The 1153433-nt window shown below is 41.5% G+C and overlaps 6 protein-coding genes across 21 annotated transcripts; 3 read left to right on the top strand and 3 right to left on the bottom strand.

Moving 5' to 3' along the window:
* Positions 1-234314: 234314 nt before the first annotated feature.
* Positions 234315-308453, bottom strand: GABRG1 (gamma-aminobutyric acid type A receptor subunit gamma1). 5 transcript variants are annotated; one of them, XM_074951477.1, is made up of 9 exons: positions 307919-308453; positions 282307-282455; positions 274462-274529; positions 260794-261014; positions 257824-257906; positions 251028-251165; positions 250560-250712; positions 247407-247618; positions 234315-238733 (listed from the first exon to the last, which is right to left on the bottom strand). In XM_074951477.1, the coding sequence occupies exons 1-9, from the start codon at positions 308017-308019 to the stop codon at positions 238455-238457; spliced, it is 1404 nt and encodes a 467-aa protein (XP_074807578.1). In that variant the 5' UTR covers positions 308020-308453; the 3' UTR covers positions 234315-238454. The 5 variants fall into 5 exon arrangements, with proteins under 5 accessions (XP_074807578.1, XP_074807579.1, XP_074807581.1 ...); XM_074951478.1 differs by having other exon boundaries at positions 247407-247519; XM_074951479.1 differs by lacking the exon at positions 234315-238733 and adding an exon at positions 245512-246132.
* A 51295-nt stretch (positions 308454-359748) lies between these two features.
* On the bottom strand, positions 359749-709360 carry GABRA2 (gamma-aminobutyric acid type A receptor subunit alpha2). Of its 9 annotated transcripts, none has more exons than XM_074951469.1 (17): positions 709142-709360; positions 707918-708105; positions 696260-696327; positions 691309-691529; positions 691124-691206; positions 688106-688249; positions 683429-683581; positions 674758-675017; positions 438890-438978; positions 436028-436143; positions 405760-405827; positions 388069-388289; positions 385255-385337; positions 380437-380580; positions 379415-379567; positions 371303-371505; positions 359749-362332 (listed from the first exon to the last, which is right to left on the bottom strand). In XM_074951469.1, the coding sequence occupies exons 2-17, from the start codon at positions 707982-707984 to the stop codon at positions 362024-362026; spliced, it is 2382 nt and encodes a 793-aa protein (XP_074807570.1). In that variant the 5' UTR covers positions 707985-708105; positions 709142-709360; the 3' UTR covers positions 359749-362023. The 9 variants fall into 9 exon arrangements, with proteins under 9 accessions (XP_074807570.1, XP_074807568.1, XP_074807569.1 ...); XM_074951467.1 differs by lacking the exon at positions 709142-709360 and adding an exon at positions 708314-708530; XM_074951468.1 differs by lacking the exon at positions 709142-709360 and adding an exon at positions 708314-708529 and having other exon boundaries at positions 707987-708105.
* LOC141985921 (histone H2A.J-like) lies at positions 530709-531098 on the top strand. Its single transcript, XM_074950093.1, has one exon. The coding sequence runs from the start codon at positions 530709-530711 to the stop codon at positions 531096-531098; it is 390 nt and encodes a 129-aa protein (XP_074806194.1).
* Positions 709361-745308: 35948 nt separating the features above from the next.
* Positions 745309-1008265, top strand: GABRB1 (gamma-aminobutyric acid type A receptor subunit beta1). 2 transcript variants are annotated; one of them, XM_074951464.1, is made up of 10 exons: positions 745309-745423; positions 746032-746140; positions 746298-746389; positions 746681-746748; positions 896209-896429; positions 953721-953803; positions 987759-987896; positions 987985-988137; positions 989429-989670; positions 1007521-1008265. In XM_074951464.1, the coding sequence occupies exons 2-10, from the start codon at positions 746061-746063 to the stop codon at positions 1007866-1007868; spliced, it is 1425 nt and encodes a 474-aa protein (XP_074807565.1). In that variant the 5' UTR covers positions 745309-745423; positions 746032-746060; the 3' UTR covers positions 1007869-1008265. The 2 variants fall into 2 exon arrangements, with proteins under 2 accessions (XP_074807565.1, XP_074807564.1); XM_074951463.1 differs by having other exon boundaries at positions 745337-745423; positions 745931-746140.
* COMMD8 (COMM domain containing 8) lies at positions 994035-1037872 on the bottom strand. 2 transcript variants are annotated; one of them, XM_074951465.1, is made up of 6 exons: positions 1037705-1037872; positions 1034058-1034213; positions 1032034-1032186; positions 1028541-1028696; positions 995467-995682; positions 994035-994537 (listed from the first exon to the last, which is right to left on the bottom strand). In XM_074951465.1, the coding sequence occupies exons 1-6, from the start codon at positions 1037747-1037749 to the stop codon at positions 994496-994498; spliced, it is 768 nt and encodes a 255-aa protein (XP_074807566.1). In that variant the 5' UTR covers positions 1037750-1037872; the 3' UTR covers positions 994035-994495. The 2 variants fall into 2 exon arrangements, with proteins under 2 accessions (XP_074807566.1, XP_074807567.1); XM_074951466.1 differs by lacking the exons at positions 994035-994537; positions 995467-995682 and adding an exon at positions 1023064-1025146 and having other exon boundaries at positions 1037705-1037869.
* Positions 1037873-1039050: 1178 nt separating this feature from the next.
* Positions 1039051-1152482, top strand: ATP10D (ATPase phospholipid transporting 10D (putative)). Of its 2 annotated transcripts, none has more exons than XM_074951462.1 (23): positions 1039051-1039063; positions 1097569-1097877; positions 1102470-1102664; positions 1106432-1106636; positions 1111522-1111607; positions 1113255-1113361; positions 1114151-1114282; positions 1116315-1116442; positions 1116624-1116876; positions 1122435-1122670; positions 1125343-1125531; positions 1128663-1129281; positions 1130513-1130619; positions 1131277-1131403; positions 1138530-1138714; positions 1140563-1140872; positions 1141582-1141658; positions 1142199-1142324; positions 1142874-1143074; positions 1147837-1147917; positions 1148181-1148285; positions 1149719-1149906; positions 1151303-1152482. In XM_074951462.1, the coding sequence occupies exons 2-23, from the start codon at positions 1097609-1097611 to the stop codon at positions 1151829-1151831; spliced, it is 4455 nt and encodes a 1484-aa protein (XP_074807563.1). In that variant the 5' UTR covers positions 1039051-1039063; positions 1097569-1097608; the 3' UTR covers positions 1151832-1152482. The 2 variants fall into 2 exon arrangements, with proteins under 2 accessions (XP_074807563.1, XP_074807561.1); XM_074951460.1 differs by lacking the exon at positions 1039051-1039063 and adding an exon at positions 1071206-1071721 and having other exon boundaries at positions 1151303-1152481.
* Positions 1152483-1153433: the final 951 nt, after the last annotated feature.

Raw genomic sequence — 1153433 nt, 5'->3', positions numbered from 1 at the left:
GTGCATTACTTGAGATTAGGTGAAATCTTCATTTCACTTTCAGTGAATTTGCTGTAGTCACTTACATGCTCAGCATGGTAAAGAACTGCTTCAGACCACGAAGTCCATCATGTCACTATTGGTTCTGGACACAAAGGCACTTGGTCAGGATTAAGCTGGGTTTTTTTTCTCTGCCAAGAAAGCCTTGAAATGCAGTTTTCAAGCTGGGCAGTGATTAAATATTTTGTTCATTGCAGCAGTGAATTTATCAACTTTAGAAAAATGAACATGCCACTGATTGCTAGCTAGACTTACAATTGCACATTGCATGGTACATGGATCAAATTAGGAAGTAGCCCCTTTAGAAACTGATTATATGCTCAAATACAGTGTGTTACATTTTCTGTCACTATCCCGGACACCTTATTAAAGTCTATTTCAAAATTGGCGAGGCACTTGATGACAGCTCATGACATAGTTGAACAATTTACCAGGTTAAGAACAGGACTGTCCAAAAGAAATTATTGTAGATTTTCTGAGCCACTCATTTAAGGCACAGCAACGATATGCAATACATAATTATCTTTGTCATTTGTTGACTCATCAAACGTCAGCTTTTTTCATATGCTCTTTCAGCTCCTTTCTGTGTACTTCAAATACTTTGCGTAAATTCTCTTGGTGGAGCTTCTAGCAGAAGGAAGAGCTCCTGTGTTTCAAATTTGTTTCTGAATGTATTCCCTTAATACTGGGTTATCCAGTTTATCCATCAGTATATTTGCATTTGAGAATACCTCAACAAGTTCAAAATATGCCATACTTTGAGCATCATGACTCTCGGTACTGCAATTAAATATAGAAACGACAATTGTCTGACATTTTACTTTTGATGTCAGATCTGTCTCTGCTTTGCGTTTGGCATTATGGAGCTGATCAGAATGTATAGGAACATCAACACTCGATGTATGTGTCTAACGTGACTAAAATGTGTCTAACATGATATTGCAGGTTGTACAGAACAACTCTCCACCACCAGCATGCAATTGCTTGGAATACTGCTATGCATGATTTAAAACAATGATATTTTTTGCAGTTTTTGAGTCTTTAACAGGATTTGCCATTTGCTTAAACCCATGGAAGTACTGTATTGTATGTAAACAACCACTTGTCTCCTAGCAACATATAAGTATTGCGACATCGGATGAATTTATTCAAATTTGAATGCACATGACAAATTGAACAAATATTGCCAAAGCTATGATAGTTAAGGAGGGAAGTCCTAATTGGGAAAAAAAGTGTGTGTTGCAAACCTCAAAATGTATGCAAAATTGTGGTGGAAGTCTAATATTGCAGGATCCACAATTTCTGCAATATTGCAAATGAATTAGGTCCTTAATGATAAAGCAAAACATATATATTACCCTATAGCAGGGGATAGAGACATTACAAGTAAGATTAATGCATTCAGCAACCTACAAGCATTTATAAGTCTAATCACTAAATACATTCAATACCTATCTCTGACCATGAGCCCTATGGATGGCTGCAATATCAGGCATCCCAGAGTGCCCCAAGGCTACCTCCCTAGGCCATTTCCTATCACTTATTTTCCCAGTCCAGGGCATGGTCACAGTCTCACAAACAATCAGAGCAAAGCATTCCTTAATCCTTAAGGACAAGTGTGTCCCTCCTTCAAAGCCTGGGGTAGCTGCTGTTTGGACAGCCCCTTCCCTGTAGCAAGGATTCTGCCCTCACTCAGGAGCTCTTGGGATAGGTCCACCATCCTATTGTATTTGGTGTCCCCCCATTTCTGTGCTGCTTGGCTCTCTTTTAAACTTGTCCTCCAGCTGGAGCAGGCCCTGCGAGTGTGGTGGGACCACTTGGTCCCAGAACTGCTCAACTCCTATCCCAATGTGGGTTTATATATCCCATCACAGGGCCCTAGAAGTATAAAGAATTCTGTGGGTGTTATTTAGAAACATAAGAATGACCATACTGGGTCAAACCAAAGGTCCGTCTAGCCCATTATCCTGTCTTAAAACAGTGGCCAATGCCAGGTGCCCCAGAGGGAATGAACAGAACAGGTAATCCCCAAGTAATCCATCCCCAGCTTCTGGCAAACAGACACCATCCCCGTCCATCCTGGCTAATAGCCATTAATGGACCTATCCTCCATGAACTTATCTAGTTATTTTTTGAACCTGTTTCAGCTCAGATTTAATTATTTAGCCAATTAAAGATCTTAAATGCAGCATTTCTCACTATACTGCTCTGGTTTTTGCCATCCTCCTAGCTTAAACCAGCATTTCAGTAAAACTTATGGAGCCAAAGAGCCTTGCACTTTGAGAAGAGCTAAATCCCATCATTAAAATCTGAAACCCACAAAGACTTTTCATGTTTTTTTAATAGATTTTTTTTAAAAGTGAGAACTTTCACTGTCATGCTAATAATAAGATATACACACTTAATGATAGCTTGAGGGGTAGATGGGGCTAGCTGGCACTCTATCTCTACAATTATCAAATAAAATTGCAAGTATATATATATTTATATAAAGAATGTATATATTTGATTGTATCCCTTTTTCCCCACTCTTGGTATGCCACTTGCCCTGATTCTGCAGACAATTAAGCTTGTGCTTAAAACTTTCTTCATGTGAAAAATTCCATTGACTTCTATTAAACTAGCCATGTGAGTAAAGGTACATTATAGATTAAGTATTTTCAGGATCAGGGCCTATGAAGGCAAGTGACAAGGCAGGAACCCTGTTGTCACGTAAGCACCTGGCACAATGTGGCCACAATGCTGATCAGGGCCTCTGGGTGTCACATTAACATAATTGCTAAATAATAACAATAACAAAGGTATTAAGCTATCATACAGTGTGCTAAATTATATAGTTATATACCTTTCAAACAATAAGAATACCATCAGAAAAACTAGTGGAAATGGACAATGTACTAGAGCAATATGTTGCTTTTAATATAATAATCATAGTGGGGAGTTCCAGGACAGGGTTTGATTTTTAGATTTTTTTAATTGCAATTGAAATAAAACAAGCAGATGCTGAGCGACTGCTAGAGATAGATATTTTTTAATTTGTGTTTAGAAGCACTTATGACATTTAAGCTGTGGGTTTGCAGAGAGGGGATTCCACAGCAAATGTCTCATAATTTGAATCTCTGTTCCTTGAAGGCAAAACTAATTAAAAAAAAAAAAGCTTTGTGGGCTGAAGGTTGGTAAACAAGGGGCAGCAGAGGATTATCATTACTCACGACTTCCGCTGGTGGCTTTTACTTTGTTCATCATGAAATGGCTGAACACCAACTTTCAGGAAGCATTATTTATTTTGTTACATACATGCAACATTTAACTTGAACTGCCCATGTTCATGGCCGGGCAGCAAGGTTCACACAGTCCTTGTAAATCATCTCACTTGTCTATTATTGCCCTTCTGGGTAAATTAAATGTTTAGTGGTAGAAAGCAGCAACTAAAAGAGAGAAAAGGCCAAGGGCAAGGAGGAAGACGGGAGGGAGGGAGGGGGAGAACCACTATAGAAAAACATCGAAAAGAACTTTCAAGCAAAATGTCATCAAGAGTTCACTTGTTACATAAAAAAATAAAGCCACTGCATACAGTGTATGATCAGAATTTAACACAAAGGAAGGCATTTCCACAACAAAGAGTTCATCTCAGTACACCTGGCCAGCATACTGGACCCTATGCTGGATTTTTTACTTTTTTGGAGATATGGGGATAAATAATACTCATGGGTACGCTAAAGAATTCCCCAGGAAGTGAAATTCTCTTTCTTCCAATCACTGTAGTATTTTCATAAAAGATGGAAAAGACCTATTAGGCTGGCTTATATGTTTTACTGCAAATGGAAAATTGTGCTTTGCTGTTTATTATTTTGTGCTTAAGTTTTAAATGACTATAATGGCACTGACAGAAGGGATTCACCCTACCTAGAGAGGGCAGGCAACGTTTCTACTAGGGCCTTCAATTCAGAATTACTCCGGAAGAGAGCAGTTCTGAGTTCTTTGAGGAGATCTTTGGCTGGAGGACACTGACCAGTAGACACACTCTGACTCTAGCCAATGCTGTCCACTTCTGAGACCTCAATAACCTTCCCATTGTTCCTTCTGTGGACTGAGAGGTTTTGTTTGCTTTCCACTGCCAGAAACTCCCCATGGCAGATTTCCTGAGATAATGAATTCTGTGTTCTGGTTTATGCCAGTAGCACCCAGTGTTAACCAAGTGTGAATGAAACCCTCAGTTACTTAGTTTGTTTTAACCCTTTAATCCTCTAATAACTACCAGTGCCGCATCAGCACTAACCCATTACTTTACTGTAAAACTTTCACTGGAAGCCAATACTTGGAATCTATTAGTACAACTTCCTCATTAATCTGTTCCTTGGCAAGCCTCTGAGTGAAGGTAGGTGTCTTAAAGCATCCGTCTTCCTATACTTTTCACAAGCTCAGTATAGCAAACCATGTTCAAAAACTCTTACATGTATAGTTTTCCTCAAAATCTTAAAGCAACAGCACATAAATTGCAAACTTCAGTAAGCTCATCTTATTTAATAATAAGAGCACAGACCTGAAATCTGTTTAGATAAACATATATGTGCCATCTCAATACTCTAAGAGTGAACATATTCCTAATCCAACTGTGAATAACTTCTTTATATAGAAATGAACTGTAAAGAGAAAAAACCTTTAGGATGAGCAATCTGTTTCAGTCAGTGATCAAAAATGATTCCTCAGAGGAAGAGATTCGTGTTGTTCTTAGGTTTCAGAGTAGCAGCCATGTTAGTCTGTATGCACAAAAAGAAAAGGAGTACTTGTGGTACCTTAGAGACTAACAAATTTATCTGAGCATAAGCTTTCGTGAACTACAGCTCACTTCATCGGATGCATCACTTTAATTCCATTAAAAAAATAATAAATAACCTATGTTAAAATGCATCACTAGCAGTTACTCTGTACAGCTTCTAGGCACACTTCCTAGCCACTGTGTTGAAATCAATCAATTATATATGTGAAATCCAAGTAGGGCTTGACACAAATAGTTTTTTGATTAGTAGAAACAAACAAGTTAAAGCTGAAGGTAGCTTCTTGTTATAAGCCTGACTTTCAACCCTCAAAATACCTTCCCCCAAAAAACAATCAATCCCCCTTAGATGTGACAAAAGCAGGGTAAATTTTCCTGGAAAGTTAAAAAAATAATTAGAAAGGGTGTGTTAAAGCTACAGGGACAGCTCCTCAACCGGAGGAAGTCAGCATAGCTTCATTGAATTCAGTGGAACTTTGCCAATTTATTGTGTCAGCTGAGGATCTGACATATGGTGCTTAAAGTTTCCCTATCATTGATGTTGCAATAGATATAGCTGCTTAGTGCTCAGGTACACCAAACCTATGAAGGTACTCAGAAGCACACCAGATGTACCACAACTCAAACTATGCCTACACTCTGAGCTAGGGGTATGACTCCCCTGCTCATCAAGCTAGCGTGAGCATAATCACAATAACAGTGGCGGTGGCAGAACAGGCATGGCTAAGCCGTGCTGAGTAGAAATCTTTGCTATTATATTCATGTGAGCTCGATGAAAGCAAGCATGACTATGTGTACACGAAGAGGAGAATCACACCCTTAGCTCAAATTGCAGAGGTAAGCACTGAAGGTGCTAGGCCTTTTGGGGTACATCAACACTTCAAAGAAAAACCTCATGGGAGTGATACTCAGAGCCTGTGTCAGCTGACTCAGGCTCATGCTATGGGGCTCAAAGTAGCAGCGTAGATGTTCCTGCTTGGGCTGACGCACAGGCTCTGAGACCCACCCCTCTTGCCAGGTTTCAGAGCCCAGGCTCCAGCCTGAGCAGAAAGGTCTACACTGATATTTTGAGTCCCACAGCATGAGCCAAAGACAGTTGACCAAGGCTCTGCGACTCACTGCTTCAGGGTGGGAGTGGGGATTGGCAGTGTAAATAGGTACTAGCCCTGGTGAGACCAGACAGCATGGCTAAAGTGCAGGGCTATTTTACTATGGCTGGCAGAAAAATGAAAAGTTGAAGATACCCAGATAAAGTGATTTAAGCAGTGATGTTTCAAGGTGCAACATAGTGATTCCTAACTTGGCCCCAGGAGCAGTTGAATAGAGATTAGGGCTCTTCAAGCCCTGTACGTGGGTTGCCCCCTACAGCCCATTCTACTTCTAAAGGCAAGTAGGTAAGCTGCAGATTACCTAGCTAAGATCAATAAATGGTATGTCTCAGTGGGTGCCCCTCTGCATTATCCCCCTATAGCTCTGGCCGTACTTCCTGTACAGCTCCTGATAGCACCGTGTCAGCTCAGCTAAAAATCTCATCATGGTTCCTGACTGCACGATTGTCCTTTATGAGGATAGTTGTCCCTTTTCCTGGGGCAACCCCCAGTCAGAGCACACTGCCCATTTCTAATTCCCAGGGCCAAGGGCACTTTGCTTACAACAGTGTTCTTCAGGCTCCTGTCCCTTTAAGAGCCTGAGTTAGCCGCTGGTTCTATGTACCTGCTGCAGACCTGTATTGAAGTCCTGAATGCAATCCTGGCCATTCACAGTCTGCTCCACCTGTGGCTCTTCAGCTTCTGCTCCCTTCATCAGCTTCCTGCTGTAGACATTGCTCCTCAGGTTCCCTGATCTGCTCCTGGCTCTCCATGCAGCCAAGCCCAGGCTGCTCCCAACTCATCATGCAGTTCCTCCAGCAGCTCTCCACCTCCAACTTCTCATACTCTACTTCCCACCTCTACTCATAGACTGTAACCAAGTCACCTCCTTAATCTTCTCTTTGTTAAACTAAAGAAATTGAGTTCCTTGACTGTCGCTGTAAGGCATTTTTTATTTTCTGATTTTCAGATGTTTACATTTAACCAAGCACCACATTTTGGTGCACAAGGCAGGTTTGATCACCTTAAGTCTGCATTAATGAAATTTTGGGATTGTTAATATTAAATATAGTTTAAAATACAGATTTGCAAGGTCTACATATACTTAAATCTACAAGTCTGTGTAATCAACACAAATCATAACACCAAAGAGAGCCGTAATTCATTAAAATAGTCTTCTGCTTGACCAACTTAGTACTTTATGAGAAAAATCATAGAAAAGTCTCTAAGTAGACAGTCCCATTTCTGATGTCCCAAGTTTCCCCACACAAAACAGGCCCTCTGAACAGGTCCCCATTGAAGATGCCTAATACCCCAACAGGGGGCCCCTGCAAGTGGGATCTCCGCCCTCTATCCAGATACCTCCGGGCTCTGACTTTGCACCCATGGTCCTTGTGCCCCCTCTATGGTTGGACACATTCTACATAAGCAGCCTACTTCCACACATTTAAAAACAAATAATCCACAGCATAACGTTCCAGATCCCTTCTCCATCAGGGTCCCCCATCCAACCATCAGACATCCTGAATGTCTGGGATCCAGAACCCTAACAGAGATGCAGCTCTAGGGCCCAGCAAGTCTCTACGTATGATCTAGCAAATTATGGATTGCAGCTGCCTCTGTTGATTTGCTGCTGCCTTCTGCTGTTCCTGCATAAGCAGATGAAGACCCCCTCTATCTCAATTTCCTTCTTCACAGACCCTTGCAGTTCCCTTCTCTGAGGGGTGAATTTCCTGTCCACTCTTTCCTGCATTATGAAGCCCAGGAACCTTCCTTTCCAATCAATCAGGAGCAGACAATCGGTCCCAGGTGCCTTCCCGTTCAGTCAATTGGGCCTTTTGACATAGCCATAAGCTGTTCTCTTGCAACCCCCCTTGCAAGCCCTGGAGTAGGGATTGTGTCTGGGGGTGGGAAGGGCAAGTCAAGGACAGGGTCAGGGCCACAGTACACAGTAAGATAAAGATTTCCATAGGGCAGCCCAAGGACACTGTCATAAGTTAGACAACCACTGAGGGCTGTCTAAATTCTACCCTTGGAGACCACTTTGGCCCCCAGAACAGTCCAGAATCAGGCAGGTATTAAGATGACTTAAAGCCACCTCAGACCCCCTACTCCGAGGCTATGAGTTCTGTGCTGTGTCTCTTAAGCATCACTTTAAATGTCGACCTATCCCTCTCTTAAGAGGACAGAGTCAAACTGTCTAGGTTATCTACACTAACTATATAAAGTATCACATATTTGCTCATAGTTAGTAGATTTAATATCCACTATTACCTGGGTCACAGAGAGCTCTCAGAATGTTGCAGAGATGATCTTATTTATACCATAAATAAACCCAATAACATTTTTACAGTGCATATGTAAAATTAACACACTTTGACAGCCATGATCACTTATACAGTGACTAGATAACTATGGGCAGAAAGTCTTTGAGCCTTTTGAACAGAGGTGTGCTGCAAAGAAGAGACAAAACTAAGGGCTAACCTTTAAATCTACTGTGCTAACAGCTAAGGGTTAGGTCGTTAGCCCCTAATGCAATCATGTCGAGATCAAGGAAATGAAGCTGTATTTCTGAATGTACTATAATAAATACTATGGAAGCAATATTTGCATAAGTTTAAGTTTGAAAATTAGCCTTTTTGGTGTGTCCCTTTAACTTCTGAAAAAGTATCAGAGTTTCCTTCCATTTCGAGCCCACATGAATGATGCTCCTCCCAAGTACCAGATTTTTTTAAAAAACCAAAAAACCTCCTAGCATAGGATTTATTTTACAATTTAAAAACTATAGGATATATACATCCACATATATGACCTAGGAATATGAACCGTGCAATTGCATTCTTAAAATGTTTATTGTACAAACCTGAAATGTAATTTTATTTACATAGAATAGAAATATACCCAGGCAGATGCAGGTGTTAAAAACTACTGATGTGTAGTACAAATAAAAATAGAAGTGAGCATGTGAATAAAGTAGGAATAGAACATGAATACAATAATTTCTAATGCTCTTTCACCATAGCTGCAGTAATAGCGGTTTTCTTATTCACATTCTTGAGTGTAATGAGATTTCCATTTTGCCCGCCATATATTTTTTTAATATACAGCCTCTCTCTATGTTTATTTGACATTTACTTGGTTTTCTCAATATGACTTTCCAGTTGTGCAAGAGAGCTGCAAATTTTCTGTGTAATAAGTCTCTTAAAGATTTTAGAATGACTGCTAGAAAATTTGGAAATTAGGAAAATTACCTAGTTCTACCTTGTATTTAGCTGTGACACTCTAATTAGTTTTCCCAGACCTGAACGAGAGCTCTGTGCAGCTCAAAAGCTTGTCTTTCTTTCACCAACAGAAGTTGATCCAATAAAAGATATTTCCTCACCCACCTTGTCTCTGTTTGGAAATTTGAAATTAGTCCTGATTCTCTATTGCACAGCATTTTGTGAAGTCATTTACACTGGTGCAAATTGCATGTAAAAGACACTTCCATTCTGATTTGGTAGCATTGTACACCAACTTGCCATTATGTGAATGACTATATGGAGTGCAATGGAGAATCTGGCCCATCATCTTTGATACACTCATCTCAGACTATTTGATATATCTATGTCTTTTTTTCCGCCACACTCCCTCGCCCACCCTCAGGTTAGTCTTACAGTCTGCTTTTTTAGGACACCTTTTTGGGTAGTCATTCTTGATACTGCCTACATTTTCTCAGATAGTTAAAATAAAAACTCATGTTATCTATGTGAAAATTAATGGAATTTTAGAAGTTTCTGCATATATGTTCATTAGGAGTGGGTGCCACTCATGAATATATGCATATTAATGCAAATCTGATAGGTATTAAACCAGTTGACCTCTAGCAGAACAAGATTTACGCAGAATAGCATGCCTTTGTTTGGTGACATGAAATGTACTGAATTCTCTTTCACTCTCTTCATGGCAATTCTTCCTCCAAAGAGATTTCCCACTCTAATCCTCACTCTTTTGTAACAGCTCACTCTAAAAAGAATGCACCCTGGAAGAAATGCACTTGGGACAGCCATGCTCCTTTGTAACCACTGCTCTTCAGACAAATGAGAGGTGGAAAATACTTGTTAGGTCATGGAGTCCCCCACTTTGCCAGTGCAGGCTTCTGCCTTTATATTTTCTAGTGCTTTATCCAATATAGGTTCAACTATCCCATGCAAAGCTATGGGACACAAGGAAACTACTTCACAATTCAGACTCTGCTCTTGCAAAGAGAGCCACATGGGTGGGCACTGTGCCCATTCAGTTCCCTGTGCAGGACTGGGGCCTTAATTGACTCTCAGGAAACATCTTGATTCTGTGCCTACATTATTCCTTCACTTAATTTTCAGTCTCCTACCCATGTTGTGCCCCTTGGTACTAGTTTAAGTATTTCCTGTTCTTCCTTGGTGCTTACATTTTTCAAATATGATTTGCAGTCTTCCCTACCCCAAGACACAATCAATATTTAGCCGTGCAATGCATATGATAGCTTCTCCTCTTTTCATCTTCCTAAGTAAGGGAAATTCTCCAGCCTCCCTCTGATTTTTGTTGCTTTCCTCTGAATTCTCTCCAGTTTGCCTCCATCTGTCTTGTAATAAATGGCTTAGCACATTCACTCATCCCATGTTCAGGGTTAATGATGCCAGAAAAGCTCAAGATGGCATTAGTCTCAAATTGTGCAGTTTCCACAACTTCAATAAGTCTATGGCTTTTATAGGACCTTCAGGATTAAGTTCACATTAAATATGCTTAATCATTAAACCAGTTTCCATTGACTTCTTATGGAGACGCGCTTGCTGTCAACTTACATTAACTTCAATATGGATGGACTATAGGACTAAATTTTCAAAAGTTGCATTCAGAGTGATGATTATGACTGTGGTAGCACACAAAGGTGTCAGTCAGGTTTGGGCCCCGCAGTGCTAGGCATTGTACAAACACATATTGTATTCAGACATGGTCCCTGTGCTGACATGCATATAATTAGAGGTGTGTGAATAACCGACCTTTCAGTTTGCTGGCATATTAAAAAAAATGTTTTTATTTTGGGTCAAACTGAAAATAAAATGCAAAGAATTTGTTGGCAAATGGAAGAGTTGAAAAAAATTCAGTTTGGGTTGAAGAGTTTCATTTTGGTTTTGAGCTTTTATTATATTTTAAATTTTTGGAAAACAAAAAATGAGAGAAATTTCAAAACAAAAATATTTAGAATTTAAAAACTAGAACATTTTTGAATCAAAAATGTCAAAACAAAGTGTTTCAACTTAAAAATAAATAGGTTGGAGGCAGTGTTTGTTTTGTTTGTTTGTTTTTGACCAAAACAAGTTCAACAAAATTGACATGAATTCACTAAATGTTTTGGTGTCACCAAATATGCATTTTTTGCTGAAAAACTTCAGCCAATTCTATTTACAGTCATGTGCACAGAGGCCCTATTGTTCATATGCTTTAATGTCATCAAACATTTTTTTAAACGCACAGAATGCATAATGGTGAGGTATTGTCCCCACCTGAGTGTGTGGCTGTAGATGTAATAGGCAGCTGCAAAAGTAAGTGTGCCAAGAACCATGCGATTGTCTGTACCTTGGATACATCCTTCTGTCCATCCAAATTTGCAGCTATCCCACTCACAACAGAAGGGGTCAAAAAGCAGGGGAGGATAAAGAGCTCAGGCACAGAGCACTAATGGGAGGGGAGACCACTCCATTAGTCTATTGATGAACCAGAGATCCTTAGGCATACATGTGGCAACCAGGGAATACCTCCTCCTGAGAATGGACTGAAGGAGGGAACGGAGAAAGGCAAACACCAAAGAGAGTTCAGTAGGTGGAGGTGACAATGTATTTTGAGTCTCTTGTGAAGACTAGTGCTTTCCTTTTTTTTTATTTTTTTTTATTTTAAATGTTTATATTTTCCCTGAAGACAGGGTTGGATAATTGAAAATACTGAAAGTACCTCAGTATTGCCAACCCCAAATGTTCAAAGATCATGAGTAAACCCCCTACCCCCAAGAAAAATCATGACGCTGGATTAAAAATCATGAGATTAAAAAAATAATAAACTTGGGGTTCTTTTTATTTGCCTTGTGGTGTCTGAGCCTGTAGGGTTCACATTTTCAAGCTTCTCCTGCCCATCGGAGCTATCAACATACTTTTGTACAAAAATAAATAAATAAATAAATTGAGATTCTCACATAATCTAATGACTTCAGGAGCTGGAGCTTTAAGCAACACACCAAATATCATGAGCCTAATGGAAAAATATCCTGAGATTTGGCAACACAGATACTAGCAGCAGAATTGTGTACCCAGTTTATAGCTACTGTAATGGGAGTGGCACTGAAAAGTTAACTCTGCAATTTTATTCTTGCTTTTAGCTCACATAACTTTATTTGTTCAGCTGTTTGGGGTTTTCAGCCACAGAGATTTAACATTTCAAATGATAATGAAATTCTGTAGCTACATATTAATTTGTATTTGAAAAAATTAAATTTATCACACTGCCAATTGGTGTGTCTCAAAGTTGAATGAGAAGGGTACCGTGTTTCGTTTAAATTATATGAGTAACATAGAAAGCAGTTCTGGAACATTATTATTATTAAGTGGTTTTATAGAAGCCTAGGATGTTCACCAGGAGAAGTACATGAGTCCCTTCACCCATTGTTCCCCAATTCCCCTTCCCATCCATTTGTAATTAGAGACTGCAATTGTACACCTCAACCTCCCCTAATCCATCACTTCCCTCCACAGATCACAGTTAGCTCCTCTTCCATGTTTTACCAAATATACAGCCAGATCCTCTTCCGCTGTCCCCAACCCCATGCTTCTGATATGCCCTTCCCATCACTCCATTAGGAGTGCAGACCTGGAGTAATGGGAAAGAAGTACAATGATGTATGTTTTCTCTTCTTGTTTCCCTCCTTCACTTTCTTCCATCTCCCACGTCCATTCTTTTCTTTTATATAAGAGAAGAGCAGAGTACTGGTTAGGAGAGTAGGGAAGAGTCATATCACTCCAGGAGTAGTGCAGACACTCCAATCCCTCTGATGCAAATGGCATGTCTGTTGGTGGATGGGTGGGGACTTTCACCATTAGAGAGGTGCATCCTGCTCCCCCTGCTGTGCCCAGATCACTTCACAGACCACTGCATGTTGAAGGTCCAATGACCAGCTTGCCTAGTGGTCAGCTCATATCCTTACAGTTTTTGGCTGCCTGGTTGTTCCAGAGTTGGCCCCAGCTTCAGTCTCAGCTTCAGCATGTTCCAGTTGCTCCACTCTTCACTTAGAGCTACATTCTGCCTTCAGCTGTTCATCAGCTGCTCTCAAAAAGCAGATGGGAATCATGTTGCAACTGCATCCAAAGTATGTTTTGTCCTGGGTCACTTGCTACCAGTCTGGAGCTCTTCAGTTTGGGGCATGGTCAGAGGCTTAGCAGTCTCTTACTGTGCTGTTCAGTTAATCTCTCTTAGGGGTTTCTGCACGGCAATGTTTACAATTTACCCTAAGAGAGACTAAGTGGCTGGTTTAGCCCAGGAATGGAGTACTGTGTTGCATTTTCAGTGCTTTGAGGAATTGTTGTTTTCTCCATGTCAAAGAAGTAATCAGCGAGCAGGAAAATGGTGTCTTTCATTGTAGTTGCTTTCAGCAGCTTTATCGTTTAAAATTTCAGTGTACTAGGGAAACTCAACAAAATGTATAAAGCCAGATTTTCTGTTTCCTTTGCACTGTTCTGTTCCACTAATCCTCTACTGATATAAGACCCAGTAAGTCCCTCACACGAGTGGCATAAGTTAGAGAAGTTGAGAGGCGATTCAAAACGGGGAGCATAACCCTCTCTGACAATCCCCACCTCAATTTCTCTGCACTGAGCAGAGCATGGCTTTAGTGGAAGACCCTAGTCCATCATGTTTTAATGAGGTGGTGCATTCCAATTCTGCTACCACATTCTGGTGTCCTATTAAGTGAAATTCAACATTTCACAGACTTTTCATTCATGGATATGCTAGTACAATAATGCAAAGTTAAAAGATTTTTCTCATTACTTCATTCTTCCTCATCTGACTTGTAAGCCCAGCCTCTGTAAGTACGTATTTAAATGCATACATCTTTCTTTGTGTGTATCTGTGTGTGTGTTAACAAATTTTCTGCCTCCCACTTTTTGGAATACTAATGACATGAAGATGTCAGAGCTACCAGCATCTCAGCTTGCTAATGAATTCTTAGACCTGCATTCAGAAGAAACGGATAATCAGATGAGCTGAAAATCCAGTTTCCAAGGAGACAGCCCTAGAAACATGTAAGAAATATTTAACTAGGCACTCTATGTCCCCATGAATTGGAGTTTCAATGTTTCTTTTTCTTTTCTTTTTAGAGTGATAAATACAAACAATAATGGAAAGACAGTTATGACCTTAGGCCTCAGCCCTGATCCTTAGGACTTGTGTGCTTATCTTGGATTTTGCACACAATTACGGTGAGGGGAGTGCCTAGTATTATAGAGTAGCTTTTCATACGGCGGATGTATGCATGTGGCGTAGCAGAGGCTTTGTGCTTGCATATTTAGTTATATATTTTGTTAGCAATTTTTATTTATGGTAATAGGAAACCATTTCTTTTTGCCTTATTCAGTCTAGATGAAAATCCCCAGGTGTGCTGTAGAGAGCTCTGAATTCTCTGCATTACAACAACTCCCGACTAGCGGGGATTGGGAAAACATCATATGATGCTTGTGGAAGACAGCAGTAGTCACTTAGGATTATTTCCCCCTAACTCAGGGTGCTTCTGATGAGAAGGATGTTACAATACCTGATGCTGCTTTTCTATCCATGCACCATGGTTGATACTGCAAGCCACATAGTCTGTAATGAAAAGATCTTGAGCTGTTTCAGCCATTGCAACAGATGCTTTCAAAACTGCTCCCCTGCATTCAGGGAAGTGCACAGATGCTCCAGATCACCCACTGATAGTGATGATAATTCCTGGCTTTTTTTACCCCTTCTCATCAGTAGACCTCAAAGTGCTTTACAAAGGATTTAAACATAATTATCCCTATTTTACAAACGGGGAAACTGAGGCACAGGGAATCTGAGATGTGACTTGCCCAAAGTCACCCGGCACTCCAGTGGCCAAGTTGAGACTAGAACATAGGTCTCTGGACTCCCACTAATCAGTTTCACCTACTCAGTTTCCCTGTTGCATTAGAAAAGTGTTTCAGAAAGCAATTGAGTGAGGCTGTCACTACCACAGCTCTTCCAGATAGTTCTAATTTTGGGGACTCACGCAAAAGAACTAAAAGATTCTAGATGCAAACCAGAAAATGCCACCTAATGTGGAAAAGAAAGTCAGTAAGAGAGATGCAGAGAAATGAGTGAGTATTGGTTTATGCCTGTTTGCTCCACAGAACAAAGATCTCAGTGAAAATACCTACTTCTCATTACACCTGGGCCTGTGTCTTCCCTGTCCAACAGACCATCTCTCTAAAAGATTAATTCCAGCAACTGGAATACAGTGTGTTAGTGCTAGAAAGATGTAGGCAAATGGGAGGGAATTTAAAGAGCAGCAACAACAACCAGTAGACCAGAAAGAATGAATCATGATAAATGCGTACAATAGTTAAATATGTCTAGCTTGGCTCCTCTGGTTGGGTATGTTAAACAGAGCTGGCCAGGCCAGAATTTTAATTCCATGAATATTTTTGAGTTTTTGGAAATAGTTTCATCTCAAATTGGGACAAAAAGCCAAAGCTGAAATCCCAGAATATTTTCTGCATTCATGGCTAAATTGTTCTTCTCCTCCCACCATGTGTATGTGTGCAAGAAGGAGAAGAGGGCACAGGAAGGTCTTTCCCACCTCATGTAGGGCACACTTGCAGTGGGCAGGCATAATCTGAGTCATAACACCGGACAGCATAAAGACAGTGAAGGTGGCTAGAACTGTGCACAGGACTAGAACTCCCAGAAAGGCTGTGGGACACACCCCCACAAGCCACCTTGATTCCTGTGCTGGGAGAAGCACTGACTGTTTCCTTGCAAATGTGTAGCAGAGGGTGGTTTCCATCACAGAGCAGGGATTATGCCTTCAGCAACATCCACTTGAGGAGGCCCTCTTTATCCCTCAAGCTCACAGGAGGCATAAGAGATCAGAAGTGTTAACTTGAGTGTTGTAGCCCATTGAGGAGGGACAGGTGATACAGCTAGAGCTGAAAGCAGGATTTGGCCTAGGCTCAAAATGAATCTGCATGGTTTGAAAACCAATTATTGCCCTTTTAAAAGTTAGGTTTTATGTTTGGAAGGAGGCGAAATTGTGGAAGGGCCAGATGAATCAGGACTAGAGTATGATGAAAGCTGAAAAAAGCATTTGCAAATGTTTTCTTGAATATAAAGAGCAGATGTGCTCCACAAGGCATTTATAACCCTTTCTTTGCATTCTCCAATTGTGTGATCAATTGTATAAGTGCAAGAGTGTTCAGCGGGTGAAATTCACTCCTCTGCAGTGAGCCAGCCCGAGGCCTTTGCAACTATCCCCTATTATGAGGATTTAACTAGGACTTAAATGATGCCTAAGCTTTGTGCTGGCCCTCAGCAGAGCAGAGGCACGGTGAGGTTGAAGGGAACAGGATGTGAGGCAGGGGTTGAAAGGGAGCTGAAGCAAATGTCATATGAGACATAGCTCTGCCAACTAGCCCTGAGTGTAGACACCACTAGGTTGACCGAAGAATTCTTCTGTCAACCTAGCTGCTCAGGGAGGTGGATTACCTATGCTGATGGGAGAGCCCCTCCTGTCAGTGTAGGTAATATCTACACTGAAGCACTACAGCAGAGCAGTTGCAGCCCTGCAGGTGTGCTGTTTAGTGGTTTAAGTGTAGACATGCCCTCAAGTAGGATAAGTCTCAAGGCTGGGATACTGGTACAGAGGGATATACCTTGTTCAAGAAGGATAGGTAGGGAAAAACGGAGGAAGTGTTGTTGTGTACATCAAGAATATATACACTTGTTCTGAGGGCCAGAAGCAGGTGGGAGGCAGACCAGTTGAAAGTCTCTCGGTAAAGATAAACGGGGAGAAAATACGAGTGACATCATATAGACCACAAAATCAGGATGAAGAGGTGGATGAGGCATTTCTAGAACAAATAACAGAAATATCCAAAACACAAGACCTGGTAGTAATGTTTTTTTTTAACTACCCAGACAGTTGTTTGAAAAGTAATACAGTAAAACAAAATTTCCAATAGGTTCTTGGAATGTATTGGGGACAACTTTTTGATTTAGGAAGTAACAAGTTGAACAGCATTTTAGACATGATTCTGACGAGCAGGGAGGAATTGGTAGCAAATCTGAAGGGGGAAGGCAATGTCAGTGAAAGCGATCATGAAATGATAGATGTTATGATTCTAAGGAAGGGGTAGAGTGAGAGCAGCAGAATAAGGACAATGGACTTCAAAACAAGCAGAATTTAACAAACTCTGAACGGAGAGGTAAGGTCCCATTGGAAGAAAATCTAAGGGAAAAAGGAATTCAGGAGAGCTGGCAGTTTTTCAAGGAAATAATATTAAAGACATGCAAACTATTCTGATGTGAACCAAAGTTAGGAAGAATAGGAATAAGCCCATATGGCTCCATTAGGACCTGAAAATCAAAAAGGAATCATGCAAAAAGAGGAAATATAGACAAATTGCTAAGGAGGAGTACAAAAGAATAGCACAGACGGGTAGGGACAAAACCAGAAAGGCCAAGGCACAAAATGAGATACACTAGCAAGGAACATATGAGACAATAAGAAGAGGTTTTTTAAATACATTGTGCGCAAAAGAAATATGAAGGAAAGTGTAGGTCCTCTACTTAGTGGAGGAGAGCTAATAACTGATGACATCAAGAAATCTGAGAAGGTTAATACTTTTTTTGCTTCAGTCTTCACTAAAATGATTAATGGTGATCAGATACTCAACACAATTAATATTAACAACAAGGAGAAAGGGATTCAGGCCAAAATAGGGAAAGAACTGATTAAAGGATATTTAGATAAGTGAGATGTATTCAATTCTGCAAGGCCTATTAAATTCGTCCTATCGTATTTAAGGAACTAGCAGAAGTAATCTCAGAACCATTAGCAAGTATGTTTGAGAACTCCTGGAGGACACGTGAGATCCCAGAGGACTGGAGAAGAGCAACCATAGTACCTAATATTTTAAAAAGGGAACCCAGAGGACCCAGGAAATAATAGACCTCATCAGCCTAACTTTCATATCTGGAAAGACACTGGAACAAATTATTAAACAATTAATTTGTAAGCGCATATACGATAATAGGGTTATAAGGAATAGCCTGCAGGGATTTGTCAAGAACCAATCATGCCAAACCAACCCAATTTCCTTCTTAGACAGGGTTACTGACCTAGTGGGAAGGAACCAGTAGACATGATATATCTTGATTTTAGTAAGGCTTTTGACACAGTCCCACAGGACATTCTTATAACTAGGGAAATGGGGTCTAGATGAAATTATTATTAGGTGTGTGTACAACTGGTTGAAAGACTGTTCTCAAAACTAGTTATCAATGGTTCTCTATCAAACTGGGGATGGGGGGTATGTGCTAGTGGGGTGCCACAGAGGCAGTCCTGTGTCCAGTACTATTCAATATTTTCATTAATGGCTTGGGTAATGGAGTGGAGAATATGTTTATAACATTTTGCTGATGACACCAAGCTGGGAGAGATTGCACGTATTTTGTAAAACAGGATGAGAATTCAAAATGACCTTGACAAATTGGAGAATTGTTCTGAAACCAACAATATGAAATCAATAAAGACAAGTACAAAGTACTTTACTTAGGAAGGAAAAATCAAATGTACAACTACAAAATAGGGAATAACTGCCTAGGTGGTAGTACTGCTGAAAAGGATGTGGGGATTATAATGGATGATAAATTGAATGAGAGTAAAAAATGTGAAGCAGTTGCAAAAAAGGCTAATGTTATGGGTTATATTAACAGGAATGTTGTAAGACAGACACAGGAGGTAATTGTCCCTCTCTTGTCAGCACTATTGAGGCTTCAGCTGGAGTGTTTTGTCCAGTTCTGGGTGCCAAACTTTAGGAAAGATGTGGACAAATTGGAGAGAGTTCAGAGGAGAGCAACAAAAATGATAAAAGGTTTAGAAAAGGTTTGACCTATGAGGAATGTTAAAAAAACGTGGCATGTTTAGTGTTGAGAAAAGAAGATAGGTGACCTGATTAATACCCCTTAACATATTTAAAGGCTGTTATTAGGAGGACAGCGATCAATTGTTCTCCGTGTCCACTGAAGGTAGAACAAGAAGTAATTGGCTTAATCTGCAGCAAGGAAAATTTAAGTTACGTATATGAAAAAGTTTAACTATAAAAGGCTAATTAAGTTGTGGAATAGACTTCCAAGGAGACTGTGGAGTCCCCATCAGTGGCGGTTTTTGAGAACAGGTTGGACTTTACCTGTCAGAGATGGTCTATGTTTACCTGGTCCTGCCTCAGTGTAGGGGGCTGGACTTGATGAATTCTTGAGGTCACTTCCAGCCCTACATTTCTATGATTCTATGACTGTCTGATGAAACTATTCGTTAAGGTGATATATTACCTTGAACTCTCCTAGGGCAGTTTTAAGATGTGAAAAGTGGGGACAGTTCAGGTTTCTGGCAGCAATATCATTCAGCCATTCCTAAAAACAATATTAATAATTGAACTTTCCCCAGTTGAAATTGTAACCCTACAGGTTTAAGGTAGAGACAGTTTCTCAACAAGTACAATTTTTTCTATGATGTAGTTTCACAAATGCAATGCTTCTTCAGAGTTTGTTCACTGCCAAATTAACCTAACTGACAAAGATATACTTTATGGTCCAGATTCTTGGACATGTTGTGGCGGCTTTGTATTTGTCCTTTGGCACAAAGCAGCTGTAAACCTGCCAATGGAGGAATTCTTCTGCATTGGGAAACCTCTGGGTATTTAGAGCAGCTGTTACAGTTCCATTACATGACCAAGGGAGCTTTGCATCCTGGTAATCTCTGTCTGCCAAAATGGCCGCTGGGGCATGGGACTGCTCTGCTTCTCAATCAAGGAAAAAATCAGTGGTTGTCTGGCCACAGGATCAAGCAAATTGCAAAAAGGGGGTTAAAATACATTTGCCTGTTCCCCCACATACACTTTCCCAAGCTGCAGTGACTGCAACTTGGATATAACTTATCATCTAACCCCTTACCTTACAAATAAAGCTGATATCAGGATACAAAATTCAGAGTCAGATTCGGAGCCAAACTTCTCCCAAATTCCTGTATGTTCAATTTCAGGTTTTCGGGCCGGGCCAGTATACAAATATAGGCTTGGCTACAAATTATGGATTCACATCCAAGATTCCCAGGTTCAAGAATATTTGATTCAAGATCATCTAGTATTATTTTTTAATTATTTATGAACCAACCTCATTTTTAGCTATGGTATGAATCCCTGTGCTTCAGTTTATTGGAAAAATGTAGACATTTTGCCATCAGAGTATTTTCCTTTATTGTGGGAAAGTTATAGAGCTTGGTGCTAGGGTTTAACTCATAATGGAACAAGCGGAGCTCTGGCATAACTAAGTGTAATTCCCATTGAGGTCAAGACTGAATTTAACACAATGAATTGCCTATATTCTACAGCATCATAATAAATTAACTTTTAATGTGGGAAAACAGCTCAAGAAAACAGGAAATAAAGGAACTAAACTCTTTATTATATCGGGAAATTATAAGCCAAGAACAAAACTGTATCAAATCACAGGTAATAAGTGAAAAAGCATAGTCTTGTTCAGTGAAAAACTGAGGTAGTGCTGTAATTGGTCAGATACTGGGCCAAATTTAGAGGTACCATAAGATGCCACAACTTCACTGACGTCAATGGAATTGTCTACTTATGCCAGCAATGCATCTGGTCCCCTGACTTAAATTTTCATAAGAGACCTGCCTTCTTTTGATTAATAATTCAGTTCAATAAACAAATACTGCATTTAAAATTGCTTTTGTTCATTTATTCAGTTTTATCTCTTGCTTTTTGTCTTTCTGAGATAAGAATTTCAACTTTCCTCACTTGAGGGGAAAATATGAGCTTACAATGTAAAGGCACTGGGGAAACTCTAATAGAAAATACTTTAAGGCAACAGCAATACCTTCCGAGTCGAAATAGCTGGTAGTACATTACTCTATTATACGGCAAAGGTAATTTTGGCAATGGTCCCAGCACTCCTCCTCCCTAGGCTGCCAGTTTGAGTCACTGCATTACTTAGCTACTATGTGAAATGACAGGAATGTAAACAAGAAAACCATGTGGTCTCACAATGACTGGAAAGATGAGAGACATTCACAAGCAGTTTATACCCCCTCCAAAGGCCAAAAAGGATTGTACAAAACGGGTACAAAGATAGCCTAAATACTGAGGCTTCCCTGGCTTGAGAAAGGCAGATAACAGACATTTTTAAACTTCTCTCAAAAATATTACAATAAATATTTAAGAGCAGTAAAAAAAAGTTTCTGAAAACAAACCCAGAAGGAAAGAGAGAATTCATAATTCATCACGGTACTGTATCTTTCACAACAAAACACCACGTAGATAGTCAGCCTGTTAAAAATGTGCATTGAATATGAATTGACACTAGTATCTTGCCAGATATAATGCACAGTAATACAGGGACAATTCGAGAAAACATATTGCAGTAGACATAAGAAGAAAGGCTTTGTTTATTTTAATGTGTAGTCAAGTTCACTTTGTTTTTTTACACTTCTGTTTTCTCAAGAGATCACTTGCAGGATAGACAGCTTTATTTTTCCCTCTTTAGTTAGAGACATCAGGCTAATTCTTCAGATAACCTGAGTATTCTATCCAGCATAAAAGCACAAAGAAAAGGCCACAGTAAGGTTTATTAAGCTATGCAGCTTTCAATTAAAACTAGACCAAATCAAATCAACTCACAGGATGTTTTCTCCTCTTTTTTCCCCCAGACACTTGTTTCCTCTCTAGAGTGTATTCTGTTGACAGATATTGGGGAAATGGGATTTCATTTTTGTATACATTATGTGAGAGAACAAAGAGCTGGTCTGTTGTTCTATGGCGGACACGGAATCTGCATTGTTCCACTGAGTTGAGGAGTTCCTCAAAGTGCTCCTTCCACCTCTCAATGATCTCCTCAGTTGAGGTCAGCATTTCACCACCCTTGCTGAGTACAGCCTGGGTAATGTCCCACCGACCCCTCCTAAGGCAACAAATGTTTGCCAGAACACCTTTGAGGCTGTCCAGTAGGCATTCTCCATGGTCTCTCCATGGGACAAACCCAGCCCAGCTTCACAGGAACAAAGGACACTGCCCTAGACAGCAACAAAAGAATCTGTTGAACTCTCGAGGGAGTCACTCCCCTTCCTTTGGTCAGTTTGGAACTGCAATGAGGTAATGCTCACCTGACTCTGAAGGGGTGGGGGGGAAAGCCAAGAGGGAAGAAAGCACATGATAAAAGTGAGAGACACTTGCCAAGCTCTCTCTCTCTTCGACCTACATCTACAGACACCACACCAAGCGACTGAAGCACTGATCAAAGGGGAGAGCCTGGATGAAGAGCAACCAGCCAGCCTGTGGTGAGAAGCATCTAAGTTTGTAAGGGCATTGAAAGTGTTAAGATCAACTTAGAATGTGTTTTGCTTTTATTACATTTGACCAAATCTGATTTGTTATGCTTGGACTTATAATCACTTAAAATCTATCCTTATAGTTAATAAATCAGTTTGTTTATTCTACCTGAAGCAGTGCATTTGGTTTGAAGCGTGTCAGAGACTCCCCTTGGGAGAACAAGCCTGGTACATATCAATTTCTTTGTTAAATTGACAAACTCATGTAAGCTTGCAGCATCCAGCAGGCATAACTGGACACTGCAAGACAGAGGTTCCTAGGGTTGTTTCTGGGACTGGAGATATTGGCTAGTGTCATTCGGTTCACAATCCAAGGAGCAGCTTACATGCAGAGGCTGTGCATGAACAGCCCAGGAGTGGGGGTCACAGCAGAGCAGGGTAATGCGGGCTCCCAGAGTCAAGGATTGGAGTGACCTAGCAGATCACCTAGCAGACCTACCAGATAACACCAGAGAGGAACATCATAATTGGACTCTGCCAAAGGTGTGTCTTGTCCCCACTCCTGTTCATGATTTTCATGTACAGAATATCAAGGTGGAGATGAGCTGTGGAGTGCATCCATTATGGGGAGGTGCACTCTTCTCCCATCCCAGCCAGGATGAGTAGTTGAGCCAGGCACAGGGTAGGAGCCGCCAGCCAGGATACCCGAAGCCCTGGGTGGAGGGGGGAGAGGGCTTCTACTTCACTTTTCTTTCTATTTAACTTAGTCTTCCCTAAGTAACACCCGCCACCCTCCACACACACACACAAAATCATGGAACTAACACAACGTTTGCTTCCTTTCTATTCTTCACTCAGCTTGTGTGTTATAACCCATCTGCCACTCCGTGTCTGGCTTGTCTGTTTAGATTGTAAGCTTTTTGGGGCACGGCATGCCTACTTCTGTGTTTGTGCAGTGTCTAACTCAATGGAGCCCCATTTTGGCTGTCCCTTAATCACTACTGTAATAAACGTGACTAATAAGCACTGATTTTGATAGCAGCAACAACAGCCTCACACTGCAATTATAAATCTAGTAGTACATCTAGGTTTTTCCTCATTTCTTAAAGTAGTTTCTCATATTTATTTCCATTTATCTTTATCTACCTGACTGATGGGAAACAATTATAATTGATTGTATAAATTACCTAGTTTCCTCAACCCTCTGTATTATGTAGCTTCGTGGCTATATTTTACACATACATTAAGTCATGACATGACTATTCAGCCCCATTCTTTAAAGGCATAATTATATTTAAGTATATAATTTGGAAGTAGTTACATGTACAATAGAGCTTAACTTCAAAGAAAAAAGAGAAGTCCTACTCAAATGTGGTCATGCTGTTACGTTAAAAATGCAGATATGTATAATTAATTTTATCAGAGAACTGCATTTCTATACCCTTCTTACAATTAGTGTAATGCCAAGTGGGAACAATATGCCAGACAGTCAAGTAATAACCATAGCTCCATTGAAGTAAAAGAGACAATGAAACTGCAAAAAGAGACAATTGACAGTCCTTGATTAGCATCGAGTATGCTGAACTGCTGTGCTGAATGTATATATAGCTCAGGAAAAAAGTTTCTACTGAATAATGAGCTTCCATTCCATTATTTTATATAAAAAATTTACTCAAACTATAAACTAAGGCCCTGATTCAGAAAAAGCACTTAAGCATGGGCTTAAATCCCACTGAAGTCAACTTTTTAATCTTTAAATAAGTGAATAAAGTGCTTTGTGGAATCAGGGCCTAAGATTTTATTGTCAAAAGACAGCTTGGGCTGAGACTCCAGTCTCATCATTCTCACTCATTTTAGCACACAAGAATAAAGCATGTTCTCTTTTACAGTATGCTCATTCATATTGGAACATTCAGGCTGCTGTAGCTAAAGCATCTGTTATCTCTTCCATTCCATAATAAAACTCTGTTTTGAGGGTTTGCAATTCATATTTAAAGCTTCACTTCAGCCTAAGGCTTGACACCCAACAGTTTAGCACACAATGGAATGCTTCACAAATTTAGTTTGTTAGTTTATTTATATTTAAGGTCTAAGTGTAGTAGCAGGCCAACATCCTTGGTTACAGTAACATTAGGAGTGCATGGGTGCTTACACTGAAGTAGAGTTGAATTGCTCAAGTATATTTCAATGGACTTTTCATGCCTCTTTTAGTGAAGCTTCTCTCCACTTAAGGCTGTATTTCATAGACATTTTGGGGATTTCTCCCACCATTGCAATACCACCCTTACAGCTCAATCAGTGGTAGCACTACAAGAGACAGGACTTTACTGTTTTTACCACTGTGTTCTGTAACCCTATTTGGAGCAGGTCTAGACCACACACCAGCTTCCTGAACTCTGTCTAGGCTATGGCTCCCACTGCTGCTACCACAATAGAACTCATCATTATCGCTGGTCACTGCAAAACTGCAGCTAGGAGTCACGTATGTCCAACAGTTCTGTGGGAGTACAAGATGTTGACAGGATGTTCAGGTGTTTGTCTAGGCTCTCCACATTCACATTTGTGGTCATTCCTCAGCTTCCATTTGGCGATATTGTCATCAATCTTTGTCATCCCATCTGCCGTTCATTCTAAAGTACATCTAAAGTACACCAGTATTTCTATTTGAGGTCATTTCTCACCATTTTGTTACTCAGTAGTCTTCCACAATTGTATTCTGGGATAAGGGATTTCCAGAAGCAAAGCTCTTTCTGGACTTTAGCCTCTTGGGTTGTGAAATGTTTTGGTGCCATGGGTGTCTAAGATCATGCACCTGTTTTTGTCTCTCCTTTTTCCTGAAGTATCCTGCCTCACTGATGGTGATGGTGCAATCCCTTCAAGTATATAGCAATAGCATGGGGTTTTAAAGTCCCTCTGATGATCCTACAAGATTGATTAATTTCAGTATCAATGGCTTGTGCATGGGTTGAGCATGACCGTACTGGAGGACAGTACTCCACGACTGAGTAACACAAGGTGAGACTGATGGCTGAGTATTTTGGGATCAGCTCCCCATTTTGAATTGGCCAGTTTCTGGAGTACACAGTTCTCAGAGTTCACTTTCTTCTTCACCTTCTTGTTGTGCTCTTTGTATGTCAATGTTCAGTCTAACTTGATCCCCAAGATTCAGTGGATGTTCATAGTGCTCCAGGATTGGTATCATCCCACGCATATAGTTTGTAGGTTGGGCAGAGTAAGAATATTGAGTGGTAGCTCATTGCAGACTTATTGTCTTTATGTGGTTTGAGCAGTGCAGCCACTTTGGCCTGTTTCCTCTACCTGGGCATCTACATTGTCTCCATGCAAAAACTGAAGAGCTCAAGTAGCCACTTCTATGCTCTCATCCCAAAATATAAAAATTAGGGCTGTCAATTAATTGCAGTTAACTCATGCAATTAACTCCAAAAAATTAATTGTGATTAATCAGACTGTTAATAGAATATCAATTGAAATGTATTAAATATTTTGGATGTTTTTCTACATTTTCAAATATATTGATTTCTATTACAACACAGAATACAAAGTATACAGTACTCACATTATACTGTTTTTATTACAAATATTTGCACTAGAAACATGATAAACAAAAGAAATAGTATTCTTCAATTCCCCTCATATAAGTACTGTAGTGCAATATCTTTATCGTGAAAGTGTAACTTACACAGGTCGATGTTTTTGTTACATAACTGCACTCAAAAACAAAACAATGTAAAACTTTAGAGCCTACAAGTCCACTAAGTCCTACTTCTTGTTCAGCCAATCGCTAAGACAAACAAGTTTGTTTACATTTATGGGAGATACTGCTGCCTACTTCTTATTTACAATGTCACCTGAAAGTGAGAATAAGTGTTCGCATGGCACTTTTGCAGCCAGTGTTGCAAGGTATTTATGTACCAGATATGCTAAACATTCATATGCCCTTCATGCTTCGGCCACCATTCCTGAGGACATGCTTCCATGCTGATGATGCCTGTTAAAAAATAATGTGTTAATTAAATTTGTGACTGAAGTCCTGGGGGGAGAATTGTATGTCTCCTGTTCTGTTTTACCTGCATTCATGTTATAGTAGTCTCGGATGATGACCCAGCACATGTTTGTTTTAAGAACACTTTCACAGCAGATTTGACAAAACTCAAAGAAGGTACTAATGTGAGATTTCTAAAAATATCTACAGCACTTGACCCAAGGTTTAAGAATCTGAAGTGCTATCCAAAATCTGAGAGGGATGAGGTGTGGAGTATGCTTTCAGAAGCCTTAAAAGAGCAACACTCTGATGTGGAAACTACAGAACCCGAACCACCAAAAAAAGAAAATCAACCTTCTGCTGGTGGCATTTGACTCAGATGATGAAAATGAACATGCGTTGGTATGCTCTGCTTTGGACTGTTATCAAGCAGAACCCGTCAGAAGTATGGACGCATGTCCTCTGGAATGGTGGTTGAAGCATGGTGGGACATAGGAATCTTTAGCGCATCTGGCAAGTAAATATCTTGCGACACCTGCTACAACAGTGCAGTGCAAACTCCTGCTCACTTTCAGGTGACACTGTAAACAAGAAACGAACAGCATTATCTCCTGCAAATTGTAACCAAACTTGTTTGTGTGAGCGATTGGCTGAAGTAGGACTGAGTGGACTTGTAGGCTCTAAAGCTTTACATTGTTTTATTTTTAATGCAGTTTTTTGTACATAATTGTACATTTGTAAGTTCAACTGTCATGATAAAGAGATTGCACTACAGTACTTGTATGAGGTGAATTGAAAAATACTATTTCTTTTGTTTTTTACAGTGCTGCAAATATTTGTAATAAAAATAAATATAAAGTGAGCACTGTACACTTTGTATTCTATTTCATAACTGAAATCAATATATTTGAAAATGTAGAAAACATCCAAAAATATTTAAATAAATGATATTCTATTATTAACAGCACAATTAATCACAATTTAATTTTTTTAATCGCTTGACAGCCCTAGAATAGCTCATTAGTTATACCATCGAGTCTAGCTGCCTTTCAACTTTTTCATAGCCACTGTCAGTTTCTCACTGTTAACAAAGTCATTGTGGACTTTGCTGTCTCTGAGGAGTGATTGAAGTTCCTGCTTGATTTGTTTCATTTTGCACTTTACATTGTGGGCTGGTACCCATCATCTTACCGTTTAGGATGATTTGTTGTGCAACTTAGTTGTCAGAGCACTTTGGTTGTTCTCCATCAGGATTCAGCTTGTGAATGGCGGCTCATGCTTTTCTGTGCTCATAGCACAGATTTGTTTCAAGCACTGCTCCCTCCAGCCATCATGCTGCTCCTTTCCAATCTCTCTCATAAGCATTTCTCTGAGCCCAATGGTTTCATCATCAAAGGAATCCGAGTCAACCAATTCTGAATATCTATTATATTGTTGGCTTGTTTGTTCCAAAAGTCCTGCTACAAATGGTGTCTGACATTCCCCTAGGGATGTTCCTTTGGGCAGTTTTCCTCTCCATGAAGAAAAATTCTCCATAGTGCTTGTTTGTCAGAGTAATAGTATACATGGATTCATCCAGTTCAGAGGTGAAGCCTTTCTAGACAACCTTTCTGAAGCTGAATCTTGACAGGTACATTTTCCTGGGTTGTACTTCAGCATCTGTTCTCACTTGCACTTGTCCATGCTGAACCATGGAATGCAAGGCTAGATTTGTTTCCCCCTAAACAAGGACATAGTGAAGTTTTACTGTCCTGCAATTAGGCTTCACTATGCTAATTCATTTGCAATACAGCAATTAATACCTACCAGTGGGTATTAACCATTTGGTAATGCCAGACTTATTTCCTTCACAGGTGGAAGAGAAGACAAGTTGTTGTTGCTCTGAAGGCGAGGAATAAAAGGACCCTTTCTGGAACCTGCTCTCAATACAATTGTTTCCAGATAAGGGTGACCAGACAGCAAGTGTGAAAAATCGGGAGGGGGGTAATAGGAGCCTATATAAGAAAAAGACCCCAAAATTGGGGCTGTCCCTATAAAATCGGGACATCTGGTCACCCTATTCCAGATGGAAGTGAACAGGAGCTGGTCATGTCACAACTGTTCATCAGTGGAGTGAAAATACGACTTTCAAAAGGCTACCTCCAAAAATGGAGGAGGTTTTCTGTCTTGAGCTCAGTATATGGCTCCTCTTGAAGGAGGAATCACAAATGCACAAGATTAGAGTTGGCTAAACTTTTTAAAATGGAAATGGCTATCATTTAAAAATTGAAATGCAATTTGTTTTATTTTAATGAAAAATGTCAAATACAAATATTCTGTGGAAAAAACCCTGACAAAAAAATTTTGACCAGCTTTAGTCCTGAGAAGTTAACAATCCTCCAATTTACTCCAAGATATGAAATACAAAAGGTTTTACATAATCTGCCCAAACCCACACAACAAATCAGACAGGAGGATTGGTATCTTAATTTGTTCATTTTCTGCCAAAAAAATGACATGTTCTCTAGCTTTGTTTACACATGACAAGAAAGACAATGCCTGGGCTCAAAGGGTTACAAAAAGAACTGAGCCCAACAATAGATTTTCACATTTCAATTCCACGTGAATTTTCTTGACTGTGGATTTTCAGGCACTTAGCATTAGATGCTTGAATAGCATTTTACGAGATACTAGCACAGAAAGCAGATACCAGCACACATTTTTGTAGTTAAATAACTGAAAACAATTAAGAAGAACATCTAGTGAAAAAATTCAGTAATTCTAGCCATTTATGTAAGACTTAATTCTGAATATTTATATGAGCAACATCAAATGCAGCTTGGGAGACAATAAGTCCCAAAGAAGCATAGCTTACAATGAAGGCCTACAAGATGCTGCTCTGTTGAGCAGACACATGCTGCCTTAAAAGAAGTCAACAACAAAGCCTAACGCATGGAAAATCCATGTGACTCAACATTTATTCAGAAAAGAAAAGATCTGCACATGGCAGCCGGTTTCCCAGGCAACTGGGAATCGCTGTGAATCTAGGTGAAATAATAAAGCATGTTTCTGTGTTTCTGGAGCCAGATAATTGTTATGAAATGGTAAGATACAGTATGCACTACTGTGTTATCATTCTTAGGGTTTTCTACGGTGCCTATCCAAGTGCTTCCTAGGGGATGTGGGGGGAGAGGTCCCTAATGGATGTCATGGAGCTTTCTACTCGTCTCCCTTTCCTCATAGAAGGTAGTTCTGGCTTGGGATGTGAATGTATGAACATTTGGTTAATTTTGGTGGGGGAAGGTTTCCCTCTCCCTACCTACTTTCCCTATTGTTTTGGTTATAGTGGGAAAGCTTTGTCAGAAAGTAGGGTCTTGCTCAATGCTCTGACAGTGCTCAAACACCAGGTTAGTCTAACTTCCTTTAGAAGCTTTTTACAACCAGACCCTTTTGAATATGAAGAGTGGGTGCCCCTGAACAAAGACCAAAACCAAATTTGAAGAATGCTCTCTATAACGATGCTGAGAACAATTATGTTCTGTCTGTAATGCTTGCAGTTAAGCCATTCTAAAGCAAGGGTTAATGAGAGATGTTGCCATCTATCCAGAAATAGAAATGTCTGGGCAGGATGTTTTATAAACTATTAATGGACAGAAAGCCTGCTTATGTGAGGAGTTGACATGTCAGCTATCTCACGGCTAGGATAGCTGTTCCTATAAGGTAGCTAGCACTGTTCTCAATATGAATGCTATTGGGAACTGATCATTTTGCTCCCCACTGAAAGCTCATAAAGATACACCATTATTTTTAAATGGGTTTGTCTAAGTTGTGCTTGCATTTCTTTTGCCTTGGCTTTTTGCAAAATATTCTGCCTGATAAAGCTGACTGGTAAGAACGCTCATAGAAAAATGAATAAAGTTAATTTTAAAATATGCAAAAGCACTTTATTTTTCTATGACTGGAGACTGTTTCTAAGATTTAAGGTCTTCCAGTGAGGAACAGGGCAACCTATGTGTTTAATCAAAATAGCTCAGGTGTTGAATATTCAAAATGAGCTTATTGCAGACCAAGAATTATTCACACAGATTATTTGGAAGAACAATACATTTGAGGAAACCATAATCTTATTGCTGTCAATTTGTAAACCAAAAGTGGTGAAATTCATTGAATGAATTATTTGTTATGAATTGTTTGCAGTTCAGTTTAGGAAACAGTGATGCTATTTTGGGTTGGTTGCTTTCTGTGAAACTGGTGTAAATGTAATTTTCCTCTTATTTGAGGCAACATTTTTCATACAAGTCTAATTTTAATCAAGGTTATTACTTAACAGTATTTAGCAACTTAAAACACAATGGCAGCTGCCTTCTTTTCAATTAAGAAATTGAATTCAATTAAGAAATAAAGAATCTTTTGTTTTACACTTTAATGCTCTCTATTATCTTGCCAAAGCCGATTACTCCATAGATATCATGTCAGCAAAGACTGAGTCATTCTGCCATGGACATTTACTCTCCAGCAGATATTACCTGATAGCACACTCAGACAATCATTTCTTCCAGACTAAATGATGAATGGCTTAGCTTTTGGTGGGTTCACAAGGTCATGTCCGTTAGAGTGGGTGTACTCTCATGCACTGGGTTTGTGAAGCATAACTATAAATTATACAGTGCTTCTTATATATATGCACTGTCTTTTAGACAATGTGCAACAGTGTTCTTGTCATTGAAAAAGATTCCTGAAATCCTTTTGCTGATATCTGCAGCTAGTGATACCTACAATCTCTGGCTCTTTTACAATATTCTATTACTTGGGGCTACAGCATCTTTACAACTTACTAAAGTACACAGACATGTCCCCCCTTATATCTCTGACCATTCAGTTAAAGACATTAAAATTGCACCTCCAACCATGGTGGGGGAAAGAGGGAAGCAGGGGCAGAAAGTACATATTCACCAGCCAGAACACTGACTGAGCACGTGTAGGGCGATTAAGGCCTGGTCAACACTACAAAATTTTGCTCGCATAACTACCTTGGTCAGGTATGTGGAAAAAAACCCAAACACTCCCTAATCAACATAGCTGTGACACAGATAAAAACCCTGTGTAACTGCAGCACTGCCAACAGCTGAGTACCTCTGTTGACATAGATAATGCTCTTCGGGGAGGTGGTGTAATGATGCCAGTAGAAAAACTCCATCTCTCAGCATAATCTGCATCTATACTAGGGGGCTCAGCTGGTTTAGTTATACCAGCACAACATCTGTAGTGTGCACAAGATCTAAACTACATCCTGACAAGGGTTGAAACAATTTACTCACTCCTCCACCTCCTTCCCAAAGGAAGAGAGAGAGGGGAGGAATTGTGCATCTTTGAACACAGTAGGGTACGTCTATATTTTAATAAAAGTATGGCTGGCCCAGGTTAGCTGATTCAGGGTCATAGGGCTTGGGTTGCAGGGCTAAAACTTGCAGTGTAGGCATTCAGGATCAGGGTATGTCTACACTGCAATGTAAGCCCAGGGTTAGTAGAAGCTGAGTTAGCAGACCCTGGGTTTGTTAGCCTAGGTCTTGAACATCATTCATTTGTAACCACAGGTTAGGAATTGTTAAACCCTGATTTCCAACCTGAGGCTCCAGCATCTACCCTGCATTATGCAGGCCCAAGCCCAACCACCCACATCCCAGACTTTCTAGCGCTCTCCCAAAATGTGACCGCTCTAGCCCTTTGGTCCTGGTGCAGTGTGGGAAAACTTGACTATCTGCCAAACTTGACTGTCCAGAGGATAAAAAGCTGGCCAATGGGATTATGAGATACTTTTGGCAGATGCCCAGAGCACAAGTCCATGGGGCTGCGTCTACACTGCAAAGCAATAGGACTTGAATCCTGTGGTCCAGCATGACTCAGGATTAGACCCTCCACCCCCATGGGCTCCTTGGACCTGGGGTATGAGCCCTGGATTAGCACAATTTGTGTGTAGCAACAGCAGGAATAAAGAGGAAGTCTGCATGTTTGCAGAGTCAAGGATGAAATACATCTTAGAATACTCAGGGAGCTAAATGAGGAGATATCTGAACCATTAGTGATTAGCTTCAAAACTCATGGAAGATGGGAGAGATTCCAGAGGACTGGAAGAGGACAAATAAAGTGTCAATCTATAAAGAGGAGAATAAGGACAACTTGGGAAATTACAGACCAGTCAGCTTTAGTACTTGGAAAGATATTAGAGCAAATAATCAAGCAATCAATTTGCAAATACTTAGAAGATAATAAGGTGATAAGTAACAGGCAGCATGGATTTGACAAGAATTAATCATGTCAAACCAACCTAACAATTTTCTTTGACAGGTAACAAGTCTAGTGGATAGACGGGAAGCAGTAGATGTGGTATATCTTGACTTTAGTAAGGCGTTTGATACTGTCTTGCATGACCTTCTCATAAACAAACTAGGGAAAATACAACCTAGATGGAACTACTATAAAGTAGGTGCAAAACTGGTTGCAAAACCATTCCCAGAGAGTAATCAGTGGTTCACAGTCAAGCTGGAAGGGCATATCAAGTGGGGTCACTCAGGGATCAGTCTTGGGTCCAGTTCTGTTCAATATCTTCATCAATGATTTTGATAATAGCATAGAGAGTACATTTCTCAAATTTATGGATGATACCAAGCTGGGAGGGATTCCAAGTGCTTTGGAAGATACAATTAAAATTTAAAATTATCTGGACTAACTGGAGAAATGGTCTGATGTAAATAGGTTGGAATTCAGTGTGGACAAATGCAAAGTACTCCACCTAGGAAGGAACAATCAGTTGCACACATACAAAATGGGAAATGACTGCCTAAGAAGGAGTACTGTGGAAAGGGATCTGTGTGTTATAGTGGATTAAAAGCTAAATATGAGTCAAAAGTGTAATACTGTTGCAAGACAAGCAAACATCATTCTGCGATATATCAGCAGGAGTGTTGTAAGCAAGACATGAGAAGTAATTCTTCCGCTCTACTCTGTGCTGATAAAGCCTCAACTGAAGTATGGTGTCCAGTTCTAGGCACCACATTTCAGGAGAAATGTGGACAAATTGGAGGAAGTCCAGAGGTGAGCAACAAAAATTATTAAAGGTCTAGAAAACATGACCTACGAGGAAAGATTGAAAAAATTGCATTTGTTTAGTTTAGAGAAGAGAAGACAGAGGGGACATAACAACAGTTTTCAAGTACATAAAAGGTTGTTACAAGGATGAGGGGGAAAAATGTTCTCTTTAACCTCTCAGTATAGGACAAGAAGCAATGGGCTTAAATTGCAGCAAGGGCAGTTTAGGTTGTACATTAGGAAAAACTTCCTAACTGTCAGGGTAGTTAAGTACTGGAATAAATTGCCCACAGAGGTTGTGAAATATCCGTCATTGAAGATTTTTAAGAGCAGGTTAGATAAACACCTGTCAGGGATGGTCTAGATAATACTTAGTCCTTTCATGAGTGCAGCGGACTGGACTAGAAGACCTCTCAAGGTCCCTTCCAGTCCTATACTTCTATGATGTATGATTAATACTTGCCTGAATTACTAAGAAAAAAAATGGTTTAAAATGCAAGAGTTTCAGCTTAAAACTCTTCTGGATTTCAAAGCAGAAGAATTTATATTTTCTCTCTTATGGAGAATGAAACACATTTATATTCCTAAATATTGTGCTTGAAATTTTTACTTCAGATTGACCTTTAGTGCCAGTTCTTCAAAACATAAATGATGGGAATTACCTTTACAGCTAACTGTGATTCATTTAACGATGTTTGCATTAAGTCTGTACGTTCATCTTAACAATATTTTGTTCTATGTGTTTATGTTGCACTCGCTATGTCCACTGTCAGGGTCTTTCAGAATTTCCATTATAAATATTCTCACATATAATTTAATATATATATATATATATTTGAAATGTTACATTTCTGAGAAGAGTGAAGGTAGCAATCAAAGCAAATGTTTCATACCCTGCAGTATACATGATCTATGAGCCTCTTCATATAAAAAGCTGGTTTCATTTCCAGTGATACCTACTCAAACTGAGAATAGGAGTCACTTATTAGAACAGACAGCATTCTAGTGAGACGCCAGATATGCCAGCTCTTCACGTAAACAAGCTTTCTGTCAAATCCAGAATCCATTAATAATCCATCAGACATTTTGATCTGACACTGTCTTCCCAAATGGATAGTCTTCTGTACCATCATTTTGTCACAGGTATAAAAATCAGGGCTTCTATTATAGAATGCTTTGGAATAATGTTCTGCATTAATAATTGCTATGTAAAAAATTGGAAATCAATTATTACTGAGAAAAACAAAGGAGCATATACTTTTACACTTGACTTGCTAGCATTTAATTAGGCAGGGGAAAAATTGAAAATCAACTAGCAAAAGACACAAAAACTAACAACAAATGTTTTTTAAAGTACATTAGAAGCAGGAAGCTTGCCAAACAATCAGTGAGACCACTGAACAACTGATGTGCTAAAAGAGTAATTAAGGAAGACAAAGCCACTGTGGAGAAACTAAATGAATTCTTTGCATCGGTCTTCACTGCAGAGGATGTGAGGGAGATTCCTGCTCCTGAGACATTAGGTTTAGGTGACAAATTTGAGGAACTGTCCCAGATTGAGGTGTTCATAGAGAAGGTTTTTGAATGAACTGATACCTTAAACACTAATAAGTCACCAGGACCAGATGGTATTCACGCAAGAGTTCTGAAGGCATTCAAATATGAAATTGGAGAACTACTAATTGTGGTATACAAGCTATTGCTTAAATCAGTTTCTGTACCAGATTACTGGAGGGTAGCTAATTTTTTTAAAAGGTTCCTGAGGCAGTCCTAGCAATTACATGCCAGTAAGCCTAAATTCAGTACGGGACAAATTGGTTGAAACCATAGTAAGGAATAGAATTACCAGACACATAGATGAACACAATATGTTGGGGAAGAGTTAACACGGCTTTTGTAAAGCAAAATCATGCCTCACCAATCTATTAGAATTCTTTAAAGGGGTCAACAAACATGTGGATCAGGGTGATCTGGTGGATATAGTGTACTTGGACTTCAGAAAGCCTTTGACAAGGTCCTCACCAAAGACTCTTAAGCAAAGTAAGGAGTAATGGAATAAAAGGGAAGGTCCTCTCAAGGATCAGTAACTGGTTGCAAAATGGGAAACAAAGGATAGGAATAAATGGTCAGTTTTCACAATGGATCTAGGTAAATAGCAGGGTCTCCCAAGGAGCTGCACTGGGACCAGTGCTGTTCAACATAAATGATTTAGAGAAAGAGGTAAACAGGTGGCAAAGTTTGCAGGATATATAAAATTATTTGAGATAGTTAAGTCCAAAGTCAACTGCAAAGAGTTACAAAAGGATCTCACAGAACTGGGTGACAGGGCAACAAAATGACAGATGAAATTCAATATTGATAAATGTAAAGTCATGCACATTGGAAAAAATCCTAACTATACATCCAAAATGATGGGGTCTAAATTAGCTGTTACCACTCAAGAAAGAGATCTTGGAGTCATTGTGGCTAGTTCTCTGAAAATAACTCCTCAATGTGCAGTGGCAATCAAGAAAGCTAAGAGTATGTTAGAAGCCAATAGAAAAGGAATAGATAATAAGACAGTATAGATCATAAAGCCGCTATATAAACCCATTGTATACTCACACCTTAAATACTGCGTGCAGTTCTGGTCACCCCTTCTCAAAAATACATTGGAATTGGAAAAGGTACAGAGAAGGGCAACAAAAATGATTCAGAGTATGGAACAGATTCTGTCTGAGGAGAAATTAAAAAAGATTAGGATTATTCAGCTTGAAAAAAAGATGACTAAAGGGGAATATGATAGAGGTCTATAATATTATGAATGGTGTGGAGAAAGTGAATAAGGAAAAGTTATGTATTCCTTTCCATCACATAAGAACCATGGGTCACCCAATGGAATTAATCTGCAGCAGGTTTAAAACAAACACAAGGAAGCACTCCACACAACACAGAGTCAACCTGTAGACTTCATTGCTAGGGGATGTTGTGAAGGCCACAAGTATAACGATGCAAAAAAGAATTAGATAAATTCATGGAGGATCAATGGCTATAGCCAAGATGGCTAAGCCTCTGACTGCCAAATGCTGGGACTAGATGACAGGGGATGGATTGCTTGATAATTACCTTAATCTGTTTGTTCCCTCTGAAGCATCTGGCATTGGCCACTGTCAGAAGACAGGATACCAGGCTAGATGGATGAGTGGGCTGACCCAATATGGCCATTCTTATGTTCTTATTTAAAAAAAGAAGTTTTCTAGGATCCTAAAAAATCCAGAAAGTTACTCTCAAGTAGATCATTTGTGAGATTTGTCACATATCCTTCAGAATTGATCCCATTGTGACATTCAGTAATGTGCAGTAAGTGTTGAATATTATAGGAATGATCCCATAATTAATCTTATATAGTCAGAATTCATTTTATCTCATTTTGTTCTTGATATCTCTTAATTATTCCAGAAGCATATTCAGATGCCTCCCATGGCATGAAACAGGATAAATAGTGCAGAGGAACTTTCCTAATAGCCTCCTACTCTGATTGTTATCATTCATTCAATATCTAGAGTCTCTATATTTATTTTAATGCAGTTAAGTAACAAGAGGCAAAAACTCCATTTGGTGAAATGTCTGTTTTGGGAGATGCTGCTCTGTTTACTGCAGCGATGTACATGTGCAAGAGACCAGCAATATTGGATTCTGAACACAGACAGAGTGCAATGTACATGAGAGATTTTTAATGTCAGTTATTAGAAAGGACTGCCAGCCCTCATAGGTACATTGGCTTCTCACTCGATTGTCCAACGAAATGTTATGATTGTAAAAGAAAAAATGATGAAATGAAAGGGTTATATCATAGATGTGCTTATTAGAGCCTAATCTGTCACCCTTATTCATATCAAGTAATACCTGACTGATTTCCCTAAGAAACCTACAGCAGCATCCCAGAATATATAAAAAAAGGACAGAACAAAAGTTAAGGAATGTACAATTTTGATCCCAAAAGTTGCAATAAGAGAAAGGTATTATTTACTTTGATTAAATTAGTATTAAGTGACTGACCTGTATGTTAATAGGAGAATACACCACATTTCTTTGGTGAGGTCTGGTTTTGTTAACTGCAATCCATACTGTGTTATAGGAGGACCCTCCAGAACACCTGCATGATTTATACTAGCTGCGAGTCTGGCCCTTATAATTAAGGGTTATTTGACTTATTGTGTGTATGCATGCGCACACACACCACCCATCCCCACCCACCCCACACACAAATACATTATATAAAATATATAATACTCTCAGTTATATAGATTTTAAATACTTTTATATGCCCTGAAACTGAATGTGGGTGGGTGGGCAATTAAGAACAGATTAGAATGAGAGGGAGGTAGCATGGTATCCTTTTATTTTTTTAATGACACATATTATGTTATCTGAGCAACATCATATAAATTGGTTAGTCTATAAGGTGCCACAAGAACTCCTTTTCTTTTTGCGAATACAGACTAACATGGCTGCTACTCTGAAACCTATCATATTTTTTGTGTGTCTCCCACCCTCGTTATCCAGTTTTATTCCTGCCACTTCTGTGGTGTTATCTTTATGCTTAAGGCTAGATTCTGAGGCACCAATCTGCCCCCGGTAAGGGGCAGCTCATTGGTGCACTCCACCTGAAGCAGCCTGGAAGGGAAGTTGTATCTGAATCACAATCTGCCTCCTGGTCTATTTGCTGCTCCAGGAAGGGAGGGATCTGTATGACAGTTTCCATGTCGGCTGACAGAGCAGGGATTGAAGGGGGGCATCCAGAGATAAGAGCATGAGTTGCTAAATGTAGGGCTGTAACAGACTTATATCCTCTGCGGATTAGACACCAAACTCACACCAACCAGTGGGTTATATACAAACCCATGTATATGTGGCACAACATGGCTGCCTGATGTGCCAGCCTAATTATACCACTAAGCACACTGTAGTAGTCCCAAGGTTCCTCTCCTCCCATTCATCTGCACCAATGAGGAAGCAGCAGCTCTGAGCCTGCTTCCATGGTTACCTGTGTGCTGCCTTGCTAGCCAAGCCACAGTTTGGCCCTAAGTGTTTGCAGGATAAGGGCCTTAGAATGTGGGCTCCTCAAGGCAGGGCACATCCTTTCCCCGGTGTTACTAACCAGGTGCAGCATTGTCTTTGATCTTTGAAGCATCCCTGCATTGCTGAGTATACAATCTAGCAGGGCTGCCATGTGTCACACATCTTACTTTACATTGACATGTTTGGCAACCTTATTGCCTTTTCCTGCATCAATGTTGAGCTGCAGAGAGGCTTCAGGCATTTTGCTGGAGTTGAGTCTTTTGGCTACTAGAGGACCCTGATATCTGCTGCACCTCATCCATTGCTACTCCACCTGTTGGACGAGAGCCTTTAAAAGAGCAGCTGAAAGGTAATGGCTGAAGGAGAAAGTGGTGACAGTGTGACAGATTTCTTTTACCAATCTACCTGAGGTGTCAGGTGATCAGGCTGAGGCCACATGATCGTTGAGGGGGCGGGGGGGGGGATGACAGAGCACACCAGGTAACTGAGTTTTAAAGCTTTATTGATAAAATAATAAAATAACAGCAGAGAGTGCTGGGGCAGGGAGGGGGGAGTCCCCATGTCACTCAGAGGAAAAAAGAAAGTGTTAGTGCCCCAAGCCCTAACCCACTTTCATACTCACACATGCACTGCCTGAGGCTGGTCAGGCTTGGGTGTAACCTAAGCAGAAGAGAGGGAGGGGTGGACGGGAGTTCTGTCCTGTGCGCACAGGTTGTCCAGGGTCCGCTGTTGATCTCCAATTTGCCTCGGCTCTCAGAAGGGTTTTTAAGTTCTGGGTTCTTTTGGGGGCGTTTTGTTCAGCGACCTCTGTTCCCCATGCTCTTTGTAGCAGTCTCTGTGGCCTCCTCAGCTTTCCCAAAACAAATCGGCTCCAGGGACACGGAACTTTGTTTTCCTCCCATTCTGTTGGCCTTCGCCATCTTGTTCATTTTTGCAATCTCTGCAGTCCTGCTCAGCTCAGTTCTCCTTTTCTTACGGCTGGCTGGGGTTGGCTAAGATATGAATACAGCTGCAGACTTCTTGTCGGGCTCCGTGACCTTGGACTGGGGCCAGCGTCTTATCTTCGGACTGAGCTAGCTGAAGTATTGAGTTAACCCATTCTCTGCTCTCTTCCTCCCTCCCCCTTTGGCCTCTCGCAGCCTGCAAAGGAATTTTCCACTCCACACTCACACCTTTGACCCTTCTCAAAAATGCCTTGCGAAGCTTGTAACAGCATTAGCAATATACAGTGCTGATCTGCCTCTCCCAGGGGACCCTGTGTGACAACAGCCGGGAACAGAAGCAGAAGATGAGGGACTAATATAAGCCCAGATTCCCCCCTCCAACCCCACCTTGCAGCCAGCTGTACCAGTATCTCTCCAGCACTCACTAACCTCCCAGCAACCCCAGGACCCTATACCCAACAATGCCCCAAGTGCCATCAGTACCAATAGCCACCTCCTGCCAGCTACCCAGCAGCCCCCTCAGATTCCCCTTCCCTGACATCCTCCAACATTCTTTCTGCTGGACCAGGCAGAGTTTCCAAGTGCTGGGCAGCTCCATGTCCTGAACGCCCTTCCCTAACTGGGACTATGCACTTAAATGTATATGCAAATTAGCTCATTGCATAATTTGCATAAAATGTCACATCTGGAGCAGAACAAAACTTGGTAGCTGTGTCTAAGGACCTGACCTTGAAAACTCTTATGCATGAGTAACTTTATGCATGACTAACGTAACTCACTTGTGTAAACGTTTGCAGGACCAGGGCGCTAAACCAAGCATGATAAAGACAATATAACCAGAATAGGGGAAACAACATCAGGCAGCAGAGGAGGAAGGGAGGGACAGACAGAGGCATATGTTCTCCTTCAGATCCAGCCACAACAGGCCATTTATGATGATTTAGTTGCAGGATCAGGGCCCATTTGCAATATACAGTAGTAAGAATGCATGGCTTTAAAATAAATGAAAGAAAAGGTAAGAATTATAAAATAGCTAACATAAATGGAATAAAATGGAAATAGAGCAAGGCCAAAATACCAAGCAAGGGACAAGCTAGGATTAATAAAAATAAATGAGATAATGGCAGCTAGACAGAAAGTCTACAAAACTGGGAATTCAGCATGAGATCAAACCCTTTCCCCTTCCCTTCCATTTTTTAAAATTAGACTTTAGTTCCACGAGTCAGAGACCCTTTTTTGCACATCTTCAAGAAGCTTAACATATTGTTAGATGCTATTAAACAATATAATAAATCATTTTAAAATAAAAACAATGGTGATAGAGCTATAATGAACAGATGAAAGAAAACAACCAACTTTGAACTTGAATGACTGAAGGAGTAGAGCATTTTTATCTACAAATTAGCCCATACCCAATTGGCCAGACTTCCTAGGTCACCCTAACTGTCACTAAAGCCAAAGTGACAGTTTAGAATTATACTGTGCCATTGTGTGGTGGGTTGGTAAGCCACACTTGAGTTTGTAGTCTATGTATTTTGTTTTCTAAATTCTGAGCTTCAGGGAAATGGAACTATTCATATAATAGGCTCATGAGATGTAGGGGAGTTAGGAAATAAGTTACAATGTGAATCACTGGTGGACTGTGTATCTCTAAGAAGTTTTAAGAGATAGTAGCAACTTTTCAAAGCTCAGTTTTGTGAAGAATGTAGGTGTGACGTTGCACCCCATAATGCATTATAGAAATATGCTTATGAATGTAAATATGACATAACTGGAATATATTTTATGCTACGTATGCCATGTAGCATATCTCTGCAAAGATTATGATCTACTGAATATATTCATCCTATTTGTATGCATGTATCATTTTTGTATTTGAAGTTATGAATATTAACTGTGTACTTGTTTGATTTTAAGTAGCCTCAGTGAAGCATTTGGTCAGCTTCTTGGGAAAAGACTATTCTAAGTGCCCAATCAAGAAACACTTAGTCTGACAATAGACTTAGATAGACGCCAATCCACATCTGAGCTTTCTTGGGAACTTTCCTGTAGAGAAATAAGTCATGCATGGACATGTGACTTGCCCAGGTGACTCCAAAACTCCATCTTGTAGAGGGGATTCTTAACAGGGGGAGGGAGTGGTTTCCACCCACAAGAGAGAAACTATATAAAGTCCTGTGAGACCCTTCCATTTTGCTTTCAGCTGGCTCAAGAGATAGCCTCTCTACCCCAAAGGATACCTGAAAGAAACTGGAACAAAGGACAGTAGCTGCAGGGGTGTGAGTGATTGTTGGACCCAGACCAGAAGGAGACTAGTCTGTAAAAGAAGCTTATTGGAACATTTCTGAGGGTGAAATTTCATCTGTAATCACTTTCTTACTGTACTAGGCTTAGACTTGCATGTTTTATTTTATTTTGCTTGGTAATTCACTTTGTTCTGTCTGTTATTACTTGGAACCACTTAAATCCTACTTTTTGTATTTAATAAAATCATTTTTCCTTATTAATTAATCCAGAGTATGTATTAATACTGGGGTGGGGGGCAACAGCTGTGCAGATCTCTCCATCAGTGTTATAGAGGGCGAACAATTTATGAGTTTACCCTGAATAAGCTTTATACAGGCTAAAACGGATTTATTTGGACCCCATTGGAAGCTGGGTATCTGAGTGCTGGAGACAGGAGCACTTCTGAAGCTCTTTTCAGTTAAGCCTGCAGCTTTGGGGGGATGTGGTTCAGACCTGGGTCTGTGTTTGTAGCAGGCTAGCATGTCTGGCTCAACAAGACAGGGCACTGAAGTCCCAAGCTGGCAGGGAAAACAGGCTTAGAGGTAGTCTCAGCACATCAGGTGGCAGTCCCGAAGGGGTTTCTGTGATCCAACCCATCACAGTAGTCATTTTGAAAATTTATTTTTAGTGACATACAGTTTTCAATATGGAATGTCTTTTCTTCTGAACAAAACATGCACCTTACACAAAAGAAGCTGTGATATACAGCCTGTTTTACAAACAATATAATTGCTGGCATTTTTATGTGAACAATAGTTAGTGAGACACAAACATTTCCTAAGTATTAGTGACCAGCTGGAAGGATTGTCTGAATTTTGGTGCACAGTGTGCATGAGATGTAATCGACCAAACATATAGCTGTTACACTGTTGATAGTTTGAATACAATTTAGAGTTTTGCTATCCTCTCTCAAGCCCACTAGAACCATAAAATGTGCTGGCAGCATGGGAAGATAAGCAATACTCCTCTGTGAAACTGAACAGTGCCTCTGGAAAGGAAGGTCAGCAGGATGACGCACACCAGAACCAAGTTTTCTGCAGCCTACTCACCTGTTTCAAGAGCTTTCCTAAGGAAGCCAGTGACAGCCTGTGCCTTTCTATGTACGAACATTTTTATGAAGAGACAAGGAGTAGAGCTAGTCAAAATATTTCATATTTTTGATTTTTGGGGGGAAAAAATAACAGAAGCCAAAGCAAAATAGGGGCAACATTTTTCACAATTTCCCCCCATTTTTCATTCAGGTCTATCACCAACATAAAGGTGTGTGACTTTTTCATAAGAGATTCTGGTTCAAGTGGTAAGGGCAGACCGCTTGTAGAGAAGTAATGTTCTATACATTACCCAATCAAACTGTCTCAATCACTTCGCATAGTTCATCCTATAAAATGCATTGTAGAAAAGGGAATTGCACAGAAGGCACTTGCTTAGCCAAAGACAATTCTGACTCTAGGTTCCAACGTAACCACATAGGTCAGGATTTGTTAACCAGCGCACACCTCCCAAAACATATTTTGGCCATTCAAAGAAAGTAAATAAAAAAATTTAAAAAACCCACACCCTTATCCTTACTTTGTGTCTCCTTAATCCCATTTCAGTAGGGCTGCTAAAATCTGCACTGTTTACAAACTGTAGGGAAAACAAAGATCTTTATGTTTTAAGGTTTTTAAACCATTACCTTCTGCTCACATCTGTATCCATGTAAGTGGAACTACTCTTGGAAGCAGTCACTAGCAGATGAGTCAATTTCAGCGGCTGGTTTCTGGTTCTCACTTCAGTTTCCATGGAAACTGATGTTGGCTCAGTGAAAGTAAGGTAAAATTTTTAAAATGTTACAGTACTGATCTAATAAAAATGTTTTTATCATATTAGCACCATTCTGACCTCTCTCTCTCTTTCTCTCTCTCTCTCTCTCTCTCTCACACACACACACACACACACACACACCAGCCAAGAGTAGCTGGTTTCAAAAACCAAGTACTGATTTCTAGAAGCCTGTTGTCTCCTAATGTCTGGATAGAAGGAGTAGCTACAGTGCCAGATGGTATACAAGACCATGGACAGCCAAACACTGCTAATGTCCCTGGCCTTAGTGCCAATGGTGGTTTGAGCCCTCTCTCTCTCCTTGTGCACCTGTACTACAGCCAGATAGAATCCAAAAATATGACTGAAGGCCCACATGAGAAATCCTTTCTGTTTGAACGGGACTACTTGTCTGAATAACGTGAGCAAGATTTGTGCTTGTAAACCATGCTATGAAAGCAATAACATAACAAGTGATGAGGGTGTACCAGGTATCTGTGCCTCAGGTGAAAGAGCACAAAAGGCACATATTGTCACTGGTGCGACTCCTGAGAGGAGACAGCCAGAAAAGCAAGCAGGCAGATTTGTTGCAGATTTCGTGATGTTATTGCAGAGGCTTCCCTTTGTGTGCTCTGTACCTCCTCCAAACCATCTCTGTGATGCACCAAAAGTTAGTCAATTACAAAGCAGAATAGAAACTAAGAGCCCAGAGTTCACAGGAAAGGAAGATTTCTACCTACTTCTCTGTACCCACCAGAAGTGCCTAAATGTCACACTGGCTATTCAATAAAGTACACAATGGCTAGTCAAATTAGTCCATTTTATAGGAAAAGTTTATCCATGATCTCAGTTGAGTTAAAAGCTTCCTCTTCAGATGAACACTATCTAAAAAAACAAGCCAATTAGTCACCGGTGATGCGAACTCAACAGGCAACTCCTCACCCCAACTGAATACACACAAGCAATTATTAAATCACAGTCAGTAATTTAACCTATTATAGACAGGAGCAAAATGGCCAGACTCTTAAGCAGGGCTGGTCAAAACATTTCCTTCAAAACTGTTTTTCAGTGGAAAATCTGGCTTTTCACCAAATCAAGTTTTGTTGTGAAAAGTGCCTGCTATCCACAGAAAATTTTAATATTTTGTCCAAACAAAACAAAACCCCCAAAGTTTTCATTTTTCAGTCAAAATGCTTTGTTTTTTGGATAAAATATGTTGCCAAGAAGTTGCCATATTTCGGCATTGAAAAAAATTGATAAAAATGAAAAATCAAATAATTTTCATTGACATTATTTTAGGGGGGAAAACCCCCTATTTTCTGACCAGATGTATTCACAAGTTTAATGTCAGGGGGTGAAACCCTGGCCCCATAAAAGTCAATAGCAAAACTCCCTTTGACTTGAATGGTGCCAAATTACAAGGAGAATATGCCAGGCAGACGAAAGCCAGGCTTCTACCTCTTCCCTACCTTCATTGTTACTCTTTGCCCGCCTGCTCTGGAGCATAGTGGGAGAGGAAGGCAGACAGATGCACAGCATCCACTTACTTCTACATACATACTTCTGTGCCAGAGTATAAGGGGTTCCTATTTCCCTTCCAGGGTGTTTAGTCCGTGTCATACAGTAGCTCTTAACAGATAATTGGCAGTAGACTTGGGCATTCATTTCAAAGACCCTGGGAGACCTTTTCAAGCATTCTGGGCACCCATTCCTATAAAATGCTTCAGAACATCCACAAAGCCTGCAGGGTACACAAAGAAAAGAGAACTGGTAATCATATATCCTCATTTGAAAAAGGTTAGTTATGGATATAAATATGATATGTACTGAACTGGACATGCCTATTGTAAAATAAAGAGACAAGGTGATTGAGGTAATATCTTGTATTGGACTAATAAAAAAAATATTTCATTATTACACTCAGAGTGTCACAGCTAAATACAAGGTGGAACAGATTGGAATTGGTTATGCTAAACAATCTGTTCTATTTGTATTTAGCTGTGACACTGAGTATGTTTCTCAGACCTGATGAAGAGCTGCTCTATGTAAACTCAAAAGCTTGTCTCTCTCACAACAGAAGTTGGTCCAATAAAAGATATTACCTCACCCACCTTGTCTGTCTAATATTCTTGAACCGAGACTGTAACGATCTTGGTGTTCATTACATAACAAACCAGTGAATGAGAAAGATATAAAAAGCTTTAATAAAACAAACTAGAGAGCATCTCTGGTGAACTGCTACACACAGTCATGCGGTGTTCCCAACCCCCACCTCCACTGTATATGCACATTCCTATGTTCATAATACTGTCCCATAGGAGGGAGCATCTCTAAATTATAATCTTCTACAAACATATCTCTACCCCTTCCTTTTTAAAGAAAAACTAATTAATTCCTATATACATATATATAAAACAGGTAACAGCCATCTAATCACACATGCATTAGATTCTCAACCCATGAAGTATATTTCCATAAACCCAATGTGTCAGCTACCTAGAAAGGAGAAGTTACCAGCACATCACTCTTGAGTGAGTCTTTACCACTCACTTCCCTCAAATACCCCTTCTCCAGGCAGGTTAGCAAGGCTCTGAGTCTTTCAGGACGTTTAATCTCCTGCTCTGATCTTCTCAGTATCAGTCTTTCATTACAGTCTGAGCTGTTCTCTTGTTCTGTGACAGTTTCTTCTTTGTGCGTTGATAAAGGAATAGTCAGATGGGAAATGCCAGTGTTCACATCTATTGTCAATGTGTTAGAACTTTTTTGAATTACTCATAAATCTCTTCAGTTACATTGAAAAGTGTCCCCCTAGTCTGTCTGGACTCCATAAAACCGTAGGTGCAGCTGTTTGTTAATGGTACCCCTTTGGCCCCAAGTATTAGAGGTGTGATTCCTCAGGCACATGATTACCTGGGTTAAGAGATGGGAGATCATGGGCCTTTTTGTCAGAGTAATATTGTTACCCCCACTTCTGATGTTATTTAATGTTCCATATGGTTTCATTGCCATGTGATTGCAGCAAGTTATCAGTAATGGGTAAATTAGACCTCATCCTTCTTCCCATTAACAGCTGAGTTGGAGAAAAGCCATTCTCCAGCCATCATTGGTGTGCTTCAGTAAACCAGTGATGCTTTATACATAGGTGCAGAAACTAGGGGTGTAGAGGATGCTGTAGCACCCCCAGATTTTGTGCGGGGTCCCAGCCACTGACCCCATGCCCAGGGTCCTGATGCTCCCAGCCCTGTGCCCGGGGTCCTGGCTGCAGGACTTGAGCCCAGGATCCCAGCTGCAGACCCGCACTCACTATTAGTACCGTGCAGTCTGCACATTTCTGAACACAGAGAATAATAATCTGTGACTATTAAATAATCCTTTGATTGCCAGATAAATAAGTCAGGTGCCTTCCTTCTCATAAGGCCTTTGTGGAACTGGATGAGGTATCAGTTGCTCTGCCTGTTGGCATGGCTTGTACTTGAAGTATGAAATGCAGTTTCCTACAATGCAGCCAACACACCACTTCTTGTGCTCATTGTTCACACTTCTCAATTCCTAAATGACCCTCGTGGATCTTCTGTAGCATTTATTTTTGGAGGCTCATTGGAATTACAACTTTACTGCCCTTGAAAATCACCCCATCTATCACAGTAAGTTCATGTCTTTAGTTCCAATAGTCCATAAACTTGGACAGCAACTGCTTATTTCTTCAGGCCACCCTTCAATCATCAGTTCTTTAAGGATTCCTAGTGATTTATCTTTCTCCATTTCCTCTCTTATTCATTGAAGTTTCCTGTTAGAGATGCAAGCCTACATAGATCTGATTGTAAAGACAATTCCCATTGCTGTCTCTAAAGTCTTCTCTGGTTTTGTGGGAGCTACTGCTCTGGAAAGTGCATCAGCAGTGAACATGAATTCACTGGGTGTGTAAGTAACAACCAAATCATGCCTTTACAGCTTTATCATCATTCTTTGAATCCTTAAGGTACAGTCATTTAGCGGTTTTCTAAATAACACTATCCGGGGCTTGTGGTCCATTTCAACTTCCACTGTCTGTCTAAAATATATTGATTGAATCTCTCACAGGCAAACAATATTCCTAAAAGCTCCTTCTCAATCTATGCATATCTGGTTTCTGCCTCAGTCAGTGATTTGGATGCATATGTCACTGGTTGTCAACAATCCTCTTGTGTCTGTAAAATCACTGTATCTAATGACTGTGAAGCATCTGCTGAAATTTTAATAGGCCTTCCTGGTGCATAGAACTTCAGCAATGGTTTTTGTATCAGTTGTTCTTTTAAACTTTTCCATGATTCCTACTGTTCGGCACTCCAATATCATTCATTTTTATTCTCTAGGAGTTTACTCAACAATGCTGCTTTTGTAGATAGATTAGGTATGAATTTTCCAGAGTAATTAACCATTAGACATCTTTCTCTGACTGGGGATGAGGCATCATTTCAATGGCTGAAATCTTTCTCTTATCAGCAAAAAGAAAAGGAGTACTTGTGGCACCTTAGAGACTAACCAATTTATTTGAGCATAAGCTTTCGTGAGCTACAGCTCACTTCATCGGGAGAGCTTATGCTCAAATAAATTGGTTAGTCTCTAAGGTGCCACAAGTACTCCTTTTCTTTTTGCGAATACAGACTAACACGGCTGTTACTCTGAAACTTCTCTTATCAGGTTTTACACCTTCACTGGAAATAACGTCCCCACAAAAATCAGTTCTGTAACTCCTAAAATATATTTTTCCTTCTCTAGTTTGAGATTTGCAGCTTTAGTTGCATCCAGGGCCTCCTGAAGTCTACTATCATGCTCCTGTTTCGTAGAGCCCCAGATAATTATGTCATCCATTGAGGTGTCAACACCATCAATAGGTTCATAATCATATGTATGGTTTTGTGGTGCACTTTTCATGCTGAAGTTGTGATGAAGGGTAAGCATGAGAATATGTGTCTTCCAAATGGGATATTAAATGTGCATAGCTTTGGCTTTCTTCGGGTAGTTTTAGCTGCCAAAAGCCTGAGGATGCATCCAAATATTGAGGATTTGTAAATTGAGCCATAATCTCTTCTCTGGTTGGTGGTTTAAAAAGTTCTCTTTTTATAGCCTTGTTGAGGTCTCTGGGATCTAAGCATATGTGTAGCTGGCCATTACTTTTCTCCACAATGATGAGGGAGCTCACCCATTCTGTTGGCTCCTCAATTTTTTGTATTACTTGCATTGCTTCCATCCTTGCAAGCTTAGCCTTGAGTTTATCACAGAGCGCAAATGTCACTTTACTATGTGGATGGATAACTGGAGGGACTTGCTTGTTTATCCATATTGTATGTTCATGCTGCAAGCAATCCAACCCTTGACACAGATCGTGATATTCCCAAAACAATGCCTCATAGCCAAGTTCAATATGATCTTGCAGTGAAAGCACCTGTTTTACCAGATTGAGTTTCTCACATGCAATCAGGCCTATAATTGGTGTCCCATCCTTTGGCACTACAATGAACAGGAGCCTGTACATGGTGATTTTTACGGTTGATGCACCTCCCCTTCACTAGTATATTTTTTTTCCAGCATAACCTGTTACTTTTATTTTTGTTGGTCCCAGTTTTGATCATTTTTAGTCTCTCACATTCTTGTTTAGACAGAATATTAACCTGAGTTCCTGTGTCTAGTTTCAGTGACATAATTGTTCCATTCACTGTGATAGGCAGTATCCAGGCCCTTTCATCAGGCTTGGTAGATCCCAGTACGTCTATGAATAACACTTCATCCAGATTGTCTTTAACTGAATACATTTGACTTTTCTGCATTTGGGATTTGCAGCATTTTTCAAAATGATTATTTTCCTCACATTTATGACAGAGTTTCCCAAAGGAAACACATTCTTTGGGGCCATGCTATGAACCATACCTTCCACATAACTGTCTGTACCCAGTCAGAAAATCTTCCTAGCAGTGGTTTTCATAGCGAGTAGTTCCACTTTCTGATTTGAAATATTCTGGCTGTATGCTTCAGTATTTAGTACCTGGATAACCCCTTCTGGTGAATTCAGCTCTTTGGCTTGTGCTTTCACAGTTTCTGCTCCCTGCCTATTTGGAGAGCTTTTTCTAAAGTTAAATCTCCTTCATGGGGCAGTCTCTTCCTTAACACATTGTCTTTAATGCCACAAATGATTCTATCTCTGACCAGAGACTCTGTAAGCTCACCAAAGTCACAGGTTTTACTGAGTATCCTTAATTCTGTGACATATTGCTCTATGGTGTCATGAGTTTTTTGCATGCATGTAAAAAATGTGTGCCTCTCAAAGGTTTCATTCCTTTTTAGCATGGAACGTCCCTTAAATGTAGTCAGTATTTTACTTAACTTCATGCTTTCCCCTCCTTCAAACTTAAAGTTGTTATAAATAGCCAATACTTCCTCCCCAACAACATGCAAAAAGATTGATGATTTCACTCAATCATTTTTCTTCTCTGGCCCTGTGGCTGCTAAATACAATTCAAATCTCTGTATGACACTTTTTGAGTTCTCTGCAACATTTCTTGAAAATTGCAGACTAGATTGGAACATATCCATTTTTGGCTTTCCCCGCACACCTTTTAAGATAGTCAAGCTACTATTCTGCTCACCAAATACCGGCAAAAGCCTCTGAGCCTAGTGATCCTCATACTTCTCAGTGTCTCCCTTTGCCTCTACTTTCAGTTGCAAACACAGGAGTTAACTTCAAAATGACCACAGTCTCCTTCTCATTCAGCACTTCTGACACCATGTAATGATCTTGGGGTTCACTAAATAACATACCAGTGAATGAGAAAGGATTAAAACGTTTATAAAATAAACTGGAGAGCATCTCTGGTGAACTGCTGCACACAGCCATGCAGTGTTCCCAACCCCCGCCTCCACAGTATATCCCCAAATTCCTATGTTCATAATACTATCCCTTATGAGGGAGCATTTCTAAATTATAATCTTCTACAAACATATCTCTACAGACACGACTACAACAACACTAGTATTTTTGAAAGTGTTCAGCTCCCATTTAAGCCCCTCCATAAGTGACAGATCTTTCAAAAGAGCTCAGCCTGTTGGGTGCTGATCTTTCATGACAGTCCACCTGAGATTGTGGGTGCTGAGCACTAGAAATCTGGCCCTCTAGTCCTACTTTATTTTACTTTTATTTTATTTAATTTCATTATGCTTCATTGAATATCAGTGAAGAAGGAATTTGTATATTTTATTAGTACATGTAGTTAAATCAATGTTATAGCAACATGCATGGAACTTGGAAAGAGGACCACACACTGCAGGAGGAAGCTTGAGGAATTTGATCTGTATGCACATGGCTAGAATGCAACCTGAAGTTGCAGAATCTCTTTAAATAGTTCTCTTAGTAAAGAGACAATTTAGCTTTGCAAGCATGGAGTGCTTTCACGTTATTACCCAGCACGGGGTACATGAAACAATAGTAACATGTAGAAGTCTCTGTAGATGGCTTTAAGAAACAATAAATGTTTTGTTAAATAGCACACCTCACTACATGCTTAACAGCCAGATGGTTGTGTATAAAAACCTCTTTGAAAATCCAGCCCATTCTGTCAGTAAACACCCAGTGTTATTGTCCCATTAAAGGCAAAACTAAACCATGAAAAAGATAGTATTACATTCCCAGGGGAAAAAAAGCATTCAGAAAACCTGTACTAAAGGAAACACCAACTTTGTAGATTTAAGATGTGCATGTCCATTATGAACATTAAAGTAAAAATGACTGTAGATTTTTTCCACATTTATCTATACTATTTATACATCAGAAATATAGCTTATCTTCAGCAAACTGTGCCTACCTCAACACAGCCAAGCAAGAAGATAACAGGAGTGAAGATTCTCCCTTTTCCCTAGTGCAGCTGCATTAAAGCTACCTGGATCAAAGCTCATGTAGCTCAGAGGTGTGCAGGGGCTATGCCCAAGATGCTCCCCTGTCCCAGGAGCAAGTTGCTAGGAGAAGTAGATGGAGCCATATTTCTCTCCCTCTGCCTTGGCCAGATAACAGCCAGAAGAGCACCCAGGAAGGGGTACCCCAAATTACTTCCTCCCAGGTAGACAGGGGATCCCAGGAGGTATCTCTGAGGAACAATACCAATGCCTCCTAATGCTCCTCCTTTCCCTTGTGCTGTGACCCAATTTATTCATTAATAATTCAATTCCCTAAACCACGTTTATATTATATAAACTGGACTCTTTGGGCCTGACTCTTCACCACTTTGAACTTCATTTTCACTAAATGTAAATGCATGTGAGTGGAAATTCCAGATTGGTAACATTTTATACCCATGTTGCATTCATTTTGTGCACAGACATCTGACTACACAAGGTGCAAGGCAGTAGAAACTCAGTCCCTATATCCCATAAAATGGGTAAGATATGTAACATAAGGCAGAAAGGGGAAAATAAGGCAGTTTTATGCCACTCTTGGAGATGTTTGTCATTCACAGAGGAATTGATAGTGCTAGAATTCAGCCCTGAGAGCCAAGATCAGCAAAGATGGAATTAACTATCTGTAACAATAGTAAATACTATGGGACTGTAATGGGGTTTACAAATCCTATACTGAGCAAAGGCAGAAAGGAGAGGAGAGTCTATGATTCTTTTAATTTAAAGTACTTTTTAAATCTTTACTCCAAACCTTGTTCCTTCCCCAACCCACCAATCATAATAAAGTTAAGAGGAATGGCATGCTGGAACCATAATCCTTCCCAAAAAGGTGAGAAAGGGTTTTCTTCTCTTGTTATGACATGAGAGCATATGATCAGCTTTCATCATCTCAGACAACAAGAATCCTTTCATCAAGTTTGTGACATTCCCCTGGTGTTATCTGGACCAGTGATCTACTAGGTCACACCAACCCTCGACTCTGGGAGAGTCAGCCTTACCCTGCTCTGCTGTGAGAACCCCCACTCCTGGGCTGTTCAAGCACAGCCTCTGGCATGTAAGCTGCTCCCAGCTACGTGAGTGAGCACTTTTGGCCAGCCGCTGCTTGGATTGTGCAACCAAATGACACTAGCCAATATCTCCGGTCCCAGACACAACCCTAGGACCCTCTCTCTTGCAATGTCCAGTTATGCCCACTGGACGCTGAAAGGTTATATGTGTTTGTCAGTTTAACAAAGACATTGATATGTACTAGGCTTGTTATCCCAAGAGAAGTCTCTGACATGCTTCAAACCAAACACTGCTTCAGGTAGAATAAACAAATAAATGTATTAACTACAAAAGATAGATTTTAAGCGATTCTAAGTCAAAGCACAACAAGTGAATTTGATCAAATGAAAGAAAAGCAAAACACATTCTAACCTGATCTTAACACATTCAGTGCCCTTACAAACTTAGATGCTTCTCACCACAGGCTGGTTGATTGCCCTTCAGCCAGGTTTTCCCCTTTGATCAGCGCTTCAGTCGCTTGGTGGTGGTGTCTGTAAATGGAGGTGGAAGAGAGAGAAAGAGCATGGCAAATGTCTCTCCCTTTTATCATGTTCTTTCTTCCCTCTTGGCTTTGCCCCCCCTTCAGAGTCAGGTGAGCATTGCCTCATCATAGTCCCAAACTGACCAAGGGAAAGGGGGTAACTCACTCGAGAGTCCAACAGATCCTTTGTTGCTGCCTAGGCCAGTGTCCTTATTCCTGTGAGGCTTGCCTGGGTTTGTCCTATACATGCCCTGATGAGGTGGGAACTGGCCCTCTGCTCCTGGAGGGTTTTGCCTGGGCTTGTTTTAAGCCATGAGGACACATTTTCAGCCTCATAACTATATACATGAAATTTCAACCTATAACATTACTATAACATCACAAGCCTTCTGAAGACACCCGACATGACAAACTTTGCATTGGATATCACACAATCGTATTAGAAGGATGAACAGGGGGGTGCAGGGTGTTCCCCTGAGATACAGAGTGTCACAATGTTGCACAGGAGGAATTTTAAAATATAAAATCAAGGAATTAATTCACGTGAGAAAGTCCGTCCCTTCCTCTTGTAGTCTCTTGACAGTGCCTAGCAACCAAATTGCCTGGGAAGGTACAATTTTGCAATGCCTCAACTTTACTTTTACAGAAAGTCCTATTTCAGGCTTTCAGCTTGTCAAAGAAATTGTTAGGTTCTCATGCTGAAAGGATTACTGAATGTTAGTCTTTCGCACAAGGCTTTAGGCCACTTTACTACACTGAAATGACTAAAAATAAAAGCTCACTTGTGTCCTCTTGTAAGAGCATGAAATACTGCAACTTAAAGTGAACATCTAAGAATTGAATAGGTTTAGTGGCTCCTTTGTTAGGAGAAACAGTGGGTTTGGTGATGTTTTATGCCCTATGTAAATGAAAGCCAATTGGATTCACAAAGGAACTCGGGCATGGTAAAGCTGAGTGATGCCATGTCTAACTTTTAGGTGCCTAGAAAAATCACAGGGATTTGCAAAGCCTGAGTTTGCTGCCTTGGCTCCCTATACAATTAATGGGAAGAGCTAGGTGGCTCAGAGTGTGATTCACAAAAGCCAGCATGCTAGGCAGCTCCTCATCTAAGCAAGCCCATGGGAGGTGCCAAGCCCAGAAGTGCATACTAAGTCCTACCCCATCTCAGAGATAGGAGCGTAAGCTTGGGCTGTAGAAGGGTGCCTCTTTATGCTTGGGATTCTCAGCTGCAAACCCTCTCTTGGGTAAGGTGCCTATGCTGGAGAGCTGGACCTCCCTCATAACATTTAGCCTAGAGGTTAGGGTACTCACCTGGGATGAGATGGGAGAGAGATTCAGGTGGGATGGAAGGGGGAGACAGGATTTGAACTAGAATCCACCACTTCTCAGGTGGGTGCTCTCATCACTGAGCTATACAAGTGTTGGCACTGTGTGGAAAATACCAATCTCTTGCTAGCTACAGGTGTATCTCCACCTCTTTCTGCTGTTTGGCTTTCAGCTGCTCCCCTTGATTGCTACCTACCTTTGGCCTTTTGCACTTCACTAGGAGAGGGCTCTTCTTTCCAGGCCTTTGGACTTAGACTAGAGTGAAGTACCCCAGGTTTCAGAACTGCTTCCCTCAACTGGTGCCTTTTGGGGGTTTCTTGCATGGTAGTGCCTTCAGAGACAGAACTGTGTGAGCATCCCACTCAGACACATTCTTTATACAACAAAATTCGTTGAAAAGTATAGAGAACAAATATTTAAAACAAAAGACAGCTGCTTTAACATACTTAAAGTTAAACTGACCCAAAATAACCCAGAAAAGAATGTCTTAGTTTATGTTATAGAAAACCAATTACCAATTTACATCTTGCTTACTGACTTACTTATTAGCCACCAAATAACCAGCCCTTTGATGAAGAGCGTATCATCTCATGTCTCACTTTCTGCCCGTTCCTGGGCCACTCTCTCTTTATGGAACCCATTCTCCCAGCTACCCAGTGGCTATCAGATTGATAAATATATTAACTTATTTACAAAGGCTTTTGCTGGCTGCTGACCATTTTCTCAGTCTCCTTCCCACAGACTGGTTCTGAAACTACTGAACTAGCATATTTGCTCTGAAATGCATGGCTAGTGAGACCCTGACTCCATCACTGTGTTTTGATGATTCCCACTCCTTCCCCCCCCCCTTTAAAATGAAATTGAAAACCACAGTGCAGAGGGTGACACCTGGTCAGCTTTCTACAGTATAATTGATAATGTTTATATCTACTGATGCCTGTGAAATCCATTCAACCCCAAAGTCATTACAACAAACAAGAGAGATGAAATCCTAGCAACCTTATTATATACAATTAAATCTTTGGAGATTAACATTGACTCTTGCTCTAAACTTGCATGGGTTACAAGAGCAAAGAATAGAATAGAATAGAATAGAATAGAATAGAATAGAATAGAATAGAAAGAACCCCACTGATCCTATGACAAAGTGAAAAAACAAAGGGAAACAAAGGGAAATGTAGAATTTTTTTATCTTTTATATTATATACAGAGAGAAAGAGAGAGAGACAGAAATATGAGTGTTTGGGCTACTGACCTGGATATAGGAGAACTCCGCAAAAGAAGAAATAGAGAAAATGCTACAGGGATTGGCTATGAGAGAGTTTGACCTGGCTTTAGATTTATTCTTCAAATTAAGCAGCCATAACTATCATAATTATTTAGCATTTGATCCAAAGCCCATTGAAGGAAGACTCAATGTAAATCAATGGGCTTTGAATCAAATCTTTGATCAGGTTATGCTGCCAATTGATACAATAGGGAACACTTGTATGGTTGTAAAGTTAGACTCAGAACCTATTTCAGGCAACACATTAATTATCATTGTATAGTATTATAGTTCTAGAGAAGTATCAATTCATGGAAGCAGCTAGCAGAAAGAAAGATTTATCTTTAGGGTCAGCAGATTTATCTTTTTCTCAGACATCAACAGCACTTACTAAGAACAGAATAAAGATTGTTTCTCTCAGGAATTGTTTGAAGAATATAGAAGCATATCACGTAAGAAGAGTCTGTTCTTTAACCTGAGAATCATATATAATCAGATAAATATTTGATTTCAGTGGTGAGGGCTTCACAGGGTCAGTCCTGTGAAATGCCAAGTACCTCAACTCCTATTGAACACAGTGGAAACTGAAGGAGTTCAGCTCCTTGCTGATTAAGCCTATAGGCACATAAATTATAGCACAAAGCTACAATGTAGAGTCCAATTTTGATAAACACAGTAATGGTACCAATATCAATATATTAATTACAAATGGGACTTTCAGAAGTACTCAGTGTTATTCAGCTCACATTGTTCTCAATGGACATTTCATCATTGACTACAGCTGCTTAGGGAATTATATTTCCTCTACAAAATTTTTCAATGAAAGCAGAAATTTTATTGTGAAAGTTTCCATTTTATCAGAAAGCCATTTTCCAATGGGAAAACAAAACCATTTTAACAGAAAAATTATGACCAGCTCTGCCACAGACTTCAACAGGAATAGAGCTAGGCTGATGCTGGGCACTATTTTACATGTTCAACTTGGTCCCATATGCCTTGTTTTGTTTTATGAAGGGGTGTATCTGACTATAGACAAGAAATGTACTGTGTAGGTGAAATAGATCTGGAATGCACTAATGTAGTCACCATCCATTCCAGGATTGCTTAATCCAAGCCAGAATTTAGATAGATGCTGGATGGTAAAATGTGCAGCATAAACTGTATTCCCCATTCTGTAAGCTAGAGAGCCAAGAAGAGCTAGTATCTTGGTATGTGTCCAACATCACAAATGCAGAATCTACTCTGAGTTTACTACACCCAAGTTTTCTCTATGATAAGGAATACTACATTCCTTCCCCATTGATATACTGTTGTATCTGTGTATAATTTGTCCAAGGGTCAAATAATATTGGCCAGAGAGGGGCAGACATGCCCCAATCCCAGGGGGAGTCAGGGAGGGATTTTGCCACAGGGACAGAAAGCTTCCTGAGCAGCTCAGTATGCATGGGAATGGTCCAGGCCGCTCCCCCAGGCAAGGTACCCTCCACCTCCTTTTGCAGAGTATCATACACTCTCAGGGGGTGCATCAAATTGTCATTCCTTGTGCTTTCCCACAGAGAACATGGACTGCAGCTCTGGGTTCTGGCCAGGCAGTGAAGCAAAATTCTTGTTCAGTTAAGGGTCAGTCTCCCTCTAGGCTTAAGTCAGAAAGGAGGGAGGAGTCATAGGGAAAAAAAACAATTCAATCTCTTTGTTATTCCCAAAGAAATCCCTAACTTCTCAGAGAAAAACATCATAAATTACTAGTTACTGGGCTATCAGTGCTTTGCACAACACAGCCACGCATCTGATTATCTATGTAGCTTAAGTGCTTGACTCTATATGTTGCTTAAGATGCACGCACAGGTCTGTCAGCTGCTCATGAACATATGCATAATGATAGAGTAAGTATGTAGTGAGGGGCTCATGATTCTTCTCTTCAAAACCAAACACCTGTGCCATACTGGTCTACTTGTACTAACAGTGACCCAGCCTGCTCTAGCTCATACCACAGGGTTTCTCCAAATATTGTCTCTGAAAATGAGCTCTTAACCCACACGCACTTCCTATGACTACAGGTTGGGCATGTATCAGAGGGTATCACAATTTGCAACTGTGTCTAACTTTTTACATCTTGTTATGGGTTTAAGTTCTCCCAATGCACATTTCCAAAGCAAGGTATCATATGGCCCTCAATTAATTACATTTTTTCTTCTTTTCTTGAGTGTTTCTGTGCAAAGTAAGTAGCAAATGAGCTATAAATATGGAGTAGTGCATTATCTTCAAAAAGTGTACTTAAATAAATGTTCTAATCTGAGAGGTACTAACAATTCTCCTACTCCCTCACCACAAATTCACTTTGTTTTAATTATTAAACTTTAATGGAAGACTGCTTCAATATGCTGCTTTTTTCTATTTTGTGTATAGAGTTTTTTAAAGCACTCTTTTGTTCTTCCTTGTAAAATGGTGACAGTATACGTTTGTGTAAGCCAAAGAACAACTGGAAAAAATGCATTAATTCTTGCCATTTGTTTTAAATATCATACAATTCTACAAGTTTCAGAGCTAAATTTTGAATGCTATTAAACTTATATAATTTCACTGATGTCAGAAAGATGATGAACACAATCTTTATAAAAATCCTTTAAAACCATGGACCTTTTCCTCAGAATGATCGCTACCAAGCACCCTTTCTGTGTAAAAAGTAGCCTACCTTTAGAGTATGTCTCCTGAAACCATACTTCAAATAGAGTCAAGTAGAGGGTTACATTGTGTCTTAAGCCACAGCCTTCATTGCTGGGAAAGTGGGGAGCAGAGGAGGTGCTGTCCAGAAAAGCAAGTCTTCACAGATACTCTGGTTGAACTAGCTACAATACCTGCAATGGTTTAGGAGGAATACAAGCCTGAGGTGGAGCCCCATTGCCTTTTAGTAGGCTGCTATGTGAATTCTTCACATACTGGATTATCTCCTCCGGCAAGCATGGATCACGTCCCCTTTAAGGAGTCTATCCCTGGTTCTAATCCCATGTAGCCCTTGCACTCCCTACTGGAATTTCAGCTGAGGACTATACAAGCAGCAAAGCAGGGTCTGCCCTTTGTGTCCTCTCCTGCATTCCTCACAGCCTGGCCCTTAGAATTGAAGTGCCATCTCAGTCTTAATGAAAGCCTTGTAACTACTAGTTTACAGTGCATATGCTACATCGTTTTTTTACTCCACTTTCCTTCTATGCCTGTAATTGAAGGGGACAAAGTGGGTATGGTGATATCTTTTATTGGACTAACTTCTGTTGGTCAAAGAGACAAGCTTTCAAGCTTTGCAAAGTTCTTTTTCAGATTGAAGGTGCAGGCAATTAACCCCAGAAACATCTCTGAAATGCTTGTTCTTTAACCTGAAGAGTTCTTTGTCTCTCTCACCAACAGAAGTTGGTCCAATAAAAGATATTGCCTCACCCACTTTGTCTCACTCTGTTCGACTTTTTTGTTTTAGTTTCAATTTAATTATTATAAATTCTGTAATTGCAGCCTTGCAAGAGCTAGTCGATTATCCAATTTTCCATTTTGATTGTCCAACCCTTTTAAACATAATACAAACTGGGCAAGAAGTAGGCAGTTTTAATATAAGCACTAATTCCAGAAAGTAATTTTTACTAGATGTAAATGAGTTTTAAAAAGACTTCAGAAACAGAGCAAGTCCCAAGATTTTCTTTCCTCATCATTACCAATGCGCTTAAAATGACTTAGTACACAATAGTTTATGCTATGTCATATTTGTTACTGCTTTATGACAGACAAATTCTATGAACAGAGGGAAGGAACAGATTGGTTTTGCTGCATGGAGTCCTATAGCCTATAGGGCTAGCCTGCTTGCTTGCCTAAATATATTTTCTGATGGGGTTCTTATTGTCTTATGGGTTTGATTATTTGCTTATTATAATAGGTTTATATTAAAGGTTTTTTGGCTGTAACGCAAGGGACTACAGGCTACATCCTGCATGTTGAGCTAAGGCAAAGTTAGTATACATATGTTTGGGGCCTTTCACCCAGATAGGTGGTGATGAGCTAAAGCATAAGATCATGGTTGGCGGGTATAATAGGAGCCTCCCCTGCTGCTGCCAGACACCCGGTTGAGGGTTTGGCAGGGGACGGTTTTGTTTTATTATGTCCCATGTAGGTTTCGGGGTGGCTGAGGACCTGGTATGTGCTATTCTGCTTCCTGGGTTCACCAGTAATCTCCCTGGACTCCAGAGCCCTTATTGATGAACGCAGGAAGCTGAGCAGCACATACTGCCTCCTCAGCCACCCCAGAACCTGCATGGGGCATATCAAAAGCTCAGGTTCCTCTTTGGTAAGAGATCCTGTGGCTTTTCCTGGGTGGCTTGGGGTCTGGAGAGGGGAGGGGGTGGTGTGGAAGTGGCTGGCCTGGGGCTCCTCTGGCCGAGGCGGGGCAGGCACACAGGGCTCCTCCGGGCAGGGGTGGGGAGGGCTCGTTAGGCTCCGGCCCTGGGAGGGGGCCATGGGTGGAGCCATGAGCTAGCCTCCCCAAAGGGGGTTTCCACCTGCTGCCCATGCATAAAGCTCCATATATGGTTGTGATCTTTAACATAGATAGATAAAGGATGTGTTGAAGCAGGTTGGTATAGGGGGCTACCTAAGTTAATACCCCCTTTAAACTTAGCAGGTACACCATAAAGAACTTGAAAATAACCAAAATAACTGGTTAGGACAGAAGTAACCACACATGAGAATGAGCAAATGTCTTTAATATAAGTCATCAATACATACAAACATACCAGCCTATGGAATAACGTTTTGTGGGTGAGAAAACTAAGTTTGGACATAGAAGGAGGGCTTAAGCGTTCAAGGTCTATGAGAGGGGTGACCATGCCAAGGAGGCTTCTTACTTCTTTTGTTTATTAGACTGTTAATTCTTAACTACTGGCATCATTACACACCTTCCCGAACAGCATTATCTATGTCGACAGAGGCACTCTTCTGTTGGCAGTACTGCAGTTACACAGGGTTTTGGTTGGTTAGGGAGTGTTTGGGGTTTTTTCCACACCCCTGACCAAGATAGTTATGACAGCAAAATTTTGTAGTGTTGACCAGGCCTTAATCTCCCTACATATGCGTAGTCAGTGGCTGGTGAATATGTACTTTCTGCCCCTGCTTCTCTCTTTCCCCAACCATGGTTGGAGATGCAATTGTAGTGTCTTTAACTGAATGTTCAGAGATATGAGAGGAGACACTTTTGTGTCCTTTAGTAGGTGGTAAAGATGAGATAGCCCCAAGTAATAGTGATACCTACAATCTCTGGCTCTTTTACAATATTCTATCTGCAGATATCAGTAAAAGGAATTCAGGAATTTTTTTCAATGACAAGAACACTGTTGCACACTGTCTAAAAGACAGTGTATATATATAAGAAACACTGTATAATTTATAAAAAGAAAAGGCGTACTTGTGGCACCTTAGAGACTAACCAATTTATTTGAGCATAAGCTTTTGTGAGCTACAGCTCACTTCATCGGATGCATACTGTGGAAAATAGAGAAGATGTTTTTATACACACAGACCATGAAAAAATGGGTGTTTATCACTACAAAAGGTTTTCTCTCCCCCCACCCCACTCTCCTGCTGGTAATAGCTTATCTAAAGTGATCACTCTCCTTACAATGTGTATGATAATCAAGGTGAGCCATTTCCAGCACAAATCCAGGGTTTAACAAGAACGTCTGAGGAACAATCGGGGGAGGGAGGAAGGAATAAACAAGGGGAAACAGGCTTGAATAGAAACTGGGAATGGTTGATTCATTATAAAAAGTAACCTAAGTTAATTGTATCCAGTTTGCAAATTAATTCCAATTCAGCAGTCTCTCGTTGGAGTCTGTTTTCAAAGTTTTTTTGTTGATGGATAGTCACTTTGAGATCAGAAATCGAGTGACCAGAGAGTTTGAAGTGTTCTCCGACTGATTTATGAATGTTATAATTGACATCTGATTTGTGTCCATTTATTCTTTTACGTAGAGACTGTCCGGTTTGCCCAATGTACATGGCAGAGGGGCATTGCTGGCACATGATGGCGTATATCACATTGGTAGATATGCAGGTGAACGAGCCTCTGATAGTGTGGCTGATGTTATTAGGCCCTGTGATGGTGTCCCCTGAATAGATATGTGGGCACAATTGGCAACGGGCTTTGTTGCAAGGATAGGTTCCTGGGTTAGTGGTTCTGTTGTGTGGTATGTGGTTGCTGGTGAGTATTCGCTTCAGGTTGGGGGGCTGTCTGTAGGCAAGGACTGGCCTGTCTCCCAAGATTTGTGAGAGTGTTGGGTCGTCCTTCAGGATAGGTTGTAGATCCTTAATAATGTGTTGGAGGGGTTTTAGTTGGGGGCTGAAGGTGACGGCTAGTGGCATTCTGTTATTTTCTTTGTTAGGCCTGTCCTGTAGTAGGTGACTTCTGGGAACTCTTCCGGCTCTATCAATCTGTTTCTTCACTTCCGCAGGTGGGTATTGTAGTTGTAAGAATGCTTGATAGAGATCTTGTAGGTGTTTGTCTCTGTCTGAGGGGTTGGAGCAAATGTGGTTGTATCGCAGAGCTTGGCTGTAGACAATGGATTGTGTGGTGTGGTCAGGGTGAAAGCTGGAGGCATGTAGGTAGGAATAGCGGTCAGTAGGTTTCCGGTATAGGGTGGTGTTTATGTGACCATCGTTTCTTAGCACTGTAGTGTCCAGGAAGTGGATCTCTTGTGTGGACTGGACCAGGCTGAGGTTGATGGTGGGATGGAAATTGTTGAAATCATGGTGGAATTCCTCAAGGGCTTCTTTTCCATGGGTCCAGATGATGAAGATGTCATCAATATAGCGCAAGTAGAGTAGGGGCGTTAGGGGACGAGAGCTGAGGAAGTGTTGTTCTAAGTCAGCCATAAAAATGTTGGCATACTATGGGGCCATGCGGGTATCCATAGCAGTGCCTCTGATTTGAAGGTATACATTGTCCCCAAATGTAAAATAGTTATGGGTAAGGACAAAGTCACAAAGTTCAGCCACCAGGTTAGCCATGACATTATCGGGGATAGTGTTCCTGACAGCTTGTAGTCCATCTTTGTGTGGAATGTTGGTGTAGAGAGCTTCTACATCCATAGTGGCCAGGATGGTGTTATCAGGAAGATCACCGATGGATTGTAGTTTCCTCAGGAAGTCAGTGGTGTCTCGAAGGTAGCTGGGAGTGCTGGTAGCGTAGGGCCTGAGGAGGGAGTCTACATAGCCAGACAATCCTGCTGTCAGGGTTCCAATGCCTGAGATGATGGGGCGCCCAGGATTTCCAGGTTTACGGAAATGGTTTATGGTTCTTGTTAAACACTGGATTTGTGCTGGAAATGGCCCACCTTGATTATCATACACACTGTAAGGAGAGTGATCACTTTAGATAAGCTATTACCAGCAGGAGAGTGGGGTGGGAGGAGAGAAAACCTTTGGTAGTGATAAACACCCATTTTTTCATGGTCTGTGTGTATAAAAACATCTTCTCTATTTTCCACAGTATGCATTCGATGAAGTGAGCTGTAGCTCACGAAAGCTTATGCTCAAATAAATTGGTTAGTCTAAGGTGCCACAAGTACTCCTTTTCTTTTTGCGAATAAGGACTAACATGGCTGTTACTCTGAAACCTGTATAATTTATAGTTATGCTTCACAAACCCAGTGCATGAGAGTACACCCACTCAAACAGACATGACCTTGTGAACCCACCAAAAGCTAAGCCATTCATCATTTAGTCTGGAAGAAATGATTGTCTGAGTGTGCTATCAGGTAATATCTGCTGGAGAGTAAATGTCCATGGCAGAATGATTCAGTCTTTGCTGACATGATATTTACGGAGTAATCAGCTTTGGCAAGATGATAGAGAGCATTAAAGTGTAAAACAAAAGATTCTTTGTAATTTCTTAATTGAAAAGAAGGCAGCTGCCATTGTGTTTTAAGTTGCTAAATACTGTTAAGTAATAACCTTGATTAAAATTAGACTTGTATGAAAAATGTTGCCTCAAATAAGAGGAAAATTACATTTATACCAGTTTCACAGAAAGCAACCAACCCAAAATAGCATCACTGTTTCCTAAACTGAACTGCAAACAATTCATAACAAATAATTCATTCAATGAATTTCACCACTTTTGGTTTACAAATTGACAGCAATAAGATTGTGGTTTCCTCAAATGTATTGTTCTTCCAAATAATCTGTGTGAATAATTCTTGGTCTGCAATAAGCTCATTTTGAATATTCAACAGTTGAGCTATTTTGATTAAACACATAGGTTGCAAATGTCTTTAATATGTATGTGTAAGTCATCAATACATACAAACATACCAACCTATGGAGTAAGTGTACCCTGACATGTTGTGGGTGAGAAAACTAAGTTTGGACATAGGAGGGCTTAAGTGGGCCATGGGTTCAAGCTCTATGAGAGGGGTGACCATGCCAGGGAGGCTTCTTACTTCTTTGTTTATTAGTCTGTTAGTTCTTAACTGTAAGTTTAAAGTCAATTAGTTAAGTAAACCTCTAAGTTAGCTTATTTAGTCTTCGATAGCTCTTAGCTCCTCCTAAACTCTGTACCTCCCACTCCAGAATTGAGGATCCTGGACCTGAACTCTCTTGGCATGCCAGAGGCGAGGCTGGTCCTTTGTCTCTTGCACCCTTCCCTGATAACCCAGTGGCAAGTACATTAATCAAAAGCGTTATAGAGCATAATATCACACGTATCTCTAGAACAATATTATTGCCTTTGTAACTCTAATTATTTTACCATTTGATTATTATTCCATTTATCTTAATAGAAGTCTTTAAGGCTACATGTATCTCAGTTTTATAGTCCTTGTCATACATCCCAAAGGTCCTTGCAAACTCTGTGTAGCCTGATTCTGGGACAAGAACCTTATTATTGTCTAATCAGATTAATATAACCAATATTATATAAAATAATAATATTAATCTCCTTAAATCAGGCAACACCTCTGCACCCATCTCTACCCAGCCTGCTTATATACATGTTCCCAGCTGTTACCATTTCTGATTACTCAACATCCTCAACTGAATTGGGCATCAAGGTTAAGTGGTAAGGTCCAAGATGATGTTCTGGATGCCTTCTTCAATTGGCCATAAATTCCTGTGAGCTATTACTGGGTATGTCAACTTACCATTTTAATGAATTCTATTTTTGAATAGATGCAAAAGAAGCACATTTTTCTATTTTGTGTAACTTATGAACAATTGAGAAAAAAGACATAAGGAGACTAGTCCACAAAACAATGAGAATAAAATTAGCACAGGGATATATTTTAAGCACTGACCTGTTTAATAAAAATGTATAGCAGCAATTGCTCTGCTCATCTAACTGTTCATGTGAATTGTAACAGGCCAAATTTATCCCTAGGGTAACTCATTAAGCCATAGAATAATTTTGCCTAGTATCTCCAGAGACACAGGTGAATGTCTATGTATATCAGTTTCACAGTCTGTCAACAGTCAAAGGGACAAATATGAACTGTGTCACATACATTGCTGAATTTGACTTTGTATTTGTTGTATTTGACTTTGCAACCCAAACCTTTAGAAAAGAGATACCCTGAAGACTGGGTACCAAATGGGTTAGTACAGCATACTAACTCTGGAGACCTGCAATCAAATTTGAATATAGATCATAAGTGAAATGAAAGGTAGTCTAGTCCCTTGTGAAGAGCTATCCAAATCAGAAAAGCCACCGCATTATTCTTGGTGAAGGGTAAAGGTCTCTTGATTAAAGATAATGTAAACTAAAAAAATACAACAAAAGCAGAGGTGTTGCAGTTTTGGATGGACGCAGGGGGAAACTTTCACAGACCCTTCCATACCATGACAGCTTTATGTCTTTGCAAGGAGTCATTTCATGAACATACATCCTCTCAAAAACACTAGTTTTAAAATGACTGTAAATCCACCGCAGAAATGCTTTCCCTTACATGCCACAGCCATGAGGCTAAATTCTAGCTTTTCTTTTCCAACTCTTGTTGAAGATGGGTAGAGTGCTCTGCAGTGGACCAGCAGAGATTCCCTGAGCCATCCGTTAACACAAGGTAGAGGCAACCTGAAGGCTCAGTGTGGACTGGAGTAGCACACTCACCATTAGTACTTCTTATGGCTAGCACAGAATGAAACATCACATTACAACCAGCATGTCTATACACCAATATCTGTATATATGCAATTATTGTCAGGGGGCTTTCTAAAGCCCCCAAGCTTTCTTGGGCCAGAAGAGAGCTGCCAGTCCTTTAGCACCTCCCTTTCATAGCACTCGATCGAGCAATGTCAGCATTTTGCTTGGCTCTTGCAGAAGCCAGTTCACCCTAATTATACCAGCTCCCTACACTCACTTGTTTTGCAGCACATGCCCACAAGATTTGGCAGAATTTACATGTGCCAAAGCAAGGATGTTTCACAAGGTTCATAGAATATGAGCGAGTAGGTAAGGTTTATGAGCCTGACCCCAAAGCCATTGAAGTAAGTGGAACATTATATTGACCCTTGGATCAGACCCCATGAGCAGAGATATGTAAATAGAAGATTACACTAAATTAAGAGTCAGGACCAAAAAATAACACTGGAATTTATCACTTGTATGGATGGTGCTCACGAAAATTTGCTTTTCTACCAAAACCCTTTAACATTAATTAGCTAAAATAAAATCCATTGCTGTCCATACCATAAGAGTTTTCAAAATCCTCTATTTTTGATACTATCAGTTTTGTCTCTTCTGAGCAATTTAACAGCAAAAGATGGAACTATGTCTACCGCATGCTAACTTTATATAAGCTACTTGTTGTTTTAGACATTTTATTACATACTTTGTCTCCACACTATCCTGTCTTTTCAAGTCCATTGAATTTCTAGGTAAAACCATTAATAAAGAAATTAATGAATGTTCTCACCTCACAGGCAAAATAGTTTCTCTCTCCACTAAAGGGTACTAACGTGTCTTCCACAATTACACGTCTCACAGATTTTATAGGAAGCTATTAATAAAGTCTGTTTAACCTGCAGACAGATATTTTTAGCTTTAAATCACACCAAAAATTAGTGTGATGATGATCACTATATTAATACAGGTAAACATTTTCTTGTATTAAGACTCTTCTCTTTTCTGTTCGTCCAGGGAGGAAATAATTACATATTCTCTCACTTTGAAGTTTTAAATTTAGAATACCCCAAAATTTAAAGGAATTTGTGTTTTAGTCTTCCACAACATACGTTTCCAACTCAGGTGATTAGAGGTAATTTCAAACTAGAACATACTAATCTATATGTTGCAGACTGAATTAGACACTTGAAAACAATTCAGTTCTACAAAAGGTGTCATGTACCTATGTCATGAAAGTTGCTGAGCACCCTAAAATCCCACTGATTTCACTGAAGGTGCTCAGAACTTTACAGGACTGGGACCTTTGAAACAGAAGAATTGTGAGAGTTTTGATTGTAAAGAATCTTACAGAACACAGTAATATTTTGCTATTCAGCTTCAGTACATGACCTACTATGTCAAAAACTCCATTGGGTTCCACTTGAGCTAAAGGAAAGTCTCCATCCATTTTCTGTAGCGGGGTAATAGCCTCTTTCAGCTTGTCTTCAGTAGACCTTTTTACCTTGTTAATTGATTGCTGATGAACTCAAGGTCATCAACATCTATGAAAAGGCTATTTTGGACATTCTTCAAATATTTGTTCCTGGCTACAATCATTTTTAATTTATCCTATGGCTCAACCTCTTCTGTGGTCCCAACAGATTTCAAGAGTTGTTTCAGTTATTTCTGGGTCTGGCTCATTAACCCTTGTTTTTCCACATATAATTCCAGCCTAGAATCCTGAGCCTTCCTTTTCCTGTTGGCTCCACATGGGTGTCATATCTTGACATGCAGCTTTTAGTTTTCGTAAAAAAAATATATCTCAGAAGTAGTTTGAACTATTTACTATAATATTTTAAAGCACAATTTTACACCTTCAGTAGTGATTATATATTAAAACAGATCTAATCTATGGATCAATATTTACTAATAAAAGGATCCATACATTCCTTGACATAATCTTTGTCCATGTTGGAGAAAGATTTTCATCACTGTGCACATCATTTATGCATGTATTTATCACAATTGAGTGTATAAGCACAGTAATTCCATCCACACATTTACAATTAGGCATATTGCATGGTCTGATGGATAGGACACTGGACTGGACTCAGGAAACCTGGATTCTATTTCCAGATCCAGCACTGAGCTGGTGTCACTGTACCTCTCTGTGCTTCTATTGCCCCTCGGTCTTGTCTGTGTAGACTATAAACTCTTTTGGACAGGGACTGTTTCCTATTAAATACTTGAATAGTGAGGCTCGGATTTGGACTGGTGTCTCCAACAGCTACTGTAATACAAATAATAATAACTATAATAAATTCAGTTGTATGTGCAGTTACCAAAATGTCACACCTGTGCATCCAGTTATGTTAATTGCATGCACAGATTAAACACGCACATTTTCAAACCCCAAATACAAAAATCTGGAGCAATAATCTTAAAAGGAATATCATTTTTAAATCTAGCATTTTCCAGTGAGTAAAATCTACGTGATCACTGTTTAAAAATTTAGCATTTTCCTTAATTCAGAGATTCTCTAAATGGGTTTATTGGATCTGATCCAGTTCCCATGGAAGTCTATGGGATTCTTTTCACTTGCTTAAATGGGCATTGAATCACACCAGTACACTCTAGGATGAGTGATCAAAGAACTGTATCTTCATTAATTTGACTATTTCAATTGATGGTCCCTTTTTAAAATTAGATATTAGTAACTGATTTATGTATGGTTGAAATATTGTTCTTTTATCTGTGTGTGTGTGACATTTTGGATCCAAGAACAAATAGCATATATATATACAGTAAGGTAAAAATAATATAGGTATTAGTGCAAAAATACATTTTTCCAACATTTTATTTTCTAACTCAGTGAAATCACAAGAAAAATAGGACATGATTATCATCCTGGAGCATAACAGAGGCACCATATGGATTGAGCAAACAAAAGATAGCATGAAACCAGTGTGACTGAAATAGTTTTCTAAACCAAAGCATAGTTGCTTTAACTACTTTATTTTAGTGAACAATCTTTTTGAAGTTTTCAGTTGAATCAGTCATATTTTGTTATGCCACCTGACTTTTAACATGAAGTGACAGAGAAAAATAAATGACTCAAGGTGTCTGCAGCCGATCAGTCAGAGAATCAAAACCTTTCGGAAAAGCAGCAATAATAAAATAATGCTTTAGTAGTAGGATACAAAGTTTATAGATTGGATGGGTTGTTTATTTTTTAGCCTGGATTTTAAATGGCATCTAACAGATATAAATACAAAACTAGGAGAAGGATTTTTTTCTTAACTATTATACTATGTATACAGTTGCTATAAGAAACATTAATTTCTAACTGCTGTTTATAGACATGTTTTATATGAACTTTGGCCCTGATTCAGGAAAGCACTTATGCATATGCTTATGTCTATCCCCATTCAGGACACTACTTAAAAACATGCTTAAAGTTAATCCTATGCTTAAATTCTATTGACTATATGTTATGCTCTTGAAACAGATCTAGAATATATGAGAAGGAGATGACATATTCACTTTAAAAATACTTTAAACTGAATTTTTAGTGCATGACAGGTACAAATTTAAATATTTTCTTTCTCCACAGAATAAGTACAGCCTGAGCAATGACTGTGCATTCTGCATCAATAACCCTCAATCTTGAGCTGGAGGGACCATCTTTAGGTGAGAGTCTGTGTCTGTGGAAGCTAGTGCTATTGCAGTCAATGGGGCTGTGCATAGGCACAGGTCTGTCTACATGGAGCATCATGCAGAAGGCCTGAGTCTGCCTCCATGGCTATTCAAGACTTGGCCTTTCTTTTGAGACTACCAATAATTATACCATATTTCCCAGTACTAACTGGATAGAACTCAGCACCTCATGCGTACAAAACATTGAACAGCCATCAAATGCCTGAAATGACCAGTTTCACTACTTTTACCTCTTGCTGGGTGGAATCACGCAATCCTATCACTTTTGGACTCAAATCTCTGGGATGCAGCACCCTGTTTTCCAGCTGTGTTAAACTAACTGTTCCAATTGTATTTGGCTCCTATATACCCTTTGTCTCCAGGGACCTGTGACAGGAGCTCATTAAAGTGAGTCACAAGCAACATCTTCAAAACAAAGTAGAATTGAATTGCCAAAGGGAATGAATCATTTAGCAAAATGGATTAACAAAACAAAAAGCTCTATTCGCGTATTTCCTCACCTAAATTTAACCTCTCTATCCATAGCTTAAGTTGGTCCAGCGTAGTCTACTTCTCCTAGCTGGAGATAGGAATATCCTGAAGCTCAGCTCTCACTGACATCTTACCAAGGCCAGCATCTTTAAGATTTAGGATCTCCTTTGATCCTAAGCTTTCATCCTTCGTAAGAGTACCTCTTGGCAGGGCCAAGCAGACAGTGTCTTCTGAATTGATGGCCCTGCCATTGGTAACTCCTTGGAAGCTGTTTGCCCTATATGTCTTACCTTTTTCATTGTTTTGGTTACTGTTTCCTTCCCTCTTAACAGCATCTTTGATTTAACACCTAGCAGTCAGATAAGGTAATATCAGGTTAACATTTCTGGAGTGAAATATTTTAGTTTGGTTTTGAAGCAAACTTTTCATTTCATTTGTTTATTTTGTATTATAAAATTTAAAAACAGTTTCAGCAACACAAAATGTTCTGAAAGATCCAAAATGATTTTTGGGGAGGTATTTGAGGATTTTGAAACTTTCAGATTTTGTGCCAGCCAAATTTGGAAATCTCAAAATCCTTCATGAAAGAGAATTTGTATAGGAGTTGTTTCCAAACCGAAATGGCAGCACTGCATACTATTTGATGTAGAATACCCAAAACAGGCTGAAAAGGGGGCATGATCAAACTCATTGTGCAAGGAGTTGAAATAATTGCATAGTTTGAAACCACCCAAACATTGCATATGGTACAGTCAAGCAAGGATTACAAGTCACTGCTGGCCTGAATAGCGGTAACTTACTATACAATGTGTCATAATAAAGGATGCCCTAAGCACACAAACATTTTTTTCAGGGATTGCCACTCTGCAAGCAGGTTGCTAGCCAATGTGCTAGTGTAGAGGAGACAAGCTGAGCAGGTGAGTCCTCCTTCAGACTTTGTAAATTATTTTGGGCAGGGACGGTCTCTTTGTTGTGTCTGTACTCGGTCTAGGACAATGGACCCATGGCTCTGGGGCCCACAATTCAAATGCATAATCATGAAACATTTAGGAGCTTATATGACATCAAATTCTTAATAAAAATAATGTAATTATTATAGAATACCAGTGTGCTTGTTGATAAACAAAAACTGGAAGAGAGTCCCTGCCACCAAGAGCTTCCAGTCCTGTACCCAACACAACTAACACAATTCAAACATGGTTACATGACATATCTTAGCAAGATCTAAATCTAAAACCAAGACAGATAATTAATAATATTTAGTGAATTTTAATAGTATAATAATCCAAAGCTTTTTTCTAGCAGACTGGTGAAGGGAGGTGCTAAGACTGCATTATTTAGCTATCTAAAAGTACATGTATTCATTTGTCAAATATCACTATCAAAATATTTATTACTACATTATTCTCATCAAGCTACTTTTTAAAGAGAGGGTTTTGTGATGCCATGCTCTTGATTTCCCTGTCTCATAACTGTTTGCTTACCCAGTTATCAGAGTGAATTTGTGAGATTCTATTATATTCCACATGGTTAATTTGCTCATGTGCACTAGAATAAGTCACTTCCTTTCCAAAACATCTTCTAGTCTTCTTGCCTTTCTATAGTGTAGAGCTGTCTATTCACTGTACTCTGAGTCAGGTTCAAGAGCAAAATCATTACACTGAATAGATCAGCACACACTTGAAAAAATGTCCAGGTAAAGAAAAATACAGCATGAAATCAAGACAATTGCAGACAATCTTGTTCCAGGGCTGTACAGATAACCTTTTATTTTTCCACATGATTATATTTATTCCATGGTTAAGCCTTGAATGCTACACTCCTAAAACGACAAATTAAAATGAATGTGAAACCACACCATTGATTGTATCGCCAGAGCATCTTGCAGTTGGGCCTCTGCTGGATTCTGAGACTATTTCACAGGATACTGTGGGGTTAAATATGTGCAGAAATCTTAAAACTGCAGTGGGATCTTCCTCTGCATCTAGGAAGCTCTAGTGACAATTTCCCCCCCTAGACACTGAGAGGATTATATCAAATATATTAATGTGAATTACTGTATATTTTACCATCAACTACTGTCCCTATGTAATTTCTCCTTCCTCCCCCTTCACACATGCACAGACTTTGACCTCCTATAATACGCTTGGAGTGCTGTTGACATCTGGGCTGAAAAGGGTTTGAAATGGAAATGACCAAAATTGATAATATGTGCAGGCCAATCCATTTCTAAGCTCCTTCTCTACACTGCCTTTTATGTTTGTAGATCTACTCAGGGCTTGTGTACACTTAAAATGCTACAGCAGTACAGCTGCACCACTGTAGCACTTCAAATGTAGACACTACCCATGCCGATGGGAGAATCCTCCCATTGGCATAGATAATCCAGCTCCCAGAGAGCCAGTAGCTAGGTTGATGGAAGAATTCTTCTGTTAGCCTAGCATTGTCTACATGGGGACTTGGGTTGGCTTGACTATGCTACTCCAGGGTGTGGATTTTTCACACCTCTGAACAATATAGATATGCTGACCTAATGTTTTAGTGTAGCCCTTACTCTGCCTCTCTCAAAACACACAAACACAGCTCCTTTGTTTGCTTCCATTTTGTGTCTGCAGTCAACATGCACAGTGTTTTTCTGAGGGAGTTTCCTCTCATGCTGGATGGGATTCCACAATGCAGCAAGTATAAGTGTAGGAAATTTTACTTCAGCTAATAAATCCAAACTTTTCCCTCTAGCAGGAAAGCTATTGAAGAGGCAGATAAAAAGGTTTTTGTTTAAGATTTTGCCATTGAACTTTATTCTCAGTTTTGAGTTAAGTGAATGAGTCTTGCGCAAAAGCTTAACAAGTATCTCAAAGTGTATGTTGTATCTTATTGAGTCATTTTATGTTAGAACATGAGGGTCTACACTTAAGGGTGGTTTTAATAACAAGGACCTGGATTTTCAAAGTCTGTAGGGACTTTGGTACCGAACAGGTACAACTGGTATTCTGCCCCTTAAACTTATTTGAAAACCCCAGGACTTAGTTGTGCTGGGTGTTGATATTTTATTTGTTTGTTTTGTCATTTAAATACAGAAATTTGATTCTTAACATTAAGGGGCTTCATTCTCCTCTCACTGGTGTAAATCAGGAGTGGTTTGATTGAAGTTAATGAAGTTGCACCCCGTAAAACTGGCAAATCAGGACATGACAATCTACCTGAAGGTGTCAGTTTAACCAGGTTTTGGAGACTCCGGTAGTTCTGTATACCGGTTATTGGCCCAAGATTTTGTTATTGGCATCTTCATTGGCACTCTGGGGCTGTTATCTTACCAGACACCCTTGAAAATAGTGGGCTTGATTGTCCATTTACTTACAATGGTGTCAATCGAGTCAATCAGGAGTAATTCCATTGAAGTCAATGGAGTGATGCTACTGTAGAACTGGACTGAGTGATGAATCAGACCTAACATTTTATATTTCTAAGTTGTCTTTCTGCTATAATGTATAAATGCACACAAAATTATATGTATTTTAAAGCAAAAATTAAAAAGTGACTAAAACTTTTACATCTAGTCTGTATCATATATGTTTAAAAGCCAGAGGAAAATACACCTGCATACTTTTTATTTATTTTTATTCTTCTTACAAGTATAGTCAAAGTGTCTCTTCTGAAATCTCTTCTCATATCACTTTAACACACTGTCATTACAGGTATCCAAGTGGATGCAACAGGTAAAAGAGAATGGAGAAGGGAGAGCTATAAAAAGTCTGCTAAAAAAAGCAGAGGACAAAACTAAGTTATCTGGGCTGCCACATTCTTAAAGTAAAATCTCATCACTCTAAGTTTAATGGTTCTTATTAAGTGTGGTTAACAGCTAAAAATGGTGAACTATGTTCATCTCTCCAGTTTTGGCAGCAGTCACTGCACATAGTAATAAAAATAGAAAGAATTATGACTGGGTTTTTTCCCGCTGAATGGAGTTATTTGTCACCCATTAACTTAAAGTTTAAAGCACTGTTCATTAATAGACTGTCATTGATGTGTGACTCCATTACCAAGGTTCGTCAAGATGTATATTTTCCATTTAAAGCTGCCAATCTGTTTGATATGGAGACATTTACTTCATGTCCATTCAGTATTCAACTCTGTTATGCTGTCAAGTTAGGTATGTTTTGTTTTGTTTGTGTCTCTTCTGCTTAGTTTTCAGGTTCCCGTAGATGTACAGAGATGTCCTCAGACTGCACATTTGACTTATAAAGTGGAAAAATATCAACAGCCTAAGGGTCAAATTATGGTAACTTGGTATTCTCTTATCTGGATTATCTCTTGCAACTCGCGTCACATCTCATTTATGCATGTGGGAAGAGGAAGGAGAAGAAGAGGGGGAACACATTCCAGAAAGTATAGACGGATGATGCTAAATACATCTGACAATCACTCAAGCTAGCAACCTCCTTGCACTGTCCTCGTCTAAAAAATGAGCAACCCAAAGAGCAAGAGCTCTGAGGCATAAGTGGTTCTCTCAATTACAGAAAAAACATTCCTTCTCATGCAGATTTGAAGTAATCCTGTCATGATCTGGTGCTGAGCATCATAACTCCTTGAGTTCTAGGCTGCCCAGAAGACTGGAATGGTAAAGCCCACTGTTTTATTTGTTCTATGAAATTGCCTAAATTTAGTTATTTCACAGATATCCTGAGCCTTGTATATATGGGGAGATGAGTGATTTGGAAATGGAGTTCTGTGATGTGTTGTTATACACAGGTACCATTAGCTGAAACACTATGGCCAAAATCATGGAACCTGATTCACCCCTGTGTTAATCCTGTTGAATACCAGTGGTGGCTCAGGCCCACAAATGACAGGGATTCCCCCCTCTGAAACCTACAACATACACTAGCTCAGAAGTGTTTGAGAATACTGAGAAATTCCTTCAAAGGATATGGTATGACTCTAAAGATCCCTCAAGGAAACTACGAGAATTCAAAACATTATCAAATGGCACTCAGTGGTAATTTTCAAAAGCGTCACATAAATTATTGGCTGAATGGATTTTATCCCAAAATTAGCAATAGTGGCCAGAAGCACACCTGAAACAGATATGAAATATGACATACAAGAAATCATTCCTTACAAACTGCTAAGTACTGATCTGCAACGGTCTTTCAGAATTTAGTTTGCTGCATCTAAGTGCAAAATACATGTAGCAATAATCAAGTGGCAGGATACTGTATTTTAGCGTTTTGTTAACTTTTTTAAAAAATGATTTCCCTGTACTTTTACATCAGTATACTGACATTTTATAATTCATAGAATCATAGAATATCAGGGTTGGAAGGGACCTCAGGAGGTCATCTAGTCCAACCCCCTGCTCAAAGTAGGATCAATCCCCAATTAAATCATCCCAGCCAGGGCTTTGTCAAGCCTGACCTTAAAAACTTCTAAGGAAGGAGATTCTACCACCTCCCTAGGTAACACATTCCAGTGTTTCACCACCCTCTTGGTGAAAAAGTTTTTCCTAGTATCCAACCTAAACCTCCCCCACTGCAACTTGCAATATTATTTTATAATATTTTATTTTATATATTTTATATATATACATATATATATTTTAATTATTTTATATATTTTATAACTTTCCTTTAGCTAAGCCCCCTCCCTAATTAGAACACTTAAAAATGAGATAAAGCTGAAGTATGACTGATACTCTTAGTCATGTTTATGCTGTCTGCAGCTTTCTTCAATACTTTTGTGATGTGCTTATAGTTTAAAAATCAACCTTTACTGATTACTTAATAGCACCAAGATTTTAGCAATGGTAGCTGCACTTACAATGGGTAGAGTGCATCTGGTATTCCTTCTTCTCAATACACGAGAATCTACAAATTTGCAAAATGTATCAATAAACAGATATAACCAATGCTTTGTAAGAATGTGAGAACAAAACTGATTGCCATTGTTCTAGAGTTGGTGACAATCCATGGCATTGTATGCACTGTACAAATAGAGTAATATGTTGATATTAATATACAGTATGCACTGTACAAATATATAATATGCTGATAAAAAAGTGCTTTTTACCATGTCTCCATTGACTATACTATCCAGGAGGGTAAAGAAGTCCAGCAAAGCAGGAGAGCTGGATACAAAAGGCCCCGTCCAGTTTCTGATGATGTCAGTGAAAAGACTTCTATTGACTTGAGTTGGAGCTGGATCAGGCCCAAAGAAAGAGACAGGGGTTTGAAAGAAATGGAAGAGAATAAGCTGGAAAGTGGGTAGGATAGAAAAGATACAATAAAGTACGCTATGCATTTGGAAGATTCATTCTCTCACAGTAAGGCTTCAGAGAGGAATGTGGGACTGGCAGCAATCCTGAGGAAGCCCCAGGCTCCCAGGAAATTTGAACATAGTTGGAACAGTAGGTCTGTACAGCATACAACAGTAGAATGTAAAAACAAGAGACTTTACCAAGGGCTTCTTCTGGGAGCTGGAATATAACTGACGTCAAGTAAATATACATTTATAAATCAAGAGGATTCAGTGAAGGTGAGTAGGGTAGTATGTCCTACTTCCAGTGAATCTTGACCACTACAGGCCGATGCAAGGGCCAGAGAAATCCCCTGAGATCTGCAGCCTAAGGAGAACAAATGTCAACAGGACTTAACTGATTAGTTACTGGATTCTACCATCCAACTGCTGTCATGAGGGGAGGAAATGAAAGACAGGTGAAGAGACTTCCTCCTAACAGCTTATCGTCAAGGGAGTAGATATATGGTTTCCACCAGACAAGCACCTGTCTCCTCAACAAAGATGTCTCACCCTTGAAGGCGAGTGACATGGTCAGGAAGTCATGCAATGTGAAGGGTGGGAAATTTACCAAAATACTATAAACTTTAAAAAGCGTTTGAGGGTTGTGTGAAAGTCTGACGTAGTTTAGATGTTGTGAAGATAAACACGACTACAAGAACAGCTATTTTTTCTGTCAGTAAGATTCTTAGGATACATTCTACATTCATTGTGCATATGGAATTCCAGTTGGCATCAATGGGGGTTTTGCACCAAGACGAAAGGGACACCGTGACAAGAAAATATCTTCTTCCACTAACGTCAAGACAGCAAAAGGATTTAAAAATATGTTTAGAACACATCATGCCTCTGAATGAAAATACTCTTGATCCTGTAGTTGTAATGATTTACTATATTAATTGAAAGAAAAATGGAGGGTCATCTGCTTTCTGGTGTCCTGCTATTTAATTTCTATTCTTACAAAGGTAATTCAGGAAGAAGCTGGAGGCGATTAGCTTCAATATGACTTAGCAAAGAGGGAATCTTTATAAGAATGATTCTTAGCAATGACTGCAAATGAAATTTAGCTATCCATTATCCAGAATAGGTGACTAATTTTGTTTAATTAAGAATGCAGTAATTCCCTTTGAAGTCAATGGGAATCTTTTAATTCACCTCAATGGGCATTGAATTGAGCCCTTATGTCCCATAGATTTTAATTAGGTTGCATTTCTGTAACTGACTGCAGAATCTGGCTCATTATGGCATCTGGTTCTGCTATCCTTACTCATTTTGAGTAGTACCTTTCAGTGGGACTATTTCTATAGTAAGTTACTTCTCAGCATGGGAAACCAGAAACTGGTGCTAACTTTGGTTTTCTGAAGCTGAGGAGGCCTGATAAAGGTGAAGATAATTGAAACTAATGTAGGTGGATTGGCAGGCTGATTTACATAATTTACCTAAAATGTTTTTTTCATCCCCTTCCAATGTACACTTACTCTCAGACAACAGGATAAGAAGATCTGCTCTCAGTTTAAATCTGGGATAGTTCTTCTGACACCAATAGTAATTCAGATTTACACCATCATATCTTAGAGCAGAGTTTAACCTGTTCTCAGGTCATTTAAATAAATTAATTGTTATCCATGAAATTTACAATAACCAGCTGCTAGTGTTGCTGTTAACACAAAATCACGACTGAGAAGTGAGAGCAAAGGTGCATCTAAAGGTTCAAGATACACAAGAAAAACTACAGCAAAAACAATGACTGTTCTATTTTATGAATAATAATTTTACCGTGGCCAAAAGTACACACAGCATTTTTCAGACAGACAAAGAAAAAGGCATGGTCCCTGTCCTGAGGAACAATCTTGCAATCTACAGTTAGAAATGATGCAATGAGTGGGGACAAACCCTAAAGGAAGCCTTGGCAGGAGCATGGAACTGGAAGAGACCTCACAGAGCATCAAGTCCAACCCCCTACTATTAAAGTCCAGTCCCCATCATATAATCTAGATCATACATTTATCAAGCTCCATCTTCAAAACTGATGAATCCCAAGATGCACAATTCACACGGCAGCCCTCCAAAACTTAAGCATAAACGTTTTTCTTTCTAAACCAGGTCCTTAATGATAGAAGAGGGTGCAATGAACTTCTCCTGTCCTTGATCCCTGTATAGTATATGGGTAAAAGTCACACTACTTGGGCTCAGAGACCATACAGACTATGCAAGTATAGCACTACCCATGCCAATAGACTCCTTAAGGTGGCCAGGAAGAGGCAGGGAGAGGACTGGGCTATGTCCACCTCCTTCTACAGGCCATTCGCATTACCTCCTTTATGTGAGAAAGCACACTTCACCCTTTCAAATGGTGTCACAGGAGCTATGCTCCAAGAGTCATTGTACTTTTCTGGTGCTCAATGCCACCAATACTTCAGATAGAGCAATAAGCCTCAGTACCAACTCCCTCATAAGCCGTGTAAGACCACCCACCATCCATCTGGTCCTTGCTCCGTTGCAAGAGGTCTCAGGATGCAGCTGCATAACTCAGTATAAACAATGGACTTGAAAAAACAAAAGTAAAAAACAGACAAACTTCTCCCAAGTCCGGTTGCACCCTCCTCCACAGCGAATGCTGAGAAATTAAGTTAAAATACCAATAGGCTGACACTGGCGTATGTAAATATATTATGTTTTGGAGAGAGATTATTGCATAAGGGAATTCTTCATAAAAGGCAACCTACAAAGCTAAAATATAAAAGAGAAGTATTTCTGCTGGCATACTTGTTTCTTCCAGGACCCCCTTGGAAATGACACACTATCTCAATAGGAGATTCTCCTGATAAAACAATACAAGAGTGAAATTCACAATAGTACCTAAATCACTAAGGAATTCAAGTCTAATTAATTTTCATTGGTACTTTTGCTCCAAAGTGACTTAGATGCTTTCAAAATCCCACCCAAAATGAGCATTTTAATAAATGGCCTAGGGTGGATAACAATTTAGAAATTTAGAACTAAATTTTAATATTTACTTCAAATGGGAGTTGTCAGGGTGTCCCCCCACTCTGAACTCTGGGGTACAGATGTGGAGACCCACATGAAAGCCCCCTTAAGCTTATACTCTACCAGCTTATGTTAAAACTTCCCCAAGGCACAAATTCCTTTCCTTGTCCTTAGATGGTATTGCTGCCACCACCAAGTGATTTACACTAAAATTCAGGGAAGGGTCATTTGGAATCCTATCCCCCCTCAAATATCCCCCCAAGCTCTTTCACCCCCATTCCTGGGGAGGCTTGAGAATAATATACCAACCAATTGCCTTAGCAATGTGAGCACAGACCAGATCCTTTGTCTTCAGGATACTGAAAATCAATCAGGTTCTTAAAAGAACAACTTTATTTATAAAGAAAAAAAAAAGAATCACACCTGCAAAATCAGGATGGAAGGTAACTTTACAGGGTAATAAAAAGATTTAAAAACACAGAGGATTCCCCTCTGGGCTCAGCTTCACAGTTACAAAAAAAGAGGAATAAAACTACCTCTGTAGCACAGGAAAATTCACAAGCCAAAACAAAAGATAACCTAATGCATTTCTTTGCCATACTTACAATTTCTGTAGTTTTAGATGGATTATTCCAGATATATTTTCAGGAGATATCATACCTGCTTGGCTTCTCCCTCCGTCCCGAGAAGGAACAACAAACAATCCTTCCTGCCCAGATTTGAAAGTATCTTCTTTTCTCATTGGTCCTTCTGGTCAGGTGCCAACTAGGTTATTTGAACTGCTTAACCCCTTACAGGTCAGGCAATCCAGGACAGTTGCCAAGGTTACATAAAGGTTGCTACCCTTCCCCCTATTCATGACAGGTGTTTTGCCTGCACATGGACAACAGAACTTTGTCAAAATTCCCCACATAATGGGTCTGATTCTCACTTACACCAAGGCCTCTTTATACCACTCTGACAGCATAAAGGGGTCATAGAGTATTTGCAAGTGGTGTAATTTAACAGAATAGTGTAAAAGAGCCTTCTCGTGTAAACAAGAAGCAGGCCTTTAAAAAAATCAGTGGGTGATTTGGCTAGAAGAGGTCTGCAGAATTGGTCCCTCTATCCCTCAGCACTGGTTTTTGGATAAAGCGGATAACTGTTTTTCTATGTTCACATCTCTGGTGTTTTATGCTTTCAGAAAACATTAAACATAATCAATGGAATAAAGAAAATAGGCTTGCAGGAAATTTGGAAAGTCTAGAGAGTACTTCATGGAGTACAATGAAGCTTGAGAGAAATTCATTAACCTTAGGAGCCTGTATAAAGCACAATAATATTTAGAAGGTCATTAACTGAGCCAAAAGCTAATTAAGTATTAACATGATCTTTTAAGTTAGAAATTACCAGCTTCCTTTGCATTCTGAATCTTTATCCCATCTACTCCTGTATTTGGCTGAACTAGGTTACGAGCCCTCCTCAGCAGTGTATCTGCTAAGCAGCAACTGTTCTTGTATGTATGTGCTTTTTTTTTTTAAAGTGCCACTCTCATAATTACAGTGCTCTATAAAAGTTTCAAATCTATGCTAATAGGTCATTAAAATATATGGAACACTGTTTATAATTCAATTGCTGTTGAGTTTATTCCACTACGTGCATGTAAAGGGGCTTCAGTCAGGGCCCACATTCAGCAACCATGTCTGTGGTTGCTGCTATTTATTCTCACACTCCCCCATTTTATGGCTGTGCTTGTCAAACCACAGCCATCATAGCTACCAAAGGTAGATCTCGGACACATGATTTGCAGTCAGTCCTGCGCTTGGAGGTCTAAAATTACATGAACTGCACTTGCAAATAACTGGGGGACAAAACTGACTGAACTGAGAAGAAGTGCCTTAAAAATCAGACCCAAGGGTCCATAGAGAATATTGTAACTGGTAATTAAAAGAAAAGAAAAATAAATAGTTCTTTATAATTTGTCCCTGGCTTATATTTAAATAAATAAACAGGCCCTACATCAAATCAGAATTTGGCTCCCTGAACTTTTAGTTTAGAAGGTTAATATGAAACATGCTTTATTGCGCCAAAATGTTTTTTGAGTCATGTTTGGAGGTATCTGGACCAGGGGTCTCCAAAGTGGGGTGCGTAGCAGGAGGAGCACCACCAGCACGGCAGCAGCAGCGCTCCTGGACCTTTGAGTCTTCCCTAGAGCTGGCCCTGGGGGTGCGTGATCCAAAAAGTTTGGAAGGAACTGATCTAGACTATCAACTGAATTAGCAATTAGAGGTTTTGCAGTATTCATCCTTTTGTCTGTAATGTAAAAATGGCCCCTAAAATATAATATTCATTTCTGCCATTACTTTTTATAACAGACTGATAGTTTCCTACTGGTCAGTTGTTCTACTGAAGCATACAATATATACTGCTGGAGGAACTGTCTGCATTAAAGTGCAAGTGGAAACACTTTCTGGTTATTTTTTCATATTAATTCATAATAGCTACAGAATCCCAGTGTCTGTAATATCGTTCTATGTCAAACTTCACGTATACTTTGAGATCACAAAGTTGTTATATAGATAACAAAGGTTAGAAGTCAGAGAGGTAAAAAGTCTTTTTAATTTGCTGAACCAGCTAGCTGAAATCAATTACCAGATAATGATAATGAGATAATTGCATCTTTAGCTGCAGAAAAAGCTTTTGATTCCATGGAATTAAATTACATATCCACCTTACTCAGAGAATTTAATTTTGGCACGACAGTTATTCTGTGAATTGAGCTACAATATACTAAGCTGAGAATCTGAAACTGTCCAACTTTTTAACCTTTTCCCGATTTTCATTGATTACAAAAAGCAAGCACAAAATAAACAAACCTGGCAACATGGCTGCTACCAATTTTCTACCTTATCCACACCAAGTTTCATGTGGTGCATGTTTTTGATGGTTTCCCTCTAAAGCTACAGCAATGTTTATTAGTCTGACTGCTAGAATGAGATGAAACTGCATGTCCTCTTGAACTCAAGCAGGAGTAATGGCATGTTTAAAGTTAAGTGCAAGTGTAAATCTTTGCATGATTGAAATCCAAGAGAATTTGTTTCCCATCCAGAGTACATTCAATAATACTTTCAAGGTGACTGACACTTTTTGTTCTCTGAGAGAAGGTAAAACAAGAACTCTCGACTATTCTTTAGTTTTCCAAAATGAACAAAGTCAACCACCGAGCTCCCAGGCTGCCTTGGTTGCTTTCCTGAAATTTGGAACCAGACAAATATTCATGTGCTTCAATGGGGGGGGGGAAGGGGAGGAGAGTTGCTTTTAAAAGAGCATCTACTGTCCTGCTACCTTTGATTTTCCAATTCAGAAGTTAAACAGAGCTGTGTTGTGCTTTTGATCTATCCTTTTTAACAGAAAAATCAAACCTGAAAGTATTCTAGTGATGAAAGCCTGCTAAAAATGACTCCAACAGAAGCAAGGTTAGGGCTGCTAAATAGACAGGAAGGTTTATACCCCAAATAAAACTCTGTGTTCAGTAATTTTTAAAAGAATTCACTTCCAAATACTAGGCAAAAACATTTGATAATTTTTCATTTCTATCTTAATATCCTTCCACTTAAGCACAATTATATAACTACAAATGTTTTAAATATTTTTTCAATCCATATTATATTTTCAGGTTGCAGGTTTTTGCACTGTAGGCCAGTGCTGTCAGATCTCATTGCAGCTACCCTGGAACTTTGTACATGCAGAGAGATGCCTGTGATGGTAGATTCTATCGATTAAATGCTCTTCAGGGCAAAGACAATCTCCTGTCTGTGTTTGTACATCTCCCAGCACAATGGGGCCCCATTCCCAACTGGGACCTTTGGGCGCTACCATAAATATAAATATTACTATTAAGAACAGGAGATCTGTTAGTATTGCCAATTGACTTTCCAACCCTCCAATTCTCTACAGGCTCTTCGAGGAGGAGGGGAACAATACCCATCTAGGGCTCTCAGGTACCAGGAGGCTAGTGTGTCACCTTATTCCTCTATTCCACTCTCTCACAACAACTTCTGTTGTGTAAATAAAATTAAAATGTCTAAGCGAGTTTCAAACCTGCAGAATGTGCAGCTCCAGCTTTGAGACGGAGGGACAGGAAACCAGGTTGCCTTCAGACAGGGCAAGAGCGTGGGAGAAGCAACCCTAGAAGTGGCTTCCTGGGCATGAAAGTAGATGAAGCAATGAGAGCTGTTAGCATGACACTCCCAGGAGATAGACGCTTCAGGGTGTGTTTTAAAGAGCCATCACTCCACACCTATTTTAAACACAAATCTACCTCCCCCATTTTAAACACCTGGCCTATACAATTAAAATGTTCATTTGATGTAATTTTATTTGGATATTTGTATCAGTATATTTAGTACTGGTGGGGGGAGGTTATATTTTATACCATTGGCCATAATGTATTAACTACGGTAGCTTATTGACTTCTGAAAACCTCTGACAGGTGAGTGGGAGAAAATATCAGTATAGAGATAATAAGTTATAAATAAATAACACTATTATTAGTACTTGTAGAAGAAATTTTCAAACCTAAGCATAAGTCGTGAGTTAATGGAACTTGCTTAGGTGGTGCCCAAGACCATTGGCTTGAGAAATGACTTATGATGCCATTTTTATTTTGCCAGTGCTGCTTAAATGCATAGTGGGTGTAACAGCTAAGGGCTCAGAATGGGAGTGGGGTGAGCTACACAATTTTCTTGTTTCCTAATGAAGGATTCCTGAACTGACTTTGATAGCTGTTATGGCAAAGGTGGTAATGAAATGCTGACTAACTGTATGAAAACTAGCTGTAAAAGCTATTCATAAATGGGTAAAAACTTGAGAGCTTTTTCACAAGTACCTCTCCGTATCTGACACATATGTCCAGATGGGCTGGCTATTGCATTCACTAAAGATGGTTGGGAAAGAACATTCTGTCTGATGGAGAATACCTGAGAAACAGACTACACATTGCAGAGCAGTTTGAGTTACAAAGTGGCGGGATACAGGGACAAACATGTTAACACACAGGTCCATCTGAACCGAGCCCAGGATGAAGCTTTATGGAGAGAGGCTTTGTGGATTCAAAATTAAGGCCATAATAATTCTGAATGACACTGTCTATACAGGGGTTTAATGTGATTTAACAAATCCAAATTCACACCTCTAGTTAATTCAGATTAATTTTCCTGAGTGTTCCCATGTAGACAAGCCCAGTGAAGATGCTCACTAAAAGTATTAAGAACTGTGGTCTTAATTCTCTATTGACTTGCGCTATGTAGAGTCACACAAGAGCATGAGGAATGCAAAGTGGTTGTAAAATGCTACAAGTCAAAATGGTAGCATTTTATATCCATGTTGCACTGGTGTAAATGATTATTATATTGGATCCAGTGTGAGGGTGAGACCTCAATATTGATGAAAAAATGATATATTAATCTATCAACTTTTAATGTTGGTAATTACAAACATGTTAGCATCTTTACTGAACATTAAGATATAGCTGCACGTAAGTTATAGTCCACATGATTAAAAAATGTAACTAGCTAAATATAATATTTTGTTATGTAAATGTTCAAGCTCATCAACATAATTCTGCTTCGGTTATCCAAGGATGAGAAAATATCAGGAAGATAACTCCTCCTTCGCCATAAAACCATTAGATTAGACTGCATCCTGGCACAGAAAGCATTTTACCATTTACTTAGCAATGATATTAGGAAATTACATTAGACCCCTTTGAGTTTAGTTAAAATACTTGCAAATAAATGATCAGTCCTTCAACATTTAAAGAAGGAAACAAAGTCATAAAAATTTCCAGCTACACAATTTTTTCCTAGAGGCTTTTAAGGACAGAAGCTGAAGTTTTTCTTTGGGAGAGGAGAGGAAGTTGGGTTGGTATAATTCACTTTACACCTAGATTTATCGCTCGATAGCACAGCCTTACATATCTTTTCACAATTAGGTCATTTCCTAAAATATGAATATTTCATATTGTTTCCTTTCTTGAAACAAGGATACATTTGTACCAAACTGGTATTTTATACAAAATGGGGGAATTCATTCTAGGCAGGATTCATACTACCCTGAACTGTTATGGTTAGATAAGGATCTTCAGCGTTAATTCTCTTTGATGTCTTTTAGACCAAATTGTGGTTACCAGTTACAGTCTTTGCAATTAAAATGTCTGTCAGACAAAGCACCAATCACAACAACCAAGCTTACATTCATTTTCCAAAACAGAGGGGCTACAAAAATCAGAAAATACAATAATTTCAATTATCCTCAATTAATTAATTCAATTAATTTGACTGGGCAAATGTCACCTCAGGATATGATGCAGAGATAAAATTTCTAGACACTTCCTGGAGCAGCTATTCCTGGCACCCACAAGGGGAGAGGCAATTCTTGATTTAGTCCTAAGTGGAGCACAGAATCTGGCCCAAGAGGTCACTATAGCTGAACCGCTTGGTAGTAGTGACTATAATGTAATTCAATTTAACATTCTTGAGGGGGATATAATACAAATCCCCTCCCCCACCACAGTAATGTTTAACTTTAATAATGGGAACTATACAAAAAATGAGGATGTTTATTAGATGGGAATTAAAGAGATCTATCACAAGGGTTACTTACCTACAAGCAGGTAAATGGTGACTATTTAAAAATACCATAACAGAGGCTCAGACTGAATGCATACCACACATCAGAAGACACAATAAGAGGATCAAAGGAGTATCATGATGACTAAACATCAGAGTAATAAAGGTGATTAGAATCCTTTAAAATTTGGAAGTGAAGTCCTCGTGAGGATAATAGGAAGGAGCACAAACTCTGGCAGGTTAAGCATAAAAATATAATATGGTAGGACTAGAATTTAAGAAGCAACTTGCTAAAGATGCAAGAACTGAGGAGATATTTTTTCTTTTAAGTACATCAGAAGCAGAAAAACTGCCAAGAATCAGTGGGGCCAATAGATCACAAACGTGCTAAAAGGAGCGCTCAAGGAAGACAAGGCCACTGTGGAGAAGCTACATACATTCTGTGCATCAGTCTTCACTGCAGAGGATGTGATGGAGATACCCAAAAATAATAGCTCGGATGTCGGTGACAAATCTGAAGTACTGTCCCACATGAGGTGTCAATAGAAGAGCATTTAGAACAAATGGATAAATTAAACAGTAATAAGTCACCGGACCAGATGGTATTCACCTAAGAGTTCTGAGGGAACTCAAATATGAAATTGCCAAACTACTAACTGTAAGTATGTAACCTGTCAGTGAAATCAGCTTCCGTACCAGATGACTGGAAGGTAACTAATATAATACAGATTTTTTAAAATGTCTCCAGAGGCAATCCTAGCAATTACAAACCAGTGAGCCTAACTTCAGTATCAGACAAATCGGTTAAAACTATAGTAAAGAACAGAATTATCAGACACATAGATAAACATGATATGTTGACAAAGAGTCAGCCCAGCTTTTTTAAAGGGAAATCATGCCTATTCTTTGAGTGTGTCAACAAGCTTGTTAATAAGGGTGATTCTCTAACCTCAAATACTCTATATCTACTGAGTTTTTGACAAGGTGTCACACTGAAGGCTCTTAAGCAAGGTAAGCAGTCATGGGATAAGAGGGAAGGTCCTCTCATGGCTCAGTAGATAGGAAAGTGTAGGAATAAATGGCCAGATTTCACAGAAGAGAGTTGGGTTCCCCAAAGGTCTGTGCTGGGACTGGTGCTGTTCAACATATTCATAAATGATTTTTAAAAAGGGGTGAACAGCGAGGTGACAAAGTTTGCAGACTATACACAATTACTCAAGATAATTAAAATCCAAAGTAGATTGCGAAGAGTTACAAAAGGATCTCACAAAACTTGGTGACTTGGCAACAAAGTGACAGATGAAATTCAATGTCAATAAATGCAAAGTAATGCACATTGGAAAACATAATCCCAACTCTACATCCAAAATGATGGAGATCTAAATTAGCTGTTATCATTCAAGAAAGATCTTGAAGTCACCATAGATAGTTCTCTGAAAACTTCAGCTCAATATGCGGCAACAATCAAAAAGGGATAGAAAATGAGACAGAAGATATGCTAGCACTGTATAAATCCCTGGTTCACCCACATTGAATAGTGTGTCCAGCTCTGGTCTTCCAGTCTCAAAAAGGAACAGTGGAACTGGAACAGGTTCAGAGAAGGGCAACAAAGATGATCAAGGGTTTGGAATGGCTTCCATATGAGGAGAGACTAAAAAGATTAGGGCTGTTCAGCTTAGAAAAGAGACACCTAAGAGGGGCTATGATAGAAGTTTATGAATTATGTGAAAAAATAAATAGAGGGATGTTATTTACCCTTTCACAGTATATAAAAACTGGGGTCACCTGATTACATCAATAGGTAGTAGGCTTAATCCAAATGAGTGAAAGTATCCTCTCCCCCCACAATGCACAATAAATCTGTGGAACTCGTTGCTTTGGGCTGTTGCGAAGGCCAAAGTATAACTGGGTTCAAAAAAGAGCTGGATAAGTTTATGAAGGACAGGTCCATCAATGTGAGTTAGTCAAGATGGTCAGGGATGTAACCCCATACTCAGGGCAACTTTAAATCTCTGCCTGCCAGAAGGTGGGAGTGGACGACAGACATTGATCACTCCAGAATTGCCCTTTTCTCTACACTCTCCCTCACGTTCTGATACTGGCCATGGTAAGAAACAGGATACTGGACTAGATGGACCACTGGTCTGACCCAGTATGGCAGCTCTTATGTAAGTCATGGGAGGTAATTGTCCCACTTTACTCAGCACTGCTGAGGCCTCAGGTGAAGGAGTACTGTATCTAGTTCTGGTCACCATACTTTAAGAAAGATGTGGACAAATTAGATGAAGTACAGAGCAACAGAACAAAAATGGAACAAGGTTTAGAAAACCTCACCTATGAGGAAAGGTTAAAAAACTGGTCATATTAAGTCTTGAGAAAAGATAAATGAAGGGGGGGGGGAATCTAGTAACAGTCTTCAAATATGTTAAGGGCTGTTATAAAGAGGATGGTGATCAATTGTTCTCCCTGTCCAGTGGAGGTAGGACAAGAAGTAATGGAGTTAAATTGTAGCAAGAGAGATCTAGGTTAGAAAGGTTTTCCTAATATCAAATAAGGACAGTTAAGTACTGGAATAGGCTTCCAAGGAAGGGTGTGGAATCTCCATTACTGGAAGTTTTTTTAAGAACAGGTTAGTCAGACACCTGTCAGGGATAGACTGAGTTTACTCTGTCCTGCCTCAGCATGAGGGTCTGGAGTTGATGACCTCTTGAGGTCCTTTCTAGCACTAAACTTCTGTGAATGTATAGCGTGACCTAAGGTATGTAAAAGAACCCGCACGACTAAAAGAGGAGTCACACCCTTGAGTTGGCAGCAAGAGAAACTGTAAGAGCTGGTCTACCATTTCTTATTTCTCTAATCTAAGTACTTGTAGCATTTTTAAAAAATAAAGTTACCTGGTGTCCAACAATTTTAAAATGACCCCTTTCTACCTCACACCAGTGTAATAGAGAGTCAAGCCCTGTGTCTCTCTGCTGAATTTCTGAAGTGCAATGGTCTTTGAGAAGCTTTGCTGTTGTATTTGCCACCTTTGCTCAAGGTAAAGTGAATTTGTGTGCGGACTGGGTAAAAATCACCTCTGTTCAGATGATCCTCATAGATCTTTGCACAATTTTAGTCATCGAAAGGCCTCAAAATGGGATTTATATTGGAGATAGGACTTGTATGCATCCTCTACCAAAGAGTGGATTAAATAGACTAGGAGTAAGTATCCGGAAGCCTTGCCACTAACTTCTGTCCCAGTGAGGAATCGGCCCAATCTTAAATCCCCAAATCTACCTACTTGTTGGCAGAAGAGACAATACTATTCTCTAGAGAATATTCTCAAGTGTAGAAGAACCACTCTTCTGCTTTTGACCAATGAATAACTATTTTGATCAATTGCTGAAATAAAAGAAAGCAGCTATGGATGTCCAGTGATGATGGGGAGGAAAACAAAGTGTCAAACAGAATGAGGAACATCTTTTATGTTGTGGTTCAATGAAGGAGTGCACTTGCTTGGATAAATAGTACAGAGCAGAAATAATATAATACCCAACTGAGGACACAGAATGTATATTCCTTAAAAATATATTGGACTTGTCATTGTTATTTATTGTCATAAGACAAAAACAAAGAACATTGCAGTTTATGCTGATGCTGAAACATTTTGACTGCGTAAATTATATAACAATTTCAAGTTAGATTTTGGACACTGATCAGATGGAATTGAGAAGTTGTGTCAATAGGCTACAGCTTTCAAAAAGAGTGAAAGGCAGAGAAATTGCTAAATTAAGTCTTAGAAAATAAGGAAAAACATTTGTGAAATTGTGGCAGGAAGCACAGAGACAAAATGAATGTATATCATACTTTATCTAGAGTAAGCTCACTGGTGGCTCTAGCTGGGGTCTATGGATGAAATTTCACCCACAGAAATCAAGCCCAGATGTGCACTACGGGGAATGGCTCTCATCTGGCTGAGAGCGCAGCTGGCATTTGGGTCCCACTCTGCTTGCTGTTGATTCCACAATAGCGCCTCTCAGCACCAGAGAATGAAAGGAAGCCTTGAGCAAGCAGGGAGAGTTAAAGAATGGGGTGGGGGAGAGAGAAAGGGGACTGAAGCCAAACTGTTCTCCTTCTCTGGCCTGGCAGGGAGTTCTGGTGTGGGGCCAGGGACAGCAGGAGTGGGAGCCTGTGCCACTGCGACTGGAGCAGGGATGCCCACTCATTGTGCTCCTGCCTGCTCCAGGCTGTGATGGCAACTCCCTCCTGGGGACCCTGGGGGGTGAGTGGAGCTGTGTGTGGCCTTGCACTCATTGAATTGGGAAGCTACATCTTCCCCTGATAAGCTACGATTTAAGTTCAATTCAGATCCTAAAAATTAATCCCTGGCATTTTCTTTGGATCAAGGAGACTTTTCTCTACAGATAAGGAAATCAGAAAAAAAAAAGTTTCAAAAGCATATAATGTTAACAGAATAACCTAAAACTGATCAACAAACCTCTTCAAATAATCAGGTTGGTTTAATTGAACTGAAGAGAAGTCGATGTGCTCTGATAAGCTCACTGAAGAAATCCTATAAAATCCTACATCACATATTGAAAAGAAGCACTATTTAAATTGAATTCCCCACAAAACAAAGAGAAACTGCTTGCTAACTATAAAGGCAGAGAAGACGAAAATTGAAAAAGGAAGCGATTGTTACATTAGATTTCAGAGGTCACGAAAAAGTACTATTTTAATTAAAAGTAAGATGAGGGAGAAAGTGCAAAGAGCTGAATTTTCTGGATGAACTGATAGCTTTATGGTGATTGCCATCTGAACCACCTATCTATGAAGAGAAAAGCGGATTATGAAACACATTAATAAGCAATGCTTCAAACTCTTCAGTAATAAAAGGTATCTTAAGTCAGCATGAATCAGTTATTATATATCAGTTCTTCTCTTCATCAAACATTAAGGTCTGATGAGGTACTCGGCAAGCTACTGTATATTCCTAAGTCATCTGATTTGTTGTGATGACATTGGGGCTAAATTCTCTTCTGATGTAAATGGCTGAGATGCTTTCAAGAATCAATAGTATTTGCCCATTTACATCAGCAGAAGATTTGGCCTAATGGGTCCAATTCAGACCTGGCATAAGTAGGCGCAGCTCCTTTGCCTTCAGAGTTTAAGACATTGAATCATTTTGGTGGTTAGAAATGGAGGTTAATGTATATGATTGAGGAAGAAAGTAACTATACCTAACTTAAACAGAATATAGTTAGGCTCGTAGAAGAGTGGTTTCCAAACTGTGGGGCGTGACCATTGCAGAGGAACATTCAGGGGGCATGGTGGGGCAGAACATCAGAAAAGAAACAAGGTGGGTGATGTTATATCTTTTATTGGGTCAACTTCTGTTGGTGAGAGAGACAAACTCTGGAGCTTACACAGAGCTCTTCTTCCTGTCTGGGAAATGTACTCAGCATCTCACAGCTAAATACAAGAACAGATGTTGATCCAATACAAGATATTACCTCACGCACCTTGTCTCATTAATATCGTGGGACTGACACAGCTACAATACTGCCTATATATATATCAAGAAAGAACGAACAAGAGATTTTAATTTATAGGACCCCTCTCCCAACTTTTTTTCCTAAGGAATGAAAAGTTCCCCTACCATGAAGTCCTAAAAGTTGGCAACTGAAACCAAACAGCATGGTTCTAACTAAATGTGCTGTGCTGTGCATGTGTTCTGCTATGTATGTCTCTTGCTACCCACAGCAAACTTACCTAGCTCAAATTTTGTGCTTTCTAAGTAACTTGAACTTTTCTTTATATCAGTTGCCATCACAAAAGAAAGCTCTAATGCTATTTTCAGAGATTTTCTGAAAAAATCTTTCTGCGAAAGAAAATAATTTGTTTTACACCACCATAATTTGAGTTGCATTTTATCTGAATTGCACATGTCTCAAAAGCATTTTATAGACAATGGCAAAGTAGTCCTCATCTTCTTTCACTGCAAAATGTATCTTTGGATGCTGTGGAAGTTCAATGTATCTGTATCTACATATTGATATGTAAAATATACACTCCGTGATAAGCACACAATTTGACCAACATCAGCAAATGATAGTGTCCTAGGGGCTAAGGCTAGATAGGTACTGTTCAAATAACAATAGAGCTCAAAAAATTATAAATAAAACAAGTGAAATTGTAATATTTGGAAACATGCAAGATGGCAAATACTCTCTTTAGTCCAGACATCACCCTGTTTGTTCATGTCTTTGTGACTTCCAGACTGCATTTGTGCAATATATTCTACAGTTGCCTGAGGATGTTGTGAAGTCCAAGACTATAACAGGATTTAAAAAAAGAACTAGATACATTCATGTAGGATAGGTCCATTACTGGCTATTAGATAGAATGGGAAGAGCTGGTGTCCCTAGCCTCTGTTTTCCAGAAGCTGGGGATGGGTGACAGAGAATGGATCACTTGCTGATTACCTGTTCTGTTCATTCCCTCTGGGGCACCTGGCAATAGCCACTGTTTTAAGACAGGATACTGTGCTAGATGGATATTTGGTCTGACCTACTCTTGAATACTAGTTCTGCAAGGTGCACTCAGCATGCATCTGCTTGCCTGCTTGGTAATGTTATCCTCAGAAAACATTATACTAGTTTAAAACAACTTTTTACTTCTATCTGTAAAGCCCTGTAAGGCTCAGCTCCTATCTCTCTCTTTTACTATAACACTAAAGTAAATGTAGCCATACATTTAATAATACATGAAATGTGTGATATGGAATTATATGCCTAATAATAACCATATACTTTCTCAGTTTTCCAAAAAAAGTTTTTTATATCTATTCATTATACTAATCTGTGAACACACTAGACCAAATATACTTCCACTGTAAGTTTGTTTACTTCAATGGAGTTGTACCCATTTATGTCAGTTGTGAATCTAGATCATTAAATGTGATCATGACAGCCACAAGAGGACCAGATGGCAATCTATATGGGACATTAGGAAAAACTTCCTAACTGTCAGGGTGGTTAAGCACTGGAATAAATTGCCTCAGGAGGTTGTGGAATCTCCATCATTGAAGATTTTTAAGAACAGGTTAGACAAACACCTGTCAGGGATGGTCTAGATCAGTGCTACTCAAAGTGGTGGTCCGCAGACCGGTGCCGGTCCGCGAGCCATCGGCTGCTGGTCTGCGCACATATTGGAAAAAAAATTGCCGGTCCCCCACATCAGATAGTATTATCTAGACCAGCGCTTCTCAAGCTTAGTCCTGCCACAAGTGCAGGGGACTGGACTAGATGACCTCTCGAGGTCCTTTCCAGTTCTATGATTCTACGTCCTATTATTTTTTGCTTCCCAATACAAGACAATTAAATAAAAAAATTCTCATAAATCTGTATTAGTCATTTTGCACAAGAGGCATACAAAATAAATAACTCCACTGCTCCCAATATTTTTGAAAAATGGCTATATTGATAATAGCCTTGAAATTCACTCCATAGTCACAGCTCACCAAATCACTATTGGCAACCATATGCAATAATGCAAACCTGTAATGTCCATATCAAAATAAGTTATACACTTATGAGAATTCCTCCAAGAAGAATTCCAGTTCTAAAAGCTCCATATGATGCCTTGACACTTATCTGAGCACAAGTCTCATTAATTCCAGAACTTTCACCTCCACCCAAACAGTTCTAACTAATTTCCTCCTCGCCATAAATGAAAATGTTAACTCAGAAATCCTCATTCTCTTTCCTCCAGCTACAATTCATGTCAGTTTGCTTTGCACAAGAATAATACATAATTTGAGACATACAGCACCTTCCGGCAAAATAAAATAGTCATGCAGCCTTCCAGTGAGAGCAGGTAACAACAAATTTTAAAGACAATACTAAGTGATACAACATCATATGAAGTTTAAACCCAACTGAACTAACTCTTTAGTTGAATCTCTTCAGAAAAAACAAACAAAAACAAAAATAGATGAATCCTAGTTGTTTATTTTAGAAACAGAAGTTCCTTTATGCACCAGTCTTCCAATGTCACTTCATCATTTGAGTGCAGTCCAGCTCTTCTTACACTGGAATGCTCCAGGAGTTAAGAAAAAACACCTACTGAGTCAGTCGCATGTGTGCTCTGCTGGACAAAGTCTTTTGTAGCAAGGCACTCTGATTTCTGCAGCATGCTGGCGCTGAATTTTGTAGCAGACTAAATTTTGTGTCAGTGTAAGATGTAAAGAAAGCATTCAGAAAATGAGAGGGTTTTTTTTAATGTCCTATAATGTTAATTCTTCCCTCAGCTATTGTGCCCTCTCTACAGGCCTTTTTGCAGTCAGAGCAGAGTAAAGGGGTCAGGGGATAGAATCTAGCCCAAGGTGTCTCAAGTTGGTGACACCGAAACTGAGGTGCACAAAAATTAGTAAACGCATCCCAAAATGCTGGTATAAGGTAGAAAACAGACTTACCTGATAACATGCACTGCGTCTACAAATAGCTTTCCCTCAAGCTAATAAAAAGCCTGTCTCTGACATCTAACTTAACATACAGTCAGTAGTAATACAGAATCTGTAAGGCTATCAGTAATAACCCCTTCTGATGAAGCCCAGAGTTACACACAGCACCTCACAGGTCAGCAGAGTTGGCATGTGCCCAGTACCTTGTCAAAGAATGACAATGTTTTGTTCCCCATGCTCTTGTGGAGCCATTGTGCCTGCTTCAGGCAAAGTGCACAACACCTTTTCCATTAAAGGCACTGCTGAGACCTTAATATTTACAATAATTTACTAAAATAATTTCTCAATATGTTGGGGGGATCCTTTTTTCTATGAAATTTCAATTACTGTGTTCTAGATTCATAGATTTTAAGACCAGAAGGGACCACTATGATCATCTAGTCTGGCTTCCTGTGCAATATAGTTTGTCCAAGAGTGGCAAAAAATGAGGGGGCTTCGCTTCAGAACTTGAGCTCAGCACTCCACACCCTCTTTGTCCAGCTGTTGGGAGATTCTCCTCCCTTCTTCTGGATGTTGGGAAGGAGTGGGAAACAGGAGGGAAACGGCAGCATGCAGAAGTTGAAGCACAAGGATTTCCTGCCAACAACGGCTGCAGGGGGAAAAAACGTTTATGGAGCCATGAGAAGTATTTCTCCGATAGCTGCATAAAAAGGTTCATTCTGTTACCTATTCCACTGCCACGGAGTCATAGAATTCACAGGACGTTGCAAATATGTCTGAAAAGCAAAGTTTCTGCTGGAAAAAAAAATGTTTGATTATTTAATAAATTCTGGCAGCTCTTCTTTAACACAATCTTGTCTATAATTTGTGTCCCTCTGTTGACCCCATATAATCATCAATATAAATATTTCTAAATTGGGGGTACAGTACTATTAGTCCAAGCTCTGCTCTATTACTGAGGTAGAAATCTCCTTCTGCATCAGTATGTTTATTCAATCAGCTTGTGAAAGCAATATGGTAGTTGCAGCACACTGCATACTCAGCACTCCCCTCTTGTTCTCCCATCTTTATTTATAAGCTTTGTTTATTATATTATTGTTTTGCTTTTGTGTATTATTTCAAATCTCAAATGCTATCTTGCTTTGCCAAAGGAAAGTACGGTGCCTGGGAAAAGAAGGAAAAGCTGTTTGAACCTGTGGGAGTCCACTGTGTTAAGAAACAGTGCTGCAGGGTAGGTTGTGATAGGGCTCTGCTCTTTCAGTAGTATGGATGCACTCTCATAATTTCAGCTCTTGAAGTTAAAACTAGGTTCTGCAGCAATTCAGTCAGGAAAACCTGCATTACCACTAAATTCTGTGGAACCCTGAATATCTGCTGACTACAGCCTTACAGGTTTATATATATATATATAAGTGTGGATGTGGAGGGAATATTACTAATCTAAATGAAAATTGAAATTTATTCTTAAACTACTTAAGTCTATAAATACTGCTGAAGCTTGCATTACTGCTTTTAAATGTGAAAGTCACTGCTCTCAAATAAGCACCAGGTAACTATACTCTCGACATTGGATCCAATATCTCAATTAAAAATGTTTAATAGCATTAAATCAACATTGATCATGTAAACCAAATGCCATTTAAATGCAATAAATTGGACTGACAAATGATTTTTATAGTTGGAATATAATCCTAGTTACTGAACTCAGTCACATAAAGCTTCTTCCCATATTTAGAAGTAACACCCTTTCCAAATTAGTTTAAATTAAGATACAGGAAATTGAATAATAACGTAACTACAAAAAGAAAAGGAGTACTTGTGGCCGCTTAGAGACTAACCAATTTATTTGAGCATAAGCTTTCGTGAGCTACAGCTCACTTCATCGGATGCACGTAACTACAGAACATCAGCAGAACAATAACCAGAGTAATAGAAAGCATTTTTGTATGTTTTTATAGTAGTATGATTAAAATTTGGTTCTACTCTGAAAAAATGACTATTAAAACAGTATTGTTAGGTTCCATGTTTGTAGTGACACAATTACTTCAAGATCAAATTTGCAAAGATGACAGTAAGTGGATTTTTTTTTCTTCTAAATGTCAGGGCTAAAAATTCAGGCCTTGGTTCAGGAAGCCATCCCTACTTAGGAAACCACTTCAGCATGTGGTTAGATCTAACCACATGCTGAAGTCCCACTGAAATCAATAGCACTTAACCACTTTTGTGCTAGGACGCTTAGCCCAGGATCTAAAAGTCAAGCTCAGTTGTTTCTTTCTTATAAATCTATACAAATAAAAATTCCAGTAAGACAAATGCTCCACTCTGTTTTACCTGTGCATCCCCATTGTCATTAAATTACACCATCAGCTACATCTGCACAACCTTGTGGTTTCCACAGGTGTAACTAATTTTCTTCAGTGTGATTGTATATTAAGACTGAATTTGTCTTTTAAACAAATTCCAATTGCAAGGCTTTTAAGAATGCACCAGCTTGCTCTCTCATGCCAGAGCTGCGTCTGCAGTACTAGCAGGAGTATAAATATTTAATCAATAAATCTATTTACATATATTCCTGTCAATTAAAGAAGCAGATCTTTCTGAATACACACAAGAGGCAGACCTGCTGTCCAAGAGCATGACATTTTTGCATAATCTCTTTTAGTGGGTTATTTTAATTATTAATGAGATTACAAGGTTGGTTGCAAAAAGTAATAGTGTTGATGATGTAATATGCTTAGACTTCTGTAAGGTGTTTGACTGGGAACCACACAACCTTTTGATTTTAAAAACTAGAATGATATAAAATTAACATGACACTTATTAAATGGATTAAAATTTAGCTAGCTGATAGGTTTCAAAATGTAATTGTAGATGGGAATTATCATTGAGCCTATGTATTTCTAGTCAGGTCCCGTAGGTGTTCCTGGCCCTCTGTTATTTAAATATTTTTATCAATGATCTGGAAGAAAACAAACTCATCACTGGTAAAGGTTACAGATGACACAAAAATGGGGGAGTGGAAAATAATAAAAGGACAAGTCAGTAATATCGAGCAATCTGGATCAGTTGGTAAACTGGGAACAAACAAACTATGTGTTTCAATATGGATAAATGTAAAAGTATACATCTAGGAACAAAGAACATACTTAGGCCATGCATAATGAGAGACTCTATATCCTGGGAAGCAGTGACTCAAAGAAATTTGGGGGTCATGAAGGATAATCAGCTGAATAAGAGTTCCAGTATTACGCTTTGGCCAAAAGGACTAATGCAATCCTTGGATGCATAAAGAAAGGAATATAATATAAACAAAAATAGGAGTAGAGAGGTTATTTCACCTCTGTACTCAGCACTGGTGTGACCACTGCTGGAACACTGTGTCCACAATTCAAAAAGGGTTTTGAAAAACTGGAGAGGGTTCAGAGAAGAGCCATGAGGATGACTAACAGATTAGAAAACTTGCCTAGACCTAAAGAGCTTAATTAACAAAGAGAAGGTTAAGGGGTGACTTGATTACAGTCTATAATACAGTCTATTGGGGAACAATATTTAATAATGGGCTCTTCAGTCTAGCAGAGAAAGATCTAACACCATCCAAGAGCTGGAAGTTGAAGCTAATTAGGCATTCATTTTTAATGGTGAGAGTAATTAACTATTAGAACAATTTACAAAGGGTTGTGATGGATTCTCCATTCTCTACTCACAGTTTTTAAAATCAAGATTGGATGTTTTCTAAAAGATATGCTCTAGGAATTTTGGGGAAGTTCAACGGCTTGTCAGGAAGTCAGACTAGATAATCACACTGGTCCCTTCTAGCCTTGGAATCAATTAATCTGTTATTAAGTATTATTATCACAATATAAGCTGGAGGCCCAAATTAGAGTCAGAATCCCTTTGTACAAATAGATTTCAGAGTAGCAGCTGTGTTAGTCTGTTTTTGAAGTTTACAGACCTAAAATTACAGACCTAAAAGTGGCAATTCTTCAACAAAAAAAACTTCAAAAACAGACTCCAACGAGAGACTGCTGAATTGGAATTAATTTGCAAACTGGATACAATTAACTTAGGCTTGAATAAAGACTGGGAGTGGATGTGTCATTACACAAAGTAAAACTATTTCCCCATGTTTATATTCCCTCCCCCCTGTACTGTTCTTGTCAACTGCTTGATCCCTGCTCTGCCACAGATTTCTTATGTGACCTCAGGAAAGCCACTTAGCTTCTCCATGCCTCAGTTCTACGTCTGTAAAATGGGGATAATAATTCTTCCCTAGCACAGAGGGGTGTTGTGAGGGTAAGTACTTTCAAGGATTGTGAAGTGTTCAGGTGCTACAGTAATGGGGACCACATAAGTATCTTAGATAGCAGAGCAGCATGTGGGATGTTGATTTTGGGGGGGACTGGACAGAAGGGTAGCAGAACTAGAGATAGTGGAACTTCAGATAGGGGAGTATGACAGGGAAGTGAAACCAGAACAAAAGTGAGGAAAGAAGGAGTATGGCAAGAGCTATAGGTGAGTGGTGAATGGCCACAATTATGAATCAATTTTTCTAATAAACAATTTTACAGTAGGCCAAAACTTTAAGCGGAAAAACAGTTATATTGAGAAATTATACAGCAAATCACATATTCAGATCATAAATTATGAGCAAGTCAATTACGCAGCTAGTTATAAAAGTTAATTATGCTAATAAATTATAGCTCAAATCAATTATGCCACCAAAATTGAGGAATTCATCAATAAACAGGGACTCAATAGTGTGGATCATATAAGAAGACAGCAGCAAAGGAAATGAGGCAACAAGTAGCAAGAAAGCTGAGATTTACCTTGTTCCAATTTAGGAGAATAGGGACTGAGGTCCAGCTTTTTTAAAGGTGTTTAGGTGTTGTTAGGCCTTGCATTGCTGAGTGTAAGTGATTTAGATGGTGAAGTCCCATTTTCAAAAGTGATTTCGATTTAGTGCTGTGGCAGGTAGGGTATGGATAGCTACACACCACAGTGAAAGGCAGGCTGTGTCGACACTGCAGTGTGTAGCTACACATACCAATGAAAGGTTTCAGAGTAGCAGGCTCTGGCCAGGTGGGAGGCAGCAGGGAAAGGTTTCAGCAGCTCCCCACTGCCAGAGCCTATCAGACTTCTGGGCAAAGGGGCAGGAGCTTGGGAGCCAGGAACTCAAACCTGGGGTCAGAACTGGTGTCTGAGTCAAGAGTCAAGCCAAGGGTCAATAGCAGGTATCAGGGTCAGTGTTGGGGTTCCAGTGGTCAAGCAGAAATCAGGATTCAAATCAGAGCTGACCTCAATATCAGAAGTTCAGAAGCAGGACAGTCATGGCAGCTAGCTAGCAATTCACATTGTTGCCCAGACACTTCCTGGTATGCCTCATGGGCTTATATAGGATCAAGGAGCTAATCAGATATTGCTAAAACAACTGTCAGTCAGATCTCTCGAGGTGGAACTTCCTGTGGCATGCAACCTCTGTACACTGTGAATGACAGGGAGTAGCCAGCTTACAACTACTACTGGGTGGCAGCATGAGGACGTTGGTGTCCTGGTAGTCCTGGGGTCAAGTCCCACTAATCCTTACAGAGCCCTTCATTGCTACTTCTCCCCTGCCCAGAGCGTGTACCTGCTATGGGAATCTTTCACTTTTGCAGGGAAAGGCTCTGGCAGTGGGACACTGCACTGCAAAAAAAAAAAAAAAAAAAAAATAGAAGTGTAGACAGGGGAGGTGCTGCTTGGGTGAATAGAGAGCTGTGGAGGATATATATCTTGAGGGTTCAGGGGTGTAGGGCACTCTACTCATCGAAACTGTGCCCCACTGTCTATGCTATTTATACCCACGGTAGCTGGACATTCAGTGTCTGTACCCTACATGCTGCCATAAGCGTAGATCCACCCTTAGACACTTAAGGGTGGGATTCATAACAGCCCTAACTACCTTTGTGAATCTCACCCTTGAGGAGCTCGTGTCTCATTTGAAATTCAATGAAGTGTAAGTGACTCAGCTAAAGTCATCAGGAGAGTCTGTGGTAGAGCAAGGAAGTGAACCTGGTCTCTTGAGCCTCCGCCCAGTGCCTCAAGTACCAGATCATCTCTTCATATCTGCCATTATCTTCAGGTGCAGAGAAGCTAGCAAATTTTAACTTGGGGGTGGGGAGGGGAATGCATATGAAGAAAGGAATAGAAGGGATTGAAGAATGGAAAATGCTGGAACAGATGGTGCACCTTCTCCCCAGCCTGCTCTTTCTCAAATTAGGAAAGCAGGAAGGGGACAAGAAAGGAAGAAAGAAGAGGAAAATTATTAGATTTCTCTAAGCCCCACTAATCTGTCTCAGACATGATGGACCACAGCATGCATATACTCAAGCAAGCAATGAAATATGAGTAAGCAACTTTAAATCTGTCACAAGGCCATGGGCTTTTATTATTTTGTAACCATGCTTGAATCCTAAATCAAGAAAGGTCAATTTCTCCCAAATCTAAATGGTGTCCAACTATTTTTGGCTGGAAGACTGTTGTAATGTGATTCATATACTGCAGTGGCTGTTCTGGCAGAAATAATGAGACTTACTGGCACTTACTAAATGTTAGGAATAGGTCAACTTCCTCCTTGAAAAGCAATAACATTGACCTCGGCAGCATTGCCAATATCTTGGTATTGACAGACAGACTAGAAATCATGACTTGCTTTTTATATATCTTCCTGCCCTAACAGAAGTGGCTGTTTTATGTCAGACTGATTTATATGGGCACTTAGAGCACAATACTTGCATTTATTTTGGCCTGGAAATCACTTCCGGAGAGCATGATCCTTAAAGCTTGCAGACTAGCCATATTGAATTATCCTGATCTCAGCAGTTCTTACTGAGTAAAAATGGTGAACAGCAGAAGAGAGTTAACATTTTTAAAGAGTAGTTTTATTGGGCAATTATCCCTGCTAAATTTTCTAGCACTGACAAGTGTTAAAAGCCAAATAAAATATCGTGGCTTACACCAAAAGTAATTTGATTAATTTTTTTCAACACTACTTACAAATAAATACACAAATAAGCCTATAAAATTAGATTTACAAAATTAGGTCTATATTTTAAAAAGGATAAGAAAATAGGTCTTCTTCCATTGATGTCAGTGGAAGCTTTGCCATTGGCTTCCATAGTGCTAGAGCAAAAAAAAAAAAAAAAAAAAAAATCACACTGTCCTGGAGTCTTAAATTCCACCTGTCCTGCAGGAAATTTTCTGTCCTGCAGAGTGAATTCCTAAAAACCAGACATTTCTTTCCTGCAGGACAAGGGGAATTTTAATGGGCCAGAACAGCATATGCGTTGGAGTCAAATAAGAATCTAGAAACGTTGATACTAGCTATTAATTACCCAGACCTGATTAATAACTAGAAAAAGGACTAATATAGTTCCTGTGTGGGCTGCCTGGTGATCAAGAGAAGTCTACGTGAACCACCTACAGCCAGATCTTGCTCCTATTGAAGTCAAATAACAAAGATCCCAACCAAGCCAACAGTGGCAATATATATATCATGAATGCTACCAGAGACGAGGGCCAGAGAGCAATGAGGAGAAGCTGTCTCTTTGTGCATGGATTTTCCCACAGTTCTCAGGGCATCCGTTTCCATCTACAAGCCTCTCTTCCTGAGTATTAAAAAGTGATCAAGAACCAACACCACACCCCAAAGTCCCTTCCAGTGAGAGGTGATAACAGGATCCCATGATTCTGTGATACTGATACGAACCCTATTGATTAGGGCTGTCGATTAATCACAGTTGACTCATGCAATTAACTAAAAAAAATTAATCGTGATTAAAAAAAATAATTGTGATTAATCGCAGTTTTAATCACACTATTAAACAATAGAATACCAATTGAAATGTATTAAATATTTTGGATGTTTTTCTACCTTTTCATATATATTGTATTCTGTATTGAAATTGAAATCAAAGTGTATATTATTTTTATTACAAATATTTGCACTGTAAAAATGATAAACCAATAGTATTTTTCAATTCATCTCGTACAAGTACAGTAGTTCAATCTCTATGTCGTGAACGTGCAACTTACAAATGCAGATTTTTTTTTTGTTATACAAATGCACTCAAAAACAAAACAATGTAAAACTTCAGCACTTACAATTCCACTTAGCTCTACTTGTTCAGCCAATTGCTAAGACAAACAAGTCTTAAAAGAGCAACACTCTGATCCGGAAACTACAGAACCCAAAAGATCAAAAAGGAAAATCAACCTTCTGCTGGTGGCATCTGACTCAGATAGTGAAAATGAACATGCGTCGGTCCGCACTGCTCTGGATTGTTATCGAGCAGACTTGTTATTGTTTGAATTTTTTGAATTGTTATTGAGCAGAATTGTTATTGAGCATGTACGCATGCCCCCTGGAATGCTGGTTGAAGCATGAAGGGACATATGAATCTTTAGCGCATCTGGCACATAAATATCTTGTGACACCAGCTACCACAGTGCCATGAGAACACCTGTTCTCACTTTCAGGTGACATTGTAAACAAGAAGTGGGCAGCACTATCTCCTGAAAATGTAAACAAACATATTTGTCTGAGTGATTGACTGAACAAGAAGCAGGACTAAGTGGACTTGCAGGCTCTAAAATTTGACATTGTTTTATTTTTAAATGCAGGTTTTTTTGGACATAATTTTAAATTTTAAGTTCAACTTTCATGATAAAAAGATTGCACTACAGTACTTGTATTAGATGAAATGAAAAATACTATTTCTTTTGTTTTTTTACAGTTCAAAGAAATATAATAAATATAAAGTGAGCACTGTAGACTTTGTATTCTGTTGTAACTGAAATCAATATATCTGAAAAGTAGAAAATGTCCAAAATATTTAAATAAATGGTAATCTATTATTGTTTAACAGTGCGATTAATCATGTGATTAATCGCGATTAATTTTTTTAATTGCCTGACAGCCGTACTATTGATACTAACACTGTACTTCAATCACATCTTTTGTAAGACCTATTTATCGCTTATGTTTCCTCCCTCTTTACAATACTTTCTTCCTCAGAAGAGTTACAAACTTCTAAAATACAGCTGTTAAATGTCCACTGCTTCACCATTGTCTACATATTCACTAAGGCATCCTTGAATGCCATCAAGGATAATCTCATTTTATGGTCATTCTAATCCTCCAAAGATGTGAAATGTGATTAAATAGTGTCCAATATCTTCTTCACATATCAGACCACATGATTAACTCCCCAGCTTTTCTAACTGTTCACATATCTGCTTTCTCCTGATACTTTTGCCTCATGTCACTTTGTTCATCAGAAAAATCTATATAGTATCTGGACTGTGATCTTTAGATTTTTTCATGAAGACAGAAGGGAAAAAAAAGCAGACGCCCAGGGATACCAATCCATCTGTCATTTTAAACTCTACTTCTGTGTCTGAATCACCCCACTGACTCCTTGGCTGACTATTTGCCTTGCATGTAGCTGGAGAAAGATAGATGTGTAATTTATCTTTATTTGCTTTGCTGTATATGTTTCATTTACAGCTCTAGATATCCTTACTGATTTTTGTTACCCCTTTAAGTTTGCAATCATCCTGCCAGGCTACCTTGGGGTCCAAATTCTGCAGTTTATAATTCATGAGTGGAAGGCTGTGACCACTCAGAGCCCAACTGACTTCAAATGTGACTGTGCACGAATGCAGCAGTCCATCCACTCATTGTAAATTGTAGGATCAGGTCATAGGGCGTGTGTATTGTAGAAAGTGCCACCAGTGTACTTACAATGGAACGCCTCCTCCACTGTACGCACAGTTACATCAGAATAAAAGTGTTTATAGTAGAATAGTTAATATGGTTCAGGAAGTGAAATAAACTATACCAGTATAATGCATCTTTATACTGGTATAACTGCATCCACTCTCGAGCTTATGCCAGTTTAATCATATCAATAATAATAATAATAAAATCACACTCCCACTGTTTATTCTGTTCTATAGTTATATAAGTATGACTTTCTGAGTCTAGACCACGTCTTTGACTCTAGTAAAACATTTTACTAATCTTGTGAGAAATCTAGTAATCATGACAAAAATGTTTGTTTTGTTTCCCCTTCCCCCTTCCTAGTTTAATACAAATTTTATTGAAACTTACCCATACTGGGTTTTGTTTTTAATTTTCCAGGTCTTCTCCATCCCCTACTTATCAATAACAAGAAGTGCCGGTATGACAGCGTTTGCCGCCTGTGATGTGGCTCCACTCACCATGTTGGCACCTCCTGCAGGTCATCTTGGGGATTAGCTCTGCAGGTCAGTATGCCCTCTCCCGGTGGTGCCTTGTCCACTAACACATCTGCACCCATGTTACTCCAAGGACCATGGCATCTTCTTCATGACACAGCTGTCTGGCTGTGTCACGATCTGCGCTTCCCCACTTCCAGGAGTCCTGTAATCAATTGTCCAGCCACTTCTTCCAGTGGCAAGTGAGGGGGAGCTGGGCCTGCCCACTACTCCAAGTCCTGGCCCAAGGACCGAGTAGATGGCAACCACATACTGTGTCCCCTCCAACTCCTCAGTATATTTCCCAGGGCCAGTTCCCCACAGTCACAGCAGCTTCTTTGCCCTCACCTCAGGGTCTCAGCATGTCAGTCCTAGTAGCCAGCCAGGAGCTCCCTTTTGTTTTCCTGTTCCTGTGCAGCACTGCTCTGTCCAGGGTGCTAGCTTCCATCCACTGCAAGGCACCCAGGTCTCCCTCCTTGAGCTCAGGGAGTAACTGCCTCTGCTCTGCAGCTCTTTGTATATGGGCCTGCTGGGCCTGGATTGGCTGCTCCTCACAGCCGCTCTCCTATTGGCCACTTCCCTTGCAGCCTCTCTAGGGCTCTATTAGCCCCTTATATGCAAGTGTGGGGCAGATGCCTCATCACACCTTCATTACTGGAAAATATGGTGGCCTAGATTCTTCTCTTTATTTTCTCTTCAATATCTTTATCTCCCATCCAAAATCACATCTACCGAACTCCATTCATCCTACAATATTTTGGTTTTTTTTCTTTCTGCTATATAACATATGGATGCATTTTATGTAACACTGTCATCTAACTTTCTCTAAAATAATTTCGTGTCTGTCTTTTTTTGCTGTGTTTTCTTTGCTCAACATTTTTTGTCTTTCTGTGTCCACCTGTCTCTTTTCTCTCAGCAGTTTCACTCTTGAACTAAGAAATCCACCAACATCCCTAAAAGAGAAGCACTATCTCACCACTAATCCTGACTTTGAGGAGCATGCCTTTATTGTCTTAGCTGCTGTCCTTCAACTGATAGCAGAATACTTATTACCATTTCAGTCTCCTACCATCTATTTGAAACTACTTCTGTCAGGATCAGAGTTGTCCAAAGATAGTGGAATACCCCTTGGAAACTCCTTGCAGAATCCTCTTCTGAGCTCTGGGTACTATTGTCATTTGTTTCTGAGATTTGCATGGTCCTACTGAAAAAATATAGAATTTTTGCAGTTTAATGACCACACACTGGCTTCCTCACTGTATGACACTTTAATTAAAGATGAACCTAGACACTTTCATTAGAAAAATATATCTGTGTGTTTTGGGGAAATCCAGATATAGCCTCCGCTAACAAAATAAAGATACCCTTTTCTATTGTTTCACAGCACTGTCGATGCTGCACTGGACAAGATGTGGGCAGATAAAAGGAAATGCCACTGCTGGCTTTTAGAAAGGCCACAGGGCACGAAACCCTTTTGTTGTCCAGGGTTGAACAAGAATCACACCTACCCAATCTAGATACCCGCTGGATTGCATTGTTCTCACCCTTCTCCATCATCTCTTCCTCTCTCTACTATTTGTCTTCTTCACTCATATTACGTCTGAACTTTAGAGTATAAGCATCTTAGGGTGGAGAACATGTCTTGTGATGCTTTGTAAAGCCCCAACACACTTTTGGATTGCTATAAAATAGTAATGAGAACTGTGTGGAATTATTTATGGAAATCGGTTAACATTAAAGTAAAGAGAACTTGCATAAATGAAGCATTCAAATTTCTATTTAAAACTCTCAGAAGCCAAGACATGACTAACTTGGAGACATACATTCCTGTATATTTCATTATATAGATTTGATATTAGCAATATTATTATTTTAGTAGTTTATATTTATATTCTGGTAGTACTCTTGGTTCCTAAATAGCACCACACATTCTCCCCGCAAATCACCCTTTTGCCACTTTGTGAGTTCAGTTACTACTCTGACCATGTCTTCACTTGCAAAAAGTGTTATTTACCATGTGTTAGCTAACAAGCGGTAACATCCTAATGTGGAACAGTTTAGGCTCTCCCTAGGGTTTACCTCACCCTGCTAACGTGTGAAAACTATCTTGTCTAGAAATATGAGATATCTCCATTAAAACACAGGTGCTAACTGTAAAGTAATTCACAAGGAAACCTTGTCTCAATTTCCTAATGCTCATGAAACAAATTAATAAGAAAATGCTCAAGTTGCAAACGTGTTATATTCTAAATGATCTGGTTAGATATAGGATACAGCACCAATAGCGTGATAAAATATACTTCTATATTAGTTAGCTAGCCTAACAAATGCAAATTAATTGCTTGAGGATAGCAAAATTAACTACAATAGCTGATGCTTAAAATGAGTAATTCTCCACAGCTGCCATTTGCTCAATATTATAAAAGCCGTGTTAATAAAACTGTGAAGTGACTCCATTCTATAAATTTACTATCTATACTTACATTTTCTTGGGCTTACCATAGGGGAGGAGGTGAAAGCCTATTTCCCTTAGAAATTTCACTTTATTAAGCTATTCCGTAAATCTTTTATACAGCACTTTGTGATCCAAGTATAAGCAACATCAGTGAGTAGGGCTAGAAAGGTAATTTGCAATTAATAAATCGGTGTGGTAAATAAGTATAAGAATTTTTTCATCACATGCCCCTAGTTACTATTCTAGTAGTGATTTGGGAAACTTAGTCAGGTATACAGTCTTGTACAGTATCTTAGTGGTATTGGAGAGGGACCCTCAAGCAGGGCTGCTTTGATTCAATGATTTTAGAGCATCTGTTAGTTTGGGTGTAAACATTAGATGCAGTTAACACAGTGAACAAGTTATCCATGATCATCTTTGCACATATAATGGGCCAGATCTGTAAACTTCAATGAAGCTATACTGATTTAGACCAGCTAAGGATCTGGCTTAGTATGTACAAGTAGACCTGTAATATGCATATGAACCGAATGGCCAATATGAATATAATTTTGTTCAAAATAGCTTAATTCCTTAATTAATGAAATCACAAAAATTATAAACAGAAGAAACTGCACACAAATGGGTAATTTCTCTTTAAACATCCAGTATGAAGTTGTGTCAATGCCACATTCACAAAGAACTATTGAACCTGTAAGCACATGACTGATGTCTGACAGACAGACTCTAACTGGCCTCAGTATTCTTTCAGATGCTTGAAAAGCACTAGCCAGAAGTATGGAAAACTTTAAGATGCAATGCTGAAAACAAACTGTAGAAAAATACTGGAGGACTTTTAGGAACTCTTCATGAATGTATGAATTATTCATGAGTAAACTAATGGGGAGAAAAAATCCAGAAATATTAATTTGAAATTGAAATTTGATTTGAACATGTCCATGACCATTTCATGGTTGTTTTCTGTGAACACTTGAGCAGCAGAACTTTATTAACACAAATGCTGGCAAAAAAACTATTTTAAGCTCAGATTCTTGAATATTCACAGAAAAAAAATTCAAATTGTATATTGTCAAGGTTCCTTCCCCACTCTGAACTCTAGGGTACAGATGTGGAGACCTGCATGACAAACCCCCTAAGCTTATTTTTACCAGCTTAGGTTAAAACTTCCCCAAGGTACAAACTATTTTACCTTTTGCCCTTGGACTTTATTGCTGCCACCACCAAGCGTCTAACAAATATATAACAGGGAAAGAGCCCGCTTGGAAACGTCTTTCACCCCAAAATCCTCCCAAACCCTACACCCCCTTTCCTGGGGAAGGCTTGATAAAAATCCTCACCAATTTGAATAGGTGAACACAGACCCAAACCCTTGAATCTTAAGAACAATGAAAAAGCAATCAGGTTCTTAAAGGAAGAATTTTAATTGAAGAAAAAGTAGAAGAATCACCTCTGTAAAATCAGGATGGTAAACACCTTACAGGGTAATCAGATTCAAAACATAGAGAATCCCTCTAGGCAAAACCTTAAGTTACAAAAAGACACAAAACCCGGAATATACATTCCATTCAGCACAACTTATTTTATCAGCCATTTAAACAAAACAGAATCTAACGCATATGTAACTAGATTGCTTATTAACCCTTTACAGGAGTTCTGACCTGCATTCCTGCTCTGGTCCCGGCAAAAGCAACACACAGACAGAGAGAACCCTTTGTTCCCTCCCCTCCTTCCAGCTTTGAAAGTATCTTGTCTCCTCATTGGTCATTTTGGTCAGGTGCCAGCGAGGTTATCTTTAGCTTCTTAACCCTTTACAGGTGAAAGGATTTTTCCTCTGGCCAGGAGGGATTTAAAGGTGTTTACCCTTCCCTTTATATTTGTGACATATATATATAGTTGTAATTCCTGGAATTCATTCTGTGCTCATTAATTACATTAGTCACTGAATCAGAAAACAAACACTGGCACTTGATTTATGTGAAAAATAGTAAATAAATCCATGAATAATGTCAAATAACTGTGAAATTCTCATAATTATAAATCTACCAGATTATCTGAGGGAAAGCAAATGGTCTCTTTATATGCAGAATAAAGATTTTGTAATATTTTAAGAGTGGTAGAGAGAGGAAAAGAACTGGTTTTTGCAGAAATCCACATTTTTTAAAATTAGGTTTTGTCTGGCTTAATCAGAGTTTTGCTAAGTAATGGTCATTCTAGAAACTGGATCATAATATTATTTTATTGTCCAGTTCATTATTACTGCTAAATAAACTGAACATGCGGGCTTTAGTTTAACTCAGCATACATAGCCTAGCTGAGTGAATAATGCACAATGAATAATTTATATGAAGAAATTGGCTGTTTCTGCATATCTACAAGCACATGATGATGTTTGTTGTTTGAATTTTGTCAGTAATTTTTCTTTACTTTTTGTGTTTGTACCCTCAGATGATGGTGAATATTTAAAATGTGAAAGGTTTTTTTTGTTTGATTGTTTTGTTTATAGTTCTGATTTTTTGTTGACCAACCATGCATATCATTTGTACTTCCTGATCTGAAATACATGGATGCATTCTGCTGCAAATACTTGAGATGTGAGAATTTAAAATTTAGTTTCCACATGTTTACTTTGATTTCTGTAAACATTTTTGTTGGCAAAATGCTACTGCTCCGATATTCACAAGAAAACTTGTTCAAAGCAAATTCATCCATAAATGTGCACATATGTGTTTTTTCTCTTTCTAAGTAGAGGTAAAATTTTCAAAAGCACCTAAATAACTCAGGAGCCTAAGTCCAATTTTCAAAAGTGTCTTAGGCTACGTCTACACTACAGCCCACTTCCAGCTGTGTGTAGGGTTTCACCATAGCGAAAAGCAACCTGTGCCCAAACTGTGGTGTATAGCTACACATGTCCATGAAAGGCTCTGGCAGGGGAAAGCAGTGAGGAAAAGCTGAGTGAAGCCTTTCCCTGCTGCTAGAGCCTTTCCCCACTACCAGAGTCTTTTTCTGCTGTGGGGAAAGGTGTCATCAACTAGGACACTACATGGCTAAAAATAGCATTGCAGGCAGGAAGGCACAGCTTGGGTGAGTAGGGAGCCATGTGGGATATGTACTCAGGTATACACCCACACCCTTCATGTGCGCCTGTACCCTACTCACCTAAACCATGCCTCACCATCAACACTGCTACTTAAACCATGCTACGGAGGCTACCCAAGTACACTGCCAAAAGAAGTGTGTGGTATAGATGTAACCTTAGGCACTTTAGGTGCTAAATACTTCTACAAATCTGGCCCTAAAATGCAGATATGCTTCTAGTCTAAATCAATGAGAATAAGACACTTAGGTACCTGGCTGCATCTTTACACACCACAATACCTTTACAAATTGGACCCTTATAAGACAAAATCCCACTGATTTTCAATGAGATTTAGGGGCCAGATTTTCAAAGCTGTTTAGGCACCAAAAGCATCTAACCAAGGAAGGTGCTTAACTCCTATTGACTGATTGCAAGTAAGAATTCTACCACTTAATCTGGAAGTGGAGGTTAACCTCAATGGAATTCCACAGATAGCAGTAAAAGTGTCATTGTCTGGTCTTATGTGATGACTTGGGACTGGCCTTGTGGACTCAGTGTTTCCAAGCCCACACTTGAGCATCCACACTGCATTGTAAACCTGGGCTTACAATTGCTGTACCCAGGTCTCACAGCCATGCTAACTCATCCCTACTGCACTATGAAGACCTTCTGCCTCAGGTCTGACTCCTGAGCTGCATCCACATGGCAAAACAGCAGGGCTTGGACCGATGCCCAGAGATACTTGGGCTCTGACCAACCCCCCGATCAGGGCCTAGGATCCGGGAACTGTCAACTTGCTGACCCAAGTCAAACAGAGGGCTTGTGCTCAAACCTGAGTCAGAACCTGGATTTAATAGACATACCCTTAGATGTATACATACCCTTAGAGGCTAACACTAAACTGAAAGAAAACCCAAAGCTTAAAACTGGAAAAAACAAAGCAAAATTGGAAGCCAACAAGAACATTTAAAAAGAAATGCAAGAGAGAGCTTTGTGAAAATCAGGGTCAGACTCCCCCAGGGTAGAACAGAAGGTTTAAATCCCCAAAATGAGTTGCTAAACTGATTGCATTCTGTCTTATTGTGCTATAAAGGTAGATCAAGGAAGGTCTTTTATGAAAGCGTGTAATGTCCTGAACATGCTGGTCATAATGAGATACGTATAAAGACTATGATTACAAAACTGTGAGCACAGGTTTCTATATATACAATACATAATCTGAGCTGCAACTTCAACTACACCTCACAGCAGAGCAGTGAGCAGTCAAGCAGGGAGGGGCACCTCCCAAGCCAGGGGTTTACAGGAAACCAGATTCAGGTAACTATCCATTGCCCAGCCCAGGAAGAGAGAATTAATGGACCATAGAGTTAATGGATAGCCAAGAAGTCTCAGTGTCTTGCAAGTCAAGAGGGAATTTCCCCACTCTGAATAAACATAAATCACCATGGACTGAGGGGGGGGGGGAGAAAGTCTTTTAAAAAACAGGGTGGGGACTGAGATTTTTTATCCTGAACTTGAGGGACCATCTTGGGTTGGGAGGCTGTTTGTCAACTCTGGATCCCTCCTATAGCTAGAGAGTATGCTAGGAAACTTGTGTTAGAAAAGGGGCATTATCTGATATTAAGTGTAAAACCTGATGTGGAGCCTATGCTTAGTTCCTGTGTAACTTGTATATTATTGCTTTCGCTTACTATTTCACCTTTGGATCATTGGGGGTTTTTTCCTATTAAAATTTTTTTTGTTTGTTTCTTTTCAGCCCAAGAAGGCCCCTGCTGTGCAAACTTTGTGGAACATGTATGCCATAGTAGCCAAGTGGCTGGTTTCACATCTTTGGGGTGATGAACTGAAAAGAAACGGTACTTAAGAACTCAAGGAGGATGTAGTTGGAGAGACACAGGACTGGAAGGGCAGGTGGTGTCACCCTGCAAGGAGTACCTGTGCTGCTCCAGAGTTAGACCTTATGCTTCAGGGATCTGTGTCAGGGATCTGAACCATAACTGTACACCACAGAGACTCCAAGGTTACAAGACAAGCAGTGACAAAACCCCTTACTGGTCTGGTTGGTCACCAAAACGTCACATGCTTAGAGAACAGCTGCACATATTTGGTTAAGTAGTCATGTGTGTCAAGTTTCCTATTGTAGCTTTTGGGACAGAAGGTGGGAAATTAAAATATTTTCCGTGGTCACTCTCAAACATTTGTATTTGCAAGTAATTAAAGCTACTACATAATTAGTAGCCTACCTTATACTATTGCCGACGCCATGGCAATATTAATTAGGCAAAAGCTAAATGTGAAGGTATTAATCACATCCTCTCAACTTAGGGAGCTGACCAATATTATATCATTGTTTCCTTTGGTATGATGAGATAACATGATTTTGGTAATTAATCGATCTTTAAATATTCATAGTAAATAGGCCCAATGGCCTGTGATGGGATGTTAGATGGGGTAGGATCTGAGTTACTACAAGAAATTCTTTCCTGGGTATCTGGCTGGTGAATCTTGCCCATATGCTGAGGGTTTAGCTGATCTCCATATTTGGGGTCAGGAAGGAATTTTCCTCCAGGGCAGATTGGAAGAGGCCCTGGAGGTTTTTCACCTTCCTCTGTAGCATGGGGCATGGGTCACTTGCTGGAGGATTCTCTGCTCCTTGAAGTCTTTAAACCACGATTTGAAGACTTCAATGGCTCAGACATAGGTGAGAGGTTTTTCGCAGGAGTGGGTGGGTGAGATTCTGTGGCCTGCGTTGTGCAGGAGGTCAGACTAGATCATAATGGTTCCTTCTGACCTTGGTATCTATGAATCTATGACTCCCCAGTCTGTCTGTACCACCAGATGTCCCCCGTCTTATTCTCAGTTAGATCATAAGTTCTTTGTGGCAGGTACCCTTTTTTCCTCAAGTGTTTGTACAGCACCGAGGAGCCGTGGTCCTGGACAAGGAGTCCCGCTGCTATTGGAATACAAATAAGTGATATCAAATTTAAGTTGATATTTATAGAAAACTCACATATTCAAATTGAATCATTAAGAGCTGGCATTTGTTTAGTGGAGCTATGGATTTCTTCTCTATAATCGCTTATCCTACTGGAATATGGATGATAAAATGTACTCCATTACTAACCTCTGTATAGTATTACATACACAGAGAGTTCATATACATAGAGAGACAAAAAAAGAGTAAACAGCTGATTGGGGAAATAGAGCTGTGCCATGTAGACCATCACCTTCATTCAGAGACAAACAGATGAATATTCTCCAGAAGAGCTATAAACTATTATGTTCCAAAAGAAATGCTTCAGTGAAAGAGATTTATTGTTGCTTTCTTAATTTTAAATCATTTCCCATGCAGTGAGTTGCTGCATAATAAGCAAGGATGACATTTGTTAATGCTGTTGGAATATTTCTCTGCATGATGAACAAGATCCTTTTACAGTCTGAAAACAGTGATAATTATATTTTGTACACTCTGCACTGAATCTATAATTCCCATTAGACCTAAAAGCTCTTCCAGAGCATTTCAGGTAACAGAGAACAATCAGAGCACTGCTGCCTGACGAGGTGCATTTTTCAATGGAGCAATAAGCCGTGCAACCTATATGTTAGTGACTCGAACTATAAACAGTAGACACATAATATCAAGGACGACCATCTGTCTTAGAAGTCCAGGCAACACCAGTCAGTGTCATTCCTAAGTAACGTGAACATAAAAAAGCACTCAACCTCACAAAGCAATGGGACGCATATCTAGGCCTGAAACAATCAATCATTCATATATATTTCTTCTGGTTGCTGAAAAAAAATACTGAGGGAGCACAAAGTATGTTTGCCTTTAAGAGGAAATTTGATACAGCTGAATAGCTGATATAAAGAAGCTGTAAAAGTTTAGAACTGTTGGGCCAGATTCAGACTTAGGCCAAATGGGTAAAACTCCACTGAACTGGATGGAGATGCTACCACTTACAACGGTTCTGAATGTGACCCATTGTGTCTTTAAAAGTTGGTGCAAGTTTGCCTAATCTAGTTTCAGACTGAAGTATCTTCTTTTCAGGGACTGTGGGCAAAATCAAAGTTAAATCCACGTAAATCGGAGTCTGTGATGGTATAAATGTACATCTTCTTCTAGCCCCCTCATGGTTTAATTTACACTTGCCTGGACTCCCTAGACTTCCTTACACTCTCACCCACTTACTGATGATGCAGGACTTACATATCACCACTGCCTCAGTCCTACTGGGTCTAGCTGAGTTTAAGGGAGTATAGGTTGATCACATCCCAAAGGGCCAGAAGAGAGGAGTGTAGCAGGAAAAATAACTGGAAAGCAGGTGTAAAAAAAGACTAAATAGGCAATCCCCGACCTTAACCTACACTTTCTTACTGACAGTGATCAGGAACAGAGGCTTTTGCAGGAAAAGCAATTAACTTAGACTACTTTAGACTTAGGGACTAAATTCAGAAGTGAAGTGTAAGTATATGAGCATATTGGGAGTCTAACTGAGTGTAAGATGATGTAACTTACACACTAATGGGGACAGTAAATGATTTGTTATACCATTTTTTACATCTGAATTTTGCTGTTTATTTGGATAACAACTCTTCCCTTATTATCTGTCATGTAAGAGCTGCACCTATATTTATGGAATTTATCCACAAGTTTGTAATCATATTGCCTTGGGAAATATTTTGAAACTAACCTTTTAGGTAAGCTAAACTGGCCATGCATATTTGGAATTTTATCTTTTGTAATGGTAAATGCCTATGTATGGCCATGACTACAGTAGCTTGGTCATGTTAAAATGTTTTATCTTACTACACAGTATATAGAAGTCAAGGCCAAATTAGTCCAGCCTTTAAAAACATAGCTTCAATCTTTCACTTATGTAACAGACAGTTTTGAGTAGCTTGATTTCATAGCCTTTTAGTCAAATACAAGGCAAGAGACCAAAATATGATTAACTAGTATCATCAGTTCTCATTAGATTGCATGTACATCCTCAGTGTCTATACATCTCCAGTGTCTGAAGAATGTTTTATTGTGTCACATACACACACAGTTAATATTTTATCTTTCCAGTTAGCTGGTAACTGCAGAGGTTCAGCAAAGGTCGGTCATTTTTATTTGGTATGGTTGTTTCTCCATAACTTCACTTCATGTTTTAAGGGCAAAGTTCACTCTGGGCCCAATTCTTATTTACACTTCTATACATCCAGCACAACTTTTCAAGGTAGACTAGACCCAAGGCTACTTTACAGCAGTCTGGCAGTATGCACAGGCCTGAAAGTGAGTGTCAATACAATTTATGTCCACCTTAAGGTCCCTTGATGCGGTCAGAGTAATGCAATGTGCCCTTTGTGTAAATGATAATCAGGCCCCCCATCTCCATAAAGCTTGTTTTTTTTTAATGGCTACTAACTCAGATGCCAAGGATGATAGTTAACAAAATTGTTATTAAAATATGTCACTGCTTCTCAAAGCACTTAAAGAAGTAGTATCATACTATGGAAATCTACAGTCTACACTGATTAGCACCCAACTCATTCTGGATAGGCCTTTAACAACATATGGTGGAGGTAAAAGGGGCTGCTATTGGTTTCATTTTTCTACCAGCAGTTTAGCTATCAAAAGTTTGGAACATTGCTAAATCAAGATGCTCTACATATTTAACCAGCATATGTCTGTAAGAACCGCCTTTGCATTAGAGATTTAAGGTTAAATATTTTACTTCTATCCTACTACAGAAAACAGGTATTTCACTGCCTATTAATGGGTTCACACAAGTAATTTCTTTAAGAGCTATCTATGCCACATACAGCTGGGGAAGCTGACAACGTTTCTTTTTGTGTCCAACTCAGTTAGAGCTATTTAGCAAAGTGTCCAATTTTCACAGCTTCAGCTTCTGAGACATTCCATTGTGGCTCTGCCAAAAGTTTCCCTGCACTACTTCTGTGGTGCTCCGTGCTTCAGTGGAGCATAAAGTTATCCTCCCACATCCATGGTTGGAAGGCGGCCCATATGGATGGCATCTTTAGAGAGAGCACTGATGCTTACCATGGCAAGAGTTCTCAGAGACAGACTGATAATAGCCCTGCAGCCCATTGGCTTTAAAGGAATACACTCACCCCACTGCCTTGGATTCTCTGTGCTCTATTTACAAGCTCGTTTTCAGCCTCTGGCCAATCAATCAATCATTTCAGCCCTCAGTGTTATTTTACCTCTGGCTAGTAACAGATGGATGATTCATTTTCAGTGATGTTACACAGGTGACTCATTTCTCAGATCCTTGAAGCACCATGTGTAATTCTCTATGCAGTGTAGCACTGGGTCCATTATAAAAAATAGAGGGGAAGAAATGACACACACAAAAAATTCTAGAACAGCTGCAACATGATTGCATTGAACAAAATACAGTCTGATGGGATAGCGGAGCTAAAAATATTTCCAGAGTAATAATAATATAAAGCAGGGGAAAGGATTATACACATTACACGCTAACAGTAAAACAAGGATCAACGTTCTAAGTTAAATCTGGATATTAATAAAACTCACAGAAAGTGAGTATGATATAAATATTTAATGAAGCAAGTTGTATCATACTCACTCACTGCATTCAAACTGTGATTAGTTACATCTCTAGAAAATGTTATATAGTCTTTCCTTCTTGGTAAAAGAGGTTGCACTAGATTACACAAGAAACAGACCCTAAAATCTATGCTCCTTCAAAGGAATCCAACTACTTTATTCTCTGCACCAACGCTCATTGAATGAGCAAAATACCAGGAATAATTTTGTATTAATAAAATATACATGCCGGATAATACATTATGTAAAACATTTAGTAGTTACTGAGAAAATGAATTATGTTTTCCAAACGTAAGCATAGAGTTTGGGGATTTTTTAAAGGTAATCTGTGTGGGCCCATGAAAGTGACAGATATGGTAAAACTTGAAAGAAGATCACAAATCAGATACAATGCTTCCACCTCAGATGAACATGCCTATGATTTTAGTCCTCACTGGATCACCTCTGCAAGGAAAAGAAGCAATTTAGTCTCTAGATTAAGTCTGCTTTACTGAACAGGTGGTTGCTAATTAGGTCAAACTGTGCTAAATAACATTAGCTAGTTGTTTTCATGATGTGCATTAATATCCACTGAAAATAAAACTGAAACCAATCAACACATTTCATTCTGGAACTAAGTTAAGATTCAAACTGCAGTCATAGAATTTAAATGATAAGTCAGTTCATTTACGAAAGCACCTCATTCCTCAAAAGTTAAATAAAGTGTTCAGTTTCACATTTTGAAATGTATGCTTTGCCTTAATAATCAAGAGTATAATTTTATCATTTGTAAAGAACCAACAGTCTTAGCAGAAGAAATGAACCACTTTATAAAGTTCAGGTACCATACCTTTGAATATGGAACTACTAGATGACATTCTGAACACTGTGCAACTCACTGCTGATGATTCGGTTGGTTTGGAATGGAATGTCTGTTCAAACTCCACATCAACAAAGGCCTCACTAAATGGAATTAGTAAGAGAAAAAAAGTACTTTGATGGAGTTTAAAGAGCTCTCCGTCCAATCATATGTCCTACAGTATTCGTCTCTTTTACAAGGTAGCACAGTCATACGATAAAGTTAGACATCAAAAGAATGTCAACTAGTCACTCGTCCATTTGTCTCTTTTTCTCTTTCTAAATTTAAGCACCATTTCTCATCTATATGTATTTGCCAGAAGCAAAAGGCAATAGCCTTTTACAATAGTATTAGTAAAATCCACACGTTGCATCAGTTTTGCATTAGATTTACCTTCCTCCAAATCCTGAGTTTCACAAAGTTTTCGTAAGTTCACCTTACCCACCCTATTATGTCACTTCAGATCCCATCACCTTTCCTCCCTTTTATAAGTTTAAGTGTAGTTATTCAATGGCTCGGTCCAATGCTCAGTGAAGTCAGTGAGAGTCTTTTGATTGACTTAAATGGGCATTGGCTCATTTCCCTAGTGCCTAGGCATCTAGAGTTATTGGGAACATCAGAAGAGCTGGTTTCAGATTCTTCTTTTAACAGTTACAATCCACTATACTTGAGAAGTCACTATAGTAGGAGGAAAACTTTCCCCTTGGACTGTGCACTAGACAAGTAATAACAGATGGAAACTGTATTGTGTAGAGAGTGGACACACGCATTTAAGTCATTACATGATTTTTTATGCAATGTAGATTTTTTTTTAAACGTAGTTGCCAATTCCACTTTTTTTTTACATTATAACTAGGACAGACCAGATGGTGACAGCTTAGCATAAATGCATCCATTAAAATAATGTACAGAACAAAAAGTGATTAATTCATTGCAGTGGCAGGCATACATTAATTGTTATGGGGCAACGTATTCACTATAAAGTGATTGGTTTCCAAAGTAAATAGTGTTCAGATGCAAACAGAATTTATTACTATTTCCCTACATCAACTCTGTTCTTTCCTAATGACTTCATCCCATCTGAAATCTGCTTCTCTATTCAAATAAAGAAAATAAAAACAATAAAATTAGGATTGAAGCTTGCAGAAATTATTCCCACCCTTCCATTTGTCCCATCTTCAGCTTGATGGAAAAATAATCAACCTCCCTTGGTTTTGTAGCCATTTCATCCTGAAGCCATGTTTCACTAAGGGAAATTTTGGTAGTTCTTATTCCTCTGGCTAGCTAAACAAGATCAGGTTTTGTTAGTATTTAGATGGGAGACCTCCGAAGCTGCCATAGTTTACAGTATCTATGGGAAGACACATGACTGACTCAGGTGTAGTAAGCACAAATTCTTCATTCAGAATGTGGACAGACACAGATCCTGTAGTGCTCTGGCTCAGGCTGCAAATAGAGCCTTTGTGTTCTTACTTTGTACCATCTTTGGGTGACATACAGAACCAAGATTCTTATTACTCTCCATTATTAAAGAGCCTTTGGCTTTTTCCCTCAAGAATAAGTGTATTAGCTCTGCCAGTTTCCTCAGATTTCAACTCACCACTTGCAGAAATCAATAGAAGTTTACCTGAGTAGAATCTGATTACAAACAGAGTTTGAATGGGACCCATTCCATCTACTTAAATTCATTCCCCTTGAAGATTTAGTTGGATAAGTTATTCTTCATTTCCGTGTAAATACTTGATTATGAAGGCTTGCTGGCAAAGAACGGTTACAAGCCATCACATCAGTAGCTACATTTTAGTGGTTAGTGAAGAGATCCTTGCAAACACTGGACAAGAATTTCAAAATTATTCTATTTATTCTTTAAAAAATAATACCTTCCAACCTTCTGTTTCAGACTTCACTGCCGGTCCTGAGACCTCACATCTCTTGTTTATGTTAAGGTGTTCTTCTCAGCATAGAAGAGGCACTTGGAACATTTACTAATGAAATCACCAGTCCTTCCCCTCCTGTATTGCAGAGATTAGGTTGAATTAGGAAAAGTACCTGAAGTGCTCCTCTGAGCATCAGATTCTTTGACAGCAACAGCAAAGATATTTTTAACAAAATGTTTTTGAATGAGGATTTTAAAACAGTATTTAAGCAGGGCAAATTACTGTATGTGATACACAGTAAAAACAGGAAATAAGTTCAATCACATCTATGAGACTCAGATGGCCTTCTCCTCAGCTGGGCTAAGTCATTGATGATCTATTTTGACATCAAGGACACCATGCAGATTTACACCAGCTGAGGATCTGACCCAAAGAGTATGCTTCAAAGACATGAAACAGCTTTCCTTCTTGCAAATACTGTATATAGGATATTGATAGTGGGGTTTAGGTAAATATGTCTAAGTAGAAAGTATTACAAGAAACCAGTTAGGAAATATAGTCCAGTTTCCTTAAATATTACATTACTAGGCTCTACAGTCTCAGCAGACTCTTTATTGAATATAAATTGCATGACCATTTGTATGCATTGTGAATTACAGCATATGCCCCAATACTTGTCATGTTTGCAAAATTAGAGGGCTACAAGACGGGAGCAGGTGAAAGACGACATCTTCTTCCACAATCGAAGCAGAAGAAAGGGAAAGTTCCTTTTCTGAACCAATCCAAATTTAGGCTTAAGTTTGCTTGGGGAATTGTAGCAGCTGGTATGAAACTTGAAGGGAAGAATTTGGAGGAGGCACCAAGATAATCTGTATTCACATGGCTAGACTGCTAGCTACTGTTGCAGCATCTCTGTAAACAGTTTTCTTAATACAGAGCCCACTTAGTTTTAACACAGGATCCTTTCCTGTTATTACCCAGCATGCAGTGCATGAGATAGGGATGACCACATTTGCAGACTAGTTTTTGTTTTCCAAATCAGTTCATCCAGACCTAAAGAAAACCCTGAAATATGGGAATCTCCTGCAGTTTGCTTGATGATCTAGTGGAATGCTGAACTCAAAACAGTTGTTATGGGCTTGATTCAGAAGCTATTGGATAAGGTTCTATGTCCTGAATTATGCAGGATGTCATCTTAGACGATGATAATCGTCCCTTCTGGCCTTACAATCTATAATAAAAAGTCTGAAAATCTCTCCACTGAATTCAATAGACAAATGGTAAATTATATACCAGATTCAACTTCCCTTAAAGTGAATGGGAGTCTTTCCATTGACTGTTATGGGAGTTGGACCAGACCCCATAACACCTTACAGAATATGAAATATTTTATGCACCAGATTTCTAACATTCTAATTTATAACAGATAGCATTTGAGTTTTTTCCAGTGTAAAAAGTAGTAGAGGTAAAGTTACCCATTAATGAACAGATACTAGATTTTGTTAACAGTAATGGAGAACCTAGTGTTTTTATTCCCATTCACTTATAAATGTACTTTTTCCTGTTTCCCCCCTTCCTTTTGCTTTGTTTTAGGCAGTTGTAATTTATGGGTTTTTTTTAATGTTCATAAATGCTTTTGGGAAATTATTGATCTTGTCTGTAAACCCCCAAAAATCTACAACTTGCTTATTTGTCTTCCCTATCAAAAAATACACCATTTTTGTTGAAATATTTGCTCATTAGTGAAAGCAAACATTTCTAGGGATGCAGTGCAACTAGTATCACTAGAAAAGCAACATGCTCAATGTTCATTATCTCTGTGGTGGGTTTTGCAAGATCAAAGAGACAGCAGCAACATCAACACAGTGTTTACAAGAGGTACAGGCATAGAAGGCTACAGCAAACTTATTAAGCTCTTCAGAGAGCATGCTGGTGAGTCAGGCAGTTCTCTGCAGTGTTGTGTGACTTTTTTGTACAGATCCTTGATAGAAGTTTTGATCTAGCTGAATTCCAAACCCTATGTCCCTCCGTGTGCACAGTGTTTTAAAGATTTGACTTTTTTCCATTTGCTTTATTTGTTTAATTTATGGCAATACTTTGTTTTTAATGACATCATTAAGGTCAGGCTAATTATTAGGGGTCTGAATCTGCACCCATTAAAGATGATGACTGAAAACTCCCATGCAGCTTATCATAATTATATATAATATAATTATATAAAATACAAGTAAGGATGCATTCAACAGTAGATAACAAAAGGAAGGAGCCAGGATAGATTAAAAAAAAAGAAATAAGTCTAGGAATCTTAAAGAAGGGGGAGTGTTAGAATGTTAAGAAACAGCAATAAAACTGTACTTCTAGAAAAGGAGAAAAAATACCCAAGAGTTTAGACTACAGATTCTTTTGCTTTTTCTCTATCTTTTCAGGATGTTTTCTAAGGGCCAGATTGTATCAAATTGAGCAATATCTTACTCGTTGAATAGTCCCATTGTAATCAGTGGACTATATAAAAGTCTGATACTACTCCATGTGAGTAAGGGCAAAGCAATGTGAGCCAAAAAGAGAACACAAACACATTAGCAACCTTTCCTCCGAAAGTTCCTCACCTACTACACCTTGCTCTATGAAAATGTCACATAAAAAGGCTTTCCTTTCAACCAAGTCAGAATTCAGCCCTTGGAATTTGACCATGCTGCAGGATAGATTTTCATACCATGTTGAGAAGAACATATTTGAGTGAGAGGAAGATCTTCAGTAAGCAGAAAAATCTCACAGGAATTCAAAGAAGCAAAATGTAGTACAATTCAGAGGAACCTTTCTAGGTTCATTGTGAGCCTGAGGAGGCCACTGGGTGAAGAGCAAGGTGGTCCAAAGCTACCATTCAAAAGTGTGTTCGAGGGCAAAAGAAAAGAAGGCATTGTTTAACTGAAGGAGTTTTCCAGAGACTATAACAGTTTGCTTGTATTATCATAATGTAATAAAAAACTATGAAATAACTTTGTCAACCTTGTCATTTCAATTTTTTATGACTGGTCTTTCTTTTCCTGGTTATGTCAGTGAACTCTTATCTCCTCCGCATATTGCCATGGGCCCAAAGTTTGTTTAAAAAAAAAAGAGTCCTGTCACACAAGTGTCACATGTAATAGCATTACACCATAGCAAACATTGGCTTTAGATACTCTTAAAGATCTAACATCACAGGTTTTGCAGGATCTTTTGGTTCATCTGCATTTGCAAGAGCATGCACCTTTTGCTGCTCTAGTTCTGCCCACCATTACAAGCCATCTTTAGATTTCAGGGCTTCACTTTTTCATTTGCACCCAATATAAATCATTCAAGAGCTCCATTATGGTCAGTTACACTGCTACAAAACTGTTATAAATAAGAAAAGAATCAGGCCTCGTAACTTGCAAAAGCACAGCATATTGTCAGTGCTGGCTGACAGCCAAAGAAAATATATTGTTCTAAAGACCACCACTGACAAATAGCCCACTCTGTTATTTCATTCTTCCCAACTAAAGAAAATTTAGAAACAATCAAACCTGTTATCAGGATAACAAAGGTATACTTTAGATATAACACAACTGAGCCTTTCACTCCTTGGGCTCATATATTTCTAGATAAAAAAAGTCCATGGAGAAGGATGGAGTCACTGAAAGCAACTTCAAGTGTGGAAGGGAAAGTTAATTATACAATAATCTCAGAAATGCAGAGCTGAAAGGGATCTCAAGAAGTCAACAAGTGCAGTTGTAACACTGACAGACCCCAGTCATCGGTGGGCGGGATCCAACCTGGGACCTCTGGAGCTAAATGCATGAGCCTCTACTGCATGAGCTAAAAGCCACATGCCTGTTAGCTAAGGCTGTAGCAGATTCATTAATCTCTAAGTGGTCTCAGTGCCACTAGAGGGGACAGAACACCATGCCCAGGAGGTGTGTGGGTTACACAGTGCCCTGTGCTGAGCCTGGACCAAATAAACCTAGAACATTCTTAATGTTGGTCTACTAAATAAAGTAAAGTGAGACCACCTTATGTGTAACTATCTTCTGACCTGCTGTACATACAGTAGTCCCAACTCTTGCCTGCCTGGGGATTTTGGTAACTAAATAAACTAAAAATTGTCACCAAGTTTGACTATACTTGGGATTTTTTCCTATAGGACTTCTTCTGTTGTAAACCCTAGTTCCCTCTGCCAGATGGATAGTCCAACTCCCCTTATATCCTGTTTAAAAACAAGGCTTACCTGCTAGAACAGATGGAAGCCAGTCACCCAGGCCCACACTACCCAATGGCATCAGATATCAGTGTAACAAGCCTCAGACCCAAACCCTGATGTAGAGTATGACCTCCACCCTCCACCTCCACCCTCCCAGTCATCCAGCACAAGGCAGCAATGGTGAAAAAAAGAGAGTGGGGGTGATAGTGAGTGAAGCAGCAGCTCCCAGATGTTGGAGATGAAGAGGGAGAGGAAAAGAATGGGGGGCATGAGGAACACATCCTCGGGTGCTTCAGGTCAAGATCTCCCCCATTCCTGTGTATTGTCCCTGATGGTGTCTCCACTCCACCACTCCATTCACCAAAGCCACCAGCTCCACCAAAATCTCATGCTGGCCTGTAGGGTAAGTAACCTTACATGTGTAGCAAACAGTAGCATGTTTCACTTAAAAGTGATTCCTATGTCCAGGGTATATTGGATGTGAAGTGCTCTAGGCTTGTATCACCACTTGGATGAACCATTTTGGAGAAAAATGTAGCAGTTATTTAGAAGTACACAGCAATATTACATAGAGGCTCAAAAGGCATTTCAGAGGTACAGGAAGAGTGAATGACAGTAATCCATACTGGAAGAGAATATCCACATCTGAGTGAGATGGCTACATTGTCCTAGTCAGCCGCGGATAGGAAAAGTACTACATGCCACTGCTGCTATCTGCTTCATCTTGAGACTATGAGCCATACCGGAGGAAGAAAAAAAACCCCACAGAACAACAACTTTTCTTCCTCTATTCCTCAAGGTCAATTTCCCCCACCAACCTACAACCATCACTTATGTGTTGTCTAGGCTAAGTATCAGCCAGTTTGCTCCCACCTGGGTCCAAATTTCAAGGTTTGAGGAAGCATGCAAATGACAGAATTTGAGTTTGATTAAAAGTGAGTGTTGAGATGAAGGTCATCCACATACTGGTACATTGTCTTCTAGTAATGCTATCTGTTGCAAGAGTATTCCATACAAATTGAACAGAAAGAAAAAGAGTGGTGACAACATTGAGCCCTCTGGCATCCTGCATACCACCACTCTCAGAGAAGCAGAGGAATTGCTCAACATCAAATTGCAGAATTTTCTAATGAGTCAACAAAAACCTTGTGGTCAATGGTAAAGTCTGCTTATACTATGGTAGTTGATACTATGGGGTTGGGTGATGTACAAAACCCTAAGGATAATAGGGATGCAGATTCCATGCTCTTGCATGCACATCCATTCTTAACACTTTTGCTACTAGTCTTGTGGATGTTACGGTAATTGTTACAGAGTCCATAGGGACCTTCCAGATGATCTTTCTGTAGTTTTTATAAGGATGGTTCTCCAACAATTGCAGAGCTTATAAACATCATCAATATAGACAACAACAAAAAGTTAAATCATAACTCCAAAAAGAAGCAAGGGGAATGGCAGAATATATACATGTGAATTATGGGCATGGAGGCTTTAGCCTCCCCCACAAAATAGAGATTTAATTAATAAAGGAAACACTGAATTTGGACCAGAAGCACATTTATCTCACTTCATTAAAAATAGACAAATTTAGTCATGGTACAAAACATCTCATTAAAGCATTACTTACAATTCTGAAACGGTTTCAAGCAATGTTCTTCATTCTGGGTTTCCTAAAATGAATTCTGCTGTACCAGATGCAAGCTGAAAGTCATTCTTTTTGCCCTTGTGTGCATGTACAATCATACACCAGTTAAACTTGACTGTCCCATTGTGGGTGGAAGCCATGTTTTAATACAAAATAGAACACTAAAACTGCATCACTTACAAACATTAATTTTGGTGTAATCAGCAACCATTTTTAAACAATCAACTTCACCCCTTCAGAAAACAGGGGATATCTGATTTGCCTGAGTGAACTGAGATTTCTGAAGTGAATTCAGTGACCTTGCTTAAGTTGACAGAAGGCCTGCAACAGTGAAACTGAGAAATCTGTTAGTCATGGCTGAAAATTGGAACCATACATCTGAAGTAAGTCTTAAGTTTGAATTATTTTTGCATTCGGAGTTAAGAGCTTGAAGATTTACAATAATTGTGTAGCCTCTTTGCTCAAGTATGGAATATTTGACACTGTAAAAGCACTTACCTCAATGTAGATTACTTATAAAATTCCTTGCTGAATTTGGGTAGCTGGGTTCACCTGTCCCTATTTGCATTTTCTTGGGAACTTCTCTTCCTTGGAAACTCAGGCATTCTGACTATCTTTAACTTTAAAACTTTTCTGGTGGATTTGCTCCCAGAGTAAGTTGGAGCTTTCATTTGATCAGGTGGACTGAAATGTTACATTTTGTTTATGTAACCTCCTTGATGCCTCTCATTCCCAGAGGCTTTGGCAAGGGAAAGCCACAGGGGAACAATGATGGGCCTGCAGAAGTCATGGAATGCCAACATGTTCCGTCTTTCGAAACCCTTCACAGGAAACATCCCCACATGTCACTATCCCCCATTGCTCACCCCTTCTGATGAGGGCAAAGACATTAAAGTGTATGCAGTCTTGTCCTCAGTTCTCATCACAAAAATTTTTAAAATATGGTGTTGTACTTTCAAAGTTGTATTTGAAAAATATTCTAAGAACATTTCATTTTTCATAGATTCTAAGGCCAGTCAGGACAACTACAATTATCTAGTCCCACTTCCTGCATACACAGGCCATAGACCTTCCCCAGAATATTTCCTAGAGCAGATCTTTTAGGAAAACATCCAATCTTGATTTAAAAATTGTCAATAATGGAGAATCCATCACGACCCTTGGTAAATTGTTCTAATGGTTAATTACTCTCATTGCTAAATATGTACACCTTATTTCCAGTCTGAATTTGTCTAGCTTCAACTTCCAGTCATTGGATTGTGTTCTACCTTTCTCTACTAGACTAAAGAGCCATTTAATGTGTTTTATGCCTTAATTGTTCTTTTTACATTTTTCTAGAAAGTAAATCTTCTGCCTTAGAGTTAGTAAAATGTAATCATTTGTTTAACTGTGCTTCTCCTTCTGAGTATGGTGAACTTAGGGTGTGTTTTTTGATTCGGGAACTGGCCCTAAGCCTACAAGTAATGTAAATGTATTGCTTTCAACATTTTGGTGCCATTACAATTGAAATATTTTTGAGTCTCACCCAGCTCATCCCCAAGCTTCACAAATATCTGAAGTCCTAGGGATGCACACAAGGAAAAAAGTGTACTGTAATAATCTCTACTAATTTTCAATGTAACAGATGTTTTACACACAGGCAGTAAAGGTGTGATGCCTTTCTTAATACCTTTGTTGAACATTTTGAAATTCAAAAATAGGAAAGAAATTACTGGCAATTTATCTGCCAGTAGCCTGTACTCCCCCGACCCCCAAACACACACCCAACCTTAAGCTCTTTCAAGTAAATGTTGAATTAGGATTCTCTAACACTTGCCAGAATTCTTAGTCAATAAGTTAACACAGTGGGTGCATTTCTCCTCCCTACCTGCCCAAGAGACAATACATTAAAAATGTTTAACTACTCCCAATAACAGAGGTTTCAAACAAGCTGTGCACTGTGGCACATCCAAAAAGTTATGTAAGCACACAATGATAACCTTGTCCAGTTGATGGAAACCAATCCCACACTTTAAACTGTTCTCAAAGGCTGAAAATTAGGGGTTGTATTTCTCAGAGAATAGTGTTACTCATTAAAGTACCTGGAAACACAGTATTTCACAGAAATAGTGCAAACGGACATTCACCCATTCAAAGCAAAACCAGAAACTATTGTGTACAGTTATAGATGCAGTTAGGGAGATGCAAAATAAAAAGAGTAATATGTACAAATGACTGAAGCTGTGTAATGTTGCTATCAAACATTACACCCCATTACTTTTAAAGTGAGTCACAAATGATTAAGTGGGTTACATTCAGGTGTGAATAGGGAGGACAAAAACACATTTAACAATGAGCGCATAACAACAGCAAAATCAAACTTCCATAGCAAAAATCTACCCCAATCTTCTAACACAAGGAGGTGCCCTGTAATAATTGGGTTTGTAAACATTGGCTATATGATATGCAGTAACAGATAACAAACTTCAGCACCTTTACTAGGAGCAACCGCCCTAAAAATCTGTGTAGCTCCATAACTATGTTTCCTCATGTACAGTTAAAGCTGCTTCACCAAAAGGAGCTGAAGAGGTCCCTTAGCAAAAGCACAAAGCAGATGTCATCCTCTGCCTCCCTGTTGTGATAGGATATGTGCACATATGGCATCCTTGATTTCTCTTGCTCACTGGGACCCAGGAACAGTATGCATGTGCCGGGGGGGGGGGGGGGGAGGGAATCCGGCTGCCTATATAGACTTTGCAAACCAGATGCGTCCTGACCCCACTCAGGACCAAAACAACAAAAAATTCACACACCACTCTCTTGCCCTCACAAATGTTGTGAGGTGCACAGCAGGTAATGATCATATTAACATTATTTGCTACACTGGCATCCAGATGGGTCTGGAAGCAGTGTCAATGAGCCTTAAGCCTACCAAACACATATTCCATGACTATTCTGCAGCTACTTAGTGTGAATTCTCTTTTTCTAGGGCCATTGACATCAAGGTACAGTTTCACAAGTATGGAATTGACACAGATACACCATATAAAACACTATAGTTTCTGGGGAATAAAGTCTTGCTTCCCCCTTCAAGTACAATCCCGATCTCCTCAGCACCCTGGTATCCATGAACCTTTCCAGTGCTCTCCACGATACTATTCATGAATCTGTCTCCGCGATCCACTAACCTTTGTAAAACCTTGGAACAATAGCCTTTTCTATTCACTTACTCACTTGACCCTTGTGATGGGCAAACTATTGGGATGTGTGTGTCATCAATAGCCCCAGCACAGTTCAGAAACTCCAGCCTCTGAAAACCAGCTATTATTTCTGAAAAGTTTCTTATTGCAACCACCCATGGGTAAACCACAGTATTAATTGCCTCACAAACCTCCATAACCATGATCCCAACAGTGGACCTTCCAATCCCAAAGTGGTTAGCAAGGAACATATCACGGTCTGAGGTAAAAAATGCCCACAGGACAATAGCTGCCCATTTGTGAACTGATATGGAGTCCCTGAAACACGTGTTCTGGCACTGATGGATTGGTGCAAGCTTTTCACACAGCTCCATGAAGGTCAGTTTGCTCATGCAAAAGTCCTGCTAGTTATCCCAGATTTTCAAAATGTGATTCCACCACTCCATGCTATTTCTCCTGCACCAGGAGCGATGGTGAACGGCGAAGGAAACAATGGCAATAACAATATACATATCTGAATTTTTATCAACCCACACAGCCTACCATCTTCAATGAGGAATTGCTTTGTAAACAGCATCTCCAGGAGAGCCTCCTACCCAATTTTTCAAGTAAATAAGTGAGAGGCTATGTGAATCTGCAAGAGCCATCAGCACATGTGTGAAGGTGGGGAACATTCACCACCCCCTCCACACACACATACAGGTTCTAGAGTCTCCCTCTGATGCAAAGACCTATGGGTTATTACCCCTGAAGTGATGTTGATAATTCATGTACCTAGATTGGCAGCGTGGATGCAGGTAGATGTGTGTACAGAGTGTTATGCCCACATCCAGCACTGCATTGGTGGTACAGGTATAGGAGCATGCATGAGCATGAACATGATCCAGTACTCAGTGTAAATATAGCCAATGAGTTATCAGGAGACTGTCCTGGCTACAATAATTAGCTTATTTAACTCTATCCCTTCCCTCCCCCACAAAAAATTGTCTATGCCCTGGTATACTTGCTCCATTTGTATATAGTTGCATAAATTGTAGAGGGGAGGTTGTAAGTGCTGATGGCTGAATCACTTTTGTATATTGCTGCAGTAGCTCCCAAGAGATCCATTTGGCATCCTGGGATAGCCAGAGCTCACAGGTATGCCTCTTTTCCCTGACCACACCCCCTATCCCAGGGGAGAGGGCCAGAAGGAAATGCAAAGAGCAATATGCCAGCGTTGTCCAACTGTGGGATTACCTGAGAGAATCTGCCAGTAAGTGGCAAAGTACAATTCACAACTGCTTTGTGCTGGCAGACTGGCACAGAACAGCCACAGCAGGGGCCAGGATCGGGCCCTGCACCAGGGAGCTTCTTATTGAAATATGAGGCAAGACACAGGTGATAGCTAGAAGACCACAGTTAGGTAATATAGGTAAAAGGGGGAACAAGGTTTACAAAAATAAGGTTTTGCTACTAGGCTTGTTCATGTCTTGGTAGGTGATCTCCATGTACATGTGAATGTATGTACACATACATGCAACTTGAGTGTACGTGTTATTGTTTTAACAATTATAGACCACAGGATTGCATGTTTAATCTGTGATGATTGTACTAATATTGTTCATTGTCTCAAACTGAGCACAGATCTTTGTCTCAGCACCACTTCTTGAGGTCTGCTTGGTACACAGTCCAGCTACTTTATCTGTGTGCTGTACCAGCTGCAGACTGAACACAGTGACTGCGTATAAATGTTGCCAGAAGTGCTGGTTGAAGTCTGGCGTGTGATGTTATTGGCATTCCCCTGGCAACCAGGCCACATTGAAGGCCCCCTTATGGGGCACACTGAGGACACAATTAATCAGCCTATGTCATTAGCATCCTTAGACATTATAAATGATTTGTCTGAGTCTGGTGCACTGACACCTCTCAGTGGATTGCAGCATTTTTTCTTAACAGAATGTATCCCTATATCCAGGCAAGTAAGAACTTACACAAGTACCATCCCTCCTTCTCAAGATGAAGAGCCTGGAGGAGGCAACACTTTACTCATGCTGCTCACAGCTGGTTATCATTTCTACAGCATCTGCAAACTATACCATATCTTTACTCAGTCAGCAACTACACTCAAATGTATGCATGGGCAAGAAAGATCCTAGACCATTAGACCTGACAATCAAGTGACCACTCGGCTGTTGCCTTGGTTGCAGGAATTGTATTGGGATTTGCTAATTGAGTGCTCTCAGCTGATGTATAGATTTGGCTACCTGCTCCAGTGACTTGGTGATATCAGCTGAGTGTCCTGTCCTGTAACTAACACGGAGTGAGTAATCAATTTTTTAGTTTGGTGGGCAAACTAAAACAAAACAAAACAAAACAAAACAAAAACCCCACAAAATGTTTTGTTCAACCTGAAACAAAAAATGTCATGACCCTGAAACAAAGTTTTTTTGGGTTTTGTGGGTGCTTACTCTTTTTTAAAGAACACATCTAAAATGTCTAAACAAACAAAAATCAAAACATTTCATTCAGAAAGTGTCAGTGAAGAATTCTGACTTTGAGGGTTTTTTGGCTAAAACTACTCACCAAATTCAACCCGAATTTGTAAATAGTTTCAGTTAACCCAAAACTACATTTTCAAGTGAGTAAGTTGTTCACATGAAAAATTTAATCGAACTCTAGTTGTAACACTTGTCCTTCTCACAGCCACCTAGCTGCACGAAAAGCCATGCGACAACTGTAAGTTCTCTGTATTGCACACTTCTTTATGCTGTGTACTGGGTGCAATTGTGGAAATTATGTTTATACAGCACCTAGGGCATTGTGGGTGCCATGGAAACTAATTAGTAATTATATTGGATGATATTTTCAAATGTTCCTGGACATGTCCAATGGGAAGCATTGGAAATCCCACCCAATGTCTAGGTTTCTCATGTTCATTCTATCTCCCTCATACTGTTTATATGTGTTCTTAAGAGAATGTTATGTTTTATACACACACAAACTCCTTACTGTATGTCTAGCTGATGCATGTTCTAAATATTTTTTGTAGTATATACAAAAGTCAAAATAGCCCCGTTTGGCCTAATGTTCCATTCCTGGCATTATTTTCGAAGCAAAGACAATATTCTTCAGCTTCCCCTGTGAAGTTCTATCCTATCATCCCTATTAGTTATCATTTATTGCTGTAACAGAAGTGCCTAGCAACCCTACACAGGGATCCATTGTACTAGGTGCTGTACAAAAGTACCACAACAGCAGCCCCCATCTGTGATTGAGACAATACATAGGAGGTCAATTATCAGATAAATGAGGAAGTGGGGGAGGGAAGGGGAGAGGGAGACCAGGTAACTGCAGACAGGTGTTATTGTGTAGGTTCATAGTGATCTCACTAGTTATAGGTCATCACCATCCTAATAAGTCCTAGCAATTCTTGATGTCTACCATTGTCCTGTTGTTGCTAATGTTGAGGTTGCTGTTCATTGACCTCGTTATGACATTTTTGTTTTCAGGCACCCTGTGGGCAATGGATCACTGTGGTGGTTATATTTCATTCTGTGCCTTCTTGAGGCCCTTCAGTCACTATTCCTCTTTGCTAATCACTGCCATTTTTTTTTCTTTCCTTGTTCCTGGCAGTGCAATATACTTTTTCCAAGCTTGCCGTGCTGTCTCCACCCTCCTGAGAGCACAATCTTTGACTGAGCCTGCAATACTTTATCCAAGTGGGGAAAAGTGAGCAGAATCTCTGCCTTTGGGTGAATCAGCACATAGTGATTTTAGGTATAGTAGTCCCTCAATTATATGAGCCACAGCCCCTCTGGCAAGATGCAGCAAACACAAGTGTATAGATAGCCCTTTCTGGCCATTAGTTTGGCATTTAAAACAAAACAAAACCATGACATAGCTGGCTACCTTTACTTTGGATTTTTATTTTCTCTCTCATCAGTACATGCACAAGGGTAGCCAGAATTTACTGTTTTGCTATAAATGCTTCTTGGTATTTTAATGTGTGTTTTTTCCTTGTTTGTTTCTTAGTGCTTTTGTTCTCCTGCTCACATTTCATTTCCTGATCCTTGGTGTCCATAGGGCCATTTTCCATACATTAAGTTTATTTGTTCTCTTGGTTCATAGTGTAGCCACTAACAACAGTAAACTCCTATTTGTTTTTCCTCTAGTGCATAAAATCCCGGCTTCCTTTCTATTGTCATTGGATTTCAAAACTAAACATGCTGTAGTCCCTTGAGTAAGCCACAATATATAGATGAACTGAATAGTATATTGTTACATACATGCTCTTAAATTCACATTTTGAAAAATTAATGTGAGCATTTGGGGTTGGCAGCCCTTTTTCGAATAGGATGAAATCAATTTTTAATCCTGAAACATTGTCAGAACAAGACATGCACTTACCAATGAGTATGCTTGTTTCTAGAACACTGCATTTGTACATGCTCAGAATAATTTTATATTCATTGTGATTAGAGCAAACTGCTTACTCTCAAGGAGTTGACAAATATTAAAGATTTCCACTTTAGGGCTTTACCATGACATCAAAGTGGCATTACATCTTTGCAAAGATCTGTTTCCTTGGCAACATGAAGCAAACTATTCAGTTCACAGGTGCCTATAGAGAGTAACTGAGATTCTATTTTCATGTTAAATACCAAAACTTAATGTGGATAATGCCATTGTACAAAATATACCACTGAGTTAAAAACAAGATGTTATACCTTCAACAAACAGTGGAAACAGATGCTTTGGAATATCAATAACTTCAAATTACCTGTAGACAAAATGTATTTGAAATCAAAAGTATGAGATGTTTTCATGTGTACACGTATGATTAGTTTAAAAAAAAAACATTGGACACACAGAATATTGGCTGATAAAATGAGTATATGAACTACAGACCGGTCGGCCTCACCTCAGTCCCTGGAAAGATCATGGAGCAGGTCCTCAAGGAATCCATTTTGAAGCACTTGGAGGAGAGGAAGGTGATCAGGAACAGTCAACATGGATTCACCAAGGGCAAGTCATACCTGACCAACCTGATTGCCTTCTATGGTGAGATAACTGGCTCAATGGATATGGGAAAAGCAGTGGATGTGATATACCTTGACTTTAGCAAAGCTTTTGTATTCTTGCCAGCAAGTTAAAGAAGTATGGATTGGATGAATGGATCATAAGGCGGATAGAAAGCTGGCTAGATCACCGGGCTCAATGGGTAGTGATCAACAGCTCAATGTCTAGTTGGCAGCCAGTATCAAGCAGAGTGCCTGAAGGGTCGGTCCGAGGCCCGGTGTTACCGATATGCCCGTTACTCTGGGGTATGCTCATTTATTAGTGTTACTCTTCGGGGGCAGGGGGGTCATTTCTGTAATTATGTTAATGTACTGCTTATGTCACTTGTGTGTTCATATGGAGCTCTACTCCTTCCTTCTGCAAGGCCCCTCCCAGTGGAGCTATCCTGCAGGACCTAGGTTCCCCAGGGCTGGGTTTCTCCAATCCTAGAAAAAAACACACACACACACACACACACAAGTCTGAGCGGACCGGGTCAATCAACACTCTCAAGCTGATCCCCTTATATGTTCCTGTACTCAAATGGGCTGGGTTAAGCAGCACCTTCAAGCTGTCACGCTTATGTGCCCCTGGTCTCAATAGGCTGGGCTGAGCAGCATTTTCAGCTGCTCCCCCGCGCCCCCCTTATGTGCAACAGGTTTAAGACGTCCCTATCCCACTTTCACGTCACAATTGTTCTGGTAGTAACCCACTTGATGAGCAAACCCCACAGTATTTTTGGGCGCTACAGGGATCTTTAGCTTAGGTAAAAGAAGCATTGCTGCAGAGTAAATGGGGGAAGCTAAAACCCAAAAGAGTAAGTGCACAGAGAGAGAGAGAGAGAGTAGCAACTGGCTTAACCATAAACATTATTTATTGAATAATAGTGATAACTACACAAGGAAGATTAAACCAACATAACATACATTATTAAAGGTTAATACCTAAGATAGAAAGAGAGAGAGAGAGAGAAAGAGGGGGATCTCACCCACTCCACGAGGCTTGAACTGGTCGGGGTTCCCAGGTGACAGTGGTAGCTCAGGATCCTTGGTGCTGGAGACAGGCAGAGCCTCCAGCACGATCAGTCAGGAGAAGGTGGAGTCCCAGTGGAACTGATGCATAGTTTGGATCTAAGCATCAGTGCACTGACTGGAGGTGGAGTAGGGATTTTTGTAGAGAAAATACAATGGTTCAAGGGAGAACACTAGATTTGTTTAAACTGATGACTTAAGGGTTTTCTTTACGATAGACAATAGGAGCTGATCACTCTTGGCTCTGGGTGGTGTTTTCTTCCAGGGAGCTCACAATGCAACTAGGCTGCTTCAGTATTTTGGATATCAATCAAGCATTTATTACTAGAATTGGTCTGATAATTGCTGAGCTGGGTGTGTGCAGGTGTAGGTTCATTAACATCTGGAGCAGAGATTCCCATGATGCAGTTTTCAGAGTAGCAGCCATGTTAGTCTGTATCCGCAAAAAGAACAGGAACACTTGTGGCACCTTGGAGACTAACAAATTTATTTGAGCATAAGCTTTCGTGGGCTACAGCCCACTTCATTGGATGCATGCAGTGGAAAATACAGTAGGATGATTTTATATACACAGATAACATGAAGCAATGGGTGTTACCATACACACTATAACGATAGTGAGTGATCAGTTAAGGTGAGCTATTACCAGCAGGAGAGAAAAAAAACTTTTTGTAGTGATAATCAAGATGGGCCATTTCCAGCAGTTGACAAGAGCATGTGAGGAACAGTTTATTTTTGCCCCCTACTGTTGCCGGCTGGGATGACAAGAACGTGTGAGGAACAGTTTAATTTTGCCCCCTTCAAGTTGCAGGCTGGGATGTCTAGGTTGGATATTAGGAAAAACTATTTCACTAGGAGGGTGGTGAAGCACTGGAATGGGTTACCTCGGGAAGTGGTGGAATCTCCATCCACATAGGTTTTTAAGGGCCGGCTTGACAAAGCCCTTGCTGGGATGATTTAGTTAGGGTTAGTCCTGCTGTGAGCAGGGGTTTGTACTAGATGGCCTCCTGTGGTCTCTTTCAATCCTAATCTTCTATGATTCTATATGAAAGTGTGTTGGTTAAAAGAACCAGTTTTAAAGAGGTTAATAAGTAATATTTTAGCTAGTGTCTAATGATATCTGAAATTTGCATTTTTCTGTTGGAGACAAACTTTATGTATTCTGCACAGTGATGAAAAATTAAACAGAATGTGTGCCATTCTTGTATGTAAGCTACTAACAAACCCTCATCCACTCTCCATTTGTTCATTACGCCCTTTTGTTATGCCTTAAGTAGTGATCCAGAAAGACAAAGAAGAGCTTACCTTCAAGTACAAGCTTAGCTTTATGGTGCAACCTTTATAATGTAGTTGTTTCTGTAGTTATAAGGAGAACAAGCAGCTGAAAGGGGTTAGTGTGGGACAAAAGGATAAGCAAGATGAAACAGGGTTGTCCACCTCCCAAGCATCCCCTTGTAGCCAGGAGTGGCTGTGCAGCACCCTATCTCAGTTTCCTTTCTTCAGCTCCTCAGTAACTCACCACAGTCTTTCAAGAGTTCAGCAACAGTCCTTCTTGGAACCTGGTTTATTAACATGAAGTTCAAACTTAAATCAAGCCATCCTCAAAGTCCCAAGGTAATCCAAACAGGCACTTCTAGTCCTGTCTTATCTGCAGCCTTTCCCTGTGACACAACACAAACAGAAATAGAGTTATAAACACGCAGACATGACAGATTAGGGACCCTGGCTAGAAGTGTATATTAACTGCAAAGTTACCTGGGATTTGGGGAGACCTTAGGGCTAGAACAGTCTAAGAGGAAGGACCTGTATCATGATCAGTGAAACTGAAGTCAGACTGCCCAGGGTCTCTAGGGGGACTGTTACTGATGGAACACCAGCAGAACAGGGAATGCAGGGCGTTATGCTGGAAGCAGCATAGACAGAGTGGTGCACAGGGTTTAATAAAGTTCTACTTGTTCAACTTAAGCTGCTTTCAGCTTCACTCTGTGCTAATGAAATACCTAGGACTGCTTTAAGGCTTGAAGTAGTGATGAGCTCACCCCTGCCTCAAGCCTCACAGTGTCCTTGGAGCCCTGGAGACCTATTGTTCTCCAAAGCAGAATGAAATTATGCAGTGGCACAAGAGTGTACTAATATACACTTAGTATACAATATATACAATATTGTACTAATATACACTTAATATATACAAGTGTACTAATATACACTTTTTACTAGAGACCAATCCAAAAGGGTGGGGATAGATCCTGTTACTTCTGTACACACACCAGTCTGCAGCATTAGAAGTCCCCATTTGAAGGAGAAGCTGCCCCAGGAAGGCAATCTCACCTTAGACAGATAGTATACAATATATACAATATTGTACTAATATACACTTAATATATACAAGTGTACTAATATACACTTTTTACTAGAGACCAATCCAAAAGGGTGGGGATAGATCCTGTTACTTCTGTACACACACCAGTCTGCAGCATTAGAAGTCCCCATTTGAAGGAGAAGCTGCCCCAGGAAGGCAATCTCACCTTAGACAGATACTTCAGACATGGCGTGTGCAGCAGAAATCTCAAGAGAAAGAATGAAAACCCCAGGAGGCACAACGCCCCCAGAAGAATATGCGGTGAGCCAACAGCAAAGGAAAACAGGTGGCCAGCGTTCCATACCCATAGTGAGAAGCATTTATTGTTTGAGACAGTGTGAGAGGGTAAAAGGAGAGAAGTGCCCTGCCCTAGGACAGCAGTACAAGGAATGTGGCAAATTGAACCATTTTAGCAGCATGTGCAAGAGCAGAGAACGGTCTCAGAAATATTCAGTCAGACTTGTACAAGAAGGGATGGCACGTCAGACAGTGGGGATGACATTATGACGGTCTCCTTGAGAATTAGAGCATATAAGGTTCAGGCTGTTGGGACAGGAAAGCAACAAGGGCCAATCCCTACCTCTGTACAGGCAACAATGTTAATAAGGAAATGCTCTGGGCAATTTCAGTTGGATAGTGAGGCATCCTGCAATGTGATTCCTCATGGTGAATTGGACTGGAACACACTCATTACAAAGAGAAGGCACACTCTAATAGCGTACAATGAATGAATGATGCAGCCCATATGAAGTTATAGCACAGCATACTAGTATGTGCTGTAATTTACACCCCCGTAGTCCAAACTGCAGAGCCATGTAGATGTTGCCTAAGGATCCTTTACATTGAGGGAGCTGTGTCAATTTGACCACAGCTATTCAGCAGGCAGATGGCCCTTGCAGAAGTGATTAACAATATTTATTTTTTAAAAGTTTGTATTTTTTACGGTTTTCTTTTTCTGCTGTTAGGAAGAGAGTGGTACATACTGGTGCAAGACAACTTGCAAGCTACAGAAACAGGACTAAAGTAGACTGTACCTGACCCAGAACCTTCAGAGTTTTCTGGGAAAGTGATACCTCTTTCAATGATCAAGATAGCATTCACATTTGTTATCTGTGTTATGTATTTGTTATCTCCAGCACAGAGACCAGGAGAGGTCTGGGGATCCACTTGTGTACCACACCCTGACTGTATCAAAGAAGTTGGCCATCAGTTGTTCATGAGAAACATTCTTTCGCTGACTTTTGTTGGGGATCTGACAATTCATTATTATATTTCTCTTCCTGAGTAAGTAATGAACTGTAGGTTTTGTTAATTTTATATATGTTAAGCTGCCCGAGAAGGTGAGATACAATAATAAAAATGAACTTGCAATCCTGGAGCCTTAAAATTCCACATGTCCTGAAGAAAGAAACTGTGGGGGAGGGGAAAGACAGGTGGAACATTAGTGCTGCAGAACTGTACCTGTCCGTATGATTGCCTCATCTTAGACTTTTCATTGCAAGTTGGGTGAATGTCAAATTACTGCAATGATTTTTCCCTCCAGTGGGTAAACATAATTTTGGCATATAAATGGGTTGCTTTTCACTGACAGCCCAACAGAGGAATGCCAGCAATTTCAAGAACATTTGACAAGTGAGTTTGGAGGGGGTTGTTCAATAGGGCCCAGGATCATGCAAATATTTATACACGTGCCTAAGGTAAACAAGTACACTGGTATTTGTAGGACTGGGGCCTGGAGTTCCTATTGTTCTGTAGTCTAAACAAGAGCTATATCATTTTGGCATGAACTGAATAATCTTTACATCCAGAAAAGAAAAAATTCCATTAATAATGCAGGTATTTTACCTGACCATTGGAGAAAAAATAATTTAGTCCAAAGGAGGTAACCAAACTAAATAATTAAATTTAAGAGAGCATGAAAAAGATAGAGAACTACTGAATTAGGAAATAACAGATGGAGATTCACAAGCTCTCCATAAACAGAACAAAGTGTTTCAGAACTGTGACTCATTAATTCTTGTTTTTGTTTTTTAATCTGACAGTCACAGATAAACAGAATTCAATGAAAAGGTTTAATTGTGTGATTTATGCAAATTCATTGAATGTAGAGGTAGTTTAACAAAATGAACTTTAGCAATTACAGTTGGTAATAAGTTAATTTGATTCAGCTTTAAATATTTAATTTTAAATTGAATTAGTATGTAGTCTGTCCACCACTTTTATGCAATAGGAAAGTTTAGTGTCTAATAGTTTCTTAGGGATTGCAATTTTTTCTTAAGTCAAATGCGTGGTGCAGTAGTTTTTGTTATTCTACAGGTCAAGCACATAAAATATTACTGACTAACCTTTGATCCTTGAACCTCAATTAGACGTTACCACATTGATTTTTATCTGCCATTTTGTTGCCCAGTCACTCAGTTTAGTCAGATTCATTTGTAGCTCTTCACAGTCAGCTTTGAACATACTGTGCAGATAAGCAATGGTCACATAAACATCACCCTATACCCAAAACCTACTGACCACTATACTTACCTACATGTCTCCCGCTGTCATCCAGACCACATCACATGATCCATTGTCTATAGCCAAGCCCTAAGATACAACCACATTTGCTCCAATCCTTCAGACAGAGACAAACACCTACAGGATCTCTCTCAAACTTTCTTAAAACTACAATACCCACCTGGTGAAGTGAAGAAACAGATGGACAGAGCCAGAAGGGTACCCAGAAGTCACCTACTACAGAAAAGGCCCAACAAAGAAAGTAACAGAATGCCACTATGAGCCATCACCTACAGCCCCCCAACTAAAACCTCTCCAGTGCACCAGCAAGGATCTACAACCTATCCTGAAGGATGATTCCTCACTCTCACAGACCTTGGGAGACAGGCCAGTCCTCACTTACAGACAGCTCCCCAACCTGAAGCAAATACTCACCAGCAACTACACACCACACAACAGAACCACTAACCCAGGAACCTATCCTTGCAACAAAGCCCGTTGCCAACTGTGCCCACATATCTATTCAGGGGACACCATCACAGGGCCTAATAACATCAGCCACACGATCAGAGGCTCGTTCACCTGCACATCTACCAATGTGATATATGCCATCGTGTGCCAGCAATGCCCTCTGCAATTGACCTTGGCCAAACTGGACAGTCTCTATGCAAAAGAATAAATGGACACAAATCAGATGTCAAGAATTGTAACCTTCTAAAACCAGTAGGAGAGCACTTCAATCTCCCTGGACACTCAATAACAGACTTAAAAGTGGCCATTCTTTGACAAAAAAAACTTCAAAAACAGATTTCAGTGAGAAACTGCAGAACTGGAATTAATTTGCAAACTGGACACCATCAAATTAGGCCTGAATAAAGACTAGGAGTGGCTGGGTCACTACAAGAAGTAATTTTCCCTCTGTTGATACTAACAATCTTCTTGTCAACTGTTGGGAATGGGTGACATCCACCCTGATTACATTGGCCTTGTTAGCACTACAAAAAGTAATTTCCTTCTGTTGATATTCACCCCTTCTTGTCAACTGTTGGGAATAGGCCACTTCCACCTTGATTGAATTGGCCTTCTTAGCACTGACCCCCCAGTTGGTAAGGCAACTCCCATCTTTTCATGTACTGTAATATATATACTGCCTACTGTATTTTTCACTCCATGCATCTGATGAAGTGGGTTTTAACCCACAAAAGCTTATGCCCAAATAAATGTATTAGTCTCTAAGGACTCCTCGTTGTTCTTGCTGATACAGACTAACACGGCTACCCCTCTGAAACTTGTCCACATAGTTGTTGGCACCCTTAAAGAATTTTAATAGATTGGTGAGGCATGACTTCTCTTTACAAAAGCCACATTGTCCCTTCCCCAACATGTTGTGTTCATCTATATGTCTGATAGTTTCAACCAGTTTTCTGGGTACTAAAGTAAGACTTCCTGGCTTGTAATTACCAGGATTGCCTCTGGAGCCTTTTTTTAAAGATCAGTGTTACATTAGTTATCTTCCATTCATCTGGTGATAGATGCTGATTTAAGCAATAGGTTACACAGCATAGTTTGGAGTTTTGCCATTTCATATCTAAGTTCCATCACAACTCTTGTGTGAACAGCATCTGGTCTTGGTGCTTTATTACCATTTAATGTATTCATTGGTTCAAAACCTCCTCAACTGACACCTCAATCTGGGACAGTGCCTCAAATTTGTCACCTAAAAAAGAATGGCTTAGGTGTGGATAGCTCCCTCACATCCTCTGCAGTGGCTTTGTCTTCTTTGAATGCTTCTTTAGCACTTTGATCATCCAGTGGCCCCACCGACTGTTTGGCAGGCTTCCTGCTTCTGATGTACCTAAAAAAAATTGCTATTAGTTTTTGTGTCTTTTGCTAGTTATCCTTCAAATTCTTTTCTGGCCTGTCAAATTATATTTTTACACTTGACTTGCCAGAGTTTCTGCTCCTTTCTATTTTCCTCAGTAGGATTTGACTTTCGTTTTTTAAGAGGATGCCTTTTTGCTTCTAACTATCTCTTTTAATCTGTTGTTTAGCCATGGTGGCATTTTTGTTTGGTCCTCTTACTTTTTTTTAATTTGGGGTATGCATTTAGTTTGAGCCTCTATTATGGTGTTTTTAAGGGTATGTCTACATTTAAAGCACTGCAGTGGTACAGGTGCAACTGCACCACCATAGCACTTTACTGTGGACACTACCTATGCTACAGGAAGGGGTTCTCCCACCGGCATAGGTAATCCACCTCCCTAAAAGGCATTAGCTAGGATTATGGGAATATTGTCTACAGCGAGGATTAGGTTGGTAATATCTCCATCCTTCAGGGGTGTGAATGCAAATTCCTAGTGTAGACCAGCCCTAAGTAGTCACCATCCAGCTTGCAGGTATTTCACTCTGGTAACTTCTGCTTTTCAAAATTTCCAATTAACTAGCTTCCTCATTGTTGTGTAGTTCCTCTTTTTGCTTCTTTAGTGCATGTTTTCCCCCAGGGTCCCCTCCCAAGGAAACACACCTACACACCATACCTAACTCTGGGCTAGAAGTGAAAGAGCAAGACAGGCCTGAATGATTAATGAGTCACTTTACCTGGTGTAAAAAATTCTTTGGAGAATTTAAAGCTTTCACTATTAAAGATGAGCTTTGTCAACAAATGAAATCAAGATGGATGCAAATTCACAAATGTTAGTGCCTATAAAGGAAAAGGTATGAAAATTAGCTAATTGTACATATTTCTTTACAGAAACAATGTTCTCTGTTTTCTACAGTCAGCATGAATTTGAGATCATCCATGGTTTTATGTTACAGATCACAATGTCTTAAAAAATACAAACAGCTGCATTTAGGCCAGATATGGGGTGGTGCTAACTATCCCCTTCCAAGTGAGATTCCTACTGAAGTGGGTGGGAGCCAGTACCATGCAGAATCAGGAGCATCTGTTGTTCCATTTAAAGAAACTTCAGCCAACACTTGATGAACATGGAATAGAAAGAGACAGGCAAGTAAAAGTAACTGTTAATTTCTGCATTTTGAGATGCTGAAATCCAAAATAGGTAAGCTAATGCTATAAGAATACTACAAAATAATATAACAGAGTAAGGTGAGCAGCTTCAATCTTTTTCTGTACCAAGTTTCAAGAACAAAACCAACAGAAAATAGAAGTATTTTCCCATCAGTCATAAGAACGGCCCTACTGGGTCAGACCAAAGGTCCATCTAGCCCAGTGTCCTGTCTTCTGACAGTGGCCAGAGCCAGGTGTACTAAAATAAAAGACTAGGCCTCAGTGAGATTTGAGCTCACAACCACCAATTTACGAGACCAGTACATTCACCCCTGAACTATGGAGCCAATCAATGAATAACATTGAAACAGAAATTTTCAGAGCACAGTTGATGAAATAAAAGTAATTAATGAATGACCTGATTCTATGCTCCAGAAAGAGAGAAAACCACCAACACCACAGGAGGTACCAGTTGTTGCGTTCGGCCCCACTGGGTCCCAGTAATACTGGGACGAGCTATATCCTACCTTTCTAAAATCCTCTGTGAGTAATGCAAATGTTGAATGATAAATCACCCCTTTATTAATCAAATAAAATAACGTGTAAGAAAACAAACCTTGTCATGCGTTCCAATAATTAGTTAATGGAACCTCATAAAAACAGAATGAAAGAGACACAGCTGCACTACCCCAGGCACAGAGTAGATAACTCACAGGTCACAATTTCTCTCCCAGTCCCCTTTGTTCAGTAATAAGCTACTTCACCCATTTTTGTAAAGCAGATGACTCCCCATTTCAAACCCAGCTATTATGAGCAGTGATTGTCTGTATGGGAGGTAAGGGACAGAACAAAGGCTTCTCACCCCTTGTCTGTTCCCTCCAGGTGACCTGCTCACAAGAGGTAAGGGCTGGTGACTAATTCCTTTTCTCTGGTCCTGACAGCTGTAGTTGCAATCTGAGCAAGGCCAAGCTCAGGAGGCCAGCTAAGGTCCATGGCACTCTGGTTGTTAGGGACTTAAAAGGCCGAAACCAATTGTTTGAATTCCACCCAAAAGCCCCTAGGCAGCCAAACTCAAGTTCTGATTCAAAGAGCACTGATTGTCTGTGCTTAATTTAAAAAAAAAACAAAAAAACAAAAAAAGTTGCTTAACTGGCTGCAGCATTTTGGGCTAAATTCATTTTCTGAATGGTCTGATGGTGCAGCCACAAGTACAGTGCTTTACCATAGTCATGAAATACTGAAGTATAGCTGAAAAAGTTTTCTAAGTGACCATGTTGAGCTCCAAATAAGTTGCTTCACAGATGAATCCAAATGAAAAATAGATACATTTTTACTGAAGATAATGGTGCAAAACACACAACCGTCCTGTTCAGTTATTGGCATCAGAGGCATGCCCTTTTCACTCTGCCTAACTTCTGCTGTGATTTGCAGAAGTAAAATAATCTGCCAGGGGAAGTTCTCCTCTGAGGACCTCTCCCTGTACGCCACTTCTTAATTATAAAATATGGAACATTCTCAAAGTGAACTAATTCTGACTGGGTAGCAGTTCTAGATACATGATCATTAGTAGAGTTTGACCTAATTCTGTGGAAATTTTTCTGTGGAAAACAGAGATAAAAGCTAATGGAGGAAAGAGGCAGAAGTAACTCTTCATAGAAGCAGTAATTCAAACCAAAAATGTTTCAGAACTCATATGATAATATAACTATTACATAATAATACTGATAAGGCAGACACAGCTAACTGTATAATTCTGTTAACAAAATATACAATGTCTGAAGTTTAACCTAAAACTCCTGTCCAGGAGATTTTTTTCCAAATAAAGTAAATGGGATAAGAAACATTTTGTTTTAAAAAAATGGCTTTTTACAATAAGAACATTTTGGTTTAAATTATCCTTAAAGTACTTTGTGTCTTTTGCCTTCAGGAAGCATGCGCGCTTTGACATTCATGCATTTGTTGTGTATTTTAATTAATCATTGTGATACTCAAAAGACTCAGGGTCTTGTTCACCTCTAAACCATTGATTTCACTTGAGTATCACTAATTTACACCACTATCATATGAGAATGAGGTCGGTGTTTGGGTTTCATTTGGATTTGAGCACAGTTGTTTGGATGTTCATTTGCAGTCAAATTGTTTAGCACCATTCAGAGAACATCTAATAGGTCAGATCCTGAGAGATGCTGAGCCCTTGTTGAGCTCCTAGGGCTCCTGGGAGTTTTGAGTGCTCAGTATCCCTCAGGACTGATTTTAATTGGAGTTTTGCCTGAGCAGGGACCACACAACTTTGCCTAGAGACTTATAAGAAGTTTAATTTGGGTATCTGAAAATTTGAGCCATAAATCTGATTTGATGAGAACAAATTGTCTTGTGAGAGTTCCAGTTAAACAGGAAATTAGTGCCAGAACAGTTTCTCAGCATTTCCATTTATGGTCTCACCTGCAATCAGGAAGAGCAGAAGCACACAAAAATCAATACTAATCTAAAGGCTAAGATTAAAAAATTGGGTTCAGTTCAAGTTTTGGATAAAGTTTTAGAGAGAAAATGGAGACAGAGTCCACAGACATGAAGGGAGAGAACAGGATTTCTTTTTTTATCTCAATTTAGGGCTAGATTCCAAATGTGTTGCCGCTGCTTTGCATCTAACCCATCATTTTTATATTTTAAAAAATCTGTAATTGCAGGTCAAATTTCATCTGCCATTATAAGATTAAACATTAGAGCAAACCAGAGTTTTATTTATTTTTTAATATTTATGTTGCAGTTGCACCTAAAGGCCACAGCCAGGTTGGGCCCCATTGTACAAACATATAATAAGTGAAAGATATTTTATAAATATATTTCTTGGGTCGGAGTTTACAGATCGCTCAGCACTGGCTTAACTCTGCTCTCACTGAAATCAAGATGTTTTACTTTGACTTCATTGAAAGCAAAGTTAGGCCATCATGGAGTGCTTTTTCGAGATGACATACTAATGTACAAATAGAGGGCAGATTTGGAAACACTTCTTTAGTCCTTTTTTAAAGTTACTAAAATGTACATTCCACTCTATTAACTTATTAACATGCAATGTTAATTGCAACATTACTTTAGCAACTTAGTAATATGCAATGTGCCAGTCATCCCTGCAAAATACTTATCAGAGGAGAATAGATGTCTATTCCCAGGTGACTAAAAAAGTAGTCTACACTGAATTTTGCTCTCTACCACCATGCTCCCTATGAATATTTAGGACTGTCCCATCACCAGAACTTCTCTGGTTGGAAAGCCATCAGCCTTCAGGAAACTAGCTCGTGCGCAGGAGAAAGAGCTTTGGGGAGCAAGGGAGGAAAGGTGTGGGGACTATCCAAGACTGTGGAACAAACTCCCACCAGAACTAAGAACTACCACAAACTTCACCATCTTTCACTCCAAGTTCAAGGTGTGCTTCTTTGACCTTGCCTTCGCTAATATAAATATATGACACAGCGCTCATATAATTTATCATAGTTAATAAAAAAAACTACCAGAACAAAACCCCACACTGCAGAAAAACAGTTTCCCCCAGGAGAGAGTGTGACAGAGAGAGTGAGCACACGTGCTCGAGGGAGGGAGACAGAGAGAAAAAACACCATGTGACAGACATGAGTCATGTTGACTAATGCAGTGTTGAAAGATACTCAGCTGTTATAGTGATGTGAAGAAGCTGTATAGAATAAACACTTAATTTTTCCAATAAACTATTTAAGTATTTTTTAATGGCCAGAAAGTTAAGAGCTCCTTAAGATCTGATCCTGACAAAACTTCCGACGACTTCCATGACAATCTGATTGGTCTCTACTAAAAAATATGGACCCAAATTGTCCTCTAACTTAACATGAAATTTGAATGGGCTTCTTCCATTGAAGTTAATGATGCCAAACTCCTGCTTACTTCAGTGAGTGCAGGATCAAGCCTATTGGGAGTTGCCAGGGCTCTTTGCCCCTGAGCTTTGGCCCATTTGTAGTGCAATTTCCAGAGAAGTCAATTGCACCCATGTAAGTGAGACTAGAATCAGGCTAGTCTATCTTTAAGCAGATCTCAAATTTCACTCTATTTAGTGTGATTTTTTCCTCCCTCTTCCTGTCTTTTCCCTACAACACAAGTACGTACACCCATGTGGTACTTTAATGCAGGATTACAACTGGGAGTTGGAAGACTGGGATTCTATCCCTCCACCACTATTATGTGACAACTTGCTTCTTTGCTTCATATTTACCAGTCTGTAAAATAGGGATAACACCTACCCAGTTTTGGAGACAGGTTTGAGTGCCTCAGATGAAAGATGCTTTAAAAATACTTTGCATTAGCTTCCGCAAAAACACTAATTGCTTTTAAGTGCAGAGTAAATGGTCTGGCAAATAGCAACAGGTAATTGATGAATATGAGCCAAAAAATGACTTACCTTTCTTCTCCACTGGGTAAGAAGTCTTTATTGGAGGAAATTAATTGTGGTGATTCATGCAGAAATCTTCCTCCTTATTAACAGAAGAGACTCTTTATGAGGACACCATTCTCTATCATTTAGTTTAGAAGCCTTTTACATTTATGAAACCTCCCTTGCCCATAACATAATGTGAATGTTAAAAGGGGGTGAGGTATTCCCAAAGAGAACTTCAAATGGGAAATCCTCACACGAAATAGCAACAAAAAGAGATGTAGTCTAAATACTAGTTATACACAAAGGCATTTTTTCCCAACAGTATTTTACAAAGGACGCCATAGTAGCCCCCATTCACCGACACAATGCAAACTGAAGGGTCACAATGAGGGGGCTAGAGAATACCTATACATGTGATAGTGTCTTGGAAGAATGAATGTCCTTTCCTTTGTGGTCATCCATCTGAATAAGAACCTCTCTCAGATACTGTATATAAAGTCCCTGGAATAGCAGCAGTATATGTCATCTTAATGCCACTTAAAGTCTCCATGAAATCCCTTCTGAATATACAGTTGTGTTTTTTGACAGATGAGAAACTGGTGGCAGAAAAGGACACTAAATAGGCCCATGCCAGGGAAAGACATGTTGGGAGAGGAAATAGGGGATTGAGATGGAGGAGCTTAACAGAATATACTGGGGGAGGGGGTACCCTCCGCCTTCAGCATAAGGGAGTCTCACTTGTGCTTAGCTAGGTGTCAGCTCCCTGACACCATCCACCCGTTATCCACTCAAGCACTCTTCTCTGGGCTATGCCAGCCATTACTTTGCCTTGCAGTTTAACAATAGGTGTGCACTAGTCCCCGAGTCCCTTTGAAGTGTTCCATATGATAGCCAGCCTCTGACACTGGCTACTCTCAGAATTACCAGGCTTCCTGTTCCCAAACGAAAAGTATAGGCACCAGCTTGTAAGATTCAGTTCAGGACCAGCACTTTGCTTAACACCACAACACAGGTATAGTTAAAACAAGAATACATTTATTATCAAAGACTAGGGAGATTCAAGAGATAGTGAGGAGGGATATTGGAAACAAATTGTTACATATAAAACAAAATCATAACACACTTTCTAGAGACAAAATTTAACTTAATCTCCTGTCTCAATAAGTTTTTCTCACCCAGAATTCTTTTCAGTGTTTTCAGCCCCGGCTGGCTGAGATCCCATTTTCATTAATGGGAACACACAGTTTGTTTATGTCCTACGTGGGTGGGGCGGGTCTTCTCTGCCTTCTATATATACCCCCAAAGTTAGTTGTCCATACTGAGACACTGGATAATCACCTATGGCTTGATTTTCCTATGTGCTGCTTCCCTGTTGACTTTACATCTCATTGTAAACATTTACTTTGTATGTAAATGGACATCCATTCTGTTACTTTATAACAGACAGATACATTTCTTACCTCCCGTATGGAGGAAAACCCATTTTTCACCTGTGCTAGTGACTAATACCTTGATAGAGACTTTTAAAATATATTTTCAGTATACACACACACACACACACACACACGTATAGTATTCATATATATATATATAGCCCCATGATGTTAATGACCACTGTGACCCAACTTTCACTTAAGGCCTCAGGTGATATTCTTTGGTGAAGCAAAGTGTACATACCAGAATGAGGATAGTCCTGTAATCCCCTTGCTATTGGCATTAAGGGGTTCCTGGGTCACAGTGTGTGTATGTATGTGCAGGCGCACGTGCACTCATGCACGGTCACTGGCTTGAGAACAGACACAGAATTTCTGGGGTCATTAAATACCTGCCCTGGGAACCCTTGATAGATAATACTTCCCCACTCACAAGTACTGAGTCCATGTATGAAAAAAGGACACTTCATTTATGGAAAAGGGAGCTCAGCATTGATATAGCTAAACGAAGGATAAGCAAAAACACTCCTGCATGGAACTTTGGCCACAATCCACTAACTTGGTTCCCCACTCACCAGTGAGCATGTCCAATAGGCAAATGTCCCTTTATGACATCACTTCACCTCTACCCATCCACTAAAACACATTCTAATTTAGTGTCATGGAATCATAGAAATGTAGAGCCCAAATGGACTTTGATAAGTCATCCAATCCATGCCCCTGCACTGAGGGAGAACTAAGTAAACCTAGCCTATCCCTGACAGGTGTTTCTCCAACCTGTTCTTAAACACCTCCAATGATGGGGATTGCACAACCTCTCTTGGAAGCCTATTCCAGAGCTTAAATACCCTTTTAGTTAGAAAAGGTTAGATATCAGGAAAAAATAAATCTCCCTTGCTGCAGATTAAGACCATTACTTCTTGTTCAGTGGACATGGAAAACAATTGATCAGTATCCTCTTTAAAACAGCCCTTAACATATCTGAAGACTTATCAGGACCCCCTTCAATCTTCTTTTCTCAAGACTAAACATGCCCAATTTTTTTAAGCTTTCCTCATATATGTCAGGCTGTCTAAACTTATCATTTTTGTTGCTCTCCTCTGGACTATCTCCAATTTGTCCACATCTTTCCTAAAGTGATTGGACACCAGGACCAGGCAGAATGGGACAATTACCTCTCTTGTCTTACATACAAGATTCCTGTTAATACACCGCAGAATATAAGCCTTTTTTCCAACCGCATCACATTGTTGACTCATTTAATTTGTGATCCACTATATCTTCCAGATCCTTTTCAGCAGTCCAACCACCTTGTCAGTTATTCCCCATTTTGTAGTTGTACATTTGGGTTTTCCTTCCTAACTGAAGCACTTTGTACTTGTCTTTATTGAATTCATCTTCTTTATTTCAGACCAATTCTCCAATTTCTCAAACTCATTTTGAATTGTAATCCTGTCCTCCAAAATGATTAAAATCCCTCCCAGCTTGTTGAAATCCACAAATTTTATAAGTATACTCTCCATAACATTATCCAAACCACTAATAAAATATCAAATAGTACTAGACCCAGGACTGACCCCTGTGCAACCCCACTAGATGTGCCCAGCCAATTTGACAGAAAACCATTGATAACTACTCTTTGAGTATGGTTTTTCAACCAGTTGTGCACACACCTTATATCAATTTTATCTAGACCACATTTCTCTAGTTTGTTTATAAGAATGTCATTTGAGACAAATCCTTATTAAAATCAAGATATATCACTTCTACTGCTTCCCTTTGTTTACCAGGCCAATAACCCTGTCAAAGAAAAATTAGGTTGGTTCGGTATGATTGGATCTTGACAAATCCATGCTGCCTGTTTCTTATAAGCCTTTTATCATCTAGATGCTTACAGATTGATTGTTTATCAAAGTAAGGCTGACTGGTCTATAATTCCTTGGATCATTTTTTTCCCCCTGATATTTGGCTTGCCCTTCTCCAGTCCTCTGGGACTTTACCTGTCCTCCAGGAGTTCTTAAAAATAAAATTGCTGATCATTCCAAGATTGCTTTTGCTAGTTCCTTAAGTACCCTAGGATGAATTTCATCAGGTCCTGCAGAATTGAATACATCTAACTTATCAAAATAGTCTTTAGCCTGTTCTTTCCCTATTTTAGCTTGCTTTCCTTCCCTCTTGTTGTTGATATTAATTGTGAGACTCTGTTCACCATTAACCTTTTTTAGTGGAGACTGAATCAAAATAGACAAACACTTCAGCCTTCTAGATGTCATTAGTTCTCCATCATCACTAAGAAGAATTCACTGTTTTCTTGATCTATCTTTTGCTAATAATATAAATATTTTGCCCCTAATAAAAGAACCTCTTTTTTGTTGTCTTTTATAGCCCTTACTAGTTTAACTCATTTTGTGCCTTAGCCTTTCCATTTTTATCCCACATCCCCCAGCTTGTGGTATTCTTTTATACTCCTTAGCAATTCATCCATATTTCCACTTTTTGTAAGATTCTTTCTGATTTTCAGTTCTTTAAAGAGGGCCTGATGGAACCATACTGACTCTTACTGTTCCTCCTATCTTTCCTTCACATCAGCATAGTTGGTAGTTATGCATTTAATAATGTTTCCTGAGAAACTGCCAGCTCCCCTAAATCCCTTAGAGAACTGGTGGGTAAGTTCTCATGGAAAAGAAAATCTAATTTTGTTGAAGTTTGCTTTTTTGAAGTCCATTTTCCTTATTCTGCTGCTTTCACTCCTGCCTTTCATTAGAATAATGAAATCTGTCATTTCATGATCATTGCCACAAAAGTTGCCTTTCACTTTCAGATTCTTAAACAATTCCTCCCTGTTGTTCAGAATCAAGTCTAAAATGGCTGTCTCCCTGGTTACTTCCTCCATTTTCTGTCAGTGGGTAACAATCCCTGAATCCAAAGGTGCATGTGCATAGGCCTGCCTTCAGCCCATTGGGAAATGCTGCCTGGTCCAATCCTGAGGCTCCACCAGCTAACCCAGCTATAGTGATTTTAGCTTTATTTAGTACTTGGGTAGGATGGTTCTCATCAGAGTTCACTCTGCTCTGCTGCTGTCCTCTGTGCTTCAGCTGAGACCTGCCTTTGAGTTGCACTCCAGCATTGTCTCCCATTGAAGAGTGCTCCCACCGCACAGAATAAGTGAAGGGGAACTATTAATGTATGACAGACAGACTTTGCCACATGGGTAAAGCTATTGTGATTTCTCTCAGTTCAGTTTCTGCTTCCCAACCAATCCTGAGTTGATATACGATTATAGCGACCCCCACAGGTCACTGGAGAAATTCTGGGTAGACAGTTTATGGAAATGATGTTCCTTCTGTGCCACACTTTCCCCATTTAGCCTCTGGAGCTTCTGTCCATCTGTATTCCTGGGTAAATAGCTCATGCAGATGAAGTCATTCTGTGAAATTTCTTCCAGCTAGGAGCAGAGAGCTGCTTTTCCTCAAGAGCTTCAGGCCACAGGGCTCACGCTTAGATGGCGCCCTTTTATATGCAACAGATCCTGAAAAAAACTTGATCTTCTCCTAAGAATATTTTTACCCTCTAGTTATTAGGGGAATAACAATCACTTTGAGATTTCAAATGTGGCCATGTAGTGAGAATGCAGTATTTCAAATTACTTCTTCTATGGGGTTTTTAATTAATGAAAGTACACATTCTTTGGGAATCAACAGCTCTAGAACTATCATGGATCTCTATTTGAACTGCCTTAAAATAATCATCAGATGCTTGCTAATCCTTTTATCTCTGGCAAGATTTCCATTTTAAAGAAATACAGAATTACTGAGCAATTGTAAGGGGAGAAATAAGTAACTCCAGAGATAGCTTGACTGCCGAGAGCTATGGTTATCAAGGTGTGCAGCAGCTATGCAGACTCTAATGAACCAGCCCCTTGAAGCTTCCAAACCAAATACTGGTGCTGGTTGGATGAACAAGGTTTCAATTTCTGCCTCATTTTAAGATTTGAGCCTGTTGCTTGGATCTGAGCCTGTTGCTTGTTGCCTTACAATCTAAACTAGACCTGTATTTACCTGCATTTGTGTGTGTGTGTGTGTTTTCATTGTTAGTTCAACTTTGAGTTATGTTTGGCAACCTCATTTTCCCCTACCCATTGCCAAGCCAGACCATCACTATTCACAGGGACCAAAACATGAATGTGTACCTCTGACAAGGAAAAACAAGGGCTCGGTATTGGACATTTAATCCCTTTAGAGTGTATTGTTACCCCTTCTGGCCTGAGCAGTTAGCCAATATTTGAGGCCTTGTTTCAGTTAGGAGACAACACTGATATTGTGTAAGGTCAGTGATGAGCTGGAGCCAGTTCGCACCGGTTCGCTAGAACCGGTTGTTAAATTTAGAAGCCCTTTTAGAACCGGTTGTTCCATGAGTGACAACCGGTTCTAAAAGGGCTTCTAACTTTAACCAGCCAAAAGTGGCGCCTTAAGTGCCGACTCCACGGGTGCTCCAGCCCTGGAGCACCCAAGGGGAAAATTTGGTGGGTGCACCACCGGCAGCTCCCTGCCCCACCCCTGGCCCCAGCTCACCTCCACTCCGCCTCCGCCTCCTCCCCTGAACGTGCCGCCCTGCTCTGCTTCTCCGCCCCCCACCCCCCGGCTTCCCGCGAATCAACTGTTCGCGCGGGAAGCCAGGGAGGGCTGAGAAGCAAGCCGCGGCTTCCTGCTCAGGCCCAGGGAGGCAGAGTGGAGGTGAGCTCGGGCGGGAGGGAGGGAGATGCGAGGAGGTCTGCCCGCGCCACAGCAGGTAACCCTGGGTGGGGACACAGAGGGAAACCGCTCCCCGCCCCAGCTTACCTCCACCACCCTCGGCCTGAGCAGGAAGCCGCAGCCTGCTTCTCAGTCCTCCCCAGCTTCCCGTGGGTGGGGGTGGGCAATGACGCCCTCGTGAGGTGCGGAGGGAACCCGTTGTTAAGATTTTGGCAGCTCATCACTGGCCTTAGGCGCTGACTCCATGGGTGCTCCAGCCCTGGAGCACCCACGGGGAAAATTTGGTGGGTGCAGAGCACACACTGGCAGCTCCCCGCCCCGCGCCTGGCCCCAGCTCACCTCCACTCCACCTCCGCCTCCTCCCCTGAACGCGCCGCCCCACTCTGCTTCTCCGCGCCCCTCTGGCTTCCCGCGAATCAGCTGTTCGGCAGGCAGCCGGGGAGGACTGAGAAGCAGGCCGCGGCTTCCTGCTCAGTCCGAGGGTGGCAGAGGTGAGCTGGGGTGGGGAGTGGTTCCCCTGCATGCCCTCCCCCCCTCCCGGGTTACCTGCTGCGGCGCGGGCAGCCCTCCTCGCACCCCCCCCCGAGCTCACCTCTGCTCTGCCTCCCTGGGCCTGAGCGGGAAGCCGCGGCTTGCTTCTCAGCCCTCCCCAGCTTCCCGCGCGAACAGCTGATTCGCGGGAAGCCAGGGGGTAGGGGGGTGGAGAAGCAGAGCAGGGCGGCACGTTCAGGGGAGGAGGTGGAGGCGGAGTGGAGGTGAACTGGGGCCAGGCGCGGGGCGGGGAGCTACCAGTGGGTGCTCTGTACCCACCAAATTTTCCCCGTGGGTGCTCCAGGGCTGGAGCACCCATGGAGTCAGCACCTAAGGCGCCACTTTTGGCCGGTTAAATTTAAAAGCCCTTTTAGAACTGGTTGTCCCTCACAGAACAACTGGTTCTAAAAGGGCTTCTAAATTTAACAACCGGTTCTAGTGAACCGGTGCAAACCGGCTCCAGCTCACCGCTGCCTAAGGCGCCACTTTTCATGTGATCAGTTGGGGGAGCAGCTGCTCCCCCTGCTCCCCCCCAGCTAAGCTCCCCGGCCTCTAGGAGCCAGAGGGACCTGCTAGATGCTTCCTGGGAGCTGCCCCAGGTAAGCACCGCCGGGACTCCCCACCTCGCCACCCGGCAGGTGCCTCTGGCTCTTAGGGGTGGGGTGGGCACCCACTACGGTGGCCCACGAGACCCTCCTGCCTGGTTCTGAGGGCAGTCAGGGGACACGGGAGGGGGGTGGGTGGGGCAGGGGTCCTGGGGGGGCATCAAGGAACGCGGGGGGGTTGGATGGGGCAGGAGACCCAGGGGGCGGGGGTGGGCAACGACCCCCTCGTGGGGTGAGGAGGGAACCCATTGTTATGATTTTGGCAGCTCATCACTGTGTAAGGTATTTCTTGTGTGCAAACCTGATTGTTTACAGAGAGCATGGAAAGCATTGTTTCCTTGAACACAGTAGGAATCAAACAGCAGGAGACAGTTTCCTTGCTTACACTTTTAAGCCTGCCTTTCCAGCCAGCACTCTGCCCCAAAATCACTCTCTCTGTTTTCTAAGAAAGCCTGGCTACCAGTGCTTTTCTGTCTCTTAGCTGGCTAGCACAGACAGATGATTCCATCGATTAATCCCCAGCCTCTGCATTTGTTATCAGTCCCCAGGGCAGCCTCTTGGTCCACATGAGTCATCCTATGCCCAGGCCTTGCATGTGGTCTAGTCCTTGGGAGGTAGTTTCCGCTTTTCCAGTTATCACTGTACAAAGGGGCAATTCATTGTTCCCTTACTGAATGGAAGGTGGCTAGCACACCAGTCAGTTTCAAAAAGGTCTGTGATTGACATAGATCCGAGATTCTTACCCTCTACTAGGACTGTGTTTTGGAGTATGTCTATACTGAAAAAAAATAACCCCATGGCAGCAAGTCTCAGAGACCAGGGCTACAGATTCAGGCTCGTGCTACAGTACTTAAAAATAGCCATGTAGACATTGCTGCTTGGGCTCCGAGACCCACTTCCCCCCACTGAGTGTCAGAGCCTGAGCTCCAACCCAAGTGGTACAGTGTATATGCTGTTTTTAGTACCACAGCACAAGTGTGCGTCTACAGACCAAGGCTCTGAGACTTGCTGTTTTGAAGGGTGGAGAGGGGATTGCAGCCTAGACATACCCTTAGAGACCATCCCTCTTATTCAGCCTGGTCCTGCTATAGTCACATCAAGGGGAGTCCTTCCATTGCAATCAGTGAAAGCTGGATCAGTTACATGGAGTTGTACCCTATTAGGTGAGAGCATCTGGGATGCTTAAGCCCACAGACTCTGATTATGGCTGGAGGAGATAGAGGCTGAGTATTTTCAGTGGAAGGCCTTTGACTGTTTAGTAGAGCTTGGTTTAGCAGAACACAAATGTGTTGACTTTTAGGGCATGCTGCAAGGCCTATCCATTTTGGCAGGCTTTTTCCAAGAGAGAGGGGGTTGGGTACCTGTAAACTAATGTTAGAGAGGAGGGATTTGATTTGTATTTATGTAGGGCTGAAAGTGCTTGAAAAGCCAACACTGGGTTTAATTTTTATATGTACATTTAGATAACTGGCATGTATAGGCACCAAGGGACTGGGATGGGAGCATATTATATATCCAAATAACTAATACTACCCACATTGCTCTTCAAAGGAGAATATTGTCATACTGAATATTGTTGGCAACAAAAATAATTAAGTGCTCCAGACACATGGTTCTTCTTACTTGGTTGAAGAGTCCAAACAAGCACACACATTTCTGCCACTGCTATTTGAATGATGTGTTTGTTAATTCAATAAACTCTAAACAAGTCCCTGGTATCCTGGGTTAAGGACAAAGCAAATACACATGGAAGGAAAATGGTATTTTGACTAGAGTATCACATGAAGAACACAGAGGGAAAGAAAGACATTCTGCAGCAGCTCCCTAATTCTCTGGCAGCAGAAAAATCATATGGAAATTTCTGCAGCCTCAGAATCACAAAAAAATGGGACCTTTGGTATCCAGTACAGGCCTGATTTGTTTTCCTAAAGAAATAGACCATATAAACAAAGAATGTATAGTGAAATTGTATACTCATAACGCTACCTAGATAATGGCATTCTATTACCAATTTAAAAGCCACAATTTACTGTAAAGAATTTTTTAAAAGAACATATCAAAACCAGGTTTCAGAGTAGCAGCCATGTTAGTCTGTATTCGCAAAAAGAAAAGGAGTACTTGTGGCACCTTAGAGACTAACAAATTTATTTGAGCATAAGCTTTCGTGAGCTACAGCTCGAGCTCACGAAAGCTTATGCTCAAATAAATTTGTTAGTCTCTAAGGTGCCACAAGTACTCTATATCAAAACTAGTTACCAGTTTCAGACCCTATGACACACAGGCCCATTTGTGATTCACCACCGTGCCAGCAACTCTTGCGAAGCCTGACACAGTCACTACACCTCACACACTGGTGTCATTTATTTAAAAGGTGATACGTAAAATATCATCTGTAATCTAACACCACACTGGTCATTAATGTCACTTTGAAATATTTGTAACAACTCGATAGAAGTTATGGGTACTCTGATATGTCCTGGAGACCATGAACAGTCAAAGGTGACAAAATAGGTTTCTTTGATATAAAGGGGAAAGTTGGCGGATACCCTGTTCAGGAAAGAGGGCTCTGACCTGGTTCCACAAGTTAGCCAGTGGCTAACCCTCCTGCAACTTTATAAGGTTGGGGAGGTATGAGACTAAGAGCATCCCAGTGCTCTCAGAAGAGCAAAGAGCTCACTGGTATCAGGTAATATGTCTCAGCTGGCCTGACCAATTCAGTGTATGCCATCTAAATAGGTGTCATGTAAGATATCATTGGAAAACTAAACTCACTAATAATTAATATTATTGTATTAAGTATACACAAGACATGGACAAAGTTACACATATGCACTATAATTATATTCTTAAAATGTGTTTGGCAAGATATGCATAAGCAGTCTGCTTTAGAAAAAGGAATGTGTATTTGTTCTCTGACCAGCCCAGTCTTCAGGCAGAGACAATCAAGCTAACAAGTGAGGGAGTAGACAGTATGGCATCTGTACCCAGCAGGTGAGAGAAGTTTGGTCTGCATCAGGGATAGTCAAGAGGCAGACTGCAGGCCAAGTCCATACTGCCAGACACTTTTGAATGGACCCCAAAATCTTTTTATTTACTTATCATTTATTATTATTTTCTCTGGAATCTGGGCCTTGACTATACCTCGACCAAGACATTTGGACTTTGATAAAAAATAATTGACTCCCCGGTCTGGGTTTTACTTTACAACAAATACCTTGCAAACATTTAGGTAGACACAAGAGTCCAGATCTCTTGCAAGCTGAAAAAGATGGGTTCTTCAACCAAGGGGTGAGAGTTGAAGTCTCTGGAAACTGAATGTAGATGAGAAAACAGCTTAAGCAAAGATCTTTCACTCAGGAAGACAAGGGAAGCCAGCCCCTTGTGCTTCTTTGGGAAGTCCTGACAGAAGGAGAGTCAGCCATTACTTAAAAGAAGGAAGACTGGTGAGAAGAACCATCTTGAACAAAGCCTGTACCTTGCTAGATTAAGTTTTCACTTTTATTTGCTTGTAACCCTTTCTAATTATTGCTTTTTTACTTGGCATCACTTAACCTATGTTCTATTATTAATAAATTTGTTTTATTTTTACTATAAACCAGGTCAGTGCTGTGTTTGACGGGCAGGGTATATTTACCCCAGTTAAATTAATAAGCTGTGATGTGCTTGTGTGTCTTTAGAGGAATAAATGCACCTTATTATCTCACTGAATTGTCCAGGAGAGGGCTGGACATTCTAAAGCACATGATTTGGGGGAAACTTTGGACTGGGAGTATGTTAGGGTCACCTTGCTAAGTTGTAACCAAGTCTGGTGGAAGCCAGTGTGGGGCTATGGGGCTGTAGACAGACTGCTGCAGTTCAGCTGCTGAACCAGGACTGACTGCATAGCACACAGACACTCAGGTGCCCTGCATGCTTGTTGCTGTCTGGGAATGTTCCAGGCAGGGAGTTACAGTACCAAGGCATTTGCAGCACACTGGGTTGCAGGGCAGGTGGTGACTCAACCCCTCAGTGGTCTGGATTGCCTACTGAACCCTGTGACAGGACCAAAAAATACAAACTCTTAGGGAGAAACTAAGTTTTGGAAATCTAATTAGCCATGGAGTTATTCTGAGCATAGAAAATCTGAAACCTTATAAGTAGTTACACCTGGGTTATTTGGAATACAATATGAATAATCCTAATAAACTGCATTTCACTTTAACTCATGTAATTGAGTTATCTACTTCAGCTAGTTCCATTAAGAGCAAAAACCCTTGACTCTTAATTTGAACGTAACTAGGTTTATTTTTCACTATTCAACAAGTTGGAAGCACCAACATTACTGGCTATTTTGACATTTTATCCTAAAACATTGAAGGAAACATGTACAATCAATCACTGAGGAATTTTTCCATTTCCAGGAGAAGTTAACTGCCAAAATTGTCTTGCACAATTGGAGAGCACTACTATTACACACTATTCTCTTATCTTCATGAAACCACATTATTTGCAAGCCTGTGCCCATCTGCCTTCTTTCCAAAGTCAGTTTTAAATTGCTAGCCAGCTGTTTAACTATAGTGCTCTGCATGGCTCAGGGAATTAGCAATGGGATATAGAGCTCGTTTGCTCTTGGTCAGTGGCACAAATCCAGCTCCTGAATAAAACTAAAGTTGGTAGCATCTGAAAATTGTGATATCTATTCTACACCATACATTAAATGAGTCAGCAGATTTAGCCAAGTCCCTAGGGGGTGGATGTCATTACCTATTGCATCACAGGAACCACATTTGTGATTAGCTGCAATTGAAAGAAGTTCAAGATTAAATATTAATGGAAAGTGAAGTACTTATTCTTCTCCTTCCTGGGCTGCTGTTATTAAAGATGGCATTTTATGGTGCAGTATATTGATGTGCATATTCTCCTGCCAGTTCCCCAGGGGTTCTATAGATATATAGAAGATTCCCAGGCTGGGGAACTCACTTTTCACAGGCACTACATTAACTTTTAAATAAAGTGTAAAAGGTTTGCAGTACCTCTGAGCAGAGATCTTCACGGCAGATGAATACTTGTCTTCTTTGTAAAGTGCTGTGAGATCTGTGGCTGAAAAGTTCCATAAGAGCTATGTATTATTTTAATTTATTATGATTATTTTGGAAACTTCACAGTGCATGCACTGGGATTATATTAAAACCTGAAGTCACAAGAACCACACATGCCACATAAGTGATGGCAGAATAGAGGCATAATGTTATAAGTGAAGCCAATAAAATTCCAAATTAAGACTGTAGGTTGACTCTTACCAAGTGGAGTTCTTGCTGCAATGGAATACCATGATATGAACACAGTTTAATAGATTATTATTCGTATTTGGTAGTACCTACAGGTCCCAATCAGAGCCCAGTGCCCCACTTTGCTAGAGACAATACATCCATATAGTGAAAAGATATTTCCTCCTAAGAGCAGGGAGTGTGTGGATACAGTAAATAAACACAAAGTAAGAGTGAGAGAATTATGCCCAGCATAATAGGCACCAGGCACAGAATGCCTGCTCCCTCCCAGCTGGCTATTATCAGATGTTTTAAACACACCACAGCAAAGGTGAGTTTTAAGCAGAAATTTGAAATCTGAGAGTGTTGTGGCTCTGTGGATTTTACAATGAGCTCCTCACTTGTGTCATGGGAGAAATGGGAAAAATTCATGTGGGAAAATCTGACTAATGATCAGTCAAGGCTGGCATCATTCACAAAGAAGATGCTGACATCTCTACACCTTTTATCTGCTAATAGGTAGGTCAGGGAACTGGGGCTAAAACTCAAAAGGCCTTAAAATGAAGACAAGTAGTCAGCTCTTAATGCAACTGAAAAAAAAGGAAGCCAGTGAAGTGATACAAGAAAGGAGGTGATGGGGTGTGGTCAAAGCAAGAAACCAAGATGATGATTTTTGCAGCAGCATTTTGAATGGATTTAAGAGGCAAGATGACATTTTCCAAGACCAGAAAGGAGGAGATTGCAGTAGTCAATGTGAGAGGAGAGCCTGGGCCAGAATTTTAGTTATGTAGATAGAGAGAAAAGGTGGGATCTTAGAACATGAATACTTCAAAATGTATCCTAGGACTTCTATGTAACTGCTGTGAATATTTAGCCTTGTGAAAGCATTTGACTTGGTACCACACAACATTCTGATTAAAAAATAGCTCTATATAGTACCAATGGAACACGTTAAATGGATTAAGAACTGGCTGACTGACAGATCTCACAAAAGTTGTGTCAGATGAGGACCCACCATTGAATTAGGATGTTTCTAGTGGGGTTCCATCCACTAAGACAGAAGTCTTCAATTTGTGGGGCATAACCCCCTTAAGGAAGTGCAGAGTAACATTCAGGGAGGTGTAGCAGGGCCCCAGACTAGCCCCCGCTCCTGGCCTCGGCTGCTGGCCCCACACCCAAGTCCTGGCTGTGGCCCCAGCCTAGAACCCCTTACTCCTGTTCATGATCCCCCCTCTTGGAGCTGTGGCCCTGCTCCTGGCTCTGTGGTGGAGGTCATGGACAGAGGTAAGGGGGGGCACAAAGTAAAAAGTTTGGGGAGCACTGCACTAAGGTGACCAGATGTCCCAATTTTATAGGAACAGTCCTGATATTCAGGGCTGTGTCTTTTATAGGCTTGTATTACCTCCCACCCCAATTTTTCACACTTGGTATCTGGTCATCCTAGGTTCCAAAAAGATTGGTATCAAGCTGGAGTCTATTCAACATTTTCATCATTAATCTTGAAGTAAAGATAAAATAACTCTTGGTAATGTGTGCAGATGAGGCAAATTAATATTAAAGATGAGAGGACAGGCATACAAAGTGATCCGGATTGCTTGGTAACCTGGGCCCATTAAAAAATGTATAACTTTGCATTTGACTGTATCAAAATATACAACTACGAACAAGAAATGTGGGCTACAACTACAGGGTCGGGGACTGGATCCTGAAAGGCAGTGACTCTGAAGAGGATTTAGGGGTCATAGTGGCCAAACAATTCCCCGTGAGCTCCCCGTTCAATGCTGTGGTAAAAAGCCTAATGAGATCCTTGGATTTATAAACAGGGAAGTACCTAGCAGGAAGGTGATTTTACTTCTGTATACAACATTAGTGCAGCTTATACTAGAAAACTGTGTACAGTGTTGACATATTTTTTTTAAAGAGGGTGAAAAATTGGAGAAGGTTCAGAAAAGAGCCAAACAATTATTTGAAGGCTGGAGAAAATGTCTGTTTAGTTTATCAAAAAGAAGACACAGATGAGTGTATAAGTACATTCACAGGGAGAAAATACCAGGTATTAAAAGGTTCTTTAAATCTAGCACAGAAAGGCATAACAAGAACAAGCTGAAGCCAGGCAAGTTAGAAATTAGGCACAATTTTTTTGAAAGCAGTGTGGGCAATTAAACACTGGAACAAACTACCAAGGTAAGTGGTGGATTCTCCATCTCTTGCTCTTCAAATCAGTAGTGGATGCCTTTCTGCATGGTATGCTTTAGTCAAAATGTAAAGTCTAGTCTGTCCTCCTGTACATCACAAATGATCTAATGGTCCCTCCTAACCTTAAACTCTATTAATACATCTGGAGTTCAGTGAAGTTAGCAACGAGCTGCTGAAGAGCTGATCTCCAGTCCTTGGCCTGCTGGACTACTTCTGCTTCAGTTTAATTAATTCAAAACAGTGCTGAAAAGGAATCACAGATTCTGACTTGCTGAACTTCTGATGCTCAACTAGAACATTTTAAATTGAGGTAAATTGAGATGTTCTTCTACCCTAGAAGCCAGAGGTCTGATAAGACAAGGTTGGTTTTGAAATTACTGACAGTTATTGGGGATTTTACTAGCATAAGTGAGACAACCACTACTTTTGGATGCAAAGGACTCCATGTGACATCACATGTACAAAGTGCACATAGCCCATAGACTGAAAAAGCACTTAGCAGTTTTAAATGGGTCTCTTGAATCTGATATGTATGCTCTAAAAGGAACTCACAAATACCTTTGTGAAAGCTGTTGGTATGTTGGGTGACTTGGTAATGCACTTACAGTGACATCTGCACAATGCTGGATAAGCAATCAACATTTGTGACTTCTAGATTTGCAGTCTCCTTTTAGTTTCACTAACACATTTGGAGTTTACTTAGCATTATTAATCTAGTTTGCAAAAAGGCTGACTATAGGCCAAATCCTACTTGCCTTGCTCACCTGAATGTTCCTACTGAAGCTAAAGGAAATGCTCTTGTAAGCAGGAGTTAGCCTGGCATGCTCTTCCTCATTTGGAACTAGTCCAATCTGGGACATTCTTTGGGCTACATAAGGTCAAGTGTGGAGATTGCTTTTGAGTTTGTGTGTTACGTCAGTAGATATTTCTTTTGGGGTGAATTTATTGAGCATATCTGTAATAAGGAGGAAGAGGTTATGGATGGGGGGATTGAATAATTTAGTATATATGCTGTCATGTCTAGACAAAAGAGATCAATTAATGTCACAGTAGCAGCTTTAATTTTGAATTTCTTTCCTTTTGTCAGTTTTTAAAATGCAACTGTAACTCACTGGTGAGTGTTTCTAACAAGTCCCACTCGGTGTCGATATACTCAGGATACGAGTTGTTACAGCCTTTCTACAAAGCCTTTGCTTTGTAACTCAGAAGGTAGCAACTCCTGCTTTTAGGGTGGGAAGTCCCTTCAGTCCCTGCTGTGTCATCCAAGAGGCTAGCTGTCACACAACCTCAATGAGACAAGGTGGGTGAGGTAATATCTTTTACTGGACCAACTTCAGTTGATGGAAGTTTCAAGCTTCAGGTTCTGAAAAAGAGCTCTGTATAGCTCAAAAGTTTGTCTCTCCCACTAACAGAAGTTGTCTCTCTAATATCCTGGGAATGACACATCTATAACAACACTGCATACACCACCTTAAACAGTACTTAAAAAAAAAATAAAGGAACTTTAATACAAAAATAATTCAGTCACATAGAAAGTTTAAAAAAAAAACCCCACCTCTTCAATTTACACTGTGATTTCTAGAGCTTTGGACCTGAATGAAACGACATGAATTAAACCATTATAGTCCTTGAGGTAAAATATTCAGACCCAGCAGCCTACTGGAGACTTATGTCCCTATTTAGCCAGCTACATGCTAGCAACCTGATTTTCAGTGCTGCTGAACTTCAGAACTCTTATTGTACCTATTACCTTGAGCAGGTAATTTATTTAGGTGCCTAACTCTGGGTACTCAAATATGTAAAGATTCAAAGCTCTAAAATGCCTGTTCCCATCACATTTTTTCATAAAAACTAAAGCATTAATAATGCCAATGATAATAATCAAAGTTCAAGAGCAATCAGTAGTATTTTGTTTAGTGCTACAGAATGGTAAAGACCACTGACTGGTTTTTTTTAAAAGGAACAAAAAATGGAGTTATTGTTCATGCACCGGGCAGTTTCAGTGTTTCTTTTTTATAAAAATAATAAAAGACGTCAGCCCACTGGATTGGCGTTGCAGTGTCTGCCAGGGGTCGTTTATGACAAATATTGAATCAACATGATCTTGGCATGATAACCAAGTTCAGGATCTATTTGAGCTGTATTCTCTCCATACTGCTGTATGGTTGCAAAATATGGACACTATGCCGCTCAGACTGGGCAAAACTGGAGGCTTTCTATACAAAAGGCCAACATTGAATATCAGGCATAAAGTAGAATCACTTCATTCATAATGCTGATGTTTACAGTCATTCCAGTCTACAGACCACTGGGGCCATTGTCCGCAACTGGCGTCTTACGCATTTCAGACATGTAGCCAGAATGCCACAAGATGTTCTGGTAAATGTCATTCTCTGGGTGGCTTGTAACAACTGTTATAAAATTCCACCAACCAAAGGATGGAGACTGCCCAAAGGTGGACACCCGATTACGTGGGTGCATCAAGTCTGTTCTGGTGTTGGATTTTGGCCTGTCAAACCCTTGCAGATGCACAGGAATAGGCCAAATGGTGAACGATCGCTATGGGCAACTGTTTGGCTAAGCATAGAAGAAGAAGAAGAAGAAGCAGGAGCCCATTTTTTGGTGACTAAACTAGACATCTGGAAGATTTTGCCTAATTCTATTTGCAATATAAGCTTTGTATTCCAGCCCCCATGTTTTTATATCCTATTTAACATGGGTGCTGATGTTTTAAAAAAAGATTATTCACAGGAAATTAAGTGTCCAATTGAATGACTTATCAGAACAATGACAAATGGCAATGGACTAACTCCAACATTTTGTTACTGAAATGCAACCATCAAAAAGACTTTCCCACTCACTCTATTGGGGACTAACTAGTTTAATCTTTCTTTCCGTTCATAATCATATAGTCATATCAATGACTTCAATGGTGATGGATGAAGCATACACAACTAATTCCTGCAAGGCCCTGAGCACTCCCGTGAAGTGCTGAGCATCTTCAATTCCCATTGACTTCAGTCAGTTGGTATATGAGTCAGTTTTTCCCTTGCTGAAAGAGCTATATAAATAGGGAGCAGACAAATCATATTTTATTATATAATATTTAAGGTGTGTTTGAAAGGGCCAATCTGAAACTTTATTTTTTTAAATTCACTCAATTTTTTAAAAAATTATATAATTTATATATACACATATACACACATTTATATATATAAGTATTCATATATATAAGTAAAGGTGAACTACACTACAAATAACCTGGAATTTTTAAAAATTCAGTGAATTTTAAAAAAATATAAAGTTTCAGATTGGCCCTTTCAAATTGAATACACTGGGCACTACAGTAAGAGCATCTTAATATCTAGCACTGAAGAGGTCAATGAACAGGATGTACAAGACAATACAATATCCCTTGGTTTAAAATGACAGTTGAAGAGGGGAAAAATTGTTAAATATCATTTCACTGAAGTATATTACAAGCAGCGAAACCTCTTGTATATGATTCTCTCAGTAAGGCAGTGTAAATGGGTTTAAAGAGCTGTAATTTGAATTATAATATAGCAGCCTTCTATCAGCAATAATATTACAATTATGCAAGTCAAATGATTTCTTAATAACATTATTAGCATTTCTTTGCAATACTAGGCTATAGCAAATGTGGCTTCTAATACTACAAATGTAAGGCTTCTGTTCTAAATATAGAATTCCACAGAGGACAACATAGATACTTTATTTATATTATTTAGTTGGTATTGAGGCTAATCCACATTAGAACCATCATATAATAAATCTACAAGTACACTGGTCCAATAAAAACCTTTGCATAAAGTCAGTTTTGTTTGAGGGAGGAAGACTGCAGAGACAAAGGAGATTCACCACCCAACTTTGGGATGTAGTATGGACATTGACACTGCTGCACCCCTCGCAGCTCCTGTTCTGATGCTTTTAAAAACAATCATAAGCCGAGAGATGCCCTATTGAATTGTGAGTTAGTATGTGCAAAATAAAAGGAAACCCAATGCCTAACTCATTACTACAGTGAAACCATTAATGTTATGATAGTTACGACTGCAACAACGTTCCTATTTTACAAAGCAACTCCCACAATCTCCTTATGAATATGTAATTGTGTAGCACATAAGATGGAAAAACTATAGAAACACTTGTATCATATCAGTCTTACACAGACATTTTCATCCTAGAGAGTTAACATTTCTTCCCCGCTAACATAAAAAAACATAGGTGACTGATGCACTGTATTAAAAATGTAACATCCTAACAGGTTAATAATTCAATAGCAATTGATCTGCAAACAATATCAACAATCCCAAAGAGTAAAATAGTTACCTACCTGTAACTGTTCTTCTTCGAGGTGTGATGCAGATGTGTATTACACTTAGGTGTGTGCATGCATAGTGCATGGGAGCTGGAGAACTTTGCCTAGCAGTCTCAGTAGCGGCAGGGCTTACGGCCTGCAGCCATACGCCCTCCTCTGGCCATATGTGGGTGGCAGTGGCAATGCCGCCACCCGCTCAGTTCTTTTGCGCTGAATGTCAGAAGTACAAACTCTGATGCAGAGGGTATGAGTGGGTCATGGGATATATATCTGTATTACATCTGGGAAAACAACAGTTACAGAAAGGTAACCAGTTTTTCTTCTTTGAGTAAATGTGGCCATGTAGTCTGTTTAAATGACTGACAAGCAGTACTTGTGGGAGGTAGGGCGTGGAGTCATTTTAAATAAAGGCTACAGGATTGCCTTCCCAAAGTTTGCATGTGATCCGGACACAGCAGTAACAGAATAGTGGTTTGTAAAATTATGCACAGAGGACCAAGTGGCAGCCCTGCAAATGTTCAGTGTAGGAATGTCCCTTAGAAATGCCATCAATGTGGCCTGGGCTCTCATAGAATGAGCTTTCACCTTCTGAGTAGGTGTAGCCTGGGCTATTTCATAAGCTGCCATGATACAGGAAGTTGTCTACTTGGAGATCATCTGTGAAGAGAACACTTGACCCTTCATTCAGGCTGCATATGAAACAAACAAGATGAGGAGTGGAAAGGTTTGGCACTAGCCAGATAAAAAGCTAAGCATTGCCTGACATCCAATGTTTGCAGTTGTTCCTCTAGGGGGAGCGTAGCACAGGGAAGAACACTGATAAATATATAGCTTGGTTTAAGTGAAACTGAGAAACCACTTTGGAAAAATCTTAGGGTGCGACCGCAGGGTTACTTTGTCTTTAGAAAATTGAATGTAAGTTGGCTGCATCAAAGCCTGCAACTTCCCCACCCTCCTTGCAGATAGTATCACCATGAGGAAGGCAGTTTTCTGACACAGAAGGGAGAAAGAAGTTACCAGAGTCTCAAACAGACGTCCCATAAAAAGCCGCTAAGACATTATTAATGTGCCACAAAGGAATCGACTCTTTAACTGGAGGGTGGGGACAAGCAAAGCAGGTATGCTACCTGGTATGCTGCCGGTGTGGAATCAGTCAGTGCTGGTGCCAATGTAATTGGTACTACACCTAACGGACACCCCATGTCTGGAACCAGAGTCAATGATACAGGCTCTCACTGATCTTGGCGTGGTACCAGGGAGCATTTGGATGGACCTGTTCCATTCCATGTGCTGGAGGGAGTATAGTACCAGTCAGCACTCCTCTTAGAAGATGAGAAAGAGTTGCCTTGAACCCTGGAATGGCCCCAATTCATTTTATGGGACCTCTTCCTAACTGTACCAGAGGAGGATGAATAACCCCTCTTCCTCCTGGGGGAAACTCCAGACCCCAAACATGGAGTGGATTCCCTTGCTGGATCTAAAGGCAACCACCATCAACAGGCTTCATGGCCTGCTCTAAGTAGGTGCTGTTTCAGCTACAAGTCTCTTGCCACCTGAGTCCTCTTTGTGAACGACTTGCAGATGGAGCACTGCTCTTTAATGAGTCCTTCACTGAGACTCAGTAACCACCTTGTGTGGGGATCACTCTTGGGAATGCCTCTCCACACGACAGACAATGCTTGAACCCTGGTGAGGACATTACACAGGGTGGCCAACTACAAGCTCTCAGAAACAGAGAATGAAAATGTGAGGTGAAAACACCAAACGGAGCTCTGGCTGTAGCCAGGGCGGGGAAGAGGGGTGGGGAAGAAGGAACTGAGGGTGTTGGGAGCTGCTGCTCTTACATTGCCAGGGAAGGGGCTAAAATTACGGGTACTGCTAGGCAAAGTTCTCTGGCTCCAGTGCACTGGACATACACACACCTAAGTTGAATATACAGCTAAATCTACTCAAAGAAGAACTTTTCATCTGGTCAATAAAACTGATACTTTTCCTCTCTTCTGGTCACCTCCCTCCACATACAAATGTTGAATGTTATATGCAGCATTTTCACCATCAATTCCAACAAAACATTGATATGTATGTGTGACGGTGCCCCCCATAAGGCTTTATGGAAATATACTTATTAATGTATATATGACATAACTAGAATGTGTTTTATGCTACATATGCTATGTAACATAGCTCTGTAAAGGTTGTGATCTACTGAATAGATTAATCATATTTGTATGCATGTATCATTTTTGTATTTGAAGTTATGAATATTGGCTGCATACTTGTTTGATTCTGAGTAGGTTTTAGTGAAGCAGTTGGTCAGCTTCCCGAGAAAAGACTATTCTCAGTAGGTGTCCAGTCAAGAAGCCCTTAAGCCAACAGTGAACTTGGAGATGCCAATCCACATCTGGGCTTTCCCAGGAATGTGGCTTGGCTGGTAAGGAACTCAGTCATGTATGTCAGTCCAACACTCAATTTTGTAGCTGGACTTTGCATAGGAGAGAGGAGGGGGTCTCCACCCCCAAGAGAAAGTCTATTTAACCCCCTGGAAGACCCCCTCCATTTTGTCTTCAGCTGGCTAAAGAGAGAGCCTCTCCACCCCCAAAGATACCTGGAAGAAACTGGAACAAAGGACAGTAACTACAGGGGGTGTGAGTGATTGTTGGACCCAGACTAGAAGGGGACTAGTCTGTAAAAGAAAGCTTACTGGGTGAGGATTTTATCTGTATTCAGTTTTATTACTGTACTAGACTTAGACTTGCGTGTTTTATTTTATTTTGCTCGGTAATTCACTTTGTTCTGTCTGTTACTACTTGGAACCACTGAAATCCTACTTTCTGTATTTAATAAAATCACTTTTTACTTATTAATTAACCCAGAGTATGTATTAATACCTGGGACGAGGGGACGATGACAAACAGTTGTGCATCTCTCTCTATCAGTGTTATAGAGGGTGAACAATTTATGAGTTTACCCTGTATAAGATTTATACAGGGTTAAATGGATTTATTTGGGGTTTGGACCCCATTGGGAGTTGGGCATCTGCGTGTCAAGGACAGGAACACTTCCTCAGTTGCTTTCAATTAAGCCTACAGCTATTAGGGGATGTGGTTCAGACCGGGGTCTGGGTTTTCAGCAGTCTAGCGGGACTGGCTCAAACCAGGCAGGGCACTGCAGTCCTAAGCTGACAGGGCAGGAAAGCAGAAGTAGTCTTGGCACATCAGGTGGCAGTCCCAAGGAGGTTTCTGTGATCCAACCCATCACAGTATGTTTTTAGGTAAATCAGTAATAGACATTATCTACTACCTTTCATGCCAATAAATCTTAGGTAATATTTTTTTTAAATGAAGGTTATGGTTATTCAGTTTATAGTCCTAGGGTTACACTACACTACACAAGAAATTAATGCAAGCCTTACTTTGTCAGATCTGAGAGTTTTACATGGTTCGAGTAGCTGCAGCTGAATACTCATATCTGATTCAGGTTCCTGAAAGACCCCAAAGTTGTAAATAAGTAAATAGCAAGATGGGGAAGTGTTCAACAGAGCATTTTTTAATCTTATGCCCTATCAAATATTAGATAAACATTTTAATAGGTTAAAGTATTTTACACTGGAGTAATAAACCAAAGGGTATCACAGCTAAAAACCTAAATGGCTACTTTGCACGCAAAGTTTGCAAAGTGAGCTAGATCCCCAGTTGTTGACTGCTGCGTGGATACACACTGCACATAGGTGGCTTTATGCTACCTTTCCAGTGGCTAGCTGTTTCCAAGAAGTCCCTGTGCTGCCCAGAATATCACTGTAGCGCACTGCACCCTGGTTTTTCCCTGATATACCCCCAGCTCACCCTGGACCACCCCTGTGCTGTGAGGGAGCAGATGTAGCCCTTTATAAAAAGAATCCTCAGCTGTTGCCTTAAAACAGCTTTAAATCCCCTCGTGCTGCTGTAGTGCTGCAAAGGGGACTTAAGAAAGGCCAAGCACCTGCCCATTGTCTTTAAAAATATGAAAATAAAAAAGGAGAGGCAGCTTCCATTCCTGCCAGAAATAGCTATCCCATTCTGAAGCACCCTGTAACTAATCTATACTGGATAGCTTTCTATCACTGCAGAAGTCTTCAGAGCATGTACAGTACCAATTCAGACTTCTGAAGGATCGATCTTTCTGCTATAAACAAGGAAAAGGAAGTGCTGATCTGCAATAAATTTTTGATTTGTCACTAGCTTTAAAAACTATCAAAAAGTCTCAGTCTGAAATTCATAAATTGGGATAGTACCCATGGATAATTATTGTGTTGCTTATTATAAGACAACCAGATGTCAAACTGAAAAGGGTCACAACATCAGGCATATGGCATCTACAAATGCAAGACACCAGCAGGGAGGAGTGGTGAACTGTAGCGGCAAGGGTGCAATTCATCATTAAGCAGCAAGGTGCTGCCTAATTGAAATTTTTGAGGCATAAAATGAGTCATGCATCATGTCTTGGAATTCTGTGAAATCTTCAAAGGAAAAATCCTCTTTCAGAATGGGCATGCGAGCTAGCAGGCCATCTCTGAGTCAGAGAGCATTCAGTATGCAATGACCTCAATATGTGAAGGATGTCAAGAAGCCGAGTTCTCTCTTAAGCTCTCCACAGCTGCAACTGGAAAAAAGGCAACACGAGTTTGACTGAAACAAGGGACTTAGTTTATTTTTGCACCATCTAGACAGCTCATCTTTTTTAAACACTATTAAGTATTATGGCTATACCCAGCCTATGCAAGGGTATTCCAATGTGCTGACAGAGCAACCAAACTCCTCCTAATTTGTCCGTAGAACTTTCTCATGGGGATACTACTTCTCAACCTACACTGCTGTGTGGCATTGGTGTATGCTGGCAGGTAGATGGTGATTTCCACCCAAGTGGTTAATGGCTATACTTCAGTGACAAGTCATGTTTTTCTGAATATAAAGGCCCTGATCCGACAAACACTTATGTTTAAATTTATTCACTTGGCTATAATATAACGACTTACATTGGAGTAAAATTACACAAGTGGACATATGAATATTTGTAGGAACAGAGGTCCAGTTCATTTGTAGAGGGCTTTGAGATTCTTACAGGTGTAAGGGACTTTAAAACAATTAATTTTATTTCTATACTAGCAATAAAATAGACAGTTTTGTCACCTATTTTCTTTCTAATGTTGTTCCTAAACATACACAGTGTGGAGGACAGTATTGTACTTTGAGGAATGACAAAACCTTGCCTTAAACATTTGGCTGTAACATCAGGATCCTGGACATATGGGAGGATGTAGTTTAATCAGTTTGCAACATTATTACTTAACTCATCTGGGAATTATCTGGCAATAACTCGTACAGTCCATGTCACAATTCCTCTCTCATTCATTTCCACCTATTTGGGAGAACTGCTGCTAGCCCGCCACCCCTCCAAACCTCATCCCAGCCCATTGCTGGAACCCCCCCACGCTCCCCATATCTAAGGGCTAAAGGGCTGGGGGGAAAGGGGCGGGGGGTGTCTCTTTATTGTACCAGATGTTAGGAGCTTCAATCCCATTCCCCAGCTTCTTTAGGGGATGCCTTCCCATAAGTCCGCTTCCAACTCTGTTTTATCAGGCAATCAGATTCCCTATGTAATGAGTATCTACAATGGACAACTGCCAACAGGAGATGCCAGCATTTACCTGGGCAGCCTCCCCCTCCCCCCCATCCAGGTTCCCAGATAATTAACAGTGGTTTACATGAGCCCCTCGGGCCAGCCCCAGCTCAGGTGATGGCACCTCTCTCAACATGAAGGAGGGAAGGACCCCTTAAAGGAGCCACAACCCCTTTATTCCTGCTTGATCAAAGTCCTTCCCACCCCCTGACTTTGAGGTCATGAGTTCTGCAGAACCACCACCAGCAGAGGGCAGATTGCCAGAAATGTCATGGAACTGGAGATCAGAGGTCAGTCCTCCAATTTATATGGAGAAGCAAATATTTCAGTACTAGCTCCCCATTTGTAAGAAGAAGTTTAAAACAGATGCTATATTAGCTATTATAACTGGAAGATGTAGTCTTGTATATCCCCATTGTGCAATAACTGAAAACAAGTACAAACTTCTCTATCAGTAGCCAATGAAAATGTAAAATGGCTAATATCCTTCCTCACATTCTTTTTTTATTATTTTAATGTCTATCGAGTGCAGTTCCCTTAGGTCCCAGTTATTCAGAATGCTTTCTACTCCTCTGCTTTCCAAAGAGTTCTTCAATCTCATGATGTTTCCCTCTCCCCTCCCCCCAAAACACAGCAGTTATTACTGAGATGTTTTAAGCTTGCAGACCTTTCCCTTGATGGTGAACTATGAAATCTGTTTCAGCGTACGAAATCTGTTTCCATATTGCAGAGACACTACTAGAATAAACCCCCCTCTTGCATGGCCAACATAAAATTGTGTTGACTTTGTTTCTTCAGAAGGTGTGTACAAGCTTTGTGGTGGATAGTTGTCACTTCTGCAGAGGGATCATCTTCCCCATGGGTCTATAAAATACCATGGGGCAACTATGTCATGGCACTGAAATCAATGGCAGCATACCACAGATAAAGCTGGCCCCTTTAGCTACTAACTTGAAACAAGACAAAAAGCAAAACAAGTTGTATTTAAAAAGGCACCTGCCTATTTCTTCAGAGAAAACTGAAACTTCTGGTCAGAAACTGAAAGCTTCGGGGTTATTTCAGCCTTATTTCATTTTTTACAGAGTACATGGCCTCTGATTATCAGCTGTTTTTTTCTGCTTAATTTAATGTGTTCTTATCATCTAGCCAGTCATGTTGGCCTAAAAATTTTAAGTTCTGAAACTACATGGTCCTAACAGTTAACTATTCACTTACCATAATTACAAGTCACTGTATTAAAATTTAAAAAGTGACAATATTTAGATTTTTTACATTCCTGCCTGAAATATTAAACCACCAGTAGCCAAGCTCAAGTACTGTCCCATTAACCCACACTGCCTCACCATCATTCCTAACAGTATTCCCTGTACATGACAGTGAAAGAATTGCTGAGGCTGGTGACATCACCAAAGGGGGGTGGAGCCTCTGTCGGGCAGGTCAATAAAGGAGACAGTTGGAGAGTGGATCTTGAGAGAGGGAGCTCGGGGAATGGTGGCAGGGTAGTCACAGGGAACAGCGAGCTGGAGGAGCAGACAGAAAGTCTGGCTAGATTTGCTTGGAGAGGGGGGCTAATTGAAGGAGAGTTAGTGGAGCTCCGAGGAGGGGACCTGAAGAGAACTTAACATGGTGTGCCGAGCCCCAGAAGCTTCCCACAAGGGTTGATCCTGGTGAGCTTTGGAGGAGAGAGATTCCTCAGAGAAAGTGAGGGCCTCTCAAAGCCATCCCAGTCACCCAGCAGCAAGGATTAGTGCTAAGAAGTGACATGGAACACAGACAGGTCACAGCACACTAGGTGTGTATATTTGCACATAATTAAGAAGTTCAAGATTGACTGACATGGGCAGGGTAAGAAGTGGGTTTTCTGTGTATAAAACTATTTCTTTACTGCTTCTGGTTCCTTGTTAGATTATACTTGTTCTTGATATAAGAAGATTGTTTTCAGTAACCTAAAACCAAGTAAGCCTGATATGTGCACTGTTATTTAGACACCTCACTGCTGCATCTCAAAGTGATGCTACATTATAATTACCACAAAAGTATATCTCTGGGTTTTCCAGTTCCTGGTGAGAAAGGATTTTAACCCTTTAAGGCTAAAAGAGACAAGGAGTGAATACTGGGTGAAGGCAGCAATGGTACCATACACAGAGTCACCCAGCAAAAGAGAGAGAGAGAGAGTACACATATATGTGTCAGCTGTTCATCAGAAGGGGAGCAGGTCATCTCAATGACTCATCGAGTTCCCCACATCAACCATCAGGCAACTGACATGTATAGATTGTATGCTCTGGCAGGGACTGCCATTTTGTTTATACAGCACTGTGCACAATGGGATCCTGGTCCATGACTGGGGCTCCTAGGCAGTACACTAAGACAAGTAATGCAGAAGTGGAGCCTAAGGCCACCACCATAAATGAAGCTCCACAATTATTTGAGCAAGCTAGCCACCTGGATTAAGTTGCACCATTCTGGGGCCTGTAGACTCATGGTCTACTTTTCTGTATTAAGCAGGGGATGGCTCTAACATGTTCAATTTATTGCAAATTAATTAAGTCTCCTTAAAAGGACACAGCATAGCCCTTACATGGGCAAGTTTAGCATCTTTTTGTTTGCTTTTATTGGGGTTATATTTTGGAAAGTGACTCTCTTAAAATAGTATTGTAGGGCTCCAGATTTATTGCTTCATAATGACTTCTGGATCACATTTTCTCAATAGGAACACATTTTCCCCCTTACTGGCAACCATGTAAATTCACCCTAAAGAAATAGGTCACTGCATCACAGGGGACATGGGAAGGTCCCCAGGGGGACATCAAGAAGATACTGGAGTGGATAGATTGCTGGTATGGTAATTCTTGTGTTCCCATTTCCCCATCATCTGGATGAGGAAACTGAGACAGAAATAATGAGAATTACAGACCAACACTACACTGGAAGTTGTGGACAGTCACAGCAACAGCACTCAGATCTCCTGTCACACAGTCTTGTTCCATTAGACACAAAATCATCATTCCATCCTTGTGACAAAGTCACCTCATGTGCTATGCATGTGTGGGTCCAATTTCCTTTTTAACAATGTTTAGAAATACTCAGCTGAAAATAATTGTAGGCTTATTATCGATAATTAACCTGCAAATACAGTTTTTCTATGAAAGAAGGTGTCAAATATAAAGGGAAGGGTAACCACCTTTCTGTATACAGTGCCATAAAATCCCTCCTGGCCAGAGGCAAAATCCTTTTAAAATCCTGCTGTGCTTCTGGTTCAAAATGATCTCAAAATGATCCCACTGCTCTGCCACCATGTCAAGGTTCCTTCCCCACTCCGAACTCTAGGGTACAGATGTGGGGACCTGCATGAAAGACCCCCTAGGTTTATTCTTACCAGCTTAGGTTAAAAACTTCCCCAAGGTACAAACTTTGTCTTGTCCTTGAACCATATGCTGCCACCACCAAGCGTTTTAAACAAAGAACAGGGAAAGAGACCACTTGGAGACATCTTCCCCCAAAATATGCCACGCAAGCCCTACACCCCCTTTCCTGGGGAGGGCTTGATAATAATCCACACCAATTGGTACAGGTGAACACAAACCCAAACCCTTGGATATTAAGAACAATGAAAAAGCAATCAGGTTCTTAAAAGAAGAATTTTAATTAAAGAAAAGGTAAAAGAATCACCTCTGTAATATCAGCATGGTAAATACCTTACAGGGTAATCAGATTCAAAACATAGAAAATCCCTCTAGGCAAAACCTTAAATTACAAAAAGACACAAAAACAGGAATATACATTCCATCCAGCACAGCTTATTTTACCAGCCATTAAACAAAACAAAATCCAACGCATTTTCTAGCTAGATTACTTACTAACTTTACCGGAGTTGTAAGGCTGCATTCCTGATCTGTTCCTGGCAAAAGCATCACACAGACAGACAGAACCCTTTGTTCCCCTCCCCCTCCAGATCTGAAAGAATCGTGTCCCCTCATTGGCCATTTTGGGTCAGGTGCCATCGTGGTTACCTTAGCTTCTTAACTCTTTACAGGTGAAAGGATTTTGCCTCTGGCCAGGAGGGATTTTATAGCACTGTATACAGAAAGGTGGTTACCCTTCCCTTTATATTTATGACAGAAGGGTTGTTCCATTGTCTTACAAGTACTCTGAAAATTTTCTCAAATAAGAAACAATGCCTAGATACTGTGGTGATGGGTACATGAAAAATGCGATAGCTCAGAAATCATGTCAAGATTAATTATGAAAATTAAATGTTTATTCTGTTTGAGCAACGACTCACATGATATATGTAGAACCAGAATATGGGTAAGGAAGACATTTTGAATACAATTAATGCCTGCTGGTCTTTTGGAAATGCCTCTTTAGAAAACCCCAGTCCATACAATGGTGACTTAATACATAAATGATGTATTTCAGCCTAAGATTTTGGTTGAGGTCAGAGACAATTAGAATCCCACAGAATAAAAGATAGATAAGTAATACTGTAACTCATGGCAATAAGTTTCCATTAGGCTAAATAAATGGAAGACTCATCTCGACAAAGTGCTCACTCTTATGTCATTAGCCTCAGTCTGATCCACAAGCCAGGTGAAGATTGGGCAGGGGTTGGGGAGGGAAAGTCTTTCTTGCAAGGCCCACTCCAGCAGCCTCCCTTACAGTCCATAGTCCAGTGGTTAAGGTACTCACCCATTCTCACTTTGTATAAAAAATTTAAATGTTTATTGGGTCAGAAACTAAGTAGAACTGTTTCAAGCAGAGAGAATGAAAGAGACCCAAACCAGAGTATCTCGTAGCCCAGTAGTTACCTCAGAATTAGTTTATTTAGTGGTTGGGTAGGAGTTCACTCAGCTCTATTGCTGTCCTCTGAAGCACTCTCTCTCCAGCCAAAGAGCTACCTCTGCATCATTTCCCATTGCAAACTCCTCCCAGTAATGAAAGATCCTCTGTGGAAGGGAACCAGTAGAAGACAAGATGCTTGCACAGGCTCCTTACCCCTGGGGGCACACTTCTTGCCAAAAGGTACAAGCTCTTTTCCCCTTCTCTCAACTCAGTTCCATTACCCACCATAAATATACTAAAACTTAGAAGCGGTTGGCTCCCAATATAAAACTGGAAAAATTCTCGGTAAATCACTTATGCAGATGAAGCAGCTCTGTGGTCATTCTTCCCTCTGTTCACCAACAATGAGCTCTTTATTTTCTAGAGCTTCAGCCCGCTGCTTATGTTGTATAAACTTTTAGGACAGTAGTCCAGTGTATTTATAGCATTAAATGAGTTTTAGGATCACACTTAGTGGAAGTGAAAGAGATTGTGGAGGTGACAGCAATTCAAGAGGTTCAGGTTCTTCCTGGTTGCTGAGTGCAAACAATGTGCAGCATACAATATTCCTAAATGTGAACTTGGAAACTAAGCAGCTCTTTCAGTGCTTTGAAATTCGCTTTGTATGATAAGGATAACCAATCTACAGTATGCATGAACTTGTCTGTATTTCCAACAGGATGAGAAAGAGAGCAGCAGATCCCATAAGACTTATCCCATAAGAGGAATGGGCCTATCAAATGGCCCTGAAACAAATTAGTAAAGGAGGAAAGTTGACTGACTCTAGAAGAAGCAGAGAGGGAATAGAAGCTCAGCGGGCCAGCCCTTGAAGGTGAAGGAGGGAGGGAGGTTGTTGGGCTCCATTCATCTCCTCTTCAGTCTTCCACTCAACTCAGGAAAAGGTGCAAAGAGGGAAATACCTGGGTCTGTTGGGGAGTGAGTCACAACCCACAGGGCCTGTTGAGAGGAGGGTGAAAGTCAAGGATGATGAAAGGCAAATAATTTTCTTCTGGCATTATATATCCCCTGGATTCATATATCAGAGATTACATCATATGTCTTATATAGGACTTTCAACTCAGTTGACAAACAATGAACGTTCAAATTTAATGGTATGTCCACCAAAGAGTAAAATGTGACATTTTATGTTCTGTGCTAAAAGACGCGTGCATTTTGCAAAAAGGGCGCGAAGTGACCCTCCTAAAATGCCTGAAATGTCGAGAGAGACTATCCAGTTTCTCCAAGGTTGAATTAATTCTGAGTGGTCCTGCAGTTCTAACAAACAGCAAAGATGTACTGTAGCAGAGGTTAATCTGACTAATGTGCTTCTTTCCTGGGCATTGCTCAGCCTTGGGGAGAAATGATAAGGTCAAAGTACATGTTTTAAAATACTTTCCCCCCCTCCCCCCGGCCAAGAAGCCAGAATAGTTCATCTTAATTAAGGATAATAAAAAAAGTCACTTCCCCCCCCCCCAATTGTTGACATGCTTTGGGAATACGTGATAAAATATTCATTACAGAAAGATAACGAGAAAAGCCTTATGCAACAGTATCAGATGCATCCCTCTTAGGTAAGCAAAAGTCAAGAACTTTAACAGTTCTAATAAATAGTGGCTTTGCCCAGCTGCAGATTGTCAATAAGGCTGGCAATAATTATACTCTCCCCCTTAGAAATACACTACTGCTGCCTTGCCAGAAACCTGTAAATTAATGAAGCCCAGGGCTTGGAACATCCACCAAAGTTAATGACAGTGATAGTTGTCCTGTGATACCCTCAAAAGAATTAGGCCTGCACCCTGCAAACAGTCCCCCAAAAGTAGAGCTTTGCACCTCAGTGGAACCCTGTTGACTTCAATGGGACTTTGTGAGAGTGAAAACAGTTGCAGGAGTGTAGCCATAAATTGGAAAAGCCCCCTGTGAGAAGGTGGTAGATAAGTTATCTGCCCTCACAATCCTGATCTGTTATGAGTTACAGCTGATTATTTAATGCTCGTGAATTGATATAGTTGCAAGAGCATCTAGAGTTTAGTTAACTGGTTCTCTGTTTAAAGAAAGCATCAATTGTCTTTTGTTTGTGCATTTGAATTAATCTCTCAATAAGAACCATTTTTCTAATTTGCCTCAGCTTTTTTAGCTTTCCCCCCAAATACAACAAAAAGTGACCTTCAATACATTCTTTTTTAAAAATCATTAATACTCTTGTCAGATTTCTTGGAAAATAGTTTCATGAAATCACAAATTATGGGCCCTATCCTGTATGCATTGTGTGCAAATTCCCAGCATTGAATGAGCAAAGAGGAAAGCAAAACTGTGCCCAAACTAATTAAGGAACGCAACATGACTGAAATACACTAGAAAACAAACTAGATTTTATGGCTTGCCCTGTGAAGGGGAGTAGCCCGTTTTACCCAGAAAAGAAAAACCATTAAGAGTAATCTATTTCCCAGGGTCAATACCTGACATTACTCCTGGATTTTTTTAAACACATAAAGAGATCCCATAATCTCACAACAATAAGCACCAAGTCTTATTATCTACATAAGAAAGAGCATAAAACACACACACACACACACACACACACACATCAGTGCAGTGCTTTATTTCAATTCAATATTCAGCACTTAAATTTGTTGGTTCAGCAAATCTTGCTTGTATAGTCTCAGAAACAATATTTATATGTAGTGAACCCTTAGCCTACAGACCACTTTTCAATTCCAGTATCATGGGACTGTGTAAATCACACCTCTCTGTATCAGCAATGGCCATTAGATTCCAGGAAGAGGATTTACCCTCTCAGTCTTTGGAGAAGACAGACAGCATTTGCACTGACACCTTACTCCATGGATTCCCCCAAGGGAAGGCGTTACAATAGAAGAAGTATCAGAGAAGGCTGAACTGGGAATAGTGAAAGGTTGGGGAGCTGTTTTGTTTTTACCGCCATTATTGATATTTCTTTTGGAGATCATAGCAGACAGAAATCTTAGAGGATTTGAATGATGGATCGTGGCATGCCAGATGAACATTGGGAGGGAATTCAAGTCTAAGAAGTTGATATGGGATAAATGGAGGGAAAAGGATACAAATGGGACATGAAAGCTTGTATCACTGCTGATGCAGAGAGGAGAGATGGGGGGAGGTGACCCTCATATATTTGTTCACATTATTAGTTCCATTGACTTAAATTAGACTGCTTACAACAGTAATGGCTGAAGGATCAGATCCTTCATCTAATTTCACTTCAACCAGGGGGGACAAGAGGGTGCCCGGGGTGGAAAAATTACGAATGTTCATCCTTAATAGTTCTTCTATTCTAAGTATATATATTTGAGGCATGCATGCCAACTCTTCTGTTCTGCTGTATTCCAAAACTTTAATTTGATCATATATGAACCTTACCAAAATTTGAAGGTGTTTTAGAACTACACATCTAATTGAATTGATTTTGGTGGTGGTGGTGGGGAGTGGCATTTATTCTGCGCTACTTTCTATTGGTCAAGACTAAAATAATCCAATGTCTAAAAATATATCTTAACTATCCACCTTCAAGTAGTACAGAAACCAACAAACAATTTGGGAATAAACTCTTTTCCTCTTGGCTGAAAACACCTATTGTCAGTAAAATGAGATTTTATTCTACTGATGCTCCCTTTTCTTTCCACAAGAGTTGAAATTTGACCAACCTTTTGTAAAATTATTTTGGAAGAGTAAAAAGCTAATTACATTGAAATGCCCAGAAATAGATTTATTGCTAGATTTAACACCACCAGGATTTAGGTGTGCAAAATAATATTTTTGATAAAACACCCTGTAAAGTTACAGTATGAAATGAACCAAGGTCAAGCAATGTGACACTTAATATTGAGACGGCACCCTTCATACCACTGTTAGAACCCTAGGTGGCACAAAAGATTTAATACTGCTGCAGTAGGAATTGGCAGATACACAGATAAAATCTGATGTACATCTTAAATGAATACTTCATTCATTTAAGGACAATATATTCTCCCAGAGAAAAAGTAAGTTTGTTCATAGAGCAGGTAGATCTGGCAGTACTAAAGAAGGGGGCGGGGGGGGGGAAGACCCCTACAACAGAGGATCTGATGCAGAAACATATAGGTATGCTTTTTAGAAGTATCATTTCATTTTCTGAGCATGCAATGCAATTGATGCAAAAGTACTGTACATAGTACAGTAACATGTTGACCATAAAGGGATTTGAATGTACAGATAAGTAAACTGACACCATCTCAGGTTCCATCAGATATTTGAGATCCCACTGACAAGATTATAAACTCTATTGCATCATATGCATGCAAAGAATATGCAACCCTTGACCAGTCATATGGAATCTCCTGTGTAGACTTTGTTCAGAAACAAATCAGACTTACACAAAAGTATTTTCAGAGGATGTATGTATAACAATTTCCTCAGACTGGATTGTTCAAAAGGCACTTAACATTAAACTCAGGAAAAAAGACAAGCATTGATTGTGCCTCATAACGTCAAGTAAATTCATTATTCTGAATTGCAAGGGAATAGGTTTCCTTCTTACAATCAATGTTTGAGTTAATGGTATGAATGCTGTATTATGAAAAGTAGCTTTAAAGTCACAAATAGCTAAGTGTCATTTTATACACCATAAACTACTCTTCCAAAAACTGCCAAGATACTCACCAGAGTACTACTAAATTGGCTAGATGGTGAAACTACTACTATTCAACAGGCACACCATACTGTACCTCACAGGGGAGCTCCCGCCTATTTTTAGGATTCAGAGAAAGAATTGTATTTTTTGTGCATGGAGGTCTTACTTTGCCTCAGGCAAAGAAGTGTATAGAAAGCAAAATTTCTGAACTAAATTCAGTGTGCACATATCTGAAGGCAGCTTCCATTGACTTCACATACACCTGAAGGCAGAAGTTAAGCATACTAACATTAGTGAGGTAAGTGTTTGGTTGTATGTCCCTCACTGCAAAATTATTATAGGACTGTATTACTATTTCATTTGAGTTATGCAGATTTTTATAAATTTTAAATAAAAGTTCCAAGTTTTAAACATGGTTGTCTAAAGCTAGCACCTAAGTCTACATTTTAGGTAATTAAATGCAGGTTTTTAAATTTAAAATTGGCATATGGATGTGTTAATATGGATTTAGGGGACTGACTTTAGACACTCAAGTTTGGAGATTAGATTTACAGGGTTTCTTAAATTAATTGACTTTTCACTTCAGGTGTATAAACACATTGTGCCAGATCTTTATCTAGTGCAAACAGGCCCAGCTCCCCTGAGGTTAATGGAGCCAGGCCATTCAGACCAGCTACAGGTCTGGCCTGTTACAGTATTCTTGAAGTGAACCATACAAGGAACTGATTGAGTGACATTCACTTCTGTGCTAAAACCTCAGTTTGTATAGGTGGCACGGATGGAATTCGCTGCCAGATCATCTGCTGGCTGGGGGTGGGGCTCAAGGGATGACACAACTCAGCCCCTCCCTCCACATCCACTGCTTCAGAATATGGGCTAACATAGCCTCTGCTATCCCTCTGCATCTTTTCCATAGAGGAGGCTAATGCTGATTATGCAAAAATAAAGTTTGCACTCAGACAGACATAGAAGCTAGTACGTCAAATATTAACAGGTTTATGTGTACTGTCTTCATTGTTGTCCATAACAGGGAGGATTAAAAATAGTTGTTGATTTCATGCCTGAGATAATTATACTCTGATAGGGTTTTTTCTCCTCCATTACTGGTGACAAAGGGGAAGGCTGGTCATGATGAAACTTCTAAATGTTTTCACAAATTTCTTCAAATATTGAATTTCAATGAAAGAAAGGGGAAACAAAAAACCCTATAAAAATTATTCAATTCCCTTCCCCCATTTTTCTGCCAGCAGTACTTAAATCACTGGACAGTAAAATATAATTTATTGCACTAAGCAGTGAATGAGGAAATGGCAGATGCTATTAGTGTGGCTGTTACACGTATAACTTAAAGAACTATAAAGAAACTATACGTACAACTTAAAGAACCAGAACAAAAAAACAAGGACGTGTTAGGAGTACAGCATGCTCTGATTTTTTCCACAGATCAGTGAGTAACAGATGAGCAAGTTATGTCTGTTTTGTTCCTCAAAAGCAACAATCCGTGGAGAGTGAGTTCTTGAACGTTGTAATCTTGTAAATGGTGTCAGTCTTCCAGATGTGAAGAGGATAGGCTCACTCTTCACTGCTCTGATGGATTTCTGCCTCCTTACTCTTGCTAATCTCACTGGTGTCAGTGGATTCCACAGCTGATGGCATTTGAAGAGTGCCATAAAACACCTGCAAGATGGCCCTCACAACATCACTCAGCTCTAGGCTCTGGATTGTGGGTTCGTTTTGGACGTTGTAAGTTGTTACAGTGCAGCTGTCATTCAGCTGTTTACAGTTGAAAATTAAGCTTTCCTCTTCTAAATTGATGTCTTCTTGGGCATCAGACTTGACTTGGATATTGGCCTTGGCATTCCAAGTGTTGTCATTGGGATCCACTTTCACCAAGATGCCAGTCCAAGTCTTGTTTTTCACAGAGATCTGCATGTTCTTTGTTAAAAAAAAGCACTTGAGTTAAGAACCATGGCTCCAGATGCCAGAATATTGATTGCAGTGGTCTGGGAGAAGACCATGTACACTAGTTGTTGAAAAGTCAGTATTTACTTACACTTTGCAGGAGTATCAGATACTACAGCTCTTTTCTATTCTAAGCAAAAAGTAAAAAGTATCGATTCTATGAATCCCAGATTCTATTGTGTAGTAACTATGGGTAATGATAGTTATAGCAACTATTCTTCAATGCAATTAATCCCATAAAAAGTATCAGAATAGTCAACATCTTATTTTTCTTCTATTTATTTTTACCAGGCACCCCATTCAGGATCAGGACTCCCTTGTACTAGGTATGGTGCAAACAAATAAATGCCAGAAAGAGTTGCATAGACAGTCTAACCTAAGACAAAACATGCTAAACAAACTTTGTAGACTTGTGCCTACTTCTCTGTGCTACATGATGTCATCTTCTTTCCATTCTACCCTAGGGGGTCTACATTTAGTGACTGGTTTTAGATGGTTTTAGTCCTGTTAGCCTATAAAATATAAATCACCTACCAATTCAGAACTATTCCTTATTTTCCTAGTGTATTGTGTAGTTTTAAATGTCTCAGGAACAAGTGCTTCCACTACTTCCTTAGGAGACATATTTCACAGATTAATAGTTCTCATTATGAAGATTTTTTCTCTGATATTTATCCCAATTGCTCCCTTCTAAAATAAATTATATTAATTGTTGATACATGTAAGAAATACCAGTTGAGCCCAACATATTATAAGGCTTTGGGACATAGTACATGTTTTTGTTGTGTGTGTTCATTATGTATAGATATAGATCTTAGCACAAAGGGGCCCTGATTCCCAAATGTGGGGTCTAGATGGGACCACAATACAAATAAGAAACAATAATAAATACAGCTAAATTATAAAACCCAACTACAATTAAATTACATGCCACAGAGGAAGGTGAAACCCTCCCTAAAATCAGTATCAATTGGACCTCAAGAAAAATTCCTTCTTAACCCAACATATGGTAGTTAGACCCTGAGCATGTGAGCAAGAACCACCCAACCAATCACTGAGACAAAATGCTCAGTGACACCTCTGAACCGTGGCTCACCCTGCACATCTCCCGCCCTGGCCATCTCTGTTGCTTTAGAGGAAGGAGATAAAAAACAACCAACAACGAAAAGACACCACACAATACACTGAGGGGGCACAAATCCCTTCCTCACACCTGTGGGTGGCCAGCTGAAAGAGCGATGCATGAGCTCTGAGGAACATAAAACAAACTTGAAGTGAGCCCAGGGCTACTGACCTCTCTCCCGCAATCACAAGCAACCCAATCATACAATCACTCAGAGTTTGTCCAGGTCTCTCGTAAAACTAATTAAGTTGTTTGCCCTCCACAACTTCTTTTGGGGGGTTGTTACAAAACCTTATCCCTTTGGTAGCTAGAAACAGTCTTCTACTTTCCAGCCTGAATTTGTACATGGCCAGTTTATATCCATTTGTTCTTGTGCCAGCATTGTCCTTTCACTTAAACAGCTTTTCATCCTCCCTGATATTTAGCCCTTGGTGTATTTATAGAGAGCAACCATATAAGCCAAGCTCTTCCCGTCTCCTCTTGCATGATTGGCCCTCCATTCCCCTGATCATCCTGCTCCAATTTGAATTTGTCTTTCTTGAACATGGGTGACAAAAATTGTCTTCCAAGTGAGGTCTTACCAATGCCTGGTACAACGGCACTAATACTTTTCTCTCCCCCCTACTGAAATGCCCATTTGCCTTGTTCACAGTCACATCACATTGCTGGCTCAGTCATCCTGAGATTGACCCACACATCCAGGTAGAACTATTAATGAACTATTTCCTCACAGGACCTGAGACAGCATGGAAGACACCATTTTGTAGAGCAAAATTGACATCAGTGGAGCTATGCCAGCCACTTTACACAACTTGTGCAATCACTGGGTCTATTTGTTTATTAAAAACTTAGAAAAATATAGAGGACCAGAGTCTCAGCTTATTATTTAATGTAAATATTAAGATAGAGGATCACTAGTACAAAAGGAAAGAGAATATGGTCAAGATGTGTAAATAAAATTAACTATTTAAAAGTAGGTAAATACAGGAGGTCAGACTAGATGATCACAATGGTCCCTTCTGGCCTTGAATTCTATGAATGAATGAGGCTGAAATAAAGCCATTACAAAGAACACATGACATGGGACTAGTATATAGCAAGTTGACTAGCAAACAAAAAAAACTCGGAGGCCCACAACAGTATCATTTTAAGTATGTGAACTAGCTTCACAGGGTCAGAGCCTCCTCCTTATTGAGAGACATCGTAATACCAAAGTGAACTGAATCACCTTCCAGCTGAGGCACCCAATTCTATGAGGTTACCTCTTACAAGGTCTGGGCACCCTCATCTTCCACTGACTACAAAAGGAGTGGGTGAGGCTCAGTAGCACCTCAGTGTCAGACCACAGACGAAGCAGCATCAGCCTGTTTTCATTTCTTCTTTCAGAAATGTCACCTTGAAAAGATGTATTAACATAGGAATTCGGCCTTCAGTGTGTTTAGCCAATTTGCAGTTCTACTCTTATGAAATAGCTCTGCATAATACAGAGGATCTCCTATTTCTTTGTGATTAGAGGTAGTGGGTTAGAGTCTCATTTACACTAAAGATGCTTTACACCACTCTGGCAGTGCAAAAAGGCCGTAAGGTGGAGTAATTTATATCATCATTCCATTTATTCCTACTTTAACCCCCCTTTGCACTGTCTGAGTGGCATGAAGTGGCCTTAGTGTAGTAGTGTAGCAGGCCTACTACTGCTCTATTGAGGTACATTAACTGTTTGAATTCTCTGCCTTCTTTACAGATTTGTTCACTGTTTGTTACTTGATCAATACATAAAATTCTAAACTACTCCATCTTCTTCCAGAGCTTAGTTCATAGTCACTAAAGGCTAGACTCTGCCACCCTCTCTGACATTAAGTAACATCTTACTTCTCAAAAAGTCCCATTGATTTCTCACGAAATATGGTATTGTGGAACATGAGTAAGAGTGGCAGAATCTTGCCCTGTAGTAATAGCATCCTCTATGTTAATACAAGTAATAGATTCTTTCAGCATTATTCTTTTCTCTAATAAAACTGAAGGGAACTCTAAAGCATCAGTTAAATTGTTCCTACCCACTACCTCCTTAACACACTCCAAACAGAGATGGCTGTAATATTAACTAAGTTCTCCTAAAATGACTTTAGCCTCAAATTGCCTTGATCTCTGCATTCATGAAGTTAGGAATAACCCCTTTTCCCACCCTCATCGCTGGTAAGGTTTAAGGTGATTCTTACTGCAGTCCAGTCCATCAATGGTATATTTTAAACAGGCAGTAGCAGAAGAGAAAATGGAGCCTGGAGTCATAAAGTAGTAGTATTTCTAAACTAACATGGTCACCCATTCACACATTAACTCATTCTGCCAGACAGAACAGACAAACTGAGAAGTCTCACACTCTAAGTTGTGCCTGGAATAAGAAAATGCCAATACCCACCACACTGTAGTTGGGAGTGATCTCCTTGGCCAGTTTGGCAAGTAGCTCAGCTTTGTCAAATTCGATTACTAGGTGGGTTGCTTCTGGTTTGCTGACTGGACTGGGTTTGACAAATTCAGTCACCACTGCTGCTTTTTCAAATATGGTGACCATCTTAGTTTCACCAAATGTAACAGTTAGCCTTGTGCTGAAAAGCAGGATGCAAAACATTACAATCAAGCCAAAAACTAGGATCAGCCCAGCCAAAATGCCAAACAGCAGAGACAGGAGAGTATTTATGATGTTCATGATTGTCGAGTGTTCTGATGTAGTGAAAATAGCTGTATGCCCTTCAAAGAACACTGGAATCGAGTGCCATCATTGCAGTGACCTCTCTAAGTTGTAGCCAGATCCATCTGTGCTCAGACTAGGCCTGGTCTAGTATCAGCGAAATTCTGCTACATCACAATGGATAACATGTGAGCAGCTGCAATACACAAAGGGTCCTTCAGCAGCATTGCCACCTCCCTGAAGAGTCTTTGCATTTGAAACTGCATTTTTAGGTCCTTCCTCTTTTTAACGTAAAGGAGCCATTAAAGCCTTCTCACAAATCCCTCTTAAGGCTGCAAAAATATTGAATAACTCCTCCATCATAGAATCATAGAATAACAGAGTTGGAAGGGACCTCTGGAGGCCATCTAGTCCAACCCCCTGCCCAGAGCAGGACCAATCCCAACTAAATCATCCCAGCCAGGGCTTTTCAAGCCTGACCTTAAAAACTTCTAAGGAAGGGGATTCCACCACCTCCCTAGGTAGCACATTCCAGTGTTTCACCACCCTCCTAGTGAAAAAGTTTTTCCTAATATCCAACCTAAACCTCCCCCACTGCAACTTGAGACCATTACTCCTTGTCCTGTCATCTGCTATCACTGAGAATAGTCTAGATCCATCCTCTTTGGATCCACCTTTCAGGTAGTTGAAAGCAGCTATCAAATCCCCCCTCATTCTTCTCTTCCGCAGACTAAACAATCCCAGTTCCCTCAGCCTCTCCTCATAGGTCATGTGTTCCAGTCCCCTAATCATTTTTGTTGCCCTTCGCTGGACTCTCTCCAATTTTTCCACATCCTTCTTGTAATGTGGGGCCCCAAACTGGACACATTACTCCAGATGAGGCCTCACCAATGTCGAATAGAGGGGAACGATCACATCCCTCGATCTGCTGGCAATGCCCCTACTTATAACCCCAAAATGCCATTGGCCTTCTTGGCAACAAGGGCACACTGTTGACTCATATCCAGCTTCTCGTCCACTGTCACCCCTAGGTCCTTTTCTGCAGAACTGCTGCCTAGCCATTCGGTCCCTAGTCTGTAGCGGTGCATTAGATTCTTCCGTCCTAAGTGCAGGACTCTGCACTTGCCCTTGTTGAACCTCATCAGATTTCTTTTGGCCCAATCCTCCAATTTGTCTAGGTCCCTCTGTATCCTAGCCCTACCCTCCAGCGTATCTACCACTCCTCCCAGTTTAGTGTCATCCGCAAACTTGCTGAGGGTGCAATCCACACCATCCTCCAGATCATTAATGAAGATATTGAACAAAACCGGCCCCAGGACCGACCCTTGGGGCAGTCCGCTAGATACCGGCTGCCAACTAGACATGGAGCCATTGATCACTACCCGTTGAGCCCGACAATCTAGCCAACTTTCTACTCACCTTGTAGTGCATCCATCCAGCCCATACTTCTTTAACTTGCTGACAAGAATACTGTGGGAGACCGTTTCAAAAGCTTCTCTAAAGTCGAGGAATAACACGTCCACTGCTTTCCCTTCATCCACAGAACCAGTTACCTCATCATAGAAGGCAATTAGATTAGTCAGGCATGACTTGCCCTTGGTGAATCCATGCTGACTGTTCCTGATCACTTTCCTCTCCTCTAAGTGCTTCAGAATTGATTCCTTGAGGACATGATTTTTCCGGGGACTGAGGTGAGGCTGACCGGCCTGTAGTTCCCAGGATCATCCTTCTTCCCTTTTTTAAAGATGGGCACTACATTAGCCTTTTTCCAATCTTCTGGGACTTCCCCCGATCGCCATGAGTTTTCAAAGATAATGGCCAATGGCTCTGCAATCACATCCGCCAATTCTTTTAGCACTCTCGGATGCAACGCATCCGGCCCCATGGACTTGTGTACGTCCACTTTTTCTAAATAGTCCTGAACCACTTCTTCCTTCACAGAGGGCTGGCCACCTCCTCCCCATGCTGTGCTGCCCAGTGCAGTAGTCTGGGAGCTGACCTTGTTCGTGAAGACAGAGGCAAAAAAAGCATTGAGTACATTAGCTTTTTCCACATCCTCTGTCACTAGGTTGCCTCCCTCATTTAGTAAGGAGCCCACACTTTCCTTGGCTTTCTTCTTGTTGCCAACATACCTGAAGAAACCCTTCTTGTTACTCTTAACATCCCTCGCTAGCTGCAACTCCAGGTGTGATTTAGCCTTCCTGATTCCATTCCTACATGCCCGAGCAATATTTATATACTTATCCCTGGTCATTTGTCCAATCTTCCATTTCTTGTAAGCCTCTTTTTTGTGTTTAAGATCAGCAAGGATTTCACTGTTAAGCCAAGCTGGTCGCCTGCCATATTTACTATTCTTTCTACACATCGGGATGTTTTGTCCCTGTAACCTCAATAAGGATTCTTTAAAATACAGCCAGCTCTCCTGGACTCCTTTCCCCCTCATGCTAGCTGACTTCCTGATAACAAACAGAGTTCTTCACTGTAGACACCTATTCAACAGCTAGTTCAGTTGGCCAAAACATTAGAGGCAAAAATAGGCATGCACCCTTCTTTTGCTTCTTGACAATGCTTTTTAAAAAAACCAAATAGTTTTAAAAACTGGTTAAAGTTACTCAGGTACGTACCTATCCCATCATATACAAAGCCAGGCATTTAAAAATCAGGGAAACGAAAAGATAAGGACACCATATATCTTACGCTTCCCAAATAACAAACAAACACAGTGAGCCAAATGTAAATCAGAGTAGCGCCACTGCCGATTTGCACCAGCTAAGGATCTGGCCTGTTATTCTTATAAGGAAATACCTATTTCATTAACAACAACTTCTAAGTCTTCAGCTTTTACTGTTTTTGTTGTCTTGATTTCAGTAACCAATTTTCTTTTAAGGGGCACCCTTAAATGGGATATATTTTTAAATATTCTTATCATTTGTATTACAGTACTGTCTAGAGATCCCAATCAAGATCAAAGCAAGTTGCTGATAGAATGTGTTAGTACTTATTTGCTGTTTCTTGAGAATAATGTTGTATTTATAGTCTGACAGGAGTTTTGTCTAACATCATTGCTTTATGATAAAATTATGTACATCTGTGGACTTGCCTTCAAAGCTGATTAATACAGGTAATCAATGTGAACTTCAGAGAGTATTGGTAGCTGGTAGAGAGTTAGATTAAAGTTAACTTACCATTGTTCTTATGAAAAGAGAGTGAGTTTATATGGCACTTTTCATATCCAGGTACCACAATGTGCCATATATTGTATTTTTTCATTTCATTTAGAATTGTAGATTGACTTTTGCAGGTATAAAAGAGCTATGCCTTCAAAGGCACCAAAGTAAATGAGACGGGTGTTAGCTCAAACAAAATTGAGTCCCAGGACTATTTGAAGTTTATGTACCAAGGCAAGTTTTTTGAGAGATGCCCTTCCAAAAGAGACATCTCCCAAAGTGAAAAATGGCTCCCTTGTTCCAAGTCCCATATCTTAAAACCAACTTGTCTTATTCGCCTTAGACTTTTCAAAAAAACACTTTTCATTTGTCTGGAGACTAGACACGAAAAATTCAAGCAGAAAGGAAGTTTTTGAGGGTTGAATCAAAATCTGGTTTTAAAAGGAAGCGAGTCACAACTTTAACTCTACAATATCTACCATGACTCTATAGTACTTTGTGAGTCTGAAGCATAGGCATATATTTGAAAACAACATTTTTCCTAAATTCCTAGGGAAGGAAAAGGTCATATTCATGGAGGGAGATTTCAGTGACAGGCTAGATCACATCACCTATATTTGCAAATAGAGGGGACTCTGGGCATGGATCTCCCACTTTTGTATAGACAGGAACTTGGCCACTTCCACAGCCCGATCTGCCCTTGCCCCCAACTCCAGGCCATGCACAGACCTCTGGAGTCTAGTGAAGCATTCTGCTAATGAGAGCACCGTGGCCACCACCAGGGGCATTTCTTGCAGCTGCAGCCACAAACTCCTGGGTGGTGATTCGGGGGGGGGGGGACAGGAAGCAGAGGCTCCTCCCTTGGGGCCACCAGCAAAGGTTGGTCATTGCCCCCTTCTGGAGCCACAAACACTGTAGGAGCAGGTGACCAGTGTGAGTCCCCCACCTTCCCAGGGGTGGTGGGGCTTGGGCTTTAGGCTTCAGCCCTGGGGCGGTGGGCGTCAGGCTCTGGCCATGAGGTGGTGGGCTTCATCCCCCAGCCACAGGGCTTCAGGCTCTGGCCCCAGGCTCATTCCCCGCATGTCACCTCTGCCCCTGCTGCCTCCTTCAGTCCCCAGCCATGCAGCAGGACCCCAGGATGTAACCCTGGACTCCCCCACCTCCCCATCGCCCTGACCTCCCACTACCTCTTCCAGCCCCCCATCCAGTCCCCCATCACCCAAGGCCCTCCTTACCCACCTCCCCATCTAGGGTTTAGTTTGTCCCCCCAGCTTGCCGGGGATGAGTAAGTCTGCTGTGAAAAGTGATATTTACAAATATACAAATATCACTTTTCACAGTAGCAGACTTACAAGCTAGCAAATTTAAAAAAAAAAAATCAACCAAAAAGAGCAAAACACGCAAAGCACCTTATTTGTATTTCTATTCTGTTTAAGCCCAGTAAAGATTAGAGACAACTGTACATTATTTATTATTGAGTCTGCAAAAAACCCTACATAAATTACAATATTTGGACATGTATGTGTGCATACTTATTTGTTTTTCTTAAAGTATTTTAGGAAAAATTGTCAGAGCGGCCACCAGCAAGAGTTGGTGCCGTAGTCTGAGGCCACCAAAAAATTTGTTGTGAGAACCCCCATACGGGAGGGAAACTAGGCAGGTCATGGGAGGAAGAATGCATTTCCCCTGCCCTCTGGTTCCACAGAAATTCGACGCAGAAACCTAACATTTCACCAGGGAACCAGGGTTGCTACAGAGGCATAAAGACTTAGAGTGGATGACTCTGGTCTCCCACTGATTCCTGGGACCTGCTAGGTTTGGGAATGGGCCATATGGTCATTTCGACAAGGAGAAAATAGCCCACCCCTCCAAAAGAATGGTGTGCATGGAGGTGGAGAGGGAACTCTGGAGATTCCCATCCAGAGCCCACTCCCATAGGAATTTCCCCACAACAAGAGACAATATGGGTGTATGTGTTTAGCCCCAAAAGTCCTAGTTCTCTCTTCCTCCTAAAATAAACAATTGGAAAGAAATAGTTCTCAGCTGTCTGGACTGGAGGCATTTAAATACAAAAGTGAAGCTTGCCTTATCACCTACCAAAATCCAGGCATATAACTAGAGCGAGTGGAATAGTAAAAAAAAATCCTGATTTATGGATGTGTGAATTAAAACACTGGTTTGGTTCACTATGGTACATGAGCTCATAATACTTGTTATTCATGGCTATTTATGCAGTCACTAGGCATTTTATGAAAAAGTGTTCACCAAGCCAGAAAATGCCATGTATTTTAGAACAATGTGCATTTGTCTCAGAATTCACACTGGAAGTGCCCTGTATTTTATGGTGTTCTCCTGTTTAAAATGTTTCATTGATGTCAGTGGGTTTTGGATCAGGCCCCATGTCCTGAGCTATGGATTTTTGGAGGGGAAGGCCTCTCCACTTACTGTTGGTCTGTACTTAGCTGTTCCCACTATCTAGTAGGCGTATTAAACATGTTTGCTGAGCAAAGACTGATCTGAACCACAATATTGCTGGCTTATTTATATGAATGCACAGATGTATTTGTAATAAGTAGAGCTGGTCAGAAAATGACATTTCCCATCCCCACCAAAACTTTTGATTTTTTCATTGAAAAGCTGAATGCCCCCAAACGAAAATATACTGATGTGGAACTACCACTAGTGCCTCATAGGAGTTGTGCTTTGCATGCCTCATGCTCCTTTTCTCTGCTATAGGCCAGGCCTTCTAGTTGGAGTGTGCCTCTCATAAAACACCATGTCTCTTTTTGGAAAGAGGAGACCATGTACCAAAGGAGTCTCTGGCTGTAGTGCATCATAAAAATGGGGAAATGAACAACTAAACTACAATCCACAAGGCATTGTAACAGCATCCAAATCCAAATATTTTAGTTTTTCAGTCACATTTTCAGTTTCAGTTTCTCCATGAAAAATTGAAGTTGTATGTGGAATGCAGACACTTTCTGAGAAATTACATTCTGTCAAAAAACCCAATTTTCCTTTGAAGAAAACTGTTTACATGGAAAATTTTTAGTCATCCCTAGCAAGGAACGATAACTTCAATAAAATAATTTTTAAAAATCCTTGTGGAGGCATTACAATCAAACAGGTCACATGCAAGGGCTGAATCTACAAGATTTGCCATGTTCTTCCAGCAAGTTACTTTTCACTTTGCAAAAACTTCTCCAAAACAAATCATGTAAAAGGGAAACTATGTCGTTGAAGCTTTTAGATTTAGGAGGTTTGATGCATGGAAAGCAGTGAGGAGGGGCTATTAGAATAGGTGAATAACCAATTTTTGGTTCATTGGCAATTCTGAAGAGTATTTCTAAGTTATTTCTGGTCAGATAAAAATGAAAAAAGAAAACAAAACTAAACAAAAAAAAACTTGGGTGAATTGAAACAAAGTTAAAAAAAATCAGGTTGATCAAATTGCTGGTTTGTTTTTTACCATTTTAAAATATTTAGGGCTTTAAAAATAAAATTAAGGGAACTTAGAAGTAAAAAAAGGCACCTCAAGCCAAAAATTGAAACATTTGACATTTAAAAAAAAATAAGATTTCAGTTTCAGAATTATTTTTTCCAATTGAACAATTTTTCCACAATTATGAATTCTCAACTATGTCAGCATCACTAAATCTACTTTTTTTTTTAACCAAAAAAAGCTTGGGTGAAAATTTTTTAACCCAATTCTAGTGGCTACTACCTAGGATTTCCTCCCTCCCACCACCCACCAGTAAATGTAATACTTCTATTGGGGGGCGGGGGGAACCATCCTCACAAAAGTCTGTGTTAATTCAGAAATCTGATGGAAAAGGCCACATTTAATCTGTAGAATTTTTTTTGTTGGGGGGGGGAGGAAGAGCATGAAAAAAAGAGAAAATTTCAAACTTTCAATTTAAAAAAAAAAACCTAAAAATCACATTAAGTTTTCATCCAAGTTTCAAATATGAAAAAAAAATGACCATCTCTGCTAATTTAGTTAGATCTTCCAGGATTGGAAATATATTTTGACTGTTCTAGATTTATAGGGTGAAATCCTGGTTCCACTCAAGTCAGTTGCACAACTCCCTGTGTCTTTAGTAGGGCCAGGATTTCACCCAGAAATCCTGCACAAGTCAGAGTTTTGCATGTTGTTGTGCACCTTACTACTATAACAATCGCCATGATCCGGTGGTAATCAGATCCGTACAAATCGACCCTTGGAGCTTTGCATGGATACACTGGTCTGCACATGTGGATCTGACTGCAGGATTGGACCCTAAACAACTCTGCTCAAGATCAAAACTAAATTTACAAAAATCAAGATGCATATTGAAGTTACTGAGGCTATGTCTGCACTACCACGGTAAGTTGACCTACGCTATGCAACTCCAGCTACGTGAATAGCGTATCTGGAGTCAACATACCTTAGGTCGAGTTACTGCAGGGTCTCCACTATGGGGGCGGGGGGGGTCGATGGGAGAAAATCTCCCGTCAGCTTACCTTACTCTTCTCCCTCAGGGGTAGAGTACAGGGGTCGACGAGAGCGATCTGCTGTCGATTTTGTGGGTCTTTACTAGACCTGCTAAATCGCTCTCTGGTGGCTCGATCTCAGAATGTCAATCCTGGCTGTAGTGTAGGCCTGCCTTGAGAATCATTCCTTTTGAAACAGTTCATTTCCTTAGCTCATTTTACATATTTGTCTGCCACTTACCAGCATCACCTCTGTTGCTGTTGCTTTTCAGTCTATCAGGTATACTGCACCCTCTCTCATATTTTGTAGGATTTTCTTTGTCTTTTCTATATAGTTCTCAGTAGGTCATAAAGGATTATTCGTTTCTTTCATTCACTTTTAGCTCCCCTGCCCCCTGTCTTTCAGGGCATCAATAAGCTGATCTGGCCAGTCAATTTTGCAGAGCTGAACAAGTTATGACATACAGTAAATGAATCTCCTCTGTATATACTCTTTCAGCTTAGGCAGAGATCTTTTATTCTTGTCTTTCAGTTGGACCTTGGTAAGCTCTGCTTGATATTCAGACCTAATGCAGATACTAAGGGACTTGTCAAATTCTAGTAATGTTGTGCTTAATTTTAACTCCTGCAGATAAGAACCTTAGTAACTGGCTGCCAAAGGCTGTGTTGCTCCATAGATCAGTTATTCATTTGATGGATAATTGCAAACTGAAGTTGTAGAAAGCAGTAGGTAAGGTTTTGGTTTTGCTTTTTGTTTGGAAAAATTCCTACACTGTAGTCCTTACTGTAGTAAAGGCACCACTCATTTGCTGTTTAAGTTTAAAGAAAAAATACCACCACGTAGAGTGGCAGTGAACAAGTGGATTTGGATGAAGTTAACTCACAGAACCTTCACCTGGAACACAAGCCAAGCATGAATCAAACATTTTCTGAGATTAAAAGATTAATATTTTTAAACATTATTTTCATTTCTGCTTCTGACTGAAAAATGGAAGTTCCAGGTTTCCATATGGTTCAGAGAAGTATCTGACCTTTTAGAGGTTTAGTGAAACAGATGGGAAGATTACCTTTCACTAAATCAGTTGTGATTGTCATTAATTGCACAGAGTGGTATAGTGCCAGTTTTTGTATCATTCTGCACAGTATATAAAATGCACAAGAGCTTTTCAGAGATTCAAGTCACTGGACCCACAATCCCAATGCCAGCTACTGGATTGATGGAACTGATTATAGGATACCACCATGGGTTCTGTGCTAATCTTCACTGGCTGTCCAGAGTTCCTTGGAAAAGGCTAAAGTTTAAGTTCCATACTTGTGAACTTTAGGTGGTCTTATTAATTAACACAAGCACTGGCTTCTGCTATGGCAGCTCTTAGGATAACTGTATAGATGCTCACATGTACTGTACTGAGCTGATGTGACCATCACTAACACAGTTCTCAGTTATTGGTTGGCAAAACTAACAGGTTAAAAAAATGAAATTGTTTTCTTCCCAGTATAGCTGGCCTTCTGCCAGTGTGAGAGGTATAATTTAATTGGGCAATCCTTCTCTTCACCCCTTATGTCATTTTGAATTCTCAGCCCAATTAATTACACCTGCTGGGAGTACAGTGTAAAGAAGCTGTAAAGTTAACGACAGACAAATTGAAGTAACTCCTACTCAGAATGTGCTACCAGAAGTGCAAGGGACGTACACAGCAGACTCTCTCACTGACAGAAGGCTTTGAGGTGACAGAGAATGGGACCTGCTACAGGTGTGAGTAGCTGACTGATCAAGCACAGGAATCACTGGTAGCCAATCAAACGTACTGCAGCGGGTACTAGCATAAAGCCACAAAAATGGTCTTTGCACAACACAAGCTGTGCAGAAAACAAATACAAAGTATGGGGAAGATGTGATATGTTGTAACTGGTTATACAGTAGGGATAGCAACTCATCTTGCTGCCTCTTTCTTTTATGAAATAGCAGGTGCATTACCAATCTACCCCATAACAGCCTAATGGTTTCATTTCAAGTCAGGGTGTCTATCAACTGGCGTTGTTTGTAGCTGTTCTCACATATTCATGGAAGATGGCCATTAAAATGGCCTACCTGATGTGTGTTGTGCTCTTGATATTAGACTTGAACACATTTTCCAACCCACCCCACCCATCCACTGGGATAGTACTGATGGCAGAATAGTGTGCCAGGAGCTTTGATGCTCCCACTTTGCCCCTTTACAGGAATGTGCATTTAGAATCACACTGGGGGGAAAACACACCTAGGTCTGGCAGGGCTGTATTGAATGAGGTCAGGATTTCACCCCAATTGAAAGTGTAAAACAAGCCACAAGTGCAGATATCCAAGAGAGCACTACTATTCTCTCCCACAGAGTACAGAGAGACTGTGGAAGTCTACTTCTGTGTCATTTTTAAAATGTTAAATTCCGTTAGCTTTGTTTGTACCAGATTCTTTTACTCCTGGGGGAATTCTGCACCACTGTGCAGAATTCATGTCCCCCACAGATTTATTTGCTTCCCTGCAGAAAAATGACTTTCTGACAGGCAAGCAAAGGGAAGCTGCAAGAGCAGTCATGCACCACTCCCTAGTAGTGCAGGTACATCATTTCAGGTACCCAGAGCAGCTGTTGGAGAGGTAAATCACCACAGGACTGGAGACACCTGAGCCAGTGGCTCCTACCTTGAGCCGGGGTCAGCTGCTAGTCCTGGTTGGGCTGGAGGCAGAAGAGGAGGGGACTTCCTCGTCCCTTGAAAGGAGAGGCTGGGGCTGTGTCAGACCCACCACCAGAAACTTCCCCCCACAGCAGGAAGCTCAGCATCCTCCCCTGCTTCCTCTCACCATTGCTCCTCAGTTATGGGCGGAGGAGTCACTGTACAGGGACCTGCTCCCCATCCACCCAACCCCTGCATCTGGTCCTCCCATACCCAGACACCGCTGCCAAGCCTCACCTGGTACATCCAGAACCCCCTTAGTTCTCCATACCCAAACCCCACACCATTGAACCTCAACCCCTGCCTCCAGACCCCCACCCCTGCACCTAGACCCCCCCCACTGAGTTCCCTGCACTCAAACCCCCACCATGATGCCCTACCCCCTGCACCAACTTGAGCCCCCACATCCAGACCCCCATACTACTGACCTCCAACTAGCTGCACCCATACCCCCACTCTCCCAGCACCCAGACCCCTCCACTGTGCCCCAACCATCTTCACCTGGAAGTCCCTGCAGAGTTCCATTTCCCCTGCACCTGGAACCCCACCCACAATGAGCCTCTGTGTATCCAGAACCCCCCCTCATCTAGACCTCCCAGTGAGCTGCCTGCACCCAGATTGTCCCACACAGAATCCTCTCACCCCACACCTGGATCTCTCCACACTGAGCCCCTCCATACTTGGATCCTGCCTGGTTGAGCCTGCCTGCCCCACACCTGGTGCACCTGACACAGAGAGGGGAGGCCCAGGCCTTGTGCTGTGTCAGGGTCGGGTACAGCCTCCCCACTGAATCTGTGTTCTGGGGGTGGAGGGGCTTCAGGGTGATCTCCCACCTTCCTGCAGCAGTGGCCTAAGCTCCCCACTGCCACGCTGGAGCCTCTGCATTTATTTATTGACAAATAAAACTTGCAGAATTTTAAAATACCGTGTGCATAATTTTTAATTTTTTGGTGCAGAATGCCCTCAGGAGTATTTTTTTCCCTCTCTCATTGTAAATTCCTTCTGAAAATACTCACAGAACTATCAAGTGTTTTTACATACGTTGAGTAGTTCCTTTTTTTTTTTTTTTGGTAAAATATTTCAGTTTCCTTCACTTCTGGACTTTCAGTTTCAAAACCAGGTAAAGATTGACGAGCTTGGAGGCCTAATCATCTCCCGTCCAGACATGGAACTGTCTGCAGAGGACAACTATAGTCTGCTTCATGCCATGCTTTCTGTTCATCTTATCTAGTATACTATCTTACCACCCTCCAGCATAGACTACAGAACAAGGAGTTGAAATGTCATCTCTAGGTCCGCTGAGGGCTGTGAAGTTATTTGTGAAATACAGTGAAAGTTTTAGGAAACCCCATACTACTGTCTGCCACCAGATTAGTCTTTTTAATTCCTTGTTAGAGAATAATTGCCACCACCCACAAGTATGCTTAGGAGTAAGGAGATGTTGCCTGATCTATTGATTATGTATTCATTATATTTATTACTTACAAATTCCCACTTAACACTGAGGTTTGGTAGGTTCTTGTCCCAAGATCAGGCTCAATACTATTAGAATTCCTGTTTAACTGGGAACCTCTTCATGCACGGTTCCAACACTCACACTTAGGAAAATCATTCTGTATTGGTGATAGTTTTATTAACACAGTTAGCAAAGTTACAAACACTCCAACCCAGCAAGGTAGGTAGAGATCATACAGAATGAGCTGAGCAGCCATATACTCTTCCCATGTCTTGCAGAACAACCTGAAGTGTTAGTTATCCTCTTCCTCATCTTCCCTTTCACTTTCACCAGTGGTCGTCATCCTGGCATCTCCTAAGGCACACAGGCTGGGACACAGCTTGTGTGTGTTATACTGATGCCACCATGCCTAATGCATATTCAGTATGGGTTTCAGCCCCTTTGCCTTAGTTGTAGCTCCTCACCCTACTAATGTTGAGGTGTCCTTCTCTCCTAGGTCATTAATCCTAAAGAGTGAACAGGGGGTCTGCAAAATATTACAGGGAAAAAACCAAACAAAAACCCCATACCTCACCACATCCGCATTGCCTAACAATTAAAACCAACAAAGCTACTATTTCTGTTTACACAACGTTCCATGGTGCATGAACACCATAATACTCACATTGCACAAGCATCAATGTGTAAAAAAAAAAAATCTCACTGCTGATTTGCTGTTGCAAAGAAGTGACATCCATTTTTTTGATGACTGAGAGGTCTTTGGCGGGTGGAAGTGAAATATATTTTTGCAGTGAGAGAGCAAATTAGATTGAAAATGGATAAGTTTTTAAAAATGTCCTCATACTGGTACTGCTAGTTGTGCTGAAGCCATGGGCAATGCAAGTAGTAAGAAACTAATGAAGAACAGAGTTTGACAAAAATTAGATTGATTTTGGTTTTATGGAATTTAGTGATGGATGACTGCACTGCATTGTATGCTTATAAATCCTATCAAACAAAGCAATTAAACTTGCCAAGTTGAAACAACACCTCACAACAAGGTACCTGGAGTAGAAGAGATAAATCCAGAGACTTTTTTAAAAGAAAGAAAAAAGAATACAGTTGACAGAAAACTCAAATGACAACCATATAAGTTCCAGAAAAGGCTCCAAAAGCATCTTTAACAGCACTTCAGACTGCAAAGAGCAGAAAATCCCATACCATCAGAGAAGAACAGATTCTTCCACCTGCTATAGGTTAGTGATGATACAGTGAAGAAACTTAAGTCCATACCACTTTCTAATGCCACAGTTAGTAGGAGAATTGAAGAGCTTCCAAATGATGTAAAATGCCAACTAACTGAAAGGCTACATACATGTAAACAGTTTGCAATTCAGCTTGATCCCATAAATTCAGATGACACAAAAATTGATGGAGTGGTAAACAAAGGGGACAAGTCACTGAGCGAATTGGTAAGCTGGCCACAAGCAAACAATATGCATTTTAATATTGTTAAATGTAAACATACATCTAGGAACAAAGAATGTAGGCCGTACTTACAGCACAGGAGGACGCTATACTAAAAACCAAAGATTTGCGGGGTCATGGTAGATCGTTAGCTGAACATGAGTTCCCAGGGGAACATTCTGGCTAAAAAACCTATTCCGAACCTTGGAGGCATAAACAGCGGAATCTTGACAGATAGACAGGTTATTTACCCCTGTATCTGGCACTGGTCCAACTTCTGCTGGAATACTGTGTCCAGTTCTGGTGTCCACAATTCAAGAGGATGTTGATAAAGTACAGAGAAGAGCTATGAGAACAATTAAAGGCATAGAAGGCATGCCTTATAGTGTACACTCAAGGAGCTCACTCTATTTAGCTTAACAAAGAGAAAGTTAAGGGGTGACTTAACTGCACTGTATAAGTACCTTCAAGGAGAACAAATATTTAATAATGGGCTGTTCAATCTAGCAGAGAAAGTATAACATGATCCAATGGCTGGAAGCTGAAGCTAGACAAAGTCAGAGTGGAAAGAAGGCATACATTTTTAACAGTGGGAAGAATTCACCATTGTGACAAAGCTCTGTCCTTGCCTCTGTGGGCGCCGCATTTCCTGGTGGATTTCGCTAGCCTCAGAGGCTCACTGTGACCCTCCATGTAACCCTTCTCTCTCTAGAGACAAGGGTCACGGTCTACTGAGCCATTTTCATCATAAGCCAGCGAGGGAGGTGAGGAGAAGTTATCCTTCCTTGCACAGTCTCTGCTGTCTCCCAGTCTCAGTGATTAATCAGGGGGCAAAGGTGGTGGGGAGCCCGGGCCCACCCTCTACTCCGGGCTCCAGCCAAGCGACCCTAATAGTATCAGCTATGGTAGCTGACCTTTTAGAAACATGACATGTACAATTCCCTGGGCCACTTCCCCCACAGCAGCCCTCACTTCCTCAAGCTCCACTTCACCCTTACCTCAGGGCCTCCTTCCTTGTGCCTGATATGGTGTGTACTACTCAGCCTCTCCAATAGCGCAACTTCCTCCTACAGCTCCTGACATGCACACCCACCTGACTAACTGGGAGGCTTTTAACTAGTTTCAGCCAGCCCCTGATTGGCTTCAGGTGTCCCAATCAACCTAGCATTCTCCCTGCCTTCTGGAAAGTTCTTAATTGGCTCCAGGTGTCTTAATTGACCTGGCGCCCCTTCCATTTCACTTATCCTGGTACCAGGGATCTGTTTAGCCTGGAGCTAATATATCTGTCTCCCACTACTTTTCTATAGGCATCTGGCCTTGCCCAGCCACACCATGGAACAATTTACTGAGGGTCACGGCAGAGTTTCCATTACTGGCAATTTTTAAATCACAATTGAATGTTTTTCCCTCAAAGATCTGCTCTAGGAATTTAGGGGATGTTCTATGGATTATGTATACACAGGAAGTAAGACTAGATGATCACAATGGTCCCTTCTGGCCTGGTAATCTATGAATCTGCCCCTCCTGCTGTGTGATTGCACACATCAGGTTTTAGGGGTACTCAGAGCATGCCTATGGGATTGGGCCCCACTGGAAAGATAGGCATCCCCCGCCTACTTTGAGAATCCAGCTTTGGTTTATGCTAGGGCTCAGAGTAGCTCTTTAGCAGTAGGGAGGCATCAACATTAGATGGGTTTGTGGACGTTGCCTGGTGGAAAGTCTTATAGTGCCTAAGTTAAGTGCTTACAGGATTAGAAAGCAGCACAGTGGTTGTTTAGAAAATGCCAGTAGTTTCCTGAATGGTAGACTTAGGCATCCAAGTACCTTTAAAGATCTGGGCCAGAGAGATAAAGTGATTTACCAAGGCCACACATGAAGTGACAGATCAGGGAAGTGAAACCAGGTCTTCATGTCGCAGGCTAATGCCCTAACCACTGGACATCCTTTCCCTGTAAAACACTCTGACATACAGAATAAGATGGCTTTCAAATAAATTAACCTGTATTGTAATAAAGTGCCAGCAGCTTTTATATAAGGCAGGATATTATAACGGAGGTTCTGAGCAAGTATACAATTGAATGTATAAGCTATAGGAATGAAGGAGTGTAAATCACATACACAGAGCAAGAGAAACATTAAAAATACAGGGGTTTCAACAAATGTTTTAAATTCATACTAAATCCTATATTTTAAGTATTCCAGACTTTGGTTTCTTCCTCTCTGAATTCCTGATAGGCTGGTTTAATAAAAACTGAATCAGAGGTGAATGTTTCAGTTTCCCATGGCCTTTATCTAGAAACTGGCACACCTCTAGTGTGAGCTGTAAGGAAGCAGAAGTCTGGCTACCATTTCTAAATAAAACTAATTTGACATTTCATGCTGTCAAGGTTCCTTCCCCACTCTGAACTCTAGGGTACAGATGTGGTGACCCGCACGAAAGACCCCCTAAGCTTTTTCTTAGCAGCTAAGGTTAAAACTTCCCCAAGGCACAGATTTCTTTCTTGCCTTGGGAACCAGCTTAGGTAAAAAACCTGGTATGTTGCCACCACCAAGCGATTTAATAAAGAATCTGGGAAGAGCCCACTTGGAGACGTCTTCCCCCAAAATATCCCCCTCAAACCCTTACACCCCCTTTCCTGGGGAGGCTTGAGAATAAACAAGATGAGCACAAACCAGCTTGGGTTTCTTAGGACCCTAAAAATCCAATCAGATTCTTAAAAATCAGAACTTTATTAGAAGAACAAAAAAAAGATAAGAGAACAACTCTGTAAGATCAGAATGGAAGATAATCTCACAGGCAGGCAGGCAGATTCAAAACAGAGAATCCCTCTAGGCAAAACCTTAAGTTACAAAAAGACACAAAAACAGGAATACACATTTCCTCCAGCACAGCAAATTTACAAGCCAAAACAAAGAAAACCTAAAGCATTTTCTAGCTAGATTACTTACTAACTTTACAGGAGTTAAAGGGCTTGCATCCTTGATCTGTTTCCGGCAAAGGTATCACACACACACACACAGACAGACAAAAGCCTTTTTCCCCCCTCCCGATTTGAAAGTATCTTGTCCCCTCATTGGTCTTTCTGGGTCAGGTGCCACCGAGGTTACCTTAGCTTCTTAACCCTTTACAGGTGAAAGGATTTTGCCTCTGGCCAGGAGGGATTTTATAGCACTGTATACAAAACGGTGGTTACCCTTCCTTTTATATTTTGACACATGCAATGGAGAGCATGCAACTGGCATGAATATACCTCCCACTAAGGAGCCTCTTCCCTGTTTAATGATACATAAGCAGTGCCGTATTGCTGAGGGTTCTAATGGTTTCAAGGTTTGACTGAACAGATTATGGAGACACTGTTCTCTTAATTAGCTGGAGCTGTCAAGACAGTGGTGGAAGGGCTTGCATAGCAGAGTTATAATCCTACCATTTTAGGTTAATCTGTCTGTGCCCATTAACTAAGAGGTAATATTATGCAGCTGATTTTTAACAATGCATTCACAAATTATACAAACAATATGCACACATCTAATTGGCATTTCACAATTACCCAGTTTTCTGTCAAATCACAGCTGTGCCTGTACATACAAATCAGATCTCCACCACTGTCATGAAGAAAAGCGGTGTTCATTTCAGCTTTCCAACTGGCTATATATTCATGTTATCACCTGAGAGTCAGCCAATTAGGTACCAAGTGCTTTTCCTCAGTCTGTGGGGGGAAGAGATGTTTTTCACACTGTATAATTATGAAGAGCAGGGTAGAGTTGTAATCGGCTGATTTGATAAAGAGGACTAAATGTACAGCTTTGCCTTTGGCAAGTTGACATTTTATTTTTCCACAAAGTACATTGCTATAGACTACAGCATGACTGAAATGTGCAAGGGCTTCTGAATAACGGGGTACCCATTCTAGTGGTAAAAGGTAACAGTCAAATGCATCTCTAAGATTTAAAGACTCTTTGGGACTGTGACTAATAAATACCCTCTGACCAGGAAGGAGGGTCATTCTGGGTGCAATTCAATATAAGAAGAATGAAAAGTTCTCTCACAAAGGTTGTATGAGGTTTACTTGGGAAAATGAGATGAAACAAGAAGAGGCCATGAGTTATTGAGCTACGTGAGTTTTAAAGAGAGAGACAGACTAACAAAATGGGACTGCAGCTGCACACAGCTTGTGCTAGATTCATTTGCAATGATTCCTGGAGGGGAAAAAAATGAATATGTGCCCTTTTTACTTGTGTAGATCTGAGCCACTGTCGGTAAAACTGATCTGCCAGGCTGAGAATTTCTTCTACTATGATTTTTTTATTTAAAAAATAGATTAGTATATTTAATACTATTTTAACTCTAGGTCCTGACAAGCCAATTTCGATCAGCTGGTTTTGGGCTAAGAAATCCCTTCTTCCTGCTACAAAGGTTCATTTTTATTTAAGTCTCTTTTTGGGAAATACATTAATGGGAAAGATCATTTCATAGCAGAAATCTGGATCCTTAGAGCTGTACAATATATTCACAACAGAACCACAACCCATAGCCAGACAAGTTTCACTTGGGTTTTGTTTTGAACCCAAAACACAACCTGGGTTCTAAGCTCTGGGGTTTTGTACTCCCTCCAGCCCCACAATTGCCCTTTCAGCTCACTGACCCTGGACTTAAAGGGCCAGTAACAGTGCATTCCTTTGCTCTTCTCTTCTGTTGCTCTGAGAAGAGTATCCAAATTTTTGAATTTGTTAGACATGCTCTAGTGTGGCGGCCTGGAACAAGTTACTGAATACCTGGTATCCCTTTCCATGTGTAAGGCTTTAGAGACCCTGCCCTGATGAATTAAGCTGGTTAGAGATGCATGGTCAAGTCCCAAGACTGCTGAAACAAACCACACCACTGGATGCAAGTAATCAGCATTGACCATGAGTTCAGCTGGTTTATTTTCAGGTGGGGTGAGTAAAAGTCAGTGGAGGGGCGGGGGGAGAAGCATACATTCTCTCTCTCTGATATCACCTTGGGGTGAGGGGGCACCTTTTGTCTTGGACCTCCTTCTCTCAGTGATATGACTCATCTAAGTTCTAGACTTGGGTTGTAGTCCTCCAGCTCTACTTCTTAGGGCCTATGCCCCCGTTCTGGGGTGTGGGATTTAAAGTAGTCCAGAAGAAAATACAAAAACAACTCCACAGCCCATGAAAAGGGCCAGGCTTTTGCAGTCGCACACCAGGTAAAGACCAATTGTTAGAGGTCCCCCCCCCTTTTTTTTTTTCAAAATAGCATGAAATAAAATGAATAAGAAAGCATAAGACAAGAGGGGGCAGGCAGGCCAAACTTCCATGAGTTGCACCTAGCACACGAGGTCACAACAACATCCCAAATTTGGTCTGCCTATTTCTCCACTAGGACCAGGGTGAGAGAGAGGGTGGCCAAGCCAAACCTGAATGGTTCTGTGACCCCATGTGCCAGGTCACAATGCTCAGAGAGGGGAGCCAGGCCTAGCCCTGTGGGACAGGAGCTACCACTGCATGGGGAGTGCAGGGTGGGCTCAGTCCCCAGCCCTCCCACCAACCTCAGGCCATCCCTCCTCACGGGAAATTTTGTTTTATTTCCTACATATACATACCCCAGGGACACCCTGCCCCCTCCAGGGGAATAAAATTAAATTCCCCCACATAAAATATTATATAAAAATATAAAGATTTTACTGGGCTCTACCACTAGCCCTTGGGAGGAAGATCAGGGCTGCTTATCCCTTGGGTGTCCAAACCACCACGGCTGACTCTCAGGACTCTGAAAAGAAAAGCGAAGAAGAGCTGGTCCCTCTGTTTTCTCAAAGCACTCAGGCAGCTGATGCTGTGATGCAGTTTGCCAAGCCTCCATTCCCTGGAGCCCAGGAGCTCTGTGCACTACTTCTGTTTGCTCCTGAAGGCCATCCAGCATGAGATGGAGTCATCCCTTTGAAAGAGCTGCCATTCTCCAGGACTGACCAGAGGTACAGGTCAGCAGGATGGGGCTGATTGAACACAGAGGAGCTCGTTTACCCCTTCTTGACTGGGCCAGGGAGGTGCCCTGCCACAGGGGAAATTTGTGAAAAAACATAACCTCCAATTTTGTCAAAGTTTTGAAAAAATTCTACCACCTCTAATTATGAGTACGTTCACAGGCAAATGAGACATTGTACAGTGGCCACTAGCATTTTGGAAAGAGCAAAATATCATATCCCAAGGATCCATCCCACTTTACTTCTAAACTCTGACTAGGACCACTCTACTCAGCTGGCAAACCCTCCCCATTGCTCACAGGCTCTTCAGGTGGCACTGGGCAGCCACAGCACCCCATTTGATTTGTATCTTTAGAGGACAGTGATTTTGTCATCACTTCTGATGAAGGTTTCCTCAGTTGGGAAGATGGCATCAGGCTGTTTGAGCCCCACAGAGCAGCAGCAGGGCAGGGAACCAAGTATTACGTTTGGAATAGTTTTGGGGATTTCAATGGATTTTCTGTGTAATAGATACAGATTTAAATGCATCCTAACCAGTAGCATTTCTGAGGAGAGTGGATTCCCTTTAGATTTCTCATTGTTACTCAGATATTCAATAGGTAGCCTGTTATTGAGGAGCCTAATAGTCTAGTGGAGTGCCTGAATCTCAAGTAAGAATATGTAGGAAAGTAGGAGTCTGGTTTTATTTCACATCATATGTCCCACAACATAATACCTGGCACATACTGTGTGTATTTGATCATTTATTGTTGATACCGCTATATTTCTTCAGTAGCATATTCAAAAGCTTACCTAGCACTGTAAGCTTTACCAGATTTTCTTAGTGCAGGATGTTAAATCAATTGTGAATTATTAGCTCCCCTTACTATGTTTTTCACATGCTCTTCGCAAATGTCAGAGAAAGAAATTAAGATACTGTACTTAGGTTCACTTCCAGACAGATTCTACCATAGTAGAACGCAAAGTCCATCTCTGATCAGAGCATATACATATTATAAGCAATATATTTTAAATAGAAGTGCATTGAGTTTGTACACTACAGTAGCCAGGCAAAAACCATGAGCTTATCTGCCCTTATTTTTATTTCTTAAAGTCATTCTGCAAATAAAAATATAGGCACATAATTTCAGGAACATTTCTTTGCACTTGCATCTTTTAGATGCCTTATTACTTGGTGTGAAAGTACTCTGACAGACAGACTTCTAAAGAAACACTAGCGGAGGAGCATTTTAAAAAAAAAAATCTTACTCTAAACAGAAAATTCTATGCATTGCTGATGAAGATGCTCCAAATGTAACTGCCAATGTTCACCTTGAATAGTGATAAATCATGGCATTCACTGAGCCATGGACTCAATTGGCCAAATCCAGTTTAACTTACAATACAAACAGGCCCAACAGTATTGGGCACACAATGTTTACATCCCACATCAATAAAACTGGATATTCACCTCATCAGGAGTCAGTATTGACTTCTTGCCTGTTTCTTTAAGATTCCATAATGCTAGCCTGTATGGTACAAAAGTAAACTTTCTTCAGATGGCCAGTCCACTCAAAGAATGAATTTCTTTCTAGAAAATGGTAGTCGATTTCAAAATATTTAATTCATTATTTTCTTTACTCTGATTTTTTTCTACTTTTGCAGCCCAGGATTTAAAGTTCTCTGTTATTTCCAATGAACTGCCAGCAATATTTGTGTGAGATTATCTGCGTTCAAGATTTGATTGTGTGCCTCTGTCTCTCATCTTAATGATGATTAGCTTTCCTTCTGTCTTTTCATATACCAAAAGAAATTTGCTTTTTCTCTTAGAGTCCGATACTCATTTCTTTGAGCTGGCCAAGTCCAACAGAGATTATTTTGCTCATTTGCTGTTGCTGAATTTCCTTCCCTTCAATATTTCCAGAATCCGATATTAATTTTGATACCAATCAGAACACTAGGAGTCTTATTTAGAAGTCTAACTGCCATTCCATCAGTTATCTGTATAATAAAGCCCTCTGAAAGAGAGAGAGTGAGAGAGAGCGCAGTTAGAAAGCCCATGATAGTGCTGGTGTTCCTACTGGGTACCTCTGCTGTCGCTTCACAGGCTGACACTCCCAGTGGGTACCTCATTGATGCCTAAATGCATACTGGCCATCAGCATCAGGGCTGTGGAGGCCACAGCAGGGAATGAGCTGTGTGGACCTCCATAGCAACAGGTTAGAGAACATGTCCTTATAGGAAGAAAATAAAACCCTGATAGAGAGGAAGGAATGTTTGGCATGAAGGACCCTTTACCACATTATTTTTCTGTTTGGGTTGTTTACTTACAGCTTTTAAGAGCAATTAGGTGAGGGCTATTTAGTCCAAATGTAAATTTGGTACAAAAATACCAAAATGTTTAAATGCAAAATTTGGATCCATCTTTGGTTCAGATTTCAAATAACCCCAACGCTTGAAGGGAAGGGTTTGATGTAGGATGCCTCAGATCTGATGCTGTGGTTCAGACCCAACTTCAGTACACACATCATCAGTAATGCTGGTGAGCAAACAAGGCTTCTGCTAACTTTGTACTCCTTGGTTACTAGGGCGGGGATAATGGTTAATAAAAAAAGGACAAAATATGAGGAAGAAAAAGTGTTTTCAGCATCTACTAGGATATTAGAAATAATGGAAACCAAAACTTTAAGAAATCTTGGCAGTGTCCCTTTAACTTTACTCTTTAAAACTTCAGTTCATGTTACTGACTGGAAAGCAGGTAGTGAACCTTCAGAATGGTCCTGGTTATTTTAAGATGCTTTTTCACCATTCTAGCCACTGATTTTATTAAGTGACCATTTTGAATGCAGGCAAATCACTTTCAGGTGGATTTAATCAGCCTGAGCCTCAGGAACATGCTTTGGGCCCTGACTGAGTTGAAGAGGCCACTGCTCTTTCTGAAGTAGTGTGTTTGAGCCTTTACAGTCTGAATTTCCTTCATCCCTCCTGCAGCAGCTGTACTAGACCTCAAAAGTCCTTTTGCAAAGCACATCCCTGACTAGGAGCTCCTATTTTAAGTTGTCTAGCCTGCTTATATACAACACACACCCCTTCGTATTCCTCCAGGTCATATACAGCCTAATGTAATGCACATCAAGTTGTATCACTGCTTTAAACAAGTGGCACTTTTTGGAGCAGCCTAGTAAGTAGAAATGGTAAACAAATATTCCGCAGTCAACATGTCGCTGCAATCAGGTTGATCTACAATCTGTCCTTTCCTTTCCAATGTTTTCTAAACTGCAGCAATTCTGCTCTTCATGTTTTAGTAATACTAACAAACCTTATCCAGGATGGCTGTGACTTTGAAATGGTAAATAATCAGTCTCATGAAAAAAGGCATCCTGGATTCAAAAGATGACAACTTAACAGGTTCTTGCAATGACAAGTGCAAACAAAGCCATCTGAAAGAATACCAAAACAGCATAGATATTTTTCCTTGCCAAGGGCAAATGGAAGTGGTAATTGGGTTGTATTACAACAACTAACTAACAATAGGTCTGCTTTCCTTAACATTGCTGATTCATACTACTACTGTGTACAACGCCCTGAGCTGGGAGTAATATAGCAAAGTACGCTGCATCAGGAGTTGCCTCTAGAATCTGAGAGTTTTACGAGTAGTATCTACAATTTATTGCTGATTGAGATATCAGATTGAGGCCCATGAAGATGAAACATACAGTAATCAAGGGGATTGTGGGCTCAAGTGAGATAAGTCTGCAGAACAGAACCTTTGGACTGCGAGTCTTGCTCGTGAAGAAAGATAACCTGGTTATTGTAGTACTTTTAAATTAGACATTTATTCTCTAAGGAGATTTGTATATATATTTTATTAAAAGGTTTTGTAAGATTGCCTTCAAAGTGAAAAGGGCCAATTGTAGCATACAAGTTCTCTCCTGACCAGTATGCTCTTAATGAACTAGTGCCCACCTGCCCCCGCCACCCAAAGTTTGAACCTTCAAAGACGTTTAAAGTTTGAATATTTACCCAAAGCTTAATTGTAACCACATTGTTCTGCAAGCCTTATGTGAGCAGGATGTCTTGGGAGATTTCCCATACTCCTCGGTTACAGCTGAGGAGGAAGTATTATAGGAATAGTTTAGAAAAAAAACCCACCTTTGGTACTTCCACTTTTGTTCTTAACCCAGGAACTGCACATTCGGACAAAGGTTAGAAGAAAGATTTGGAACCCCCAAATGGATAGTCATTAGTTCAACTTCTGGGCAAAGATTTGGAGCAGTTTATTGAATATGAACCAGGTTTTCCCAACCCCAGTACTACCTGGCTTTCACCCAAGTCAGTGGACTATCCTAATTTACACCAGTTGAGGATCTGGCACATATCCTGCCCAATGCGTCTATGCTAAGGCTAAATTGGTGCCTGTAGGCCCAGCCCTGAGCAGGGGTAGTTGCAGCACCACAGTGCCCCAGGGGTTGCTCAGTAAGGTCTTTCATAAAAGCTAGAGACACACTGGTTATTAATACCATTGTGAAATGTATGTGCAAATACCATGGAAGTGTGAATCAAGGCATACATAAGAACCTAAGTATGGCCATACTGGGTTAGACCAAAGGTCCATTTAGCCCAGTATCCTATCTTCTGACAGTAGCCAATGCCAGGTGCCCCAGAGGGAATGAACAGACCAGGTAATCATCAATTCATCCATGCCCTGTCACCCATTCCCAGCTTCTAGCAAATAGAGGCTAGGGACACCATCCCTGCCCATCCTGGCTAATAGCCATTGATTGACCCATCCTCCATGAACTGTTATTGGGTTGATTAAAACAGGTTTTTGCCAGATAAAGGATGTATAGTGAACTGAGGCAAGCAGGTAACATGTAAATTTATCATTGTAAGCCAACACAATGGAAGCCCCATGTATGTATGAAGTTAGCACACTGCAGTATAAGCTTTGGTGGGGAAGAGGGTGCATCCTGACTCTGGAGATGAACAATGAACTTTGTGGGATCCAAGGAAAAGGCAAAAAGCCACCCCTCATTCCTGCATCTGAGGAAATAGGTAGCAGGTTTACATTCATGAAAGTGGGATCCCAACCAGCCTTGGTTGGAAGTGCTACAAAGGACATTTGGGTGAGATGAGACTGCTTCAGACAGATTGTTAGCCTGTTAAAGTTAAGTTTAATTTCTACAATGCCTATTATAATTGTTTATATATGATATATTTCTGTTTTCCTTAATGATCACAGACTCTTGATCTGTGGTAATAGGCTTAGGATTGTTTTTGCTATACCACAACACTGAGTTATATTTATTGTACAAGGAGCTGAACCTAAGCTGAATCAGTCCAGCTGGTGCATATGCTGTTCCCTTGGGGACAGCAAACCTGGTATTTCTGTGAATAGCCAGTGACAGGGGCTGGAAATCACACGGGAATGCTTCAAAAGGGACTCAGAAACTGAGGTGCACCTATTGTTAGCATACAAGGCAAAGAAAGACTATCTCCTTTGGGCTAACAGGCTGATGGCATCAGAGATGACAGCAAGTATCTCCGTCACTGGAGACAGGCAGTTTGCAAGGTGACTCAGCCTGGGTACCCAAAGAAAGTGTCATGCCAAAAACAGATCCCCAGGACAAAAATTAAATAAAATTTCCTGTGGCGATGCATTCATTGTGACTTGTGCGGCTAAACAAATATGGCTGCTGCATTTTGTATCAGGGCTTTTTCCAGATGTGTGGCTTCATTCCTATTATTGTAAGCCATTCTGCATAAGTTCTCCTGAAACACCTATGCTGCATTCCTCAATGTAGCCTAGAATCATAGAATATCAGGGTTGGAAGGGACCTCAGGAGGTCATCTAGTCCAACCCCCTGCTCAAAGCAAGACCAATCCCCAATTTTTGCCCCAGATCCCTAAATGGCCCCCTCAAGGATTGAACTCACAAACCTGGGTTTAGCAGGCCAATGCTCAAACCACTGAGCCTGTCTGGGTACCAACAGCTTCTTCAGAAAACACAGCATGGGGAAAATAGGGTTTACCCTCTGAAACTTCAGTTATTCAGGTAATTTCATACTACTCATTTCTCTTTCTGAACCAAGAATCATACCTCTCAGCCTGCCAACCCAACTCAGAAACAGGATGAGAGAGAAAGGCCCCAGGTGAGGGACTCAAGTTATTTGTGCAGAAACAGCAAATGCTGTCTAATTTTTTTAGGGTAGGGCATTCAAAAGCACCTAAAGTAATTGGAAACCAAACTTTAGTGGGTGCTGGGAATGCAACTCCCTTAGCAGAGTTAGAAAATCCCACTTGTTCTGTAAGTAGCTATATCTGTTTATCTCCCAGCATAGACGTGTTGAACACATTCCAACAGATAACCGTTTCAGTACCAGAAACCCTTACAAGACTGCTCTTAAAAATAAAAGGGGCAGGAGCTCCCATGCTCCTTCACCAATCACTAAACATGGAGGGAGCTGCAGCTGAGAGGGAGCAGACAGGATGAACATTTCTGTATTAACACCAGTTTCACAGCAGGTTGGAACACAATGTACAGTGAAACCGTTGAGCATGACTAATAACTACAACCATTCTTCTCGTGTCTCCAGGCCTTCAAGCAGAGAAACCCTCTGCTCTTGGACAGAGACATGACTCAAGCAAGTCTCCTCCTCCTCCCCGCTGCTTTCTTTTGGTTTTAAATCAACTGTTGTCATATATGACATTTGAGTTACACATGTCATTCCATCAGACTTCTTTGGGGCTATTTAAGTATTACAGAACTGGATCCTAGGTATTTTTTTCTGGAGACTGATGAATTCCAAATCTACTATTCATGCCAATAATAGCTTTGTGTGCTTTATCCTAAGCTATTAATCTAATATCCAAAAACATGGAGTAAGTTCACATTTGGCCCTTTAAGTTAGCCTGTATGGGGCATACATTAAAGTTGTTTAGCTGTAGGCTTCTATGTTTTCCTTGTCTGCCCCACTCTCACCAGCATTATTTTGGGGCTAGATTGTGACTAGGAGGGCTATGTACCTTCCCCCCCGTTACTCGCCTAATGTCCCTGCATAGGCTACCCAGAGAATGGGTCCAGGCATGATGGATAGCAAGCAGTTCCCGCACCCACTCACTGCCCATCTGCTCCAGTGGGAAGAGCAGAGTCTTGGCTTTGTCCCCTCTACTCATGAGGGGAAATTAGATGTCCAGGCATGAGGAAGTAAAATGCACCCTTTTAAAGGCTGCAGTAACTCACTTCCTCATGGAGCAAGAGAGGGTCAGGAGATGAATTTTACCTTAGAGGAGCATGTCCATGACACAATTCCTCCCGGGCCACTCCTGAGGTGGTGCAGTTTATACTGTGATTTTAGGCACAACCCAAAGTAATCGAGCCCTTAATTTGATTGCTCTTTTTTATTTTTAATTTGAGGTGTCATTTAACTATTCTGAAGAAAACATTTTAATCTAAAAGTGCCTTGCGGCTTTTATGGTGCACATCTACAAAATCCTTAAAATGAACATTTTAATTGATTAAAGTGTGCATGTTTTAGTAGAGAATAAGTTATCATATTTTAGAAAATGTAGTCAACTTTCTCAGGCAGTGTATCTGATTGGTATAACACTGTTGTGTTCATTCATATTCATGTGGAATATTTGTATTTCTTTAAATTCAGAATCAAAAGTGGCCACATGAAAGACTCACACTCACATTGCTTCCCTGATAAGGGCTCAATAGCAACATTACTCATCATACAACATAGCCAACTGTGAAACCACTGTTATGCAAGCCATTTTTTACAACAATTGGCAGAATGATCATCCCTTCCCCCACTTCTTCCACCATTGAAGTTATTACAGAACTACCTTTTGTTCTTGTATATAAAGTATTGAGTCATTTTCTCAGACCAAAGTGGTTTTCAGTTTAAAGATTCATAGTGAAGTTTATAGCAGTTTAGGTCTAAAATTTCAGAAATGGAACAAACAAGTGTGAAACCTGTTTTGAGAGCAGATGAAATGCCACGGTTTCATGAGAGACTCTTAAATATAGCTAATTTTCTTCAATATTAGAAAATTTAGTATTATAATGAGGACCTTACCTCTCTGGCATGGAGATGCAACTATGCTTTTGTTTCCCTCTTTGGTGGGTAGTTAGCCCTCTTGGCCAAACCAAGAATTTAAAACGATTCTATCAGGCAGTCTTCATCCGCCTTCTCTCCCTCTATGGGCCACACCCTCTTTGATGAAGGCCGTATCAACCTTCCCACTACTACCACCACCACACACAGGGTTATAAATCCAGTTTGAAAGGCCTTCCTCTCATGCAGGAATGCAACAGGGGCTTCCACCTGCCCCCATCTAGGCTTGGAGGACCACTACCTTCCCTCAAAGGTCTATCAAGGTTCTCCTTTCTTTCAGTGTCTGACAGCACCCCTTGGTATTTCCTTTGGGGCACAGGAGAGCTCATGCTTTTCCTCTTCTGTGAGCTCCACCCATGAGGCCCTGAATGAAGTAGAAGCCATCCATTCTTCTCCCATTTTACTTCCAATATGACTTCCTATGCTCTTCCCCCTCCTTGGGATAATCCTAGCCTCCTTTACACCCTTGGGTCTCTACTTCTCCTTCCCAGGCTCTTGTGATGTTTCCCCACTGCCCTGGCACAATCCAGGGTCTTTTAGTAGAGAAAGCAGGAACCAGTCTCTCTGTGCTCTGTTGAACGGGCTGCTTCCTATATTCCTGGCATTCCTTGCTGTGTCTTTAACAGTCATTACTGTGGGAATGTTAGCCAATATTATATATTTTTAGAAGACTTTGTATTTTATACACTTATGCTAACCATGAACCAGGCTCCCAGTATGCTTTGTTACTCATGCCATGCAGGTGAACTATACGTAACCCATTTGTGTATGCAGAACCTTTCAGAAGTAAGGCCAAATATAACCAACATGATTTGTTTATCATCTAGGGATAATTGGTGCAGGCACTAGAAATAATTGGGGTAGGTATCTCTGTACCCTGAAAAAACAGGAGGTACAAACTAGGTAAGAGAAGAAAGGTCTGTATTAACTGTGAACTTTCCATCTGCTGTAATCAAGTGTGATACAAAAGAAGGGTAGGATTAAGATCATACTTTGAAAACAAACTAACAGCTGCATGCTGTTTCCCAGATTGGTATAATGTATGTATTTGCCTGACTAGTGCTAATTTATCTTAGTTTTATTGGCATCTATTAGTCAAAGCTACCTGACATCTGATCAACTATCTAACTCAAACCATAACAGGAACCACAAGTTCCAGAATGCCCCTGTGCTTGGCTGAACTGGGAACAGGACCATGCCAGTCCTGTAGACTGTTTTAGAGGACCATATGACCTGCCCCTTCCTGAACATACACATCCTATTCAACACTTGTGTTTCTGGGTCACTAGTACCACCCTTTTAATCCCTCTTTTCTTTTCAGGACACTTGTCTGTAAATATCAGGCAATCTTGGCTGCTTTTCTTAACTCCATTTTAAGGGCCCGGCAGAACTCTGCAAACCCCACTGATTGTCAAACCCCGATATTGGAGGTGTAGTCAAAAACCACTGATGTTTTACTTAACCCAACAGCAGCGTTCAATAATCTTTCTACTTCTAGGGACAGCCTGTTTTGTTCAGGCTCACATACAAAGAAGTTAGATAAACATGAAATACACTTGCTGGAAGAAAAGGAGTACTTGTGGCACCTTAGAGACTAACAAATTTATTTGAGCATAAGCTTTCGTGAGCTGCAGCTCACTTCATCGGATGCATCCACTGAGTGCATCTGATGAAGTGAGCTGAAGCTCACGAAAGCTTATGTACTCCTTTTCTTTTTGCGAATACAGACTAACACAGCTGCTACTCTGAAACTTGCTGGAAGGCTGACATAACCCTACCTTATATCTTAAAATTCAGAATGATAACACACACAGCAGGCTTCTTCCTAAATAGAATGGCACAACTCATCCCAACTTTTTCTAGGCTGGCTCTGATCCCATACTTTCCTCCAGGGCCATCTAGCCTGTAAGCAACCTAAATTAAGTTTAAGTGTTAGCTTGTAATTTTAACACTGTTTTCAATACTCTAAATAGCCTAATCTAATAAGAGACCAGCAGTGCTTCCCCTCAGGGACACATTCTAGCTTTGGTCCTGCTCCTCACAGGAGCCAATCGATGATTCCTCTCCTCAGAGGCCAGTAGACAATCCTTCAAATTAGTCTCGCAAAGTTCCAAATGAGTAGGAGTCCAAAGCCCGGTGTCTGGGCACCCAGGGGCTTGCTTTTTGTTTCTGGGTGGGGGAAGAGAAGTGTCTATATCTCGCTTCATTCACTTTTTTGCTCAACACTTATCCTATGACAGCATCCCATAGGAAACATTTTCCCAATCTACATAGTTCCTTCTCCACAGGCCAGCTTGCCCTGTTACACATATATTGGGAATGGAGCTAGCCAAAACCTTAGAATTTCCATCCCACAGGAAATTTAAGATTTCAAAGTCTGTCCCTATTCAGGCTTAAACCAGAGTCAAAAACCTTGGAACTTTTTATAAAATTAAACATTTGATCTTCTCAAAGTGTTTCCTTTCAGTAAAGTCAGAACCTTTCATACCAATAGGGTAATTTAGCAGTGGTGGTAGAAGCGTATAAACCCCAACCTCATGTACACATGTTGGATTAACTGATGAGGAATCCAACTTCTCAGTTTTACTCAGTTTGGGTCTAAAATGTGTCTGTAGCTGCATTGTTCTGGGAGAGCATTAGGAGGAACAGTGTCTGTTGACACAACCTGGATTTGTGCTGAGGGGAAGGAGAAAATTTGCCACAACCCTGCCCTTTAAAGCTCCCTCACTGCTTAGCACCATGGATCCTCCTGCTTTGCACACTCACCTTATCCAGCGAATTGCTCCCATGGGGAGCAACCATACAGGGGCTATTCTTGGCAGCCTCTATGTGGCCAGCACAAAAGCACAAGGAGAGTGATGGATTGGACCCTGCTTCCAGAGTGCCACCTGATGTACTGGGATTTCACTGAGCCTCTCCTGCTCTACTGGTGTGGGTTCCCACTCCCTGTTTTGCTGAATTAGGCTCTGGCCTCTTGCAGCACACACACACACACACACACACACACACACGGCCACACCCAGCTGCAGCCACAGACTGAAGTTAGCTCTATGTGAGAGGACTTCTCCAGCACTGATGTGCACACCCCTTTTGGGAGTTAAGCCCCAAATAATACTGTCTTGTATTGTATAGAAAAATCTGCACAGTGCAAGCTCATAAAAATCTGCCCTCTTCCTCAATGTGAAGAGAGATGTGCATGAGTTCTTGCCCCCCCCACCCCAGTTAGAAAGTACATAAACTTTGTTTAATAAACAAAATGTTTATTAACTACAAAAGGTAGATTAAGTGGTTAAAGGGATAGCAAACAGAACAAAGCAGATTACTATAGTAAATAAACAAAAGCCGCAAACTGAGTTTAACACACTAGATAGGTAGGACACAAAGTAACAAATTCTCACCCTGAGTGATAAACAGGCTGGAAGATTCTTAAGGTAAGAGTTGCCTGGGCTTTCCCAGATTCTCTTACACAGGCTAAAAATCCTTCCAGCCTGGGACCATCACTTCCCAGAGTTCAGTCTTTTTTCCTCAGGTGTTTTCAGGTGTGTTGTAGTAGGAAGAGTGAGGATCCCCCCCATGTTGTAATTGTCCCTCTTTTATATCTCCTCCCCATCCCCCCTCCCTTGCTGGAAAGCTTTTTTGTTGTGACCCGGGTCAAAAGTTCCCAATGTATAGAGCTATCTGACCTGGGTCAAACAGTTCCCATCGTGCAGAGCTATCTTTGTGATGTTTCTATTGCACACAGTTCCTGGGCTAATCTTTATGCTTGTGTGCATTTCTTCAATATGCCATTAACATTGTTTGGCCTCATCCAGTGTAGAACATTTGAAATACAGAGACATGGTCAATATTCCCAGCTTCAGATAAAAAAAAAAGATACATGCATACAAATTGGATAAACATTCAGTAAATCATAACCTTTCCAATGATACCTTACATGAGCCATCTTCCATAAAGTACATCTCAGTTATATCATATCCATATCATAAGCATATTTCCATAAAGAATATGGAGTGTAATATCAGAGAGGAAGGCTCGTTCCTCCCTGTTCATCTCTCCTTTAACCCCCGCCCCCCAAACAACCCCACACCGAGTAGCCATAGAAGGGCCAGCCCCAATTTGGACTTTTACAACTAGGTAATGGCTATTACAGCTTATTGTCTGTATGTATGTTAAAAAATGCAAAAAAACCACTATCATTTCTCTGCTGTGCTGTAAGCCAAAAAGGTTATTTTGACCTAAAGCAGTTTATTGTTATAGTAGCTTATTCTGACAATAATCCCTTTAGTGAATGTGAGCCCTCACAGCTAATATTTTCAATTGGGAGCACAGGGAGCTCAGACAGTGTAAAACAGAAGTTAAATTACACCAAGCCCAGATTCTCTTCCCCTGAGCAGTCCAGAGGAGTACATGCCAGGGAAAACCCAGAAAAAGAGATATTCACTTGAGTTTGTGCTATGATCCATTTAAGAGGTGGATTTAAAAACCTGACTGATTTATACTAACAGAGAAAACAAAAGACAGGTCAAATGTCCATTAAAGTTGCTAGCAAAATTGAGGTAAAGTCATCTTCAGGTACTAGTTCATAAGAGAACCTTGTATGGCGGGAGCAGGGAGTACAGAAAAACACAGGTGAGAAGTTGTCAGATAATAAACTTTAGTTTAGCTGCTGGTGCTGAGAGTCAGGAGCCATGAGTCTATTTAAAAAACAACCACCAATAACAACCATACCCACCCACCAACACACACACACCCTAATTTTAAACTTCCTTGAAGTGAACTGTAGGGATGTTGGCCCATTTTACCAATCAAGGAAGAATTAAACACACATTCAGATCTTTCTGGCTCTTCTCTCAGGAGAGTTTTATTTTATTTTGTTTATTAACAGAAAAACCACCACACTATTTTCCCCTAACAAACCCAAGCTGAATGGGTCCAGAGGTCTTTCACTCTGTCTCCCTCTTTCTGCTCCAGGGTGACTCACAGGAACAAGGCTCCCTCCTACAGTTTTCCTCCACCTGAGCTCTCTCCACTTTTATAGAGACCACTTGACCCCTTCCCAACTGGAACAGATAATCAGACAAGGCTGGCTAGCCCCAGGCTCCCTGGACCTTCAAGAAGATGACCACTCCTATATATGAACATGGATGTTGATTTACAAAGTGAAAGGGTTTCTGTATGGCCTAAGAGATTCATTTTCAGTTCCCCTTCAAAGTGTTGGTCCATCTTGCTCTGAAAACTGCTAATATGGCTATTTATAAAGTTGCTTTTTGTGGGGAGGCAGTGGAGGAAAGGGGAATGTATAGCATCCCTCTCCTTCCAAAGTCCCTGCAGCTAGTCAGTGAGAGCAGAAGACACCTCTTGAAGGCAAGAGGCTGGGATGGGGCCAAGCAATCAGCCTGTTGGTCTCTCAAATCTGTACTTCATGCCACTATGCAGAGCAGAGAAGCTGAGATGAGCTGCCAGGAGCAAGGGGTCAGAGCCTCTTTCACTTTCACTGCAACTGCCCTTTGGTTGTCCTGGTCACTGTATTAATACTATACTTGCTGTTGTGTCAAGGGAGGAGTGTCTCTCCTCAGATGTTGCAGCATTCCTAGTTTGGGCTGGGTGCTCCTGGGAGCCCTAAGCCACTGTTCCTCCTCCTACCCCCCCCCCATGTTCATTTTAACACCCTCCCTTTTTTTGGCCAAGTGAGCATTAGGGAAAAATCTAATATATCTACCCTTTGCAGCAGATAACACCATCAGAACTATTTTCATTTTACTTCAGGGAAGACATGCTGCAATAGGTCATAACCTCTCAGTCTGTATCTACAAGCTTTCATTTTGTACTTGTAATATTAGAATAGTTACACTGCCTTGCTACCGTTAGTGGATAACTCAAACACTCTGTGCAAGCACCACAGTGAAGTTTTAGAATGGTTGATCTTTTAAAAAAAAAAGGAATTGAAGAGACTGGGTAGGAGAAGTGTCTTTAACGGAGGTGAGAGATAGATAAACAAAGTCATCAGATGTCAGGCCTTCCCAGCATAGGAAAAGAAGGAATTTAGAGGTGTCTGAGGGAAAAGCATTTGCCAGGTTAGAATATGATATATTGGAAATACTCCCAAAACAAGAGGAAACATGCTAGAGATGCAATTCCATGCTCATGGGGACATTTTCTAAATCAGTAAACTTACACCAGTTTTCAAGCCCATTAGAACTGTAGAATGGCTTGAAATGGTTTAAGGTGGCCGTACCTTTGATGGTCTTGAAATTGGTTTGCAAAATAAAAAGCCAAAAGAGGACAACCCAGGCTGGGTCTACACCCTGGTTCTAATAGGTTTTAGAATAGCTTTAGCTCAGGGTTCCCAAACTTGGTTTGCAGCTTGTTCAGGATAAGCCCCTGGCGGGCCACGAGACACTTTGTTTACTTGAGCGTCTGCAGGTACGGCTGCTTGCAGCTCCCAGTGGCTGCTGTTTGCTATTCCCGGCCAATGGGAGCTGCAAGAAGCAGCATGGGCCGGGCCACCACTTCCTGCAGCTCCCATTGGCCAAGAATGGCGAACCAGGGCCACTGGGAGCAGTGAGCAACCGTACCTGCAGATGCTCAAGCATCTTGCGGCCCACCAGGGGCTTATCCTGAACAAGCCGCAAACCAAGTTTGGGAACCCCTGCTTTAGCTGAACCAGTTTTAAAACCAGCTTCTCCACTGCAAACAGGCCTCGACCAAATAGCCATACAACACTGCCAGTCCTCTCTAGTAACTTAAGTTCCGTTAAGTATATTTTATTTCCATTCCAGCTTTGTTTATAACTAGTCCACTTTGTTTTGCTCAAACAAGGCTGCTGAATCAAATCTGGTTTTAGAATACTGTGCCATCTGGGAAAGCACGGTGGCTATTCTCTTTTTCTAGAGGAAGGTAAAAAATTTCAGTGACAGTGTGGTCACTGATCTTGTGCTAGGGAAGGCACTGATGACTCTGCTCCTAAGAGGCCACTGAGGATCTTGAGGACGCAATGTACAAAATAACCACGGAGTTACAATGCTATCACACAGAGACCTTAATTATTTCCACTGATTAAATGTAGTAGATGGTAGAAATACGTAGAAGTACTTCTACATAGTGTTTACTTCTACTGAACTTAGTAGCCACTTCAAAACTTTTTGCAAGCATCTGATATTTTCCCCACACTCCATGTAACATCGAGCACATTGTTAATGGCTGTCTGCACATATCGAAAAATTACTATCTCAAGTGGCTTCAAGGACCATGTGGCTTCGATGTATAACTTCATTTAGTGTCATTTTAGAATGGTGCCAGGGCATCACATTCAATTGTGGCTGCTGGGAAGTGTGAAGGTTGTTTGTAATGCAATTTTCCCATTTAGCCAAGTCATCATTTAGAATTTTAAGGCACTGTGTCACCTAAAGGCATCCACAAATCTGTAAGTTAACATCACATGTTACTTGGACTGAAGAGAACTATAGCAAATTGCAATGCAGTGTTCGTGTAATTCAATCCTTACATTATTCACATACATCTACCTATAATTCAAAAACAAAACCAACCTGCTTTGTAACTGGAGATCTAGAAAAGCAATTCATGTTTAGTGGGAAGGGAGACCCCACAGACCATGCCCCACCCATGCCCTAAAAAACTTCACCATTCTGAAGTATAGATTCCTTGCCACGTTTCTTTTTGGTTTGGGACCCCATCTTTAGTGAGAGAGTCAAGCCACCTCCTCTCCAAACTTTGGTGGGGGAACATCTGACCAAGATCCTAAACTTTATTTGAATCTCTCTAGGAAAGATGGATTTGGAACACCACCCCCAATCTGTCCTAATTTTGAAGAAGATTGAATATAAACTGTCAGGGTTCCCTCCCCACTCTGAATTCTAGGATACAGGTGTGGGGACCCACATGAAAGACCCCCTAAGCTTATTTCTACCTGCTTAGGTTAAAAGCTTCCCCAAGGCACAAGTCTCTATTTGTCCTTGGACTAAGGTATGCTGCCACCACCAAGTGATTTAGACAAAGAATCAGGGAAAGGACCACTTGGAGTTCCTATTCCCACAAAATATCCCCCCCCAAGCCTACACCCCCTTTCCTGAGGAGGCTTGAAAAATAAACAAGGTGAGCATGAACCAGACCCTTGGGTTTGTAGGTCACTAAAAACCCAATCAGATTTTTTTAAAAACTGAACTTTATTATAAAGAAAAAGTAAAAAAAGCACCTCTGTAAAATCAGGATGGAAGGTAATTTTGAAGGACAATCAGATTCAGAACAGAGGATTTCCCTCTGGGCAAAAACTTCAAAGTTACAAAAAGAAAACCTGGAATACACCTTCCTCTCAGCACAGAGAAAAATCACAAGCCAAATCAAAAATAAGCTAATGCATTCCCTTGCTCGTACTTACTGATTCTAATGGAGTTGGATTGCTTGCTTCCTTGATCTGTGTCCAGCAAGCACTCAGAACAGACAGACCAAAACCTTCCCCCCCTGCCCCGATTTGAAAATATCTTGTCCCCGTATTGGTCCAGTGCCAGCCAGGTTACCTGAGCTTCTTAACCCTTTACAGGTAAAAGGATTTTGTGCCTCTGGCCAGGAGGGATTTTATAGTACTGTATACCGGAAGGTTGTTGCCCTTCCCTTTATATTTATGACAAACATTATGACTGAGATTTAACTTCAGTTGCATCTTTGATTCTTTTATCACTAGTCCAAACAGACCACTTAGCTAGGTTTAGGTCAGTGGCAGCAACATTAATGAATATCAGCTGCACTCTGTGTCTTAGACAGGATGTTTTAGCGCTTAAAAAAAAAAAAGCCAGTCTTGCACATTGCCAAGTGAATGTGAAATGCTGCCAGGTCTGTATTCTCCAGTCATGCCAGTGATAACATTTTACACCAGGTCAACATCCTGGCACAGGGGGCATTCCAGGGTGTGTCAGAAATGGTAGGGGGAGTGGCCAGGGCATTTTGCTCCTATAATAAGCTGCCTCCCTTTGGTCCCTATGCCAGACCTAGAGTCTGTGTAAGGAAGAATCTGAGCCTATAAATTCAGCACGAGAGATGAATTTTGGTCAGGACAACAGAACAAAGCAAAGCTTTTTCTGTATCTGTTTTTCTGTACAATAAATTAAAGATCAACCCCATCTCTAGAGCAACACCTTCCTTATAGAAATACTCATTAAATGACACAAATTGGAACATGCACATGCTCACTGACAAGATCAGAACTGCAAGTATATTGGCAGTACAAACAGTCATCATGTGACCTCCAAGTTGGTTTCCCATCATAAGTGCTGACTCTGTGGGTGCTTGGGGGCTGCAGCTCCCCATGCGAAAAAATGGTGGGGGTAGAGCACCCACCAGCAGTCCCCCACCAGCTCCCCACCAGCACCTCCCACACTGATCAACTCCTCCCTGTCCCACCCAACACCTCCCACCTGCCAGTGAGCCCCAGTGATCAGCACTTCCTCCTCTGTCCCCATGCCTCCTGGCCACTGCAATCAGTTGTTTTGCTGCATGCAGGAGGTGCTGGGTGAGGAAGGAGGAGTGAGGGCTGGGTGTCATCGGGGCAGGAGGCTGAATGAGCCGGGGGCAGGACGTAGGGCAGAGTCAGGGGTCGAGCTCTCCCTGGCACATTGGAAAGTCGGTGCCTGTGTTTCCCATTCACTGAAGCCAAAAAGGCAGTTCTTAGCTACACTAAAACAGCCCTGGAATTTAATGCCAAAAACTACTGACTACTGTATCAAGTTTCTAGTCCATGGCTCTCAATTTTCTTTTCATTCCATAGGTCATATCTCCATTGGCTCCAATGGAGTTTATACCAATAGACTCTGACCCACACACTTTTTAAATAATCTAGGCTAATCAGTTGGGGCCCAGCTCCACACCACTGAATTAGATTTTTGTCACTGACTTCATTTAGACTACAAGTGGGACCTTGTATCCTCACAGAACTTCTTTAGCTTGGTGCATTGTTGTAATAACTGGGTCTACAAGTTCACTCTAATTGTAAGCTCAACTGTGGGAAAGTGCATCAACTTTTATAAAGTGTTGCAATAACCTAGAACAGTGATTCTCAATCAGGGGTCTGGGGCCCCTTGGGGGGCCACAAGCAGGTTTCAGGGGGCCACCAAGCGGAGCTGGTGTTAGATTTCCTGGGGCACAGGGCAGAAATCTGAAGCCCCACCGCATGGAGCTGAAGTCTAGTGTCCTGAGCCCTGCCACCGGGGGCTGAAGCTGAAGCCTGAGCAATGTAGCTTTGTGGGGGGCCCTGTGGTATGGGGGTGCAGGCAATTTCTCTGCTTGCTACAGCCTAACACCGGCCCTGGCTTTTATACGTAGAAAACCAGTTATTGTGGCACAGGTGGACCGTGGACCTTTTAATAGCATGTTGGGGGTAGGTGGGGAGAGGGAGAGGCTCAGAAAGGAAAAGGTTGAGAACCGCTGACCTAGAACAATAAAGGTTAATGGGGAAAGGTTGCAAAATGAAGACACAGACTAAGTAAGTCTAAACAACAAGGCCTACTGATATAACTCAAGAACTGTTAAGAGCATACCAGGTAAACAAAAGAAGTCGGGGAAATCAAATTCGGTGTGTCTGAAGTTAGGCCTAATTGGTGAACAAAATAATCAAGGGGATGGGCTAGTCTACCCATCACTCCCTTTTGGGATCCTTAAAAAATGCTGGCTGACTGGAAGATGGGAAAATAGAAAGGAGTGAGCATCACCATCATAGGTGCCACTTCCACATCTCTTGGACCCACCTTCACACCACTGTGTGAAAGATGGCCTGACCAGATTGTGCTAGAGAGAGGACCCAGATGACACTGCCATCTCTACTAGCTCTGACTAAATCCCAAATGCCGTTAGAATACAGGACTTGAGTCTCCCCGCCCCTCACCTTGTTTCTTCTCTTTCCTATCCCTCTTCTTTTGCCTTCTGTTTTATAAAAGCCTGGCTTAGTCAGACAAGATGGCATATTTTGCAACACTGCTGTAAGTTTGTGACTAGAGAGCCAGCTAAAAGCAATACCCTAAACAGCCTAATGGTGGTACAAGTTTGTCAGGTCTCAGAGTGGCTAATAAGACCATGTACCAAGCCCTTGTTTTTCCAGTAGTGAGGTTGAAATTGAGTCAACACCAGAGCTATAGAAAATGCATTTTCTATATTTGCGGTTCTCTTCTCTTTTGAGAGAGTTTGTCTTGTTTTGTAGTCTAAAAATTGGATCAGATTTTAACAGCAGCAGCCTGAGCCCATAACCAATTTCCTCTCTTTTCCCTAAGACAGTTATTACCATATTTACTACCATTTAAAAGGCTGTCAAATAAGATTTTTTTCCCTTCTAACAGTTCTCCCCAGCTAAAGGAAAAGGGACCAAGGAATTGTGATGGGTAGATTAGGAGTGAAGAGAAGGGTAGATGATAGCTATACGCAAGGAGAGAAAGAAAAGTCTGAAGCAATGTTGCTTGAAGGAGAGAATGAGTGGGAAGAGGACAGAGAGCCAGGCTGCAGTTAATTGTGGACTATATGGCTCAGGGGATACGTAATGGGCTATAGAGCCTGTAATTTCTCAGTTACCAATTCAAATCTAGCTCAGGCTGGTAGTTACTAAAAGTCATTACCAAATAACTGCTGTTCTGGCCTGTGTGAAATGAGTTTGATGGTTGCAGCCCAGTTCCCAATAGACAGGTGATCACAAAAAATCGCCATTGCAAATGGCAACTCAGCTAGCACTCCCAGAGAAGCCAAGGACTGAATGCACCTGTACAGTTAACAACTGTCTCATAACTAGCAATGGTTCTTCTACGTTACGGTTGAGACACATTGCCAGAGTAGCGTGAAATACCTTGTGACACTGATGTACTTGCTGTGTGGCTAGAGGGTGTCTGTCTCCAGATATTTCACTTCAGGAATTGAGCATAAATTCTAAGTTCACACACTTGATTTTAAAAGGTAAATTAAAAAAATTAAAAAAGACATCAATTCTGACTCTAGACATTAAAAGAAAACCTCAATTCAGCTCTGGGATCACACCTCCATTTGTACTTAGATGATGCTCTAGGCATCTGAACTGCTTTGCTTGTCTAAATTAGATGTATATGGGAAGGACTGTATGTTCCTGTGTGTTACTGCACACTGCATCCAGTGCACTAATGTTTAATAAATAACTTTTATTATTAGTCAGAGCATATCAGTCCAGGGAATGATCTCGATCTGCTCTCTCCTTCCAAGTCTCAGCACCCTGAGTTTGCAGAAAGGAATATTATACATAGAATCATAGAAGATTAGGGCTGGAAAAGACCTCAGGAGATCATCTAGTCCAACTCCCTCCTCAAGCAGGACCAGCCCCATTGTTCTTTGGGCTGCTCCAAGGATTTAAATGCATTTCAATCTCTACCAGGCACCTGTTGCTGAAAACTCATTCTAAAAAATATAGGTGACAGAATTTGCTTTTGAGGCCTGTACATAAAGATTGCCCATATTACCCCATCCATCAACTACTTCAAAAGAACCAAACTGTAGAAGCTAGTTTGGGAAGTAAAAGGCTATTTAAACAACACCGTGCTCTCAGGGACATGGTATTGTGTAGCAGCAGTACATTACTGAAATGTACATCTAACAGAGCACATTGGCAATCTTGGGAAGGTAAAATTGAGCCCTAGCATTGCTAGATACTTCAAGTAAAACAAAAGGAATACACAGATTCTGTCCCCCAAACCAGCACCTCTACGTACTCTAGCTCCCTGCAAGCCTAGGGTAGTGGGACGCATAGCAGTGGGAGCTACAGCCCAGGAGGCTACAGGGGATTTTGGGATGCTCTGGATTGAGAAGCAGCCCATAGACAACCCTCAGGAGGTTAATATAATTTGTGCCAGAGCCCGAACAAGTCCCCCGAGCAGTCAGATAGGCAGGATGGCCTTTTTAAGAAGTGTTTAAAAAATAACTAAAACTTGTCTGAATTGTTGGTTTTAAGATCTCACCGTGTACTGAAGCACTGCTTGCTATAACTAAAGTAGTAAAACAGTTTGCATCATCACATCTTGTTTTCACAACTTTTGGAACCATTCATTTTTAAGCTAAATATTTTTAGTGTTCTGGGCTTTACCTCTGCTTGAAGGAGATTTAACATTTTGAGATATGTCATCCATTTGACTAAAAAAATTCTGCGTTGTTCAAATAAAACTACACACTTTTTTAGCAGTGTTACAGCAAAAACTTCTAAAATTCCATACTGGCATAGATCTCATCCTCACCAATGACTGGAATCTGTTCTGTTTGGGGAAAAATAAAATAAAACATTGAAAAATATCTGATTATGCCTAGGGGGCACCTGCTGAGATGTCAATAGAGGCTAATGTTGCTCCATCCAATACTAAACCATGTTCTCTTTCTAGGGGCTGCTGTTTTCCCCCTGAGACACACAAGCAGCAGCAGCCTGCTGCTTTCAGGTAATTGGTGGTCCAATATGCATGAGCGATACTGTGTCAGTAAGAGAGGACAAAACCCTCCTTCCTCCTCTGTCCCGTTTCTCAGACAAAAGAATATGATAGGCATGAAAACAACAACAAAAATTTTAAAGCTAGGGTTTCTGGGTTTTAAGCTTTGTTGGCAGCTTCTGCTGTATTCTGAAGTAATCTGGTCTTTCCATTTATTTTAAAAAAAGAGGACTAAATTTTTCAGAACTGACCAATTATTTTGCCTCCATTTTTGGGTGCCCAACTTGAGAAAGCTTAACGGACCTGGCTTTCAGCAAGTGCCGAATACCTCACTCTCTGAAAACCAGGCCCCTTTAAAGTATATTAGATTGGACACCAAACAATATAGGCAGCTAAAAAAAAAAAAAAAATCAGTAATCATGCTTGAAAATTTAGGCTTAAATATCAAACTTTTCCCACTGTGGACAGAGCTATCCCTGTGTAAAGCAGTGTGCACTTTTGCTCTGGAAGCACAAGCTTGCAAAAACACATCTGTCTTCATCCACATAATGGCTGCATTAAGGGTGGGAATTCACCAGTCGTACCCCTCACTGAGATCTGAATTTCAAAGATGATGTGAAGCCATTGAAGTGCTAACCTTCAAACAGGCACTTTCTTTTATAATAAAAAAAGAAAATTAAATGCAATATTCTTCCCCCCCCCCGCCAAAAAAACAACCTTAACCCCCCCTCCCTGCAACTGTAAGCCATTATGCGCCATCTATAGTTTACTGTGCAGCCCTAAATGTTGCATTAACACCTGTCATAAATATAAATGGAAGGGTAACCATCTTTCTGTATACAGTGCTATAAAATCCCTCCTGGCCAGAGGAAAAACCCTTTCACCTGTAAAGGGTTAAGAAACTAAGGTAACCATGCTTGCACCTGACCCAAAATGACCAATGAGGGGACAAGATTCTTTCAAAACTGGAGTGTGGGGGGGAACAAAGGGTTTTGTCTGTCTCTGTGATGCTTTTGCTGGGAACAGATCAGGAATGCAGCCTTACAACTCCAGTAAGGTCAGTAAGTAATCTAGGTAGAAATGTGTTAGATTTCCTTTTGTTTAAAGGCTGGTAAAATAAGCTGTGCTGGATGGAATGTATATTCCTGTTTGTGTCTTTTTGTAATTTAAGGTTTTGCCTAGAGGGATTCTCTATGTTTTGAATCTGATTACCCTGTAAGGTATTTACCATCCTGATTTTACAGAGGTGATTCTTGTACTTTTTCTTTAATTAAAATTCTTCTTTTAAGAACCTGATTGCTTTTTCATTGTTCTTAAGATCCAAGGGTTTGGGTCTATGTTCACCTGTACAAATTGGTGAGGATTCTTATCAAGCCTTCCCCAGGAAAGGGGGTGTAGGGCTTGGAGGGATATTTTGGGGGAAGACGTCTCCAAGTGGGCTCTTTCCATGTTCTTTGTTTAACACTTGGTGGTGGCAGCATACGGTTCAAGGACAAGGCAAAGTTTGTACCTTGGGGAAGTTTTTAACATAAGCTGGTAAGAATAAGCTTAGGGGGTCTTTCATGCAGGTCCCCACATTTGTACCCTAGAGTTCAGAGTGGGGAAGGAACCTTGACAACACCTTTTGTTGTATTTTCTAGAGTCTTCTTACTTGAACTGCCACATAAGTAGAGTGGATCTTTCTCCCAAAAGTTATTCCAGTGCACAGTAGTATAAGAAAATATGCCCCCAAAACATATCAGAATGTTAGTTCAGAGATTGATCTATATGTAAAAGTTGTAAACTCTCCCATCCATCCTAAAGAAAAGTGTCTCTCAATTTCTCATTTTCCTTTATACTATAGTCACTATGGTTCAAATAGGCCTGGTTTGGCCACAATTTTATTTTGTTTACTGGCTCTGAATTCCAATAGCTTAGTCACTACCTTTAATAATGTTGTCAAATATTAAAAGAGAGTGATGCTTGGACAGGATTCTTACTTGGCAAAAATACTTTATCACAACGGAGAATCACATAACATTCCATTTAATACTTGCAAGTGGTTTAGTTTTGGCACTGAGAGACCATGATCTTTTAAGAGAGATGAAACAAGTCATGGCCTAATCATATTAAAAGCTTGCTGAGATACTCTGAAGCTTTGTGTAGCTGAATATAATAGTGGCTGAATGAACACCAAAGTTATTGTTGGAATTGTACTCAACAACCCAACAGAAATGGACGTCTTAGTACAATCATAGGGAGACCAGCAAAACTGAAGCAATAGTAGGGCTGTTGGAATAGATTTTGGTATGAGTACAGGTTTACATTTACAATAGAATTATGTGTCTATACATAGACACACACACAGTACACAGGACCAGATCCTCAGCAGGTGTAAATAGACATCTCTCTATATTAGAGAGGTAACCATGTAAATTCTTGTAATTAGCAGTAAGTTACATTGTCGTTTGTTCCAACATTAAGTGCTCCACAAGAACTACCCACTTATTGTTCTACAGGAAAATCTGATGGACAGTAATGTCCAGCTGTACATCTATATATATGTTCAATAGGTACCACCAAGATATATGGGGGTAGAAAAAACCCAGCGTAAATCAACACCCTGAGTCAGACTGCATCAATATTTGTTGAGACTCCCTTTAGTTTGCTAGCTCCTGCAACACTGAACTGAGCCTCTAGGGGGCCTACCCTCTGGGACTACAGCAACAATGGCTCCAGAGCCTCTGGATAGCAGTTTCCAGCCTGCCTGGGGTCTGGGATGGGCACAGAATAGAGTAGAAACTCCTACAAAGCATACAACCAATGACAGGCTAAGATCGCTCAGTCCCTCATGGGAGGGGGCAGGCTGCCACAGAGACAAAAGGAATGGGGGGATTCATTTTGGTTTCACTTTGGGGCTGTTTGAGTTTGGAGCTGGGAGAGGAACAGTGCAACTTGGGAAGTCTATTCAATTCCCACTTCCCCCCAAAAAGGGGAACTTAACTATTGTGAGATTTAACCTGCTATCTGGGAGCACCAAGCCCTACTGAGACTAGCAAGCAAGGAGGTAGAGAATAAACCCAGTGCCAGCTAAAACCTCCACAGGGCTCCAGACCAGGAAGCCGGGAGAACACCTCACCCTATCCAGGGCAAAAGACACCATAAAAGAGAGCCCTTTCTTTTTGTGTAAGCTGGCAAATATTCACAGCGCTGCAGTACTCATCGCAGGACTTATCCTCAGCGTCCCATCTACCTGGAATAATGCTAGGGAGGGAGCTGGGCTCTGTGTACAGTTGCAAATGTAGGGAGGTGAGGAATGTGTTATATGGTTGATGTTTTAGTTAGTACTGATCCTTTGTTTTCAGCCCCAATGCAGTTCTCTCTGTTATATTGTTCTGAGTGTGGCATTTCATTGGTTGGGGCTGGTATTAGTGTACTGTGTTGGTCATGTACTGGATTATATTCCTTGTGAAGAGAGTCACAGTATTAATTATTTTCCACAGGGACAGCGCTCGCTGTGTCTCAGGCACAGAAAGGAGTTACCCCATGAGCGGAGACAGGCACTGAAAAAGAATCCAAGGCCCGCAACCCATGGGAGGAGAAAAGAGAAGCCATTCCAATTTGCAAACACCAGGAAGGAGGCCTATGCAATGCTTTGGGGAGGGAATAGTTGTTTTTTTTAAAAAAAAAACGAAAAATGAATGAAAGAAAGGACTTGTCAATTTGAAAATTAAATTGAAGTGCAGCCAGGGCACCAATGAAATACTACTTACATTATAACTCTGGGCAGGGACCTCATATGCATGTGTGCACATGCTAGCATAGTGCAGTCTCATTTCCTGATTGGGGCTTTTCGGAGTCCCCCACCCCTCAATAAAATAATGACAATGCTGAGTCTTGTCATTGCTAGGCTGCTACGGAGGTGGTTTCTTTTGTTTGCTTATTTTTTAAAATAAGTCTAAAATCAACTTAAAATTGATTAACACAACTTCAGGGACAGGGAAAACAAAGACTTCAAAGGTCAGCCTTATGAAAAAATTAAGACCTAAGAATTGGAAGATCAGTAAACACTGTAAATTTTTCAGGGCAGGAATCCTGATTTCCATTGGGCCTGATTCTGAAGCCCTTCCTCGCACTGAATAGTTTTGTTGATTCTAAAGGGACTATTTGTGGATTCAACACAAACAAGAGTATCCCAATCTAGCCCTTTATGCACAAAAGGTCTTAGCACACAATGGGCAATGTTGCAAAAAAGCCTTAAAGACTAATGTGAGACGATAAAGCCCAATTTTCAAAGTTAGGCATATGCAGACAATTGTGATTGACTTAAATATGTGAATGCCCAATATGTGAGCACAGATCAGGTATTTGCCTCTTCTCAGGGCCAGTACAAGTTTCTGCACATACCTGACTTTGAAGATCAGGGCCATAACAGGACAGCCCCAATACCTCTGTTGCCATCACATGATGGACAGAAAAAACACACCTTTACCTTCTTAGGTTCAAAGAGATCATGGCCCACAGGAGATTTGGTCTCACAACAAGGATCCCCTAATCAGTCTTCTCAAGGCAAGGGGAAGGTGGCGATGGCGGCAGCAGCAAGCATCATATTTCTGAACAGATATAAAGACTCATTCTACCATTTCCCATGCCTGAACCAACCACAAACATGAATTTTGTATATTTTAGCATAAAAATGACTAGTACTTCCACTGGTCAACATTGCAACAATCAGTTTTTCCAGCCATAATCCATAAAGCACTCTGCAACCCAAAGTGCTATCCTGACTCCTCACAACTGGAAGAATCTAAGAGTCACCTCCCAGATGTGCTGTAGAATGGCAAACCACCACACACAAGCCCTGGCCAACCAGCCTCAAGGAAAAACATTCTTCCTTGACCCCATACATGGCTGTCAACAAAAATCCAGCCCACTGACCAAGATCAGTCTGTGAAGCCAGGAAACACGTAAAAAAAAAGTAGACTTACCACTGACAGCCCTCACATTTTGGGTCCCACCTGAGTTCTCCCTCTCAGGCATATCTTCATCAATTCCTCCTTCAGCAGCTCCCTCATCTATTCTAGGCTTCCTCTCTTTATAGTACCCAGTTCTCCCCAGCTGGGCTTCATCCTTAATTAGGCCTGGCCCACCCTCCAGGTTCAAACAGGTGGGTAACTTGGCCTCTCCAGCCCACATTAACCATTTTACTATCCTTGTAGTGTAGACATACAACACAACACAATACAATGATCTCCACTCCCAATCATCTCTGAGTTTTGGCTAAACACTAATAGAAAACAATTAAGAGGTGAATGGGAGAGCAACTACTACAGAGATTGTATGAGAGGGAAACCTTACTACTGCAAGCTGACTCCTCTCCGTCTTGAGGAGAGAGTGAATAGACCTATGGATTGGTGGAAACTGTAACCCTAGTCACAGAGCAAAATTTTCCATGCCCACCAGCCATCTGCTCTGGCCACCAGATTGAAATTTCTGCCTCTCCTATTCGGCCACAGAAGAACTTGGTTTCCAAATGCTATGTTAGTTGCCCACCTAAACAATTCTGAGATCAGAGGGTTCTGGAGCGATGCTACTTTTAGATAATGGATAGAGAGCAACCCTTCTCCTCAATGTCCCTTCATCTACTGACAAGCATACCATTAGATCTAGCCAGCTAGCAGGCCTGCTACTACCCCACCTTCTCTCTCTAGTGGTTCACGTCTGGAGTGCTTTGCAGAGAGTCAGCATGGCTCACTCTCATATAGTCCAAGTTTTGTCAATCCAGCGTTACCAGACATTTGGAGATGGAACCCTAATCTGCCTCTGCAGTGGGCACTCCAAAAGCTTAGGGATTCTGTTAGTCATTTTTCCTTAAAAATGCCATGAGACTTTAAACACAGTTCACCTGGATTTTGTTATGAAACAAGTTGCTATCGATTTTATTAATAAAACCTCTCTGTGAAAACAAGGCCTAGAGCCATTTATCCATTTTATTTTTATCTACACTTTTGCTTTGATTTGACACCTAATAGTCTCTCTATAACTCTATTACACAGTGAACTGATTTTCTCTAGTGAGTCATTGAAAAATTGCATGGGCAATTTCCATGTGGTAAATTATACACTATTTTCAAAAATACATGTAACAATTTATTTACTTAGTCTGATTTTTTGTGCAGATACAGTGAATATTTTTTATGAGACAATGAGACGTGATTCATGCAATCTTCTTGGCTTAATGTAGATGGCATTAATTCTCAAGAAAGGCCCTGTAAATACCAATTGAAACAATCAGCCATAAAACAAAAATGTTTTCCACCTTAGTTTAAAATCATAATAACAATAGTATCCCTATAACAGGATATTTCACAGAAATTCACGACCAGTGGGGTTAATGCCGTTAACTCCTTCCAGCCAGTCATTAATCTCTAGAAAAAAAACCCGGGTGTTGTTTAATTATTTCTTATTTTAAATCTGGTTGGTTACAATTTTTTTTCTGATGCTATTTTAAAAACAGACAGTCAATTAACCTGCAGGGAGACTAATAGTGTCACACTGAGCACCTCTGAAAGATACTCTAAAGCTAAAAGAAGCCAAGATGATACAGTGGCCAGGAGGTTAGGGTGAAGTTTTTCAAAAGTGACCTAATTCTGTCCCATTGAAGTCAGTGGTACAGTTCCCACTGACCTCACTAAGAACAAAATTAGTCGAACGCTGAATGCTTTTGAAAATCTCAAGTTTATTAAAAGCCAGGACAGAGACCTTCCATAGCTTACAGTGCATGTACTCTGCCATGTTGATGCTTTACGTGTGCAGACCTGCCAATGTGGAACTTCTACACCTCGGTGGATTGCTTCCTTGCTATGTTTTTCAAGGTGTGTTGGAGATTTAAGCTTCTATAGAAATGAAAGCAAAGTAATACTGTCAAGTTCTGTTCTTGTATTTTAGTAACTTGTTTAATTAGCTCGTGGACAATGATTTTGCTTTCCATTGGCTGTATGCATAATCATTAGAAGCTGCATTTTTAGATGGATATCATAAAAACAGATAAAAGATTATTTTGAAAATATGACTATGCAAAGAAGAATTACAACAGTGTGCAATTTAACTTTAAACACCGATAAGGATTTTAAAAAAACACAAATTAGGCTTATTTGCAGTAAATCTGAAAATATGAATTGTGATGGTGAAGGATACAAACAAAATATCTGGTTTTATACAAATATTTAAAAAATAAATATAATCTTTTTCTGTGAGCTTTTGATACGAAAGACAGGCTAAGGGTTCACATGATGATCAAATTACAAAGCATCTTTCAAATATCAAACAAACCGTACATTAACATAACAAGTAAGCAACAGGTAATTACAGTGGCAAAACAACATTGTCGGAAGTGATTTTTTTCTTAAAAATGTTGCAACATTCCATGTCATCAGACAAGGGACTAGGCCTGTGAAGCATATTGAAAGAAATTGTGTGAAGCACAGTAATCAGAGTTCACTTTTTTTTGCTTGGTCCTGTCACTACATAAAATAAAACATTCAAACACTGAGGGTAATGAGTGAAATACAATCAAATACACAAAACCTTGCTGCAAAATAACACATTTAGCTGCATTAACTACACAATGGAGAGATGATAACTTGACTATAAAAGTATCACTTAAGGTCTTTCACAAGAAACATTTCAGAAATTTCCCAAGCCTATGAAGCACAGTTTCATGCAGTTTTCTCTATTTCCATTTTCCCACCCGTCTTCATTTATATGGCAGCTGCTCCAAAGCCCTTTGCAATCAATGAGAAAACCTCCCATCAACTTAAATATGCTTTGGATCATGTTGTTAGGGCTCAGTCATTTAAGTGCTGCCTATTGAAATCACATGTTTAAGGCCTCATTTTAGGAAAACGTCTCTATTCTTGAGACCACTTAAACACATGCATAAGTGCTTTCCTGAATCCAGGCCAAGTATTGTTCTGAACAGGGATGGACTTAAGCATGCACTTAAGTGCTATGCTGAATTGGGGCCAGAGTGCACTACTCCAAACCTCCAGATCTCACAATGGCATACTTCAGCAAATAAGCCACTCTCCATTTTATAGCTATGTGTATTTGAAAAATGATCACATCTAATCTCTGTCATTTTTCATTAAGTTCAGTTAGATGTCTTGGTATCTAGGGAGTGTTTCCATGCAGACTAGAAAGGAAACATGTAGGGCTAAACCAACACATTTATTCCATGCCAAGTTAGAGTTCACTGCATTCTCATTTCTGTTTGCACACACAGTACTATGAAAACCTGAAATGATTTCACCAGAAACAAATGAGGTACACACAAAAGTTGGTTAACAGACAGAAGCAAGTGTATTTATAAACCAAACAGCCCTAACATTCAATAGCTTTAATACTCCATTACATTGTTTCATACAAATTAGAGATGACAGACTTCTTGTCAATCCCCTGCCAATTCAGGATGTTCTCTCTTTGCTAATTCATTCACTGGAGCTGATTGGCAACTGACAACTAAATGAAATAGAAATAACTAACCGGATGTGCCAAGAGAGAGTTCCCTCTGCAACAGTGAAGTACTGATTTCCTCCTGCAAAGGGCTGAGCTTCCTAAGCTCCGAAAAGGTCTGAGCTCTGAAAAGGTCACCCAGTAAAAGAAATCTGACAATGTCAGTGGCAGTCTTTCAGATTCTCCTGATCATTTCTACATTCTATCAGCTAGATATTGAAATAAAGTTTGCATTAAACTGTGTCCATCAATACATTTTCCCCCCAGAAACACTGGGGTTTTTTTTTTTTGCCTTTGATTCTTCATTGAACTCAGAGGTCAAATGAAGTTTTCAAATTTCACATGAGTAGTTCCTCTGGCCCAGATCCTCAAAAGATGTTTAGGCTCCTAAATCCCATTGATTTCAATGGGAGTTAGGCACCTACATATTTTTGAGGATCTGGACCTCTGAATTCAGTGTCGAATATATATCAAGCCATATTGTTTCTTGTACCAGCGACTATAAGGATACAGTATGTTTCTGAGACACATCCAGAGAAGGTATGCTATTCAATAGAACTCTCGGGTCTTCCCCTTTAAAATGATAAATCTTTGTCTACTTCAAGCTATCAGTTATTTTCTTTATGCTTTGTGGAGGTATCCTCTGACACAGTGAAGTTTTCACTAAGCCCCATCTATAGTAGACAACTCCTTGTCCCATAAATCCCCTTTAAAGTATCCTCAAGGACTCTCTTGTTTGACTTTTAGTTAAGGAATTCTTCAATTACACAGCTGACTTTTGTGGGTTAGCTTACGACCAGTTTCATTGTCTATGAAAGGTCAGAAAGCAGAAAGGATTGTACTTTTCTGCAGTGAAGGCAAAATTATTGATGATGTAAAAGTGCTAATTAATTTAGCCAGCAAACAAGCAGTGAGCTCAGTCTGGAAAGTCCACCACTTGCACAATATCCACTAATGTCAATGGGACATCTGAGTGAGGAGGGGGTGTATGACAGGGTCCTATGCTTTTTAGGGATGTGTCGCACCATGGAGAATTACTTGAAATGCATAATTATTTTTCTTTCTCAACACCACACATTTCCAATTAAACATACAATTGTTACAATAGCCATTATGAAACAATTCATATTACAAGTGTACTAAAACTGCTGCTTTTTAGTGTTGGCTCCGAAGGAGACACACAGAGACAAACAGAATCAATAGAAGCACTACCATTTTGGATTAACCAGTAAACAATATGGGTTTCTGATGAAATGAAGGCGGCCATGCCCTTTGCTCTGAGGGCTGGAGTTGGAAAGTAATGCCTCTGAATGTCATGTGGCAGTGGCAGAATTTGGGAGAACAATAGCTGGCCCCAAGTCCTACAAACTCTACTGAGCACAATGGTTTTTACAACTATGGGTAGTCCATTTAAATGAATGAGACTAGTTGGGGGAAGGGAGCAGGAAAGAGGAAGGAGAAGCACCATGTTCAGGGCCAGATCCTGATCTGGTTTAAAGTGGAATAGTTCTGGTGAAATCAGTAGAGCTGCACCAATTTACACTAGTTAAGAATCTCTGCAGGATTTTGCCCTTTTTTCGGAACCCTAGGAAACTACCAATAGCTAAGTAATGATGGGAAAAGTACAAGCATAAACTTAAGCACAAAACTTATGTGATGGTCAGGATCACACCAGTTCAGAATTACTATTACCTTCGTATAACCTGTCAGTTTCATGCTGCTTTCATTAAGTGCTAATTAAGTGCATTCAGGTTTACACATACTTGTAACCAGTATTATGCAGAGGACAAATGGTTAAATGGACCAGAGGAATATTCCATGCCAACCTCTTTAAAATAGGAATTTATAAAAGTTCAGGTGTATTTTATTTTTAAAAGTCACTCTGTGGTAGAAAAGGTAGATATGAGAATGATTCAGTAACAGTGGCGCTAAACCTGTTTTATTAAGGCTTTGTTAACTTTGGTGTAAGAGATGCTACAATGTTTAGCTGTTATTCCATTTAAAAACAAAACTTAAAAGTTATGAAGAGGTGCCTGATTCAGCCATTTAACCACTGGTTTCTCTGCATTTTTGTTAGAGCTGGAAAAAAGAAAGAATTTCAGAAAAAGTATTTTGAAAGTTTCGCCCCTAATTTCAAAAGTTAAAAATTATCTATATAATTGATTAATTAGAGATGGAAAAGTGTGAAAATGTCATTCTATTTCCTTTCATTTTTTCAAGAATTTCAATTTTCATGCGAATTTCAGAAATTTTGAGCAGCTCTAATTCTATATTGTTCACTGAGGTACATTAAACAGTATCGGTGTTAACTTATCCCTTTTCTGAGTTTGTCAAACCTCTGGAATTTATAGGTAAAGGTAGCCAATCCAGTAAACGAGATTGAACAAGGCAAAGGCTGTTGGAAAGAAGATTCGAGAATAGGAGTCGATTTTGGCAACACGGATGTGTATTCTTCCTTCTCTCCAGGAACCTGTGCGGCAGTCTTCAAAACAACAAAAAAAGCTGGTGCAGTCTTTGCCTTCGAGGCACTCATATCCATAATCCTGGTCACGCTGTTGGAGGTGATTAATGTTGTTAATTGCTATTAATGTTGATCCAGGACGGACAGCAATTGCAGACGATTTCTAAAGAACAATATGTTGGTTATAGTCAGAGAGAAAAAAATAACCCTTATGTTTCCCTGGGCGATGTCCAACTACAAATATTTTACAGTACAATACACAGAATTTCATGTTTGAAGAAATCAATTTTGGAAACTTTTCCAGTTATGAAACATTTTATATAATTAACTGATGAGGCCGAAGGATCATGAATATTTTCCACATGGTGCAATGCACAGTGGATTGTTCTGTGAGGCAGGAATAAATAGGTTACACAGACAGAGTTAGGTGACCCATCTATAAAGCGCAAAGAACATTTTGGAACACAGTTGCAGCCTGAAACTTGGGTCACAAACTTGTTCACAAGCAGGATAAGAACACTACTACCATAGAAAATAGTGGATTCTCCATCTATTAATGTCTTCAGATCAAGCCTGGATGCCTTTCCGGAAGATATACTTTAGCCAAATAAGTTATTAGGCTCAATACAGTGGTACCTGTATGAAAGTTTAATGGCCTTTATACACAGGAGGTCAGACTAAATGATCTAATGGTCTCTTCTGGAATTAAAGTTGGTGAATGGTAGACCCAGGCAGTTAGGAACCAAGAGCCAAATTCTTCCCCAGCAGAACTCTATTCAAGTCAGTGAAATTGAACCAGTGATTAATATGGCACCATGTGTTAACTGTGTTGAATGGACATGTGCCGCACAGAAAGGCAACCTTGCTACAACCTGGTAAAATATGTTATGTAGATAATCTCATCAGCTAAGTGATGGAAGCCCTATCACCTGATATTATATAATAATAAAGTAAATAATAAATAATGGACTACACAAAGGATGTTCTGTTCTACTGTCCTGAATTTTCTTCTTCTTACTCACACTATTTACTTACTCTTTCCTCCTTCTACTAGTCTCCTTTTTTTCATGTTATTTCTCACCTTCAGTCCCCTGGTTCCTTTCCCCATCATTCCTCTATCACGTGTTTTCCCACTCTTCTTCATTCCCTAGTCTGTCCTCTTTCCAACCTCAACCCCACACTCCTCATTTGTCCTCTTGTTCACTCTCCTTGTTTCTTCCAACCTCAGATTTGGTGTCTCCTTCCGCATTTTTAGGCAGAAAAAAAATGGTGATCCTTCATATTATCCCTATATAATGCTCATATGTGTTCCCTTTCCTCTTCCAGCACTTTGATTTAGCACCTTGGTATACTGAACAGGAATGAGGCAGAAAGCAATGGAAAGAAATACATTTAGAAGATAGACCAAGAGAGCACAAATTTGCAATGAAAGCATTTATATCCCTAGTACCTGAAAATATGGAAGGGAACCTCTCTGAAAGATTTGTGGGTGCACGTGGTGGGGGCAAGCAAACAAACATACAAGATGGCCAATAACAGACATGGGAAGCAAAGTCATTTGGGACCTTGCACTTTTGGGGTGCTGTTTCACCACTTACAAGGCTCTACCTTGAACATTGTGTAGGTCTCCGATTCCTTGCTAAGAGAGTGATTTGTGCCAGTGCATCCTTGCAGCCAGTAATCTCCTAGAGTTGGTACTGAAGTGGTACAATGGCCAGCAGTCACTGGCACTGTCCAAAGCCTCCAGAAACATTATTTAAATAATGTATTTTAATATTTTATATCAACTTTATCATAAGCACCGGCCATTTTGCAGATACTGCTATTTCTCATTTCTGGACAGGAGCTAATTATTATCCTGAAGAAATTAATTGTCTCCAATTTTGTGAAAATACAATAATAACTATATTAGCAATCAACATTTAGAGGTTTCTCCCCGCATTTCAATTATACAAATAAGGTTTGTTTTTAAATGAGAAATAAAAGCTGCAGTTCAACTTTAATGTTTATTACTACTGTGATACAAGAGGGCCAGGGAGCAGTGGGAGAGTGCTAGAGGGGAAATATATAAGCTCAAGGCTAATTAAGGCGTGGTTCCCTGTAGACTACGGAAGGTGGCTGCAGGTTAATTGGAGCACCTGCAGTCAATTAAGGTCCTGTTAGGAACCTAATAAAACCCCCTGCTTCAGGCAGACAGGGGAGGAGGAAGGTGAGAGGACTGGAGCTTGCAGGTGTGCTGTGAGACTTGGAAAATCAGAGAAGTGAAGTAAAGGGGACCCTGCCCCAATAGGGGAGGGAGACTCCCTTCCCCAGCATCTAAGGACTGCAGGTACCCCACCCAAGGGGGAAGAGGGTAAGAATGCACAGGAGTTGAGAGGGGGCTGGGGCTCAGAATAAGGAGCAAACCCAGACCCCCCCACTGCTTCCCTCCTTTACCACCTTCCTGGGCCACTAGTGGGGCTATTGATGCCCCAAGAACAGGGGAAAGGGGTGGCATCTTAGCTCCCTGCCAAGAAAAGTGCAGGACCCACCAGACTAACATTGGCCATCTTATCACACTATTTTAAACCAATAAGTAGAAAGATACAGGGCCTGATTCATTATAGGGCTACCCTGGTTTTGCACCAACCTGACTCCATTGGTTTCAGTGGTGTAAAATTTGAGGAACAGTGGTGAGGGCTGCATAAAGGGTGCAGTGGGGGGTGAGGTCTCTAAACTTTGTCATGAGGAAAATAACCAAAACCACTTCTTTCAGCTTTTACTTCTATGGAATGTACAGAAATAAAATGCTTTTTTCAGAAGCTTTTTTCTTTTAACTGACTACTCATTCTTGCCAGCAAATTAAAGATGTATGGGCTGGATGAATGGACTATAAAGTGACTAGAAAGCTGGCTAGATCGTTGGGCTCAACAGGTAATGATCAATGGCTCCATATCTAGTTGGCAGCTGGTATAAAGCAGAGTGCCCCAAGGGTCAGTCCTGGGGCTGGTTTTGTTCAATATCTTTATTAATAATCTGGAGGATGGTGTGGATTGCACCCTTAGCAAGTTTACAGATGACACTAAACTAGGAGTGGTAGATATACTGGAGGGTAGGGATAGGATACAGAGGGACCCAGACAAATTAGAGGATTGGGCCAAAAGAAATCTGAGGTTCAACAAGGCCAAGTGCAGAGTCCTGCACTTAAGAAGGAAGAATCCCATGCACTGCTACAGACTAGGGACCGAGTGGCTAGGCAGCAGTTCTGCAGAAAAGGACCTAGGGGTTACAGCGGACGAGCAGCTGGATATGAGTCAACAGTGTGCCCTTGTTGCCAAGAAGGCCAATGGCATTTTGGGATGTATAAGTAGGAGCATTGCCAGCAGATCGAGGGACGAGATCATTCCCCTCTATTCGGCATTGGTGAGGCCTCATCTGGAGTACTGTGTCCCGTTTTGGGCCCCACACTACAAGAAGGATGTGGAAAAATTGGAAAGAGTCCAGCGGAGGGCAACAAAAATGATTAGGGGTCTGGAGCACATGATTTATGAGGAGAAGCTGAGGGAACTGGGATTATTTAGTCTGCAGAAGAGAAGAATGAGGGGGGATTTGATAGCTGCTTTCAACTACCTGAAAGGGGGTTCCAAAGAGGATGGATCTAGACTGTTCTCAGTGGTACCAGATGACAGAATGATGAGTAATGGTCTCAAGTTGCAGTGGGGAAGGTTTAAGTTGGATATTAGGAAAAACATTTTCATTAGGAGGGTGGTGAAGCACTGGAATGGGTTACCTAGGGAGGTGGTGGAATCTCCTTCCTTAGAGGTTTTTAAGGTCAGGCTTGACAAAGCCCTGACTGGGATGATTTAGTTGGGGATTAGGTCCTGCTTTGAGCAGGGGGTTGGACTAGATGACCTCCTGAGGTCCCTTCCAACCCTGATATTCTATGAAATAATTCAAAAATGTATTAAAGTGTTAAGCAGCAGAAGCACAAAACTGTCAGAACAGTAGAACTAAAATTCATTTGCAAATTTAACACCATTAATTTGGGCTTGAATAGAGACCAGGAGTTGCTGGCTCATTACAGAAGCAGCTTTGCCTCTCCTGGAATTGACACCTCATTTATTCTTGGGAGTGGGCTACATCCACCCTGATCGAATTGGCCCTGTCAGCACTGGTTCTCCACTTGTGAGGTAACTTCCTTCTCTTCATGTGTCAGTATATTTATGTCTGCATCTGTAACTTTCACTCCATGCATCTGAAGAAGTGAGGTTTTTATCCACGAAAGCTTATGCTCAAACAAATCTGTTAGTCTTTAAAGTGCCACCGGACTCCTTGTTTTGTGGTCAGAACAGTGTATACCTTTCCACATTCAATAATCTTGTTAATTAATTATGGCCTCACAGCACCTCTGTAAGACAGTTAAGTATTATTATACCCACATTATAAAAGGGAAAATTTAGGCCCAGAGCTGTCAAGTCATTTATCCAAGATGGCACAGCTATTCAGTGCCAGAGGTGTCCTGACTATTTGTGTAAAAAGATACCCAAGAATCTTGAAACTACCCAAAGCAAGGGTTTCAGATGCTCTGTTGAGCAGTTCTAATTCTATCCAGTAAAGGAACACACACATAACTTACCCAAACAGTTACAATATGTAATGGCTTGATACTTTTATTTTTAGGCAAGAATAAAAGGGTATCTGAAGCATGTCTAGGTCCCTTGCTCCGAGATTTTCTTGCTCATAAAGTTCAAATTTTGTAGGAGAAGAGGTTATGGTTTAAGCATGTCAATAAGTGAAAGATGGAACAGCAGAAGAAGCACATGGATTTAAGAGAGTGGAAGAGGTATGTCCCACCGTTAGGAGCAAGATACAGTTTAATCTGTGTCTAGCCTGGAAGATATAATGGCAGCACATGTCCACCAGGGTAAGTGCCATTTACAAAAAATAGTGTGCACAACCTAAAACGCTCCTTTTGCTCCAGTATATGACTGAGACAGCCACAGCAAAGAACACAACATATGGAAGAATCAGGCTGTACAACCACTACTGGTCTTTCTCTCCTTAGGCCAGCAAAGCATTGAGAATGCTGGAGATGCGATGTCCTCAAACTCATTCAGGAGATGGAGAAGGAATGAGAGACCTGAGTCACACAACCGTGATCAGTCTGGTCGTGAGAATGTTCCACCAATGGACTCAAAGAAGTGAATGACAATAATTGGAATGTTGCATAGCACAGAGTTTCAAAGGAGGGAGAATCACTGGGGACAACAGAAAAGAAAACATAGCATAAGGGAAAAAAGAAATAGCTTGAGAATGAGAAAGGGGAGAGAAAAGAGCAGAAAAGCTCAGAATAAAAGAAAACCGTAAAAAGAAAAAAGTAAACATTAAAATCTAGAGCTAAGGAAAGGCCAGATCCTTAGCTGGTGTAAATCAGCACGTACGTTTCCCAGACCTGAAGAAGAACTCAGTGTAAGCTGGAAAGCTTGTCTCTCTCATCAGCAGAAATTAGTCTAATAAAAGATATTCTCACCACCTTGTCTCACTAATCCTGGGACCGACACAGTAAGAACAACACTGCATACACGTTGCTGCTTGAAATTTCCCTACTGTGTCTTTTGTGTAATATGCATCCATCTGATACATAACAAGGAATTTTTTAAATATGGAACTTTGTTACTCAGCCTATTTACCACATCCTGGGAAATTTTTAACTTCATGAATATTATACTTTCAGAAAGCCATTTACCAATTCACTGTTGCTAAGACAATAACTCTTCATTCAAACTCCTTTATTCAGGGAAATATGTTTTCAGCTCCATATATTGTAGTAATCTTGCTGTTGTGAGAATATACAGACAAGATGTATACATCTTAACTAAAGATTATTTATTTTTGCTTATTTATATGCCATGGTTATATATTTATATATTGCATAATGATATCTTGCATATTAATATTTTATTATGTTTACCCTTTTGGGATTATTAAATGTGTATTATGTTCACTGAAGGGAAAAAGTAACCTCTTTTTTATAATGACTCAGATAACTTTTCTCTGGGCATGAAAATTAACTTAGCCCTACAACCATCACTGAAAGGGCTATGTGAATACTAACCAATGAAGTAAAATGCTGTTGATGGACTCACCTCCTGCCCCTGCATGTTAGTAAGTATTCTGTAGAATAAACACAGTTCTAATCAGCTGCAAAATCTTGCCCTTTGATAAAATGCTATATTATCAGCATCTTCTTGGAGTAAACTCCAGGAGTAGTAATCTCTTACTAAATACCCACCTGGAAATAGACTCCTATAAGCCATCTTTCTAGAACAAGTATGAATGAAAACTTTTCATAAAGAATTAAACTGATTTTTTTTTAATTAAATTGGTTTTAAAATAGTACACCCATAATCAGAAGGAAAAAAAGGAATTAATAGAGAACTTGAAGAAAGGCAGTTGGAGAAACATCAGGGTTTGTAACTGTATGGCTTCTCTGTAATTAAATAGATTGCTAGTTTAATTGTTCTATTTGGAATTAGAAAACTCACTGCATTTAAACAATGTCACTGAGAAAAAACTATATTTTTCATTAGATTGGTATTTTATAACTAATACATGAAATTAAAAAATTATTCCTCTATTTTCAGATTAATCACTTAGCAAATATGAGCTCTCAGATATTTTTAGTTTGCTATAAACAGGTTTGAAGAAATCTGGATGAACAGATGTATGCATTTCTCAGACCATAAGAAACAAAGCACATTTATAAAGGAAAACACATAACTAAATAGTGTTCTAGATATTGTATCATTGGTTCTCATCTTAGATAAATCTCTAGCTACACATTCAGTAATTGATTCTATGTATGCCTCACCAATACTGTATATTTTATATTGCTTTAGGTGCTGTAAGTCTTGTATCATTTGGCAGAATATCACAGAAATGCTTAGTTTATAAAAGCAAATTCAGTAAAGTCTGGGTAAAGTAAAGGGAATTCTATATCAATGCACCTCCGTTACTTTAATGGATATTGGTCAGCCGCTATTTCAAAAGAGATGTTTAGATATTTTGACTCTGATATTAGAAGACATTTAATACTAATAAAAGGTTGTTATGGAAAAAATATATAAAATTAACCAACTCTTTTTCCCATAGGCTGGGAAAGAAGAGATTCTTATTACTTCTATTATTAAAATACATGGGATGCATTCAGCCCCACTGGTGACGGAGGCAGATTAGCTAGGTTAAAGTGAAGGGCAGTTTCTCTTCCTTAGGTAGGCAGCATTCCCCCAGAGCTCCCTTTCCTCCTCGGTACGTTGAGAGCTTCCCTTTCTGTTTCAGTCTACTGTGACCAGTAGACACATATTGCAGTGACCGCCCTGGAGTCATGCCCTAAAAGTGAAGCTCAGACACACCATCACCTGCAGCCTCTATCTTTGTCACCATCCATCAATTAAGCTTAGGCTCACCTTCCATCTGTGACTGCATGTCCTCCTACCAGTTCGGTCGAAGAGATCCCAAGCCTTCCTTTCCCCTGCTGCTCCCATGGCTCCCTGATTGGGCTGGACTGCCCTAGAATCATGGGGCTGCAAAGGTGACTTAAAATTACATTCCCCCTCACTCCATCCTAAACCTATCCCAAACACAGTTCAGCCACATTAGAGAACCTGATCTTAACAGCAATGTTCACCTACAATACCTAGAAACTTTTTTTCTTTGATCTGGTCACGAAAGGATGCTCTGTCATTCTCTGATTTCCTCAAGCTGGAGGAAAAAAGCAGGAGGTGTCAGTCACCTGTGCAGTGGTATTGCCACCACGCTGTACCTTCTTCTAATTCAATGATTTGGAAGGGGGCTTTGCAGCAAGGTAGCTTTGGGGCATTTTCCTGCCTCTTCCTTGTCCTCCTGCCAGGTTTCCCAAAGAAAGTGGTGATCAAGCTTCAATTATTATGAAATAAGGCTATTTCAGTTTGTGTTTCAATGCACAAGATATTCAATGCCTTTATCTCAATGTTTTGTAAATGTAAAGTTTAGTTTGAAGTATTTTTCCTCTTTGCTAGTATTAGATTCTTTGAAAAGTATACTGAACAGCTTTTATATATTAGAAGACACGCTTCATTAATATTTGTTCCTGTACTTCTGCTGTGTGGAGCTTCACACTCAACAAATCTCAGACTTTAATACCAGGGTGTTGATTCAATTAAAAAAAATCCTTGAATGAGGCTATGGAATTTGCTTTTCACAAAAGCAAGGAATAAAGAATTCTGGCTGAAGTTGAATATAATGTTTTCTATGCAAGTGTCCTCATAACCTCAATCCATCTACAACACCTCTGCTTCTGCAGTATTGTGCCCTGATCCTGGGACTAGATGTGTTAGCATGGACCCTGCACACATGCTGAATCTTCAGTGGGATTCATCACTCAGTGGGTTACTGGGTCTGCAGTAGTGGATCCTGATGAAGCACTGGGTTTCTCCACTGAAGCCATGAAAAATTATGTTCAATGCTTTTTGGCTTAACTTATATCCACTAGAGAGTAGGATGAGCCTACATTCATGTTCATTTGTGCCATTATCAGGAAATGAATCCAAGGGTGAAAGGCTGTCATGTTAACTACCTTTGACTGTTAGCCTCGCAGTTTGCCAGCTAGCCTCTTAAACGTTCCCTTTAGATTGCAAGCTTCTTGGGGCAGGGACTATCTTTTTGTTCAGTGTTTATACAGCACCTAGCACAATGGGTTCCTGGTCCATGACTAGACTCCCAGGTGTTATGATAATACAAATAAAAAAATAACTTTTTGTAAAAAATAAAATACAGACATTACAACTGAGCAGGCTTTTCCCAAATTGCTTAAACTTACAGCTGGCTTGTGTTTTGATGACTTCTCTTTCTCTTTGTTCCCTTTTTTGTTGCTGGTGAAGTAATGCAAGGTGCCATATTCCATCAAGGCAGCAAACACAAAAATGAAGCAAACTGAAACAAAAAGGTCCATTGCTGTCACATATGAAACCTTGGGGAGAGATTTCCTAGCAATTGTACTTAGTGTTGTCATAGTCAATACTGTAGTAATACCTGTTCAAAAACAGAAACAAAGGGAGGTATTTCAATAAGTGATCCTACAGACAGATTTAGTTGTGAAGCATTTAATTTATTCCCTTTAGTACCAAAGCAATCAAACTGGCCCAGTGTTCCCCAATACTACAATCGGATCTGAGCAAACTGACTCTTCCACCTACACACAGCCTACTGACTTTCATAAGGCTCCACGTGAGCACAAATATATGTGCCAGCACAAGAGTCCATCCCCATGGATCCAATGGCAAGACCGGGGCTATAGAGAGCGAGATGATTTTAGCCTCGGTTCAAATCCTCTCTGTTCTCCCACACACTGCAGAGTTAAATAAATTGTAAAGGACTGTTAAATTTTCAACATTTTATACAGCGTAACGTTATTCAGATTTTAAATATTTTTAAAATGTGAATAAGGAACAAATGTTACTATCTAGGAAAAAGGTGCACTACTTAACCATCGATTCTTCAGAAGAAAGGGTTAACTGGGTGAAATGTAGTGGCCCTTGATATACAGGAGGTCAGACTGGATGATCTAATGATCCCTTCTGGCCTTCATCTCTATGAAAGTTCTAATTCCTAGAAGAGGCATTCCACTTAAGACTTGCTGCTCAGCCTTTGACATATGAACCAATCACACAGAAGAGCTGGCTTTAGTAACTATATATTCAAAATCTGCACCAAATCACACTTCATTAATGTAATACAACAATTTTGTATTATATTTTCTGCTTCATGATTAACTTTAGAATGCAAGGGCTACTCCAATTTCACATTGGCACACCTGACAATGCAGATAAGTATCTAGTGGGATTTTCAAAAATGCCTACCTCCCAGTAGGTGTTTTTTAAAAAACCCATTAGGCGCCTATGTGCATCTTTAGGTGCCTTCAAAAATCTGAATCACTGTGCTTTGGAAAGGCACAATTTCTGCCAAGGTTCTGCCATACGTGTGGGTGGGGTGAGCAGTCAGCTCCATCCATTAGCAAGTCCCCCTCTTCAGTGCACCATTCCTACTGCAACGGGCAGTGGGTAAGGGATGGGCATGGTCTTGTACCCTCCCACTGTTCTAGTTTCAGAGTCCTGTTCCATAGGGGAGGACGGAACAGTAGCAAACGTTCCCAGTGTTCCTCACAATGAAAGCAGTAGAGACGTTGCTATTGTGAAGCTATGGAATGGCTGCTCACAAGTGGAGATGGGGTAGGGACAAGAGGTGTCTGGATTGCTCCTCTGTCCCCAAGGATGCAACACAGTTTCCTCATAGTTCAGCCCTTTAATGATCGAAATAAACTTTAGCACAGGAGCTTTGTTTGTCAAATAGAGTTAAAGTGCGGTTATACTCAGAAGAGTAACTCTAAAAAAACAGCATGGTGGGGTATTCTGGTTTGTGTCTCTCCCCCGCCCCAATGATTTCATATCAAATTAGCTCCATTTACAAGTAAAATCTTTGACCACCACCACCACACCACTCCATCTGCCAGTCACCAAAATCATCCTGGGATCTGACAGTCAACCAGGGTTCTTTACTGCTTACACATCAGTCAACAGTAACTAACCCAACTGGCATGAGTTATAGTGCAGTACTATAAACCTCTATGACATACCTGAAACACATTTTAGTTGGAACAGCATTACTGTTGCTGATATGAGAGCTGGAAAAATACTAGCTTGATTGTCATATCCTAGGGTAAGTTTTCAGGGCTGGCAGTTTAGAAGAAACACCTTGTAAAGTGAACAAATTGAATATGCAGTTGGCAAGAGACAATGAATCGGGAACATAGGATGCCATATTTACATTCTCTTTTCAGACTGTGCCCACGCTGAGGTTTAAATACTATACTTTAGAGGTAATTTATATAGATTCTAAATATCATGAGACATGTCAAATCATTAGGTTTTAAACTCTATTCACTAACATTTTATGGAACTTTTTGTTAATTAAATAGCATAGAACTAAGTGAAAAAATTCATCACTTTTTAAAAAAATCTAGATCTTCTGTGTTCTTCCTGTACATTAATGCTGTCAGTAAACTCCTGTTACTCATACTTCAGTAGGTAAATAGTAGTATATTGAATAATGATATTTCTTTGTAACCAAATTTGCAAGTGTTCTCCTACAGAGTGAAAGTATTTATTCTGATAAACCAGTACTTCTGAAGAGAGCATAAATAACTGCAACATGTTAACAAGAGTAAATATGGTTTCTTTAGTACCACTAAAATTAGAAACTGTTTTGGCTACTACTATTCTTAAACTGATTTAATTAAATGAGCTCGGATGAGTGCCTTAACCAAATGTTAAAACAGAGCCAATATTGAAAGGCTATAATATATTTAGACTAGTAGTCTCAAATCTGCTCCGTGACATGGAGCACAGCAAAACCATGGAAATAACAGAAATGGGGCTTAATTCTGCTCTCACAAAAGTTTAACTCCGTCATTAATTTCAGTTGAGTTACTCCCAATTTGTCCAGGCGTGAGAGGAGAATCAGGCATATGTAGACAGGAATAACTGTTATGTTTAAGGGTCCTTCCCCTTCTGCATACAGAAAAGGGTGACTTGCTCTCTGAGAAAGAAGCCAGAGAACAGAAAACTTGTGGTCCCAGGCCAATAAAGACACAGATACATTAAAAACTAGTATTAGTTAATCTTCCTGGATTAACTGCCCCTGTGTTCTGCAACTCTCACTGCAGCAAAATCATGCCTCTCAGCCTAATCATTGACCACGCTGCCCTCATGCTGGATGATAAGAAGAGAATATATAGAAAACTCCTCTATGTGCACAGCTACAGATGCAGGGGGGTTGGATCAAGATTCCCTGAGGATTTTCAGTCTCTGCTGTGGTGTCCCCTGGTGCAAGCCCAGAATCATAATTTTAAAGCCATGGATATTTTTGATTATTTTATTTCTCTCTGAAGATTTTTATGCATGGGGAACATACATACCTAATGATGTCCTTGCAGGCACAGCGTCTTTATTAATCCAAAATGAGACCCATGAAAGAACAACTGTTAGTATACAAGGAATGTATGTCTGAATAGTAAAGTATCCCATACGTCTGCTCAGATCAAAGAAGATTGTCATGATAATATAGTCCCCTACGAGGAAAAAGCCCACAATTCTAATTAGACATTGCAAGTGGTTTTCTATCCCATAATTTTTGGTATTCTTGTTCCAAATACATACCATGTTGTAAAATTTACAATGGGAAACATAATGTACTTTCCTTTTAAACAAAGCTGCCAAAGGACTTTTATCCATTAAAACAGGTCAGCTGCAATTCTGTTTTGCCCTAGACATTAGTAGCACACACAACAACTAAATGGTTCCTTGCACAATTTAGGCAAAGAATGAAAGTGCGTAGGCTGCTAATCCTCTAAATGCATGCAAGAAAACATCAGATTTTTCCGTACCAGACAGAGTATGAGAAATTTCAGTTGTATTTCGTAACCCTACAAATGCAAACTGGTACAATCTCCAGTATTTGGGATCTGCGACTGCAACAGAGGTTTTCTTCCATTTGTATTCAATTTCATTTCTGGGGTATCCATCTAGAACAAAGTAGACCAAACCAAGTATTCATTCACAGTATACAGCAAAGAATGCTTTCACTTGTGATCTCTGAAATTAGATACAACCCAAATAACTGGGTCAGAAAACAACTGCTCCATAACATACCTGATGTACTATTAAGCTTTAGCCTGCAAATGTCTCAGTTTTAAGTGTGGCTAAATGTACTACCGACCAAAATGATAGAGAATACAGACATTTAAGGAAAATGTATGTCTCAAATTAATAATGCAATATTCAAATATGAAAAAGTTTAGCTTGTACTGATTCTGTTTCTTTAGAATGATAGTTTAATGTAATACAACAGAGGGGCATAATTTGAGAAGCATATTTAAAGCTTAAATGTGGTAGCTACTTTTATTTATTTCATACTTAATTTGCTTTAAAAGGTATAAATGCTTTTGGAAACTTATTTGCCTTTCCATGCTGGATATTTGGGACCTGATTCAGAACTGCGTTAATCCAGTTTTAGGTGCACTAGGCCAATTCAATCTTTCAGAAGACAGAGGTTATGTCTACACTACAAATGCTACAGTGGCACAGCTGCAGCTGCGTAGATATTTGCTACAACAGAAGGGTTTTTCGACTGCTATAATAAATCTACCCATCCTCCCTCAAGTGGCAGTAGCTAGGTCCATGGAAGTTTAGGTCACCTTAACTACATCTCTCAGCGGTGTGACTTTTTCACACCCCCGTGCAGCATAGCTAGGTCAACCTAAGTTTTAGATGTAGAACAGGCCTGAGCTGTGAAAGCATGTTTAGTTGAAGTATTTAAGAAGCAAACATTAAGCAATAATATTCATTTAAGAAGTTTCATTGTAGTTACATTCATCTCCTATTACACTGTACATTAAGGAATAAATTGTTTAGATGTGTTCAGTGTTTTATTTTACCAATGGTAGCACAATGTCCTTGGGAACAAATTAATTTTATATGCTTAACAGAGTTTATACTAAAGGGGATAATCCTGTAAGTTAGTAATTCTTACTCATAAAAACTAGTCCCACTGAAAGCAATATGCAAACGTATAAAAGATACCATTCCTCTGGAATCAGAGGCCTGCAGCTGGCTGGCTGATTTGCTCCACCTGCTGCACCTAATAAAGTACTGGAACTTAATTCTCTGACCCTTATAAAAGAAGGCAGCAGGAAATGGAGAGGTGGGACTGCAGCACCCACCAGAAAGCTGAGTGGCTGGGGTGGTGCTCCCAATGGACTGTTACTGGAGCTACTATGGAGAAAAATTGCTCCAAATGGACAGAAGGGAGGGTCTGAGGTAAGAGCAAGGAAACTTTAGTTACTGAAGTTACTGGCAGGAAGGACTGGCATGAAGGGACTCCTCAGCCTGCACAGACTTTTGAGGGAAGAGTCTGCAAGGTTTTGCTTTTGTTTGTTAAGAAGGCTTAGATAAAATGACTAACTGTACTAGAAACTGCTTCCCAGGATTCCCTGAGAGAGCTCAGACAGAATTAACCCAGGGAGTGAGTGAGTGAGTGACTCAGCAAGAACAATGCTGGTAGGAGGAGGGTGCTTTAAGACAGGCCCCAATTCGTTTACAAGTAGAGCCCAAACAGGGGCCTGACCTGAACCCCTTCCATCAAGAAGGGCTATGGAGAAGATACTCCAAATAATGGTGAATCAACAGCATGCAGAGAATGAAAGGAAGTTCCAGATGGCACTTCTGGCCACCCAGTGATGCCTGCAGGAAGCCCAGCTGGCGGAGCATGAGTGGAACAGACTTATCAAAATCCAGAGGCTTATCAAAAGAAATTTCAGCCAGAGCCATTTCTTAAAGGAGCATGCCCCCAGGCAAGTAGCTCCACAGCTTTAGGACTCCGCTACCTGATCGCTAACCCCAGAGACAAAGACTGTGGCGGAGCTTATGGACAATGCTGTCCTACAACAATACCTGGGTTTGACAGTTTTACCCGACATCCATTCAGAAATCACTAGAGACAACTGAAAGGTTTTTGGAGGCCAAATTGCCTAGGAGTAGGAAATCCAGTCCCCCTGAGGGCCGGCCACTCTTTAGAACAGTTTCAAGGGACAATAACCTGCCAAACCACCGAGGCTCATAGTACTAGTCTGCCCTGAGCGAATGAAACTTTATGCTCATCACAGGCACACCAGGAATAGGGGCTCCAAAGTCCCAGACTTTCAAGGGACCACCACAAGAAGGGCCTGATATGTTATCATTCTGGGCAACCTAGGCAGAGCCAAAGGGAATTCCCTGTGATGGAATATGACTTTTTAGGATGCCTCTTTGGCCAAGCAGGTGAGACTCCAAACCAACCATTACGACTGACCCCAAGGCTTTTCATGGTCCCTATAAAAATAGGGACAAACAGAGTGGAGGGATTTATAGACTTGTGGTGTGGACAAACTCTACTTCAAAGGGACTTAGTCTCACCCAAAGCCCTGGATCCAGAGTGATCCATCTGAATTTCCTGCATTCATGGAGAAATCTGTACATACCCAATGGCCTCATTTGTTTTGCAGTTAGCAGATCAGTCAGGGCACTTCCAGGTAGAGTGGTGATCCACTACCCTGGATAGTGATCCTGGGATGTGACTGGAAATGTCTTCTGACTCTCCTGGAAGGAGAATCAGTTCCCTCCAACCCAGACCCCCTACCTCAAGAAAAGACCCCTTCTGAGGATGCTAGGATCTATTGCTCATTGCTCAATCCAATCTTTTTGAAGTCTTGTGAAGGGCCCAGAGCTCACAAAGACATTCAGGGAAGACTCAGGATCAAGCACAAGCCTAAGCCTGTCCTGGAGCTGATTCCATGGAGCCTGGAGAAGGACCTTCCCAAAGGGTAAACTCTGTGAAGGGAACATCCCAACAGTCTGTATGTTATCACTTACCCATGGACACTGCAGATACCCTTCCCATCTTAGACTACAGTGTCTTGAGTGACACCTTTAATATTGTGGCAGCTCAGGATGATGACCAAACACTTCAGGAAGGTTTCAGCCAAGTCATTGCTGCCAACAGGACAGTTACTTTTGAACACACATCTCACCAGTTTCCCTGCTTTGAATTATGGGATGAAATTCTGAACTGGGTAGAGAGACACCTATAAATTAAAGAACCCAGAGATCCACTCCTAGTCCCCAAATCTGCCAAGCAGGAGTTCCTATGGCTAGTCCATACTCTTCCCATGGCTGGACATCTGGGTAAGGTGAAAACCCAAGAAAGATTGTTAGCTCAATTCTGTTAACTGGAGATATGTAGAGAAGCAGCTGATTTCTGCTTGCCATGCCCTGATTACCAAAAGGAGCCCCAAAGGGTCAGGGCCAGGCCAATCTCATCCCCCTACCCTCATCACAACCCACTGTGAGCAGGTAGGGATTGATATAATAGGCCCTCTGTAAAAGAGTGATTGACGTCACAAGTTCATTTTGGTTCTTGTGGACTATCACCCAACATTCAGGGGCAATTCCCTTATGAAACACCTTTGCCTCCATCCTGGAGCGAGAGCTACACCAACTGGTTTCCTAAGCTGGCCTTCCATTGGAAGTAGTCACTGATCAAGTGACAGGTTTGGGCACTGTTGAAAGTGTGACTACTCCAGCAGTTTATCTTCCTCAGGCTGATGGTCAGGTGGAGAGGTTCAATAAGGTCCTCAAGAATACGTTAAACAAGCCTGTGGGAACCGAGGCCAAACACTGGCACTAGCTGCTCCCCCTAATATTTGTTGTTTGCGATACAAGAAGTACCACAAGCCTCCATGGGCTTCTTTCCTTTTGAGCTTCTTTAAGGGAGACAGCCTCAAGGAATGTTGAACTTAGTTAGGGAGTCTTAGGAAGCTCAACCTACCAGTGTCCTCCAATATGTCAGTTAAATGAGGGAAAGATAAGAACTCTTGTGCCTTTTTGCCCAAACTAACCTCTCTTAGGCCCAACAGACCCAGATGCAGCAATATCATAAAGGGGCTAGAGCTAAGGAATTCCAACCGGGAGACCAAGTGCCCCTGCTCCTTGCCAGCTGGGAATACGAGCTCTTGGCCAAAAGGCAGGACCCATATGAAGTACTCCATCAGGTGAGACCCGCAGATTATGAAATTTACAGCCCAGACCAGAAAAAACAAGGCATATTTATCATGTAAACCTGTTAAAACCCTGGAAGGTACAGGAAAGCCTTGTATCCACCTGGAGGAGGGAGAAGAGGATCTGGTGCCTCAGCCAAAATTGGGATAAAGGAGGTATCACTTGGGAAGGGACTGTCTAATGGGCAGAGAAGGCAAATAAACAACCCCCTAAGATCTTAAAAGGAGGTGTTCTCCCTATTACTGGGACAAACCTCCATGGTGCCTCACTACATCCACATAGGGCTAGGGGCCAAGCCCATTCAGTAATCATATCAAATCCCAGAAGGTGAAAAACCCATTCATTCTGAAAGTACAGGAAATGTTAAGATTGGGAGTCATCAAGGATTCCTGTATCTCCTGGTGTACTTTGGTAGTTCTAGTACTAAAGCTGAATGGGACCATTCAATTTGATATAGATTTCTATCAGAAAAATGCCATTTCTGAATTTGATACCTAGCCGATGCCCCGAGTCAATGATCTGCTAGATTGTCTCGGTGAAGCTTGTTTTATAACAACATTAGATCTAACAAAAGGGCTATTGGCACATTCCCCTTGCTCTCGATTCCCAAGGAAAACAACAAACAACCTTTTCTACGCCAGTGGGCCTATTCCAATTTGTTACCATGCCCTTTAGGTTGCATGAGGCTCCATCTACTTGTCATAAGCTAATGGATCAGGTTTTATGGTCCCATCATCACTATGCCATGGCCTGCCTAGATGAGAGGCTCGTATACAGTTGGGACTGGCCCACCCACCTCCAGAACCTAGCAGCTGTCTTTCAAGCCCTACAGGAAGCCCATTTAACAGCAAACCCAAAGAACTGCAAAGTGGGGAAAGGAAAAAAAAAATTTTTTTATCTAGTAGGGAACAAGAAGATACGATGCCTACTTGACAAAGTTGAGGCCCTAACATACACCCCCAAACAAAGAATCAAAAAGCAGGTCTGGGCCTTCCTAAACCTAACAGAGTATTATAGAAGATTTGTGCCCAACTTTGCCCTATTAACTGCATCGCTTACAAACCTGGTTTTAAAAAAGTCAGCCCCTGGACAAGTCACGGGGTCCCCCCAGCGTGATCAAGCATTTCAGAAAATTCTCGGCAGATTCTCTGCAACCAGCCAGTGTTCCATAGCCCCGATTTCACTTGAGAATGCATCCTACAAACAAACGCCTTGCATTACACTGTAGGTGCAGTGCTACCCCAAAGTTTCCATGCAGAAGAGCACCCTGCCCTTTACATAAGTAGAAAACTCTTAGCCCAGGAAACCCAGTACTCTGTCCTTTGAGAAGGAATGCCTGGCCATACACTAGGCTGTAAAGGCACTGAGATATTATCTGTTTGTAACACCCTTTCCATGTGGCATTAAGATGGCTCCAAATCATAAAAGACTCAAATGCCCATGTGACAAGTTGGTACTTAGACTTTCAACCCTTTCAATTTAGAATAGAGTATTGGCCTAGGAAGGACCATTGGAATACAGGCTTGCTTTCAAGAACTGAAGAACACAGTAGGCCCTGTGGTAAGTGCCATGACAGGCCCACTCAAGGCAGGTGGGTATGTGAAGCTATCAGGGATAGTATTCCTCTGGGGGCAGAGGCCTGCAGCTGGATGATTAGCCCCACTCTCTGCATCTGAGAAAGGTCTGGAACTTAGTTAGCTGACCCTTATAAAAGAGGGCAGCAGGAAATGGAGGCAGGGATTGCAATACCCTCCAGAAAGCTGAGACCAGGGACAGTGCTTCCAGTGGACTGCTACTGGAGCTACTGCAGATATGATTGGCTCCAAATGGGCAGAAGGGATACTATGTGAAGTCATTTATGGCTGAGGCTCTGAGCTTAGAGCAAGGAAACTTTGGTCACTGGAGTTACCGGTGCAAAGAACAGACTTAGGGAAGGGATGACTCAGCCTGCACAGACATTTGAGGGAAGAGTCTGCAAGGTTTTGTTTTTGTTTGTTAAGAAAGCTTAGATCAAACAACTAACCCTGCTGGAAACTGCTTCCATGAATTCCTTGAGAGTTTAGTTAGAATTAACCCAGGAAGTGAGTGACTCAGCAAGAGCCAAACTAGGTCTGGTAGGAGGAGGGCACTGTAAAACAGGCCTTAATCCTTTTATACAGTGGGCCTAGTTGTGGTGATTAAGTGTTACTTTGTTGTGACCTGATCCTGTAATTTTATACTGTTAAATATACTACATGTAGTCACTTAAACGCTGATAAATTTTGCAGATTATATATATTTCTTCCTCTCCTAAGATCTGATCCAAAGCCCCAAGAAGTGAATGAGCAGATGGCTGTTGACTCCAGTGGGCTTTGTATCAGGCCCCTGAGTGGTAGGATTATTTTTAACCTTTTAAAGTTGCAGTGAAATGAAGTGTAACATCATTCATTCAATTCAAGAGAAGACTAAGCAAACTATAAACGGCTAATTGTTTTCTGTTCTGCAAGAATTTAATGTGCAATCACGGACCTGCTGCTTTGCAGCCTAGCAATCAACAGTGTCTGAATTTAAATAATAGAAAATAAAATTATGAAGTATTTTACCACCTACAGCTTGAAAACTCCAGAGGACAGGAATGCTCATCCATAGGAAAGTTATGAAGCTGAAGATAACATTCAGCATTAATTGTCAACCTAATTAGAAGAAAAAGTTTTATGAGTGAGGTTATGTTCAAGCACCTAGACCCTTTGTACTACATATTAGAGTACATGCAAGTCGTTTTGGCCAGTGAATGTGTATTAGGGATAGGCAACTGACCATGTACAAAAAGTATTCAATATCATTTCTAAAGAATGGTATCCATCACCAAATACTACTTGAAGACCCGTGTGTCTGGTCATGCTAGTTTGCATGACCAGTTATGCTACCCACAAGGTATATCGAGTATGCCATTCTATTTTTGTGTCCTTTCAGCTCTTCACTAGTATGAGCTGATTAAAATAGGAGGAGCAGTTCTCCCCTCACTAACCAAAGAGGAGGGGGAGTTGTAGAAAAGTGCCACTTACCCAAGACTGGGAGAGCTCTCCACCAGCATAGCAGAGGAGCAGGAGCTGTGCTCCCTCCACTGCACGCTCTGGAAGTCTTAAACCACATGTTCTTTATGTGAAAGCCATTGATAGATGGTTATATATTAGACCACCTAATAACCTACTCTAATGGCTTCTCTTAAGGTGGGATTCAGAATCATTATGCCTGACGTCTAGATGTGCAATAGTGGAATTGTGTACATAGGGCCCCATCCTGCAGATCTTACTCATGTAGGTAGTTTCAATGAAACTAGTGGTACTAATAGAAACATAGAATATCAGGGTTGGAAGGGACCTCAGGAGGTCATCTAGTCCAACCCCCTGCTCAGAGCAGGACCAATCCCCAATTTTTGCCCTGATCCCTAAATGGCCCCCTCAAGGATTGAACTCACAATCCTGGGTTTAGCAGGCCAATGCTCAAACCACTGAGCTATCCCTCCCCCCAATATAAGTAGGAAGATCAGGCTCTTAAAGAGAAGATGCCCAGGAGTAATATTGTCAAGAAGATAAGTGCCCTAAATAACTCCAGAAAATAAGAGTTAGGCTGCTGAGTCATTTAGGGGCTTTTGAAAATTATACCTTACATCTATGCAGAAAACTTTCAAAGGCACAAGTTAGGCACGCAGCTCCCATTAACTTCCACTGGGAATTAGGCACCTAACTGCTATTTGTGCAATTAAATCTCCCCTTCTTTTTGATAGGAGTCAGGTAAACTGATTTCTGAGAGTAATACCATGCTTAAATATCCCTGTGTTTTTGGAGGGGTGCTGGGGGAGAAGTTGGCAAGCAAAATAGGACTATGAAGTAAGTTGCTATTTTATATACACACTTCTTCGGGGCCTTTCTGGAAATCTGACCTGACCAGTTGAGACAGATGGATAGACTTCAGGATGCAAGAAGGAAAGGACTTCTACCATGCTGCAGAAAACATACTATATTTCAATTTGAAAGTTTTGTATCCACCAGGTGATGGGGGTTTTTTTTTTTGTTTGTTTGCTTTTTTTTAAGTAGCCAACTACAGTACATGCATTTATTCCCTGTGTTTTCTTTTCTGTTATTTGTTCTTTTTGGATAGTTAACCAATAAAATCAGCTTTTATTTAAGACAACTCAAATTAGGTTTGGGATCACAGATGGGTGTCTTGAAGAGATCAGCTGACCAATTTCAGGGAGGCAGAAAATCAGCCTGCCTATGAAGTTGAGGGTGAAGAAGTGCCAATCCTGCTCCATAAAGTGCCAAAAGGGAAGTGGTGAAGGCCAATAGGGGTACTGTAGCCAAATGGCGTGATGTGTTGTCAGATCCTGTTGTTGCTCCATCATTCGCTATCATATGAACTTTGCTTTTCTCCATTTACTTCCACTTTAGGCCAAATTCAGGCCATCTTTTTCCCTGATACAAATGTGTACATTGGACAGCACTGGGTTTTGCTGAAGGTTGATTACAGTTCCTGTCTCATACTCTAGCTTGGTGACATCACTCTCATCCACTGCTCGTGGACAGCTTACATGAGTGCTCTTCCCTAGGCCTTCTAAAAGAATATTAACCAGAAACAGCAGCAGCAAACCTGGAACTGCAATTGGACAGGCAGCAAGCTGGCTGGAAGACAGTAGAAGACATGGGTCTGAGCAGGTTTGGTGGTGGTGCTCAAAAAAGCTAACAAACATTTTAAACATTAGCAGATGAACATAAAACTCTATACAGGAAATTCTGCAAAAGAGGATATACTCTTTAAAGAGGGCTCCATCAGAAGGCTCTATCAGAAAACTGCACTCTTCAAAATAAGACATTTTAAAAAATCAAGTTAACAGTGTCCTTTTAAATCATGTTAGATTATTTTTCCTTCTAAAGGATTATTACAGGATACTTTCCTATACTGGCAAACAACTGTTTCCCGTAATGGGCACTCCTACCCCATATATATAAATAAAGTATTTTTGACTAATATTTTAACTGAGTGCTTTCTTTTATTCAAATATAATTTTGTGCAAAATAGCTATAGGGGACAGTTAAGAGTTCAATTCAGTCCAGTAAGTCTGCTGTCCAGTGTACAGCTGGAATTGTGACACTTGAAGAGTTAAACACAAATTACGGTATTGGCTTGTTGCATTACATTAATCTTATTTATCTTTACTGTCTTCTTGTACCTAACTAAAACAAATCTGCCCCCTGCTCCTATTTAATTTCTTGTTGAGCAGTACATTACAACAGCATATATTTTATGTTCCACTTGACTAAGCCACAACTTATTCATCTCCACGTCTGTTTCTGAGCCTCTGAACTTTGAAACCGAAAGGGACCTGGAAGTTACTTCTTACTATAATTCTTTCAAAGTCCCATTCACAATATTAGTAATGATGATTCATTTATTTCTGCCAGTTGCAATTGTTATTAAAGTTGTAAAATCAATAGGTTTAATTGTAATGGATTGCAGAATATAACAATGAGTGAAAATATTAATGAAGAGCTCCTTTGCATCCAGTTCATGAGCCCTTACCTCAGAGTATACAATACTCGTCCATCACTCCAGATTCGAAGCAAACGATTTGGAGTTGTGATCCAATGAGCATCAGATTTTCTTGAGTTCCGGAAGAAAGTGTCTGGAATCCAAATTTTTCCAACCATATTGCTATTAAGCATAAGCACTTTCATTGAGCTGTTAAACTTTAGGCGACTATCATACCAAGTCTGGGCAAAAATTATATCTATGGTGTATTCCTAGAAAAAGAGAAACCATATTTTTTTTTATATTTACACATACACAAACAACCAAAGCCAATATGCCAAATATACTTTTTTAAAAGTTAAACTTAAGGTGAGCTCCTTCATTCTGCTATGGACTCCTTTGCACTGCTTGAGGAGTGTACAGCACTTCTAGCCTCTGATATAAAAGGAGTAACCGAGGAATGGGGGACATGACTGGAGCATCCCTAAATCAGTTGCCAGAACAGCCACTTGGGACCATAGGTACCTAAATGTGAGATAGAGCAGACCCAAGGTTCAAAATGCAGATAGAACTACTCTTTCACCAAGCATAACTTGGTTAGACCAGAGTTTGTAGGCCTGGTTGTTGTTGTTTTTTAAATTATCTTGACCATTTTGTGAAAAGTTTTCCCATGGGTAAAATGTGGTCATTTTTCAACATTTCCATGAATGTCTCATGACAAAAAATATGGAATTTGTCTACCAGTCAAGTTAAATACATTTTGAAAAATTCATGAACATGCAGCAAAGGAAACCTCACCATTTGCCATGTAAATTTTGATCATGAACTGCATAAGGAGTCGGGAGGAACAACTCCAGAAGTCCACAGTAGGAAGGAAACGTTGTTAAAGAAAACCACATATCCATTTTAGGCTGTAGGTAACATCTTATCTTGATGGAAAGCTAATTTCCCTAGTAGATATTTTATGTCCAGAACAGAAGAATGGTAATAAGAAACTAGGATTCTCATTAGACAATTCAGTCTGCATCTACATATGACAGTAATAACTGTACAGCATGGGAGGGGAGAAATTTTATGGCTGTGTTAGACTTGTTCTTCAGAAATCCCTCAGGGCGGCTCTGCACTTAAGACAAAGGAGCAACTTGACACCATCTCCTCTGAAGAGAGTTCTGTTACTGACACAGGGCCATATTAGGCCCTTGAGACCCACGGGGAAGGGACCATCCATGCATGGAAGTGTCTGCAACAATGTTTCTTTCCCCAGAGAGACCTTGCACAGGCTTTCAGTGCATTCAGGGTCTGCTCTGGGGAACAAGATGACTTGGAAGGCCAGGGTGGAGGTGTACCTTTCCACACAGCTCTCTATCCTTGTCCCAGGGACAGCTGTAGCCACGGGGAGTGTGACCGGAGAGGCTGACCCTGTGTAAGGGCACAGGGTCTTCATGCAGCTGGCTTTGGTCTCTTGTAGAGGTGCTAGTTTTGACATGGAGGGGAACAACACACCATTTCCTGGGGTGGGGGAATCACCACAGCTTTAACTTGGAGGGGCAATCTGCCCTATTATATAATATAAATTGTCTTGCATAGAATTCAATGCCATGAAAAAGGAAGGTATTATCAATTACAGTGGACTCCACTTATGTGTAGTGCTCAATTATTTGACCTGGGTCACTCAAATACCGCCTCTAAATGTTGGTCTCTTCAGAAAACAAGATACAATGTCAGTCATATAAAAGTAAAACTGACTGCAGAGGTACTAATGTCTTTGTTTTCTAAGCAATTAATATACCCAAAATATGTTCAGTTCAATGTGTTTCCAGCAACATAAAAATCAGCCAGATTTTACAAAAAAGAAAGAAAGGAAAGAAGGAAGAAGGAAACAATACTTGTTAAATAAAAACCTTGGGCCAGATCTTCAGTGGGTGTAAACTAGCCATAGTTTCACTGAAGTCAATAGAGCCATTGCCAATTGACACCAGCTAGAGATCTGCCCCCTCCTGTATCTAATAACATAAAACGAAAGATCAATAAGAGATGCTGCTGATTCACTGCCTCAGGAAAGTCACTGTCTTAGTTTTAGTTTCCCCCTCTGCAAAATGGGGATACTAATACTTGTTTCCCGGAAGGTTGTTACGATTAAATTTAATGTTTGTGAAACACTCAGAGACAAAAGCAATGAGTGCCATAGAAAAGACTACAAGGAAATGAATGATTCAGTATTCAGTGCAGGTTTTGGATGGGGTACAGTAAATACGGCAGGGATCACTAATTGAATGATGATGATAAAAATATGGAGCAGCTGTCTCATTCCCTGAGCACTGTCCATCCTGTGCATTGAATGAAGCAGGGGGACAGGTGGAAAAATAGTATGTGACCATATAATTAAAGATTGTATCAGAATGCATGCAGGGAACAGAATTAACGTTGCATAGGCAGTCTTAATTCTGGCACTTCCTAATTTTCAAACGTTGCTTTTGCAACCTAGGGTGGAGGAAAAAGGCATATGATTGAATCATGACGTTTGGCACATATTGCTAATCCTACTCTTCAACTGCTGGCTGTTTTCTTTGTTTAGCTGCCTATATAAAAAAGAAAAAGGTCACACTTCATTGACGGGAGAACTAGGGTTTGAAGGTCGTTTTGATTAAGTATGTTGTGGCAGATATGCCAATTTTCTAAAAAAACCCTTACTGAGTTAAATTTAAGTATCTTTGGAGTCCATTGTACCATATGCAAAGGTTATGTATGCCTGTGGACTGGGATTGTATGTAACCTCTCTGGGGTGAAGATGCTATGCAAACAGTTGGAAGTGATATGAACTTCAAAAGACTGTGTTTAATAATGGCGCAGTGGCTTTCTGAGCTAAGGCTGTTGTAATCACAGAAAAACTCCTTTGTGGAGTTTGCAGGACTGACTGTGACCAGAGCCCTTGTTGGAGTCTGGGTGTGATCTTTGGTAAGTTCAGTTGCATGTGTGTAGGTTCTTTTATTGTTTTTAATAGGATTTCTGTACAATGCTTTCACCTTAAGAATAAATTTGCTTGCTTATAAAGGACTTTGGGGCAACTTATAACTGCTGGCAATTATGCTGTTCATAGCCTTGAAAAGAAAGCAAAGTGCAGATGCTGGCTTGCTGTGGACATCACAACACAGTCAGGGAACTGTGCAGCCTGGAAAAAACCTTGTTGAGGAGGGAATGAAATGTGGGTCACTGCCCAAGAGAGGTGACTGCTGAGGAACCAGGAGCCTAGAGTCAGTGCTCTTGAGGGACCATGGAGGGGAATAAAAGTGCAGTTGCCCTGAACTTTGATATATGTTTTCAGAAGTGCCTTGTTGGGGGAGAGATGACAAGGCAGGCAAACCAAGGAGAAGATTCCAGGGCGAGTGGGATGAATGGAAGAAAACACAGAAAAGAGAGGTAGGAAAAGAGCCCAGGGGGAAAACAAAATATCAGCTGAATAATTGTAATATAACACACTTGGAACAAGTTAGGTCTATAACAGTTTAAAGATGTTATGTAACTGATACAGGGCAAGATAGTGACTTGCCCTTTTATGTCATGAATGGGAAAAAGGGAATAGAAGGACAGACCCACTCCCTCACCCTGTGAAGGGTTCTATGGGTCTACATGTGTGGAGAATGCCCTGCCCCTACTCTCTTCCCTCCATCTTGCCCCATATGCCAACCTGCACAGCTGAGCTAGCATGAGGATGGCATAGCGGTAAAACTTACTGACCTTCTGAATCAAGGTGGGGGAGACCAGGGAAGGAATTATTATCATCTGTATCACTGTTCTTTTCCTGGGTTGCTCCTGGGTGGAGTAGCTATATGGCCCCTTACACGGGGTGAAACAAGTCTCAGTCATATCCACAATCTTGTCAGAAATTGCAAAGACTTTAAACACAATTACAATTTGAAGTGTCTCTGTTTTCTGAAAAATCACTCTGCCAATAAGGCACTGTGGGGCTTTGCTTATTGTCCTTGAGTGATTTCCAGTTCAAAAATCATCAGTGTATAAGGAAAAGGTGGGAGGGAGGAGACTGGGGGGCCTGTAACTGCTAATCATGCAGACTGACCTGGGATCATCTGGATCTAAGAGTCTAATTTATTTCCTGACAGCTACTATCACCAGCAGTTGTGGTTCCACAGGTCAAATTAGGCCATCGGTTATATTTGTGCAACCCCTTTGTCTTTAAATGTTGCCTTCAAAACAAAGCCTGACTCTCCATTTGCCTGTGCTTTGTGTAGTCAGCTACAGCAATTCAAAGTGGATGCAAAATGCTACAAAGTCAGAATGACAGGCAGCCTTTGGCACTCACTCTGCACTTGTGTAAATGATCACACAAAACACAGTGCAATGGAGAACTTCCCCACCGCCCTCAAGTGACTTCGGTGGGCTGCACAAGTTTAATTGAAACTGAGTAAGTAATTCTTTTGAAGACACATAAGAAAAGAACAGGCACCAGCTCCCTCTCCTAGAGCTACCTCTGCAGCATTAACAGGAGTAAAAAGTAGTCACTAGGTGAGTGAAGTCAACAGATGATGTTTTCAATATACAACAGGAGCAGATCAGGAGAGTGAGAAGGTGGCATTTTAAATATTCACTTTTCACAGTAGAACTGCAAACAAGAAATATATCAAAGTAACATTACTGTCAAACCCACCAGAGCAGGAAAATTTCACACAGCCACAGAACACTTACCACCCCAACAAATTTAGGTTAAAAAGGAAGAAAAACTACTAGAAGATTTTGAAGGAAAACAGGGTTTCCAGCAAGGGAACCAAGCCAGCTACTTATATTATCTTACATTTTAGCTCTGAATACGAGTTCTAGACATAGTCGTATATTTGCTAACACCTTGCATGCAGCATTTATCACCGTTCAAATACAACTTAATGCATAAAATATAATACAACAAAATTAATAATCTGTTGCTGAATAGTTCACTGCTGTGCAACATTGGACCCAATTCTATGGATCTGTGAGAAAAGATGTCAGAGGGGGGCCCTCCACATGCAACTCACTCCCTTTCTCTTCCACCTCCAAAGCATTCTTATCTTTCCTCATCTGCACGGAAAGACTGCTATTCGTGAGGATCCATAATACATTCTCTGGCTGCATTACTTTCCTACAGAGCCCCTCTGCACAGCTGACTGACACTTTCAAGAGGTTTTTGAGTTCAACAGCCAGTACTGAAGGCTGTGCTAAAGAGAGGTAGGAAGAGAAAGACCAGAGAAAGATCCTGCCTCTGGTGTTGGCTTTATATCTGCACTGATCTTAGTGGAGTCATGAATTCTAGAAGATGAAACCGCTATCGATTTCATTCCCTGTTTCCTGAAGGACCTGTAATTTCTCTACAAGAGGGAGAAGTGTGGCTCCTAAAATTTGATGAATAAGTGTGGCAGTTCCTACGATCTAAATCAGACCCAACATCCTTCTAGCCCAGTATCCTGTCCGCAGTGCTGGCCACAACCAGATGATTGAAGGTCATAGTGTGTGTAGAAACTAATAGTTTACTTCTATACCACCCAGCAGAACAGTATTTTAGATTTATAATACAGTATACTCCTGTACTGCAGCATCTCTCTCCAGATGATTATTTAATCTCTCTTGTTTTGGTACAGAAAGTTAAATGTAACAATTCTATCACTTCTTCCATTAGTCTTTTATCAAACCTTTTGCCTTTCAGTGCCACAATGTTAAAATAAAAATGGTTTACTGCTTTCTCTTTGAAATGAAACGAGTGATAAAATAGCCATGCAAACTAAAACTGATTTAATCTATGGCCACAGCAAAATGTTTGTTCATTCATACTTAGCCTCAAATTATACCTAGAGTTCAATGACCATGACATATGTTAGCCATTTGATTAGACACTGAACTCTTTAGAACTCTGCTCTCCCATAACTTGAATAAAGAGCTAGCCTGCCTAATTATTTAAAGCTTACCTCAATTTTTCTCCATCTCTTTTCAACTGTGGCACAAATATTATTCTCCAGCACTGTGACATAATTCAAAATGGAGAGAATAATGAATAGTGATGGATGACCATCAGACAGCCAGATTGTGAATGGTTGAGCAATTACTCAGCTGAGTAGTGCCAATGAAAAAAATCAATCAATAATAAAAAGTAACTGCACTAAGAAAATCAGGAACAGTCACTACATGCTATTTAAATAAGACAACTCCTGAGATCTGTCACAATTTCAAACAGCAAATGAAAAAACATGCATAGTCAGCATTCAAGTACAGCTAGACACTTGACTTTTTGTTGGAAGGCCCTGAGAAAAGGAAACAGACCATGCTCTCTGACGTTCTACGTGGATGTAACTAATTCTGCAAAAGTTATTGCACAGGTTGTAAACCAGCTGTTGCATCTGGAACAACAACATCGATTCTAAGGCCTAACTACAATCATTGTGATGGAAACCATGTGTCATTCCAGCATGCTGAGGAGTACAGTGACTTCAAAGAGTAAGTAAAATCCAACAAAAAAGGAAACTGTTTGTTTCTTAATGTTTTTCTAGTAGTCTTATAACTGATTTTCTATTCCACAATACAAGGGTGTATTAAAGAGTAATGTGCAGCAAAGTGGGTCTGACATGCTAGAGGGGATGTGCTAACTGGAGCGTATTTTATATGGAAAACAGGAAATTAAGAGTAAAAATGCCCTGATTCTTTATGGGACAAATACAAATGCAACCATATTTCCCTAAACCAAAAGTCCAAGAAATAGCATAAGACTTGCTTCAGCCAAAGTCTGAGATGAAGATTCAGCAAAGGTCTGCAGTGCAACTTGCTTCAAACAAGTTGCAGAGATGAAGAAGAAAACCCATTTGATTCATATCAGCTCAGTTCTGTCTAGAGGTCATTGCCCTCTTGGGTTGATTCTGGCTGAAGACTTAAACAGAAAGAAAGCGTTTTCAGCAAGAGATTTCCAGAAAAATAGAGGATTTTTTTTTATTCTTCTTCAGGAAAGTTAAAGAAAATATACTGGCATTCTGTCCTTATCAATAAAGAGAGATATTACTAAATTCCAGACACAGTTTGGTGTGGGGATAAAAGGGTTAGGCGATCAAGGCAGTCAAATACAAAATAGTGAAAATATGATCTAAGAGGCAGGAATGCATGGAATAAAGCTGTCAGCATTAGCTGTTTTATCACCAGCATACTGCCCCTGAGCTCTTATTTTCTCTCTCTCTCTCTCTCACACACACACACACACACACCCTCTACCTGCATGTCAGACAAGGGCTTTTAAGCAAGATCTCCAGTATTAAAATATTTAGCAGACTTTCATTTATAGATACTCTAACAAAAGTTCTAAAATGTGGCTGCTCTCTTTGGTGGGTTATTTTAAAGCCCCCTGTTTTTAAAACTATGGGAACTGTTTCAGGCTCAGCAATGGATTCATCAACAGCAGATACCCATGCCTGGGACTGAAGCTGAAATTAAATTATTTGTTTCAGCAAACGCTTTTGGTTATTTCCTTAGGACCCTAAGGGCACATCTGGGAAGCCCAATGAGTTGCAATAGATTTTGACCTATAAATCTGACATTTTTGATATTGTGTTGATGGGGAGGAGAGGCAGCCGGGGCTTATAGGATCTTTATTGAACAGAACACAGTTTCATCAACGGCTGGAAACTTTAAACCAATCAGATCATTCCCATTAACAGATCTTACTATAGGCTGTCATGTGAACATATGCCAGACTAATGGAAATAATACTGCAATGACATGTTTACAAGAGGTGTATAGGAAAAAGTCTGTGTGACTCCCTAAATTGTAATAATACAACAGATAAATTCATATTCTTTGTTGTTACATCTGGTGTACATACTAATCTGGGTTATTACGAATGTGAAAAATAGACAAGTGGTTGTATAAATAAATAATAAGAGTTATTTTGACTCTTCTGTATAATTAGAGACTACTAATAAGTATCATGCCAGTTAATTATTTGTCTACCTGAAATATTTATTAGGGTACTTACTGCAGTTATGGCACGTGAGAGTTTGGATTTTATTTATTTGTTTTAAAACACACAGGAGTTCCCTTGCTGAACCTCTGACTTCTTGAGTTATACCCACTATAATGTAACTAGAGACACTCAAGCAGCCCAATCATCCATAATTGAGCAGAAGGCCCAAAGATGTGGGTGCAAATTTTAAGGGAACAAATTGCACAAATTCAATTATGCTGTAAAATCTCAAAAATGCTTCAAAATTCATTCTGAACTAACCTCTATTAAAATGAGATTTGATCTATGATGTACAGAGATATTTATTGATACTTCAAAAAAATGAAACCTCAATAAATTATTTTATGCCAAACCAACAAAAAAGCAAAAAAGCCAAAACTGTTTGAACTAAAATGTCACTGATGCACTTTCCACAGCATCTAAAACAAAACATGGTAATAAGAACGTATAAGACTCAACCAAAAGTAATAAGCAAAGAAAAAGAAATCAAAATATAGTGTACTCACTGTAAGCATCTATGGTGCACAAATGCAACTGCAAAGAGAAATCACTACTTCTTGACCAGTGTAGTACGTGTACATGATGGCATAAACACAGGCTTTCTTCTAAGGATCTCAAAGTGTATGTTAAATGTTAGTTAGGCAAGATGAACTGTAAAGTAACTATTGCATGATAGTGTGAAAACTTAATAGAGAGAAATTAAGTTTGGTACAATGATTCTCACAGTTGGAACACAACATCACAAGGCAATATTTGCACAGGAAGCCTAGGGAGTAGTCATAATGCACAGGGGTATTTTTGATATATTTCTGTCTAATTGACAATGTAGGGGATAGCTCAGAAAGTATTACAAATGGTACAAGAAATTAAAAATAGTGAGTCTGTCCTACAGATCACCAGAGAGAGGGGCTGATCTGAAATCACACAAAAAATTACCACAGTGCAGCCAAGTAGCCCGTCTGTGTGGGGAGCAAGTTGGATAGAAGAAGGAGAGAGGAGTGAAGGCTATGAAGAGGGCCATATGGTATTGTATAGCATTAGCAGAATTTGATACTTATGTGCAACAGCAGATATTAGAACATGGTTAAGAAAAGGCAGAAGGATGAGAATTGGAAACTCATCGTGTGATCTGGGCCTAAGTTCTATGCTGCTAGAACCTGTGCCTCAGCAGAATTTACTGCTGTAACCAGGGCATTGGTCATTCAAAATGCTCTTAGCCATATCTTGTGTGGCTACTGTATGATGCCAAAGACTAGACAGCATTGTACCAGTACTGTACATGGAAAATATTTACTCACGCACTTGGTGTCTGTAGATACTCACAGCCCATATGGTGTCTGAAAACACCTTTTAGGTACAAGAGAATGATTATCATGTCCACACCATTTAAAATTTATGTAGAACTTTAGTAAATTAAATCCTGGAAGCCAACATCTACAAAATGGTGCAATCAAAGACAAATTCTACCAAATATCTCACATACACTTAAGCCTCTTTTTTCATGCAAGTATAAGTGTGCTCATCAGGTAGCACTGGGGGACGAAGGCTAAAATCAGAAAGGTAATTGGTTTCCTCTTCATAATTCTTCTTTCAAACTAGTTCAGAAACAGAGGATCATGTGACATAACACTTCAGTGTTATATTCTGTTACAAAGAAGCTGTTTCTGACTATATTGTGTTGTACGAGCAGACTAAATAATAGAAGGACACCACAAGTTTCTAAAATAAGTTAATTATAAATATTGTCATGAATTATGCCATCCAATTTTGGTGGTTTTACAATAATGTTTTTAAAATATTACAACCCCGCACCCCTGCATCCCCCTTTTGCTTTGCAGAGTAGACTAATTGCTTATACAGTGGAAACAATGAAACTGATGATATACAAACTGTTGTGAAAATGTACAGACTAGAAAAGAGACAAAAGTTAGTTTGCTTTAATCTCTTTAGGGTAGTAATATAATGTGTTACATGTAACAATACGTGTAGATATGGGAGAGGTGCAATTTCTTCATTTGTGTGATCTTTACATCTGTGTACCACTAAGTTACTGAAGGTTTTGAAAAATTGTCCAATTTTATGGAATTCACACATTTTACACCACTGAGCACAACCGGCATGCTACATGCTGCGCAGCTTGGTGTTTCTTGTGGTCAATGATCAGCCCATTTTCCTGGGCACTAAATACCAAAAGCACTTTAATAGGCTTTAGAAGATAAGGTACTACCATCCTTTTTCAGCAGCTGTAACAACATCTTATCAATTCAAATATGGATTGTACACTTCAAAGCTACAAAGTATTTTTTTTAGAAAGCATCCTCCAAACATCGATCTAACTGCAGCATATTAGCCCCAAAACCTGGAGATTTACTGGCTGAAAAAGCTGTAGAATTTTGGGTGTTTAACTTGAAATAAGTAATTGAAAGAGAAATCTGCCTCCCCGGTAAGTCCTTCCTAACAGAAGTGAAGTCTGCCACTCACTGCATAGCAGAGGCTGACAAAAAAGCCAACAGATGCCCTGAGAGTACAGAGTGGAGCCTTGTCTTCAACCCAGCACCTTAGAGTCTTCCTTCACATTGAAATCAACCTAGCCCAGGAGCAGAGATATCCTCTTTATCTAATCATGGCCTGGTGTATGGAATGACGATGAATGAGATGTTTGAGTAAGGAGATGGAGAATGAAGAAACTGAGAGAGGGAAACTAAGCATTTTATTGGTTTTAGGATAGAAGGAAAGAGAGAAAAGGGGGCATGAAAGAAGAACAGTGGCAGATAAAGAGAGAGAAAAGGTAGTAACAGCTAAAAAAAATCAAGATCGTTATATTTTGTTTTATTTACGCCAGATAAAACATTATGGGAGACATTACAGCAACTCAGATAAAGGTGTGTAAATATACTTGCAATGTAATGTCCCTGGGTGGGTCATTGGCAGCGGGGATCAAACCTGTGACCTTTGGACCTGAAACAATGAGCCTCTGTTGTCTGCACTGAAAGAGCCACCTCTCTTAGGTAAAGTTATAGCAGGCTTATCAACCTCAGCCACCAATGGAGGGAGACAAAGCACCACAGAATAGATGTGGGTTACATACTTGTGAAACAGAGTTGCCCGCTGTCAGGTTGCTAACACAGTCCTCTGCATTTTCCCAGTTTTATACTTTTTATTATAACAACGTATGTTCCCCCTCCCCCCCCCTTTTTTTTTTTTTACAACTGCACATTTTTAGATGTATATTTCTCTATTTCACTGAGGATGTAAAAGTTTGATTGAATTATATATTTATGTAAAGTTATGCAAGAAACCCAAAAGACAAAGGCTTATGGATGATCAATAAACCAGGCCTCATGAGAGAAAATAAAGCCAGTAATAAACTTCCACACTGTACTTATTTGCTCATATTTGAAGCTCTTAATGTAATTTTCAAAGTAATATATCTTTAGCACCCAATGTTCCACTTATGACTAAGTGATATGTAAAGAAAGTGAAATATTTTATTGAAAAAGATTCTTACCTGTAAAATATCACCAGTTTGGAAAATGAAAGGTTTTGAAATTAAATGACCTTTATTTGGCATAAGTATCTGAATTCTAGCAAAATCACCTTCCCTAATAAATGTGCAACACTTGATAGGAAAGAGAATTCTATGAATATTTCCAGGAACTAATTGAATATGAAACACTGGTGTTAAGAACAGGATGTGGAATTTGATGCCTTACGGATGTCTTTCTAAACTTCTGGTTACAGTTCTTCCATATCTGTGATATTTAGTTCTCTCTTGATTTTAAAAATGTATGGGGAACAAAAGGGCTTTGATTTTTTTTTGGTGGGGTGAGGGGTGGATTTGTCTGTCTCCAGCATCAGTAGTTTTTCCTTTCATAATAAGCTTTATTTTTTATGAAATGCATGATAACTGACTCAAAGCCATACACCATTAGTATATTTCAGAAACCAAAGAGGATGGTGATTTTAATGTATTTCATATAAATAAGTGACGCTATAGTTGACATGGGCCAAATTGCAACACTCTCTCCACCTGTCTTTACACTGGTCAGCAGTTACTCACATGAACAGTTGCACTGACTTCAGTGGGAGTACTCTAGTTAGTAACTGCTCAACAGTACGAGTAAGAAGATCACAATCTGGGCCCAAAGTAGAAAAGGTACAACGTTAACACAGGCGATTTCTTCAGGGCCAGACTGTGATACCCTTACTCCACTAACTAGCACCTTACTCCACTAAGTAGCCCTACTGACTGCAGTGGGACTGCTCATGGTGTGAAATAGTATTGAACTGGTAGCAAGCATCTATCACAATCTGGCCCAATACGAGCACTGAAAGATGAACAAATACAGAATGGGGAGGAAGAGACATTAAAGACATGCAGTCTGAGGCTAGAAGGGACACCAGGCCATCTATTCTGACCTCCTGTATATTACAGGCCACCAACACTACACCCAGCATCTGCACACTAAACCCAACAACTGAAATTAGATTGCTGTCCACTGATGCTGGTGTCTGATGGAAGAGGCTACTATTTGCTACACCCTTGGACAGGTGGCTGCTTAGCCACATATGCCGTTGCCACAGTGAACTGCTTCAGGGACTGCCAAGGGAAACTAGGTGTCAGGAGAGGAGATGAAAGGAGGCCACAATAGGCAGACAGATGGGGTTGCAGAAGCTTGCTACAGGGAGGGTGGAGATCTGATAGCTTTCCACTACCCCATTGCTCCTCTGCTCTCCCCTCTCAGAGGCTTTTCACTTATTCTTTCCCATATAGCCCAGTCAGAGACAGTGACTCCCTGACAGTATCTACAGTTCATGCCAGAGGCCTTGGGCTTGTAAGGCTGTTAGGGTAGAATGTATATCCTTGGCCATAGGTCATACCATCTACTTTAGGTTTTTCTAAGACACCTATTACCTTGGTATGTAAGCAACGCATACATTTCCTGCTTTTTGAGAGCTTGTGTTTAGATAAAAAGAACAGGAGTACTTGTGGCACCTTCGAGACTAACAAATTTATTAGAGCATAAGCTTTCGTGGGCTACAGCCCACTTCATCGAATGCATAGAATGGAACATATAGTAAGAAATATATATATATATATACGGATAAGTTGGAAGTTGCCATACAAACTGTAAGAGGCTAATTAATTAAGGTGAGCTATTATCAGCAGGAGAAAAAAACTTTTGTAGTGATAATCAAGTTGGCCCATTTAGACAGTTGACAAGAAGGTGTGAGGATACTTAACTTAGGGAAATAGATTCAATATGTGTAATGACCCAGCCACTCCCAGTCTCTATTCAAACCCAAGTTAATGGTATCTAGTTTGCATATTAATTCAAGCTCAGCAGTTTCTCCTTGGAGTCTATTTTTGAAGCTTTTCTGTTGCAAAATTGCCACCCTTAAATATTTTACTGAGTGGCCAGAGAAGTTGAAGTGTTCTCCTACTAGTTTTTGAATGTTATGGTTCCTGATGTCAGATTTGTGTCCATTTATTTGCATATAGACTGTCCATTTTGGCCAATGTACATGGCAATTGCTGGCAAGTACAGAGAATCTTCAGCTTCTGTCATAATGGTATCATAATTCAATTTAAAAACATAATACAAATGTTCTTTAACCCTACAGGGGCACACTATAATTGGATGAAAGTTAGAGGAGTTAAAGGCAATAATTTGAATAAAAGTGGTGGCATTTCTTATTTATCCAAACATATTTTTCAGTCAATCAGGACTTACCATATTGATTGGATCAACTGGGCCAATGCTGTTAACATAGACATCTGTTTCAATTACCGTAGTTCTCACTAAACAAAAGAGCAACCATAATAATTACATATGTAATCAACTCTATATACTGTATGCTGTTAATGTAACTTATTTATTAAAATAAGAATAAAAGTGATCCCTTTATCAAATACAGAAGGAGTAGTCATTGCATAAGATTGGCTTTTGATCACTGTGCACAGAATCACATGGAACATAAATCCCTTTTTTCATTGTCATTAAATTACAGTCATCAACATGAATCTTTGTTTCACACTGGAAAACGTACCTTTGTCTGATACGTTTCGTGACTATATGAAGCAGTGATGGGAAAAGGTCAGGTAGAGGAAGAAATTAAAAAGATTCATCCTCCAAAATAAAATTTGAATCATAAACAGAAAGAAGAAAATGTTTGGAAAAATCATGTGTAATTTGTCAATTCTTATTGAAGATGTGTAGGAAAAATAAACTGGCTTTTAGCCAGGTTTCTTCAACCTATGTAATTATATTCCAATGAAAGCATACCTGAAGATGCATTAATAATCCTTATCAACTAGATCAATATGTCACTTCACAGACAAAATTTAGAACTCTTAAAGTATTTAACATTTAAATGACTTTCATTTCTTAATACAAAGAAGACAGTCTAAAGTGTTCAGCAAAAACTAGCTTCTTTCAAGAGATCATCTTCTAACAGAGGAAGGATAGAATTGCATTCAGTTTATTTGGATAGTTTCTTAAAATACCTGGCTACCTTATAAAAGTCTGCTCTTATATAGGTGTCACAGGATATGCAGTAACTTCCCCCGGCTAATTTATAGGATGGGAATTTGAGAGTGAGAGAGGCCAGGACTCAGCAATAGAAATATTTGTTTTTAAAAACATTGTTACTATGAATTTTTGCTTTTTCCACCTCATATTGCAGAGTAGGTGAAGATATACATGAAGGGAAAAGGACATGTCATGCAGCACCTCACAACAGGGCAGTTAAGTGTTAAGAATTAAGGTCCTGTGGTCTCATTGTCCCTAGCCAAGAGGACTGGGCAGTATAAAAATGTGGTGGGAGTGGGCTGGAAGATTTTTAAAATGAAGCCCCTTTGTCCCTCTGCTGATTTATGGAGGAAAAGGAGGAAGAGCCACAAGGAAAGTATTTAATATAGAATTCATTTTTCCACTTTCTCATTGATCCAAGTGGAGTTCTATTTTCTCAGTTCCAAAGAACATTTGAGGTCATGTGACATGGCTGTATGGAGGTGATGAAGGGTTGCTGAGATACTGCGGGCACACTTGTGGTCTCTAGAATGGGCCTCTCCTAGTTTGAGAGAGATCCATGAGATCACTAATTGTTCCTCAGCCTCAAGGGCCTCGTGTGAGGTGCCACATGGTTCCATCTGCCTACCTCCTCCAGTTCAACGTGTTCAGGATGCTGTTAAATGGGCCAGGAGACATGAGGTGAAATCCTGGCTCCACTGAAATAATTGGCAAAGATCCCATTTCAGCGGATCCAGCAAAATAGATAACCTAATCTCAGAATGAGATCAGAGTTTAGATGACATCAGGATGCAGGGTGCCCAATTCAGACAAGACAGAAGTAAAGTTGGCAGGCTAGGGAAAACATCTACAAAGAATCTAAATCATCTAAGAATTAGTGAACACTGTAATAGCTTCTGACTGGGGGAGTATGGCCCCCTTTCATACTGGAGGTTTGCATTTTGAGGGTCCTTGTGAATCTCATGTTGCTCATGCATGGCCATTTAGTAGCTGGACCCTGTGTCTATGAGTGACTTTTTCTTTTGGATCTAGGCAGTGCCTGTATAGAACAGGTGAAAAATAGGGGTGGAGGGAACAGGGACAGGGGCAGGGGGGATGAAAACAGTGAACATTTTTACTTTTTCTCTTGTATTTCACATTGGAAATTCTGAAAATATCAACCATCTCAATCCATGTTTTTGTCACTTTGAGAACGGACCATGCAGGGTGTGATGTTGCACTCCATATGTTTTATGGAAATATGCTTATGGTTGCGAATATGAGGTAACTGCAATTTGCTTTATGCAAAAGGTCTCTTGTAATGTACCATAACAAAGGTTATAACCTACTGAATATATTCCTCCTATTTGTATGCATGTATCATTCTTGTATCTGAAGCTAGAAATACAAAGTATAACACTGAGGTCCTATTGTAATTATGCAACATGTGGGCCATTAGTGGTGGCTCAGAATCTTGATGGCTCCCATTGACTAGGACAATTCATTGTAAATGGTTTATTTACCTGCAAACCTTCCTGTGTTCATGTGAGCCAACCCAGGAAGAATGGAGACTAGGGATCTTACAGTGACATGTGACCATGTCACAAGATACTGGAATCCATCTTAATTCTTGTATTTTTCCATTGATGAGACAGGGTTGGGGACAAGCACAGACAAAAGATTCCCGCCTTGTGCCAAAGCTATAAAAGGAGGTGGAGCAGGACAAAGGGGGCTGCCAGTTATGAGAAAACCCCTGGTTACCAAGGACTGTACCAGGGTGAAGGATTGGGCCCAGACTAGGAAGGAGTCTAATCTGTGAAAAAAGCTTACTAGAACATCTCTGAGGGTGAGATATTACTTGTAATCAGTTTCTTAATGTATTAGGCTTAGACTTGCGTGTTTTGTTTTACTTTGCTTTGTGACTTACTTTGTTATGGATGTTATTACTTGAAATCACTTAAATCCTACTTTTTATACTTAATAAAATCACTTTTGTTTATTAATAAACCCAGAGTAAGTGATTAATACCACGGGGAGCAAACAGCTGTGCATCTCTCTCTATCAGTGTTATAAACGGTGGACAATTTATGAGTTTACCTTGTGTAAGCTTTATACAAAGTAAAATGGATGTATTTGGGGTTTGGATCCCATTGGGAACTAGATGACTTGCTGTGCAGTTTTCAGTTAAGTCTGAAACTTTGGGGGCTTAGACCAGACCCTAGGTCTGTGTTGCAGCAGGCTAGTGTGTCTGGCTCAACAAGACAGGATTCTGGAAGTCCCAAGTTGGCAGGGAAAATGGGCTCAGAGGTAATTCCAGCACATCAGGTGACAGTCACAAGGGGGTCTCTGTGACCAAACCCATCACACATGGGACTAAGGATGGAACAACATGGATCACTGTAAAATCAGGAGGGCCAAATGAACCTAAAAACCCCCTGAAACAAGCAAACAAAAAGCGAGGCAAGGCATTACCACACTTGCATTTTATTGATTTCCTAATTTATACAGATTAATAATAAAAACCTTCCACAAAGTAATGTCTGTATGTAATTTGGATTTATACAACCTTGTTTCCATCTAGAAGCCAGCAGTATTATGTTAAGAACAAAATACGGTTTTAGAATGGCATCTTTATGCTCTAGGCATTTCAAAGTACAAACAACAAAGTTAGTAATAATGAACGTATAAATAAAGTGGTTATTAAGCAGTCAGCACAGCTCATGAATATTGGAATGAGAGGGACAGAGAAAGACTGGCTACACAATGGTGTTTTCTCTTATTAAATTTCAAAATTATCATAGGATTCTCAACTTTCATCCGGACAGTCACCAGAAACAGGCAGAAAAGGGAATCCAGTGTCTCCTTGAAAGGATTCTGCTTTTAACAGTACAGCACTCCCCCTTGTTCTCAAATGCTGAAATGCTGTGTCAACATCAGGAAGAGACCAAATCCTGCTCTGGTATTTGAACCCCTGAGCTTCAGGCTCAGAGACAAAAATGTTGCTACTATAAATAAGTCAAATTAATTCAACAGCAAACATTCTTCTGTGGGATATTATTACCTTGAAAGTTAAGGATAATCCCAGTCAAGTAACTTTGTTCTGCAAGTCTTGAGACGTTGAAACCAACACCAGATTTTATCAACATAACTGAAGTGGAATATCGGATGAGTGCATTAATGACTGATTTTGTTTCTTTCTCTGTTAAATGTCTACTGCATTTCAATAAGCAGCAGGATAGGAGTTGAAGGTGTAGTCTGTATTTCTTTGTATGGGTCAAATTTTGAGGCCAATGAAGCACAGGGCTACAAGTTTTCCTGGTTCTGGAGAGAAGTAACAGAGGAAACAGTATGATAACCTATGCTTTATTCAGGGACAAAAGTCTGTGGAGAAAAAAGATTCTCAGAAACAGAAAGGCAATGTGGCTAATGAATAAGGCACACTGGCATGGGAGTCTGGAAACCTAGATTCCAATTCTGGCCCTACTAGTGACCTTGGACAAGTCATTTCACCTTTTTGTGCCTCTGTCTTCCTTCTTGGACTTTGTCTCATCTATTTAGACCAGTAGTTTTCAACCTGTGATCCACAGACCTCTGGGGGGGGCCGCAGACTATAGCTAAGATTTCCAAAGGGTTCTGCACCCCCCATTTGAAATATTTTAGGGGTCCACAAATGAAAAAAGGTTGAAAACCACTGATTTGGAGTGTAAACTCTTCAGAGCAAGGTCACCTCTTTCTGTGTGTTTGTACAAAGTCAGGAACAAAGAAGCCTTGATCCATAAGAACAAAAGAATGGCCATACTGGGTCAGACCAAAGGTCCATCTAGCCCAGTATCCTGTCTTCCAACAGTGGCCAGTGAGATGTGCCCCAGAGGGAATGAACAGAACAGGTAGTCATCAAGTGATCCATCCCCTGTCACCCGGCTTCTGACAAACAGAGGCTAGGGACACAATCCCTGTCCATCCTGGCTAATCGCCATTGATGGACCTATCCTTCATGAATTTACCTAGTTCTTTTGTGAACCCTTTTATAGTCTTGGCCTTCACAACATCCTCTGGTAAAGAGTTCCATAGGCTGCGATGTGCTGCTATTAATTTCATTTGGTGACCCCTAGTTCTTGTGTTACGAGAAGCAGTAAATAACACTTCCCTATTACTTTCTACATTTCTGATTTTATAGACCTCTATCATATCCCCTTTTAGTAATCTCTTTTGCAAGCTGAAAAGTCACAATCTTATTAATCTTTCCTCATACAGAAGCTGTTCCATACCCCTAATCATTTTGTTGTCTTTTTCTGAACCTTTTCCAATCCCAATATCTCTTTTTTTTTTTGAGATGGGGTGACCATATCTGCATACAGTAGTCAAAATTTATATAGAAGCAATATGATATTTTCTGTATAATTATCTATCCCTTTCTTAATGATTCCCAACATTCTGTTTGCTTTTTTGACTGCCGCTGCAGCATTGAGTGGATGTTTTCAGAGAACTATCCACAAAGACTCCAAGATCTCCTCCTTGAGTGGCAACAGTTAATTTAGACCCCATCATTTTATATGTATAATTGGGATTATGTTTTCCAATGTGCATTACTTTGCATTTATCAACATTGAATTTCATCTGCCATTTTGTTGCCCAGTCACTCAGTTTTGTGAGATCATTTTGTAGCTCTTCGCAGTCTGCCTAGGACTTAATTATCTAGAGTAGTTTTGTATCATCTGTAAATTTTGCCATCTCACTTTTCCCCCCTTTTTCCAGATCATTTATGAATATGTTGAATAGGACTGGTCCCAGTACAGACGTTTGGGGGACACCACTATTTACCTCTCTCCATTGTGAAAACTGACCATTTATTCCTACCCTTTGTTCCCTGTCTTTTAACCAGTTACCAATCCATGAGAGCACCTTCCCTCGTATCCCATGACAGCTTACTTTGCTTAAGAGCCTTTGATGAGGGACCTTGTCAAAGGCTTTCTGAAAATCTAAGTACACTATATCCATTAGATTCCCCTTGTCCACATGCTTGTTGACCCCCTCAAAGAATTCTAGTAGATTGGTGAGGCATGATTTCCCTTTACAAAAACCATGTTGACTCTTCCCCAACAAATTATGTTCACCTATATGTCTGACAATTTTGTTCTTTACTATAGTTTCAGCCAGTTTGCCCGATACTGAAGTCAGGCTTACCGACCTGTAATTGCTGGGATCATCTCTGGAGCTCTTTTTAAAAATTGGCATCACATTAGCTATCCTCCAGACATTTGGCACAGAAGCTGATTTAAAAGATGTTTATCCCCCCCCGGCTGTTCTTCAGACGTTCTTGTCAACTGCTGGAAATGGCCCACCTTGATTATCACTACAAAAGGTTCCCCCCCACCCCCGCTCTCCTGCTGGTAATAGCTCACCTTACCTGATCACTCTCCTTACAGTGTGTATGATAACACCCATTGTTTCATGTTCTCTGTGTATATAAATCTTCCCACTGTATTTTCCACTGAATGCATCCGATGAAGTGAGCTGTAGCTCACGAAAGCTTATGCTCAAATAAATTTGTTAGTCTCTAAGATGCCATAAGTCCTCCTTTTCTTTTTGCAGACTACAGTTAGTAGTTCTGCAATTTCACATTTGAGTTCCTTCAGAACTCTTGGGTGAATACCATCTGGACCTGATGACTTATTACTGTTTATCAATTGGTTCCCAAACCTCCTCTAATGACACCTCAATCTGAGACATTTTCTCAGATTTGTATTTAAGAAGAATGGCTCACATCCTCATCCATTAAGACTGATGCAAAGAATTCATTTATTTTCTCTGCAATGGCCTTATCGTCCCTGAGTGCTCCTTTAGCATATCGATGATCCAGTGGCCCCACTGGTTGTTTAGCACACTTCTTGCTTCTGATGTACTTTAAAAAAATGTTGTTACTTTTTGAGTCTTTGGCTAGCTGTTCTTCAAATTCTTTTTTGGCCTTTCTAATTATGTTTTTACACTTCACTTGCCAGAGTTTATGCTCCTTTCTATTTTCCTCACTAGGATTTTACTTTCACATTTTAAAAGATGCTTTTTGCCTCTCACTGCTTCTTTTACTTTGTTGTTTAGCCATGGTGGCACTTTTTTGGTTCTCTTACTATGTTTTTTAATTTGGGGTATACATGTAAGTTAAGCCTCTATTAGGTTGTCTTTAAAAAGTTTCCATGCAGCTTGCAAGGATTTCACTTTTGGCACTGTACCCTTTAATTTCTATTTAACTAACTTCCTTATTTTTGTGTAGTTCCCCTTTCTGAAATTAAAGCTACTGTGTTGGACTTCTGTGGTTTTTTTCCCGCCACAGGGATATTAAATTTACTTATACTATGGTCACTATTACCAAGATGTCCAGCTATATTCACCTTTTGGACCAGATCCTGTACTCCATTTAGGACTAAATCTAGAATTGCTTCTCCTTTTGTGGGTTCCGGGATTAGCTGCTCCAAGAAGCAGTCATTTAAGGTGTCAAGAAACTTTATCTCTGCATCTCATCCATGTACATGAGGTGACATGTACCCAGTCACTATGGGGATAGTTGAAATTCCCCATTGTTATTGAGTTTTTTATTTTTATAGTCTCTCTAATCTCCCTGATCATTTCACAGTCACTATCACCATCCTGGTCAGGTAGTCGGTAGTATATCGCTACTGCTATATTCTTATTATTTGAGCATGAAGTTACTATCCATACAGATTCTATGGTACAGTTTGGTTCATTTAAAATTTTTACTTCATTTGCTTCTACACTTTCTGCCACATATAGTGACACTCCCCAACCAGCATGACCTATTTTGTCCTTCTGATATATTTTGTACCCTGGTATTACTGTGTTCCATGATTAGATACAAATAAGTAGTAACAGTGAGTTGAGTTAAACCTGTTCCTGAAACAGATTGCATTGTGTTATCTCCAACAGGACTAAAAATACTGGGTAGAAACATTTGAATAAATATTTGCAGATTTCAGGGTAGATTTTTGACACTCAATGTGGAATACCTTCTTCTCAAAGGTATCACATTTAAAATAGCAAAATGAAAAAACTTACCTCCAATATCTGGCCGAAGTTTACTGTCATAGCCTTGAAGTAAGGAGTCCAGTATGTGAGTGACATCTCCACCATGTATCTTTGGTGCAAGTACCCATGTTTTGTTCACTGTTAGATCTTCATCATCCTCATCATCTGCTTTATCAGCACTAAGGGTGGTTCAATGAAACATGAGGGAAGAAAAATAGTGAAACAAAATACACCCTGCAGGAAGAATGAAATGACAAAAAGAGTAAACATGGTAACCTAATTATTATGTAGAATAAAGATTTGAACATATTCTGATGCCAGCACATAGTTACACCTAACTGATATATTTTATTGCTTATTTTTTTCGGCAGCAGAGAGCACCTAGTATCTCATCCACCTGAGAAATGCGTCAAGAAGAGAGTTTGCCATTCAGATACAATAACTCAGATCACAAATAGAGTGAAGTTGAATGAAATCTTGACAGCAATTTTACCTTTATTTTGAGCTTTTTCTTAAGCTTTTCCCAATTCAACAGCTGTATTTAAATCACTATGTTAATGTTTCTAAGGGATGGTGAATCATGAGAGTAGGTGTCCCTCAGAAATCAAAACCATCACCTTAATGTCTCCAACTCTCCTAGTGCCCAGTGACGACATTCCCAAACCAAGATTTCCCATACGGTAATACTTTGTTCTAGCCTCAGAATGTTCTAAAACAGAACACATTTATTTTATTTAGTCCAAACAATGAGCAAGGATTCCTAATGTATGCATTCTTTTATGACTAAATGTTCATAGTTCGGAGCTAAAAGTTGTGTGTCATTAGTTTATTTGCATTTAAACAGACAGCAGTAAGAGTGCTATATTATTCCTTTTAGTTCAAATTATTTGTTATCAGGACATTTTATTAAGATGGAAGAAATACACAAGGAAAACAATTACATGCCCATTTATTATCTACCTTTCAATTAGATAAGAAGCCATTTATAATTTATCACTGAGTCAGAAGAAAAATGGTAGTGGCTTAGATGTGTCTATAGATCCACTCAGATGATCTCCAAAACACCAACGAATGCCTGGAAGTAGTTTTCTCTCCATTTGAATCAAATGAGTGTGGACTTAAATATTTCTCCATTGCTAATGTTTGCAATCTATGTTACTCATCCCCAAGGAAATTGCTGTGGGCTTCTAATCAAACAAAGTGCATCAAAGTGATAGTAGTAACTATGCAGTATTGTTGTAGCCATGTTGATCCTAAGATATTAGAGAGACAAGGTGGGTGAAGTAATACCTTTTATTGGAAGAGCTCTGTGTAAGCTTGAAAGTTTGTCTCGCTTACCAAGAGAAATTGGTCCAATAAAACATATTACCGCACCCACCTTGTCTCAGCAGTAACTATGGGAGTCATACAATGTATCTTGACAAAGAGACAATGGCTAGCATTAATTATAATACAGCATATGGAACCCATAAAAGTCATAGTTTCAATGCTAAGATAAGCAAAGGTATTTAGGCAACAAAAAGGAGTTATATAATTATCCTTGGAAGAAGTTGCACATCAATACTGTTTAAAAAAATTACTACCTTCCATTGTACTCTGAGGGTAAGATTTTTCAGAAGTGCCTAAGAGTACATCTACATTGCATTTAAAACCCATGGAAGCAAGTCTCAGAGACCAGGCCTTCAGACATGGGTTCATGGGGTTTTTGTCAACAGGGTTGACCTTACAGTTTGGGCTGGAGCACAGTCTCTGAAACCCACCATGCTGCCTGAGCTTCCAAGCCAGAGCTCCAGCCCAAGCCTGAAATCTACATAGCTGTTTTTAATATTGAGGCAGGGGCCTTTACACCGAAGCTCTGAGAGTCATTGCTGCAGGTTTTAAAAGGTAGCGTAGATATATCCTAGTGACTAATGATCACAAGTGTCACTGAAAGTCACTTAGGTGATTTGGAAAATCCCATATTTAGTTTTAAAATGTTTTACTTTTCTATAGTGAATTAATGCCATTAAAATGTGTTATTATAAATGATGACCAACAGATTACAAAAGTCAATGCATATTTTTAATCGTTAAAGGGAATTTTCAAAGTTCATAAGTCCTAAATGTCTAAACTAACTTAAAAGTATTCTGCACATATAAATCAAGTCCTCTTGATTATATTCCATCAAAATAAAATCAAAAAGAAAAAGTTCTATGTGGAGAGAACATTAAGCCTATAGAGTCAAGTATCCAAACAAGTCAGGAAATGACACTGCAAGAATATGAATGCTCAGACTTAACTCTGCACCTTTGTATAGATATCCCAAATTAGTCTTTAATCAGACGATCTCCTACCATTTCTCAAAATACATAATTAGGGCTGGTTGAAAAAATTCTATCAAAACTGGTTTTTTCCAGTTGAAAATTGGGATTAAAACTAAACTATTTTTTTCACAGAAAGTGTTGGCTTTCAGACGATGATTAATGTTAGCTTGGTTCCGTGTCTCACTTTGGGAGGCGGAAAGACCTTTTTGCTCATTTAGTGCCCCTAGAGGGAAGACTGGGCTGCTAGGGCGATGTGCTGGATGTCCAGGTGGTCAGGGGGGAGCCCCGCACTGCTCTCTTCTCCTCCCTCTCCCTGCTACAACTACTGTGGCTGCTCAGTCTGTTCCTGGGAGGTCCCACTGCAGTACATGTTGATGCTGCGGTTGTGAGGACAAGGCCATAGAATGTTCATGGTGTTTGGCTTGCTGCCAAAATTAAGCAGGCACAAGAGGGAAATTGCTATTTTCAGTGGTTTAGGATTGAGCCACAGCTGAATCGATTTTCATGGAATGAGCAAAAGGCACCTCTCTGATCTCAAGGCTTGCCTCCTGGGAAAAATCAAAAAGTCTACAGCAAACAACGGAGGTGTTAATAACTATTCAAAAAGTTGTAAGAATCTTTTATAATAGAAAGTGTTAGGCAACCTAGATACAGGGGTCACTGCCAGCCCCCCCTGTAATAATGTGGAAATCACTTAAGTGTTATGCAATGCCTTTCAAGTCTAAGGAACTAAACATCTCTATAGTACTGTACAGACATCATACAATATCAGCTATTAATTATTTAAAGATTCCCATTAGTGGAATTCCATACCAAACACTAAAATGAATAATAACAGAAGTCTCACAACTGTACATTCATCTTTTCAGAACTACCAATTGCTATTATTTTATGTTTTGTCCCTGTTTTTACCTGCTTGGTTACTCTAATCACTGCTTAAATTTAGTAAACGTATAGGGGCTCTGTACTCTCTTTGCTTTTCCCCTTGAGGATAATGAGTAGTTAGACTGAATTTACAACAAATGTACATTGGATGGAGATACCACTGCTGTGGAGCAGGCCTTTTCTTCTTTTTTTATTTAAAGGTTCCAGCCCCGCCAATGTGACTCCATGCAGACAGAACTTGCACCTACCAATGACTCAAAACCAGCAGGGCTCCATGCAGGTGCAGGGATCTGCTCGAGTGGAGTCACTTTAAGCATCAGGGCTTTTTCATTAAATTCTGAAGGAAGAGATGACGTGAATGGGATCATGTCCCCTTTAAGTGACCTTCCCACACCAATGTTAAGAGCCACCGACTCATAGCTAAAGGAGTTATGTCTTTAGCTCAAGTGGTAAGGGTATAACCAAAAGGTCTGACTGATTCTAGCACTTTCTAAATTATAGTACTTTGATGTACTCTGCCATAGACTCACCTCTTTTATACATTAAACACAGGATAGAATATTTTTTTTTTAATTTCACTATCCCCCCAACCAATGGGAACATTCCCTCCCCTCAACTTTCAAAACTCTATATTACAAATACAAATATAACTTTTTATAAGCTACTAACGTCAACATCCATCAGTAATATGGTACTAGGAAAACAGATGGAAGAATTCCATCCTGGCACCCTTCAGTTTTTTCAAATTCACTTAAATAAGTCCAATGAGTATGATTCTTATTAGATGTCACATTTCTTATTTTGATTATTTGTCCAGGGTCTATATTTTAAAAACGCTCAATACTCGCCCTACCCAATGGCAAGGAAGGGGTATTTTTGTTCATTTTCTTGGGTGGCTATATTTTTTCTATGGCATAGAGGTGAAACTGTTGAATTAAAGGCTGTAGCTTGAATATCTGGCAAGGGCAGACTTGGGAGAGAAACCTCTTTATTACTGTGCCATAATAAAAATAAATTATTGAATACTCATGTATATTAAAGCCACCCTTCACTCCCATCTTCTGCCACAATCCTTACTACTAGAATTCTACCCATTCCTAAACCAATGGAGGGAGGACAATTTTACTTTTTTATGTATATTTATTTTCTTCCAGTTTTAGTCACAGAACATTTCAGTACTTCCACTGCATGACATCTCTTTCCTCCTATGTATTACTGGAAGTGTAAAGTAATGGAAAAGAAATATGATTTGTCTCAACAAGATCCACTCTCTATGAAGCCTTTGGAGAATGTTTGTAGGCACTAAGATTAAGAATGAATTTGATAGACTGTCAAACATTAAAAATTTACTGTTCCATGGCACTACACTAATTATCACCCATTATACTTCAGATGCTGAGTTTGACTTAACTATGAATTCTTTTAAAATAAAAATAAATTTGAAGAAGCATAAATAAGTCTTGCCATAAATAAAAAGAAATTTCATTTCTAAACAGAGGTTTTTATTACAGTGGCTATGATGATAAACTGAATAGTAACTACATATATATGGTAACTACATATATATATATATAACTGTAATTAGATAAAAAGTGCCCTAATTATGCTTATACCCTCCAACTAATTAGAGACATTACCATGACTAATAAATCCCTGAGCATAAGTGACTAATGACTGAGTAAGTCTTTTCAGCATCAGGCAGCATGTTCATCTTTAGACTTTAATATCATAGGTCTTTGTTCTACTTTTAATATGAGGGGAAATAATCAGATGAGCTTTAAGTTGTAATTAACATTTGTCAGGTTATGCAATGAATTATAAAAAATAGAGCAGTGATATTGCTCCTTCTGCCAGATGCAGCATATGTAAGGTTAGGTACCATACCAGGGATTATATGCACACTATAAATGTAAGTGCCTAAACGCAATCAATGACCATAAAGATTAAACATTTTAGATAAAGTGACCTTAGAGTTTTCATAAATGAATTACATGATTAATTGTGGTTGATAAGACATTTTATTTCTGGATAATGGGAATTAATAGTACACAAGCCACAGGGAAGTGTACAGTGTTCCCTATGACTTTATGAACTTGGAGACTTTGCTTTCCTTCCTAATACAGAATAATACTTATAATAAAAAGTTATGATGAGATGTCAGTAAGGTGGTCAGAACTGGATCAACATTTCAGGTCAATGCTCTTCTAAAAGAGCTGAAATTTGCACCTACCTTCACTATTGCTTTGAACAGAACTACTAGCATTGCACTTACCTTTAGTCAAAGCCCATTGTTAACCCCTTCATTGCACTGAGTAGAACCTCAGAGTCACGAACACCTTGGGAATGGAGGTTGTTCGTAACTCTGAACAAAATGGTATGGTTGTTCTTTCAAAAGTTTACAGCTGAACACTAACTTAATACAGCTTTGAAACCTTACTATGCAGAAGAAAAATGCTGCTTTTAACCCTCTTAATTTAAATTAAACAAGCACAGAAACTGATTCCTTATCTTGTCACAAAAGTTTTTTTTTTAAAATTTCCCTTTTTTTGGGTAGTAGTTTACATTTAACACAGTACTGTACAGTACTTGGGGGGCTTTTTGGGTTTTTGTTTGGTTTTTTTGCTCTGCTGCCTGATTGGATACTTCTGGTTCCAAATGAGGTGTGTGGTAGACTGGTCAGTTTGTAACTCTGGGGTTCTACTGTACTTCAGTATCTATTAACAGTCTACTGAAGTCACTACGTTGGTATTCATAACACATCCCCCATTCCACCTCCATATACCTGGGACATTTGATACTGGTTAGATATGAATGAACCAAGGAGAACGTTGAAGACAAAAGGAACAGTTTGTGTGATCAGCAGACACCAGAGTACAACTACATTAAGAACACCCAGTCTTGGTTCTGTTCCTTTGCTCGATAGGCTGGCAGAGGCTGCAGTGCCAGTGCAGTCAGATTGGGCAGACCGGAAAGGGGAAAGCCAGTGCTTCACAATGCATAATCATTTAGAGATAACTAAAGATATGGCCAGAGCCCAAATATATTTAACAGAACCTGGAAGTAAGTAACAGCAAGACCTGCCTCCTGTGTGCTCTATCCTTCAAGGCCTTGTGGTTATAAAGCAGAAAAAGAGTGTGAATGTAGCCACTAAATAAAAATCATTACAAGAACAAGATTCACAGGAGTAACAAATTAAGTTAACAAAATTAACAGCTCCAGTGTTCAACACACACACACTTTGTTACTCATTTATAGTCCCACTAGGTAAAACCCTTCTTCCATGCTGCACACAAGTGAGCCAATCACATAACACAACACTAGTTATTCCTTTTTGGGCTTCCCCCTGTGTTCTCTCTCAGCCTCCTGTGTAATCTAGACTGTATTAATTAGAATTTTGTCTTCCATTACTTTTTTTCTTTTTAATTAAAAATGTGATTTTGCCTTTTTGCCTTGACAAAGTTATGATTTCTTCATCTTTTCATTATGGCAAATAACCATCCTGACTAATGATACAGTTTGGGATATTTTACATATATACAATAAGGCTCTATTGATAAGCCTTCCAGATAAGGCTTCCAGCTGGTCAGACACCTGAACAGCCACTATCCTACTCCAGAGCATTGTAAATGGTCCTATACTATAAAGAAGTTCTTTTTCATGGCCTGGTAATGAGGCTTCAGAAATTGGATGAATTGGCCAAAGGTCACATCATCAACAGGACCTGATCCGAAGCCCATTAAGGGCAAATACGAAACCAAAATGGACCAACTGTACCTTCCAGGGGTTAGAGAAAGGCTGGGAGTCCTGGATATACAAAAATATTACTCATCAGTAAATATGTATTATTTCATTGCAATGAGTACTTAATCCAGAGAACTTCCCACCTCTGTGGCTGCAATTGGAGAACTAACCTTATTGGGGGTAGGGGGGAAGAGAGAGAGGCATTCTTAGAAAGTATGTTAGAGTAGATCAATCAAAGACGATAGTTTGATTCAAAAGATGGAGCATATATATGAGGTAATCTCTATGTTGCTTTTGATGCATTACCTGTATTACCTTCTCTAGTGTTCAAAAGACACGAGGCAGACCTCCATGTTTACTACTCAGAAGGAACCCTATGCACTCTCTCCCATCCCTTGGGATGTGGGGTGGCTCTTCCTGTTCTCTACATTCCGCAACAGCTCTCTTTAGTCAACCTCATGCCCCTACATTCCACTCAATTTGCCTCCAGCTTCCTCTATTCCCTGATCCCCACATTATCCTGCATCCCCCTCATTCTGCTTCCTGTGCACCACATTTCTTTGACTCCTCATAACCTCCTGTCCTATCCCCTAAAACATTCCCTTTCACCTGCTCCCACAGTCTCATTTTCCAGTGGCAGCCTGGCTTTGGAAACAATGGAAGCTGGCAGCCTCACTTTCACCTGCAAAGAATAAAAGGACATGGAGGTCATTTTGCTGAGGGCAAATGCAATCTCCCATTATTGTCAATGTGATGACAACAATTCTGTTTAAAGCCAAAACTTCATGAGCTTGAAGTTAGACATTCATGGAAACCCATTTAAAAGGAACCCCAAATATCACAAGTGTCACAATAAAGTCACAAGAGCTGACAATAATGGCTACATATTTTATGTTATGGAGGAATATAATGAAAAGCTAGGGTTAGATTTAAATACTAATCAGTGTGTCCTTGTATATGAATAAATAAAGGCCTTAGAAATGCTCTGAATATAACTAGCCTTTTTCTGCTCAAAACATGTAACTTCTAACAATCAGTTCTGCCACCCTTTTTCACATTGCCTCCCCAAGCGGATCCAATAATTTCAAACAAGACTGCTTGCAGATTTGCAGACAGTACTTTACAATGTAAGAATCTGGCCCTAAGGCAGTAGAAAAATTTAAAGGAAGAGGAAGTCTGAATATACTGTTAAAATATATTGTACACAGAAATCAGAAGCACTTTTATTGAGCAGGAGGAATGGTTGAGGTTTTAGAGGATATACTAGATACAAAAAATTGTTTAACATTAAATATTAAAAACTTTGTTTCAAAATCAAAAACACTCAGCTCCCTAATAGAAACCCTTTCAGTTCTCTTTCAATCATTCTGTGTAATGAAATCCTTTGCCAATTTTTTTAAGTGCCCAGGCAATCAAGCTTGTGGTATCTTAGTGGGTATGCCAAGGTGATCAAGCCTCTTCTGATTCATCACAGATTAGCAATATATCTCCAAGGGACATTAAAAAAATTCTCCCACAAATAATAAGCTCAGCAATTTAAGTTTTAGTCACAGCAAGATCTTCACTTGAAACAGTTTTCTTATATTTCTGACTAAATGACCTTCAACATCTGTGATGCTTGCATAACAAAGTCTATCTGAACATAGGTAACTGAACTTTCAGTACAACCAAACTTATCTCTGGGTACTTAACAAGGACATTGTCCATCATCTCTTCGAGTAAATATTCACTGTTCCAGTTTCACTAGTTCTTTCATAAAATCTTGGTTGCATCTGTGAACAAAGTCACGCACGGAAGAATAGATTCTAAAAGATATTCCATTGAAATGATGTTCTGAGGAAGTTATACATTGCTCTCTCCTGCTTTACATATATTTTTAGGTGGATACTATCTGTAATAAATTTTAAATTGACCTCTGATGGTTATTATTGCTATTGGTTTAAGCAGCTTTAAAACTTTAAACTGAAATTATCATTGGACTAAATGTAGCAGAGCCATTCCGTAATGACCACTTCTTTTTTACCATGTATGTTCTGATTTCTCTTGAAAAGCTTTGTTCAGGAGCTGAAGTACCCAAATCAATTTAAAAGTGATTTGAAGCCTTAACAATGTTGCCCATTTTACATAAGTGTCCAGAAGTCAGTTGAGTTTTTCATTTAACTAACTCTATTCAGAACCATGAGAATTTCTTTGTGCTGATTTCAAAACTGCTCAATTTTGTGATCCCAAAACAATTTACCTTGATTGACAGAGGGATTTCAGATAGGCTGCTTTTGCATACAGGGCTTTAAGCAAGCATTTGCAAAACCTTATTTCCAGTATTTTGGATTTACAAAGGACAACATCTAGCTGTTCATGCATCCCCTTCTATCATAATTTGAGATAAGGAATACGATTCTTGTGTGACTAAAATAACATATGCTGAAAAGTGAACAAAGAGATAACAGCTGCCTTCTCCTCCCACACACACACACAAACCTGAACATTGTTTGGCCAATTACGTTATCAGGGTCAGCTTAGGTTACTCTCTCAGAGTCCCAGGAAGACATCCAAAAATGTAAGAAATATCTTCTCATATGGTTTCTGTGGCTTGGTTTAAAAAAAAAATCTTCCTGGAAAAAGTTTCATTGGGAAAGACTGTGCAAATGCTATCTTACTGAAGACCACACATATCTTTTGTTCCATCACAGATGACAGCAGCGATGGTTTCTCACTCTATTCCATATTCACATGTCAATTCCCTCCACTGTAATCTTGTTGAAGATGTTTCAAGTAGTTTATTTTGGATGTCAAAACTTGTGCAGCTTGATAATTGTGACATCCACTTTTGCATTCTAGGCACACATCTGCACCCATTGTGAGAAACTCACTGAAGTTGCCTGTCTCATTACCATGGCCGTACTTGAGAGTGCTCATTATTTTCAACAAGGAAGCTCTTCCTTTTTCCTATTCAGATAGTTTTAATACCTGAACATCAGTAGAATTCTTATTCTGACTGTGCCAAAGAACAGCTGGATAGTGTAAATGTGATTGGGATTTTCAATTGCAAAATCCTCTTGTAGTAAAAATCATCTCAACTTTTTCCACAAAGTAGCTTCTGAAGTCAGCGTTCAATATATATCATGCAAACAGAAAAAAAATATCTATCCTAGCATGATGAATAAAGTAGTCATCAAAAGTATTTAATTGACAATGAGGAGTGTGCCCACTCAAATCCTGCTTAGGAAAACTTATGTCAAGTGAATATAAGAAAAACAGAGAAATATGGATTGGCAAGTCTTCTAATGCTTTGATATCCTTCTGAAGTTTCTGATATCAACTACACATGAGTCAGGTTGAAAGGTCCTTCTGATTTTTGCAGTAATTCATTTTTCTCTTTTTTTGGGCAGATCCTGCAATTAATTGAGTAATTAAATGTAAACAAACTCTACACTCTATATGGAACTACCCACCCAAGCCAAACAGGGATAAATAAGTGGAGAATCATCAGAGGACCCAAGATAAAAGGATAGCCCTAGGTAATTACATAGTCTAAGTAATTACAATTGTGAAGGGGAAAAAGGTATAGAGAAAGGATGTAATATTCCATGAATGCTGAAGACATGAAGTTGGAAGTATAGTAAATCCTTGTGTATCTGAAATTTATGTTGTCCAGAACAGGATCACATCTTCTGGGGGTTTCATATAAGCAAGATAAAAGTACTTGTTAATGGAGAATCTTCATCCAATGAGAATGGTTCTAGTGAGGACCACTAAGGATCTGTTCTTGGCCCAATGCTGTTCAATAGCCTTATCAGTGATTTGAAAAATAATATAAAATCATTGCTTGTAAAATTTGCATATGACACAAAAATTGGTGGACTGGCAAATAAGGATAGGGGCAGATGAGTTATTAGTGATTAGCCCGGATCACTTGGTAAAGTGAGGCCATTTCAGCAACATGCATTTTAATATAGCCAAATGCAACATCATACATCTAAGAACAAAGAATGTAGGGCACACAAGAAAACAACACTGAAAATTACTTAAGGGGTCATGGTAGATAACCACTGGACATGAGCTCCCAAGGCAATGCTGTAGCTAAAAGGGTGAATGAAAGCATTGGATGCATGATCAGAGAAATACCAAGTGAGAACAGGGAGGTGGTTTTACTTCTATGTGTCCAGTTCTAGTGTGCCCACTTCAAGAAGGATGTTGACAAATTGGAAAGGGTCCAGAAAAGAGCTATGAGAATGATTTGGCGTCTGGAAAGTATGCCTTATAGTGAGATACTTAAGAAGCTCAGTTTATTTAGTTTATCCAAAAAAAGTAAGGAGTTACGTCATCATAGTTTACAACTATCTATTATTGGAAAAGATTTCAAACAGTACACAGTGTGACAAAGTGGGATGTGTCTGTATCAAATTGTGAACTCTGTTTTGTATTGCAACCTCCATCTTGGTTTGTAACCTTCACTGTGATCTTTATTTTGTAGTGTATCCTTCTATTTTAGATTATAACATCCATTTATTATTTGGGGTGTGACACCTAGTTGAATGTCTATGACTGAGAAACCATCATAGAGCAATCTAGGACCACCAACTTTGATGGTCTTTCAAGTACTGGCCCATCATCATGGGAAAATGGACTCTCTACACAGAAACAAGACTGGAAGAAGAGGTTGGAATTTCCCAGATGAAGCACATGGGCAAAAAGGAGCAGACTGTACTTAAGGAGGGGGCTTTTTGAGCAAGAGGGGCCATAAATGTCCTTATGCCAGAAGACCTGGCTGTAGAGAGGGAGAAGGCAAGAGGGACAGTTGGCCTGAAATGCTGACCAGACCTCAGACTCTCAGAAGTGATGTGACACTAACGAGGATGTGTTTCAGTATGTTATTTTGCATAAATCTGTAACTCTCTAGTACTTTCTTGAGAATAAAAGTGAAGGTGGTTAAGAAATTCCTTTGCTTAGCCTGTATTCCTTGCTTGCCTGCCATGTTGTTCCTGAAATAGTTAATTAAGAACTTGGGAGTGCCTGCAGTGAGGTGGATCTGAGAGAGTGTATATGAGCAACTAAGGGCTCAGGTGGGTTGAAACTTTGCCTTTAAGGTTTAAGGCAGATGGGCTCTGGAGCCCCTGACCATATCCCAAGGAAGTGTGTCAGATGTGGAGTCTACACCTGACACTGTGTCTGAGACCCAGAGTTAGAAACAGTGAATAGTCACTACCCAGAGTCGGGGGAGGGGAAGGTGAGAAGCATGTGGGATCCAGTGGTCAGGTCTACTCAGAACAGACTGAAGACCATCCAGAGATGAGGACTGGGACCGGCTGTAACATATAGTTCTTTAATCTAGAATAAAAAGCATAACAAGATCCAATGGCTGGAAGCTGAAGCTAGACAAGGTCAAACTAGAAATACAGCAAAATAAAGTAATTAACCTTGGAACAACTTACTTAGGGACACAGTAGATTTGCTATACTTTACAGTCTTTAACTGAAGACTGGATATATTTCTGATATGCTACAGCTCAAACAGAAGTCATGGGCTTGATACAGAAACTATTGGGTGAAATTATGTGGCCCATGTTATCCAGGATGTCAAAGTACATAAAGCTTTCTTACTTTAGAAATCTATGAATAAAACATATTTTAAAGAACCTCTTGAATTTTAAAAAATACTTGAATTCATCTCTGCCATTGCACTGATGTGAGGAATCCAAAATACAGTGCTAGATATGCTTCCCCTCTCCTTTTAGATATATTACCTGGCATTTTTGCCATTTAAATTTCATCTTGCTATTTCCTGACAACACTTCTAGTCTCCCAAGGTCCTTTAGTATTATTTCAGTGTCCTCACAGCTACTATCAATTTAGTCCCTGGTCCTTCAAGCACTTACACAAATCTAACTTTGCACGGGCAAGTAGATTAATTGAATTCATTGGAACTACTTACATGCATAAAAGTACTCATGTGCGTAAAACTTTGCAGGACCAATACTTTAGTTTTATCTTCTGACTGACGCAATGCATTGTTTACTCCAACCTATGGTCATTAATGTTAAATAAAACTAAGTTTCTGTATCTCCTCTACACCATCCTACACTGGAAGCTTCCCTTCAGCATTATAAACATCGCTATTTATTATCACCACTCCTCTTTGCCACTGGGAACTGACATGACAACATGGCTATTCCGTTAAGGCATACTCACAACTCAATGGCTTAAGTGCAGTTAGATCATAGAATCATAGAATATTAGGGTTGGAAGAGACCTCAGGCTTTGTCAAGCCGGGCCTTAAACACTTCAAAGGATGGAGATTCCACCACCTTCCTAGGTAACCCATTCCAGTGCTTCACCACCCTCCTAGTGACATAGCATTTCCTAATATCCAACCTAGACCTCTCCCACTGCAACTTGAGATCATTCCTTCTTGTTCTGTCATCTGCCACCAGTGAGAACAGCCAAGCTCCATCCTCTTTGGAACCCCCCTTCAGGTAGTTGAAGACTGCTATCAAATCCCCCCTCACTCTTCTCTTCTGCAGACTAAATAACCCCAGCTCCCTCAGCCTCTTCTTGTAAGTCATGTGTCCCAGCCCCCTAATCATTTTCATTGCCCTCCACTGGACTCTCCAATTTCTACACATCCCTTTTGTAGTGGAGGGACCAAAAGTGGACATAATACTCCAGGTGTGGCCTCACCAGTGCCGAATAGAGGGAAATAATCACTTCCCTTCATCTTCTGCCCAATGTACCGTTGGCCTTCTTGGCAACAAGGGCACACTGCTGACTCACATTCAGATTCTCGTCCACTATAATCGCCAGATCCTTTTCTGAAGAACTGCTGATTAGCCAGTCGGTCCCCAGCCTGTAGTGGTGCATGGGATTCTTCCTTCCTAAGTGCAGAACTATGCACTTTTCTTTTGGCCCAATCCTCCAATTTGTCTAGGTCACTCTGGACCCTATCCCTACCCTCCAGCATATCTACTTCTCCCCCAGCTTAGTGTCATCTGCGAACTTGCTGAGGGTGCAATTCATCCCATCATCATTAATAAAGATGTTGAACAAAACCAGCCCCAGGACCGAGCCCCTTGATACTGGCTGCCAACTAGACATCGAGCCATTGATCACTACCTGTTGAGCCTGACAATCTAGCCAGCTTTCTATACACCTTATAGTCCATTCATCCAATCCATGCTTCTTTAACTTGCTGGCAAGAATACTGTGGGAGACCGTATCACAAGCTTTGCTAAAGTCAAGATGGTTGTTTATACTTTGTAATTAAAAAAAACAAACAATGATTTTTGTAGGTGATGCTACAGAAATGGGGAGGAGTTAGATGTGATTTAAGTTCAATTGACATTGCTTTGCCAAGTTTGTGCTGAGATCATACATCTGTACATAATGCTGTTGAGTCCTCGTGACTGGTCACCCAGATGGTAGTGCAGTGTCAAAGTACCCCAACTCTTCAGGTTTGAATAGCATTTCCTATACTTTAGTTTCTGGAATTCACAGAAACCAGATATTCTGTTATACACAAGAAATTATAACTTCATTGTGGGTTCAAGCAGAAACTGGGGTGCCAATTCTGCAAGATACACTGCAGAGATAGGCCCCTGTATCCCTATGGAGACTGACTAAAGACAATGGGAGTCTGCCTGGATGGTTCTTTTTGCAGGATTTCTGCCTGAATGGATAGAACCTCTTATTCAAATACAGGTATATGTCACAAGACCCTCATATTAAAAGTGACTAGCAAAGTTTTAATAACCTCTTTCCTCTAGTTTGCCAAAGTTTGAAAGTTTCCTTTTAAGTCACTTGAAAGAAAAGTACGATTATTTTAAGAACAGTTTCTTCTCAGTACTTAACTATGACCTGATACACTGTATATTAAATCAAGAAAATGTTAAAATGAGGTTAAATGTTAATAAAACAACCTTCACTTAAAAAAAAAAAAGTTACAGTTGCTAATGGACAACAGTGTCTTTTCTCATCACATCATATACCAAGCACATAAATGGAAATTAACTGTTACGAACATCATAAATATTTTATTGTCAATACAAATACATTATTCTTATAAATTATTAAGAAATGCATACTTTATCATTGTCATATCATCATTTTATCATTATCAGACTGAACACTTTCGTTGGTGGACTGTTGTGAGAAAAAAGGGAAATTGTTGCTATCTGTAATTCAGTATATAAATATTTTCCATAAAGGATACATCAAGATGGAAAAGTTTTATTAGTTAAATATATTTATCTACTAAATTACATTTTTGATAAAGTATAATTGCTATTTCTTGAGAAGAAGGTATATTGGTAGGAGAGTATCATTACTGATTTATGTTTCAGTTGTCTATTGTGATAGACCCAGACCAGTTGGGTACAACAAAGTAGTCCTATTGGGATCCAGGAAGTGCTAAAGGATCGCACCCCAAGCCTAAGAGGGGGATCCACAGGATCTGGAAACCAAATAAATACGGGGGACAACTAATGAAATAACAGGGACAGGAGTACAGTCAAAGGGTCAAACGAAGGGAACCAGACAGGGTACACCAAGCAGAGAACCCCGGACAGCGCCCACTGCTCCTCAAAGGCGTCAAGGGAGTCAGTGGACACCGCCCAGAGGAACTCTGCCCGGAGGCGTGAACGGACAGAGGATCGGAAATAGGCCCCACAGTCACAGGAGACTCCATCGGCAAACCTCCTCACCCTGGTTTTATAGATGGCCACTTTAGCCAGGGCCAGGAGGAGGTTGACCAGGAGGTCCCGTGACTTAGTGGGGCCACGGACAGGGAGTGCATAGATAAGGAGGTGAGGGGAAAAGTGCAACCAAAATATTAACAAACTATTCGTGAGGAGCCGGAATACGGGCTGCAGCCTGGCGCACTCCAGGTAGACGTGCGCCAGAGTTTTCCTCACGCCGCAAAAGGGGCAGGTGTCCGAGATTGGGGTGAACCGCACCAAGTACACGCCCGTGCTCACGGCCCCGTGAAGGAGCCGTCAACTGATATCCCCGGCGGGCCTTGGGACCAAGGTGGAATATAGGCTGGCCCACCGGGGCTCCTCACCCTCTAGAGGTGGCAGGAGGTCCCGCCACTTTGTGTCGGGGCGGGACGCGAGGGTGAGGACGTGAAGGGTGTGGAGTACGAGCGTGTATAGATGTTTCCTTGGCGCGGTCTGGAAACGGACTGGCTGCAGCTCGTGTAGCCGGCTCACAGTGAAGGGGCGGGGGGGTCGGTCGGGTCCACGGGGCAGGGGCCCGATGAAAAGGTCCGGAGGGCCTGGCGTGGAAGGTGGGCGGGGTACGCCCTCCCTTAGGACCCGGTCGAGGTAGACCCGAGCAGCGGGCAGCAAAGCGGCCCTCACCTCCTGAAGTACGCACAGGGGAGTACGAGGTCTGGAGAGCCCCATGCGCTGAGCGAGCGTCAGGGGATCCAGCCAGTCTCCCCGGTCGTAGTCCAGGAGGTCTCCGACTCTGGTGACTTCTGCCAGGACCAACCTCTGGCGCACCGAGGGGGACTCCGCCACCTGCACACGGAGCTGGGGGTTGTGTAGCAGGGGCTCCGCGAGGAGATCTTCCCCCACGGAGGGTGCCACGGACCGGGTTGTTGTGAACAGTTTCCAGGTGCGGAGGAGGTCCTGGTAGAAGACCGGCAGCCCGGAGAGGTCTCATAGAAGACCTCTCGGATGGAGGTAAAGGAGCTGCCAGGCATATCGGAGCCCTCGGAAGCAGCGCAGAAAGGCGTGTGCCAGTACGCTCCACGCCGGACTACCTGCACCATAAAGGAGCCTCTGCAGGGCCTGGAGGCGGAAGACATGGACCTGAGTGCGGAGACACTTCATAGAATATCAGGGTTGGAAGGGACCTCAGGAGGTCATCTAGTCCAACCCCCTGCTCAAAGCAGGACCAATCTCCAAGTAAATCACCCCAGCCAGGGCTTTGTCAAGCCTGACCTTAAAAATATCTAAGGAAGGAGATTCCACCACCTCCCTAGGTAACGCATTCCAGTGTTTCACCAACCTCCTAGTGAAAAAGTTTTTCCTAATATCCAACCTAAACCTCCCCCACTGCAACTTGAGACCATTACTCCTTGTTCTGTCATCAGCTACCACTGAGAACAGTCTAGATCCATCCTCTTTGGAACCCCCTTTCAGGTAGTTGAAAGCAGCTATCAAATCCCCCCTCATTCTTCTCTTCCGCAGACTAAACAATCCCAGTTCCCTCAGCCTCTCCTCATAACTCATGTGTTCCAGTCCCCCAATAATTTTTGTTGCCCTCCACTGGACGTTTTCCAATTTTTCCACTTCCTTCTTGTAGTGTGGGGCCCAAAACTGGACACAGTACTCCAGATGAGGCCTCACCAATGTTGAATAGAGGGGAACGATCACGTCCCTCGATCTGCTGGCAATGCCCCTACGTATACATCCCAAAATGCCATTGGCCTTCTTGGCATCAAGGGCACACTGTTGACTCATATCCAGCTTCTCGTCCACTGTAACCCCTAGGTCCTTTTCTGCAGAACTGCCCGGGAAGGAGGTCGGTTGCCCCACGCCCACGAGGGACAGCCCGTGGGGCTCGGGTCCCAGCCGCATGGCACCGGTCATCGCCTCGGTGGGCTCGGCGGCCAACAGCAGGGTGCCACCCGCAGCCGGGCAGATGGAGGAGCCCAGGGAACCCTCGGAGGCAGGAGCAGAAGCAGCGGTTGGGGAGGGAGCATGGAGAAGGCGGGGCCGGGGTGACGTCGCTCAGATCGAGGTCCGCTGGCAGAGGGTCGTCCTCCCCCTGGGTGACCGGGGTCAGACCTAGGGCCTCGATCTCCTCGTAGATGGAAGGGAGCTCTCCTTCCACCACCCCGGAGGCCTCCCCGCCAGTGCCCGAAGCAACGCTCGCCCCGGGGCTCACAGGGGCTCCGGATGCTAACGGGGCAGGAGGGGCTCCATCGGGGGTCTTGGAAGGAAGGGACTCCAATGGAGGGACGGTACTGCCCTCCCGTGCTGCCACGTCTTCCCCAGCCGGTACCGGGGGATGGTACGCGCCTGCAGGCAAGGCAGAGGGCTCGGCATCGGTGCCCCCCTTTCCGGTCTTTCGGGGGGGCTTCCGCATCGATGGAAAGGAGCGGAGCTCGAGCCTTCTGTTTGCCCCGCGTCCCCTGGACTAAAGCCCAGCCCTCCATGGCATCATCGGGGGTCCGGCTAACAGGGGTTGGGTCGGGGGGCAGGGACAATGGCTCGGGGACCATGGGAGGCAGCGGTGGGGTGGCATGAGGGAGGGAAGATTCCCTCTGGGGCGGGCCCTTTCCCATGCTCAGCGGTATCCTTGCCGCACCCCCCACTAGCGGCCCCGCCGGAATGCAGGCAGCAAAGGCGGGGCTCTCCCTTGGGCACGATCGGGAGCAGTGGTGGACTGAGGAGGAGGGGCGGCTTCAGGTGCCGGGCAGCCAGGGGCGCCGGCGATGACAGGGTCGGCGCCCCGCCGGGGCTCAGGGGTCCCGGATGCCCCTCCTTGCCGGGCCAAGGGGCAGTCCCTCCGGATGTGCCCCATCACCCGGCAGAGGTAGCACCGAGCCTCCCCCATGGAATAGTGCACCCGGTAATGGGCCCCCTGGTAGGGGACTAAGAATGACCCCTCGAGCACCTCTCCATCACACATTGCCGGCGGCAGTTGAAGCTGCCCCTGCCAGCGGAACAAGAGGACGTGACGGCGGGCGGGGTCCTTGCAGCCCAGTGGGAGAGGGCTGACAACGGAAATGGGTTTCCCCAGGGTAGAGAGGGCAGGTAACAGGGCGACATTGGGAAGAAAGGGAGGGACAGAGGTCAGGACCAGGCGGACGCCCAAGTCCTCTAGAGGCTCTAGGGGGACAAACACGCCCCCCACCACCAGGCCCTTCTCCACCGCCTCCTGGGCGGCAGCCTCCGATGCTAAAAAGAAGAAGACCTTTCCGTACATTTTGGAGGCTGCCACAACGGCTGTGGACCCCACCACCCTCGCCAATGCCTGCACGTAGGTCTCCACGTGGGGTGAGGCGGGCACCAGGAGGCAACGGACACTGTGCTTCCTGGTCAAGGTCGGGAAGGGGCCCCGGCCGCTATTGATGGTAGCGGAGGCGGTGGGTGGGAAAGATGATGTAGCGGCAGGCGGGGGGGGGGGGGGCTGCCGCCACCTGGGCGTACACCCTGGGGGCCGGGGCACCTGCAGACATGGTGGAGGGAACAGCGGGGAGGGATGCCGCGGCCAGTGGTGGGGCCACGGTAGTGGGGGCAGCCCCTGCCATGGAGGGCTTAGTCTTTTTTGCGGGGCCCTTACCCTTCTTTTTACCCTGGTCCTTCCTGCCGGCATGGAGGGCTTCCCCAGGGTCGGAGGATGGACTAGGGGGCAGGCTCCAAGCCACACCCCCTGTGTCCCCACAAACATAGTCAAAACTCCCTCCACAAGAGCACAGTTCAAAAGTTACTTGGTCTTAAAAGCCCCCTCCACAGTGGTCTGTAGAGTCCCTGTGCACTCCCCCAGCAGCAGATGGCCTCTTCTTCTCCTCCTCGGGGCTCCAGCAGCTCCAAGCAGCAAATGCAGCAGCTCCAGGCCACAGTCCAGTGGACAGGCAGGCAGAAATGACCCCTCACAGGTGGTGGTGGTAGTACTGTCCACAGCAGCAACGGCCAGGCCTGGAGTCCCTCATTCCCCTCCTCTGGGGAGCGGGCCAGCAGCCACACCCCACCCACCAAGGGGCTGGAGTAGAAGCAACCAAGGGTGGGGGTGGTGGTCCAGCGGCTAGCCAGCAACCAGGTAGCAGAGAAGTGGGGGTGGGGGGGGTGGTGTCTGGCCCAGCCAGGGGAGCAGCTGCAGTAGCAGCAAAAGCCCAAGGCCTAGCAGCAGTCTCTCTCCTCCCTCTAGACCAATTGGGCTCAGTAGAGTAGTCGATTGGGATCCAGGAAGTGGGCGGGCAAAGCCCCCCCCAGCCTAAGGGGGGGAGTCCACAGGACCTGGAAAACCAAATAATTACAGGGGACAACTAATGAACAACAGGGCCAGGAGTGCGGTCAAAGGGTCAAACGAAGGGAACCGGACGGGGATGGGGTAGTCCTATTGGGATCCAGGAAGTGGGCGGGCAAAGCTCGCCCACTGCTAAAGGATCCCCCCCGAGCCTAAGGGGGGGATCCACAGGACCTGGAAGCCAAATGATTACGTGGGACAACTAATGAAGAACAGGGACGGGAGTGCGGTCAAAGGGTCAAACGAAGGGAACCGGACGGGGATGGGGTAGTCCTATTGGGATCCAGGAAGTGGGCGGGCAAAGCTCGCCCACTGCTAAAGGATCCCCCCCCGGCCTAAGGGGGGGATCCACAGGACCTGGAAACCAAATGATTACGTGGGACAACTAATGAAGAACAGGAACGGGAGTGCGGTCAAAGGGTCAAAAAAAGGGAACCGGACGGGGACACCGAGCAGAGGACCCCGGACAGCGCCCACCGCTCCTCAAAGGCGTCAAGGGAGTCGGTGGACGCCGCCCAGAGGAACTCTGCCTGGAGGCGTGAACAGACGGAGGATCGGAAATAGGCCCCGCAGTCGCAGGAGACTCCATCGGCCAACCTCCTCACCCTGGTTTTAGGGAATGGGGTAGTCCTATTGGGATCCAGAAAGTGGGCGGGCAAAGCTCGCCCACTGCTAAAGGATCCCCCCCCAGCCTAAGGGGGGGATCCACAGGACCTGGAAACCAAATGATTACGTGGGACAACTAATGAAGAACAGGAACGGGAGTGCGGTCAAAGGGTCAAAAAAAGGGAACCGGACGGGGACACTGAGCAGAGGACCCCGGACAGCGCCCACCGCTCCTCAAAGGCGTCAAGGGAGTCGGTGGACGCCGCCCAGAGGAACTCTGCCCGGAGGCGTGAACGGACGGAGGATCGGAAATAGGCCCCGCAGTCGCAGGAGGCTCCATTGGCCAACCTCCTCGCCCTGGTTTTAGGGAATGGGGTAGTCCTATTGGGATCCAGGAAGTGGGCGGGCAAAGCTCGCCCACTGCTAAAGGATCCCCCCCCAGCCTAAGGGGGGGATCCACAGGACCTAGAAACCAAATGATTACGTGGGACAACTAATGAAGAACAGGAACGGGAGTGTGGTCAAAGGGTCAAAAAAAGGGAACCGGACGGGGACACCGAGCAGAGGACCCCGGACAGCGCCCACCGCTCCTCAAAGGCGTCAAGGGAGTCGGTGGACGCCGCCCAGAGGAACTCTGCCCGGAGGCGTGAACGGACTGAGGATCGGAAATAGGCCCCGCAGTCGCAGGAGACTCCATTGGCCAACCTCCTCGCCCTGGTTTTAGGGAATGGGGTAGTCAACGGCAGATATACTGGCCACTGGATGAACAGGTTTCTATTCCCTGACTGACTAGAGCAGGGACTGCTCCAGGCTAATGAGAACACCCGACTCCAATTAACCTGCAAAGAGTCAGGTGAGGCTATTAAGGTAATGTGAACACCTGACTCTAATTAAGGCCCCTCTGATACTATAAAAGGGCTCACTCCAGTTGGGCTGAGGAGAGCCAGGGGAGAGGAAGTGTGGCTGAAGGCCTGGTTAATGAAGGCACCCTCAATCCATCAGTAAGGGAGCCCTAAGGTATGGGTGAAGAAGAGAGAAGCGGGAGAGCTGTGGGGAACTAGCCCAGGGAAATGTAGCAACTCTGGCAGTGAATGGTCAGCAACCAACAGCTGCCACCATTAGGGTCCCTGGACCGGAACCTGGGGTAGAGGGTGGGCCTGAGTTCCCCACAACCTGCCACTTCAGAAACACCTCCTGGGAGGGGAAGACAGGCCCCTGTCAGGACAGGAGTCTAAACTGTTCTGAAATAAGCCCCTAGGGACAACAGAGACTGTGGGACTTCTCTCACCAACCTCCTTGCTGGCTTTTGACAAAAAGGGCTCAGTAGACTGTAACCCTGGCCCTAGAGAGAGAAGGGCTATGTGGAGGGTCACAGTGAGCCACTGAGGCTAGCATAAACCGCCTAGAAGTGCGGGACCCATGGGGACAAGGTCGGAGCTCTGCCACACTAACTATGTGCATTGGAGGCTGATCAACATATATTGTTTATGTGTAGTAAAAACTTATGTTTCTTTTCCATAAGGGTTTCATATTGTGTGTGTATTCAGAGATTACTAATAAAAGAAAATTAGTTTTATTGGGTTATAGTCAAGGTTTTTGTGTCATGGTGATATGCATTAATTTATAATTACTGTGTTTTTATATTTAGACAGCATAATAATTTTGATCTTATTACAAAACACAAGCATTTAAAAGTAAGTGACTGATAGGTAACTACAGTAGAGCCTCAGAGTTACGAACACCTTGGCAGAGGTTGTTCATAACTCTGAAATGTTTGTAACCCTGAAAAAAATGTTATGGCTGTTTCAAAAGTTTACAACTGAGCACTGACTTAAAACAGCTTTGAAACTTTACTATGCAGAAGAAAAATGCTGATTTCCCTTATTTTTTTAGTAGCTTACATTTACAGTACTGTACTGTATTTCCTTCTTTTTTGGGGGGGTGGGGGCATCTCTGCTGCTTAATTGTGTATTTCTGGTTCCAAATGAGGTGTGTGATTGACTGGTTAGTTCATAACTCTCTGGTGCTTGTAACTCTGAGGTTCTACTGTACATTGTTCCAGCACAACCACCATACAGCATAGAAAAAGCACCACAACGTTATCTTCACCCCAGTAAAGGTACCAACCATTCAACACCCCTTTCTTCAAACCTGCGCATGTGTAATTTCAGAGAACTGTGCAGAAAGGACAGTAGGGGAGGGAGGTCTGGTCTGTTTGGGTATATATATGCTGCAGTTAAACACAGTGGCTGGAGCTGCGTAAGATTTGGGAATTGGATGTTGGAAGGCTGGTATCTGTAGGCAGAGTTAAGGTTGTGATGCATGTGCATTTCATAGAATCATAGAATCATAGAATATCAGGGTTGGAAGGGACCCCAGAAGGTCATCTAGTCCAACCCCCTGCTCGAAGCAGGACCAATTCCCAGTTAAATCATCCCAGCCAGGGCTTTGTCAAGCCTGACCTTAAAAACCTCTAAGGAAGGAGATTCTACCACCTCCCTAGGTAACGCATTCCAGTGTTTCACCACCCTCTTAGTGAAAAAGTTTTTCCTAATATCCAATCTAAACCTCCCCCATTGCAACTTGAGACCATTACTCCTCGTTCTGTCATCTGCTAGGTGTTTGTCTAGATTAAAAGGTATGTTCTACTGGTACTCAACTTTTCATTTCCTTGCTTTTAGCTTTGCATTAAGTATGTTACTTAGAGCAGCCTTTACTAAGAGTGGGGGTTGTGGGTGTTTACACATAAGAGCATACACATATAACAGAGAATGTCCAATTTAGGTCCTTTGAAGTCTGAGTGGTGTGAGAGGTGGGGACCTTGTATTGGAGTTTGGGGATCTCCCATCTTGAGCAATTTTTGGAAAGTGTCTGCAGTTTGGGGCATTGTGGTCTATTCTGGAGGCAAATGTTGCATTTTAGAATGTTTTTTACTTAAAGGAAAAGCCATTTCTGACAGAGATTAGAACAGAATGCAGAGAAGCAGAAAATTTCCTCCCAACTTCCTTTCAACTGAGTGGCAGAATGTTAAGAAGGGGCTCTGGAAAGTCCCACAGAGCTCCCTGTAGAACATCAGTGAGCTGTAACAAACTACGCATCATAGATTCAGTCTCTGGAAAACATATCCATTTGTGGTCACTTGAAAAAGCTCTCAACAACAAATGTTACCAATTAGTCTCTGAATGAAAAGCAAGCCTGAAAACAGCTGATATCATACATATTTATATTGAAGGTTCCATTTTATCTGGGAAGAGATTGTGCAGTCCAGAATAAAATAATTCATCCAAGTGCATTTCTTCCTCTCATTGGAGGGTTCTTCATGAACTTATTTATAAATCTACTGCTAATTACATATGATTAAAATCCATACCTACTCCTCTAAAACAATCATACTTTATTTTTAATAAGTGAAAAATGAAATAACATCTGCAACTATTTTTAAGATAGCTCTTCCTGTCTTTGAAACTTAGTCTTTGAACAGATAAAATGAGCATACGTATTCCTTTCTCTCAAACCACTTGGTAATTTCCTTCATACCTGAGGCGTAATGTGTTCATTAAAAAACATTCTGAAGATGCACAGCTGTGCTGGTATCATTTCCATCAATGCCTTTGAAAAATGTTACCTTAATCTGACAAGAATTTTAAAAGAAACAGACACTAATACATGCCTAAGAAAAGGGTAATCAGTGGTGTTTCTAACTGGGATCACACAGCAGTCCTCTGAAGATGAGAGATAAGCTAAAGATCTTCACACAGACTAAACTGTTCAGCGTCAGGGGGTCTAACTTTTAATGGATTTCTTTAAACATGCTAATGGATTTCTTACCATCCTAGATACTGCACATCTGCTACATCTATGAATGATCATTTGATGCATATAGTTAAAGATAGGCACACAGGGCAATATTCTATTGTACTATTATAGCTACTTAATATTTTTATTAATGCATAAAGTAAGGAATAAAAAATGTTACCTCTGAATTACTAAAGGAGTTGAAAGATAAAAAGAAAACAAAATCATTGTTACATCTTTCATGGACATTTATAAATGGCATATTGACAAGGTAGAAAATAATGTCTTCTTCAGAGCCTGTATGATCAGTCTTGTAAATTCCTGTTAAAGCTTGCATTTTCAGCTTCATAACTTCAACAGCACCTCAGAACCTACCCAGCTGTTCCACATGTGCACAATGGACCTGATCCTGATCCCATTACAGACAAAGGCAAAACTCCCATTGACTTCAATTGTGCAGGATCAGGACCTATGTCCTAAAGCCACGCAGACAGTACCAGAGTTTGGTGGAAAACTAAAATATGAAATGCAGTTGACAATTTTTTGTACAAATATATTGGTTTATTTCTTTTGCAAATAAATGATCAAACTAAGTTACTTGCCAAATTATTTGTATTATTTATTTACATCAGAGTACTTTTCAGGTACAGGAACAGCAACCTGCCACTTGTCAGATGACAAAGATTTATTTTTTATAAACTAAACCAAATAAAAAAATGCATAAAACTAATTGCCTAAGATGAAACTCTGATAACTTGCAGCCTGCAGGGAACAATTTTTATTGTTGAGTATTAAGGTCCTCTTGGGAAACAGATGCTGGCAAATATGTACAAGCTCTGATAAATTCCCAGCTGTACTGACTTCCACAGCCCCCATACAGTGAATATCGGGTGGTAAGAAAAATGCATTATTTTAAAGGACGGGTAAGTTGAAGATCACTTACTGCAGCTAAACTGAAGCAGGGGCTCCACAAACGCTTCTTACTCAAATGACAAACAAATCAAGTTTTACTTTATCAATGTCAGATTCACTAGAGGTGGTTGCAGAGAGTCATTTGCAAAAGAGCTACAATTTAGGTTAAGGTTTGTAACAACAATAGGGCACTCCTCTTCCTAGAGAACACAGTGCTCTGGGGCAGGTGAAAGTGATGCAAGTCCAAGCAGAAAGTGATCCGACAACAAACGTAAAGGAGGAGTTGGGTGATGGGGGCGCAGGGGAGTTGGACAGACCTACAATGGGCTGCTACTATGCAACGTCCCCAACCCAAAGCGATCAATAAAGGAGGGAGAAAGGCTGCTAAGCAGAGCCACTTCAGGTCCCCTCGTCACTTGTACTTACCAGTTCCCCAACCGCACGGTCAATAGCAGGAGCAGAAGCCTCATCCTGCTGCGGGGACTGCACAGAGGCCACGGGAAGGAGGGACGCCTCCATGAATCCATTGGCTTTAAGTCTCTCTTCTCTGGTTTTCTTACAAGTCACTCTCTAGTATTTACCCTGCAATCTCGGCATCCCCCCAGCGCGTAGGAGCGAGAGGGAGACAACCCCCGAGCCAGGTAGGATCCGACCCTAAAAGGACCATGCAACTTGGCCAATAAGCTCCTCAGGTTGCTCCATAAATTATCTTAAAAAGTGTTAGACGAATCAAGTCCTCGCAGAGGTGGAGCTTCCTTACTAGAAGGGAAACATGCTCGGCGGACAGGTTGGCGTCTTTTTAAACGGGAGGCGAAATAAAAAGAAGCCACCCACAGAGGGCCTCGCACGAGGAGAAGGGTCCCTTCGGCGCTGCTTGATTGAGAGCCGCAGGCGGGGGGAGCTAGGAGCTCCTCGCAGAGCTCGGCACCGCTGTAGAGGGAGAAAGTTGCAACTGCTTAATGATAAGGATTTAAAGCAAAACGGGACGGGGGCGGCACGGGGCTGTCCATTGCCGAGGGCAGCGCTCCCGGGGGCAGCGTGCCAGCTCGTGCCCACCCGCGGCGCGGGGGCTGAATGTGCTCCCCCAGAGGCAGAGCGCAAGGAAGCCAGTTGCTTTCAGCGCCCGGCTAGCGCAGCGAGCCGCCTCCGGCTGCGCCCTGTGTGGCTCCCCCTGCGGCCACCTGGCGCCCCTGGTCGCTGCATCCAGCCCCCCGCGCGTGCCCTTTGCAGGCCCCTTGCGGCGACGAGGCTGCTCCCCCCTCCCCCGGCCCGCCGTGCTAGCCGAGGAGCGCGGAGCTCGAGCGCCTGTTGCCCGGGCGGTTGCTATGGGGATGGGGAAAGCCGGGCCGCAGCGGCGGCGGAGCGCGCGGGTTGCCGCCGCTCTGGCTCTGCCCTGCGCGCTCAGTCCCTGCAGCCGGCCGGGGCGGGGGTTGCGCTGCTGGCTGCTACCGCCGCACAACGCGGACACCTGCAGTTCCTCATCCGCCCCGCCTCTGGGGGCGCGACTCAGGGCAGGTCCGGCTGCGTGATGGGGATGTGGCTGGCACGGCACTTCCTGCAGGAGTTTGGAAGATGCAGGACTGTCCCCGCTCAGGCTGCCCACCCCTCCCACCACCACCACCACTACCAAGTGAGTGATCCCCCGCCCAGGAGGCTCCATCGCCTTTGATCTCATCTGCAAACGTCTCTCTTCATCTCTCCTGCTGCTGCTATTGATTCGAGCTGTATGATTTAGAGGAAGAAGCCTGGCCAAGTTGCTGAAGAGAGGGGAGTGCTGGCTTCTCGACATCACCCTCTCTTTGCTTCCCTTTCCCCAACACCTCTCCACCCCCTTTAATGAAGGGGGACCATATTATTTACCTGGCTGGAATATTGTGGGCCTTTACAAATATGAATCAGTGAAGAGCTTTTGGGATGGAAAGTATTAAAGTATTCCAGGATGCAGGTGTATGAAAGTGACTAGGGATATTCAATGTGTTGAATATAGCACAAAGAAAATGTAAGGCGGGGGGGGGGGGGGGTTGCTTATTTAAAAAAAAAAAAAACAAGTAGGGTGGGCTATGAGTGATTAAACAGATTGGAGATGAAGGCTCAATCTTGCAAAGATTTACACATTGGCTTCACTTTATACAGTGATTAGTCCCCCTGACTTTAATGAGATGGGTAAATATTTGCAGGAAAAGTCTAAATAAAAAATAAATTATGTTACAGCAAGTGTTGGTGTACTTTATTATTTATTTGCATTGTGTTCATGTTCAGAAGCTCCAATCTAGATTAGTTTTGCACAGTACAGCGCTTTACACGGTAGAGCTTACATTTTAAACAGCTTTGAAATCAGTGTAGTTGCACCAGCTTCCAGGTCAACATAGGGTTATTTTATTTTATTTTTTTTAAAAGCTGCCCTACTTCATTAGAGTGACCCATTTTACTCTTGTTAAATATTACTCAAAGATGGAAAATATATTGAAGTGTAGTTCAATCTCCTTGCTACTGCTTATTTCGATATTGGCTAGTAGTGGGTTCTTCATTCTTGTCTCCTTCTATAGGGTGGTGTTATTGTATTTTGAGAACTATATCTTCTTGAAAGGATAAGAATTTTTACAATACACTTCAGACAGATACAGTATATCAAGTGAAAAATTCAAAGACTTGAAGATAAGTAGCTGGACAGGCAGGTGATGGCAGAAAGTAGAGCCTCCAGGGAATGATGACACTGACTAGCATGAGCTCAGTCACCACAAAACATATATATGTTAATGAAAATGGATACAGAGAAGCTCCCCTCTTGGTTGTGTTGACTTCAAAGACAATTTTGCCCTGTGCAGCATGTACAGTACATCCGCCCTCATTTCCCATCTAGGCTTGTCTATGGATGGCACTGATGCACGCGCACACACACACACTGTTTTCCAAGGGGCCTACAATCAATCATTTTATTTGGACCATTAAGGCTCTTGCTAATCCATAAAAATGTAATCCTACCCCCATGCTGTCATAATAGGAAACGGAGACACATTGTTAGTGGAGAAAATTGTATGAAGTGTAAATAGATGAATATGAAGAGACTGCTGTGCCTGTGCTGAGGCCCATGGACTTCAGTGCAGCTCCCTGAAGGCATAGCAGTCTGTGCATACTCAAGAAATGCCAAGCTCAGGTAAAGATTAGGACTACACTACTGTAGTATGTACCTACAACAAACAACTAAAGTTGACAGTAAAAAAAATGTACTTAGCACAGGTTTCATTTTCATCTGATTTGTAATTTTAAAATGGTATCTAAGGGAAGAAAAAGTTGAAACCAAAACCAATGAGATCACGCCAAAAAGGCAAGCAAGCAAAGTTGATATGTGCTCTGTTTGTCACAGAGATAAATGTAGATCAAGGTAGCTCCAAGCCTTAGCCTTCCTTCCTTCTACTGTCTTTGAAAAAGTAGAAACTAATCCTTCACGGAAACACCAGAAAGGAGGACAATCTATGGTAAATTAAGTGAAAAGTGAAAGATTAAGAGGGCAAAGAGGGGTTTTGAAGAGTAAGTAGCTAAAGACATTTTAAAAAAATCCTAAAAATGTCTTGCTGCTTATCAGAAACAGGAATCCTGAGAGACTGACAAAATGTACTGGAGTACAAGTGAGCAAAAGAAACCATAGAGAAGAATAAGGAAATAAGAGAGGATGTTGGGAAAATACTTATTCCAGAACTAAAAAAATATGGAGGTTTTAGGGGTGATCCTTAGAATTTTAGGCCAAAGAGCATTGCCTCAGAAACAGGAAAACTGATTATGTCAACTGAAACCTAGAAGTCTAAGACCCCCAGATGGTGTAAGGGGGTCAAACCAGCATGGCTTCTAATCTGTTAGAATTCTTCAGTCATATCAATAAAGTAATGGATAAAGAAGAAGTCTTTCAAAAAGTCCATCACAAAAGTCTATTAAGGAAATTACACAGTCATAGGATGAAAGGTAAAATATTGTTATGAATTAGAAAGTGGCTAAGACACAAAGGATAGGAATAAATGGTCAAAGGTTAGCATAGCTAAAGTTAACAGTGCGGTGTCCCAAGGTTCTGTACTAGGATGGATGTCAGTTAATCTATTTCTCACTGGCAAGGAAAACGGCGATTAGCAGTGAGGTGGCAAAATTAGTGGGAGACACAAAGTTATATAGGTCAGTCAAAACTGAGAAGAAAGTGAGGAATTTCAGAGAGGGCTAACAAAAATGAGGTAAAGGGACAGCAAAATGGCAGATGAAGTTCCATGTTGGCCAGTGTAAGATGTCAAACGTCTTTTACTAAAACAAAAACAGAAAGTCAAGTCCAAAATATTATGGATGTGACGGGTTCGGTCACAGAGATCCCCTTGGGACTGTCGCCTGCTGTGCTGAAATTACCTCTGAGCCTGTTTTCCCTGCCAGCTTGGGACTCCAGAACCCTGCTTGGTTGAGCCAGACATGCTAGCCTGCTGCAACACAGACCCAGGATCTGGGCCACACCCGCAAAGCTGCAGACTAACTAAGAATAGCTCAGCAGTTTACCTGTCTCCAGCACCCAGACACCCAGCTCCCAATGGGAGCCAAACCCCAAATAAATCCGTTTTACTCTTGTCAAGGTTCCTTCCCCACTCTGAACTGTAGGGTACAGATCTGGGGACCTGCATGAAAACCTCCTAAGCTTACTTTCACCAGCTTAGGTTAAAACTTCCCCAAGGTACAAATTAATTTTATCCTTTGCCCCTGGATCCACTGCCACCACCAAACTCTAACTGGGTTTACTGGGAAACGTAGTTTGGACACGTCTTTCCCCCCAAAATCCTCCCGACCCTTGCACCCCACTTCCTGGGGAAGGTTTGGTAAAAATCCTCACCCATTTGCATAGGTGACCACAGACCCAAACCCTTGGATCTTAGAACAATGAAAAAACATTCAGTTTTCTTACAAGAAGACTTTTAATAGAAGTAAAGGAATCCCCTCTGTAAAATCAGGATGGTAGATACCTTACAGGGTAATTAGATTCAAAACATAGAGAATCCCTCTAGGCAAAACCTTAAGTTACAAAAAAGACACACAGACAGGAATAGTCATTCTATTCAGCACAGTTCTTTTCTCAGCCATTTAAAGAAATCATAATCTAACACATACCTAGCTAGATTACTTACTAAAAGTTCTAAGACTCCATTCCTGTTCTATCCCCGGCAAAAGCAGCATACAGACAAACAAAGACCCTTTGTTTCTCTCCCTCCTCCCAGCTTTTGAAAGTATCTTGTCTCCTCATTGGTCATTTTGGTCAGATGCCAGCGAGGTTAACCCTTTACAGGTGAGAGGATTTTTCCTCTGGCCAGGAGGGATTTTAAAGGGGTTTACCCTTCCCTTTATATTTATGACAACTCTGTATAAAACGTATACAGGGTAAATTTGTAAATTGTTCGCCCTCTATATCACTGATAGCTGTGCATCTGTCTCTGTTCACTCTCCCAGGTATTAATCACTTACTATGAGTTTATTAATAAACAAAAGTGATTTTATTAAATATAAAAAGTAGGATTTAAGTAGTTTCAAGTAATAACAGCCAAGACAAAGTAAGTCACAAAGTAAAATAAAACAAAACATGCAAATCTAAGGCTAATACATTAAGAAACTGATTACAGGTCATCTCACCCTCAAAGATGTTCCAATAAGCTTCTTTCACAGACTAGACCCCTTCCTAGTCTGGGCCCAATCCTTTACCCTGGTACAGTCTTCATTAGATCCAGCAGACATCTCAGGTGGTAAGCAGGAGTTTTCTCATGACTGGCAGCCCCTTTTGTCCTGATCCACCCCCTTTTATAGCTTTCGCACAAGGGGGAATCTTGTCTCTGCTTGTCCCCACCCTCGCCTCATCAATGGAAAAAGTACAAGGATTAAGATGGATTCCAGCATCATATGACACGGCCACATGTCAGTGTAAGCCCACACGTATACAGGAAGGTGTGCAGATAAATAAACCATTTTCAACGAATTGTCCAAGTCAATGGGAGCCATCAAGATTCTAAATCACCATTAATGGCCCACACTTTGCATAATTATAATAGGACCTCAGAGTTATACTTCGTATTTCTAGCTTCAGATAAAAGAATGATACATGCATACAAATAGGACGAATATATTAAGTAGGTTATGACCTTTGTTATAATACCTGACAAGAGACCTTTTGCATAAAGCATATTCCAGTTACATCATATTCACACTCATGAGCATATTTCCATAAAACATGGAATGCAATGTCACAGCGGGCAAGTTGGCAGTTCCAAGCAAGAACCCAAGGAGGTTGAGAGGAAACTCGGTTCACACCAGATAGCTCTGTTGCTGGGAGATGTTTGCATCCTCATACCATAGAATGGGCAAGTGTTTTGGGTGCCCAAAATCAGATTCCCCAAGATATGTGGAGTCCAGGGCCACCCACCGGATGGCCTAATTCCTCTGCAGTGTAACCTGATTTTTCCACAATCCATAGCAGCATTGATCCATAAACCATTGCTCCTGAAACCTGTTTACATCAGAGGGAGATAAATAAATCCATATTTAGGCTCAGCATTATTTTACATAGTGCCTCCCCACAGGCTTCCAGGGAAATGGTACTATGGACACTGTCCACTCCTCCTAGTTTAGGTAATTATTTCGTCTTGTCTCTCATGTCACCCTTATGTCTGCCTTCTCATACTGCATATGATTCACTTTTTATCCTAGCTACTCTTGAAAGGGATCGTCTCTTAAGTGCTTTTTAAAAGTCAGGGATCATGAGGGCTGTTTTGTTTCATTTCCCCTACATGCACACATGCCTCTCTCCTTGGTATTGCTTCTCTCATTTAAAATTAGTAAGTGTTGCTATAATCATACTGTTGGTAATCATTTTAATGATTAACGTGAGTGAAGCAATTAATGTATCAGATGGAACCTTAATTAAAAAGGGTATTTAGCTCTGGGAAATGAAAGTTTTATATAAATTATTTTCTATTAAAATGTTGACTATTTGGCTGAACGTAATTGTTCCATGTTTTGATCATAATATGAATGCTGCATCAAAGTGATGTGGTTTTTACAATCTCTTCTATGCCCTTCATACCCAAATTCTGCCCACCTCATTTTTACAATTACACTTCAAAATGTCAGTGCCATATTTTAATAAGAAAGGTCAATATTCTTCAGAGTTTTTTTTTTTTACAGCTATTAAAGCAGTATTAGGGCCACCACATTGCATTAATTCTTTAATATTTCATATACAATAAATGTTCATGTAGGTTTGAACATGAATTATATATTTAATGCCACTTTGCTGGATCCATCCAACAGCTTATTTGTGCACGACGTTTTCAAAAGACACACTACTGCACATGCATTTGTGCCTGCCCAACTTATGAGCACAATACACATGTATGTTAGGTTACACATGTATGTTAGGTAAATGTATGTGAGTTACACATGTATGTTAGGTTCCTGCAGACACATTTTGCCAGCTAGCGGGGTAGGGATATGAAAATACTTGCTATGTACATTCACACTGGAAATCTGTGTGTGTCACTTCACCAGGATATGTTTACAGAATGGCACAGACGTAACTTTTGAAAATATGGCTGTAACAGTTGTCAAACATATGAAACCCTCTTAGATGCATCACCATGCCTCATTCTCCTCTTCCCCATGCCCATTCTGAAAATGGCAATGGATCATAGAGGCCTTTGGGTCTGCACCTAATGCCAGAGTATTGCACTATGCACCTGCTGCCATTTTGCTAGTTCATGCTGAAAATACTACTGTTTGCAAAGCTGAAACGGAATCGGAATAGTCATAGGCCAAGTAATGGCAGTCGCACCTCCTGTGCATTGAAAAATGCCATTGTTGCCTAAGCACTGCCTCCTGGTTGTGGAAAACATTGTGCATCTAGTGTGTTTGTATGGGATATAACTGGCCTTCTGAAAATGCCATGCACCTGGACTGTGAGCTATGTGCTGCTTTTGGTGCAGATAGCTTTGAAAAAAATCTAACTCTGGGGCAACATAGCACTAGTAGGTTGGAGTCTCAGTACTGGGACCCGTTTTTATTTAATGGCTTTGAGAGCCATTGGCAGTCTGTGTTCCCCACCCCCTCTTCAATCCTGCAGTATCACGGTAAGGAACATATAACTTGGTGAGGGCTGAGACAGCGTGAGGGAGGGTTGTCTGTAGGTGGCAGAGAGAACAGGGATCAACCAGAGAGCAAGGAGATATGTTCAACAATTTAGTCATACAGCAGCTGGCAGAGAGAGGAGAGATATATAGGTGTGTATGTCAGGCACAAGCAAGGAGGCAACCCTCTCCCCCTCACATGCATCAGCCCCTTCAGAATTTCCTTGGCCTTGTCAAGCAGGTCTGTATCCAGAAGCATATCTCAATTGGGTTTCCATTATTTCTCACCATGACAAAGGAATCAGTGTCTGTCACAGTCACCAGATCCTGAGACCAGGATCCTTTCGGTGGGCCATTACCCAAACCACAGGTGTCAGTCAATCCTTGGACTTTGTTGATTTCCCCATGAGACTCTGTGAGATCACTAGTTTCCTCATCAGTATCTGGAGCAATGGATGAGACTCACATTAACCCTAGGACCCCCAGCTGACAGGCTTCTACAGAAACAGAAAAAGGACCTGTTCTGTGATCAGGATGGCCGTGTACAATGCTTGCCTGGTATTCGTGGAAGTGGTGACCAGCTATCCAGGCTGTCTCCACAACATATATAACCGGTCCAGCTCAGGTCTGTCTTCAATGGAGAATTTTTGGAGGGCTAGTTGTTACATAAGAAGTGATGCACGGGGTTTTTCCCTGCCTTCCCACCACCTGCCACTGGACTACTATCCCACTATCAGCAGCTCCCATTCTGCCCCCAGCCCCTATTCCTACACTGTCTATTTCACATACTAAAGCATGGGCTTCATTATCCTGACAGCTGATCTCATATGATTTCTTACTCTCACAAGAGACAGAGGATACCCTGTCTGACCACAACTCCTGATCGCCATTATCTGTCTGCGAAAGATGGTTTATCTATGACCACAAATCAAAAATGGTCACCAAGAGAGCCTCCGATATCCTAAAAATATGTTTCAGTTCCCTTTTTCCACATGTGGGACATCACAGCATTGACCCACTAGGTTTGGGAAAGATATTCCTTGCACACTCTATATTCCACAACACAGCCGCACAAAAAGGAATATCTTCACCTTCAGGGTCAAATAGCAGAAGCACAAAGGAGAGTGGTGGTGATGAACCCAGGAGGAGGTGGTGCAGAAGCTCAGCCAAAGTAGCACTGAAACAAGTTGCAACAGACAGACTGCTGCAGGAGGCATTAAGAACTACTCCTAGCTCCAGAAAAAAAAAATGAGTAAAACTACAAGCCTCATAAGACCCATAATTGCCAAATTAAGTGCTCTTTATATGCATTTAGCTCATTCAAGCTCATGTGGGCCACTTCCCTGGTATCAGTGATGCATCTCAACACATTAGAGATTGCCATTGCATGCGCCCCCCTATATTATTTCCCATGAGTTATATCCACAGAGGCATATATCCATGGCCAGAAGGGACCATTGTGATCAATCAAGTCTGACCTCTTATATAACATAAGCAGTAGAACTTTCCCAAAATAATTCCTAGAGCATATCTTTTAGGAAAACATCCAACCCTGATTTAAAAATTGTCAGTGATGGAAAATCCACCACAGTCCTTGGTGAGTTGTTCCAATATTTACTCACTCTCACCATTAAAAATTATGCCTTATCTTCAACTTCCAGCCATTGGATCATGTTATACCTTTCTCTGCTAGACTGAACAGCCTGTTGTTAGATATCTGTTCACCATGTAGGTCCTTACAGACTGTAAGGATGTTGTAGGGTCTGTAACTGTTCCTCCCAGTCAGCCTTGGTGGGAAGCCAGGCCCCCTTGCTACCACATATCTATAAAGGCAAGGCTCAATGGGGAATTAGCAATCCCGGGATGCCTGGCCCTCTGGCCAGGGCCAAGCAACTGGCAACCCCGGGGGGGCCAGGCCCCCCGGCTCAGGCAGGTAGCAGACAAACAAATGGTAGTAAAGTGGGTAGCCTGCCACAGAGGTAGGAGGACCCAGGCCCACCCTACCCACTGGATCCCAGCCCAGGGCTCTAACAGCAGTGGATGGTTCCTTGACTTGGTCAGCTGGGATCCTGTCAAAACACGTTGACCTGAATTCTGGCAATTCAACTGGACTATTGTCTGGTGTCCCTGGCTATTTCCTACTACCCCTTTGGAGTGTACCTCTGTCTCCTGGGATTCCTCTGTTTCCCCGGGGTACATGTTCAGCAATAGTCCTAGTAGCTCCTCCAGGTACTGGTCCAACAGGAGTCCCAGCACCTCCTCTGGGTCCTCGGTGCAGCAGAGCTCCATCTCAAGAGCAGGGCTTGGCAGCAGGAGAGAGATATCTGCTTCCTTCTCTGACTCTCACACAACTGAGCAGCAGGGCCCACCTTTTAAACTTCCATTCCCACCCCTTTGCTTCTGGTCAGGTGGGTGTGGGCTTGCCTGGCTCTGCCCACTGGGGGGGGTGGGGACAATGGCTCCTTCCTGTCAATCTCAGAGGGAGGCCACACCCCTCAGTACACATGTCAACCCTTAACCTTCTCTTTGTTAAGCTACATAGATTGAGCTTGTTGAGTCTGTCACTATAAGGCATGTTTTTGAATCCTTCCATCATTCTCATGGCTCTTCTCTAAATCCTCTCCAATCAATCACCAGCCTCCTTGAATCATGGACACCACAAGTGGACACGGTATTCCAGCAGTAATCACACTATTGCCAAATACAGAGGTAAAATAACCTCTCTACTTGTACTAATGATTCCCCTCTGTATGCACCCAAGGATTGTATTTGTTTTTTTGGCCACAGCATCACACTGGTAGCTCATATTCAGCTGATTCTCCACCACAAACCCCAAATCTTTTTCAGAGTCACTGCTTCTTAGGATAGAGTCCCTCATCCTGTAACTATAACCTACATTCTTTGTTCTTAGATGGCACATTTACATTTAGCTATATTAAAAAAAAAACCCAAAACATTGTTTGCTTGTGCCTAGTTTACCAACCAATCCAGATTGCTCTGTATCATTGACCAGTCCTTATTTACCACTCCCCCAATTTTTGTGTCACCTGCAAACTTTATCAGTGATGATTTTATGTTTTCTTCTAGGTTATTAATAAAGATCTTAAATAGCATAGGGCCAAGAACAGCTCCCTGTGGGACACCACTAGAAACACACACATTTGATGATTCTCTGTTCTGAGCCAAAGCTGTTATGATCTTGTAAGAACAGAAAAACCCCTTGATGATCACCTGCCAGATCCCTTGTTGGAGGTGAGGTGATCTCTGGTAAGCTTATTAGCATCGGTAGGCTCTTTTATCGTTTTAAAATATTTTTGTAATGCTTTTACCTTAAGAATAAATGTGCTTGCTTAGACAGAGCTGGATGGTAACTTAATTATGGCAATTACAACAGTTCATAGCCTCTAAGAAAGGAAGGCAAAGCAGGGCTGATTAGGCTCACAATCTGCAGCCTGGAAATATCCTAGTCAGAAGGAGGAGAGATATGGATCTCTGCCCAAAAGTGGTGACAGCTGGGGAGCTAGAAGCCTGAGAGTGGATGCCCTTGTTGGACTGTAGAGGGAGAATACAGGTGCAGTTGCCCCAAACAGTGAAACTCTCCTCTGAGGATCAAGCTGCTGCTCTCCAGGGAGCCTTTGTGCCTGAGAATTAAGGGGATGGATTTAGTCTGCATATGGTCGACTATGTCAGTTTCTCCCACAACCAGTTCTTGTCCACTCCCCCTGCCCTTGCCAACTACTGGTCAGCCTTAACTGAAAGGGAAAGACTGACTCACTATTATGTGAGTTGGATGTTGCCTCAGCTATCTGGGACCAGGGATGCACAGTGCATACAATCCAGCGGCCTGGGGGAAATCCGTGGTAAAGGTGATTTTCAAAGGGAAGCTGTTTAACAAGCTTATTTTGCCCCATCATTCTGTCTAATGAGACTAGCCTTGTGCATGTCACAGCTGCAATATTTGTAGATGATGCCAAAGTGTAAGAAATTTGTTTGAGATGGACGCAGGTGTATAAGGTAGTCTTGTTTTCCCTGGCTTCTTCCCTTGCCCTTTGGAGCTGGCTCACTGGGCACTTAGGCTACTCACCATTCATGTGTGCCTAGTATACAGTCAAAAGGCACTGACAAGTATCTCCATTCACTACATGTGGCATAGGTGTGTAAGGAACAGATAGAGTCAGCTATGACAATGCCATGAGGCCCTAGGTACATTCATCTGAGTACATTAAACAAGGCAAGAATGAGCACCTTTGAAAATCTAGGCCCCTGGCACTTTTTCCTTCTTGTGGCCATTCAATTTCCTACCTCCTCTTGGCCTTCTCCCACAGCCCCTTTCCCACACTTTTCCTCTGTGTGTCTCTAAGCTTCACCTTGAGGAAGTCTTTTCTTCCAACTGAGCCACAGTCTTCCCTTTATATAGCCTAGAAATCATGTGCTGCCTCTTGTTTAGCTGATTTCTGGGCTTTCTTGGAGAATTACACTGTCCAGATTTTCTCTTTCTAAATAGCCAATACCAGAAAAAAAAAAAAAAAAAAAAAGAGGGCTAGTGGTGCCTGCTCTTAAAGTGGCTAGTACACTCTTCTACAATGGTTTTATATTTCAATTAGGAATGAGATATCTACAGATACTAATAATTTAGATGTTTGATATTACAGTAATTCTGATTTGCAGTGGGAAAGTCATATTATGGACCTGACTAACCATTGCCTTGCATCACATGAAGGCATTTACGCTTATGCAAAGTGGGTGTAAAACCCTGCCAAATCAAAATGGTTGTGTTTTACTTCCACTTGTACAAGTGCAAAAGGCTATACAAGGTATGAAGCAGTTGAATAGCAGACTGTATAGAGTTAGTTTAATATATTTAGGAGGCCTGTAGTGAACGACATTTTTTTAGTTCAGCCAGCAAACAAATCAGAAAAAATATTCAGTTCATTTCTGATTTTTAATTTTTAGAATTTGTCATCAAGTTGGAGAAGACCATTTTGAGTCACACAAAAGTCTATTTCACTTCCCTCCTTTGAATCAGCCCTAGATAAGATTTGAATCCACATCTACCTCCTAGGTGAGTGCTTTAATCATCAGGCTATAAAGTCTCTCTCTTTGTATAAATGCATAATCAATCATTGGGCCAAAGTGGAACAGCTTCAACAGGAAAGACTGAGCACAGCACTCATACTCCTGCATAGCCTACTGATTAGGATGCTCACCCTGGAGTGGGGATTTATTAGTTTAAGTCCCTGCTCCAGAGTGGGGATACAAACTTAGGTCTCCCATCTCCAAGGCAAATGTCATAACCACTAAACTAAGACATGCACGTGGTTTCCGGAAGCTGGCCCTAAAAAGCTTTCTCCCCAATCAGACCTAATTGGGTCAAATTCACAAATAGTTTCTGGTCAAGCAAAACTGCATTTTTCAGCAAATAACCTATTTGTCCAAAAAAATTAGTGATCACCTGTGAAAAGTTTGGTTTAAGTGACTTGCCCAGCATCACATAGGAACTCTGTGGCTGAGACAGGGATAGAATTCAACTTTCCAGGACAGCATTGCATTGTGGGGGGGAAAAAAAAAACCCACAACAGTATACAATAGGTAATTAAAGTCTGCACCATAATGCATACACACAAGAGGGCTGAATTAAGGTGGCCCAAGCAAACTTAATTTTGGTGTTTTCTAACTTTTGAGTGCTTGACTTTATAATTTTAACATTTTTTAGATGCAGGGTTTTGTAGAATACAATTTCCTAGGTTTTGAGAAAAGGAAACGCAGCACTCCCCATCAAATTCCAATGTGCGGACCCGTGTTGGTTCTCCCTGGTTCATTAGCAGAGTTAAAATGTTTAGATCCACAGCACAGACCTCTGTCACTGAGCTACTATTAGAGTAACTGGTACCAGTAGTAGATTGCCATCTTCTCTGTGGACCAGCCGCTAATGAGAGATAAGGCACACATTTTGCCCACTGGTTGTTACACCTATTTGCTGACAGTAAAGAAAAGTTGAGACTCATGAATTCCAACTTTTAATCCAGGTTATGAGGAGAGTGTACTCTAGTAGTTACAGACCCTGCTGCCCCTGTCTGCCTCAAGTCTGACGCTTTCTACCCCCACCCATTCAACCTATTCATGTCTTAATCTAGTCTCCCTCCCCACCATCTATACCCCCATGGTCCAGATTCGCATCCCCACCTTTTCTCACTCCCACATCCTAGTCTCCTTCCCTGACACATCATGCCTTTATATGCCAGTCAGGTTGTTTTCTCCTTCTCAACCACAATGCCTGGGTGCTAGAGGGAGAATTGACAGCATAGATGACACAGTCTCCCTGCTCTCAATTTCTGTGCCAGCACCACAACAGCCCTCGCAGCCAGAAGGAGCAAATCAGATGGAATTGTTGGAGAATTCAGTTACCAAACTGTATCAAATCTCTACTGAGCATGTATGAATTGACATTTTTCAGAGGCTCTTGGCCACATTTGGACACCGTTTCATGGGAACCGAAAAAGGCACATCCCTGACACCAGGGAGACACAGCCCTGCCAAATTTCAAGTAAATTCTCCAAAATGTGGAGACGCTAGAGCTTCTCAATTAAGAGAATTTAAGGGGTCAAAACAAGACATTTTTCCCCCAACCTCATTCTGAGAAGTGGCTGACCCATTATTGCTGAAATTTTCTAAACAATTCAGCCTGAGACACACAGTGAAGGGAAATTTTCAGCCCAAATGTTTAAAATCTGGCAAAGGTATAAACAACTGAGAAAATAGTCTTGTAATGGAACATGTCAGGCAACCTGAAATATGAGCATTCTTACCAACACTGCCTATAGCAGAGGCAACATCTATTCAAAGATTTGTATTTTCAAATAAGAAAAGGTAGAGACTAGAATGGAGCAAACCACACGAGATTCAAAGATTTTGCCTGACTAAGCACATAAAAGTTCAGATAGTTTGGATCAGTTTTGGAAAAGCACCTCAGAATCTTGAGTCTGCAAAACAGGGCTAAAAGTGTCATGAGAACAGACTCCTAAGGAGATTTATAATTAATAATTGTAGCACATAGAGGCCTCTGTAAGGCCTCTGGCTCCATTTGTTATGTGCTGTAAAAACCATCTCTCTGTGTAAGCTTGTCTCTCTCACCAACAGAAATTGGTCTAGTAAAAGATATTATCTCATCCACTTTGTGTCTTTAATATCCTGAGACTAACAAGGCTACAAAAACACTGCATATATCTCGTAAAGAGACAGTGCTTGCCCTAAAGAGATTACCACCTTGGTTGATGTTTCCTGCTTCCATTCTTGATGGAAAATGTCATGAGAGGATAGAAGTAAAAATTGTTTCATGGTTTAAAGATGCTCTCAAGAGGCTAATATTTGATTAGCTTTCTGGCCTTATTTCATTAGGGGCTAACAGAGCAGTTGTTCTGTCTGAATACTATGGGCACTTACTGTTCCAGCCAGAATCAGTAAGGATAGAGACATGAGAAAAAGAAAAATAATGGTGCAGGGAAAGATTGTGAGCTGAACTTTTTTCAACATCAAAAAAGATTCAGTTCATACTTGGTTCAAGCTTTGAATGGAAGTTTAATTGCTTTTTAAATTTTATCCCAACCTATTTAGCCTTCCTTATCATGTAAATAGACTGCATTATCACAGACTTCTAAAAAAGATTAACTTACTAGTATCTTGATAAGAATGAAGTCTGCCTGATGAATGACAATATACTCTCTCGAGAATTGCTGTTCTGATTAAACCAGAGAGTCAGTTAGTGACCTGACACACTAAGCAAGTGTAAACGAAGGATGTTATTGTTGCTATCCAACACATGTCCACCACCCCATCTGGTGCTTCACTATTTTTGAAGTGAGGGCCACTTTGGCAAAAAAACCTTCAATATGAGAGCCACTTGGGGTGGGGCCAAGGAGTTTGGAGTGTGAGAGGTGGCCCAGGATAGGGTAGAGGGTGGGGTGCAGGGGTGAGAGCTCTGGCTGGGGGTGAGGGCTCTAGGGTGGAGCTGGGGATGAGGGGGCTCAGAGCTGTGGAGAGGGTGAGGGCTCTGGCTGGGTGTGTGGGCTCTGGATGAGGAGTTTGGAGTGCAGGCAGGCTGCCCCAGGGCTGGGGCCAGAGGACTCCCTGCAGCTTGCTCCCTGCTGGCAGGCAGCACAGGAGTTCCAGGGAAAGGGGCCCTCTCTGCCCCCTGCTGGCAGCAGGGAGCTCCAGGGCCGGGGGAGAGGCCCACAGCAGCCCTGCAAGTCCCAGCTTGCTCCCCTCCCCAGTTCCCACCCACCCCCTACCTCTCTTCTCTCCAGGTCCCTGCTGCGTGGCCCTTCAGAGCTAACACACAGCTATTTATAGCCTGCTGTGTGGCTGTGCAGCTTAGAGGGAACTTAAGGAGCCGCACTTAGGATCGATGGGAGCCACCACTGGCTCGCGGGCTTTGCAATGAAGAACACTGTGGTACACAATGTCATTTGCTGAATCCACTGCCATTCCACCAATTATTTTGTGTTATATCTCCTGAGGGCGTTAAAAAAATCCCCCAAACATTATTTGTAGGTCATTCACAAATGGACATAATGAAGGCTGGAACATACGTTTAGAATCATCTAAAGCTCAGCTCATAGCACGACGTATGTAGCAAATCCAGAAAACTATACATTTGTAAATTAACTGCATCTGCAGGTACCCAAACAGCCGCTGTTTCTAGAGGGTTGAAAAGGTATTTACAGTCTCTGTTTATGGTAGCTCTGTCTTCCGTTTGCAGTGTGAAAAGGTCTTTGCCTATTTCTTTGGTGCTGGTATGAAATTAAGTATCGGGCGCTAGATTTCTGTGTCGCTCTTACAAATGCAAACTGGGTTATTGCATATTGTGATTATAGTATTATAGCCACATTTGTTGACTCTCTCATATTTGGCTGTTTTAAGGAACGTTAGGGAAGATGGAAGCTTAAAGAATACAAAAAATTAAATTAGGAATGTTCCCTTTTCCCCCTATTTCATTGTATATGAAGCAGTAATACTGTTCACTTTTTAAAAGCTAATTGTACTTTATAGCCCCCTTACTTTCTAATTCCTCACAATTGCCAGTGCTTTGAATTTTTATATATGCTCTCAAGGCAATACAAATAAAAACATTTTGGTCTTTCAAGTACTATTAGTTTTGTAGCTTCTTAAAGCTGGGAACAGAAGACCCTACGGCTATGCCTATACTTGCCGTTAGAGGTGTGATTCCAACTCACAGACTTACTCAAGCTAACTAACATTGAGCTAGCATGCTAAAAATAGTAGCTGAAAGTAATGGTGTTGCGGGTGCTGCTGCACGCCCTGGCTTGAAGTGGTTTCCATTATGTATAGGATTTACAGTTTGGTTCAATGGCTCTCAGAACCCCAACTATAAAAATTGTTCCAGCACCCAAATAGTCGCGTAGCCCTGATAGCCTAGGCAGCAATAAGCAGTGGCATGGGCTAGCTGTCCTGAGTATGTACCCATGGGGTCGGGGGTGGGTTTGTACTTGGGGCTGCTAACCCATGCCACTGCTCAATATTGTATATCAACAACAGCTGAGAATCACACCCATAGCTCCAAGTGTAGACAACCTAAGTCTTAGTTCATCTGATCTTACCACCAGGCACACTGCAGTTCTCTTTAATCATTGGCTTTGGAAGTCAAGCATCTATGCATGATGAAAATTCATCGTGCTAGAATGCTGAAAGTTGTTGCTCTGCATAGGCCAGAGTGTTGTAAAAATGCAACTATTCAGTCACATATCTGGACTGACACATGTCTGATAGTTTATGGTATGCTCTCAAGAGGGCCAGATTTCATTATCATTGTCTCATTTAATTTGGGGCCAACAAACCAACCATTCTATTTTATCATGGAATACAACCATTCCCCAGGAGTTATTTGTCCATTGTCTTGAGAGCATCTCCTTAAATTATCTTGTTGACAAGATTGGTGATACTCACACTATCCTACCTTTCAGCAGTCTTGCTAATCCTACACTGGATGCTATAATATGAAAAAAATCAAGAGTAATAACTGTTAAAAGTGCTGTGTATTTTCATGAAGCTTCACCCACAATATTGGCCTATGTGAACCCTGATTTACTGGGTTGTAGATAAACTTTACAAAGGAGTTTATCAGTGTAGTAATGACTGAAGTAAGGTTTAAGAATTCTGTTTTCTTCATGTTTGAAGACAGCTGATGTGAGTGTTTTTGGGGGAAAACTACTGGACTTTCTCTGACCAATTAAGCATATATCTCTTATCAAATCCTGTTAGTTTTCTTTTTAGATCTTTGGGTAGATGGTTGTAGATCAATTGCCAAGCACAAGTTAACTAGCAATGTGTATACTCAGTTTCAGTTGAATTTTTATCTAGCCCATAATAACCAGTCACTATATGGATGTGCATTGATCTGTGTGTCTGTTAAAGCGTAATACATTTATTGTCATGATGTGTGACAATGCTAAAATATTCTTCTGTCAATAGTTATACTAAAAATTAACTTTCCAGATAAGGTTATGTGTGTGCTGATCTTAAAATTCACAATTTGTGCTATTTACATTGGTTGCCTAAGTCATCACTCAGTATCACACAACTTACGAGAACAACAGTACAAATTGCAAATATTTTCAATAAACTCTATGCAAATGATCTGCAGATCAATAATTATTTGCTGAAGAAATGTGCAATTCCACATAATGAACTCACTTGAGAATTTTATGAACTGTTCATGAACCATTTATAAAGAGGGAAAAGGTAACATTTGTGAATAATTTTTCTTTGTAAATTATTCCCTGAACTTTACCATCACCCCTGTGTAAGTCTCAAGTATCGGTTTTTATTTTCACACATGTCAATTCATGGTACCAGAGGTGGATTAAGCTTTTGTGGGGCCTGGGCCAGAGCAAGTGGGGGCCCCTCCCGACCCCTTCTGCCTGCAGGAGTGCCGGGGATCAGGGTCAAGGCATGGGGGCTTGTCCTACTCCATCTCTCCAGAACTTCTGCTGGGAAACAGGGTTGGGGCGCCCATTTTTCTGGAGCCCTCTAATTGGCTGGGGCCCCATGGGCATGGGCCACATCAGCCCAGTGCCTAATCCCCCACTGCATGATACAGAACAACTAGCAAAATCTAGTCTTTGCATACTATAGTTGGTGTGCTGTACTAACTGTGTACTAACTACACTAACTGTGTAATACAGATTCTCTCCCTGGGATAAAAATATAACTATCATTTTCTGTTAAATAAAATAGAATTTTAAAATGGATACTGATTTTCTAATATTTCACAGTACGTGGTCACCAGGGCATTTACACTCCAACTTTTCAACAGAAGACAGAAGTTAATCATAACTTGTTATGATTTATGAAAGACATGCTATTAAGTCAATGAAGTACAAATCATGGAAACACCTACTGCCATGGTTGAAGGACACCTGTCACAGCTAGACAATAAATACTTTGCAAGAAGTAATGATTTATGTAACACTTCAGAGCTCCTTTAATTGCTTCCATATATTTGTTCTAAATGGTTCTCTCTTTGGTTTCTTGCACTAGTCAGCGTTCATTAGGTGTTGGCATCAAACAACAAACAAGGACAATGAACTGCCCCGAAAAAAGCAGTGCGAAGACTGGAGTGTATTAACATCAACCTTTCTGATGGTGTCACTCCATTATTGGCTTATGATGGGGTGGACACAGAGAGGCTCATGCATAATGCAGGAGCACATACCCTAGCTGGAGATATCTCTCACACCTGTACTCCACATCCCTGGCTCCTCATCCTGTTACAGATGCAAATCAAGGTCCTGGTGTTGATTTACAAAGCAATACAAATTCTTTCTATATTACACTCTCTGCCTCAAAGTAGTTTACTTAACATTGACACCGCACCTTCACAGCTCCATTCTCCAACTTCCCTCTCCCTCTAATTACATTTTCTCTGTATCCCTATCTATAACAGAACCACTAATTTTGACATAAGGTCATAGGAAATTCCACAAAGGAGCTCAGCACTCTGTAGGATGCTATTACTGAAAGGGTATTGGATGAATAAAAATCTGTGAGAAACAAAGAGGTGCCAATACTCTGAAGGCTCATCTTCTGGGAAGGCCAGTGCACAGACATGTCTGTCCTGAACATTGCTTGGGTTAGGCTCAGGTTGTTCTCTTCTCATAATTCGTTCCATAGTCTACGGGGCCTTATGGTGAGAATTCTGTGCCTCCAGTTCTTGATAGCGTCACTCTGGATCTTGTTATTTGCATCAGCCCCAACGTATTCTCAGTGAGTCGTGGATGTGAATACAGTTCTTGCGTTAGTCTGGCCCCAGTCAGCTTCAAGCCTTGTCAATCAACGCCGACACCATGACTTGGACCCAGAATAGAATGAGGATGAAACGGGGGGAGAGCAGAGCACAGGTTTAAAGGAAGCATTCAGACTGTCTCTCAGCAAGGAATGCTGGCACATTATGCATGAACTATAGTCTCTTTGTAGCCTAAGTCATAAATCCCAGGAAGAGTGAATCACAGAAGTCAAGCTAAAGGTGATAAACGCATATAGTACAGTTCCCATATAGTTGTCAAGAAAGAATGGGTGTGGTCCCTTGGCCAAATAGAGATTATCAAAAGCCTTCCTTATGACTTTTGTGTGTGTATGTGTATGTGTGAGAGAGACTAATAATGGGTCTATTATTTTGGGTTCAAGTCCAGTTCTTCATCCTTATGCTTATCTCCTTTGGGGGACAGTAACATCCTTATAACATTTGCTGTATCTGCTGAGGAGTCATAAAATTGGTGCCATAAGCACCATCTTAGTTGAGCCCATGACAGTATTTATATATTAAAAAAGAGTTTACAGACTAAAATGCAACAAAGTCCAAGGCTATAAAATAATACGGCTTTTACTATCAAATTCTTACCGAATTCATGTTGTTTTCATTGAGTTTTACATTTGTTTATAGGATTTCAAGGAAGCTCAGTATACTTTTACCTTGTTAGAATGGTTGCCCTTAAAACTTGCCAATTGTTCCTTAGAGAATTACTCTAAATAAAGTTGTTTTATTTCCATATACTCCAAGGAACAATTGACAAGTTTTTAAGAGCAATCCCTGTGCTCTGCTAGAATGTATTGCTAAAAAGCAAAGTTGACTTTGTTCAAGGCATAACTCATCTTCAGTAAGACAACTCAATTTCATTAAACACCACTGCCTGCAAGTGAAAGGATACTACTGAATGGGTAAAATTACAAAAATAACCAAATGCTGAGTTAAAACCAACCTGATTTATTTGGCTAAATTATTTAAGCTTCTACACTCCTACATTAACACATCTGCCTTAATAGTACTATGCTGCATTGGTCCTGTCTTCTTAACTATAACTATGGCATTCCTACTGCAGTTTTAAAATAGGTCAGGAATCCACAGGTCAAACAAAAGGCAACTCCTATAAACATAAGCACTTATCAGTACATTTTTTAAAAAAATGTACCAGTGGTTTTTAGTAGTGAATCTCCCATTAGAACCAGTAAAAATCTTGTGGGCTGGCTTCATGTAGTTTCCTAAAGATGTAGCAGTTAATCTAATCCCTTTTAATGTTTTTAAAATGCTTTAAGAAAGCAAGGTAAGAAACTCAGGTGCTCTAGCATAGCTGCAAAACCTTTGTTTTCGGTGTGAATGTAGCGTTCACGATAGATGCCTAGCTGACAGCCCAGGGGACTGAATTCTTCTATTTATCCACAGAATTGGTGAAGCACAAGCAACAGTTCTACACATTGTCCCATATAGGTGCTTAACCCAGAAGTGAAGAGACTACCTGTACAGGTGAAAGAGTAGTTCATTCCTTAGGCCTAATCAATCTTGCTTTCTTTTCTCAAGCTGACAAAGCTATGCTAAATGTGATGTTGGTTCCTCTGTTGCAGACTTTAGGAAGTGGTCTGAGAACCACCTTCTCATTTCATGACAATAGTGATGCCTTTTAGTCATGGCCAGCCTGATGACCCAGAGGTAAAAGGTTTAATATTTCATCAAAAGTCCTCTGAGCCTTCCTCTCATGCAATGGTATTTTGACCCATCACCTATAAAATTATTTTTAAACTTTCCCTTTATTTTTTCACCAAAGCAGATGTAATTCAAGTGCTCTGGATATTTTAATGGTTCAGCACTCGGGTATTGAATAATCTGAGGGCAAATTTGGCAGGTGACTGGTTGAATGTGATATGTAATTGATTTTTGGTGGGGCTCTGATGAGTTTATTTTTCTGCAGATGGCAGCCCTATTAACTTTCCCTCCCCCCCCCCCCCCCCCCGTGTACCTAAAAATGAAATAAAATCAGGAGAATACCTCAGTTCCTGGCAATTTCACAGTCAGACCTTCCTACCCATATCCTCATCCTCTGTCCCATATCTCATTAAGAGATCACACCTGGAGATCTGTACAGTGTGTTACTGAGTTCCCCAGTCAGTGGGATGTTTAGTGTTCTGAGATGCTGATGGCAAAAGATATTTCCTTTCATGGTTTTTCAAATTTATAAATATATCTATCTTGAGTGAACATGTAGTATAGCAGCCCCTTATCCTGCAGGCACTGTAGGCAAGGCAATTAAAAATGAAGAGAGGAATTGCCAACATTCATCTGAGCACTTTTGTCATCATCTTGCAGGGCTCCTGGATCTCTGTGGGTTCTGCCTATAACCCAGCATTCATCACATAGATTCAGCATGGCTTCCTGTTGAGTCCTTAGTACTGCCTGTCCTAAACTTTGAAAATTCCTCTGATTCCCAAAAGCAGCCAAAAGAGAGCCCACCACTTTATTGCTTCATGCTCCAGGCCGCTCTCTGAAAATCTTTCATCACATAGATGAAACGCTGCTAGTCCTGCCATGGGGTGAAGTGACATTGTCCGCACCATTGGTGCTTTATCTTGATTAGTGTTAGGGGGTAGGCGTTACTCACTGCCATCACCAGTTGCATGCCTACGTCTCAGTTTTCCACACTGGTAGGGCGATTTGGTGTGCTGGACCTCCAGCCAAAACCAAAGTTCTCTCCTTCTGAGTTAAAGTTCAAATAGCACACCAATATCTGTCACCCTCTTTGGGTCACAGCTCTCTGCCTAGTCTGTCTGACTGTTAGGTCCTTCCCCTGTAGTTGCAGAGACCTCGGGATCCCCTTATTACAGGGGCTCAATAGTATTTTGCTCTCCTTAAGCTGAAAAATCCCTCACCCTTCAATATAAAGGCTTCCCTTTCCCCTATGTATCTGTCCATGCAGCAGGGCTCAGTGGACCATGGCCCTCCCTGAGCTAACCAGTCCTGTAGTGTCTCTAGGGCTTTCACTGTTCTTCCTGCCCTCCCCAGGTTAAGTCCTTGTCCCACAGTCACAGCTGTTTTTACACTCCCTTTACCCCTACATAATGGAGAATAAGTCCTTCATTCTCATCTCTGGGGATTTTATCACTGCCTCTAGGTGGCACAAAATAGGAGCCCAGACCTCTACTCTCGGCTCAGCTCCCATCCTCAACTCTAATCTACCTTGCTTCACAGCTTTCTAGGATCATTTTATTTAGAGCATTTTTCTCAGCAGTCCTCCACTATACTTGGATTCCTCTTCCAATTACCCCTCCTCAGGGAACCCCACTGCTGGTCCCAGAGCTCCCACCAGTAAGCTACTACTTCTGCTCCTGTCCACTTTCCCTGCCAGGAATCAAAACCTGGCATGGGTTTGTCCAGTCTCTCCCCTACTGAGATGGAGGCTACTTCTTCTAATCCTGGCCCCTTTCCCAGAAGGCCCAGCTTCCAGTCTGCCAACATGTGATCCCTATTGCACTTACAACTCCCAGGATGCCTGAACCTTGAAGCGGAGGTCCAGTAAGAGGCATACTGGGCCATTCCTGCTTTACTGCACTTGTGAACTCTGTTACAAGCCTGCAGAGTGATCAGAAAATGTTTTAACTGTTGGCATTATTTTCTGTGAGGAATTTTGCAAATCCAGTGGACTTAGACATAATTGCTCCATCGTTATTTCAATATAACTTTTGACGCCATGTAACATTTAAGAAGCACTTGGGAGTTGGGTTTGTCAGGAGAGAACGCAAAATGCTGTTAATTAACTGCACAAACATTCAGCTCTCTCTGAATCTGCTATGACATTGGGAAAGAGTTAATTCGCACTAGACATACTCAGAGGCTAGAAACAGGCATTAGCATAGTTTCTCACAACCTAACATGCCATAAAGTTGTTTTTGTATAGGTACTCCCATCCTAGCAACTTGATATCCTTCCATACAGATATGGCATATCTCCATGCTCAGGTGTTTTCCAGTTTTTTAGCTCATAATACAGATATCCTATTGAACCATATATTTTCTTGAGAGGAAAAAGGCATGTACTGAGACAGATTTTTTTTTTAAATTGAATAATCATCATGCATATCAGAGGGCTTAAGTGCATAGTTGTGTGTCTTTACAAAGGGAGCCCTGTTTGCAAACATCCACAATTTACGTACAGTGAAGGTGAAAATAAGTTGTGGAAGAGCATGTGTGATGGCTGATATCTTGACTGACACGGTAGGGACCTCAAGAACTAAGAGTATTAGTAGCTGCACTTGGAGCTGTACCAGATCAGATCCTCAGTGGATCAGGTATGTATACACACACACAAATTGAAGTCTGTGTAACTTTTCTGAAAGGTTCATGTGCACTCTGCTGGGTGTGCCATTGTTGCTGTGGGCCAGTACCTCAAATTGCAACAGCATGGCTGAGGGACGCAGGCATCCAACTTCCTACCAGCCAAAGTATGCTTCCAGGTGATATTGGTAATCCCCCATAAGGTCAAATTCTTCTCTTTGCACAAGAGGATCATCTCCTTCCCAACCAGAGAATGATTTGAATGGAGATCAAGAATAAGTTTATTATCCCAAAGATGGAGAATCTGAGACAAATGGAAGGGCCTGATGGACAAAGCCCCATACCTTGTACATATATTTTGGGATAAATCACAATGTAGCACTATTGGAGATAGTTTGTGGATAACTAATGTTCACAAAAAGCATTAAACACCTTTAGAAGACGTTGTTAGATTCCTTCATAAAAATTAGCAGTCAGGCCAATGAACGATTACTGGGAGGGCACTTTGATCTGTTCTTTACACACCACAGCACTTTTTTTTTTAAACAAAGCATCCCTAAATATACAGCACCACAAAGCATGTTGCTGGGTGTTAGTGCATCCTCCACCTTACCCAGAGTGTATGATGTCTCTTGTCTACAAGAGTTCTCAAATATTGAGTTAGGCTGGAATGGGAGATTAATTCTTGAGCTGAATGTCTTCAGAGAATTCTCCTTTAAAGAACTATACTGTAGCTTTTGATTAGATCTAGCAAATACTTATCTGATGTATTTACTTTATTCCTGCATCTGTTCTAAATTGCCAGAGCATAGTTATTTTCTTTTTGCCCTTTAGTTCCTTTGCACACATTCTGCCCACTTTAAAGTATCTATATTAGTCATAAAGCACAGGAGAGCTATAAAAGAGGACTTTATGTGGTTCCTAAAATCCCTTAGGGACCATTCAAATATGACAGTTTAAAGTAGTAGGTTAAGCAAAGTTCTTTGTGACTGAATTGGCTTCTGAGTGTGCAGGTGCAAATCCACCTCAGAGGAGAGGGGAGGAGAAATCCCTGCTGGATACCATAGTAGCCCTCCAAGCACTTAAAGGCTTATAGACCACAACTATCTGGTAGAACACAGTATATGGCTTCAGAACAGAAATTCTTTTGGCAGAATTATCTTCAAGCTATAGCAGCTGACAAGGTCTATTTGGCTTGTGCCTCACTTGGCTTCAAGACTGAGCTTGATAAGTTTATGGAGGGGATGGTATGATGGGACTGCCTACAATGGCATATGGCCCATCAGTGATTGCCAGTAGCCAAAAACCCCAACAGCTGGAGACAGGATGCTAGTTGGGGAAGGTTCTGAGCTACTACAGAGAATTCTTTCCCAGGTGTCTGGCTGCAGGGGAGGTCTTGCCCATATGCTCAGGGTCTAACTGATCGCCATATTTGGGGTCAGGAAGGAATTTTCCCTTGGGTCAGACTGTCCGAGACCTTGGGAGTTTTTGCCTTCCTTTGCAGCATGGGGCACGGGTAACTTGCAGGTTGAAACTAGTGTAAAAGGTGAATTCTCTGTAAATCTTTAAACCGTGATTTGAGGATTTCAGTAACTCAACCAGAGGTTCCGGGTCTATTACAGGAGTGGGTGGATGAGATTCTGTGGCCTGCAATGTGCCAGAGGTCAGACTAGGTTATTATGATGGTCCCTTCTGACCTTAACGTTTGTGAGGCCTGGTCTACACTGGGGCTGGGGGCGGGGGGGAATATCGATCTAAGATATGCAACTTCAGCTATGAGAATAGCGTAGCTGAAGTCAACGTATCTCAGATTGACTTAGAATCACTTACTTCGCGTCCTTGCGGCGCGGGATCGATGGCCGCCGCTCCCCCATCGACTCCACTTCCACCTCTTGCCATGGTGGAGTTCCGGAGTCAACGGCAGAGCGATCAGGGATCAATTTATCGCATCTACACTAGACGTGATAAATCGATCCCCGATAGATCGATCACTACCCGCCGATCAGGTGGGTAGCGTAGACATGGCCTGAGTTATTCAAATAGTTGTAAATACTGCTTTAGCAGCAAACAAGCTATCCCTCTTTCACTTAAAATTGAATGCAAATTCACAAAGTATGATTCTTCAATATTCTGAAGATGTGGTGGCCGCTGGAGGGACTTAGCAACTGTGGACAAACAATTATTACTTATAAAGCACCAGAAGGGTTCATGTCACTTTACAAACAATTCAAACACATTGTCTCTGCCAAATAGCATGACATTAAAGTGGAGACAAAAATTTTACTGGTAACATTAAAGAGAGGGACTTTGATTTGTTATATGCTTATCTCAATGAGTCCTTTTTAAAAGTCATTTTCTTTGCTGCTTATTTATTCCTTTTTTAACTGAACTGAGGAAAAGGAAGGACGGAGGGAAGGAGACATAGGGTGATGGTGACTAGGGGTGAAGATGAGGAAAACATAAGTGAAAGAATGGAGAGGAGGAAATAAACAGTGGCAAACCGAAGGGAAATACAGCCAATTAACGTTGATGACGCTACAGACAATCAGTGAGCAGCAATGAAGACAGCTCTTAATTCCCAAGGAGAGAGTAAAGTCAAAGCAGTTATAGAGCATTAACTGTCTGGAATCCTTGCACTCCTGGTGAGAAGAGTGGGAGGCAGATGTGGGGAAGGGAGGTGAACAAAACTGGAGATATGGGCAAGATGCTCCTATAAGCGGTGCAGATGTGCCCTTGCTGCTGGAAGTTCCTTCCAAGGGAGCAGGGGCTTTTTATAGGCTGCCAAGACAGGGCTTGTACAGGAGGCAGGGATAAGTGCTGTAGAATTTAATAAAAAGTATATCCCTTCTATAGAACAGTACAAGATAGTCATTCATGTTTTGAACTCTCTCAAATTCTATAGTTTTTTTTTTAAGTAATTTCTATAGAGTTCTACTCATTTTCTGTATACCTATTAGTTTTATCCCCATGAAAGGCTCAGGCAAGGACAGGTCAAGACAGCAGACAAGCTATTTCTGTTTTTTAATGGTGCTGGTGTGGAGGGAAGCAGCTGAAAGGATGCTCTGTGTTGCTTATCCATTCCACCAGGGCATGGAGGATTTTAACAAGGATTATGAGTAATGGTCAGGATCAGCGGCATGCTGCTAGGGGAGCATGAGCCCTGCAGAGTTATCTATGGGTCTTATATTTGTTATGGGTCTTGCCTATGTTTGACTAGGTGGGAATGGGACACAGGGGAAAATGAAATTTCACCATATTTCTGCTGTAACATTTTGGCTTAGTGTAAGTTGGTCAATTTCAGCAAAATATCATACATTTGTTTAGGGTGATGATTTCCCATTTTCGTTATGAATCCATGAGTTTGATGAAAACCAATTATGAAAACATGGATTTGGACACACAAAATTTGTAAAATATGATCATTTTCCCACAGCTCTATATACAACCTCAGGAGGTAAATATTCATTCTAGATCACTTCTGCTAGGCGTGCATGGCTATGGACTAGATCTTGGACTTCCAGAGTTAAAACTCCTAGGAGAGGGCCCAGGGAAGGAAAAAACAAAAAAAAAACAAACAAACAAACAAACTTTGTGGGGTTCCTTTTAGCTGAGTTTTCTCCAAAACCTTCTATTAGAGGTAATGATTGAAACAGAGGAATCATGAATAAAAGGCTATGGGAGCCCCTCAAATCCTACAGATTGGATTGTATGTGCCTTGAGTACATTTTAGAAAAAAAATAATAAAATAAAATGGAATTGAGAATGTGCTATCTCCAAGCATTCTTCAGCACTGCTGAAATCAGAATGTAATTTGAGGAAACTAGGATATAAGGTGAGGAAATTGTCTCCTCTTCAAATAAAATAATTTGAAGTGTTAGTCTCACTAGAAGAATAACTTGAATTATTTTGAAACTGGCAAAACTCAGTATAGTAACTTTATGTATTCTGAGTGGGAGATAAAGATATTAGAGGAGATTTTTATTGACTTATTTTACAGTTGTATTGGTTAAACTACAGATTAATACTTTGATATAAAGGTAAACATTTATTAGAAATTATTTTTAAAAAGAATCCTTGCTCTACTGTAATTTCCCAAAGAGAAGTCAGGGGAACACTTAACTTTTTCTCATGATGCTTTATGACAAGTATAGGTATTTTGTGCAAGCAAATAAAGTGAGAAGAATTCCTTGGAGACAAGTTAAGGGGAAAGAAGAATACAATTATGTTCCAGCGACTCAGAACAGTTTAGGGAATAGATATACTAAAGTAAAGGAAATGGTAAAAGTATGAGCTATAGTTTATCAAAAATTACAAATATGTTCTTCTTAAGGAGAATTCCCTGAACACCAGTTCAAGGCATTCAAGTGCAAGAATTAATATTCTAGTCATTACTCAAGATTTCAGAAATGATTTGAGGCACTAGGCAATCTGGGGGAGGTGGAGAATGTCTTAAATTAAAGTAAGTTAAATATCCCATGGTAGATGTTTTGAGGCCTGAATATCATAACTTTATGACCCAAGAAGCTCCTTTAGGGCTGTTTAATTCTTGTTACAATCACTGGTGGTCTCCCATGTTATCTCAATATTTCAACAATCATTTGCTTCTGAATGGAAAAAAAGCAACATGCTAAATCTCTAAATACAGAGAGCAAGAGGACTGCAAATGTCTGATTAGAGGGTATTTTACATTTATAGGCATTTCTAAGGCACCTATCATTTTGGCATCTAAACTGTACCAAATCATGTTTATGCTAGGATGCTCACACGGGGTTTACTGGGGATGAATATTGGTCTGGATCTGCTCCCATCCCACCCACTCCTTCCAGACTGATTCTGATTCCATAGCTAGTTCAGGGTAAAAGTGCTGTATGAAAAAGGCCTGAAAGGGTTTTTTTGTTGTTGTTTTTCCAAAAACCTTCTTTTCTTTCTGCTGTTCTTCACCTTAGGAATGTCAAGTCTCTTTGCTTGGAGGATGTTTGAATGCCTCAAATGTTTGTTGTGAGCTCTCACACTTTCCCTGAAGGAGTAAAGGGGTTGACAGTGGAAACTTTAACAAATACTTCCTGTCTCCTAAATGTACTTTAGACATTTGAATTAAATAAATCGTAACAAAACAAATAGAGCTTAAATACATTAATTCAAAATCCTTTTCCCTCTCAGTTACTCAACTTTTATTCTTTGAGATACCATAAGTTCTCCAATCACTATGGTGTTTTCTAGAGTAGTTGATATCTGAATTTCTAGTGTAAAATAAGCTGAATATTTCTCTTTCCAGAAATCCCTCTATGCTTTCTTTATACATCACAGAGAAGCGGGGGTGAAGAGAGAAACTTAGTTACATTTCCTATGCAGGTCACAATCTATGAATTTGTGGATCTTAGCCACCCTGTCCTCAGTTACTAGGTGCCTAATATGACAAAGATATACTATACTGAAGTCTTAGTGTATGCACAACATGCCTCAGGTGGTACATGATGAGGAGTCATCACCGAATTTGATCCACTGGTGGAGCATCGGTACCAGACTTGGGCCAGGGAAGCTAATGGGGAGTGCGATGTGAATGCTGAACTAACATGAAATACATTTTGGTTGAAACAACAAAATTGTTAGCTAACCTTCCATTTACTTTAGCACTCATGATACTATGAGAGCTATTGCACTCTTGCAAGCCCTGAAAGTGAGACGAGTTATATGTGAGAGTGAGGTCTTCTAAACAGCAAGTGCATCACAAGGTCAGTACTAGCTATAACGTCTGACCAACTTCTCCAGCATTTCAGCATTGTAGCTTCCAGTTAAAATGGTACAAATAAAGGGCTGGGTTTTGATCTTCGGAAAAAAAAAACCAAACTCATTATTAGGGAACTATTTACACCTTTGTAACCCTGCTGACATCAGTGAGTTTGCACCCTTCCCCATTCACTATATCCGAGCACAGCATAGAACATTCAGCCTCACAACACAGAGAAACCTGGGGAGGGCTAACACTGCTAGTAGCAATACCAGCCTCCCCCCTCTCACCCCTGCAGCTGGCTAGGCTGACTGCACTGAGAGAACAGACTACCCCACTGTGGAGGTATAGCAAGTTTTCAGGAAACTTAGCCAGTGCCTTTTTGAGCAGGGCTGTCATTTCACAGAGCCATGACATGATACCTTTCCTAGGATATTTCGTTTCATAACACACGGCAGGTCAGACTCTACTTCACTGATGAAACATCACTTCAGAAAGGGGTCTCTGCCCTATCCACATACTGGTATCTCCCTCTCTCTCTGTGCAGTAGAAGGGTAGCCACATTTCTGTGCTTTAGCTCAAGGTAAGATGTCCATGTCCCTCAACTCAAAGTCCCCTTTTTTCAGTACAAGGTCATATAATCAAAAAACAGTATTTGCCCAGCTTCTCATCTTACTGATAACTCCTGAAATGACAGACAGCTGCCTTAACCGCTGGAGTGTTACACACAGTGCACATCTGGGGGCCACTTGTGTTCCACTGATTGACTTGAAGTGACTAGGAGAATGCACAATGAACATCTATATGGGCGTCTCTGTGTTGGATACTTGACAGCTATAAGAATCCAAAGGGGTTTAATATTACAGTTTAGCAGATTGGCATTGCCACGGAGACCAGACGACAAAGAGCTAGCTAGTCTGTGATTTGGACAACCAGCCAGTACAAAGTAAGCCAGCACATCCTTGGCTTTACATCCTGGCAAAGATGCTGGAACAATTTATATAGAGGGGGTGCTAAGAGCCATTGAACCAAACTGTAAACCCTGTATATGATGGAAAACACTTCAAGCCAGGGGGTGCAGCAGTTCCAGCACCTATGCACCTTAGTGAGCACTTCCCAGACCTTGGGTCATCATGCAGTATAAGTAAGCAGCTGGTGTGCGCCTGTCTGTCTACTGCCCACCTTGGGAAAAGTAGAGCCAACATACCACCCATTCCCCATCCCCTCAGTTTGATGGCTAAGCACAGCTGAGCTGGGGAAGCGTTGTTATCATTGGCTGCTGGTATAGGCCAGCAGGGGAGTACCTATGACTATGAGGTGTGTCTCTGAATCACAGTGCTCAGTGGTGAGCCTTAAGTCACAATTTAGCCCAAAGATATTAGAGTATGTGAGACAGACTTTGTGCTGACTTCAGACTTCCAGCAAACGTCAATGGGGTGTAAATCAACACAGAATTTAGCCACGTGTTTTTTAATTATTAAATCATTGGTTCTTGAAACTATTCCCAAAGAAGACAAATATAGATATTAACATTGTTCTAGCTATAGCATCAAGGATACTTTAAGATCACCTACTAATTACCAGTCTAATGAAAACTCACTAGTTAGCAATAGGTTGAACACATGTCATTCTGAATGAGCAGCATGCATCATGAAATGCAATTACATTTATTGAACATTTATTTAATATTTAAATGCTTTGAACGTTTGTTTGAGTTGGTCAGATTATCAAGAAGAAATGCAGGATTGTTTTCATATATTCTGTAACATTAAGCATACATGACAGAAAGATCCTCAAAGCATCAGTAATCTATTTCATTGAGGCTTTTCTATATTTCACTTATAGGTGCTTCTCATAAATGCAGATCTTTTCTTTCATGGGTGTGTACTGAACATGGTTTCAAAAAACTCCATTTTAACATTTCATTAAATTGGTCATCCTCTTGGGTCAGTTGTTTAAAAGAGTAAGAGAAATATCTGTTGTGACTATTACTGAGGTTTAAAAAAAAAACATTTCTTTCAGTTAGTCATCATTTCTGAAATTCAAAGGAACAGGAACACCATTGGTATATTTAAATGTAGGTCATGGGTGGGGGAGGGAGTTTAGGATGAAAGAGACTTTCTAAATTATGTTCAATATTTTTGAGTGGATTTTAAATGCTGAATTCACTTCAAGGGTTTCCAAACAACTTATTTAGAAACTGCTATTAAATTAAAAGGGAAGGGAGTTCTTTTGAGTTTCTGCTTCAAGATAATTTTTCCGCATTAATTCAGGTTTTGAATGATTTTTTTCTAATTTTCTGTCCCTAGGCAGGGCTACTCCCTAGCTTCAAAACATACACTGCCACGCCCAGTCCCTGGCAAGGAGATTCATTCTCTTAATAGAAGCAAGCAAACAAACAAACAGAAAAAGTTTTTTTACTCAGTCCTTACCTTCAGGTTTCAGCTCTACCCCTCTCAGAGACTTGTGGCTGGTTCCCAGTTCTGACCAGCTCTGCTTCCTCTCTGGGGCAGCACCTAACCTCCTTGCTCCAGGTGACCCACCACAGTAGTTAGCTCCCCTCCCCTCTGGCTTTCCCTCCCCAGACACAGCCTGTCCCAATCAATCCCCCACACCAAACCAAAAGCAGCCCTTTATGTTGGCTAGATTGAACTCACCTGCCCTGGTCCAGAGATACTGAGTTTCATCTATCCTCAGGGACCAGCTACTCTGATACTCTTTCTTGTGCTACGGGTCAAAAACAAACTAGGGAAATACAACCTAGATAGAGCTACTATAAAGTGGGTGCATAACCGGTTGCAAAACTGTTCTCAGAGAGTTTTTATTAGTGATTCACAGTCAAGCTGGCATATCAAGTGGGGTCCTGCAGGAATCAGTTCTGGGTCTGGTTCTGTTCTATTCCATATCTTCATCAGTGATTTAGATAATGGCATACAGAGTATACTTAAAAACTTTGCAGACGATACTAAGCTGGGAGAGGTTGCAAGTGCTTTGGAGGCTCGGCTTAAAATTCAAAATGATCTGGACAAACTGGAGGAAGGGCCTGAAGTAAAAAGGAGGAAATTCAAGAAGGACAAATACAAAGTACTCCACTTAGAAAGGCACAATCAGTTGCACACATACAAAAGGGGAAATGACTGCCTAGGAAGGAGAACTGCGGAAAGAGATCTGGGGGTCATAGTGGATCACAAGCTAAATATGAGTCAACAGTGTAACACTGGTTGCAAAAAAAGCAAACATCATTCTGGGATGTATTAGCAGGAGGGTGTAAGTAGGACACAAGAAGTAATTCTTCCGCTCTACTCTGCGCTGATTAGGCCTCAACTGGAGTATTGTGTTCAGTTCTGGAAAGATGTGGACAAATTGGAGTAAGTAAAAGAGAAGAGCAACAAAAATGATTGATGGTCTAGAAAACATGACCTATGAGGGAAGACTGAAAAAAAATGGTTTGTTTAGTCTGGAGAAGAGAAGACCTAGGGGGGACATGATACCAGTTTTCAAGTACCTAAAAGGTTTTTAAAAAATGTTCTCATTAACCTCTGAGGATAGGACAAGAAGCAATGGGCTTAAATTGCAGCAAGGGCAGTTTAGGTTGGACATAAGGGTTGGACTAGAAGACCTGGTGGTTCCTTCTGGCCTTAAAAGCTAAGATTCGTGATCTGCTACTGCAACCTTAGGGATCGATTCTGTCTCTCTTACTCACATTGAATAGTACCTTACTCTGTGAGTCGTCCTGTTAATGTTAACCACAGGAACAGAAGGAGAGTTGCAAAAACTAAGTTTAGAAAAAAATACAGGTTCCAATTCTGCCCTCGTTATTCATTCCGGACAGTATGTTGCTCTGTGAGAAGTTCCACTGATTTCATTGGAGTTCCTTGCACAATAAGGTACAGCTCAACAAGAATAAGGGTGACAAAATCTGACCCCAACTGAATAAAGAAAAATTTCTTGGAACAGTACCTCAAAAACATATAGGGGCAGCTAACAGTGAACCCCTATTTTCGCTCACCTAACAGTTTCCATTATAAAGGATTCTTGCTACATTCTTCTGAGAAGCTCTAAGAACTCCATTGCTTGCAGGCCTTTGAAGTTCGGCAAGGAGAAGGCAGCTCCCCTTGATCATCCTCTGTCACAGTACACAGTACCAGCAGCTCATACCCATTTCTCCTGCTAGCTAATGCTGCTAGTCATGTAAGTAAGTAAGGGGTAGACGTCTGTGCTGAAGGGTTAGGGTTAAAGCCCCCCTGATGATGCATGTTGTTGGGGTTTGCTACAGTTCCACATAATATAATTTGTTTTTACCTTTTTCCTTTAAAAAATAACCTTAGGAAATTATATAAAAAAATTATGTTAAAAGAATATTATTTAGGTTGCAAAGTTAAGCATTCAAGAGTTAGGAAATGCTTATGTATGGCAACCTGAATTTGGCCTTTGTGTGTGTGCGTGCGTGCATTAGAATGCAGTCTAACTCCATGGTTATATGCTATTGTAACCTACACACCTCGGGGTGTCGTGTTCTGTCCCATCTAGTGGCACCAAGACCACATAGAGAGAGAGATAAAATGAGTCTGCTCTACAGCCTTAGCTAACAAGTAGTTGGCTTTTAGCTCATGCAGTAGAGGCTCATGCACTAAGCTCCAGAGATCCCTGGTTCAATCCTGTCCGCCGATGACTGGGGTCCTGTTGGCGTTACACTATCTTTTTGCACAGCACTGTACTTTCAACTGTAAACAATTTTAGACAGTTTTTGTCTATAATTCTGACATATAATAATAAAGTAGTCCATTGGGATATGGTTAGAAGAATTCAGCATTAGATTTTTTATTTTGATTGGGTTTTAAAACTTTTCAATCAATGGCACAACTTGCAGAATAAGATACTTCTTAACATGAGTAAATGTTGGAAAATCTAGCTATTAAAGACTAAAACTGACTCTCTTCAACACTAGTCAAAAAAGAAACTCTGATGGAGGAGACTGGTGTAAGTCTTAGACAGCAGTTGCGGGGTTGTCAGTACTTTGGAGGATAGAGCTAAAATTCAGAGGGATCATGGCAATTTGGAGAATTGGACTACAGACAGCAAAATACAATTCAGCAAAGACATATGTAAGGTGCTACACTTAGGGAAGAAAAAACAAATGCACAAATACAGAATGGGGAAAAACTGGCTTCACAGCAACACTGCTGAGAAGGATCTGGGAGTTGTGATGGATCACAACCACAACATGAGTCAGCAATGTGATGCTGTTGCAAAAAAGAGCAAATGCAATTTTAGGTTGCATTAACAGAAGCATAGCATGCAAGTCACGGGAGGAGATAGTACTACTCTATTTGGCACTGGTTAGACCTCAGCTGGAGTACTGTGCCCAGTTTTGATCACCAATGTGTAGAAAGGATATGGAGAAACTGGAAAGGATCCAGAAGCAAGCGACAAAGATGATCAAAAGCGTGGAATGCAAGCCATACGAGCAAAGGACGAAGGAACTGGATATGTTTGGAAAAGAGGAGATTAAGGGGGGATATGAAAGATATTTCAAAGGCTGCCATAAAAAAGATGGAAAAAAGTTGTTCTCTTTCGCCACAGAGGGCAGAACAAGAGGCAATGGGTTCAAGCTACAGCATAGCAAATTTAGATTAAATCTCAGGAAAAAAATTCCTACCTGTAAGAGCAGTAAGACAATGGAACAGACTGCCTAGGGAGGTTGTGGAAGCTTCTTCACTGGAGGTTGTCAAAAGGAGTCTGAATAGCCATCTGTCTTGGATGGTTTGGACACAACAAATTCTGCCTGTTGACAGGGGGTTAGACTAGATTACCCTTGTGGTCCCTTCTAGCCCTATGGTTCTATGTGTTGATAACTGAATCACAGAACAGCAATTACCTATCAAAAGCAATTTATTAGCAATGGCAAGCATTACTTGGAAAACCTAATTAGGTGCATGAATGTTAGAATAATTGGTGCCCCTGAATATAAAAAGGAGGTAGATCTGATTGCCTTCATAGGAAACCAAGCACCAACAACCTTAACATTAAATGAAAATGGTAATTTTGTGTATGTGGAAAAGGGTTAACTGAGCCCCTTAGAAAACAAATCAATGAAAACAAGCATGTGGAAAGCTTGATTTTAGAATCAAGGGTTGAAATAGAAAAAAATATGGGTAAAAAAGTAGTGGTACTTTTCCAGGCTTTGCTCACTCACCAGCCTCAGGTACTTGAGACCCCAAAATGAGATGTTGCTCACAGCAGACTTCACGGACCTTTAATAGGCCTTCCCCTCTTCTTTCTTGTATGAGGTTGTCAGCCATTAAATAATTAATGTTGACATGTGCATTGTCATCCTTAGGCTTAAGCGTTCCCGTTTACACAAAGTGGGGTAGCTAATACTTCTCAGAGTTGAACTATTAGGTCAGACACTCTTCAGGCTCAGCCAGACACTACTGCATCTTTTTACACTCCATTTACAATGTGAAAGTTTTCTTTGCAAAAATAAGGGCTGCTAGAGACTTTTCTTTTTAAATAAAAATACATTTTGGAGTACAAAATGGCAAGATACAAATAAAGTACCGCTCACTTAAAAAAAGTGAGCTGGTCCAGTTCAGTCACTGGTAACTAATACAGCCAATGGAAATGTGAAAAATCAAACACATTTCCCCAAAATTATATGCAGTTTATGAGGGAAACATCTTCAGAATTTTTTTTTAAAATCCATTTGTTTTAATTATAGCTTTTAATAAGGGGGATCAAAATAGGCTCTTGCATATGGCTCACACTGTTAAAAGTGAAGAGCCAAATTCTGCAAACACTTACACAAGTGAGTAACTATATTCACATGAATCATTCCAATGGTTCAATACAAATACTCATCTGCATGTTTGCAGGAGCTGGTCCATAGAGTTAGCTGGGCTTGAATTACTCTCTAACCACATAGGCTAGGAGAAAAGATTTTGTTATACTTAAAAACAACTCAGTGGACCAAAAAGCCATTGTTGGAACTCACAACTTACTTACTGTGAGAAATCACTAGTGTTCTAATGTCATTCTTTATCATTCAAACACAATAGAAAGGTTATAGATCAATGTATATGGCAGCAATCAAGATAAGGGTTAAATCCCAGCCCCACTGAAGTCAATGGGAATGTTGCCATTGAATAAAATGGGGCCAGGATTTCACCCATGGACTCCAACAGAGAGGAAAATACCAAAGACTTAGATTAAGGCTACTGAACATGTTAGAAAAGACCTTTGGTATTTGTTTGGATATTTTAGACTTCTTTATTCTTCTAGATGAGAGAATCATTTGATTTATGTAATATACTTTGGATTCAGAGACTCAAAACAAACATTTTTAAAGTTTTACTAAGCTTTCACCAATAGGAACAAACCTGCTGCTGTTAGTAATTTACAATTTACCGCTCAAGCATAACTCCTATAGAATTGTGGGTTAAAAGCATATTTCATGAAGTACATTTATGTGTTAGTAGCAAGATGCACTGTAGTAGGTTATTCTTTGTGTGTTTTTGCTTTATCTCTTTCTTTGGATTTGTTGGGATTCAGTCTGCCTTGATTTTACACTGACTGCAACCGCTTACTTAAGTGCCATGGCATGGGTTGTAAATCAAAGCAAAATATGTCCCATTTTATTTATAAAATGGCAGCGCATTGCCTTGAAAATGCACAGCTCATACTCCCAGATTAGAATGAGATGAGCAAGATGTTATATTTTGAACTGGAGAAGTACATAAGAACAGCCATACTGGGTCAGACCGGTGGTCCATCTAGCCCAGTATCCTGTCTCTGACAGTGGTCAGAGCTAGATTCTTTAGGGGGAATGAACAGAACAGGGCATCATTCAGCCCCAGCTTCTGCCAGTTGGAGGTTTCGGGACATCCTGAGCATGGGCTTGAATCCCTGACCATTTTGGCTAATAATTTTTGGCCATTGATGGACGTCTCCTCCATGAAATTACCTAATTCTGTTTTGAACCCTGTCATAAATATAAAGGGAAGGGTAAACACCTTTCAATCCCTCCTGGCTAGAGGAAAAACCGTTTCACCTGTAAAGGGTTAAGAAGCTAAGATAACCTCACTGGCACCTGACCAAAATGATCAATGAGGAGACAAGATACTTTCAGAGCTGGAGGGGAGGAAACAAAGGCTCTGTCTGTGTGATGCTTTTGCAGGGACCAGAGCAGGAATGCAGGTCAGAACTCCTGTAAAGGGTTAGTAAGCAATCTAGTTAGATATGTGTTAGATTCTGTTTTGTTTAAATGGCTGATAAAATAAGTTGTGCTGAATGGAATGTATATTCCTGGTTTTTTGTCTTTTTGTAACTTAAGGTTTTGCCTAGAGGGATTCTCTATGTTTTGAATCTGATTACCCTGTAAGGTATTTACCATCCTGATTTTACAGAGGTGATTCTTGTACTTTTTCTTTAATTAAAATTCTCTTTTAAGAACCTGATTGCTTTTTTCATTGTTCTTAAGATCCAAGGGTTTGAGTCTGTGTTCACCTATGCAAGTTGGTGAGGATTTTTATCAAGCCTTCCCCAGGAAAGGGGGTGTAGTGCTTGGGGGGATATTTTGGGGGGAGACGTTTCCAAGTGGGCACGTCCCCTGTTATTTTTCTTAGACACTTTGGTGGTGGCAGCATAAAGGTTCAAGGACAAAAGGTAAAACAGTTTGTACCTTGGGGAAGTTTTAACCTAAGCTGGTAAGAATAAGCTTAGGGGGTCTTTCATGCAGGTCCCCACATCTGTACCCTAGAGTTCAGAGTGGGGAAGGAAGCTTGATAAACCCCATCATACTTTTGACCTTCACAACAATCCCTGGCAAAGGAGTCCCACGGGTTATGCATTGTGTGAAGAAATACTTCCTTTTGTTTTAAACCTGCTGCCTATTAATTTCATTTGGTGACCCCTAGTTCTTGCATTTTGACAAGGGGTAAAATACCATTTCCCTAGTCATTTTTTTCACACCATTCATGACTCTGTAGACCCTTATCATAACCCCACTTAGTCGTCTCTTTCCATACCCTTTATTTTTGTTGCCCTTCTATGCACCTTTTCCAGTTCCAATATATCTTTTTTTGAGCTGAGACAGCCAGAACTTCATGCAGTATTCAAGGTGTAGGTGTACACTTTGACTCAGATGATGGTGTGAAAAGTGAGAGTGCATGTCCATCTTTACTGGCTAACAGTTGTATTGGAAAGCATGAACTGCTGCTATGTAATGGGTGGAAGTGAAATCATACACCTGCAGTAAATTTAATTGGGAAGCAGGTGCACAGAAAGTGAATCTGAAAAGGAACATGGCGAGGGTTAGTGCAGGTAAAACAGCCAAGAGAACTTTATGGTGAAGATTGTGTTGAGATTTTCTTTTTTAAGATATTCCCTCAACACACACACCAACTTATCTGACAGGCTCATAATTTTTTGAAGGGAAAACAAATCTGATATTGGGCTAAAATTGCCCGTGTCCCTGGATTGGTTGTGTGTGGAAGTGCAGACCAATTTTCAGTTCTGTGCCTGGAGTGTCACACTCCCTGCTACTGTTGGTGTTAAGGCCATCACAAAGTCCATCCCAGCTTGCTGCCTGCAGCTGAGGAAGCAATTATCTTGAGCAGGTAACGTGACCACTTGTGGCCAGCAATAGATTGATCTGCAGAACGGTCCCTCTCTGGGAAGGAATGCAGAGACCTACAAAATTTGGATCCAATGATAATGTGGTCTGTCACCAGGACTAAGGAGCAGGAGGTAGCTTTTCAGGGCAGGAAGCCAGGAGACCCATGTGCACTTTTGCAGGGAGTAGGATGGGATCCAGGCCCCATTTAGTTTTAACTAGAATGGGACTGAGGACAAGTGAATCCTACCTTCTGCTGACAACTAGAGAGGTGCAAATGACTGATTTTCAGCTCACTGGCCATGACAAAAAAAAAAAAAAAAAAGTCAAGTGCCCTCACCCCTCAAAATGTTAAATTTTTTATTTCAAAATTTGTTTTCAAGCAAAACAACTTGAGAAATTCAATACAAATTTGAGAAATATTTCAGTAAACCTAAATCTGCATTTTTTACTTAATAAAGATTCAGCTAGAAAGATTCACCTAGCTCTAATGTGGGCTCTGACCATTCACTCAACTGTTCTTCCTTTGTTTACCCATCTGTAAATTAGGGATAATTTTTATCTCTGCCATGTGGCAGGGTTATGATTGGTTAATTAGTGTTTGGTTAAGATTTTCCAGAATTCTCACAATATCCTCCAGTGGCTGATGGATGAGGGGCTTCTAGACCTCTATCTTATTAGCATATTTGTCCCTAGCGTATTTGTTTGTAAGTGTTGGCCACTATGCACAGACCCCAGCAAAAGCACAGTTGGATTCTGGTTCTCCTGCAGCTGGAGACTAGGCGTGACCTCTCCCCTGCCCCCTCACAAAATCATGTTGTTGGCATAACTCAAAACTGTAAAGCCAGGCCTGTGTACAGTGGTGTGGTCACAGTGGACTGGAGGAAGAGAAGTGGGGTATAAAATTGTTCCATCCAAAAATGAAACTCTGGCTCTGGCAATGTGCCAGGCAAAGTGATAAAAAACAGAGCTGGTTGAAAAATGGTAGCTTTTAATTAAAATTGTGGACATTTTGGAATGTTGAAACTAGAATTTTTTTGACCAGCTGATAAATATTCTGTAGCGCAATACAAAAGAATGGTCCTTAATAAAACTCAGTAGCATCCTTTTTCACTTACTACTACTCTACAGTGTTAGCAAGAGGTTGTGTTAGCCTATGCAAAGTGGGAGAGATACTAAACTCTATCCTCTTTAATAATTTATATCAGGGACTCTCAAGATCTGCAAAGAAATTGAAGTTAGAGTTGCTTTTAATATTTCAAACATTATGAATATTCATTTTCCACTTTAGTGGTCTCGCACATCCACAAGTGACAAGCACAACTGTTCAAAATGTTTTAAATGCTTTGCTGGGTAAAATGTTGTTCTCTCTTTTGCCATATTTCCCCTTGATTCTAAAAACGTTACATGGTCCTTCATTTAATTACTACCTGTACGTAACCCCCACCTCCCAAAAACACTACCACCACCACCACCCACAAAATGAAAAACACAAAAAACCCCAAAGCCACAAAACCTTCCCTCCCACAAAATCTGATTTTGGATTCAAAGCAAAAATGTCATGAGAAATGCACTGTGCTGAAGATAAACTAGCACAGAAATGCTAATCTTTGTGCATTCTGTAACTGCACAGCAACTCTCTATTGGGGCAGGTGAATCTTAGAGAGAACAACAATCAGATCAATAGCCAGATTTTCAGTCAAATGCTATTCCACTTGTTCGAACCAGCTGCCCTTGGGTAGTTGCCGCTGACAAAAATATGTGCCAGTATTTTAACAAGGCTCTACCACAAAATTATTCTGCCTGCATCTGTGGGCTTGCAGAGAGTAGGGAAGAGGGCCCCCTTTCCTCATGTCTTCTAGGCATAATGAAGGCAAGAAAACGTGTCAAGCAAACTTATATGAAGTACTCTTATTGGACATGTTTATATGCTATACCAGAGAAATGTTTCCACATTTGAAGAGGGGTGAGGGGTAGGGCTGTCCACCCCAGCAACAGTTGTGGGAAAACTTCCCATTTGGTGCAATCAAAGGCAGAAAAAGTTGCTCTTCAGAAGTGGTGTTAAAAGCCCAAGGGATCATTCATCTCTAGCAGGGATGATTTAACAGTGTACAGAGATGGACGAGAAGTCACCTCAACTATCCATCAATATTTTGACATAACAAGGGGCTGTGGAGCGGGGGTGGGTGGTCACTGGAGGCTCATGGGGCTAAGTCACACTACTAGAGCCACAGCTATGTAGTGTGCCTGATATACTTCAGAGTGCTATATGTCTTGCTGGCACTGGGGACTTCTGGCAGGGCTGTCGTACTCCTGACCTCTGGATTCTGCAGTCTACCTGGCAGCCATTGAGGTACTGCAGGCAGAAGAGGGAGGAAGCACAGAGCAGGGAATTACCAGCTTCGGGTGGGCTAGCCTGACAGAAGCAACATATAAATCTGTCTGCACATGTGCCCCACTGTAGCTACCCCTAATTTTCCAGACCCAGCAACAAATGGTGGTTATGGTGGGTCCTGTTCTGAAGGAGCTTCTGTTTCTGGTGGTGGAGGGTGCCAATAGGAGGGGGAGGCATTCTGAGCTTGAGTATGTTTGCATTTTTAGCCTGGAGGGTGTTGTATTGTAAGCCTAGGGGGAGCAGATTGCTACCTACAATCCCATCACTGTTTCTGGCGCCAGCTATCCCTGCTCCAGCAGCTTCTAATAACTACCTGCAGCTCAGTGAAGGCTACACCATGTTCACTCACTTTACCTCCTGAGCATTGTCAATAGTTATTTAATACATTTTCACATGTGACAGGAGGAGACTGGCATCTAGATGAAGGAATCAAGATACATTAAAAAAAAAAGACCCAATTCAAACCTCCAAGCGAAACTTGAACAAAAACCATTTTAGAGAATTGGAAGAGTTTGAATAACATTTTCCCCCTTATTCTTTTTCTTTTCTGGGTACCTATCCAATCTTCTTCTGGTTCTACATCAGGAACTGAGCATGGTAACAAAGTTCCTGAATGCAACCAAAGTTATACAATGCAGTCAGTCAGATTGTAGGCCTTACCTCTGGATCAATGAGAGTCTATGTAGACAAGGACGATTTTTCTCCTCTTCCACCCTGCCTTCTTTTCTTCTGTCTTCAGAGGAGTTACTGCGGGAAGGCTAAAGTAAAATCATGGTGTGTCAACATAGCACGTGCTAGGGTCCCAGTGTGAGAATGCAAGGTTGTTTTGTTGAGTCACCCTAAACTCAGTTGCTAGAAGCCTTCATAAAAATGCACGGTAATTTCTGTGATTCATGCTGACAGGTGGAGTTTGTCACTCCATCCAATATTTCTTTGAGGCTCAGGAAACAAGGGACTGGGGCAGAGGAGGTGTCACAGAGAAAACTCTAACAGCCAAACTTGAAGTTGAGTTTATGTTTAGGTATTATATTATGTAAGTTACCTGTAAAGTCAAACCTCAGGGAATAAGTTTGGACTACATACAGCATGTATATATTCTGTTCAGAGCAGGGTGTTTACAAATGGCTCTTATATATTCTTCTGAAGGTAGTGTAATCTGTGGTCATGCTAATATATTGGAGAAGAAGGTTCCATAGCTCTGGTCCAAGTACTGAGAAAGTCCAGTTCCCTGCATTTGTGGGTTTCACCTTGAGCAAAGTCCCTTGGAGGAGGAGGAGAAGTCACTCACCTTGTGCAGTAGCGATGGTTCTTCAAGATGTGTCCCCCTATGGGTGCGCCACTCTAGGTGTGTTTGCGTCCCTGTGCTGCTCATCAGAGAACTTCGGTAGCAGGGTCTGTTAGGCCTACATGTGCACTCTCTCTCCTTGTGCTGCACCATGAGGCTAGTCAGTGCACACGGGCTAACCCCCCTCTGTTCCTTCTGTACCACAGAGTCATTGACAGGAACTCCAAAGTAAAGGGGCAGATGATGGGTTGTGGAGCACCCATAGGGACACACATCTCCAAGAACCATCATTCCTGCACAAGGTGAGTAACTGCTTCTTCTAGTAGTGTCCCTGTGGGTGCTCCACTGCAGGTGACTCCCAAGCAGTATCCCTTCTGGAGGGCTGTATAGAATTGCTATATGCTTGGGTAATCATAACTTTAATAGTAACTTTACTAAAACTTGTAAAACAGATAGACCTTGTACTTGTGAATGTATGTGTGGTCACTACCCTTGGTCTTTATGTGTTCCTAGAAACTCTAAATCTGAAGCAAGTAGCAGAGGTGACTTTCACTCTGTTAAGCTTGAAACTGTAGCCGCCAGAGCCGAACCCATGGAGGTGTAATACCACATTATCAAATTCATTTTAAATAAAATAAAAGGTTACATGTGCCTCCTGAATGATGGCATTAATTGGTCACTATGCGACTTGGGCAGTTGTTCAATAAAATCATTCCATTTTGAATAATTTATGTAATCATATTTCACTGTGAGGGTTTGGTAAGTGGTAATTTGAAACTGAAGTGTGGCCTTCCTCCCAAAAAGGTCCAAATGCTTCCCTGTCATAGGGAGTGGACCTCATCTGGTGTGGATGGCCATGGGAGTTAACAGTTTCCACCACGATGGAGTTGGGTGGAGGGTGGGAGAAAAGGAATTCAGACTGCCTTGCTGGGACATAATATTTTTGTCTGCCGCTTGCAGGTAGGTGCCACTGACACTGGGATCTGTCAGGTCCAGAATGGCCTCGTTAATGGGTAGGGGGATCTTTGAGAAAGAGGATGAGTGGAATATGTCAAGGAGATGATGGTGGGTGTCCTTGACTTCCTTCAGTGGTATTTGGAGAGTGTCTGCTATTCTCTTTGCCTGGAAAAGGCAAATGTCATCCACCAGGGATGGCGGAGGAGGCATGATGGCCTCATCCGGGGAAGAGAAGAATATGGTCCTTGGGGTCACTGCTTCCTCAACTGCACCCTCATGTTCCTCCACAATTTCTTCCAGAGGTTCCGAAGCTCTGGAAGCCGTGGCCAAAGGGGTGTGCCTTGAGAGTTCTTGGGTGGGGCTAGAATCTTGAGAGGTATGGTGCCAATATGTAGTCCATGGGTCTCAGTATGGCCACTGGGGAGGTGGTAGTGCCCATGGGTGACCGTAGCAAGATGGTGGTGATGGGGCTATCTGAGGGTATGCTCGAGGACCCTGTTGATACTGGGCACCATAAGGAGCCTGGGAGGAGTACTGTGATGCCACCTCCTCAGGTTCACTATCTGAATCTTCACTAAAGAGGGGGAGCATGACAGGGCAGCAGGGGAGATGCCTGTGCCAATCAAAGACTTGGTATGGAGCAGCACAAAGAGACACCACGCCTGCGCGGACCTAATGGACACTGCCACTGAAGTTCTCTGATCAGCAGTGCAGGGACACAGCCACGCTCCTACAGTAGAGCACCCATAGGGACACTACTCGAAGAAGCAGCACTACTTGCCTTGATAGGTTGCAGTTGCAGATGTGGGGTGACCATTTCTGAAATATTTAAGGTCTATCCCAGGGGTAGGCAACCTGCGGCACGCGAGTTGATTTTCAGTGGCACTCACAATGCCCATGTCCTTGGCACTGGTCCGGGGGACTCTGCATTTTAATTTAATTTTAAATGAAGTTTTTAAAACATTTTTAAAACCCTATTTACTTTACATACAACAATAGTTTAGTTACAGAATATAGACTTATAGGGAGAGACCTTCTAAAAATGTTAAAATGTATTATTGGCACGCGAAACCTTAAATTAGCGTGAATAAATGAAGACTTGACACACCACTTCTGAAAGGTTGCCGACCCCTGGTCTATCCCACTGAGATCCTTTAAGCTCAAAAGCAGATACTGTACTTACTTTTTTTGTCCTCTGCTCTTCCTGCATCGCTGAATGTGACCTGGACACACGAAAAGCTTCCTGGTCCAAATAACAAACAGGATTAAAGGTTCTGATAATTTTACTTCCCACATCTGGTTACAGTAATGGTGAGACAAGAATGGACATGGGCAGATAGAGGGTGGCAGAGTACACAGGAATTACCACACTAGATCATAATAGTGGGCCATGTCATCTGGTATCCAGTCTCTGACAGTAGCCAAAATGCTTCTGAAGAAGGTTCATTAAGTCTACACTTCCCCCACATCAATTTATGGAATAAACTGACTATTGAGAGCTTTCTTCCCTTATATTAAAAAAAACAAAGACATCTAATATAAATGCCAATGTTCTCATTATCCATGTATATGGATAATGAGAACATTGGCAAAACCTTTTGAATCCTAGCATGGCTGGGGACACTGATTGTTCAAAGCCTCATTCCCATTGGGTCTTTTTCATGATGTCACTCACCTACACCAACTAGCAAAGTGGTACAGCTGGTGCCCCAAGGCTGCCTGTTTATCTTTGTCACCTGCCCCGCTCATTTATCCCCTGCCCATGCTTCTAACTGAACGAGTATAGGATTTTTTTGGTTTTCAGTGAGGAGATTCCAGCTGCAAACCTTTCTTAGTTGGGATATGTGTCAACTCCTTCTGCATCCTATCTTGCAATACTCAGTGCAGGACCCAGTCCTAAAAATCACAGCACTATTTATTCACATATGGATTTGCAAGATAATGTCCTTCCAGTAAAAGCTCCTCAGGGCAGACTGCATCTTATTATTTCTATGTAAAGTATCATGAACAACTATGTGACTATATATACAAATGTTAAATAATATTAACTAATATAAATAAATGTGATATAAATGCAATTTCTTATAGTGTTACATCCATAATGTGCTGAACTACTGTGTAATATAATCTGTATATATATAATCTGACTTTCTATATAATCTGATATGATGCAACAAATTAAGAGATGATAAATACAGTATTAGATTGTTATAGAATCTAAGCGTTGGTCCAGTTGTTGCATTGATGTTTCGCTGTTTTGTCTGTTCTGAAATAGTGAATTAGATTGGGAATAAACCAGAAGCTGCAAAATATTCTGCAATATGGGTTTGCTGGTGGTTTTAAGACTGCGAGTGCTAAAAAGTTAGGAACCCCTGCTCCCATTAGAGTCTTACTAATTTTAATATACCCTCATTAATGAAAGCTTTGAGTCAATGTGTTGGCGTACAACAACCAGCTTAATGTTTGAAATGAAAAAAAAAATTCCGTAATGAAATAGCAAATATCAGAAAACCGCAAAGAATGTTTTTCTTCCAAAATATTATTTTTTTGCTATAAACTCCATCTATAACTAAAAAACACCCTTGCAGAGGCTAAAATTCTTTCACTTGTAGAGAAAAGTCTTGAGCAGTGTCAAACAGTTATGCTGTTCAATTAAAAACAAACAAAACAAAATGTAGTATATTTAAATTGACTTTTAATAAGTACAAAAAGATAATGTTAAGCAATATTTTGCATGTGGTTAATAAATATTCTTTAACAGCAAGCAAAGTGACACATTCAAACATAAGTCAAGTTATTTCCTTTAGACTTTTAAAAAAGTAACAACTCTGTCCAGTTAAAACAAGGTCACAAATTACAGAATATTATCATCCCCTTTACTTATTTATAACTATGAAACCTACTAGCTAAGTGAACTGTCACCCAGAAGTTTTTATAGGATGTTGATGTTCAAGGTTAAGTATACTTACATTTAACATGCAGTTTCTTTATTGTGCATGTGCTTTATATTTAAAATTGTGACTATTTTTTTATATGCATCAACTCCATTCTTATTATTTCCTGTTACTTAGCAATGTATACTAAGCAGCTTTTTTCAAGCTCCTATACATTTTCAAGCCCTGGTGACACACTGAAATACACTTACCATCAAGTGTTTAGGTATGTTCTGATTCCTGTTTAGTTGAGAAATTACTACCAATGATTTCTCTCTGAATCAAACTTGAATTTGTAAATGCACGTGCATTAATATTTAGTGTGATCACTTTCGATAAGTAAATGTAAAGTGCCCTCAAACAATTCTGAGTAAAGTGACTATGTGTGGAAGTTTTTTGTTTAGCAGCTGGATATTATTTATTCAATAATTTATACTGTGCGAACTGTACATCTGTATTCTAATATATAGCTGTAAAGTACTAAGTTGCATTCTGTTCTAAAGCTAATCTACAGGAGCCTGTTAACTGATTAATACAGCCAACATGAACATCTAAATTCAAAACCACCGGATCAAAGCAATATCTTGTTCCATTCTGTAGTTGAATCCATCCCCAAAAGCCTAAAACCATAAGATGGAAAACAAAGATGATGACCCTTGAAGCTTACTTCCTTTAACAGTTTACAAAATCAGTTAGTGAAATCTTTGAGCACCTTTAATGCATATACATGAGCCCCAGGCCAGCTGACAGAGTGAAGAATTCACAAAGTTATGTAAAATAAGCAATTAACATTTCAAAGTACAGCTTAATTTAAATAATTAATCATCAAGTTACAGAATAAAAATATTTGTGAGTGTGTGTATGTAGACACCAGCACTAAGAGAAGGGTATGAACCATCTTGCATATTTTAAAACACATTTCAAATTATTTTTCACAAGTGTTGTTCCCCACTTGTAATCCACAGTATTTTCACAATATTCCTAAACCAACATCAATACACTACTGGGAGTAAAACAGGCATGATCAAGGCCCAATTTTAAATGTATTTGCTTCCTTTATTTAAAAGTTCATCTTCTCAGTGTGAAAAGGTAAATAATCGAGGAATTCTCAGGGAGGGCTGGATCAGACTTTCATTAGTCAATGGAAAGACTTCTATTGACTTTTGTAGTGCATGGACAGGTCCTTAAAATCTAATCAAAGTCCTCTAAAATCAATGGGAGTTTAGACCCTGATCTCAGTGGGAGCAAGATCAGGCCCTCAAAGTGAATAGTTCTCAAGTAAGGCCCCAATCCTGCATTGAGAACCACGTGGGCACAAGGATCCACCAAGTGGCTCTGATCACAGAAGCATGAACTAAGTTTAAAAATAAAGGGGGTTTAGTTGAAAATAAAGTGAAAGATAAATACTTAAACAATAGAAGCAGAGCAAAACAAGCTATCAATGCAATTAGCATGGGCCATTCCCAAAATTAAGTCTCAAAGTGTTTGCCTTTTGCACCCCTATTTGTGAAGGGGGAATCTATCAGCTCACTCATGGATTCCTGAAAATCCTTATGAAGCTGTAATTTAGAAATCTAAATTCAGGATAATAAAACCATATTTTCCAATTGTTAGGGATTTGGATTTATTTACAATAACGAGGAAAAAAGTCTCCCGCCATATATAATACAATTAGCATAACAGAAAGCATTTTAAAGCATAAAATTATGTTGAGAATTAGTTATCCAATGGAAGACACATTATACAGTTTCTGAGGAAAAATGTTTGATATTTTAAAATTAATAGGTTCCCTTATTTGGAACCCTAACTAGTAATAGTTTTTCAGGTAAACATAATTTGATTAATGATTCTAGGTTTTGCAAAAGACTTATTTTTAACCAAAATTTAGAGTTCCTTATTTCTGTGATATCAAATGATAAAGCCCTGATCGGTGAACTCTATTTAGACTTGTTCCTATGTTTGCACACTTATCCTTCTACTTGTTGTTTTTGAAGGAAGAATTAAATAATTTTCCTGGTTCTGCTGATAACACTCACTTTATCATCTTTTTTTGCTCTGCTCCATGGCTCTGTTCTGCTGATCTGAATTTTGGCAGTATGGGCCATGTGTTAACTCAAAGTGGGATTGGGACTGATCATAATTTCATATCCAGATATGGACTTATTTTTCACATAAACACTTAAGTTAGGAGTGCAGATTTCTTAAAAGTGCAAATAATGGTATTTGTGATTGTGCAGAGGGCCAATGCACCTCTGAGGCTCCACTTAGGCCCTCAAAATAAGGCATTACATACAACCTGAGGAAAATGTATTGGGAACTAACAGGATTTACTTTATTCCTGACATATCTGTTTTCTTTTCAGGAATTGCAGAGAGATGGAAGAGCACAAAATTAAGCACATTATATTTATGAAGTGGTTAGCGGCATTGCCAATCCAAAGGATTCAAGATTATGAGTCAGATCACCAAAAAATCATGATTACAAAAATCCATTGGGGTCTGATCTGCCTTTTAGCCTTTAGTGCAAAGCTGTCTGCCCACAATTGGTGTGTGATAACTGCAAGTTCAAAATCCAACCTCAAATGCACACACAAAGGTACGTAAGCTTTCCCAAGGGCTCTTTAGAAAGGGATTCCACTTACCATCTCTTCTGGAGAAGTGGAGTTGCTATGCTATCCCTCGCTGCCCCATTTCTTCACAATTGCTCCCCACACGTCTCAACCACTCTGCTGTCCCTTTCACATTCTCACTTCAAGTACCCACAGTTTCCTGAGCCCATATCCTGCCTCTGTTTCCCTTCAGTCCCCTTCTCTTCACATTCTCCCTCAGCCTTCTCTTTCTTCTCTTGCACTCCCTTCAGAATTCTGCTTACCTCCCCCAACTGCACGTAGTTTCTCCTCTAGTTTCCAAATTACAACAGAGCCTTCATGGCAGACATTTTCCCTGAGAGCATCATGGCTCAGATCCTCAAAGATATTTAGACTCTTAACTTCCATTGATTTCAATGGAAGTTAGGAGACTAAATACCTGTGAATATCTGGGCCCATGTAACTTCACACCAATTGAAATAATAGGACATGGTGGCCATTTTGAATAAGGCCAAAAATTTGCACTAAAGTGCTGGGAGAACATGAGGACATAAATAAAACATCGCAATAGCACAGGAGTTCGCAGCTGCATTAAATATAAATGAAAGGTGAAGTTACTTTGTCTGTTTAAAAATATCAACAAAAATGTTTGGAAGCCAGTGCGTTACAACAGACACACTAAAACAAGAGACTACCACAGAGGGTGCCAAGACTGATATACCCTGGGCTCTCTATCTTTTCTCACCCCCAATTCCAAATTACTATTAATATTTGGGTACTATTCTCTAGCCTTATGCATCAAGGAGTAAATGTTGCAGTCCCTACATCGAAAAGCTATTCTTTAACCCTAGCTTGGAACCATGTTGAGCCCAGTACAAGTCACCACAGTGTTAGGCCATTTTATTTATTTTTTTATAGTTTTAAATTATTAGTGTATTTACTTGTGGGGTCACGTAAGAAATGCAATACCAGAAGGCTTGGGAGGATGGCCTGGGAGGGCAGAGGGGGTGGGAATAAACTAGAAAGGGACAGAAGTTAGGCCAAACATTCAAATTTAGGTTCCTACATCTATAAATAAATCTCTTAAATAAAGCTATACAGTTGTCACTCTTAAGAACTCACCAGTTTTATTTTTAGTCATTTTCATCATCATAAATGATTTAACATTGGAATCATAAGGACAACTGATAGAAATTGCTTAAAATGCAATAAACAAAAGAAGCCAACATTAAATTTAGACCAACTGTACAAGGCTTCAAGCTGAAACTGCTTTCAGATATGCCCTTGCAAATCCCACTGACTGCATGTAGCTCTCTGAAAGCATATTTATGCACATAGATTGCATTGACATGGTGTTTGTTTCTCTACGTCGTAAGTATGCGATAAAGGTCTGGTGGTTATGCAATTTACTCTAGGTGTTGCACAAGTCTAGAGGGACTGTTCAGTGAATTAAATAGTTGCTCCTAAGGCATTATTTTTGACTCTGCTCCCAAAACTCCCATTGATTCAGGTGGGAACAGGAGCAGCCCCTCTGTGAAGTTGAGGGTGCACAATTTACCGCAGTCCCGGTGCAGCTATAAATTAAACACGTTATTTTTCTCAAGCAAAGACAGGACTTGCTTGATTCTGTAAGTCAGATACCTTTGTGTGTGTACCTGTAAAAAAAACTATACAGCCCTCTCCCGTCACACAGTCAAATGCACCTCTGGACACACTCCATATACAGTGCTTAATTTGCAATGAAAGAGGTGCCAGTGCTCAAGCCATTTTTTTTTTTTTTACATTCATGACTGATACAGCAAGCACAGAGGTGCCGGGGCTATGAAATGCCAAGCCTAGAGGTGCTGGGGCTCAGCCCTGGCACAAATTAAGCACCGCTCATGTATCTAGAGGGCAGAGTTCTGACTTCCCATTATTTGAGACAGCAAACCTAACGTTGCTGAGCTATCTGGGATGTAACTGGGGTAGAATACAGACCTTACTCTTTATAAGCCCAAACCTGTGAGGTGCTGAGAGTCCTCAACTCCTGTTGAGGTTAATGGGAGTTGAGAGCCCCCATCAGATTGCAGGATGGTGCCCAAAGGTACATGAAAACAGCAATCAACCTGCTATCTGAGAGCAGATAAGCCTGGGCCTCCACTATACTACACAGTCACAGCCCTTTACCAGAAACAGACAGAAACATGAAAGGATTTTTCTACTGGACCAATATTTACAAATATTCTACATATGTACATATGTATATATGTTATACCTGGACACTATGACATTAAAGGGATCTTTTATAATTTACAAATAAAACATTTTTAAAATGTATAATTATACCATGAAAAAACTTTTTATTGCTTGCCTTCAACCCTTTTACACTTTATCACCCTATTGCACACATCTCTGTATTACATGGAAGATCTACATTTATATATAAATATATATATGAAAATAAGGATATTTCTATTTTAATGTTTTGAGTAAAGTGCTTGTTTTTCAACTACCGTTGATGAATAAAGATGGTTTTATTAGAGGGGATGAAGGGAATACACATTTCACCAGTGGTTCTCCCTTCTGTTTTACTGATGTTGTATGGAATATCTTGCTTGACTAAAGTCAAGTCTGTCTTCATTGTAAAGTCTACTAATAAAATGCATTTGTGACCTTGGCATCTATACTGTCATGCAAAGCACAAAACAGAATCACATTAAAAACAAAGAAAAAGACAAGAAAAATTAAACAGCAAAAAAAGCAATGTTAGATTCTTCTTCTTTGTTTTTGCTAGTTTCCATGTCTTAAGATAATTGATTTATTCATTTTAGAAATATTTGTACAAGTTTGTCAAACTCTGAACATACCTATTTTATGCACTATACTCAAGTACTGTACAAAACTGCAATAAATGACACTATACGATGACATATGTTTCTACTGTAAACACACCATCATAAAGGTGTATCTATTTTAAAAGGCCAACTAATAACTGCTAATGTATATGTGAATCAAAATATTTTTGATTGGCCAAGTATATTAAAATCTAAATACAGTGCACAATTATTAGTTATGCAATGATTTACCAGGCCTTTCAGGGCATAAGGAATATTTGCAAAGGTTCAGATGAAAATTAATTTTACTAACATTAAATATTCATATAAAATTGCAAATGGCAGCTCCAATTTTGTTATATTTTGTGGATGAAATAATTGACAATTACTGATGATGCACTGAAGTTTATTAAAAATAACACTCAAATCTTAGCAAAACCCTTTCTAGTATACAAAGTTGTTAAGTGATGTCAGTGAAATGTAAAGTTGCAATTTACAAAAGCAGCAATAAATCTTATCCATGAGGACAACTTCCTGGATTGCAATCACAAACTGCAGTTTCCTTTGAAAACAGTGGCTTCTATGGGCAGATGTGAGGAAGCCTTTTTAAGGCAGATTTTCCTGTAAATACGAAGCAGGAAAAAGAGCATTTTATATTTCTGATATACCTGACCCTGAAAAATTTCTGAGTGCCAATTACCAATAGTTATGAGCCTGATGTCAATCTAATTTAAAAAAAAAAAAAAAAAAAAAAAACCTTTTCTGACCTTGCTGAAAAGGAGAACTTGGTTCAGCAACCTCAGAGAAACAAACACTGAGGAATAAAAAAAAGTTTTTCTAGTGGAAGTTGATTGATGCTCACCACTGCTCACTTAAATAAGTTGGAATACTTCATTAACAAGTTCAAAGCAGGTCTTGAAGTAAGGAACTAATGGCTTTGGCATTCCAATAGTCTTTACTAAGTTTTAAACATAACTACTTTCCAAGATGGTTGTGAACAACAGAAGAGTTTGAGCTCATCACTCTATAATATGTACATGGGCACTCCCATTGTATGAAATAAGTTTTTTTTAAAAAAAATCATTTTTAATGACAGCTTCTCCCATTAAAGTAGAATCAGTTATTTTATAGAAAAATATTTTAACTTTAAATTAAAAAAATACTGTTCCTAAATAGTTATGCAGGACCATATCGTCCTCTAATTGTATGGAGAAGATATAATTCTGTGCATTTGAATCCCAGTTTAAAGGAAATCCCCTGGGTAGAACTTCTAAAGAGCTGGCTATATTAGCCATGGATGTTATCTGTTTACAGATCCATGAATAAACACTGTGTGTCTCCTTTGGAGATACACGGATAAGATATATATACACACTCTGTACATATTGGTTCACAGATTAGCAGTTATTAGTCGTACTGTACATAGCAAAACAACCTAACTGATATAATGATGCTATACATTCCCAGTGTAATTCAGCTTTTAGGTTGAGGGAGCAAACCCAAGTAAGACAGGTTCCCTGTTTAAATATGTAGCCCAGTACACTAAGTTAAAAGTACCAAATAAGACTGGAAACACTATTCTAGACATTCTGTCAATTTTGCTAACACTGTTGAATGTTTTCTTTGCTTCTTGCGGCTTGGCTTCTGGCTTTGCCTTGTTGGGCTCTGTGGTTGTAGCACTCTTGGAGATTGTTGGTAGCACTGAGTCCTTGGTAATATTTGGAGCATAATTGGCAACAGCCACTGCATAGGCATTGTTTTTCTTAATGACAGATGCTTTTTCTTTTTTCTATTGGAAGACAGCATGGAGTTAAATATTTACTGCATGGGACATTTGCCAAATCAGATTCAATAAAACAGCATTTCAAATGTTTTTAAAAAAAGTGAAGATGGGAAAATAAATATCGGTGATTACTATAATGACAAAGCATATGTAGACGATGCCCTCAGTCTCTCAGATGGAAGCTACAGAATAGTGTCTCAATCTAGTAAAGAAATCTGCACGCATAGGCCCTTATGCCCACATGGAGTCCCACTGAAGTCAACAGGAGTCTCCAGGGGAGAAAGGGTCCATGCTTGTGGATATCTTGGAAGGACTGGCTTCTCCCTAGATTGACTGAGTAGGAGCCAGCTTCAGAAAAGGATTACAGTCTCTAGTCTTGTCTTGAGGCCCAGTGTTCTGACAGAGCTAACGGTAAACAGGAAACAGAGAATGGATCAGGAAAAGGGCCACCACCAGAATAAAATGTAGGTGAGAATGATACAATCCACTCTCATTGATCTAATGCCCAGTTCCTATCACAGTGAAGTGAAAGGAGGATTACAATGACTGCTGAAGGGGATAATTAAAGACTGATTGCACAGCCAGATGACTAAGGTTACCTGTCAGTATATTTATATAAAAATTAGGAAGTGGGACATCTCTCCCCCCCCAAATCTAATGTTTGCATTACTCATAAACCCCATAATTCCACACCAATAAAAATACAAACTCTTACTATAATTCAATTATTTAAGATACTCCAGTTATTCGCATATATTTTTAATTATATTTATATTGCTTGCTTGGGTGGCTAAGGATATTTTAAAATCCTGCAATGGCTAAAACCTGGGGAAGAGACAACAGCCCTACTTCCCATTATCATCACTACGTGAGGTATTTATCTACTTACCCCTGCCCCAGATCATCCCCTTAACACACTAGAGTACAAACCTGTAGTCTGTACAAGGTAGGTTGGCTGTCTATGTACCATAACATAGATACCTGAACAAGATGTGAACTAACAGAGCTATGTCTTTTCAACAGCTGTGGCCCAAAAAACCTTTCCACTCTCTTTCCTGCACTATGCAGGATCAGCTCCTAGGTTATACAAAAAAACCCACATTTTTAAAATCTAATCGCCATCTTTCCTGTTTGCTTACTTTTTGTATTTCATTCTGCTTGTCACATGATTTTGAAAACATAATTTCCATTTTTTTCTTGTGTGCTAATACAATGCTGCAATGTTTGCTATTCAAATGCTGTAGTGGAATGTTAAAATCAAAAACAAAAAATTGTCTTTATTGGCTTCTTTTTTTTTTTAAATCCAACCACCTGAAAAATATTTCTGTTAATATTACATTTTGTAAGACTTAAGTTACACAAACCCTATATTTTGGCCTATATTCCTTGATGGTGACTCATCTTTTTGACTATGCAAAAAGCAACTGTAATAGTAGACCCTGATAATCTACCTTTTCTAAAATGGTGTCAATCAGATATATGAATGAGTGAGCAAATGTAGGTAAACACATACAAGTCTGAGCCATGTCTTGGGTCATTTTTTCCCCTGGAAAACAAGCCCACACCCTGCAACGTGTTCTGTCTGAACAGAGAAAGGTTGACTTCACTGGCCCGGCTTCAAGAGTCTGACCACATGCAAGGAGGTTCAAGATCTGGACTTCAGAGGCTAAATTTTCCAAGAGACCATCACCCTTTAGGCAGCTACACATGGCAGTGTGGACATAGCCTGCCTTTCACTTCGGTGTGTAGCTACACATACCCTCACACACCACAATAGTGGTGTGAACTGTAGATGTAGCCTATGTTCCATGGAAAAAAAACTGCTGGAGGTGGTCGAGGGGAGGGCTGAGTTTCATTCCAGTTCTCACCTCATGTGAGGCATGGTGTGAATTGGTGTACTGACTGGAGTGTGAATGCGGACTGCTATGTACTATGGAAATTCCTATGATCCCCATCTCAGTTCCCCAATGAAATACAAGTTCCAAGCCTACTCCAGAGTTAGAAAAGAACCTCAGTGGAATGTAAACACAGTCATTTCTCCTTGACCCTGACACATTGCTTATTAGCTGAAAGTGGCTGAGCTTTGTGTTGTGTTCAGGGTCAGGGTGTGTAAAACCAGAGAGAAAAAGAACAGAGAGATAGGTGCACATGAGCTAATCTGCAAAATCCCTTCTTTCATACCCAAGAACTGTGATTTTTAAAAAATCTGTTACAGTATTTGTAGTCCCATTAATGGGATTTTTCATATTATGGTAAATTGTGGGTTTTGTATTAGAAACAATTGAAATATTGAAAGCTTAACTTTTAGTCATTAGATGATTTCAGGGAAGTAGATACTGCAGTACTGTAGAAAACCCCAACATGATTTTGTTCTGAATGCAATTTCTAATTTTCAAATATTTAGACAATTGGATATGGGAAGACTGTAATATTGAATAGGTTCTTAGAAGATAGAATATTTTCAATTGACAATCGGTAGGTAGCCTTTACAGAACTAATCTTGTCATATATGAACAAGATGAATTTCAGAATGGACAGTTCATGAGCAGTAGAATTAAGGTAGCAATACTGAAAGAAAGGCTGGAATGACTTCCTACAGTAGTCACTTACATAGGAACAGAGCTAGATTCCTCATCACTACATTTGAGAGTTGTAAGAAATAAAATAGATAAATAAAATAAATAAAATAGGGAACAGGTCAACTACCCTATTTACACATTCAAACCACTGTGCAAACATTAACTGTTAATCTTAGCTTCACTCCTATTAGGGAAATACATAATATTGTACCCAGGTTTGGGTCAGGAGCAACCACAATTTGGAGTTTTCCTTAGCTGACATTCTCTCTCATTTACTGAATGAGGGTATGGTAGAGAGAGTAATTACATAATATAAAGTCAAGAGACAGCAATAACATTTGTTCTGTGTTATTTACAATAACAATGTACAGGACTTGACACCAAATCTTGCAATAACGCCAGTATATTCAGGTGATTAAAACAATCTTACATTAAGTTAAAAGTTTCCACACACATTGTCCCTTCTATACCAATATCAAAAGTACTTTATGTTTTCAATTGATTCAAACTTCTGTTGATCTAAGGAGTCCCTGAGGGTATGTCTACACTGCTTTTGGCTAACTGAGCTGTTTTCAAATCCCCCGGAATCCATTACAATTAGCAGTAGGTGTCTGGTATCATCCCCTTGTGTTTCTGGTCCTCAGACATCACTCATTTTAATATACATTATTTCTCATATTCTGTGATCTCTTTGCTACCTTCAGTCCAATTGGATTATATTAAACTGCACTGGACTTGAAAAATGACAAAAATCAAATTAACTTACTGGTATATTGTTTCTCAAATAAATTATAAAGTGAGTAATGTCTGATGAGCTAGAAACACAACTGACAATAACCCATACCTACTTCATTTTAAAAGGATGTTTAATAATGGAGTATAAGCGATTTGAAAACAGGTGCAACAAGCCAAAGTGTCATCAATATGAGTATGTTTTTGTTCAGAATTTAAAATAAATGAGCTAAATCTTGAACTTCTAATTCAGGCAAAATTTCTGTTGACTTCAGCAGGAATTTTGTCTTAAACTAAGTATGTTTAGGATTTGATAATATATAAATTGAGAGCACACAACATTTTGGTGTGTGGAGACTTCTTAAATGAAATATTATAATGAGAGTTATTGCAAGATATTGTAAGTCTCATAGTGTCTCAGCTACTGCTATTACAGCGTAATGACTGTGTGTTATAACTATATGCTTTCAATAAAACCAAGTGTGTGACTGAAGATTCAATCTTGCATTGATTCATTCAGATGTCATTTGTTGGCACTAAGAATAGAACATATACTAATTTCAGCTTGTTTGTGAAGGCAGGCAGTCACATTGTGGAAACTAAAGATTCAATTTAGTGCCCACTGAAATCAGTGTGAGTCTTTCCACTAACTTATATGGGTGTTGGATTTGGGCCTAGAAGCTATCAATAGGCAAGGAGTCTGCAGGGTAAAATATACAGGACCAGATTTTTAATAACAAGTGCCGAAGTTGTGCCTGTAGAATATGCAGATCCTGTAAGCACAAAAAAGGTGATTACATGTGCAAAATATGCAGTTATTTATGCAAGCCAAGTTTCTGTGCATGCAACTACTTATTTAATGCATGAAGATAACTGTTTAATTATGGCGTTCTTATTTTGAAAGTGCTGCTTAGACTCCTACTTTGAAATTTGTCCTATAGTATAAAAAAGGAATTTGAGATTGAGCTTTTCAACCAACAAGAGGTTACAATTAACCGAATGGATAAAGTGTATGTTAGAGGCTAGAGCACAGGATTGGAGGGTCAGGAATGGCAAGTCCTTGTTTCTGGTTGGCCACAGTCTCACCGTGTGACCTTGAACAAGTTACTTCACTAAAGTCTTTTTTCCTGATCTGTAAAATGAGAATACTTCGGAGCTCACACAGGCTTAATTACATTATGAAGGTTTGTAAAGTGCTCTGTGGTATTTGAAGAATGCTAAAGAACAGCAAACCATTAACACCTACTCTCTATATCTCAGAAAGCCTAATATTCAACTGAACATTAAGCAAATTGAATCAGAGTCAAAGTAACGATTGTAGTGAAGTCTCGCTTTCCTTAGCAAACCACATGGCCTCAGGGACCCAAATGACATTTTCTTGACTCTCTTGCAGATTGATGAGAGCTGCCAGTAGAAGCACAAAAAGAGCTGTTACTGAGAACTTGAGCAAAGAGGGTTCCGCATAGTGCAGACAAATGTGCACAAGGATCAGCACCATGAACAAACCGGAACTGCACTAAACTCAGCACTGATGGCTTAGGGAGAAAGTGGCTGTGACCACGGGCAACAGAACCTGAGACACCATGTGGTCAGAGCACAGCTGTTTAGATGCAATCCAAATCAGTAAAATCCATGAGTACGGTGCTGGCATTTTAATGATTTTCCAGTACTCCTACAGCTTGTCTGGAGCGTGTTTACGAGCTGCACTTGAAAAAAACTCAGAGGGAGAGCAGCCACATGGGCCAGCCACTGAAAAATGTGTCCTGAGTTCTAAGGAAAATATTTCTCTCATTCCTAGCTGCATAATGCCTTATGACCTAGTCTGAACAGGCTATTCTTGCCAGCCTACCCAGCTGTCTTGCCTCCTACTCTCAGCTTCCTCCACCATGCTTAGAAGTCCTACTAATAGGTCAGCACTTACTTGCACCCTTGCCAGACCAAGCCACTGATCAGGGTAATGATAAGATGGACAAGAAGAAATTTCAGGTAGTGTACGAGATTCATAAAAACTAAACAGGCCTTATCTTCTGAAATTAAACTGGTCAGAAGACCATTATGTGCTTGCATTTTTCCATGCTTTCTGGGATTTAGATACCAGGCCCATATTCAATTTTAATTATTTTTTGCAAAGTTCCTCACAACCAGTGATACAAGTGGAATCCATTTCTTACTGGTACGCCCCTCCCCTCCATGGGGGGGCACATGACCTCCTCATGTGACTCAACACCCTGCCCCCAGCCCAGGGCCCCCACGTTCTCCCCATCCCTGCCCCATGATCCACCCCCCTTATCTTGGGGCTGGGAGGGATGGTCTCTGTTCTCCTTCCACTGTGCTGGAGACTCCCCTCTGTACAGCAGCCAGCCCTGCAGGAGGACAGGGCTGGGGGCAGTACAGCAGCCACACCAGAGGAGCTGCTGGCATGGGGCCGCCCGGGAGCCCCATGTTTGGCTCCTTTCCCCGCTGGGGTTCCAGGGAGAGCCCTGCGGTTCAGGGCTCTCCCGGGAACCACAGCAGGGAAAGGAGCAGAACACCGGCAGCATCGCCAGCAGCTGTACCTCCCCCAGCCCTGTCCTCCAGTGGGGCTGGCTGCTGGACAGAGGGAAGAGATCCTGCATGGAAGGGCTGGGGCAGTACAGCTGCACCGGAGGAGATGCCAGCGTGGGGCCGCCCAGCAGCCCCACAATCTGCTCCTCTTTCCGGTGCGCCGTACCAGCTATAAATATCTTGCTGGTACGGTGTACTGGAGCAGACCGCCCTACTTGCACTGCTGCTCACAACACTCTGGTCCACCTAGAATTTGCCGATATTGCACGTCCCATGGTTAGGGACAGGCTCTCTTGAGTGCACGCCTCAGGTGACAGAGCTAGCTTCCTGCACCTTGTTCTGAGTGGAATCACACTATCCAGCCACTCTGAGACTGGGTCTCTGGGCTGCAGGCCCCTTCCCCGACCCCAGATTTCTCAACCTGCTAGCTAAACAGCCCCAGTTGAGTTTGGCACCTGTAAACCTTTTCCCTTTAGGTGTCCACGATAATATAAGTTTGAAGTGACCCAGAAACAGCGTCTTCAAAACAAAGCATTATTCATTCACCCAAAGGTAGAAAGCACACAGAGCAAAGGGCTAAAGAGCAAAGAGTCCCACAAGTATATTGTCCCTTACCTACACTTTAATCTTTCCTTGAACATTTTTGTAAATTCCCCTTAACCCAGCTAACTCCCATCTCTAGCTGGGAGGAGCAGACTCTCCTGCCTGCAGCATGCGGTCTTTGCCTACGTGTCTCTCCTTGTCTGACTGTTAGCTCTCCCTGACACTCCCTGGGCAGCCCCCTCTCATTCCCATGGGAAGCATCTTTAAGATTCTGGGACCCCCTTTGATCCTAGGCCTTCAGCCTTAGGATGAGTAAACTATGCAGCCTGGTGGGAGCCAAGCAGGGCCGTTCCCTAATTAAAAGTTTACCCCCCTTAATCCGTTAAGGAGCCACTATTTTGGTTCCTGTTTGCTTCCTCTTAACACCCTCTTTGATTTAACTCCTGGCATTTGGGCAGGTTAATATCAGACATAACCTGAGGGGCAAATTATATTTATAAATAAAACCCTACATATAACTCCCTCATTCTTCACAGTAATGCAGATAAAGCACAAGAGGGAAATGGATAACTATAAAACAAATAAGGAAATAAAGAAGTTGGGTGACTGTGACAGTATCTCCAATGTTCTGAAATGTAATGGATTCAAGTGTAGGACGCTGATGTAAGCAGAGTCAGGATGAGCTCTACCCTGACATCTGGTGGTGAGTTGTGGCAAGCTGTGGAAAAGAACTTCAGGGGCTGATCTCATTTGCATAGGCACACCCACCCAGCCTAGCATGAGCCCATAGCTGCCCAAATGGTCACTTTGGCTGCTGTGGGATCCCAAATTTCTCTGTTATTGGGGCAGGAAGAATAAATTATTATCCTGATTATGTGAATCAAAGACAGTGGAACTGTACTTGGCCTTTTGTTATGACGGAGGGACTTGCCATCAACTAAGTAGCACTCGCTAGGCAAGGAACATGGGTTCCAAAACTCAGTGAATTGAGAGAGGCTGAGGACAGGTATTAATACCTGGTGGTATGGGCCCCTTACACTAATTGCACATCCTCCTCTCTCCACTGTGGAATATCAGAGCTAATTTTGATTCCATTAGGAGTCTAGTTACAGGCTGCTGAGCTGAATTAACTTTGGGCCAATGGTGCACCAGCTCTGAGGCTCCCCTACTACAAGCTGAAATCACAAAAGAGCTAAACTTACTAAGAGCTGAAATCACGGAGTGTTGTGTTAAGTAGTGGGGGAGCCTGAAGATATATTGTGGAGCAGTTTGCGGGACAGCTGGCAGAGCAGAGCGGCTCTTGGAGCAGAGCAGTTTGCGGAACAGCTGGAGCGGCTCATGGGATGGCTGGCAGAGCAGAGTGGCTGGTGAAGCGGAGCAGTTTGTGGGATGACTGGAGTGTGGAGCGGAGTGTGGAGTGGAGCAGAGCCCCATGGAGGGGTCGGGCAATTGGCTTTGGACCCCTTAACTCCCCCCTCCCATCTCCACCCAGATTGGGGGTAAAACTCTGCAGATAAACTTTCGAACTCTGGTGCTGCACTGACCAGGGACAAAAAGAAAAGGAGTACTTGTGGCACCTTAGAGACTAACAAATTTATTTGAGCATAAGCTTTCGTGAGCTACAGCTCACTTCATCGGATGCATCTGATGAAGTGAGCTGTAGCTCACGAAAGCTTATGCTCAAATAAATTTGTTAGTCTCTAAGGTGCCACAAGTACTCCTTTTCTTTTTGCAAATACAGACTAACACGGCTGCTACTCTGAAACCTGACCAGGGACAGAGACTTTTGGTTTGTTGGACTTTTGTGACTTTGGGTTGCTGGACTCAAGAACCAAAGGGAAAGGACATGCCCCAATTTGCTTGGGGTGGGTTTTTTGCTCATGGGTTGTGTTATGAATCCTGTTGGTGGTGTTTCCACAACATAATGCCACATTGTTTCTCTATGTTATTAAAAGGCTTTTGCAACACTCAGACTCTGTGCTTGCGAGAGGGGAAATATTGCCTCTTGGAGGCGCCCAGCGGGGGTGGTATATATTTGTCCCAGGTCACTGTGTGGGGGCTCGAGCCGGTTTTGCATTGTGTTATTGGAATGGAACCCCTAGATACTGAACCCGGCCCTTCTTGCTGGCAACTCTGATGGGCAGAAGGGTTACAGTTATTTTCAATATAGCTGAATAAAGATTTTTTACAGAAATATTACTCTGATTTTATTCATTTCCACATGAAGGACTCAGGAGCATAATGTGGTGTAACCTCAGGTTTTATATTTTTGACATTTAACGAGACTCAAATAGGCTATTGATTAATGTGGCGAGAGCCTTGACACAATAATCATTTCTCCAAGGACAGCCTGCTAGAGAAAGTTCTTGTATGCAGTTCAATTTCTGCGAGAGGTTGGCAATTTGAGCACACACTTTACAATATCTTTCTATCCACACCTACTTTCATCTCACAAGACATAATCTTTCTATTGGTTTGAAATTTCAAGTATTTTTCAGTAGTAAGCAACTACCAAAATATCTGTTAAATGTTTTCTTAGAATTGACTGGAAATATAAATGTGTTTCATTATCATTTACCTTATCATTGACTACGCTTTTTCCATCCCATGCCCATCCTCGTTTTGTGAAGTAATTTACAGTGGCAAATTCTATCAATGCAGAGAATACAAATGCATAACAAACAGCAATAAACCAATCCATGGCTGTTGCATAAGCTACTTTGGGGAGGGAATTTCGTGCACTGATGCTCAACGTTGTCATTGTCAACACAGTTGTTACTCCTGTAGAGGGTGGAAAAAAAGAAAATGTCGGCAATTTTAACTGAATTTTGAAATTGAATAAGGTTGAGAACAGGAACATCTTACAGTACATTTCTAAGAATTATAAAAATGTTTACATAATGTTCATATAGTACGGTGGCATACTAGATGCACCATATGGAAGGTGGCAGCAGACTTTTCCTTTGTAACCTAGTTTTGAGTCACTTTTTTTTTTTAAATAAAATTTTGGTGAAAAATGTCTGAAGATACAGTCTTGAAAATACATACAGATTTTTTTTTTCATTTTTTGATCAATCAGACTTTTGGGAGAAAACCCCACAGCGAGGCAACTAAATTAACTAGTTTGCTTTATGGAGTGTGTCAAATCACTTTGCAGCAGTACAGCAAAAAGGACATGTTGATGAGCATTTGCAGTGCCAATAATCCCTGCCTCCTCACAGTTTCCTGCCCAGTTTCCCAACCAGAGAACCCAAGGGATGGTCAACTTTTCTGAGGTCAGCCTGGCTTCAACTGCATTGCAAACAATGGAAAAGAATTAATGGCTATCTTTCCAAGGAGTAGTCTTTTGTGTCCACTGTCAAAGACTATACATGTTTGGCAGCCATTCTGACTAAGTACAGCCTGTGGTTTCACTCCCATGGGGGACAATAGGAGATTGCAGGTATCTTTGCTAGTGGCTGTCTCACTTCCACGTACAATTATTAAGTGAGGTAAGCTGGTCAATTTCTCATTGAGGTAAAACGGATAATATTATAGTACGACAAATTAATTGAAACTTTCAGATCTACTATTTGTATTTAAACACCGAACAAAACAGGGAAAACAAAGAAAAATACTTTGCGCTTCATGAAACCCCAATAGTGGATGATAAAGCCATACTCAAAACAATACAAAAAACAGGATATATAGAAAAAAGCCATATGCCAATATAAATCCACCCATTGACACAAATACACCAACAATTCCCCTAGTAAATCAACCCTACCCAACCAGAGTCACCAAAGTTACACTCAGGCACCCTTAACTCTTCCATCTCTGGAATGACATTAAAAATGTGTCTCTCTCCTGGATAAGAAACAATACAAAGTTGTATACATACCAGAGATAAATATATCCACACTAATATTGACATGTAGTCAAAAGAGCCTCAGTGACAAAAAAAGAATTACTAATAGCATTTCATAGCTCACAATTCAAATATTACAAACAAAAAATATTTGTTATAACTGGTTACAGTTGCTAAGAGGAAATAAAACCAGATCCCTAAAAGAGCAGCAATAAATATTAACTTCACAGGATTACAGGAAGGAATATCAGCATCAAACAAAGAATGGAGAATTCTGACGGAAACTCAGCAAGATCCTCCATCACTGGAAATCAGTAGTCCAGGCTTTGCAGAATGGGGCTCCACCATGTATGTTTCCTCTACTGGCAAGGTACTTTTAAGCACCATTGGGAAAGGAAAGGAAGCAGAGAGTGGGTCTGTTCAGTCCCCTTCTGCCTTCGCTGTCTCTGTCCCCCTTCAGACCCTAAGCAAGGAATCTCATTCTCTGAGAGGATTGTGAAGGGAAAAGGAGGCTAGGCAGACAACCTCCATTCTTCTCTTCCCCGCAGTGATTAAGAGGACTTCTCTAGAAGTTTATTGCTTATTGCACATAGTTTCCAGGCATCAGGCCACACATCAGAAATTTCTATTTTTAGAATCCACCTATTAGGGAGGTAGCAATAGTTACAAAATCAACAGCAATACTGTTGTGTCAGGTGGGAGCTCTCCCATTGTACACCGTGGCAATGCAGAATAAATACTTTATGAAAACATGCTGATATGTATTAAATGCTTGTTCAAGCATTTATTTCCCTTCTTAGATTTCTACTATCTGGCTCAAAGAACTTTGCTGATTACTTTTGATTCCTTCCCCAAAAGAGAGAAGGGGACACCACACCTTAAACTTAGAAGTAATACATACAAACTGTACTACTATTCAGGTAATTCAGATAAATCAATTTCATTATACACAGGTGTCTATGAAGTAATTGCTTCTCAAAGATAAGATGACAAGAACTCCTCTATAAATATATACAGCAGCCAACAATGTTCTGTTTAATTCATAATGTTTGGAGAAGACTAATTTTCTTGAAGCCACATTGGCTTCTTCAGAATTCTAATTCAAGATTTGTTGGTGACCTTTTCTAGTCTTGTTTTAAATGTCATTAGTTTACATCCGATAAACTGCTACTGGTTGCCAATTCCTCTAAAATGTTCAGCTGCACACTTTGCATCCCAAACCCTATTCAAATTTGCAAAATCACCAAACAGCTGTTAATGAAGATTTCTGGACTTTTATTTATCTATTCAATAAATTGAATGATGTCCAAGTGATCACATTTGTATAACCTGGACTGAATGAAGAAAAAAATAAAGAGAATTTATATTGCAATGCCAGACTTCCAACGTGGAAATCTGTGGCATTCTGTTCTTCAGTCAACAGACAACAGATTTTGAATTATTAGGATTAATGAAAATGTAAAAACCTTCTGCATTATAAGGTCTCCCTTAGGGCAAAGCACTGTATAAAGATAATTTACCTATTTCTCACTGTTAGACCTACTATGACTGAAAAAATCAGTAATGCTGAGGAATCAGGCCTAACTAGTGTAAAAGGAAGCACATATATTTCATGTACTATACAAAGATGGAAGAAAATTCACATCTGTACATTAGCAAGCACATAGAATGCAGGTTGCTCTAAACAGTATATTAAGGGTCTGATTTTCCATTCCATTACCCAAGTTTTAATTTAAGAGAAGAAACACTGGTGTAACACTGGTGTGAGAGTCATGAGTGGATGGGCCCTCTGGTAAGTAACACAGACAACACCTCTTTTGAGGAAAGCAGTCTCCTGCCTTCAATCATGCAACAGTCTGAACAATGCTACCAACTCAACAGGCCTCATAAACATTGCCCAATGACTAATCACTCTTTCATAAGAGAGAAGGTTGATAAGGAGATGAACAGTCTCCAACTACACCTGACCTCAGACAATAATATCCTAACCCTTTCCCAGTCATGTTGCAGATATGGCACCAAATCAGTGGCAAGAAATGCTTCTTTTCTTTTATGTCAGACAGTAAGATGGCCACAAACAGTGATAGACAAAACCTTAATTTTGGCATTTTCTAATTTTACTGTTTAAAATATGGTTCTAGTCTATAAAAATGACATTGTGGGATTTCATGTTTAATGTTTCAATGATTTTATGTCAAATATACTTAGTTTATAAGTATGAAGATGTCTTTTCTAACTGTCAGCCCTGCAAACCAAATCTGTGATCCGAAAACCAAGCTGGTTTTTTCCTTTCTTGTGCCTCACAACCAGTAATAAAGGTTTTCCAGGCCAAATACTTCCCTCATTTATACTTGTGCAGCAGCCCCATCTCCTATCCATTCCTGCACTTGGGCAGTGATTCTTTTAAAGAAGTGTATCTGCAATAGGGATATTATATGATTGCAATGGGAGTGGAATGTGGTTTACACTACTGCATATAGGACAGGAGACGGTTTAGGAGAAAATCTTGCTATTAAAAAGTATTCCACCTTGTAAACATTCTGAGAAGCTCTGTATTAGTCTGAACCCTATCTATATCTTAGCACTACATGCATGAACTAACAGATGTAGCTCCAAATCAGAAATCAAATAAAAATAAAAATTAGTAGTGATGCATAGAAATGAGCATCAAATGGTCCTTGGCCCCAAAAGACAGACTGGATGGTCTTTCTTCCCTCTCCTATTCAGTGTACAGGAGACGGACTCACAAGGTCCTAGAATTCAATATCAACTCATTTCAGTTTAATTTCTAGTACAAATATGAATACTCGAGAGTGCCCTCAATACACTGGACATGTGCATAACTGCTACAGTAAATAAAGCTAGCTGAAGTGCAAAAACATTATATGCAACTTCCTTTTGATGCTCCTCACTTTGCCTTTTTGAAGGTGATTGGAATAGTGCTAGAGGAGCTCGCAGGAGCATTACCACCCCCAAATTTGCCTTAGCCTTCCCGTAGCCACTCCTCCCAGAGCAATGGGTACAGCACTGGATTAGCCACTGGGCCCAGGCCCAGGGGCCTTGGCCAACTGGGAGGCCACTGGCTTCTGTTGCCCACCGGGTGGGGCGGTGGGAGCCCCTGTGTCCCCCAATCCTATAGCCGACAGAAGCTGCGGGATGGGGGAAGACCCCTGCAGCATCCACTCCACCTGTCCCCAGCAGAAGCCATGGGATGAGGGAAGTCCCCCAGCAACCCCCAGTCCTGCCTCCAGCAGAGAAAGCCCGCTGTACTCCGACCCCGTTCCTGGCAGAAGCTCCGGGGTGGCAGGGGAAGCCCCTGTGCCTTACCCAGCTCTCTGGCAGAAGCGCCAGGCAGGCGGGGAGGGAGGAGCCCCAGAGCCCTGACCCTGGTCCCCTGCAGAACCGTGGCGGGTGGCAGTAGAAGCCCCAGCACCCGGACCCCCCACTGCGTCCCTGGGACTAGAGGATCTCTGACTCCCCACTATGGCCCCATGGCCATGGTGTAGGGACAAAGCTTCTCTAGTCTTGGGGCTCGGGGGGCAGAAAGGAGCAAACAGGTTGTAGGGTGGGCAGAATTGGAGGCCCCTGGGTGGAACAGGGGCAGGGTCCTTGGGAAGGGGCAGAAAGGGGTGGGGCTGTGGGCAGCGCCACAGGCAGAAGGGGCAGAACAGGGGAGGGCACCGCAGACAGAAGGGGTGGGGAGGGGCCCCTCACTTGCTCTGGCCCAGGGCCCCAGGAAACCTTAATCTGCCTCTGAACCATGCCACCCTTACTTCTGTTCTGTTGCTGATGCTGGCACTGCCTTCAGAGCTGGGCGCCCAGCCAGCAGCTGCTGCTCTCCAGCCACTCGGCTGCGAAGGCAGAGCGAACAGAACAGCAGCTGCTGCCTTCAAAGCTCAGTGGCCGGAGAGCAGTGGCTGCTGGCCAGGCATCCAGCTCTGACGGCAGTGCTGCCGCTATCAGCGGCGCAGAAGTAAGGGTGGCAATGCCATGCTAGGCTAGTAGAAAATATTATTATAAAGATACTCGATTATATCTATGGAATAGCAAAGAAGAAATATTCTTACAGAAACATAAAATACCTTGGCTAACATTTTCAAATGTAGGCATCTAACTCCATATTAGACAAATAAGTGATCTCATTTTCAAAGGGTAATAATATTTTCCCTTTTATTCATAAGCAGAGTTTACTTCTAAATCAATAGATCACACTAGCAGGACATAAATGGAACTCTGAACGCTAAGGTACTTAAGAAACTATCTGAAGCAATCTCAGAAACATTAGTGATTGATCAATTTAGAGAACTCACGGAGGATGGGTGAGGTCTCAAAGGACTGAAAAATGGAAAACACAGTGCCTGTCTTTAAAATGGGAAAAAAAGAGGACTCAAGGAATTATAGATCAGTCAGTCTAACTTTGATACATGGAAAGATAGTGAAACCAAATATTTTAAAAATCCATTTGTAAACACCTAGACAGGGTAATAAGGAATAGCCAACATGAACTTGTCATAAACAAATCATGCCAAACCAGCCTAATTCCTTTCTTTGACCAGATTAATGACCTTGTGGATGGGAGGGAGGGGGGAATTGTAGGAATTGTCATACATCTTGATTTTAGTAAGGCTTTTGTCACAGCCTCGTGACTAGATAAAATTACTCTAAGGTGGGTGCACAACTGCTTGAAGAATTATACTAAAAGAGTAGTTATCAATGGTTCGCTATCAAACTGGTAGGACACATCTAACAAGGTCTCACAGGGGTCTGTCCTTAGTCTGGTGCTATTTAATGTTTTCATTAATGACTTGGATAATGAAGTGGAGAATATGCTTACAAATTTGTGTATGGAACCAAGGTAGCACTTTGGAGGACAGGATTAGAGTTGAAAATGATGTTGACAAATTGGAGAATTGGAATGAAATCAGCAAGATGAAATTCAACAAAGATGGAAAGTACTTCACTTAGAAAGGAACTACAAAATGGGGAATAACTGGCTAGGCAATAGTACTTCTGAAAAAGATCTGGGAGTTACAGTGGATCACAAATTGAATATTAATCAACAAGGGGATGCAGTTGCAAAAACAGCTAATATTCTGAGGCGTATTAACTGGAGTGTCATATGTAATACACAGGAAGTAATGGTCTTTACTTGGCACTGGTGAGGCCTCAGCTGGAGTACAATGACCAATTCTGGGTGCCACACTTAAGGAACAATGTGGAGAGTCCAGAGAACAGCAACAAAAATGATAAAAGGGTTAGAAAACCTGACCTATGAGGAAAGATTTAAAAAAACTGAGTATGTTTAGTTTTGAGAGGGAAAAAGACTGAGGGGGGACCTAACAACAGTCTTCAAATCTGTTAAAGGTGGTTATGAAGAGGACAGTAATCAGTTGTTCTCCACGTCCATTGAAGGTAGGACAAGTAGTAATGGGCTTAATCTGCAGTAAGAAAGATTTAGGTTAGATATTAGGAAAACCTTTCTAGCTATAAGAATAGATAAGTACTGGAATAGGCTTCCAAGGGAAATAATGGAATACTCATCACTGGAAGTTTTTTAAGAACAGGTTAGACAAACATCATTCTGGGATGGAGTAGGTATGCTCGGTCTTGTCTCAGCACAGGGGGCTGGACTAGATGACCTCAAGATCCCTTCCAGCCCCACATTTCTATGACTCTAAGACATGTAGTCTCTCTGCGCCTTAGTTCCCTATCTGTAAAATGGAGATAATAGTCCTCCTCTACCTTATCGGGGTGCAGATAAATACGTTCGAAATTGTGAGGCACTTAGATACTTCAGTAACAGAGGGCATGTAAGTGTATTAGATAGACAGAACTCCTTGATCTCAGCTGCTGAACTCATTCACTACCTCCCTCCTTGCATCACATTCTGGTTTGGCTGAAGGAGAAGGATTTGGCCTAGAAGCACATGTTCACTAGAAAAAGAACTGTAGTTTGCACACTGCAATATTTTGAAATGAAGTGGGACTTCCATTCTGCTTAGTTTATAAATAGAGCTAGAAGTATATATACACCAACACCACACTAACACTCGTTGAGAGTATAGATGAAATCTTTCAGAACCAAACCTCAATATAAATACAATATTTAACTTGAAAACATTCAAGATTAGAATCTTATTACTTTATATGCAAACTGAACCCTTAAAAAAAAAAAGTCAAGGAAATATCTGTATGCCACTTTCATATGCTAATTCTCCTGAAAGGGCTGTCAGGAGACCTGTAGCCTGCACCTGAAGGGTCTATGGACTACAAACAACAGCACTTTGTCACTTTCTATAATGAACTTGAATCAGAAAGGATCTTTGTAACAAGTTCCTCTGACTCCTGAGCACCCCTCATAGCCAGAGGTCAATCTGTGGAACCCCACCTCTGCTCCCTCCTTTTCAGGGCCCCTTACACAGACTTCTTCTGTGGTCAAAAGAACCCTCCTTGGGCTGTGGGTTTATGCACAGAAAGTAAACTCAGAATAAAACAAAGTCCAACAAACATGTTTTCTCAGGGTCTCCCCAGCCTCAGCAGGCCACCCCCAGCCCTTCCTAGCTAGAGTCTTAGTCCCAAATCCCAAGACTCTGCTTGCTCCTGAAAGTCTCTGCTCTCCCTAAGCACACACACATGCTTGCCACTTCTGAGTGCTTTTAATAGGGGAATCATCTGATTCCACTCTTTCAGTCAGCAGGGTTGGCTAGCCCCAGGCCCTCCAGCCCATACAGGGCAAGCCACCCTATAAAAAGAACTAAATGGGCTTCAGCTGGTTTCAGAAATGCTTACTGACCGCTGCAGAAGTTGCCTAATGCACATGCCATGTGTTCCTCAGAATACTCACCAAAGACTGTTCTTGCAGGTACAGATTCTCTGTTCAGCCAGAACGACACTTGGGAGAGAATGACTGTCATGATGCAGGGGAGGTAAGTCTGAATCACAAAATAACCAATTTTTCTCTTTAAGTGAAAATGAGCGGTCATTACTGTATATTCACCTAGTATGTGAAAGAGAAAAACAAAAAATCCTATAAAATGAACTATTAGCCTCTATAGACAATTCATTTTCCTGGCAATTAAAGGTAGCATGGTAAATCTATGTGAAAGAAATGTGCTGTAGATGCAGTCTACACAACTATTTAGGCAGAAAAATCCTACTGAATGTAAATGAACTTTTTGACTTTGACTCTGTGGGCTGTATCCTACTGTCACTGAATTCAAGGAAAGTGTTGTCATGGGGTTCAATGAGAGCAAACTTGGATCCAATATTTGTCCTGCACAATATATTCTAGAAGTGAATTTTTATACTGTATTTACAAAGAAAAAACTGTGTGCCATGACAAAGACCTTTGGCGATCTTGCACATTCATACACATGGGCAGATACTGGTGGACATGCAAAGCCCCACTGAAGTCAATAGGGCTCTATGCAGATGCAAGGGTCAACTACATGTATGAGCCTGTGGGACATACCAATAGGCAATGCTAATAATCCAGTGTCCAGGAGGAAAAAAAAATCAAATCATACCATGAAGGTAGTAGACTGAAAATGACACTTCCCATCTTTCACCTTAACCAAGGTTTGAGTTATAAAGATTCATACAAACCCTTGATATTAGGTTTCACGGGAGCCCTATGGAAACCGCGATAGGGAGCGGTTTACCTCCACTGCCAGTTGTAATTTCATTAAGCTTCAAGGAATTAGCAAATTGTTTTTACAGGCTGCTCATAACATACAATATTACTGAAATGGAGGAATCTTATTACTGCCAATACTGGTTTTGGCAGTCTAATGACATAATACCACCCGCATCTTATGCTTATTATTATAAAGCAACTATCCTTTTCTTCCAATGCATTTTACTAACCTGTACTCGATTTAACTGTCTCCTTTCCAACTGTTTGGCCTAGCAAATCATACTGATTCAATCTAGAGCCATCCGGTGCAACCTGTACGGAATCAGATGCATTGTAAGTCCAAATGTAGGTCACTTCTGAAGTTGTGTATGCATCTATGGGAAATATTAAGAAAATATTTTGTCAGCATTTTAGAACAAAAAGTGTCCATGATTTGCAACTTCAGGGCATAAATAATTAGGAGAACTACTTAATTATTTTCCTAAAACTGCCATCATAGTCTAAGACTGATAGGGAAAAATAATATTTAAATTGCTTGAGAATATATAAGTATGCTGGCCTCACAGTATACATGCAGCGCAGGACTATATATTGTTAATTTTCATTGATATAACCAACTGAACATTATTGCTGTTAAGTTACATGCAAAATCTATTTATAAACTGTAAAAATATTCATTGGAGATCATTTATTAAATGTGCCCTAAAACCTGAATTGGAGTGGGTGCCTGTGTCAATGATTTGTTATGTGTAGGACAGATTAACTTTCTGGAAATTTGTTTCTGCTTATCTATGGAGTCTGAAATGAGCTACAAGCTTTTCCTGCTTGTTTGACGTTCATATCTAAATATGGTGGGTCTGCCTAACACTGCAACAAGAGTCACTGCGCCCTGCTGTTTCTGGGCCTGGTTTTTCTCCCTTAAATTTCACTCCATAACCGGGCCCCTCTGAAAGGAGTGGGACATGCAGACTGTTGGGGCTGCTCACACAGTCCACTTCAGAGGATAGCAAAAGGGAAAATACCCACTTTGCCAAGGAGCACTATGACGGGGCCCACTCTTACTCCTGTACAGAGGAGACTAGCAAGCTATTCTGAGCTCATTCAGCACTAATGAGGCACACTTGTAAGACTTACTCTGCCTGGAGCATGGAAGCTTAAAAATGGACCACCACCATAGGAAGGGGTTGTGAACAGGAAGAAGATTGCTACATCTCAAAGACTGCTGACCACAGAGACAGAATAACCAAGAGGGAGACAGTCTCAGGCCTCACTGCCCTTAAAACCACCTGGACAAGTTCAAAAGTAGGGTACCCTAAGAGAAGAAGCTGTATGTAGACCCTAATTAAAGACACAATACCAGCTGATAAGCCAAGCCCCAAAGGGGTGACCCCAAAAGACTGCCTAAGAGACAGTCCACCTTTGCCTTTCTTTTCTTTTACTCTGATTCCCCTCTCGCTCAAGGGAAAGAGAGAGAAAAGGACCTTTCTTTCGTTTGTTTGATTTTATTTGGAGAACCCCTCATGAGCTGCAAACGGGGAAGGACATTATTAACAACTTAAATTGGGGTCTGCTGGGGGCTCAGGGGAGCCCCAACCCTCCCACAGGAACTTTATTGCAAAATAATAGCACTGCCAACATAAACTAAAAATAAAAGGAACTAAAACTGCCAGCATTAATGCATCTTCAACGACTGGGAGACAGGAAAAGATGAGTATGTTCAGCAATTCTAGCTTCCCTTAAAGGTGGATGCGGTCATACAGTGTGAATGTGTTATTCTATGTGTTGTTAGGACCCTGGCTTAACACTTGCTGCATGGGATGCTTGGGGCTGTTTATTATACAAGAAGTTGGTGAGTGTTTCAAGCCTGGGGTGCAGCATTGAGCAAGACATGAAGAGCAGAGTGGGAGAAAGTACAAAGGAAACAGTAGGAGGGAGATTTGTGCAGAACAAAGGCCATGAGACGGGAAAGATATTTCCATTGCAATAACAGAAGCTGTACACAACACTTAGCAAGTGATTCAGAAAAATTGTCCATGTAATCCAAATAAAACCACCAAGGGGAATAAAATTCAAGAAATAATATAATCCTGTCCCTTACATTTATTTTGTCAAAGAAAGGAACACACTTTTCCAGTTTGATATCCCCAATCGGCAAATGGGGCGTGAAGAGAGGAGGCTAAAGCATTGATGGAAGAAATCATGTTCAGAGTCTGATAGTGATAAGTAAATTTAAATCCTATGCTGTGGCTATAGTGCAGGTGGAGAAAGAAATACAACATATCACCTAGCTGAGTTTCAGTCATTTTCATTTGAGAAAGCTCTAGAGGTCATGGAGGAGCTAATGGCTAATAAAATCTAGCAGAGACCAAAATTGCAGAGACTGTTAACACTTCCCTGAAGGATAGTGTGTTGCCAGCTTCCTACATATATGCAGCTGGAAGTCTCTTGCCTGACAAATCACCATTACAGTCTTGTCCCTAACCTTCCCATTTAGGGTTAGGTTATTGAGAAACAAGAAGTAAGGCAATTCTGGTATCATCTGTTATCCTATGATTTCTCTGATTCTTTCACTTTGGTTTTTGTTCTGGGTATGGCAGAGAGATTGCAACAGTCTTGCTGGTTGATGATCCTCCTAGTGATAGACAGAGGATGCATGTTTACACTGCAATAAAAGACCCGCAGCACAGCTGCAGCTAGCCCAGGTCAGCTAACTTGGGCTCACAGGGCTTGGGCTGAGGGACTATAAAATTGTAGAGTAGCCATTTGGGCTTACGCTGGAGACGAGACTCCGAGACCCTGCAAGAGGGACGGATACCAGAGCCCAGTTCCAGCCTAAGCCAAATTCTACACTACAATTTTATAGTCCGGCAGCCCAAGTCAGCTGACCCATGCCAGTCACTGGTCTTCTATTGTAGTGTAGACATACCCTAAGTCTCCATTCTGATTTTTTTAGGCTCGTCGGTACCCTTTGATAATAATGCTGATCATGATAAGAACCCAAGAACCCTAGTTGGCATAGCCAGACTCTCTTGAGCTTTCCTCATACAGAAATTCCAGACAGTAATGTTCGACATTGAGTTCAATGGAGCTATGCTGATTTACACCAACTGAAGATTTGTCCTCATATGTGTAAACCACAGGCCCTCAAGCACTCAGCTTTGTTTTTATAATTATTCAGTAGTTTTTTCTTTGTTTTCTCTCCCTCATTAAAAACGGAAATATACATGGCACTCTAGAAATGATTTTAATGTAGAGAAATTAAACAATGAAAAAAGTAAGAGTAAGAACAGAGAGAGAGACGGAAAGTGGGCATACGCAAAGACGTGTGAGAACTTCAGCAGTTCTGTAGCACTGGGAGCTGCCATCTGCAGGAAAAGAGAGTCAGCTTTTCAAAAGAGAAAATATTGTGAACAGGTTTCAATTCTTTCTCTTCCTACAGAACCTGAAGCTTGGGAGGATGCCAAATAAACAAAATAAGCACTACCACTGTCAGACACAGAACAATTCAATTACCAAAAAGCAGAAGAAACTCACTCAGTCTAACATATTCAGTTCCAGACAGACACGTTTCAAACCGCTGTGTACAAATGAAGTACAGCTATACAGTGATAGCCTTGTCCAAGTATATATTTCAGTGGGTTTGTTTCATGTTTTGGGATTACCTCTAGTTTTATACTTTCCCTTTGGAATTCAGCCTTTCATAATACTTTGTCTTCAGACCAGTTCACTGCTATATAAAACTTGTTATTTTACTACTACACCTGGCAAATATGCATTTATTTGTACCCCAGATCCTGGGCGCTCTCTCTGCACACAGACAGCACTGGCTGCAAGACCCATATGCTATTATTTCTTAGTTGATTTTATGTAAGACTTCTGGGGTTATGTTGTTATGTTACGTAGTTTGGGTAACACATAGCTAAATTAGAATATAAAGCAAAAGATTACTTCCACAAGAAAGAAATTTGATATGTATTCAAAGTAGGCTTGTAAGAGTCGACCCTACTCAGTCCTCACCAGGCACAATAAAAACTCCCTGTATCTCTCCAACCGGGGATTCTCCCGCATGGAGATGATCCCAGAGGGCATGGACATAGTGCAGCCTATTCCTATGTCTTTTCCCCATACACACCTGGGGAAGGGGACACATCAGAGGCATGTACAGGGCTTTGACACTGCCTAGCTTATGAACCAAATTACCCCTTTAGTTACCACCTGGTGGAATGTGGGGGTTGCTTTGTACTCTATTAGGCCAGTGTGAAATCAGCCAGAGAATCAAACAGCAGTAACCAACCCCTTGAAATTCACCTTCTGTTTTGTGCCCAGCTGTGAATCTGCTGCTATCTCTTAAAGGAAAATAAATGCAAGAAACCAAGGAGAGAGATACAATATTTAAAAAGCCCCAGCTACTATAAAATATGGGCCTGATTCTGATCTTACTTATAGCAGGAGTAATGCCACTGAAGTTCATAAAGTTATGCTGGTATAAAAGTGGTGTGAGATCAGGATCAGACCCTACATATTAAACTACAAAATGTATACTGTAACTTTAATCTCAATAAGTCATTTGCTGCAGCCTTCACTGACTAAGAATGAAACAACACATACCATTAAGAGAGAAAATGCACTGCATTCTAAAGTATGCCAGTTAGAATCTTTAGAAACTTCACAGATATATTTTTGAATATGTATCTTTGTTTAGAAGGCTTTAGTTTACTTTGTATAAATACAATATTTTTATATCATACACATAGGTCTTGATTCACCACTGTGTGACTGAAAATAACAGAGTTACACTAACATAAAACTGGAACAGTGCAGTGGTAAATTAGCCCTATAATATTTTTAGTTAAAGCAGAGTCCAGGAATTATTCAAATGCCTTACTGGATAGATCACTGAAAAAGATCTCAGCATGTCAAAATACATGATACAGTATAACCTTCTGTGCCTACATAAACCTGGGCAATGACAATTTGTGAAACAAAGTGATGTTGAACCACACAAGATATTCATTAGCCAACAGCTATACTTCTAGCTATGTACTTACAGCTGCCAAATTTCAATGGGCATGAATGAGCATCCATAGGAAAGTCCTCCAAGTGCATTGGACATTCAGCTTGGACTGTAAGCCTAAAAGGCAACACACCACTATATGTTTAAGTCAGTTAACAAGACAAGAAAATCAATTCCACAAAAAATGAACAGAGTTCATGCTGATTAAGGAGATGAAGCTGATTAAGGAGATGAAGTTGCAGTGTTATATTAAACTAATTAAAATTTAAATCACCTCTTGCTTCTTCACTTTTTTGTGGTCCTTCAGAAGACATTGATTTATCACATCAAAAACTTGCAGCTGACCTCAAAACTATGAGGAAAGGCCATTTAAATGAAAACATAAATTATATAACAGCAGGTTGTTCTGCATAGTCATTTTCTTCTCCTAATATTCAGAGGCACATGCTGTATGGCTCCCAATAATGTGTTACAAAAGCACATAAAGCATAGCTGGATTTGCCCAAGGAATGTGCTCCACTAGCCTCTGAACATTTGGCTTTTTTTGACTTCTTAAATGGAAAGTGAAAAAATGGCTCTCCCCATTCCTCAGCTGACTACAGTGCACACACTAATGCCAAAACGTTAACAATAAATACATGGAATGTCCTGAGCACCACGCTTACATCAAACTCAAGGATAAACGTAATTTGAAAAATGTGAAAGAAAGTATTCCAAATGTTTTAATCTGGATTAGTTTTGATTCAACACTAAACTGCATGAATGGACAGGTCCCCAATACAGATCATCTCTAGCTATAGTAAGTCATGAAAAGAATAAATACTAGTAATCACAGACTGAAAACCAAAATTGTCTGTTTAAAGCATGCACCTTAATTTCCATCACATAGGTTTAGTGCTTCCTTTAGCTTTATTTTCTCAAAATTCATAGTTAGAAGTTAAGCAGAAGGCTTGTATTAATCATACGGTAATTTGAGACATGTACATGTACAATGGCCAGTTCTGAATTTATAAAATTACAGTAGTTGAAGACATGAATTTCACAGCTTCAGCAACGTATCTCTAACTAGTTGATTTATAATTGTACACAACTGCATGATTAATTTTATCTGGCATAATCTATCGGTTTACATTAGCTGCCTCTTTTTCTAATCTCTTCAAATTGGGTGGAAACGGCATTTTCTTTGATTTGCCGCACAGGATTAAAGACAAGTTTCTGGTCGGTTGACATTTCAGTCAGTTAATACAAACATGGATTCAAATATTGATTTGATCACAAGTGAAAATACTATAAATGGTGGTAGCCTCAATTTAGTTCCTAGTAAACTTTTCTATGCATCTTCAAACCATCACATAATTCAATATGATTAGCAGTCTATTTATGAAGACTCAGAAGTGTAACTGCTTGGCAGCTGTACAGCAAATCAGGATTAAGGTGCTCTGGCAGAGCTGTATGGGGAAGACTGCAATGTACCTGATTGCTTTATGGCTCATGATTTATGCCTTATTGTACCTGGGGAGATGGAGTCCACTTTCACAATCAGTGCAATTCATTAAATTTGTTCAAAGAAAATCATTTAAAAATAAGTCAGAGATTTTTGGAAATTGTTATACAATGGTTTTAAACTAGGATTGCCAGCTTTCTAATTGCACAAAATTTAACACCCTAGCCCTGCCCCTTCTTTGAGGCCCCGCCCCCTACCCGCCCCCTTCCCCAAGGTCCTGCCCCCCACTCACTACATTCCCTCTCCCCTGGTGGCTTGCTCTCCCCTACCCTCACTCACTTTCACTGGGCTGGGGCAGGGGGTTAGGGCTCTAACTGGGGGTGCGAGCTCCAGGGTGGGGCCAGGAATGAAGGGTTAGGGTGCAGAAGGGGGCTCCAAGCTGGGGCCAAGGGATTCGGAGTGTGGGAGGAGGCTGCAGGTTGAGGCAGGGGGTTGGGGTGCAGGAGGGAGTATGGGCTCTGGGCTGGGGCTGAGGGATTTGGTGCAGAAGGGGGCTCCGTGTCTGGGGGGGGCTCAGGGCTGCGGCAGGGGGTTGGGGCTCGGGATTGGGGCCTGGGCGGCTCCTGGTCAGCAGTGTAGCGGGGCTCAGGCAGGCTCCTTGCCTGTCCTGGCTCCGCATTGCGCCCTGGAAGCAGCCAGCAGGTCCGGCTCCTAGGTCGGGGCAGGCGGGTGGGGGAAGTGGGGGGCAGGAGGCTCCACGCGCTGCTCTTGCCTGCAGGCACCGCCTTCCCAGCTCCCATTGGCTGCAGTTCCTGGCCAATGGGAGTGCAGAGCTGGTGCTTGGGCAGTGTGTGGAGCCCTGTGGACTGGCTCCTAGGCGGTGGGGAGACCTGCTGGCTGCTTCCGGGGCGCAGCACGGTGCCAAGTAGGAACTAGCCTGCCTTAGACCCGCAGCACCACTGACCGGATTTAACATCCCAGTTGGCGGTGCTGACCGGAGCAACCAGGATCCCTTTTCGGGTCACCCAGCAGGGCAGTGATAGAGATGAGAATAAGACCCAGGTCTCCTGAGTTCCAGTCCAGAGTTGTATCCATGAGGCCACAAGTGAAGCAAAAGAGTAGCTTGGAGACTGAAAATGATGTGTAATTTCCTATTTCCATATTCTATTGCAATACTGTTACTTGTCCTGGCCAGTTTAAAACGACTGTATAACAATTTCCAGAAACTTCTGACTTACTCTTAAATGATTTTCTTTGAACATATTTAATGAATTGTACTGACTGTGAAAGTGGACTCCATCTCTCCAGTTGGACTAAGGCATAAAGCATGAGCCATAAAGCATTCATTCCTTAGAAAAGCCATGTAAATAAATACTGTGAATACAAACAGATAAAAAGACATACCTCATGGTATACAAGAGAGTTCCATCATCCTGGATTCGTAGTAGTTTGTTTGGCATTGTCATGTTATGAGCTACTGACTTCTTCCCATTGTGAAAGAATGTGTCTGGGGTCCAGATCTTGCTAGCCATTAAGTTGTTCAGTCGAAGGATGTTCATTGGGCCTTTAAACTTTAACCTCTCATCTTTCCATTTTTGACGGAAGAAAACATCTATTGTGTACTCCTATAATGGAAAAAGACATTATTTTTGTCATAATGAACATCAGTCTGTTTTCCAAGCACAGAACACTAAAATGCTGGTTTTATAAAATCTGTTAATAAAAGTATTTGAAGGGGAAGAGTGGTCAACAACTATAATTGTATGATATCGAGATTAATGAAGAGGAACTGAGAGAAAGCATTTAGGGTCTATGTGCCTTACCAAGGGGAGTACAGATAATGCTCATTAACCTTAATAGACATGCTACATTAGTATATATAAGCCCTAATGATTAGATGACTGTAGTGCAAATTAGTTTTCATAAACAGTTTTGCATTTTGTTCTGAAGAAATGAAGATCAATACAGACCAAATTAGAATGCATTACTGCAGCAAACATGCCTGTAGAAGGAGGCCAGTACTTCAGTAGCACTGAGAATGGCCATGTTTTGAGCCAAGAAAACAAGCATGTTCAGAAAGGGCAGGATGTATTCAGGAACATTAATATAAGAAAGATTCTTCCCAAGGGAAAACACAGTCAGTAACAAGGCTGTTGAATAATTATGGGCTTGATTAGCATAAATACGTAGAGAGGGAACAGTGAGCTATATTACTTCACTGACATCTGATGAACAAAAGGGGGAAGACTGTCTGCTGAAATCCATGCCTATGAAGGGGCTCATAGAAGTATGCCCTGGTGTTTAATCTTGGGAGGAATTTGTGCTCAGAGAAGGAGATTGATGTTCTACTTCCAGGTGCATGAGTCACTAACTGCTATCCCACTATTCTATAGATATTCTGTACACATCTTTAGGATTGTTGTTTGTTCTAGCTAAGAAAAATATTGATTAAAAGTATGAGTATATCAAGTGCGCTAAAATTGTATGTGCAAATTATCGAGTGGTTTGTAACTATCAGTACTGCAGATAAGCTGGAATTTTAAGGACATGAAAATTTTATAGGCATAAAACTATAAATCATGCAGTTGCAATATTACATCTTCTGGTGCAGCAGCAGTTTTGTTGTATCACTGCAAAATGTAGCTGTACGTTTAAAATAATCAGTATGTTCCAATAATCTGTTCTATTGTAATTACTTTGCAAATACTACACTTTACGGAGATAGTCTTTTGTGCACATTATGCTTGAATGACAATTAAATGTCCTCTTATAATCCAATCAGTATAAAAAATGAGTTAAAAGTAGTTTGTTACTACACCTGCCTCTGCCACTTTCAGTTGTTATAGAGGTGTGTGTGTGTGTGTGTCCCTCCAACCCCTCTGCAAAGCCCCATGCAAACAGAGGAAACTCACACAGGCCCTGATCCTACAAGCAGCTCTGTGCCCACATGGACCTTCAATGGGGCTCTCTTTCAGGGGTCCATCTGCAAAGAGCTGCTTGTAAAAATCGGGACCCACCTGACTGTATAGAGCAAACAACAAAACTAGTTCTACAAATATGCAAAAAGTAAATGAACTGAAAAAAAGAGAGAATTTCCATTTACAGATATTGTAAAATTAGCAATTAAATATTTTTTCAGGCAGATGTGCGAGTTTTAATTTAATGGTATCCCTTTAAAATTTCCTCCCAAATCCTTACAAGAAATTTTGCTAAATGCAGCTACTGAATGAACCAAACTGCTGGTGAGTGATTTGATTACATAGTTTCAGTATCAAAATAAAATTCATTTCTGTACAAGTTGCAAAGTTTCTGTTGACTGAATCCTAGTAACATTTATACAAGCCAATGACTGAAGAAGTGGATCTTTGAAGTTGACAGAACTTCCCTACAACAGGGAGAGGTAGAGATGGGAGATCAGGCCTTTGACAAAACTCTCACACTGGCCTTCTATGTTTGTTTACAAATACTTGTGAAGATGGGGGTACCTTGTGGATTTCAGCCAGGGCAGAACCATGTTGATTTAAGATCACGGGTAGGAACTACACACCTGGGGTGAAATCCTGGCCCCATTGAAGTGCCACTGATTTCAACAGGACCAGGATTTCACTCGGATGATCTGCATACAGAAGAGGAGCTATGGGAAATACTGTCCCAAGCACATAAACATAAAAACATTCCTAGGACATCATCCTTCATAAAAAACAACAACAACTATGTGGTGCCTGCAATGTACCCACATAGCACTCTCGGCAACATTAGCACTCAATAAAGTGAGGAGCTGAAGGCACTGAGCTGAGCCAGGCACAGTAAGAACAAGCACTGGGAAACTTCCTCAGTTTTGCCAATGCAATCCAACCCTGACCTGCTATTCTGAACCAGTAAACATCCTTATCTGAACAGCCACAACTCATACAGAATATTCTAAAACTACAAGAAGAGTTGTGGGGAGTCTGATGTGTAAATCATAAATCCAAATCTAAAGATATTCCCTTATTTTTCCGGAAAAAAGGAAATAAAAAGACACAGGCATGTGTAGGCAAAAGAAATATTGTTAATTAGTAACCTTATGAAATTAGCAAGTGTTCTTGGGCAGAGAAAGCACACATAACATGACAATTCCCACTTGCAATATCCCTACTTTCTGCAGAGGTAGAAGCAACCACCTAGTTCAGTGGAACTAGTGTGAGAAACTCTCAACCAGTCTCAATCATATCTATTACAAATATTGGGCTTGTGATTTAACAAAAAGTGGACTAGTAAGATGCACACAACATGAAATACAAAAGGAAGCAAAATCAGAACTTCAAAATCAATTTGACTTTGAATTACTAAAATGCTTTATTATTCCTGGAATCATATAGCTGAAACCTTTATGGCTACCATGTCACTGCATTCATGCAGGGCCGGAGAGAGGAAGACACAAAGGTAACTATCCCAGAGCTACACTGAATATACCCCAGATAATGGTTTACCTTTCACTTATTAGTTCTATTTCCTCTGATGCTACCTTCTATTTGTAATCATAAAAAGAAAAAGCTGGCTTAAATCCACAAGTAACTCCATCTTCCTTAGTATTTATAAACATATTAAAACCTGGAAAATTGTGTCAAATCATACTGCCATATTTTCTCCCTTAATATGCATACCTTATATAACTTTATTTTACCGGCCAATGTGTTTCTCCTCCAGTAGCTGCTACATGTTTCAGAGTTTGCTGTAAGTACATTTATATCTTTTGGTATGGTACTGCCTCTGACTTTTTGCTGAATAGGAGACTAGTCTCAAATATGGTGGGACTTCTTTTAAAATACCCTATTTAAACATTATTTATTAATGAGTGCTCCCATGAAATTAAGATGTGCCATAGTTTCCAAGATACTATTATGTTTTAGCTTACGAACACCTGGCCTTTGTAGCAGTGAGGAAAGGACATATTTCTCAAATATTTAATGTATGACAAGAATGAGGTAAAAGGCCTCTGTTCTTTTCTGTAGACACTCCCTCATTACCCCCTTTCCCCTATGGCAGGCCAGGGTGAATTGTCCTGAATGTTTGGCTGCTAAATTTCTTGTGGCTCAGGAGCCTATTTAGAAATCCCAGGTTGCCTAATACCCCTCAGTTATCAGATATCTGAAAGTCAGAGGAGATCAAGAGCAGGAACTATTCAATGATGAGAGGAATATGTGAAACCTAGCTAGACATGCCAGGTAATTCAGAAATGACAATTGTCCAAAAAGCTTCAAGATGATTTTCAACTGAGGTTCTGCCCAGTTCCAAATTGAGAAGCTGTACTAAGTATTCAAGAGAAGAAATCACTGCTGTGCATTAGAAGATTAGTCCTTGAGCCATACAGATGTGATTTCAGGCTGGTATTTTCAAAGGAGCCTAAGGGAGTTACACATTAAAATCCCATGCAAATCAGGTGCCTAATTTCACTAGGTTCCTTTAAAAATATCTGTCTGCATATACACAAATCGAAATGTCTGCCTCCACTATCTCTAGTGTGTCCATAAACAAAATATATTAAGGGTCCTATTCATCACTGCATTGCACCTTGCGTACACAACTATATATGTGCAAATCAGAATAGCAGCATTTTATACACACTTCACACAGATGGAAACAGTCTACGGAAGATGCAAAGTAGGGGAAAATCAGAGCCTTAAAAACATTCCTCTGGCAAATTTGTCAAGCTCTATAGCTAATTCTAACCTCTCTGAGGTTAAAGGGCAAGTTTCCCCTCTTCCATCCATACAGTTGCATGGTGTTCTGTGCAGAACATGGAATAGAGCAGGGATTGAGCCACATCATCATGAGTGTCTCTCGTGGTCAACCTCCCTGCCCATTTGCAATCACCTGACCAATTCCTACCCTATCCACAATCATATAATGTCCCCATGGCAACTTCAGCACTTAGATTGGAAAAATAATATTAGGAAAGTATTTTGGCGATCTTTAGTGTGATAAATGCTTTGTCCTTTTTGACTAAAGTTAATCCATTTGTTTATTCATTTCATTGCCCTTTTCCATCTTTTCTGTTTCTGAACTTGAGCCAAAAAAAAAAAAAAAAAAAAAAAGGAGAGTCAGCACATTGAGACCAGCCAGCTCTTGGTGGACCCCCAGTAAGTATTCTACCTACCACAGCATAGGAACCACTGCAACAGAAGATCAAAAAGGATAACTTTCCCCCCAAAACGTGCAGCCTGAGGGGAATGGATGGTATGTAACGTGATATTCCTTGTGTTGCTCTTTCCTACAAATCTGGTCCTCTATATTGTTATACAGAGGACTGAAATATTTGGTCACATATGCAAGTCTGCAATTATTGAAACACAGTGGTCTCCAGCAAAAAAAGTCAGCATTTGCCAAAAGACACCACACATTTACAGAATGCTTTCCTCGTCTAAATAGAAGGGGAAACTGTGTTCTTAGATACCACTATATGGTAGCGAATGGTAAACACTTCCTAATGCAGACTACTGCTTTGTATAAATGCAAAGATGGACTCTACAAAAAAAGAGCCTTAAACTGATACCTTGAATTTGTATTGTACATTTAACAGGTACTCGTTCATCAAGAAAGATGTATTGTCTATATACTCGGTATTAGTCAAAATATTATTCAGCACAGTACCTCCATTAAAGTAGAAGAGCATACTTTCAGTATTACAGAAATCTTCTGGTGCTGATTTCTGATCTAATGAATACTCCCTGTTGATTTGTATTTGAGATCATGGTCTCACAGCTGGATTCTAATACTGTACATTTATACATGTTGCATTAGCTATCAAATTTGTATCCTGCCAATTGCTGTAATATTTTATATTACATGGTTAGAATTGTTGGGCCTGTTTTCTCAGTGACTGGACACTGGGGTAAAATCATGATAGGGATTTCATTCTTTTTCTAGTAAAAAGTTGTTGTACTTAACGCCTGTGTGAGTGAAGACATTAGATGTAAGTCAGTATCCCTGGAGCAAAGTTTCGAATTGAGTCGAGTCTGAGCAACTCTCTCCCCTTACTTGACAATCTTTATTATAAAGGCTAGACTTGGAAAGAAAGAGTTTGGGGAAGGATGGGGGAATAAATTATGTCTCATCTGTCCATGGCTGACAGATTGTGGCAGCCTTTGCATCTGGAGGAGAGATGGAAACATTCCAAACACTTCAAATATTGTGAGTGCCCATCCGCATGCAGCACTGACACTCAGCAGGTTGAACATTTATTAATCACGTCCTGTAACCCAGCTTTTTTGTGACTAGATCAAGCCAAAATTCCTCATTTACTGACTTGTTCAGATTTGTCCCAGTTGGTCCTTTATATTCAGATTGGCCTTTTATTATATAGTATTAACTCTCTGAAGTAATACACAAACATAATCTATGTAAACTGATTTAAAATAAGGTAAGTTGGGAGCAATGAGAAGTTAAACTACCTTTTTACTGAATCTTCAAGAGCAGCCAAAAGTATGTGTGGAGAGAAAGTCCCTCACCCTCCCTTTAATTTATATGTGGTTGATAATCTCTTGAGAATAACAAAAGACCTTTACAAACCTCCTTTTCGAAGCAGGGGCCTCACTGGGAGTTGCATCCATGTAGATGAGGGAAGAACTGGGTCCTGGATATTTATTTACAAACTGTCAGTTGTTTTGTTTTGTTGTTTAAAGTACCAATGCTCCTGGTGTCACATCTTAATTTTTCTTACTGAGTCTTAAGGCAATTCAGCCTACTAAATTAGTCCTGCTTCAGTTTAGTTTCAAAGCTATTAATAATGTTACTCTGCAGCTAACTGTCAAACACTTCTGTGAAACCAAAGGAACAGTTTTAGGCAAGACCCATAAGAAAAAGCAATTATTCAAAGCAGACTCATCTGAGCCTTGGGAACACATCTGCCTCCTTGTTATAATGTGATATTTGCTGGAGTGATGAGAAAGTAGTGTAAGTCCTGTAACTTATTTTACTGATGAATAATTCATCACAGCTCCCTTTGAATAAATGCTAAACATTTGGGCCCAGCTTCCAAACTCAAGCTGAGGTAAGTTCTGCAGGGGTAGAAATAAGCCAACTTTTATTTGGCTTCATCATTTAATTCTCTGTGGGAAGACTTTACTCACAGTGCAGAGGACCAGTTGAAGGCTTTATGCACTGCCAATGTCACACACAGGGATGTGCATAGAACGGCAGGCAGATGGTTACCTGAACACTCACCATATTGTGTGGAGAGCCCACCCCACCCCATGTTGGCACTTCACAAATCAGCATGCTATGTTGCAATGGGAATATTTGTGCTAATCCAATGATCACCAAAAATTTGTGCAACTTGAATAGCAGGAGTGGAATCGCAGCCAAAACTGAGGCCACAGCACTGAAGAGCAGACAAGGCTTGGGGATGGATTTCTCCACTTCCAACTCTTCTGCCCTCTACCACCTGAAGACCAAACACTTTATGTTGCATACCATTAGCTATTAGCCTGACAGTAAGTCCTGATTCCATACAAGTAAAAAAAAAAAAAAAAAAGTCAATTTCTCTTTCCCCAAAGCCTGACAAGCTTCTAATCTTCACAAGCCAAAGACTGTAGAGGACAAGTAGCTGGAAGTCAGATGTTTTCATTCAACCTCCAGGAGATTTGAGGCAATTCTACCAATTGTTTAGTGGAGTTACTGTAAATATTGAAGTACTGTTTCCCAGTACTTTTTCTCATAACACAGGACACTGGACTAAATGTTCCCTGAGCCTGGAAAAATATGGGGGAGAAGACGGTGGGACAATTTGTGAAACTAAAATTGTAGTCATCAAAAAAGACCTCTCTCATGGCAAAATGTTTGGCCAGAAACTGCATAGCTTCACCAGATCCACAGAGAACTCAAATCTAATCCCATGGGTCCAGGAATGCAGGAGAGCTCCATGTAACTCACAGCCTCAGTAATATAGTACACTGGCTTTGATCCCTATGCCTGCTCTCTACAACCCAGTTCTGAGGAAGCTAGAGCTGGCCAAGATTATCTCTTACATGTATTTCCACGGGGTTTCCATAGGCGCACGTAGCGTAGCGTGGCTATCCTGACCTTTGTTTCTCTGTCCAAAGATTATCCCCACATCCATGGATTCCCATCCCTGCGGCATCCATGCTGAGGGACTTACATGGGCTCCTGTGGGTCACAGAAAGGTGGGGGAAATGTGGTCTGTAACCATCTCCCCCTCCACTACTTTTCCCTCCCTTTAGGCCAACTTCCACCTCTTTGCTCCCCTCCATGACTTGGAAGACAGGGGGATAGGGGCCCATTGCTTTTTGCCTAAAACCAGGCTAACAACTTTTTGCTGTACACACATTTTTTAGGCATTAATAACCAACACACCCTCACAGATTCTAGAGGAAAAAAGAATTCTTACTAGTGAAGTAAAAACTAACATACATCTGTAGGCAACAAACTCACTTCAGTTTCATAAAGGGTGAGATTCATCCCTGTTTGAAGGGCCAGCACAAGGAACTTATTTTGAGGCCTAAATGAAACTTGAGTGGTGCAAAGGCTTTGTGCTAGACCACAGCAGCATACAGCTGGATGGAAAAAATAAGGTTTTTTCCTTTGTGGAAAATGTTCTTCTGCAGCAAATGTTGATTTTTCAATAAAATATAAAATAAACCTACATATTTTGGCCACAAACTTTTTGGGTTTTGGGGCATTTTTGAAAAAATATCTAAATTTAACATAGAAAACAGACACCATTTAAAAAAAATCATTTTGTCAAAAAAATGGGAAATTTTCAACCAGCCCCACTATGCAGGGGTAAATCCCATTCAAAATGATCAGTTCACTTTCAGGGAATTTGTATTCAACTTTTTATTTGAGAAGTAGTTTCTGCTATGTTAGAAGTATGAAAAGAGGGTAATATTACTCTATTGAGTTATAGCAAAACCTTCCTATATTTGAAAAGATCCATTCCGTTACGAGCCTTAATTTTTCCATCCAGCTGTATGGTCTTGTACAAAGTCTCTGCACCAATGACGTCCCATTTGGGCCTCAAAACAGGGTCCTTGTGCAGGCTCTTGATGCAAAGTTAAGCGTAAAAAATAAAATACAAAAATGTCAGGAAGTCTATCTGTTATAATATTCAGACCAAGCTTAACCCAGTTTTTGCACATGCATATCCAGATTCTGTTACCTTACACACGTAATATCTCACTCTGTGAGTACTGCCACTGAAGACTAGAAATAGAGAGGAACTTGGTTGCGGTTTCCTCTCAGTGGCACTCTACAAGTTTTATAATCTGGCTGTGTATTTTGTGCTCCATATGACAACTATTGCTCAGAAGGTAAAAAATAATATTTTCCATTTAAAATTTACAGGCCCTTCTCTTGAGGAGATCAACACTTTTTGCTTCTTGAGAAGCTTTAGATGGGTGAATGACAGGGAGGCTTTGTCAGACAATAACTCAATTCTGAGGAAAAACTGTAAAAACACTGAGAATTGAGAAGGAAATATACAATGAAAAAATAAAGATCTCCTTAATTACAGTATTACTTTTGAAAAGGGCATACAGAAAGAGCCAATTTTAACTGCCTGAATTCACAAACCCACTTCAGATTTTGTCGTCTTCTCAGCCATGTTCCATCCAAAGTTCAATTACCTTCTATCTCAGAATTTTCAAATGTTAAAGTTTTTGCAAGCTTAATTACAGATGCTGTAATTAACTGCTTTAATTACCATTTAGTCCTATAACTTTCCTTGGACAATTATGGTAATTAACAATTTAGAGATACTGCTTTGTTTTTCAGTTGCTCTGTTTTTGTTTTTAAGTATTCAGCTTTTTCCTCTCAGGCTAGTGTCACAATAAATTTACATCACTGACCTGGGTGGAAGCCTTTAGGGCTTTACATCACAATACTGAACGTATACATTTCATAGAAATAACAATGCAACAACTGAAGCTCTAAAGGTGCAATCTGCTTTATTCTGCACTTTTGCTTCTCTGGATTAGTCCCCATTACTTGGTATAATGAAGTTGAAAAACAGCTCCAGCATATTCCCATTTTTTCCCTTTGACACTAAACTCTGTGGCCAATATACTTCCATATCTTTATTAAGCAGCTAGTACAGGTGGATCTGGATTTCAGATTATATAGAAAATTTATAGCAATTCTCCCACAACTGGTCTAACCCCAATGCATCAGTGGGAGAAATGCTAAAAATTCTCATTGTAGACAGAAAAAAGAAAAGGAGTACTTGTGGCACCTTAGAGACTAACCAGTTTATTTGAGCATGAGCTTTCGTGAGCTACAGCTCACTTCATCGGATGCATCCGATGAAGTGAGCTGTAGCTTACGAAAGCTCATGCTCAAATAAACTGGTTAGTCTCTAAGGTGCCACAAGTACTCCTTTTCTTTTTTCTTTTTACGAATACAGACTAACACGGCTGTTACTCTGAAACCTGTCATTGTAGACAGGACATGAGGTTAGGCTGCTAAAATAGTAACTTTAAATAACACTGTTTACCTTCAAGCAAGGCTTGATGAAAAGGTATAGTATTTGTAAGAAAGCAATTCTAAGGTCTTGAATTCAGATACACGTGCTGGAGTTTCAGTGTGGCAGAGGAGAGCACAAGAAAAGGAATTCATAATTTGAAAGTAACAAAATGTAGTTTAAAGAAAACTTGCACTAATACACTAAATGATGTCAGGTAACATGCAGCTGTTAAAGTCTTTTTTTTTAAAAAAAATTCAGGACTAAAAAGATGTTTTGACAACGAATGTACAGTTTCTTCTAATCACGTATCCACATTCAAAATGGTAACCGATTTTGGTTTTTAATGTTAGTTATCCAATTTATTTTTTGCTGGACTCAAATCTATTCAAAAGCAGAGTACTCTGACTAAAAATAAAAAAAGCTGAACTGTGTTACAAAGCAGTAGCATTTACGGTACTTTATTTCTCCAAAAATATTCAAAAAGTAATAGGCCCAATTCACCACAGAATTATTCCAGTCATATTCAAGTGTAACTATCAGAATTGATGGAGTTATGCCAACATAAAAGTGGAGTAAGGCAGTAGTGAATTTTGCAGTGTATCTTTTGTCCATAAGCACTCTGTGTGACAGTGAAAAAAAGACTAAACCTTACATATCTTCAACACTACAGCCACCTGAAAATTTAAGCTTCTTTACTTTGAACTTTGAAGCTTCTTTACTAGTAAAGAATACTACCAGGTGAAATTTAAACCAAGATCATTTAGATACAGAGGTAGCTGTTGCTACAGAGCTGATGAATAATTTCCATTAGCTCTCAGTATAGAAATACAAACAACTTTTTCTAAGTACTATAGAAGAGAGTCATCCCATTTCACTTTCCCATAATCCTGAACTGCATGAGCCTCATCTCACAAAGTTTATCCATCCCAGAATTAAACCAGGCATTTATTTTGGTTTGGTTGGCTATTAAATATATAAAGCAATGATCATGTGAAAGAAATGAAAATGAAAACGAAAATTGGGCTAAATGGAGAAAGGACACAAGACTCAGGCATTAAAGCTTACCCAGATAGTCTACCAATAATGTAATGAAGATGGTGATATAGCCCATAACTGGTTGAATAATCCTGATATTCTTTGTGGGTTTTTCCCCGAGGCTTCTATCATAACATATAAGTGCAACAGCTAACAAGCTAATGAAGGGACAACTGGGCAAGAGTGACTATGACTTCAATTTCCAAGTTCTGTAGTGGGTATATATATGAACTACATTCATGATTTCAGGGTTCTCTCAGCCCCTGTGTGCCTGTCAAATTCCTAAGAAAAACATTTCAAATAATTAAGAAAAAAAAGTGTCAACTCACAAGAATCACTGAAACCTGACATCTATAAAGACGCCACAGAAAATAAAATGGAAATGATTAAAGCTGTTTTACAATGGATGATTTTTTTTGAGGGGGGTGCAAAAAAAGAAAAACAAAATCACAAGCGAGTTATGGCAAGTTCTGATTAAATTGTAGATGTATAGCCTAGCTGTGGATTTTTGTTTTGAAGAATGTTGTTTTGTAACTTCTGTCTTTTGTAGTTGGAAGGGAGAAACAAGTATCTGCACCTCCACAAGGAGGCAGAGCAACAGGAAGAAGTCACACAGACTCCCCAACGTAAATAAAAGCAGAAATGGAGGCTATGACCTACCATGACAAAAAACATGAGTTCCCATGATGTGGAATTTGTGACCCACCATGACAAAACATCAGCACTAATGACATTTCCTTCTATTGACACACCGTAAATAGTTTTGAACGTCAGAGAAAAAACAGTTACCATAAATGCACACATTCATGCAGTAGTTCTTTTGAAATTCAGTTCGTGCAACAATTCTGAAGCCAACAACTGGGACATTAGGTAACTCAGTTTATGTACAGGAGATAAGATTTTTTTTCAAACTGGTCAAATTAATTAAATCTTGACGAGGACTAAAGCAATGCCCTATTAAAGGATTTAGCACAACTTAGTAGTACAAAAAGTCTTCACTTTTTTAAAATTCTTCCAATGTTAAACAGTTGAACCACATTTTGTCACATTTACTCATAATATTTGCTTGACAGCCTGATACCAAGTTTTGAAAGCTTCACAGTGAAATGTTTATTTCTGCCAAAATTATAATTGGTTGAAAAAAATTGGAATTTCAATGGAAACCTGTATTATGGCATTGGCTTCAGGTGGCAGATTAGATACAAAATAAATTAGCGCTAATGGAAATTGAGCAATAACTGATTCCTATTAATTTGACAGCAAACTGTAATAATGATCATGAACTGTTTTGTTAGCAATGTGAATAACCAATGCTATTCCACCACAATTCCATTTGCCCCATTCCTATCATTTCCAGTGTGGATCTCCCCCTCTGTATGGGCTCGTGGTGCCCATGCTCCAGGAATATTCAGACCCGGGGGCCCTGCTCCACCAATATTTGGAGCTTGGTCTCTCCCCCGGCCCTGCCTGGAGCAGGCCCCGGCCCCCATCTGCCTCCTGACCCCCCATCTGCCCCCCGGCCCGGAGCGTCCCTGCCGGAATGAAAGCGGCGGGCCCCTCTCCCTTGCCTGCCTGCCTGCACGTGCTGCCGGCTGCTGCCGCCTGTGGCAAGAAGAGACGCTGGCAGCAGGCTGAGCACTCAGGAGGGGGAGGAGGTGGCACACACGTGCTTGGCAGCCCTCCCATCCCCTCCCCCGGCACCCACCAGGAGGAGACGCCGAGGGGACTTCCAGCGGGAGACCTGATCATCTACAGTGGACCTCACTCACCTGAGCAGCTTCTGGGGCTTTGGTGAGTGTTTGACCTATAATCTGACCCCCCCACCCCTGCAGCCACCACTCCTGCCCCACGCTGGGCAAGGAGCAGCCCCATCCGCCACCCCCAGTGAGGCTACGGTGAGGGACAGCAAGGGAGGAAGGAAGCCACATGTGATGGCAGTCCCCTCCCCCGCCCAGCATCCACCCACTGCAGGGGAGACGGGGTGGGGGGCTTCCTGGACCTGAGCAGCTGGGGCTTGAGTGAATTTTGTGACACCCTGCCCTCCCCTCTACCCCGCAGCCATCACTCCTGCCCCACGCTGACCAAAGCGCAGCCCCATCCCCCACCCCAAGTGAGGCTACAGTGAGGGGCAGCAGCAAGGGAGGCCACACATGATGACAGCCCCCCCCCATCCCCAGTACCCACCATAAGGGACACCACAGGGGAGGCGAGGGGGCTTCCTGGACCTGAGAGGAGCCCTAGGACCATGTGCAGTGACAGTGGTGCAGAGTGACTGTGCTGCGGGGGGGGGAAGGGGGGGGAAGAGGAGGGGTCCCCCACCCGGAGCTCGTTGCTGCCGGCAGGGAGCGGAGTGGTGGAGTTCTCTCTTACCCTAACCCTGGGGCAGCCTGTCTGCACCCCAAGCTCCTTATCCCTGGCCCTGCCCCACCCCAGAGCCTGTGCCCCCAACACTCCAGCCCCGACTCCCAGACCTGAGCCCCCTCCTGCACTGTGAACCCCTCATCTCCAGCCTCACCCCACAGCCTTCACCCCTGCACCCCTTCATCCACACCCCCTCCCATCCCTAAACTCCTCCCAGAACCTGCACCCCCTACCTCTGCACCCCCTCCCGTCCCCAAAGTCCCTCCCAGAGCCTGCACCCCAGACCCCGCCTGCACCCCAGTCCCCTTCCCCAGCCCAGGGCCTGCACCCCATACCACCTCCTCCCCCACCCAAACTCCCTCCCAGAGCCTTGGGCAGGTGGGGGTCAGAGTTTGGGCAGGGGCAGGTTCTGGGCACCACCAAAATTTCTACAACCCTGCCACCCCAGAAGGCCAGGGGGGATCAAACCCATCCTCCCGGTGAAACAATTTGGGAAAAACTCTGAAAGGGAACAGTCAGTTTCAGAGCAACTGAACCCGTCTTCCCACTCTGCAGTCAACCAAGGGCACCCACTTAAGGCTTCCGGCTCCCCAGCCATCACCTCTCTTGGCCGGAGAAAAGCATCTCACTCCCTCCTAATTAGGAATCTTAAGGCTGCCCAACTCCCTGCCTTCCATTGTGATATCCCCAACAAGCCAGACACCCTAAAAGGCCAGCACCTGCAATTTGCTTTCTCTTTGAGGGCTCTGACCAGTGTATTGTCTGCAGATGTAAGTCACCATACAGCTCCTTTGAAGCAAGCATATTTATTCTTAAGGTAAAAAGCATTACAGAGAAGCATATTAAAACAATAAAAGAACCTACATCCATGCTAAAAAGTTTACCAGAGGTCACCCCCAGCTCCAACCTAGGGCTCTGGTAGGTTTTAGTCCTTCAAAACTCACAACTGGGTTTTCCCCATGATTACACATTCATTCATCTTAGCTCTAGGACCAGAATGAAGTCTGAGCAGATCAGTCATTTATACAGCTTGGGTCTTTGATCTTGACTTTCTGAACCAGGTAATCAGCAAACAACGGCCCTCTCCTCAGGGCATAGATTCAAAAGGCTGGGTTTTTGCATAACGGGAGATGTGGAATTTGCATTAGCTACTCTCTAGGAATTCTCCAGGGAATCCACTTAACTCTTATTGTCCCCACAAGTCCATGTTTATCTGGCACAATTCAATATAGTCTTTTGAACCCCTTTAAACTTCCCAGATTTCACATCTGTCATCTCTCCCCCCAAGGGAAGTTACATATACTCTTTGCCCAACTTAATACATAAACTTAATAAAATAAGGTCTTCCAAAGATATTGAAGGAAATTGCCATATCAGTCACGGGAATATCAAAGAGTTTTCCTCCCTTCAGAGCCTCCTCATACGGATATTCTGTGGACCCATGTATAGTGTTTTAAATTTACACAGAGTCCAGCTGAACGTAATATTTGCTTAAAAGATAATTTATGGCATTTACACAAATATCATTTTCATGTTTGACAGATCTGTGATTACTTGGAAATCAATAATTATTTTAAACTCAGTTTTTGAAGCTGACTCCTGGTAGGCATTAAACGTAATTTTGTAAGAGTCAACTGCACATGTTATTTAAGCCTGAAACTTTGGTGTTAGTGAACACTTAAACCACTTTTATTTATCTATCTACATATCTGCAAACAGATCTACAGCCAATGGTAACAACTGTCATTTTGATTCACTGTAGTTCATTTCCACAAGTATTCCCCTGAAAACTGCATTAATAGGACTGATATCATATGACCTGATTCTCCATTGCTGCACACCTTGTGTGGTCATTTACTGCAAAGTCAAACTTCTCCACGTATACCAGTGACAATATTTTGGAGAGGAATGATGATCAAATGGTTAGCAGCCAGGACTTGGGAGACCTGGGTTTAAGTCCCTACTTAGCCACAGACTTCTTATGTGACCTTGAGGAAGTCACTAAGACCCAAACCCACAAAGGGACTTGGATATTGCCCTTTTAGGCACCTAGAAAATCACTTGAACAACAAGGGGATCCACAAACCCTAAGCTAGTTGCCTAGCTCCCTATACAATGAATGGGGAGAAACAGTTGCTTTAAAACACAATCCACAAAAGCCAGCAAGCTAGGCAGCAAACTGCCTAAGCTAGCCAATGGGAGATGCCCGGGAGAGGAGCGTGTTCTAAGCCCAGTCCCTCTCACAGAGTTCAGTGTCTATCTCCAGGCTGCAAGGAGGCAATATTTCAGCTTCCGAGCCACAACTGGGAACCCCTCTGCTGGAGTCAAGCAGTTTGGTGCCTAAGGTGTTTCTTGTGATTAAGAGTTAGGCAGCTGCCTTGCTCCATACAAAATGGCAGGTGGTAGCAATGGCAGTAGCAGAGGAGGAACCGTTAGCCCTGTGATTAGGATACTCATCTGCGATGTGGGATCCTAACGTCAGCCCATCTTTTCCTGCTTCATAGATCACTCTGGGGCTTAGGTGGATATAGGTCTCCAAGTGCCCAGAGTGAGGCAGCAATGAGCATGCCCTGAGGCAGAAACATAGGTGCCTAGGGAACTTTTTCAGACAGAACTTATGTGCCATGTTAGTTTAGGCACCTACAGGTTTAGGTGGCAGCTACACAGGAGTTTTGTGGATCACACCTGAAAGTGGGATTTAGGTGCCTAAGCCCTTTGTGGATCCAGGTCTAAGTCTCTCTGTGCCTCAATAACCCATCTGTAAAATGGGGGGATAACAGCACTTCCTTTTCCCACAGAGGTGTTGTGAAGATAAATACATTAAAGACTGTAAGGTGCTCAGATATTACGGTAATGGGGGCCATATAAGTACCTAAGATAGACAGAATTTTACACTTGTTTTGCCCTGCTGTATATTGTGTGGAGAATCAAACCTATAGTGCTAGCTAACAAAATACAAATGATTTTAGAAGCTTCATTTCATATCCTTAGGGGGAAAAAACATTTCCTGCTATTCACAAGAATCAAGGCCATCTATAATGCTGCCCAAGAAAACAAACATACTTTTTTTTTCTAAAATCAGCTTTTTATTTGAAATATCTAATAAAATCCAGTATATAGTGTGTCAGTTGCAACTGGCAAATATTTATTCAAAAACAGTGCTTCTTTCAAGAAAAAAAATTTGGTATTTCTTTGCAAAATTGCACCCATTTCATGAATCAAAAACCCCTCCAAAACCTCATGTTATGAATTTCTCAAATTCCTTGTATCTTTCACAGCCCTATTACCAACTAACCTGTTAATAGTTGTCAATTACAGAATGATCCATATCATAACATGATGATTCAGAGACAGAAAGAGTCTAGAACAGGGAGAGGCCAGACTTCGGGGAAGGAGCTCAGGGCATCTGTTGTGGATGCCAACCTCTGGGGGTGGCAAATTGACATCACTATGGGAGACAAATGGGGGAAGGAGATTGGTGGGGGGTTTTCGCAGCCATTGGGGGAAAACATTTTCCACTCTGGGTGACAGCACACCTAGGACTGGCCCTGTAGGCCAATATTGTTAGCTTCTTTCTTTTAATAGCCATTGGTCCTGATCCTGCTGGTCCTTCCTGACCTGAGTAGTTCCAATGACTTTCAGGAGACTACCTAAAAATAATTTACACAAGTGTTTGCTGGACTGGAGCCATTGTTCAAAATTGCCTGTCATAAACTCAAAAATACAAGGGCCCCCTCCCTTCCAGTAAATCTTCTCAGATCATTTCATTGTGGGGGCGGAGTTTGAGGCCCACCCAGAACAAACCTCACAGCCCACTTTCTATCTCTTTGTCCCAAGCCATCCACCCAAAGTCCTTGAAAGCTCCTCAACTTGTCCAGTGATTAGGGATCTATGCTCTTCTTTATAAAGAGTGGATATAAACAGAGCCGTTCAACAAAACATTTATAACAACTTGGGGACTGTTACTGATAGACTTTCCCTGCCTTGACTTCACTCCGGGTGAAATCCACCCAAGTGCAGAGGACCAAAAGAAAACCTATGACCACCTAAGTCACACACTACATCTTTTGACATGTATATCAAGTTTATAGTGCCATAATTCTATTGATTTCAGTGACACTCCTGATTTGCTCCAGTGTAAATGGGAGCAGAATGTAAACATTCTTTAAGGTCAACAGTAGCTCTCCTCAGCCTTTCTGTGCTATGCAAGCAAAAGATTAGCTCACTCAGGAACTCACCATGTCTGTGTCTGAAACAGGTCCAAAGCTGGTTACGTAGATGTTAGTGAAGACTTCCGTTATACTGTCTGATAAGAGAAGAGAGAAACAAACACATTTTTAGCATATACATTTTCTGTATTCTGCACACAGAATGATGTGGAACATTCTGAACCAGATTCTGCTCTCAGTCATACTGTTGCAAATATGGAGTAACTCCACTGACTTCATTAGAATTCCTCTGCTGTTACACTGGTGTTACTAGAAGAAAACTTGCGCCCCCCGCCTCCCCGAGTGCTTCACTTACAGCAAATACAAACATCTTTCCCATTTTCACAGCCCGTAAAAATAAATTACATTGCCTGGTATTTAATAAGGTGCCACAATTCTAAACATAAAACACCTTTGTTGCAGAGCTACTATGCCCAGTATTGTAGATCACTGCTGTTAAAAGCTTTCTAATTCAAGGCTATTTTTTTCAGACTGAACAGCTTTTTTCAAAGCCGAAGAAACTGCTTACAATACAATTACTAATGGTGCTAAAAATAATTGTGCAACCGCATCCTATATTTCAACTGTTTTTAAGTGACAGATGTTTAAGCACAATAGTCCCTTCCCTGTGTTCACCATGCTGCTGAACTGTTGTTATAGCTGCAGAAAAAAATGTCCTCCTAATGATTATAGCTGGACAGCCATGATACCAGCATATTATCTGTTGTGCTGTAGGCAAAAATAATTGCTCAGTTTTCTATCTTCAGTTTTCAATGAGGCTCAAAACTAAATAACATGAGCTAATTGGGATGGGCCACACCAGCAGAAAATTTCCCACAGCAGTTTCCAACTACCACGTAGGTATCAGGCACCTAGAATGTTGAATATTCTGCCTTACAACAAATTTTTAGATGAAAAAGGAAGAAGAAAAAAAAGGGATACTTAAACACAGCTAAGTGCAATTTGACAATGAAAGTACCATGCCTTTTCCTAAAAAGAGCATTGCACCTCGTAACTGCTCTTTGCTTTATCTTGACCTCCATATTTGATCAAAACACAGGAACAGACATTTAGTCCTTTCTATTCCTGGTTAAAAGCTGTTATAAAAAAAAATCTTTTGATCAAGACGTTGTATGATAAGATTTAAATTTTTCATTCCACTGATGAACACAATAATGGAGGCTTTGCATTAGAAGCACAAAATGGAGACCTGCATAGATTAGTTTCTTATATAACCAATGTTTTCCTGACAAAGAGCAGTGCAGTTGAACATGCTAGTGTGCGTGTGCGCCACTGCCCTCTACTGAATAAAATCAGAAGTGCTCAATTGTTTATATAGGCTCTATAGGCTAACAGTCCCTTTTATTTTTATTAACAGCTAAGGGGCATTATATATTGCTGTGCTTTGGGAATGGTGTAGAGATGCACCCCCACCCAAGAGGGAACACCAGGAGGAACTGTGCTGGTACAATCCCTTCTGGAGCTTCTTGGAGCATAGAGGAAATGCATCCCTGCGTTGTCGCTTATGATGAAACATGCACTCCCCTTCACAGCCAACCAGCTGTGCCCAGTGGGTCCTAAAAGAAGCTTTTGAAGGAGAGCACGGAGCTTGTAATTATGCCTTGCTGCTACACAGGGGGATGTGAAGTGCAAGAAAAGTGGGAAAAGGCTTTTTTCACCTTCCTGCCTGTACACCTTAAAGGGGCCACTCAATCTAGTGGTGAGGGCCTGTGCTTTTGGAATAGGGCAATCTAAATTCTGTCCCCACAGCTACCATGAAGTTCCAAATGGCCATATTCAGTAGCAAAAGTTCCTAGGTAGCTATACGTTTGTTATAGTATAGTATTCAATATATTCTTTGCTCCTCACAATACTTTTACTTTGGGATTACTTATATTTTATCTGCCTTTTTAGAAAACAAAAAGAAAAGAAAAAAAAGATCCTTCCTCAGTGTGTCCAAATGAAGATTATTATATATTTGTATTATGTATTAACACTTAGGCCCTCAGTTGTAGATCAGGCGTCCATTGTGCTAGGTACTGTACAAACACATAGCAAGGAGACCGTCCCTGCCCCAAAGAGCTTGCAATCCAAGTATAAGACAAGGGACAACATAAGATGTTGGGGTGCATTAATGTTCTCAGTATTTGGCTAGGAGTAAGCATAGGTTTCGCTGAAATAACATATGGAAACCACAAGTATGGTTCAAAAATACAGAGACTGAATATTGTCTGTCAGGAAATCTCAAAACAAGGATAGTCATCTCCAAATGGGCACCTGTTACAGGCTGAGAGGAAATTAAAAGTGACAAGACAGAATCTCTCTCTCTCCAGGGCATCAAACAGTGCTATAGAGATTAACTGTGAAAGTTGGCTTGCACTATTCCAAAAACTCACAACCCTAATTATAATTCTATGCAAAAAAGGTGTTAATGCATTACTGACAATCAAGCTTTCAAAAGGCAGGAAGCCAGATCTAATCTCAGTTATCCTGGTGTAATTTGGAGTAACACCACTGCAGGCAAAGGAGTCACTCGGGAGTTACTCCAATATAACAGATTTGAAACTGATCCAAAAAAAGTAGAGCTATGATAGGGACCTCAACATAGTCCTGTTATATCTTACAATAGATTTTTATATTGTTATACATTATTTGTCAAATAATACAATATATAATATAAACTGGAATTTCATTACCAATTTTACATACAGTAAACTATAATGCACACAATCCTTGAACTTGGCTTCAGTTTTACGTCTCAATGCAAGCAAATCAGTCCCAAATTCTAAGACTATAAACACACTAGTAGGGTTAAACGCCTGGTCCCCCTTTGAAAAACAGAAAGTGAACGCGCAATATTGAGGGAGATCAAAGAGGCATCACTGAACAGCTGAAAAGCTGTTGTAACTATCTGGAGATTCCTTTAGCTGTCCCTAAATTACCTCCTTTAGAGGCCCCAATCTCAGAGCAGGTCAAAGATGTGGCTGGGAGAAAAAGACAAAACAGTACAGTGATTCTCAGCTGCTAGAACTTTATGTCAGCCAGATGCAATGTAGAGCACCACTTAGGCTGATCTAAACTGTACCAGGGCCAAGTTTGAAAATGTTGACCTGTGTGCGTGTAACAGGACAAAGGTCACAGAGGGAGTCTGTGTCAGCATTGGGATTAGGCCCTTGCTTAGTCAGCTTGACCATGCCACCTCTCATGTTCCTGAGCTGGCCCTCCTTGTGGCCTCCAGTCATGCAGTCTGGCTGGTAGGCAGAAGAGCTGACTCAGCTGAAGGCAGTTGGCAGGAAATCTGCAGTGGCCTTAGTGCCATCAATGACAGCCTGAATAGCACTGCCCCCTTCAGCTATAAATTGATCTGGTATCTTCCCCCCGAAAATGAAAGAACCTATGCCATGGTTTTACATGGACCCCAAAGCCAAGCTCAGACTGGCTGTGTTGGGAGGATCTATGAATAACCTGTGGCCTTTAGGAAAATATATTGTTTTAACAAAGCTAAACACCCCATTTTTTCTTAATAGGACAGGGCATCTAAAATATGCAAACACACAATTCTAACGCACAGCATGCAACAATTTCTCTTTATCGTATAAAGATTATTTTGTACGTGCAATAAATAGTATCCTGGAGAATGCTACAATGTTGTAATTGGATTGAAGAGCTGTTATGGCATAAAAAAAAGTGAAAATGAAGCATTGTTTATTAATTATGTCAATATAAAATTAAAAAGAGGGTCAAGTTTAAAGTGCTATGGGAGCCTTAAGCCAGGATTTCCAAGCTTGGGTGGAAAAGCTGTCAAAACCCTGATGTTATTTTAATTATTTTTGATTAAAATATATTATTTAACTAGAATTGACATTGTTCTGACATTGTAATATGGTCTCCACAGACATGCTTGGCAATTTTGCCCAAAGACACTGAAATTGTGATTCATAATACAATCCAGGAGCTGGACAAGTAAAACAGCCAGAGCCTTAATCCATCAGTGTTCCAACTCAACATTCTCTCCTTAGCTGACAAGCTTGTTAGTATAGCTGAAAGTGCCAGCTGAAGACACTTTAGGGCTGGGGCGTAGATAACTGGGAGCTCCAGGAGTGGAGGAAGGAAAGGGAATGTAAATATTTCAGTGTATATTTTGCTTCAGTGATTTAAGGACAGCTGTACCTGTCCAATTATTCAGCTTTTTCTACTGTTACCCACTGTCATCAGTTATAATAGAACACTTTTGAACCACGTATGGGTACTAAAGTAAGGATGTACATAGGGATTTCAGCTTGTAAACTGAAGCTGGGTTTTGGGAGAAAAGGAAACAGATTAATTTTCCCCACTCCAGACTGCAATACCTCATCTGCCCTCTCCTCAGCCTTCCCTTGATCTGTTTTCAAGAAGATTTCTTAATGCTATCTATATGTGAAAGTACCCGTACATATTCTGTCTACTTGACTAGACTCTATTTAACCACTCCTGTCCACTCCAGCAATAGGAGTGCTTAACAAAAGATATTTAATGGTATTGCCAGTCACAAAAAGGTAGCCACAGAACAAAGCTACTTGATAGCAATATTATAGCTTCAAAACTGATGCCATGATAAAGCAACTATCGTGCCTGATTCTAATCTCACACCAGAGTAAATTAGGAGATATTCTTATTGAAGTCAATGAAGTTACACTGGTATACACCTGGTAAAAGTGTGAGGAAAATCAATTTCACTGTTTCTTTGGAACAGAAGTAGGAAGGGTCTGATCCCACTTCCAATGGGAATAAGATTGAGACAAAAAATTGTAAGTTGTTCTTTATACCTCCTGAAGTGTAAGCATATCAAGTTATGCAATCAAAAGGATGACTCTGAAGGAATGGATAGTTTTTATTATGTCATATCCTATTAGTGAATGGCAATACCATATTGCAATTTCAGTCTTATGTAAAAACCCAAAGAAAGAAGCTAGGTTAGATATTTGAACAGAAGATGGCACCTATCACCAACGAGATAAAGACAGAGATACCTATGTCACAAGTAACCAGCCAAGATGAAGATTCCTTAAGATCAGCTGCTGAAGCATATATTTGTGTGTGTGTGTGTGCACACGCATACACACACACACACACTCACACAGAGTGAGGAGTGAATGAGAAGAAGAACAGGAAGATGAGAAAAGACTGATGAAATGACATACGTAGAACTAGTCCTAGACCACAAATTTCCAGTGATGCAAACCAGAAAGGTGTTGGAGTCCAGAAAACCAATGAATCTGCATTGTATTATTATTATCTATTTCTATACAGTAGCACCTACAGTTTTATAGATTCCAGAAGGGATCATTGTGATCATCTAGTCTGACCTCCTTTATAATACAGGTCATAGAACTTTCCCAAAATAATTCCTCAAGCATAAATTTGAGAAAAACATCCAATCTTGATTGTGGAGTGTGTTATACTTTAGCCTGCTAGACTGAAGACCCCATTATCAAATATTTGTTCCCCTTGTAGGTACTTAAATGGTGATCTAGTCACCCCTTAACCTTATCATGATCCATTTTCACCAAGTTTTCCCTTGGGGAATTCCAAACAACACTCCCCAATCACCAAGGAGGGAAGAGACCCAGGCTGGCACAGCAGCATGAAGTCATTTTTTAAACAGGCTTCCCTTTGCATGATGCTGAAATATGATTGTTCTGTAAGGGCTTCCATGTCAAAATATCAATGAAGAGCCTCAGGTCACATCCCAAGGCAACTCACGCAGTTTATGGACAGTCTTTAAGGATAAATGAGTTGTGCCACCGCTTACAGAGCTGGAGACCTAGACTGACGCATCTGAGGGAACAACACACTACTAACAAGAGCTAGATAGCCTGACCTGGGTCTACTCCTGGTTTTGCATGGGTTAGATAATGCTGTTGTTCTATTGTTCAGTGTGGTACTTGTTCCAGGGGGTTACTCTGACCCTCCTCGTGGCAGGGTTGGTGTTCGTGCAGAGATACGTGGCGGGGATGTGGGATCCTTGTCCAAACCCTGGGAATCCCCCATATGACAATTTATCTTAACAAAGAGAAGATCAAAGAGTGGCTTGATCACTGTGTGTAAATACCTACCTGGGGAATAAATATTTGATAATGGGCTCTTCAGTCTAGGAGACAATGGTGTGTAACACAAGCCAATGGCTGGAAGTTGAAGCCAAACAAATTCTAAGTGGAAATAAGGCATAAATTGTTATCAATGAGGGTAATTAACCATTGGAACATTTAACTAAGGGTCATGGCAGATTCTCCATCACTGATAATTTTTAAATTTAAGATTGGATGTTTTTTTCTAAAAGATCTTCTCTAGAAATTATTTAGGGGAAGTTCTACAGCCTGTGTTATACAGGAGGTCAGCTTAGTTGGTGCCTGCTGGCCTTGGTATCTATGGATCGATGAATCTATGACAAACGTTGACATAATAGAGACCCTTCACTTAAACTTTTCTATTTTGCTCTTGTTTACCATAACAGAGATATACTTTGGAATCCTATTTACTGTAATGAAATAAACTTAACTTATGGATGGTCCAGTGGTTAGGGCACTAGGTTGAGACTCAGGAGATGTGTGCGCAATTCTTCGCTCTGCCACAGACTTCTTGAGTCACCTTGGGAAAGTCACTTAGTCTCTCTGTGCCTCTGTTCCCAGCTGTAACAGCACTTGCCAACCCCACATGGATGTGAGGATAAATACATTGAATACTCAGTTGCCCAGACAATGGGGTCCATAAAAGTACTTAAGATAGTGTACTTCATTGTGCATGATTTTTTGTATTAACTAATAGGGAAACAGATAAGAGATGCATAATAAACAAGTGAATAAGTTACTTGGGAGGTAAACATGGGAAGGATATAGGATAGCTTGCTCTTTTGCCATTATTAAGGGCACAAGAGTAAACTATCCCACTGCATAGGAAAGATAGGAAGCATGAAAGAGACCACCCTGGCTTAACTAGGAGATCTTCAATAATTTGAAATTCAAATAATTTGAAATTCACTACACAAAAGTGGAAACTAGGTCAAATTACAAAGGATTAACATAAACCAACACCACAAGGATGTAGGACAAAATTAGAAAGACCAAGGCACAAAATGAGATTAAACTAGCTAGAGACATAAAGCTAACAATAAAATACTCTACAAACACATTAGAAGAAAGAGGAAGACCAAATGACAGGGTGGACCTGTTACTCAATTTGTGTGTGTGTGGGGGGGGGGGGACACAAGACAATAACAGAAAATGTGGAAATGGCAGAAGTGCTAAACAACTTTTTTTGTTTCAGTTTTCACCAAAGTTTGATAGCAACTGGACATCTAATATAGTGAACACCAGTGAAAATGAGGTCGGATCTAAGGCTAAAATAGGGAAAGAACAAGTAAAAAATTACTTAGACAAGTTAGATGTCTTCAGGTGGCCAGGGCCTGATGAAATACATCCTAGAATACTCACAGAGCTGACTGAGGAGATATCTGAGCCATTAGTGATTATCTTCAAAAAGTCATGGAAGACGATAAAGATTCCAGCGGACTGGAAAAGGGCAAATATAGTGGCAATGTATAAAAAGTGGAATAAGGACAACCTGGGGAATTACAGACCAAACAGCTAAACTTCAGTAACCAGAAAGATAATGGAGTAAATAATTAAGCAATCAATTTGCAAACACCTAGATGATAATAAGGTGATAAGTTACAGTCAGCATAAATTTGCCAAGAATAAATCATGTCAAACCAACCTAATAGGTCTCTTTGACAGGGTAACAAACCTTGTGGATGGGGGTTGGGAGGGTAAGTGGTAGATGTGGTATATTTTTACTTTAGTAAGGCTTTTTATACTGTCTTGCATGACCTTCTCATAAATATAAAGAAATACAGCTACGAGCAGCCCTTTATGTTGGCTCGATTGGACTCACTTGCACTAATCCAGGGGTGCTGAGCCTCATGTATCCACAGGGAAAGACCCTTGTGCTGCAGGTCATAAACAAAGTAGGGAAATACAACCTAGATGGAGCTACAGTAAGGTGGGTGCATAACGGGCTGGGAAACCCTTCCCAGAGTAGTTATCAGTGATTCATAGTCAAGCTGGAAGAGCATACTGAGTGGGGTCCTGCAGGGATCAGTTCTGGGTCTGGTTCTATACAATATCTTCATCAATGATTTAGATAATGGCATACAGAGTACACTTATAAAGTTTGTGGACGATACCAAGCTGGGAGGGATGGCAACTGCTTTGGAGGATAGGATTAAAATTCAAAGTGATCTGAAGAAATAGTTGTAGCCAGACAGCCAGCCCCCCCTCTCAGACCAGCATTGCTGGAAACACACGGGAGCCAAAAACCACAGGGCACTTAACATGAATTCCAGCACAGCCTTTGAAGCTGAGAGAAGCACAGGTGTGCTGCGACAATGTGCCTCTGGGAACGTATACAACAATTGGGCTCACAGCAGGCAGAGGCGCTGTGACAGACATGGCTCTTAGCCCCTACTAAAACAGCATGATGCACACACACCAACATCCTAGGTGGGAAAATATTTACCCTGATAAAAGAAGTGTCCAGTAGTCGAAACTTATTGTTTCTCCCTTGCAAGTGTGAACTACTCTTGCGAGAGCTGGCGTCACCCCGACAGACCAGCCCCAATTTAGCATAGAAAGGAGAAAGAGAATAAAGGAGTACAGAGGTATAAGTAGGGGACCTACAGCACCATGATTTTTGAGTGCTTTTCACTATCTATCTGCTGGTCAGATAAGTGACAGCCTCCCAAGGCTTCTGCAGCTAAGAGGGTCCCTAAGCCTTGTCCCTTATTCGTCTTTCCGCGGAATTGAGTGACCGATCCTGGCTTGACACCGCTGGAATCGAGAGATGCAAGGAGGGTAAGAAGCACCCACACCTGATCTCCTATCTTTAGTGTACACATATTTTGAAATAGAGCTCTATACTTTGTTTTCTTTCTTTGGGATTGTAGCTTCAGTTTTGTAACTTGTTTGTGTGTGTAACATCTCTACACTTAAATAAGTAGGCACTAGCAATTTTGTAACCACATGATTAGAATCTAGTTTAATAAATTTTGGTAACCATTTATGCATAAGCCTGACTTGTTTCTCTGGTTTACTGTGAAGCAGCCAACACAATTAAAGAACCTCAGCCGTTTTGGCTATAAAGCCTGGCCATTAGGTGAGAGTACTAAGAGCCTAGCGTTGAGTTGTGCCGCCTCCACGGGGCAAACTCTTGGGGCACCTGTCAGTCAATCCTGACTGCCCGCTGCGAAGGAGCTCTGAGCTCTAGCAGTTAAAGTCACGGGTGTGGAGAGGCTCTTAGTGCTGCCATTGGGGCACCTGTCAGTCAGTGTTGACTGCCCGCTGCGAAGGAGCTCTGAGCTCTAGCAGTTAAAGTCACGGGTGGTTAGGACCTTGGGGCATCCGTCAGCCTAGCCCGGGCTGCCCGCCGCGAAGGGACAGTGCGTCCTAGCGGTTAAAGTCACGGATGGTATAAACGGGCATAGCTGGCACCTCACCAAACATCCCTGGCCATCGGCTAACAATAGTCTGAAGTAAATAGGATGAAATTCAGTAAGGACAAAAGCAAGTATTCCATGTAGAAAGTAACCATCAGTTACACACATATAAAATGGGAAATGATACCTAGGAAGGAGTGCTGAGGAAAGGGATTTGGAGGACATAGTGGATCACAAGCTAAATATGAGTCAACAGTGTAACACTGTTGCAAAAAAAAGCAAACAAATTTCACTCTGGAATTAATTTGAAGTAGTGTTGTAAACAAGACACCAGAAGTAATTCTTCTGCTCTACTCAGTGCTGACAAGGTATCAGCTGGAGTATTTTGTCCAATTCCAGGTGCCACATTTCAAGAAAGATGAGGATAAACTGGAGAAAGTCTAGAGAAGAGCAACAAAAATGATTCAAGGTCTAGAAAACATGACCTATGACAGAAGATTGAAAAGAATGGGTTTATTTAGCCTGCAGAAGAGAAGACTGATGGGGGACAGGATAACCATTTTCAAGTACATAAAACTTTACAAGGAGGAGAGAGAAAAACTGTTCTGCTAACCTCTGAGGATAGGACAAGAAGCATTGGGCTTACATTGCAACAAGGTAGGTTTAGATCAGACATTAGGAAAAACTTCCTAATTGTCAGGGTAGTTAAGCACCGGAATAAATTGCCTAGGGAGGTTGTGGAATCTGGGTCATAGGAGGTTTTTAAGACCAGGTTAGACAAACACCTGTCAAGCATTGTACAGGTAACACTCGTCCAGTCCCCTGCATTCAAGGCAGGACTAAGATGACCTTTCGAGGTCCCTTCCAGTCCTACACTTCTGTGATTCTGTGACCTGAAGATAAAACTAATTATCTTTCCATAAAGCTAGCTTTTGACTAAAACAGAAATGGATTTGTTAAAAGGAACATAAAACACTCCTCACAAATTCATAATAAAATCCAGGCATCTTACCCATCCACGTGCTGCAAAAACCAAAGGAAAAAAACCCCAACAGGGAATATCCCGTTACATATAAAAATCTTGCTCTAAAATGATAATTAAAGAGCATAAAGCTTAACTGTTGAGTTGGGTCCTGTTCTGCTTGTTTCTTTTCAGTCAGAGTGCACTGGAGATTTAAAATTGGAAGCTGAAAGGAGATTAGAGTTTGGCTCTAAAATGTCTGATTGTATTGAGATAGTCCAACCGTCACAAGACTGAGGTAAAGCTTAGTTATCTGGTGTGAAAAAAAAGGTGTTTGGCAGTGAGCCAAAACTATGTCAACCAAAGTAAAAAGCAAACCTTTTGGCATTCAGCCTCATCCATTGAGCCATTACAGCTTTCCCCAGGATCCAAATAGCTTGCATATAATAACCAGGTCTGAGTTATTAATGGGGCTATTACCATGTTTAGATCAATAGGGTGGGCATGATGTAAAGCTAAAAAGGGCTGGAAAGCCCAAGGGCTTGCATCACTGTTCAAAATATGAGAGAGAGTTCTGGGGTAAGTCTAGGGGTGGGAGGATGGAAGTCTCTGGTGAGGTAGAGATGAGGAGGAATTGATATGGGCCCATTTGAATCAATGCTGTTTGACTGGCAAAAAAGGGAAACAAAATATCCATTCCCATCCTGGTATGCAATAGTCTGTCCCAGAATATTAGAGACACAAGGTGGGTGAAGTAATATCTTTTGTTGGACCAACTTCTGTCGGTGAGACAGACAAGTTTTCGAGCTTACCCAGGACTCTTCTTCAGGTGTGGGAAACATACTCCGTGTCACAGCTAAATACATGGTGGAACAGATTGTATTTAGCTGTGACACTCTGAGTATGGTTCCCAGATCTGAAGAAGAGCTCTGGGTAAGCTCTAAAGCTCGTCCTCCTCACCAACAGAAGTTGGTCCAATAAAAAATTTTACCTCACCCACCTTGCTTGTCATTGCCATCCTAGGGTGTCTTCCTCTAAGGTTCCTACTCTTTTCAGGGCTACTTGGAATGGTATCATAATACACATGCAGGACAAAGTGGTTTAAACACTGGAAACACATCAGGTCAGCATTTCAGGTTAGAAATTAACATGCAAAAGGCTTATCTGATTTTTTTAAATGTTTGAGTTTGGCAAACTTAATTTGTTTGCCAGTCAGGAGCACCCTTGTCAGTCTCTGCAGCAGTATCTCTTTGAGCACATTCCTGGTTTAACATCTCAGGGGCCTGTGCAAGGATGTATTGTTCCCTGATCAGCAAATTTGGATCTTTGCACCTCAGGACCCAGTCTGCTTCTGTTGTTTCCACCAATCATTTCCCCCTCCCTCCAAAGAAGCAATATCATATTAAAAAGGTATTTAAATAAGCTATGCCTACCATAACATTTTGCTAAAAAGTAATGAAATTGTCCCATCAGACATTGCTTTCCTTATCTTTCTGAAGGGCAGTGGGTGCCTGTTTCTTCCCCTGACTGTGGATTATATCTCAGGGAAAGAGTGCTATGTTTGCATGTTCCTCCTTAATTATTACTGGATTTAAGGGGTGTCTGATGCAGTTTCAGAATTCTTCTGGACTGATCAGTAAAGGTAGCCCTCCAAACAGAAGCAGTACCCAGAAATATGTTTTCCCCATCTTCATAAGCCTAATGCCCCTTCCTTTCAGGTGCAGACCTAATCTTCTTCACCTCCAAGCAATATGATCTGACTTAATTTGACTGAGAATTTCAGACAGATGCTTCGACCAGTCCAATATGCAGTGGGCTGCCTACAAGATAACAGACTGACAAACGCACATCACACCAGCATTGGTACTCTGCACTTGCTCCCTATCCAATTCCAGATAGGCTTCAAGCTCCTGATATTTCTCTTTAAAGTCCATCAATAGGTTGAGGCCCAGCTATCTTAAGGTATGTTTTCCCTGTAGACTTAACCTGGTCTCTCACTCAGCTGTTGCACATAATCTCCCTCCCGTCCCCACACAAAACCCTCTCACCCAAATTTAGTGGTACTTTCAACCAGGCTAGCTGGCACAACTGGGGGCATGTGCTAGAGCCCAGGTGCTACTCTCACTCAGACAGGTAAGCCACCTACTTTGTAGTGAAGACACAGGCTAAATCACCCAAGTGCTGACAGTCCTTCCAACATTTCGCCCCACATGCCCAGTCAAGGTCTCCCACAATTCACTGGGAAAGAATCAGGGTGGCTCATTTTACTGTAGCACAAAGAACCATAGGTTATGCCCCCAGAAGTCCTAGCGACACACATGGTGAGTACACCACCAGGTAGAACACAGTAACTTGGGTATGGCTTTGCAGTGTGGCTGTTCACACCTGGACTAGGCCAACCCAGGTGATCAGACCTAAGTTAACTGTGCAGTGAAGGGCAATCCAGAGACTATTGCTATCAGTGGAAAAGACTCCATCAATGGGCTTTGGATGAGGCCCTTAGAGAACAACCTTTTCCCTCTTCTCTCCCCCCCGCCCCCTTTCTGTGATCCACTATGACACATACAATCAACTGGGCTGTTGCAGTTGATGGAGCCCAGAATGAAACTCTGGGAAGCCAAAGGCCATGCTTGTTCTGTAACAAGCCCTCATGTGTCACCAGAGGTCAGCATGAGCCCAAGTCTTTCTGCCTGTATGTTTCTGCACAAGCCTTCCATGAATAAAACATCTTCAGAGCGGCTGACACAGTTTCTCCTGGAGACAAAGCAAGAACATTCACTTATGGAAGTACTGCAAATGATGGAGACTATGGTCCTTTCAGACAGACTATTTTATTATAGTGATGGGTGGATTAAAAATGCTCACACACCTTTATTTTTCCTTCTTAGCTCAGTATTTTAAATACAGAAGCTACTGATACCAGGGTAGAAAAGCTAAGTGTCTTCCTTAAGTATAGCTTTTGTGTCAGTGGAGCACTGATAATGTACTGCTGCAATAAGAGGCTCAAAAATATTTGTTTTATTTTAATCAGAAATGTTGTAAGAAATTACAAAAGAGAATTTCGGCAGAGGATGCTGAGGCCGAGCAATTAGAGAAGCCCAAACAAGACTAGAAATCCTTTAAATCTAAACTAGAGATCCTTTAAATCTATCAACCTGACAGCAGTTCCTATTTCACTGTAGGTGAAAGAACTATTAAGCACAGGAAGTTAATCTTGAGCCAGAGTATTCTAATAAATACACTTACAAAAAAAGTTAGCATAGACCATCTGTAGCGAGCCAACTGTTGTTGATATGTTAGTAATTATATTTCTGGGTCTGGAATCTATTTAATATTCTCTCTCCTACAAGAATTAGAAGTTTTACTATTAGGGCTGTCAATTAATCACAGTTAAAGCAAGCGATTAACACAAGAGGTGAGCATACTATGGCCCGCAAGCCACATCTGGCCCGCAGGACCGTCCTGCCGTTGAACTCCCGGCCGGGGAGGCTAACTCCCTGCCCCTCCCGTGCTGTCCCCCCCCTCCTTCCCCGCAGCCTCAGCGCCCCACGCAGCCCATGCTCTGGGCGGTGTGGCTGCAAGCTCCTGCCGGGCAGCATGGCTGGCTCCAGCCAGTAAGGGGGTGGGAGGGGTTGGATAAGGGGCAGGGGGTCCTGAGGGGCAGTCAGGGGACAGGGAGCAGGGGAGGTTGGATAGGGAGTGGGGTCCTGGGGGGCGGTTAGGGGACAAGGAGCAGGGGGGATTGGATGGGTCCGTGGTTCTGAGGGGGGCAGTCAGGGGGAAGTGGGAGGGGGCGGATAGGCACCGGGGGGGGCAGGCTGTTTGGGGAGGCACAGCCTTCCCTACCTGGTCCTCCATACAGTTTGGCAACCCCGATGTGGCCCTCGGGCCAAAAAGTTTGCCCACCCCTGGATTAACACAAAACAAATTACTGCATTTTTTTAACGAGAGTTAATCACACACCTCTGTTTTGACCCTCTTCACTTACTGTACTTCATCGCTTGGCGGACATTGGCACAGTTCTACTGATTTTTCTCATGATCTGGAGTGATTAAATATCAGGAAAAAGTTAATGGAGGAAAGACGCAAAAATTCAGGTCTTTTGAATGGGAAGTTTCTTTTTAAAAAACTTCCAGATGGTTCTCTAGATAAAAAAGTGGTTATTGGTAGCTATTGCAAGGCTGAGTTCCAATACCATCAAAGTGCTTCAAGTCTGTGGTGCCACCTACACACTAAACATGCTTTTGCCTCAAGTTCTTGTGCTACAGATAACCCACGGGCAGCAAATGAATGCCGGCAACTACAACAGAGTACACTTACAGAGTTTCAGGATCGCTATAAGCCCGTGAATCAAAGTACTTGTATGAGGTGAATTGAAAAATACTATTTCTTTTGTTTATCCTTTTTACAATGCAAATATTTGTAATTAAAAAAATAAATAAAGTGAGCACTGTACACTTTGTATTGTGTTGCAACTGAAATCAATGTATTTTCAATACAGAAAAATTCCAAAAATATTTATAATACATTTAAATTGGTATTCTATTGTTTAACAGGGTGATTAAAACGATGATTAATCATGACTATTTTTTTAATCTCATGAGTAATTGTGATTTTTTTAAAAATCATTTGACAGCCCTACTTACTACTCATTTTTTGTATGTATTGTGGGAGAAATCCTGACTCTGCTAAAGTCAACAGTAAAGCTCCTATTTATTTCAATGGGGCCAAGATTTCACCTTGTATCTCCTTGTTTATCTATAGTTCACTGTCTAGCTAAGCCTTAACTGGGAGCTACTCCAATGCAGGGAGCTTTGCAGTGTCCTTGCTGAATTTTGTATAGATTTCGGTTTGGTTTATATTATTTACATGTTTTACAGTAGCTTTTTTTAGGGCCAAATCCTGAACTCTTCGCTCCAGCAAAACTCCCATTAAAGTTAACAGCTCAGATCCTCAGATGGACCAGAGCAATTAAGTAACTTTTACACTTCCCTGATCCCCGGGGCTGTATCCTAGCACAGGTCAGAGCAGCCTCAGGCCTGCCTTCTCTTGACCCTAACACACCTCATTCATCAGGATTTCCCCAGAAATCAAAGGGGTGGGAGAAGGGAATCGAGCTTCTTGCCAAATAAGAGATTTGACAAAGCAAGGGGTTCAGGACTGGGTCCATATTAAAATTTAAACAAATGTTAAGAATGTTTAGTTTCTGACTTAATTCAAATGGAAAAAAGTCATTATCAAGAAGCCAGAAATCAGAATTTGGACATTTGGGTAACTGTACATCTTTTTTGTAACCAAAAGTTGAACACGTCATCCATATGTAAGTTACCATTTTCAGTTAGTTTTCCATTAACACACGTTCATATTTAAAACTTAAAAATAAAAAGAACAGCAAAGACTTAGGGAGAGATTCTGTGCTGCCCCTGTAAGCATCACAGCACAGACCTCACAGCCCTGCGTCCAAGTTACAGCACCCTCCCCAGGCTGTCTTATGGGCCGCCTGGAATCCTGGCCCTTGACACTTCTCCCACCTTCAGCATGCTCCCCCGTGATGGGGATTGCAAGGTGGGCCCTCGGGAGGCAGCCTTATGGCTGTCTTCCACCGTTTCTACAGCATAGGAATCCTCCCATGGCCAGATATGAGGCTTTGGGGGCTCCTTTATACTGTTTCAGCACTTTTAGGTGGTGTAAACAGGCTGGAATGAGGAGGGAGGTGAAGATCTCACCCTTAACATTTAACCATGAAGCTTTTGCACAGAGAAAGCACAAAGTTTAATTGTTCTTCAAAATGTTGTCTAACAAATGTGTAATATGAGTCCATCACTTTGAATTAATATGATCCAGTTTCTTAGCTTGGTTTCAGAGTAACAGCCGTGTTAGTTTGTATTCGCAAAAAGAAAAGGAGTACTTGTGGCACCTTAGAGACTAACCAATTTATTTGAGCATAAGCTTTCGTGAGCTACAGCTCACTTCATCGGATGCATATCTAATAAGATCAAGCACGGTCATGGAATTCCCTGCAGCCAGTCTGGATGTACACATTTGCATAGGTGATCTGACTGGATAATTTTGTTCCAGATCTTGGTATGACTGATTGGAGCTGGAAATCAGTCATACCAAGATCTGGAACAAAATTATCCAGTCAGATCACCTATGCAAATGTGTACATCCAGACTGGCTGCAGGGAATTCCATGACCGTGCTTGATCTTATTAGATATGCATCCGATGAAGTGAGCTGTAGCTCACGAAAGCTTATGCTCAAATAAACTGGTTAGTCTCTAAGGTGCCACAAGTACTCCTTTTCTTTTTTCTTAGCTTGGGAGCTCTTTGGTGCATGGATCATACCTTCATGTGTACATGGACAGCACCTAGCACATTGTGTGCACTACCAGAGAACACAATATCTTGTTTTTATAAGTACAGGGTAACCAGTTATTTAGTAACCAGCAAGGTTTTCTCTTTGATTGTCCTATGATCAACAAAGTAATGAATGAGTGGGAATAAAGCATTCTATACTCGGTGAAGAGCTTTAAAACCTTACACAGAACAGAAGAGATAGTTAATGATGTGATGCTCCGTAGTCCAGTATCACAGGCTATTATATTTTCCCCCTTTCCTTCTTTAAAAACTTTTCCAGTAGTAATACTTTCCCTTTCGCCCACAAAAGGTAGCTGGTGACACAGAACCAAGCCCAAAAGAAAGACCCAGCAGCAAGAAGCTCATCATTCTGCCCTTTATCAACCATGTGGACACTGGTAAAGACATCAGTGAAAATAGCATGGTATGTCCTCAGCCTGATACAGAGCTGTTATCAAGACAATATTGAATCCAAAACTCTCCCCTCTCCTTTTTCACTGTCATTTACTCCCCATTATAGCCACTTACTTGTGTTTCACCCAGAGATGTCTAATCCTTCAATCAGTGACCCTATAAATTGTGAAGGGGGTGGAAATGGATGGAGGTCTAACCACTCTCTATCTCCTGGCAAAAAGTGGTCTAAAAGAATCTATCATCTCAGGGCACCAGAGGATGGGTGCAAGAGCAATGGATGTGTTGAGAGACAATTGCCTCTGTTGGATGAGAGACTCAGCAACATGAGAATGACCAATTCAAATAATTCAGGATATGCAGCTCATTCATAAATATAATTATCTATTTCTGAGAAGTCATTCTGTAAAACAGTGATGTTCCCAGACTGCAATTATGCAGCTGAAGGGAAGAGCATTCTACAGGTCAAAAACAGCATGAAATATTAACCGAAGTCCTACGTAGACCTGACAAGTTAACAGAGTAGGGTCACCTTTTTAAAAATTTTGTGATAGGCTAATTATATAATATATAAATAAATATCCTATCACAAAATTTCTACAACTTCTCCTATTTTACAGTTTACCTTGCTTTTCCTCTACAGAGAGACCCAGGAAGGAGATTAGGAATTTCTATATGACAAGGCAGTCATTTGATCACAAGATATATTGTTTTTCTCCCACATCTTTGTGGAAGAAAACTGAACTAGGTGGGTGCAATTTTTTTTTTAAATTCAAACTAAAATCAAAAACATCTTTGGGACACACATTGTTCTACTCATGACAGTAGTCCCATGGAAACCACACAACTACCTGTGTGAATGAGCCCTTTGTGTGTACACTGCCTTTGTATATTTCAATGAGAAAAGTAATCTGTATAAAAAAAGAGAACATATGTAGAAATAATATATTCAATTAAAATGTATTATGTTTACATTCCTATGCTATTTGGTATTTTAGATCTACATCTGATATTTCTAATTTTAGTTACGGGTCTGAGACACGCTATGATGTGATTTGTTATATTTTATATACACAAAATATGCTTTTTTATGCTTTTTTAAACTAATTATGCTTAGATAACTATGTATGAAAGTTTTTGAATATACATACAAGAATATAATGATTTTCAAAGGTCAAGTATCTGAAATTTTGTATGCAATGATTTTTTCCACTAGCTCATATATTTATGAGATTACTAAATATGTAACACTTTTACTTACCACTTTTACATATCACAGATTCACTTGAGTGACTATAAGGCACGCATTAGTTTGCCTAAAGAAGTGCCAAATTCAGACCTCTGACATATGCACATAACTCCCTTTAACTTCAACAGAAATTGCACATGTGTAGCCAACGACAGAATTTGGTCCAGAGAATAACTTTCCTAAAATATTTTGTGGCCCAAATTGCACATAATAATCCAAACAACAGAATGCTGATTTGGGGCATATTTTACTAAAATACCTGCTTTAAGTATGTATTCTGAAACATACGGCATGCAAGAGCAGAATTTATATCCAAGAGCTCTCTTCTGCAAAGCATTAATGGAACCACATGCATGAGTAAAGGTTAGCAGGATCAGGCCCTACCAACAAATCCAAATGTTTAGAAACCTGGCTCCCATAGATTTTGAAATATAAAAGCAAATATTTTGGGGAGTAAATAAAACTTTCCTTTCCCTGGTGATTAACTTCATTTGTGTATCAGCCTGAAAAGATGACATTTAAAAAAAAAATACACGTGAGGATTTATCTTTGCAGTTTTGCTATAGCCATGTTTGTCCCAGGAAATTAGAAGACAAGGTGGGTGAAGCAATATCTTTTACTGCATCAGCTTCTACTGGTGAAAGAGACAACCTTTTGAGCTTGCCGCAGAGATCTTCTTCAGAAACCCGAAGCACGCTAAGTAAGCTTCAAAAGTTTGTCTCTTTCACCAACAGAAGTTGGTCCAATAAAATATATTACCTCACACATCCAGTTGCTGCAGGATTTATCTTGACATATTAAAGCTCTCCGATTCTTATAGTTAAAAACAATTAGATGATTTACTATCTTAATTCAGATTCGTTGTCTGTTGTTCTGATTTAATAGTTTAGTGAATTACAAAACAACACAGCAGCTTAACTAATATATCTGCTTTTGAGACTGACTCAACATTCGAATCCATTAATGCCAGAAATGAAAAAAAATGGATGAACCATCATGATCCAACTGATTATGTTAAGTGTTTCATTCTGAAGTTTTGAGCTGGGTTTTTGAAAATACTATCATCCTTATTTTGTCACCTGTTTAATCCACGGACCAATGTATGGTATCCCCTTTTCAGTCCCTGTGTTGTGCCTAATCACTTAGCATCATTTACAGACCTAAATGAACGATTTAACAAACCACCTGTATGGGTATGCTAATAATATGACAAACTGTCTCTTCATCTATGCTCCTGATTGGGATCTTTGAGTGTTACCATAGTATATATAATCAACTACAATAACTAACACACACAATATGTTGTTGCGAAACGTTTGACGTTACTACACACAACATAACTGACACAAACTGGCCTTCTGCACACACCCTATTATCAAACTACATCCTCCCCACACCCTAGTAGCTGTAAATATTGAGTGCAGTAGTTCAGTGTGTTGGGAGGGGATAGTTTGGTAAAGAGAGTGATGAAATGATGGCATCCCTCTTAGACAGCATCACTGCTATGCAATCAGGAGCTTTACTAGAAGCAGCAGATCTGCCATAGACCATCACTAGTACCAACAGCATTATACTGGCATGAACAGAAAATAAGAGCCTAGGCTACGCTGGGCATGGGGTGGAACCTGTCCTCTCATGTCCAGCCAGAAAGCCTCCCTGAGATTTTTCTGCTTACCCAATCCCACGACAGATTGATTTCATTAGACAAATCAATCAAAACAAACAAACACCCTAAAACCTACCACAACAAGGAACTCCACTGCTTATGCTTCTTCCCGTAGGGGGAAGGATGAGAGAACGAACACATGACAGATGTTAGTCACATTGCTTAGTGCATTACTGGAAGGCACTCATACACTAGAGTAATTAGTGTAGTATAAGAAAATACATAGAACAGAACAGAATAGAAAGCTGTGTATGAGAGGTGGTATAGGAGAAGAGGCAAAGGCAACAATGGAATTGGTGTTCGGGACAGTGAGAGATTACAGTGAGATGTAATTGGGGTCAAAACCAAAGACGGAGTTGGGGTCGGGGGGCTGACCAGCACTGGGAAACTATGGGCGTTTTCATATGAAGTGGAGCGAATGCTGGAATTTTGGATGAGGGTAAAAGGGGGATATTTTCTGGAAGGATAACAGATGATGTGGAGTTTTGGGGAAAGATTGATTTTTGTTAAGAGGGGAGAGAGGAAACTTTACAAAGGGGAAGAGAGAAAGAATTTGCCTCAAAGATACTTGCGAAGGGGAAGGTTTGAGAGTGTTTGTTTTTGGCCTGTGGGATGTGCAGAAGGGCAGGGTTTGTTGGTGGTGGGTTTTTTTTGTTTTTATTCTTCAAGGAGGATACCAAAGACCTTCTTCCAAGGTGTTAATATTCCCTTCTTCAAATGCCACCCGACCCCCAGAGCCGCTACTGACTTGTTACACCTACCTTTAGTATCGCATATTAGTCCCTTACTGGAATGATTCTGTGAAGTATTGTGCATCCCCTGAAAGATGCTGAGCACTCTCATTGACTTCACTGGAAACTAAGGGCACCCAACACTTCGTAGGATCCCATGGTATTGTGGGAGCTGAACAAAATACATTGCTTGGTCCACTTTTCACCTGCCAGTGCAGCCCTGGCTTTTTCACAATACCACCAAGTCTTAGGCAAAGACTATCCAAGAGAGCAAAGTTATCTGTTCTCTAGACTTTCCCAGACCTCTCAAATTCTCTCCAGTTCTTCTGCCTTGTCATCGATATACTAACTATGAATGATTTTCTACTTCCTTCAGATAGTTTCATCTTTTCACTTAAATATATATTCTTGGTTAACATTGTAGTTAAGGACTGAAGTTGTCAAATTTATTATACTTTCACCTGTCACCGATTAAAATTAAAATCTGCAGCAATCTTCTGCTCCCCCCACTTGTAAATCAGCACTAATTATGCTGAAAGTCAATAGAACTGTCCCAGAATAAAATTAGTCCAAGTGAGAAAATAAATAGATCCCGCTGTGATGTTGCACTCCGTATGTTTTATGGAAATATGCTTATGAGTATGAATATGATGTGAACTGGAATATGCTTTAGGCAAAAGGTCTCTTGTAAGGTATCATTACAAAGCTTATAATCTACTGAGGGTGTTCATCTTATTTGTATGCATGTATCATTCTTGTATCTGAAGCTAGAAATATGAAGTATGTTAGGATATAGATATTCAGGCCTGTCTGTAAAGGCCTATACTCTAAGAATGTACGTATATGTTTATCATTTAGCTATTAATTGAAGTATACAAGAAAGAATCTGTGTAAGGGCCTTCTCTCACTGTGACAGTCTGAGGCCCTGTTCTTAGGCCAATGCCTTTGGCTAAGCAGTACTTGTGGCACCTTAGAGACTAACCAATTTATTTGAGCATAAGCTTTCGTGAGCTCTACAGCTCACTTCATCGGATGCATACAGACTAACACGGCTGTTACTCTGAAATTTGGCTAAGCAGTAGAGGCAGCCATAAGCTGGGAAGCGACCAGTCACCTCCTCACATTCCAAACTAGTCAATATGGGGCTGTTAGGAAGGTGATCTGATCTATCACCTCCAGAGAAAGGGAAGAGCCTACAAGATGTAAAAGGAAATTTAGGTTGATAGTTTTCTGTCTGGTAAGAACTCACTTATCAATAGACACAGCTGGGAAACCCTTATGTCTTTATAGATGTACTTGTGAAATCCTCACTTCTGTATTGTTTTGTCATTATAGTTCCCACTTTGCTATTGTTTATTGGCATGGTCTCTGTCTGGTTCTGTGATTGTTTCTGTCTGCTGTATAATTAATTTTGCTGGGTGTAAATTAATTAAGGTGGTGGGATATAATTGGTAACATGATTAGCTAACAATATGTTAGGACTGGTTAGTTAAATTTCAGTAGAATGATTGGTTAAGGTATAGCTAAGAATATTACTATATAAATTAGGGGCAAACAGGAAGTAAGTTGGGATTCAAAAATAAGGAAAAAAGGAACTTGGATTTAAGCTTGCTGGAAGTTCACCCCAATAAACATTGAATTGTTTGCACCTTCGGACTTTGGGTATTGTTGCTCTCTGTTCACATGAGAAGGACCAGGGAAGTGGGAGAGTGAAGGAATAAGCTCTCTAACATGAAAAGGAGTACTTGTGGCACCTTAGATACTAACCAATTTATTTGAGCATAAGCTTTCGTGTAGCTCACGAAAGCTTATGCTCAAATAAATTGGTTAGTCTCTAAGGTGCCACAAGTACTCCTTTTCTTTTTGCGAATACAGACTAACACGGCTGCTACTCTGAAACCTCTCTAACATATAACTCTGAGGTCCTACTGTTATTATGCAAAAGTATGGGCCACTAATGGTGGTTTAGAATCTTGATGACTCCCATTGACTAGGACAATTGGTTGTAAATGGCACTGTTTACTTGCAAACCTTCCTGTGTATGTGTGGGCAGCCCAGGAAGAATGGAGGCTAGAGTCTCACAGGACGTGTGATCCTGTCACCTGAAACTGGAATCCGTCCTAAATCTGGTACTTTTCCATTTAGAAGAGGGGTGGGAACCCAGAGAGACAAAAGATTCCCGCCTTGTGCCAAAGCTATTAAAAGAGATGGAGCAGGACAGAGGGGGCTTCCAGTCATGTGAAAACCCCTAGTTAACACCTAAGATGTCTGCTGGAACTAACAAGGACTGTACCAGGGAAAAGGATCGGGCCCAGACTAGGAAGGCATCTAGTCTGTGAAAGAAGATTATTGGAACATCTCTAAAAAGAAAAGGAGTACTTGTGGCACCTTAGAGACTAACCGATTTATTTGAGCATATACTTTCGTGAGCTACAGCTCACTTCATTGGATGCATACTGTGGAAAGTGTAGAAGATCTTTTATACACACAAAGCATGAAAAAATACCTCCCCCCACCCCACTCTCCTGCTGGGAATAGCTTATCTAAAGTGATCACTCTCCTTACAATGTGTATGATAATCAAGGTGGGCCATTTCCAGCACAAATCCAGGGTTTAACAAGAACGTCTGGGGGGGGGGGGCCTTAGGAAAAAACAAGGGGAAATAGGCTTGAATAGAGACTGGGAGTGGCTAAGTCATTATGCAAGGTAACCTAAGTTAATTGTATCCAATTTGCAAATGAATTCCAATTCAACAGTTTCTCGCTGGAGTCTGGATTTGAAGTTTTTTTGTTGAAGAATTGCAACTTTCATGTCTGTAATCGCATGACCAGAGAGATTGAAGTGTTCTCCGACTGGTTTATGAATGTTATAATTCTTGACATCTGATTTGTGTCCATTTATTCTTTTACGCAGAGACTGTCCAGTTTGACCAATGTACATGGCAGAGGGGCATTGCTGGTACATGATGGCATATATCACATTGGTGGATGTGCAGGTGAACGAGCCTCTGATGGTGTGGCGGATGTTATTAGGCCCTGTGATGGTGTCCCCTGAATAGATATGTGGGCACGGTTGGCAACGGGCTCTGTTGCAAGGATAGGTTCCTGGGTTAGTGGTTCTGTTGTGTGGTATGTGGTTGCTGGTGAGTATTTGCTTCAGGTTGGGCGTCAAGAACACTATCCCCGATAATGTCACGGCTAACCTGGTGGCTGAACTTTGTGACTTTGTCCTTACCCATAACTATTTTACATTTGGGGACAATGTATGCCTTCAGATCAGCGGCACTGCTATGGGTACCCGCATGGCCCCACAGTATGCCAACATTTTTATGGCTGACTTAGAACAACGCTTCCTCAGCTCTCGTCCCCTAATGCTCCTACTCTACTTGCGCTATATTGATGACATCTTCATCATCTGGACCCATGGAAAAGAAGCCTTTGAGGAATTCCACCATGATTTCAACAATTTCCATCCCACCATCAACCTCAGCCTGGTCCAGTCCACACAAGAGATCCACTTCCTGGACACTACAGTGCTAAGAAACGATGGTCACATAAACACCACCCTATACCGGAAACCTACTGACCGCTATTCCTACCTACATGCCTCCAGCTTTCACCCTGACCACACCACACGATCCATCGTCTACAGCCAAGCTCTGCGATACAACCGCATTTGCTCCAACCCCTCAGACAGAGACAAACACCTACAAGATCTCTATCAAGCATTCTTACAACTACAATACCCACCTGCGGAAGTGAAGAAACAGATTGATAGAGCCAGAAGAGTTCCCAGAAGTCACCTACTACAGGACAGGCCTAACAAAAAAAATAACAGAACGCCACTAGCTGTCACCTTCAGCCCCCAACTAAAACCCCTCCAACGCATTATTAAGGATCTACAACCTATCCTGAAGGATGACCCAACACTCTCACAAATCCTGTGAGACAGGCCAGTCCTTGCCTACAGACAGCCCCCCAGCCTGAAGCAAATACTCACCAGCAACCACATACCACACAACAGAACCACTAACCCAGGAACCTATCCTTGCAACAAAGCCCGTTGCCAACCGTGCCCACATATCTATTCAGGGGACACCATCACAGGGCCTAATAACATCCGCCACACCATCAGAGGCTCGTTCACCTGCACATCCACCAATGTGATATATGCCATCATGTACCAGCAATGCCCCTCTGCCATGTACATTGGTCAAACTGGACAGTCTCTGCGTAAAAGAATAAATGGACACAAATCAGACGTCAAGAATTATAACATTCATAAACCAGTCGGAGAACACTTCAATCTCTCTGGTCACGCGATTACAGACATGAAAGTTGCAATTCTTCAACAAAAAAACTTCAAATCCAGACTCCAGCGAGAAACTGTTGAATTGGAATTCATTTGCAAATTGGATACAATTAACTTAGGCTTGAATAGAGACTGGGAGTGGCTAAGTCATTATGCAAGGTAACCTATTTCCCCTTGTTTTTTCCTAAGCCCCCCCCCCCCCCAGACGTTCTTGTTAAACCCTGGATTTGTGCTGGAAATGGCCCAACTTGATTATCATACACATTGTAAGGAGAGTGATCACTTTAGATAAGCTATTGCCAGCAGGAGAGTGGGGTGGGGGGAGGTATTTTTTCATGCTTTGTGTGTATAAAAGATCTTCTACACTTTCCACAGTATGCATCCAATGAAGTGAGCTGTAGCTCACGAAAGCTTATGCTCAAATAAATTGGTTAGTCTCTAAGGTGCTACAAGTACTCCTTTTCTTTTTGCGAATACAGACTAACATGGCTGTTACTCTGAAACCTGGAACATCTCTGAGGGTGAGATTTTACCTGTAATCAGTTTCTTAATGTATTAGGCTTAGACTTGCATGTTTTTGATTTATTTTGCTTGGTGACTTGCTTTGTTCTGTATGTTATTACTTGAAACCACTTAAATCCTACTTTTTATATGTAATAAAATCACTTTTGTTTATTAATTAATCCAGAGTAAGTGATTAATACCTGTGCATATCAGCTCTACCAGTGTTATAGAGGTAAACTCAATTTATGAGTTTACCATGTATAAGCTTTATACAGAGTAAAATGGATTTATTTGGGGTTTGGATCCCATTGGGAGCTGGGTGTTGGAGACAGACGACCTGCTGAGCAGTTTTTGGTTAAAGTCTGCAGCTCTGGGGGCGTGGACCAGACCTGGGACTTTATTGCAGCAAGCTAGCGTGTCTGGCTCAACAAGGCAAGCTTCTGGAGTCCCAAGCTGGCAGGGAAAATAGGCTCAGAGGTAATCTCAGCATGTCAGGTGACAGTTCCAAGGGGGTCTCTGTGACTGAACCCGTCACACCTGTATTTGTTCTTCTAAAACTACATTTAGAAAGCAAAGCTGGTACTATCTTTGTTGTTTGTAATATGTGTTGTGGTAGTGCTAGGAGCCTCAGTAATAGATCAGGGCCCCATTGTGCTAGGTACTGTGCAAACAGAACAAAAAAGCATGGAGGCACTTTATATTTATGGGAAGCTATATTAAAATAAACTGATGTCTTTACATTTTTCATAGAAAAAAAGGAAGGACAAAGATCCACAAATGTCTGTTCTCTGCAAGCACACAAAATTGAACATGTGTGATGTGCCCACCTTATCCTAAAGCATACTCCCAACTAGCTGCTCCCATAAAAGAATAAAAACCCCAGGATCCAATGCAATAAATTATCTTGGAGAAAAATGTCCATATCTGACTATTGGTCCCCATCCACATCAGCAGAAATCAACTTAAAGTATGTAAACCTTGAGATGTCACTAGTGCCCATGTAACTGTCCATTTTTTCCTTAAGTCCTATTAAGGAAGATTCTGGAAATACTTTCAAGGACAGAGAATTCCAAATACCATCTGTGGAATACAAATTAAAAAAAAAAAATCCAGATGTATCCATATTTTCCTACTGTGGCTTAGTTTGAATAGAACTTCACCAAAATCTCCTTAATCCCTTTTAGATGATTATAACAAACGTACAGAAGAAAACTTCTTCATGGAATAATGGGCTTTACCCATAAATATAATCATAAGGTAGACACTCCTTCTAAAATATTTGCATGAAAATAGGATAATAAATTTGGATCTAAACCATATAAAATATTACCAATGATACATATATTTATGTATTTATTGTGTTAAAGCAACATTTGCAGTAAGTCTGATGTCCCAACAGAAGATTGCAAGGAACTGTTAAGTTTAAGCGAACAACATACTTTAGAAGAGGTACTCTGGCCCACTTCTGCAGCTGCAACCAAGGAGTGTCAGGCAAAACTGGAGAGGGGTATGAAGCGGCTTTAATCCACCAATCTGCAGGCTCAGTCCTAGGGCTACTCCATGACAGCTTGGTCCATAGAAACGAGTTTAGAATAGCCTGAGAGCTGCTTTAACGTCTGCCTGCTGCCTATGGCCCCAGGGAACACTGCATTGTCCCCTTGCCCCTGACTGCACCCTCTTTGTTGGCTGAAGGGAGGTGCTGTATAAGTCTCCACAGTGGTTGTGCACCCAACTTGAGGACTCCTGCTGTTAGGATGGGCCTCCAGTGATCAATACTATTAGTTTTACACCAGCTTTGCACCAACAATACAACACAAAGCTGCCTTAACACTCTGGAGAGTATAAAGTTCAGAACTGAAACGTATGCACCCATAATTTAAAAAATCAAGTCATGTAGCATACACACACACCTAATTTCTCAATAGGCTTGATATTAGGAGTTTCTGAATTTATTCCAAAATTTAGGAATGGGATACAAACAGACTCCCACTTAGCTAGAGATTACACAATCCCTTTGACAGAATGTGCAGTTATTAGAAAAGTTTCCTTGTATTGCATTTTATTTTTCAATAATCAGCTAAAACATTTAGTGCTAAACTAACACTATCTGTTTCGATATTAAGCACGAAGGTATTAGGGAATTGTGGAGTTCAATAAAAATTAAGTATAGGGGAGAAAATTCAGCTAAGTGACACTTTTGGAAATGTGTCAGATAAACAATTAACTGGTGCATTGGATTTTCCTTTCAAAAGGCTTCAAAGGAATCCATGCTAGGCGTTTGATAGTTATGTCTTAGTATAAATTAAGACAGGTTCTGATGTGCCAGGTTCTGATCTGAGTTATACTAATGTAAATACTGTAATAGTATAATCTAATCTGTTATGCCCAAGTAAATGCTCTAATGACTTCAGTTGAGTTCCTTCAGATTCAGCAAGTTTATCTGAGATCAGAATCTAGTCCAAGTAACTCAAAATAATGACATATATACCAAGATTAACATCAAGGCAAGATTAAAATGCAGTAGTCTACATGAAGACACAGTTAGAACCTACCAACATCTACCAAGATTGCAATTTAAAAGAAAACTTCAGTAACCAATGTTTTCAAATTCTTACCATAGGTAGCCATTATAAGAAAGAAAAAGAAAGAGAGAAGTCTATACAATTTTTGTAATATTCTGTAGAAATAACATACTCTCTCTAAAAAGGCTATGCAGGATATATAATATCCAGGACCAGGCCTTTGATGTGTAACTGATTTAAACTGATGTTCTGTTAAATTACCAATATTCTTGCAGACTAACATTATCACATATCATGAATCATTATTGGTTCAAAATGCATGACTCACACATGTTCTGCATTGGTTGATGGCATGTATGTCAATACTGAACAGATGTTAATTCCTTTATTTTCATGCTCACCAAACATGTATTAATTACCTGGGAGGTTTGGGGATTTTCTTCTTAAAGATATTTATATAGACTTATTTTCAAAATTTGAAAATCCATCAGAAAAAGATAAAAATATAGTTTACATTCCTTAAATTCACGCTTTCGACATTTAATTCCAATTTTCTCAATTTAAAGATCCATATGCAAAGCAACTGCAGACTGTTTTCATTAATTAGCATGTTCCTCTTTGTAAACAGGCAGAGAATTTTTCCATTACTTTTGCAATAAAAAGGTTTTTTAAATAATTACAAATTAAATTCAAATTTCTGACAAGTTATTTCTGCACATCATCTGTATGGCAGTCTGTTCTTACTACATCAAAATGGTTAAGAAAGGACGAATAATTCTGCAAAGAAATAGTATCTCCTTGTAATCAATCACTATACAATATGCATAAATCCAATTATTGTACTGTACTTCTCATTTTATGAATTATCTACATATAAAGCCCTTTAAAATATAAAATATTGTATTTGCAAATATCTACTGAAGGGAGGCCAGGACGGGAAATTAAAAGGGATTCCATGTCAGGATTAAAGCGTAATGAGAGAGCTATAGGTAGCTCGTGCCACTTTATGCTGGTCATACGCTAGCCAAGGCTTTCCAAACTGGAACAGCAGGGGAGCTACCGGCCCACTGATTTCAAGGAGAGCTGAAGCAGGCCCTTGCTTAGTTAGGGCCTGATTCCAAAGAAATGAATGGGAACAGAAGTGGGCTCTCAGGAAATTTGCCCTTGCCCACACTATGCATGGCTTTAGCCAGTTGTAACAGTTTCACACTTAAGCACTGTACCTACCAAAATTTCAAACAAAATAAAAATAGACACAACCACAAAATATCAAGAGCAAGATATTTGATCGTTCTTTATACGCCATGGAGCGTATGTCATCACTTGTAGCCAAAGCAAATTCTTTAAATTTGCGACTTGGATAATTTTCTTCATTGGAATAAAGTTTTTAAATTAAAATGCAAATACGACAAACAAAGATTTTAAAAAATCACGTACAACCAGGACACAACAGACCCCTGACTCCTCCCTCTAATCTTTCTATTATTTGGGCACTTTCAAAATAAGAAATAGGGGTAAGATGCCTAGCATCATGTTCTTTAAAGGCCAAATCCTGGCCCAATGAAGTCAATGACAATATTCCCACTGACTTCAACAGGGCAAGAATTTAGCCTGAAACAAGTGTTATTGACACCAATATTCTGTGAATACATGTATCTATTGATATACTCATTCAATTCCAAGGGATCTTTGTTCACTCAAATTTCCCATGGACATTCATGAGGGTTTGGGATGTGCAAAGGAATGATCAGACTTATATGCACCTTCGAGATCTCACAGTAAAAGCGACTGATGCCGAAGGAGTTCTATCTATATGGAAGAAGACTTTGTTCACATCCTATTTCAGTTTTCTAACCACCAGACTTTTTTTCTTTTTAAAAAAGATAAATGGTAGCTACTAGTTAAGAGATTTTATTTCCATTATACCTTTATTGTTCCATTAATTTTTGTCAAACAGGTAAATATGGATTCATAAATGATTTAGCAGCAATATGTAATCAAATCATTGGAAAAAAGTTCCTAAGGGAAAATATATATTTATTTAAACAACAAATTATGCAATATAGAATCTGATTTTATATTTTAAAAAAAAAAACAAGTTTTAATGTTTTGTTACCTCCTAATCCAGGTCTAAGACGATTATCATAACCATCCAGAAGTCTGTCTAGTATTCTTGTAAAGATGGTGATGTTATTCTTAGCTTCATCTTCTAGGGAGTCAGCCAGCACTGATCTAAAACAACATTTTACAAACTAAAATATTTGTTTATGTACATTCAATATGCAACTAATGTTATCATTTAGCTTTGAATGCGTCAGTTGTTGCCTTCTAATCATCTACATTATCCTAATCATACCACCTTTTTCTTATAAAAATGTACATTCAGGAGTATTCTGAAACATGAAAAATATGTGATGTGTACTGTAAGTGTATACACATACACTAATTATATATTAAACAATGGTTTGGAAACATGATACTAAGAAAAACAGTTTTAATTTTCAAGCACTTCATTTTCTAACAGCCTCTATTTTCAGCACATATTAAAATACAGTAAATACTGCTTCCTAAGAGCTCAATTAAAAATATGGCTGTTCGAGTACAGAACCCCACAAAAATGCCATATGCTTCCACGGGTCATTACTCATGGATCGGTGTCCTTAGTTCCAACACAAAACTATCTCCTTGGAGCTGCTGGCCTACTCCCTCACCCCCTGCACACACTCTCTCTCGAACAGATACTTTGGTTATGCCTCCACCCAATGGCCATATAACGTACATGAGCAGAAGTACTGACATAAGGGAAAACTCCACTGATCATGCTCAGGGAGTCCTCTGATGTCAGTACATAGTAGGTGGGCACAAGGAAGCTGACGGCAGCAAGCAAGCTGGGCGAGAGCTGTGAACAGCCCAAGAGCTGTAGTGGATTTAAATGGTATTTAGAAACAATTCTTGTCTTTCAAAAGACAACAGTATTTCCCTATGTTCTACCAGATCCAATCACATCTTGTAAATGTTGGGGTGAAACCATAAATTAATCTATCAAGGAGAGTATATAGATCATCTAAATTTATCAGACTTCCTTGGTGAAGAAAGAGACCCAATTCTCTTCACTGATCATTTCTTCTTGGAAAACAGCAATAAATCCAATGAAATATGATTCTGCTGTCCAGTCAAGAATGGTGCTGAACATATCATCTGGGTGTGGAAACCCAAACCATGGCTTTATATACCTTTAATTGTTTCTCCTATATAGAGCCTTCATATTGAAATGTTCTTGTGTAACCAAATTTTAAGCATCATTTATGTGAAATAAATTATATCAGAACACCATCTTTATTTAATACCTGTGTAGAGCATTAGGGCAGTAAAACAACATGTTAGATGCATTACCAGTTTATACTATTTTTCAAAAATCTGCAAGTATTTTTATCTTTCAGATTTTTTCTTTTTTCTGTGTGCTTATCTTCTGCAACTGCAGTGTTGATCAAGGAATTTTGATTGAACAATTTGTACTATGTAAAATTAACACATTTTGTCTGATCTACAGCAAAAGTAATCAGGTGACATCTTTAAATTTATGCCAAAACAACCTAAAAATTAACAAAGAAAGGATTTTCCTTTCACCCTACAATTAAACATCATGGAGGAAGTATTTAAATTTAAATTATTGCAGTCCGTGGTTTCCAAGATACTACCCTTATAATCAAGGATAATCAGTTAATTTACAAACCAAACACCTAGATGTCACATGTAAAATAAGATTAAAAGCTCTGTGTGGAAATCAAAACTATTGCTGTTTTTTCTTCACCTATACTTCGATAGTATGAATATCTGCCTTTCATATTACTCTTGTAAAAACAGAATAGTTTTTTAAGTCAAGATGTGATTGAAAACCCCAGTTTAGATAGTTATATCACCTTACGATGTAATCCTACAAGTCTTATTCACATGAAAGCCCTTAATTAAGCAAACTGTCTCTTTGATATCAATGGGATTATTCATGTGAGTAAGGACTACAGGATTCAGCTCATTGTGATTTAACTAATACTGCACCATGTTTGGGTGCAAAGTAAGATAGATGACCTATTTTTAAAAATTAGGTAATTCTAGTCACTGAGAGATAACCACCAGGTAATTGTACCAGACCAAAGTAAATGAAGGGATTTTCAGCCATATGAGGCCCCTATAATTTTGAAAATCATATTACCCAGAAAACATACTGGCATCACAGTTGAAACAAGTAAAATGAAGTTACAAATTACAATTAATTGCATGTTTAGGGAGCGTAGGCAACACTAAACTAATTATGTTTAAAATTACTTTCTGGTATGTTGTCACTTTAGAAATGAAGATCTCTAAACAACATGAAAAATTGATTAATCAACCAGGCTATTCTTTTATTTTATGGGGTCTGTGAAGTTGTATGCTATCTCCACCTAGAGGTTGAAAGCTTAAATATCATTTCTGGGGTCTGTTGTGTTGACCAAAGAAAAAAAAAAAAAAAAAAAAGGACAAGCCCATACTCAAAAATGCCAACATTATTTTAGAAATTGTAGTTTGCTATTTGACTTCACAACAATTACTTTGCCTACACTGTTGTTCTATGTGATTAACTTATGGTGTAAATTGGCAGTGGCATACTGATTCCAATACATCTCTTACAACTCAGAATATTACAAAGAAAATATTTAAGGGTGTATTTTTTGTCTTTCAAATGGTTGAATTAAAAATGTGAAGTCACCGGTGTAGCAAATTGTTTAAGGTAAGTAATTAACTTGACATTGTCCCCAGAACTCTTTCGGTCACTGCACTTGATCTAGAATCTGCCAAATATTGTATTAAAACAACTAACCAAGACTTTTTATGAAATATTATCCCCTGCTAGCTTTTATCACCCCTTACAGGAAACGACTAGGAGCAGATCAAAACACAATATGCGTTTCTGTTGAACAGCAATAAGAAACGTTGTGCTCACCTTGTTGGCACCCCCACCAATAAAACGAGAAGACCCAACTGCATCTTGTAGAGTGTCAGTTTCCCCTTCATAGCTGCTCTTTGCAAAACCTAACCATGCAAGAAAAATACAAACCCACTCAGAGCTACAGCGAGTCTCCACCAAGCAAGGCTTTCAACTTAACCAAAGGAAAAATACATGCCACTTCAATGGAGATGAGAAAACACTGAATTCCTGAAGCACTTTCCCTTACTAGCAACTTATAGCTCCATCTTTTGCAAGGATCCTGCTTTGTACAAGTATGTAATTCATAATCAAAAGTGGCATGTAAGCAAATGCATCAGATGCTTGTTTTTTTCTGTAATATGAACGCCCCGACAAGACCAAACAAATAATCAGTTCTTAATCATTCCTCGGTTCACTACAATACTCCGCAACCCACTCACCCCAAAAATAATCATCATGCCCATTTGCAGAGGTTCAATGGCATGACTGTGAACCAACCGGTGCAGCCGCTGTCAAACGCGGAACATGCTGGACAGCCGTTCAAAAAATAATAATAATGGCCATAGACTCACATCAAAAAGCAAAAAGGGACAACCACAGTGCAGGTCAAAGTTGCAGAATACAAGGAGCTTAGCTAATGCAACGCCGGGTGCTTGTCTTGTCTGAGGTTAAGGGAGGGGGCCACTGTCGGAGCCCCCCCTCCCTTCTCCATCTCCCCTCGAAGACACTCAGACTTTCCGGGGGTGGGGGCATGCCCAGCAGCGCAAGAAGAGAGGCGACGGGGTCCCTACCTGAGAGCAGCAGCAGGAGGCGCTCCAAGAAGGGGTGGGCGAGGGGGAGTCCCCCCGTGCGCTAGTCACCAGAGAGGAGGATGTTGAAGATGGGGAAACTTGGAGCCAAGCAGCCAGACTGCAGCGGCGCTGCGAAGAGGAGCCGCTCCGGAGTGCTATGTGCGCGAGGAGGAGCAGCGCGAGGCTGCTGGAACGGGGGGGCGGCAGGAGGAGGAGAGTGTGCGCGCGCGCACACACAGCTGGCGCGCGCTCCCCCTCCCCCCAGAGGCGGGGGAGGCGGAATCGCAGAGCTTGCCTCTCCGCCGGCCGGCCGGCGCGAGGGCTGGGAGTCCGCGCGCTGCCGCAGCGGCGGCTCCCGCGCGCTCGTCAGCCAGCCCCGGGCAAGGGAGGCGCTTGCCCAGGGTTCCCCCGCCGCAGAGAATGCTTTGGTCCGCTGCCCTGCAGCGCCAGGCACCCCACCCCGCGCGGGGCACTTCCGAGGAGTGGCAGGGAGCGCCCAGGAGCAAAGCCCAACCTCCTTGCCCCTCATCTCCTTCGCAGCAGCCGCAGACCTCGCCGGGGGCACAGCACGGGCCCCCTGTGCGGCCCCCTGCCCCCAGCGAGCCTCTCGGGGCAGCAGCAGCCCCCTGGGGGTCCGATTGTCCCTTGCAGCTGCTCCCCTCCGGGCATCCCTCTCGCTGGTCTGTCCGGACAGGCCACCGCAATCGTCCCTGCCACCAGTTCGCACCCCTGCCCAACGTGTTCAAAGAAGTTTGCACTGAAAAGGGGAGGAGGGAGAGAGGAGCTGAAATGTGACTTGTGCGGCCGCTGCACCAGCCGAGCAGCAGCTAGAACGACTGAAGCAAGATAGAGTGGGGAGGAGGGTGGGGTTGTTTCCTTATTTAGCCTTTCACTTGTCAGCTCCATGTGCATTGAAGAGCCTGTTATGTAGAGCTCAGCTGCAAAGCCCTATCCACCCTCTTCTATGGGGTTGTGTTTGATCTTCCTTGTTAGTAGTCTGTTTTATCTCAGGTGATGAAATGCAAACAGGGCAATTGCACGAAAGTGGTACCTTCTTCGGTTGATGCATCTAATTTGAGATGAAACTGGCAGACGACTAAAGGAAAAGAGAGACACAGCCTCTTATTGGGTGTGTTTAGAGTGCTAACCTTGTGAAAATGCAAAGCGGGAAAGAGAGGAGCTGCGTGGTTAATTTCTTTCTTCACGACTGATGAATCATAAGTTAGGATGATATGAGCATATTAAACATACACGAGACACGACCTCCCCTAGTGACAATGCATGAGTAAACGTGCACACATAAATGTGGTAAGATACTGATAAGACACACAAAAAAACATTAGCTTTGTCTGTGCAAGAATAAGTAGGGAAGAAAGAAATCCCTTAAATGCTAAATAATATTTGCAGTGGCCTTTTTAACCTCTTAATCTCCACTTTCAAAGTAAGTGTTTAATGTGCTATAACCTAAACAAACAATTACTGAGTTTTGTCGGCTTATCTAATTCCCACCATGGGTCTCATCTGTACCATTAATATTCTCTTCCCCACTTGTCCATTGGCACAGTCTAATTGAAATCCAGAGACATGAAAATTCTGTCATTTAAACGGAGCTCAGGCTTCAGACAGCTGAGGAAACAAACCTCAACTTTCTACCCAGCTTGCAGACTTGCTGTTGCCCTTTTATATCATGTTGTCTTCGTTCTAGTATACGGTCTGTCTTTGATATTGACTGAACTACTGTTACTTGTTCTGTTTATTATCTTGGATTTTGTACTCTGAATAGATCATGCTTTGTTTGATAATTGAAGAACTAGATTTATTTTCAACCTAGCCTTATTTTCATTCTTAAGAAAACATGACAATAGGAGGAAGAGCTAAACAGCACCATGCCCAACATTTGTGCCTTTTCTTGGCTTATCTCACCTCACGCTATCTGCTTTTTCGCCGTGCCCTTCAAACTGCTAAGGCAAGACTCAACTGCTTCAACTGTATTCCAACATCACTACTCTAGCTATTTGTTACCTTTTGCAGGAAGTATTTGTACCCAGGTTTCATATTTACTCCTAGCTTCCTAAGTAAAAGGTCAAATTTTTGGGAGGGAACTGGGATTATTTAGTCTGCAGAAGAGAAGAATGAGGGGGGATTTGATAGCTGCTTTCAACTACCTGAAAGGGGGTTCCAAAGAGGATGGATCTAGACTGTTCTCAATGGTAGCTGATGACAGAACAAGGAGTAATGGTCTCAAGTTGCAGTGGGGGAGGTTTAGGTTGGATATTAGGAAAAACTTTTTCACTAGGAGGTTGGTGAAACACTGGAATGCATTACCTAGGGAGGTGGTGGAATCTCCTTCCTTAGATATTTTTAAGGTCAGGCTTGACAAAGCCCTGGCTGGGATGATTTAGTTGGGTATTGGTTCTGCTTTGAGCAGGGGGTTGGACTAGATGACCTCCTGAGGTCCCTTCCAACCCTGATATTCTATGATTCTATGAAATTTTACATAAAATTTGCAAAGAAAAATTCAGTATATTTCTGACTACCAGAGAACTAGTTGAAAATTTCCATTTTTTTCTACAAACTCGATTCCTAATACTTCAGACATGTTTTTAAGTTTTAAGCCTTTTTACCAGTGTAGAAAAAGATCTTTGACTAGTTATTTTTCCAGACTATTTCTATGGGCCTGATACAGGGATCAAATAAAAGCAAGAGTTACTAACAACCAGTACCAATTATTTAAGGCCAGCAATTGTATTACAAATGTAAAAGAGAGACTTCTTATTATGGTCATTGTTACTCTCCTCTGTACACATTTTTAAATATTGACACTTCTTCAGTTATATAGGGGGGCTACAATCAAGGAAACTACAAGGGAACTTCTAGCACAGAATTGTTAACTTAGTTAATAGGTTAGTTTCCTCTATCTGTTTGTAAATGCCAATCTAGACACACCACAAAAGTTTGTTCTAGGACAGACACATTTGCAGCAGTGTCACACTGATCAACTGAGTGTTTAGCATATGGAACAACTGCAAGATCAAGCCATTAATTTACTGGTGACTCTTGTTACGTCTCCTCCTCTCATGCCTTGGCACAGTTACCATCACCTTTACATTGCTCTGTCTATTTTTTCTCTCTTGTATTTGTTTGTTTCTTTTTCATCTTTATCTTGGTTTTCTTTTTTGTGTGTTTTTCTCTTTTTTTTCCTCTTTCCTTTTATTTTTGCTGTTTTACATTGGGTGTATCTGTTTTCTTTGTTGTCTGCTGCTCCCAAGAGGTGGAACCTGTACTTTCTCCCTCTAGCCCTCAGGAATAGCATCCCCGATACCATCACGGCAAACCTGGTGGCTTTGTGACTTTGTCCTCACCCACAACTATTTCAGATTTGGAGACAATTTATACCTTCAAGTCAGCAGGACTGCTATGGGTACCCGCATGGCCCCACAGTATGCCAACATTTTTATGGCTGACTTAGAACAACGCTTCCTCAGCTCTTATCCCCTTAAACCCCTACTCTACTTGCGCTACATTGATGACATCTTCATCATCTGGACCCATGGGAAGGAGGCCCTTGAGGAATTCCATCAAGATTTCAACAATTTCTACCCCACCATCAACCTCAGCCTGGACCAGTCCTGGACCAGTCCACTTCCTAGACACTACATTGATAACCAGCGATGGTCACATAAACACCACCTTATACCGGAAACCTACTGACTGCTATACTTACCTACATGTCTCTAGCTTTCATCCAGACCACATCACACGATCCATTGTCTACAGCCAAACTCTAAGATACAACCGCATTTGCTCTGATCCCTCAGACAGAGACAAACACCTACAGGATCTCTATCAAGCATTCTTAAAACTACAGTACCCACCTGGTGAAGTGAAGAAACAGATTGACAGACCCAGAAGTCACCTACTACAAGACAGGCCCAACAAAGAAAGTTACAGAATGCCACTAGCCATCACCTACAGCCCCCAACTAAAACCTCTCCAGCGCATCATCAAGGATCTACAACCTATCCTGAAGGACGATCCCTCACTCTCACAGACCCTGGGGGACAGGCCAGTCCTTGCTTACAGACAGCCCCCCAACCTGAAGCAAATACTCACCAGTAACTACACACCACACAACAAAAACACCAACCCTGGAACCAAACCTTGCAACAAACCCCGGTGCCAACTCTGTCCACATATCTATTCAAGGGACACCATCATAGGACCTAAACACAGCCACACCATCAGGGGCTCATTCACCTGCACATCTACCAATGTGATGTTTGCCATCATGTGCCAGCAATGCCCCTCTGCCATGTACATTGGCCAAATTGGACAGTCTCTATGCAAAAGAATAAATGGACACAAATCTGACATCAGGAATCATAACATTCAAAAACCAGTAGGAGAACACTTCAAATCTCCCTGGTCACTCAATAACAGACCTAAAAGTGGCAATTTTTCAACAAAAACACTTCAAAACCAGACTCCAACGTGAAACTGCAGAACTAGAATGAATTTGCAAACTGGACACCATCAGATTAGGCCTGAATAAAGACTGGGAGTGCTTGCGTCATTACAAAACCTAAACCTAATTTCCCCAATACTAATTTCCCCATACTGTTACTCACACCTTCTTGTCAACTGTCTGAAATGGGCCACTCTCATTACCACTTCAAAAGTTATTTTTCCTCCCTTGGTATCCTGCTGTTAATTGATTTGTCTTGTTAGACTGACCTCACACTTGGTAAGGCAACTCACATCTTTTCATGTATTTATACCTGCTCCTGTATTTTCCACTCCATGCATCTGATGAAGTGGTTTCTAGCCCTCAAAAGCTTATGCCCAAATAAATTTGTTAGTCTCTAAGGTGCCACAAGGACTCCTAGTAGTTTGTGCTGATACAGACTAACACAGCTACCACTTTGAAACCTTTTCACATATTGCTGTTCCTCTTCTTTACCCTATGCCTTCCCAGATTAGTTTACTGGGAAACACTGCCTTACTCTGTTTATTAGCCTTTGTGCCAATGAGTGGCTGAAACAAAAGAATATTAATACATTTCAGTCAGGCTGATGTATTAACTTTTATCTTTACTCCATATTGACTTAAATAGAATTTAGTTAGCTGATCCTCACTGTATTCTGATCTCAACTGGTCATTTTAGAATGTCTTGACCCAGAACTGTAAGGAATGACAATCATACCCAAGAATAAGGAAACAGAGTGAATTGGAAAATTTGTAGTCAATATTTCATTAAGTGGAAATGCAGGTTTGGGTGCATTATTTATTTAATAATTTGTTGTTTTGAAGAGCCAAATTATTATACCTTTTATTCATGTCAAGTAGTACCCTGCTTAACAAATAATTCTATTCACCTTAATGGAACAACTTGTGGAATCATTGGGAACCAGTGTATCAGAATCTGACCCTAAATGATTTTGCAGAAACAAGTACTGACTTCTGTTGAGACCAATTATCAAGATTTCTTAAGGTGAATGTTCCAATGACTCATGTATGAGGAGGGAAACTAATCCTAAACATTTATCTTGGGAAGAAAATCATGGAAGTGTTCACAAACGAGAGTCTTTGCAATGTATTCTTATGTGGAAGGTATGGGTCTCTGAAGATAGGAGTGGAATAAAGACTTTTCACAGTTATATGCACTTTCCCTCCAAACACCTTCCTCATTTAATCAAAACACTTAAAACTAGAGTCCCCTCTAAGGTTTACATGTGGGTTGCATCAAGAAGTGGGAAAATACTTGTGAAAATTCTACAGTTTGCTAATAGAATTGTATTACATCCTACAGAATCTATCATTCACCATTAGATTCTCCTGGGATGCTGCCTAGCCTGTATTATGCCTTGGTGTTAACCCCCTCCCCCCAAATCACTAACCTCTAACCAAATCACCCACCTCTGACTTGTAGGGATTTAGATAATTCCTCCAGCTAAGGGTGATCACCTTTAAGTGCACTGCAGAGTAACTGGAATTAAATTCAACAGTTGGATGTTAATATCAAAAGTTTCATGACTCTTTCATGCAAACAACAACAATCTTATGTACTCATATGGTCCCCAGTGCTGAAGTATTTGAGCTTCTCACAAACTAATGTATTTTTCCTCACCACTCTCCAGTGGATAGGGAAGTATTATTATCCTCATTTTACTGCTTACATGACTTGCCTGAAGTCAAGCAGGAAGGTGTGGCAGAGAAGGGAATTGAACATCTCTCTTAAATCCCAAATTAGCACCCTAATCACCGGACTACTCTTCCTGAGCTCACCCTGACCTAACCTCATACTCTATATGCAGCGTTAGGATTCTCAGTCTTTTTGTCAAACAAGCAGGCCTGTACAATGTGAGCTAATGGAGAATCACCTTTAGCTATCAGTAGAAATGAGGCTTATATAACCTTTTTAGACTACACTAGCTTCTCCTGGCAAGACAATCATAAAACAATGAACACTTCATCCAGTAGAGGGCAACGCAACATACATACTAGCCAGGATATTGCTGTGAAGATGATCACCACAAACATTTATGACTCCCATTCAGGAAAACTAAGTGCTGGTTCTGTAATGGAGGAGAGGGAATAGGTGGCCTTGTAGTTTTCTCCATCTACATATTTATTTTTTTACACCTGTATAGATTATGGACAGAGGGAGGCAGTTAGGCAACTCACACAAAACATGTTTAAGTTAGAATACTAAGCAATGCTAGACTTTTGCCCTGTATAAATATTCCAGAAAGCAAAAAATGTGAATATGTTCTAGCTTTTAGAACTATTTTGAGGCTTTTAAGTTATTTTAATTTTCCAAATGCAGTATTTTGGCTTCAGTTGTTTAATTTTCCTTTGGCCTAGAGAAAAGTTTTTGCTGCTTCAAAGATGCCCACTAATTTTGGATCTCAAATGTTGAGTTTCCAGTCTAGGACATTTACGGCCTCATTATCACAGGTACTGAGATATTCAGCAGTTCTAAAAATCAGGCCTACAACATTAAGCTAGACATTTACTTTCAGGGGGATAGTTATCTCTTTGAAAATATGAAAACATTCAATTATGACTATGGAGTGAGTTCTAGAGAAGAGTTTGTAGCTTTAGATCTACCTGTGCTCTGTCCCTGTTCAGGAATACAAGAAAGGCAAAATAAGCTTCTGCTGCTTTGTGCTGTCCACAAGGCGACCAGACACTAGGGAAGTCTTTGCCTTCAGGGAATGCAAGGAGTACTTAGGACCATCAGTGACAGCCTCTGCAAAAGGTCCATGTCCACTTTGAGCATGGCTGGCCAGCCATTGAGGGGAATACACCCTACATCCTTCCCCACAGATGTTCCCCGCATGCCAGGTTGCTCTGAAGTCACTGTGCCTGCTTAAAAGTCCCAATGCCTTAGAGAGCTCCTGCCGGAGTGCACCACTCCCTTCATTGCTACAACTTGTGTTGTGGCTAAATGCCACAACTGAACCCTAGCTGTTTATCACACAGACATTATTTGAAGTTAAATTCTACTTTCTGAGAGTTCAATGGGTTACTAGACAAAAATGGAGAAATTAAAATGAATCCCTCACTTACGTACAGTCTGCATCTTGCTGAGGCATGGGTTTCCAGTAGAGCTGGTCAGAAAGTGTTAATTTATTCCATAGGAACTTTAGACTGTCAAAAAAAGCAAACTGAAATTGTGAATATTTTTCAATTTTAGTCGATAATATTTTGGTTCCCTAACAAAATTTGAAGACAATTTTGTGAAGTTCTGACAGAAAACTTTCAACCAGCCCTAGTTTCTAGTTCTGTGCTGCTTAAACACATAATGGGAGTTCATCTAATAGAATAAGCTATATCTGTTCTAGATTCAAGCATATGCTTACAGAGGCAGAATTGTTTTGGGCACTAAAGACTGTGCCTCTTACTTACTGTTCTCTACCTTGGATTTTCACAGAAAGTAATCCTCACTGGGACTAATATTAGCTGAAGCATGTTAGTGCTAGAAGAACATAGTCACAACAAATAATGCAAAAGATAGTGTCACCATGGAGTATTCTGGCCAAGATTTACCAAAGATCTCACTGAAAGGACAAAAATTATGTAGCTCATGTGCTGGACCCCATGTTACATTAAGTCTATATGTAATTAAGGAGGTGTTGGGTGTTGAACAATTTTATGACATGTTCCATGTTTGTCAAAGCACAACAAAGCCACACACCTGCTTTTTGGCTGCCACAGTCCCCTTCTGTGTGATCACTGTATTTGCAAAAAGTGAACATTGTTACGTTCTGGGGTGCAATCCCAACTAGTGAGGGGTTGAGTCACTGCCTGCTCTGTAACCTTGGGTGCCTCACAATGCTTTGCGGTTGTAGATCCCAACCTGGGATGCTCACAACCCATCTACCAGCATGAGGAGCTGACAGCGCTGGCTCCCAGCCACTCCATTCCCAGCCCCTTCACAGAGGGGTTGCGTTTGTGAGGCATGGGTGTCACCAGAGTGCGCTATGCTCTGGCAAAGCCCAGCCACTGTAACAGCCTGTTGGTACAAACTGGAAGAATTTAAAGCAGTCCTGAAGCACCACCAGAGACTGAAAGAGCTAAGAGGTGGCTTAAAGCGAACTTTGCTTTACCTCTCTTCAGCTGTGCTGAGCAGAGCTCTGTTACAGCTGAGGATCTGCTCCATTCTTTCCTTTTTCCTCTCACAGGGATAGGTGCTTATCTTCTAATGTCTGTGTTTGCTAATGTCCTGGTTCAGCTGCTCTAAACTCAGCAGGCTGTTCACCGCCCCACTCTGCTTTCACCAGTCTTGGTTCAGAGAAATAATATGGTTCATTTGTTTCTCTAATGACACAAAACCACATTACATCATATTAAGTTACTTGGAGGTAACTACACACTTCCTTTTAAACATAGCACTGACTTGGTTTATAAAATGAAATACATTTATAACAAAATATACATAGGATTAAGTGAGTTCAAGTTCTTCAAAGAATTAAGATATAAAGAGTTACAAATAAAACAAAACAAAATATGCTTCTAAAATTTAATCTACCAAGATACAGGCTTTGTTCAAGATGGTTTTTCTCACCAGTCATTCTTTTTTCCAGCCCTGGCTGACTTTCCCTCAGTCAGCGCCTTCCACAAAAGTACAAGGTGCTGATTTCCCTCATTGTCTTAGGTGAAAGATCTTGGCCTACAGAGGTTTCTCATCTATATACAGTTCCAGAGACCCCACCGCTCCCTTGGTTGATGGACCCATCTATCTCAGCTTGCAAGGGCTCTGTTCCCTTGTGTCTGTCAAGTGATGGATGCCAAAGATGGCTTCTTTCCTTGCTTATATCATACAAAGTTCAATGAACTTGTTTCAAGAGGCAGGATGACCTCATGCTGTTCTTCCCATTTTGTGGGCTTTCCATCCCCCTTTATGATTTCTGTGTAAATAAGGCTTCCATTGTTTCTGATTCCACCAGGCTTAATTTACATAGGAGACAGGTAGAGAGCTGTGACGTTCACTCCTGTCTGAGCAGACTGTACAGCCATTGTTTAAGACATAATATGAGTATGCATAATTCCTCCAGTAGTGTTAATGCATACAATTCACAATGATATTAATCACCAGCGTGCAATTAGCTTTCAGAACAGACCTCACTCTATGCTTTTATACTACAGTAATATTGTATACAATCAGTTGATTGTCACTTGAGGTTCAGCCCCATCCTTATAGACCAGTAAATGAATTCTTCTGAAAAGTAAAACCCAGACCAAGCCTCTTTTTCCTGCTTGGTGTAAGATACCATGCTGTCTTCTCCCCTACTTGTTAGTGTGAGGCTTGCTTTCCCACTTGTTAGCTTGATGGGTCTGTTTACTACTTAAATGTAAGTTCCTTTGTTTAGGATAGGCTTGTTTAACAACTTTTGCCTCAGTGGGGCTGTCTGGTTTTGAACAAGTAACATCACATGGGGGGATTCATAACTTTACAATAATGTTGCTACATACATTTCACCATGATATTATTGACCAGCAAATTATTGGTTTTCAAATGATACCTCACAAGGCTTATTTTGTACAAAGATTACTACAATAGCATGTAGAGTGTGAATATGGGGTGCTTCGGGTCACACACGTACACACATCTTGGATAAATAATCTTCATTCCATTATTTCATACATTACTGCACAGCTAAAAGCGTAACTGTTTCTCTCATCACAGAAGTCTGATGTGTAAAAGCTGATACCAAACACATTTTCATAAATATTCAGAGCTAGATTCTGACCCCTGTTCCACACACGCCACTATCCGCACCTGCTGTGCCAGTGGACAAAAAGGACCAGAAAGCTGCCGTAATGGAGCAGATGAGGATTTCCCCAGGACGAGTGTATTCCCAGCTAGTGAGGAGCTGACAGTGCTGGCTCTCAGCCACTCCACTCCCAGCCCCTTGCCAGAGGGGTCGGGTTTGTGAGGGATGGGTGTCACCAGAGTGCGCTATGCTCTGGCAAAGCCCAGCCACCGTAACAGCCTGTTGGTACAAACTGGAAGAATTTAAAGCAGTCCTGAAGCACCACCAGAGACTGAAAGAGCTAAGAGGTGGCTTAAAGCGAACTTTGCTTTACCTCTCTTCAGCTGTGCTGAGCAGAGCTCTGTTACAGCTGAGGATTTGCTCTGTTCTTTCCTTTTTCCCCTCACATGGATAGGTGCGCACCTTCTGATGTCACAGATGACTGGTAGGAGAGAGAGAATGAAAGATATGAAAGTAGGATTAAAACTATTCCAAAATGCCATAGGGATTTGAGGTGTAAGACACTCCTCTCTTTCTGGAAATCTTCCAAAGAATGTCTCAAGCCCATGTAATCATAATCACCATATAAGTACTGGAAGCTTCACACTTAAGAACGTATATCTATCCTCAGGTATTCCTTTGCAATACATACATATAGATCACTTGTCTTTGCATAAGCAATCTGTTATATGTCAATTATTCCACCTAATGTAAGAACAAGTTTAATAGACTGACATCTGGGAATCTACTGGGGAGTAAAAATTGACAATTATACATTGGACTAAAAATGCCTCCCATGTGCCAATATGTACTGCCTTTTGGAGTTATAGTTGCCCCCAGGCGAAGGTGGTGCAGATACAATGTAAAGTTATTTGTTGTTGGCAAGGTTTCTGAGGATCTCTATTAAAAAGATGCAGCCAAAATAATCCTCAGATTAAGATGATAATCTGAGATCAACATAGCTGATCATATAAAAGAATAAACTCTTATGGTTTGCTCATTTTCCTTAATAATCACATTTTCATAAATTGAAGACTAAGGATTAAATGTCATGTATTTTTCACTTCTGGCAGCATTATGAAACCATAAGCAGCTAAACTGTGTATGCTAGACTTCTAAGGAATATTACACTGATGCAAAGTCTCCTGATAAAAATTAAAGTGTAAAAAACCGCTAGCAGAGGGACTGGGGGATACAACAGTAATAGAACTGTGATGAAACATCAGTGCTCTAAGAAATAGTAGTACTTGTGGCACCTTAGAGACTAACATAAATATGTCATATACATTTAAACATTCTAAGTCTTGGAGCTTCTCCAGCTACTTCTAGACTATTAGGATCCGAAGGTCATTCAATAGCGCACTGAAAAAGTAATTTCTCCATGATCTTCAGAAAGATCTTTTATTTGTTCTATGGGCTTGATCTCATAAGGTATTAGTGATCTCCATACAGATAAATAGAGGCAAAATATATTTTGTAGATTTCCTAGATTTGGACTATATGGGATAAAAAGGAGTTTTCAGTTCTTGAGCCTCAAGTAATTCCCTGGCCCCAAAATTACAAAAAAATGATAGTCTAGAGAAACAAGAAATAGCAGGCCAAATCTTAACAATCATAGAATTGTAGGACTGGAAGGGACCTCGAGATGTCTTCTAGTCAAGTACCCTGCACTCATGACAGGACTAAGTATTATCTACCATCCCTGACAGGTGTTTGTCTGACCTGCTCTTAAAAAATCTCCAGTGATGGAGATTCCACAAGCTCCCTAGGCACTTTATTCCACTGCTTAACTATCCTAACAGTTAGGAAGTTTTTCCTAATGTCCAACCCAAATCACCCTGGCTGCAATTTAAGCCCATTGCTTCTTGTCCTATCCTTAGAGGTCAAAGAGAACAATTTTTCTCTCTCCTCCTTGTAAGAACCTTTCATGTACTTGAAAACTGTTATGTCCCCTCTCAGTTTTCTCCTCTCCAGACGAAACAAACCCAATGGTCTCTCAATGCCAATTGAGGGGTGTTTCTTTGCTATGCCTTAGGGGATCTCTCAGTTAGAGAAGAGCAAAATAATCACAACTCTTAATTATAATTATTTTATTATTAAAGAAGGGGTGAACCCAACAAAACAGAAAAACTATAGTTACACTGTCTCTCTGTGGAGAGTTTTGATAGATATTACACATTCGAGAGTGGGTCTACCTTTGCAGGAGACCAGCATATCTTATTTCCAAAATTAATGGCAAGTCCTGTTTTAGTGTATCATAACTAAGACAATTTATACATGGATAAATAATTTAATTTAAGGGTTGACGAAACCTATTCAGTACATCATGGATAAACTCAACAGTTTATAAATGGCCAAAGACCTATGGAACCAAAAATGTATTTAAATCAGTTACTCAAAAAAGACACCATTCAAGGAGCTGTCTTGACACAAGCAAACCCATGAATATAAAAAAAATCTTATATTCCAGAATAAATCCTGTTATTTTTCAGTTTACCAAAGTTGCTTTCCAGGAATATAACGCATACCATCTTATGTTTGAGGAGAAGCTGTAAGGATTTTAATTTACAATAGCATTTCAATATCCTATTAAAATCATTACAAAAAACATTTAAATCTAATTCCTTGGCCATGTTTGCAAACTCTATCTCACACATGATGCTGAAGAAACAATGATTAACTGGCAAGTTGCTTCTTCTTGATGCAGTTCTTTGCTCTCTTTTGAGCAACTTCAGAGCTGTTGTAACTTGTAGAATCTGGCAACTGCTCCCAAGAGATGGTTCTGCCAGCTGGGAGTCTCCAGGATGTGGCTATTTTTGATGGTACCCCTTTTCCACCATATACTTCTGACATGCCCTCTAGACTGGCACCAGAAGGGAGGATGTAGGGACTGCTATTCTACCTGGGAATTCCCTCACACCAAGGGAATCTCCAAGCAGATGGTTAAGGTGGCTTTGCACTTTCTTTGCATTGCAGATGAAACAGGGAGCCAGAAATTGGCCTATGGGTAGAGCAAGATAAACTCCACTGCTGAATCTCTAAAAGCCAGAATCTGTTCCCATAAAAGCCAATGGGTGTTTTGCCATTGACTTCAATGACAGCAGGATAAGGCTGTGACACAGGGTGTAAAAGAATGAAGTAGTACAGAGAAAAAAGTTCAGTTTGTCTTTTGTCAGGTCACAATTCAGACTTTCAACTCTACACGTCAAAGCCTCACACAGCTTCTCTGCTTTGCATTTATTGGCTCTCAGCATTTAGCAAATACCAGTCTAATTAATCGTATAATGTATTTGCTGTATCATGTAATATATTTTCGCAGTAGGATTTCATCAACTACAGAGCCATGCAGGGTGTTATTTGTAAAATGTTGCATGTTTTCATCTCCTTACATCCCAAGTGAGTGCCAAGCCACTAGGCTATTGTTGGGGTGGGGGAGGAGGGGGAGGGCTCTCCCTCTCACTCACTCATATTTTTGCCAATAAAATTGGCAAGGCCTCATTTCCAATGCAGAATGAAACCAAAATGTTGAAACCTCAGAATTTTTGAGAGAAGGGAATTCTCCCCCTGCCCCTCAACAGCTCTCGCAGTGGTCAAATGACAAATATATTCCAGTCAGTGGCAAGCAAAGAATAGATAGTAAATCTTTGAGGTACGGGAAAGGTTAATGGAGACCAAAATAAGGAAATAAAATGTTCTCAATTATTTAGTTAGGGACATTGATATTGAAGGTTAAAAAGGGAAAAGAGAAGTTCAAAGACACCTGGGTATAGAACTGTATCTCACTGATAGAAAAATGTGAAGCACAAATGCTTTTTAGTAGATAGGTTTACAAAATAAGGCAGCTGTGTGGAAGCAGAAGAGATGAATTTTTATTCCACCATTTGTTGGCAGGTTTTTTGTTTAACCTGGTTAACCTCCAGTGCTCATTCAAGCAAAGCAATTGTGTTCGGTGATTCCCCCACTTTTTAAGACTTACAAATGAGTTGAATAAAGATAAAGACAACACAACAGTTTTGGAAACTGAATTCCTCACGTTTTCTACAGGGACAGTCCAGGAAAGTGCAAGCCTTGCCAACGTGCCACAACCTTGCGTCAAAGGAGTCACCATCTTCAGTATTCAGTGCATGGCCTCTGGGACTGCGACTATGGGTGTTGATTAGATAAGGGTTTTTTGTATTTATTTATTATTTTATTGTGATCAGAAAAAGTTTAGACGACCAGGCAGCAATCAGATTACAATAGCTTTTCAGTGCCATTGAGCTGGGATGGGTTTGCACTAGTGGCCTTATAGTTTATAATTCATTACCAATCTCATCCAGCCTCATATGAGATTCAATTAATACCAACAATATAGGCCATTTTATGAAAAATATTACCCTGACAGTGTACAGACACAATGGTAACAGAATATATGCATGCAGCATTGGGTTACCACTCAAGTTTTTCCACTTCAGAAACATCCTCCATTGACCTAAGGAGCAGCTGTACTCACTCAACCAGAAGAAGGAGGTGGCAAGTGCTTGAATAGGCCTGATATATTCTATCCAGCAGAGGGCAGTAGTAAACATGCGAAAAGACAGCTCATTGCAGAGTTCTATTGTGTAGTTATATATGTAGTTAGATATAGTTTTTATACTGCATTTAATATCAATAAGCAATACTATTACCTTTTCACTGAGATTTGTTGCATAGATGCATCCTAATTTGCAGTAATATTCACTTGGAGATTTAGGTAACTGAAGGGATTCTCAAAAGAACACATGAAAATAGAAGCTCAAGTTTTCTTCTGATTTGGAAAATACTGATATAGGTATTTTAATTTATTTAGATTAATAGAGATGCCTGCCCAAAGCTGGCATCCTAACATGGTGATACAGGAATTACAATTTCAGTTACATCCCAGCAGCAGCCATCAGTTCCATGGAAACTCAGGCACCCAACAACCTCTCACTTTAATCACAAAAAGCATACCATAGGCCCTCAAAAAAACCTCTCAAAGAGCTGTATTTTGCAGCATGCCTGGGAAGTCCCCAATTTGGGCTATTTAGTGGGAGCAAGTTCCAGAGTCTGAGCATTCTCACAGAGAATGCCCTGCTGCTCCCTCCATCCTGTTTTATGCTGAAAAGGATGCAGCTGCAGCACCTCTGCCACTCGCAGCCATGGCAATATGGCCCAGGGAGAGAGATGACCCCTCAGGTAGACAAATCCCTCCTCAAAAATTCACCACTGTTGGAATGCATAGAGGAGAATTGCATCATCATGGCTAGGCAAGTTGTGTTCACTGCTACTGACATGCTAAGAATTGCACACATTCTGTTTGACACATTACCCTCTCTACCTGTCTCCCACTACAGACTGTGCGTTGGTCGTGTCCTCTCCTGTTATGTCTTGTCTTTAGACTGTACGCTATTTGGGCAGCGACGGTTACATATTATGGCCCAGATCCACAAAGGGATTTAGGTGCCCATGTGACTCACAACCCCCACACTCAGTTGCTGCCCAACCCTGTAACCACCTAAGCTCATTTGGCGCCTACATTTTCACGTAAAAGTTATTAGGCACCTAAACTTCTGCCTCATGAAAGACCGCAGATAAGCCGAGCTCCAAAGGGGTGCCTGAGAGACTGCCTAAGAGATTAAACACTCTTAAAAAAAAACAAAAAAACAATGGATTCTGCCGGTCCTCAAGGAAGGAGACGGAAAGAACCATTTTTCTTTGTTTGGAGAAACTCTTATATACCACAAGCAGGGGAAGGACTCTACGGGTGCCAAAGAGAAGCAACCCCAAATTGTTTGGTTGGTGTGGATAGGTATCTATCTCCCTCCTGCCCAAATTTGGGTACCTAACTCCCATAGACAAGTGGGGTTCAGACACACCCCTTTCCTCAGATCTCCCCATTGGCTAGTTTATGTAAGCTCCTTGCCTGGCTGGGTGGCTTCCCACCTCATGTACTGGCAACTGAGGATCTCATTCTTAGGTTCCTGTCTTTCCCCATGCATTGTATAAAGAGCTGAGGCATCTAACCCAGACTTTGTGGATCCCAATGGCTAGCTAAGCATCTAGAAGTTACGCAATTCCTAAGTGGTTAAGATCAGATTCACATGTGGATTTCTGTTTTCAGCACAAGGTACAATTCATACAATTTCTAACATCTGGAAATTCATAATTCATCCAAATGTTCCTACTAGCCCTTGCCTCCTCCCTCTCCCTTTCTTCCCTCCCCTTCCCCACCTGTTTCCCATAGGATGCTGGCTTCTTGCACCACACCCAAACTGCTTTTTAAAATCAGTGGTGAAGAGTGTAAGTGTTTTTCAGATGCCTGAGTTATTCCACACCCGAATGAAGAAGTCACTCGCTCGGCACATCCTCCTCTGGCAGACAGTGGAGCCCTACTTGGAGTAAAACAGCCAACTGAGCTACAGGGGTTCCACAAGCTTCAGGGTTTTCTATCCAAGGTGACTACTTCAGATTCAGTGGTGGAATTTTCCCCACAGAGTGGTACTAAGCATGAGTAAGGTGTCACAATTTGGCCCAAAGGAAGCTGCCGTGAATTAATTTGCGTGCCTGGGACTGCCTAAGCCCGTCTTTGTTCCTGGGAGGGGTAATTAGGTTTATGCAAATGAAGGAGGAGGACCGGCTTTTCTCTGGCTGAGTGAGGGAACATTTTTAAATGGCTGGATCCCTGAAGAAATGTATAAACTTGTGAGACAATGTAACCCTGCTCCCACACATTTCATGCTGCTTAAAGGGGAAGCATACCCATTCACCTCAAAGCAGCACTGTGAACTGTGTAGTAACAGACATGTAGCATTTGATTAAAATAAACACATTGCCTGGGTACTATGCTGATTGGCAGGCTATACAAATACATAGTTTAGATATAAAAATATAATTTTCAATTTATTTTTGGGAACCTGGAGTTTTAGCAGAAACAAAGCTGTGCACTACCATTACAGATGAGGAAGACGATCATCGATTTTTATTTTTTCTTGGTAATGAAAGCGTAGGGAGTCAACTTTATTTATAAACTAGAACATGTCACTTTCAACAAACAAAACCTGCATAAGTCAAGCCTCTAATATGGGGCTAATTATTGGTTGAACTGTAACTGTGTCCCTGATTCTGTAAACAAATAAGCACGTAATCCTCTCCCAGAGCTAAATACACTTTTACAGGAGCTAAGCATGACAATCTCCATGACAAAAGCATGCCACCTTTTAAAACACAGGGGTGTTTGCTTTTTATGCATCTTATCAGCATCCAATTGCCCTAATAATGAAAACTGGATTGAACTTCAGTGCCAAATGCTCAGGGATTGTCTACACAGCCCTGGCAAAGCACTCCAGAGAGGTCCTCAGCCAAGATACCTAGAAAAAAATACCAGGTGATCAACCAACAGGTATGATAAAAGCACATTGGCCTGGTGACATTTTACACTATCTTTGTTAAAAATGGTGGCAGTATTTTGTGCACTACTTATTGATAAGGGTACACTTGCTGAGGGTGAGTAATTATCCATCCCCACAAGTCATGTTGCATTATTTCTCTAGTAAAATAATGCTGCTTTTTATTAGTTTTTTGAAGCTTTCTGTAAAATAATATTTGAATGTTTTATTTCACTTTATAATACAGATTAGATAATTTTGCTTCTTGGAAAACAGCATTTCTAAATTATATGTTCTATTTTTAAAAATCATTTGTGCTCTCTCAAATCTTTTGAGAAGTAATTTTGGGGTAAGACTATTATTAGAAGTATTAGTATTACATGTTTATATTATAGTAGCGCCTAAAAGCCACAATCTGATTTGAGCCTCCTTGTGTGGGCTGCTGAACAAACATATGAGCCTAGACCAACAAAGAGACATAAGTCTCTAACTCTTATGCATCTAACCACCCAGGGGAATTCACAGACCCTCAGTTAGGTGCACAAGCTCTCTATACAGTGCATGAGGGGAGAGAGGCCCCTAAGAAGTCAGTGAGGTGGCAGCAGTTGCAGTCTGCTTCCACTACTCCACAGGTTAAAAGGGAGAGACCAAAAGAGTGAAATCGAACAAAATATTTTTTTATCCAGACAACCGCCATGCAGCTCCAGAAACAGTCGCAGCAGACGCCCCAACCCAGTAGTATCATGCACCCTCTTCAACTAATAGGAAGCAGAAAGTGTTTTGAAAACAAAAAGACTACAACTCTCAGCATGCAATTCTGGATCTAGCAACACCACATGTTCCCCCATCTCAGAATAATAATAATTAATAGTAGCAAGTTAGTGTATTAACACGAGTTTAGTTTTTATTTATTTGCTAATTACTTAAGAGAAATGGTAATGTAACTATAATTTGAACACTAGTTGTAAGAGACTTAACCCTCTTTTCCTTTATTACATAACAGTCTCTAGTACATAGAGGTGGCTGGCTGACAGCATGTCTGTCAGGCCTAATAGACTGTCGATTATCCTGTATTGTCAGTGGCAAAGTAAAATCATCAGGATCATCAAAGATCTGAAACACCTTTGCCTCACTATTGGTAAGCAGGTACAAAATGAGTAGCTGTACACAGCTGACCATCTGATAGCTTTTAATCATGTAGTCCTTCCCCGCTGCCACCAACAATTTTCAGTGGAGATGTGAACCTGTGTTTGTAAGATTCTAGGTTTTTGTACTCTTGGTTCACAATTGAATTTCTGTTCCTTGGCCCCCCAACATTTTACATTTTTTGCCTTTTCTGTTAAATTGTTTGTCTTATGCCTGGCTGCATGGATATGTCAGAGGTAAGTCCCTGTAATCCAGCAACATTTAAATTTAGTATGCATCTCTCTGCTATGCAATAATTCAGAAGGTGACCTTTACATTGTAGGATGGTGCCTAGCTCTATAGATTTGTAAAAAACTATAGTGAAAGTTGTCCCTACTTTTCTTTCCAATGTATCTATCCTTCAGACTGTCTTTCAAACTTCTACTGTGCCATTCAATTGCAACCTTAGGGCTGAAGGTACTACACAGATGAACTTCTATGTCTAATGCTCCTCTCTATCAGAAAAATTTCTAATTCCAGAGAGGTAAATTGTGTTTTGTTATCAAATACTAATTGTTTTTGGTACCCTTCCCTGCTAAAGACCATCAAGAAGAACTTGATCATCATAGTAGAGGTGACCTGTGATGTAAACACCACTTCCAGCCATTTACTGAAGTATGCGTTCAGGATGCATAGCATTCAGGATGTGTCGCCTGACACATTGTCAAATGGACCTATAATGTCAGTGGCAAGTCTTACCCATGCTGCATCTGGAAAAGGAACAGGCTGTAATGTTAGCCCAGACAGGACAAGATGGCAATGGTGCAACTGTCAAGTAATGCATGTCTATATAGCTGCTTCAACTTCAGCATTCCTTCCTTCCACCAAGACAGGTTCTGTAGATGCTATTTCATTCTGACAATTGCTTGATGTGTCATGCACCCGGTGTATGAAATTTGGCTGCAGTTCATCTGGCACTCAACGTTTAAAGTATCTCATGTTGTGTACTGTACAGCAAGAGAGTAAAGCTGAATCAAAGCATTTGGAATTGTGTGGCCATACTGTCAGCAGTTCCTACAATCTTTTTCTAAAGCAGGCATGCTAAGCAAGCACACTTGAATTGTTCTAGTTTAACAGCTGTGAAAAAGTCAAACTACGTTTTAGTCATCATCTGTCTGTATGTCGGTAGAAGATAAGGGCAGGTGGGCTCAAGCAATCAGCAGTCACATTTTAATTCTCACATATGACAGAGTATAGGCTGCAAGATGGTCTTGCTGACCATCTAGAAAATCATTTTGCTGTGTGGAGATTTTTTTATGTTCCTCAGAGGTTTTCCCGAACACAGTAATATCATCCAAACACACTGGACTCCAGGCTGATTCTTTAGAATCACAGGCATCATTCTTTGCAAAGCGTTGGGTGCTGATGTAAGTCCATATAGTACACATTTAAAACAGAATAGTCCACCATGCACAAAACACAGATCTTTGCAGTCCTCCCGTAGCATAAGTTGGTGAAACACACACACACTGTAGATCAAGAGGAGAAAAATATCTTTGTGCCACAAAGTTCCATAAACACATCTATAGATAGGAATGGATAGCTGTCAATCACAATGGCTTTATTAGGCTCTTTTAAGTCTATGCAAAGACAAATACCTCCAGTCGTCATCTTTGTCATCATCAGAGAGACCCAGTCAGATAATTCAATCTCTTCTATAATACCATTCTGTACTAGTTTTAAGATCGTATGATACAGATTCCTTGACTGAGAATGGGAGCTCCTTCTGTACCATCCTCATTAAGTGCAGAATTGGAGTTGGTGCTTAATGGTGCCAGAGGGAGTAGAAGCAATGCACCCATTGACTACCTGCACGTTTAGGTAGGATAGGAATACCCCTATGCACAATATAGAATTCTGCTAGTATGTATCAAAAGTCAGTTACACGGAAGCAACCAAGCATAGGAATGCAGTTAATCAAGTAGAACTGTAGGCATAAGCTTTTCGGTAAGTGGCACACATCCAAAGTACTGCAAGTAAAAGTGATTCAGGTAGCATAGAAACTGCTGAGCCAGTGTCCAACATTAATTCTACCACCTGGGGCTCCTCTTCTGCTGCAGCAGAAACATGAAAAGTACACATTATTTTATCCACAACATGTGTGGAACTGCTTCTGTTAACACTCAAAACAGTAACATCAGGCACAATTAGGGCATGTACTTGTTGATTAGGCTGATTGCTTCAGCATACTTTAGAAAAATATCCAGTCTGTTTGCAGTGATTGCACTGAGCTGTCTTTGCAGGACATACTATGTAGTTTGTGGTGTGTTTAAATCCACAGAGGTAAAATACTTTTCTCTTGTGTGTTTTGAAGTCGCTGGGCCTGTGACTTCTAATTTGTAGTACTCCTATAATGTTTTGACTGCCTTGTTGTAGTCCACATCTTTAATGGCTGTATGTGTTGGATCGCAGCTGCTGTACCTGGACTCTTTATTTTCACCTCCACCATAGAAGACTCAATATGATTAGCAATGGTTATGAGTTTCTATAATGTCATGTCTGATTCAAGTAGTAGGGGTTCGCTAGTATGGGGCACAACCAATTTCTCCACAAGCTGATCTCAAATCATTTTGTCTGCCACATTGTCAATGTGATTTTTGGCAATCAATTTCCTTAAGGCAGCAATATACTGATCTATCGACTCCCATATGTTTTCTTTACACTGGCAGAATTTCTAGCTTCCACTACCACACATACTTTAGGCACCAAAAAAAAAAAACTCTTTAATGCATTGAGTGCAGTCTCATTTTTCATTCAGAAGGGGAAGAGTCTAGAATATATGCGCTGCCTTGTGCTCCAAGGCAGTAAATAAGCAGAGCATATTTTCTTGGTTTGGAAAGTTTTTTGTCATTAATGGCAAGGACATAGCCCTCAGACATGCTAAATCCAAGCCTTAAAATCAAATTGGAGGCTCACCCAGTCTTTAAAGAAAGGGTAGAGGTGGATTCAGGGGCAGGAGAGCCATCCTTGTTGCCAATTTGTGGAATAGCGGAGGCAGAGGCTGAAAAAGTGAAATAAAACAAGGTTCTCTTTTTTAATAATAAATAATAATAATAACACAACAACCATGCAGCTCCAGAAGCTTCCCTGACTCAGCTCTGTCACATACCTACTTATACTTCCTGACAGAGTTTAAAAAAAAAAGCTCCTAGTATGCAATACTGGATGTAGCACCACCACATAACCCCATTTCTCTCACCCCCACCCCCTGCCTGATGAGGAGAAGGGATTTGAACATGGGCTTCCCACCTCTCAGGTGGATGCCCTAATCACTGGATGACAGAATCACTCCATCACTCTCTGGCCCAATGCATATTTAGTTTATATCAATTAGAACAGCTTCAGCAGGAAAGATTGAGAGAGTCCCACTTCAAAATATCCCAGAGGTCAGGTCACTTTCCTGAGAGATGGGGAACCCATGTTCAAATCCCTTCTCATCAGGCAGAGGGCTAAAGTGATCTGGATCCCCACATCCAGAGTAAGTACCGTAACTACTGGGCTAAAGCTTAGAAGGGAGGCATCCTTGCTCTGTCCCCCCAATCCCCCAAGTTGTTTTGTGTGGAGTTAGGCATGCTCAGAGCATGAAGAATGGGGGGGGGGGAGGGGGAGAGGAAGAGAACTAGTTTCACCTCGTTTGAGAATCCCACTGGGGTTTAGTGCGATAGGTGCCCAGATGCCTACACTGATATGTTGTACACATGCCCAACAATGGAAACTTGGGGCTTAGGTGACTTTTACAGTAACAATTTAGGTGTCCCTAGAGTTCAGCAGCAGTTGAGCAGGGTTTTGAGGATCTAAGTGGCACCTAAATTTTGGACTTTGGCGCCTAAAGTGGGAATTTGGTGCCTAAGTCAGTTTGTGGATCTAGACCTAGATGCCCAATCAGCATTTGAACCTCAACTTCTCACAAGATAAGGGGAGTTTGAGGAGCTGGGCCTTAAACATTTCAGCCCAAGAGACCTCACTTAAGTCATTTTCCTTAGATAAGTCTAAGACGACCTGTAGGATTTAACCCTTAATGATCAGCTAGTGGTTTCAGCTAAGTTCATACAGTGTAATTGCCTGAAAGCCTGTTCAAATAACCCAGTATATGCTTAGTAAAATACATATAGTTTAATTTAGGTTTGATTTTGTGCCTTGATGTATTTGAAGATCTTGTAGAAACCATGAGCTTTAATTCTATCCCCTGATATTGCTTAGTCAATATTATCCATTACAGTCCTTCAGAATATTTTTATTCCAGCTAATGGCAAGTACTGCGTGTTCAAAATGGTGTCATTCAATTTAAATAATTATTCTTATAAAGTGATCATGATCCTTGTAAGTTTCATTGTAGATTACTTAATGCACAACATGTTCATCGTCATTACTACTACTTTTCCCCCCTGTTTCAAATTACAACACCAAGAAGGGCAAATCAACGCATTATAACAACAAAAGGGAAGATGAACAGATTTTCAATAAGGAACCTGTTGTTCAGTAAGAAGGAATATTTCATACCATAAGGCCTGCCTGGAGATTTTACTGACCTGCCTCCCACAAAATATTATAATCAATTTGAAGAGATATGCGAGCACACTGAAAAATAACCCTCTGAAATAGCTGCATGCTGACTACAGTCTAACTTCAGGTGTTACTCTGGGGAAACTTGTCTATATCAAATATTACAAACAAAACTGGCATCACAAATGATCCTCTTGCTTTTACTCTGGGCAGAAAGGATGAGGAGAACCAAACAACCCTCTCACCACTAGTGTAGGTCTCACAAAGTTGAGTCAAAACACATTGGAGAAACTTATACTGCCCTGTAGCACCCCATGGCTCTGCCGAGTCCTGCCTCAGTTTCCCCTTCTCTTGGGGCCACTAAAGAACTCCACACAGTCCAAAAGCAACAGGACAAAATTCTCCTTCTAAAGTTCTACATTTTTAAGTCCATATAAACTTTAGTTCAAGTCTCTTCCACACAGTCTCAAAATAAAGCCTTCCTGGCCGGTCTGTTACTCCTCTTGGGTTCAGGGGGTTGCACATCCCTCCTTTCCTGTGTTTCTGGGCTCTCAGACGCTCCTCCAGCAGCTCCCCCCACTGCTTCCTTCAGGAACCGTTGCAACCATTCTCTGTGTAGTTTCCTCTTACCTCCATGGTGTAGGGGAGATCAATGGGTAGCCCTTCCTCTGCTGCTATCTCTCCTTTCATAAGGCCCAGCTTCCTGCCTTTAAGGAAGTTGGGCAATAGGTAATCAGTCACAGCTGCAGTGGATCACACTCTTAAAGGGTCCAGTTACCCTGTGTCATGTTCCTGTCTGTGATGTATTTGTTTAGGAGGAGGAGAACAAAACAACAAAAACCCTTCCTCCCTTCATCTCTTGTCCACATTCTCCCCCCCTCCCCCCCGTGTTTCATCCAAACCTTTCAGGATTAGAAGAGTTAGTTAACCTTTTTTCACATGCCTCTCAAATCACCTGAGTGGGACCAGAAGCAGAAATGCCCAAATACCATGACTGTGGCTACTCCTGTTTTTCCAGGACAACCACTCCAAATCTCATGTAAGAGCTAGTTCCTGATTTCCATCCCACCCATTTTTTGCAGCCCCAAAAGGTGTAGAACAGCTTTGACAGCTCAAGAGAAATGTCTGAATTTCTGGGTGCTTAACTGAACTTAACCTCCAATCCTTTGCCTACAAATAGATTTCATTCTCCTTTGCTGCTAATCTGGCACCCTCCATGGTCACTACATTTGCTTAGAAATAATTAAAGAGAACAAACCAACTAAGGGCATTCTGCTTGAATTCTAGCTGTTCCTGGGTTGTGTCACACTCTCCCCAGTACCCCTCCTAGGTGTAATACCCAGATATTTTGGAAAAACAAACAAAAAACAGAATACACCATATACCAGGACAATATAGTGTACTGCATGAAAACACAAGCTGTGCCTTGCAGAAATAATTGCACAGTAAGCCCTAGTTCTTAAAACTAGTTCACCATAGTAATTAAAAGAGCTGTTAACCTGACTTAATTCCCAGTTAGGACTTTCTAAAAGACTCATTTTAAAGATACAAAGTCAATGTCTCCCTGGCCATTTTAAATATGAGCTTGAGCCCCTGTTAATTTAATATATTAAATTAACGGGGGCTCCTGCATATACAATTTTTATGTAATGTTTGAATATTTCATCCATGGTTTAATAGTCTTAAAATAATCAGTCTTTAAAATCAATCTGAGAAGTGAAACACATTAAGAAATTGCTGTGTTCAGAGTGCTGTGACCTTATGTATATGGTCCTGTTACTAACTCTACTATTTTTATTATATGTCCATGATTATAGCATTCTGGGGGGGGAGATAAAGACTTACTCATAACACCTCCTTTGGGACAGAATATCTAATAAATAAAATGCAACGCATTGAACTTGTAGACTTGTTTTTCTACACTTGATCTACAGAGTGTGCATCACTAAGACATAGCTAGAAAAAGCAAAAATCCCTCAAAGTTTAACAATATGTATAAAAATATCAGGTATTACAGGCCCCTTATGAAACCAACTAGATTACTAAATTACATTCATTTTAGGCTTCTTTTGATATTTAAAGTTCACTTTGCTCCTCATTCTTTAAAGCAGAATGAAAAAAGTCATTTAGTCAATTCAACCGTAGTGACCCAGCAGGAATTTACCTCTCTGGCTTCAAGAGACATGACTGTTATTCCCTTTCATGGGCAGCTTTGCTACTGGGGTCTAGTGAAATTGACTAAAATGTCCCTTGTAGGTATTCTACAGAATATCATCTACCTCCAGCTCATTGATACCCTTTTCTTAAAGAAAGTCATTGCATTTTGTATAGAGATTACACACTTGATATGGGTTGGAGAAATTAAATTAATTTTAACACTGAAAGCAAAGACAGCTGGAAGTTTACCCTTTCATCTTTCCAAATAGTATTTTGGAAAGAATAGCCTATTCCCAAATTAACATTCTGATTTACCCTTCATATGTGCTTCAACTGAGCCTTTAAATGTAAATGGTAGGGGTCAGCAACAGAGGTAGAGGAGGGGAATTCACTCAGGTGAGCAGAGAGGGCAAAAAAAGAACTAGATAAGACGATAACAGGGTTTTAAAAAGAACTAGATAAATTCATGGAAGATAGGTCCATCAACGTGGCTCTGGGAAGAAGGATAAAGGAGTTTGAGGCGCAAGTGGTGTTCTCGTCCATCCTCCCCGTGGAAGGAAAAGGCCACGGCAGGGACCGTCGAATCGTGGAAGTCAACGAATGGCTACGCAGGTGGTGTCGGAGAGAAGGCTTTGGATTCTTTGACCATGGGATGGTGTTCCATGAAGGAGGAGTGCTGGGCAGAGATGGGCTCCATCTTACGAAGAGAGGGAAGAGCATCTTTGCGAGCAGGCTGGCTAACCTAGTGAGGAGGGCTTTAAACTAGGTTCACCGGGGGAAGGAGACCAAAGCCCTGAGGTAAGTGGGAAAACGGGATACCAGAAGGAAGGACAGGCAGGAACGTCTGTCAGGGGAGGGCTCCTGCCTCATACTGAGAATGAGGGGCAATCAGCAGCTTATCTCAAGTGCTTATATACGAATGCACAAAGCCTTGGAAACAAGCAGGGAGAACTGGAGGTCCTGGTGATGTCAAGGAATTATGACATGATTGGAATAACAGAGACTTGGTGGGTTAACTCACATGACTGGAGTACTGTCATGGATGGTTATAAACTGTTCAGGAAGGACAGGCAGGGCAGAAAAGGTGGGGGAGTAGCACTGTATGTAAGGGAGCAGTATGACTGCTCAGAGCTCCGGTACGAAACTGCAGAAAAACCTGAGTGTCTCTGGATTAAGTTTAGAAGTGTGAGCAACAAGAGTGATGTAGTGGTGGGAGTCTGCTATAGACCACCGGACCAGGGGGATGAGGTGGATGAGGCTTTCTTCCGGCAACTCGCAGAAACTACTAGATCGCACGCCCTGGTTCTCATGGGTGACTTTAATTTTCCTGATATTTGCTGGGAGAGCAATACAGCGGTGCATAGACAATCCAGGAAGTTTTTGGAAAGCGTAGGGGACAATTTCCTGGTGCAAGTGCTAGACGAGCCAACTAGGGGGGCAGCTTTTCTTGACCTGCTGCTCACAAACAGGGAAGAATTAGTGGGGGAAGCAAAAGTGGACGGAAATCTGGGAGGCAGTGACCATGAGTTGGTTGAGTTCAGGATCCTGACACAGGGAAGAAAGGTAAGCAGCAGGATACGGACCCTGGACTTCAGGAAAGCAGACTTCGACTCCCTCAGGGAGCGGATGGGTAGGATCCCCTGGGGGACTAACTTGAAGGGGAAAGGAGTCCAGGAGAGCTGGCTGTATTTCAAGGAATCCCTGTTGAGGTTACAGGGACAAACCATCCCGATGAGTCGAAAGAATAGTAAATATGGCAGGCGACCAGCTTGGCTTAACAGTGAAATCCTAGCGGATCTTAAACATAAAAAAGAAGCTTACAAGAAGTGGAAGGTTGGACATATGACCAGGGAAGAGTATAAAAATATTGCTCGGGCATGTAGGAATGAAATCAGGAGGGCCAAATCTCACCTGGAGCTGCAGCTAGCAAGAGATGTCAAGAGTAACAAGAAGGGTTTCTTCAGGTATGTTGGCAACAAGAAGAAAGCCAAGGAAAGTGTGGGCCCCTTACTGAATGAGGGAGGCAACCTAGTGACAGAGGATGTGGAAAAAGCTAATGTGCTCAATGCTTTTTTTGCCTCTGTCTTCACTAACAAGGACAGCTCCCAGACTGCTGCGCTGGGCATCACAACATGGGGAGTAGATGGCCAGCCCTCTGTGGAGAAAGAGGTGGTTAGGGACTATTTAGAAAAGCTGGACGTGCACAAGTCCATGGGGCCGGACGAGTTGCATCCGAGAGTGCTAAAGGAATTGGCGGATGTGATTGCAGAGCCATTGGCCATTATCTTTGAAAACTCGTGGCGAACGGGGGAAGTCCCAGATGACTGGACAAAGGCTAATGTAGTGCCAATCTTTAAAAAAGGGAAGAAGGAGGATCCTGGGAACTACAGGCCAGTCAGCCTCACCTCAGTCCCCGGAAAAATCATGGAGCAGGTCCTCAAGGAATCAATCCTGAAGCACTTACACGAGAGGAAAGTGATCAGGAACAGTCAGCATGGATTCACCAAGGGTAGATCATGCCTGACTAATCTAATCGCCTTCTATGATGAGATTACTGGTTCTGTGGATGAAGGGAAAGCAGTGGATGTATTGTTTCTTGACTTTAGCAAAGCTTTTGACACGGTCTCCCACAGTATTCTTGTCAGCAAGTTAAAGAAGTATGGGCTGGATGAATACACTATAAGGTGAGTAGAAAGTTGGCTAGATTGTCAGGCTCAACGGGTAGTGATCAATGGCTCCATGTCTAGTTGGCAGCCGGTGTCAAGTGGAGTGCCCCAGGGGTCGGTCTTGGGGCCGGTTTTGTTCAATATCTTCATAAATGATCTGGAGGATGGTGTGGATTGCACTCTCAGCAAATTTGCGGATGATACTAAACTGGGAGGAGTGGTAGATATGCTGGAGGGCAGGGATAGGATACAGAGGGACCTAGACAAATTGGAGGATTGGGCCAAAAGAAATCTGATGAGGTTCAATAAGGATAAGTGCAGAGTCCTGCACTTAGGACGGAAGAACCCAATGCACAGCTACAGACTAGGGACCGAATGGCTAGGCAGCAGTTCTGCGGAAAAGGACCTAGGGGTTACAGTGGATGAGAAGCTGGATATGAGTCAGCAGTGTGCCCTTGTTGCCAAAAGGCCAATGGCATTTTGGGATGTATAAGTAGGGGCATAGCGAGCAGATCGAGGGACGTGATCGTTCCCCTCTATTCAACATTGGTGAGGCCTCATCTGGAGTACTGTGTCCAGTTTTGGGCCCCACACTACAAGAAGGATGTGGATAAATTGGAGAGAGTCCAGCGAAGGGCAACAAAAATGATTAGGGGTCTGGAACACATGACTTATGAGGAGAGGCTGAGGGAACTGGGATTGTTTAGTCTGCAGAAGAGAAGAATGAGGGGGGATTTGATAGCTGCTTTCAACTACCTGAGAGGTGGTTCCAGAGAGGATGGTTCTAGACTATTCTCAGTGGTAGAAGAGGACAGGACAAGGAGTAATGGTCTCAAGTTGCAGTGGGGGAGGTTTAGGTTGGATATTAGGAAAAACTTTTTCACTAGGAGGGTGGTGAAACACTGGAATGCGTTACCTAGGGAGGTGGTAGAATCTCCGTCCTTAGAAGTTTTTAAGGTCAGGCTTGACAAAGCCCTGGCTGGGATGATTTGATTGGGGATTGGTCCTGCTTTGAGCAGGGGGTTGGACTAGATGACCTCCTGAGGTCCCTTCCAACCCTGATATTCTATGATTCTATGATTCTAACTGCTATTAGCCAGGATGGGCAGGGATGGTGTCCCTAGCCTCTGTTTGACAGAAGCTGGGAATGGGCGACAGGGGATGGATCACTTGACAATTACCTGTTCTGTTCATTCCCTCTGGGGCACCTGGCATTGGCCACTGTCGGAAGACAGGATACTAGGCTAGATGGATCTTTGGTCTGACCCAGTATGGCTGTTCTTATGTAAAAAACCATTCACGAGCATATTTGTAAAATGCTAAAAGAGGAGATTTGATCCAACCACATCCATACCCCATTTGGTTTCGTTTGGTTGACTCTTGCATAAGTATTTGCTTTGTGTCTATGTTAGATGGAGGGTTCTTATTTATGCACATAGGAAATTCATCTATCCATGAATGGACATTGGCCAAGCTTCATTGGGTCCCCTCCACATGACTATCACAACAGCTTGTGTACCTCATCCAGTGCATTAAATGTCCCAACAACTATGTGGGTGAAAAGCAGACAATCACTATGCTCTCTAATGAACTCACACATGAAAAATGATAAGACAAAAACACCATATCACCTGTGGGTGAAAACTTTCCACAAAGCAATCACTCTATATCTCACCTATCTGTCCTGATCCTCAAAGAAAACCTGCACAACACTTTCAAAAGACAAGCCTGAGAAGTTAAATTCGCAATGTTGCTAGACACTAAAAATCATGGACTGAACAGACACTGTATGACTTATTACAACAATCTGTAACACACTAACAACCCCCCACCCCCTGCTTCCCTCTTATGCCTAGAGGGATGTTAATTGGCTACTTCATCTTGAATGGTCCCTTGAAATGTGTTAACTACTTATGCTAAACAATGTGTTCAAATCTTGTATTTAGCAGTGACGCTGAGTTAGTTTCCTCGACCTGAAGAAGAGCTGTGTGTAAGCGCAAAAGCTTGTCTTTCTCACCAACAGAAGGTGTCCAAGAAAAGATATTATCTCACCCACCTTATGTCTCTAATTAGCCAGGATGGTCAGGGACATAACCCAATGCTCTGGGTGTCCCTAAACCTCTAACTGCCAGAAGCCAGGAAACAACAGGGGATGGGATCACTCAATAATTGCCCTGTTCTGTTCATTCCCTCTGAAGCATCTGGCACCAGACACTGTCGGAAGACAGGATACTGGTCTAGATGGATCATTGGTCTGATCCAATATGGCCATTCTGCATGCAAATCTATGTCTTAAGATGACCATATTCTGCTCAAATACTCATTCATATTAAAAGTGTCATCCAGTTACTAGAGGCATACCAGCTTCACATGTTTGGCAATGAGGGTAGGTGGTCAACACATTTGAAAGTCAAGCAAATAATATAATTATGGCTTAGGTGGCATTTTCATTGTACAGTTTTCCCCCAAATTTACTATGGGGGCCAACGTTTCTCACACTTCTCTTCAACACAGAAATGATTTGTTTTTCTAAGAACATTTGAAATAAGTTTGGTTATTTTAACTATTAGAACATGAAAAAATGAAATTTAGATGTTATAATTTGTGTTTTGGCACTTTAAAAATTGATAGCCTGCTGTAAGATATTTTGGGCAAGATTCCTTGTTTCACTTAGTTATTTTTAGTTAAAGCACATTAGAGACCGTTGGGACTAGACATTCATTAACTAAAGTTCAAATTTGGCATATACTCTGTTGTCCTGAGTTAGAGAAATGTATTTTACCAACATGGAAGTGTAAAGGATAAATTAAAGAAGTTATAAACAAGTGAAAGTTTTACACTATCCAAATCACATATCCAGTTAGTCATTCTTTTCTTGTGTCCATTTTAAATGAATAACCTCACTCCACTAACCTGGGACAGTCCCTTACCCGCAGATCCCTCCTTAGTTCCCGCTTTTCCACCTTTCAAGTGTGCACTGGAATAGACACAACAAGTATTGTAGCTTTCCTGCTGACCTCTGTGAACATTAGAATGCTTGAACATGGCTGGGGCTGTGCACCCCAAAAATTCATTGTGCCTTGCAGAGAATTAACACTGACCCTGGTGGTGACAGCTCCTGTCAGATTAACCTATCATATCACCTGCTGTCCAATTCCATTTTAAAATGAATGGGGTACAGAGTACATCAGAAAATACCTACTTAAGTGGAAGTCAGCTTCTTTCTGTAGCCCTGTCTATGTGGTTAACAGAAGGGAGACGGGAGGCAGTAGATTAACCCCGATACTTTTCCAATACCCTTGTGTAGCAATGCCTCTATTTCTGAGGGAGCAGCATTTCTAAAGGCTCACAAGAACCAGTGTTTGTAAGTGCCCTGGGGTCACATTTTCACTATTAAGGACAAGATTCTGACAGCAAGTTATACCTTACTCCTCAATTCATGCCACTGAAATTAACAGGACTGATCAAGGAGTAAGATACTACTCACTCTGAGTAAGAGTATCAGAATCTGGCCTTACGTTTTTATTCAGTCTTAACTCAGGTTAAATTCCTTTTTATTTCAATGGGAGCTTTGCCTGAAGACTATGGCTTGAGCATGAACTTCAGGTTTGTCCTCAATCTCCAGCCGAACTCATATAGCTGGTAGGACACATGATGTTAGTGTCCAGATCAGGAAGAATAACCATGAATTGCTATGCCACAGGAGTCTCTATACATAGGATATCCATGGGTCAGATAGTGGGACTTGAATTATGTGTGCTCATGCAAAGGATTAAGAACACGCTTTGTTCCTTTGTATGAGCTAGCCAGGCCTTTGGTCTAAATGCATAGAAGTGGGCTACTCACCTGCTTGCTTGCTCACTCCCAAGGCAGGTAGGCAAGTAATGGGCTGAGCCTTGACTTCACCCCCTACTCCAAGCAGTTGAACCAGCCCGGGAACGGAAAAGGGATCGTAATTCACTGTTGATGGAGGCCAGGATTAAATTACTAACCCCTGGGACTATGGAGGAAGCAGGGGAAAGGTTGTGTCTCGGCGATGTCTGAGTCAAAAGCCTCTATAGGGCTATTCTTGCAGCGGGGCAGTTTACATACCACTGGCTGCTAAAGCAACCACCAAATCCTATACATCTGCATGTCTATTGTGTGGCTGACTTCCTCACTAGGATCCCCCAAGAGGCGTCTGTAACCCCCTTGCCATACATGCCACAAGACCACCATCGTTCAACGAGCTGTTCAAGGGTTAATTGATTTTAGCCATCACCCTATTTTGACGTACAGTTACATCACACACCTGCGTGCTGTTCTTGGGATAGAAGAGGAGGAAAAAGGTGAGAGGGCTGACATATGTAAAGGAGGAATCTAAGAGTAGAACAGAGGAAGAAGAGCTACAACTGTCTGTTTCACCAACCTAGGTAACATGATCTGATTTTCCCAAATCTTACAGCAAAATACATACCTAATAAAGGAGTGTCTTATTTAGAACTGGACTGCAGAATTTACATTATACACAGCATAACCAGGTAGATAGCCAGGAACAGGTCCATGTTGTCCTGAAGGGATTATTACCCATTCCCTAGTTAAATAAAGGAAAGTCATGAAATTATAGTTAGTAAAGAAACTGGTACCTATGATACTGAGGAACCTATGTTCACTATCAGGCCAACAGTTTGACCTATCATATTAACAGAAAGTCTAGTCAAATAAGACAACTTTGACTTCTCCAGAATCTGCAGTCATAAATACAGCACTGTACCTCATTTAACTTCAGTGGCATTTCACAGAACATGTTTTTTTGTGCAGATCAAACAATGTCCAATATTCCCACACTGATTATATTTGGCCTCTGTGCAGGACACCTTGCAGCATTTGTTCAGTGGCTTTAGGAGCACAGTGGAGACATTCAAAGGAACACTGGGATTTTTGGCTTCAGCAAACATGTCTTTAGGAGGAGTGTGAAGCTTTTGCCTATCCTTTCAGGATGTTGCTTTCGGGGTCCACTAGAGTAAGTCACAGCTACGGGATGAATCTCTCGGCAAGCCACTTTGAATAATCTATTAATAATGCAATTTGGCTGGTTAGAGTAAGAGCTCTCTCGAATGTAAGATTAGGTTGAAGTCTTTCATGAATTCACATATTATTACCTTTTTCCATATTGGTCTCTACGCATTTCATTTCTCATATCACTTCAGAACTTCCCCACACTGAAATACACCCTCTTTCCAGAACTCCACTTCAAGGTGTGAGCCTCTTCATTTACAATTTAACTCTCAGGAGACACATGGCATTTGTAAAAACAAACACACACACACACACACACACACACACACACTTACTTTAAGGGAGAGATTTTCACAGGTGCGCAATTTCCATTAAAGGTCAGTGGGAATTGCTTTCATAACTCTGCTTTGTAAAAATCTCCCCCTACATTTAGTAATGGCTGAAGTATATATTTTAGCCATTTCTGATAGGTACATTTTCCTTTTGTGGCCAAGCAGTATGCAGTAATATTTTTCAATAACACCCCGGCTTTCTTTTTGTGGATACAGACTAACACGGCTGCTACTCTGAAAACTGTTATACCAACTAACCCCACCTGGTCCTGAGCACTGACCTATTCACTTAATATTTGTATTACTCATTTAAAACAAGCATGAATTTAATGTCAGAGGCTAGAAAATTTCTGCTCTGAGGCTTCTTGGGACTAGCTGTTGCATTCATTAATCATTACTACATAATTATACATTCAAATAACAAAGCTTGTACAAAGGATGTAATAGCACTTCAAAATTAATATTTACAATTGATTTAACAAACAATTAATAGCATTCTGTTCTTCTAACAAGTTTCTTTTAACATGTGCTATAAATCATAGCAGAGAAAACAAAATAGTCAAAGTCCTAAAGGATCACTAAAACTGAAAATGATATTGTGGGAGACAGGGAACTGATTCTGAGAGGGGGCAGTGGTAATATAGTCAGAATTACCCAAGAAGATGATCTTAGCAGCTGTGTTTTGGGTGTATGAGAGAGAGGGAGGTGGGGAATGAAAGTCCTGGATGGATGTTTTTGTTCTCTGGACAGAAGGAAAAAAAGGTGAGATTTTAGAAATGTAATGGACAAAAACATCAAGATGTGAAGACAATATGGATGAGGGAGGGGGTGAGAGGGGCTGAAGATGGCTCCCAAATTACAGACCTGCTTGACAGAACATGTTTTGTCATTATCACTGGTGACATGTGAGCTTACTTTGAGAGCCATGAGTGCTATCATTTTTTAAAGGGGTGTAGGGTTTGTTCCACTCAGCATGGGAACACCCAGCCCCTAGCCAGCTAGTGGAATTTTCAGCCCAATGTTAGGTGGCTCCATGCTGACTAGGATCCCTAGTGCATGGGGATAGTTACGTGATTCAGCAAGGGATTTTCAGAAGCCAGCCAGCTGAGCAGGGAGCCACTTACACTAGCCAGGAGAACAACGCTGAGGAGAGGGTCTTTGGCACCTAAGCGGCTGGCCTGGTGAGCCTGGCAGACAGTCTGGAGATAGGCTTCTTGCTCTCCTAGAGTTAGGGTAGATCTACACTGCAGTTAGACAATTGCGGCTGGCCAGAGCCAGCTGACATAGGCTAAGGGACTGTTTCATTGCAGTGTAGATGTTTGGGCTCAAGCTGCAGCCCAACCTCTGGGACCCTCCCACCTCACAGGGTCCTACAGCCTGAACGTCTACACCGCAATTAAACAGCCCCTTAGCCTTAGCTTGAGTGAACTGCCATGGGTTTTTAATTGCAGGGTAGACAAACCCTTAGGAACCCAAGCCAGGTCAGCAGTTTAGGTGTCCCATGCCCTAGCCCCCAAAACCATCTGTCACCCTCAGTTCCACTCTTACACTAGTCCTACTATTCTCCCTGTGCCCAGGCCCAGCCCACAACATTTTGGCACCTGAGGCGGGGAGCTCAAATGACGCCCCCATGTCCCCTTGCTTGGGCCAAAACTATGAAAGGTCTCAGTTCTGCCTTCTTCCTGTTCTAGTCCTCTCATGGTCCTGCTCTGCTACCTACCCTAATAAAGGAGAACTAACAACTTAAAATACCTTGTTCAAAAATTTTAAGTAACACTTAACTTTCAAATGCCTGAACAGCAAATGTAACTTTTCTTGTCTGCATAGTAAACGCTGGCATTTTTATCTGGTAAATAAGCAAAATGGTGCTTTCTGTGCCTTCTTGGTTGCAAAGATTTGAACTGCTTCCTCGTGAAGGTCCACAGTCTGGGCCAGCTCATGCTCTATTTAGACGGTTGCAAGGCCAACCACCTCTCCTGTGTCATTGTGGAGCGTAGATGTGTTTTTATTAACTTCAGTTCGGAGAAGCTGCGTTCTCCACTGGCAACTGTTACAGGAAGTGTTAGAAGTATGCGCAGAGCAACAAAAGCATTTGGAAAGAGAGTGGTCATCTTATTTGTGCACATATATTCCAGAACAGCCTTCGGAGTTGATCCTGCTGCAATGTATCTTGAAAGGGCTTTCAGTTCATCACCTAAATCACTCGCATCAATATCGTGCATGTCATCATGTGTCAACAGTGTCTCTAGTGCCCTGCATTGCTGGTGTAGGTCTTCTTCAGGTATAGTGAGGCGTTTGGGAATATCATACAACATCCTAAATACTCCTGTGCTCCTTGAGCTGCATGAAACGTTCAACTGACTGTATTGCACAATCTAGCACCTGGATAACGAATTCACCTTTGACTTGTTTGGGGGTCTCTTATGGGATTATCCCATGCCTTGTAATCAAAACATCGTCTTCTTCGGTGACTCTTGTATTCTTGAATGGGTGGGAAAATAGCTTCAGTGTGAAGTTCCTCTGCCAACTTCTGTGCACTCTTCAGAACATTTTGAAATCCCTCATCTGACCAGTAAGCTGTAGGTATGACTTTGCTTTGTCCAGTTTTTCCATTGCTCCAGATATATCAAGGTCAACACCTTGGAGTCTCTTGCTTAGAACATTTATTTCAAACAGTATGTCATGCCATAACACTAAACCACACGGAAATTTGAAGTTATGTGTGTTTCTGGTGATTCCATTTCCCTCTGCCACTGTTCTCCCCTGAACAGTTCCTGTCATAGCATTATCCTCCATAATGGCAACTATGGCATCATCTATCTTCCCAATTTGGTGTTTGATAGGCTTTATCGCCTCCACTCGACTTTCCCATCGTGTGGCACTCAGTGGTTTCGGTGTCAGAGAGGATGTTCCCAGATGTGGCTTCAAAATTTGCCATCAATGAGTTGATGCAGAGAAAAATACATAGATGCTTTGAATTACATTAAAAAATTCGGCAGCCTCACTAGAACTTGATGCTGCATCACTGACCACCAAGTTCAATGAATGAGAACTGCATGGGACAAAAAAAAAAAAAAAAAAGCTTGATGGTTTAACTCTCGGATCCGTGTCTGCACTCCTCTGTTCTTTCCTCTCATGTTGGCACCATTATCGTAGCCCTGACCTCTCATGTCAGCTATCTCAATTCCCGTATCTTCCAGCTTTTTAAGAAGCACATTTGTCATACTAGCTCCTGTAGGATCACCAATGTCAGTAAATTCTAGAAAATGCTCTCTGACAGTCACCATGGCAGGGACATTTTCACTAGGTTCTGTTGTTGTTACAAAACGCACATTAAAGGCATTTGTTCCGTATGGCTGATGTCAGGTGTGCAGTCCAGAACAACAGAGTAATATCTTGCTGACTTCAGATCTGCCACAATCTTCTGTTTGACTTTTGTTGCCAGTAACTGTATGATCTCATTTTGAATGGTTTTTCCAAGGTAGTGGTGTGTGTACATTTCTTGGGTAGGGATTCTTCTTAGATGCTCCTGGAGTACAGCATCAAACTCAGCCATCAGCTCCACAGTTTTAAGGAAGTTTCCATTGTTTGGCACATACAGCTGACCTGAAGTGCCACGCAGTGCTAGGTTTTGGGTAGCAAGCACTCTCACAATGGCAATGAGCCTTTTCAGAACACTTTGCCAGTAAAGAGACTCTGATGCAATCTTCTCTTGATGCTGATCATCTATGGTGGCCTTTAACCTTAGTCTCATCTCAAGCTCTTTCCACCTATGGAATGCTCTCTGGTAATTTGCTGCCTTCTCATGGCATGCCAGATTTCTAGCCAGATTTTTCCAATCCTTTGTTCCTGTAGAACCCAATGTGGCTGGAACATTAAACTGGAAGAGTCTGCAACAAAAACAGTATGCAGCATTCTGGGTTTTTGAGTACATAAGCCCAAGGTCTCTCCACTTTCTCACCATTGTGGATTTCAAGCCGGTAATGTGTTGGATGGAAACTTCTATTTTCATTGGGGAACATGAAGTTTCTCACTTGCTGTGGCCCATGCAGTACAAGGAAGTCCCTCAGGCTACTGCTCAAGTGGGTCCACAGTCCTGGATCATCTAGACTTAAGGAACTAAACTCATCAGCAGCTGTTTCTTGCGCCTCTACCACACTCTTCTCTGATCTACACTTTTCTTCAGGAATGTGCACGGTTACATCCATCTGAGATGGAGATATGGATGTTGCAGTAGCTGCCAGGTCACCTGCACTCTGACTAACTGGAAGATCAGGCATTTCCTCACCACTCATCCTCACTGGGGCCAGAAGGCTCACCGTGAACATTTGTGTCTTTGTATCTCAGGAGAGCTCCTTCCTGCTTGGATAGAAAAGCTTCCTTTGCTTGCTTTTTTTTTCTGAATGCTGCCCCAGAGGGGCATTTTCTTCTTTCACTCATAACTGCTGTTCTGTGCAAGCTATAGTGGCTCTAAACACTCAGTTGAAGGGGACAAATAAGCAGGCAGGTAGCAGGGCCTGAGTGAGGGAAGATATCAGCATCTTAAGGGCCTAACTGGCTCCTACTACTTCAGTTGACTGCCTGTTCTCCTCAAGTGGGTTCAGGGAAGCAGCAGGAAACAGGAAGCTCCCTGAGAAGCTGGGGTTAATCAGTCCAGGCTTCTGGGGGTGCTAGAGAGGTACATAAGAGGCTCCTCCTCCTCTCTCTCTCTCCCTGTAGCTCCTGCTGCTTTCTGTTATTCCCTCTTACCCTTTCTCCTGCCTGGCTGTTATGTCTCTAGATGCATACAGATGGTGGAGTGCTGTGCTGGAGGAAGGAGGGCACAAGAATGGAAAGAATACATATGCACCAGCAGCAGACAATTTTCTACACTCTTGGTCCTAGTGGTGCCCCCCCACCCCCCACAGTCCAGCACCTGAGGCGGCCACCTCAGTTTACCTCATGGTAAGGCCAGCCCTGCCTGTGCCCCGTGTCTTAGGTGCAGGGACAGCACAGCACCTGCACAATCAGTGACCTGCATCTGCCTCTCTTGCTGTGGGGTCCGACAGGTTTTAAGTGTGCTAAGATCACGTCTGAAGGATTGGGCCTCCCATCCCAGGCAAGTGTACTAACTAATGGGCTAAAAGTTATGAGATGGGTGCTGACACGACTAACACTTCCTCTGTCTGTTTTATGTGGAGTGAAGCAGGTGCCTAGGCCACCTGATTCTTGGCACGTGCCCATTCATGGGTCCCAAGCAGAAATATGGACCTCCCTGCAGCCTAGATTTAGGCACCTAATTCAGAGGGGAGGGGGTTTAGCACAACCCACTCTTATCAGCATTCCCCATTGACTAGCTTAGGCAGATCCACCGCTAGAACTTGAGCTACAAAAGCCAGCATTCTAAGGCTCCCGTCTCTCCTTATTCATTTTATAGGGAGCCTCGGTACTTAACTTGACTTTGTGGATGATAGGAAATCACAGGAAAAGCACTAGGTGCTTAAAATCCAATCCTTAGATTATAAACTCATAACCAACGCAGCAATTCCAACTCACAAGGCTGAAAACTTTGTATTACAGCTTGCCATCAGGTAGTGCTCCCTATTTATAGGCTCTGTCCTTCTGGAATATATGGAGAATTCCAAGTGCAGGACCTAACTTAGTTAGAGAGCCCTTTTATCTACAGTCCTGAATCCTTAACTTTATATATAGTCTTCAATCAAATCTATAGTCTTCTTTGACCTCAGCCCTGGCCTGCTGCAAAAGACCCACTCACATACACAGCGTGAAATGATGTGATGGGACAATTTCAAAATGAAAAATGAAAATATAGCGTATTTTGAAAGGCCCAGCTATGGGTCTTACGCGCTTCAGCCATTCTGGGGAGGGGTGAAAGGCAGACCACTCGAGAGAGTTATGGAAAGCAGTATTCTCTGCAGGTATCAAGGAACGCTGAGATAGTTACCTCTTGCTACACCTGTAGCCAGTGTTGCTCTTGGCACAGCCATCCTGGCACATAGGAAATGAGTCACGATTCCATTACCCCCCAGCCCTGAAGTTTCCCCACTATAAGGCTGCTAGAATGCACTGTGCTATCCAGCCATCTACTTTGTGCTTCCCAGTGCTGGGAGCCAGATTATGGCAGAGCCTTGCACAGGCATTCTAGGACAAGGAGAGCCTCTCCAGAATATAGATGAAAAAACAGTGCTAGACGTCAGGTAGGGCACAGAACACATTGATAGACGTCTCAGGTTACGTTCCTTCCTTTGAACGCATGCTCTACCTGAATTGTTTCTTCATTTCATTATGTATGTTTAGAATGTAGGGTCTGATCCTATGAAGTACTGAGCACCCACAGTTCCCACTGATTTCTTGGTAGCTACAGGTGCTCAGCAGTTTGCAGACTCCAGCCCTTAAATAGGTTGATTCAGGGCATGCAGGGTAGTTTAAATGCCCATACAAGATCCTCATTTAAAGCAACCCATGATAAGGGCCTTTGAAAAAAAATCTAAGATTTATGTTCCTCTAAAATATATGTCCTTGGTAAGGACATACAGCAACCATAGAAGAACATTTTACAATTTATTACACATCCTAGGCTACAGACCAAGATAAGTCAAAGGTACAATTCAAGCTTAAAAATAATAAATCCTGAAAATCAATTTGGTACCTGGTAAGTGTAAGTTTTCTACCACCAAGAAGTTTGATGTATATTCTTTTGTTTAATGAAAATTAGATTTATTTTCTGTTTATAATATTAAAATAATGATTTAGGCTGTAACTCAGCAAGGTATTCATGTAGGGGTCTAATTTTAAGGCATGTGAATTCAATGGAACGACTCATGTGCTTAAAGGTAAGCACATGGTCAAGCACCTTGCTGCATCAGACTTTAATTATTAATAGTAGATACATTTTATGAATAGGAAGACATTAACACACTCTAGAAACTATAGACTTTTGAGACATAATATCAGTACAGAAAAAACAGGTTACTCTTGACTTAGCCATATATATCCTAGGTGACAAACAGGAGGCAGGTCAATATATGTCTCATTTATTTAAGACTCCTATACAAGTCTCTGCATACCCTAACACAATTAATATTACAACAGAACCCCACAGGCATTAGAACAAATCAGTCACTCCAACAAAAAACAACTAAAAAGTTCCTTCCTCACCCCCTCATCATTTTGACATAACTATTGTTGAGCAACTTAGTAATTAAAGTTCAATATCATTATCCATGTCTAAACTAGGATTTAAAGTGTGATTTTAACACATGCTAACTAACATGTTTTTAAAAAGTTTAGGGTAGATAAGACTTAAAGTGTCAGTACATTAGTTAACACGTACTAATATCACATCTTTAAATCCAAGCCTAGAAAAAAGACCATTGTGAGAGGACTCATACTAAAAAGAGGCTCTGACAAACTCAACTTTAGAGTGGGGGATTTTATTTTAAATGAAAGTTTTTTTTTAAGAGAGACCCTAAAGTCCAAAGTGGTGAAAAATATTTTTTTAGCTTGAGCATATAGGCTACTGAAGCTAACATAATGGTATGTATTCCCCTGAAGGAAAAAGCAAGCAAGATAGAAACCCATACACCAAAAATCCTGCAAAGATTAAGATTGCTCAGAGGTTACAGGCCTGATCTAAAGCCTAATGAAAACTATGGCAGTTTTTCTAAAGGACTTTGGATCAGACCCTAAGAATCAAACTGCAAAAATATAAACAAAGAAAAAAGCATCTCCAAATGTGTATAGAAATTAGAAATAGGTCCAAACCAAACCTTCTAGAGCTATAGGAATTTGAGAAGTCTCCTCTTTCCTTGGGTTCTGTCTAACAAAAACCCTAACATCCTGCATGCCTTCACCATGAAAGTGGCTGGAAATAAATGGATTGCTATTTTTTATTTTTCTACAAAATAATGTGGAGCACTTTATATTAAATTCATAATTGCATAGTGGAATTGATTCAGATTGTGCACTGCAAAGATGTAGAATTGTTTTAAAGGACCTCTTATTAATTAGGCATTCACTAATAGTATAAATCACTTAAAAGGACATATTACAACCTTGCGTTTTCCCAGCTAATTACTGCCTGTTTAAAGAGATTTTTTTAAAGGGGCAAATGAATCAACATGATGTGCTCTCTGATAGGGCAGCTAACATCAGAGCTCCAAGAACAGCAGCACTAAATACCCCACAGCACTAACATCTGCTTTTGTGACTTTGCTACTGTTTTTGTTGCCAGAACAAGAAGCAGAAGTGAGGCTCTGCTCTGAGTACATGGTTGTGCACTCTGTTAAGGGGAAGGACATCTCATTCTTCCACTCTACTTTAAAATACTTACCACCACCACCCCACACACATTATTGTTTATGTGGCTTGCATTATATAACCTAACTAAAATTAGTGGGTGGACTACTGCAGACTTTCGAGTTGCACAGGATTATTCCGCCCGAAGAATAGCAGCTCACTAGCTAAATAAGCTTATGAATTCAGGTGCACCACTAATTTCCACACACTCTTTTGTGATGATGGTGGCACAGCATTGTCCTATGCAACAGGAACAGTTGGTGGTAAGGAATCACTGGATCTGGACCCAAAGTTTCTTCCAACATGTCGAAATTATGAGTTGGAACAGGAGGAGATTCAATCAGAGGAACATCCCTGGACTCTGGTACTTTCTGAGGCTGCAACTGGTCCATCTATCATTTCCATAAAATACTATTGGATAGTTTTACCATGAACCACAGCTCCCGAGTATTTTATAAGTTCCCCGGGTATCCAACCATAGTTGGGAGTCCACACAAAATCTCCTACTTAATAAGGATGACGAGTCTCACAGATTAGTTTGTTAAATTTGGGATTTGACAACACATGAGGCAACTTCAGGACATAGCAGGTCCCAACAGGTACACAAAGACCACTTTAAAAAAAAAAGTTGAAGGTGACTTCTGGGTAAGTGCATGTGGTGAGTTCCCATAGACAAGAAGTTGTCAAATTTCTGTTGATGCAAAACAGACTCGTTTTGAGGCATGCTTAAGTATCTGTACAAAGCATTCCACTAGTCCATTTGTCGCCGGTTGGTATTGAGCAGAATGTACATGCTGAATTACATTTGAAGCTAGGAACCTCTTGAATTCTTCTAAGCAGAACTGAGGTCCATTGTCACTTATCAACTGTAATAGTCGACCAAATTGGCTAACCAAGGTAAGAAGATGCCCAATGACCTTAGGAGCTATAGTAGAAGTCGTACTTTGGCCACTTTGAATGGGTGTTGATTAGAAACACACATATAATCTTCTGAAGTCTGGCAAAAGTCCACATGAATGCATATCCATGTAGTCTGTGGTCATAATTAAGGGTGTAGATGAGTTGGGCCAGGATCATGCTGAATTTGTTGACATGTAATACAGCACTTTGCTTTCCATTTGAAAATGGCCTTCATGAAGAACTTCCAGAACCTGAGAATGAAGTGATTTTGGAATGATCACTCACATTCCCCATAAAATGCAACCTTGAGTCTCAGATAATTCACATTGACATGACACAAATTGTGTTAATGGGGGAATTCTTATGATCTAACACTGTACCTTGCAGTACTATTCTCTTCACAAAAGAACGCACATCATCCTTAATAGTTTCTCAGTCTATGTCTCTGCTAGTGATGGGTGACCTATCCAAAATGAGAAAACACTTTGTCTGAATTTTCTTTGGGATGGCAGGAGCTCAGGCATGGCAGAAGTGACAGCCCACCCGCATTGCCATGCTGGGCCCTTTAAGAAATTGAATAGTATGGAAGTGAGCTGAAAGTAGCAATGTCTGTAGCTGCTGCTTGTATGCAAATGATAGAACCCAATGTTTAAGTCCAAACATTGAAATTAATGGGCAATGATCTAACAGCTACACATGAGGCAGGATCTGTGTGGCTAGTGACACAGTATTCTCAACAGAGTTTTTTCAGTCCTGGAATAAACTTCCTTTTTGGTCTGTCAATGTTTGTTGACTTTCAAACCATGCCAAAAGGCCTATTTGTTTTCCAGAGTAAGCTGTTGGAGTAGGTTAAATTTTATTTACGTACTGCAAGGAGCAGTTGTGGCAACTTTGTGTGGATTATGGTGTGGGAGCCGCTATCGGCCGAACCTGCGGACGCGGTGGGTAAACAAACCAGTCCGGCCCACCAGGGGCTTTCCCTGAACAACCAGCAGTCCTAGTTTGAGAACCACTGGTGTAGATGGAAGGCTGAGATCATAAAAAAATTGATACAAAGTTATTAGTGATGGGCTCTTAATTGTAAATGCACCCGAAGATCATGGTGGCTGTACATTTAGAAAGACTATGAAATAAAAAATAAATAAAAAAATGGAAAGCTAATGACATGGAGAAATACAGGAAAAATCACTTCCAGCAGATACTTCAGAGAAGAGACCTTTCAAATCAGCATTTATAACTGAGAAAGGACTAGAACTCAGGAGTGTCTGGATTTTAGTCCTGTATTCTCCTTGGCATAAGACTAATGGAATAAACATTTCCGAGTAAATTTCTATTTTATAGCTTGTAAGGGTTTCGTTGGTGCTTTTTAATTGCACAGTATCTAGATTCTACTTAGTAAATGTGCTAATAATAGTATTGGTATAATAATATATCTGGACTTCAGCAAGGCTTTTGACACAGTCCCACAAGACATTCTGATAAGGAAGCTGGAAAAATGCAGGTTTGGCGGAACTACCATTAAGTGGATACAAAATTGGTTAAACAGCCGCAAACAAAGAGTTACTCTTAATGGGATGATGTCAAATTGGAGGGAGGTCTCCAGTGGGGTTCCAGAGGGATGTGTTCTGGTTCTGGTGTTGTTTAACATCCTTATTAATGGCCTGGAGGTAGGAATAGAGAGCATACTCATCAAATTGGCAGACAAAGCCAGTGGGTGTTGCCAACATTTTGGAAGATAGAGCTAAAATTCAGAGGGATCTTAATAAATTGGAGAATTGGCTATCAACAACTAAATGACATTCAAAAACAAATGTAAGGTGCTACACTGAGGGAAGAAAAACCAAATGCACAAATACAGAATGGGGGATAACTGGCTTGGCAGCAGCACTGCTGAGAAGGATCTGGGAGTTGTGGTGGATCACAACCTCAACATGAGTCAGCAATATGACGCTATTGCCAAAAAAAAAAAAGCAATATTAAGTTGTATTAACAGAAGCATAGCATTCAAGTCATGAGAGGTGATAACACCACTCTACTCAGCACTGATTAGGCCTCGGCTGGAGTATTCTGTCCAATTTTGGTCACCAGTGTATAGAAAGGCTGCAGAGAAACTGGAAAAGATCCAGAGGTGAGCAACAAAGATGATCAAAGGATGGAATGCAAGCCATATGAGCAAAGGCTGAAAGAACTGGTTATGTTTTGTTTGGAAAAGAGGAGATTAAGGGGAGACATGATGACAGCTTTTCAAGTATTTGAAAGGCTGTCATCAAAAAAGATTGAAAAAAAAAAGAGTTGTTCTCTTGCCACAGAGGGCAGGAGAAGAGGCAATGGGTTAAAACTACAGCATAGCTGATTCAGATTAAATCTCAGGAAAAAGCTTCCTAACTGTAAGAACAGTAGGACAATGGAACAGACTGCCTAGGGAGGTTGTGGAAGCTTCTTCACTGTAGGTGTTCAAAAGGAGGTTGGATAGCCATCAGTCTTGGATGGTTTAGATACAGCAAATCCTGCATCTTGGCAGTGGGTTAGACTAGATGACTCTTGTGGTCCCTTCTAACCCTATGATTCTTCTAGTCTGTACTAGCAATTGGCTCACATAAGTACCTGAAAATTCTTATGTATAACAGTTTGGGCCTAATCCAAGGTCCATTGAAGTCAGTGTGAAGACTCCTGATTTACTTGAAGCGTGTTATTTGAGTTATCTGGCTGGAAATTTCACAAAAAGATTATGATTTTCAGCACTTCCGGCAGAAGCCAAAAAAATTCAAACTTGTTTCCAAAATAATTAACCACTTCTTTGAACTTCAGAAATAGACTCTTTGAAGAGGAGAGGGAGTTGATCTTTATGAAGGAGGGAGAGAAAAAATGTATATAGTTTTGACTTTGTAGTGGGGGCATCTTGCTTGTGGGGAGCCACTCAAATTATTTCTCCTCCAAATGGTTCACTTCAGCAAGGGAGGAAGACACTTAAAAAAAAAAAAGTGTGTGTGTGTGTGTGTGTGTGTGTGTGTGTGTGTGTGTGTGTGTGTGTGTGTGTGTGTGTGTGTGTGTGTGTGTGTGTGTGTGTGTGTGGGGAAACGAGACAGAAAAGGGCCAGAAACAGAAGTGAGGGAGTTATCAATGCACAGGCAAATTTTATGTCAACTTTATGCTGGTAAGCTATCCAGTTTTTAGATAGGCCAATGTAGGCAGGTCTGCATGTACTGTAGACATGCAAAGTAATTTCATATACTGTCATCTACTAGTTGTTTACTATACATTCCAATTATAGGTGATTATGTTTATTATTTTGGTGGGAATGGGACTCCAATCCTGGAACAGGACCCTATTGTGCTAGGCACTATACAAATACAGGACAAAGAGATAGTCCCTGCTCCAAAGAGCTCCTCTCGCTTGTATGCATGCTAGTAACATTCTCATGATGAGAACTATTCTGAGTTGCTGTGTTTTTCCTGATAGAACATGTAAAGGTGGATGTTTATATCTGATCTCTGCATCGGAAATTCTGAATATTTTAAAGAGACAATGTGGGTTAGATAAAATCTTTTCGTGGACCAACTTCTGTTGCTGAAAGACAAGCTTTCAAGCTCTACAGAGCTCTTTTTCAGGTAACCTTGGGAGAGACCCACCTGGTCTCTAATATTCTGGGACTAATATAACCATGTTAAAGCAAGTCTGATAGTGTCCATTGGGTACAAGTTTATCTACTCTATACTAACTAAGAGTTTTACTTAGTGATGGGGTAGGAGGGAGAGAAGATTTCTTTCTTAAACATACGAATTTTACATAGAAGAAATTGCTCATAAATAAGTGATTTTAAAGTTGTAAGTAATGCTAGTTGTGCACAGACCTAAACCAAAAAGATGTGGTAAAATGGGTTGAATATTAGACATGACATTCTGGTGTCATTGAAGTCAAATGGCAAAACTCCTATGTACTTCAATAGGGGCACAATTTTGCTGTAGGAGTTCAGGAAGGATGCAGTCAGTCACTCTCCCCCATCCCTGCAAAGGATAACAATTCAACAATTAACAAAAATTATTCTCTCAGATATGCTCATGTCAGTTCTCACCTTTAATATTCTACTTTCCCAGTGGACAATCCATTCATGCACGAAGGGCAGAATACCAGAATAGTGACCCACTCACTGTACTGAGCTGAGAGAAATCGTTCTCTGAACCTCATTAGGGAATTAAAGATAAGTGATTTCTTTCCCTATTCTTCCCCCACCCCATTATGTTTCAAAGGAATAGAAAAGAGAAGCATGCAATTCCTGTGTGCTTGTGCACACAACTTTTGACAGGAACCTATGTTTCTGGTTTTGAAACTCCCATGCTTTAAGTTCTCAAGTGGCTAGAGGTCCCTCTTTCCCTTTCTTCGACATGCTGCTCAATGCTGGAGGATTTTTGTTGCTTATTAATCCTCTCTTTAAAATTTTAGCAGTGTTCTGTGTATTGGATACTAGGTTCTCTTTAATACACCTTTAAAAATACTCATAATCAGGGAGCAATCTATAGTAGCTAGCTTAAGGGAAAGACAGCCAAAACGTAGGGTACTATACCAAGGAAGAAAAAAAAATAGTTATGGGCTGTTCATGAGAGAATTAAATGAGGAGGAATACACAGGTATCCCATTTTACATTTAGATGAATGTATTACAATGTAGGATTACAATAAACAAGTCACACTATTGGTAAGAGAAAGAGCTCTCCCAAGCCTGCACATTTAAACTGGCTCATTGTCCAGTGGCTGACGTCTCGCATTTCAAAAGCTCAAGTTGTCAAGGGCAAGACTTCTCTCAGGAAGAAGGAATCCTAGGAATTGTATGCCCAGGAGCTGCTGGACTTGTAGGCCTCCACAGTACAATATACTGCAGAGAGAGGCAGGATATAAGGAGTTGTTTCCTTCTTGACAGGAGAGACTGTGGAGGGATCTGGAGCTGCAGACAGAGCTTTACCACCTCTTCTGTTTTGGACTATGAATGCCAGATTTCTGAGGACATAGCAGCAACTCCAGAGATGAAGAAATCCTCTGGGGAGGTGCCATTTTGTTAGTAAGTGTGCCACAAGTTGGGGCCCTTTTGCAGACATGAGCTTGCAACATGGAACATTATTTCTACTGGATCCATTTATAGAGTCTACAATAGAGGTCACCTTTCCTTCAGCTGAAATGATATCACTTTTCAGTGGATCCAATACAAATGACACTTCTTGAATAGTCTGGGTAGGACTGAAGTTAGTATTGCAGGTCTGATCTATTTCTCATTTAACCCATCGGTAAAACCATCAAGTTAAGTGGGAGCAGGACCTGAGGGGAAGCTTGCTAGACCTCCTCTCTAACACACAGGTGTATCATTTCACATTTATGATCACATGTTGATACAGTACTGTGAAAATACATATTTCCATATCCTTCAAGTGTCTTCGTTATTATTACCCTGTAGGCAATGACTCTGCCATCAGGTTAGGAACATGTCACACACTATGACAACTTCTTGCTTCATTTTCATCACTGAAAGGGCAGATGACAATTATACAGTGTTTAAGTTACCATAACAACTTAAGGAAACTTCATCATATGTTTCTTAGTAGAGACGTTTTTAAATTAAGGGCTGAGGGAAAGCAGACAAGTGCTGAGGACCAGATGGTTCAAACATGTCCCTTAGAAAAGGATTTATTAAAGGGGATACTCTATATCCAAGTAACAAGAGGAGAGGAGAGAATTTGATAAAGTACAGGTAGGAGCTGAAGAGAAACAGTAAAAAAAAAAAAAAGATTCCCATTCAATTACATCACTTGAAGGCAGACAACTAAATATTAACTTGACTAAGGAGAGGGGTTTGTGTGAATGTGAGAACCGACACCCAAATATACTGATACCTCCTAAGCACCTAAGACCACCCACTGGACCTGGTATGTTATGCGAAAACTACAAACTGCCTTGTTTTCATGAGGATTTTACCTCGTATTAGTTAACTTGTGTTAGCTATCTTGGGTTGAAAACCTACCTTTTTCCCCCAGTAAGGAAAAGGCCTCAGAGGCAATGGGTGCAGGGGTGAGGGAGAAGACTGGCACCTGCAAGTTAGACAAACACCTGTCAGGAGTGGTCTAGATAATACTTAGTCCTGCCATGCGTGCAGGGGACTGGACTAGATGACCTCTCGAGGTCCCTTCCAGGCCTATGATCATATGACAAATTCTATAAGTGCTTATATACAAATGCTAGAAGTCTAAATACTAAGATGCTTGAACTTGAGTGCCTGGTATGAAATGAGGATATTGATATAATAGGCATCACAGAAGCTTGGTGGAATAATGATATCAATAGGACCCAGTAATGCCAGGGTACAAAAAAAAAATACACAAGTGACAGGGTAGGTTGTGCTGATGGATGAGTGGCAATGTGTAAAAAAAAGCATAGAGTCAAATTTAGTAAAAATCTTAAATGAATCAAACTGTACCATCGAATCTCTATGGATAGAAATTCCATGCTTGAATAATAAGAATATAGCAGTAGGAATATACTACCGACCACCTGACCAGTATGGTGATTGTGAAATGCTTTGAGATTAGAGATGCTACTTACTCAATATTGATGGGGGATTTCAACTATCTCCATATTAGCTGGGAACACGTCATCTCAGGACAGGATGCAGAGATAAAGTTTCTAGATACCATTCATGACAGCTTCTTGGAACAGCTAGTCCCGTAACCCATAAGGGGAGAGGCAATTTTTGATTTAGTCTTAAGTGGTACATAGGATCTGATCCAAGAGGTGAGCTGAACTGCTCAGTAATAGCTACCAGAATGTAACTACACAAAAATGGGGATGCTAGTTAAATGCAAATTTTAAATAAAAAAGTTACAAGATAAATGCCTGCAAGCTGCATGGAAACTTAAAACAAAAACACAATAGTGACTCAAATTATGTGTGTACCTCATCAAATAATATCAATAAAAGGTCCAAAAAATACCACCATGGCTAAACAGAGTAAAAGAGGGTGTTAGAGACAAAATTACATCCTTTTGCGGTTTGAAGTCAAATCCTACTGAGGAAAATAGAAAGAAGCACAAACTGTGGCAAGTGTAAAAGAATTATTAAGCATGCCAAAACATATTTTGAAGAGCAACAGCCAAAAAAGAAAAAAAAAAAAAAAAGGAGAGTATGTACATCAGAAGCAAGAAGCCTGCCAAACAATCAGTGGGGCCACTGGACAACCAAGGTGCTAAAGAAGCACTTAAGAAAGATAAGGCTGTTGCAGAGATGCTAAATTAACTCTTTGCATCAGTCTTCACTGGAGATATGAGCCAGATTCCAAGTCTTTTTATGTGACAATTTAAAGAACTGGTCCAGATTGAGGTGTCAATACAGGAGGTACTGGAACAATTTGGTTAATTTAACAGTAATAAGTTGTTTTAGTTAAATAAAACAATTTAAATATCTGTCTGGTGATGTTCTCCTCCTAATACAGCATGGCAAGAAAATCCTCCAAATATTAATGATTAACCTGTTGAATTGGAGATAGTTCACCTCCCAATGACTTCAAAAATATCTGCTTCAATTACCTTTGGTAAGTGAATTAACCAAACAATCATTCATTTTCTGATATAGCTGTAAAACTAATCTGAAAAGTTTTCAAAATAAATTAAATTACTTTAAAAATGTAGAGTGTACCTTCTAAAAACCTAAAAAACCCTACATCTCTGAGTTGTGAAGAATATGTATTAAGGTTATAACAACCAACAAGAATGCACTTTTATGTAGAAATCCATGATTAAATCAAGTCTTCCTCACTAGTGATTTAAATCAATTTGATTTAAATCAAATCCACCCTGCCAAAAAGAACTATTATTTCCTATAACTGTGGGACAAAGTAATGTTTATGTATCAAAACTTTAAAATATAGACATTTCCACAAAGAAATGTATTCAGGTTTTCCTTAATGTCCTCTCAGAAATTGAGTACCATGGTAGCTAATATACAAACAATATTTTTTAAATGGCCTACCTATGAAAGTCTTTTAGAGAGACAGAATCCATGGCCAACAATATAATAGAAATGCAGTAAATTCTGTAGGAAATTAGCAATAAAAGTCACCACAGAATCACTTATTCCAAACAATCGTCTGAACAGCTAATGAGCAAGAATCATAAAGCTAAGCCCAGTGAAAAGAAGCAGCCGGGGGAAAGAGAGGCAACAGAAGGAGATACTTGATGTTTTCAGGAAGTCCACTGACATGCCAGCTCAAGCAACAAGCCGAGAGCTGTAAAACGAGAACACTAAACAAGAAGCAGCAGCTCAATCATTGAGAAGCAAAGCCAGTTAATGGGAAGAGACATCGAAATATCATGAAGCCGACTGTCTGGAACAAACCCACCTTCAAGGAAAGATGGCAATATAAGACCACTTGAAAGAAAGTGGCCAGCTGTACCCAAGGAGAATGAGAAGAATTACTGAGTTGAAAACCAGTGAGAGAGGAAGATTGAAGGCAGATACAATATAAGATCTTGGTCACATAGCAACCATTATTTGAAATTAAATTTTAATTCTCACCACATCTTAACTGTAACACAGCATCCACACTATAGAGGCCTTCTTTCCAGAAGTGCTGGGTAACTTGAGCTCCCACTAATTAAAATAAAGTATCATGATAGGAGTTGGGATGAGTCATTGCCTCTGAAACAGTGGCCATAGGTATCTAAAATTTAGTGTTTAGCTGAATTTTTTGTAGAAGTTCTCATTCACAAGAAAGGATTCCATTCACTCAATGTCAGAGTGTCCTGTTATGCCAAGCACAAAAACAAAAATTGTATGCCATGGAGAAAGAGCATCCTAGTGATTATGGCTGTAGTCTGGGACTTGGGAAGCCAGGATTCAATTCCCTGCTCTGTAACAAACTTCTTGTGTCACCTTAGGCAAGCCACTCAGGACTCTCTGTTCCACATCTGACAAGTGGAGATGATAGTACTGCCCCATTCAACAGGGGTATTGAGCAAATATCATACTAAACTCCTCTTCCTTTCTCTTTTAAATGTTGGTGGACTGTTATCACAACTCACCACAGCCGTAGTCCTCTTGAGATATATTTATGTTTCCGTATAAGTCATTCCCCCTAGCCCTTGATCATATCTGTTGCTGTTCTCTGCCCTCCATGCAATTTATCTGCATCTTTCTGGCAATGTAGTTTTCAGAAGCAGAAACAGTATTTTAATTGTGGCCCCTCAAGTACAGTATAAGGCTAGATCACCCTTCCGCATGGTAACAATCAACAGGAGGGAAATTAAGGCAGGGGGAGGGGACAGAACCTTCACAAGTTTCCCCTCATGGAAAACTATTCGAAGTGTGAGGCAATGCATGGGGGGGCGGGGGGGGGGATTGTGGGGCTCCAGCCTGGTCGGACCCTGTCCCCAGCAGCTGGGCCTGGGTGTGGAGCAGAGGGGGTGGGACATTTCCAAGTCATAGTTTAATCATCCTCCTCATTTACTAATTTCTTTAGACTCTTGCTGATGTTAGAGTTTCTATTGCAGGCAAAAGTTGGATCATTTTCAATGAGTTGTTGCACAAGAGGACCTGCAGCAACTCTAAGGAAGCAGACTTTGGTGCCCTGATGTCTGAGAGGAGCCATAGAGCATAGCAGGTAACAGCAGCATCTGGAAGCTTAGAGAAGACAAAACCTGACACTTCTGGGGCTTTGTGATTGTGTCTACTGGCCCAAATTGGTATTACAGTGTACTTCAGAGCATGGTCATTCTTCACCATGTTAAGAGTATCTTAGTTTTAGAGAATGATTTTCAACAGCGCTGACTGAATATTTTTCATTGGAATGATTTTCTGATGAAATATGCCCTTTTTTGCAAAACTTGAATTTTTAATGGGAAAATGTGTTTTACTGAAGAATTTCTATTTATTTTTGTAAGGAGAGAAGGCTGTCTCTCCACCTGGAAGGATCCAATTTCACTTTTGACAGTGAAATTTACTAAAGTTTTATTGGAGAGCTGCAAAGATGGAGAGCTCTGGTTCTCTGCCTCCCCTCCACCACAGGCTCTGGAAGATGGGCAGGCTGAGTTCCCAGCCTCTTTGCTTCTCCAGTGCCAGAGTTCTGGGGAGGTAGGGAGGCTGAGCACTGGGCTGACATGCTCCTCGATTTTGTGAACAGTGGTCAACTGAAAGATTGTTCCAGAACAGAATTATGTTTGAAAATCCTTCCCATGGTCACATTTGACAGTTCATCCCAGCTGGGATGATGCAAAGTTTTTGGTGGGAAGGCATTTCCATTTTCCAGCCAACTCAGGCCTTCAATTTATTAGTATGTGGCATACGCAACGTTATAAGCAGAAAATAGAGTCACTCAAGGTACCAATTACTGCCAGATCCTACTCTAAAATTAAGTATCCCCAGATGTTATTTTAATCAAATTTATGACAAGTGTACAAGTACTTAAACTGACACATTAATATCTGAGGGAGACTAGGTGAAGATGTAATCTGAATGACAATGGAAGCCAGCTGCAAAAGAGCAAACTGCTGCTATATTCAGAGCAGAGAATGATTCAAGCTGCCTATTCACAGTTTAATTTCTTTATCACTGTTACTGAAGGATTTTGCTGTATTGCCACATTTAGATAGTCCTGGAGAGAGCACAGGTGGTCACGAGCAGCAGGGAAATAAGTTAGCCACTACAAGTAAAAGTTACATTAAAGTTATAGTAAGGACCATTTTATTAACAAAGAAAAAGCAAGGAACTTCGGAGTTATGCCTGCCTCTGAAACTTTAATTGTGTCTAAGGGAACTCAGAATTTGAGTTAGATTAAGAGATTTGGAAAACTTGGTTCTCCCATCGGTTATGATGCTTGAGAGAGGATATAAAGAACAGATCTCATTTTTCACTGAAAGCGACTGGAAAATGAAATAACTACATGAAGGAATCTGTGCATGGGTTTTTGTAGGGGAAAGAAATGTAGAAGAGTGACTCACCAGACGGCATATGTACTCATGGCTGGGTGTGGCATAGCAGGATCTCCTTGTCTGGCATCCCCTACTGACAGCAACTCCAGTCCTGCCATGGTCAGCTTCTTCTTGTGACTGAGCTCAGTCTGCCCAGGTCACTTTCCCAGGTGACAAAGTGCTGCCAACAATAGCTCAGTGAACTTGTGTCAGGTCTTTGTCCGATTCTGGGCCCAGTGGTTCTTACATTCCTTGTCTCAGGAGCTCACAGCCTCTCCATCTTCCCAGGCTCTATGCCTCTCAAGGTTCACCCTTCTTCCAGGGAAGGATCTTGTAGGGCTCCTCCTTGGAATTCTTCAATGTTTTCTAAATGAAGATACAAATAAGCCACTTCTGCCGAGTTGAACTTTCACACCTCTTTAGTTTCTCCTTTGGGCCATTCCTCTGTTGAGTGCTGACTCCCAGGATTTCATCCCCTGGGTCTTGCCCCTCTTTTGATGTCTACCACATGAGCTACCCCCTTTCTCCCCCCACAGCTTTCTCCAGTTCTCCTTTCACCAGGAGAGGGAACTCCCAACCTCCTTTCTCCTGAGTTCTTTCATCTTAAGTCCCCCTGACTTTCCCTTACCCTTACCCTGCAAGCCTCTCTACCACCCAGAGAGGAATTGTAGAGTTTTCCCTCTCTCTCCATGCAGCAGAATAGTAGAGGGCATTTACTGTCTTTATAGAAACCACCCAAGCTCTGCCCCCAACTGGGATTAATCTTTAATTGGGCCTTGGCCACCTTCCAGGTGCAACTAGGTACATTGAGTGAGCTCTCCAGTTCCCCTTTCAATGCCAGGATATACACGCCATCACATCAAACACAGTGTACAATGTGGTTTCCTGCAGCTCTTGAGGAACATGCAGAACTTCACAATTCAAAGGCATGTTTCAGCAGCTGCCACGCCACTACCACAAACCTTCAGCAAACATTTTAAAGAAAGCAAATTTCAGGTGCGTGTCAGTCAGTCAGTCTCAGGTTGCATCAACCTTATACAAAAAGTCATAAGACTGGCTCTGCTACATCAGACCAATGGTCCATTTAGCCCAGTATCCATCTTCTGACAATAGCATGTGCCAGATGCTTCATGGGAGTGAACAGAAAAGGGTATTTATTGGGTGATCCATCCCCTGTTGTTCAGTCCCAGTTTCTAGCTGTTAGAGGTTTAGGGACACCCAGAGCCTGGGGTTGCATCCCTGACCATCTTGACTAATAGCCTTTGGTGGACTTATCCTCCAGGAAATTATCTAATTTTTTAAAGCCAGTTATACTTTTGGCCTTCAACATTCCCTGGCAAGGAATTCCCCTGGTTAAGTGTGCATTGTGTGAAGTAGTAGTACTTCCTTACGTTTGTTTTAAGCCTGCTGTCTATTAAATTTCATTGGGAGACCCTGCTCAGTATGTTATATGAAGAGGTAAACAACACTTCCTTATTCACTTTCTCAACACCATTCATGATTTTAATGGATCTTTATGCATATTAAGTAACCATTTGCAACAACCATAATCACCATGAATCATCAGCAGAAATGGGGCCCAGAACCGTCTCCAGTAAAAGCACAAGCCTCTACGATTTGATATAAAGGAATATCTCTATATAGCAACTACTAGAAGGGGACATGATGGAGTTCTACATATTACCCCCGCCCCCCCAGAGGGAGCTTATATAAATAATCTAGAGTTCACTGGAGCTAAAATTCCCAGAGATGCAACTATTTTGTTACAACCTATCTACTATGGGTCCTCAGTAAGAACAGAACCCAGTACTTTTAGCTATAAAAAACACATGCCGCTTGAACTAAACTAATTAACTAATTTACTCTTGGGATGGAAGGCCTCAATTCAGAACAGCACTTAAGCACATCCTGAATTTTAAGTATGCAAGGAGCCCCATTGAAGTAAATGTAATTACTCACATGCTTAAAGTTCAGCATGTGTTTAAGTGAATTAGGGCTGGAGGATGTCTACAATGGGGGAAAAGTGTTCTTAGCTTTGGTTAGCAAATTGGATTCGCTAACTCAGGTTAAAATAGAAATGAAGAGATGGCAATTCAGCTTTTAACCAAGTTAGCAGCTCGATTTCAAGCCTATAGGATTAACCCAAGTTAAGTCACCATGCTTTCACTGCTATTTTAACCCAAGTTAGCTAACAAGTTAAAAAACACACTTTCTTTTTTGGGGCAGTATAGCTATACCCTGACTGTCTTTGGTATCCTACAAAAACAAACACACAAAACCACCATCCCAGATTCATCATGAGTTATTTCATTTTACAGTGGTGTCCACTTCAGAGAAAGCAAATGCTACACAAATAGAAACTTCATGTGCTCTTCCAGTAATGGGATTAATATCAGAAGATATTATCTGTGCTATACAAGGTGCACAACTTCAGCCTTCTTTTTGAGAGGAGTAACTTCAAGAAGATCAAGGAATCTCATGTCTTTCATCTCATGACCTTTGTAAATAGCATTGAATTTTACTGAATTTCTGCTTACATGATGTGAAATGTCAGTTTATTAGGCAGTAAAATAACCTAAAGGCCCCATTCTCCACTGCATTCTCCCTTGCCGTGTAGTCTGTGGGTGCAAAACTTGTTGAAAGACCATACTCAGAGTATCAGTGGTGCGCTGTCAAACTGGAGGAACATATCTACTGGGGTTCTGCAGAAATCTGTTCTGGGTCTGGTAATTTTTGATATTTTCATTAGTGATTTAGATAATAGAGTGGAGACTATGCTTATAACATTTGTGGATGACACCAATCTGGAAGGGGTCTTTAGAACTTTGAATTCTAATCCTGTCCTCCAAAGTGACTGACAAATTGGAGATTGAATTTCATCTTGTTGACTTCAAATCAATGAAGACAAGTGCAAAGTACTAGACTTAGGAGGGGAATCAAATCTCCGTTTTGTAGTTGTATAATAGGTAGGCAGTAGTAGTGCTGAAAAGGATCTGTGGGTTATAGAGGATCACAAATTGAATATAAGTCAGTGTGATGCAGTTGCAAAAACAGGCGAATATCATTCTGGGATATATTAATATGAGTGTTGTATGAAAGAAGGTAATTGTGCTGCTTTACTCAGCACTCATGATGCCTCAGCTGGAGTACTGTGTCTAGTACTAGGAACTCTCCCCCCCCCCCTTTTTAAAAAAAGTGGACAAGATAGAGAGGGTTCAGAGGAGAGCAACAAAACTGATAAAAGGTTTAAAAAACCTGACCTATGAGGAAAGGTTTAATAAACTGATCATGTTTAATCTTGAGGAAAAGATGACTGGAGACGTATCAAGTCTCTCCTCAAGTATGTTAAGGGCTGTTATAAAGAGGATGGTGATCAATTATTCTCCATGTCCACTGAAGGCAGGACAAGTAGTAAAGGGCTTGATCTGCAGTAAGCGAGATTTAAACCAGCTGTAGGATCTAAGCTATAAGGATAGTTAAGTAGTGGAATAGGCTTCCAAGGGAGGTAATAGGATACCTGTCATTGGAGGTTTGTAAGAACAGGTTGGATAAACATCTGTCAGGGATGGTGTAGGTTTTTCTTGATCCTACCTCAGCACAGGGGGCTGGACTAGATGACCTCTTGTGCTCCCTTCTAGCCCTACATTTCTATGATTTTACAAGGACAAAGACTGTACCTCTCACCAAGACTATCTGGACAGGTCTCAGAGTTCATTTCTTCCACTGAAGAGCAGAATACTTTCACTCCTTTCTTCAAACTTAGCTCATGTTTCTTCCTTTTAAGGTTTTCACTCACAGCTCAAGTTCTGTGGGTTACACTCTGCTTTCACTATACCAGGGTAAGTTTGGAGTAATTCAACTGAGTTCAAACACTTTATGTTTGGTATAATGGAGAGCAGAATTGCCCCCCTGCTTCTAACCCAGCAAAATCCATTAAAACTTTTGTTCTTATTCTTGGTCACATGATGTCCAGTACCATTCAGGTGGGGGCAGTCTCCCTATGGAGCCATTGTGATTAATACATTTTAAAAGCTATACATGTGTTTGTTTCATCCACCTGTTGCAATCATGTCATAAACCTGTATTGTAAGCTTATGGGGACAGGGACAATTTTTTCCTGTATATTTGTAGGGCTAAGCAGAATGGGACCTCAATCTCTCCAGAAATAATAATTAATTGAATAATTCTATTTAAGGCTTCCATTAACCTCCCCAAAACCTCCCCTTTTCTCTTCATGTGTAATGCAAAAATGGTCTTTTATTAAAAACTGTAATGCTATTTCTTAGTATTATAGTATCTCTTTTTAAGAATGGGTGGACTGGGATGGGGCCTGGAAATGACCACAAGGCCCTCTTCTGCAGAGGATGCTGGAATAGCAGCCATAACAAGTCTGAAAAACAGCCACAGAATGTATTGCTGCCCCACAGCCTGACTGTATATTGGGAGTGATTTCTGTGCCAATCACTGCCTAGCCCCAACACAAAGCCCATTTACTCAGCTGTTAGATGAATTTCACCCATTAGGAGCAATAAATATGCATCTGAGTCCAAGAGGGATTGGTTTAGCAAATTCTACTGACTGAATGTTTTTGTTTTATACTCCTTTGGGAATTTTCCATAACACAATACTTAAGCAGCTTTGTAGGGATGTCTTACCATTGAAAATATTAGCCATTTAGGAGTAAATATGAAGTGTGAAACGTGAGTTTGGGTAATTCTAGTAACAAACAGATCAAAAGCAAGTAATCTGAATTTTTTATGGATAATTCTTTTTGGTGGGTAATTCAGTTCTCTATACATTAAAACATTAGTTTTTCCACTGTGACTGCCAGGAAACCGTTAGCATTTTTAAAGCTGAGGAAACTACAATTTATCTCTCAACCACTTCACATAATAAGATCGTACATATGCACTTTATAAGGAGAATACATTTATGTTTTGTTAAATGGGATTTATACCCATGACCTGCTAATTCCAAGACAAACTCGTTACCTGCAGAACTTAGCACTTCCATATAAAATACTGCAAATAGTTTGCTGTAGTCATCTATTAACATTTTCAACAGACATAAAGCAAAAGTTGTCTTATTTAAATCAGAGATTCCCTTTGTTTCTTCTCAGCAAATATCAGGCTAGAAACAGAAAGTTATTTAAATTTTAGTGCTTAATGCTATCTTGCCAATTTAACTAAAAAACAGCATTTGAACAAAGAATCTGCAGCTTTTGTTAACAGTGAGACCCTCACATTCCTATGTTTAAATTATATGAGGAAAAAAGTGGGGGCACTCTTGGTATTTTTCCTCCAAAACAAATGCTCCTTAAAAACTTTAAACTACAGGAGCTTCTGCCTTCCTCTGTTTAATAAAAGTACCCTGTGAAATAATGTCATAAGAAAAAAGAAACAATTGTGTAAGTTAAATTAATTACATCTAATGGAAGATGCATTTAAATTCCTGAGTCTGTTTAGAATATTTCAACCAATGACTTAAGTGTTTGGGCTATCTTGCTATGTAAGGCCTTATTTCATGTGTGATGCAGGAACCTCATTTATTTTATGGAAGTTTGTCATGGCTAAAGTTACGAACAAATGAAATATGGACTTCCTCAGAAAAGAATGAAAAGTTAGAGGCTTATAACTTCTAGAGACAGTTTTTCCTCTGCTCTTACAGGGGCTGATAAGAGTATCAAGAGAAGATGGAAGAGTCTGGGGATTTTCCTGTACATTGGCAAATGACTGTTTTTCCTTTCAGCAAAAGAAAAGAGAGGAAAATGCACATTACTTGCTTTATTTCTTAACTGTAAATATCAAAATAAATCCTACAACTTTTCAAGTGCCTTGTCTGTCATCTCCCCTTGGTATTAGTACATTAGGTTGCTACACTTATTTTAGTCAACACACACATTTCTTAGATCAGTCTATAGAAACTGAAGAATGGATGCTTTCTTACTTCAATATTTAGGAATTCTCTCCTCGTCAAAACAATCCAGGTTCTAAGTAATCATTGATTATGTTTCCCGCAAAACTAGACTAATGAACATTGATGAGTAGGGTAACCAGACATCCTGTTTTTAAAGGGACAGTACCATATTTAAGCCCTCCTGCAGGTGTCCCTACTTATTCTTATAAGCTGGCAAATTGTCCTGCGTTTTCTGTCTTCCCCCTATCAGTACTGGTGGGTCCTGCTGCTGGTCGGATCCCGGCTTGCCAACCGCACACCCACCGGTGGTGAGTGGGGGTGTCCAGTGGCCAACGATGCGGGTGGGGGTGCAAGGCTGGTGGCGGGGCAAAGATGCAGCACACCAGGCCGGCCGCTCCCTCTGCTGGTCCATTAGCACAGCCCCCGCTGCATGCTGGCTCTCGGCCAGCAGGGCCCCGCCCCCCTGTCCCATTTCCGGCTGGCACTGGCTGTGCGCTGCGGTGGCTGGTGAGTGCGGGCAGGCGCCAGGCAGCAGCAGGTTACATGTCTCCTCTGCTGCCCATCCATCGGCCCTTTACGTGCTCCCCCTCTCACTGTCCTCTCCCTGCTTTGCCCTTTGCCCCCCCTCCCAGCTCTGTTACTCCTCCATATCCCCCCCGGCAGGGCACGTCCCCCTCCCAGCACTGTGCAGAGAACCAGGTTGGCAGCCTCCTTCCTTCCCCCCCTGCCTCCAGGTGGGCCGGCACCCCAGGAAAGCCCAAGGGGGGCTGGCCGGGAGGAGCTGAGACCTACCTGTGCCAAAGCCCTGCAAGGTGCTGGCACGGGGAAGCCTCTCCATCCCCCAGCTAAGCTCTGGAGTGGCAGGAGAGCAATTTCCAGTCTGTTCACAACCCAACCCTGGAGGCTCCACAGCAGTCCCCAGGGCAGGGGCTTATCACCCTCTTTACACACCCCACCACCTTGGTTCCTGTCTCCAGGGGGTGCTGGGCTGCTCCATCCCCTAGACACCTCCCCTGCTGAGCCACTTCTCTGGTCAGGTTGCAGTCAGGTTCCCTGGGCCCTGGTGCACAATGCATCCTTAGGGCTTAACCCCTTCCTGCCCGTGCTGTAACCAGGGGACAGGAGGTGGCCGGGTTATGTCAGTGGCCAGCAGCAGCCTGGAGGTGTTAGCTGCTTTTTGACACTGTGTGGAAAGGAGGGACAAGCTGCTTCTAGCCACACAAACTTTCAAATTAACATCAAGTTGACTGAGCCCTGTTAAAAAGAAACACTGCGTAGTTGGATTCTTTTTATTTACCTTCTTGTCTTTAAGGCTTTAGGGTTCACACGGGGCTTGGTCACACACACACACCTCTCTCTCTCCCACGGGGGGGGCGGGGGGGGCGGCGGGGGGGGGTGTCAGACCAACCGAACCCTCCCTGCCCAGCACTCTCCATCCTCCATGCCTGGCTAGGCCCCCAGGACAGACCCTTCCTCTCCTGGTACCTGGCGCTGCATCTTCCCAAGGCAACACGTGGGAGGCACACAGGGTGGCATGACATGCCGCCCCCCCCCCAATATTTCTGCCAGGGTTCACACCAGAATGTGGCCGACAGCAGCTTTTGGGCACTGTGTGGGAGGGAAGGGATGGAGGCTGCTCTGCTCTTCACACCACAAAAAACTGGTTCAGACTCTACTGGTGTGTATTCACTGTGCCTTTTATTTGAGTTCCCTCCACCAACACCTCCACAGTAACATGCAACAATAGGATTTACAGCATGCCCTGTACTTTCCATCCTCTCCTCTGAGCCTAAGAGCAGAGATCTCCCTTCCATGAGGCCTCCGAGACTGGGCTTAGTTAGTCCTGTTCCTCTCTCTCCCCTGGTGCTGCCTTCCTGTGCCTGTTTATCAGTGGTGAGCTGATGGATTAACTGGCTCATAAGATAGCCAAGTCCATCTTGTTAGCTAGCTACCTTTAATTACTCCAATCAGCTTTTTCCAGGGGAACTAACAGGTGTCAGAGTTATCAGAGTGCAGGCTCACCTGTTAATGACCTGCACCGGCTCACAAAGCATGCTATGGAATGGCACTTCCACTGCTTTTTTTTTAAATGCACTCCCAGCATGAGTTTAGAAAATCTTATCCAGTCACTTCCCACCCTGAGGCATGCGCTGCATGGGCATGTTGCTCCTCTGAGGGCACTATGCTCAAAGGACCCAATTCTGCAAAATGCAGAAGACTCTCAGCACCCATGGAAATAATTGGTGCCATCAAGAGGAGTTGTGATATAACATAATTTGTACTTATAGGGCATCTTCCATCTCAGGATCTCAATGTGCATGAAGCATCATTGCACTAAGCTTAATCCCCGAGTTAGATAATGGAGGCACACAGAGGTCAAGTGAATTGACCAAGGTTTCATATTGGAAGTCTGTAGCAGAGCCAAGAACACAGCTCTCCTGACTCCCTTTCCTCTGCATTAGCCACAAAAGCGATGTTAGTCCTGGTGACAGCATCTGATATTAATGAGAATAACTACCCGAGGAATTATTACATATTGTTCACATCTTCTGCGCTGCCAGTTATTCAGACAAGCCCTCTGTCAACACTTGTATTTCTTTGTGACTAGGTTACAAAAGCAGACATTAGAAAGTGGGTGGGTAATGAACTCTGCTATCCAGAGGGTAGAAAAGAGGCAAGCTGGCAATTGCCCACCACACATGTATTTGAGGGCAGTAACTTAGTCAAAGACTGCCAAATTAGACACATATAGACATATCTTTAATTTTCACTATAGTGAATGACTAGACACATCTTTAATTAAATCCTTGTCACTGATGTAGAGTCCTAATCATCCAACCGTCTAAAAAGGATGTATAATAAGAGTGGTTGCCTTAACACATCACACAAGAAGCTCATCAGACAAGCCACAAGAAGAGTTAAATAATTTAAAATACATATTTAGGGCTAGATTAAGAATTCCTCAGTCATAATTATCAGCATTTCCTCAAACAAGTAGTCCCATTGACATTGGTTTACTCACATGAGTTAGGGGCTCACAATATAGTCTTTATTGGGGAGAATATATTTTAGGGCCCAACCCTGTTCCTATTGAAGTCAGTGAGCTTCTGATCTCAGTTATAGCGGCATGAGTCAGCAACAATTCAGCATAACTCCATAGACTTTAGCTGGTGTAAAACTAGTGTGAGATCAGAATCAGACCCATAGACTCTTTAGAGGGGGAATTAAGTCAAAGCTAATTGCGTTCTTGGTTGGTTGTGTTTCTAATGGGGATAAGAAGGTTATTCCAAAAATATTAGGAATGTTTTTTTCATTAAATGCAGAAGCCAACATTTTCAGATGTACTGATATAGTATTTTGGGCACCCAAATGGTGTACTGCAAATTGTGTCGGGACTGTGGCTCATCAGGAAGAAGGAACTTTAGCAAAAAAGCAAGTCATGGTGATACTTAGATGCACAAGGGTCCATGAATTTATCTTTCATGTTGAACTTCCTTCCATTGCCCTATCACTCCAAAAGGATAGGAAATGGGGCAGATTTGGGGCTAAGTGAACATGGTGTGAGGTCACGGGAGGGGCCTAGAGTACAAAAGAAAAAGTGGAACATCCTCTGCCTCAAGCAAAAAAGTAAGGTGGCTGACCAGACAGGGACTAGATAGGGAAGTGATAAACAGAAAGAGGACACCGGGGTTGATTTAAAATAGAAGCCATCCTTGCTGATACCCTGACCCCAGCAGCATATGGGATCTTGACATGGTATTAATGAGAAGCCAGGAGCCAAAGGAGCCCAAAGGGAGTGTTTATTTGAATAACCAAGTGTGCCATAGCAAAAGGCTGTTCCTCTTCCACTTCTACCTTTTTCCCTCCCCCATTCCAATGTCCAGCACCATCCCTGCCCAAATGGCATTGTTGTAGGAGCCAGCTAGCTGTTTTATTGCTACAGTGTGTAAGGCTGGGGGTTGCTGTCATTGTAAAGGATCTATAAATCGCTGTATGGGCCTCACTTTTCCCCTTACACTGATGTAGCGGACAGAGAAAAATGTGGTTACACAGTTGTAATTGAGAGTAGAGTTTGGTCTTATATCTTCAGTCTCATTTCATGTCTCAATTTATTGCTGTTAGGTTTTACAACACCGCAACCCTTGAATTAATGCAATGTGAGTTCCAAGTCTTGCACATTCCAGCACCTGTGCATGGAAACCCACAATAGCATATGCATATTGTTAACAGACGAACAATGCACATGTAATTACCTGCCTGTGCGCCAATTTAACCCATTGGTGCATTAATATGTAGGTGCATATATCCATGCTCATTTTTTCTGCTGATCTCCACCTCTTTGGCCTAAATCCCAGTTTAAGAGGAGGGCATATTTCTACAAAGAAGCTAGAGAAGCCAAAAATTAGCTTTATATTGAAAACCTTTGCTGACTCAGAGTGCCATCACTGGGAACTTTTATAATTTGAGCTGCAGCAAACAGCTTAACAGAGATTCAAACTCAGACCAGTGATCCCCTTTGAACTCACTGGTAAGCCTAGAAGCTTATTGGTGTTCACCTCAAGCTGTCATACCTCTCTAGAAGCTTAATACAATTAATTTACCCACAGCCTTGGCCCTTCTCATATTTAAGGAAGATTTTATTTTCTCAGCAGTCATTTGCTGCATTTTAATTTACTTTTTCTGCACACGAGTGGTATGTTCTGAGAGCATGCAGCTCTCAAAGCTCAATTATCAAACTTCCTGCACATCCATTCTTCCTTGCTTCTTCGTAGGCTCAAATTTTACCATCACTTACAGTTATTTAGCCCCACTGAAATCCATGAATCAGATTCTCATCTTAGTTGCATGCATCAGTGTGAATCTAGAGGAAACCCCGTTGATTCCATGGAGTTATGGGACAACATTTGTCTCCTGTTCCGATTCTGGTTCTGACACTACTCAGCTGTGACCTTCAGCAAACCAGTGAGCATGGGCACGGGCACCTAGATTGAGGTGGCTATCTTATGCCTAAACCCCAGTAGGATCTTCACTCTAGTTGTTCCCCCACCTATGAGGCCTGATCCAGTGGGTGTTCTCAGAGCACATAAACCCACAAGATAAGGAGACCCTCATCTGACTTTTAGCTCAGCTGTTATGACAGCTATGCAGGATGTAGGTTCAGTTCCCCCTCTGCCTGATACAGAGAAGGGATTGAACTTGGAACGCTTCCCTCTCAGGAAGGCACCATAACTACCAGACTATGGGTATTCTGGGGCAGGATTTGCTCAGTCTCTCCTGAGAAAGCTGTCCCACTGTATGTAAATAACTAATATGCATTGGAACAAAGGGATTGGAAGCCAGGTCTCCCACCTCCCAGATGACTGCTCTAACCACTGGGCAATGGTCTCATTCTCATGCTCTCACTAGCGTAATAAATATTTAAGTATTTATACATAGTGGAGCAGCTTTAACAGGAGAAATGTAGCAATCCCTGCACCAGCACACCCCATAGCCCAGCAGTGAGTCTACTCTCATTGGAGGAAGACAATTTATATTCAAATTCTTGCTCCATATCAGATGTGCAGGGGCGGGGGGAGGATGAGACAGATTTAGGTTACCAATCTGCTTGGGGTGTCAGGTGGTCATGCTGAGGCCACAGGATCTTTAGGGAGGAGAGGACAGAGCACAACACGTAACTGAGTTTTAAAGCTTTATTGATAAAATAAAAAACAGCAAAGAGTGCTGTGGGTGGGGCTTCCCCACATCACTCAAAAGAAGGAAGAAAGCATTAGTGCCCCAAGGCCTAACCCACTTTCATACTCACACACGCATTACCCGAGGCTGGCCAGGCCTGGGTGTAACATAAGAAGAAGAGGAGGAGGGGTGGATGGGAGTTCTGTCCTGTGCGCACAGGTCATCCAGGGTCCACTGTTGATCTCCAATTTGCCTCAGCTCTCAGAAGGGTTTTTAAGTCCTGGGTTCTTTTGGGGGCATTTCATTCAGCGACCTCTGTTCCCCGTGCTCTTTGTACCAGTCCAAACCGGGTCTCTGGCCTCCTCAGCTTTCCCAAAACAAATCAGCTCCAGGGACATGAAACTTTGTTTCCCCCACTTCTGCTGGCCTTCACCATCTTGTTCATTTCTGCAATCTCTGCAGTCCTGCTCAGCTTAGTTCTCCTTTTCTTATGGCTGGCTGGGGTTGGCTAAGATATGAATACAGTTGCAGACTTTTCATCGGGCTCCATGACCTTGGACTGGGGCCAGAGTCTTATCTTTAGACTGAGCCTGCTAGCTGCAGTGTTGAGTTAACCCATTCTCTGCTCTCTTCCCCTTTGGCCTCTCGCAGCCTGCAAAGGAATCTTCCACTACACACTCGCACCTTTGACCCTTCCCAAAATGCCTTCCGGAAGCTTGCAACAGCATTAGCAATATACAATGCTGATCTGCCTCTCCCAGGGGACCCCCTAAGGGAGGGGGCCATTGGGGTGTCACAAGGACACTGAACCTGGGTCTTCCATATCCTGGGTGCTCTAACTATTGGGCTAAAAGCAGGGAGGGGGGGGAACCACTCCTCCTCTGGCAATTTTTGTAATGAGTGGCTTAGGCACCTAACTCCAGGAGAAGGTTCACAGCTGTGAGTCCCAAGTGGAGACAGGCACCTTCCTATGAAGGAGACTTAAGTGCCTTGGTCCCATGGACGGGCATGGCTTAGGCCACATGTCTCTTCTCAGACTTCGCTGCTGCCTAGCTTAGGCAGCTTTCCTGCTCAGGCATGTGTGTGTGTGTGTGTGTGTGTCCCTCTCTCCCCTCTGTGGTTTTCACTGCGTGGCAAGGAACCTAGAAGTCGGGCACTGCAATTCTCAAGTGCTCTTGTTTCTGAAGGATGGTTTTGAAACGGCAGTGGAGGTTCTTGACATTTGAAATTCTGGATCTATTTTAAAGACATTCCCCATTATCACTGTTTTGTGGGGATGTTTAGCCACTTTAACAGCCCAGGATTATTCCTTGGAGTTAGACAGCATGAATTTAATAAGGTAAGCGTATCCAAGGATGCATTAAAGTCATCAAGACCACAGAATGAGTCAATAAGAGTATCAGATTAAATGCTTTATTAAAAGTACTGCTGTTATGTATCCATTTTAGAAAATAATAAACCTAGTCAATTTACTTGAAACAAGAACAAAGCTGCATAGACACCATGAAATATCATATTCAAACAGTAAATTCACAATAAGGAAAGTGAGGCTGAAATTCCATCCTTATCCCAGGCTGTTTTGTCAAGGTGTTTCATGGCATGTAAGTGGCCTAGGGCTTAATCCTACCCTCTGCTGCATGTGTTGATCCCAATGAGAAGTAATATGCAGGCATCCTAGGGTAGATTTGGCTCTTAATGCCAGCAATACTCAGAAAGGGGGATAGTCTAGAACTGTCCTTCATGCATCCTAACTCTGAATTTGCTGGTATTGGTGACTTTAAGCAACATCCTCCAAATTTGATTGCATGTCCATATTCACAGGTTTAGTTTTTACAGCTGTGCCATAAACTCCTGAAGGTTGGGTTTTATAAAGATAATACTGCTTTGCTATAGCAATGGTAGTAGGCTCTTCTTTAATTAAACCCATTGGAGCAGGTTTTCCAATCTATCACAAACTAGACAACCTCAAGAATAAGTGTTTTTGCATGACTTCACCACAGCTGTGCTGCAGCTACATTACATCTCAAAATACAGCAAGCCAGCTGTGCTATTACTCAGCAGCCGTTTCTTTTAAACTGAAAACATTAAAATTACCAATGAAAGATGTGTCAGACTATTCCATAGTGATTTGAGCAATCACTGGCTGTGACTGTATGCTGATTAATGATGGGTAAGGCACATCATTTGCTACCTATGAAAAAGATTTGTTGGTCAGAATGTGGGTTGTCATGTTATCTGTGACTTTCTTGCATGCTGCACGGCATTAAACAAAGTAATATAAGTGGCCGAAATTCTGTGGTCTTCAATCAAAACAAAATATCCATCACACTCTTGTTCAGTAAAGGACTGCAGGATTTGGCACAGAGTTAGGAAGTGTTTGTTTCATATACTAAGATGAACAGTAGTTTGTTTTTTTAAAGGAAATTTGTAACTTACGGATTTTTCCCCCTCCCCATTTTGTACAGCAAGACAAAGCATGAGGGTTTATATCCCTTCTAGCAATTTTTTTTGTCCTATATAACTAGACATTCTGATTACCTACAGAAATGCCTACTCCTTTTTGCATTCCCACTTTCCTTTCAGCCTCAGTGTTACCTGATGATTAGAAAAAGGCAAATATAGTGCCCATCTTTTAAAAAAAAAAGTGGGGGGGGGGGAGAAGGAGCATCTGGGGGAAACTACAGACTGGTCAGCCTCACCTCAGTCCCTGGAAAAATCACGGAGCAGGTCCTCAAGGAGTCCATTTTGATGCACTTAGAGGAAAGGAAGGTGATCAAGAACAGCCAACATGGATTCACCAAGGGCAAGTCATGCCTGACCAACCTGACTGCCTTCTATGATGATATAAGTGGCTCTGTGGATATGGGGAAAGCGATGGACATGATATATCTTGACTTTAGCAAAGCTTTTGAGATGGTCTCCCACAGTATTCTTGCCAGTAAGTTAAAAGAGTATGGATTAGATGAATGGACTATAAGCTGGAAGAAAGCTGGCTTGATCATTGGGCTCAACAGGTACTGATCGATGGCTTAATGTCTAGTTGGCAGCTGGTATCACGTGGAGTGCCCCAGGGGTAGTCCTGGGGCTGTTTTTGTTCAATATCTTCATTAATGATCTGGATGATGGGATGGTTTGCACCCTCAGCAAGTCCAACTGTGGGGGGATGGGGTAGAGGAGAGGTAGATATGCAGGAGGGTAGGTATAAGGTCCAGAGCTTCAACGAGGACAAGTGCAGAGCTCTGCACTTAGGATGGAAGAATCCCATGCACTGCTACAAGTTAAGTGACTATTCTGCAGAAAAGGGCCTGGGGATTACAGTGGATGAGAAGCTGGATAGGAGTCAGTGTGCCCTTGTTGCCAAGAAGGCTAACGGCATATTGGGCTGCATTAGTAGGAGCACTACCAGCAGATCGAGGGAAGTGATTATTCCCCTCTATTTGGCACTGGTGAGGCCACACCTGGAGTGTTGTATCCAGTTTTGTGCCCCCCACTACAGAAAGAATGTGCACAAATTGGAGAGTCCAGCAGAGGGCAACAAAACTGATTTGGGGGCATGGGACACATGACTTATGAGGAGAGGCTCAGGGAACTGGGCTTATTGAAGAGAAGAGTGAGGGGGGGATTTGATAGCAGCCTTCAGCTACCTGAAGGGGGGTTCCAAAGGGGATGGAGCTAGGCTGTTCTCAATGATGACAGAACAAGAAGCAATTATCTCAAGTTGCAGAGGGAGAGATCTAGGTTGTATATTAAGAAAAAATATTTCACTAGGAGGGTGGTGAAGCACTGGAATGGGTTACCTAGGGAGGTGGTGGAATCTCCATCCTTGGAGGTTTACACGGCCCACCTTGACAAAGCCCTGGCTGGGATGATTTAGTTGGGGGTGGTCCTGCTTTGAGCAGGGGGTTGGACTAGATGACCTCCTGAGGTCTCTTCCAACCCTAATCTATGATTCTATTTTGTGGCAATAAGTTTCACTGGTTAATTATGCACTATATATAAAAAAAGTTTCCTTTATTTAGTCTAACATTAATTTCCTTTCAATTTAATTGAATGCCCCTTTGTTCTTGAATATGAGAAAGGGTAAATAGGAACACCTGATTTACCTTATGTCCCTTGTAAACTAAGCAGCTCCAATCTCTTCTCATACAGAAATCTTTTTATGCCTCTGATCATTTTCATCAGCTACAAGTGAACACTTTCCACTCATTATTGATCTGGGTCACCAGAACTGACCACTGTATTCCAGATGAGTGAGTGCCATTGTTTTATACAATAGCATAATATTTGGATTATTTTCCATCCAGATCTTTAATCAAACCAAAAAAAGTTTTTTTTAATTGATGCTACATTTGGTCAGATTCTGAGCTCTCTACAATGAGAATATCCTGTAGGTGCTATTCAGAATGAGTACAGACAAACTCTTAATGGCTCCCATATTTCAATGCATTCCCAACATGACTGAAAAAGAGTTTGGTTCAGATCCCTTCACCAAGCACACTGCTTTGCTCGAAGGTGTAGAATGTGGTAGCCTTGTCTGCTGTAAATGGCTGCTTTTAGCCATCTGAAGAATAAAAAGCACATTGTTCAAACTGCATGCAAGGTTGGAGTCTTCTTAGCAAGAGTATAATCCATTCACACTTTCTCCCTTTCTTACACACAAACATAGTGAAACTGAGGGAGAGAGCAAATATGATCATGAAAAGAAATGTAGGAAAGATGGGTTAAAAAAAGTGAGAGAGAGAGAGCGTATGAGAGGTGATTGTAAATGGGTGGGTATGAAGGGAATGAGGAGGAAGAGCAGGTCAATGCAAACATAAGGTAGAGGGACTGAGTTAATGAAGGGGCAGAATGAATGGGGGACATAATAGTTTAAGATGGGAGGGAATGGAAGTGGGAGAGCCTGCCTGAGGGTTTTAAGATTCAGTTCTAGCAGTCATTCATTCTGCTGACAGAAAGGAATAGGGGATTAATCAGTATTTTCTCCATATGGCCACTACAGTGCCCCACTGTAGGGCTATGAGCCCTGCCATGGGGCTATATACCTTTTTAAGCAGTGGCTGCCACTTGGGGCACATACATATATCCAGAGCACTACATTCTAGAAGCGTAGTACTCCCTGTAATCTTACAAAGCTTTCATGGGTAGTATGTGACTTACGGTGTTGCTGTCTGGAAGCAATACCTTTAGAATATCAAAGTTACTATGGTAAACAACAGAGCTAGTTAAAAAAACCCCACAAACACACACACAACATTTGTTCAGAATTATGTTATTAAAAATGGTAAGATAGGTCATGTTTGTAAAAAAGCTGGTCATTGAAAGAATTTCAAGTAGTTCTCATAAATAACCTATTCTCCTTATCTTTACAGAAACTACAGTGATGTTTCCTAATTCCTGGCAGTCTCTAGCTTCATGTAAGTGTGGGAGCTGATGCAATCTTGTAAGTCATAGCAAAAAAAAATTACTTACCTTACAGTAAACTGGACTTCTTATAGATGTTTTTGTCTACACAGATCCCACTCTGCGTGGGTGTGTTTCATGATAGAAACCTGGAAGGCTACTAGTCTGTTTCTCCAGCCTAGGAAGGACTAATGCCATACCTGGAGTCTTTTTAGACCATTACTTTAAGCATAATGTATTCTTCAAATGCAATGAAACAGTTGAACATAATTAGTACATATGAACTTGGTCCTTTCTCCTGAACCAGGATCTTCTGGAGGAACCCAGTGGCCTTTCCCTTTGCATCTCTTCCTACCAGCAAGATCTACCACAAAATCCACTCTGTTTCTTGCAGCTTCTCCTTCAGCTGAGCTTTTAGCCCTTTATAGGAATCAGCTGACCCCTTGCCAGCTGAATTTGATTATCCCCGGCCCAAATACCTGTTCTGTCTCTGGACAGGCCTGGCTGGCCCCAGACCCCCAGCCCTTATATAAGGGGAAACCCTGCTGTTACAGAACCCCTCTAAGATATGCTACAGATATTGTTTAAGCTCTAATAGAGTGTACCTTAACTGAATAGGGATAGGGGAGCAGCATGTTCAAAGAATAAAAGATCTTAATACAATTTGAAACCCACATTGATATTCTCTGCGTGGATGCTGTCCAGTCCTTAGATTTACTGCCAAAAACTACAAAAGGTCTGAGACTTTTAAAAGGGCTTTATTCTAGCCAGCAAGAATCACATGGCCACAAGTACATTGAATCATAAAGCTCAGGAAAACAGAGAGAGGTAAGTGAACAGGGTGGCTTAAATGAAAATCCAAAACAATATTTGGTAAAAAATGTGGGTGTGGTCCTTATGGAAAGCTCTGCCATCAAAGTTTGCAAACTTCACTCGCTGTGCGAGCTGAAGTGATAGCCACTAAAAATACTGTCTTTATAGAACAGTGGTTTTCAACCTGTGGCCTGCAGACTGTCTAAGATTTCCAAAGGGGTCTGCACCTCCATTTGAAATATTTTAGGGGTCTGCAAATAAAGGTTGAAAACCACTGTTATAGAAAGATCATACATAGAACAGGATAATAAAGGTTTCAAAGGAGGATCTGTTAGTAATTAATACCACATTCATGTCTCAGATAGGAAGGGAATTTCGAAGTGGTAGAAACAAATGAGATCATCCCTTTGGAAACTGGGGGGGACGGAATGACCTTTGATCTGAGGGTGGAATGCACAAAAAGCTGCCAAATGCACCTTAATGGAGTGACTGACAGACCAGAATGTTTCAAGGATAACAAGTTATCCAGAATAGCTGAGAAGAGTCCTCTTGTTGGTTAAGTTTCTGGTTAGACCATATTGAAAAACGCCTCCACTTAGCCATATGATTGTCTTATAGAGACTTTCCTATTATTGATAAAGACTTCTGGAACAGCCGAACAGAGTTCTTGAACAGTTTCAGGGTTAACTGTATCTTTGACCCCCTTTTTGATCTTCCTCAAGGGCACCCACTTAAGGTTTTCAGGCTTCCCAGCCATCACTTCTCTTGGGTGAAGGCCCAAGTCTCCCTCATGAGGGGGATTTAGGCTTGCAGTCTCTCTGCACCTCACTGTGACTTCCCCAACAGCTCTGAATGGGGTCCAGCAACTGTGGTTCACCTTTCTTCAGGGACTACAACAGTGTACACCAGTTACCGACCAGCCTTCATAAAGCAAAGTGCTTTTTCTTCTTAGGGCAAAAGCATTGCAGAGAAAAATAATAAATAAATGAAACCTTACCAGAAGTCACATCTAACTTCAACACAGGGCTCTAGTAGGTATTAGTTTCTCACATACCTCTACTGAATTACATGTTCAGGTCTGGTTTCATTTCAAGACCAAGAACAACCTCGGGGTATTTGGGGCTTCTGTAACAGGTGATCATCATCTTCTCTGTGTGAAGTTTTAAAAGGCTTTTGGGGTTTTTGTTTTGTTTTGTTTTTTTGGCATAACCAGTGTTGGAGAATTTGCTTTAACCACACCTCAGGGATTCCCTAGGAAACCCACTTAACATTTAGTATGACAGAAGTCCATGCCTGCATGGCACATTTCAGTATAGGCTTTGGAACTATTTACATTTCCCAGTACTCACATCTGACACACTAATGAGCAGTTCTTTTCAAGAACAGTCAACCAGACAGCTTCTGTACTGTCAAGTGTAGATTTTTTGGGGGGTCTGGGTACAGTACTAGACCCTGGTTTTGAGAAATTATATTGAAAGGCTTGGAAGCCAACAAGATGGGTGGGTTGAAAGGTGTTTTAGATAAGAAACTCAGAACAGATGAGGCCAAACAGGAGATATTAACCCTAGCCCCCCAAAAAATCATCAACTCTAGAATGAGGACCCTGCTCAACTTCCTGTGTGATTGGCTGGTCAGATCTCAGTGGTTCCTTATGAGGCAATCTGTTCTTTGGTCTGAATCTGAAAAAGCAAAGAGCTGGAAATTATTGGGGGGTTCATCCTTACCTGGAAACCATAAGCCTAAGACCTATGCTGCCACATGGCAAAACCATGGGGCTTGAAATCTAGCAGAAGCCTAGGACCTATGGTGAGGAGTCGCTTCACCTCCCTTTCTGAAACTAAACTCAGAACAAGGTAAAAACCTAGGAGAAAGGTCCCTGCTATCATGAGAAGATGAAGATTTAGAAGAATAAAACTTCTCTGTAAGAGATACACATCTTGGTGTGACAGCAGAACTAGGAGACCCTTGTATCTCCTGAGAGACAATCATCCGTACCAAAGAGATTTTAATGACCAGAACCCTTGGTTTGGCACTGGATTTTAATTACAACAGAAGCAGGAAGCCTGCCAAACAATCATTGGGGCCACTGGATTCTCAAGGTGCTAAAGGAGCACTCAAGAAAGACAAGGCCATTGCAAAGAAGCTAAATGAATTCTTTGTATCAGTCCTTACTGCAGAGGATGTGAGAGAAATTTCCATACCTAGGCCATTTTTTTAGGTGACAAATCTGAGGATGTGTCTCCAATTGAGGTGTGAATAGAGGAGGTTTGGGAAGAAATTAATAAATTAAACAGCAATAAATCACCAAGACCAGATTGTATTCACCCAAGTGTTCTGAAGGAGCTCAAGTATGAAATTGTAGCACTACTACTGTGGTATTTAATCTATCACTTAAATCACCTTCTGTACCAGATGACTGGAGGACAGCTAATGTGACACCAATTTTTAAAAAAGACTCAAGAGGCAATCCTGGTAATTATAGTTCAGCAAGCCTAACTTCAATACCAATCAAATTGGTTGAAACTATAGTGAAGAACAGAATTATCAGATACATAGATGAATACAACATGCTGAACAAGAATCAACATGGCTTTTGTAAAGGCAAATCATGTCTCACCAATCTATTAGAATTCCTTGATGGGGGGTCAACAAACATGTGGATGAGGGTGAACCAGTGGATTATAGCATACTTTGACTTTCAGAAAGCCTTTGATAAGGTCCCTCACCAAAGGCTCTTAAGCAAACTAAGCAGTCATAAGATAAGAGGTAAGGTCCTCTCATGGATCAGTAACTTGTTAAAAGGCCAGAAACAAAAGGAAGGAATAAATGGTCAGTTTTCAGAATGGAGAGAGGCAAATAGTGGTGTTCCCCAGGGATCTGTACTGGGACAGAGCCATTCCACATAATCCTATTGATCTGGAAAAAGGAGTAAAGAATAAGGTGGCAAAGTTTGGAGATGATACAAAATTACTCAAGATAGTTAAGTCTAACCCTGACTGAAGAGTTACAAAGCAATCTCATAAAACTGGGTGACTGGGTAACAAAATGGCAGATGAATAATGCATATTAGAAAATAAAATCTCAACTATACATACAAAATGGTGGGGTCTAAATTAGCTGTTACCACTCAAGAAAGAGATCTTGGAGTCATTGTGGATAGTTCCCTGAAAACATCTGCTCAATGTACAGTGGCAGTCAAAAATGCTAACAATGTTAGGAACCATTATGAAAGGGACAGATAATAAGATAGTAAATATCCTAATGCCATTATATAAATCAGTAGTAAGCCCACATCTTGAATACTGTGTGTAGTTCTGGTCAGCATCTCTAAAACATTAAAATTGGAAAAAATGCACAGAAGGGCAACAAAAATGATCAAGGGTATGGAACAACTTCCATACGAGGAGAGAGTAAAAAGACTGGGACTGTTCATCCTGGCAAAGAGACAACTAAGAGGGAATATGACAGAGGTCTACAAAGTCATGAATGGTGTAGAGAAAGTGAATAAGGAAGTGTTATTTGCCCCTTTACATAAAAACAAGAACCAGTAGTCACCCAGTGAAATTAATAGGCATCAGGTTGAACACAAACGAAAGGAGGTACTTTTTCACACAACGCACAATCAACCTGTGGAACCAGGGGCTGTTGTGAGGACCAAAACTATAAATGGGTTAAAAAAAGAATTAGATAATTTCATGGAGGATAGGTCCATCAATGGCTATAAGCCAAGATGGTCAGAGATGCAACCCCCCGCACTGGGTGTCCCTAGTCATCTGACTGCCAGATGCTGGGACTAGACGACAGGGGATGGATCACATGATAATTGCCCTGGTCTTTTCATTCCCTTTGAAGCATCTGGTACTGTCCAGTGTCAGAAGACAGGATACTGGGCTATAAGGGCCATTGCTTTGACCCAGTATGGCCATTCTTATGTTCTTATTCTGGAAGGACTTGGAGTCTTTGGAAAGTGGAGTACCAAGGTTCAAGAATTGTTTCCAGCAGTCTCTGAAGATACATAGCACCAGTCTGATTTAGATGAAGCTCACTTGGAAACATCACGGTGAGGCAATTTAGACTTTTTAGATGGTACCAGAGGATAGTGCATGGTGCTGGGCAATCTCCACTGATATTTCAACCTTCATACCAGAGGGAGTATCTAACTGACCTATGGAGGACAGTGGGGTTGGCTCAGACTGTTCTTCAGCAGCATGAAGTCTCTTAAAGGCAGCAGATGTGCTAGAACCTGGAGTAGCATCTCTGGTACCCAGGGCACTGGTAAATACCAGTTTTAGCAGAACAGGTTTCTCTCAAGGTGGAACTTCAGAATCAGATACACTCCTCATTGATTTCAAAGCTTTCAGTCAGGCATCAAGAGCTCTTTGCGTCAATGGAATTGCCTGAAATAACAAAGGACTGGACTCAACGACCCAGTCCTATGTTTAGAAAAAGGCTCTGAAATCTCACATTTGTCTGCTATGTGTGACTCACTTAAGCAAAATAAACATTTTGCATGAGCATTGCTTCCACGTATAGGTGATTCGCAAGTAGGGGAGATTTTAAAGCTTGGGAACTGAGACCCAGCCATTAGCAAAACTCAGTCACAAGGGCAGAGTGGAATAAAAGGATGTTTGTTTGGAGTTTTTGCGGGGAGGCTGGGTGGTTGCTGTCGGTATGTAGATTTTTGTTGGTGGTGGTATGTGGGGAGGTGATTGCCAATGGGTTCCAACTAATTAAATTGACGAAAAACTATTAAGAATAACACCAACCAACTGTGCATTTATACAACCTAAGAAACTATGGGGAAACAGTTGGCCACAGTGTAGCTCCATCACACTGCCACGTGAGAACGAGCTGAATGGTGGTTGGTACTGCTCTGACCATGTCCTTAAGGGGGTGGGGGCATGCTGGGTGCATGCACGGCCTCCTACTGACACCACTTGCAAAAAGATTTCACGCTCTCACACACACCAAATTGGGATTTGTGTGGACAAATGCTTGAACAGCAGCATGTACCAGTAGGAAGCAAATCCTACTGTTTCAAGAAGCACCCAGACCAAAACACATTGACTTTTCTGTAAAAGAACACCCAACAGACTTAAGGATAGCTTCAAGAGGGGCTCAACGTTCCCAGCAAGTTCACTGAAGGAAACCAGCACCAGGCCTACAGCAGGTAACAAACAGCAAAAAAGCAGAGGAAGAACCAAAAGCACAGCCCACTGTATTGGCTCCAGAAGCTACTGTTCCTTGAATTCGCAAAAAGAAAAGGAGTACTTGTGGCACCTTAGAGACTAACCAATTTATTTGAGCATAAGCTTTCGTGAGCTACAGCTCACTTCATCGGATGCATACTGTGGAAACTGCAGAAGACATTATATACACAGAGACCATGAAACAGTACCTCCTCCCATCCCACTCTCCTGCTGGTAATAGCTTATCTAAAGTGATCATCAAGTTGGGCCATTTCCAGCACAAATCCAGGTTTTCTCACCCTCCGCCCTCCCACCCCCCCCCACACACACACAAACTCACTCTCCTGCTGGTAATAGCCCATCCAAAGTGACCACTCTCTTTACAATGTGTATGAAAATCAAGGTGGGCCATTTCCAGCACAAATCCAGGTTTTCTCACCCCCCCACACACACAAACTCACTCTCCTGCTGGTAATAGCTCATCCAAACTGACCACTCTCCTTACAATGTGTATGATAATCAAGGTGGGCCATTTCCAGCATAAATCCAAGTTTAACCAGAACGTCTGGGGGGGGGGGGAGTAGGAAAAAACAAGGGAAATAGGCTACCTTGCATAATGACTTAGCCACTCCCAGTCTCTATTTAAGCCTAAATTAATAGTATCCAATTTGCAAATGAATTCCAATTCAGCAGTTTCTCGCTGGAGTCTGGATTTGAAGTTTTTTTGTTGTAAGATAGCAACCTTCATGTCTGTAATTACGTGACCAGAGAGATTGAAGTGTTCTCCGACTGGTTTATGAATGTTATAATTCTTGACATCTGATTTGTGTCCATTTATTCTTTTACGTAGAGACTGTCCAGTTTGACCAATGTACATGGCAGAGGGGCATTGCTGGCACATGATGGCATATATCACATTGGTGGATGTGCAGGTGAACGAGCCTCTGATAGTGTGGCTGATGTTATTAGGCCCTGTGATGGTGTCCCCTGAATAGATATGTGGGCACAGTTGGCAACGGGCTTTGTTGCAAGGATAGGTTCCTGGGTTAGTGGTTCCGTTGTGTGGTATGTGGTTGCTGGTGAGTATTCGTTTCAGGTTGGGGAGCTGTCCGTAGGCAAGGACTGGCCTGTCTCCCAAGATTTGTGAGAGTGTTGGGTCATCCTTCAGGATAGGTTGTAGATCCTTAATAATGCGTTGGAAGGGTTTTAGTTGGGGGCTGAAGGTGACGGCTAGTGGCGTTCTGTTATTTTCTTTGTTAGGCCTGTCCTGTAGTAGGTGACTTCTGGGAACTCTTCTGGCTCTATCAATCTGTTTCTTCACTTCCGCAGGTGGGTATTGTAGTTGTAAGAATGCTTGATAGAGACCTTATAGGTGTTTGTCTCTGTCTGAGGGGTTGGAGCAAATGCGGTTGTATCGCAGAGCTTGGCTGTAGACGATGGATCGTGTGGTGTGGTCAGGGTGAAAGCTGGAGGTAAGTAGGTAGGAATAGCAGTCAGTAGGTTTCCGGTATAGGGTGGTGTTTATGTGACCATTGTTTATTAGCACTGTAGTGTCCAGGAAGTGGATCTCTTGTGTGGACTGGACCAGGCTGAGGTTGATGGTGGGATGGAAATTGTTGAAATCATGGTGGAATTCCTCAAGGGCTTCTTTTCCATGGGTCCAGATGATGATGATGTCATCAATATAGCGCAAGTAGAGTAGGGGCGTTAGGGGACGAGAGCTGAGGAAGCGTTGTTCTAAATCAGCCATAAAAATGTTGGCATACTGTGGGGCCATGCGGGTACCCATAGCAGTGCCGCTGATCTGAAGGTAAGCTATTACCAGCAAGAGAGTGAGTTTGTGTGTGTGTGTTTTGCGGGGGGGGGGGGGGTGAGAAAACCTGGATTTGTGCTGGAAATGGCCCACCTTGATTATCATACACATTGTAAAGAGAGTGGTCACTTTGGATGGGCTATTACCAGCAGGAGAGTGAGTTTGTGGGGGTGGGGGTGGGGCGGAGGGTGAGAAAACCTGGATTTGTGCTGGAAATGGCCCAACTTGATTATCATACACATTGTAAGGAGAGTGATCACTTTAGATAAGCTATTACCAGCAGGAGAGTGTGGTGGGAGGAGGTATTGTTTCATGGTCTCTGTGTATATAATGTCTTCTGCAGTTTCCACAGTATGCATCCGATGAAGTGAGCTGTAGCTCACGAAAGCTTATGCTCAAATAAATTGGTTAGTCTCTAAGGTGCCACAAGTACTCCTTTTCTTTTTGCGAATACAGACTAACACGGCTGTTACTCTGAAACCTGTTCCTTGAATTGTGAGTAAAGCATTTTAAGTTGCTAAAGCAACCAATCAAATTACCTTGTGTTCCCGGCTGATTAGGTGTTTATACCATCTCTATCACTGTGGCATCAGAGCTTAGAGAAGTAAACAAAAAACCCTCTGCATTTCAAAAATGCACCCCAAGAGGAAAGGATATGTGCAGTGTTTGGGGGTGCCTTTCTTTTGTTTTCTTATATATTAGGTGTTCTTAGGGAAGACAAAGTTAAAGAACTGCACCATGCATTTGGACTGGCTTATAGTGGTGTTTGTGGTAGTTCTTAGTTCCCGCAGAAGAGAGCTCCACAATCTGAGGCCATCCCCCAAGTAACCTCTATCTGCTGCACAGATGAACTTCACCCCTGTGGTAGGTGGTCCCATTGCCCCTGAGAATGACTGTTCCTCTGCATTACTTCCAATACAGGCCTTTACTAAGTGACAGAATCTGGTCCTGAGTGAGGACCTCACATGATGCACAATCCCTTGTGTTCAGAAGTGAATTTCGTCCTAAGGGAATATAGTCTTTTCCTTATTGGATCAATAAATCTGCTTGTAACTAAACTTTCAAGCTCATATGGTATCTTGCAATAATGGGGCTGTATAATAGAATTTGGGTTCATTATACAAAGATTTCACAGAACACTTTGTACCTGATGACAGTGTTTAAAGCCAAGTAAAAGTTCTTTGTACATTAATTAGAGATGATCAGAAAATGTTGGGTGGGAGGGAGCTGTAAGTGAAAATAAAAAATGGAAATATTTTGTTTGGAAAGTGAAATATTTCAATTTAGAAATTGAGAGTTTTGCTTCTGTTTCTTCTTTATAGGCCAGGCTCCCTGGTAAGGCTGCATCTCCCATGATGCCCCATGGTCCCCCCTCTTGGTGAAAAGTAGAAAACATTTGCAAAAACAAGGTTGCTTCATTGACATCCCAATTTTCCATCAAAAAAGTTGCCGTGGAAAATTTTCATCCAGTGCTAATATTAATATAATCGTATAGGTTAAACAAGCTAGAGTTCTATGAGTATATCTCCTTGGTCCTTTTGTATTTTTCTGCTTTCTAAATTACTTTTAAATGAGATGCTGCATCTCAAGGATACAGATGACAAAGATGAGTCTAAAATGAATAAGTACAATCTAAAACGGTGGTTCTCAAACTTTTTTTTCTGCGGAGCACTTGAAAATTGCTCAGGGTCTTGGTGGAACACTTAACGATCTTTCCAAATGTTGTTTGTACCATTAGCTAACTATTGTAAAGTGCATTGGATAAAAGTGCTATATAAAAAAAACTAAATAATAATTAATGTGTTTTTGTTATACAAATAAAAGCACACAACTCGTATTTTAATATCGGTAGTCTCTCCCCCAGCTGTGGCAGCCACCAAGCCGGGCTGGGATGGAGGAGGTTCTCTCCCTGGCAGCCGCAGCCCCAGAAAAAGCCACAGTAGAGTGAATTCATTGTTTCATTTACTGTGGTACTATATATTCATACTTATACAGTATGATGGGGAAATAGAGAGAGAGAGAGAGTACACACACACATTATTCTCACAGAAAATAAGTTAACTTAATTGATTAACAACATAGTAAAAGCATCCTGACTGGTTAATAACTTTGGTTAATAATTCAGTCACCCAGTGTTTTAATGTCATGTACTGCAAAGAGTCACAGGAAACACATTAAAGAGCCTCAGTCTGAGTATCACTGCTTTAGGTCCTTGTATTGAAATCTGATACTACATTAGTTTTAATAATTAGCTAAGCTATTCTTTAGTTACAAGTACAGAAATATAAATACCATACATCAGTCAACTATAGGTTATTCAGTTAAAAAGTTGCTCTCAGGTATACCAAATTTGAAATATATTTGATCCTAATGTACATGGTAAAATGAATTGTATACAGCTGGGAGGCTTATTTTTTTAATATAGCTGGTACTGTGAATATTTAATCACATCCTCTGATGTGTTGCATAATTTAGTACATCAGTTAGCACTTTCAGCAGAAAGGTATTCAGTCATATTTTTATCATATGTTAATCCAGACAGAACTAAAATGAATGAAAAGGATTGATGTTTTGGTTATAGCATGACAAGTTCCATTCTTAACTTGCCCTGTTTTCAGTCACTTTCTTGTATTAGGTAGTAACTGGTTTTTAGCCATTTTGGGATAAAAATGGGGGGAGGGATAGCTCAGTGGTTTGAGCATTGGCCTGCTAAACCCAGGGTTGTGAGTTCAATCCTTGAGGAGGCCATTTAGGGATCTGGGGCAAAAATTGGGGATTGGTCCTGCTTTGAGCAGGGGGTTGGACTAGATGACCTCCTGAGGTCCCTTCCAACCTTGATATTCTATGATTCTATGATAAGCATGCATTCAGGTTTAATTGTAATTTGCACCTGTGTGCTTTTACAAATTCCTCAAGGGGATAACGATTGTTTAAAAGACTGCTTATAAACCCTGACTCCATTACAAGTTCATTAGAAGGTGTTGCTGGGGATATGTCTGCTCTTTCTATTGCATGTCTGACTGTGGAGGTGATTCATGTCCTCCAAGCCCTTAACTAGATTCATGTCTTCTCCTGGATTCTCTCCTTTCCCAGGCAGTAGATGTTTCCTGAATGCCTTTTTTCCAGCTTCAGCTGACCTGAAGTTTGGGAACTTCAATGTGTGATCAGCGCTGTGTCAATACTTGGGTTTTTTTCCCTTCCACAAATATTTGTTCAAATTTTAAAATGGATTTGCTTCAGCCAGGTTCACATGCCTTTGGTGTTTGCTTTCCATGAACATTTGGGCAAGTGCATTTCATTGTACTTCCCTGGAATGGGGCCAGGAGGTGGAATGTCTGGTCAGAGACAACCCACTCTCGACCAGCCTCTACAAGTGAGATTTACGGGACCATGTGACTGAATAATCTCCTGCTTTTCCCATCTGCAAGGGTGGCAGGAAAAATCAGCCCCACAGGCAACGGTGTCACCAAGCAAAGGCTGGGAGCCAAGCAGAGACAAGACAGAAACGTGTTACCATTGGCAACAGGAAGATAGAAGAGAATGTGGCTGCTTCATTGGATCTCAGTGTGAATGAGGTGAGAACTTCAGCTTGCTATTGGGTGGCTGTTCCCACTCTGAGTGAACTGGTGCTGGACTTGAGGGACCAGGCCCTGTAGGGGGACCAGCATGCCTTGGATGACAACCCTTTGGCAGGCTCTGGCTCAGAAGCAGGGGTTGACTCTACCCTTTGAACCTATTGCTTTCTTTGATGCAACAAGGCCATGTCCTGCTAGCATGACTGCGTGCTGCATCATGCCTTCACCAGTGAAGCAACACTGGCAGCCCTGACACAATGTTTCACGTTTCTCTTTATAATCTGGGCTTCTCTCTTTGCTCTCATGGCTTTTTATCATTCTAGAGAACTCCTCACCAGCTGGTGGTCCTCAAATTCATTCAGGATAAAAAGCTGTATTTTTACAGTTTTATAATGTTACATTTTTCTACACCTGTGCATCTTCTTACCCCCATCGTTCCTTTGAAGGAAGATCATCACAACTGGGTCTTCCAGGCCACCTTTGTACACACCCCGTCCAGGTGAAGTACCATCAATCTTTGCCCACTGGCCTTGTTAACATTGCTTTGTCATGTTAATTGTCTTGACTGAAAGATCACAATGAATTCAGCTACCTCTGCTTTTAGATATGCAGGCTTCTGTAATTCATTGCTAATGTTTATTCTACCCCCATCACATTAGGACTCATTGACAGTTTAATTGACTAACTTACAAACCAGGTATAGTGCTTACTACTAGGACCAGTCCTGGAGCACACACAGGGTCCTGAGGCACGTGTTGAATGACCAGAGGTCTTTCCTCATCTTTTGCTCAGGCAGACACCCATTAACTTCATTTGGAATTTGCTTGAGTAAAAACTGTGATGATGCCAGGACTTGACACAATACGTTTTTCTCCCTGCTGAATATCTGTTTATATAGTAGACAATTCGTACCCTATCACCAGGAAGTATTAGGAAAACAAATATTTTCTCATGTTCTTTTGTAAGCTTGCTGTCATTCTGGGAAGAACTTGTCGTCCAAAAAAAAGTATCAGCAAACTGTCCTAAGTTTACAGAACTAGCCCTTTCTTATGAGCTAAAGCTGGTGTTCATTCAGGAAAGACACTGATGGCAAAGAGCACAGCACACCTATTGCTTTAAGAGTCAGTTACAAAGCACAGTTCCTCGGAGGCTATGTGATGTTTTGCTAGTCCATACAACACACATCAATGATGTGTGACTTTGTGAGATAAAGGAAAGGAGACATACTGCTAATCCTTGTAATCAGAAAGAATACACAGGGGATTTCTCTTACTTTGCCGTCAGATGTTTGGAAACGTACAACAGCAGCTTTCTGGCAGACACATTCAATTTGAAATTACTAAAGTACCTACCACTCATATCTAAGAAACAGAGTTATATGCATGCAATCCTACTGGCAGAATTTGATGCTATATTTGGTGGCTGTATTTCTTGGCTGGCCTGAGATTGTTGTGCATGATCTTGCATATCACCTCACATCAGCGCATGCTGAGGAAGTAACAATGAACTGGAGTTTTAACCGGTAGATATGCTCGTAACTTCTTTTGGGACAATTGCTGGAACAGGTTGTGGCACTTGTTTACTGCAAAACTTCTGCCTCATGTATTGCCTATATCTGAGAGAGTATTCTCAAAAAAAAATATCTCCTGGTTAGAGAGCATGGAAGGCCTGTAATACTTAGCACTGGTGTGTTGTGAAAACAAAAAGGTAAATATTCAAACTTTCTTTGAGTTGAAAATCAAATTAGAGAAGGTAAGAGGGACTACAGAAATAAAATAGTTTTAGCATGAATCTTGTTCAGGTGAAACTTTATCACCTATTATAATAGCTGAATATTATACAAAGAGATTAATTACCATGGATATTGAGTATAAGTAATACACTTATCACACACAATTTGCAACAGCCAGAATTTGAAATTGGGATCCCAGTGAGATGAGTTATTTACTTCATAAATCACACTCACTGGCTCTTTTGTCTTACCCTTAAAGGCAGTTTGAATTCATAGACACAGACGTTGATTTTTTTTCTGTTCAATCTTGCTAAACCTTGTATGGCTTTTATGATTTTTTTAAAAAAAATATCCATAAGAGCATTTAAGATTTTGTCTGTTTGTTGCTTATTGTAATTGACACTTGCAACAGGTGCAGCTGTGACTGATCAGGTCTGCTACTGCCAAAAGCTATTTTAAACTAAGCCTTGAAATATTATATAATGGGCTTGATTATTCTCCCCTCAGACCACTCCGTGATGTAGTCATATGCTTAGGGATTATAATCCCTATCAGTCAATGTGAACTTTTAGAACTTTAGAACATGGATTGCTGAATCTTTGCAAATATATTAGTATGGTAAATTGTGCTCCCAAAAAACAAACAAGGGATATTGCTTTTATGCCCAGACAGTCAACTACCCACCCAACTCTCTTTGTAGTTTTTTAAGGCCAAAAGGGTCCACTAGGTTAATCTAGTCTGACCTGCTCTATAATCTATGCCATAAAGACTCACTAAATAATTACGGCATCAAGCCCATAATTTCAGTTTGAGCGAGTGTCTCTCTTTTAGAAAGATATTCATGTTGATTAAAAGACTTCAAGTAATGGATGATCTACCACAGACCTAGGTAAATTATTCCAATTGTAAATTATCCTCACTGTTAAAAATATTCACCTTATTTCTAGTCTGAATTTATCTCTCTTCAGATTCAAACCTTAGGGGAAAAAGTAGAGATAACTAAACCTGCTAGATTTAAGAGCCATCTATGATCAGAATTCTCTTCCCTGCGTCGGTAGTTGTAGACTGATCAAGTCATGTTTTAACCTTATCTTGGATAAACTAAATAGATTGGACTTCTGTCGTCTCACTATAAGGCATGTTTTGCAGATCTTTACTGAACATTCCAATTTCTCAACATCTTTTCTGAAGTGTTGGCACTGGAAATGGATACCAATTTAATAACGTACAAAGTGCAGGAAAAAAACAAAGCAAAGCAAAAGACCACCACAGGTAGGATCCCTCACTTCTTTTCCTCATATTCACCTATGAGGCAATCATGGGAGTGTTGGAGGCAAACAAGTCTCCCAGTGTCAGCTATTCCATTTCTCCCTCACTGCAGACATATTAGGAGTTAGTTCCACCACTGCCATTCCTCTATTCATTTTAGACCTTTCAGGAGCTACAAGGAGAAGGGTCACCCATGCTCCTTTCCAGACTCCCCTCCCTTTGGGAATCACAAGTGAAGTTATTCTGCCCCTGTGCATCCTCCCCTACTTGTTTATCCATCTCAAGCTGTCCTCCCCAACTCCACCATCAGCTTACTACCAGCCTTTGGTTTTAGCCCCCTTAAGTGGAACTGGAATACTGAGCCTTGTCTGCCTATGCCAGGCAGACTAGAGAATAGCTAATGTAACTCATTTTTTTAAAAAAAAGCTCCAGAGGTGATCCTGGCAGTTACAGGCCAGTAAGCCTAACTTCAGTACCAGGTAAATTGGTTGAAACAATAGCAAAGACAGAATCAGATGCATAGATGAACATATGTCGGGGAAGAGTCAACAAGCCATTTTTAAAGGGAAATCATGCTTCACCAATCTATTAGAATTCCCTGCAAGGGGGTCAACAAACATGTGGACAAGTGAGATCCAGCGGATATAGTGTACTTGGATTTTCAGAAAGCCATTGACATGGTCCCACAGCAAAGGCTCTTAAGCAAAGTAAGGAGTCATGGGATAAAAGGAAATCTCCTCTCATGGATCAGTAACTGATTAAAAGATAGGAAACAAAGGATAGGAATAAATTGACAGAGGTGAATAGCGGGGGTCCCCCAAGAATCTGTACTGGGACCTGTAAAGTTAAATATTTTCATAAATGATTTGGAAAAGGGGTTGAACAGCAAGGTGGCAAAGTTTGCAGACAATACAAAATTATTCAAGAGAGATAAGCCCAAAGCTTACTGAAGAGATACAAAGGCATCTCACTAAACTGAGACTGGGAAGCCGAATTGGCACACGAAATTAATTGTTGATAAGTGCAAAGTAATTCACATTGGAGAAAAAAATAATCCCAACTATACATAAAAAATGATGGGGTCTAAATTAGCTGTTACCACTCAAGAAAGATCTTGAAGTCATCATGGATGGTTCTCTGAAAACATCTTCTCAACATGCAGTGGCAGTCAAAAAAGCTAACAATGTTAGTAACCATTAGGAAAGGGAGAGATAATACTACAGAAAATATCATAATGCCACTGTATAAATCCATGGTATGCCCACATGCAGTTATGGTCACCCCATCTCATAAAAGATATTCTAATTGGAAAAGGTACAGAGAAGGGCAACAAAAATGATTAGGGGATATGGAACAGCTTCCATATGAGGAGAGATTAAAAAGACTGGGACTGTTCAGCTGGGAAAAGAAATGACTAAAGGGGGATATGATCGAGGTCTATAAAATCATGACGGGTGTGGAGAAAGTGAACAGGCAAATGTTATTTACCCCTTCACATAACATAAGAACTAGGGGTCACCCAATGAAACAAATAGGCAGCAGGTTTAAAACAAACAAAGGACAGTTCTTCACACAACACACAGAAAACCTATGGAAATTGTTGCCAGGGGATGTTGTGAAACTAAAAATATAACTGGGTTAAAAATATAATTAGATAAGTTCATGGAGAATAGGTCCATCAATGGCTATTAGCCAAGATGACCAGGGGCACAACCCCATGCTCTGGGTGTCCCTAAACCTATGAGTGCCAGAAATGGGGACTGGATGGCAAGGGATGGACCACTCGATAATTGCCCTGTTCTTTTCATTCCTTATGAAGAACCTGGCACTGGCTGCTGTCAGAAGACAAGATACTAGAGGGACCATTAGTGTGCCCAGCATGGCCATTCTTGTGTTCTTATGCAGTAGCCTTTGGCACCTTGAAGAGGCTCTGATGCAGGGAAGCCTTGTCTCTGTTTACTTCCTCCTGCTTATACTGTTGCAGAGGCATTGCAGCCAGGCTCAGGGTAGACTCCAAATTCACTGGTCCCTACTCCTCTCCTTGCCCACACACTGTGTATACGATGGAATTCCATGCTCAGTGGTACATCACACACAGCACAAGGGACCTACAACTGCAGGAGACCTATAGCAGCCATTTTAGGTTGGGGTGGGCGGAGGAGGAACAGGAAACCTGGTGGAAAAAAGGAGTGACAATTCATAGGGCTAGAGTAGCAGGCCAAAAGCCAGAGAGAAGGTAGGTGCACTTTACAGCCCCATTTCCCAATACCGGCTAAGTCCCAAGAAAGAACTCTTTAGTTCATGTTAATCTTCCTATCCTGACTACTTCTCCAGTCCCTAGTGTTGCTGTGATGGAGGTTGGGCCAAATTCATTGCGATTGTCCTCCAGTGCCACCATGGCAGTAGAGAGACACCTTGAAAATGGATATACAGAGGCAGTGCTAGCCCATTGGGGGCCCCCCATACACAACACTACAATTGCAGGCTGCTCAGGACCCTAAGCAACTGCTTATGTCTACCACAAGCTCTGTGGATATAGGACTTTTGGGAGAGGCCTCTAGGAAAGTTGCTTCCAGCTCTTCATGCCACATTTTACAAGAATCACAGACACCGAGTGAGTAAGCAAGGATGGAAGACACCTGACAGCTATGTAGATTTTTCCTCATTGATATGTAAGGAAGGTCACGTGACTCTGAATTTTAGATCAACATCCATGCCTTCAAATAGCTGCTATGTGATTTTTTTTTTGTACTGATTGTCTCAAAGTTACTACATTTTTGTTCGTGTTGCAGTTGATTATATGTGATCAGTGAAAGTTGAAACTGCTGCTTGCCATGGATGTCCATTCAGAAAGCATTCTCTGTAATACAGCAAAGTCCAGAGGCTTGAATTTTTGTATCAGGGAAGTGTGTGTCAATCCTGACCTGAGGCCTGTGGTATTCTCCCCAGAGAATGTGGTTCTCAGACATCCCTTGCAACAGTGCCTGAGCCTCATGTGGTAAAGACCACCCTGGCAGTTCAGCTCAGTTCATTTTATAGAAGGGAATTACCCATAATCCTTCACTGATAAAGATTGAAAAAAAATTCAATAGAATGGCCACCCACTCCTAGACTACATTTCCCAGAATACCACAAAGGGCATAATGCTTCTCTATCTCACAGCATGTAATAAGGAGGAAATCATTAATGTGTGAGGTGCTCAGATAATGTAGTAACAAGTATCAAAAGAAGAGTCAATAAATAGGGTGCCAAATGGTGGTTTTATAATCTAAAAGATGACTAATTATTTAATGGCATCTATTACGGTAGCTTCCAGAGGTCCCACGATTGGGGATTTTATGGTACTGGGCACTGTATAAACATAGAGGGAGACATGGTCCCTGATCAGAAGAGTTTACAATTTAAGACCAATAAAATCTGTAGATATTCACCTAAAACCACCAGTTATTTTCACACAGATCACCAAATATCAATAGTACAATAACCAGCGATCTGAAGAAAGGCTCTATTTTCCATTGCCAGGACCTTCACACATCCAGTCCCCATAACTGAGGTTTATCATTAATCATTTAGCATTAACCCTCAGTTAGTATGTGTACTGACATTAATATGAGAAGGGTTCCAAATACAGGCCAAGGGAAAAGTTATTGTTTAACCTAATGCATAACCTCTTTGAAGCTCCTCGTGTAACAGCCACCTTTCATTCATGAAGAGTGCTAGAGCAATGAAACAGATAATGGAAACAGGAGAGGCCTTTGCCCAAAACAAAGCCATGTGCAAGGCTGGAGTAGGAGTTAGGCCATGCAGCCCATGAATGTTCTGTGATCTGATAAACTCAGGGGTGGGAGATTGATTGGATTGGAGCAGTGTGAGAGAAGCAGCAAGAAACACCACAGAAGCCAAAAGAAAGCCAAGACCTAACACAACAAACACTGTGAGCACGGCTCTGAGAAGAATCCAAGAGAGAGCAAACAGTTTGGGCCAAGTACTGTCTGAAAGAGGCTTGGAACGGTAGGCACAGAAATGCTCTTGTTCGATTTCTGCTGTGGTCATTTATACATTTTTTGTAAACAAACAGGATTGAATCAAAGAAATACCTGCCTCCATCATCAGTTTCTCCTCCTAATGCGAACAACTCGCAGGATCCCACATGCTGACTACCACTAAGGTCAAAAGGAGCAACAATAGCCAAAGGCAGCCTGCCAGACCAGATGTCACTGAACAGTGAACTGTGCAATACAAAATAATTAGATATTTTCCAACTCCAGTTATTGCCCTTACTTTACAAATTATTTCTCCTAGGTTTAGGGTTTTTTCTCACTGCAAATATTTCCTTTGCTATTCTATTCTGTTGTATTTGGGTTCTTATACTGTATCCATCACCCTGGTATCAAGTTACCTTCCACTGGTACTTCAAGTGATGTGACTGGCATTGTTCATATCTGCTCTTCCCCTCTCTGTTCTTCATCCCAAGGGCAAAATTAGGAAGTAGGAGAGTGCTACATTGCAGAGCTGAGTTAATAGCTGAAGATATAAAAAAGTTGCCAGTAAAAAGAAAAAAAAAGTCAGTTAAGATTAGAGTTCCACATCATTCTCTTTTACCTTTGTACACACCATCAAGTTGATCCCTCTGGTTGAATTAAACGAGAGCTGACTATGTTTTTTACTGACTCTCTTGAATTGGGCCTGGGTTGTCAGACAGGAATTGCTGATGTGGTGTAGGGGGGCCGAACAGAGAGAAGAAGGCAGTCTACAGCAGACAGACTTCTGCTGGCTTGACAGGGAATGTTGTGCTGAGAAAACTGGCAGAAGAAGAGAGGGTTTATCGGCACCACACGCACTTCCCCTCCAGACTAGGTGCACTGCCATGGATTTAGAAGGTGGTTCCTAGAAGAAGAGGCAGGGCCATGCCTCCATCCTACCCTCCTTATGCTATATCAGCAGGGCTACCCTATGAGGGCAGAATCAGCTGGCATTGGCACAAGATTGCAGCTGGAGACATTGAATGCAGCCAGCAGATGACTCTGCTGTGCAGCACTCTTTCAACCTGAATGCAGCAACCTGAGGTAGTGGCTGAAGTCTCTATCAGCCCACTGAGAAAATACCTGGCTGTCCATTGGCTGTGTTGGGCCTGACCAACAGTAAAAGCAGGTCTCTTATATGCATATCATACAAACCCATAGAACATTCAGGCTTCATGATTAAGCAGAAAAATTAAGAAACCCAGGGTTGCATTTGTAGCCTTAACTCTGCCCCCTTGTGCATAGACACTATAAGGTCAGATTTAATTATACTGTTCCTCAGATAAAGAAAATATAAGGAACTATACTGTATTGTCTACAGGATTAGACACACACTTTAGGTCCATAGCACCTTAGGAAGCCCAAAGGAGGGAGCCTTTCTCATGTGCACTCCACAGCTGGCAATGCTCTCTTTTCTACAGCTGGCATTTTAGTATTTTAAATCTACTAGTGATGCAGCTCCGAGTCAAACTATTCCCTCTTATATTCACAAAGGGAATATATTCAAATCCTGTTTTTCTCTCTGTTCTGGTGACAATAAGCACTTTTGTACTTGCTTCAGACTTAATGAAATATCAAAAAGTATAGCCACTCTGACTAAAAAGGCTAATCCAATACATCAAGGCTATGGCTCATGAGCAGCAGCTGTTAAATTCTTGACAAACAGCTCCTTCAGCATTTGCATCGCTAGCACAGCTTCTTGCACAATTCCTAGTTTTTCTCTGATTTGAAAAGGTCATATATCAAGCTATAAGTACTTATGCTTTTGTTCTCTCATCTGTGGATGGTTAGAGGAATCCTGAATTATTTGAGAGGTTTTTTTAAATGAATACATGCTATTTAGAAAAGGATAGAAATATTACATGGACACGGCTCTTCTTCTCTCATGCAACCCTACTGAGTCCATTGGGGCTGCATAGGTATATTGGACAGCAGAATTTGACTCTGTTTTCAGATGCTTTTTCTGTTTGTTTCTGTTTCTGTGAACAGTGGTGGCTGTGGTGAAGAAGCGTTGCAATGTTGGGCCAAGGGAAACAAGGCAGCAAAGTGAGGGCTAAGGCAAAGTCTTCTTCATCTCGGGCTGACTTGCAGTTCCCAGTGGGACGTGTTTATCGGCTTCTCTGGAAGGGTAATTATGCTGAGCAAGTTGGAGCTGGAGCCCCTGTTTATATGGCTGCCATCTTAGAATATCTGACTGCTGAGATTCTCGAGTTGGCTGGCAACGCTGGTCGGGATAACAAAAAAACCAGGATCATCCCCCGCCATCTGCAGCTCGCCATCCGTAATGATGAGGAGCTCAACAAGCTACTGGAGAAAGTCACTATTGCTCAAGGGGGTGTTTGGCCCAACATCCAGGCTGTGCCGCTGCCGAAGAAAACTGAAAGTCATAAAGCCAAGAGCAAGTAAAAGTGACCTAGAGGAAACGAAAGATCAGAATCTGTGCTTAAAATAATTTTAAAAAAATAAATAAATAGAGCATTGTTGGCACAGAGCTTCAGTTCTGGTAATGCTATCTTCTTGTAGTTAGTGCTATGTTTTCCCAAACACAGAAAGCCAAAGAAGTATCTCTCACACTAGATCTCTCTATCTAGGTGTAACATAGCACCTATTCCCAAGGCATAAGAGCATGCCCAAGAATTCTGCAGGGTATGTGTGAGATATAGCTTGCTCATGCCTCACTCTTTCTTCCATCTACCAGCAACTGGGTTTTTTGTTGTTTGCTATAGGGGAAGGCTCAGCTGAAGAGCTTTGAAGGAACTCTGGTTCCTGGACGTCCTCATCTCTTCCAGATGTATATGCCAGTGTGACATTATCTAATAAAATATAACCTGTAGAACATTGTTGCTACCACTGTTATATAATTGCAGTAAATCTTGTACAAAATGTGGCATGTAAGATGTCTGTGGAAAAGTTATGATTCGCTGAAAATGGATTATGCTATTTGTATGAATGTATCATTTTTGTATCTGAAGTTATGAGTATTGGTTCTATACCTGAATTTCTAATGTGTGTGTTTGCTTCTGGGAAACACCAACAAGGTGTTTAGCCAGCACATTGTGAAGGAACTATTCAAATACAACAGCTCATCAAGGAACACCCTCTTTCAGTATTGTTATCACTAGTAATATTTTAAGGTACCTTTGTGCTGTGTCCCACACTTCCTACTCATCCTTCAAAAACTATTGATCTTAAGGGGTTTCTATGTGTAGCCCTTCTGCCAGGTGGAGTATCTTGAGGTTCCATCCAGCTCTCAGTGATTTCAGCTCTTAGTGATTTCAGTAGCTAGCGAGGGAACCTCACTGCTAGTGCAGGCTGGGCAGTCTCTTTCTCAGAAACACTGTTGGGCAGCAGGTATAAGGCTTAGTACTTAGACCTGGTTATCAGTGATTTCAGCTCTAGTGATCATTTAACTAACAAAAGATTCCATTGAGCCTAATCAGCTCTGTCTTTAAACAGTAGAGAGGGGCAGATCAAATGGTGCCTATAACTCACACAATTATGAACCAGAAGTTCAGGATTACAAGCCTTAGACTGGCTGTAAGAGATAAAGGACAGAGCCTCAGCAGGTTAACCTGGCCTCTCCCCATGTTTAATTAAGCTTCTGTTACAAATCTGCCTTCTTGCAGCATCACTTATTGATAATGAAACAGTAAAGGATTGCTTATGGGGACAAAGAGCAGCATAGAAGGAAAAGTCAGTCCCAAGGATAGCCGGCATTTTGTGTTCTCCTTTGCCAATAGATGCAAAGGATCTGCTGGGTTTGTAGGCAACAATTTTTGCCCCTCTGCATGGCCATAAATGCCTCCCTTTATGGGAACTATGAGGTAACAGCTTCACAAATCTATTTTTCCTTTGTAGTTCAAAGGGACACTTACTGGAAGGCAGTGTGGGGCAGAAAGGGGTATTTTAAGTGGTTAAACACCAAGTAATTTTATCCCCCAAATTACTAAAAATTTACGAACTAGAGCAACAAAAAATGGCAAGCCAGACCTTTGTAGTTCTCTCTCTCTCAAAGACGATTCAGGAATATAACTCCCACTATTTTAGTCACATGGAGTTTTTTTCATACCATAGGGAACACCACCATTAGAGGCTGGGAAGAGAGTCAGTTATTAACTATGACTATTTTCTTATTGAGAAAAGAAAACTGAGACGAACAACAGTCTGCAAACTATTGTTACTTCAATTCTAATCTTTTCTCTACATTTCACTCTGGAGAGTTTGCAACAGAGATTATATCTTTGAGATTGGGTCTGACCTGGTGGAGACACTCTTCCCTAAGTGAGTTAAGACCTAAGTATATAATTACCAAAATCAGTAGTGAGTTCTGTTTCAGTGTATCATAGAAAAGTATGACAGCTTGTAGATAGGAAAGGGATTTTTTAAAATGAGAGTTGAATCCTGATTATTTTCATGGATAACAAAGTTTAAGAAAATCTTTTAATTGCTTAAAAGAAGCCACTCAACAAGTAGTTTTAAAAATTTTCAATCCAATTTAAATCCCACTGTTTTTCTGTTTACCAAATGTAGCTGTTGGCTACTCCCTGGGAAAGCATACCATGGTAGCTACTCTGTGTCCCCCCTTCCCATGAGGGGATGCACAACTTTGCAGGCACTCTGCCCCTGTTATTCCCTTCTTGTGTGCCCCTTAAGCACTCCACAGCCTCTCTCATGACTAACAGCATCCCCCACCACTCCCGCCCTGCAGGACTGGTTAACAGCAAAGAAGTTCAAGCATTGCACAGATAGTCCCCAAAATAAGGTCCATAACAACAGACATTCACACTCAGCCCTGGTTCTTCTGCCACACACAAAGCTCTTTCATTGTCTCAGTTTGCTCCATCCAAAGCCACCAGCCCTTTCTGCCAGAAGCTCTAGCCCTGACTTCCTTCTCCTTTAGCATTCTGAGGGAGAGGGTTGCCTATATACCGCCCTCCTCCAGCGCTCACCCCACAATTGGCTGGAAGAGGGGAGCCCTGCCCCACCCTAAATTAAAGGGCTCCTGATCCCAGCCCTTAAAGGAAGGGTGTCCTGCAAGTTACTCCACATCCAACTCATAATTCCCCAGGGAATGCTTCCTCTCTTCCAGGACCAAGCCATTTCCTGAACCTTTGATTATTCCAATTCCCCGGACAGGGATCTGTTTCTTTCCTAGTTTCACTGGAGGAGGAAGACACTTCTTTTGGGTATAGCTAGATTTTAATATCAGCTGCTGTCACCCTTTTATTGGCTCAGCACCTTCATGGGATGATCCTGGTAACAGCTTCATCTCATGAATATGTGATCTGCAAATGCATATACAAGAGAGTTGCAACTGGCTTTGTCTCTTGGCAGGAAATTCTCAGCGCATCTTCAAAGGGTAGAGGTTTTACTTTTATTTAGTCCATTTTCTGAACTATCACTTTAGTTCCATCAGGGTTTAATAAGAGTTGAAATTCCATTTCAAAGAAATACATACACTCATATTTCCTATGTAAAGGTCTTTCGTCTCTCAAAATAGTCTAACAAATAATTCTTTAAAAGAGTCCCTTAAATTTAAACAACCAAAGAAAGCATAATCTCTTCTCAATCTTTGGAGAGGTTCTTTTAATCTTTCAGTTTGGTAAAAAGTTGCTTAATCATTGTCAGATTAATATCAGTTGGAGAATTAATTAGTTATTTGTTGTTCCTCAAATGGGCTCATACATTACTAACCAGTTATTAGCAACCAGTTAAGTGACCTTTCTATATGAAACATCTCACTATTCACATAACAAAGGCATCAGGAAATTGAGGTTACATGAGGCTTATATTTAGATACAAAATATTTGAAAATATACACCTTCAAAAGAAACCTATGTCATTTTAGGCATTTAAGGAGGTTTTCAGCTTTAAGTGGAAACATTGATTAGAACAACAAAGGCCTTCTACAAAGCGTTTCCCAACTATAAGTTATTTACTTAAGAGCGGAAGACTGAAGGCTTTAGAGTGTCTATAAAAGAAAATTTTCAATAACAATTTTTTCGTAGAATCTTTTTGTGAGTTTCAAACCAAGAGATTTTTCTTTGCAAATGGGAGAGAGTAAAAGGCCCATTTTTATAAATTAATTTACTGCTTCTGATTCCACATAATAAGGATTACTTCTCTTTACGTTCTTTTATACAGTGTACCACTTATAGCTTTTACAACTTGTAATTAAAAACTCCTATCAAATGTTCTGTACATTCACAACAACAAACACTTGTATACACCTTTCAAAACATAGCATAAGAACAGAGTATAGAATATTAATGCAAAACAGAAGTTTCAAGACTGCATGTCAGAGACACTGAAAAAACACCAAGTGTAATCTCCCTTGATGCTGTGGCGCCTGTCTCATTGACAGAAAGCAGAGTACCTCCAGGAGTTTCCTTAACTAGCTTGACACGTTATATAATTAAACAAACAGCTAGTATATTCTCCAAGCACCATGGGTATGAAAATTATTTTAAGTAAAGACAAAGGTAAGTTTGTAATAACCCAAACCCAAAGAATAAATAATATTAATAGCTATTTTACATCTGTAATGATGTTTACTCCCTACTTTACCCAATGAAGCAAGCAATTGTATGCATAATGTATACCTGAGGTTCTATGAGAAAATGATATAAAAGGGGCATGTAGGACGTGTAAATTATATAAACCAAAGTAATTTAGGGCATAAAATCTCATGTTACAATGGTAGTTAGAAATTAAGACAGTCTTTTGTACAATAAATCAATGTAATCAGGAGGCAGGGAGAAATATAAGTGAATCAGAGCTTAGTAGAGTTTTGTTATATATTACTGTAGATAAGACACACAAGCAGACAGGCAAGATATTTGGTACAATTGTCATATTTCTCTGAAAGATTCATTTTGTGTTGGTATTTTAGTCTGGGTCCAAGGCTGTTTTGAAGCCCATCTTTCCTCTAACTGTCCCCTGCTTTGATACTATATTCCCAAGGAAGCACATCCTCATATGATAAGATCTGCCTTCTACTTGTTTATTTTGGAACCAGAGATTAATTTGATAATTTCTGCTCTCTTCACTTCTGCCACCCCTATGTAGCAGTGAAAATTGTGTAATGTACTGTAGTAATATTATCGTTACTTCCTATAGCTTACTATATTTGCATTGTTAGGACCTCATTTCAATCTCATACCAATGAGTTCTGACTCAGTTTTCAACTTCCATGAATTTTCATTACGGGGAGAGCAGGAGTCTGAAAATATTTGTTTGGCAGTTTCATACATACAGAATAATCATAAAATGCTTCACTGGTGATTAAAATCTATGGGTTTGACCTTCATCTTATTGAAACTGGTTTTATACTCATGTAAATCCACAGCACTCTCTCCGAGTTTACCCTGCTGTAAGTGACAGCTAAATCAGGCCCAATACCTACAAGTGCAAGTAAACAACACGGGTTATATCAATATATCACACAATTGCCTTCAGTAGACGTGAAAACTAGTACGATGGCTAAATTATGGGGGAAATGACTGGCCAGAAGGGTGACTGGGAAGATGGGTGAGATTTTCAAAAGTGCTTACAATAATTCAGAGCACAAATATTATTGACTTTTAACAGGACTTGTGCTTCTTAGTCACTTTTGAAAATCTCCCTTCTCTTTCACATACTATTTTAGAGAGGAGATTTAACTAAATGCCTATACCTAGGAAAGGCGATAGATAAGAGATCCTGGAGTTAAGTTGTACAGCTGACACTGGAAGTAAATGTTAGATGCAATTTGAAGAGGATTTGATGAAGTTTTGGTGAATTCAGGAGCGAAATAGCCAGTTAAATAAAATATTTGGGATGGGAGAGGGCGATAGGTCCTGGGACACAGAGGGAAAGCTCTTGGGCAACAATACTATCAAAAAACCTAATATACAGATTGGTCCCATCATCTTGGACCCACAAAGATACTTAAGTCCTATTTTTATGCTCCTCTGTGATCCACAAAATTCCCACTCAGCTGCTGCCGAACTCTGAAGGTACCTAAACTCGCTCAGCATCTACATTTCCACTGTAAAAGTTCTCTAGACTCATAAGTTTCTGTCTCTGGACACACACGCTGCAGTCTCACACTCGGTGTCCAAGCACCCATCTCCTGCCTAAGCCCCAGAGCAACCAACAAACAGGCACTCCTCCACCTATCTCATCTGTGGGCTAGATCCAGTAGGCACACTCAGAGACCAGCTACCAGATTAGGTCCCATTCAAACTCCAACCAGTAGCAGTGACCTTGTAATTTTTATCCCAATGGTTAGAACACTCACCCAGGATGTGGGAGACCAGGTTCAATGTCCCCCTCTACCTTGGATGGAAGAAGGTATTTAATTAGGGGTCTCCCATTTCTCAGTAGAATGCACTAACTACTCAGCTATGGGATATCCTGATGTGAGGGTCGCTCTATCAGAGACAGGGACATGGGTAATCAGACCTAGTGATTAGAGCAGGAGCCCAGCCTAGCAGTTAGAGCAGGAGTTAGGCAGCTAGGAATAGGAGTCCAGAGTCAGACACCAGAGCTAGAGTGAGAAGTCAGGAATCAGAGCCAATGGTCAGATGCCATAGACAAGGGTCAGAGCCAAAGTAAGAAGTCAGGAATCAGAGCCGAGGTTCAGAGACGGGTTATCTGGAGTGAGGCAGGGCAGGGAACAAGGGGAGAATGGGAACTAACACAATTATGAGCAAATGCCTTGAGCAACCTTCGTCCCATTGCTGATGCCGGTCTTAAGAGCAGGTCTGCTGATCCCTCGGCCAATCAGGCGGCCTGATCAGTCAAGTGATTCTGCTGCAAGCCAATAGTGATTCAGCTGTGAGTCCTCTCTCTCTTACTGGGGAGGTGGAGCTAGCTGTCCCAGGCTCAGTTGCAAGCCCTAATTCCTGAAACCCCATAATCTCTCCTGTTCAAGCTATTCCTCTTTGGACAAATAATTAGAGAGTCACTGGAGCCAGGGGACTGGACCCTGAGTCTCCCACCAACTAGGTTAGTGCCCTACCCACCTGACTTTACAGTCACTCACTCAATAGGGTAAGTTTCAGAGTAACAGCCGTGTTAGTCTGTATTCGCAAAAAGAAAAGGAGTACTTGTGGCACCTTAGAGACTAACAAATAAATTGGTTAGTCTCTAAGGTGCCACAAGTACTCCTTTTCAATAGGGTAAGACACATAACTTGGAAGGCCTTGGAAGGGCAGATAAGTCGTGTGCTTTCGTTGCAGTGTTGAAGGAAGAACCAGTGAGGGAAGCAAAGAGAGAGCTGATGTGGTCCAACCAAAGAGCCACGAAAGATGATCTTTGCAGCAGTATTCTGAATCACTGTAGGGATCCAAATCACACTAGGGAACAGGATGACTCCTCCCGTATGCAACTAACTACGATAGATAAGAAAAAAAAAGCCGCATGATCACTTCAGTTTGAGTGACACATGCGGAGGTCTCATGCTGCCAATATTAAATCATCTTTGGAATGTCTAAACATAATAGATGACAATTTCCTAACTCAAAATCTGTTGCAGCCAACATGGGGGAATTCTGTATTAGACCCTGTCCTAACAGATAAGGAGGAACTGATCAGAGAACTAAGAGTTAACGATAACTTAGGTACCAGTGATCATGACTTGATCACATTTATAACGTGCAAGCAGAATAAAGTCAAAACCAGTAATATATATATATATACATACACACAACTGCTGCTTTAATAGAGCCAATTTCACAAAGCTGAAAACAACTATGAGCCAAAGCAGATGAGAGGAAGAATTTAATCAGACAAATCTGAATGTTAATTAAGATAACCTTACTAGATGCCCAAAAAGCCACACTCAAGGAAGAAGGCTGTGCTGGTTAAAAAGCCAACCTAATTGAGAGGGGAAGTGAAGACAGCTGTAAAACAAACAAAATACAACCAATGGAATAAAGGGGGAGTTGATAGTAATGAATATAAATTAGAAGTTAGGAATTATAGAAAATTCATAAGGGATACCAAGGGACAAAAGGAGAAATGTATGGCCATCAGAGATAAGGACAATAAGGAGTTTTTTAAAAATATGTTAGGAAAAAAAAGAATCCGAACAAGGGTATTTGTCCATCACTAGATGGAAATGGTAGAATTATCAATAATAATATAGAAACAGCAGAAGTGTTCAGACAGAATCGTAGAACTCTGCACTGAGAAAGGACTAAATACTATCTAGAATATCCCTGACAGGCGTTTGTCTAACCTGTTCTTAAAAACCTCCAATGAGGAAAATTCCACAACCTTGCTAGGTAATTTGTTCCAATGTTTAACTACCCTGAGAGTGGAGAAGTTTTTCCTTAATGTCTAACCTAACTCTTCCTTGCTGCAATTTAAGCCCATTACTTCTTGTTCTGTCCTCAGTGGATAAGGAGAACAATTTATCACCTTCCTCTTTATAACTACCTTTTACATACTTGAAGTCTGTTATGTCCTGGGGCCCTCAGTCTTCTCTTCTCCAGAACAAACAAATCTTTCCTCATAGGTCACGTGTTCTAGACCTTTAATCCATTTTTGTTCTCCTCTGGACTTCCTCCAGTTTGTCCACATCTTTCCCAAAGTGTGGTGCCCAGAAATGGAGTACTCCAGTTGAGGCCTTATCATTGCTGATTGGAAGAATTACTTCTCATGCTTGCTTACAACACTCCTACTTATACACCCCAGGAATGACGTTTGCTTTTTTTTTTTTTTTGCAACAATATTACATTATTGACTCATATTTAGTTTGTGATCCACTATAACCCCCAAATCCTTTTCTGCTGTACTCCTTCCTAGGCAGAAATTTCTCACTTTGTATTTGTACAATTGATTATTTCTTCCTAAGTTTAGAACTTTGCATTTGTCCATATTGAATTTCATCCTATCTATTTCAGACCATTTCTCTAGTTTGCCAAGATCATTTTGAATTCTAATCCTGCTCTCCAAAATGCATGCAACCCCTCCCAGCTTGGTATCATTCACAGACTTTGTAAGTTTTCTCTTTATGCCATTATGCAAATCATTTATGAAGATATTGAATAGACCCAGAACCGATCCAGCAGGGCCCCACTCAATATGCCTTTCCAGCTTGATTGTGAACAATTGATAACTACTTTTTGAGTATAGTTTTCCAACCAGTTGTGCACCCACCTTTCAAGTAGATTCATCTAGGTTATATTTCCCTAGTTTACTTCTGAGAAGGTCATGGAAGACAATGTGAAAAGCCTTAATAAAGTCAAGATATATCACATCTATTGCTGCCCCACTATCCACAATGCTTGTTACCCCATCAAAGAAGGATATTATGTTGATTTGACATGATGTGTTCTTGTCAAATTCATGTTGATGGTCACTTATCACCTTATCTTCTATGTGTTTACAAATTGATTGTTTGATTATTTGCTCCATTATCTTTCTGAGTACTGAAATTAATCTTTCTGGTCTATAATTTTCTACATTGCCCTTAGTCCCCTTTTTATAGATAGGTACTTAATTTGCCCTATTCCACTCCTCTATTATCTCTCCTGTCCTATATAATTTCTCTAAGGTAAACGCTAATGGCTCAGAGATCTCTTCAGCCAGTTCCTTAAATATTCTAGGATGTATTTTGTCAGGTTCTGCTGACTTGAAGACATCTAACATGCCTGTCTTTCCCTCGTCATTCAGTAATGGGCTTATTCTTTCGTTGGTATTTCTCTTGCTTCCAATATATTTGTAAAATGTTTTATTTTTACCTTTTATGTCCCTGTTCTGCATTTGGGGGGGAAAGATGATATAGTCACATCAAATGGTGATAACAACACTCTTTCCATCCACTAGTACCTCTGGAGGATGTTAAACAGATGCTACTAAAGTTAAACATTTTAAAATCAGCAGGACAAGGGTTTGGCTGAGGAGCTGGCTGCACCGTTAATGTTGATTCTCAAAAAGTCTTGGAACACTGAGGCAGTTCCAGAAGACTGGAAGAAAACTAATTTTGTGCTATTTTTTTAAAACGGGTAAATGGGATGAGCTAAGTAATTATAGGTCTATCAGTCTCACATTGATCCCGGGCAAGATAATGCAGCAGCTGATACAGGACTTGATTAATAAAGAACTCCAAGTGAGTGTGTCAGGGGGCCGGCTGGATGCTCCGGGCTGATAATACCACCTAATGGTGATGCTCTGGGATATAACACCCAACAGTGGGAGACCCAAGGGCCGCTTCACCTAGTGGCAATAGAATCATAGAATATTAGGGTTGGAAGAGACCTCAAGAGGTAATCTAGTCCAACCCCCTGCTCAAAGAAGGACCAACCCCAACTAAATCATCCCAGCCAGGGCTTTGTCAAGCCGGGCCTTAAAAACCTCTAAGGATGGAGATTCCACCACCTCCCTAGGTAACCCATTCCAGTGCTTCACCACCCTCCTAGTGAAATAGTTTTTCCATACCTAGACTTCCCCCACTGCAACTTGAGACCATTGTTCCTTGTTCTGTCATCTGCCACCACTGAGAACAGCCTAGGTCCATCCCCTTTGGAACCCCCCTTCAGGTAGTTGAAGGTTGTTATCAAATCACCCTCACCCTTCTCTTCTGCAGACTAAATAAGCGAAGTTTCCTCACCCTCTTCTTGTAAGTCATGTGCCCTAGTCCCCTAGCACAGGGGTAGTATCGTCCAGTGGCAAGAATGAGGAGGGTGGGGAACCTAGGCCCAGGTTAGAATGTGGAGTAGAATGTGATGGAGTATCCATCACATTCTAACCCAACCAGGGCCCTTCAAAACAAGGTACCTTGACACAGGATTCAGGTCCCAATGCCCCCCAAATGTATTCCCTGGGTCACTTTCTACCCTCATCCCAGTCCCTGCAGCGTTGTCTCTGGTGTGGGACATGGGGTCGCTCTAATGTTCCCTCTGCTCAGTCTCCTGCAACTCCTCCACTGGCAACAAGAAGTCATCCCCTTTGGTCTCTGCAGTCAACTGATCTCCCATGATGCAGCTAAGAGGCTCAACTCTGGCAGCATGGAGTTCCACCAGTTTCCTGGCAGGAGGCTGCTGCACTCAACTGCGCTCCTTTTCAGTCAGCCTAGACTGAGCTGAGTTGTTCCCTTTTGAACGCTTCCTCAACAGGGAGTGTGCCCGACAAGGGTGAGGGGGTGTGGTCTCTTGGACCCAGAGCAGTTTGTCCATCCTCATCTCTCCAGTGCAGGGTTGGTACACTCCTGCATGTAATTAATGCAAATCAACATATGTTTATGAAAAACAGATCCTGTCAAATTAACTTGCTTTTTTTTTTATAAGGTTACAAGTTTGGATGATAAAAGTAATAGTGTTGATGTAATAGACTTATCTAGAATTTTATATTATTCTAGTTTTTTAAATCAAAATGTGCTGCAACCATTTTGATTAAAAAAGTAGAATATAAAATTAACATGGATTAAATGTATTAAAACTGGCTAACTGATAGGTCTCAAAATGTAATTATAAAGAGGGAATTGTCATTGAGCAGGCTGGTTTTTAGTGGGGTCCCACTGGGAACAGTTCTTGGCCCTATTTAACTTTTTAAACAAAATAATCACTGACAAAGTTTGCAGACACAAAAATTGGTGGAGCAGTAAATAATGAAGGGAACAGGTCACTGATTCAGAGCAATTTGGACCACTCATTCAACTGGGTGCAAGCAAACAATATGTATTTTAATAGGTCTAAATGTAAATGTATATATCTAGGAACAAAGAATGTATCTACCTAGAATATATCTAGGAACAAAGGCCATACTTACAGGATGGGAGACTCTATCCTCAGAAGTAGTAACTCTGAAAAAGATCTGGGGGTTGTGGTGGATAATCCGCTGAATGGGAGCTCCCAAGGGGATGCTGTGACCAAAAGAGCTAACATGACCCTGGGATGCATAACCAGGGGGATATTGAGAATTAGAGTGATTATTTTACCTCTGTTTTTGGCACTGGTTCAACTGCTGCTGGAATACTGTGTCCAGTTCTGGAGTCCACAATTCAAGATAAATTGGAAACGGTTCAGAAAAGAGCCATGAGAACAATTAAAGGATTGGAAAACATGCGGTATAGTGACAGACTCAAGGAGCTCAATCTATTTAGCTTTAACAAATAGAAGGTTAAGTGTTGACTTAATTACAGTTAATGAGTACCTACACAGGGAACAAATATTTAATAATGGGCTCTGTGATCTGGTAGAGAAAGGTATATGATCCAATGGCTGGAAGTTGAAGCTAGACAAATTCACACTGGAAATAAGGCATACATTTTCAACAGTGAGAGTAATTAACCATTGGAACAATTTACCAAGAATTGTGGTGGCTTCTCCATCACTGACAATTTTAAAATCAAGATTGAATGTTTTTCTGTAAGATCTGCTCTATAAATTGGTTTGGGGAAGTCCTATGATTCATGTTGAGGTCAGACTATGTGATCATAATGGTCCCTTCTGAACTTAGAATGTGTGAGTCTATGAATGGATAAGTGGGACAAGATGGAATTTTTCAATGTCAGAGAAGAGTATGTTGCAGAAGTAGAAAAGTGAGATGCTGAGAGCCTGGACAAGAATTTTAGCTGTGTGGATGGAGAGGAAACACTGTATCTTAGAGGTGTTGACTTAACTATTGCATTTCACTTGTCACCATGCAAAGACCCAAGGAGAACAAAATTGCCATGCTGTCACAGACATCAGAGCCAGAGTCCACAGACACGAGAGAGGAATCAAGAGTCAGCTGGGTCAGGATACTGGGAGATCAGAACCACAAGTTAGGAGTCAGTCAGACTGGGTCAGGATGCCAGGGAGTCAGAGGCAAGAGACAAACTGGAGGTCAGGAACCACAAGTCAGACACCAGGAGTCAAGCTCCAGGAGCAGGAAGTGCAAGGCCCACAGTTGACAGCAGGGTGGATCCCAGTTGTTCACACAGCTTCCTGTTCCTGCTGCTGGCTTAAGTAGGGCCAACGGACCAATCACCTCTGTGACTCTGCCAATAGGCCCTCAAGGGCAGAGCCTCAAACTGGGGCTGAACTTTGTGGGTCCTAGGTAAGCAGTTGTCAGCAGGCAGCCAGGTGGAGGGTTGGAGTATGGCTGTTCCCTGATGGACCCACACTGGAGACCTGTGGGTCATGACACCTGCTCACTATTGAAAAATCTATATCCCAAATTCACTAACTACCAAGGTTAGTCCTATAAGTAAGGGCTGCAATATTGCTTTTCTTCTAACTGCCTTCAGATCACTACTGTCACTCTCAGTATAATGTGATATTGCATTACCAGATTTTACATCCACATTTTAATGGAACTCAGATTTGTGCAACATCAATATTTCAGAGAGCAACAGGAAGCTAAAATTGTAGCTACCCAGCTGCTGCTAATCACTATTAACATTAGTATTTCCAAACTCAGATTCCTATTTGTAATTCTGAAGTAGTGTTACTGCTTTGTAGGAAATAACTGATATTTCCCCTAGAATAAGTGAGGAAAGCTATAAGGCTGTACAACATGCCTTATACAAATCTCTTCACTGACTGAGGAGATTACTTTTGCTGGTAGAGTGACACCAGTTCGGTCTTTTGGTTTGCATTAACCTTTTACATTTTACAAAAAATCAGCAACTTCGTTTTCCCCCTCTGTCTGGAAACCATAGAAACCAAAGCGAATGCAGAGGGAAGCAGTTCGTCATTTGGCTACCTCTGGCCAATCTCCATGGAAACATTTCAGGGTTTTTTTAAGTGAAAGATTTCCACATCAGACACATGACCGTAGCTTGATGGGGCTGTGACATCTTTGGAAACAATTTTAAATGGAGAAAATAATGTAAAGAATTTCTGGTTTATATATTCTTGTCACATTTCTAGCTAGCATTATTCATGCCAGGTTTGCTTCAACAATTATAATTATAGATTTACTTTTGAAGTAAGCTTATCAAAAAAGGCTTTGAACTGGGGGTAAAAAGTAGTGATACTGGAAGTTCCACCCACTATCCAAGCTCTGCTCACTTGAGGCACCAAAATGAGATGCCATTCATTGTAGAACATACGAGCATAAGAAACGCCATACTGGGTGAGACCAATGGTCCATCTAGCCCAGTATCCTGTCTTCTGAACCGTGGCCAATGCTAGGTGCCAGAGAGGGAATGAACAGAACAGGTAATCATCAAGTGATCCATTCCTTGTTGCTCATTCCCAGCTTCTGGCAAACAGAGGCTAGAGACACTTCAGACCATGGTTTTGCATCCCTGCCCATCCTGGCTAATAACCACTGATGGACCTATCCTCCATGAATATATTCAGTTCTTTTTTGTTCTTTGTTCAAGTCTTGGCCTTCATTTGTAGGGTACACCAATCTTCTAATATCTTTCTTGTGTGTTTTGTTCAGCAGTGAAATAGTTAATATTAACTAAATTGTAATAATTAAGGTTATAACAACTAGGATTCAGAGCTAAAATTACATGTAATGACATGCAAGGTGAATGGAGCAATTCACACCTCCTATAGCAATTATTCAAGACTCTCTGAAGACTCAGGCAGGCATTATTGTATTAGTTCTATTATGTTTACATTTTGGAGATTATTAGATTTGTCATTGTAAGTGCTAGTTACTTAATTTTTAAAAATAAAAGCTGAGATTCCAGAGACAAGATGGCAGCCACCATAATAAAAAGGATTACTTCACACAGCTGTCAACAGAGATAGCCCCAATTGACCCTTGTATCAAACTATGTAGCTATGCTACAAACGTGACTGAAATACTGAATGCATCTGTTCTGTTTCTGAGCCATTATTGTAAGTGTTCTCTTTACACATCTAGCCAGTAGGATATACCAGCTATACTGGCATAAATGGTTTCACTGTATCCACCTGGGGGCACCGATACTCTAACTATCCACCCTGAGAGCGGGGCAGCCATCCTGAAGCCACCTGAAGCCATCCCTAAAAAGGTTATTTGGTGGGGAGGGAAAGAGGAATAAAGAGCTGTGGGTGGTTCAGACAACAGAAGCAGCAAAGCAGAAGATAAGGAGCAGGTCCTGGAATTGTGCCCAGCTTCAACTGCACGAACTAGCTGCAGCTGGGAGCAAGAGGGAGGAACGCAATTGGTAGCAGAGACCCTTCTCCCCAGCCAGGCTACTCAGCTCTCGCCTTATTTCTGAAGAGGACACAGGTGGAATGGGGCAAAGAGGGAGATGAGCAAAATATTTGGAGAAAGGGGTATACAATGGCCCAATGCCCTTGGGGGTCAAAATTTTCAAGGGTGAAGTTGTATTTGGGGTTAAAGGGGAAATCTCAGAGGTGAGGAAATATGAGGATGGGAGAGATTAAGGGGTTAGACACAACTGGAGGGCACATTGTGAGAAGGATGCACAGACAGAGAGATTTCTGGGGAACTGGAGAAGGAAGGCAAGAGAGAGATGGACGGGACTGAGAGAATGTGATCTTGCATTATCAGATTTTACATCTTATGTTTAATGGAACCCAAATGTGTGCAACAGGCAGGTTAACAATGTTCTACTTCAGCATGGCAATTCCTAAAAAGTTAGAAAGAAACTTTATTTCTACTCCATGAAGATGGCGCTTGATCAGGGGTCAGATAGAGATCCAGCAGTATTTGTAAAAATGATTTGCTGTGAACTTTTTGACATGTTGTTTCTTCTCATAGCAGTAAAGTTAATCACCTTCCATTTTTTTCCCCATTCTGCCTTTTCTTCCACTTTTCTGTTTACAGAGTCTTCTTTCAAATTATGGAAAATAATTTTTAAAAAGTCTTTCTAAGAGAGAAAAATGACACCCAGATTTAATGTTAAATACATTACACGTGTGCTGTCAAAGCCTAATAGACTAAATTATTAAATTTGTCTATCAGTTTCTGAGGCCAAATAATTGCAAGATTTGTGATATGTAACTGTCTTTTTTTAAAAAATAAGAAACTATTCTTACTGTAAGAATGGGGGAATAAAATGTGCTACTGACCCAGTAAACACTAAGTCACAAAAATAAATGTTGGAAGGTGCTACTTCAGCTAATAGCTCTTTTATTTTGATGTGATAGTTATTATCCTTTGAGAATGGCTTACAGCTCACATTAGATACAGACAGTCTTGCAAAATGTGCTCTAAATCATGTCTTTTGGGGTTTTTCCCCTTTACACAATGTACAGACATCTAAATATACTTGATTAATTCCTCTAATGGCTAGTCATATCAAGTTTTATTTCTCATTTTTTGGTGAAAAAAGGAAAACACTGAACAAGAAAATTAAAATTGAATAAAATAATCAGTTAATTTTTAATTAAAGGTATAACAATTTCCTGATGAGTCACTTCCACTTGGAAGCCTGCAAAAAACTGTCTGTCTAATAATGACAAGGCTGCAGGGTATTTGAAGCTTATGGCCCAGGTCCTGGTACAGCAGTTCCATCTCTGCAGAATCTGGGCACGTAGACAACTGGCCATGGGATGATCACCGGAACATAGGGGGCTTCTTCAGTGGCATGGAAGAGGCATTGCAGATTCTACTCCACCCTCCTTCTCTCTGCTAGTGTAAGGAGTATGGCCAAGAGGATATGGCTAGAGTTTCTGTATGACCCACTGAACCTTTGGCTGTTCTCAGTTACAACAGGGATACAAAGCATTGCACCTATTGTAAAAGGATTTGGGCTTGCATATATCCCACCAAAATACAAAACCAAAACCTATGGTATTACCAAGACATAACCAACTGCCACCTTCCATACTCTGTTTGAACGCTGGGTGCTTTCCCGCTATTCTTTGTCTTTCTGGGCTGCTGTCCTTTTACAGCCTGCTCCAGCAGACACGTACACATGTAAATGTAATCTTCTGGATTGTCTCAGTGAGGCATTGCCCTCCAGTGGTGGTGTTGTGTGAAGTTGAATCCCTGCTGTGCATGGGGAAGTGTGGTCATTGCTACACCCACAGAGAGAATGCAGTGAGCATTTCTCCTTGGAGCCATCCTCCTCCAGCCCCACCTTCTCCTTGCTCCTTTGAGGCTTGCTAGTGTGAAGCGGGTGAGGACAGCCTGGTAGTGGTGATAGCAGCCAAAAAGGGGCAAGGAGAAGGTGGGTTGGATGGCCCCAATCAGAGGTGCACACTGCTCCTTCCCATCCTCTTTGGGATGTCTTGCATCATGTACTGGAATGGGACAGTCACTGCACTCAGAGGAATGTATGGACAGCAACTACATTCAGTTGTTCCTAAGAAAAGGAAAAACTTCTTGTGCCCTTCTCTGCCCTTATGGACCCCTGGAGCAGCCAGATGCTATCTGACTCTTTGTTGGGGCAAAAGGAACTAAGATGATGCAGACTATGCCAGACTATGACAAAGACCTGGAAAAACATTAAATTGAGAGCTCAGCATGGGAAACATGCTTTTTAAAATAGTGTAGTCTCTCTGTGCTGGGGTGTTGCATAGAGTATATCCTAGCAGCTGCATATGTTTATTTTATTAATTCCTTCCTTTATTCTTCCCTTCTTTTTGGTTGAAGTCATATTTTTCTTCATCTTGTCTTGCTTCAGTTACCTTCAGGCCTAATGTTGCAAATACTACTGAATGTAGTCCCTATGGTGCACTTCACTGACCTCCTACCTTGACCTCAGTCACTTGAGTTAATGGGACTACTTGCAGTAATAAGCACCGAGTTCAGCAGACCGAGTTTGCAGACTCAGGCTTTGATAGTAAGCTTCTTGGCACAGGCTTATTTTTTTTGTGTGCATCATTTATGTAAAGCACCAAGCACAGGCTAGGTGATTTGTGAGGCCAGTAGGTTGTGAAGTGGCTTTGGATGGTAAAGGACGAGAACCTGAAGAGCCACCTTTGGCTACCTCTTTGCTACAAGCTAGGAGGGTGGTTCCCCTGCATGCATACATATACTCATGCTAGCTCTCATCAAGCTAGTACAAGTATAAATAACATTGTAGTCATGGTAGCATGGGTAGCGGCTGGGCAGGCCTGGCTTAGCCATGCCATGTACATACCTACCGTGCCTCAGCTGCCACTACAGGTGATACCATGGCTACGCTGCTAGAAATGGTCTGAAGTAACTAGGAGGAAGTTCAATAAGGACAAGTGCAAATTACTCCCCTTAGGAAGGAACAATCAGTTGCGCACATACAAAATGGGAAACGACTGCCTAGGAAGAAGTACTGAGGAAAGGGATCTGGGGTTCATAGTGGATCACAACATAAAAATGAGTCAACAGTGTAACACGGTTGCAGAAAAAGGGGAACATCATTCTGGGATGTATTATCAGGAGTGTTGTAAGCAAGACACGAGAAGAATTCTTTAGCTCTGCCCCACCCTGATACGGCCTCAACTGGAGAATTGTGTCCACGTTTCAGGAAAGACGTGGGCAAATTGGGTTTGTTTAGTCTGGAGAAGAGAAGACAGAAGTGATATAGCAGTTTTCAAGTCCTAAAAGGTTGTTACAAGGATGAGGGAGAAAAATTGTTGTCGTTAACCTCTGAGGATAGGACAAGAAGCAATGGGTTAAATTGCAGCCAGTTTTGGTTGGACATAAGGAAAAACTTCCTAACTGTCAGGGTGGTTAAGCACTGCAATAAATTGCCTGGGGAGGTTGTGGAATCTCCAATATTTTAAGAGCTGGTTAGACAAACACCTGTCAGGGATGATCTAGATAATACTTAGTCCTGCAGTGAGTGCAGGAGACAGACTAGATGACAGAAACCCTCTGTTTCTTGTCCTATTCCAGGCCTTTTAACCTCTACTGGCTGCTGTACATCCAGAACTTGACCCCTGTCCCAATGTACCTTCATGGAGCATTACAAGATAAAGTGTTTCCATGATGCAGTTATGGTCAAAGTTCTTAAGAGGGTTGACAAGCCATTACAGTACCAGAAGCAGAGGGAGAAATGGGATGCCAAGAGGCAGGAGGAAAGGCTGAGGCGCCGTGCAGCTGGAGGAGAAGGGTCTCATCAAGGGAGCAGGCACTTGCAGTGCAGTTCCTGAAACAGGAACGGAGGTTAACATAGGAGGACAGAGCTCAACAGAGAGAACTGTTTGAACGACTCATCTATATCATGGCTGGAAGAGTACCAGCTCCTGCTGCCTCTTCCACACCACAGCCTGGTCTCCCAGCAACATACCCGCAGTCCAGTGGTAGTTTAGACAACTCCATATCAGGGTGGCCCATGCAGTCAGGCCCCATAAGCAGCCGGCAGGGCAGCTAAACCTCATGCAGCCTTCCTTCTTGAACCTCTCTCTTGTGGATACCTCCACCTCCCTCCCCTGGCACCAAGTGCATGGAAAATGGGGAAAGAAGGGAAACACGAGCCAGGGGACATGCAGCAGTAGGGAGTTTGTGTCGCGTTTCCACTGTTTCCTGCACTTTTTTTTGTTTTGTTTTGAAAATATTCTTCTGTTACTTGTTTTGGGGTGTAGTAATAGCTGGCCTGCCTAGCAACGGGTGACTGTTGTACTGTATTAACATATGCTTACAAATAAAGCCTTTTCTGTCATCCAGAACATATATTGGTATCACTGCATCCCATCATAAAATCACGATCAGAAGCAATTATACATTATTAAGCAAACATTATTCCTCCATACCATTAGGTACAGCAATTTATGCTTCAATAATTACTTATATTAACCCATACTGTGATTCATTCCCCTTTTCCCCACCAATTCATTATTCATCATGTCATTCATAAGTATATTGCAAGGCAATCAAGCATCCACCCCTCCCAAGCACTGAACATCCCACCCCCAATTAATTAGTCCTTCCCTTTCCCCCAAGAACATTCTTACAGGTACTATTTCTTCAGGCCATGCAACTCCAAATGTGGGAGCACAAAGCATCCCTGACTTCTGTTGCCCGGGTGCATCCAGCTCCAGCTGTGGTAGCTGCACTTTCTGGCTGAGGGTACCGATTCAGTGGCCCCTTGCTGACATAGGTCCATTCAGGGGGAAATGGCTCACCTCTGGCTTCACAGAGATTGTGAAGAGCACAGCAAGCCCTAGTAATGTGGACAGCATTGATGGCACTGGCATCCAAACAGATCTATAAACGTCTCCAACAGGCTTTCAGTCTGCCAAAAGCACATTCAACAACTCTGAGAGAGTGTAATTAAACTCTCTTTTGCCAGGGCCTCTGAAATCAGGTACATTTTCATAAGCCAAAGCAAAAGAGGGTACGTGAGGTCCCCCAGAATAATGGTGGGGACAGTAACTTTGTTCATGACAATGTTGTTTGGTGGGACTACTGTTCCAGCCCGTCCATGAATATAGACTCCCAACTGGTGAAAAATCCTGGCATCATGGACTTTTCCAGTGTAGCTCACGCTGACATACATAAATCTGTCTCTGTGGTCCACAAAGGCTTGCATAACAATGGAATAGTACCCTTTGTGGTTTATGTACTCATGTGTTCCTTGAGGATGGGCACATGAATCCCATCAGTAGCCCCAGCACAGTTAGGAAACCCCATTCTCTCAAGTCCAGCAGTTACTTCAGGAATATCTTTTATGCCTGCCACTTTGAGGTAAACCATACGCCTGGTTGCCACAGAAACCTCTGCCACCATTTTACCCACAGTTGACTTTTCAACACCAAACAGACCTGTACCAGTCTGGGGTAGCCAGCTATCACAGCCTGCTTCTGGACCATCAAGGGTGACCTCATTCATGCGTTTTTACATCAAAGGTTTAGGTCAAACTGCTCACAAAGCTCCAGAAATGTAGCTTTCTTCATGCAAAAGTTCTGGACTCACTGCTGGCCATCCCAAATCTGCATGATGATGTGATCCCACCAGTCTACGTCAGTAGCCCTGCACTGGAAGTGCCATGTAAGGGGCAGCCACAGCTATGCTAGTGTACTGAGCAGTATCAGCCAATATGAGTTTGCCATGCATGAGTTTCCTCCTCCTCCTCCTCCTCCATCATAGAATCCGTCAGGTGCCTTTGGTGGGTCAGAAAACAGTGTTGAAATGTCCACCAGCATCTCATGGAAGCTCTGCCCATTTCCTGACACAAAAGTGAAAATGCAAGCAAGAGAACTTCTTCGAAAGGCACCTCCTCCCTGTTTCTGGCTTCAATAGATGGGAGCGCACAGACCAAAAAGACCACTTGTCAGACTGTTCAAAGTTCCTGTAACATGCAGGGTGGACAGTCTCCCACAGTTCATCACAGTCAAAGGGCTAGAGCAGCCTCATTTTGGGATGGCACTAGAAAACCTGGGTTACAGTTGGGTTTGGCTTGGGTCTGTGTACTCCAGTGCGAATGCCAAAGCCCCAGGTTTGAGCTTGGGTTAGAAAATTGTTAACATAGGGCTAAGAATTAGTATAGACATTCAAGCCCTTGGTTCTCTAAAATTGGTCAGCTGACTCAGGGCCCATTAACCCTGGGCTTACACTGCAGTGTAGACACACCTCTAGCAACTAAAACTTAACAGCAATACAGTCTTGATTCAAGGCAAGATTTTTACCACAGTACCTTCCAGCAAGGTGGCTGACCACCCCTCTGGTCAGGATCTCTCACAAAGTCCATCCTTTGTCTTCTTAGGTGAAAGATAGAGGGACAACAAACCCAAGTTCTTTTGTAGTTCAGGGAACCTTTGAAATGGATTCTCCTGAAGGTAACTCTCCAAAGTAAAGTTCATTCAAGTTGTGCGGAGGGAGACATGGAGTCCGCTGCTGAAGGAAATTCTGTGCTGATTCTTCCCCCACTGGTGTTTGCTAACTGTTCCTACAGTCTCCTCCCCCTGCCATGATGCTGAGTGGTTATCTCCACCCCTTGTTAACTTGATGGCTTTTAGGTAAGTGCATTCCCATTGTCTTTCAATGTATTCTGGAAGTATCATCAAGGTGGCAGAATGACATTCCTTTTCTCTCGGGTAGGGTAACTTCAGCCTGTCCAGTCTGGCAGACACACATTAAGAACAGAATTCTCAATATGTTTGTAATTTTGAATTTGTCCTCCGTACAAATTACACCCAGCAGTAATATTAGTGATTAGTATGATACTAGCTTTCCACTGATATCTCACATGACACCTTTTAGATAGAGGTTATAATATTAATGAGTTGCACTGGTCAGGCCCGCTGAAACTTGCCACCAGATACCAGAGAGCCTGCTGTACTAGGATGCAGTTAAGAGTCTCAGTATATTATAGACATTACTCACTACAGTAGTATATACTGTAATGAGTAATTTCATAATGTTCCCTAGTGGGCTTTAACATGGTACTGTTTCAAACAGCACCGTGTTAAAGTGCACTAAGGAACCTTTGGTGCACACCAGCAAGGTCTACACGGATTCATTAATGCACAACTTATTAGTGCAATTTAGAAATCACAGCATAGAATATCAGGGTTGGAAGGGACCTCAGGAGGTCATCTAGTCCAACCCCCTGCTCAAAGCAGGGCCTCATCCCCAACTAAATCTGCCTTGTAGTCTACATTAGTGCTCCACGTATACAAGCCCTTAAATACAAATAATCATTTCTGGTGTTTTTCCTGTGCTTTTTGGATAAACACTGTTTTTTTTATTTGTTGTACTGGGGGTGTTTATTGGTTAAAACCTAAAATCAGAAGCCCTATCTATAGCAGAGTCATTAGTGATTAAAATGCACAAATACTTTACTGGGCTACAGGAAGTTACATAGCATAATATTTAAATGAATAGTTCTTGTTGCAAAATCAGCTGATGCAACTCAGGTTTTTGTTAACTTCAGGAAAAGTGTTCTTAGTTGTGAGTTGATGCGTGACTAAAGAAAAAACCCACCAGACACAGCTGTGAAATAAACTTCCTACTTTAAGCAAACCAGCTGTCCCTCACTACTTCTCCTGGACAAGGGACTGGAATGGTGTTTTGGATGTCAAGACTACAGAATTTGAGGGAGATGCACAAAGGGCAGTTGGGCACCTAACTCCTATTGACATTCTGTGCTATTTCAGTCCCATTAACTTTAAGTCTGACTCTTCACATGAAAGCAAAAGCTAACAGGTAAAAGAAGCCTGGGGTAAAACATGCCTACGTGACTTAAGAGCTAAAGTTCCATTTGAAAAGTGACTTAGGCAAAGAAAAGGCTAATAAGGACAGACACTGAAGTTATTTAACTATAAGCTCAGGAAAAGAGATCTTAGAAAGAATATGGATTATGCTTTAGATTTTCTTTAATTAAGTAAAGCAAAAGAAACTGGATTGAATGTAGAGTGGATATAGGAGTTATTTGCTTTATTACTACAAATTAATCTGTCAGAACTACCATGAGTTATAGTGTAATCTTTCCAATGTCATAGCTACTTCATTATAGTAAAATAATATCTGGTAGTGGCAGCTTATTGAATTACTCCTGTCAAAAGTGTATCTGTGAAGAAATAGTGCCAATGCATAGAATAATCTAATCGATATGGGGTCATCCAGACATCATCCAAATTCAACCACAGACAACTGTCATTGACTAGGAGAGTGAAATCCTTATGACACTGACATTTGAAAGAATATTGGAAAGATTGTAGTGAATTATCCAGAGCCAGCGATAGAAATCAGCAGAAGTAGCAACTCAACGAAAGCATGAAAATATATTCACAAAGAGGAAGTGAAAGGTGAGTTATGACACAGCTGATAGTTTCAACAAGTATCCAAAAGAAGACGATAGTCTTGAGCAGAGAAGAAGAAAAAGCTCATATCACCATCATTTGGGATGGTTGCATTAGAAACGCATGAGTAAGGACTCAGTTAGTAAAGGCTGCACGGTTTGGCCCAGATACAGATATGGTTGTCTAAGTGTATCCATTCAGAGTACTTAGGCCTGATCTATACACAGGTTTTGAACTGGTATAACTATGTCAGTTAGGTGTGAGGTATTTCCTGATATAGTTTAACTAATACAACCTCCACTCCTTCTTGTCAACTGTTGAGAATTGCCTACTTCCAACTTAAATTGAATTGGCTCATTAGCACTGACCCCCCACTTGGTAAGGCAACTCCCACCTTTTCATGTGCTGTGTATTTATACCCCCCTATTGTATGTTCCACTCCATGCATCTGATGAAGTGGGTTTTAGCCCACAAAAGCTTATGCCCAAATAAATGTGTTAGTCTCTTAAGTGCCACAAGGACTCCTTGTTGTTTTTAGTATAGACACAGTTATACTTGTATAAAGGTGCTTTATACCAGTATAGCTTATTCGTCCTGTATAGGAATAAACTACATTTATAGTAGTATAACTTTCATAGTGCTAAAACTGTGTCTGCACTAGGGAAGTTATACTGATTTAACTAGTTCAGTGTAGTTAAAACAGGACAAGTTTTCTGTTTAGACAGGGCCTTATTTTCCAAATATTTTACATCTAGGCTGTCTTTTTCCAGGCACAGTCTGCCTGAAGGTTAATTTTTATTATTTATTTTAGTGTTTCAGGGAAATGGTTTCTCCATTTCTGAGTAAGGAAAGTATGTGGGGGGGAAGGATACACTTTCTAAAATATTAAAAAATTGCTAACAGCTTTAGCACTGAATCACCACAGATTAATTTCTTAGCTGCTGCAGAGAAACCATCCTCACTGAGGAGAAGTGGCTTTCAGGAATCCAATGAAAGTTTATTTTGATTCAACCAAGTTGTATTTCAAAATTCTAATTTGTGCAGTAAATTGTTAATGGTGGCAACGGAATTTTTATCAATATCTGTAATTTTCTGAGGAAAAATAAGATTTTTGCACATACACATACATGCCTGGTTTCCTCAGAATATCACCTCATCCCAGCTTTTAGGTAAGGCCTTTATGAATTAGCAGGGCATGAATAGGGAGCATTTCTAATGTGACCTGCTAGATGGCATCTGGCTGTGTTGGAGGTAAGTTCATGAGGTGGATACTTTTAGACAGCGTGATGCCAGTTCCAACACAACACCTCTCACACTCTCCCTAGACCTCCACACCACAGCACTGAATCAAACATACCCGTATGGACTGTACTGAGACAGCAACATGACTAATATTACCTCAATATGACCAACTGCAAGAGTTCAAAAATTGTGAGACAAAACCTTAAAAACTATGAGTTTTATTTCAAACAAAAAATCATGGTGATGGGTCTGTCTTCTGGTCTCTGAGCTCTCCTGCCCATCAGTGTGCATATATAAGGACGGCATGTAGAAAATTTGACCTTAAATGCATAAAACTGTAAACACAAAAATGCAGCTCCCAGCTCCACTGTGCACCCCCCTCTGCAACTCTCACCAGACGCCCCACTCTCTGCCTCCCCACTGAGAGGCTCATGTAGTCCCACATCTGCCAGTACCCCACTCCTCCTACAGACTCCTGCAGCACCTCAGTGCCCCAGAGACGACACTGCCCTAGCTGGCTTCCAGAGTCCCTCACTCAACCCAGGCAGTGTCCTGCAGCACTCACTCCCCTGCTTCTTTTCCCAGCTACATCGATTAGGAAACACAGAGCAGAAGCTTCTAGGCAGAGCTAGTCCTTGGGGGCAATAGGACTTCCCCAACAATGAATAGCCAGGAGCCACAAAGAGGCAGGGCAATGTTAATATCTGTGCTGTGCTTATGTAAGTGGGGGATGCTCAGGGACTATTCTGTGTAAGTATTCATTCCCCTCCTTCCGGCTCCTCAGCTAGAGTTCAACCTCATGGCTATTGTTTGTAAAACCCTGATAAATGCATGGTAATCGTTACCAGTCAGTTTCAAAGAGTGAGCATCATTCACTGTCTTAGCAAACATTTAATGCATACAAAACCACATTGTAAATAGTATAAAATATTGCAAACATACTATGTATAACTTTTAAACAAAAGCTGTTAGAGAGTAAATCTACTGGTGTGCTTTATACAGACTTTTCCCCTTTTGTTTTTGTTACAAACATTCAAATATAAAGGTTTTTCTGTAACATTTTCTATACTTTAGCACACACATTTAAAACATATTCCAGTTTGATCTTATCTCAGATATGATTTCTCAGTCTTTATAATGTGCCCGTACTATGTAACGTGTATCACCTGGACTCTTCAAAGTTCAAGAAATGGCAGCATCTCAGCTCTTTCAAACACGCCAGAACCTGTCAGCAAACAAGCAGGCTAGGGAATCTCCACAGCTAGCAGCCTTCCAACCTTTAGGTTAATAGCTGACCAGTTAATTTCCCCCTCAGTTTTTCTTGAAGCCTGCTGGTGGACTGTAATAAAACTGCAGGTGGAAACACTAACATATTCCCTTATTACTTTTACAGAAGGAACCAGTAAGTACATTTGGCTCTCTTTCAAAATTCTTTAATTTACTTAAAATGTAATTGCTTTGTGATTCATGCATTTGCTAAATCTATGCAAGTTGTGGGCCATGTTTATTATCATATTAAACCCTAGTACTAAAAAGATTAGTTAACAGAATTTCTTGCCTGGACAGTGACACTTAGCAGATAAATTACATTATTTAAATGTTTAATGAAAACAAAGAGAAATTATGACAGCAATGGTTTTATATTACACAGTTGCTCCACTTTTTAAAGAGTTTAGCAGTTGTTCTATGTTGAATTTGTTTACCGGTTGAGGGACACAAGCTATGTACAATAGAAAATGAAGTTTTTGAGTAGTAAATTCATGAGATCAGAGTCATTACCTGATGTAATTCTTCTGACTTCAGTGGAGGTTCAGAGTTTTTTTAAACCAAAGGGACCGTTGTGATAATGTAGTCTGCATAAGACAGGCTATAGAATTTCACTTATAATTTGCTGCATCAAGCCCTTGATTTCTTTTGAGCCATTTATCCTTTTGAAAGACACCCAATTTTAATGTAAATAGTTCACATGACACAGAAAACACCATGTCCCTAGGTAAGTTATTTCAGTGTTTAATTATGTTCACTTTCTAGACTGAATTTGTCTAGCTTCAGATTCAAACTACTGGATTTTGTTGTGCCTTTGTTTGCTAGATTAAAGAGCCATCTTCTATCAGAAATCTACTCCCCATAAAGGTACATTTAGACCATGATCCAGTCAGATCCACCTTTTCTTGGGGAAACTAAATAGATTGAGCTCCTTTAGTCTTCCACTATAAAGCAGATTTCCCAAGACCCTGAGATGTAGGTGACCCATAATATGTTTTTCTGGAATACCATGGGAATTCTTATGGGGTGGGGGGGAAGGTAGAATTGGGGGATGGGCACATTAGTGATGACATATGGCAAATGGTGCTTTGACAACGGCAAGCTACAAAATTGCAACAACAAGCAGAAGTATTTACAATAATGATATGTGGCTATAGATGGGCCCTCTAGGGAGCAATTTCAAAAGATTAGGTCTGGAATAGCATGTGATCCTAACAACTAATAGCAGCCCTAACACTGACAGCGGCCAATTGGATGATGAGGCCACCTTCCCTAAGTCAGTGGAATAGGACAGTGACCCCTCCTTATGCATATTTTAAGTTAATTATCCACAGCTTTGAGACCCTTCTCACTAAGGGCTTGTCTACACTGACAATGTTAAAGCACTGCCATATCGCGGCACAGCGCTGGGAGAGAGCTCTCCCAGCGCTCTAAAAAAACGACCTGCACGAGGGGAGTAGCTTTACAGAACTGAAACTTGCTGCACTGGGGGAGGGGTGTTTTTTCACACCCCGAGCGAGAAAGTTGCAGTGCTGCAAAGTGCCAGTGTAGACAAGCCCCAAGTGTTATGGAGAGCAGTTCTGCTGAAGGAAATGAGGTCATAGAAAGCATGACACAACATAAGTCATTGATCAATAAAGCTCTAAGACATTACAACAATACGTGAGCAATTTGGCATAAAATGAATGGATTAATCAAAGCAGCAGGATTTCTATTTTTATTACCATGAGTATAAGACAACTAGGGGAAAGTGACATTTGTCTAAAAGCTAATAACAAACCTATTCCATTAATAGTGTCATGAGGTTTGAGACAAATGCGGTGTGTCACACTTACGCCTTTTAGCAGTATTTTATATTCTTTGCAAAATGAGGGATTAAAATTGCCAATGCTTAACATCATTAATCACTCATATCTCCCAACCTTCCTTTCTTATGACAATTGATTCTCTGGATAATTACACATTAGGATATTTTCAGTTAGAATGTTATAAATGCTTTTGCAGAAGAATGAAAGGGGCTGTACATAACTTTTTTAGATTCAAAATCTACAACATCGAGACTCCATGGATTTTGTTTTCTCAGGTTTAAACTTTAGATTGCTAAGCTATTCCTTTCTTAAAACAAAAACTACACTGAACACATGTCAGATGGCTGCCTCTTGTTTTTTCCCCCAGATTCTGGAAATCTGTCATTCACCTATAACACTAAAGTGTAAAGTTAACTCAAAACTATGTTACGCAGCCACCCAATACTTTGTGGGAAAAGGAAACAGTCATGGTATGCTCAGCTGATACTCTTCTAAGAAGACCAATGTTGAAATTAGAGCTGTCGATTAATCGTGATTACTCAAAAAAATTAATTGTGATTAAAAAAAATGTATCATGATTAATGGCAGTTTTAATCACACTGCTAAACAATAGAATACCAATTTATTAAATATTTTGGATGTTTTTCTACATTTTCAAATATATTGATTTGAATACAAAGTGTACTGTGCTCACTTTATATTATTTTTTATTCTAAATATTTGCATTGTGAAAGTTGTAAACAAAAGAAATAGTATTTTTCAGTTCACCTCAAGCAAGTACTGTAGTGCAATCTCTTTTTTGTGAAAGTGCAATTTACAAATGTAGTTTTGTTACATAACTGCACTCAAAAACAAAACAATGTAGGTTCTAAAGTTTTACAAGTCCACTCAGTCCCACTTTTTTTTCAGCCAAATGCTAAGAAAAGTTTGTTTCCATTTATGGGAGATAATGCTGCTCACTTCTTAATTACAAGGTCACCTGAAAGTGAGAACAGGCGTTCGCATGGCACTTTTGTAGCAGGTATTGCAAGGTACTTATGTGCCAGATACGCTAAACATTTGTATGCCCCTTTCTTCTTTGGCCACCATTCCACAGGACATGCTTCCATGCTGATGATGCTCGTTAAAAAAATCATGCATTAATGAAATTTGTGAATGAACTCCTTGAGGGAGAATTGTATGTCTTCTCCTCTGTTTAACCTGCATTCTGCCATATATTTCATGTTATAGCTGTCTCAGATAGTGACCTAGCACATGTTGCTCATTTCAAGAATACTTGTACCAATTTGAGATTTCTAAAGATAGCTACAGCACTCGACCCAAGGTTTATGAATCTGAAGTACCTTCCAAAATCTGATTGGGATGAAGTGTGGAACATGCTTTCAGAAGTCTTAAAAGAGCAACACTCCGATGTGGAAACTACAGAAAGTGAACCACCACCACACACAAAATAATCAACCTTCTGTTGGTGGCATCTGACTCAAATGATGAAAAAGAACATGTGTTGGGTTTTGAACACACAGTTTTGAATCATTATCTAACAGAACCCGTCATCAGCATGGATGCAAGTTCTCTGGAATGATGGTTGAAGCATGAAGGGACATATGAATCTTTAGTGCATCTGGCTCGTAAATATCCTGCAACACCTGCTACAACAATGCCATGTGCATGCCTATTCTCACTTTTAGGTGACATTGTAAAAAAGAAGTGGGCAGTATTATCTCCCGTAAATGTAAACAAACTTGTTTGTCTGAGCAATTGGCTGAACAAGAAATAGGACTGAGTGGACTTGTAGGCTCTAAAGTTTTACATTGTTTTATTTTTGAGTGCAGTTATTTTTTGTACATAATTCTACATTTGTAATTTCAACTTTCATGACAAAGAGACTGCACTACAGTACTTGTATTAGGTGAACTGAAAAATACTATTTCTTCTGTTTTTTACTGTGCAAATATTTGTAGTTAAAAATAAATATAAAGTGAGCACTGTACATTTTGTATTCTATGTTCTAATTGTAATCAATATATTTGAAAATGTAGAAAACATCCCAAGTATTTAAATAAATGGTACTCTCTTTGTTTAACAATGTGATTAATCGCGTGATTAACCGTGATTAATTTTTTTAATCGCTTGACAGCCCTAGTTGAAACTGACTACAGCTTGTAGGAAAGTTTCTGTCAAAATGATTGTCTCTTATTGTTGTTGAAAAAGCCGTTTGTCATAGAACATTCTCATTCAAAAAAATTACCCATTTTTGTCTCAACATTTCAGGTTTTCATTGAAAACCCAACAAATTTCAAAGAAGTTTTGACTTTTGTTTTTTGAGGGGAAAAAAATCATTTCCCAACCGGCTCTCAACCTGATCGTTAAGGTTGGATCTTATAGGTCATTTCAAAGTTACTGTTTTGTGAAGATTAAAAAAACCCACCACATACATGCATAACCACTTCCAGAGCATTTCACAGGAGTTTTGAATTAGCTCTCAGTTATGTGGAGTTATAACATGGACCAAATCAGAGGAAAAAGGCATACATGGGCACGCAGACCTGAAAATGTAGGGTAGAGTATGGACAGGAAGAGTGCCTCTTCCTATATGCTGTAGTGACTATAACTTCAGTGAGCATCTGATGAAGTGTGCTGTAGCTCACAAAAGCTTATGCTCAAATAAATGTGTTAGTCTCTAAGGTGCCACAAGTACTCCTTTTCTTTTTGCGAATACAGACTATACTTTGTAAAAATTGTAGTCAGCATTCCTGCAGTACCGGCACCATCATCATGGTGTACAGGGAGGTGTGGGCAATAGCTTCACTCTTGTCCTACCTATGCGCACTCCCTTTTGGCCTACCAATCTTGGAAGTGGTGGTTCAGCAAACATAACCCTTGCATTCCAAAGGCAAATCATGGCTGAGCCTCCTGTAGGCGCACTAGAAACAGGAAAGGACTTCTTGTGTCCTCTTTGTCCATAACATGCTGGAGTGGTCATAGTTTGTCCCTGCACATTTTTACCATAATATTTTTAACTTTTTTGCCTTCATGTAATGCATCATTACATAGGAATTTATTTACAGTGTGAACAATAACTATTTAAAGTGACACCAGAAGATAAGGTTATTCATATACTAGTATTTCCCTAGTACACATCTACCTCAGAGGGCTGTTTGGAGGCTTAGTTTGCTGTCTGTGCAGACTAGAGCTCATAGGAAAATGATGAACACATATCATGAAAAAATTTCAACAGTCTCTAGTAAAGAGCTTTAAGATTGTTAGATGGAAGGTGCCACAAGAGTGTAACTTATCACTCTGCAGTAGTGACAATATTTTTCAGTTACCAAGTGAGATCTTGTGAATTTTACTCCAGTTACTATGTGTGAATATATTGGATTTTATTCCAACAGTTGATTTAAATGAAGCAACTTGCCAAATATCCGTACATCTGCAGTAACTGCACAGTTACTTGATATGCACTTGTATTTTGTGTATCCTCATTCTTCCACCCGAATATCAGATTTATTGTCCATTTTAGTTTGGTTTAGAGTACCAAATAATGAGGTATGACAGGAATAAAGATTATTTTAGTAGTAAAGAAATTAACGTATTGGCGATTTACTTTCATTTCGTGATGCAAACACCCTACTCAAACTAATTAATTGAAAGAAACAACATAGCAGTTAAAAGGCATTTGCTCCTTTTGTTGTGACAAGTTGTATATCACATCCCTCTCTATGAGCACCAGTGTTTAGATTGCCTTAAGAAGAGAAACTAGAAAGCAGTGGTAATTATCGCTTTTGCTCATAGAAATTACCTAGTATTGAAACCATCATGAGTGCAGAGAGAGATATATTTGCTAATTAACATCTTAATGAGATATGGTCTCAGAAAGTTAATTAGGTCAGTCCCTGGGGTTGCTGTCATTATGATTTTTAAAAACCTTGACAAATCCCTTTCTTGGTGTTTCTTACAGTAGAGGTTAGCAGATGGTGTCAGGTTCAATGGGATGCACTTTGGTAATGATAGCATTGGATTAAGGAAGAAATCAACAATTAGAAACACTTATCAGAGTCAAGAAATCTGATGTCCCAATACATACAACTTTAATTAATAGCCACAATGTTTGGTTTGAGAGAATTGTGATGAATGAAGCAAGAAATTGCTGGTTGTTTGTTGTGTCCTCTTATTTTTGACATTAATATTTGAAGAAGTGTGAGGTCATGAGAAATGATTTGGTCACGTTCATGATTGCACCAGGTTATTTATGCACATCATCATAATGTTCAGTGTTGAAATTAGGGATAGTCAAATTGGCTTGGAAAAACTAAGCCCTGGTAGAAATCTTCACCCATCTCCAAACACACTGAATTGATTGAATTAAAGAGCACTCCCTGTACTCCTAATCATCGCTATCACTCCCTACCCTACCCCCCCCTCCCCAACCTTCAGAACAGGTTCTGGCTCCCTCCCTTGTCTTGGAACGCTTTTATTTTTTAATTATTTTTAGAGTGTTATTAGGCCAGTGTCATACAAAACCTGGATCTCTGTATAACAACATGATTTAATGGTAAGCTTGATTTAATGAGTGCAGGCTAAGAGTACTGGGCCTGGTTCTGCTCCTATCGACACTGATTTCACAGTATACTTCCACTGATTTTGATGGAGTCACTTTTTATTGACTCCCAGTGAGAGATCAAAATCAGGTCTGTCGTGCTTGCTTCCTCTACTATTCTTTTGATCCAGAACATTCTCCATGTTATATACCCTATGATAGATAGCACAGGCACAATACCTAACAACCTGAATAAGTTTGGTAATTATTTATAGTCCATTACAGACTGACGCATAAGCCTATTAATACATACGATTATATGTTGGTATTGCCCTCTATCTTACATGAGGATCTGATGCACGATACAGACTAACATGGAGACATTGACCAAATTCTGCTCTCATCTATACTGATGTAGAGCCTCCAGTAAGTCAGTGGAGCTACTCCAGCTATGCACCTGGGCATTATTTGCCTTCTAATTAATCTAAAATGACAAAGAATAATCAGTGGATATTTTTAACCAACTCACTTTTCATGAGATAATATACTGCTCTAATAATTTCTCAGTGTTCCTCTTGTATTTTAGTTTTAACGTTTTGTTTAATATTGCATTCATTCTCCAAGTTTGCTTTTATTCATACTTTTAGAATACCTTAACTTCAGTATTCAGTCTTCTTGAGGCACACGATGCTTCATAAATGGTCTACACCTCTTTGTGGTTATTTTTCAAATGTTTGTTCTTTTTTAGCCCATTAGATTTCTAGGCTGGGCATTGCAAGAGAACACACATAATTCTCAGGCACCCAGCATATTAATTTACCATTGAATGCTGTTAGTTTTGTTTTGCCCTTCTGAAGCTTGCTCTCACCTCTCTCAATTTTAGAAAGAAGAAGGGCCCAGAACATCTCACTTCTCAGTTAAGCCAACCTTGCTTCTTACTGCAAATGATGCTAGTAGCAGAGTTGTTCAGTGAAAGGCTTTACATTATGAGGCAAATCTGGTTTTCTTTTGTGGGTCACAGTATGTCAATCTGAAAATGGTTCTTGGGGCTTCTGTGAGAGAGGCATGAAGGGTAAGGTAACTTGGATAGAAATTATTCTCCACTACTTGAATGTGCAAACTGAAGTAATTTTTTAAAATATAAACAATTAAAGAGGCTGAAGGGCATACAATAAAGGTGAGTGGAATAGAGGGAAGATAACATAGTATTACAGAGTAATCTGTCAAAAAAACCAAAGAGATGGATTCCAGAGCAGAGGAGCCTGGCAAGCAGCAGAGAATGAATCATAAGTGAACTAGGGCTAACTTTTGCCCAGTCCTAACTAAACCCCAGTGCAATTATATGATGAGAACTGGACTGCACAGCCTTTTCTTAAGTTGGTGAGCATTAACCCCATGTTTTGATTTCAACAGAGCCTCTGTGTAAGTATGCATGCACTAGCTGAGGGAAGGTTGTGCAACCAAACCAGAAATATTTAACAATTAATGGGATTCTTCCCCATTTCACAGAATCCACCATATGTGAATCCAAGTTAGATTCCAGACACAGGTGGTGTTAATGACGGCTTAGAAAGGAGTACCACAGAGAAAGATCTGGGCATTATAGTGGATCACAAACTAAATGACTCTACAATGGAATACTATTGCAACACAACAAAAGAAGCAACAAACATCAGTTTGGGATGTATTAGCAGGAATGTGGCGAGCAAGACATGAAAAATAATTCCTCATTCTGCTTAGCACTTATCAGGATGATTAAAGGTCTAGAAAACATGACCTATGGAGGAAAGATTGAAAAAAACTGGGTTTGTTTAGTCCAGAGAAGACAAGACTGAGGGGGAACATAAGTACATAAAAGGTTGTTATAAAGAGGAGGGTGACAAATTGTTCTCTTTATCCACTGAGAATAGAACAAGACATAATGGTCTTAAAGTCAGCAAGGGAGATTTAAGTTAAGGGTAGTCAAGCACTGGAACAAATTACCCAGTGAGGTTGTGGCATCTCCATCATTGGAGATTTTTAAGAACAGATGAGACAAATTCTTGTCATGGATGGTCTAGATAATATTAGCCTTTCTGCAGTGCAGGGGACTGGACTGGATGACCTATCAAGTTTCCTTCCAGTCCTAGATTTCTTTGATTCTATAATCCAGTGACCAAGGAGTGGAAGCCTCTATATCCATCACCAATCCCCTACAAAAATGAGCCATATTTTAGATTATCCCAAAGAATGTAAGGGCCAGTTCTTCCCTGATGATGAACAAGTTTGGGACTTAAGTGTTGAGAGTAGTTAATAAGTTTATAGTGTGTAAGAGAGGATTTATTATTCTGGTGTTCTCCCAGAAGAAGCCAAAAGGAAAGTTTATTCTGAAGTCTTATAATGTCAGCAAAGTATTAAAAAATCTGTGCCCAGGGTATCAGTACTAGGTTGTCTTCCGCTAGCAGGCTTGTGCTCTGCAGAAGCCCTATGGTATACAACCCAACCACTCCATATTGCACTTTTTTAAGAGCTATCAAGGTCTGTCCTCCTCCTCCCCCCACCCATATACAGAAATCATATGTAAGGGAGCATGTCCATCCCCAGTTAAATAGCTCTTGAACCCTAATAAAGAAGCACCACCACAAGGCCTGTTATTTCCAGTCAATAATATTCTGTTGGCCCTTTGTCACAATCTGTAATGGAGCTCTGTATTGCTCATGGTCACCACTACCTCACTAACGCTCTGGTGAAATTCTGGCCTCACCAAAGTCAATGGCAGACCTTCTAATGACTTCTACAGGAGCCTGGATTTCATCCGTCTGCCTCCTCATCAACTTTATCATATTTATCAGGACATACCAGTCACTATCATCAGCATCTATTTTGAACAGTGAATCAGTGATTGATCCCTGTTTCCTAACAGCTTGGCCTGTGCTGTGGATTTTAAGGTCCACTTTAATTTCACAAAGCAGCTTTTGACATTTGGAGGAAGAACTGCCTTGACGACAAAAGTGAAAATAATGCCCGTTCAAGTCCAGCTGTAACCGACTCGCTTGATTCTGAAACAGGATGTGCCCTGGCTCTTGGGAACTTGGACCTGCAAAATACAGTCATGGGGTGGAAATTTGAGAGGTGTTTATTGAAATCAATGGTAAAATTCCTATTGACTTCAGTGGGAACAGAGTTAGTTGTTGAAAATCTACCCATAATATTTTTCATTTTGAGAAGATGTAACAATTTGGAAATCTCTCTTATGAATTCTGATTGATATAATGAAGTGTTTATGAAAACTGCTGTCTCATAATGCCTCTCTCTATGTCTCTTTACCAAACTGCAAACTTAATTTTGAATGTGCAGTCCTTTGCCTTCTCTATTGCCCATTTGACTCCATGTTGGACTGAAATTCTAAAGGCTGGAGATGGCAAAAGAAAAGAGAGTTGTTAAACTTTGATGTTCAGCCATCCAGGTGATTAAGAGATGGTTGCTGCCAGTTTTTCAAGTCTGACTTCAGGGGAGAGGTCATCAGGAAGGATTTGTGATCACCTGCTTAAGCCATCAATAGGATCACTTGGCGAAGAGAACTAAGAATTATAAAGATGGAGGCAGTCAGATCTTTGGCCATTTTGTCTCCAGATCAAGAGGATAAAAAAAAGCATCCCAGCACAAAGAAACCTTCATAAGTCAGGGTGCCCTGTAATGGAATGCTAAACTGTATCATACTGTTTTGACTGAATGCCACTGTGTGTAACACACCTTATTCAAGCTAACCTCAGCCAGCCTTGCCAGGCAAAGCATTAAAGAATCTTATAGAAGACACATATGGTGCATCTCTCTCAGATGGAAGCGCTGTAGTCAATCCCTTTCTGATTCAGAAGTGTGACCTGCTAATTGCAGCCCTGCAACCTACCATGTACAAGAAAATACATGACAAGTCCTGCCTGCTTTCCTGAGCCCAGAGTGTTTCTCAGGGAAGGGAAGGATGAACAAGTAAGGGGCATTTTGGTTAGGATGTTTTCTACACGATATGTTCTCTCTTGTGCTTTATATGATGATGTAAGAGATCAGTTGTGTTAGACTCTGGGCAAAGCATCTGTGTGTTTTATGTTTCAGAACTACAACGTGCCTCCTGAGAGAGAGTTAGGCAGTAAACCAGAAAACTCACACTTTGGGAGAAGGTGCATTTAAGTATGGGGGAGTCTGAAGGGTCAGCACTGCACCTAGAAAGGATAGGCAGCTGGACAGCAAATTCCAGCTCTTAGAAGGCAGTGTTGGAGTGCAGGTGTGATACTGATAGACTAGTCAACTTGTGTGTGACCCATAACCACTTAACTTGAGGCACTGAAATTTAGTCAAGACAATCTTCGTGTGTGTGAATTTCAGAGAAATGTACTAGACCAGGAACCATTAACCCATTTATCTGTAGTAATAGAGATCAAGGGTAGATGCTAAGTGTATTTGTCTGTGTTTATATGCATCTTGTTAGAAGTTTAACTGTGTGATCTAATTAGCTAGTAGATGTTCCTGTCTTATGCCTCATTACAGTATTCGATTGAGTCAAAAATCAAAGATGTAAGATACTACAGGAACTAATAATAATATTTATGTTTTCTTCAGCTTAATTATCTATGCTATAATGAACTGCCTTGATAGTTTGAATGGCTAATTATCTTATCAAAATGGATGTAGCTAGTTTACCTGTGTATGCATAGGAACTAGATTAGCTTCAAAGCAACAATCTACACTGCCCATTCTTCATCTGTGGAATGTCCTGATGTGACAATTGCTATCATAGGCTTATCAGCTTGCTAAAGGACTATAAAAAAAGAAAAAGCCCTGAGCCACATCCTGCCATCTCAGGTCTGCTAAAACTGCTTAAGGTCTAAGCCATAGGACTGAGGTTTCGTGGTTTACTCTGGAATTCTCATGGAAGAACTGGAACAGACTCCACACCTGGACTGCTTATTGGACTATAACTTTTTGAATTGATTCCAGAAAGACTTTTACCAATCAGCTGCCTCACCATCTCTGCTATGAAACTGACCTAAGGACTTTACACATATCTGTATGTATATTGATCTTTTAATCACAACTCCTCTTTCTTTTTCTTATTAAAACTTTAGTCTTTTAGTTACAAAAGGACTTACATCTGTGTGATTATTGGGCAAGATCTGAGACTCGTATTAACCTGGGGATCAGTGTCCAGTCCTGGGACTGGTGGACCTAACCTTATGGTGAATCTGGTTTTCAGTAACCACCCACTATAGTAGACTTGGCTATCTAGATGGGGACCAAGAGCTGGAATGCTTAAAGGGACTGTATTTGACTTCTTAATAACCAATGTGGTGTTACAGAAGCTGTTTTGTTATGGGCTTGGTGAATCTAATTATAGAATAAACCACCAGCTTTGGGGATTTTCTGCCCTATTCCTTGCAGTTTGCCCTGAGTACAGCATTCTCAGTGTGGCCCCTCCAGGCACCTTACTCCAAGAGTGTGCCTAGAGACCCCAAGTTTGGAGTAGTGGCTGGACCCTGTTCAGGCCCCAGATACTTAAAAACACCCTTAGATTCCACCCACAGTAATCTGGAGGGTAGCCATCAGGAGGTGCTCTACTGGATCGGTGAGAGATAACGGCCTGATTCTTTTTTCAGTTACTCTTGCTTTAAACAGATGTAACTCATCTGAACATAGTATAACACCAATCAGCTTGGGAGGTGGAGAAGAGAGCAATGGTCTCTGAGTTAGCTAGGGCCAAATCCGTCAGGGTTTTGAAAATCCAGACACTGTAAAAAGGACTCTGGGGAGCAACCACAGAGTAGTGTCAGGGTTATATATTCCCAGCAACTTCTGTTGCTGAGCAGATGGGCTGGTGCATTCTGAACCAGTGGAATATCCTTAGGGCATCAGGCTTCTTTCCTAATTACAGGAAATTACAATAATTTTTTAAAGACGTGTTGATCACAGCATCTAAATATGAGTCCAATGGGATCAAGCACAATCTTCTTGTCAGACACAGGTGGAAACTGATGCATTTGGCTCTGAGTGCTTAAATACAGTGTGGAATCTAAAAAGACCAAGGCTACAGACTAATTAATACAATAAGATTAGATTAGTATGGTAGAGTAGAGATCAAAACATTGCCCTCTTCTCACTAGCATAACCTCAGTTTGTCCAAGTTCATCTTCAATCAGCTGGTCTTCAACCAGGTGCTGATCTCTCCACAACTTACCTACTCTCCCTTCCCCTTCATCATGCTCACCTGCACTCACCTGGCTAGACTGTGTTTCAAACAGGTCTCATGACATGGCTGGAGCCCGCCCCCCTCCCCATGCTGCATTTCCCTTCCCACCCCCCAAGTTCCTCATCCTCATTGTTCACAGCAGAGGTTTCTGTATCTGACTCCTGCAAGGTATCCACAGTGCTTTCCAGGATGCTGGTGGGGTTTCTACCAAGTGTGGCATGCACGCATTGTAAAAACAGCAGCTCTGCGGGGCACCAGCAGATCTATTGTCGGCTTCAATGGCCTTGTGGTATCCTGACAAAGTTCCTTCACTTTCACACACCACTGCTGCTGATCCCCAGTTTACTCTTTTGCCGACATCCCCCATGCAATCTGTTCATAGATGTCCACGTTTCTACAGGTAGTCCATAACTATGCTTGCTTGCACAGCCTCTTCCCCCATGAGTTCCAGGAGATCCAATACCTTCTGTCTACTCCAGGCAGGAGTGCATCTAGTGCCTGGAGTCAGCATGGTTGGCTGGGCAGCTACACACAACACGGGAGAGCTGCTAGGTGTGCTCATTAAGGTGAGCAAACAGGAAACGGCATTTCAAAAACGTGGGGGGTGGGGTTAGTGAGGGGTATGTGGTCTCCAGTTTCTATGACCCCCATGGAGTTTACAGTTGTGACCAGAGGCTCACAGGGAATTGGCCATTGTTGGACAGCTGCTGGAGGACAACAAAGGTCACACGATGTCTACACTCATACTGCATTGACCTCAGGAGGTTGACGAGGGTTCCATACTGTTTGAGGTGGTTGTTTTACTAGGTTGACGTAACGGGGCACTTACATTGGCTGGAGACAAATTTGAGTATAGAACCATGCACAAGTCAGTTGACACAAGGTGACTTTACTTTGTAGTGCAGACTAGGCCCCAGTAAGTAGAGCTCTACTGACTGCAACTTACAACAGCAGAGGATTTTGAACAATACCTCTGAAGACTGATTGCTATGACCCTAATGTGACCTCCTTTGAGAAGAGTTCATTGCAGTAAATTGTCTTTCAAATTTATGCTCGATCATATCAACTTGTCAATCTTTAGGTTATTTCATGTCAGATAGCTGCATGACATCATTCATTAGTTGTAGTTACCCGAGTGTGATGTCATTGCAGTGGAACCAGTTAATGGAGTTCGTGACCTGAAAAAGATCTGAGACCTTGATTCTTCTTTAGGTGCCATCATTTCTAAGGCATTGTATTTCATTTATTCAAGTTTTAAACTGTTATTGATATATTTTACAATAAAACAATTTACTCACAAAAATAAAGAGGCAGCTACAAATTAAAATAAAGGCAGATTAATAGCATTAAATATTTATAAGGTGATGGACTAGGAATATTATATACATATATAAATACAAGAATTCTAATATGAATTTGAACACCTTTAATAATTCTTAAGGTATGCTATGGTTAAGTTCGTTTGATTTCTCTCTTGTTGCTCCGGAGAAAAAGAGAAATATTTTGTTCATTTAAATGTATTGAAAAGATGTTTAAAAAAAAAAAAAAAAAAAGACAAGTGGGACTTTCAGAAGTATCTGAGTTAGTTAGGAGCACTTGTGTGACATTTAGATTAATAGATTCCAAGGCCAGAAAGCATCACCATGCTTATCTACAGATAAACTACAAATCATAGACCTTTCCCAAAATAATTCCTGTTTGAATTTGAGCCTATCTGGATTTTAAAATGGTCAGTGAAAATCCACCACAACTGTTGTACAATTGTTCCGACAGCTAATTACCCTCACTGTTATAAAAAACTACACTTTATTTCCAGTCTGAATTTGTCTAGCTTTAGCTTCCAGCCATTGGATCATGTTATGCCTTTCTCTGCCAGACTGAAGATCCCATCATCATGTGTTTGTTCCCCATGAAAATACTTATAGATAAAGCTAAGATTTTGTCACGCTTATTTTCAGTAAAAGGTCACAGACTGGTCACAGGCAAGAGACAAAAATTCATGGAACCCCGTGACCTGTCTCTAACTTACTAAAAATAACAGACAAAATGGGGAAGAAAGGGGGTTCAGCACCAACTGCTGCCTAGGCTCCAGGGTCCCCCAGGTACCCTTGCCACCTGTGAGCAGAGGCAAACAGCTACAGGGGGCCCCGTGGTGGCTGACAGCTCCAGCCCAACCGCCCCGGGGCTGAAGCAGAAAGTGTCACAGTCGTCTCTAGAAGTCATGGATTCCATGACTTCTGTGACCTCCATGACATAATCTTAGCCTTATTACAGACTTGTCAAGACACCCTTTAATCTTCTCATTTTTAAACTAAATAGATTGAGCTCTTTGAGTCTATCACTATAAGGCATGTTTTCTAAACCTTTAATTATTCTCATTGATCTTCTCTGAACCCTCTCCAATTTATCAACATATTTCTTGAACAGCGGACACCAGAACTGGACGCATTATTCCATCAGTGGCTGCACCAGTGTCAAAGGTAAAATAACCTCTCTACTCCTACTTGAGATTCCCCTATTTATGCGCCCACTGGACGTGCACTTAGGGACTTATGAAAAGCCCTCTCAAAATGCCTCCACTTCAGCACCTCCACGCTCCGAAATTACAAATAAAAATCCCTTGCACTTCCATAGCATTGTTAATCTGAGGATCTCAAAGCACTTTAGAACATTTAATTAATGGTCGCAAGACCTTTGTGAGGCAGGACACTAGGTCAGTGGCAGAGCCAGGAACAGATTTTCGCATAGTCTAAGCCACTAAACTCTTAAATGTGCTGCTACCTACAATCTTCAATACACTCTCCTTCTCCTCACTTTTCATCAGAAAGGGCTGAATGTTGTAAAGGCCAAGATTATAACAGGGTTCAAAAAAGAACTAGAGAAGTTCATGGAGGATAGGTCCATCAATGGCTATTAGCCAGGATGGGCAGGAATGGTGTCCCTAGCCTCTGTTTGCCAGAAGCTGGGAATGGGTGACAGGGGACGGATCACTTGATGATTACCTGTTCTGTTCATTCCCTCTGGGGCACCTGGCATTGGCCACTATTGGAGGACAGAATACTGGGCTAGATGGACCTTTAGTCTGACCCAGTATGGTCATTCTTATGTTCTGACATTGCAATGTGAATTGAGTCATACTCTGCTAACAGGGAAAAGAAAGGCTTGGGAGGCTGCAGAAGGAAAAAGTAGGAGAGGAGCACTATGCCACCAAAATAACCAAACTAATTTATATTAAAACACTTTGCCTGTTGTCTATTTCTAATGAATTGGATACAATACAGCATAAGCCAAAGATACAGTAATAGATTTGCTAGTGTTTCAGACACTTCCCAAATGAACTCAAGTTTACCATATCTATCTATAAATATTAACAGATGAGTATTTACAAAGATTAGCTATTTAAAGGAAAATTACATACAGATTGCCAAAAGTTCAGGGAAATTGACGCTTTTCAGTAACAAAGCATAAAATAAATAAATGTCAAATATGCCTTCAATATATTGGTAATAAGTTACTGAAGCTTTCTCTCTGCTCTGTTCATCAGGAAGCAATCACTCTATTTCCCTCCCCCGACAACCAAGATTACAGTAATCACCTCTTCCAGACTCCAGTTCCTCGTAAAGGGACTAATGAACAACGGGAGCTCAATATACACCTTCCAAGATGTGAGGTTCATTGTCTAAGATACCTCAAAAATCACAAGAATAAGAAATCGGATGCTCAAATTCAGACGATTGTTATTCAGACAAGAGCTTCCCACGATCTGCATGTGGATAAAGCCTCCCATCCCTGTCTGGCTCTAGGGAACCCCAAGAGGTTGACAAAGAAAGGGCGATACCTTGCTTTCCCATTGTGTCCTGTGGTGCCAAGAGATGGAGGAGGAGAGACCATGAGTCAAAAAAAGTGTTTAAGGAATAGCTCACTGGGAGGCTCAGAAAACTAAAGGTGCCAGATGTCAAATTTCCTGATACTCCCAAGAAATCCAATTTTGTCTTCTTTATGAATCAAAGGTATCAAGGTAGATAGCCTGTCTTCTTCCTTCAAAATGATCTCTTGTTTTATTGTAGATCCCAAAAGACTGGAGATAAAAGGTATTTTTATTTTAGATATAATTACAGAATGTATGAACCACATCCACAAAATTTAGAGAAACTATAAAGGATTTTATTTGTTTTCTTTCTAAATGATTGTTGCACTGTAGAAGTGATATGAATTGTATGGCACATATTGAAAGATGTAAGTCTCTAACCAGTGCAGAACTTTGATATACAAAAGAAATTGCTTAAAAAGAAGGGAATTCCAATTACTAGTAAGGGTTAATAGAAATTCAGTTCTTGAAAGGATCAAAGAAATGTGTTATATGCCATCCCGTCTACTGGATAGCAACAAAAACAGGTGAGAAATAGGAAGAGCAAAAACTGAGAGCCCACTTGGCAAGCATCCAATAGAAATCACAGCCTTGACCTCCTCCAACAACCCCAAAAACAGGGTATATAAACTGTCCACCATAGTTACTTCAGAGTTTGCTGAACCCTCAAAAGAAGCTGCAGAACTGAGAAGCGCTACTGGACACTTGACAAGCCCCATGAACAGACTCTCCTCTCCCAGGGCTACCAGGACAAAGAAGTCTCATTCCAGAGACTGTTCCTTTCACATAACAAACTGAGGCATTACCTTGATGAGTCTGCACTCTCTCTAGTGGGACTTGAGGGAACCATAATTTGGATTTTAACTATAGAATTGTTATAATGTGTATAATCAACTACCAAATAGAAGAAGTGGGCAGACTACTAAAACTAGACACATTTCCTGGTTTAAATTTTGTTCATTGTTGGCACTGGCGGAAAGTAGGGTGCCTACAGAACCATTGCAGACATGTGTGTGCTGGCTGAATAAAAAGACTTAATACCTAAAAGAAGCTGCCACATGTGTGGTTCACAATACAACATATGGGAATGAGGTAGAGCTGAAATTACAAGAACAGAAGAAAAAAAAAAAAGAGAGAGAGAGAGAGAAATAGGTTTGGGACGCCATCTGTACATAAGACCTACAAACCCTTACAAACACAGAGGAAATGGCTGCAACCTGTGGGACTATTTCAACATTTAATCTGCAACTCCAAACTTGGGAAGAATACTGTGAAATATGATCTTGTTTTTTTCACTGCTAACGATATTACAGAAGAAAGTGATCATATTCAGCATCATAGGAGCCAAGACTAACGAGAAAAACCTCTTAACCCCTGAAAAGCCTGGAGAGTAAAACTTCTGATGAGCTAGTAAATCTGTTAAAAACCCATTTCAACCCAACACCCAGTGAAAAAATAGAATGATTTAAGTTTCTCTCTTGGTCAAGGAAAGCAGAGGAGACAGTAGGGGAATTTGTGGCAGAACTGAGGAAGCTCTCTCAAGATTGCAATTTTGGTGTGACCCTGACAAATGCTAAGAGACTGATTAGTTTGTGGCGCTGATCATGACAAAATGCAAAGGAGATAACTGTGCTTCAGACAGTAAACATTTGAAACAACTCTGAAATTGGCCCAGGCAGTGGCATCTGCAACCACAACCCCCCAGGAGCCTGGGAAGATGAAAATAGCACACAGGAAACACAAAACTGCAGGGCAATCTGGGAAACAGATCCAATAAGCTAGCAGGGAGTGCTACTGTTGTGGAGGCAAACACACTCCAAGGAATAGCAGATTTAAAAATGAGAAATGTCACATTTTCTGGTTGACAGGGCACATTCAAAGGGTGTGTTGCAACAAAACCAGGAAAGCAGATACACAAAACCACAATAAAAAGCAGACTCATAGCCATGGTACTTTTCATGTACCTAAGAAGGAAAGTAGTGAAAAAGATGATGAGGAAGTAGCTTATACTACCTATAGTATAAGTGAAACAAATACTCATAAAGTAAGGTCCCATTCATATGGGGCTGTTTGTAAATGAAAAAAAAAAATGTACAACTTGAGTTCAAACACAGGATGTAGTGTAACTGTTATGAGTCAAGACACATGTGAGACCTTGTAGAAAGAGAGTGAACATTTCCATAGCAGAAATGCAAGATAAAATTAAAAACATACACTGGAAAAGCAGTAAAGATATTGGGAGCCACTAACGTGAAGGTTTGCCACCAGAGCCAAGTAAGACATCTGCTACTGGTCGCAGGCACTGACCCTAACTTGCTCAGCAGAGGGTGGCTGGCTGACCTTTCATTAGATGGGAAAGGAAAAATGCATCACTTGAAATGAGAAGATTATCTAGTCCTGGAAACTACATATTAGGAAGTATTTAAACGATTAAGTGTGCACTTTAAAAGTGTCACGCCTTGTTATTTCAAACCCAGACGTGTACCCTTTGCCATGAAACAAAAAGTTTAAACTGAGTTTAAAAGATTACAGGCCACTGGTATTATTGAACCTGTGAAGTTTTCTGAATGGGCTGCAACAATAGTACCAGTGTTGAAGCCGGATGGCTCCATAGGCATATGTGGTAAGGATAAATTGACTGTACATAGGGCCTCACATAGCAGGCAATTCCAAAAACTGAGTCTCTGATTGCAGTTTTAGAAGGGCAGTTATTCACCCAGTTAGACATGAGCCATGCCTATCAACAGATCATCCTGGAAGAAGATTCCAAGCGGTATGTCGCAGGAAATACTCACAAAGGACTGCTTAAATATTATCAGTTACCTTTTGATGTGTCCTCCACATCTGCTATTTTCCAAGAAACCATGGAGAGATTGATTTTGGGAATTCCACATGTGGCATTATCCCCGAGTGATATACTAATTACAGGTACCACAGAACATTAACACTCCTGCTAAATGTTGTAAAACACGCTAAAGGAAGCAGGTCTGTGCCTAAAACAAAAATAAGTGTTCCTTTCTGACACTTGAAGTGATATACTTGGGATATAAAGTGGATGCCCAGGGACTGCACCCAGTGAGAGAGAAAGTCAAAGTAATGTGGGATGCCCGTGGCACCTAGGAATATTTCAAAGCTGAAGGCTTACTTAGGCTTGCTGAATTACTAAGGTACGTTTTTGCTAAACTTATCAACACTTCTAATGCCTGTTACTTAAAAAGGGGGGGTGCAGAAGTTCCACAAATATGGTCAGAGGTTTACCGTTTACACTGACCACAACCCCCTGATCTCACTGTTTAATGAGATGAAAGCTATACCACAGATGATATCACCCAGAATCCAGAGATGGGCAGTGACTTTAAGAGCCTATGAACATACAATTGTATACAAAGCTTGTAAGAAGTTGGGAAATGCAGATACTTTATGCAGTTACCTTTACTGGAGACACACGAAAGAGACAAATGTGAAGAGAGAGTGTTTAATGGACTATCTCAATATACATCCAGTAACAGTGTTACAGGTAAAATCATGGACAGGTAAAGATTTGGTTAGAGATCTTTGTTAGAGAAGTTGGAGAATCTGTGCTAAGAGGATGGCCCCAGACCAAAGCTGATCAGGATCTCACACCTTATTATAAGCGACTGTAGCAGAGCGTGGCAGGGCCCCCTTGGCTCCTGCCTCTGCTAGGTCCACAAAGTCACTCTGAGACCTTGGGGTTAGTAACCATAGCTGCAGTTTATTTAAAGGTTTGTTCCCACCAACATTTCACCATGGATGGTTGACCCTTCGCTGTCTGAAGGCAGGAGGGAGGGAAGAGCTAACTCCCTGCTTCTACTCTCTGCCTTTTCCCTTTCTTTCTGCTCTTCCCCTCCCCCTGCCAGCTTCCCTTTCCCTGAGGCTATTATACAGCCCGAGGCTACTTAGGCAGCGGCTGGCTCTGCTTCTCCAATTAGGGCCAGGTTATCATCAGCCAGCTCTAATGTATTCTTCTAAATGGGAGCTGGCATAACAGAGAGCTGAATCAATAACCCTTTGCCCAGCACCCTGTAACAGTGAACTTAGTGTGCAAGGTGGATGTGTATTATGGGGTGCACAGGTCATCATTCCAAAGCAAGGCCCTGAAGTAATAATGGATGAACTCCCTCAGGTACGCCAAGATACTAAAATGAAAAGATGGCCAAAGATGGATACGGATATTGAGAGTAAGGTACAGTCCTGTTCTATCTGTCAAGAGAGTTGAAATCTCCTACTGTGGGTCCACTCTTATATATGAATCTATACTTAATAGGAAAAATACAGCAAAAACAACAGAAGCAAAAGTGGCAACATGACAATCATGGTCAAGAGCATAGTTTTACTGTTGGAGAACTGTCTATACTGTCCCAATCCCAACTGGATGCCAGCTATCATGCAAGATGTTTCACAGCTAGTCTCGTACAGGGTAATTGAGGGGGATGGCAGGTTTGTGGGCCAACATGTGGATGAGCTGAGAATAAGGATTGTGGTAAACTCTGGAGATGTTAGTACAGCAACAATGGAATTGCCCCTGGAGAATGCCCCGTTTGGTTCAGCACCAGTTTCTGGAATTCTGGCCCAAGATCAGCTACTATGGATAGACCTCATGGACATACTGTTCTCAAGTTCCCACATCTCAAAATGACAGGTTTGAACCAAAAGTGGTTTCTGAAAATGCAGCAGTGATGGCAGAATTACCTTTTGCAGTGGTTCAACTGAGGTGTTCCACATGTGAGAAACGTCCACCTACATACATGAAAGATTAAGTGTAATAGTGATTGACTGCCTATTTGTTTATTATTTGCAATTTGCAATGCATTTCTAATTATTATTGATAGTTTTGTAAGTTGTGTAGTAAATACTTAAAATGTAGGGAAATGCTATAATGTGTATAATAGACCAGCCACTAGGGGGAGTGGACAGATAGTTAAACAAGGAAATATGTGGCTGTCTAGGTTTGGTTTTATTCATTGTTGGCACCTGCAGAAAGTGGGGGGAACCGCAGAATCACCTCAGTTGGCTGAATAAAGACCGTTAATACCTCAAGAAGGTGCCGTACATGTGGTTCATGATCCTACTGTAATGCTAAATGTTGTTCTCTTTTGTAAGTCCAAGTAAATGGGCCTAATAGAATCTCAAACAATAATTTTAAGCAATTGCTTTTAATGTTTTAAACCAAACGCTAGAAATAACAGGTTCCTGAGATTGCCTTACAAGAAAATTACATCCTTACTCCTTGGAGAATTACTTGAAGTGTGATAACTATTAGACATACTAAATAAATGATGATTGTAAGCAAGTGTCATAAGAAATCTTGGTGATTTGTATCATTCTATGACAGTGGTTTTCAAACTTTTTTTCTGGAGAGACCCAGTTAAAGAAAATTGTTGATGCCTGCAACTCAGAGCTGGGGATGAGGGATTTGGGGTGTGGGAGGGGGTCAGAACTCTGGGCTGGGGGGGCAGGAAGGGGCTCCAGGCTAGGGCAGGGGATTGGGGTGCAGGTTCACCTCCGGCGGCTCCCGGTCAGCGGCACAACCAGGGCACAGAGGCAGGCTTCCTGCCTGTCCTGGCACCGCAGACCGTGCAGTGCTCCGGAAGTGGCCAGCAGCTCTTTCCGCAGGCACCGCCCCCCAGCTCCCATTGGCCTGGAACTGGTCAATGGGAGTGTGGAGCTGGTGCTCAGTGCAGGGGCAGTGAGCAGAGCCCCATGGCCCCCTTGCCTATGAGCCAGACCTGCTGCTGGCTTCTTCTGGGGCGGAGCACGGTGTCAGAATAGGTAGGGACTACTAGTTTTTACTGGCCAGCCGACAGGGTCTCTGGGTGCTGAGCAAGGTGACCCAGTGCCTGCATTCCACAACTCAGTACTGGGTCACGACCCGAACTTTGAAAGCCACTGTTCTATGATATAATAATTGACCTCAATGCTGTTTATGTCAGTTGCTTACAACACAGCACGTTGTATTTAGTACTTCCCTAAAATCTTTGATATCCTAACAATCTATAAAAACTATTAGTTATATAACTGTGATTCTTGGTGAACTGGTAAACTTGTTGATAGTTATTCTAAAGCTAAGTGTCTTGATCTGGAATTTACTACCCAAGGTAAAAGCAGAACCCAGTGTGAAAAGAACCCATCATTAAAATTAGTAAGCTAACGCTCCCTGGACTCTAAATTAGGATGACCCCTTTTTTTAAATTCCATTCAGCTATTGCTATAACACTTATTAAATTGGCAAATCCAGATTGTTATATTTCAGCTTTAAAATTTAACTGGCACCTTGGCAAATTCATAAAATTGACCCATTCATTCTTACAAGAGCACCAGTCTATTGTCTACCCTTTGGATATAACCATCACTTCAAGTGGTCAGTCCATAACTCCTTGATTACATGCATCCTTTTCCGATCCATGCAGGAGCATAGTTTAGCCTCAAGGACCGTGACGTGTTTGTGCTCTTACACAAAAACAGCCTGACTAGGGAAATGGAGTGTGCAACAACTGCCAGATTGGGCCCTCAGTATATTTCTCCAGAAAGCGTTAGTTTGGATAACACAGATCAAACAGGAGAAATACTTTCAAAAACATTTAGTATTGAGTAACAAGTGACAGGAAATTCCTATGGTGGGAGGAGTTTAGCAGACACACTATTACAATGGATTTTTATCCACAATGTGAACCTGAGGCACAAAAATTACAGACGTAGTTTCTGAAACAGTTGAAATCAGGCTGCACCAGTGAGTGAAAAGCTTGCAGGCTCCTTACGGAGGTCTCTATTTAACTCCGAGATAACCCTATTTTATACCTGTTTTTTCAAAAACAGGATGCTCTTTGTCTCTTTGGCAGGGGAGGAGAGAGGAGTGCTTTTTCTACACATTTGGCCTTTATGATAACAGCTACATGCAATGATAATGTATATATAAATATAAGTCTCATTTTGAGATTTGTAGTCAAAATTATTGCTCCACAAGTTAAAATCATAGACAAGAGGGAATATACAATTTAATGTCTGAATCCACCATATGCAGATATTCTTTGTATAATTTAAGGTTCCAGTGTTTATTATAGCAGGTATTGATAGCAACTCCTACTATTAAGTTTATTATACCCCCCTTCTCAATTGTTTATAAATTTGCCAGATTAACTGTTAAGGCTGACATTTCCATGCTTGGTCTGTGTATCTGGTTGAACTTTTAAGTTCCAGCAGCAACAGTTTCCCTGTTTGAGAATTAAGTTAGGAAGAAGTAGGCTTGGCAATTTTAGCCAAGTTTTCTGACCTTTCTTTGAAGATCTTTAGCACCTTCAACATTTGGAGCAGGGACTTGACATTTGGCATAAGTTAGTCTTTAAGAAAAAAACAGTACCCTTTTTTCTAACCCCCATGAAAATCCACCCAGGATTGTCTTAACTATAGCTATAGAAAGTCACCAGGCCTCACTAAACCTGTCTTCACTCTGAAGCAGGCCTATGGACCACAACCTCAGGACCTGACAGAAAGTGGCTCCTCTTCTGACCCAACTATGAGGTCAAACTTCCCTGTGAGAAACCACCACATTATACAGTTCACCTGTAAATGTATGCCTACCAGAGATGTACATTGCTATTGGTGAGAATAGAGTTAAAGTTTTACATTATAGAGTAACTGTGAGGAATGAGGCAGAATCTGTCAGTGAAAGTGATCTGCCACGTGCATTTGGGTAGGGATGAAGGTATATTAAAGAAGGATACCTTAATAAGCATTTTCTTGTTTTTAAGGGTCATGGGTGGGGAGCTATTCCTGTTCAGCAACTATAACTGTTTTGTAACCAATTTTTTTCTTTGTAAATTAAAGGCCCATTTATTATACAGCAATAGCAGGTGTCAATAAGTATTAGGAGAGTTGGAGGAACAGGATGAATCTTAAGGCTGGACTCCACTCAGCATAGAACCAGTGTCTTAGAGATCAGCTTTTCTTGTTAACGGAGCTTTTCATATTTTTTCCACTCTGTCTGTTTGCCAAACATACGATAATTCAGATCTTACTGTGTTACAGGTGCATTTGACAAAGTACACCAGACCTTTGGAAAAGTACCAATATAAAATATGTTAAGAAAATTTTGCACCTTTAATTCCTGAAAAAGTTTATTGTCTTTAATATACTCTCCCTTCTTCCCAGCTCCCTACTGATTGTTGCTTGGAATTATCTGAAATGATTAGAATTAAGCTCTGTACAGAACAATGTTGCTAGAGCACATGCTGGCAAGAGTAGGTGGCATTGTCCTGGTGGGTTTCTTATTTCCTACTAGTGCATTAGAAATGCATTTGTTTCCATAGCAAAAATCTAAAATTACTTTATTGCTGTACCTGTTTCTCTGCATTTCAATTATACAAGAATCTGAAGCATAAACTATGGTAATGTGGTGATCTTGCTAGGCCCTGCATGTAAAGAGAGGCAATGATTTTTTCTGTTAGGAACAAGCTATTCTGAAGAGTATTATTAACAAACAGCAAATGTGCTCCTCTATAAACTCTATACATCAGTGCAGAAAGTCCATGGCTTTTATGGTTTGTTTTTAAATTAAGGGTCAGATAACTGTAAAAATAGTATGCAGATGATCAGGTTTTATCACTGTTAGATAAAAATTTATAAATAATTTGCCATTCAATACAGATTTTCTGAACATAATGTACAGAGTATAACTATTTCCTCCTGCCACAGGTTCTTATGTAGAGTATGAACAAATGGTATTTGATAAAAGCCTCCTGTTTATTTAAAGTTTAACATCAATTACTGGGTTTGCAGAATATTTGTCTAATTCTCCAATGCCCTGCAGCTTTTGCTGTCATTTACATCTGTGCAAAGTGGATGCTAATGCTGAAGAGTGACTCACTGATGCGAGCACTCCCTTGTGGCTAGGTGTGGGATATCAGGCTTTCCTCCTTTGGTACCTCCTGCTGATAGCTGCGCCAGTCCTCCAGTGGTCCATTTCTTGTGACTCAGATTTCATAGTTTCCCCCCACTCCCATGCCCTTCCGGAGTGACAAAATCATGCCAACAAATAGTTAGATTACCACCTTCTGTCAGGTCTTTGTCTCTAGGCCCAGTGGTCCTTACAGCTCTTGTTGCAGGGCTTCTATTAGCCCTTACCCCTTGTATCAGAGGGCTTTCCAACGCCTTCTTTCATGATCAGTAGGGGGAATCTAGGTTCCCTCTCTCCTGTTTTCCAGCCCAGGGATCCTACAGTGAGCAACCAATGTCTTCTCCTCCATCCCCTTGCTGCTCCCCTGGACTTCTTCCTACCTTGGTCTATCTCTAGGCCCTTTTCCCCAGCCCCTTTCTAGTCCCTGCAGGGTCCTTTCTAGTTCATGTAATGAGCAACGCTTCCCAGCAATTTCTCCCTGGCGATTGGGTTCCTGCCCTTTTAGCAAGGTTCATTACATGGGGTCACTCCACCCTTGTGGTTTTTCAGCATCTATCCTAGCCTATTGCCAGAATTCCTCAGAACCTATTCTCCCCCTGCACTCCCCTCCCTTCTTTTCTGCCCTGAAACTCTTCCTTAATATTAGGCACCCAGCTCCTTCTCAGCTGGGTCTCCTTCTTAATTGAGCCTGACATGCCCTAACATGGTCTAGTTGTCAGCTGGTATCAAGAGGAGTAACCCAAGGCTCAGTCCTGGGGTCGGTTTTGTTCAACATCTTTATTGATGATCTAGATGATGGGATGGATTGCGCCCTCAGCAAGTTCACAGATGACACTAAGCTGGGGTGGGGGAGGTAGATATGCTGGAGAGTAGGGTTAGGGTCCAGAGTGATCGAGACATATTGGGAGGATTGGGCCAAAGAAATCTGATGAGCTTGAACAAGTGCAGAGTCCTGCACTTGGACAGAAGAATCCCATGCACTGCTACAGGCTGGAGACCAACTGGCTAATCAGCACTTCTGCAGAAAAGGACCTGGGGATTACAATGGATGAGAAGCTGAATATGAGTCAGCAGTGTGCCCCTGTTGCCAAGAAGGTTAATGGCATATTGGGCTGCATTAGTAGGAGCATTGCCAGCAAATCAAAGGAAGTCATTATTCCCCTCTGTTCGGCACTGGTGAGGCCACATCTGGAGTATTGCGTCCAGTTTTGGGTCTCCCCCCCCACTACAGAAAGGATGTGGACAAATTGGAGAGAGTCCAGCAGTGGGCAATGAAAACAATCAGGGGGCTGGGGCACATGACTTATGAGGAGAGGCTGAGGGAACTGGGCTTGTTTGGTCCGCAGAAGAAAAGAGTGAGGGGGGATTTGATAGCAGCCTTCAACTACCTGAAGGCGGGGTCCAAAGAGGATGGAGCTCGGCTATTCTTAGTGGTGGCAGATGACAGAACAAGGAGCAATGGTCTCAAGTTGCAGTGGGGAAGGTCTAGGTTGGATATTAGGAAACACTATTTCACTAGGAGGGTGGTGAAGCACTGGAATGGGTTACCTAGGGAGGTGGTGGAATCTCCCTCCTTAGAGGTTTTTAAGGCGCAGCTTGACAAAGCCCTGGCTGGGATAATTTAGTTGGTGTTGGCCCTACCTTGAGCAGGGGTTGGACTAGATGACCTCCTGAGGTCTCTTCCAATCCTAATCTTCTATGATTCTTCTATAAGCACCTACATGGTGAACAGAAATTTTATAATAAAATATCAAGCAGCGGAAGGAGTTATTTAAGTTAAGTGCCAATGTTCACACAAGGACAAATGGATGTAAACTGGCCATCAAGAAGTTTAGGCTTGAAATTAGGTTAAGGTTTTTTACCATTGGAGGAGTGAAGTTCTGGAACAGCCTCCTGGGTGAGCAGTGGGGGCCAAAAATTTAAGTGGATTCAAGACTGAGCTTGTTAAGTTTATGGAGGGGGATGGCATGATTAGATTGCATACAATGGCACATAGCCGATCTGTGACTGCTAGTAGCAAATATCTCCAACAGCCGGTGATGGGTCACTAGATGGGGAGGGCTGAGTTACTACAGAGAATTCTTTCCCATTGTCTGGCAGCTGGGTCTTGCCCAAATGCTCAGGGTCTAACTGATTGCTATATTTGGGGTCAGGAAGGAATTTCCCCCCAGGTCAGATTGTCAGAGACAGTGGAGGTTTTCGCCTTCCTCTGCAGCATGGGGCATGGGTCACTTGCAGGTTTAAGCTAGTGTAAATGGTGGATTCACTGCAACTTAAAGTTTTTAAATCTTTATTTGAGGACCTCAGTAACTCAGCCAGAGATTAGGGATCTATTATAGGAGCGGGTGGGCAAGGTTCTGTGGCCTGTAATGTGCAGGAGGTCAGATTAAGTAATCATGATGGTCCCTTCTGGCCTTAAAGTCCATTAGACTATAACAGAAGCCTTTTCACTAGACAATCACAATGGTCCCTTCTGGTCTTAAAAAAAAAAAAAATCTATGAATTCTCTCTTCAGGGATGGTGAATACCATTGCTAATTTCCCACGGTAGGACAACTTTATATTGGAAAAAAAGTTAAAGCAGAGTGTAATAATGCTCCTAGTTTATCTTTTTAAATTAAACCAATGGGCCATGACAGACACTAAGGCCCAGATCCACAAAGGGATTTAGACATTGTGACTGAGTGTCACAATACCTAACTTTTAGGCACCTCGAAAAAAAAAAAAAAAAACCACAGAAACAGCACCGAGATCCCCAAAGCCAGAGTTAGGCACCTGGGCTGCATATATAACAGCTGGGGAGAGATAGATGCCTTAGAATACGAACCACCAAACCAGCATGCTAGGTGAGGAGCTGCCTAAGATAGCCAATAGGATGATCAGAAGGGTGTGTGCTAAGCCCCATCCCTCTCATGGAGATAGTCATCTGAGTCTCCCCTTCCCTGCAGGGAAGTGCCTATCTCTGCTTGTGATTGATGAACTGGGAGATGATAGGTGTTCACCCGCCTAGGTTGCATACGGGGCCTGGTAAGTACGCTTAGAGGCCACCTACTGAATCTGTCCTTTCAGGTGAGTTCACACAAAACGGGGGCGGGGGGGGAAAAAGAGGGGAAAAGAGAAAAAGAAGGGGATTCTTTATAAAGCTTTAGCCTAATGGATCAGTTACTCACTCAGGATGTGGAAGACCCCCAGGTCAAGTCCCCCCTCAGCTTTTTAAAGTGAAGGGATTTGAACATGGATCTACCAGCTTGCGGGTGAGTGCCCTAACTGCTAGGTATGGGATAGTCTGATGTGGGTGTCCCTCAATCTCTCTTAAGTTGTTGCGCTTTATTCAATTATTTAATTAAATATTAATTGGGCCAGCAAAAGAAAATGAATCTATAGCCTAGTGATTAGGATACTCATCCAAAAGGTGGCAGATCCCCTGTTCAAATCCCTTCTTGTAGAACCATAGGACTGGAAGGGACCTCAAGAGGTCATCTAGTCCCGTCCCCTGCACTCATGACAGGGCAAGTATTACCTAGACCATTCCTGACAGGTGTTTGTCTAACCTGGTCTTAAAAATCTCCAGTTATGGAGATTCCACAGTCTTCCTACACAATTTATTCTGGTGCTTAACCACCCTGATAGTTAGGAATTTTTTTCCTAACGTCCAACCTAAACCTCCCTTGCTGCAATTTAAGCCTACTGCTTCTTGTCCTATCCTCAGAGGTTAAGAAAAACAATTTTTCTTCCTCCTCCTTCTAACAACCTTTTGTGTCCCTTCTCAGTCTTCTCTTCTCCAGACTGAAAAAGCTGGGTTTGTTCAATCTTCCCTCATAGGTCATGTTCTCTAGACCATCAATCATTTTTGTTGCTCTTCTCTGGACTTTCTCCAGTTTGTCCACATCTTTGCTCAAATGTGGCACCCAGAACTGGACACAATACTCCAGTTGAGGCCTAATCAGTGAGGAGTACAGCAGAAGAACTACTTCTCATGTCTTGCTTACAACACTCCTGCTAATACATCCCAGAATGATGGCTGGTTTTTTTGCAACAGTGTTACACTGTTGACTCATATTTAGCTTGTAGTGCACTATGACCCCCAGATCTCTTTTCACAGTACTCCTTCCTAAACAGTCATTTCCCATTTTCTATTTGTGCAATTGATTGTTCCTTCCTAAGTGGAGTACTTTACATTTGTCCTTATTGAATTGCATCCTATTTACTTCAGGCCATTTCTCCAGTTTGACCTGATCATTTTGAATTATAATCCTATCCTGCAAAGCACTTGCAACCTGTCCCAGCTTCGTATCATCTGCAAACTTTGTAAGTAAGTGTACTCTCTATGCCATTATCTAAATCACTGATGAAGTTATTGAACAGAACTGGACCCAGAACTGATCCCTGCAGGACCCCATTCATTATGCCCTTCCAGTATGACTGTGAACCACTGATAACTACTTTCTGGGAATGGTTATCCAAACAGTTATGCACCCACCTTATAATAGCTCCATCTAGGTTGTATTTCCATAGTTTGTTTATGAGACGGTCATGCAAGACAGTATCAAAAGCTTTACTGAAGTCAAGATATACCATGTCTACCACTTTCCCCCTATCCAGAAGGCTTGTTACTCTGTCAAAGAAATCTATCAGGTTGGTTTGACATGGTTTGTTCTTGACAAATCCATGCTGACTGTTATATATCACGTTTTTATCTTCTAGATGTTTGCAAATGTATTGCTTAATTATTTGTTCCATTATCTTTCTGGGTACAAAAGTTAAGGTGAATGGACTGTAATTCCCCGGGTTGTCCTTATTTCCCTTTTTATAGATTGGCACTATATTTACACTTTTCCAGTCTTCTGGAATCTCTCCCTTCTTCCATGACTTTTCAAAGATAATCACTAATGGCTCAGATATCTCCTCAGTCAGCTCCCTGAGTATTCTAAGATGCATTTGATCAGGCCCTGGTGACTTGAAAACATCTAACTTGTGTAAGTAATTTTTAAACTTCTTCTTTCCCTATTTTAGCCTCTGATCCTACCTCATTTTCATTGGCATTCACTATGTTAGCCAACCAATCACCACCAACCTCCTTGGTGAAAACCGAAACAAAGAAGTCATTAAGCACCTCTGCCATTTCCACATTTTGTTATTGTTTTTCTTGTCAGGAGGAGACACCTACCCACTAGGCTACAGGTCATAAGGGAGTTCCTCCTTACACCCCACTTCCCTCATTTTTTGTGAACCTGCCTGAGGAGCCTGATCTGGTAAGCAGCCTCTGAGCACATCTACCATATTGGGCCCTGCACATAACTTTGGCAGCTGAATGCCTATCTTTCCTGGTTTGTGAATCACTCTGTGGATTGGCGGGAGAGAGGCGCCTTGTGCCTGGGTGCCTAGAGGGAAGTAGCAATGCACATGCCCAGAGGCAAAACTTTAGGTACTTACAGGGTTAGGCGGCATCCAAGTAGGAGTTTTGTTGATCACAATGGTACCTAAAAATGGGATTTAGGCAACTAAGTACCTTCATGCATTGCACCCTACAGTTCCTGAATGGCTATTGCACGCTGTTGGGGTGTTCAAAGGCATAAGACAGAAGGCTAAATGGCTTTTAACCACTCAAGCATAGAGATAATCAACCTGAAATGGATTACCTGGAGTGTGTTATTGCATTGTAATTTATAATTCATGCATCCAAATAAAGAAAAACAAATTACGATATAATTTTAAGAAAAACAATTTTCAAGAAACATTAAAATAGGAAGAATTGATGCAATGAAAAATTAGGAGGAAGCCATGAAATATTATCTTAGACCGGTTTGCTAGTTCATCCATAGTCTTAAGATCCATGAAAACTGACATTATTTCTATTAAGCAGACTGGTTAAAGATATACTGTGTACTATATAAGGCGGTATTGATGAGTATTGACAGAATAAGAGACTATTTCACCACATGTGAAAAAATTGTCAAGTATAATTAATTTGACCAGAATTAGACAAACACATAAAAGTAGTAATAACAGGGGAAGCATTACTACTGGGTACCCCAGTAATACAACTGGGCTCATTTATCTATTATTAATAGTTATTATTGCCTGTTATAGGTAATACTTCCATTAATGTCAACACTTCAATAGATGCAGGATTAAGCCCTAAATTGACAGATGAGTTAGGGAAAGTAGTGCATTACAAGCTCTTATGGGTCTTAACCATTTTAGGAGGAAATCCCATTTATCAGCAGCTCTCTATACTGGGTCCCATTATATGATCTGTTATGGTCTAAAAGGAAGAAAGAAAATTTAAAAACCTCTACATTTGAGATTAACACCACTGATAACTAATTAGAGGGCTCTCATTATTTCTAGAGCAATACCATAATCAATGGCACTGGACACTAATTAAATATGTTTTGAAGGGCCAGTTAGGTAATTCCACAGTTAGGTAATTCCACAGTTCTGTTTAAAGCCTCATTACCCAGTTATTTTATTGAGATAAAAGGCCAAAATTTCAAAGGGACTTTAACTCAGCCGCTAACTTTACACCTTCTGTCAGTTCTGGGTACAAGTGACTGCAAGTGAAAATGACAGAAGTGGCATATCTAAATAGAATTGTAGCACAGTCAGACACTGAAACATCTAAACGGTCACAAAATCAGAGATTTTTGAAAATGTGGTCCTCTAAATGTGACTTCTCTCATTATGTACATGAGATGGGGAAAGGAGGAACAACTGGTTTTTTTTTCCTCCCATAATACATTTTAAAGCATATAGTGTTTAGTAGAAAAGGCATTATTCTTCCCCCGTGTATCCATCCTGTCTCCTCCCGCTCAGCCACTGGACTCAGCAGTGCTGGAGAAGCCATTAGACTCATTGTACACTTAATTGGGAACTAAGTCAAGCCCGGTTGAAACTGTTGAAATTTCATCTTATGTGAAAGTTCAACTGAAAAATATCTTCTTCTGGAGCAGTAATGAGCCAGGTGGGAAGAGACAGTTGATGGATCTCTTTGGAAACCTGATGAGGTAGGTGGTCCCCTTCAGAAGCTCCTAGGTGACCAGGAATCAAGGCATCTCAGAGAGACACTGTCTGTCTCTGTGAGTGCAGCAGCTGCTGCACTCACAGTGCTTCAGAAGTGTCCTGGCTACTTTTGCATTTTACTTAAAAACCTAAACTGGGAGCATTTAAAACAGCTCCAATTTTCATTTCTTAAGTAGAAGTTAAACTTCAAATCAACCCATCCATCTCTGAAGTACTGATGATGGAATGGATGTGGCAATTTTCCTTTGAAGAGGACAACTGAACTTCAAGGAGAAACACTGCAGCCATCAACTGCCTGGCTTATCAGTGCTTTGCAGATGACCAGGCTGTCTTTAAGTTGAGCGTTTCATTCGCACAGCCCGATTCAGCTGTGAAATATACATTTAAACTTGAAAGTGACTCAGCAACTGCACAGCATGAGCAGCTGGGAGAACAAGTGCCTGCCTCCGAGAGGCTAAAAAATCCATTTAGAACACGAATGGATACAATTTGGAGTAGTTTGAGGATTCGTGGACCTCTCAAACTCTTTGGTGGCTTTCAAGCTATGGAAATCTAACTAGAAGTTGAAACCCCTTTTGTTTATATCTTAAATCCCTGGGGAAGGAGGAGTTGGGGAAATGGAGTTTTGTTTAACTAACTTTGGGAAAGTCACATTAGCGATATAAGAACAACCCCCTTAAACTAGTCTGCCGCAAGGAGGAGTCTTATCTACTGTATTCATTTTCTTCATTTTTCCCCCCACACTCTCTTCTAAGTGGAGAGCAAACGTAATCATTTTTCAAATTCAGACACATGATGCTTCTCACAAACCTCATTCTCAACTGCTGTGACTTCAGAGCTTTGAATGATGACCCACTGCTATGTCTTAAAGGCAGCACTTCTGTAAGAACTGTATCGTTCACTCACAGTCGCATGGCTATGTCAATTAGAGACTTTTGGAAGTCCAGAGTAAATTAATATTTGGCTTAAGAATGTACAAGAAGCATTAACTAAACAAAATAGTGATTTGTATGCAATGTAAACCAAACTATATTCCATTCTCCTTTTTATAAACATAATGAGTGAAGGGAGATGGGAGTACTGTGATAAGTAGTGGTTGCCCTTGTGGTCCCTGAGGGTCTAAAGTCTCAGGTATGGGGGTCCCTTCATGCTAATTGCATCTGACAACCAGTATACCCATCTATAGCAACAGGGAGGTGAACTGTAGTCTGGTAGGCCCCATGGCTCTTTGGGAGTACCTATGCATTATATTATATTCTAGCTCATGTATATAAGCCTCACATTACATGGATTCCTTCCTGACTCAAAGGCAGAAATAATCCATTGAAAGCAATTTCATCTGTGGTATACAGCAGACTTTATACGTAATTTTTTCATCACACTCACACCAAGTAATAGGTCCACAATCAAGCTACACCAGTTTACACCAGCTGAGCCTCTGGGGTATGTATGTACAGTCTTAATTGCAAAGAGTCTGGCTAGATCCTTGTCTGTCTCATTTAACTCCTCATGAGCCAGGGGTGTGGCCATGGATAAACTGTAGGGTGTATTCACAAACCCTTGTAAACCCATTTGTTTAACTACATTAATTCTACCCTCACTACCAAAGCCACAAAGATTATGGCCCAGATTCTCAACTGCTTTGCACTTTGTTTATTCAGGCACACCTCTACAAACAGAGTACAAAGCAGGCATGAAAAATCAGAATGGGAGCACTTTATGCCTACTTTGCACACATGTAAATAAAGTGCCAGGCATTGGCAAATCAAGTCCAGGGTCTGAGAATGGCCAGCTGAACACCCTTCATGCATATATGCATGATCACACACAAATGTACGTTTGTGTTGCACAAGAAAATTGGTGTGAATGAGTACACACTCTTCCCTAAACACTACTGAAAACAAATGTGTATGCAGAAGAGGGGAAAAAATGATGTGATTTTTGCTGAATCAAAATGCAATAGAAAATTTATGAAATGTTTGAATACTAGTTCCTACATTTCATCAATCTATAATTAATGATGCAACATATACTGTAACAAGCCCCCATCTTTCTCTTACAGGGAAACAAAGGTCATCTAGATAAATTCTTACCATTCTTGGTCTGTTACAGAAATTCTTGGGTTAGTCATAACATACAAAAATGATAGATCAGACTAAGAAAAAACAATACCTTGTTTTTGTTCATCATGCACTTTTCAAAAGAGTCAGAACTTTATTTATGTCCTGAATTGAAATACCTTGAAACTATGTCCAGCTTTAACAATGCTTGGAAAATGTGGGTGTGTACACACACATGTACAGGAGGAATCCTCTCACATTCTTCAACAGTGCCATTCCTGCCATGCAGTAACAACTGCAGTAGATCAACTGCTTGTGTGCATTGCTAGTGACACAGTGGACCTCTGCTACATGGGTATGATTTTTTTTCCTGTTCGGTCTTTTGATTATTTTCACTCTCGCCTGTTAGGCTCCTTATGAAAAATTAGATCACGATAAATTCCCTTATTTTGTATTGAAGTGTTGCTGAAAATCCTCTCCCTACCCCACCCTTCATGACAGAAAGTAATTGACATGTCAGGAAGATAGATGCAATGGCCAGCAGCAGGGAAAGCAGAAACTCCACCATAGATCCTAATAACAAATGCTCTATGTCCAAAGGCTAGTGCCATGGTGCCTGATTGTCTAACCTATAAATGAATTCTGAGGTTGCTCACTGACAGGGCTTTGTGACTTTCAAAGAGATTTCACTTCCAAGGCTCAAGACATTTTCAAAACTTGAAATGCGTTAAGAAAAACAGATGAGTAATTGCACCATGCCAAATGCAGGAACTTAGAAAGCCAACCCAAACTGCTCCTTTTGAAAAGAGGGACTGTAATTTTGGCTGAATACATCTCCAGGAACACACATTACATCTTTCAGAGTAGCAGCTGTGTTAGTCTGTATTCACAAAAAGAAAAGGAGTACTTGTGGCACCTTTTGTGGCTACAGCTCACGAAAGCTTATGCTCAAATAAATTGGTTAGTCTCTAAGGTGCCACTAGTACTCCTTTTCTTTTTACACATTACATCATAAATCAACTTTGCTGCTGAATCTAATGTGTTCATTGTTTACAAATAGCATTATTAGAGTAATTAATAGGGGGCAAAGATGTCTTGGGCGAATGAAAGTCTGGGATGATTTTTTTCCCCTAAACCAGTTTCCTCCATCTGGAATTTATTATTGATATCAGCAATTCTGCCCATGCACACTAAAATGGAGCTACTCGAATTATTCACTATTTCTGTTCACAGAAATAAGGATGGGTTTGAAAAGAATTTGTGAACATACTTAATTGTTCATAAATATTCCATAAGTAGTTTCAATATCATCATATGGGTTACTGGCAAACTCTTTACTTTGATTGTTTGATAGTCTTTATTTGTGATGTTTCAGAGTAACAGCCGTGTTAGTCTGTATTCGCAAAAAGAAAAAGGAGTACTTGTGGCACCTTACAGACTAACCAATTTATTTGAGCATAAGCTTTCGTGAGCTACAGCTCACTTCATCGGATGCATATGCTGTAGCTCACGAAAGCTTATGCTCAAATAAATTGGTTAGTCTGTAAGGTGCCACAAGTACTCCTTTTTCTTTTTATTTGTGATTTGTGGTTGATTACCTATGTAACATGGCATTGTCTTTTCCTCTCCATGATTGGATGACTGAAACTTTTCAAAATCAGGGAAATGACTGATGACTAGAGCTGGATGAAAAAAGAAAAATATTTTACATGGAAAAGCTTCATTCATTTTCCCCCCTGCTTTTTCCTCAACATTCTTTAGATAGTTGTCATTCATGTTTAGTAAAGCAGAGTAAATAAGCACTAAGACCCTAATTCTGCAAACCCTTATCCGTATGAATAGTTTTTCACATTCAGGACTACTCACACATGTTAAATTATTCACTTGCATACATACGTGTAGGATCAATGCTTTAGTGATAATTTGACAGCTACCTAGAGGTCATCCAAATACTCACTGCCCATGTTTGCAAAGGCCTTATGCTCAACTTGATGGCATTTCTCGGTTTGTATTTATGTTTGTAATGTGTTATGAACACAGCATCCAATCACATCTCAGCAATTCTACTGTTTCAGAGAGTATTCTAGGCAGCAGTCTTCAGGATCATATTGATTTGGCGGATAATTGGATAACTGAAAGGGAAACATGGGGGGGGCAAAGGGGGGCACGCAAATTGAGCCCCGGCCATCAGCTTAGCATGGCCACAGCTTCAAGCACCTCTGCAATTGTCTGTAGAACAAGCATCTAGTTATAGTACCCATTAATTCCATCCAGCATAACTACTCCATCTCATTTCTTCACTTCCTCACTGGAATTTAACATGGCGACACCCTAATTGAGTTATCTGCCAGAGAGAAAGAATAATGGTGGGAGTGAGGGTGGAATGGAGCACACAGAAGCCCAGGCACAGTGGGATGGGAGATTGGGGGACCCTGGAATGAGAGGGGATGGATACAGACACTGCCCTGGGGGGAATTCAGAGCATGGGGGATGCACACAAAGCTGCTAGTACGGTAGGAGAAGCACACAGAACCCCTGGCAGAGGGTCCCTGAAATAGAAGGGGATGGGAGGGTGAAACACAGGGAGCTTGTGGGGGCAGGCAAATGGAAAGATGCAAGGAGCCCTTGGCATGTGCAATAAACTCAGCCTATACAAGGTGTGCAGTCCCTACTAAATAACGTGAATCCATGAATGTGAAGTTGATCTCTTTATCTGCAAATAGTTTAGACTGTTTTCATTATTATACCAAATGCACATTTGTATTAACTAATTCAGACAGACCGTTAATCGCCCCATGCCACATATCCTGGAGTGCAATATTCACCATGCTTGCTACCTTGAGAACTTGTGAAAAGATGAGAGCATGAGATGGACAGAGTACGCCCCAACTCTGCAACTCAGCCTGAGCCCCACTGACCTTAGGGGACAGGCAAGGGGTCTACCTGTGGGAACAATTTGCAGAATTAGGGCCTCACAGAGATTTTTAGTCTCCACAGCATAATCGTAAAGTAAATCGCTCCCTTTCTTCTCTCTAGCATCTGTAACACTTCATTGCTCTGCAGCTAATTAGCGCTACACCAAGAAAAATATTGCTGTGACTCATTCACGAGAACACACAGGGGGGTTTCATAATTGGTTCAAACATTTGCTTGCAATATTAAATTTTTTAACATTAAGAAAAATTAGACTCAGGAAATCAGCACTTTCGGATACTTTGGCAGCTCCCGATTTTCATCATAGCCCTTGTAGGTTCTCTCTAATCTCTCTTCAGATATTTTGAAAGCGTACGCGAATTGCACCTAAAATACTTGAATTTAATGTAATTAGATATTTATTTTAACACAGTGGGCAGATTTGTTGACGGAGGCTCTCCAAATTATGAAGGCCATACACGACATGCTTTGTATTGTGAGCAGATTGGGCGTACTGTACATCATCATCACTTCCCTGCCTCGTCTCTGAATTTAATTAGACTAGCTGTTGCAGACAGATGCCCTTCCCAAATGCTATAAATGCCAGAGCAAAAATATGAATATTGGAGTGGGGGGGGGAGTTCTGCAAAGCAAACCTGTGGCACTTTACTATACATGACCATGATATAAGCTTTCAAAGCACAAGAAACTATAGGAGAGAGGTCCAGATCTCACAAGTCAAATTATTTTAAATCATGCTATTGTGTACATTTATAATTATTCCAACAAAAACACTGAGTGCTTTTTTGTTAAGTGCACAATAGCACTTAACTACCACTTTGCTTCTAGAAAAATCATGCTTGATATGAACATGACGATCCTTTGCTACAGGTCTCGTGAAGAATTTTCTTTCATGGATATACAGAACTCTAATTTTCCAACATCTATAACTTGGATAAATCCTAGAAAGTATCTTGCATGTAATCTTTCACTCTTACAATGTAATAAATAACTAAGATCTTGATAAAAATTATTTGTATGTGGAAATCATTCATGCCTTAGAAGATATGTTATGTGAAGAACTGGGTTGTCATACTTACTGAGTGCTGTTAAACTAGCAGAAAACAAACTGAAATGTCTGAGCACACTACTTTATAATGAAACCTGTATTAAGAGTCAATTGGCTACCAGGTAATTTTGAAGGATGATTACAAACTTTGATCCTGATCTTGCATGCCGTAACCATGTGCTTAATTTTAAGGACATGAGTAGTCTCAGTGGGTATGTTGACACAGCAACTAGATACCCCCAGCTGGCCCTTTCTAGGGGACTCAGGCATGTGGGGGGATCAGGCTGTGGGGCTGTTTAGACTTCCAGCTGCAGCCCAGGTTTAAGAACCCTGTGGAGTAGGAGGGTCCCAGAGCTCGGGCTCCAGCCTGAGCCAAGGAGTCTACACAGCAACAAAACAGCCCTGCAGCCCAAGCCAGCTGGCATGGGCCAGCCACAGGGGTTTTCTTTGCTGTGTAAACATACCCAGCGATGGTAATGAGACTACTTGTCTGAGAAAAGGTGTGTTTGTAGGGTCAGGGCCTTTGTGGTACCAGCATTGTTATAGACTTGTAAAGGGGGAGTTATTACTAGCTCCCTGACCAGGATATCACTGGTCCTTAAAGTAGTTATCAAATTGACATTCAGAACATGCACCCACAATCTCCTCGACTGAAAACAAGGTAAAATTGTTGTAGGATTGGGCCAAGCTGGTACAAAACAGATCTAATAAAAACCTATTTGTACAACAGCCTGTTGGGTGCATTGGGAAGTCCTGCCTGGCAACCTGTAAGAATTATGCTTATCCTTAAAAAGCAAGCAACCTGCAGTGTATCTGCATTTACCAAAAAAAAGTTAAGGAAATATGTTGAAATTGTAAGACACGAAGGACCCTGAGCTAGAACCCAGTGAAGTGGGTTGCCTCAGATTCCCCTGCCTACTCCAGCCAAAAACAACTCTGGAGAAAGTGGCTCTAAAACCAGGAGACCTAAGGCTGTCCAGCCCCCACTAGGGTCCGGGAACTTTCAACTGCCCTTTATCTTGAAGGGGACAGAGACTATTAAGGACCCATCCAGAGGAATGGATGACAAACTTGATTAACACAGAACTGAGTGCGGCAGCATAAGGACAATGGAGTCAGGTGGTGTAGCTCCTCATTCTGCTGCAACAGGGTGCTAACAAATAGAGACCCCATATTAAAGAGTGGGAACAATTATTTCACAACAGCAGATAATTAAAAGACAGCTGAAAAAGACAGGCTAAACAATGGAAAGAAAGTAGTGGAGGAAAAATGAACCAATAGGCTGTAACCTCTTTAGGCCCGAGATAATTTCTTTGTCATATGTTTGTACCTTAGCTAGCACAACAGGGCTGGAGCCTCCAGCTGCCTATCACAATACAGATAATAATTACCATATAACTTGTTTTGTTCAAAGTTTTAACAAACCAGCAAAGTTCTCTTAAAAAGAAAAAATGAACCAGCTGGACACATACTAAAATTTGCCTCCAGCATCTAGGTGGAGCAGCACCTGCTAATAAAGGGAAGAATGCTTTAGAAGTGTGTGTAATAATAAATGCCCAGTGCTTACCATTGGTGATGCTCATGTATGGCTGCCAGGAGAGCTACTCCACTATGTATTTAGTGGGGCCGTCGATTACTCGCAGTTAACTCATGCGATTAACTCAAAAAATTAATTGCTGTTTTAATCACACTGTTAAACAATAGAATACCAAATTGAAATTTATTAAATATTTTTGGTTTTTCTACATTTTCAAATCTATTGATTTCAGTTACAACACAGAATACAAAGTGTACAGTGCTCACTTCATATTATTTTTATTACAAATATTTGCACTGTAAAAATAAGAGTCTCCTCAGATAATAAAGTAATGTAATCATAGAAGTGCAACTTAAAAATGTAGATTGTTACATAACTGCACTCAAATACAAAAAGTAAAACTTTAGAGCCTACAAGTCCACTCAGTCCTACTTCTTGTTCAGCCAATCGCTAAGACAAACAAGTTTGTTGACGTTTACAGGTGATAATGCTGCTCTCTTCTTATTTACAGTGTCACCAGAAAGTGAGAACAGGCATTTGCATGGCACTTTTGTAGCCAGCATTGAAAGGTATTTACATACCAGATATGCTAAACAGTCGTATGCCACCATTCCAGAGGACATGCTTCCATGTTGATGACGCTCGTTAAAAAAAAAAAATGCAATTCATGAAATTTGTGACTGAACTCCTTGGGGGAGAATTATAGGTCTCCTGCTCTGTTTTACCTGCATTCTGCCATACATTTCATATTATAGCTGTCTCGGATGATGACTCAGCACATGTTGTTCATTTTAAGAAAACTTTCACTGCAGATTTGACAATACACAAAGAAGGTACCAAGGTGAGATTTCTAAAGATAGCTACATCACTCAACCCCAGGTTTAAGAATCTGAAGTGCCTTCCAAAATCTGAGAGGGATGAGGTGTGGAACATGCTTTCAGAAGTCGTAAAAGAGCAACACTGCAATGTGGAAACTACAGAACCTGAACCACCAAAAAAGAAAATCAACCTTCTGCTGGTGGCATCTGACTCAGATGATAAAAGTGAACATGCGTCACTCTGCACTGCTTTGGATCATTATCGAGCAGAACCCCTTATCAGCATAGATGCATGTCCTTTGGAATGGTGATTGAAGCATGAAGAGACATATGAATTTTTAACTCATCTGGCACGCAAATATCTTGCAACGCTGGCTACAACAGTGCAATGCGAATGCCTGTTCTCACTTTCAGGTGACATTATAAACAAGAAGTGGGAAGCATTATCTCCTGCAAATGTAAACAAACTTTTTGTCTTAGTGATTGATTGAACAAGAAGTAGGACTGAGTGGACTTGTAGGCTCTAAAGTTTTACATTGTTTTATTTTGGAATGCAGTTAATTTTTGTATATAATTCAACATTTGTAAGTTCAACTTTCATAATAGATTGTATTACAGTACTTATATGAGGTGACTTTAAAAATACTGTTTCATTTTTATAGCACAAATATTTGTAATAAAAATATAAAGTTAGCAGTGTACACTTTGTGTTCTGTGTTGTAATTGAAATCAATAGATTTGAAAATGTAGAAAACATCACAAATATTTAAATAAATGGCATTCTATTATCATTTTAAAAAAGTGTGGTTAATTTGTTTAATCGCACAGTAGCCCTAATATTTAGGGATGTCAAATTGTTTGTACAAATTGACCCCTAAGTTTGACATTGGTAGAACATTGTTACAATTCAAAACAAATTTTACTAAATCAACTCTGCTTAATGTTGTCTGACTTTTTACTTTTTCCATAATACATTTTAACTTTAAGTCCTCCATCTCATTTTCCATTTCAGTAGAGCTCATTTTTCCATCGGTTATCCCCAATTATTGGAAATTACTTCCAACTTTACAACACTAGACTATTGGAGGCCCTTGCTATTGGGATTATTCAAAATTCATAAATAATACCACTAAGAAAATCATTCACTGAATAATTCCACTGTATTATCACAAAGCCTTTACTTTTGCAACATTGTACCTGGGATTTACAATTCAGTTTCTGCACTCATTATGCAATATAACAATCTCTTTAAGCAGCAACCCAATTCTACTTCTAAATTCACCTCTGTGAAGCCCGCAAACTGGTGACAGTTCACCAACAGACATAGTATCCTTTATTGGACCAATCTCACTGAGCAAGTGTCTCTTATAATTTGATTGTCATTTCAGTATTGGTCTAATTTAATGAGCCAATGTCTATGTAGATTAGAGATATTCAGCAGCATGTCTTTTTTCATATTTTCAGTGTTAGCTCTAGCTCAGACATTTAGGTGGGCATGCACTCTCCATTACCTTAACTCTCTATGTGCTTATTATTTAGTGTTTAGATGCATCCGATGAAGTGAGCTGTAGCTCACGAAAGCTTATGCTCAAATAAATTGGTTAGTCTCTAAGGTGCCACTAGTACTCCTTTTCTTTTTGCGAATACAGACAAGCACGACTCCTACTCTGAAACCTGTATTTAGTGTGGGTCTACCTGTTAAAACAGTGACTGTTTTATTGGGAGTCTGAAATGCCAGAACTGCTTTTCCTGATTGTTTGTCATCACATCTGTGAATGGCATGTAGAACTAGGATGAAGATACATTTCATTTCAATTTCATTCCCTCATTGTTCTCACAGATGCAGGGATTTGGGTGCTCGAACAGAGATTCTGCTGTATCATCTCCATATGAAGAAGAGTCTTGTGCTACTGTTAATGTGTAAATATACAGTATGCCATGAAAAATCCTAAAGCTTCAAGGATCACCATCATACAAACATTCTTTATTTCAGCAGGATTGAGCTAGAGCAGGAGCTCAGATTCACCTAGAAATGTAGGAGCTGAAGGGAAATGCTCCGAGAACACCCCCCCACACACACACACACAAAATATGAACGAACACCTCGAACTTAAAGTTACTCAGATCTGACAAATAGCTCTGTGTAGTTCTAACTCATACCTTCCACCAATAGAAGTTGGTCCAGTGAAAGATATTGCCTCACCTACCTGTCTACCTCATAAATCAGACATTCAGAGCCCTCAACATTATAGAAAATATTGAACTACCTTAAGAGCCTGATTTAGACCCCAGCGAAATCAATCCCAATGAAATCATTCCATTGACTTCAGTGGACTCTGGATCAGGCCCTTTCTGAACTATGGAAAGCATTTTCATTATTATACTTTGTGTAAATTGACACATTCTGCTACTTAAAGGTAAGTTATCAGAATTCTATCCTGAAAGAATTTTGGTTTACTGAGCTTTATATTCCCTTCTTATTTCCTGATGATTCACATCAGGGGTTCAAACTTTCCTTTCACTGAGCCACAAATACATAAAAAGTAAAATATGGAGTTTGATTTTAATGTAGGTTTCTAATAAAATGATTTTGTTAAGCCCCAAGGAGATGTGGAATAAAAGTAAAGCAGCTCTTATAAATTATATAGATAAAATCTGAGAATCATACTATATTGAATGTGAGAAATTGAAAATAATGTAGCTGCTGACTCAGGGCAGTCAGAGTTATAACAGCAAGTCAGTGAACTTTGAGTTAGTATGTCCTTTATTTCATAGTCTTAAAACTGGAGCTTTGGATGCAAAATAAATTATAATAGAAAACCTGCCTTTCTGAAAAGCAGCAAAACTGGTAACCTCAGAAATTAATTAGTATTTGGGATTACAACTGGTCAAACTGGTTTCTCCCTACCCCGCACAAAAAATGTTTAAAAAAAAGGAAGGGATTTTGTCGTCATTGTTTCACTCAGTTAGGAAAAATCCCACTTTGTCTTTTCACATCCCTCCCCCCCGCACACACACACACTTTTCCACTGGAGTTAGGATGTGGAGTAAAAAATGGGCTGGGGTGCGGGGTAAGAGTCTTCCCTCTCCTCCCAACCTAGGAGCCGAAGTCACTTCTAAAAAAGGGACTTCAGAGCTTTTGACAAATGTACCTGAAGTAAGTATTACTTTGTGTTCCTGTCTCTCACTTTGAGACACAGTTAAATGAGACTCACACACAGAAGTGAGTTACAAATTACTAGTGTAAGTGTTGCTTTAACTTTTCAACTTTTTTAAAAATGTATCTTCCCCACACACACACACTTTTCTTGTGGGGAAAAAACGGTAAAGGGAGCAGTTCACTTCTGTTTTACATGGTTTTGAGAATTTCCTGGTATGCTTTTAATCAAGTGCTGCTTTTATACAGCAAGACTTCCTAATGGTCTTCTTTCCTCAATGCATTTTTTTTTTATTATTTTATTAAAAGAGCTCAGGATCTCAGCCATTTTCTGAGTCATTATTAGTTTCACCATCTTTCTTGAAAATTAGTGAACCTGCTTTCTCTCTTCTTGCTTCTATCTCACCACCTTGTCTAGTTACTAGAGGCTTTATCATGTTAATAACTCATTCTGCTTCCTTGATCTTTTCTATGCAAATATTAATATACCCATTGCATTCTTGATTGATGTCTCCCTCGTTTTCTGTTTATAGTTGAAAGGACATACCCGTGAGTTTTTGAGCAGGCCATCATGAAACTGCCCTGGCTGCTTCTTGTTCCTTTCCATCTTTCAAAGATCTCTCTGCCTTGCTTCCTTCATTTCCAGTTTTATTTGTTTATTTTTAAAACACACACCACTCTTCACTCTGGCAGAAACTCCCCTTTTCCTTTCTCTCCTCTTATTGCCTTAACAGTGGAGTATATTTGATATCAGAGAAAGTTATTTTCGGTTCTTGTTCCTGGTAGGTGTCTTAGTCCCACTTTTCACTCTTAATTTTAGTCTCCTGGATCAGTGTTTACACATGAGTATGTCAGTATCATTTTGTCCTCTATTTCCTATTTATTATTTTTCATTATTATATTTTTACTTTTGACTTAACACAATTAGAAGCAACTTTAAGGAAATCTAAGGATTCAGTCAGCTACTTACCTCATTTCTACCCCTTGTTTATTATGGTCTTGATCCAAAGTCCATTAGGAGTCTTCCTCACAGTACAGCAGGCTTTGCATCAGGCCCTATTTGAGTATCAGCTAATCTGTTTCTTCATGTGTGACCAAATACTATTTGGCAGTAAGGAGCCCAGGTTGGGAGCTTCAGCAGCAGAGCATTGTGAGGCACCCCAGGTTTCAGGGCAGGGGTGACAGTAACTAACTGGTCTGGATTGCACTCCAGAATGTCATATCATGCATTAAAGAAAACTGGGAAAGAAGGCTTCTGAAATCATTTGTGATGGTTCCACTACTTGGAAAATAATCCCCTTCACTTTGATGTCAAGATAGACATTAGTTTGATGCTGGCTGTGTAGTATTAAGAGAACGAATGGCACAAATGAAAAGTGGGGGAAGAGGTAAGAACGAGACTGCGTTAATAGTGTACCTTTGCATATGGTGGTGAGACAGGTACTAGAATGTTGTATACAGTTTGGACATCCATTTTTAAAAAAGTTGAAAAACTGGAGAGGCTGCAGAAAAGAATCACAAAAAAAATTTAAGAGCTGAAAAAAATTCCTTAAAGGGAAAGACTTAAGAAGCTCAGTCTGTTTAGCTAATCAAAAAACAGAAGATTGAAAGGTGACTTAATTACATTGTAGGTACCTTCACAGAGAGACAACACAAGGTACTGAAAGACTAGCGGAAAAAGCTGATGCCAGGAAAATTCAGATTAGAAACATAAGGTCCAGATTTTTAACAATGAAGGTGATTAACCACTGGAACAAAAAACTACCAAGGGAAGTGGTGGGTTCTCCATTGCTTGGAGACTTCAAATGAAGCCTTTCTGGAGGTATGCTTTTGTCAAAACACAAAATATTGGATTCAATACTGTGTGAAATTCTATGGCCTGTTATATAAGCTATCAGACCAGATCTAATGGTCCCGTTTGGCCTTAAAGTGTACAACTATTTTAATTGGGCCAACTAGAGTTTGCCACCTACTGGGTGGACGTGTGTAGGTTCTGAAGAGCACAGGAACAAACTAAGCATATGTACCACAGCATATGTTAACATGCCCATAACATGGATCGTGTCTGGGCTTTTCATAAACAGGGAGTTTATGCTAGCAGTCAAAGAGGATGGAAAGGCTTGTAGCTGTTCGTGCTTAGCAGTGTGTCAAGAAGTTGTTAATGCAAAAAGATCAGGATTCTCTACCTGTGGATCCTGGAAGCTCTCACTTTAAATATAGGAAAACAAAATCTACTGCACCAAGCATTTAGGTTAGCATTCTGTGGGAAATGTTTGTCATGCTTGGCCCCCTAGCCCTCCTGTCCCTTGCATCCAGAGCTAAGGCTGAAACAAGCCATAACATTGGCTAGAAGAGAGGTTAAGTGGGTCATAATTACTTTTTCTAGATTTCCTTACTCTTTGGGTGTGGGGGGAGGGTTGTTTCCAAAATAGTCATGCCGTTCATCTTAGCTTCTAAATACAATACAGCTTCAGTAAATCTATTTGGAGCTTGTATTTCTTTGTCATCATGCATCAACTGTGTCAAGATCTCCCCACTGCCCAGAATACAGTTTTGGGGGTTTTTTGTTTTGTTTTTTTAAACAAAGTGGGAGGATGAGGAGCAGGGTTGGGAAGTGCAGAGAACAGAGTGTTTTTAATTACAGTTTTTGGAGAAAAGTTTATGATTTTTTAGTTTCCTAGGCTGACATTCCATTGCTGTCACACACTTCTCATTAATGACACATACTCCTTGAATGAGGTGACAATGTGCTGCATCACTGCAATAATGATACCAGTAGAGTTAAAAATGGCCCTTAGTGAAATATAAATCTTTGACTTTTTTTTTTTTTAACGCCAGAATTTTGCTAATATACCTCAGTGTTGACTTGTAACACCTCTGTTTTTCCAGCATTAAATTTCAGTCTCAGGACTAGATAATCTCAGGTAAATCCCATAAGAGATCATTTATTTCCAAAAACCTTGGACCCATCACCACTTCTCTAGGAATACTTCTTAGTCACTACCCAGTTTTACACAGCCCCTTTTTAGAAATGGTGATTGAGAATTCCAGCTGCATATTGTGGGTATCTACAACATCTACTGTACGTTCTGTCATGATCACAGCACAGAAAGAAGTTAGATTAAAACAAAGTACTCTTGCTGGAAGATTGCAAGACAACACTACTTTATTTCTTAGAATCCAGAACCCTAACACTCAAGAGCCAAAAACAGAGAGAGAGCGCAAGAGAGAGCACACGAGCGAGAGAGCACACACGCCAGCTGTTCCTTAAGGCAGAGAGGTACAACTCACTACAGCTTGTTCCAGGGTGACTCTTGGCAGATTCTGAGATCTACGTCTTTCTTCAAAAACAAAAGGAGTACTTGCCTTTTCTTTTTGCGAATACAGAGTAACACGGCTGTTACTCTGAAACTTGTCTTTCTTCAGTCACTTTCCTACAGGGCCTCTTAGTATGAAAACAGGAGCCAGGACCATTTAAAATGATGCTTATAATTTTAACAGTTTTCAATGCATCACAAATTCCAGTCTGAGTAAATTGGCTATTTTGGTTGGACTCTGCCAGATCAATCAATCTTCCTAAGGGCTTGGCTACACTTGCAGGATGTAGAGCGCTGGGAGTTAAACCAGCTTTCGGAGACCGCAGCAGGGAAAATGCTGCCGTGTGTTTACACTGTCAGCTGCAAGCACACTGGCTTGGTGACATTAGCAGCTCCTGCAAAGCCACAAAGAGCAGTGCATTGTGGTAGCTATCCCAGTGTGCAAGTGGCTGCAACATGCTTTTCAAATGGAGGGCGTGGAGCGTGACAGGGAGGGCGTTGTGTGTCTCTCCCCACCCGCATACAATGTGTTTTGGGGGGCTGAGAGAGTGTCAGCGTGCTGTCTTGTAAGTTCAGACAGCAGCAGCCCACCCTTCCCCACCTCTGTCTCACACACACTCACAACAGCAACATTCCACACTAATGGTTTGCTTTGTCCTGGAGCAGATAAGCATTCCAGCTGTCCAAAAGGGAGCTTTGAAAGGGGCTATCCGCATGCCTGCAGCCGATTTCAAAACAATGAGAAGAGTGGCCACTTGACTTCAGGGGATTATGGGATGTTTCCGGAGGCCAATCACAGCACAGTAATGCAACACCTCGTCCACACTGATGCCTAGGCAATTCAGCCAGGGCGCAGCAACCTTTATGCTTCTCGTGGAGGTGGATTACCAGGAGCGCTCCAGCTGCAGAGGCCAGGTGCTCTACATGCCTTACCAGTGACACCTCCTCAGGAGTTAAGATGCCCGGGGCTGCTTTAATGCGCTCTAACTTGCAAGTGTAGCCAAGCCCTTAGCCCTCTCACAAATCTTGGGAGACAGGCCAGTCCTTGCCTACAGACAGTCCCCCAACCTGAAGCAAATACTCACCAGCAACCACATACCACATAACAGAACCACTAACCCAGGAACCTATCCTTGCAACAAAGCCTGTTGCCAACTGTGCCCACATATCTATTCAGGGGACACCATCACAGGGCCTAATAACATCAGCCACACCATCAGAGGCTCGTTCACCTGCACATCCACCAATGTGATATATGCCATCATGTGCCAGCAATGCCCCTCTGCCATGTACATTGGTCAAACTGGACAGTCTCTACGTAAAAGAATAAATGGACACAAATCAGATGTCAAGAATTATAACATTCATAAACCAGTCGGAGAACACTTCAATCTCTCTGGTCACGCGATTACAGACATGAAAGTTGCGATATTACAACAAATAAAACTTCAAAACCAGACTCCAGCGAGAGACTGTTGAATTGGAATTCATTTGCAAATTGGATACCATTAACTTAGGCTTGAATAGAGACTGGGAGTGGCTAAGTCATTATGCAAGGTAACCTATTTCCCCTTGTTTTTTCCTTCCGCCCCCCAGATGTTCTTGTTAAACCCTGGATTTGTGCTGGAAATGGCCCAACTTGATCATCATACACATTGTAAGGAGAGTGATCACTTTAGATAAGCTATTACCAGCAGGAGAGTGGGGTGGGGGGAGAGAAAACCTTTTGTAGTGGTAAACACCCCATTTTTTCATGCTTTGTGTGTATAAAAAGATCTTCTATACTTTCCACAGTATGCATCCGATGAAGTGAGCTGTAGCTCACGAAAGCTTATGGTCAAATAAATAAGTCTCTAAGGTGCCACAAGTACTCCTTTTCTTTTTGCAAATACAGACTAACACGGCTGTTACTCTGAAACAAGCCCTTAGTGTGACTGTGGAGCTCAGTCTCTGACTTAGGATGATTGAATTGAATAGCTCTTCCAAAACGGCTCCACAAGAGAGAAGAAAGAAGAATGCAGCAGATTTCATACAACTTGTGTTCAAAATCTCCACCCACATCTCAGTAGTACCCTGTAGTGGTTTCAGAATGCACCAAGAGTACGACTCTTTGATCCCCATTAATTCACTATGGAGATGCTGGGGAATGTAGGGGATGGCTCACCTGCAGTAGCACTGAGATGAAGGACCAAAGTACTGTGATAAGAGCTGTTAGATAAGGAGATTCCTTAAAGGCTGCTAAAAATAGCAAACAGGTTTCTATTCAAGCTAAAACTGCCTCTTTTGCTCTGTAGCATGTGGAGCCTGAGAACACAGAACAATTCCCCCCTCACCCACCTCAATTTGTCAAATCTATTTCCAGCTGGGCTGAGACTGTTTGCCAAATTTGACCCTGGAGAAAAATAAACACAATTGTCAAATTTAAAAATAGCTGTAAATAAAAGGCTTTTTAATGAAGATACTGACATACCCTTAGCTGTGTGCTGTAAGAATAGTAACTTATATTTATTATTCAGTGAGGCTGGGAAATGTTGGCCTCAAACATTGTAAAACCTCACTTATAGGGCTATTTGCTTTATATTTTCTCATCACCATTTTCATCTTCATGATTTCTACTTTTTCCCCCCTTTTTCTTCCCCCTAATAATTTTGCCATTTACCCACAGTAATTTGCCCTAATTTATATTAACAATTTCTTTAAACTGAACCTACCAAGATACTGTTTCTGTAACATTAATGTCTTTGCAATGAAGTCTTCTCTCCTAACTCAGCTAGCATTAAACATTTAAATGCTTTACCTGAATATTAATTCCAAATTCATGTTAAGCAGCTTCAGCTGTTCCAATATTTAAATATCCTCTTTTGTTATTGTTGCCTGATGCTCTCAGGTTTCTCTCTTCCTCTCTTGTATTCAGTTCTCACATAATGCAGTTTTGTAACTGGTGTGAAGAACACTTCAAGCTCTTTATTCCCCCATAACAAGTCCTTTCAACATAAACAAGATGCAGGTAGTTCATGCTGACATGCCATACAAGCGGGATGCATAACAGTATCTACGGAAGGATGCTTCCTCTTCAGCTCTCCCAATATTTAGATGTGTAAACACACACACACACACACACACACACACACACACAGGTACTAGAAACTTAATCACTGAGAATATAGACAAACATTGTTGCTGTAAAAAAAATGCAAGACACTTCTGAACTCTGGCAACTGACATAGTTTGTGTTGCTTATATAGGCTCTGCCCTATAGTTTGCTGAGCACTCTTACCCCCTATCCAGCCAAGCATGTACTTTGTTTTAAGATACTCACATGCTTAAAGTTACACACACACACACAAAACTTACTTAAGTGGTTGCCTGGAGCAGAGTGGGCAGCACTGGCGGTACCATATACTATGCACAGAGTACAGGACGTGTGCAAATCAGACTGGGTTTATAAACAAAATAATTTTTATGTATCCCAAGGTAAGTGCCAGTCATATCCCTACTTATTTTTATTGGAGGGGAGAAGTTAGTTGGTCTGAAGCTCTTCATTTGGCTGTCATCACATAAGCAATCATTATATTATGCTCTCTTACGTTGTGCTTTGTCACCCTGGGTACAGAAGATTCTTGATGCCGCCCCCCAAAGTCATGAATATCCTGGAAATATATGCACACATTCAGGAGTATGGAATCAGACTTTGTGCTGGATTCAGGCTGCTTCCTTTTCTTAAGCTTTGATAATTATCTTCCCTAGTTCCTAACATCTGCAAATACATAGGTTTGGGAGAATTCTTCATATCCTTTCCTGAGCACCAGTGATCATCAAACTTAACTGAGATACAGCATGCACCTTCTGACCTAAACAGCAAGCACTGGTCTTTGTGTTTATCAGAGTAGTCAAAAAAATGCCCTTTTTTTCCCCCTGAAAATTGAGAAAAAAAATTCATTGCGCTTTGTAGAGGTTTCCTATTAAAATTCACAGTTTTGACTAGACAAATAGAACCCCACAAAAGGGTTTGTTTTTTTGAAAAAAAAAAGAGGGTGTGTTCAACCAATAAAACTAAGTTTATTGAAAATGAAACAGATTGTTAAAGTTTTAATTTTTGATTAAGCTTTTTATGATCAAAATTGACATTTTTCCTATCAAATAGTAAAGAGCTTCAAGTTTTCAGATATGTACCTACTGAGTGCTCATGAAAGGTGCCTGCTTGACACTGATTTCCCCCTTTTAAATGTATACATTTTCTCTGCCTGTTGTATTAACTCTATGGGCATGCTGTGTATTTAGTGAACACCAAATCCTACCAAGTGTAGCTTATGTGCAATCGGAGAAAGGCAGCACAGTGATGCCCTTTCCACCATCAACCTCCACTCTATCCCAGCAGCTGCTGAACAGACAGGATCCATACGTGGTGCTCCATAGAGTACTAGAAGCTGAAGACGCTGCCAAAGCACCCACTGACAAATCACACCCCCAAGGGCTATGGTGTTCAAGCTAAGAAAAGCATCACAAATGTATAGCAATGCTAGCTAGGCAGTAGATACCACTACTTTCCCCTCTCCAAATGACACATAAGAATGGGAGCAGCATTGAATCCTAAAATCTTTCACCATAAATAACCAAAACTGATGACCGCAGCAGCCACACCCTTGAAGTCAAAGAAAATATTCCCCCTCAGGATCTTTTCATAGTTCCTTTTATATTGCAGTAGGACTGACAGAGGAATGCACTAAGAGCTCAAGGTCCTATAACAGGAATGAAGTTACACAAACCTAACACACATTTTCAGGCAATTGAATTTGTATTTTCAACTAGTAGCAGACAAACTGTCTTCTGCTTTTATTAATGCAGTTCTGCTCATATGAGCAGACAGAACTGAAAGGGAGCAGGAATGTACTTTATTATCTGGTGGAGAATTTCAATTTTCTTTTTCAAATACAGTTGAATGACTCTTTGCAGCCAAAGAAACTGAAGATCTTGATTACTGTTGCAAGAATAATCTCAGCTTTGCTGTGCAGAAGAGAGAGGAAATAAATACTGTTGGTGGATGCTGTCATCTGTAAGCTACAAAACAAGAGCCAGAATATTAAATCTGGAGACTAACCTTAGGCGACAGTTATTAACATGTTTTAATTGTGCTTTTAGCAAGAAGTATGAGTGTTACAAAACAAAAAATATTTTTCTTACACTGCTGGTTGAATTACTGATTGAAATTAACAGATCCTGAAAATGTTCGCCCCTTTTTATATTCTTGGCTAATTCACAGACTAAACCTGATTTTGAGAACATCTGTTATTTGTTAGTATTCACCAAGTGGTTTACGCAAATAAGTTTGACTAGATTATTCAGAATGTTCAATAAAATTATTCCCTGTTAATGGTGCATGGCCAGTAACTGAAGTCCCAGGATATTATTTCTGTTCCCTGAGAAATAGGAGAAAATGTTTTGAATAGATGAAAAGCAAATAATGCACTTCCAGGATATATTTTGAATGGTGTGTCATAAATATAAAGGAAAGGGTAACAACCTTCCTGTATCCAATACTATAAAATCTCTCCTGGCCAGAGGCACAAAATCCTTTTACCTGTAAAGGGTTAAGAAACTCGGGTAACCTGGCTGGCACCTGACCAAAAGGACCAATAACGGGACAAGATACTTTCAAATCCGGGTGGGGGGGAGGTTTTGGTTTGTCTGGTCTGTGTGCTTGCTGGACAGATCAAGGGAGCAAGCAATCCAACTCCATTAGAATCAGTAAGTACAAGAAAGGGAATTAGAATCTGATTGGGGGGGGGGGTTTGGTGTCCTAAAAAAACCCAAGGTTGGTCTGTGCTCATCTTGTTTATTCTCAAGCCTCCCCATGAAAGGGGGTGCAGTGGCTTGGGGGGGGGGGGATATTAGGGCGGAGTAGGAACTCCAAGTGGTCCTTTCCCTGAGTTTGTCTAAATCACTTGGTGGTGGTGGCAGTGTTACCTAATCCAAGGTACAAAGGGAATTTGTGCCTTGGGGAGTTTTTAACCTAAACTGGTAGCAATAAGCTTAGGGGGGTCTCATGTGGGTCCCCACATCTGTACCCTAGAGTTCAGAGTGGGGAGGGAACCCTGACAGGTGCTAAGCCTTTGTAATGTATGAAACTTTTGGTGGCCATTTGAGTACTCAAAGACCATGAATAATGCGGACCTCACCCATACATTGAACTTGGGCGAGTCAGTGTTTGTAATAGTTGAGCAGCTCTAGAATTTAGGATACTATCACTTTTAATATAAAATACGAGTTCATGAATGTCAACTGTCAACACATTTAATGAAAGGGAGAGAGGAATCAGACAGAACATCAAGAGCACAAACATACCCAGCAAACATGATATAGAAAAGAAGAACCAGCATCCTCAGAGGAGTACGCTTAGTATGCTGAAGTAGTTGCACTGGTGCCTGATTGCAGGGCAAGTCCATTTGAGGCACTTAAGCGTCTGAGAGGAAACCGACACAGTCGCCCCACTGGTGTTTAAACTAGCAAGTTGTGCATTTCAGCATTTCTGAATTGTTCATGCTCTGACATTTCAGTCTGAACAATAAAGGAAATCACTCACAAGATGAGGAGTTTCTGCTGAAAAGGAAGTTATCCCCTGTGTGATCAGCACCACCATCCTGCCCACCACTCAGACCACTAACCTGGGCATCGTCTTCTACTTGAGCCTCTAGTTCCTCACCTCCAGGCTGCATCTACATTTTCCTGATTCCTTCTGCGCAACATCTCTAAGAGATGATCTCTCTTATCCATCCACATAGCTAACACTCTCACCCAAGCTCTTATCTGGATTACTGCAACACCCTTTTTTCTGGCCTTGGCAAATGCAATTGTGCCCTGCTTGTATCCATTCAGATGTAGCTGCAAAGACCATCCTCCCAGTCTATCACTGAGAAAGGGGGACCAGTAGAGAGATTCAAAGACAGGAGTGACATGCTCAATTGGATCAAACATAAGCTGTTCGTCTTCACTTTCAAGGCTCTTCCCAGTAAATCCCCACCCTGCCTATCATCTCTCACTCACTACCAAGCCATTTCTTTGCCCCCGATCAGCTCACAAGACCAGCCTCCACTGCCTATTTGATAAAAGGTGTCTGCTTGAAAATTAAACTTCTTTCTGGGCTGCCCCACACTTTTGGGAGGAGCACTTTGTAACCACCAGTCATCCCATTATCCACCTTCAAATCCTCCCTTTGCTATGACACATTCAAAACAATTGACAACAGTTAGGCTGTTGGTGTGCAGAGACCACTGCCCCTATCATGTTGTCCAATATGGTCTTGTTGTTTGCTTGTATTCCCTGTCTGTATCCATCTGTTGGATCTCGTCTTGTACTTGGATTGTAAGCGCCTTTGTGCAGGGACCCTCTTTTTGTTGTGTGTGTACAATGCCTATTATAACAGCATCCCGGTCGCTGGGTAGAGCTACTAGGTGCTGTGGTAATATAAAATATCTCCATTCTAGCAAAAAACTTGAATAGGTGAATAACTTTGTTCCATCCTTTTGATTGAAAGCTCGTGCTTTGATCAAACAAGGTTTTGCTTTGGCCTTGTTTAGAGTTAAAATACACAGCTATAGACATCCAGGAAAGATACTCAGAAGCTGAAGGGAGTTCAGAAAGGAGCAACAAAATAAAGTTACTTGTAACCTATCCTGCTTCTTTTCTGCCATATTTCACTACCTTGTATATTTGACATCCTCTTTCCCACCCAGGTGAAAAAGTCCTGTAAACAATTTGTTTATTTTCAAGAAATAGTAAATATGAGATATTCAAAGATGCAAAGAGCTGCTAGGTGCCTTATTCCCATTGACTTTCAATGGGAATTGGCTACCTAAATGACAATTGTGTCTTTGAAAATCTCCCACTAAAAGGAAAAAACCCTACCTATATGTAGCCTGGCTAAAATGGCTGAAGGGGAGTATAAACACCAAGAAGGGAAAAGACTGTATGATGGTACAAGAGGCTCTAGTTAGGGGGCTGCTGGTTAAGCAGTTTTTTTTAAAAATAAACCCAAAGCTTTTAAAATTAAGATGCTGCTCCATTGGATTTATCTATCTTTAGGGAAGAGGCCTAAACTATCCCTTTAAAGGAAGATGTAAATATTAAATAGGATTCGTATCTTGCCATTATTCTATTCATGGAACTCCCACTGAAATCAAAAGTGATTTTAATCTTGGGGATATGGTTGTGAGAGCCTGAAATGGTAAGGCATTCATTGCTCGTAAGAGTGATATTTTTATCTATTTAGATATTCTAGGGGATTGTGTGTGAAATTTTCAAAAGTACCCAGTTTTGGCCTAATTGCCCCACTGAAGTAGATGGTAGAACTCCCTTTGACTTCAGTGGAAGTGGAAAGAGGCTGGTGGTGAGTACTTTTGAAAATCCTGTCCTATGAAAAGGGATAAGGCTTTCTCCTTCTACTCCCCATCCCCAAATCAACGTTGGGCATCAAAAAAAGGTGGGATTCATAATCCCGAAGCCCAAGTTACCATGCAAATTAATACATAGGATTATTTAACCAAAGCCAGCCAAGATGGCTCTTCTCCCTGCCACTGCCATACCTAGTTAGGGCAGGGAACTGAAGACACTGCAAATAAAAACAAATGTCTGGCCTGTGCCAGCTGACTCAGGCTCCCAGGGCTTAGGCTCTGGGACTGTTTCATTTCAGTTCATTTCTGAGACCTCCTAGAGCCTAGGCTCCAATCCAAGCCCAGAAATCTACACTGCGATTAAACAATCCTTTAGCCCAAGTCCCAGGAACCCAAATCAGCTGGCACAGGCCAGCCTTGGGTGTCTAATAGCAGTGTAAACATACCCAAAGTGTCCTTGCTCACAGACCCTCACCCAGCCCCTTTCATTCTATAATCAAATCCACAGTGAAGACCACCACCACAGGATCATTAAAGGAGAAAGTGGAACACAAAGCAAGGTGCTCCATGAATTGGGAGTGACCTAGCATGCTATGCAGTAAGCCCTCTGACATACATAAGCCAATGGAAGTAATTGGGCTGGGAGAAGGTGGTTAAACATTTTAAACGCTGTTTTCTTTTTGTGGCAGAATCCTCACTTCTCAGACAGGAATACCTGAGGCAGAGGCTTAGGATTCATGGTCACTAAAGCAGACTCTGATGAAGCATTTTACAGCATTTATCAAAGTGAGGGAATTTCCCAGCTGTAAGGTGATAATCGAGGATTGATGGTTGAAACTAGCCCTCTTACTGAAATCTGGGGCTCTGTGTTCAAAGCAGATACACTTGAGTACCACCAGGATTGATGGTGTATTTTGCAAGATCATGTTTGTGTTTGTCTTTGTATTTGCCTATGATGACAATTTTGTTGCTACTGAAAAATAGTTAAGTTGTTATTTAAAAAGTTGAATATAATTTTTACATTTACTTTGCATTCCTACAGACCTACATTTAAAAGACTATGTAAATGTCTAGTGATGATTAAAAATTGTACATTTCTGGAGGGAAAAAATGATTTATTCAGCTGACTGAACAATTTGTAATTAATAACTAATTTGATTAAAGTTGCCATTTTTAATTTCATGAAATGTCCATGAACTAAATCACAATTTTCTCAGATTTATTTATAATTTGACAACTCTTCATAAATTAACAAGCCAAGATGAATAGAATTTAGGTCCTGATTAAGGAAAGCATCCTTGTTCAGGAAAAGTACTTATGCCTATGCATTATACTGTCTATGCTTAAGGACCATTGAATACAATTGTGTTGATAGGATTTTGTTGAGAGGGGATTTAGCTGTAAAGAGAAACAAGGAAGGTAGACACTAGAGGGGGTATGGGAGAAGGAGAAGCAGGGGAGCACAGAGGGAATGTGGAGAAAAGCTGAAGTAAAGAGACTACGAGGAAGGGTTGGGAGACAGTGGGAACAGCCAGCCAATCTGTTCAAGGTCTCAGTCCTTAGCTTCAAGGTGCTCCATGACTTGGGCTCAGGGTATCTAGAAGATTGCCTAAAGCTTCATGATAAAGACGTGGTCAACAACTTTATTCTTCATGCACAATGGACCTTGTTATATTTGGACTGAACAAAAAAAAAAAAAAAAAAAAAGATATAGTGACACGGGTTGCTGATTCAAAGAACAGCTGCCTGCTGTGGTAGCTCTATTGTTGTGTTGGCAGCATAAGTGAAGCCAACACAAAAGTGAGACTTTTCACTTTTCCTTCCTCAGTGTAAAGTGCCCAAACATTTAGAGACCAGACATCACATTCCTCCACCCTACATAAAAAAGCCTTTCCAAACATATACATCATGTACATGGCTAACAAAAAACACTATATAGTCTAATGAAAAGTTGTTGGTGGACACCACAGACGCAAATTGCAAGGGATTATTCTGCCCTGGAATAGCAACTCACTAACAACTTATCAGTTCAGGCACACCGTTGATTGCTGTGTGAGAGCTTTCTCAGGGGTTGGTCCAAGACTGTGGAATGAATTCCCCCAGGAACTTAGGACCATCACAAACCTCACCCACCTTCTGCTCCAAGTGCAAGGTGTATTTCTTTGCCCTTTCTTTCTCCAGCACAAACACACAGCAACAGGCATACTGAGAAAATCCTGCCGAAACAAGACACCGCACACAATTCCCTCCCAGGAGAGGATGAGACCCCAGCCACGTGGCAGATGCTGTTTAATGCACTACTGGAAGGTGTGCAGATACTATGGTGATGCCTGTGATATAAGAACCTATCTAGAATAGAATCAGCAGACAAGATGGTCCAGAGTAGGGTTACCTCCTTTGAAATGCAAAAAGCTGCTTTGCCTCCCTACGGTAAAGCAAACCTGCCACAACCCCCAAACAACTCTACAACCCCACCCCACAACAGCCACTTATTGTATCTAGAGAAATAACACAGAGGTAAGGTTGAGGAGACATGCAATGTTATCACTCTTGCATGATTCAAACCCTCTCTCAAACATGTGCCGTGCACTTGCATGTTGGTGGGCAGCCAGCTGCTGAATTTTCAGCAGTTTTTATCTGTTATCATGTAAACTGCGGGAGTGGGAATATACCAGCATCTTTAGCTGCACACAGACATTTACCGTTAGATATCTGAGTGCATTGTGCTAATAATTCACGTATTTTGACCCAGGTGAAAAAAAATACCCAGCAGATTAAATTATTTTTCTGGCAACTGGCAAATCCACAAAACAGCCAGGGCAGTCAAATACCGGCCAGATGTCAATTCTAGTCCAGAATAAATCTATAAAGATATTGGAATCTGATGCTGTCAAAGCCTGCATCTGCCTACCACAGCTACTTGTTTCTGCTGCTCTCAGCTGAGTTTCTGGGGGGCTCCTTCCAGCTCTTTTTCCCTATGCTGACGTGCTGGATGAGGGGCAGGACCCCATGGGCCCTCATGCCCCCAGAAATTCTCTCCCCTGCATAGTCCTCAGGGTGCTGGGGGAGAGTTAACTCCAGCGGGATTAATAATTAGTTATCTACCTATTATGGGGTGTTGTGGTGATTGATAGAGAAAGTGAGATGGGGGAAGACACTGAAGAGACAATGAAATACAGCTGGGAACATGGGAGAGGACAGCCATGAAGAAAAAGGGGCAAGGTGTTGGGACAATGTTTCTAGTAGGGATGCTGATGATGGAAGCCATATATTTGGTGTTTGTTATTACTAATTCAAGCCAGGGGGTGCAGCAGCGTCCCAGCACTGCTAGTTCCAGCACCACTGAAGAGGGGAGAAAGAAAATGTAGCACAAGAGAGCCATGGGGTAAAGAGCAGACGGTGGAGTTAATAGGAGAATGAGAGGAAACGTGGTGCTGCTTTTCACGGAGATATATGACAGAAAGGAGAGACTATAAAAGAGAAACAGGCAAAATGAAGGCGCCCCCCCCCCCCGCACTCCAAAAGCGTGCAGAGCTGGCTCCTCTGCTGCCTCCCCTGCAGCCCTTAGTGCAGTGGGCAAATAGGAGGCACTTTGGAAACAAGCTGTGTTCAGCTGGGGGATTGGGCAGCAAATCAGGAAGCTGTCGCCAGCTCTTTGAGGGCCCCCACCCTGAGTGAAGCAAAGGATGCAGCCCTCTATTTTTTGTCTAGCTCTTATTTCCTCAAGACTTTTGTGCAGTGCTACTCTTGTATTTTGCTTCCATAGAAGTCAATTCTCTTTTTAACCACACAGTGCGTTTCTGTTTAAGTCACACACAGTTATTTTTAACTTGAATTAACTGCTTTGGAAGCAAGCTAAATTTAGAGCGATGTTACAGTAACCTGGGCCTACTGAATACCAAAAGCAAATAGACCAGGGGTAGTAAGAAAACATGGAGGCAACCCATTTTGTAAGGGCATAACCAATACTCATGGGGGAACATCCATGACAATGAATTAAACACATGATTAAATAATTATTTGGTTGATTTGATTTGCTCAATTTAGCACACCTTGAAACACCAGGAAAAATGCTTCTGTGATAATGAAAATAGAGTTGGGCAAATTATTATAGAACATAATTTTCTCAATGAATTTGCTTTGTGTGAATTATTCACTAAAACTGACAGATTTTTATTCATTTACTTGTTTTATGCAAACACATTTCCTCCAAAGGAGTGTTCACAAACTATTCACTGCAACTTTGGTTTGAGTATTTGTACTCTAGTGGGTCATTTATTTCACAAGGTATTCTGCCTGATCTGTGTTTGGATAACTCATTCATAGTAAAAGGAGCGGAATGGGTCCTTGAATATGTACCTACCTAGGGTGATTAACTCAATTTCCAGTGGAAGCCTGTCTGTGACTAGAGTCACATGATTGTTTTCAGCACTCGCTTTCCATGATCTTTCTTGAGAGCACACAAAATGCCTCTATGAATGTTCACAAGGAATTTAAAGGGTTTTGCTTACTATTGAAATTAAATTGAGGTTTATATCTGAATACATTTATGAAAATCCTTTTTCACAGTATAGGAAGAATGGATGTCCTTAACTGCCACAGGCTTCCTGAAGGACCTCAGGCAAGTCTTTGTGCCTCATTTTGTCTTCTGTTAAATGGGGGATAATGATGCTTCCTTTTTAATCTAATTAGATTGTCAAATATTCAAGGCAGGGACTGTTTTATACGGTGCGTAGGTATAGTGCCTACCATGCTGTAGCGGTGATCTTGGCAAAGGGCTCTAGATACTTTACTGGAGACAGAAGATTTACAAGAGTCAATCCTGCTAACAAGAATGATAGGATTTCATGCATGCGTATCTGGGAATTAGGGGATGCTTTGATTGAAAAGGTGTCTCAGATTCGATGGAAGTTAGGGGGAAATACAATAGAGTAGGGAGTGATGGAGAGAATTTCCGAGTCTAGATAACCTTACATACATTTAGGTGCTTATCTGAATAGAGTAGAATTAACAAACCCTCCAACATTTCAAGGTTCACTCGCCACTATGATACTTTAGTGAGTTAATCATAATTGAGCCATTGTGAGCAGGTGGCTTTCATACCAACTCCAAGGGCTTGTTTACACAAGGAATTATGCTGGAATAGCTATTCCTGATTAACTGTTCCAGAATAGATTAAGCTAAATGGGAACAAAGTAATATTATTCCAGAATAAGAGCACTGTATGCGACTCACTGTGCTGGAGCACCCATCATGGCAAAAATCTATGGTCTTGGCTCTCCAGTCAGGTCACTTTTTGTTCTCATCCCTTCTAGGGTAACAAAGTCCCTTAGTCCAAAAAGAGCATCAAAACAATCTTCAGACCCACTGAGCTCAGCCTTCAGCCCCCTTCCTTGCAGGCAGGCCACAGTCCATTTTACTGCCTGTCATCTCCTGGGCCCCAGTCACCCTGACAATGCAGACCAGGTCTGTCTTCCTCTCAAGGGATCCGGCAGTACTCCTATAATCCCTAGGCCAAGACAGGCCAGGCCAGTCTCCTTGCCTCGCACAAGAGCGGTCTGTCTGCTCTCCTTAAATGACAGCCCTCAACTGCTTAGCTTTCTGCCTCTTAAGTCCCACAACACACACTGGTGTAGCAGGGCAGATCTAATTGAATAGGGCTGGCTGGTTCAAAGCCTTCTGGCCTTTAAAGCAGATGTCCATCCTGTTACAAGCAACCACCCACACATTCAGTTAATTAGGAATAATTAATCTGCTTTAAATTCATACCCTACTTTATTCCATATTAACTTTCATGTTTTAAAGACAAGTACAGTCCAGTTTTCCTATATATGTGGAGTTAATCTTCCTCCCCCAAGGTTTTACTTTATAAACAAACCAATAAATTTGACAGATAAAAATCCAGCCTAAACTCCCCCCTGGCATTTCCAAGGACTCCTAGTTTAGTGCTTCTTAATCCATGTCCATCTCTGTCTGATGCCCAAGATCTTTTTATCAAGGCAGCCCTTCTCTGAACTCTACTTCTTCCCACCTTGATGCAGCTGGCAGGTGTTGCTGACTGAAGCCAGCCCACTAACCTGTTCCTGCCGCAGCCTCGTATAGAGTTTTGCTCATCCTATCACAGATGTGCTTTTCTTTTAGTGGTAGAAATCACTCCTGCTAGGACATCCTAATCTCCAGGTATTTCCAAACAGCAATTGGAGTCACAACATAGTATAATTTGTATTAGTTACAGATTAGTTTAAGGGCCGGATACTAATACATTAATTGAAAATGTTAAATCTATATAGTAGCTTTCATATAGCCAGACAGCATCAGAGGTAAGCAATGAACTTAACTAATCTTCTCTCTCTCTAGTACACTGCATGCAAACAGCCATTTGCGAGCCACTCATTGAGAAATAGAGCCTTCCTGATATATGAAAAAATATATACCCTTCCTAATATATGAAAAATATATTTATTCAATTAACATGAAAAGTGGTGTGGTGTACAGCCATTGGTGTCCTAGCCAAATTTCTAGGACTATGTGACTTTGATGAACATTGAGAGGTGGGAAACCCCTGTTTAAATCCCTTCTCATTTAGGGGAGGAGGGGAAATTGAACTGGGGTCTCCCACATCCTGGGTGAGTGCTCTAACCACGAGCCTAACAATTATAAAGGAGGCTGCTGTTCCTCCTTCCCAGCTATTTTATGGAATCTGAGCCTCCCAAGCAAGAGACTGGGCAACACCCAGTTTGGGGATCCCACTGGGGCTTAGGCTAAGATAGTCCTGACAGCCAACATCTGAGACACCTCTGAGCATGCCCAGAGGCAGAAATTTAGGTGTCTCAGGGACTTTAATGGAAGATGTTTCGGCTGCCAAAGTCAGCTGGATTAGAGCTGTGAGCATTAATTGATAAAAACACAGTTTTCACAAAGTCTGCAAAACTGCCTCATATTGATGCAATTAAATTAAAGCCAAGGCTTGAGCTGCTGTAACATGTTTTACATTCGGTCTCTAAGGACCCAGGTCTCCTTTCATATTTACTGATACATCTCCAGCTCACCACCTCTTTCTAAGGCATGACTACAAATATCAATGACCTCAAGTTTGCATACAAATATGTCAGCTTCAGGACACCTCCTGGTGTCTCTTTATTCTTCCTTTTCTCCTCCTACCTCAGTGGGAGTTGAGAGCAGTTAAAAGTTTGTTGGACTCTTCCCTTAGAGACCACAGTGGCAAGCACCATATAAAAGCATAAGATAGTTGGGCTGCTGAATTGTGGTCACTTTTACACACTATCAAAGGCTTCTGATTACAGCAGCTGTGGCAGTGATTGCTATGGCTAATGTCTGTTGATAAATAGTATAGTCAACTGCATGACCATACTTCGGTTTGTTATGAAATATATTCAAGAGACCAAATAACCAATATCAGTCAGGTTTATTGCTGAAAGTCAATGATAACGTACATCACAGGGTGGTCCCCTGAGAGTCTCTTGCCACAGTCACTGCAGGCCGTCTTCACCACCACCGGGCTTTACCATAGTGTTCTATCAGGCCTGCAGTACTATTTACATACATACAAATCCCAGTCAGCTCCCCTCTTACTTCTGGGGGGCCGAGGTGGGGGGGGAGGGAAGGGAGATGTACTAGCAGCAGCCAGTTCTGCACCCTTTTTTCCAGGGCTTCCTTCCTATTCATCTGTTCCCAGATACTGGGGTTGCTTCTCCCTCTAATTAGCCCTTCAGTTTTGGCTCTACCTGTTTGGTCTTCCACTTAGATCCCAATTAACCTATGTTGGTGGGGATTTGAGTGACAGCTTACCAAGTCAGCTCCTCACTAAGAGCCCCTGTGTGATGATGTAGGACTGAGATATGACCATTTATAGGGTATTAATATTGCCATTGCTGGACAATTGCAGTAAGTATATCAGGTAAGGTGTCAATGAAAAAGTTATGATTTGCCAAGTATGATTGTCCTGTTTGTGTGTGTGTCATTTTGAAGTTATGGATATTGGTTATAGATCTGTATCCTAAAATGTGTTTGTTCCTGGGTAACACCCACCAAGTACAATCTAAATTGAAGCCAGACAGCTTTGTGTTGATGGACCACTAAAGATAATTAACTCTCACAATGGGCCATAGAAGGAACTCTTCCCACCCAGCATGTCTTCCTATAGATGTCTTAGCCTCCAAGTGGGCAAGGGCTTGCCCCTGTGAGTCAACCACCCATATAAGGGCATGTGACTTGCTCATGTGACCCTGGACTCCATCTTGTGCCTGTACTTGTCCACAAACTGTGCTGGGGGCTTTGTTTGGGACAGTAAAATTCCAGCCCCATGGGAGAGGGTATAAGACCCTGGAAACATCTCAATTTTGTCTTTATTTCCTGCTTCACTTCTCCGGACTGGATTTCTAACAAGGAAGCTCTAAACAAGGACTGATGACCCCAAGCTGTCTGGGTAATTTCCAGAGCAATTCTTGCAAACTCGTAGTTTATTCCTTCACTGCTTCCAACCTGATAAGAACTTCGCAATGACTGTATGTATACAATTTCCTTAATAGTTAACTTTCTACCTCTCTCTTAAAAATAAACCTTTAGATTTTAGCCACTAAAGGATTGGCAAGAGCGTGATTATTGGGTAAGATCATCATTATATATTGATCTGGCTCTGTGGCTGATCTTTTGATATGGGAAGGACCCTGTATTTAATTGGTTTTCAATAACCACTCAAAGTCTAGTGTCTGGATGATGAAATAAGTGCTGGAATGCCTAAGGAGACTGCATTTTTGACTTCTTAACTAGTGTGGTGAAACAGAAGTTTATTTTTGTTACTGGCTTGGTATATCTCATGATAGACTAATTGCCAGGTTGGGCTCAGTCTTCCCTATTTTTTCCAGTTTGTCCTAATCTGGCATCCTCAGCTGTCACCCACTAAGGCACAGTGACACCCTGTCACAGTATAGTACAGGAAAAAGGTTGGATAAAATACTAGTTTTGGGGAAGCCATCTATTGCAGTTTTGTTACCTTCTTCTGACACAGAAGATGTACTTGCAAAGTGACAAGTTACAAAAAACTCTTTACACACCCCCTAAAATCCACTCAGTTAGTTAAATTGCATAACTTGTTGTTCTTTACCTTCCTTATCTTTGTTTTGGATACTAGTATTCCAGGTACTGGTCCATGAAGGTACTTCCCTAGCTTGTACTAAGACATAGAATGAATGTATCTTGATTTTGACAAGTTTCCTCCATTTATACCAAAGGGTGAGTTCTACTATTGCAGGGTACTGTGGGATGTGGCATGAGTGAACAGAACTCTGAGAAAAACAGACCATTTCAGCTCTAATAACTGCCAGGCAGTCAATAGGATATATACTAAGCCCACACATACATTAGGTAACAGGTTGCATACTAGTTCCCATGTGTATCTGCTGGTTTGGTCATTCCCAAAATAGTTAACTTGTGGGCTGAAATTTTGTCAGGTTTGACCTCTGCACAAAAGTGACTTTTTTATAAATTGGAGTAAAAATGACTTGGGGAGAGTGGTATGGAATCACAGCTGCACCCCTGTCTCCCACACGTGTCCCAGGAAAGTTGGCTGGTGTTCTGCTCCAGTATGCTAAGGAGTCCTGCCTTTCTGCACTGGAATGTTCCACATGGGACAGTGCTGGTCTGCCTTGCCCCCGAGACCAGGCTATGCTTTACAGTCAGGGTGGGGCCCACAATGAATAACTGAAGTGAATGATAAATACTCAGTGCTGTGTTCAAAGAATGGATTATCCTGGGAATGATCAGCAAAGTCACAACCACAACTTTGGCTGAACTTTGACAGCTGCGATAGGAAGTGTCCACAAAGGAAAAAGAAAACCCTGAGGGACTTGCAGAAAAAATGATCCAAAGTCTCCTGCAATGTGTTTTTAAAAAAAAACACACACACACAAACCTGTTACTGCAGCAGAACAATGTATGAAAAGGGAAAATGAATTTAAATTACTGCCCTCAAATAGGCTGCTGAAGAGCTTGCCTCCATTCCTGGCTCCCCTCCCTCTCCCTGCCCTCCCCCCCAATATCATCCACAGGGTGAGGGAACAGCAGAGCGATTCTCTGTGACATTTAGCCACCCTGTGGAGTAGGGAGTGATGCACCCTATGGAGGGCTCAGGGTTCGAGTGTGTCTCTGGGGAAAGCACAATCCCTCTGCGACTGGACCAGGGCCCATCAAGACTGTACACTATAACCCTACCCTCGTGATCATACATTATAGGACTATAACTGTGACAGGCTCTGGGATGATTAGGAGCCAACTCCTCACACGACTGCTCTTTCTGTGCCAGTGACTGCTGCTAATAAGGCACTGCTTTCATTCCCAGCTACCCTGCAAATAGAAGTATAAGACTGACTCTCATGAATAGATATTATGCAAGTTGTCATCACCATTATGACCCTACTTTAAAATCTAAATGAAACTCACTTATATTCAGATTCTTTTCCTGTGAAGGTAGGGCCATGAGGGGTGCTTTCTACAGATGACTCACTTAGTGAAACTAAGCGTGAGTAGAGATTTGCATGGTGGAGGTCTTGCACAAAAATTTGAGCCAGGCTTCCACCATGCAAATCTCTACTCACACTTAGTTTCACTAAGTGAGTCATCTCCACCAACTTCCCATTCAGATAAGAATTTCTGGTAATTTCAAAGGCAACAGTTTCCTCCAATACTTGGTCTGTGGCTGAAGATGTAGGAGGAAGTGTGGAGAACAAAAATGTGCAAGACTCAATGCTTTTCTGGGTTGCATCAATGGGAATGTTCACATAAACACATGCATAAATATTTGCAGGGTCAGGACTTCGATATGTGGAACAGGGCTACTAGAGTAAATATTTTTGCCTTTTCAAGTGAAAATACATGGCGTTCTCTTTTCCTTGTTATAAGTTGCTCTTTAGGATTAGTAATAAAAAGTGGAGTTTCACAACTTTTAAACTCTTTAAAAATGTGTTTTTCCATTGTTTTTTCTAAATTAATAAGATGTGTGATTATCTGGTTCCTTTTTGTTTTGGCTTCTTGACAGACAATTCTCTTATGGGGACAAAGTAGTATAAATCAACCAAGAAGTCAAAACATCAGAAGCAGCTAGATCAATTAATAGATTGCAAATTTGGCATTGCAAGTAGAGCCTCTTTGAAGGCACTGGCCACAGAGGCTGTAGTCTATCACTCACACAGCTCCAGTCTGTCTATTGATTTGGTTTCTTTGGCATCTCTAGGGGAAAACACTTTATATCAGCTTATTAAGAAAATGGATCATAAATTGAAAACATTTCTTAAGATTCAGACAACTGAAGCTTCTACAGAACAGATGAACAAGAATAAATCTATTAAGGAACTAATTCAATTCAACCGGGTGTTAAATAGTCCAAAATGCCATTGCATACATTGGTGAAACACCATGCTATGTTACATTGCCAATTCTGGGAAATAAGTCTATAGCCGATAGCTTGCTTGCAACAGGCTTGAAAGTGGGACTGGAGGGGAGCGAGAGATTCCCCTAAATTTCTTTGCCAAAGTTGTTTGGAGAGTTTGAATAAAAATATGATCCTACACTATCTTCAAAAAGGGCTTTACAGTTCTCCTCCATGTGAGATTTTGATACAGGGATGTTGATGGGAGAGGAATTAGATGACAACTTCCTTGGAGATTTAAAATTAAATTTCTTTGATAATATTTCAAAGTTATTTATTAAAGACTTCAAATTTTAGTCTTTCCCAATATTGCTCAGGAAACACAAGGCCACAGATTATGGTTTAATGTATTTAGATCTGGATTCAGCAAGGCAAGCACAGAAGTCTCACTTACTTCAGTGGAACTATTCCAGTACTTTAAGTATGTGCTTAGTGCCTTGCTAAATCAGGGCATTATATAAAATATTAGTAAAAGCAAAGCAAAATTGTCATTTTAGCCAGGCAAGCTCCATGTCATACATAAAACCAAGAATGGAATCATCATCAAGGTTGTAAGTCTACTTACTATATGCATGCCCCCCCACCCCATGGGTGGGTGTGACAAAGAAGCCACTTCTCCTTTGGTACCAACTCCCCCTCCAACCCAGTGATGGTCTGCATCTTCCTGTGACCCAGTCCTTCAGTCAGAGCACTTTTAGTCCTACCTCTTCTGGGAGAAACAGAGTCCACACACCAATAGTCTAGCAGCATCACAGCAGACCTTTGGCCCAACTTCAGGCTTTGTGGGCCTTTCGGCCCTTGGTTTCAGGGTCTTCACATCACCACCGTAGGTGGAGCAGTTAGGGAACCCAAGCCAACCATCTACTCTGGATTCTAGCCCCAGGATTCTTTATGAAACATATGGTGTCTTTTATTCATACCCTCTGCTGTATCCCTGGACTGCTACCTACCTTCCCCACAGCTAGGCCTTTCTCAGTCTCTTCTGTAGATTTCAAAAAAGAAGAACCTAACTAGTTATGGAGAATGCAAGAAACAAGAGGGCCCCTCACAAGGCCTACCTGCCCCAAGGAGACTTTGGCATCTATACATCTCTAGTTAGGCTCTGCCCCCAGTTGAGCCTTCCATCACAGGGCTAGCTCAAGAAGTCCACACCCTTTCCCAGACAGCCACTGCTAAACTGGTCTTTTTCTTCTTAACTCCTCCCTGCAAGTTTGACACCTCTGACAGGTGCAACAAGGTGGAGCTGATTGATCCCATAGGCCCTCATCAGCCCCTTCTGGGTCAATGTGGGAGGCCCGTCACAGCTACAGAATAAATGTAATGCTCTATTAGTGGCAACTTTGAATGTGTGATGATACATATTTTGCCATTTCCCCCCCCCACTGAAATGGGGTTTGTTACAGCTCTATTATTGATGGCCTTATGTGTAGGACTAATTGTATATGTTTAGTATTTTTTAAAAATATATAAATTAAAATCAGTTAAGAAAAGTTAAACTCAGAACCTTGCAGACTGCAGGATATTTGACAATTTTTAATTGCTAACTTATTTGTGACCATCAGAAATGGTTTCATTATATAAAAATCAGTGTTGCAGCATGGTTCATTGATCAGGAAGAACAAAGTCCTCCCTGAAATTGTTGTGCAGGGTACTGTATCACATACAGTAAACCAAGCATTGCAAAGGCAGGCTGTCACTTTCTCACAGTATTCTCAGCAGGGTGTGTTGTGCTACTTTTACCTTGGTGGGCAATATATGCTTACTTCCCAGTGGTGCTGTACAGGTCTAGACAACAGCAGTGGAAATGTTTGCAGTCTGTCTACACTAGCTGCCACCAGTGCCACCACTCGAGGAGCTACAAGAATGGGAGCTTTCTTGAAAAAGAGCAGTACACAAGAGGCTATAGTCTTTTCTATTTCCGTTTGAGACATCTCCCACTGAAATGGAATGGGGGCAGAGGGGAAGAAGAGAGGGTAAGTTCTCCAGCAATAACTAACTCTTTCAGTCTCTTCCCACCCATCTCGGATTTCAGTTCCAGTAGAAGAAGGCAGAGGAGTCCCAGTTTAGTGGTAACAGCCATTTACAACAATACCAAATGATATTATGCTGTTAAAACGACAGTAACAGGGTATGGACTCTGAGAGCCTCTTTTGGCACAGATAAAAAAAAAAAAAAATTGTGGTAGCTTTTCTTCCCCAAAATAAATTCATCCTTCCATTTTAGGGCCATTTTGAATATTTTCAGGACATCAAAACTCAAAACACCTCCCAAGAGAGGGAGTTTTGATACTACATAGCTTGCTAAACATAAAAAAAAGTAAGGTAACATAGCCCAGCCAATCAACAAGAAACTTGAAGTGTGCGTCAAGCCAAGGAAGGAATATAGTTAGCTAATATTCAGCAGTGTAGAGAGAGGCCCATGAAAAGCATTTTTGTTTTCTATCCAATATAGCTGTGTCACAGAGCGCATCACTCACCACCAGCTTGGCACCTTCTCCTGGTTGCTCTGGAGATTAGCTCAAGGCCGACACCCCATCCATGTTCTGCATGTCCTCACTCTCTCTGTTGTCCATCTGTAGCCCCTCTCCCAGCCTCAGGAACTGAAGCACCCTCTTTGTCGCTTGGCCCTCCAGCCATGTCATTATTTGTGTTTCCCCCTTCTGGAGTGGGGGTTAGTATTGCAGTCCAATAGTCCAAGCGCTTCTCCAGTGGCAAATGGGGGAGGGGGGTGCAAAACCCAGGCCCACCCACTACTCCATGTATCGGCCCAGGGACTCTCTGAAGCACAGTCACCTACTGTGTTCCTTTGGTTCAACTGCTGCTGCATTTCCCTGGGCCACAGCACCCTATTCAGTCCCAGCTCCTTCTCGACTCCCTGGGTCCCTGTCCAAGACACTACAGGGTTGTGACTACTAGCAACAGTCTTTACTCTTCAAACACCCAGCAACCACTGACCCTGTTCTTCCCTGCAGCTCTTCTTATTTGGGCCTCCTAGGCCCAGATTGGCTGCTCCTCACAGCTTCCCTCCTATTGGCTCCTTCCCCACACAGCCTCCCTAGGCCTCTCTTAACCCCTTCCATGTCAGTGTGGGGTGGATGCCCCATCACAAGTAGTAATAATCATGGTAAGTGATAATAAATCATTGTAAGCATCATAGTCTGACAGCACATAGCACATTTAATCCTGAAAGGACTTTGCAACCTGTGTTAAATCCCACCTGTACCTACACAGAAGCCAACTCTTGTCGTATTCACAAAAGGCCTGATCCAGTGTCTACTCAAGTCAATGGGGCTCTTTCCATTGACTTGAGTGGGTGCTGGACTAGTCCTATAGATTGTTCCATTGAAGTCAATGGAGTTGCTTGCTTGAGTAAGATGTGCGGGATTTGAAACCAAGTGCATAAGGAGGTAAGAATATGCACAGGACGCAAGCAGCGTTGTGCATGATGTGAGCAAGAGTTTCTTGCCACAGACCACAAGAGTGCTGTAGCATATACATCTACTCAATACAGCCAGGCAAACTATGACCAAAGAAAGAAAGGGACAGAGCGGGGCCCAAAGCTATTACGAACGTGTGGCTGCAGCAGTAATACACATCTTGGAGCATATTCAGATGGCCTGACGTCTTTCAACCAAGCCTGCAAAAAGAAGATTTCTATGACCACACCTAGCAGCATAACTGAGTATGGAATGATGCCTGCACTGCATAGGCATTTGATCATATTGACAGGATTTGACTGTAAATATCTGTGTATGTACATATCTTTCTAGTTATCATTTCATTCACCACTGAAATGCAGCCACCTCAGCTCTAACTCAGTTGACAATCTTTTGTTTCATGGGGGCTGGATCAGGTCCTAGCAGAGCACAGCATCCCAACACAATAGGTTAGTACAGGTAATAAGGCAGAACACCATACACAGTTGGAATTGAAATACTTAGAACAGGAAGTAAGAAATTGAGGTTGGATTTACAGGAAGAAATATCTCAGAATAACATGGGTGCTGCTAGTGCATGAATTACTTGTTTCTGTTACTGGCAGAGATGCAGGCTAATTTGTTTAGCTTTTAGCTGATTAATGTATTGAGCAGCATCTTGGCAATAATATTATTATGCCAGTAGGACTGTGTGCCAGTTTAATGTATTATACAATAGATTAGCATTCATCACATTGCTGATTAAGGCCATTCCCCTATATGTTCACATGCAGCATCAGATGGATGAATCACTGAGCTTGAAGTTTTAACACTAACTGCAAGGGGATCCATATCAAAGATTACAGCAGCATTTCCACTGCTCCAGACCACAGAGGACCAGCATTTAAGAACTCTCACAAGACTATTTTATTTGATATCAGCAATATACATCGGTATATAATAGGAAACATTTGCACAATCTTTCTTGTAAGACGGATTTATTTTCCAAATACACAGATGTTCATAATACAGGTAGGTAACAATTAAGCTGCACGATAGCAAAACAAGTTTACAGTTATTGAACCACCTTAGATTGTGTTATTATAATCAGGTGACCAGCACGGAACATATGCAAATTACCCTAATAACGAAATTAACGTTTTACTCTTCCAGTCCTTCAGACACATTGTTTCATTCCAACAAAAATGTGCATGAAGAATATTATAAAAGAACCCAACAGCTTCCACCTCCAGAAAACTAGGCATAACTTAACATTTAAAACCACCCAATATAATAATGAGACTTCATGGTGACTATCTAGGTTTGATGTTCCTCCCCCACCCCCACTCCTCCCATATTGCAGTACTGTTATGGAGTACATGAGAATGTGGCGTGGTATAAAGGCATTTGGGCTGGTTGCCTGACTCACTAGTTTTAAATTCATGATGGAGAAGTTATTCAGCTCATTCCCACATGCGTGCTAATGACACATTTCTACCACCACATTATTGTGCTCTTTTTGTGTGCCACATTTTATTTTATTTTAAAGTATTTTAAGGAGTTTTAAAAAATTGTGTTGGGACGACTTCTTGTATCCCTCTACCTGTAAAGTCAAGGGCCTTACTTACCATGAACAGGGCTTCACAGGCAATGAAAAAGTTAAAACTAATAAAAAACCATCAAATATTATCTAAAATAGATTTTCTGTACTTAAAAATGTCACTGAATGAGAAGCACCTGCTTTGTGTCAAATTGGAAGGCTGGGAATCTCCCTTTTCCGTTGGTTTCTAACTCCACACAGCCATAATGTGTCAAACTTTAAATCAGTCACTGGTGGGGAAAAGAATATTGCCTAGCCTGCATCTCTGACCAGTGTCATTTGAGAGTGGGAGGGGTAGGAAATTCTATATTTTGGGGAAAGAAACATTTTTGTGGCAGGTTGATTGATTTTTTTAAAAGCTGGCAGCTGCTCAGAGGCTGGAATGTTAGAATTAACCTGCAGGAGATGGATTAGTGGGCAGAGTACAGATGCGTGCTCAAGGGTGCATAATAAATGCAACCTGTCACATGTCTGTGCAACTTATCACATGGCTCCATCATTTATCATATGGCTGTCGTCACCACACACGTAAAATGTGCGTGAATATATAACAGTCAGTGCTACTGGTACATTTCAGCTGCTTTACACTTCTCCAGTGATGCAACAAAGTTGTAAACCAGGTTCAATTAGCAAGTTAATGTGTTTGCCACTGTACGTCATCAGAACAACCCAAAGCAATACCAGTGAATCTGTCCCACACCATATACATACACACACCTTTACGGGCACATTTGTTTTTACTTTCAGTATTAAATATGCACAAGAGTCTTGTTCCTCACATTCTATAGAGAAAATATTGGTCTCAACGAGCCAAGTAAAATGTATGGGTTTCTAACAGGTATTCCATATAGTTCATCATCAGTGGGGTTAACTGCCAGCTTGGGAGAGGGAACATGATCTAGTGGAATGAGCTTAAAGCTGGGAGCCTGGAACTCCTGAGTTCTCAGACCAGCCTTGTTACTAACTTTTGTCCCGGTGCTGCGGTGCTTGGTGCCCTGACCTCTGATTGACTTTATGGGAAGCTGAAGGTGCTTACTCCTCATAACAGCACCCTCATTTAACTGGACTATTAGATGCCTAACTTTAGGAACCCATCTTCCTGCTCCACTGTAATGTTGCACCTCCCTTCGTCAGCCTGGTCTGCTGTTCCCAGAGGTGCATTCAGCTACTGAAGTGCAGCTGGCAGTACTGCTGTCTCTCATCTCTCATAGTTTCCATTAGGGTGGCAACTTTAATCTCTGGCTGTGATTCCTGCCAACAGAAGTTGGCAGTTATGTGCTGAATCAGTGCCAGCTGCCCTGGCCATTCTCCCTCTCTGCTCAATGCTGCCTCCTCTTGGAAATGCTCAAGGTGGTTGCATTTCCCCCAGCTGAGGGGATACTGAGGGAGTCTTGTACCACTGCAATATCCCCTCTGATTAGACTTTTTGACACAGGGAACTAACCACCAGGATCTCTTGAGTGCAGGATGAGGGAGGGAGGATTAGAGATGGTCATAATTTTTGCAAAAGTGGTAGGATGTTGTGTACATTTGTTTTGTTTTCAGGAAAATGTTTCCCATTTTTTCCCCTGACAGTTATTGAGCAGTCCCTTGCTGTAAAGCAGAAGTGGATTCCCTCTGCCCCCCCCCCCCTTAAGCAAAAGGCTCAATGGTCCCCAAGATCAGCTGTCTTACTATAGAGCCAGCATACAGTAAGGGGCTGTCATGCCTGACTATATCTCTAATTCAGCAAAGCATTTAAGCACATTACACTTTAGACATGTGCTTAAATGAACTGCCAAATTGGGCCTCAAAGTTCCACATATTTGGTTGAGAATCTATCTCTGCCAACACTTCCCTGGACTTGTATTGTTGGGGGTGGGGGGGAATAATTTTTTAAGCAAAGGGAAAATATTTTCTAAGTTATATACGAATGGTAAATGACAGGTTGTAACTTAGATATATTCTTCTCTTCTATTATTTTACATAGCCTGGATGTATGTATTTATATATATTTATACATGCAGTATGCAGAGAGGAGAAATCTCTGTCTCTGTGTGTGTGTGTGTGTGTGTGTGTGTAAATATAAATATCTCTCTCCTCCTCTTTCTTTACAGGCTCTGAAATAAAAGATGTATTCAATATATTTATTTTCAACTATATAAGAAACCATCACTGAAAAACATCACAGTGTTAAATATTTCCTATTCTGATTGATACCAACCATGAGATATGATTACACTATGAGATAAAAAATAGAGTAACAATTGACATTCACTGGATCTTATTTCCAATATCCACAGAGGAGAGCTCAGATGGAAATTTCTTTAAGACAAAATTAGCTTCTCTAGCATGGACAAAATACTTTGAAAAAACTATAAATTGTTTAAGAACTAACTAACTAACTAAACACCACCCAGCTGAAGGACAATTAACTTGTTTACTTTTTATTTTAAAACAGGTTTTTAACCAGTTTTCCTAGACATTTTCCCATTCAGTTGTTACCTTGGTGGCATTCTCTACCTTCCCCTTCTCTCTGATTTGCACTAGGACTTTACAATTCACATATCAGTTTGTTTTAAATTGAAATCAGAAAACATTTTCCCTCGATGTTTCATTTAACAAACAAACAACAAAACAAAGCAAGTGGGAAGCATCAACAAGAAAAAGTTTTAAAATGTTAAAAGTACGGGCTAAGCTCTAGGCTACAGAGGTGTAGTGACTAAGAAGACCACACTCCTCGAAAGCAAATACTGCGTATGAGTAAACCCACTGACTACTTGCATGGAATACTGACCACAAATACTTGAGTGAAGTGTGGTGATAGCTGGAGGCTTTTTCCCTACCCAGTGCAGAGTCCAGAGAACGCCTGTGTAGTTCCTCAGAGAGCATGCTGAGCAGCAGCATTGAGCACACGAATGCTTTTGCTTTTTTTTCTTTTTTTTTTTTTAAATGTAGTTTATTTTTGCACTCCCTCCAGTGCTGGCCTCTGGACAGCAGATGTGCAGGTTGGAGACAGGAGCCTGGTTACCCAATTCACACAGCCAAGCCTTCTTTTGGGTGTTCAGAGCTGATGGCTGTGCTAATTTTTGGATCTTTCTCATTTAACTTTTTAAATTAAAGCTCAAACAAAAACCTTGGGATTTAGCTTTTTTAATATAATGAGTATGTTAAATGATCAAGGCACCAACCTGCACTGTTTAAAGAATTATCAGGGTCTGGGGTGCTAGGAAACTTTAAAAAGCCACTCTTTTTTCTAGGCTGAGAAATGCTTCAAAATTAAGCAGAATAATAATGTTTAAATAATTGACTTTTATCCTACCTCTTAATCCTTCCTGACCTCCTGTTATGAGCTAGAAAGGGTGTATTCAATGAACAGAAAAAAACGTTTTAAAAAGGGCACTTGCCAAGATATATTCCATATTTGTTTTCTCATAATTCATAAAAAAAATTTGTTTGCAGGCTGTCTCCTGCCCAAACTCCTCACAAAATAACATTTCTTAAAATAACTCTTTGGAAGCCAGAAACTGAATTCTGCTTCCATAGCCACATTCTCCCCCTCGCCCACACACAGCCTGCTTGATTTACGCACTTTCATGAGTCCTGGGCTCCTGGGATATGATTTTTGGTCCTTTAGTTGTTTTAAGTGCACAGAATCACCACACCAATCAAAAGGAAACACCAGAGATAGTAAAGCCTCTGGGTGTATTGCCACTACTTTGACTGGGAAAAGCTATCTAGGTGAGCTTTGCCAGTAGATTGTATTAAAATGTTTTCTTACTTACCAACCCTCAACTTTTATTTTAAAATCCTTTTCCTAGATACAAAATCTAGGCTTGATTTTTCTCAGATTGACAGTGAAGAAGCATTTCCATTGACTTCACTGGCAACAGTGGAAAACCAACGTGCCAGGCCCTCTATGTCTTATAAGACTGCCTCAGAGCAGGAGTTACAGTAAAGAGAGGCAGGGGTACTACAGCTCCCCATCCTCTGCTAAAAGTACAAAGCAAGCTCTCTTTTCTTACCCTGGCTTAGGTAAGTGACACTCCCTCACTGCTCCCTCTTGCCCTTGGCTTGTGTGCGGAGAGCTTCCCTTCTAGTTTCAGTCTGCTTTAGCCACTGTCCCAGTAAATACATTTTTATACAATTATATTTTACTTTCTGGGGCGCAAAGCGCTGCCTTATTCACACTGCATGTGTTGGAGGGAGCAAAGAGTACATCCCACCCCCTGAGCACACCCACACAGCAGCCAATCAGGATTGCAGCCTAATTCCCTTGTGTGTCAGACAGAGGGAGTGGCTAATGCAGACATTTGTGCACCAAGTACATGTGGCCTACCAGCCTGAGACCTTGTTATGCCTGTGGTCTCCTGTGTGGCGTTCTTGTGAAGGGAAGAGCTATATGATGACGCTTTTTGTAGCACCTGTGAGGTCCAGTTAGGAGCATTTTCCTCCCAGAATCCCTGAGCTAGGCTGCTGACAGGGAAACTCAGGGACCCACTACAAAACTATCGCTACTCTGTCACATATACCACCCCCATCCCCACCAGGCATGGCTGAAATTTGCAAGGGCAAGAGTTTGCCCAACTCCATGAAAAGTATAAGTGGCATATGATCTGGAAAGGCATGTGTGTAATTACTATGTAACAAAACTGCATTTTTCATGTAAATTCCCGAACAACTATGGTTACCTGCATGGTTATCTGAAATGTTTTAAATCTCAAACAACGTCTGTCATCTAAGTTAACAATGAAGCACATAAATCATTCTTTTTCTCTTGAACATGCATGACTCATGGTTCCTTTGATGATTAGATGAATTCTAACATAAAGGAAGCTTTTCAAACTTGCAACGGCAAAGCAGACTTTGACATTAATTTGTAGCGATGAGGTTCAGCCAAACAATCTCGTGCTTTGAAAGCACTTTAGATGAAATGCAGGTAAAAAGTAAACATTCCTGACTTCTGAGCACTCCACCGTTCCGTCCTCGCAGAACAGGAAGATGAGCCGTCATCCTTAGCGGCAAGGCCAGGCAGGGTTCAGTTTAACATAGCTTGGAAAGTATTGTTCTGAGAACCCCAACTGGGTATTTCATGTAGATTTACGCTGCTTCTATCAATCTCCAGTCAAGCTCTTTTTGTAAACGGCAAAACCAGGCATGTAAATAATATTGATTTTACAAAAATAAATACTCTCTGATAATCTGTTATGTCTGTTTTTTATAGAATAACAGTGAGTTGTGGTATTCACTCTAACAGACAATATGGATACAGCTTTTATTAAAATGCAGAGCAAGCATGCTGAAGTAGATTAGCAGCAGCCAAAAATCAAACTAAAGCTATGTATTAGTCAAAGGTTAATTGTAATAGTACAATATATTATTTCTCTTACCTAAGTATCTTTGTTTGATTTTGAAAATAAAAATGCAAAGACAATAACAACAACATATACTGAGCTTTTATATTCTTTTCATCCATGCAGAAACCCTTTCAAATTTAGGTTGGCTTGCTTTTAAGTACACCTTCATAATGTCTCCTTTACAATTCAGTAAATATAATATTTCAACATTTTTTCAATGTTCAACGGTATACTGATGTACTACATTGCGTCTTGATCATGTTAACATTTTTTAATACTGGACTTACGCTGCCCTTTGGTGAAACCTTTCAGTAATTCTTGACTAGATTTGAATACTTCGCTAAGGCTTAGTTCACAGAATCTGAGATTCCAGTTGCCTTTTTTTTTTTTTTTATTATTTAAAGAAGTTGTATGGCTTTCTCTGTTCTACAGGAAATTAGAATAGAATTTGAATTAAAAAATCTGAGCAAATTACAGTGAGGTTGACTTTTTAGTTGACTAATTTGCTTTGGAATCATTTCTAATGAAATAATATACAAAAGATTAGAAAGTCCAAGAGAAATCTCTCAGTACATTAAATTATACATTACAAAGCAAAACAACAACAACAAAGATTTTAAAAGGTATATCCATCACATCTGTTAATTCAACGGTGAAAACCAACCATGTTTTACAGGCCTCACTTATTTTTAAAAGAATTGCATTTTTCCATTCTCTACCTTTAAGCACTGCAGGGAGCTTTTAATCAAGGTGCTCAGTACCTCACTTTAGCTAAGCATGCACATGGAATGTGAAGAAGAGGTTTGCTTTCAAAAAGTCTGCATTACACAGAACAGTTTGAAACTGAATTTGTTTTTTTTAAATAAATAAAAAAAGCATAAGCTAAGAAAGTTCTGTTTTTATTCTGAAAGCTAACCACTAAGGTCTATCAGAACTTTCCAAAAGATGACAGCTTTCTCCTTGTGAGAGAGGCTATGTGCCTGATTCTCCTCTTACTTAAGGCCTGATCTAAAGTCCATTGGAATCAGTGGAAAGATTCCCACTGATCTATGTGGGCTTTGGATCAAGTTCTTATACCAATGTAATCAGAAGTGACTTACACTGAAATCAGTGGAGTTACACTAGTGCAAAACCAGTGGAAGTAAAAGAAAGTTGTGTTTTTGAGGGAGGAGTCATACTATTGTCATTTAATTGCTTTACCTTTGCATAGTTTTTAGCATTTTTTTTTAGAAACCTCTGACGTGTACATTCATTTGTTCTATTTAACCGTCACTTGTTAAATACAAATTTTGCATTAAGTTCTTTCTACTTCAGTGAGTTGGTGCTGTCCCACTTCTTGCATTGTTAACTTATTTGTAACAAGATTATAAAGCGAAGATACATCTTAATCCTTCCCTTCCCAAATGATCTGAATAAATTATTGCTACATAATTTAAGAGTTTAGAAATACTATGAAAGTCTTGATTATAATTGTCATTGCTTGTTCTGTATTATTACAAGGTGTTCCAAGGCATTAGCCTTTATTTAGGTTTGTCTGCACTACAATTGCTACTTGGTTTTTAATCCCCATTCATTAAGATTTACAATCATGTTAGTTAAGAACATAAGAATGTCCTCACTAGGTCAGAACAATGGTCCATCTAGTCTAGTATCCTGTCTTCTGGCAGTGGCCAGTGCCAGATGCTTCAGAGGGAACTAACAGAATAGGACAATTATCAAGTGATCCATCCCCTTATCCTCCAATCCAGCTTCTGGCAGGTATAGGGTTAGAGACACCCAGAGCATGGGGTTGCATCCCTGACCAGCTTGGCTAAGAGCCATTGATAGCCCTATCTTCCACTAACCTATCTAATTCTTTTTTAAACTCAGTTATACTTTTGGCCTTTACAACATCCACAGGTTGACTCTGCATTGTGTGAAGAAGCACTGCCTTATCTTTGTTTTAAACCTGCTGTCTAGTAATTTCACGGAGTGACTCCTGGTTCTTGTGTTATGTGAAGGTGTAAATAACACTTCCTTATTCACTTTCTCCACACCCGTCATGATTTTAGAGACCTCGATCATATCCCTCCCTTAGTCGTCTCTTTTCTAAACGAAACAGTCCCAGTCTTTTTAATCTCTTCTCTTATGGAAGGCTATTCCATAACCCTAATCATTTTTGTTGCTCTTCTCTATACTTTTTCTGATTCTAATATATCTTTTTTGAGGTGGGGTGATCAGAACTACCCACAGTATTCAATGTGTGGACATACCAGAGATTTATATAGAGGCATTATGATATTTTCTGTCTATCCATTTCCTAATGATTCCTAATATTCTGTTATCTTTTTTGACTGCCACTGCACGGTGAACAAATGTCAGGGGACTAGCCACAATAACGCCAAGATTTCTTTCTTGAGTGGTAACAGCTAATTTAAACGCCATCATTTTGTATGTATAGTAGGGATTATTTTTCCAATGTACATTATTTTGCCTTTATCAGCATTGAATTTCATCTGCCATTTTGTTGCCCAGTCACACAGTTTTGTGAGATCCCTTTGTAATTCTTAGTCAGCTTTGGACTTCACGATCTTGAGAAATTTTGATCATCTGCAAACTTTGCCACCTTGTTTTGCCACCCCTTTTCCAGATCATTTATGAATGTTGAATAGCACTGGTCCCAGAACAGATCCTTGGAGACCCCTCTATTTACCTTTTCCATTGTGAAAACTGACCATAAATTCCTACCCTTTGTTTCCTATCGTTTAACCAGCTACTGATCCCTGAGAAAAACTTCCCTCTTACCCTAGGACTGCTTACGAGCCTTTGGTGTGGGGCCATGGCAAAGGCTTTCTGAAAGTCTAACTACACTATATCAACTAGATCACCTTTGTCCACGTACTTGCTGACATCCTCAAAGAATATTAATACACAAAGAGCATATACAGGAGAAGGAGTAACAGACAAAGGCCCCATCCCTGTTTGTGATCCAAGGATGCTGCAATCCACCCAGATGAATCACAGTGAAGGACAGGGGCTAGGCTTACATCTCCAACTGTTGTATACCTTATTTTAATATTCTACTGCTATGTTATTCTCAATTTAGTATTGCAGTGAAACCTGGTAATAATAACCACCACAGGTTCCAATGGATTTCTGACAATGATGACAGATGACTACATGATGAAGTGTGATCACTGTGGATGAGCATTGTGGGTGAACTGAGATTCTACTGGTCTTTTGGCCGGGTGCCCACTTTTAGGGGTCTGTACCTGCATCACTGAAATCAATGGGAGTTTTGCTATTAACCTCAATGTATATGCAGTGTTGTAGCCCTTGGGCAAACACTTTTCACAAAATGATCATTCTATATCTGATCTCTCAGTCCTCATCCTCAAAGGAAACCTGCACAACACCTTCAAAAGACGAGCCTGGGCACTTACATTCATAAATTTGTTAGACACTAATAATCATGGTCTTAATAAAGACACTGGATTTATGGCTCATTACAACAATCCGTAACCCACTAACCCCCCTTTTTTGTCCCATGACTGCAAAGGGTGTTAACAGGAAACTTCACTTTGAATGGTCCCTTCCAATGTGTGTTAACTACTAAACAATCTGTTCTACCTTGTATTTATTTAGCTGTGATACTGAGTACCTTTCCCAGACCTGAAGAAGAGCATGGTGTAGCTCAAAAGCTTGTCTCTTTCAAGAAGTTGGTCCAATAAAAAAAGTATTACCTCACCCACCTTATGAATGTCTGTGGACAGTCTCTTAGCAGGTCGCAGTTGGTAAAGATTTCACCAGGAGTACATCAACACTAGAAAGGGAACAGCGGTACAGCCGCAACCTCTCCAAGAGATGGTAGCTAGGGCAACGGAAGAATTCTTTCACAGCCCTGAGCAATGTAGTTCAGCCAATCTAACTCTGTAGTGTAGACCGGCCCTAGATTTCTAATATTCTGATTTTTTTTTAAACTATCACCACCTGATTTACTATTATAAACTGGATTTTATAAATCAGATTGGTTGATTGATTTTAAATCATTGTAGTATTACTTTAAAAAAAGCAGAAGAGGGCATTGTTTAACTGGTCGCTGAAATTATAAGAAATTTTGGGGCATACAATTTAAGCTGCCAGTTTTGAACCTATAGCCAAAGATTCCTAGCATATCTTTGGTTTGTTTCTTTGTGGGTTTTTTGTGTGCCTCTGAACTGCAGACGGTTCATAATATGCTAATACTGAGTACACTGCAGCCTCTCTGCTGTTTCTGATTTCTCTGCTATAAAATTAAGAAGTAACAAAAAAAACTCCATTAACAACTTTCCCTTTACATTGTCCTTATGCAATTTGGAAAGCTAGTTATGGTAATTTCTTCATATGCCCGAACACAAAAACATAGTGCAGCATTACAAATTATTCCTAGCCTCACGATGAGATTGTCATATCTCATTTTGAATGCAACCATGCAGATGTTGGCAGGTGCTTAAGTAGTACTCTGACAGATTAAAAATCAAAAACAAAAAACCAAAACCCACTTTTCTGAGAAACTCCTAAACATTCTCCTCCAAAACATTCTCTCCCCCAGAAGGTTGGAACTGAATGTTTGTAAGTTTGTTAATTTTCTATGGTTGTGTTGCAGGTTTTATCAAACCAGAGTAGGAACTGGCAGGGAATCCAAGATACATATTCAAATCATCTTGGTCAACTATCCTGAACCAACATATGGTCCTGCTGAACAATGTGCTTATTATACATCCAACGCAGGGAGGTGGGAGGAAAAGGAAGACAGCTGTTTCCAGTGACTTGTTTAAAGCTGTGCATGAGAAATGAAGATAATTTCTCTCCTCATCATAGTGGAAAGCGAAGCTCATTTTTAGTAACTTTCAGAGCAAATGCTGCAGTTTCCAAACAAACCAAAATTACATTGTTCATCATGCTAGAAATTTTAGTATTTGTGTAGTTTTTTGTTATCTCTTAGTTTAACCTGATAAATCGATTATGGCTTGTGCCCGTGGGCGATAGTGTGATTATGACACTGTGACTAAATTAGGGAGCAAAGGCTACCATGCCCAGAGATACACCCAAGGATTCAGAACGGCTTCAGACAGCTAATTAGTGCACATGCTGCATTTGTAATTTTGTGCGACGGCAGCTACTGTGGTATTTTAAGAAGTGTGGCAATCTTACACTTGTTATACAATAAAAAATCGTATTAGGCCTTTTGGTAGATGTAAAGAAGCAAAATGTAAATGACGGCATCTGGCTGCTTGGCAAAACCAGTGAAACAAAAAATTAAAGAAAATTCTTATATGTTACATCATAATAAACTCACATAAGTCAATTTCCGTGCAGTCTAATGTAACACAACCTGATGAACTGAAACGCATACTACATGCAGGATTAAACTCCATGCTTGGGGTTACCCTAAACCTCTGACAACCAAAACCTGGGAGATCACTGGATCATTCCATAATCCCCATGAAACTCTGGAATGGGCCCCAGTTGGAAACAAGATATTGGGTAAGATGGACCATGGTCTGACCCAGTCTGGTAGCTCTTATGTTCTTACCTCTCATGGTCTCTAAAGTCTTTTAAACTACAGGTTTCAGAGTAGCAGCCATGTTAGTCTGTATTCGCAAAAAGAAAAGGGGTACTTGTGGCACCTTAGAGACTAACAAATTTATTTGAGCATCAGCTTTCGTGACCTACAGCTCAAATAAATTTGTTAGTCTCTAAGGTGCCACAAGTACTCCTTATTTTAAACTACAGTGTCAGATTCTCAGCTAAAGCCTGTGTCCATGAGATAGAGGCGGGAAGAAGGGCCGCAAAGATCCCAGTTGTCGTTTCCTCATTCTGGGGCATTTTTACACCGACTCTGATCCCAGAATAGTTTAGGGCAGCCTCTTGAACGTTCTAAACTACTCAAGCTGGCTGTGGCCCCCAAAGGTCCATCTGTCAGCTGGTCATTGCCAGAGCGCAGTAAAGTGCTGGCAATACCCCTTCCGCCCCTAACATATCCCCTATGCTAGGGGCCCCTGAAGGAGTGGCTTAGGAGTCAGTTATGTTACTCTATTCCAGCTGGGGACTAATCCACCCAAGCATATCCCCACATATGCTGAGAATCCAGACTATTATTTTTGGTAGTCAATTGCAGAGACGTATCAGAGGGGTAGCCGTGTTTGCTGCTTTTACAGATCAAGACTAAGAGTCCTGTGGCACCTTATAGACTAACAGACGTATTGGAGCATGAGCTTTCGTGGGTGAATACCCACTTCGTCGGATGCATGCATGCATGCATGCATGCATGCATCCGACGAAGTGGGTATTCACCCACAAAAGCTCATGCTCCAATACGTCTGTTAAGTCTATACATTGAAGCGAAGTTAATTTAGCTACCCAGGTGAAGTTTGTACAAGCAATTTTTTTTTAAATCAGCATATCGTCTACCCAGTATGGTAGAAAGGAAATTGATAAACAAGACCTCTGGTAGATTTAAACAGTTCACTTCATCCAAGAACTCCAAATACTTACCTGCCTGCACATCTTAACTCCAACCATTCAGGAGAGCACTTTACTGCTATTGAGCAATTTTAAAACAGGCTGGGGTGAGAGGAAAAGCACCTTATCCCATCTAGAAAAGTATTCCTCTTATTTATGTGATATGACTACTTCCCAAAGGAACTGACTTCCCTTCCTTACAATTGTACTGTACCCGTAACCATAGAAAGGATGGGCAAACTCATTTTGCCATTTTAAAGCCACTTGAACTCAAACACTGTTGGGTTTGCATTCTGGTTAGGGAAGGCTACAAGAAACAGTGCAAAAGGGAAAAATAATGGTGAAAAAAGGAGGAGAGTAGACAGAGTGAAAAACAAAACAGGGGAAAGGCACCAGAGAAGGAAGAATTCTAAGCAAAACTTAAGCATCATGGGCCTGTTTCTTCTCTGTCTTACACAGTTGTAAATTAGAAGTAACTATACTTAAGTTAAATATGGTGTAAGTGAAAGAAGGATCAGGCTATTAAGTTGGTTTTGCAAACCCAAAAGAATTAGTTCCAGAGGTTCATAAAATCTCAGACTCCACAAGATTTACTCATCCTTTAATTCAGAGAGAATTTTCTACGTAGCGGCACAAAATACTGCTTAGTAAAAATATATGGAGTTCTCCAACTCCTTTGCTTAACTCTTTTCTACAGTGCTCCCCTCACCCCCTCTCCCGCCCCCCAACCCTCCACCAGTAGGACTCCCTCTGTTTTCTTCTGTCACCACTCATTATTTCTTTCATCAGCTTTAATCTAGCAGGGAAAAGTCCCTTTCTGGCAGCATTTAAAAATATCCACAAAACAGTCATGGCAAGTCATAGTGGAAAATGCATTGCTGGGCCTAGGCAGTGGTGCTGGGGGCCTCAGGGATTCGTAATAATCATTAGGGCATACTACTAAAAGTCAGTGCTTCCCATCACTGTTCCTCCCCTTCCCTGCCCCCCATGGCAAGTTCTGCATACCCATTTGGAGGAGATAAGTCAATTTTCTTACCCTTCACTCAGCGATGAGTTAGTTAATTGTCCCAATAAACTTGTTCAATGCGGCGGGAACCTAGCACAGAGCCTTGTAAAATAAGAATTAATGGTCTCTTTTTAAAAAAAAAATGTTTTAAAAGAAGGAACCCTGCAACAAATGTGTTATAATAATTAAGGAAACTACTACATAGCAGCAAAACTACATTAGACTTTCTGATTTTTCCATGGTGTCCTTGGATAGATACACTACCCAGTAGACCATGTTAAATGCTCCAAATGTGACAGGAAATAGAATGCGTGCATATTTGTCTATCTTACTAGTGCCAGAGCTGGAAGCAGGGGGAGCAGGAGACGGAGAGATAGCAGACGGCTTTACAGATGCTCCCACCGTATTAGCTGTGGTCTGAATCTGCTCCAGTCTAGATCCAAGTAAATGATGAATAGATGGGGATCCAGCTGTGGTATGCTGGGTTATGCATCCAGTTAAAATTGGGGTTGAGGGAGGAGCTGGAGGAGTAGCTCTTGCAGAAGACAATGTTTCTGATACACTGAGGCGACTGAACGGGTTTGGACTTGATGCTGAAAGAGACTGGGGTGTAATGTCAGAAGACCCCTGAGTTACCCCAGAAGGTTGGGTGGAACTGTTTGCTGTGTCAGTTCGGTTCCCACCATCAGCTTCTGACTGTGCCATGGCATTTGTTCTTTTCCTCACATTTGAATTGGCATCTGTAGTCTGCAAAGTTACAAGAAATAATATTAGTCATTTTTTAAATAGACACAAATAGAAGTGATGGGAACTTTTTAAACAAGCCCTATCGTGCTAATACTCATTCATATCAAAGTTAGCTTGATCCTGAAGTTCAAAGATACCATCTGCTCATGAATATGAACTTTAAAAAACCCCAAAACTATGAACAAGAAATCTCCTAGTAGCTATAATATTGACATGGCCAAATCCGAAACTACCAGCATCAAGTGACATCAATTTAAACTTGATACCATTAATCTAAGGACTCTTAGCTTGTTTTTCTCCCTTTTGGGGCTGTGATTGAGCACAAAAAGCCCATACTGAGCCTCAAGGACTTAAAAGACAAATACTTAGCCCACGCTAAATGAGAGTTCAGAAGCGCAGGCAAAGGGTCGTGGACAGGCTGCAGGAGAGAGGAATGCTTCTCCAGGAAGCTAGACAGAAGGTTGAGCCTGAGTGTGGACCACAGAGCAGGTAAGGCCCCCACACATTGCCTTCTCCATCTACCCCAGGGCCCTGCTCCTTTGGACTTTTTGGGGGGCGGGGAGGAGGGGGCGGTTGAGAGAGACTGACTGTTTTGCCTATAGGGGCCATGCCCCAAACAGAAAAGCCCTGTTGGCAGGAAGTAACCCAGGGAAGTGAACCTGGGCTTACTACAGGGAGGATCCTGCTGCTGTTGCTGCCCGGTGGAGAGGGAGGGCTCAGGTCCCACTACCACACCCCTTAAGAGCCAAGGCCCAGACGTAGGAGGAAAGCTGAAGATTCCTGGATTTAAGGTCAGGAACAGATATCGCTACCACCCTGACAGGGAGGCCTGGGGGCAGAAGTCGGGCGTGCTAACCACTAGGCCACCCTGACCTCTGAGCCCCCATCACACATGGAAGAGAATGTGGGGAGCATAGTGTCCCAGACCTGAAAGTAGGCCAGAAAAGAGGGGGAGATGGAAGGCACAAATAGATTTTGAGAAGTTGCTGAAGTGGGCCCTGGAAAACCATTAACAGGTAGCCCAGCAACAGCAGTAGCAGAGCTAATGGCTCCAGCACTCTCTTCCCAGCAACAGCAGCTGATTAAAGAAATGGGGACACAGCAGCAGCTCATCAAGCAGATGATTACGCTCATACAGCCACTTGGGGCAGCAGCAAGTCTCACCAGGGCAGGGGGAGGTGCCACCCTAATGCCATCCATCCTGGTGAAACTGACAAAGATGGGGCACACAGATGACCCAGAGGCATTCCTCGTCACATTCAAGAGAGTCACTGACATGACTCCGTGGCCAGTGGAAAGCTGGGCCAACCTATTGGCCCTCCACTTGTCAGGCCTGGTCCAGGCTGAATAATGGGTCTTCGATGTGGTAGCCACCCAGGATAACACTCAAGTCAGGGCAGTAATTCTGGGTGCCTGAACCTTTCCCAAAACCTATCACCAGTGGTTCTGTCATGAGGAATTCTTGATTGGGACTCAGCCCTGGGCCATTGCCCAGAGTCTGAAAGAACATTGCTGGTGGTGCCAGAGGGTTGCACAGGTGCCACAGAAGGTAGGCATGGAACAGGGCGCACAGATCCTCTCTACGGGGGATGTACATGGATTAGAAGGCAACATCCTGAAATTCTCACAGAGGTCATTGCCCTGGCAGAGAACTCTCTCAGATCCCTCGGGTCCAAAGCAAAAATGCCCAAAGTAACACCGGCATGACCCCAGGGCATATGTATTACTGACCTCCGAATCCAGCCAAAGGTTCCCTGGGAACTGGGATGCCCAAACCCGGGGGGTAAGGATACAAAGGTCTCAAAAGAGCCCAGAAGTCCAACCTCACTCTGTTAGGAGGGATCTGGACCCAATGGAGTGACTTTGCCCACAGGGGCCATTTCCACCGGGAGAAGAAGTGATGGGATTGCCTTCAACTGCAGGGGTTTGCTTTGCCTGTGGGCAACAAAGCAATTTTTGGCAAGACTGCCTATTCATGGATTGTATTTATGGGCAGGCCTAGACCACAGACAGCCAGGCTCAGAAGAGGGGGCCCAAGGAAAACGTTAGTCCAAGTGGACAGAGTGACCATTCAAGGACAGACAGACTCTGGCTGAAGCCAAACCCTGGTCAGGGAACCAGGTGGGGCCAGGAGGGAAGCACAGAGGTATGATCTACCTCCAGTTCATCCATGGAAATATACAGCCCTACGCAATGAGAGAGATGAAATTAACTGTGCAAAACTGCACCAAGATCCTGGAGTGGCCAAAGACCTGGCCTATCTGTCATCCTGGGGTGTGACTGGTGGTTTTGGAAGAGGTTATCCCGAGGGTGTCACATCCCTAGCGGAGGCAGGTTTGAGGCCAAAAGACCTCAGAAAACAGGAGATGGTCACAGTGGCCGAGGAAGGGTGCCACAAGGGGAGTTCCTAGGAAATGTCAAGGACCCAGAGGAAGGACTGTCCTTGGTAAATGACCATGCACCGGGGCCAAACCAGAGCAGAAAGGTCCACCACTACCCTTCAATATGAACTTGTTGTCTGGCGAGATGGACTTTGTAGCCTGGAAGCAGCAAAGTATATAATACACTCTTGACCTAATGAAAGGGTATTGACAGATACCCTTGACACCCAAGTCTAAAGAGACAACTGCCTTCTCCATCCAATTTGGTGGTATCAATTTAAGACCATGCCCTTTGGGCTCCCTGGAGCCACTGCCACCTTTCAGAGATTGATGGATAAAGTGCTGTGGCCACATGGGGCATAAATAGCCACCTACATTAACAGTATTTTCGTATACAGTGAAGATGGGATAACCATATAAGGCACATTATTGCAAACTACAAGCTCTTATGGAGGCAGTGTTGATGGCTAACCCAATCAAGTGCCATCTGGCTTCCAAAGAAGTCACTTACCTGTGGTATACAGTGAGAGGGGGACAATTACGATCTCTGGTGGACAAAGTCCAAGCCCTAGCGGATTGCTCCATCCCCTCCACCAAGAAGCAAGGTCACTGTTTATTGGGACTGCTGGGGATGAATCTCTGACAGTACCCCCACCTTTGCTACCATTACTGACCCTTTGATGGACCTGGTAAAGGATTCAGTACCCCTGTCATAAATATAAAGGGAAGGGTAAACACCTTTAAATCCCTCTTGGCCAGAGGAAAAACCCTTTCACCTATAAAGGGTTAAGAAGCTAAGACAAACTCACTAGCACCTGACCAAAATGACCGATGAAGAGACAAGATACTTTCAAAGCTGGAGGGGGGGAAACAAAGGGTTCTCTCTGTCTGTGTGTTGTTTTTGCCGGGACCAGAGCAGGAATACAAGTCAGAACTCCTGTAAAAAGTCAGTAAGCAATCTAGTTAGATATGCAATTCTGTTTTGTTTAAATGGCTAATAAAATAAGTTGTGCTGGAGGGAATGTATATTCCTGTTTTTGTGTCTTTTTGTAACTTAAGGTTTAGCCTAGAGGGATTCTCCATGTTTTGAATCTGATTTCCCTATAAGGTATTTACCATCCTGACTTTACAGAGGCGATTCTTTTACTTTTTCTTTAATTAAAATTCTTCTTTTAAGAGCCTGATTGCTTTTTCATTGTTCTTAAGATTCAAGGGTTTGGGTCTGAGTTCACCAATGCAAACTGGTGAGGATTTTTATCAAACCTTCCCCAGGAAAGGGGGTGTAGGGCTTGGGGGGATTTTGGGGGGAAAGACGTTTCCAAGCAGGCTCTTTCCCTGTTATATTTGTTAGACGCTTGGTGGTGACAGCAAAAAAGTCCAGGGACAAAAGGTAAAATAGCTTGTACCTTGGGGAAGTTTTAACCTAAGCTGGTAAGAATAAGCTTAGGGGGGGTTTTCATGCAGGTCCCCACATCTGTACCCTAGAGTTCAGAGTGGGGAAGGAACCTTGACAGCCCCAATAAATCTGTTGGATGAAAAACTGTGATGAGACATTCAAAGCATTGAAAGACCAGTTGAGCCAGGAACTGGTGCTATTCCACCCAAGTTCACAAAACCATTTATTGTGCAAACGGATGCAGTAGACGTCAGGCTCAGGGCACTGCTGTCTCAGGAATTCAGTGTAGAAGAGCATCCCATCCTCTGTCTCAGTAGAAAGTTGTTCCCCTGGGAGGTGGCATGCTCACTCACTGGAGAAAGAGGCCCTGGCTTAGTCACTGAGAAAATCAGCTGCTGATGTCCTGTGATATTACTTATGGGGGCAGCCCTTCCGCCTAGTAGCAGACCATGCATCTCTCCTGAACTCCATGAAAGACCACAATCCGTCCATTGTACAGTGGTATCTCACGCTGCAGCCATATAGCTTCCACGTCTCCCAACGCACAGGCAGGAAGAACAAAAATGCCAATTTCTTCTATGAGCCAGAGGAGACGTGGATCAGCCCTGTGACATCACAACTTGGTGGCTGAGTGGAAGGGTATGTGATGGGGTATACAAACCCCACATAGGGCCTGAAAGTGTTAAAAAGACAATACTGGGACCAAGTAGGCTTGCCCGGCCAGGCTTGCTGAGCATGCACCACCTGGAGGAGCCGGTTAAGTGGGAGCTCAGAAGCCCAGGCAAGGGGTGATGGACAGGCTGCAGGAGAGAGGAATGCTTCTCCAGGAAGCTAGACAGAAAGTTGAGCCTGAGAGGGAACCACCCAGCAGGTAAGGCCCCCCAGACAGTGCCTTCTCCAACCACCATACCCTCTGAGAACAGTAGGTCCTGTAGGGCCCTTGGACTTTTTTGTTGTTGTTGAGAGACTGAATGCACTATAGGGGCCAAGCCCCAAACTGAAGGGCCTCCTGATAGGAAGTAGCCCAGAGAAGTGAACTTGGATTTACTGCAGGGAGGACCTGGCCAGTGTTGCTTTCCACAGGGCCCTGGATTGGGACCCAGTGGAGAGGGATGGCCCAGATCCCCATACCACGTCCCTTTAAGGGCTGAAGCCCAGATGCTGGTGGAAAGCTGAAGATTACTGGCCTAAGGTCAGCAACAGATATCGCTACTGCCCTGACTGAGGGGCAAGGGGCCAGAAATCAGGTGCACTAACCACTGGACCCCCTGGCCCTCCAAGCCCCCTATCACAACAACATTCATATTTTTAACTCTGGGCTCAGATTCAGTGGTATGTTCTTACTCCTTTGGTGATGTAAGACAGCTCTAAATCCAGCTTTTGGTAAACCTGGTTTAGTTGCTTTGTATCACTGGTGCAACTCAAAGCAGCTGGAGTTTACCAGGGAATCTGGCCCCTATTTTCTAAGTTGACACATTGTGGCCCAAGGATTCTGACACACTGTACTCTCCTAGATGTCACTTGTGGTAATTGCTGGCAAATGCTGACTTTTCAAAGGCAATGACTGCACTCCACATACAGTATTTTCAACCTCAAATTATGTTATGAAGCAAAAAACCATGCAGATTTAGAATAACTGCTATTAAAAGGCCAAGTGGGTGGAAACTTCTCTTTATGTACTCCATATACCCTTTCACAGCATGCATTTCATCTTGGCAACAGAAAGTTAACAACTACTTTATATTCAATGAGACATTTTTATTTTGTTGAAAACAGCAGAAAAACTGATGTTCACCCCAGTTTTTTGTTTTAATCAATATATGTATTGAAATACTGAAAAGATCTAATATTGAGCTATTACACTAAGTGAAACACGTACATATCCCTCTACCAAATGATTACATGTCATGTCATCTCCGTACTGTGATAAAAAAAACCCATCAAAACCCATTATATATAATACACTTGCATTCCTTTCCTTCAACTAATATCCAACTAACATAAAAAAATAAGACATTAAAATGTGACTTAGAAGCGGAAATAAACAGGTCTAAGAGCAAACAAGCTAGAATTCCAAAGTCATGTGGCTATTTACCATCACCGCTAATCAACAAACTGCAGCAGACCTCACCAACGATGGCAGTACTCTCGGTAACTCCTGTCCGTCTGACAAACACACACACACACACACACACACATCTCGCTCCAAACCAAGCAAGTATATTAGGAATTCAGGAAAGTTATATTTGGCAGAGTGATAACAATACCTTGAAAACAGACTGCCATTTCAATGTTGCATCCTCAAGGCACTGTACCAATCTTAGCTATTTAATACATTTAAATAGCAATCACATAAAAACAGAGCTGTTGCAAATGTCACATCAGCAGCTTTACTGTGGTGTTCTGCATGATAATTTGGGGCCAGATTCATATAGGGACTTTGGTGCCCCAACTGCTACTTGAGCCTATATATCCAACATTTAGGCATGACTGACATTCTAAGAATTCCCACTCAGCTGCCACCTAAGCATATAGGTGCCTAAACACACCCAGTGCCTAAGTTTCTGCTGTAAAAGTTCCCTAGACACCTATCTTTCTGGTTCTGGGCATGCGCACTGCTGCCTCACTTGAGGCATCTGGAAGTCTAAGCCCCAGCGTGATACCCAAAGCAAGGGAAAATAGGTGTTCAGAGCTCACCTACTGGATTGGGGCCTGTAGTTATGTTGGTGATGATTATATAACTTTTAGCTCAGTGGTCAGACCATTCACAGGGGATGTGGGGAACCCAGGTTCAATCTCCCCCTCTGCTGGGGCAGAGGAATTGAACTGGCAACTCCTACCTCTCAGGCAAGGGCCTTAACCGCAGAGCTATGGGATAGTCAGGGAGGGTTGTTCCTCACTCTCTCCTTTTGAAGCTGTAGCACTTTGGATAAATAAGGAGCCACTGGACCAGAGAGAGAGTAAGAATGACTCTGTAGCCTGGTGGGTAGGGCCCTCACCAGAGGGTGGGAAAGCCAGTCCCCTTGCTCCTATCACTCCCTCATTATTTATCCAAAGGGTAACAGCTTCAACAGGAGAGACTGAGGGAGCCCTACACCAGAAAATCCCTTTGCCCAGTGGTTAGGGCACTCACACCTGAGAGGTGGGAGATCGCTGTTCCAATCCTTTCTTCTCATCAAGCAGAAGGGAAAGACTGAATCTGGGTCTCCCACATCCCAAGTGAGCACTCTAACCACTGGGCTAAAAGTGGCGGGTGGCTTCTCCTTTTCCTCCCAAGCACAAGCTCCTAACTCCCTGAGAGGGGTGAGGCTTACGGCACACCCCTCTCCTCTGCAGCTCCCTGCTCAGAGTGCTGGCTTCAGCAAATTCCATTCTTAGGTGCCTCTCTCTCCCCATTCATTCTAGAAGGAGCCCAGATGCCTACCACAGCCTTTGTGAATCCCATGCTTTCCTGGATACCTAAAAGTCATTAAGTGCCTTTGTGAATCTCTCCCTTGGTCAACAGATTACCTACCATAGAAAACCTGTTTTACGTGGCTTGGAGGAATTAATGATACACAGCTAAATGATTTTCCTGAAATGTGGGAAAACAATTTTGTATGTCTGCCAGCAATAACTGATTCTCCAGACTCACGCTACAGTTGAACTGATGGATAAACTGGTCTCATTTGTATGAAGAGTACTGAACGAACAGATTCTTCCAAAATGTGGGAAAGGACAATAAAGAAGAACTTAAAAGATTTCCTAATATAGCCCATAATCCTTAATGAAAAAAAACACAACGTGCTGAAAAGAGCTGTTATCACTGCTAGACAAGTTTGAACATTTAGGGGTGGCTCTAAATAAAGCAGCAAGTTCAGAGCAATCTAAGTTAGGGGAGGCCTTGTTCCATCTAAAATTGAGTCTACATTTCTAGCTATGACAAATACATACAACCCCTAAAAAGGCACGGTTATTTCGAGATGTTAGACTTTCTGAATGAAAAGGAAACAATTTTCAAATCTAGAAAAGAAATCTTGAAATAAAAAATAAATACAATGGTCACAGTTCCTATAAGAAGTCAGAGGTTACGGTGTAGAAGTACCTTCACAGATAGAAAATACCAGCTACTGAAGGACTGTTTATTCTAGCAGAGAAAGACATAACGAGAGTCAATGGCTGGAAGTTAACCCTAGACAAATTCAAATTAGAAATCAGGCACAATTTATTTTTTTCAGCAGATACGGTGATTAACCACTGGAACAAACTATCTAGGAAAGAGGTGGATTCTCCATCTTTGAATGTCTTCATATCAAGATTGGTGGCCTTCATGGAAGATATGCTTTAGCTAAACACAAGTTAACGGGCTCTGTACAAGGGTAACAGGGAAATTTTGTGACCTGTGTTATTCTGGAGGTCAGACTAGATGATCTCAATGTTCCTTCCAGCCTTACAAACCTATGTAACAATCGGGGGGTGGGAGGAGAGAGATATCCACTAATATTAATTAATTCTTTAAAAAGTCTCCTTACCCCTTTTGTGTCTGATGATTGCAAACACCGGAGCACTCAAGCTTTACTGGCAACATGTATGCGGAAAGTGAATTTCAAAGATTGCATGTGCAAGTTTTCACAGAAACTGAAATTTTAACTTCAAACATGCAAGTTCTAGCACCAGAAGTGCTTATGTAATCAGGGAACACAAACAGTGCCATGTGACTGATCTGACCAATCACACAAACAATACAGCTCACACTTGTAGCATCAGTGATCAGTTTATAGGGTAAAGTTTTTTTAAAAGATATTCCTCAAATAAACTCCAATAAGGAATACATTTGAAGAAACTGTGTTCTGCTTGAAGATTTCCCATGAACAGAAAAAAAAATTAATTCATCGAATATGTGTGTTTCAAATTGTGCACTCTGCTTTAGTCCTGACAACAAAAGCTCAACAGTAACTTTCAAAACATCAACAAAAGAAAAGGCTAAATTGCAGGATCATAAAAATATAACAACTCTCCCTTTAGCACCAAGACCATGAGCTGATATATTGTAGAATTGTTTTTTTTCATAATGCAAATAATGTAACCATGACATTTTCTGGTTGCAAAATGTTCTAGTTTTAGAGTATATTTCATGCACACACCTGTACCTGCTATCCTCAAAAGTTTACATGTTCTAATCTAAAAGGTAAAATACAGTCCCTGCAATTTCATATATGTCCTCAAGAAATTGACGTCAATGTAACTGGCCACCGACAGCATATGCCAGTTCAGTTGCAATATGTTTATTTCAGAATCTCTCTTAGGTTTTAAATATCTCCTTTTCCATTGCCGGCTGCTAATTGCCTTGTTTGTTTATTTATTTATGGTGCTTCAGCTTGAATAACTGAAGGGCTGAATTACTGTGTAAAAAGAAGGGGAAATGATACTTCCTGAAAGAAACACTAATGATTCCATTTGAAATAGAAAGGCTAAGTCATTATTCAAAATGTATGCTGCATGCACGGATGTGCAGTTTGCATACCTCTGCAAGAGGGTTGCTTACAATCCCAAGAAGATTTTAAGATATCTAAATGAAAACTAAAATAAAATTATACATTCTGTAAGAGTTGGAATGTGCATTTGCTGTGACATCGCTGTAAGCTAACTGTATACCAGACTGTGCACATCACACGTCAACTGAAGGCTTGCAAAGCTTAAAACAGATGTGATTTACTAAAGAGCGCTGTCCAAACCAACAGTGCTGGTTTGCAGAAAGGATAGCACTGGAGTTCTTAAAATGGGAGCTGGTATTAATCTCTTATGTACAGAGCTATTAGTACATATGTTTTGGCTCTACTTGGGTGACATCCACCTGCAGTGCAGAAGGCCAGCCCAAAGCCCTTTTTACTATATAATCTCTGTATGGGGAGAGAACTGGGATGAAGCAGCTGTATAAGAGTGCCTGCATTCTCCTCCATGTGCCACAGATAGTGTCTCCATGGCAGCCCTGCACAGATCATCACGGAAGGCTACGATGTGGGTGGGCAACAGGTTTGATCAGCATTTATATGAATCCATTAGTCTCACACATCGTGCACACAGAGGGGTACAGCCACTATTCCAGCCGATAGGCCGGGCTAGGAGTTGTGGAGAAACAGTTGCACACTGGTCCCAGGTTGGGAGTTTGGGATTTAAGCACCCTTTCTGCATTTTACCTGCAAAGAGTCCAGTTACTTGAGTTTTATGTGGATGGAGAGAATTTTGCCCGTTATGAATAGCAAGTCTCTAATCAATATGGGCTAGATTGTAAAATAGCTGCATGGCACCAAGAGCAAAGAATGAATTATGACTCAGAGTCACAATTCATCTCCTGGCCCCCATTTGCCCTGTCATTTGTTTTCATGGCCTAGCTTAATGCTGCCCCACTCCCCACCTGTGCGCCCAATTAGCTACTGCTGCTTGTGAATAAGAGGAGGTGAATCCAGGGTTCCTCCTACTTCCTACTCCTATCCATTCCCTCCCCATCCAGTTGATCTTGGCAGGGAGGAGCCCCAGTTTTCCCCATTGCACTATGAGCAGGAGGAGTGTTGGGGCGGGGTGGCGGGAGGAAGGGGTGGCTACTTCCCTAAACAGGCAAATAAGAGCAGGAGCAATCTAATCCTTTAATCACAATGAAGCCCAGTTTTGAAATTGTCTTAGCCACTGAAAATGGGCTAACCATGTATTTAGACTATTTTCCTGCAATATTAAGAAAAAAGTTTAAGTATACAGAGAGAGAGAGAGAGAGAGAGAGAGTCTGTTGTTCACACTAAAATTTACATTTCTGAAGACACCATACAGATTACACTTCATTTTATACCATCACTATATAAGATTGTACAATAAACCAGAATAGCGTGTGCGATTCTGGTGAATGTTGGACATCATCTGCTGGCACCATAAAATGCCCGATACCTGGAAATTAGAAAGCATATTTGGAGATTTTGGGCCAAATTCTGTTCTCAGTTACACTAGTGTAAATCTGTTATCAATAAAGGGGATTGCACTGGATTTTCCACCAGTGAAACTGAGTTTAGATTCTGGCCTTTGAATTACAGTTTATCCTTAAAATATGGATAAACAACTATAATATAAGCAAAGATGAGTCATATTACATTGCATCCAGAAAGGCACTGATTTCAGCCAACCCCATAACAGTTAGAACGGCTCTTGAAAGAATATCAAACAGCACCAGCAAAAGCAACAATAGAAGTGTTTAAAAACCCAGTCCAATTCCACTGAGGTGAATGGGAGTTAGATAAGGCACTACGATGCCAACCGCAATATAGACCTAATATAGCATTCCACTTCTACATGAAATGTTTCCCGAAACTGTGCAGGTCTAGAAGTTGTGGAGTATGCCCCTTGGTGAAAGGGAGGGGACAATATCATAATGACAATACTAACAGCACAAGGAAACATTGTTATTCATTTTTGTTTAGAGCACCTATTGCCACAGCAGCAAAGCATTTGAATACCCGAATTACACAAACCTACAGGCAATGGGTAACATTTAAAATCTTGGATTTTGGAGGTATAAGAACTAGTGGGGGAAAAGCTAAAACTAAATGGCTTTGAGGCAACCTAGAAGGTGCAGTGATTATCCAACTAAGGATTCACCCCAGAGAAAAGCAGGGAGTAGTACAGCCAACCTCCACCACAGAAGGGCAGCTTTAAGCTTCCGTTGATTGAGGCTCCGTATAGAGCTCTCCAGCAAAGTCTACCCGGGAGAGTCTCTGAATGATTACCAGGCATCAGGATCATGATTGGGACATGAATGGTTGTGCCTAATTGTTGGAGCCCTGGAGGCGGCCAGGCCTGGATATCAGAGCAGAGCTGAGCCAAGCTGGAGTTGAGAGTCAGGACCATGGGACATCTGGGGACATGGTCAAGAGCAGAATCAAGGTTGGGAACCAGGGATTAGAATCTGAAAATCAGAGCCAATGAGTGAATGGGAGACAGATCAGGAAGAAGAGCTGGAAGTCAGGGCCAGGGACCCGATGCCAGAAGCCAGAGCCAATACAATGGAGACATCAGGAATCAGCACCAGAAGTCAGAGCCTGGGGTGTCAAGGATGGAGAAGGGCAGGAACTGAAGTAGGCACAAGAGTAGCCTGAGCAGGAGCAGACACAGGAAGCAGGACCAAGTGCAGCTGCAGGCTTGGAACGCATTGAGCAGACAGCAAGCTCTAGCTGCTCCTGTGTTAAGTAGTAGCTTAGCTCTGCCCCTCCACCAATCAATCACACAGCCCCTTCCAGGATCAGCTGTGCCAAATGTGTTGCTAGGAGACTGACACTGCTGCAGCTGGCTCCCTGATGGTACCCTCTCCCCCACCCTTGAGGGTGCCTTTTAGGGGCCTTAGTTTTCCTGGGTTTTTCTGGTGAAAAGTGGGTACAAGGTTTGGAGTATGAATACTCCCATATGGTTCCCAAAACCTTTCTTCTCGTCTACCAGGTGGTAAAGTCAACCTTGGATTCACGTAGAATCCAGAATTTCTCTGACTTAACATTCTTCCTGATCCTGAACCTCCAAAGGGCAGGGGTGGTGGAGCAGAGTGACCAGGAAAGGGATGTTCTGTGTAGGGCTTCAGGAGGAACAACTGGAAAAACGGGTGGACTTTCAGGGATTTGGGAAGCTGGCATTGGAATGCTCCTAGGCTGGTCTGTTCAGCACTCTCAAATGGATTCAGGGTGGTAGGTAATGATAAAATGGCAAAGAAATGTGACCAACAGATCTGCCATTGATTAAAATTATGGACTGTTCAAAGATATTCTAAGTTCCTGTGATTGGTGAGGACCTGGCCTGGGAACTGAGCCTCCTACAAAAGATGTCTCCATTCTTCGAATGCTGTTTTAATTGCAAGCAGCTCCTTGTCTTAGATACCATTTTTTTCCAGCAGGAATTAGCTTACATGAATAGTATGCACAAGGATGGAGCTGGTTACAAGGACCTGCATTTTGCAAAAATACAGTCACAACAGCGAAGTTCAAGGCATCTGGTTCCATGGTAAAAGGTCTGGCAGGGTCTGGATGCACAAAACCATGGGTAGCCGAAGTGAACACTTTCTTTAGCTAATCGAACTTTCACCGACCAGACAAAACAAACCCATTTTTGAAGGAGTGCAGTTATCAGTGCTATTAGCTAAAAGAATCCTTTACGGAAGCACTGATAAAAATTGGCAAATCCAAGAAACCGCTGAACCTCCTTTACATCTTTTGGAATGTTCCACCCAGTGATGGAAGACACTTGCAGTGGATCCACTGTTTGGCCCTCAGTGGGGAAATGATATAACCAAGAAACTAGATAGAGTCCTTGTTGAATTTTCATTCCTCTGATTTGGCAGAAAGGCAATTCTGGTGAAGATCAATCCATTCACCTTGTCCTTCCTAGACATGCAGCTTCTGGTTTATGGAGAAGACAAGACTATAATCTAAATAAACAACAAATCAGTCCAGCATGTCCTGGAAAATGTCATTCATGAAATGCTGAAAATGTAGCCAGAGCATTACATAGCCCAAATGGCATAACTAATTACTCAAAATGCCCATATCAAGCGCACAACTGTGAAGTCTTCCACTTGTTGCATTCCCTAATACAAGCCAGACTGTAGCCTCTGCAAAAGTCCAGTTTAGAAAAAACTCTGGCCAAGCCAAGTCTTTCAAAAGGGTATCTATTTCAAACTGTCACTCTATTCAGAGCCTGGTAATCAACACAGGGCTCCAGGAGCCATCTATTTTACCACAAAAAAAAGATCGGGGGCCCCTTGGTAGAAGGATGAACAAACTCCTCCTCTAAATTCTCACTGAGGTATTCCTGGAGCATTTGGAGTTCTGGTTCTGAGAGGTAGTAAATATGACTGAAGGGACTGTCAGCCAGCCCTGGGCTGCAGGTCAGTGGGGCAATCATAACTGTGATACGGTGCCTAGACAAGTTAATATAGTCTGATAATGAGCTCCACTAGAGCCTAGTCAGTGGGAAATGACAGGAGTTGTAGCATGAACAGGAGCCAACACTGATTCAGGAAGCTGCAAAATTCCCTGCAGTCATTGAGAAATTGGGCCAGCGAGAGAATCGTTGGTTTCCTAGGGACCTGGGCAGCGAGACCTGCACCTGCAGAACCATGATCTGAGTCTCCAGCATCTGCAGGGTGTCCATTAACTCCCTCAGGGTAATGGAGATCAAACTCGCAGCCAAGCCTGATCGCCGGTCTTTGTCTCTTGGGCTGAACAAACTGTCAGGATCATGATCTGAATGTAGACGGTCAGGCCTAGTGGTCAGAGCCATGATAGTGGCCTGGCCTGGAGGTTAGAGTGGAACTGAGATGGGCTGGAGTCAGGGCTATGGATATAGTCGAGAGCAAAGGCAAGGGTGAGAACCAGGGATCAGAAGCCAAAAAACAGAGCCAATGAGTGAGCCAGAGAAGTGGTGGGGAAAGCAGAGCCAGGGGTGTCAAGGAAAGATGAAGGGCAGGAACTGAAGTGGGCACAAGAGCAAACACAGGAAACAGGACCAAGCACATCAGCAGACATGGAACACATTGATCAGCCACCAAGCTCTGGATGCTGATGAGTCAAGTAATATCTTAGCTCTACCCCTCCATCAATCAGGAAGCACAGTCAACCAGGCAGCCCCTGCCAGGATCAGCTGCACCCAGTGTGTTGCTAGGAGACGGACTCTGCTGTGGGGCTCAGTGACACAGTGAGAAGGATGAGTGGAACTGAACAAAGGAACATGGTCAGGTTTCAGGAAAAACCAAGTGCAGTGTAGCAGCAGGCACTCAGGAATGCAGGCTACATCCTGGATGCTACCCCTCGGACAGTAGAGTTGGAGTATGTAACACTGGTCTCATATAGCATGCTTAATAAAGATCTCTTTCCTGCAATGCCTCCTGCATGCCACATCACTTATTGCCAAGGAAACAGGCACCTCATCCCTGCTCTGACCAGACCCACCCACTCTTTGGGTGTACCCGCCAGCCTGCTAACCTCCAGCTAGGTAGGGGCTGCTATGATGCATCACATTCTAAGAGGACTTTCTGCTGCCAGGAACCTGCGGTCTTGGCTCTGCCAGCTGTGAATCTTATCCAATAAGAATATTTTCAGTGAGAGTTTCCAAATCCCAAAGGATCCGCACGCCCAGTTCACATTAATGTTAATGGGAATAGCATGTGCAAATCCCTTAGACAGTTTTGATAATCTCCATTTCTGTATTTTGCTTCAGTTCCAGGATTTCTTCAATTGAAGCAGCAGCTCTTCTGCTTGCTCTGGTGTGGTCAATCCCAGAAACCAGCAGCAACAGCCTCCCATTTGGTTGTAACTGCTAGGAGAGGCTACAGTGCAAGATGTGGATTTTCAGACAGCCAAGTTTCAGTCTGCTCGGGATCTCAAAGATTGTCACTAACATCATGGAATTTAGTGCAAACTTGAGCACAGGCATTATGCATTCTCAGCTGTCGCCCCCACTTAGGAGGCAGGCACCTGAATTCTGCATCAGCAGAAGTAAAGTACATTGCTGTAATCTAGTCTGAAGGTGAGAAAAATGTGGATGACTGTTGTCAGGGCTGGATTACCCAATAGGCAGACTAAGCACATGCTTAGGGCACCAGCAAAGCAGGGGGCACCAAAAAAAAAAAAAAGATTTTTTTTTTAAAATTTGATATTTCAAAAAAAGCATCAAAATAGTCACCATGGGAAAAATCAGAACTTTGTTAGACTTCCTTACACTCCACTACACGCTCTTCCCCCGTTTGTCTGTTCTCTTTTTATTACTTATCCCCACCTAAACTAGGGGGGCATCCTACTAACGTAGATCGAAATAATGCGAGGAAATCAGATCCTGTCATGTACTGCAATACATTTACGTTTTATTATTGATATATTCTTCTGAGTTATACGTACTTGATTGGTTTTTTTTCCTTTCTTATATACATTATATATATACACACACACATAAAAATAGTGTATGTTGTGTAATAATTTGTTGGGTTTTTTAAGTTCAGATAACTGAGATAAGGAGCAGGATGAAACGTAACCAACTGAGTGGAGCACACAAACGTAAACTGGCGGAAGAAAACAAACAAAAAACTAGTGAAATTTTTCAAAATCTTCCAAAGCTGACATTTTTCAAAGCAAATCCATCAGAAGGAACATCTTCTCTCAGTAGCACAGACATGGTTCCAAAACCTGTAGGTGTTTCAGAGACTGACCCTTCTTCTATTGGTGAAACAAACACCATTTCAGAACATGTGGATGTGTCAGAGATTGTAACTGATCATCCTACTCCTGGTGGTAAAACAGACATTGTTGTAGACGGTGTGGATGTGTCAGAGACTGAACCTGCTCATGCTGTAAATAATAGAAGAAAAGATCCTGGTATGTGGGTTGATTTCAGTACCGATGATGTAGCTTACTGGATAGATTGTGGACCAAATGACTGTCAACTGGACCTTTTGAGAAATCACGTCAGACTTTTACCAATGGCAAACAAACAAGATATTGCCCACAAAAAATATTTTTCGGCATGAAAGCGAATGGTGAGAAATACACTCGAGAATGGCTACCGTATTCACCATCAACAGAGTCTGTGTACTGTTTTGTTTGCAAACTTTTTGCATATAAACCTTCAGCATCCCGGTTTGCTGCAGATGGATTTAGTGACTGGCAGAATACTGTTTTAATTGAACAACATGAAAATAGCACTACTCACAGAGATTCAATGTTGACATATTTAAATCGAAGACAGGGCTATGGATTGACACAAAAATTTGAAGAACAAATTAAAGGGGAGCGTGAATACTGACAACATGTCTTGCAGCATGTTATAGCTGTTATTCAAACATTAGCTGAACGTGGTCTGCCTTTCCGGGGATAAAATGACACATTTGGATCATTACAGAATGGAAATTTCTTGGGATTGTTGGAGCTTGTGGCTCAATTTGACCCATTTTTAGCAGGCCATATCTCAAAATATGGGAATGCTGGCAAAGGTAAACCAACACACTTATCCAAGGCCTAATGAGTGACAAAGTTCGTTCAGCTATTGTGGATGAAATAAGTACTGCTGGGTACTTCAGTTTATCTGTCGACTCTACACCTCATCTTTCACATACTGATCAATTGAGTATTGTACTAAGATATGTGTCTCCCACAGATGGAAAACCAGTTGAACGATTTATAACATTCCTCAATTTGAAAAGCCACACTGGTGAAGAAATGGCAGATCAAGTACTGCATTGTCTGTGCCAAGTTTGCAAAATAGATTTCTCAAAGTGCAGAGGTCAATCTTATGACAACGCTGCCAACATGTCAGGGCCTTATCAAGGAATGCAGAAGAAGCTTTTAGAACAGAACAAATATGCCATATTCATGCCATGTGCTGCACACTCTCTCAAGCTTGTTGGCCACAGTGCTGTTGATTGTTGTCCGGTGGCAGTAAGTTTTTTCTCAACAGTCCAGTTACTTTATACATTTTTCTCTGCCTCAACACACCGATGGGCAGTTCTTAAAACATTTTTGGGCAATGATCATGTGTTGAAATCTCTTTCTAATACTCGCTGGGAGGCACATGCAGTGGCAACAAGTGCAATTCTGGAGTCCTACTCAAAGATTGTGGATGCATTAGAAAGTATGGCTGAAGACCAATCACAAAAGGGAGAAACTATACGAGAGGCAGAAAACATTGCAAACAAGATGCAAGAACTAGAGTTTGTATTCATGTGGACCATGTGGAATGAAATTTTACAACACTTTTACCACACAAGTCAAGCTCTCCAAGAAAAAGAATTGGATTTGAAAACATGTGCAGACCTCTGTCAATCATTAGCAGACCACTTACACACTTTGAAGAATGATTTCAAAACATTTGAAGACATATCAAAAGATATCTTGCCTGATACTAACTACAAAGAAGCCCAGTCCCGCAAGCGAATCAGGAAAAAACAAGCAAATGATAGCAGTGCAACAGAAACAACCCCTCAGACAGAGACAAACACCTACAAGATCTCTATCAAGCATTCTTACAACTACAATACCACCTGCTGAAGTGAAGAAACAGATTGACAGAGCCAGAAGAGTACCCAGAAGTCACCTACTACAGGACAGGCCCAACAAAGAAAATAACAGAACGCCACTAGCCATCACCTTCAGCCCCCAACTAAAACCTCTCCAACTCATTATCAAGGATCTACAACCCTATCCTGAAGGATGACCCATCACTCTCACAGATCTTGGGAGACAGGCCAGTCCTTGCTTACAGACAGCCCCCCAACCTGAAGCAAATACTCACCAGCAACCACATACCACACAACAGAACCACTAACCCAGGAACCTATCCTTGCAACAAAGCCCGTTGCCAACTGTGTCCACATATCTATTCAGGGGACATCATCATAGGGCCTAATCACATCAGCCACACTATCAGAGGCTCGTTCACCTGCGCATCTACCAATGTGATATATGCCATCATGTGCCAGCAATGCCCCTCTGCCATGTACATTGGCCAAACTGGACAGTCTCTACGTAAAAGAATAAATGGACACAAATCAGATGTCAAGAATTATAACATTCAAAAACCAGTCGGAGAACACTTCAATCTCTTTGGTCACTCGATTACAGACCTAAAAGTGGTAATTCTTCAAGAAAAAAAACTTCAAAAACAGACTCCAATGAGACACTGCTGAATTGGAATTAATTTGCAAACTGGATACAAGTAACTTAGGCTTGAAAAAAGACTGGGAGTGGATGTGTCATTACACAAAGTAAAACTATTTCCTCTTGTTTATTTCCCCCCCTACTGTTCTTGTAAACTGCTGGAAATGGCCCACCTTGATTATCACTACAAAAGGTTCCCCCTCACAACCCCCCGCTCTCCTGCAGGTAATAGCCCACCTTTCCTGATCACTCTGGTTACAATCTGTATGTTAACACCCATTGTTTCATGTTCTCTGTGTATATAAAATCTCCCCACTATATTTTCTACTGTATGCATACAATGAAGTGAGCTGTAGCTCACGAAAGCTTACGCTCAAATAAATTTGTTAGTCTCTAAGGTGCTACAAGTACTCCTTTTCTTTTTGCGGATACAGACTAACACGGCTGCTACTCTGAAACCTACTCAAACAGCACTGAATCCTAGAGACAAATTTCACATATCTACTTACTATGCTATAATTGATACACTCACAAGACTGCAAATTTTTTTTCTGAAAGTTGGACAAATTTGAGTTGTTTGAGTTGATGGTGGAAATGTAATAACTCCCTCCCTGTCATCAGTAGGGCTCAAACCCATGGCCTTCAGCATCACAAAGCAGATTGCTGCCACTTGCTCTAACAGAGTAATTCCATTAGGTGATAACGGCCTCCTGCTGTTAATGAAGTAGCCCCTAAAGGGGGCGATGAGAAACACTATGTTAGTGGGAATTCTGTACTCTCCCTGTTAAAGGCAGATGAGCATGTGAGGGTGTAATGACTTTGTAATGACTCCCTGCACAAACCTCTACCACTCAAATGAGTAACTCTATTAGCTGGCAGCAAGAGGAGATTGTCCTTTAGTAGATTGGCCATGAAAGGGACAACATGCTACACACTAATAACACAGGTCACACAGATACTGTGTCTACCTGGTCTTCTAAATGATTTACATAACAAATAAGCTTGTCTTTTTCAGGTTAAACTAGAGCCAATTTTCTGAGGGGCCTATCCTTCATCAATGAACCCAATGGAAGTTTTGCTACTGATATCAAGGAGAGCAGGATAAGGCCATTTATATTATAAACTATTCAGAGCAGCAATCTTCTTAATGGCCTGTAAAGCACCTAACACTCATTGCTGGAGTTACACCAATAATAAATAATCAAAAAGACTATGCTAGGATATGATCTGAAAAAAAAAGAGATCCACGGAATGATATATTTATTATTTCATTTCTCAGAGCAAAATATATTCTGGTTATGACAAGATGAGGTATCTCAAATGAGATGCTGGGTGCAGGAGAAAACTGTTATAAAAATGATTGGCTATTTCTAGCACATCTTCTCAAAGTTTTATTCTCATTTGTTTCTTCCTAGAGTAATAATGTGAATATGAAAGAAGTGTCTCTTCATATTAGCATCCATTGAATTTGATACTAAATAGATGAATTAAAGTGGACTGTTCTTGAAATAAGATCCTCTAATAATCTATTCAATTCAAAATAGGTTTATTTTCCTTATCAGTGTTAACCATTTTGGCAGTCAGCCAATATTTTGGCCCACTGATATTTCTTTAGTGAAGATAGAAACTCTTATATTTTGAGCAGTAATACCAACTGCAGCGTACAATTGGCTTTTGAAATCCTTATTGTAGTCAAACAATTTAAAGTTCTTCCCTTAATATTAAATAGTCAAAACATTCTGAATGTTTTTTGAAAGATTTTTTTTCCAGGGGACTGGTTGCAATGGACAAATGACTTCATGCTGGCTTTTCTAAATCCCAAGAATTTTCAAACACAACCCTTTTCAAAATCTTAGTGCAGAAATTCAATCCATTTGACTTGGCATGAAGGCAAACTTCCTTGCAGGCATGCATAAATATTGTGATTAATGCTGTGCCCTTCTCTTTCCAAGTGGAATCACATGCAATTGACCATAGATAACACAATGAAGTATGCTATTACCATACTTCAACATAGATTGGATAGATTTAGCATTAAATCTTATGGCAGGTTTCTGCAGCAAGGTTGTGTTGGTCACCTTATAGGAGAAAATACATCACACCACCAAAATAGAGTAATAAATCACTCACAAAATCAACTCACAGATCATTCCCTCTGTCCATAAAGTAAGACTAAAACCGCTGGTTACTGTTTGCTATCACACTAAAATGAAGTTCAAATAGGAGTCAATCAAAAAACTCTTCAATATTTAACAAGGTTTGCACACTATAACGGCCGTTCATCTAAATACAAATTTTGAAACTTCCTCTGAGCATACATAATCCTTGACTTGACCCAAACAAAATCAGGTACTAGATTGTTTTTTTCCCCCCACGTTTTACCAGTTTATGACAAGCAAGCCAATTTTGCACTTCAGTGAAGTCAGATTGCCAATTTAGCATGAACTGAAACAGTGCAGAGCAGCTGAGCTGAGATTTACAGCAACTGGATCAACAACATATTAATATACACACTGAAATGACAAACTTAGTCATGTTGTTTTAAAACAAATAAAACGAATCAACACATCTATTTTACATCCTCCGTGATGAGACCCGATCAAGTCATCTATAAAAAAAGCAAGTACATACTTTTAAAATATTGCAGGATAGATGCCTTATACAAGTCTCAGGAAATGCAGCATTAGTATGGGAAGGCTGAAGCAACGATAAAAGTATTTACAGTGCATCAAATTATGCAAACCCCACTGAATAGGTCTATGATGCAAAATACTGAGAATTGTGCAAGCTGTAAGAAAGTCATATGCTAGTGCAGCATTATGCAATTCCTTGCCGAGCCCCTTTCTAGCTCTCAACAAAGTGTTTTGAGAGTCCTCTTGCAGCACACTAGTGTTCTACATAGCAGTTTTAAATCATTCTGTTTCATTTAAAATTGCTTTCACAGTTTGTATGAGGAACATGCCCTGTTGGGATCTGAATAAAAAAAAAAAAAGAGTAAATCTCCTATTACTTCAGCTAAAGAACTATCAGTCGTAGTAGTGCATAAATCCGCTTTGTAGGTCTCTAGCCATTCCGGACAAGACTATCACCAACTGCTGATAAGCAGGAATGTGATACATTTAGGGTCACTTATTTGCAGATCAGCTTCAGCACTATTTTGAACAGAGTAAGCCACAGCAGCACTTCAGCAATCCTGGAAGTGGTGAGACAACACTTTAGCAGTGCTATGTCCTACTCCAGACATATTCAGAGCAGCCTCGTGGAAGGTCCCAGGACCGCTTTTGCACTACAAGGAAGCTCTCATTGCTATGGAGGCATGTTTTTTCAGAGCTTTAACAGTCCCTTTATGACACTAGATTCTACAGCAGTAGGGTCTCCATTTAGGTCAGAGATACTGTACCATCAATTCAGAATAATAGGCTTATTGTGTTGCTGTTTTAAGGGGAAGGATATAGCCATAATATAGACTAAAGAGGGTTTTATGGTTATGTGGAGAAAAGCAAATGTTAAATTCATGTGTATGTGCCCTCCCCCCATAATTTGGCAGACCCAGCGTTAGAGTCTGTCTTCGTCCATGGCAGTATCACTAAGATTTCAGTAATTTACAATCCACATGCAGGTTAACTTAATGTATAGGAAGAACAGGGAGTCATTTGATGTCACACAGTCAAAGTATGTATTTTTCAAAATTAGAACTCCTTTACTCACACCAAAAGGCACGCATTTTATGGGACTTCAAATACATGCAACTTTGTCCACATAATAATGGTGCTTCCATGAACAAATTGAGTAATTTTGTTTTCAGATGGTGCTTCTTAGCCACTAGTGCCACAATTCCTTAATTTACATATGCAACCACTGCAAAGCACATGTAAATAAAGTGCAAATATGGCTAATTTTCAAAATCCTATCTAAGAGGAAATTGTGAAGGTGAGGATGGTCACCTGTCTGGATTTCAATATAAATTTGGAAGATTTAGGCAAAGATTCTGGCAATAAGTGCAGTACTGTTTAGCCACCCCATGAAAACCTGCCTTTATCCCAGTTTAGAAACACTTTTCCATTGCACTCTAATCCAAGAGCCCTTTTCTTATCCTGTCTGCTGTTTCCTAGAGAAGCGCCGGTTTCCAGTTACTTCAGGAGGACATGACAGCTTGTCAAATTGCATGAGATTTGAGGTTTGCCACGGAGATAACATGTTCTCATCAGTGTAAACAACAGTTGTCTTCCTCTCTTTGGTATGCATTGTTCACTTCTGCCCCTCTCCCAGATATTTAAAGTTGATTATGTACTATAAGAAAATCAAAAATCCTTTCAGGCCCCGATTCGCCATCTTGCCATGTCACAGCAAAACATATAAACTTGGAACAGAAGTATCTCTTAGGTTGACGTTCCAGAGCCAGGGGGATCAATATTTACTGAAAAACACATTATAGATTTTGCTTTGCCTAGTCCTAGTAAAATCTACACCTGCACAAAGGACAATGAGAGAAGAGATTACATTACAAAGAGAGAAGAATACCATAGTGCACAAAAGCTATTTCATAATTTGGAAATCAATAGAATTTAGAATTATGTGAACAGAAATAATAGTTATTGAAAGCTACTCTTTATAATCCTATCTGTAATGCCGGATATTTAACTATGTCATATCACCCCCTCCAGCTGTGCAATATTTAGGCTCAAGATTTAAAATAAAAATGCAAAAAAATCATGCAATTTAGATAAGGCCAGAGTATGAGAATCGGGAAACAAAACTGAATATAGCAAAGATCCGTTAGGTTTATTTGTTTATCCCCCATTGCAGGATTGTTCCCTATAGTGTATTCAAAGGAAGAGAGGAAAGAGTTGATTAGAAACGAGAAGGACTTTTTTAAAGTGTTTTCTCCACTTTTCAATTCTCCAGTGACCTTAAATTCTCCTTAAATTTGTTACAGTGGCTTGGTGAAAATGCCTTTGAAAACATACTAATCTGCCTGAGGGATTTTTCCAAGCTTCTAACAGATTTATTTCCCCCCACCCTCATCCCCTTAGAGTATAAATGAAATTAGCTAAAATGTCACAATTAGCATAGAAAACTCACCCTAAAGTTTGGTGGTGCTTGGGCTCACCTGTACCACAAACCTCACTGCTCAGTTTTTCCCATAACAATTTTCAAACCAATAAAAAAATATTGAAGCCACAGTACAAACAACAATTCAAATTTAACTCACAGGCTTATCATAAAAATCTTTACAGGAAACAGGAAAATTGATCCTCTTTGTGGATGAATACACATCCATATAAATGAGGACTACTGAAATGACAACTTTAATTTTTTTTTTAGCCTTTTCCTCGTTTGTTCTTTAGAAAGCATAGTATTTATTCAGAACTACCTGAAAATCCTACTCCTTCCAGCCAGGGGCTTAGTCTCCTTTTGTGTTTTTAAAATGTTCCAAGATATTACAATATTTGGCTATTTTCAATATTTACTTTCATTAAAAACTAGAAGACAAAAAGATCTGATAAACTGGTTTCATCCAAATCCTAACTGGGTTCTTGAAGCCAATATTAAAACAACCACCATTATTTATTTCAGTGGTGAAACTGAAGAGTATTTACTTTTCAGTGGATCTGTTCAATCCTCCCTGACTGAGGAATGCCCTTAAGCACATGCTTAAATCCATCCCTAGTTAGTAATCCACTTAAGCATGTGCTTTCATTTATTAAGCATGTACTTAAGTGCTTTCCTGAACAGAGGCCTACAAAAACAACATTATCTATTTATGCTTTAATTTCCAAAGTAAGTGCCTGATCTAAAACCCAATTAACTCAATGGAATTTGACTCCAGCCTTTGGAGCTTAAAATGACTAATGACAGAGAAGAGCCTCACAGTGCCTAGCTTGCATTTCTGGCAATTCTTTATAGTATTAGAGTTACAAGAATTAGCAAACTGCTACACTTTCTAGCAGGCTTTGCAGGTGGGAAGGACTCCAGAAAGACATCCTGTTTATTTACAAGAAATCTGCTGTGACAGAACTCCTGTGGTAACAACTTTAAAGTCAAACAATTTTGTCACATTACCATCATTACAACCTGATTATCCATGGCCAAACCCAGATCTGTAACTCAGTGGATTTTTCTTCTAGATTTACAGTGGTTGGATCAGAATCTGACCTAAATCAAATACCTTGATTTTCATCTCCCAAGAATTACTCACCTTCCAAAAGAAGAAAGCTTTCACTTTTCCACAGCTGCCTATGAATCATAGAATATCAGGGAAGGGACCTCAGGAGGTCATCTAGTCCAACCCCCTGCTCAAAGCAGGATCAATCCCCCATAGTTGCCCCAGATCCCTAATGGCCCCCTCAAGGATTGAACTCACAACCCTATGTTTAGCAGGCCAACGCTCAAACCACTGAGCTATCCCTCCCCCCCATGTTGCACGCCCTAACCATATCAAAGGTATCATCAATCCAAGGTTTCTGGATAGGGACCATCCAATTAATAGAACGCTTTGATTTATACCATTCAGAATGATATTGCTAATGTGAAATACTAGGAAGCCCATTTAAACTACTTGCAATGTTGGCAGTTAGGCCCGATCCCGTAAAGATTTATACATATGCTTAACTCTACTGAAGTCAATGGGTCTACTCATAGTATGTAAAGTTAAAGGCTTCAGCAGGCTAACAGTGATATTCAAATAGAAGCTGGACTTTATCCTCAAGTATCCAAATGCTCAGCATGCACATTGAATCACTACAGAGTTAGGCAGCTAGTCATCACTACCATACCTTTCAAATAAGGTTTAGTATGAGATATGCCACTCACACTAGACCCACATCTACTTTCATCCCACACAGAACTGCTCTCTCATTATTACTCTAAATTACTGATAGCAGAGATGCTAACGAAACTAAAGCTATAGAAAATTGTTGACATGTCAAATACATTATTCAGAGAGCACTGAAAGCTCCCTCCTTTGCTTTATCTGATCATGCGTCATGCCCCTCCGTTTGCATGACCACCTGACATTTTTTAAGGCCAGTATCTCTCATTTGGTTCCTGGCTGGATTTTTAAATGACCTAAGGCTATGGAGATAGAAGTGAAACCCTACTATTACATTTTAAAACTGAATCATTATTCCATTTTCTAGTGTTATTTAAGTCTTAGAATTTAATAACGATTAAACTGAACATTTGTGTAACTAAACAGCTAGGGCCAGAATGGGAGTGACTGCACGTCCGTGCAAGGGAGTAAGCGAGCATATACCCAGACATGGGCAATATGAACATTAGATCTGGTCACGTTGGAGCAAGCAAAGCCACTTGCCGCTTTACTCCCTCTTCAGAGCAGGCTCCACCCCTCTACTCCCTGGCTAGAATAGCTAAAGGGGGAACTCATAATGTACTGCCGCTATTAGAGTGCAGAGGAAGCAGGGGGAGGAATTGTGGGGTGCACCTTATGCATCTCTCCTTGCTCAGCACTGTGCCTGAAGTCACAGGGTGAAATCCTACCCCAATAAAGCCCTGGCAAAACTCCTATTGGCTCAGTGTGCTCACAATTTAACCCTCAAACAACAATGATGAGACAATATCTGGCATGTGCTAGGTTTGGATGATAAATGACGAAAAAATATAAGATTTTTAATAAGACACCCAATAAGACAACAATACTTTAGCTGGGTTAGGATAAAAAAAAAGGGATCTGAGTCAGGATGGATTACATCTATTTGTAACTTTAAGCTTTAAAAATATTTGATTTAATTTTAAGTGCTCAGAATTGTAGAAAAGGGTTTGTTTAAACTGACCTACTCTTTGAACCGCACATCCCAGAGGTACACTGAGAAGGATAAAGGTCTTTCTAATAGTGCTGAAGAGGTCTGTTTTTTTGATCCAAATGATCCAAAATGTGATGAAATTCTTCTTTACCACAAAAAGTCAGTATGTCTTTAAATGGAAGTGAAACTAGCACAGAAACATAAAAATAGAATCATGATTCTGAGAAACCATAAATCATTCCACTTCCTCCAGCACTAGGGTTGCCAACCCTCCAGGCTCGTCCTGGAGTCTCTAGGGATTAAAGATTAATCTTAATTAAAGATTATGTCATGTGACGAAACCTCCATGAATACGGCCAACCACAGTTGGCAACCCTAATGACATACAACAATATTTCTGCTTTTCCTAAACAAAGATCAAAACATACAGGGCCAGATTCAGTCTTGCTGATGCAAGAAGGTGCTAACCTGCTGCCTGCCCCATCACCCTAGGGTTACACTTGAGGGAGAGCAGGCTCGGATAGGTGCTACCTGTCCTCGCCTATTGGTTTGGGTCAGAGGAGGGTAGCTTTAAGCTCTGCTGCACTTTTCTCAGGAATAATGCAGGCAGAAGCTGCCTAGGAAAAGTGCAGATTTCTTGCAACCTGGGTTGCCATACCCTATCTCCTTACAGACTGAACAAAAAAAAATGCCATTACCCATAAGCCCAGGGCAGAGGAGTGTTATCTGGGCAGATATAGGTGTCCGATTTCCTGTTTGCTGGACAACAACAGTAAAGGAAGCTGACGTGGTGGGGAGGAGGTAACATTAAGGTAACAACAGCAGCACTAAGTGCCCCAGTCAGAAGGCAGGGTAGCCAGAGGGGCTGAGTGGGCATGGAGATAGTGAACTGAGTGAACAAAAGGCCTGGGAGAGGAGAAGGGGCTGACAAGAGCAACAGAAAGGAGCTGAACTTGGAGTAGAACGCTGTGTAGGCAAGGCATGTCTCTTTGTTCAGAAATTACATATGAAAGAAGGTAAGCAACACAACTCAGAATACACTTTGAACAAAGCCCTTAAAAGCAATAAGGCAATGCCCTTATTTCCCATCCTTGACCTTCAGGGACAATTGCTTCCCCCTGAGATGGAGATCATAAGAGGGGAAAGAAAAATAATTTTTCCTCAAAAGCTCCAGTCACCATGTTTCTGAATAAATATTGACTTCATGTTGACCTGCTACTGTATGTTAAATCATTGTAGTAACAAAGCAATTTCTAATATAATAATTGTCACAGGCCAAATTCTGCCCTTCCAGATTATCCATACAACCCTCATTGATTTCAACATGAGTTGCACATCAGAGAATAGAATCTGACCTACTAATATGTCATGATTTTCCTGCTCATGTGAACTGATTACTCTTTTGCTATGTTACCAGCACTTTCTACCAGCTACAGAACAATACTAGGCAAAACTGACTTCTATAGGTATGAACACTAACAAAATATTGACTGTTTTATGGGAACAAACTGGAGACAAATAAAAAAAAAAAATCACGAACCAAGGCAGTTTTTGTTTGTGAGACACAAATTACATTTCTTACAGGAGCGGATATAGCCTTGGAAAATGTAATACAACAAAGTTATCAAATTTAAATTATCCTACAGAGGTATCAGGAAAATAAGAGTCTTCAGAGGCCTGATAAGAAAAGTTATTATTATAACCTTGTCTGATAATGGGAAACAGAAACTGCTTGTGTCTTAGTGAAATAAATACTTGGATATTTACAGTACGGCCAAATAGCAGAATTAAAACCAATCTCAGGAAGAATAAACAGCAAAAAGAGAATAAATATTCGCACCTCAGTATGAATAATGCAAGAACACTCCCTTTCAGTCAAACATCCCATGTGATGTATCCTCTGTACCACTAAACTCTTTACGTTATGGTGGAATGCTTGCAGCAGCATCAGCGCATCACAGTGGAGATTCAAGGGCCTGATCCAAAGCCCACTGAGTTCTATCGAACATCTCCAAGAGTCTCTGAGAGATCATGGCTGATAGGCAAACCTCATTCCTCCCTCCTAAGTAAAGACATCAAAATCGGATCCCAAGATACCGATCCTGTAGCTTGTTTCACAAGAGCAGGGGTCCACCTCTGCAGAGTCAATTGCAGAATTGAGGCCCAAGTACAGTAATAAATCCACTGATGTCAGAAAGGTGTGTTAGACTCATTGAGTAATGAGAGTATTGGAATATATTGGTCTAAGTTAAAATGCATCAGATTGTCTAACTATGCTCTGAAAGTTTTTTTAGACAAAATGTAATTTAATTTAAATATATTAGGTCAGTCTCATCCATGATGTAAACGTAGTGAAGTAAATGTAATTACACAAAAGAACAACTAGTCACATCATACAGCCAATATCTTTGTCAAAGTATGTTGTAGTCAAAGCTATGCTACCTTTGGCATAGATTTGCATGAGTTATGCATAATGTAAATGGACACCTCCAAATAGACCAGAATGCATGTCTTTCCAATGAAACAGCTTTCCAAGGAAAACCTATCAGACATTTGGAGAATGGGCTTTTGATTAAAAATCTAGATCTCCCTTAAAAAAAACCACAGTATATTGATCTGCGTAATATATACATTGACTTTACATGAAAATCACATTTTAAAATTATTGTTGGTCTCATGGAAACAGATCTAATGGATGACATACATTCTTGAAAAACTATTTCTAATAATAAAATCTTAATTTTATCAAATCCTATTATTAATTTGCTTAATTCTTATGTTTATTGGGCTGTACAATCCCCTTCCATCACAAGGGACCTACCTTCATAGTCCAATATCCCTCCTTCCTCATACAGAGGCCAGTGCTGCAAACCCATATTTATGTGAAATACTCCACTTCAGTTATTGGGATCATTCATATAGATAAGGAATACTCATTCAGGAACAACAGCCCAGAGAAGGGCAGAACTTAGTTCTACTTTTAATATATAGCATTTTTTTCATAAGATCAGTTACTGTCTTTTTGTTGTTGTTTTGAGGGGATCTAAAGCTACCCTAAATCTGGGGAATCTCAATGGTGAAAAACCAGCATAGTCATCTCTACAGCGCCTAGGGTGGGTGATAGCAGGGGCAGTCCAGTCTCAGTCAGGAAGGGGAGTAGGAGATTCCTATCACACAATATAGATACTGTGGCTGTGCACCAGGGAGAGGGTTTAGGGCTTTAAGATTTTTGGACAGCTTTTTCAAAATTTACAAGTGCAAAGTTTTGGCTAGCTGTCTTTTTGAATGTTCACATTTTCCCCTGTGGACAACGGCCAGTCTGTCGAAATTCAGCCAACAATCTAAATTTCAGGAGGGCTAAGTTGTGTAAGACAAGTTTAAAAAAAGGTCTCATGAATTTCACAAGTTTTGCCCAAGTTTATTGCTAATTCCACTGTTTTAACACAAATGTCAACATAGGAGAAACCAAACAGGATTGACATAAGAAATCAAAGTGAATCACCTAATTAGGATGAGACAAAATAATAGTAATAGTAAAAGACAAATTACATTTAAAAGTTATTTTTATGGTATATTAATACTAAACACTGGGCAATCCTTCTGAACTCAAAACTCAGGGCTTGCCTACATAGAAGAGTTATTGTGAAATAAGTTAGGGTATGAATTAAAAGCTCAGTAGGTACTCTGCAATAAGTCTACATGTGGACATGCTTATTCCATGTTCAGAGTATCCACAGGGAATGCTACTGTGGAATAGCTATGGAAGGAGGGTAGTCAGAGAGCAAAGAGGTGGGAAGGAAAGTGCAAGTGGGTGGACAGCAGGGGAGGAAAGAGAAGAAAGAGGGGTGGGGAAGGAAGGCAATAGAGAGTGAAGGTGGAGGGAAGAGGTCAATCCTAGAATCATAGAAATGTAGGGAAGGTAGGGTCCTCAAGAGGTCATCTAGTCCATCCACCCACACAGAGGCAGGACCAAGTATAGCTAGACGATCCCTGACAGGTGTCTGTCTAACCTGTTCTTAAAAACTTCCAATGACAGGGATTCCACAACCTCCCTTGGAAGCCTATTCCAGTACTTAAGTATCCTTATTGTTAGAAAGATTTTCCTAATATCTAAATCTTCCTTGCCACTTCCCCAGGGTCTGGAGCATCACAAAGTTGGCTTGAAGCTGAGTGGAGCTGAAGATCTAGCCTCTGGACCCAAAGGGTACATCTACATGGCCAAAAAACAAAACAAAAAAAATAACCACCTGCTGCCTCCAGCTCACATTATGAGGCTAGAAATAGTCACGTCGACATTCCAGCTCAGGCTTTGAAACTGATGTGGGCTCTGAAACTTGCCGCCTCTGGCGTTTTTGCAGTCAGGCATACTCTTAGGGTCTGATACAACTCAAGCTTCCATTGACTTCAACGGGAGTTGGGGTCAGACTTTTGATTAGCGGGCCTGGATATCAAGATAAGTACTATGGAATCGCACTTAAACTACCTAGATCTCATTTAGGACACTACGATAGCTAAAAAGCAATCCACGGAAAAGGCTTGACAGTAGATAGGTGGGGTGCCTGTGCAAAAAGACATTATAATCAGCTCCTTGAAAACCAAATCCACGACTGAAATAGCTGGATCTGACAAATCCCACGTGATAAGAGTCCTGAACACTTACTGATTTCATAGAAAATGAAGGTTCAGTGCTGTGAGATCTGCACATAAAGGAACACTGATTGTTGGATAGATTGTGCCACCCTTGCTTAATCTGTGTATTACCTTATTCCACTGATTTAAATGTACTACTCACCGTGAGCAAGGGGATCAGAATCTGGCCCTATGTCATTAGATTCTTTGATAAATTAAAATAAATAAATGAAGATATAAAAGGGTTACAGAATCCCAGAGAAGTCCTTCCCAACAGGCTCAAACCAAAACTTTAACTGCTTCATTAATAAATTCAGGCGAGGCGGGAAAAAAGACTATTAAAAAACAGTCTGCAAAAAGAAAGATATAATTATTGATGGACACAACCTACTGATTTTTCCTGACACAGTCCAATCACTCGGCAATGCAAGGAAGAATTAAAAAAAAATTATAAATGGCGACAGCAAAGCTGCAGACTTACATTTGGCTGAATTCCATGGTTAGCGTAGAGGGGAACTTTCTTATTGCCGAATGCTATTTTTTTTTAACCTGTCTAACTGATTTTAAAATTACTGCTTGCAGCCAGACCACCACCACCACATTGGATCCCGACTCTTGGAGGATGATACACATTTTCTTTCCTTCTTTGAAATCTGAACTAAGTATGAATCCCAGAACTCCATGCAGAGACTGGCCTGCCTGCCTCTTACACGGATATTGATACAGTTGCCTCTGTGGTTACCCCTATTGTCTGGGAGACTTCAGAGGGCATCCTGATGGCTTGGGACACTGTGCAGGGGTGACAGTAGAAAGGAGTGAGCAAGCTGGGATCTAGGTTGAGGATCAGGTACATTGTCACCTCCATTAGTCTTGCAGAGATTTCCATGGAAAAGTAATAGTCTCGGACTCTCAGTGTGCTGGTGCCAGCCACAGCCAGGGGAGGCCCAGATAATGTGGCTCCAATGAAGACAAGAGGGTAAAGGGAAGGTTAAAACACTCAGAAACAATAGAAAGGCATCAAGCCTCCATGTAGATGATCCCAGTCTCCTCTGGTGCCCTGGGATCTGTAGATTTTGTGGACTGGACACACAGCCTAGGCAACAGGGAGATGGAGAGAAAACAACACAATGGAATGACTTGGGAGGAAACCCCACAAGGAGAACCTTCTAGCTTAGCTCCCTCCCATGAGGAGAATGCAGTCTGGCCCACTCTTCTCAGATGGATAAATATAAGCTACATGTGTTGTTAAATATTCTACTTTCGTCTTCACTCTATTTCATCAAGATTAGACCCTCTATCTGGAAGGTATAACTCGTTAATCAAAATGGACAATATGGACAGATCCTAAGAGAACCAAGTCCTGGTCCCATTTATGACAGTGGAAAAAAGCCCTCAATAGGACCAGGATTTATCCCTTACAATGTTCTCTTATGGGACCCTATAAATATATTGTCAGATATTTTTCATGCACTGGACTCAAACAAGTGTCTATAGTCCTGAAAACAGTATAACGAACAACAGATAAATAAAATACCTTGAATGCCTCTTCTGTGCACTGTTCTCGCTGCACCGGTAAGATTGGAAATTCAAGGAGTGATTTCACCGTCTTCCTTTTGGCCTTTTCCAGTTGAACGTTAGTAAAATAGTTGACAGCAGCAAATTCAATAAGAGCAGAGAACACAAAGGCAAAGCAGACAGCTATGAACCAGTCCATGGCAGTGGCATAGGATACTTTTGGCAACGAATGCCTTGCACTGATGCTCAACGTTGTCATTGTCAAAACTGTCGTTATTCCTTCAAAGCAAAGAAACAAAGCAAAATTATTTGCTCTATCCATATTTTATTTTATTTATCAGATCAGAATGGGAATAAAAAAAGAAAAATCAAAACCATCTAGTAGTTTTCCATTTGTAATTGCAAAACCTAACATCAAAAAATGCAGTTAAATTGCAGATCTCAAGATAATCCTCATTTAACTGAACATGCCACTTAAATCATCTTGCCAATGAATAATGAGGAGAAAGGAACTCAATATTCAATTTTTTTAAAATAGCACTAAATGATCCTTATAGCTTTAAAGCAAAATAGGCAACAATAATTTGTGAGAAAACAATCTGTACTGCGCTTGACCTTGCAGTTCAGGGATAACGTAACTCTAATGCCATAAGAGGATCTCAATTCAGGTCCCAAGTTGAGACTAATACTCCCATGCTAGGAAAATGTGTTAAGAGCAAGATCTCTCAATCCCTCATGAAAAGAGAGCACCATGTCTTGCTCTCAAGCAAAAGTCCGTGGGCGAATGGGAACAGTGATTGGACCTAATCTTCCAGTTTTTATTCTGGCAAAACTCCAGCTGAAGCCAATGGGAGACTTGCCTGAGTAAGGACTGCAGAATGAGATCCTTTATGGGCTGAGGCGTCTTGATTTGTGTGCAACTCTTATCATCCACATTGATGACTTTGCTCAACATGGAACTTCTAAGAGGAAATTGACGGCAAAATAGGTGAAACCTAAAGGTCAAACCCAACAAGGTAAATACAGTTCATTGTGAGCTTGCAGGAGTCTTACTCAAAAAGGTGATGGTGGACATACTGATGTGGGTGATGGGATTTTCTCAGGCTAATTAAAGTAATTTAGCTAGTAAAGAAATCCCTATTGAAATAGTTGTTTCTAAAGAAGATGACTCTGTTTTCCAAGACTCAGTAGTTTAGCTGATATGTCTTTACTGATGACATTATTAATGTGTTGGTTAGCAGACAAAGGTGCTGACCTTTCTTAAACATGAAGTGGTCAGAGTCCTCCTCAAGGAGGCACCACTTAATGCTGGAGTGATTTGTTAATTATTTCCCAGAATCAAACCTCTCCTATTTGGGAAAAGAGATTGAGAAGCTAGTAGCTATTAAATTACCCATGGACGTCAGTGGCACCATGGGTAAATTCTGAACCAATCAACAATTGGGAGAACCTAGCGATGTTGAGAAGGGAAAAACATAATAAAATAAATAAAATAAAATGGTGTCGATGGGGCAGAAGTTCTTCCCCAGAATGTTTTCAAAGTACCAGATGCAATTTTCTGTATTTTATAAGCTTTTAAGATATTTCAAAAATATCCCAGCCCTTAACTGCTCTTTATGTTTGTGTGTGTCATAGGCTAAACTTCCAGAGTAGCAAATTATGTTCTATTAAAATGCTAACAGACATGAGCCCTAAACACACTTGTGCATTTCCAAGCAGATGCACATATAAGCATTTTTTAAAAAAAGAATCAGCATAGTAAGCAAAAAGATAAAACCCCTAAAACTATGCAGATTATTTCTCCCCCTTTCCTAAGGAACACTGATCTCCCGTATCTACCCAGCAGCACCTCTCCAAAACTCCACCTAGTCTATAGAATCCTATTCCTGATATGTAAAAATCAGATCTTTTGTGCATAGTTTATTGTAAGATTTTGGCACCAAATTTATACGATAAACCACAAATCTGACTTACTACTGTGCATGTTTCTGTTACTTATCAGCATTACAATAGGTTTGGCTAGTATACGATGTGAGCCGTACAAGGCAGCATAATTCCCAGGGGTTTCTGTGGCTTACAGAACTCAACTCTATAGATCTATAGAACTGGCCCCTAAAAACTGAACTTTGCCTTCCCATAGTAACTAGTATTAATGCAGGATCAGAACTCACTGAGGCCAATTATCTAATTATTTTTTTGAACCCAGTTATACTTTTGCCCGTCAAAACATTCCCTGGCAACAGGTTCCACAGATTCACTGTGCATCATGTAAGAAGTAGTTCCTTATGTTTTAAACCTCTGCCTATTCATTTCACTGGGTGACCTCTGGTGCTTGTGTTATGTATAGGGGTAAACAACACTTCCATATTAACTTTCTCCACAACATTCATGTTTTTATAGACCTCTATCATATCCCCCTCCCTTAGTCATCTCTTTTCTCAGATGAACAGTCCCAGTCTTCTTTAATCTCTCCTCCTATGGAAGCTGTTCCACACCCCTAATCATTTTGTTGTCTTTCTCTGTACTTGTTCCAATTCTAAGATATCTTTTTTGAGATGAAGGGACCAGAACTGCATGCAATACTCTAGGTGTGGGCATATCATGGATTTATATAGTGGCATGATGATATTTTCTGCCTATGCCTTTCCAAATGGTTCCTAACATTCTGTTCGCTTTTTGGACTGGCTGCCATCATTTGTTCTTTATTTGCAGCTAAAATGGAGAGTGTATATTTAGAGAACGTTTACACTGCTATGCTAAACCAAATAGGTGCTGCTTTATTTTAAGTGATAAAATGTGGCCTTCGACTGTAATATTGTGAATCTAAATCCTTCCCACATCATCAATGAGACAAGGCTCCACCATCCTTGCCTATCCTGGGCTGCTCTTTTCATGTCCTCTCTGTTGTTAAGTCTACACATTTTCCCTCCCGGAATAATGGTTGACAGAGGGATTCTTTCAATTGATCCCTGTCACATGTTCCTCCAGCTGCCCAATTGCACACCTACCATGGCAGATGTTCTAGATTCTTAACAAGTCCCAGATATTTTCATCATCTTTTCTGGATTACTTTGGAAATAAGGAGTTGCAGAACTCTGAGGAATCTCAGCATTTGTTAACAATTAATTCAGTTTCATACTTAGTATTTTCCTGAAGCATTTGGACATCTGTCTGTATCTCTGGTGGATCTCTAGCTTTCAAATCATAATATTTCAGTTGATGATTCATAGTTTGGTCTTTATGTTGTAGATTTTCAATAGCCAAATCTTGTTTAAGATGGTCATGGCAGCTGCTATCTTGCTGATTCATGACATTATTTTTATAGTCTGGGGGCCCACATGGAAAATGCTGCCCGTATTTGAAATTCAGAGCAACCCCCCACCACACACACACACACACACACACACACACACACACGAAGAGTTTAATGCATTTTAATTTGGGGATTAACCCTCAAGTGTGATTTTAGGGCAAGGAAGATGTGGTACTATGCAGTGGTAACTCTGAGAATTATGGATGATTTTTATTAAGTCATGTCAAAATTCCTTCACAAATTTCTTGAAACAGTCAAAGTAATGACTCTCTTTTAACATGTGTATAATTACATACTAATTTGATCCTATATTGATTTCATTATGGTAAATTTTATTTAAATATGTTCTGCTTGTTGTTTTGTCTATACGCGTAATTTATGATCTGCTTACACCATGTAATTTCTTTAAAAAATTAGCTTATTTCAACATCATGTTTTACAACTATAAAACATGGGCAAAGGGTGTTTTAATTTTAGCTCGATGTGGTAGTCTATCAGACCCCCTCTATTCCGGAAGGCAGCTTTTGCACAGTAGCCGCTCAGGCTCAAAACAAAGAAAACAGCACCGCAAAGACAATCACTTGAAACTCCTGCAATGTTCCAAGACATACTGGAGTGCAATCCTCATGGGTAATGATCTACACCAAATCTTGTGGGGAAAGTAAAAAGTAACTGGTATACTGGTATTGAGGCTTTCCAACAAGCCACCAACTTTGATCTGCAATGGATAATTCTAAGATGCTGCCCAACCAAACTATCTGATGCAAATTTGAAAAGGTGAATGCTCAGCAAATACCAGGATGGACAGCTTTTAATGTGATGATTTCTTCTGCCACACCAACCATCACATCTATGGGTACTGTCCAATGCTGCCAGCACCACCTACTGAACCGAGTACAGTTTTCACTGTAATGAAGAACGTCAGCAAGATGTCCAGGACTCTTGGACAAGATTACAGTGGCCCCATATTTGATGGGGCTATATATTGTAAGGCCAAAGAGAGAGCCAGTGGAGGCGCCCAAAGGAATTTCAGAAAACAATCTTAAGAAGGGTAGATTCCACATAGACATTTCTTGCTGCAATTGGAAAGAAGTATGAAGACAGTGGCCTTGAAGACAGCCTCACAGAATCGCAGGTGTATGGTAGCAACACAGCAATCAACGTACTTAAAGGCAAATCATACTACCGTGGATTGAGGACCCACAACGTTGTAGTGGAGGCTTTGTCCAGACTGCAGTGGATAGCATTTTGTAAGTGGGTACAAGACAATGAGAGTGACTGAGATGTAGACAGGTTTCAGAGTAGCAGCCGTGTTAGTCTGTATCTGCAAAAAGAAAAGGAGGACTTGTGGCACCTTAGAGCGATAGCAAGTTCCAAGAATGTCAAAGCACGGCAGCAACACTTTCCCAGCTCAGTGATGCCCTCAAGAATGCACGGGATGTATTGCACAGAGTCTGCAATTTTGGAACATCAATTTCCCCACCTTTGCATTCTGGGACGATTACATCAAAATGGTTAACATCTTAATGTGTTTCATTAGAGCTGAACATGAAAGCAACAGGGACCTGCACCTTCTGACAGTTGTAGAGATGCTACCACTATTTTTTGTCTTTGACCACACCAACTATGCCCTCTGGGTATCTGAGAACATCAGCGATATGAAGTTTCTGCCAGATTATGCCCACAAAGTTCATGAGCAGTCTGTGCATGGAAATCATGCTGTGGCTCAGTCTAGCAATAAATTCAGCGAAGTATGGACAGACATGGCACTTGAACAAAGAGTAAACTGTGAGAGTAAAGTAAAAGTGGGTATAGGGGGGTTTATTTTGAAACCACGAGCCTTGGCTAGATGGTTCATCGCTACTCATAAGCACTCAGCGATCACAACTTCCATGAAAGTAATGTGTGATAAGGCAGACGCAGATGTTTCAGAAGGAAAACATGAGGAGGGCATGCAACATGATGAAGGAGATGTAGATAATGTTGTTCACACGATCACCAACTCCATGACAAAACTATTTGATTTGAATGCTGACTTAATAGACTCACCAACATTGCAACTGCATTGCGCAGAGGTTGCCACCCAGCTTGTTACTGAGAATGATACAGGAATCAAAGCAATGGAATAGTTTGTAGAAGATAGATTAAATTCAAATATCACTGGATTCTTTGAATCAGTGCACAAGCTCAACAATCAAGACATTTGCATCACTAAGAAAAAGATCAAATCTGAAGTTAGTGATTGCAGACAGGGAGTTGTTAGCCATCCTGTAGTAGCTGCACAAATAAGAGAGATTAATCTGAAGGAAGTTTTCACACGTTTACCAAGTTCCATATGCTCCAGCACATTCTGATGGTACCCTGAACAAAAACCACAAAGAATAAGCAATTGCCTGAATTAGGAAAAGAAAGAGTCAAATGTATCCAACATGCCCACAGCTTGGATAATATAGCTGTTATACAAATGGTCACACAAGGAGGTGCAACTAGCTTTGCAAAACTTGCTGAACTGAACTTCAGAATAGTACACCAGCCTCTACAGAGCTATGAGAGCTGCAAAAGAGTATATGTTGATAAAAGATGATATGTCGTCAAAGATTCAAGTAAAGCCTTTGTGGGTGCACAACAGCAATCTTCACAAAGCAATGAAGTCAAAATCCACGATTCCAAAACACCCAACCTACAGCAGTGGAGTAAATTCACTGGAAATCCCAAGAATAAGGCACATATGGTAATATTTTTGTCAGACTCATGGTGTGATATGGCAGAAACTTTACTCATCCCAGCTCAGAAAATGGTTATTGCAGGTAGATTCGAGGATGGCCTCATTGCTTGCATCGTCACTTCAGATGGAGCTGTAGATCAAGAATATCTATTCTCATTGCATGAAGAAGCAGATACTCAGCCTCAACATCACGTTGCACATGTTTCACAAGAATACCCTTATGTAGTGGTGTGGTCTCCAGACACTGACGTTGCAGTTCTCTGTGTACATTTTATTCATAAATAAACAGCTCAAGACCTTCGGTTTCATACCGGTATGAAAGATAAATCCAGGTTTATACCAACCCACACAATAGCACCTCAATTTGGCCAACAACTATGCAGAATGTTGCCAGCAGTACATATGCTGACTGAGTGTAATTCAACCAGAAGTCTGGCAGAAGTTGGCAGACTAAAACCATGGAAGCTTGTCAGGAAAAAAAAAAAAAAATTTAGAGGCCTTGCTAATTTTGGCACTACAGTGGATATACTTCCTGCACAACTGAAATCAGTAGAACTTCTACTAATCCTTCTCTATGACCCAACAGCTAACTCAGTGGATGTAAATAGTGTACAATATAAGCTTTTCTGTTGCAATCAGGCCCGGACAAGGCCCTCCTCTAACTTACAGTAGTCTTCTGCAACATATCAAGCATGCAAATTACCAGACCCTTATCTGAAACCATGACATGGAGGCTCAGCCTGACATCCCTTCCCCAATTGGAAATGACTAGCAACATGACAGGGTGGACACATTTCTCCAACACTAATGACACAGACACTGAAGCACTCCTGGAACTCATTATATGGGGTGTAAAAAACCAAAAAGTGTAAGCTCAAGTACAGTTGCTCAAGACAGAGCATGGAGTGCACACAGGCTTACTTGTGTACTTGTGGTGAGGACTGTTCAAAGTTGCCAGTGTGGATCCAGATGAGTCTGACACTACAGATGGCTCAGATAGATATGTTGAATATGGCAAATATATTGACAAAGGATAGACACACATATATAATGCCATATTACCCACCACTGAGAGGGAGTCCATTGGCTATTAGTGTTTTGTTAGCACCATGGTGTTCAAGAGTATACCTGGCTTCTATTATAATGAATGTTTAAAACTTGTGTCAATAAATAACCTATGCATTTATCAATACAAAATATGAGGCCAACATTCTTTAAGTAATGAGCCTTAATAACGTGTCAAAGAAACCTTTTATAGGACTAAGATTTGTTTCTGTCTTATAAAATAAGAAAAATCCCATTTTACTGGCAATTTTTTCTTTCAGACTTGTCTTGACAACTTAGGTACATTTTTGTGGCCTTTTCACTTGTGCAAAAGATTGTTTTGACATGGGTACAAAAATCTTGCATTAGCATACTTGGCTACCACTTTACAATACCATATCTGCCCTAGATAAGTACCTAAGGGACACTTCTATCAAAACAACGTAGTTGCTGGTTTCTGTACTGGGGGAGTGGATGCTATGTCACCAACAATGTCCAGCCAGGCCCCCAGACTATTCCATCTGGACATCCCCATTGCCTTGCATGTTACTGCCAATGTACGTGGGAATTGACTCACCACTTGTATACCTTCCCCTCTAATGTAATGCTTGAGTGGGGTGTTAAGGTTCTCATTAGATTTTTTTTTTCCATTACTGACTATTAACCAGATCTTTTTGTGATGCTGGACAGTCTTTCAGTCTTTGCTTGTGTGTTGGTTGAGCTGTCACTTAGAAGTATTATTATTCTTTTAAATCTATATATAATATGTCTTTTGGCTGAATGCTCTCCAGCTGATTAATCTCGCTTCAAAATACAATACATTATAGAGTCACTTTACAAGATTGCTTTAACTATGCTTGTTTTTTCCATTCCTTTGTTAGGAACCAGTTTGGTTTTGTACATTTTGTCTTCCACACATTTGTTTGTTCATTTTCAGTGTTCGTTGTAGCGTCTCTTTTCAAATTGTATTTTAATGAGTGTCACTTTAATATTTTCTGATCGTTTGCCTAATTGCTTTTTCGGTTCACTTTCATGGAGGCAGCAGGAGAAAAAAGAGACAGTTTCACTGCAATACAGGACCTAAACCTAAACTCCTTACTTGGACAAAACTCCCACTGATGTCAGTGAGACTTGTGCCCGAGATCTGTGCACACATATACGTAATTCCAAAAAAATTAGTTCAATGACACTTTAGTTGGAGTTACTCTAAGAAGAGCCATGAACATACACCTGAGGGTAAAACTGTCCCTTCTGCAGGCTGAGGGCCTGATTTGGATATGGAAGTTTTCCCATTTGCTTCAATGGGCAAAGGGATGGGTCCCAATAAATTTAACCCTGCTACAATCAACCACATTCCCCTCCAAGTTAAATATTCCAAGTTTCCCTCCACAGTCCAGTGAGCCAAGTTACATATTCCTAATATTTATAATTAGGCAGATAGTAAACAAAGGCCCATCTGCCTTTGAACTTAATTTATTTTCTCATGTTAGCAGCACTGCTTTTGAGAAAGTATGCATATTCTGTCTGCTAATGAGGATTATTCTAGTAAAAATTATTAGAGGAGGAAACATAATTAAATGGAAAAAAGAAAGAAGAGATTATAATTACCAAATACGGTTCTAGCTGGAACAGATTCCTTATTTATCCAAAATGACACTTGCGAGAGGATCACGGTCATAATGCACGGGATATATGTCTGAATCATAAAATAACCCATTTTCCGTCTGAGGTGGAAGTAAACTGTCATAACAACATATTCACCTATAAAATAAAGCAAAAGGCAAATATACTTCTGACTCCATATACAATTTTGCAGAACAACCATGTTTCTGACAGCCAACCAGCATTAGATATGAAAATATTATCTTCAGAGCTTAGCAATACAAGCACGGAAAGATGTGTTGCTTAGGAAACAAGAAGGAAAGGAAGTGTGATATCAAACAAAATGGAAAGTAATACTTCCTTACAGTGCCATTCTGGAAACATAATATAAAAGACTATAAATTAATAGGTAATGTTAGATTGCCTTTTATGGTTTAAGTGCTATTTAAGAGATCTTTTGGCATCTCAAGAAGAAAACACTCTCAAGGCAAACAAGGCATCTATTTACCATCTATCCAGCTGTGGCATTTATAATATCCATTTCACTGTACATAGACACCATACTATAATATCTAGGTACTGCCTTATGGCACATATTAGTTCATATGGAAACTTGTAATTGTTTCACAAGGTGTTCCCATTCTAGTACTGCTGTCATAATTAAACAGTGAATGAATAAATAAATACTCCGTACTTACATAATGCCTTTAAAATTCTTTACTGGTATCAGTTAATTTAGTCTAACAACCATTACATAAGGTGGCCATCATTATTAAAAGTCTGAGAAATATTCAGAATGAAATGCAAATGGTGGGTCTTAACCAACTGCCATTGAAGTCAATGGGAATCTTTCCATTTGGATCAAACCCACTCTCAGCTAACATGGAGTGGTTCAGAACTATGGGGATTTGGAAAACAAAATGCCTGGAGAGAAAGAGATTTACAATAATGGTTAAAACCAGTCTCAGAAAGTCATGTAAATAGTAGTATAGCAGTCATTATTTTAACTTTAGCTTTAGAATGACACTGTTGTTTGTACATTTATCACTATGACAGAGGTGTATAAAACAATGAATGAGAAAGGAAGGGTAAACTGAGCCTTCAAACATTCACAGTTATATTTGATAGGATAATTGTATATATAAATAGATAGATAGATATAGATTATAAACTCTCATCTTCCAGGGCATACACCAACCACTGACTGACAGGAGTTAGGAAAAACATTCCACGATGGGCAGGTTATTCTAAGTTGTCCATTTGGGGATTTCTTGTACCTGTTTCTGAAGCTTCTGGTACTGACCACTGTCAAAAACAGGACGCTGAACTAGATGGACCTGATCTGATCCAGTATGGCAATGCCAATCATAGAATCATAGAATATCAGGGTTGGAAGGGACCTCAGGAGGTCATCTAGTCCAACCCCCTGCTCAAAGCAGGACCAATCCCCAATCAAATCATCCCAGCCAAGGCTTTGTCAAGCCTGACCTTAAAAACTTCTAAGGAAGGAGATTCTACCACCTCCCTAGGTAACGCATTCCAGTGTTTCACCACCCTCCTGGTGAAAAGGTTTTTCCTAATATCCAACCTAAACCTCCCCCACTGCAACTTGAGACCATTACTCCTTGTCCTGTCCTCTTCTACCACTGAGAATAGTCTAGAACCATCCTCTCTGGAACCACCTCTCAGGTAGTTGAAAGCAGCTATCAAATCCCCCCTCATTCTTCTCTTCTGCAGACTAAACAATCCCAGTTCCCTCAGCCTCTCCTCATAAGTCATGTGTTCCAGACCCCTAATCATTTTTGTTGCCCTTCGCTGGACTCTCTCCAATTTATCCACATCCTTCTTGTAGTGTGGGGCCCAAAACTGGACACAGTACTCCAGATGAGGCCTCACCAATGTCGAATAGAGGGGAACGATCACGTCCCTCGATCTGCTCGCTATGCCCCTACTTATACATCCCAAAATGCCATTGGCCTTTTGGCAACAAGGGCACACTGCTGACTCATATCCAGCTTCTCGTCCACTGTAACCCCTAGGTCCTTTTCCGCAGAACTGCTGCCTAGCCATTCGGTCCCTAGTCTGTAGCTGTGCATTGGCTTCTTCCGTCCTAAGTGCAGGACTCTGCACTTATCCTTATTGAACCTCATCAGGTTTCTTTTGGCCCAATCCTCCAATTTGTCTAGGTCCCTCTGTATCCTATCTCTGCCCTCCAGCGTATCTACCACTCCTCCCAGTTTAGTATCATCCGCAAATTTGCTGAGTGTGCAATCCACACCATCCTCCAGATCATTTATGAAGATATTGAACAAAACCGGCCCCAGGACCGACGCCTGGGGCACTCCACTTGACACCGGCTGCCAACTAGACATGGAGCCATTGATCACTACCCGTTGAGCCAGACAATCTAGCCAACTTTCTACCCACCTTATAGTGCATTCATCCAGCCCATACTTCTTTAACTTGCCGACAAGAATACTGTGGGACACCGTGTCAAAAGCTTTGCTAAAGTCAAGAAACAATACATCCACTGCTTTCTCTTCATCCACAGAATCAGTAATCTCATCATAGAAGGCGATTAGATTAGTCAGTCATGACCTTCCCTTGGTGAATCCATGCTGACTGTTCCTGATCACTTTCCTCTCGTGTAAGTGCTTCAGGATTGATTCCTTGAGGACCTGCTCCATGATTTTTCCGGGGACTGAGGTGAGGCTGACTGGCCTGTGGTTCCCAGGATCCTCCTTCTTCCCTTTTTTAAAGATTGGCACTACATTAACCTTTTTCCAGTCATCTGGGACTTCCCCCAGTTCGCCACGAGTTTTCAAAGATAATGGCCAATGGCTCTGCAATCACATCCGCCAATTCCTTTAGCACTCTCGGATGCAACTCGTCCGGCCCCATGGACTTGTGCACGTCCAGCTTTTCTAAATAGTCCCTAACCACCTCTTTCTCCACAGAGGGCTGGCCATCTACTCCCCATGTTTATAGGCTTCCAGCCCCCGACTTGATAGAAATTATTTTTGGGAAGTTATATGGCCTGTGTTATACAGGATGTCAAACTAGATGATCACAACAGTTCCTTCTGGCCTTGGAATCTATTAATCTACGGTAGGGAATGGAGACCACAAAATAGACCAGGCCAGACCAAGAAGAGCAGGGACAGTCCATTTTGGAGCAGGCCTCTTCAGAGGGGATGAACTCTTACTCATTTGAAATCAAGAGGCTATTTCAGTGAGTCAGGACTACTCACAAGAGAAAGAAGTTTGTAAGATTAGGTCCCAAGATTGTCCTACACCCTGCAGAGGAGATCAGGGAAGGCTCCTGTGCCACTTTCTTCCCAGAATAGAACTATGCACAGTCTACCCCCTTATCTTCTCATTCCAGTCAATAGAAATTCCTCTCCCAAAAAAACCCAACAACAACAAAACCAAAGGATTTCCATTGTAGTGGTAGAGTTGCTCCACCAGTCACCACCCATATAGACACACACAGAGTCATGAAAATTCACACCCTTCTGCTCGAAATTACAGTATTAATGAATGATATCACAGGTGGCCCTTACAAAAAGCCTAAATTGAAATCCAGAATTTAATTACAGGAAAAGTAACACAAACAGTCTAGTACAGAATAGATGGCTTTGAAGTCCAGTCGTCACCACAGGGGAAATCCTCGCCCCTTGAAGTCAATGGCAAAAATCCCATTGACTTCAGCAGGAACAGGATTTTACTCTATGCATCTCTGAGCTACTGTTCTGAAGACAAACAAACACAACAAGCTTAGACTGCAAGAGGTCTCCAGAAACTGTTTTTTTTGGGGGGGCCGGGGGTGGTGGTGGCAGGGAAGTGATCAGATTTGTCTTATTATTTTATGGATAATCAACAACATCTCATGCTAATAATATCCAGATATATTAAGAAAATATTTTTATCTTGAAATAAAAAAAAAAAGAGAGAAATCTGTCAAATACATTCCTCAATCTGTTGTTTAAATTTTGTCTTTGTCCTGCCACAGCATTTCATTTTACAGTACCAAACATCAAGGATTTAGTAACGTAATTTTATAACAAATCAACAATAGATAATATTTTTAAAACAAATTTTATCAAACAGCTAATCAGTGAGATTTCACTTACTGGGTCTACCTTGATATTGTCACTTGCCTTAGTAGAAATTTTAGTAGCACAAATAGCAGCAGCAGGCTCTGTTGTGATTGCCACTATGCTACTCTGAATATAGTTCTAATGTATTACTTTAACAACACATTCCGCATGTTGTATTTCTCTTTTGAATTGTTTGCATTGCCAAACAAAAGCAAGTATTTTCCCAAATAATACAGACAGAGCACCGAGAAAGTATTTTTATAACTGGACTTCAAGGCCTCTAACAGCCTTAGTTACATGGCTCCTAACTCTACAGATTAGATTTTAAGGAATCATTACACACATTCATCTAGCCTTTCTGACTAGTGACCTCATACTTGCTTTCCAAATGGACTATGGACTCCACTATAGTGAATCTGCAAGTGGTAATAAGAAGAACGAAAACCTGAGCTCTGATTTAAGTGTGTATATGCATATACATAATATGTCAGTAAAAACTATGGAATACCTTTTAGAAAAGGCTAGGACAAAATTACATTGTTAATTCCGCATCTCAAATTGATTCATGTTGATGAGATTCTTACCTGTAATAGATTTAACAGTTTCAGTGGATACAGTATGCCCAAGCAGGTCATACTGAACTAAACTGGAAGACTCTTCAGGAACTTCCACAGACTGCTCAGGTCCTTTTGTCCAGGTGTAAATCATTTCACTCTTTGGATATGCATCTAAAACAACATATTGTTAGCATGAATAAATAGAAAGTGTTTTATCACACCATATTAAGGTCCTGATACAGAGCCCATTGAAATCAATGGAATACATATGGAACCACCATGAACTTGTGGGGGGAGTGTAGACATAACTAGAGGGACTCAATCTTAGATCCACCCCCTGCCAGTTGGGTCCTAGGACCCAGCTTCTGAGTTCTTCCTGACCTGAGTCTGAGAGACTTGTGTGTGTGGACAGAAGAGGGATTTCGGCTCAAACCTAACTCTGAGCCCAAGTTTACAATCAGTGTAGACATACCCCAGGTGGATACATCTGAGAGGCTGGGGAAACATTTATTTTAAGGAAATAATACTTATGCCAAGCTCAGAAATTTTCAAAATATTTGCCAAAATCTGAAGGCCTGTAAAAAAAATTCCCAGCGGCCAAAATATACTCCCAGTCCCCAAGAAATATTCAAATAATAATATGAAATAAAGTGATAATGCCTAGTATGTAGTCTCTACATAGCCAAAACTCATGTTAAAGCCAAATCCAGCCCTCCTTTTACATGTGAAATGAGTATGACCTTTTTACCATTTCACTGAACATAGGGTTGGATACTCCAGTCTGCCAAGCGCAATTTCCACTGCATTTATTTAAACTGGCCAGTTATCCCCCTGGAGAATTCTCCCTATATACAGGGAATCTCTGCTACTATATGGCTGTTGTCATAGCCACCTTTTATGCCAGCTGCCATCCATCTGGGAAGATGAAGAGTTTCAGGACAGGTGGGGCAGCCACACCAATCCCTATGCCTGATTTTTCACTGGTGTAAGCTGAATTAATGCCAGCAGCAGAAGTTAGAGTACATGCCCTACTGCTCTAACTTCCACTGGAATGGGTGGCCAGGGAACAGGGAGCTGGCAACCAGCTCCCTGCAGGCACACTGTCCACAACATCCGACTGCAGCACAGGGACATGCCAGGGGTTGGACCAGGGGACTAGATTCATAGAATCATAGAATCATAGAATATCAGGGTTGGAAGGGACCCCAGAAGGTCATCTAGTCCAACCCCCTGCTCGAAGCAGGACCAATTCCCAGTTAAATCATCCCAGCCAGGGCTTTGTCAAGCCTGACCTTAAAAACCTCTAAGGAAGGAGATTCTACCACCTCCCTAGGTAACGCATTCCAGTGTTTCACCACCCTCTTAGTGAAAAAGTTTTTCCTAATATCCAATCTAAACCTCCCCCATTGCAACTTGAGACCATTACTCCTCGTTCTGTCATCTGCTACCATTGAGAACAGTCTAGAGCCATCCTCTTTGGAACCCCCTTTCAGGTAGTTGAAAGCAGCTATCAAATCCCCCCTCATTCTTCTCTTCTGCAGACTAAACAATCCCAGCTCCCTCAGCCTCTCCTCATAAGTCATGTGCTCTAGACCCCTAATCATTTTTGTTGCCCTTCGCTGGACTCTCTCCAATTTATCCACATCCTTCTTGTAGTGTGGGGCCCAAAACTGGACACAGTACTCCAGATGAGGCCTCACCAGTGTCGAATAGAGGGGAACGATCACATCCCTCGATCTGCTGGCTATGCCCCTACTTATACATCCCAAAATGCCATTGGCCTTCTTGGCAAGAAGGGCACACTGTTGACTCATATCCAGCTTCTCATCCACTGTCACCCCTAGGTCCTTTTCCGCAGAACTGCTGCCTAGCCATTCGGTCCCTAGTCTGTAGCGGTGCATTGGATTCTTCCATCCTAAGTGCAGGACCCTGCACTTATCCTTATTGAACCTCATCAGATTTCTTTTGGCCCAATCCTCCAATTTGTCTAGGTCCTTCTGTATCCTATCCCTCCCCTCCAGCGTATCTACCACTCCTCCCAGTTTAGTATCATCTGCAAATTTGCTGAGAGTGCAATCCACACCATCCTCCAGATCATTTATGAAGATATTGAACAAAACCGGCCCCAGGACCGACGCCTGGGGCACTCCACTTGACACCGGCTGCCAACTAGACATGGAGCCATTTATCACTACCCGTTGAGCCCGACAATCTAGCCAGCTTTCTACCCACCTTATAGTGCATTCATCCAGCCCATACTTCTTTAACTTGCTGACAAGAATACTGTGGGAGACCGTGTCAAAAGCTTTGCTAAAGTCAAGAAACAATACATCCACTGCTTTCCCTTCATCCACAGAACCAGTAATCTCATCATAAAAGGCGATTAGATTAGTCAGGCATGACCTTCCCTTGGTGAATCCATGCTGACTGTTCCTGATCACTTTCCTCTCATTAGATTAGATTGTAATGTGATCTAGAAGCCCTAGGTGGTGCCCAGGCCGCTCAGAACTGCTCTGGGGGCACAACAGAGAAACAGGGAGCCATGACTGGCTCCTCCTCTCTCTTGTGCCCTATGCAAGATGGAGGCAATACAGAATCTGGCCCAATGTGTTACCATTAGAGAATATTAAAAGAATTTAGCAGATCTTACAGATATCTGGTACTGGATTTCTAAAGCTTTCCTTTCTATATCAGACATGAAAGGTCTGAGCCAAAGCCTACTGGAGTCCTTGGGAATCTTTCCACGGACTTCTGTGAACATTAGATCAGGCCCTGAAACATCCGTGTGGTCAGAGAGGTGGAGTTTAACTTAATATCTGAATCTGTGCCCCTTTGTCAATTTGCTGCCTTGATAGCACTATGGGCTTGATTCTGCAGCCCCTATATCAACAAAACTCATATGGAAGTCAATGGGATTTTTCTATGCAAAAGGCGTGTGGCTCAAGCCCAGTATTCAGAAACTTCAGTTATGATACAAAGAATTTTTAAAAATCCACATCTGTTTTTTAAAACTAAAGCTTCAAGAAATTCATAATTGTAACTTACAACTCCCAAATTTGAGAGGACAAGCATGACCATCCATTGGAAAATCCACTAATCTCATGGGACATTCTGCACTTATGGTAAGCCTATAATGAAACAAATTGAATACGCTTTGGTTTGGATTTTGTCTCGGCAGCATAACTTTTCTCTACAGTAATTGAAAGAAGCCAAACAAATAAACTGAATACCTCATTGTGTATAAGATGGTGCCATTTCTCATTATTCTAAAGAGTTTGTTTGGGGCTGTCATATTATGCGAGACGGATTTTTTCCCATTCCTGAAAAAAGTGTCCGGTGTCCACACCTTCGAAACCATCATATTATTAAGTCTTAAAATTTCAATGGGACCATCATATTTTAATCTTTTGTCCACCCATGTCTGACGAAAGAAGACATCCATTGTGTATTCCTATAGTATATTGTAGAAAAAACAAATGTTACACTTTTATGTGTAGGTTTCCTGTAAATATCCCTTAGGAGCAAACAAATGAATGGCGAAATAAATGTTGTTAAGTCAACTACAAAATATATTGCTACCAATTAAAGTGAATTGTACACTTCTTAATACCTTAATTTCCCATATTAGTCATATAAATAAATTGCTATACATATTTAATCATACAGGAGCAATTACTATAATCTAATAAAATTGCAGGAAGCAGACAATTAAGCTTGTACTCTAGCATATAACTGGAAACAAAATGAGTAATGTGTTAAGTGTCAATGGACTGTAAAAAAAAAAAAAAGATGGATTTTTTTTTTTTTTTTTACAGCTGGACAGATTGAAAATATAAGGACACATGATTTCTTATTTCTCCCAAGTTCACCAAAATCACACAAGGAAATATACATCTAATATCAACTGACAAAACAGGTGGTTTACTGAAAAGGGATCAATAGTTCTTTTGTCACATCTACAAAAAGTGTATATAATAAACCCTGCTCCTGCAAACATTTACGTTTTAACTTTAAGCACCTGCGTAGTCCCATTGACTAACATGGGACTACTCACGTGCTTAAAATAAAGTATGTGCACAAATATTTGCATGATTAGGGCCATGAATATGTAACAAGAACACACACACCTGAATGAATGCATGAAGGAAGGAATGTTTACATGGTACTTGTTATCTTGGGATATCAAAGCACTTGCACACTGTCTTATTCGCATAATATTGGTTTAACAGTGAAGGGCATTATCCCCTCTAGCTGTTATGCAACTGCAGTTTTGTGCTAAAACATCTTAAAATTATTGTGATCTAATTTCTTTCTGACAATTTTCTGAGAAGCGTATGAAACGTAAAACCTCCTCATTAGAGACTTGATGCTGCAAATCCTTCCTCACACGGGTAATCAATCATTGGGCCTGCTCAAAACCACTGGAACTACTCATGTGATTAATGACTAGTCAGATGAGCAATGATTTGTAGGGCTGGGCTCCTAATTTTATTGTATGATACAGGTGGCTTGGCTTGGGGAACTTGTTTTGTGTATAGAAGGAGTACGTAACAATATGCAGAATGCTGCATACTGTTTTTGTTGCAAACTCTCCCAGTCTAATGTTCCAGCCACATTGGGTTCTACAGGAACAAAGGACTGGAAAAATCTGGCTAGAAATCTGGCATGCCATGAGATGGCAGCAAATCACCAGAGAGATTTCCATAGGTGGAAAGAGCTTGAGATGAGACTAAGGTTAAAGGCCACCATAGATGATCAGCATCAAGAGAAGATTGCATCAGAGTCTCTTTACTGGCAAAATGTTCTGAAAAGGCTCATTGCCATTGTGAGAATGCTTGCTACCTAAAACCTAGCACTGCGTGGCACTTCAGTACAGCTGTATGTGCCAAACAATGGAAACTTCCTTAAAATTGTGGAGCTGATGGCTGAGTTTGATGCTGTACTCCAGGAGCATCTAAGAAGTCACCACCCAAGAAATGTACACACACCACTACCTTGGAAAAACCATTCAAAATGAGATCATACAGTTACTGGCAACAAAAGTCAAACCGAAGATTGTGGCAGATCTGAAGTCAGCAAGATATTACTCTGTTATTCTGGACTGCACACCTGACATCAGCCATACGGAACAAATGCCTTTAATGGTGCGTTTTGTAACAACAAGAGAACCTAGTGAAAATGTCCCTGCAGTGGAGACTGTCAGAGAGCATTTTCTAGAATTTATTGACACTGATGATACTATAGAAGCTGGTATGACAAATGTGCTTCTTAAAAAGCTGGAAGATACGGGAATTGTGATAGCTGACATGAGAGGTCAGGGCTATGATAATGGTGCCAACATGAGAGGAAAGAAGAGAGGAGTGCAGACACAGATCTGAGAGTTAAACCCTCGAGCTTTTTATGTCCCATGCAGTTTTCATTCATTGAACTTGGTGGTCAGCGATGCAGCATCAGCTTCTAGTGAGGCTGCTGAATTTTTTAATGTAATTCAAAGCATCTTTGTATTTTTCCTCTGCATCAACTCATAGATGGCAAATTTTGAAGCAACATCTGGGAGCATCCTCTCTGACACTGAAACCACTGAGTGCCATATGATGAGAAAGTCGAGTGGAGGCGATAAAGCCTATCAAATACCAAATTGGGAAGATAGATGATGCCATAGTTGCCATTATGGAGGATAATGCTATGACAGGAACTGTTCATGAGAGAACAGTAGCAGAGGGAAATGGAATCACCAGAAACATACATCACTTCAAATTTCTGTGTGGCTTAGTGTTGTGGCATGACATACTGTTTGAAATAAATATTATAAGCAAGAGACTCCAAGGTGTTGATTTATCTGGAGCAACGGAACAACTGGACAAAGCAAAGTCATACCTACAGCTTACCGGTCAGATGAGGGATTTCAAAATGTTCTGAAGAGTGCACAGAAGTTGGCAGAGGAACTTCATACTGAAGCTATTTTCCCCACCCATTCAAGAATACAAGAGTCACCAAAAAAGATGACATTTTGATTACGAGGCACGGGATAATCCCATAAGAGACCCCAAACAACAATTCAAAGTTGAATTCTTTAACCAGGTGCTAGATTGCGCAATACAGTCAGTTGAAGAACGTTTCATGCAGCTCAAGGAACACAGCAGTATATTTGGGATGTTGTATGATATTCCAAAACTCCTCACTATTCCTGAAGACGACCTACACCAGCAATGCAGGGCACTGGTGACAGTGTTGACACATGACAACATGCACGATATTGATGCGAGTGATTTAGGTGATGAACTGAAAGCCCTTTCAAGATACATTTCATTAGGATCAACTCCAAAGGCTGTTCTGGAATATATGTGCACAAATAAGATGACCACCCTCTTTCCAAATGCTTTTGTTGCTCTGCGCATACTTCTAACACTTCCTGTAACAGTTGCCAGTGGAGAATGCAGCTTCTCCGAACTGAAGTTAATAAAAACACATCTACTCTCCACGACACAGGAGAGACTAGTCGGCCTTGCAACCATCTCAATAGAGCATAAGCTGGCCCAGACTGTGGACCTTCACGAGGAAGCAGTTCAAATCCTTGCACCCAAGAAGGCACGGAAAGCATCACTTTGATTATTCAAACAGATAAAAATGCCAGTGTTTACTATGCAGACAAGAAAAGTTACATTTGCTGTTCAGGCATTTGAAAGTTAAGTGTTACTTAAAATTTATGAACAAGGCATTTTAAGTTGTTAGTTCTCCTTTATTGGGGTAGGTAGCAGAGCAGTACCATGAGAGGAGTAGAACAGGAAGAAGGCAGAATTGAGACCTTTCAAAGTTTTGGCCCAAGCGAGTGGACATGGGGGCGCCATTTGAGCTCTCCGCCTCAGGTGCCAAAATGTTTGGGCCGGCCCTGCTCATGATCTTTCACTGCTTTTGTCCTGTTTTGTCTCCTTCCCTTTCCACCTTGTGTTCATTCTCACCCCTTGCTAGATCATGCCCAATTCAGTTTATGGCTTTGCAATTCTGTATTATGTCTAATGTTATGTCATTGAGCTCAATAAGGCTGCTTGCATCCATAAAAAGTACTCAACGTAAGTAATGGTTGCAGAATTGAGCCTTAAATCATTAGCGCCTTGGGGCAGAGATTTGCCAATTTTAGTTGCCTGTAAAGTGCCGAGCAGACCCATAGTGCTGTATAATTAAATAAGCGGAGCTAATAATTCACAATTAATAATTTAGTTGACAAATACAGTGTTTAGTCTGTGGTGATACTTAATTATCTCAAATGTATTCACTACTCAGATTTACTTGGGGCCAGATTCTAATGTCCTTACTCATGCTGGATAGCACCCTAATGCACAAGTGCAATCACTTAACGAGCAAGGTGCTATTCAAAAGCCATAAGGCCCTTGAAGAATATCTTGTCTAAACTTTACTCCAAAGCTTAGCAATATATCTACATAATTTGAGCTTTGGTGCTTAGCCACATAAGTAACACAACATATTTTCTTTTCCCCTTATTAAGGGCTGGGACTTGCACCATAGAAGTCAATGGGACTGGATCAGGCCTTGAATGAGTGTGGAAGCCTTTCAGGCACAAATGTGTGTACATTTAACATTTGTCTTCTGTGGCTACTCATGCATGTCACTTTGACATTCACTTTTTGCAAACTGGTTTTCTGGTAAAACTCTCATTTGAATGTTTAGTGAAAGCGATGTCAAGAGGGGCATGAAGATGGATGACAAATTCATTTGAAGTGAAAATGTCAACAAATATTTGGGGAATAACGTCATTATTTACCCATTAGTAATAAATACTAAATACTAATAAGCTCGGGAGGCAGAGAAACGCTAGCTCCAGAGGGGAAAGGCATTTCTGTGACCTCATCAGAGAAATCATCTGCTCTCCGTACAGTGCTCTCAGATACCCCACTGGGCCTGAGTTGGCTCCGACACCAGTATAAATCTGTTGTAAAGTAATTGATGTCAATTCTTTCTACCAGTCTAAAAACAGTCTGAGTGAGATCGGAATCAGGCCTGCTCTATCTAATTATAGCCTACAAATTAAGCTGCTGGTAATCTTTCCTACTTTGCATGACTGACAGTACAGTACAAAGTCATATGAATTAAGCATTCACTCCTTACTGCAGTTAATGGTTTCTCAGCACCAGAAAATGGTATTTTAATTCCAGAAGTACATACCATTTCTACATCAGAAACCGGTCCAAAACTGGTGACATATATATCTGTTTTGACTTCAGTAACAGGACCTAACATATAAAAAGGAAGTGAGCAAGAAAAATCATATGTTGCAGGTTAACATGTCTCAAAAATGATATCAGCACGTAAGCCACATTTTTTGCAGTTGTCACTCTGAAGATTCTTTGGACTAATCAGAAGAAAATACATAGACAGCATGTTCTCAGAACCAAGCCTACTGTAATTTACAACAGTTGCACAGTGTAAATTATGCAAGTGAAGGTAATTCTCTAATAAGTAAATCATATATGTTTACAATGCAAATTCTCACTCAGAAAATATACTTTGACTCAGTGGATAAGAAAACAGGTGCCACAATGGAAAGACTTAAGCAAATTAGTATTTTAAACAATTAGGGACCTGATTCAGCAAAACTTTATTACCAAGACCAAGTTATTTACTACTACTACTACCATGCATAAGTCTACTAAATTAATGGGAATACAAGTATTGTAAGCAGTGTGCTACCTCTGACCCATTCTTGCAACTTCCGCTGATATTAGCACGATGGCCATGAAAGTTGCACTGAATATTTATATCCTATGCTTGTCAATAGATTGGATACAGCATGGGAAATAACAGTTCACTGCAAAGATTCTCCAGCTAAACCCATCATTGTTCTTTGCCATTCTATAGAGAAACCACCTCCAGAAGACCAATAAGGATCCAGCAACTAATAAGGGCCTGATCCAACTCCCATTAAAGAAAATGGAAAGACTTCTGTAGACTTTAATGGGAACTGAATCTATCCCTTCTGAGACAGCTAAAGGGGTGCTAAATAGTACTAACTATAATGGGTGTTTTGAGATGTGGGCACTAGTCCAATAGCAATTTAACTTGGACCATCAACTCATGTCATATATGCTATTAAACAGCCATTAGATAGACGGAAACAGCTTTGGGACATATTTGATCTGGTTTCCAGTCTCCTGAGATTCATGTTTCTAAAGAAAAGACATTATCTGAGTCTATATTAACTCGGGCTTTTTGATAGTTCTTACAATCCAATAAGAAGCACACGAAAACTTGAAGACTTTGTTTCAAAGGCAAAGAATGTCTGCCTCTTGTAAAACTGTTGTATGCACAGATGTCATTTTAAATCAAAATGCAGAAATGAAAGGAAAGAACAAAGTAGACAACCTGCAAACAAATGAACTATTTGTCTCTTCAGCCAAGCGCACACATTGCAGACTACAAACCAAAAGCAAATTAAAAGTTTTTAAAATTATTCCATTGAACAGCCTGCACATGATGTCTTAAGGAAAAGTTAGGAGAAAATGCCAACACTAATCTCTATTCCTCAAGGGCATAAGAATATTAGTGGTGTATTTTAGATTATATAATCACTTTAATCAGCTACTTCATCTGTTAGCTCTAAGCAACTGAGTTTTAACATTCCTCAAACTCTTTTACTTCCTCTTTCTTTTCAAAGTGTATTTTCCCATTTTGATTTCACAGATTGCTATAACTTTATAACTGCATCAAAATCACCAAAGGCACAAACATCCATTGGAATGGGGGCTTCTTGCAGACACAGACTGATTATTTTGGTCTACTAAATAGCTGCAACGTCATGGATGACAAGTTTACAGAGTGTATTAAATGAAATCACTCTTTGGAGTATCCTGAAACAGAAGATGCAAAACTAAGGCCAGGAAAGTGATTTAAAGTCTCAAATTAGGCAACATAGAGGTCTAACGACAGTACCTCATGGGACCAGTGTTTGAGTAACTAGTTACACCCTCACATCACAGGTAGGTGGAGGCTAGAAGCACTGAAGAGTAGAGCTGTGTGACAAGCAGAATTTCCAACATTTCAAAATATGTTTTGTTCCTAATTTAAAAAAAAAAAAGTTATTTTTGGGTCAACTGAAATATTTCATTTCAATTTTGAGATTTGTTTATAAATATTGATTTCTGAACAAAAAGTCATTTTGAAACAGAAAATCAGTTCCAACAACATATCAAAATGAAACATTTCAATCTTAAAGCGCTCCCCCCCCCCAAAAAAAAACCCAAAGTTTCGGCCAAACAGACACTTTCCCACGGGAAGTTTCCATCTTTACAAAATGACATTTTCTGGTGGAAAAATGATGCATTGGAAAACTTTTGATTAGCTCTGCTGCAGAAGTAAATGTGATACGAAGCTGTGATAAAGGAGCATATGACTTTCTAGCAACTACTTCTAGTCAACTCTTGGAATAGGTTTAATGAGCTCCTGACACAGACACATTCACACCATGTAATGGGACCTTTAATGGAGAATAAAGAAGGAAATAGGAGCTCCCAGAGAAGATCTCTCTCTAACTCTCTCTCTCACACACACACACCCCTAAAATTAAGGGACTGCTCACTGACTTCAGTTGTGTTGTCTCATCTAATATCAGTGAGATACTGAAATTAATTCCTTACATTTTAAGGTATTACAACCCAGAAATCATGTCACTGTAAATAAAATCATTTAATTTTAAATGTTTTTAGGGAAATGTCATGCTTACAAAAGTAAAAATTGAAATATTAATGACAGTAGTTTACAGAACTAGACATAAAGAATGCAAGCAATGTTCAAACTTTCACCTAGAGTTCTACCACTCATCCTGACCGGCAACACTCTGCTTTTCCTATTCTCTGGCCACAGGCTACCAATCATGCTAAACTGTTTGGTGGTTTGGAAGTGTGTAGTAGGAGCAGGTAACTGACTTGAGACTAAATGACACTCCGGCATGAAAGCACTGTACCACTTATCTTGAGATTAACAACTATGTAATCAGAATGACTTGCTACAAAACCCTAACCTGCTGTTATTGATAGAGTGGACATTTATATATTAAATTACCTTAAGCAAAGGATTGTACAGAAGCCTATTAACACTGGATTTGATCAGTAAAAATTGCTCATCACTGGACCATGTGAATGTTTCTGCACATCAACAAATCCTCAGAAACAGTAAGGAACTATTTACAATACACTGGTGGTTAGTATTTTTTTAAATCCACTAAGAAGTAGGGGAGTCCTACACACCACTATGGGCACTGTCAAGCCTGAATCACGGCCTGCAAGATAACATGCTTCTAGATCTCCTCATGCAGGATTAAAATCAACTCAAGCAAAAAGCTAGAATTAATTGGGTGTGTGCAGGGAAGTTAATGAATTACTGAAAGAAACAGATTCCAGCCCCTAAAACTATGGGCAGGCCACAGGATAATAGCTTAGGGTTCCCGTGGTTGCTATTCCAGCCTATGGACTGAATTGTAACTACAGGCTTCCCAATGCCTCCTATGAAGAGGTTCTGGGCTACTGGAGCCTTGTAAGTTTTAATCCATTATCTCCTCCCCTGTGCCACCCTTGGCCTATCCTCAGTAGACAACTCTAGGGTGACTGCAGGAACAATGTGGAGGTTACATGATGCAGAAAGCCTTGTATGGACCTTGGCAAATTTCACCATTAGAGAAATTTCGAACAGAAGAATTAGGAAATTAATTAGGGGTTAAAGTTTGCGCAGAGCCTTCTGTGTGTGAAGTGCAATTTAGGTGCTAAGCATTGTTATTACCATTATTGGGAGAACAGTCCCTTGGGCACTGGGGTACATAATCTGTTTTAGGACTGTCCCCAAAGGTATGGCTAAAGTCATCTGGTACAGCAAAAGCTGTTTGTGGATGATTTGGTACTCTCTCTTTTTAGGTACCTTCTGGCTAGACAATAGAGGAAAACAACATACATTTGGGATTGGAAAGCCATCAACCAATACAGTTCAAATAAAACCAAACGAGCAATCGACAAGAATAGCAGAAGGAAACCTGAACGGGGCCACAATTTTGGTTTTAAATTGTGAAGTCATGGTAACTGAGTAGGATATTTTTTAAAGTGAATGTTTAGTGGTCATGGAAGGTGCAAGATAGATAGTACTGGGCAATGTACCCCCCACAGCCTATTCAGACAGACAGATAGAGAGACACCGCATAGGCATAATCAATTCTCAAATACCAGTGCCCCTTCACCTACCCATGTGCCTGATCCCTGACCCTCTCTAGGAATAAGGAGACTGCTCAGTCTCTTTGCCTGTTCAACTCTTAGTCTCTCTGCTGAAACTGCCAACAAGGGTGGTACTGGTGCCAATTTCATGATGTAGGCACCTGTCTACTGAGAACTGGACAAATATCACCAGCTAATTTTACATAGATCACTGAACAGCAGACAGATGGTAATGACTTCTGTCACAACCAGCCTGGGTTATATTCAAAACAGCCAACTACAGGTAAACAGTCCTATATCCTTGGAATAATCCCCTGACTCATCCAATCTAACCATCTGAGGAGGACTGGACAATTGCCTGGAAAACCAATCAGCTTCATGGCACAGTTCCCAGTGGTAGCCCACTGATGATTTTTAATAAGTACATTAGGCCATATGATGTAACCTTGAAGCTATGTATGAATTTTTAATAGAGGCTCATAATTGTAAATATTTTTCTATCCTCTAGAAACAGACTAAATTACCTCTCTGTTTTTCCAGTGTAGCTTGTGGTTATTTTCTGGCTTACTGGATGTCAAGTCTAAATTAAAGGCCTTACCCCACAAGCCCTCCTTCACTCAAGTATTTCTTGCTCACAATAGGAGCTCTAAGGATTTTCAGAAGTAGGCCTTAAACCATTAACAAATGATGTATTGGTCTCTCTGGACTGGTAGGGAGTGCAAACTCTCTAGAAGAGAAGCTCAGATGCTGAGCACTGAGCAGGTAGAGTGTGCCCTGAGGATGGGTGGAAGGACCTTTGTAACAACCCTTCTGAGTAATGCTTGGAGTGGAGCTGTTCAGCTCCACAAAGAATCCATGCACACTTTCACCGATATGGGCTCTGCAGGGGAAACAGGCAAATCCTCCTGAGCCTCAGAAGTTATTAATCAATTAAAAGCTGAGAAAAAATGCTTATGTCTATCATTCAAGTGCAGTACAACTGTGAAGTGACTGTGTAAAGTGGCATTATGGGAATCCATGTTTACTGTCTCTCAATTATTTCCAGATTAAGTAGGCACGGTTTACAAATATAAACAAGGTACAGGGGATTTGGGGCGGGGGGGGGGGAAGGGAAGAGAGCACATTTCTCTAACTGCCAGCTTGTCAAACTCAGTCTAGATTCTGACAGTCAAGCTGGTTGTTTCATTTTCAGACATTATCACTAGTAATAAAGACCGTGCAGACCAAATAATGCCCTGAGTGAACCTGTACAGCCCCCATGCATTCAGATTATGTTCTCAGTGACACCTGTGTAAACCCATTTTCTTCAGTGAGTTTACACAGGTGTAGCTCATTAGAAATTAGTAAGCAATCCTGTAGATTATGAACAGAAAGGAGTAGAATCCATCATATTGCCTCTTAGCTGCATCAGCTCTGTCAGGGCTAACAGGGCAAAAAAACCCAAATACATAGTTTTGCTAGTCATGTATGCAAATACACACAGGAATGGATCTGTTGAACAAAAAAAGAGGCTACTTTTGCATAATTAATTTTTAGACTAGAACCACACATTAAATTAAAGGGGGGGTGGAATTAATCACATCAATAATTTTTAACAAAATTTGTTTTTAAACCTAACGTGTATTTCATTAGTCCATGAAATAGCAGTGATTTTTAAGGAAAAATATTAATCATGTCCAGACTGGATCCCATGCTTTTTTTACAGGATAAATTCACAGAGAGGTTAATTACACAGCTTCACCACGAATTTACAAAGGGAGGTATAATACTTTTAGTGATGCAACTCTCCTTAAAGTCAGAAATCCTCACTTTGAAACAGTGGCAGTCAATGTCTCTATGTGGCATAAGTGTTGGCATAATCCCTGAATCAATAATCCATAGACTGAGACTGAATTACCAGTGTAGTCCGGTGACAGCTGAAAGCAAAACCATTAAGGTTTAGTCAGAGTCAATTTTCAACAGCAGCTAAAGATTGCATAATATGTGATTAAACACAGGCTGCCTAAGTCTATCCTGCCTAAACTTGGTTGTCATTTATATGAACCATGAAATTCCTACAATGTCTAGCAGATCAAAAGTTTACTTGGTAAGAATATATGACTTTCCCCACCAGGTCAGACCAGTGGTCCATCAAGGCCAGTATCCTGTCTCTAGCTTTCTCTAGTACCAGATGCTTCAGAGGAAGGTTCACAAAAAAAACAAACAAACCCCACCACTATCTGTAATGGACAGCTTGCCCACAGTTTCTTCCTAACTCCAGTCAGTGGTTGTCTTATGCCCTGATGCATCCATTATATCCATTTTCATGTTTTAATTAGATCCTCTGTCTCTGAGCATATTCTCATTATCCTAATAAAAAGGTCTTATTTTTCTGAATCCTACCAAGATGAGCTTAATCCAGCAGAGGTCAACAAAAATTATTAGGGGGCTGGAGCACATGATTTATGAGGAGAGGCTGAGGGGACTGGGATTATTTAGTCTGCAGAAGAGAAGAACGAGGGTGAATTTGATAGCTGTTTTCAATAACCTGAAAGGGGGTTCCAAAGAGGATGGATCTAGACTGTTCTCAGTGGTAGCAGATGACAGAACAAGGAGTAATGGTGTCAAGTTGCGGGGGGGGGGGGTTAGTTTGGATATTAGGAAAAACTTTTTCACTAGGAGGGTGGTGAAGCACTGGAATGGGTTACCTAGGGAGGTGATGGAATCTCCTTCCTTAGAGGTTTTTAAGGTCAGGCTTGACAAAGCCCTGGCTGGGATGATTTAGTTGGGGGTTGGTTCTGCTTTGAGCGGGGGTTGGACTAGATGACCTCCTGAGGTCCGTTCCAACCCAGGTAGCTTATAGAATCAGACTATGTTATCTGGTCACAATAGCTTCCACAGGCTAGTTGCAGATTGCAGTAGAAAGATTTCCTTTCATTCATTTTGAATTTGCTGCCTTTCAGCTTCATTGAATGTGCCTTTGCTCTTGCATTATGAGAGTATGTAAACAGGAGGGCCCCATTTCCCTTCTCCATGCCATTCATTATTCTGTGTCTCTCAATCAGATCCCCATGGTTAAAAGTGTCTGAGTGCAGAGCTCAGCTGTGCCAATCCTACCTGGGTGCATACTGCAGGTGGGGATTTAAGCTTTCCAGGAAACTTCTCCCCCCTTTGCATGTCCTCACTGAGACTGGATATAATGGCAGTGCATTTCCGTGCCCTAAACTCATTTACTGCTCCATGTGAACAACTCTATCCGCACTAGCCTCCCCAAAGTGAATGGGAAAAGCAATCATGGCCCCCATCCACCTCCTAAAGAGCCAGTGGATCTGGCTTAATGTGGGAAGGGAGCACATGCTGCAACCTCAAAGAGGGTGGGGTATCGAGTAGACTCCCCCATGCTCCAGGAATTATTGCCATTCCATAGGTTGCCACCGGGACTTCCAGCTCTGCACTACCACTTGTGCTGGGCTGTGTGCCTTCAAGGCACAATCAACTCCTTAGAGTCATAATACCTACTTGACTATATCTGTGCACACAACTCCCATTAACTTACCGTAGGGGTTATGTCAAAGATCAAGTGTTATACAGAAAGAAAGAGCCATTTGAGTTTATTTTCTCAGTGGTACAGGCTTTCAAAATCAGCAAATGTACAAAAATACATACTTGTGCTGATCCTGTTCACGCTAAATGCAACAGCCAGAATTCTTCGTAGTTCAATAGGACCAGGAGCAGGCTTACTGTGTTTACCTGATAAACCACGCAAGTTCTAAGGGACCCTACAGTCCATTAAGAAAACAAACACCAAAAAGCATGTGTTATAAATATGAAAGTATGACCCTGATTGGGATATCACTTGCACTGGTGTAAATCATGAGTAATTCCATTAAAGTCCATGGAGTTGCATTAAATCAGTACGCATGAGACAGAATCAAGCACTGTATTTACTCAAGTAAATAACATCAATTAAAAATCACTTTCAATTATATTACTTAATTTAGTACAAGATCACCAGTAAAATGTGAACAAGCTCAATTTTCAGAGAAAACACAGGTTTTATAGTTGTTTATAAAAGATTTTTCTTCCTTTTCTATTATGATAAAATAAAGGAAACACACAAGCCGTGAATTCACATTGTGGCTAGAACTGGTGCTCCATCTGATTGTTGCCTCTGAAAATTGTGTGGCAGGTTACCATTTTTGGTAATATTTTTGCAATTTTGCAACAGATGAGGACTATTTATACAAAATCATAACTTTCTTTTCATAACCACATCGCAGGTATTTACTGTGAGCTCCATGTTCTTCTGATCCAGTGATTTGGAAAGCAGGGTGCATTGTAAATTCTAGTGAGAATACTGAATGCAATGTAATGGAATATATATATATTGCAGATAGTGAAATTGACTTGAGTTCTACTACTGTGTACTTCCACACCTTACAGAGCAATATTTTATTCATTAGTCTCTACATATTTTCCCACTCCTGAAACAGCACCTGATTATCGTCAAAACAGCTGTACACTAGAAATCTTCCTTATTATAGTTCACAACTTTCTTCTACAAAATTGCCCTTTTAATTTTTGGGAAAATTAAAGCCATGCTATCGATTTAGTTTTTATGTTGCTATTCATCAGCTTATTCCCCTCCCCCAAAATCTGTAAATTCACTACTATTCTGAAAACAGCCATCTAAAATTTAGAAACCATTTCATAGATATCATGGCCTTTTTAATGAAAATGTCTATTTTTGTGTACAAAAACTGCCAAACTCACAATGCACACTAGCCAGGCATATGTTTTTGGTTTTGTATTTGTTTTATTAAGTTAGTTGATCGTTAATGACTGGCACCAGCCTGACTTGCATGGGAGACCCGATTCCTCCATTTATCCACTGAACGGATACAGAATGGGTAATCACTTTCCCACCCCCAGTTTTACATGAGGTTCAATCCCATACTTGTAGGACGACTTCCAAATGTAAGATGGCAGTTTGTCTCTATGCTCATTCAGCCTCTCCTGTTTCTCAAAACTAGCATTAACTAGCACAGTTGTTGGCAGTGTTTGGATCCATATTAGGCTTGATCCAATTCCTATTAAAGTATTTTCCATTCAGTTTTATAGGAGCTGGAGCTAACCCATTTTTAGGAAATCATCCAAAAAAATTATCTCTTTCCATTTTGCCTCTATATGCAGAATTTCTCATAAATTGTTATTGTGGCAAAGCTGGCATATGCCAGAAAATTTCAAAAACTATGGCTAGCTTCCTGGGTCTGATTCTGATTCTCACTAGTTTAAGTGAGATTAGAAATAACTCCATTGAGTTTGGGTGTATAAAATTAAAGTTGTCATAATGCCTGGGAAATAAGTTCTTGGGCCTTGTTTGGAGCTGCAAGAGCTATGGACGGTGAATAAGCTTCAGCATTGACTATTATGCTGTTTGTCAGCATGTGACATAACTTTGACATTACTGAAACATATTGTACTTTTTCCCTGTGAATACTGATGTCCTCTGTGACACTTGTTTACTACGCATTCATTGGTGAATGACCCACTTTTAAGATGTGAATCACATTTAGCATAAATATTTATCAGCAAAGACCAGAATACAAGGAAAAACATGATTGAGGAAGTAAATATTTTAATGATTAATCATCTGCTATTACTCTGAGTTCTGCCAAAGAATCAAACCTCTACATTTATATGCATTACTTTATGCTAAAAGCGACTCTTGCCAGTTCAGGTAAAGGTAACTTTTGCAACTAAAGACACCTTCTTAAAAAATTAAAGTATTTTTCATGTATTACTTATAAGCTTTATAACATTAAAACCACTCACCTTTGAGTTTTAAAGTTAGCTACTAGAAGAAACAAGCCATCTAGTCCCCATACTTTAAAATATTCACCAAAAATACATTTTTCAACCTGAACTCTGGGTTTTATTTTCACCTGCAAACCCTAAACTATTTATTTACATTTGTAGTTGGGAGGTGAAAAGGAGGACAGAATTCTCTTTTGCTTCCTGTTAGAATTTTTAAAAAGCCAATAACATGTTTTTAATTATTCTGTATTTACACAATAGGCTGCAAATATAAAATTTCCATGAACTGTATATTGGTTACAGATTCAGCATTCTAATACTTTGCTTAAAGTATATTTTTACATGCTTAATAACTGTGTGTTCAAAACAGAATAACGAAGTCTTGTTCACAGCACATCCCTCTGAAAGAAACCTGCAGAAGAGTAATCTGTCTTTAGGAGAGTCAAACTGCAAAAGACCATCTGCGTAAATTATCTTCACCCATGCTTTAACAAGATTAACTTTATTTACACCTAATGTCCTAAGCCTAGCTTATAGAAAGCCCACTCCACAAGGTAAAAAACATCTAAAATAAACAAAAATTGATTAATGGTGCTCTGTGTGTTTTTCTTGTATGGTAAAGACATGCATGCGTACATACTATTTGGTATGTGCATGGAGTGTTTTAGCTTGATGTTGATGTATCAAATGTATGAAGAAGGTATGTCAGGGCAGGAGCAAAGTATTTCACAGAACAAGCCTGCATAAAGCCCTCATTCAAACCTGATAGGTAGAAGCCCCATAACTGTCTTGGTCAGCCTGGTGCATCACCAGAGATGCTGTGTCACTTTTCTTTTTCCCAAGCCTATATTTTAATACCCTAATTCCAGGAAAAAGTAAAAGCTGGATTTATCTGGATCTTTATGGGTTTTGATCCCTAGCTCCCAAATTATACCATCAAAAGAGAGAACATACTGTCTAGCTTTGCCTGTAGCACCAGAAAAAAACCCTGGCACCCCAATAGTGCCACAAAAACCAAGATTCAGCACCTCGAGCCAGCTAAATATTGTTCTAAAGAAAAGGCAAAAATTGAGGCATTTCAGTTAAAAATTGACAGGGTCCGATACCCAATTTGTATTTTCCTCTAGTACTATTGGAGAAGATGCATGAGGGTCCAGATTTGTCAGTGAAGTAGGAGTAGCTATGCTGGTTTCTGTTTAGATTGTACATATAGGATCTTGGGGCCAAAAACTGCCAAAAATCCATCTGGATCCAGGTGTCAGATACATATTTTTGAAGCCCCATTATGCCAATATATGGTGGGCTCAAAATATTGTTAGAGTAGTAGGAGCAGCTAAACCCATTCTGTGTTAAACAGTGGAACTTGGGAGACGGGGGCTAAAAATTAGCAGGATCCAGCAGTGTTCAGGCGACGGATCTGAGTCTTTGCATTGTTATGCTGATATTTTTGGCACACTCACTATAGCTAAACTGGTTCTATGTAGTGGAATTTGGGCTATTACTGCCTACATGTGTCAGGACCCACATACTGGACTTGGGGATCTATGGCACTTCTGCTCCAGAGTCCAGATTCTTTTGCTGCAGTAGGAGCAGCTAGACTTGCTCTTTATTTTGATGGCACACTCTGGGGATCAAAAAATCAGCAGGATTTGGCAGGATCTAAGTAGATCCAGCTTTTTGCTCTCCTCACTCCCACTGATTTAGCTTCTCCTCAGACTCTGAGGGACAGTCTTTTTGGGAGGGGGGAGCAGGAGGGGTATTTTCACATTATCTTTCGTCAATAACAAAATCAGGATCATTACTTTGGTTTGTTTTTTAAACGCACAAAGCCTACCTAGTTCTCCCCACAGACAGACACACAGGCAGACTGACAGACAGGAGGGACCGTGCACAGTAACCATACCCCCAAATCCAGGACGCAGCCTGTTGTCATAACCATCCAGGAGACTGTTCAGGATGCTTGTAAAATTCTCCGGCCATAATTTCTCCTCCTTTTTGATCTGCCCCGGGGGCTCGGTGACGCTGCCAGGGGAACAGACAAGCCATTATCATTGTAGATACGAACTTCGGGGGGTTGGATCAGCCAGGGGTCAGGATGGGTTTTCTTCAAACCTCCCCCCCCCCCCCTTCCTCCGTCCCCTGCCCCGGGCAGACGCACGGTCCAAAGCCAGCGCGCCGGGGATCAATCAACGGGCAGGTGGCCTGGAGCCGCTGGCTCGGGGGGACTCACCAGGTCGCCAGGCACAGGAAGTGCAGGAGGGTGATGCAGAGACCCGAGGACATCGCGATCACTAGCTCCTTGGCAGAGACCATCTTTGCATGCCATTCTTCAAGCCTGGCCGCGTGCCCCGTCACTCAGCGCCTGGCCCGGAGGGGAGACCCCGGCCGCCGGCGGGGGAGCGGGCGGCCCGCCCCAGAGCGCCCGGGCGGGCACAGGCACGCTCGGAGGAACGAGCGCGGGGGGGACCCTGCTTGCTCGCGCCGCTGGTTTCCCGGCCACGCTACATCTCGCGGCTGCCGCGTCGCCGGGCGCTCTGCACATCCAGGCGGCTGGGCGAGGCTGCCCGAGCCGCTAACTCGCGAGGGGGCAACAGGCTCCCTTCCCCCCCCCCCGCCCCGCTCCTCCCTTCGTCCCGCCCCCCCGCTAGTCCCTCGCAAGAGGGGCTTCGGCTCGATCACATGGAGCCGGGCGCTGCGGTTCGCCTGGTTGTTTGCCCAGCTCCATTGCAAGCGCCAGAGGAGAGGGAGGATCGAACGTGGCAACTACGAGGCAGAAACCGGGGGTGGGTAGGGAGGGTCTCCTCCCTCCCTTTCGTCCCTTCACCCCACGGCTCGGGGGTGGGTGGGAAAAGGTTAAAGCCTCGCTTCCCTGCCAAGTGTTAATTTTATACTGGGGAGGGGAGGGGCACAGCCACTAATTGGCGAGAGAAAATGTCACTTTAGCAAGAAGCCCATTAATTACCAAGAATAGGCTGTTTGAGGACACCGCCCTTTCCCCCAGCACTTCCACCCCCATCTAAAAACACACCCCCCATTCCCTTTTGGGGCATTATTATACCTTGTTGCCTGCTGGTGACAAATACTTTCACTTCTTTGAAACCCTGTATCCCAGAATGACGCAGACTTGCTGGGAGACTTCCCCCTCTCTTCCCCTGGTGGCTCTCTCCCCAGCTGTCCTGGTGATGATCATGGTGATGAAGTCTTCATCTGTCTTGACTGTCTTTTCTTTCTTAGGAAGGGGTGGGGGAGAAACAAACCCACCAGCCACAAAGAAATGAAAGCCTGGCGCATGTATTTCCTGGGTGTGGGAGGTTTGAAAGAAGGAGACTTTTTTTCCCCACGTAGATCGTGGTATAAAATAAGGGGGGGGGGAGAGAATTGTAGCTGCAGTGTTAAAAACAGTGCACACCGAAAATGGATGCAATCGAGCTAATTACCCTTGGATAGAAACACGGAGATGCCACACAGAGAGAGCAGATAGCTTGCACATTCAAGAGCTGGTTGTTTTGTGGTTCGTTGGTTTTGTTTTTGTTTCCTCATAGTGATGAAACCAGCTGTGATGACCCAAATAATTTCCATTATATTAAGTCCAAGGGATTATGCATCAATTACAGAGAGCTCCCTTTTGAAATGTTACTACTCAATCAGAGATTGTTGGGTTACAAGGTTTCTTCCTCCCTCCCTCCCCCCATTTCCTTTTTCTCAATCACACTAAAAATGTTTACTATGAACATCAACTTGTTCTCCTGATCCAGTGTACTGTACAGTTGTTTGTATTTGGAAACTAGAGTGCATATAAATCTTAATGAGGATTCTGAATTTCATTGTGCTGGAGTATATAAAGCAGGTATTGTAATTGACTCAACTACTATTGTACTGCCAAGCCTGCCAGAGAAGGGCTTTATTTGTTACTTGCAACAGATTCTACAACCATTGAAATGGCACCTGATTATCTTCAAAACTGCTCTCCACTCAAAATCTTCCTGACTGTACTTCAGAATTTGCTCCAAGGAAGATGTCCTTTTCTTACTCCTTTGAAAAAACAATTAAAGCTGTGCTAAATAGATTTCAAGCACATGCTGCTGTTTATCTTTCAAAAGACTCCATCTAGGCAGGCCTATTTAGGGTTGTGCAAATTCTTAGTCTGCTTTCTGGCAGTTTCAAAGGGTGAAATGCAAGAAGCTTCCCTTTGGGATTTTTTCTCTATACTGTATTTTGTATGTTACTTAATATGTAATACACATTGTAAATTAAATTAATTATTATTACACGTTAGAAAAAACTGAAATCAGGGCCTTATTGTGCTAGAGGCAGTACATACAAATAGTAAGAGACAGTTCCTGCCATGAAGAGCTCACAATCTAAATAGACAAGACACATCAGAGATTGGGAGAAAGGAAGGATTATTATTCCCATTTTACAGATGAAAACAGAACCCAGAAAATTTGAGTGATTTGACCAGGGTCATACAGGGTATTTGCATCAAAGCCAGGAATTTAACTCAGATCTTCTGAGTTCCTCTCCAGGTCTTTAACCACAAGCTCATCCTTCCTCCTAAGGCACAACAAAAATCTGTGTGTAAAGATGCAGCATTCAATGGGCCTAGGTTTGCCCTCACTCATAATTCCCACTTCATTCACAGCATTACACCAGGAATGAAGTCACCCCAATATATTTTCCTCTGAAGTGTGATATTAACAAGAGCACTTTATAGTATCACTTATTTTAACACACACTTCTTCAACATCCTGTAACAGTGATGGGGAATCCCTTTTAGTGCAAATGCAAAATAATGCCAATGTTGTTGACTTAAATTGGGTTTCTGTGGTTCCTGACAGCAGTGAAAATGTGGATGTTTAAGCAGGTGAACTGTGAGCTTTGTGCACAAGCCCTGCTAAAGCCACAACCTCAGCTGGAGCAAGACTTATGACAGTGGTCACTGCTAGGGATTGCCAATTTTTGGCCAACCCCCCCCCCCCCCAAAAAAGTTCTCAAACAATAAAAGACTTGTGGACCTCCATTCCCAGTCTCCATCCCCCAGCTTCCAATGTTGTCTCTACTCCATCCAAGTCTTTGCTTCTTACATTCACTTAAACCTTTACGTTAATTTTTACCAGGGAGTTTTGCTGGCATTAGGCCCATTGCCAGCCTCTTTCACCCACCACCTACCCGCTCCATTGGGCAACTGGCTCCATGGAAGGAGCAAGGACAGCACAGTTCCTGTGCACAAGGATTGCGCTGGTACTCTGCCCTCACACAAGGTAGCTATTTTTATAGTTTCCTGGGCACCCACGCAGGGGCAGCTCATGTTTTTGTCCTCAGTGGTAGAGGGGGATTGGAAGTCAAATCCTGGGCATCCCTGGAAAATCTTGCAGGATAATCTGGTCATTTGAGGATAAACAGAAACGACTTTTTCAGTATAATGCAGACCCTATCACAGAGGCATCTCAGTTTCATTTAGCCTGAGTTGGGGGGACACGGTTAGGATGAGGATGAGGAATCAGGGAAACAACTGCTCAGTACACCATGTTCCCCTTTGAGGGCTGCTAAGTTATAATGCAAAATGTATCATAAATTTCTGTTGCCCAGAGCAACAGTAACAATCCCTCTGCAGCTTTTCACACTGCGGGAGGGTAAGGGTAGATGGCTGACAGCTTCTAGATAGCTACAATTCTTCAGGGACAAGCTCATGCTACAGCTGCCTTAGTAAATCTGAAGGTGAGTGCAGATGGGCTGAGAATTAGCCTTATTCTTCTTGCACACCTATGCATTCTGGTAGAACTTCCTGCCCCTGCCCCAGCTTTTCTACTCTGCCACTGGCCCTGGCTCCCAGAGGGGATGATAGAACAGCAGTACAGAAAGGACACCCAGCTGTAGGGATTGAGATGCTCTTGGGGCGTACACTGCACATAATGAGTATAACCCCGGGAGTACAATTCAACCTGCCATGGAAACCTTAGACCCAATTCTTGCATTATGGAGTATTGCCCACTCTCGTGGTTTTAGTGCTAGTCTCACAATGGTTGATTTTTTTTCTTAAAGCCTCAGCTTCTGGAAGCAAATGATTACATGAGAATCTGAGCTTTCATTAAAACAGAGAAAAAGAAAGTTTCTATCCCTCATTGTTGCAGAGAAGAGCCTGAAACTATGAGCTGAGTGCCTCCTGCAGCCTCAAAAACCAGAAGGTAAATCAAAAGAACACATTATTATTAATTTATTATTATTATTATTATTAATAATAATAATAATAATAATAATAAATCTCACTATTTTAGTGGGGGCTTACTCATAATTCTTGAACCATTGGGGCTGGCCACACTGGTTATGGCCCATTTATGGTGCTATAATGGGAACTCTCTGTTTGCCAGTGGTGGGTTAGCGCAGCCAGGCGCTGTCTCTGGAACGATGATGGAGGCGCATGTTCAGCGAATAACAGAACTACATCTATTTATTACTGGAAGAGGGTACAAAGGCAGCTCACCTCCTGCCAGTATCAGAATACTTTCCCTTTCACCCTGAGACTAGGGCCTTTTCCATCTGGGAGAAGCCATATTCTGAAGGGGCTGTATCTCTGGGTGTGCCATGACAAGAAACACCCCCTCACCCAGGTAGCATAGTAATCCTGTTACAATGCCCTGATGGCATCAAAGGACCATGAAGGCAATGGAGCTGGTCCTGACATAAAGAAATTCTTCTGTGCCACCCCCTCCACTGATCCACATGATATGGTGGGCTGCAGTCAGCAGGAAAGGGAAGTAGCCTCATTGCCACTGCAGTCTGGTTATTCACAGCTGCTGGCATATTCCTTGTGGTCTGAAGCTGCTTAAAATGTGGGGAGACATAAAAATATGTTAAAGCCACCATTTCCTCTCTCCAGTCCCAAGTCTGAACTGATAATCAGACCCATTACATGTAAATGTCCTGGCTACTGGGGATTCAAAAACTGTAAAGTTTAGCAAAGCAGCAAGTGTAGCAGCTGTGCTGAATAATTTAGATTCCTTATTTTAATATTTATAAATGTTTACTGGTCTTGAAAAGTAAAGTAGGTAGATGTGTTGTGATTTTAATTATTAAAAAGAAACATAGAAATCCACCTGCATATAAATGGATATTGTCCATCAAATATACTAAAACCAAATCTTCTTTTGAATTACACCATCATTGTTCTAAAGGGCAACAGACTCATTTAATAATGCCATGAATGCTTTGACACTAGATGTAAAAATACTTCATCTTTTTTTCTAAAGAAAAAAACATTTGAAGAGTCTGCAATGCAAACAGACCCTATAAGTCAGACTTTTGTAGTGGCCCAATGAACAAGAAAGAACTGAGCAGTTTAGCTTTTACAGCTGAACTCATGTAATCCCAGTGGCAAAGATTAAACATGCCACAGGAGTAATACCCTACATTCTCAGACAACACACAAGCCAGTCTGCTCTTCATTAGCGCCTGGCGGTTGCTGTTTGGAGTGGCATTGCACACATTTCTAAAAGGAAGTGAAAGGTACTTGTAATGTCATTGCCAAAAGAAAAATGGCAGAGGAACAATCTTGTCTTAAAGTGTGCCGGGGAGGAGGGGGCGGAGAGGTTAGACAGGATCATACTTGGCGCATCTAGCCCACTCAGCTGCGGCAGCTGCACTTCTATTTTCAGTGTGCTAGCTTGATCCGAGCTAGTGCAGGTACATCTACCCAAGCTGGAAAATGCACCTCCAGCTCCAATGTATTCATACCCTTAGAGGCATTGACTGTAAAGGTATGAGGCTGAGAAAATATTGAAAAGGTGAACAGATGGAGGCAAAACACAAAATGAAGGAACATTTCATGTTAGTTCATCAAGTAATACACCTGTGACAGGTTCCCCCCAGGTTGCCACATGGAACTGGGGTATCACTGAGCCCTCTGACCCCCCAGCTTGGGCTTCCTTTCACACTGTACTACTGTGACAAGCTGAAAAGCCCTCCAGCCTTCACTTTCACCAGCATACATACAGGTAAGGACACACACAGCTGCAGTTACATGCAGGCTCTCTGACCAGCCCCTGCATAGGAAGGATACAGCTAAGGCAACTCCCAGCTCCCCAGACATTCAGCCCTTCTGGAGTATAAACCCAAAATTATACTGTCTTGTGCTGCACAGGGAACTGTACGGTGTAAGCTCATAAAGTTCACCCCTTCCCTCAATGTGGAGAGGAATATGCAACAACCTTTGCCCCTTGCGTTAAGATTCCCATATACATCACTCCAACTCACTGGTTTAGAGAAAACAAAACAAGTGTATTAACTACAAAAGATAGGTTTTAAATGATTATAAGTGATAGCAAACAGATCAAAGCAGATTACCTAGCAAATAAACAAAAAACGCAAACTAAACTTGATATACTAAATAGATTAGATATGAATTAGCAGATTCTCACCCTAAGAGATTATACAAGCAGGCTTCAGATTCTTAAGGGGCAAGCTGCACTAGCTTACAGCTTGGAATCCCAAGGTGTTTCATACACAGGCTAGAAATCCCTTTAGCCTGGGTCCAGCACTTCCCCCAGTTCAATCTTTGTTCCTCGGGTGTTTCCAGGAGTCTTCTTGTGTGGGGAGTGAAGAACACCAGATGATGTCTCTCCCTCCCTTATATGGCTTTTGCATATGGTGTGAACTCTTGTTCCAAAGCTTAGTTCCCAGATCAGCCTGTGGAAAAATACTGACATCCCAATATGGAGTCCAGCATCATGTGGTCTGATCACATGTCCTTGTAGAGTCATAGCAGCCATTACTCACAGGCTGTTTGGAGTGTTCTCAGGAAGGCTCATCACCAGGTGGGAGATAAGCTTCTCCTAAGGCCTACTGTTTTTTCCTAATGGCCCATTGCCCTGAATAGGCCCTTTCCCACCCGCTATCTAGACTGAAAGCATCTTGTCTAGTGGGTGTTACCCAGGTGTAATCTCATTAGAAATACAGATACATAGTCAATAGTCATAACTTCTGATACAAAAATGATACATGCATACAAATAGGATAATCATATTTCCAATGACACCTCACATGAAGTTGCATAAGTCTTGCATAAAACATCATAATTATGTCAATCATATCATAATAATATCACTATGAAGAATATGGGGTGCAGCGTCACAACACCTATCTGTAACAATTCTGCAAGATTCTGAGTACCTTCTGGGAAAGGTTGAGCAACATCAATTACTTCTGAAATCAACAGAAATTAAGGGCACTCGGAATCTTGCAAAATTAGCCACATTGGTAACCATTTCTAATAATTTGGGGCCCAGATCACCCATACCACTTATCCTGGAAAGAACCTACCCTTGTGCTGAGGAACAGAGAAGCGACATCTCCACCTGAGAGCCATGCTAAAGGAGCATTGTGGGATTTTGGGGAGGAGCTGAGAGCAGAAAGATTGGAGCAGTGAGATCAGATGTTCTAAATTGTACAGTTGCCGTTTTCGTGCAAAAGTTAGAAATTATGGTTACTTGAAGCAACACTAATTCTGATAAATCTCTCCCCCAAATCTGCATCTGGGCAGGCTAGGGTAAGTGGTGCACTGAGCATCTTTCATAGAAGGGCACTTGTCCCTACATGCATCTGAAGATGCCCTTCTCTTCAAATCTTCTGCACACATGGAGTTGGAAGGTCATTGCCCTCCTCCCCACCTCTCTCTGGCCCCTAAACCTTTCCCTTCTGAGGGGATGCTTCTCAGGAAATGCCATGAGGAGATCCTCACAATTTTCTGGCCGTCATCACTGGCTTTTTGGTGGGCAGGGGTAATCTGTTTCTAGGCTAGGAGGAATGAATTATAAGACTCTCTAAAGCATTGTAATATCTCATTGCTTATGCTTTCGGGCATGTCAACCTCTAACTGACAGGGGTTCAGATGAAACTTCCTCATATAGACAGTTTATTCCATAATTTTCCACTATGGGATATACTGCAACATCTGAAACATCTGGTTTTGGCTACTATCAGACAGGAGACTGGCCCTGGTGGACTACTGGTCTGATCCACTATGGAAATTCCTATGTATTAATTTGCAAAGTCAGTATGAAACAAAATAAGATAACCCCAGGATTGTAACCATAACATTTACCAAGCCTGCGACACCTTACAAACAGAAATACTTTTCATTACAGTCTCACAACTGGAATCAATTATAGTCTTTATTTAAGGAAAGTAAATAACTCAGACAGGTATACATGATGGAAGAACAAACACAAAATACTGTAGTCTCCTGTTAGGGCAAATCCATACAAGGGAATCTGGTGGTTCGCAAGATTTGAGAAGCAGTGTAGATCAAGTTAAGGAGTTAATGGGGGTTGGGAACTAGGGAACTCTTGAGTTCCATTCCCAGCTCTGAAACTGAATTGTGTGGCATTGTGCTGGTCACTTAGGCCAAACTCAAAGCACCTACATAAGAATAGCCTGAATTTCAGGAGTGCTGAATAACCACATCTTCCACTGGCTATAGAATCATAGAAATACAGGATCCTCAAGAAGTCATCAAGTCCATCTCCATGCATTCAGGCAGGGCCAAGTAAACCTAGATTATCCCTGACAGGTGTTTGTCCAACCTGTTCTTAAAAAACCTCCAATGATGGGGGTTCCACAATCTCCCATGGAAGCCTGTTCCAGAATTTAACTACCCTGAAAGTTAGAATGTTTTTTTCCCTAATATCTAATCTAAATCTCCCTGGCTGCAGATTAAACCCGTTACTTCTTATCCTACCTTCAGTGGACACAGAGAACAATTGACCAGAGACCTCTTTATAACAGCCCTTAACATATTTGAAGACTTATCAGGTTCTTCCTCCCCCAGTCTTCTTCTCTCAAGATTAAACATACCCAACTTTTTTAACCTTTCATTATAGGTCAGGTTTTCTATACTTTTCATCATTTTTCTGGCTTTCCTCTGGACTCTCTCCAATTATCTTTCATAAAGTGTGGCACCCAGAATTGGGCACAGTACTCCAGTTGAGGCCTTACTAGTGCCAAATTGAACAGGACATATTGACTAGGATTTTCATTAATGACTTGGATAATGGAGTGGAGAGTATGGACTCACCAATTTTAAAATGTTGATCCTAACAGCAAGACTCACAGAAACAATCCTCAAACCACTCATCATACAAAGGGCCAGCTTCCTGCAAGACACAACTGACTTCCTCCACAAACTCCACAACATTAACAACCTCCCTCAGAACACCATCCTTTTCACCATGGATGTCAATTCCCTATACACCAAGATGCATCACAATGACAGCATAGTTGCCTGCCTCAAATATTTGCAAGACAATGGACAACCCTCAGATATCCACCCCAAACACATCGCCAAACTTATCCATTTCACCCAAGACATTGTCCAAACCATGGGAACAGCCATTGGTACTAAGATAACTCCCCAGGATGCCAACCTCTTGGCCACCTTGAGGAAGAATCTCTGGACAAATGCACCACAAAACCAATGGTATACCTGAGATACATCAATGATATCTTCATCCTCTGGACTGGACAGACAGCTTAAACTCCCTCATAGATTTCCACCACAACTTCAACAACCACTATCCATCCATTAAACACTTGCTAGAACACTCCCATACTAGCATCAACTTTCTGGGCACTCCAATCAGCTTCAACAGTGGAACCCTACAGACAACCATATATACAAGCAACCCATGGATCACCACACCTACCTTCATAGATCCAGTAACCACCCCAAACACACCAAGAAATCTGTTATCTACAGCCAGACACTGAGATATCACAAAATATGCTCCAAGGAGAAATTCTGGGATATACATCTTAACACACTTAAAAACACTTTCACCAAGCAAGGACACTCCACCAGAAAAGTAGATTGTATCATGGAACAGGCCACCAAAATACCCCAGGAGAACCTGCTTAAATACAGAAATAAAAACCCCTCTCACTGTACAACCCTATTGGTAACCTACCACCCCACACTGGAATGCATATTGGGTATCATCCAACAATTACAACCCATACTCAATGGGGACCTCATCTTGAAATAAATCTTTCCTGAACCCCCACTTCTGGCCTTCAGACATCCCCCCAACCTCTCCAAGCTCATCAGAAGCAAGCTCCCCACAGATCAGGACACATCAACTCAAAGTAGCATCAGACCCTGTCAGAACAACTGATGCAACACCTGCAGACATAGCTCCACTGCTACAATGATCAACACCCCGCACAACACACCTTTCAAGATCCATGGCTCCTACATATGCCTATCACAAAGTAGTATACCTCATCTAATGCAATAAATGCCCCAATAACTAAGTGCGTGAAACCAGACAATCATGATGCTCTCAAATGAACTCACACAGGAAAATGATAAAAGACAAAAACACCCTATCATCTGTGGGTGAACACTTTTCACATAGCGATCCTTCCACATCTGACCTCTCAGTCCTCATCCTCAAAGGAAACCTGCACAACACTGTTTTAGATGTTTGGCTGCTTGCGTTCCCTCTGTATGTCGTCCCAGCTCTGCGCAGATAACTAACCCAGCAGACCTCAAGTGAACTGCCCAATGGCCACATGATCTGTTAAGGTATGAAGTCACCCAGCCAGGTTTATTACTGACAAAGTATAGTACTAGTATCCTGCAGACTCTATTGGACAACTAATACACGTATGTCCATAACAACGGACCAACTCAGTGACCAGAGGGATTTTCTGTTCCTCCCTAGGCCAGACATAGACATTTCCTCTGAGATACCTCTTTATACACCCATACAAAAAAGTTACGTATTTCCCCTCTGACATAGCTAAGTTCCATCCTCTGACATATCTGGATGCCACCTTCTGCCTTATACCTGTTGGTTCAGTCAAAGTATCTCTACCCATCATGCTGTCATCCTGACCTTATCTCTAGAATGGGTCAGCATGTTCCTGTTATCTTTGGGGAATGTGATGGTATTGGGTGTTCTGGTACCACTCTTCTGGAATGTGTTTGTGTGTATATTCTTGTGCCCAGCACTACTTAGGAATGTGTGTTTCTGCAATATCAGTCTTGTTCTTGCCAGATTCTGTGAGCAGGGCCTGCCTCTTGCTTACAACTTAACTTTGCTTTATAGCAGCAAAGCTTTGACCACTACTTTAGTTCAGGCACCAGGCCTCATACCAGGCCTCTGATACAAGGGCTTTATGTTTCAGGCCCGCTTCCTACTTCAAACACTTTCAGAAGATGAGCCTAGGAGCTTAAATTCATAACTTTGCTAGACACTAAAAATCATGAATTGAACAAAGACACTGGATTTATGGCTTACTGCAAAAAACTGTAATGCACTAACTTTCTTTTTTTGTCCTATGACTACAGAGGTGTTAACGGACCAGTCTGCCTTGAATGGTCCCTTAAAATATGTACTCGCTACTTATGATAAATCTGTTCTCCCTTGCATTTAACTGTGTTGCTCAAAATATCTTTCACAGACCTGAAGAAGAGCTCTGTGTGGCTCGAAAGCTTGTCTCGATCAACAAAAGAAGTTGGTCCAACAAAAGATATTATACTCACCTGGTCTCCCTAGTGATTCTAACCACCATGAGTGTGAATTTCCCATTCTGTAAAAAAGGGATGATATGTACTTATGTATTTCATAAGGATAGTGTGAGGATTAGCTAATATTTGCACAGTAGTTTGAAAAGGTAAAGCAGTATATCAATAAGTATTACTACAAAATAGGTCAATATTTAACCCATACTCATGTCCTTTTGTGGATCTCAGTTTATGTATTTTGTCTACTTTGTATCACATTCTGCATGTTTAATCCATAATCGGCTTTCTAAATATTTCTTCACTGGACATAGGCCATCATAGTAAATGAGATTAACACTGTGAGAAATAAGCTATTATGGGCTGAAACTCCAGCGTCTAAAAAGCTTAGCCAACATACTGTCTACATGAGCAGAAAATTCATTGTCACTTAACTGATCAGTTGGCAGACATGAAGGTTTTTTTTTTAATAAGACAAATGAGAAGATAGTGGATACAAGATAAATAAATTAAAATCAACCTTTTCACAAAAATAAATGTACAACTCCTGTAGGCAGGCTTTGAACAGAAGGAATTTCAACTGCATAAATGGGGGTTGCATAATTCAGGCCTGCACTCATATAAGCTACCAACAAAGATACAGCTTACTGCATCTCTTGGAAAATCCTCTCCCCCTGCCTACTGCTTCAGGGCTTTCCTATTCTTTTTCCTGTTGCGGTGTTCAACACCCAGCCAAAGAGATGAACTGTTTGTAAATATGAATTAACGTATGACTTAGATACAGGGGTCTTCTGGGGCCTGATGTAAAGCCCAATAAAGTGAATGGAAAGACTTCCATTTGCTTAAATAGGCTATGGATCAGAACCATAATGTAGCTTGCATTTTGAGTGCTTTGGTTACTGATTTTATGCCTCTGTTTGGTTTTATGGCTATTTGTTTTATTAGAGCCTTTTTTGTACAATCGATCATGCAAGCCTCCTACCTGTTCTGTTCTTCATCTGAGAGACATAAAAATGTCACTTACCTACACCAAAGGGTGATCGGAGCTTTATGTTGTTGATGTTTGCAAGGCACATGCAGACCTTCCACCTGAAGGCACTATACAAGTACATTTTTCAGTATTCTATCCATGTGAGTGCTCAGTATTAAGATTGCTTTAGGGTTTTTTTGGGTGGTACCCACAGAACAAAACAGGACCTAGGCCACATTGTGATAGGTGATGTACAAAACACATAGCAAAAGACAGTCCCTAGATTAAGGAAGGAACAATCCAAGTAGACATTTGGCAAGAAAAGGGAAGACACAATTGAGAGAGACGGTAGAGGTATAAGGGAGCATTGCTTAGAAGTACAAGGTTACACCTTAGCTTAGTGATCCTGCAAACAGCTTTTCTGTGAGCAGGAGGGAATATTTCAGTCTGAATTATGAAGTCATTTACTCCTCTTACCTACAGGCTAGTCTCTCCATGAAGCAACCCCTACCTCTCCTCCTTTTACTCCTCATTCATCCCACTATATGGACCTCTCTCATTGGTCATCTGGAATGTTGTTGGAAAGTTTCAGAAAACTGGTATTGCTGACAACAGAGGTCTCCCAGTGTTGTGAAGGCTCCAGCTGCTCCTGCTGCTCCTTCTCCCCCAGGGGGAATCAAAGGGGCACTCTGCAGCCCTTTATTCTCCGTCTGTCCCACTGCTGCTGCTTTGGCTGCAGCTTCGCTCCCTGGTTCCCCTGGTGAGTCACTTCTCCGAGATCCCTCCTTTGGAGAGGTGCTGGGGATTTTTTTGCCCTTGGTGGCTGGGGCAAGGGTCGCCAATGAAGCCATTGTCCCTACAGCAGCTCAGTCTGGTTTCTGGGGTAGGAAAACAGAAAGATACCCAATAGCCCCTCACTTGTCATCTGCCCCATTGACGCTGCTCTGTCTACTGGCTGGCTGGTTTCTCCCCCTGCCCCCCCTCCAAGTAAATCTCTTTCCCTAGTGGCCCCCTTGTGAAAGATGCTAAGCTTCTGTCCCACACGTGGCAGTGTGTGTGTGAGACAGAGAAAGTGACTGGGATTGCATGCCCCGTAGTGGCTCAGTGCTATAAACTGTAGGGCAGATAAGGGGGACTCTGCCGCCCCTTAGCAAAGTGGGGCAGGAAGTGAGTGTGTTCCTATTTTTCTTAGGTTTCATTTTAGGTTTTTGCAAATAGCTGAAAACACTACGTTTGTTTTATTACTGGTTATCTTGGCACAGAAAAGTATTTCTTCTAAGAAGGAAATAAAAGTTTCTTTATTCACTACATTGAAGAAGTGTCACTTCTAACAAATGGTTGATGAAGTCTAGGATTTTGTCAATGAGCTGGTTCAGGATATGATGCTATAACACATTTGGAAAGTGAGAACAGAATGTACCAGAACATTTTTTTCCAGAACCATATTAGTGACAATAACGTGCCTCACTCTATGCAAAATACAAAATTAGAAAAAGCCCCAGACCCAAAGATCTTAAAAAGGAAAGGCCTGATCCTACAAACTCATGCATAGTTTTGCTCACATGAATTGCCCCATTAAAAAAAAATCAGTGAGACTGCACACAGATTAAATTTACATATGTGCATAAGTGACTGCAGGATCAGGACCGTAAACCCCTTAACACATTGTAGTTTGCTCCTGACATCAATTATTAACTCTATGTAAGAGTTCGACTCACTAGTCGGTAATGTCCCCTTGTGCCTGGACACAGTGGTCCTCCATTCGCACTCACTTCCAACAACCGCTCCAGCCCTGCAGTCGTCTGCGTCTTTTTGAGACTCAGCCCCTAGGCTGCTTCACATCTAAGCCTACCCCTTCCAGGATAGCCCAATAGCTCCACAAACAATAGTCCAAGAATTTCATGTTGGCCCTTTGGTCCAGCTCCAGACTCACTAGTCCTAACTCCTGTGTTGGGGGTTTCAACACTTCATACCTTTTGTCTCTAGAGGTTTCTGACCCACCTTCCTCAGTTGGCCAGTAGGGGAACCCAGGCCACACCTCCCCTCTAGGTTCCAGTCCAGAGCTCCTTTAATAAGCAGCCATGGCCTGACTATGCAGACCCCTTGCTGCCTCCCTGGATTACTTCCTACCACAACCTGTCTTAGGTCTTTCCCACAGCCTTTTCCCAAGCTGACTGTTTATCCACATCATTCTTTCTAGACCTCTTCTCTAGGCTGACTTCAGAGCTTCTTAAAAGTTTCACCTGTCTGGCTGGTTCTGCTTCACGAGTGTTTTCTCCTCACAGGAGAGTCCCTGATCCCGCCAAAATGTTTCTTCTCCCTGCAGGACTCTGTGCCAGCATTGAGAATTCTGGGTAGATTCCCTTCCCCCATCTTTCCTTCACAACTAGTTTGTGTTCCCTGTTGTGGGCCCACTTTCCATCCGGGAAGCTGCCTGGCAGCAAGTTAACCTAGTTCCCTGGCTCCAGCCAGGCTTCTCGGTGAGTAAGAACCAGCTCCACCTGCTACCTTAGTTCAGCCCTTTTCACTTCTCCCTCCAGGCTTGACACCTCCTAATAGGGTGAGGCTAATTGAGCCCACAGGCTCTGATTAACCCTTTTGGCCTAGTGTGGGGGTTGGTACACACCATCACACTGTTTTCCCATCCTGACTGAAACATCTTCCATGCTGTAGAAAATATCAGCTATGTAGAACTGTGCCAAAAGAAGTACCATTTCATCTGAATAACAGCAGGACAACTTGAACATTTCCTATATGTTTTTGTCTTTTAAATCCCTCCTCACAGCCTACTTCTGCCATAATGCGGACAAAACATTACTAATGGACACCAGTTTAGACTGGTGACAACCTGTGACAACCATGAGGCTAATAAATCATGCAAATATGCACAAACTTGTTACTCCATTTGCCTGTTTATATAACTGTTGAATCCCCTCATAATCCATCGTACATTGTTAGCTCTCTGAACCAGGGGACTGTCCTGTTTAATCATTTGTACAGTATATAGCAAAGAACCCAGACTCTTTGGTTGGGGCCATCAGACTCTACAGCAATATAAATATACATTTTACTAATTACATAATAATTTTCTCCTCTGTCTCTCTATTTTGACATATCACCACAGGGCAGAAGAAACTCATGATCCTTCCACACTTGGAATGAAAAAAAGTGTCACCTACTGGAGACAACAAAGGCCAAATCCCTCCAGTGTGTCTAGGAAAAATGGAGCATGTTTGAGGCCATTATGCATTCAGCCTTGGACTCGTGTCTGAAAATAAAGCAAACTTTGTACTGAAGTGAACAGCTTGTGGGATGTGTGGTGTATACAAAATGTTGAAATATCTAATGGATGGTTTAGAAAGACTGGTGCTACCTCTACATGGAATTATTAAAGTGGCTCTAAGTCATTCTGGTAGTGGAAATTGGAGGACAGAAAAGAAGGATGATGTAGTCTTTATTTCGTATTCTCATCTCACTTTAAGGATCAAACAGCACCCCAACTTCAACGCTCAGATGTATTTATTATTATTCCTTTGTGTAGACTCAACACTGTACTGGGTGTTTTACAGGTTTACCAGCACCCGCACCACAAAGCTTACAGTTTAACTTCACAGCATACAAATAGAGGGATGAGGAAGAGAGGGCACAAAAAGTAACATGAATGAGCAGTGAAGAATGACACACATCTTGTTAGTTCTGCAATTTCTTTTTCTTTCCTGAGAAGAGAGCTAGGATGTATAGGAAGAGCATGAAAGAAGACTGGGCTGGGGAGACGGTTCTAGACATAGGAATCCCACTCAAAAGACACTGAGTCAAATGGTGACAAAGGAGTTCATGAGGCAAGCAGCTTGGGTAGAGCAAAATGAGCAAGATGGTGATACACGTAGTGCATTTTTGGGACCCCAGCATAATGGGAGACCTGTTCAAGCTACTTAGAGAAGGGGTGGGGAAGAAAACTGAGATACTCTGAACCATGAAAGCTGGAGCCAAGCACTTCCAAGAAAGAGCTTGAACTATGTTGGGACATTGTGCTGGGATATGTTGAGAAAGTCACATTGCCTTTCCAAGACAAATGCCACTCTCCTTGAGATTTGAAAGGAGAATATACACATAGTCCTACTGCCCATGGCAAAACCTCTATGGCCTTGGCGTCACAAGGGAATGTTAGCTAAAGTTTCCAACCAACGCTGCCATCACTGTACTACCAGTAGCTCACTGGTGGCATCCTCAGCCAGAACCCTAGTGCAGACAAGGTTCCAGCTGTTTCCATCATTTTTACTGTCATGTCAACAGAACTTGCTACTACTTGAGTTCCCACCAGCATCTAGCTCTTCAGCAGGGGTACAGTGAGAGGAAAAATGGTCCAGTGACTATGCCACTAGTATAGGATGTGGGAGTCTTGAGTTTGAGTCCCTGCTCTACTACAGACTTCCTCTATGACCTTAGACAAGTCACTTAGGTACCTTATTCCTTTTGTACATTTAGGCCTAAGTCCCACTGTTGGAACCACTGCAATGCACAGAACTCCCACTGAATCCTGTAGATGCCTAAACTCACATGGGGTATGTATACACAGCAAAGAAAAACCCATGGCTGGCCTGCACCAGCCAACTCGGGCTCATGGAACTCGGGCTGCAGGGCTGTTTCATTGCTGTGTAGATGTCTGGCCTTGGGCTGGAGCCAAGGCTTAGGACTCTGTGGGGTGGGAGGGTCTCAGAGCTCAGGGTCCAGCTCAAGCCAGGAAGTCTACGCAGCAATGACAAGCAATTGTCTATGGAGTGACAAGTCTGAGTCGGATGGCATGGGCCAGCCATGGATTTTTCTTTGCTGTGTTGACATGCTCTCAGTACCTAAGGTTTTACTGTGAAAGTTCCCTAGATGCCTATATTTCTGCCTCTGGGCATCTGAACTGCTGCCTCACTCTTGGCATCCAAATACCTAAGACCCAGAGCAATTCACAAGTTAGGGGAAGATAAGTGTTCAGCCACCTAAGTTGGGTGCAGGGCCTTCTCTGTTAGGCATGCTCAGAAACCATCTACCACATCAGGCCTCTCAGGTGAGTTCACACAAAACAGCTTTGGGGGGGTGGGGGAGGAGATGAAGAGGACAAATAACTCTTAAAGAGAGAGCACACACCCATGTGAATGGCTCTAGCCTGGTGGTTAGAGCACTCACATGGGAAACCCAGGAGCCAGTTCCCCTTCTACAATGATTCATTATTCATCCAGAGTGCAACAGCTTCAAAAGCAGCGACTGAGGGAGCCCTGTGCCAGAACATCCTGTAGCCGAATGGTTAGAACACTCACCCGAGAGGTGGAAGGCCACTCTTTAAATCCCTTCTCCCCATCAGGCAGAGGAGGGACTTGACCTCCCACATCCAAGAGGAATACCCCAAGCACTGGGCTAAAAGTTCTGAGGGAGGGCTCTCATATTACCCCTGGCTTCTTGCTAAAGTGATGTGGATGCCTAGTGCCAAGAGAAGGTTTGAAGCTCAGACTTTCAAGCAGAGATAGGTGCCTCCCTGCAGCCCAGACTCAGTTGCCTATGCTGAGACGGGGCAGCTCTTAGCCAATGGGAGTGGCCGATGATGCGGGTTTGTGCTATCTTAGACAGCTCCCTACCTCATGTGCTGGCTTTTATGAATCTCAATTTAAGGTTCCTGTCTCTCCCCCTGCATTGTACAGGAGCATAGGTGCCTAACTCAGGCTTTGGGAGTTGCAGTAATTTTCTAAGCACCTAAAGTCAGGCATTGTGATGCTCATCATCATAATACCCAAGTCTCTTTGTGCATTCAGGCCTTAGCCACACTGTGCCTCCGCCCCAAAGGGAGTTAGGCAACTATCTCTGCTCAGGATCCACAGTCATGAACCCGCTGGTGGGAGTACCTCCTACTCAGTACTCTAAACCCCAGTGGTTAAAGTATTCATCTGGGAGGTGGAAGACCTGACTTCAAATCCTATTCTGCCTTGTTTGGAACAGGGATTTGAACCCAGTCTCCCACCACCCAGATGAATACTTTAATCACTGGGGTTCCCACTAACCCAGTATAGCTACAACTATCCCTTGAACTAACCTAGGAAATATACATATTATTCATAGATTAATATTTTTCCTTGTGAAGGATGTGGGGGGCTGCTTTGTATAAGTTTGTTTGATAACCTTCGGTCCCAAATAGTTACACATCAATAAAGTTTTCTGCACATTATATACATTTCATACAGTAGCTGAAATATCAAGTTGTTTGTGCTAGCACAACTTACATTTCAAATAGTTTTGCCCGTGTTTTCCCATTGGCCCCCACTTAGGAGATCATCTTAAAGGAGGCAAAAGGAGAAAGAGCTGAATGCAACTTGGGAATCTGTGCATGCGCCCAAAGTAACCATGCTCCATTTGAGAGGAGATGGACGGTGTTACACCTGTGCCAGAAGGAGGATGGGGAGCATTGAGGTCCCAATACAGAGACCTCAACACCATAGCAACCATGATAATTGCATGTGAAAAATTAGAACTCTTTAGACATTTAAACACAACTTTTTCTAGCTTAGCTATGGCCAAGGACGCCTGTGTAAAATGTGTGCTCACAAATGATTTAAACATGCAGCATTCTCATAGAAAGCTGCCTGCCCATGCATGAAGTGGCAATAATGTCAACCGGTGAGCAATGAAACATAGCTTCAGCTGTTGCCCACCTCTTTATTCTGGATACATCTGTTTGAAATTTTTTTGAAAGATTTGAGTTATTTTCATTCCAAAGTATTCAAAATAGACCCATTACGTTTAAAAAAAATTACTGAAAACATTGTCCAAAAACCAGGTAATCAAATATGTCAATAACCACTTCAATGCCATTTTTGACACAAGTCTGTGGGAATAAGAGGCACACAAAATGTGTTGGGAAAGCCAGAAAAATGGCAACAATGACAAGGATTTGTCATGGATATTTTAACTGTTGAGAGAGAGAGAGAAAAAAAGAAAGAAAGATGTCAGTCAGCCCTAACTGAAGCTATACTCTCCCAAATGCAAAAGCATCGTCTTCTTCCCCATCTGCAATGATCACCTCCACAATAACTTTTCCCTGGATTGAAAGGGACTAATAGTTTGTGGTTCTCCATACTGCACACATCAGCTATCAGGAAGTGGAAGCATTTTATCACTGTCGGGAGGACTCCACGCTTCTTTTAAAGAGCAGGTGCTGTTTGAGCAGAATAGTATCCTTTTTATTTTGAGCTATGCAAGCTCTTGATTTAGAACAGAAAATGTGCACTGGGGAAAAGATCTTTAATAAACTGAAAACCAGCCTCTGTTAAAAAAAGGTTTCCGAGAAAGTTCTGCATAATGAAGATGAAAAATGAATACATAATTGGCCTAGGACAATTTTATGAATCAAGCTGTTAGTTTTTATAATTTTTGTTGCATCTGGTACGTATGTAATATGCCTCCAAATATGGACACAAAAACTTTAGAACAAGAGTGCTTTAATTGCTTTTGACCATGCTTGACTTATGCTGAAGATTTTCACCCCCAGTCCTGCAGTTCCTTCTTCACTCACTATGCTCTTCACTAGTATCTACACATAACATAATAGGCAGAAATTGTTTAAAGACTTTTTTTTATTTTCCCCACAGCTGTGTGTTTCCTTGGACTTACATAGATTGTTAAAGCCAGAAGGGATCGTTAGATTATCTAGGTCTGACTTCCTGTCAAGTACAGGCCATAGAATTTCACGCAGCATCTCTGTACTGAGCCCAATATCTTGTGTTTGACTAAAGCATATTTCCAGAAAGGCATCCAGTCTTGATTTGAAGACAGCAAGAGATGGAGAATCCACTGCTTCCCTTGGCAGTTTGTTCCAATGTTAATCACCCTCACTGTTAAAACTGTGTGCGCCCTAATTTCTAATTTGAATTTGTCTGTCTTTAAGTTCCAGCCATTTGGTTCTTGTTATGCCTCTCTCTGATAAATTAAAGAGCCCTTGAGTACCTGGCATTTTCTCCCTTGTGAATATACTTATACACTATAATCAAGCCACCTCTAGATCTTTTATTTTGATAAACTTAGTTTTCTCTGGGGTTTGACTGAATGATATAATATTACTCTTTTTCCTGTATTTGGCAACAATACAGCAGACAGTGGAAACTCAAGAGCACCTAATATAATTCTGATCTGGACAAACTGAATTTTACCAAAATTATCTGCAAAGTTCATTTTCATTATGAGAATTAGCAAGATAATTTTTTACACCCAAATAGAAATTTGGAAATGTATATATTGGACAATTCTTCCTCCTCCCTCCTGCATCTGATCACTGTCCTCTAGAAGTACAGAGAGAAGTCCAGTTACTCAGTTAGCTCGTTAAAATCAGGAGCACTCCCTCTTGGGACACAAGCTTCCCTCAACTTACATGGAGTTCATATGTTCATGGCTGAAAGACAATTCAAGATACTTGGCAAGCTTGATTTAAAAATATATATCTAGGCGATGTGGTAAAGTCTAGTATTTTTCTGGTTATTCACAGGTTGCAAGTGAAATCAGACTCCTCTTGGGCCAAAAAACTAAACTCAGGATTCCATACGAGTCCTGTTACAGCTCACATTCACCACCAGAGTACCCCTTGTGTCAGGACACAGGGTTGCAGTGGTTCTTTCACTCTTGCTGGTTCCACAACAGTCTGTACCTTCTGTGGCCTAGCCCTGCAGCCAGGTAACCTCTCAGTCCACTCCCCTTCCAGGGTTAACAAAAAACGTTAAAAATAAAAAACCACAAAGTCTAGTGGCTTCTAAGCCCAGCCCTCAGCCTCCATCTGGGACTCATAGGTCTCAGCTTCTTTCACTCCTGACACCTGTACTTCCCCTCTTGGTCTAGGGAAAAGGTAGGGTAACCCAGCCCACCCTCTGCTCTGGGATCCATCCCAGGGACCTTGTTTTAGGCAGATACAGACTGTTCCTTTGGTCCCTTTGCCACTCCTACCTTTGCCCTGCTTGTCAGTGTCTTTACCAGGTCTGCTGACTGCACTGTCCCCACCTTGGAGTTGTGGTTCCTCATGGCTTCTTCTTAGCCAGTTATGGAGGTGCTTCCTCAAAACCATTCCCAGCCCCTCTGCCAGCAGCTGGGATGTATTTCTAACAGTCCCTCTGTCTGTCACCTTAAGGCAGTCGGTATCTTGATCCTTCAGTCAGGAGTCTCCCCCTGCCCTCCTTCAGGGGCTGGGATTGTGTTTCAGGCAGTCCCTCTGACTCTTGCCTTGTGGCTGTCAGGATCTCCCTCCTTCAAACAGCAGTTCCCTCAATTCTACTCTGAGCTGCGGCTGAGGCCAGCTCTAAAGCCTAATCAGCTGCTCCTTCAGTTGGACCCTTTTCCCCAATTAGCTCTCCACTTGGAAGGGTTCAGCAGGTCAGTCTTCTCCTACTAGTGTCTGCCTTGTTATGAGGTAGGAGGGGGTATATATGCTGGTCCCCTTCCTGGAGCTCATCCCAATTAGCTGGGAGAGTGGGGCACCTTGCCTCATCCACTCTGCAAGGCTCCTGGTCCCTCCCAGGCCCTTAAAGAGACAGTAACAGCATTCCTCCCAAACTTCTTATTCCTGGGACTATTTCCTCTCTCTCAATATCTCCTCCATCTCTGTACATAAGACCACCCAAAATCTTCAAGGAGCCACACTATGTGACAGGGATGACTCCTAACCACCACTATCCTTAAGGGGCAGATCTCCCCATCGTAAGCCCTGATAGCAGAAACTGTCTAGGACATGGGTTGAATCTATTTGGGAGCCATCTGAAATAGCCCATCTCTCAGGTGTCCTGACCCCACCACCTCCCTGTCTAGCTCCATTGATTTTATGGGCTATGGTGGCCAGCCCAGTGTATGCCTTCCAGTGGAAGAGGGGATGAAAACAGTTTGTAGTGCTGCATCGGTGCTCCTGGTGGATTTCTTGTAACCGGGATCAAGCACTCTGGGTTCCACTGAGAGGCCTGAGGTAGTGAATATGGTCCCTAATATTTAAAGGGGAACCTCGCATGATACCTAAAAGTTGATAGAGAAATAAAAGATTGATGTGACTCATCAAACTTGTTTAATAATATGTGGCCCTATTTTGGCTTATTCCAGTACCTCAGTGACATATCATTTTTTAAAATTCACAGTTCATTAATTTTCTTACATCATTCTGTGCTTCAATTTTGTGGTAGACTAATTTATAACACTCATTTAAAAACAAAACCATACATATATTTAAAAAAAAAATTCCAGCAAGCCATTTTGTTTCCAAGGTTTATGTCTAATAGACCCTATAAATGTTAAACAGAGTGGAACAGAAGGCTGAAAAAGGAATTAAAAATTAACATTGGTGATGGTCCAATGGAAAAAGATTGATAGGAATGTAATAAAAGCCATCTCTAGTGCAAGGCAAAGACCTACACAATTCAAAATCAAAGCAGCAACAGAAGTTAATTTCCTTTTACAGATTTTGAAAACAAAAAGCAATGATTTTAGAACTTGAAAGCCTAAAGTTACAGTCCTAGATCCAAATTTAGGAACCTAAATAAATGACCTGATTTTTAAAAGCACTAAGTAATCAGCAGCTTTCATGAGGCCTAATCCAAAGCTAATTTAAATTAATGGAAAGACTCCCATTTACTTTCGGGGGCTTTGGATCAGACTTATTGCCTCCAATGGGAACTGCGGGGCTCAACACTTTTGCAGTCAGGCTACTTATTCAGGTGCCTAAATAGGAAGTTAGGAGCCTGCTGCTATTTTGAATATCTTGGCCAAAAAATCACTAGCTCAGACAAATGCAGGGGATGCTACACCAGTTCTAGGAGTTTAGTATATATATTTTAGAGATGTCTGGTCACTGGGAGACACTGGGTGGATACCACTGCCTGGTTAATAATATACTTGCTATAAAACTTAGCCCTTTACCAAGTTCAGACATTTTAGGGGACCCTTGTGCCCACAAATAAGTCTAGTTAACAAGTAGCTGCTAACAGTGACACTGATGACAAAAGAATAGTTATTGTTGAAATGGAAGAATGCAGATTCTACCACACTAATGGCTTGGAAAATGTTACTGTATGTTAGATCTCTGGAGAAAACAATTTGCTGTAAAGAAAATGTTTAAATGTTCTCAAAATTTGCCATAAAGCAATTGAGCATTTCACTAGTTAACAGCATAGACAGAACTGAGTCCTGCTATTATTAGTTTGCCTTTCCAAGCCTCCAGAAAGGATGGAAGTTTATGCTGTGGGATCAGATCCTGCCCTCAGTATTCACACTGGGATGGAACAAGATCCCTCCTAATACTTCTGCTGAGATGGCATGGTTCCACCCTGCCTTCTACTGTGGGACAACTGTTCAAAGCACCATACAAATCCCAAACTTCCAATTCTTTCCTGTGTATACCAAATGCAAGCTGCTCAGCTGGACAATTAATGATCAAGATGCACTGAGTGTGTGCGGCTGGAGAACCCAGGCCCAGCAAATACAAACAATTCATGTCCACAAATAGGATGGACAAGTAGATACTGTGCAATGGAGCAGTGGTGAATGTACTTATAGAGACAAAGCCTCAGATTACACAAAACACACACCTACCTGTAGACCAATGGACACAGCTTGACGAGAAACCAATGGAGAGATTTTCTGAAGTATAAATGGGAGTTGAGCACCTAACTACCTTTGGTGTCTTTGAAAATCTTCCCCTATATTTGTGTCACTGGTGACCCCGAGTCCCATCAGGTAATGGACATATCCTCAGGTCAGGGGTTTTGAACAGTAGGGGTTAGTGGTGTGGGGAGGGTGATGCTACTAAATTTGCACATACAAGCAGTTCCATCATTCCCAGGTTACTATGGTGATCCTTGATAGTGAAGTAACAAATAAGGAGTTTTATCAGACATGTCTGCACTCACTGAAAAATCACACACTACTGACTAAGCTGCCAAAGTCCTGTCTCAGCATGCACTGGGCTAAGTGTAGAACCTGGGATGCATTCTCTGGAGGAAGTCTCCTTTGGTTGTTCCATAGTCCTGATTAAGAGTCTGGAGAGGATGTTTCCACATTACATCTCTCCATATTTCCAGTAATGAAAGTTGTCTTCTGTTGTGGGAAATACTCAATTAACTGATGGCCTATGGTACGTTCAGTGAGGGTATCAGGGTACTATTCTTAGAAACAAGGCAACTCAGTGAGGTGACGGCATTGTAGGGAAAGGCTTGTGATGAAGGGTGTCATTGTCATTCCTTTCCAGAACTGCATTCATTTAACTGAGGATTTGGTAATGGCTGAAGACGAGATGTAAGGCAGTAGACCTAGCACATGCCTTTCCTTACTGTCACTATTATAGCTTTCATTTTCTTACAGCCAACAGGGGTCGGTGTGGTAAGGAATGGACCGCTTGCTATGTGGTCATGTATTCTTCCTACCTAATTTGCACTTGTCTACCACAAGAGGATTGAAGGATACATGACCCTGCATTTGATTCCACTGCTGGGCATCCATATCCTCAACTTTTAGTATCATTCTTCAACCACAGTGGTCACCATAATATGGCTATTGAAAGGGCACAGTCCCTCCTCCCAGACCCTGTACTATATGTTAAATAAATTCCTTTCTAGCAAATATTTGATTCAGCTCTAACTTAGCATTCTAACAACTTGATTTTATAGCTACTCTGAAGACAGTTCCATATGTAGGGAATTATAACACTGGACCCTGAGGAATAAGAATAAATCACTGAAGTTGTTTGTGAGGAGATACATTCTGGTGGGCTAAGCAGGTTGACCATCTCTCTGTCACATAACCTAGTGTGATTTCCAAGTGCTCTTTGATAAATTTGAAATGATCATCAAGCAAGACACAGTCCTCCAAAGCAGCCTGGTAAATAAGGAGTCTGTCAAGAGCCTACCATGCAGCAGACCTTATAACCACTCCAAGGAAGATCCCTTTTTAAACACTTCAGAGGAGCAATGTCAGTTTATCATATATACACCTGACACAGCAATGAGTATAAACACTCTTATTAGCCCTCGGTAGGAAGGATTTTTCAAAAAGTGTTGTACTCAATCAGCACAAATTACATACATTCCCAAAAGTCACTTGAATAGTGTTGAAATATGCTCAACTTGATTAATGTATTTTCAAAACTCTTTCAAAACAGCAAAGCTGAAGGACTGTCAGATTAAAAAAATTAATTACCACTAGATGAAATATTACAGAAAGTAATAAAGGAAAAGAAACATGAGCGAAAGAAGAGTTCAGTGTAAAAGTCCAAAAAGTGTATTTAAAATTAAAATTTTACTGGAACAGAAACAGCAAGAGGATAGATAGTTATTATAGATATTACAGAAAGCAGGTAGGAGTAATTTGTTTTAATGTTCTCCCAAACTGTCATTCATTCTCACAAACTACCGGTGTTCTGGGTGTTAGAGGTAGTCATGACAAAGAAATTATCCTGTTCTAACCTCTGTAATATTGACGCTCTCCTATTTCTCCAAGAGTAACAAATTTCATTAGTGAAACAGCTAAGGTCGCTGAAAAATAGCATTAGAGTTTATAGGACTTACTATATATTTCAATATAGCTGAATTTTTCAAACGCTGTGGCCTACTTCCACTAAATAAATAAATAAATCTGCCTTTTTCTGCTAAATAAGTTCATACAACATTGTGGGAGCCTCAAAAACATCAATTACACATTCTCAGGTCGCTGCACACAGCACTATATAGAGTACAAATGAGGGGGTTGAATTTGAGAAGGATAAATGTTATCTCTGCTGAGTTACTGAGCAGGGAAATATTTAGAAAGGCATCAGTGAAATAACAGATTGTTCTATGAGCCCTGATTAGTCAGCGTAAAATTTCTTGGAGTAGGTCAGGGTAATTAATAGCATAAACCCATATAAAGTTAAAAAAATCCTCTCCTGAATGCAAGATCAGTTACTTTGCCTGAGCAATAGTAGTTGAAAATATGTTGATATGTTTTTGCATATTAATGCCTAGTTAATATGCTAAAAACAAATAATTAGTACTTTTGAGTGACAGATAGCTCCAGTGACAAATTACTCCAGGAAGCAGAGCATTACACAAATTTATCATCAAAGCTCAAATTTCTAGAGCTGGTAAATAACGCAATACATTTCCAGCAAATAGTCTTTCAATGTTTTAAATTAATGTCAACCATGCTCACACCCCTTTTTCAATTAGCTTTGAAAAAAAATCAATTTTTCCTGACACAAATGTTCCCAGAAAGAACTATAGTCGGGTTTAAAAGGAACCCTGTCTCCAGAGAGAGGTCATAGTTATTCAGGGGAACCAGGCAGAGACACAGGCATCCAGTGGGGTGTCTGAAGAAAATAGACCTACCTTGGTTACCGTCAAAGAGCTTTAGGTAAGGTAGATGTGCATAGATTGTATCCTGTTTTAAAATCTTTTTTCTCTAAATGCTATTGACTAAAAGGTGTGGCCAATTGTTTGGCTATACTCATGGTTCATTCTTAAAAATGTTCAAGTGACCAAATAACCGAACTTAGCCAAATTTATTGTCTAAAGACAAAACAATACAACAAGAAAAAGAGACATACATACCCTCTTTCCAGGATGCAAATTCTCACAGCATGTTCACCTTTTAGGTTTTCACAGAAGGTGTTCTTCAAAGATATGCATTTCAGTATTTATAGGATGATTTTACAAGTTACAAATCCCTTTACACATCACTAAAATCTAACCCATCAGTTTGTACTAGTTCCTTAACTTGGTCTGTACCGTCCTTATCTATATTATGGATACCAACATTCCAGGTATTGGTCTGTGAAGGCACCTCCCAGCTTGCACCAGGGAAGAATATTAATGCATTTTGCCTTTGTCAAGTTTCCTGTTTTCTAGGGCTGTCAATTAATCACAGTTAACTCACGTGATTAACTCAAAAAATGAATCGCGATTAAAAATATTAATCTCAATTAATTGCACAGTTTTAATCACACTGTTAAACAATAGAATACCAAATGAAATTTATTTACTATTTTGGATGGTTTTTCTACATTTTCAAATATATTGATTTCAATTACAACACAGAATACAAAGTGTGCAGTGCTCACTTTATATTATTATTTTTATTACAAATATTTGCACCGTAAAAATGATAAAAGAAATAGAATTTTTCAATTCACCTCATACAATCTCTGTAGTGCAATCTCTTTATCTTGAAAGTGCAACTTACAAGTGCATATTTTTTTGTTACATAACTGCACTCAAAAACGAAACAATGTAAAACTTTAGAGCCTACAGGTCCACTCAGTCCTATTTCTTGTTCAGTCAATCACTAAGACAAACAAGTTTATTTACATTTACTGGAGATAATGCTGCCTGCTTCTTATTTACAATGTCACCTGAAAATGAGAATAGGCGTTCACATGGCACTTTTGTAGCCAGCATTGCAAGGTATTTACATGCCGGATATGCTAAACATTTGTATGCCTCTTCATACTTTGGCCACCATTCCAGAGGACGTGCTTCCATGCTGATGACGCTTGTTAAAAAAATGGTTAATTAAATTTGTGACTAAATTTCTTGGGGGAGAATTGCATATCTCCTGCTCTGTTTTACCTGCAGCCTGCCATATATTTCATGTTATAGCAGTCTCGGATGATGACCCAGCATACGTTGTTCGTTTTAAGAACACTTTCACTGCAGATTTGACAAAACACAAAGAAGGTACCAATGTGAGATTTCTAAAGATAGCTACAGCACTCGACCCAAGGTTTAAGAATCTGAAGTGCCTTCAAAAATCTGAGAGAGAAAAAGTGTGGCACATGCTTTCAGAAGTCTTAAAAGAGCAACACTCCGATGCAGAAGCTACAGAACCCGAACCACCAAAAAAGAAAAAATCAGCCTTCTGCTGTTAGCATCTGACTCAGATGATTAAATTGAACATGCATCGGTCCGCACTACATTGGATCGTTATCAAGTAGAATCTGTCATCAGCATGGACGCATATCCTCTGGAATGGTGGTTGAAGCATGAAGAGACATATGCCTCTTTAGCGCATCTGGCACATAAATGTCTTGCGACGCCAGCTACAACAGTGTCATGCGAACACCTGTTCTCACTTTCAGGTGACATTGTAAATAAGAAGCAGGCAGCATTATCGCCTGCAAATGTAAACAAACTTGTTTGTCTGAGCAATTGCTTGAACAAGAAATAGAACTGAGTGGACTTATAGGCTCTAAAGTTTTACATGGTTTCATTTTTTGAGTGCAGTTATTTTTGGTACATAATTCTACAGTTGTAAATTCAACTTTTACAATAAAGAGATTGCACGACAGTATTTGTATTAGGTGAATTGAAAGTACTATTTCTTTTGTTTCTGTTTTACAGTGCAAATATTTGTAATCAAAATAAATATACAGTGAGCACTGTACACTTTGTATTCTGTGTTGTAACTGAAATCAATATATTTGAAAATGTAGAAAACATCCAAAAATATTTAAATAAATGGTATTCTATTATTGTTTAACAGCACAATTAATCATGATTAATTTTTTTTAATTGCTTGACAGCCTTACTATTTTCAAATACCAAAGCTGACTTCAGTTTGCAAAGTGTTGTGGGATACTAGACATGAGTGAACAGAATTATAGGGAGAGGATAATATAGTCAATTAACATAATTTCCCAAAACTTATAGATACACAATGTATATTATACTAATAACACATACATAGCACCTATTAATGTGGTGTACATATATATAGTGTAACAATGCTGTGTTCCTATTGCTAAAATAAATAATACTTTTGTTTCAAGAAGTTTGTCGAGTAACTACATACACCCCTGGTCACAGACCGCTGATGGGAAGAACCGCAGGCGTCCAAACGGAGCCCTGCTGAGTTAGACTGATTGATACACAGTAGACTATAGCTCACAACCTGCTCTACTAGTAGATAGATAAAGGCACAAGGTCTGACACCTGAAGGCACAAGACAAAGGCCAGAGGTGCAGCTAGCCCTATGACGTACTGAGTAAACAATTTATTGAGAATTAATTGCTCATTTCCTGTAGATGATCAAGTCGTTTTATCAAAGTAAATGAATGGACAAGGTCAGATTCGCAATATCCTCTGTCACTAGCACTGCTTTCTGTAGCAGCAGCAGAAGCCGCATTTATCCTCTGGCTGCGACAGGAAGTTGACTCTGAAAGCAGAACACTACAAGCCCTTGTAGTTGTAGACGTCATTTGACATACTTAATATTAGAAATGGTATATCCTTGGAAATGATGATGAACCATGGCCATAAGGATGGACTCAGTTACAGTTCACAGAACCTCAGTACCATCTCCTGGTGATGAAAAATCATTGACCTAACTGCATGGCGTGGGATCCTGTCAATACATATGATTCATTGTCAACAGATATCAATAAGGTCAAAGATTTAGGCTATTTTAGACCATGAGGGAGTGAATTTCAAAACTAAGGCCTTGTGTCACAAAGTCAGGGTGAACTGCATCTTAACAGCTTGGCCTTTATCCTTTCATTTGATGCAGCCAGCTGAGAGACACCTGGTCAGTGTACACAGTAAAATTTCACCTGAATGGGTATGGTTTGGACTTTTTAAGTCCCACACTATAGCAAGACATTCCTTTTCAATAGTGGCATAGTTTTATTCCTGGTCCAGAAACTTCCTGTTCGGATACACAACATGGTGACTCTCTTTCTTATCAGCAACAATCTGTATTAGCACAGCACTTAACCCTCTGTCTGAGGCATCTGTGAAAACCATAAAAGGATTGTTAAAGTCTGGATTTACCAGAACCGGGTCTTTGCTCGTGGCTTCCTTCAGAAGGCCTTTTGATACTGTTCAGTCCAGACCACTTTGTCTGGTTTACCTTTTTTTACAGTTCAGGGATGAGTAAATCTAGAGAGCTAAAGTGGGGTACAAAGTTCCTGTAATACCCAACCATCCTGACAAAAGATTGAGCCTGTTTTGGGGTTCATGGGACAGCCCAATCTTTTAGAGCCTCCATCTTTGCCAGTTCTGGCATAATCTGGCCACTTCCCACTTTATTGGCCCAGATAAATTACCTCAGCTATTCCCACTTTACACTTCTCCTTTACAGTCAATCCTACATCTTGAATGCATTTGAGCACTTTTCCAACCTGAGTCACAAGCTCCTCCCAGGACTAAAATATAAATATCAATATATGCAAAGACAACCCCCCTGTCACTTTCAGTATCTCATCCACCAGATGTTGATAGGTAGCTGGAGCCCCCTTGAGCACAAAGGGTAAAACCACAAAGTCAAGAGGTGATAAATGCAGATTTAAGTCTATCGTCAGAGTCCAAAGATACCTGCCAATAACCTTTTGTAAAGTAAACTATGCATCCCCTAGCTTGTTCAGTATCTCATTCATTCTAGACATAGGGTACACATCACATACTGTGAAAGCACTAAGCTTTATATAATGCACACAAAATCTGATAGTCCCAAACCAGTCTTCAAAACAAAGCATTATTTATTTATCCTCCAAAGGTACAAAACACAGAGAGCAAAGGATTAAACAATAAACTGCCTATATGGATGGGTCTTACACCTTAAACTGTGCTTGACAGCTTTTGGAAGTACCCCTCAGCCCAGCTAACTTTATCGCTGGCAGGGAGAAGCAGACTGTCCTGCCCACACCTTCTGGGATGCTCCTTTTGAGTCTTTCTGTCAGCATGTTGACAGCCCATAACCAACTTTCCTCCTTCCTAGGCTAGCACCTCTAAGGTTTTAGTATAGGCTTTGATCCTAGGTTCAGCCTGGGAAATGGAAACCTGGCCAGTCTGGATGGAGCTAGAGAGGGGGTATTCTCCAACTGAGAGCTCCTTGCATTGTTTCCTCTAGGAGCCTTATCTTTACCATTGTTTAATTTCCTCTTTGCGCTCCCCCCCACCCTCCCCCTGGCATTGATTTAACTCCAGGATAATATCACACAAACAGACTGAAGCACATATGATATTTATAAAAAATATTAACAAATACTTGCCAGTTCTCCACAGCTCCTCACTGAGAACATCCTGCCAGTATCTCCCCTCTCTTACATCAAGGAAGCTCCCGCTCAAGTACCTCTTCTGATTGAAGCAGTGGTTATATGGCACAGGGAGAGGGGTGGTCCCTCAACAAGAAAAGATAACGCCACCTAGGCCATTTCTACACTTGCAATTTAGGTAAATCTACCCCATCTCATCTAGTCCAACTCTAAGTAGGGTTATCTGAACCCATATATTAGGGTTCTTTTGGCCTGAGTAGCCTGCAGTTCTGTCTCTTTCCTTGGCCTCTCTAGCATGCTTCCAAGCCACAGGCAGTGTGCTATCCCTTCACAGAAATGGGACCCCATGGCCTACCTGTCGTAGGGCCCCAGAACCAGTGCTGACCCCCCAACCCCTGACTCTCCAGTAGCTTAAGCACACCCTTTAGCAGAGCTCCAACCCTGGAGGTACTCTGGGTTTACAGTTCTTCATGAACTGATGATAGTGAAAGCAAATAGACACACAGACTTTGAAAGGGGTTCCAAAACCAATCCTCTTTACTTTAGCTAGCAAAAGAAATATACTAACCTAGACCAGATAAAAAAACACCTCCACACATTTCCCTGCCTCAGTTTCCTCTCCAGTATTCAGCGTTCTTGGGCTTAGGTCAGAGTCATCTAAAAAACTTAGGATTTCCCTGTCCTGAAAATGGTTTCTCCAAATCATGGTCACTCTCTCTCACACTTGCTCTCTCTCTCTCCCTCCCTCTACTCTGCAGCCAGTTTTCTTCTTCTTCTTTGACTGGTCCAGCAATTAAAAAGAACCCTTCGCTAAAAAAAAATTATGCATTTCTGTTCCTCTCTCTTGTCCAAGCTTTCTTTGTTGTGAGTCCTTTTAAGTCTCCCACCATCACCACCGACCCCCATGTCTCTGGCTCTGCGGTTTTTAAGATGCAGCATTAATGCCTGATATCTCTGTTATCTTGTTTGGGGATATTCCTGTTAGGATATAGATATTCAGGCCTGTCTGTAAAGGCCTATACTCTAAGAATTTAGGTGTATTCTTATCACTTGGCTAGTTATAGAGGTATAAAAGGAAGAATCAAAATCACTGTCTGCCAGTGTAAGGTCCTTCTCTTACTGTGACAGTCTGAGGCCCTGTGCTTAGGCTAAGGCCTTTGGCTAAGCAACAGAGGCCACCATAAGCGACCCTCACATCCTCACATTCCAAACTAGTCACATTGAAATAAGGTGCTATTGGGCTGTTAGGAATACAGTCCTGTCCTGGTAATGCCCATTGCCTCCAGAGAAAGGGAAGTGCCTAGAAAATGTAAAAGGAAACTTAGTTTGATAGCATCCTGTCTGGCAAGAACTCACTTATGCTGGGATGTGAAATCCTCACTTCTGTATTGTTTTGCCATTATAGTTCCCACTTTGCTATTGTTTGTCTGTATAATCTCTGTCTGGTTCTGTGATTGTTTCTGTCTGTTGTATAATTAATTTTGCTGGGTGTAAACTAATTAAGGTGGTGGGATATAATTGGTTACATAATCATGTTACAATATGTTAGGATTAGTTAGTTAAATTTCAGGAAAATGATTGGTTAAGGTATAGCTAAGCAGAACTCAAGTTTTACTATATAGTCTGCAGTCAGTCAGGAAGTGAGTGGGTGTGGGGGAGGGGGAAATGGGAACAGGAAATGGGGGTGGGGAAATGGGAATCATGTTTTGCTAAGGGGAGGAAATGGGAACAGGGAATGGGGGTGGGGAAATGGGAATCATGTTTACCTAAAGGGAGAAATGGGAACAGGGACACAGGTAAGCCTCTGTGGTGTCAGAGCTGGGAAGGGGGACACAAAGGAAGGAAACTGGAATCATGCTTGCTGGAAGTTCACCGCAATAAACATTGAATTGTTTGCACCTTTGGACTTCGGGTATTGTTACTCTCTGTTCATGCGAGAAGGACCAGGGAAGTAAGTGGGTGAACAAATAAGCCCCCTAACATCTTCTGTTGATTTACACTATTTTACACACCCCTCCATTGATTCCCAGTGAGCTCCTTGTTTTGTTTGCATTTCTTTTACCCCATCTCCAATATACACTGCACACGTCCTGGGAAAATGCACATTCCTTCCATATTGTTTAACCTCCATAACATTATATTAGCCATATTAATTTTACATAAGGTGTAACTGCCTCCCCCATGCCCACAGAGTTTTCATGCACACCCACCAAAGCGACAGTCCAATCCCCCCGAGCCACCCCAAGGCTTAGTGTTCCCATCATTCCTCCCCTTTTCCTTTTCTTTTACCTGTGCACACAAAAAATTCTCTTTTGCCTAATGTTTCTTGCACTGCAATTACTCTTTTACAGAACTGTACCTGATTACACTCCCATCTTGTACAACTAGACACAACCAGGGGCAGCCAAGTTACGTTCCAATAGAAACCCCTTACAGTCCTTTAGTGATTTTGATTACATTACCCAATAGTCAAATAATTTTGATCAGATTCTCTCTCCGCCTGCTGCCTGCAGCAGTCCCTTACAGACCATTTCTGTGGGAAAAGGGCCCATTTTCCCTCAGAATAGCTGTAAAGGCTTCTGGGGACAGAAGCATAGTGGTGGCAGTAGCCACTCTACCTGACCCCCTTGGATAATTTAATTACCAAGCTTCCATCCAATGTGACTGCACAGAGTTGCACATACAGTTACATTTATATAACTGGGTTTTATCATTAAACAAAAACTTCCTTCTTGTAACACCACAACTGTTACTCTTTTACTATTTCCACAACTCCCAAACGTTTACTTTCCTGCATACCCTGTATCATCAATTTTTGCAAAAGCTATTTGTAACTTTTCACTCACTTCTTTAAATCACTTACTCCTACATTTAGTTCTTTAAGGTAGTGCAATTTGTCTGTAACAACTTAGCCGCCAAGTACAATTATTGCCACACAGCTGCCTTAACCTGTGCTGTCTTTGCCTTGAGACTGTTCAAATCCAATTTCCCCACCCTCATTCCCTGTTCCCATTCCCCCCCCCCACTCACTTCCTGTAGCTCACAAAAGCTTATGCTCAAATAAATTGGTTAGTCTCTAAGGTGCCACAAATACTCCTTTTCCTTTTTGCGAATACAGACTAACATGGCTGTTACTCTGAAACCTGCAGACTATATAGTAAAACTTGAGTTCTGCTTAGCTATACCTTAACCAATCATTTTACTGAAATTTAACTAACCAATCCTAACATATTGTAACATGATTATGTAACCAATTATATACCACCACCTTAATTAGTTTACACCCAGCAAAATTAATTATACAGCAGACAGAAACAATCGCAGAAGCAGACAGAGATTATACAGACAAACAATAGCAAAGTGGGAACTATAGTGACAAAACGATACAGAAGTGAGGATTTCACATCCCAGCTATCCCAGACTGTCACAGTAAGAGAAGGACCTTACACTGGCAGACAGTGATTTTGATTCTTCCTTTTATACCTCTATAACTAGCCAAGTGATAAGAATACACCTAAATTCTTAGAGTATAGGCCTTTACAGACAGGCCTGAATATCTTTATCCTAACAATTCCACTTTCCAAATCCCAGCCTCCCACAGAGAAGTTGGAGAAACATGGTTTCACCTAGGATATGGCCATCCCCTTGTCCCATTTCAATGGGAGCTATCAAAGTTTAATACCCTCGGGTGGAAGATGGTGTATTCCACATACACTGAGGCATTCAATGATACAGCAATTTCATTAAAACAGACAAAATTCATAAGCTGTACATAGCGAGATACATCAAATTGTCACAGGCCAATAGTACACACTACACAAGAGGAGAGACAAGGTGGAGCCCCACATGAGGATGCACATCAGTTGCCAGAATCACCCCCTTTGGAACTCTCTGCAAGAAGGGAATGGAATCACCAGAGAACAGGTCCATTCACTCATGGTAGGGTTCTTGGTGAGTTAACAATACCTCATGATCAGTACCAAGTACAAGGGATGGATTAAGTGCAGTCTCTGGGAGAGATGAATTACCTGTTTCCCACAGTACAGGTTCCACTTAGCACTAAAACGATTTTGTAATCAGATATTCAAGAAGTTAAAAAATTGCAGTTAATGTGAAGAAATATGTGAAAATCCAGCTGGAGCATGGATTCTCCTTAAAAGAGATTCTTCTCCCCATAGCACTTCTCCACCCTTTAGATGGTTGTGAACAAAAGATCATTATGAAGTCTGCAAACCCTTCAATAGCGTAATTTGTTGAAAGGACAGCATGCTTCTTCAGAAGCCTCTGGAAGCCAATCAGGTACCATTAGCCTGCAAGGGAAGATCAACAAAGCATGTCCCTTACCACAACAGGAAATGTGTGTCCCTCCCACAAACTACAGGCTGTAATGATCAATCCATGACAGCTCCAATCACAGCCTACATATCAGATCATGAGTATACCCAGTTTTATAAATTGAGCCAACCACCATCGACAATAGTGCTGTGGGTGTCATGAAGGCCATGGTGCTGATGGAACTAGGTGGGGGAGAGGGGGTTGCCGCACCCCCTGCTTGAATAACAAACACCAGATATATGGTTTCTATCATCAGCACCCTCACTATAAAAATTGTTCCAGCACCCCTGGATGGCCATTAAAACCACCAGCTGACTCAGACAATCCACCATCCACATCAACTATGAAGTCACTGAGCCACAGCACATCAAACAAAAACTACTACTAGTTTTAGGCAGAGATGGGTCTGTACCCCTAAATTGAAAGCATGTGCCAATTGGCCTAGGCCATAGTGTTTGGATCCAGGATTTTGGTTCAGCCCATTACAGGAATAGGGGGCATTTGCTTGATTTGGATTGTGATCTAAACTTCTCCAAAGTCTAGGAATGCTCAGGTGCAGGGTGCTTGATTTGGGACTGTTATTACTTGAAAAAAGAGTTTTATCTTTTAAGATGGAGCAAAAAAACCAAAAAACCCGAGTTTAGCTGACATTTTTAGAGGACCTCGCTGCTGTACCTGGCTTTGGCAAAGGTTTCTTCCTCCCACTCTTGTGTGGGTTTGCAGCGGTTTAGTATAATGCCAACCTTGTCCTTTGACTCCCCCTCCACTGTGACAGGCGCCCTTGGAGGGACGTTTTGCCCAGCGTTTGAGCTGCTCAGACTCCTCCGTGCTCTCACTGTCTGTTTGAGGAACAAGCCGTTCCGACTGATCGCTTACTTCAAGCATGCATATTCGTGTGCCCTGGTGCTCAGGATCCTTGACCTTTCTGCCTTGGGTATCAAACACCCGAATCAGCAGAGGGTGGGCGTTATCTTTTACCGTGGTAACCCCCCTGGGAAACTCCGAGGCGACTTGTTGCCCTATGACAATGATTTCTGCACTTCACATTCGGGAGGGGAAACAAACAAACATCGAGGCGCAGGCAGCCTGGGATCCCGGATCCCGCAAGCACCTTTCTGCTGTGGTGAAAGGGGGGCGGATTGTAGCCGTCGCATTGCTCTTCATCAACATTCAAGAAATGTCTGGAAGGAAAAGAACAGACTGAGCCCGCCCCCCGCCCTTCAGCCTTCTCATGCCAAACCCGCTGGGAGCGGTGGGGGTTGGCGGTGTGACATCTGGGCAGCCAGTAGGCGCCCGCACTGTGTCCAGCTGTGCCGCAGCAGCACGCCTGTTGCAGTATTGTGTCTCCCCAAGGTGCGCACACAGGGTTCCTTCCCAGGTGCGCCTGCCACCCCTCGGGAGCCGCATGGGCTATTCCTGGTGATAAAATACAACACAGGAACAAAACCAAGGCAGGGGGCAGGCTACCCCCGTGTGCGGAGGGCTGCGGGGAAGAGAGGTAGTAGCGATCAGGTGTTCCACGCGTTTGCGGATGCCTACCGGGGCGGGGCGGGTACTTGCCACTGATGTGGTGGCTGTAGGTGTGGGGAGCCGAGTGGCGCTCACCTTTGTGGAGCCGCTGTTGCCCATGTCAGTTACAATAGAGGCTTTTGCTCCAGCCACAAACACAATCGGAGCACAGCTCGCTGGCTTGCTGCTTCTCTCACTCCACCCCACCCCTCCGCCCCCCATCAGAGAAGCCGTGACCCGCTCTGCCCCAGAACACTCTCCACGGCCGGCTATGTCCCGAACAATTCCCTGGGGTCTGAGCTCCATCCAGACCGACAGCCTCCGGTTGCACTGTGCAATCGGGGACTGTCCACACTAGATGCCAAAGCAGCGCCTGGTTCTGTCTGAGCCCACGACGCTGGTGCTTTTCTGATCCGCTCTGAGAAGCCTGGCTGAAGAGATCGGGAACTCTGAGCGGTTTGGCTCTGTTGACGGTTTTACACAAATTGTTTTCAAGGCGAAAGGTGTCTGGAGATCAAGCGAGCTCCGCGCATGCGTTGGTCTGTTGGGAATTATTGCTCTGCCTTGGACTAAGTTGCATTCCTTGGATCTTCGCAGAAAAGCCAATTCTTCAGACAGAGTTAGGAATGTGGACAGTTCACAGTCGAGGGTATTTTGGGATTCTCTCGTTCCCCGTGATGATAGCCATGGTCTGCTGTGCGCAAAGGTGAGCGTTATTCTCCGGGGTGCTCTCTCCGGGTTGTGTCGGTGCGTGTGCGGACTGTTGATCTCATTCTTTTGGAAGGTGTACGTGCATTTGTTTTTCTGTCTGCCTGCAGTTTCTAGCGTTGATTCTCAATCCAATCCGTCCTTCTTCCCTTCAGCGTTAATGAGCCTAGCAACATGTCATATGTGAAGGAGACAGTGGACAGATTGCTCCATGGATACGACATTCGCTTGAGGCCAGACTTTGGAGGTAATTTGTCAGTCTTTTTCAACGTGTAGCACAACCGTGTTGCATTTCCTGTATCAGAGGGAAACGTCAGTTCAAATGCAAATTAGTCCTTGCAAATGGTTGTGGGCCAATTTATGACCAAGTACACACACAAACACACACACTCACATGCGTGCACACACCCCCTGATGTACCCCATTTACACATGCAAACACACACCCATGTATATATGCCACTACACAGCCAGACACAGGGATGGTGTTTTTAAATGCCTGTGATGTGCATAACAAACCCCCCTGTTTCTCATTAAAGGTGCTCCTGTTGACGTCGGGATGAGGATAGACATTGCCAATATAGACATGGTCTCAGAGGTCAACATGGTGAGTACACGCTCTGAATTAAACCAGAGCTCTGAAATTGGCACATTTTGTGCCTGCCCCTTAGAGTTTAGTTGCGGGGGAGAGGGTGTCTCAGACTCGTATCTGTGCAGCTTTCTCTTTCATGCCAGAGCAAGGGACGGGGAGCGGAGAGTTACATACGTTGAGTGCTCTTTGGAGACGAGCTGTTGATAGCTGCCCTGGGGAAACCTGTTTGGGACGAGTTTACACAGTACCTTCTTCTCCTTTCACGTCCTTTTAAAATACGGCACGGCGCCATCTGCCGATCATTGCGCCTTACTGCCTTTCAGCACCGAGGACAGCTCCACGCTTCCTCGCTCTCTCCGCCCTCAGAGCCCTGGCCCGCTGGAGCCGGGAATAAATAAGTAAATAAATAAATAATAAAACGCATATTTGACACCATGACAATGCTGCATTTGTGGAGTCTGGGGGGCGGGATATAGGGACCACCATGCTTCCCTCGGAAGAAATAGCTACAGCTAAGGCAAGCTGACTGTTGACTGGTCAGGAGACAGAGATCCTTTGCCTTGGCAAAGGTTGCTAACAGCCTTCAAGAAAAGAGAAGAGGCGGGCGGATGGTGGATTTTGCGTGTGTCTCTGTATGCAACTTATAGAGCTACATATTCACACTGCAGGAGCAGAAATCTGCTCTGCTTGAACCTCCCATTTGCTGCTGGAACCCAGAGGCACCTGTGGGGAGGGGCGAGATCGTGGTATTAGGAAGCTAGAGGGCAAAGTATAGTCTGTTTATATTTTAATCTCCTCTTGTGATTTGGTGCGGAGGAAATAGTCAAAGCAACAGTAGCTGCTGCTAGGCTGTCTGCTAAGCACCATGTTCAGCATAAGTAGCAATGCTGCTGAGACTCAGGGCTGGCAGAATTGGTACTGCTTGAGACAGAGCAGAAGCCTGTTGATTTCCCTCTAGCATATCAGAGATCTCTTGCCTGGGATCGGTGAATTGTAATTGCTGAATGGCTGACAAATCTTAGCTGTAATGTGATTACTCCACACGCAAATATGTCGGTGAGGATTTTAACAGCAAGGGGGGGTTGAAAGGCTTCCATCACGTTTTAGCTCGGTGTCCAATCTCTCATAAAGTGCCTGCTAAAAGCAAACAGTTTGATATTGCAGATTGAATCACATACTTTGGAGTAGCAGGATTAAGAGCAAATGTCTGTGTAAAGCAATTCAGGGCTGCTAAAAAGAAAAGTCATTTGGAATATTTCTATAATTTGAATATACTTAAATCAGAATTTTGAAATTGCTCACTGCATTTAAATATATGTAATATATAAGGTTTTTGTTTTACTCTTTGTTTTCACCCCAAGTCAGCTATATATATTTGAAATACTAGAAATATTCAGAAATATTAAAGATTCCTGGTACATATTTTTGACAGATGGACAGACTGAATTTTTCTGTCAATTGATTTAGATGGTAGAGATAAAGGCTGTTATAAAGAACGAACATCACCTTCACAAACTAAAAACTTCTCAACATAAAAGCAAAGAAAAAGAAAACTAATGCTGGAAAGTGCTTTTTTCATTGGGAAAAAGAAAAAAGTGTATACATGAAGGAAGCTCCACAGCTAATTAGCAAAATTAGAAAAATGAAAACTGGTTGAGAGTCAAATAAAATGCAACTTCAGACAAAGATGTGTGCTACATTGTACTTGATTGCGTTAATTTCATTGCTGAGATGATTGAATTATAATAGTTATGAATGCAAAAGTAAAGCACAGAATATCTAGTGCTAGGCTGGTTTCACATTCTCTTCCAATACTACAGAAAATGAAAATCAGTTAGAACTTTTAATCCCATCAAAATCATTTCTGATTGATATACTTCAAGGGCATTTTGGTGGTGGTGGTGGTGGGGGGACAGTCTCAAATGAAAATCTAAGGTACTTTTTTCCCATCTGAAGAGGAACATCTATGCAACTAAGAGGAACTGGATAGCTGTGCTTTGTTTTGATACCAGCTGTCAGTTTATTGAAATTTCACAAAGCACTAAGACATTTATCAGTCTCAAATTAATTTCCCTTTTCCTAATATTCCTGCAGTCTAATATTTATCACTGGAATGCTTAAAAAGATAGTATTTATTTCTCTTCAGATTTATTTTTACTACTCTTAACTGTATATCTTAATTTTCTGTTGTTGAATAAATATAGTTGTTATATTTATTTTAGTGCCACAGTTACGTTGTAAGTTCTTTGGGGCAGGGACTGTTTAACCATATGTGCTGTGCGCAGCACAATGGAGCCACGAATGGGACATAAAAGTCATATCTTAATTCAGATGTTAAGTAATAATAAACAGTAGGTTGGAGAAGGGAAAACACAATGGACAGGCTTTGCAAATTCTAACTTGCAGAGTTCCTGCTGAACTTTCCTTTCAAAGAGAACATGTTAGTGACTGTGCAGATGGGGTGGAGGAAAGAGCACATAAACCTTGCATATGTCAAGGATAAGCAAGGAGTACAAACCCTATCCTCACCCCCAAACCATTACCTGGGAGCAAGGTCAGACTCCCCACACTAATCACTGAGCAAATCATCCCTTCTAACATAATGGCTGCCTTAGACGATGTGTCCACCCGGGCCATGACTTTATGGTGACCTCCTTTTCAGAGGTGCAGGAGCAAAGTGAAATTAATGCCAACACTAATGGTACTAAAGTCCTTATCCTGAGAGGTGCAGAGCATGCTGGATCCTCAAATGGGAGTTTAGGGGGCCAGGCCACAGGAGGCACTCTGTGCTGTGCAGGGTCAATTATGTTGTATTTTCCAGTAGTATTTCCACTTGGGACTGCATAGAGCATGATCCATAATGTGTCTGCCCTCCGCCAGCTCCTCTCCCTTCCCACACAAACAAAACAGAGTTTGCAGATAAAAACAAAAATTGCGGGAGTTGCACTGACACAACCATTCTGATAATGGGCTCTTTAATCTAGCAGAGAAAGGTATAATATGATCCAATGACTGAAAGTTGAAGCTAGACAAATCCAGACTGGAAATAAGGTGTAATTTCTTAACAGTGAGGGTAATTAACCACTGAAACAATTTACCAAGGGTCCTGGTGGATTCTCCATCGCTGACAATTTTTAAATAAAGACTGGATGTTTTTCTAAAAGATATGGGGAAGTTCTATGGCCTATGTTATACAAGAGATCAGACTAGATGATCACAATGGTCCCCTCTGGCCTTGGAATCTCTGGATCATAGATTCATAATCTATGAAAAAACTGATAAGACTGGAGACTCTTCACTCAAATGTTGGCTTTCCTACTTTTCTGTCTCCATCTTGCTTTACTGTACTTTGCAATCTGACTTACTATAGTGAAATAAACTTAAATTAACTTACGGATGGTCCAATGGTTACAGCCCTAGCCTGGGACTCAGCACTTCTGCAAATCAAGCCACTTAGGTGCCTTGCTTTAGATACCAAATTTTTACAACCTGATGCAAACCTTCACGTCCTCTTTCTATTTATGCTTAGGAAATATTAACTGAGATTCTGATAAATGCTTCAAACCAGATAGCTATCCTTTTGTTTTCATTACATTTCCAAGGCCAGCAAGGTGGCCCTCTTCATGTTTTCAAAATGCTTGAGCCTCATTAGCTAACTTCGGACCCCATGCCCTCTTTCCATTCCCTCTGCTGCTGCTTCCCCGTGCTAAATTACTTATTTATAAACACCTACTTTCAAAGCTATTTAAAAACATTTCTAGCATAATAAGAACCAGCAGGGTTTTTTTGTTGGTGGTTTATCTATTCTCAAAGTGGCAGCAATGAAGTTTCCCTCTTAGGAATTATTAAGCCTCGGGTAGCTTTTTCACTGGGGAATTTAATTATGGCCTAAGAGTAGTATTACTGCTTGAATCTAAACCTATGCTACAGCCCTGATCCAAAGGCCACTGAAGTGGAGGAAAGCCCATGGAATATATAGCACTATATGACTTTGTAAGACACATTTCCAATCTAAACTATGCCAAATGGTGATATTTAGCCGCCACCCTCAGTAACAGACTGTTTGTAGCCACACTGCCCCAGGAGGTGTTCAGGGAGGGGTTATGCCTCTGGTGTCACTGTGGAGACGACACTGTGCTTTAGATTGGTGCAGTCTCCTCTGCTTCTACTGCAGGGCCCTGGACCCACCTCCTTCCTGCCTCACTTCCTTTCTAGCACTGGGCACCTTGGGGATGCACTGAGAGAGCAGTCCCTGTGCTCTTTCCAGTGCAAGTCTGCAGCTCTGTCCGGCCCTGTATATTTTTTTTTCAAGCTCCATGAGATGTTATTGGCATGACAGGTTATACAAGTGCTGCCAAATAAATTAAAACCACAGCCTCCTCCCCCTCTGTGTGCCCAAGTACAGGCCTGTCACAATCTGGACCGCAAGCAGAACAATCACAGATATTTTGAAAACGTCCTTACATATTAGAAGTAAAATGTAAATAGTTTCACCCTGGTTTTTAAAGGCACTGAGATCCAGATCTTCAAAAGTATTTAGGCACTTAACTCCCATCGATCTCAATGGGAATTGAGTGTCTAAATACCTTTCAGGATCTGGTCCCGAGCACCCACCACTCCCAGTGGTTCCAGTGGGAGCTGCAAATATTCAGTATCTGTGAAATTCAGCTCCTTTATTTGTTCACAATGGAAAATGTCGCTGCCCGTTAATTTTCTTGCCATTTGGTTAAACATGCCTGCAGTCACTGTGCTAGGAAACCAATGAAAACTTATTTGCAAACTTTGGTCTCTATTATAGTCCAAGAGATCTTTATGCTGGGGAAATTGTTCCATTGCTGAAAGACTGCAAACATTTTGGCCACAGGACGCTGAGATGGGACTATAAAGTGGGAAGTAAGATGTACAGGACAATTGTGTTTTGTTAATGATGCCATTAACGGCTTATCATAATACGACCACCACATCCCTCAAGGCACATTAACTCTCCCTCATTTAGGGTAATGTGGCTCAGACAGTATCTCATGAGGACTATGAAAGTAAGGCCTGCAACCTTTCCTCATGTGAGTAGTCCTCACTGACTGACTTCAATGGGGCTAGTTTGCATGTGCAAGGATTGCTGGATTGGGCCCTTAATACGTGCCACCACTGACTACAGAATCAGCTACAGAGCTCCTACTGGGACAAAAGGAATGAATTTGGCCCACCATTGCTATTACAGTAATTAAGGAGTCTATAGCTCTGCTTAAGTGAAATGTGGCCTGCCCAGTGGAAGAATGTGATCCTGGCTCTGTGAATCACAGCCATGATAGGTTGGCTAATACATCACCCTGGCTCTTGACCTGAGCCTCTCCTTTTGTTTTACTAAGCACCATTCATTTTCTATTAAACACATTAGCGGTGTGTGTGCGCGTGTGTGTTTTAATTTAGCTTTATTTAAAAGGAGCTGCCATTGCTCTCTTAGAGTTTCTGGGCCAGAATCACAAAAGGCATAAGAGGATGCAAGTTACACCTTCTGCTGCCTACCGGGCACCTGTGCTGCTGGAGGCATTCATTCACCTAGACGGACAGGTGGCAGCACTGCCAGCCCCCCTCACCCAGGTGAGAGCACTCTGCCAGGTGCAAGCAGCTTTTTATTTGGCTGGACCCTACATGTTCCCCACTAAGAGTCTCCCCAGGAAACGCACTGAAGCAGCATGTCATCTGGCTGACTTTCTCCACATAGAGCCATATTGTCAAAACCAGCGGGCCAGGTTTTGAAGCACTCAGCACTCACCAGTGAGGTCAGATTTTCAACCTAGATGCTTCTTTTGGCACTTAAATGGGAATGGAGTTCCTTTAACAATCTGATCCTTAGTGGAGCAGTGTTTGGGCAGCTGGCACTGCTCTGAATTTGCCTTTGATGGACTTATCATCACTGTGGGGCTAACAGTCTGGTTATTGTATCTGCGTGAATCCTGTCCCCAGACTTGCTGCAACTTTAGCTTAGACTCTAGAAAAAGGACTACTGTGAACTCTGTGCATAGCATCAGGAATAATAGACTGTTTGTGCAGCTTGCCCAATGATGGAGACTTTTGAAAATATACCCTTCTATTGTGAAACAGCTCACCCATTTGGGTATTGAAACTTACCCAGCCTTGGAATCAACCCTGCTGGTATTTTCCCAAAATTCCTTATTTCATGTCTACTCAGCTTCTTTGGACTGCATTGTTTTATAGTTATTGTCTTTAGTAGTTTAATAATACTACTGCTACACTTAGCTTCTACAGTGACTTTCATATAAGGGATTAATCCAAGCTTTCGTTCTCATGCCCTCCCTGTTTGGGATGTAGGTATGTTGTGTTATACTCATTTTACAGGTGGGTAGACTCCGGCCCCGGGAGATTATATGACTTGCCTTACATTAATCAGCAAATCAGTAGCAGAGGCTGAAGTGGGACCAGTAGTACTGGCCTCCATTCCCTTGTTCTAATCACTGTGCACACTCCCTCCTTCCCTAATGTACCATGAGACATGGTTTAGTGGGTTTATTTTTGCATCTTTGTTATAGTAATTGAAATGTACAAAGTGTTTCCTTTCAAAACTACAAGGTGACCCTTTTGCTTTGTCTCAGTTAATGATGTTTGACTAATTTTCCGCCATGACAGAATTCTTATGAAAGTATATTAGACCTTTACATGAATATGAAATGAGTTCATTAGGAACCATGCTATGACAAAATCTATTAAGTTTCTGTGACATGATTTGTCTGGTTTACTGCAATACCTTGACCCAAGTTAACAAAACAGGCTGCTAATAGAAGATACCAAAGAATACGTCTGGGTAGTATGATGCATGGTAGCTGTGTTCAAGCTTCAGGGCAAACAAATGAAAAGTGTATATCTATATCTACCAGAAAATGGTCACTAAGAAGTGGGCCTCAGAAAAAAAATCATGCAATAAATGAGTTAAAATGTTACCTCCAAAAGCTTTCCCCAATAGTCTCCATTCAATGGCACAGAGGTCAAAGCATTACAAGAGTAGCAGAAATCTTAGTTACATGTGCTTGTAGAGACCTGAAAACTCATGTATGATATAAAAACAGACATAGACTTGTTTAAACCACGATTTGAGGACTTCAATAGCTCAGACATAGGTGAGAGGTTTTTCGCAGGAGTGGGTGGGTGAAATTCTGTGGCCTGCGTTGTGCAGGAGGTCAGACTAGATGATCATAATGGTCCCTTCTGACCTTAGTATCTATGAATCTATGAATCAAATATAAACCATGTTTCCATAGCTTGTAGGGTTCAGTTCCTGATCTACAACACTGAAAATACTCTCATGCTAGAGCTTCTATACTGGTACATGGCCCTGATCTAGCAAAGCACCTAAGCACATGAGTAGCACTGTTTAACTCTGGCAGCACCCAGGAAGGAAACTGTGCCATCAGAATGAATGAGGATGCTTTCAAGGTTCTTATGTTAAGTATATACCTAAGGGACCTTGCTGTGTCAGGGTCAGAATGACTAAACTCAAGCCATTGGGGCTAACCTTATCTAATAAGTGGATTCCTAGGGCTTAAGACTGGACTGGCCTTTTCAGTTGGCGAGAGATACTCCTCACTGGAATACTATCCACTACCTTACAGAATGCTAGGAACCATTAGGAAAGGGACAGATAATAAGATGGAAACTATCATAATGCTATTATATAAATCAATGGTATGCCCACACCTCAAATACTATGTGCAAATTTGGTTGCCCCATCTCAAAAAAGATATATTAGAATTGAAAAAAGTACAGAGAAGGGCAACAAAAATGACTAGGGGTATGGAACAGCTTCCATGTGAGGAGAAATTAAAAAGACTGGAACTGTTCATAAGAACATAAAAACAGCCATACTGGGTCAGACCAAAGGTCCATCTAGCCCTGTATCCTGTCTTCCAACAGTGACCAATGCCAGGTGCCCCTGCCCAGAGGTAGAGTTATTGACTCCATCCTGCCTCATTGCTGTATATTGTTAGTAAGTCATAGAGAATCACTTGATGGATGTAGTGAGCGCACACATTACATTCCCTGATACCTTATCAGGAGATGAGTCCCTCCAGGGTTGACTGACAGGAGTGATTTTTAAAGTTTGGCTCTGTCCTGAAAAGTGGCTGTAAAGATGGCATCGTGGGGTCCCATGATTTTTATCTTTCAGTGATTCCATAGCAAATGTGCTTAGTTTACACAAATAAAGGTTTGCTTTTCATAACTGCCAGTCATGCAAACTCAGCCTGCATTCCAAACTTACAACGGAGTTCTTTCTGGCTCAGCAGAGAGAAGTGGAATAAAAATCTTTGTCAGAAAATTAAGCAGATATGACTAAATCTGGTCAAGGAGCCCATCTGTTGAAGAAGAAGGAACTCTCAGTACAAGATTAGAATTGTGAAATTCTTTGGGCCTATGTTATACAGGAAATCAGGCTAGATGATCATAATGGTCTCTTCCAGCCTTAAAATCTGTGAAGGGGCCATTTCTTTCAGGCCTTCTATAGCTGATCATAGCACTCTAAAGTTGAACATCTGAAACGGAAGTGTCCCAGGTGAAAGTTTCAGTACGGAGCTGATGCTTTTAGAACAGAGATGAAGCCCATTGGGTGGAAGATTCCACCACATCGCTCCCCTTTCAACGATATCACTGATTAAGGAGTTGGGATTCTCATTTCCAGCAAAGGAAATACTGTCTTATCCAGAGACTAGGAACTTGAGCCAACTTCTAGTCTCTCCAGGCAGAATTTGGGATGGCAAAGATACTTCTCTCAACAATTACACTGTTACTTATTTTAAAAAACAACAAGAAGGTCTGGAACCGCACAGTAGTCATTAATACAGCACTATGGCTGTGGTAACTACTAGAGATATTGTGGTCCTAGCAGAGGAGAAGAGTCCCAGAACCCCATGGTATTACTCTTTACATGTCTTGTGACCTTGTATAACTCAAACTTTCACCTGTGGCATGGGTGTTTACTGTAGTGCACCAGACTGACTTGTCTGTAGAATAGGTGGCCCTTGTGTGCAACTGGCTTATGAGATGTTCAGAGCTCTTCACTCCCCATAAGGTCACAAAATAGAGACTTTCAGTGTCTGTGATTCTGCAGGAGATTCACAGAACTTTTTTTTATCTGTGATACTTATCCCCCCCTCCAACTCCCGACCCATTATCGTAATCTAAGCACTGCACAATCTTTTATGTATTTTAGCTTCACAACATCTCTGTGGGCTAGTCAAGAACTAGCATCCAGTACAGCATCTGGAACACAGGGAGACTAGGGGGTTGCCCAAGGTCACACAGGAAGTCTATGACAGAGCAAGGAACCGAATCTGAGTCTCCTGAGTTCCAGGCTAGCACCCTTGTCACTACGAACTTGAAGCCAAGTCTCAGCAAGTTAAAAAATACCTGTTCAATTATTCTGTAAAATTATTTGGGGTGGAAATACAATTGAAATAACAGAGACTAGGTTTGATTTGCTATTTTGGATGTTTTTTATAATATTACCAGTTCAGTACCTCTAATACTATCAAATAAGTAACTACTATACTATGATCATTAGTTAGATTGTAAGTACATCTTGTTAAAAAAAGTAAAAATTATGCAAAAAAACTCTTCATATTATTTTTATTGGCTTTTCAAAATTTCATTCTCTTCTCCTCCATAAACCCTGCCCCCCCAAAATAAACCATTTCAACCAGCTCTAACTGTAAGCTGCTTGGGACAGACTATTACATCTATCACATATAGCACCAAGCACACTTAGCATGCTTAACAAATCATAAACAACAATAATGATTAACTGGTAGCAAGAAAGAAGCTTGAAAGAAGTGCGAATGTGAAAATTCTCATTAATTACCTCACCAAATGTCTCAGTTGTTTTATCCTATAGTCAAGTGTTTAAAAAATAAAGAGAGACGACCCTCATGCACATTTATCTCTTATTTCATTGAAAGTGCACAAGCATGAACAGGCAGTATAAGTATCATGAGGTTGTGTCTATCTTTTATAGTTGGGGAGTCTCATTCAAATGATGATTTTAGGAAAGGTGTAATCACCAAACTAACCTGATTGTTTTGCCTCAGGGCCTACAAAAGAAGCAGGTCACCTAAAAGGCATCCTGTTTCATGAATATTGGTATGGGGAAGGAAGGGATGAAGGCTCTGTGAGGTAGCATATCATGCTATACATTTCTTTAGAACAAGGGAGTGTATGCAAAAGGGGTGTATAGATAGATGGAGACAGGAGGAATTTAGACCTAAACTGAGCCATTATGCTGAGTAGCACAGAAAGAGTGACTCAGAGACCCCCTGATTCCCAAAGGAGAATAATTTACTGCAGCCCTTTGCTGGTTGTAGATTATTCCCCACCTTGTGTCAGCTCAGCCTTGCTGGTTGACATGTTATGGAGAGTGTAGCCTAGGCTCAGCCTACTCCCACACCTTTGTGCCTACCTGCTCAAGGGACATTTGAGGGGGAGAAGAGGCACACAGACCCTTGCAGCCAGAATAAGGTAAGTGGCAACTAGAGCTGAGCAAATAATAGATTTTTTAGTTCAGAGCAGAGCCAAAAAATCCTTAAGAAAAAGAGCCAGTTCAATTCAAACCAAAACTGATTTGTTTAAGTTTTTGCTCATTGAAACCAAAGCCAAAACACAAAATTTTGGTCTGGAGTCAAATGAAACCCTTAGTTGAACCCTTTCCAATTTTATTATTTTGTGTGTGTTTTGGTTTGGGGTGTTTTTCACCATTTTATAAAAAACAGTCCTATATTTCTAAATCAAACATCATTTCAACTCAAAACATCAAAACACTTCACAATTAAAAAAAATCCAGGGACGGGTTTCAGCCAAATTTGACCTAGATCCACAAATAGTTCTGACGCCCTGAAAAATGAATTTAAAAAAATATTTTTTTTTTTTGCCAATTAAGTATTTGCCTAAAAAAATTTGCCCATCTCAAATGGCAAAATAACTGTGTTTGGGTCTTAGTCTCTACTAATCAGCTATGCAGCCACATAGGGTTGGGACACAAAGCCCTCAGTGAATGGAGAAATTCTGTTACAGACCTATAAAATTAAGAAAATTCAGATTTGAATTGACTTTCATATTAGGCAAAGGGTGGAAAGAGGGAATAGAAAAATGAGTAATTAGAGGGAATCTCCATCAGGGGAGGAATGTGAGACCAAATGCATCAAAACAGAAAAAGTGGTCTAGGAGCAGTCTGAAAAACTGTGAGAGATAGCCTAATGCAGGGGTTCTCAAACTTCATTGCATCGTGACCCTCTTCTGAGAACAAAAATTATTACACCACCCCAGGATGGGGGAGTGAAGCCTGAGTCAGCCCAAGACTCACTTCCCTAGGTGGGGGTCCAAAACTGAAGCCTGAGCCTTGTCGCCCCGGGCTGGGGGCCTAAAGCCAAATCCCAAGGGTGGTGGGGCTTGGGCTTTGGCTTCAGCCCTGGGCCCCAGCAAGTCTAACACCAGCCCTGGTGACTCCATTTTAATGATCCACTTTGGGGTCCCAACCCACAGTTTGAGAATCGCTGGACTAATGTGTGAGATAACAAATGATCTTCTGCAGAACAGCTGGGAGAATTGTATTAAAAATTTTTAAACAGAAGTCCTTTGAACTTATATAATATTATACATAAAACACATATTAAATATGTAAGTTATGTAAAAAGCAGAGTCAAGCACTAGAAAGTTAGGACATGCCAGATTTATGGCTGCCAATGCAACTTAACTCTGCCTCCAGTCTATGTATCCAACTTGCATCTTGAATGAGGGCAGGAGTTCTGTGAAAAACAAATAGTATGTGACCATGTAATTAAAGATTGCATCATACTGTAGTAGGGGGCTGAATTAAGGTTGCATGGAGAACTATATATCTGATTTTTCTTAACTTTCAAGTGCTTGGCTTGGCAACTTAAATAACACTCTTTTAATGTAGGGATTTGGGGGAGTAATTTCCTGTGGATTGTTTTTTAAAGAAAAAGTTAAAAATAAAATTCTATGCAGTGTGACTGTAACAAACCCTCTCACCTCACAAATCCTGTTTTGAACATCAAATCTTCAACGCTGTAACACAGATAGCTACCACTCGATTAGGACCAATACATTAGAGGCAGCAAAAGAAGGCTGGCTGCGGGTGAGGGAAGGGGGAAGAAGAGATGGGCTGGCCCATGTGTTATCCCTGGATGGGAGGGGAATGGACTGTTGGTGCCATGTACTGAGTGCAGGGTTCCTGGGATGGGAAAGGATACTGCTCTATTCTCGCTCCCTGGTTATAGCTGCTCCAGGATTACATGGAGCCCGTTGTAATAACTGGGGTCTAGAAGGCCTACCCCAACTGAAGGAAAACTGATAAAAGTTAATAAAATGATCCAATCACCTATAATAATAAATACTTATGGGAGAGGTAAAATAGGAGACAAAAGACTGGGTTAATTCAAACAAAAAGGCCTACTGATACAACCCAAGGACAGTGTTGAGATCATGTCTAGTAAATTAGAGAAGTGTGAGACTGAAAATCAATGGACCAGACTTGGTATGTCATAAATGAGGGCTAATTGGTGGGCAGAATAGTGGGAGAATGGGCTATTCCACCTATCATTCCCTTTTGGAGTCCTTAAAAAAATACTTCAGTAGGAGGATCAAATTAGCAGCTCCCTGGGAACCAGGTGGACTGAAAGGAGCAAGCTTTACCATCATGGCTGCCACCTCAACCATCTCTAGCAACCCCAGGTTCCACATTGATACCACTGGGCCTCCATCACCCTGATCCTGAGAGATGTCCAGACCAGATCAGGCCAGAGAGAGGGACCCAGATGGTATGCCACCTCCACTGGCACCAGCTAAATCATGACCACCTCTGGGATGAGAGACTTTGGTTTCTGCTGTCATTTTCCTTCCCCATTTTATTTATTCTCTTTCCTATTTCTTTCTTTTTGCTTCTGTCTAATAAGAATTTGACTTAGCTGTCCTAGATTGCATCTTTTGCAACACTGCTGTGAGCCCAAGGCCCAGAGAGGCTAAAATAAATGTCCTAAACAGCCTGATGCTGGTATACGGAAGTTTGCCAGGTCTCAGAGTGGCTGATCAGACTTTGTGCTTGGCCCATGTTTCTCTAGCAGTGAGGTTGCAAATGCTGCAGTGAAGACATACCCTGTAGGTACAACTACACTGGAATAAGAGACCCGTGGCATGGTGGCTGGCCCAGGTCAGCTGACTTGGGCTCACGGGGCTTAGGCTGCAGGGCTAAAAATTGCTGTGTAGACATTCAGGTGTGGGCTGGAGTCTAGGCTCTGGGACCCTCCCCCCTCACAGGGTCCCAGAGCTCAGGCTTCAGCCTGAGCTCAAACCTCTACACAGCAATTTTACAGCCTCGCAGCCCAAGTTCCACAAGCCTGAATCAGCTGACCCAGGCCCGCTAAGGCTGATAAATTGCTGTGTAAACATACTCTAAATGACTGAAACTTACTCAAGAAGGGTCATGCAAAAGACCTTAACCAGGACTCTGCCCTACAAGGAAATAACACAAACAATCTGACCATGCCTTTTGTGCTCAGAATAAACACACAATTTCTATGGGTGAATGCAACCAAAGAAAGTTAATCTCAGCACTAACTCGGCCTATAATATTACAATAGCCTAATTTTTATAGAAGTGCTGACCCTGCATAATGCAAAGTTCCCAGAAAGAGAAAGGTTTAATGTCATCTAAAAATTCCCTAATCTATTACTCATCCAAAGAAGGAACAGAAACAATACTGTGAGCAGTCACAGAATGGTAATAATAGTAATTGCAGGTAGCAAACTGCTTATGAGCACGTCACAGGTTGAGATGTGCTTGCATGAACAAATTCATACAGATCAAAAATTGTTTGGAGCTGAAAAGGAGGCAAAATTCATCAAATAAACCATTCACAATGAAAAGCTCCCCAAGCTCTAGTGCAGAAGATGTAGACAGAAGCACATTTATATTATATAGCAACTTTGTGTTGAAAGGGATAATGACATGCAAGAATATTTGAAATGAATACTAATGAGAATGTTCAGCACCTGATTTTAATTTTTCCAGCAAATACAGAAAAAGAAATCAAGCAATAATACATAAAGGTCAAATCCTTTTATCACTGTCCATTCACAAATGGAGAATTTTATTAAGAATGAGACACAGAATGCATTCTTAAGTAGGCAGCTTGAGGTTAAACCACTGAGTCACTGTTACTAAAAAGCTTTTCAGCTTATTTTTCATTTGTCTAAATGGGCAAATGGTCCTTCAATGAAACAGGACCCAGGCAAAATGAATAAAGCAATACTCAAGCAAAGGTCCTTCTGTATGCCCCTGAAAGGGGATTTAATCCATTTTTTTTCAGAGCTTGAATAAACAGAAGGCTTGTCTACACAGGGAAATTTACCGATATAGCTATGCTGATATAGTTACACTAGAATGGCTAGGTCATTAAGTTTCCCCATGTGACGAACACTTTGTCCCAAAGCTCTCTGACTTCAGAGTTAAAGCAAACAGTATTCCAAATTCTGAGCCACACAAACAGGTGCAAATTCCCTGGCTTCAGAGTTCAAAGCAAATAAAAGTCACAAACACCCTTTCAATAAGGTGTGAAGTAAATAAAAAACTCTCAGTTACCTCAGGGCTCAGAGTAACTGTCTGGCTCTCCAGCCACACTCACCAATCTACCCTTGATTTCTGGTTTGGTTTCATTGGAGGCTTTTGGCTTCCAGTTGCTTCTAGTCTCTGTACATTAACCCCTTGTCTTCCAGCAGGGGGGGTCTTAGCACTGAAGTCCCAGAGCTTCTTGACACTCTTGGGCTTCAGCCAAATATTACAACCCATCACAGAGTACATTGCTGAAGGAAGTATATAAAATGGTAAAGCCTCCCTTTTGTATAAATAATGTGCTGAGAATGCTACCAAATAGCATAAGATACACAAATCCCTGTGATAATGAGAATGGAAAAGAAAATGACTGGAGTGGGTACCTTTTTTCCTGTGGGCCACCTCCTCATTGTTCACATGCACACGCTTTTTTTTTCTGAGCCCGAAGTTGGACAAATGGAATGGGAATCTTGTTGCTATTGCTGTCCCACACAGGCAAAAATCTGATGGCAGGGGACCATCTGCCTGTGGCTGGCAACTCTAAGAAATGTGCCAAGTCAGGGACAATTTCTGGGTCATGCTTCTAGCATACTTCTTCACCCAGGTGTAATTCTTGGTGGCTACAGCTACTTCCACCACAGATGTGACCAGAGATGCAAGTGCATATAAAATGTTGCGTGAAATCCTGGCCCTCTTCATGTTAACGGGAGTTTTGCCATTTACTTTGATGGCAGCAGGAGGGTGGAAGAGCAGGTAGAATGTGTTTGACTTGCAATTACAGTTAGAGGATCATCTGCAGAGTAGTAACAACTTGTTCCTGGCATTCCCCATCCTGCCCATCTCCTCCAGCATTTGTACCCATGGGCATCCCCTCTGAAAAGCGTCAGCTGGTTCAAACAGTACTTTCCCTCTGTTAGTGTCACTAACTCAATCAGTTATGTGTGCAGTATCCTTTTGAAACTATCCAGGACCCTTAATATCAAGACACTTCCTGATCCCTTAATATTAGAGCTAGTCAACATTTGTCATTCAAAAATTTTTTCAACAAAAATTGTCCTTTTCTAAAATAATTTTCAGTTTTTTTCAATGTTCTCAGTTGTCAAGCACAATTTTTTTCCCAATTTCTCTGCCCTTTTCCTTCCACCCTCCCCAATCTCTTTTCATTTTGTCGCTTAAAAAGCAAGAGAAAGGAGGAAAACACACACACACACCTCAGATGCACTCTCCTCAGTGCACTGAGCACACTGAGGCAACAGCTGAAACTGCTTTGTTAAATCAAAACCAAAGATTTTCAAGTGGCTCCCACTGAGGTATGCTGCTAATGGGGGAGCTAGAGACAATTGCTGCTGAGGACTGTTTTCTATGATTTCTTGGTTCCCAGGATGTTAAATCTTGTGGGACCCCTCAGTATGCTGAACTTTTAAAGTGACAGCAAAGTATGAAATGTAGCTCTTACTGGATGAAAGAGTCCAAGATGGCAGCCAATAGAGAGACACCTTGTGGATGCTTTTAAAGCTCAATAAGGATCATTTTTCTTTTTATAGAAAAAGACTTCTGGAGGTCACACAGGCACTTTCAAGCTTGTAAAATTTCTGTCATTTTAAATTCCTCCTCTTCTGTGGCCTGTGCTCAAAAAGGCGTTTTAAACAAAACCCCCTTCACCCCAAAGGTTTTAAAGCTTAAAATATAGCCACAAGGAATTCCATAATGTCATCTATTGTATATCATGGGGGCATATGGCCAACTAATGCAGTTTGTTCCACAATTTTTCAAGCAGTAGCCCTGTGTAAAGAATTACATGGACTAGGGTAGAAAGGTAGGTCAAATTTCATCCCCTCAACCTTGAAAGGGCCCTTTTAAGTTTAAAAGATTGCTTGGCCTAAGTAATGTCAGTTTTCTCCATCTCTGTTTTAGCAAAGCTTTGACGGCTTGCGTTGTATCCTGAACAAAGAAAAGGTGATGACACAAATGCAGCTTCTAGAAATACAGTATTGTGATTCTGCATAAACATCCAATAGCATATGTACATTCACCTTGTAACAAGACAGGATGATGACTGGAAGGTTTTTTAAAATAAAATGTTCAAGAGAGAGAGCCTGGCTTCAAAGCAAAAGATGAATGATTTCAGACTGCCAAATGTAATTACAGGTTGGAATAAATGTTCTCCATTAAAATGCAGCAATCCATTGGACTGAGATTGAAGGCTCTCGGTAGTGTCTTTTTGAATTGTCTCTGTTAGAATAGAAAGCACTCAAGTGGCAACAAAGTTGAGATCATTGAAATAGATACACACTGTGTCTAAATATTGTTCAGCATCTTAATCATATTAAAGTATTAGAGTGATTTGTTTTTCCTGGATTTCAACTTGATGAGACTCTTAACAGCATCAGTAGAAAAGTGAATGCTAGTCACCTGCAGACATATGATCACAGATGTATACAATGGAACTAAATTGGGGTCTTATTAACTATAGGCTGCTCCTGCAAGATGCTGAACTCTCTGGCCCAAACCCAGGAAAGCACTTAAATATGTGCTTAACACTAAGAGTGTGAATTTCACCTGGACCTCTCAGGCTCCGTTGTTTTGCTGGATCAGGGCCAGGGTGCTCAGTTTTACAATTCTGTAACACAACTGACATCAGTGGAGTTACTCCTGATTTACATCAGTGTGAGACGTAAGTATGGGACCCTACCCACCCTCCCTCCCCCTGCTCATCCAGGGGATAACCAGCTAAAACATATCCACTTTTTACACCCTAAAAGCGGAGGAGTTTCTTTGGCCCATGCTTTTGCAAACAATTTACTCTGCATATCTTTAGCACTAATGTTCACACGCCAGGCAGTGGTGCAAACATGCATTTCAGAGCGGGTGGCTTCATACGAGACAGCTGGGGAATGTAGACATTTTCATTCCAGTATGAAACAAAACAAATATTTTTGAAACTTTCCATGAAATGGAAAGTCTAAAAAAATTTCTATATTGAATTTTTTTTTAAATTGAAATTTTATTTTATTTCAATTTTTTTCATTTTTATATTACTTTTACATTGTTACGGCATGTCACTAGTAGTGCATAATATGATGTCAAGATAAATATTCTATTATTCTATGTTATTCTGTTATTAAAACCATTAAGGGCAGCTGTGCATAGTACTCATTGAAATGCCTTATTTGAATTTCTAGATCAAAATGTCTCCTGTTTGTGCTGTTATTAAACAGTTTGACCCTTTGATCTAGAAAACAAGATAAAGCACTCAGTCTACTAATTAGATGAGCAGCTGTTTTCAATTTCTTTGTGTTAGCTCAGAATCGTTTTCCATTTCAATATTTTTATGGGGAATTGCATCAAAATCTACAGGATTTCATGAAAAAAATTTGATTTTGTCCAAGCAGCATTTTGCAATGGAGAACCGGTTTGACAAAAAGTTTCCAACCTGCTCTACTTCACACATACACCACGCTTCACAGGCAGTGTAGCAACATCGCTAGCTTCCTCTGAGGGAACTTTAACACTGAAAACATATTAGCAGAAATCTGTAAATTCTCTGGTTATTTTATCCACTGTGTCAGGATTGAGCAGGGAAAAAACTAAGAGGAAGCTGCAATTGATCAGTAACGTGCTGGGGGTTGCATCTGAAGTAGGAGGTTTCAGCTTGTCACTGCTTGGCTTGTTAAATGGTCAACAGGCTCCTAGAGAAGTGGGGAACCAGACACTCACAGTGCAGTGGTCTTTTATCAGACACAGCCTTATACACAGTGAGCCTTATAGTGAGAGGTTAACAATTTATCCTTTTCTGCAGCAATCTATAAAGGCTGACTTCAGGACAAACTGTCGCTACCAGCAGTGACTAAGTTATGGCAGAGACATACAGCATGGATGAGCAATCAAATGACTTCATGTACAGGCAGATCTCAAACTGACATTGAACTGTGCCGTATCATAATGGTAAAGACTCACAGAAAGAGTCACTTTCTTCAAATGCTGAACAAGGAATTTTATTAGAATAAGCAAAACCATGTAGCCTCTAAAGCTACACTGTCTCTTTCTACTTCACCATACAGCTTTTACCTAGAGCCTGCCTGGAATCCGGCCAGAGATTTAACGACTCAGTACGCATATCCTCACAGCTTCTCCTCACACTGGTCCTGCTTCTTCAAACCATTATGCACAAATATTAAACAAAAAATAATATTGAACAAATTCTAGATCAAGAAAAGTCACTGGTTTTACCACTTGCCCAGATTCGGTCATCACCTGGCCTTGAGAAGAGTTTTATTCAATTGATCCTCTTGCAATATCAAATCAGTGCTCACATTCTATCTGTAACCCTAAGCAAATATTTCTCCAGTATAATTTGTACATGATCCACATTAGTTAGTTTGTTTTCTTTTAATAGTAATAACCCTTTGCACTTCTAAGGCACCACCAGTTTCAGGATCTCAAAGTGCTTTAAGTAATTTATGTTGTCTCAACACTTTTAATTATTATATTCTCCTGTTTGTTTGCTTGTCATTAGTTGCTTTCTTTTAAATATCAGAATGCTGATGAGTTCTTTTAAGCAGGAAACTCCTTGGCTCCTTTCGACCCTTTCGAGCATAGGGTCAAATTCTGGTCTCACAGTTCAATAGGTTCTTATATCACCCTCATTGCCACTGTATCTGAGTACAATGAAGTCAATGGGAGTCTTACCCAGGGTTTGACCCAGGCTGCAGGAGATACCTTACATTGTTGATCATTATACATGCACTCCTGGTTAATTATTTTAGCAGGAGTATGGATCTGGTATAATACAAAGGAAGAAATTCCTGCTTCAAATGCCTTACCCACATTTCCATATCATAAGTGGGTCTTCTGAATATATCGTCTACTTTCTTCGTACTTTATTAAATACTTTTCTTAAACAAAGTTTTAAATATGGGGTCCAAATTGAGGGTCTCTTTACTTTTGCCTCAGTTGCATATAAAGGCTAAAAAATATAGGAACTTTCCAGTTTCCAGAGAAATGGGTCTGTTTTCAATAAGCTCCCCAGTATGTGTTAAGAGCCATACTTGTTTCTAGATACACATTCGTTCTTTTAATGATTATCATTAGAATTTCAAAGCAGATGATTAAAATGACTGTAGCATAGTAAGTTAGGAAATATAATGCAAAGACAACTCTAGCTAAAATACCACCCATACATATGATATTTGTATCATATTTGGCCTAGTTCTTATGGCCCAGAGAGTCAGCCTATCATTTCACCACCTGAGATTTGCACTGTGAGGAAACTTTAACACATGGGGCCAATTTTAACATCGGGTTGTGCCCGCAAGGGCCGGGGGGAGGGGGGAGGGCAGGGCAGGATACCAGCAAAAGGAGGACACTCAGGCCTAAGAATAGTAAACTATGTTTTATTGAAGGAAGGAAGGAAGGAAGGAAGGAAGGAAGGAAGGAAGGAGAACTTACGCTCCAATCTGCACGGGGAGGACACGCAGAGGGGCTGCAGGGGACTCTGGCCCTTCGGGACAGCTGACCAGGCAGGACTCCGCCGGGGAGGAGTCCACTGCGGTGCTATATTCTCCGCACTTATCTCGAGGTTACATGGGGTCAACAGCTGGTTACATGCTTATATGTATGATTTATGCTTATTACATAAACTAACTTGTTTACAGGCAAAAATATGCTGACTTATGCTACAATATCTTTTGGCAGGGTCTGTCAGACAAAGTTCATTTAAACTGCCTGCATCCTCCACTTACATCCAGTCACGTACTCAGTCCACCACTTAGCTCCTCGCCAATCTTCCACAACCTTGCCCCTACACGGGTCAATTCAAATATGAAGCTAAAACTTCTGCTTCATACTGCAGGGCTTGCTACTGCCAATGAAAGACACTACAGAGCAATGTATCTCAACAATTCCCCAGGTACCCATTCTTTCCCCAGATATTGTACCTGGGGAGAGATGCAGGCCTTCAATAGACATCAGAAAGGGAAAAGGTTTTTACAAAGTATTAATATTAATTCTTTTACAAGCCAACACTTTTGTGGGGAATTTTCACAAGATAAGGAAAACTCCTGGCCTCCTGTTAAAGGTGGTTCCCATTGCGAAGGACATCAGCATCAGTCCACGGTCCACCAGATGGTGAAAACAGCATGCACAGTGCTGGTAAAGAGCAGCTGCACAGCCAGCTGTGTTTCCAGTACCAGGTGTTAACTTGCAATCAATCTTCAAAATGTCAAGTCAAAACATGGACAGCAGCCTCTCCCCAGAAGATAACACCAAGTAAGATGGGGATCTTGATACTATCTCTGCTATGAAGTTGTCAGACTTGGGAAAGTTTCATTTTCACATCAAACCCAAATCCAGGTTCACCCAGCACTGTGTAAAGCATGGAGGCAGAGATTTTTCTCAAAATCATAAAATGCAAACAAAAAAATGAATAAATATATTTAATTTCCTCAGTAAACATTTTCCTTCCTACTGCTACTTTTCTGTCTATAACCAGTTGCCAAGGTTCCTTCCCCACTCTGAACTCTAGAGTACAGATGTGGGGACCTGCATGAAAGACCCCCTAAGCTTATTCTTACCAGCTTAGGTTAAAACTTCCCCAAGGTACAAACTTTTACCTTTTGTCCCTGGACCTTATGCTGGCACCACCAAAGTGTCTAACAAAAATAACAGTGGAAGTGCCCACTTGGAAATGTCTGCCCCCTCCAAAATATCCCCCCCAAGCACTACACCCCCTTTCCTGGGGAAGTCTTGATAAAAATCCTCACCAATTTGCATAGGTGAACACAGACTCAAACCCTTGGATCTTAAGAACAATGAAAAAAGCAATCAGGTTCTTAAAAGAGAATTTTAATTAAAGAAAAAGTAAAAGAATCACCTCTGTAAAATCAGGATGGTAAATACCTTACAGGGTAATGAGATTCAAAACATAGAGAATCCCCCTAGGCAAAACCTTAAGTTACAAAGAGACACAAAAACAGGAATATACATTCCCTCCAGCACCGCTTATTTTATCAGCCATTTAAACAAAACAGAATCTAACACATATCTAACTAGATTGCTTACTAACTCTTTACAGGAGTTCTGACCTGCATTCCTGCTCTGGTCCTGGCAAAAGGATCACATAGACAGAGAGGACCCTTTGCTTCCCCCCACCCCCTCCAGCTTTGAAAGTATCTTGTCTCCTCATTGGTCATTTTGGTCAGGTGCCAGCGAGGTTATCTTAGCTTCTTAACCCTTTAAAGGTGAAAGGGTTTTTCCTCTGTCCAGGAGGGATTTAAAGGTGTTTACCATTCCCTTTATATTTATGACACCAGTCCCTTCCCACAAAATGCCATCTATTAAGCCACTAATTTATTCGAAACAAGTATTTATTTTTAAAAAATGATAAAATATTACTGTGAAGATGATGTAGACATGAATTATTTAGACAAGTTTATTCCATAGGCAATGCCTTCACTTCCTTTATCAGATTTGGTGGGGCCAGTGATTCCCACAGTTTGTATTCTGAAATCCTATCAGGAGGGTAGCTAGAGATGATGGAAGCTGGAGGGACCAACCACCAAGTACAAGATAAGCAGGAACATCATTTTCGATGGGCCCCAAGGGTCAGTCTCTTTTTTGCTTCGCCCCCCCTCCACCCTGCTTTGCAGGATAGAATATCATATATATAATGTTCTATATACTGACACCATTTTTGCCTCCTCCCCAACAAGAAGGTTTCTGAAATGATGCCCCAATCACACAGGAAACAATCTGAAGCCCCAGTCCTACAAACTGCTCTGTGTGGGTGGAACCTTGTGCCCACATGGAACCCCATCGACATCAGTGGGGTTCTGCACAGGCAGCCCATGCAGAGAAGTTGGCAGGATCAGGACCTACCTCTTCTCACCATATTTAAAACAAAAGAACATATGGGGCCAAATTCTTCTCTCAGTTTTGACTCAGCGTGGCATCTCTAGATATACATTAGTGTAAGTGGGCCCACATAGAGCCATTTACGTGCAAATACAGACAGGACATGCAATCTTTCTGATCAGGCTTATGGGTTGTTTTCCTGGGGTGGAGGGGGAGGCTTAGGGGTGTAGATGGGTTTTTGTGCTAAAGCAAGACGGGGGATCTGCAGCCCTATTAGTTACTTTTCTTCTTTCCATTCAAATGTTTAAAATAATGGAGAGTTCAACATGATTTTATTGGAAGGGATGAAAAAATTGAGTGTTACATACTGAACTGAAAACACAGTGAATCAATCACGCTCAGTGGGATGCTTAATTTTGTCCTACTTATACTAAGATAAATTGTGAGTCACAGTTTCAAATGCTTTCCAGGTATATAAATTAGCATAACAAAACATTGTAACATCCAAGAATTTAGTAACATCAGGCCACAGAAATATTAGACAACTGCAGAGTGGTGCACATTTAGAATCAAGGTATTGAAATATTTTTGAATATATCACTATTTAGATTTATCCATGTGCACTTGAGTGATTTATTTTTGTAAACCCCATCTCAAGAAAAATGTGATGTTATATTTGATGTCTAGATGGGAAAATGTCATTTTCAGTTCTCACTATTCTTTCACTAAAAATATCAATCCCCAGATGCTCTTCTTGATTACTTGAAACTAGAAATGCTGGGATGAAATCAATGGAGTTATACCAGGGATGAATCTGGCCAATTGCATTTAAACTGATAATATTTTATTGCAATAATTGATGATTTTCAACACATAGAAACTCAAAACAAGCTGACCTGCTCTGAATGGTATGTGGATATTAAGGAGAATCTTTAATGGTTGATTTCGAAGCTATATTTTCTGTGAATAGTTCAATGAGAATTCAAATGCAGATAAAGAAACATTGGTTTGTAGGAAAAACAAAGAACTCCTTCCTTGTTCTCTCAAACATACACTCTCCTCCATTACACCCATATGGGTTGCAGATAGTTTGGTTTTTCTTACAGCTATTTTACATTTTCCTGCTACTACATCTATCCATCCTAAGATACCATTTAAATGTTGATTTAAGCGGCTATCACGCTCCTGACAGTAATCTGACACCTCATTCTCTCTGCTCTCGACATAAGCAACTCCCACTGAAGCCCAGATAATCAGACCATCTACCTATCCATCATTTTTATATCATGTCCATATAACTGTGGTATCAGACTGCCCTACAAGCTTTGAAAGACACGGTAACAATCTCTCTCCCTATTGCTTAAGAACATAAGAACGGCCATACTGGGTCAGACCAAAGATCCATATAGCCCAGTATCATGTCTTCTGACAGTGCCAGGTGCTTCAGAGGGAATGAACAGAAGAGGTAATTGTCAAGTGATCCTTGCTCCAAAGCTATAGTCATTGGCTGGAGTTATATTGGTATTTTCATTTTTAAATAAAAAATAAGGATAAGCTCACCATATGAGTTTTTGATGTACTTCTGAACATGGTGAGATCTGTGGGTGGTAACTCTTCTCTCTCAGGTGAGTTGGTTTTTTAGTCTCCTGTGATCACGTCACCCTCAGTGGTCAGCGCTTTCATTGTCATAGTGGAACAAAAATTACATGGGAGGTCACAGTCACAAAGGGAGAGGCAGTGTTTCAGACAGCTTGGGCCAGTCCCATGAAGGGTTTGAAAAGCAACACAGAGACTTGAGATTTGACTTTGCATTCAGTGGGAAGCACCGCCCATCAGAACTCAAGCCACCAATCAAGGTGGTTGTATATGATGGTATTTTGAAAGGAGGGCAGATTGGGGAGGATAAAGGATGTGCTCATGGTTGAGGCACTGTTTGGAGACCTGGGTTCAATTTCCAGTACTTCTACAGATTTTCTCGGTGCCTCAATTCTTCATCTGTTAAAAGTGAATATTACTATTTCTCTACCTCACAGGGATAACCGGGGGATAAATTCATTAACATTTTTATACACTCAGCTATTACAGTGATGGGGCCACATAAATTCCTAAATATACAGTGGATGCATGTTTGCCTGCATTGGGTTGTAGGGTGGTTGTCTGCCTGCACTCGAAGAAAGCATGTCCCGAATGGCCTGTACTCGTAGCAGAACACCCTGACCTGTGACCCAGCCAGTCTGTTCCTACAGCTGTACCACAGTATTCCTACAGCACTGACAGGAATTCATTTCTGACTTACCGTATGAGAAATCCCAAGACAGCACAAGATGTTCCATGGTAATTACACTTTACTCAGCAGGATTACTGAGTGACATGTTGTTGTGATATATCAAGAGGCAACTGCGAAGTTAACTTGAATTACCACACTTGTCTCTTTGTCCACTGCATTATGTTTACAGCTAAACACAGTATGAATGTGGAGATAAAAGAAAATTGCTAGATAGTTCACAGTATCATGCACGCTCTGTCGGTATTAGCCATTTAGAACAAGCACACTTGCTCTTTCATTCTTTTCTCTGGCTTGAGAAACCTGTGTATTCATAATTTATTTAGTTTATATATTGGTTTTAATATTTAAGGCCATACTGTTTTCAGAATAGATTCACAAGCGATTGCAGTAATGATACGCATTTGAGTTATGATTCAAATATGCCATAGTATAAAACATGTTATTTCTTTCTATTTGTTCTTTTTTCAGAGTAACAGCCGTGTTAGTCTGTATTCGCAAAAAGAAAAGGAGGACTTGTGGCACCTTAGAGACTAACCAATTTATTTGAGCATGAGCTTTCGTGAGCTACAGCTCACTTCATCGGATGCATACTGTGGAAATTGCAGAAGATGTCTTCTGCAATTTCCACAGTATGCATCCGATGAAGTGAGCTGTAGCTCACGAAAGCTCATGCTCAAATAAATTGTTTAGTCTCTAAGGTGCCACAAGTCCTCCTTTTCTATTTGTTCTTTAAATCTAAAACTTCTGATGCCATTAAATGCAGAGAGTATTTCTGGTGAGTACCTGAACAAGCAAGGAACAAATTTGTTGTGACTATTCTGTAGAAGGGCTAAAACGTTTCATCAAAGATCAGGTCATATTTGCACAATTTATAGACCATTACACTGGTAGCAGCAAGGACAGAAAGTCTTGCTAATAATTAACGTTTGGACTAATTTGTGTTCCTCCATGGTCTATCTGTCTTTGGCTTCCAGACAGTTCCAATCACCATGGTTATGTAGAGCTGCAAAATATTAAAGAGAACAAAAGACTGGAGCAAAAGTTGTTTTCCTCCTTCCCTTCCTGAAGGACAGAGGAGCTTGACTTTGTATGTGAGAAGGATTTTTATTATCTATTTATGTTAAGAGCTTTAGTGCATAGTGTCATACTATGTCCTTTCTCCTCCCTTGATGTGGGGCTTTTAAGAAAATGGATCTTCATAAATACAGTGGTCTGTGTCCTGGCCTGCCATGCTACTCAGCTGAGTTATATCTTACTCTGTGAGCAACAGAGTTGAAGTCTATCCCCAAGGGAATTGGATCTTCAGTAATTTCAGTTGTACAGCTGGGCAGATCAGCAGACCTGATCCTGGGAGGTGTTGAGCACCCTCAACTCCCACTGACTTTCAGCACTTGCAGAATTGGGCATGTAGGCCCAGATCCTCAAAGGTATTGATTTCACTGGGAGTTAGGCACCTTCTGAAGATCTGGGCCTACTGTCCTGTGAAAGTAGCCATCTGCCTTGCTTCACATTATATTACCTTTTAAATACAAAGAACTTCACTTTATTTGCCCAGTGCACCTCAGCTATATTGGTATAGAGGTGCCCCCAAATCTAGTTACCAGAGCAGGTCCAGAATACAACTTAGATCAACCTAAGGGCTGCTATATGTTGCATAGCTGATAGCTAGGGATTGACTGGATATAGTGGCTTTTCAGCCAAACTTCCTTTTTCCTGACCATATCCCCTGCCTTAGAGCAATAGGAGATGTTATGCTAGCCCTATGCCATCTGGGAATTTTCTCAAGCTGAGGGAATCCTTGGGTAGCTGATTACATTGGGGTCTGTAGCTGCCTTATAGAGAAGGACCAGTATTAAGCAGCCTCAGTAAGGACGAGAATCTGGCCCATGAGGTATAAAGAATTATCATAACCAGAGAAAACTTGTTATATCCATAAACAGAGAAGTATAGAAACATTCAAACTAGTGACTTCTTTAAGTCATCTAGCCATTCGCCCGGAGGCCAGTGCAGGACTTTCTCTACAGTACATTTTCTACTATTTTCTCCAGGCTAGTTTAAAATGTCCCAAGAGATAGCATTGGGAGACGACTGCACACCCTAATATATCTCACTGTCAGGATGTTTCCTCCCTCCTTGACATTTAACCTAAAGGTTAAAATTAGGAAAAGTATTACCCCTTATTATACCCTTATATATCATTCTAAAATAATTACATCCCCCAGTATTTACACCTTTCAGATAAATATAGCTGGTTGTTATGTCCCTCCATTTGGTACCATTTTATACTAAAGAAATTCAGTTTACTCAAACTTTGTCATAAATCACATTCTGAAACCCCTGTGCCATTTTGGTTGCCTATCCTTGAAACTTTTCTATCTTTATATCTATTTTAAAGTGAGTGAAGCAGAATTCTGCATATTATTCCAGATCCCAGCCAATGTAAAGAGATACTATAAGCTGTTGTATGCAGACTTACCAATGCATTCTACAAAGCACTTTGACACATTGGGTCTGATTGTCCTCTCATTTATGCTACTATACGTCAGGAATAATTCCATTGAAGTCAATGCCCAGGTGAAACCAGTGTAAGTGAGAGAAGAATTAGGCCCACTATGTCTTGCAAGGCCCACTATGTGTTCTATATATACATATCCCAGAACAGAGCTCTTTCATATTCTTTGGATGTGACATGAATTCATATTATCATCCCCAAATCTCTCTCTCTTTCCCCATGACTACTTCTTATACAACACTTCTCTAATTTACACTTATGCTGTGAGTTCTATTTCCCCAGCTGCATTATCATGCATTTCCTTATACCAAAGCACTCTCACTTGAGTCCAAGCAGTCACCTAAGTCATCAGGCAACACCTGTTTTTAATGTGTAACTTGCTGCATTCGCTAAACCTCCTAGCTGTGTTTCATCCAGGGGGTGAGTGCTGTGCTCGGGAAGTGCTGGAACACAAGTATAGGAAATATCACAAGAAGCCATTCTGGCTCCAAGAAAAAGTACTGGAACAACATTCTGGACTATTCTGGCATGACTCAAGCATTGGTGTCATCCTATAGATTAGTCAGTGTTGAAGTAACCTTCACTTAGGTCATTAATTAATATATCGACTAGTCCTGGTCTAACCCTGAGAGACCCTACATAACACATCCTCCAATCCTACGCTATGCTGAACATCTCCGGCCAGGTGCTGCATGCCTCCAGCTCCCCCTGAAGTCAATGAGGGCACTCAGTAGCTTGGGGGATAGTGTCCATAAAAAGCAGTTGAACCACACTGAGCCAAGGACAGGACAGTAAGTAATTTATACAAAATTCCTCAAAGAACAGAGCTAAGACCAATATTTGAACCAATGTCTTTGAGATAAGAAAAGGGGTTAAATTCTTTCGCCACTCAGCGTACGCTTTATTGCTGACATAAATGAAATATGTTCTCCCTGAAAATGCAATACATTTTACAGTATGTACCTTTAGGTAGATGGCATTTTCAGTATTGCATTCTATGTTGAAAACATAGCCTGATGCATATTTTCAAGCAAACATGAGTGCAAAGTAGGTTATAAAAAGTTAAGGAATCTCACACTTTATAAAGTGAGCAATTCAGTTCATTTTCTTGGCATAGGACTTTGCACTGTGTTTATAGCAGCAGGCAGTCATCAAATGAAATTTGTTTTTCAGATCATTGAACGTATCATTCAATATCTTCTGCTTCCTACAGATCCGATATGCATGATGGGATAGGGGCCTGGGAGGCAGGGGTTCTCCAGGTGGCTGGCTCATTAGCACAGGAGGGAGAATGGAACACCTGCATGGCAAATGAGAAGGAAGAACTCTGGCAGGGTGTAAGAAGAGATCCAGCTGGATGTTAGTTATGGGTTTGCTAAAGTTGGCGTGCACTCAGTGAGACATTTTGGATGACATTCAAGGGTTTTATCTAGCCCTAGGGAGAAAATTATGACATTTTAAAATGGCATTGGATGCAAAGACAAGGGGGGAATAAGCTTTAAGCCCAGACAGCAGAGCATAATACAGCCCCCAACTAACAAACAAAAAGCACTCTCTCATCTCCAGCATGTTTCAGAGTTATGGGAGGAGGGAGAGATGTTCCTATACAAGCGAATCATCTATTTCAAACAAGCATGTTTCCCTCTTTAGCAGAGGTTGATCTACTGTCTTGGTATGGGACTTAGACAATTTCTCAGTTCTTTCACAGCCTTTAGAAAACCCAGTCATAGTGAGAGCTCAATTCACAAAGTGACATTATTACAGCCTGTGGGACAGTGAATGCAAAATATTTCACCAAGAATGTACAGATGCAAGAAATAATAAGGGGTCTGTTAAATATCTGAGCACCCCAGAACAGAACACAATGAACACTGGATAGTATGGCCTCTGGGGAGAATGCTAAAAAAAACCCTTCCAAATAATTAATTGATAAGTTTTGGAAATAGCCATGTTAACCCCATACATTTAAGTCAAAGTCCTATATTTGTTACCTCTTGGCTCCCCTCATCCATTTGTTGCGTTCACCTGTTGTATTATCTTCTTATTACTAGACTGTGAGCTCCTTAGGATAGGGACTGTCTTTTTGTTACGTGTTTGTACAGTGCATAGCACAATGGGGCTGGTGCCTACAGGGATTACCGTAACACAATTAAATGGCAAAAAACTCTATTAATGCAGAGTGAAGGTTGCTTGGTGGTACATTGGTCCCTTGTATAATGCTGAGTTGAGGAAAACTCAAACTTCTGAAAACCAGGAAAAATGCACAGTTAACATTGCCCATTAAACTTAACCCTGCTCTCTCTTTCAGCAATGCCCCACTACACTCCATTAATACACCTACCTTTACTCTGTCAACCCCACAGTTGCTGAAATGTACAAGCTCTTCATCTCCTTTTACAACCCATTCACTCTCACCCACAGAATCCCATCTCACACTATTAAAGGACAAAAAGGGGTGTGGGAAGTAGCCCACAACACCTTATCTCTGTTCCCCTGGAGCTGGCAGTAGCCAATGGGAATCACTTGCATACACTCCAGGTGCAGTCAGTGTATTAGATGTGCCTGCACTAAATGGTGGAGGCAGGAGTTGGGATTGCTTGGTAAAGGTGCATTTGTTGCACACGAATAAAAGAATTTGAAGAGATCCTCCACATCCTTCATTAAAGCATTGAGCTTCCCTCCTTTTTGTTTGTTCATACTTTATATAGCCCACCAGCTGCACAGGAAGTTGAATTGTAGTCCATATGCTTATGAAAATGGAGAAGATAGGCCTTCCAAGAGAACCTTATCAATGCCACTCCTTCCCTAGCCCAAGGAGTTGCTGTTCAACTCAGTGTACCTTCCACAAAGGCTGAGCTTGGAGCCTTTGTCCCATCTCCCAGCCCTTGCAAAGCCTGCAAGTTAGAGACTGGAACTGGAGACTCATATCAGTGCTGGCATCTCCAGTACTCTCTTATACATGTTCTGCTTATGAAATATCACAGCCTACAACTTATCCTAAAATTAGAATTTAGGCAAGAATATAAGGGATCTTCCATACACAGAAATAGGACGTGGAAAATATCCTGCTCTATTCTCACAAAACGCTAACACACACAGGTGTTGGCAGTGCTCCACCCCCGCTCCACCTTGAGGCCCTGCCCGCACTCCGCCCCTTCCCTGAGACCCCATCCTTGTCCCGCCTCTTCCTGCCCCCGCTCCGCTCTCTACCCCGAGGCTCCACCTCACCCTGCTTTTTCCCACCCCCACTCCACCCCCTCCTCCAAGTGCACCCCATCCTTGCTTTGCCTCTTCCCACCCCTGCTCCTCCCTCTCCCCCTGCCTGCCGCCAAACAGCTAATTGGCGGCTGACAGCAGGAACTCGGGGGGAAGGAGAAGGAGAAGAGCTGATCAGTGGAGCCTGACGGACAGTTGATCGGCAGGTGGCTGATGGGTGCCTATGCTAATACGTATTCACTTAGGATTAAATTTACCTTTGTGCAGAGGGCCAGCACAAGGCTTATGAACCAGTTAAATCACAGTCTTGTCGCTGGTGATGAGTATTGTATTGTAAGCACTCCACCTTTCCCTCTCTATATAAATAAAAATCACAAGGGGGCAGACAATTTTCTTTGTTCATTCATTTTGTGCTCTGGAGGTGGGTAACTAGATTATGGACTTTATCATATGTGCACAATGGGGAGAGAACATCCCTGAGGAATCCATCTTGGTTTGACATCACTGGCAAGTTAATCTTGCATTCATTTCCTCTGTCATTCTTACTCATGGCACTTGTTCTGTAACTCGAGAACTTCAGAGGCATTGAGCTTTCATGAAACTGTCGTGCTAGTGCACACAAGGTCAGTAAGTTCTGTCCAGTGTCTGATGTAAGGCCTCTAGCTAGGAGTGTAGGTGAAAGTTTTTATTGAAAAATGCATCTTCCATAGACATTTTCTTCCACAGAAATGAACCTATTTAAGAATAGCACATAATAAAAATACATATACAATACCCAGTCCTTATGGAACCAAAGCTTGCAACCAATAATAGTCTGATCCTAGTTCTGAACCAGTCACAGTCTGGTTCGACCAATAGTTCAGCCAATAACCCAAACTTGCAATCCTTTATAGATAGGCTGTTGTCAAGCCATAACTTCCTTTTCTCCCCACAGCTTCCCCACATGGCAGTTACGCTTATTCCCTTTGTCTGGTACACATTGCGAATATCCACATATATTTTGCAATATCCAGACTTGCCATACTAAAGTAGTTAGTACGTTTGCTATTAAAAACACTTGTTCTGATAGACAGGATATAAACATTAAGCAACTAAAATTTCTACTCTTAGTAAACTAAATTTCCCACTCAATACACCTTACACCATTTAATATTATTATTACAGATTATTTGTAATGCTTGCTATGGGTTTGGTTGACTTAACAATAGGTCTTTTCTTAGCAATAGCCCTTTGGCTTAATAGTTAACAGAGGATAGCCTTTTAATCCTTGAAGTTTACATTTCTCTTTCTTTCCTTTAATCTGCCTTTATCAGAATTAATAAATCATGAATACATTTTAGGATCTGCGAAGTATTCTTCCCTGTTACAATAGTTCATATTTGAACCATGAGACAATGTTTATCACTGGGAATCATAATGAAAGACAGATTTAATTTAAATGTCCTGTTACATTTAGTCACAGATCAAAAAAATATTTTTATCTCATCTCTATCCCTAGAATATAGATATCTCAAGTAACAGTTTGCATGGAATCTGTCTGTCAATATGTCACTACATGATCAAAACAAAACTGGCAAATTATCTTAACAAAAGAGCCAAAATAAGCATAGCTTGGGTTCAGTCTTTCCACTGAGAGATTAGGCCCTTTGATAATAGTGGAATAGCATTTAATGACATGAATACTCAAGGGCAAGGTTCTCAGTAGGTTAAAGTCATGCACTTGTACTTTTTGTAAAACCAATCTGTGTATTTTTAATGTTTATGTATGAGCTGAAATCCTGAACCAAACAGATCTTATCTAGGAGCTGATTTCAAATTTTTCAAATTTTCAAATTTCATAGCTCCATGTGTATAACTTTGGGGGTAAGCAATATGTGGTTGTGCTGTGCTAGGCCGCAGGCCGATCAGGAGTGCTCTGAAAGAACGAAGCCTACACGCAGCAAAGCAGCGAGTTATTGGCTTTATTGAAGGTAAGTGACACACCCGCAACGGGGACTCCAAGCGCTGCTGTCATGGAGGCGGGGATTCCAGCGCACCGGAGCGCTGCCTGGGACGGAGTCCGACGAAGGGGTACACAGCGAGCCATAATAAGCAGTACACAGAAACAGCTCATGAATATATAATTAGGTACTTTCCTAAAGGGGCTTTCTGCTACCATGCAGGGCAGACAGAACCGTCCTAAAGCTGGTTGTAGCTGGTTTTCCATGTCCTACAGTGACCCGTCGGCTCCGAGTAAGCGGAAGTTCCCTAGCTAGGCTGTAACAAAGTCTTTCGCAGTCCCGTACAGTGGTGATGGTCAGGAAAAGAAATAAGGTAATTCAAGTTTACTTTGTTTGCATGAGCCATTGAAATGCAGATATAAACATAATATTTCTGTGAACAGGGTATCTTAAAGCAGAATTTAGGTTCACAGTGTATTATCTCTTTACAAGCATCACCTCCTTTGGTAATAGGGATTTGTTGATTCATTTTGTGGGATGATAACACTAAAGCTGTTCCCTGACATTTCATCTTCGCGGTTCCTGTCTCAGAAAATGAATTTGTTACCTGATGTGATTGATTTTGTTCATGCTATGCTGCAAAGTAAAAATACCACAGTATAATTAATACAAACACTGTGCTCATCAGTAGAGCTGTGTGGGAACCAGAATTTCCATTTTAACATTTCCAGTTTTAAAATTTCCACCGTTATAAAATTTGTTTTTGTTCAGAATCAGGACAAAAGCAGAGAACTTTGAAATTTTCTATGAAACAAAATTTTCCAAAAAAAAAAAGTTTAGCGTTACTAGATACAGTTCATTTCAAGTCTGACTTACATTTTTTATAACATAGAATAATTTTTCTAAACAAAGTAGTTTTGAAATGAAAAATCAAATGATTGCATTCTGAAAATACTGAAACAGAACATTTTGATATTACCAAAATGCATTTTCCCCCAACTCTTTCTAAAATAAATTTTGTCAAAATTCACAAGACCCCATGAAATGTGTCAGTTGTGGTTCATTCTATGCAGTTTCAGCATTTTCTGATGGAACAATGTTCCACTGGAAAATTTTCAACCAGGTCTGCTCATAAAGAAAGCAACTTGTGTTTTCTGCTGTTTCAAGCTTTAAACCAGACTAGATTTTCATGGGGAGTCACCATTTCTCTCAGCTTCAGATATTGAGAATCTGATTCTCCACTCACACTCATTTTACATTTGTGTAGCTCCAGTGATGACAGGAGGGCTATTCCCAGTTGACGTGGATGTGGAGGAGGATTAGTCTTTGTGGGGTTATTTAGAGAGAGAGAGAGAGAAATTAACATGTTCCAGAGGTATTGTTTGTATTTAATCAGGTTTGAATATAACATCAAGCTAAGATTTGTTGTAAATTCACTACATGGATTTGAATACAAGTCCCATTCATCCTTGCCTTGCACCAGTGCAAAGTGAAAGCAAAGGGGGTGTTAAAGGTTAACAAATCAGAATATTGGCCTTTTTACCCACTTTTCACTCAAGTAAATGGCTACACAAGATACACAGTAAGTGTGAACTGGGTTCATATAACCCCTCCATCAGCTAAAACACACAGGGCTAAATTCTTCCCTTGTGTAACTCCACTGATTCATAGAATTGATGTATACAGAGGTCTCATTAGTACAGTATGCTCCAAGGCCTTTCTTTACTATGTTATCCACCCAGAAGTGTGGCACAAATGTTGAATAGGTGTAACAGAGGACAGAATTTGGTCTATTCCATTTGTGAACAAAATCACATAATCAGTGGATTTGATTTAGAGTATGTTTGAAAAACTATTTCTGTGTGAATAATTGGAAGTTATATCCAGGTCAAAGGATCTTAAACAAACCCAGCAGAGTCAGAACACTAGAGTGACCTATCATTCAGATTTTCACTTCCCATTCTTTCTCCTTCTCCTCTGCGCCATTTTGGCTCAAAATGGCACAGCGCTGCTAGTTGCTAGGCAGTGCCACAAATAGAATCAGTTGATTCAGCACAAATGCACCACCTAGATTATGAATAGAAAGGATCACAGTGTTCTAATCCAGACAAATTAAAGAAGCAGCCAGGCTGTCAGGGATGCTTCAGACTCTTGTAGTTCAATATTTTTCCCTTCCTCATCATGTTGTAAATTGAACAGTACAGCCAAAGAGATTGATATTAAACAGACCTATGTGGAACTGGATATTTTTCTCATCAGCATTGATATATGACTATCAAGGATTTTAAAAAACCATGAAAACGAGCAACTGTGGTCAAAATAGCACAACGCATAATTCCTGCCAACATTCATGGTGTTTCATGATGAAAACTAGTGAGTTTCCATTCTGGAACAAATTTCAGATGATGATATAATATAACATAATGATCTAAGCACTATCCTTTGGATTTTAAACCTGCTCTTTATGTGACTGTGGTGACAGCTGTCCTTCAGGCCCAAATCAAGAAGCCCCTTCCACAATCTCATGTCAAGGTTCTTTTCTTCCTGAGACTCTCCTGTTACCTTCTCTGATTGGCATCCCCTCCCTTGTTGTCCAGGGACGACCAGCTCAAGTTGGGGGAAGCTCCAGAAACTGCTGATTCTGTTCCTGACCTTCCAAGACAGCTATATTCCACTGGAACAATGGAACGACTGACCAATAGGTGAAGGCTCATGAGTATGGTAGGCAGAACTCTTACGGAAGCAGAACCTATACTACGGAACTGACTCCAGCTAGAGATTAGAATGACCATAGACTTAACCATGTTCAGAACTAAACACAAAATTCATTGCCCTATATGAGTTCTTCACTCGCCCACCTTATAAGCTAATCAAGCTATTTTGCCTACAGATAGGGAAAGGAAGAAAAGGAGAGATTGTTACTTCTGTTTAAATTTGGGAGGTACATAGATACACAGATAGAATAAAACAGCTGCAGAAGAAAATATTGTGTGCAAATTCATGGAATTTAATTTCAGCTGAGTTGGTTAAGAAAAGCTTCCACAGATTATGGGTCCCTTTCATTACCATTTATTAGAAAGGAAGGATGGCTTTGTGGCTAAGGCACTGGAGATCTGGTTTCAATTCACAGTTGTGCCACAGTCTCTCTTGATTCTCATCACTAAAATGGGGATAATAATAATTCCTTTTAGCACCTTCTGTCTGCCATGTTTATGTAGTTTGTAAACTCAGCAGGCCCGGGTCTGTTTCACTTTAAGTGTTTGTTTGGTGCCTAGCACAATGGAGTCCCTGTCTTGGTGTGCCTCTAGGTGCTACTGCAATACAAACAATGTGTTAACGTGCTATTTTAGTAATGAAGTACAGTAATAGAAGAATGGAGTAAATAGATAAAAAGTCTATTCAGTAAATTAGTTTAAATCATGTACTAAACTTAAAATATATGGATCGCCTCAAAAGCTCCATTTTTAATAGAGTATTTTAAAGATATTCAGTTACAGCAAATGCACTAGAGAAAACTAATCTGGGGAAGAACACAACACTACAATTATCTTTGTGTGACTCTAACATCTGTTTGCTGAAGTACATTCAGTTTCTTTACCTGCTTTGTGTCCTCTGAGCTTATCTGTGTTAGCAGCTATGACAATATCCAATTGCTAAAACACAAGACTACAATTTAGCGATGAGATTATATAGGAGGCACCAGTGATTTCTTTTTAAAACTAGGCTAGCCTAACAAAATTGGTACAGACACATCATGTAGTATGATTTAGTGCTCTCTGTAACGTGTGTGTGCATATGCATGTGTGCTGCCAGGCAAGAGGAACACTTGCTTCCAACTTTTCAAGATCTCTGGAGAGCTTCTTTCAGTGCTCCTTCTGAGACACTTACTTCAAGTCGCTAATTTCTGGAAAAAAATCATTTTTGTTCAAATGTTTGCAGAAAATGAGGTTTTTTCAATTTCTCCACAGGCTGTGTTCCATTGTAATATCTCCCAAATCAATATCAAGTTCTAGTATTGGTCTCATCACGTAATTCTAGTAGTTGACTTGAACTTGGTCTATTTAAAACAGCCAGAAAAAGCCCTGCCCATCTGTCAAGGTTCCTCCCCCACTCTGAACTCTAGGGTACAGATGTGGGGACCTGCATGAAAACCTCCTAAGCTTACTTTCACCAGCTTAGGTTAAAACTTCCCCAAGGTACAAATTAATTTTATCCTTTGTCCCTGGATCTCCACTGCCACCACCAAACTCTAACTGGGTTTACTGGGAAACGTAGTTTGGACACGTCTTTCCCCCCAAAATCCTCCCAACCCTTGCACCCCACTTCCTGGGAAATGTTTGGTAAAAATCCTCACCAATTTGCATAGGTGACCACAGACCCAAACCCTTGGATCTGAGAACAATGAAAAAAGCATTCAGTTTTCTTACAAGAAGGCTTTTAATAGAAGTAAAGAAATCCCCTCTGTAAAATCAGGATGGTAGATACCTTACAGGGTAATTAGATTCAAAACATAGAGAATCCCTCTAGGCAAAACCTTAAGTTACAAAAAAGACACACAGACAGGAATAGTCATTCTATTCAGCACAGTTCCTTTCTCAACCATTTAAAGAAATCATAATCTAACACATACCTAGCTAGATTACTTACTAAAAGTTCTAAGACTCCATTCCTGTTCTATCCCCGGCAAAAGCAGCATACAGACAGACCCAGACCCTTTGTTTCTCTTCCTCCTCCCAGCTTTTGAAAGTATCTTGTCTCCTCATTGGTCATTTTGGTCAGGTGCCAGCGAGGTTACCTTTAGCTTCTTAACCCTTTACAGGTGAGAGGATTTTTCCTCTGGCCAGGAGGGATTTTAAAGGGGTTTACCCTTCCCTTTATATTTATGACACCATCTTTTTCTTTGCTCTTCTTCTATACTGAGTCTTTGCATTTGCATCTTTAATAGGGCCACCAGTGCTAATAAAGTTTCCTGTTAGTTGTTTCATTGTCTTATGCAAGGTTGTAAAATCACCTCCTTGGCTAGCATCTGGTGACATGAGTATGACATCAGCCAATACTTTGCAGTGACAGCTGGAGAAAGGAAAGGGTATATTGATTCCCCACTAGTGTTTGCACTGATATTGACTAGGACATGAGGAAAGTAACTGCAGAAGGCAATCAAGGAATATTATGGACAAATGCTAAAGCACAATTGGCTGATCTCATTTTTGCTCATGACATTGTTCTACTTACTTTCATACATTGCTTAATGGAAGAAGACAAGACTCAGTTTTTGGCAGATACAGCAAAACAAGTTGTTCTATTCACCAACATGCGGCAGACAGAAATATGTGACTATTAGTGTCCCAAAAGTAACCATTAGATGAAGAAACACTAGAAGAAGTACATCATTTTACCTATCTAGAGAGAGATGTGTAATGATGATGACTGCGTGCTAGATGTCAAGCAAATATCAAAAGCAGCACAATACTTTCATAAACTTAAGAAGATCTGGAAAAGTAACTTGATTGTTACTGACATAAAAATACAAATTTTTAAAACCAGCAGAGTCATGGAAATTGATAAGCAGATCAATTAATTCGAAAGTAAATGCCTGCAGAAGATCTTCAGAGTCCAATGGAAAGAGTTTCTGCAACATCAAAAATTCTAAGTAGAGTAAACCAATCAAAAGTATCAAATGTGGTAAGATGTTGGACATATGTAGGACCATGCAGAGAGGCTAGCCAGGGCTCGTCTCTCTCCAGGGTGGCAGGGAACCACACCGCCTCACTACCTTGGGGAATAGCTCTTGCGGGGAATTGGTCTGGCCGCGGGAGTCTTCCTCTATGGCCTTAGTGACGGTACAAATAAACACAGTGAGCCCAGGCCCTGGGTCAGGGTGGGGCACTGCTGAATCAGGTGCTCAGGCCCTCAGGCAGGGGCTGAGGCAGGGGCTGAGCAACAACAGTATATAGAAACAATAGGCCCAGGCCCTATGTTCCAAAGGGCCTGGGAGAGGGGGAGACTGCCACCTGCGAATTGGGTAGCAGGGGGGACGCAGGCCCTCCCACTCCACTGCGTCACAGCCTGGGGACCTAGCAGCAGCAGAAGACCCGCTGCTGAGTCAGTGGGGATCCTGGCAGCAACACACTGACATGGGTTCTGGCAGTGCTGCAGCCAGACTAGGGTCGGTGCCCCCCAGGCTACTTCCAGACTCCCCCTCTTGAGATACCTGGGTCAGGGTGGTGTCCTTAGGGGGGTCCAGCACCATGGGTTCCTCGGGCTAGCTGGCCAGGGGTAGACTCAGCAACTCCTTCTGGTAGCTGACGCGGGGCAGGCTCGGCAACTCTTCTGGGTAGCTGGCGCGGGGCAGGCCAGGCCAGTGCTCAGGTCTTCCGCAGGCCGCTGGGCTTTCCCACTCGTGAGCTAGGCCGGAGGCGTCTGGCCTCCGCAGCGGCTGCTTCTCTAGTGAGCCCTGAGGTCAGGCCTTTATACTTCTGGGGCAGTGCCTGACCCTCTGGGGGGTGGGCTTAGAGTTCCCTGGCTCCACCCACTCTGGTGTCTGGAAGGACGCGTCTCTCTCCGGGGCGGCAGGGAACCACACCGCCTCACTACACGCCACCTTAAAGGATGCCACCAAAACAACTTCCACAGGAAGTGATTACACAGACACCACCTGAAAGGAGAAAAAGAGGGTGGGTGACCTAGAGAAACATTTTGCAGAACTATAGAGAAAGAAATCAAATCCATCAACATGACACTCAGAAAACTGAGCAGACCAGCAAAAGACTAAATGAATGACAAAAACTGGTGGATGCCCTATGCCCCTGAGGTTGTGGGAGGATAGAGAAAGAAGGGAAGAAGTGTTGTGTTCATCGTTTATTAGTGGGACCAGGAAATTCATGAAAGGACATCATGTAAAAATGAGATTTTTGCTTCACCAGGTGCTTTCCCCTGACCCTGCTACAAAACAGCTTGTCAGTTGTTTCTGTGTTGGACTCTGTATGCCAGAAGAGTCTTGCTCACATTACTTTTCATGCTCAGTATGGGTCTCACTGGATACCTAGTGCCCTGGTGACCTAGGGTGAAATTCTGCCCCCTTTAATCAATGGAGGTGTTGCTGTGGACTTGAACGGGACCAGCATTTCATCCTTAATGTGGCAGATGAAGAGCACAATCCATTGGTATGGTAGCTAGGTTTTGGGCACTGTGTTACATCCTCCAGATTTTTTTCTATTAGGTCATCTCCCCTGGGACTGTACATAGTTCACTTTTTGGTTGGTTCTGTGAAGGAACTGGGGGCATGAGCTGAGGATCTAGGGCTCCCTGCGGTTCAATTAGCTTTGTTCGGGCTTTCAGGGTAAGCTCCCTTGCCCCTCCTCAGCACAGCAGTGACCCTCGATTCTCTATCTTCCCTTGTAATCAGTCAGACTGAGGAAGGTGCCTCTACAGCTTGTGCAGAGTCTATCAGGAAAACTGAGTTTGTCTGTGTTGGTGAGACTGTGATGTTAGTTGTTGGGAAGGAAATAGAAGGAACATATTATGCGCAACCATGACTGCAGCTGCATGAGTACCAAGCTGTGGCAACTACAGTTCTTCTACTGCACTCATCTGGAGATGCCAGCAAGGTGAAGTATCAGATCTCCTTTTTATTGCTGAGACATATTTGGAAAAATAAGAGGGACCTGTTTGGGTTCCTCTAATTTATCCGATATACTCAATGTTTCCCAGGTAATGTCTTTGAGAAGGTGAGATTACTGTTATATATTTTTTCACGCCAGATGCATGAAAAGCTGTATCCAAAAACAAGACTTTTGAGCAGATGCTACTATTTAGTTTTTCCTGGGACAATATTCTATTTTAGAGTTCTGTTGGGTTTTAGACCATTCTGAAAGCCCCGCACTCTCCTACACTGAGTATATCTTGTGCAAGAGAGAATCTAGCCCAGGGTGAACAGACCAATAGGACCTAATTCTTCTGTGTATATCAGGAGTAACTCCACTGAAGTCAATAGAGTTAAACCAGTGTAAGTTTTAAATCAGAATCATATGCAATAACTATAATGGCATCATATTGGCTTCCTTAGAGCATGTTGATGGTTTGCATAGTATTTGTGCTATACATTGGAGAGCAAACTCTGCAGTGATCCTATATTTTTTACAGAGTCTGCAGTGTAGTACTGAATAAAGTCAAGTTTTTCAAATTTGGGGCCCTGTTTTGGTCTTGTTGGAAGTCAATGACCAAACTCCTATGTGATTTTAAAATAACATATGAACCAACCAACTGCAATATTGAAAACCAGCACAAAAAACAAACAAACACCTGAACAGCAATTTTATGGCTTTCTGACTAAAAATAATCATACAGACTTGAAAAGAAAAGAAAAGAAAAGAAAAGAAAAGAAAAGAAAAGAAAAGAAAAGAAGGCGATTATGGGCTGAGGATTCATATTCCAAGTTTCCTTCGGTTGAATAGCTGTGTTGTAAACCCATCAGACTTCTCACTATATTCACACTGCCAAGAATTTGCTCTAATCTATTACCAAAGCCTGCCAGCAGTAATTCTACTAATTCAAACAGTTAATGACACTTACTAGTGAAGCCATGCTGTTTATTGCATCTTTGAAAATAGATGCAAATATTCTACAGCATGTCATTCTAAACAGACTACATTTAGAGCCCAGATCTCCACTCCTTGCACTCTGTTGAGTCATTTCCACCAAATCAGAATGGTAGTATTTTGCATCCACTTTGCATTATTATAAATATATATATTCAGAATTGAGTGAGTGAGAGAATAGTCACAGATTTTTAAGGGGGAAATTACATACAGTGAGTACTCATTGTTTGTTGGAAATCTGACACTAGCTAAGAACACCGATATTTACAGTCTTATTCTAGTTAGGATAAATATGGAATTACACTGTTTACTGTGTTCAGGTACTCAGATTTATAGGTGTAGTAAAGCAAGTTCTACTGTAAACTTACATCTGTCTTAAAAGTCTATGTCAATGCAGGTGGTTATGACCTTGTGGAAAACCTTCCAACCATACTTTAATTCCCTATGTCATGGTGCTGGTGGGTGGGACGTCCCATTGAGGAGTGTGGATGAAGAAGGCAGCCTGGCCCCAAAAGCTAATTCTCCTTCCAATGTTATAAACTTGTATGATTTTTATCACACAGAGTCATGCACACAAAGTAAGGTCCTAATTTTCCCCTGCCTTTCCCCTTGTCTAGTCATTTGCACCTGTGCCATGTGGATGTAAGAGAGGTAGCCATTTACCCATATTTTGTGCAAGCATAAATAACTGCACAAGGGGACAGGCAGTAGAGAATCAGACCCAAAATCTTTTCTCTTAGTTCAGGCTTAAGAGCAAGAATTGTTTATTTTTTGCAATGAATTGTTGGCCATATTTGGATAACAGTATATGTCAGGAAGTGTTCCTGGATTAAACTACCAAACTTTCATGCAGTCCCAAATAAAGATTGGCAAATTAGGTACAGGCCTACACTGAAATTTCCCCGAAGGTTGGAAGTGTTAGATCCATCGTTTGGTTCAGGTCCCTCTCTAGTTCCAGGTAGGTTATTGGCAAGGTAAATCATGAGATGAGAGGGATCGAGGGTCCTCTGATTTTTCCCCACCCAAACCTCCGGGCGGTATTAATCTGAGCTGCTTCCTCCTGGTGCTGCTTCTTCATTAGCACACCCTGGAATGGCTGCAGAAACCATTACATCCAAGGGCAGACAGGAGCCTGGGGTGGGTGGAGGGAAGGGAAGTCTTCAGAGTGGACACAAGGGGCATCTCCCAAGATCTATGTTATAAGGATTATAACACTGGCATTTTCCAAAGGAGGGACAAGAACACGCAGTTGAAACAAAAGAATGCAGAGGAAACTCCACAAGTTGAGACTCGTTTACTCTCCCCCCTCTGCAGGTGTTTGCACTGTCACCTTCCCTAGGGATTCCACCAGGACAGGGAAGATTTCATCTGCCTGGGATGAGGTGAATCAGCACATTCCCCAATTACCCTGCTAAAATCTCCTCCCTTGCCAGTGCCTCCTAGTTTGGGGCCTGCTGTGGCCATCCACAAACCCCACAATGAAGTCAGGATTTCACACACCTTCTGCCAGCACAGCCACCTTTGGTGGACAATCCACCACCAGAGGCCTTGCACCAATGTTACAATCTTTAACAACCTCTCCCCCTCACTTAGACATGAATGTGTAACCCTTCTGCCAGGCGGAGCCAGCAGCAACCAGGGCTGGGTTCAATATCTAGGGGTTCCTTTCCATCGATACAACACAGAACTGTCTTGAGCCCCAACCCAGTAACCTGGGAAAATTACATACCACCCCTGGGTACCTCTGAGAGGTAACAGTTCCCCATGGGCAAGCACAGAGTCCGAGTGTAGAAAAGAAACTTTTAATAGAAGGAGGGAAGTAACTCAGAGTTAATTGGAAAAACACCGCAAACAGGGTTCATAAACATAAACCATCAGTAAAAGACCCACCCCCAAGTAGGTTTGGCAGTGCCCTTTCCCCCTCAGGTCTTTAAGTCCTGCAATCCAAAAGTCCCATTCACATGCCCAATCCTTCTCTGCACCCCCTGCAGTTACTGTCCTTGGTCAGTGCAGACCCAGAGTTCAAAAGTGCATTTGCAGAGTTCACCTCCCACACTGGATGGGGGAGTAAAGATGCATCTTGCTCCGCTGGCCGCTCACTGGCCACCTGCTCACCGCTCTCGTCACACCTCTCTGCCGCCACCCTGCTGGCACTCATCACATCTGTTCGCCACTGCCCTGCTGGCTGCTCGTTCACCCGCTGACTGTCAATCACCTTCTGCCTCTCTGCTGTGACCTCTGCACATCTGTCTCTCAGTGATTTTAGCTCTTAGCAGACAGGGCAGAAATACAGTCTTGCCACAATTGGTTTCAGCTCTGACTGAGCAATTAAAATAACAAAAGAGGCTCCTAATGAAGCCTATTTAGCTCTATCCTTTGAACAGTGGGGAAGAACAAGTTAAGCCAGTCTAGAGAGGACCCCTAGTGGGGCTGTGCATCCTTCTGACCAGGACTCATGTCCCCACACTTCTTACTTTCGCAGGGCTTTGGCAGTCGAGCCCCTGGCTCAATGAGGTCCTCTGCACTAAGGGTAACCCCTCCTTCCCCCATTTGGAACAGGTTAAGCACAGTTCTGCTTCCCTGCATTCCCACAATAACACAACATTGGTAACATCATTTCACTACCCCTTCATTCAGTACTAATGTGATTTGTGTTCCAACACCAGCCAAGTTGATTACAATGAGCAAAACACCGCTCCATCTGCTGAATATCTGAGCAAATCTAAGCAAAGCAGGAGCAAACTATATTTACATAACCACACCCAGAGTCTTCCCCCACCCCCCAGCTAGCTGTCAGGGAAGCATTCATTCAGACCCTGCTTACAAATGGTATGATGCTCCACTGACTCACCTCCTGTGTAGCCACCAATGAAAAACAAAAGCTGGCATGCACGAGAGCTAATTCAAACTTAATGACTACCAGCAAGACCCATGAGAAATGTCAATTGCCTAAGTTTAGTAGTTCTATTGTTGTTCTGCTCCCCTCACGTTACTTACTGATCCTGCTTCTCTTTGTTAATATAATCAGGAGAAGTAGGGGGCAGTCTTTCACCTGCTGCTCAGACGCTCACAAAGCAGTGCAATACATATGAAAACTGACTGTTCAAATGCTCCTCCTCCAGCATCTAGGGCGCAAATAGGAACATTTTTCCAAAGGATAACATGCTGTTCTGTGTAGAGGCAGATTTAAGGGTCAGAGCATGGTCAGCAAACATGCAATATGCGGCCCACTGATCATGTCACCTGAGGCTTTTTTAAAGATAAAAAGTTTTTTTTTAAACATAGAACAAAAATCATGGGCTTAACCAAAAGCGGAATCTTGTCAAAAATTGTGTTGGCTTGTTTATTTCTAGTTACTGGACTATCACACAACAGTGACGCTTTCCTTGGCAAATTGTTCTATGATGCTGCCCAGATCCAACCTTGCTATCTCGCCTTTCTCAAATGCAAGGAGAACAAGGTCACTCAGCCATCTCTGTGATAGTGTGTTGAATGCATGTAGTTTTTGACACATCTTCATGTGCTCATTGTGCGTTCAGCACCAACCACTCCAGCTGGTATGGTGAGAAAAAGTTGACACAACATTTCCATTTCTGGTAAAACATCAACAAGTTAGCTCTGGACTCCAAGAGACAAAATGAACACCTCTGTGTCCTTTGTGAAACAGTACATCTTGAAAGTCAGTCTCAGAAACCAAGTCTAAAGAAAAATATGAGTATTTCCCATGAGTTTAAGAACTACTGCCTTTGACTCTTCTAAATTTATATTTTGGAGTCACCTGGGATGGAAGAAACCAAATAGAGTAGGTACCTCTTGAAATTCCTCACATCAAGATGTTAGTTCCTTGATTGTATTGTCTAAGACTTCGAAATATTTCCTTCAATGGTTATCCATTGCTTCTAACACAAAATTGTATGCAAATTCATCATCTATGAGGGGTACACTTCTCCTGTAGCTTAGATAGTCTACATTTTCAAAACCTATTGCTTTGCACCTGTTCTGAGATTCTTTTACTATTCTCCCATACTTTTCTTCAGATTTGAGTTTGCTGAGCTCATTCACTGTGCTCTCAAAGAACCAGAGGATTTGGAACAGGTCATTTGTCTTTGACTGAAAGATTCAAGAGGTTGTAGCTATAACTGAGATCCTGCGCCTCCATAACAGATTGAGATAGAACATCCAAGCCATCAAAGAATGGTTGAGCAAAAAGCAACCTATGTCCCCACTATTTCTGTGTTCAGTGACAGTTTCATCTTTGAGGCATTCAATTGTACTCTGAACATTTACTATTAGGGTATGTCTACACTACGAAATTAGGTCGAATTTATAGAAGTTGGTTTTTTAGAAATCGGTTTTATATATTCGAGTGTGTGTGTCCCCACAGAAAATGCTCTAAGTGCATTAAGTGCATTAACTCGGCGGAGTGCTTCCACAATACCGAGGCTAGAGTCGACTTCCGGAGTGTTGCACTGTGGGTAGCTATCCCACAGTTCCCGCAGTCTCCGCTGCCCATTGGAATTCTGGGTTGAGATCCCAATGCCTGATGGGGCTAAAAGATTGTCGCGGGTAGTTCTGGGTACATATCATCAGGCCCCCGTTCCCTCCCTCTCTCCGTGAAAGCAAGGGCAGACAATCATTTCGCGCCTTTTTTCCTGAGTTACCTGTGCAGACGCCATACCACGGCAAGCATGGAGCCCGCTCAGCTCACTGTCACCGTATGTCTCCTGGGTGCTGGCAGACGCGGTACTGCATTGCTACACAGCAGCAGCAACCCATTGCCTTGTGGCAGCAGACGGTGCAATAGGACTGGTAACCGTCATCGTCATGTCCAAGGTGCTCCTGGTCGCCTGTGTGAGGTCGATCAGGAGTGCCTGGGCAGACATGGGCGCAGGGACTAAATTTGGAGTGACTTGATCAAGTCATTCTCTTTAGTCCTGCAGTCAGTCCTATTGAACCATCTTATGGTGAGCAGGCAGGAGATACGGATTGCTAGCAGTCCTCTTGTACCATCTTCTGCCGGGCAGGCAAGAGATGAGGATGGCTAGCAGTCCTATTGTACCATCTTCTGCCAAGCAGCCATGAGATGTGGATGGCATGCAGTCCTTCTGCACCGTCTGCTGCCAGCCAAAGATGTAAAAGGTAGATGGAGTGTATCAAAACAAGAAATAGACCAGATTTGTTTTGTACTCATTTGCAAACCCCCCCGCACCCGCCTCCCGTCTAGGGGACTCATTCCTCTAGGTCACACTGCAGTCACTCACAGAGAAGGTGCAGCGAGGTAAATCTAGCCATGTATCAATCAGAGGCCAGACTAACTTCCTTGTTCCAATAAGAACAATAACTTAGGTGCACCATTTCTTATTGGAACCCTCCGTGAAGTCCTGCCTGAAATACTCCTTGATGTAAAGCCACCCCCTTTGTTGATTTTAGCTCCCTGTAAGCCAACCCTATAAGCCGTGTCGTCAGTCGCCCCTCCCTGCGTCAGAGCAACGGCAAACAATCGTGCATCTGAGTTGAGAGTGCTGTCCAGAGCAGTCACAGTGGAGCACTCTGGGATAGCTCCCGGAGGCCAATACCGTCGAATTGTGTCCACAGTACCCCAAATTTGACCCGGCAAGGCCGATTTAAGCGCTAATCCACTTGTCAGGAGTGGAGTAAGGAAATCGATTTTAAGAGCCCTTTAAGTCGAAATAAAGGGCTTCATTGTGTGGACAGGTGCAGGTTTACATCGATTTAACGCTGCTAAATTCGACCTAAAGTCCTAGCGTAGACCAGGGCTAACATTGCCTCAGTGGCTTTCATTCGAGCTGCCTAGTGAGGAGGGCTTTAAACTAGGTTCACCGGGGGAAGGAGACCAAAGCCCTGAGGTAAGTGGGAAAGCGGGATACCGGGAGGAAACACAGGCAGGAACGTCTGTGAGGGGAGGGCTCCTGCCTCATACTGAGAATGAGGGGCAATCAGCAGCTTATCTCAAGTGCTTATATACGAATGCACAAAGCCTTGGAAACAAGCAGGGAGAACTGGAGGTCCTGGTGATGTCAAGGAATTATGACGTGATTGGAATAACAGAGACTTGGTGGGATAACTCACATGACTGGAGTACTGTCATGGATGGTTATAAACTGTTCAGGAAGGACAGGCAGGGCAGAAAAGGTGGGGGAGTAGCACTGTACGTAAGGGAGCAGTATGAATGCTCAGAGCTCCGGTACGAAACTGCAGAAAAACCTGAGTGTCTATGGATTAGGTTTAGAAGTGTGAGCAACAAGAGTGATGTAGTGGTGGGAGTCTGCTATAGACCACCGGACCAGGGGGATGAGGTGGATGAGGCTTTCTTCCGGCAACTCGCAGAAGCTACTAGATCGCACGCCCTGGTTCTCATGGGTGACTTTAATTTTCCTGATATCTGCTGGGAGAGCAATACAGTGGTGCATAGACAATCCAGGAAGTTTTTGGAAAGCGTAGGGGACAATTTCCTGGTGCAAGTGCTAGAGGAGCCAACTAGGGGGGGAGCTTTTCTTGACCTGCTGCTCACAAACCGGGAAGAATTAGTGGGGGAAGCAAAAGTGGATGGGAATCTGGGGGGCAGTGACCATGAGTTGGTCGAGTTCAGGATCCTGACGCAGGGAAGAAAGGTTCGCACCAGGATATGGACCCTGGACTTCAGGAAAGCAGACTTCGACTCCCTCAGGGAACGGATGGGTAGGATCCCCTGGGGGACTAACATGAAGGGGAAAGGAGTCCAGGAGAGCTGGCTGTATTTCAAGAAATCCCTGTTGAGGTTACAGGGACAAACCATCCCGATGAGTCGAAAGAATAGTAAATATGGCAGGCGAACAGCTTGGCTTAACGGTGAAATCCTAGCGGATCTTAAACATAAAAAAGAAGCTTACAAGAAGTGGAAGGTTGGACATATGACCAGGGATGAGTATAAAAATATTGCTCGGGCATGTAGGAATGAAATCAGGAGGGCCAAATCTCACCTGGAGCTGCAGCTAGCAAGAGATGTCAAGAGTAACAAGAAGGGTTTCTTCAGGTATGTTGGCAACAAGAAGAAAGCCAAGGAAAGTGTGGGCCCCTTACTGAATGAGGGAGGCAACCTAGTGACAGAGAATGTGGAAAAAGCTAATGTACTCAATGCTTTTTTTGCCTCTGTCTTCACGAACAAGGTCAGCTCCCAGACTGCTGTGCTGGGCATCACAGAATGGGGAAGAGATGGCCAGTCCTCAGTGGAGAAAGAGGTGGTTAGGGACTATTTAGAAAAGCTGGATGTGCACAAGTCCATGGGGCCGGACAAGTTGCATCCGAGAGTGCTAAAGGAATTGGCAGATGAGATTGCAGAGCCATTGGCCATTATCTTTGAAAACTCGTGGCGAATGGGGGAAATCCCAGATGACTGGAAAAAGGCTAATGTAGTGCCAATCTTTAAAAGAGGGAAGAAGGAGGATTCTGGGAACTACAGGCCAGTCAGCCTCACCTCAGTCCCCGGAAAAATCATGGAGCAGGTCCTCAAGGAATCAATCCTGAAGCACTTACACGAGAGGAAAGTGATCAGGAACAGTCAGCATGGATTCACCAAGGGTAGGTCATGCCTGACTAATCTAATCGCCTTCTATGATGAGATTACTGATTCTGTGGATGAAGGGAAAGCAGTGGATGTATTGTTTCTTGACTTTAGCAAAGCTTTTGACACGGTCTCCCACAGTATTCTTGTCAGCAAGTTAAAGAAGTATGGGCTGGATGAATGCACTATAAGGTGGGTAGAAAGTTGGCTAGATTGTCGGGCTCAACGGGTAGTGATCAATGGCTCCATGTCTAGTTGGCAGCCGGTGTCAAGTGGAGTGCCCCAGGGGTCGGTCCTGGGGCCGGTTTTGTTCAATATCTTCATAAATGATCTGGAGGATGGTGTGGATTGCACTCTCAGCAAATTTGCGGATGATACTAAACTGGGAGGAGTGGTAGATACGCTGGAGGGCAGGGATAGGATACAGAGGGACCTAGACAAATTGGAGGATTGGGCCAAAAGAAACCTGATGCGGTTCAATAAGGATAAGTGCAGGGTCCTGCACTTAGGACGGAAGAACCCAATGCACCGCTACAGACTAGGGACCGAATGGTTAGGCAGCAGTTCTGCGGAAAAGGACCTAGGGGTGACAATGGATGAGAAGCTGGATATGAGTCAGCAGTGTGCCCTTGTTGCCAAGAAGGCCAATGGCATTTTGGGATGTATAAGTAGGGGCATAGCGAGCAGATCGAGGGACGTGATCGTTCCCCTCTATTCGACATTGGTGAGGCCTCGTCTGGAGTACTGTGTCCAGTTTTGGGCCCCACACTACAAGAAGGATGTGGATAAATTGGAGAGAGTCCAGCGAAGGGCAACAAAAATGATTAGGGGTCTGGAACACATGACTTATGAGGAGAGGCTGAGGGAACTGGGAATGTTTAGTCTACGGAAGCGAAGAAGGGGCGGGATTTGATAGCTGCTTTCAACTACCTGAGAGGTGGCTCCAGAGAGGATGGTTCTAGACTATTCTCAGTGGTAGAAGAGGACAGGACAAGGAGTAATGGTCTCAAGTTGCAGTGGGGGAGGTTTAGGTTGGATATTAGGAAAAACTTTTTCACTAGGAGGGTGGTGAAACACTGGAATGCGTTACCTAGGGAGGTGGTAGAATCTCCTTCCTTGGAAGTTTTTAAGGTCAGGCTTGACAAAGCCCTGGCTGGGATGATTTGATTGGGGATTGGTCCTGCTTTGAGCAGGGGGTTGGACTAGATGACCTCCTGAGGTCCCTTCCAACCCTGATATTCTATGATTCTATGATTCTATGCCCATCTAGCTTTGCAGAGAGTGCCTTTAGATGTGAAGGTCTCCTTCATTCTTCAGAAGCCTGTTCAATTTCATCTGCTGCATCAATCCTGTGAACTGCTTCAGGGGCCTGAATTTACCATCAAGTTTGCAAAACTGTACTCTCTTGAACAAGAGTTTGAAGATTAAGATTATTTTTAGTCTTAATCATTAGTTTTCCCCCTTGACAGTGAGAGTGTGCAAAATATTTATATATTTCCTGCAAAGTTGCAAAAAAAACCTTCAGGTCTGGACTGGCCTTATCTTCAGCAGCATGCACCAAAACTAAGTTAATTTGATGTGCTTGGCAATGGATGTATGGTGCATACACATTGGCTCCTTTGCCCTGAAAGATATTCTATCATTTTTGCTTGCAATCCTTCACAAACACTGGCCATAACACCTGTCCCATCCGATCTCTGTTCAGACATGTATTTGGGGTCTAACACATACTTGCAGAATAAAACATTAGTTACTTTATTGCCACAAAGCTTACAAAATGCTCTTTTATATCCACTTTTTCTTCAACACGATCAATATTAACAAAGCAAAGCAAATTGGCCATTTGATCAACATGGCTAATATCCATGGTTGCATCTGCAATGACAGTAAAAAAAAAAAAAACACCTAGCTTCTTGACAGCTATTAAGTGTGCACCTCCTGGTTTCTGGTGCTGAAAGACATACGTGTATCAGTAACTGTCCTGCTCAAGTATTTGATTCTCTTGGTGTGACTGACATGCTGGGCAAAAGTTGTGTTATGTCTGACAAGTAGCTTACCACAGTTATTGCTCTCTAACATATCATAGTGACCATGGAAGGGGACTAGCTAAACTAGCTAAAGTTCTTACTGTGTCAAGCAATATTTTTTGTACATCTTGCCATTTCTTACTATTTTCAGATGCTTGTTTATCAAAATCCTGTGGCCCTTTACGAACTGTAGAGCTGCCACATGTGACTGCACATGTTGTTTGCTCCTTCCATGAACAGACATTGACTTTAGCGTATCCTTCCCATCACTGTTAATCCATGTTGATTTTCAAGTTCCTGTATCCCTGAACAACCAACAAATGTGACAGTATGAATAATCTGAAAGGTATGTTAAGCCACTTGGCAGGCAAATCTTCATGAGGTGCATTTTTCATTCTGTGAAATGAAGATGAAAAATGGTGATTTGTAGGAGAAAAAGGAAACTATCCATTTGACATATCACGTTCAATGGGCTGTCAAGGACAATTCTGCACAAGCATAAGCGATTGCTCAGCTGATAAAACAATCTTCAAAGTGACATCAAATGGGAACGTCAAACCTATTTCAGCAGGAAGACTGCTTTTGACCTGTTTCATTGCTGACCTGCTCATCTACAGGACCTTTAGTTTTGCTCCTTTCAAGTTCACCTACAGGGCATTTGGGGGGGGTTTGGTTTTAAGATCATGTATGGGATCTTTGGCTTTGTCGGTTTTTAGGCTCTTCAGTTGTGCTTGTTTCAAGCAAAGGTTCTCTGGAAATATCATCAGTACTACAGGTGATACTGCACAAATCGTTTTCCTGACTTAAGCCTTGACACGACAGATTCATGCTTGCTGAACTGAGAGGCAGTTCGTGACTGTAGGAGTTGATCAGAAAGTTTACAAAATGACAGTTTCTGCTGCTTAGGATCTTTGGAGGCAGTTTGCAATAATAAAATCTCTTTTTCTTTTCATTTTCTAAAACCAGGATTTGAACTGATGGCTTTCATTTTCAGATATCTTCCAGTAAGAGAATAAGTTGAAAATACAGGAACTCCTCACTTAAAATCATCCCGGTTAACGTTGTTTTGTTGTTACGTTGCTGATCAATTCAGAAACATGCTCGTTTAAAGTTGTGCAATGCTCCCTTCTAACGTCGCTTGGCAGCCGCCTGCTTTGTCCACTGCTTGCAGGAAGAACAGCCTGTTGCAGCTGAGCTGGTGGGTAGTTGGAACCAGGGTGGACCGGCATCCCCCCCTATCAGCTTCCCGCTCCTCTAAGTTCCCTGTGCAGCAGCTGCTCAGCAGGCTATCAATTGCCGGCAGTTCCGCTGTCCCTCCCGGCACTGCCATGAGCTGCTTCCCGAGACTCCTGCTTGCTGGGGGAGGGGGGCGGAGGGGAAGAAGAGGAGGGCTAATGTCAGGGTGCCCCCTTTCCCCTGCTCCTGCACCCCACTTACCCCATCTTCCATAGAACAGGGGGGACACACTGACGAGGGAGCTGCGTCTGGTCTCAGCTTGCTGAACTAATTAACAAGGCAGTGTACTTCTCACCCCACTCTTCATACTTAAAGGGGAAATGCGCATCTCTATCTCTCAAACACACACAGGGTGCGTGTCTCTGTCTGCCCTCTCCCCTTTCCTGCTGCCTTGTAGAGTGTGAGAGTTAACCCTTGAGGGCTCAGCCAATTGCTAGTTCATCATTTAGCAGTAAGGCATTCCCTGGGAAATATCCCACCCTCTGACTCCTCCACCTCAACCAAGCTTCACAATCATCGTCTCCGTGTACCAGTATTAAATTGTTTGTTTAAAACTTATACTGTGTGTGTGTGTATATAGACACACACACACACAGAGTATAAGTTTTAAACAAACAATTATATAAATATATATCAAATTTAGTCTTTTGTCTGGTGAAAAAAACTTCCCTGGAATCTAACCCCCTCATTTACATTAAGTCTTATGGGGATATTGGATTCGCTTAATATCATTTCACTTAAAGTCACATTTTTCAGGAACATAACTACAACGTTAAATGAGGAGTTCCTGTATAGGCCTATATAAAGTGTATTTTTGTGCTGCTTACTTTATCCTTCAGTTGTGAGGTAATCTTTAAAAAAATATTGGTTTTTCTGTGCAGAATCTAGCAGAGATAGGCAGAACTAGAGTTGGGCAAGCTGGGGAGAGATGGCTGTGGGTGGGGAGATGCCAGGGCAAGCAGATACATCTCTGTCAGTGTCTCACAGCAAGAGGAGGATACAGAGGGAATGAAAACAAACTATATTTCCCAACAATAGCCCCTTCAGCACTGGAGCATACCCAGTGGCTGTGATCCCTTCAGGGTTGTTTAGGAAACGTCTACTACTACCAGCCACTGCTGGGCATGCTCAAATGTGGGGGATTTTGCCAAGGCATTTTAGGACAGGTGGGTATGGGTTCCCTGGAGCCCCTATAAAAATGGGGGCTGAGGGCCTCGGGCAACATTCAACACATGCAAGCCATGCAATTGCAGCAGCCCTGAGGCAGTAAGAGGGCCCTTTGCCATGGTGACTGACTCAGTTCCTTGTGGGGGGGAGCAGAATTGAGTGGGGGCAGAGGGCAGTGGCACAGCAATAGTTGTTGCAGCTGCTCAAGGGCCCATGCACTTGAAGGGTCCCTGGAGGCTTAGAGCTGCTCAGCCATAAAACATATGCCTAGTGCAAGCTGAGACCATTGTTTGCAGCCCGCTGGAACCTCTAGGAAGAGGAGCGTGTTGGTACCCACTTCCCACATTTGAATTTGCCCAGGGAGGGGGCCTCCAAAATGGTGGCTCTGCCATGAACTCTGATTAGTGGGCCCTCTAATGGTGGAGCCTCCATTTGGGTTGGAGGCCCCTGCTCCCCTCCCCTTGCAAACTCAAATTCAGGCAACAGGAACCAGTGTAGTCCTCTTCCTAAAGACTCTGACACTCGCTCCGGCGGCAGCTGTGGTGGCTTATGGCTCTGGCTCCTATGACAGCAGTTCCGGCTTTGGCGGGAGCAGTGATGATGGCTCTTACGGTAGCAGCTCTGATGCGGGGCCCAGGCCACAGGGAGCAGATGACACTGCAGGGAGTTGGTGGGGGGAGGCACTGGGAGTGCAGAGGGAGGGACAAAGAGGTGGGAGGGGATGAGGGAAGTGAGAGTTTACTTTAATGTGGGACATGTGATGGCAGGTGGGGGCCCATAATAAAAACCTACACCAGGGCCCATCTTTTTGTTCCTCTGACACTGGCAGATGGGAGAAGGAGACAGGTGGCCCAGACCAGGTGGGGTCCATTCAGCATTTGCTGACTGTTAAATCTGTCACTGGGTCCATGCAAATATTTACAGCCCATATTCCCAACCCGTCTATGAAACTGGGATAATGTTTGAGGTTGCAAGAGAACCCTGAACCCACCCAAGTGTTCTACTGATTCAGCCTCCTATGTAAACTCGTCACATAGTCCTAGCACAGTGCTTCCCAAACTGTGAGCCATGGTCCCTTGGGAAGCCAGGAAGAGTTCCTTGGGAAAACATGAGTATTTGGGGGGGGAGGAGGGGAGAATTAACCAATATGCCCATTTAGGGCTTTTCTGAGTGGGGGGGAGGTTAATATAAGAAACTATTAACCTAGGCTTAAAATTCATCTGTGTCTTATCTATGGATTTGCATCTTATGTTGCTGCTTCAGTCAGGGCTGGGAGCCAGAGGGTGTGTCTACACTGCAATTAAAAACCATTCCAGCTGAGTCAGGCTCACAGGGTCGGGCTGCGGGGCTGTTTAATTGGAGTGTAGACTTCTGGGCCTGGGCTAGAGCCTGGGCTCTGGGACGCTGTGAGGGTCCCAGAGCACAGGCCAGCCACAGGTGTCTAATTGCACTGTAGATGCCCATGGCTTCAGAGGAAGAGTTTAAAGTACTTCCAAATACTGCCTGCCCCTGCATTCCCCTGCCAATCACTGTGGTTTTACAATCACATTTTCTCATCTTTGCAAAAGTTCTTCTTTTTCCTGTTGCTGTGTGAAAAACCCACTCTGACATGATGGGAAAATGACTAGGGCCCTACTCCTGCAGGCTGCTCTATGCAGGTGGGTCCCTGCCCAAAGCCCCATTGAAGTGCTACCAAATATAGAGCAGCTGGCAGAATCAGAACCTAAATGACTATATGGGGGAAAACAGTGAAACTGATTAGATGCATGTAGCTGTCAAATGCACAAAACTATACAAACTAAAAATATTGACTTTTTTCCTCTACTCTCTTTACTTGCTATTGTTTCAAGTGCAGATCACTGTAAATTAAAGAAATTTCAAGCAGAAGTGTGATTTTAAATTAACGGTGTCCTTTCCAGAAGAATAAGCATCTGTAATTAGAGTCAATAGACTTATTCCATTTCTGTTGTATAAATATAGACAACATGTAAGTCACCAAATTTTAATATAAAACAATTTAGAAAGAAAGGAAAGATTGGTATAGGAGAGAAAGACAGAGGGAGAAAGGTTTAGGAGCTTTTTTTCCCCATGGTTAAAATTTACAGTGAAACCTAAGATCTACTATGGAGCTTTAGGACTGTTTTAAAAGTGTTTATGGCAATGGAGCTATGAGATGTAATCCTTATTGTATCATTCAATTACATTTGGTGAGCTAAAAGATCTCATGACAATAACTACATGCTATGTGAATTTTGTTGGGGAGACCCAAATCAGGTTGAATGATTCTTAATGGAAGAATGAAAAAAATAGAACAATACAGTGCTCTGGTAATTGTGAAGGACTGTGAATGTGTTCTCTAAACCATGAGGAAACATCACAGACCACTGGCACAGTTCCTGAGGTAACTGCACCTCTGATCCCTTCATGGCCTCCCCAAGGATAACCCACTTAGGTCTCAGGCTTCTCATCATCACCTTTCTGGGGGCAGAGTCCTGCGACTCCTCCCTCTAGACCTGGGCCTCAGGCTGTGGACTCCTGCAATTTCTCAGCAGATCTGACTGCAGTCTCATGAACAATTAGAGGGTTATTCAGTGACCAGCCAGCCTTCATAAAACAAAGTCCTATTTTTTCAGAACAAGAGCAGTATAGAAAAAACATATCTTGAAAACAAATAAACCATATATACGCATGTCCAGCTTGCTAACCATCTACAGCATGGAGACCCTGGCAGGTTCCTAAGTACCTCAGGGCCTGTATTTGGTCATAGGCTCAGGTCTTTCAATTCTTGGAAAGAGTCTGTGACCTTTTCCCAGATCAGGGTGATCTCTCTCTATATATAGTTTACAGTTCTTTGTTTGCCAGCCTCTTGAGCCAGGTCAAACCAGGATATGCTACTTCCCCAGGAGCTGAAACATTCCCAGACTTGATACCTGCATTAGGTATTTGCATTAATTACTCCCAAGTATACGAAGCATCATTTAGCTCACCAACTGAGCCAGGAACACAATCACTAGCAACCCATAAAGATACACATAACACTTACACAGTTGATACAATTGTCTTTGAATAACCCATGTGTTCATAACATCTACTACATCTGCACAGCTACATGATTAAAGGGACTTGAAATCAGCCTCTAAATTTGCAACTTTAATTTTTACACATACTATTTCCTTCCCTTCCCCATATTTAGATCCAAGAGAGTACATTATAGACAGCATTTTTGGAGCCCTTCCCCAATTACATCTTAATTGTCTTGGAAAGGATACATATGTATCTGTGCTTACAAGAGTAAGGGTGAGTGTTCCTTTGATATGTAAGAGCACAGAACAAGTAACCTTATTTCTTCTGAAGATGCTGTGTGTATTATGGCTAATTTCATGCCTCCTTGTGCACATCAATAAAGTATGACTAAGTCCCTCTTTCTGGTTTCGGGTGTAAAACATGTTTTTCTGAGTAGAATTAAAATAGACAACATCAACTTTGGAAAAGTTACTTTACACAAGGAGGGAAATCTGCAAGTGACCTTTGGGGATTTTTCTCTTCTGTAGTAATGTCAACAATGTACTTCTTAAGGAAGTACTTGCACCATCCACATTAAGATCCAGTGATTAATCATCATAATTGTTAGTACAATGTGTGCCAAGGGAGTTGTTACTGATTTAATCGTTTAAAATGGGCACCATTCCACAAAGGCACAATTAAGCTGACTTGGACTTCAATGAGTTGTGTTTCCTGAAAGGAGTGTACAGGGAAAACAATATTCACATAGATCTCAAGCCCAAACTCCCCTCCACCCTACCCTATCCTTTTTGCCTTCAACCCAAAACGTCCTCCTAACCTACATCTCCCTCTTTACACCTCTGCTGTGTCTGCCTTCTTAATTGCCTCCACCCCTCCAGTGTCTGTATCCATTTATACCAGTAGTTAGCAAGAGGGCATGGCCACTGTCTACTGCTTCCTTTGGATGGCGACTGCCTTCCCAGTGTGCTGCACCTGTCGCTGGAATATTGCAAAATAACTTTGATTTTTAAGAACTTTTTAGTGTCGATATTCTAAGGTGTTTTAGTTTAAACTAGATGTTTCTTGAACAACTTAAAAATAAGTGTAAAGGCCCACAAAACACAAACACACACGTCTCTGTTTAGACAGATCACCACTAGTCTGCACCACGGTCAGAGAAAACACATTAATATGTACCTTATGGTACGTCAGGTTCTTAGATAGAGATCATTGTCTAGACAGATCAATTGTAAAGATAGATATCCGGTCTTTGTCTGAAGTGGAAACTCAGATACTGAAGTAATAGACATGATATAAGTATCTGGGTATGTAACTAGATAGATTTGATAGCTAGAAATTCTAGTTTGGCAGCCAGAGACTATGTCTGGGGGTGCATATGTCCTGTGTGGCACAGAGGCCAGCTCCACATGGCTTCTTCCACATCGCTGCAGAGGAAGTGTTGAGGGTGAGTCAAGGATTCAGGAGGAGTGGAACTGGTGAACCCAAAACATGTTTTTACTAGCCATTCCTCCACTGTAGGAAGTGATGCAAAAAGCCCTGAGGAACTTGCAGCCCAAAATGGCTGCAGAGTGGCTCTGTTCTCACCTTGACTTTCAGAGATGATTTGTCATCTTTTTACCTATGCATTTCCCGTGAGCCAAGCTTCAGTTCTTAAGACTTACATGGAATGGGATTTACTTCATCCTCAACACTTAACAGACAGAGTGTTATCAAACAGACCTATATAGATACAATTGGGGGGTAGAAGCCTCAGACAACTGCACGGAAAAAAAATCCAGCACTACTGCCACAAAGGACTTCTTTATTGTGCATGAATATTAGCAGAGCTCAAGTTGATAGGATGTCCAAATTCACTTTTCAGAGATCTTGGGAGGTGGGACCCTATTTGGTCTGAAAACAATCTCAGGTGCTGTTTGTAATACAACTAATAGAAATTTCAAAAGTCAAAGTCTGCACTGAGCCCCAGATGGCTCATAGACTGATGTGCTTTAAGGCCCATCAGTTTTCATAACCAAAGATACACAAGGGAGTGATGTGGCCAGCATCACAGCCAACCGCCTTTGACTGTCCTAACCCTATGGATCATGTACCACTTTGCAGCTGGGGGAACTGGAGGCAACCTTTCAGTGTGAGATTGAGCTGGACTGGAACCCACAACCACCAGCATCTTAATTATAGGGCCAGGGCCCGGCCTGCTCCCATTGGCTGAGACTGGGAAAATTGAACACAGCCCAGACTAAAAGGCAATGTACAGCTGCCCTGCTCTTTGTGGGAACTTGAGAACTACTGCTGTACAGAGGGAGCCCACCTGCTGATACACCTTTCATTTGTTGCAATGTACTATGTCTCTTGCATGTATTTGTATACATACATGGCCAATCAGGGGCCCAAATGGCTAACTCCCTCCACAAACAAACTGGAGGCAGAGCCTAAGCTGGTGTAAATTTCCATAGAACCATTGACTCCAATGGCACTGACAACTTACAGCAGCTAAAGAGATGCCCTCTAATTTTCATGTGCATGTCAGGAGTGTGCAAAGATACACTTAAATTTGCATATGCCTAGCTTTTAAAATGTAACCCATTAATATTTAGCACCAAAGGAATATATATATATACATTCCTTTGGTGCTAAATATTAATGGGTTACATTATATTACATTATATTAATGGGTTACATTATTATATATATATAAACTAATTACTTTTCAGTCTTATATTCCACATGGGTGACTCTAAATGCAGATGTACAGAGAGTGCAAAAATGGAACATGCCCTCCTTTGCTTGCTGCAATATGTGATCAATTTGTTTTCTGTTTATTTACAAAATGCTAATATATAATTGTATCTTATGACAATACTGGTTAGCAATGCAGTAAGTTCTTGAACACACAAAAGGAGGAAATGGTCCCATACTGTTGTTTGATGTGTTTGTAGAATATGCACACATAGATTCCAAGGCCAGAAGGGACTATTTCGATTATCTAGTCTGATCTCCTGTATGACACAGGCCAGAGAAATCCCCCAGAATAATTCCTAGAGCAGATCTTCTAGAGAAACCTCCTAGCTTGATTTAAAAATTGCCAGTGATGGAGAATATTTTACATTTACATTCACGTTTAGTAAGCCATGCAAGATGGTATGTTTTCCACCATTTACTGCTCATTATATATTGTCATAGTTAATCTGTATATTTTATGTGGGTAATTAAGCCACAAGAGTACCAAGGCTTAGGGGCTTGTGACACTGCTGAATTCAGAAATTTGACTCTGTTTTCTTTATGCATTTAGGATTAAATTCAGTTCAGCCATATAAAGTCTGATCATTCAAGCTTTATGTGGATGAAGTTTGCAGCATTGGGGATGTTGGCCATCAAGAGACCTGTGGCAATGTTCACATAGTAAAGCCAGAAATAATAAAAATTGTATATAACAAAAATATGAACTTGTACAATACAGGAATGGAAACATATAATAAAATTATAGTGGTCAGCAATTATAATTTTGCTGCACCTTAGCTGGACTCTCTATGTAAGCACTAGGTGACTCTTGGTTAACCAAGTGATACCAACGCACATCTATTGATAAATCTTCAGAATGGCCAAATGTGGATTCTGAAAAAAATGAAAGCTAGACTCACTGAATTATTACAAAACAATGCAATGCTTCTGATATGTACTGAAAGAAGTTACGGAAAGACTTCTACTAGTCAATCAGCCCCTAGAGGAATGTACGCAAGATAATGAATCACTATGAAAGACATTCCCATAGCATAGGAGCCTGCTTCCTTTGAAGTCAGTGAGCATTTTGAGATTGATTTCACTGGACGCAAGACTGGACCAAGAATCTTCTGTAATTCTCTCCCCTTTTAAAATTCTGAACACGTTTGCTGTAAGTTTCTTTGGCTTCTAGCTGACCAATATGTCTGAATTGCTTCTAAAGCTTTTTCCATCTTTCTGGTATAATTCACCATACCAGCTGGTGTATTTCTAATTTAATAATCCTCCACTCTGAATATTATATCAGTTTCCCCAGATGATTACACACTGTGATCAAATCATTGGGTCTCTCTCAATTTACCTTGTCCAGGATAAACATTCTACAACTTCCTCTGAAAAGCTAGTCTGTAATGGCCTCCACTTTAATGTAAACATACACTGTGCCATCACGTATCATGGATTTTCAAAAGCTCTCAGTGTTGGCCTAAATCTGTTCCATTGAAATCAATGGTAAAAACTTGTGTATAGTAAATGTTTAGTTACTTATTAAATAAGTTAAACCAGCATAAATCATTAGCTCTGAGGCTGCTCATCTCCTATGAAGCACTCCATTCATTTAAAAAAGGGATGGGGGCTTTAAATTGTATAACTGGTTCAATTAATCCTTTAGAACCCATAAACATACATAAAATATTTCAGATTGGTCAATAGGTATCTACGTCTGTGGACCCCATCACTGTTTTATGGCAGCATCATAAAGAGTCTAGTTTTCACTTAGCAGACACATCATCTTGTCCCAGTAAGATTGTTCTCGGAGCTAATACCTGATGTTATCGCCAAATGACCCTAAGAATATGGTAAGAGTTCAGGGATACCCTGATGCCCATAGAAACACTAAAGCATTTACACTTTGGATTTCCAAATGTGTCTCATCTTCTATGCACTTAACTAGATTATAGTTGTTTGAGGTAGGGACTGTCATTATTGTATATTGTACCATGCTGAGTAGAGCTGGTTGTAAATTTTCAGCTGAAGAATTTTCCCATTGGCAAATGTGGTTTTGTTGATATTTTCCACAGGAAATGTAGGTTTTGATGGGTTTTTTTTTTCCAATTCTCCAGTCAGGTGAATTTAAACAAAAAAAAATTTCAAAATGTTGATTCAAAACAAAACATTTAATTTCATTTAGGAACAGTGAAATTTTCCATTTTGACTTTTCTGATTCCAAACTCTTAGGATTCTTCTCGTTTCACAAACAATTGCAATATTTCAACTTTTCATCCCAATTTGGAAAGGAAAGTAATTGTGAAATATCAGTTTCCCATTAAAAGAAAAATTCCATCTTTTAAACAGCACTAGTGTTGGTCACATAATTGGTCTGAATAAATAGATAGTAAAGATATAGCCTATGTGGCAAAGAGCTCTTTTTAATAACGAAAAGAAAATAACCATAACTGGTCAGCAGGAGCACTGCCTTTAATTTCCTAAGTCACGTCCAAGTCAACTCTGATTTCTCAAAAGCACCCAGGAGGTACTGGGTAGGAGCTGTGTGAATGACAGATTTCTGGTTCAGTAACAGTTCTGGAAAAAAAACATTTTAAAAATAATTTAGAAAACACATTTTTGAAACTTTCGGGCAATCAAAAGAGAAAAAAAATGTTGCCTCAGGTTGAAAAAAACATTTCTTCCAACCTGAAACAAAACATTTCATTTCAATTTCAGCCACTTTTATGTTTTTGTATTTTTAACAATAAAATTAAAAGACATTTCAAAATGAAAAGCTATTTTGACCCCCAAAATTGAAACGTTGTCATTAAAAAATGTCAAAATGAGGCCTTCCAACTTTTTTGGAATTGGTGTTTGTTTGTTTGTTTGTTTGTTTGTTTGTTTTCCCCAAAACAATTTGGTGAAATTGACACAAATTCATGAAATATTTCAGTGTAGCAAATCTGCACTTTTTGCCAAAAATTTTCAGCCAAAATATTTCACCCAGGTCTTGCGATGGAACTAGTGGGAAGTATTGCACTTCCTTACAAATAATAAAAGTTACAGGAAACATGTCAGACTAGATTTTAAATCTTAAATATGAATTCCCTTGCTTTTAAGTTTATGGGTTTCTGCTATACTCAATCTTATTTTAACATACTGCATTTCATTAATACAATTGCTTTTTAAATATTGAGAGAAGTTATCATGGGGTTATATGTTTCTAGGAAATGTTTAATACCAAATCTAAGTACAGATAGATAAGTCCCTATAATACTGAGCTGAATCTATGGACATTTATAGATATTTCCTACCCTATATTTCACTAGAAGAATGGACCCTAGCTATTATGGTTAAGTGTTCACACTAGAAATGTACTATATATACTCGTTCAATAGCACGTTCGTTTATAAGCTGACCCCCCAAGATAGATAGGTAAAAATAGTAAAAACTGTATGACCCTTTCATAAGCTGACCCTATATTTCAGAGGTTGACAAACTTTGGCTGGCGGGTCGGGACGTTTTGTTTACCTGGAGCGTCTGCACGCAGGAGCCCCTCAGCTCCCTGTGGCCAAGGTTCGCCATTCCTAGCCAATGGCGAACCGCACCCCATGCAGAGGGGTCCTAGCTCTGGCTGAGCTGAGGAGGGACAGGACTTGTCCATCCCCTGCACAACTGCTCTCAGGGAGAGCTCAGATCCACCTCCAGGTGCCTTCCGCTGCTGCAGGACACTCTGGAGCGAGGCAGCGGCCCCAGAGGTTCCTGCAACTGGAGGAAGCTTGTGGAGGTGGGTCCGATCTCCCGCTGCTGGTAGGAGCACCCCAGCCAGAGGGCTCCTAGCTCAGGCTGGGCTGGGGAGGGATAGGATTTGTCTATCCCCTGCACAGCTGCTCTCTGGGGGAGCTCAGATCCACCTCTACTTCCGGGAACCTTCTGAGGCTGCAGGAAGCTCTGTGGTTACTGCCTTCAGTGTCCAGCTCTGAAGGCAGCACAGAGGTGAGGGTGGCAATCCCGTGACCCCCTCACAACAGGTTTTGACTCCCTCACAATCCCATTTTGGGTCAGGACCCGCATGGTTACAACACTGTGAAATTTCAGATTTGAACATCTGAAAACGTGAAATTTACCAGTTTTCAAATCCTATAGCTGTGAAATTGGTCATAATGGACTGTGAATTTGGCAGGGCCCTAATTATGAAGGTTGGACTTTCTGGCTTATTTTGGCTGGGCTATTTTTATGACTGCAATATTTTAATTAATGTCAGGATGCCTTGAATTACACTACATGCTTTTGTAATTCAAAATTTAAATAAATAGATGCAAAAAAATACAATATGACCTATATTTTCTGATGGGCCTCATAATGCATTGTACTGAGGATGGGGTCAGATATTATTATACACTTTGGCTGTGCTGATGTTCCAGATACAAAGATGTGGAGTAAAAAGTATCAGGGAAAGACGAGAGCAGCAAACCTTATGTCTCATTGCCTTCAGAACTGCAGCAGCTAGGATGCTTACTCATTGCCCACCTGCTAAAACTCATGGACCCAAATGCAAAGTCAATCTTGACAGCCAAAACAGAAAAATATAAACATACGTAAAAATGGGTTTAAAATGGGTGTAATCTTGAGCTACTTAAAACCCCTGATTTAAATCTGTGTAGAAATTACAAAGGCACCAATGTCATGAAATTCTGGGCTCTGTGCATTGGGAAGGAGGACTAGTTTATTAGCCATTTTCCATTACATAAAACTGATTGTGTCTTGCAGCTATATTATTTTATGTGACATAAAAGTTTTCAGTTTATTTTCAATTGCCTAATCAATTGGCAGCCCATGGTATGACATTAATAATATTTTTCCAATCATATCAGTAATTATTTTCAGATTGGAGAAAGAAATCTGATAGCATTAGCTAAAGGTAATTAGGAAATTTTCTTATCAGGACATTTCCTTAAGATCGAATTCCCCGCCCATATCATGATAGGGTTACATCTTTGTGACTCTGGGACCCCTTAGTGTGGCACAGGGCACAGGATTTACAGGGATCCCTGGGCCAGAAATACTCATAACAGTTCACTGAAGGGTGGCATGTGAGGTCTGTAGCAAGAGCTAGTACCCCACTGGTCAACACAGTAATTGCAAAATGTATGTACCTATACTAAAAATTATGTTCTTAAGGTCTTGGAGTTGAGGCAGGTCAACAGCTGGTGACATACCTCTGAAATGTTCCTTTCAGGCAGGAGGTAACAGACACTTATCTCTCTGTCCGGCCAAGTGTGTCCTGTATGCCGCACACTGAGCAGGGCAGGATGGAAAACTGCAAAATTTACGAGAGAGAAAATTTAAAGAATGAAAAGAACAGCAGGGGGTGCCCTGTTTATGACTAAAGACAGATGATTGGTCTGGTGTATCTTGAGGTGCAAGGAAACACATTGAATCCTTCATCTAGGCGGCAACTGACAGTCTGCTTGTCTCAGGAAATGGGATCACAGCCAGCCTGGCTGTAAAGCACTGAAAGGACCAGGGGAAGCAATACTATACACAACATGAGAGTATCTTGTTAAGTCTAGGCTCTAGAATGCATGTTATGATTTTATTATATGTAGCCATTTGTTTCCAATACCTCTGCTTGCTATTACTTGAATCTCTATGCTTTCTTTAAATAAACATATACTTGATTTCACTATAAATGTATCTAAATGCTGTGTGTTAAGCAGAGCGGTGATCTGAGGTGGAGCTGGTAAGCTGGTGTGTAGTGTTTCTTTGGAAGCAGCAAATCTATGAATACTGTGAGAGTCCAGCAGAACAGGGGCTGGACACTCAGAGAGAGCTCAGGGGTTGGAGCATGTCAATTGCCAAACTGTACAGTATCAGCAAGGCCTCAATCAGAGTGCTTGTGTTGCCCGTGGCCAGTGGAGTTGGCCCACAGCAAGCCAGACAAGGCTTCCTCACATGAAGAGCAGGTGGTAGCGAGGTGCCTCACAAACCTGGGTGCCCCTGGGAAGTGTCACAATCTTTTCCTCTCCAACACTGAAAACTCATGAAAAAGGGACAAAGGGCCCAAGAAATGCAGCAAGGTTCACCTCATGGAGTTTCTAGTGAATTTTACTTGCAGGGGAGAAAGGCTGGGGACCCAGGAAGGAAGCCAGAAGTGTGACCTCAAAATCCAAGGCTCCCATAAAAGCATCCATTATAAAAGTTAACAGTTTCAGTCACTCATTTAAGGAGTAGAAATAGGAGTAGAAGAACTTAGGTGAGCAGCCACTCATCACAGATAGCAGAAAGTTCATGAATATCCCTTAGGCTGCAACTGTTCAATGAACACAGTATGCAAACGTATTTCCAATAACAAACCCAATAATGAAAATCCAAGACCAGTCACTGATAATTTGTGAATAAGACGAGAGACTAAATTAACTGAATAAATTGTTCACTCTAGATAGTTGGACTTGTTGAATTTCAGAAAAGAGAGACTCCAACCCTTTATTCAGTTGGCTCAGTCTTTCTGAGGTGACATTGTATCTGAGTCTAGAATGTAGGAATACTAAAGGCTTGGGTTCACTACTGTGTTACCGCAGTTTTTGCTGGAGTACTTCCATAGATTTCAGTGGTGTTAGAATATTATAAAACTGGCATAACGCAGCAATGAAGTAAGCCTTAATTCTCTACAAAACTCAGTCTTCATCTAAGATAATAAGCTCCTTGGGGCTGGGACTGTCTATTTGTATCTTCTACAGAGCCATCTACATATTTCCAGTGAAATCCTGGTTCCATATAGGTCAAAACAAGGTAACTAGTGGGATTTTTCAATTCCCATTGAAATCAATTAATGAAATTTTGAGATTTGCTATCACTTTCACAAATATCCTGCAGTTGTTCATGAAGATTCACAAGTAAAGAACGACATAAGCTCTCGATTCATACTAACCTCAACTCAGTGCTTTTGCTCACTAAAAAAGGTCCATGGAGCAGGCGTCTGCTTTTTTACTATTGTATTAAGCCACTGTTGTAGTCTAATTTAAAAACACAGAGGTGGCTTTTTTATAGCAAAGTATTTAAAACTCTGATGTCTGGCAGCTTTGAGAAGAGACAGGGAAAACATTGCCTAGTGAAGTGTTTGTACTGTGCTAGATTCAACGGGGGAAAGGCCACTGTGTTACACACATCAAATTAAAAAGAAACCTACTGACTAGTACATATTGCAGTAGGAGCTGCCATACTCCATCTGCCAACTGTAGAGGGAAGACAGCAATTAGGAATTAAACTGTGCAAGGGTCAGAGTGGGCTTCTTTGCATATAATATTTATAATAATCTATTTAATTCACTTTATGTTCTATTATGCTGCAGTAGATATATCAGCATGTGACATTAGGAAAAACTTACATACAGCAGTGGAGTTTCCAAATTCTTTGAGAGTTGTTTGGAAGAGAATGAATTTTAAAAGGCCATACTTGCAGCACTCTATTATGTGAGTTCCAGAATGAATTTAACTAGTATACAAAGATTAGAGAGAGGTGAATAGTTCAGCACCAAGACCTTTAATCATTATTATCATCGTGATCATTTATATGACATTAGCACCCCGGATCTCCACTCAGGATTAGGATGTCATTGTGCTGAGTGCTGTATATGTCTGTTAAAAGACCATAGAACAAAAATGTATTTTACTGTACTTCCATTTGTGTTTTCTTCTACCTGTGAAATAAACATCGGAGATTCTAACACTTTGGGCTAAAATAAGACGGTGCTCCCAGCTCACGTGAAGGGACTGTGCCAACGCAGGAGCAATCCAAGGAAAGAACTGTGACTCAGAATCACCATTCCCTCCTTGGTCCCCCCCCCTCCCCTTGCTCCAGGGGAACAATAATGAGCTACTGGCCCCTTCCAGAGGCAGATTACTTCCTCTTTGTACCATCTCAAGTCTGGTGGCTATACATTGAAGGCCATGGCTCTGCCCATTCTCCATCATCCTGCACAAAGGTGGAGGGTGATTAGGGGCCTGACAGTCTCTACACACAGCAATGCTAAAAGGAGGAAGTATGTGCTTTATCCCCTCTTGCCCTCATGAGCTAGCATATAGGGAAGTGACAATACTGCACTTTGGGACTTGGCCCCTGGCAAAGACAGGGTTGTTTGGGGATTGTACTGGCCAGTAAAAGACCTGTAAAGAAGACTACATTGTGTATGTGACACCCATCATAGCCTATCTGTAAAAAGCCAGCTCTGAGAAGTTGCTAGGTAACAGTGTCTTGTCCTCAGAATCATTGATCTGTCAACGATGATTTGTTTTCATGTTGCAATGCTTAATATCCGTGCTAGAAAGTTCTGCAGGTAGAGATTTTTTTTAAACCAAAAACAGTCGGAACTAGCTGTTGTTTGGAAAATGCTCTCACTGTCCTGCTCATGGAAATGGATTATTTTCTTTTTCTAAAAGCACTTGCCAACATTCTAATGTGCCAATGAATTCTTAAGTATTATCCCAAGCACACCTCCCTCCAGGCAATGGAAAATATAAAAACACCCACTCTCTCTAAATCCCTACTCTTCTTGAAAGACCTATGGAGGAGCCTTAGTGCTGGAAAGATTGTCCCAATAGGTGGTGCTTTTCTGATGATCAGAAATAGTCCCTCTCTAAAACAGCTGAAATAATTTAATTTACACATCAGCACATGCTGAAATAAGTCTAATCAGTTATTCATTCTTTAGGTTATAAGATAATACGCTATGTACAGTATTGTGTGCTACGTGTAGAATTGTTTGAATGGTGAGAAGAAACTGCATCTTATGTAGGTTCTAGACCAAAATAGATATTTAAACAGCAGCTATGTGAGAGTGAATCTGGAATTTTTGTCATCCACAAAGAAAAGACTCACCCCCAAATAGGATTGGAATAGGACTTATGATGTTTGAGAAGTAGGCATATTAGTCAGTGCCAAAGTGCAGCAAATTCCCCATAGCCCATAATAAATAATAAAACCTCTGCAGCTGACATAACATCACTATGTATTGGATGATTTGATGTGACTGTAACTGAGACTGACAGGGGCTCCTCTTGTGCCGTTTTTTCCCCAATCTAATCTGTTAACCTAGCTTGCCCAGTCCTTTGATTTGTTGGTGATGGTGGCTTGTGGGGGTGGTTGGTTTGGTTGGGTTTCTTTTAAGAAGTGGAGCAAACAATACATCCTAGACTTCTGTCTCTCTCCTAAATTAGAACTCCTAGGGCTAGATTTTGTCACCCACTGTGGAGGTGGGGGACGGATGGAACGCCACCAGCCATTCCCACAGGCCTTGCTCCTGAGCTGGGCACAAAGCCTCTGAGAGAGGACACATAGGGAGCATCCTCAGCAGGTTCATCTGTTCCACCTGTTAACCAAGGTGCATTGGTGCGGGAAGTCCCCACACGCTGACCCAGCTCTTTGTCAGGAGGGAAGGTGGGGCTGTGGCTTTATCCATTCCACCCCCTTTGGGATTTCTAAGAGCACAATCAACAGACGTGGAAATCGGGCACTGACAGAAGGGCAACCACCAAATTTATGCTGGCACCCTGCCCCAGGAAGCAAGGGATGGGGGAGAAAAGATGACTCAGCTTCTCTTGCTTTCTCCCTTGCCACCCCACACCCTGGCAGGAATATTACGCAGTTAGCTCCTAATGAGTGCATTCTCCTTAGGAGGGATCCTTTGCAAATGGATACAAAAATGCCATTCCAGCTATTCCCCTATTTCAAGTGATGTGAATAATCCCCTACCTGCCTGGCACTACTTTGTGCCTTTCTCATTAATACTCTTACCTGTGGCAATCTCAGGACAGCCCCAGCTAAGACATATATCACCAGCTTGATTCTGGTAAACTACCTGCCTATGACCAAATGTTCCTGAAAATATGGCTATAACTGGGTTCTTTCCTCCAAGTTATGAAACAACAACAACATCGCTATTTTATTCGATTGCTGGATGTATTACACAATACTCTGTTCATATTCTCTAGCACTGAAACTAGGCAATCTACATACAAAACTCTGTAAGACCAACAGATATCTGGATAGGAATGCAAGTTCCATTACACCTTTTCTCTTATACCTAGTGTTGTGGTTCAGGAGTGAGATGCAAATAGGATCTCTTCCCCAGTCCTTTTTCCACGTGAGAGGCCTCTACCTGCACTTCTCCCAGAGTGGAAACTTGCTGCTCACCCCATTTGAGAGTGGATCACCCGGATATAATGCCAATGTTTCACTAACAGGGCCATCACGGTTACAGGATGTACTTAGACCTCTTCAGCATCCCTCACAAGCACACCCCTCAGGTGACAGGTTGCACTATGTTCCCCTTTCTCTGGGTGGAACCTTGCCAGTTCTACCACTCTTACACTGAATCCCAAGGGGCCAGCCCCTGTTTCCAACCATATCAACTCACCAGGCCCATCTGTATTTGGTGCAGGCAACATCCCTCCTGGAGCCTCTGACCAGGAGCTGACTAAAGTGATTCCAAACATCTTCTTCAAAACAAATGTGTTGTATATTCACCCAAAGATACACAGCAAGCAGGTGGAAGGGTTAACAGAACACAAGCCTACATGCATCTGATCCTACCTCAACCTTAATTCTCCCCTTACAAGTACTTGTAAATTCCAATAAAACCAGATGCCCCCAGCTCTGAGCTGGGAGAAAGACTGCCTTGCTGCAGACTCTGCCTTCATCAGTGGCTCTCGTTTCAGCATCTCCCCTGAAGCAACTGCTGACAGATCATCTCCACCTTCTTTCTCCCGCAGGTCTTTTTAACTGTTTAAGGTCGTTCTGCTCTCATCATTTTGGCAAAGCAATTGGGCATTTGTTTTGGAGCCTGGAAGTCATCTCTTCCCAGCTGAGAGCTCACTGACTGTCTTTCAAGGCTTTGCTGTGCTGTTCCTCATCTGCGCTTTATTGTGTTGCCTCCCTGCTTGTTTTTCCCAACAGCCTGCCATTACCCTGAATCCATACATAACTCAACATTGGTATACACTGACTGCCATAAAAGCTAGGTCACATATTCATCAAATTATTACAGATTAACCACATCTTCTCCATATCAAGCAAATTCAGTAATTTCAAAATGCTTTTGGCACATGGTATGATGGATTAATACCCTTGTCACATCCTACTGTGGTTTACATTTCTGTTTCTTCTAACCTACAAATTCTACTCAATCTGAATAAATGAAATTGTTCATAGATTTTCACCGTAAGCTTTTTCAGGGATATTATAAACAGACGGAAAAGTTCAAAGAAAACAGAGTCGTTACATTTCTCAGGAGTTCTGAATTAATTTTCTACTTACCCCTGGCTTTTTTTAAAATCTAAATGTAAAGAATTATTTCTTAGTCATGTCCTATTATCCATCACAGTTGTAGGTTTACTCGGATTCTCGCTGCTGACATGCTGTTCTTTTTTATCACATTATTAAGTCTCTTTCATCAGGTGTCACTGCTGTGCTAGTCTCAGTTGCAATAGGTTTGGTGATGAGGGTATTCAGATAATCTGCACACAACCAGAGCTTTTTATTTAATACAATTGTACATCTTACTGTGGCAATTCCATTATTTTTATTTTGAAAAATTGCAGACACACCAAATCCCATACCAAGCCTCTCCTAACGTCCTGCTTTTTCACTATGGGTGAATGCTGTGTGTTAAAGTATATTTCATTTGCAACACAGTCTAGTCAAGGCTTTTCCGTACTAACACAACTGCTGATGCTGGAATGTGATTGATACATTTTATCTGACTCGGTATTGAATTTATTCTTCACTGGACTTATTTCAATGTCATTTTAATTTCATTAACCACTCATAACCTTGTGTTATTAATAAAAATCTTTACCCATCAATCTTGCTCGTTTACTTTGTGGGTCTCAATATATAGTATGGTTCGGCACTTTCACTTTAAAGGTTTCTACTGGTTTGATTTTTTTTAAACCTCTTTCAGAGTAAAACATTAGAACATGTAACAGCTTTAAAGTCAGTAGAAACTCTGGGAGCAAGTCCACTCTCTCAGCATGTGGGCTGGGTTTGGTGAATGCCGTTTGGAATTATTTATCTCTAGGTCACTGGTTCAAATCTGCTTCAGGTCAGTAAAAATCGAAAGTTATTACTATGCAATGGTTGCCTGGAGACCTATGTGAAGTAAGATGGGAGTATCTGATTCCTAGTATTCAACAGTCCGTATAATAAAAACCACTGACACAGTTACCTTCATTCTTAATAGACTTCAAAAGCCAAGGATGGAATGGGTAGAGAGATTGTCACCGTAGCTCTCCCCGAACCACAGAAGTGCTATCTGCGGGACTGAGGCGTATTGGAAAGGAGGATGAGAGCACTTGCTCTGTTGCTGTCCACCCCATACATCTTCACCGGACAAGAGGGGGAATTTTTTCGGTGATCATAAACCAAATTTAGCTGACACCTTTGTCTTAGTTTTATTCCGATTTTCATGTTTATTGATACAAGGTCAAATCCAAGTTCCTCTTAAGCCAGACAAGTCACGGCCAAATCAAAAGAAAATCTGTATTTGTGCTGCACTGATGTTCAAAACAGAGAACTAGGGCTGGTTGAGCTATCACAGAGAACAATTCCATCGTTCTGTTTTCTTTTTGGTGATTTATCTGCAGACAGGTGACAATTTCCACCAACTATTGTTCAAAATTGTTTGATGAATATTTTATGCATGCATACTTCAACGTTCAAACTGTTTGCTGCAAATATTTGTTTCTAGAATATGATGTTTGAAGTGGAACTCTTGGGATTGGTCACATGCCACATTTCTGTTTGCTGATGGGATGAGCATTACTCTTAGAATCAAGTTTATTCTGTGAACATTTACGATTATGACTTTCTGCAAATATTCTACAAAACCCATTTAACATTCCCTGTTCCAATGACCATTTGTGCCAGTAAGCTGGAATGTTACAGATAAAAAACATTAAAAGAATGCATACACGGTTGAAGCTAATTTAAACATTGAGACACATGGTTATGAGTGTTTTTCACCCTATTTGCCAGCTCTCCAGAGAATTTATGCTGGGAAACTATGTTTCCACGTTTGCTGCAGATACCATAAGTTTTCCACAGTAGGTTTTCCTAGAGCCACCACCCAGCTGGGGATTTGCGGAGCAGGTCATGCTCCAGCCACTTCACCAGCTTGCCCTTCCCCATTCCCACGCTCCCGTGTGCCGCAGGGAGGAAGCTATGGGAACTGTTAGAGCCTGCAAGAGGTTTCTGCTCAATCCCCTCCTCTTTAAGCTAGAGCACTGTTAGTTTGAGCATTCCCACTGCCTGTGACGGCAGTAGAATCAGAAGGGGGAAGACAGTTCCCTCCGATAACCAGGTACCAAAACATTTAGAATTTTATAAGCTATAACCCACACTTTAAACTCTAGCAGAGATGCTATCTGGCAGCTAGTACAGACTACAAAATACTGGCATGATGTGAAGCACTCCTCCTTCGGTTAACAGACATTCAGCCCGGATTTTAGCTTCCAGACAGCCTCAGTATATGATTCCATCTACACTTTGTTGTTAGTCTAGCCCTAAGTTGATAAAGGATAACTCTCGAAAGGTTGGCATCCCAAAGGAAATACAAAAGTCTTTTCACCAGGAACAGGTGGAAAACCATTTGTGGCTATCTGAGCATCCAGAAGTAGCCAAACCCTCAAATTGAAAACTTTTAATAAATGGTGAATGTGCTCCCAGGATAAAGTGATTTATCCTAACCCCAGCCTGGGGGCAGGACACAGACTATCAGTGCAACTCCTCTATTGCTTCAACGAGCCATAGACTTTGGGTATGTCTACACTGCGTTCGGGAGGTGTGATTGCAGCACATGTAAATATATCCAAGCTAGCTTTAATCTAGTTAGCTCAGGCCCAACAGCAATGAAGCCATGGCGGTATGGGTTTCAACTCAGGCTAGCGACCTGAATACATACCCAGGTCCTGGGTGAACTTGTATAGCCCTCACTGAAGACCATGCAGAAGTCCATGCTGCTGCAGCTTCACTGCTATTGGTATCTGAGCTAACTCGATTAAAGCTAGCTTCAGTATGTCTACACATGCTGCAAACAAACACCCTGATTTCAGTGTAGCTATACCATTAATGGCCACCCCTCTATTATTTTCCTGGCCAGCCTTTCTCTACACATCTTTTCACCATGAACCTGCAGTGGCAACCACCCTGAAGCTGTGTGCCGTAACCCATGGGCTAAAGTGACTCCCTTCATCACTTCTTTGCACCTTACTTCTCTCTGTGCCATGGAACTATGTCAGATCGGATTTGTTCAGAGCCTTCTGCAGCACTTAGCTCTAAACGAGCACTCATTAATTTAAACAAAATAATTTCATTTGTAATGTATTATTAAAAGTACCTAAAACCTGCTTACTCAAATTAGCTTCCCTTTTTGACTATATATCAAGGAACTGCAAATTTCTTAGCCAGTGCTAAATCTGTATCATCATTTTGTGGGGGAGGTAGCAGGAAGGGTCTTAAATAACTGATAACAATGGGTTTGTGAGTCATCTTTACATTTTTGAACTAATTTAAAGAATCAAAAGGCCACTTCCTTTCTAAGCAAGCTAGAAATCTCTTGGGATTTCAAATTGTGAAGAAGTTCTGAGTGGAAATCTACTAGAACTCCAGGGCCCTGCTTAAAAGTTATAGAGTCATGTGGACTCAGTTCCTCGCGCAATGTCAAATAGCTCTTACCTGGGTTTTAAAACAAAGAAGATCTTCCAAAAGGGGACTCCGCGAAAACATGATGTTGCCAAGTCCCAAAGCTATTGTTTTCCAATGGTTTGGGCACAAAGATTTTAGTTAGATTATGGATTAGTTGCATGGTTCCAATACTTGGATTCCCACCCTTCATATTAATGCTGGACAGAATGATACTATTTGTGGACAGATGGATAGATTTATATTTTAGTTTTAATGCACTTGCTTAAAATGATTTGTGAAATTCTCAATAAAACAGCTGCCCTACTAATTTCTCCAGACCTAGCATTGATTAGTACTAACAATTTACAAGAGAGTTAAAGGAACCTTGTACAATGGGCACCACAAACATAAATCCCACTCTCCTCCCATCTAGAGGTGAGATACTATTTATATGTTTTTTTAAGTATTGCTGTGACATTTTATACATGCAGACTGTAACAATTATAGCTCTTTACTAGAGATTAATTAATTAAGACTCCAAGACCCCTGTGAGATAAATAAGGCTATTATTATCCACCTTTTACAGTGAATAAACTAAGGCACAGAGACATTAGCATCAGGGAGAAGCAAGTAAGAGTACCGAAGACAAGCTTACAACCATCTTTGCTTTTGCATGAATATTGTAAGGTTCTTTCATTTAGCTGCACTGTCTCAGGGGTTGGTCCGAGACAGTCCAATAAACTCCACAAGGAACTAGGGACCATCACAAACTCGCCAACTCCTGCTCCAAGTGCAAGGTGCATTTCTCTGATCTTTCATTCTCTAACATAAACACATAGTAATAGGTAATGTATAATAAAAATCACCACAAAAATGAAAAACCCAGCAAAACAAGACACTCCATTGCACGTGCTTCTTGCTCGGTGGAGAGGATGACAGAACACACACATGATAGATGTGTAGTCACATTGCTAAATGAACTATTAAAAGGAGCTCAGATGTAATGGGTGCAATATGAAAACAATATAGACTAGAATAGACATAATGTGTGATTTTTCAGAGGTTCTTAGGACCCATCGCTCCAACTGGATGCGAGATTTGGGTCCTTGAGTACCTCTGGATATCAGGCACAAGATGTCTCAAGAGGAGTACCCAGAAACTAAGGCACACAAAAGTAACACTTCTAAAAAAAGGCTAGCCATGGAAAAAAAGGAGACGATGACTCACTCATGGCTCAAATCAGTATTATCTGCCTCTTGCACAATTAATGAGATAATTCTGACATCTTACCAATATATATTTTTCCTGAATTCTATAACAGGTCTGACCAGTTCTTTCAGGACAAGGTTTTGAAAGGACTAATGAGGTGATTACAGTGAGTAAAGCAAATAAATAAGTGGAACAGCCAAGAACATTGGAGTGTGTTACATACTGCTGCCAATGCTCCATACCTTTTAAAATCTCTTGGCATTTTAGGGCAGCTAAAAGGGCTTCGGAGTTTCACTTTAGAAGGAAATAAATTTTAATTAGCATTTGGCACTTAAGAATGATGGAGGAAACAGAAAGAGGCTAATGGAATTCCTGAAGGCTGATGCCAAATCCTTGGCTTGTTTTCCATAACTTGGAAACCAGTGATTTCATTTGATGTGATCCAAGATCACTATCCTTCCCTTTCCCAGTTTAAATGACTCCATTTGGAGTATGCCTCGCTTGCCTAATTTCACATTCACCACATGCCATCAATCTTTTATATTTCTGCATGGCTGCCACTGCATTTCAGAGTCCCTCCAGACAAATTTCCACAACACTTGAAAAGTAATTCTGTAAAGATTGAAGCGTTCATTGATTTTTTTCACAGAGAACACATTTTCTTTGGGTATCAGTATTCACCTGTAATAATGCCACCAGCCTTATTACTTAGCATTTCTCTTTTTTCCATAATAAGTGAGCTCAAGCACAGAATGGGGCAGGAGTTGTAGACCAAGCTGGAAGAGCAAGCATCTGAGAGAGGTGATTAAGAAAAAGCAGAAAGCCTACAGGGAGTGGAAGATGGGAGGGATCAGCAAGGAAAGCTACCTTATTGAGGTCAGAACATGTAGGGATAAAGTGAGACAGGCTAAAAGTCAAGTAGAGTTGGACCTTGCAAAGGGAATTAAAACCAACAGTAGAAGGTTCTATAGCCATATAAATAAGAAGAAAACAAAGAAAGAAGAAGTGGGACTGCTAAACACTGAGGCCGGAGTGGAGGTCAAGGATAATCTAGGCATGGCCCAATATCTAAACAAATACTTTGCCTCAGTCTTTAATAAGGCTAAAGAGGATCTTAGGAATAATGGTAGCATGACAAATGGGAATGAGGATATGGAGGCAGATATTATCATATCTGAGGTAGAAGCGAAACTCAAACAGCTTAATGGGACTAAATCGGGGGGGCCCAGATAATCTTCATCCAAGAATATTAAAGGAAGTAACGGAGGAGGAAAAGGACCTTGGAGTATTGGTTGATCATAGGATGACTGTGAGCCGCCAATGTGATATGGCCGTGAAAAAAGCTAATGCAGTCTTGGGATGCATCAGGAGAGGTATTTCCTGTAGAGATAGGAAGGTTTCAGTACTGTTATACAAGGCACTGGTGAGACCTCACCTGGAATACTGTGTGCAGTTCTGGTTTCCCATGTTTAAGAAGGACGACTTCAAACTGGAACAGATACAGAGAAGGGCTACTACGATGATCCGAGGAATGGAAAACCTGTCTTATGAAAGGAGACTCAAGGAGCTTGGCTTGTTTAGCCTAACTAAAAGAAGGTTGAGGGGAGATATGATTGCTCTCTATAAATATATCAGAGGGATAAATACCGGAGAGGGAGAGGAATTATTTAAGCTCAGCACCAATGTGGACACAAGAACAAATGGATATAAATTGGTCATTGGGAAGTTTAGACTTGAAATTAGATGAAGGTTTCTAACCATCAGAGGAGTGAAGTTTTGGAATAGCCTTCCAAGGGAAGCAGTGGGGGCAAAAGACCTATCTGGCTTCAAGATTAAACTCGATAAGTTTATGGAGGAGACGGTATGATGGGATAACATGATTTTGGCCATTAATTAATCTTTAAATATTCATGGTAAATAGGCCCAATGGCCTGTGATGTGATGTTAGATGGGGTGGGATCTGAGTTACTACAGAGAATTCTTTCCTGGATATCTGGCTGGTGAATCTTGCCCACATGCTCAGGGTTCAGCTGATCGTCATATTTGGGGTCGGGAAGGAATTTTCCTCCAGGGCAGATTGGAAGAGGCCCTGGGGGGTTTTCGCCTTCCTCTGTAGCATGGGGCACGGGTCACTTGATGGAGGATTCTTGAAGTCTTGAGCACCTTGAAGCACCTTGAAGTCTTTAAACCATGATTTGAGGACTTCAATAGCTCAGACATAGGTGAGAGGTTTTTTGCAGGAGTGGGTGGGTGAGATTCTGTGGTCTGCGTTGTGCAGGAGGTCAGACTAGATGATTATAATGGTCCCTTCTGACCTTAATATCTATAAAAAAAAGAATCAGTATCAAGGAAACATTAGACAACTTTTTGAGGATATAAAGTTTGTGATTTTGTGCCAAAACAGCTACACTGACAAAAAGCAGAACAGATTGAAAGCAGTGTAAGAACTAAGTTGCTGCATTCAAAAATAGATATTAAATATTTTCAGTATCTCTTATTGCCAGAAGGTAACACATTACAGTCAAACATTCCAAGTGAGCATAAATTCTCATCTGACGCAATCACTATACACTCAGAATGGAATTAAAGGGAAAGAGAAATTGCTCATATGGGGCTGATAGAAAGCCCTTAGAAGTCAATTAAATGACCACCATTGACTTTATGGGCACTGGATCGGGCCACTGGTCACCTATTTCAATATGCAAGGTATTGTCTTTCAGCTAATTCTCACATATTAAATACTTTAGAAAAAGGAAATTCAGATTTGAAAATAAGAGGAAACATTAAGCAGCAGGTTTTCGAATATTATGAAATCAAGATCATGACTCAGGGACCCATTCAGTAGTTAAGATGGAAAAAGTATGGGCCAGCCTCGTTAACTGGATTATGGCCCCTTTATTCCACTGCACTGGTGCAAAGGGGCAGTAATCTGGCTGCAGAACCCCAGAAAAGAATCCTCCAGGTGCAGGGTACATCTGTGCTTCTCCCCCACTCCTCCAGCAGTGTCGAGGCCATGTCAGAGGGGCAAAGGAGGTAAGTTACTAGAGCCAGTCAGGATTTCCCCCCACCCCAAAAATGTGATAAAAATGAAATTATATATATTTGCTAGTTTTTCTGGAAATGTTTCAAGTTTTCATTGAGAAACCAAACCCCTCACATTTTATGTTATTGAAAATGGACATATTTAGCAAAAATTTCTGCTTTCCAAAAAGCCATTTTCTGTTTTAAAAAAATTGATTTGATTGAAAAATGTTGACCATTCTATTATCGAAATGGGGAAATTATTATCCAAAAATAAACGTATGCATAGTCTTCACTCAATAAAGAAAAAGGAATGTATAAATCAGAGGTGGCCAAACTGTGGCTCACAAGCCACATAAGGCTCTTTTGCCATTAAAATGCGCTGTGTGGAGCGCCCCCATGCACCCGCGCCCCATTCTCCACCTACCAGATTGGGGGGAAGCTCTGGACCTCTGCCTTGCAGTGGGGTGGTAGGTTAGGGGCTTCTGCCCAGCTGGGATGGGGGTTCTCAGGGCTTCAACCCCTCGGGGTTCACCTCCTGGGGCTCAGGACTTCAGTAGGAGCAGGTCTGAAGCCCCGAGCCCTGTCAGGTGCCTCCCATAGGGCTGAAGCCTAGGGTTGCCAGGTGTCCGGTTTTTGACTGAAACACCCGGTTGAAAAGGGACCCTGGCAGCTCCAGGTGGCACTGCCGACTGGGCCATTAAATGTCCGGTCGGCGGCGCAGAGGGGGCCGAGACTAAGGCAGGCTCCCTGCCTGCTCTGGCTCAGCATGGCTCGAGAAGCGGCTGCCAGGTCCCTGTGGCCCCTAGGCACAGGGGCGGCCAGGGAGGCTATGTGCACTGCCCCCACCCTGAGTGCTGGCTCTGCAACTCCCATTGGCTGGGAACAGCGACCAATGAGTGCTGCGGGGGCAGCGCCTGCGGGCACAAGGGCCACACATGGGGCCTCCTTGGCCTCCCATGTGCCTAGGGGCTGCAAGGACCTGGTGGCCGCTTCCTGGGAGCTGCGGTAATTGCTGCTGGGACCCTGCACCCTGAACCCCATCCCACACCACAACCCCCTACCCCAGTCTGGAGTCCTCTCCTGCACCCAAACTGCCTCCCAGAGCCGTCACCTGCATCCCCCACAACATCTCAGCCCTGATCCCCCTCCTGCATCCCAAACCCCTCATCCCCGCCCCCCCCGAACCCACACCCCTAGCCAGAGCACTCACACACACCCTGTACCCCAACCCCCTGCCCCAACCCAGAGCCCACTCCTGCATCTCAAACCCTTCATTCCCAGCCCTACCCTAGAACCGCACCCCCAGCTGGAGCCGGCACCCCCTACCAGACACCAACCCCCACCCCCAGCCCTGAGTCCCCTCCCACACTCCAAACCCCTCATCCCCAGCCCTATCCCAGAGACTGCACCCCCAGCCAGAGCCCTCACTCCCCCCCACAACCCAACCCCCTGCCCCAGTCCAGAGCCCTCTCCTGCATCGTGAACCCCTCATTTCTGGCCCCACCTGGAGCCCACACCCCCAGCCCAGAGCCCATATCTCCCCAACACACACACACCACAACCCCCTGCCCCATCCCAGAGCCCTCTCCCACACCACAAACCCCTCATCCCCGACCCCACTCCAGAGCCCGCACCCCAATCAGACCCCTCACACCCCTTCTGCACCCCAACACTCTGCCCCAGTCTAGTGAAAGAGAGTGTGGGTGGGGCAGAACAAGCGATGGAGGGAGGGGGGATGGAGTGAGCAGGGGTGGGGCCTCAGAGAAGGGGGGTCAGGGCCTCAGGGAAGGGGCGGGGAAGGGTGTTCAGTTTTGTGAACCCTACTGAAGCCCCAAGCCTTGGCAGGTGCACCCCGACTCTCAAACTTCTGAAGATTGTCGTATGCAGCTCAGAGGGTCAGAAAGTTTGGCCACACTGGTATAAATGGAATACCGTGAGAAGGAAATCATAGCAGCTCGATTGACTAAGTTTGTGAAACAATATCAGGAGACCAATGAGTCAATTAGCTGTGTACACGCAGCCTATGGACCCTCTCGGCCTAGGTGAAAATTTACCAAGATAATTCAGCTTTAGTTAGTTAGTTGCTGAAATTTCTACCACCATAGTGTAAGAGACTATTTGATTCATACCTGGCCTCACTCACAAATGATTGACTATATGAGATTAGGAACCAACAAAATGCCAATTGTATTTCCCAATACACTGAAAATGGATGGAGATCACAACCTAAGCAATGGATGTGCAATTTCTGTAGAAAACAAGATTGGGTTATTATTATTTATCCCATTACAGATATGAATTTCATCCAGTTAAAGTTCTTTTCTTGATACAGGCACATTCAATTTCATCTGCACCTTTTCTCAAAAACACAGTCCATTAGCCACAGTATTACAAGAAAGAACATTCTTCATTTCAGCGTGTCAGATAGCATGTTCACTTATGCCCTAAGTAGTAGGTAATAAATCCGTTTTGCTACAGAGGAACTGTCTACCATTATATTTCCAGTGCCTCTGAAAGAGAGGAAGGATAATCTTGTGGACAGCATAAAGGACCGGAAATCAAGGGGTCCAGGTTTTGCAATATCTCACTGATGGGCAGACCAGAGTCAAGATAAATCTTTCATTATGAACAGGAACTATGTACAGCAATGAAATAACAAAACTCCCGACTACTCTAGAATACACTGTCCTGGGCTTCTTCACCCCAGGAAGCATGTCACCAGAAACCAAAGATTGCATGAAGCGTGTACAGGAAGTCCAGCATCTTGACAAAGCCCTGGCTGGGATGATTTAGTCAGGGATTGGTCCTGCTTTGAGCAGGGGGTTGGACTAGATGACCTCCTGAGGTCCCTTCCAACCCTGATATTCTATGATTCTATGATTCATCTCAGCTCTTCCTGAAGGACTTCGTCTATAGCCCAGGCTCTGCCACAGATCTCTTCGCGGGGAAAAAACACAGTGGTAGGGAGTCTCAGAGCCCAGGTCAACTGACTTAGGCTACAGGACTAAAAATAGCAGTGTAGCCCTTCCTCCTAGGGCCGGAGCCAAGCCTCTGAAACCTAACCAAGGGGGCCAGACCCCAGCCCAAGCAGAAACATCTATACTGGTATTTTTAGCCCCGTAGCACAAGCCCAGTGAGCCTGGGTCAGTTGACCTGGGCTTAAAGACTCGCTGTCGCAGGGTTTGGGGTTTTTGTTTTTGTTTTTTTTAAAGAGTGTTGATGTACTATTAATCTCTCTGTGCTTTCAGTTAGGTCATCTGTAAAATGAGGAAAATACCACCATCACAGGGGTATTGGGAGTTCATTAGTATTTGTTTCAGAGTAACAGCCGTGTTAGTCTGTATTAGCACAAAGAAAAGGAGTCCTTGTGGCACCTTAGAGACTAACCAATTTATTTGAGCATAAGCTTTCGTGAGCTACAGCTCTTCCTGAAGGACTTCATCTATAGCCCAGCTCACGAAAGCTTATGCTCAAATAAATTGGTTAGTCTCTAAGGTGCCACAAGTACTCCTTTTCTTTTTATTAATATTTGTACAACTCCTTGAGGTCTTCAGACAGAAGGTGATGTAAGTGCAGTGGGTTATTACTTTTACTGCCATTTATTTGTATTCTTGTAACACCCATGAAATGTGAGGCAATGTCCACATTCACAGGAAGGCCCTGCCCCACAGAACTTACCCTTTAAGGAGACAAGCAACATATCACAGATGTGGATACAAACAAAACATGTCAATTTCTATATACATCAGGGGTTTTGTTCTATTTTATTCATTTTTGTTGTTAAATAAACAAACATCCGCTACGCCCAACTGTCCCTCAACCTGTCAAGTCAGTCTTAAGGGGGGATTTGAAAGAGTATTGTTGTTTTAGGTCCCAAGTCAAGGACAATCCTTATGCATGTGCTTAACTTTTAACACAAGTTTAAGTCCCACTAAAGTCAGCGGGGCTTAAGCCCAAGCCTAAGAGCTTCTCTGAACTGGGGTCAGAAACTGTTGGCAAGCAGTAATGATGCATCATGAAGTGGCACTTATGACACCATGATGCATGTAACGCCCTTTGTGGACGCTGTAAGTAATAACCACTTGTATCAAACAGTGACTTTCTCCATTTTATTTGATTTTTAACTAGACATTTCAATTAAATGGATCTGCATTTACAACAGTGGATTATTTCCTACCCTGGTACACATAATGGATACGGAGTAAATGAAATTATATGTTAGGAATCCTGTTTTGTTAACTCTGCTATAAGGTTTAAAATGGAGCTCTGACAAAAAAAAAGAGCATAAAAATGAACTCTACCCAGCTATGATTCTTTGTTCTATGAATATTTCAGTAGAGTGCTTCCAATAATAGGTAGGAGAGGATGGCACAGTGAGTTCTCCCTGAGGTTTGACTTTTTATTTGGTTGGGTTTTTTCCTTTAGAGACTTGGGGTGAAATCCTGACTCTATTAGCATCAGAGGGAGTTTTGACATGGACTTCAAAGGGGCCGGGATTTCATTCTTGGATTCAAATTTGAATTTGGATAAAAGTTTCTAGTTCCTAATGAACATTTCCATTATTTCTCTTACCTCCTATTAGCACCAAAAACTTCCTTTGTTTGGCAAGTTAAGGTTGCTAGAGGACATGCCCCACCTCTCAAAAGCAGGAAAATAAGAAGTGAAGGGAAAATCCTCCAGCATTCCTTGCCTTCTTCCCATTGCCTTCAGCTGCCAATAACACACTCCAACATTTCATAAGGCATTCACTTCCATCTCCAACAGATACCCAATAGCACCATATACCCCAACTTCATGAAACTCCGACTCTAATAAAAACCAACAACCACATGCTGTCTCATAGCAGCAGATCAGAACATCTGACTGTCACAAGTTCCATACATCTGGAAATTTACTCTGCTTTAACATTACTGGGGTGCTCTTGAGGTTCTGCATTAGAACAGGTGTACTGCATTTCTACACCAAGCTCTATGGAGCCAGCACTGGAGAAGATGCGTGACCGGTCACAGCCCAACCCCTTCCCCAGTGTAGATCCCCAAAGCCATGCAGACTGCTTTTCATACAGTCTGGGAAGAAGGGTACTGCCATGGGAGGTCGCTGAGCCCTCCTTAGTTTGGAGGGCTCTCAGGGGTATGACTTAGCTCACAGTTCCTGATCCAAAGCCTTTTGAAGTCATTTCCACCAACTTCAGAGGGCTTTGAACCTGACCCACAGTCATTAAGACCAGCATAGCAGTGTGCAGTTCTGCTCTTTGTTTTCCCTCGGTTTTGCAGGTTTACTCATTGTTCTCTCCACTTCTCTGTTATACACTCACAGTTCTCAGTGTCTGCTCAGGAAAGGTCCAGGATTACAATGGCAACGGCATACAAGCCAAAGTCGCCAGGCAGTAGAAGGGATGTCTGGGGAAGCGTATACAGGGTTTGCTAACACTGAGGTCAATTCTGCAGCCCTTACTCACTAGAGCAATCCTTTTTGACTGGACTATTCTCATGCATAAGAGTTGCAGGATCTGGCCCATTGTCTCTGATTCTGACAGCTCCTCTTCATCTCTTATTTCCATGGCAAACACAATTACAAGGAACATTTTAAAGAATGTATACATTGTTAAGTGACAAGTATTCACAGACTAAATAGGGAGGGTTAAATGTAACATCATATAGGATATTTCTAAGAATTAAAGAGGGAAAGAATAAAATTCATTAATGCCCTTTCACAAAACTACTTTAGGATGCCATAGGATCATCATCATCAGGTTGATATGGCAACCAGTGTTTCTAAGGCAACTTCCCTCGTGTTGTGAGGATAAATCCAATGCTAATGTTTGTGAGGGGCTCTGCTATGGTGGTGATGAGCACCATAACAAATTAATTAATTATTATTTATTTATTTGCATTGAGGTAGCACCTAGAGGCCCCAATAAGGGATTGAAGAGGCACTGTACACAGATACAATGAAAAATATAGTCTCTGGCCCAAGCTGTAACAATAATTACAGGACACAAAAGGTATTTTAGATACATACAGAAATGTACTTTGAATGGAAAAGGGGGACCAGGATGTTTAAACCACAGAGCCTAAAGTTAGGCTTCCTAGTCTATATTTAGGTCCGAAATAAGTGACCTGATTTTCAAAAGTGCCGACACCCCAGCAGCTCTCACTGAAGTCAATTAGATCTTAACTTTTTCAAAGTTTGGAAATGGCTGAAGGGGTGTTTCAGTTTGGGATTCTGGCACAAGCCACATCTACTATTAAAGAAGAATGTCACACACAGTCAATACTTCCTCTTAGGAAACATTTGTTATTAAATTATTGTTCAGTTATGCCATATTTATTACCTATTTTCCTCACCCTTGGTTTTTGCATTTTCTAATTGTTATTAAACAAAATATGTCATAAGCATATTCAAAAATGCCCTCCGTGTTTGTAAAGCCCTCAGAGGAATTGCTGCAGCCGGCCTTGTGGACTCTTTCTCTGTATTCCTCTCCCATAATCAGCTTTCTTGGTCTCTCACATTCTCTCTCTACTACACATGTACCTGTTCTTCTGCCATCTGGAAGATCCCTCCCATGTGCCTCTGCCTTTTCCCATTCTTCCTAAATCTCATTTAAAAATCTCTCTTTTCAGACTTATTTCACTCCCCCCATTTTTTATTAAATTCATGATCCAGCATGAGGATCCAGAAGCATGGACCCCCATGAACTTCCTTGAGACTCTGCATGGCCAGAGGTGTTCATATTAGCCCATTTTGATACAGAGTCATTATTATTCATTTATTGTATTACCACAGTGCCTACAAGCCCCAGGCATGGACCAGGACCCCGTTGTGCTAGATGCTGAACAAACAGAACACAAAAACAGTCCCTGCCTGAAAGAGTTTACAATCCAAGGATCAGGACTTCACATACGAAATTTTATTTTAATCCTGAGAAGCTGCTGTTTTCCGAGGTTTATTAATCTCATTTTTCAGGATTTTTTTTTTGAGGTGGGGGGTGGGGGAGAGGGGTTTTAAGCAATTTTTGAGTTCTGTGTAAAGGTCCAAAAATTGGGAATTTCGGCACTCTCTCCTCTTTGTATATACGTAGTATTGTTTGAAACACCACTATGTTAAAGTGCACTAGGGAACACTTAGTGGACACCAGCAGAGTCTACATGGACCAGTTAACATGTAACACAATGCACTTTAGTAATCACACTGCCTTAATCTGCATTACTGCTCTATGTAGACAAGCCCTTAGATACAAGCCAGGAAGCGGGGACCTTGCCTATATAAACAAACTGAACTGGGAGAGGGGTGAAGTCAATGCAAACAGAGTAACTGTTCCCGGTGTTTTTCCAGAGTTTATTAGAGAAACGCCATTTTTTCTTTGTTGTCGTTTTGTTTTGTTTTGTTTCTGTACTGGGCTTGTTTTGTCAGCGTTTATCAATCACAACCAAAAATCAGAAGCTCTAACTACACTGTATTCTTTTTATCTAATGGGAAATATTTTGTGTTAGTTATTAGGCATGGTTTTCTCTATTTTAAAATTTACAAAATGCAACCACTACATGCATCTCCGGACATGTACAATATAGTGTGATTTTAAAACCATGAGTTCTGTAAATATGAATCCATTGACTCTGTTGACATTGGATTTAAGTCACTATCACGTTGGTTAACTTCAGTGAGTCCATTGCCTACCGCCTTGCATTATGGCACGCAAGAGGGTTTTCAGTTTTGGCTGCTAGCCAAGGATTCTGGCAAGTCCAACTCAATAAACCTGTACTTTCATTCTATTCCCCTTTTAGTAGATATATGTTTAAGCAACTTCCCTTTGGGATTACATCAACACCTGGATCTTTACAGCTCTGGATGGGGTGGAAGTAAATGTTAATGATCTGTTTCAGAGTAGCAGCCGTGTTAGTCTGTATTCGCAAAAAGAAAAGGAGGACTTGTGGCACCTTAGAGACTAACCAATTTATTTGAGCATAAGCTTTTGTTAGATGCATCCGATGAAGTGAGCTGTAGCTCACGAAAGCTTATGCTCAAATAAATTGGTTAGTCTCTAAGGTGCCACAAGTACTCCTTTTCTTTTTGTTAATGATCTGGTGATTCAGGACAAAAATAATCCACACCACAATGAAAGTCACATAATGTTCTGCAGCAGGCCAGGCACAATTGCAGACTCTGTTCTCCCTCCAGCCCTTTTTCTGCCCCGGAGGTGCAAAGTGCCAGAAAGAGACAGGAAGTGTGGGGAGGAGGCAGGCTTCACCCCTCTCTCCACACAGGACCCTGGAGCACCTAACTGGTGCTCCACAGAGAGAATGGTGAATCCCATAAAGAAGTGCAGCAAACTTTAGCAAAACTTTTGATATGGTCGCCCACAGTATACTTGCCAGCAAGTTAAAGTAGTATGGATTGGGTGAATGGACTATAAGGTGGATAGAAAGCTGGCTAGATCATCGGGCTCAGCGGGTAGTGATCAATGGCTCCATGTCTAGTTGGCAGCTGGTATCAAGCAGAGTGCCCCAGGGGTCGCTCCTGGGGCCGGTTTTGTTCAATATCTTTATTAATGATCTGGATGATAGGATGGATTGCACCCTCAGCAAGTTCGCGGATGACACTAAGCTGAGGGGAGAGATAGATTAACACTGGAGGGTAGGGATAGGGTCCAGAGTGACGTAGACAAATTTGAGGATTGGGCCAAAAGAAATCTGATGAGGCTTAACAAGGACAAGTGCAGAGTCCTGCACTTAGGATAGAAGAATCCCATGCACTGCTACAGGCTGGGGACCGACTGGCTAAGCAGCAGTTCTGCAGAAAAGGACCTGGGGATTACAGTGAATGAGAAGCTGGATATAAGTCAGCAGTGTGCCCTTGTTGCCAAGAAGGCTAATGGCATATTGGGCTGCATTAGTATGAGCATTGCCAGCAGATCAAGGAAAGTGATTATTCCCCTCTACTCGACACTGATGAGGCCACATCTGGAGTATTCCGTCCAGTTTTGGGCCCCCTGTTAGGGGGCTTATTCCTTCACCCACTTACTTCCCTGGTCCTTCTTGCGTGAACAGAGAGCAACAATACCCAAAGTCCAAAGGTGCAAACAATTCGATGTTTATTGGGGTGAACTTCCAGCAAGCATGATTCCAGTTTCCTTCCTTAGTGTCCCCCTTCCCAGCTCTGACACCACAGAGCCTTACACCTGTGTCCCTGTTCCCATTCCTGCCCTTAGCCAAACATGATTCCAATTTCCCCACCCCCATTCCCTGTTCCCACTCCGCCCCCACACCCACCCACTTCCTGATTGACTGCAGACTATATAGTAAAACTTGAGTTCTGCTTAGCTATACCTTAACCAATCATTTTACTGAAATTTAACTAACCAATCCTAACATGATTATGTAACCAATTATATCCCACCACCTTAATTAGTTTACACCCAGCAAAATTAATTATACAGCAGACAGGAACAATCACAGAACCAGACAGAGATTATACAGACAAACAATAGCAAAGTGGGAACTATAATGACAAAACAATACAGAAGTGAGTATTTCACATCCCAGCTATTGATAAGTGAGTTCTTGCCAGACAGGATGCTATCAAACTAAGTTTCCTATAACATTTTCTAGGCACTTCCCTTTCTCTGGAGGCGATAGGCACTATCAGGACAGGACTGTATTCCTAACAGCCCAATAGCACCTTCTTTCAATGTGACTAGTTTGAAATGTGAGGATGTGACCGGTTGCTTCCCAGCTTATGGCTGCCTCTCTTTCTTAGCCAAAGGCCTTAGCCTAAGCACAGGGCCTCAGACTGTCACAGTAAGAGAAGGACCTTACACTGGCAGACAGTGATTTTGATTCTCTCTTTTATACCTCTATAACTAGCCAAGTGATAAGAATACACCTAAATTCATAGAGTATAGGCCTTTACAGACAGGCCTGAATATCAATATCCTAACACCCCCCACTACAGAAAGGATGTGGACAAATTGGAGAGAGTCCAGCGGAGGGCAACAAAAATGCTTAGGGGGCTGGGGCACATGACTTATGAGGAGAGGTTGAGGGAGCTGGGGTTATTTAGTCTGCAGAAGAGAAGAGTGAGGGGGGATTTGATAGCAGCCTTCAACTACCTGAAGGGGGGTTCTAAAGAGGATGGAGCTTGGCTGGTCTCAGTGGAGGTGTCTTCCAACCCTAGTCTTCTCTGATTCTAAGATGTGGTTCTCCTGGGCACCGGAAAGCAGGCAGTTTAGCTTCATCCCGCCCCAAGGCACAGCTGACTCCCAAATGGAGTATCCCTTTTTGTTACAGCTCTGCCATCCTTACGCACCTGGAGTTGGTAAATATACATGTAAGCCAGAGGAAAAATGCAGCATAGAACTCATAGTCCACATAGTATGGGAAATAATTTGTCCTACAAAACCACAGGGTGAGGTTAACTGTATGCAAGCCAATGGCACTAGGTAAACTCATAGATTGGCCACTTTGAACTATTATCTTTTTTCTCTCTGATTGCCTTTTTTCTTCCCTGATACCTGTCACAAGACAAATCATTATGAAGGGACTTGACAAAGCCATAGGCTCAAAGATCAGTTCTATTGCCTAGAAGACAGTAATCTCAATGACAAATGAGCATGTTTAGACTAGCATACGTAATAAAAGGCTGAGAGCAAACAAAATTTGACTGAGTCATGAGCTGGGAAGGGAGGTTGAAAATAACTGAAAGGAGAGAGAGTAAGGAACTCAAAAGAATTCAAATGTTAGGCTCAAAGGGGCATAAAACCCCAAGAACTATTTCTTTTGTTTGTACAATCCTGCTAGCCTTCATGGCAAAATTATCTACAAGAAGAAGATTTTAGGTATTCTTCATGCTCTGATACATTGTTATTTGGGGATTTTTATGATGCAATGTTACATGAGGAGAGAACTGTTGGACCAAATGAGAAAAAAAAGATTGATGTTGCAATGAAGAGCAATACCCCATCTGGGGCCCTTTTAGTCAACAGAGCATACTATTTTAACCCAAAAACAAAGCCTATTGAGTGCTGCCTTTGTAAAACACATCTATCTACTACAGGGTTATTTCGAGGGTTTTTCCCTTCTGTAGAACAACAACAGATCCTTGGCTCTGTGTGAAAGCAGTCTAATCTATTTATAAGTACACTTCACAAAAATGAAAGTCATTGCTATGAAGGAATGATAATGACTTACAAGGCATACTGAAAGCAAACTAATGAAAAATGAGTTTAGCCTGGAAATGTAGGCCAACTCCCCCCACAAACCAGGCTGCTGGGAAATTCAGCACAGAACTTGGATGGTTTGAGTTTTTACTGTGGTCACACAAACAATAAAACTGAGATGACATGACTTTGAGAGAGAATTTTTTGTACATTTTTTCCCTCCTACTTTCTGGTTTATACAAGATGTCGCAGAATACATTATGGTGTGATTTCACAAACACCATGGACTGCCTGGATCACGAGAGTTTTGTTAAATTATATACCATAGAGCAGTGGTTCTCAACCAGGGGTAAGTGTATCCCTGGGGATACACAGAGGTCTTCCAGGGAGTATGTCAACTCATTTTTCAACAGGCTCTAGAGCTCTGCAGCAGGACTGGGATCCCAAAGAACCCACTGCCATACCAGCAGGAGCGGGATAAAAATTCAACAAACAATGTGGGAATGGGTGGGAGTGAGTATTGAGGGGCAGGAGCAGGAATAAAAAATAGTTCTCCCATGCTGCAAACAACATGAATGCTCTGGCCGACAGCCACTGATCTCCAGTCACCCAGATCTGAAGGCAGCGCTGCCATCAGCAGCAGTGCAGAAGGATGGCACGGTATGGTATTGCCACCCTTACTTCTCCACTGCTGCTGACAGCAGCGCTGAGTTGAGAGCTGGGTGGCTGGGGAGTTTTTAAGTGAGGTGAAACTTGGGGTACACAAGACAAATCAAACTTCTGAAAGGGGTACAATAGTCTGGAAAGGTTGAGAACCACAGCTATACAGTGACATCTTCCATATACAAAGGGAGGGGCAGGAAGGAATTTTGAAAAGGTTACCAAAAATGTATTTTTTTTTGTCAAGTCTCCTTCACAGCCGATTTACTGAGGGCATTGACCATATATTTCTAAGTGTAACAGTTTTCATTTTTGCTTTACAGTTAATTATCAGCCAGTGTTATTGTTATAGCTAAACATATAATTTACAGTGAACAAAATACTCAGCAAAGTCTACTGCCTCTTTCTCTTCAGAAATTGTGCATAAGCAGATTACAATTTTTTCTAGTGTATTCATTACTGAAAAGATACTCAGTGAATAATTTTGGTCACTAACACTGATCTGGATATATAGTTGGGATGCGATAATAGTTTTGATTAGACATTGAGGCAGGGCCGGCCCACAACAGTTTGGCACCTGAGGCGGGGAGCTCAAATGACACCCCCATGTCCGCTCGCTTAGGCCAAAACTTTGAAAGGTCTCAATTCTGCCTTCTTCCTGTTCTACTCCTCTCATGGTCCTGCTCTGCTACCTACCCTAATAAAGGAGAACTAACAATTTAAAATGCCTTGTTCAAAAATTTTAAGTAACACTTAACTTTCGAACACCTGAACAGTAAATGTAACTTTTCTTGTCTGCATAGTAAACACTGGCATTTTTATCTGTTTGAATAATCAGGGTGATGCTTTCCGTGCCTTCTTGGGTGCAAAGATGTGAACTGCTTCCTCATGAAGGTCCACAGTCTGGGCCAGCTCATGCTCTATTGAGATGGTTGTAAGGCCGACCAGCCTCTCCTGTGTCATTGTGGAGCATAGATGTGTTTTTATTAACTTCAGCTTGGAAAAGCTGCGTTCTCCTCTGGCAACTGTTACAGGAAGTATTAGAAGTATGCGCAGAGCAACAAAAGCATTTGGAAGGAGGGTGGTCATCTTATTTGTGCACATATATTCCAGAACAGCCTTTGGAGTTGATCCTAATGAAATGTATCTTGAAAGGGCTTTCAGTTCATCACCTAAATCACTCGCATCAATATCGCGCATGTTGTCATGTGTCAGCACTGTCTCCAGTGCCCTGCATTGCTAGTGTAGGTCTTCTTCAGGTATAGTGAGGAGTTTTGGAATACCATAAAACATCCCAAATATACTGCTGTGTTCCTTGAGCTGCATGAAACGTTCTTCAACTGACTATATTGCGCAATCTAGCACCTGGTTAAAGAATTCAACTTTGAATTGTTGTTTGGGGTCTCTTATGGGATTATCCCGTGCCTCGTAATCAAAATGTCATCTTCTTTGGTGACTCTTGTATTCTTGAATGGGTGGGAAAATAGCTTCAGTGTGAAGTTCCTCTGCCAACTTCTGTGCACTCTTCAGAACATTTTGAAATCCCTCATCTGACCAGTAAGCTGTAGGTATGACTTTGCTTTGTCCAGTTGTTCCATTGCTCCAGATATATCAAGGTCAACACCTTGGAGTCTCTTGCTTACAACATTTATTTCAAACAGTATGTCATGCCACAACACTAAGCCACACAGAAATTTGAAGTTATGTATGTTTCTGTTGATTCCATTTTCCTCTGCCACTGTTTTCCCATGAACAGTTCCTGTCATAGCATTATCCGCCATAATGGCAACTATGGCATCATCTATCTTCCCAATTTGGTATTTGATAGGCTTTATCGCCTCCACTCGACTTTCCCATCATGTGGCACTCAGTGGTTTCAGTGTCAGAGAGGATGCTCCCAGATGTTGCTTCAAAATTTGCCATCGATGAGTTGATGCAGAGAAAAATACACAGATGCTTTGAATTACATTAAAAAATTCGGCAGCCTCACTAGAACTTGATGCTGCATCACTGACCACCAAGTTCAATGAATGAGAACTGCATGGGACAAAAATGCTTGAGGGTTTAACTCTCAGATCCATGTCTGCACTCCTCTGTTCTTTCCTCTCATGTTGGCACCATTATCGTAGCCCTGACCTCTCATGTCAGCTATCGCAATTCCCGTATCTTCCAGCTTTTTAAGAAGCACATTTGTCATACCAGCTCCTGTAGTATCACCAATGTCAGTAAATTCTAGAAAATGCTCTCTGACAGTCACCATTGCAGGGACATTTTCACTAGGTTCTGTTGTTATTGTTACAAAATGCACCACTAAAGGCATTTGTTCCATATGGCTAATGTCAAGTGTGCAGTCCAAAATAACAGAGTAATATCTTGCTGACTTCAGATCTGCCACAATCTTCTGTTTTACTTTTGTTGCCAGTAACTGTATGATCTCATTTTGAATGGTTTTTCCAAGGTAGTGGTGTGTGTACATTTCTTGGGTGGTGACTTCTTAGATGCTCCTGGAGTACAGCATCAAACTCAGCCATCAGCTCCACAGTTTTAAGGAAGTTTCCATTGTTTGGCACATACAGCTGATCTGAAGTGCCACGCAGTGCTAGGTTTTAGGTAGCAAGCATTCTCACAATGGCAATGAGCCTTTTCAGAACATTTTGCCAGTAAAGAGACTCTGATGCAATCTTCTTTTGATGCTGATCATCTATGGTGGCCTTTAACCTTAGTCTCATCTCAAGCTCTTTCCACCTATGGAAATCTCTCTGGTGATTTGCTGCCGTCTCATGGCATGCCAGATTTCTAGCCAGATTTTTCCAGTCCTTTGTTCCTGTAGAACCCAATGTGGCTGGAATATTAACTGGAAGAGTTTGCAACAAAAACAGTATGTAGCATTCTGGGTTTCTGAGTACATAAGCCATGGTCTCGTCACTTTCTCACCATTGGGGATTTCATGCCAGAAATGTGCTGGATGGAAACTTCTATTTTCATTGTCTTTTGGGGAACATGAAGTTTTTCACTTGCTGTGGCCCAAGCAGTACAAGGAAGTAACTCAGGCTACTGCTCAAGTGGGTCCACAGTCCTGGATCATCTAGACTTAAGGAATTAAACTCAGCAGCAGCTGTTTCTTGCGCCTCCACCACACTCTTCTCTGATCTACATTTTTTTTCAGGAAAGTGCCTGGTTACATCCATTTGAGATGGAGATATGGATGCTGCAGTAGCTTCCAGGTCACCTGCAGTCTGACTAACTGGAAGATCAGGCATCTCCTCACCACTCACATCCTCACCGCGGCCAGAAGGCTCACCATGAACATTTGTGTCTATGTAGCTCAGGAGAGCTCCTTCCTGCTTAGATAGAAATGCTTCCTTTGCTTTCTTTTTCTGAACGCTGCCCCAGAGGGGCGTTTTCTTCTTTCACTCATGACTGCTGTTCTGTGCCAGCTATAGTGGCTCTCAACACTCAGTTGAAGGGGACAAATAAGCAGGCTGGTAGTAGGGCCTGAGTGAGGGAAGATATCAACGTCTTAAGGGCGTAAATGGCTCCTACTACTTCAGTTGACTGCCTGTTCTCCTCAAGTGGGTTCCGGGAAGCAGCAGGAAACAGGAAGCTCCCTGAGAAGCTGGTGTTAATCAGTCCAGGCTCCAGGGGGTGCTAGAGCTGTACATAAGAGGCTCCTCCTCCTCTCTCTCCCTGCAGCTCCTGCTGATTTCTGTTATTCCCTCTCACCTTTTCTCTTGCCTGCCTGTTATGTCTCTTGTGCCCTCCTTCCTCCAGCACAGCACTCCACCATCTCTGTGCGTCTAGAGCGGAGAGAATACATATGAGCCAGCAGCAGACATAATTTTCTACACTTTGGGTCCTAACGGCACCCCCCACAATCTGGCACCTGAGGCGGCTGCCTTGGTTCACCTGATGGTTAGACCAGCCCTGCATTGAGGTCACACAAAGTGAGATTTTCAAAAGTGCTCAGAATTGCCGTCAATTTTTATCTACGAATATAAACTACATTAAAAAGGATGAGGGGAATGTTTCAGCGGGTTGTCAGATGGCTAATGATAGTAATTACAAGGTTTAGATTTGGATTCTCTAACAATATCCCAGAGAGGCTGCCCAGTCCTGTCACTCACTAAGCAGTTTGGATGGTATTTGTAGTAGCAAAGCAGAAAGCTAACATGCAGTATTCAGTATTCTTTAAGGCTGGTTTATACAGGTTGCCTTAAATAAAACACTGATCTAACATGGTATAAAAAGCCAAATTCAGATTTCAGCAGCTGTGAAATGTAAGAGATTCCTTGTGAAATTGGGAAACTTGCCTAAGGCTGACACTACCACCTAGTATGAATGAATGCATTTGTCAGAAGTGTTTGTTGTTTGCCAGAAATGAGCATCCATTTTCAAAGGCCTGCACCACTGCTTTTACTGATTTCTCCTTTGCATGCTGGTACACTGATCTGCATTGCTCAAGGAGCCTTGTGGCTCTTTGGTGGATTTCCCATAGTAACAATTTCCTGCTTTAGCCGGTGGCTAAGCAGTCACCACCCAAGAAGTGTACACACACCACTACCTTGGAAAAACCATTCAAAATGAGATGCTGGTCCCCTGCAGCACATGAGATATTTGCCAGCTTTCACAGAGTGGTTAAGACACAGCTCTTATTAAGGGTGTCTAAACTGGACGCTTTCTGTGAGACATGCCACACATATTTGCCCATAACCATGTTCAAAGCCCTTACACATGCATCTTGGGGTGAGTTAAACCCAGTTTGGTGTGTTCATCTGGGTATAGGTCAGAGCATGTGTTGATCTGTGACCTAACCACCCACCATGCAGTGTGGATGTAGCAAAGGGATGGGTACTTGGCCTCAAGTCTACATGGTCCTCCACTGCCATTTCCACAATTCCCTGTACATGTGTAAGCGGGGGAATAGTCCCGCTATTGTGGGGAACTTTCCTGGCTTCTGCACTACCCCAGTGAAGTGGGCTAGTGAAAGGGTCTGAGTCCTCGCTCCCATTTCCTTTACCCAGTGGCCTCCCTGCCCTTGAGGACTCCCCTTCCACTCTCCTGTCTGGCAGAGTCCTCGTAATCCCAACAAGGCTGGGCCCAGGATTCCTGGGGGGCTCGACCCCCAACCCTGCTGTGGTCACCTAGGACAGGGGGTAGGGTGTCGCCACTCTGGGGTACTCTCTCTGCACTGGGCACTTCTCTGACCCACTGACCATTACATACAATTTAAAGCAAATGCAGGTTATTTAATCAACAATTAATTTTAAAAAGAATAAGGGAAAATGAGAAAGGTTAAAGGAAACACATCCACCCGCTCTGTGGCAGGGAACATCACAAACAGTGTCTCTGGAATGTCAGGGCAGTTCAGTCTGTTCCTTGTAAGTCCCAGGCCTTCTTCTCAGGCCCTGGTTGTGCTGCAGGGATGCTGTGGGTTGGACACTTGCTCTGGTGGTGGCCTCATGCTCTCAGGCTCTAAGCGGTAGGACCCTTCTTCCCAGTGTCGCCCCCGCCCTGTCGGGGTTACGATCCAAGCCTGGCCTGCAGAGCTGTCTCCCTGTGCTGGGCCCGCTGCCCAGGGTCCCCCTTGCTCTCCCCAACTGCTCACCACACCCAGCTCCGGACTGCTCCAGCCCCAGCTCCGCCACTCTGTCTCAGCACTTCTGCTGCTGCTGCTCTGCCTCCAGCTCCCTGGGCTGCTTCTCTGGCCCCTCTGCCTCTGGTTGCTACAGCTCTGCTCCCAGGACAGGTCTGCTCTCACTGGATCTGGCACAGCTCAGCTTGGGCCCCGGCTTTCTCCTTAGCTCAGCCCCACTCTGTCTGACCCAGGCAATTCCAGCTCACACGGAGGACGGGACCTCCCTGGCCTCCTGACTCCCTGATTAGCCTGCCCGCCCTGTCATTCAGGCTGACCTGGAGCATTGGCCTCTCCCCATTGTTCCTGGGGGCTGTCAGTCTCAGGGTCCTGATTTCCCATAGACCCTTCCCCTTTTAGTACGGGGAGCTAGCCAACCAAAACACCCCCACTGAATGTTAGTAAGGGGGCAACAGTCCCCTTACACATGCATCTTCCCACCCTTCTACCTGCTCATTTCCCCTTGAGTTCAATGCAGCAGAAGCTACCTACTGAGTTATAATACACTTGCTTGATGTTTAACCTTTCATTTTCCACGACCTACTCCATTTTTTTACTTCAGTTCAGCTTTGTCCAGCCATTTTGCACAGATGATCATCCCTCATGCTGCTAGCTGGCTGGCTTGAGCATGCCAGAGTTATAGCTGACTTCTGGTGTAAGTAAACAGGACCATGGTTTTAGCTCCAGAAATATCCACCTCTACCAGACCATCTTGAAGAGACTGGTGAAGGTGGGCATCCCCAGACTGGTGTGCAGAGCAGATAGTAGATTGACACTTGAAGCAGCTGTACCACAAGGCCAAGGATGCAAATGGCAGGTCTGGCAGCATGCCCTCTACATGCCCCTCTATGAGGAACTCAACTGGATGCTTGCCACCATGCCAAGCACAGCACCCATGACATCCTGGAAGCAGGGACTCTTATTTTCAGACCTGTGGAATAGGAGGCACAATTCCTGGATGCTGGAAGCTGTGGATTAGCCCACACTAGCAGAAATCTTTGGTCCATTTTTCGAGGACATATTCATGGATGGACTCAGGTAACAACCTGGAGAGGGAAGCAGAGCAGAGCCAGGGGACAGATCTGCAGCTCAGTAAGTGCTGTCTGCCATGTTTGTTATCATATGGGAAATATTATTTTCAAGAGGAAGGGCTTTCCGGGTTATTACCAATAAAATTATTATGCAGACTATTGCATGCAATGGGTTGGGTTTAGCATCAGCTGAGGCAGAAGCTATGACATTTCTACAGTCTACTTTCCTCTTCCCTATCCCCTTCCTCCTCGCCCCCTTCCATGTGCAATCCAAGATGGTTGCCAAGTGGAAGGGTAAAAAAATTAAACACGCAACTAGTTACTCTTTCAAGCTACCTTTGGAATTATTGCTTGCAAAACAACTAAAGGCTTACAGGCCGAGCAGGCATGAGTGCATATCTTTGCAATGCAGCCCTTTGGTAACTTCAGTCCTACTGATGTAATGATGTTGATTTACCTTGGCTAACTAGCCATTGCTGCATACAGCATGGATTATAAATCCACTTGCAGAAAGCAGTAAAGTCCTTTCTGGTCATTATTGCTTTTTCATCTTGCTGTCTGTTCATGGGATGCTTCCAGGCTGTGGCAGGGCAGAGTGAGTGGGGTGCTCCATTGCTGGCCGTCCTCTGCATCCTTGCCAAGGAGCCTTGTTAATTTTCATCATACTCTTCTTCCACTCCTAGTAGGTGATACTTGAAAATTTTTCATGGAGCTGGAATTCTAGTCAGTTGGTCAGATTCCTGAGAAAGGCAAACTTTCCCAGGCCACCCAGGTAACTTACTAAACCTCTCCGCTTGCTGACACGTTGTTCAGACACCAAAATGTCTCCTTTGTATAGATAGATGGAATCCCTCCCTCTGGCCTGAAAAATTACTTCCTTCTTCCATTCTAGTAGTTCCAAGATTTAAATCCTCCTGGACTTCCCTGGTCTGAAACAAAGTTCAAACCAATCCTGGTAACAACGCCCTTCTCAGGAATTCACTCCATCCTCCGTTAGCCAGGCCCAACATCTTTTTAAATTTTTCTAAATGAAATTAATATATTGTTCTTACCATAATATGTTTCTGCAGGCTTCCAATGTTAGCAGCTGAAGAATTCATAAAGGAATAATATGAGCCTTCCAAAATGATAAAGTTGTAAACTGTGGCAAAGTGAGGGCATTTTCATTTTCTTCCCGTGACAAAAATGTCACACACGTGTGCACACTCTGTCTTTCGTTGCCTTGGCAGATATTTCCACATCAGATGGGCCATCCCTCCCAGCAAGGATTATGGGTGTCAGGACTCTCCAGCAGTGGGGAAAAAACAAGAGAGCCAGGAATGAGCTGTTTGGCAAAATGCCACACCAGTGTGAAGCATCCTTGGCATACAAGAGGGCAAAGGATGAGCAGGTTATGCAGTGGGAGGAGTGACTGCTGGACAAGTTCCCTGTGGAAAAGTGGATGACTAGAGAGCAGGATTGTATGCTCACGGAGTAAATCATCAGTCTGGTGGCCCACAAGATGCTGCTGCCTGCTCCAGCAGCAGCTCCGCAACTACCTCCAACAGATCCTGCACCAATGCCTGAGCCAGCACAAGCGTTGCTAAACACTCCTCCATGTTACCACATAAGAACGGCCCTACTGGGTCAGACCAAAGATCCATCTAGCCCAGTATCCTGACTTCTTACAGCGGCCAATGCCAGGTGCCCCAGAGGGAATGAACACATAATCATCAAGTGACTGTTCCTGATAGCTTGTAGAAGCCCTTATCCCCGATAATGTCATGGCAAACCTGGTGGCTGACCTTTGTGACTTTGTCCTCACCCACAACTATTTCACATTTGGGGACAATGTATACCTTCAAGTCAGCCACGCTGTTATGGGTACCCACATGGCCCCACAGTATGCCAACATTTTTATGGCTGACTTAGAACAACGCTTCCTCAGCTCTTGTCCCCTAATGCCCCTACTCTACTTGCGCTACACTGATGACATCTTGATCATCTGGATCCATGGAAAAGAAGCCTTTGAGGAATTCCACCATGATTTCAACAATTTCCATCCCACCATCAACCTCAGCCTAGACCAATCCACACAAGCGGTCAATTTCCTGGACACTACTGTACTAATAAGCGATGGTCACATAAACACCACCCTATACCGGAAACCTACTGACTGCTATACTTACCTACATGCCTCCAGCTTCCATCCAGGACACACCACACGATCCATTGTCTACAGCCAAGCAAATACAACCATATTTGCTCCAATCCCTCAGACAGAGACAAACACCTACAAGATCTCTATCAAGCATTCTTAAAACTACAATACTCACCTGCTGAAGTGAAAAAACAGATTGACAGAGCCAGAAGAGTACCCAGAATTCACCTACTACAGGACAGGCCCAACAAAGAAAATAACAGAACGCCACTAGCTGTCACCTTCAGCCCCCAACTAAAACCTCTCCAGCACATCATCAAATATTTACAACCTATCCTGAAAAATGATCCCACACTCTCACAGATCATGGGAGACAGACCAGTCCTCGTTTACAGATAGCCCCCAAACCTGAAGCAAATACTCTCCAGCAACCACACACCACACAGCAAAAACACTAACCCAGGAACCTATCCTTGCAACAAAGCCCAATGCCAACTCTGTCCACATATTTATTCAAGTGACACCATCATGGGACATAATCACATTAGCCACGCCATCAGGGGCTCGTTCACCTGCACATCTACCAATGTGATATATGGCATCATGTGCCAGCAATGCCCCTCTGCCATGTACATTGGCGAAACCGGACTGTCTCTATGCAAAAGAATAAATGGACACAAATCTGACATCAGGAATCATAACATTCAAAAACCAGTAGGAGAACACTTCAACTTCTCTGGCCACTCTGTAAAAGATTTAAGGGTGGCAACTTTGCAACAGAAAAGCTTCAAAAACAGACTCCAACAAGAAACTGCTGAGCTTGAATTAATATGCAAACTAGATACCATTAACTTGGGTTTGAATAGAGACTGGGAGTGGCTGGGTCATTACACATATTGAATCTATTTCCCTATGTTAAGTATCCTCACACCTTCTTGTCAACTGTCTAAATGGACCATCTTGATTATCACTACAGAAGTTTTTTTCTCTCCTGCTAATAGCTTATCTTAATTAATTAGCCTCTTACAGTTTGTATGGCAACTTCCACCTTCTCTGTATGTGTGTGTGTGTGTATATATATATATATATCTTCTTACTATATGTTCCATTCTATACATCTGATGAAGTGAGCTGTAGCCCACGAAAGCTTATGCTCTAATAAATTTGTTAGTCTCTAAGATGCCACAAGTACTCCTGTTCTTTTTGCGAATACATGGAAACTTTGCTTTAAATAAAGTCTGTATACTATTATTGATGATGGAGAATAAGTCAAAGTCATGGGCAAAAATCAGCTGGTAAATGTTTGGTGTCATGCAGTTTACAATGAGATCATTTGTCGGCATAACAGTGCTGCTATGTATACCTGTACGTGTGAAACTGCACAGCCCTGCAATATATTTCCATAGTGACCCCTACACATTTGTTAGGCTTGACTTTTTTTAAGTAACAGTCTCATTTCTAGATACTACGGTCTTCATAACCTGATTTTAAAAACCAATAGTTCATATGCAGAGGGAGGAATATCTCTATCTGTAAGATTTCTCTGAGCTGGTGGGTATTTGGGTGCCCGAGGTTCTATTTTGATGCACTTTGAAATGACTCACACACAATGTACTGATTTTGAGTTAGTACACTACAGCGGTACTAGAAGGACCAGAGGCGCTGAACAGTCTTTATTTTTAGTAATGCAGGTACTGGCAGGAAGACCTTCAGGGGCTGTAGCCTGAGAGCTACATGATCTAAATACAAAAAAAAAAAAAGAGAGAGAGAATTGACTGCTTTTTTCACATTTTTTAACCTGTAAGTATTGATGGAAAAATACCAAGTTCTCCAGCTGTTTCTAATGGGGATAAAAGCAACACTCAGTTTATAAAGCTGAAACAACGTTATGTGGTTTAGAGATCCTATAACATAAAATTGTACAGAAAATAAATTGTACAATAACAATTTGATAACTCATAGTTTTAGATGAATAAAGTTGACCAGATAGCAGATGCTGATAAATAATGCTTTTCTACAGAATTCCAGGAAGAATTGCCCTCTTCCACACTGGCCATTCCTTCCCATTGTTGCCCTTCAACATTCCCTCCTTTGTCTTTGTTTAGCAAATCCTCTCTCAATTCTACCCAAAACATTTTTTAAAAGAAACATAAGAACATAAGAATGGCCCTACTGGGTCAGACCAAGGGTCCATCTCACCCAGTATCCTGTCTTCCGACATTGACCAGTGCCAGATGCCCCAGAGGGAATGAACAGAAGAGGTAATCATCAAGAGACCCATCCCCTGTCACTCATTGCCAGCTTCTAACAAACAGAGGCTAGGGACACCATTCCTGCCCATCCAGGCTAATAGCCACTGATGGACCTATCCTCCATGAATTTATGTAGTTCTTTTTTGAACCCTTGTTATGATCTTGGCCTTCACAACATCCTCTGGCAAGGAGTTCCACAGGTTGACTGTGCGTTGTGTGAAGAAATACTTCCTTTTATTTGTTTTAAACCTGCTGCCTATTAATTTTATTTGGTGATCCCTAGTTCTTGTGTTATGAGAAGGAGTAAACAACACTTCCTTATCTACTTTCTGTACACCAGTCATGATTTTATAGACCTCAATCATATCTCCCCTTAGCCATCTCTTTTCCAAGCTGAAAAGTTCCAGTCTTATTAATCTCTTCTCATACAGAAGCTGTTCCATACCCCAAATCATTTTTGTTGCCCTTTTCTGAACCTTTTCCAATTCCAATATAACTTTTTTGAGATGGGACGACCACAGCTGCACAAAGTATTCAAGATGTGGGCGTACCATGGATTTATATAGAGGCAACATGATATTTTCTGTCCTATTATCTATCCCTTTCTTAATTATTCCCAGCATTCTGTTCACTCAATGTGCATCGGCAGTCAAAAAAGCGGATGTTTTCAGAGAACTATCCACAATGACTCCAAGATCTCTCTCTTGATTGGTAACAGCTAATTTAGACCCCATCATTTTATATATATATAGTTGGGATTATGCTTTCCAATGTGCATTACTTTGCATTTATCAACATTAAACTTCATCTGCCATTTTGTTGCCCAGTCACCCAGTTTTGAGAGATCCTTTTGCAGCTCTTCGCAGTCTGCTTTGGACTTAACTATCTTGAGTAATTTTGTATCATCTGCAAATTTTGCCACCTCACCGTTTACCCCTTTTTCCAGATCATTTATGAACATGTTGAATAGGACTGAACAGGGCCCTGGGACCAGTCCTATTCAACATGTTCATAAACATACCAAAAAAGGGAGCTCTAACATGACGTTCACAGACCATCATATTGTTTGCCCCATGGGTGTGTTGTAGCCCTCCCACTAACCCTTTGTCTGTCTATTTAAATTGTAAGGTCTTTATAGCGGGGCTGTCTTTTATTCAGCTTCGGCACTACTCTAATGATCATCATTAATAAACTGTGAGAGTTTTGGGGATTTTATCTACAGCATGCAAATGTACCATAGGAAGCTGTGTGAGCCTACAGCTTTAGAACAGGCAATTCTAAAAGCACCCAGCTGTAGCTAGAATGTTTATAGTAAAACACAGCACATGCAACAGACTGTTGTGACTGAAAATATGAAAGTGCCTCACTAAAACAAGTCCTACTAAATAATACGATTAATTTTTAATTGCACAACAAATTCAAAACCAATGATAGAATGCTTTGTTCACATTAATATTTAAAGAGATACTGTCAAGTTACAAAATCATGGGGGCTGATCCATGAAATCCTTACTTCTGCAAGTAGTTTCAGTGACTCCAATGAGATTGCTCACAGGGATAAGAGTTTGCAACATCAGGCTCCATATGTGGTGGAACCCTGATTTTCCAAATTCAAAGTTAACCAGAAACTCCTTGCAAGCCAGAGTTTGCTTATGTCCTAAAAGGGTTGCACTGACTCAATTTTCACTTCAGCTTCAACATGTCCCAGTTCATGCTTGTCCTACAGCTCTCCTAAACACCTCAGAGCTAAAACACAGCTTCTTAGGAGTGGACCTGCACAGAAATTCTGCACCTGTGGAGTTTAGGCGATCCTCAGGATCTGAGCTGCAGCTCTGCAGGACTGAGCCTTCCAATTGCATGGATTCCCAACCTCTGAAACCTATGGAACACTTTGTTATAACAACTTATAATATATTTTAAATCTTTCCTCATTTCATTCAAAGTATAAGGTGACAATACTAGTGTGTATTTCTTATTTACAGTCAGATTCTCTTTGACCCATGAACCAGGACAGTGCTGGAGTGCTTGGATGACAAAAAGTACAGGGACCTAGATCACCATTAGAAAACAGGCCCACCATAAACAATTTTCCTCCCCAGTCCAAATCTTATCAGGAGGAAACACCTACAGAAAGCCCAGTCTGGTATCTAGTAAGCACATCACCAAATACCTACAACAAATCAGTGCTACTAACCACCTTCTATGAGATTATAATAGACATGACCAAACACCAGGCTCTTCCGCTTCTACTAATGAACAGAAGGTCAGTGGTCAAGAAACCCTCATTCATCCATGATCTCATTGTTAACAAGACCTCTGATCTGGCCTGCATCACTGAAATATACGTAAGATCCATCTACAGTTACAGTAGCTTGTAGAGTACACACTACAGTTAGCACAGGTATAAATAGCAGTGTAGATGGTGAGGCACAGCCTAAGTGAGGCGGGGACAGTAGAATGCCCTACATGCCTGAACCCCCAGGGTATGTACCCTACACAGCTCTACACACCCAAGCAGTACCTCCTCCGGCTACCCTGCCGTTTTTAGCAGCGTACTGTCTCTGTGCCTTTGCATTGCAGAGCCCTTCCCTGCTGCCTCCCCACTACTGGAGCCCTTCCCCACTGCCAGAGCCTTTCCCCGCTGTCCCTCTGACCCCCCCATTGGAGCCTTTCACTGCAATACATAGCTATGCGTGTCGTGTCTGCACTGTACACAGTGCCATAAGTATAGACACAGCCTTATATGATGCTGCAGGCCAAATGTTAGAACCACTGGGTGAAATTAAATGGCCTGAGTCATGCAGGAAATCTAATTACATTATCTCAGTTGCCTCTTCTGCCTTCAGTATCAATTAAACTCATCCCTAAAGCTACTCTGAACAAAACAAACCGACAGTGGTCAAGGATAGGAAGGGAGTGGGCATTCTATTCCCACCCACCCTCAAACACGAGAGAGGCTTCCTTTAAAGGATGTATTGAAAAGGTTTTGTTTCAATCTACAAGTTCAGGGGCATCAACAACATCTGCAGTGAGCTAATTAATAGACCCAAAACCAGCAATGTTTCCGAGAGTAGCTGATTGAGACCCAGTCAGACATGGTGATAAAGTTCCCAAGCCTCACTAAACAGAAAAGAGTAATAATAGTACAAAGACTTTTTTTAAAATGTATACAACATTTAGATTAAGTTTTTCTGTACCTGAAAGATAAGAAAATCAAATATAAAACAACAATTTATATGTTGAAGAAATTAAAAAATGCATCACATGCTGAACAGGTAAATGTGACATACTACTGACAATTATAAGATGGAAAGATGACAAGTATGGTGTTTCTAATGCTGCAAACTTCTAACCAGTTAACCACTTCACTCTGAAAACAAAGGGATGTGGATAATAGAGAAGAGAACATGAGACAGACAAAATAAAGATAATGCCACTGATTCCAATGAAAAAATATTGCCTAATTTATATACTTATTTCATCATCATTGGTTAGTTATTGCATTTAGGATTGTAGAATTAAATTTTCACATAGCCTTAGCTTTGTTTTTTCTCTTTTTTCTATTAAGTTTAAAGGGAATTTACTGTAGCCCTCTGTTTATCCAAAGAATAGGTACAGTACAGGTTGCAGCAGTTAAAGTTTTCCCACGCAATTTCACCAAACTGTCTCATCTGTGACCGGAAGGGGTCACCTATAGGGGTGAGATGGCAACACAGTCTGGGCCAGATCCTCACCTGGGGCTCAATACTTCAAAGTACTGAGCACTCCAGCCCTGATCCATTAAAGCATTTACGCCTCTGAATAACTTTAAGTCCATGAGTAGTACCATTGACTTTAGTGGGAATACATATGCACCTGCTCAGCATCCTGCAGGACTGGGCCCCTGGTTATAATCGGTGTAGTTCCATCAACTTCAATGGAGCTTTACCAATTTACACCATCTGAGGATCTGGCCCAGAGACTTGTATTTCTGGCCCTGATTCAGTAAGGTACTTCAGTACAGGAGTAACTTTAAGCACACGAGTAGTACCACTGAAGTCAGTTGGATTACTTATATGCTTCAAGTTATGCAGTGCTTGAGTAAACTTACAGAACTGGGACCTATGTTATTTCAGTCCTTGGCCACTCTGGTAGGACTGCCAACATGTGTTGCTGATGTCAGGAGTACCCCTAGCCATTTTTCCAACCAGAATGGAAAATGTTTTCTGCACCCGCTCCCAACCCCACTCCACCTCCAAAAACATTGCTGTCAAGAGTGAAGCAAAAAAAACCCGCTGGTCAATCAGAGTGGAGGGGAACAGCCAAGCAGCACGGTGGTCAGGTGGCCCCTGGAACAAAGAATCCAGGGCCCTGTTCACCCAGCCCTAGAACCAGCCTTGCCTGATGTGGTTGTGTTTTGTGATATGGACACCTGTCTACTGATAACTAGATTAAGGCCACCTACTTTTCCCTAATAGGCCATAAGGAATTGGATGGGAATGATTAGGTTCTACTAATTTGGACTAATAACCTAGGAGGTGAAAAGCTCCATAACTAAATGCCAACTACCTGAGCCATCAGTCACTGGCTGTAGCTTTAAAGGAATTTATAGGTTTCATAATGTTCATTGTTTCCATAATGCCTGAAATTTATTAAACTGCCCAATAAGAGAATTAGCTAAAACTTGCAGTTGGACTGATATCAGATTTAAAATTGTTTCTTGGCTGGCATGGAGAGCTGACACACACTGCTAACCAAACTGATGATTAATTCTCATATTTCTGATTGAAGATCAGCTACACTGAGCTGGGTTTTAAAGTAATCCCAAATTTGTTTAGTTTTTATATAAGCATTTTATTAAATGATACAAGACTGAATGCTAACCCAAAAAAGCTGCTCTGGAATTATTTGAGAATGTCTGTGTCTGTTCTGGCACTTGGAAATACTAACCCAAATAGCTGGGGATGTCATACATATCTACTCAGCTTGAAAAAGTAAGGCTTAAATCCTGGACTCATTGCTAGAACTGAGAACAGTAACCAAAGCAATTTCCCTGTGTTCCTAGACCTTGACTTGCCAAGCAAAGGGAAGAAAAGAGGTTGAGGAAGAGAATTAAGAATTTCATCCAATATGGAACAGACATCTATTGTTGAACCTACATCTCTGCTGTAGAAAAATGAAAAAGTCGACTTTAGAATAAGGCATCTTTGCAAACAGATCTCGAAGCAAAGAACATTTAAAAATAAAATTAGTATTATGGAACATGATTTGTTCCTAAAAATACAGAAGCATCCAAAGGTAAAAGAAAGGGCACCATACCCACTTGAAAAAACTGTCATCTTCCCTACCATGCAGATCCCGTTCCTGGAAGGTGCAACATGCAGGATTGCTGGTCAGAGACTGAACTTTATTTCCCATCCCCAGTTACTTGACCTAAGTCATCAATTACAAAAGGTTAATATCCCTGCGCGCAACATCAATGCCTACTGTTACAGCAGGCATCACACAACGTTTTTCAGGCAAAGCCTACAAAAATTAATTTTTCCAAGTCTGAAACTGGTCTGATTTTCCCCTGATAAATTCTCAGTAAGACTATGTATGTTAAATTATATCCATGATTCTGGCAGAATCTGCAGAGCTCTTCAGGATCTACCTCTTGTGGAATTCCTTGTATAGCCTTGAGGGTGAGTTTTTTTGTTGTTATTCCATTTTTCATTTTATCATGTACATCAAAGGAGATCCAGGTATTAATACACGTCTGGCTATCTTTGGAACATAGGAACTGCTACACTGGATTAGACCCAGCATCCATCTAGCCCAGTAGCTGGTCTCCAACAGTGGCCAGCACCAGATGCTTCAGAGAAAGGTATAAGAACCTCAAAAGAAGATGTGGGATAATCTGCCTCCAGCATTAGCTCTCACCCTGATAGCTAGTAATTTGAGATTGTTTAAAACCTGAAGCATGAGACTTTATGTCCCTTCCAAAAGTGTTGTTAGCTTTAACTATAACTTGTTTATGATGTGTTTTCCCAATCTAGTTCCAACATGTAGAAATTGTGTGTCTGGCCCATTTCTATATAAAATATAAACAAACTAAAGTTAATGTCAGGAAATTTAGTGACTTCATACATCTTCAATATTTTAAGGAACTGTGGAGGCATAACCACTCCCAGGGCACCTCAGGGAGTACAGGGTGTGAGGATTTACTTCATCCACTAGGATCACACAGGTAATGCTCACAGGAATTGCCATTGCAATTTGTCCAGGTCACAGAGTCACTGTTCGGGTCCCCGGCCCTACTCCTGGGACAGCACAACTATGTACTGCCCCGACTCAGCCTCGATTAAAAGATGCCAATCCAGTGCTAAATTTGTCAATGGATGCATCCAGTGACTACAGACACTCAGTCCTAAAATGTTAGAATGAAAGTTAGCTGAAGGAAGTAGAACTGTCACTAAGTACCGTCTTAACAGGACTCTCGGGCCCCCTGTTTATTAGCTCTGTGTTTATTGGTTATCAACAGTCAATCTCCAGAGAGCAGATGTTTGTGTTATCTGAGATATCTAGAGATGTTGTAATTAGCTGAAAGCAACCATGAAACTATATTACTCAGCAGTTTGGTAAGTATATTACTGTCCTGCAATAGCTACAAAAAGCTTTGATAGCAAATGAGTAAAAAACTAAATGGACATCCAGATACAAAGAATCACACTGAAAAATCCTGAAAATAAAGAGGAGTATTTATCTACTGGTATTGAAATGAAAACTGAAGCTAATGACATTAGTTTATCTGATTTAAAAAAATCTTTTTTTTCTTGCAAATTAAACTTGATAATGTTGTCAGTCTCCAAACTGACTGCACTTTTATTTTAGGAGACTTGCATCTTTAACTCTCAAAATCAGGATATTTACTAAATAATTTATTGTTACATTTTAGTTCCTTGGTCAAAAACACCATAAAGAGTTAAAGCTACTGTAAGGATGGTAATTGTTTTAAATGTAGTATGGTCTGGATTTAATATAGTACAATACTTTTCATTTACAAATGCTAACTGTGATACGAAGGGCTAAAGCAGAGGTGTGATTTTGATTTCTCTGAATCCAGCAGAGCAGAGACTTAAACCTATTTCTCCCACACCCCACGACTATTGGGTGGGTCTCTCTTTTTTTTTTCCCCATAGCAATCTTGAAAGGTCTTGTTTCCATTCCACTTCAAAATTAAAATGAATCTCAAAACTTCCATTTTAATGAAAATGGAACTGTTGCTTTCCAGCCCGCCCTAGAGCAGTGCCACATGCTGCTTTGTGTTGCATTATGGAGGATCACTCATCTGATCACCTTTAGGCTTTCAACGGGGCAAATCCTCTACCCAGTGGGCTCCCAAAGCACCAGATGGGAGGCCACCAGACAGATCCATCTATCAGTGTTGGGGGTGGGGCGGAGAGGGAAAGCAGCGGTAGCAAGCCATCAATCCTTTCGCCACCAAAGATAATATATAAAAAGAATGATGGGAGAGTGTGTGGGGATAGAGGACCATATTGGTAAACATCTAAACTTTGATTCTTGAGTATGGTCTTGATATATAGCTATAAAGAGGTAGCAGATTAGATATAGATATTTGCATGCACAGATATGCATACACACACACGGAGTTTGGCGATGTTGAGATAGGCTAATAGAATGCTTTTGCAAGTAGATTAGCACCTACACTGCCAATTTACAGTGCATTTTTATTGATATTTTAATGCTAGGTTTATTTGTATATATCAGTGCTGCCCAACTTCAAGCTGAGGAGATACTTGCATCCCTTGAGATTCTAAACTGTGGCCCTCAAAGGTTACTGCATTAAGAAATCATTCATATTTGATTATGAACTGAAAATACATTCCCTCAGTTACAACCTGCAACTTTTAAACTGGAGTGCTTGATTCACCCCCCAATCCCAACAAGGAGGAAATAAGGAGCATGATCTCCACAAATGCCTCCCACCACTTCCCCCTGCAACCCCAGGAGCAGTTTTGCTGGGAGCCAGCACTGCTCTGAGCAGATGAGGTCCCTCTACTCTTCAAATAGTTTGTCCCCTTGCCTTTTCCAGCCAACTGTGAGGGCACTGTGGGGGGGGGGAGTCAATAGGCAGACTGCGGGCCAAATCCTGACCACCAGACACTTTTGAATGGACCGCAAAATCTTTTTATTTATTTATCATCATGACTGTTATTGCGGTGTGAAAAACGTTTCTCTGGAGGCTGGACCTTGATTATAGCTTGACCAAGAAATTTGGAACTTGACAAAAAATAATTGACCTCCCCCTGCTGTAGAGCAAGAGAGGGGCCCTAAACTCAGAAAGGAGGCATCCTTAGAAGAACAAATTGAAACAATCATTTTTTACTGGAATTCTCCTACCTGGGAGAGTCAAAATGCAGAAGCAGTTTGAAAAGTTTGTTATGTCTGTGAACACACTGAATTTAAATCCATGTATGTTATTTCATTTACCAAAGTAACAAATGTTCATGGGCAGCAAGTATTTTTCACAAAAAGAATCAAAGATTTTTTGCAGTCAGAGTTAGAACACATGCAGTGATCCCAGGATTAAAGACCCTTCAGGCAAACATTGACCGGACAATGATCCATGGCCTCAGGATTCTTGGGTAGCCACTGACGCGATATATCTTTATAGTGCTTTTAGCCTGTGTAATGTCAATACTCCATACGAAGGACTCCCTAAATCCATGTCTTCCATGTCACTGATCATCAGGTAATGGGTCACTGAGAGATGTTTTAACTGGAACGTTCCCTCCATGCCACAGTGCTTTTCGGCTGGAATGAGGTAGGGTGAAGCTCTGTATCTGAGGTCACCCCAGGCATTGTTACATGTACTTCAACTGAAAACTCCATGACAGATTTTGTTGATAACTAGAACAAGAAAACTAATAAAAATATCTACTGGAAAGGCTGCCAATCTGTCCTCTATAAATAGCACAGTGTTGTAAGATCGGTCTCAGCAGTGCCTCATCATTCTGTAGTGTAGTTTGGCACTATTAAGTGAGCTAAAGCACAAACGTCAGCCTTAAGTCTAAATTTCCTTTCTTTTGTTAATTAAAATTCTAACTCTAATTTTACTCTTACTGTAACCAGGCACGGACTCACCGGTGGCGCCCCCTGCTGGTCATCTCAGGGAATTAGCTCACCAGCCTCCAGAGCACCCTCTTTAGGCCGGTGTCTTGCCTTGCTGCTGGCTCCCATGTCCCTCCCAGGACCTCAGTGCGCCTTTCACTGGGTGCTGCCCCCTGGCAGTACCCCACACTTCTGGGTCTCCCCCTTCCAGGGGAACCCCCCACCCACTATCCCTACCTCAATTCAGTCAGAGGCTACTGCCAGTCACCAGCTAGCCCCCGTGCCCTGGGGCAGACTGAAGTATGAGCCATTCATCATAGGCAAGGTTGGGTTTGGACCTGCTGCCTCGGTCTAACCTTGGTCTGTCCCCTGTAACTCCAGTACCTGTTGGGCCTAATGCTAGGCCACAGCCTGGGGCTTTCCTGGCTGAAGCTCCCCAGCCCCTTCCCCAGCCCTGCTCCAATCTAGGTACTCTGCTTAGGTCCCTGCAGCTAGGTCCCTCCCTCTCAGAAGTTAGAGAGAGTCTCTCTGGGCTTCTGGCTCACAGCCTTTATAGAGCCAGCTGGGCCCTGACTGGGGCGTGGCCCCCATCTGAGGCTCCTCCCCCAATCAGCCCCACTGCCTTCCTTCTACAACAGCCCTCTCTCAGGGCTATTTTAAACCCCTCTGGGCCCGAGCGGGTGTCCACCCAGCTACACTTACCTTCTTCTTTGCACGGCTACTATGAAAATTAATGAGGGCAAATTAACCTAGACAAACTACTAGCTGCAGAGTGTGCTCGCTACTCTGAGTATTGGATACTATAATATTGGAAAAATATTAATTATTAAAGATAGTATGATGCTGCAGGTAGGGCACCAGACTGGGAGTCAGGAGAGCTAGGTTCTATCCCCAGCTGTGCCCATGACTCGGTCTATGATGCTCAACACATCAGCTAACCCCTCTGTGCCTCAGTTTTACCATTTGAAAATGTGATGCAATACCAGTACTAATTTTTGTAAAGCACTTTGAGATCTAGGGATGACACACACTATGCAAGTGCTAGATATTATTAATGGATAGGTGATTTTTGTGGCTGTTTCTTCCATTACGCCAACACAACCCTTTTCATCTATAACACATGCTTCTCCGCTTTTTTAGTATGCCTACTTGGATGACATAATAGTAGTTTGATCTGAGTATGCAAATGAAATGACTCACATGTATGTGTGAGGTGGCTATAGCCGGTCACTCTCTGTGGGCTAGTGTCAGACTCAATCTCCTCTCAGTGAGCAAGAAATTGTAGATTAACTGCCACTGCTGCTTATCATGTATGTTGTATTTCTCCCCACAAAAAAATTATATACACAAGGATTTGGGGGCCTGATTCTCCTCTCACTTACATCAGTTTTATACCAGACTTCAATGGAGTACTCCTGATTTGCACTGACATAGGTGAAGAATACAGCTAGCTGTATGGAACAGTGGCAGGATTAGCTGGAGCAGCTTGATAAAGCCACGGTTGTGGTATGAGGAGATTGGGGGGTTAGTGGGCCTGACCCTAAGAGAGTCTGAGTCCCTCTCCTTGTCTGCCCCATCCCGTGCCTGTGTGAATGAAGGAAAGAGGCATGTGTGTACCTTGAGATCCAGCATGCCTCATTTCAGTGCTGAAGCGGGTTGTGTCTCTAGCAGTGCACATGGATTCCTTGCCAAGGGGATTGTCAGCAGTGAGGTGGGACACGAGAGTGGTCTGTGGCTTTAATGAAGGGTAAGTGAAAGTATAGTTTTAGATGGGATCCTGTGGGAAGAGCAAAGGGTTTGTAAAATGTAGCCAATGTAAGGTTGTTTCTGTGGAATAGGCCTAGTGTTTGACTGTAGGGCAGGCGTAGGCAGCTCCTGGTCAGTACAGCTCACCTAAACATAAGTTTGCTAAAGCAAAAGAGAAGGTGTTGGACGCTATCCTACAATCTTAATGAGCCCTATTCCCTGATTGTTTTGCATTTTTTGCAAGGGCAGAAAAATTACTCTGTGTGTTATGGGCATGATGGGCAGAGTTAAGATTGCATTGATGTGTACCTTATCTAGGGTGACCAGATGTTCTATTTTTATAGGAACAGTCCCGTTTTTTGGGACTTTTTCTTATATAGGCACCTATTAACCCCCATCCCGTTTTTTCACAGTTGCTATCTGGTCACCCTAACCTTATCTCTTCATTTCCTGGTTGTCAGAGGTTTACGTTTCGCCACACTCCACATTCTGGAAAGGCACATGGCAGCACTGTGCAACGTTAACTGCATTAATCTCGTTTTGGTGCATTTAATTTCCTTGGTTTTTAAAAAAAATAACATCTCAATGCCCCCATTTACCAAAGCCCAGATCTCCCCCTTCACTGCCTTTAACTACTTGGCAATGATTACCCTGGCTACAGAATGCCCTAGCTGCATGTTGGTCTCTTCACTGCCTCTGCATATAACCTTATATAAGCCATATATAAAGTTCTACGAGTCACAAGAGACCAGACACATTACCCACCAGGTCATTGGATATTTCAGATCTTACCCAAATACACGTTTACAGCCAATTCTTATCAACTAAACTAGGATTTATTAAAAAAGAGAAAAGAAAGAGTTATTATAATTAAAGATCATTATACATACAGATATGAGTAAAGTTCTTAGATCAGTTTCATAGTTGAGATGGTGGGCTGCTGATTTTTAGGAAAGTTCTTTCAGAATCAATTCCATAGGTTATAGTCCAATAGGCAGTCCACGTATAGAGTTTGTTCAAATCTTTCCCTAAGAATTTGCCAGGGCAGTCCAGGGTACCTGGAGAACTCAGCCTTGCAGCTTGAACTTCCCCTGATAAAGTTCAAGCAGATCAGAGAGGACAGGATCAGGCCCTAGAGTTCTTTTATAGATCTCTGGTAGGCTATGATAGCCTTTTGGCATCAGATGAACACAGCAGGTACCCTTGGATGAAGGACAGGTAATAGACACTGTTACTTTGAAGCAACCCTCTTTCCTATCTCCTAGGTATATATGGGTAATTACTTGCATTCATCAGCAAAAGGTAATTATCCATTCAAGCAATTCATAGTTTACTACAAACTTCAACAAGAAATATAGACAATGATATTATTACACCCAAGTTTCATATAAATGTTAATATTGATCTCCTTCGATCTCTGAATCAATAGAACATAGTAACAGGCAGGAAGAGAAGTTTATCATCTACCAGTTAATGAGATCACATTGAGAAGCTTCTAACAGACATAGGTAAACTCAGACAAATACAATTAGTATTTACTTCTAATTCTCCAACAATACAAATTTGCATTTCAAACACTCTGCTCTGTCTAACAGGGCTTTGATAACTGTATACAAGAAATGGCCCTGTTTACCATTTCAATACTACTCTAATATGTTCTTAAAGGGTCACTTTAGCCTTTTGGTTGCTTAACCATCACTGGCTCAGTGTCACAATTAATATTATATTATATTATAACAGCTAGGGCTTGACTACACTTGCAAGTTAGAGCGCATTAAAGCGGCCCCACGCGCCCTAACTCATGACGCAGCCACACTGGCAAGGCACATAGAGCGCCCGGACTCTGCAGCTGGAGTGCTTCTGGTACTCCACCTCGACAAGAAGCATAATGCTTGCTGTGCCCTGGCTGGAGTGCCATGGCACCAGTGTGGATGCCCTGGACTATTAATGCACTCTGATCGGCCTCCAGAAGTGTTCCACAATGCCTGTTCTAGCCACTCTGGTCATCACTTTGAACTCTACTGCCCTGTCCTCAGGTGACCAACCGTCAGACTTGCCCTTTAAATTCTCTGGGAATTTTGAAAATCCCCTTCCTGTTTGCTCAGCCAGGTGTGGAGTGCTCTCAGTGAATCTTTCCAGGTGACCATGCCTCCACGCGCCAGGCAATCCCCAGTATGGAGCCATGGTAAGGTGCTGGACCTCATCAGTGTTTATGGGGAGGAAGCTGTCCAGTCCCAGTTGCGCTCCAGCCATAGGAATTACGATACCTGAGGGCGGATATCAAGGGACATGATGGAAAGGGGCCATGACTGGGACGCACTGCAGTGCAGGGTTAAAGTGAAGAAGCTGCGGAATGCCTACCACAAAGCACGTGAGGCAAACCACCGCTCTGGTGCTGCCCCCGTGACCTGCCATTTCTACGAAGAGCTGGACGCAATATTTGGGGGCGACCCCACCTCCACTTCGGGGCCACCATGGACACTTCAGAGCCCAGTTCAATAAGGCAGGAGGAGGAGGAAAGCAGGAACGAGGGTGCTAAGGAGGAGGGGGACAGCGCGGCATCCCTAGATCTATTCAGCCAGGAGCTGTTTTCAAGCCAGGAGGAAGGTAGTCAGTCGCAGTGGATGGTGCTTGGGGAAGAACTAACAGCAGAGGAGGTGCCCGGTAAGTGGCTTTTATTTTGGGAAGGAAGATGTTCGGTGTGGGTTCTTGGGGCGAGGAGGGTTAGGGCTGCATGTATGCCTAGATGCGGAATAGGACGTTGATGTGCTCTCTCACATCGCGGTAATCGGCCTCAGTGATCTCTTCAAAGGTGTCATGCAGAAGCTGGGCGATCCGCTTGTGCAGGTTCCTTGGCAGAGCTACTGTGCTCCTTGTCCCATTAAGGCTAACGTGTCCGCGCCACTGTGCTGTGACGGGCGGGGGGACCACTGCTGCACACAGGCAAGCTGCATATGGGCCAGGGTGAAAGCCGCATTGTAGTAGAAGACCCTCCCTTGCTTCCCAGGTCACCCTCAGCAGCGTGATATCTTCCAGGACGAACTCATCCTGTGGAAAATATGGGGACAGTGTCCAGTATAGGCTTTCCCCAAGGCACAGAACCCCAGAGGACAGTACAGCCGTGAAATAATCAGTCCCTCTCACCCCTGTGCTTACTCACCATTTTGGGGCTTTTGTGGGTTATGTGCGCTCACTTTGGGAATCTCCACAAAAGGAAGCGTCTGTGAAGAAGCAAAGAGGACATGGTGCATGAAGTCATGCAGCAGTCCCTTAATGAAAATCAAAAAGTGCAGGAGTGGCAGGAGAGTGAAAGGAGGATCTGCCAGCAGAATGTGGATCGCTGGCACCAAAGCACGGAGCGGCTGCTAAGCATCATGGACCGCCAAGCGGACTCGATACAGGCGCTCGTAGTAATGCAGGCGGAGCACCTCCGCACCCACCCCATGCTGCAACCCTTGTCCCAAAACTCTTTCCCTTGTGCCCCCATGTCACCTCCAATCCACTTTCCCCAACATCCGGGTTCTTATCGCCACCAGCTGCCTCCAACACCTGTAGCTTCACCACCCAGCCCTGCAAACTACGACCCTTACCCACTGTACTCAACCCCCATCACCATGCATTTTAGCCAGCCTGAAGTGCAGCACCCATTGCACAGCACTCCAGACAGGAAGGCTGAGTATGATAACAGGATATACACAAATATGTGATTGTCCCGTTCCCCACTCTACCCCCTTCCCTCATCCCACAAAGCACAGATGTGTCATGCCCTTTCTGTTTCCCAAGCAGTTGTGTTTCTTTTCAATAAATGAATTTTCTTTTCAATAAATGAATTTTTTGGCTTTGAAAACATTCTTTATTATTGCATTAAGTAAAAGATACAGTAGCCCAGGAAAGCAACAGGCACTGCAAGTCAGTGCATCATAAGTAGCAAACACAGATTCCTACTAACATTGGAACCACTGCACTTCACTCCCGTGCAGGGCACTGAACCTTAGTGGTGTCTTTCAGCCTCAGATTGCTCCCTCAAGGCATCCCTAATCCTTGCAGCCCCACGCTGGGCCCCTCTAACAGCCCTGCTCACTGGCTGTTCAAATTCAGCCTCCAGGTGTTGAACCTCCGAGGTCCATGCCTGAGTGAATATTTCACCCTTCCCTTCACAAATGTTATGGAGGGTACAGCACGCGGATATAACCGTGGGGATGTTGTCTTCGGCCAGGTCCAGCTTCCCATACAGACAGCGCCAGCAGCCCTTTAAACGGCCAAAAGCACATTCCACAGTCATTCTGCACTGACTCAGCCTGTTGTTGAACCGCTCACTGCTGCTGTCAAGGCTCCCTGTGTAGGGTTTCATGATCCATGGCATTAAAGGGTAAGTGGGATCTCCAAGGATCACAATGGGCATTTCGACTTCCCCTACGGTGATCTTCCGTGAAGAAAGTCCCGGCTTGCAGCTTCCTGCACAGGCCTGTGTTCTGAAAGATGCATGCGTCATGCACCTTTCCGGACCAGCCTGCGTTAATGTCAATGAAATGCCCATGGTGATCCACAAGCGCCTGGAGAACCATAGAAAAATACCCCTTCCGATTTATGTACTTGGAGGCTAGATGGGCTGGTGCCAGAATTGGAATATGCGTCCCATCTATCGCCCCTCCGCAGTTTGGGAAACCCATTTGTGCAAAGCCAGCCACAATGTCATGCACATTACCCCAGAGTCCTGATTCTTCTGAGCAGGATGCGATTAATGGCCCTGCAAACTTGCATCAACACTATTCCAACGGTCGACTTTCCCACTCCAAACTGGTTAATGACCAATCGGTAGCTGTCTGGAGTTGCCAGCTTTCAGATTGCAATAGCCACCCACTTCTCCACCGGCAGGGCAGCTCTCAATCTCATCTCCTTGCACCGCAAGGTGGGAGCGAGCTCGGCACACAGTCCCATAAAAGTGGCTTTTCTCATCCGAAAGTTCTGCAGCCACTGCCCATCATCCCAGACTTGCATGACCATGTGATCCCACCACTCAGTGCTGGTTTCCCGTGCCCAGAAGCAGCGTTCCACTGTGGTGAGCATGTCCGTGAATGCCACAAGCAATCTCATGTCGTATGCGTTATGCGAGTCAATGTCATCATCGGACTGCTCACTGTCAGTTTGTAGCTTAAGGAGTAACTCGACTGCAATTCGTGATGTGCTGGTGAGACCTATCAGCATATTCCTCAGCAGTTTGGGATCCATTCCCGCAGACCGAAAGGGAAGACAGAGCGTGCAGTACAAAAAACGTTGAAAGATGGCTCCAAATGTGGACGGAAGCACAGGGATTTCTGGGATATGAAGCAATGCAGCACGGGGCATTGGGACAGGACCAGAATGCCCCACACCCTCCTGCACCCTTCCCACAAGCCACAGCGCCAGAATGGGAAGAGGTGCTCTGTGGGATAGCTGCCCATAATGCACCGCTCCCAATGCCGCTGCAAGTGCCGCAGATGTGGCCACGCCAGTGCGCTTGCAGCTGACAGTGTGAATACGCTGCAGCGCTTTCCCTACTGTGGTCTCCAAGGGCTGGTTTAATGCACAGCGCTCCACATCTGCAAGTGTAGCCATACCCTTAGTCAAATACATAAGTTATCCCAAAACCTGATTCAGTTATCAATGTAATACCACAGGGAAGAAGCAAGACAATTATTTTGGGAGCATACAACATGATCCTAATGGATAGCTCAGTAGACACACTCCCCCACCTTCCTGGAAGATCTGGAAGGGATGGAGTCTCCCAAAGACCAGTCCTTTCCAGAACACCCCCTTTCACCGTCCTGTAGCTGAAAGTCACAATTTGACCCACTGTATGCAAATGAGCTAAGGTGTATGTACAGGAAAGATGCTGTAGGAGACCAAAGTTCATCCACCTATAGAAGTCACCTGCTGGAGACACTAGCTCAACTGTTAGTCTGGCTACTGTTTATTTATACATTTATCCTACTGTTAAAATAAGTGAGCATATGAACCCTTGTTCCATGACAAAACACCATCTACTGGAACTACACAAAAGAGACATAATATCTTTTCATGCCATGGTTGGAACTGAGAGCATAAGTCACATGTTTTCAAACTGACTGGTGATTTTGTTGTTGTTCTCATTTGTTTTTACCCTTCTTAAAATGCCCAGACACCTTGAAAAATGCTTTGAAATGTGGAATTCTGTGATACTGGCAACGACACTGGATTTATCATATTAAATAAACCAATTCCCGTTAGTTACCCAATTAAATTATGCTATTTCAAAGTTAAAAATAAAACAATGTCTTATTATCAATGCTCTAAAAATAGCTTGCATTTTGCCAAAGCCAGTGATACATGTTATACATGAATCATGCATCCTCAAGGAAAATTGGTTCACTTGTGGTTTCCTAAAGCAAGTTTTCAATAGAAAATCTGCACCAGGCGTGTAAACTCATTATGTATCATGTTAAATCATTATGTAAGAAGATTAATATTTAAATTACACTGCTTGTGGGAAGTCGCGTGGGGAAGATCTTTGTGGAATTGTCTTTTGTACTCTGATAGAAACAGACCAGATGCAAAATGACTATTTATAGAGCCTTTACAAAATGAGAATGAAAAAGAAAACAGCTCAAGCCCCTTGAAACTGTGAAAAATGAAAACAGCCACATTTAACTTCCAGAAGATTTTAATACAAAGTGACTTCAAAATCCTTCTGGAATTGTCATAGTTCAGTGGTGACATCATGAGGCCACTACCTCTTAAGCAATTAAAATAAATTGCCATGGCAACCCCAAGGCTGAATCATTCAAACATGATTCTTTTTAAAATATTGGGTGAGAGATGTCGCTGGAGGATTATTTTAATAAGGGGATATACTGGTCAGCAACAAGTTGAGTGTAACTGCAGCTCCACACTCTACACAAAGAGCTTGATAAAGCATTGAAATCTCTCTAAAAATCACATTTGAGAGTACTCTAGAGCTTGTAAATTCTCGGGCCACACCAGGAGGTGAGGATACCACAACTAATGCAACACACAACAGCCCATCCTTTAAGCAAGAAAAGCCAATAAGAGTACATTATGTCCATGTTCCATAAACTACACCAGTTAAACTTCTTTAGAGCTTCCGTTCACATTTGACATCTAGATACCATCGAGAGTACATTAAACATATCTGAGATACTGACTTCACTTTCATATTCTAGTATTCCATAACAACAGCAGATGGCTAATTGCTACTATGTGAAACATTCTCATTTTACTATCACCCTGCCCGTCTACTCCCATTTTGCTGTTTCATGTACCTGTTGTATTTTGTTATAAACCTAGATTGTGAGCTTTCTGGAGCAGGGACCAGCTACTTGCTACTTACCTGAACAGTGCCTAGAAGAATGAGGCTCTGATCCTTGATTGGAGATATCAGGTGCTACTATAATACAAATAAATAATAAAATAATAATAAGAAAAGGAGTACTTGTGGCACCTTAGAGACTAACCAATTTATTTGCGCATAAGCTTTCATGAGCTACAGCTCACTCATGAAAGCTTATGCTCAAATAAATTGGTTAGTCTCTAAGGTGCCACAAGTACTCCTTTTCTTTTTGCGAATACAGACTAACACAGCTGCTACTCTGAAAATAATAATAATAATTCTCAAAACCCTGTGAGTCAAATACTGAAATCCTTATTCAGGCAAAATTCTCATTTGTATCAGGAGAAGCTTTGCCTGAGTACAGACCAGGCTGGATTAATGCAGGGTCTTCAGGGGCTGCAGCCGTGGGCCCCGGCACAGCAGGGCTCAGGCAGGCTGCCTGCATGCTGTGGCCCCACACCGCTCCCAGAAGTGGCCAGCCGCTGGAACATCTCTGCATCCCCTGGTGGGGTACAGAAGGAGGCCCCGCGCGCTGCCCCCGCCCCCAGCACCATCCCCACAGCTCCCATTGGCTGGTTTCTGGACAATGGGAGCTGCGGCGGCAATGCCTGCAGGTGCGGGCAGCACACGGAGACACACTGTCCCCCTTCTCCCAGGGGGGCACAGAGACGTGCCAGCAGCTGGCCGCTTCTGGGAGCGGTGAGGGGCCACAGCAAGCAGGCAGCCTGCCTGACCCGTGCTGCGCCGCTGGCGAGGAGGCATCTGTGGTAAGTGCCTCCCAGCTGGAGCCTGCACCTCGCACCCCCTCCTGCACCCCAACCCCCAGCCTCAGGTCAGAATCCCCTCCTACACCAAACTCCCTCCCAGAGCCCACACCCCTTACCTGCACCCCAACACTCTGCCCCAGCCTGGAACGCCCTCCTCCACCCAAACTCCCTCCCAGAAAGAAACAAATATAACAGCTGTTCTAAGGTAAGGAGTAGGCTATTTTGAATTACCTTAACTATATTCTACGTTTTAAGACTGAAATGTAACCGCAGAACAGCTTCATGCAAGTTTACTATAGCGTTAATAGCCTCGATGCCATAATTGTGATCATTTTGTTTTAAATTAGGAAAAAGACTTGTTTCCAGGGGCCCCACAAAATCTAATAGCCCTGGGCCCACAGGAGAGTTAATCCGGCCCTGAGTACAGACTGCAGGATTGGGCTCTGCAGCAACTCTACTGCAAGCTGTAATGTTTTGGACCAGTGGCTTATTTTTGTTTTTTAACAATACCGTAGGGTTGTCATTTTTAAGTCCATCACAGTTGCATGCATACCCAGTTTTGTTACAAACAGCCGGATCCTGCATTCCTCATACAAACAAAACTGTCTAAACTCTTGATGAAGTCAATGGGAGTTTTGCCTCCATAAGGAATGTGGGATTGGGTCCTGCTGGAGGTGCCATTCCTCAGCTGAGATATTAAACTCAGTAGGTAAAATTAAGAACCGAACTATAAGTCAGATGTGAAATATAAACTGAATTTTTCCCCGTTGAATCTATTCAATCAGCACCCCTCATAAAATAAAAACAACCCCTAATCTATGTGAAAAAATAAACTGGTAAAAAATAGATAGCAGTTATAAATCAGGATGGTCTACTCTGTAGTATAGGTCCAGGCTTTTACTTGGGCACCACCCCTAACCCTCCTCCCACACATACAAAAACATCTCCCTTGAGTTAAATGGTGCTTTCAACCCAGGCTGGCTCACTTGGCTGGGGGTGTGGGTTAGAGCCCAGGTTCTGCTTTCACTGAGGTTCAACCTGGCCACTATACAGCGAGGATGCAGGCTAAATCATTCAAGTGGAGATAGGCCTCCAGTGCCTTCCCACAACCACCACCACTCCCGCTAAGTGCCCAGAATGACAGACAAGTTCTGCCATAATTCACTTGGAAAGAATCAGAGTAGCTCATCTTACTGCAGCACAAAGAATTACAAAGTGGAAGGCATCTTAGGTGAAAGTGATCATGAAATGATAGAGTTCATGATTCTAAGGAATGGTAGGAGGGAGAACAGCACAATAAAGAGAATGGATTTCAAGAAGGCAGACTTTAGCAAACTCAAGGAGTTGGTAGGTAAGATCCCATGGGAAGCAAGTCTAAGGGGAAAAACAATTGAAGACAGTTGGCAGTTTTTCAAAGAGAAATTATTAAGGGCACAAGAGCCAAAAATCCCGCTGCATAGGAAAGATAGGAAGTATGGCAAGAGTATGGCTTAACCAGGAGATCTTCAATGATCTAAAAATCAAAAAAGAGTCCCACAAAAAGTGGAAACTAGGTCAAATTAAAAAGGATGAATATATATTAATAAAAAACAAGTATGTAGGCAGAAAAATAGAAAGGCTAAGGCACAAAACAAGATCAAACTAGCTAGACACATAAAGGGTAACAAGAAAACATTCTTTCTACATATAAATTAGAAGCAAGAAGAAGAACAAGGACAGGGTAGGCCCATTACTCAATGAGGGGGGGAAAATAATAACAGAAAATGTGGAAATGACAGAGGTGCTTAATGACTTCTTTGTTTCGGTTTTCACCAAGAAGGTTGGTGGCGATTGGACATCTAACATAGTGAATGTCAGTGAAAATGCGGTAGGATCAGAGGCTAAAGTAGGAAAAGAACTAGTTAAAAATTATGTAGACAAGTGAGATGTCTTCAAGTCACCGGGGCCTGATGAAATGCATCCTAGAATACTCAAGTAGCTGACTGAGGAGATATCTGAGCCATTAGCGATTATCTCTGAAAAGTTTCAGAGTAACAGCCGTGTTAGTCTGTATTCGTAAAAAAGTCATAGAAGACGAGAGAGATTGCAGATGACTGGAAAAGGGCAAATATAGTGCCAATCTATAAAAAGGGAAATAAGAACAACCCAGAGAATTACAGACCAGTCAGCTTAACTTCTGTACCCGGAAAGATAATGGAGCAAATAATTAAGCAATCAATTTGCAATCATCTAGAAGATAATAAGGTGATAAGTCAGCATGGACTTGTCAAGAACAAATCGTGTCAAACCAACCTGATAGCTTTCTTTGACTGGGTAACAAGCCTTGTTGATAGGGGGGACATGATATATCTTGACTTTAGTAAAGCTTTTGATATTGTCTTGCATGACTTTCTCATAAACAAACTACGGAAATGCAACCTAGATGGAGCTACTATAAGGTGGGTGCAAAACTGGTTGGAAAATTGTTCCCAGAGAGTAGTTATCAGTAGTTCACAGTCATGCTGGAAGGGCATAACGAGTAGGGTCCTGCAGGGATCAGTTCTGGGTCAGGTTCTGTTCAATATCTTCATCAATGATTTAGATAATGGCATAGAGAGTACACTTATAAAGTTTGTGGACGATATCAGCCTGGGAGGGGTTGCAAGTGCTTGGGAGGATAGGATTAAAATTCAACGTGATCTGGACAAACTGGAGAAATTGTCTGAAGTAAATAGGATGAAATTCAATAAGGACAAATGCAAAGTACTCCATTTAGGAAGGAACAATCAGTTGCACACATACAAAATGGGAAATGACTGCCAAGGAAGGAGTACTGTGGAAAGGGATCTGGGGGTCAGAGCCGACCGCAAGCTAAATATGAGTCAACAATGTAACTCTGTTGCAAAAAAAAGATCATCATTCTGGGATGTATTAGCAGGAGTGTTGTAAGTAAGACACGAGAAGTAATTCTTCCGCTCTACTCCTCGCTGATTAGGCCTCAACTGGAGTATTGTGTGTAGTTCTGGGTGCCACATTTCAGGAAAGATGAGGACAAATTAGAGAAAGTCCAGAGAAGAACAACAAAAATGATTAAAGGTCTAGAAAACATGACCTATGATGGAAGACTGAAAAAACTGGGTTTATTTAGTCTGAAAAAGTGAAGACTGAGAGGAGACCTGATAACAGTTTTCAAGTACATAAAAGGTTGTTACAAGGAGGAGGGAGAAGAATTGTTCTTCTTAACCTCTGAGGGTAGGACAAAAAGCAATGGGCTTAAATTGCAGCAAGGGAGGTTAGGTTGGACATTAGGAAACCTAATTGTCCAGGTGGTTAAACACTGGAATAAATCGCCTAAGGAGGTTGTGGAATCTCAATCATTGGAGATTTTTAAGATCAGGTTAGTCAAACACCTGTCAGGAATGGTCTAGATCAGTAGTTCTCAACTGTGGTCCACCACTTGTTCAGGGAAAGCCCCTGGCGCGCCGGGCCGATTTGTTTACCTGCCGCGTCTGCAGATTCGGCCGATCGCGGCTCCCACTGGCCGCGATTCGCAGCTTTAGGCCAATGGGGCCTGCGGGAAGGGCGGTCAGCACATCCCTCAGCCCGTGCTGCTTCCCGCAGCCCCCCTTGGCTGGGCACAGCGAACCGTGGCCAGTGGGAGCCGCAATTGGCCAAACCTGTGGATGCAGCAGGTAAACAAACTGGCCCGGCACGCCAGGGGCTTTCCCTGAACAAGTGGCGGACCACAGTTGAGAACCACTGGCCTAGATAATACTTAGTCCCTCCATGAGTGCAGGGAACTGGACTAGATGACTTCTCGAGGCCCCTTGCAGGCCTATGATTCTATGGGCTATGTCCTAACACACAGGGATGAACAGCACCAGTGAGGACAGTAACTCAGGTATGGCACAGCAGGGTGGCTGCTTGCATCCAGACCTAGACTAACCTAGGTGCTGAGACCCAAGTCTGGATCACCCAGACTAATACTACAGTGAAGACACCCTCCGAGACTTCTCAAATCACAACATTAAACAGGAAATATGTCTCTCTGATTTATGCTTACATTTGTTCTAACAAATATATCTAGGTCTGGATCAATCTACTTCAATCTCTGCTTTGGCCTTTGTTCAGTCCCAGGTGTCCCAAGCAAATCCAAAATATGAAGAGTATTGTTAAATATTTTGCCCTGTGTAAGAGTCTTTCATTTATATACACAGAACACAGGACCAACAGGATATATTCATATCATATATATTTTTATACTTCAATGTATTTGTTTCCCCAGGCACACACTGCAATATGGCTTCCCTTAAGCACCATACAACATGCACCCACTAGGTGCCATATTCATTTTCTTCATTTGTGTTCAGAGTTTTAAAGACCAGCATTTTTTATTAACTATACCAAGTACTCATCTCACTTCCATGCCTCCCAAGCTTCTGCATACACTAGTCAGCAGTGCAAGTAAGTCGTTATACCCCGGTACGCCGTACCAGCAAGCTATTTATAGCCGGTATGGCGTACCAGAAAGACAGCAGCAGCCCCACCAGAGGAGAGGGCTGGGGGGCAGGGCAGGGGGCTCTGCTCCTTTCCCCACTGGGAGGGGCCGCAGGGAAAGGAGCAGAATGCTGGCAGCTCTTCCAGCCTCTGTACAACCCCTAGCTCCGTACTATGGCAGGGCTGCTGCTATAGTCGAGGAAGGATGGAGATGCAGCTCCATGAAAGGGCAGGGGGCAGGGCTTGGAGTTCTGCTCCTTTATATTCCACATGAGCAAAAGTTTCATTTTAGCAGAAATGGTACTCCTAGATCTCCCAATGCAAACAAACAAATAGGATATTCAGACTTTAATCCACTTTGTAGGACAGTTTAAACAGTTAAGTAATAACAAAGAGCAAGGAAAGTAATTCCTGGAAATTAGAATCTGATCCAAAGCCCAGTGGAAGTCTCTCCACACCATTGGAGACTAGCTAGAAAAGATTAAGTCAGACCATAACCCACCAAATTCCAAGAAATGCTCAACCCAGAGAGTGTTAGTGCTATCATAAACTATGAAAATATAAAACTATAAGCAATCTAGATATATTTATGTGCTAAAACATTATGCAAAATGCAGGCAAGTACATAGTGTTCTGTTAACAGGCCTGAATTTTTATTGTGTTAATAAGAATTAGAGACAATGGGGTGACATCCTGTTCCCATTGCACTCAATGCGAATTCTTCCATTGACTGCTAAGGGAGCAATATTAGGTCCCAATACGGAAATGATTAGGCCTTTCATTTGCCACATCCTTATACACGTATAATGAGTCTTATTTTATTTCTGACTGTGTTTAGAGCAATAAAGAGCATCTTTACGGCCTCTGTGACTCCTGCCAGATTTTTACCTTTTTTCTTTTTTCATATATAAAGACATGACTCCATGCTGTACGCTTAATTTAATTGTGAAGTTGTAAGTGCCAACAATGTTTATGATTCATTTCTCTGGAGAATAAGTAATCAGCAATTTTTCTTCTGAGTGGTAATTTTGAATAAAGGCTGTCAATGTTGCTTAGAAAATGGAACCAGGTTTCTGTTAAATGCAGAACACTTTACTAACCATCAGAATTACTACACAGATCAAATAAAATTTAAAAAATAGTATTCTAAGATTTCTATGAAAGAAGACCTTTTCTCATTTGTAGAGATGGTCAGGAATTTTCTGTCAGAATGGTTTTCCATTATGAAAAATACAGTTTCCATAAAATCAAAATTTGTTGTGGGATATTCACAGCATAATATCTGTGAAGCAAGGGGGAAAAGTTGCCACTGGGATGGAGGGTGGAGGTGGAGCAGCTGTCTGCTGAGTTTGAACAGCCAGACACAAGGGCTATCAGAAGAGCTCAATGTGGCGCTATATAGCTTTGGGAATATCTGAAAAAGCACTTTAACAACGAGACACAATAATGCATCGTGATGTACTGTGCTCTACTTGGGCCTGTTGAGAATTATGTGGTACTCACTATACATCTATGAATATAACACTGACCAGTCACCTATTAATGTTGGGGTGCATGGTGTACATTTATGATTATTGTATTGTGTTTGTCACTGATCCATGAGTTGTGTCACCATGTACTTTCACTACTGCCAGGCATTCTGCAACATCTGTTGGGAACTAATAAAGATGAATTATTTTCCAAACAATATTGTTTTACTGAGTAATGAAAACACTTAAAAAAATTCTAGGCAAGTTAAAAGCAAATACATTAAAAACTTAATAAATGTATGGAACTGTGATTAAAGAAGGGGAAGGAACATTCATGTCTATTTTAGCTTCCCTACACACTTCAACTGTGGATTTCACACATCAGTGTATGTCAAGCTGAGTTGCCCTTCACGCCACCCGGTGTATAGTGGTAAGGGTAGGGATGTGGCCTCTGATGCCACCTGGAATGTTGAGGTGGTATAGAGAGGTCCTGTACTGGAGTTCTCCATGGACTGCAAAGGGAGGCAGTAGATTTCACAGTTGTAAGCAAAGTGGTCAGTGTCAGACATTGTGGGTCAGCTGCTGGAGGACTGTTAAGGTCGGCTTAGGTAATGCAATGTCTACATTTGTGCTGCATCAGCCTCAATACGTAGACTATGGCACAGTGCTGTTTGGGGATTTGGTCTTACTATGTCTCCAGAATAGAAAGTTTACATGAATGGAAGACAAATTTAAGTGTAGACACATGCACTATGAAGTTGATTCAAGGCAGGTTACATTGATCTAACTTTGACTTAGACCAGGCCTAAGTCAAACCTTTTTCTGTATTTTGGTGCAACTGGGTTTTTGTTTTCCCTACTTCCCCCCCAACAAGTTTCAGGTTTGAACAATTTCCAAAACATTTTTTTTAAAGGAAAAGCTGCTGTTTTTAAAAACATAAAAGGTTCAGTTTGTCATCAAAACAAACAATCTGAAAATATTTTCCACTGTATTTTTGAGGGTTTATTCCCCTCGTCCCCTGCTTTTTGCTATGGAATACAATGGAACAAATGATGGGGGAGGGGAAGGAAAGTGTGTATTTCCCCATACACACTTTTACACACTTTCTCTGTTTTCCTTTTTCCACTCTGCCATTTTTCCAGATTCTCAACTTTTAAAGAGTTATAGCAGTAAAAGAAAAGTGGGGGGGGGGGAGGGAACAGTCATTTTATTGTACTCAGTAATAAATAGGGGGGGAAATGGGGGAAAAAGTGTGGGGAAGGATTTTAAGTTTCACAGTTTTCAATTTTGTGAATTTTTTTGAAAACCATTTAAAATGTTGGGGGTTTTTTTAAGCAAAAAAAATTGTTTTTTTTATCAGCTCTACCCAAAACACAGAAAACAAGCCATATTATTTTCCATCACTCTAATGGGAAATTAAATGTGCGCCATCTTCAGTCCCCTTGTTGTGCAACCCCTCACTACTTACAAAACCCTTCCTAGTGGTCCACAGAATTAAATCTTTTTGTAAACCAAAGAGCAGGGCACTGGAGCACACAGAAGAAGAGTGGGGTTCATAAGAGATTCTCTTCCTTGAGCTGGCTACAGAAGGATAAAGCTGGAGAACCACTTATCTAAAGGAGACATGTTGGATGCTTGTGTAAAAACAATCCGATACAAAATGAAATGGCTACATTTTTTTGTTTTGTTGTAATGACTTCTAACTATATACCCCAACTGATTCCTCTGAATATCTGTTTAAAGTGGTCAATTTTCCTGTCCCAAAACTAATATTTATGACTAAATTGTAAATCTCCCAAAAATACGGGTTAATTTTTAAAAAGGGAAAAACTGATTTTTAACTAGAGTATAATACCATTCCTAGAATGGTATTAAAAAACAGGACAAAATTAAGATTCATTTGTGTTTTAGTTCCTTTTAGCAGACTGTCTAAAATCTGAGCAAAATACACCATACATTTGAAAGGCGGGTTTGAATTCTTTAGTCTCTCTCAATCCTGGCCCCTGTTCTGGCTGCTTGGTGCTGCTCCATGAGCATGAACAGCCAGAGAGCCAATAAATAGATCCAGCCCTATGAGGATTCTCCTTATGTGAATAAACCTTTAGGTGGCAGAGGACAGGAGTAGTGGTTCCTTTGTACCTCACCTCCCAGCCCATTGCAAAGGGGATGTTATCTGGGAGAAAGGGGGCACAGCCAGAGCAGGGATTTCTTTATTTGCCATGCACACCTGTGGGCTATACACAGATATTATTATTATTTGTATTACCGTATCATCTAGGAGCCCTAGGCATGGATCATAACTCCATTGTACTAGGTCCTAGGAGAGAGGATCAAAATCATTAATTGAATCCAGGGGTGAAAGTAATATTAAATTCTTACTGGTACGGGGGCCGGGTACGGGCCCCAGAAGGGGCGGGGCTGGCAGGGGTCAGCCTCCCCCTGCCAGCCCATCCACGTTGCCTGGTCCCCCACTGCCCGTGGCTCCAACGGCGATTTAAAAGGGCCCAGGGCTCCAGCCACTGCTGCAGTAGCTGCAGCTGGGAGCCCCATCCCCTTTTAAATCGCTGGCCCCAGGCAGCTGCCCCTTTTGCCCCCCTCCACCTCCCACCCCTCGTCAGCAGCCCGGGGGGAGGGCAAAATGGGCAATAATGTTAAAGCGCTGCTGGGACAGCGCTTTAAGGAGGGTCCTTTGCCATGGCAGCGCTTTAATGTTGCTGCCCCTTCCCCCCTGTTGGCAGCCCTGCCGGTAGGGACCGTACCGGCAGGGCTGCCAACGGGGGAGGCAAAAGGGGCAGCGACGTTAAAGTGACGTTAACGTGGGCTGCGTACTGGCCAGTACCAGCTTCTTACCAGTACGCTGTACTGGCTCACTTTCACCCCGGTTGAATCCATCCTGAATGAAGCTCAGAGTCAAATTTCACTTGTGTTTTAATGTTTGAAAATGCATCAAGATTCAAGAGGACAACAGAAATATACAGTAACTTATTCCTCTGAGCAAATATAGTCCATTTTATTCAGTTCACATCCTTTTTTTAGGTGACGCATCATTCCCATTATGTTGGAAAGGAAAAAGTCTTTGAGGCAGACCCTTTTAAACGGTGTGTAATTTGAATGCACAACACAGCTCTTAAATTAGATAAAATGTAAGATACAGTGTGTAAGTGATGCCAGATTAGTGTCACTGGCTAGAAAACATGGGAGGCACAGAAAATGCCTAACATTCACCTGTCAGACCTTTGCTGAGCTACAACTTATTCTTGCATCTGAAGAAGTGGGGTTTTTTACCCACGAAAGCTTATGCCCAAATAAATCTGTTAGTCTTTAAGGTGCCACTGGACTCCTTGTAGTTTTTGTGGATACAGACTAACATGGCTACCCCCTGAAACTTATTCTTTGCTGTTCTATTTAGAAATAACATTTTATATTCTGCATTTTTAAAAGAGCACCCTTTCACCGAAAGCTGATTCAGCAAGACCTCCTATATACTGATTAATAACCAATTTTGTCCCTGATACATGGCTGCAGAGTGCTCCATTGCAGCAGAATTGGTCTGGTTCCACTGTACTAAGGGCTGAATTAGAGGAGCTTGTGCAAAGAGTCCATAACCCCCAGGCCAATATTGCTCAGGTATATATATGGATTCTAATTATATACAACAGCAGCAGGTTTCAAGGCAGTCCTGACAAGGAGTTGGGCAAGTAGGGTTCTCAGCCCTCCCAGATTGTTCTGGAGTCTCCAGGAATTAAAGATTAATCTTTAAAGAAAGATTATGTCATGTTATGAAACCTGCAGGAATATGGCCAGCCAATATTGGCAACCCAATGGGCTGTCAGTTTAAAATGAGTCAAGCATACTCATTGCAAGGGGTCTCCTACATAATGCAGGCCCACTCAGGGTCTGTATGCTCAGAGTCTGCAGGCACCATCTTGTTACATATATAAATGAGTTGTGGTTTCAACATTTTATCCCTGGTCTCACTCTGTTCCTGAAATACAGAGACTGCAGCATACTCACAAGGAAGACACTCTCAGCAGCCAGACTGTGCTATAATGTATGACAGTAAAGACCCTGGAGTAGGTCTGTTACTTCTGCTCCATGGTGTGGTGGGACTGAGAACATTATTTTCTCATAGTCCTGCCTAATACCCTGCATCAAGCCCAACTATTTATGGGGAAATAGCTGTGGGTTGCTGGAAAGTACATGATTTAATTCTAGGCAACAACCCATTCTTAATATCCATTATTTATAGATCAGGATACACTTTCAGATATTCCTCAGGAGTTCCGAGGTAGATCAGTGGTAACAATCAATGTGATTCTGTTACCAGCTTGGCACTAACACTTTTTTTTAACATTGAGGCAAGCCAGTAACTTATGAGTTAACATGCCTTTTTCAAATTTGCACTTCCAGCGATTAACAAATCCTCTCAAAACCTTACCCTTCCCACACTGCTTAGTGTCCAGTAAATTTGAAAAATCATCTTTTTTCCAATTAATCATAGCTTGCAATCACAGCAGGATTTACATATGTTGGTGTACCACAGTATATGGCCCCATTTCTATCAATATTAGTATTCACATCACTCTATATTTCATCTTAAATTGTCATTTCAGTTATGTTTGCACTGATTAAGTTATACATATATTTAAGTTGCATTGCATCTCATTTTCTGCAGTACCTCCAGATATTTAATTATTGGATGTTTCTGTAGGATATTTAAATTCAAGGCAGTTTTTGTGTGCAGTATGCACTCCTCAAGTGTACATATGTACATGAGGTACTGTGATCTATTAAAAGTATTTTACTGATGCCCTAAATATTATATTTATTTTATAGCACAGTACAATCTTGGTATAATAGAACTCCAATATTCAATTAACATGATGTCTGCTGCCTCTTATTTATTAATTGCAGTGGTTCTCAAACTTTAGCAACCCAAGGACACCCATTTTGATTTAAAATTGTTTGCGGACCCCTAAGCCACCCACTCAGCCCCAGGCCCTGCCCCAACTCCACCCCTTCCCCCAAAGCCCCACTCCTGCCCCAACTCTTCCCACCCCCACTCCTTCTTCCCCTCCTTTTCCCCGCCTCTTTCTGCCCCCTCCCCTGAGCACACCCCATCCTCACTCCTCCCTCTTCCTCCCAGCGCCTCCTATACGCCGCTGAACAGCTGTTCCACGGCATGCAGGAGGCACTGGGAGGGAGGGGGAGGAGTTGATCAGTGGGGCCAGCGGCCCTGAACATTACTCATGGACTCCCACGGGTCCACGGACCGCAGTTTGAAAAACCCTGATTTATTGCATTATGAGAACTCAAGAGTTTGGGGGTTTGTTTTGACCCTGTGCTTGATTCCTGAATAAATATTTATTAATGCCAGCAAGTATTCCCCCACAGTGAAGGAATTCTCAGCAGTCTGATTAAGGCAGCTTTAAATCCCATTTGCACGCTGAAGTAGCACATTGGTGACTTCACCAGAACCTTGATGATCTATCCCACTAATTCTTCCTGATACAAGGGCAAATGAAAGTGAAACTGGACAAATGATACATTTACCAAATTAAAATGGTACATATTTTTAATGATGAGATGCCTACCCATTGCATTTTTACCAGTCAATTGTGCAATTATTGCCATCTTTAGACTCAGCTGGAACTATAACAGCTAACATCGTTTTCACCAAGGAAAGGTAAAGCTTTGCAAGCATATTCTTGCATTTACCAACTTTTACTAAAAATTGCTTTCACAGCCTCGTGTTTCAGCTGGTGAGACTTTGTGAAGATGCTTTGGTTTTCAGTTACTCAAACCAGTTTTCAGTTTAAAGATTTGTCTGAATGCATTAAGCAACTCCACCAATTCAGGGAACAATTAATGTTGTAATAAAAATTACATGTAAGTCTTAATAGCAAACCAGAAGGGATCAAAGGTCATTGACACAAAATTGTCAATTGAAAACAAAATTATTTCAAATTTTCCTTTTAAACAGATATGTATGCCTATAAAATCTATCGAATATCAGCATGTGTCAGTCTGGATATATTACAGTAATTACTTTAGTCACTTATTCTACTACTGTCTATATTTGAGCTGGTGAGGGTTTCATGTCCTCATTTATGTAACCATATGTCCTAGCAGGTCAGATTCCTTTGTGGCATTTTCTATCACATTCTGTTCTCTCATGGTGGAATGACATGGGATGAGTTGACATATTGTGACAAAACACCACACAGTAGAAATTACAAGTGTCTCCACATTAGAAACTTTCAGATTTCTACTGAAAACATATAATCAAATTGGGAGGGCTCTGAGTTACTACAGAGAATTCTTTCCCAGGTGTGTGACTGCTTGGTCTTGCCCATATGCTCAGGGTCTAACTGATCACCATATTCGGGGTCAGGAAGGAATTTTCCTCTATGTCAGATTGACAGAGACCCTGAGGGGGGTTTGTCTTCTTCTGCAGCATGGGGTACAGGTCACTTGCAGGTTTAAACTAGTGTAAATGGAGGATTCTCTATAACTTGAAGTCTTTAAACCATGATTTGAGGACTTCAATAACTCAACCAGAGATTAGGGGTCTATTACAGGAGTGGGTGAGTGAGGTTCTGTGGCCTGCAATGTGCAGGAGGTCAGACTAGATGATTATGATGGTCCATTCTGACCTTAAAGTCTATGATCACAAAGTAGTAATATTTTAACAATGTAATACACACAAATATATTAACTTCAGTGAGGTGCTATGATTTATCACAAGTGTTCAAAGAAATGTTGGCCTTAAATTACACATAAATTACACATCATTCGTAAACTATGAAACAACTAAAATACAGGAATAAGTTATTTGAGACAGCATCAGTGTAACCAATTATTTGAGCTCTCCACCTGTTAGTAGGGTACCAGGTTCTGTGGTGGGGCAGAATTTCAGTCTCTTAGAGAGTACAGATAATTCAGCTCCAGTCAGGTCTTGATAAATTGGATGAACAGTTTTTACAAAACAATCACTCCATATCTAACCTCTCAGTCCCCATTCTCAAAGGGAACCTACACAATACCTTCAAAAGATGAGTTTGGGAGCTTACATTCATAACTTAGGCCTGATCTACACTGGGGGGAGGGATCGATCTAAGTTACGCAACTTAGCTGAAGTTGACATACTTAGATCTACCTACCGCGGTGTCTTCACTGTGGTAAGTCAACAACTGACGCTCTCCCGTCAACTCCTCCTGTGCCTCTCAACCTGATGGAGTACCGGAGTCGACGAGAGAGTGCTCGGCAGTTGATTTATCACATCTAGACTAGACGCGATAAATTGACCCTCGCTGGATCAATCGCTGCCCGTCGATCCATCAGGTAATATAGACAAGCCCTTAGCTAGACACTAAAAATCATGATCTTAATAAATACACTGGATTTACAGCTTATTACAACAATCTGTAACCCGCTAACCTCTTTTTTGTCCTATGACTGCAGAGGTGTTAATGGGACACTGACCTTGAATAGCCCCTTAGAATACATGTTAACTACTTATGATAAACAATCTATTCCACATTGTATTTAGCTGTGACATACTAAGTTTCCCAGACCTGACGAAGAGCTCTGTGTAGCTCAAAAGTTTATCTTGTTCACCAACAGAAGTTGGTCAAATAAAAGATATTATCTCACCCACCTTATTTCTCTACCAACACAGCTACACCAACACTGTCAGAAGCTGGGAATGGGTGACAGGAAGTATCACTTGATGATTACCTGTTCTGTTCATTCCCTCTGGGGTACCTGGCATTGGCCATTGTCGGAAGACAGGATACTGGGCTAGATGGACCTTTGGTCAGACCCAGTATGGCCATCTTATGTACTGCAAACAGCAATGGAAGACATCAAATTTAGCTTTCTGAAATGAAAACTCCACAGCACAAAGAAAAAGGAAGCGCAACATAACAGTGGTATCTACTTCCCGAGCAAATGCAAGACACAAAACATCATTCCCAAAGGACTCACCATCTATAATCCTCTGATCACTACATAGAACTCCAAATACACTGAATAGCTCAGCAGAAGGACTTCCAAAAAACAGAGGAATCACCTCCTGCACTTCACAAACTCCAGAAGGGACCACCTCAACCAAGAAAACATCACATACTCCCACACACTGAAAGGGAAAAACAGGAAAACTACCTGGAGATCAGGCAAGAAACCCAAAACAGCTATCAAAAAACCCTGATGATAGCCATCCAACACAAAAACAAAAAATGGAAACAACTACAACAGCTCCACAACCCACAGACCACCACCTCCAGGAGAAACCATGCCACCAGGGCCCAACACATGGACAGTACACAAGACCCCAAAATCATCAATTTATCAAGACTCCCCCTAAGCAGAGCTAAATGATCTGTACTCTCCAAAAGACAACTTCTGCCCCACCACAGAACCTGATCCCTTATTAACATGTGGAGAACTCTAAGAATTCTTTCACTGACTCCACCTCAAAGACTTATTTCCAAAATCATGACACCACCCACAATTACCATGTCTCCACTGATAGTCATAAGAAAAAAGAATAATCTGACTGGACATGCCACAATGGGCTGTGATGTTATTAATATGAACTTGCCTGAGGAGGTTGTGAAGGCTAGGACTATAACAGGGTTTAAAAGAGAACTAGATAAATTCATGGAGGTTAAGTCCATTAATGACTATTAGCCAGGATGGGTAAGGAATGGTGTCCCTAGCCTCTGTTTGTCCGAGGGTGGGGATGGATGGCAGGAGAGAGATCACTTGATCATTACCTGTTAGGTTCACTCCCTCTGGGGCACCTGGCATTGGCCACTGTCGGCAGACAGGATACTGGGCTGGATGGTCCTTTGGTCTGACCCAGTATGGCCATTCTTATGTTATGTTCTTAACTGTGACCGTATAGATCATTGTTGCAATCAAGGTCCTATTGTGGCACCAAATCTTGTACAAAGGAGGTCACTAAGGTGTCCATGAAAAGGTTATGATTTGCTGTTATGATTATGCTATCTGCCTGCATGTATCATTTTTGTATTTAAAGTTATAAGTATTGGCTCTATACTGTCTGTATTTCAAACTTGTGCTACGCTTCTGGGTGACACCCGAGACAATTTGGCATCAGCACTGCCTAGCCTGCTTGACGACCCATTAAGGACCATCAGCTATACAACTGACTCATTGAGAGAAGGCAGATACACCTTGTGACTCAGCAAGGCATGCAGGGATATGCCTAGGGACAGAACTCTAAGGTCTTTCCATGCCATGTGCTAGGTAGCTTGTGTTTGGAACAAAGGAAGCACAAGCCACATGGCAAAAGCACTATAAAAGGCAGCTGCATCATCTCCATTTTGTCTTCAATCCTGCTTCTTACCTCTGGAGGAACTTTGCTACAAACTGAAGCTCTGAACAAAGGACTGAATGACCCATCCAAGTTGTGGATGTACTCCAGAGACTTGCTTTGAACCTGCAGTTTATTTCATCACTGCTACAAGCCTGAACCAAGAACTTTGCCATTACTGTATGTAATTGATTCCATTTAACCAATTTTAGCTCTCATCTATATTTCTTTTTATGAATAAACCTTTAGATTTTAGATTCTAAAGGACTGGCAACATTGTGATTTGTGAGTAAGATCTGACTTGTATATTGACCTGGTCTGGGGCTTGGTTCTTTGGAATCAGGAGAACCATTTTTCTTCTACTGGGGTATTGGTTTTCAGAACCATTTGTCCCCATAAGGAGTGGTGCTGGTGGTGATACAAGGGAATTGGACTATCTGAGGGAATTGCTTGTTAGCCAGAAGTGGGGTAAAACCAAAGTCTTCTCTGTTTGGCTGGTTTGGCACACCTTAATAGTAAAGGAACTCCAGCTTTGGGCTGTAACTTTGGGCTGTAACAGTTGTGTCCCGCCAGAGGCAGCATTGTTACATGGGCAAAACCACACATTTGACCATTACATTGATTGCTTCAGGAAATTGACTGTGAAATCCTTAACAAACATCACATCTATATAGTCCCTGAAAATGCAACCACTAGATAGTGATCAAAGCTGTAGACAAAGGGCATGCCATCATAGTTCTCAACTGTGATGACTACGTCAACTAGGCCAACTGACATCTCCCCGATGCTATCTACTATAAAGAACTCAAAGAAGATACCACACCACAATTCACCCAAGAATTTAAGGATATCACCAAATCCTTCCCCAAACAACTCCAAGAGAAACTCTATAACCTCCTCCCCCATGAGCCCCCACCTGCACCCCAAGGACCGTGCACATGCTTCCCAAGATATACAAATAAGGGAACCCAGGCAGACACATCATATCTGGCCATGGCACTCTTATTGAAGGAATATGAGGATTTACAGAAATCATCTTCAAATCACTCCCCACAGCAACAGCCAGCTTCCTCTAAGACACAGCTGACTTCCTCCAGCAACTCTGCAACCTTAACAACCAGAACACCATCCTTGCCACCATGGATGTCAATTCCCTCTACACCAACATCCATCACAATGACTGCATCGCTGCCTACCTCAAATATCTACAATACAATGGACAACCCTCAGATATCCACCCCAAACACATCGCCAAACCATCCATTTAATCCTCACCCATAACAACTTTACATTCAATGACAAAACACTTTGTTCAAACCATAGGAAAAGCCATAGGTAATAAGATGGCTCCCCAGTATGCCAACCTCTTCATGGGACGCCTTGAGGAAGAATTTCTGGACAAATGCACCACAAAACTAATTATATACCTGAGATACATTGATGCTAGTTTCATCCTATAGACGGATGACCTAAACTCTTTCGGATTTCCACCACAGCTTCAACCACCAGCACCCATTCATCAAACTCTTTCTAGAACACTCCTGACCTAGCATCAAATTTCTGGAAACCATGATCGGCTTCAGCAATGGAACCATACAGACAACTGTATACAAGAAACCCACAGATCATCATACTTACCTCACAGATCCAGTAACCATCCCAAACACAAAACAATCTGTTATCCATAGCTAGGCACTCTGATACAACAGAGGAGAACAAGTGGAATACACACCTTAACACACTTAAAACCACCTTCACCAAACAAGGAAACTCCACCAGAGAAGAAGATCGCATCATGGAATGGGCCACCCAAATACCCCAAGAGAACCTGCTTCAATACAGGGAGTGGGGAAAACTCCAACCGCATATCCCTAATTGTCAGCTACTACCCCATACTGAAACCCACATGGAGTATCATTAAACAATTGCAATCAATACTTGATGGGGACCACATTCTGAAAGAAACCTTTCCTGAACCCCCACTTCTGGCCTTCAAACAACCGCCAAACTCTTCAAGCTCATCATCAGAAGCAAGCTCCCCACAGAACAGCACCAATCAACTCAAAGCAGCACCAGACCCTGCCATAACAACAAATGCAAAATTTGCAGACATATCTCCACTGCTATGATGATCAATACCCCCCCACAACACATCTTTCAAGATCCATGGATTCTATATATGCCTATCACAACATGTGGCATACCTCATCCAGTGCACTAAATGATCTAATAACTATGTGGCTGAAACCAGACAATCACTATGCTATCAAATGTAGGTGAAACCAGACAATCACTATGCTCTCGAATGAACTCCCACAGAAAAAAGAAAAAAGACAAAAACACCATATCACCTATGAGTGAACACTCTTCAGAAAGCAGTCACTCCATATCTGACCTCTCAGTTCTCATCCTCAAAGAAAACCGGCACAACACCCTCATAGAGTCATAGAATCATAGAATATCAGGGTTGGAAGGGACCTCAGGAGGTCATCTAGTCCAACCCCCTGCTCAAAGCAGGACCAATCCCCAACTAAATCATCCCAGCCAGGGCTTTGTCAAGCCTGGGAGCTTCAAAAGACAAGCCTGGGAGCTTAAATTCATAACTTTGCTAGACACTAAAAAGCCTGGTCTTAATAAACACACTAAATGTATGGCTTATTACAACAATCTGTAACCCACAACCCCACCTTTTTTGTCCTATGACTGAAGTTAATGGGACATGTCACTTTGAATGATCTCTTAGAATGTGTGTTAACTACTTATGCTAAACAATCTGTTCCACTTTGTATTTAGCTGTAACACTGTGTACCTTTCCCAGACCTGAAGAAGAGCTCTGTGTAGCTCGAAAACTTGTGTCTTCACCAACAGAAGATGGTGCAATAAAAGATATTACCGCACCCACCTTGTCTCTCTAATGTATATAATGTGCACTCATGATTTTTGTGCTATTAGAAGACCACACAATTTTTTGCTGAATCAAAACCGGTGTTTGGAGCCAGGGCCAAATTCTAATATTGAAATGCTATCCAAACAAAGTTTTTAAATGTTCACATGTGCACACGAGTATGTTGCTGTGCACATCTGGCTGTGGAAGGTTTCCACAACTTCATTCTCTGAACTCAGAATCAATCAGTGTTCAGACAATGGTTAGCTCTGTGCCTAGAGACAGATTTAGAAAAAGTTTGTTGGTTCAAGGCATTTTGTTCTAGCTGCCCAATAGAACAGGTTCTCTTATTCATTACATTTTCACAGACTATCTTTTAACCGGGACAATCATCGGCTCAAGTACATGAAGTTTGTGCTGAGGGACCACTCTAAAACTCTCGTCCAGACTCTCATCTTGAGACTCAATTACTGCAACATTTCTGTTCTCCGCCCTTGACAAACACAATCTTTGGGGAGCAGAGACATATTTCTGTTCTGTGTTTATACAATGCTTAGCACAATAGGGTCCCTGGTCCATGCCTAGGCAGGGCTCCACTAATTAGGTGCTTGGACCCTGGAGAAGATGCACATGTAAGGTGAGGTAGTGGCCTTGCGGGGGGAATATGGGATGGTGGGAGGGGGCAGTGGGGTGAGAAGAGGGGGTGGGAGGAATCTGGGACGTGCAGGGCTGTGGTGGTCAGAGAAAGAGGCGACTTTCCCCAGTTCCAAGTCTGCGGCTGCTGGGGAGAGACGGCCCTCCTTGTCAGCCTCAGCTCTGTGGCTGGGAATAGAACCCCCTCCTTCCCAGCCCCAGCTCAGGGGCTGCCGTGGTGTAGGACAGAAGGCACACCCATCTCACTAGAAAGGTAAGACTACTGATATTAAAATAGGAGTTGTGTGCTTTTATTTGTGGAACAAAAAAACATTAATTGTAATTAAGTTTTTTTTAATATAGCCCTTTTATCCAAAGGGTTTTACAATAGTTATCTAATGGTACAAACAACATTTGGAAAGATCATTAAGTGGTCTGCAAAAAAAAAAGGTTGAGAACCACTGACCTAGAGATTAGGATCCATACAAGAAGGGTTTCAAGCAGTTTGTCACATACATGTTAATACAGAGAAATGGATGCCATATCCTTGGTTTTCTCTTGACCAATTTTTTTTTTAAACCTGAGTGGGGCTTTCTTGTTTGTTTGTAATTGCTATCCCTGCCATATGCCACAAAATGCTGCAATCCTGTTTCACATTTTGGATATACAAAAAGTCTGCTCTGCTGTGTTCTACCACACATAGCATTCAAAACCAGTTAAAACTGGAGCTATTTTGCTCATCCCAGAAGCACGACATTTCATAAAACGATGCCAAATGAATTTTAATCTGTGTTTGGTTTTATCTGCACTAAAAATAACTTTTTCCTAGTTTTCAAAAAACTGATTTGAGGGAAATTAGCAGATTGACTTAAATGGCATGAAACATATAAGAGAACCAGGATTATATCTGTGCCAGTGTTATCATTTTAATAGAACTGAAATCATCCAGAAAGTGCTCTATTTACCTGTGTTCTTGATTGCTGATGTTTGTACGGGGACTGTTACTTTAGCAGAAATATATAAAATATATGTTTCTTTCAATCTATTAACCAAGTGACCCCAGATTTTAAGAAACTGCTACTTATCTAAAAGTGAAAGTAATTTGCATTTTACTACAAGATTATTTTCAGTTTATTGTAGCATCAGGATTCTGGAATGACATTTACTAGTGCATTTTGCTCAAATGCCACCTGAGAACCAAGCCAATGAGAGATCTCTGTCATTTCCACCGCTATCCCATTTATTTAAAGCAGGTTTGGTGTTCAAACCATTAAAAAGTATGGATTTCACTGAAAAATCATAAGCTGGCCCAGCTTTATTCAAAACTGGGGTCAGTGTCCTTCAAAAGTATTGTCATTCTCAGTGAACCTTTCTATGAATCTGGACTAAGGTTTGAGTCTGAAACAAATCTCCAAATCTGGTAATTTGGGTATTTATTGTGCACATTGCTCAGTGTGGTTTCTAACCACTCAGAAAGCACAGGAACTGTGATATTTGATTAGAGCAATGGCCCATCTATTCCAGCATGGAATAGAAAAGGCCATTGCTGAGAAGCTAAATAAATTCCTTGCATCATTCTTCAGTGCGGAGGATGTGAGGGAGATTCTCAAACCTGAGCCATGTTTTTTAGGTGACAAATCTGAGGAACTGCCCCAGTTTAAGGTGTCAATAGAGGAAGTTTTGGAACAAAACAATAAATTAAATAATAATAAGTCAATGGAACCAGATAGTATTCACCCAAGTGTTCTGAAGGAATCAAATATGAAATTGCAAAATTGTGGTATGTAGCCTCTTGTTTAAATCAGCCTCTACCAGATGACTGGAGGATAGTTAACGTGACACCACATCCTGGCAATTACACAATGTTGTGAATCATTAGGAAAGGAATAGATAATAAGACAGAAAATATCATAATGCCACTATATAAATCCATGGTACAGCCACACCTTGCATACTGTGTGCTATTCTGGTCGCCTCATCTGAAAAAAGATACATTAGAAATGGAAAAAGTACAGAGAAGGGCAAAAGGGAAAAAAGATTAGGGGTATGGAACAGCTTCCATATGAGGAGAGATGAAAAAGACTGGAATGTTCTGTTTAGAAAAGAGATAACTAAGGGGTGAGGATATGATAGAGGTCTACAAAATCATGAATGGTGTAGAAGAGGTGAATAAGGAAGTGTTATTTACCCCTTCATGTAACACAAGTACCCAGGGTCACCTAATGAAATTAAGAGGCAGCAGATTTAAAATATAAGGAAATACTTCTTCATACAACACCCAGTAAACCTGTGGAACTCATTGCCAGGGGATGTTGTGGAGGTCAAAAGTATAAGTGGGTTAAAAAACATTAAATACGTTCATGGAGAATAGGTCTATCAATGGCTATTAACTAAGATGGCTAAGCCTCTAACTGTCGGATGCTGGGACTGGACGACAGGGGATGGATCACTTGATAATTGCCTGTTCTGTTCATTTCCTCCGAAGCACCTGGCATTAGCCATTGCCAAAAGACAGGATACTGGGCCGAATGGACCATTGGTCTGACCTTGTGTGGCCATTTTTATGTTCTTATCCTGTCATCTACAGTGGCCAGGGCCTTATATTACAGAGGAAGGTGCAAAAAGAGATTCGTCAGTAGGCTGTTATGGGATAACCTGCCACTAGGAAAAAGTTTCCTCCAAGCTCCTAATATTCATCGCTTGGTACAATGAGTTCTAGTCATATTATAGATGACAGGACACAGGTATACATACATAGCACAATTCTCTTCTCTGTAACCAGAGCCTATCAACACTGTAAGCCAAACATTAACACCACAAAAAAACTTAATCAACTCCCCGCCCCCACCTCAAAAAGTGTAATTAAGTGACACAGCACCCATACTAGAATTCCGTGGACTTAAAGCTTTAATCCATCCAGGAAATTCTAGTTTGGGTGCTGTGTCACTTAATTACATTAAATATAGGTTCCAGTGGGCATTGCTACTTAGAGCTTGAGAGTCCAGATTCCTGACTGGTGAAGAGGAGATGTTCTGTACCATAAACGAGTTCTTCAAAGTCTCCATTTCCTAATCTGGAACCTGTCAGTAACATGGCCTGTTAATATGTCAATATTTGTCAATACGTTGGTTGAATCATTTGTGGTCTTATCCAAATAGTGTAAAGTATTAAGAGCTACAGAATAACTCATTTGATACCATCCTCATTGGGAAGTTTGCTGACAGGGAAAATCTGGAGATTAACCTTTGTGAAATGATACAAAACAAAAGAACCTACTGGTCCAGACTGCTACAGAGAGTTTGCAGAAACCTGATTTACTAGAAGGAGAAAATGTCCCTGGCTCTCAAGCCACAAAATGTGAGTTATGTGTTTATCCTAAAAAGTTAAAATACTTGTCTGAGCCCATCTGGTTCAGTCTTTTCAACATCCATCCCTCTCTGCTTTTATTTATATTGACCCATTTTCTAGTGACAAGAACACATACCAGTCACTGTTACCTTTTCGTATCTTGATTAATTATACTTTATTAACAAATATGGATATACACTTTGTAATGGGTATTCAGTTCATTAATTAATGACACATCAAATGGTTATGCTCAGTTGCTTTTTATTAATCAAAGATTAGACATCTAGGATTAATCAGCACAAGCACAAAAAGGAAAAGTCTCTAGTCATCCTTCCTGGGAATCCAGGTTACAGCATTTCTTAGGTCCAACTTGGTAATCATTTCATAGGTTTTTACACCCTACGTGTTTACTTCATTCTATAATTTTCAGTGAGCTATACTCTTATCACCACCAATCGCAATCAGATGTCACCCCTGAGGTCAATCATCTAGATAGTTACATATTCCATTATGTCCCAATACACTCCAAATTTTCAAAGTACAAAAGGTCACAACAGTTTTGGCCTATTCAACAGAGACAATACTAGGTTGCAAGTAACACTTTTCAATCAATCATTTAATTTTGCCTTTTGCAGTTGGTTACATTTTATGTATTATCCAATCATATGTTAATGTCATATTGAAGTTATGCACCTATCAAGTGAATCATGTTCCTTTACAGAATTCTATTATATATGCCCTTTCATGTGGTTTCCATTATAATTTCATTTGCCAGTCACAAGCACTGTTTTCTACTTTAAAAATAGGCTATGAAAGTGTGTCATGATCTTAGATAGAGACTGCTTATAGAGCAAAACTAGGTACACGAGTAATTCTGCATTGTCTCTCTTTTAGCATTACTTTGCAACAACACTTTTTTGGGAACTTTGGCCAATAAACTAACAATCAAATATACCTTTTTGGTTCACATGAGGGATGGTGGGAGCTCTAGGCCCAAAGGGAAACAGTACCCATTAACTATCATCATTCACAGGTGCCAATACAGAAAAGTTTTTGAGGCAGGGACCCTTTCTGTGTGCATGGACTGTACCTCGCACATTGTGGAGTCTACCAGAATACATAAAAATAGGAATTGGAATGCCATAATTTCACAGCAATCTGACAGGATCTTGCAATTATTATGAAATTCAACATCATTTTAGCCTGATAAATAAATAGTTCTGCATTCTGCAAGAGAAATGGTTCAAGACATGAAAGATCAATGCTGCAGAAATTCATTGAATTAATTAATGTTATAACTTTCATAGGTTTTTATTTTAATTTTTGAATTTATCATACAAGAAATATCATGGAGAGGCATAAATAGAAATATTGTTCCAAAAGTATGGTTCTCAACCTTTTCAGAACCGTGATCCAACGTTAAAATGGAAAGAAGTTTCAGGATTCCCCTCCCATCTACACATAAAGATAGGGAGGAAGGGCATGACTAGAGCTCAGCAAAATTTGTTGGATTAATAGTTTATTCACTGAAAAATGCAGATTCAGGCCAACCAACATGAATGTTCTAAAGAGCTCCAGCCCTGTCACGGGGTTTGCTGCTCACCATTTGGCAGCACCCCCTTGTGGCTCATCTAGGAAATTAGCTCGCCACTGTCCACTTCCCATCTGGCAGTCGCTCGCCCCTTTTTCCCAGTCACTCACTCCGCGGCTGCCCTCCTGCTAGTCCAGAGCTGTAGTGCCTCTCCTTTGTGGCTTAGCCCTCCGGCCAAGTCATCATTGTCCTCTCCTTCTGGGACATTATCAGAGTCTCCTTCCTCAAAATCTCAGGCAGTCTCCATCTCCACTGTACTGACTGCACTACTCCCGCATTAGTGTGTAGGGGAACTCGAGCCCATCCTCTTCACTGGGTTCCAATCCAGGGACCCTTGAACCAGCAGTTGAGATCTATCCCTCTCAGACCTTACTGCCCAGGTGAGCTTTGTTCTCAGTCAGTCTCATGGCCCTTGAGCTCCCCAGCCAGTGCAGCCTAAGGTTAATTGGCCTCTCATGCCCCTTTAGCTCCATCCATGCTGGTCTGGGGTGAACATCCCACTACAAACCCCCCCAAAAAATTTGGGCTAGATTCAAAGAGACTTAAGCACCATTCATAAAACCACTGGCCAGTGGAGGAGGAAGTAGTGTCCCCCATGGTAAGGGTTCTCAGATGGGATGTGGGAAACCCAAGTTCAAGTCCTCCTCTAAATCAGAGAGAGTGAGAATTTGAACACAGATCTCTCACACCCCAGGTGAGCACTGTAACCATGGGGCTATAGAGTATTAGAAGGGGAAATGCCTCCTCCAATGGTGGTTTTGTGAATGACATTTCCAAATTTCCTTTGCTTTTATTAAAAGTCATTTAAAATGCCCAAAATCTAAACAAAACATTATGTTAAACCAACAGTTTTTTTCAGATTTTTTTGGCCAAGAAACCCGAAAAAATAATGTTTCAGGTCAATCTAAATGAAGGATATTTTTGATGTTTTGGTTTGGCCAGTGAACCAAAAAATTGATTATTCACACAGCTCTGTGATTGCAGAGCCATTATCTTTGAAAACTCATGGCGATTGGGGGAAGTCCCAGACTACTGGAAAAAGGCTAATGTAGTGCCCATCTTTAAAAAAGAGAAGAAGGAGGATCCTGGGAACTACAGGCCAGTCAGCCTCACCTCAGTCCCTGGAAAAATCATGGAGCAGGTCCTCAAGGAATCAATTCTGAAGCACTTAGAGTAGAGGAAAGTGATCAGGAATAGTGAGCATGGATTCACCAAAGGCAAGTCATGCCTGACTAATCTAATTGCCTTCTATGATGAGATAACTGGCTCTGTGGATGAGGGAAAAGCAGTGGTCGTGTTGTTCCTTGACTTTAGCAAAGCTTTTGACACAGTCTCCCACAGTATTCTTGCCAGTAAGTTAAAGAATTATGGGCTGGATGAATGGACTATAAGGTGGATAGAAAGCTGGCTAGATTGTCGGGCTCAACGGGTAGTGATCAATGGCTCCATGTCTAGTTGGCAGCCGGTATCCAGTGGAGTGCCCCAAGGGTCGTCCTTGGGCCGGTTTTGTTCAATATCTTCATAAATGATCTGGAGGATGGTGTGGATTGCACCCTCAGCAAGTTTGCTGATGACACTAAATTGGGAGGAGAGGTAGATACGCTGGAGGGTAGGGATAGGATACAGAGGGACCTAGACAAATTGGAGGATTGGGCCAAAAGAAATCTGATGAGGTTCAACAAGGACAAGTGCAGAGTCCTGCACTTAGGACGGAAGAATCCCATGCACCGCTACAGACTAAGGACCGAATGGCTCGGCAGCAGTTCTGCGGAAAAGGACCTACGGGTTACAGTGGACGATCAGCTGGATATGAGTCAACAGTGTGCCCTTGTTGCCAAGAAGGCCAATGGCATTTTGGGATGTATAAGTAGGGGCATTGCCAGCAGATCGAGGGATGTGATCGTTCCCCTCTATTCGACATTGGTGAGGCCTCATCTGGAGTACTGTGTCCAGTTTTGGGCCCCACACTACAAGAAGGATGTGGAAAAATTGGAAAGCGTCCAGCGGAGGGCAACAAAAATGATTAGGGGACTGGAACACATGACTTATGAGGAGAGGCTGAGGGAACTGGGATTGTTTAGTCTGCGGAAGAGAAGAATGAGGGGGGATATGATAGCTGCTTTCAACTAACTGAAAGGGGGTTCCAAAGAGGATGGATCTAGACTGTTCTCAGTGGTAGCGGATGACAGAACAAGGAGTAATGGTCTCAAGTTGCAGTGGGGGAGGTTTAGGTTGGATATTAGGAAAAACTTTTTCACTAGGAGGGTGGTGAAACACTGGAATGTGCTACCTATGGAGGTGGTGGAATCTCCTTCCTTAGATATTTTTAAGGTCAGGCTTGACAAAGCCCTGGCTGGGATGATTTAGTTGGGGACTGGTCCTGCTTTGAGCAGGGGGTTGGACTAGATGACCTCCTGAGGTCCCTTCCAACCCTGCTATTCTATGATTCTAGTCAAAATACCCACTCCAGAACTCTTTGTGTTGTGACTCCCCCCAGACTGAGAACTCACAAGCAAAACATATCCCATATCCTAAAGGAGATATTGATCAATTACCAACAACTGGATATCTGAAAAAGAAAATCCTGGAAGATTGATAAATCCAGTAAGTGCCTGCTCCATATGGAACAAAGCATCCTGTTAAGTTCAGCATTCTTGGTTTTAATTACCTTTATATATTGATTGTTACAGCGTGTAATAAGAGAGTCAGCGGGAGTTCAGTGTAGCCTTCTAGTTATTTCTATTCCTACTGAGGCATGGATAACATGTAGGCATTTAAGAAATGGATGTTTCTATCTTCATCAAGTAAATGATCATTGAAATACTGAGCCCTGAACCACTAATTAGAATTTGTTGACCAGTGGCAGACTAAGTCACAGTTTTATTATCTCAAATGCAATTTAATTAAGCTTTAACATGCATACAAGTTAGAATTAATACTATTCATGCTGCTATGAAGCACAGTGTATGCTTGACATCTATATCTTGGGAACCAATGGCCTTATTAAACAAAATAAATCTGGGAGTTTTAGCTTCTCATGCATAAGTGCAGACAGAATCATTCATCTTGCATTCTCAGAAAGGTTGGTATCTTAAGTCTTGTAATACTGCCAGAAGGTCACAATTCTGAGCAAACAACAATCAGAATGCTACCTAGACTTAAAGGAAAGGTGCCATTCAGTTTGCAGAAGCTCTAAGGGCCTTATCCAAAGCCCACTGAAGTCAGCAGGAATCTTTCCATTGATCTCAGGGGATTTTGGATTAAGCTCTGAGAGAGCATTCGGAAATATAGATCAACGTATTTAGCTTCAGTACATCTGTGGTAGCTCATTCAATATGATTGGGACCAAGGTTTACAGTCTATATTTTTTTTCTGATCTGAAAAAAATTCACTTTGTGCAGTCTTATATTTAGAACTTGATGATGCTCTTGCTCTGGCTAATGACATTTCACTACATATTACATTTTACTTCAAGTGGTATTATTGAGCCTACCAGCAAGATAAAACAAAGATGTTTATCGCAAGAAAATAATCAATTAACACTATTAAATAGACGGCATTAGACATTCTTCATCCTTCTTCTGCCACTTCCAGCAAGAAAAAGGATAGGCTGGAAAAATTAGAAACCCTAGATCTTGAAATTCTAAGTATTTCTCTGCCCCCACCCCGCCCCAGTTGGACTTTTCTCCTCCTCAACAGTTCTCTTTGTCATTTTTCACACTGTTCGTTTTCTGCTCTGTTTTTCCACACCTTTTTATACCTTAATTTTTTTTCTCTGTGCTCTCTTGTGTGATCATCGTCGTTCCTAAAGAAATATGAACCCAACATCAGAGTTCAAGTTGAACTTTTGAATGCACAATGTTGGATTGGGTGGGAAACAAGGAAAAACAAGTTTGCCCAGTCTAGGCTATTTTTTTAAAAGGACAACTTTAATTTATTTTTCTAAATTGAATTTTTTTTTAAAATCTAGTTTTAAATCTAGTTAAAAAAACTGACTATGCTTAAAAATCAGCAGGTTCAGAGGTGGGAGAAATCAGATGGTCTTCAGAAGCCTTTTGAAACAATTTTCTTTCCACATCAAGCTGAGGTCTCCCGGGGCCACAATATGGTAGTAAATAGATGATATGAATTCCCTTCATGCTGATGCTTTGGCCTGGTGTCCACAAGAAAAATCCATAGTTAAGCCAACCTAAATCCCTGTGTAGACAGTGCTAGGTCAATAGAAGAATTCTTCCACCAACCTAGCTACTGCCCCTCGGGGAGGTGGATTACCTACACCGGGGTAGGCAAACTTTTTGGCCTGAGGGCCACACCTGGGAATAGAAATTATATGACGGGCCATGAATGCTCACAAAATTGGGGTTGGGGTGCGGGAGAGGGTAAGGGCTCTGGTTGGGGATGCGGGCTCTGGGGTGGGGCCAAAAATGAGGAGTTCAGGGTGCGGGAGGGGACTCTGGGCTGGGGTGGGGGAGTGGGGTGCGGGAGGTGGGGTTAGGGCTCTGGGCTGGGGCTGGGGCTGAGGAGTTTGGAGTGTAGGAGGGTGCTCCAGGCCTGGATCGAGTGGTTTGGAGGATGGGAGGGGGATCAGGGCTGGGGAAGGGGATTGGGGCATGGGGTTAGGCTCTGGCTGGTGCTTACCTCAAGCACCTCCCAGAAGCAGCGTCATGTCCCCTCTCTGGCTCCTATGCGGAGGTGTGGCCAGGCGGCTCTTCACGCTGTCCCGTTCACAGGCACCACCCCTGCAGCTCCCACTGGAGTGCCAGAGGGGGCCATTGGAACGCGTAGGAGCTGGAGGGGGGCCATGCTGCTGTTTCCAGGAGCCGCGTGGAGTGGCCCCCGACCCTTCCCCCGGCTGGAGCCCCAGAGTGGGGCCATGCCGCGGCTTCCAGGAGCTGTGTGGAGTGGCCCCCGACCCTGCTCCCCGGTTGGAGTGGGGAAAGCCCCAGACCCCACTCCCCAGTGGGAGCCCGATGACTGGCTTAAAACGACTGGCGGGCCGAATCTGGCCAATGGGCCATAGTTTGCCCATCCCTGATCTACAACAATAGGAGAATCCCTCCCATCACCATAGGTAGCATCTACACTGAAGCACTACATGTGTGTCTTTGTAGTGTTTTAAGAGTAGTTTTCAGGCCCAGAAAAGTCTCAGGACCAAAGTGAGTCCATGACTATAAATGGTGAATTGGGATTGGTGGCCTTAATAAACATTGTGGGAAAAGTACCTGATCTTGTGCTTTGAGATAAAATATTTACTATCTGCTAAAGGGTGTAGGGACAGCATGCCCTCTTGGATTGTTTTAGAGTGGAATGTGGAAGGTAAGAGAACACATCAACAAGAGCTCTGCAAGTGCCGGGCTTGGCTGTTGGCTGAGATCAGGCAAAAGCAGCTCTCTTCAGGTTGAGGATAAACTTCAAGAAACATGTAACACATGATTTATGGACTGGAGTCCCTTAATGTTACTCCCTAATGCATGAGTGCCAAGTATTCTATTTCAGTGGCTTTCAACCTTTCCAGACTACTGCACCCCTTTCAGGAGTCTGATTTGTCTTGCGTACCCCCAAGTTACACCTCACTTCAAAACTACTTGCTTACAAAATCAGACACAAAACTACAAAAGTGTCTCAGCACACTATTAATGAAAAAATTGCGTACTTTCTTATTTTTACCACGTAATTATAAAATAAATCATTTGGAATATAAATATTGTACTTACATTTCAGTGTATAGTATATAGAGAAATATAAACAAGTCATTGTCTGTATGAAATTTTAGTTTGTACTGACTTCACTAGTGCTTTTTATGTAGCCTGTTGTAAAACTAGACAAATATCTAGATGAGTTGATGGACCCCCTGGAAGACCTCTGCCTACCGCCATGTACCTCTGGTTGAGAACCACTGCTCTATTTGATGTGGGAGGAGACACTGAGGCCTATTGCAGTTTCCAACAACCGCAAGGATATTTCGCAAGGTTCACCAGCTGTAATCAGAAGGAAGCTCAACATTAACATATACAGTTCAAGAGTCACAGATGTGGTTACTGAACAGAGATCTACGTTTGCTACAAAGTTTCAGTGATCCTTAAACTTTCAAGTGTGCTATTAATATTAATATAAATGTATTCAATAATTAAGTATTGAACTTAAATTATCAAAACTAAAATTATAGATATATAAACTATTGTGCAAAATAAACAACTACTAAAATACCTTTTTTCTTTTTTGCTTCCAGGACTACACACTCACAATGTATTTCCAGCAGTCCTGGAGGGACAAAAGGCTGTCTTACTCTGGAATACCTCTGAACCTAACTTTGGACAACAGAGTAGCTGACCAGCTCTGGGTGCCGGACACATACTTCCAAAATGACAAGAAGTCATATGTTCATGGGGTTACAGTGAAAAATCGAATGATTCGACTACATCCTGATGGAACTGTCCTTTATGGCCTACGGTATGTAGTATTTTACCTTACATTTCATGTTTTTTTGGAATAATTATACACAACACTGTAGTAGCCATACAGCATGACTTATCACCAACATATTTTCCTTTATTTTGGCTTATTCTGAAAGCTTTACTCAAGTTCACTGGGGCTATAGGTTGAAGTAACTAAAATATCCACCTACAGCATAGGAACCATACTTAACCTCCATATTTTCCACAACACAACACTACCATTTATGTATTTAACTATGACTGATGTGAAAGCCTAATGCCGCCACATCTTTTGGCTCTTCTGAGCATGTTGGTGCTGCTAAGGAGTCTGGCTTTACTGTGTTACCCAAGCAATAAAGAAGTATTGACTGGAATGAGTTTTAGTGCTGAGTATTGCTTAGTAAGGATGCAATGATCTAAAACCAAGAGGTAGATGAAAAAGTACAAAAATTAGCTAATCCAAATATGCACTATTCCGTGCTCTCCAGTGATGGAATTTTTCATGTGTGTTTGGCTTTATCATTTAACATGGCTGGTTCAGATTTCCTGACCCATTTGCCCATCCACACAAGAATATGCTCTTAGTGTACTACAAGCATGCATATCAACTGGAGTCATCAGTATCTTGCAAGCACTGGGAGAAGAGGTAGGTAATGGACATTTTGCCTTAACCAAGTCAAAAGAACTGGGTTTGGGAGATGTGGATAAGATCCACTCAAAAAATCAGTAAGTAAAGGGGTATGCGAGTTGTTAAAGCATACAAGGATAGTTCATCCTGTGGACATGTCACAGGACATTTTAAATTATTTGTAAATGTTTTCTTGGAAACCTGGATGTATTCAGGCATGAATTATTTACCATACAGCTTTTATTTTAACTTGTAACTAGCAAGGTCCATAAGTGCTTTTATTAATGTACTGCTCTATATCTAATTACATCTTCTATGCTAGTAGGCAGATTGGACCAGATTCTGGCCCCTTTTTTGCCCCACATGCTCTGTTCCATCAGTATAAAGATGCCACAGCTGGCTAGATGAGGATTCTCCTGGTGTAAAGTGGCATAGGGCTCACATACATGCCCTGACATTGGGGCAGGGCCGGAGAAAGGAGTTGTGCCTATTGTGCTCGGTGCTATAGGGTTTCTGGGCTGCATAGGCAGCCTTGGGGAAGCCCTGGGGGCTGCTCTAAATCATGCCAGCAACTGTTTCAGTGCCCACAGCTCCCATATGGCACAGAAGTGGCATCAAGCCACTTCTGTCCCGTTCTTCCTAGGCTACCCCGATTGTGTTGAACCTCTGAGAAGACGTAGCTTAGAATCTACCCCACTGAGAACAGAGATATGTTTGCTGCAGGAGATAATGGACACACTGCAGGTGGAGGGCAACAGAGCAGATATGCAGTTACATTTTGTGAAAAGTATTTACCCTGAGTGAAAGGGTGTTTTTGTCTTATTTTTCTGTGAGAGTTCATTCAAGAGTGTAGTGATTGGCTGGTTTCATCCATTATAGTTACTGGGGCATTTAGTGCACTGGATGAGGTACACTACATGTTATTATAGGCATGAGTAGGACCCAGGGATTTTGAAAGGCACGTTGTGGGGGTTTTGAACACCACAGCAGTGGAGATACATCTGCGGTTATTGCATTGATTAGTAGGGCAGAGTGTGATGCAGGTCTGAGCTGGTCTGTGGGGAGCTTGCTTCTAACGATGAGTGATGATGCTGGGGGTTTGTTTAAACAGAACAGAAATATCTCTACGGCTACGATGATCAACACCTCCCACAATACACCTTTCACGATCCATGGGTCCTACACATGCCTACTACAACTCATGACGGACCTCATCCATTAAATGCCCTAATATCAAGTATGTGGGTAAAATGAGAATCACCATTCTATCCAAAGGATTCACAGTAAAGTGATAAAAGACAAGAACACCATATCAACTGTGGGCAAACACTTTTTATAAAATCATCACTTCATATCTGACCTCTTAGTCCTCATCCACAAAGGAAACCTGTACAATACCTCCAAAAGACGAGCCTGAGTGCTTTAATTCATAGCTCTGCTTGTCACCAACAATCATGGACTTTATAAAGACACTGGATTTATGGCTCATTACAACAATCCATAACCCACTAACTCTCCTTTGACCTGTGTCCACTTCATCTTGAATGGTCTCTTGCAACTTGTGTTAATTCCTTATATGTTCCACCCTTGTATTTAACTGTGACATTTTGTACCTGTCCAAAACCTGAAGAAGAGCTGTGTAAGCTAAAAAGCTTGTCTCTTTCACCAACGTAAGTTGGTCCAATAAATTATATTTCCTCAACACCTTGTCTCTAAATATTCTGGGACCAATATAGCCTACAACAACATTGCAGGCAACAGATCAATGAGTGTATGTACAAAAAACTGTACTTAGAAATGTAGTGTGCGCACATGTAGAAACAGTAACACACTGATGTCCTTTTACAGAGATAAAAATGCTAATGTCTTACTTTTTCCAATTATTTCCAAGAGACTGTATTACAAATACAGAGAGACTACAAATTCACTTCCCTTGGATTATTTATCTTCCTGTCCCCAACACTGAACCTAATAAAACAAATGCTGGACATAAAGTATCATACATCATCTGTTCAGAGAAAAAAGCTGTTTTGATTGTTCTTTTATTCTTCTTCTCACTAAAGTGTCTATATAAAAGCATCAGGCCTTGTTTATGCAAATAAGCTGCATAAACTGTTTTATCAGGTGGAAGATGCAGCCTCCTTTTGAGCCTGAGAGCCTGGATCTTTCATCTGTGAGGTCCTGAAGGAGGTCTTCCTCTCACTGAAACACTCCTTTGGCACGGAGCCACAAAGAGGCTTCAGCTGGAGCTACAGAGCTGACAGAAAACATCCCGCTGTTGACAATGTAAAAGCCAGGTAGCGCTACTGAAACCGTAAGAATGTTCCAAGTGAAAGGCACCACGTAATCATTTTATTCTGAAGATGATTGGCAGGGGAAGCTTCCCAGTGTGTTGGGTGGGGCAGGGAAAGGAGAGACACATGAAGCTTGAACATCAAAAAGACTAAAACTTAGAAGTGGAGAAATACGGGAAGAACAGTCACAAAAAAACCACTTCTATATTAAAAAAAGTTTTCAAACACTGATTTTCAGGAGCTTTCTTTAAACTCACTAGAGGCCAGATTATTGGCTGCTGTAAAGGGACTTTCATGACACTCCAATTTACACTGTTCAAGGATCTGGCAATCATCATAAACAATGGAGGGCCAGATTTACTGAGGTATTTATGTGCCTAAAGATGAACATAGGGCCAATCCTGGGTCCAGTACTATTCAATATTTTCATTAATGACTTGGATAATGGAGTGGAGAGTGTGCTTATAAAATTGACAGAGGATTCCAACCTGGGAGGGCCTGTAAGCACTTTTCAGGGGGAGGGATTAGAATTCAAAATGAGCTTGGCAAATTAGAGAATTGGTCTGAAATCAACATGATGAAATTCAATAAAGACAAGTGTAAAGTACTTCATTTAGGAAGGAAAAATTCAAATGCACAACTACAAAATTGGAAATAACTGGCTGGGAGCTAGTACTGCAGAAAAGGATCTGAGAGCTGTCCCACTCTACTCAGCAATGGTGAGGCCTCAGCTGGAGTACTATGTCGAATTCTGGGTACCAAGCTTTAGGAAAGATGTGCACAAACTGGAGACAGTCCAGAGGAGAGCAATAGAAAATGATAAAAGGTTTAGAAAACCTGAACTATAAGCAAAGGCTAGAAAACCTGACCATATCTAGTCTTGAGACAAGAAGTTTGAGGGGGAACCTGATAACAGTCTTCAAACAAGTTAAGGGCGGTTATAAAGAGGATGATGATCAATTGTTCTCCACGTCCACTGAAGGTAGGACAAGAAGTAATGGATTTAATTTGTAGCAAGGGAGATTTAGGTTAGATATTAGGAAAAAGCTTTCTAAGGGTAGTTAAGCTCTGGAATAGGCTTCCAGAGGAGGTTGTGGAATCCCCATCACTGGAGGTTTTTGAGAACACGTCGGACAAATGCCTGTCAGGGATGGTCTAGGTTTACTAGATCCTGCCTCAGTGCAGGGGACTAGACTTGACTTCTCAAGGTCTCTTCCAGCCCTACATTTCTGTGATTCAACAATACATGCCTATCTACATTTTTACCCACTCTGGCCCTCAGTGGTTAAAGTTCACCAGAAGCATTCTTTCTGAAAGCAGAAGTCCCTTCCAATGCAATTAAAAATGAAACAAAACAATTCAGACAGTTTTACCTATTTTTAAAAGTATTTTTCTTAAGCAAGAGGATGATCTCATTCCAGTTCCTAACTTCCCAAGACCACCAGCACCACTGGTCCCAGCGAGCACCATTGTTGGTAATTTCATTAGAAAGGCTGAGACTGAATGGACATGGAAATCCAACAACTTTCTGACTCCTTGAAGCAGTCAGTCCAGGTCATCATGGAAGCAGGGCAATACAGGGATATTCATGATGTACCTCTTCTGTATATAGAGGACTTCAGGTTCCTGGTCTGTCCGTTGGCACCTTTCTTTTCAACTAAATTAATTTAAAAGCAAATTTTTAAACTTTTAAAAGCATCTTACATGATAAAGAACATCAATGGGGGTAGGAGAGGAAAGGGGACTGAGCAGAAAAACACTGTCCTACTGCCTCAAGAGAAGTAAGAAGGAAAAATTAATCCAGTCTTTTTTTTAACTTTTTGAGAGATGCTCAGATACTTCAGTGACAAGTGTCACAATAAAGACCTGCATGGATTAGAGTACATTAAGAAGCAGAAGTACCTGGACTTGAATGGTTTTCAGTTCTTCTCCTAAAGAACTAATAATATTTATATTACTAGGAGTTAAATTTCACAAGTACCCTCCACCTCACTCTGAGTAATTGTCTTCAAGTGTAAATTCACCTCTTTCATTTGATGTCTGTTAATACGTATATTTAGTTTAATTTAAATTACTAAATTCCTTTATAGACACTAAGCTTCCTACATGGCCACCACTCTAGAGCTCTCTGGAAGGCAACTGTGGGTAAACACACAGCTCACAACATCTAGAGTTTAGTAATATTACCTTCTCTTAATTTACGAAGAAGAGGCCAAGAGACCAAAGGGTATTTTGATGCCAGCAACACTGATTTGCAAGAACAGCGGATAGTCACAGGCATCATGCTTGTAAATAATGTTAGTCACAGAAGGCAAGAAGGACTTTACTTATTGACTTATTAACTTTAGATGGTATACATGTCAGGAATTTGTTTTCTGAAGGAGAACAAGGTATACCATATATTCTAAATTCTAAGTACAATACTACAGGAATTTCTTAAAGCAAGCACACGAAAAAAACCAAGTCGAAGTATTTTTTACATTTTTTGTTTTCATTTTGTTTTGGAACAGAAAAAAAATTTCAAAGTTGTAAAATTTTGTTTTCATTTTGTTTTGAAACAGAAAAAAAATTTCAAAGTTGTAAAATTTCCCATGAAACAGAAAATCTGTTTCCCACTCAATGTTAGCCATAACTTAGACATTTAATTGCTTTCCAGTGTTTCAGAGTAGATTTTTAGAACAATGTACTGTTACGCCTTTTGACCCTAGTGGTTTGTCAAAGTTCAGAGCCCTGATGATATTCCAAGAAGGAGTAGAAATTGGTGATGCAGTCTGGTATTTTCTTTGATGCAATCTTATTTACAATGGAGGAGAAACCAAAAACCAAGGGATAGCTTCTTTGCTTATAGCCCAAGCTTCTTTCAACCACCACAGTCAATCCAGAACTTTGCTCTAGGCTTCTCCAGGGTCACATTGTGCTTTCAGGCTGCTCCTTAGCTTTGTACACCACTGGCCAGATCGAGGGTCAGCGATCGATCCAGCGGGGATCAATTTATGTCTATACAGTACAGACATGATAAATTGACTGCTGATCGCTCTAGTATCAATTCTGGTACTCCACCTCAATGAGAAGTGCAAGGGGAATCGATGGGAGATGCTCTCCCATCGACACACCGCAGTGAAGACACCATGGTCAAATATAACTTGGTTTATTATTGCTTTGCAACACCAGAAGTTCACCAGTTCTGTACAATGTATTTTATAGTCCACCATTGTAGGGGGAACATTTTAAAAGTTATAGTTAAATACAATCTAAAGTATCAAATATGCAAATCTAAAATTAAAGGATCATGTTATTCCCTATGTTGAGATAGCACCAAAATCTATTTTACTAGGATTTGTATGGTTTCCAAGAGAGAGGGGACTTTGCCAGGAAGAGAGTTGGCTCCTTATGACAAACTTTGCCCATAGTTGTTTTACAGCAATGGAAATAATGGCAAGAGAATATAGTGAAAAGCATAATTCAGTCAACCTGAAAAACAAAGACATAATGCACAATGTATCTTGGATCCATTTGGTACATTTTTTAAAAATGTGGATAAGATAGGATTGACAAGTAACACAAATTGCTTCACAGTCAAAAAAAGGGATCAATTTCTGAACATCTTAACTATGGCTTAATCTGTGCAAAATAAAAGGCTCAAATATCACTTCCGTTCTCTGACTATATAGCCAAATACAGTAGCTTGAAAACTAGTAAAATATACCTCTATACATGTATACAAAGTAACATGTTTCCACTTATCAAAATCAAGCTTAAGATATATTAGCAGGAAAAGCAGATATTAAATATTTGTTTATTGATTATTTTGACCCATCATGAGTTTCCTGTCACATTCTTCAAACATCTGTGAAACACTTCCTGTCAAACACTTCAAACACAGCTGGGTGGATGCTACAAAAACTGTATCAAGTCTATCAGGGAATACTAGGACTTCCTGATCTAGAGAGATGTATTCTGTTAGTGGCAAACTGGTACTTCAATTGTGAAAGAGAGAACAACGCACTCATAAGGAAATGGCTGAGAGCTTGAAGAAAGTGGTTTTCATTTGTTAAACAGAGCATGTGGAGAATGTGTTTCCATTTGCCTTCAGACTTCATGTCTGTAATTCCCTTCCATCAAACTAACTGCTGAAAATCAGCTTATCAGGTGAGTTATGCTTAGAGGATTTCTTCGAGAAAACCTTCTAAAATTTTCTTTTTGAAAATAGGTAATGGATTTGCCTTCCTCTCTTTGTGTATAGAACTATCCATCATTTCAGTCCTTTAAAATCATAATGCGTATGAGAACCATATGTATCTTCAGCAGTGACATTTAGATTAGCTGAACTCACTGGTGAGTGTGTTACAGGTCCCACTCTGTGCCTCATTCAAAGAGGAAATGAATCTGTCACTGTCCCAGCTAAGTACCTTTGGCTCTTTAGCCCAAGCTGTGGCAGCTCATGCTTTTAGCTCTGGAGGTCCCTGCTTAAATCACCAGTGTGCCAGCCAAGATGGGGGCCACCACATAGTTATACCTGTATATACACTAATCAGTCATGAGCTCACCTAGTTAAATAATAATAATTGATCATTTGTATTCCAATAGTGCCTAGAGATCCCAATAAAACTCAGCTTCTTATTGCTGTGGGCAACTAGCTGTAGAAACAGATAGTTATGGACAATCCCTGCTCCTAGATGCTTACAGTCTAAAGCCCCATTCCCGCAAGTCATGGCATGCAAGAGGACCCTTCTGCCCACATCAGACCATATTTAAGACAAGATACAGCAAGTAAAGGTGACAAACTGACAGAGGAATGGCTACAGGAAGATGTTTCATAGGTGGAGTAATTTTTTGAGGAGATAAAACAAGCAAAATTAAATGATATCAAAATTAAATGATAACTCCTAGTGGCCACCTTTCTTGATGATAATAGTTCTGTTATGGCCATTCATCCTACATTGCTTCTTGATCATATGAATGAGGATTTCATATGAAAGGGCATGCACTGAATGACATAAATGCCTCATAAAAGAGAGGAAAGAAGAACGAAGAATGGGAGAAAAAGGCTGCTAACAGAGAAGAGATTCTTCCCTGAGAATACAGCAGAGTCTCCAATTAAGTCTCCTGGGTAAAAACCAAGCATTGCAATATATTAGTGAGCATTTAGCAGCTGCTGCACAGTAGATGAGTGTAAATAGACTATCATCAAGCCTCTCAGAGAGATGCAATGACCTGAAAGTTTCACTTTCATTTCTAAAAATGGAACATCAGCCAGGCACTGCTTGAACAAGACAACCCTAATTATGCTGCAAACAAGATTTGAATTCCCTACAAATCATTAGTTCTCTCAGACAGGTCTTTAAACTGTATCTATACCATGATTTTAATGCTTGATTTGCCCCAGGTCTTCTATTCCCATTTTCAGTCCAGAGTCAAACATTTATTTTCAGACTCAGATATGAAAGATTGCTGACACTTCTTAAATGAGAAGTTGGAATACTCAAAGTTCTAAATAACATTTTGTCTGTATCTCAGAGCTAGGCAGTTTGGAACTAATAAATGTACAATTTAAACAGGGACAAAGAAAAACAAAGCAAGATTAATAATTCAGTTCCACATGAATAAACAATACAAATATAAACACAATACATTAATATGGTATTAGATTATCTTTATGAAACTCTACTGCTTCACTACGTGTTTATTACATAGTAGTACTTCTCTTATTTGACATAACTCTACAAAAAAGGCCCCTTAGCCATTATTTTAAAACATTCAACTGCCATAACAGAGTTGGTTTAAGACAGACATGTAGGGGCACTTAGCTACTCAGTTCCAGTGTTGAATATTTCTGAACTCCCCAACTCACTGATATTATCTATCTCCCAGTGCAACTACTACTTCTGGAAATGATTAGCCATAATGAGGTGTAACACACTCATAATAGTATTCAAATAACTGCTCCATCTAAAGTCACAGTCCTAGAAACACTTATGCACACACTTAATTTTAATCCCATTGATTTCAACTGAAAACATGTCAGATGTTTTGACCAAATATTTGTAACTATGCCCTTATATGTACATATAATATTTACATAGATCTAGATATATTTGTTCTTACATTTTTATTTAATACGGCAGTCAGTGTCTTACTAGGTTCATATCATATAGCAATATTTCTAACTTATTTCTTACGTTGTACTTTATTGTCCAGTATTCCTGCTATAAGTTAGTAACAGACCCAGTTTATATTTCAGGCCTCTATATTTTTCCTTTTTTGGTGAATAAATTTAACTTTTTTCAAGAATTTTTTGAAGCTGCAATTCAGGTAAAATTAAACAATCCTTTGGGGCACTATGTCTAAAATTAGTTTTTCTTTTGATTTTTCAAAGCTCAGATTCCTGAAATCACAAATCTTTATTTTCACACTCTCATATGTACATTCTTGTAGGACCCAGGAGAGCAATTCTGTAGTTAATTATACTTTTAAGGGTTTTTTGTTAACTTGTGGTGGTGTGTTTCATACAACTTCCTACACAGTATCAAAATGGAAGCTTCCATGTAAAAGATCCTTTTTTCAGTAGCCCTCCCACCCCTTTCCTTGAGCTCTTTGCAACATTTCAATATTATCACCTGAAATCACATGCTGCTCATTACTATTACTCTTTCACCATTATAACCAGATCCAGTTCTTTACAGTGAAGTACTTAGTTTTGGACTATGCTACAATCTGTGGATATGTGAACCAGTTCAGATAACAAAAGGAATATAGGCTCAAGCCTCTGACCAAAATGCAAAATGAATCTGATGTGTGTAGAGGTGTGTGTGTGTGTGTGTGTGTGTGAGAGAGAGACACACACACACAAATCAGGTTCAAATGAAGTGAAACACACATACACCCCTCAGTACTTCCTGGGAGCAAATACTCCCAACTATTACTAGTTTTTCCATCTGGTCCACCCCTGGAAGTACCAGCAATACCATTATTCTGATCTGAGAGATTTACAGAACAAATATATTTGGATATACTGTATGTATCTGAAGTGAACCTCAAATATTTTTAGTGTTGCCTATTACAACAACAACTTCCACTGATAAACGAGAACAGAATTTTGTCCAGTGTATTTTAAGAATGAACACATTGCACGTACCTCAGAAGTATAAGCTTCTGTTTAAAAGTTCATTTTAATTTCAGAAGTGCAAGGCAATTATTACTGAAACTGCATGATCACACTCTAGCAGTGTTTTCTGTTTTCTTAGGTCCTGATCTAACTTGCATTGATATCAGTGGGAGTCTTTCAACTGACGTCAATACAATTGGATTGGGCATAGTTTAAGACAGATGCAAGGGGCTGGCTCAGATCGGTCACAGTTTTTTAGTGTTTGCTTTTAGCCATCCCATGTTTTTGTTATTTATTATTTGTATCGCAGTAACGTGCAATACAATTGTGCTTGGCACTGTACAACATAAATCCGATAGCTTGTTATTTATGTAGGGGCCATGTAGCATAAATGTTCTAGAAGGGAAGTTTTCTATCCACACAGTGCATATGACACGTTTGTAGTACGCACATTGCTGGAATTCTAAGCAGATCAGTAATCAGTAGTAATGCTGACATGGATTTAAAAGTTTTCCATGAGTACATTATGGTCACGTTTTCAAACAGCCTTCCCTAACTGCACCAACAAAATTTGGCAGATATAGATTTTTGCATACAAAGGTTCAGATTGTGCAACAATTCTCATTGTGCTATCCACATATTTACACAAGTGCCACTAAAGTCAGACTAACACAACCTAGTCAAAATGAGCAATAGTACAGGCAAGGTAGTATTTGAACTCACAGTTACCTATTTTGTGAGTGCAGGTGCCATTTTTTAAAAAACATGAAAATAGTTTTGCCAGCAAATACAATAGGAATATTCACAGAATCTTAGAAATGTAGAACTGGCAGGATGAAGTATGCCTATGCCGTGCCGCACAGTTGTCTGTCTAACCTATTCTTAAACACAGGGATTCTATAGACGCCTTGGATAACCTGTTCCAGTATTTAACTGTCCTTGTAGTTAGAAAGTTTTTCCTAATATCAAACCTGAATTTCCCTTCCTGCAAATTAAGCCAATTATTTCTTGTGCTACCCTTGGTGAACACGGAAGGCAATGGATCACCATCCTCTTTAGAACAACCTTTTACATAGTTGAAGTCTGTTATATCCCCCATTTGGTCTTCTCTGAACGAAACATGCCTGTTTCTTTCAACCTTTCCTGATGGGTCAGGTTTTCTAAACCTCTTATTTTTGTTGCTCTCCTCTGGACTTTCTCCAATTTGTTTGCACAATTCTTAAAGCATGGTGCCTAGGACTGGATACAAAATTCCAACTGAGGCCTCAACCATGCAGAGTAGAGTGGAACAATTAGCTCCCGCGTCTTACCTATGACACTCCAGTTAGTATATTCCAGAATGATGCTTATATTCGCAACAGCAAAATTGCTGACTCACATTCAATTTGTGATCCACTATAACCCCCAGATCCTTTTCTGCAGTACCGCTGCCTAGCCTGTTATTCCCCACTTTGTATTTCATAGCCAAATTTTCAAACACCACAGTCTCTGACTGGCTCATTCCACTTTAGTAACACATCTGTCAGCAACATTAAAGAATTCTAATAATCCACAGCTCAAGTCTTTTAGTGCAGTGGAATGTCATATCGTTGTGTGGATTTTTCCCCCCGATGTCTTTAAGGGACTGGGGATGTTGAGCCTTGCTGGGGTAGCCTTGCTACACAGCAATGTAGGGAGTCTACTATTGCTAATATTCAAGCATTGCATATTTCTTTTTGTGCTACCGCATAATTCTATTCAGAAGAGACTGTCGTTTTAAAAAAGTTAAAAGTAATATATAAAAAGCTACTTTTACTTCACTCCGTAGAAAAACACAGGGCAACATGCTGTGCATTCTTTTATGAGGTGATAAAGTAGCTTTGAAAATGAGCCAACTAGCTCTCTCTCATCTTCCATATATCAGTCCCAACAGATATAGTAGTAGCAAGCAGCTCAACGTAATTAAGAATCATGTTGCGCTACAGCATCCAAGGAGGAGCAAGAAATTATAGTTGAAAGAGGAAAGATTTACATCCTTCCACTTAGTGTGTTCATGTTATACAATTATCTGGTTTTCTGGAGCTCATAAAAGTTGGTTTCAGGCTTCCTTTATTTTGAGAACCTATAAATGTAAGATTGATTTCTATTTTAAAGCTGTTCCTAGGGCTGAACATTTGCCACTATGATTTTTCCTACAGCTCACAGGTTATTAATGGTCCCTATTACAGTGCTAGCTTTTGGGGCCCATGAATCAGGTGACTGGTCTGCCCCCCAGATTAGGGTTCAGGAGGTGGGGGTTTCCCTTTCACAGTTGTGGGTGCCATATAGGCTGCTGCAGGTGGTATTAGGGCTGCTGCAAGCTTACTCCCAGCTGGCTGCTTTTAAATGAGCCAATTTGCGTGCTGAGCAGCCACGCTGGCTGGCCCCTGATCACAAGAGGTACAGGCTAATTAGGGTCTAAGGTACATTTCAAGGTCCATTTGTTGTCCATAACTGCAAGGAAGTGGGAAAACTGTGGAGGGAGAGTTTATATATGTTTCAGCTGGTTGGTATCAGAGCTCCCAGCTGCACTGGTATTAAAGGCTGTGCCTGCTACCCCAGACATAGGTGGTGTCTTGCAGGGCAGGTTCCAGTGGCTGGCTAGTGGGGGGAAGGAGAAGATGCCCCTCCTGTAGCTCTGGACCCTCTCCGCTCTTCCAATACTTCTACTTGCTATCACTGGAATCGCTATACTTTGTTAAATTATGTTTATAGTGAAAACAAGTTTAGAGGCTATCATTTGGTGAAGAGGGAAGGGAATACCCTTGTGTGAAATATGACGGCAGGGGTTTACAAATGAAAAAAATATATTCACTAACTGCAGAAGTTGAGGCTAAAATTAGTTGTGGTAAAATCTGTAGTAATAAGATCTAGTTTTTAAGACTCAGTGGGGTGTGCAGCATAATGTGATCTTTAGTAATGAATGCAAAATAGAGAAAACCGATAACCCTTTATGGGCTACCATTTACAAATCAAAATATCACTCCCTTGTGCTCTCACAATTCCAAGGCTGTTCTCTAGGTCAAACACAGGACAGAGCCATGGGGAGCTTACAAAGTAAAGTGGTAGATCATAAATAGCATAAATCCAAACATGAGGAGGAAATGGAAAACAAACCCCCCCAGACTTTAAAACTTTCAGTCCAGAGTCTGGACCTGAATTTCATTTACACTAAGATCCTTTTATACCTCTCTGGAAGTTTAAATAAGGCCTTGGTGTAAAGGACAATGAGTCCCTCCATCTTACTTCATAACAGTGGCCTCATTAGCAGGAGCAGGCCTGCTTTTAAGACCTTTCCCTGAGAAAAGTAATGGACTGCACACCACAAAAATTTGACAGTATGCAGCACCCACTTGCCTTTGCTGAAAGCATGATGGCAGTCATATCAATAAAGACTGCACAACAGTGCTGCAGAACACGGGACAGTAAGGAAAGCAAAATGGAAGAATATGAAGCAGACAGGTTAGATAAAGAATGTCCCTATGTATGAAAGGTTCTCACCCTGGACTGAAGTAAAATGTTTGGAATCTATATCAGGGCTAAAGGTGTTACGAACTTAGGAGTCCAAAAGGGTGGGAAGGTGATGATAGTGTCCAGCCCTTGTTCCAACTGTTACTGGAGTAGCTTTCAGTTTTTCCAGAATCAAATGGGAAGAAAGGCTCAGATAGGGGCCTAATTCAGCAGTGCTTGCACTCAATGGATAATATTTATTCACAGAAATAGTCCTACTGATTTCACAAAAAATGAACATAGAGGGCACGAGCAAAGCCAAAATAAAAATTCACTTTTAAATTCCTGTGAATGTTCATGAAGAACATTTGGAGGCTTTTTGTCCAGATTTACTAATAGCCTTGCCTCAAAAATACTCCCCTGCTCCCTCAAAAGAAGCAACAACATTGTATGTTTTCCTGAAGTGGTTCATGTCTTAACACTTAAGAAATTTCACCACGTGGCAATAACAGGCCCAGTCATTCTTTGAGGCCATGTAAGACCCTTTTGGAATCAGTGATTTCCAGACTAGAATCTTATTGTCCCACTCCAACCAAAACGTAGTGCAATGCAGCAGAACTTTGGGGCAGAATACATTTTAAAAATACAATATTTTACAGAATACAGAACTAAGAGAGAACTACATATAGGTCCCAATCTGAAAAAGCCTTTACACACATGCACATAAACACGTTTAGTCTCTAGTCCCCTGGCAATCAATTTTAAGAACATCACTGGTCTAACTGAAGTCAATTGGACTAGTCATGTGCTTACGGTTAATCATGTGCTTTAGGTGTTCTGCTGGATCGAGACAATAATGCTAAACACCTTGTAGAATCAAGCCTTAAGTATTTTGCTGAACAAAAGCCAGAAGGCCGAATACAAAGTCCACTGAAATTAGTTATGGTCTCCAACAGGTTTTCGATCAAGCCCATAATCCTTATAACTGAAGTAGTTCATTGCCTAATCACCCAATTATTAACAAATTTAAATCCACCCCCCAAGAACAATTAAACCATACAAAATAAGACTAAGAACAAAAATAAATGGGATGAAAATGGAAGTTATATTGCAGAAGTTATTTTTATGGTGAAGACATCTTACAAAAGAGAATTACATATTTTCATACAGGATAGGTACATTAATTCTTTATCCATCAATATAATTTGGAAAGGGTTTCCATATATTTTCAGGTAGATCTCCCCCTGTCCTGTACTTTATAAATTGTTCTCTAGAGATGCAATCTGAGCCAGGTTAGTCATCTATTTCACCTTTACTAGAGAAATTGTCTATCCAATTTTTTTAAATTATTCTCTTTCCCACTATTAATCCAATCTGCATCAAGGTTGCCTTTCTTGATTTGATATTCCTCAGACCTGCAGAATCTTTTGGAAATGCACTGACATTTGGCATGCAGAGTAATTGTAGTCAGTCCCAGCATATTACATAGACAAGGTGGGTGAGGTAATATCTTTTATTGGACCAACTTCTGTTGGTAAGAGACAAGCTTTCGAGCTACACAGAGCTCTTCTTCAGCTCAGATCCAAACAGCTACTCTGTGTAGCTCGAAAGCTTGTCAGGCTCTTGATATTTGGCAGGCATTTATATTAAAGCACACTTATGGAACTGTATAAATGCTGTATTTCGATAACCCCTAAATTTGTCACACCATTTCTATAGTAACAAAAGTAATTCTTCATGACAATGACTTGCTTTAAAAATTTTAACACATCTTTGATCCAGAAGAATCATAAAGCATGTTATAAGCCTTTTCTTTAAGCATCTCTTCAGCTCATACTGAAATGCAGCCACCACGGATACCAAACTACAATATCTTTATTTCAGGTGATAGTGGCTACGTGGAGAGCTGAATGACCCCACATCCTGACATATTAAGTTGATTTTAATGAATTGTAACAGCTCAAATTTCTCATGTCAGAGATTGCAAAAATGGATTACAGGGATATATAACTAATAAAAAATAAAAATATGATCAGGAAGACTTCTTGGTGGGGGTCCACATGATCAGTTGCTAACATCAACACACAGAAGTTGGAGTTTCAGCTTCATGTTAGATGAGTTAGCTGTCTACATTTGCCTAATTTTGTATTAAGTATGATAAGAATAAAGATACTGCTCTTATTCGGATTGATTCACTACTTATTCCGCAAGCACTTCCCCTGCTCCAGAATAGTGGATTTTAATCAAAGTTCTTGCAGTTATTTAGGGTCTCACTGAAAAATGATTGGGAACTAATGCCAGATTGCAGCATGTAACTAGAATAAGCTTCCTGTGTGATTATATCCTTTATAGTGTTTAAAGAACAAAAACAGCTGTTAACATTAACTTAGTTCTGCTGTGTATAATCAAGATGTTATTCTGATTAGTATACTGTATATTGTCATTTGATATATTCAACATAACATATGGTTTTTCTTGACTCAAATCTCATTTAAAAGGTAGTTTGAGAAAAACAAATCTATTTCATTTATACAAATCAAGATAAAGGGGCAGTAATTAAAGTTGTACTTAGCTTTGGGTTTCCAGATTGCATGTAATTAATACCTGGCATTGAGACGACAACACTAATATATCAAGAGAAGTTTGGCAATAAGAGTGCTCACTGAGCCAGATTCTGAATTCACATACACTAATGCAAATTTTGTGTAAATCCACTGAACTCAATGGAGTTTACCAGGATAAAACCAGTGAGACAGGAGAATCAATTAAAGCAACAGAGGATAAATGAGGTTCTAGGCAAGGCTACAAATAGGAACATAACATAAGAATGGCCATACTGGGTCAGACCAATGGTCCATCTAGCCCAGTATTCTGACCTCTGACAGTGGCCACTGCCAGGTGCTTCAGAGGAAATGAACAAAACAGGCAATCAAGTGATCCATACAATATATGAGGCTGGTGTTTTCCCAGGGGATCCCCTGGGGGGGGGGCGCGGGCGCAGCCATCTTGTGACACCTCTATCATCTCTTCCCTTCGTCCTCTCTTTTCTAAGCTGAGCAGTCCCAGGTTTTTTAATATCTCCTCATACGGAATCTGCTCCATACCTCTAATCACTTGTTGCCCTTCTATGCATTTTTTCCAATTTTAATTGGTTTTGAGATGGGGTGTCCAAATCTGCACATGATATTCAAGGGGTGGGTGTACCAGGGATTTATAGAGCAGCATTATGATATTTTCTGTCACTCTATTCCTTTCCTAATAGTTCCTAACATTAGGTTTGCTTTTTTGACTGTCACTGCACACTGAGTGGATGTTTTCCGACAACTATCCACAATGACTCCAAGATCTCTTTCTTGAGTGGTAACAGCTAATTTAGACCCCATCATTTTGTACTGGGATTACGTTTTCCAACGTGCATTGATCTGCATTTATCAACATTGAATTTCATCAGCCATTTTGTTACCCAGTCACCAAGTTTTGTGAGATCCTTTGTAACTCTTCGCAGTCTGCTTTTGCCTTAACTATCTTGAGTAGTTTTGTACCACCTGAAAATTTTGCTACCTCACTGTTGATCCCTTTTGTCCAGATCATTTATGACTATGTTGAACAGCACTAGTCCCAGTACAGACCCTGGGGGGACACCACTATTTACCTCTCAATTTTTCAGAATAAACTGGCCATTTATTCCTACCCTTTGTTTCCTATCTTTTAGCTAGCTAATGATCCATGACAGTATCTTCCCTCTTATCCCAGAACTTATTTAGCTTAAGAGCCTTTGGTGATAAACTTTGTCAAAGGCTTTCTGAAAGTTGAAGTACACTATATCCACTGGATCACCTTTGCCCACATGTTTGTTGACCCCTTCAAAGAATTCTAATAGATTGGAGAGACATGGTTTCCCTTTACAAAAACCATGTTGACTCTTCCCCAACAAATTGTGTTCATCTGTGTGTCTGATAATTCTTTTTACTATAGTTTCAACCAATTTGAAGCTAGGTTTACCAGCCTATAATTGCTGGTATTGCCTCTGGAGCTTTTTTTAAAAAATAGGTAACACATTACCTATCCTCCAGTCACCTGGTTCAGAAGCTAATTTAAATGACAGATTACATACCACAGTTAGTTCAAGTTCATATCTGAGTTCCTTCAGAACTCTTGGGTGAATAGATAACATTAGAAATAGATACTATTCAGATTACTGTGACAGACGAAAGGATTTTGCCTGTGTCCAGCTCTGATATTCGTAGTCTTTAGGGATTATCACAACAGGGATCCACAAAGCTGAGAACTATGCAGCATGAATAATTCTATTCTGATGAAGTCACAACACTGAATGATGGTGCTTTATGGATGCTAAGACAACTGATTCTCTGAAGAGGTGCACATGGAAACATAGGTTCAGTCAAATGCCTTCATAAATCCTGAGAGGCCAACCTAAATAAATAAAAAGTGGGGACTTGTTGAAGCTGCTGGCTTGTCAGACTTTCAATAAATTAAGAAAGCCAATAAACCAATGCTGCTGTTACCTGCTCTGTGATCCATGGCACTGAAGACACCCTATCAGGTGTGTAGTAATCTGAATCAGTAGAAAAATTGCTTACCTGATACACATAGGATGGCAGTCTGTGAGCAAAGATTTATAAGTAACTTAACCACAGAACATATAATACTAGTACTGTGCACAGAAATGATGCCTGTGGGCAATGTTCATCCCTCTTACTTTCTGCTACTCTTCCTCAGTAACACTGCCTGAAAGTGACAATGTCAGAGTTTGACTTTTCTTCTTGCATATACTTGGTCTATTTTTCCAGTATATAAATAGCTGGAGGAAAGGCAAAGTTATTTTAACTATTTGCTACCCAGAGCAATAGCCAGCACTAGAGTAGAATAAATGTGGAATGTCAGATGAACTTTCATTTATTTTCTCTGATATATTAATAACAAAGATAGGATTGCATTAGTGTCAGGCCAAAATAGCCTCATATTCCTTTCTATTATTCAAAAACCATAAAATCACTCTAGTTTTTCTAACTCCTTTACAATGATCCCATTTAATTTACAAAGTCATACTAACATCATGACTTTCCTAAACACTTGTGAAGGCTGGTAATTAAATCTCACATCACACCACCAGTAGAGGCCCAATGTCCTGATAATATTTATACATATTACTATGTGAAGTGAAATTGCATCTAACTAACATAATGATGAAAATACCTGAACACACACCCCACAGATTGAACCAATTTGCACAATATTACCTGAGGAGACAAGAGAACCAGATTAACAGAGGAGTAAGGGTTATGTTTAACTCAATAAAGCAGTACAGAACTATTTTGTGACCTATACAAACTGAGCTGGTTATCTCAGTCTATTCCCTAGTTCTGGCCACATCACCACCCAAATTTATACCCTTGTTATTAGACTTAGCAAAGAAGCCAAGCACTGCAGAGGCTTTGGGCCAGATTTTCAAAGAGACACAAATGCACCTAAGCAGGTTAGGTGCCTGTCCTAGGATCCACTTGCCACTAAGGCATCTCTTCCTGGATGCTCTGGGGATTGGCTCCATGCAGATCTGATGCTCCCTTCCACTGTCTCATTCTTGCCATGTCCCCAGTCATTCTCTGGGACTCCATGCACTTCCTCATCATGACTCAGCCTTCTGGCGAGGTCACTGCATAGACCTCCCTTTTCAGGGTATCAAAGTCTCTCCTTAGAAACCATCCCAGGCAGTCTTCCCATTCACTGCCCAGTCTGTGCCATTTTTCTCCTGTGGCCAGTAGGGGAACCCAGGTCCACCCTCTACACTGGGTTCCAGCTCAGGGACCCTCTAATCAGCAGCCAAGTTCTGCACTATCTTAAACGTTGCTGCTGTTTCCCTGAGCCTTTTTCTACACCTTCTCTTCTTAGATTTCCTCCCTTTCTAACATCCAGAGAATGGTTACAGGCTCCCACACTGCAACCCCTTCTGCTGCCAGCTTTCTGGCTTTATATTAGCCACTCCTGTTCCTTCTCAGATGGGCTCCATCATCATTCAGGGGTTACTTAGGCCACCTAATTCCCCTCAGTTGTGGCTTATCCAGTTAATTGGCCCCTTCTCAGACTCATTAACCCCTTCTAGGCTAGTGTGGGGTGAACACCCCATCACAGTGCCTAAACTACTTAGGCACATTTGTAAATCCCAATAAGGTAAAGATTAAAATGTAAAATTTTCAGAAGCACTTAAGACACATAGGAGCCCAAGTCCAATTTTCAAAAGTGACAAGTACTTAGGAGTGCAGGTCTTACTGAAAATCTCCTGAGTCTCCAATGAGAACTGGTGCTTCAGCGCTTTTGAAAATCCATCTTTAGGCACCTAAATAGCTTTGAAAACCTAGCCCTTTGGCACTTTTTCAAATTTTATCCTGAGGCACTGATGAAGCTGTGTGGGTAAACTAGCACTTCTGCTGTTTGTGCTGACCTCCTTCTTCAGTTTGAGGAGGCAACACACAGAAGGGTTGTCAATCCAACATCTTTTATAAGAACTAAATTCATTTAATTAAGAACATCTCAATGCCATTAGAAGAAAGGTACTTTGAAAATATGATTCTGAGGGAATAATAAAGGTTCAATCTCCAATATAAACAAAATAAAGATCAGTGTGAAGACAGATGATATCATATGCTATTGTGATTCTTATAGGATGTATGCAACAACATGCCACAAGTTATTTCAAACTACATTATGCCATGTTCTTTGTATTAACAATTTAGGAATAAAACCAGAAATGCTAAAATAAATCTGATTGAGCATTGATAATAGTGCTTAATGCTTCTGTGCCTTTTGAGTTAATATACAGCAGCATCTGTTCTGTACACATTACTGTTATAGGAAATAATTGCATTAACCTGTGTAGGTGCAATTTGTATAAATTTTTAGAGAGATGTTGTAGCTACTTTCCTCATGTATTTTCATACTACTGTAGTATCTGCAATAGTTTTTAGAGATTTGCAAAGAACCAAAACCATCTTTCGTATTGTCAAACCAAACCCAAAATTTCAGGCAATTTGGATATGAAGTTAAGAAGATTTGGGTAAATGTTTATTATAAAATGGTTAGATGCAAATAGGCTGTAAATATCAGTGTTTATGAAGTATTTATTCTGTTTTGTATGTTAGAGTATGTAGAATAGGAAAGCTACATGTGTTTGCTCGTAGAGTTTCTGCATCTTATGCTAGGGTTCACTGGTCATTAAAGTCGAACATTAATGTCAGACCTTGCAAGTCAAGGGAACTATAGTCAGAGATTGCACTGAATGCTCTTAAGCAGTCTTGATGTGTTCTCATTCAGCAGGATGTTTGTGCGAAAGCAGTGGCAAATGGATCCATTAAATGCAGCTGATCGGCTGGGCTGATTTCAGGTGCTTTCATCCTAGAGTCAGTTCAGTGAAAAGTATAATGCAACAGTTTTCTACAATCCCCCTTGGGAAACATAGCAGGAAACACCTTCAAAAGATGCATGAAGAAAACAAAACAAATGTTGCAAGAACGTACAGTATTTTCATTCATACAATGCAGACCAGCATCTTGGCAGATGATAGAGTCAATTTCCAGAAATAAGATGGCCCTGCATGGCTGGATATACTGTACATGTGTGACAACAGGTTGATTTCACACCCACTAAATCAGAGGTCCAGATTCTCAACTGGTAGAAATCAACATAACTCCACTGACCCCTCAGTGATTAGTCCGCTGTTTTGATTATATTATTTCTAATGTATTGGTTTAGGAACATAGCCTGAACCCACCTCACAGCCTGAGAAACTGGGCTTTGCCCTACAGAGATTGATTAGGTCCTGGGAGGGTGGAAGGCCTTCTCTGCACTTTTTGGGCTACGCAACCCCATTTCAACCACTGACGCACCATCATGGCTGTAGTAGTCCCTCCCTATATGCCAAGTCTAGTGCTGAAGCTATTAATATGGACTATATTGCTACACCTTGTTAATAAAGCATTAACTCAGTACTTATCTGTGTGCCTGGATCTGCTTCCATAGAACACTACACAGGGGCTGGAATTCTGAAAACCAATGGCAGAGCCAATAGCTGAATGCAAATCCCTTGAGTCCCAGATCAAATGCTTTAACAAAACTATCCCTCTGCTCATCTCTTTGCTCTATATTCATACTGTAAATTTGACTCTAAGAGCTACTCTGATCCAATCAGTGAACAGAAACATGCCAGGTGACCTGTGTAGCTAATAAAAACATCTTGAATTTGATCAAATCCTCACAATGAACTATTCATAAACAAGCTACAGACCAAGAATGATCCATAACAAAATTTTAATGACTACTTTTGAATAATAAATTTGAAAAAATCTGGTCACAGATCATTCATGAACAGAAAAAAAAGAAGGGAAATTTGATAAATAATTTGTTATGAAATATCTGAAATACAATTGATACTATCATTTCTGCCTTGCCGCCAGGTCTCCATCTGTTAAGCTTTGTATAAAAGAAATGAATAAAAGTGTGCCATAAAATCAGTTTAAATGTTGCTTTGCTAATTACTTTGAGGAGTCCAGAGCAATGGATCAAAGCTTCACTTTTTACACTATGCCTTCTTATCGCGACTCTGTTCTTAACATAATTAGTGCCGCCTCGTCTTAACATACAAATATTAAAAACCAATTATATTGAGTCACTGAAATTTAAACTATCCCAAGCAATTTCTGAGATATTACATGAAATCTAGTCTAAACAGGCAGGAGAGCCACATTGGGCCAGATTTTCAAAAGCGCTCAACTACCATATAAATACTTAAGTAACAGCCATGTTTTCAGAAGAGCTCTGCACCCAATACCTTGCTTGAGAAAGGCAGGGAGGGGGAACTGTTATTTTTTAAAATCTGTTAGCTGTATCCCATAGCTTAACTCAATACCTGGACATTTTAAATACACAACTTCTGTGCAAATGCTAGCTGCTATTATGAGTTAAGATCACTCAAGATTTCTCAAGGTAACCTGAGAGTCCCCTGCTGGGAGTCTGCCTTCATGAAGCATGCAAAGAAAAAGTGTCAGTATGAAGGTATAAATACCACAGATGTTTCAGTAATAATTAAATACGGTACATATGGTGTGTTGTCCATCAGATTGACTGAATCCTTCGCTTTACATAAGCAAATCCCTGTGCAGCAAAAAACAACTGTTTATTCCATGCCTCAGACTCATCCAGTTCCCTTGACACTACTTAAACTATATTTTATATATACACATTTCTATAGTACTCATCGCTGTGGTATCTGGGTGCTCTCTAATGTTAACCATACACTATTATTACGATTTTGTGGGCTCTGCAAGCCAGCTGCAGGCCTCCTTAGGAGGAGGGATTATAAGCAGTTTGTACCACTGGTTCCTGGACAAAATGCGGAGCGAGGCCTGCATGAGACCCACAACCTGGTTTCCACTACTGGAACCCAATGAATGAACCTGACACAATGAATACTTCTGAGACATGGCTTTAGCACAGTAAATTGCGTGAGAGTCAGTGGGGATAATTTATTAGTTTACTCAAAGAAACATTAAAGGCCATGGTACTGGTTAGTATGTGAGTATGCAATTAGTATGCAAATGTGATGGTGTAATACTAGTATGGGAGTGGGTAAGCTATTTTCTGCATTAAAGCATTGAGAGTGCCCAGAGTAAACAAGAGGTTTCCAGAAACCTGTGCTAACTCAGTGTGAACTAAGTTCTTATGCAATTAAATGCTGTGTCTTCTCTCCTGACAAACCTGACTCCTGAGAGCCTCCACCCTAACACACCACGGCTGAGATCTTTGGATCTACGTAGGGGATTTAGACACCCAAATTCCATTACTTTTAATGAGAATTCAGAGTCTAAATCCCACAAATAGCTTCACAAAATCTCATCTTATGACTCTAGTGCTGTAGTGACCACAGAGCTTATTCTTGCTTTCTCGAGTAATTTACTGTGCATATTACAATGCTGACACCAATTGGTAGAAGAGTTCCTTATAAAGAGAGAGTATTATAAAGCTAGTAGCATTATTATCTTTTGGAACAAGTACTTCACATTTGGCAGATGGGGACTTTTGTGCCTTTTGCCATACCTGTGAAAATCCACCCAAATTTGACCAATTTATAAACCTTTGGAAAAAAATCTCAATTTGCACTTGCTCATGACCAATTTTCTAGAGTTTCACAACTAAAAATTCCAAAGATTCCATCCACACCGAGTTTGTTCCATCCTGGGGACTCAAGGAGCTGATCAGGACTTTCCCTGAAATTGTAGATCTGGGCTGCTGTGGGCTGGAGCTGGACACCAGAGCTGAAAGTCAGGAGACTCTGTCCTGTGCTTTCAATGCTTCCCCTGGTCGTGTCCAGACAACATGGAAGACAAGGAGCCTGGAGAGAGCACGCAACTGGGACTGGAAGCTGGCAGGGAGGGAAAGGAAAACTAGGACTGGGATAGTGGGGAAGACTGGGACTGGCTGGGCAACAGGGTGGAGGAGCATGGAAAATTTATAGATACCCAGATTTTAAAGGATGTAGTGAACATTAGTCATCTAGTCTACCGTCAGAGGAGATTGGTATGAGAACCAGTGGGGTAGAAGGAAGGAGGTGAGGGGGAGAGACGGATCTCACAAGGAATCAGGGTGGAGAACCCATGATTTTTAAGTCTCACCATTCCTTTGCTGTCACCAAATATCTATGAAACTGTGACACGCTGTACCTCAGAGCAGCACCCTGGAACCCCCATGTTCACCACTGTCACATAATTATGATATGTTTTGTACAAAGTATACCTTGTGAGATATCATTCTAAAACTCTTGATCTGTTGAACATTAATATCCTGTGCTATCATTGTACGTGAAGTTATGACGTTTGCTATGTGTGTGTTACTGAAATATGTTGTGAGGTTGGGAACACCCCACAACCAGCCTTTCACGTACAACAATGGAGTAGCCAGACAGCACTGGCTACTGTCTTTCTGTAATTAATAAATCTGTTTTATATTTTACGTAAAACAGCATGTTTTGATTGAAGTGCTTGGGAAATCTCAGCTCAGTTTACAAGGGTTAGCATGTGTCCTCTCCACACTGAGGGAGGGGCAAACTGGGTAATGAACTTACACTGGCCAGGCTTCTGACCAGTGCAAGATGGTACAGTTCTGGGGTGCAAGGCTGGGGAGAATTGGCAAGAGCCTCTCTATTGTTGGTTCATGAGTGGCTGCGAGATCATTCATGTAACTCAGTTGGGCGTGTCCCTGCCTGTGAACAGCTGTGTACGTGCAGTGCCTGTCAGTGGCTTGTAGTTTCACATCAGCATCACATTTTGAGAGGCAACCCAGGTTGGTGAGTAGTGGGGCGGGGCTCAGTGGGCTCACAGTCCAAGTTGCACTCCAGAGACCCTGTCATAGAAACTCACTAGCAAAGTGTCTCATCCCCCTCTTTCATATAGAGGATGACAGCCTACTACTGCTGTCAAGCTTCAGAGGGGTAGCTGTGTTAGCCTGGATCTGTAAAAGCGGCAAAGAGTCCTGTGGCACCTTATAGACTGTAGTGTAGTGGAAATTTCCAGAGGCAGGTATAAATATGCAAGCAAGAATCAGGCTAGGGAAAACAAGGTTAGTTCAATCAGGGAGGATGAGGCCCTCTTCTAGCAGTTGAGGTGTGAACACCAAGGGAGGAGAAACTGCTTTTGTAGTGGGCTAGCCAGTCACAGTCTGTGTTTAATCCTGAGCTGATGGTGTCAAATTTGCAAATGAACTGAAGCTCAGCTATTTCTCTTTGAAGTCTGGTCCTGAAGATTTTTTGCTGCAGGATGGCTACCTTTAAATCTGCTATTGTGTGTCCAGGGAGGCTGAAGTGTTCTCCTACAGGTTTTTGTATATTGCCATTCCTAATATCTGATTTGTGTCCATTTATCCTTTTACTTAGGGACTGTCCAGTTTGGCCGATGTAAATGGCAGAGAGGCATTGCTGGCACATGATGGTGTGTATATTACATTGGTGGACATGCAGGTGAATGAATCAGTGATGGTGTGGCTGATCTGGTTAGGTCCTGTGATGGTGTTGCAGACTTTAAGGTCACACTAGTAACCTCATTTGGCCTTCTTGTGCATGTGCATTGTGATACAGTCTTTAATTACATGATCACACACTATTTTTTCCATAGGACCTCTGATTCATTTGGTGCACAGAACAGACAGTGTTCTTTAACGAACAGCTATTCAATGTTTTGTTTTTTCCTAACTGTTCAATGTGTGGCCCCAGGCCTTATTTACTGCACACTATTCAAACCCTGCTCTGAAGACAGAATTATTAATTTCCTCCTGGGTTTTTCTATGGCACTGATCACTATAGTATCTGAGTGCTTCACAAAACATTAATTTTCAGAAAACTCTGTTACATAAAGGGATAGTATCCCCGTTTTACTAATGCGGAACTGAGGCACAGTGAGATTAAGGTTAAAAAATATCCAATCTGAGATGCCTGGGACCTGATTTTATAGAGCACATACCTATAGCACTTTATTTGTTCAAATGACAGCTCCCATTGACTTCAACTGCAGCTGTGAGTGCTCAGCATTTCTGCAAATCAGACCATAGGGTCTCAAGTCAAGCACCCTGAAAATGAGGAATATACAGTTAATGACCATCTGTGAAAAGTTTGGTTTAAGTGACTTGCCCAGCATCACACAAGAACTCTGTGGCAGAGCTAGGAATAGAATCCAGTTTTCCAGGGCAGCATTCAACTGCCTTAACCATGAGGCCATCCTTTCTCTTCCTGAAACCCCCACCTCATTCACTACACATCTTCCACCTTCTGTAGGGATCCTAACAGGCAGCAGTCTTCTTTCATTACACTACAGTCCTGAGTCATCCCCATAGAAGGTCTTGCCTGTGCACTGGATGAGGCAGGGGACTAGTGGAAGAAATAGTATGAGATCATGTAATTAAACATGGTATCAGAATGCATATCCACAAGGGGGCCTAATTAAGGTTTCACAGACAACCTCAATTCTGGCACGCCTTATCTTTTGAGTGCTTGACCTTACAGCCTTAATGGTTTTAACATCACTTTATGTGACTAACCTACAGAGGTTTGGATCACATGGTGAGAAGTTCACTTTAAACAATACGCTAATAATGGTAAACACGCGGTCTAGAAATCAAGAATGCACTATTACTTCTGCTGCCTACCCAGAGACAAGACAAGGAGTAGCCTGCTTCCTTCCTCATTTTTCCTTTAGGCTAAAGGCAGCTGGGGGCTAAAGGTTTCACTGGGGATTCTACTGGGCCAGCAGGAACAGCTAGCTCAGGAAGCTCAAGAATGCATAGATAGGAAGTGGTGTCAACCAAAGCAGCATTAAAAAAGGAAGCTGAGTGGACTTTGTGTCACCTAGTGTTTTGGAGCCAGCTTCTCTCTTTTTGGAGTCTTGGGGAACAAGTATTAAGTTGCATATGGTAACTAAGGGCAGTACCGGATTTACTATGGCACCATGGCACTGAGCCCACACTCAGAAGGGGCCCTAGTGTCCAGACTGTGGCCCCGCTTGGCCTCTTGCCCCCTCCCCCTGCCGCCATTTGCTCCTCTCCTCCCCTTCTCTCCACCCTGCCCCCGTCCCCCCATGCGAGTGGCAGACAGAGCCTCAGGGGGAAGAGAGAAAAGAGTCTGAGTGGGGATGGGACCTTGGGGCAGAGTGCAGGCAGAGTGGGCGGGGGGGCACAGTCCAGGCGCCTTGGCCCACAAAAGGTCAATCTGGCCCTGACTATGGTAATGGCCATTTTGGGCACCGCCACCAGGATTTTCTCATAGTTCCTGTAAAAACTGATTGAACTGTATAGGCCATTTCTAGAGCTATAAGGAGAATTTAATCTCCGGACCAGCTCAGTCCTTGGCCTGTCTACCTAGACTTCCGATAAGGTTGCCACTTAACCCAAATTCTTGGTGACTGTTTTGTGGTATGATCCCATGTCCACTGAGAACCTGATTAAGAGTGCCAAACAGCTGTCACATAAAAAAACTCTCTCGTTACTACTGACCTGAGCTGCATTTGAACTAAAAATCTAGCCATGAAGGACTTCATAACCTATTGCAAATTCCTGCTCTGCAATTTCTTGTGTGAGAAACAGACATATTTTAAAGGCATCAGTGAAAATATCAAAGAATGTTTTGTTGAAAACTAGATGCTTGCATGCCAACAACAAGAATCTAACTAAAAGAGGATAACTATTAAACACCCTTACCCCACGAGTTTTCAGTTAAATTTAAGTATCTCACTTCTGCCCTGCTTGCAGCGGTTCTGGGCTCACTGGCCATGAACATTCAAATCAGTGAGTTTTGCTAACATGAATACTTGTGGAAATTATATGTTAAGTTTGCATATCCAAGTACTCAGAGTACAAATTTTAAACATTCAGGTGCTACTACTTACACTAGAAGGGACATGTTTTATGCTGGATGGGATTGATTCCCCTTATTCAATAGGATGGTGAGGATACTCAAAACTCCTTATCAGAGCCCTGGCAAAAAGACAATTAAATGTGCAAGCAAGGAATTTACCACAGTCTTCACAGCCAGAACCACACATGTAGTTATTCTGTATCAAAGTGACAAAGAGAAATTAAATTAAGGCTTATTGTGTGATCCAGAATAAAAGAGGTTAAAATATCCTAATCTGAGCTATCAGCTACCACTCCCAGAAAGATTCCAAACCCTCTCCTTGGTTATAGGAATTCAACATCCAATCAAGGAAGAGAAATCATTCCATGTGATTTGTGTGACCAGTCACAATTAACCAACTGTTTGAATTTCAGTACCATTTTATGGATATTTATAGTGAACTGCTTACAATCAATCCACAGAGGGACAACGCTCAACACCTACAAGCAATTTTGAACAAGGGCATTTGAGGAAATCATGGCCTTCTCAAAGATGTTCCAGAAGTAGAAAAAGGAGCTAAATTCAGTGTGAATAACTGTCTACAAATTATGCATTCAGTTCTTATCTTAATCATTATTTTTTAAGTAAACCACGCTATTCTCCACAGAAAGGGAGAGATGAAAAGATACAGTTCAGAAAGTAATCCCTCATAAAGGCTATGCACCATTATTGTAGTCCCTGCTAGGATTATTTCCAAGTGCCCAGTAGCGTGTTAGGTACTTCACAGAAACAAGGCAGGCCATTTTCCCTGTCCTACGAGCTTGCAATCTGAATTTAGATAGGATGCTGGTAGGGAGGTCAGAATTATACAAGTGAGGAAGGAAAGAGAGATGAGAATGATTTCTTTCATAAATTCTTAGAAGTGTGCATTAAAGCATTGTCTTAGTGAAAGCATGCCCATATAAAATGATAAAATGTGGTTCAACTTTTCAAAAGCAGGGGGAGGAGGAGAACTGCTGAATCTCGAAATGCAGAAGGCAATAATATTCCATGGTCGGGCAGCAGCTTCCCATTTCACATCGCAGTCCTGTTCATGAAGGACTAACAATCCTTTAAATCCTTTAAATACCCCCCTCATACTTCTACAAGGCATGAAATAGCACCAGAGACAGGATGGAACGACACAGAAAGAGTTAAACTTTGTAAACATCCTCTGTGTTGGTTTTAGCTGAAGATTTTCCTCACGGTGATGGAAAACTTTGAATGGAAAATAAATGAGGCTGTTCATAAGAACTTAATAGAGCTTAAATCTTAACTCAGTGTTTTAACATTCTGAGAAATAGCAGCTCTATCATCTAAACATTACCGTCTGTCACAAAAATCAGGAGAAATAATTGAATGCATTATTTCCATCTCATTTATTTTTTTCCTTCAGAGACAATTTGCTCTTGTTACTCGCTGCCTCATCTTAGTTGGTTTTGCAATGCTCCACTGAAAACAAAGGTCTATTTTTTATCATAATTGGGTTGTAAAGGACATGGCTCAGTTCCTGTATACATCATGGTACTTGCTTCTTGTACACACATATATATTACACATGAGTCACCAGAGATGTAGGTAATTCAAAATACCATTCAATCTCCGAGAAATCATGCAGTGCTGGTGAGATGGGGGTTCACCTTGTCACTGAAAGGAATGTAGGAAATAGCTACTAATTAAAATGAAAAGATTAACCTGAAAATATAAAATGTATATACACATTACCTGTACAGAAATAGCCTTTAGGGACAGGGAGAGAAGGGGAAAGCAGCATGAGGTCAGTGAGGTGAACCCTCCCCAGACATGTATGCATGAATTTATTTTTCTGGCTGAAAGTTCTCTCTTTCCTGCGTATCTGGTTGTGAAATCTTCTGCCCCAAAGCTATTGATTCCCCCAAACCCCTGGGAATTTTGCAATCGGAGTGAAGGCTGTGAAGACATTACATATTGTCCACACTGGGGCTCCACTGATACACCAAGCAGTGCAGATGAACCGCTGATAACACCAGAGGGAATTTTTTTTTCCTCAGATCCCCTACTGGAAACAAAGCCTTTAGGATGTTGATTTTCTCAGATCCAAAGGAACAAAACAATAGAAATGAAGCCTTTATAAAGGAGCCCTGAACCTATTACATAAAAGTGTGGAAGCCATTAACTGGCTTTTACAATTCTCCAGCAGAAAGCTGGTTTGGGGTGGTGGGGAGAATGAAACAGAGCGTCTGCCCCTGAAGCAGCTTTAGCAAAAGAGCCACATCTTGATTGTCTGTAGAAATATGAAATAAAATACAGACATGTTCCCAGGGGAAAGGAAAATAGAGAGTTTTCTGAGTCTGCAGGGTTATAAAAGCTCATTCAGAGTAGAAGGAAGGAGAAGGGGAGCAACGGGGAGAGGGAAGCTTCCTGGCAAAGACCAAAACAAAAGTTGGGTTGGAGAAAGTCCATCAGGTTCAAGGCAGCAATACAAACATGAGTACTACTCATGGGGCTACTTGATTGTAATGGGACCGTAAAGGACATGGCTAAGTCACTGTATACATGATGGTACTTGCTTCTTATACACACTTGTACATTATACATATGCTACGAGAGATGTAGGTAATTCAAAATATCACTTCAATCTCTGAGAATTCATGCAGTGCTGGCGAGATGGGTATTCATCTGGTCACTGAATGGGATGTAGGACTCCTTACATACTTAAAGGAAAGCAGCTTTGCTGGATCAGGGCCAGAGCATTCAGTAACACCTTGCAGGATTGCATCCTTACATCTGCGTAACACTATTGTTTTCAGATTAATCTCTGTTACTCCTGTTCAAGTGCACTGGAGGTTAATGGGGTTGGTATGGGCATAATTGATGGCTTAATAGGAAAACAATGGGATTACACAGATGAAACAGATGGATCACATCATTCATCCTGCAGAACATCCCCTACAAGCCTGACCTTTTTTCCCCTGGTACCTACAGCCTGTCTTTGTCCCAGTCTCTCCATCCCAACCCCTACTCCATATCCCAGTCCCATCCCATCACCCTTCACTCCTCATCCCATTCCCACCCAGGCCCTTGTCCCAATCTTCTCTTTCACCACTTTTCCAGAACCATCTCCTCACATGCTGTATTCAAGAGTTCCAGCATTCCAACAAACTTGCCGTCCAATACAAAACCTCAAATGCAACCTCATACTCTCCAATATCAAACACCTCAGCTCATCTGGCTGTTACACATTCCATGCATTTGGGAAGTTATTCTGCCTTAACATGGCCAAGAAGGAACCAAAACTGATAGTGATATTTGAATGACTAGGTTATATGCCCTTTCATGTAGCTCTTTATTCTCTCACGCTGTTTAAAAAGCGTGTGTGTGCACATTTACATATAGAGAGATATAAATGTACACACACAACATAAGGTGCCTTAATATCTAGAAGAAAGAATTCATACAGTGCAACTAGATATTTATAGACTATACAGGATTCTTTACATTTTGGTTTATATTTATTTCATTCTGAAAGAGACTGTTTTTCATAGTGAGCTAGTATGCTATGCTTTAGTATTTATGTATTTGAGAGGGCGTGCCATGTGTATGGTTGGGCAGATGTATGCTATGCACTGTATATACATTAACTATTTTGGCTCCATAGGACATACGCTAACTAGTTAGATGCTTCTTGGAGATGAAGTGAAGCGCAGTATAGGACAGTACTTTAGAGTACAAGCATAAACAGAGAGAATATGTTGATGAGCACCACCCAGAAGCCTTCAAACAAATGAAAAAACAAAACCTCAGCATTAGAGCTGGTCAAAAAACAGAAAATCAGTTTCACAGAAAATTTTGAACATGCTTCTGATCTGCAGGGCTTGAAACATCCATTTGGCATTTTCAGCACACAAAAGTATTCAACATCAATCACAATTTCCATAAAAAAAATTAGAAATATCAATAAAAAGTTACTAGAACTTTCACAAGCTCTAGAAAACATCAAAGGTGTCAGCATTGCTAAGTCTTATGTTGTTGAAAAAGACCATTTTTCGTTTGGTCAGTATTTTTTTGTGAGAAATGTGGGTGCTAACATTTTCTTCTAAAAAAACTGATCCACTCAGGCACAACCACACCACTCTCTCCATACCCATGCCTCACCCATGACTGTTAATTGGCAAGCAGGAGGATCTAGTGTTCGAGGCACGACCAAACCACTTCTTGAGTGACCATGAAGTCATTGACCTCCTTGTATCTCACATAACCCCAGCAGTAAAACTGGGTAAAAAGCAGGATTATGCTTAAAAATAAAGAAAAGAACTGAGATTTGCTGTAGTAAATGGTGCATGGGTGGGGGGATAGGTGTATTAGAAATACAAAAGACATAGAATATCAGGGTTGGAAGGGACCTCAGGAAATCATCTAGTCCAACCCCCTGCTCAAAGCAGGACCAATCCCCAATTAATTCATCCAACCAATTTTTGCCCCATATCCCTAAATGACCCCCTCAAGGGTTGAACTCACAACCCCGGGTTTAGCAGGCCACTGCTCAAACCACTGAGCTATCCCTCCCCTGAGGCCCCAATAGAAAATAGAAATATAATAGAACATAATAGAAAATAAAAGTCAGCACCCTATGGTTACTTAAATATTATGTATTAACTATATATTCCTTTTTTAGGAATTTTAAATAGAATTAATATGCTATCCTGCCTACACCATGGGTATCTGGGTGCTAATAATCTCTACAATTTGTCAATTAATCCACACTGATACAGTCTCTCTTGGGCAGAGCAATCATCATTTCTTCTTCCCTGATGTGTCTTGTTTTCTAATTAAGATCAATTGACAGGGCATGATCATTTTAGGGTTTGTCTACACTGACAAGTTTTGTCACCAAAAACTGCCTTTTGGCGACAAAACAGTGATAGCGTACACACTGCAATGGGACTTTTGTCAAGAAAAACGCCCAGTTTTGGCAACAAAAAACTTCCACCCCACGAGAGAATGTTTTCTTTTCCCCTCTCTTTATTGTCGACAAACAGCCAGTGTAGACAGTGTGCCTTTTTTTCGATTTTATTGGCCTCCAGAAAGTGTCCCACAATTCCCCTGCTGCCACTTTGGTCAGCGGTTTGAACTCCGCTGCCCTGCAGCCAACCTGCCCCTAGCCCTTGCAAGCCCCGGGAGTTTTAAATCTCATTTCCTGCTTGCTGGCTTCCCATGTGATTTTCCCAGGTGGCTTCCCAGGTCAGCATGGCTGGCTATCGCACCAAACGCGCTCCCACTTGGACCACCGCTGAGCTGTTGGATCTAATCAGTATATGGCGAGAGGAGTCTGTTCAGTCGCCGCTGTGAGTGACCCGTAGGAAATGGGACACATATGGGCAAATTTCTCGAGGCTTGTGCGAAAAGGGCTATGATCGGGACACGCAGCAGTGCAGAGCGAAGATAAAGGAGCTGAGGCAGGCGTACCATAAGGCGCAGGAGGCGAACCATCGCTCCTGTGGTGCGCCTACGACCTGCTGCTTCTATAAAGAGCGGAATGCTATCCTCGGTGGTGACCCCACCTCCATCGCCAGTAGCCCCTGGGATACTTCGCAGGCAGCAGAAAGAGGGGGTAACCCAAAGGCTGGAATTCTGGATGAAGAAGTGGAGCTAGAAGAGGATGTGGAGCTTCCAGTGGGGTCACCCGGTAGGGCAGGCAGCCAGGACCTTTTCTCCACTCCAGAAGTGCTCTACAGGGAGCAGGAAGCAGATGAGACACTGGGTAAATTGCTGCAGCTTGTGTAGGGAATCGAAAAGTGGGAGGCAGGTAGTGCTTTATGTGAGCTGGACATGGCCCTGTGTAGCTAATCTGCATGGCCAAGCAAGGTGCTGATGGACATCAAGACCTGCAGGGAATCCTTCAGAGAGAGGCTCTGGAAAGTTTCCAAGAGGTACTTGTTAATCCTCTGCCGCAGATTCCAAAGGGTTGCAGCCTTGTTAGTTCCCCCACTGTAGGAAACTGTACCATGCCTTTTAGCAATCCCTGGAGCTGGGACCAAAGTGGCACATAGCTGAGCTGCATATAGACCAGGCTGAAAGCCGCAAGCATGCAGTAGTTGTGGCCTGGTTTCCCTGCTCACCCGCAGCAGTGAGATGTCAGCAAGCAGGTTGGCCGCCTGTGAAAAAGTGTATGGAAATTTTAGAATGAGTTCCCTGCAAAGCTGCCCTGCAAGCTGTGACCGTTTTGTCCGTAGCACAACCGCCTTCCCCCCGCCCCACTCCCAACACTCACCATGATTAGGGTGCTCGCAGAACTGTGTGCCTGCCCAGAGTCAGTGAGAAAGTGATTGCTACAAGGTGCAAAAGGCCCTTGTTACTGAAATGTTTCAGTCGTTTGCTGGAATGTAACGATCCCTCTTCTGTGCAATGTCCAGAGCAGTAGAGACCTTGAGGAACACACCACACACCCCTGACGACTGGCTTCAGCAGATAAGAAAGAATCCGAGATGCAGCAAAGACGACATGTTCTGGGAGGTGCTGCAGCGCAATGAGACAGAGACCAGGGAACGTGAAGTGTGCCGGGAAGCCAATGCAGCATTTGCTAGGCAAGCGATGGAGCGGATGATAAAAGTGATGGAGGATCAGACAGAGCTGCTCAAGTCTTTGATACAGCTGCAGACTGAGCAGATCCGTGGTTGACCTCCACTGCAGCACATGCACGTGTACAATTCTTTGCCAACCCCACCCCCTCCCTCTATGCCCACACGTTCCTTTTCACTTCACAGCACTCCTGAGTTTTCTCATCACTCCATCCCCTCTCACAGCTTGCACAAAGATAGCTGGAGCTACACACCGTTGTGAGGTTTTGCCCTTTTTAACAATAAATAAAGGCTAAGGTAATTTAATCGTACAGCATTTTTATTCTGTATTCTACAAAAGCATATAACAATCAATTCAATATTGGGAACAGGCTTCTAAAGCATTTTGTTGCATGGAGCTTGGGCCCCAAAATTGTACATGGATGCACCAGGGAAGCAACTCCAAAGCAGATATGTGAGAGTGCCCCTCATTGTCAGAGTGGTTCCTCAAAGCCCCTCTGATCTTAATAGCAGCCCTCTGGGCTCCTCTGACAGCCCTAGCATCTGGCTGTTCAAACTGTGCAGCCAAGTGCTCTGCCTCAGTGCTCCACACCTGAGCAAATATTTCACCCTTAGATTCATACACATTATGTAAAGTGCAGCACACGGCTTTGACCACGGGAATATTATCCTCAGTAAGGTCTACCCTGCCATTGAGACACCTCCAGCGACCTTTCAAACGGCCAAAGGCACATTCGACTACCAGGCGGCACCTGCTCAGCCTGTTGTTAAAATGATCCTTGCTGCTGTCCAGGTGCCCTGTGTAAGGTTTCATGAGCCAGAGTTGTAAGGGGTAAGCCAGGTCTCCCAGGATTACTATGGGCATTTCCACATCCCCCACTATGATCTTGTGGTCTGGAAAGAAAGTCCCTGCCTGCAGCTATTCCTGAAGATGCCACTATAGGCCACTGTTCCTGAAGATGTGTGTGTCATGCACCTTTCCAGACCAGCCTGCATTGATGTCTGTGAAACGCCCCCTGTGATCCACAAATGCCTGTAACACCATGGAGAAGTATCCCTTCCTATTGATGTATTCTGAGGCAAGGTGGTCTGGTGCTAAAATTGGAATGTGTGTGCCATCAATCGCCCAGCCACAGTTAGGAAAACCCATCTCTGCAAAGCCATGCACTCTTTCATGCACATTTCCCAGAGTAACAGTCCTCCGCAGCAGGATGAGATTTATTGCTCTGCAAACTTGGAGAAATACAGCCCCAACTGTGGACTTCCCCACTCCAAATTGATTTGCAACTGACCAGTAGCAGTCTGGATTCACCAGTTTCCACACAGCAATTGCAACACACTTCTCTGCCAAAAGGGAAGCTCTCATTCTGGTGTCCTTGTGCCACAGGTCGGGGGCCAGCTCAGGACATAACTCCATGAGGGTTGCTTTATGCACCCTAAAGTTCTGTACCCACTGGTCGTCATCCCACACCTGCATGACAATGCGATCCCACCAATCAGTACTTGTTTCCCTAGCCCAAAAGCGAGAGTCTACCGTATGCAGCTGGTCTGTGAATGCCAAAAGCACTGATAAGTTGCTGCTGTCCATATCACACGCGAGTGCCTGCGATTCATCCTCGGTCAGTAACTTTGCGAGTTACTCTGCTGCCATGCGCGATGTTCCCACAACAGTTAACAGCGCATAGGAGAGAAGTGCAGAACCCATCCTCTCACTGCAGGTGCAGGTGCGCACTACAAAGACTGACAGCTGGAAAAACAGTGTGAAAGGAAAGCCAGAATGGCGCGAAAGGAAGTCAGAAACTGTTGGAGGGCTGGGACACAAAGCGGTGCATGACGGGACATTTTGCACATGCCAGTATGCACCGCGCTCTGTTTTTGCCTTCCCACAACACCTAGCGACAGATGATGTCGCCAGGCACCGTGGGATACATACTCACAGTGCATTGCTCATGCTGTCAATAATGGTGCTCCAAATGTGGACAGAGGGAGCAAATGTAGACTCACTTTGGCAACTTTGATTCTGTCAATTTTTTCATGTTGACATTAGTTTCATCAACAAAACTTGCCAGTGTAGACAAGCCCTTAGTCAGTTTTCCATATGGAATTATGTCAATGTTCCTCCCAATTTGGTGCTGTCTGACAAGCCAGCCTCATTTCCTTGTTCACACTTCACACTGCCACTGACCTCAATATTCTGGCAAAGGCAAATCTTTTTTGCATACAGTCCTAACGTAAGATTTTCATTTTACTTTTATTTCTCTAATGGAATTAGTAACTGCACTTTGTAGATTAGCTGCAGCAGCTGGCCTCTTTAGATTCGCTTGAGTATCCTCTCAATATACAAAGCAAGACATAATTACGCAACAAAATGCAATCCCTAGACTTGTTAGGAGTTTTTAATCATTCAGGTAACTAGCTGGGACTGAATTTTTGTTTTTTTTTGAATTGCAATTTCTGACTATTACGGAGTTGTGCAAAAATCATGTTATGAAAAATCAATCACACCTTATATTAAAGATACATTCATAAATGGTTTATAAAGGGTTAATAAATGTTCACTAGATATTATAAGCATATTGCTGACATTAGCATTATGTGTTATGGATCGTCATAAGCACATCAGCAGAAGGTATGATAGACTGTTATAAGCAAACTGTGGACTCTAATAATCTGCATTTTCCCCCTTTTGACTTGAGCGGTTAGCACAAAATTTGGGGATGTTCCAGAGAAGAAAAAAGAGCATTTCTTTAAGCAATCCTATTTATTTACAAAGTCCTGTTTCCCTGAATACAGTAGGAATGAAACAGGAGAAGATAGTTTTTTACTTGTAAGTCCCAAGCCTCCTTCAGCCAGCACTAAGCCCAAAAATTCTTTCTATGCTTTTTCTCAGGGTCAGACTCTCACAGTGCTTCTCCAAGCTGTGTCCTGGACTTTTTGCTCCTTCTGACATCTTTCTCCCCATTTTTCTCTCTCTCACATCCCCACCCGCCCACCCCCTCCAAAAAATACCCTATGAAGACCTTCGACCCACACAGTTCAGATTCCTGAGAGGCCTCAGTGTGCCTTTGTTTTGGGCTGCGATATGTGCCTATGGGTTGATCTACACTGAAAATTTACATTGGCATAGCTACATCTCTCAGAGGTGTGAAAAATCCACACCCCCAAGAGACGTAGCTATGCCGACCTAGCTACTGCCTCTCAGGGAGACGGATTAACTGCAGCGATGGGAGAACCCCTCCCATCACTGTAAGGAGTGTCTACACTGAAGCTCTGCCAGCTATAGCATTTTGAGTGTATCTTTAGCCAGTATTTTGGCTGGTGGCCCCTATTGTTTCAGCTACCTGGTTCCAAAAAGTAGCATAATGGCTTCTTACAAATATCTTAAATGAAGGGCAGCAGTAACACCCCCTACTTTCAATGAGATTTAACCCAGTCTATAACAATAGGAGCTGATTAACCATTTGTTAGAACACCTATTAACACTTTTAACCCTTCACAACCTATTAATAAGCGTACCCTTCATATAAAGCATGGCCATAAAATCTCTAACTCAACTGAGATTCATTGCTAAGATTTGTGAACCTTTCTAACAGTCCTGCGTTCCTTATGTGGTTAAGTGCTGAAACCAGGCAAAATGTTTGGTTTTGACATGACACTCAATTTCATCTAAGCTTTTCTTTGAGTTTCTGGGTTTATTTGAACCCAACAGTTAGGAAGCAACAACTCCTGTGAATCACAGCCAAAGAAAAGGTTCACATGAAACCACGCAAACTGCAACCACTGAGGGCTAAATTCTACCACTGTTACCAATGTTGAGGCATATCTTATTCCATGACTAATCCCACTGAAATCAGTGAGACTACTTGCAGAATAAGGTACTGCTCGACATGAGTAAGGCCTCATCTACACTTATGGTGATATGTAAGGTACCTGTAGCTACACGCCACGGTGAAAAGCTGGCTGTGTTCACACTGATGTACAGCTACATATGGCAGTGAAAGGCTCTGGGAGGGGGAAGCCACAAAGGAAAGGTTCCAGCAGCTCCCTGCAGCAGGGGAAGGACCAGCAGCAAGAAGCTGCCGGACCCTTTCTCCACTGTTTCCCAGCTGATAGACCCTTTCACTGCAGCAAGGAAAGGCTCTGGCAGCAGGACACTACACTGATTCAAGGTGGCTTCTCTGAAATTTATTGCTCAGCTACTAGTCAGTGGCTGCCAAACACAGCATCCTCACTTACACAAATCAGCCCAATCGCACATCCAGAGGAAAGTGCAGACACCACACACAGTTTAGACCCACGCTCCTCACAACTGGACACCACCAGAGAGAAGCATGAGGTGCACCTGAACCAGGCCTGTAAGGATCCGCTCCACCCCACCACTGCATTTTCTCAAAAACTAAATCAAATCATGGATCACACATTTTGTTTCAAATCAACTAGACCTTAAATACTTTTTAAAAAGACAAACAGGTTTAAAACATCACACAACTGCATGTGTTAATACTCTATTGCATTTTGACCTTAATCTACAGAGTTTAAAATAACTATAATGAAGTCCATAGGGAGTGATTCTTTTATGTTCCAAAATTGCCATAACTTTAGTATAAGACTTAGTGTCTTGCCTTTATATGCACTCTTCAGGAAATTATTAGAAACAAACACAAGTTAAATAACATATTCAGTAACTTCTTAATACCTATCATGGGGCATTCTATTGTTAGTAATTCAAAACCATAATCCTGCCTCCTACTTATATTTGACAGACAGGGAAATAGTAAAAAATTGGGTTGAACTCTTAAATTATTGGAAAGGTTTCCATGCCAACCATGAGAGTTTGGAACATTTAGTTCACTTCTCTTTAAAAATAACCATTCTGTATATTCAGTAAAGGCTTAGCGATAGTGGATCTCTCCTTTCCAAACCATTTCTAATGGCTAGAAAACTGGCTCACTCCCCACATTGAAAAAACCTACAGGAGCAGACCAGAAAAGCAGGAAACTGAAGTGGCTCTTGGCTCAATGTGGTTCCGCTGGCCCCTTTCTCTCTGGCAGCATGATTCCTGCAGGAGCCATGCTGCCATTGACTAGTTCTACCCTGTGGATGCTACGCAGTGAGCCATAGTGTATATCTACACTTGGAGATGGGGGTGTGATTCACAGTTTGAGAAGACATACTCAAAGAGAGGAGTGGTAGATACGCTGGAGGGGAGGGATAGGATACAGAAGGACCTAGACAAATTGGAGGATTGGGCCAAAAGAAATCTGATGAGGTTCAATAAGGATAAGTGCAGGGTCCTACACTTAGGATGGAAGAATCCAATGCACCGCTACAGACTAGGGACCGAATGGCTAGGCAGCAGTTCTGCGGAAAAGGACCTAGGGGTGACAGTGGACGAGAAGCTGGATATGAGTCAACAGTGTGCCCTTGTTGCCAAGAAGGCCAATGGCATTTTGGGATGTATAAGTAGGGGCATAGCCAGCAGATCGAGGGATGTGATCGTTCCCCTCTATTTGACACTGGTGAGGCCTCATCTGGAGTACTGTGTCCAGTTTTGGGCCCCACACTACAAGAAGGATGTGGATAAATTGGAGAGAGTCCAGCGAAGGGCAACAAAAATGATTAGGGGTCTAGAGCACATGACTTATGAGGAGAGGCTGAGGGAGCTGGGATTGTTTAGTCTGCAGAAGAGAAGAATGAGGGGGGATTTGATAGCTGCTTTCAACTACCTGAAAGGGGGTTCCAAAGAGGATGGCTCTAGACTGTTCTCAATGGTAGCAGATGACAGAACGAGGAGTAATGGTCTCAAGTTGCAATGGGGGAGGTTTAGATTGGATATTAGGAAAAACTTTTTCACTAAGAGGGTGGTGAAACACTGGAATGCGTTACCTAGGGAGGTGGTAGAATCTCCTTCCTTAGAGGTTTTTAAGGTCAGGCTTGACAAAGCCCTGGCTGGGATGATTTAACTGGGAATTGGTCCTGCTTCGAGCAGGGGGTTGGACTAGATGACCTTCTGGGGTCCCTTCCAACCCTGATATTCTATGATTCTATGATTCTATGATACCCATGCTAAAAGAAAAGGAGTACTTGTGGCACCTTAGAGACTAACAAATTTATTTCTGATTGAGCAAGTGTGCTAAAAATAGAGTGTAGCTATGGGCAGTGGCAGGAGGGGCTAAGCTAACTCAAGTGTGTCTCCTCAAACTGGCAATCACACACCCCGGCTCTAGTGTCTTCTCATAGACTCAGACTTTAAGACCAGGACCATCATGATCACCTAGCATGAACTCCTGCACATCTCAGGCCACACCCATTCCTGCAATAGGCCCACAACATCTGGCTGAGTTCCTAAAGTCCTCTAATCTTGGTTTTAAAACATCAAGTTACACACAACCCACCTTTTACTCTATTTCAAACCAGAAAATGACCCAAGTTCCATGCTGCAGAAGAAGGCAAAACCTGCCCCTGGGTCTCTGGCAATCTGACCTGGGGGGATTTCTTTCATGACCCCAAATATGGCAACCAGTTGGACCCTGAGGATGTGGATGAGACTCAGCAGACAGACAGACATCTGGGAAAGAACTCTCTGCAGTAACTCTGAACCCTCCCATCTCCAGCCACTGGAGATATTTGCTAACTGTAGTTGCCGATTGCCTACCACGGCGTATGGCCATCTCATCATACCATCTGTCAAGGTTCCTCCCCCACTCTGAACTCTAGGGTACAGATGTGGGGACCTGCATGAAAAACCTCCTAAGCTTATCTTTACCAGCTTAGGTCAAAACTTCCCCAAGGTACAAAGTATTCCACCCTTTTGTCCTTGGATTGGCCGCTACCACCACCAAACAAATACTGGTTACTGGGGAAGAGCTGTTTGGACACGTCTTTCCCCCAAAAATACTTCCCAAAACCTTGCACCCCACTTCCTGGACAAGGTTTGGTAAAAAGCCTCACCAATTTGCCTAGGTGACTACAGACCCAGACCCTTGGATCTGAGAACAATGAAAAAGCATTCAGTTTTCTTACAAAAAGACTTTTAATAGAAATAGAAGTAAATAGAAATAATAAAAAAAAAATCCCCCCTGTAAAGTCAGGATGGTAGATACCTTACAGGGTAATTAGATTCAAAACATAGAGAACCCCTCTAGGCAAAAACCTTAAGTTACAAAAAAGATACACAGACAGAAATAGTTATTCTATTCAGCACAATTCTTTTCTCAGCCATTTAAAGAAATCATAATCTAACACGTACCTAGCTAGATTACTTACTAAAAGTTCTAAGGATCATTCCTGGTCTATCCCCGGCAAAGACAAAATATAGACAGACCCACATACCCTTTGTTTCTCTCCCTCCTCCCAGCTTTTGAAAGTATCTTGTCTCCTCATTGGTCATTTTGGTCAGGTGCCAGCGAGGTTACCTTTAGCTTCTTAACCCTTTACAGGTGAGAGGAGATTTCCTCTGGCCAGGAGGGATTTTAAAGGGGTTTACCCTTCCCTTTATATTTATGACACCATCAAACTCAGTCTTGAAACAGGTTCAGTGTTTTGCCCCCACTACTCCCTTTGGAAGGCTGATCTAGAACTTCACTCTTCTGATGGCTAGAAACCTTCATCTAATTTCAAGCCTAATCTTGTTGGTGGCCAATTTATATTCATTTGTTCTTGTGCCAACATTGGCCCTTAACTTAAAGAAGTTCTCTCCCTTTTTGGTGTTTATCCCTCTGATGTATTTAAAGAGAGCAATTGTATCTCCCTCAACCTTTCTTTGTGAGACTAAACAAGCCAAGCTCCTTAAGTCTCCTCTCCTAAGAGAGATTCTCCATTCCTTTGATCATCCTAGTTGCCATTCTCTGCACCTGTTCCAGTTTGAATTCAGCTTTCTCAAATATGGGAGACCAAGTCCTGCTCCCAAAGCCCCAGGGAACCTGAGGGAAGGGGCTTCTACAGGTTGCAAGGGAGAGTGGATAGTGAAGGCTCAGAGGCAGCTTTTCTCACTACAGCTGGTCAGAATATCTGTGGTGAAATAAAGTTTTTCTGTTTTGTTGAAGCTGAAAGTTTTTGGAGGCATCAGTATCAACAGAGTTTTCATCAGCGCAGGGAGTGACAGAGCCTCTCTCTTGCACTGTATTGTCCAGTGATTAGGGCCCTGGGATGTGAGAGACCCAGATTCATGTCCCTGCTCTGCCTGATATAGAGTGATCTGGGATGAAAAATTCTGATTTGAAGTAGGCAGAGCATGGTCTTGAACCTTGGTGTCCCACATCTCCAGGTGATGCCCTAACCACTATGTCACATTCACACCCTGCTGTTTCCTGAATCAAAAAGCTCAGGTTTTGGTTAAAAGATGGACACTTTGCTGGCTTGGAGCCACAATACATAGGGTGTGGGGATGGAGGCGAGCTGAGTAACTTAACAGAGGGGGTGAGGGGGAAATGCTCTTGGGAGAGCTATTTTTACTTTGTTTCAGCTGCAGGTTTTAAAATCCAATTTGGACTGTCTTGAGCTAGATGATGAAGCCTGGGCAGATTACTACTGGGATGTTTGATGAAAGAAGTGAGTTTTGAAGAAGGAGAGTGAATATCACCAACTGGCACAGGAAGGGGGGGAAACGGTTTAAGACACCCAGGGAAAAGGTCATGGAGTTGTGAACTCAAGGAGAGAAGGGGGGTATCAAGGTGTAAAAAGATAGAGCATAAGATGAGCAAGAGGATATAGTAGGAGACAAAGGCAGAGATGGTGGGAGGAATTAGCAAAAAGCTTGATGTTGAAGATGAGGTATTTATGAAAAAGGAGGCTGAAAGCCTCCAAGGGAGAAGAGACGTGATCAGAGTCATTGGAGCTCTCCTTAAGTGTACAATGCAGGTGTTTGTTTTCCCTTTGTACAGCCTCAGAAAGGTCTCCAACATACACCTATTTGCAGACTTTTAATGTAGTTAAACTCAAAACTCTTTCCAGTAACACTCCAGACACAGCCACAAGTAGGAGTGGAAGCCTCCTGTGATACTGGAGCAGTCCCTAAACAAGTCCATCCACGATTCCTCCCAGTGAAATAGGAGATCAGGGCATGATCACTTGCTCCCAAGATCTCAAGCAATTTCAAATGGGGGTTGAACTGCTAATACTGCACCTCCCTTCTCCAAGAATGAGTTTTCCCCAAGATTTCTCACTCCCAATGGGTTGGCCCAGGTCCTCTCAACCCAAAGATCTCCTGCACTTCCAGAGACTGGCTGGCTGAGGGTGCAGGTTGGACTTTTATCTGTTTTGTTATCCCTGGCCTCCATTTACTGGCTCCAGGATTTACCCTTAAATCCCCATATCACCACAAGACTGGGCTCCATGTGTCAGATTATTTAATTAAATCCCATATGTAAGAGGGAATAAAGATTCTAAAAATCAATTTCAGCTCCTCTGAATATAGAATTAGGGACTCCTGCAAGTATCTAATGAGTATTAATTAGAGATTGCAATGCACTTTGAAGATATAACGAAATGCTGAAGAGATACAGATTTCAGAGTAACAGCCGTGTTAGTCTGTATTCGCAAAAAGAAAAGGAGTACTTGTGGCACCTTAGAGACTAACCAATTTATTTGAGCATAGGCTTTCGTGAGCTACAGCTCGAAGTGAGCTGTAGCTCACGAAAGCTTATGCTCAGATAAATTGGTTAGTCTCTAAGGTGCCACAAGTACTCCTTTTCTTTTTGAAGAGATACAATACACACAAATTAACAACGTTCATTACTTTTCTTATTTCCCTTTAACATTAACAGTAAAAACCCAAAGGTCACATTTGAAACCACTACCACAGACAAGAAAGCAGGTGGTGATCAAGGATAGATTTTAACTTTAGCTAAAAATGAGATCTCTATTAACACATATGTTAACCCTTTATGCTTAATCTGTCCCAGTTTGTATTCAGCTCAAACACTCGGGTTTCCTTTCCCCAACCTGAAGAAGAGCTCTGTGAGGCTTGAAAGCTTGTCTCTCCCACAACAAAAGTTGGTCCAATAAAAGATATTACCTGACCTATCTTGGTTTATCTCCAGTAATAGTCAGACTAGATATGGTCCTGAGCCAAAACCCTACATCCAAAACAACCTCCTCCCTTCCTTCAACTATGTGAGGTATGGAACTCAATCCAAATGTTATGGCTTAAGACCATTCCAACATTTTTTGGTTTGCTAGCAATTCCAGAAAGACAGAAATACAGAAGCTAGCTTGCTTTGGGTAAAATGAAACATGCTGACCCTCGCCTTCCAAGCACACATCAGTAGACGACTAGCTAATGAGTAGCTTTTGTAAAGTTTAAAAAGAAGAACTTAACCATTTATTTGAAAGTTAGGCGGTTTCAGTTTGTCACTGGTAGTTCTCATTCAGCACTTTCCTGCAGATCACTAGCATGCAACTAATGGAGCAATGTCAAGACTAAGGGCATGTCTACGCTTGCCATTTAAAGTGGAAAAAGTCCCTTTTTTGCACAAAAACCATGGGAGCATCTAAACTTGCCAATGACTTTTTGCAGTGAAACTCAGAAGTTTCACCGCAAAAAGAAAACCACCTCCACGAGAGGCGTACAGCTCTTACCGGTGATGCTTTTGCGGTGATATGCAAGTGAAGACCCATTCTTCCTGTTTACAGAGCTTTTAGCCTCCGCAGGATATCCCACAGTGCCTAAGTGACCACTCTGGCCAGCAGCCCTGCTGCCAGATAAACAGACATCCACTCCTCCCCCTGTAAAGCCCCGGGAACCTTGAAACTCCCCTTCCTGTTTTCTTGGCAAGTGCTCACTTATGATCTGGCCAGGTGACAATTCCTGCTCCACGGAGCAAACAATCCCCTGCTTAGAGCAATGCTGAGCTACAGGAGCTAATCAGTGTTTGGGGAGAGGAGGCTGTACAGGGACCCAAGATGCCCCACAATCACACACCCCCTTCCCACAAGACCCATCATCAAAATGGAGAGAGCTGCACTGTGGGATAATTGCCCTCAGTGCACTGCTCTCATCCGCGATGGAAGTGCTGCAAATGTAAACACTCTCTGATGTCTGTGGAAGTAAGTGAGTACACAAACCAGTGCTTTTCTTTCAACGGTTCACTATCACCAATGAAACTTACAGCGCAAAAACTCTGCAAGTGTAGACATACCCATACAATATCAAGACTCAGTGTTTGATAAACCAAATCCCTGGAGATCTAGCAAAAGTTCAAAGTCTTAACTTTGAAAGGGCCTCTAATCATTTCTGTACTTAATGATCCTAAAACAAGAACAGCAGTGACTTTTTCTAGCACATAGTCTTTCAAAACAAAGACCAGACACTTATGGTAGATTGAAAAGAAAAAGAAAGAAAGAAAAATAGCATACTAAGAAAATAATGGTCTTCTCTAATGCAGACTTTTGATATATGCCAAGAGGGTATCCATGATCCCCATAAAAATAATTATGTTCCTCAAAAGGAAAATTATGAAAACATTTGTACACCCATCCAAATTCAGGATTAGCACCCAAAACATATTCTGGAATGTCCAGGAAACAATCATCTAACAGAAAAGCAGGAATTTTCTGGATTAGGATCCATTTTAGAAGCACGAGACGCAAACTGTACATGGTTGAGAAACAAGATATTTGTCCCCTTACAGATTTAAGACACTTGAGTAATTTGCAATTTTTTGTTTAAGATTATTTATGTTTTTGATTAAAAAGAAAAACATAGTTATGCAACTAATAGCTGCAATTATACAAAATATTTTACCTAATTATTACACTTCCAGATATGCAGCTCTGCTCTCACAAGGAGTGACTGTGCTAGGATTTAAATAAAACAAATGAAAAAGTGGAAGAGGATTAAAGACATGGCCATTGCTTATTTTGTCTTTTCTCCAATTCTCTGAGAAAAGTATGGACTGCAAGGTTTTCCCTAGGGCCAGATTTTCAAAGTCAGAAACACGAAATTGAACTCCTGTCTTATGCACATAAACACCCATTCATGCAAAGTGGCCATGCATATGTGCAGATCCCAGAGTGTGTGTGCAGACTGGGTCTCTGCAAATATAGGTTTGGTGCCAAATATAGGTCTCCAGTTATGCAAGCCTAACTGAAAAAATCTGATCCACTCTGTATTATTGCCATTCAAAACTCAGTCAGTCCCTAGCAAATAATATTTTAAAAATATATATTATTTATTTGTATTTCAGCAGCACCTAGGAGCAGCAGTCCTTTACCACTGTGCTAGTTGCTGTACAAACACAGAATAAAAAGGTGGTCCCTGTCCCAGAGAGATCACAATCATGTTCTTTTTTGTCTTTAGGGTGCTCTTAGATCACATTTTCAAGCTTTTCTCCACAACCATGAGGACTATAAGTGTACCTCTTTTTAAAATGAAAACTTAGATTTTCACCTAATCATCTGCCTCCAGGAGCTGGGGATTTAAGAAAAAAAACAAATATGGCAAGACTTGTGATAAAACATGTTGCCAGCTCTCTCATTATGTCAAATATGACAAAAGAGTGCTAATAAGTACTGTAGTTTGCATTTGTGGAGGGCTTGATTAGCCCCTGGGTTACAACTGTTTTATTTAACTCATATGGCCTAGGCCAAAGCCCACTGAAATCTATCGGAGTCTTCCTTGACTTCAGTGGATTTTGCTTTTAACACTTCACTGTGGGCCCAATGCAATCAATAAAAATTATTCAAACTCCAGTGAAATTACACACCAGTTGCAAGGTTATTGACTTTCCTAAATACAGCTCTCAAATAAACATGAAAATAAATCTTTAGTGGGGGGCTGGAGTGAAAATTTCTACTTTAATTCAATTTCCTTTCTGTCCAGATAAGATATGTCAGTGTTTTAATTTGGTGTGTAAAGTGTCTTGTAACAGTTTACACCTACCCCTGAAAGATATATTTGGAGGACACAGTTTTAGAGTAACAATTCAAAGTGAAATGAAGTATAGTAACATTCCTTCCAATTAGTGACAGCCTCCCAGGAAGTGGTGTTGCAATGGCTGAGCAGGGGCTCAGAAGATACTTAGTACAAAATTTCAAGGGTGCTCCTAAATGTTCCTGCTTAGGCATCTACAACATTACCTTTCTACTCTTGCATTAGCCTTGCCAGTATTTTCTTTATCTATGATGTGTAAGATGAACTATGAATGAGCTGTGAATTTTTCAGATCTTGGCACATGGGAAAGTCCACATGTCATCCCACATATGATCTCAGTATTGTAGTTTATGCAGGGATTAATTGACAAGCATTGTTGAAGTAATAAGGAAGATATGGTACATTTATCTATCTATCATGCTTCACTGTGCAGACTATGGGCCCTGACCCTTTACTGATACAGCTAGCCGTTGCTCCCAAGAATAGTTCTATTGACTTCAGTGGGACCATTCACGTGGTTAAGGGTTTGCATGACTGGACCTTTCAGTGGCATCATTCAACTATGGTGTCAGTGAACTTGGGGATCAGATCTGGGGATAAACCACGGTAAATGACTACAATTTCTGTTGGGTACTAAGGAACGTTTGAAATTTTGTACTTAGTGTTTTCTGAGCCTCTGGGTTTACTTTTTTTTTTTTAAACTTTAAATGCTGCATATTTTCTAATGAATCTTGCTTTGGGGTTGGACAGGACTAACAAAACTAGAAAGTTTGGCCACCAGCCCTCCCATCCTCCAGCTTCTCTCAGATTGTGCTTTACTTTTAGGCACTTGATTCCATAAAGTAGGGAATAGACTTTTCTGAGAAGAATGTCCATGTATAAACATGGTAACAGGGGTTAGATGCAGCAATGACTTTTATAAACAATTATCTTATTCCAAGCCAGTGCAGCTGATTGATTTGACTCGTATATTAACTTTTCATGTCCCTGTTTACATTTGACAAGAAATGTATTCCTCCTATGAAAGTTATTGGGTGTATGAGAACTGATGAGAAACTCAAAATGAATCCTTCAACCCAAAGAACTTCTTTCAGCATTTCAATCTGCCAAAAATTTTTGAAACATTTTCATTCCGCTTGACCTGGAAAAAATAGATATCTTTTGGACATGCAACAAAACCAAATGTTCAGTCATTCACACAGCCCTACTCACCAAATACTTGCCCCAAATCTACCTGACTGCTGGTTATTTTGACTTTGTTCATTATGACACCAATGACTGGTTCAGGACAGCAACATTACTTAAAAATAATTAAAACAGTTTTCACAAGTTTTTGACAAGTGGCTTTGGGTTAATGCTTATTCCACACCTTGAAAATATAATGTTTTTAAAATAAAGTTGTCTGGCATTGCAGGTGAGAAATATACGGACTAGAAACCCAGAAGGGAATGGGAAGGAAGCAAAAGGCACATGAAGGGTGGCTTAGGATACAAGAAATGGGATTAGGCACTGGCTCCTAAACTTTACTGGTTCATGAACCACCTTCTTAAAAAATTGTTGTGAAGTGAATGAATTGAACATCAAGCTCACAGACCCAGTTTGGGAACCCCTGGATTAGAGGTTACACTTTATATTAAGGTTCTATTTCTAAAGAGTTTATAAAAGGATAATAAATGATTAACAGACATTTTACTAAATGGTAAATCTATAGTGATAGATAGTTACAGAACCCAACAGGTTTTATGCACCAGTGGCTTACAAACATCTATAAGAACTTCTACTGATGCATTTATAACCATCTGTAACACATTACACAAAACTTTCAAAAGCGCTTAAGTGACTTAGGAACCTACATCCCATTTCCCCACCTGTTAGTGAGACAGGATCATAAATCACTTAGTCTGAAAATTCTGTACCATGCTTATAACAGCCATTATTCATTTATTAATCCTTTATAAGCTATTTATAACTGTACTTTTCATATAATGTGACAGATAAGAGATACTGAGGGTAGTTGATTTTGTAACCATATATTATAAAAATATTTGATCCGGCAAACTTAAATTAACACCAAGCATATGTGCAGCACATAGAAGTAAATGGGAATACTCACAGTGCATAAAGTTCAACAGAGTCATGTTTTCAGGATCAGGGCCTATTATCAATCCTGGGGTTCTGGTGGCTATGAACAAAGTGCCCAGGCTTTGCTTTTGTAATGTATGATGTCACCAGATTCTCTGGAATTAAAGCCTTATATGAGGCATATATAGGTAAAGGATGCTGATTTTATACTGTAAATCACATGCATCATTTTCTCTTATGCAAAGTACTCTATTGAGGAAGGAACAATCAGTTGCACACATACAAAATGGGGAGTGACTGCCTAGGAAGGAGTACTGCGGAAAGGGATCTGGGAGTCATAGTGGATCACAAGCTAAATGTAAGTCAACAGTAGAACACTGTTGCAAAAAAAGGGAACATCATTCTGGTATGTATTAGCAGGAGTGTTGTAAGCAAGACACGAGAAGTAATTCTTCTGTTCTACTCCACGCTGATTTAGGCCTCAACTGGAGTATTGTGTCCAGTTCTGGGCACCATATTTCAGGAAAATTGTGGACAAATTGGAGAAAGTCCAGAGAAGAGCCACAAAAATGATTAAAGACCTAGAAAACATGACCTATGAGGGAAGATTGAAAAAATTGATTTTGTTTAGTCTGGAGAAGAGAAGACTGAGAGGGGACATGATAATAGTTTTCAAGTATATAAAAGGTTGTTACAAGGAGGAGGGAGAAAAATTGTTCTTAACCTCTGAGGATAGGAGAGGCAGCAATGGGCTTAAATTGCAGCAAGGGAGGTTTAAGTTGGACATTAGGAAAAACTTCCTGTCAGGGTGGTTAAGCACTGGAATAAATTGCCTAGGGAGATTGTGGAATCTCCATGATTGGAGATTTTTTAAGAGCAGGTGAGACAAGCACCTGTCAGGAATGGTCTAGATAATACTTTGTCCTGCCATGAGTCCAGGGGATTGGACTAAATGACCTCTTGAGGTCCCTTCCAGTCCTATGATTCTACAGTTCTGCGTTTCTTGTAATAATTTTGCCAACAAGTTGTCCTTCTGAAACCCAAGCATAAAACAGGTTGTCTTAGACTTACATTGTAAACAGAAAAATTAAGCAGTTATTTCCAGAGATGAATCCTTGGCCTGATTCCGATCTCATGGCAGCGTGATGGAGTTACTCCAGAGTCAATGTGTACAGCTGATACAAGATCAGGAAGAGCAACTTTTCCCCTTGGTGTAAAAGTTCACTTTCAAACTGCAGTTCAGGCTGAGTTTTTACAGTGTGCACAGGAGACTTTTAAAAAACAAAAACTCTCGTCTTCCCCAGTTCATACCCTTATTCACATTTATAATTTATACTATGTTGGTTGAAAGAGGTGGCAAGAACACATTAAAATTTTATTCCTTCTTCTCCAAGTGGGACAAGACTTTTCATGACAGGATTTGTATCATTTAGCTCTGGGTCCTCTCTATATTTAATCGTTCATGCTATATTAAACATTGCTTCTTTTTCCTCTATAGAGAGCTCTGAAGAATAGACAACAGCTTTTTGGCAATGCTATTGTGGTGAAATGCTCTGACCAAGTATTAAGCAATAGCTACACTTCATGTTACTGCCTCTGTGTTTAACCCCGTGTTTAACCCCTGTGTTTATTTTAACCCCGGTAGTCTACACTGCAATTACACAGCCCTGCAGCCCAAGCCAGCTGGCACAGGCCAGCTGCAGGTTTTTAATTGCAATGTAGACATATCCATAGTAAGAGAGAGTCCCAGAGCTTGCCGTCTAAATAGAAACAGCAGACAAAGGGTGTAAGGGGAAATCAATCCAACTTTTACACACACAACTAATTCCATTGAAGATAACAGGACTAGTCACATGTGTAAATGTCCACAGCCCTTGCCACAATTCAGTATTGTCATGAGAGTTGCCTGTTCAATGAGATTTTTAGGGATAATCTTTCTGCCTACAAAATTCTTGCAGCTTGTCCTTTTCTTTTATCTGACTGAGAAATACAAAAATTACATAGTTCTAATACAGCCTATTAAGCAGTACAATCTCCCTAGAGACAACTTGGGAAATTCTATGGAAAAATCAATTAAAACTGTATCATAATACATGTTGCTTCATGCAGAGAAATTTGGTATTATGGTAATACCTAGAGTCTTCAGTACGTAGGCATTGTACAAAATCCATAAGAGACAGTCCCTTCCCTGAAGAGTTTACCGTCTACAGACAACACAGACAAGAGGGGGTGAGGGAACACACAACCTCCCAAGAATTGTTTTGCACAGAATCTCACATGCACTATCCGATTCTTCCTCCACTGAAGTCAACGAAACCAGTATCAGTCCCAAACAACATTTTTCACAAGTCATCACAAACTCTGTACCATAGCAGTTCCCACATATTAGCGACTTATAAGACAATTCATACTTGTCTGTTATGCTAGCAGCTGTTTCCTTTGGAGGTAAGAGAAAATCGGTTATATTTATATTGGTCTGAGGTTTGGTAAAAACTTGTTTTCAGAAACCTAAGTATTGGGCCCAATTTCAGTTGGCAACAAACTAAAACCAACAGAGCTCAGAGTATATTCTCTGTCCTACTAACTCAACTAGATACCTATTGCAAGGATGAAATATGAAAAAAGGATGAAAAGGATACAAAAATTTCTGTATTATTGAATGCCTCAGTGTATACTGAATTAGCCATTTCCTGCCAGGGCTGGCATCACCGATGTCCCAGACCAGGAAAAACTGAATGTCATTAACCTGAATAGCTTTCCATTCAAATGGGAGCACCTTTGAGCAATGGGACCACTGTAGCCTACAAGAAAACCAGTTCCACCCAGGTTGCCTGCCAGAGGCTGAAGCGGTGGAAAATTGCTAGCAAAAAAAAGAAACAACCCATTTTAAAAGTGCATTAAACTAAACAGGAAGAAGGCCCTCTTATTCTGGAAAAAAAGTATCCAACATGGAGTTAATCAGAAACAAGTCCATGTGTATACAAGCCCTCCAAACTGACACTTAATAACGCAGTCTCTGGGAGATTGAGAGAACACAAAGGGGACATCTCTCTGAGCTGGGAAACGTTTTGACTGCTGGATCCAAGCAAGCTGAGGGGAGGTTGTTGCAGGAATCAGAGGGGGCTTCATGATCAGGAAGAGAAGACTGAGCCAGAGAAGTGAGATCCAGAAGAGAGGACCTGGGACCCCTGAGGGCACTGACCAAAACCCATAGAATGTTAAAGAATGGTGAGGACTCTGAGGGAGGGAATTGCATACTGGCATTTCTGATTTTTCCTAGATCAATGTATCTCCTGTGCTTTGTCTATGAGTAATGAATTATTGATTTAGAAATTCCTCTGCAAAGTGTGTGTCTTACTTCAACTGTCATGTTCCCAGAAGGGTTAAAATATAAATCAGAGTACCTATGGGGGTGGAGCTTTGGTGACGGTGTATTGGAGGGTCGCACTGGTCCTGGAGCCCATTCCTTCGAAGTGACACCAGACAAGGTCTGTGCCCAGAAAGTATCTCTGAGAGGCCAGAGGCTGGAGCCTGTCAGAACCAGAGGAGTGTAGAAACACATAGATCCAGCACAAAAGTCCAAACACAGCTGCTTGGTGAGCAGCCACAAGGGGGAGCTCAGCCAGGACTGACTATTTTCTTGCCATTTTTTATTTTGTTTCTTTTTCCCTCTGATTCACTAACTGTTTTTCAAATTCTTAAAGTGGTTCATGAATCATTCAGCCTCAGTAGAAATGAATAATAATGAGTCCATTTACATTGTGTTCAGTATGCAACTAATTACCTGAAAATGACTGCCTGGTATTGCATCAAGGATTGTCTCATTAGCATTCAGTGCTGCTGTTATAGCAGAAAGGAGGAAAGAAAAGAAGAGGAAAAAGGGGAGTAGAGAGCAGAAAATCATTTTTTTACTGTGCTTTGGGCTGCTCATTAACCCTTTCCCACAAATACACCAAATGGTATGTACGATACCATGTCTTGCAGGAGGCATGATAGAGGTTGCAGAATGAATGGTGTAGAGAAAGTAAGTCCAATGCTCTATTTATCTTCTCTCAAATTATAAGAGCAAGAGGAAATGCAATGAAAATTAAGGGCACCACATTTAAATCCTACATAAGGAGATATGGGTAAAAAAAAAATAACTTGTGAAATTCATTGCCATAAATTACCACTGAAGCCAAGAATTTGGTTTATGCAGCAGAGGAAACCTACCTATTAAGCAGTCTCTTGCAAGCTCCACTCAAGGTCCAAATACAGTAGTAATATAGTGTCTTACCACAAAAACTGCACAACATTGCTATTTCTTTATTTGTATTACAGTCATGCTTAGAAGCCTCCGTTAGGGATTGGGTCCCACTGTGTTAGGCACTGTACATGCATAGAATGAAAAGATGGTCCTTGCCCAAAAGAGTTAATTCTGCTTTACAGAGTAATTGCATAAAAAAGTTGCTCAGTGGAACATTTAAGGCTTATAGAATAATTGACCAACAACCATTATATCAGTTTTACAGTGGATTAGTTGCATTAACATAAAATCCTTGAAACTATGGAGTAAACTGGCATTAAAAATGTACTACTATTTATAGGATGGGATTTTCAAAAGTGCTTAAGTGACTTAGGAGCACAAGCCCCGTTATCAGTCAATGGGACATGTGCTCCCCTTGTCACTTAGGTGCTTTTGAAAATCCTACCTTATAATCATAAGAAAGCAAGCTGGCCACTATAGTGCTATGATCATTGTGCCATCCAGGAAATCTTGTATTGATGTCTATGGGTTGTGCAATCTTTCTGAATCAATCAATCTACTGCAAATGAGCTAAATTAAGGCTGATTAACTGGGAACAAAAGAAATACTGTTTGGAATCTTCATAAAAAAGCATTTAACTGGACTAACACTAATATATGCAGTTGTGTATAGAATTAAGTAGGAAAGAATGAATACCTTTTACTGTGCATTCTCAATGAGTCCTTTGGCATAAGGTTTCTCTGCCACAAGGATGATACAAACTAGCTCCTATCTTCACTGAAGTCCTTGACCACCACAATAAACACAACCCTATTAAGAGAAGCAATTCAGTTTAATATGCAAAATCATGTGGCTCCCAAAACCAGCCTTCCAGAAAGAATGCAATTTGTTCAGAGCATATATTTGCATTGTATCTGAAACAGATAATCTGAAATATTCCAATGTATTGTGATGGTCTGACTCACATAACAATGCTATCTGCAATTAGTCCTTAAGCATAGAGTTTAAAACCATGTATATATATAATTTTTATAACTAAGAAACTTTAAACACACTGCGGCACTAAGGTATGCAGCATATTGATAGTTGTAGCAGATTATTGCCCAATTCTAGACAGTATTTAAATTGTTGCTTAATTTACAGCACACCAGTAGTAAATTTCTGTATGTCTTCCTAGGTACTTCCATGGCACTTGTCACCACCGTATCTGAGTGCTTCAAAATTATTCATGAATCTTATTCTCACAATAAGCATGTTAGGTAGGGAGCTATTATACCCATTTTACAGATGGGAACTGACCACTGAGATATTAAGGGTAAAATTTTCACAAGTACCTAAATCTCATTTTCAAAAGTGATGTAGGCATTTAAGAGCTAAAGTCTCACTGAAAGTCAATAGGACTTAGGCTACTAATTCACATGGGGTAATATTTTCAAAAACACCAACTGTCTTGCCCAAGGCCAGACAGGAAGTCTATGAGCAAGTTTAGGATTTGAACCCCAATTTCCTGGTTTAGCGCAGTGATTTATCCTGCCTCCCATTGACAATACTCCCATTGGCTTCATGTGCTGAAAATTAAATACCTGCTTAAGTTCTCTGCAGAATTGGGACCTAACCAAAGTCCAGAAAGAGAGCTGGTTCCCCTACAATCATAAAAATGATACCACCAAAGATACTCTGAAAGTAAGTTACTGAATCACAACCCAAATGACAAACACTACGGACAGACAAATGATACATCAATGTTTTATTTGCTTAAAGAAAATGTAGACATAGACAATCCCATCTTTTCATACTACTTGCCAGAGAGATTTGGCAACACAAAAAGGGACAACTCGAGTGCTTTCATTTCACTGCTACCTTTTGCTCTTTTCCCATTTCAATTCTGTGCCAATTTCCTGTTTGGTAGCTCTTAGAAACATCTCTCCCCAGCTTAGAGATAAGAATTCATTCTTTCTGAACTACCAAACCACAAAAGTGAAAAATGGTAAAGGCCTCCTAAATCATCCACTACACATCTCTATATGTGCAGGATTGTTCCCTCCAGTATAATCACTACTGTTTTGTCTAGTCTCATTTTCAATGCCACAATCACTTCTCTAGGACTGCTTTAATTAGTAAGAAGCAGAATCTAGCCCATATTGTGGCTATTATCACAGAGAACAGTTGTTTGGAGGAGAACATGATATCTTTATGTTATAGTACATCATCTTTTGATAGCATAACTCCATTTTGGAGAGGTCTAGTCTATTTATCACAGATAAATGATGGAGTGATTTATGAAAGTATATGCTAGTTCATCATCTATTATCTAAAACTCTTCCTTCACTAATGTCATAAATATAAAGGGAAGGGTAACCACCTTTCTGTATACAGTGCTATAAAATCCCTCCTGCCCAGAGGCAAAACCCATCCACCTGTAAAGGGTTAAGAAGCTAAGATAACCTCGCTGGCACCTGACCCAAAATGACCAATGAGGGTCAAGGTACTTTCAAATCTGGACCGGGTAGGGGTGGTGAGAGCAAAGGGTTCTGTCTGTCTGTGTGATGCTTTTGCCGGGAACAGATCAGGAATGCAGCCTTACAACTCCGGTAAAGTTAGTACGTAATCTAGCTAGAAAATACGTTAGATTTTCTTTTGTTTAATGGCTGGTAAAATAAGCTGTGCTGGAGGGAATATATATTCCTGTTTTTGTGTCTTTTTGTAACTTAAGGTTTTGCGTAGAGGGATTCTCTAGGTTTTGAATCTGATTACCCTGTAAGGTTTTTACCATCTTGATTTTACAGAGTTGATTCTTTTACCTTTTCTTTAATTAAAATTCTTCTTTTAAGAACCTGATTGATTTTTCATTGCTCTTAAGATCCAAGGGTTTGGGTCTGTGTTCACCTGTACCAATTGGTGAGGATTATTATCAAGCTTTCCCCAGGAAAGGGGGTGTAGGGCTTGGGGGGATATTTTGGGGGAAGACGTCTCCAAGTGGTCTCTTTCCCTGTTCTTTGTTTAAAACGCTTGGTGGTAGCAGCATACTGTTCAAGGACAAGATAACGTTTGTACCTTGGGGAAGTTTTTAACCTAAACTGGTAAGAATAAGCTTAGGGGGTCTTTCATGCAGGTCCCCACATCTGTACCCTGGAGTTCAGAGTGCGGAAGGAACCTTGACAACTAATATTTAAAGCTTGGATGAAAATTGTTACAGAAGTGTTAAATATAAATGTACAATAACGGTAAGTAAATATAGATCAGAAAGTTTTCATTTTAGGCGATACGCAATACATAGGTTATAAAAAAAACCATTTATAATATAAATTTGAAGAGACCTTAACTGCCAATCTTAAAATGAGACACCCAAATAGAATTTTCACTAAAACATCAGAGCTTCTCTTATGTGTTGAGCTGCAGTTTTCAGTAGGAATTTTGCTATTGTATTTTAATATTCGATAGATTCTCTTAATGGAATATATGGTTACCAGACATACAGAATAGCGAATAATATGTAACTGTAAGACACAAAGAGCCTGGTGATGTGGCTAGTGGGTGTAAAAGAAGCTGCCCATTAAAACAGTAAAATATTTGGTCACAGATACCATACCAGGGACTTTTTTCATGAACCCATCTTTTTTCCTTCTTATAGGATCACAACTACAGCTGCTTGCATGATGGATCTACGTAGATACCCTCTGGATGAACAAAACTGCACACTAGAAATTGAAAGTTGTAAGTTGTGGAAGGGAGAGGGTTGACCACACTGCATCTTTGAATTGAAAATAATTCATTGGTTGAGTAAAGTCTATAGTTGGTCTACAACAGAATTCACAGCCCTATTATATTCTTATCAGTTTGGTTTGTGTATAGAAACTATATAAATGCATAATAAAATGAATAGAGTAAGATGAGCCACATTTAATTCACATTATTTTGCTGTTCCAAGACTATCAAATTTCTGTGAAGGTCTCTTGCCTAAAGGAGGGAATGCTGTGTAATGGTTAGATCAGAGTCCTGAGTCAGACCTTTTGCCTTCTCCATCACCTACTCACCATAGTATCTTATCTTGGGAAAGTCACCTCACCTCAATTTATTCATCTGAAAAAGTAACACTAATAGTAGCATTTGCAAAGCACTTTTAGAACCTCAGATGAAAGACACTATAAAAATGAGGTCCTGGATCCTATATCATTAAAGCCAATGGGAGCTTTGCCATTGACTTCAATGAGCATAGTTTCAAGCTCTGTAAGATTAAATTCTTTTTTCTCGTATCTTAATAGTTCTCTACAGATAGGAAACTCACAAAAACTCTATGGTGAGATTTAGTGAATGGCGCTTGTATACTCAACGTTGTTTAAGTCAATCCATTGTCTTCATAGAACACATTATCTCAACATATCTGATTAAAAACTTCCAAAGCAGAATATCTCAAATAGGACATTGCAGCAGTTTCTATGAAATAGTTCCAGTAGTCATATTATAACTTTTGTAAATTGACTGTAGTAATGTGTTAACCTCTTACTGTAACTAGTATTTGTTTCTACTTTTTTGTGAAACTCCCAGTGAGTGTCATAATACAGTAACTTTAACTGGAAACTTCCTTCATAACCCGCAAAGCTGCACATTATGATTGGCAGCTCTGCTACTTCAGACTTTGCAGTCCCAGCTCGCCATCTTTCTGGAACAAAATGCCATAATGACAGCTGCAGCGGCACAGGAGCGAGCAAACAGAGCTGTAAACAGGGGAGTTTGAAAGGGGAGTTTGTATTGCGGTGCTCGTTGGGGGTTTGTTTTTGCTGTGGGTGGTGGTGTTTTGGTGTGGTTTGTGTCTCCCAGATTAACAGGATTTAGGTGGGAAGGCTATGACAGATACAGAGGCAGCAGTGGGAGTGACCCATGTAGTGGAAGACACAATGAAGATGACTGGATGTGGAAGCTGCGGTATGATCCTGGAAGGGGTACCTGGAAAGATTTTCATCTGCATGAAGTGCCATCTTATAGAGCTGATGGAAGAAAAGATCCGAGGATTGGAGATGCAGGTAGAAAGTCTGACTGAGTTTAGAAGGGGGTTCGAGTGGATTATGGAGCAAAGACATGAGGAAGCGGAAGGGAAAAGCTCAGACTTGCAGATAGAAGCAGGACTGAAGAATTCTGAGGGGAGACTGCTGGGTGAAGAAAATGGACAGTGGAAGCATGTGACTAAGAGAACCAGGCAGAGGAAAAGACGGGCTAGTGAAGGAGAAATAGAGCTCAAGAACAGGTTTGCAGAGTTGGAAAATGAAGAAGGGGCTCAGCAGGTGGTCACTGAAGGTGGAAGGGCAAGGAAGAAGAGAAGAGCGGCTAGTCCTATAGGAAAAGGGGAAGAGTCAATTCAGACTACACCAAATATGAGCCCCAGGAGGATACAGGATGGGTTGAAGAGGATTACAATGGAGAATAGGAATGGAAAGAACCTGTAGCCAGAGGGAACAGGGGATAGACCGGAGAATTGCACCGTCACCAGGAAAAGGCAGGTCTACATGACTGGGGACTCCTTACTGAGAAGAATGGACAGGCCTGTAACCAGAGCTGATCCAGAGAATAGAAGGGTGTGCTGCTTTCCAGGTGCTAAGATACGGGATGTGGACCTGAGGTTGAAAAGAATCCTAAAGGGAGCGGGAAAGAATCCACTGATCGTCCTTCATGTGGGAACAAATGATACTGGTAGATTCTCGCTGGAACGTAACAAGGGAGACTATGCCAGGCTGGGGAAGACGCTTAAGGAAATCGAGGCTCAGGTGATCTTCAGTGGGATTCTGCCTGTTCCTAGGGAAGGGCAACAAAGGTGTGACAAGATCATGACTATCAACAGATGGCTCAGGCAGTGGTGGGCTATAAGGAGGGCTTTGGGATGTATGACCACTGGGAGGCATTCATGGACAGAGGATAGTTCTCTCGGGATGGACTTCATCTGAGTAGGGAAGGAAATAGACTTCAAGGATAGAGGCTGGCACAACTGATTAAGAGAGCTTTAAACTAGGAATCTGGGGGAGATGGTTGGGAGATGTCCAGGTAATCTCCACGCTGGATTTTAGCATTGAGAGGAAAGAAAACAAAGTAAGAAAAGATACAACCGTGGGTAGGAGAATGGACAAAAGGAGGAAGGGCAATGTGGATACCAGTGTAATAGGTCATACTGGCTGTAGAATGTCCGTGCCTAATCGGGTAAAGAATGTGAGCAAGGCCAAACAGCAAAAATTAAGATGTTTGTACACCAATGTGAGGAGCCTAGGTAACAAAATGGAGGAACTAGAGCTACTGGTGCAGGAAGTGAAGCCAGATATTATAGGGATAACAGAAACATGGTGGAATAGTAGTCATGACTGGACTACAGGTATTGAAGGGTATGTGCTGTTTAGGAAAGACAGAAATAAAGGTAAAGGTGGTGGAGTAGCATTGTATATCAATGATGAGGTAGAATGTAAAGAAATAAGAAGCAATGGAATGGATAAGACAGAGTCCGTCTGGGCAAAAATCACATTGGGAAAGAAAACTACTAGAGCCTCCCCTGTGGTAGTGCTTGGGGTGTGCTATAGACCGCCGGGATCTAATTTGGATATAGATAGAGCCCTCTTTAATGTTTTTGATGAAGCAAATACGAATGGAAACTGCGTGATCATGGGAGACTTTAACTTTCCAGATATAGACTGGAGGACAAGTGCTAGTAATAGTAATAGGGCTCAGATTTTTCTAGATGCAATAGCTGATGGATTCCTTCATCAAGTGGTTTCTGAACCGACAAGAGGGGATTCCATTTTAGATTTGGTTTTGGTGAGTAGTGAGGACCACATAGAAGAAATGGTTGTAGGGACAACCTTGGTTCAAGTGATCATGAGCTAATTCAGTTCAAACTGAACGGAAGGATAAACAAACATAAATCTGCGACTAGGGTTTTCGATTTCAAAAGAGCTGACTTTCAAAAATTAAGGAAAGTAGTTAGGGAAGTGGATTGGACTGAAGAACGTATGGATCTAAAGGCAGAGGAGGCCTGGGATTACTTGAAGTCAAAGCTACAGAAGCTATCAGAAGTATGCATCCCAAGAAAGGGAAAAAAATTCATAGGCAGGAGTTGTAGACCAAGCTGGATGAGCAAGCATCTTGGAGAGGTGATTAAGAAAAAAGCAGAAAGCATACAGGGAGTGGAAGATGGGAGAGATCAGCAAGGAAAGCTACCTTATTGAGGTCAGAACATGTAGGGATAAAGTGAGACAGGCTAAAAGCCAAGTAGAGTTGGACCTTGCAAAGGGAATTAAAACCAACAGTAGAAGGTTCTATAGCCATATAAATAAGAAGAAAACAAAGAAAGAAGAAGTGGGACCGCTAAACACTGAGGATGGAGTGGAGGTTAAGGATAATCTAGGCATTGCCCAATATCTAAACAAATACTTTGCCTCAGTCTTTAATGAGGCTAATGAGAATCTTAGGGATAATGGTAGCATGACAAATGGGAATGAGGATATGGAGGTAGATATTACTATATCTGAGGTAGAAACGAAACTCGAACAGCTTAATGGGACTAAATTGGGGGCCCCAGATAATCTTCATCCAAGAATATTAAACGAATTGGCACATGAAATTGCAAGCCCATTAGCAAGAATTTTTAATGAATCTATAAACTCAGGGGTTGTACAGTGTGATTGGAGAATTGCCAACATAGTTCATATTTTTAAGAAAGGGAAAAAAAGCGATCCGGGTAACTACAGGCCTGTTAGTTTGACATCTGTAGTATGCAAGGTCTTGGAAAAAATGTTGAAGGAGAAAGTAGATAAGGACATTGAGGTCAATGGTAAATGGAACAAAATACAACATGGTTTTACAAAAGGTAGATCGTGCCAAACCAACGTGATCTCCTTCTTTGAGAAAGTTTTTTTAGACAAAGGAAACGCAGTGGATCTAATTTACCTAGATTTCAGTAAGGCGTTTGATACGGTGCCACATGGGGAATTATTAGTTAAATTGGAAAACATGGGGATCAATATGAAAATAGAAAGGTGGATAAAGAATTGGTTAAAGGGGAGACTATAGTGGGTCATATTGAAAGGTGACCTGTCAGGCTGGAGGGAGGTTACCAGTGGAGTTCCTCAGGGATCGGTTTTGGGACCAATCTTATTTAATCTTTTTATTACTGACCTCGGCACAAAAAGTGGGTGTGCGCTAATAAAGTTTGCGGATGATACAAAGCTGGGCGGTATTGCCAATTTAGAGAAGGACTGGGATATCACACAGGAGGATCTGTATGACCTTGTAAACTGGAGTAATAGTAATAGGATGAAATTTAATAGGAGAAGTGCAAGGTTATGTATTTAGGGATTAATAACAAGAATTTTAGTTATAAGCTGGGGACGCATCAATTAGAAGTAACAGAGGAGGAGAAGGACCTTGGAGTATTGGTTGACCACAGGATGACTATGAGCCGCTAATGTGATATGGCCATGATAAAAGCTAATGCGGTCTTGGGATGCATCAGGCGAGGTATTTCCAGTAGAGATAAGGAGGTGTTAGTACCGTTATACAAGGCACTGGTGAGACCTCATCTGGAATACTGTGTGCAGTTCTGGACTCCCATGTTTAAGAAGGATGAATTCAAACTGGAACAGGTACAGAGAAGAGCTACAAGGATAATCCGAGGAATGGAAAACCTGTCATATGAAAGGAGACTCAAGGAGCTTGGCTTGTTTAGCCTAAATAAAAGAAGATTGAGGGGAGATATGATTGCTCTCTATAAATATATCAGAAGGATAAATACCAGAGAGGGAGAGGAATTATTTAAGATCAGTACCAATGTGGACACAAGAACAAATGGATATAAACTGGCCATCGGGAAGTTTAGACTTGAAATTAGATGAAGGTTTCTAACCATCAGAGGAGTGAAGTTTTGGAATAGCCTTCCAAGGGAAGCAGTGGGGGCAAAAGACCTATCTGGCTTCAAGATTAAACTCGATAAGTTTATGGAGGAGATGGTATGATGGGATAACATGATTTTGGCAATTAATTGATCTTTAACTATTCATGGTAAATAGGCCCAATGGCCTGTGATGGGATGTTAGATGGGGTGGGATCTGAGTTACTACAGAGAATTCTTTCCTGGGTATCTGGCCGGTGAATCTTGCCCACATGCTCAGGGTTCAGCTGATTGCCATATCTGGGATCGGGAAGGAATTTTCCTCCAGGGCAGATTGGAAGAGGTTTTTCACCTTCCTCTGTAACATGGGGCACGGGTCACTAGCTAGAGGATTCTCTGCACCTTGAAGTCTTTAAACCATGATTTGAGCACTTCAATAGCTCAGACATAGGTGAGAGGTTTTTCGCAGGAGTGGGTGGGTGAGATTCTGTCGCCTGCATTGTGCAGGAGGTCAAACTAGATGATCATAATGGTCCCTTCTGACCTTAATATCTATGAATCTATGAATCTATAATGCCATTTGCTGCTGAGCTCATCTCCTGGTTTGCGATTAAAAGGCCCTGCAGTCAGTACATTTGGAGAACAATTCCCCCCTGGACTCTCAATAAAGGGTCACCTTATCTGCAATAACTTTTCTCCACTACTAGCACTGAGAGTTAATATAAATATCTACAATACATAGTAATTAAAATTAACAGAGACATGAGCTCCCCAGTCTGCTTTGCTAGGGGAGCACTTGAATAATCAAGCCTAGTCATTAGCATTAATGACTAGAGTTGATCAACAAATATAAAAACTTCTTTGTAAACAGTCTAACGAATTAGAAACCAGTTTGTGACTTGGTCTGTTCATACTTCTTCATTATTTACTGTTTGAGAGCCTTCATACAACTGAAGCTTTGTTTGGTTTGAATGCTCATGACAGTGAATTTTAGTTACGCAGCTGAGATCTGTGTAATCAATAAACAAAATAAATATTAGACAGAATATGGTGATAAAGATTAATTCAAATCTAATCAGGAAACAGACAATACCATGTTTTGTCTGTAACTGGTTGCTTAAGTTTTAACTAGAGAATGTCAAATAATCTACTGAACACTTGCTATGGATAACTCAGAGCTTCAGTGTGTTTATAGTATTTGCTAAGCAGTTTCAAATTGACAAAATCTTTAAAAACTGATCTGTTACAGAAAAAGGGAAAAATAGATTGAATACATTATTTTTAGTCAGTAGGTAGACCAGCTCTACTAAAAATTAAGAGAGTGATTTTCAAAAGGCACTGCAAGACCTAACTCCTTCTGAAAGCCAATGTGTTCAGATACCACAGTGCTGTTTGTGCCTTCGAAAATCTCCCTCAGAAATGTCTCTCTATCATTATAATAGTTTCTCCTTGGTGTACTGTCTCAGATATACTAACCTTTTAAAATAATGGATATAGTGTCTCTAAATAAATTATAAGAACTCTACATTATAGGCAGTGCACCTGAAAATATGGGTATACTATCTAAAAAAATAAAAATTATGCCAAAAGTTAGGCTCCATATTCCATGTTTTAATTTTGGCAATTAAATAAGTAGCCTGATTTTCAAAACTGCTGAGAACTCAATTGCTCATATTAACTTCACTGGGAACTGCTGGCCTCCCTCACTTTTCAAAATCAGGGGCTAATAATTAGTCACTTTTTAAAACCTTACAACAAAGATTTATCATTTTCATAATCTTATTCCAGTGTTAAAAAAATCACTAAACAACAGTCCCAATGGGATTACATGGGAAGTCCGAGAAAATTTGATTCTTGAATTTAAGGGTTGTTGGGAAATCAAACTTCAAACAGCATTAAGCAAATTGAAATAGCCTGAGTACCAATGAACTGCGGCATTCACCACCATGTAGAAATCCAGAGCTGATCCACAGCATTTTGGTACTTGAGGTGGGAAACTTAAATGACACCCCCATGCTCCCTCACTTGGGCCAAAACTTTGAAAGGTCTCAATTCTGCCTTCTTCCTGTTCTACTCCTCTCATGGTACTGCTCTGCTACCTACCCCAATAAAGGAGAACTAACAACTGAAAATGCCTCATTCAAAAATTTTAAGTAACACTTAACTTTCAAACGCCTGAACAGCAAATGTAACTTTTCTTGTCTGCATAGTAAACACTGGCATTTTTATCTGTTTGAATAATCAAAGTGATGCTTTCCGTGCCTTCTTGGATGCAAAGATTTGAACTGCTTCTTGCTGAAGGTCCACAGTCTGGGCCAGCTCATGCTCTATTGAGATGGTTGCAAGGCCGACCAGCCTCTCCTGTGTCATTGTGGAGCATAGATGTGTTTTTATTAACTTCAGCTTGGAGAAGCTGTGTTCTCCACTGGCAACTGTTATAGGAAGTGTTAGAAGTATGCGCAGAGCAACAAAAGCATTTGGAAAGAGGGTGGTCATCTTATTTGTGCACATATATCCAGAACAGCCTTTGGAGTTGATCCTGCTGAAATGTATCTTGAAAGGACTTTCGGTTCATCACCTAAATCACTCGCATCAATATCGCGCATGTCATCATGTGTCAACACTGTCACCAGTGCCCTGCATTGCTGGTGTAGGTCTTCTTCAGGTATAGTGAGGAGTTTTGGAATATCATACAACATCCCAAATATACTGCTGTGTTCCTTGAGCTGCATGAAACGTTCTTCAACAGAATGTATTGCACAATCTAGCACCTGGTTAAAGAATTCAACTTTGCATTGTTGTTTGGGGTCTCTTATGGGATTATCCTGTGCCTCGTAATCAAAATGTCTTCTTCTTTGGTGACTCTTGTATTCTTGAATGGGTGGGAAAATAGCTTCAGTGTGAAGTTCCTCTGCCAACTTCCCATGAACAGTTCCTGTCATAGCATTATCTGCCATAATGGCAACTGTGGCATCATCTATCTTCCCAATTTGGTGTTTGATACGCTTTATCGCCTCCACTTGACTTTCCCATTGTGTGGCACTCAGTGGTTTCAGTGTCAGAGAGGATGCTCCCAGATGTTGCTTCAAAATTTGCCATCGATGAGTTGACGCAAAGAAAAATACAAAGATGCTTTGAATTACATTAAAAAATTCAGCAGCCTCACTAGAAGCTGATGCTGCATCACTGACCACCAAGTTCAGTGAATGAGAACTGCATGGGACAAAAATGCTTGAGGGTTTAACTCTCAGATCCATGTCTGCACTCCTCTGTTCTTTCCTCTCATGTTGGCATCATTATCGTAGACCTGACCTCTCATGTCAGCTATCGCAATTCCCGTATCTTCCAGCTTTTTAAGAAGCACATTTGTCATACCAGCTCCTGTAGTATCACCAATGTCAGTAAATTCTAGAAAATGCTCTCTGACAGTCACCATTGCAGGGACATTTTCACTAGGTTCTGTTGTTGTTGTTACAAAGCGCACCATTAAAGGCATTTGTTCCGTATGGCTGATGTCAGGTGTGCAATCCAGAATAACAGAGTAATATCTTGCTGACTTCAGATCTGCCACAATCTTCTGTTTGACTTTTGTTGCCAGTAACTGTATGATCTCATTTTGAATGGTTTTTCCAAGGTAGTGGTGTGTGTACATTTCTTCGGTGGTAACTTCTTAGATGCTCCTGGAGTACAGCATCAAACTCAGCCATCAGCTCCACAGTTTTAAGAAAGTTTCCATTGTTTGGCACATACAGCTGATATGAAGTGCCACGCAGTGCTAGGTTTTGGGTAGCAAGCATTCTCACAATGGCAATGAGCCTTTTCAGAACATTTTGCCAGTAAAGAGACTCTGATGCAATCTTCTTTTGATGCTGATCATCTATGGTGGCCTTTAACCTTAGTCTCATCTCAAGCTCTTTCCACCTATGGAAATCTCTCTGGTGATTTGCTGTCATCTCATGGCATGCCAGATTTCTAGCCAGATTTTTCCAGTCCTTTGTTCCTGTAGAACCCAATGTGACTGGAACATTAGACTGGAAGAATTTGCAACAAAAACAGTATGCAGCATTCTGGGTTTTTGAGTACATAAGCCATGGCCTCTCCACTTTGTCACCATTGGGAATTTCACACCAGTAATGTGTTGGATGGAAACTTCTATTTTCATTGTTTTGGGGAAACATGAAGTTTTTCACTTGCTGTGGCCCAAGCAGTACAAGGAAGTCCCTCAGGCTACTGCTCAAGTGGGTCCACAGTCCTGGATCATCTAGACTTAAGGAACTAAACTCAGCAGCAGCTGTTTCTTGTGCCTCCAACACACTCTTCTCTGATCTACACTTTTCTTCAGGAATGTGCATGGTTACGTCCTTTTGAGATGGAGATATGGATGCTGCAGTAGCTGCCAAGTCACCTGCACTCTGACTAACTGGAAGAACAGACATCTCCTCACCACTCACATCCCTCACTGGGGCCGGAAGGCTCACCGTGAACATTTGTGTTTATGTATCTCAGGAGACCTCCTTCCTGCTTAGATAGAAAAGCTTCCTTTGCTTTCTTTCTTTTTCTGAATGCTGCCCCAGAGGGGCATTTTCTTCTTTCACTCATGACTGCTGTTCTGTGCCAGTTATAGTTGCTCTCAACATTCAGTTGAAGGGGACAAATAAGCAGGCTGGTAGCAAGGCCTGAGTGAGGGAAGATATCAACATCTTAAGGGCCTAACTGTCTCCTCCTACTTCAGTTGACTGCCTGTTCTCCTCAAGTGGGTTCAGGGAAGCAGCAGGAAACAGGAAGCTCCCTGAGAAGCTGGCGTTAATCAGTCCAGGCTTCTGGGGGTGCTAGAGAGGTATATAAGAGGCTCCTCCTCCTCTCTCTCTCTCCCTGCAGCTCTTGCTGCTTTCTGTTATTCCCTCTCACCTTTTCTCTTGCCTTCCTGTTATGTCTCTTGTGCCCTCCTTCCTCCAGCACAGCACTCCACCATCTCTGTGCATCTAGAGCAGAGAGAATACATATGCACTGTTAGGGGGCTTATTCCTTCACCCACTTTACTTCCCTGGTCCTTCTTGCACGAACAGAGAGCAACAATACCCGAAGTCCAAAGGTTCAAACAATTTGATGTTTATTGGGGTGAACTTCCAGCAAGCAAGATTCCAGTTTCCTTCCTTAGTGTCCCCCTTCCCACCTCTGACACTACAGAGCCTTACACCTGTGTCCCTGTTCCCATTCCTGCCGTTAGCCAAACATGATTCCAGTTTCCCCACCCCCATTCCCTGTTCCCATTTCCCCCTTTAGCAAAACATGATTCCAATTTCCCCACCCCCATTCCCTGTTCCCATTTCCCACACGCACACCCACACGCCCGCTTCCTGATTGACTGCAGACTATATAGTAAAACTTGAGTTCTGCTTAGCTATACCTTAACCAATCATTTTACTGAAATTTAACTAACCAATCCTAACATATTGTAACATGATTATGTAACCAATTATATCCCACCACCTTAATTAGTTTACACCCAGCAAAATTAATTATACAGCAGACAGAAACAATCACAGAACCAGACAGAGATTATACAGACAAACAATAGCAAAGTGGGAACTATAATGACAAAACAATACAGAAGTGAGGATTTCACATCCCAGCTATTGATAAGTGAGTTCTTGCCAGACAGGATGCTATCAAACTAAGTTTCCTTTTACATTTTCTAGGCATTTCCCTTTCTCTGGAGGCGATAGGCATTATTAGGACATGATTGTATTCCTAACAGCCCACTAGCACCTTCTTTCAATGTGACTAGTTTGGAATGTGAGGAGGTGACCGGTCGCTTCCCAGCTTATGGCTGCCTCTGTTGCTTAGCCAAAAGCCTTAGCCTAACCACAGGGCCTCAGACTGTCACAGTAAGAGAAGGACCTTACACTGGAAGACAGTGATTTTGATTCTCTCTTTTATACCTCTAGAACTAGCCAAGTGATAAGAATACACCTAAATTCTTATAGACCTTTACAGACAGGCCTGAATATCTATATCCTAACATGCACCAGCAGCAGACACAATTTTCTACACGCTGGGTCCTAGTGCCCCCCCCCCGCCAATTTGGTGCCTGAGGCAGCCACCTCAGTTCACCCCTTGGTAAGGCCAGCCCTGTAGAAATTACACACCACATAATTTATCAAGCCACCCATTCCAGACAACTGGAAAATGTTTCTTCTCAATTTTACACCCTGTTCTACAGTTGCAAGAATTAATACTCTTGGGACTGAGTTCAGGGGCAACATGGATCATGGAAATCCTCACTGAATAGCCATCACCACTTTGGATGACAAGCTCCCAATTGTCATTATCTTTCTTCTTTTGCTGCCAAAGCTCCCATTGACTTCAGTGGGAGCAGAGTTAGTCTAATGCTGACTACTTTTGAAAATCCCTTAACTTCTTAAGTATCTCTCACCCAGCCTCACCATCCTGTGAGTTATCATCATCTCTGATACTATTGATAGATCAGTGTATCCTCCACACATGTAGGATAGACATGAAAACCAGGCAACTGAGTGAAAGAAAAGCAGAGAGCAATATCCCCACTCAGCGCGAGAATGAACCACTAAGCATACAGCACTCAGTAGCATGTAATTCAAATAGACTTTAAGGGTCCAGCTCCTCAGCTGATGTAAATTGGCATGGCCCCATTTAAAATCAGAGGAGCTCACTTCATTTACACCAGCTGATAATCTGCCTTGTGTTCTTTATTCACCCATTTTATCATGCTCTCTAAGTGTTGGGCCACCAATGGGCACTAGGTCTCAAACCCCCTCACCCTGAGGCTGATCAAAACAGGAGATATGGTAAAAGTCATTTTGGAAACAGGGTGAAATATTAAGAGAAGGTTAGGACAGCCTTTGCACTGCTATTACCTGACTGAGAATCAAAATTATCCTGCAGCATCCAAAATTAAACAACAGGAAACTTGCATGACAATTAAGAATGTAAAGAACATGATGAGGGATGCAAAATAAACACGTTTAAGGTTTAAATGAGTGATATGTCTTTAGAGAACTATATTCTCAATTTAGAGGGCTTTTTTTCCCAGGAGCAACAACTACACTGATCTAAATTTACTCGTAGATGAAACAAGGTGTGGGGGAGTGAACATACAAAGGAAGTTATATAAATATATAGTATGAGCTAACGATTGCAAACAAAAGCCTTAGAGACTGCTTTACTAATGGCTTGGTATCAGATCGCTATTTCAGATTGGCACTAAATTTAGCATCTGATCCTCACACATGCTATTCACAGATGTTAAATGCCAACAAAGAGAAGGAAATTTAACTCTGTGAATGATTCATGATTTTTTTTTTTTACAAGCTCATCTAGTCCCATGGTCGGGGAAATTAGTGCTACTGGATAGCTCCTTAAAGAACACTGATTTTGCAGAACTCAGCTGACTGCTAAGAGAAGATGGATGTTTTAGAGTTATGTTCACAGAAGCATCTCCCACTGCATTCTGTCTCCTCCACATATTGTTAGTTTTGTCTTACACCTGGATTAATAATTTATATATTAATTGTGGGTCAGATTGTGACTGAGCGCTGCATGTGGGAGTGCACCAGCGGAGAGGATGCTGGAGCAATCCTTTCCCTCTCTTCGCTATGTGGAATATCTACAGCTACAGCCCATGGTTTCCTGAGTATAGACACTCCAAAGGGTGTGATCTCTCAGCTCACTGGCCAGCTGAACTAGCTGGGTGCAAAATGGGACAAATGCTTCACCCTTCTAAGGGTCCCCTTGTACCCAGGAGTTCTGGGAGGCATTTTGCCTCCCTACAGTTCAGTGGTTTCAAGTGCATTCACTGGGGCAGTGCAGCTTTGCACCAACCCCAATGTAGACCTGTACTTTAACCCCACAATCTAGCCCTATCTAGGGAAACTGTAGGTACGTGAATTACTCTCATGCCATTTCAGCAGTGATCTTCCCCCCAATTTAGAAGGCCCCATAGGAATTAGGCTGCACAACAGACAACTTATTCCTAACTATCCATAGAAGAGACAAACATATCACAGGGTGTCAATATAAACAGGCCCAGTGAGTCATTCTTTCTCACAGAGGGGTTGGGAGAATTAGCTAATTACAATGCTCTGAAGATGTAAATTGTTATATAAAGGCTGAGAATTCACACTTTAGTTATTTAATATTTAGTAAATGCAATATGTTATGGAAAACTGTTACAACAGCCACATTGGATAGGAACAGAAGTTGACAATGGGCCTATCATCTATTCTGGTATCATGCCTCCAGCAGAGCAGAGGAAGAGAAATAGAATTAGCCGGTAGATTATTTTGGTATTTTTATAAAGCTTTTCAAAGTCAACTTTTTAAAAATTTTCTTACTTGTGTCTGTGCAGGCCACTATTTCCATTAGTCCATAATCTGCATAGCTACCAAACAGAGAAAAGTGCCGGTTTAGGCACAGAAAAGGTGATTAATTTATGCATGTTTCTGTATACAGAATTATATGATCTTTACTCAATTTGTTCACTAAATCCTGAGTTTTTAAAGGGAGAAAGCTGCTCTGAGATGTCACCATGCCTCTGAGAGTGACAGCCACCATCTTGGCTGACACACAAGGGGTTAAATTAGGGACCTCCAGAGCTAAAACCATGAGCTGCTCCAACATGAGCATCAAGTCAGTGTTCCCTACTTGGGACAGCAACAACTCATATCCTCTGTGGACTGGCAGAGAGGGCGACTTGTAACATATACTCAGCAGTGAGTTACAAGAGCACTTAGGCAGTGCACACAGCAGCCCCAACTGCTGCAGTTCACCTTTATCATGCTGCACTGCCAACATATATGATGACCTAGCTCTGCTAGCCAGTGCATAAGGGAGGGCAGGACTAAGGCGGATATACCAGTGCCCTTCTTCTTCCACTCTCTTTGGGGTTTCTAGTGTCACTGTTATGGCAGGAGCTTAAGGGCCAAATTTCTGCCAGCCTGTGTAACCCACACACCTCCTGGGTATGGTGTTCTGAGCTGGCTGGCTGGCTGAGAAAGAGATTAATGAGTCTGCTTTACAGCCTTAGCTAAGAGCTAGTTGGCTTTTAGTTCATACAGTAGAGGCTCATGCACAAAGCTCCAGAAGTCCCAGGTTCGATCCCTGGGTCTGTCGGTGTTACACCTGCACTCAGCAGAGTAAAGGGTGGGGAAAGGACTTTGCTTCATTTGTATGTCCTACTCTACTGCAGCAACTCTGTTATACTGCAGCAGCCCTGCAACACGGGTGAAATGTGGTTCACTATTGCAAGATAGACAGGACTAAACTGTGTGCCTACTCTGCAGAATTATGGACTTGATGCAGAAATTTTTGGGTGAGGTTCTATGGTCAGTGTTATGCAGCAGGTCTGAACAGATGATCAGAATAGTCCCTTCGGAACTTAAAAATCTGTGACAACTTTAAGGCTGTAGCACGGTTCAGGAATGCAATTAAAATATGGTTTAGACGCTTCTACATAACACTGAATTATGTTTTAACCACGTCAGGAGCTTTCTTTTTGTAACCATAATCAATGTGGTAGGATTGAGCAGACCCAATGAAAACTATTCCCCAAACCTACTTAGAAAGGGGTGGGAAGAATGGAGAGTAGTGCTTTATTAAGCCAGTTACAGCATGAGAAAAGGCATCCCATTTTGAGAAAACAGTCTGTTTTTCTCCAGTCTCTTTATATCTATTTCTGTACAAAATAGAAACAACCATAACACTAAATACATGTAATGCTTGAATGAAACAGCAACCAATTTCAAGTAATATTAGAGTGAATCAATAAGATATTCCACTGGACTCTATAGGTGGTTTGTTGTCAGGAAAGAAGAACCGTGTTCATACCTAAACTTTCATTATCTTTTCTGTTGGCACAGAGTGTTGTGACAAAATGAGATTTGAACAGATTTATCACAGCTCCCCACTTGAGACAAGATTGCATTGATCTGGAATAGGATTGCATTTGAACTACGTGGGTGGTAGAACCTATGCTTCAGAGTAAAAGGTTTTCTTATTAGAGCTGAAGAACTGTCTTAAATTCAAGCCTTCCTAGATAGGGGGACCTGCTTGTCAACAGACACAAGAAATGTAGTACTTAAGTGCCTGACACACTAATCACATCTAGCAGGGTGAACACCCGTCCCAAATTGGGCAGGACAGTCCCGAAATGCAGAGTTCAAGAGCCAGTCCTGGACTGAATGAGTCCGGGACAGCATGTGTCCCGGATTCCCTGTGGTGCTGCCCTGCAGCTGCCTGAGGCTCAAGGGTAGTGCCAGCCTTTTCCCAGTGAGGTGGGGGAGGGATGTGAGGTGGGCCTTAGACCCCCTTGCCACAAGGCCCCGCATCCTGCTCCTCCTTTCCTGCAGCTAGGCCAGAAGCCAGAGCCAGGCAGTAGTAAGAGCCGCCCAGGGAGTCCAGGCTGCTGTGCGGAGCCCCAGACCCTCCACTTGCCCTGGACAGTGCACCCCGGGGTTGGGAACACAGGCTGGGGGCTGCTGTCAGGCACCCCAGCCCCCACCTAGGGCAGGTGGAGAGTCCAGGGCTCCCCACTGCAGCCTGGGCTCACTGGGCAGCTCTTACCTCGGCCCCACTCCTAATTCTGGCCTGGCCAGGGGGTGGGGCCACAGAGGAGGGCAGGGCTTAGGGTTGCCAACTTTCTAATTTCAAAAAACTGAACACAGCCAATGTGCATTACTTTGCATTTATCAACACTGAATTTCATCTGTCAATTTGTTGCCCAGTCACCCAGTTTTGTGAGATCCTTTTGTAACCCTTCGCAGTCTGGCTGAGACATAACTACCTTGAGTAGTTTTGTATCATCGGTAAATTTTGCCACCTCACTGTTTACCCCTTTTTCCAGATCATTTATGAATATGTTGAATAGGACTGGTCCCATTACAGACCGCTGGGGGACACCACTATTCACCTCTCTCCATTCTGAAAACCGACTATTTATTCCTACCCTTTGTTTCCTATCTTTTAACCAGTTACCAATCCGTGAGAGGACCTTCCCTCTTATCCCAGGACAGCTTACTTTCCTTAAGAGCCTTTGGTGAGGGACCTTGCCAAAGGCTTTCTGAAAATCTGAGTGCACTATATCCACTGGATCCCCCTTGTCCACATGCTTGTTGACCCCCTCAAAGGGACACTAGATGAGGAGGGCTCTGAGTTACTACAGAGAATTCTTTCCCAGATGTCTGGCTGGTGGGTTTTTCCCACATGCTCAGGGTTTAACTGATCACCATATTTGGCGTCAAGAAGGAGTTTTTCCCCAGTCAGATTGGCAGAGACCCAGGGGTTTGTTTGTCTCCTTCCTCTGCAGCATAAGAACTTAAGAACGGCCCTACCGGGTCAGACCAAAGATCCATCTAGCCCAGTATCCTGTCTTCTGACAGTGGCCAGAGCCAGATGCCCCAGAGGGAATGAACAGAACAGGTAATCATCAAGTCATCCATCCCCTGTTACTCATTCCCAGCTTCTGGCAAACAGAGGCTAGGGACACCATTCCTGCCCATCCTGGCTAATAGCCATTGATGGACCTATCCTCCATGAATTTATCTAGTTCTTTATGGCATGAGGCGCAGGTCACTTGCAAGTTTAAACTAGTATAAATGGTGAATTCTCTATAACTTGAAGCCTTTAAACTATGATTTGAGGATTTCAATACTGCAACCAGAAGTTAGGGGTCTATGACAGGAGTGGGTGGGCAATGTGCAGGAGGTCACACTAGATGATCATGATGGTCCCTTCTGGCCTTGAAGTCTATGAGTCTCCTCTCTCCACTTTTGTTACATCATGTCTAATTTACTTTGTATGCTCATTGGAGCAGCAATCAAGTTTTCTGTTTCTGGAGATGCCTAGCTCACCCTTGGATGCTGATAGAAATGATAGAGGAAATAATTGAAATAACCATTGTGTCTACCCTTCATTTGCATAAGTAATTTGTAACAAAACTAGGGGGCTCAGAGGGAAAGCACTGGAGACAGAGACAGACTCTTGCCCCCAGTGCAGTCTCTATGCACTGCTCTAGCAGCGCAAGGGACTGTTAATCTGTCCTAACCAGACAGCTGAGGATTTCTCTGGATGGCATAGTTGCTGTAACCACAGCATAGGGAGCATATTGGGAATGTGTCCCAGGAAAAGGGTCTGGCCATTTTTCTGCAATGTTTCAGTGTTCCCTAGTTGGCTAATGGCCCCATGGGACCTATTACCACCCACTAGCATAAGTTAGAGTAGCCTCGGGACTGCTCTAACTTACACTGGCCTGAACAGTCTCCTGATGGCCCCAGAGACAACAAAAGCTGGCACAGAAACCTTTCCATACCAGCTCAGTCAGGCCAAGAATTAGGATATTATGTTATGTTATCAGGCTAATGCTAGGCTGAGAGGAAAAACGCAGCCTGTTACTCAGAACTGAAGTTCTGGTGGAGGGAGGGAGGTATGGACTTGAACAAGAGATAAGTTGTTCCCCTCGCACAAGGGATTAAAGACTGTATATTGGAAATGTATTCTAACTGATTCCACAAGTCCTTTTGTGAATCTTGAGAAACTGGTCCAGATTCTCCTCTTAAATGAACTTCAGGGATTCCCATTGAATTCATTTGGAGATGTACATACGCACCTGAGATCAAATATTTTTCAAACTGCATTATCTCCAGATGGCATTCTAAGGGTGTTTAAATTGATGTAGTTCCACTGCTCATTAGGTACAGTCGACTATTAAATCATTGTGAGCTATAGAGTTTTGCCAGATATACCTAAGTGCCTCAAGCATTCTCACATTATACAAGTTCTGACATTCACATCCACAAAGAGGGCAAACAAGCCCTACACATTGATGTCACCAGAACTCAGGATTGCTGCTATGTTGAGTTAGCTCTTGGCAACTTTTTAGTTGAAAAGGGAAATATTAAATCTCTTTAGTTAGACAGAGGCAGACAAAATAAGCTCTGAACCTTGTCATTTCACATTTTGGAAGGCCAGGCATGCACTGTTTTGAGTTAATACAATCGTCGTGGTATTTTATGGCTTTTAGCAGAGTTTATGCATTTACTGGTTTTCTGCCAAGGTGTGAACAGCTGCTTAAAATGTAGACAATTAAAACCCAGGATGAATTTAAAGATTCATATGTCTATTGATTCAGTTCAGGTTATGAGAGCTGAGTCCTACCCCAAATATATCTGAGCTTACATGCCTCAATCATTTATTTGATGAAGGCACAGCTGATTGTATATGAATATACCTGGTCACTCAGCAAGGTCAGTTAATGCTAGATTAATATTTAAGATATTTAATATGGAGTTAGAAGGGGTAATAAACAACTCTCCCAACTATGGACAACCAATGGTCATAACTTGAACAGCATTTTTACCTGAGAGTTATCAGTCATAGGAAAAATTCTTATTAGTACCTCCTCCATGTACAGCTACCTATACTAGCTTTATTTTGGTAACAATTTTATTTTGCTATAAACATACAGCAATAAATATTTCAAGAAAGAGCAGAAACTTTGCTCTTTATGAACAAACCAAAGTGAGTGGAAAACTTTTAAGAAGAAACATTAAACATTTCAATCTTGTCCAAAGGGTCTGTCATACTAAATATTATCACCATTAACTGAATGTGTTCCTTGTGAAAGGTGCCTTTATGACAGCCCCAGAGACTCAAGCTCTCAGTATATTCACAGAACAATGCTGCTTGGGCAGCAGCAATACAAGCTTTCCCCCACTGTCACGCCAATCTCCATCAACCCGGCTGTGCCGGGACATGCCTCTGTAAAGGAGCACATTCCACTCTCCATCCGTATTCAGGACGAGGTTTTTCTGCTAACATTACCAGCCATCCCAGTAGTGCCGATTCCAACAGTGTTTTTCATGAGGCGGACAACAGTCCACTGGGACCCAAATGAAAATTGGGTTAGATAGCAACTCATTTCATAGGAGATACTCTACCACCATCTGGTGGCAATGAATTTAGATCAATATAGTTATGGCCCATTCCCTTGAGCCATCTAGTTCCTTCATACTCCTATCTTAAAAATAGATATGAACTTCTCCGTGACCAAAAGGACAAGCCTTCCCCTAAATCCTATTGTTATCTGCAGAGAACTCTACCGAAGAAAATTTAATGTTATTCAAAATATCCCCTTCCCTTCCACTCCCAGCCACACACAGGATCACTTTCTGGACTTGAATTAAAGTTTTAGTGCCAAAGGATCTCAAATTCCATTGAAAACCCCATGCAACAGGGATATTAATTCAAACACTTCACATGGGCAGGTTTCGTGTTAGTCAGGCTAGGGGCATAGGGTGGAATTTGTGCAGAGTCTAAGGATCAGTAAGGAAATTCAGCCCAAGTCCTGCAGATCTTGGAGCTTCTTTGTGTGGAATGCCTGCCCTTCTGTTGTCCTTACAGTCCACCCACCACTCTGATATCTGGTAGTGTAACCCACTGGTAAGCAAGGTCCCCTACTGTTCTGATCCACACAAAATATGAGTTATTACAGCCCCACTAAGGAGCTTTAGCTCAAGTTGTAGCAGCTCATGATTTTAGCTCTGATGGCCCCAGTTCAATCCCATGCTGACAGCCAAGATGGCAGCTACCACAGTAGCTTGACCAGCTTGGTGGACATGATACCAGTAGTCCCCTGCTCTCTTCCAATGTATGGCCAAACTCTGCTCCTGACTCCAATAGGGATAGAAGCCAATGTTTGAAAGTTAACGCTGCTCTGAACAGCATTAGTCTCTCTAATTTTAATCACTATTATAGCCTATACAGTAGTGACACCTATTAGGCTAGTAAGGCCTAAAACTTTCCATTATAACCCTCTCCTTTCATTGGCTTCTCATTTTGACCTTTCACGGTGAAATTTTCCTTCAGGTTGAGTTACTAGATAGTATATTGTGTTCTAAAGAAATCATGACACCTCAGCTTCCTGCTCCCCACTTCTCCCCTTTACATTTGATCACATCCTTTAAAAAAATAAATCACATGCGCAGTGTCATATACACATTGTTCAAGCAGAGAGACCTCTGGCAACATGAGCAGCAGAGTGTACCCAGAACTTCCACCTCTCACCTCTAAACTCAGCCTCATTTTGTTGGTATTTGGACATATTTCCTCTAAACCACTGCAATAGAGAATAGGACTTTTAATTCTCCTCTATTGTAATTTTGCAAAATTTTCCCCACCATTGCTAGCACCAGCTCCTCTCCACCACAGTTAGCAAAGCTGGGAGCCTACTGTAGATGGGCCGCCAGCATTTCAAACACTGTGTTCATTAGCCCGGCTCTGAACTGAGTTAGATGAAAAAAGTGTTTAAAATGGTCATGGCTCACCTGCACAAGGTCTCTCCCATGAAACTGAGGTCAGAACTGAATTCTGATTTATCCTATTATAACAATAGATGTGATTTGGATCTGGATTTTAATCAGGATCTGATCTTCCCTAATTTTCAGGTCTGGTGCTCTGAATAGGCTTTTCTTTGCACCTAGTAATTGTAAAAGTGCTTGATTAATCTTTAACTGTGGTCACAAAGACCAACTAGATGAAAAAAAGTATTTGAAAACAAAGGTCAAATAGATATATATTGGACTGTGTGGTCATTGCATCAACACTGAAGTTTTCATGTTATTTTTATTAATTCTTTATTATAGGTCACCCTTGGTTAGTAGGACATAGGGCAAGCATCAACCTAAAGGGTAACCTTTTGGTCAAATATAAACATCTGTATTAGGATTAAAATGAAACTGTCTTCTCTACCATGATCATGGTGACACTAACACTACATGCAAACAGGTTATGCCGACATATTTTATATTATGACATGAGTAAACAACATGCAGCGTTGTGCATTGGTTCATAGATTGGATCACCAATCAATCAATTCTGGTCCCACTGAAATCAAAACTCTTATTGACTTAAACAGAACCCGGTTTTGGCCCTGTATTTCCAATGCCTGCATCATGAAGAAAGAACAGTTGCATCTAAATTTGGAGGACTCTGCCTGGGAACAAAATGTGTGTGCTATAGAAGTAGATCTTAAGCAGTCAGAATAAATGAATGCTCAAAGGCAAGATGTATTTACAATATGAGTAGACAAAATTATGTACCATGCAATATTGACTGGACTAAATTAAATGAATGCCAAGCAACTGGACATCTGTAGCCAATGTTGACCTAATGTGCTTACAAATAGGTTTGGTTCATTTTGTTTTTAAATTTCTAAAGCATTTACAGTTGGAAAAACTTCCAGGATTATGGTCCAGCAATGACATAACCACACATTACAAACACCAAGGAAGTATGGCAGTCCAAAATGGGGAATAAAAGATGAACTAAGGGGGACAATGATTGGGGAATGCAATGATTTCTATCGGATGTATAACATATAAAGAAAGGAAGATTTTGAAACAAGGGATAGAGTCAAAGGGCTAGAACTTTGTCTGGTATAAATTGGTGTAGCTCCACGGAAGTACATATTGAAATCAGTGAAGCTATACCAAATTACCAGCTGAGCAGCTGGCTCAAATATGTAGGAACTAGTGGATGAAGATTGCATATATAAGGCTGATTTTTAAATGTCAAGTGTGCATCTGTGCTCAAATATTGCATATACAGTTACATACACAATACCCAGTTTGTGCAAGCATAGAATGGTAAGTTTTTTCTACTAATGAGAGGCAAAAAATGCATGCCTGATTTGTTTAAAAAAATAAAGACCCAAAGAAAGCTGTTAATATCACTGCTGTTCATTTCGGGAGAGTAACAATCAAAATGTCTTTGAAATGGAAGTTAAATAATGGACAATATCTGCAGAAAGGTTCATTTGAATGTGGGAAGAGGAGAATCTAAGTTTTCAGTCATCTTTTGCCTGCTGGGTTATGATGATAATTAAAATCAAGTCTTTTCATTGATAAGCAAACTGTGAAAACCAACAGGATTTTAGAAATAGAGCTTAAACTTAAATGAATTACACACACAAAATTGAGGAATTGAGGGCCCTGGACATCTGGTTAAAAATCAGCTTACACAGAGCAATAGTAAAAATGTGGCTTATAAAGGCCAAAGATCAAACTGACACCAATCTAGTCAGCAATGGGTCATATCATGATATAACGCTCCTGTACATATATGATTGTATTCTTGGAAATAGGAAATTGCAGCAAGAACAATATTTGATGTTTGTCTGCATTATTGCAAAGGAAAGAGGAGCCAGTAAAGAAGTTATGTACTGTTGTACAGGGAAAAACTTATGGGGGAAAGAATGGTAAGGAAGTAATTAAGATCATCAAGGTGTCCCATAGTGATCAGAGGGGGCATCCCTCATACTTGAATACCTTAGCAGATTAAAAAAATATCAGTATGTAGGTCCTGGCTGTCCTCTCCGTTATATCTATCTGCTTTACACTGGTGGCATTCCATTGAAGTCACTGGCATAAACCCAGAGTAGTGGAGTGATGTATTGGACCCAGTATTTCCATGGAATGCCACAAATGTTACAATTTGTATGACTCTCCAAAGTACCAAGAAGGTAGCTTAAATCTTCTGCTATATAAAGTTTCCATCTATAGCTCCATTATTATGATTACACCACCACCTAGGGCTAGATCTATAAAGGGGACTTAGAATCGCAATGCTGAGTCTAACTTTTAGGCACTCTGACACCTAGTGAAATCTACAGTCAGGTGCCTAAGTTAGGCACCTAAGAATGGGATCCACAAAAGCCAACATGCTGAGCAGGGATGTGCCTAGAGTTAGCCAAGGAGAAATGCTGAGAAGAGGGGTGGGTCGTAAATCCTGCCCTTCAAAGGGACTTAGGCTCCTAACTCTAGGCCAAAGGGAGGTGCCACCTTCTGCTCAGGTTTCACAGCTGTGAAACCGCTCCTGGAATCATGTGCCTGAACCCTTTCTTGCAAAAGTAACTAGGTTAAGGAGGGGGTGCACTCCTTATTACTTTAGCCCAGTGGTTAGAGCACTCACCCAGATGTGGAAACCCAGGTTCCAGTCTCCTCGTTACAGTGCACTTAATAATTTATGCACAATGGAACAGCTTCAATAAGAGAGACTGAGAGCAACCAGCCCCCAGAATACCCTACAGCCCTGTGATTAGGGCACTCTCCTAGGAATGGGGTAACCCCAACTTCAACTCCCTTCTCCCCATCAGGCAGAGGGGGGAATTGAACCCAGGTCTCCCATGCCCTGAGCAAGTCTTCTAACCTCTGGGGTAAAAGTTATAAGGAGGGTGGGGCCACGGGCCGCCAACAACAACTGGTGAGATAGAATTTAGGCATCTAAAGTTGCAGTTAGGCACCTAAATCCCTTTGTGGATCTAGCCCTTTGGCCAGATCCCCATTGTGCTAGGTAGCGAACTGATATTAAGCCTAGACTGGCATGCCGTATGGTGACTTTAGGCAACATGCGGTAGTAACAGAATGGGAAGTCCCCAACTGGAACATCACACATGATATTTGTTTGATGTATTATTGTTCAAAAAGTACACTGTCTTTTTTAGGTAACTGGAAACTCATTTCCTTGTCAGACTCTGGCCATCTGCCAAGTGCCCTCCATCAGCATCTGTTTGAGACAATGCTGTCCCAAGTTCTGACTCAAGTTCTCAATTCCAAACCACCATCTGTCATTAGACATTACAGGAAGCCTTCCTTACTATCAACTTGTCCAAACTTCTTAATGAAAAAAAGCACATGCGCTCAATACATTTGTAGATAAACAGACCAGTCCTAAAACAAATCTCTGAGCTGGCAAAGAAGCAGCTATGTGGGGTAATACCAGCTTAAGAACAGCTTGGGGCTTCTGCTTTCCAAACTGAACCCATTAGATCTTCGATTTCTTGGTCATGTTTTGGGGAGTGGTAGTGCTGTTCATTGTATCCGTGTATGAGCCATTTTCTCCCAGTGGCAAGTGCTTTGAGATGTATTAATGGCAGAATGAAAAGAAGCTTCATCTTCCTGTTTCTGGGTGGATACGAATGGAGTCATGATGGTGGCAATTAGGTAAAATAAGGAAACACTGTAAAAATGTAACTAGCAGCAGAGATCAGAATGAGATAGTCTGCTGGAATTCCAAGCAATAGAGCACTGACAGGAAGGATGGTTTGATGGTTAAGGCATCTGAAAGGGCCTCAGGAGATCTGGAAAAGTTCCTTGCTCTACAACAAAGCAACCACAGGTTAATCACTTAATCTGTTTGTGCCTTGGTTCCGCATCTGTAAAACAGGGATATTAAATACTTCTGTTGTCTGACTTGTCTATTTAGATTGGCAGCTCCTTGGGGCAGAGAGTGTATCTTGTTGCATGCTTGTAGAGTGCCTGACATAATGGGTCTCCAGTCTCAGTTGAGCGTTACTGTGATAAAATAGGAATGGATCTGCAAGGTAAATGTAGACTTTGCATTATTTTATCCTGTAAGGAGTCATGACAGATATAAGTGGCAGAGAGGAAAAAAGAGCCCAATTATATCAAGAAATGGAGTAATCTCTAGCACATCGCTCATTTGCTGTCTCGTGTTGATAGTAAAACTCCTTCTATAGCAATTGTTCTTGGAATAGTAAGATTTGTACCTTACTTCTTTCACAACCTACTTAAGTGTTGTTACTTTTTAGACATATGGAACTTGTGTCTATATACATGCTTAATAACTTCTCAGATGCTGATCTAAGAAAACGTAAAGCGGCTGTATTGACAATGCTGTATTGCATTGACAATTGCTGACAATACAAAGATACAGTATTGTATTATTGTGCCTATACAATAGCTTTTCTTTTGTCTACATAACTGAATTGAAAATATTGAAGTCAGAGTGTATCAATTCTTCTATTTCTAGAGAGATATTGGAGCTGGAAAAAGATTTTCCTCCCCCCCCAGCAAATTAACTCTTAAACAAGGCAGGAGGCTTCAGTATATCTGTTTGTTTCTGCAGGAGAACATTTTTTCTAAACAGCTTAAAAACCTTTTCATTCTTTACATGGACAAAATGTGCCAAAACTAGGTGAATCAGCTGAATGATAAATATGGACTAGCCTGTTACAAGTGTCAGTGTAAAAACAGGCCACATTCTCTCTGAAAGTATCTAGGAAATTTATTAAACCCAAAATTAATCTTCTATATGTAGCATCATGATTAGTTACAATTTTACATATTAAACTACTTACATTTCCATCCTGAAATCCTGCTTTTTACTAACTGCTATCACGCAAAATTAGCTAGCATGAGTAATCCTTTACGATACACACTTTGTAAGGGTGAATGATCCTAAATTCACACATGGAATGAAATGTTTGATTAAGTGTGAAGGATAAATGAAACTGGATCCCAAACCGTCAGGGACTGCATGGATGCAACTAACTAAAGCAGATCTTGAGTGCCCCCTTGTGCTCTATTTCATCTGGTAATGCTTGACTAATCAAAGAGAAGAGATGATGACGATGATGATGGAATAAGATTTCTAAGTTTGTTAAATACTTGCACGCCTTGTGGTTAACATTCTTTAAATGCATTTTAAAATACTTTGTGTTCATGTACTGGCTCAAGTAAAGTCAGGTATTGTTTTTCTCTGTTTGGAAGAATACACCTGGACTGGGATGGAGAAGATTCGTGTTCACAGTTGCGTATTCTGATCTTGGGGAGCAGAATGTAATTGAATAAATAGGATTCAACACACACACACACACACACACACATACACATACACACAGAGTAATTCTGACTAAAAACCATTACTCGGCACTTCAGATTCCCAGTTCTTGACCTTGTTTTGAAATCAGTGAAGGATTTCATTAGATTTTGTTTGGGCACCAGCATAAATATTGTCTGGACTATGAATACTACTTTTTCTATTACAAAAAAATTCCATCATTATATATAGTGACAGGTATATATGAAAGAGAAATCACACCATCGAGAAGAACAGCTGGTGAAGGAATTGTACAGTATAGAAGTTCAGTGAACAATCAGCATATTTTAGAGCCATGTTTAGCCCACACTAGTACCAATTTTCTATCATTTTTATTGCTATTCTGGGCTTGGGAACCCCAGAAAGGAGGGCTTATTATTATTTGCTAGCCAGAATTAGTAGCTGCTCCACACTGTATATTTCTTATTGTATGTACTAACACTCTTCACCATGAATTAAAAGACACATCCACTTTAACAGGGCAGTGCAATGATTGATTATCTGTCCTACCTCAGTTTCTCTTTTTGAATCTGTCTTGTTCTTTCCAAACCACAAACCTCTTATTGAATATTGAGCCTGATTCTTCGAAACCCTGCTAATGTGAGTAAACCTTAGGCCTGGTCTACACTACAGGGGGAGATTGAATAATGTAGCTGAAGTCAACGTACTTAGATCTACTTACCACGGGGCATCCACACTACACTATGTTGATGGGAGACGCTCTCCCCTCAACTCCCTTTGCTCTTCTCGTTCATATGGAGTACAGGAGTCGACGGGAGAGTGATCTGCAGTTGATTTAGCAGGTCTTCATTAGACCCGCTAAATCAACCGCCGCACGTCGATCTCCCGGAAAGTGTAGACAAGCCCTTATTCATGATAGCAGTGCCACTGACACATCTACTGAAATGCATATATATCATAATGTAAGGCAATAACACAAGGTGAATCCCATCACACTGAAACATGTATTGCTCACTAGAACACATACATCACATATTATTTAATACGGATATAAAAGAGGCCCCAATCAGAATAAGGACCTTTTGAGGTAGGGGGTCCTATACAAACAAATAATAAAGTCCCTGTCCAATTACTGTATTACAGGCAGAGCCAATATCACTTCCTATTAAGGTTGCCTGATGTTTCCCATTCAAAGACCCTGTTTTCAGTTTCTTATAACTTTGCAAAACTTTAAACAATTGGGCTGAAATTTTCCATGCTGGATGTCTGCTTCAGGCTGAAACGCTCTGGAAAACTTCGGCCAACACAATTTGACTGTTTTCAAGAATGAGATGAGGAAAAACACCTTTTGCCCATGTCAAAAAATTCTGGCAATCTCTTTGAAAAAGGGAATTGAAGTTTGGCAGGGGGTGGCCTGTGTGTCAGGGATGTGCCTTTTTCTGTCCCCACAGAAATCCACCCAAATTTGTCCAAGTTATAAGCCTCTGAAAAATCTCAGTTTGTACCAGCTCAGTGGAAACGTCTTAGATTTTAGCAGCTAGATTCCCCGAAGACACTGTCCACTGAGATGCTGCAAGCTGTGCCAGGTCCATGTTAGGATACCAGAACTGAGAGCAAGGAGCCTGTCTTTCCAGTGCTTGCAATGACACCCCACGACCACCACCTTGCAGGCCCAGGCAGCATGGAGGAGGAAGTTGCCTCATTCAAATGCAGGGGGATTAGACTGGGACAAGGGAGCCTCAGAATGGAGGCTGGGGCTGGGGAGGTAAGAGAGGAAAACTGGGAACGGAGTTGGGGTGAAGGGAGAGCCTGGGACTGGCTGGGCAAAAAACATGGAATTAAGAAGCAGTGGGGGGGTGGAAGAAGTTGAGGAGAGAGGGGGAGACAGCTCTGATAAATAGATGAGGTGCAGGGGGAGAACTAGGATAGACTGACAAAGACTGAGACAAGGAGTCAGGTGGCAGAGATTGGGTTGGAGGAGCCAGCAGGGATGGGGGGTTAACCAGAGGCCAGGATGAGGAGAGAAGTAAATTGGAAGAGAAGCCAGGAGGGAGGAACTGGGATTGGCCGCAGGCAAGGAGAACGACATTGGCATTAGAACAATGAGACCAGAGAGGTGAGACTGGTGCTTTCTGGACACACAGATGGGGGCCAGGATGAGAAGCCTGAAGAGTGCAGACTGTGATTGGCTGGGTGAGGAAAATGGGATGAGAAGCCAGGGTTGGGGAAGAGCGAAAATCTGTACAAGAGGTCACACGGGGGGCAGAAGAGTGTGACCACTAGAGCACATTCCCCTCCAGAGCTTGCAATGAAACCCAGGATTCCCAAATCTCACTATCCCTCCATTATCAGCAAGTACCTATGCAATCCACTGGCAAAAATTGTGTTTATCGCCTTCTAATGCACATAGAGGTAGACAACTTATTATTGCTATCAGTTACTCCAGTAGCTCAATTGGCAGAGACCACCAGACTATTGGCTCTCACCAGGGATGTGAAACACCTAGGTGCAAAACCCTGCTCTAAGCAAAAAAGGTTTGGGCCCAAAAAAGTGCCCTGGCTCTAGCAATTATGCATCTATATAATAGACAAAAAAGTGTTATTGGCCATGGGACTTTTTGCCACACACCCAAAGCAGTCACTTCTAACTCTGACTTCTGAAAAGTTCTCCTGCCATTTTGTCCTATATATCTTCGATGTTGATAAATGCAAAGTGATGCACATTGGAAAACTATACATATAAAATGATGGGGTCTAAATTAGCTGTTACCACTGAAGAAAGTCATTGGAGTCATTGTGGATAGTTCTCTGAAAACATCCACTCAATGTGCAGCGGCAGTCAAAAAAGTGAACAGAATGTTGAAAATCATTAAGAAAGGGAGAGATAATAAGACAGAAAATATATTGCCTCTACATAAATCCATGGTATGCCCACATCTCGAATACTGTGTGCAGATGTGGTTCGTCATCTCAAAAAAGATATATCGGAATTGGAAAAGGTACAGAAAAAAGCAACAAAAATTATTAGGTGTATGGAACAGCTTCCATATGAGGAGAAACTAATAAGACTGGGACTTTTCAACATAGAAAAGAGACAACTAAAGGGGGATATGATAGAAGTCTACAAAATCATGACTCGTGTGGAGAAAGTAAATAAGGAAGAGTTATTTACTCCTTCTCATAACCAAGAAACAGGGGTCACCAAATGAAATTAATAGGCAGCAGGTTTAAAACAAACAAAAGGAAGTATTTCTTCACACAACATACAGTCAACCTGTGGAACTCTTTGCTAGAGGATGTTGCAAAGGCCAAGACTTTAACAGGGTTCAAAAAAGAACTAGATACATTCATGGAGGATAGGTCCATCAATGGCTATTAGCCAGGATGGGCAGGAATGGTGTCCCTAGCCTCTGTTTGCCAGAAGTTGGGAATGGGCAAAAGGGGATGGTTTGATGATTACCTATTCTGTTTATTCCCTTTGAAGCACCTGGCATTGGCCACTGTTGGAAGACAGGATACTGGGCTAGATGGACTTTTCCCAGTATGGCCATTCTTATGTTCTTATCTGGCTCTTGAATTAAAAGGGGTGGCTTTACTTTTAATTTCTCTCTTGCTTAAAGTATGTTGTGACCATGAAACATTTTTAAATGGTAAAATGCTCCTCTGAAATCTGCAGAACTTAAAGCAGGGGGGGGAAATAAAAAAACCTTTGTATTAACTGTGGGTTAAATTGTAACTTTACCTTCTGTCTTGAGTGGCTACACCCCAGGTAGCAGCACTGCACCAAGGGCAGACTTTGGGGAACAATTGCAGAAAGCAGCCAGCCAGAAACTCCAGCTGATAGGCCCAGAAGCAGGGACTGCTGAACCTTCTGGTCAAAACCAGAGACTGTTCTCAGACTTTCTCTGCCGTGTGCTGATTGGCTGTTTCCCCAACCTTCCCCCTTCCTTGCAGGTTCTTCACCTCAGCAGCACTCCACACCTGCCCCTTTGCCCTCTCCTGTCCCTGCTCACACCTCTTCCCTTCTCATTTAGCTAAACCCCTCCTAAGTAAACCCACGCCAAAAATAAGCATGGAACTAACATGATGTTTGCCACCACCACATTGTTCACGCTGCTTGTGTTATACCAGTTCCCCCCCTCTTTAGACACTATTGTCTCACTGTTTCCTTGTACTCCCCCATCGATCTGTCCAAATCCATCCGTTATCTCTTGTCTTATACTTAGATGTAAGCTCTTTGGGGCAGGGACTTTTTGGTTTGTGTTTGGACAGTGCCTAGTAGAATGGGCTCCTGGTCCATGACTATGGCTCCAAGTCACTACAATACCACAAATAATATAAGAAATAATAAAATAAATATAATATAAGAAATAATAAACAGAACCCTAACATTCTTTTAACAGGTTTTATAGAGCAGGGAGGAAAAAGGGTCTTGTAGGTAAGGCACTGGACTGAAGTTGGAGCATCCAGGTTCAATTCACAGCACTACCATGTAGCCTTGTGCAAGTCACTTAGTCTGGAATTAGTCTCACAAAATTAAGGTACCACTTAACATGAGTAATGATGGTGGCTTCCAGCCCCCAGACATAATTAGCTATAGTACTTTGATCAGTTGTAGCAGAGTTGTAATATATTCTATCCCTTCAAAACCAGTATGTCTCCTTTACCTTTTAACACTTGTGCAGAGTAAATTCACCTTTTAAATTAGAACAATTTTCATTAATCACTTTATACCACAGACCATTTTAGCATTATCAAACAATTTGGTTGAGCACTGAAAGTGAAGCAAGGTACAGAAATCTGACAAACTGACCATTTTAACCAACTCTAAAATTGTCATTTTGACCTAGCAGAGGACTCTGAAAAATGTATGTAAAATGCACCAAAGGAAGAAACAAGCTGCTATTTTTAGATATTTCATTTTTTACAGAAAATCAAATACACAACATTTAGCTTTTTGCAAAATAAGGTATCTCTCTCCCTCCTCCCTCCCCAGACCTTTACTGTAACCAGTTTTGCCAGCAGACAAAGAGTCTGATCAAGCAATATGTCAAGCGCCCTTAACTCCCACTTGAAATCAGTGGAAACCAAGGGTGCTCAGCACATTGCAAGACAGCCCTAAAACAGGAGATCCCTATTAACTATGAGGTCACTTGAGTGCTGTATGCATGAGCAACCAGAAGCCAGCAGTTTCATCTTATCTAACAGCAATGATCTGTGCTAAAAGAGTACTAAACTATCTAGAAGCGATTCAGATGGTCAACAAACAGTGGCATTCAGTAGTTCACAAACAGCTAATCCATGTTAGCATTTCCCTTTGTTCAATCCATCACAAATATTTGCATCAAAAGATATTTATTCAGTAACTTCAACTGCTAAGCAGTCCCATGAGTCAAAGAGCAAGCTCTGAGAGCTCCTGCGTCATTACTGTTGCTAGGGAAACTACACCCACCCTATCCATGCCTTTAAGAGAGACGAGACTATAGTAAGGCACTGGCATAGATAAATTACATTTTTGACTTTTCTTGCTATGTAAAAATATATTGCTGGCACACATAAAACATGTTTTTAAATCTTTACCATCTAAAGTATCCACCCTGGCCAAGGTGCAGTTAACTGTACTCTAAAGATTTGAATTCAGATACATGTTTTCATTTAATTTGTGCAGTGTAAATTAAGTCTGACCGAATCTTTACCTTTTCCAGGTAGCAGATTACTTTCTCTCTGGAGTAAAGGGGAACCAATGACCATATGGGGAACATATGACAGAATCCTAATATGGTTCCTGATCCATTTCTGGAGCAGCTCAGTTTACTCAAGATAATTGCAAAAATTCTAAAAGAGAGCTTCTTTCCTACAGCATAAATGTAAAACCAAAACCAACTGATCTGTTTTGCAGTTTCAGAATTCAAAGTTTAGTATTTGCAGAAGAAATGAATAAATGCCTCAAATACTCAGGGCTCAGTTTAAAAAAATAGATCAATCCCTCGGATACTTTGAAGACACAAAGTGACTCCAATAACCAAAAAGTACAATTACAAGATATGGAGTAAAAGGAGCAGTGAGAGTCCAGGTAGAAAAAAAAAAAAAGAACAAAACACAAGCCTAGATTTCACAGGCCTCACTCGGCTGTGCGGACAAGTAAGGAGGCATAAGGCCCCATTGGGCTACTTACCCAGTACTCCAGAGTGCAAGCAAAGTACAGCGGGATGGGTGTGCAAGGAGCTCTACTTCTGCCGTGACTTATCAGCCAGAGTAGCCGGCCAGGCACGCAGAATATTTACACTGCATCTGGGGGTGAGCCTCCCTGGCCGGGTACAGAGACTCACACTAGCATGCTAAAAACAGCAATGTTGATGTACTGGTGGAGGCTTGGGCTTGCTCAGACCCACCTGACCCCTGGGCCTAGATATCTATGCAATCTTATTTGCCCCCCAACCTCTTTGCGCATGTTCATTGTGATATAGTCTTTAGTTACAAGAGCATATACTATTTTTTCCCATAGGACCCCTGCCTCATTTACTGCATAAGATGGACAGAGCTCATTTAATGAACAGCTGGTCAATATTCTGTTTATTCCTCATTGTTTATTGTGTAGCCCTAGGCCTTATTTACCTGCACATTACTCTAACCCTGCTCTGAAGACAGAGCTTTTCATTTCCTCGTGGGCTTTTCTATTGCACTCATCACCATAGTATTTGAGTGCTTCACAAACCATTAATTTTCATGACTCCCCATAAGGTGGAGAGTATTATCCCCATTTTACAGATAAGGAACTGAGGCACAGAGATTAAGGTTAGAATGGTTTCCACTAATCATGAGTTCCTAATTTAAGACACCTATGGCCTTTTTTTCAGAGTAGTTAGCGTATATAGCACTTTATGTGTTCCAAGTACAGCTCCCATTCATGTCAGCTGTACATGGGAGAGCTCAGCACTTCCACAGATCAGACAAGATGTTTCAAGTTGGGCACTCAAAAAAATAAGGACATAGTGGTCACCTGTGAAAAGTTTGCTTTAAGGGACTTGACTAGCATCACACAAAACCCCTGTGACAGAGGCAGGGATTCTCCCGCATTCCCCTTAACCATGAGGCTGCCCTCTCTCCTCCTGTAATCCCCAGCCTCATTTACCACACACCTCCCAACTTCCGCAACAAAGGCAGGAGTCCTACAGACAGCCTCCTTCACTGCACAACCCTGATTCATTCCCAGAGCGGGTTCATCCGGAGCCTTAAATGAGGCAGGGGTCCTATGTTAAATATAGTATGTGATCATGTAAAGCCTACATTATAATGCACAAGGGGACTAAATTATTTCCCAAACTATTCTCGAAAGTGGCTGAACCATTTTTGATGAAGCTCTCCAAAAAAATTTAGCCTGAGGCAAACACCTGGCATACAAAATGTTAACCTGAACAACTAAAGTTTGGCAAAATTGTAAGCACTGAAAACAGGGTCTAGTGGAAAGTGTTGGGCAACCTTAATTACAAGCAGTACTATCAGCTTCTCCTATAATTTTTCATCTTATTTCTGTACTTTTATTTATAATCTTCTGCATATCCATTCGCTTAGATCAGTGGTTCTCAACTCTAGTCCACCACTTGTTCAGGAAAAGCCCCAGGAGCGCCGGGCCGATTTGTTTACCTGCCGCGTCTGCAGGTTCGGCTGATCGCAGCTCCCACTGGCCGCAGTTCACCGCTCCAGGCCAATGGGGGCTGCGGGAAGGGCGGCCAGCATATCCCTTGGCCATCGCCACTTTCTGCAGCCCCATTGGCCGGGAGCAGCGAACCGCGGCCAGTTGGAGCCGCGATTGGCCGAACCTGTGGACGCAGCAGGTAAACAAACCGGCCCAGCCCACCAGGGGCTTTCCCTGAACCAGCGGTGGACCAGAGTTGAGAACCACTGGCTTAGATATTGCCTCTGACTAAAAAGAAAACAATGACTTGTATGTAACTTAGAATTCATGTAACAGCACATTGAACTCATGATTCAAGTAGCTACATTTTTAAAAACAAGCATTCCAAACCCAGAAAAAATAGATGATGGTTCCTTCCTCATTAAAAAGTGTGGCTTGGAAAACCAACTGACCAAAAAAACCACAAACAAGCAATAGTCAAATTGTGTTTCTTTGTTTTAGATGGATACACCACTGATGATATTGAGTTTTACTGGAATGGAGGGGAATCTGCAGTAACAGGAGTTAATAATATTGAGCTCCCACAGTTTTCAATTGTTGATTACAAGATGGTATCAAAAAAAGTGGAATTTACAACAGGTAAGCACTGACTATCTCAAAAAGTGCACCCGACACAGAAATATCAATGGCTGAAGTTTTCATAACGTCACTTTCATCCTTCTTTCAGGGGCATATCCTCGATTATCACTTAGTTTTCGGCTTAAACGAAATATTGGTTACTTCATTTTGCAAACCTACATGCCTTCCACGTTGATCACAATTCTATCGTGGGTATCTTTTTGGATCAACTATGATGCCTCTGCTGCAAGAGTTGCCCTAGGTAATTTATTTTCAAAGCTATTGAAGTGGCTTGAGTACTGACTTGTGTAACTCAGCATGGCTCCATAGTCAATGGGACTATGTTGATTCACAGTAACTGAAAACTTGACCCTGTGTTTCACCCACATGCCAGCTCATATTGTGATACCATGCTACCTGCTACAATTTTACCTGAGCAATCTGAAAGGAGGTCCTCAACCTGTTAGCATAGTTTATAAGGACTGTTTGTGGTTTGAGCCTATAATCTTTTCAAAAGCTAACTGCAGTAAATCATGTTGTCCCCAGTCTCCTTTAATTGGAGCACCTTATGACTAAATGAATCTAGAGCTATTCATTGGATATATTAACAGCCTGTGATTAGAACAGAATAGAAACTGGTTTCATTCTCATAGACCAACATCAAAAATTAATAACATTGTGGTTGATAGATTACAAAGCCATGAGCTGGAAAAGTTTCACCTCATAGAATGAAGTAATCCCTTTGAAAATTAGTGAAGAGGGCTATTATGATGGCACCACCAACCTCCCTACACTAATGCCCACCATTCCGGTCTGGAGCCTCCATTTATCCCCTCAACTTTCGATCCTCAGTCAAAATTACTCCTAATACCTTTCCTCTGGCTAGGATACTTATTCTGAACTCCAAGAACACTGGTAAATTTAATTCCACTCTATGTGGATCAGGCAGGATGGCTACTTTAAGAATCAAGTTAGCAGCATTCCCTCACCTGACAAGACCAAGTGTCTTCTCCATAACAACCCTGTTCTGTAGTGACTACATCAGCCAGCACTGGAATGTGACTTTGTAAATCACATATTCTTTGGAAAGGGTCTTAAGTGTATTAAAAAAAAAGCAGGGTAGGCTACTAATGAGACAGGCAACTGGAGAAGAAAAGTGTTCAGGTAACTGATTGTCCCTCCTGCCATGGAAAAGGCAAGGGGTTGGCCCCCAAGGCCTGCAGAGCTTGCAGTTTAATATGTCACTTAAAGAAGGCAACTGCTGTTTCAAATTTCCCACTTTCCTCTTCACTGGCTCCCTTCACTACCAGTTTATATACATAAACCTAGCATGTTATATAGGTCATACTGTCTTGATGCCCATTAATATTTTTTGCTAGATGACAAATGCATTCCCTTAATGGTTAGGAGTCTCTGCTGAAATAATTAAGCCAACTATGTCATAAGCCCAATAGCATTGTGTTTGAGCAATGATACAGCTTTTATGCCTTCAAAGTGACGAACAATGTATCAGAGTTGCCTTACCGACATTTTTTTTTTTTTAAACTTCACAGGAATCACAACTGTGCTGACCATGACCACAATCAGCACTCATCTCAGGGAGACACTGCCAAAGATTCCCTATGTAAAGGCAATAGATATTTACCTAATGGGATGCTTTGTGTTTGTATTTCTCGCCTTGCTGGAATATGCCTTTGTAAACTACATATTCTTTGGGAAAGGTCCTCACCGTCAAAAAAAGGCAGCTGAGAAGGCTACTGATGAGGAGGGCAAACCAGAGATGAATAAAGTCCAGGTACTTGAGTAAAGCTAATGTTTCATATATTTTTATTTCTAATAGGGCATAAATGAAAGCGTTAAACATTTTCCAAAGAAGTTAATATATAATAAGGGAGTTACTGCAACTAAACTATGGTGCCTGTCTTCAACTCAAATATGGTGCCACATTTCTGTCAGTGCCAATGAGCTCATCATCCTCATTGTACTACATGGCCAGATAAAAATACTTACCTACATTCATCTGTTGTCCAAAACCATACAGAGTGACCTCTTATGCTACATGGAAATTCAGTTCAAGACCCTGACACCTACAGGTACTCCACAAAGGGTTCCCCCTACACTGTTAAGGGCATAAGCCATCCCTTTATGGATTATTCGCTGGAGATGCTGTCCATACCTATGCTGCATTCAGATGAGAAGCGGGGAAAACAAGTTAACAGAGGCCAGTTTCAAACACTCACACCTCTGCTCAAACACCCCAAAGCTATTCTGATCCAGGTGGAAGGTGGACAGTGAGGATCCAGGAAGAAAATAGAGAAGCACCTCTTCTCCAGCATCAGCCCTGGCTGTGTGGACCCTGGTACATAAGCAGATGACTTTGTAGGTGGTCCATGGAACAGAGGTAAGTTAAATTTTTTCTACAGATTTGGTGACACCAGTTACATCTTGCTGACGTTCACCAAAGCCAGTTTAAAACTTTCACTTTGATCGTAAACTGGCAGAAATATTACAGAAATTAAGAACATCTGTATCAGACAATTGCTTAATTGAATTGCCTTTTACACACACTCAACATATGCCTGTGACACATAGGCATTTAAATTAATTGTTAAAGAGATCTGTCAATTAATGATTTTGTTCTTGTATTGGTGACTGTAGACATACTGCATGCATGATCCTCGTAAGTATCCTTTTGGCTCGCAGTATGGAAAATATTGATGTTCTAAGGTTGGCTTTATCTTTCAGTTTTACATAGGAAGAATACCTGATCAGAGCTGCAGGCTGGAAGCTAACTGGTGGAGCTGGTGGAGCTGGAGTAGTTCATCTGAGCCCTAATCTACAGAATTTCCCTATATCTTTCATATTTCAGCGGTCAGTACCAAAATATAGGAAGCTGATTTCAGAGGGTGAGAGAAGAGCAGCAGTAAGTATGTACAATCACAAGATATGGCTTCCTCTACCATATTGACCCATGTCATATATCCATATTAGTTACCACTGTAAACAACTGTGATGTACACATAACAGTTCTTCTCCTTTTCTCCAGGTTAATAGTGCTACTTATTTCTACCTGAGATGTGCCCTAGGTGAGGATGAGTTTCTTCCTACAGCAGATTCAGCATATCTAATGGCATAGTGAGACATGCAATGAACTGATTATGAAATTGAACCAGCACCTGGAAGAGAAACTGGATAAGTTTATGCTCAAATAAATTTGGGTGCAGATAATGACCTTGTAATGTTCCACACATGGTGTTTTTTCTTCCTCAACCTGACAGAGGAGGAATCCAGGATCACCACAGTCCTACATCAATGTGCCATTTTTATTTTAACATTTTTGTAGATGAAGGAAATTTTTTTATTCATTACAAATAAGCTCTCGTTGTTCTTCGTTCTATTTTTGATGATAAAATATTTTAAAAATCGTTTGTATCTCCCTATCCTCTTATTGTCTTTTCATGGAGAGCTAGTTATAGCTTTGGATATCTAGGACAAAACAGCCAAAGGAGTAACACACTTGTAGGGTGTATGTTTCTATTTGTAGATGAGTAACTGTTAAAAAAAAACTTCAAAAGGATATCTCACCTTTGAAGCTCAGTTCATATTCCCTTCACCATTCTATGTCTACGCTGCAACAGAAGACCCATGGCTGGCCTGGATCAGCTGACTTGGGCTGCATGTCTGTAAAATTGCTGTGTAGACCTCTGGGCTTGGTCTGGAGCCTGGGCTCTGAGATCCCAACGAGGGGTGGGGTGTCCCAGAGCCCAAATGTCTACACAGCAATGATATAGCCCTGCAGCGCAAACCCTGCAAGCCTTAGTCAGCGGACCCAGGCCAGCTGTGGCCGTGTCATGGGTCTTTTATCACAGTGTAGGGGCAGATTGCAACACCTTTACACATTGACTATAATGTGACTATTTTTGTGCCTAACTGCAGGTTATTATGTGTAAGGGGCTTAAAATCTGGTCCTAAACTTTTGTCTCAGAATTTATTACATCCTTCAATCATTTATATGCAATGGATGACCTCAATTCACTCTAGACAAAATTGAAAGTTTCTGAGGCTAGTCCTCTGATAATAAATTGCAATGAGAGAACCGTATTAGGTTGTTTCTATAGATGTCTGAGTACCCTTTACAGCCATCAGCAATATATTTTGCATATGTACATTACTTGCAGCCAAAACTATTTTGGACTGTCTTTCAGTGTTGCTTAAAAGCCACAAAGCTTGATACAGCATTCATCATCCTCTAGATAAATGTACTAGCTTGAGTTTCTTTAATCTTTACTGAGCAGTCACCCCCAAGGGATATCACTAATGAAGATTCATGCATATGTGGTCTGTCGTGATTTAGGTCTTAAGCAGCTTCACTGAAGTTTTCTTAGGGTATGTCTAAACTACGAAATTAGATCGATTTTATAGAAGTCAATTTTTAGAAATTGATTTTATACAGTCGATTGTGTGTGTCCCCACTAAGCACATTAAGTTGGCAGAGTGCGTCCTCAATACCGTGTCTAGAATCGACTCACGAAGTGGTGCACTGTGGGTAGCTATCCCACAGTTCCCGCAATCTCCGCTGCCCATTGGAATTCTGGGTTAAGCTCCCAGTGCCTGATGAGGCAAAAACATTGTCACAGGTGGTTTTGGGTATATGTGAAAAGCTCTGTGAAAGCAATGGCAGACAATTGTTTTGCGCCTTTTTTCCTGGGTTACCCATGCAGACACCATACCACGGCAAGCATGGAGCCTGCTCAGATCATCACTGCTGTTGTGAGCATTGTAAAAACCTCGTGCATTATCCTGGAGTATGTACAGAACTGGGCTAAGAGATGCCAGCACGAGGACATGGACACAGACGTTCCTGAAAGCATGGGCTGTGGCAATTGGGACATCATGGTGGCAGCGGGGCTAGTTGATACAGTGGAACACTGATTCTGGGCTCGGCAAACAAGCACAGACTGGTGGAACCGCATAGTGTTGCGGGTATGGGATGATTCACAGTGGCTGCGAAACTTTCGCTTGGGTAAGGCCACTTTCCTTGAACTTTGTGAGTTGCTTTCCCCTGCCCTGGAGCACAGGAATACCAATATGAAACCTGCCCTGACAGTTGGTAAGCGAGTGGTGATAGCCCTGTGGAAGCTTGCAACACCTGACTGCTACCGATCAGTGGGGAATCAATTTGGAGTGGGCAAGCCTCCTGTAGGCACTGCCAATGCAATCACTGACATTCTGTTATCAAGGGTAGTGACTCTGGGAAATGTGCAGGTCATACTGGATGGCTTTGCTGCAATGGGGTTCCCTAACTGTGGTGGGGTGATAGATGGAATGCATATCCCTATCTTGGCACCAGACCACCTTACCAACCAATACATAAACCGCAAGGGGTACTTCTCAATGGTGCTGCAAGCAGTGGTGGATCACAAGGGACCTTTCACCGACATCAACGTGGGATGGCCGGGAAAGGTGCATGAAGCTCGCATCTTTAGGAACTCAGGGCTATTCGAGCAGTTGCAAGAAGGGACTTACTTCCCAGACCAGAATATTACCGTTGGGGATGTTGAAATGCCAATAGTTTTCCTTGGGGACCCTGCCTGCCCCTTGCTCCCATGGCTCATGAAGCCATACACAGGCAGCCTGGACAGTAGTAAGGAGCAGTTCAACTAGAGGGTGAGCAAGTGCAAAATGGTGGTAGAATGTGCCTTTGGACGTTTAAAAGCTCGCTGGTGCTGTTTGCTGACTAGGTTAGACCTCAGCGCAACCAACATTCCCATTGTTATTGTTCCTTGCTGTGTGCTTCATAATATCTGTGAGAATAAGGGGGAGACATTTATGGTGGGGTGGGAGGTTGAGGCAAATCGCCTGGCGGCCAATTTTGAGCAGCCAGACACCAGGGTAATTAGAAGAGCACAGCTAGGCACGCTGCACATCAGAGAGGCTTTGAAAACCAGTTTCATGACTGGCCAGGCTACGGTGTAACAGTTGTGTGTGTTTTTCCTTGCTGCACACCCGCCCCCTTTTTTTAATTTTAATTCTCTGTAAGCCCAACCACTGTCCCCCCTTCGATCACAGCTGGGAAAGGAAATAAAGTAACTATTGTTTTGAAACCATGCATTCTTTCTTTATTAATTAAAAAAAAAAAAAGAGATAACTGACAAGGTAGCCCAGGTGGGGTGGGGTGAGGGAGGAGGGAAGGACAAGGCCACATTGCTTATTGTAGCAATACAACAAATCAAAACTGTTTGAATGACAGCCTTCTGTTGCTTGGGCCATCCTCTGGAGTGGAGTGGCTGGGTGCCCGGAGCCTCCCCCCGTGTTCTTGGGCATCTGTGTGAGGAGGATATGGAACTTGCAGAGGAGGGCAGGCGGTTATACAATGGATGCAGCGGTGGTCTGTGCTCTTGTTGGCTTTTCTGCAGCTCCAACAGACGCTTCATCATGTCTGTTTGCTCCATCATTAGCCTCAGCGTCGTCTCCTGCCTCTGCTCTTCACGTTCACTTAATGCTTTCCTGGTCTCTGCCACTGAATGCCTCCATGCATTAAGCTGTGCGGGAGGGCTGCATGAGCTCGGAAAACATGTCATTGTGAGTGCATTTTTTTTGCCTTCTAATCTGCGATAACCTCAGGGACACAGATGATAGAGGGAGCATAGAAACATTTGCACCTGGGGGGAGATAAAAAGAGAGAGTAAAATTTAAGATGATACATTTCTGAGAACAAAAGGGAGACTCTTTCACAGTGAATCAAGCAATTCACAGCAGACAGCACATGTGCTTTAGGTACAAGGTCGCATTTTGCCTTTTATATTGAGCACCTGCTGGTATGGAGACACATCACAAACAGCTGGGCAACAGAATTCGGTTTCCAGGCAGCCATGGTAAGCCTTTTGGTACGCAGGGTTGGCTTCTTTCACCTTCATAAAATGTGGGAATGGTTTCAAACTGCCATCCTTTCCCATAGCAAGCAATGCCAGTTAGGTTTCACATTTAAAAGGAGGGGCTGTGGTTTTTGGGTGGATGTGCAGCACACACCACCCCCTACCTCTATTGTGTGGCTATTCTCTGGGAAGATCCCCTAACCCCTCCCGGCACCGCAGGGCTATTCTCCAGGATGATTCCTTTTAGCCAAGTGCAAACAACTCAGCATGAATGGGGTCCTTTTACTGTTCCCCTACAAAAATCCCTCTACTTCAACCAGGTGACCATGAATGATATCACTCTCCTGAGGCTAACACAGAAAGATATAGCCCGAATGTTGCTTGAATGTGACCAAAACCCAGGACCATTCGCTGCCACACTTTGTGCTTCAATGATTCCAGACTACTTGCTACTGGCTTGGCGTGGTAAAGTGTCCTACCATGGAGGATGAAATAAGGCAGCCCTCCCCAGAAACCTTCTACAAAGGCTTTCAGAGTACCTCCAGGAGACCTTCATGGAGATGTCCCTGGAGAATTCACGCTCCATCCCCAGACACATTAACAGACTTTTCCAGTAGCTGTACTGGCCGCGAATGCATCCCAATTCTTCAGGGAAAATCAAACATTAAACACTATTGCTTTTAAACCCTGTACAGTAGTTACAAATGTGCACTCACCAGAGGTGCCTTCTCCGGCTTCAGAGTCGGGTATCCCACCTTGGGAGGGTATTGGCTCCAGGGTGACGAAAAGGTCCTGGCTGCCAGGGAGAACGGCTTCACCACTTGCTTGCTGCGCATTCTCTTCCTCATCCACAAAATCCTCCTCCCTGTTGTGAGAGACTCCCCCCTTGCAGGTGTCCACGGACAGTGGTGGGGTAGTGGTAGGATCCCCACCTGGAATGCCATGCAGCTGTGTTAGGATATAGATATTCAGGCCTGTCTGTAAAGGTCTGTACTTTAAGAATTTAGGGGTATTCTTATCACTTCGCTAGTTCTAGAAGTATAAAAGAAAGAATCAAAATCACTGTCTGCTGGTGTAAGGGCCTTCTCTTACTGTGACAGTTTGAGGCCCTGTTCTTAGGCTAAGGCCTTTGGCTAAGCAGCAGAGGCAGCCATAAGCTAGGAAGCGACAGGTCACATCCTCACATTCCAAACTAGTCACATTGAAAGAAGGTGCTATTGGGCTGTTAGGAATACAATCCTGTCCTGATAATGCCTATCACCTCCAGAGAAAGGGAAGTGCCTAGAAAATGTAAAAGGAAACAGCATCCTGTCTGGCAAGAACTCACTTATCAATACTGGGATGTGAAATCCTCACTTCTGTATTGTTTTGTCATTATAGTTCCCACTTTGCTATTGTTTGTCTGTATAATCTCTGTCTGGTTCTGTGATTGTTCCTGTCTGCTGTATAATTAATTTTGCTGGGTGTAAACTAATTAAGGTGGTGGGATATAATTGGTTACATAATCATGTTACAATATGTTAGGATTGGTTAGTTAAATTTCAGTAAAATGATTGGTTAAGGTATAGCTAAGCAGAACTGAAGTTTTACTATATAATCTGTAGTCAATGAGGAAGTGAGGGGGTGTGGGTGGGTGTTTGTGGGGGAGATGGGAACAGGGAATGGGAGTAAGGAAATTGGAATAATGTTTGGCTAAGGGCAGGAATGGGAACAGGGACACAGGTGTAAGGCTCTGTGGTGTCAGAGCTGGGAAGGAGGATACTAAGGAAGGAAACTGGAATCATGCTTGCTGGAAGTTCACCCCAATAAACATCGAATTGTTTGCACCTTTGGACTTCGGGTATTGTTGCTCTCTGTTCATGCGAGAAGAACCAGGGAAGTAAGTGGGTGAAGGAATAAGCCCCCTAACAAGCTGATCATAGAAGCAACAAGTATGGGGCTCTGACCCAGAGTGACCGTTTGCCTCCTTCGTCTTTTGGTAGGCTTGCCTGAGCTCCTTGACTTTCACGTGGCACTGCTGTGTGTCCCTGTTGTAGCCTCTGTCCATCATGCCCTGTGAGATTTTGGCATATATATTAGCATTTCTTCTTTTTGATCGGAGTTCGGCCTGCACAGATTCTTCTCCCCATACAACAATCAGATCCAGTGTCTCCCTTTCGGTCCATGTTGGAGCTCATTTGTGATTCTGGGGAGACTGCATAGTCACCTGTGCTGCTGAGCTCACCATGCTGACCAAACAGGAAATAAAATTCAAAATTTCCTGGGGCTTTTCCTGTGTACCTGGCTAGTGCATTGGAGTTTAAAATTCTGTCCAGAGCGGTCACATTGGAGCACTCTGGGATAGCTCCCGGAGGCCAATAACGTCGATTTGCGTCTGCACTACCCCAAATTCGACCTAGCAAGGTCGATTTTAGCGCTACTCCCCTTGACAGGGAGGAGTACAGAAGTGGATTTTAAGAGCCCTTTAGGTCGACAGAACGGGGTTGGTTGTGTAGATGCATTCATTTTAAGATCAGTCTAACGCGGCTAAATTCAACCTAACCCCATAGTGTAGACCAGGGCTTAGAGTGAAAAACAGAGCAGACTAAAAAAAATTGTAAATTCAGCAGAGACTAAAAGTGATGTGTTTTCACCAGTGTTTTCCCCAGGAATTGAAATTGGGGGCGAGGTGGGGGAGGTCGGGGCCGATAAGAGGTGAGACCATGAGAGTGAAGGCGGGCTGTATGGCACCATAGTAAAACTGAAAAATGTTTAATGACCATTTTTACTAGATTTAACGCATGTTTTAAAATCACACAAATTAAAGCTGGCTACTCAAGCCTTCTATGAAGTACATCATCTACATCCTTCTTGGTTTCTTGTTATAATTTTGCACAACTCTGTTAATGAATTTCTTGAATGCAATGCTTTCATCTTTGGTGGCTTCTCGTGTGTCCAGTACTTCCATTCCTTCAATTGATATGCCCATTAGTTCATTTACATGATCAGGCAGAAGGCGACTTCTTTCAGAACACAAAATTCTATTCAATGATGAATAAGAATGCTCAACTGTAGCTGCTGTGACTGGGAGTAGCAAGAGATGAATTCCTACTTCTTTCATCCCAGGAAACATAGCATAAAGATCAGGTCGAGCCACTAGTGATGATAAAAAAGAAGTTGAAGTCAAATCTTCATTCGTTCATTCATTCATATGATATTCGACTCTGTTCAAATTCTCTATTCTGTCCTGAGCACATGGCAGCCCCATTACTGGTAGTGCCTCATTCCACTCAACTGTTGGTGTTTTACAGGACAGGGATCTGTAAAAGCTATGTAGAGGTTGAGTCGAATCTAGAAGTCACTGTTTTAGATTTTTAAGAATCAAGTCTGTGTACTTTTTCAGTTGTCTTAACAAACACTTCTTGTCCTCTTCACTTAAGGATTCAATATAAATGCCTTCATTGGTCAACTTCTGGACTGAAGTCTTTGCTTCTTCCAGTACTTTTTCAATGGATAGCTCTCTGATTGATCCAAATGTAGCTTCTACTGCTGGACAAAGATCTACTACTGTTGAAGCAGATGCCTGGATGGCATTGTTTAATGACCCAAGTGGTTTCAACAGTACGCTTACAAGAGAAAGAATGGCAATAGTAGTCTCTGAACATAAGAGCAAAAGTAATCCACCAGCCTCACTACTTAGATCCATACCATCTTGGTAGATGCTTTCCAAAGCTAGTAGTAACGTTTGGAGTAATTTTTAAGACAACAGCCAAGGATCGCTCATGAGAAAGCCAAAGGGTTTTCCCAGGTTGGACAAATTTGAACTTCAGTCAGTGTCTCTTCTATATTTTCCAAGATATTCAGTCTTTTTGGACTCTTGCTGAAAAAAGAATATAATGAAGAAATTAAATTTATAGCTTTTTAAATGTCTTTTGAAGAGTCTGCAGCTTGTACTAGTGCTGGTTGGAGTAGATGGCCTCTGCAGTGTGTATAGGAGAGATTAGGGTTACACTTTTCTCTGAGCAAAGCTTGTACTCCACCATATCTTCCAGAGAAGTTTGCAGCTCCATCAAATGCACAAGCAGCCATCTGTTTGGGGTCCAACTGACAAGCATTTAACTCTTCTAAGATGTGGGTTGTCACAGATGCAGCCAATGTGTCTTCCATAACTTGAACATCTAGAAATGCATCTACTGGCCTACCACTGACATCAAGATAATGTACACAGTGACTTAATACCCATTTGCATCAGTGCATTCATCAGCCATGTATGCAAATTTTTTTCAATGTGGTGAGAGAGTTCTTCACTGTTGTACCACATGCTTCTAGCCAGTCAATTGAGTTTCCTTGCAGAAAGATAGTGAGCATTTGCTGGTCTTGTTTGGAACCAGTGTTCAACTTCAGGATGAACAAGTGACAATGCACTTAACATTGGCCTCCAGTTTGTAGTGTGCGGTATCTCTTGCTTAAATAGAAAGTATGATGCCACAGCCATGTTTGTTTGCATGAACTGTGTTGTGTCTCCAGCATTCTTAACAGCCTCATTAACACTCACCAGTGTTGCCCTTGGTCTATAGAGACTCAGAGTTCAGAGGTGCTTTCACATCAGTTCACCTCCCAGTTGGGGGGCAAGAAGGCACCTTGCTCGTTCCTCCAGCTGCTCACTGTTCACTGGCCACTGTTGTTCATTCACGCCATTGCTCTGTTGCCAATGGCCATGCGCTGTCACCTTCTGCTGCCACCTGCCACTGTGACCTCTGCGAGTTGCTCTCTTGAGGTTCCACCCAGCTCTCAGGGATTTTGGCTGAGCTCTCCGTGGGGGAACCTCGCTGCTAGTGCAGACTGGGCCGTCTCTTCCACAGAAACACTGTCCCACAGCAGGTCTAAGCACTGAGACCTGATTATCAGTGATTTCAGCTGTAGTGATCACTTAACAAAACAAAAGACTATCTATGGAGCCTAACCAGCTCTGTCTTTAAACAGTGGAGAGGGGCAGGTCAAATAGTAATTGCGACTCAGGCAGACCATCAAGCAAAACACCTGCCCTCACCCTCTCTCTTGATGCCCTCAGTCAGCACAGGCTAAGTACAGTTCTACTGCCCTTTACTCATACAATAAGAACAACATTTCATCACCCCCCACATTCAAGCGATTTGTAACCCAACCCCAGCCAAAATCTATCACTTGGGTAACACAGCTCCGTTTGCTGGATACCTAGGTAGATTAGGTGTGAATGTAAATACAATCTGGTCCTGATGCCTTTCCCCCCAGCTGCCAGCTTATCACTAACTGAGGGGGAGAGCTCATTTAGACTTTGCTTACAAATCATAATTTGAAGTTATTAGGTTGGCCAGCATTGCCAAAATGAATGCACTGACATGGTTATAAAAAACAACAGCTGTATAAGGAAGCTAGTCTATGTTAATACTTTTCAAATCTATCACACTTTTTCAGATACACGTATTTTATCATACACTTTATATGTTTTTAAAGTGTGTATTAATGTTTCAATTTCAATTCAAATGTCTAAACAATCACTAATTGGCAACACTGCATGTAACTAGTTCACAAACCTGGGAGGGGGGGTGTTGGGGAAATTCAGGTGGGGATGTAGAGGAATCCCTGGTTTTCACTATAAAGAAATGTTCAATGTAAACTACGTCATTTGTCTGAAATGTGAAGGATATTTAAACTTTTATTTTTTATTTTTTTTTAGAAAGGCTAGTTGATTAACAAGAGATCAGCTCAATCACATTTTATAATTCTCCTATAAACCATTTAGGTCATCTTCAGATAACAGCCCAACAGTGTAACTATACTTTACATTTCCATAGCCACTGTCACCAGAGGCTTGCACAGTGACTTACAAAAGTTAATTTAGGTTCAGATTATCACTGCATAGGGCATTATTATCCCCATTTTATAGATGGTGAAACTAAGACTCAGAGTTTACCCAAGGTAACTCCAAGACTGACCCATCTCTCCTGACTGTCAGTCCTATCCTTTAATCATAGGACCAATCACTCTCTATCTGGATCCCATCCTGCACATGCTTACACACAGAGAGTCCCAATGAAGTCATTGAGACGTCTCACAGAAGTAAAATTACAGATCTGTATGTATGTTCTAGATGTAAGGACTTATGCAAATGTCCTTGGCTTACTGTAGGAAATTATTTAGTTTACATTCATTCCTAAATGGGCAAAGTTGCATGTAATTCACTAAGCAAAATGTCAGACATCCATCACTCTACACAGCTTGATTTTCAGACATGACTGGTGATTTTGGATGTCCCAATTTGAGATGCCTTAAAGAAATCCCCAAAAGAGGTTTCTCTGCAAGGCAAGCATCACTTTAAAATCCTGGCTAACATTTCCAAGGTTGAGTATGTGTGAAGTCAAAATGCTTGTAAAGGGTAACGGCAATATTTCTCTCCCTAGATAGCATTCTATTCTACTTATAGATCACCAGGAGTATATCTGAAAGGTTATATTGGGGGTTAATCCAAACTAGTAATATGCATTGTGAGGCAGGTCATGGTGCATCCTGTGTATCCATTTAGGAGAGTAAGGGAGTCGGGTGTACTCACTCTCTCTTGGAAGTGGGTGAAGAGTGGGCAGGCAGAAACATGGAGTGGGCAGAGCCTTGGTTGCATCCCCACAACCTCTAATATTCCGGCCAACACAAATGTGCCTGTGCACCAGGGGATGTAATCTGCACTAGGTATAGGGCTGGGATGTGTTCCCCAAAATTGAAAGGCAGATTGTGACCAAGTCAGAATCTGCTTCCTAGGCTGCTCTTGGGACAGCACATTACCCCAGGCACAACCAACTGTTGTCCAGAGTTAGGTCTGGGTGGTGGTAAGATTTTTTAATTATTTATTTTTTAAAGAAACACTAAATCTACATAGTTTTAATTTGAAATTTATAACAGATATTTGCATCTAAAATTAATGTAGTCAGAGATTGTCTGCAGTGTCGCTGTAGCCATGTTGGTCCCAGAATATGAGAGAGACCAGGTGGTTGAGGTAATATCTTTTATTGGATCAACTTCTGTTGGTGGAAGGTACAAGCTTTTGAGCTACACAGAGCTCTTCTTCAGGTCTGGGGACGGAAGCAGAGTGTCTGAGCTAAGACATTTTTAAATAAAAGATTCTCTCTGTAGTCAGGGATGACAGTTCTGCAAACAAGTCTCTTTTGGAGATTTCTTTTGGCAGTTGCCTATTTTTTCAAGATTCTTGTTATGCCTCAGTAATTAAACATCTGTTATACTTTTGATTTTTAAAAAGCAGTATTTTGATCTGAAGTTTAGTACACCCTGAAATGACTATTAAAGACACAGGGGTCAAATCCTCTGAAAACCTAGTTCCATATCATTTGATCAGAGAATATTATATATATATATATATATATATATATATATATATATATATATATATATATATGAATATATATATATATATATATATATATATATATATATGAATATATATATATATATATATATATATATATGAACTAGTTTGCTTCTCTTTTGGATATTTTTCTTAGAGATCATATATATATATATATATATATGAACTAGTTTGCTTCTCTTTTGGATATTTTTCTTAGAGATCATAAACACTTTGCTATGAACTGTAAAACCTATAATTCTAAGGTGGTGAATTGCTTTGCTGATTATTCAAATCAGCAAGCTTAAAATGATTTAAAAACTCATTTAAAAATGTAACAGGATCATAACACTTAAATTAAAGCACCAATTCATATGGCACTTGGCTTGCAATAAACTGTGAGTGTATATTAGTTTACAAGGAAGCATCCATGTGAATCAATTTAAATTGTAAGCACTTACGAGTTATTTGTCTTTATAAGGAGAAGCTATAATAGAGTAACTTAATGATGCTTACACTACTGTTGCAACTGATTCTATATTACACAACTCAAAAACCCTTAATTTACACATAGGATTATACAGTAACAAACAGCCATGAGATATATTCAGCTCCTTCACAAGCCCTGTGAGACTTTATTTCCCAGTTTAATATACAGTCACATTTTTCCTCCCTCCAAAGATTTTCTTGTGTCTAGTTCTCAGTCAGACTCTTAGCTCCTTGGGACAGGGGCTTTATCTTCCTTTTTGACTGAAAGTACCTTGCATGGGTTTTAGTGTCATCAGTTTGCAGATGACACTCAGCTGTACCTTTTCTCATTCAAATGATGCAGATTGCTTTCCTCAGCCTCTGGTTGAGACTGGGGCACGGATGACAAACAACTGGATGGATGACGCTAAATCCAGATAAAACAGAAGTGACGGAGGGCTAGTGGAAGGAAGTGGAAGATATAGTAAAGGTTGTACCTTCCCCTTTTATTGAGTGTGGTTGTACACCACTTATCGCTTGTCTTCACAACTTGGGAGTCTGATTAAATTTCCAATTATGGTTGGATGATCAGCAACCAAGACAGCCTTTCATCATTTGCATCTGACCAGGAAGTTACAACTTATGATATTTCAAACATACCTTGCTACTGTGTCACCTGAAGGCTAGATTTCTGCAATGTGCTCAGCTAGGGGCTTTTTCTGAAACCTGTTCAGAAGCTGAAGTTGGAGTAGGATGAGACAGCCTGGTTGTTAAGCAGAATATCTGGCTGCAGGCATATCACACTGGTGCTTCATGATCTGGACTAGCTTTTTGTGAATTTCTAGATGAAGTTTCAGAGTAACAGCCGTGTTAGTCTGTATTCGCAAAAAGAAAAGGAGTACTTGTGGCACCTTAGAGACTAACTAATTTATTTGAGCATAAGCTTTCGTGAGCTACAGCTCACTTAAGTGTTGGTTTTGCCTTACAGGAACGAAGCCCTACATGTCCTAGAACCTGTCTGAGAGACTGCTTCACTCTCCATGCCATACCACTGCAGTTAGTGGTGACTCTGAAGCAGAAGGCTCCTCTAGTAAAAACAGAGGGAGCTAGTGGCAGATCATTCTCTATGTAACTGTGTTCTGAATTTGCAATTCACTCCTTAACTTGGTCTGATACAGCCAGAACATGTTGCCCTTCAGGGAAAAGCCCATCATTTTTATGGAGGATTCTCAGGAGAAGTTGTTACAGGAGTAATTGTTAGGGAGGATGTGGCATTTTTCTTATAATTTCTTCTTTACTTATGGCGGATGCTGCTGGGTTTCATCTTTATTTATGTTGATAAACAACTGTTAATGGCAACTAGAGCCTCTTATTGGTTTTTGAAGAACAGGCAAAAATATTACTTCTCAGTTGGAAAAAATTATGCAAAGAAAATTCAATACCTCCTTTGAAAAGATGTTTAAAATACTTAATTAAATGAGACAAGCTAACAGCACTGTGGACTAATAGAATGATATAGCCCTTTCCCTCCTCTTCGCTCTCCCCTATATCATTACTATACGGTCTCTCTTCACAGTTCCAAAATTGGCTCCTAATTGTAATCATTTAAAAATCACTTCTTTTTTAAACTACTAAATACACAGAATTCTTGCCTGAACTATCCATACCCTAATTTTTTTTTACTCTTTTACATTTATAATGGATTTATTGAAATAAAGTAATTTCTGGATGACATTTCCTTAACTCCAGACATAACCATTTTTCGCTTTTGGTGGATTCTTCCTTCTCTGATATTTGCATCTCTTTCCTCCTTCAAGAAATTCCATGAAGAAAAACAGAATCCGAAACTTCCAATTCTTTATGGTAACTTTATGGCTTAAAGTCGGGTAGGACAAGAAGTAATGGGCTTAATCTGCAACAAGGGAGATGTAGGTTAGATATCTATGGTCTAACTATACTGGTACTTAAACACTGGAATAGGCTACCAAGGAAGGTTGTGGAATCCTCCACATGGAGGTTTTTAAGAATGGGTTGAAAAAACACCTGTCAGGGATGATCTAGGTTTACTTGGTCCTGCCTCAGTACAGGGAGCTCTCGAGGTCCCTAAACTTGTATTGTATGAAGATCTCAAGTCCTTGGGTCTTTTAAAAGTCAAGTATTTTAAGTTGACTATGAAACAAGATGGGAAGTCAATGCAGAAGAAGAGGAGGGATGGGGGATGACATGCCATAATAATTTGAAGCTAGAAAGTAGCCATTCAGCCGTAATTGCATCCTGTGGATTTATCAAATACTGCACTCCAGCTAGGAAAAAAAATCATGACAGTCTTGCCTTGAGATGATTACAACATGAACAAATAACTTAGCATGACACTGGAAGAGAGTTTCACTCTGGCAATATTCTTCAAATAGTGATAAAATCATAATCTATAGCTACATGCAACAGGATCAACTATTGAATGTAAGCTTTAAAATTGTATTTTAACATGTTAGAAAAGTCTAGGAGGAGGATCTAAAGGAAAAAAAACTGTGAGAACAGCATCCATTACTTAGAAATAATGCAAGAACTGATAGCCTCTTTGTGCAACTGGTATTTCCTAAGAGTTGTTTGAAGTTCCTAATACAGAGGTTCGCTGACCTTTCCATTGTGAGGCCCACACATTAAAAAAAATAAAAATAAAAAAAATAAAGGTTTTCTTGGGGACACCTTTCCTTGCCATTTATTACTCTGCAGACTGTGCACTGATTCACAACTGCATGACATTCCGGTAGCAACTACAGCAATTGCTATCACGGAAAAATAATATTAAGGATATATTTAATGTATTTTGTCATATTTTAATGACTGGAAACAAGCAAACCCAACACTGTAGACCTAATCCCATTACCTACTGGCGTCAATGATAAGACTCCCACTGAAGGCCAGGCCCTAAGTGACCAGCCAGTTCTCTGCAGACCACCAGATGTTGCTCTACAGATCACCAGTAGTCCACTGACCAGTTTGGGAGCCTCTGCCCTAATCTTTACAAATATTGGAGTGACCTGTAGAAATTGAAGAAATGAGTTTCTGAGTGTTCCAAGGAAACAATGTAGGTTGGGTCCCTGTTCAATCAGTGGTAAGAGAATAGCTTTGATACTCAAAACTGAAAGAAGAGATTTCAAAAATCGTATGTCTGATGTCTATTTCCTGAATGAATTAGGGTGACCAGTTTTTGACCGAAAAATCTGGTCGAAAAGGGGACCTGCTGGTGTCTGGTCAGATCTACTGACTGGACACCCAAAGTCCGGTTACTGCAGGTGGGAGAAGCAGGGAGGGGCTGAGTCATCACCCTCGCCAGTCCCTACTTAGCCAAGGCTGCTTCCTACCTGCACTGGGCAGCTGCAGCTCCCAGCCCCGGCTCTGCAGGCAAGTCCATCCTGACCCACACAGGGAGTGGGGAGAGGGTAAAAGCAGTAAGCAATGGAAGGAGGTGGAAAGAGGAGCAAACAGGGGGCAGGGCTTTGGGGAGAAGGTGTGGGACAGGAGTGGGGCCTTGTCCTCAGGGGGAAGGTGCGGGGCAGGGGAGGTTCTGGCACTCCTGCTGGAGTGTCTGGTTTTTAAATATTGCAAAGTTGGCAATCCTAGAATGATTCTTTGTCTAATATGAACTATTATAGGAGATTTCTCAAATATTTATATTCCTAACACTTTCCAAAATTAGGACATTATCCTGGAGAGGCCAAAAGCATTCCTACACCAATAGAAGTTTTACCACTCAGGAGTACATGCAAATTTGAGAAGGGTGAAGAGTGGGGGAGGGTGTCATTTGTGACCATTTTAGTGAATATAAAATCAACTATTCAATTTGGCCGAGCTGCACTCCTTTTTGTTTGCTTTTCATTCACAGCCAGGTTGGGAGGTAGCTTGCAAAGGACTATGTTACCAACATGAACAAGGGTTCTGAGATGCATACACGGCTGTAGTATTTGTTATTTGTTCCAGAAGTGCTAACTCCATTTGTAAATTTTGGGTCACCTAATCAGGGGCAGCAACAATGCTATGTACTGTAAGTGACCAATCATAACAGCATAAATAATGAATATCAAATAAGTGAAAATATAGTTGAAACAACTAATTCAGGAACAGGTTGAAATGCATCCACATTAAGCATCCATTGAACATTTTAGTACATTTGTAAAACAAAACTGAAGTTTGTTCACACTAATTCACACATAGAATAAACTCTTTGCTAAAAAACAGCTCACCTGCCTCTTCTACCCATACATTGGCAGCCTATGTATTTTAATACCCAGACTTTAAATCTATGCAGGACAATATACATTTATACTTATTTCTATCACTACAAAAGATGGCTAATATGCATTCTGCTGGAGCAGGTTGATAAGACACATCCATAGCCTGGGACATTTTTCTTGGGAAGGAAGCCCACTGTCATGAACCATAGCAACAGTAAGTTTTAGAAATGAGTACACAGCCCTGAAACTGTAAAACAAACAAAAAAACAGAAAAATTATATGTTCAGCATAAGTACATGACAATGTCAGCATGACCTGACACCCTTTGTTAAGTGGATGTCACATTTTTATAACAAAGATTGAGCCTTAAAGGTAAAACTAGGAGAATTTTAGAAAGGGGAGCAACTGTGCCCTATAATTGAATGAAGTAATCCCCAAACCAAGATACCGTCTCATGATAAAATATATTTAACCACTAAACAATTAATTTCATCTTTAGCATCAGGCAGATGGGGAACAGTAGCAATATCTTCAGGTAATACTTATTATCTTTAATCGTACTGATGTTCTACCCTTCCTGAAGCAGCTTCCTCATTTGTAAAATCAAGTGAGATTTGCAAGAGGAAAAAAAATATGCTGATGCAATGATAACTAACTAGATAAATTATCTAAACTACATTCCTTTCTTGCCACAGGTTGATGCCCATGGAAACATTCTTCTTACAACTCTGGAATTAAGAAATGAGATCAGCAGCTCAGAAGTGTTCACAGGTATCAGTGACCCAAAAGCCACCATGTATTCATATGACAGTGCCAGCATCCAGTACAGAAGACCCATATCAAGCAGAGAACTCTACAGCAGAAGCATGTTGGACAGGCATATGGTTCATAAAAAGGGGCGCTTACGGAGAAGAGCATCACAGCTCAGAGTCAAAATTCCAGATCTGACAGATGTTAATTCTATAGACAAATGGTCAAGGATGGTCTTTCCTATCACATTTATTATTTTCAATGTAGTTTATTGGCTTTACTATGTCCACTAATGTATGCACCTATCATCTCATTGCTAGACTTATTTTCTTCCCTTCATTTTGTTAACTCTCAAGGACTGCAGTAGCCATAATGCTACATTTCCAAGGTAAGATACGCAGCCATTGAACAGTTCTTGTTTAAAAAAAACAAAAACATTTAGCCATGTTCACTTCAGAAGAGTACAGTGTCTACTCCAGCATACTGTTATTTGAGATCTGTTCTTAAAGAGCATCTTCAACAAGGAAATAAGCGCTATTTCTTTACTTATCCAAAAAAATTGTGTATCTTCCATGATATTTTCCTACTTTTTTTAATCTGGATTTTTTAAGTTAAATAAAAGACTGTCTTTTTTCCACCACATTCTGGTAGAATAACACTTGTCAAACAAGGCTGTATAGTGTCTCAAATCGGGCACTTGACAAGCTACAGCTTTCCAGCATAAACAGGACTCAAAGACACGTGGAAAAATACCTGTTATAAAGACTATGTCTAATTTACATAAAGTACTGTTCAAAAGTGAGTACTTATGCTAGCGCTGGCCTTTGACAATGTTTGCAGGAAGTACCAGTCAAGGGTACATAAGTCCCAGCTATCAATTTTCCATAAAGCTAGAATTTTCAAAGGAGCAGAAGGGAGCTAAGTGCCCAAATCAGGGTCACTGGAACCGGGGGCCAGAGGCCCCTAGCTCCATCATTTTAAAAGTGGGAGGGCTATGCCCTCCCACTTTTTACTGGCTGTAAGGGCAAGTGATGGGGGGAGGGGTTTCAGGGGGAAGAGGCGGAGTTGGGGCGGGGCCTGGAGGGGGGGGAAGAGGCAGCGCGGGGGTGGGACCATGGTACAGGCACCAGTGGCTCTTCACTTATAGGGAGCTTCCACCACTCCTGGCTCAAATCCCATTGAAATTCTATCAGGCAAATGGCTGATCTGATCTTACCTGGAATTCTGTTATTTCCATGAAGGAGTGAAGTAGAGAACTGAAAACAACATTTTGTAATTTGGAAGTTTGTATTAAAAAAATATTAAATGGATTAATTCTAGGTAGTTACTAACCATTTTACTAAGGAATAGTCTAAACTGAGGGGGATTTTGCCTTCTCTCTCATCTCTCCCTTTAATTTAGGGATTGCTTCATATTTTTCCACTTATTTTACTTGGCTGCTTAGTACAACAGCTCTACTTCAGGAGGACAATGTAGGTTAATCTTCTTTTTGTGATGGAAAAATTTCATCAAGTTTTTAGGAAAGCAAGATGCACAGGCTGAACAATGCTGCATAACTATGAAGAATATGTCAACTGCCGTTCATACTAATAAAAACAAATATTGAGATAAATACCACAGGTAGTTAAAAAGTAGGTGGCTAACAAAGATGACCCTTAACAGGAGCCAGCTAAAAGCTTTCATAACTGATCTCCATTGAACTGGAATGGATTCGTATTCTGAATTTGGTGCCCTTCCCGCCGGTTGACATTATGTCATTTAGTATCGTTTTGTCGTTAATGACAAGGCAATCTAAAAGTTATTTTTTGACATTCATCCTAAGGATTGACCCTTCTTCCAACTCAGAGAACAGGCTCCTGTGGCCCTTTCCTCCACTCTAGCAGCATAAAGGAGTCATAAAGGGCTCTCTGAGGAATTCCCCAGCTGCAGGAGAGATATGGGGTTAAACACAGCCATAGACTATGGGACAGAAAAGGGTCACATCAGAGGCAGAAGTGTCCATAGCCTGCTATGCTAGAGTAATTCTGGGCTGTGGAGCAGCCCACAGACAGCCACTTAAGGTGGCACTAAGTTAGAGAAGCCCTTGAGGCTACTCCAACCCCAGAGCACCCCAAATTCCAAGCACAGAGGTGGCCTAAAGTCACCTTTGCAATCAGTCCTCCTGGACTGCGTCTTCTTTGTTGTGACTTCTGAGAGGTGCAGCACAATATCACACCCCAAACATAGATCTTACCCATCAACCACAAAAAAGCAGAACATGTCATTAGGGTTGCTAGGTGTCCGGTTTTCAAACAGAACGCCTGGTCAAAAAGGGACCCTGGCGGCTCCGGTCAGCACCACCAACTGGGCTGTTAAAAGTCCGGTTGGCGGTGCTGCGGGTGTAAAGCAGGCTAGTCTCTACCCGTCCTACCACCACGCTGCGCCCTAGAAGAGGCCAGCAGCTTCAGCTCCCTAGGCAGGGGGGCCACGGGGCTCCACGTGCTGCACCCACCCCTAGCACCAGCTCCGCACTCCCACTGCCTGAGAACCACAGCCAACGGGAGCTGGGGGGTGGTGCTTGCAGGCGAGAGCAGCACACGAAGCATTGTGGCCCCCCTGCCCAGGAGCCAGACCTACTGGCCACTTCTGGGGCACAGCGCAGTGCCAGGATAGGTAGGGAGCCTGACTTAGCCTCGCTGCGCTGCAGACCAGGAGCCACCCAAGGTAAGCCCGCACCCCAACCCCAAGCCCCAAACCCAGCCCTGAGCCCCCCCAAACCTGGAGCCCCCTCCCATACCCTAAACCCCTCAGCCCTGGCCCCACCCCAGAGCTGCACCCCCTGCAACACCGCAACCCCCTGTCTCAACCCGCAGCCCCCTCCTGCACTCTGAATCCCTTGGCCCCACCCCCCAGCCCGGATCTTCCCCTGCACCCCAAAGCTGTGCCACAGCCCAGTGAAAGTGAGTGAAGGTGAGGGAGAGTGAGCCACCGAGGGAAGGTGAATGTAGTGAACGGGGGACAGGGCCTTGGAGAAGGGGCAGGGCTAGGGTGTTTGGTTTGTGCAATTAGAAAATTGGCAACCCTACATTTAATGGAATCTCTGAAAGTAAAAGTCCTAACTGTGGAGGGCCCAGACTAGTTACTACTGGTGTGGAAATTGCAACAGAAGAGCTTTGCTGAGTTTATTGCAGTTTTTACAGCAAAACACTCACAAGACTAAAAAAAAAGGATGCAATCCAGTAAAACCTGACATTTTGTGCAAATTGATATTGTTCAAGATAAATGCAGCCCAAATCAAAATGTCACTTCTGATCATAAATATGAACTCTGTAGTCAGCCCCCCAGCCTAAAATGACTCCAGATTTTTTTTTAAACAGTGAAAGCTTGCACTGTGCTAGCAATCTGAAATGAAAATCCGCATAGAGTGCTTCCTTTCACCCAAAATTACAGACTTTAGCCATTACCAGGTTTGCAGGCTGTTTTGCTAAAGACAATTTTCATAGTAAGTAACAAGAATTCTTTGGGATGTGATAACATTCCATCAACAAGGCATACAAAACACAGAAAAATTATGTGTTATAAACGACATGGGATTTTTCTGTCTCAAAAATGTTTGAGTTAAGCTGAGGTACAGAGTGATAAAACACGGCTTTTCCTGTAAATTCAAAATGCACAGAACAATGCACCACTGAATAGTGCGTGGTGTTCGAATCAGACAAACATAGAATCATACAATATCAGGGTTGGAAGGGACCTCAGGAGGTCAACTAGTCCAACCCCCTGCTCAAAGCAGGGCCAATCTCCAATTTTTGGCCCAGATCCCTAAATGGCCCCCCTCAAGGACTGAACTCACAATCCTGGGTTTAGCAGGCCAATGCTCAAACCACTGAGCTATCCCTCCCCCATGTACTGAACCTACTACAAGTAGGAGTTATCAGCAACTGCTACTTGCCATTTCCAAACACCTCAGATTTCATTCTCTACTTTCTATAGGCTACCTTTCTTTTGAATACAACACACTATGTTTTGTAACATCCTGGCACACAGAATATTAGAAATGTAGGGCTGGAAGGGACCTTGATTGCTCATCATGTCCAGCACCCTGCATGGAGGCAGAACCAAGTAAACCTAGACGATCCCAGTCAAACCTCTTTCTAAAAACCTCCAGTGATGGGGATTCCACAACCTCCCTTGGAAACCTATTCCAGTGCTTAACTACCCTTATAGTTAGCAAGTTTTTCCTAATATCTAACCTGAAATCTCCCTTGCCACAGATTAAGCCCATTATTTCTTATCCTACCTTCTGTGGACCTGGAGAACAATTAATCATCATCCTTCTTTATAACTGCCTTTAACGTATTTGAAGATTTATCAGGTCCCCTCTAAATCGTCTTTCCTCAAGATTAAACATGCTGGGTTTTTTAACCTTTCCTCATAAGTCAGGTTTTCCAAACATTTTATCATTTTTATTGCTCTCCTCTGGACTCTCTCTAATTTGTCCGCATCTGTTTTAGTGTGTGGCACCCAGAACTACAAGGTAATATTCCAGCTGAGGCTTCACCACTGCTGAGTAGAGTGGTACAATTACGTCCCATGTTTTACATGTAACACTGCTGTTAATACACCCCAAAGTGATATTTGCATTTTTCACAACTACATCACACCGTTGGCTCATATTCAATTTGCGATCCACTATACTCCCCAGAGCCTTTTCAGTAGCACTACCTCCAATTATTCCCCATTTTGTAGTTGTGCATTTGATTTTTCCTTCCTAAATGTAGCACTTTGCCCTTCTCTTTAATGAATTTCATCTCGATTTCAGACCAATCCTCCCATTTCTACAGGTCAATGTGAATTCTAATCCTGTCCTCCAAAGGGTTAGCAACCCCTCCCAGCCTGGTGTCATCTGCAAATTTTATAAGCGTTCTCTCCACTCCATTATACAAGTCATTAATGAAGATATTAATTACCACGAGACCCAGGACAGACCTCTGTGGGACTCTGATAAATACAGACCCCACTCTGACAGTGAACCACTGAACACTATTCTTTGAGTATGATCTTTCAGCCAGTTATGCACTCACCTAATAGTAATCTCATCCGGACCACATTTCCCTAGTTTATGAGAACGTCATGAGGGACTAAGACATACAAGCTCCCCTCCTATCCACTCGGCCAGTAACCCTGTCATAGAGTCATAGAATATCAGGGTTGGAAGGGACCTCAGGAGGCCATCTAGTCCAACCCCCTGCTCAAAGCAGGACCAATCCCCAATCAAATCATCCCAGCCAAGGCTTTGTCAAGCCTGACCTTAAAAACTTCCAAGGAAGGAGATTCTACCACCTCCATAGGTAACGCATTCCAGTGTTTCACCACCCTCCTAGTGAAAAAGTTTTTCCTAATATCCAACCTAAACCTCCCCCACTGCAACTTGAGACCATTACTCCTTGTCCTGTCCTCTTCTACCACTGAGAATAGTCTAGAACCATCCTCTCTGGAACCACCTCTCAGGTAGTTGAAAGCAGCTATCAAATCCCCCCTCATTCTTCTCTTCTGCAGACTAAACAATCCCAGTTCCCTCAGCCTCTCCTCATAAGTCATGTGTTCCAGACCCCTAATCATTTTTGTTGCCCTTCGCTGGACTCTCTCCAATTTATCCACATCCTTCTTGTAGTGTGGGGCCCAAAACTGGACACAGTACTCCAGATGAGGCCTCACCAATGTTGAATAGAGGGGAACGATCACGTCCCTCGATCTGCTCGCTATGCCCCTACTTATACATCCCAAAATGCCATTGGCCTTTTGGCAACAAGGGCACACTGCTGACTCATATCCAGCTTCTCGTCCACTGTAACCCCTAGGTCCTTTTCCGCAGAACTGCTGCCTAGCCATTCGGTCCCTCGTCTGTAGCTGTGCATTGGGTTCTTCCGTCCTAAGTGCAGGACCCTGCACTTATCCTTATTGAACCGCATCAGGTTTCTCTTGGCCCAATCCTCCAATTTGTCTAGGTCCCTCTGTATCCTATCCCTGCCCTCCAGCGTATCTACCACTCCTCCCAGTTTAGTATCATCCGCAAATTTGCTGAGGGTGCAATCCACACCATCCTCCAGATCATTTATGAAGATATTGAACAAAACCGGCCCCAGGACCGACCCCTGGGGCACTCCACTTGACACCGGCTGCCAACTAGACATGGAGCCATTGATCACTACCCGTTGAGCCTGACAATCTAGCCAACTTTCTACCCACCTTATAGTGCATTCATCCAGCCCATACTTCTTTAACTTGCTGACAAGAATACTGTGGGAGACCGTGTCAAAAGCTTTGCTAAAGTCAAGAAACAATACATCCACTGCTTTCCCTTCATCCACAGAATCAGTAATCTCATCATAGAAGGCTATTAGATTAGTCAGGCATGACCTACCCTTGGTGAATCCATGCTGACTGTTCCTGATCACTTTCTTCTCGTGTAAGTGCTTCAGGATTGATTCCTTGAGGACCTGCTCCACGATTTTTCCGGGGACTGAGGTGAGGCTGACTGGCCTGTAGTTCCCAGGATCCTCCTTCTTCCCTTTTTTAAAGATTGGCACTACATTAGCCTTTTTCCAGTCATCTGGGACTTCCCCCGTTCGCCACGAGTTTTCAAAGATAATGGCCAATGGCTCTGCAATCACATCCGCCAATTCCTTTAGCACTCTCGGATGCAACTCGTCCGGCCCCATGGACTTGTGCACGTCCAGCTTTTCTAAATAGTCCCTAACCACCTCTTTCTCCACAGAGGGCTGGCCATCTACTCCCCATGTTGCGATGCCCAGCGCAGCAGTCTGGCAGCTGTCCTTGTTAGTGAAGACAGAGGCAAAAAAAGCATTGAGCACATTAGCTTTTTCCACATCCTCTGTCACTAGGTTGCCTCCCTCATTCAGTAAGGAGTCCACACTTTCCTTGGCTTTCTTCTTGTTGCCAACATACCTGAAGAAACCCTTCTTGTTACTCTTGACATCTCTTGCTAGCTGCAGTTCCAGGTGCGATTTGGCCCTCCTGATTTCATTCCTACATGCCCGAGCAATATTTTTATACTCTTCCCTGGTCATATGTCCAACCTTCCACTTCTTGTAAGCTTCTTTTTTATGTTTAAGATCCGCTAGGATTTCACCATTAAGCCAAGCTGGTCGCCTGCCATATTTACTATTCTTTCGACTCATCGGGATAGTTTGTCCCTGTAACCTCAACAGGGATTCCTTGAAATACAGCCAGCTCTCCTGGACTCCTTTCCCCTTCATGTTAGTCCCCCAGGGGATCCTACCCATCCGCTCCCTGAGGGAGTCGAAGTCTGCTTTCCTGAAGTCCAGGGTCCGTATCCTGCTGCTTACCTTTCTTCCCTGCGTCAGGATTCTGAACTCAACCAACTCATGGTCACTGCCTCCCAGATTCCTGTCCACTTTTGCTTCCCCCACTAATTCTTCCCTGTTTGTGAGCAGCAGGTCAAGAAAAGCTCCCCCCCTAGTTGGCTCGTCTAGCACTTGCACCAGGAAATTGTCCCCTACGCTTTCCAAAAACTTCCTGGATTGTCTATGCACCGCTGTATTGCTCTCCCAGCAAATATCAGGAAAATTAAAGTCACCCATGAGAACCAGGGCGTGCGATCTAGTAGCTTCTGCGAGTTGCCGGAAGAAAGCCTCATCCACCTGTCAAAGGACCTAAGAAGGCAAACTCTACCCTTCCCCAGGATGATTTGGGGAACTCTCTCTGAGAGTAACCTCAGAGTCCTCCTCCCCACCAGCACCCCCTAAGGCAGGGAAGCATTCATGCTTTTTGTTGTTAATACAAATATTTAATCAGAAATTATTCAGGTTTTTGCTCCCATGAACCAGACCCAGGTTGCCGCCTCTGACAAGCGGAAAAAATAGCAACTACCCGCCACAACCAACAGAAACTGGCCACTGGTCACCAACTCCCCTTCCCCTCAACAAAAAGAGTCCTAAGGCCGACTATAGCTAATTATTGCTAAAATGTTTTAGAGAACCATTTTACACCAAAAAATAACACAAATGTGTATTTTTATGATATTTTCTTATCTTATCCTAACACAGCTCTGCAGTGCAGGCCACAAGGCTGTGAATTGAAGAGCAAACTGATGTATCCCAAGTGAAAAAAAGGGCACATCAAATTTTTTCACCATGAAGTCAATACAAAAAGCAGCCAGGAGGCAACCCTAACGAGATGACCAAGATTAAGCTCCAGCTTCAGTGAATTAAGTTTTGTGGTATTAATGGACTTACAAAACCACCTGAACTTTGTAAAAATTTAAAGCTCATAGAACTTGTGAATGGTTAAATGAGCCGCATGATAGCAAACATTCAAATACAACCACCACATAACACAGGGCCACTCTGTGAATATGTCCAGTTCTTGTTAGGAAAAGAGACAGGGATGCAAAAACAAAGTATGAAAGACACTATTGTGCAAAATTCTGGAATTCTGTGACTTTGAACCATGAAGTGCAGAGCTGAGAAAAAGGTGTGTGAATGAAAGAGCGAGAGAGTCAAGTTTAAGGATCCAACACCCTTCTCCAGTCATTTACATCCCATTTTTGCCATGGAAAGTAGCATCTTGCCATATAAAAGTTCCTCAACATGTTCAAGCTAAGCAAAGCAAGGGTACATGATTTTAAAAAGGCAAGAATCTCTTATTAAGAAACATAAGAATTGCCCAATCAATGCTGTTTTAAAACATATATTTTAAAGTTCTAAATAAAATAGAGCTGTCCTATGTAGCTGTAAGCTGGCTAATATGTGCCAGCTTGTGTCTGATCTTCTGTGGGTGGGCAAGGGGGCAGGCACACACAAGAGGCCTATCTACCCCTCTTTACACACCCTCAGGGATGACATGATAACAGTCTTTGCATTCCATAAAATACAGCTGCGTGAAACTATCTCCCACAGTCATTCATCACAATGACAGGCCTCATATTGCTAGGCACAAGGGGGAGCACATCCTGGGCCTTGTAACAAGGTGGCTCAGTGGCTGCACTCCTCCTTGGGCAGTTACACCTCCACGCCAGGACTCAGGTGCAGCTGTGTCTGTGAAACACAACCAAGGTCTGGCTCTATGCGCTATTCACCCTCTTGTATCATCATACATTAAATGGGCCAAAAACTGTGCTGACTTTCACAGTGCTCAGTGGTGTTGCAAGGGATATAAATATTACAGAATTTGTCCCAATACATGTTAAACAAAGACGACATTCCGTAATACATGTGAAATACATATCAAAAAGACAAAACAGAATTTTCTCTGTTGATAACATACCGAGCACGACCTCCAACTGCATGTACATAATGACTATAAATTCACATAAATTGATTCATCAACCACCACAAAAAATTAGTCTGTGATACCAATCCACCCCTCAAAAGGCCTGAGTTAGGCCTTACAACATGCTCTGAAAGTCATTTTTCAGATCTTTCAAACCAAGAAGAGAAAACGAATTCCAGTGGAGAGCCCATTGCTGAAGACACCCTGTGTCTCCAGCCTCAAAGACAATCAAATCTAGGCAATATGAGATCAAGTGACTCAGCTAATCTGAACTGCCGGGCCCAGGGCATGAGGGGAGCATGAAGAGATAGGAAGTTTGCAGGATACACAGGACTCAAACCATAAATCTAACTCAACACCTTAAATTGCACCTGGAAATAAACTGGAAGATGACAATGCATTCTGTGGCACTCAGGTGTAAGGTGCTCCATACACAAAACATTTAAAGTGAGCAAGCAGACAGAATCTGCACTAACTGAAGTTTCCCAGTGGTCTTCAAGGATAGGCCCAGGTAGACCACATTCCAAAAATCCCATCTAGAGTTGATAAAGTAATTACTACATCAAAGTCCCCATTAGGAAGGAGTTGCAACTTCCTCACCAACCAAGGAAGGAAAAAAGCCCTCTGGGTCACCATTGTAATCTGGACATCTAGAAGCAGCCACAAATCCATTGAGTCCCAGATTGCAAACATTAGTAACAAACAGTAGGCATTTGCCTTCTATTAAAAGAGCAGATATCATTTCCACCACACCCTCCAGCATTTCTTTCTTATAAACTCCTACTATCAGCTATGTCTTATCTATATTAAGTTTCACCCAGCTAGCTTTTATCCAAATACCAGACCCTAGGAAAACAATCAGTCGTACTATGGAGTTCCAGTGAAAGAGACAGAGACGAGTGTCATCAGCATATTGAAGGCACTGCAAACCCAAACCATTTCCCCTGGTGACCTCTGACACAGACGAAAATAGGCAGGTGACAAAATAGAGCACTGTAGTACCCTGCTTAGAAAAGACCAAACTCTAGTCTCACTCTGAGCAGCTTTATCCAAAACATATAAAGGAAAGTCTGCAATGAGAAACACTAAACTCTACACCTGAGTAGACACAACCATTTTTCCCCAAGCGACCTATCACCTGGAAGAGCTCCATTTATTGGGACTTTCCAGAACGTAATGGTGAAGAAGCTATTCTTTGCCTCTATTGTAGCCAGGGCATAGGATTGAACTAATTCAGAATACAATTTCTGCTAATGGTAGTTTCTTTCATTCTTGCTCCATCTATCACAAGTCATTTGTGCACAACAGTGACTTATAAGGATGGAGCAAAGGGAGGGGAAACATGATGGAGAAAGCAGTCACTGAGGATGTGAAAACCTAAGGAGTAGGTCTATGAAAGGAATAATTTAATAATCTACGTTATTTGCATTCAAACTCCTTATTGAATTATATATAAAGTCTTAAGGGAAAATAGAACCCAATTACAGTGTACACATTGCAGTGTTGGCTTGTCCCCCTCCCTTCTAACTACTCCTTTCTTTAAAAACAGAGACAGGAATTCTTACCTTGAGGCAGCATTCTGGCGAAATTTTCTCTATAACCAGGGTAGACCAGTGTTTGCTGCTAGTTGTTGGACTCCATGGGTCATATAAGGGGACTTGTAAGTGCTGCTATTTATACCTTTGTACAGTACCACCTAGTGTTAGGAATGCAGTATTGCAAAGGCAGCACCACTGCAGCTTCCCATTTAAACTAATTGGCTAAAGTAAGGGGCTGAGATAAGCGACTATAAAGCTGGTTTCCAACACTAGACACATATTTTTGGGTGGGCTTTAGTCTAGTTTGAGAACTTGTTTTAGTCTTGGGAACTCATTGTAGTTTAAGAGTGTTTCCTGCAGCACCCCCAGGTTTTATGCAGGACCGCTGACTCCGTGCCCTGCTCCCCAGGTGCTGGCTCCACACATAAAACCTGGGGGTGCTTCCCGCACCCATGCCCTGCTCCTGGCCCTCTGCCCACACTCTGCTCTCCAGCTCCTCACCTGGGGCTCAGGTCCCAGCCGCCGGCTCCACTCCCCTGCCGCTGGCCCTATGCCCGGGCCCGCAACCTGGCCCCCAATTCTGGCCCCATGCCCAGCCCCACCCCCTGGGGCCCATTCCTGGGACCCCGCACCTGGCTCCATGGCCAGGACTCTTCTCTTGGCCCCACACGTGGGGTCCCGGCTGCTGGGCCCTGCCTGGGGTTCTGCTCCTGGCCCCATACCTGCCCCCAGCTCTGGCCTCGGCCCTCTTACCCCAGTACAGGTCCCCTCTCCCAAAGCCCTGCTCCTGGGGGGGGTGGGGTGCAAACAGGGCTAAGGCTTGCAGCACCCCCACTACTAAAAATGTTCTAGCGCCACTGGGTGGCTATTCTATATGATTGATTCTTTCAGAATTCTGTAATTTAAAATGTGGTTTTTTTGGGCTCTCGCATTAAAAGGCCTTAATTTTGATACTTACAGTGGCTTCCTGGTTACATTTGACCTTACCTCTCTTTACTATATTTACAGATCTGTGATCCACGCTTCCGGCACTACAATCACAATATGACCATATGTTTAGGAGCCCCTGTACCAATAATTCATGAAACGAATAATAATAATATCCTACCAAACTATTAACAGAGTGGTCCAGGGCCTGAACAGGAAACCTTGTCAGAGTAGGTTTCAGAGTAGCAGCCGTGTTAGTCTGTATCCAAAAAAAGAACAGGAGTACTTGTGGCAGTTTAGAGACCAACAAATTTATTTGAGCGTAAGCTTTCGTGGGCTACAGCCTACTTCATCGGATGCATAGAATGGAACATATAGTAAGAAGATATATATACACATACAGAGAACATGAAAAGGTGGAAGTAGCCATACCAACTGTAAGAGGCTAATTAATTAAGATGATCGATTATCAGCAGGAGAAAAAAAACTTTTGTAGTGATAATCAAGATGGCCCATTTAGACAGTTGACAAGAAAGTGTGGGGATACAATGGGCCATTTTGATTATCACTACAAAAGGTTTTTTTCTCTTGCTGGTAATCGATCTTAATTAATTAGCCTCTTACAGTTGGTATGGCTACTTCCACCTTTTCATGTTCTCTGTATGTGTATATATATATATCTTCTTACTATATGTTCCATTCTATGCATCCAATGAAGTGGGCTGTAGCCCACGAAAGCTTACGCTCAAATAAATTTGTTGGTCTCTAAACTGCCACAAGTACTCCTGTTCTTCTCAGAGTAGTTAGTTACTTAATCTCCAGAGGCAGAATAGAACAGGCAACTTAAATCTGACAATCCCCAACTACAGGTAAAGTTACCATGGGCTGTTCATGTGGTACTGAAGCCTAGACTGAACTTTAAGTCTTTTGCTTACTTCTTATGACATGTCACTTTTTATTTTATAACTCTTTTTGTACTTCTTAAATTTTTAAGTTACGATAACCTGCTACCTCGGGCAGAACTGGTGCCAGTCTCACAATCATCCCCTTTTGGCCTTGTCTATCTACCGTTATTTTCTTATTTTGGTAAAACTCCCAGTTGCCCTTGAACATCATGTCCGTGTTAATAGGAAGTGTTGGTCGCTCCACTGCAGCACTTACACCTAATTTCTCCAGAAAAGGTTCCTTCCCCATAATTTCTATAAACTCATCACAGTGTTATTTATTTATTTACAGGATTTTTTTCATAGTTGTAAAGACATGTATAAAGAGCATTAGCAATCATTTTAAATAAGACATTATAATGAGAGCTGCTTTTTTGTAGATTCTCTAATTAAGCAAGATCAGCAGAGGGACAGAATCTCCTTTTTCATAATCTAAGAAAATCTCATTTGTCTAACTTTGATCTAGCAGACAAAATAATGTGTTGGTTGATTTTTAGACTAACAGCTATATTGGAAGGTAGTGCTAACAAATGGTGGCTTTGCAAAGTAGAAGTGATAAACCATTGTTATTGTGACTATTTGCTGAGAAAAGGCCTGAAGGAGAGTTTGGTGTATGCAAAGAATGCAGGATTGAATCCGTACAGAGTCAGAGTCCATACAGAGTCTTAGCTGTTCTGCTTGATTCACTGTTTACACTGCAATGTAAGCCCAGGGTTCGAACTCAGGCTCAAGGCTAACCCCCTTCCATCTACACACAAATAGTGCTAACCCAGAGCTCAGACCCAGGGTCCCAAGACCCCATGGTGCTGCAGAGTCTGAACCTGAGTCAAGCTGGAACCCAGGGTTGAAACCCTATTGCTTTGTAGTGTTGAGACAGCCCCACACGACTCATGCTCTGAGGGTACGTCTACAGAAGGATAAAAGACCTGCAGCATGGCCGTGGCTGGCCCAAATCAGATGACTCGGGCTCGTGGGGCTTGGGCTGCAGAGCTAAAAATCATTAGACGTTCAGGCTCAGCCCAAAGCCTGAGCTTTGGAACCCTGCAAGGGTGGAGGCTCCCAAAACTCCGATTTTTCAGCCCTGAAGTCTGAGACCTGTGAGCTTGAGTCAGCTGACCCAGGCCAGTCATGGGTTTTTTATCCCTGTGTAGGCATACCCTGGGAGCCACCAAAACAATTTCAGAATTCCATGGGTTGGTTTTGTGTGTCTTCTGGACAGTCATGTTTTCCCCAAACAGCCTGGCCCCTCCCCCTATCCGACCCCTCCCACTTCCCACCCCCTGACTGCCCCCCTCAGAACCTCTGACCCTTCCAACCCCCCTGCTCCTTGTCCCCTGACCGCCCCCTCCCAGGATCCCCTGCCCCTATCCAACCCCCGCCCCGTCCCGCTCCCTGTCCCCTGACTCCTATCCACAACCCAGCCCTGACAGGCCCCCCAGGACTCCCATGCCTTTCCAACCCCTCATTCCCCGTCCCCTGACCGCCCCCCCAGAACCTCCGCCCCATCCAACCACCCCCTGACAGGCCCCCCAGGACTCCCACACCTATCCAACCCCCCCCTGCTCCCTGACTGCCCCCTGGGACTCCCCAGCCCCCTTACCATGCCACTCAGAGCAGCATGTCTGGCAGCCACGCCACCCTGCAGGAGCCAGACACTACTGCTGCGCTGCCCTGCAGAATTGCGCAGCCCTGCCGCCCAGAGCGCTGCCCGCACGGTGGCGTAGCTGCGGGGGAGGGCTAGCCTCCCCGGCGGGGAGCTCAAGGGCCAGGCAGGACAGTCCCGCGGGCTGTAGTTTGCCCACCTCTGCTCTAAAGCAACTAAGAGATTTCAAGTGCCTCAATTTTTGAGTGCCAAAAACTTCCAAAAAAGCAGGCCCCTCTACTGTGGATCAAATTGGGCAACTAAAATCACTAAGCACTTTTGAAAATTTAGACCACAGCATCCAAAACCCGAAGAGCCCAAAGACACACAAACCACGCTGTTAGTTTGTCCACAGTACTAACTTTCTCTGGCACTCTGGCTTGAGGAGCTCACAACCTCAAGGAGTTGCTGTTGACGCTACTGTCTCTAACTATTAAACCAGTGATATTCAAACGGAGGCTCACGAGGTGCAAGTGGCTCTTTAATGTGTCTCCTGCAGCTCTTTGCAGCACATGATATAAAAACACTGTGTGATTTAATTATTAACGGATCAGGATGCTTTTACTATGTTATTAGCCAATTGTAGTTGATAAAATAATACTTGGTCAGTCATTTTGCTGTGAGAATAATATATATAAATTAAGTATTTCCCATGTCATACTGTTTAAATCTGAATATACAGTACTACAGTAAATGAAACAAAGAAGTCACACTACTGTGGCTCTTTAGGGTAATACTGATCGATAATTTGGCTCCTGAACCACTGAGGTCTGAGTATCACTGTAAAAGACTGTAGTTACTAAATTGGATAAACGTGACTGCATATTTTAGGTAAATACATTTCTCCAGCCAAGTTACAAAACTTGTCTACAACCAATTAATATAAAAATAAACTTTGCCTACAATGACTAAATGCCTGACACAGAAATGAAATGCTAAAGATATATTTTGGGGTTCTCTCTTCTCTTGTTAACCAGTCAATACCCCTTCCTTGGTCCCTTTACGATACACATATTCAGCTGGATGCTGGTCCATGACTAGGGCTCCTAAGTAGTACAAATAATATACAGTACTACTCGTCCAGTATACAGTACAGACATGGAGGACTTCAGGGTTTAGAGGGATTTTACCCCATGATGGGTACTCTACATGGGAAATACTATCCTGAATATTTCTTCCATAACTTCCCAACAATCTTGGGGAGTCAATTCTGCACGCTAGTGATCAAAAGGTGGCAGCCCTGAGGGCTACTTCCATGCTAGCCTAAACCAGTAGAATTTATATTCACAAAATCAATAATGGATTGTGTTAACCTGATAAGCAACCCTATTCACTCATTTCAACAATAGAAAGACAAAAACAAGGCTAAAAAAGCAACAATAGCCTGAATATCTTTGAGCAAGCAACAAAATTGCTATATTTCAATCAGAAAAATCAGTGCATCTCTCTGCATCTAAAACAAATTGCTTGAAGTTATATGTAGCTATTCTATGTGATATATGAAGGTTGTTTTTCTCTAGTTCACTCCTACCGGAGATCCCATTACAATTAAACAGTAAAATAAGAGCTCATTTGCAATTATCATTTCTGAAATGTTGTTATGTAGTACTCTGACCATAATATTAAATACTGGTGGTTCATCACTTTTTCATTAGCTTGCCATACGCAAAATACAAAGTATTTACACATTCAATTACAAATACTATTCACTGTGGAAAGAGAAAACTAAAATCCTATTTAAGGCAGAAAAACAGAAAATAATGAATATGAATTTGCATTTCAGTAATTAAGGTAACGTAAAGTGAATTCCTTCATATTGCTGACTTAAAAGACACCTATATTTTATGATGCCAGGGCTAATGTTTCCTTAGAGGGCCAGCTTCTTAAGCAATGCAAGTTGGCAAAGCTCCATTAAACTCTAACAATGGAGCTACAATCGATTTATGCCAGGTGAGGATCTGGTCTACAGAATGTTGTAGTGGCTGGCTGTTTTCTCTTGGAGATGTAAATCTGAACTCAGGTCTTGCTCCCACACAAGTCAATGGGAACCTCACCAGTGAAATTAATGATAGTCTTGGGTCTTGTACCTCACAAATCACTATTATCTGGGTATGAGAGCAGGATCCTGCCCTTTACATCACTTCCGCATCCTCCTGCTGAAAGAGAGTCACAAGAATTTATTTGTTAAAGGCAGATAACATGGCTTACTACAGTTCACTGCAAGTAAAATGAATGCATAAGTATGTTTTTTTATTCTATTTAAATACAACTAAATGTGTTTCGATAGTAGACAAGCATGTAATAATTTGAATCAGACAGATTTCTGGTGTCAATAAATTCTCTGCAGAAATTCTGCATGTAGTCTAAATCCTACCCCCAACCTCTGCAGGTGTGTAACACCCTCCCTGCAGAAAAATGGCTATATTGGGCTGGGAGCACTATTCTGACAGCCTGTGTACAGCATATACACTCTTAGACACACTTCGGAAATAGCTGGCCTACTGTTCTGCAAAGCCATCACTTGATTATATATATATATATATATATATATATTTTTTTTTTTGAGTCACACATGTCAGTTGAAAGCCATGTGTTTCTTATTCAGAACTTTGACACTGGTCCAGTTTTCAGAGCAGATTCAAGACAATTACGTGAAACCCACAAGACACAAATCGGCAGGTTCTGAATGTTTAAAGATTTTTAAATTTTCAAAAGCCATTATCCATGTAAAGCATCAACTGTTTATTACTCTGCTATTCACAAGTATCAAATATTTATGTTCCAGGACACGGGTGTGCTTAACCTTCCCAGGAAAGCAACTCATATTACACTGTTATGTAATAAGTTACTGTGGAGGCAAGATGTCTTATTCTGAACAAAAACAAGCTTACGTACATCTGCAAAATCTCTTCTCCAAAGTCAAACACGGCACTCAAATTTTTCATAAATGCTACTGTAGTCTTTCATAGGCCTATACAACTTTCAACATTTTCTACAAGGCAATTGTGTTTCGGGTCTAGTGGACTGCATGGTCTCTTTTTCCACTTAGTTTGTAATAAATCTTCTGGTCCACATCAGTGTTGTTTACTTAACTCAGTACTTTAATAGCATCATTACTCTCCCACTTTATAGAGTATATCTCCATTCTCTTTGCAGTCTCTTGTGGAACCATCACCGACAGATGTCACTGACAGTCAGAATCTCGTCATTTCAGCTGCAAAACAACCTTCAGAAAGAAATTGAAAGAAGAAAGAGATTCAGCTACAATCAGGGCCAGAGTCATAGGCTCAAGAAGCCTGGACAATACCTTACAAACAGTCTTTGCAAATATACCTGCAGGTTTCTGCTTCACACGGCAGGCATGGGACACCATTCACAGAGTGAGTCCCTCCTCTCAATACGTACAATCAAGCATGAGAAAACTTTACCTTACTTTCCCCTGCAACAATGAGGAGAGCGCAGAGCAAGCTGGAGTCTGCTGAAGCCTGGGCTAACGGAGCCCTGGCTGGGTAGCCCAGAATCTTGATGAGCAACTGCTCCTTTGGCTTCATTTGCAGGAAACTAAGGGGTACCCAGAGGCCTCAAAGTGTTCCTGTGATCAGCTCTGAGAAGGCCCAAACAGGAACTGCTGCCAACTGCCTAGGAGAACGCTCTGCCAAGAAGGAGCAGTTCCTGTAGGTAGCCACAGAGCTACCCCTAAAAGCAAGAGAAGGTTTTTGGCCACAGCAGGGCATATATGGAAATGTCTGCTGCACCTGGGATGAAGATGACCAGCCCAATGAGTAGCTGTCAGGTTGCCTGGTGGCCCAGTCCTGGCCCTACTACACTGATGTGCTCGTACTACTTTGAACTATGTATGACCATTTTTTTTAAAAAAACAGCACTATTACTGTCATACTTCTTCCTCATTTAGCATTTGTTATTAAAAGCACTAAGAATTACAAGCCAGGATTTCCCAGTTGCCAAGCACTCTTGAAGAAGCATTAGAAGTGTTGGCCTGCATATTGCAGCCACGACACTAAGATATTATGGATAGATAACAGCAATTAGTTTGTCAGCTAAGTTTAAAAAAAAAACAAAAAAACTTGACCTAAGAGATAAATAGCCAACTTCTAACTGGACAATTACTTTATTCCATCATTTCTCCACTCATTCTACTGGGAGACAGAAGTTTGTAAACTGTCATTATTCCACTCCCAGGAATTAATTTGCAAACTAGACACTATTAAATTAGGCTTTAATAAAGACTGGCAGTGGATGGGTCATTACACAAAGTAAAACTACTTCCCCATGCTTACTCCTCCCCTCCCCCTCCCACCCCGTTACTCTCACCTTCCTGTCAACTGTTGGAAATGGGCCATCCTGATTATCACTACAAAAGGTTTTTTTCTCCTGCTGATAATAGCTCACCTGAATTGATCACGCTCGTTATAGTGTGTATGGCAACACCCATTTTTTCATGTTCTGTGTATGTGCGCGCACGTGCATACCTCTTCCAACTGTATTTTCCACTGCATGCATCCAATGAAGTGGGTTTTAGCCTACGAAAGCTTATGCACAAATACATATGAGGTTCAATAAGGATAAGTGCAGGGTCCTACACTTAGGATGGAAGAATCCAATGCACCGCTACAGACTAGGGACCGAATGGCTAGGCAGCAGTTCTGCGGAAAAGGACCTAGGGGTTACAGTGGACAAGAAGCTGGATATGAGTCAGCAGTGTGCCCTTGTTGCCAAGAAGGCCAATGGCATTTTGGGATGTATAAGTAGGGGCATAGCGAGCAGATCGAGGGACGTGATCGTTCCCCTCTATTCAACATTGGTGAGGCCTCATCTGGAGTACTGTGTCCAGTTTTGGGCCCCACACTACAAGAAGGATGTGGATAAATTGGAGAGAGTCCAGCGAAGGGCAACAAAAATGATTAGGGGTCTAGAGCACATGACTTATGAGGAGAGGCTGAGGGAGCTGGGATTGTTTAGTCTGCAGAAGAGAAGAATGAGGGGGGATTTGATAGCTGCTTTCAACTACCTGAAAGGGGGTTCCAAAGAGGATGGCTCTAGACTGTTCTCAATGGTAGCAGATGACAGAACGAGGAGTAATGGTCTCAAGTTGCAATGGGGGAGGTTTAGATTGGATATTAGGAAAAACTTTTTCACTAAGAGGGTGGTGAAACACTGGAATGCGTTACCTAGGGAGGTGGTAGAATCTCCTTCCTTAGAGGTTTTTAAGGTCAGGCTTGACAAAGCCCTGGCTGGGATGATTTAACTGGGAATTGGTCCTGCTTCGAGCAGGGGGTTGGACTAGATGACCTTCTGGGGTCCCTTCCAACCCTGATATTCTATGATTCTATGATTTGTTAGTCTCTAAGGTGCCACAAGTACTCCTCGTTCTTTTTGCTGATACAGACTAACATGGCTACCACTCTGAAACCTGTCATTATCAGTAAATCAACAGATATTTAAAGCACGTATGTCATTCATCAACAGTGCTAACAAACCACTGTACCTTATAAAGTGCCTTGAATAAATGCTGCAATTTGGTTGCATCCGATGAAGTGAGCTGTAGCTCACGAAAGCTTATGCTCAAATAAATTGGTTAGTCTCTAAGGTGCCACAAGTACTCCTTTTCAATTTGGTTGAGGATGCCTCCAATTCATGTGATTACCATCAAATATACAAGTCAGACAATACTGCGTCCTTCCCTATCACCACACCACTCCAAACATGTTTAAGTTACTTTCTTCTGCATATTTTCTGCTCTTTCCATTGTCCAATTTGGAACTATTCCAGGGATTTAGTTTCCATTAAAATTAAATTTTTCAATGTCAGATATACTTGCATTCTCAGTGTACAATTCCCTTTCTATCTGTTCTATTAGCCCACAGGAAATAAAGGATTGCTTGATCTAGATAAACCCATATAATGTGTCAAAGAGTCCATTTCCAGCCACTGATGCTTTGTGGGGTTCAGGAGGAAATTCTGTCTTCAAATCATTCTGTACGTGGCTCTTAGCTAAAATGCTGTTCTTTTCATATTCTCTTCTGCTCCCTATAACTTTCAAGGCATTTTGATCCTGATCTTAGTTGTCTATTGTGCTTGCTGCATTCCTGCCTCTGTAGAAGAAATGGGAACCTTTGAAATGGAACTTGTTCTAGTGTACAGCATCAAGAACATTTTGTTGTTAGGTAGCAATATCCAGGGCTCAGTCTTGCTATACAGAACCAGACAGGCTAACCATGGTAACCAAACACTATGAAACAAAACAATATAAGAGGGGCATGCCAAATTTTGGGCCCAGGCCAAAGAACTCCAACCGGGGGTAGAGCAGCAGAGGAAGAAAGTTTGATAAAAATCAACTAGTGTTAATGACAAAAAAATATTTTAACTGTTCATTAGAGGAAGAGATTTTTTTTTATAAAACTGTGGAAGAGATAAACTAAGACTGCTAAAGACAAACATAAACAGACTTAAATACAATAATAAACTCCACAGAAGCATGTTCCACTACCAAGTCACTTCCTATAAGGTGCTATAAGAACAGGAATACTGTAAAGTAAAAATGATTGTAGTACTTAGGACCTAATTAAGAAAGGATGTAATAAAAAGCCAGTAACAAATACCTTATTAGCTGCTTCCAGAGCATTTATTAGGTTCTGCAGTTCTTCCTTATTCATTTCTACAGAGACTGGCTTAATTTCACCATTTTCTTTCACATCCAGATCAAGATTGAGAAGTGGCATTTGCAGCATGGAGATCTTATCACTGGAGAGAGCAAGCTGTATATGATGAATTAAAAGTCATTTAAAGTAGAGACATTAAATGTTATATCTCCACCATACCACCACATCTACACTTTATCTTGAAACGTCACTGTCAGGATTAATGTTAAGTATTTTCCTTCTTGTTAATTATACCCATCCTCTTTGAAGCCTGAAACTTTCATTCTGTTTCTTTAGCAACAACCGTTTTCCCCTCCATTGCACAATAGTTTGTTAATGCAAAATTGTTCAAAGATGACAGGATAATGGCATTTTTTGTTATAAGTAGCAGTACTGAACCATGTGTTTTGAAATCATTCCTCAAAACTTGGCTTGCATGAATTTTGCAATCAGATTTTAAAGCAGATTACATTTTGGGCCTGCCGACACTTAAACAGTGACACTGTAAAGCTTCTTGCTTATTTAGTTTTTCATATAATCCAGCATGCAAGTTATACAATGGAATGGAATTGAAATATGCATCCAACAAGGGCCAGGATTAGATAAAAAGGGCAAATCTGCTGAGAGAGCAAGCCATGAAAGGATAAAAAGGTAAAAGAGATGACAGTAGGGGTGACTGAACAGTATTTACAACTTATTCACCAAGTACCAGAGTAATAGTATCAGAAAAGAATGGGGGGATATGATAAAGGTCTGTAAAATCATGACTGATGTGGAGAAAGTAAATAAGGAACTGTTATTTACTCCATCTCATGACACAAGAACTCGAAATGAAATTACAGTAAAAACTGTAAAAAGAAAAGGAGTACTTGTGGCACCTTAGAGACTAACCAATTTATTTGAGCATAAGCTTTCGTGAGCTACAGCTCACTTCATTGGATGCATCCGATGAAGTGAGCTGTAGCTCACGAAAGCTTATGCTCAAATAAATTGGTTAGTCTCTAAGGTGCCACAAGTACTCCTTTTCTTTTTGAGAATACAGACTAACACGGCTGTTACTCTGAAACCAGTAAAAACTGTGTTATCCGGCACTTTACCACCCAGAAAGTTCTAGAAACCGGCATTTGTGATATCCATTAAAAGTCCAGTTTGCGCGGGGCTGGCAGGCTCCCCTCCTGGCTCTCCAGAAGAGGTGACATGTCCCTGTTGCTCCTAGGCGGAGGAACAGCCATGGGGGCTCTGTGTGATGCCTCCGCCCTGCCCTGAGTGCTGGCTCCGCAGCTCCCATTGGTCGGGAACTGCGGCCAATAGGAGCTGAGGCAGCAGTGCCTGCGTGTGGAGGCAGCGTGCAGAGCCACTGGCCACGCTTCTGCCTAGGAGCAGCAGAGACATGTTGCCGCTTGCGGGGAAATGCCCAAGGTAAGCACCGCCTGGATCTGGCACCGTGAAACTTCCCCCGCACCCCAACCCCTGCCCCGAGCCCCCTCCCGCACCCAAACTCCCTCCCAGAGTCTGCACCCCAACCCCACCACAACCCCCAGCCCTAAGCCTCCTCCCGCATCCAAACTGCCTCTGTCCATTGGTTAGTATACCTGTTAGTTAACCAGAATTTTTTTACTTACGAGCACCCCCCCATTTTCCCAACATGCCAAATAACAAAGCTTTTACTGTAACAGGCAGCAGGTTTAAAACAAACAAAAGGAAGTATTTCATCACATAACACAGTTAACCTGTGGAACTCTTTGCCAGAGAATATTGTGAAGGCCAGGACTATAACGGTTAAAAAAAGAACTAGATAAGTTCATGGAGGATAAGTCCATCAATGGCTATTAGCCAGGATGGGCAGGGATGCAAAACTATGCTCTGAAGAGTCCTGTTTGCCAGAAGCTGGGAGTGGACAACAGGGGATGGATCACTCAACGATTACCTGTTCTGTTCATACCCTCTGAAGCACCTGGCACTGGCCACTGTCAGAAGACAAGATACTGCGCTAGATGGACCTCTGGTCTGACTCAGTATAGCCATTCTTACATTCTTAAGTGGTTTTTTGCACTTTCCAGCCAACTCTGCAGCTGATCAAATACTATTTAACAAATACAGAATTTTTCAAATACTGGTAAAATTGGTCAAATGGCATGTCAATGTTTTTCTACTATTTAAATCAGCCTCAGTAAAAGTTATTTTTTTTAAAATGTAATAGAAAGTTTATTGACAATTTTGCAACTAAATACAGTACACAACTCTATTCCTTTAAATTGCAGGGGTGTGAAGCGGTGCAGGTATTCTTCACATTGGCTAGCAAACACTGAATACATTTTTCCAGTCACTTGGCAGTATTATCATATACCAGATACAGAGAGCCTGTGACTTGATTTTGGTCCTGTACAATTATGGGAAGGCAGCTGGTCCTATATAACTATTACAGCAGCATTTCCCCAAAGGAGAGTTTCTGATTTTAATAAATTGCACAGGTGACTAATGGGAATAAAGGATAAAGCGAAATGTGAGCCACAGAGGAAGAAATAGACAGCTGTAAATTAGTTCAGATGTTATATTAATTCAGAATTAATTCTTAGCCAGAAATTTAAAAAAAAACCCTCAATAGGAGAAAGTAACAAGAAACTGCAGGCAGCAACTGGATGTTTTTATAGGTCTGGTTTATAATCTTGACAACAGTAAATTCAGTCAGTGAGACAGATCAATACTTAGCAAGCAGCTCATCTGAAGCACAACATGATGTTATGCTATCAGCTCCTGCAAAATCTGGTCCAGTCAGAAACTGACTTGGAGTTCAAAATCATTTTTCAGCAAAAAATAACTACAGTGCTTGTTAGGACAAAAAGCTAGTCTGTTATTTAACAACTAACAAGGACAGATAAACATAAGCAATATTATCAGGATTATTTCTATAATGCACTTCTGGCAGATTAAAATGTTTATGCAAAAGAGCACTTCTACTATAGGCAGATTTTCTTCCAACTTTGGGCAGCACTGTTCTCATTAGTAAAATAAAACTAAATACAACTGATTTCAATCTATCCCTTAAACGTACATACATTTAGTTATGATCTAGAGGGTTGTTTTTTTCACATGAGTCAGGGAATTCCATCTAGTATTCATGTAGCTTTACTTTTTTATTTTATTCTAAGTACAGGTTTTCTTCTTCTATTCAGTCAAGTTTCCAAGTCAGGGCTCAAATTGTGACGGAGAGAAGTAAATCAAATGTGTGAGGAGAATCAAAAAATCTCAAAAAAACATCTAAGAGATGGCAATAATGCAGCACAGCAAAGGGGAGCTTATTTTCATGAGCTGTATGCCTTCCCAGCAATTCTTCTGCTCTGGTTTTCTGGTATCCATACAAGTCTAACCTTACCTCTGAATCAGGCAGCCTATCAGAGGCTGTGTCTGTAGCCTTCTAGGCTCTGGACAGTAAGAGACACAGATACAGTCTCACCTTTAACTGCCAGTCAAAATCCTGTAGCTGGGCAGAGGAGATTGCACTTATGCTTTCCACCAGTGCATGCCTGATTTCTTCCTTTCTGCCTTTCAAGCATTTTGTGATTGCTTCTTGATGGCTTGAGCTCAATTCATTCAACTGCTGAACAGCCTGAAAATATCAGTAAAAAGAGAGTTTTAATTATGAAGCAGAAAAGGTTAGATTTACAATAGAATATAGCTGTACTGGATAAGAAGCCAAAACGATAACTGCTACCTGGAGTTATTCAGTTTATGCCCTTGCCTCTCCCAAAAGGTCACAATGGCAGACAGTGGAGATAAGCAACCACCAAAGCACCCTCAGATATAGTGAATAAAAATTTCACTGTAAAACCTTGTTTATATGCTAGGGAAATTTGTGAAATGTTTGCTCACTGTTGTTAACAACGATTCAGCTGAATACACTTGAGGCTTGAAAAATTCAAGGAAGCTTCCCTTTCAATGCCCCTTTCCCACTGATTTCCCCGATGTGTGTCTCCTATGGTGCATAAGCAAACATGACTCCATTAAGTTTATCTCCATAACTAAATTAAATACAATATCACTCATGTATAAACATTGACTGGAGAACGGTCTCTCAAAGGGATACTGTTAACCTGTTTAGATTCCTTTCTTAAAAGAAAAGTTCCAATTAGAATCCGCTGAGGCGCCCTTTAAAAAATAAAATAAAAGGTAACTCTCCCAGAGCTAGTTTGAAAGGACACACTGGTATTGACTGTTTATCTGTCACTCAGCTGCCCACATACACTCTGGAGCTAGCATTCTGGCTGCTTCTTCCCTGCTATCCATAAAATGAAATAAATACATTCCTAACTGTAGTTAGGAGCACCTACAAGTTTTCCTTAAAATTAGACACACTGGATCTTCCACAATATCAATACCACATCTCATCTCTGCTCATCCTCCCAATAGAATAACTTGCTGACATCCTGAATGACTTATCTCCCGGATAGAGAATGAGGGAAGAGAGGAAATGGGGACATACATACAGCCCAGGCATGAAGGGAGGGGGGAATGGATCACACAGAAAACCTGGAAGAGGGAGGAAGGAAATTGGGGAAACCTGGTTGGGGGGAGGGAGCAGACAGAGCCACTAGGATGGTAGAGGAAGGTGGGAATGCGGGGGGAGCAGCCAGAGCCCCTGGCACAGGTGGAAGGGGAGGAGAGTTTGCAGAGTCCCTGCTATGGGAGTCCCTGCTATAGGGGTATGGGGGGGAAGGGGACACAGAATCCCTGGTATGAGGGCACACACAGCCCCTGCCATGAGTGGGAAGAATGGGTGGCCCCAGAATGGAAGAAGGGAGGCACACATAGCCCTGGCCAGGGAAAAGGAATATGCAAAGACCCTTGGCGGGGGGCGGGGAGAAGAGGACTGTAGACCCTAATGCGGGGGAAGAACACCAAGCTTCTAGCATGTGGGAAGAAGGCAGGAGTGGGGAAGGACACATAGCCCATGGCATGGGAGGAGGAGGAATGGACCCCACAGAACCCTGAAAGGCATATTAGAGACCTGAGATTGAGGGCACACACAGAGCCCCTGCCACGTAGAGGGAATAATGGGGGAACTTGGAATGGGGCATACAGACAGGGACGGTGGGTGGGTGGGGAAATCTGGCATAGGAGAAGGGATTGTGAAGAAAGTCCCTGCTATTGAGGGGAAGTGAGACTGGGGTGCACATAGAACTGCTGGTATGTGGGGAGAATGGAGGACCCTGGTAGGGTAGGAAGGAAATAGAGGTCACACAGAACCTGGAACAGAGAGAAAATGGGGGGTGCTGCACAGAATCCCTGAAATAAAGGGGGAATCAGAGGGGGCAGACAGGGAGCTGCTTAAAGTGATCAAGATTTGGTCTATTTTATTACTATCCAAGTCCTATATTTAACATATGAACCCCACTTAAAATATATAAATATTTCAGGATAGAATAGCAATAGTACTAGGCTTGATGGAAGAAAGTCAAATCTAATTGATGATAGTCTCACCTCTTCATCTGACAGATTTTTGCCAACTGTAGTTTTGAAGTATGTTGTTGTTTCTTCTAATACCGCCATCCATTCTGTCAAATTCCAAACACTGCCATAATCCTGATATCGACAATATGCACGGCCACATATGCCATCAACTACTTGGTGAAGGAACTGGGGGGGGAAAAGAAAAGCTTAAGGCTTTATAATGGCTCCATTATTACCCTACACAAGAAGCAAAGTTCAGCAGGCAATTCAGGTGTCACTTTTGCCTCAGAGGCTGGATGCTGAAGGAATGCCACCCTGGTATTGTGTAAAGGGATAATGTGCAGCTAGAGGTAGCATATTCTGGAAGAGCTGTTAAAAAAATTAAAAATAAAGAAATCCTGACTACATCACACAACACTTTTCACTGGCGGAGATATGTTTAATTCCTTTGCTTTGACCAGGTTCCACACAGGGTAACTACATCATGCCTCTTCATTGGGATAGTTCCCCCCCCACCCATCTTCTGTTATGCAGTATTGGTATGTGCTATTAAACTATCACTGAGTGTCACGTGAGTGAGGTACAATGATCTTTCTGAAGAACTTTGGAATCTTCAAAATTAAACGTGCAACACAAATACAAGATGTTAATAAGTGAGTATCCACTGCTATTCTAATTCCCCATTCCCCAAATCACCAGCCACTTGCATCCAGAAATGCTCCCCTAGTTTCTCTGTCCTCAAGGCCCAGTGCAGCACCTACTTTCTTTGTGGCTGGAAAGGACTGACTAGTACTTCATTTACAAAAAAAAAAAAATCAACCATCGTCAGAGCTGTTGTGACAGCAGCAGAGGATTCTGGGTTATTGTCAGCGAGGAAAGTCATAGCCCAAAACAAATTAAACACTGACAGTTGTGAGGATGACTGAAGAATATCTCAAGTGTTTTATTTGTACTGGTAGAAAACTATTAGATACATGATAAATAGGGCTGTCGATTAATCGCAGTTAACTCTCACGATTAACTCAAAAAAATTAATCGCAGTTTTAATTGCACTGTTAAACAAAAGAATATCAATTGAAATGTATTAAATATTTTGGATGTTTTTCTACATTTTCAAATATATTGATTTCAATTACAACACAGAATACAAAGTGTACAGTGCTCACTTTATATTATTTTTATTACAAATATTTCCATTGTAAAAATGATAAAAAATATTATTTTTCAATTCACCTCCAACAAGTACCGTAGTGCAATCTCTTTATCGTAAAAGCACAACTTACAAATGTCGATTTTTTTTCTTACATAACTGCACTCAAAAACAAAACAATGTAAAACTTTAGAGCCTACAAGTCCACTCAGTCCTGCTTCTTATTCAGCCAGTCGCTAAGACAAACAAGTTTGTTTGTATTTACGGGAGATAATGTTGCCCTCTTCTTATTTACAATGTCACATGAAAATGAGAACAGGAGTTTGCATGGCACTTTTGTAGCCAGCACTGCAAGGCATTTACATGCTAGATATGCTAAACATTCGTATGTCCCTTCATGCTTTAACCACCATTCCAAAGGACTTGCTTACATGCTGATGACGCTCGTTAAAAAAATCATGCATTAATTAAATTTGTAACTGAACTCCTTGGGGAAGAATTTTATGTCTCTTTCTCTGTATTTTACCTGCATTCTGCCATATATTTCATATTATAGTAGTCTCGGATGATGACCCAGCACATGTTGTTCGTTTTAAGAAAACTTTCACTGCAGATTTCACAAAACACAAAGAAGGTACCAATCTGAGATTTCTAAAAATAGCTACAGCACTCAACCCAAGGTTTAAGAATCAGAAATGCCTTCCAAAATCTGAGAGGGACGAGGTGTGGAGCATGCTTTCAGAAGTCTTGAAAGAACAACACTCCGATGCAGAAACTACAGAACCCAAACCACCAAAAAATAAAATCAACCTTCTACTGGTGACATCTGACTCAGATGATAAAAATGAACATGCATTGGTCTGCACTGCTTTGGATCGTTATCGAGCAGAATCCATCATCAGCATGGACGCACGTCCCATGGAATGGTGGTTGAAGTATGAAGGGACATATAAATCTTTAGCCCATCTGGCATGTAAATACCTTAAACCACGGCTACAACAGTGCCATGCAAACACCTTTTCTCACTTTCAGGTGACATTGTAAACAAGAAGCAGGCAGCATTATCTCCTGCTAATGTAAACAAACTTGTTTGTCTGAACAATTGGCTGAACAAGAAGTGGGCTTGTAGGCTCACTTTACATTGTTTTATTTTTGAATGCAATTTTTTTTACATAATTCTACATTTGTAAGTTCAACTTGCATGATAAAGAGATTGCACTAGAGTACTTGTATTAAGTGAATTGAAAAATACTATTTTATTTTTACAGTGCAAATATTTATAATAAAAATAAATATAAAGTGAGCACAGTACACTTTATATTCTGTGTTGTAACTGAAATCAATATATTTGAAAATGTGGAAAATATCCAAAAATATATAATCACAATTAATTTTTTTAATCGCACAATTAACTGTGATTCATTTTTTTAATTGCTTGACAGCCCTAATGATAAGCTAATAGGAGCTGACTGAAGAGAAGGGAACAACAGGAGAAAGATTTCCCCAGCTCATTTTATTAGGATTTGATGGATTAATGCAGCCTCACTCAAAATTACATTTAAAGACAAATGTAACCGATACCCTTCTCCTGACACTTAAAAGTATTTATCTCATTACTTCCAAGAAGTTAAGACCCAATCATCCCTTCAAGTTTAGTGAGCAGAGGGAATCCTGATCCATACAGAAACACGTCCACTAAAACTCCACAGGATGGTTGTCATTGATGGTTTATTCTATTTTTGGGGGGAAAGCAGATGGGGGGCGGGGAGCAAGGAAGCCTCCCAGCTGGGATGGGAAGGAGTCGTTGTCCTGAACATTCTTCCCTTCATAGACAGCAAGTATCTATGCCTAAATTACTAAAAATATTGACCACAGAAGTTTAGTCAGTAAATCCCAGAACCACCAGGTGTGCTGGGATTGCTTCCCTATGCGTATGGTGTGAATGCTGAGGGCGGGGGAGCGGGGACCCCAAGCCGGACGTGCACAGCTGTAGTGGCCCAGGGGTCACACGCAGGAGCGCGCACCCTAGATGTTACCGACATGCACCCGCCACACACCGGGGGAGCTGGTCTGTGTGTCCCCGAGCAGGGTAGGGCGGCTCCAGTCACCCACCACGGTGAGGAATTCCGGGCGCCTGTTCTGTGCTTACGTACAGCAAGGGGGGGGGGGTCCCGTTATTAGCAAGGACGAGACACCCCGTGACCTGGGACTAGCCGGGAGATGACGGGCTGCGGCGCCGACAGCTCACGTGCAGCAGGGGGCAGTGACGCGCTCCAGGGCGCCTGGCCCCGAGCCACAGCCGGGGTAGCCAGGCGGGCGCCCGGCCACGGCCGGGGCCGCTCGCTACCCACGGGCAGCTCGCCCGGCGGGGCGCGGTACTGCGCCTGCCCGCACCGGGCGCCGCCTGGGCGCTGGGAGCCCCTGCGGGGAGGGGCTGCGGGCGGCCCGGGCCACAGAGCCCAGCCCGCTCCGCCGGGGGTGGGGGTGGGGGTGGGGGCAGCGCACCGGCTGCGGGGGCGGGTCTCACCTTCAGGACCTGCTCAGCCGGGAGCTTCCCCAGCTGCAGCAACATCGTCCCGTCCAGCCTGCACCTCGGGGGTCGGGGCGAGCAAGAACACGTGACCCTCGCCGCTCCAGCTCGGCCCTCCTCCGGAAGTGCCGTGAGAGACCCTCGGCGGGAGAGCTACAGAGCGCATGCGCAGGGACAGTGGGCCTGGCGGGGCGGGGCGGAGGCTGGCTGCAAGCGCGCATGAGCAGGGAAGGGGGTGCGGCTTGTCTTGGTGCCGCCGCCGCAGGGGCTCCTGGCTGTTGGGGGTCTCATGGGGTGGGCGGTGCCCCAGGGGAGTCGCTGCCTTTGCTAGCCTGGGGGAGCGGCGGGGCCCCGCGGGCGGGAGCGGGGTGAGGCGCAGCCTGGCGCGCTGGAGGGGCGCGAAGCCGTTAGCCTGCGCTGCCGCCGCCAGCGGCTCGCTCCCGCCCCGAGCTCTCCCGGGGGGCGGCGACACTTCCCAGCGGGGGTCCCGTAATGTTCGGGCTCGTTCTGCGGAGCAGGGGCCCACAGCGCAGGGAGGTGGCCGGGCTCCACTGCGGGGGGCTCCTGGGAGCGGGAGCTGGCGAGAAGCCCCATGTGGAAGAGGCTGAGACTGTCAGACGTCGCGGCCGGCTGCAGGTCTGCGTGGGATTTCTTTGGCAGCAGCAGCTGGGCGGGGAGCCAGCGCTCGGGGGCCCGAATGCGAGAGACGGAGGCCTTGTCTACACTGCCACTTTACAGCGCTGCAACTTTCTCACTCGGGTGTGAAAAAGCACCCCCCTGAGCGCTGCAAGTTTCAGCGCTGTAAAGTGGCAGAGTAGATAGTGCACCAGTGCTGGGAGTTGCTCCCCTCATGGGGGTAGTTCTTGTTGCGGCACCATCTCCCGGCAATACACAGCCACCTGAAAAGTGCTGTCGTAATATCGGCTGTGTAGACATACCTTTGCTCTGGCCTGGACTGGTGCTCTGGGCCTCAGACAGGAATTGCTGTTACTCCTTTTGAAGTCTTAACTGTTTAAACTGCTAAACGCCCAGGATATTTGCAGACTTTCCTTTTCGTGCCAGCCCTAGTAAAATACCCTTTGCTCACTCTTGTGTGAGTGGTCAGTGAGACACATGGGATAGTGCCTATAAGGCCTAGCTGCTGAAGCACCTACAGTAATTGCCTGTGAGTACTCATGGGGGAATTGTGTGCCATTGCTTGTGCACACAATTCATGTCTCATGCAGATTTTTTTGCTTCCGTGCAGAAAAATGACTTTCTGACAGGGAAACAGAGGGAAGCTGCAAGCGCAGTCACTCACCACTCCCTAGCTGCGCAGGTACATTGTTTCAGGCACCCGGAGCAGCCGTCAGAGAGGTAAATCATCACAGGGCTGGAGACACCCTAGCCAGTGGCTCCTACCCTGAGCTGGGATCAGCTGCTAGTCCTCGCTGAGCTGGAGGCAGGAGAGGATGGGACTTCCTGTTCCCCTGCAACAAGTGGCTGGGGCTGTGTCAGACCCACCCCCAGAAGCCTCCCCAAGCTGCAGGAAACTCAGGATCCTCCCCTCCTTCCTGCCCCCATTGCTCCTCAGCTGTGGGGGAGGGGTTACTGTATGGAGAGCTGCTCCCCCATCTGCCCAACTCCCATGCAGCCCAACCTCCCATACCCAGACACCCCCTGCCAAGCCATACCCAGTACCTTCCTAGTCCTCCATACCCAAACCCCACCCCACTCAACCTCAACCCCTGCATTGGGAGCCCCCTGCACCCAGACCCTCATCCCTGTACCCAGACCATCCCCCATTGAGCTCCCTGCATTCAAACCCCCACCCTGATGAGCCTCATCACCCTGAGCCCCTACATACAGACCCCGATGCCACTGACCACCAACTAGTTATGCCCAGACCCCCTGCTGAGACACTCGCACCCAGACCCTTCCACTGAACCCCAACCACTTTCACCTGGAAGCCCCTGCAGAGTCCTATTGCCCCTGCACCCGGAACCCCACCCCAATGAGCCTCTGGGCATCCAGATCCCCCCACACCTAGACCCCCCCCCCACTGAGTTGCCTGCACCCAGATTGTTGCACACAGAGTCCTCTCCCCCCACACTTGGATCCTGTCTGGTTGATCTTGACTGCCCCACACCTGGTGCAGAGGGGCAGGGCCCCAGGGTGTTTCTGGGGAAGGCCCAGGCCTTGTGCCGTGTCAGGGTTAGGTGCAGCCTCACCACTGAGTCTGTGTCCTAGGGTGGAGAGGCTGCAGGGTGATCTCTCATCTTCGTGCTTCCCACTGGCATGCTGGAGCCTCTGCATTTATTTATTGACAAAACTTGCAGAATATTGCAGAATTTTTAAATTTTTTGATGCAACATTTTTAATTTTTGGCACAGAATGCCCTCAGGAGTACTCTGAGATGTGGTACACTTGGTATGCTAATGGCACCCTTGGGGTTTGGTGTACTGAACAGCCACAATAATTACAATTAGTAAAACCTTTTCAAGTCGTTGAGTAAAAGGTGCTGTGGAAGTGCAAAGTATTTATTTAAACAAATTAACAAACTTCCTCAGCATGTGTAATATAAATGTATGAATTAAAGCCCCATTATAACAAAGTACTGAAAGCCTCTGCTTAACTTCTTGCCTGTGAATAGTCCCATGAGACTTTAATTCATTGAAGTCAGTGGGACAACTCTTGCTTAAAATTAAGCTCCTATGAGAGAGTTTATGAGAGTGGGTGCTAAAATGACAGACCCATGAACAAGTTGAAGAAACTGTTACAATACTCCATTGGTGGAGAGTGGCACTATGGAAGACCACATGATGGTTAGCTCTGCTTGAAGCACATCTACTCCAAACGGTGGCATAGGCAGTGTTACGCTTTTAGAACCATTTTGTGTGGATGTTTCATGTATTAAAGTAATGTCAGGGGAACAAATGGGTAGGATGCCATATTTCACTTGTGTAGATAGTTGCAGTAAACTCCCGGACAGGCAAAATTACTGCTATTGAGCTAGGGTGGCCTACAGTGGAGTTTGCTCTTTCCAAGGGAAAGTTTTTGTCCATCTCAGATATCTCTTATAGTAATAAATCTGTGTTTTTTCAGAGTATACATTTGCCATTCTTGCTACATTATCAATTTCCAAAACAGTATAATGGCTTCTGAAAAAAATAAACATTTAACTTTAAAATTTAAATCTAAATAGTATTTGATGCTATAATTGAATGTACAAAACAGCAAATGTATAGATGAATAAATTAAATTTTAAAATCATTTTCAGTAGTAATCCCATCCTCCTGCCCCTCCAGGCATTTTCACTTGTAACCTTGTCTCAAAAATGCATGGTAGATAATTGGAAATGAGGCCAATTTCATCTGTTTGTAGTACAGTCTCAGACGCAATAAAACAGAACAGCAGGGGGAGTGTTACACAAAACAAAGCTTCAGGTGATCAAAGGTAACATGAAATTAAGGGACCGGCTGAAGAAAAGACAATTTGGGGAAAGAAAGAAAACCTGGGTGAATAGAGACAACATATGCACATAGAGGGTATGTCTACACTTCAGACTTAAGTCAGTAGTTCGACGTACAATCACCTCAGTAATTACTGCACTCTATGTCTACACTACTCTCCTTTCGGTGGTGCACTTCCTCACCAGGAGTGCTTACACTGACTTAAGAGGAGCAGTGTGGGGAGAGTGAGAGCCTGGGCTCTCAGCTCCACATGCAGCTCCCTGCTGGAAGCCCAGCTTGCCCCTTGAGCTCTGGGTGGGGAGCTTCATGCCCAGAGCCTGGGCAACTGCAGGGCTCCCAGTGTGGAGCCAGGAACCTGGATACAGCTGGGAACCTGGGTGGCAGCCTGGCTCAGAGCAGGGAGCATGGACCTTGAGGGGCAGCAGGGAGCCCGAGCCTGGCGGAGAGCGAGATGTCCAAGGGGCCGCCTTGCTAGAGCTGGAGTCCCCCACCTGCCCTGTAGTGATAGCTCAAGGACAGGAATGACAGCCAACAGCTGATGTAAGTAAGATAGTGTCTACATGGACACAGTGTCGCCCTCACTACACCAACATAGCCCCCCTACACGTCTTGTGGAGGTAGAGTTATTGTGTCAGTATAGTCGGGCACTTGCATCAGTGGGAGCATGGCTGGAGCGTGGGCACTGACATAATTGGGTTGACATAAGCTGCCTTATGTTGACCTAGCTCTGTAGTACAGACCAGGCCAGAGATTGTTGATCTCCTTCAGCTGAGAGCTTCTCATAGAACACAATGTGACAGGGCAGCAGACTTGGCACACGGGTAGAAAATGTATTTGATTTGGTGAAGCCTCAGTGAAGAGACTTTCTAATTTCATACACATTTTTCAATTTTGAATAGTAAAAAATGTCACTTAGGATAACCATGGCATAATGGCAAAACCCTACATTTACTTTACTGAGGGGTGAGGAGGATGGTGGGATTGGGGCAGGAGATCAGAACTGGGAAATGTTCCTGAGCCATCCTGCAATGGCAGAGCTGTTTGGCTCAGAAGCCTGAACAATGCGCTTCATAGCAGTTCTAATTGTTCTTTTAAAAAGGACAATCTCCTCTGCATTGCTCTCAATGGCAGCATATAGACAAGGCCCTAGGAGCTTAAAGTCTTTCAAAGTGGCAGACTACTCCTTCATGACATGTTTCAGAGTAACAGCCGTGTTAGTCTGTATTCGCAAAAAGAAAAGGAGTACTTGTGGCACCTTAGAGACTAACCAATTTATTTGAGCATAAGCTTACTTCATCGGATGTAGCTCACGAAAGCTTATGCTCAAATAAATTGGTTAGTCTCTAAGGTGCCACAAGTACTCCTTTTCTTTTTACTCCTTCATGGTGCTCCTTCAATCTCCCTCAGCTTGCTAGTCAAAAGAATGCTCTGCTGGAGTCATTTCCAGCTGCTGCGTCAGTGTGCCAGTGGGGAAGAAGCTTCCTGCACACTTTTAACAACCCTCCCCCATTTGTGCAATAAAAGGTCGGATTTTGCTCTTAATTTTAATATACATTTTTAGGAAACCAACTTTGCTAGCCATTCTCCCCTTTGGGACCTATAGTTCTATACTCTAGAGGAGGGGTACTGTATTGTGCTTTACTTGCAAGTGTCTTGGTCTCACTTTCTGAACAATCTATCAGACCTAGGCTTTAGAAGTAATTTTGTATATTTATTTAAATCAACCACTTTCTCTGCTTTTTTTGTGGGATGATGATGATAATAAATGAATTGGGAAATATTTAAATTGATTACTTTTCAAGTTTATCCACCAGAACAATTACACCAGACACTGTTTGCATGTATATTTCATCAGTCTCATGTTTTCACACTGCAACAGTTGCAAAGCAGAAGGTATGTCTACACTAGAAATGCTACAGCAGCACAGCTGTAGCTATTCTGTCACTTCTTCTGTCACTATAATAAATCCACCTCTTCAAGAGGCAGTAGCTAGGTCAATGGAGGAAGTGTCTACACCAGGGCTTACGTCAGCTTTTTGCTTTGCACAGGGTATGAAATTTTTCATAGCCCTGAGTGATGTAGCTAAGTTGACTTAACTTGGTAGCATACACCAGCCCAAAGTCTGAGGCCTTGTCTACGCTTAAACGTTTTGCCACTTTAACCATGCCAGCATAGTTAAAATGGCAAGTCTAGCCCCATACAGTAGATGTAATTATGCCTTATAAAAGTGCTTATGCCAGAATAGTTTATTCTGATTTGGTGAAGCAAAGAAGCTATACTGGTATGCAGTACCTTATACCAATATGATTGCATTTTATAAAACTTTTTAGGTGTAGACCAAACCTGAGGCATTAATGGCAATCAATGAACCAATCTGATTTAGACCAGGAATCCAGCAAAGCTTAAATATAAACTTGTTCTTTTGTACTAATGAAGTGACAACAAGAAATTACATGTACTGTACCTTTATTTAGTTCTTACACTCAGACCTACCATTCAAGTTTATAATAAGAAAAGCTGACTAGACAACACTGGATTGATGCTCTGAGCATTTTTATTAGCTATTTACTCTGTACAGTATATATTCTGTAACATAATCCTCACTCTTAAATTGTTGCAATGGTTGGAGACTCCTTGTATTAATATTACAGTTGTAAGTTAAGTATACTCTTGAGAACATTTATGCTCTTGAGATCAAAGCTAAAACCCTGTTTCCTAATGTGGTTCTGGAACCATGTTTTTTCATCCACACTGGCAATAAAATTATGTTATGACATGCTGGCACCTATCCATGCTAGAGAACCATGCACTATGGATAAAAGCACAACATGAGTACTAAATGTGTGTAATTAATTGTTATAACTATTTGCTCATGCTTTTCTTGTAGTGTAGACAGACACTACCAAAAACATCCTGCAGCAGTGTGTATCAATTTAAGTGCATAATGCAAAGCTTACAGAAACCTTCTGAGTACCCTCAATACATACCAGCCTCATCTCCCCTACACTTAAGTTTTTTTTCTTTGATGGGGAAAAATCTGTCAGTTTGAAATATCTTCTGGTGGTTCTTAATCTTCAGGGGAGGCCCACAGCCCTTTACCCTTCTGGCCCATTAGGGGTAGACCCAAGGCATTTATTCCTTCTTCTGAACTCGGCTGACTTTAGAGGTATCTTTTGACTCCTTTTCTAGATAGCTTTTGAGTAGGAAATTTCTTACCTCTGTGAGGTCTTTAGCCTGGTATCCTAAGGGCAGAGAACCATGGACATTTCACTTCCTATCTTCCTGTTCTCTTCTAATACACTTGAGGACATAAGCCATCAAGGAATGACAAGCCAAGACAAGAGGAGGATTCAAATGATGTTATAAGATGCCTTATAGGCAGGAGCAAAGCTGCATATGTACTAAATGACCACCACAATGAGGAATAACATTAAAAATACATACAGTACATGAAAGAACTGGTGTTATGGTGGTGACAGAGGGGGATGCATGAAAATACTATAATGCTAAAGGGGAAAGAAGAATCTAATTCCTGAAGTCCCATGTTGTTCACATATGACCTCATCTCCTTGCTGTTTTGGTGTTTCCATTTCTTTGGCCAGGAGTGCGTTCCTTGACCCCCAAGCATATACTTATGTCCAGGAGGGAAAAAAAAAAGTGCTCTCAGGTTATAAGAAAAAAGGCAATGATAATAAATGGGGATATCCCCGTTCAGCGTCAACCCATTTGATCCCTTACTCATAGAGGAATGACAGCCAAGGAATGCAGTAGGAATCTCCAAGGACAGGGGTGAACTGATGGGTCCTCTTCCTGCAGTCACTTAATTTTGAGTAGAGCCTCCTGCACTAACGTGGTCATTTCCAAGACCCTGAGACCTGATGCCGTCCCAATTTATTTTCTCCATTAACATTAACAAGCACAGGTATATTCCTGAGTATCTTGGATCTTGAGATTTCGTTGAGATCACATATCTCCCCATAACTATAGTCCATCAAGGGGACAAGTTTTATATATATACGCACATCTTTTTTATGGCTATCAGCTCTCTGGATAGATAAAGCATTCAGAATAGTTTTGCTGCATTGTGACGTTTTCATCAAATGCACAGACACTACAATTTCAGACCCATTTCCAGGCATGTTCCAAAAATGGCAGATGGCCAAAGATAGCATGCACATGGTGCTTGGAATCAACAAAGTTAACATAATAAAAGCATTTAATGACTGTAATGTGTACAGCTTGAGATTCTTTCCACACAGACTGCAACTCTGTATCAGTGTCCATTGTTAGGACAACCCTCTGCAGGAACCCTGATTGCAGTCATTCTGGAAGTTGGAGGAACATTTCAAATATTATTTTTCTTCCATCTCTAAGCTGCGCAGAGTGCAGGTGATTATGATTGGCTTCTTTGAGATGTCATGAGTAGGGCTGTGTAAATAACCAATTTTTTGATAAGGTGGCCAAACCGAAAAATGATAAAAAATAATTTTGGATCAACCCCAAATTAATTTTGTTAATGTTTCAGCAAAACAGAAAAGTAAAAAAAAAAAATCATTTTGGGTCAAGTGAATCATTTTGTTTGATCCAATAAATAAATATGGAAGTAAAATTCTAAACAAAAAGTTGATTCAAATCAAAAGAAAACATTTAATTTAGAAAACGTCAAACCAAAAAGTTTTGACTTTCTTGGAATTTTCTTTCTTTCTTTTCTTTTTAGCTGAAAAAAATTTGTTTAATTTTACATGAATTTGTGAAATGTTGTGGTTGACTCAAATATTCCTTTTTCTCCCCAAAAGAGTTTTATTCAAAAAATTTTGCCCAACTTTGTCTAGTCAAGAGCATGTTTAGATACCAATGGGAAAATAAATGGTTTATCATGGTCATTGTTGCGAAGACCTCAGTGTCAGTCCATTGACTCTGTCCTAGTGGAATTTTGCAGAAACTTAGGGTTACCAGACATCCAATTTTTAAAGGGACAGTCCAATATTTAGCCCTCCTGCATGTGTCCTGACTTTTTCTTAAAAACAGGCAAATTGTCCCATATTTTCTGTTCCCCACCCCCCCATCAGTACTGGTGGGTCCTGCTGCTGGCCAGATCCCTGCTTGCCAGCCCCCCGCCCCCCAGCAATGAGTGGGGCTGTCCAGTGGTGATCATGGGGGTGGGTGTCCAAGGCTGGTGGCGGGGCAAAGCTGCAGCGCGCAGGGCCAGCCACTCCCCCGCTGGTCCATCAGTGCAGCCCCTGCTGCATGCCGGCTCTCAGCCACCAGGGCCCCGCTTCTCCGTTCTGTTTTCAGCTGGCACTGGCTGTGCAGTGTGAGCTGCGGTGGCTGGTGAGTGCGGGCAGGCACCAGGCGGCAGCCGGTTACGTGTTGCCTCTGCTGCCCATCCATCGACCCTTTACATGCTCCCCCTCTCACTGTCCTCTCCATGCTTTGCCCCTTTACCCCCCTCCAGCCCTGCTGCTCCTCCATATCCCCCTGGCAGGGTGTGCCTTGCTCCCAGTGCTGTGCGGAGAACCAGCCCGTGGTCGGAGTGCTCAACTCGCCAACAGGCTCCTTCCTTCCCCCACTGCCTCTGGCTGGGCAAGCTCAAGACCCTCCAGCCTGTGGCGCTGGCCAGGAGGAGCTGAGCCCTGCATGTGCCAAAGCCCCACACAGCCCAGCATGGAGGGCAGAGAGCACCGGGCAGGGAGGGTCAGGTCAGTCGGTCACCTCTTCTGTGTGAGAAAGATGTACAGGAGTGCGTGTGTATCACCTCTCCCCGTGTGAACCCTAAAGCCTGAAAGATAAGAAGTTAAATAAAAAGAAACCAACTACACAGTATTTCTTTTTAACAGAGGCTCAGTCAACTTGATGTTAATTTGAACGTATGTTCTGCATAGTTCTGACTGATTGCTCTTGAACTCACTTGAATACGAGAAATACGACACATAACCAGATGTCCCGTATTCAGCATAGGGAAATATGGTCACCCTACAGAGATTAGTATCAGAGGGGTAGCCGTGTTAGTCTGGATCTGTAAAAGCGGCAAAGAGTCCTGTGGCACCTTATAGACTAACAGACGTAGTGGAGCATAAGCTTTCGTGGGTGAATACCCACTTTGTCGGACGCATGTAGTTTTTTTGCTGCAGGATGGCTACCTTTAAATCTGCTATTGTGTGTCCAGCGAGATTGAAGTGTTCTCCTACAGGTTTTTGTATATTGTCATTTGTAATATCTGATTTGTGTCCATTTATCCTTTTAGGTAGGGACTGTCAGCAAAAAAACTTCAGGACCAGACTTCAAAGAGAAATAGCTGAGCTTCAGTTCATTTGCAAATTTGACACCATCAGCTCAGGATTAAACAATCCTGTGAATGGCTAGCCCACTACAAAAGCAGTTTCTCCTCCCTTGGTGTTCACACCTCAACTGCTAGAAGAGGGCCTCATCCTCCCTGATTGAACTAACCTCGTTATCCCTAGCCTGATTCTTGCTTGCATATTTATACCTGCCTCTGGAAATTTCCACTACGTGCATCCGACGAAGTGGGTATTCACCCACGAAAGCTTATGCTCCAATACGTCTGTTAGTCAATAAGGTGCCACAGGACTCTTTGCCTACAGAGGCTGTAATTCAAGTAATCAAGCTGTGCAAGGGGCTGACCCATTAAATGTTCATACAAAGCAAATATTTTTATGCTAATCTCCGATGTTCAAGATGTTTCCCATAGATGTTCAAGATGAAGGTACCAATGCACATATTTCCCCTTTGATCATTCTGCATCTTGCTGCCATATATGAAGGTCACAGGTGGGGATAGGTTTGATGGCTTTTCTTTATAGCCAGTCTGAGTGAGGAGTCCCTTATGTCAGGATAGGAGGAGAACTTTCCAGTTGTGAAGCTATGCAGTTCTGGAAAGGCTGAACATCAGGCAAGCAGAAGGACCAGGGTTGTACAGACCTAGCCACTCTAATGACACGCAAAATGTTGAAAAATAATATTATCCTCGCTTCTAATGCTAACGAAACAAATCAGTATATCAGTTCTGATTTTCATCTCATTTTCATTCCCTGCTTGTAGATTTTCACAAGAATGAGACAATATATTTTGATATTTAATAATATTTTGTCATTCTCAAGATGTTTCCTTTGTATTTAATAAAACATAAAAGGAAATGCCCTGTAGGTAAACAATGGTGACTCTTAGCACTTTCAATTAAAACATCAAGCAGAAATTGGAACATACATTAAAACATGCTGTACCAACACTTGGTAACAGCCAACAGGGTAGAAACTTCTGCATTAGCAACATGTATATGCATCCACTGTGTCCATCTGATCTCAGCAATATGAGGGATTAATTTAAAATATATATATTATATACTTCTGCGATTCATAATGTCATCACATTATGGTTCTACTGTAGTTATCTATGTGTCTTGTTTCTTGCATATAATATTTAAAGATACCTAATGCAACATCTACACTGTGTAATCCTTATCTGGATCCATCATGAAGCATGACTGCAATGGAGCTATGTGGATTTACATCAGCTGAGAATCTAGCCCTTAATTTTTAAAGATAGTACTATCAAATATCACTTTGGGGAACTTATGTATTAATGATATTAAAATATTTTGTGTATTTATTACTAACTACAAATGCTAGATACTCAAAACTTATCATTGGCACTAATTCCGAGAAAAATCCAAACTAGGCATGAAGACTGAACTGTTTTATCACCCTTAAAGGTAATCCCCTCTAGGATAACGCACATTGTAGAGGCAGTATGGAGTTCATATGGATATGTTCCATAACTGTTCTGTGGATAAATAGAGAATTTCATTCTCTAAGCCTGGAAACCCAGCACATTTCAGAAACTCTAATTTTACTCAGTCTTTTACTGGTAGCCTAATTCTGTTTTGATTGAAGTCAAAGATAAAATTCCTGTTGACTTTAGTAGAAGCAGTTATGCTTTTGAAAATTCCACTCTGAAAGCCCCACTCTCTCCTCAGACACTAAAATACTTACCTCTCTCATTGAAATAAGTGGGAGTTGTGCATAAATATACAAAAGCAGAATTGAGTGCTAAATAAACTGGGGGATATACATTAAATTGGAAGGGGAGGCTCAATTTTGAAATATGGGGGCCTTATTAGGACATCCAAATCCTGCACGTGGGTGCTCAAATTGGCCTTAGACACATAAAACAGGTATCTCAGTGCCCACATGTGGAATTTGGATGCCTTAACTTACACACCTAGGTATAACAATGGGCTGTAAAATGAGATAGATTGTGTCTAACCTTGCATGAGAAGGGATTGGAAGTGTGTGTTCAAAGTTTATTGCCCACCTGTGTCCCAGTGTAGGGACCGATCACAATCACAGTCCTTGCATTCATCAAGCACCAGGACTGATCAAAATTAAGTTCCAGGGTGGGGTGAAGGTAGAGTCATACCCCCTTTGCTGCTCTGGCCAGCATGGTTGACCAGTACAGCTGAATGTACATATGCACATTGCACTTCCTTCAGGGTCAGCTGGGCCACTCGTCTGCTGGTCCTAGAGGCATTGTGCCATGGACAGTGGGTTCATACAGTCAGCACATCTCCACTATCCTACAGATTTACACACACACACACACACACATCAAACTATCTTTCTTAACATCAGGCCAGTTTATAGTCCACTGCCATTATCATCAATAAATCTTCAAGTCTCGAGCACTAATAATTACATTATTAGAGATCTTTGTGTAGTTATTGTTATGCTTTATTTAAAGTCCATGGATATCAGTTAAAAGTAGGCTTGGAAGGACTAGATTTTTATTGGTAAATGTCCATTTTAAACACACAAATCAACAAAAAAATATTTCCATTGATAATAATAGAAATTTACAGATAGGCAGAGCAAGAAAAATGCTGCTTGAGACCCTAGAGCTTAATTTTATTTTGTATATTTTGACATCTGATGTTGACAATTTGTGTTTTAACAGTTTTAAATCTTTAATTTTTAAATCTCAGTGTCTGTCATTAAATAATTATTGTCTGACTCCCCCCCAGTGACTGATCCCCCATAATATCCCACAACTATGAAAATTTAAATTTATAAAAATTGAAAACATACTTAGAAATAAACAGTGATATCTGTAAAAATTATAAAATTAAAAATAAAAATTGAATTCTGCCAAACCTTGTTAAAGGGTAGTGAATAGACTTTGATCTACCAATGGCTGCCACATATAGAGAGGATATCGTGGATGTTTATAAAAGAACTGTACTAAAGTAACCAGTGTCATTTTGTCTTTGTTGTTACTTGCAACAGTTTTGACTATGTGAACTCCTACATTGTCTTATAAAATGTCTATTAAAGAGATAACTGCAAAATGTAAAGGATAACGAGAGTAAAAAGAAACTAAGGTCATATCTACACTTACAAGCTTACAATGGCAAAGCTGTACAGCTGTGCCGCTGTAAGAGCACTTGTGTAGCCACGTTATGCCAACAGGAGAGAGCTCGTCTGTCGACATAATAAAACCAGCTCAGTGAGCAGCGGTAGCTATGTCAGCAGGAGAGCATCTCCCGCCCACATACTGCTTTGCACATGAGCACTTACGCCAGCAAAACTTATGTCGCTCGGGAGGGGGCGGGGTTCACACCCCTGAGCGACAAAAGTTTTGCCGACATAAGTGCTAGTGTAGACATGGCCTAAGAGACTTAAAATCATTGAAAGATTACAGTAATTACACACCACAATTTAAAATAGAATCTGAATGATGCACTGGTGTATTTCTTCATCTGGACAGCTCTACTGATATTGCCACCGTGACAAGCTTTGGGTTTCATATTACTACAACTAGCAACTAGAAAGGGTAGGTAACCTTAGTAATTGTCCAGGCTGACTTACACAATTTGCAAAAAATTTGCCAGAGACACAAAATACTTAATCACAGTATCAAGACAACATCCATAACAAAACTGCAGAATCCAGATATTCCATCAGCAACTAAATACTACGGTGCTTTAATGTGTCTTTTCCCCTCAGCTTTCACTCACTGGAAATCATTTCCCCTCCACCACCTTCAGCATTGCTCTGACCAAGTGCTGATCTTCCTGTCTATCCAGAGATTAATTTTTTCCATCATTACTTGCCAACTCTTGCCGACCCAGCTTCTGTTCACCTACAATTGTTAACTACTTCATAATAGAGTCTCATCACAGAAGTGCTCTATTTCCTTTCTTTCCTGTTCACAATATCTTAGTTCTTACATGCATTCTCAAATCCTTACCATCTCTCATCTGAGCACTAGCTATGGTGAAGAAGGCTCTAAATTGATGCTCTTGGGCTCTGTAGCAATGATGCTTCAGCAGGGTAATGAGTTAGACTTCAAGACTACTAAATACTATATTAGTGGCAGGACAAAATATTTAATTACTTAGCACTCTCACCAATAAAATAACCAGAACAAAGCAGACAGTTAATGTTCATGAATAATATCCATACACAAGGAATACATTTCAGGGTGAAAAGGAGGCCTGATCCACTCCAGAAAAATGTAATTCAAAAAAAAATATCTAGCAATATATACTTACTAAGCAGTTCAAAATACTGTATTCATGTTTTGAGCAGACCATTGATTTTAGGGAAGCAGTTTTAAGGAGACCTGTGTTAAAAGGTTCCAGCTTGCTTTCTGCTAGCACCCAACTTTTAGTGTTGACTTGATTGGTGCTTCACTAGTGTGATTAGACATGATAGAGTACACTAGAACTGACATTTTCAATAATGAACTATAGCTTCCTGACTCCGAGGGCAAATTCTGCTTTTAGTTACACCAGTGCAACTCCATTGATTTCACCAGTATAAGTGAGAGCAGAATTTGGCTATTTTCTACTGTTGAACAGCATCAGATACATAAACATTAAAAGAGAAAAACTGTGTACTTGTTTGTAATGACACAAATAACTCACTTGTAACTTGATAACTCATGAGTAATGTGGTCATTTCAGACTCATGCCAATAAAACCATTCTGTATTCTGTCACATCATGCCACACTGTAGCCTATGAATCTTGTATTTGTAGCTCCAAGAAAACCTTGTCAGCTTACTTGAAGCCATTATGTACCCAACTGAAGGAGTGTGAAGTTAATCACAGGACTACTTTTGATTTATTTGCATGCACGAGGTCCTTTGAAGTACAAGAGGTGGTATTTACATGGAATGATAATGTCTGTTATAGTAAAGAGATGGATCACTTTGTACAGGAGACAATGGCCCTGGTTCTCTTCTAACTTACACGGGCTTTGCAATGGTTTAACACCACTGACATCATGAAGATACTTTTGATTTGCATGGAGTAAGTGAGATCAGAATCAGATTAACTGTTATTTAACTAGTTTTTAGAGCTGTTGCAAGTTCTGGAAAGAATCCAGTTTCCATTCTGCCTGTGTCTGAGGCCATGTCTACACTACAATCATTGGTTGATGCAAGTTACATCGGCATAAAGCCACTGCAGTTAGTTTATTGCTTGTGCACATGCATACTTGGCAGCTTTTGTACTCACCAGGAGTGCTTGTGTCAAAGCACAGTGCAGTACACTATGGGTAGGTATCCCAATGTGACCAAGCAGCAAGTGTGAAAAATCGGAAAGGGGTGGGAGGTAATATAAGGGGTGGGAGGTAATCTATATAAGACAAAGCCCCAAATATCGGGACTGTTCCTATAAAATTGGGACAGCTGGTCACTCTACACATGCCACCATCCAGAAAATTTTTGCAGTGCATCATGGAGTAGAAACAAGTAGTGCAGGGGTGACTGGGAGCAAGGGAGTGAGTTCCCATCATGCACCTTTTTCCATCCCATAATGTTATACATATCCCATAATTTTTGCACTTAAAAAAAAATCCTACAAACCTGTGCAGCATTTTCCTTGTCGACCATCTCTGACAGAGTCACGGAGCCTGCAGTACTCTGCGCGATCGTCATGAACACTGCAAATACAGAACCCTTGATCCTTTGGTATTTGCAGGGCCGCAGGAAGAACCGCCACAACAGGGGACCTGATGATTTCGTCAAGCACAGATTGTTGAGGGACATAGCAATAATCAATTCAAGGTCGTTGGTAGCATTCGTGCAGCAGGTGCAAATGTCAACCCTCTCTTTTTTGGCCTGTGTCCCCTAGAAACACAAGGGACCCCAAATTCTATAGGCTGTGTAGGTTTTTGTTAACATTGACTTACCACCTTTATCTTGCAGTTAAGGCATGTGTTAGAGACAATATTTATTGTTACAGCATTTTATAATTTAAATTGAATCTTTCCAGCTATACTTTGCAATATTACCAGTTGGTACCTCTTTCCCATAATCTTTTCGGTTATTTCTTGGTCATTGACTTGTGTCATCATTTCTTGTCTCCAAGGCCTAAAATAGCTAAGCTAAAGTCTTGCAGGCCTCAGCCCACAGTTTATTGCATTTCAGCTTGTCTTACTCATGTCTACTACCTAGTTCCTCTAAATGCTGATCAATCTTATACTTTTATAATCCTACAAATTAACTCTGATTGACATACAATGAATATATGTAATATAACATATTGATGAATCATAACATCACACAATAAATGGATACTTAATAATAATAAATTAATAATAATAATAAATTAAGATAATTGACTACACTTGTCACAGAGTACCTCAGTAGAACGGGCTTCTTTTCTATCGTTATGCTAGTTTTGGTGGATCACCTGGAGTGTTTCACTAACATCAATTTAGGCTGGTCAGGGAAGGTGTGTGATGCTTGCATCTTTAAGAACACACGACTCTTCAGAAAGTTGCAAGTAGGACCATCTTTTTCCAACCAGAGATTACCATTGGTGATACTGAAAGGCCAGTAGTGATCCTGAGGAACCCAGCCTACCTCTTATTCCCCTGGCTCATGAAGCCAGACACTGGCCACTTTGACAGCGCCATGGAAAGATTCAGCTACCAACTCCATGGGTGCAGAATGATAGTGGAATGTGCTTTCTGTAGACTGAAGGGTGCTGGCAATATTTACTCACAAAACTGGATCTCAGTGAGAAAAATATCCCAATGGTTATAGCTGCCAGTTATGTTCTTCATAATTAAGGCTATGATTATATGCTGCCTGAGAAGCCCCATTATCTCCCTCTCCTTTTTCCTGTTGGGACTCCTCAGTCTTTCTCCTGTCTGCCATATTCACCTTCCAGGCTCTCTGTTCATGGTCTGATACAGCACTGGCTTGCAGGATTTCACTGAACATATCCTCCCTAGTCTGCTTCTTTCTCCTCCTCACAGAATCAGCTGTTCTGTGATTGAGGAGGGGGCACCCCTCAAGTCCTCAACAACAGCAACTACAGATAAAACAGACAGCTGTATTAGTGGATTTACAGTCACAACAGACAGGGAAAGATACGTTGCAGAATGAGATGCTTATTGACACTTTATCTTTGGAGCGCCTCAGCACGGCATCGCTCTCCAGCTCCAGCCATGGTAAGTATGGCCTGGCGGGGCAAGGGAGGAGGCAATGACAAGGGAAATCTTCAGTTGCATGAAACAATAACATTTCGGACTCTATTTCCTAACTTATGAGTATAGGTCAGTGGCACTGAATACTGGCACTATTTTCAACAGACAGTGGAGAGATTAGCTGATACCTCACTCCTGAAGGTTACAAAGGCGTAGAGAACACAGCTGCTACTGGCATCCTGAAGCTGCCTGGGCCTGTATGCTGCTAGTCCCTTTACTGCAACAGTGACTACTGTAGTCCTCATGGAGTGGCATGGGGAAGTATTCTACTATGGAGGAAGAAATAAGGCTGCCATCCCTGGAAACCTTTGACAGAGGATTGCAGAGTATCTCATGAAAGTTTCATCAAGATCTCTCCAGAGGATAAAAGAGACAGCCTTAGACATATAAACAAACTGCTCCAACCCACCTCATGAAGCCATTCCTATGGGGGAATGAAAGCAGATATCAACTCTACCTCTATTTGTTGTTCCACTATTCTTCTCTTATGAGTCAAACAATGAAACCTGTATCCTGCTGACTTGAGGCTGGGCCGTGCGCCATCTTCTTGTTTAAATATTGTAAGGAAAAATGCATGCACAGACTTACCCAAGGTTCCTTCCCCTTTATCAGGCTTGACCTTGCTTGGCTGGTGTGACCAATTAGACTGCAGTGGATTGTGAAACAAGTACTGACTCATGGCACAGCTGGATACCCCTGCCACGTGTCCCCCTTCCTCCTCTTCACTCTCACTGTTTACAGCAGGGATCTCTGTCTTGGGCTTCTTGGAGGTATCCATGGTGGTCTGCAGGGTGCTGGTGAGGTCACACCAAGGATAGCATGCTCGTAAAAGTGGCAGGTCTGCAGCTGACTTTGTGGTATGCTTGCTGCAGTTCCTTTGGTTTCAAGTGGCATTGCTGTTGATCCCTCTCCTACCCCTTCACCTGTATCCCCTATTCAACCTTTCATAGATGTCCACTTTTCTACAGTTGGTTCATAGCTGTGCCTGCCTGGCCTCTTCTCCCCATGGGAAGTCCAATATCTTCTGTCTACTTTAGGCAGGAGTGCAGTGCACATCTAGTGCATGGAGCCAGCACTTTTCATCAGGCAACTGCATGCAACAAGGGAAAGCTGCTAGCTGTGCTCATCAAGGTGGACAATCAGGAAAAGGCATTTCAAAAAAATGCAGGGTTTTTAAAGGAGTGTGTGGCTTCCAGTTTCCATGACCTCTGGGCAGTGGAGTTCACAATTATGACGAGCAGTCACTGTCAGGCATTGTGGGACAATGCTGCTGTAGGACTGCTAGGGTTGATGTAGATCATGCAGTGTCTACACTCACGTCGACCTCAGTGGGGTGATCGTGGCTCAACACCATTCAGGGAAGTGGTTTTACCGCCTCACCATAACAGAGCGCTTATGTCAGTCAGAGACAAATTTGAGTTTAGACACCTGCACAAATAGATTGATACAAGGTGACTGTGACCCGGTGTGCCTGTGGTAGCCCTTACTGAAAATGCTGAGGTCAGGGCAAGCTGCAAAAAGGAGAACAGATACTCTCAAAACCGGTGGTTAACACTGAAGTTAAACTCACCAACCAGTCACAGACTGTACTTCTGATCCCCCACACTGGCTATCAAGAAGTTAAAAAAAGAAATCACGCAGCCCCCTTATTGCATTCCAGTTCTCTGGCTTCCAATCAGCACCTAGGTCCAGTACAGTGAGAAGTTATGTAAAAACCTCTGCTCACTGTACAAAATGTTATTCTGAACCCCAAAGGGCTTCTTTTCTATGCCACATTGCCAGGTCACTATTAGGTTGGATCTTACCCCAAATACCATGCTGCCAGCCAATCATTTAGTGTCTAAAATTAAAGGTTTATTATAAAGAAAAAAGAAAGAACAAGAAGAGCGTTGTTAAATGGTAAAGCAGTCAGATACATACAAAACTTCAAACTCCACATATCAGCTCTTAGCAGTATTGGTAGTTTGTTGGCTTGAAAGTCCCACAGGAGCACATCCACAGCTTGGGTGGGTCATTCAGTCCTTTATTCAAAGCTTCATTTATAGAAAAGTTACCCCAGAGGTAAGAATTAGGAATGAAGACAAAATGGAGATAGTGCAGCTGCCTTTTATAGTTTTTGGCCAGGCAGCCAAATACTTTGTCCCAAACACAAGCTTCCCAGCACATGGCATGGAAAAGCCTTAGAGCTCTCTGTCCAGAGGCATACCACATGCCTTGCTGACTCATAAGGTGTATTCCCTGGTTCCTTTCTCTGGGTTCTTCGAACAGGCTAGGCAGTGCTGAAGCCAATCTGTCTGGCAGTGTCTCCCAGATGCACAGCACAAGTGGGAATTCTATCCAATCTCCGGACCTAGGATGGTGAGGAAGGAGAGGCCTATTCTTCATTTCATAAGCTCCGGTAAGGACCAGGGAGGCAAGTGGCATGTGCAGAGAAACGTCTGTCTTCACTCCTTGTGGAATGCCTTAGGCAAATCTTGCAAGGCCCAGAAGAGAAAGGTTTAAATTCTTCTAAAATGCCCTAATGCCATTAATCTCCTCCCTGTGAGGCTTTGCCTTCACTGGTATACCACATTAGCTAACACAGTTTGTAGTTTTCACATTTATTATTAATATAAAAGTAAGTTCTTGGCTTCCCCCTAATGTTCACCTTGACCTGCTAAAACTTGTAAAAACTACAGTCTGTCTTCACTAAGATTTTACTATGTGTTACCTAATACATGGTAAGAAAACCCCCTTCTTCCTTGTATGGACAAATCCTGAAAGAGTCAAATCCTCCCTGGCATCTCAAATCATCCTCTTCATTATAAATGTTAAACTCATCCAGTCAGGAAACAGAAATAATACCATGTGATATAAACAACCAATAATTCCATGTGGTATATACAAGAACAACTAGCCAACTCACCTTGCATTTTGGATATTGAATATCAGTGATCTGTTCACAATCAATATAGAGAGGGTAAGAAAAGTTGCTGAAAAATTCATTGAGCAAAATGAAATGAAAAAAAATCTGAGAATAATCACAATCTGTTTGTAGATCTTCAACAAGCGGAAAGAAAGTCTACATTTGTTGATAGATTATTTGATATGAATGACTGGCTCAGCTTTCTTTACTATCCAGTAAAATGGATTCATAAAATGAAGATGCAGAGTTAAGGTTATTTTATGGGCCAGATATAATTGGCTGATAAAGAAACTTGCAGAATTACATAGATGATGTATACAATGATACTGTGGATATACAAGTGTTCTTAGTTTGCACATCAAAGCCATTTTGATGCACAATAAAATTCTTATAAATTGTAGCAATGTAAAGAGGCTAATAACATGTTTATAGCTAAAGATAAGATAAGGCTGAAGATTAGCTATGGGGAATTTTCACCACATTGTAGTAAAATGAGATAAGTCAACATACAGTGAGACAAGCCCATCCCTGGTGTTATTCTACTGAGCTGAGACTAGAAATCATCATCTTCTCTCAGCTCCCACCCTGCACACTCTTTCATGGGCTGAAAGGGAGTGGCTATTGCTGCGGTGTCCCCCTCACCCAGAGCTCTTGCTCTGTGTCTACTACGTAGGAAGCCCTGATCATTATCCCATCATGATAGCTCAACTTGGCCTAGAATAAATTCAGTATCTAAATTGGGCTATGCTGATGGGATACTAATTGGGGCTCCCAATATTATAGTTACAGTTACAGAGCTAGAGCTCCAGACAAGGGGGACACAGAAACACCTATCTTTCATGGACCTTTGGTGTGCTGGACTAGGAGTCAGGAATAGATCATGAGTAGGGCTGCAGATTTGTCCCAGTGTTTATAATAAAAAATCACAGAGTAATCATGGTACAGTTAGTTAAAAATCACAGGTTTAGGGGGAAATGGTGTGTAAGGTCATGGGAATGCCATTTAAAGTGTGTGTGTGTGTGTGGAGGCTCCGGTCCTGTGGGGCTGGGTCCAGCTTGCTACTGCAGGCATTGTATCGTGGTGAATGGAGTCAAAGGACCACTCAGGTTTGGCCCCGCTGCCCCTCCATCATGATGGGGTGCAGGGTGGCTGAGACAAATTTGAGTGAGAGGTGCTGCAAGTCTGTGAGTCAGGTCGCAATGCTTGCAGTGGAAAGCCAAACCCAGCACTGTGGACAGAAGTCACAAGAGCCATCACTGCTGGGTGAGTTTATTACAATTGCATACACAAAGACAAGTCACAGATAAACAGAAACATCACAGTATCTGTGACATTTTTACCTCTGTGAAAACCCTGCAGCCCTAATCATGAGTTCTTGTCTAAGCTCTTCTACTTCCTGGTGTTAATTCTGTGTGGGAGCTCTTGTTATTGAGCAATGCCTCTTACTTCTAACTTAGGAGAGAAGCAAGTATTATTCACCAGTTTTACAAATAAAGTAACTGAAAGATCACTTTCTGACAGAGCTGGCAATAGAACTGAAGTCTCTCCAATGCGTGGGACTGCCTTTCAGGATGAAAGTGCCAAACCTACATGCTTGGCTGTGCTGCCTGTAACCACTACACTACACCACATTCCTCTCTAGGGCTAAGCACAGAATAAAATCCAGGGTTCTCAGCATTCCTCAGCTGTGTCAAAAATAGATGTGTAAACCACTGACAAAGTGTGAGGATATTATAGAGGATAATAACCGACTATGGCAACCATTTACTCCTTTGTTCCATTGTTCCAACAATGCTGATGACTAATACAGGGGGTCAATATGGTTCCATGTGATATGTAGCTGTTGAAAGATGAGTGGAGAATGAGGCATAGGTCCTCTGCCAGAGGTGGGAACAGAAGTCAGTTCAATCCCTGGCTTTGTTGCAGACAGCCTATGTGCTACAAGGAAATTCACTTAGACTAGAATTTTTTCCCCTTCTTTTTTTCTTTTTGTCCTTTAATAGTGTTACATGGGATCCTGTGGGAGAGAGTGAATGGGTTATAAAAGAAAGTGAAGAGCTTGTAAATTTCAGCAGCTGTGGAGTTGACAGCATAAAGGTATGTGTGTTAACACAGTGTATTAGGGCACTGCTGAAAGAGGGCAGAGATAAGGTTTCATGGGCAACCTTAACTGTGCATTTTCCCCAGTTTTCAGAAGTTTGAGTTTTGCTCAAGTCAGCATTCTGCAAGGGGATGACATACCACCAAGCATCCTTAACTCTGCATTAACGTCGCTTGGTGTAATTAAATATAAATCTGCATGAAAACTGTAACATTACTTAGCAGATGAATTTTTAAGGCATCCGTAGAATCAGGAATGCAAGATAATATATGAAATATAAGCTGTAAGAGTGAAATTCAGGCTTCCCTATTAAAGCCTAATTACTTGGTCTTAATGTAGGGAACTAAGCAGAGTTAGGCTGGGCAGGTTATTAAACTGCTGAGTAAGAGATTAAAGTCCAGGGCTCCTTGGTAGCATTATCTGAAATGCTTCCAGTTCCACGTGCAGGGCCAGTTAGCCAGGAAGAACTGCAGGGTTTCAATATGTATGTTGGATGAGACGATAGTGTAAGGAGGAGGGGTTTAGGTTTATTAGGAACTGGGGAACCTTTTGGGAAAGGAGGAGCCATATAAGAAGGGGCTCCACCTAAACCAAAATGTAACCAGGTTGCTGGTATGTAAAATTAAAAAGGTAAAAATTAAGAAGAGTTTTTAACTAAGGGCCGGGAAAAAGCCCACAGGTACAGAGGAGCACATGGTTCAGACAGAGACATCCCAATTCTCTATATCCTAGAAAAGAAGAGAGGATAGAGGTTGATAAAGTACAGGTAGGAACTGAAGAAAAACAGTCAAATGAAAAAGAGTCCCATTCAATTACATCCCCTAACAGTAGACAGCTAAAAAGTGAAAATTTTATAAGTATATACAAATGCTATAAGTCTAAATACTAAGATGGGTGAACTAGAGTACATGGTTTTAAGTGAGGATATTGATATAATAGGCATTGCAGAAACCCCATCTCAAAAAAGATATAGAATTGGAAAAGGTACAGAGAAAGGTAATAGAAATGAGTAAGGGTATGGAACAACTTCCATGTGAGGAGAGGTTAAAAAGATTGGGACTGTTCAGCTTGGAAAAGAGATGACTAAGGGGGATATGATAGAGGTCTATAAAATCACAGAAAGAAAAAAGTGTAGAGAAAGTGTACAGGGAAGTGTTATTTACTCCGTCACATAACAAAAGAACCAGGGGTCATCCGATATATTTAATAGGCAGCAGGTTTAAAACAAACATAAGGAGGTACTTCTTCACACAATACACAGTCAACCTGTGGAACTCATTGCCAGGGGATACTGTGAAGGCCAAAACTATAAGTCAGTTCAAAAAAGAATAAGGCTATGTCTACACTGAGCACCTTACAATGGTGTGATTGTGCCGCTGCAGCCGCGCTGTTGTAACGTGCACAGTGTAGCTGCTCTTTGTCCCTGGGAGAGACCCCAATGAGGGGCAATAGCCTCATCAACGGGAGAGTGGCTCCTGCCAATGAAGCGCTGTCCACGCGGGTGCTTTTCATCGTTAAAACTTTTGCTGTTCAAGGGGCTGTTTTTTCACACGATTGAGCAACAAAAATTTTAATGACGAAAGTGCCAGTGTAAACAAAAAGTCCATCAATGGCTATTAGCCAAGATGATCAGGAGGCTATTAGCCAAGATGATCACCCATTCTCTGGGTGTCCCTAGCCGCTGCCTGCCAGAAGCTGGGAGTGGACGACAGGAGATGGATAAGGGAATAGAGAGTATGCTTATAAAATTTGTGGGTAACACCAAGATGGGAGGGTTTGTAAGCACTTTGGAGGACAGGATTAGAATTCAAAACTACCTTAACAAATTGGAGAACATAAGAATGGACATATTCTGTCAGACTGGTTCATCTGGCCCAGTATTCTGTCTTCCAACATAGCCAATGCCAGGATACTGGGCTAGATGAACTACTGATCTGACCCAGTATAGCCAGGGCCATCCTTAGGATTTATGGGGCCCTACGCAGCATTATTAAACTGGTGCCCCTATGCCCGACGGCAACCTGGGCTTGCAGCCCAGGGGAGGCGGGACGAGGCAGCAAGGATATTGAGCCATCGGGCCCGCCGCACGGTGGTGGAGAGTCACAGTTCCCTGCAGAGACCCCCATACCCTCTCCCTCATGCAGAATGTGCGGCTCCCATGCATTCGGCTCTGTCAATATGGAGCCTGCCAAAGGACACTGCAGCACGTGCTGCGTGTGTGGGAGCAGACCTGCTCTTACCTGGTGTCAAGGGCGGTGGGTGAAGCTGCCACTTAGGGAGGCTAGCTGTGGCCCCACCCATACTCCAACCCTGCTCAGCCCCAGACCCTTCCCCGATTCTGCCCAGGCCCCGCCCCTCCCCACTGTCTCCCTCCTCTCTTCCCTCCCCCTCCCTGCTCTCCCCCTTCAAGCCAAATCTCTGAACCCAAGTGAAGCAAATGACATTAGAAAGAAATTGCAAAGAGTGTTTTTTTCCACAATAAAATGGAGCATGTTTTCCACTGCATGCCAAAAGGTGAAGACTGGACATGCAGAAGGTACCTAATTAAAAGCTCTAAATTTAGGAATAAAAAAATATCAGTCACAGGTATTTTGATATACCCTGAAGTTTGTCAGAGATTTATTTGCAAAACCTTTGTAGTAAGGGCAAGTCAGCTGTCCTGCTGAATACAATCTTAAATATTAAGGAATACATGATGCATCTCTTCTCTGTTTTACATTTTCTTAATCAGTATTTCTGAGCTGATTTTATATTTTAAATGTACTCTTAAGTCTCCAGAAAGTAATCATTCCAGATTACTACATATTTAACTCACTGAAACAAAGACATTATTTTAAATTAATCAGTCACAGAGATTTATTGTGTTTATAACAATGTTCATTGTTTTTAGAAAAAGGGAACACTAATTTTCTTTGTGTGATCTCCATAACAACAGACATGTTTATGAAATTTCACCAACTTTAAAAAAATATGTTTCCAAAGATTTTAGACATAACAAAGGATTTTATATCTTACTAAGGTACTGATTTTGCTGGAGGGTTCTCTTAAAACTAGTTCATGAAATCAGAAGTAAAGAAAGGGAAACTCGTTTGTCCAGCTATGTGGAAGGAAAGGGGTGTTTTCCCTTTACGGGCTAGCGTCTCTTCAAAAGGGGGGTGAAGGGAGAAAGGGATGGACAGAAAGGACAAGACGACTTTGGAGGCAAGTTTTTTTGTACTATAGTAATTAAATTTAAAATGTGTATTTTAGATAAGAGTGGTCTTTTGAAGGATTTATTTAAAAAACTGTATGTCTGAAGATCCAACCATTTAAGGTTAAAGATGAATACTCAGATTGTGGATCTAAAAACCTATGCAAGTATTTTTAGAGATGTGACTTTATAATCTTCAGCAATCTTCTAATGAAATATTTTTAAAGCAAATTTTAAACTAAGGTCCTGTAGACTAACATGTTCTGAGTAAATATTACAGTAATGCACAACTGTTTTTGTCAGTAAATTCAGAAACTGACAGTATATACCTATGGGTTGGCAAATACCTGTTAAATGGCCCCATTACCAATTGAATGGCTCTTTAACAGTTTCAGTGTTGTGCTAATCCCTCCGTCAGGCTGGAAGGCGTTTTCACTTTTAAGTTACTAGATCCCCTCTGGAATAAGAGTCACCAGGCTGCAGCAGCTAGCTATGGGAGGCTGCAGAAAGGGTCAGAACAGGGAGAGGAAGAGGCTGGAGGGGTGGACACTAAGACCCAGTGGTGCCCCAAATTTTTGGGTGCCCTACGCAGCCACATATGCCTAAGGACCGCCCTGAGTATAGCTGTTCTTATGTTCTTAGCCCCTCCATAGCCATTATTCCAGTCTATAGGATGAATACGTCACTGCAACTTCCATGGTACTTAATGCAGAATGTGTTGTATGTCACTAAATATTTATGAGAGAGACAAGAAGAACTCCATGTAGCTCGGAAGCTTGTTTCTGTCTCTTCCACCAATAAAAATTGGCCTGATAAAAGATATTACCTCACCCACCTTGTCTCTCTCTCATATCCTGGGACCAACATGTCTACAATAACACTGCAAACTAAATATTTATATTGTGGGTCAAACCTCTGGCATATAGGCATGCATGTGGTAGGGAGAACACATCTAGATACAGGTGTCAGTTTTTTATTATGATTTAAATAGTGATATTGGGATTGTGCCTGAGGGCCCCAGTCAAGATTGGGACCCCATTATAGTAGGCTCTGTACGGCCCAAAGAAGTTTTCTAAAACTCATCCCTTCAGAAGATGGTATCAGAGTACGAATTTCTCCTCAGTTCCTTGTAAATGGACACAGTCTGAGATGTGATTTACTTGAGAAGAATATTTGTGTGTATATCTGTGTTTTGGGGGGAGTGACTGTGCAGGAGATAAGAATACAACAGTTACGTTTGGACTCCCTAACAGGTGTTTGAATAGGATTTATTGGCTCATTCAGATACCTGTTATTCAACTCTGAACAAATGATTTGATAACATGGGCAGTTTCTCCACAGCTAGAGGCAAAAAGAAAAGGAGTACTTGTGGCACCTGAGAGACTAACCAATTTATTTGAGCATAAGCTTTCGTGAGGTACAGCTTATGCTCAAATAAATTGGTTAGTTTCTAAGTTGCCACAAGTACTCCTTTTCTTTTTGCGAATACAGACTAACACGGCTGTTACAGCTAGAGGCATAATCCAAGCAAAATAAAAACAGCATTGTTTGATTGCGTTTTGTCAAGGTTCCTCCCCCACTCTGAACTCTAGGGTACAGATGTGGGGACCTGCATGAAAAACCTCCTAAGCTTATCTTTACCAGCTTAGGTCAAAACTTCCCCAAGGTACAAAATATTCCACCTTTTGTCCTTGGATTGGCCGCTACCACCACCAAACAAATACTGGTTACTGGGGAAGAGCTGTTTGGACACGTCTTTCCCCCCAAAATACTTCCCAAAACCTTGCACCCCACTTCCTGGACAAGGTTTGGTAAAAAGCCTCACCAATTTGCCTAGGTGACTACAGACCCAGACCCTTGGATCTTAAGAACAATCCTCCCAACACTTGCACCCCCCCTTTTCAGGGAAATGTTGGATAAAAAGCCTCACCAATTTGCATAGGTGACCACAGACCCAAACCCTTGGATCTGAGAACAATGAAAAAAAGCATTCAGTTTTCTTACAAGAAGACTTTTAATAGAAATAGAAGTAAATAGAAATAAAGAAATCCCCCCTGTAAAATCAGGATGGTAGATACCTTACAGGGTAATTAGATTCAAAACATAGAGAACCCCTCTAGGCAAAACCTTAAGTTACAAAAAAGATACACAGACAGAAATAGTTATTCTATTCAGCACAATTCTTTTCTCAGCCATTTAAAGAAATCACAATCTAACACGTACCTAGCTAGATTACTTACTAAAAGTTCTAAGGCTTCATTCCTGGTCTATCCCTGGCAAAGACAGAATATAGACAGACCCACAGACCCTTTGTTTCTCTCCCTCCTCCCAGCTTTTGAAAGTATCTTGTCTCCTCATTAGTCATTTTGGTCAGGTGCCAGCGAGGTTACCTTTAGCTTCTTAACCCTTTACAGGTGAGAAGAGTTTCCCTCTGGCCAGGAGGGATTTTAAAGGGGTTTACCCTTCCCTTTATATTTATGACACGTTGATAAGGTGATTAGATTGAAGGTTCAGTAGGGTCAAGCTGTCTCAAATTGCAGCCTGACCTGGCAAATGATCAAGCTTGTCAACCTCCCTTGCAAGAACTAAGAAATATTAACCCCCACCCATCATAGCAGTACCCCCAACATTGCTTTCATCTGCTAAGAAAAACCCTTAAAAGGTGATCTGTGCTTTATGTATACAGCAATATAGAGAGAAGGCCTGAAAGATTTATTTCAGAGTAGCAGCCATGTTAGTCTGTATCCGCAAAAAGAATAGTACTTGTGGCACCTTAGAGACTAACACATTTATTTGAGCATAAGCTTTCATGGGCTACAGCCCACTTCATTGGATGCATAGAATGGAACATATAGTAAGAAGATATATATATATATACATACAGAGAACATGAAAAGGTGGAAGTAGCCATACCAAGTGTAAGAGGCTAATTAATTAAGATGATCTATTATCAGCAGGACAAAAAAAATTTTTGTAGTGATAATCAAGATGGCCCATTTAGACTGTTGACAAGAAGGTGTGAGGATACTTAACATGGGGAAATAGATTCAATATGTGTAATGACCCAGCCACTCACAGTCTCTATTCAAACCCAAATTAATGGTATCTAGTTTGCATATTAATTCAAAAAGAAAGATTTATGTAACACTTAAACATAATGAGCACTTGGAAGAAAGGAGGCCTTTATTAAAGAGCAGCTGCCTCTCTCCCTTTAACTAAGGTGTGAGAGTTCACAATACAAGCACTTTTCTACGCAGACATTTTGCAAAGTTTCTCTTTATTACTAGCCCCATTTTAGCTCTAAGGGTGTTAACGATATTGGACAGTCTAATCTGCATATTAACTACCAGCTGAAGTTGGCACTCTAAACACCGATTAGCCATGCTCTGGGTTAGATGACAAGGTGCTTAAAATGCCAGTCAGCAATTACTTTCTCACTAATTGCACTGTTTGCCAAGATCCAGACTGCCGAGTGTTTTGTAACCAAGAGTTTGCATATAGACTGCTGGTGGAACAAAGGACGTGTCTGGTCAAGGAAGAAAGGAGAGCAGCAGAATATGGATCCTGGACTTCAGAAAAGCAGACTTTGACTCCCTCAGGAAACTGATGGGCAGGATCACCTGGGAGAATAACATGAGGGGGAAAGGAGTCCAGGAGAGCTGGCTGTACTTTAAAGAATCCTTATTGAGGTTGCAGGAACAAACCATCCCAATGTGTAGAAAGAATAGTAAATATGGCAGGTGACCAGCTTGGCTTGTTTTTCCACTTTATGCATCCGATGAAGTGAGCTGTAGCTCACGAAAGCTTATGCTCAAATAAATTGGTTAGTCTCTAAGGTGCCACAAGTACTCCTTTTCTTTTTAGTGAAATCCTTGCTGATCTTAAACACAAAAAAGAAGCTTACAAGAAGCAGAAGATTGGACAAATGACCAAGGAGGAGTATAAAAATATTGCTCAGGCATGCAGGAGTGAAATCAGGAAGGCCAAATCACACTTGGAGTTGCAGCTAGCAAGAGATGTTAAGAGTAACAAGAAGGGTTTCTTCAGGTATGTTAGCAACAAGAAGAAAGTCAAGGAAAGTGTGGGCCCCTTACTGAATGAGGGAGGCAACCTAGTGACAGAGGATGTGGAAAAAGCTAATGTACTCAATGCTTTTTTTACCTCTGTCTTCACGAACAAGGTCAGCTCCCAGACTGCTGCACTGGGCAGCACAGCATGGGGAGGAGGTGACCAGCCCTCTGTAGAAAAAGAAGTGGTTCAGGACTATTTAGAAAAGCTGGACAAGCACAAGTCCATGGGACTGGATGCACTGCATCCGAGGGTGCTAAAGGAGTTGGCGGATGTGATTGCAGAGCCATTGGCCATTATCTTTGAAAACTCATGGCGATCGGGGGAGGTCCCGAAAGACTGGAAAAAGGCTAATGTAGTGCCCATCTTTAAAAAAGGGAAGGAGGAGCATCTGGGGAACTACAGGCCAGTCAGCCTCACCTCAGTCCCGGAAAAATCATGGAGCAGGTCCTCAAGGACTCAATTCTGAAGCACTTGGAGGAGAGGAAAGTGATCAGGAACAGTCAGCATGGATTCACCAAGGGCAAGTCATGCCTCACTAACCTAATTGCCTTCTATGACGAGATAACTGGCTCTGTGGATGAGGGGAAAGCAGTGGACGTGTTATTCCTTGACTTTAGCAAAGCTTTTGACACGGTCTCCCACAGTATTCTTGCCAGCAAGTTAAAGAAGTATGGGCTGGATGAATGAACTATAAGGTGGATAGAAAGCTGGCCAGATCATCGGGCTCAATGTGTAGTGATCAATGGCTCCATGTTTAGCTGGCAGCCAGTATCAAGTGGAGTGCCCCAAAGGTCGGTCCTGGGGCCAGTTTTGTTCAATATCTTCATTAATGATCTGGAGGATGGTGTGGACTGCACCCTCAGCAAGTTTGCAGATGACACTAAACTGGGCGGAGTGGTAGATATGCTGGAGGGTAGGGATAGGATACAGAGGGACCTAGACAAATTAGAGGATTGGGCCAAAAGAAATCTGATGAGGTTCAACAAGGACAAATGCAGTGTCCTGCACTTAGGACGGAAGAATCCCATACATTGCCACAGACTAGGGACCGAATGGCTAGGCAGCAGTTCTGCAGAAAAGGACCTTGGGGTTACAGTGGACGATCAGCTGGATATGAGTCAACAGTGTGCCCCTGTTGCCAAGAAGGCTAATGGCATTTTGGGCTGTATAAGTAGGGGCATTGCCAGCCGATGAAGGGACGTGATCATTCTCCTGTATTTGACATTGGTGAGGCCTCATCTGGAGTACTGTGTCCAGTTTTGGGCCCCACATTTCAAATTTTTCCACATCCTTCTTGTAGAGTCCAGCGCAGAGCAACAAAAATGATTAGGGGGCTGGAGCACATGACTTATGAGGAGAGGCTGAGGGAACTGGGTTTGTTTAGTCTGCAGAAGAGAAGAATGAGGGGGGATTTAATAACTGCTTTCAACTACCTGAAAGGGGGTTCCAAAGAGGATGGATCTAGACTGTTCTCAGTGGTAGCGGATGACAGAACAAGGAGTAATGGTCTCAAATTGCAGTGGGGGAAGTTTAGGTTGGATGTTAGGAAAAAATTTTCACTAGGAGGGTGGTGAAGCACTGGAATGGATTACCTTGGGAGGTGGTGGAATCTCCTTCCTTAGAGGTTTTCAAGGTCAGGCTTGACAAAGCCCTGGCTGGGATGATTTAGTTGGAGATTGGTCCTGCTTTGAGCAGGGGGTTGGACTAGATGGCCTCCTGAGGTCCCTTCCAACCCTGATATTCTATGATTCTGTAAAAAGAAAAGGAGAACTTGTGGCACCTTAGAGACTCACCAATTTATTTGAGCATAAGCTTTCGTGAGCTACAGCTCACTTCATCAGATGCATTCAGTGGAAAATACAGTGGAGAGATTTATATACACAGAGAACATGAAACAATGGGTGTTACCATACACACTGTAACGAGAGTGATCACTTAAAGGTGAGCTGTTACCAGCAGGAGAGCGGGGGAGACGGGGAGAAACCTTCTGCAGTGATAATCAAGGTGGGCCATTTCCAGCAGTTGACAAGAACGTCTGAGGAACGGGGGTGGGGGGGAAAATAGTTTTACTCCGTGTAATGACCCATCCACTCCCAGTCTTTATTCAAGCCTAAGTTAATTGTATCCAGTTTGCAAATTAATTCCAATTCAGCAGTCTCTCGTTGGAGTCTGTTTTTGAATTTTTTTTTTTTTTTTTTTAAGAATTGCAACTTTTAGGTCTATAAGTGAGTGACCAAAGAGATTGAAGTGTTCTCCGACTGGTTTTTGAATGTCATAATTCTTGACGTCTGATTTGTGTCCATTTATTCTTTTACGTAGAGACTGTCCAGTTTGACCAATGTACATGGCAGAGGGGCATTGCTGGCAAATGATGGCCTATATCACATTGGTAGATGTGCAGGTGAACGAGCCTCTGATAGTGTGGCTGATGTGATTAGGCCCTATGATGGTGTCCCTGAATAGATATGTGGACACAGTTGGCAATGGGCTTTGTTGCAAGGATAGGTTCCTGGGTTAGTGGTTCTGTTGTGTGGTATGTGGTTGCTAGTGAGTATTTGCTTCAGGTTTGGGGGCTGTCTGTAAGCAAGGACTGGCCTGTCTCCCAAGATCTGTGAGAGTGATGGCTCGTCCTTCAGGATAGGTTGTAGATCCTTGATGATGCGTTGGAGAGGTTTTAGTTGGGGGCTGAAGGTGATGGCTCGTGGCGTTCTGTTATTTTCTTTGTTAGGCCTGTCCTGTAGTAGGTGACTTCTGGCTGCTCTTCTGGTTCTCTCAATCTGTTTCTTCACTTCAGCAGGTGGGTATTGTAGTTGTAAGAATGCTTGATAGAGATCTTGTAGGTGTTTGTCTCTGTCTGAGGGGTTGGAGCAAATGTGGTTGTATCGTAGAGCTTGGCTGTACACAATGGATTGTGTGGTGTGGTCAGGGTGAAAGCTGGAGGCATGTAGGTAGGAATAGCGGTCAGTAGGTTTCCAGTATAGGGTGGTGTTTATGTGACCATCGCTTATTAGCACCGTAGTGTCCAGGAAGTGGATCTCTTTTTGTGGACTGGTCCAGGCTGAGGTTGATGGTGGGATGGAAATTGTTGAAATCATGGTGGAATTCCTCAAGGGCTTCTTTTCCATGGGTTCAGATGATGAAGATGTCATCAATATTGCGCAAGTAGAGTAGGGGAATTAGGGGACGAGAGCTGAGGAAGCGTTGTTCTAAGTCAGCCATAAAAATGTTGGCATACTGTGGGGCCATGCGGGTACCCATAACAGTGCCGCTGATTTGAAGGTATACATTGTCCCCAAATGTGAAATAGTTATGGGTGAGGACAAAGTCACAAAGTTCAGCCACCAGGTTTGCCGTGACATTATCAGGGATACTGTTCCTGAAGGCTTGTAGTCCATCTTTGTGTGGAATGTTGGTGTAGATGGCTTCTACATCCATAGTGGCCAGGATGGTGTTTTCAGGAAGATCACCGATGGATTGTAGTTTCCTCAGGAAGTCAGTGGTGTCTCGAAGACAGCTGGGAGTGCTGGTAGCATAGGGCCTGAGGAGGGAGTCTATATAGCCAGACAATCCTGCTGTCAGAGTGCCAATGCCTGAGATGATGGGGCGTCCACGATTTCCAGGTTTATGGATCTTGAGTAGCAGATAGCTCTTACCTTAAGTGATCACTCTTGTTACAGTGTGTATGGTAACACCCATTGTTTCATGTTCTCTGTGTATATAAATCTCCCCACTGTATTTTCCACTGAATGCATCCAATGAAGTGAGCTGTAGCTCACAAAAGCTTATGCTCAAATAAATTGGTGAGTCTCTAAGGTGCCACAAGTATTCCTTTTCTTTTTGCGAATACAGACTAACACGGCTGCTACTCTGAAACCTATGATTCTGTGGTCTCTCATATCCCAATCAGTGTGTTTGCGTGTATCTTACCCCTCACACTTCTAAAACAAACAAAAGGAAAACACCACTGCTTTCGCCAATCCTACAGCTACTCAGTAACTCCTCTTATATGTTTATTATTTTCTCTCAGTTTCTAGGGTTGCTGTTTTAAAATGGGTGAAATTTTTATCTTCGGGGAAATTCAAATAATCATAAGTTAAGTTTTTAATAACTCATTCAAACACACACTGTTGCAAGAGCAATTTAAACACTGTCCTAAAAGAATTCCCAAAATAAGAAAGCCTCCTCCTCCAAATCAACGCAAGTTAGCAGGTCTGCAGCTTTGTTAAAACAAGTTGTGAACGCCATTACCGCCAAGAAATTTTGTACTGTGAATCGGCGCACATGCCATTTCTGCCCCTCAGCGCCGTACAGAGCACGGGATAAGGGCAGAGCGGAACAGCGAAGGAGAAGGAAGGAAGAGGGGAGAGGATAGAACAAGAAAAGGGAGCAGATAGGAAGCAAAGAGCAGAAGACAGGAACGGTAAAACTAAGGAGAAGCGAGGTCCGGAGAGAAGAGTGAACATACTAGACCACAGAAAGGCTGCGGTGCTCCCAACAGAGGGAGCGAGGGAGAGCCGCTCAAGAGGTGTCTGGAGGAGACGTCAGAGGGGGCGAGGCCGGGCTATGATTCGCTGCTCCCTGCAGCCCCCCGGGGAAGGAGGATGTCTCAGCCGAGCCTCGCGAAGGCAGGGACCTGGTGCTGAGTGAGGCGCAGGATTCGGCCGGGGAAATGGCTGGGGCAGAAGCGCCATCCGCGTGACCTGGCCACGCTGCGCGGGCGCGTCTCCGCCGGGGTTTGGGGGCTCGTGGCCGTGACGCTGTGCTGCGCATAGCGGGACTGGTAAGCGTGAAACCCCTGCTGCTAACTCTTCCCTTCCACCCCGGCCCCCTCGCGTCTTCCTTTGGGCTGGGTCGCTCAGGTTCCTGCTGAAGCTTGTGGTGGTTTGTCCGAGGAGCAGCGTGATAATCCCTCAGGAGTGCCCCATAGGTTAATTCAGGCCATTCGTCCCGCATGATTTTCTTTTAACTACCCCCGGATTATGTTTATTTGTGCCCCATAGGAGTGAATGCATTACCTCTATTTTCTGAATGCAGACAGCCCTACATCTTCTGTAGGAAGGTTACACTAGGCCGTGGGGGGTGGGGGTGGAAGAGAAGCATGAAATACAGTCAGACTCTGCGTATATTTTGTAGCCGATTCTTTCCCCTCATTGGCGTTAGTGTGTGTGTGTGGGGGGGGTTACAAAAGTACCAATGATAAGGTATGTAAAAGCAAAATCTAGATTTGGTGTTTGGTGGAACTGCTTTATAATTATGAAGATAAAGGAGAACCTGTATATTAATTCAGAGAGACAATTGCTGGTTTGCCTGTGTTGTGGTGAGGTCTTGCACTGGGCCCTATACAGTGTACACATTTCATACCAGACTTCTTTTGTATTGGGCTTGGCCAACTACTAATACGTTATTAAACATGCTAGAACTGAGGGCACAGTCCGAGTGAAGATCCTAGTCTGTGTTGTTATGGTCCAATCACAAAGAATTTAGTAACTGCACTGGCCCTTTTCCTATCTCTTTATGCCCCTAAATGTGGGGAAGGAAGCAGAATCATAGAATATCAGGGTTGGAAGGGACCTCAGGAGGTCATCTAGTCCAGCCCCCTGCTCAAAGCAGGACCAATCCCCAATTTTTGCCCTAGATTCCTAAATGGCCCCCTCAAGGATTGAACTCACAACCCTGGGCTTAGCAGGCCAATGCTCAAACCAAGAGAAAGTAATAGCTAGGAAAGTGTGTGGTTATTGTTGATTTCAGTCTGTACACAATTAATATTGTGTACCTTCAGACTAGGAAACCTTCAGTCTCTGCTGCTGTAGCTTAAGCTACGGCAACTATCATCTTTTCATGTGCTATAATATATATACTGCTTACTGTATTTTTCACGCCATGCATCTGATGAAGTGGGTTTTAGCCCGCGAAAGCATATGCCCAAATAAGTTTGTTAGTCTCTAAGGTGCCACAAGGACTCCTCGTTGTTAGTGCCCAATGTGTGAGACCTTTGAAGGATCAGACTCAAACTGCCTCAACAGTTCCATGGAAAAATTGATGATCAGAAAAACAAATATTTTCTAGTCAAGTTTAAGTCAGAACTTGATTATGAACAAAGTAGAAAAGTTTGCCAGTATAGAAATAGGTACAGTCCTGGAAATCTTTTGCAAATGGGAATAGAGCATATGCAGTTCTTTCAATGAAATCTGAACTCCTTTAGTCAGATAAAGTTTTAACTGAGTAGAAGGAAAAGGTGGATGAGGTAATATCTTTTATTGAGCCAACTTCTGCTGGTGAGAGAGGCAAGCTTGCAAGCTATACAGAGCTCTTCTTCATGTCTGGGAAAGGTACTAAGAGTGTCACAGCTAAATACAAGAGTATTGTACCTTTTCCAGACGTGTAGAAGAGCTCTGTGTAGATCGAAAGCTTGTTTCTCACTAACAAAAGTTGGCTCAATAAAAGATATTATCCCACCCATTGCCTCTCTAATATCCTGGGACCGACACTGGCTACAAAACCACTGCATAAATAGTGCAGGGTCATGCCGTGGGTCTCAGTGGAGTGTTAATCATTCTGTAAGAAGAGATGCTACAATGCAGTATATTTGACCTTTGAATTTCAGTATTAAACTCAAAGATTTTAACCTGTCTGCTCATTCCCTTTGGGGCACCTGCCATTGGCCACTGTCAGAGGACAGGATACTGGGCTTGATGGACCTTTGGTCTAACGCAGTATGGCTGTTCTTATGTTCTTAGATGCATTGGTTGTAGCATAAGAGAAGTCCTGTTTTTACTAGTTCAGTAGCTTTCTTTTGCTTTGAAAGTATGTGATCTAGTCTATATACATGCTAGTATTATGGAAAACTCTGTAGTGTTGCTGTTTAGCATTATCGTCTCCATGTTACTCTTTTCACTGATAATACAAGGGATTATGTGTAAATGTCAGAAAATGGAGAACTTGAAGTGAAACTTACTTATATTATTTTAGGGGCCGCTTCCCGTCAGACCTTTCCTTTTTATGTAAATGTAGTCCATTGAGCTTTGCAGAAAGGCAGAAACCTTAATCTAGAAAGTGAAAGTTTGAACTGGATTTTTTTTTATTTTTATTTGTCACAGACATTAGGGACAGGGACTGGTTTTTTTCCATATTTTGTAGTAATTAAGGATTTAGTCCCTGCAACTTGTAGCAAGTAGGCAGACGTGGGCACACACGGGGTCCTATTGAAATCCGTGGGTCTTCATGTGGTCACAGAGATGTACCTACATAAAATAAGTTGCAGAATCGGGCCCTTCATCTAAAATTGAGCACAAAAAGTTGCTTAAATTACACAGAAGTAATAGTTCCTAAAGGGGAAACTGTTGTGCTGCAGTTGTGGATATTGAACAGTAGGATTTATGTTAATGCTATTTTAATACTTCTATATAGTATCTGAGCACCTCAGAATCTTTAATGTATTGGATCTCCCCTGTGAAGTAGGGAAGGGCTATTTTCCCCACTTTGCAGATAGGGAACTGAGGCACGGAGACACTCTGGGTATGCCCACAATACAGTGCCACAGCTATGGCATTTAGCTGTTGCAATATAGTATCTATAGTGTAGAGACTTGCTACAGCGATGGAATGGCTTTTTCACACCTCTGAGTGACGTAGCTGGGTTGACCTAAGTTTTAGGTGCAGACTAGGCCTAAGTGACTTGTCCAAGGTGTCACGGGAAGTCTGTAGCAGAGCAGGGATTTGAATCCAGGTCTCCCAAATCGTAGGCTATCCTAACCACTGGGTCATCCTTCAAACTATTGTACTGTCGTTATCTAATAATGGATCCTCACAACTGACCTATGAGGAAGGTATTATTTACAGGAGGAAAATCTGAGATAGAGAGATGAAAGCTGAAATTTTCAAAAATGGTCACTGATTGTGGATGCTGCAGTTGAGAGCTTTGGGTGCCCAGCATCTCTGAAAGGGTATGTCCACTCTCAGACATCTTTTCCTAGCAAAGACAAGGCCAAACTCTCTAGGGAGGTACCAAAAACCTTGACCTTAGTGACTAACTCAAGGTCACAACATAAGTCAGTGGAAGGCCCATGGTTAGAACCTGGGAGGTTTTTGGTCTCTGTCTTGTGTTCAGGCCACTACATCATACAGTTTCATTTTTTAGCAATATGAGAAACTAAAATAATAACTATTTGTGGTTGAGCTGTGAGATATTGTTGGTAGTGAGCCTACTGAACTTGTTTCAGAGGTCTGAAGCTGTTCTCGCTCAACAGGCACGCTTTACAGTGTTACAGCACCTTTTGTAGTGGTTAAAGTGGATTCACAGGTTATTCCTGTCAAGAATATCTTCGAACAGTGGACAAGTGTGTATTATTAAAGACAAATGTACTGATTGTCTCTCACCTGGTAGGCACTTCAGCTTTGTCATTGATTCATTGCAGAATTGGACAATTAAATTTCACTTTTATCTTTAATTCCATTGTACAGTATATTGTTTTGGGGACCATCTGTGTCATGGCAGCAAAAATTCGCTTACAATAACAACACGACTTCTCTGGATATTGCTATGCAATCTCACACACACGCGCACAATTCTGCTCTTGCATTATAACTTAAGGAAAGCCCAAAATATAGTTGGTGCCTCACCGTATAAAAAGAAGAGATGGTTCTTGCCTCTAGGGGCTTACAAACTAAATGTAGGCAGACAGAGCTATGGTGCTGAGAGATGTGAAAAATCCACACCCCAGAGCACCGTAGCTATGCCAGCCTAGCCCCCTGTGTAGACACAGCTAGGCTGATGGAATAATGCTTCTATCAACCTAGCTATGGCCTCTCAGGGAGGTACTGTTCCTACAGTGACAGAAAAAAAACTTTTGTCGCTATAGACTGTATCTACGTTATGGGCTTATGCCGGCATAGCTACGGTTCTGCAGGTGTGCTACTATAGACCCCATAGTGTAGATCAGGGATCGGCAATGTTTTAACCTGGCAGGCCGGGTCGGTTTGTTTACCTGCTGCCTCCGCAGGTTCGGCCGATCGCAGCTCCCACTGGCCACGGTTCGCCACTCCAAGCCAATGGGGGCTGCGGGAAGCTGCAGCCAGCACATCCCTTGGCCCGTGCCACTTCCTGCAGCCCCCATTGGCCTGGAGCGGCGAACCGCGGCCAGTGGGAGCCACGATCGGCCAAAGCTGGGGACGCGGCAGGTCAACAAACCGGCCTGGCCCGCCAGAGGGCTTACCCTGGCAGGCCATGTGCCAAACGTTGCCAATCCCTGGTGTAGATATAGCCTCAGACTTCTAAGAATAATGGCCAAGGGGAGTAGGTGACTGTTTCTGCTAAACTGAAAGCAGTGATATAATTAGTGTTGACAGTTAAATTGCCATTAGCTTTGGAGTTAACGTCCCATTGAAATGAATGGGTACTTCATTCCTCACATGTTAGGGAAAATAACACTACACTGGTTCACATTTAGAAAGCTATATTCAAAAGAAGGTCTAAAAAGTTTGTTTTCTTTGAGGATGACCCACAGAGGATTTTTTTTTTTTTTCCAAATGTGGGTTGTGCCCTTTTTGTCTTTCTAAGAAGACCTGAAGGGTATTTCCCCAGCTTGTTTTTTACATTAAAATTTCAGGTCTTGCCTGTATAGCGTGTTTTGCTTGTGGGTGAAAATTTTACTATCAAAAAGAAAAGGAGTACTAGTGGCACCTTAGAGACTAACCAATTTATTTGAGCATAAGCTTTCGTGAGCTACAGCTCACTTCACCGAATGCATCCGATGAAGTGAGCTGTAGCTCACGAAAGCTTATGCTCAAATAAATTGATTAGTCTCTAAGGTGCCACAAGAACTCCTTTTCTTTTTGCGAATACAGACTAACACGGCTGCTACTCTGAAACCAATTTTACTATTGTTGTACTAAGTGTAGTTCTGCCAGTACAGTTGCGTCCACACTAGGAGCACTTTGCTGGTGTAGTGTACTGGTATTTCTGTACCAGTAAAACACTTCTAGTGTAGACATGGCCCTAAATAGATAGAAACACTTGGGAGCATAGAATAGAACGTTGTGTGATGGCCATGTGAACATAAGCAAGGTTTGCATTTCATTTATGAGAGGTTCTGAAGAGGAACAGAGAGAGAGGGCAGGATTAAAAAAGGGAGTCCTGTGGTCAAGGATTTCGGAAAAGGGTGTGGAACCTGAAACTCCATGGCATTCACGTATCCTCATTCTGAACATGATGAGCCTGAGACTGAGCTGCAAAATTCAGGTCTGAATTTTGAACCCTCAAAATCTGGGGCCATTTAGATTTGGCCTATTATAAATACAGGGATTAGATGCAAAATTGTGATTTGGATCCTAAATATCCTCCTCCAATTTTGGGGCCATATCTAGTTTTACTTAAAGGTATTACTCCCACTCCCTGAGACATTATCAACATTATCCAACCATGTGGGATTTTATTTACAGTTTAAATTACCTTGTAATTGTCCTTGTGCCAGCTCCCCGGCACTTCCTAGTTCCTAACAGCTGCAAAAGGCACCTTGCTGATTGCTGTGTTGGGCAGGGGCTTCTAACTGTATTTGAACGGCTTAGAAACCAGAGGAGGTCTTATGCAGGTTAAGGTGTGTTAAGGGTTCCAGAAGAGGACGGGAAATATGAGAAAGGGATTTTGAGGGAAGGCAGCTTGTGGGATGGAGCAGAGCATCTTTCTATGACGGGGGCAACTTGTAAGCTGTAGAGGCTTCTTTAAACCCATTCACTCTCAATGTTGGGGAGCTATTGATGGGATAGAGCCAACATGAAGGCAGCAGTGCTGCTGAGTAAGGGTGTGCGGAGAGAAGCTACAGTTAAAAAATCTCCATGTTTCATGGGGAAAACTTCTTTGCTGCTGCTGGCTCCTACTGCTTTTCAGGTGTTATTTTGCATGGGGTTGGAGTGAGCTGAGTGTGGATTCTTGTCACTTTATTTGTTCAGATCCCACTTCTGTGCCCTTGTGACTCTGAATGTACAGAAAACTCTGATTTTATTGTACTCTAACCCACTGTCAAGCTTTCTACTTGTTCCCTGTACTAAATCAGGCTTGTAGGTAGCATTGTAGGGTCAGATACTGGCATGGATGTGCACCTTCCATAGTTATTTTCACCTGTGTGCTATTCTGATCTGGTAGTGTTTTACATCCCCTTTACATCAGTATAAATTACTACACAAGTTACGAGGCAATGGAGGAGTAGGGCCTGAGAATTGAAAGCAGCCAAACCTTTCTCTTAGCTGGTGGAGTTCAGATGTCTGCAGGCTATATTCTGTATGCCTACAGGCCATTTAACTGCACAGGTAGCTTCTGTTGTTTGTAACACAAGTGTCCCAGAAAAAACGTTGATCTTGTTTTATAAGTGAGAATTCAAATTGTGATTTACTAAAGGCAACTCCATTAAAGATGACTCCGTGCAGATTTGATTTGGATTTGCAAAGACTTTTGTTAGTGCCTTTTGCAGTTTCTTGTTACAGAGAAAACAATAACAAATGCTTTCGCAAGAGAGGATTATTATTGTTTGCTTTCCACAATATATTGGTCCTTAGGCCTGTGGGTGCTCATTACTTCTCTAAACCTCTGCATGTTTAATAACTCTTCGTTGTCAAAACAGATTAGGAGGCTAAAACATAAAGCCTTGTGTACATTTAGTCTGTGTAGTTTTGACACTGAAATCAAAGCGTCATCATTTATGTACTGCCACAGGTATTTGTGGGCCTGTGCAGTAGGTAAAACTGGCCAACTAACAGCGGCCCATATGATTCACATGCAGCTGCGACCTCTGTGTGTGTATCAAATCCTTCCTGTGGAAGGTGCTATCAGCTGCTTCAGAACCAACATCTGTCACAGCTTGTACCTCTTTGCTTACAGAGCTCCCTAAGAGGCTGAAAACCCATGAATAGAAGGCAATGGAAAGTTTGCCTGGTGAGAATATGCACTGTCTATCTTTCTCTTGATTGGCCCCTGCAGAGATTTTTCCAGAAAAGTTAAGGTAGCCCTTCAGTATCCTTTAAAAGGGAGCCTTGGCAGAGTGGCTCCATTGGAGACCCACTGTCAGGAGCTGGCTACTGGGAACAAAGACCTGGTGCAGAAGCAGAGGGCCTTCCATTGATACCTGTAGGTCAGAGTCTAGACATGTGGAGGTACAGTATAAAATGATACCAAATCAGAACACGCGCACACAGCGAGTTAGAGACATTACAGTTGGAAAGCTTTATGGAACAGGAGTGTGTGTGTGTGTGTGTGTGTGAGAGAGAGAGAGAGAGAGAGAGAGAGTGAGCTCACATAGCTAACAGTAATTTGGAGATCATTGCAAGTGAAAATGATGACCTGAAAGGAGACATGTTGTCAGGAGAGGATGGAAGGAGTCAAAGGGAGTGGTCAAGAAAAAAGTGAGGGTGGTGTACAGGGAAATGTAAATGATGTGTGAGTGTAGTAGCACAATATATAGTGATGTACAGCTTCAAAGCACTATAACTATTAACTAATTAATCCATACCATATCACTGTAAGACAGGTAATTTTACAGAGGAAAAGCTGATGCAGAAAAGTTAAGTGACTTGCCCAAGGCTACACAGCAAGTCAATAACAAGGTGGTAATTAGAACTCAGTAGTTCCAGACTTCCGGTCCTATGTGCAGTCTGCTAGACCCTGTTGACTCTAGGGGGATGAGGGAAGAGTAGTAGCAAAGCCTTGCGAGTGAGGATGAGAAGCTCAAAACTTAGAGGTTGAAGGAGTTTGCAAAAGAGCAAGGATGGGAGAAGAAAAGTGACGTTATTTTGACAGTACCATGACGTAAAAACTTCAGTGCCTGTCTCCACTATGGTTTTACAACAGGATAGCTAATGCACATTAGTTATCCTGTTGCAAAAATACATCTTTTCTTTGTAGTGAAGAGAGAGCCTCAGTGACTCTGAATCCAGTTATTTAATGACTCCAAATGTATCACAGAGACCAGAATCTGCTCCACAGGATATTGTTTCAGCTGTCAAACCTAACATTTGACCTTTTAGATTCTTTTCTGTTTGCAAAGTCCATATCTATATTTTTTCTTTTTTTTAAAAAAATGAGACTTTTAAAAATGGTGCAAGTGACCATGTCTGAGTAAGGCTTCTACTGCAGGTCATTTTTGAATACCTGTGAAACAAAGCAGGGGAAATGGGGCTTGTACCAGTTTTGGCTTCTTTATGATGATCAAAAAAGGTGTGAAAAGTAGCTTTAAAAATAAGTCGCTTGTTTTTTACATTGCAATTTCCTGTCCCGTGCAGGCCAGAGAGCTTGTATGAAAAATGATATGACAGGATAAAGAGTCAAAGTAGAACCGTTTTAAAAGCAAAAAGGGTATTTAAAGCTTTGTTTTTTGTTAAATCTTCAGCATCTTCACCTCTTCAAATACTATGTTAAGAGTTAACAATAAACGTCCCTTACACTTTCCAGTATGCAGGGAAGCCCAGACTTTACATTCCTGATTTTTATAAGGTTAAAACACAAGCAGGAAAAAATGTTTATTTCTAAATTAGGTTTTGTTTGCTTGCTTGTTTCTAACCTTTTAGGCTTTTAAAGGAGCAGCACAATCCCAATTAAAAAAAAAATCTTTAAATGAATCAAGGAAAAGCAAGCCAAAGATAGTAAGCCTATGTGGGTATGTCTGCACTCCAATTAAACCCCTGTGGCTGGCCCATGTGAACTGACTCATGCTCATGCGGCTTGGGCTATGGGGCTGTTTAATTGCAGTATAGATATTCGGGCTGGAACCTGTGCTCTGGGACTCTGTGCTACAGCCTGAACGTTTACACCACAATTAAACAGGCCTGAGCCCCACAAGCCTGGGTCAGCTGACGTGGGCCAGCCTCATGGATTTAATTGCAGTGTAGACATACCATATGTGGCCTGTTTAGATAGTTTTTAAGAGAGGTGGGCTCACTGACATAGTTCTCCCTTTTGTACTGTCAGGATGCATTGTGACTCAGGCTTGGCCGTATCTGTTGTTCCCACTCTGCCTTTAGGGTATTTTGTGTGTGAATTTCTGTGACTTGATTCCTTAAAATTGTTGTTGTCAATATAATTCCCTCATGACTTTCCCTAAAAGTTGATACAACAAAATTCTAGCATTACCCTCTGGATAAAGAACTCTGGCGTAACAGTGATGCATACCCTGTAACTTAAAAATGCTCAATACATGCCCTTTTTTAGCAAAGAAACACTATGTATCTTCAAAAAAAAAAAATAGTAGTAGTACTTGTGGCACCTTAGAGACTAACCAATTTATTTGAGCATAAGCTTTCGTGAAGTGAGCCGTAGCTCACGAAAGCTTATGCTCAAATAAATTGGTTAGTCTCTAAGGTGCCACAAGTACTCCTTTTCTTTTTGCGAATACAGACTAACAAGGCTGTTACTCTGAAACCTGTCACTATGTATCTTAAGTTTCAAGAGCACAGTAAGCAAGCCACAAGAGAGAGTGAATAGGTAGCTGTCGGAGTTTGGGAGGTCTTCAAGTTTGAGGAATATTTTCTCTTCTATTTCCCTTTTCTCAACAACCACTCTGAAAATACCTGTTTCTATTGCTTATTACCGAAGACACAACTCTTCAACTTTTAGAGACACCTGATTTTAATCTCACACTGCATGCAAATTATCTAGTCATATAAGTGTGATCTGAATTTTTTGTAATGCATTCAGTGAGCTGTGGAAGTTTTTTCAAGCATCTCATGAAAGAAGTCTCCCCTTGTGCTTTTCCCTCTGGCCTCCCCCTGCCAAAACATCCCCATCAGATATGTTTGATGTTTATTGGAAAATAAATGCTGTTGCCCATAACAAAAATCAATTTCTCATAATTTTAAGTCAAAATCTAAAGAGTGTTGGGTGATACCCAACTCTAATTGTGCTCAGAGCTGGAGAACACGTCACAGTTACTGATTTAGTCCTACGCAAGAGCATTATACATTGCAAGAGCTCACTGCTACAGATTTGTCATTTTCCTGTGGCTCCTCTAATCTTCAGCAAAGCTGTGAAAGAACTATTGCTTCATACAAAGGTGCAGTACTAACCCTGTGTGACTCATGCTAAAGATGGCTACATAATAGTGGTAGCTTGACAGAGACGAAGGGCTTGTCTACACTGGCAATTTTCAGCGCTGTAAAGCGCCAGTGTAGACAGTGCACTAGGGCTGGGAGCGGCGCCCCTTGTGGAGGTGGTCTTTTTAGAGCGCTGGGAGAACTTTCTCCCAGCGCTGCTGCAATCACACAAGCCACGTTAAAGACAGTGGGATAGAGAAATCATGGCGAAAAAACATCCCCCTGCATAAATTGCTGTTTAAAGAAGTAACATTTATATTCATTTCATAATATTAAGGCAACTCAGTTTGTGAAAATCCTGCCAATTTATCACAGTAAAGAAGGTTGAGGGGGATTTGCTGTTTCTCAAGACTTGCAAAGCCCCAAAGACATAGTCCAGTTATAATGACTCCCTACTCATTCTTTGTGGCCGTGTTTCTTAAACTCATCAGAGCAAATGAGCTTAGGCCCTCTTCTTCACATGTGCTAGAGACATTATTCATATATACATGAAAGTAACACTCAACACTTACCAGTATGGAGGCTGGCTCCAGCTCCCGGAAGGGGTGGGGCTCCAACAGAAGGGGCGGGGTTGGGGGTCAGCCATCCACGGGGCTGCTGCTCCTTCTCACCCTCCCCCCCCCCCCCCCGTTGGCGGCCTGGGCGGGGAAGGGGCAACAACATTAAAGTGCTGCTTGGGAACACTATCCCACCAAATGCAAACTTCCTCTTTTTTGCTACTTGGAACTTGGCTGAGAAACAACTGATGCTCCTGCTTTTTCATACCCTTTAAAACGAGGCTCTCTTATTGCACGTTATCTTTCATGAGGATGTCCTTAAGATAGGTAGGGGAAACACTGTTCTCTGTATGGATGTTATTAGTAGAATTTGCTATTCTCGGGAGAATTCCTGAATTCAGTAAGCGTGTGGGGTTGGCAGCAAATGGGCACTCAACAAATCGAATCCTACATTATGAAGAGTTTAGGAATGAAAGACTCATTTGGTGCAATATTAGGAGTTCCATTATTGTCAGTACCTAGAACATGCATATTTTACTATTTGATCTAATTCTATTGAGATGGTTCCTTGCAGCAATTGCTGCCTGTTGTGGATGTTTGTTGGTATATCCAGACTGCTTTTAGCACTCCTTTTCTTCATCTGCACTCTCTCTTCCACCTTCTCGGCACTTGTAGAATTTATTCTATAACAGTCTTTCTTTGAGTTCAGAAAGCTTCACTGCTATCACTTTATTAAGGAAGTTTTAACAGGTTTACAAATCCTAGCCATGTAAAAATCAGAGACAGTACAATAATTGTTACAACAGTTAGTTTTTCTTTAGAGAAACATTATACCGTAATATAAACATTGGATCTCTTTATTTAACAGTGTTCCATGTTACCGAGTGAACATCTTTACACTAGTTGTTTCTAGTGATTTTATTAATTGACTGAAATCTCTGATTATACATATTTAACAATCCAGGCATATCCAAAAAAATAGTCAAAAATGGGACAGAAATGCTGGGTTTTTTAGTTTTGCTTTTTGCAGGTGAATATACTTTGTTGAATAAATGATAATCAAATATCCAAATATCTATTTGTCTGTTTTGTGGGTATGTAATTGGAGCATTAATTTTTCTATAACAGCCACCTCCCATATTGTTTGAACCATTCCTCTAGAGAGAACCTATTTTTCTTTTTCCAGTGGGAGGCACCTACTAGCTGATGAGAGATTAATACTTTTCCTTTCATATCACTTCTGTTATTGCCTCTGGACTGGGAACAGTATTTCTTTTGGCAAGTAATGTTTCTGAAGCTGTTTTAATTTCAGAGCTCTTGGCATTCTAAAGAGTAGAAGGTGTGGAAAGGTTGTGTGGGGGGACAACCATAAGAAAAAGGTTGAGACAAAAGCCTCTGATTTATTTTTTTTTATTTGTCCTTCGTCATATATTTGAGCTTGAGGATGCTTTAATACTGGTATAGCTAAAGCAGCAAAACTTTTTAGTATAGACAAGCTTTTAGTGACATTTCTTTAGCTTAATCTCCTCCTCTCTCCATGCTCTACCCAATATCTCCCTTTTTAATCACTGTGGACAACACCACCCTCCTACCTGTCACTCAGGCCCATTAAAATCTTGGGGTCACTGTTGGCACCAGGGAGCTACTAGCCCTGAATGGATCTTTAATGGCTCCCAGTGGAGCAGATTACTGTCATACCAATGAAAAAGGTCCACAGTAATTTAATTTGCATGCATTGCAGTTTATTTGAAAAGGAATTACACAAGCGGTAAAGGGTTGCATTAAGCACATAACTCCTACAGTAGACATTAAAGAACTATACATTAAGAGCTATGCATTCCTCTTAGCGAGCCTCTCTTTCACAAACATACACAAACAGGCCCTATGCTAGCCTCACACAGTTCCTGCTTGGCAAACAGAGAAGGTGGTTACCAAATTCTATGAACGACTTCTCCTCTCCAGGTCTGTCTCCTTAGCCCTCTGGTCTTTCTTGGATTCCTTGACTGCCTGGAAACCCCCCTGGCTCACAGTCCTACTCGAGCCCATGGAGCAGAGTTTTGGCTACTCTGTCTAGCAGCGTTGCTTCTTTAACCATTAATTAAGGAATCCCCCCAACAGTAATTTAATCTGCTTGATTTTTGTACTCTTTTTTTCTTGAAGGAGTCACATGTCTTAAAAGCATGCCCCATGGGCGTGTGGCTACTAATTTTTACCTAATTAATACTTTAGGAGGAGACTGCAGAGTGGTGCCAACTGAAAATTACCACACATTCACTCTCTTATTAATCATTCGCTTCAGCCTCCTGCGTGATGTCCTTTAACAGGGTTGAGATGCCCTGGTCAGCCCATGCTCCACTCAGGATGTTCTACACATGTTGTTTGCTTTCAAGTAAACATATTTGCTGACCCAAAGATCAGTATTGATCATACATGCACCATGGAGCCAGTCAGTTTCACCTCTGCCATCTGCCTGATGCTAAGAGAAGGATTCTGCTCCGAGAATCCTCTTTCACAGTTCAGTCATGTCAAGCCATGTTCTCATCGTTCATTCAGTATGGCCATACGAATTCGGCACCATGCCCACTTCTAATTTTATTGCCCCTAATTCTTTTCCGTGAGTCGAAAAGCTGATATTTAAAATCTAAGGTAGGAGACAGGGACACAAATCTCTGCTCTGTCTCATGGTAAACCTTGCCCCTCATGAAAACATTTATTTATATTCATATTGTTACCCACGATTTTCAGAACCCAAGCAATTCTCTCCCAACTGTTTCTCCCTAGGCGGTGTCAGGAATAAATCAATGGGGACACAGTTCCTCTGATGTATGATTGATACAAATCAGAATGCTTTTACCTAAAACTACTTTTTATTAGGTCTCAAGCAGACGCACACTCACTCGCTATAGCATTAGGTTCAGAACATCCTATATTTTTATATTTACTAAAGATAAGATGGTTTAGAGGAATCAGCAGCCAGTCTTCCAGGAGCCCTCTTTCTGTTTCACTGCTGGGGAACTTAAGTGTCAGATCCTTGCCCAAAGAAAAGCTTCCTAAGACTGCCCCAAAGCACACTTTCTAACTTTTTATAAAACACATAACTCATAATAGCCCCTAATAGGCTAATAATTTCCCTAACAACAGCCAATAACAATTTATTATTATCCTTATCAGCAAAACATTTCTAATCATAACAATAAAACTTACATGTCAGAGGCACCTAAAACTTAAGTCAGCTGTCCAAACATTCATTGTTTTCGTGGAACATTAACTCCCTGTCCCAACCTCCCATTCTGATTAACAGAGGTGCAAACATGCAGCTGCACAGCCTTGCCTCTCAGGGCCTAAGATTATTTCTAGCTATATGATGTTCGGGTTTCAGCTGGCAGTGGTTGAACGTATAAAATGGCTGACTGCAGGTACATACAGGAATGTGAAATTCAGGGGCTACAATCTAACTTTCCACCCTCTTTTTTAATATCACTAATGTTGGACCTAAACTAACCATCATTGTCTCTTTAAATATAACTGTAATTAAAAACTAACTGTATTTAAAGACAGTTGTATACTATTGGTGGAGCGTATAGCACAGGGGTGGGCAAACTGGAGGCCAGATCCGGCCTATTAGGGCTTTGGATCCGGCCCCTGGGATTGCCCCCCCTGTGGCGCTGCAGGCCCCGCGCTGCTCCCAGAAGCGGCGGGCACCACATCCTGTGGCCCTGGAGGGAGGGGGAGCAGAGGGCTCCATGCGCTGCCCTCACCTGCAGGCACCGACCCCTGCGGCTCCCATTGGCCACTGTTCCCAGCCAATGGGAGCTTCGGGGGAGGTATCCACAAACAAGGGCAGCGCGCGAAGCCCTCTGCCTCCCCTCCCCCAGGGGCCGCAGGGACGTGGTGCCAGCCACTTCCGGGAGCAGCGTGGGGCCAGGGCAGGCAGGCAGGGAGCCTGCCCTGGCCCCGGTGTGCGCCGCTGCCACCCCGGAGCCGCTCCAAGTAAGCGGTGCTGGGCCAGAGCCTGAACCCCAAACCCCTCCTGCACCCCGCAGCCCAACTCCCTGCCTTGAGCCCCCTGCCACACCCAGCCTGCACCCCAACCCCCTGCCGCACCCTACACCCCTTCTGCATCTCAATCCCCTGTCCTGAGCCCCCTCCCACACTCCTCACCCCCTCTTGTACCCCAATCCTCTTCCCTGAGCCCCCTCATACACCCTGCACCCCTCCTCTGCCCCAGCCCCTTGCCCCTTCCTACGCCCCGCATTCTCTCCCACACCCCAACCCCCTGCCCCAGCCCTACATTCATGGCCCTGCATGCAATTTCTCCATCCAGATGAGGCCCTGAGGCCCAAAAGTTTGCCCACTCCTGGTATAGCAGTACCTATATTAAGGTTACACCCATGTACTTCGGAATGAAAGGGTGTTAGCCTTTTGACTGAAATTTGGTAGGCCTGCTATAAGTCAGGTAGCAATTTTTTTTTCTTACAATTTCACCAAAAGTGGTTGAGCCATTTTTAAGCATGGAGAAGGTGGGGGAGGAATGTAGTTTTTCTGCTAACAAAAATGTGTGCTGTTTTTTTTAACAGCTTGTCATACCTTAGCTGGAGGTGATAGGTAAAATTGTTAGGGATGTAAACTGTCAAAATGGGTCTTTTGGTGGTCCAATGAAAATTACTTTTCGTTTGGTTTATTTATGAGTGTCAAGGTTCCTCCCCCACTCTGAACTCTAGGGTACAGATGTGGGGACCTGCATGAAAACCTCCTAAGCTTACTTTTACCAGCTTAGGTTAAAACTTCCCGAAGGTACAAATTAATTTTAACCTTTGTCCTTGGAATATCCACTGCCACCACCAAACTCTAACTGGGTTTACTGGGAAACGCAGTTTGGACACGTCTTTCCCCCCAAAATCCTCCCAACCCTTGCACCCCACTTCCTGGGAAAGGTTTGGTAAAAATCCTCACCAATTTGCATAGGTGACCACAGACCCAAACCCTTGGATCTGAGAACAATGAAAAAGCATTCAGTTTTCTTACAAGAAGACTTTTAATAGAAATAGAAGTAGATAGAAGTAAAGGAATCACCCCTGTAAAATCAGGATGGTAGATACCTTACAGGGTAATTAGATTCAAAACATAGAGAATCCCTCTAGGCAAAACCTTAAGTTACAAAAAAGACACACAGACAGAAATAGTCATTCTATTCAGCACAACTCTTTTCTCAGCCATTTAAAGAAATCATAGTCTAACGCATACCTAGCTAGATTACTTACTAAAAGTTCTAAGACTCCATTCCTGTTCTATCCCCGGCAAAAGCAGCATATAGACAGACACACAGACCCTTTGTTTCTCTCCCTCCTCCCAGCTTTTGAAAGTATCTTGTCCCCTCATTGGTCATTTTGGTCAGGTGCCAGCGAGGTTACCTTTAGCTTCTTAACCCTTTACAGGTGAGAGGATTTTTCCTCTGGCCAGGAGGGATTTTAAAGGGGTTTACCCTTCCCTTTATATTTATGACAATGAGTTCATTCAGTTGGACAGTTATGCTCATGAGAAACCCTACTGACTTCAATTAGGGCTACATCTAGGTGTGATGGCTGGTCTTACCTCATGGATCTTATAGTAGGAGTTGAGCTTTGGCCCACATTAAGGATTAGTGCAGCAAAATTCTAACTGTGCCAGAATTAACCACGTTTTCGGAAGAAGTACCTTAGATAATGAGTTACAGACATTACAGAAGAGGTAAGATGAGACATAAGAATAGAGGAAATATAAAGATAAATAGGTAATGCTGGTTGGAAAACCCAGTGAAAAATATTGCTCAAACCAACTTGCACGCTGCTTATAATTCAATTATTATTACTGCCTAGTAGTTGTTTGAAGTAATCCAAATCCTTTGTGTTTAGCAAGAGGATCTTTCTAATCTGTGAATAAATTAATCATCCAAATCAATTTGATTCATGTATGGAAAAAAATATCCTGCAGAGTTGGTATTAAAAACCATTTGAGAAACAGAATGTGCTTAGTTTGTATTATGGCAACAAAAGGCAAGTTCTGTAGAGTCTTAGACCAAGTCTGCATTTCACTAAAATCTTGCAATTAAATATCTTTTGCAGTGGTTGAAACTACAAATCCCCAAAATTGCTCACTATGTGTCTGTTCGTCCAGAGTCCATTGAAATGTTGGGGAGTCTGCCCACTGACTTCAGTTTTGGATCAGGCACTTTTTCAGTTATTTGCCCCCATAAAGATTTAATCTATACACATGAGAATAATATGATTCCCTCACATCTTTAAATCCCAGGTCTGTTTTTCAATCCATGGTTCAGATTTTCAGGTCTGATAGGTTTACAGTTGGTGAGGAGGAGGGAAAGGAGGCCTAAAGCTGTCTTTTCACCACCAGACTGGCACAACTTCTACACTAAGGGGAGCTGAGAGGGGGTAGCATAGAGCCTGCTATATTGGCCCAAGGGCGGTTAAGGATTTTCTCATACCTGGACAATCTCCATCTGTCTTGTTAGGCCCACTCTCTGGCCCATTTATGTTGTTGGAGTTGCACAAAGGGGGCGGAATGAGGCCTAAGAATCTTGCCATGTGTATGGGAGAGAAGTTGTTAATTTTGCTGTTGATCATTAGTAATGAGGTTATTATTTTCAAGTGTTTATCTTGGTTCAGATTACTTTGAAGATATGTGAGGTGAGATTAATAATTTCTTTGAGTATTTAACTGAAAATATTGTACTGAGATCACTTTTTCTGTTGAATTTAAAAAACATTATTCGCACAACAAGATTTTGGAAAACTCGAGCACAATATTATATTTGATCCTATGTGAGGCCATGATTTAGGAAATGACTAAGTCAGTAGAGAACCTAGTAAAGGAATGTTAATGTTATCAGAGAAATAATCTACATTTTTATTACATGTCCACCTGAAATAATCAGGAAGGTTTATATCTTCTGGAACTGTAAAAACATCAGTAAGTTGTCATTTTTATATAAATGCCCTTTATGAGGGATGATTGACTTGCTAGCTAAAAGATGCATTGTCACATCACAAACGGTTAATGTTTTAAAGCAATGATACAATAATTAATGCCTCACTCATTTTATTTAAGAGAAGGTTTAGTATTTTAATTAGCACTGTTCAAAAATCGGGGAATTTATTTTGCAAAATTAATTTTTGTGCAAGTTGTGAAAAGGAACAGCTTTCAGAATTTTTCATGAAAATATTTATTTTTGAAAATCATTTATGTGTGGGGTGTTTAGTTTTTGCACACACACCCCATTATCACCCTGTTTTTCCACCAGAAAAAGGAGGAAGGGGAAGAAAGAGGAGGAAAAAGAAAAATAATAATATACGGAAAAATGACTACATTGTTTTCTTTTGTATTGTTGAAAAATAGAAAATGAAAAAAGCAAACCAATTTTTTTTCACAAAGACTCTCCATTTAGAAAATGGTTTTAGGAAAAAATGTTTAAAAATTTTCGATCGGCTTTAATTTTAATATGAAGTGTTTGTCAGCCTATACCTGCTATTAACTTTATAGGAGGAGGGGAGAGGATGATTGAGTAATTAATGAATTAATTTTATACTGTCTAAAGAGAGAGAGGTAAACACTATAAAAAACCCCTTTGTGCAAGTGTAGCCTAGGATAAATTAATTTATATAGGAGCTATAACTTTACAATGTAAGGGCTAGCTATTGGATGATTCATAATAAATTGTTGGCAGAGGCGTAGCCATGTTTGTCCCAGGATATTAGAGAGACAAGATGGGTGAGGGTAATATCTTTTATTGGATCAACTTTCCAGTGTACCTGAAGAAGAGCTCTGTGTAAGCTCAAAAGCTTGTCTCTGTCACCAACACAAGTGATCCAATAAAAGATACTGCCTCATCCACCTGGTCTCTCCTAAGAAGTTATCTTTCTAGGTTTGATCTTGTTAAATTTGCGAAGGTAATCATGTTTCTATCTGACTAATATTTGGACAGATGACATACTGTGCTGTATTACGAACTGTTTGCATCCTTGTAGGAATAACAGAAGATAGCAACGGTGTGTGATGGTATGATCTCTTATGCAAACCTAGATTTGGCATGGTGGGCTCTTGGATGAAACAGTTGGGGATATGTCGATACTGCAGTTAGACACCCACGACTGGTATGTGCCAGCTAACTTGGGCTCATGGCGCTCGGGTTAAGGGACTGTTTAATTGTAGTGTAGATATTTGGGCTTGGGCTGGAGCCTGGGCTCTAAGACCTTGTGACTAAACAGCTCTTTAGCCCAAGTCAGCTGGCACAGACCAGCTGTGGATGTCTAATTGCAGGCATACCCTTGGAAAAAGCAATCCAGGAAGCATTTGCATATTTTGTGCAGCTGCAGGACTTGTACTTCCCTCCCCTGCCTTATTTCATGTTCAGGAATGTTTTGCACCCTGGGGGAGGGCTGGGTCAGGCATTTTTCCTGAGGTGTTCTGGAGAGCATGCTTCCTTATTAGTTGGAATGGAGGAGTTGGCTTGGGAAAGGCTTGTCACTTTATTCCTTTCTCTCTATCTCCCCTTATTTAGTTAATTTTTAATTAAGGAAATTGTTCCCTGGAAATATTTTTGTGAAGGTGAAGTGAAGAATGACTATTTACATACAGAATAGTTAGGATAGTCCCAACTAATTTCTGCATTCCCAAGTATATTTGATTTGTTCAGGAATAAAAGGGTGGAAGAAAATCAAGTAGGTGGTGAGCCCATAGGGGAGGTTTTTGAACAGTGGTGAGGGGAAGGAAGAGCATGCCAGAGCAGAGAGGAGCGTCAAGAAAGTGGGTGGAGCTGTGCCATCCCCACTGGTTAGAGAAGGAGGAGGAAGAGATGCAGCCCTGTGGGGAAGGAGGAGATAAAGAGGTAGCCCTAGGCACAATGGGGAGGAGCAGGAGTCATGAGCCTGGCTAGATAAGTAAAGTTACAGATGGGAGAAAACTGAGAGTTTGAGATGTATCTATAGCAAGTGATGGCTGGAGGAGGAGGATGTGGGTGGTGGTTAGTTGGAGATATGGCTAGGCACAGGAGACTAAGGAAAAAATCAGAGCAGTAGCAACATGGCTGCAGTTGGCATGGGAACAGGTGAAGGACAGGTGCTCCAGGGAAGCTGAGAGGAGAGTAGGAGCTGCAATTTGAGAGGAGTGTGAGACCAAAGGACTTTTCACTTCATCTCACAGCTGTGCCCAACTTGCCAGGAAACGTGACATGAAGATCCCAATGAGGTTCCTACGCTAAGCTGACCTCTTCCACTTTTTGCCGAGGCTTTGAAATGGACTCTTTCATTTCCGCATTGCACAGTGTAAATGCAGGAATAAAATAGTACAAGTATAAAATAATGCACTTGAGGTTAGAGAAAAAAGACCCACTCCAGTTTTCATAAGATCACACATTGAAAAATATAGTGTGTGCACTGGGACACTTGCATGGCTTTTTTGTTTGTGAGGAGACATCCTCTCTGTCTAGTTGTTTCAGCCTCCCTTTCCTCCCCTTACACTTTCACCTGCATAGTTTTCCTGGCCCTTAGATCAGAGTTGTCTGCAACCCTGTTCATCAAAGTGCTGCAAAGCCTCAGAATCCTTCTAAAGTAATCACTAAACCTCAATGAGCAGCTAGGCTCTTAAAACCTTTTAAATGAAAGCTTTACTGAATAGATACAGTACAAAATTATAATTGTTTTTATATTCTCGTCTCACCTGCAGGAGCAGGGCCCTGTTGTGCCATGTGCTGCACAGGAGGATGGAGTCCCTGCCCCCAGAGAGCTTACAGTCAAAGGAAAGGAAATGGTCAACAAATATGTATTGGGTTTATAAATAATCTCAAGCAAGTAGCTTTATTTTCATTGTGGAACACAAGACACTCTCATTCACCAAATCCATATTTTAGTAAATGTCTCCATTGGCTCGCTCGTCCCCAGTGATTGGGGGGTGACGGGGCGGGGGAATCATAACATGGAACAAAGTCCACTGGAAACTACACTTTTCTCCTGTGGTATATTCTCTTAATCAGGGGTTCTGAAACTGGGGGTTGGGACCCCTCAGGGGGTCGTGAGGTTATTACATGGGGGTCATGAGTTGTCAGCCTCCAACCCAAACCCCACTTTGTCTCCAGCTTTTATAATGGTGTTAAATATATAAAAAAGTGATTTTAATTTATAAGGTGGGGTCACACTCAGAGGCTTGCTATGTGAAAGGGGTCACCAGTACAAAAGTTTGAGAACCACAGCTCTTAATTACCCTCTGAGGCAAGGGGGTTTGGATCTTGCAGAGTCAATATGGTGTGTGTGATCTGAAAACCCCATAGAGAAACTGGGCTCCATCCTCCTGGATCCTGCACCTCTCCAGCTGGTCCCCTTTTCCACAAGAAGCATTGCTTGTTTAGATCAACATTGCCATGGCTTTCATCCACATCACTCAGGGTGAAATCCTGGCCCCATTGAAGTCAATGGCAAAATTCCGATTGACTTCAATAGAGAGAGGATTTAATCTTTGTGTATACCAGGTAGAAGGGGCTAGAAGGTGCAGAAGATAATGCTTGCTTGGATTTCCACTGGGAAATACACTAGATCAGGAGTTCTCAACCTCTTTCTTTCTGAGGTCCCCCAACTTGCTATAAAAACTCCATGGCCCAACTGTGTCACAACAACTGATTTTCTGCACATAAAAGCCAGGGCCATTGTTAGGGGGTAGTAAGGAGGTAGTAAGGAGGCCCTACACCACATAGGGGCACTGTGAAGTTAAGTTGCTCAGGCTTTGGCTTCAGACCCAGGTGGTGCGGCCCCGGGCTGCAGTCCTGTGTGGCGGAACTTCGGCTTTCTGCCTTGGGCTCTAGCGAGTCTAGTACCAGCCATGCTTGGCGGACCCCCTGAAACCTGCTCACGGCCCTCCCAGGGGCCCCAGACCCATGGTTGAGAACCACTGCACTAGATCACAGTGGGAGCATGCCACAGAGAAGGCCACTTTCCAGCTACACTTGTTCACAAACCACCCTGATCACACAGAGTTCTGGAAAGGGCTCACAACCTCCTATGTGCCCCAGTTACATAAGAGGAGAGAAATTCAGGCCTAAGCTTTGTCTTTGGTGCCTGATACTTTGTCCATTGAAGGCTTCCGTCAGCTTTAGTTGTGCAGGATCAAACCCTGTGTTTCTGGCCTTTTTGTGAAAAATGAGCTTAAAAGTCTTCCCACTCAGTCAGTTTGAATTCTACAGCCCTCTTGCTGCACTGAAGGTGTATTAGGAGAGTGATTGGTATCATTATGCAGGCCCTCTGCAAATAATAAAGAAGCTTAGGGAGGAGGGATAGCTCAGTGGTTTGAGCATTGGCCTGCTAAACCCAGGGCTGTGAGTTCGATCCTTGAGGGGGCCATTTAGGGATCTGGGGCAAAAATTGGGGATTGGCCCTGCTTTGAGCAGGGGGTTGGACTAGATGACCTCCTGAGGTCCCTTCCAACCCTCATATTCTATGATTCTAATGCAAAGACAGGCATGCATGTGAGTCTGGCAAAAATATACAAATCTGGTCATGGAACACAGAAAATACAGTAGGATATGGCTTCTGTGTACTGGAACCTAATGTGAGATCCAGAAATGAAAACTGTACATTTTGCAGATTTCCTCTCCTTTCCCTTCCTTCCACCTCTCATATACTGGTATTGAGATATCCGCTATACAAAAACAGGATATCGTCAGCTAGCAGCAGCTTCACTGTTGATCTAGGAAACTAAATATAATACTGGCTGTCTTACGAAAAAAGAAACTACAGTCTAAGAAGCAGAGCTACTAAGCATGGTGGGGAAAATAAACACATTTCTTGCTAGAATCAAAGTTGAGGTGAGTAGAACAGAAACTTTGCTATCAGGTTTATCTGTTATGGCAGAGGAAAGCCTGACCTAAAAGGAATTCCTTTTAAAATTCTGCTGCCAGATGAGCTAGCAGGCTCGGCTGGTTATGCAGCCTAGGGGATGGGAAGGATGAGTGCCTTGGTGAGATGGCTGGCGATCCCGGTCTGACCATGGAGGGATAATCAGTAGGGCTCTGTGTTTGTCACAGAGGTCATGGAAGTCACGGATTCTGTGACTTATCATAGAATATCAGGGTTGGAAGGGACCTCAGGAGGTCATCTAGTCCAACTCCCTGCTCAAAGCAGGACCAATCCCCAATTTTTGCCCCAGAGCCCTAAATGGCCCCCTCAAGGATTGAACTCACAACCCTGGGTTTAGCAGGCCAATGCTCAAACCACTGAGCTATCCCTCCCCGTGTGACCTACACGATTTCTGCAGCGGCCGATGTGGCTGGCCCCAGGGACTGCCGGAGCAGTGGTCCCAGAGGCGGCCGGAGCTGCCGCTGGCCCCCCGGGGCTCTTCCCCCCCACAGTGGCTCCCCCCTGGCAGCTGGTGCCGTGGGCTCCACACCCCACCCCAGCTGATGCCTTGGGCTCCCCCACCGGCAGTGCCCCCCCCTTCCATCCCTCCTCCCGCCCCAAGATTCAATCAGGGATATTTATGGTATAAGTTACGTACAGGAAGTGGGCTGTGATTTTTTTTGTTTCTTGCTGATGATCTGTCCGTGACTTTTACTAAAAATACCCATACCTAAATCGTAGCCTTAATATTTGGTAAATGACTAGAGGAGGAATCAAACATGTCAAGTGGTGGTTGGTGGTCGTCTGTGTCTGTCAGAGGCCTAGGAAGAAATAACCCCCTTGGCCTCTGTTCCTGGGCTGGAAAAGCAGGATCATGATAAGAAAGCTGGGATGCTGCAGAGAAATAACACAAGTGTGAATTGAGACCTATAGCTGGTTGTAATATATGCAACTCAGACTGCAGGGCCCACAATTCCGAGAGGCCTTTGTGTGAGGTGCAGGAGCTTTGTCTTCACACATCCGCAAATGCCACTATTCTCTCATGCTTCTCATAAGGAAAGGCCTGTTGGAAGCTGACTCTTAACAAAAATATTAAATAAGACAGGTCATTGTCATGGCTACTTAATTTTTAAATGTAGGGGATTTGTTTTGTTGTATCAAATCCAAATTTAAATTATAGGCTGTGTACATAAAGCGGCACTAGAATTCTAGAGCAACTCTGAACTACCGGACTGCCACTCTTACTGTAAATGCTAGAGGGCCTACAGACCCATAAATCTGCAAAAGAATTAACGTAACAGTATATGTATGGGATACTGAGCAGTGTAAATATAGCTGGTTGGGTTACTGCTTAAATCAAGGACTTTCTCTTGTTTAGTGGGATTGAAAAATGCCTTAGATTATGTTACTGTAAAGGTATTGAAGTATATTAGATATCCTGTGCTGGCCTAGCTTTCTGAGTGAAGAGCATGCAATATTGTCTTATAATGGACAATATATAGCCCTGAACATCTTTCTCACTTGGAAAAGGAGTACTTGTGGCACCTTAGAGACTAACAAATTTAAGGTGCCACAAGTACTCCTTTTCTTTTTGCGAATACAGACTAACACGGCTGCTACTCTGAAATTTCTCGCTTGGATTTATCAGACTTCAGGTACCAGTTTATTGCATGTACATCTTTGGGTCCTGTATCTAGAGATTTATATGATTAATAATTTTAAATGGTACCTCTGTGTACCATCAGTGTTGTCGAGCAGCATATGACGCTGTTTGGTATGGCATACAATTGAGTGTGCCAATGTCAGGTCAGACTGCCAGAAAACAGAGCAGATACCCCAAACTGATGGTATATTCTATAATTAGATTTCACCAAGACAGTAACAAATGTGTGGTTTTGGATTACTATATTAATTTTACATGGAGCCACAAACAGGGTAGCCAGCCCCGTTTTACCACCCCAACAAACTGGACTTTGTGATGAAAGGTTATTAAACCAAAAATCACCTCATATGGTGTTACCCCCAGCCCCAAAAGCCCAGTCACTTACCCCAGGTCAATGGATACTCTGGCCATCACACCAAAGAGAACACTGACAGCTAATTTCGCTAGTAAACTAAAGGTTTATTAGCTAAGAAAAAGAAATGAGAGGTTAAAGCAGGTAGAATACAGGCGAGTCAAAGTTTGTGAGTCCAGTATGATAGCAGAGACGTAGTGATCTGCTAGTTTTCCTTCAGTGTCTCAGGGTTACCCAAACTAACTTTGGGGGTTGCTGTCCAATTGCTCAGTATTCCACCGTGTCAGAATCCATCAGGCCAGAGATGTAGGATCATTCCCTTAAACTAGTATTTATAGATCCTGCTTGCAGAAGACATTCACCTACTTGAGTTTTGATAAGTAGCAATTGCAGATTGAGTCTGTGGATTTCCATTGTTGAATACAATGACCCTTGCTTTGAAGTTAGCATTCTATTTCCTGGCATTCACAAGTAGTTGGTTACAGTGATATTACTCTGAAACCTGTCATAATGCAATTGTCTGCCATTGCATTATAATCAGGATCGATAAGTGAAACAATGTAAGTATCATTCATTAGTATTCATGAAGTTCTAATGTCTGAATATACACACACTTTGATCTAGTGTTATTTAATTACAGGGATATATGTAATGTGATAGCTATCAGCAGGTTTATAAATAAGTGAAGACAATTCCATTAACATTCCTTTGACTAAACTACTACAGGCAACCTACTAGTCAGCATTACACAGGAAAACATAAGTATTCTATGGGAAAAATTTTCACAAGTCTTTATATCAGTAGTTGATGGATATTGGGGTGCAGATTGTGCTTTGTATTTATGGTACAATTATTTTAAACAAGTGTTAAACTAAAACTGATGTGATTATATCTCTTTCTAGTTCCTGAGAGGTAGAATTAAATCTAAATAGCCCTTCAATATAGATTACTGCACTATTCAATTAGAGGGTTCTACCTCACATAAACTATTCCTTTCATTTTGAAATCAAAATTGGGTAGTAACTCAGTTCTCATTGTAAGGTTAACAAACCAAGTTAACCTCACTTAAAGGCCTTTGCAGTAACCATTGTGAACAGCTTTTTTGTTTGTATTTTGAACTAAAGCTTCTCCAGACTTACTGTGTAATTTTCTTGACTTTAAAATTTTGCTAGAAAGAAGACCTGGCCTGGATCACAAATCATTTCAGACAATATGGCAGACCCCATCCGATGGGCCCGATATCGCTGGCAGCGTCTGGTATCCGCAGAAGGCAGGGATGGAAGCAGCAGCAGCTCCTCATGTGACAAGTGTTATCAATCATCCAAAGTGCCTAGCAGACATAGGATAGTTATACCATGTCTGGGACACTTTAAAGAAGAGTATGAAAAGGTATCAAAATTATATATGAACAACAGAATACGGACTACTAAATACACTTTATTCAACTTTCTACCACGGAATTTATTTGAACAGTTTTACAGGTAAAGGATTCTTGTGTGTAATTGTGGAAATTATTCGAATGTGGGTTTTTTTGTTTGTTTGTTTGAAATTCATGTGCTAATATCTACAGATTTGTTTTTATAAACTACTCTTCTCTCCTGAATTTAGCAATCAGTTCTGATAACTTTGTAACAAGATACATTATCCCAAAACTGATACTCAAAAGAGGTATCTCTCCTCATCTGGTGTCATGTCCTTTCTTTCACCATTTCGGATTAGTTAGATCGGGGTGGGGAACCTACGGCCCACAGGCTGGATCCGGAGTGTTGGTTAATTTCATCCGGCCTGCAGCGTCCATCCGCCCCTTCCCCCATGGGGCTGGAGCTGCAAGCACCAGCTTGCCCTGCTGCAGGGGGAAGCCCTGAGCCTCAACCACCCCGGTGGGTGAGTGGTCTGCGATTGATGTTCTTCTGTGGGTCAATGGCCCATGACAGAAAAAAAGTCCCTCACTCCTGAGTTAGATGGTCCCTCCTCTTGGATCACTGACATAGAGCAGCATATGATAAGATTTCACCCCCATCCTGTTTGGCAGGTGTAGTGGTGGAGAAGAATGAGGTTGGTTCTCCTTTTCTTCAGCCACTCTATGAATTTGCATGGCGGCTGGCTTGAAAGGTGATGTTAAGGGGGTGGTGGGAGGGCTCGCTTGGGGAAGCAACATGGTGGCCTCGGGGGGTGTGTGTCCAAAAATGGGTTTTGTAAAACCAGCAAGGACACTGTCACAAGCCTTGCAATTGATGAGATTTTTGGTTGGTCCACTCTAGCTTTAGTGGAAGAGATATGTAGAACATCTGTCATGTCCTCAGTCCAAGCTTCCTTAAGTCATCAAAGGGCTGGTACTCTAGTAATTTTTGCCCTGTGGATACTCTTTGACCACAAAGTCTTGAGGGCTGTAGTTCAGTCAAAGTTTCTTGACCTTCTCTTGTTTCTAGATTGGGAGATTGCAGTTCTATCAGTGGCAGATTTGTTTAAATGGAGGGTGCAGACGTAGAACTTAAAAAAGATAAAAATCTGTTCTCTGTTTTCTGCATTGTCTGATCATCAGTTTGAAACAATCATCTCAGCAACTCTGTTGGTTGGAGAATGGAAACAGGGTTTGTGTCTCTTTTATTTTTAATTTTGTGGGGAGTGGATGAGTTACTGGTAGCTTCAGTCTGTGTGTGGTATACAATGGGAGACATGGAAGAGGATGTCTCAACACAAGAAAGGGAGCCAGAACAAGGAAAGTGGCATAAACATCTGAGGGAGGAGGGAATGTCCTGTGACGGGTTCAGTCATAGAGACCCCCTTAGGACTGTCACCTGATGTGCTGAGATTACCTCTGAGCCCATTTTCCCTGCCAGCAAAAAAACACAAGTCTAAGCCTAATACATTAAGAAACTGATTACAGGTAAAATCTCACCCTCAGAGATATTCCAATAAGCTTCTTTCACAGGCTATACTCCTTCCTAGTCTGGGCCCAATTCTTTCGTCTGGTACAGTCCTTGTTAGTTCCAGCAGACATCTTAGGTGGAAACTAGGGGTGTTCTCATGACTGGCAGCCATCTTTGTTCTGTTCCACTCCCTTTTATAGCTTTGGCACAAGGAGAGAACCTTTTGTCTCTCTGGGTCCCCTCCTTCTAAATGGAAAGTACCAGGTTTAAGATGGATTCCAGTATCAGGTGACATGCTCACATGTCCTGTGAGACCCCAGCCTCCATTCTTCCAGGGCTGGCCTGCATGTACCCAGGAAGGTTTGTAAGTAAACAGAGCCATTTACAACCAATTGTCCTAGTCAATGGGAGCCATGAAGATTCTAAACCACCATTAATGGCCCACAGTTTGCATAATTACAATAGGACCTCAGAGTTATACTTCATATTTCTATCTTCAGATACAAGAATGATACATACATACAAATAGGATGAATACACTCAGTAGATTATAAGCTTTGTAATGATACCTTACAAGAGACCTCTTGCATAAACCATATTCCAGTTACATCATATTCGCACTCATAAGCATATTTCCATAAAACATTATGGAGTGCAACATCACACGCCCTTCACGTATAAATTCTTGACTGAAAATGTAGGAAGCCAGCTTTAACAGGTAAGAATTCCTGAGAAGATCTAACGTACTAGTGCAGGAGTCGGCAACCTTTCAGAAGTGGTGTGCCAAGTCTTAATTTATTCACTGTAATTTAAGGTTTTGCGTGCAAGTAATAAATTTTAACGTTTTTAGAAGGTCTCTCTCTGTAAGTCTATATTCTATAACTAAACTATTGTTGTATGTAAAGTAAATAAGGTTTTAAAAACCTTTAAGAAACTTCGTTTAAAATTAAATTTAAAATACAGATCTTATCAGTTTAGTGTGATCCTTGCCCTTGCTTTTCCTTGCTGAGTTTGCCTTCCTGGGGACATTGGAAGTGGGCTAAGCGGGCCGGCGGCCGGGACCCCAGACCAGCAGTGGGCTGAGCGGAGCCAGCGGCTGGGACCCCAGCTGGCAAGGGGCTGGCAGTCAGAACCCCAGACCGGCAGCAGAGTGCCACTGAAAATCAGCTTGTGTGCTACCTTGGGCATACGTGCCATAGGTTGCTGACCCCTGTACTAGTGGATCATGTGGAAACCTCTACCTAGGGCCCTACCAAATTCACGGTCTATTTTCATAAATGTCATGGTCATAGCATTTTTTAAATTTTGAACTTTATGGTTTCAGATATTTAATCTTTAAATGTCACAGAGTTGTAACAAAACATGAATATGTATTTAAAAACAGCAAAATATAAACCTGTAAAGCCCTTAAGTCAGCGTTTCTCAAACTGGGGGTCCCGACCCAAAAGCGGGTTGCAAAGCTATTGTAGGGGGGGTTGTGGTATTGCCACCCTTCTGCGTTGCCTTCAGAACTTGTTGGCTGGAGAGCGGCAGCTGTTGGATGGGTGCTGAGCTCTGAAGGCAGTGTCACCACCAGGAGCAGCGCAGCCTTCAGAGCTAAGTGGCTAGAGATTAGTGGTTGCTGGCTGGGAACCCAGCTCTGAAGGCAGTGCCGCTGCCAGCAGAAGTGCAGAAATAAGGGTGGCAATACCATACCATGTCACCTCTACTTCTGTGCAGCTGCTGACAGTGACACTGCATTCAGACCTGGACACCTGGCCAGCAACCGCTACTCTCCGGTCACCCAGATCTGAAGGCAGTACAGAAGAAAGGGTGGCAATACTGAAACCCCTCTACAATCAGCTTGACCCTTTTGTTAGGGACCCCCCCAGTTTGAGAAACATTGTGTACTTGTATATACTTTTACCATATAGTATAAAAGAGCGTAGTATAGGGTAAAAGTACACGGACAACCAGATTTCATGGGGGAGACAAGATTTCATGGTCCGTGATGTGTTTTTCATGGCTGTGAATTTGGTAGGGCCTTAGCTATACCAAACATGTTTAGTTACGTTTGGAATATCAAAGATACAAATGGTGACTAATCTGTTGGTGTGTACAATATGCCCTATTGACCTGTTATTTCAGGATGTTTTACTCCATGAAAATGTGTGTAAGTGCTTTGAATTTTCTTTATAGAAGTCCCTCTAATGCTCTCAAAGAAGGTTATTGCTTTGATGGTTAAAATGTGCACAATTTGATGATTAAACAGTTAAATGCTGAAAGTGCTTCAACTCTTTCTGTATCCTTTGTTTATGGTAGTTTCTTGTTTACATCTTTCCACTTATCTAAGGCCAGAAATTGCTGGTGATCTGTATTTGTTTTCCCACTTGATTGAATATGTTACTGTAATAACCTGTACCAAGGAAGGCTGCTAATGAAAGGTGTGTTGAAAAGTTGGAAGGTGAAGCTATAATTATGTAATTTTTCAATCGATGCATAAGTGTTTCATGTTTTCTTTAAGTTAAATTTTGATTGTGTGGGCAGGGGGCGAGATTCCTGATGCTTATTGCTTCTGTGTTTTGCCTCAACATTGACAATAGAAAATTTCTAAGTGATATTGGGCATGGCTGAAGCCGTTAAATGCTAAAATTGAGATGTTTGAGGTTTGCATGGAGATGACCTTTAAGATAATGTGCTTGTGTTTCTATATAGGGTAATAGATCTTTTGCGGGAAATTTAATTAAAATTTGTTGGTGTGACCTCATCACTGAATATCTGAATGATGCTGAGATGTGTGGACATAAGGCTTCTGCTAACATTTTAATAACTTTGGATATAAAAAGCATGGTGTCTTCTAATATGTTGATCTTTGCTGACAACTGCTAATTTTGTACAAAAATCAAGCTGAGAGATGTAGGAATGTTTTGGCATTATGTTGCCTGTGAAAAGGAGTTATCATTTTGAAGCTCTGGTTGCATGGTAAGAGCTCAGTTTAGTTTCTTGGTATTTAAGGTACATGGATGCCATGTCTCTTTCCAGCATGCAGCCTCTTACGCAACATAAAGCTCTGCATAAATGTTACTTCTAAAGTACATAGAAACTTCTGCTTAACTCAGTTTGCTAGTGAACTGCAGGTCATTACATGTGTCACCTGCCTTTTACTCACCTCCTAAACTTCATTCCATTCCTAACTCCTGCATCTGTTTTTTTGTTTGTTTCAGAGCTGCCAATTTATATTTCCTATTTTTAGTTGTCCTGAACTGGGTTCCACTGGTGGAAGCCTTCCAGAAAGAAATTACCATGTTACCTCTAGTAGTTGTTCTCACAATTATTGCAGTTAAAGATGGCCTTGAGGATTACTCAAAATACAAATTAGATAAGCAGATAAACAACTTATTAACTAAAGTATACAGCAGGTAAGTGTTTGTCTGACTTTGTTATTGATGAATAATATACAGTGTGTATTATTAGTGTGAATATACAAAACAGTAAGTTTGAGGAACCTTAACAAAATTGGTTTCTGGATTGATCACTTGGTCACATTCTTATTTTGGTTTAAAAGAGACTTATTTCACTCGCATTGCTATTGTCGCACTGCTATTGTCGCACAATTTGGAACAGTTGTTAGTGTCTGTTAAACAGTCGCAGAACCAGAATATCAGGGATGTTGCGACCCAGGGTTATAATACAATGGCAGTTGAAAAAGTTTGCATAACACCATTGTGAACCATGCTTTCCTTAAATTAATGCTGTTATGTTTTTAAATCAACTAGTAAAGAGTTCCCAAATAAGTGATGATAATAGGACATGACCAGTTCCTTTCTTCACTTGGACATTGGCTACGAAGATTGGGAGAAATCCTTGGTTTTTTCCTGATGCTACCACAAGTTTCCTAGGTGACCTTTTGCACCTTAGTTTCCTCATCTGTAAAACAAGGATAATAGTTCAGACATACCTACTGTGCAAGGGTATTGTGAGGCTAAATTAATTAATAATTATCAAATGGAAAGTACTATGGACCACATTACTCTTGCTGTGTGATCACGCAGGGGTATAAGGAGCCCCATTATTCATTTGCTGTGATAGCTATTTCAGGGAGTAGCATGCAGGGAGAGCAAGTGCGCAGCTGAAGCATTGCAGAGAGGGAAGTAAGCTGCACCAAGAAAGGGTGTGGCACAGTTTATTTCTCCCATGGAGGAAGCAGGGACTGGGTCTGTGCAGCCACACACTGATGCTCACACCTTTTTTTCACTTTGAAAATAAAGTGTTTTTTTTTTAAAAAATGTGTTGTCTAACACATGTTAAAATCCTAGTTTACGTATAAGACAAGTTATAGTTTCAACATGTGTTAGCTGATTGAAGTAAACCCTTGGCTCCCCCTAGTGTAGACATGGCCTCCCTCAGGGCAGATTGCAAAATTACAATCTAGCCCTATGTAAATGATGAGTATTATTTTGTGATTAATTCTCAGGATGAAAAATTTTAGTTCTCTGACATGTAGCATGCCCTATTGATTTTTTATTTTTATTTTTTTTTGAGAGTTAGTTCCATAACAATATGAATAACCTGGAGAATGCTTTCTTAATGTAATTGCAAAGAAACAAAATTGCATCCAGTTCTGTAAATACAAATATCTCCTGGGTACAGCAACTTTCTGGGAGTAAAATTATTCAGCCAATTATGATTGGAGCCTGAAACAGGAATACAATTAAACTTTTAGAGAGCTGAAGTAATTTCTCTCCTTTAAAGTCCTGCATGTGTTAATGGTAGAAGGCTTGAGGGCAAAGTCTCATGTAGTTATGCTGATAAACTGCAGGTCCCATGAATGCTATTCAGTCTCAGTAGGCTGGAGCATCCAAATATTTGGGTTTCTGAATTCTCTTTGTGTTACTCAGACTAAATAAGTGTAGTTCCTGTCAGTGGAAATTTAATTTGCAACTAGTAATATTGCCTTGTGACTTTTTTTCTTTTTTAAAAAAATTAATAATGATCAATATAATGTGGGAATTTATTATTTTTGTAAGAATCTGTAAAATTTCTCCAGCTGTGCATGTAAAAGATGTATGTTTTTAATTGGTATGATTTAATTTTTTTCTTAGGGTCTTCTTCATAAACTAGATTGTTTTACTAGCTGCTGTTCATTCTTCTGCCCCCTCCCCACCTTCAGCACGACTATCTGCGATACAGATAACAAAATAGTGTATCGTGCCTATATGTACAAATAGCTTTAGAAGATGTATTTCAGGAAAATTAAAGCTAGTGATACATATGAATGTTTACTATGTATGAATTTATTATCTTTAAGGTACATTTTTAATAAGAAAAATTCATTGATTTTCTGTGTAGATGCCTGTGTCTGTGGCACAGACATACATTAAAGTGCATTAACACTAAAACAAAAATGATTTCATGAGTTCCTAATGTAGTATTCTCTGGTAAACAAATTAAGAACCAATTCTTAAATGTACAGAATGTGTGATTCATCAGATAATGTAGACACCGATAGAGCTGTTGATGTTAATGGGCCCTCTAGAGTGAGGAGGCTTGAACATTCTAGGCAGGAGTGCCGTGAGATGTTAGCACATGGTGCCCACCTCCTTCGAAAGTGGTTAGCCAGTCATACTCCAGATTTCCTATGTCTCATTTCAGATATAGCATTACAACATTATTGGGAATGAGCAATGCATAAAGGTGGTAATTCAATTTTAACACCAGGAATGTTTTAGAATGCTTCTAATATACATTAATGTGGGTTTATTTATTTTCTACATCCATACTACAGTATTGATTTTATGACTGCTTGGAAAACCCATGATAACGATCTTGAGAAGGAGGCAGGCATGTGACTTGCACTAATTTTATTTTTAGGCTAGCTTTAGCTTTTATAGTGTCCTACTCTTGGTTCTGTTGCACTTTGAAGGATATGAAGTCACCTGTGCTTAACTAGGGAAATCTGTCAGTACACCACTTACTTATGTTTCCTTTGTGACATCTCCCTTTTAGGCTTGCACTTTTAAGGGGATGCTGTCAAATAGTTCAGGTTCCAAAAGTTTTAGTTACAAAATCTAATGTATGAAATAGTTCTCTGATATTTTCTTTTTCATTGAAATTGTTTTTTTTGTTTGCCTGCAACATTTTACTCAGCTAACAATTTGATCAATGCCAGTACATTAATCTGCCAGTCTGTACAAAAATAGTGCACTGGTTGATCTCTTAGGCTCCAGGTTAAATGGTAATAATACCTGACACCAGAAATGCCTTTTGTCCATTCACAATAAGACACAGAAGTGTTCCTACCACCAAGAAGGTTTGATCACTTGGAGCAATCATCGCACTCCGTCTGCTTGCACCGGTGCATTCTGTACTGGTGCCCACAGTTCATCAGATGCTCATTGCTTACTCCTTACCTGAAATCCTAATCCTGTTGCATCAAAATAATGTTCACATTAACCGTCTGTGATCATATAAAAGGAGGATTATGGTCTCAGGTAAGCACTGAACAGCAGAAGTAGATGGAAAGAAGAAGAAGAAATAAGCATCAAAAACAATATTTTAAGGGCTTTCGTAATAAAGGGTCCAATTCTGCAAGGTGCTGAGAGCCCTAAACTCCTTCTTGACTTTATTTGGAGTTGCAAGATCTTTGCACCTTACAATGTTGACCTCAGAGCTATTCAAAAATACATAAATGCAAATGTTTTAAGTAGAATTATGTTCTAAATATTCAGTGATGTGCCAGCTAAATGTTTAAGATTTTGTGTACTTGCCTATCCAATTAAGAGACAAAAATTTGGATTCTGGAGTCACCGTCAGGAGAGAGAGAGATGAAGATTTGACACTTGGTTTACATAATTTGGAAGTGTAATTCACATAGTGAGAGAATTTTAGAACACTACTTCTCCGTGGGAATAGAAATCAAAGGACCAAATTCTGTGCTGAGATTTACCCAGGTCAACCTCACAGAATGTGTTTTTATTCTCATGTATAAGGTCTGGCCCTGATCCAGCAATTGATTGTGTTGTGGGTACACTCACCCTAAATTAGTAAACTGTCTCCCCAGCACTTTGGTGCATACTGATTTAGACTAACTATTTTGTAGTCAAAACAATAATCTTTTGTAGTTAGTTTATTAATTTGAGCTTGCAGCTTGTGGAATTTTTCATTTAGACTTTTATATATATTTCAGGAAAGAGAAGAAATACATAGATCAGTGCTGGAAAGATGTTAATGTTGGGGACTTCATTCGACTTTCATGTAATGAGATAATTCCTGCTGATATGGTGTTGTTATACTCTACTGATCCAGATGGGATCTGTCACATTGAAACAGCCAGCCTTGATGGAGAGACCAATCTGAAGCAGAGGCAGGTGGTGAGAGGATATGCAGAGCAGGTGACCATTGTGCATTTCTAATCACTTTTAAGAAAACTGATGTTTCAAGAATTTTATTTAAAAAATTATTTAAAAAAAAATCTCTAGTTCATCTACTTGGTTGTTGAGGTGAGGCTTGTCTCACCTGCATTGGAACCAAAATAACTAAATCAGTTTTAATTCACACCTTTGGTTATTTCACTGCAAATCTGTGTGTGGTCACTAATTTCAGGTTAAGAGTGTCCTATTTCAAATCAATGTAAGTCAGTAAAAAAAATTCTTCTTCAGGTAAATGTCAGTGTGGATTCCGCTATAGGTCTGCCTTTGTGCCTCTATGCATGTGAGACTGGAGTTTTTTGAATAGCAGTTTCCATCAGCACTGCACGTGCTCGCTGTGCCTCCTTGTGCTCTCGTGCAAGGGCATAAAGGGAAGGGCATCCCCAACCCTCCCTCTGTTCCTTCTTACCACCTGTGGCAGCAAGATGTAACCTGGCAAGTGTCCATCAGACCTGCTGGTTCTCGGATTTGGCTAAATTATTTCAAACACTTCATAAAACCTTCCGAACCCTTCTGATTTTTTGACATACAACAGCCATGAACAATATCAGCCCATCTGGACTGAATATTGGATGGTCACACATCCCTTGTAGAGATCCCCTCATACACTCTTTCACCTACAAATCCCTTTATATGGCTTCGCAACATTGGTAGATTTGAAACCTGCAGGCTACAATCCCTGCCCATCCTGTGGTGGGATAATTCCATTGAAAAATTTGATGGGACTGTCAGGAGTCGCATCAGATCCAGTCCAGACAGCCTGACCTTTGGAAGCTGCATTGTCCTATTCCACCGGGCGTGTTCTGTCATCCCATCGGACAGATGGACGCTAGAGATCATTGCCCCTTGCTACCCCATCCAGTTCTGTTCTCTATTTGCTATCCACTACCCTCCTGTCTCTCTTCAAGGACCCTTCTCACAAAAGCCTTTTACAGGTGGAAGTGGTCTTGTTGTTTGTTGCATCTAAGATCCATCGTAGAGATACCACTGGAATTCAGGGGAGGAGGTTTGTACTCCCAGTATTTCCTTATCCCGAAGAAGAATGGGGGAAGGAAAAGGGGAGGGGTGGTACTTTCCTAGACCTGGGGAGACTCAACAAATAAATGTTCAGGATGGTAGTGCTTGCCTCCCTCAGTCCATCTCTCCAAGCTTAGGACAGTTTCATGGTTATGTACTTCCATGTCTCTACCCATCCAGCCCACAGGAAGTACCTAAGATTCACAGTGGGGCCCAACTATTATCAATACAGGGTTATGCTCCATAGCAGCAAGAGTATTCACAAAATGCCTGGCAGCAGTGGTAGTGTACTTATGAAGAATTCACACTTATCCATAACTGGCTGATCAGATGCAGGTTCCTGCAGACCTTGGCAGCCCTGTCATACATCCACTTCCTGTTCTCCAAACTAGGACTCCTTGTGAACTTGAAAAACTGTCACTGATTCCATTGCAGATAACTGGGTTCATAGGAGCTATGATTGACTCTTGGTGGTAAGAGGTTACCTGTCAGAGGACAGGTTCTAGTCCCTTCAGTCATTGGCAAGGGGCTTAAGATCAAACCCAAGAACAATGGTGCATACATGTCTGAAGCTGCTAGGCCATATATCAGTGTATACATATGTGACACTGTTAGCCAAGCTTCACCTGCAGCCCTTACACCAACCTCAGCCATAATTGTATTCTTCATTCAAGCATCATGTGATCAGAAGTCATGGTCCTGCTAAAGGTTTTACAGAACTCACTTGGTGGCTGTACTCAGAGAACATATGAAAGGTGTGCCGTTCTACCCCCTCCTCAATAATGACAATTAATTGCCTGCAATGGCTTCAGTCTGCTTCAGAATCATGCTTATATCCTTGATTTGCAAATCAGGAATGGTGAGCAAAGTGCTAACTTCTGTAAAATATTTCACCCTTGTTAAAATATTACACGCTTGTCATGTCTGCTAGGTTTGATGCCAAGTTTGGGAGATCGTCTCTTCTTCTTCAATCTGTGTTTGACTAATGTGACGTGTGTTGTTCATTCCCACCATAAGAACGGCCATACTGGGTCAGACCAAAGGTCCATCTAGACCAGTATCCTGTCTTCCGACAGTGGCCAATCCCAGGTGCCCCAGAGGGAATGAGCAGAACAGGTAATCATCAAGTGATCCATCCCCTGTCACCCATTCCCAGCTTCTGGCAAACAGAGGCTAGGGACTCCATCCCTGCCCATCCTGGCTAATAGCCATTGATGAACCTATCCTCCGAGAATTTATCTAGTTCTTTTTCTGTTCTCTCTGACAAATAAGTGACACTTTTGTTTTGAATATTTGCTAACTGTGCAGGTTAGCAGGATATAAACAGTTTCTTGGGCTTTGCAATAGTATTTCTGTGGATACTTTTTATAAGTAAACATAAAAATTAGAAAAAACAATATTAGAGGCAGAAAGCATTCAGTACCCTTACAGCCAATCTTAAAAATTTGTACAAACAGATATTTAATGACTTTTCCTATTTAGTATTGATTTGTTCAGATAATGCTTTAAGAGAAGACTAACCCTCTATATGAAGTTTGTCTTCTGCCCCATAAACATCCCCATGGGGGCAGAAGGATCTGAACCTCCAGTGGAGGTCCTGCTTGGCAGTCCTCTGTAGCGCGCACACACCCACACAGAGAAACTGAGTGGGGATTGTGGCCATGCCACTCTTTACGGCCTTGTACGGGAACGCAAGGAGATATAGGGCATGTGCACGGCTCCAGCTGACACTGTTGTTCAGAAGTATCCGATCTTGTATGCTTAAGGCACATGCACACCTTGAGTGGGATCCACACTGACTGCAACATCTAACAAACCACAGTTCCTGTAGAACAAGTAACAATTTCTATTTAAATTAACTCTAAATAGGACACGCTTAATCTGCAGTAACTGTCTACATACAAAAAGAAAAGGAATACTAGTGGCACCTTAGAGACTAACCAATTTATTTGAGTATAAGCTTTCGTGAGCTACAGCTCACTTCATCGAAAAAGCTTATGCTCAGATAAATTGGTTAGTCTCTAAGGTGCCACTAGTACTCCTTTTCTTTTTGCGAATACAGACTAACATGGCTGCTACTCTGAAACCTGTCTACATACAGACTCACACCAAAATAACTAAAGATATGAATTAAAACAGATTTAGTTAATTTGGTTCCAGTTTGTGGGTAGATGAGCCCTGATTTTCCACAGCCTTGTACGTTGTGGAATAACTTACTCCTGTGCAAAGTGGGTGTAAAATACTGCTGATCAGAATAGTAGCATTTTACAGCCACTTTGCACTCATAAGAACATAAGAGCTGCCATACTGGGTCAAACCAATGGTCCATCTATCCCAGTATCCTGTCTGACAGTGGCCAGTACCAGAGCTCCAGGGAGAGTGTACAGAACAGGGTAATTTTGGAGTGGTACACCCTAGTCTTCCACTCCCAGATTCTGACAGTCAAAGGTTTAGAGTCGCTCTGAGCGTGACGTTATATCCCTGACCATCTTGGCTAATAGCCATTGATAGACCTATCCTCCAGGAACTTACCTAGTTTGCTTTTGTTTTTTGTTTTTTTTTTTAAATCCAGTTATAGTTTTGACTATCACAACATCCCAGGGCAATGAGTTCCTCAGGTTAATTGAGCATTATGTGAAAAAGTACTTCCTCATATTTGTATTAAACCTGTGCCTATTAATTTCATTGGTGACCCTATTTTTTTGCATTGTGTGAAACGGTAAATAACATTTGCTTCTCTGTTCACTTTGTCCACACCATTCATGATTTTATAGACCTCTATCGTGTCCCCCCTTAGTTGTCTCTTTTCTAAGCTGAACAGCTCTAGTCTTTTTAATATCTCCTAATGTTGTGTAAATAAACAAGGAGCAGGGCAGAGGAGAAAGAGGCCCTATATATTTAATTATTTATATTTATAAATGACAAGAGGCGTCTATCAGAGGCTCTAGGCATTTCTGACAGTATGTCAAAATTAACAGCAGGCCAGCAAGGTATGTGTAAATAAGAAAATACCAAGCTTAGATTTCTAACGTTCAAACTCTGTCTGTGGATTTATATCTTAGCCTCAGGGTTGGCATCCTCTATCGATGGAAAGAAGTCTAATGTGAGAATTCAGGGTTCTTTGAAACCCTTAATTATGAAGAAGATATTTCAAATAAAACCTATGAGTTGTAGACTTTGAATTTGACAACCTGAGTCTAATACTCTTTCTTTAAAGAATAGCTGACATGTCAAGGAACTCTCTTGTAAAGCATTCTACTGAGAAAGCATTCTATTTCGATATCAGAGGCCAGATTTTCAAAGCTGCAGAATCTTCATGTATCCCATTAATTTCAGTTGGAATTGTGGGTTCTAAGTAATTCTGCAAAATCACATACACTTTTCCATAGTACTTGCCAACTTTCAGTCTTTTTTAAGAAGGGAATTTTCTCAAGGCAGGTAACTGTTTGCCATTCTGTTGCTCAACTGCTCCTGCTTATTCATCACTTGTAGTTCTTGTTCTCTGCAATAATCATTTCTCTAGCACTAGTTAGGCTTTGTCTACACTAGAAAGTTTTACTGGCAAAACTTCCCTTCTGTTGGTATAGTCTACAGCCCGGTTGTGTCCATGAAGCATCAGCAGTTCATCTGATACATCCAGGGTTTTATGTTGGCTAGGCAATCTCTCCATTCATCTTGCATTCTGATTTATCAAAATACCTGCTTTTGTTCCACGTTGCAATACTTGCTATTATGAACTACTGCAAAGTCTGAAACTGCTGCTGTGAATTAATAATTTTTGTAAGCTACATCACTCCTTGTCTGAATTTTATGTTCTTCCCTGTGAATATAGGTCTCTGAAATTGATCCAGAGAAGTTTTCAAGTAGAATAGAATGTGAAAGTCCTAACAATGACCTCAGTCGATTCCGTGGCTTTGTGTAAGTAGGCTTAGAGGGAATTTGCCATTTGTTATGGTAATTTGGCTCATTTGTTGAAGGCTTGTAATGTTTACTTTTTAAAACACCTTATATTTAAATCACATTGTCCGATTCTAGTTGCACCCTTAAGTTTGTGTGCATGGTTGAGAAGACCTGGAGCTCCAAAAATGCTTTCTGTACCAAAGCTTGTGAATGGCGGAGGCTCCTTGATTAATTTTTGTTAGAATGAAATTTTCAAGCGCCTAGTTTATACTGTAATTCACACTGGTACCTTCTTTTTTTCAAAATGGCTCTCTTATCTGTTTTTAATCATTTGTGATGCCTGCAATAACGCTTTCCCTAATACTCATTCTGGACCGTAGTCTGAATAGAGAGACAGTATTGTCTAATGATGAAAGACTGGAACTGGGAACGAAGAGGCCTGTGCTCTATTCTTCAGGGTTAGTTTACCCTGCAAAGGCTTTGCCAATATAGCTATACCAGAAAAGCCCTCTAGGGGAGACACGGCTTATGCCAGCAAAAGGAGTTTTTTGTCAGTATAGTTAAACCACTTCTTCAAATGACATAAGCTGTGCTAGCAAAAGAACTCCTGTTTCGGGTATAAATGGTATCTGCCTGAGGGGAGTGGTTGCCAGCCTAGCTAGGTTGGTTAAGAGTGTGGTAATTTTTGTTGTATTCTTTATGCTCCTAACCAACATGGCTAGACCAGCAAAACTCTGTAGTGTGGACCTGGCCTGACTCTGCCTCTCGCTTGCTGTGTGACCCTAGGCAACTTGCTTAACTTCCCTGGGATTCAGTTTTCCCATCTGTAAAATCTCCTTTGTAAAGAGTTTGTGACATCTGTGTGAAAAGCACCGTTTATGGTGCAAAATATTTTTTAATGCAAACTATTTCCATTTTAATTTTGAAACTCGCTGTTTCTATGGTGCCCCTTCTCTGCCCCCCATAGCATGGAGAATAAAAATTATAAATGAGAGAAAAGGAGGGAAAAACATAGACTGACTATATTATAATTAACCTGCTTACAACACCGTTAATATAGCATTCTGTCTCCTAGTATTGATAGGTCCTAACTGTGTATTAGCCACGACCTTGGTCATTTGACAGCCTAGGATAGAGCGAGGCTGTAGAATATTTTGGGGACCCTGCTGTTAGGTCATTTCTGCACTACAAGGTGGGGATCATGTTTTAACAGCTGTCAAGAGGGGCCCAGGTTCTACTCAGGTTCCTAAGCACAGGTTTGATTGAGGCATAGCTGGGGCTGATACCATCAGAGTTCCTCCCCAGTATACACATGTAGTATGAATTGGGATGTGCTGGGTTGAAGTGTCTGCTTTCCATTCTTAGTGTTGGTCCTGAGATCGCTATGTTGCCCTTTTGTAGGATTTTCTTCTAATTATGCTGCTGCCAAACCTTTGACTTGTTAACTTGTGAAATCTCAGTATAAACCAAGAGAGCATGCATGTCCAGATTTTCAAAAGAGATCAATATGTTCGGTGCTGAGCTTTGTTGAAAATCTGTACGTGTCACAATGGGAGTTGCTGGGTACTGGGCGAAAATCTGCCCCAGGGTGCTTTTGAGACTTGGTTGCTATAGATTCTGTGGGAGGCTCCGGCACACCTGTTAAGTAATGCACTGTGTTTGCAGTGAACATTCAAACAAGGAGCGAGTGGGCCTGAGTAGAGAGAACTTGCTGTTACGAGGATGCACAATCAGAAACACAGAAGCCGTTGTGGGCATTGTGGTGTATGCAGGTTAGTGGACCGGGGGCTTGCACTGATTTTCATGCAAACGTGAGTTCTTCACGGTTTCCTTTTTAAGTTGTATTTACCTGATTTGAGAAACAGTACGGTTCGGGCACTGGTAAATGGGAAATAGAGCCTTTCACCTTTAGATTGCCACTTTCAGTCTAGCACTGGGGAGTAGTACCTGGAAGCATTGCTAATGGCTGTTCAGTAGGCTATGTGAAATAAACTGGTTTCTGTCTTAGAGCTTTATGCTGCTGTAATATGTGAGCACAGATAAGTGATCTCAGTTCAGTTCCATGTGAACGCGTCCCCTCTCCCCACCCTCTCCACAATTAGCACTGTTTAGTAGTTGCCTCAAAATAGAGTCCAAAGAATGTGATTGGCATATTGAGACTGATGCCATGTCCTTCTGTTTCAGGATTGAGGTTGTGCTGTTATTGCCTGTCCTGTGTGTATTCTTTGACAAAGGACAAGTCTCCAGAGCAATCAGTCTGGCCCCTTGAGCAAGCACTACAGTTCATATTTAGAAAGTAATAATCCACCTTGAAGTGCAACTTCTGTTAGAAAGAATGGAGAAGTATACAGGGGGCCAAACAAAACAGAAGCTTTTCTTCTTAGAGCAGAATTAACCGATGCATTGTATTGGCAGATAATTGCTTTGCTTAAGTTTAGAACTCCGGTCCAAATACTAATTAACACATGCATCCAATTTTCTCAGTCTTTCAGGGATGTATTTGAGTTTTGGTTTGAATATCTGCCATAGAAGGAAAATTAAACATTTATGGCGTGTTACAGGTCATGAAACCAAAGCAATGCTGAATAACAGCGGCCCTCGTTACAAACGCAGTAAATTGGAAAGGAGAGTGAACATTGATGTCCTTTGGTGTGTTCTGCTTCTGATTTTAATGTGTTTAATTGGTGCTTTAGGTAAGTAAAGTATAAGGATCTGCAAAGTAGTTTGTTTGTTTGTTTGTTTGTTTGTTTGTTTGTTTGTTGTCTCATCCACCCCCCTTTTCTCTGCAGGTTTTTTAGTGCTTTATTTTTGAGGTTGTCAGTGCGATGGGATCTAGGAATAAAAGAATAGTCTGACTCTTTCAGCAAGGATACTCTTTGCCCAACAGTAACTGAGTTAAGAATGAAGAGTGATCTGAAATAAATTAATATCAACTAGCTAAATTTCTTGTATACCTAGTAGGCCTAGGCCAGGGGTGGGAAAACTATGGGCTGGATCTGGCCCCTCAGGGCTTTGGATCCGGCCAGTGGGATTGCCACCCCCATGGTGCCACGGGCTCCGGGAAGCAGCCGGCACCACGTCCCTGCGTCCCCCTCTGTGCGCTGCTCTTGCCTGTGGGTACCTCCCCCGAAGCTCCCGTTGGCCGGGAACGGGGAACTGCAGCCAATGGGAGTTTCGGGGGAGGTACCCACAGGCAAGGGCAGTGTGCGGAGCTCCTTGCCTTCCCTCCCGCAGGGGCCACAGGGACGTGGTGCTGGCCGCTTCCCAGGGCGGCGCAGGGTGGGGCCAGGGCCAGGGAAGGCAGGCAGGGAGCCTGCCCTGGCCCCAATGCATGCCGCTGCCACCCCGGAGCCGCTCCAGGTAAGCGGTACTGGGCCGAAGCCTGAATGCCTCCTGCAACCCAACTCCCTGCCCTGAGCCCCCTGCTGCACCCCGCACCCCTCCTGCACCCCAACCCCCTTCTCTGAGCCCCCTCATACACACCGCACCCCTCCTCTGCCCCAGCCCCTTGCCCTGAGCCCCTTCCTGCACACCACACTCCCTTCCACACCCTGCACCCCAACCCCCTGTCCCAGCCCTGCATGCAATTTCCCCACTCGGATGTGGCCCTTGGGCCAAACAGTTTGCTGACCCCTGGCCTAGGCATTGAAAGTTGAAGATTGAGGCTTATCTGTGCTATGAAATGTGCCACCGTTTTCAGGAAATCTTAAAAACTGTTTTAACTCCCACAGTTACACTGCCTGTATGGATGAGGTACTGGTGTCCAGCTCACTTCTGGGTGCAATTTAAAGTGGTTCCATAAATAGTTTAGGTCCCAAGCTCCTCAAAAGCTGCCTCTCTCCTTGTGTGATACTTCATCAGCTGAGCTGCATACAGTGCTTAAGTTCACGGTCTCTTGTTCCGTTCAGAGAGGCCTGGAGGGAGGATATTCTCAGTGAAAGGCCTTCAACTTGGGATCGTGCTTCCCCAGCTGGTCTTCCATTGACCTTACTGGTAATGCTGCAAAGCTCATATTTCCTCCTAAGTCCCTTTCTGGGAAAAAAGGCTGACAGGATGGTATTGGATGGAGAGTCTAAGTTTGCATGGGTTTTGGGGGAGTTTATATTTTGGACATTGGTTAAATTTAATACTTGCACTCAGCTGCCTGTCCATTTTATTATCCAAATAAGCCAGTTTGTAAAAAATTTACTGAAACGCTCTTAGTCCTGGAGTACATTGGTGGTACAAGTTTTTAAGGTTGGATTTTTAAAACCATTTTCTAACAGCCAGTGTTGTAATTGAGACAGGACCTACTTTTTGCCCTCATTCTGCATAGCCTGGATAAGCCACGGTTTACAAGCTAAAGGTGTTGCCCACACAAGCTCCTGGGAGGCACTTCATTGTTGGTATTTTCCAGAAATAAAAGAAAAATCCTTTGAAGCTTATATTAACTGTATCTTTCTAACATTCCCATTGGATTGTGGATGAGTAGTTAAATAAATAATCAAAGTGCTACTTGCCCCTGCTCTTCATGCAATCCTATGGCAACCTTCATTCATAAATTAGAATAGGCAAAGTGAGAGGAGGAGTTTGTTTTGATTAACTCTTTCTTGAGAAACCAAAAAGCTGAAGTCTAGTTGTTGTTAGGCACCAGGCTTTAAACCTCTTCCAGTTTTTGTTCAGCTTGACACTAAACTATGGGCCAGTGTATGTACAACTAACTCTTTTTTTTTTTTTTTTTTAAAGGTCATGGAATTTGGTTAAGGAGCTATTCGGAGATGCCTCTTTTTAATGTCCCTGAGCCCAATGGAAAATCCACTCCACCAGCATTAGCAGGGTTTTATATGTTTTGGACAATGATCATTTTATTACAGGTAACTTCACCTTAAACAGAATGGGCCAGATTCTGCTCTCATTTACGCTCGTGTATATCTGGAGTAACTCTTGACTTCAGTGAAGTTACTTTTATTTACACTGGTGTAACTGGATCGGAATTTGGTTTCATAATCATCAGATTATCTAGCTGCATGTAATCCACTCATTTTATTTTGTCAGGTCTTGATCCCGATTTCTCTCTATGTTTCAATCGAAGTTGTCAAATTGGGACAAATCTATTTAATTCAGAATGATATTGACTTGTACCATGAGAAAACTGACTCCACTATTCAGTGTCGAGCGCTGAATATCTCTGAAGACTTAGGTCAAATCCAGTATATCTTCTCCGACAAGACCGGAACCCTCACTGAGAACAAAATGGTTTTCCGGAGATGCAGCATTGCAGGACAGGAATATTGCCATGAGGAGAATGGTAAGGAATGAAATATTAAGGCAACATTCGTACCTTCTTTATTCTTGCAGAAGTTGAAAGGTTTGATAGGGTAGATTGCATGTCAAGTCCATTTGGCAGACCCATGCACAGTAGCATGGAGAAGCGGGAATGCAGGCTAACCCTATTAGCAACAGTGCTTCTGCCCTATGTGTGAACTGTGGAGCGTTATCCATACATTGCCTTCTGTGCTAAGAGTCTTGAGAACTGTGGTGAGTGAGCTAGTATGCAGATAGTTATGTTTCTATTCACTGTGCTGGAGAGAGACTTTATTCTTTTCTTTTTTTTCTTTTTTAACTCTGGCTGACTGAACTTCACTGGAATTCAATCACTGCGCTCTGCCTCTCTCCATGAAATTTTGGAAACTCTGTCACTGGGAAACTGCAAATAATCTTGCCTCTTTTTTTTAAGTAGTGAGCCAGGCATAATATCTTCACAGTATTTTAGGGTGCAGCTGCCCAGTTCATCACCATGGTAGAGACATGAAAATATCCTTCCTCACTCCATGGAGCATTGTTTTAGGCCTCAATTCAGCATGTGGGTATTTAAAAGCACAAGTAGTCCCATTGAAATTGTATGCTTAAATTTAGCCACATACTTATATGTTTTGCTGAGTCCAGACCTTAGTGACTTCACTAATGTTAGTGCACAAACAAATTCATCTGCACGCATAGCAGATATGTAGTAATTTGATGAACTGACATTCAACTAGCAAAGACCTGCACTTCTATTCTAGCATGCTTTGTTTAGAATGCCTGTAAACTGGCGTATCACAATAGGTGGAAATATTATTAACTTAAATTTAGAAACCCGTGTACTGAGTTATGAACACTCTGTGTCCTATATATGAGTGACATTCTGTATCTAGCTCTCAGTAGCCTATTAATTGCCCACTGGGAGTCAAGTGTTTTTATTAGTGGCTTTGTATTTTTAAAAATGCATAAACAAACTATGGGATGGAACTGTAGACATAGGAGGAAGTTATATACAACATCACAGACTTTTCCACTTAATTTGATCATTGGTTAATTTAGCTGTCTGGCTAAGTTGGATCAAAAATACAGGAATATAATGTATTTCAATCACTTTGTGCAGGTACTATTAGATAATACTGCTCACTGCAGAAATCTGCCATTTAATCAGTAGGCAAGGCCAATGTTCTGTACTTGATCAAAGAGGATTGAACCAAAGTGAGATCATGATAATACATGCTTAGTAAAACTAGTGGTATTCACAATATAGTGTTTACTATTGCTGTGATTGATGTAACAAGAAAAGGAGTACTTGTGGCACCTTAGACTAACAAATTTATTTGAGCATAAGCTTTCGTGAGCTACAGCTCACTTCATCAGATGCATTCAGTGGAAAATACAGTGTAGAGATTTATGTACATAGAGAACATGAAACAATCGGTGTTACCATACACACTGTAACCAGAGTGATCACTTAGGTGAGCTATTACCAGCAAGAGAGCAGGGGAGGGGAGGGGAGGGGAGGGGGAGAGGGAGTGAGCCTTTTGTAGTGATAATCAAGGTAAGCCATTTCCAGCAGTTGACAAGAACGTCTGAGGAACAGTGGGGGGGGGGGGGTGGATAAACATGGGGAAATAGTTTTACTTTGTGTAATGACCCATCCACTCCCAGCCTCTATTCAAGCCTAAGTTAATTGTATCCAGTTTGCAAATTAATTCCAATTCAGCAGTCTCTCGTTGGAGTCTGTTTTTGAAGGTTTTTTGTTGAAGTATTGCCACTTTTAGGTCTGTATAATCGAGTGACCAGAGAGACTGAAGTGTTCTCCAACTGGTTTTTGAATGTTACAATTCTTGACGTCTGATTTGTGTCCATTTATTCTTTTACATAGAGACTGTCCAGTTTGACCAATGTACATGGCAGAGGGGCATTGCTGGCACATGATGGCATATATCACATTGGTAGATGTGCAGGTGAACGAGCCTCTGATATTATGGCTGATGTGATTAGGCCCTATGATGGTGTCCCTGAATAGATATGAGGACACAGTTGACAACGGGCTTTGTTGCAAGGATAGGTTCCTGGGTTAGTGGTTCTGTTGCATGGTGTGTGGTTGCTAGTGAGTATTTGCTTCAGGTTGGGGGGCTGTCTGTAAGCAAGGACTGGCCTGTCTCCCAAGATCTGTGAGAGTGATGGGTCGTCCTTCAGGATAGGTTGTAGATCCTTTGATGATGCGTTGGAGAGGTTTTAGTTGGGGGCTGAAGGTGACGGCTAGTGGTGTTCTGTTATTTTCTTTGTTGGGCCTGTCCTGTGGTAGGTGACTTCTGGGTACTCTTCTGGCTCTGTCAATCTGTTTCTTCACTTCAGCAGGTGGGTATAGTAGTTGTAAGAATGCTTGATAGAGATCTTGTAGGTGTTTATCTCTGTCTGAGGGGTTGGAGCAAATGCGGTTGTATCGCAGAGCTTGGCTGTAGACAATGGATCGTGTGGTGTGGTCTGGATGAAAGCTGGAGGCATATAGGTAGGAATAGCGGTCAGTAGGTTTCCAGTATAGGGTGGTGTTTATGTGACCATCGCTTATTAGATTCAAAAACCAGTTGGAGAACACTTCAATCTCTCTGGTCATTCTATTACAGACCTAAAAGTGGCAATACGTTAACAAAAAAACTTCAGAAACAGACTCCAACGAGAGACTGCTGAATTGGAATTAATTTGCAAACTGGATACAATTAATTTAGGCTTGAATAGAGACTGGGAGTGGATGGGTCATTACACAAAGTAAAACTATTTCCCCATGTTTATCCACCCCCCCCCCCCCACACTGTTCCTCAGACGTTCTTGTCAACTGCTGGAAATGGCCCACCTTGATTATCACTACAAAAGGTTTTCCTCCCCCAACCCCCTCCCCCCCCGCTCTCCTGCTGGTAATAGCTCACCTGTGATCACTCTGGTTACAGTGTGTATGGTAACACCCATTGTTTCATGTTCTCTGTGTATATAAATCTCCCCACTGTATTTTCCACTGAATGCATCCAGTGAAGTGAGCTGTAGCTCACGAAAGCTTATGCTCAAATAAATTGGTTAGTCTCTAAGGTGCCACAAGTACTCCTTTTCTTTTTGCGAATACAGACTAACACAGCTGCTACTCTGAAACCTGTCATTGATGTAACAGTTCGTTATGCAAACTAGATACACCACCTAGTGGCCACATTGAAAGAGATTGATCAGTTTCTCAATGTTATGGAAACACACTTGCTTAGAAACCAGTTTTAAAAAATAATTTCTGCATAAATTTTTGAGTAGTGTATGGAGCAGATACAATAATACTGGTGATTCCCTCACATTTCACATATGCACAAATTTAGAAGAAAGTGGGGACAGTAACAGATATTAAAAATATGAAGAAAACTTCCATCAGCTTCCAATTTTTAAACCCTCATTAAAACAATAAAAAAATGTAAATAGAGAAAGTATACTGAAAAGCTAATGAAATAATAAAAAAGTTTTAAGAAGAAATAAACTGATGACTGTATAGTACATATCAGAAGTTATTTGTACGGCAATAGCACCTAGAGGCTGCCTGTCAAGGATCAGAGCCCTCTTGTGCTAGTTGCTGTACATCCACTAGTCGTTTTCTGTGTGTGTGCTGGTCTGTCAGTATCACCTTAATAAAATACCATAATGTTCGCTATAGGTCCAGTTGTTTCATGTTGTGCCCTGGTGGCTGGGGGTGGGTCATGTATTTATCGATGGTGACATTTGAATACAAAAACAGTGTAAATACAGCATGAAGAATCCTAGGGACAGTTTGTTTTCATTATTTATTTATTTGTTTGTTTGTTTGTTTGTTTAAAGGATTTGGAGGGGATCCACAAATTGGTTAATTTTGTAGATGCAGCTTTTTAGAACATTGCACAGGATTTTTATTCACATATCTCCTGTTTTAGACAATAGGAGTTGCATTGCAGAAACCCAGTGGAATCGTTGGGTATATGCCACTTAATCTATGTGTATACATTTGTGCTTATTAATATACATACACTCACATTGCCCAGGATACAAGAGTCGAGAAGCACATAATTGTGTTGATCACAGTGGCTGTGTTGCCTTATAATGCTCTTACCATAATGATCTTGTAATGTGCTAAGTAGTCTCAGTGTCCTCTGTGTCAGTACTACTGCTCTCTGTATCAATATCACTAGCACGTGCTTTGATGATGTTATATGTGGTGCAGGAGGTGAGGGACTTCACCTGAAGTCTTCTGTATTTCATAGTTGGAGCAGTCATGATAGCAGGTACCAGAACTTTGCACTGGAGGTAATGAGGCCCTAATACAAGACCCTATTGGAGTAGCACATTTGTAAGGTCACTGATTTCAGCCATACTTCCCTTCAGTTACCACATTTTATTTTATAAACCATGTGACATCTTCACAAAACTGTTATTTGTTCCTGTTGCAGAAAATATCAGATTATGAAAACAAACATTTTTGGTGGATGAAAACTATGACTAGTAGACATGTCTTTTACTAGAGATTTCCTTGCACTGTAGTTGCGTAAGGAAGAGTGTCAGTGGAAGGGCATGTAACACAGACAATCTTCTTGAAAAAACAGTCTCAGCTTTCAAGTGAACGAGTTGTGTGTCTCGTAGTCTCATAGACTTTAAGATCAGAAGGGACCATCGTTATCATCTAGTCTGACCGCCTGTAGACTGCAGACCACCTTCACATGATTCAGATTAATTTCTGGAATACATACAACATGAGGGCAGCCATTTTGAATATTACTCAGTTCCTTCCTCATACCTTTATCTTTACCGCTTCCCCAGTTCCCTAGGTTCCTGCAGCCTGAATCCTTTCCTCCAGTATTTTGCCATCATCCGTCACCTAGGCTGTCTCCTTCCCTGGTTTGGCTGTTTCCCTAATAGAGGCTATTGTTGTTCACAGTTTGAATTTTTAACTTAGAGCCGCTCTATGATATGTGAGCTCTTATTTTAAAAAAATATTTTTTTCTCTATTCGTATTGAGGCAAAGGAGATAATAGCCTGAACCCTCCTTTCCAGGTTGTCTCCATGATCAGTGGTGCCCCCTGGGAGGAGTTTGGAATCATCAAAATGCCAAATTCGGCAAATAGGGACTATGGTCTCCTAAACTGGGGGAAGGGGAGGATTTTATTTATGCCTGAGGGTGGGAACCAGACCTCCCCCACACATGACACGCATGATTCAGGTTTTACTGACCAGTTATTGTACTGATGAAACCAGCTTTTCAGTTGTAAAAATTGATAAATCAAAAAAGTTCTTTTCTCAAACAGATAAACTTCAGGCAGGATTCACAGAGCCCTTATTAAAAGTGATACTTGTGCTGCCAAACCAGTGTCCATGTGATCAGTGTGTTGGCTGTTTTGTTTTGCTTTTGATTAAAATATATGTAATCCATTTTTACACACATGTACACAATTCCGTGTTTTAAAGTTCATATGTCAGGCTTCCACCTGATGATTTGAGCTTGTAATATTGGACAAATGAGGGATTCTTCTTGGTGGCTGAAATGTGATTTCCCCCTCTCATTAGCCAAGAGGCTGGAATCCTATCAAGAGGCTGATTCAGATGATGAAGATTTAACAGATGCTCTGTGTGGTTCGTTGAGCCGCATGCCAAAGCAGAAGTTGCACAGCTGCAGGATAGTGAGTCGGCCTTTGAACTCCAAGTCTTTAAATCGGCTGGCTGGTAGCTGTTCTGCCTTAGGAGAGAAAGATGGAGTCAGTAACATTCCACACTCAAGACATGTAGCTTTCAGCAGCCCCATTGTAAGTATAACTTGATGTCTTTTGATCTTAAATATCTGAAGTAACTCATGAAGACATCTGATTCTTTTTCTTTAAAATTGAATAGATCATTTTGTCTTATCTGAAATCCTTTCTGTTTTCCTTCAAAAAGAACTGAAAAAGTGCCTCCCCACAGCTGTAATTTGTAATTGATATGTTTTTAAATGATGGCAAAAATAAAATGTGGATTTGCAGCTTTTAAAGCGAGGCCAGAATTGAATTGGGAGCATGAGGTGTTCGTTCATGGTCATCCCTTTCTAAACTGTTCACATAAAGCTAGAGGAGAAGGATAGTCCAATGGTTAGGGTAACAGATTCAATTTTCTGTTCTTCCACAGACTGCCAGTATGACTTTGGACAAGTTGCATAGCTTCTCTGTGCCTCGGTTCCCTACCTGTAAAATGGGGCTAATAGCACTTCTGTACCTCACTGGGGTGGTGTGAGGATAAACAGGGGTTCTCAAACTGGGGGTTGTGACCCTTCACGGCATCACAAGGTGGTTACATGGGGGTCGCAAGCTGTCAGTTCCATGGGGCTGACAGCCCTGAACCCCCATTAAATTAAATTACTCCCACCCCCATTTTTAATTTGTAAGTGGGGGTCACACTCAAAGGTTTGCTGTGTGAAAAGGGGTCACCTATACAAAAAGTTTGAAAACCCCTTGGATAAATTGTGAGTTGCTCAGATGCTACAGTGATGGGTGCCAGATAAATACCTAAGATAGCTAGCTCAAAGGGCTTGCCTATGAAGCAATTGTTTGTTTGATGACATATATTTGATACGCACAGTGTGTTATGCATGGCAGTGCATAAAAACACTTAAAAGTGTTTTTAATGTTTGTATTAGATAATGCAAGTGCTACTAAATAATTCAGATCACCAGCGCGTCTGCATTGAATCTTGCTGGCATAATTCCAAAAGCGCACCAGCTGAAATGAATAAATCAAATGTAATCAGCATTTGCCGTGTTGCTTTGAGAGGGTTTTTAAACCTTATAGGTGTGGGTAAGCAGTTTTCCAGCCTAATGCACCAAGTTTTGGGAGCAAAAATGCTGCCCGCACCATGTATGTCCTTTATAAATGAGACTTAAAGTAACATTAAATAGGTGGTGGCTCAGTTTTATTTAATTTCTGCTGAAGTGCTCATGAGTAAGGCTAAGATTTTTGTCGCTGTTATTTTTAATAAAAGTCACGGACAGGTCACGGGCAACAAACAACATCTCCAGTGAGCCCATGACCTGTCTGTGACTTTACTAAAAATAACTGGGGCGCAGAGCTAGGTACGGGGGAGAAATGACAACTGGAGTCCTGGGGATCGGGGGGTGGGGGGCGCGAACAGGCTGAGCCCCACAGCCACAGGGCGGGCTCACAGACCCGGCTCCGGTGCTGGCTGCAGGGCAAGGGTACACAGTCCCAGCTCCAGCCACAGGGGGAGGGGTGGTGATGGCCCTGGGAAGCTGCGGGGCAGGGGCACGCAGTCCCGGCTGCAGCCCCCGCTGGAAGCCACAGGGCAGGGACGCACGGCCCCCACTGACAGCTGAAGCTGAAGAAGTCCATGGAGGTCCAGTAAAGTTCCGGAATCCGTGACTTCTGTGACCTCTGTGACTCAATCATATCCTTACTCATGAGCTAATGCTTGTGAAGACTGCATTCTGTCTATGTAGATATGAAATTCACCCTGTGCAGAAGGCTAGCACAAGGTCAAGGCACATTCAAGTCCCACTTACATCCTGGAGTGCATAAGTGGCACTTTGCCTGGCGCTGGCCCCTCTGAATTGGGGTGAAGATCATCCCCTGTGAGAAATATCCAAGTTCCGAATGCGGCATATCCTACCCCTTTCCTCTGCAGATGCAGGAGGAGGGCTGGTAGCAAAAGAATTCTGGTATGCAAAGGGATGGGGGAACAATTTAAAGGTTTACGCTCATGAAATTAGGATGGTGGGGAAGTGGAAATCTGTGTTTAGGGTTCAAAATTAACAATGCTCATGCAGGAAAAAGACCTGGGTATCAGTGGCCAGCTTCATAAAGATCTCTACTCAATGTGCTGCTGTGATTAAAAAAAAGACAACAAAATATTAGAATACACGAGGGATTAGGATAAGACTTCCGGGGGGGGGGGGGGGCACATTATAGTCTGCCTATTGAATAGGTTCTTAAATCTTCCTCAGAAGCATCTGGTGCCAGCCATTGTTGGAGACAGGATACTGGTCTAGATGGACTGTGTCTGATCCAGTATGTCAGTTCCTATGGTCCTATGAATTATCATGCACTGAAAACTACCAGTGTTTAAGGACCTGCTCCTACAAAGTGCTGACGACACCTGTGACATGCTGCATATATCAGGGTGCTCGCCTCTCTCCCAGAAGTGCTCCGCATCTAGCAGGACGGAGCCTTTGTTAGCAGGAGGACATTGCCCAAACTTCTCTAATCCCTCCATGTTATAAACTGTAGTAGGTTTTACTTTTTCAGTTTTAGATTAACTTCCCTGCAGCAGCTGCAGGAGGAGTTTGGGGAGTGATTATTCTATTTATATGCACTTCTAAGAGTACTCTATTCATTGTAAAGTCTTGCAACACTGAAACTGTCTTGTGCCAGGAACCACATCAGGCCTTTTGGAACTATATGGTAAAAGGATATCTATTTTATTTGATCAACAGGAAACTGATGTTGTTCCAGACGCAAAGCTCATGGAGAAATTTAGTCAAATTACCTGTCATTCATATGCACAATCAGAAGAAACTGACAGAGAGCCATCCTTGGAGACAGTATACATCACTGACTTCTTTCTTGCTCTGGCAATTTGTAATACTGTGGTAGTTTCAGCTCCTAACCAACCACGTCAAAAGGTAAGGAAGAAAAATCTGCTACTCAAGTTGTCACGCTTCTGGCTGCTGCAGCATATTATAACTTTTCATGTGTTCCCTATAGTCTTGTTTGCATGGGGAGAAAAAAAGGCACTGCCATTTAAAAGTGGTCATTTCCCCCTCCATTGGTTTGCTGGAAGGAAAAGAATGATTGTACAGTTGAAACTGAACAGTCCAGTAAGTTAATGCATAATATACAGCTAGCAAAAGTTTCCAGTGAAGTGAGGCTTGTCTTGAATACTTTATACTACGGGTGTCAATTAATTAACTCAAAAAAATTAATCGCAATTAAGAAAATTAATCGCAATAAATCACAGTTTTAATCGGACTGTTAAATAATAGAATACCAATTGAAATGTATTAAATATTTTTGGATGTTTTTCTACATTTTCAAATATATTGATTTAAATTACAACACACAATACAAAGTGCACAGTGCTCATTTTATATTATTATTTTTATTACAAATATTTGCACTGTAAAAATGATAAACAAAAGAAATAGTATTTTTCAGTTCACCTCATACAAGTACTGTAGTGCAATCTCTTTATCGTGAAAGTGCAATTTACAAATGTAGATTTTTTTTTTTTTTTTTTTTTGGTTACATAACTGCACTCAAAAACAAAACAATGTAAAACTTTAGAGCCTACAAGTCCACTCAGCCCTACTTCTTGTTCAGCCAGTCGCTAAGACAAACAAGTTTGTTTACATTTACGGGAGATAATGTTGCCCTCTTCTTATTTACAATGTCACCAAAAAGTGAGAAAAAGCATTCACATGGCACTTTTGTAGCTGGCATTGCAAGGTATTTACGTGCCAGATATGCTAAACATTCATATGCCCCTTCATGCGTCAGCCACCATTCCAGAGGACATGCTTCCATGCTGATGATGCTCATGTTGTTCATTTTAAGAACACTTTCACTACAGATTTGACAAAACGCAAAGAAGGTACCAATGTGAGACTTCTAAAGATAGCTACAGCACTCGACCCAAGGTTTAAGAATCTGAAGTGCCTTCCAAAATCTGAAAGGGACAAGGTGTGGAACATGCTGTGAGAAGTCTTAAAAGAACAACACTGATGCGGAAACTACAGAATCCAAACCACTAAAAAAGAAAATCAGCTTTCTGCTGGTGGCATCTGACTCAGATGATGGAAGTGAACATGTGTCTGTCTGCACTGCTTTGGATCGTTGCCGAGCAGAACCCGTCATCAGCATGGATACATCCTCTGGAATGTGGGTTGAAGCTTGAAGGGACATAGGAATCTTTAGCGCATCTGGCACGTAAATATCTTGCAACACTGGCTACAACAGTGCCATGCGAATGTCTGTTCTCACTTTCAGGTGACATTGTAAACAAGAAGCAGGCAACATTATCTCCTGCAAATGTAAACAAACTTGTGTGTCTGAGTGACTGACTGACCAAGAAGTAGGACTGAATGGACTTGTAGGCTCTAAAGTTTTACATTGTTTTGTTTTGGAATGCAGTTACGTAACAAAGAAAATCTACATTTGTAAGTTGCACTTTCATGATAAGAGATTGCACTACAGTACTTGTACGGGATGAATTGAAAAATACTATTTATTTTATTTTTTACAGCACAAATATTTGTAATAAAAATTAAATATAAAGTGGGCACTGTACACTTTGTGTTCTGTGCTGTAATTGAAATCAATATATTTGAAAATGTAGAAAACATCCAAAAATATTTAAATAAATGGTATTCCATTATTGTTTAATTGTGTGATTAATTTGTTTAATTGCTTGACAGCCCTACTTACTTTTTACGAGAGGGACTCTAAAATTAAGTTGGATTTGCCATTTTTACTGTGTTCTATTCACCAATAAGATGTCTGATTTTAATGCCCCATCCAGTATGAAAAATGTGGTGTATAGCAAACCGTAACTGCCTCCTGGCATTACTACAAAGCTAGGGAGAGCCTGCTGTTCCGTTTTGTACTGTAATAATAGTAATAACTAAAACATACCTAGCAGCTGGGATGCATTGCTAAGGCACAAAAGCTATTTTGTGGGTAGTGATCTTCCTCTTTGCAGTAATAAAGTATCACTTTATGTTTGTAACTGGAACTCGTTGGTTTTTTTTTTTAAAAAAATTAAATTGAATTTATCCTCTGAGTAGCCTTATTTTAGAAAAGGCTAGGGTTGAACTTCCCTCAAAAAGCATGTGATGACTGTAAGTAAATGACACTTAATTGAAAACTTGTGCCTCCTGCTAAATGGCAGGGTTTCAAACTTACAATTGGGTGCAGATCTTTAGAGTGTCATATTTGTGAATTTGGCTTTGCTGCTGCATTCAAAAAATTGTTGATGGGAAAAAAATAGCTTATTTCCCCTAAGCAATAATACAAAAAACTCCTTTCCAATCACCCTAACCTAATTCACACATGGAAAATACACTATAAAAATTTTAAATAGTAAAATACATTCCATAACTCTTTTAGAGTTTTTAATTCTTCAGGGTGCTTTATAACCACAAGACATTAGCTGTTTGCAGTAGATTGTAAGCTATTAACTGTAGTACTGTTCTTATCAGTGTCCAATAGACTAAACCGAGCATTTTGTATTAATATTTTCTATGTAAGTCCAAATAATAAAAAAAGCGCTTCTAAAGGATTTTATTTCTAAAAGTTATTTTTAGGTGATTGTCACTTTTTTGTGGGGCAGGTTTAATCCTTGCACTCATCTGACTGATTCAGAATAAGCAGAATAAAACTTTAAGTCCATTTTCTGTGAAATTAAAAAAAGTTAGAAAGTAAGTCATGCTATTTGTTTCATTATTGGCCCAAATTCTAGAAATGGACCACAGTCATTAACTAGACATGGAATGAGTGTAATTTTACGAATCTGAAGTGCGTTTACAGTTGATGTGTTTGGAATCTAATTACCTATGGGTTTGGCTGAATTTATTTAATAGAATGATACAGTAATATATATAAAATATAATTTAAGTCCAAAAAAATCTACATTGAAGTTGAAATAAGCGATATATTAAGAATAATATCCTTGCTGAAATAAAATACCTCTATTACTAAATGAAATTGTTTCAGCACACTTATAAATGTGTTTGCTGATTTTTTAATTTTGTTGCAGATGAGACTATCTTCGCTAGGTAGAATGCCTATTAAATCCCTTGAGGAAATCAAACAGATGTTCCAGAGGTTGTCAGTCCGAAGGCTGAGTTCATCACCAGTTCCAAGTGCAAAGGAGTCATCATCTGAGAGCCCTAGTACTTTTGTGAGCAAACTATCTATTTTCAGAGTGAAGCTGGCTTCTCCTGCCATAGAAGGGGTGGCCCAAACGGCTAATGAACCTCAGGCTACCGATAGCCTACAATGCACCAAAGTACCTCCACTTGGACCACTAGATAGAGTGGACGTAGCTGCAGGCAGTGAGCACTGTGATGCTGGATCATCTCTTGAACGATCTATATCTAAGCTGTGTTATGAGGCTGAGAGCCCTGATGAAGCTGCACTAGTTCATGCTGCCAAGGCTTACAAATGCACTTTACAGTCTAGGACTCCTGATCAAGTTACTGTGGACCTGGCTGCTTTGGGATCTTTGACATTTCAGCTTTTGCACATATTGCCTTTTGACTCAGTACGAAAAAGAATGTCAGTAGTAGTTAGACATCCGCTCTCCAACAAAGTGGTGGTGTACACGAAAGGTGCAGACTCGGTCATTATGGATTTGTTGTGGACTGGACCTGCAGGTACATACAGAACTTTGTCAGCTCTTGGTTTCACCTTTGTATCTCTCAAGAGTAATTAATTGATTAACATTTTTTTGGAGTGACACGTAAAAGAAGGTAAATAACTACACAGACCTACCTCAGTCAACAGTTCCGTGGTTCCTGTGCTCCCACAGAAATATTTAGTTGTTCATTCCTGAGGTACCACTGTGACAGGTGTTCTACAGACACCCAAGAAAGTGAGGAAAATTGGGGTTCAAGACCTCAATTCAGCAAAATACATAGACGCTGCTGAACTTTAAGCACATATGTATACCCATTGAAGAGAATGGGACTATTCCTGTGCTTAAAGCAAAGCACCTGCTCAAGTATTGTGCTGAATTCAGACCCCCCCATTATGATAGTAACACATCTTATTAATGAAAGTATGAAATACACTCTATTGGAGTTAGACAGTGTCCAGTCTTTATTTATGTCAACCGTTCTGAGTTCTAAGAACTTCTAATATTAGATGTTGTCACCCGATGTATGATCTCTAACCTGTGTCTGTAGAGTTCTGTGGCACCTTTTACTTGTGCCTGTATATTTATGTGGCAAACACTTTTGAACTCTGCAGCAGGAAACACTGACTTCTGTAGTACAATTCCTTGTTTGCTGTTGCACTGTAATGATTGATTTACATGAAATGGAAAACACCAACTGCTTTTTATTGAAGGTCATTGAGGGCAAGCAACCAGGTCTTCTTAACTATATGGATCAGTGGTAAATATCTCAGTTTATTATTCTTGTTATCATTATTTTTATTTTTAATCAAGGAAAAATGTTTGATATTTTTTAGATTTGGGAAAACTCAGGGTGGGCATTTTCTAAAAGTGCTCAGTGTTGCCCTGACTCTTCTCCCATTGAAATCAAAGGGAGTTTTACCATTGATTTAAGTGGGAGAACAGTTAGCCCAATACAGAGTACTTTTGCAAATCCCACCCTTTGATTTTTGGTCTAATATGACCCAAAGAGTGTCCTTTTAATCCTCTCCCAGCTAACCCATGGACAGAGCAAGACATTCTGGTATGGTCACCAAACATGTGACCTGAATATGATTTGCAAATATAAAGATCTGTTTAAAAGTTAAAATAATACTTGTTTTACTTTTATTTTTAGACCTGCTCTTTTGAAAGTCTGTCAGTAAGTAAACGCCAACAATGGATATTTTACTCTTCCCTCTCCCCCCCCCCCCCTTTTTTTTAAATTTCAGATGATGACAAATCAGAAATGGAACAAAAGAAAATTAAGGAAAGAACTCAGAAACACTTAGATGATTATGCCAGAAGAGGACTGCGCACATTGTGTATAGCTAAAAAGGTAACTTGTGAAGAGATTTATGGTAGTTCATGAAATGACATACTTTCTCTGGAATGTGGAGTGCTATAGCTGTGAGACATACATCACTACTTCTAAACAAATGATTGCATATCGGCACTAGACTTTTATTTTTAATTTAGTGTGATTTGAAGAGAGATTAGTAAATTGACCTGTGCTACTGCATAACTTCACTTTTAACAGTCATAGCTGGTGGCAGTGGAGGATGTCAGATGGCTTAATGTCTACAACTTTATCCATAAAATTGTGATTAACAAATAGTTAACCCGGTTTTCTGAGTAAGACATGTGGGAGGTGAGTAGGGTTAGGGAAATGCTCACAAAATATGAGAGGCTTGCTCAGTTTGGGGGTTTGTTACAAACCCCAGTGAACTTGGGCCAGTTTTGTGGCTTCACTTTCAGACCATGTACAGTTGACAGTGCTGTGTGGTTTGAATGCAAAATGTCATTTTGACATTTCAGCTGAGTTTCATTTTGGATTTTGAGCTGCCCAGAAATTCAAAGTATAGCTCAGCAGTAATGAAAGGGGAAGAAATGTCCCAAACCTCTCTGCAAAGCAAAACCTCAGAGGTTGTGTAGCTCAAGCACTGAGTAGAGCTGAGGCTTTTATCTCTGTGTTTTTTCCCCTCTTCCTCCACAGGTGATGAGTGATGCAGAATATGCTGAATGGTTAAATAGTCATTTTTTAGCAGAAACCAGTATTGACAATAAGGAAGAGCTGCTGCTTGAATCTGCCATGAAGCTTGAGAACAAGTTAACACTTCTTGGTAGGTAGAAAACACTATTACTTGCTGGAAATCCTTTATTTCACTTAAAATCTGCTTGAATAAATGGATTCATTTTGCAAGGCACTATACAAAACTGAATTTGTTTTTAAAGTGGCTTTCTGTAGACTTAGGATTTATGGCTTGTTATTAAATTTCCATAAGTTTCTCTTGTAAGTTTGCAAATACAGGGCCTGATACAAATCCCATTGAAGACAGCTGGAGTCTTTCCAGTGTCTGTAATGGGTTTTGAATGAAGCCCAGACGAAGTCTCTCAAGCTTTGCGTACACCAGAGCATCTGGGCATTGCCAGAGATATTACAAGCCTGTTAGGAGAGTGTAGCATGTCAGACTCATGCTAGTGCATTACTGGTGTAGCAGCAGCAATGGTGCAGTTAGTGTTCCTAAATCATTTGGTGGTAAAACGTCAGCCACAGGTCTACACTAACGCTCCTTCTGGACTAGTTCACTTTAGCTATGAAAGAACTGGAGAAAATCTTCAGTGTAGATGCAGCCAGACTGAGCGGGGAAGGTGGGACAGGCCTCCTCATGCCTGCAGGATGGCAGTCGGTTTGTGTGCTGGGGTAATGGCTGTGGACAACTGCTCATGAGGTGACCTTTGAAAAACGGTCAAAGACTAGATTGTGGCCACGGGGGAAAAACAGCCCTTGCTAGAAGCAGGAGAGAGACTTTTTCTGTTGACTTCTTTTTTAATGACATGCTACTTCCATGTAAGGAAGGTAGTAGTGTCCACCTATATGCTGTGTGACTTTTTATATTTTTCCAAGTTGTAGTTGCTTTGCTGCTTGTAAAGTAAGGATCAGATTGTGCAGCGGTGATGAGGGTGCAGGGAGCCTTCTCCCCATAATCCCTTGTGTCCCCTGCATGGGACAGGCACAAAACACTTGGTACTAGACAAAACAAAGGGAATGCTCCCTCCTAGCTGTCCTAGGTGTCAGGGAAGGGTTGGGAGGAGTGAGGGTGTGACATTACCTAAGGTACAAACTGGACTAATGGACAGCTGTGTCCCCTCAATTCTCCAGCCTGGGGTGCCTTTTATACTGCTTTACTGTGAGAGCAACCACTCCTGGTCTGCTCACACACAGCCTCCAGCATGTAAATCACTCCCAATTATACTGTATGAGTGCTATAGCCAGCCACTCATGAATTACACTGCAGGGCAACACCGGCAAACTCCCAGTCCCAGAATTTACATTTTGTACTGTCCACCCCTGTCCTGGACAACACAATCTCATATAAAGTCTATCATTTTATTAATAGAAAATTTATATGCACAAATCTTATCTCAAATGGCGCTTCCCAAACACTTCAGTCCAAACTCACTGGTTTAGATAAAACAAATTTATTAACTACACAGAGAGATTTTTTTAAGTGACTACAAGTAATGAGGCATACAAGTCAGAATTGGCAACAAGGAAATAAAAGGTAAAATGCAACTAACACCTAACTGAAGCTAAGTGAAGACAAAGCAAAGGTCTCTCTCACCACACGTTCCAGCAGTCTTACTGGCTGAGCCTCTTTCAGTCAAGATCTCTCCCCCTCGGCCCGGTGCTGCTTCCTTTGTTTCTTAGGTGTTGATGATGCCATGTGTAGAGAGCAAGGGAGAGATGATTTGGGGCTTTTGCTCTCTTCTCTTGCACAATAATCATCTTCAGCTGAGGTGCAGGAGACAGAAAGTCTGTGTGGACAGGAACCTCAAGCTGTTTCTTTGTTCAAGATGTAGATTTTTGCTCACCCTCTCTCCTGCTGAAGGATGGCCATTTAATCAGGGGATGGTCCGTTTGATCTAATTGACCCCTGGCTGAGGCGTTGACTGGCCTTTTGTCTCTGGAAAACTGGTTTGTGACTGCCCTCCTGAACATGTTGGAACATGTCCCAGCAATATCACACAGTAGAATCGCATAACTTTACATACAATGTTGCTACACATATTTTACCAGGACAGTGATGATCAGCAAATCATGAGTTTCCAAGTGGTAGTTCACAAAGCAGATTTTGTACACAATTTATCATTATTCTATGAAAGTGGTGAGCATAGGGGTACAGACCGTCACACAGGGCCATAGCGCTCATCTGCAAAGCTGGCTGCGTAGCAGGGAGTAGGTGCTCTTGAAGCAATGTAAGAGCGCCCCCTGTGCAGTTGTGGAGCTGGCAGAAGGATTGTGCTCCTTGAGGTACAGTCCCTTCTGGAGCTCCCCTTGACAGGGCAGCTCAGCACTTCCCCCAGCCTAGGCAAGAGGGTAGGTGACACAGTCTGCCCTGCAGTCCTAGGTGGGAGGTAAGTGCTTTTCTTTCCGCTTCTCTGTTCTTCCCCTTGCTTTCTTAAATAATACCACATGGTGTAGCTGCAGCTGTAACTCAGATTAAGAGTGAGGGAACCAGTGCTGGGAAACGACAGCAGCTCCATCCTTAAGGTACATTTACACTGCACCATGCTTTTTGGCCACACGCCCCCTGGCATGGGTATAAAGAGCAGTGTGGACAGTGAGGCACTGCTGAGGTGAGTAAACACACTGCTGAACCTGTGAGTATATACCCATGACAGCTCTCTACAGCCCAAGCAGTGTTTCCCTGGCTACACTGCTATTTTTAGCAGTGTAGTGTCCCGCTGCGGCAGTGTAACAGGGTGGCTGGCCCTCTGGGCTGGAGAAGGGGCTAAGCCAATGTGATTACAGAATGAGCCCACCTGAGAGGAATGAGGTGATTCCTGTGTAAAAGGAGCCAGGCTTAAGTAGTCAGAGAGGCCAGCTGCGGAAGGAGATGGAGGGATGTTCCTATAAAGGTAGGAAGCTCAGAGCAGGAAGTGGCAGTGAAAGGGGGGAAGCTCTGGAAACTGCCTCTGTTATCTATAGCAGTGGTCCCTAAACTTTTCAGTGTTGTGCCCCTCCACTTACTCCTGTACACAGGGACGGAAGCAGGGCCATGGCTATGGGGGCCTGGGAGGGATGCAGACAGGGTTAGGGGGACCAAGGCTGGTGCCACAACTGGAGGTGGGTATGGGAGCCAAGAGCTGGGCCTGTGGCTATGCAGGGGGAGGATGCAGACGGGTAGTGGGGCCAAGGGGCCATAGCTGGGGGTGGGCGCAGGGGGGGCTGGTGGCCAGGAGCAGAGCTGGGTGGGGCTCCTTCCCCGCCCCCCATGGGGGCTGGCCCAGGCCTCAACTGTGCCCCCCTGAACGTTCCTCTGTGCCCCGTAGGGGGGTGCACCCCACAGTTTGGGAACCTCTGATCTATAAAGACTCCAGGGAGCAAGAAGATTCCTGCGGGGCCCTGAGTCAATAAGGAGAGAGAGCTCTCCAAGCAGGGAGGCCTGGGAAAGACCCTGGTCAAACAAGAAAGAGGCTGAGGAATAGCCCCAGAGAGGGCTGAAGATTCTGTTTTTGAGTTAAGACATTTTTGGACTGTTATTTGGAACAACTGTGACACCAGAAGGGGTGGACTAAAGACTGTGACCCAGCTGGAGCCCATGGGCCCATGTCCCCATTACCCTATCTCAGTCCTCCGTTGCGTTGCAGCTCATTGTCTATCAGAACTGGGCACTAGGAAGGAAGGACAAGTCCCTACAGTGAATGCTTTTTCTTTGTTTCTTTCAACCATCCAGTCACAGATGGGTTTGGTCTGTCATTGCGGAGTGAAAGCCAGTAAGTTACGGTTCTACCCAACCAGCCGCTGTCCTCTGGCATGTGGGGGAGTTTTTGCTTAGTTTTACAGCTTACTTTCCATTGCGGGAATCTCTTATGCCCCAGATATCCTGCAAGTCAAACCATGTCTGCAAGTTACAACACAGTTCTATTTTGTAGTGGGACAGGACATAAAACATGTCCCTGAGCCATGCTAATGCAGGGGTATGAGTGTGTTTCAGAGCTGTTCAGATACACCGTTAGCACATCAACTTCACTACAGGACAGAACCATGTTGCAGCTGAATTGGAAGGACAACTGCCTTATGAGTTGTCCCCTGACACGGTTCTGTCTGTTGTTAAGACTGAGTGTTAGACAGTAGCATTGTGCTAAAATCCCAGACAATCTTTCAACCTGAATTCTGGCCATATTGTGCTAAAATGCCACATGAAAGTTCTCAGTCCTGCAAGGCTTATCAATGGACAGAGGGCTGAAAGTTGCAGGGAGAGAGAATGGAAAATAAGTTCAGAGGAGCAACAAGAGGAAAAAGCGGGAGAATCTGTTCAACATCTTAGATGTCTATACACAAATACAAGTAGTTTGGGGAAGAAACAGGAAGAACTGGAAGTATTAGTACCTAAACTAGATTATGACTTAATTGGAATTACACAGGCTTAGAATATTGGTATGGGGGTATAGTTTGTTCAGGAAGAACAAGAAGGGAAAAAGGGGAGAAGATGTTTCATTGTACATTAAGAATGTATATACTTGTTCTGAGCTCCAGAAGAGTTGAAAGCCTCTAGGTGAAGGTAAAAGGGGGAAAGAAACCGGAATGATGTCACAGTAAGGGTCTACTATAGACCACCAAATCAGGAGGAGGTGGTGAAATGAGCTATTTCTGGAACAAGCAACAGAAATAACCAAAACACAAGACCTGGTATTAATGGAGAACTTCAGCTACCCAGACATCTGCAGGAAAAATAATAAAATAATAAGACAAAATACAAAATGTCCAATAAGTTCTTGGAATGTGTTGGGGACAATTTTTTGTTTCAGAAGGTGGAAGAAGTAACCGGGGGGGGGGGCAGACATTTTAGACTTGATTCTAACTAACGGGGAGGAATTGGATTTGAATCTGAAAGTTGAGAGCAATTTGGGTGAAAGGAATCGTGAAATGATAGATTTCATGGTTCTAAGGAAAGTGTGAGAGCAACAGAATAGGGACAAAAAGAAAAGGAGTACTTGTGGCACCTTAGAGACTAACCAATTTATTTGAGCATAAGCTTTCGTGAGCTACAGCTCACTTAAGCTTATGCTCAAATAAATTGGTTAGTCTCTAAGGTGCCACAAGTACTCCTTTTATTTTTGCGAATACAGACTTAACACGGCTGCTACTCTGAAACCTGTCAGAACAGGGACAGTATAATTAACAAATCAGGCTTTAACAAACTAAGAGAACTAGTAGGAAGGTCCTATAGGTAGAAATTCTTAGGGAAAAAGTGGTTTAGGAGAGCTGGCAGTTTCTAAAAGTTAATATTTAGGGTTCAACAGAAGACTATTCTAATGCAAAGAATAGATAGGAAGACTTGTACGAGGCCAATGTGGCTGCATCAGGACCTCTGTAATGACCTGAATTAAAAAGAAATCCTGCGGAGAGTGGAAGCATGGACAGATTTCTAAGGATCGGTACAAAAGAATAGCATGAGCATGTGGGGACAAAGTCAGAAAGGCTAAGGCACGAAATAAGTTATGATTGGAGAGGGACATAAGAGACACTGAGAAAAGAGGGTCTATAAATACATTAGGAACGAGAGCAATCAGAAGCAACGTGTAGGTCAACTTAATGGGGAAGGAGAGATAATAACAGAAGACACCAAGAAGGCTGAGGTGTTTAATGGCAATTTTGCTTTAGTCTTCACTAAAAAGTTAATTGCGTCCACATACTTAACACAGTTAATATTCACAACAAGGGGGAAGGAGTGCAAGCCAGGATAAGGAAAGAACAGGTTAAGGAATATTTAGATAAGTTAGATGTATTTAAGTCGGCAGCACCTGATGAAATTCACCATAGGGTACTTTAGGAAGTAGCTGAAGCAATCCCAGAACCATCAGCAATTATCTTCAAGAACTCATGGAGGATGGGTGAGGTCCCAGAGGACTGGAGAAAGGCAAACATGGTACCTTGTCCTTAAAAAGGGGAATGAAAAGGACCCAGGGAATTAGGCCTAATCAGCCTAACTTCGATATCTGGAAAGGTACTGGAACAAATTGTTAAACTATCAATTTGTAAACCCCGAGGGGATAATAGGGTGATAAGGAATAGCCACCATCATGGATTTATCAAAAAACAAATAATGCCAAACAAACCTAATTTCCTCCTTTGACAGGGTTACGGCCTAGTGGATAGAGGGGAGGTAGTAGACGAGCTAAATAGGCTCCGGCGCAGCTCACAGGGAATTTAGCTCACAGACTAAGTATCAATCATTTGGTGGCAACCTGGGAGGTTGTAGCTAGTGGGGGCTTGCCAAAGGTCTGTCCTGGATCCAGTACCATTCAATATTTTCATTAATGACTTGGATGATGGAGTGGAGAGTATGCTTATAAAATTTGTGGATGACACCAAGCTGAGAGGGGTTGCTAGCACTCTGGAGGACAGGATTAGAATTCAGAACTACCTTGATAAATTGGAAGCAGATTCAAATACACGACTACAAAATGGGGACTAATCGGCTAGGCAGTAGTACTGCAGAAAAAAGATCTAGGGGTTATAGTGGGTCACAAATCAAATATGAGCCAACAGTGTGATGCAGTTGTGAAAAGGCTGATATCATTCTGGGGTGTATTAACAGGAGTGTCGTATGTAAGACATGGGAGGTAATTGTCCTGCTGTACTTGGTACTGGGTGAGGCCCCAGCTGGAGTACTATGTCCAGTTCTGGGTCCCACACTTTAGGAAAGATGTGGACAAATTGGAGAGCAACAAAAATGATAAAAAGATTAGAAAACCTGACCTATGAGGAAAGAGTGAAAACTGGGGGGTGTTAGCCTTAAGAAAAGGAGACTGAAGGGGGACATGATAACCATCTTCAGATCAGTTAAGGGGTGTTGAAAGAGGATGGTAATCAGTTGTTCTTCCTGTCCACTGAAGGTAGGACCGGAAGTAATTAGCTTAGTCTGCAGCAAGGGAGGTTTCGGTTAGATATTAGGAAAACACTTCTAATTATAAGGCTAGTTAAACACAGGAATAGATTTCCAAGGAAGGCTGTGGAATCCCCGTGACTGGAGGTTTTTAGGGATAGGTTAGGCAAACACCTGTCAGGGATGTTTTAAGTATATTTGGTGCTGCCTCAGCATGGGGAGCTGGACTAAATGAACTTTCAGGTCCCTTCCAGCCCTAAATTTCTGAGACTCAATGACTAGTTAGAATTTTCCATGTTTATTTGTTTTGTCTTTTTAATTTTTGCTTTAATCCACGTGCTTTTTATTGCAGGTGCCACTGGGATTGAGGATCGCCTGCAGGAGGGTGTTCCAGACACTATAGAGGCACTGCGAAAAGCTGGAATCAAAATTTGGATGCTGACGGGAGATAAACAAGAAACTGCTGTCAATATTGCATATGCTTGCAGGTTATTGGAACCAGATGACAAAATCTTCACCCTCAAATCTCTAAGTAAAGTGAGTAGAAAATGAGATTGCCCTCCCTGTCACCCCACAAACAAATTTTTGCCAGAAATGATTGGTCAGACTATACTAGAAGTGCTGTTTAAAAAACAAAATAAAACAAAAAAAACCCCACGTTTTCTAAGATGTCCTTTGTATACTGAAAAACTGAGGGTCTTTCCCCCCCCCATTCTGTGCGTAAAGTATATTTTACATTTATTTTACAGAAATCTATTCCTAAATACAACCCCTAAATGCTTGTTAAGTATTTAAATTGACTGCAATGTCTCACTTCTCTTTGTATTAGGAAAAGATGTTGATACAATGTACATGTTTATAAATGTTTGCAGAAAGCTAGACGTTGAAGTATAGTAGGAATATAATCACTGGTCGTCAAAGAATTATTGACATGGAAATTGTGTTAAATTAAATTTTTTGCTGCTCTGTGTCATATTTTCCCTCAGCCCTGCTTGATTAGCATTAAAACACAAGGAATTATCTCATTAAAGTGGTATTACACACAGAGATCCAGAGAATTAATCTACTTACATTTTTTAACAGAGAAAAATCTTTTTTTTCCTTCTCCTTTTGAAAATAGTTCAGTCATTTTGTAAATAAAACAGTGTTCAAAAATGTAACTGCAGTGGGAGTCAAACACAGTCTTGCTTGATAATTGTGCCATCTGCTGGATGTTTATAACTAACTGCATTTTGATTCTCTGTTTTGTGAGCTATTGAAGATAGAATTTTAAAGAAAAAAATGGCTAGCCATTATCCAGATTAAGTGACCTGCAAAAATAGTATTGTAGTTGAGGGTAAACATGGGCACACACAGTTTACCTACTTCTCCTTTGGAAATAAGGAGTTTAGTTAAAGTTTTTAGTTTAGATTGGTTTACCCACATCTTTTTACCGCTGTACTGCTGCTTGCTCAATACATGTGTGTGGGGAGGACTGGGCATGTGACATTTTATTCTTTTGATTTAAAAGAATGTGTGAAAGAGGTGTGAGTGTGTTTTGCTTGTACTATACCTTAGAAACTCAGGTCATGCCTTCTTTGGGAGATTTTCTGGTAACTGGATAATTAGTGCAACAACAGATTGAAAAGGGAAGGGATTTTTGAGTCATTCTATAAAAAATTGTTGGATATTTATTTTTGTTCACAGCTATCTGCCTTCCACAATTGCTTAACAATTTGGATAAATGGTGCCTTTGTTAGTGCTTTTTTGCTTTTTTGGTTAGGGTGTTAGCTGTAACAATAAACAGGTGCTGAGGTCCTCCAGCAAAACTTGACATTGTTGATATGTCTAGGTAAAGTTAGAAGCAGACAAAAACTTTGTTTACAAAAATCTTTTAGGCCTTTTTATAGATTTTAAAGAAGCCAAAAAAAAAAAAACCAAAAAAAAAACCTACAAGGCCAATTTTTTGGAAGGTTTTGCAGGTCACCTTTTAACCTGGATTTGAAAGGTATCCCTGGTTTTCCTTTCCAAACTAAACAAATTAAGAGAGCAAAAGACTCATAACTAAGCCTGATTTATATTACGGAATCCTTAATGGTCATTACTCACATTATAGTCCAGTAAATATTTTCCTGGGTAGTAGTGCAAAATCCATGCCAATGTGATTTAACAAGGTTGAAATGATCTTTTCTGCAGACAGCAAACTCTGTCCAACTGTAATTTTAAAAAACAATAGAGCTGGAGAGCCAGTTCAGGCCACCTTCCTCATGCGTGAAGTCCCACTGAAGTCATGGGGTGACTCATGCAAGGTTTGGCCTTCTGCATAATATGTATTTTACATACTGGAAACAGAGCCAGGGTAGAAGACAGAACGTTACATCAGCCTTTCTCTTTGCCTTACACAAGGACGCCTGTGCATTGTTGATGAACGCTATTTTAGAAGACATCCAAAAAAGTATGTGTGCCAAAAAAAATCACAACTCCAAACTTGCGAGCGTCTTTCCAGCTCCCTCCACCCAAGCTCCAGATTTCAGTGCCAGCCTGGTTATTGATGGAAAGACTTTAGAATATGCCCTGCACGAGAGTCTGCAAAGTATCTTCCTGGAACTCACGGAGAGGTGCCGGGCTGTGGTCTGCTGCAGAGCAATGCCCCTGCAGAAAAGTGAAGTGGTCAAACTGGTGCGAAACAGGTTGAAAGTGATGACGCTAGCTGTAGGTGAGTCTCCGCCCAAGTTGTGCACTCAGTTATCTCTGCTCCCTGGAAAAAGAGGAGCTATTTTTAATATTCTTGTTGCTGTCTCTCATACATTTTACCCATGGAAGAGATGAATTACCTAGGGCCAAATTCACATCTGATATAAACTGGTGTAACTCCACTGAGTCAATACTGCCAGTGAATTTGGCCCTTAAACTAGTTACTGGCAAGCCCTTCTTCCTAGGCTCGCAATAACAATAATAGTGATGCTTTCCCTGGTACTTTATCAGTTCATTTTTTTAAGGGGTACGTTGGGGAGTTTTTCTGCCATTATCTATCACAAATATCCCATGCTGGGGAGAAATAGGAAATGGTCCAGTCTCTTTCACGTAGGGCTAAAGTTAACAAAGATCCTGGTCCTGCTGTCCCAGGGTATCGGTGAGTTTCTGAAAAATGTAACAGCAAACATCCATTGGGCACTATTTTTCCTGTAAAATCAACCGCTTCCCATTACTAGCTTATTATTCATGGGGTATTCCATCGTTTACAGTATTGATTAGAACAATAATTCTTAGTATTCTGGGCAGTGTTCTGATAGATTTGTCTCTTCTCACCATCTCTGTGTAGAATACATTAGCCAGCAGAGCTACCTCCATGTTGTGTTCCAACTAAGATTATCTTCTTATTCCTCTCCCTCCCTCCGCCCCCGCCCCCCCGCTCTCCCTGGAAGGTGACGGTGCCAATGATGTCAGTATGATCCAAGTGGCTGATACTGGAGTGGGACTCTCAGGCCAAGAAGGCATGCAGGTAATGAAGACAGAAAACAGCTGCAAATCAAACCGGACTCAGATTGAAATATAATCAAGGTTCAGCTTTGAGGTTTAGAGGCTACACAATATGTTGCCACAGAAGGGACCAGCTTGTGTTCTGAGCTCACTCCCAAGCCTGAGTGCTTTTCCAGGAGCAATCAGAGGCTGAGCACTGCAGGGGCTCGTGCTCTTGGACGAGAGAGCCTGTTGCTCGTTACTGAACTCCCTGTTCCTCAAACTCCCTGTTGTTCACTTCCTGGCCAACACATGGAGCCCACATTGCAGTTGGCATGGATGTACGTGAAGGCAGAGATTGGCCTCCTGCCTCTGACGTGTTAGTCAGAGTTGTGTTTGTGTAACCTATAGCACATAGGGGCTCTGATCTGAACGGAGCACTAGGTGCTTCTCTAGTCCGTATGAACAGTAAATAGAAACAATGTAATATAAATGCCCCACTCATTTGTCAGCATTTGATGCACATCATGTCTGGTATTTTAACTGTTCAGGTGTCACAACTCTTTCTTTGTGTGTGTTGCAGGCTGTGATGGCGAGTGACTTTGCAATTTCGCAGTTCAAACACCTCCGCAAGCTGCTGCTTGTCCATGGTCACTGGTGTTACACCAGGCTGGCCAACATGATCCTTTATTTTTTCTACAAGAATGTGGTATGTAGCTACAGTGTATCTGGGAAAAGGTTCTTAGTTTGCAAGTGTGAGATGGTGCGGTTTGGTTACCTATTCTTGCTTGGTTTTCCTTGTGGCTTTTGAAGGTGGAGACCGTAGAATAAATGCATAATTGTCAGAAATAAAGGGCAAGCATTAAGGGACTTAACTTTCAAGGTCCATCGGCAGAGGGCTGAGCCTGTCCATCTGCCTTGGATTGAGTTCACTGCTCCAGATTCATTTAAAATCACTTAAGCTTTATCTGTTTTATTTAAAAAGCTATCTGTAGTCGTTACTGGGAGGCAGTGACAAGGGGGAATATTGAAATGAGTTATGCATCTGGACAATGGGTTTTGAAATATTAAGACATTTACCAGTAAAATTATATTTTAAGTGCAGTGTCGAGATATATTTGTTTGGAAAGCAAGTGTGTATTTCATTTCCTGCAGACCTCCTGTAACAATGCAGAGATAAGATCTGTCCTCTTTTTCCTGAGCTTGCATAATGCTCAGCTGTGAGTTTTGGTTTGTTCTTTTATCTTTGAACTTTCAGGCCTTTGTAAACCTCCTCTTCTGGTACCAGTTCTTTTGTGGGTTTTCGGGAACATCCATGACCGACTATTGGGTTTTGATTTTCTTCAACCTCCTCTTCACTTCGGTGCCGCCCATCATTTATGGCATTCTGGAAAAAGATATCTCTGCAGAGGTCCTCATGCAGCTTCCTGAGCTTTATGTGACTGGTCAGAAGTCTCAGGTACGTTAAAGAATCGTTGGCCTCAGGCAGACTGAGACACTCAGAATTGGTTTCAGTTTTTTTCTTTGCTGCATGCTCCTCATCAGTGAAAACACTTTTCCTGTCTTAAACCATCTGGAGGGGACATGCAACTAAAAGCTATTTTTCAGAGATGTTTAGTTAGGCCTCTTTCTGTCTTGCGGGGTGGGTAGGAAGGAGGAGAGAGGAGAGCTGTGGCTGAGGCTGTGAGTTAGATGAATATTCTGTTACCAGTATGTTCTGTATTGGCTAATGCCTAGTTTACAATGGTTGAGACAGAGCTGTCCACAAGATCTCTAGAATCTACGGTACCCGTACTTCAGTGTCGTTGAAGGGCTCAGCTACCACAGTGATGAGCACAGTGTAAGTACCTGAACAGAGTAGAATTTACTGCACCTTATGGGACCATCTTCAGATAAATTTCATCATTCTGGGTTCTTTTCCTCCTGATGCCTGCTGTCCTGGACTTCACTGGTTCCTTCCTTTCGCAGCTCCCTTCTGTATACGCTACACTTTGTGTCTGCCTGTAATGAAGCAGGAAAACTTTAACAACATGTTTAAAATCAGCAGATCACGTTAGTCTGAATAAAGATTGTTTTTAAGTTAAAACAAGGCAGCTCATTCTGCCTTTCCCTCATTTCTGCTTTGCTCAGCATGAGTTGTAGCAAAGTTTTTACTCGTATGAATTTTGAGGGAAGTAAAATACCATATTCTAGCGACTTTTGGTGATACAAAAGTAATAGCAGTCTTAGAGGGGCATTCAACATACTGTTAGCCTAAAACTCACCATTTTCTGACCATCTTAGGCCTCTCAACAGCAGACATCACCAGATTAATGGCTCCTGGTCTACAAGATGCTCCAGCATGCAGTGTGCTGATGACCTAACATCAGCTGTAGATCCTTGCTGTATCCCAGTGCTCCTTTAGAAGGGGAAAAACAGTGGTGAGGTGAGGGAGCAGTGGGGCAGGGAGTTTAGTAAATACAAGTTTGGCATTGTAGGGAGAGGGATATCGACCTCCCAAAACTTGTTCAGTTTCACTTTTCGTATTTTGCATCACTTGGTTTATAGAGCAATAAAGTTTGCAAAACCATATGATCCATCAAAATAAGATGCTTGTGAAGCCTCTATATGCAGGCTGTAGCTGGGGGTCTGTGCCCTGCAAGTCAGAGATTTGACTAAATACATTTCTGGAAGAACCTCAAGATCCTATATCCTGGCTTCCTCCCTCTGAGATGCTGAATTTCTCCACCTTTTCCCAGTTACCTCCAAACCTTCCTCTTCCCTTCAGCCTAGCATGGGGGTAATGATTACTGCTTTACACAATAGATTTTTAACAAAACTTTGGTCTAATTGTTGTCCAGCCGCTGCCACCGGTTGTCACGGAGCCCCGGGTGATGCTCTGGAACTGCACCCCATGAAGCCAGTCAGGACTCTGGGGAAGTCTCCTTTCTGGGAGCAGACTGTCTGCAGGACACAAAGCTCACACAACTTCCACCTTCCTAGGTCTGACCTCGGAGCATTCAGCATCCTCTGCCCCTCCGTGCGCTTCCCACAGCGAGTCCACTCAGGGGGGGTCCTGGGGAAGCCAGGGAGTCCTGCAGTCAGACGTGACTCTCAGCCAGCCAGTAAATCAGAAGGTTTATTAGATGACAGGAACATGGTCTAACACAGAGCTTGTAGGTGCAGAGAACAGGACCCCTCAGCTGGGTCCATTTTGGAGGGCAGTGAGCCAGACAACCACATCTGCACTTCACTCCACATCCCCAGCCAGCCCCAAACTGAAACTCTCTCCAGCCCCTCCTCCTCCGGGCTTTGTTCCTTTCCCGGGCCAGGAGGTCACCTGATTCCTTTGTTCTCCAACCCTTTAGCTCTCATCTTGCAGGGGGGAAGGGCCATGCCATCAGTTGCCAGGAAACAGGGTGTTGGCCATTCTCTGTGTCCAGACCCCTGCCCACACCTGCCCTCCAGGGCTCTACAATGACATACACCCTTATCCTACCACCTAGATACTTAAGAACTGCATAGGGGAAACTGAGGCACCCCCACACTATTCAGAGGAAACATTAAGAACAGTCCCGCTTTGTCATATCTCTTCCCCCCTTTGAGACCAACCTGAGCGAGGTCACTTTAGCCGGTGACCTGGGGAAGTTCGAAGCCACCAACGTTCCCATGGATGCCCCAGCATCTCTCCCGTTCCTTGGTGGGAGTTACACCAGGCCTTTCCAGCTTCACGCACTTCCTTAGGTCGGTGGTGATCGATAGCACTCGCATGTTGCATGTGGGAAGGTTTGTGTGGCCCGTGCCCTTTTGCCACCCCAAAACCCCCGGAGGGTCAAACTGGGATTGGGTCTTCTCCCAGCGCGCAATTCGGGCTCTCGAGGTTAAGAGCTCCCATCTTGACCTGGGCCACATACTGTTCACTTACAGAACTAACATGGAGACATTCCTCTCTCAACAACCTTGTCTCCCCAACAAGTTGGCCAAACACAGCCACTTGGTTATAGGACTGTTTAACTTTCTTAACAGCTTTCACTTCATCTGAGACCTTCTCAAAACTATCCACACTGGATCTTTCAACAGGAAAGTCAGTGGATCCATTCACAACAGAAAATTTCTGGCTGTTAGGAACTGAAACTTTCTTGATTAAATCACTTTCACACCCTTCAGTTGCAGTAAACTGCTTGCAAAGACTGCCATGAGGATTCCTTTCCTTAGGGGCTTTTCTATGCAACAGTTCACCCTTCACAGAAATTCTGCCCTTACCCTCTTCACCTAGGGCTTGCTCTAGAGGAACACTTTCCTGAGCAACGACCGACTCTTTCTGGATCTCACTTACATCCAGAATCACCTCTGGCCCATCAGGCAGATTCCTATACAATCCCCTTTCAGGCAAACTTACAGACTTCCTAGATAAAAGGTGAGAAGCATTCTCCTTCCCTTTGCCACACACAAGCTCAGGAATCTTTTCCTTCTTGCCACAGGTTTCCACACCATCAGTAGGTAACACAATCAAATCACCTTTCTGCTGTCCTTGTGCCTTGGCTAGGATCTCACTCTGATTTGAGTTGCTACACCCTTTCCCAACAACACACTAGCAACAGGCAAAATACAAGCACCAGAATTGTCTGGTCTCTGGGATTTTGCACAGACACTAACTGGATGTGACCTAGTTACAGGGCCATTCTCCCTAGCAGACACAAACTTAGGACCCTTCCCTTCCTGGGCTTTAGCTGAATCCAGAACCAACTCTGAGATAACTGCACTATTCTCAACCAGCACATGCTGAAAGGCCCCTTCTGTCTGCTCCACAGACAAAGAAGAGCCGGAGACACATTCTCCTTTACCAGACACGCAGCTTGGGATCTCATTCCCCTTGTCCCAGCACACAGGGCTGTTCACAGACAACTGCTTGGAGACCGGGGTGGCTCCCTCTATAGGCAAGTCAATACCCCTGACAGACACAGGCACATTTCCTTCACTGTCACACTTCTCCACCCAGGTAACAGGTAAGGTACAGGGACACTCATCTTCCACTATCCTCGCCTTCCCGCACTGCTGACTAGACAAAGCCACAGCTCACAAGGCTGCCTAGGCTCATCCAAAGTTTCCATACCAAGCACCTTGCCACTCCCAACAGATAAACTGCCCTCCCTGCCTGTGTCTCCCCACACTCAGCTGGGGTCTCAGCTCCCGCTGTGCTCATCGCTGCCCTTGCTGTCCTAGTGGGGGTAGGCAGCAAGCTTGCTGCTTTCCTCACTGCATCAGAGCCAGCGTGAGCCACCTGAGCCCTCTCTCTGGTGTGTAAGGGGGCGGGAAGGATTAGTCTCTAAGGTGCCACAAGTACTCCTTTTCTTTTTGCAAATACAGACTAACAAGGCTGCTACTCTGAAACCTGTCATTTTGCCTTGCTGTCTCTTCTGGAGCCATTGTTAAATTGTATTTCCCTTTACCTCTTGCTATGAAGTGCATTGACACAGGCATTCTGAGTGAAAGTCACAATATAAAAACAAGTGGACATGTTTTGTAAAATAATTGTATCACAATATTGCACTAGTGGGTTGATTTTTATACTGTGCTTGCTATAGCTTACATTCTTCAAAGGACAGATCTTTTCAGTGCTTAGCCCTGTACAAAATGCAGAAGAAGAGTGTGTCTGACCCCAGGGGTTTACAATCTATGATCCAGATCCTGCATCAGCACCTACTATTGCAGCTCCAAGAGACATCTCACCAAGATTAATGGGACTCCACGTGGTCCTGGGGAAGTACTAGCAGAGCCTGCTGCAAGACCAGGGTCCACATCTCATTCTTGGTATAATCTCTGATAATTAGTTGCATGCCTACAATGAGCTCTCTCATTTTTACTATGACCATCTCTCTAAGGGTTTGTCTATATGGGGAAATTGACCAAAATAAGCTATGCAAGAGCTATATTAGTTGTTTTTCCCATGTAGACAACCAATAAATGTCTCCTTTTGTGCGATGTTAACATGTGACCCTTCCTGTGGGATATTGGTTAGCGGTTTGGGGTTTGCTAGCCCTGGAGGGGCTCACTGTCTGTATGGTCTTAAAATAGCAATTTAAAGTGCAGTAAGTAGAGCTGCCACGTGCTTGAGCAAACAAGATGATTATGCATGATGACAGGAATTTAGTTTTCCCAGAGTCATAAATGTATTACAGCTGAGGCTGCTGGGATTTGTTCATTTCACTGAGGCTATGGTACCTCCTGTGTTTCCTCTTTAGGCATATTCACCTCCAATTTTCTGGATCACCTTGCTGGATGCTTTTTACCAAAGTCTGGTTTGCTTTTTTGTGCCTTACTTTGTAAGTACTGGATTTGAATTGTATTAATACACTTGTTGTTTTCTCTAATTTGCTGGTGTGGTTTTTAAACCTAACTAAGGGGTTTTGGTTGCACTTTCTCATACACTGTTAAAATTGACGATAATTATTGGACCCATTTTGAATTTTGCATATGTAAATTGATCCAGTATTGCAGCTGTTTGTATCCCAGTGGAATGTGATATATCAAAATATTAGGGCTATATGCATAGTATATATCAATTAGCATGTCTCTTACTTTGCAGACTTATCGTGGCTCTGACATAGACATCTTTTCTTTTGGAAACCCGTTAAACACAGCAGCACTCTTCATAATATTACTGCACCTCCTAATTGAGAGTAAAACTTTGGTAAGTATGTTCTTCATGCGTTCTAAAGGGTATATTCTCTCCCCAGTGTGTGCATAGAACTCTTATTAAAGCTAAACAAGGAAAGCACTCTCTATATGAAAGTAAATAAATATATTAAGGGTGAAACATTGATCGTTTTACTCATGGACCAGTAAGTACTCCTATAACTAGCCCATTGGAACCAACAGGATTACTCACATGAGTAAGGCAAGCAAGCTCTGCCACCAATATTGTTAATAAATAACAAAATAATCCTGCTCTTAACAGCTTCTGTTGCTTTGGTGCTGTAAATTTAATCTTGCAAAGGGGAAAACGGATATCGAGATACCCTGCCTTTATCAGTTCCTAAGGCTTGATTTCCATAGACGACAAATGTGGAATGCTAGTTTTGAATGCTGGGAACCGATAAACCGTTTGTAGCCAAGATGAACAATTCAAAGCTGTCTTCCCTGCAGGAATAAAAGAAGCTGTTTTATGCCATAAAACCGTCATCTTAGTGTTTGTTTAAGTCTGCAAAAGCTAAGACAACAACAGATAGTATTCCAGTTCGATCGGATTAATTTAATTTCTTTTTAAACAAGGGTAAAATAGTGACTATTTGTCATAATTCTGGAGAAAAATGTAATCATCCTGTTCAAAGTTGGAGGATGCAGGATGGTGGTTGTTTACTCAATGCAGAAAAATAAATAAAAAAGACCGTTTCATTCTTGAGTTGTTTCACAGTAGATGAAATGTCAAGCTGCATTCTAAAGTATTTTGACTTAAAGATTTGTGTGTATAAGCCAAGGCTTTTTATCCTGGATATGGAGGGCACAATAACCATCACAAAAATCCCTTTGTTTAGCAAACTATGGATGATATTAATGTCTCCATTCTCTGAATAGCATAAATGAATTTCTTTTGGCATTTAGAGACGTCAGCAAGCTGTCAGACCCGGCAACCGATTATTTTCTTAGTAACTAACGTACTCTAAATTGCAAAACAAAAGAAATCTGAGATCAATACACAGTTATTCTGTGTTTAAATCAAACTGTGTAGCGGTATCATGTGAAGATTTTGTTCCTGCTTGTTTGTGAAGGCCTTCTCTGATGCTTATGAGTAATGCAGTCATCTGAAGCACTTGGCATTAAAAAGTCTTGTACCACGGTATCATGAGTTGTATATTTAATAGACAAAAATAAAAGAAGATTAAGGGGGGAAGAATTTTCAAATTATGTGGCTGTTTCCTGTCAACTATAGAGGGAAGAAACCCTTCTCCTTGGGAATATTTTATCTAAAATCAAGAGGGTGCTGTCTTTCTGAACTGATTTATGATTTACTTCAGTTCAAGACACTGTGTGTGTGTACGCACACACTTTTCTGTTTGTAATAACTTTGATCCTGAATTTCTGATTCTTGTCTTGTTTCCCCTATCCCTCCTTTCCACATTATAGACTTGGATACACATGGCTGTTATGATAGGTAGCATCTTATTTTACTTTGTCTTTGCACTGACGTTTGGAGCAACCTGCAAAACCTGTAATCCACCATCAAATCCCTATTGGATCATGGAAAAGCACATGACAGACCCAGTGTTTTATCTGGTTTGCATCATTACTACTTGTGTTGCTCTTCTACCCAGGTACTTTGTTGTTTTATAACCACTGGTATTAACCGGCTCTGGTTTTCGTTGTGGCTATGATGCTATAAATCTCTGTGGTGTGGTCTTGTCTTTTTTGAACATATAAAATTGCATAGCCTGGTAGTTTAGGCATAAATGAGCCCATATATATGCAAGGAAATGTTAACTGGGATCTTCTTCAGTTAAATTTAAACAAGTACAAAATTGCTGTAATGACTTAGTCTAAATCCTACTTCTCATGTTTAAATCAATAATTTACCTTAATCACTTTTCAAAGGTTAGAATTTATATCCAAAGAAGTTGTATAAGGTGGCAGCGTGAATCATGTACATGTCATAGAGAAGCTATTTATGGGCGTGTTTTTATTACCGAAACGGTTTTTTCAAATGTTTTCTTTCTTTTTTTGAAAAAGCTTGAACCCAGAATTTTTGTAAATGGACAAAATGGTCAAAAAAATCTCTGGATTCCTACTGTTGTGAGGAGATTACTGCTGTGGGATATACAACTTGTCCCTCCCAGTTGTGGGTTGGGGCACAGCATACATAGGATACACATTTTGCTTTCGGGCATAAACATATCACTCTCTGGTTTTCAACTTTGGCTCAAACCTTGCAACTAAACCAGCTGATGGTGGTACTGTAGGCCTGGGCTGAGTTGTATCAGAAAAGCTCACATACTCCCTTCTGCAGTGTTCCTGGCTCCAGATGGTGCCACTAACCACTTGCTTTCCCTCCTAAATTAATTTAAAAAGCAAATTGTATAGCAATAATGAGCCAAGATGGGAGAATGTTTTCAACACATGGGCTATTTTAAATCAAACAAACCAGTGAGTGAAACGTAAGGGTTCTGGTTTTAGGAGTGGCTGATTTGCATGGTAGACTGAATGCAAAGTTTTTAGACTTTATAAATAAGGTTCTTTGAGTCACTTTCAATCTCCCAGCTAGAAAAGTTTCAACAGCATTGCCAGAACAGATGGTTTTTGTTTTGAGATACGCAGGGTCCAATTTTCAGTGCTACTGAGAGCCTGCAGCTTCCACTGACTTCAGCTGGAGTGCAAGTACACACCATCCCTGAAAATCAGAGCCTAGGGGTGTCACGCCCAACACGCAAAAAACAGAGGCACTGAAGTCAGTGGCCACTTTTAAACATGTTGGTCCTAATAACCTGTTCTAGTGCAAAAATGCAGGCAAAGTTATTTATGTGTGCAAGCCTAAAGGTCATTGCTGCAGGGGCTACTGCAGCTTTGGGATTACAGGGCTATCACTACAGCCTGGATGATAGGAATGATGCCTCCTCTCCTTTCCCTGCATGCTCCTGTTTGGGTCCTTTACCATTGCTGAGAAGAGCTTGAATCTGCTTCTGAATGGCTTACTGGAAAACCCTGTTTATGTTCTAGATACTTGTTCAGAGTTCTTCAAGGGGCACTGTTTCCATCTCCAGTGTTGAGAGCCAAGCACCTTGACAGACTGACCCCTGAGGAGCAGAGGGAAGCAATTAAAAAGTGGAAGGATGATCGTGTTGGGAAGTGTAGAATGGGTTTCCAGGGCATTCGTGCATGTTCCAGGTCTGCTGAAGATGCTGCATCAGTAAGAGAAAGCACTGACCACTCTTCATACATCCCAGTGTCTAAGACACCTTTTCATACCTGTCCAGCAGACAGGTCAGTGCAGAAGTCTACTTTCATATCAGACATACAGGATGAGTTCAGGGATGTGAACAGCCTGACTTGTGAGAGAGCTGCATTTTTGAACTCCTCGAAGGAAACCTATTCAGAAACATATGGTGCTAATAATTCATGTGCCGGCGTCCCGGAGTTTACTTTTGCAAAGGGCAGCAATGAAATTTCTCTAATAAATAAGGCAGGTTTGAATTGTGCTTTGACTGAACAGGATGTTTTAACATGCCCTGCGAAACTGGAATGTTAACTGTTTAAAAAAACCAAGAACAAGAACATCGGTGCATTACGTTACATTCGGGTTTTTTGTTGGTGATGGTTTTTGGGGTGTTTTGGTCAAGTCAGTTGATGCACAAATTTATTCAGAAGCCTTTTGTATTTTTAAAACATTTTAAGTAACTTATTGAGGTATCCAGAGTCTAAATGGGCATGAAGTATTGTGCAAGTACCAGCTTTATTAAAAACTCATCATTTTTGGTACATGCTAACTGTATGACATAGTAACTTTGGTAAAAGTGACAGTGATGTAATTTAAAGGCTGTCCTGGTGGAGACACTTTTACCAGTTGACCCTGACTTTGTCATCCTGAGCTCCACCTAGTGTTGTTGCAATCTTGTGGTCTGTAGCGATGTTACAATGGCAACTAGTGCTGATAAGGTCCACTGCACTCCTCTCCAGGAACCTCTTTGCAAAATGTTTTTTATCCTCATTGTTCTGTTTGTGATCTTATCAACGTGGAGGGTCCAGGCCAGCAAGATTTACAGAACACACTGGCCATGTTCAAAGTCCATTTTATGAAAAAATAAAACCTTCAGTGTCATATGGGCTCTCACTTTTTTGTTACACTAATACAAAAGGATCTGGATATTTCTAAGTCTGGAGCTGCTTGGCACAAGCAGGGCCAAGTTGGTTTCTGAATGTCTGTTGTGGGTAAGAGGTCATGTCAGTAATTCCTATTTGCTGTGGTTTGGTTTGCTTTCACTTGGATTGTGAGGATAAATAAGTCCTACCTTTTCACCTGCTAGTTGACTAACCTTCTCCTCGTTAATGTTGTTTGGGAAAGCTCCACCTGTCACACTGTCCCTGGTGATAGAAACAGTAGGAGACTTCCTGAAAATCATTAATGAAGACACAGCCTAGGATAATGCCCCCTTCCCGAGCACCATGGCTTTGCTAAGATTGTCACCTCCTTGGGCAGCTTTCAGGAGCCTGGGGGGTTGGAAGGTGAAGAGAATAATGATTCTCCTAGAGGAAATCCATCTTCCCATCCCTCAGGACAATTTATTTTCTTTATTTGCAAAATAAGAGAGATGGAGCCCTGAAACAAACAACTGACAGATCTCCCCTCCATGCCCATCATCTACCTCTGTCTCAAGCTTTTGATGTCATGCTTACTGTTGCAGTATGGTCCTGATTCAGGAATGTACTTATCCTGAATAGGGATGGACTTAATCATGTGTTTATCTTGACTTTAAGCATGAACTGAAGTGTTCTTGTGAACACGGCTGCTTTCCTGAATTGGGGTCTGTCTGAGCACGGTAAGCATCATAATGATTTTGTACCATCAGAGTTCCCTCCATTTATTTAATTTATATTTCATTCGAATCAGTGCATTTCTTGGGTGGTTGGAGCGATTCATCCTTTTGTCTCATGCCTCTCAATATTCCCAAGATAAACCAGTATCATTTTTTTTGTTGTACTGCTTAACTACTTTTTGGCCAACTACTTTTCTCCAAGCTGAGAACAGTTTCTACTTTATAGCTTTATACAGATGTCACGTTAGAAGTTTCTTGTGTGATCATTGGAGTTATAGGAACACTGGGTGCCAATCCTGGTGAGCTTGACTGTCTTG

The sequence above is a fragment of the Natator depressus genome, chromosome 4 (genome assembly GCF_965152275.1).
Source record: "Natator depressus isolate rNatDep1 chromosome 4, rNatDep2.hap1, whole genome shotgun sequence".
NCBI classification, from domain to species: domain Eukaryota; kingdom Metazoa; phylum Chordata; order Testudines; family Cheloniidae; genus Natator; species Natator depressus.
This window is presented reverse-complemented; position numbering and strand designations above follow the sequence as displayed.

Bases quoted from the DNA above. Each gene is read 5' to 3' on its own strand.
- GABRG1 (XM_074951477.1), bottom strand. From the start codon at position 308,019: ATGGATTCATGGAGGCGTCCCTCCTTCCCGTGGCCTCTGTGCAGTCCC. The intron at 251,166-257,823 runs GTAGGTGGTAAA...ACTTTGTTCTAG, and splicing joins TCCTCTGGAGTTTTCAAGCT to ATGGATACCCCAGAAATGAA. The intron at 238,734-247,406 runs GTAAGTTTAAGC...ATTGTTCTTTAG, and splicing joins CATCAAAACACAAGCCAGCT to AAATCGTCTGCAATTGCTGT.
- LOC141985921 (XM_074950093.1), top strand. From the start codon at position 530,709: ATGTTGGGCCAAGGGAAACAAGGCAGCAAAGTGAGGGCTAAGGCAAAG.
- GABRA2 (XM_074951467.1), bottom strand. From the start codon at position 708,396: ATGGTCTCTGCCAAGGAGCTAGTGATCGCGATGTCCTCGGGTCTCTGC. The intron at 675,018-683,428 runs GTAATTATAATC...TTTGCTTTGAAG, and splicing joins TCCAGCTAGAACCGTATTTG to GAATAACGACAGTTTTGACA. The intron at 379,568-380,436 runs GTTAGTAAAATG...TTCACATACTAG, and splicing joins GACAGTTAAATCGAGTACAG to GTGAATATACAGTAATGACC.
- GABRB1 (XM_074951464.1), top strand. From the start codon at position 746,061: ATGTGGACAGTTCACAGTCGAGGGTATTTTGGGATTCTCTCGTTCCCC. The intron at 746,749-896,208 runs GTGAGTACACGC...TTTTGCTTCCAG, and splicing joins TGGTCTCAGAGGTCAACATG to GACTACACACTCACAATGTA. The intron at 987,897-987,984 runs GTAAGCACTGAC...TCCTTCTTTCAG, and splicing joins AAAAGTGGAATTTACAACAG to GGGCATATCCTCGATTATCA.
- COMMD8 (XM_074951465.1), bottom strand. From the start codon at position 1,037,749: ATGTTGCTGCAGCTGGGGAAGCTCCCGGCTGAGCAGGTCCTGAAG. The intron at 1,032,187-1,034,057 runs GTGAGACTATCA...TGATATTTTCAG, and splicing joins AAAATCTGTCAGATGAAGAG to GCTGTTCAGCAGTTGAATGA. The intron at 1,028,697-1,032,033 runs GTGAGACTGTAT...CATCATATACAG, and splicing joins ATTTTGACTGGCAGTTAAAG to CTTGCTCTCTCCAGTGATAA.
- ATP10D (XM_074951462.1), top strand. From the start codon at position 1,097,609: ATGGCAGACCCCATCCGATGGGCCCGATATCGCTGGCAGCGTCTGGTA. The intron at 1,114,283-1,116,314 runs GTAAGTAAAGTA...TTTTTTTTAAAG, and splicing joins GTGTTTAATTGGTGCTTTAG to GTCATGGAATTTGGTTAAGG. The intron at 1,131,404-1,138,529 runs GTAGGTAGAAAA...TTTTTATTGCAG, and splicing joins GAACAAGTTAACACTTCTTG to GTGCCACTGGGATTGAGGAT.